The sequence below is a fragment of the Wyeomyia smithii genome, chromosome 3, assembly GCF_029784165.1.
Source record: "Wyeomyia smithii strain HCP4-BCI-WySm-NY-G18 chromosome 3, ASM2978416v1, whole genome shotgun sequence".
NCBI classification, from domain to species: Eukaryota; Metazoa; Arthropoda; class Insecta; order Diptera; family Culicidae; genus Wyeomyia; species Wyeomyia smithii.
Genome location: NC_073696.1, coordinates 106,901,097 through 108,042,774, shown reverse-complemented (window position 1 = coordinate 108,042,774; position 1,141,678 = coordinate 106,901,097). Strand labels below are relative to the sequence as shown.

General features: G+C 38.8%; 25 protein-coding genes and 2 long non-coding RNA genes across 44 annotated transcripts; 15 read left to right on the top strand and 12 right to left on the bottom strand.

Annotated features, from left to right (window-relative positions):
- Nucleotides 1-2,702: 2,702 nt before the first annotated feature.
- LOC129728480 (uncharacterized) lies at nt 2,703-5,260 on the bottom strand. The gene is made up of 9 exons (XM_055686926.1): nt 5,082-5,260; nt 4,947-5,009; nt 4,693-4,813; nt 4,480-4,631; nt 4,272-4,386; nt 3,977-4,097; nt 3,787-3,905; nt 3,363-3,518; nt 2,703-3,089 (listed from the first exon to the last, which is right to left on the bottom strand). Exons 2-9 carry the CDS (start codon nt 4,949-4,951, stop codon nt 2,862-2,864), a joined length of 1,017 nt encoding a protein of 338 aa, XP_055542901.1. The 5' UTR covers nt 4,952-5,009; nt 5,082-5,260; the 3' UTR covers nt 2,703-2,861.
- Nucleotides 5,261-12,488: 7,228 nt separating this feature from the next.
- Nucleotides 12,489-15,507, top strand: LOC129727170 (trypsin-like). Its single transcript, XM_055684705.1, has 7 exons — nt 12,489-12,711; nt 12,773-12,924; nt 12,988-13,150; nt 13,477-13,614; nt 14,148-14,282; nt 14,668-15,016; nt 15,234-15,507. The coding sequence occupies exons 1-7, from the start codon at nt 12,637-12,639 to the stop codon at nt 15,335-15,337; spliced, it is 1,116 nt and encodes a 371-aa protein (XP_055540680.1). The 5' UTR covers nt 12,489-12,636; the 3' UTR covers nt 15,338-15,507.
- A 14,933-nt stretch (nt 15,508-30,440) lies between these two features.
- On the top strand, nt 30,441-87,640 carry LOC129727165 (uncharacterized). Of its 9 annotated transcripts, none has more exons than XM_055684689.1 (6): nt 30,441-30,511; nt 51,174-51,749; nt 85,386-85,635; nt 85,701-85,849; nt 85,912-86,062; nt 86,127-87,640. In XM_055684689.1, exons 2-6 carry the CDS (start codon nt 51,547-51,549, stop codon nt 87,453-87,455), a joined length of 2,082 nt encoding a protein of 693 aa, XP_055540664.1. In that variant the 5' UTR covers nt 30,441-30,511; nt 51,174-51,546; the 3' UTR covers nt 87,456-87,640. The 9 variants fall into 9 exon arrangements, with proteins under 9 accessions (XP_055540664.1, XP_055540666.1, XP_055540669.1 ...); XM_055684691.1 differs by having other exon boundaries at nt 30,467-30,511; nt 51,177-51,749; XM_055684694.1 differs by having other exon boundaries at nt 30,481-30,564; nt 51,177-51,749.
- LOC129727173 (endocuticle structural glycoprotein SgAbd-2-like) lies at nt 52,343-52,751 on the bottom strand. The gene has a single exon (XM_055684707.1). It carries the CDS (start codon nt 52,718-52,720, stop codon nt 52,349-52,351), a length of 372 nt encoding a protein of 123 aa, XP_055540682.1. The 5' UTR covers nt 52,721-52,751; the 3' UTR covers nt 52,343-52,348.
- LOC129727174 (endocuticle structural glycoprotein SgAbd-8-like) lies at nt 54,517-54,979 on the top strand. Its single transcript, XM_055684708.1, has one exon. It carries the CDS (start codon nt 54,543-54,545, stop codon nt 54,909-54,911), a length of 369 nt encoding a protein of 122 aa, XP_055540683.1. The 5' UTR covers nt 54,517-54,542; the 3' UTR covers nt 54,912-54,979.
- LOC129727172 (larval cuticle protein LCP-17-like) lies at nt 64,849-65,456 on the top strand. Its single transcript, XM_055684706.1, has one exon. The coding sequence runs from the start codon at nt 64,920-64,922 to the stop codon at nt 65,301-65,303; it is 384 nt and encodes a 127-aa protein (XP_055540681.1). The 5' UTR covers nt 64,849-64,919; the 3' UTR covers nt 65,304-65,456.
- Nucleotides 87,641-104,191: 16,551 nt separating the features above from the next.
- LOC129727166 (HEAT repeat-containing protein 3-like) lies at nt 104,192-106,583 on the top strand. Its single transcript, XM_055684699.1, has 3 exons — nt 104,192-104,315; nt 104,379-104,978; nt 105,036-106,583. Exons 2-3 carry the CDS (start codon nt 104,381-104,383, stop codon nt 106,394-106,396), a joined length of 1,959 nt encoding a protein of 652 aa, XP_055540674.1. The 5' UTR covers nt 104,192-104,315; nt 104,379-104,380; the 3' UTR covers nt 106,397-106,583.
- Nucleotides 106,584-126,498: 19,915 nt separating this feature from the next.
- On the bottom strand, nt 126,499-166,139 carry LOC129733294 (carbonic anhydrase 2). Its single transcript, XM_055695064.1, has 4 exons — nt 165,586-166,139; nt 142,788-143,203; nt 134,713-134,784; nt 126,499-127,759 (listed from the first exon to the last, which is right to left on the bottom strand). Exons 1-4 carry the CDS (start codon nt 165,617-165,619, stop codon nt 127,451-127,453), a joined length of 831 nt encoding a protein of 276 aa, XP_055551039.1. The 5' UTR covers nt 165,620-166,139; the 3' UTR covers nt 126,499-127,450.
- Nucleotides 166,140-196,419: 30,280 nt separating this feature from the next.
- On the bottom strand, nt 196,420-200,152 carry LOC129733292 (A disintegrin and metalloproteinase with thrombospondin motifs adt-2-like). Its single transcript, XM_055695061.1, has 7 exons — nt 199,617-200,152; nt 198,685-199,511; nt 198,495-198,623; nt 198,315-198,434; nt 197,599-197,734; nt 197,020-197,538; nt 196,420-196,967 (listed from the first exon to the last, which is right to left on the bottom strand). The coding sequence occupies exons 1-7, from the start codon at nt 200,052-200,054 to the stop codon at nt 196,713-196,715; spliced, it is 2,424 nt and encodes an 807-aa protein (XP_055551036.1). The 5' UTR covers nt 200,055-200,152; the 3' UTR covers nt 196,420-196,712.
- Nucleotides 200,153-210,938: 10,786 nt separating this feature from the next.
- LOC129733293 (uncharacterized) lies at nt 210,939-242,847 on the top strand. Of its 2 annotated transcripts, none has more exons than XM_055695063.1 (2): nt 210,939-211,728; nt 241,883-242,847. In XM_055695063.1, the coding sequence occupies exons 1-2, from the start codon at nt 211,659-211,661 to the stop codon at nt 242,827-242,829; spliced, it is 1,017 nt and encodes a 338-aa protein (XP_055551038.1). In that variant the 5' UTR covers nt 210,939-211,658; the 3' UTR covers nt 242,830-242,847. The 2 variants fall into 2 exon arrangements, with proteins under 2 accessions (XP_055551038.1, XP_055551037.1); XM_055695062.1 differs by lacking the exon at nt 210,939-211,728 and adding an exon at nt 228,531-229,951.
- On the bottom strand, nt 233,537-235,378 carry LOC129733295 (uncharacterized). Its single transcript, XR_008729452.1, has 3 exons — nt 235,111-235,378; nt 233,995-234,084; nt 233,537-233,937 (listed from the first exon to the last, which is right to left on the bottom strand). It is a non-coding gene; the product is annotated as an uncharacterized LOC129733295 (long non-coding RNA).
- Nucleotides 242,848-243,369: 522 nt separating the features above from the next.
- LOC129730598 (protein disks lost) lies at nt 243,370-834,108 on the top strand. The gene is made up of 13 exons (XM_055690050.1): nt 243,370-243,822; nt 657,620-657,693; nt 731,006-731,433; nt 731,748-733,278; nt 734,206-734,362; nt 742,727-743,008; nt 779,043-779,174; nt 819,235-820,251; nt 820,448-820,574; nt 824,589-824,882; nt 824,961-825,188; nt 825,461-825,654; nt 833,641-834,108. The coding sequence occupies exons 1-13, from the start codon at nt 243,736-243,738 to the stop codon at nt 833,839-833,841; spliced, it is 4,752 nt and encodes a 1,583-aa protein (XP_055546025.1). The 5' UTR covers nt 243,370-243,735; the 3' UTR covers nt 833,842-834,108.
- LOC129730599 (brain tumor protein) lies at nt 253,534-536,875 on the top strand. 5 transcript variants are annotated; one of them, XM_055690053.1, is made up of 4 exons: nt 504,928-504,942; nt 505,005-505,068; nt 506,387-509,746; nt 528,431-536,875. In XM_055690053.1, the coding sequence occupies exon 3, from the start codon at nt 506,632-506,634 to the stop codon at nt 509,374-509,376; it is 2,745 nt and encodes a 914-aa protein (XP_055546028.1). In that variant the 5' UTR covers nt 504,928-504,942; nt 505,005-505,068; nt 506,387-506,631; the 3' UTR covers nt 509,377-509,746; nt 528,431-536,875. The 5 variants fall into 5 exon arrangements, with proteins under 5 accessions (XP_055546026.1, XP_055546030.1, XP_055546028.1 ...); XM_055690052.1 differs by having other exon boundaries at nt 504,929-505,068; nt 528,431-528,980; nt 530,697-536,875; XM_055690051.1 differs by lacking the exons at nt 504,928-504,942; nt 505,005-505,068 and adding an exon at nt 253,534-253,734.
- LOC129730601 (uncharacterized) lies at nt 270,243-307,090 on the bottom strand. Its single transcript, XR_008728885.1, has 3 exons — nt 307,031-307,090; nt 284,500-284,570; nt 270,243-270,279 (listed from the first exon to the last, which is right to left on the bottom strand). It is a non-coding gene; the product is annotated as an uncharacterized LOC129730601 (long non-coding RNA).
- A 214-nt stretch (nt 834,109-834,322) lies between the features above and the next one.
- On the top strand, nt 834,323-835,970 carry LOC129731908 (cysteine-rich venom protein 6-like). The gene is made up of 2 exons (XM_055692279.1): nt 834,323-834,583; nt 834,647-835,970. Exons 1-2 carry the CDS (start codon nt 834,517-834,519, stop codon nt 834,964-834,966), a joined length of 387 nt encoding a protein of 128 aa, XP_055548254.1. The 5' UTR covers nt 834,323-834,516; the 3' UTR covers nt 834,967-835,970.
- A 13,124-nt stretch (nt 835,971-849,094) lies between these two features.
- On the top strand, nt 849,095-858,816 carry LOC129731802 (beta-hexosaminidase subunit beta-like). Its single transcript, XM_055692118.1, has 7 exons — nt 849,095-849,647; nt 856,958-857,037; nt 857,098-857,256; nt 857,315-857,390; nt 857,451-857,566; nt 857,627-858,361; nt 858,423-858,816. The coding sequence occupies exons 1-7, from the start codon at nt 849,551-849,553 to the stop codon at nt 858,777-858,779; spliced, it is 1,620 nt and encodes a 539-aa protein (XP_055548093.1). The 5' UTR covers nt 849,095-849,550; the 3' UTR covers nt 858,780-858,816.
- A 249-nt stretch (nt 858,817-859,065) lies between these two features.
- LOC129733243 (acetylcholine receptor subunit beta-like) lies at nt 859,066-868,633 on the top strand. Its single transcript, XM_055694934.1, has 8 exons — nt 859,066-859,192; nt 859,251-859,378; nt 859,460-859,519; nt 859,855-859,964; nt 860,049-860,431; nt 860,487-860,639; nt 860,699-860,880; nt 868,405-868,633. The coding sequence occupies exons 1-8, from the start codon at nt 859,138-859,140 to the stop codon at nt 868,627-868,629; spliced, it is 1,296 nt and encodes a 431-aa protein (XP_055550909.1). The 5' UTR covers nt 859,066-859,137; the 3' UTR covers nt 868,630-868,633.
- A 241-nt stretch (nt 868,634-868,874) lies between these two features.
- LOC129733242 (neuronal acetylcholine receptor subunit beta-3-like) lies at nt 868,875-898,091 on the top strand. The gene is made up of 10 exons (XM_055694933.1): nt 868,875-869,010; nt 869,072-869,226; nt 869,288-869,442; nt 869,502-869,890; nt 869,947-870,099; nt 870,159-870,575; nt 883,100-883,195; nt 884,175-884,343; nt 894,782-894,956; nt 898,073-898,091. Exons 1-6 carry the CDS (start codon nt 868,962-868,964, stop codon nt 870,563-870,565), a joined length of 1,308 nt encoding a protein of 435 aa, XP_055550908.1. The 5' UTR covers nt 868,875-868,961; the 3' UTR covers nt 870,566-870,575; nt 883,100-883,195; nt 884,175-884,343; nt 894,782-894,956; nt 898,073-898,091.
- LOC129733239 (acetylcholine receptor subunit beta-like) lies at nt 874,615-882,981 on the bottom strand. Of its 2 annotated transcripts, none has more exons than XM_055694929.1 (6): nt 882,710-882,981; nt 882,469-882,641; nt 876,168-876,215; nt 875,990-876,105; nt 875,573-875,937; nt 874,615-875,496 (listed from the first exon to the last, which is right to left on the bottom strand). In XM_055694929.1, exons 1-6 carry the CDS (start codon nt 882,795-882,797, stop codon nt 874,931-874,933), a joined length of 1,356 nt encoding a protein of 451 aa, XP_055550904.1. In that variant the 5' UTR covers nt 882,798-882,981; the 3' UTR covers nt 874,615-874,930. The 2 variants fall into 2 exon arrangements, with proteins under 2 accessions (XP_055550904.1, XP_055550903.1); XM_055694928.1 differs by having other exon boundaries at nt 874,615-875,517; nt 882,710-882,976.
- Nucleotides 884,035-884,609, bottom strand: LOC129733248 (chymotrypsin-elastase inhibitor ixodidin-like). The gene is made up of 2 exons (XM_055694938.1): nt 884,417-884,609; nt 884,035-884,351 (listed from the first exon to the last, which is right to left on the bottom strand). The coding sequence occupies exons 1-2, from the start codon at nt 884,481-884,483 to the stop codon at nt 884,095-884,097; spliced, it is 324 nt and encodes a 107-aa protein (XP_055550913.1). The 5' UTR covers nt 884,484-884,609; the 3' UTR covers nt 884,035-884,094.
- LOC129733244 (cysteine-rich venom protein 6) lies at nt 894,580-895,161 on the bottom strand. The gene is made up of 2 exons (XM_055694935.1): nt 895,025-895,161; nt 894,580-894,964 (listed from the first exon to the last, which is right to left on the bottom strand). The coding sequence occupies exons 1-2, from the start codon at nt 895,089-895,091 to the stop codon at nt 894,705-894,707; spliced, it is 327 nt and encodes a 108-aa protein (XP_055550910.1). The 5' UTR covers nt 895,092-895,161; the 3' UTR covers nt 894,580-894,704.
- Nucleotides 898,092-898,665: 574 nt separating the features above from the next.
- LOC129733246 (chymotrypsin-elastase inhibitor ixodidin-like) lies at nt 898,666-899,213 on the bottom strand. The gene is made up of 2 exons (XM_055694936.1): nt 899,104-899,213; nt 898,666-899,043 (listed from the first exon to the last, which is right to left on the bottom strand). The coding sequence occupies exons 1-2, from the start codon at nt 899,168-899,170 to the stop codon at nt 898,784-898,786; spliced, it is 327 nt and encodes a 108-aa protein (XP_055550911.1). The 5' UTR covers nt 899,171-899,213; the 3' UTR covers nt 898,666-898,783.
- Nucleotides 899,214-901,539: 2,326 nt separating this feature from the next.
- Nucleotides 901,540-902,518, top strand: LOC129733247 (chymotrypsin-elastase inhibitor ixodidin-like). The gene is made up of 2 exons (XM_055694937.1): nt 901,540-902,002; nt 902,070-902,518. The coding sequence occupies exons 1-2, from the start codon at nt 901,936-901,938 to the stop codon at nt 902,327-902,329; spliced, it is 327 nt and encodes a 108-aa protein (XP_055550912.1). The 5' UTR covers nt 901,540-901,935; the 3' UTR covers nt 902,330-902,518.
- Nucleotides 902,519-912,893: 10,375 nt separating this feature from the next.
- Nucleotides 912,894-916,311, top strand: LOC129733241 (neuronal acetylcholine receptor subunit alpha-5-like). 2 transcript variants are annotated; one of them, XM_055694931.1, is made up of 9 exons: nt 912,894-913,109; nt 913,801-913,919; nt 913,981-914,135; nt 914,200-914,244; nt 914,322-914,431; nt 914,501-914,889; nt 914,956-915,108; nt 915,164-915,348; nt 915,401-916,311. In XM_055694931.1, exons 2-9 carry the CDS (start codon nt 913,856-913,858, stop codon nt 915,614-915,616), a joined length of 1,317 nt encoding a protein of 438 aa, XP_055550906.1. In that variant the 5' UTR covers nt 912,894-913,109; nt 913,801-913,855; the 3' UTR covers nt 915,617-916,311. The 2 variants fall into 2 exon arrangements, with proteins under 2 accessions (XP_055550906.1, XP_055550907.1); XM_055694932.1 differs by lacking the exon at nt 913,801-913,919 and having other exon boundaries at nt 912,898-913,109; nt 913,963-914,135.
- On the bottom strand, nt 916,228-949,060 carry LOC129733238 (protein bicaudal D). Its single transcript, XM_055694925.1, has 10 exons — nt 948,232-949,060; nt 921,938-922,303; nt 921,738-921,875; nt 921,510-921,667; nt 921,144-921,451; nt 920,893-921,086; nt 920,620-920,831; nt 920,086-920,552; nt 919,853-920,027; nt 916,228-919,783 (listed from the first exon to the last, which is right to left on the bottom strand). The coding sequence occupies exons 1-10, from the start codon at nt 948,433-948,435 to the stop codon at nt 919,645-919,647; spliced, it is 2,361 nt and encodes a 786-aa protein (XP_055550900.1). The 5' UTR covers nt 948,436-949,060; the 3' UTR covers nt 916,228-919,644.
- LOC129733240 (tubulin beta chain-like) lies at nt 922,807-924,489 on the bottom strand. The gene is made up of 2 exons (XM_055694930.1): nt 923,724-924,489; nt 922,807-923,670 (listed from the first exon to the last, which is right to left on the bottom strand). The coding sequence occupies exons 1-2, from the start codon at nt 924,243-924,245 to the stop codon at nt 922,870-922,872; spliced, it is 1,323 nt and encodes a 440-aa protein (XP_055550905.1). The 5' UTR covers nt 924,246-924,489; the 3' UTR covers nt 922,807-922,869.
- Nucleotides 949,061-959,975: 10,915 nt separating the features above from the next.
- LOC129727740 (S phase cyclin A-associated protein in the endoplasmic reticulum) lies at nt 959,976-1,125,561 on the top strand. 3 transcript variants are annotated; one of them, XM_055685864.1, is made up of 15 exons: nt 959,976-960,123; nt 960,384-960,638; nt 960,759-960,940; nt 960,998-961,199; nt 961,269-963,293; nt 963,403-963,564; nt 963,854-965,081; nt 965,141-965,264; nt 985,766-985,905; nt 1,070,748-1,070,893; nt 1,070,980-1,071,069; nt 1,071,914-1,072,005; nt 1,098,014-1,098,178; nt 1,123,488-1,123,640; nt 1,123,807-1,125,561. In XM_055685864.1, the coding sequence occupies exons 2-15, from the start codon at nt 960,560-960,562 to the stop codon at nt 1,123,879-1,123,881; spliced, it is 4,863 nt and encodes a 1,620-aa protein (XP_055541839.1). In that variant the 5' UTR covers nt 959,976-960,123; nt 960,384-960,559; the 3' UTR covers nt 1,123,882-1,125,561. The 3 variants fall into 3 exon arrangements, with proteins under 3 accessions (XP_055541839.1, XP_055541837.1, XP_055541838.1); XM_055685863.1 differs by having other exon boundaries at nt 960,083-960,246; XM_055685862.1 differs by having other exon boundaries at nt 960,079-960,638.
- Nucleotides 1,125,562-1,141,678: the final 16,117 nt, after the last annotated feature.

Here is a 1,141,678-nt window from a genome sequence, read left to right as displayed (position 1 = left end):
TTCTAAAATATTGATGTTGTGATTAAAGTATAAAATATGAAATTTGACGTGATGTTAGTGCTTAAGAAATAGCGAAATAAAAGAAATGACTCTTAATTTCGAACAATTTAATCACGAGCAATACCGGAAACGTTCAGACAGTACGATACCACATTTAAATCATGTTGAGGCCACATATATTGAATAGTCTTTGAATTTTTTTTCTTTCCAAAACTTTTGAACAGCATATAATATTGTTATGAAGTTTGTTATTTGTAAGTTTGAGAGATGAGTCGTTTGTATGACACTAGTTATGGTCAAATAAGTCGTGTACTTGAGATAATACTAAATACTTGATACTTGAGATAATAGATTTTCGTTGTTTTACAAATTGAAACATAACGGTTGCTTAAGTTTGATTACAATCAAATGAAAAGGTAACGTATAGGGCAGTCAAACTTTGGAACCACGTGTTCAATCATAATTCATCAGTTAACCCTTAACTAGCCCGTTCATCTGATATCAATATTGATCAAATCGGTTGTGTAGTTTCGAAGATAATGAAGTTTCGTGATTTTCACATTTCGATACAATACAGACGAAGTTACAGTCCGATTACAGTAAAATTTAATAGGGTGTTATGAGGTAGCTAGACCTTTCATTCGATACTAATTATGTGGAAATCGGGTCAACCATCTTTGAGAAAAGTAAGTGAGCCCAAGTAGTCTTCGGAATGTTTCTTTTCATAGCAGGATTTCACATTTTTAATACGTAATAATACGTTTGCAAAAAAAAATCATTGGGGTCTTATGGGGCAACAAGACTTTCCATATGACACTGATTTCATGAAAATCGGTCCAGCCATCTCTGAGAAACATGAGTGAGATTGAATAGTCTCCAGAATTCTCTCCATAACTTCTGAACCACATGCTCAATCTATATAAAATTCAAAAGTTGAGGGTTTTTTAGGTAGCCCGTTCATTTAAAATCTATTTTGTTCAAATCGGTTGTGTAGTTTTTGAGATATTGATGTTTCATGATTTTTACATTTTGATACATAACCTCTAAACTAGGAATCAGATTACAATAAAATTTAATAGGGTCTTATACGAAAACTAGACTTTGCAATTAATTACATGGAAATCGGACCAGCCATCTCTGAGAAAATCGAGTGAAATTGGGAGAGCGTTACACACACACACACACACACACACACACACGCGCACACACACGCACACGCGCACACACACACATATGCAGAAAATGCTCAGCTCGTCGAACTGAGTCGAGTGGTATACGACATTCGGCCCTTTTGAGCACTTTTATACCTTTAGTTTTTGCAGTGATTGCTATACTTTTTTAGGAGAAAGGCAAAAAGTGAAATGATAGACATGACTTTTAATTTCAACTTAAATCCCGAGCAAGGCCGCAATCATTGAAATAGTACAATATCAAATTTAAATTATGTTGAGGCCACATATTTTGATCGTAGCTTAGATAGTTTTAAACAGTCTGCGGGTTACGTTTCTTTCTATAACTTTTAAACCACATGTTTAAACATTATGAAATTCATTGTTTAAGGGTTTTAAAGCCCACTAATTTGAATTCAACTATGTTCATAGCGTCTGAGATATAGAAGCGATTTTCATACTTTGAAAGTTTGATTACAATGAAATTCAATAGTAACCTAAGCGGCAAATAGACCCTTCATTTGACACCAAGATAGAAAGAATCGGTCAGACCATCTCTGAGAAAAGTGAGTGCGAAAAAAAGGTGCACAAACACACGTACACACCCATACACAAACATACACACCTATGCATGCATATATGCTCGATTCGTCGAACTGAGTCGAGTAGTATATGACATTCGGCCATTTGTATTACTTTTCTACTTTTTAATTAGCCAGTGATCGTTAGGAGAAAGTCAATATGTTTACTTTCATTATGTGATTTCACATTTTTATGAACAACGGACAAAGTTACAATCCGATTGCAATGGAATTCAAGAGCAACCTATGGGGCAACTAGACCTTTCATTTGACACTAATTTTGTGAAAATCGGTTCAGCCATCTCTGAGAAAAATGAGTGAGTTTAAACAACCTCAGGATAACTTTTCTTTACATAACTTTTGAACCATATGTTCAATCATAACGAAATTTAAAAGTTAAGGGTTCTGGAGACAGCCCAATCATTTGAAACCAGTTTTATTGAAATCGGTTGTGTGGTTTCTGAGATATTGATGTTTCGTGATTTTTACATTTTGATACATAACCTCTAAACTAAAAATCCGATTACAATTAAATTCAATAGCAACCTATGGCGCAACTAGACTTTTCATTTGCAATTAATTTCACGAAAATCGGTCTAGCCATCTCTGAGAAAAGTGAGTGAGAAAAAAAAGTTGCACATACACACACACACACACACATACACACATACACACATACATACAAACATACAGAAAATGCTCAGTTCGTCGAAAGGGGTCGAGTGGTATATGACATTCGGCCATTGGGACCACTTTTATACCTTTGTTTTTCCAGTGATTGCTATACCTTTCTAGGAGAAAGGCAAAAATCAATAGTTTTAAGATTCTCATCAATTCTTCAAACTCATGCTATTTTAAAACCTGGCAACAAAAATATGAATCCTGTTTTACCAAAGGAAAAATTTCAAAAAGTCATTGTTTGTTTTCCTTGTTTATTATTGCTGCACTGAAGTATGTTTGGGCACTTTATGCTTTTTGTGTGATTTCAAACCATGTCTGTACAATGACGAAAATAAAATTTATATATACATATACAATTGATAACTATATTTTCTTTCAACATTGGGTGAAGTTATTAGTATATAATCAAACTGATCCTTTTTAGAATGATTCAATGAACAGTTGTTCCAGGCAGTCCGACGCTGTAGTACAGGAAACCGCATTCGTTTTCAACCCAATCACGATAGAGCCCTACCGGTGTGTAGAAAGCAGTTGTATATTTTATCTGGTTGCAGTTTTGGTGATAGGCAGGTGGATTTATTTCCGCCAATATGGCCGCTAATTTGAAGTTGCACACTATCCCCGTGCCTCGGTCTTCACTCCGCTGTAGTGCTGTCGGCTGGAAATTTTTATATGTTTGTTAAATCGGCTGCCGGTTACCGTAAGAAATAAGTTCGAAGCTACGCGAGTGTTCGGTAGAACTTTTTCATGTTTGAACTAAAAAACACGAGATGGAACTTGCTACACCAATGTGTTTAGCATTATATAATATATGCGAAAAAAGAGAACAAATGCATTAGCAACTTTTTAATACTGAAATTTTTCCACAATTGTGCTCCAGTACAAACATGGATTCATTTTTGAGCTAGGACGTTAACTTAAATATACTCACCTGGCAAACGCTGTTACTATTTAATCGGTATTCCCAGCAACTTTCATTGGATTTCAAAGCATGTTGAGGACTAACTGAAGATGCCCGGAAGTCAGAACAAAATTTGTCGTCTACGTGACTGACATTCCTGACCAGAGTGAAGGGATAATTCAGAGCCTAATAGCAGGAACAAGTAAACCGAATTGGCATGTTTCCGTTATATTCGTTGACATCATTTACTTAATTCACGAAAGAAAAATATTTTTGTAGCATTCTACTTTCTTTGGACTGTAAGATATTCAAAATTTTGCTTCACTATTTCACAAATTCCTAATAATAGTAAATCGTTTCACCCTCACACAAAGAACCACGAGAAACCAAATATTGTCCAGTTGGAGGGTTTCTGTCGAAATTAAACAAAAAAAAAGAGAATAAGTGTACTTACCCCGACCGAGTTGTTATAAGCGTTTGTAAAACAGTTTTCATTAACATTGTTACTGTGTGCAAACGAGGTTCTCTGGGGCTGCTGGAGCTCTATCCACTGGACCGCGGTTGAATTGTGCACTGGCGGTCGAGCTTATCATATGCAAGTTGGTTGTGCCATTTTACCAAACGCCGCCACAGTCACCGCGTACCGATGCCGATGTCGCCAGTTATTTGCGATTTTCGTCCGGAACCCGGGGAAAATTCATCGAAGCAAACGTGAGAATGAGAGTTGATTAAATTTAATAAAATAAATTTTTGTTTCACTTGTTGCTGTTGAGTTTTTTGGTAATAGAGGTGAGCACAGCGCCCAACGGAACGATGTTTAAAGGTTAGGATGATGAGCGGATGATTTCGAGCGGTAAATTTGTGTTTCACCAAGTATACCAAGCTAGTATTACCTATTAAAAACTTATTGAAACAAGTAGCTCTGATTTTACTATTTACCTTAAGCAGCGCGATATCGTTTTCCAGTGTCGTTGAATTGTACTTTACGTGAGGTATCACGGATATTACATTTCGCTGAACGCTTTCATGATTGCCCAAGGATACTCGTCCTAAGCTAATATACCCGGCATAGATGAAGATTTCAGTAGGGTAGATGAATTGATTCGGTTAAAATCCTTGAAGGTTTTTTTTTCTTGTCTGAGCTCACCTTGAATTCTTTAGTTTATCATGAACATTAATGCAACCTGCTGTGGTTAGAATGTATTCCGCCTTGATAATCACGCCACTGCAAATATGAGTTAACTGACCACCTGCCGTTGCATTTCCCACGATGGCAGTTGCGTTTGATCGGATTGAGACCTGAAAGTCACATTAATGTATAACCTAAGGTGCTAATTTATTTCTAAATACTGCATCCTACCTGATACGGAGCTGAAAACTCTTGGGCTCGGTTAATCGCAATCAGCACCGAGAGTAACCCGAATAAGAACCACATTTTCAACGAGTTGTTTGCTTTGAAGTGTTTTTTTCTGAGCTGAAAACTGAATGACACAATTTTCAGGGGTTAGGTAGATATTATAGTCTTTCAAAAACTCATTCACGTTAGACACTTATAACAAAAGCAAAGAGCTGTGGAATGATTCACAAATTAGTTGTTCTAATTATAAGTGCCACCTCATCTTGATTTTGCTTGAGAATTTATCACAAAATAGGATTGTATGGATGAATACTATTCATCTGAAAAGAACATGAGAGCAACCGGATAGTCTCGGATGTACCCAAATTTCTAATAATTAGGTTGAACTTTACTGTTCATCTAGGGATACCATCCGTCCTGATTTAGCAGGACATGTCCTGATTTTGAAGTCCTATTTGGGCGTCCTGATTTATTTTTCATATTTTTTAGAATTTGTCCTGATTTTCTTGAGATATTTGACTTTGTTGTGTGGCAATAAGCAGATTTTTTCAGAATTGCTCAATAAGAGTTTTCGATTTCAGGTCGCAACGCTCACTGCGACCGAAACTTTTCATTGGTTGAATCGCACTAGAGTAATAAAAAGAATCTCTCACGCGTTGGCCGTTACCATTCAGCATCTGGCATTTGTTAAGTTTAAATTGAAACAGTTTACGTGTGTTGAATTTTTAAAGTATCTACTAATGCGTAATAATTCGAAGTGGTTCGATGAAAGTGGATTGTCAGAGATACACTCAGATTTGTTACTAGGTATTTTTCTATACGGATTTTCGAATTAACGGTTTTTTCACGCGGATTTTTAAATCGAAGGATTTTCAAATTACGCGTTTCTATACGCGGATTTCTTTATTAACGCGTTTTTCCACGAGGTACGTATCCCCGCGTAAAAAATACTGAGTAAATCAAATATTACGTGTTATATTTGCTCATACTTTGAAGAATAGAATGACTTAGTCAAATTTGTGCCCAGATAAGGTGTCCTGATTTCTAACTTCGACCAGATGGTATCCCTATGCTCATCTAAATTTAAACTATTGGAATTCTTTTTGTCAATTGAATTTTAAGCTACTAGTTTCTTCCACGAACTATCAACAAAAGTAGATTCGGTAATTTCAATGGGATTCATAAAAATGCTCATAGTAATCTATCTATACAAAAGTCGATATTATTATGCTTGTATTCGTAAAAATTGGATGGTGCAGAACTACATCTAAACTGTGCGAACTAAGCGTATCCCTTTGATTGCCCGGTCATTAGATATTTCAAAGTTCTATCCGCACGAGATACGAGTAACAGATTTTGTTTCGATTTTGTGTTTTCTTATATGCTTTTCGTAACGAAAACGTGTCGTAACGGAAACGTGTCTGAATGTGATAACAAATCCTGGAATGATATTCTGTTATTTCAAAACCAAACGTAATCAAATTAAAAACACAGCCTTAAGGGTTTTTCACGTAACAAACTAACAGCCTTCGTTACGTTTTTGTTTTGTCGTTCTTATCAAGTAGGATAGAATAATTGATGTGTCTCAGAATAAGATATTGGGCTGGTACCTGCACCTGGTACCAACAACGGCCTGAACCGACGAGGTGGTGAACGGATGCAGGGGTCTCCGTCCTATGTAACCAGGTAGACCTTCCAGTACATTCCGCGTGGGAATCAGGAAAAAAGGTAGGAGATGGACTTACGCCGGTCAGGGGCCATGCATAGTTGCCCATTAGGCTCTATGACGACCTTCCCTGGCCGTCTTCGGGTTGCTTACCATGGGAGTATATAGGCGACTACTCTGTACGAACAAGGATAGTGGCTGAGAGGAGGACCCATTGGTCAAAAAATGGCTTCGAATCCTAGAAACTCAGTGTTGATCACGGAAGGACTACCAAGTTCATTCGCTTGAGGTGACGTCCGACGGCCTCCACCACAACCGACGGATGCGATCAAACGCAAGCAAGGCAGGTACGTCTAAAGCTACCCCTGATTAGGAAAGGGTTTTAGCGACTCGCTAGTACAGTGCTTTTTCGGTTTTATTACGGTCAAAAAAACATCCTTCCGTAAATGTAGCGAAACTGTGGACTTGGTGAAATGATAAAAATTAAAAAAATATATACGCCCGTGCGAACGGTCTTCCGGCAGTTAACCCAAGCATTCCATGGCAGACAAAAACATGCGTGTAGGATTTTTTTTGAGTTTTTTCTTCGTTTTATTTATCAATTTCTTCTCAGTTTTCGCAACAAAATTGCAGGAGTATGTTAAATCTCACGCTTGAGATTTGCCCAGATATTCCCGATGGAACGCAGCTGGGGGACGTCAGACGAGTTCGTCGACTTGGGTACCACATCTATATTAAGCCGCTTAATTTTTTCAAAGATCGATTCGAGTAGTGGGCCAACGCCACATCCGGCCAAAACACCGCGTCTTTGCTCTTATGGTATTTTTTAACTAACGACACAACTTCCGGGGAAAATAAAATACGAAGTGCCCTACCAGTCGTTAGCTTCCAGGATGAGATAGATCTCGTTGTCCAGAACCACCGTCACGTCATAATTCGCCGGGAAAATCGACTTGACCATCTTATTCGCTGCCTCTCCGCTCCGAGACCAGCGGACGGAACTACCGCTTTTTGACATGTATATCCAATGACGCCAGGTACTGCCAAGCACACGCAGCGATGTAACCACTTCTCACTCGGTCTTCCTCTTCAGCATCCTTTAGAGCTTTTTGTCGCTCAGAGTCATCAGCCGGAACCGGACCTTCTTTCGATGCTTTGATTGTTGTCCAATAGTACCGGAACGAGTGAATCCGGCGTCCACAGAATGCCGCGCGATATCAGTTTTCGACAATTTTTTTCTGTAGACCCATGGATAACTATGGTTGATGCTGCAAGGGTAGTTTCGTCAATGCGTGTGATGGTAAACCCTCAGAAAAATTGACAATTGTTGTTCCTTTTTTAAACGCAAACGTTAACTTGGGAATGCAAGATTCGGAAACGTATTATCAATGAAAGTCGTACCTACTACGGGCTCCACCAGCATCTGCAGTCAAACACACCATTTGTTTTTTTTTTTAAGGTGGTAGATTTGCGAACAAACATCTCAGAAGAGAACTCAGGGTGTGGGCAGACTAGAAGAGAGATGCTAGGGTAGTTACACTCCCTCAAACACCCACTTATACCTGTCCCGACCCATTAAAACCCCTCCAGTCTCCAGTCCTGGTCTACCCGGAACGACGGTTAAGTATTACGTCGGGGAGTGGCTTTTGTGCGTGATGCACCCTCTTTACTCTTTTAACCTCCTACCACTGGCGTGTTGGTGATTGATCCGCCACACACGTTGCAGCTCCAGGACAACCTGGGTGGCGGCCACACAGGTGGAGTCCATCTGCCCTTTATCGAGTTAGACCATTCCCGATGCCAGCGGAGCATCGAGAGTGACCTTCTGGTACCTCGTATGCCCCTTGTGTCATGTTGGTCGAAACCCGATCAGTCAAAAATATCACGATTATAACAAATCTTGATATTCTGTTACGAACTTTTGGTATCAACTTGTGTTCTAAACTTGGTCTCGTTAATAGTTAAAATATCAAAATTTCTATCAAACTTACTCCCTGATTGTTGCAAATTATAGCAAGTTTTGTAAGGTTTTTGGCAAAAAAAGATCAGAATTAGTTAGAATGTACAACATTTTGTAAATTGAATAACAAATTTTGTTATAGGGGAACTGCTCCATTATTCATCTCAGCCCATATATTCATCTCATACAACATGAAAACCAAATTGAAAACAGAAAAGAAACGCATATTTTCTAACTAAATCGATCTGCTAATCCATGGAATGGATTCCACTTAGTTCACTTTAGATTTCTCATAAAGTAGAATCCTCAAAAACTCACTTAAAAACTCTAAATTTAATATAATAGCCAGGCATCTGCACTCGAAAACTCATTAAATTCAATCACCTACCTCAGAAAACAAAATCCGCGCATTGTTCTGTACGGCTACAACGGGACTCGTTCAGCAGCCAACCAAAGTTTTTCTCATCACTAGCGGACCATTTTTTATTTTCATCACTAAACAAAATCACTCACTACACTAAGAATAGTTTAATCTTTGAAACGTTCACCTCAAATTTGTAAAAACTAGCTTGAATTAGCAGAAATATATGAGATGAATTTCTCCAATTCCTAAATTTCAACATTTTTTTACATTTTCATCTGTTTTCACTGCCTTGAAGAAAATCAAAAGTTGCCAAATCGGTTACTATTAATACGTACAAATCATACTAAAAGTGTTGAATTATTCCGACATAAACGACATAAATGGACAGCCCTGCCGTGGTTACCTAGGTTACCATATTTGCACGTGAACAACTACAGCGGATATCTAGGTAACCTACTACGACAGGCTGCGGCTACGTTCATTCATGATAATGTGATTCATTCATGATTAACAGTGCACTGCAGTGTGATGAATATGGGGGCGTCGTGAGATGAATAATTGAGCAGTGATTTAAGTTTTGAGATGGAAATGGAAGCGTGGTTTGTTTTACAAAATTCAGGATAAATCTAGCTAAGTTCACTAAATATACAATGCTGAACGATTCTTTAAGAGCACGTAAGCGTATTTTGTTCATTTGTTCAATGATTTCATTAAAATTTGTTGTTTAATCCGTGCATTCTTCGGCATAATGGAGCATTTCCCCTAAATATGCTTTAGAAAACACACTTTTAAAAATCCAAGTGTATGATAACAGAATTTGATAAAATTCTGTACTTTTTATCATTCTGGCATATCAAGAGTATTACAGGCTTTGTTATTTTTATCAAGTTCAGATATATTTGTGTTACCCGTTTGTTATAATCGTTTGATCGGGAACATTCTCTGTGCTCGTTGATGGCGAAAAGACACATATTGCATCTTATTACACCGTACGATACGCACTCGCAACTCTCAGGCACATGAACCTGTAGGTACTTTCCAGTTCACCACGGTAACTGTTAGTTCCTAGCGCTCTGGACCACACTGGTCCACCATACCTGTGTATGGACGAAACCACGCTGGTAAGAAGTCTTCGTTTGCTGCCATAAACCGCTGAGCTATTGGACATTATACGAGATAGTGCTGCAATAGACGATAAGGCCCTCTCTAAGGCATAGTCGACGTTTCGCACCCTCCGGGGATTTTGTCCAGGTTTTTAAGCTGTGGAGTCACCTCTGAGGTGAGTGCCCGCACTTGCACCTCCTTCCCTAGCACCTTCTCGGCTATCGTTTTGTAGGTAGCCCCCTTATTATTGGCGTCCTTTCGGAGTTCAAGTATCATCTCGCCAGTGCGAGATCGCGGATACTCCACACGTCCGCCCCCAGATCCTTGAGCTAGGTTTCACCCCTCATATTCTTCAAGACTTCTGAGTAATTGGACACATCCGTCTTGAGTATGTGGGCATCCCCTCTATTCCACGCCATTTTGACCTTTTTTGGTCTTCTGGCCGCCCCGCCGTCTTGGCGCGTCGCAACTTCCCGACGCTTACTACCCTCTACGGTAGTCCAAGGGTTGCCCGTAGCCTCCACCTCCGCCGGTTTCCCGGTGGACCTTGAACCGGTCGGTGTGCTATCCCACGGGCGTAGCACGACCAACCGTTTCTTGGTGTTCCTGGGAGAGGGGTTATTCAGACAACGCCGCCACTCTCGGTCGCGTGTCCATGCACCTTTCGACGGCCTTGACTAGCAAGGGGCCGTCGACCGACATGTCTGGTGTGGACACGGACGAATTCGTCTCCAGACCTCGCCGCATCCGTCTCCGCCTTCTTCTGCGGAGACCGCTGGATGCCGCCTTGTGCGAAGGGATTTGGTAGTACCTCCGCATCCGTCACTTTTGTCTTCGATGGATTCATCTTTAGTTTATTGAGTCCCCCTTCCAGCCGCTATCCTTGTCCATGGAGGAGTAGTTGCCTATGTGGTCCCATGGTGGTCTATGCCGGAGCAGTGAGGTCATGGCTATGGTATGCAGGCATAACGCCTCATGAGCAACTATGACTCCCCCGACCGGCGCAAGTCAGAAACAACTATCTGATCCTACTCCTGCCTGATACTCACCAGGCAATGAACTCGGAACCTACTGAGAGTTCTGCCAGGTTTTATGGGACGGAGACTCCTGCACCGGGTACCACCTCTCCGTCTCAAAACGTTGTCACACAACTTTACTAAGGGATCTCGATGCAGGTGCCAGCCCGAGGACATGGTACAATTACGAGATCCAACTCGTATACATTCACTACGCTGCCAGTTGCCATAATTGGGACCTTACTGGCATCAGTCCCAATGGGCGGGTTAGTGCATTTGGGTGATGGTAGCGGCTCTATTTGCTCTGTCAGAGGGGCTTCCGGATACTCGTGGCTTTTGCGAGGATTCGACTGTCCCTGGTTCAACCCTCAATACCCCTAGGCGACCTTCCGCTGCTGGTACGGGACTGTTAGGTACTGCTAGTACCTAACACGTGTATTGTGTGCCCTCGACGATCGCCACATGTCGACCCGCGGTGGCTTGCCAAAGTCAAACACACTTAGCCCCACACAAAATAGAGCCTGTACAAAACGCTCATAAGACTGGTTGTCCTTTACGGGCACCAGACGTGGACATTGCTCGAGGAGAACTTGCTAGCTAGTTTTCAAACGACTAAGGTGCTAAAAACCACAATTGGCCCTAGCAAGACAGCAAACCACGAGCTCGAGCAACTTGCTGGCGAAACGCAGGTGCTCACTGGCAAACTGGTTGGTACGAGATGAAGGGGAGTTCAGCGAACAAGGTGGATGGACCAAGTGGAGCAATACATGGCAAACATTGGATACCCGCGAAAACGGAGAAACGTGAACAGCAGTATTTTTATGTATGTTCAATGTGGATAATATTGATATATTCTTTGCACAATTTGATAGTAAAGATTTCAATCTGAATGTAAAACAGTAAGCAGTGAAACAATAAATTGATCAAGAAAATCGATCAAAGCAGATAGAAGCGTTTGAAAGTAATCTCAATATCTGAGAAATATATTGGTTAAGGCAAGAACCATGCCATGGAATTTGAATGAAGTAGTAGTTATGGTCTATGGAACACATGAACCGATCTATACTTAACTTGGCATATGTGTTTCTTGACACAAAACGAAGGTTCTCTGAGTTGATATATGGGGCCAGCCCTCGGAAAAAGCATGAAGCCGTTTCTAAATTTCTTAACAAATGTTTTTTTTTTATTTTTTCCATGGCAGCTCTTTCACTATTTCAAAAAGCTACAGTTCCCAATTCAACACTTAGAAGTAATGAGTTTGCGAAATAAAGAAATTTATTAGATTTAGATTTTGCAAAACAGTCCATTCGGAATAGTTATTTTGCAAACCTATCCCAAAGTAAGAAACATAATATGTGACATATAAATCATTAGCCATCATAATAACCAGAGCTAATATTGATTTCCAAACAAGACCGGGTATTCAACTCAAGTCACGAATCAAAATTGTGACATGATGCAGTTGTACAGATGTGTTGCACTTGATGCAATAGGAAGGAATTGTATTCCTTCATACAAAGTAAAATAAACTATAGAAACTGTGGACAAGATTAGTAACGGTGCATGTTTACCCTGCACTGGAATTACCATCCTCTGTTTAATGAGTGCCAAGATAAGAAGAATTATCTCTTCTTCTGTGGCACCTTTAATTAAAGCAACTAATTTGTGAATCATTCCTCAGTGCCTTACCTATGTGTGTCTACAGTGAACGAGTTTTAAAAGAGTATAATATCTGACTAACTATTAAAGATTGTGTCATTCAGTTTTTAACTTGGAAAAAATCACTGCAAAGCAGTAAAATCCTACTCTCGAAAGGTAAATAAGCAACTTGATCAAAATGTGGTACTTCTTTGGGGTAATGTGGACGCTAATTGCGATTTGCCAAGCCCAAGAGATTTCAGCTCCGTATCAGGTAGGCTGCACTATTTAGAAACAAATTATCAGTTTAGTTTGTATATTAACATGACTTTCAGATCTCAATCCGATCAAACGAAACTGCTATCGTGGGGAATGCAACAGTAGGTGGGCAATTAACAAATATATGTAGTGGCGTGATTATCAAGGCGGAGTACATTCTAACCACAGCAGGTTGTACCTATATTCAAGATAAACTAACGAATTTAAGGTAAGCTCATGTCTAAAACAAAAACTTAGAAGTTTTACAACAGTTAATGTGAATTATTCACAGCCGGGTTATCCATCCTAATGAAATCTCTATCTATGCCGGATATATTAGTTTAGGACGAATATCCTTTGGCAATCATGAAAGCGTTCAGCGAAATGTAATATCCGTGATACCTCACCCAAAGTACAATTCAACGACACTAGAAAACGATATCGCGCTACTCAAGGTAAATAAGCAAACAAAAAACCATCCTGTTTCATTGCTCGGTGTAATTTGTAAGTAAAAGCTCCACGACATCATCCACTCATTGTTCAATCTTTGAACCACCGTCCCATCGGTTTCAGTACCTACCGCCAACAAAAAGTTCAACAGCAACAAGTGAAACAAAAAATAATTTTAATAAATTTAATAAACTTTTATTCTCACTTTTGCTTCGACGAATCTCCACCGGGATCCGGACGGAAATCGCAAATAACTGGCGGCACCGGCATCGGTACGCGGTGACTGTGGCGGCGTTTGGTAAAATGGCACAACCAACTTGCATATGATAAGCTCGACCGCCCACTGCCACTGCACAATTCAACCGCGGTCCAGTGGATAGAGCTCCAGCAGCCCCAGAGAACCTCGTTTGCACACAGTAACAATGTTAATGAAAACTGTTTTACAAACGTTTATAACAACTCGGTCGGGGTAAGTACACGTACTCTCTGTTTTTTTTTTTTTTTTTTTTTTTTGTTCAAGGTCGACAGAAACCCTCCAACTGTGCAATGTCTGTTTTCGTGATTCTTTATACCTGGAAATTTATGGCAAGGTTCAGTTTCGCATTTATGGATTATTTTCAATAACAGAAAGTTTAGTAGTATTCGCCTTTACATGACGAACTCAATATTCCCAGTGCATGGTTATAGAATAGAAGGATAAGGAGAAAAAAATTAGGCACATCTCTTAATCACAAGGGCAAGCTATTTTAATTCATAATCAAAATATGTTTCTTAAGAGCACCCTAGCTCACATTTCAGAAAAGACAAAGTTTCGCGATAAATAATTAATTTGCCTCTGTTCATAATTTATGAATTGTTGGAGCAGAAATTTATATTCATAACGCAATCCGAAACCAGTAGCATGCTACTGAAATCTTCCATCGTGAATTGTGTAAACTACGTTTTGCTGCGAATGAATATGATGAAAAAGTGTTAATTCAATTTTCTTGTTACTGCTTTTAGGCACTGAATTATCCTTTCACTCTGGTCAGTAATGTCAGTCACGTAGACGCCAAATTTTGCTCTGACCACCATCGAGAGCTTAAATTTAATGAAAGTTGCTGGGAATATCGATTAAATGGTATCAACATTTGCCAGGTGAGTATACGATTGAATGTGTATTCTAAAACAAAAGCTAATTCAAGTTTGGACCGAAGCATAATTGTAAACAAGTTCTACTAAAAAACCGATCCTAATGCATGTTGCACCCTTACCTCAATTGATTAATATAATGTAAAACCCCTTCGTGTGGGAAATTTTGTTTCGGCTTCATTAGTTCAAACATGATGAAATTGGCGTCATTGTGCAAGGTTCAGTAAACTGAGTTCTGCCCAACACGCTTGTAACCATTAATCTACACGTAGTTACAAATTTATCTGCCACATTATACAAATCCCTGCGCTAATAATTTTAAATTCAATAAAATAAATGAGATCAATAAACCATCCGGTAGCCAATTTTACAAACGTATGAACATTTTCAGTCGGATCCGGCGGCGCTACGGCGGAGTGAAGACCGAGGCACCGCGATAGTGTGCAACTTCAAATTAGCGGCCATATTGGCGGAAATAAATCCACCCGCCAATCCCCAAAGCTGCAACCAGATAAAATACACCACTGCGTTCTACACTCCGGTAGAATTCTATCGCGAGTGGATCGAGAATGAAAGCGGTTCCCTGTACAGCGTCGGATTTCCTGGAGCAACTGGTACCGTGTTTAGTGGTACTTCCAGCAGTGGTGGTGCAATCCTGCCACCAAACCCAAGCAAAGCCCCAGCGAACCCATGGACCGAATCGCACAACCCAGAGGCACCGTCAAACACCAAACCGTCAGGTGTGTTCTTAAAAGTTTTTTTTTGTTGGCTTCGCACTGTTATATATTAAAATCGCAAATCATTCGAGACAACAATTTGATTAGCACTCTCAAAAAATTCTCACGATTTTCAAATGAAGCGAATAATGACTCAATGCCCCCGTAATGTTTCACTCTGTTCGATGCCAACGATTGATTATATTTTTCGTCTTTATTATTCACTGATTTTTATCCACAGGAAAACGGTCCTCGGCAGTAACAATCAGCGACCCGGGAATCGTATCAAAACTAATTCCCTTTAATTTATTCATTGCCTTCGTTTATGGATTCCACTGGTGCTGAAAAAAGCGTCAATGAAATGAAAACCTTCACACCCATCGTCGCATTGGAACCGTGCCACCTGAAACCGCATCATACGGCAAGCAATTTTTCACCCGCCAGCAGTGTATGCAATAAATTGCTCCCTATGCCTCATGCAGACGAACGTCTGTGAAAATGAATATACTTTTTAAACTTCAGATAACTTGCGCTTCATGAAAAAAAAACACGAAACATCCCTTTCCCCCAATAGCAGAGCGTACCTCGACACTGTCAGCCATAAATACCGAGTTCACCCAGCAAATTTCCGTATCCTGTTTGCCAATCTACTCGCTGCAACCGGTCATGCTCTCTGGTGTTGGTCACAAACGCCAACGGGATATCTGCAAAAAGGTGAATGCCCACCAATCACATCAGCTCGATTAATGAAATTTTAATTTACCAAACAGATCGGGAGTCGAATTTCGAATCGATCCATTGGTATGGGTGCAGGCATCAATTTGAATAATTAATTTGGTTATGTTTGGTTTTTTGCTTTCCTCGGGAATGAAAGGTCATAATTTCTGGCTCAGGATTGAACTATTTATTGATAAGCTTGCAGAATAACAGAAAAAGGCATGTATAAGAAAAGTTTTGTGATGCTTCACTGCTGTCACGAAACATCCATTTTTGAAATTGAATTATATCCATGCCTTAACAAAGTCAATAACAAGGACAAATTCTTAATACTGAAAACGAAAAAACATGGTGAAAAAACTGATTGTTTCGGAAGTAACCCTCAACATTATTTTTTTCTGATAAGTCACTGTATATTCGAATCTCGGCTGGAAAAAAAGTTTTTTTCGAATTGTTCTGAATACATTTCTTATTAAATTAAAATCAAATAAATAGGTGACTTTGATTACTTCTTAATCTCTAAAAATAGTTAAAGAGGTTGTTTATAAGACACGACCGAAGAGTTAACGCAGAATACGACAGCCTGTCTTATGTCAATGTATTTCTTGGAATAGGTTTGAGAATACACTCAATTGGGGTTAATTAATTTGATAGTCTCTTTGCTCCAGATGACGTTTACCTCTGTAGCCGGCACCGCGCTTTCACTTGCTGCCGCATCCAAAACAAGAACGAAATTGAATTGTTTTGAAGCTGTCTTTTGTATCAAGTTGCACTAAGATATCTTAATTTAGGCAGTGGCTACGAAGAGGCTATAGACAAGGGCAAATAGTGTATTTCCAATCTACAATATAACAGTTCAAATAACAATTTTCTGCATTTTACGATAGCATTGATAATTTTACAACTAATTGCTGCAAATAGTAAGACTTGCGCGAAAAATTATATGATTCAGGCTCATTAGCTCAGAAATTCTTCAGATAAACCTTGGGGCCTAGCTGAAGTCAAAAAAGGTTAATTGTGTTGGTCAATGCCATTTATTGACAACTGCATAATTTTTTTATTTTTAGTTTTGAATGATTTACAGTGATAATTGAATTCAACATGAGGTGATTTATTTGCAATTATATATGAAACTTTTCAATCGCTATACTGCTAGCCACAGACGCTATATAGCAAGCCACGTACTCTATATAACAAGCCACACACGCTATAGATATGCACAGACACGCTAGACATGCACACGCTATATAGCAAACCACGCACGCTATTTATCAATCCACACACGCTATATTGTAAGCCACGCACGCTATAAACATGCACTTACGCGCATACACACTATAAACATCACATATGCTATGTGCACACACCCTATATATACATACGCTGGATGATCGTGGCTTATCAAACCACCTGGCGGTGCGAGTCGCTTTCAGTTTCGGGTTGTATTCACCCAACGATATCTGAATTGGATTACCGCTGGTGGGGCCCAACTCAGGTCGAAGGGAAGCCGAACTCAAAGAGGTAGGAACTGCAGCTAACCACTACCACCGCCGCTGTTGCCCGCTGCTGATCCACTTCGGCAACTGCCATCGGTGTCGATGTCCGCTGCTGCTGCCTGCTGCTAGTAAACTGATTTGCTTGAGGAGAAACAGTCTCTTATATAGCCCAAAGAGTGCACTCCCGGCTAACTAGGTACTCCATTCTGTCGTCCTTTTTAGGGAAAGGCAGCAAGCGACCAATCAAAAGTCGACATTTGTGTTTGAACAATGTTTAACAATTTTCAATATTACAATAGTTTGAACAATTAGATCACAATTCTCTGCATTTGGACGGGTGCTTAAATGATTTTCCAATCGATTGCTGCAAAATGACAGAAATCGGTTGGAAACTAACTGAGTTTAAAACGTTTGAAATTGGATAATTTTCGTGACGCTCTCAATGTTTTCGGTTTTGAAATTGGATCCCTGTATTGAAATTGGGTCCCTGTAATTGTTGCCGTAAGACGTATTCTACGTCAAAAATTACCGCATTGCTCGTCAGACATTGTTTGGGATCAAAGTGAATAAACCATGATTTTTCAGGTTTCAAATTTGCAGTAACTTAACAAGGGTTAAACCTAGTTTGAAAGTTCTTACAGGTTACTTTGTTAAAAAAGCCTTATTACTTGAAACACCTAGTTTTATTAGTCTTGAAATTTCTGAATGAAAAAAAACTGATGGCGATCATTCAAATTTCATTCTTATTAAAAAAGTAGAGGCAAACCGTTTTGCTATTTAAATTTAAGTTTTAATTTTTTTTCACAAATATCGTTACTGTGATGAAAAATTGGAATTTGTTTAGAATTTTCTTTCAGCTAATTCCAGTCTGAAACACTAGCTCCAAGATGATTGAAAATCTTTTCAAAAGCATATTTTATATTCATATATTTATAATATGTATTAGAATTTTTAGTATGGACTTTTATGTGTACCCGAGGAAACCTGGATACTATCCTCAGATCGCACATTTTTTTTAAACTGTCGAAATAGTTAGTGTAGTATTTTCTTGTACTGATAAAAAAAAGTTAATGATTGTGGTACTTATGAACTAGTCTTATTGTGTTGTTGAGACATGACACATTATTCTGCATTGCTTACCTTTTGTAATAAATATCAAGCGTTGCATAATAACAAAAGCTCAAAGTAAATAACTGAACGGAAATCGCTCTATTGAACGACTAACTTGTGAAAAGTATTTAATTACAGTAATTATTTACCGCGTGTAAAATAAAAAAATTTCATTCAGTTGAAAGCAAGTTCAAGATAGATTCTGGATAAACTCAGCGAAGGACGTCAACCGAAACAGAAAGCTTTATAGCAGTGTGCAGAATCGAATATGACGATATAAAGCCAGTAAGATGGCAGCACAACCAAACAAGTGGGAAAAGCTTGCATGTGAAGCATAAGTATAATATAACTTTTCATCGTGGCAGTAGCTGTGTCAAATTGGGTAGAAACACCCGGAAAAGTGTTCGCCATTCTAGAATTGATACAAAGCGACATCCAATGATTACGTATATAGGTATGTATATTATATGGTATTATGAAAAAGGTATATTATATGGATCTCACTTAAAAGTAATTTTTTTGTACTTAACTTTTGTTAGTTGCATTTTACACGAGAGTGTTGTTCGGAAGAATTGTTAGGACACATAAAACACACATATTTTTGCCAAAGACGATATATCTCCAGGACTTTTCCTTATAAAGTTATATCATATTTTAGCTAATTTTTTCGATAACTTCAGGAACGTATAGGTTAAAAACGGGCAAAGTGGAATTATGATGTCAATAATTTTTCTTGAAGTTAAGCTAAAGTACTATAAACTCCTTTAGGTTTCATTTGTCCCAATCCACCCATGTTAGAGTACGGCGACCATATGTCACAGTAGGTTTTCTTTTATCAATAATGCCAACTTTTTTGTGTTAAGGGATAGAGAAATGGTTTATTCAGCAAAGTTTTAGAACGTACAAAAATATGAAACTTTGCTGAACAAACGAAATTTCTATCTTCATTGGCTACAGAGTTACGGAGTATTTTCTTAACTTTTGTTAGTTCCTTTTTACAAGAAAACGTTGTTCTAAAGAAGCATTTGGGTACATAAAACACACGTTGTTGTCGAAGGCCACACATCTCCAAGACGTTTCCTTAGAAAGTTATAGCACATTTTAGCTTATTTTCTCGATAATTTTTAACAGCGTATAGAATAAAGATTAGGTGGATTGGGACGAATGAAACTTATAACAGTTTTGAGCACTCGAGCTAATCTTTGAGAAAAAATATTGACATCATGATTCCACTTGCTCCATTTTACTTTATACGTTTTTAAAATTATCGGAAAAATAAGCTCAAATATGATATAACTTTGTAAGGAAAAGTCCCGGAGATGTTTGGTCTTCAACAAAAACGTTTAACATATCATCTTTAACATAACTTCTTCAGAACAACGTTTTCTTTTAGAATGTAACTAACAAAAGTTAAGTACAAAAAACTAACTTTTAAGTATGAAGGATGAAGGAGAAAAGCGCTATGGAATCAAATTCCACTTTTTGCCTCATTGGACCACTGTGCGGTGTTTTTTGCTGAAAATACTGGATTCGTTCTAGAAATTCCATTGCACTACATTGAAAACACTGAAACGTCTTAAGACAGACGGTTAATTCGACTCCACAGTAGCATATCGAACTTAGAACAGAATTTTACTATCCCTCAGTTACGGCCGCAGGATAAAACACGCAACAGCGTGATATACTGCTGCGTGGTTGAGAGTGCTACACCATATAATACTAACTGCTTTCAACCGACACGAGAAGAATTTGATTGTCCTCCTTCCAACCCGTAGTTTTAAAGAACACGATACAATCGGCTATTTTGTTGCGTGGCTTAGATCGGACAGGCTTCATTGGTTGCCAACACAAAATGTGATTCCTGATCGATTGATTCATTCATTTCACAGGGGCTTTAATCGCAAAATCCACCATTTGTCCCCATTTCTTTTATTGTACATACTTATTATAGGGGAGATGTACCAACACCAGAGAACTGTCATAACTGGTACCACTGCGCTGTTGTGATTCAGCCATAAGGGGTGCACTTGGCATTACTGGTTCATCTATTCTATACGGAATAAAAAAACTACGTCTCGCGAAACTGAGAGAATAACTTAATTCAAAGAAGCGATGACACTTTCAACATAAAACATAGCATCGCGTCCAAGTTTCTGAGCATGACGGTAACATTTCCTAGTTTTAGATGTTTCAAAACTATCTAAAATGTTAAGGAACTCCGTTGAATAGTTGCCCGACAGATAATTCTATTAGGGGAACTGCTCCATTATTCATCTCATTAAGCCAATATTCACAAAGAATGCACGGATTAAATACCTATTTTTCACGAAATCATTGAACAAATAAGCTAAATATGCTTACGTACTCTTATGGAATCGTTTAGCATTGTATGTTTAGTAAAATTAGCTAAATTTATCCTGAATTTTGTAAAACAAACCATTTTTCACAACGCTTCCATATCCATCACAAAACTTTAATCACTGCTCAATTATTCATCTCATAATGCCCCTATATTCATCTCACTTGATTTTCTTCAACGTAGTGAAAACAGAAGAAAATACATACAGTTGAAATTTAGGAATTGCAGAAATTCATCTCATATATTTTTGCAAATTCAAGCTTGTTTTAGGAAATTTGAGGTGAACATTTCAAAGATTAAAGTATTCTTAGTGTAGTGAGTGATTTTGTTTAGTGATTGAAATGTAAAGTGGTTCGCTAGTGATGAAAAAAACTTTGGTTGGCTGCAGAACGAGTCCCGTTGTAGCCGTATAGAACGATGCGCGGATTTTGTTCTCTGAGGTAGGTGATTGAATTAAATGATTTTTCGAGTGCAGATGCCCGACTATAATATCAAATTTAGTGCTTTTAAGTGAGTTTTTGAAGATTATACTTTATGAGGAATCTAAAGTGAACTAAAAAGAATCCATTATATGGATTATCCGATTAGTTTAAGAAGAAAATATGCGTTTTTTCCTGTTTTCCATTGTGTTTACATGTTGAATGAGATGAATATACGGGCTGAGATGAATAATGGAGCTGTTCCCCTAATTGATTATAAAACTACTTTTTTCCTGTTGAGGAGTTTTTGGACCACTGCGTTCATTTATTTGAACTATTGTGGTATGCCACGGTTTGCTGTACTGCGCTTTAAGCTTGTATACCACTTATTGAGGAAGTGATAGACGGCGAGCTATAGCGATATAGGTGGCAATCGGGAATAACTTGTTTTATGAAACTAGTTACCCTGACTAGCGGCTCAGACCAGAATTTTTAGGTTCTAGGGAGCCCACATTGAAGTACTAAAGTCTGCGTCTAATTACTGCTTCGCAGTTGCAGAGAATATGTTCCGAGGGTTCGCTTTCTGAGTTGCAGAAGCGACAAATATCATGTTGGATGAAACCAATTCTCTGAAGATGATGTTTGCTCGGACAGTGACCAGCTATTAGAATTCAACTGACTCATCTGTTGTAGAAGGCAAATGCAGTCCCAGAAAATTCTAGACATGCACTTGAAAGCTTTCAGGGCCTTAAGTGCCACTTGACTGTCCGTGAAAATGCAGATGCTGGCGTGTCTATACTTCCTTTTCAGGCAGATTTTTGCACATTCTATAATGGCGGCTATTTCAGCCTGGAGACTGCTGGCCAGTTTCCCATAGCTACTGATATTTTAGTTCTAGGACCGTACGCTCCCGCTCCTGTTACGATTTTTGAACCGTCAGTATAGAACTTGATCGATCCATTACGAACGCTGGGTCCTCCCGCGAGAGGGTTCATACACTGAGTATGGGATGTCGTAGTTGGATCACTGTTCATGTTCGTTGCTGGTTCTGCAGGTAGGAGATTCAAGATCTTCAAGTGACCTTTCTTATCATCTTTGGTCGTTTCAGCTAATGTGCACTTATTTTGGCTTCTAGTTGAACGAATTCAAAGGAAGTAGATGGAGGATAGCTTCTAATGCTTTAAAAGGTGTACTCCGCATTGCTTCGGTAGTGACAATACAAGCTAGCTGCTGAAGTTTAACTAGCTTCCTCGTTGCCGTTGTCTCCTTGGTTTTTAGCCACCATACTAACGAAGCGTAAGAAATTCGAGGCCTTACTATTGCGCTGTACACCCACATTACCATTTTAGGTTTTAAGTCCCAAGTTCTTACCACCATCTTGGAGCAAACCCACAGCGCTGAGTTTGCCTTGCATATTATTGAATCTAAGTGTGCGTTACAGGTTAATTTAGCATCCAGATAACCGAGATCCAGACACCGAGATACTTAACTGAGTCGCTGTATTTGATTTCCACCCCACTAAGATGTAGAGACTGCAGGTGCAGTTTTCTTCTTTTTTTGAAGCGAACAATTGATGTTTTTGCTGAGTTGATGCTCAGGCCTTCTTTTATACACCAAGAGCGTGTAAGGTTTAAGGCCTGCTGCATCATGATGTCACATTTACAGTTTACCACGAACCACTATTACTAGGTCATCAACAAAGCCCACAACTTCAAACCCTTCTGCCTCAAGGCTCCTTAGAAGGTCGTCAATGACTATAGCAAGGGAGAGAGAAACCCCCCCCCCCCTTGCGGGAAACCTTTAGTTGCAGTCACGATGGTTGATGATCCAGCCAGCTCTGAGGTTATTTGTCTGTTTGTGAGCATGCTCTGGATCCATTCGACTATGCAATTATCGAAATGTCTCTTTTTCATGCCTTGTATCATCGATAAATATGAAGCATTATCGAAGGCCCTTTCAATGTCGAGAAAGCGCATAGGGCTACTTCATTCAAAAAGAGGGATTTTTCTACTTTAGTCACAAGCGAGTGTAACGCTGTGATCGTTAATTTTCCAACTTGATAAGCTAAGCATAAGCAAGAGAGCTTCGTAGCCGCAAGGTTACAGAGTCCGCTTTGATAAGCGAGTGGTCGTGGGTTCGAATCTTAGTATAATCAGGTCATTTGGTTGTCAAAGGACTTTAACATGGGTTAATTCTCAGGCTCTCTACTACATACCCTTCCTTCAAGCTGAATTCTCTATAGTAACCTTGCTGACTTTCATCCTAACAAAAAAGTCCCTCTTATAATAAAACTGTTCTGAGTAACGTATAATAGTTCTCTTCAGGGAATTGTAATTATTACGCGGTCTTGGCTGGAGGAACGAGGTTTCGATACGACTCCTTTCTCTTGACAAAAATATAAGTCCTACTTATAATAAACTTGACCAGAGGTGAAGCATTGAGTGCCTCTTCAGGGAATTGTGATTGTGGCGCGGTGTTGGTAGGAGGAACGAGGTTCGATAAGACTCCTTCCTCTTGACAAAATAAGTCCTTCTTATAATAAAACTGATTTCAGAAATATTTACCCTCTACAGGGAATTGTAATTGGCGACATTGGCACGAGGAACGAGGTTTCGATAAGACTCGTTTCTCTTGACATAATAAGTCCCTCTTAGAATAAACCTGGTCAGAGAGGAACGTTAGGTGTAGCCTCAGTTCGGGCAATTGTAATTTGGCGATATTGGTAGGATAGAAAAGAGGCTCGGTATAGTAGAGCAGTAAGCTTGAAATGTGAGGGTAAACTCTCACACACAAGCACGGATATAAATAAAAAAAAAGCGTATCATTCACTTCAATAGTGATACTGCCAATAATATGAAGTGCGGAGTACAGAAAACACCTGGGCAATATCACAATAGATCAAAATGTCTCTGGTTGCAGTGATGAGTCCACACAGAGAAAAAAAAAAGCTAACTGCAACTCAGATAGTCATGCTTTCAGATTTTAGGTATTCGTATATAACCTTCTCCATCGTTATCAGCAGAATTGATGATAAACTGATGGGTCTGAATGTTTTTGGGAGTGACTTGTCGCGTTTACCTGTTTTTGGTATGAAGACTACCTTTACTAATCTCCATGCGGAAGGTATGAGGTGAAGTATTAGACATGCCTTGAAAATCTCCATAAGAGATGGGATTAGTGCTGATTCTCCATTTTGAATCATGGCAGGTAGAATCCCATCTGCACCTGCGGATTTATAAGGTTGGAAGGATCTCACCGCGTTTTCCACTCTGGCCCTTGTGAAAACCTATTCAGCAACTCTCTTCACAACCTCTTTTGTTCTGTCAGACCTTGGAGTGATCACTCGAGAACATCTTTTGTCGCAGGCTGGGTTGGTTTCACAGTTTCCAGAAGTGCAACCCGGAAAATGAGTTTCCATCATTAAGCCTGAAGCTTCAGAAGGTGTTTTTGCGTACGAGCCGTTATCCTTTCTAAGGTTTCCTAGCCCGTTCGAGTGGTCTTTTGCGAGCGTCCTATGAAGTCTTGCTACAATTGTGAAGTATTTAATACTCTCGAAAGTGTGAACCCAGTATTTTCGCTTGAATCTCCTTAGTTCAATGTTGTATTCGGTTAGGGCTCTTCTATACGGAGTCCAATCCGACGAGATTTTTTCTCTGTTTTACGAAGCTGCTCGATTCTGTCATTCCACCAGGGAACATTCTTGGTGGCAGTGACATTTTTTGTAGGACAGTTATTGTTGTAGGCGGAGATTATCGTTTCGCATACTGCTTTTGAGGTTGACTCAAGTTGCTGAATAGATCTAATTTTTGTAGACATGTTTTTCGATGTAAGTTCCTGCGCATATTGATTCCAGTTGGTTTTCCTCGGATCTATATACGCGACCTGGTTCAATGAACCACCCTCCCACTCGAAACAAATGTGTCTATGGTCAGACATAGAAGCTTCGTCCGACACATGCCAGTTCTGAATTTTCTCTGAAATTGCTGAACTACACAAGGTCAGGTCTAAGACTTCTTGTCTAACAGCATTTGTGAACGTCGGTTTATTTCCTTTATTGAGAATATCAATGTTATTTCATGAGAGAAATGCTAAAAGACACTCACCTCGATTTTTGATGTTTGTACTACCCATAAAGCTACTGAAGCGAACTTTGATTGAATTAGAGCTCAATGAACTGTTGAATGGTTATATCTTCATGATTATTCATACAATCTGCTGATTAATTAATGCAATAGACTAATTTCATACATTCATATCGTCGACGTTTTCCGCCGTCTAGATTGCTCGTGCACTCAAGCAATCGTGGTTCGAATGATTGTGGACAATATCCATAAACACGTTTAAAATGAGTTTTACTTTCATCGATATTAAGCGGCATTTTGCAATTTTGCGGGACGAAATCAATCGAATAAAAATCTAAACAAGTGATCCTCGATCGCCAATCGCCAATCGCCAACAATTGCCTCAAGAGAATTTCTATCATTGGGCCCAAATAATCACAAATGTTTGACAACTTAATTATTTGTTTCAATGCCACCCTCAAAAGTTATATGAAAGAGTTTTTTTTGTCGTTAGACTACGTCACTCAGGAAGTTCGGCTACATAGGGTTGTAAAAGGAAAATCTAAAAACGGAATAAGAGGAAAATATGTCCTATTACAAAAGCTAATAAGTCGGTTTGTTTTTAATGGATTTTTTTTGTTCTTGCAGCAAGCGATTGGAAAATTATATATGCAGAAAATTGTAATTTGATTATTCCAACTATAATACTATTCAAAATTGTCAAACCTGGTCGAAGCACAGATTTTGACCACTGATTGGTCGCTTGATGCTCACTTCCCTTAGCACGGTTGACAGAATTATATACATACCTAGTAACCTGGTTTATTGAGTAATGCACTCTCTAATGCTGTGTACACATGTATTAACGGTAATACACTCTTTGGGCTATATAAGAGCCTGCTTCTGCTCAAACCAATAAGTTTACTAGTGGATTGCCACTAGGTTGTTTCAACCTAATATTACGAAAGACTATCTTCGTTTTAAACTTTTATCCCACATTATTCATTAGTGTAAAACTCTGGAAAAAAGTAGTAGCCCTGCAACGATTTAAAATGGCAGCTGAAATTGATTTACAGCCTGTTAATATTATCCCGGTTCCGACAATTATATTATATTATTAGTGTTGGATAAAAGGGATTGGCCTTCTTTGAATATAACAATGCAACAATGCACACAACTCTTCTGTTATTTTCAGGACATAGTATCGAATCATGTTGTGTATAAGTTAATACTTATACTTATATGATTAAAACAATATTGAAAAGAATTAGGATGTGTAAAATTCACATCCGTCAAAATTGATGACCTTGAAATGTCTAGTAAAACGGCAAGCAACATAACTTGACGATGCGCTACATCGAGGAAACTAGATAGACTGAATTGGCCGCTGGAAACAGGTAATACTACCAGATGCACTGTTAGTTGGGATTATTCTGAAATTTTCGTTTAAATTCTGCCACAGTAGACACTGAATAGATTGACTTTAGATAAAAACAGCTTCAACCGTTCAACCGTAGGGGCAGAATCACCACCAGCCAGAATGGGGGAAGAGAGTATGTTGCTGCCGTTCAAATCATAGTAGTCCCATGTTCTACACAAATCTAATGCACGCTGGGAAAACTATGCTTTGAACGGCAGATTGCCAGTTCGCAAGAAACGCAACCACCTTTCTGTGGAATATTGTTTTCATGTTCGCCGATTAGGCTGAAACCTTCAGCGTTTTTTTTTTTTCAAATACCGTCAAAATTACTGAAATTACAATATTTTCGGCTAGGCTTGATAGATTTTGCTGAAAATTTTGATAATCACTCTACCTTATGAGAACCACCTATCTTAACAGAAGATACGCCATTTGGGGTAAAACGTTTCTTGAAGTTTTGTTTTTTTTGCACAATCCTTAAATCCAGAATATTTTCGATGTCCGTTGGTCACGTTAGTTTTTAATTAATACTAGTAAACAAGACCGCTTAGCCGAAAAATCCCGATGTCAATAATACGGTCGATTCCCAGTTTACACTAATGAACAAGGATAGTTTTCCAGTAAAAAAAAAACAGGTTTCATCAAAATGATTTTTTGTTCGTGAAGTTCTGGCCATTTGAAAAGTGACAAATTTTTGCCTGTCTCAATCATTTTGTCTACCCCCTGTAAAAACCTGTATAATGATTGTGTGTTGGATATGACTCATTTAATGTGAGATTTTTGAGGAGCAATTATTGTGCGTTTTGAGAGAACACATTCGTTGATTAAGGTTTGAACTTTTTCGTGTGCCCTATACAGAATAAAATATCTCTGCGTCTCGCGAAACTAAGAGAATAATATGAAATGAGAAAAGGCGAGGTAAGAAAACTGAGCGAATGATATAATGTAAAAAAGGGATTGTAAAGGAGCAACATTGATATGAAATAAACTTCACAAAGTGAGGTTATCATTTTTTTTAAATTAAAACTGTGATTTAATGCATTGCAAACACGCTGCAATGTGATGGATATCAAAACCCAACAATACTGTACATAATACTCTACCTATTAATCAAGACATTGGCGTTCAAAACCCATTCAGTGGTAGCAAGATTATAAGTATACTTCCTGAAATGCTTCCAAATTGACTCAGCGAATTATTTACAGTTATTGCAAATGCGAGTCAAATCAGATTTTTTTTTCCAAAGTGCCGTCAAAATCACTAAAACTGCAAGAACTCGGATTAGACTTGATAAGGTTACTGAAAATTTAGATTACTACTAAAAAAAAACTTCGAGCGCAAGGTGACAAACGTTAAAAATAAATTTACATGACGAAAAAAATAAATTTTTTTAGAAAAGACTTGGCGATTTTTGGGGTGCTGTTTTCTCTACAGAAAAAGGTCTAGAACCCGAGAGTAGTATTTTATTAAGCAACTAAAGAGCTTTTATTTGATAAATGTACCAAATGCATCATTTGGAAACTGACTAAAAAGGATTAAAGTTTTTCTTGGCTCTTTCACTAAGCTTCAAGAAAAGTATCAAACAAGGTAAAAGACATTATCGATATTACGATTGCTAAAAGACTACAATATTTTGAGTCTTGTTGAAGCCATTGATGATGGATTATTTATTTGTCGTCAACATTATCCTTGGAAAATATTTCTATATCCAATATTATTGATATGACATATAGCGGATATTGTTATTTTTGATTATCCGTTTAACACTTTCAATCCCTTAACAAATACGAAATGTTAGCAAATCTGTTCTAAAAATCTATTTTCAACTAAAATCGTGAAGAGCCTCTTATATTACATGGTAGAAGAAACTAATACTGACGCTTAACGAATCTGGTACAAACAGCCCTAACTCATCTCATTACCAGCTGGTAAAATAACGGATAGCATATGGTATGACGGATATGACACAATTGACCGTTTTAGGAGGTAAAATTCCCTCCATTAAAATGTTTACACAAAAATTATTTATAGCAAACGTGTTACTGCGTTCTCGATCTTACCACATGAAACCATTGCCATTACTACTTCATGTGTGATAATTTTTAATTAAAAGCAAACAAATGCGTTACTTGTCTTTTTTCTTGGTTGTTCTCTAAACCATACTACAGTTAGAAAACGACACAACAATTATTGGTTTCAGTTGATTACTTGTTAAAAGGCCTAGTTGTAATACAACACAATACAGGTTTAAAAATCAATTTCTCTACAATAATATGAGTATAGAGGAGCATAGTCTCATTTGTTTTCTTAATGCCATCCTCTCGGTTCGTTTCTCCCAAGCAAGATAGTGCTACGTTAATATGATAATTTTATCTATTCTCATCATAATGTGATAATTGTATCTAATCTAGTCACAGTGGAGTCCATAGAATTCTTTCGGCCGTTAGCACACAAGGAGAACGAAAATGAGCAGCTGACATTGCAAAACTCATGCTGAATCGTGCGGCAGTTTGGATGTCCGAGTTTTCGATTACTAATGCCCTTCCGACTTAAGTTTCAAATTCTATTAAAGTTTAGAGTAAACTCGTAAGTGCTCAAGTTTTGGACTATCTTCCAGAAGGTCAAACAAACTTATATTAGGTAGGATGGGCAGGGGGGTTCAATGGGTTTCAAAGTTAAAAAAAAATATGTTGGGTTTTATAACTCATTTGAATTTTTTTATATACTTTGTTGAGTAACGTGTTATAAAAACTCACTTCATCTTAACAATCGTTCTAATTAAGGTTGGTGCAATCGGACAGACACAAATTTTTGTGTCTGGCCGAAGACTGTTCATCCCATGCTGCATAATGAAAAACAATGAATGTTTGTGAAAAAAATAATTGTTATCTAAATTTTTTTTTGAAATTCGTTAAAAAACTGAAAAGTTTGGAAATTTTTTTGTAGGACATTTTTACTAGGCTCTTTTACTTAATACACAATTTGTTAAAACTAAACTAGCATGAAAATTTGAACATATTGTTTCTATCTGTGTGTTGATTGCCGACAAATTGCAAATTTTGAAAGAGGCTTTAAATCAGCCCTTAAAACTAAAATTATTACCGTTCACAATAATAAATAAATTGTTACAGATCATTGTGATGGTAATAATGAAAACCAAAATGTTCTTAAACAAGTTATAAATACAAAGAACCGCTCATAAATACGCTACGATGTCAACTGGTCTTATTCTCAGTGGTACACAAACACAAAAGAAAGAAATATCGCACAGAGCTTCCTCCCACCCACCACAACAGGTGAATCACAAACTGTCTACTACTGGATGAAAGAAGAAAACCGATCAACTCTCGCCGTTTCACAGACTAGTACCGAAGTAGAAAGTAAATACAGAATTCAAACAAGAGAGTTTACAGAGCTAACGATTATACCGAAACGGTATATCGGCGTTGATTGTTGTGAGTCATTTTCGGTCTAAACTGTGGCTCCGATCTACTACGAGAGCAAGTTTTCATGCTTCATGGCTTGTTCCTGCATCAGTTTTCATGTTAACGACACTCTTTCTCTCAATGAAACCATTCCTTTTCACCGCAAAGAACAGTGGAATCTTTAATCGTGGAATCGTTGGCTTCATTTGGTTTTAGAATCGATGAATCGATAAGTCGTGAAATTTTGAAATCGGTAAAATCGTATAATCTTTGAATGGTATGCGTCAAACTAGCCAATCGTCCAATCAGAAACTTTATAATCGACCAACTTATGACCATTTTCCGCGGTTATCGCACTGTTCAGAGCGGTGACGCGCGATGTTTGGTTCTCGCGTGTGGTAGAAATGAACTTCGCGCCTCGGTGCCGAACGAAATGCGATTATTTACTTGCACGAATCGACAGTCGACTTGAGAACGCGAAACGATCGAGATAGTAACCCACGGTCAAGTTTGTAAGTTGCGCGGCGGGTGCTTTGTTTTTTTTTTCACTGTGTATCAAGCAAAGGTTGAGTCACGAGGATTCCCTGTTCATTGACATCATCCTTCCGATGACCTGTCTCCATCCACAAGAAGTCATTGGTTTCGTGCGAACGTATTTGTGCCGAGGCAAATCGAGTTGGTTAAACGGATCGCGACAACACTTGAGCAGGGCTTATACGCAGTGCGCTTAAGCAAATGTGATCGTTTGCGATCACTGTAATACTGCAAAATAGCGCGATGACGTGAGACGACGAAAAATTTTCGCAGTGAAATGCTATCCGAGGGCAGCAAAAATTTGTTTCGTGCCGACAGTGAGAGTAAAGGAAAAAGCAGTGAAAATTACAAAGCAAAACAGATCTCAGGGCCGCTAAAAATAAACGTATGCGCTATATTTTGCTTTGATTTTTCGTTGCCTCTAGTTGGGTAACGAACGGTTTGCGCGTTTGTTTTTTTCTTCTAACGGCAAATCATGCCGATCGGTGAGATCGTGTGTGCAATCGCAGAAAAACCGTGTAGTTTTGTGTTGGTGGAGATTTGAAATTCGACGGTAACGTGGATCATTGTTCCAGTGTTTCTAGCACGGTGATCGCGAATGCTGAGACAGTCTGTCTAGAAAGAGAGCCCCATGGCCAAAAGAATTGAAATTCAAATTTCGCTTTATTGACTGCCAGAGAACAGGCAACAACGACGACAAGCACGACGGCAATTACGCCCGCTGTGAAAGAAGTGCAGGCGAGACTCGCAACTGACCTCCCACCTGATCTGTTTGTTACTCATACGGTTCGTTTAGGTCCATTTGCTCTACCGGGTATTTCAAGTTGTGTACAGTAATGTTCCGACTGCGATCGTTCAATTCAGTTAAAGTTGATGACATTGATGAATTCATCAACAACCGGTGTAAACATGTTCGGACATTAAAAGCCAATCAGCAGTGATTGCGGAATCAAATGAAGACAACTGAATCTTCAATACATCTCTCAAACTTTGTTATTTCAGCTGAGCACGGAGCAACTATAAACATAAATGTTATGTTTAAACATTGCATATTTTTAGTTTTCCCTTCCACGTCTGTTTCAACAATAACATTTCTGTGGCTGGCGCCAAATGAGATGATTTTACAAGCTACCGGCTGTTAGTTCATGTACAAATAATTACTGCAAGTACCATAATATGGAAGCATTTGTAAATTTTTAATGTTGTTTTCCAACATTAGGAAGTGTGATTTCAATGATTAATAGAAAACCGAGAAATTCCGATTCCAAACAACGACTCTTCATTGGCGATCGTTTTTGCATGTCAAGTCATAAATCATTAAAACACCTACTGTTGCTATTAACCATACCACATACAAAACATAAACCCCCGTCACAGTCATTAGACTTCGTTAAACACATGCTCTTTAGTGCAGAGGCAGCAAGTAGACGATACTTTTTACTTTACCTCTTCTCCATTGAACGGTAAATAAAACTCTAATTATCGCACGTTTCTGTCAAATCATCCATCGCTGCGGTGCCCGTAGGAACCCTACAGAAAGCAACACGGCGCATACAGTCACTAGCACCACACAGGTGTGCTTGTGCCAGCGACGAACCACGAGTTCTGTGGCAGAGCCAACGATGATGGTGGTATTTATTATTCTGCTCCGATGTCTTTAGTAGCTAGTAATAGTGTGGCATGTTGCAGAACGGCGGCCAGCAATACAGACATCACTATTATTCCCCTTTCATCGCGTGTTGAAGTTAATAGGTACATATGGAGCACACTAAAATCACCGGTTTACCGGCATTTCCTTTTTATATCATCTGATGTTAAAGTTTAAACAGATACTCTTTTCGATTTTTTCAATCAAATCAATACTGATGACGTTTTTCAAACGAATCAGTATGAAAGGTAAATATCATCGATAGCAGAAAAAACTTTGGATGAAATTTGATTTCAAATGGTGCCTTTTGGTTTAGCATCTTGAAATGGCGAATGGTTACATATTCAGGAATTCTACACAATTAAACAATTGAAAACTCGGCAAGCTAAACTAGGGGACTTCGACACCGCAAGGTGACAGAGTCCGTTTTGACAAAATGGAGGTCATGGATTCCAATCTTTGTAGAACCAGCCCATCCGTGGTTCTATTCTCAGGCTTTCCCACATGCCCTTCCTTTCGGCTGAATTCTACATTATGACTATCTCTGGACTAAATAAGGCCACTCTTATAATTTCTTGGCCGACGTCTTAGGAATCATACAATTTGATGAAATAAGATGTCAATAGAGGAAAGATGTACGTCAATAGAGCTGACTTATTTCAAGATAAAAGTGAGATCATAACCATAAATAATAATAAGCAACGCAGTCGAGGTGTAACATACTTATACTTGGTTACATGAAGTCATGGTTACATCAGATTCATAATGGTTACATCGGATTCATGGTTCATGATTTTATTAAAGTAATGATGATCACATTCTATTTTACTCGCTTTGTATACTAACTATTGCACTTGATTATAAAATCAACCCAAAGTGTGTTCAGTAAAACCCGCAGCAATATTGATTATAAAATTTGTTACTGTGCTAATTGAAATATAACTCATAGTTGTACAGCGCTGGCCACAGTTGTTAAACTCTTCTTAAGAATTGATTCTAAGCCTATATGTCATTCTATGCAATAAAATGAGAGAGGTTCATCAATTGTTTTTTTTTTTTAACTTTTCTGTAAGAACCTAACATAAAGTAAATCCAACATGGAAAATATGAAAAACTACACAAACATGAAAACGATCTTACCAACTAAGCAAGTTATCTCGACATGTTTTTAAATTTGTGGCATATGCACTTCTATCGTGCTAAAGTGGAGAGGACATCACTTTTCAAACATTTATCCTAAATCCCCTTTTGTTTGACATCATTTTCAGAAATTTATCCTAAATCCCTTGAACCATCTTCTTCCTAGTTGCACAGCAGTTTTATTAAATAGACACTGCATGAAAAGACAATTTTTTCTTGAGACAAAATCTAGGATTGTTATTGACCAAAGTAAATAAACATTGTATAAACCTATTGCACATTGATTTCATACTTGCAATGTGCTCCTTGAATGTAAGGTTCTTCTAGAGAACACAACACTGTTCGACACAGGTTTTGCCCTATAGATCAAACTGAAAAAATATGAAAGATTATAGCTTTTTGACCGTTCCTATGAATCGTCACGTTCCTTGTCAGCTCGGAAGTGTGTCCGGTTTCGTCACTGAAGACAATACGCACTCCTGACAAGGCTAGAAGCAACAACATTCATAGGAAAATTTACCATTGATTTACTATTCAACAGAAAGTTGTTTCACATATTTATCACTATCATCAGTTTCATTTTCAGTGAAAATGAAATCAAATATTCGCAAAATGCAATATATTTTTAAGTGAAATGCTTCTATAACACATACATTTAATGTAGGAATACTTCTTGTGTGAAATATTTGCTTTAAATATGAAATTATTGCTAAAATTCGAAGGTCTATTTCGTATCATGATCGAAACAGCATTGAATCATATTCGGAACTGTTTACTTCTGGGACTACACCGCTTCACTTTGGCCACAATTTATGGAAAAGTATTTGTTAAAAAAAAGTTTTTTTCTTTGAGAAGGCTTATTTTGAGCAATTCTCGCTGAGTCCGTCCCATTGAACATGAGGTTTTTAAAAAAGGATACTTGTGTATCTAAAAGATTGAAAGTAGTGAAAAAAAGAGAAAACCACTTTTGCGACATCCATTAATTTCTCAATTTTTGTATTAATTTTAAAAATATCGGTTTTTTGAGATTTTTTTAAAATAAAGATTTTAAGATAGACAATTTAGTTGCCTAAAACTCTTCAGAACCAATCACAGTGCAAACTCTTAAAGAAAAAAAGTTTTTCTAACAAAAACTTTTTCGTGTACTATGTACCCAACAGCAAAAAAAACTGCCAAAAACATACTTAATTAATTCATATCTCGATGGTTTTTCGACGGATTTTCAACCTTTGGGTACCAATGAACTTGGAATAAATTCTAGTAAACATAATCAACATTCTATTGTAAACATATAAACCTAAAAGAAACAAGATGTCAGAAAAAGTTATAAGCATTGCCACAATGCACATTTCGACACACGCTCCTAAAATTCGGAATATTTCTGGTGTCCGTTGGTCCCGTCAAATTCCCTAGTAAATTTTGGAAACTAGAATAGTTTTCCATTAAAATGAATCCTGTTTCATCAAAATTGATTCATTTTTCAGGGAAGTTGTGACTATTTAAAGTTTGATAAAATTCTGCCTGTCTCAATCATTTTGTCCACCCCCTGTATTTAAATTTACTTTATTCAGCAGCCTAGAACTGTGGTGGCTCGTGCCGTATCAAGAATTTTCCTTCACTCTTCTCGGTTCAGAGCTACTCGTCGTTAATTTCCTAGGCGTCTCGACACTCGCCCATGAAGAGAACCGATTTTACCCAACTGTTGTCAGGCATCCTTGTGACATGTCCGCCCCATCACAGCCTCTCGACCTTCGTCGGGTGCACAATGAGAATCCCTTCCAAGTAGTGTCTGCAGTTCGTGATTCATACGCCTGCGCCATTCTATGCTTTCGGTTTGTACTCCATCAATTATTGTCCGGAACCGTTCAAATACGGTCAGTTCGCGTATGTCTTTCACCTTGGTTTCAAGTCCTTCCGGCGGTTACCAGAGATCTCAAGAATACGAACTCATCTACTCGAGTTCATCACCGTCAATGATCACCATCCGCGTCCGAGGTAAATGTTGGCTTTTCTCGATCTTCTCTTTTATGTACTCGGTTCTCGACGCATAAATTTTGAGTCCAACTCTCCTAGCCTCCACTTTTATTCTGGTGTAGGTGTGTCGTCGATGTCCTATGAGATGACTACTTTTGCTGAAAATCGTGCGTCTCGTTTCATTGCCCGCTCATCGGATTACATCCTCAAGAGCACAACGTGCAGGATTGTCCATCTCCTTGCCTCAACCCTCTGTGCGCTTCGAAGGGATGCAAAAGTGTCACCGATGCGCACACGTAACACATCATTCGATCCAAGCTAGCTTTGATGAGTCGTGTCCGTAGTCGTGCATTATTTGCCATAGCTGTCCTTGATCGACTGTAGCATATACTGCCTTAAACACCAGGAAGACGTGATGCGTGGGTACGTTGTACTCCTCGCATCTCTGAAGGATCTACCGGAGAGTGAAGATTTGATCCGTAGTAGCGCTTGCGTTAAATCCGTTTGTAGCTGTCCCACGAATCCTTTTGCTAGAGGAGAATGACAGCGGAGTAGAATCTGGGAGAGGACTTTGTAGGCGGCATTGCTCAACGTTATGCCACGTCATGTGGCTGCATTGCAGCCTAACGCTCTTTTTATAGATGGTTCTACAACTCCTAACATCCATTCCTTCCAAATCCTAGAGATTAAATTGAGGAGTACCGCTGCTAGTGTCTCGTTGCCGTATTTATAGAGCTCTGTAGCGTAGCTAGCTCCATCCATCGTCGAGTGTCGACTCCCCCGTGGAAGGTAGTGCCACGTCAAGTAAGTTCGCTTAATTCTCGGCAGCCTGCGCGTTGTGCGGGCAGAGGAAAAAAGTTTTGTCATGTGGGAAATAGCGTGGATAGTTTTGAGCGCACATGTACTGTTACTAGGTGGTTGACTGAGTCAATATTCGCAACCCGAATGAAGCGTACGCTTGTGATGTTCGAGAAAAACCGGCCAGCGTTGAGAGCGTGGTCAATTTGATTTGTTCTTTGGTGGTCAGCTGATCTCCAAGTGACTTTGTGGATATCTTTGCGTGGAAAAAAAGGTGCTTCTACTCACCATACACCACTTCCCTACCTCCCTGGTCGTCCATAACCCAGATAACGATCTTGATGTACCGTGGCAAGCAGCTGTCGTATGTTGCATCCAGCAGCGCGTAGAACGATTTCCTCTCGGTCGGTCTACCTTCGTGCGGGCAACGCACGTTGATGATGCTGTAGATGAAGAAACGACCTTTAATTGTCAACAAGCACATCCTCTCGTTGATCGCCTTCAAGTTGATCACGCGATCCTACATTCTGATTAGCGCACAACAACCCGTTCCCAAAACGTTGGTTGCTCCACCACTCTGGAAGACCACCCTTGTGACAGATCTCTCTCAGAGCCACGATGCTGATCTTACGGAGTTCTAACTGCTCAACCAGCACCCTGTCTCCGCCAACAAAAATTGACGACATTCGACCGAGTGTGACCCGCCGCTTTCAATTGAAGAAAATTTATGCAGCACTTCACGAATCAAATGAAAACTACACGAATGCTCCTGTTTTGAATCTGACAGCTGAAGGGCACTAGAAGAAAAGAAATGATTTTTAATTGAAAGCAAAGATTGACAGCATCACTATCACCTGACGATTTATCAATTGAAATTGACAATGAGCGCTGACGAAGACAGGGGACTGCCATACAGTACTTCACGCATACAGAGGAAAGAAGGAATTGAAAAAATCGTGACGCTATAAAACGGAGGACACCATCACCAGTTTCGCAAACCTAAGAGACTACGGCGCGCCGGTGATCAAATGCAAAAAAAATCTGCCGAAATAATGATCGCAACTTGTGTAACGTAATCACTCAATGCCATAGCCGTACTAACTGTGGTTTGCGGTATTAAAAAAATATCATCAAACGACGTGATGTACAGCTAATATCAGTTGACAACTTGAAGGAAATGAAAGTCTCTCTCTCCGTCACTTTCTCCGTCTATTAAAACAGTTATCAGTTTCATTTGAAAGGATCCGATGAACACCAGACTCGTGATCAAATCTGTATGACAGCAATAATGTTCATCGTGGTTCCAGCCGAAAGGAATCAACTAAAAATGAAACTGTTCGAATCCAATTACAGCGCGAAATCTTCAGTACCATTGTTATGTTTCGAAAATGTAGGATCCTTAGTGAGTTTTTTTAGGTGGGTTTCCTCACTAGAGCCACGCTACTGAGTTTCGTGATGGTGCTGCCATCTACACTTCAACCGTCCGCCCCGAGCCATACACTGTTGTGAACCGCCTCTAACGTGGAATAATGTTCAGAAAAATTGGGCTTTCCTCCGAGGAGGTGAAACTGCTCTAGTTTTTTTTTTTTCATTTTCCTTATTTTTGGACCCCAATCTGGTCATTTACCATAGTTTTGGCTATTTTACCCTATTATTAGACCCGAATCAAGTATGTTAGTTTTGGTACATTAAGGTGAATTTTTCGGCTTTCTAATAAACACTCTATTGTAGTTTTAGCACATTTACCCACGATGTTAGTATACTGGAATAGTTTCACAAGCGGGTGGTCATAGGTTTGAATCTTAGTAGAATCAGGCCATTCGATATTAAAATGACTTCAGCATGGGTTTATTTGCAGGCTCCTCTACACGAAAACTTCTCTTCAGGCTGAAAAACTCGTACCTAAACCTTCGAGAATTACATCCACCCATAACAAGTGATCCGCTTTAGTAACATGCTTGGGCGATGATAAAGTCGATAAAGAAGATACGAAAATAGTAAGTCTGGGTGAATACAAGCACCATAACACGTAGCAGGTAACTTCTCAATAGGCGACCTTGCAAAAAAGTAAAAAAAAAAAAGTGCGAAGAGCTAGAAACGTTTAGACAATGCTTAAAAAGATTAAAATTACTGGTCGCAGTAAAGTACTTTGTTGGTGATTATTTGGATACTGGTTTCCATAAGTGTAGTTTACTTTCATTATCTGGTCGATTATGTCTAAATGATGACCATAATTTCGCTCGTCCATTAGACTGTACGTTGGCTGTATCTTACAACAGATCGTAGATTTCGAGCCAAAATGAACACAAAGCCAAAGATTTAAGCATTGCTAGTCACATGAACTCAATTACCAGCTCAAGTCTTTACCAGTCAGTTTGTGCATCAGGTTACAGCTACATATATATTTAATTAAAAATCTACACATTTCAGTCACTGCATCAACAAACAGGCTTGCATAGCGAATCTGATCTGTTATCTTTTTGCCAACGATAGCGTAACAAACACAAAAATAAATTTTGATTGATGGGCCAGATTGGGTAAATAAGCTTTGGCAAATGAAAGTAATCATTATTCTGAATCCTTTAGAGCGATTTCATTTTGCTAAACAACGTGACAACTTGTAACTTTGAACGGCTTTTTTCAACACCACATTAAGCTCAACTTGTCAAGTAATAATTCAGTCATATTCCGGTGGGACAAATAACTGAATGTTATTGATCTTGCACTTTCATGGATTTTTCGAAAGAAAAAGTTGGTGATTGAAAACTTTAGACGAAGAATTGTTATTTCGGGTTAGAATTGTATCTTCTCTCAGGAACAAACAAAGAAGATCGGTAACCACATGCGGCATTTGCTGCCAAAAGAAAATAGAGAATAAGACTACATATTCTTTGGCATCAGTTTTAAGCAAGCTCATTACAGTTGAGTGCTTCCTAATTTTCATTTTAAACTTACTTTTTCTGTCGGCACACCTGAGACACGAGATCCTAAATTTATTGTTTAAATTACTATGTCCAAACGTATTTTTATTAAAAACTAAAAAAACTTTAAAAACTATGTCCAAACGTATTTTTATTTTTTTTTTTTATTCTCGCTTATTTTCCGTCGGTCTAGTTCCGCCACTGTTGTGGCCAATCACCGACGCCCAGGGAGGCGACTCCACACCCAGGACCCTAACTCACGACCCGTTTATTAACGGACCGGCGCCAACGGCTTTACTTCCTCATGCGATGGAAGGCGTGATCCCAGAGATTTTTCGCCTCAGAAAATCTCCCGGTGTCGGCTAGGATTGAATCTAGACCAGTTGGGTTGGTTGTGAGTGGATCACGCCACCTCACAACCATCGACACCTATGTCGGCAGTGGGATTCGAACCCAGGCGTCGAGCGTGGTTGGCGGAGACGTTACCAACCACACTGGGCCCCCGCTATCCAAACGTATTTGTAACCCATGATTTAAGCGGATTAAATAATAAATGTTTCATCAAAGAATGTGATTAATTCCTATGACGAAATCTAATCTGTTTATTCGAGTATAGTTCGACTCGAAATAAATAATTTTACGCAACTAGGAAGTTTTAAAGAAGCTGTGATTGTATATATCTAAAACTCGTTTGAATCTACAATTAGTTGCCAGCCAGACATTATCGGAAAGAAAACAAGTGTGTTTTCCAAAAAAGGCTGGTAAACATCGTTACCACCTGCGTTTGTTTGTAAGTTTTCGTACAAAGCAAAGCACCGCAGCAATAAAATCAACTGTATGCATGAGCTGAACTTCGATTTTGTTTGGAGAGTCGAAGCTTATTACCGTACTGTGTGACATTGGTGGGCTCATTTGGATCTTATCAGCAAACTTATCAGCTACCGCATTCGTGATATCTACGTATGATTTTTTTCCAATTTGTACTCAGGAGAAAAAATTATTTGTTGTAACATAACTTCAATTGAGAAAAAACTAAAAGAAACTTCCACTGCTTAACCTACATAATCTACATTTTTTCACCCATCAAACTATTCAAACAAGCCGACTGACGACTGATAGACCGTCTGACGGCCGGAGTTCGGCTCGTGCAGTCTTGGCTATTTCCTTATTTTATCAATCGGCAATTACGGGGTCCGGTTGAGCTAGCAGTAAATAAATGTGCTCCTTTTCCACCTCAATTAATCTCCGATCGCGCAAACTGTTGAGAACGTATAGCAAATGGAGCGAGGGGAAAAGTGCGGCGGGACATGTAACACAGCTCACGTTTAGGCTTGACTGACGTTTGTTGTTTTCATGTCCAGTTGGGCTGTTCATTTTCTCTTGGCTCGGATTCACGTGCTTTTTCAACGGGCAATTTTCCATACACACCTTCTCTGCTAACAGAATGGCATTCGATTTTTACGCGCGCTCAAGCGAAGTGACCTTGCGCGAGAGTGGCGAGCAAAACAAGAAACTACCTACCTAGCGGCTAGTGGCGAGTAAGAAGCTTACTACAATGTCGGAGGATGTGGCAATCGTAGCTTGCTACTAGAACGTTAACTAGAACCTTGCAATGCGGTTCGAATTGATTTGGAAATGCATCGAAACGGGGGGCTCCTAACTCCTAGCAGTAAGCTTGCAGAGTCTGTTCTGATACCAAACAGAACTTTGAACTGAATAAATATCTTGTTTGCTGTGAAAAATTCCAGAAATTACCACACAAAATTAAATATTTTCCTGAAATCTTCGATAAAAGCTTATAAAGGGTGCACCACTTCATCACACTCTTCATTATTCGATTTATATTCTAACGTTACGAATTAGTCTGTAGAACTATCTTTTTTTTTTTACTTTTTTTGGCTAACGGACCGTTCACCGGTCCAGGGCCGAACGAATTAGAGATGTCCAGCTTCTTCTGTCTTGGGCAGCCGTTCTCCAGTCTCCCCGTACACCAGCAGATCGTGCATCTTCTTCCACCGCGCACATCCACCGCGTGCGAGGCCTACCACGGAGTCGACGGCCTCTTCCTGGTTCTCTACTGAAGATAGTTTTGGCGGCTCTCTCGTCAGGCATCCTGGCTAAATGTCCAGCCCACTGAAGCCTGCCCCGCTGTATTACCTTCACTATATCAGCATGTTTGTATACCTGGTACAACTCGTGATTCATGCGTCTGCGCCACACTCCGTCTTCCAGTTTACCGCCAAGTATCGGACGCAGAACTTTAAGCTCAAAAACTCCGAGCACTCGTCGATCAGCTTCCATCAGCGTCCATGCTTCATGTCCGTAAAGGGCCACCGGGAGTATCAGCGTCCTATACAGCGCTAGTTTTGTGCGAGTTTGCAAACTACGGGACCTTAGCTGGTTACGCAGTCCGTAGAAAGCCCTGTTCGCAGCTGCAACTCGTCGTTTCACTTCACGGCTCATATCGTTGTCACATGTCACAAGCGTACCAAAATAAACGAATTCGTCAACCACTTCAAATCGTTCCCCATCTATCTCCACCTCAGCACCAACACCACGGGGACTCCCACGCTCTCTGCCAGCTACCATGTACTTCGTTTTGGCAGAGTTAATGACAAGTCCCAATCTCGCTGCTTCTCTCTTAAAAGGTACGAAAGCCTCCTCCACGGCCTTACGGTTGATACCGATGATATCGATGTCGTCCGCAAAACCAAGAAGCATGTGAGATTTCGTGATGATCGTACCGTTTCTTTCGACGTTTACTCTTCGTACTGCACCCTCAAGAGCGATGTTAAACAGTAGGTTGGAGAGCGCATTCCCCTGCTTCAGTCCATCCAACGTTACGAAAGCGGCTGATGTCTCGCCAGCTATCCGCACGCACGATTTTGATCCCTCCAGTGTCATACGACTCAGCTTTATTAGTTTCGTAGGAAAACCGTGTTCCAGCATGATCTGCCACAGCTCGTTTTCTTTCACTGAGTCGTATGCCGCCCTGAAGTCCACAAACAGATGGTGAGTCGATAAGTTGTACTCCCGGAACTTATCGTGGATCTGTCGCAGGGTGAAAATTTGATCCGTCGTGGAACGCCCTTGTCGAAAACCAGCCTGGTATTCGCCAATAAAGGATTCCGTTAACGGTCTCAATCTGAAGAACAGGATACGGGAGAGCACTTTATAAGCGGAGTTGAGCAACGTTATCCCTCGGTAGTTGCCACAATCCAATCGATGGCCCTTCTTATAGATAGGGCATATGAGGCCTTCCAACCAGTCGTTCGGCATTTGTTCATCCTCCCAGATTCTTAGTATTATCTGGTGGACCGCATAGTACAGCCGCTCGCTTCCCGCTTTTAGAAGTTCGGCCGGGATACCGTCCTTCCCAGCGGCCTTGCCGTTTTTCAGCTCACTAATCGCCTTTTTCACCTCCTCCTGTGTTGATGGCTCCACAGCTTGTTCGTCACTCGTAATCGTCATCCTGTTCCTGCTCTGCTCATCCGGCTCCTCACCGTTTAATAGCGCCTGAAAATGCTCCTTCCACCTGGCTGCAACCGTCGGTTTATCAGTAAGCAGGTTGCCGTCCTTGTCATTACACATGACCGGCACAAGGAAATTGCTGTTTCTGACTCTGTTGACAGTTCTATAGAATCTCCGCACATCGTTTTCAGAATAGCTGTCCTCTGCGCTGGCGAGCACCTGCTCCTCGTACTCGCGCTTCTTCCGACGGTGGGTTCTATTTTCGGCAGCTCTTGCCACCCTGTACCTCTCTCTGTTCTGACGCGTAGCCGCAGTGAGCATGCGGCTCCTGGCACGGTTCTTCTCATCTGTCGCTCTCTGGCACTCGGCATCGAACCAGCTGTTAGGCTGTCTACCACGCGTCGTACCTACCACCTCTCTCGCAGTCGTTTCGATGGCGCCGTGAATACTGCTCCACAGCCCATTTATGTCTTCCACTCCTTCCTCCTGCCGTTCTGCGATCCGTTGATCCAGCTCTCTGGCGTATTCTGCTGCCACGCCATCAGCTTTCAACCGCTGAATGTTGAAACGCATCGTCCTCTCTGTGGGAGATTTCAGCACGTTCGACAACCGTGCGCGGATCTTACAAACGACGAGATAATGGTCAGAGTCAATGTTTGGTCCCCGAAAAGACCTACCATCAGTAACATCCGAAAAGTGCCGACCGTCAATCAGTACGTGATCGAGCTGGGAGCAGGCTTCTCCATTTGGATGCCTCCAGGTGTGTTTCCGAATATTCAAACGTGGAAAATAGGAGCTACATATGGCCATTCCTCTGGCCGCGGCAAAGTTTATCAGCCTCAGGCCGTTTTCATTGGTTGACGAGTGAAGGCTATGCCTTCCAATGACCGGACGGAAGAATTCCTCCCTCCCAACCTGTGCGTTTGCGTCTCCGATGACGACTTTTACGTCGTGTTTTGGGCACTCGTCATAGATTCGCTCAAGCTTGTCATAGAACTCATCTTTGACTTCATCGGATTTGTCGTTTGTCGGTGCGTAGGTGTTGATTAAACTGTAGTTGAAGAATTTTCCCTTAATCCTCAACACGCATATACGGTCATCTACGGGCCTCCACCGGATGACTCTTGTTTTCTGATTTCCCAGCACTACGAAACCGACGCCCCGTTCCGCTGCTTTGCCGCCACTGTAGTAAATATGGTACTTGAAAGAAGTGCGTGCAATAGGGTCTACTGCACGGAATTCCCTTTCTCCGGAATTTGGCCACCGAACCTCCTGAATCGCTGCGATTTCAACTCCCTGCCGCTGTAGTTCTCGAGCAAGCAAGCCAGCCCGTGCCGGTTCATTGAGAGATCGGACGTTCCAAGTACCCAATTTCCAATCGTTTACCTTAATCTTTTTCGTGTTCGTAGCCTAGGTCTTTGCCGATTGATCCGTTCCGCAGTTCTAAATTCGTTGTTCGTGGTTGATGAAAGGTTTCTGTATGCTACCTTACCAGGGTCGCGATACCTACATCCTGCTGATTGGGCTGCCATCTTAGGTGTAGCTGGCGGGATACAGCATTCCATAATTCAGCCGCCTGCTCCGGGTCAGACGCTGATGTACGCCGCCCCTATGGGAATACAGCCGCGTACGACCCCTTTCCCAGTCAGCATACGACCATAGTTTCCACCGGGGTTGGTTACCCGATCTCCGCTAAGGTTACTCGTATTCCGGTCGGCACCACGTGGAGGTAGGGATAGGAGTTGCTGGACAGAGGTGAATGGCCACATTAGGGTCTCAAGTTACACGTGTCCAGCCATTTGCCAACCGTAGAACTATCTATAAGTTCCAAATATGATCTTGATTGCTTTCGGTAGACTACACCGTTCTTAACAAATTCGGATTATATTACAAAAATTCATGATGACATCTTAAAATAACGCATTCATTTTCAGAATGTTGGTTATTGAAACCACTTGTCATAGTTAACATCTACAGCAGATATTTTATCCTGCATTTTTGGCAAATTCAAGATCTTGTTATCATGGAGCTTCCATATCATGTAGGACTAGACGGAGAAGTCCACTGGGTTCAGATCTGGGAAGCATGGTAGCCATTTATTTCTATCTAGAAAATTCAACAAATTGTCCCTATACCAGCCTTTAACCAAGGTCGCAGTATGTACTCCTTGTACTTTTTAATGGTTTTAGAAACGAAATCTCGCTCAGCCTCACACGATTTCAGACGTTTGACTGCTAAAAACTGCTTTACTACGACTTCCCGAAGTCATTTCTTCGCGCATCAACAATTCGCATTTATAGTTTCATACAAAATACAAAAGGAACGGAAATGACAAACACTCAAAAATTTGTGTTCAAATATATTGAACATGGTGTATAAAAATAACAATAATTTGAGCGCAATTTATTAGGTGGAAGCTGAGATCCTTTCACTCGAAATTGTTAAATGTACCTCAAAGGGTATGGAAAAAGCCACCGTCTAGTTTTACCTTAATGCTTGACAAGTTGGCGTTTGATTCAATTCTAATCTTTTTACCTGTGAGAATGTCCCATAAAAAGTTAACATGTAGTGATCTGGGATTTAGGGCTATCGAATCATTGTATTCAAGTTCTATTCATTATTTCCATATGGTATCGAAGCAAAACAATAGCTTTAACACTTATGTACGAATGAGTGCCTTCCCGGACGAGTACATAAGTTTTAAGAAGATTCCCTAGAATTCCTCACATAGAAATCGCGGACGTCTTCGATATGGATTCTTTAGAAAGGAATCTTCAAGGTCCTGCCATGATTAAAAGACTAGGATTTTTCAATAAGAATCGTGTTATGAGATTTTTTCGGATACGAAATTCCCTTTCATCGTTATGTGCTTAGGGATACCCGGGTCCCTTTTTAGGTTTCATAAGCCGAAATTTCATAGTTCACCTGTATCAATAGTGATATAAATCATTGACATCTCAGAACCCATTAAAAGGCAACTTCTGGCCGAGAATTTTTCATACAACCTCGATAGTTTTCATAAGATTTAATCATAACATTCAGTAATTTATCTACTTTTAAGTTAACGCTACCTCGAAAGAAATAGCTCTCTCCCGGAAACCTCTGGTTTTCTAGGGGTTATATTCCAAAACTAAGGAATTTTATGAGTATTTAAATAGAATCTAACAATTATTGGTTCAAAGTTCATAAAATAGCTTCCACATGGTTTTGAGTATTTTGGTGACATGCCCTCGAAATGCTCCATTCGTAACAGTTTCCGCTGGGGCTTTTAGTAGCTGTTAATACAATTAAATAAAACCAAGTCTAATACCATCCAATATCGCCATTTTGGACTCCAAAATAATGATCTCTCTAATCGAAATCGGGATGACGCCCAGAGCCCGGAAAACAACCTTAATCGTCATTTTGAAATTCAATATGGCAACTTCCGGTTTCCGGAAAACAACCGTGGTTGACCGAATTCCACCTCATATGAGTATCTTCCAAGACCTGAAAACGACTACAGGCAAACCGGAAATCGCTATCCTAAAATATAAAAATGTCATCTGGAGAGTAGCCATATTGGGTAGTATTCGCAATACCTAAATTCAAGTCCTCCCCAGTGAAAAGGGTCCTTTATTCCTATATAAAAAATAATGTTATTAGAAATTGTAAAAGGCTACTGAGTTCTAATATATTATTGATTTCCATCACTGAAATTTCGGCTTATGAAACCTAAAAAGGGAACCGGGATCCCGTCGAGCACATAACGATTAAAGAAAGGTTTTGTATCCGAAAAAAACTCATAACACAAATCTAATTCAAGAATCTTGGTTCCATAAACTGGGCAATGTTGAGATTCTTTTTCAGGGTTCTTTATCGAGGACGCCTACGATTCCAATGTAGGAAGCCATAGAGAATTTATGCGTAACTAATGTATTTGTCCGGGCATTTCCAATTCTGAGAACCCTTTCAAAGCAAAAGCTTTCTAATCCGAAAAAAATCTCAACAAACGATTCTCATTTAAGAATCCAGGTCTCATAGACAGGTCAGTCTTGAGGATTCTTTTTTCAGGATTTCTTATCGAGGACGCCCGCGATTTTAATGTGAGGAATCCCAGGAAATATGAATATATTCCAACCGGAACGTCAGTCATGTCTAACAGTATGTCCTCGTGAATGTTACCTAATGTTAATTGAAATTCATAATTCGGCTCGCATGTTCAAAGAAGGAGACGCGAAAAGTTTGCTCAACCAAGAAGTCTTTATCACCTAAATGAAATTAAAAATTATTATAGGATCATATTACTCTGTAACATCAAAGTTTCACGATGAAGTTCTAAAATCGCAGTGTGTGAAACCACAATAATTAACATTTTTTATGGGAATTATATCACATTTCCGGTACCAATCGAATCGTTTACAGATGCTTGTATGCGAATTCGAAAAATTTTCCAAACTGAAACCTAAAGTTTCCTACAGTTGGATTCTAGAGAAATCCTTGAGAAGGTTTTCCATATACGATTTGAACAGATTTTGTACGTATTGCAGAAATGGTTTCTTTCACGATTCTGTCACCGAGATATATGTATCCTGAGAACTTTCATTCAGAATTCTCTTTGTATTAGTTAGATATTAGAAGTCGATGTTTGCATGCAAGTTTACTAAATATTTTTTTTTAAACTACTGCTTTGAATCAATCAAAAGGTTGTTTGTATACTCTTATATACAAAAGTTTTTGACTTTAATCAAAAGTCTGAGGGGAGTTACTTACTTTATTTTTATGGCGACAGATCGTTGAGATCCTATGCCGAATCCAGAATACGTCTCCACGAAACTCGGTTCTGGGCTGCTACTCTCCAGTCTCCTCTTACACCCGCTGCTCTGGCATCCTCGTCAAGAGCACACATCCAGCGTGTGCGAAGTCTGCCTCGAAGTCATCGGCCTCTATCCGGTTCTCCGCTAAATATTATCTTTGCCTGTCGCTCATCCGCCATCCGTGCTACGTGGCCAGCCATGTTTCATCAGCTTGACAATATCAGTGTGTTTGTATACTTCGTACAGCTCGTGATTCATGCGCCTGCGCCACCCCCATTCTCTAGTTTGCCTCCGAGTATTGATCGCAAGATTCTACGCTCGAAGACCCCAAGCACTCGATCGGCCTCCTTCCACGTCCACCGTTCATGTCCGTAGAGTGCCACCGGGAGGATCAGAGTCCTATAGGGCGCAAATTTCGTACGGATTTGTAGGCTACGGGATCTAAGCTGGCTACGCAATCCTTAATAAGCCCTAATGGCCGCCGCAATCCGTCTCTTCACCTCGCGGCTCACCTCACATGACACGAGAGTACCAAGATAAACAAATTCGTCGGCTACTCCGAAAGTATCCCCATCCATCTCCACCGCAGCACCAACAGCCGCAGAACTACCACGCTCTCTGCCAGCTACCATGTACTTCGATTTGGCAGTGTTTATGGTGAGTCCAATTCTCGCAGCTTCCCTTTTGAGAGCCGTATGGGCCTCCTCAACTGCTCTACGGTTAACACCAATTATATCAATGTCTTCCGCGAAGCCCAGAAACATGTGAGACTTAGTGGTGATGGTGCCGCTCCTCTGCACACCTGCCCTCCGTATTGTACCTCCCAAAGCTATGTTGAACAGAAAGTTCGAGAGCCCGTCACCTCGCTTCAGACCATCTAACGTCACAAACGCGTCCGAAAATTCGCCCGCTGTCCTAATGCATGATGTGAACCCGTCAAGCGTCGCACGTAACAGTTTAATTAGTTTTGTTAGAAAACCATGTTGAAACCATGTACGCCGCCTTAAAGTCAATAAACAGATGATGCGTCTGCAAGTTGTGTTCTCGAAACTTGTCGAGGATCTGTCTCAAGGTAAACATCTGGTCCGTTGTAGATCGCCCCACTCGAAAACCGCATTGGTATTTTCCAACAAAGGCTTCCTGCAACGGCCTCAGTCGCTGGAACAGGATACAGGAGAGAATTTTGTAAGCGAAATTGAGGAGGGTTATGCCTCGATAATTATTACAGTCGAGCCTATGTCCCTTCTTGTAGATAGGACATATGAATCATTCCAACCAGTCCATAGGTAGTTGTTCCTCAGACCATACCCTTAGGATAATCTGGTGAATTGCACTACACAGCCGCTCGCTCCCAACTTTGAAAAGTTCGGCCGGTAAGCCGTCCTTCCTGGCAGCTTTGCTCTTTGCAAGCATTCTTCACCTCGTCCAATGTTGGTGGGTCCACAGCTTGTCCGTCCTCCCCAATTCCTATCCTGTTCCCCTCGACGACTCTCCTGCCTTCCTCACCGTCAACACCACTTCAAAATGTTGCTTCCAACGCCTGGCCACCTGCGATTTATCGGTAACCAGGTTCCCCTCCCTGTCATTGTACATGGCAGGTACTGGCACGGTCCGGTAATCGCAGCTAAACTGCCGGTAACCGCAAGTCAGTCCCATCTGTAATTTTGTCGATTTTGAGTTAGCATCGGATTTTGACCTATTTTTGAGTGTATTTTCAGATGTACCGATAAAAAATAGTGGTTTGTTCAACAAAAGTGGAAATCAATACCAAGTCGAATTGTCCCATTACAAAAAGTAACCGCAAGTCAGTCCCAGATGAAAAATAACCGAAAGTCAGTCCCAATTCAAAACAAGCATGCATAATAGGTACAATAAAATGAATGGGGAGTGGAGAAGAGAAGTTTGATATGAGCGTTTATATAAAAATAAGTTTTCTAGTAACAATTACCAATTATCGGGATTATTTTTTAGTTTGAATTTGTGATGAATTTCTATGCAGCAATTTTCTGCTAATACGAATTCAAGTCCATTTTTTCATGGTTCGCTTCTTCGTGGATCTATCCGGAAAAAGTACCGAAAAAACTTCCATCAGAATCCAAAGAATCGTTCAAGATATCTCCAAAAGAGATGCTCGAACCTCAAACGGATTTTGATCATATTGACATTTGTTGTCGGATAAACTAACTGCAGTCCCGGCTTAAGTTTCTTCATCCAAATTCTCACCGGATGAGCTTTCATCGGTTGCGTACATCTCGAGATTTTCCAACGCCGACATTTTTGAAACTGTTCTCATGGACATACACTTTCGAACTGCGAAGGATTGACGGCTTTCCACGGCAACGGATAACAACACGTCAACACGCACTATAGCATCAACATAGCAATGTGACTGACTTGCGGTTACTTTTCTCTTCGGTGTAGAATGTAACGGCAAGCCAGTCACACTCAATGTCTTTATCATGAAATCAATGATTTCAGCGGTTTATACAACGTAATTAGTGCAGGCTAGTATGCAAACTCTATATTTTAGCATGAATTTTGTTAAAATACTTCATCTTAAATAAGTGATAACTGAGCGTGAATAAAATATCTTTCTCGATTTCATATTTTTACAGATGGGACTGACTTGCGGCTACCGGCAGTAAACTCTTCTGAAATTGTTAGTAGAGACCTGAAACTTGATTGAAATTAGGGACTTAGCCTTGGAAATCCTGGGAGTTGAAAGATACCGACCGACAAAGTTGAAAATAATGATTTTTCTTATTTTCTTCTTTGTCGAACGGTTTTAATCGTTTGGTCGCAGGTAATCATCAATCAATCATCAATCAATTTTAATTTTGAATGTTTCCAATGAAAACCAAGAATTTTCAAGTCGGTTTTAAACGCTTGGTCGCAGGTGGTCGCAGCTAGACTCTTTTGAATTCGTTAGTAGACACCTAAAACTTGAAAAAAATAGGGACCCAGTTCGGGGGCTCTTGGGAGTAAAAAGATGCTGTCCAACAAAGTTGAAAATGGTGCTTTTTCATTTTCTTTTTTTATTGTGCTTTATCTTCTTTTTTTCGCCCATAAAACCACATAAACGCACTTTTTTTTAAAAGCCAAATCAATAACGTTTACAAAATATAATAAATAAAAAAATATAATACACTCATTAGTTATTCTGTTATTATGAGCGAATTTTTTAAATATTTTACTTTTTCTCGAAGAAGAAGTGCATATTTTTTACAATTTTTCATCTTCATATCTCGATATCTCAGGTATAGTACCTGCTACAGCCTTAAAATTTGGAACCTTGCTTAGTTCGAGTGTCTGCTTTCTATAAAAAAAATATAGAGAAAGGATAGAAAGGATCGGCGACAGTTACTTTTCCGATTTTTATCCGCCACTGGCTCAATTCACGCTCAACAAAACCTTTCTGACGATGCCATATTTCTAAATTAAATCATCTTAGTGTCGCTAACGGGCTTATGAAATCAATTTTATCATGCCTCAGTTTTCAGAAACACCAACCCACATTTCTGTTCAGTAAGCCAATCGCTACGAACAATTTACAAACTGGTAGCATTCGATATCTTTTGTGTCGATAAAAATAGCTTCTTAGCTCGAGCATGGAAGCCTACAGTCGGTAACGCCTGCGAGTGTGTATTTTCCACATGCCATTGTCGTCGTTACTGTCGTAGCTTTGCTCTGCTGCATTGATAAGATAAAACACTCGGCAGAAAGTGTAGCAGATAACGAACGCCAGGTTACATCCATAATACACACCTTTATTCCGCGTTTTCTGTACGACTCGAAGACACACGATCGCGTGATAGCAAAATTTCCTGAACACCAAATTAACAACCAAGGTTTATATTTCCTCATTTTGACTTGTTGTGTCTTTTCTCGGTAGCAGCGCGTTTAGAACGCGTCCACGTAGCTGTGCAGAACTACCGTGAATTTTGTCGAATTATCATTCAAGTGCAAAACGCTGCGGGTTAGACGGCCAGTGAAGGTGACACACGAGTGCAATTCAAACATCTTATCGTCGACATCATCATCATCGTCCTCGAGTCTGTTCGTGAAGCAAGAAAAAAAAAACAACACTGGCATGATAGCACTGCAATCGACTTAAGAAATGAGTGATGGCCTAAAACAGTGAGGCACAGTTTCGTAGTTTTATGACGAAGAGTGTTGCAAAAGTGCAAATTGATTTGAAAATTAGCACCGCGCAGTGAGTGTTGACCAAGCTTTAGACGCGTTGGCCGTAACAGAAGAAAACGAATATGTCCTACTCGTATAACACGACCGGTCGATCTAGCAGCCAGACGTCGATCTACGACTACCCGGAGCACTTGAATCCGTTCTACGAAGATGAGAACCACAAGCGGTTGCGCTTCTGGAATTTCAGTAGTCAGCGATCGGACAAGCCTCGGTCGGAGCGCCGTGGCAGTCTGGTCAGCATCAGAGATGGACTGCGTGATATGTGGTAAGTCTAGTTTCTGGTCGAGCGGCTGCGGCCGATTCAATTGAGTTATTTATGGTATTGCCATCGAGTGTTCACTTATTTAGGTAAGCAATTTATTCACCGCACGTTTCATACTCAGTCGGCACCCAAACAAGTCGGTGCCGGTCATGTCCAGATCAGATGAAAGCGTGCCTGACGCGAACCGATCGTTTGTTCGAGAGAGAGAGCATCGCAGTCTGATGAAAAAATGGCGTGAGGAAACGATGCCATTTTTTTGGGTTCACACCTTCTATGTACAAATTACTACTTGATGTAATTACTTATTGGATTTTAACGATGTTTACTATTTGATGGCATGCAGCACAGTGCAAATTGTCAGTAAATATCTATTACAACTTTCTTTTCTCGGAGACAGAATGACATTTTTGTCACAATCACAATAAATTACGGCTTGTAAAAAGCAGACTCTGTTGTATTCAACCATAGCGCTTACTCACAGGGACACGAATTGTGGACCACTGATAATGATCGTTAGACGTTAAATTCATTTGTTATTTATTCACACATATATTTGTCAATCATAATCACTAACAAATTCACGCCATCATTATCACTTTAACTTAATGGTTCGTTCCAGGCGCCACCGGCAGGTGATCGCCCTGAGCCTGGAATCCATTCTCGTCAGCTGTCCACTGAACGCTAATCGGGGTACCGTCCGGTGCCTTGTACGAGTAAGATCCTCTCTGCACCGACACCGCCACCTGTTCCGTTCCGGTTCCGTTCGGTTTGGACACCGGTAGTGTCTTGATTTCGCCCTCATCTTGCACCTTTGTTCCATCACCGGTTTCGAACGAGAAACTAAAACTTCCATCCGGTTGAAGATTGGACGTTTCCGAAATTATCGGTACCGGAGTGTTCCCGGAGGATTGCTGTGGGGCACTCGAAACTGCTGCTACGAACAGGAACACAAAAACGCTGGTACAGAGTTTCATTTTTTTGACTAGATTTGGATGCACGACGTTCGATATGATCGTTATTCAAAAGTGAATGACATATGGATGTGTGATAACTGTTATATATGCAAAAGCTTTTCTTCCCACCATGGTGGTGCCCAAGAGCACGATAGATCATGTCGACACCTAAATGCACATCAGGACAATTAGCTTCCCAATACTATCGCTAACAATCAGTGATGCAGTATGTCGTGAAACAGTCATGGTCAGGTATACCGAGCCTACCGTATGATTTATTTCTGGAAAATGAAACACCCGTCCCATTCGTGTACTAACATGAGCATTTAAACTATGCGTTGTTGCTAAGTCACGTATCATCTTAAATTCGATACTAAAGAGAAGTTTTAAAATCGCCACTTGCGCGGAGGATATCCGCATAAAACGTGTAAATCCCAAAACTCGCGTTAAGAACCTCATAAATTCTAATGTCTGCCTAGAAAACGTCTCTTGTAAAATGTAATTTGGAATGTTTGTGGAATGCTTTCTAAAAGATAAAAACATAAATAATTCCTCCTGCGAAACCTAATAACAACCAGAAAAATACTAAGAAGGTCATCTAAAATCAGTGATTCAGAAATTCGATTTTCTAACTCTGTTTAAGCGAGCTACAAAACTTACGCTGTACACAGTTTTATTGCCCTGTTCACATTATACGCATTCTTTATCATTCCCATTGATGTTCGTTAACTCAATCATTGAATGCTCGAGGCTCGACTAGAAAAGACTGTTCAAATCGATAGGGTCATAGTAGATTATCGTGTGTGCATGTGGAGAAATATGGTCTCTTCGACTTCGGTTGAATCATCAGCCATGCTCCACGCAAATTTCAAACTTAAGACGTCAAAGATAAGTTCCCAACAGTTTCAAACGGATCAATAAATCATTCTTGAAAAAATGCACTGTTTGAGAAGCAGGTGTTTTTCCATTTAGTTCTAAGTCCAGTCCAGTTAAGTTAATGCCTTTTATGGATTTTTTTATGATATCGTCTCTCTTTCTCAACTCGTCGTTTGGTGACTCAGCAAACAATGAGCTGCCGATTAAAACCAGTATTCCAGTTTCTGGTATCAAAATGTCTGGGGCCTACGCAGCAGTTCAAAATTCGTTGTCGTATATGCTACTGAACAATGCTATAGATGATTAACTTAAGCAACTATGGGTTACCGTTGCAACCATGAATGCAAAGTTGATGATTGACGCTAGAAAGTTTGCTTCTTGTAGAATCCCGAACAAATGAACCAGCTCTATCTCTGATCTGGTTTGACCTAGGAAACATGTTAAGTAATCAAAATAGAGGTACTTTATTGAGCTTTCTGAGAAAATATAAAAAAAGTCTAAGAAAGTTATACAGTTGCTTATAGAACATAATAACGAACATTATAATGGTTTTGAAATGGTAACATCCTTCTGACATCTTTTTTCTAGACCGTCCTAGTTCGACCAATACTAGAGACACAAATAACAGCACTTACGGGCGAGTTGAAGGTCCTGACCTTCAAGAAGAAAGCTTGTCTGAAGCTGCCACGTTGTATCCTAGAGCTTAACCCGCATGAATGCAAGCATCTAAATGTATGGCTATTCATATCGAATTGTTAGAAATGGTGTGAATTCTGTCATCTGCTGCGTGGCGTCCTCGACAGGTGCAGGTGTCAAATGATAGTCAAGTTTGATTTTGTTTCTCAACCGATTTGTTGGGGAGTGATAATTATGTAGGTCCAGTCCTTTGTCGACTATAAAAGAATTCCCTTTCGACTTGACACCAAATAGTATCAGTTTGGTTCAGTTGCAGAGCAAACAAAAAAATATGAACTCGTTTAGAGCAGCGCTTTTACTATCGCTGGTGGTTGCTATCTGTGCTGCCCCACAAGGATCTTCGAATACACCGATTCCGATCGTAAGCCAAAATTCAGATATCCAGCCCGATGGAAGCTATAAGTACTCATATGAAACCGGTAATGGAATTAGAGCTCAAGACGAGGGAACATTGAAGACGGTGCAAGTGCAGAAAGCGGACGGAAGCGGAACTGAGCAAGCTCAAGCGCTAGTGCAGACTGGAAGTTTCTCGTACCCGGCTCCTGATGGTACCAACATTGAGCTTAGTTATACCGCCGATGAAAATGGTTTTCATCCGCAGGGTGCTCATCTGCCAGTGGCACCAGCTCCACTAACATAAACTTCAGTTATCGAACGATTGTACTAACAGTTTTAGTCATCTAATACTCAAAGTGTATAAAATTTATATTAAGCATAACTACATTCTGAATAAATGAAAGGATAGTCTATTAGTTTTTTTTTTTATATATATAATATGTGTAGTGTTATTTATGCGACAACGAAACAAAAGAAAGTTAGTTAGAAAGCTCACGATCGATTGTTTTACGTAAAAGTTCGGTATGATGTCACGCTTAGATTAAAATTGATACTGCAACACATTAAATAACCTATGTAATATAGCGTGCATTCTTGTGGAAGCAAATATTTGTTCTCTTGTTGAAACGAGATGAAATTAAATGGAGTCTTCATTTAATTTTTTTAATGTCACAGAAATCGAACATGTCCAAGCAGACAGTAAGTCTGTGCATAGTGTGTTCGCTCATGACTGGTGTATTGTACGCCGAATTTCCCCCTGAAAATTGCCATTCGCTGGAAAAATTATGGCATCAGTTTTATTGGATGCGTGGAATTATGTATCTCCTTTTTTGAGCTTTGAAAATATATGTTTCTCTTTTTAAAGTTTTGTGAAAGGTTAATTATTGTTTTGAAGAGAGAAAAAACTCAGGCTCCCTCCTGTTTGAAAATGAAGCATCCGCGTTTTTTTTTCTAACAGGAGTCACAACATCGTTTGCCTTGAGCAATCTGCTCGATTTTCCTGACAAATGTATGAAATGCGTCAATGGTGGGTTTGTTGTTTTTGCAAGGAAATTGAAATTGGATTAATTTACATATAACCTGTTTTTATCAATAAGTTCCATTAAGGCAGACAATGTGTGCAGCAGGGGAAGCGAAAAATGAGCGAACTGGAAATATGATACAGATTTGGAAAAATATACCGCATTCCGACGGGACTTGAACCCGCAATCTCCCTGTCTCCGGCATGGTGTTTTGACCAATTAAACTACGGGGGCGGTGGTACTGTTCCACAATTTATATGCGTATCGCATTCCACTGCCGACTTATTCTTTTGCTCATCCCTAACTACACACTCTGCTGTGCCAGCGTTATTTATACGACTTAAAGGAATGACTCATGACACACAGAAGAGTCAGCTGACGCTTTGCAGTTCGCTTCCCCTGCTGCACACATTGTCTGCCCTAATGAACTTGAATGTTAACGGGTAAAAGCCGTTAAAAAATTGAAATTAGTTCGAATCAATATGTTTGTTTATTATATTTAGAAGTATGATAGACCTGAAAGTTTTTGGTAGTGACTAGTTTCCCGAAGTCCCGGAGTAAGATTCTTGTGAGATTTTTTCTGCCTAATTAGAGAGAATTTTCCTATAATCTGAAAGTGGAATTTTATCAGACACTGGCTGGTTTTCTATTTCTTCTGAGTGTTTACTTTGGTTTCATCATGTTTTGCTAGGAAATAAACCGAGGTAACGATAAGCTAATTATCAGTTACAGAGCCTGAAAAAGTCATTTCCAATATGCCCTGACGACTCTGCTGATATTTGTCTGATTTTTGCTTGCGTAGAAGAGAGGAGTAGATGGGAACAACCTTGAAAATCTGTGTCATCGCCAATTAACAATTTCGAGTTTCAGTGGCGCTGTGATCCGTCTTCAATTGAAAAACATTTGTTTCATTTTCTTGCTTTGATTTTGAAAGCTGAAGAGCTTGAAAAAGAAAATAGGATTTTCAATTGAAAGTGAAGATTAACAGCATCACTATCGCCTGACGATTGTCATTGACTTTCATAAAGTACTTTACGCATATAGAGAGAAGGGAGAATTAAGAACATCGTGAAAATCATGGTATGAAACGGGGGACGCCAAACCAGTTTTACAACTCTAAGTGCCATGTAGCCAGTGAAAAACAGCAACAAAAATTTTCAAAATATTAATCGGAGCTTGCGTGATGGATTTTTTGGCCATTGCCATTCCAGCTGCGTTTTGCAGTGGAAGAAAACTATCATCGAATGGCATGATGCGGTGAATGTGGTACTAATTTCAAATGACACACTGATGAAGAGGAAATTGTCATAAGACGACATCCATACATTACGTAACGCAAAAATTTTTGGACCTCCACCCCCCCATATGTAATGAAATGTAACGCCAACACCAACACCCCATAAAAATTACCTAACGCTGTAGAAGAATTTACTTAATAAAAATGCTCGCTTTTGGAAAGTCTCTCCAGACTTTTTTTGTTACGTAACGCTGATCTTACCTCCCTCCATCCCCGATGTAACAAATAGTAACGCTCAAGGATACCCCCCCTCCCTTATATGAGCGTTACGTAACTTATGTATGCCGCCTAATATGCGTCAAAATTTCCGTCAATTGAGACCAGAGCCTGACAAAGTCATTTTCAATTGACAATTATCAGGTTATAGTGACGCTTTGACCCGTCGCTTCGAATTGAAAAGCTTTTGTATCATTTTCGAGCTTTGCTCTTGCTTTGATTTTAACAACTGATATGCTGATACAAATGCTTTTCAATTGAAAGCGGAGATTATCACCACCACTCTCACATGACAATTCTCAATTGAAAATGACAATGAGCGCTGACGGAGACTACTTCACGCATATATAGGAAAGAGGAAGGAAATATTGATCGGAGCTTGCGTGACGTTTTTATTGGATGCCATTGCACAGTGTTTTATTTTGCTGATTTCTTGCGCAAAATTAATAGCGTTTTCAAATTTGATTTTGGTGATATACTTTATTCGGAACAGTCTCTCTGTATTTTATAGTGCTTCTTTTAAAATGTACGATTTAGTGATATGGGTGATATGGGAAATTTATTTTTTCAGGGTAGTGAGACAGACAGCTAGTTTCTTCGAAATAGTTGTGGCAAATGGTTTTACTAGCAACTTTGTCGAAGGTGTCGGATTTCTATCTCTTATGTTAAAAAAGATATAGTAAATTTTATATGCAAAGTTCACTCAAATCATAATTTTAAAAATAACTTTTTTCCTGGATTTTTCACATATTTTATACCTTCTACAAAATTATTAGCCAAACAGAAATACACATTTTTACTGGACATTTGATCTAGCTATGGTTCAAAATAAAAAAGTTATTTATTCATTAACGGTTTTTCAAGGGTAAGTTTAACTTCAAATTGCTCAGCCGTACGCAAAAATACGCAGATAACTTTTTGATGTTCTGAAAGCATGTCTATTCTTCTTCCAAAAGAATATAAAATCATTTGTCTAATAGAGTCTTTTCGATTGTTTCAATAAAAAAAATCTTTTGCATGGAAATTCTAACTTTATAACTTTGTTATTTCTAAATATAGCGTTTTACAATCTTCAGCAAAAATATAAATCCAATAAAATCTCATAATTTTTTAGAAGGTCATAAAAATATCATCATGAGAAAGAGTTATAATGAAAAATATGAATTTTTAGTCACAGTTAATTGTTTTCTTTGCTGTCTTCTTCATCGATTGTTTCAAATTTCCTTGTAGAGTTTATAAAGCTTCTGGAATCCTTATGAGCGGCTGTTGTAATGAAGGTATGGATAAACTGTTGATAATTTTTAAAAAATTCTCGGTTGAGTCGCGGGAGAAAAGAGACAAACAAAGTTTAAATAGCTCGAAAAAATTGGAGAAAAAAATTTCGAGCGTCTTAGCAGAATCGCTTCATAGAAAAATTCAGTTAGTTTCTATTTCTACTCTTATATTTCGTATTTATTTTTAATACGATTTTCAATTCACTTTAGATGACGTCATGTGCTGAACTTTGACCGAAAATTCATATTTTTATTTCTATATTTCCCATGATTTTCTATATTTTTATGACCTTTCAGAAAATTACGCGATTTTATTGGATTCATATTTTTGCTGAAGATTGTAAAACGCTATGTTTAGAAATAACAAAGTTATTTGATAAAGTTAGAATTTTCATACAAAAGATTTTTTTCATTGAAACAATCGAAAAGACTTTATTGAACAAATGATTTTATATTTTTTGAAAGTAGAATAGACGCGCTTTCAGAACTTCAAAAAGTTATTTGCGTATTTTTGCGTACGGCTGAGTAATTTCAAAAGAAGCTAACCATTGAAAACCCGTTAATGGTTGATTAACTTTTTTATTTTTGATCATAGCTAGATCAAATGTTCAGCAAAAATGTCTATTTCTGTTTGGCTAATAGTTTTGTAGAAGGTATAAAATATGTAGAAAAATCCAGGAAAAAAGTTATATTTAAAAATATGATTTTAGTGAACTTTGCATATAAAACTTTTTATATCTTTTTAACATAAGAGATAGAAATCTGACACCTTCGACAAAGTTACTAGTAAAACTATCTGCCACAACTTTTTCGGAGACACTAGCTGTCTATCTCACTGTCCTGAAAAAATAAATGTTTCATATCACTTCTAGGTGAATTAATCACTAAATTGTATATTCTAAAAGAAGCACGATAAAATACATAGAAACTGTTCCGAATAAAGTATGTCACTAAAATCAAATTTAAAGACGCTATTAATTTTGCGCACGAAATCAGCAAAATAAAACACTGTGCATTGCCGTTCTAACTACAGCTTGCGGTATTAGAAAACTATCATCAAACCACGCGATGCGGTGCTAACTTCAGTTGAGACGATGAAAGAAGGGATAGAGTCTCTGTCGCCGTCACTCTCTCCGTCAATTGAAATAGTTATCAGTTTCTTTTGAAATGATCCGATGAACAACAGACGGGAGAGAGAGAAAGAAGTGATTCGATAACAGTAGTCGAAAGGAATCAAGTGAAAAAGAAAATGTTCGAATCGAAATGACAACGCGAGATATTCACTTCCATTGTTTTGTTTCGAAAATGTAGAGCCCTGATTGAGACAGTCATCAATTTCATTTGAAATGAACCGATGAACACCAGACGATGAAGAAATTCGTCATCGAATCTGTTTGATAGCAAAACTGTTCATCTTGATTCGATAACAGTAGCAGAAAGCAGATATGCTAGATGTTTTAAAAATGTCTGCAACTTCTCATGATACGAAAAACTTTCGCTCGCGCATGCATGCATGCACACATTTTGAAAAAGTTTGCTTTAATATAACAATACTTTGGCAAAAATCTACAGGAACATTGAAAAACTGCAAATATCTGCGAGTCAATAAAAACCTTCACACAGACTCTAAAAATCCGCGTTTTGCAGACGAATCTACACATCTGGTATCTCTGGCCGAAAGGAATCAACTGAAAATGAAACTGTTCGAATCGAAATAACGGAGTCATTAGTTTCATTGTTCATTTGTTCATTGTTCATTGATTCTGTAATTGTTCATTGTTTGTAATTTGTTCATTGATTCTGTAATTGGAATAACTACTCAACAAAATGGCCACCCTAAGGATTGGTTGCCCATCATCAACGATCAGTTTATCAGTGTTACCAAAAAATCCAGTATTTTGTTTATGTTGACTGGGTGAAGATGGGAACTGCGATAATATTTTCTTTGTAATATAAGAGAGGATACCGATAACTCTACTTGTGTTCACAAAACAAATTTTGCAGGTGTGTAGATTCACCTGTAATATTTGTTTTTCTTGAGATTTTTTCGATTTCTATCGATCTTACTTACCTTACCAATCAGACGAGAGCCGTGGTGGCTCGTGCTGTATCAAGAATTTGTCGCCATGTTGCTCGGTTTCGGGCTGTGTTTCGCCAGTTCCCCAGGCGTCTCATCACCCGCAAGTCTCCTTCGATCTGGTCGAGCCATCGTGCACGCTGCGCCCCTCTGTTTCTGGTGCCGGTAGGGTTGCTGAAGAGAAGTGATTTCACAGGGTTGCCGTCCGGCATCCTTACGACGTGACCGCAACCTATTGACTTTCGCCAGGTGTGCAATGGGATTCTCTCCAAGCAGCGCGTGCAGTTCGTGGTTCATGCGCCGTCGCCATTCCCCGTCGTCCGTCTGTACTCCACCGTAGATAGTCCGCAGTACCTTCCGTTCGAAAACTCCAAGAGCGTTAAGGTCCTCCGCGAGAAGCGTTGTTGTCTCGATCCCGTAGAGGACTACCGGTCTTATCAGAGTTTTGTACAGCGTCATCTTCGTGCGTCGTCGCAAAGCCCAGAAGCTGAACAGACCTTGGGAAAATTGTGCCCCTCGTGTCGATGCCCGATGCCAAGGGCGATGTTAAACAGCAAACAGGAAAGTCCATCACCTTGTATCAACCCTCTGAACGATTCAAAGAGACTCGAGAGTATCCCCGAAACACGCACGTATCACATCACTTGCGCCATGGTGGCTCTGATCAATCGAGTCAGTTTATCCGGAAATCCGTTGTTGTGCATGATCTGCCATAGCTGTTCTCGATCGACTGTATCATAGGCCGCCGTGAAGTCAATGAAGATGTGATGTGTGGGCACGTTGTACTCGCGACATTTCTGTAAGATCTGTCGGATTGAGAAGATCTGGTCCGTGGTGGCACGGGCTCCCATGATGGGACAGACGACTCCCTCCATCCACTCGTCTGGCAGTTTTTCCTCCTCCCAAATCCTGGAAATGACCCAGCTCAGCGCTCTAGCCAGCGCCTCTCTTCCATGTTTCAAGAGCTCGCTCGGCAGTCCGTCTTTGCCTGCGACTTTATTGTTTTTCAGCTTCCCGATCTCACAAAGAACTTCATGAACATCGGGGACTGGTACTCGGTCATCCGCTGCTGGTGCTTCTAGGTCAGTTCCTGCTCCGCTTCTATTTACTGTTTCGCCATTCAGGTGTCCATCGAAGTACTCCTTCCACCTGTCGACCACCTCGCTGGCATCCGTGAGAAGGTTCCCATCCGCGTCGTTGCACATGTCGGCTTGCGGCATATAGCCTCTGCGGGACTGGTTTACCTTCCCATAGAATTTCCGCGTTTCGCTGTCACGGTACATCTGCTCCAGCTCCTCATGTTCACGATCCTCTTGCTGGCGCTACTTTCGTCTGAGAATCGTCTTCAAGAGGCAATGCGCCCAGCCCCTCCGTTGTGGGTAACACCGCTTCAAGCTGTTGCGCGTATCCGCAGCCTGGGAGTTCCGGAGCTGCTTAATGTTGAGCCGCGGGGTTCGGCGGTGTCGCGCGTGGTATACGGTCGACGGTTTTGAGCGCAATGATACCGCAACTAGGTGGTGGTTTCTATCGATCACTAGGAGATAATTTCTCTGAAGTTTTTGGTCTATCCTTGCGCGTCTATGCTCCAGCCTATGTTCATCTGTCTTTCGTAAGATTGCAAAGCTTTTCTCTCACCTTATCCATTTCAAATACAGTTGAAACGGACCCAAATGACGGCAAGTTAAAAGGTCCCTAAACTAGATAATAATAATAATAAATACAGTTGAAGATGCGCATTAATGCATCATCTACTGAAAATGTTAGCTGAGCGTTTTTTTTTTTTCATTAGGTTCTGCTTAAGGCCAAACGGTATTGAAGCCACAAATAGCCGATTTCGAGCTACAACTTCGAATTTTCAGAAGCAAAAGACTAGGGGAAAAATGTACTGAGCGATGACAGTTTTTTGACGACATCCCAAAGCGTAACTCTATGACAGTAGTGGTATTGGCAAAATAAAGACAGCCAACAGATAAAATATATTGGGACTATAACGTTGCCGTCTAGTTCCCTATACACGAATGTGTTTTTTCTTTACTGTTCACCTTATTCCCATGTCGACGAGAGCATGTATGGTTGTATATAACATTCGATATGCGACACACACATCCTTCAGTGCACAGCCGCTCTATTGCCCAGTTTGCTCTTCTTTGCCAAAGGCTGTCGGTAAGGTGCCGAGCAGTCCTTACGCTTCTTCTTCCCACAGCCTATTTTAACAGCCGCCTCACGACATCCATCATAGGTAAATAAATAAACATTGTTAACGCGATCTCAATGTGACTATCGGACTGCCAGCGCGGATAGGCATAACGAACAAACAGCAAGAACAGTGAAAAATGACTGTACCATTGGGATACCTGCACAAGACTCAGAAATTGATAACGCGTTCTTTGTGAAAACGCTGCACGGTGCTCCCACAGACCGTTATTATAAAAAATGCACTAAAAAACCTGAATACACCATTCGATTCGTTATGACGTCCTGAATCTATGGTCAAAATTTCAAAATCATCGTATGGTACATTTTTGAATAATCCCCTTTTAAAGGTCGTAAAGTACAAAAACCTAATATCAAACGACAAAATACGCAGAGCACGTTTTCAACCATCATTTTATGAAATAACTTCCATAAAGTTTCGACACATTCCAAGTATTATATTTCAAGACATTTACAATTGGTGGAAAGATTTATTTGAAAATCTCACAGTGCACTGTAATCGAAACTCGAAAAATCGTATTCGTTTAAGATTTGACTGAGAAAAATTTATTCAATGTACTCAATGTCTCCAGCAAAATTGTTTCATAGAACAAGGCCTTATTTTTGGCGTTTTCGATTTTTCGATTCTGTTTAAATATACCACATGAGCTGAGAAGTTTTTGGCGTGAAACAGAGATGGCATTGCAAACCAAAAACCTTCAAGATTCAAAAATTCATGACATGTCATTAACTCGTTCTCAAGTTATAACTCTCCCAGTAAAGCTAGTTTTGTTTTTTTTGTTACCTTTGGAAAAAGTTATTTTTGTATCAATTAATTGATGGGATGAATTACTATTCAGGCAAAGTATGCGCTTCGTGTTATGGAACATCTGCTATCCAGCTAATTCAACTTTTGAGTATTGGTATGCTCAATTTCGAGGTAGTCGTACCCCTATCACCGATGCACTACGCACATCTGAAAGTAACGCATTAGTCATATCATTCATAAATGTTTACACTTGAAGTTGTGCGTCCGATGAGTATCGCGATTCTAAACAATTGACCAAAAATCTGACATTAATTACGCACAATAGAAAACAATTCTTGCAACGATTTGTTACAATAGACCGAACATGGATATACCACTACACACCTGTGCCCAATCGGCAGCTGACAGATTAGTTGCCTGATGAACGATGCTCGAAGCATTCAAAAGCGTATCATAAGCATTCTTTTCCAAATTCGCAAGACATAATATTGATCGACTTCCTTGAACATGTTAGAACAATTAATAAACAATTTCATAGAACATTATTGGATCGATTGGACATTGGCATCAAGGCGAAATGGTCGCATACGAGGAAGAAAAGAATGCTTCTTCACCAAGGCAACGTTTCCACTTATTCTGTTTGCGATACAACTGGTAAATCGAAGGCATTATTAGTACAAACTGTTTGCAGTATTCACCAGATTGAGCCCTATTTCCTGTTTGTCCGATTGAAAGGCTCTCTTTCAAGCAGTTCCACTCGAATGAAGAGATAGAGTTTAAAACAAACGACAATTTTAAAGAACTTGACGGACTACTAAATAGGTTTTGAAATGTTAGAAGACGGCTAAACTTTTCTGTCCATTTAGTATATTTAGTATCAAATCAAGTAAAAACTATACGAAACTTTTATCTTGTGTTATCTTCATAAAGCAGATCGAACTACATACTAATTTAACTTGTCCTCACAAGTGTTAAAACAACTGCTTTTAAAAAATTCTTCTGGGCAAAACCTCATCGAATAACGCTTCAAATGCACGTACGGTCTGCTTGAAACTGAAGGTGAAAATTATCGTTTACTATCTGCAGCATCCATAATCAACAAGCATCTACCGCGATCAGTGACATAATTGAATTTCACACAAACTAACGAACGGTTTACATAACTTGCAAGTTAAACAGTCAATTCGGTCATACCGTAATTATCACCCACCAAATGCACAGTGCAACGGTGCAAATTTGTTATGAGGTCACGGTGTGAAGCACCGCACCTTGACGAAAGAAGGTGCAAAATGATGGCCAAGTTCACTCTCACTTGCTCAAAATCGGCGAAAATATTTACAATAGTTTGGTATTGACACACTGTCGGTTGACTATAAAAGCAAAATAATCTAAAGTATTCGACATAGTCTTCGGGCAATTCTTCCAACGATCATTTCTTGAGGCATTTTAGAAGTTGACTCAAAAATGAACTCACTCCATTTGGCACTATTCGTAACGCTGCTTGCAGTTTCCTTTGCTGCTCCACAGGGATCTCCTTCTTCTTTATCAGCCGACGCGCAAGCTCCAATAGTTAGTTCGAATTCCGATATTCAACCGGACGGAAGCTTCCAGTATAACTACGAAACCGGAAACGGAATCAAAGCCCAGAACCAGGGATCTGTTAAGAGCGTGCAAGTGACCAAACCCGACGGAAGTGGAACCGAAAATGCACAAGCCATTGTGCAAACTGGCAGCTACTCCTACCAGGCACCTGATGGAACGAACATAGAGGTGAAATACACGGCGGACGAGAATGGTTTCCACCCAGAAGGAGACCATCTTCCGGTGGCATCGACTGGTCGTAAATAAACTTTGCTGGCTTCTAATTCAAATATAAATACGGTCCGAAAATTAGCTGAAGTTTGAAGTTAAATTAATAAATTTCTATAAAGCAGCTTTTCGTCGGAGAACAAGATTATTCTTTTTTCCTTCTTCAATAAAAAAGCAATTTTTCCAATTTGATTTTCGATTTGACTAATTTGATCACGTTTTTACCTCCTCCTGAGTTGGTGCCACCACAGCTTGGTCGTCGCACATAATTCTCATCCTATTCCTGTTTTGCTCACCTTGCTCCTCACCGTTCCATAGCGTCTGAAAGTGCTCCTTCCACCCTAAGAGAAGAGTGGCCAAGTGGCTTCTTTCTCTTCTTCTTTGCTATGAAACATATCCCCGGTTGAACATTATTTTCGTCTGCCTTACGCAAAATCCAGTGCAACCCGAGAAATTTATTTATTCGATATTTTTATTTTTATCTAACAAAAAACACAACAATGAAAATTAGATTACAAAAAATATATAAAACAATACAACAAAACTTCGTCTCTATTTATATCATCATACTACCACTGCCAAACTTTTTTTTCTTGTTTTTCTCACTTCTCCGGACTTTTTCTAGAAAGCACAATGAAAAATATTCGGCGAAACACTTAACTCCTGTTGCAAAATCAAGGGGAAAATTGCTTGTTTATGAAGAAATGCTTGATTTCACGTTACCATGAACAACTAAATAAACAACATAATAATAAAAAGAAATACCTTCACTACATATGCGACTATTGCGAGAGATTTTCAAATTTGGAATATCTTTTTCAGATTTTACGCATATTTTTAGCCACTGTCGATAAGGTTCTGCATCTTTGAGAAATCGATAAAAATTAATGACCAAAGGATTGGCACTTCATTCAAATTCTTTTTTGCTTTTATTTGTCGCAACCAAAACAAAATTGTGTCCACAATATTTCACTTTTACTTACTCAATGATTGGGTCAAACACCAGCTGTTTAGCAACACGGCAAGCTGAACCCTTTTGGAATATTGTCACACACGCGTGCTGTCAAAATCAGCCAATCACGTTTGGTGCAAAAAACCTGGAGCAAACCGAGGTATCATCTTGGCCACTCTTCTCTTAGCTTCCACCTAGCTGCAACCGTCCTTGTCATTACATGTCATCGGCACAGGGAAATTCCTGCTTCTGGCTCTATTGACTGTTCTATAGAAGCTCCGCACGTCGGTTCTAGTAAAGTTATCTTCTATGCTGGCGAGCATCTGCTCTTGTACTCGGGCTTCTGCCGACGGTGGACTCTAGCCAGTGAGTATGCGGCTCCTGTCACGGTTCTTCTCGTCCGTCACTCTTTGGCACTCAGCCGTTACGCTCTCTTCTACGCGTTGTTCCTAATCAGCCTATACACCAGAGATACGCCGAGACACTCACCGTTAAGGCAACTGTCAACATCAAAACGGGCGACCTCTATAATTTTGCATTGCCGTTATCCGTTTTGATGTTGACAGATGCCTTAACGGTGAGTGTCTTGTCATTTCTCTAATACACAGGTTTCCTAGTTGTACCTACCTCCTCTCTCGCAGACGTTTCAATGGCACCGTGAATACTACTTCACAACCTATTTATGTCTTCCACTCGTTCCTCCTGTTGTTCTGCGATCCGTTGATCCAGCTCTCTGGTGTACCTTTCTGCCACGTCATCAGTTTTCAACCGCTGTATGCTGAAACGCATCGTCCTTTCTGTGCGAGATTTCAGCACGTTCGACAATCATGCGCGGATCTTACAAACGATGATATAATAATCAAAGACAATGTTTGGTTCCCGAAAAGATCTACCATCAGTAACATCGGAAAAATGCCGACCGTCAATCAGTGCGTAATCGATCTGGGACAGGCTTTTCCATTTGGATGCTTCCAGGTGTGTTTACGAATATTTAAATGTGGAAAATAGGGGCTGCATATGGCCATTGCCAGGGCTGAAAGTGGTCAAACTGGTCAGAAAAAGTGACTTTAGTGACCAAAATTCCGAAAAAAGTGACCAAAAAGTGACTTCAAAGCTCGAAAAAAGTGACCAAAAAGTGACTTAAAAACTTGAAAAAGTGACCAGGCTTTTTCTGATTGTCTTGCATGAATCGTTCAAAAGGGAACAGTTTTTTCCAAAACATAATGTGAGAGATTTTTCAAAAAATTAAAATAAATATTTGCATAACAGAACATTACGCTAAAATGTGAAAAATGTTGATAAACCGATAAAGCTAAGAGCGGTGATGATAATTCAACAATTCAGGAGGCCTCTCAGTATAAAAAAGCAGAGATAAAAGACACTATAGAGCATTTCCAATTTAAAACAAAGAGAATCGAATCCAACTTGAAGCATAGAGGAAGAAGCTGTTTTTGCTTTCCCAATTGAAAATTTAAAAAATATCCGCTAAAGCGCATACTGTTTTATACTATTTCCGATGAGTTACTTATTGTTTTATTAGGAAAAATATTTTTTCCTTACCAATGAACACCTTCCAGATTTTCTTATGTTTTCTAAAGACCCTAACCCTGTAAAACATTGAATAGGGAAATTACAAAGCTAACACTTGCATAAACTTGCACATACAACCGACTCTCCAAGCTACAGCCGATCGATTAGGGTGCCAATGGAATGTATAGGAACAAAATGAGCTTCGAATTTTGTTGGCGGTAGGGCGCAGAAATTTCGTTTTCTCAAATAAAAAATTGCAATGCAAATTTTCGTTCGATCGTACTTCGGCCAGTGGTTTCACTCAAGGAATTGTCGAAATCGATTGTTTTATGCGAAATGTTCTAAAAATGCTTAAACATCGAAATCTGGTACTATCTTAAAAAATGTTTAAAAAAAAATCAATACTGTTTTTTTTTCATCGGTCAAAAAATAAACCTTTGATCACTACCCAATCCAATTGAGCTGAAATTTTGCATCCAAAGGTGAGAACATGAAACTTTAAGCCCTACCGCTAAACGAAACTCAAAAAACTATATTTTTTTCAGACATTCCATTGGCCCCAACTGAAAAATTCCAAGAAAGTCAATTTTTTTAAAAAACCTAAATTAATCCACCTAGTGGTGCAGAAACCTTTGTTCTACTAACTATAATTGTATACTTATTAAGGCCAGTAAATCATAAATCGTATAGCAACGTAAATCCAATTTCAATTATGAAAAAAATGAATTCAAAAGATAATTTTCAGAAGGTGAACCAAAGACGATCTTTGAACTATAGCTTGACGTGGTTTTCGCAAATATTATGGATGTTATCACTGGAGTATATGAGTCTTATTTTTTCAATCGAGAACCAACTTTAAATGCTGGATAGAAGCAACATATTTTTTTTTAAATAAACAGAAACAGTAAACAGTAAATAGTAATAGATAACAAAGATGCTGATTTCATTCTAGAACAGCAAATATGTATGTTAGTTCGAGGCAGTTCGAATTTTCTAATTCCCCATAATCCAGGTTTGAATACCACATTCGCATTATTTTCAGAAATCGCAGGACCTAGAATTATGAATCAGCATCAAGTCTTTTTTACAAATTGAAGCAAACTTCTACTAACCTCAGATCAGCATTACAAAGAAAAAAATAGAACCATTGACGAAAGTTGTCAATTCAATTCTATCTCAAATGCATAATCTGAAAATGAAGGTTTTCGCGACATTTGAGAGATTTGGATTTTCGGAGTGTAGACGAGAACATTATTCTTTTCGAAGGCCTAGGCTGTACGATAACAATTACTCTAAAAATAAATGAAGTGGCAAACAATGTAAATTGTTTGAAATTTCAGAAAAATCAATTGTTTCTAATAAATACGCGTTATAATCAGTTCAAAACCGATTTATTTTAAAAAATCAATTACATCAGCATTGATAATTAGTTGACCGTTACCGGCGATGCTCGGGATAGATTCAAAATTAAGAATCACCTTTTTATATTTCTCTGCCCCATTAGCGCAACTCACGTCAGAAATATTACGTCACATTTCACCTCTTATAGTTCCATCGTCATTTTAAATGTAACATCAATATTATTAAAACGCACAGAACTGAAATACTCATATTCAGTTTAATTTTGCGATTAAGGCTATTCTAACTACAGAAACTGGAAGTCGCCATTTTGGACTTTAAAAAGACGTCTGGGGTTTCTCTTTTGAAAGTATTTGAATTATTGGCCAAATACCACTTAAGGCTATGTTCCTGACACCGGAAACGTCATCTTGGAGTTCAAAATTACTATTGGGAATAATTTCTGGCCTCTGGGCATAATCCTGTTTCTGAAAATCCTAAGATTGGATTGTATTTGACCACCTTGGGATGTTCGCCAGAAACCGGAAATTACCATCACAAAATTGAAAATGGCAGCTGTAGTTGATATGGGATGACCATTTTGGGTTGTTTTGTTATTATTATTTTTAAGTTTAGGTCTAATAATCTGCAAGATCAACCACGATTGCTATAATGTTTGTAGTTACGTATTTGATGAAAATAGCTTCATGTGTCTGACATTGGCGGCACACATTTATTTGTCATATATTATACCGTTCCAGCTGAAACTCAAAAACAATGACTTGCAACATTAGATTTTTTTACCTTATGAAAAACCACATGAATTCGAAAATCCGCGTAAAAAAATCTTGAAAAAACGGCGAAGAAATAACCTGATCGGTGCGTATATATTCAAAAACATCACATCGCGGGCACATTTGAATTGAACGTATTGATGTGATTGAAATTTATCAATTTTGGGGCTACTAACCTTCATGATTTTACATGTCTACGTAGTTTTAAGAACAATATCTCATTTTTTATTTATTTACCAGATTGAGTTTTTTGCAATATATTTCCATATTCTCTTCATTTGCCAGATATCCTCAAATTCCATTCCTAAGCATTATCTAACATTTTAATGTAAAAAAGCACGCGAAATTCAAAGCAAAAGCCATCGCTTTGAATTTTGTGTTAGAGGCGAATTACGCATTAAATTTCATCATTATAAATGTTTTATGTAGTGAATAATATCTCAATTTTTAGAAATCAGGTACCTGTTGTTTCTCTTCAAATGTCTTTTCTAAACATCAACAAACACTTATTGAAAAAAAATCACATATTATCGCTTTGAATTTTGATTTAGAGGTAAATTGAGCATTAAAAGTCATTTATCACAAAACTACGTGAAACATGCGTGTACCATATTTCTCCTCAAATATCCCTCCGAACATTTTAATGTAGAAAAAAAACCCATATCATCTTCATATCTATGAACTTTGATTTTAAGGAAAATTGAGCATAAAAAGATATGATTTTGCATGATAAGCTAAGTAAAGAAAAGAAAATACCATAACATTTCCACAAATGTCTATCCGAAACAATAACAACCATTTTATTATAGAAAAAAAAACCATATCATCGCTTCAGATTTTGATTTAGAGGTGAATCAAGCACGAAAAGTCATGGTTTTTCATGTTTTTCGAAGTCTTGTGAATTATATTTTTAGTAATGAAATACCTATTATTTCTCCTCAAATGTCTCGTTTGAATATCAATATGAAAGAAAAAAACACATGCCATCGCTTTGAATTTCGAATTATAGGGTGAACATTGAAGGTTGAACGAAAAAAAGTCAGGTTTCATTTATTTTTTACATTATGTGAAGGATCTCACAGCTTTCATTATTAAGAAACCCTAAATGTTTCACAAATATATTGCTTCGAACTCTACGAATATTTTATTGCAATAAAACGTACATGTAACCGCTTACTTTCTAGATTTAGAACGATTTAAAACGACGGTGCTTATTGTGCACCTCATAAACGGCGAAAATAACATCAATAAAATCTGCGTTACGTAAATCTATTTCTATATAGTGGATAAAAATAATTAATCATGAACCATCCTATAAATGAAGCGCTCTAATCCAATACTTCGCTATCAAAATAATCAAAATAAAGCAACCTGCACATCGCCGTTGTTGCATCGCACACAATGAGGTTTGAATCGCACAGCCCCGCCACCACGTTTTACGTTATGTGAATGGTATCATAATTTTTATTATTAAGAAACCCTAAATGTTTCATAAATATATTGCTTCGAACTCTACAAATATTTTCTTGCAATAAAACGTACATGACACCGCATACTTTCTTGATTTAAAACGATTTAAAATGATGGTGCTTATTGTGCACCTCAGTAACGGCGGGAATAATATCAATGGAATCTGCGTTACGTAAATCCATTTGTATATAGTGGATAAAAATAATAAATCATGCACTATCCTAAAATAATTGTGATTGCCATTGTGATCTCTTTGCGGCAGGAGAAGTTTGGTTGTGTTTGTTTTGACCAAGTCCGCATGCCAGCCGCACCGGACTTGCTTCAAAACAAACACAACTAAACTTCCCTCTCGCTCGCGACGCACGAAGACGAATGAACCCCTAGGAGCGAATGAACCCTGGTCCGACATCTCCGACATTTTTGTTGCATTTGAGCACGACATCGGACCGATGTTGAGCGAAATGTCGACCCGTTGTTGGACCGATCTATCGGAGAATCGGACGCGAATTGGTCCGACATCGGCCCGACAATTCTTACTGGGTAGTCAACTGTTGTATTTGTCATCTCCGAGTGACCAAGGCACCAACATTTTATTACGTATTGAGAGGATACAATTTTAGTCATGAACTGTGCACTTCATGATGTGCACAACTCAAGATGAAAAAACAATCAGCTCAAAACGTGTTAAAATCTGCTAAAACCATGAATTGGTATTAAACTGAATAAATGCTGTTATTCCCTTCCAGCTGGTCTTGAGATACGATGCTGGCCTAACAAGCCAGTCGTAGTAGATTCGAGTCCCGGTTCGGGTGAGAATGTTAGTTTCAGCAGGATCGTTGCGCTAGCCCTGAAATAGTCCTGTACACTAAAACAGCTGGCTGCGATGTCTATGTAAAATAAACAGAAGGTCGAGTTCCAATACGGAATGTAGCGCCAAGGCTTTGCTTTGCTTCAAATGCTGTTATTATTTCATTTGAAAACATAATAAATTACAATTACTGGCTACAAGATAATTGTACTGCAACCTTGCAGTTGACTTGAAAATTTTCCGCCCGGGTGTTACCCAGCGTTTTGCCACTGATTGACATGAATATCTCAGTAATTGCAATCAAATCCTCCATTTAAAATAAATTCACTCTCTAAGCTCGATAATTTTCTAAGTACAAAGTCGATTTTTTTCAAAACCAAACATTACAGACGAAAACCGACTTTCCGAAGTAAAACAAATTCATGAGAGTGTCGGAATAGATTTTTTTATGCTAAATGCCTTGCATTAAAATAATAAAATTAATAAAATGTCTGAGTTTTACCTTTGTTATACTAAACAAAGGTTATAAAATCGGTCGAAAAACGCAAAATAGATCCAAGGTCTGGAGGGCCGAATCGTATATACTATTCGACTCAGCTCGACGAACTAAGCAATGTCTGTTCGTGTGTATGTGTGTGTGTGTGTGTGTGTGTGTGTGTGTGTGTATGTATGTTGTCTGTATGTATGTGCCGCAAAAAACTAACGCACCTTTCTTACAGAACGCAATATCCGATTTTGATGATCTTATACGCAAACGAAAGCTACTGTTCTCCCCCAGAATGCTACCGGGTGGATTTTTGATTAGTGGCTTAGATTTTGAATTATTGATCCAAGAGTATTTTTTATTTTAGATATTTAACTTTCAAGGCAAAATGAATGGCATGGAGGGCCATGTGTTGTATACCAATCGACTCAGATCGACGAACTGAACAATTTCTGTATGTATGTGGATGTGTGCCTGTATGTACAGATGTGTAAATATGTTGTTCATACGTGTGGTATATCAAAATCGAACAAAATAAAATAACAAAAAAAACACCCTTTTTACAGTACGCATCTTCCGATTTTGATGTTCGCATGCTCAAATGAAAGTCCCGGAGCTCTTTGAAACTCAAACTGAGTGCGATTTTTTATTGGTTGCTTGAACTGTAGAACTTTGACCAAAGTATATTTTAGACATGGGATATTTTACTTTCTGGATAATTATCTCTCTCTCCTTGCTTTCCCTTCTTCTCTATCCCTCTTTTTTCGTATCGCTATTTATTTCTCAAAGGAAAGCAACAATCATCGACAACTTTGCATATTTTTTACACTTTTCGTAGTGCGTTTTGACTGGTGTAAATAAATTAATTTTAGAGCAAATTGCAATGCTTACTTAGCTTTTTTTCTTGCTTGCGAAGCTTCCGTCCACACTTTTTTTAAAATATATAATCAATTGTACGTTGAACCCAGATTTGCGAAAAATAGGAAGCTTTTACAGCTTTCGGGGAGCATTGAAGCAAAACCGGATCCCACAGTGTGCAAATGTAACACAATTAGCGATGCAGATATTGCAGATGCAGAAAACATAAAAAAAATCGCTGTTTTGTTTACAATGCTACGTTTTGAACAGCTGGAAAATTTTTCAGTTGAACTTTTATTTGATGTTTAATATTAGGTTCTAAATATACTTTTAACTCGTGACCAAGGATTTAAAAAATTGTGAACATCGAGATGCGATCATTTGAAGTTTGGATGAAACTGAAGCAACTTTACATGGCTATACACTTTTACTAGTGTGCGCAGGTAGAAAGTCACTTATTCCTATGATATGATACACTACGCTCATATAAGATATAAATATTGGTTTCTAATCTAAGACAAAGTGCAAATATGTTATTCCATTTCTCGTTATCGCAGGAAGTTTCATTAAGTCTTTATTTCGAATTTTATCGTACAGCCTAGGCCTTCGAAAAGAATAATGTTCTCGTCTACACTCCGAAAATCCAAATCTCTCAAATGTCGCGAAAACCTTCATTTTCAGATTATGCATTTGAGATAGAATTGAATTGACAACTTTCGTCAATGGTTCTATTTTTTTCTTTGTAATGCTGATCTGAGGTAAGTAGAAGTTTGCTTCAATTCGTAAAAAAGACTTGATGCTGATTAATAATTCTAGGTCCTGCGATTTCTGAAAATAATGCGAATATGGTATTCAAACCTGGATTATGGGGAATTAAAAAATTAGAACTGCCTCGAACTAACATACACATTACATATATTATAAAAGCGTATCATTCACTTCAATGATGATACTGCCAATAATATGAAGAGCGGAGTACAGAAAACACCTGGGCTATATCACAATAGATCAAAAGGTCTCTGGTCGCAGTGATGAGTCCACACAGAGGAAGAAAAAAAAATAAACATACATATTCGCTGTTCTAGTATGAAATCAGCATCTTTGTTATCTATTACTATTTACTGTTTACTGTTTCTGTTTATTTAAAAAAAATATGTTCGAGTGTGTTACATATACTCCAGTGATAACATCCATAATGTTTGCAAAAACCACGTCAAGCTATAGTTCAAAGATCGTCTTTGGTTCACCTTCTGAAAATTATCTTTTGAATTCGTTTTATTCATAACTGAAATTGGATTTACGTTGCTATACGATTTGTGATTTACTGGCCTACTGCCTATAATCGCATACCAGTCCCTCGTGCATTCTTGTCGTTCTTATAAAAAGTTATGGTAAATATCTATCTCATTATATCATGTCGAAAATGTGGGAATAAACCACGCTCAACAGTTAAAATAACTTAAGCACGAAAAATACCTTTACGTGCTGTTTTCTCAACTTGATGAAAATGAAGATGGGACTGATATGCGATTATGGGCAGCCTAATAAGTATACAATTATAGTTAGTATAACAAAGGTTTCTGCACCACTGGGTGAATTAATTTAGGTTTTATTCCATAAAAATGCACTGATTATGGTAATCGCACCCTTTTTTAATTTGTTTCAAAGCGAATTATTGTTTGTTTGTTTTTCATTTCAGGCTAATTATAAATCGCTTGATAAATAAATCACGAAACTATTGTATAAAAATATACGACATTGCGATTCATTTGCAAAGCAAAATTAATGAAAAGACAAAAGTCAGTAGTTTAGAAACAACGTGTCATTTTTATTTTGATAAAAAAAACACTTAAATTAGTATTATATGAAAAACTTATGTTTCTGATAACGACTTGGATATTTTAAAAATTAGTATTGTACATGACGCATGGAGAAGCCTCAACGGTTTTGATTTCAGAGATATCATAGCATATAGTACGTTTTCACGCGAAACAGGTAGCTGACAAAACATTAGCATGAAAAACAAATTTTTGTACATTTCTGAAATTCATATTTGTTTATGCGAAATACTCTTAGTGAACACATTCTTAAACAGACTTGTTATTCTTCTCAATATGTGAAAAGAGCGAAGTTAAAATACAGCGCGCGCTTCTTTTCGAACATGAGTGCTGCATGTAGCAATTTTTTGTACTACACTTCTTTCTTCTACTTTGTGTTTGCTTCTGCCACTCGTGGAAAGACACTAAAAATACTGCAGTGAGCTCTGTAGTGTAGCTATAGTGCGTAATGTCCTTTCGTGTGAGAAATCTAATCTTAGTTTATTATCTCTCAGGAGAGATAATTCAGATTACATCACGATGTTTTTGTAAGCTCCTCAGTTACACACGATTCGCTTCTCTCTTCAGCTGTTTTCACACTGAAAGATATTCTCTTACACGGCAGTGATTCTCTCAGGAGAAACGACAAGCATGTCCTTGAGTGTAGCCGTTCAAAGATTCTCATGAAAACATTTCCTCTACTATATTTTTTTGTTGTCAGAGATCGAATTCTGTTATTCAAACTTTTGAAATCCTTCAGGTACAACAAGAAAACCTTGTAGAATGTAGTATGTGAAATGAAAAGCAGTGAATCAATTGTTTTCTCAAAACGACTACACTTAGGAATAAGAATTTCTGAATTAAATTACATCAATAATCGTTATTTTCAATCAAAACGTTCAAACATTGAACTTTAAAAAATTAATAATTAAGATGTAAAAATTTGTTTTTCACAATATTCCAAAATAGTTTTTCAAACCCGAAACTTGTACCCGTCGGGTTCGGGTTTGAAAATTTTCGAAAGTATCGGGTTCGGGTCGGGCTCGTGTTTGAAAATTTTTGAAGGTGTCGGGTACGGGTCGGGTTCGGGTCTGGTTCGGGTTTGATGGAAAAAAAATTTCGGGTTCGGGTCTGGTTCGGGTTTGATGGAAAAAAATTTTTCGGGTTTGAAAAAAGCCAAACCCGACCATCTCTACTATTTAGTCCTTAATTTGTTTAATCGAAAAATACATCAAATTAAAAATAGTTATAAATAATAAAATAAATAGTGAAAATTGTTGATTCAAAAATCAAACAGTTTCTAACATGCATATATGAATTCATGATTGATTTTTCACTAAAATAACGTTTATTGAAATCATTGGCAATATTCGTTCCCAAATTACAGACCGTACCGGGCTTGGAGCCGAAACAATATCGTACGCTAGCCTGGAGGGCTAATGCGGTCTCGATCAACTAGATTATTAGTTGAGAGAATTCGTTATCGATATTGTTTTTGGCACATTTTGCCTGTTGTAGGATAAGTACAACGATACACCGTGCTCCAGTACTGAGTCGAGAAAATTTCCAGCTCGAAAAGATCCTCGACCTTATCGGGAATCGAACCCGACATCACAACCGTGTGGGAGAGCTAGCCGACCGACATCGCTAACCACAGAACCACGAGGACCATGCTCGTTCCGATTTTCAATCAGACCGGACAAGACCAAGTTCCAGACCTAACTTTTCGTTCCAATATCGAGCACTTTAATACTATTATCATGAATTTCTCAGGAATTGCATTCAAATCCTCTTTTCTCTTAGTGCCAGAAAGTCGGTTATTCTAAAAAAAAAAATTTTTTTTTGAGAGAGAACAGATCTCGACGTATCATGCATATCTAAGATATTTGGCATCAAAAACTTCATTCAGAAAGCAGGGCTGATGAGGGCTGGTCAAGTTGGTAAAAAAGTGACTTTAGTGACTATTTTTCGGAAAAAAGTAACTTTAGTGACTTTTTGATGAAAAAAGTGACTTTTGAGTGACCAGGATGGGGAAATTCCTTCCTCCCTATCTGTACGTTTGCATCTCCGATGACGACTTTTTCGTTAAGTTTTGGGCACTCGTCGTAGTTTCGTTACAGTTTTCATAGAACTCAGGTTTGACGTAATCGGATTTGTCATTTGTCGGTGCGTAGGTATAAATTGAACTGTACACACTTAGTTTCTTTTACCAAACTCAGCAATCTTTTTAACGAGTTCTCAACAGCTGAGCCATCAGCAATCTGTTCAGCAATTTATTTGCTTGACGAGTGCTCGGTAATTTTGCATTCTCGCTGAAACGTCAAACATAGAAGATAGCTCAGTAAAAATTTACGAAGCGTTCATCAAAAATTGCTGCATGAGTCGGTATTTACAAAGCTGACTATTCGTCACGAGTAACCGAGCGTTCTGTAAATTTACAAAGCTGACGATTCGTCACAAATTACCGAGCATTCTGTAAACGTAAAGTTTTTTCATGGTTACGAGAGAAATATGAACCATTGTGAGAGTTGCTATTGCAACTGTTGAATAATTTTATAAAGGAATTTCAGATTGTTTAGATAGATTATACTGGTGATCCCAGCACATTCGAGTAAAAACTTGATACGTTTAATGTTATGATGAATACAGGCTTTTTACTGCAGGCTCCTAGTAAACTGCTCTCCTGTGGTGGAAAAATTTCCATATGCTGACTGAATAGATCGTGTACCTCCACGTCGTTTTCTTGTAGATTGGAAAGTAAGATATCTTTTTTTTTGAAAATCACACGCGAAACACTTTAAAAACTCAGCTTCGGAACTCTTTGAATATTTGAAAATGGCGGACATTCGATGTTTCGTTTTGACAGATGCAGAAAAATTGCCGAACAGTATAGTAAAAAACAACAAGAGTTCAGTTAAACAATTGAAGAGTTTTTTCAGCAACACCTAGGTAGATGCTGATAGATCGTCAAATATTTACTGAACTTTGTGAAAGTGCAGAACATACTTTAGTTTACAGAAAAGGTCAGTAATGTTTTTTGCTGAGCTCGTCAAGTGTCTTTTGCATAACGGTAATTCGGTAAAAACTTCAACCGACATCAGTTATTTTTGAGTAAATTACAAAATGATCAGTATTTTTTCAAATTTACTGAATATGACCGTAATAAATATTACTGAACAATTAAAACGAGAATAAGTGTGTAGTTGAAGAGTTTACCCTTAATCCTTAACACGCATTTATGATCATCTACGGGCTTCCACTGGATGACTCTTGTTTTCTGTTTCCCAGTACTGTAGTCATATGGTTCTTCGAGCAGATGTATGAATTTACAGCACGGAATTTTCTTTTTCCGGAATTAGAAACCTCCTTCATTGTTGCGATTTCAACTCCCTGCCGCTGTAGTTCTTGAGCAAACAAGCCAGCTAGCGTTCATTGAGAGATCGGATGTTCCATGTACCCAATTTCCAATCGTTTACCATTTTCTGTTTCCGTATCCGTAGCCTAGGTCTTTGCCAATTGTTCCGGTCCGTATTTCTAATTTCGTGGTTAGGAGAGATGCTACATGCTACGGTATGCTACATTACCAGCTCCGCGATACCTACATCCTGTTGATTGGTCTGCTATATTAGGTTTTTTTTTATTTCAAATAGATGGAAAATTTTCTGCCAAACACCTGAGTAGTATGGAGTTTGACTCACTAAAAACCCTCCAGCCTCCAGCCTATAATACTCTTTGAACCGACCGCTAGGTATTGCTTCGGAGAGCTGCTTTTATGCTTTGTGCAACCTCCTGGCTCTATCAAGTCTCCTAGCTAAAAAGCTAATTAACCTGCAGACGGCAGTTAGCTAACGCGTGTCGGTGGTCAACCTGTTGCCTGCTTTGCGACGCTAAGACTATTCAAGAGGTGGCTGCACAAACTGCGCCACAGATGTTCGGGTCTTCCAATATCCTCCAAACTAGGTTGTCCGGAGTAGTGTCTGGCCCACTCACTACCATCATATTGCTTCGCACACGCGCAAAGCGAGGTCATACGAAGAAAACATGTTCAGCAGTATCTTCCGCATTCGCGCACTCGAGGCACATGGAGGACTTCGCATGCCCGAATCTGTGTAGATACTGCCTGAAGCAACTATGACCTGACAGGATCTGTGTCAGGTGGAAGTTAACTTCTCCATCCGGATACCACCAGAATGAGTCGGTGCGTCCATCTACTCTTCGCGGAATTGGACCATACCTGCTGCCATCTGATCATCGAGAATGATCTTCTGGTACCTCGTATGCCCCTTGTATCACGTTGGTCAAACCCTTCTTCGTCCTCCCTAATGGCTATGCTGATAGGCATCATGCCGGACAGGACGCAGATTGCGTCGCATGATCCTGTACGAGGCGCACTCGCAACGTTCAAGCACAGCCTGTAGGTACTTTCCAGTTTACCACGATAACTGTTAGTACAGCAAAACAACAATTTCGCACGCTAGCCTGTAGGGCTAATAGCGGTCGGAATCAACTAGATTAGTTGAGAGAATTCGTTATCGATATTAATTTTAGCATATTTCGCATGTTGTAGGATAAGTACAACGATACAGCGTGCCCAAGTACTGAGTCGAGGAAATTTCCAGCTCGAAGGCCTATCGACATCGCTAACCACAGAACCATGGGGACCACGGGGACTGTTAGAACCTAGCGCTTTGGACTGGGCTTTCATACCCAAGCAACATATTATATTACATCTAAGTGTCAGTAAGCATTGTGCGACATATTAGAAAAATCATGGGCGGCCTCTGCAACAAACATCATTACTACTATGTAACCTGAAAAGCGCCAATTTGAAGTCTATATGCAACCAGTCCAGTTGTTACTAATGATGTTTCTGTTCGACCATTAGGTAACATGATTTGTAACATATCGATCGCAGTGATGTATCTGTTTCATCATGAAACTTTTCTTGGTCAAATAAAGTGAAACTGATGATTTTGCTCACGTAAAAAGCACGCGCCCCGAAAATGTTAGGGCATTTAATAACTCAATTACTTTTATTCACCATTATACATACTCGTTTAAAATATTTTTCAATGCCGGAACAAATCATATATCTAAAAGTAGTGTAAATAATAGCAAAAATTATTAGATAATCCCTCTGTTATTGTTGGAAAACATTATTGCAGGATATTTCTATATTTTTTACTCATTTGCTCAAAATAATCGCCATTTTTATCATGTTATTCGAATTTACACTGCCGAGCAATAGAGTGGGTATATCTTTCGTGGAACCAAACACACAAATTTATTAAAGGAAAACCAAAAGAGTAGCGCTAGTAACGAGACAGTTTAATTGAAGCGTAGAGAGAAAACTTTCAGGTTTTTTCAGGGGTTTTTAACGCGGATTTTTCTTCTAGTTTTTCTTACGCGGATTTTATGCTAGTTTTACTTGCGCGGATTTTTGATTATCGCGGTTTTTTACACGAACTTTCGAATTAACGTGATTTTTTACGCGGGTTTTCGAATTAATGCTTTTTCGCGCGGATTTTCGGATTACGCGTTTTTTTCCGCGAGTTTTTGAATCAACGCGTATTTATAAATAACCTAGTTTTTTACCCGGATTTTCGTTTTTAAGAGCTTACGTTTTGAGATAAGGTGTACAGAAACTTTCAGTTGGTAGTAGTATAAGTTTGACGTTCTAGTCGGAAATCACAATTCGGTCACAATTATCTACCGAAACTATTATTAAACTTTAGCAGATTTCTTTGTCACTTGATTATCGTCCGAATTTGTTTCACTGAAACAACGGCATCTCAAATGTTGCCAGTATATTATCCTGTAACAATAGCTTGACAAATCTTGCCACAAAGTAACTTTTTCTGCTCATGCATTCTGTTATATTGTAACGAAGCTGTCGCATAGGGAAACCACGGGCAAGACACATATTTTTTATCTAACGAGATTTAATAATATTCGAAATAATACCAATTAAACCATTCTAATAGCAATAAAGATTATAACTTTTGAAAGATCCAAAACCGCAATAGCCTAAACTCGACACGGCAAAAACTCAGTTTGCTGCTCTTATCAGGGTGGAATAATTTCGATCAATTCTTGAATAAGTAAACGCTCGAAATTATCATAATATAACTGGCATTATTAATTGTTAAACTATCGATAGTTTCATATGATCAATGGTCCGTCTTGCCCTTAGTTTTCCTGTGTTGTGTTTTCATCGCGAAGAGTTTGGAAACGAAGTAGCGATGCTGTTTTATCTGCACAACACAAGTGCAGACACGGATAAGGTAAAAAAACCCTCCCAATTATGACGGTGCGGCGATGCAGGCAAGCTGGGTGGTAAAAAAATTGTTTACTGGCCATCCAACACATGATTAGTTTGGTAAAAAATGACGAATCTGTTGCGGATAAGTAGAGCTGTCCATGTTTTGGTCAGCTAAGCAAGTAAACTTCGAATCCAATCTGCAATGTAACCTTACAAAATATGTTAATTACATACAAGTCGTCGACTAGTGGCAATGTGATAAGTTTTGTGTTATTCCGCATATCAGTTTCATGTAAACATGATTGTAACAAAGGATGATTGATACAAATTACTGTTCGACTTCGGAGTTACACTAAGCACTATGCAACAAAATTGTATTTTGGGGAGTTGCAAAGTCATTTCGCATCATATATGTGACCTTTCCCTCTCTCATGAAGTATTGTTCACAGTAACTGCAGTGAGATCACAATGAGACTTTCTTTTTTGTTGCTTTTTCAAGAAGATGTTAAAAGTGCTGCGTGGGTACCTAAGTATGGACGAAACCACACTGACAGAAAGTTTACGCTTACACTATACACCACTGAGCTCTTCGACATCATTCGAGATAGTGCTGCAATAGCCATTAAAACCCTCTTGCAGGCATAGTTCACGTGACTCTTAAATGTGAGCTTATCGTCAACCAAAACCCCCAAAAGCTTCAAAGTTCGCTTTGAGGTAATGATGCAGTCTTCTACTCTGACCATCGCCTGTTGCACTGATTTGCGGTTATTCACGACCATGACCTCCGTCTTATGATGCGCTAACTCCAGTTTCCTGGAGTAAATCCAGTCTTCGACCTTGCGTATACAGTGCGCGGCCGTTAACTTGACCTCCTCGGTCGACTCACCGTAGACCTCTAGCGTTATGTCGTCTGCAAAGCCGACGATCACAATTCCTGCAGGGAACTTGAGTTTCAACACCCCTTCATAGATGACATTCCACAACACTGGGCCCAGGATAGAACGTTGCGGAACTCCTGCGGTAATTGGGCAGTAAGCCCAATCTCGTCCAGGCACCTCTGCATGACTGCCCGAAAAAGACCGGAGAGCGGTTTTGTCGCCAGCCTGATTGCCAGGTTAGGAATTCTATCCGGTCCTGGTATCTTGCTCACCTTTCGGAAGTTGGCGATCACGATGAGCTCCTCATTTGTAACCCTTACCTCTCCCTGTTTCTAGGGTACTGGAACGCTGGACGTGAGACTCAATCGCTGGAGACCAAGGACTGGGCTAGTGGCGTGGAGAGTCCCCAGATGATACGCTCCAGCATAGCTGGTGGTCGCTCTGCCATTACGATTACGCTGGCCATTACGATCCTGTAGTCGTCTCGTCACCCCACGGGTTCTTATTGGCACTCTTAAGCGCCGATCATGTAGAATCGAATGCTGCGCGGCGCCCAATCCTCTGTTTGTCCCCACATGGGGACACAGTCGCGTTCGATCCTCATTCCCAGTCTGCGAACGACCAAAGTTTCCACCGGGGGTAGTTTCCGCTAAGATCGGCACCTCGTAAAAATATATAAACCGTAAGACAAATATGGAAATAATTACACAGAAATACACTTAAGTCGCTTTTTACGCGGGGAATACATGCCGCGTAAAAAAATACCGCGTAAATTCCGCAATCCGCGTAAAAAAACCTGCGTTAATTCTGCAATCCGAGTGAAGAGAAACCGAAATCCGCGCAAAAAAAAACGCGTAAATTCCGGAATCCGTGTAAAAAAAAGCCACGTAAAAAACCCACGCAAAAAAACCGCGTAAAAAGCGACCTTAGTGTATAATTATAACACAACCCAACCAGCACAGGACCAAGAAACACCCAGCCAGCCAACACCTCACCAAAAATCTTCAAGACAGCCACCACCGCACCAAGAAACAGCCATCCAACCAACACCTCACCAAGTAAGCCCAAATGCAGCAACACTATCATCACAACGGCCAACATATCGCTCAGTACTTTACATTCCAAAACTCTCTGAAAGGCTCAAGAAAACACTAATTTCGGATTATTCACACATCACCATTAGCAGCAGACAATACAACACAATCTCGCGAATGCACACAATAGTTAAAGACCCGATACGAAAAGAAGATCACAGCCAAATAATTTACAAGATTCCTTGCAACGATTGCAATAATTGCTACATAGGAATGACACAGAACAAATTATGCATGCGAATATCAGGACACAAATCGAATGTAAACAAAATGCAACAAATTCTTAGCACAAACACTAATTCCAAACGAGAGCTTGATGAGTTGAAGGAAAAGACGGTACTCATCAATCACTGCATACTATACAAACACAACTTCGACTTCAGTGGAACAGTGATAGTAGACCATAGCAACCGTACCCATATACTCCCATTCCTAGAAATGTGCCATATACACAACACACCCAACACAGTCAACAAACGAGTTGATCTCGACGGACTCAACACAGCTTACGCAGCAGTTTTGTCAAGTATCGCACCCAACACAAACACTTCAGCCAATTAGTTCTTTCTCTTTTCTTTCAATCTCCCCACCAACAATATCGATTTCCTACCCCTCTCAAATCCAAACTAGTACCCATCAGTTCCCATCCGCCATCGCAATAGGTCCACAGCAAACAGAGTTGTAAGCTAATTTAAAATATTGGTTTGTCGAAAATAATTTAATATTAAAAACAATTTTGTTACCACCAAAACTATAGCATGTACCCAAAATCGCCCCAATCAGTATTGACGATTAGCTTTAAAAGCATCTTGACAAGGAACGAACAAATAATATGTAAGTCACAGACACAATAACCACAGACAATCAGCTAGACTATAACTTTTTGTAAAACTATGCTAAAAAGCCTCTAATTTTGTAACAAATCCCCGCAGTTTCCCCTGAAGATGTCACTGACCAGTGACGAAACGTCGGATAGTATAAAAAAAGTCGTTCTAAATTTTTGTGACTGCTCAGCCGAACGTATAACATTAATAGGTACCATTTTTACATAAGGGGCCATCCACATACCACGTGGACAGATTTTGAACGATTTTGAGCCCACTACAACCCACCCCCCCTTGGACAACTGCTCATATAAATTTAAAAAAATTTATTTGGACCGTGGACATTATACATAATCCATACCCCCCTCCCCCTCCCACTCAAAGCTGTCTACGTGGTATGTGGATGGCCCCTAAGCACTTTTTACAAATTACTCGTGATTCAAAAAAAAAACCTTTTTTTTTAGTTTTAGTCAGATCAAGTAAATATCGATGATTGTAATAGTTGCCCGTTCTGTGAAATTGCCCAGAATCCTAAATACATTCTAACCTTTGATTTTAGACCATCAATACTTCATTTGTTGTAAATACTACACTCGTGCAATATTGTTGAAATAGCTAAACGCGCAACTCAAGGAGACAGCGTATTGAATTCGATTAAACTCAATTGAACGACTGTCTGTCGAGTACGTCGCTTACGACAAGGTATTCTCAACACTCCGTACACGAATGCATTTATAATGTAAAGTGTCTTAAATTAATAAAAAAAAAATCAACACTCCGTGCAATGTGGGGACAATAAATCGAACCCAGTTCAAAGATTAAACGAACTACATCTCAACCGACCACTCAGTTTTAAACTTATCGTGCACAGGTTCATCAGAATCATTGTCATATCAACAGAACCATTCTTATCAATTTTCAGATTTGTATTGTAAGCTTATCAAATCTGTACTTATAACCTCTTATGAACCCGCTCTAATTTTCTTTTCACCTTTCTTTCTGTCGCTTTCAGGGAATTCAAAACATTTCGTATAAAAAAGAAGCGCTCGTCATCCTTGGGGGTCAGCAAAACTTCAGAAAGCCCTCCGCCGCTTCGCCGAGATGATCATGATTCACATTACCATACCATCGGTAATGCATCCGCGTATAGAAGTACCATCAATACTGTAGGATACCGACCAGGGTATTCGCAATCTAGTTCCAACACACCATTGTTCGAAAGAAATACACGCTACCGTGGTTCACTCCAGAATAATTCGAATGTAGGGCATCAAACGTTTAAAAGCCACCGACTTCGAACCATTCATGTGATTTTCTTGTCTTTCAGGATATCGGGATTGGTCTTTCTAGAAATGATCGCTACCGTAGCACAATTCAAAACGGTTTTGCGACTTACAGTGGGGGATCCATGGTGACGTCCACACCGCGCTCCCGATATGCTGCTCAAGGGACCACCCGATATGGAATGAATGCTGGGTAAAAAGAAATTAGACTTTAAGAGAATGTTAATCTTTTTCAAAGTTTCCTCACCATTCCAGAGTACCCCAATCTAGTCTCAAATCTACAAACCCTTTCGAAGAGGATGAAGATGGCAATGTTATTACCGAAGCCTATGTCAGCAGCAATGGTGTAGTTCGCATGCGCCCGCGTAAGAAGCGACGTGCGCCACCTCCTCCTGTACATAAGTTGGTCAGTACCTTGAGACAATACGTAGGTTATACCCTATTAAACCTTCTGCTCTTCTATATTACAGTTGAGTTCCTCAAACGAATCAACCGGTGACGCGGCCTTCAGCACACGATTGAAGATCAAAGAATCAACCCCTCTGGAAAGCTCTGAGGATATCGACAAACTTACCAACCTTACAGCTGAAATCGAATCGTTTGTTCAAACAACCTCGAATGATGATGTTACCTCTAGTTCAATTGAACAAACTCAATCCCAAGTTAGACCCTCACCAAGTGCTACCAGCAACACGGAACCTAAACTCAAAATAGTTGAAGAATCCGAACAGCTATCCGTTGATAAAACCACAGAAATATCAACGTTACCTGATAAGATCCAGGAAAAACCAGTAGATCAACCGAGTGAATCGTCACAGACTGAGGAATCAACCGCTAAAACAAATTCTCCAATACCCGAACCAGTTGAACAGATATCCCAACTCGAGGAACTAAAAATAATCGAAGAATCGAAATGCGTAACTGCTCCACAGCCATCACCCCGCGCTAAACCATCACCTCCACCGGTGCCGAGGGCCACTCCAGTCACAGAAGAGGTTGACCTCGAAAATGTCTCACTCCCGGAGACTCCAGTGCCAGCACGTCGCTTCAACAAGAATCGCACCCAAGCGCAGACCAACGGTAATGTTTTGCAAATCATTGAAACTTCCAGCTCGAATACAGCACCCGCTGTTGACGAGGAAGAGAACATGCAATCTAAGGCAGTTAAAAACGTTAACTACGAGTTCGAGTATAAGGTGCAACCAATAGTTACCGAAATTGACGAGAAGATCGGCACGGCTCGTATGAAAATCAGTGAGTCAACAGGAGATATAAATTCAGTGCCGACTACCGGAGGCGAGCGACGTCGTTCCGTTCGAGACATAATCGAATCCATCAATAAAAGTCAAAGTTTACTGAAGGTGAACCAAGATGCCACGGGCACTTTGCACGCGGCCCAGTCTACCGATAGTATCAACAGAAACATGAGAGAGTTGAGCGAACGGGAACGTGAGTTGCAAGTTCTCATTAACGAAATGGACTCTCACTTTAGCAAACAAAAGCCCGCGGCGCCAGCCAGAGACCGTGGCTCTTATTACGATAACGTTCCGGATGACGCAGATGATGGAAACACAGATAATCTGCTGAGTAATTCGGACTTACGTTCGAAGAAAAGTCCGACAAAGTCACTTGGTATCGAAACGAACGATGAGGGACAGTTCAAGGACTGCATTGATTGGAACCCGTTACCGAAACCGCGAAGAAGTCGACATTTTCCGGAGCCTGCGCAGCAAATACCAGTAGGAGGAAGCATTCTAGCGAATATTGATCACAATAATAACGGAACTAGCAAAAGTTAGCTCATGAGAAATAAAGTTCGCTGCTTTCGGAAGAATATTACGTAAAATATTTATTTAAAACAATGGGCTGTCAGTTTCTTTTGGTGTGTCAGCGAATCAACTGAAGCTATTTTTGTCTGTTAGGGATTGAAGTTATTGTTAATTGTTACCATCTGCAATAAAATATTTAGCTAATACTTTTGAAAGTCTAACAGAATTATTTAATTTATAAATCAAGCGTAAAATTTCTACACTTTTCTGCCATTCGTGTTGCATTTTCAGCTTTCTAAAGAATATTTTGATTCAAATGCGTGAAAGGGGAAATTCAATGTCTGATGAAACCTAAAGACTGGAACGCGCAAAAATTGGTCGACAAAAAAATCGTTTCTTCAGTCAAAATTCATAATACAACAAACTTCCTATGTTTATTTTGGTACTTCAACTCACATATTCAAAGGAAAAAATGTACGTTTATTATTTTGGTTTCCCAAATCCAAACTGCCGTGCCAACCGCTTAGATCCTTTCATTAAATTTTGTACAGTGGTCTTATCGACCTTATTCGTCGCAGATTTATTCTGCTGCTCGTTTTCGATTGATTTATTAATTTTTATATTTCGTGTGACCAAATCTCAATACTGTTCGGAAGGGCGGAAATCTGGGCTGTTAGGAGTGTTGTGGTCGTAGCGAACCACAACCACGTTGTTCGATTCGTATCACTCGATCGCTTTTTTCCCAGAGTGGCAGCTTGCCAAGTCCGACCAGAAAAGCACAGGCGTGTTATGTTGCTCTAGGAATGGTAGCAGTCGATTTTCCAGGCTTTCCTGGACGTAGATCTCTTGATTGACGGTTTCGTAGTGATGGAAATGCCGCTTTTAGACCACACGTGCATATGGCCTGCCAGACGAGGTATTTTTTCGGGAATTTCGATAATTTGATGGTTTTGAAAATTTAGGCCACCTTCCCTTTTTCTGATGCGGTATAAAATTCCTGTCCCGGAGGCTGCTCGAAATCAACCTTCACATAAGTTTCCCCAGCAAACCAGAGGTCGTATAAGGATGTTAATTTTGGGTCGCTCAAATGTGCATGTCAAGTTTGAAATTACATAAAATGCAAAATTAAATTTGTTTATATCGTATAAAACTTAAATCCTATAAAACGCAATATCAGGTTATAAATGAAACCATTTACATGTCATACAAAATTGTGAAATGCGTTAATTCTCTAAGTCGTATAGAATGCAATTTAAAGTTTCAAATGGGGCCATTTAAAGCCTGTATCAGACTAACCGTTGCAGCGGTCAACCGCTACCGTTCCGTTCTTTTTCGACCAATCAGAACACAGCGGTCGACCGTCGCTTGTTGTTGTTGTTGCAAAAAATAGAATCTTTTCTATTTTTGCCAGCTAGCTGGCATCTCTATGTTATTAGCTTTGCTTCATCGCAGCTAACATCGCAGCGGATCCGCGATCCTCGCCCCAATGACAGATGCTATGTTATGCGAATGAGAAGTGACGGTGATATGCTATCTCGTTTACACGCACGCTGAGATGTTAGCCCTCGAAACATGGCGGGATGCCAGCTAGCTGATTTTTGCCGCCGACCGTTCCCAACGGTTGCCGGCTGCTGTCATTGACATGGCGAAGGCAAACGAATCTCTTCACACCTACACAAGATCACATATAGAGACTTGACAAATGAAAATGTGTGCTTCTCTTTTTGGCACACACGACAGCCAGTCAAAACATTGATAGCACCGGCAACGCTGGTTGGCGATGTCAATTTTCGACCAACGCACTGGGCTGGATACCTTAAATATAGCATTTCTTATGTAAAATTGGTCAACAAATTGATTGGCGATGGTTTCATTTTGGACAGGGCACGGGAAATGGTCTTTTTCGCCTCTTTCCACCCTATTTTTGCGTATTTTCGGAAATATAGACTCTTTCCCGTGCCCTGCACAGAATGAGAATATCACCTATCGATTTATTGGCCAATTTTACATAAGAAATGCTATATTTAAGGATTAGCTAGATATTTAAGCAGATTACAGTTTCCCGGACCACCGCTTCGCCGAAGTGTTTTGATCGTAATCTGGGTTCGCCACCTTAAACGTCGAAAACCCGGCTTGTTTCTGTCGAAAGGTACATTGTTCACCTCTTCATAAATACACCTTGTCCACTTTTTCACAACCCTGTCATTCACAGAGATGCCAGACTTTTTTTGGCAAGTCTGTATAATCCATAAAAATGTCTGTATAAGTCTGTATACCGCTGCGAAAAAAAGTTACCGATACATTGATACCTAATTATTTGTCGACCTGTCAGATTGTTTTGTTTTATTGCTTGTTTTGATTGTTCTTTTTCGAGTCTATCATAGTTGGTCGATTAATCGATAACTAATTTATCTTTTAAATCTAAGTAACACATAGAAGTAAGAGTCTTTCCCGTGATAAAAATCGTCGTTCGTCGTAATGTAGCTAAACTGATACATGATGGCAGAAGTCTCGCGGTTATAAAAATAGTACCTTCAAGGTTTGGGACATTTTAAGCAATTCTTCAACGTTGGATATTGCTCCGAATAGAACAAACGGTCTTTTCCCCAATATAACCTGCATGGCAATCGATCGAGACAATCAGCTATTTGTTACTGGGGGCGAAACAGGCAGATTAGTGCCCACGGGGCCGATAAAAACCCCGAAAGCCTGACTCGATTCCCGTTGTCATGATTTCACTCTCAAAAACGCAAGGTTAATATGTTCAGCAAAGTGTGCAGTTCCTAGTTCACTTTTTCCAGCAACGGCTACAGTGACTTTTGGTTTTTGTGTTCGTTTTTTTGTGTATACTGGTAAAACCATTATGTAGAATATCAGATATCTGTGTAATATCTGTATTATACTAAATGTCTGTATAAAATCTGTAGGCTTATGCGTGTCTGTATCTCAACACAGAAAGTCTGTATAATACAGATTTGTCTGTATATCTGGCATCTCTGGTCATTCATACCAACTATGTATGCACACCTTGTTTTGCTGGTGTGCGCGCCGTAATAGAGAAAGCATCATAATCCCAAAACTTGCTAACGCGTCGTGACGTGTTTTCATAACTCGCTAAATACACTCCGTATTTTCTGTAAATTCTCACGTGTGATTGCTTCCTCCTCTATCCGAAATTCCTTGCGGGTGCTTCGTTGCGTATCCTGTACTCCGCCGACAGTTTCTTGTCCCGCTGCACAATAATATGGGAGACAATGAGCTTTCCAGTGACGTACATGATGGAGAGGTTAGGATTCCGCCAATAATTCGCTTCCACCTTCTTCATCGTCGCTGTCACATCCGAATTACGATTGCCGCCACTTCCAGGCTTCCTGACGGTCGACAGACGCTCCCTGAACACTTTTGAAATATATGTTATGGTCGATTTGACCACATCAGCAATTTTGCTAATTTGGCGTGCGAGAACGTTGAATTCGCGAGCAAAATTTTTACACGCTGTTCCTCTTGCTTGGACACCATTTTGAAAACTGGAGAGTAACCGGTGAAAACTCATTTTAGCAACCATTGTATACACAATCAACTTCCAAATGCTACATTTCATGGCTCTTTTAATGGATTTTTAACAGAAATACACCAATTTGAAGTCGACCAATTTTTGCGCGTTCCAGTCTTCACACACTTAGATTTTATTGCCGAGAACTCAACAGCTGATAAATTCAGCAAAATATTCTACAAGTTTTCGGCAAAATATTTAAGAACCTCGGCAAATGAAATGTCAATACTTGCTAATTTACGGTGGATCGATATATTTGCCGAATGTTCGTCGGAATATATATTGCTGACATCCGCAACAAAATCGCCTAAATCAATCAGCTGTTGGGAAGTTTGCCGAGATAAATTGAATGTGTAACAGTTTTTCCAGCCGTGATTCGAACGTACGTCGTCTGGCTTGTTAAACCAGGATCGTACCTCTAGACCAGCTGGGAGGCTTTGCATTTTTCTGTGTTTCGAATTAAATACAGCCATTGCAGAGAATTGGAGGCAAAATACAACTTCCACTTCCACGCGCCTGGGGTCGCATGATGTCTCAAAGGCAACTCTCTTTCTCAATCAACAAAAAAATGTTACACTTAAAGACTGTCCAAAAATTAAGCTGATTGCGAAATTGAAGATTGCTACGAATTTTGACGAAATTTGTTGATAATTTTGCTTGACACATCTTCGCTGATTTCTACAAGAGTAAGCCTAGAGCTTCGAAATCTCTTTCAGAGTAAGATTTAACTATTTGATCTAATCAGACCAATACAGAAAAATGAAGCCCTTGGTTTTTAGGAAATATAATTAGTTCTGTTTTCGATGCATTAGAAGAAATCTTTCCCCTTTGGAATTAAAAAAAAAATAATTCTAACAGCTGGAAAGTACCAATTATTAAGGTAAGTGAGAGAATTAATTGCTAACGCTTGGCTTATGAGGCAATAAAATCAATTCTGTTTATAATACATTAGAAGAAATTTTTGATGCTCATCAAACAACAGTGACACGAGCAATACTAAAAGTGAAAAATAATACTAACCGCAATTTTCCGACAATAGATCATTGCACATAGCGGTCCAATCTCAATATTTCCGACACTTTGGAAATATTTGGTAAAGTTTGGAGCGGAAAAAAAATCAAAATTCTTTCGAAAACTTGTAGAATATTTCGCTGAGCTGATCAGCTCCTGAGTTCTTGGCAATTAAATTTAGGTATATACCGGATACTTTAACTTTTACTTTAGATAAACTTTAAACATTTATGGCAACCAAATTCCTTATCTATTGTTTCTGGGACCACGTTGTTCAAGAATTATCAATCAAAGGAAAAAGCATACCAGCACCACCACCATTCTCCACGTAACCGTAACTGAATCTTATTTGAATCGACGAAATCCACCAAAAGAATTTTCGGAGTCCCAGCTTTTTACGCACCATAAAGGCGGCGCTATTATGTGGTTTCATAATAGGGGGTTTTAATTTAAAAAAATACCTTTTTCTTATACTAATCGATAACCGACCTTTCAGTAGGCATTACGTAATTTGTCTTAGATCTCTACCAGTTTTCTTTGATTTTAAAATTGAAAAATTATATTTGTTTTAAATTTTCACTAACTGGCAAGTAGTGCACAGAGTGACATTGCTGTTGCTGGCTTTTTGGAGAATATAACCCTGATACTAGAGTTGCCAACAAAATTTTTGATTGAACTGGAAGATTGCTGAAGAAAAAACTGGAAAAAACTGGATTCCGAATAAATTGACAAAATACCTAAAAAATAAATTGTGAGAGTGCTTCTCTGTGATGATTATTGAACCCAATATAAGGTTTACAGCAACTTCGGGCCTACATTTTGTTGAAATTATAAACTGAAAATTTTCATCGACAAGAGCAAAATTTTAAATTGCGCAACCAGTTTATCGCAAAATCAAGAAAATGAAGCTTTTTAATTGATGCAACATTTTCTTACGTTACATATGTGAATTCGAACAATTTTTAAACTGCTACGCAACTGAAATTAATTTGAAGAATGCCGCCTGTATATGATATCTTTAAGATAGATTGTTTCTATTTTTACATAACATTAACCCATCATTGCAATTATTTTTGTTTTCTTCATGATCTGATAACACCTATTTGTTAGTTTTAGAATAAAGCTGAACTTACTTGTCTTTTTATCTCAATTATGCACAACACATCCTTAATTTGACCGTATTTCCTGCGAGAAGATACAATACTGAAAATGCTGCTTATCAATCCACAAAATTTACGTTCCAAAAAATATTTCCAAACCAGTTAGTAGCTTGAGTGTCCAAAAAATCTGGATAAAACTGGCAGATATACAAAAAAACTGGAAGATTTTGGGATTTAACTGTTTGACTGGATCACTTAAAAAAAACTGGAATAATCCAGTTTAAACTGGAACATTGGCAACTCTGCCTGATAGTAAGCTAAGTGACATTTCTGCTGCTGGTTTGTGGAAAATATAACCCTGGTTTACGTGTCATGACAGGGATGCCAGATGTGAAGACATGTCTTAATATTGGAAACATTTGAGCGCGTGTGAATAAGTGAAAGCCTTATAGTCGGTTGATTAACCTCACTCGATTTAATGTGTTACTGGAAGTTTTGTAAACTTTCAACGGGGACCGTGTTTACAGATGTTCAATGTATAAAGACATTATTTGTGGAGTGTGAAAATATTTGAAAAATGACCTGGCCCCCCTGTGTCATGATTTCTTGACGGTAGGGTATGTTTTAAAACCACTTACAGTTGTTAAAATTCGAAATCGATTTTTTCAACAGTTTTGCTATTTAAATTAAGAAAAGTCAGTAGAATAGGTATTTCTTTTGACATTTCTTATCAAAAGAAATAATAATATAAATACCCCTAGAACACCCCATTTGCGACACCCTCTGCTTACGTCAGTTTCATGATAATGAGTGGTCATGAGTTAAATTATCTAAACGGAATACATGCGAATTCTGAAGAAAACAACATAATAAAATATCCATCACCATGAGCATCAAAAATATTACAAAATTTGTAGGGTTGCATCAAATGTCATTTGCCTGTGTTGCCAACTGGGAATAATTCTTCTAGCTCTTCATGGTCACGATCCTCCTGCTGGCGCTTTTTACGTCTCAGGATCGTGGTCATGTCGATCTTTACCCGTCTCCCAAGCAGCACATATTGTTGCAATGAAGCAAATATCTTAAAATAACAATATAGTTCACTCTCGAATTTCCCATATATTTCCGTGAAGACAGACAGGGAACACCCCCTCTTGTGGTGAAAAAGGTAACTAAACTCATTGCACAGTGGTACAGTAAGGCAATTTAGGCGGACATGAGCTTTTCGTTGCGATTTTGGTTTGCGGTTTAAAGCCATAGTTTTTGTAAAAAGTTGTTTTATATACATAGTCCTCTATTTATGTGCAAATGAAAATTAGGGTGGTCCTAAAATCAACGAAATAAAAACAAACTAACTTGTTTTTATTTGCATAAATAATTGTAAACATTCTTTGGCAAACTTGTAGATCAACTAATTCTAAGTAACTTTTTAAAAAAACTTCTTTGTAGACATTAAATTTGGTTTCCAAAAACAGTCTTTTCGCTCTATTTTTTCAATTCAAATTTAAAAACAAAATTTTCTTCGGTAACTTGAATCAAAAATACGCCAATTTTGACGAAAAAACATTGTCGATATATTGTACAGATGAAAAGTTTTCACTATTTCTATTTTAAAAATAGGCCCTTTTAAAATACTGATGTCTCCGTTTAGGGCAAATAAAATAATATATTTTGGTATCATTTGAAAGAACAAATATTGTATAAATATTGTGAAGAAATACCGAAAGTTGCTTAAAATCAGTTGATCTACAACTGTGCCGATGAATGCATACATTTATTTCTGCAAATAAAAAAGTTAGTTTTTTTATTTAGTCGATTTCAGGACCACCCTAATTTTTATTTGCACATAAAAAAAGACTAAATATAAGAAACAAGTTCTTAGAAAAAATTTCTACTCTAACACCATAAAATCGCATCGAAAAACTTATGTCCGCCTACATTGCCTCACTGTACCACTGTGCATTGTTGTTGAATTTCTGCGAGCGTGTGACATTCTCACACACGAAACTGAATTTACTCAATTTTAGATTTAGTTAATTCAATTTTATACTTTCACAGAAAAAAATATGTTGCATATTTCGTGCGTATATTGTTTGTATGTTAAACTAACGCCATTCCGGGAGTTGAATAATGATAATATAATAGATGTAGCTTATCGAGGCACGAAGAAGAAATATTCAAATAATCAGGCCACGTCGTGTAAATGGTAAACTAATCCCAAGTTGCTATATACGTGGTTCCCTGTGTAACTTCACTAGCTCAGATCCATCACGGGAAGCAACTACGAAATGTGCGGCAGTCAAGGTCAAGCTCAATAATCAGGCCACGAAGTGTACAATTAAATGAATGTTTCAATTACCTCGTGGAAAAGATAAAAGGAGAAACCGCACAATGGTTGTCAATTAGGTTGTTTAGCTATATCAGTTTTTTATATCATCTGAAAGATCTGCATTTTCTAAGTAAAACGTGATTTAATTTTTTTTTCTATCGTTGTCCTTCGCTTTCTAAATCACGATTTTAAACTGCTCGAAATCTGCTCGAAAATGCTACAATGACAGTTCGTCCATATACCAACTGTCATTGTAGCGATTTTAAGCGAATTTTCATTCTTCATTTAAAAATCGAAGGATAATGGTATAAAGTTTTAAAAAATCACGTTTTGCTCAGAAAATTACACTCTTTCAGATGATATATAAAAACCGGAAATCCGTTAATAGCTAAACAACCCAATTGTCGTATATGGTTGTTGTGCAACTTTTAGCTTAGATAACACTTGAATGTTCTATCAATTTAACAATTTAAGTATGGATACATGTAATGTTGTAATTGGTTTAAAAGCTTTATTTTATTTTATATAAAAGATATTTAACAAAACAAACATAATTAGTGATAACAACTGTTATGCAAAAACTATTATTTATTGTTTAAATTTCTCCGTTTTGAAAGTATTTTTTGTTTTTTTCATCCCTCCGAAATTTTTGCTCTCGAGTTCTAATCTTCGTATTCGTCACTTGCAGCTTTGCTTTAACCAGCATATTTATGTATTTACTAGCTGACCCGGCAAACTTCGTCCCGCCTGTTTTTGTGTTTAATTTAATAATTTTCAACATTCCAAATTCATTGATTTCTTGCGATTTGTTTATATCGTTTGAAATTGTTGGTTTTATCGGAATGACAATATACTCGATTTTTGCCTTTAGTACATCACCTCTATTCCGGAAACACTCATATTGGGTGATATTCAGTTATTTTCGTTGTTTTCCAGAAACTGAAAGTGGTCATCTTCGAATTTAAAATGGTGTCCAGGGTCAATGCTTGGCTTCTTTACATCATTTCGATTACGGGCATATCCATATGTAGTAGTATTCGGTTATTTCCGTTCTTTCCCAGAAGTTACCATCTTACAATTCAAACTGGTGTCTGAGTTAAATTCTGGATCCGGTGATTCTCATATTGGGTGGTATTTGGTCAATTCAGGCTATTTTTCAGAAACCGTAAGTCGCCATCTAGGATTTTAAAATGGCATTTGGAGACAACTTCTGGCCTCTGATCGTCATTCTGGTTAAAGAAACACCCATATTTGGTTGTATTTGGTCATTTTCGGCAGTTTTCCAGTCACCGGAAGTCGCCATTTTACAACTCAAAATGTTGTCGGGGGTCGACCAACGTACAAACCGTGGAACACCACCCTTGGATTGCCTCATACATAGGCGAACTTTATTATTATAAAATATTCGGCCGAATCCATTTCACAATAATATGTGCATTTTTTTCAGTGTACCCATTAGGGTAATATTATTGTCAAAAGTTACTCTTTTTCGCATGTCGTGTAGAACAAAATCAGAAGTGGCGCACCTAGCGGTCGAAAAGGTGACTAACGCTTCTGTCATTTTCAATTTGTCTTCATAATTTCACGTAAGTGAACTATATTGGTATTTAAGATATTTGAATGAAGCAAATGCAACTCTAGATGCAGCATTCACAGATTGTAATAATTCGCATCCGTTACTTTTATTCAGTTTGTAAGTAACCAAAAAAGCGCAAGAGGTGGAGCCTATATGCAACTAACAGTGCCATGTGAAATCATCATCAGCATCGATAGCCACTGCAGCATAGATCATTGAATACAAAAAATAACCTCACTTTTTCGACACTTCCCACGGGTTTGTTTACAAGGTGTTAGATTTTTTTCATTCACCGTTTAGTGATAGGAGTGAAAATGAATGATACGAGTACGAAAAAGTTTGACCAACTTTTCGCCAATGCGAATTCGTTACTACCAGGCAGTAAAAAGCGCTATGCTGAAAAAATACGGTCTATCGGGTACGTAAACCCGTATGAATCACATAACAATTTGGACGTAATCCCATCTTCGGTGACCGCACTATTGGTGACCGGACTTTTTGGTCATTCAAGCCTTCCCGGAAACTGGAGAAGCACTCTTACTTACTTACTTTACTTTTACGGCGTCAGACCGGTTATCGTCCAATGTCGAATCCAGAATACGTCGCCATGTCACTCGGTCTTGGGCTGCTATCCTCCAGTCTTCCCTAACAACTATTTCGCAGGCATCCTCGTCGACAGCACACATCCAACGAGTGCGGGGTCCACCTTGAAGTCGACGGCCTCTATCGAGATTTCTGCTAAATAAAGTCTTTGCTAGTCGTTCTTCCGGTATCCTAGCTACATGCCCTGCCCACTGCAACCTGTCTTGTTTTATCCGCTTAACTATATCCGCCGATTTGTACACCTGGTACACTTCATGGTTCATGCGTCTGCGCCAAACACCAGGGCCACGGAAAAAATAGTGTTTTGTAGAGTGCAAGTTTAGTACGGGTTTGCAGACTACGGAACCTCATCTGGTTACGCAATCCGTAGAAGGCTCTGTTTGCAGCTGCTATCCACATTTTTATCTCACGGCTAACCTCGTTGTCACATGTCACTAATTTACCCAGGTGAATAAATTCGTCGACTACTTCAAAAGTTTCCCCATCTAACACCACCTCAGCACCGCCATCCTTCGAACTACCACGCTCTCTACCAGCCACCATGTATTACGTTTTGGCAGAGTTAATGATGAGCCCTTTTCTCGCAGCTTCCCTCCTGAGAGGTCCGAAAGCCTCTTCTACAGCTCTACGGTGTATCCAGCTTTTTATGCGCCATAATGGCGGACGCTATAATACGAAGTTCGTAATAAATTAACCACCCTTTTGATAACTCTGCTTACGTCAGTTTGAAGTCTTCATACAATTTATCAAAAGAAAAATATTTCTGGCAACATTTGTGTTGCCAATTTTTCAGAAATCGCAAATCTGACGTAAGCAACGAGGTTCGCATATTACGCATATTACGAACACGCATTATAGCGACCGCCATTATGGTGCGTAAAAAGCTGGATACCAATGATGTCGATATCGTCCGCAAAACCTAGAAACATGTGAGACTTTGTATGGATGGTGCCGCTGCTTTGCACGCCGGCCTTCCGTATAGCACCCTCCAATGCGATGTTGAACAATAAATTTGACAGCCCGTCTTCCTGCTTCAAACCATCTAACGTCACGAAGAAGTCCGATATCTCACCGGCTATCCTGACGCATGATGTAGAGCCTTCAAGGGTGACACGTAATTAGTTTTGTTGGAAAACTATACTAACTGTCTCAACCTCGTCCATGGATGGTGGGTCGACAGCTTTACCATCATCCTCAATGACTGGGCTGACCAGATTTTCCCGGGATAAAAACGGGACAAATGGGTTCACAAAACGGAACACATGATAGAATTCATTTTGAAAATTTTTACCAACCAAAGCATACAAACAATTATTTTTTGCTTTGATGGACTTGCCCGATCCTGAAGAGTGTGATTTTTTGCAATGAGTTCTTAAAATTTGTCACATGATGATCGAGATTTTGACTAAAAATTATCATGGTCTCAACTTTCAATCGCGACTTTTTCAACAATTCGCGATAGGGGATGTCCAGGGGATGTCCTTCCAGTGGTGCGGTACTGTCAGGAAGGCACAAAACGTATCCAGTAATGTTAGAAAATCCTGGCTGCTTGGAAACTTATTTTCAATTTAGGAAAATTTGAATGCAAAGCTCTATTTAAGATTTTTGCAAGGAGTAAACGGTACACAATGGCAAAAAGATGGGACGGTTAAAAACAGTCGAAAAAACGGTACTGTTCTGTTCAAAACGGTACGTCTGGTAAGCCTATCAATGACCATCCTGCTCCTTTCGACTACGTTGTTTTCTTCACCATGCAACAGCACACTAAAGTGTTCCTTTCAACACCTGGCCACCTCCGTTCTATCGGTAATCAGGCTCCCCGCCCTATCTTTACATATGACAGGGGCTTACACGTTCCGGTTTGTGATTCCATTCATCTTCTTGTAGAAGCGAGAAGCAACCTTCCGCCTCTGCAAGAATCCGCTCCCAATGCTGTCGTTTCTTCCGACGATGGAGTCTTTTTTCAGCAGCTCTAGCTTCCCGGTATCTTTCTACGCTCTGACGAGTCACAGCCGTGGATAACATGTGAACTCTGGCGTGGTTTTTTTCATCCGTCGCTCACTGGCACTCAGCGTCAAACCACTCATTGGACGTGGCTGTCGCAGATGTACCCAACACTTCTCCCGCTATGGTGCTGATTGCACTGTGGATATGCCTCCACTGTTCATTCAGACTACCTCCAACTTGATCCTCGATCCGCTCATCAATTTTCCGCAGGTACTCTGCAGCCACTTCTCCAGTTGATAGCCGCTGGATGATCAACTGTATCCTCCATGTCGTCCTGGATTTTAACACTTTGGAAAACCGGGCGCGAATCTTGGATACCACGAGAAATTGATCCGAGCCAACGCTTGGTCCTCTATACGACCTCACGTCTGTAACGTCTGAAAAGTGTCGACCATCTATCAGAACATGGTCGATCTGAGAGCATACAACATATAAAATAAGTGCTACAGATAGCCATACCTCTGACTGCAGCAAGTTTCAGGCCGTTGCCGTTCGTAGTAGAGTAGAGTGGGCTTTCTCTACCAATCAGGGGGTGGAAGAAGTTCTCCTGCCCAACCTGCGCATTTGCATCCCCGATGACGATCTTGATGTCGTGTCCTGAGCACTCATTATACGTTTTTTCCTGGAGCTTATAGAACCCCTCCTTCTCTTCATATGCTTTATCGTTGGTGCGTACACATTTATCAGGCTGTAGTTGAAAAATTTGCCTTTATTTTTCAACACGCATCTACGGTCACTGATGGGCCTCCATTTAATGACCCGCTTCATCTGTTTCCATATGAGCACGAAACCGACTCCCCTTTCTGCTTCCACACCGCCACTGTAGTAGATGTGGTACTTTAATGAAGTGCCCGCAATAGGATCTACTGCCCGGAATTTGCTTTCTCCCGTTTTCGGCTACCTCACCTCCTTTACGGCAGTATTCACCTTTTGCAGTTCTCTAGCCAGAATTCCTGCACGTTCCGGTTCGAGTAGAGTCCTTACATTCCAAGTGCCGAGTTTCCAATATTCGTTGTCTTTTCTCGTTCGTCTAGGTCCATGCCGATTATTCCGTTCCGTATTTATATCTGGATTGTTTGTAGTATTTTACCTTCGGTATGCTGCCTTACTTACCGTCTTAGATATAGCTGGCGAGGCACCCATCATCCCATCATACTAGTCGTTTCTGCCACTCGCGACAGTTTTGAGCGCATGCAAACTGCCGCTGAGTAGTGTTAAGAGTGAGTAGTCAATGTCCGCACCTCGGTAGGTGTGTATGTTGATTATGTCCGAAAAACTGTCCTTTGATGAGCAAATGGTCAACTTGGTTTGTTGTTCGTTGGTCAGGTGATTTCCAAGTGGCTTCGTGGGTGTCCTTGCGGGAGAAGAATGTACTTCGGACTACCAATCCTCGGGATATCACAATAGATCTAATGTCTGGTCGCAGTGATGAGTCTACACAGGAAGAAAAAAAATCCTCGGGAAGCTGCAAATTTTACGTATCTTCGGCCGTTGTTGTGTCCGATCACTGATTATACAGGTCTTCCCTCACTGATTTGAGCATTCATATCCCCGATGACGAGGTTGACTTCCCGCTGGGAGCAGTTGTCGTAGACGTCCTTTAGCTGTGCGAAAAGGGTTCCTTTTCAACATCGGGTCTTCCTTCATGCAGGCAGTGCACATTGATTACTCCATCACCATTGTACAACCGGCCTTTAATCCTCAATACTTTACATTCTGCCCTACACAATTAAGCCGATGCCCCGCCTATTTGTTGTGGCGCCGCTCTGTTGGTATTTGGTCCTGCGGTCACACATCCTCCGTACATTTTCTCCTTTCCGGCAAAGTTCCTGCAGCGCTACGAGACTGAAGTGCAGAAGTGGATTCCAGCTGATCCAGTAGGATCTTGTCGCACCCGGCATGTTCAGCGATCTACAGTCCTATGTTCCAAGCTTCCAATCGGTGTCCTTTATCCATCGCTTAGATCGTTACCGATTGTTCCGATCCGTTTCTTGTTATTAAATATTGGTATTAACATTTTTCTAGCAATGTCACCTTACTAGGTCGGCGATGGCTAGTCTCGTGATGGGGCTGCCGTCTTGGGTGTAGCTGACGAGGCACCACATTTCTTACTTCAGCCGTTCCTCTGGAGTACCGACTCTGTTTGGGCCAGGCACACACACACTTAACTGCATTATGTTTTCTCGGTAAAGTAAAATACCGAACTACTTTAAAACATTTTCGTTTGCCGTTGTTCTGTTAAAATTTACTGAGATATCGGAAACCAAACGTGTTTACCGGAGTATCTTAAATTTGTCTACAGAAAAAAAAATCCGTAAAACATCAAACTTCCGAGCTAAGTGAACTACAATACCGAATCTCGGAAACTTGACATGATTTAACATCATTTAAGATTTCGTCGAACGTAATAAGCACTTACCGAGATTCTGAAAAATAGAACTCTCAAAATAACGAGTGCTTCACAATCAGCTTTGTTCGTACACCGGTGTAGATGTGTAAGAAGCAGGTTTTTTCGGCTGATTGTCATTATAAAGAAATCTGTAATATTCAAAATAAGTAACATATTGATATTTCTTCTCAGATCTTGTTTTTTGCAAATAATATACAAAGAAAACCATTAATTCTTTCTTCACCTAATTTTTGCTCCGCAGGATGGAAGTTGCAAAGTTATAAATGATAAATACTTTCTTTTCTGGAGGCAACACAACTCTCCCGTTTTGACCAATGCCTAAACAAATCAGTGACCTAATAATTAATGAACTTATTCGTAAATTTAATCGTTTTGATCATAATCTGGGTTTATCTAAAAAAAAATCGCGCGTACTTCAGTAAATTTAACCGTAGTTTTCGTAATATTTGACTGCGGCGATTTCCGATTATTCAGCATATTAAAACGAGATTCGGAATTGTTTCATGAATATCTCGGTGAACGTAAATGAATCTCGTTAATGTTTGACAGGTTTGCAATTTTTGTTTTTACAGAATCTCGGTATTTTGATGTATTACCGATATTTTTACCGAGATCTCAGCTGTTAAAATATCGGTAATTTATTTTACCGTACTCGGTGATAATATCTAAGTGTGCACACTTAGATTTTATTGCCGAGAACTCAACAGCTGATAAATTCAGTGAAATGTTCTACAAGTTTTCGGCAGAATTCTCGAGAACTTCGGCAAACGAGCTGTCAATACTTGCTGATTCACGGTAGATCGATATATTTGCTGAATGTTCGTCGAAGTATATTGCTGACATTTGTTAAAAACTTCGCCGAGCTCGATCAGCTGTTGGGAAGTTTGCCGAGATAAATTAAGTGTGTACGACACACATTTTACTGGTCAATGATTTTTTCGACCTGTAATTTAAGAAAATAACATTCTCGTTCTCAGCAACATTTACTGACTTCTAGGTTCATAGTTTTTTACGATTTACTGAACAGGGCTAATGTGAGGTGCGATATTCCCGTAAAAAATCACCTTACCGTACGGAGTTAACAGTCGGTGCAGGTGAGCAACGAGTTCTCAGTGATTACACAACTTCGCCGAACCTTTTGCGAAATTTCATCATTGATTTGATGCCAAACCAGCTAGCTGGCATCCCGCCATGTTTCGAGGACTAACATCTCAGCGTGTGTGTAAACGAGATAGCATATCACCGCTACTTTTCATACGCCTAACATAGCATCTGTCAATGGGCCCGCAAATTGCGGATCCGCAGTGATGTTAGCTCCTAACGGAGCAAAGCAAATAAAATAGAGATGCCAGCTAGCTGTGCCAAACACACTTAGATTTTATTGCCGAGAACTCAGCTGAATAATTCAGCGAAATATTCTACAAATTTTCGGCAGAATTTTCAAGAACTTCAGCAAACGAAATTTAATACCTGCTGGTTTACGGTAGATCGATATATTTGCTGAATGTTCGTCGAAATACATTGCTGACATTTGTTGAAAAGTTTGCCGAGCTCCATCAGCTGTTGGGAAGTTTGCCGAGATAAATTAGGTGTGAACGATGATTGTATTCAACGCCACTTTCAAACCAGCAGACAAACAAATGTTTTATGTTTATTTTGTCGGAGCAGATGTATATTGGGAATTTACCTATAACTGTTAAAATTTTTTTATGCAGTCTGAATTAAGTTATTTTGTTCTGTCTTCATGAATAAAACTTTCTCCTAAACATTTAGTAGTTATAACTAAAAAAGAAATGAAAGGAAATTTCCGTATTAGTTCTGACTATACTTTTAAATCAAGTTTGTGACACAATTTTATCACTGACAAACTCAGTAAAAATCCAAACAAACAACCAGCTCTCACTTAAAACATCAGAGAAATTTATCGAGAAAGTCGTCACTCTGCTAATATACTCGCTGCTCCGCGGTTTATTGATTTCGGTAAACGCAATCAGCTACTGGAATTTATAACCGAAAAGTCAGTCGTTGAAAAACTCAGTAAAATTCTATTGGCTTCGGTATTCGAAACTGAGTGTGTACATTTATTACAATTGTACCCTTTTTACAAATGAGTCGAGAAATATAAAAAACTTCATTTTAGGTGATTTTACCCATTTGGTTGAGTATTCTTTTGGAAAGCATCTGGCAGCTCTGAAGCTTTAACCGTCATGTCATATTGACATCTGTTTTTATTGCTCTTTTCTTTTGTTTTTCTTTCGTCTCGAAATATCTACGCGTGTGGTGTTTCGGAATCCGTATTCGGTACATGTGCTTCATTATTTGAATTAGTTTTCCACGTAATACTAATATATTAATTTGTTACAGAAATGGGGAAAGCCAGGAAACCAAAAGTGCACAAGAATAAGCTCAATCCTACCGGTCTGGTGGATGTGAACGCAATGCTGGATCAGGAGCTATCAAATGGTAAATCGGATTCACCTATCCAGGCCATTGCCGAGCAATTGCAGTCGGCCAGCGCCGAAGAAAAGATTTGCGGCTTGCAAACGCTGGCCACCATCTGCCATAACGATGTGAACATTGCTGCTGTAGTGGAAAGCGATATTGTGCGAATCGCCGCGTCTCTGCTAGTGGATTCCGATCAAAGTATTCGACACGCTACGGCTGGAGCTTTCCGGAATCTGTCGGTACTGAGTGTGGAAATTTGTGAGTACATGGTCGATCAGGATGTGCTGACACCACTTTTAGCACTGTTGAATCGTTACACTTCGGCTGAATGGAAGCCGACTTTCGATGCTACTGTGCAAGGACAAATGGATGAGAAATCGGATACATTCCTGCATGCTGTTAGCCTGCTTTGGAATTTATGCGAAAGTACTTCAGTGGCTTTGGACAGTTTCAATCAGTCTCATCTTTTGGAAAGTTTCGTTAGATGTCTGGATTGGAAGATTTACGGAAAAGATATTGGTAAGTTAGTAAGAAAAAATGTCATGATTAGTTATTCTCAATTACGTTTTTATTTAGCGATTGCTGTTGCCCAGTGTTTGCTAGTCATTTCGGAGGATAACTCCGCCTCATGGAGAGTGCTTTCAAACTTTGGTAGCGAACTTTCATCCTTACTAACCCTTGAGGGAGACAACCCGAACGTACTTTTGAGAACCGTATCAGCTGGAATTATCGCCAATATCCCTGCCTTGTCGGCTAATTATTCAGGCCAGCTGTTCATAGCCATCTCCAAAACTTTAGAGATTAATCACCGTTCAGCGCTGGGTTCTGTAACCAGCTCTCTACCCCTGCTGTCGCACAAGAATGTTGCCGATCTTGAAGTATTGGATGATGCTCCCATGGAAGAAGAATCAGCTCAACAGTCGCATCAACGGCGGCGCCGAGATGACATGCCCTCTGAGGTCGAACTAGAAGTTCGAAATATGGGCTGGCTTCTACAGGCACAGCGAATTGCAGCCGAAATATTGACAAACATTTGCTCGACCGATGAGGAGGAATGGCAAGATGACATGGATGATGAAAATCTCTCGGATGCAGAAAGTGTTCATGATTATGACACTGACAATGGACCAAATGACAGCCTGCAGAATACCGACAAACTGCCGGTAGAAGTGCTGGATGCCATTAAATCGCTTGGACTAGTCGAAAAACTTTGGCAAAAAGCTCAGCCAATTGCCGAAAATGTACGACAGATCCTTGCTGAAAGTGACCGAAACTTACTCAAACGCGTTAACAATATGCGAGCTTCCGCTATGCTTTGTCTCCATAATATGTGCAATAACATATCCACCGAAGACCTCGGAGGTGCTGAGGCCATCTACCAAGTCTGGCTGGAGCTCGGCCAGCAAGTTTTCCAAGGCGAACAAAATCCCAAGCTGCTGGAAGCATCGACCACATTAATGCGAGCCACTTTGGAACATCTACGCAAAAGTCCGGAGCTTTTCAGTCAAGTGACCGAAAACGATCTACAGCTGATGCTGACTGGAGTAACTGAGTGCCAAGATTCGGAAATTCGTGCAAACTGGCTGCGCATGCTGGGCATTCTCGGCTGCCTTTTGCCTGAACCGTTGATCCGAATAATTATTGATTTTGTCCTTACGACCTGCCTCAAGGAGCAGAATTTGTGGACTGTTTCCGAGGCGATGGACTCTATGATGGACATTTTCGCAGAGAATGACTGGACTGAAATTGTGCACGATCTGGGAATGGTGGCCAAATGCAAGGAATTAGACCGTCGGATGAAATCCAAACTGAAGCAAAGCAAAAGGGAACTGAACGAACGATATCCGGCCGTTTGCACTGTGCGGACCAATCTCTGCCGGTTCTGTAAGTATCTAGAAGCGGAAATGAAAAAAATCAAGCCCATGGCTGAAGCTTAGACGGGAAGGAGTGTGAGATTGAGAGATTATTTGTAAACGAAAGTTATCGAGTGACCAGTTTAGTATATACTATGGAGTTTAGAAGAGAATACATTAGTTTCCTTCACTTTTTTTAGTCGTTAGATGTAGCAGAAGATACGCACTAAATAAACATCATCTATAATGTTTTCCTTTTCGGTAGAAACTATTCACGTGTTTTACTGAACCAACTGCAAAACATGAGAAAATACTACAAGATAGATAGGCTAGTCTAAATAATCTACTGTTTGCTACATTTGGATTTTTTTTAAGTTGCGTACTGATAAGCTTTTATTTCGTGCGATCGCACCACTCTTCAATTTAACCGTCAAGGTTGCATATTCAATTTTAGGGTACTTTTTCGCCGCGTGCCGACAGCTTGCTTCATAAGTACAATTTAGAAACACGATGAATGCAAACTTGTAGCCCCTAAGTAGAACTACAAGTTCGTCGAATAGTGTAATGCTTGAAGCGTAAGAGCCCAAATTCAGTCAATATTCGCGGTGAATATTATAATATTCACCGCGAATATTGACTGAACATCTCGCTGAATATGGGCTCTCACACTTTAGGCACAAGAGTTAGAGCATTGCTTTCTTCAACAAACTTGTAGCATTACTTTAGGACTGCAAGTTTGTCATACATCACGTTAGAAAATTATACTTGTGGAGCGAGCTATCGGCACGCAGCAAATTGAATGGAATTGACACCCCGAAATTGAATATGCAACCTTGCTGACCGTTAAACAGAAAATCAATCTAAAAATCAAACTCCTTAGATTAAAGTGCATATGCATAAATCTGCCCTCATTTTGAATATATCCGCGTAAGTCTTCTAATCACTTGAACTAAAATTTGCCGTAATATGCATTTCAACTGAAATCTGCATACGACGAACTCCAAAAGCCTGCGTTTTATAAGCAAACCCCTGAATCAAAATTAGTTCTGGATAACGACCCAACAAGAACGCGGCGTCATGGCGCGCAACGTGCACGGTGGATCAACCAAGTGGAAGGAGATTTTCGCAGCCTGCGAGACTGCCAACGAGCTGCCATGGGTTGAGTACCATGGCGTACAACGAAGACGCAGGCCTTCGTCTGATAGGTAAGATAAGTAATACGATCGTTAGGTTGCAATTCAGAATCGATAGCTCTTTTCCGCATTCCTGATGAACAGCGGTATATTGAGTTCTATTTAGAAGTCAAAATCTTGTTAATGATTGTTAAATAAGCCGTACATCAACAAAAATGTTTGTTGGATTGTTATGAGCATCATGGTGTCCTCGCTTAGTTCCAGGTCCTTCCGAACCAAACTTCAGTAGGAAAACGCCCTCGAAAAGACGCCTTCAAAAAGGCCCTCAGCTGCATTTTTCAGTTCAATACCAATTAGTTTACGAAAATCCCTACATCTTGAAGACCGGAAAGTTCTTAGCATTATAGGAAACAAGCACCTCGACAGAATGAAGATAGCAACTGTACTAACTAGTAGGGACTAGTGATGTGAAACTTATCGATACTTATCGATAATATCGATAAGTTCCAGTCATCGATATTATCGTTAACTTTTTGACGTTAACGATAATTATCGATATTATAAGGACGAGCAAGTCAGTGCGGCTGGTTACTGGAGGAGACCTAGAAGGAGGAGAACTCACCTACCCTACCCCAGGAGTTGCTTTTGCCGCTAGGTGTTTGTTGGATGCTGCTATACGACAAAATTTAGCATTGTTGGTGGTGCGAAGGTTCGCCCCGCGTGTCACTGAGTTTCTGAGAAAAAATGGTAGCTAACTAGGTATTTATAGTTTTCAATTTCCTAAGAACAGATGAATTGGACAACTTAGTACTGGAGAACTTAAAAAAATATCCAAACTTTTTGCCCCATCTCATAAGAAGCAATGATACGGCATGCTTACTCTTGTAATAAGATGGACTTGCATAGCGGCAGTCTATTGGTAGTTCTCTGGTAATCGTTCAGTTTAACTTGGAACTGTTTACTTTTGAAGTATCGGTTACCCAACAAACAATTTTAGTTCCACTAAATTCCTCCAAATGTAGCTTCATGAAATCAATCAACAAAATTGTCGCACCGAAAAAAAGTGTCCTGATTTATACAGGGCTCACCCTCACAATGATTGAGAAAGGCAAAAATTTGTCAATTTTTAATATGGCAGGAATTTCACGAAAGATGAATCAATTTTGATGACCGGTTTCATTTTACTGGAAAACTATCCTAGTTTCCTAGTATTACTTGGGACCTTGGTGTGACCAACCTACACCCGACATGTTTCGGATTTCAGGAGTGTGTGTCAAAGTGTACAATTTTGCAACGCATAGATCGTTTAAGGCAACTAAATTGTCTACCTAAAATACTTCATTTAAAAAACCTGAGATCACCAATATTTTTTAGAAATCACTTTTTGTTCTCAACCCTCTAGTGCCCAAGCTAATTTTCAGACGAGCTTCGAAAAAATCACTATGAATCTTTAAAATCTATAAAATCATTTAAGTATTGATTGAAGCTTTTAGAGGTGTAACTGGAGACCGTCTAAAGGCGGCACTGGGCACTAGAGGGTTAAAACTATATTTTTTCAGTGTAGGATGTTAAACTTATTTTTTTATATTTTTGAAAGAAAGTTCAGAGAACTTTTGAAAAGTTATCCTTTGATAACCATTCTATATCTCTCGTCTTTACTTGGATATATTGATTTATAAGAAGATTCAAATACAGTTAGGTTTCCTTATGCGGGGGATATATACCTCGTGAAACAACCGCGTTTCTCAGTGAGCCGTTGAATAAACCACTTTAAATAAAAAATTCGCGTAAAAAACCACGGTCATTTGAAAATCAGCGTAAATATTTAACCTCCAAAATAAAATCTGCGAAAAAAAAAATCTGACCTTTTCAAATGTTAGTCCAGTTAAATTTTCAAATGCAAATTTGCAAAGCTGTTTTGGGACTATGAAGCTGCTGATATTTGTTCGATTTTTCGCATAAGAGAGTGAAGGAAAGAAATATTCCTACTTTGGTCAACACGCATACTCTGACAATCTATACGAGAGCTCTTTTTGAGCATCGTAGTCGCGAATAAGACTGACACACCCACATGTTTATTGACTTCGACTAGGGTGCTGCAAGCTCAAAAAAAAATTGTACCCAGCAGGGAAAAAAACCGTCAAAATCTTCACCCATACTTAATTAATTCTTACCTCGAAGAGTCCTTGGCGAATTTTCAATCTTTAGGTACCAATGAACTAGAAATAAATTCTAAATTTTTGGCAACATATAAACCTTAGAGAAACAAAATTTCAGAAAAAGTTCTACGCGTTGTAAAAATGTACACTTTGACACACACTCCTGAAATCCGAAACATTTCCAGTGTCCCTTGGTCACGTCCAGTTCTCAGGTAATACTAGGAAACTATGATAGTTTTTCAGTAAAATGAAACCTGTTTCGTCGAAATTGATTCATTTTTCGTGATGTTTTGGCCATTTAAATATTGATAAAATTTTGCCTGCTTCAATTATTTTGTCTACCCCCCCATGGTGTCCCTAATTATACAACCTTTAAAATGAACTTCGGCTTGAAACTACTCCGTTGAAAGCACTTCCGGTGTAAAACCCGAAGACTTTCCAAAACAAACTATTTAACTCGTCCGGTTGTTTGAATTTTCATTCGCATTATCGTATAATTTGTCATTCACTGTCTCTGATTTTCGCAGATTTACACTAAGATCGCTTTTTACGCGGTTTTTTCACGCGGGTTCCGGAATTTATGCGGTTTTTTTACGCGGTTCCCGGACTTTACGCGGGTTTTTACGCGGATTCCAGAATTTACGCGGTATTTTTTTTACGTGGATTTCGGTTTCTCTTCACTCGGATCGCAAAAATAACGCAGGTTTTTTTCACGCGGATTCCGAAATTTACACGGTTATTTTTACGCGGGTTCCGGAATTTACGCGGTTTTTTACGTGGACTCCGGAATTTACGCGGTTTGTTTTTACGCGATTTTTTTACGCGGCATGTATCCCCCGCGTAAAAAGCGACTTAAGTGGATTTACATAGCAAAATTTTATTTGTCAAATAGCCGTCAAATTATCGATACTTATCGATAATATCGATAAAATCCCCGAAATTATCGATTGTTATCGATATCCATTTTGGGCGATATTTCCCATCACTAGTAGGGACGTTGCGATACCACCGATACTAATACAGAATCGATCCTTCTACTTCCGATACTCGGCTCGGATATTTGGTATCGATGTTTTACCAGCGATACTTAATCAATATCGATACACACCTCTCAGTATCGCAAAGACTCAAAACAACCCTGTAAAGAAGAACGAAAGAAGCAGAAAACTTGCTGTTTTCTGTGCCATTTTGATACTTAGTATGCATGCATGCCATCTCATCGGCAATGCAAATTTAACAGAAATTTATGTATATTAACCTACGGGGACGATTCTTTTCTACGGTCATGCAGATCTGAAGGTAAAATCTACTGAGCCAGCGGCTCTTTTCGAAAACGGGATCAATTATTAAGGAAAAGCGTAATCGACTTTTAACTAAGTTTCTGCAGAAGCTGGTTTCTAGATTCAGTAATTTATAGACCATTTTACGAACTTTACGAAATTGTGTGCAGATTGTTACAGACTTTTGCCTGCGCGAGCAAAATTTTTTCGGATCACAGATAGATTTTTTTCAGATTTCGAGAAAATTTTTCCGGTTTTTCGAGCAGTTGCAGACATTTTTCAAAAACATCTGGCATCTCTGCTGACAGGTGTCACGTATTCTGCTGTTGATGATGCTGCTTTCACGTGCGTTATGTCAGCTGTTCCGAGCTCTCTGTCAAAATTTCATTCATAGAATGAGTTCAGAAACGTCTCGTAAAACGGTCTATATAAATGATTTAATTAAATTAAACGTTTTATCTTGAGGAATAAATAATAAAAAAAGAATTATGACTTATATTTTGAATGAAGTGGTATCGCACAACGATACATTTAGGTATCGATACGTTAGCCTCGATACTATCGGAATACCAGTACTACAGGTATCGATCCTAAGTATCGATGTTTAATGGTATCGCAACGTCCCTACTAACTAGGGATGGGAAAACTATCAGTTATCAGTAAGGAAAAACGGGAAAAACATCATTGACTATCAGTAACAAAGTTGCCAATAAAATTTTTGATTAAACTGGAAGAATGCTGAAGAAAAAACTGAAAAAAAACTGCCTTCCAAATAAATTGAAAATAAAAGCAAAATAAATTATGAAAGAGCTTTTCTGTGATTAAATCCAGAGTCTGTTTTGTTTTTGTTTCGAGTTTATATTTTAAAAAAATTATGAGCTGAAAAATTTGCGTTAACAGCAGCAAAATTTTAAATTGATTTAAATTTTAGATTGATTGCGTAAATCTATCTCAAAATAAAAAAAAATGTTTCATTTACTTTCACTTTTAACAAAAGAACTGTTGCAACAGTTTTAATTATTTCTGAGTTCGCTCTCGCTTGGTATCCAATTCTTCTAACAATTTTTAAACTGCTACGCAACAGAAAATAAATTGAAGATTTTTTTTTCATGATCTGGTAAAATCTATCAGTTTGTTTTTATCACAACCCCGCCATGCAGTCCTTAATTTGGCCGTGTTTCGTGCGAGAAGAAAAATACTGAAAATGCCGTTAAGGATATTGGCAATTTTTAGTTTCTAATTTGAGTGTTGAAATTGCATTTTCTTAGCTTAAATCTTCCGTTCATTGAAAAAATCTAAATTTTTAAAGTTTCCCGTGATAACTCACTGCAAATAGAATCTTGATAGGGTAAAATGCTGCCTACAAATCATCATAATTTTTACTGCAGCGCCAGCTGTCAGTTGAACAGTTTAAGTTTTAATCGCCCATAAAATGCCGTTAAGAATATAAAAATTTATACGTTTTTAAATTTTTTTCTAAAACCAACTGGAGCTTAAGAGATCTGGATAAAACTGGCAAATATATGAAAAAACTGGAAGATTTTGGGATTCAACTGTTTGACTAGATCACTTGAAAAAAACTGGAAGAATCCGAAGAATCCAGTTCAAACTGGAACATTGAGTTATTAACTCTGATCAGTAAGGTTTGTCTCTTAAGCAGGTATTAGACGAAGCAAGTATTTGCTATTTTTGGTACGATTTTTATTTGCACAAAATTAAGTCTGTATTGAAAAATAGCAAATATTTGCTTCGTCTAATACCTGCTTTACCGATGTTGTTTGCGTGTTGACGTAGAATTACGTCTTACGGCAAGTGCGTTTCCAAAGAATTTTCTTCAGAAATGTTGAAACATTCTGTTTTTTTAATTTCTTCAATGTAAACCCAAATCATCAAACATATGAAATATCGTCAACGAAAAACAATGTCAAACCAACGATGCTTAAACTAAAAGTATAGCTGCATAAAAGCAACACTGACAGCGAAAATTTCGATAGCTCTTTTCTAACTTTGTAATTACATCGGTGATTTGAATGTCCATAGGAAAATTTGGTACCAAACAGTTCAAACAAAATAAATGCACACGGTTGCAGCGATAAATACTGCAAAATATTAAGTATTGCAAATACATCGCAATTTTGTGATCTGTATCCTCCGAACAAATCACTCCAGGAAATACAACATCGAAAAGAAAGTTCCGGAAGTTTTACAGAAAAATTGTTTTATTTTTCGAAAAAACTAAAATTTTTATACAAATAATACATTTTACTCGTGCAATAACCATATTTTTCATTCACTAATGTAATATAGTGAAGATGATTTGCTAAAAAATGTAATGCAAATTACTGATTATTACTGATAGTAAGGCTGATACAAATTTCGAATTCTTTTTATGTCCAAGGTTATCAAAGTTAGCAAAGGGGGTGGCAAAAAATAAATAACACCGAGACGAAAAAAAAGAAATATCTTTAATCAAAGTTTGTGTGCAAGTTATGACGTTTGTAACTGGCACTCAAATAAATGTTGAAAAATAACACTTAATTATTATTATTATTTATTTCGCTTGCCTTTTGACGACACTCTCGCTGTCACTGGACTTGTTTGTTGCTAAATGAAGCATTTATACTGTCGGAAAACCAATAAAATGAACAAAACGGTTTGAGCTTTTTTTTTCTTCCCCTTCCAATATTCAAGATTTTTGAAGGGGGGGGGGGGTGACATAAAATGAAAATAAAATTTGTAACGGCCTAATCAGTAACGAGTTGGAAATTACTGATAGTTATCAGTAACAATTTTTAGTGATAATTCCCTTCACTAGTACTAACCACTTATCATCAAAATAGACACATTTGACGGTAAAGGTGGACCTATTGTCAAACTATGCCATGATTGACTTGATACCTTCTTCATTGACGTTGGTTCCTTTCGAGCTGCATTACTCAACAGTCAATCCGAACAAGAATTTACCTGTTGCTCAGTACCCAAGTAACATTCAGAATGCTTCAAGAATTTATTCTGGTTTTGTTTTTGTTTCAAGTTGGCTTGCATGGAAACCTTCGATTGTTAGTAGATTTTATTTGATAGTCATGAAATATGTTCTGCCAATAGGCTTTACAAAACCATCATATGTCTACCATAATACAACTTAGCCTCACAGTTTTAAAAACGGTCATAATTTTGTTTTATATTGACTTTCATAACAACCAAATAAAACCAAAAATACATAACCCGTGGAGTTTATGATAGTCCCTCTTAAAGCTAAGATAAATTTTCTGGTTGTGATTTCCTTTTGAACAGAATTTGTTATGGCAACCCCGCCATGTAGATTATTATTGTAGCTTGAATAAAACTTCATGATCATAACATAGCCAGACGAATGCTATGATAGGTTGACTTAGGTTATGATATGCTATGTTCTGATCAAACTATAAGAATTTGTTATGACAAAGATTTTAAATTCGTCCGGGGTTTTATTCTAACATGTCAACAACATGTCGTATTGAATGGAAAAATTGCAAACTTTTGTAATTATATCTGAAATCAGCATTTTCTTTTACGAGAATAACAAAACCACTCCATTGTTTTGAAAATCTAATGATAGATAACAGTGCGTCTTGAACTGTCCTACAGATCAGACGTTTTTTCGGTTGCTTGTGGACTGGTCTTTGACTGCCTATAGCTTCAAAGTTTGTGTTTTGTCAGTGTGTCTTTTAAAGATTACCTGAAAGTTATTTCCCATCAGTCTTTCTCAAGACTACCTACTTTTGAATTTAACATTTATTTTAACTTTTTTCGTATCACCTGAAATGGCTGGACGAAAAAAGAAACCTCGTATCGCTGCGGGGAGGAAAAGAGAGGCATCTCTTTCTGACACATCGAGTGTCTGTAGTGACAATCCTTTTGATATTTTGCCTGAGCAAGAAGCTGGTGAAATGGAAGTTATTAATAACGAAACTATACAAAATATAAAATCTTTAAAAAAGGAGAAAGTTCCACCTATTGTGGTAACTATTTCTTCTGAATTTAATATATTCAAAAAGGAACTTTCAACGTTTGTTTCTGACGTTAAAGTTACCTATCAAATTGGCCGTAGAGGTGAATGCCGCTTATTAGCCGACTCAGTAAAGGGTCGTGATCGTCTTGTTCAGTATTTAACTGACAAGATGTACAAATTTTTTACATATGACACCAAGAACGCCAAGCCGTTCAAGGTTGTCTTGAAAGGTCTCACCAACGATCAAACCGTTGATGAGATCAAACTTACTTTAACAGAATTACTTGGCATAGCCCCTACCCAAGTAATTCTAATGAAACAAAAATCACGAGGCGAAAACAGTCAGAGAACTGGAATTTCCCTTGTTAATTATTTAATTCATTTTAACCGCAGTGAGGTTAACAACTTAAAATTTTTTGAAAAAGCACATGCTTTGTATAATGTGCGTGTAAAGTGGGAAATTTATAGAAAGTATGGCGGAGGTGAAAAGCATATCACCCAATGCCGTACTTGCCAACGTTATGGCCATGGTTCCAAATTCTGTAACATGGACCAAAAATGTCTTAATTGTGGAGACTCTTCTCACAAAAAGGACACATGTCCTGTGAAAGAGAGTAAAAATTTTCGCTGTGCGAATTGTAACGGCAACCATATGTCAAATTTTTATCAATGCCCAGTCCGTTTAGCAATTGTTAAGGCAAGGCAAGGTAAACAAAATTCAATTTCTCAATTAAAACCAACTTCAAAACAAAATTCTCCAAGCGTACCAGTGACGCATAGTTTACCTACTCCTTTGCATACCCGTTTAACTTATGCACAGGTTACAGGTAGTTCGAACATTATACCGCCTAGTGTTGGTAGTTCGAAAATGACCGTTAATATGGGTAAGCAAAACAGGCTAGAAAATAATTGTACACCTATCACTCCAGCTAATATTGCTGCCGATAATATTTTTTCTAATGTCAACTGCCTGGGGCCTATTACGGCAGGTAAACTTTCTTTTTTGCAACAGGCAATGTTCGATCTTATGAACGCCATGTTGCAGGCAAAATCAATGTTTGAAGCCATTCAAATAGGCACAAATTTTACTATTAAAATTGTTTCTAATTTAAAATTTAGCAATGATTTTAAATAAAACAATTAAAATATTAAATTGGAATGCTCGCTCATTGAAGGCCAATGAGAATGAGCTTTTTAACTTTTTAACAGTAAATAATGTGCATATTGCAATTATTACTGAAACATTTTTGAAACCTAACATAAAATTAAAATATGATCCCAATTACGTGGTTCATAGATATGATAGGATTCAGGGTTCCGGCGGTGGAGTTGCAATTGTTATTCATCGCCGAATCAAACATCGTGCTCTTCCCCATCTTGAGACGAAAGTTATTGAAACTTTGGGAATTGAAGTTCAAACTGAACTTGGCATTTTATTTATTGCCGCAGCATATTTACCATTTCAATGCACACGCGAGCTCAAAAATTATTTTAAAGGTGATTTACAAAAACTCACCAGAAATCGTTCGAAATTTTTCATAATCGGCGATTTTAACGCTAAACATCGTTCATGGAATAATTCTCAAAGTAATTCCAATGGCAAAATTTTATTCAACGATTGTTCTTCAGGATACTATTCTATTTTGTCTCCGAATAGTCCTACATGCTTTTCTTCTGTAAGAAACCCTTCAACAATTGATTTGGTGCTTACAGATCAAAGTCATGTATGTAGTGATTTGATCACACATGCTGACTTTGATTCTGATCATCTTCCAATAACTTTTTCTTTATCACATGAATCAGTTTTAAACCCTATGAGCTCTGTTTTTAATTATAACAAGGCTAATTGGGAAAGATACAAAACTCATATTGAGAGAAATTTCAATAATGAGCTTGATTTGCAAAACGAAGTGAATATTGATTCCGCTTTGGAAGCATTAAAATGTGCAATTGTTGATGCCAGGAATTATTCTGTTCCAAAGGCTCAAATGAAATTTGATTCACCAATAATTGACGAAAATCTTCAACTTCTAATTCGTTTGAAAAATGTCCGCAGACGTCAATATCAACGTTCTCGTGACCCTGTTTTTAAAACTATTTATAAAGATTTACAGAAAGAGATTAAACATAGATTTACTCTTCTGAGAAATCAAAATTTTGAGACTAAAGTTGAAAAATTGAAACCATATTCAAAACCATTTTGGAAGCTGTCGAAGATTCTTAAGAAACCTTCAAAGCCTATTCCAGTTTTAAAAGATGGTGAACGTTTTCTTGTATCCAATGAACAAAAGGCTCAAAGACTTGCTCAGCAGTTTGAGAGTGTTCATAACTCAAATTTGAATTTTGTGAGTCCAATTGAAAATGAAGTCACACGTCAATTTGATTTAATTTCTTCCCAGAATTTTTTACCTGCAGAAATAATTGAAACTAACTTGAATGAGATTAAATCAATTATTAAAAATTTCAAAAATATGAAAGCACCTGGTGACGATGGAATCTTTAATATACTAATCAAACATCTCCCTGAGAGCACAATGGAATTTTTAGTAAAAATTTTCAATTGCTGCTTCAAAATTGCATATTTTCCCAAATTATGGAAAAATGCAAAAATTACTCCCATTTTAAAACCGGATAAGAACCCAGCTGAAGTTTCAAGTTATCGACCAATCAGTTTGCTTTCTTCAATAAGTAAACTGTTTGAGAGAATTATTCTTAACAGAATGATGTCACACATCAACGAAAATTCAATTTTTGCAAATGAACAGTTTGGATTTCGCCATGGGCATTCCACAACTCATCAATTGCTCAGAGTTACTAATATGATACGAGCTAACAAATCTGAAGGTTATTCCACTGGAGCTGCTCTTTTAGACATAGAAAAAGCATTCGACAGTGTTTGGCATAAAGGTTTGATTGCAAAATTGCAAACTTTTAATTTTCCAATTTTCCTAATCAAAATTTTAAAAAATTATCTTACTGATCGAACTCTGCAGGTTGTCTATCAGAATTCAAAATCTGATAGATTTCCTGTCAGAGCAGGTGTACCTCAAGGTTCAGTCTTGGGTCCAGTCCTGTACAACATATTCACTTCAGATCTTCCTGATTTGCCTCCAGGATGCACAAAGTCATTGTTCTGCGATGACACAAGCATTTCCGTAAAAGGAAAAAGTCTTCGTGTCATATGCAGTCGATTGCAGAAAAGTTTAGATATTTTTTCTTCCTACTTGCAAAAGTGGAAAATCTCTCCCAATGCTTCTAAAACTCAAATGATAATTTTTCCGCATAAGCCTAGGGCTTCTTTCCTCAAGCCAAACAATAACCACGTTGTCAAGATGAATGGGGTTATTTTAAGTTGGTCCGACAAGGTTAAGTACTTGGGACTAATTTATGATAAAAAACTTATTTTCAAAGAGCACATTGAGAGTATACAAGCCAAGTGCATCAAATATACGAGATGTTTATATCCTCTCATTAACAGGAATTCTAAACTTTGTTTAAAGAACAAACTTTTGATTTACAAACAAATTTTTAGACCAGCAATGCTTTATGCTGTACCGATCTGGTCAAGTTGCTGTTCAACAAGGAAGAAAACGCTCCAAAGGATTCAGAAATAAAATTCTGAAAATGATTTTGAAGCGTCCTCCTTGGTTTGGTACACTCGAATTACATAGACTTACTGGTGTTGAACCATTAGAAGCTATGTCAAATAAAATTATTAACAATTTTCGACAAAAATCGTTGCAATCCTCAATTGCTACGATAAGCTCTCTTTATAGCCAATAAGTTAGCAATTAAGTTAGTTGTAAGTTTACTTCCCCTTTTCTGACAAGTAGGTTTAAATCCCTACGAATGATAAGTCCTAATTGCGAAAGCAAACAAATCCTAACAATTAAAATTACAAATTTCTAACAGTGTTGAGAAGTCACCAGTTGTGATTGGACACACATACTCATTATTTACTAATATTTATCATAAATACTTAAGCTACTAACAAATCCCCCCTTAAAAAAAAAAAAAAAAAATAATGATAGATAACGGCATACATTTAACAAAATACTCCAAATCATGGCATTTATTTATTTATCACCTTAGTTTAGAGGAACTGAATTTCAATTAAATATTCATTTCCTACCGAATTCCTGCGGCGCGTATCATTTGCGATGAAATTCGTGGCCGGTTTCACCCAACCCGGTGGCATCGGCCTTGTTTCCTGAAGCTGCCGTGAAATACAGTGGCGCTAGTCTCATCTATGTTTTTGAAGGTTTGTTCACACAGCAGTGTAAGCATGACGAAAGAAGCATAATATATGTTGTACAGAATTATGCGCTCGAATCAATTTATTCAGGTAAATAAAAGCTTAGCTTAGCTTTGTTAATGTTTAAAGGTAGCGTTGATATACTATCTCATTTACATATACGTTGAGATGTTAATCCCTAAATCATCGCGCGATGTCAGCCGCCTGCAAGAAACACCGCCGTTCGAAATCGGCAAGAATAAACGTTGTGTACATTCTATAATGATGCAACGCATTCATTTTTTGTTTCATCAAGCAAAGCACTCGACGTTATGTGCAATAAATACATAACTCGAAAACAACACATAAACACACTGCAGCTGAACACCGACACTCTATGCACGTATGAACACTGCTTTTTCCCGTGTTTCGACGAATCAGCTGTCAAATTGCATGTGAAATTGATCCAGTGAACCAGCTAATGCTTATGTTCACTTGTTCACTTATGTTGTCCGTAAACGTCAGTGATGCCACCGGGTTGGTTTCACCATAAATATTTTATGGCATATGTTTTCTCATGCACGAAAACAATTAAAAGGCAACAATTTATTCATTAATCAGTCGAGATGTAAATAAAAATTTATACAATTTTGTTTTTGCGACACTGCTGGAAAAAAACCCCTGTCATAAAAAAATAAAGCCAAGATAAAATTCAATACATCACACTTAATTTGGAGAATATATCTCAATTAAAATTTCGAGGCCATTATGTGGTAAGTAAATCGGATTGTATAAAACATCTGGTCCTATGTTGGAGCGTATATGAAGTTTTGATGACTGCAATAAAGCTGGGCCAACTAGCCATATCACATGTTTGTAGCTGTTGTAAGTAGGTTGTTAAAACCGCATGGTCAGCATTGAAGGTTTTATGTTTTAGTTGTATCATATACTAAACAAAGTTGATATAACCAATTTTGTTACTTGGGGCATGCTTATCCTTTGACTTGTAACACAGGGCTTGCGTCAGCTATGAAAATTGTTTCATCGCAAGGAGAGCGAAGACTCTAACCTACGACGACTGGTTTGTTAGGCTAGCATCATACCTCCAGACAAGTTGCTAAGGGGCCATCCACAATGGGGGGAAGGGGTGTATGTGTAATGTCCACAGTTCATACAATTTTTTTTAAAATCGTTTGAAATCTGTCCACGTGGAATGTGGCTGGCTCCTAACACTGTTAAATATATCTGAATTGTGTTTTGTTTACAAAGCGCGATAAAGCCATATTGGGAAGTAGAAATAAAGCAGTTTTTGGCTGCTGATCGTCCTTGCACGGTATTCAAACGTCTGAAACCGTGTGGAGTTATGTGAGATTTCGTTCAGCAAACCATGTACAAGGAGACATCCTCTTTTTAAGCCTAAAGAAGATTCGGTCGCCCATGATCTGCAAGAACACCGCAAGTCGTTAAAGTTATGGGGGAGCGTATCCGCTAAAAAAGGCAAAGGGTGAAAACATATCTATTGGATTTGCCAACAATATTTTGGTAACTGCAAAGCAAAGCCTTGGTGCTACATTCCGATTCGGAACTTGACCTTCTGTATGTTTATACACTAGGGTGGGGAAAAATGATCGATTTTCCAGAACCAAGCTTTTTGGTTCCTTTTGGGGCCCCAAACAACCCTAAACTTACCGGAAGTCAATTGATTTTGTCTCCGCTTGGCGCATTGCATTTCAAATTTGTATGTAAATTTATATGGGAAAACCTACTTTTGAAGTAGAATACTTCTCTCAGGAAGTTCGGCTACATAGGGATGTGAAATGAAAATCTAAAACCGAAAAAAGTGAAAAATATGTCCAATTTCAAATGCTAATAAATCGGTTAGTATTTGATGGATTTCCTTCGTTCTTGCAGCAATAGATTGGAAAATCTTCTAAGATTCTTCCCAAAATAAGATAATTGTAATTTTTCTATTCGCACTATTGTACTATTGAAAATAGTCGAGCCTTGTCAAAACGAAAAATTCGACCTCTGATTGGTCGTTATACGACTGCTTCCTAAGCACGGTCGACAGAATCATACACCTTGCAATAGAAAACATGCTATTTGGCCTATATAAGAGCCTCGTCCTTCCTTAGCAGCAGCACTAGCCCTGTGGTTGGTCACCACGTCTCTGGAGCAGCGCGGTTTTTCTCAGCGTGTGTCGCCAGACTGCATTTATTTCCCCCGTGTTGGGGCAGTATGAAGATTTCCATCAGGAAATCCAATTTTGGAAACTAAAATGCCTTTTTCAAGGCAAATAAACAATTAATTGAAGGCTAATAATTTTCTGGCATCAACACAAGCAGACATTCTGTGCGGGATGCAATCAAATTCTTTTGTAGTTGTCTACTTTTTACATTATTGATCGCAAAGGCTGCGATCAGCATAACCGACTTTGTATAACAAACTGCCCTGTTAGAACGCGTTCACAACGACAGTTAGGCCTCTGCCATGATGAAAGCGAACACAAGCGATGGGGCGAGAAACTTGTCGTAGGTAAATAAACAAATCTCTTTACGGCTGCTCGGCATTCTGGACTTTGGCAATCGAAACTTCTGCTGGCTGTCTGATTTTCATTGTGAAAACAGCCTTCAACTTTGTTGTCAGAGTTCCTGACTACGATTTGATAATATTGTTTGAGTTAAATGTTTACAAAATTTCACAATATTCCTCTTTCTCCCATTCAATAAAACAAGTAATACGATACCTTCGTCATACGCAAGTTCACCATAACTCCCGCTATCGGCGTAACACAGAGATGCAATCAGCGTCATATCCGATTTTAAATTCAACGACAAACTGTCATTTTTAGGACAACCAAACAAATGAATTGAAGATTTAATATTTTCTCGTTCTGAGCTTTAACCAAAAGTTAATTATCTTAATTTGAATTCACATGTACATATACTCTGACTGTTGAAACTTGTTTGCGCCGTAAAGAGTTTGTTCTTTTCCTGTTCAGTGAGGTCGTATTAATATGTGCAAACTGAAATTGAGTAGTACTTCAACTTCATTTGCACAGAATTTTCAATACTGCCAATGGGCGGTCAACATTTATTTGCTAGGAAGAATGACTGACACGCAAGCAGCCGGGTTATCTTTTTTGTAAAAGTATTCTACTTCAACCTTGCGGTCGTGGCTTTGCACACAACCCTCTTGTGATTTTTTTGCATTTACCTTTCTAGAGAGCTCAATAATACTCTAATAATGCACTACAATATGTTTAAGTAGAGTATTTTAGATGCCTAACAACTTTGCCGTAGACACTGAAGAGCTAGAATGTCCATAAGAAGAGCTAAAGCTGTTCAAAGTTGAGTATGTCAATTTAAATGCAGAAAATCTTGTTTTCTGCCAACATTACCAATATACCGGTGTCAGTAGGATTCCCTTCAGAAGTAACCTGTCGTAACGAGTTCATTCACTCAGCTGGATCAAGCAAACAAATTTAGGTCAACATTCTAGGCGTGGGTAGAATCTACAACGTGTTTCTGAGGTCACTTCTGATGGAAATCTGACTGACGCCGGTACACTGGCAGTGTTGGCAGGAAAAATGATTTGCAACATAAATTTCGACATACTCAACTTTGAACAGCTCTAGTATTTTTTTGGAACACCCTAGCTTTTTAGTGTCTTCGGCCAAGTTGTTAGGCATCAAAAAACCTACCATTTGAAGTCATGAAACCTTTGGTTTGAGCCATTTAGAGCTCTTTAGAACGGAAAATGCAAAATAGTTGGTTTTTCCATACAAATCTCCATATATATTTGAAATGCAATGCGCCAAGCGCAGACAAAACCAATCGACTTCCGATAAATTTAGGATTGTTAGGGGCCCCAAAAAGAACAAAAAAAACTTGGTTCTGGCCTTCTGCTATCAAGTTTCGTTTTTTCCATATAACGATTCCCCACCCTATTATACACAGACTTCGCAGCCGACTGTTTAGTGTACAGGACAACTGCGGGGCTAGCGCTACGATCCTACTGACGCTAACAGTCTTTCCCGAGCCGAGACTCGAACCCACGACGACTGGCTTGTTAGGCCAGCATCGTACCTCGAGACCATCTGGGAGATTTTGGCAACTGACATCGCAGTTAAATGCGCAATGACTTGCATACAAGTCAATCAAACTTGTACGCAAGTTAAAAAATTTCAGTCGAAAATACATGACAAAAAAATTAAAAATTTGATAATATCTTAAAGCATACAACTTAGGCGTCGTACACAAATTACGTAACGCTAATATTCTAGATTTCAGACCCCCTCCCCCCCCCCCCCCCTATGTAACGATAGATAACAGTCGACATGACTCCCCCCTCCTAAAATTACGTAACGCTGATCAGCCTGACCCCCCTCCGAAATTTTCAATTTTGAGTAAACATCGCAGTTACGTAACTGTCTCTACTACCCCCCCTCCCTTACCCCTACGTAACAATAAGTAACGCAGACTCAATCCCCCTCATTTTCTCAGCATCGGCTGAACCGATTCGATTGTTCTTAATCACGTTTGAAAGAGCTTAGAATCTAGTTAGTTGATGGAAAATATCAATTTGATCCGATGGCTCGTTCAAAAGTCACGTAACAAAATTTGATCAGTTTATATGGAAACTGACATACTATCCGATTTTTTCTCAGCGGTTTGACTGATTTGAGTCCTTTTGGTGCTAGATGCGTTTGTTAGGATTTGTAAGCTAGATTTTTATTCAAAAATATACTTAAAATTGAATGATAATTTCAAAAGATATGTTGAAAAAATACTACAAAGTATACAACCCTAGGAGTTGTATGAAATGGTAACGTAGGACCATTTAGTTATATGCTGCGATAAACTGTTCATAGGCAACACTACCGTTTATATTTGATGGTCGTTATTGTAAAAATAAAGATGCAAGAATACATGAAAATTTCACACTAGTAGTAGTTGTGAAAATTCTCAGAACTCTTATTTTCAAGCATTTATAGTTCTGAAAAGAACTGGTTCTATAATCTTCAGCTCTAAATGTGTGCAACAGAACACTGATGATCGCACCACCAGTAGCGTTGAATATTTTGCTTGGCACCGCAAAATAAAATTTGCTCTCCGCTGTGCCCTCAAGTAGCTGTTCCAGCAAAATATCCTGCAGCGTACGATGGTAACTGTTGCTGCAGTATGCAAAATAAAGGTAACATGTTCCGCGGTGCCTGAAGTTGATTCGTATACAGCTCTCGTTTCCTAATGTCGCGTACCTCTAACAGCTATACTCCACTCGCTATTGTGTGACAAACTAGACTGAAGCTGAATTTTCTACACGCAGTCTTTTGTATCGAGTTCAGCGTAGATTTTTGCGTGGCCACGCAGCTTAGAGAACGACAAACGGAACAAAACACTTTGTTGAATCAGAATATGTAGGCAGTGGAATTTGTTCCGTCCATGTTATTGTTATCCGTGCTCGGGAAACAAGGGAATAGTAAGGAAATTGTATGGGAAAGCTTGACCTTGGAACTTTTAACCTTTTTTCACCATTAGGCAGTAAACCAACAATGTTCAACATTATATGAAACAATTGTTACAAATTTTATCTATCCACCGACATATAAAGTACTAAGATGCATTGAGTCGTTTGCTTGCTATAATCGTTTGAAATCTGATGCAACATTTGTCAGTTTCAATTTCACAAAATGTAATCTAGTATAGAAAACAAAGACGTAGTCCTACGTCAAAAAAAACTTGTGGAAGCGCCTAGTACATTGCAGTATCTCGGAGGTAACTAATTGAATGAAATTATGCGTAGTGTACAAAAACAATCTTGAAAAATATACTTGGGTTATCTCAGCAATGGATGCATTGATTTGATTTCCTTGGCTGCAATTGAAAAGGCTTGAAGACTATTAGGTCATCATCGGACATCTGTTTGATCCGATGGTTCATGCAAAAATTATGGAACAACACGTGTTTATGTGGTATGAGATCAATTGAACATGATATGATAACAATTAAACAAATGAAGCAATTTGGTGCTAGGAATGTTTGTAAGAATGTTCTAAAAATCCATTCTAAACAAAGTAAGCAAAGCATTGGTGCTACATTCCGGTTCGGAACTCGATCTTTTGTTTATTATACACAGACTTCGCAGACAACTGTTTAGTGTACAGGACAATCGCGGGACTAGTGCTACGATCCTACTGACATTAACAGTTTCTCCCGAGCCTTGACTCGAACCCACGACGACTGGTTTGTTGGACCATCTCGGGAGATCCATTCTAAATTCATTTCAATTTACCTAAAAGTGCAAGTATACTCGTCCTGCAGTAAACATAAAACTGTGTAAATGTTGAACAATGTTCAACCAGGCTGTGCAAGCACTAAATAGGCACTCTTTTGCATTACCGTATTCGTTTGGATTTGAACACATATGTATGAAAATTCTCACACTTGGATGGAAGCATATGAACGCAAAATTTTGCACATGTCCCAAGTAACCTTTTTATTTATATGTTTATGTTGTGAATTACAAGAATGCACTTATATACATTTCTAAAATCAGTCAAACCGTTAAAAAAATCGGTTAGTTTATCAGTTCCCATATAAACTGAGCACATTTGGTTACGTCATTTTTAAATGAACCTTCGGATCAAAACGATATTTTCCATCAACTAACTAGACTCTAAGCTCTTTCAAACGCAACTAAGAACAATCGAATCGGTTCAGCCGATGCTGAGAAAATCGAGATATATTGGTCGTAAGAATGAAAATAAACACACATACACATACTTCCGCACACATACATATCTTACTCGATTTTCAAAACAGGTACCTATGCCTTCAGGTATGTAAGCACTCAATGAAAAAAATATGTTTGGGGCAAAATTAAGTTGTTTCTTGTCCAAAATAAATTCAAATGTTGTATGTGTGGAAAACCACACACCAGGGTAAACAACGTAAGTTTTTGAATATCTCATCAACCAAAAATATTTTTTCCTTGGAAAAAACGTATTTTGTGTTAAATGGTTTAGGAATTGTCAAGAAATTTCTTAAAAATCGATAGAGAAGTTTTCGAAAAAAAGAAACAAAATTCGTTTGTGTGGTTTTCCACACAAGGGTATGATGAAGGTTAAAAAAAATTTTAAATTAATTTTTACTACGTAACTTGAAAGCGGACTTGCATGCAAGTCCTTGCGCGATTTGTCCTTGCGAATTTAACCCGGGTGCAACTGACTCCGGATGTAAGGCCTACAATAAGTGTAAAGTTCACGACTTTTTCGTGTCCTCTTAGGAAAGGAGGCTAGATGAAACGAAAATGACGGTACGTTGATAATGAGTTCAATTATTTTTGATGAAAAACTATTTGTACTAAATTTAATAATTGAAAGATCGATTTTTCAACAATTTTCAAAGTCTTTATTATTCACTCACAACATAGATTATAGCACAATCAATTAACAATTCATTTTCTGCGAATAATTTGGTGTATATCCTATTGGTGCGCGTGTAAATATCTAACAGCACTTCCTAGATATTGTAAACACAACTAACAAGCGATAACACTTTAAAAGCCAATATTACACTAAAAACCGTCTTCTCTTGGAAATACTGTTTGCGGTTTTTGATCCCTTTGCTGAATTTTAACTTTGTCGACTAATGTTATTTGGATTTACAATAGGCACTTGCTGTTGTTATTTGATTAAATATCTCCTTCCATATCAAAATATGATTGAATTTTTTGTTGGGTTGCACATAAACAATACAATTTTAAACTTAACCAAACTCTAAAACTAATACATTATCAACTACATGGCTTTTTTGATTTATGTGTTTAAAAGTCGCACTGAAAATATTAATGTAATATCATGCTTACTGGTGCAACCATACTAAAAAGTTTTGAATGAAAACATGCTCAACATTTGATCCCACTGTTCCAATTCCTTATCGAAATTTCTTAAAACGCAGTTGATTTTTTTTAAACCTGTTTATCCACAAATCATTGATAAAGTATTACGGCTTGCATTTTAAAATTGGTCGCTTCATCATCAGCCGCCTTGCTTTGCCACCTTATAAATAAACAGCCGCATATTCTTTCTATAGTTTATTGTTTTAAATTAAATATTTCCGTTTGGTGAGAGACAACCACTAAACCTCCGTTCTCGGCTAAAGTGGATATTTTCACACACACACGCGGAACTCATCTTCCGCTCACAATGTCGTAAACGATTGCATAGACAAACAGACGTACCACGTGCTGTCACAGGTGAAATGCTATTGCTTCTCGTTTGCTACGTAGTATTGAAATCAGCTGCGGGAAAGGGTTTCGCAACCGCTGGACATCCCCCTCAGTGTTCACCGTACTCCCTCAGCTCGCGGTTGCCCAACTCCAGCGGGGGACGGTAGTTGTTGATCACCTTGCCGTATTCGAATGTTTTGTGGAGCGAATCATCGCAGGGACACTCTTCACGTGCGTCATAGCAACGCATCTCGCGGAACAATTCCAACTGCTCGTGGGACACCTCGATCGGTTCCTTGAACAGGATCCAGGTGACCGATTCCGTGCACGGTGGAGTGGTTAATGAACCGAGATAGGTCCAGTAGGCTTTGCTTTCCGGCAGCAGGTGAGCCGGATCCAGCGGTTTGGTAATCGTGACCTGTGGATAACGAAAAAAAATTTGGGTTAGAATTCGTCTTTTGTTTAAACAAATCTTTGCTGCTGTTATGATTCGAAAGTACTTGTTGAATATTTCAACAAATCTTAGAAGAATAGACTGAACTCATCAAATTTTATATCCCGTTTCTACTTATCCTCAAAAGTTGAATTGTCCCAATTTACAATGCTGATATCGATATGGAAAGGAAGCAGATAACTTTCAAGTGGTTTTAGATGTGCCTACATCGCAAAAAAAAGAAAAGACACGGGGCAAGATATCCAATTCGCGCCACGATAACTAACGCTACAACTAGGGGCAAGCGAGTGCTGTAAACAAACAACCGCGTGGGAGGCCAGTAGAGTGTGTCACCTAGCTTCCGCCTTAAGCAATCAAGAAAATGGATTGTGTACGCAAAAATGCGCAGTTCATCACCAACAAGCTACTCCTTCCATTAGTGGCTCTGAACCATTTCTTGATTAGATAACAGTGGTGCGTTCTTCGATCCGTGCAATACAATGAATAAATTTCTTATTCTAACTTACGTAAATTGTAGATTCAAATTACTAAATTATTATTCTGCTACGCTGAACTGATTCCTTTTCTAGCTGTTGCATCCGCTCAAGCAAATGCATGCATTGATTTAAATCACAACCCGAAACGTGCGTCTCATTCGGATCGGCTTGAATGCGCAATCGTCCGTGAATGGATAGCGGGGAAAGAGGGCGCTGCACGGCAGATTCCTCTACCGCCTGCCATCTGTAGACAGGTTCGCCTGTGATAATCACTTGAATTGATATTCAATCTGTGACAGGGTGAGAATAGAGTCCCACTGCAGTGATGCGTTAATTCGAATTGTGATAGCTTCAAGAATGCTAATTCGCATTTCACGAGAATTTCTCGAATGTCAATATGTTACTACCCGAGCTCGATACTTGGCACTGTTGTTGGCTTTGATGATTCACAGTATGGTCAGCGGCCATATTATAAAACCGAAATATTGATGCATGCACAAAAAACTTTCTATGCTTCATTCATTTCTTGTAGTCCAGTGATATGAACATGGACTGTTAGATCTGGTCCGTAGCAAATTATCACCCACCGAATAATTTTCAGTAAAGTTTGGCCACCGTTCATGTAGCACTAGAGAAAGATATGTGGTAAAATCACGATTTTGAATGTTAAAGAACAGATTGACAAGTTTGCAAGAAATATCAGAAAAATCATTGCAGAGAAAACAACTAGTGACCTCTGTAGACAACTGTCTTTCGTGAATTCTTGAGGTTCCGCTTGACGATAGCCCAGTATTTTTCTTTGCAAACTTTAATAGCTTAGTGTGTTTGAAAATCTCTATCCCCCTCCCTCTACCAGTTGCCGTATAAAAATCCTGTACAGGAAGCTATTGTAAGTCTGCATTGACATAAGTTTCATCATCCTGTACCATCCAATCAAACTACGTCAGCATCTTCACGTACAGCTTCCGCGATCGTTGTCTTGCCGACTTGGTTTGCTTATCATCACGATTTTAAGTCACCACTTTTTTGTAAGTCGATAGTCCGGCTCGTTTTTTAGCTCTATTCTCACAGTTGTAGACGAAACTCCCGGCTTACTTACGACACCCGGACAGAAAGTTTGGGATACCGCTTGAAACTACTAGCGACTTTTTTCTTTTGTTTTTTTTTTTTTTTGGCCTCCGGGTTTTGATTTCCCTCGATCCTGTCTTCCTAGCAGTCGACAAACGTTCTTCACATACTTTTGATGACGGTTGAGTTGGCCATATTCAATAATTTTGCCAACTTGGCGAGCGAGTAGCTCGGATTTCTGCGATCCGCAAGTAAAATTTTGATGCGTTACTTCTCTTGCTTCGACGCCATTTTCACAACTGAAGAGCAAGTGTCAAAATCAAACATAAGGCGTGATACCAAAGATGACTAGAACAAGATACCTGACTCTTGCACAATTCGTCGGACATGACTGTCGCTGTGCGTGAGCAAAAGTCGAACTAATTTATACACTGTTAATATGCTGTATACTCAACGTCAAAATCAACTGACGACAAGGCCAAGACATGAATGCTGAAAGGCGAAACAATTTTTTCAGTATCCATGTGGACGACTGTACGGTGCTGCCATGCGATAAATGATAATAATGTGTACGAATGTTTAGTTCTCAAAGATGAAACTTTCCGGAAGAATCAAGAATTATCATCATCATTTAAAATGAAGCGTACCATCACAACTTCCTGATAACCGCTATGAGCTCGCTCTACATCCAAGTTTTCCACTCTTGCCGAGGTTAATAAAGCAAAAAGCGGTTGCCCCGGTGCTCCTGACCATATGCACAACAAGCCGTATGAATAAAAGCATTTGCTTTACTCATCCCGTGCAAATCTGAGGGAGAAGCAGAGTAACTTCTTTTATTCATAGGGCCTAATGGTTCTGGAACCTGGCTTGCGTCATATCAAACTTTAAATTTCGGTAGAATGGGACCTGAAAATAAATATAACCCCTTAATATAAACCCCCACTCTGACAGTCAATCATTTTTTACATTTTTCTTTCGTACTTTGAAGTGCAAAATATATGGCAATAGCATTAAGTGAAAAAAATGATAATATCATTAATCTGCATGTTCTTAAGCGTCGAGCTGACCAAACTGCTACACCATTTTCAAATACAATCTTGAGCAGCTCAACGATCCATGACGGACTATGCACGATAAATCGGTTCTGCACATAGTGACAATTTTATGAGAATTTAAGTCATCAGATGGCAGCACTAACCGTCGTAAATCGGTCGTGTTCAAAATGTATGAAAAAATGGAAGTTAGGTATCTTGTTCTAGTTATCTTTGCTCTTTGTTACACACGATGAGTATGCCAAGACTGACTATGTGACTGCGAAGCACTTTTACAAAAGGGGAAGCAATTTTTTGACAAAAACATATTACAACCATTAGATGTTTGGATGACTTCTCCAAATAAGGCAGTGAACGTTATTCGTTCAATGATACATTATTGGGACGATGCCTATAATCAGCAAGCGGAAACCACTCAATCAAATAGTGGTAGGGTAGCCGGTGGTAGGATCAGGGTGATGAGGCTTACATCAAACGGGGCCCGCCACAATAGATCAAATAACTGGTCGCAGCTGGAAAGCTATCGATTTTATCGAATCATTGACCACTAAGTGTTCTTAGCGCCACCATACTGCGTACTGCGACATGCTAGAAAACCGTTGCGTCTTTTTACACATGAAGAAAAATTTACTTGGATGTCTGTTTTCTGTGATACAAGTTAGCAAACAAAAACTTCTTCAAACGGCTTCATCATGGTCGACAACTTTTTGCTTTCTATTGTCATAAATAAAAAATATCGATTTATAAGAAAAACTTCAGCGCATTTCACATGTTAGTACAGAAAGATTTTCAAAAAAAAATTCAAAGTTGCTTGGGTCAACACACCCACAAAGTTTTATTGAATTTTGAGAGGGTGGTGCCAACATCTTGTCGAGTTGGCACTAAAGCAGTCATTTGGCTAAACATTTGAAAGTGACGGTTGCAGTGTTACGTCTGTTAGTATGTGATTTTACTATAACCACTGACAAACAGACGTGCCGCTTTTTTTTTTATTCTCGCTTATTTTCCGTCGGTCTAGTTCCGCCACTGTTGTGGCCAATCACCGACGCCCAGGGAGGCGACTCCACACCCAGGACCCTAACTCACGACCCGTTTTTATTAACGGACCGGCTTTATTTCCTCATGCGATGGAAGGCGTGATCCCAGAGATTTTTCGCCTCAGGAAATCTCCCGGTGTCGGCTAGGATTGAATCTAGACCAGTTGGGTTGGTTGTGAGTGGATCACGCCACCTCACAACCATCGACACCTATGTCGGCGGTGGGATTCGAACCCAGGCGTCGAGCTTGGTTGGCGGAGACGTTACCAACCACACTAGGCCCCCGCTCAGACGTGCCGCTTGATAACGGTTTCATCGACCAGAAAACTAGCGATTGTTTTGAAATTTTGCTTAGTGGGCAATAATGCCGCTAGTGTCGCTATAAACAAGCGTGCACATTCAGTAATGCCGCTGGTGTTAGATTAGGCAAGCGTGCACACCCATTAGCGAAGACAAAAACCGTTTTACGAAAATAAGTTAGAAGGCAATAAACTCACTTGGTGATGCACGAGTGTAACGTTTCGAATAAAGTCGAAGATTTTCCAGGATTTTTCTTCGAATAGGCACGTCTGCTTGTCTGTGCCAAACCTTTAAATTTTTGCTAACCAAAAGTGACAAAAGTTGCGTTTTTGCTAAGACATATTCTTTATCCAAGTTTCATAATCAATAGTAAAAAAACTCGCTCAATATTGGTTCGATCAGGGTCAATTTTTGTGTATGTATAAGGTTTAATAGGTTAGAATACGCTTTCAAAATGTGTTGAAAAAAATTGAAATAAACGATAAGCATTCTGGAATATACCGAATTCCATGGCAGAATTGCCCCTCGGTGTATATCGGGCAAACTCGACGCAAGGTGAAAGTGCGAATCAAAGAACATAAACATGCCGTTGATAATGCAAAGTCCTGTGAATCTAGTGTAGCCGCCCACACCGTAACTTTAGACCACCAAATAGACCGAAAAAACGCGAAAATTATAAAAAACGCAAGGGAAACGTCCCACTTTAATGCTTGGGAATCGCTTCACATCAGTAATTCGGCAGAACCGCTGATGAACGAAGACGATCCCCCCATCACATCCTGCCTATTTAACATAGTAAAGCAGAGAGTCCTGTAGCATCTCTTTGCTCTCTGACGTATACGAACATCGTATAAAGGAGTGTAACCAGTCGGACTCTTCTCCTGAAGATGGGCGGTATTACGCCCGAAACCGGTCGAGTTTTAAGGTAAAAATTTTAAAATGTTTAATGTAGTAAGAACGATAAGTGTTGTGTTTTGTCCCGCGTCGCGTCGTATGATTGCGTTACAAATATTGAATTTAGATTCTCATAATCCTAGATTGGAGGGTTTCTGAAGGTCGATCAAAAGAAATTAACGCAGAATATAAAACGCAAACGCAGTGGATTCAGAAACGAATTGAACCGCGAAATCGACCTTAGGAAGAGGTGAGGATTTTTGCGTCAACTGCGAATTTCCGCAAAGATCGGGGATTCGGCAGATAATGATGAACGACTGACGTGTTTACGACAATATTCTTTCCTGAATCAATTATTATTGAAGCAGTGTTTGTTAATAACCTTTACGACATATTAACTGGGAGCACACCCACTTAGTGCTGTATGACGAGCTTGAGACTTTTTTTAATGAAAATCGCATGTGGCACACACCTAATCCATTGGGATCTCATCCCAGATCTTGGAAATAAGCTTTTTAAATTGGTCCATAGTGCTCACTTTGTGGCCTTCTTACTTGGCCAGCACGTAGATCAGAGTCCAGGGGATTAAGGTCCGAGGAACTGGGAGGCTACAAAGTCTTATCGAGAAAATTGGTCAAATTTTCGCGATACCACACTTGGACGATATTCGCTGTGTGGACTGGTGGACCGTCTATTGGAGGACGTAATGATCGTTACCGTAGAGGTTCAGAAGTGCTGGGGTCACAACCTTCTCCAGAACATCGGCCTTATAGCACGCGGCGTTGATTCCTACGTTTCTTTTTCGATTAATACCAGTAGGAGCTCTCCACGTCTGGGTACGGCCCTTATTGAAGATGCGTTTTTCGAGCAAAACATAATTTAAAAAACATTCTCCTTCGATTTTTAAATAAAGAATAAAAAACTGCTCGCAATTCCTTAAATGACAGTTCCCCATGTACGGTATATGGACGAAAAGTCATTTAAGACATCTCGAGCAGTTTTTATTCTTCATTTAAAAATCGAAGGACAACGATAGAAATTTTTTTAAAAATCACGTTTTGCTCAGAAAATAACACTCTTTCAGCTGATACATATAAATCAGAAAACTGTGTGAAACTTTAGGACTCAATTACAAAGCATTATTCGTGTATTACAGCAGGGAGGAAAAAAAACCTTCTTATTCCTGAAGCAAAAGAATGACATTATATCGAAAAAACTTAAAACGTTTATTGCTTGAAGCCATTCGTACACACCATCTGGAAAGCACAGTGTTCGTACCATCCAGTTTTTTTCTCAACAAAAAATAAAAGTTCTGATGTCGTCTTGAAGATATCGTGCTTCAACGCCATTTGAAGCGTACTCATGCAATCTTTCCCATATTTCCGGCTCCCACATTTGACACGTGCACATATGCTAGCGCATCGAAATAAGAGAGCAGCGCAAAGACCGCTCTACATAATTCTGGCACAGATAAACCAACGTGCCTTTTCGAAAAAAAATTATGAGAAATCCTCGTGCTTGTTTAAAACGTTATACCTATGAGCCACCATGTGAACTAACTGCATGCTAACTTCCGTAAATACGGTTTTTTTTCTTTGTTTATGAGTGCACATGCTTGCTTGAAGCGACACAAGCGGCGTTACTGCCTGCTAAGCAAAATTTCAAAATCGCACGTCTGTTTGTCTGTGATTCTGGTATTACATGCGTTATCATCATCCGAACAATGACTGTATTGCAAATTTGTTCGAAGTGTTACGTCTGAATAATAACTCGCAAAGATAGACCAGAGGTTCTCGATCGGATTCAGATTCGAAGAATAGGCATATCACTCGAGAGCTTAGAGATCTTCATCTACAAACAAGTGTTTTGTCAGTTTGAAGTTGTAGATTGCAATATATTCTGTGTTTAATCACACTCACTAAACTAGGGCCGAACTAGGACCAAAATGTGGAATAATAAATTATCATAGGTGAAGAAAAAAAAATTTAATTACTGCGGGAGCCTGGTATATAATGGAAGGAATATGATGTCAGCAGCCAAAGAAACATTTTAACAAATTGTAATATTCAATAACACGTGATAAAACTTACTCGGTCACCCTTATGTGTGATGAATGGTAACATTCTCGCGATGGTATCCAGCTCAGGATGGGGTTTTCCAACCTAGAATATAGAAAACATTTTTAGATTTTTAGTCATTACATACTTTGGAGGCCGAATTTCCATGCACTTTTAAGGTGAAAAAGCAAATCGAAAAGTTAAACAACCTTCAAACGACCAGCCATCAGCGGCTGTTTGTCCCATTTTATACGCATCGTATATTATTGGTGTCGTGCTTTGCACACCTCCTGTGCAGTATTTACAATCCTAGCCATGACCGAAGACCGTTGCGTCATCATAATCCAATTAGAAAGCGGGGTAGACGATTGTAAAATTCGTTCTCGATGCCGATTTGAGTGGGAGTAGTGTCTATAAAATGCACGTTGAAAGTAACATGGTTTGTCAGCTCTCTTTGTTGGTGATTATTTGTTTCCTTTGACCTACTCGACGCAACTAGCCAAACAACCAAGTATGAGTACGTAATCGTACTTACATTCATTTGCTAATGTCACAACGATGCAACTCATTACTCAACCCAGCACGGTTTTACGCGGAAGACAACAAAATGTTTCTAGAAATTTGCATTATATATTTTACTCTTCGATGACGAAAAGATAAATGCAGATTTATCTGCCTGGTCTAAGCCTAGAAACTGATCAATCAACTGCATTTGCTGCTACGCCAGAGTAGCAGAGCAAGGTCATATCGCATTGTAATATAATAGAGAACTTGGGGTTTTCCTCATTACCGATTACCGCAGCCGCCACTCACTGCGAGACTCAAGTCCCCAGCTTGGCGCGATTCTAACGAATCTGAGACCGCATATTCAAATTGCGTCACCACGAACGCTCTGCCGAGTTGCGCTGCTGCAGTGCATTTAGAACAAGATGCGAACAAACGGTTTACTCCACGCGGCTTTGCTTCGTCGTTTAGTAATTATCTCGTTGGAAAGAATTGAATAAATCAACATTCATCAGCTAGTTATTGTTTCTCGAGCACTGACCACACCAAGCCGGACTGGATGAATGACAACGAACGCTATATGGATTGTGCTGTGACAACGTTCGACGCTCTATATGGCATGATATCTGTTTATCAGCCTGCGTTTCGCCGGTTGCACTTTTTGTCACATGGCCTGCGGCCAGCGTACCAGTTTTAGCTTAGTAACAGTCACATCCGACAAACCTTAAGATGTATAGTAATCGCTTGAAGGCAGTACAAAATCTAACGCCCTTTTGCAATGGAAACGAAACCTGTAACCTATTGCACGAGAAATAGATAATTACTTCCTAGGTGCTGAACAACGTTGGTTTACATGCTGTTAACCCATTAGATAATCCTTTCGATCATTTTTTTTTCCGGTGTCAGTACCGGGGTGTCGAGCCGCTATTCTACACGTGACTGCTGCGGCACTCGACCGGGTCCCAAGGTACCATAATGTTGTGCTGTTGTGATATATGACCGGGCAGCTGGCGATGAACAGCATTAGCACACGTTTAGTAAATTAAAGAGTAGAGGGCACTGTTTTTGTTTTGTTATCCGAGAAAACTGTCATGCTTGGTTTTCAGATTCGAAATACGATTGCTTCCATGATAGAGACCGTCGGTGGAACTAGAAACACCGGTTGATCATACAGCAATTGTGCGATGCATTTAATTCCAGCGCACTTGGATTCACAGTGGCGGTGATAAACCGACCGTTTGAGTCTCACAAAAGTTGAAATATAGCTTCACAGAAATTATGCTAGAACAACTGTATTATATGCTAGTGTGGGGACACTGCTACGGTGATTCACTGTGATGTCAATAAAAGGAATTTCGTTTTGTTATGGTAAACGAGCAAATAAAAACAGAAGTACAAACATCTCTCTTTTTATAACGGATAACAACCAGAAAAATCATACAGTCTGTATGAATCGAATATTATTCGATCAGAGCACCAAGCAATGAACAAAATTTACATCAATCTTGATCAAAAATACCCAAAATAGAACAATATTGTTATTTGCTCGGATATCACCTACTTATAAAAATCATAACTTTTAAACCATTCCTCATAAAAGTTGGTATTTGAAATTTTTGTGCGTTTTGACAAAACAAGTAAGTAAGCGTTTAAATGAAGCCGAAGATGTTTTGACTCGATCTTTTTTGCAATCTGCCTACACGATAAAAGTTTTAATATTAAGGGGCTGCATTGTGGACAGTGCAAGTGTGTCTAAGTGCCTTTCGAGTTACGAAATGCTACGGCTGTATCTAACAGATTCATTAACATGGTACCGGATCCATTCATAAAAGAAGGCAGTATTGTGGTTTTTCAACGGCGGAATTCCGACTAAAAGTTAAGATGAAGAATTGTCAGTTCTGCTTTACCGAAATCGAGCTTCCAGGCTTTGCAGTCAGCGAAAGTGAGATAATACCAAACAATTCCTATAACGAGGCAATCAAGAACTTGCCATTTCCGACCGACGTGAAGCAGTTGAACAATCGCAGATTCATGTAAGCCCCAGAGATGGTTGACCAACTTCGAACGGGCTTGTGAATCGGTTCGAGGAGATGAAGATTTCCGACTGAAAACTGAACTGCAGTCTTATAGAGCCAGGTACCGAGGCTGAATAGTGGACTATAACTACGCACCAAAAACTTCTCGGGGCTTTCCGACGTCCATGCCACCCAGTGATTCAACGGTTCCCGTACGAACGCAGCCACCCACCCATCAGGGCCCCAGCAGAACTATCACCAGCGATGCTAGAAACGATCATTCAGGGCCTCTTCCCAAGCCACGAACCAAGTCCCTGGCCTCCGACTGACGAGTCACCTCCAACCGTGAGGGACGGCAGTCGTGCAGAGGCAGAAGATGCGGTAAGGGTGACAGATGAATTGATCGAGATCGCAAACTCCCTAAAGATAGGCAAGGCACCGGGACCAGATGGAATCCCGAACTTGGCCATCAAGATGGCCATTAAGGAAGTCCCCGAGTTGTTCAAGGCGGTCATGCAGAAATGCCTTGTCGACTGCCTCTTCCCGGACCTGTGGAAGCGCCAGAGGCTGGTGCTGTTGCCGAAGGTCGAGAAACCACCAGGTAACCCATCGGCATACAGACCAATTTGCCTGCTGGACACGGCGGGCAAGGTGCTTGAGAGGGTAATCCTCAATAGACTGGTGAAATACACAGAAAGAGAGAACGGTCTATCAAGCCACCAGTTCAATTTTCGAAAAGGTAGGTCCACGGTGGATGCAATTCTCTCCGTCCGGCTGAGGTTGCAATCCAACGTAAAAGTAGGGGCATTCGTTATTGCGCGATCGTCACGCTCGACGTGAAGAACGCGTTTGACAGTGCCAGCTGGGACGCCATAGCCTTAGCGTTACAGAGCCTCAGAGTGCCGGCGCCGTTGTACAAGATTCTGAGTAACTACTTTCAGAATCGAGTGCTACTGTACAACACAAACGAGAGTCAGAAAGGCGTCCCAGTTACCGCAGGTGTACCGCAAGGTTCCATCCTGGGTTCGTTATTGTATAATGTCATGCATGACGACGTGTTAAAACTAACACTTCCTCCAGGGGTGGTGATTGTGGGCTTCGCCAACGATATAACTCTTAAGGTCTATGGCGAATCAATTAGAGAGGTGGAGTTGAAGGCCGCGCTATCCATACGCCTAGTGGAAGATTGGATGCACTCCAGAAAACTGGAGCTAGCGCACCATAAGACAGAGGTTATCGTTGTAAGTAACAGAAAGTCGGAGCAGGAGGCATTGATCAGTGCTGGTGCATGCACTATCTCCCCAAAACGCTTCTCGAAGCTTCTAGGGGTTATGATCAATGACAAGCTCACATTCGGGAGCCACGTCGATTATACCTGCAGGAAAGCTTCCATGGCAGTAGCGGCACTATCCCGCATGATAGCAAACAGCTCAGCGGTCTGTAGCAGCAGGCGCAAAGTCCTTGCTAGCGTGACTACGTCCATACTCAGGTATGGAGGACCAGTGTGGTCCAAGGTTTTGGGTACCTCGTGCCATCGCGACAAACTCGAGAGTACGTACAGGCTAATGTGCCTAAGGGTCGCGTGCGCATACCGAACAGTGTCGTAAGAGGCGGTTTGTGTCTTGGCTCAGCATCATCGTCAAAGAGGATGATGGATGAGACCAACGCGACACGAGGGGTATACGCAACACCATACGGTCATCTTCAATGGTTAGGTGGCAGCGGGAGTGGTCCAACACTACAAAAGGTAGATGGACACACCGACTCATTCCAGAGTTAGCATGCTGGATTAATAGGCGCCATGGGGAAGTAACCTTCCATTAGATCCTGTCAGGCCATGGCTGCTTTAGGCAGTACCTGCATAAGTTCGGGTATACCGAGTCCCCTATGTGCCCCGCATGTACGGGTGCGGAAGAAAACGCGGAGCATGTGTTCTTCACATGTCCGCGTTCGAGCGGATAAGGCACAAAATGCTGGCAATAAGTGGGACGGACACCACACCAGAGAATATTGTGCGTAGGATGTGCGAGAATAGGGAAATCTGGAGTGCGGTCATCAAGGCCCATCATAGATCGTTAGTATTTTGCAGGGCACCAATCGACGGGAAACCATCGATGTGCCCCAGTTAGTTAGCGATGAACTAACTGGCCTGTATAGGCTGCTCTGCTAGAGAGGTAAGTGCAAAAAGCACGACTGGCCCCCTCCCTGAAGTAATGCCTAACGGCGCGCGGTGGTCCCGGGGAGACCAAGGGCTTTAGCTGTTCAGCTTAAGGTTGCTCAGCATGGGTGAAGGCAGAGCGCAGGCATGGAATGTTGACTGATTCGGGTCGGGATAAAAAAAATCCGTTTCGAGAGGGATGCCAAAACAGACTAGGTAACTTAAGGTCCCCAATAACAATAATTTCGTCACACGGTTAGGCTTTGGAGACTATCGTTGACATCGACTGGAGATGCATATCAATCAATTGCTTGTCGCCTGTATGATAATTTCCGACCAGATAGTTGGACGGAGACCCATACCTGCTCAAGAATATTCCACGAGTTCTCATGGATCAAGTTAGCTTTTAAGCGACGATGGACAGCAATAAGCACACCTCTACCAGTCCTTTTTAGGCTTTTAATGAGACCACGGTCGCAGCGGAAGCCCTCGTACTCCGAGCCGAATAAACGTGATGATTGAGTGCGATCATCCAGCCAAGTTTCCGTGAGCGCAATCAACTCGTAGCGGCCCTCTGAGAAAGCTAGTAGATAATCCTCGATGTTCGATTTCATAACGCAACTTTGATGTCTATTGCAGTGTTTTATTGTTACGTGTTTACTGAAAGCCTTGTAACTTTACAATCTTCAACACATTCAAATCGAGGTCGAGGAGAGAAACACGTCTGGACATCCGGTGGTGATCAGTGGAAGAAGTTACTCCAGAGTATATCCAGAAAACTAAACGACTGATAGACTAATCGATGAACCAGTTCGAGTGGACAGGACGGGACAGCAGTAGAAGCACATCCACGACACAATCAGTAAACAAACGCGAGAGGTGATAGGCACGACAGTCAAAAACAACCCGTAGTGAATGATTCGATGCTGAGTGTCTAGAGGTGACGGAGGAAGATAACCGGGCCAACGACAGCACGTCCTCGCGGAAAGGGAGAACAGCTTCACAAGGCACGACACAAGAAATTTATATAGAGCGAACGAAAGTAGCTACCGAATCTACCAGCTACCATCTACCAGCTACTGTGTAATGACAAGGAGGGGAACCTGATTACCGATAATCGCAGGCGTTGCGTTGGAAACAATACTTCGAGTGCTGTTGAATGATGAGGAAGGTGGAAGAGTCGTCGAAGGAAACAGGAGAAAAATTGGGAAGGATGGATAAGCTGTGGATCCACCAACCTTGGATAATAGGCTGAAGAACCACAAAACCGAAAAAACTGTTCAGAGTCGGGATGATTAGCCTTAGGGTATGGTCTGAGGACAAACTACCTATGAACTGGATTCAAGAGCTCATATGCTCTATCTATAAGAAGTAACGTAAGCTCGACTGTAGCAATTATCGAGGCGTAACTCTCCTCAATTCCGCGTATAAAATTATCTTCAGCTCCATAAACTGAGGCCGTGTCAGCAAACCGTTGTTGGTGAATTTCGATGCGGTCTTCGGACAGGACTATTTACAAACGACACCTCGAGACAGATTCTCAACAGGTTTCGAGAACACAACTTGCAGGCACAACATCTGTTTATAGACTTCAAGGCGCTGTACGATTCAGTTAGATGCAACAAACTGTGACAGATTATCATGGGGCTTAAACATAATTTCCCAACAATACTAATCAAGTTGATAAGTGCGACACTTGACGGTTTTACATCACGCGTCAAAACAGCGGGCGAATATTAGGATGATGCGTTTGTGACGTCTAATGGTATGAAGCAAGGGACCGGTCTCGCGAACCTGCTGTTATGTTTAACATGTTATGTCTCGGAAGGTGTTATACGATGGGCAGGTGTGCAGGGAAGCGGAATCGTCATCACGAATTCTCACATACCTTTGGGCCTCGTAGATGACATTTACATCATCTGTGTGAATCATAAAGCTGAGGAGGAGGCCTTAAGAGAGGTGTTGCGAGAATCGGTCTCATCAGTTCATGGTAACTGGCAGAGAGCGTGATAGTTGTTAGTTCTATGGGTGTTTTTTTTTCATTATCATAGTGTTGGTACTGCAATGAGGATGAATGGGGATATCTTCGAAATGATTGATGAATTTGTTCATCTTAGCACACTCGTACCGTGTGAGTTGAAAAAACGGATTACGGTAGCGAACAGGACAGGAATAGGAAATGTGTAGCCATCGAAGGGCCATCGGGCTGTGAGACCTGAAAATCCTCACGAATTTTGCGCTCTACAGGACGCTGATCCTCCCGATGGCCCTCTACGGACATGAATCGTAGACGTGAACGTGGTAGGAGACTAATCAGCGAGCAAATAATATTCTGCAGGAACCTCGTGGAGGATAACGGCTTCATGGCTGACCTCGGATGCGTTGGATACACGCTATCGACGGGGATGCTCGAGCAGCTGGATTAGTAGGCGTCTAGAGAGAAGCAACCCATGCTCGAGTTTTGTGGAGGCGTATTTAATAATTAAATGAGTAAAAGTAAGCAAGGAAACAATCAGACGTTCATAAGAAGGTATCTGCATGTACTCTTACGTTTCTAATATAGATGTTTTTGTACTTTTCTTGTTTCTCTATTTTATCACATTGTTTCGCTACATATAGTCCATTATTTTTAGTCGAAGAAAACGGGCCACAAACTCCTGAATTATTTTAATATCGACAATTTTGATGGCGGGTACGAAAACTCTGCTTCACTAGCTGTCTTACGAATATATCAAATACCGTTCATCAAAGAAAAACTTTTGCATAAACATTATTCGAAAAAAAAACAAAATTTTAGCCCTTTTGTGAGTACCGAAGAAAACTCCCTGCAAAACAAATGCTAAATTTGAAAATTTGGGCGGATTGTAGTACTACCCCTCGATTGGGATTCTTCTCAATGCGCAAATGGCGTCAAAAATTGTGTTTATTAATGAGATAAGTGTAAAAGCACAGCGAGATTAATTCTTTGTTAAGCGTTAATTTATTCGAGCATTACCTTGAAAAAGAGTAATATATGAGTACGTTAAATGCGCAGCTCTATAAACCATTCGACGTTTCTGGTCCACTGGACATTTTATTAGACTTTCGTGTCAATTGTCTAAATATTAAACTGCCAACCACGGCACACCATAAATTCAGATGCGTCAAATTCTCGAACGCTAAACGGTAGGTACTGGTTGTGGAAGAAAGAAATAACACACAGACAAAAAATTCCCAGCACGTTCCGATCACGCGCCACTTCGTTTCGGACTTGTGTACAACTCGCATATCGTCAAGAAGAGTGCGTTGTTTTGATGACCTTTGCAAATGAGTCGTTTTCGAGTGTACGGTCTGTGATATTTATTGTGGTTTAAAATATTCGTTCGATTGTAGACACACACAAGGAAATCGTTCAGCTTTGATAGACTATAACATGGTTTTTATGAACTCACCTTCAAAAATACACCCAAAACGGCCAGTCCATCGGGCTGGCCAGCAGCTTCCGTAAAGCTAGCATACTTCGTGCGATTCCAGTGCACAAGATGCATTTCACCGGCGAATGATTCACCGTCCACGGTATGCTCCGAACCCCGTGAGTCCGAGCAGCCCCAGTGACAGTGGAACTGCTCGAGAATGAATTCTGCATCCTGGAGGGGCCCACCAGTGAGCAGAGATCCTTTACCGTTAACATCCACCCGCCAGCAGTACCCTGGATTGACCAAACTGCGTGTGTTCTCCGGGACGTAGGTCCACCGGAGTGGCTTCTCCTTTAGGTCACTTGACTGCTTCGTTCGCGAGGTGACAATGTTCACCGGCGATTGCCGTTGTCCAGCCGCTTCCGGATACATTTTTGGCCACACATGCGGTCCTGTAAGGAAAAACAAACAATGCGATATATTTTGAAGTAGAATACTTCTCTCGGGAAGTTCGGCTACATAGGGATGTGAAATGAAAATCTAAAACCGAAAAAAGTGAAAAATATGTTCAGTTTCAAATGCTAATAAATCGGTTAGTATTCGATGGATTTCCTTCGTGCTTGCAGCAATAGATTGGAAAATCTTCTAAGATTCTTCCCAAAAGAAGATAATTGTTATTTTATTATTCACACTATTGTACTATTGAAAATAGTCAAGGCTTTTTTTTCTATTCTCGCTTATTTTCCGTCGGTCTGGTTCCGCCACTGTTGTGGCCAATCACCGACGCCCAGGGAGGCGACTCCACACCCAGGACCCTAACTCACGACCCGTTTTTATTAACGGACCGGCTTTACTTCCTCATGCGGTGGAAGGCGTGATCCCAGAGATTTTTCGCCTCAGAAAATCTCCCGGTGTCGGCTAGGATTGAATCTAGACCAGTTGGGTTGGTTGTGAGTGGATCACGCCACCTCACAACCATCGATACCTATGTCGGCGGTGGGATTCGAAGCCAGGCGTCGAGCGTGGTTGGCGGAGACGTTACCAACCACACTAGGCCCCCGCTTTAGTCAAGCCTTGTCAAAACGAAAAATTCGACCTCTGATTGGTCGTTATATGATTGCTTCCCAAGCACGGTCGACAGAATCATATACCTTGCAATTCAAAACATGCTATTTGGCCTATATAAGAGCCTGTTTCAGCCGAAGCCGCTCATTATAGTTCTAGACAGCGACAACAGCAGTCGTCCTCCCTTAGCAACAGCACTAACAGTGCAGTGGATACCAGCGATGGCGAAAAGCGGCCACAGCTGTGGCGTAGCAATGGATAGCGCACTAGTTGCAGCGGATTCCAGAAACAATAGCAACTGGGCCAGCTAATGCAGGGACAGTGGATACCAATGGCAGCGTATAGCGGCTACAACTGTGGCGTAGCAATGCATAGCACACTAGTTGCAGCGGATCTCAGCATCGATAGCGGCTGATGCAGTGAGGCACTTTAGTGAAATGCAGTCTCTGTGCGATAGTGGGCACTAGTGAATGCATTCAATGAAAAGTTGACTTATTTTGACAACACGTGAGCCGTCTAGTTTTGAGTGTTAAATCAGCATTTCACTGTTTACTTCATCACAACGAATACTTTGTTCGTACTGTCAGTGATAACGCAAAGATGTAATCGGCATCTTATCCGATACTAAATTGAACAACAAATTGTCCTTTCCAGGATGAAATTAAAACCTGATGAATAAATTTCATCTCAAAATTTGAAAATTGTCAAGCCCCAACCATAACAAGTAACTTACTATATTATTGAAAATATTCAATCCTTGTTGAAGCGCAAAATTCGATTGATCTGATTAGTCAACGTTTATTGACTAGAAAAAATGACTGACAGCCGGGTTATCTTTCTTGAAAAAGTATTCTACTTCATCCTTGCGGTCGTGGCTTTGCACACAACCCTCCTGTTTTTTTAATTCAAATATCAAAAGCTTTATATAGGTACGCAATGTAACGTAACAGGTAATCACTTTCTCTTTCGTCTAAGTTGACACACACACCCAACAATGACAGCCGACAACGACGTCTATCCGGTCAGGTTAATATTTAAAGCTGATAATAGCTTTTCAATTGATTCCACCCGTCCTCGCAACGCGTCTGGCAGAGAGAATGGTACCAAGGCGGTACACCAGTAAACACCAGTATTGTTGATACTTTTAGCTGATTGCAATTGTTTTATTGTACACATGCTGATAGTAACTTCGCATTTGGATTTAAAGCAAAAATAATTGATGTTATAGTTGGAGCAATTTTCAGTGGTTGACTGCAGGTATCCAATATAAACCTTGGATGATTGTTGATAATGCAAACCAATTCAACAGCCTTTCATGCCGTATGAAATTCAATATTAATCCTCAATAAACTGGGGAAGCCTATTAACTAGTGACTTTTGAAAGAGAAACCGTTGATAAATAGATGTTCCCAGCAGACTTGAAGCCGTTCTGATACAGCTATAGACATAATAATAGGTTTGTCTTCACTGCTGTAATTGAGCTTGTGTTAGCGACTTTTATCGGCTGTTATATGAAGTGGTGGTTAACCTTCCAATGTTAATTTTATTTGGAACAGTTGAACATTACCTCGCACAAAAATATCTGTAATTTGTTTGAATGTGTAATGGTCGAAATTCCAATCACGTGACAGTAAAACTGGTTGGACATTTAAGGGTCAACTTGAAGTATTCTCTTTCGATTTTCTCTTACAGGAAAAAGGGTTTGTGTGCTAGGTAGGCAGGACTATGTGACAACGTGGATTCCATCTTGTTTAGTGGCTATGAATATTTGATGAAGAGCGGAAAAAATTACCGTGGTTCACGAACGCTCAGTAAAGCTGTAGAAATTGCATTGTCGACGTCCTGCATACGAACTCTTATGGATGAGGGATCAAGTGGTTAATCGAAAACCACTTGAAATGTGTTTAGTGATCATTATTTCATGGTCATGCTCCTGCAAGGCATATAAGCACATACAGATTGTGTCATCCACTCGATGTCCTGCTTCCTTCATTTCCCTCGATTAAATAATTTTTTTCTTGTAAATAAAAAATCGAATTTCGATAGATATCCCAGTACCTTGAAATTTGAAACTGAAGGTTATGGTCCTTCGGCATCAAAGCATTCTTCCTGTCCTGCTTATGACAGGTTTCTTTCTCTGTTCTAGTTCATACAATCTAGACAGTGCTTACGTCGTTATGATGAGCCACGAGATAACAAGCTCCTGTACGTACTAGCGAAAGTTAAACACTTTTTAACTGCTACTCTTTACAACAAACAACTCGCGTTTACTAACACACGACGTGTTGCGTTTGTACGGACGTTCAATAAACGAAAAATTGACAGTGCTTCAAAAATTTAGTAAAGTCAATTTATATAAAAAAGATCAAATGACGTAAGTTTGTCTCTATCCACCAACCTCATCTTGAATTGCATTTCGCGTTTCAATTGCTGCAAACCAAAACATCGCGGGTGCGACAAACGAGGGGCACAACAAACAATTTTATTAGGTGTTGAAATCTTTATGACACACGCCTGTCGATATGGCCGTTTTGATTGATCTCAATTGCACTGCAGTATCTGTGAAGTTATCATCCTGTTAACTGTCACGAAAAAGGCCAATAAAATTGACGCCCATTGCTACTGGAATTTTCCCAAATCGCCACCCCAAATCATCTCGATTGGCGTGAATTGATTTTGGTGAACGCTTTTTTCGAGACGTTCGATTTTACTCATCATTGGAACCGGAAAAAACGACAATTGAAGAATGGTTTTGTTCTGGTTAAAAATTTGGGAGTATTTTTAACTGCAATCAAAAAATCAGTGGAAACAGTTTCAATAAGGTTAACAAGCTCACAAGTTAAGTACTAAACGGAGTGCAGAAGGTAGTAACTCTCTTTGTACATATATCTGTATAGTCTGATAAAAAAAAACAGGTCAAGAGCTATAATTTTACTACATTCACAGGGTTCTCTTTTCTCTCTTCGTAAATAATCATTCATCTGACGAGTCTTATCAAGCCTTTGAAACAATCAATTGTCTTAAACTGGGTCTGATATGACGGCTCCGAGGTGAAACAGAAGACATAAAGATAGAATGTCAAGTGAGAAATCATATCAAATGCAAATTGTTTTCGCAATTTAATGCCATCACTTTAGTGCATATGAGGAAATTTTGACAGCAATTTACAGTTTTGGCAAGTCGTTGCTTCTGTACCAAGAAAAAAGGAATATTTTAGCTGATTTATTGCACTTGTTTATTAATGGTGAAGATGAGTGATAGAGTCTTTCGAATAAACGAGAAAGACAAAGATTGTATTGTTGCATGATAATAATAATAAACGTTTACTCAGTCGGCTTTGACGCGATTCTCTGTGTCGCAAATGCGAAATTCGTAACATTTCGTCGTAGAATATATAACGCACACAATTCGCTTATCTTGAATGATATTGCCTAGACAATATACGGCCTATCTGCGGTGATGACAATGATTGCTCACGTCGACAAATTACTTTTTGTTGCATATCTTACTCACACTCAAAGTAAACAATTGGAGTAGTCACCCTACAACGAAGAAAGAAAGGAAAATTTGCTCCCTGTAAAGCACAGCCGAATCAAACGCTGCCTAAAAACTGTTAAATACGTTAAATATGTTGACAAACAACAGGTAACACGTGAGCTATAGGTAATGCAACGAGTCCGTATCCGCCGCGAACCGCCAATCGGTTGACTCATGGGCCCAAAACAGCACACACACAGGCGCGTTGTTTGTTTGCTGGTCACACACCGCGCACCGGTGTTGTACACAAACGGGAACAATAAACACGAGATGATGTTTTCGATTGGCGTCTGGTACGACCTACAGGCGAAATGTCACGTGACCACCGGCGAATTGGCCGAACGACGATGCGTCAACAAACAACCAAAGGTGGCAACAGAGCGCGTCTGAAAGTATCCATCGAAGAAAGGACGCAACACGGAGCTGGAACTGGTTACTGGTCCGTAGGATAAGCTGTCCTGATTTGGGTTTTACCAACCGATTGTATACAGCAGTGAGTAAATTAGATGTGTAAGCTTGAAATAAATGTCACTTGACACATTGTTTCCTACCACCTCTACGCATTCTACCTATCTAATGGCGACGATTCGCATCATTGATACCCCCGCGAACCGGTTTTCGCGGTGAACTACCCAATATATCAGTCATTCCGGTTATTAAATCATGTGCGAATCCTGCTCTACACTTCGGCAACAGACTGCCTGGGTGCCATTTTTTCGCCATACGATATGAGAAGGAATCACACCGAACCGTGCATCTAAGCGTATTCTCAGTTTCGCATTGATTAATGACGATGCGATGACAGAGCGAGAAAACCGGTTCATTCGGTTGCTTGGACATTCCGCAACCCATCCACAATGCGTCGGGCCCACACCACCGGCCTGCAAAAGTCTAGAGAAACCGTGCTCGAAAAGCACGTGCGATAAGCAGAATTGCCACGATAACACAACACTGCAGACAGCGGTTAAGCCGGTTTGACGAAAAGTAAACAAATAAACGGATGCGAAGTTGAACGACACTATACACTATGGACTGCTAATTCGTTTTACGGCGCACTAAGCTTTCGAAAGGAGGTTGGTACCGGAGGACTGTATCAATAGAGAAGGCGTGAATTGAGAGTCATTAAATTGGCATTAAGCGATCGATAACAATTCGCTAGTCTTCACAGCACAGGATTGGGGGGAGCACAGGGTCTTGGATTCTAGTTCCAAAATCTAAAGCCAATTTTACGACAACGTCGATATACCAACAATTACTGTAGAGTTAACCTATGCGAGAGGAACTCACGTGCTTGCACGGAAATGCCGCACATTGCGGTTAATTTAAACAAGGGGTTTTTAAGCAGCATTGCATACAAATGAATAAACCGATTCTACCAAGACTCCCAGCTACTTATCGAAGTGTTTAAACCAAGCCTTCCAGTAAAAAGGAAAATTCGCGCGATATTATTACTTACTAGTTTGTCTTGAGAAACTGGTTTTAATAAGCTGTCACCGTTTTCCTTTACGCGATTATCAAGAATCAAGCTTGCACACTGCAGCTTTAATGTAAATATGAATCAAGTATTTAAGAAACCTGTGGAATTTCCTCATCTTTTGAACAAGTTGTGTTTTATTGACATTGCCATTTTAGTTGGTATGTTTATGAAGGTTTGAAATAAAATAAACACTTTTTATCAACAGCAACACTATTAATCTTATAGAAGTGGTTTAATAACTCTGATTGAAACCGGGTGTAAATAAATGTTGGTTAGCGACAAGCATTTACAAATGAACGTGAGCTAAACTGCACGTTCCATTGACGTTTCATAAATGTTTTATAAACCCAAAACATAATGCAACAAATCAAAAACCGACCACTAAGATTTCCCATAGTGTTGGAAATTTGTCGTATAAATAATCACAACAACAGTAAGCACTGAATAAATTCTACAGAACTCATTGTATAGGTAAGGGTTAAATAGTAAATTCTCGACATCTTCTCAAAGCATCTTTTCCTTGGTCTGTTTAGTGAAGAGTGTCCCACTCCCACATCAAATTGCATCACGGGAAAAACGTTATTTTATCTTGAAAATTTGAGTAGAAGTTGGTTTGGAGTGTACCTTTTACACTGTATTTTTATCGCTGTCAGTTTTTCGATGATTAGAAAAAATACCGTTACCCGAAAAGCATCGCGAGTTGATTTTAGGCAAGCACCTGGAGAATCATCAACGCTCTCATCGGGATAACGGAAAACAACTTGGAATCGTGCAATCAACGGTGAGTTGTATGATTCAACGTCACTATGAAACTCTGAGCATCGAGCGGAAAGAAATACGGTCAGAATAAATGTTCTAGTAGTGATCAGGATCGTAAGCGTGTTATGAAAGCGTTTACACGGTGGTTGGTCTGGTACCTCTACACGACAAAATTAGAATAGCGGAACGAAGCTAGATCCGTCCAGAAGATTATAAGTCCCTCGTGTTGCTTCAATAGAGGAATCAGACCCTTCTGTAAACACTCTTTGCGGTTGATCTCTCCGTTTACAGTTCCGATAGTCACATACGGCGCACTTCTTTTTCCACATAAGCAAAGCGCTTGCCAAATCAGTTATTTTTGGCAAACTTTAAAAGCTTCGGTTTACTTATTTCCTCCAGAACATCAAACTTGTGCTGGACAGTCAAGATCAGTAAGTCTCATCATCCATGATGAGACAATGAGGCTTCGTCAGTATCTGCCGTTCGTCGCGATTTGGAGCCTTCTTTATTTTGTACGTATGTAGTCAGTACCTACCGGTCCTTGGCTCTCTGAACGAAAGGCTTGGGCAGATTCAACTTTTGGCCATATCTCTGACCGAAGCCAAGTAACCATGGACATGAGCCTCCCTAACGCACCAAAACTAAGGCCTATCGAAAGATACTAGGCTATTATGAAGTAGACATTACGAAAGCATCTCGAGGTGGTCAAATCTCAAACGAACAAGAAAGTCCAGAACTTTGTCCTAACCCTCTGCGCGATTCTAAGGGACTCGAGAGTATCCCCGAAATACGCACGTTTTACACCACTTGCACCTTGATGACCTTAACTAATCACGTCAGTTTATCGAGGAAGCCATTGTCGAGCTTGATCTGCCATAGGTGGTCTCGATCGACAAATTCAGATTAGTAGTGATGATATCGAGGTGGTAAACGAGTTCGTGCACCTGAAATCCCCGGTGACTGATGATAACAATACCAGCAGAGAAATTCGACGACGCCTTGTGCCTACTTTGGACTCCGGAGGACGCTCCACTCGAATGAAACTCGAAGCCACACGAGCCTGGTGATTTACAAAACATTGATTAGACCGGTTAGCCTCTACCGCCACGAAACTTGGACCATGCTCGTGGAAGACTAACGCGCCCTTGCTTTCTACGAACGAAAGGTGATGCGTACCATCTGCGATGGAGTGGACACGCATCTGCGATGGACATCATCGAAAATCGGGAGTCCACAGTAGTCTGAACATGTCGTAATAGTTTTCTATAATGACCCGACTTAAACGAGGCGACGAGACGCACAGTGAGCAAGGTGGCTCGATCAAATGGAAGATGACCTACGGAGCCTCCGCAGATGGCATGGCTGCTGTGCTGCAGCCATGGACCGAATTGAGTGGAGACGACTTTTTCGAACAGTAAGGGACAACTTCAGCCTGAAGCTGACTGGTATGGTAAGGTGTGGTATTGGCCCATGAAACTCCTGGTTAAAGGTAATAGATGACGGAACAATATTTGCGAAAATGTTTCGTAGACGGTATTAATAAGTGAGATGCCGCGGTAGTTGCGGCACAGCTGCTTCCATCTGTCGAGCACCTCGCTGGCATCCGTGCGAAGGCTATCATTTGCGTCGCTACACATGTCCGCGCAGCACATAGCCTCTGCGAGACTGGTTCACCTTCCCCTATAACTGCATAGAATATCAAACATTTAACATTAACATTTTTCATTACGCTTATTATACATCGTGTATCTCCAACTGATATTGAGGTTCCTCTTGCTACCGTGTAACGAACAGGAATGAAGTTGAGTTTTCTACACGCAGTCTTTTGTGTCGAGTTGAGCGAAGATTTGTACAATATAGGCGGGGCGACGCAGACTCGAGAATGAGAAACGAAACAAAACACTCTACTGAGTCAAAATATGTAGGCAGCGGAGTTTATTCCGTCCATGTTATTGTTATCGGGTAGTAAGGCAATAAAGGAAAAAGTGTATGGGAAAGCTCGTCTTTGGAACTTTTCGCCTATTTTCACCAATAAGCAATGCAAAACATTATATCAAACAATTGTCACACATTTTATCTATCCACCGACATATAGATGACTAAGATGCATTAGGTCGTTCGTTTGCTATAATCGTTTGAAATCTGACGAACATTTGCCAGTTTCATTTTCAATTTTGCAAAATGTACGCTAATATAGAAAACAGAGACGTAGTCCTACGTCAATAAAAAAAGAAACTTTGTGCCTTTTCGAATGTTAGACCAGAAAAAATTCAAAACAAAAGGAGGCAAAGTTGTTCAGTTTTGTAAGGCCTACACACCTACAGAGTTTCATCAAATTCTGAGAGGGGTTCTGCGCAAATAATGAAGAAGACTCCTACTTGCAGAAACAACGGAATTATTTTTCATAACAGTGCTTTACTCAGCCACAACAATGCAAATTGAACTAACTGCCAGTACGTGTTGCCAGTTTGCGATTCTTTTTACAATCAGTGCATTCAGTTTTATATCAATCATTGCATCTCTTTGATATCAACTCGTGTAAAAAAGTTTGTTGTAACAAATTAATTAACACCAGATTTGAAATAAATAGAAAAGAATTAAATTTTTTCTTGATCATATTTGCTATTTGACCTTGAAGTCAAAAAAAACTTTTTGTAAAAAGTACAGAATGGAGAACTGTAAGGCACTTTATTCTGTTCAAGACTAAGACCAGTTTTATCAAGCATCGAGGCATGTTTTTGTTAATTTTTGCTTAATTCAAAATAGTCAAAATTTAATGATGCAGTAGTTTCTAATCGAAGGTTTCTACACACAGAATTTTTCTCCGTTACTTCAAAAGCAACAACAAAAAATTCTCCCTTTTGTAACAAATTTGTTATCTTAAAAGTAATAGCATTTATTTCCAGTCAAGAAACAACGCATATTTTGCACATATTATTTGTTTCTTCCGTCACCAAAATACGACAAGAGCTCCATTTTCCATCTTCTTAATATGATAGGAGCTGCCAGGTGTTTTTTTCTGAGAAATTCCACAAAAAACCGGGCAACCAATTCAATCGACCATTTTTGATTTGGCTGAAACTTTGCATAGACGTTTCTATAGGCAAAAGATGCCATTTTGGGCTATTGGTTTAATATTTTGGAACACTACTCATTTTTGAGAAGCTGTTGATAAAACTATTTTGGGAAGGTAGCGATGATTACAAATTTTTTAGGGCCAAAGCGGTTCGTTTGTTCGGTGTAACGTCCTGGGCAAAGTTGTATATAATAATTTTGTCTTTCCGAAAAAAAATACACTTAAAAAAATAGTTAAAATAAAAATTAAAAATTAATTATTTAAAAAAGCTCATTTTTTTAAAATCTAATTTAATTTTATAAAAACCACAAAAGATTACCTAAACAATGCAACCGGTCCGATCAAAAATTCAGGAAAAAAAATTAGAATTTTTAGGAATTTTTTTTTTATTTTTTGAATTTATTTTGTCGAAGGGTAATTTTTTTTAGGAAAGACAAAATTGTTATCTACAACTTAGCCGAAGATACTTTATCAATCATTCTAACCGTTTTGACTGTAGAAATATTTTTATTTTCCAATTGAGCACTCTATGAGGAATTAAAAATATTTTTACAGTCAAAACGGTTTGTTTGGTTGGCAAAGTTGTAGATAATAATTTTGTCCTTCCATAAAAAATGTACATACCCTGTGAAAAAAAATTTTTTTTTCAAAAAAAAATTTTTTTTCTTTATTTCTCCATGATCAGACGGCTGCATTTTATCTAAACATCTTTTGCATTTTCTATGAAAAAGTTAGATTTCAAAAAAATTAGTATTTTTTCAATAATTAATTTTAACTTTTCTTTTAATTTTTTTTTTCAAAAAAAAACGTCTTTAGAGTATATATTTTTTCGGACAGACAAATCATCATTATGTACAACTTTATCGAAGACGTCACACCGATCAGAAAAACCGGTATGGCCCTAAAAATATTTGTAATCTTAAAATAGCATTGTTTAATAGTTTCTCAAAAATAAGTCGTGTTCCAAAAAAATTAACCAATAGCACAAAATGGCATCTTTGCCTATAGAAAAGTCTATGCAAAGTTTCAGCCAAATCAAAAATGACAATTTAAAAAAATATTGAAACTGGGACATTTTTTGTGGAACTGCTCTTTTTCATCATACAAGATGCAAAGGGTGATTAATTCAAAGACTTCTATTACAGAACTGCGCTATAGAACAATACAAACATTTGCTTTCTTGTAAGAGAATGCGAATACAAAACTTGTGCCCATTTTTTCTCCAACACGCGGTCAAAATCTTGCTTCATAGTACAAAACCTTCTGCGTTTGTTTTAAGTGTGATGATCAACTTTTCAAATGCATCCGTCTTCATGATTATTCAGAATTAAGTTCAGAAGATACGATTATTTTCAATAAAAAATAGGCCGCGTTTAAGATTTATTTAAGATTCCCCAGCAACAATCATAGATTTAGAGAAATCTTTTTTGATTTAAACATGCTTTTGGAATTATACCCCGTCGTTGGGACATGATTATCCATATAAAAATAGTGGTGACCCTTGTTCATGTTTGTTAGTTAAAAAGTTATGTTTAGGAATATGTGTTATATCAATGTAAATATGGTGTCTCGCTTTTTTCAATTTATTTGAACCGTCTTGTTTGATCGGATGTTCAGTTCCAAAGTTATGGGTGAATCTGAAGAAAAGTGAATCATTTTGTTGTTGTTTTTTTTCATAGAAGACTCCACATTACAAAAGTATTACAGACTTAAGTAATTCTATCAAGAGCATAAGTGAAATTTGTTATAGTGAGTATAATGGTTAATAATGATTAAAACAAGTTTGTGAGTAAAAACACATTTACCATTCGGGGCGATAAGGGTTTGTTTTGATGTATATTTAGATCTTTTTCGAACGTTTTCAATTTTCTTCCCTAACCGTGACCACAGGTAAATGTCGTACCCTGTTTCCTGTAGTACGCAAAGCCGCAATTACACAGTTTCACGTGAAAGATGATGCTAACGATTATATATTTCTGGAAATTCAATACTCTTAGGTAAATATTTTTGTTCTATCCTATATTAAGCTCGACATAACGTATTATTTTTCCAACGGGAAATTACTTCAGCAGAAAAACGCCTGAAGGTAAATTCCATTCAAAACCTTTTAAGTCCTATACAGTCGGTATTGATAGACATAAATTATCATAGTTATACGATATATTGTTCATTAATGTCTTATCACTCGAAGCCGGTCCGGAAATTGGTATGAGAAACTACTAGGAAAACGTCTTTATAGAAACACAGTTCTGATAAATCCAAAAAAAGATAACAAACAAAGCCTGTGTCGGTGGGCAAACCTTCAAATCGTCATTGAAAACCGCTAAGAGCAAGTGCCACACAAGTACCGGTTCCACATGCAGAAAGCGATAAACAATGACCGGTGTGGTGTAATAACGCCGCCGTCGCCCGTCGGAGTTGATTGCTGATAGTTTCTCCAAATTGCACCCAACGAGGGACATGATAACAGCACGTGACAACCACTTGCGAGAGTTGATACTTGATACTAACTGCTACCTACCAAGTGCAGGTAATTTCCGAAGTGCCCTCTAATTGTGTCGCTGATAATTGCTGCCGGGACGTCCGAACTTTGTACATTGCTTCACATACTCGCATCATGATTGCTGCTGATCAATAATCCTGTCAATTGACAGTCGAGTGTGTCAATCATTTCAGAGAAGTTACACGCGTGGCTAGGTAAAAGTCTGATACCTTTTCCTAGAATCATTTCTGCTCGGGTCTGCTATAAAAATATTTCATTAGATGATTTTTGCATTATTGTGGGTCATATTGCAGTTTTTGAGAGTTGACCAGTGAGAAGGTATTTATGCTTAATAAATATAGGAAAAAAAATGAAAAGTCCCGTAAAAAGAGACTCCTGACTTATTTTTACGATGCAGAACCAAACCTTTCAGTAACGGGACTGAATTTTAACACTCCATGTGATGTCCTTTGCGTGTTCGACACTTAATTGATTTATAGTTTCCGTCAAAGTTGTTTTAATTGATTGATACATTAATGAAAACGGAATTTGTTGAACTTACAAGGTGTCATTCTATTCTTAGCCCAATTTCAATAAGACGTGTCTGTAAAAAAGAACAGTTACAGGTGACGTCAAACCGAAAAACCATAACCTCAAGAATGTTTTGCAAACGCATGGTATCTATAGAATATAAAAAACAACTTGACTGGTTGATTGTTGATCGGAAGTTCACCTTGGACCGGTTTATCGACACTTGAAAACCATCACCGCCTCGCTAAGGAAGTTGGAAAGCAGATTAATTTTATCGCAATCTCGCGCGAGCGCTCACTAAAACTTATCTCCGCACCATCCAGATGGCATATGGAGAACAAAAATAAAAGCTTGCTATTTGCGTTGCAAATCTGGTTCTGACAGTCTCCGCGGTTGCACTTTGCAAATGTTGGTAAGCTTCTCCTACTCAAGATATTTGCCTACTCTCTTGGAACATTGGCCTGTGCCTTGTTGTACTCTGAAGAGATTTGGGCGTGTTTTATAGTTCAGGAAGTGGTATGTTTTTGTTCCTTTCAGTCAGAACTGACTTAATCCGGACTGGTAGAATACTGTTTAAGGTGTATCGTCTCATACGGACTGAAATTCAGTAAGTTGTGTAGTAAAGAATCTACACTTTATATTTTTGAATTAAAATGTTCAGTTTTTCATACGGTTATGACTTCTTAAAATCATTAGGTTTAAAGTATTTTCAGTTTATTCATTTACAACATAAGGTAGGCAAAAATTTTCTAAGCAGCTTTAGGAACCGTTCCTTACCCTATTTTTAAATCCTCAATCTCAAATGTTTTGGTGTAATTATTGACCACCCATTTTATTTCGCGATTAACTCTTAAAATTATCTGAACGGTTTTTTAAAATATCTCGAAAATACTGCATTCAGTACATTGATCATCAAGACATAGGGAAAGGAATGCAGGAGAAAGAACAACAAATAATGCACAGCTGAGGGGAAAGGAGCATTGCGCGCTGAAGTTGTAGAACAAATTCAGAGCATTTAGAGGCCACGGAATAATCTTCTCAAACAAAAATATTCCCGTGCTCTGTCGTGACCAACGAGATTGACTGAAACACACGTATTATCATGTTTTTCATTAGCCTGTCAATTTTACCAGCACAATCTAATTGAGGCACATTGAATCGAGCGGCCGGCAGTGACGTTAGTAGTTCCAACGTGAACGCGGTTCGAAACAAAAAGTCACCAGTAATTATAGAGTGTGAGTACCTGTGATAAAAAAAAAACAAAACATTTTCCCAGGGCTTGTGAACTCGTCGTCAGTAGAATTTGATCACATAAACTGCGGAGACAAATATAGCTGTAAGGTTTAGACTGATAATACACCTCAAATGGTCATTTTTATTCCAGTTTCGAGTAAAAAGCTTTGCTTCAATTACTATTGATTTGTTCAAGAAATTTCGATGTAGTCAATTTGTTTTTTGACAATTTGGATTCAGCTTTGCAACTGTAGAGCGGAACGATCCAGAAAAGATTTGTTGCGAGATAAGTTAGACAATTGAGTGCGCTCTAGATCCAACAGTTAAGATAGTCTGGAATGTGTACACACATGTAGGCCGATCATGGATACAATACTTCCCAGAAACGCAACTTGGTTTAGTTGTCCAACTAGAGTCGCAGCTCATAATCTAACGAGTAGAGTCAACGGAACGCACGGTGTTAGCTGACATGATCCAATTGTTTCAATTGGCTAATAATCGGCACAATCAAGTGTGTGTCGACATTCCCACTTGCTGTATTCTGGGCGAACCCACGCCCATACTCAAAATTTTAATCCCCTTATCCATGCGCGCGGCCGAACAATGATATATGTACAAACCGCCCCAAGAGACCTTGCGCTATCAGTAGCAGTACATCATTTCTAAATCCACTTGCTTTTACAATCGTGGTAATCCTTTCGATTGGCGTTAACAATGGTACACCTAATCCCGAAATCTAACTTAATTAAACGGAGGGATTAGTGTACGACACTCTCATCAGCAATTGATTAAACAAGTCTCGAGGGCTACTGACGGTAGCCGTAAGAGCTAACGCAAGACGCAACGAGTGTCACCGGAATCATAAACGATAATGACACGCTAGTAATAAGTTAGCGACAGACACGAAACTGTCAAATGACCGCACGAATTGCACAAAGTAGGTAAGTGATTACGAATAACGTAGCAAAGTACGCAAGTCGAATCACGTGATTTGTTTGGATGTGCAAATTCAAAGATTTAAAGATTAGCGGGCTCCTGCCACTGACGCAGCTTTACCTGCTACAAAAATAAAGAAAATCTTTGCGCATTTTCGCTACTTTTCGAACGGGAACACCCACTTGCGTTTCGCGCCATCGCGGTAATCGTAAATCGGATCGGCGAAAAGCGGAAAAACTCTCCTGTATTTCAATTTAACCCATGCGTTACTATCGTTCGAAATATGCTCCGCCACGTTATAAGTCAAGAAAAGATAAGAAAAATATTCCATCAACAGCTTTGCACTGATTACGACTGACTTCTTGTAGATTTCTCTCGCATCTTTCAGATGGTTTTAAAAATAAAAAAAACACATCCTAGCTCAACACATGACGTACGAACAGCTACTTAATAGCGATCGTGTGTATGCTGATGGACATATTTCATAACCGATTACATTTTGATTGATTGATCAACTGACGCAGGAGCTAATCAATCACGGGGAAGCTGCTGCTTGCAGTCGGTCGGTCGGTTGTGTGATACGGCTCAAATTGTTCGACCATTTCGTACAAACAACCGATAGAATGCAGTATTGTCCAAAATTAGACCGATTGTTTCGATGCAATCAGTTGAGCTACCGAGTGATAGCTGTGGTCTCGTGATTGCTGCTTCATAACGTGTAATCGAACGACCATTGAGTTTTTGGCCTGCACACGTGACGGTTCGATTAAGCGGCAATCGTTGCTCAAAATTTCGGGTTCAATATACAGTATTTCCAAAACAGATTTCGAGTAGAATTCGAAATCTGTTTTGCTCCAATCATGCCCAAAATTGCCATAGTTGGTCTTTATTGGAGAAAAAATTATAGACCCGTATTTTTTGTTTAACCCTTAGGATGACACATTCTAAAATATGGTGGCCAAAAACAGCGACTTTTCTCAAAATTCTCAATTTTAAAAAATGTGTAACTTTTGAGCCTTTCAACAGAGATTCAATCTTTTAGCATCAAATTGAAGGTAATTAATGCTTTTCAAAGAAAAATACCAAACTGTATTTCGAATAACAATAGTTTTGCGAAAATCATTACACAAATTGTATTTTGGGGTTCTGGTGGTTACAGAACCTAGGAAATCCTATCGTGGATTTCTATTGAATTCCTCAGAAAATTTAACGCAAAATATCGAACTGTCACGGAGGTATGATTTTTTATTTTAGAGATAGATATTTTGAAATCTTCAATATCCACCATGACCATCGCGCGTCTCCATTAAAAAAGTTGCTTCAATGCAAATATCAAACGATAGGGTCTCCTTGGTGTTGAACCCTCCAAAATTTTTATATCCTGATACTGCATTGAGGGAAGCGTTATTATTTGCATAAAGGAAATGAATTCGATCATTTTTAAATTCGGTGAATATTCGCTAAGGTAGCTGCGAAAAGGGTCATGTTAAATTTCTAAAACCGATCATGATTTTGTTCATTGGTCCAAAAAAATCATCGGTGCAAAATATCAGTTCAATCTGAATGGTTTAGGGGTGCCTCAAAGCGCTCAAAGTTGTGAGCGCCTCGCGCCCTTTCGACCCTCGAAAATCTACAGCTAAAATCTATCAAGGGAGTACAGGAAATTGGGAAAACGCATTTTTTTTATCGATGCCAAGTGACTTAAAAATGCAAAAAAAGTCGAGATTTTGCGTTATCTCGAAAAAAAAAACTCTTGACCGAAAATCGGCCTCTGGGACTTAACCGTTTTCGGGGTAACCGAAATTCCAAACCGTGGTCCCCGTGGCTCTGTGGTTAGCGATGTCGGTCGGCTAGCTCTCCCACACGGTTGTGATATCGGGTTCGATTCCCGATCGAGTCGAGGAGCTTTTCGAGCTGGAAATTTTCTCGACTCAGCACTGGGGCACGGTGTATCGTTGTACTTATCCTACACATACAAAATGTGCCAAAAACAATATCGATAACGAATTCTCTCAACTAATCTAGTTGATCGAGACCGCTATTAGCCCCAAGGCTAAGCGTGCAATATTGTTTTAATTCATTCCAGTAATTTTTTACTAGGGTGGTTCCAAACACAATTAAAATTTTATTTGAAGTGGTTTAGTAGAAAGAATGCTTTTATTTATTTGCCTATTTGACATCTTATACTTGATATGCCACCAAGATGGACTAACTAGTTTTCCGTAAGCTGGCAATTCGGCAAACTATGAAATTTCATGATATTTAAATAAAAAGAGAATTCTAATCTTTAAACTCTCCCTTACACGCACTGTTATGTTTTGTACAAAACTCTTCGAAATTTCCCATTTAATAAATATTGCTAGTCATGGCACGAGTAACGCAACGTCAACGACATGAGTTTCCTACTATGATTGCGTTTTCCTATACAATAATAATAAATTTCATTTTAATTGTTTTTGGAACCACCCTAATAAAAATTAATGAACCACCCTAATGAGAATCAAGTTTGAGGTATCAAATAAACATTAAAATAATTTGTGTGAGCCATTTTAGAAGCGCGTTTTAAAATATTTCATATTAAGCCTTCGGTTGGTCAGAAAAAGGCTAAGTCCCAGAAGGTCGATTTTCGGTCAAAAATTTTGTTTTAGATAACACCAGATCTCGACGATTTTTCAGACATTTGGCATCGAAAAAAAAATCGATTTTCCCAATGTCTTGTACTCCCCCTTTGGTAGATTTTCGAAGGTCGAAAAATCATAACTTTGAGCGCTTTGAGGCACCCCTAAATCATGTTCGATTGAGCTGAAATTTTGCACGAATCATTTTTTGGGCCAATGAATAAAATGTACATGGTCGTTTTTTGAAACTCGATGATGAAATTTTTTTCATACAAGCATTCCCACCTTAATTTTCGCACTTGGATCCAAATCCTTCAATACCTGAGTTAAATCACTTTATATAATTCACTGGTTTGTTGTACTGTTTATGTTTTTGTTTTTTTTTCTTTGTTGGATTAATTTAGATTGATTCGATTATTACTTCTCGTTTTCCTTTTTCTTTTAAGTTTGAAGCTTACATATTATTGAGTGAATTGAGTATTTTTCCCGGGTCCAATATTTTAGACTCAAGAGTAATTTTTTAAAAGGTCGTATGCATTTTGGCATAGGCTTTATTTAATGAATTGTTTTCAAGAAACTTTTGGTAGAATAAAAAAAATGAAAATGATTGGTAACAAACTGCTTGTGTCTTATTCCAGTTTTGTTAAATGATAAGTAATTGTTTTTATAATAAAAAAAATATTATAAAATTACATTACGGAAATTAAAGAATAAACTCCAAAGGGCGGAGTACATAAAATTTGAAAAATCAAAAAAAAAATTCGATGTCAAATGACTTAAAAGAAGATAAAACGCCGAGATCTGATATTATCTTGAAAAAAAAATGCCCGAAAATCGAGATTCTGTGTTTCAATTGTGTAGAACCACCCTCCCCCTTTTAAGTCTGGAGGAGTGTCAAACTAACATAGATTCCAAATTTGATTCCATTTGCTTGATAAGTTATGAAGAAATTTGTGTCTAATTTCCATGGAAGCCCACCATTCCAGAGGAGAGAGGGGTGTCGAACCGCTATAAAAAACATTTCTGACCCCAAAACCACCACCTGTCAAATTTGGTTCCATTGTCTTGATTAGTCCTTAAGTTATGCAAAAATTTATATGGACACCCTCCCTCCCATTCCAGAGCAAGGAGGGGTGTCATATCATCATAGAAACATTTCTTATCCCTAAGAACCTCAACTTGCCAAATTTGGTTCCATTTGTTTGATTAGTTTCCAAGTTATGCGGTAATTTGTGTTTCATTTGTTTGGGAGCCCTCCCTTTTAAAGCATGGAGGAGTCTCAATCTATCAAAAATATTTCTTGCTACTTGAAATATCAACATGCCAAATTTGATTAGTTTTTGCTTGATTAGTTCTCGAATTATGCAGATATTTGTGTTTCATTAGTTTGGGAGCCCTCCCTTTTAGAGCAGAGAGGAAGTTCGAGACCCCTGGTAGAAAAATATCGATAGCATCGAAATATATAAAATAAATATAAACATACACATGCCAAACTTGGTTCCATTTGCTTGATTAGTTTTCGAGCTATACAGAAATTTGTGTTTCATTTGTATGGAAGCCCTCCTTTTCACAGCAGGGAAGGGCCTCAAACTATCATAAAAACCTTCTTCGGCTCCACAACGTTATTTCTACGTCTATATGGAACAGAGAGACAGACATGCAGATAGGCAGAACTCCATTTTTATGTGTACAGAAACAATCATACATTTTAATGAATTTATGCATGTTGCCGGAGAACATGTTTCCTCAAAAAGCTTAAATTTTCCAAACATAACTTTGAAATTTCTCAAAAACAGATACTAAAAACAGATAACTAACCGCCAGCAATTCTGTGATTTAAAATTACTATTAGAATAAGGCTTCTTCCGTTCCCTTGATTTTTGCTCAAATTTCCTTCTCTACCTGCCAAACTTGACGAAAAATTGACTTTCGGGTCACATAGAGCCAATATTATTGATCGTGAAAGTCGTCAACTGGGATTTCTGATGAAAGTTTCAAAAGATTTCACCGATGTGCATTGTTTAAAATCATTGTACTCTGCAATAGTAAGATCCATTGTGGAATCGTCTGCTGCAGTGTGGGCGCCATATCAAACCACCTGGATTGACAGGATTGAACGGCTACAGAAGCGTTCTGTTCGATTCGCACTCCGTAGATTTCCTTGGACGGACAGGCTAAATCTTCCACCGTATGAACACCGTTGCAATCTGTTGGGAATTGCTACCCTTGAAAAAAGAAGAAGAATTCAGCAAGCAATGGTTGCAGCTAAAGTGATTCTTGGAGAAATTAACTGCCCGGCTCTTTTGAGTAAGTTTTCTTTTAACGCTCCTGGAAGAATTCAACGCAGGTCACTCGACGAAATGTTTGTAACACCGTTCCATCGTTCTGTGTTCGGGTATTTCGAACCAGTCACCAGGATTATACGCACCTTCAACAAAACGTGTCAATTTTTTAATTTTGGAATTACATCTATTCTCTACAAGCGAAAATTGCTCGCAGCTAGACTATTTTAATTAATTTACTTCTGTTAGGTTTAGATAGTATTTAAATTACATTCATTAAGACGGTAATTGTCGGATGAATTAAAAACAATAAACAACCTGCCGAACCCCTTGGAGAACTAGAATTTCTCTCACACAGAGTGAGTAATTATCCACATTTAGGCGTAGAGTATTTCAGTCGCAGAGTTCCTTTTCACTCTTAATCATCGCGTGTAAGGGGTAAACATTTGTTTGCTCTCTCAGTTTAAGAAGGAGTAGTTTTCCTTAGCTTCTCCTTTACTAGAAGAGAAGTTGGCCAAATATCAAAACATTCAGGGTCACATTGAAGCCACATCCTAACCGTTTTCGAATTTAATATTATAGGAAGATTCACAACTCACCATGGGTGCGTATTCTGCAGAAAGTTCGATTTTATACTGTTTTTGCCGCACCCCAGAGCGATGAAAACGGTAACGCAATGCTCAGTTGATCGCCGAGTGATTTATTTCACTTTTCTTGCGTGCGCGAATGAGCAATTTACAAGAGTTCCATTGGGTTTTTGCTCTGTCAAATTAGGAGCGTTTTTTCGTCAGAGAAACTATTACTCTGCGCTCTCTCTACAGCAGATGGTGTGATGCACATTGAATGTAAGCTCACAGTTGTTAAGAGGGAAGAAAACTATTTTCTCTTTAAGATAAGATGAGCAAAACAAAGCCTGATTAGAATCATATTGCATCATTGGAGTTTGATTATTCTTTCAACAGATGAGGTTGAAAAAGTTGTAAATGAGACACGACCGCAAGGTTATCGTAGGATTACGACTGCCTGTCTTTAATCAATGTAGATAATTTTTAGCAGTTTTCTAGAAACCGAGTGGCACTATTTTGAATTTCCAAATGGCATCTAGAGATCATTCTAGTCCCGGAAATACTTATATTGATATGCTTAGTTTTGGCTTTTTTTCCGAAATCTGGAAGTCGTCATCGAGAGCTTTAAATTGATATTCGGGGTTAATTTCCGGCCTCTACGCGTCTTCCGGGTTGGAAATATCCATGTTGTTTAGTATTTGGTCATTTCATACTGTTTTCCAGGAACGAAAGTTGCCACCATAGATTTCAAAATGGCGTCTAGAGTCGACTTTTGACTTCTGAATAAGGGAACATCCACAAATGGCGTAGCTTTTTTAAGGTGTTTCTATTTCAATTTGCATCAGGAATTTCAATGAAAAATGAATTTGAAGAAAGATTCAACTCATTTTGTATTAATGTAAAGTTTTTCTTTGGCCTAATTTTCCCAACTCAATTTTTTTTTAATTTTCCAAATTCAAATTTTGAATAACTTGTGAACCTATGTATGTAGGAAGTTAATCATTATGAGCGTTTCAATTTTAAATGAATATTTAAATCGTCTAAAACTATTGTATAGAAAATATTCGAAAAGCTGTCTAAATTATTTTTTCAATGAAATTCAACCTTGAATATGAAAAAAACGTTCTGGCAAAAGTTTTACAATGACTTCAGATTTCTCTAAAACATTGAAAAAAATAACTTTTTTTGTAAACAAGAATTAGGCATTTATTGGTTTAAAAAAATTATGTTGTACTACAGATTTTTCGTGAAGCAATATTGGTACCCTAAAATTTATGCTCAGACAGTTAGTCTATACAGCCAAAGGTTTTTAATATTCAATGCTTCGAATAAAATCAATACCAATGAGCATACCTCTTTTTGAAAAATTATTCTTGAATCTGAAATATTCTTCCACCCACAAAAAAATTCAGTTTGTTATGTCCAATACATGTGCATAGATTCGTTCAAATCAGAAATGGTCGATTGTCGACGATAGGTGTAAGATTACTTTGTGAAAATCATGCATGAAATAAACCGAAATTCGTAAAAAATGTATGTGGTATTCTGGACTGCTGTTGTATAGTTAAACGTTTTCAAAATTGTCAAATTATACACTCGAAGTTTTCTTTAGCACAGACCGGTCTTCGGCAAGAAATCGAAACTGAGAGCTATTAAAGTACGAATTTTATTCATTTAAAGTTTGTTTTGATTTCCGACCAAACCAGAATTTGTATTCGTCCTTCAACAACAATTCCAAGCATTAAAAAATTATATATTTTTTTCACATTTAATTGAAGACCGTGCTTTTTTCCTCTTTTCAACAAAAAAATTCTAAGAGTGAGAGTTAAAATATAAATCCTCAAAATAAAAATATTTTTTTGATCACCAGAATTCAAAATTTCGCAAATTCCTTTAATGTACTTTGTACATACATATTCATACAAATACTGATGCTGATGCACTCATGCAAAGGAATGCAATCATCAACTTGATAATAATAGTCCGAAGCATGCATGATCACAGGGCTAGGAATACCATATTATCTGTATAAATTAAAACCGCGTCAGAATTAGCTAATCAATCCACGCTTAGTTTTGAGGCGCTGATTTGGAGAGAATTGCCAAGTAAAAAGAGTGCTGCCGTCATCAAATACGACTAGCACCGATTCCATTGCGAAAACTTTACCTATCCTGGTAACTTGTTTAATTTCTACTACTGCTACTAGTACAAGTCTGCTACAATCAGAGTTGTTCGAAAAAGATGATCGAATAAATCCACTCCAGGTACTTACCGTTCAGCTCAGTGTATCCCCAGATGTTGCTCATTTTGCTTGTTTATTTGTTTGCGTTAGTACCTTAGACAGCCGGCAATCGAATTAAATATTTATTAAAAACTTTCCAATCAACAACCTCACAACGGCTAGCCGTACTTGGTATCGGAAAGAACTAGCGGGAATCAATCGTGCGCAAAAACACACAAAATCCACAACGCCCAAAGTTCGGCCCTGACCACACTCCACTGCAGTTGCACTTCACTGCAACTGGCTTTTCTCTCTGCTGCACACTGGGATTTTCAGAATTCCTTCTGCGATACGCACGGCTGAAGCTGCGTGCACACCCCCTCCAATCAGTCCAATTCGCAGAATGAGATTCGAAATGGAGTTATTGCACCACACGACCCTAAGTGCATTGATTTCACTGCTTGCACTGATATGTGTCACTTGTTCGAACTGAACTGACAAAGCAAAAGTTTAGTTTTAAATATTTAGCCTGATAGCGAGAATGTGCGTCCGTACTATGACGAAGGTAGCGCTCAACTGATTGACGAGTTAGCTCAGAAGACATCGAAGCAGCACTTTATATACGCGGCAACGGGTCATTATCGGCACTCTACCATTCGTGTTAGTCGAAAAGGCCGACACTACGGTTCGCTCGCTCGCGGTGCCTCACTACACTAGAGCGCCTACGGTAGAGCGACTGATGTCGGTTCGGTAGTTGTGCGGCGCTTTAGAGAGCAGATCTCCGGTGAAATGTGTGGAAAGGAGAAAACGTTTAAAAAGTTATTCGTAGGTCGTTCTAACTCACTTGTGAAAGATACTTTGGAAGGTGACATTTTTGTTTTTTGAGTAAATGGTTTATCGGTTGTTGGGAGCGGAAACGATCAGAATAATCACACCATCGCCATCGGTATATAATATCGATGATATTTAAAGTTGTTTCCTTGTACCAGAAGTTTTATTGAGGTTGTTACTTTAGCTTTGTTTTGATTTTAATATAATTGACGATTATAGTAGTCACTATAATTGCTTAGTTTGATAGGGGCATTCGATGAGGACAGCTGCTAGAAACAAGAACACAATAGTATCTCTTTATATGAAAACCAAGAAATGAATCAATAATAAATAGGATATTTGACGGCTCGGAACTTTCACGGAACACACCTTTAACGCTAGCGATCTGTAAGTACCATTGGTGGTTCAATTTTCGTTCCTAGAAGTAAAAAATAACGCGAGCACTTTATACACTTACGATTAACAAGAGCTTGAGGATAAATACATATTAGCAAATCGCGCGTTAACTTTTTTTATTTGAGTTTACGACAATGAAAGCCATTACAGTCAGGTTTTTTTTACGCAGGTAATACATACCTCGTAAAGAAACGCGTGAAAAAACGCGTTAATTCAAAAATCCGCGTGAAAAAGGCGAAATTCAAAAATCCGCGTAAAATACCACGGTAATTCAAAAATCTGCATAAAGTAAACCACTAAGAAAAGTTTTACAAAAAATCCGATACGCTGAACGACCAGTATTCGAAATTGTCCTCTTTTTCGGTCATTTCGGATCTTTCGGAGCGCGGAGGTTTTTTTTTACTAAGCCTTTTACTCAATAAACACTTAGACGTTTTTGGTTCCCAACCCGCGTTAATTCGAAAATTCGCGAAAAAAAAATTAATTATCGCCCATCTTTATTTGAACAACCCTTTCCATTGACATAGAAAACCATATATTGACGAGAACGCAAAGAGGGCGACGGAAATGCAACTGTGAAAGTCAATTTTTTACAATTAAATTTGAAAAGCACTGTTTAGCTTTCCGTAATTAAAATAATGGAACTCATTTTAAATCTGATCAAATATCCTACGATCATAATATTATCAACGATAATAATATCTAAGTTTGGCAGGAATCCCAATTTTAATTTCCCAAACTTACATAATAGTTGTTCAATATTATTGAAAACTTACGTCCAGTGTGCTATGAAAAGATTGGTGCTCGAAATTTACAAGAAACTGAAGCAAGAGAAGAGACAACTAAGAACTAGTAAGAAAATGGGTGAAACTGTTAAACAATAGAGTGAAGATTGCACAAAAAAATTGTAAAATATTGCCAATTGGTCTGTATATTTAATGGGAACGTCGAAGTTACTTATTATGAGCCGGTACAACCATACGAAACCATTACTGAGGAAGAATATCGACCATACGCCATAATACGACCAGAGGCACGGAAAAGTGATTCTACCGCATGACAACACTCGGTTTCATACTGCCAAAGTCAATAAAACTTACATTACCTTACCTTACCAAACAGTCCCAAGCCGTGGTGTGGCCTTGCTGTACGTAAGAGTCGTCTCCATTCCACTCGGTCCATGGCTGCAGTTCGCCAGCTCTGCAGTCTGCGTAGGGTCCGCAGGTCGTCTTCCACCTGATCGATCCACCTTGCCCGCTGTGCACCTCTCCGTCTCGTCCCTGACGGATTGGTTTCAAGAACCATCTTTACCGGGCTGTCGTGGTTCATTCGCCTTCTCCACACTCCGTTTTCCATCTGCAGTCCACCGAAGATGGTACGCAACACCTTCCGCTCGAAGACCGCAAGGGCGCGTTGGTCCTCCACAAGCATAGTCCATGTCTCATGCCCGTAGAGGACTACCGGTCTGATCAGCGTCTTGTAGATGGTTAACTTGGTGCGGCGACGAATTCTACTCGATCGGAGCGTCCTCCGGAGACCAAAGTATGCACGATTTTCTGCCATAATGCGCCGTTGAATTTCTCTGCTGGTATCGTTGTAGGCAGTTACCAGTGAGCCCAGATACACGAACTCATCAACCACCTCGTTTTCATCACCACCAATTTGAACTCGAGGTGGGAGTTTAGCACTGTCCTCTCGTGAACCCCTTCCTTTCATGTACTTCGTCTTCGATGCATTGATGACCAGTCCAATCCGTTTGGCTTCAGCCTTTAGTCCGATGTACGTATCCGCCATCTTCACAAAGGTCCGAGCCACAATGTCAATATCGTCGGCGAAACCAAACAGTTGAACCGACTTTTGGAATATCGTGCCACTCGTGTTAATCCCCGCTCTTCTAATGACACCTTCCAGAGCAATGTTAAACAGTAGGTACGAGAGACCATCACCTTGCCTTAGATCTCTTCGGGTTTCGAAGGGGCTCGAGAGTGCCCCCGAAACTCGAACTACACACATCACTCGATCCATCGTCGCTTTGACCAACCGCGTCAGTTTGTCCGGAAATCCGTAGTCGTGCATAATTTGCCATAGCATGTCCCGATCGATTGTGTCGTACGCCGATTTAAAATCGATGAACAAATGATGTGTGGGCACGTTATATTCGCGGCATTTCTGCATAACCTGCCGAACCGCGAATATTTGATCCGTGGTGGCGCGGGCACCCATAAATCCCGCCTGGTAGTGCCCCACGAACTGCTTCGCAAATGGTGATAGTCGACGGCAAAGTATTTGGGAGAGTACCTTATAGGCGGCGTTCAACAGAGTGATTGCCCGGTAATTGCAGCACTCCAGTTTGTCGCCCTTTTTGTAGATGGGACACACAATACCCTCCATCCACTCCCCCGGTACTCGTTCTTTCTCCAAAACCTTGACAATGACCCAGTGCACGGCTCTAGCCAGTGTTTCTCCACCGTATTTCAATAGCTCGCTGGGAAGTTGGTCCACTCCAGCAGCTTTATTGTTTTTCAGCCGACCAATCTCCTCCTCCACCTCCAGAAGATCGGGGGCTGGAACTCTGATGTCTTCTGCTCGTGCACCAAGATCAATTGCCATACCGTCCTCGCGCTCTACTGCATCGCCGTTTAGATGCTCGTCGAAGTGCTGCCTCCACCTTTCGATCACCTCACACTCGTCTGTTAGGAGGTTGCCGTCTTAGCTCCTGCACATATCGGCTTGCGGCACAAAGCCTTTGCGGGAGCTGTTCAGCTTCTCGTAGAACTTCCGAGTGTCGTTAGCTTGGTACAGCTCTTCCATCGCTACGCGATCTCGGTCCTCGAGCTGGCGCTTCTACCTTCGGAGGATTGAGTTTTGACTGTTCCGTGCCTGTCGGTATCGTTCCACGTTCGCTCTCGTACGGTGTTGCAGCATTCTCGCCCGTGCTGCTTTCTTCTCCTCGACTTACCGTTTGCATTCGCCGTCAAACCAGTCATTTCTATGATTCGGGGCCCTTGTTCCTAGTAGCGCTACTGCAGTGTTACCTATGGCGGATCGGATGCTTTTCCAGCCATCTTCAAGGGTAGCTGCGCCAAGCTGCTCTTCCGTAGGTAGCACTGCCTCCAGCTGCTGCGCGTATTCCTGTGCAGCCTCGGCGTCCCGCAGTTGCTCAATATTTGGTCGCGGCGTTCGACTCCGGCGGGTGTTATACACCGTCGATAGTTTTGAGCGCATGCACACAGCTACTAGGTAGTGGTCCGAATCTATATTCGCACTGCGGTAGGTGCGAACGTTGATGATGTCGGAGAAAAACCTGCCGTCGATTAAAACGTGGTCGATTTGGTTCTCTGTCTGTTGGTCGGGTGATCTCCAGGTGGATTTGTGGATACCTTTGCGGGGGAAGAAGGTACTTCGGACTACCATACCACGGGAAGCCGCAAAGTATACGCACCGATGGCCGTTATTATTAGACACGGCATGCAGGCTATCTGGTCCGATTACCGGTCTGTACATTGTCACCCGTCCTACCTTAGCATTCAAGTCCCCAAAAACGATCTTCTCGTCCTGTCGCGGGCAGCTATCGTAGACCTGCTCCAGCTGCGCGTAGAACGTTTCCTTCTCGTCGTCGGGTCCTCCTTCATGTGGGCAGTGCACGTTGATGATGCTGTAGTTGAAGAACCGGCCCTTTATCCTCAACTTGCACATCCTTGCGTTGATCGGCTGCCACCCTATCACGCGTTGGCGCATCTTACCCAGTACTATGAAGCCGGTTCCCAGCTCGCTGGTGGTACCACAACTCTGGTAGAAAGTAGCCGCCCGGTGCCCGCTTTTCCATACCTTCTGTCCTGTCCAACAAAGTTCCTGCAGCGCTACGACTTCGAAGTTGCGTGGATGTAGCTCGTCATAAATTATCCTGTCGCATCCTTGAAAGCAGAGCGATTTGCAGTTCCATGTCCCAAGTTTCCAATCGTAGTCCTTATTTCGTTGCCTAGGTCCATGCCGATTGTTCCGATCCGTATTATCTCTTACTCTTACTGTGAGTCCCACGCTGCCACCAGGACGTTAATCAGCCGCTCCTAACATGGAGATCAGACGCTGTTTTGAGCCGCACCATCTTGGTGAACAGACGCTCGGGTTGGCGAAGCATTTCCTCCACCGCCGGAATATGGTTAACGCGCCAATGATCGCGTCGCGCCTTCTTAGCTATTGTCGGATGACAACATTGCCCAGGCAACACCAACCAGTTGTATCCATGTTTCAACCGGCAGTCTAGTGTTATCATATGACTCGTGGAGGTGTGAGATAGGAACTTGTGAAGGCCGAAGCTATGTTTGACGCTCCTTCCAGGTTGTCAACTCACCATTTGATGCCCAATAAAACTTACATAGAGACGCTCAAATTGAAAGTCCTATCCCGACCGCCATATTCCCCAAATATTGTGCCGTCCTGTTTTTGCTTGTTTTGTTTGATGGCACATGGTTTGACAGATCAGTAATTCTGCTCATATGAAGACATCGGTAAATGGCTTGAGTCGTGGATAGCCTCAAACTACGAACACTTTTATTACAATGATATTAAAGCTTTTTCATACAGATGAGACAACGTTGTAGCTAGTGATGAGTAATACTTTGAATGATTTTTAGGCGAAACAATACTTTTGAAATAAAGTTGCATTTTATCAAATAAAAACAGCGAGAACTTAGTTGCGCACCTAACACAAACAATGTTCTTAAATATAAAAATTTGTAGCAGCAAATAGGGTTTTCCATTATTCAAAGTGTGTTACTACACCCAACGCAAACGGGGAACATTTTATTACTTCAGGGCAATTTTTTATTACTTATTGTGTCTTATGACTGCGCATTATACACAAATAGTAATAACCGAAAAGTAACAGAAATTATGACGAGCACACGCTTGTATGTGTTTCTGCAGGAGAACATACAGCCAAGCACCGCAATGCATGTGTTAGCAAGACTGCACTCGCTGCATTTGTATTCATGCAACGATCAGGTTCATTTTTGTCCCCTTCATCCACACATAATGAGAATCTCACCCGTCAATCTCAAATGTCTAATTAGAAACACTTTCGTTTCGTCCCCCAGTGTTTACTTGAAATAAAAATTTGTTATACTGTCTGAACAGAGTTGCCGAAGTTGCGAATATTGTTCTGGATGGGCACGAGTTTTGTATTTTCAAACAGGTGCAAATGAGTTTCCATGAACCAATGAGTATGTGTTTTGGATAGCTTGCAAGAAAGCGAATGTTTTTGTTTTTCTCTAACGCAGTTTACAGATCGTGATGTCATTTAAAGACGCATTTCAAGTCTTTGAAATCATCAACGTTTGCATACTCTATGACGGGGAAAATGCTGCTTGGCAGCTCTTGTCATATTTTTTCTCTATTCCGTATGCATACAACGAGCGAACTAATACACGCACACCGGATGAATTGGAGATTGGAGAAACTTGTAACATGTGCAACATATGCGACGGTGTGTGATTTTTTTTTACTTGAGATGGAAAGGGAGCAGTTTTTGACAGAAAAAAATCTCGCATGTGGTTGAAACGACCATAATTAGATAGTCGTTCTCCCGTAACACGTGCTAAATATATGACAGTATGTGTTGTTACTTGACTGGGGAAGAATTTTATTGCCTTTTAAGTAATAGGTTTGTTACCTAAAAGGCAATTTTGCGCTATTGCTTTTAAAATAATAAGGAAAAGTTTTGCGTGTACCTTTTCAGATAGTTTCTTCCATTCTGCACATCAAAAAAACCTGAAACGTTTCACGCCAACTCGACTGAGGGTCTGGCAGCACTCTCGCAGAGTTAAATAAGCAAGTTCTCATTTTTTTTTAACATGTATTTGGGCTAACGTTAAAAAAGTGCAAGAGATTGATTGAAAATTGATCTCTGATCAATTTCATAAAAGTATATTAAAGAGGACGAATTTGAGATCCCATTTTATTATTTTTATTTTCACAAACAAATAGTGATATTTTGAAAATTTGTTAATTTCTGTTTTCTCAAATAAGTTTCTTAGATGAAAAATTTAGTTGCCTAAATCTCCTCTTAATAAATTGAAAGGAAAAGAAGTTATTCTAACAACAACTTTTTCGAACGGTTTCATACATGCAGCGTGCAAAGCGAGCGAGAAGCAAAACCTTCCTCCACCTTTCTGCTTGAGAACGACACATATGCTACGTTTCTCAAGTCTTTTGCATACACGCTTTCCAGATAATCTTTCTTCACGCACCGACACACAAATACTCTTTTGTATTGTTACTCAACGACTGTAAAAGAGTACCGTAAACTAAGGTGACTTTGATCACCCTACCTCTTTTTTGAAATTGTGTTAAAAAAGCTCTCGTAGTGCTTAGAATTTGTCTTAATTTCCACTGATTTTGTTGATATATATCTACGATGCTACTATTCATACATTTCCTGCTATTTAAAGAGTGTTTTTCATGCTTGAAAATAAAGTGTATTTTTGGCGATTTTTGTTGCACGACAACAAGTAGTAATACGTAAAGTTTTTTCATTTCCCAGATTAGTTCTTAAGATAAACAAATTATAATAATGATTTTTATTATTATTTTTGCAAGTTTTTCCTCGAAGGCAATGTTGAGTCCCAATAATTTTTACAGCATATTACATATTTTATTCTTAACAACAACCCAAGACGTAAATAAACAAGCAAATTTGGACAATTGAATATGCCATATTCCACGTGGACTAGTTTTTGATGGTTTTAGATCACCTTCCCTCTCCGTGGATAATCATTCATATATATTCTAAAAAATTTGTATGAATCTATGACATGCGCCAACATAAACTATTCACGTAGAATGTGGATGGCCCCCAAATTGCTTTTCGTTTTTGCAAACTCGTTCTAAGCTGTTCAATTTAATTGAAGCAGTAAAATTTTACTCCAAATTCATGAAAATTATGAAGTGGTCAAAGTCATCCTGGAATAATGATTGGTGTAAAAATTTTAGAGCCTGACTGGATCTTTCTCAATGCGTGAGTGAAAATGTTTCGGTATTGATTACACAGTGCAACAAAAATTTACTTTTTTTATGTTTTTTCGACGCCATTTTGTTTTAAGACCAAATATCAAAATTCTAAGAGTTTGTCCAGATATTAGCATCTTCTTACCCATCTTAAAAAAAACAGATCTTAAATCGGACAAAAACTGAGCTCAAAACGGCGATTCTACGAGCAAGGAAGACAGCGAGAAAAAACGAAAAATAGCTTGGGTGAAGAATACTCCTAACTCCAGTGTGTGATATCGGCAGCTGCGAGAACCTCACTTTAGGTGTTGCATGCTGTTCATGAGACAAACAACACTGCATACATGCTCGTTCAGGATTCGTTTGAAAAGGTTTCTGCCGAAAGTTTTAAGGATACTTAGCGAAACCTTTTGATTGATATGTGAAAAAAGCAAGTGTCCTTAATTCTAACTCTCAAACTGCTGTCTTTATGTTACTAGAACGCTCCAAGGTTTACAATAACAAGAGTAACAGCCTCGCTCGTACCGTCCTTCGTCAATAACCAACATTCTAGAAATCAGGTCTCACGGCCTCAGGTTTAGAAATCAGGCTGCCTTCTTATACTGCCCATAACCTCAGATAATAATTTGTCTAATCAACTTCTGTCTTATTTACAGTTTGTGAGGAAACTTAAATTGTTTAACCGTAATTACTCGTGAAGTCCATGGTAGGCACCACTTCCGTTGATAAGGCTGACTACTGTTTCAAATGCATTTCGCAGGTGGTGTCACTGTCCTCGGAGCCAACATCGAACGAACGTCTTATCGTCGATTACCACAGTACTGTCTGGGTATGCCTTGTGGCACTCGGGTCCATCTAAAGGCATGTGTTAGATTCATAAAGTCATTTCATACAATAAGTTTTCTAAAACTATTGCCAGAAAACACATGGACATTGTGTGGCAATTCCAGTCAATAGTAGCTAACGAATCATCATTGGATGTAGTTGCAGTAATCATCAGAGTGTACAGGGTGCGGCAGAATAAAATGCGAAAATATGTAGTATTACTTTAAATCCCATCTAAGCAATAATATCAAAATTTTCGAGTGAAATTATCTTAAATAGGTTCTTTCAAACAAATGCACTCGATGTGTCCTCCATTTTTATCATTGACATCCTCAAGACAACGCCGAAAAAAGGACATGTCTTTAAAACGCAGTCCTCCGATATCGACAACCACGTGCGTGTTTTGACAGGCTTTAAAGTCATCAAACTACGATAAAATGTTTGATGGTTTGTACTACAACACATGCCCGAATTGAACAATCCAATGAGTTACGTACTTAACTCCTACGGAGTCACAAATCTTCGGACCAGTAGTTGTTTTAGAACAACTTTGTATGACAAATTTGAAGTCGTCAAGAAGTACTACAACTTTGTCAAATAGAGTATTGCTAGCAGCGCTGCAAGCTTTCACTGTCATGAAAGGATTTTCAATTGAAATTGAAATCTTCGAATTTCAACTTTCAACGAACGAGCGAAGAATGAAAGAGACTTTCCGCTCCAATCAGTTGACAGTGATAGCAGCATTTTTGTTATTTCGCACACGCTGTGTTGCTTTAGCGATGTTTATGCGGTTGAGAATGTTGGTGCTTATATAGTTAATCGACTTCATGTAATGAATTGGCTCAAATCAAATTTATTCAAATCAAATAATTTCGATATTAAAACAGACATCTTATTTCTTTCAATGACCGGACTTTCGTTGAAAATTGACACCGCTGATGCTGGAGGTCGTTTCAACTTGAGATAGTCAGTGCGTCTTGAACTGTCCTACAGATCAGAACTGTTTTCGGTTGCTTGTGGACTGGTCTTTGTCTGCCTATAGCTTTAAAGTTTGTGTTTTGTCAGTGTGTCTTTCAAAGACTACCTGAAGGTTATTTCCCATCAGTCTTTCTCAAGACCACCTACTTTTGAATTTAACATTTGTTTTAACTTTTTTCGTATCACCTGAAATGGCAGGACGAAAAAAGAAACCACGCATCACTGCGGGGAGGAAAAGAGAGGCATCTCTTTCTGACACTTCGAGTGCCTGTAGTGACAATCCTTTTGATCTAGAAAATCTATAACGAGCGTCTTAGCAGAGTGATTGAGATCAATCAAAGAAATAGTTATCGGTTTCCGTTATACTCTACTAAATTTTTTGGAAATAAATATTGAAATTCAGTCCGCAAATATATATTTCGACTGTGACGTACAGTCCAGTCTTCCTCAGTGCTTATGTGGACTGGTGTCCAGTCCACATAAGCACTGAGGAAGACTGTACGTCACAGTCGAAATATATATTTGCGGACTGAATTTCAATATTTATTTCCAAAAAATTTAGTAGAGTATAACGGAAACCGATAACTATTTCTTTGATTGAAATCCTTTTGATATTTTGCCTGAGCAAGAAGCGGGTGAAATGGAAGTTATTAATGATGAAACTATACAAAATGTAAAATATTTAAAAAAGGAGAAAGTTCCACCTATTGTGGTAGCTATTTCTACTGAATTTTATATTTTCAAAAAGGAACTTTCAACGTTTGTTTCTGACGTTAAAGTTACGTATCGCATTGAGCGTAGAGGCGAATGCCGCTTATTAGCCGACTCTATAAAGGGTCGTAATCGTCATATTCAGTATTTAACTGAGAAGATGTATAAATTTTTTACATATGATACGAAGAGCGCCAAGCCGTTCAAGCTCGTATTGAAAGGTCTCACCATCGATCAAACTAATGAAACAAATATCACGAGGCGAAAACAGTCAGCGCACTGGAATTTTCCTTGTTAATTATTTAATTCATTTTAACCGCAGTGAGGTTGATAACTTAGATTTTTTTGAAAAAGCACATGTTTTATATAACATGCGTGTAAAGTGGGAAGTTTGGCGGAGGTGAAAAGCATATCACCCAATGCCGTATTTGCCAACGCTATGGCCATGGTTCAAAGTTCTGTAACATGGACCAAAAATGCCTCATTTGTGGAGACTCTTCTCACAAAAAGGACACATGTCCTGTGAAAGAGAGTAAAAATTTTCGCTGTGCGAATTGTAACGGCAACCAGATGTCAAATTTTTACCAATGCCCAGTCCGTTTAGCAATTGTTAAGGCAAGGCAAGGTAAACAAATATCAATTTCCCAATCAAAACAAGCTTCAAAACAAAATTCTCCAAGCGTACCAATAACGCCCACTTCTTCTACCCCTCTGCATACTCGTTTAACATATGCACAGGTTACAGGTAGTTCGAACATTCTACCGCCAAATGTTGGTAGTTCGAAAATGCCCGCTAATATGGGTAAGCAAAACACGCTAGAAAATAATTGTACACCTATTACCCCAGCTAATATTGCTACCGAAAATATTTTTTCTAATGTCAACTGCCTGGGGCCTATTACGGCAGGTAAACTTTCTTTTTTGCAACAGGCAATGTTCGATCTTATGAACGCCATGTTGCAGGCAAAATCAATGTTTGAAGCCATTCAAATAGGTACAAATTTTACAATTAAAATTGTTTCTAATTTAAAATTTAGCAATGATTTTAAATAAATACAATCAAAATTTTAAATTGAAATGCTCGCTCATTGAAGGCCAATGAGAATGAGCTTTGTAATTTTTTAACAGTAAATAATGTGCATATTGCAATTATTACTGAAACATTTTTGAAACCTAACATAAAAAAAAAACAAGATACCAATTACGTGGTTCATAGATATGATAGGATTCAGGGTTCCGGCGGTGGAGTTGCAATTGTTATTCATCGCCGAATCAAACATCGTGCTCTTCCCCATCTTGAGACGAAAGTTATTGAAACTTTGGGAATTGAAGTTCAAACTGAACTTGGGATTTTATTTATTGCCGCAGCATATTTACCATTTCAATGCACACGCGAGCACAAAAATTATTTTAAAGGTGATTTACAAAAACTCACCAGAAATCGTTCGAAATTTTTTATAATCGGCGATTTTACCGCTAAACATCGATCATGGAATAATTCTCAAAGTAATTCCAATGGCAAAATTATATTCAATGATTGTTCTTCAGGATACTATTCTATTTTGTCTCCGAATAGTCCTACATGCTTTTCTTCTGTAAGAAACCCTTCAACAATTGATTTGGTGCTAACAGATCAAAGTCACGTATGTAGTGAATTGATCACACATGCTGACTTTGATTCTGACCATCTTCCAATAACTTTTTCTTTATCACATGAATCAGTTTTAAACCCTATGAGCTCTGTTTTTAATTATAACGAGGCTAATTGGGAAAGATACAAAACTCATATTGAGAGAAATTTCAATAATGAGCTTGATTTGCAAAACGAAGTGAATATTGATTCCGCTTTGGAAGCATTAATATGTGCAATTGTTGATGCCAGGAATTATTCTGTTCCAAAAGCTCAAATGAAATTTTATTCACCAATAATTGACGAAAATCTCCAACTTCTAATTCGTTTGAAAAATGTCCTCAGACGTCAATATCAACGTTCTCGTGGCCCTGTTTTTAAAACTATTTATAAATATTTACAGAAAGACATTAAACATAGATTTACTCTTCTGAGAATTTAAAATTTTGAGACTAAAGTTGAAAAATTGAAACCATATTCAAAACCTTTTTGGAAGCTGGCGAAGATTCTTAAGAAACCTTTAAAGCCTATTCCAGTTTTAAAGATGGTGAACGTTTTTTTGTATCCAATGAACAAAAGGCTCAGAGACTTGCTCAGCAGTTTGAGAGTGTTCATAACTCAAATTTGAATTTTGTGAGTCCAATTGAAAATGTAGTCACACGACAATTTGATTTAATTTCTTCCCAGATTTTTTTACCTGCAGAAATAATTGAAACTAACTTGAATGAGATTAAATCAATTATTAAAAATTTCAAAAATATGAAAGCACCTGGTGACGATGGAATCTTTAATATATTAATCAAACATCTCCCTGAGAACACAATGGAATTTTTAGTGAAAATTTTCAATTGCGGCTTCAAAATTGCATATTTTCCCAAATTATGGAAAAATGCAAAAATTACTCCAATTTTAAAACCGGATAAGAACCCAGCTGAAGTTTCAAGTTATCGACCAATCAGTTTGCTTTCTTCAATAAGTAAACTGTTTGAGAGAATTATTCTTAACAGAATGATGTCACACATCAACGAAAATTCAATTTTTGCAGATGAACAGTTTGGATTTCGCCATGGGCATTCCACTACCCATCAATTGCTCAGAGTTACTAATATGATACGAGCCAACAAATCTGAAGGTTATCCCGATGGAGCTGCTCTTTTAGACATAGAAAAAGCATTCGACAGTGTTTGGCATAAAGGTTTGATTGCGAAATTGCAAACTTTTAATTTTCCAATTTTCCTAATGAAAATTTTAAAAAATTATCTTACTGATCAAACTCTGCAGGTTGTCTAACAGAATTCAAAATTTGATAGATAGGTTCAGTCTTGGGTCCAGTCCTGTACAACATATTCACTTCAGATCTTCCTGATTCGCCTCCAGGATGCAAAAAGTCATTGTTCTCCGATGACACAAGCATTTCCGTAGAAGGAAAAAGTCTTCGTGTCATATGCAGTCGATTGCAGAAAAGTTTAGATATTTTTTCTTCCTACTTGCAAAGTGGAAAATTTCTCCCAATGCTTCTAAAACTCAAATGATAATTTTTCCGCATAAGCCTAGGGCTTCTTTCCTCAAGCCAAACAATAATCACGTTGTCAAGACGAATGGGGTTATTTTAAGTTGGTCTGACAAGGTTAAGTACTTGGGACTAGTTTAGGATAAAACTTATTTTCAAAGAGCACATTGAGAGTATACAAGCCAAGTGCATCAAATATACGAGATGTTTATATCCTCTCATTAACAGGAATTCTAAATTTTGTTTAAAGAACAAACTTTTGATTTACAAACAAATTTTTAGACCAGCAATGCTTTATGCTGTACCGATCTGGTCAAGTTGCTGTTCAACAAGGAAGAAAACGCTCCAAAGGATTCAGAATAAAATTCTGAAAATGATTTTGAAGCGTCCTCCTTGGTTTGGTACACTCGAATTACATAGACTTACTGGTGTTGAACCATTAGAAGCTATGTCAAATAAAATTATTAACAATTTTCGACAAAAATCGTTGCAATCCTCAATTGCTACGATAAGCTCTCTTTATAGCCAAGAAGTTAGCAATTAAGTTAGTGGTAAGTTTACTTTCCTTTTTTGACAAGTAGGTTTAAATCCCTACGAATGATAAGTCCTAATTGCGAAAGCAAACGAATCCTAACAATTAAAATTACAAATTTCTAACAGTGTTGAGAAGTCACCATTTGTGATTGGACACACATACTCATTATTTACTTATATTAATCATAAATACTTAAGCTACTAACAAATCCCCCCTTTAAAAAAAAAACTTGAGACAGTAAAAATGCGGTTTTTGTCATTTTCGTTTGCAGTGTCGAAAATTTGCAGCCCTTGCTAGTACTCAAACACCGGAGCTGTGAGAGCACATTCTTGCAAATTGTCGTGATAATGATCCCGATTGCGATAATTACCGCGATAATTTTCTTGAATGTGCTCTCATGTCTCCAGTGTTTGAGTAAGAGTAATACTCTCTTGTACAAAGTTGTAGTACTTCTTGACCACTGCGAGCGTTAGTGATCGCTTACATTCTTGTCTAATCCTAAGAGTAGTTGGCTTTCACCCAGGGAAGCACTTGATTGTTTGAAATAACGAACGGTTTTAAAACCAGCATCAATGAACAAAGCCATCATTTTCAAACCGATGGACACCACCAAGCCAAACATCATGGGTTCCGCCGGATGTTTGATTTGAAACTTACATATCATTTTGCAGAACAACAATCCCGCAAAAATGGTGTTCGTCTCGAATCCGGCTGGTACAAGACGTAGAGATGCACAACGAGCTAGGTGGTTATACCAAGTGGAGCAAGATCTTGGAAATATGGGACTCTCAAGAAACTGGAGACAAGCTGCTATAGACCGAGGACGTTGGCGTAACTTTGGGACGCAGATGAAATCCTGAGGGATGTTTCACCAGGAAAGTAAATAAGTATATCACTTTACCTGGAATATTCGCAAATTTCTACAGTGGAGTGAACCGGTTGTAGGATACAGCATCAATGCCTTCTGTCGGAGAACAAAATTATTATTTTTCTCCTTCAACAAAAAAGCAATCTCTTCAAAAGAGTCACTCGAAGCTACTTTACCCACTCCGTAATCAAGTGGTGTTTCATGCGTGAAGTCTTCTATGATGGTTCCTCCCATCGATTTTATAGAAATCGGGGCTTTTTTGGCAAATTTCCTGATGAATCGGACTGCCAAGAATCTTTGCACAGATCGATTTAATCACGTTTAGCATACGTACAAACCGCCAACCTCCACTTTCCGGGTTCCGCTTCTTAGGACTTTTTGATGCGATGAACTGTGTCCAAATGACATCCTATCACCCTGTAAACCTCCTTCGCCGTCTTTTGGGTGAGCAGGGGACTCGTATAACCTTCTTTGGAGATCATTTTCTCAAATATTGAATAAAATAATTCCGATAATAATGACAATTATTCTGATGTAGCTCTTGAAAGTAACCGTAACCAAATACACTGTCAATAGAGTTAAATCATTAGTTACACAAATTAACCCAGTATCGAAATTCAAATAGTTTCGCATTTTTCTTTGCCGCACCCTGTAATGAATAAAACAATCGGTACAATACATCTTTCGTAGCGAACTTTTGTGACAGCCAAAATCACATCGGTAAAGATAGTCCCACATCAAATTGCATGACGGTGAAACGCTGTTGAAAATTACCTTGTTTATCGATCCTTTTCAAACTTTCAGACAATAATATATAACCCATTAGTAAGCTTTCGGCATATTTATTTCATTCAACTTCAACATCATAACCGTACGCTCGCACCTTACACTTAACTTCACTCATAAGGTCTGTTTAACATCTGGTTACAGCGTCTTTGTGGCGAAAACCCTCTTTTTATTCATGTCTTCCTCAGATTTGACTCCCTTGGAATGCTTCCGTAGTGCCTGCTTTAGAATAGTCCATTAATTTTCGATGGGTTTTTTGTTTCGGTGCGTTAAGGGGAGTTCATGTCCTTGGGTACAAAAGTGACCCCGTTAGCTCCCTCGTGTTGCTTCAATAAAGGGAGCAGGCGCATCTGCAGATAATTCTTGAGGCGGATCTCCCCGTTCACAATCCAGGTAGTCACGATCGGCGCACTCCGTTTGTCACAAGAGCAAATCGTTTGCCAAATCATTTGAAATTTTCTGCTTCCTTACTCTCTCCCGAACATCAAAGTTGTGCTAGGCGGAGAAGGGCTTGTGCCCCAGAAGCTGCCGGAAGTTCGGCTTGACATGAATCTAATCAACCATCCATCCAACATTGAGGCTTCGTCAGCACTTGGGTGAACAGTTTCCGGGCCCGCGTTTTTTGCCGTTCGTCACTATTAGGAAACCTTCTGCACGTTGTACGTATGAACTCCCTCCCGTTCCTTGGCTTCTGAACAAAAGGCCTGGACAGATTCAACTTTTTGACCACATCCCTGGCCAAAGCATTGGGATTTTGCTTAAACGCTTCCACGACACGCTTGTGATCCTCATCACTAAAGCACATCTATTCTAACCACATTTTTCCTTCCGTTTAATGTTCAGAGTTATGTAGTAATGTTTAATCACACGTCTCACCGTTGATTGCAAGATTTCGAGGTATTTTCCAATGTCCCCATGAAATTGTTGAAGATTTTTCAGGTGCTTGCGTAAAATCAATTCGCGATGTTGCCTTCTCGGGTGACGCTATTTCTTAATTTTCGAAAAACTGACAGCGATAAAAATACGGTGTAAACAATACACTCTAAACGACTTCTACTCAAATTTTCAAGACAAAATACCCAATGCGTAATTTTCGAAAGCGTTTTTTCCGTGATGCAATCTGATGTGGGACACTCTTTAGCTCTATCCCGTACAGTTGTATATGACCAGTGATAAATACACTAACGTCTTTTTTACGTGGAGATGCGTTCCAAATGTTTATGGGCTCGCGTAAAAAAAGGCTTACTTGAGTTGCAAATATCATAAAGTAAACCATTCTACAATGTTTGAACCTCGTTTGAATATGATAGTAATCAATCTAGAGACCTAAATGCAATACTTTAAATTTTGAGTTTTTACACCACAAATTGTGATTTTTTTGAAAACTAGTTGCCTAAAACTCGTGTCCTAAAACGGAAAACGTGATTGAAATGAGGTCGATATCTTGTGCCGTTTTTGAGTAATGGAGTAATGAAAAATAAGACTTCACTGGATTGTAAGAAGTTTTGAAGTTTAGATCACTCGTACATTTCCAGGCTATGAATCGTAGAGGAAAACCTTAGAAGCAAGAATGTTAGAGAGTAATGACAAACGTTTGTACACTTAAATACAGGTCTTCCTCCTTTTTTTGATATTTCCAATTTTGAAATACATGATGCTTACCTATTTCCAAATGCTCGCTATAAAAAAGTTATTGGTTTTGAACGATAACTAAAGCAGAATTCTTATCAAATACAATCTAACAGCTAACAATTTCAAATGTCAGATTGGTTCAAATCATTGTTTCGTCATTCTTCTTTAGTTTGGCATGCCGTTTCCTTTCATCGATGCAGAACCACACATATCGCGCTAATCAAAATGCACTGAAACGACTGGAAGTAAACAAACCATCTCACTCTCAAGTTTCGCCGGTACACGAAGTGGACCCGAGCGAGCACGAGACATTGTTTACAAACGTAGGTATATGTTAACAACCGTACAGTGATCGACGCTGGGTTGACTTTGTGTTGGTATTGTCGCACGTTTGCACAGCCATACAGAGCTCAATGCAACGTTTTATCGTTCCTACCGCAAAACCTACAACCGTGACTGTCAACAGAGAACGCTGAACGCAGAATCCGATGATCGTCTCATTAGATCTTGATGCGTAAACAGAAATTCGTTCAGCGAACGAAGGGAAACAAAGCTCACATCGCACTTTGTTAACGTTCCGCCAGTCGGGTATCATGATAGAAAGATATTCAATTACTCAAAAATGCTACAACTGATACACATAGCAAACTAAAACAACTCACATTCATTTTGAAAGCTTTCTGTCATCTTATTTTAAAGTCATTTCACTGCCATAGCAAGTCCATTTGCATTTCCAGCAAGCCGATAAAAACGCGCTTTCATATAATGTCATACCATTATTTAGATAGGACAATACATTTGGATGTTTCTGCGATGTTTTCCAGAACAAAGTTGTTAAGTCAATTTATTGTTATGAAACTATGCATAGTAAGCTACTATTTTTACTTTTTAACTCAATTCTGGTAAAAACACAAGTGGGTCGGACTTGCTACACAAGACAGTGTAGAATAAATTGGATAAAAACTCATATATCGTTTCAGATACATTAAAAATTTCCACACATTCATATGATTGCTATCGTCACTGCAAATCAAGCTGCCACACTCTGAGCCTTATGCAGTTTCTGATTTACGGTAGATTCACTGGTTTTTGCTCGCATCACAAATTTATAACATCATTATGAAAATTTCAAAGCCAAACAAAATGATGGTGACGTTTAAGGTAGTGTATTTTGCGCACTGCTCTATTGTCAGTTCGCTTGGTAACCAGTGAATGATGAAAAATTTGAAAACTCGTGCGAAATCGTGCGGTTGTTGTCGGTTCCAACAAAACGTGTCTATAATTCAATTTCGGAAGAGTGTTTTTTAAGCATCTGGTGCTTTGGATGAAAACACTCTCTTCAAAATTGTACAACCTTCAACTGATTGACGCATTTCGAAGCGGAATCGAATGATGTTCTTCCAGTAGCGATAAACAATTTGCAAAGTGACACAATTTCTTTAGCTACCTGGAAAATATTTACCCAATATATTAGTAGAGTCATTAGCAAGTCTCCTGCCTGTGTCCATCACGCGTGGTTTGCCTAACAACAGCCTGGACGAACGCGCCAGTCACCGTTCAGAGGCTGTCGATTGCTTGTGTTCCGTTTTGACCTGGAACAGTGTCATTGAATGGCTACTTTTCTAAAACCTTTTCCGTTTGACCCGACTCTTATGGGCTAATTATAGCGAGATCCTTGGATGTTAATAGCGTGTTGGAAAAAATAGTTGGTAATTTCCCATTGCTCACGTAATGGCTGATAATTATCTGTTTAATTTCGTTAATTGAATGGCTGCTAGTATATCTATAACCAGATTAAATTTATCACCACTACGCATTTAGAAGCTAGTTTACTTATTATGGTAATTAGTGATGTGGCATTTCAGACTAAATCATATCAAAAGTTGTAATTCGAAATGCGTCATGTAAATGTTCAATTATCCATCAATCAAATGAAATTGCATTTCATGAGGCTACGAAAATTGACAAAGTTTTGATACAGTTTATATATTTATTCTACTTGTTAGGAGACATTTCTGTAAATCATGGTTGCATTACAATGCGCCTCCATCAAATTAAAATGGATGCAATAGCATGATCATTAATTCAAAAACAATTTCAAAACTCAATCTTCCCCCAGAAATTTCTTCTCCCACCATGCATTCGCCTATGTTATTTTATCAATTACCAAATCGAGGAAACAATATTATCCCAATTCATCAACAACAGAAGTGAGACTTTCGTGCATACAGTCATCCATCAAATGACTGGCCGAGTAACTGTTTACTTTTTTTTCAACTTCGGCTTCTTATGAAAACAGCTCGAATAGCAACGGTAACGAAATATGAGCTTCCGAAAGTATTGATGCATGAATCGTTCCAGGTGCTAGGTTTCTAGATTTGTTTTCGATACACCATCTTCACAGCCGGTCTTGGTCAATATTGACGGCATAACTGTCGTTCGTTAAAAGTTGTTCAAATTTTCGGATTGCTAAATAAACGTGAATTGGTGTGAATCAGTTAATAGGACGGAACGTACCCTTTCATTCGAATTTATTGCAGTCCTTAGGTTAGGCTTTTTCGTTTAACATTTTACAATACTGATTATACAGACATCATATTTATTATACAGATTATTTTTACATTTTTACTCAGCCTTTAAACTCAGGTTTGCCGATATGTCAGTTTGTTCGAACACTTCAGCCATTTTTCTTTCAACGTTTGGTCATGTACCTATTAAAAGAACTGCCCAAGCAACTTATTCTTGGAAGAAAATATCAATCGATCATTTCTCTACTTTTTTCATGACAAAACCATCCTGGAAGCGGATTGTTCTACCGCATTCAAGATCAAAATTTCTGCTCGTGTTTCGGTTAAAAAAAACTTTGCAGAAGAAAATTTTTTTCCTTTCAAAATAACCAATTCAGAGATATTTTACAAAATCACAAGAAGATCCTTAACCTCTAGCTTGAAAAAATGAAAGATTATAGCTCTTTACCCATTCCTGTGAGTTTTGGTGCCCCTAACCAAAATAAAAAATGCGTCAAAAGCTCCTGTCCACTCCAACTCGAACGGTTTCCGTGCGCCTCCTTTCACTGTTGAATCGATGGAGACGCCAATTACCCAGCGTTATAAGAAATGGGTTTAGGGGGAAATTTGGATCTAGAGCCTGATAGCAATATTCTAGAGAAAGACTGAACCCAATATTCTAAAAAAAAATTGTACGCACTTTATAAGTTCAGATTAGAAAAATAATTCGCGTGGTATATTTGAAACATATTTATTTGAATGTTATTTGCATGTGTTTGGGTGAATGCATGTTCGTATGTGAATGAATGTTAAGTTTTAAATATTTGGTATAGTTGTGCTGTTGGATACTAAAAACTAGTTATTCAGAGTAAAAAAAATAATTCAGCACAAACTATCAAGTTTATAAACAAAAGTGTTCATGTAAATCTATTTTAACAAACAATAAGTTTGAATGAGGAAGGTTTTGTCTCGCCGCTAGGTGGATTAATTCATGTTTCGTTTTTTTAAGTGTGCAGAATTGCTTAGAAAACCATAGTCTTATATCTCTTCATCTCTCATAGAAAATTGAAATTCATCTATTTTGAAAATTCTATATATATAATAGTAATAGTATTATAGTAACATTGTTAATAGAATGTTACTATTAGAATACCTGTTCACGAAAACTTGAAAAGCAGAACCACGAATATTATTAATTATCACGCTTATCACGAAAAAAACTTAAACAATATAAAACTAGTATTGACAGCATACCCACTCAACACTTTAATATACACACGTGTTGACTGATATCTGCACACTACAGTGCAAAACAATAAATGCGTCCTATTTTGGTGGCGATTCACGTACTTAGAAATAATGATATGCAATTCTTTGATGAGTATTTATATGCTATAACATCCAAATAAACGCAATTTATTTCTCCGTGTTTCACAAATCGTAAAGTAATCAGGTGCAATACAATTTGAATTCGACTTTAGCGGACGATAATAGGCTTTGTATATGACTAGAAACTCGTTAAGGTGTTTTTGCGATATTTTTTGTACATTGATTTATGATTTGTAGTTTATTTGTTTGTTGTCAGTACAATTTGTTTATTTGATTACATGATTAATATGGAGGTGCGACTGCTAACTATGAAATGTTTCTGCAATTTCTGCCCGTTATTATGAAAAGAAACATTTCACCAAAACTATAAACACCAGTCGGTATGTATTGCCATCCTACAGCTCTCCAAGTCAAATTTAGGAAACAACGTTGAACAAATTTCTGAGCTACACTCTTTTAAAGAGTTGGGGGTAAATTTCTCAAACAAATTAGATTAAAAATTTTCAAAACGGCAAACGTTCCGGATCAAGTGACCCTGGGATAAATGGTTTCAGACTAAGAGCGTCCGTCTTTCGGCTAGCTGTTATAAAACTGTTAGTACCTGCTGTTCTGAAAGTTATGGAAATGATAGGAACTGCTGCCGAGATAACAACAGAGCCTGAATGTGAAACATCCCACACGTAATGAAAGTGGCAATATGCATAATGGAAAAATGAAACAAAATTGTCGAGTGTGCTTGGGAGAAAAACAGTCAAATTGTTTTTTTTTTACGGATGGAACCAGATACCAAAAGTGCAACTGTTGCGTGTCGCATTTCTCCGAAGTGCGACTCAGAAAAAATTCTGTTCGTTCTAGCGCTATCTGTGGGAAAGACATAAGTATAAAGTTCAAAATTCTTCCTTACATCCTTTCTAATGAGGTGTTGTGAATTTTCAGCATTGTTAGTGTAACGTACCGTACTTTTTTTTTGAAATCGAATTTGTTTCGTACATACCGTTGGTTATGCACAGTATCATCCAATTGTGATGAACATTACACTACTGCGCGGTTACGGCGGCTTCAAATCACATTTGCAATTTAAAAAAAAAACATTTATTATGCTCTTTCAAATACATGTACTAGCCGTAAAAAAGAACGAATAATGCACTTGCAAATTCATTCAATTATCGCAATAATGCCTCAAAATCAGAGGGCGATGATTCTAGCTATCGCACAAATGCGTACTTACGTGAAGGCCCGGATTTAAGGAGGGGGGGGGGGCAAAGGAGGCAAATGCTCCGGGCCTTTCGACACGAGGGCCCCCCTAGTCCTTCCAGCGAAGCGATCAATCATATCAAAATTAAAAATTTTCTTACCTCTATTATTTTAAGAAAAGTGGGCCCCACGAAAATACCCACCTTTATCCGGCCCTGCAAACGCGTACGATTTACGCACTGACATTTTAAAATAGGCTGTGCCTTTGTGTCGTGTTCTCTCATTCATGCGCAAAAAGGACGCGGTTTTTTCATGTGGAATCCCAAATTTACATTTTACGCGGATTTGGTAAATAACTTCACTCTAATTCCGGAATTTACGCGGTTTTTCCTTTTGCGGTTTCTTTTTACGCGGCATGTATCCCTCGCGTAAAAAGCGGCTTTGGTGTACTGAATACAATATTGTTTGATATTTTTAAAATAAGTACTGGTATGCATCGAGTAAGGTCCAGTCATTACTTTAAAACTTTAGCGACAATTCTGCTGCTATTAAATGTGCTTTAAAATTTGTACCACAATCATCATTCCGGGGTGACTTTGATCACTTCGTTGATATGATGAATTTGGAGTAAAATTTCGCTGCTTTAACAAAAATGAGTTTATGAATATGGAAAAAATTTGGGGGCCATTCACATTCTACGTGAGAAGTTTATGTTGTCGAATGTCCAAGATTCATACATAATTTTTAGAATATATATGAATGATTTTATAAGCAATCTAAAATTATCAAAAACTAGTCCACGTGAAATATGGCTTCTGCAATTGTCCAAATTAACATGTTACGTTAAGTCTTGGGTTGTTGTTATTAAGAAAATATGTAACACGTTGTGGAGATTATTGGGACTCAACATTTCCTTCGAGGAAAAACTTGCAAAAATAATAAAGAAAACCGTTGTTCTATTATCTGCACATCTTAAGAACTACTCTGGGAACGAAATAAAAAAAAACTTTACGTATTGTAGCTTGTTGTTTTGAATCTGCTTGAACCGATTGTTTATATGCAACAAAAATCACCAAAAATACACTTTATTTCCAATTAATATTTTAGCATGAAAAACACTCTTTAAACAGCAGGAAATGCAAGAATAGTAGCAATGTAGACATATATAAACACAATCAGTAGAGATTACGACAAATACCAAGCACTACAAGCGCTTTTTTATCACAATTTCAAAAAAGGGGTAGAGTTGTCAAAGACACCCCGCTGATCAAAGAGACCCCAGTTTACGACAATTGACTTTGAGTCGATCAAAAATAATGTTGTAGGTTGCTGGAACACAGTTTTTTTAAGAGGGGGATTTGTTAGTAGCTTAAGTATTCATGATAAATATTAGTAATTGATGAGTATGTGTGTCCAATCACAAATGGTGACTTCTCAACACGGTTAGTAATTTGTAATTTTAATTGTTGGGATTTGTTTGCTTTCGCAATTAGGACTCATCATTCGTAGGGATTTAAACCTACTTGTCAAGAAAGGAAAGTAAACTTACAACTAACTGAAATGCTAACTTCTTGGCTATGAAGAGAGCTTATCGTAGCAATTGAGGATTGCAACGATTTTTGTCGAAAATTGTTAATAATTTTATTTGACATAGCTTCTAATGGTTCAACACTAGTAAGTCTATGTAATTCGAGTGTACCAAACCAAGGAGGACGCTTCAAAATCATTTTCAGAATTTTATTCTGAATCCTTTGGAGCGTTTTCTTCCTTGTTGAACAGCAACTTGACCAGATCGGTACAGCATAAAGCATTGCTGGTCTAAAAATTTGTTTGTAAATCAAAAGTTTGTTCTTTAAACAAAATTTAGAATTCCTGTTAATGAGAGGATATAAACATCTCGTATATTTGATGCTCTTGGCTTGTATACTCTCAATGTACTCTTTGAAAATAAGTTTTTCTGGAACACAGTTATAGATAGAGTACCCACTTTATCATCAAAAATAAACAACATGGATGGAACTGAATCGCGCTCTATGAAAATTTTATGTCAAATTTTGAATTTTAAATGGGGGCAAAAACTCATTCTTACTGCTTCAATTGAAAATATGTGGTCGGTCAATTTTAGTTTCTATAAAAATGTGACATAAACATATTGCTTAATCGAATTATGCCTTTTTCCCGTTTTATTTTCGAAAAAAAAAACAGTTTATATATCCGGAAGAACATCTTGTTAGACAATAGTGACCATTACGCAGCAGACAATGAACACGGCCTACCGGGAATTCAAACCCAGCACGAGATGATTGGGTCTTTATCTTTCCCTTGACTTAGTTTCCTTTGCTAGGATCAGAAATTGTAACTTGCTTATTTAACAAGATTGTGATGTTACCAAAACTAAATAACGATGTGATGATAAAAAAACCGTATGATTCTCGCAAATACCAACAGAGATAACTAACGCAAATGCCAAGGTAGCGTGACGTAAGTGGACGGACTGCGATGCACACTATTTTTAGGTATACATGCGAACATTAAGCACTTAGTACATTAGTTTTTCGTCACATAACCGTTTACAACCACATCGTTAATATGGCACCGAAAACAAGCTCCAAAGCTACCAAGTTTAGACTTCCGTACGATTACGGTTGCCTGGAGAGCTTGCCAAGCAGGCTATGTTCGAAGGAACTAAAGCTGTTACGAAATATACTACCGCCAAGTACATGGTTTCTTTCCTCCAGTTTGAAATATCTATCCTCCGGTCTACTTGAATGTTTTTAGTAAGGTACTATTTTATAATAGCATGCGGGCTGTGATACAACAAAATGACACTTGTTAACAGATCGCGGTATCGAACAAGACTGACCCTTCGTTTATTCCTTTCTCTTTACGTGCCTCGAGAGATTAAGATCAAATCGCTATAAATTAAGAGAAGGGTTCAACCCTTTATGCCGAATATCAGAATACATAACAGTTCTTCCTTCTGAAGAGGAAACATACTTATAAGCTAAAAATATTCGATAGTTATTTTGTAACTTTGTTTTTGCTTAACCTAGTTCAGAATTCACTTATTAATGATTTTCCTACATAAATACTTATTTGTTCGATGGCATATCCATGCACGTTCGAGTACGACTTCGGGTTATCACCGGACTACGACTCGTTTTCGTTCGCTTAGGTGCACTAGGGCATTCTCGTTCATGCTCTGATAACTCGCTTAATGACGCCGTCTTTGTTCCCGAAATTCCAGCTGATGCATCATCCCGCTGAGTCCCGTTACGCTTCCTTTTAATCGGTGGGTCTCCTGATATCAACATGCTGCTGGTTCCAGTGACTGAGGCTCCTACTAGCTTTAACTGATTCCTGTGAGCCATGATGGTTGTATTGGGTTTGATGCGATGAATTCTTCTGAGGATACAGTTGCGATCACACAGTTTTAGCAGACCTTTGAGCAACCTGGATGAGTTACAGCATGCAAGCCTCTCACTAGATACTCTAAGTTCTTCTGTTCTGTTTCGTCGCCTTCCAATTGAGTTCTACTTTCCTTCTATCGATCACTCAGAGAAACTGAGCAACTTGCTTTATAACGATCGATGAATAACGCACCACTCACTCTAGATATTGCTATCTGTTTGAGATTTACACGATTCACTTTTTCTCGTCGCCAGTTGAAATATCTATCCTCCGGTCTACTTAAACGTTTTTAGTAAGGTACTATTTTATAATAGCATGCGGGCTGTGATACAACAAAATGACACTTGTTAACAGATCGCGGTATCGAACAAGACTGACTCTTCGTTTATTCCTTTCTCTTTACGTGCCTCGAGAGATTAAGATCAAATCGCTATAAATTAAGAGAAGGGTTCAACCCTTCATGCCGAATAACAGAATACATAACACAGTTAAGTATAAATTGCAGTCGGACCTTTTCATGGCAATAAACGCGTTCTTGCAACAATGTTGAATTTTTTTACCTTGAAAATTATGAGAAGTGATCTAAAAACGACGCAAAAAGTCTATAACAAAAAATTGTTTTCCACTAAATGCGATCATTGTGATTGTAGAGCTAGTAAGTAATATGGTAAACTTGTTTGTTGTTACACCCAACGCAAACGGGGAAAATTTTGTTACTTTAGGGCAACATTTTATTACTCTTTGTATCTTATGATCGCGCATTGGATACAAAAAGTAATGTATTTCTGCAGGAGAACATACAACCGAGATACGCAATGCATGTGTATTGAGACTTCACTCACTGCATTTGTATTGGTGCAACGATCAGGTTCATTTCTTTCCCCTTTATTCACACATAATCAGAATCTCGCCCGTCAACCTCAAATGCCTAGTTACAAACACCACTCTTTCGTTCCCCAGTATTTACTTGCAATGGAAATATGTAATACCGTGTGACCAAAGTTACCGGAGTTGCGAATGTTGTTCTAGACGGGTAACAGTTTTGTATCTTCAAACAGGTCCAAATGAGTTTCCATGAAGTGATGAGTTTGTGTTTTAGATAGCTTTCAAGAAAGCAAATATTTGTGTTTTTCTCGAACGCAGTTTACAGATCGTGATGTGATTTCAAGACGCATTTGAAGTCTTTGAAATCATTAACGTTTGGATACTGTATGACGGGGAAAAATGCTGCTCGACAGCTCTCATATTTGTTCTCTACCCCGTATGCATACAACGAACAAACTAATACACACACCGGATGAATTGGAGATAGAAGGTAGCCGTACTCCCGTAACACGTGCAAAATATATGATAGTAACACATACTGCTACATGTAACTTGACTGGAGAAAAACTTAACTGCTTGTTAAGTAACAGATTTGTTACCTAAAGGGCCGTTTTGATTTTAATGTAATAAGGAAAAATTTTGCGTGTACGATTGAGTTATTTAGGAATGAAGCCGCTAGATTGATGCAACTACACAACTCGGGAAAATCGTTAGATAATTGAGTTAAAAGAATGTGGTGTGTTTACAATATAAAGAGAAAATGATGGAAAAACTAAAGCATTTTCGATCACCCGCGGTCAAAAAAATGAACTCTTAGAAAAAAAAACAAGATTTTAAATACAGTAAGGTCATTTTTCACATGGTTTTTACGTACAAGATATCGACTTCATTCACGATTTCCATTTCAGACCAAAAGAAATTTCGATCCGTTAATTTTAAAACAAGGCTACAATATTGTAGAACTTTTTTTTCTATCTGCAAAGATAAAAATTTCAGATACTCGATTCCATCGAACATTTGGACCTCCCTAATTCTTGATAATTTTTGAATAAGTGCTCCATCATATATGACAACTAAATAACAAAAAGTTTTTCTTCAGAATGTTCCTATGGAGCTGTAAATCCAAATTTTTCCAAAAATCTGTTTTAGGAAATTTATTGGGAAATTTGGGTCTAGAGCTCTGCAGCTATGTTTTAGAGAAAAACTTTCTTCTACAAAGTTGTTACATATGATGAAGCGCTTATTAAAAAATTATCAAAAACTAGGGTGACAATAATTTTCGATGCCTACAAGTATCTAACTTTTTTATCTTTGTAGATAGAAGAAAAACTTGCTCTACAATGTTATAGCTCTGATAATTTTAAGTAACGTTGTAAAAAAAGTTTTTCTCTATCTTTGAAAATAACCGATTTATATTGAAAAACACATCAACACATCAGTAATGGCGGACAAAGCAATTTTTTTAGTACTATTTGTTTATCAACCTTGCTCTTGAAACATTACTGTAGCAATCGAATAAGCCATAGTTCAATTTTAAACCTAAACTAGACTACCATAACATGATTCCCCACTTCCCTCTGCCACGCTGCAAGAAAATTCCAAGCCAGGGGGAACAATTGATTTTGAAAATATCGCCAAGGGGTACGCGAACAAAAAAGGTTGAGAGCTGCTGATCTACAAAGATTAGAAGAAGTTAGATGCTTGATTGCCTCGGAAATTTTAGTCACCCTAATTTTTGATAATTTTCCAATAAGAGCATTATTATATGTAACAACTTTGTAGAAGAAAGTTTTTCTCTAAAACATTGCTTTAAAACTCTAGACCCAAATTTCCCCCTAAATTTGGTTTCTGGACAATTGTGCATTGTGCGATCAAAGTAAATATGTTAATGTTGCTATATTATTTACTTTATAGTGTTGCTACATATTTCGCTATATTACTGCGATTGATGATGTTCTCACATCAAAGATATCTATGATCATTTCAATCTTGTTGGTTTCTTACCCGCTCAGGAGTACCACAAGGTAGCATTTTAGGCCCGCTACTTTTCTCACTGTACATTAATGATGTCACTCGGTTGCTGCCACGTGGAACCAGATTATGTTATGCTGATGATGTTAAAATCTATTTGCTGATAGAATCTATCGACGACTGCGCAAGACTTCAAAGCTACGTAGATTTGTTTGCACAATGGTGTGAATCTAACCGTATGACAATCAGCATCTCAAAATGCTCTGTTATCAGCTTCAGACGCAAAAAACAGCCTTTGGTTTATGATTACTGCATTGGAGATACGTATTTAAGACGCAGCGATATCGTAACTGACCTTGGCGTGGTGTTGGATTCTCGTTTGACGTTTAGACAACACTATATGACGATTATTAACAAGGCGAATCGACAGCTGGGAGATATTTTCAGAATTGGACGAGAATTCATTGATCCCGGAACTCTGCTCTTTAGTACGCTCTATTCTCGAAGCTAGCTGTGTAGTTTGGAATCCACACTATGAGTTCTGGACTAACCGTTTGGAGCGAATACAGAAATGTTTTATTCGGAAAATTTGCTGTATGCTACCATGGAGAAACCCTGACGCTCGACCGCCCTATGAACAACTGTGTCTACGGATTGGCTTAGCGCCGCTCGAACAACGTCGCAAGGATATTTTAGCAAACACCGCCCATAGAATACTGTTGGGCGTTTATGACTGCCCTACCGTTCTGTCGCTTCTTCAGTTACATTGCCCACTCCGACCACAACGGTACAATCAGCTACTACGGGTTAGGTCACATCGCACCAGTGCTGATAAAAGTCATTTTCCCCAGCAAAATTCTTCGAAAATTACAATCAATAATTTTCAATTTTCACTTCCAATGATCGCAGCACTCTTTCAGATACACTAGATTTTCGTCCTAGTAACGGGCTGTTATACTCAGATGAAATAGATCGCGCGCATCGTTCACGGTTACGGAATCAAATTTGACGACAAATCCAACCAAATGATCTTCACTTCAAAGCGAAAAAGAAAAAAAAAGTCCACTCAACCAAAATGAACCTCACCGAAACACTTTTTCACTGACACTGACCGATGCCTTGACAATCTTCGTTAACTGATAAACTGATTTTGTTGTCTTGCTTTCATCGCATGAAATATAATGAGGTGTTTTGACAGTTCACTTCCATGCAAAAAGCGGGAAGGGAGAACTCTGAAAGGATTGTAAAAAAATAACGTTTATGGATGCTTTTTTTTTCACTTTCACTCAAGAGTGTCAACAAATATCAACCCTGCATCGCACCAACTACGGACTGCATGAGCCAATTCGGCAGATGGCTTTAGAATATAACCGAAGTGATATTAGTTTAGTCTTTTAACTGTATTTGTTCACTTGTTAAGTATTCTGTATTATTATAATCTAACAGTTTTATCTTGTGATTGTGTTGTACTAAAAGATACTGGGTTTTTATGCCGCTTTGAGTGAAGACACAAGTTTGCTCAAGGTGGCTTTTCCCAGTCCAAATATCAAATATCATTTAGACGTGTAGTCGGATGACGAAATTCAATAAATAATAATAATAATAATAATATGTTGCGCTCGAGAAAAGAATCGAGTTTATCAGTGCTGCAGAGCTGTTGCCAGAAATGACTATCCTGAACAACAGTTCAATTCGCACGTTGAAACAGTTCAAACGAATGATATTGATATATTTTGTTACTAGGAAGAGTGCTAATCAGAGCTGCGAAATTATGAACACGATTAGTGTAAAGACTGAGAACATTTGCAATTATAATATTACCTTTAGTTTTACAATAACAAAAGTATGCGAACCGGTTCGATGTCATCCATTTTATTCTATTTCCAAGAGTTCTTTTTGAGAAAAAATATTCGTGTGTTTTGTAAAAATATAGAAACCGGAATCCCATTTAGATGGAGAAACTCCTTCAAGCGAGACGAACTAAACTTAAGCCGCTCAGGAGCAGACGAAACCGCCATCTAAAAACACAACGAAAACGTACGACACGAAGGTGCTAAAAAGCTTCTTATTATTTGATCGATAAATTAATTTATTTAGCACGGAATCGTTTACTGATCTCCATGATGAGAAACACTCGAGATGTACTGTAAGTATTTTCGCGATATTTGATTATTTTGGTTGAACCAATTAGGATAATTCTAGCCTATCAACTACGTTTTTACTGTACTAATACTCTAGCGCAGGCGGTGGGCGGCACGTTTCACCTCTTGCGGCAGTTCCCGGTAGTCAATATCGGGCCACTCACCGTCGTCCTCGTGTGGCCTGGGATAATAATTCCACTGTTTGATAAGCGGCTTGCCATGACGGTCAATCGAGAGATAGTTGAACAACTCATTATCTAGGTAGCGCGTTCGTATCGGAAGTGCGTTGCCCGGAATAGGGATGTCCTCCGTTAGGGCCCAGATTGAGATTTTGGATGACTTGAAGTTCTACAAATATAACTTTTTGTATTATGTTCCTATGGATAAAAAGGTTAATTACCTCTGGAAGACAATGATGTTGCTGACAATAGTAGTTCAAAGTTCCTTCCGTATGACAAAGTGTTCCATCAGGGAAGTATGCGTCGATGCCCAGATCGTTCAAATCAAAACGAGGAGCGTAGTATGCATTACTATCAGCCCGTTTGCAATATATGGCACAGCTCATCCATAAACGATGCCCATCGTATGGGCCTTGAATTCCCGAACCTTCAGGGTCCAACCTAGTCAATAATTTGCTAAACTCCCGACATTTGATCGACGCATACACCTCAATGGGCTGCCTCTTGTCCGCGCAAAGTTTCTCATCGTCACACATGATCACATCGAACGAACTTCCTTGGCAGCCGTCGTCCGTGTTGACCGGTTTAGGGCTATCGCATTTTCTCGACCTTTGCAAGAAGCCTTTCGAGTGTTGCAGACAACCCGAGTTGCAATCGCCGTTGTCCCACTCACTCCAGCCTCCCTTAACGACGGTCACTGGCTTTTTCTTCTGCTTTACGCAGCTTCCGCCAATACACCACTGTAAGAGAGGGTAGCTTTTCAGTGTCGCTGGTTGCCTACCGAAGGGCGTTTCACTTACCTTGCTAGCGCCACAATCAGTTCCCTCCAGTGCGGGACCGGAAAAGTAAAACCCTGTACGGTGCGGTGTTCGACACTGCAAATTTTGACAAATACGCTCCAGATTGGGTGCAGTGACGGCTATGGCATCTTTGTCGCTGAAAGTGGTAATGTACAATAAGGTGATTGCTACCTTCTTTGCTAATGTAAAATAACTTACTTTGTGTCTTATTTAATTTTAGATGAGAGAACAGGAGGTCTTGTTCACTTTAGTTTTTATGAAAATACGCTTTTCTGTGAGTTATTTATGGTTCTTCTTCACCAAAAGAAAATGTATTGAAATGAATGATCAAAATCAATCAATCAATTTGACCCCGAAAAGTTTGGAAGGACAATTTTGAAGTTATTTCCGTTCCTTGGATTATTCAATCCACGCAAAATATCTCCATGAACGTTAACCTTGCCATATCTTCTAATATATTCATCAAATCTTCTCCCATTCAAAGAATGAATTGTGTTTAATTAATTCATTGGCATGAAAGCGCTTAGTGTTCAAATTATTTGCTAATCACGTGGTACCTTTTGACCTTCTGGTCAATTCTACCACTCTACTCTAAAAAACTTGGGTCTTGAGCAAAATCGGATTTTTTAAATACATAAAAGCTCTAACTTTACTATGAGAAGAAAGCAAAAAAGTCTCACGAGAACCTAGTGCAAAGTAAGTGCATTTTTACTTACATCAAAAGTACCTCGCACTGTTTTTTCGCTGTAAAAATCTGTCCAGGATAACCACGAAATTTCCATGCATCCAGTTCTTTCTTAGTTTTCACCGGTACATCGAGTAAACAATCAGCCCATCTAAAACAATAAACTGGTAGAAATCATGTACTCTACTAAACTTATCATCACAAAACTAACGTCAACTCCCGGATCGCTGTTGCACTGCACCGAGACCAGGTCGTTTCACCCTGTGTACCTCGCGATGGGGACATTACATATCCATCCTTGGCACAACTATTCCCTGAAGAATCGTGATGCATTCCTAAACTGCAAAAAATGGCTTCATCTAAACCTTACACACATCTGAAACAGTACTCTGCAAACTTACCTATGTCCAATCTCATGAGCTGAAACATACACTGATGTGAATCCAGCAGAAGGATACGGCTTGCCGAAAATGCTCGTCGTACCAAACTCCGCGATCACACAGGAATACTCCCCGATGCATATCCCTCCGACCGTGGCCAACCCCATCGTGACGCTATTCTTGCGTCCGTTTTCGATTGCATGAAAATCCAACCCAGAAACGTACAGTCCCAAATCCCAATGGTTCGGATCACCATCATCGCCAATGTTCAAGCTCTCCTGATAGGCACAAAAAGAATCTAGCAGAGTGTCTCGTTCACCATTGAAGTGTGGCATTGCCACCGGTTGCCGTTTCATAATCTCCAGATAGACTACAGTAATATCGACTGCGGTTCCCAACGACGGATGATGGTACAAAGCTTGAATAGCATTCACATAGGCCAGAATGAAATCCTTCAACCGAAGGTCCTCTCCATCGAAGTGGGGAGCAAAGATTCGATATGCTGCTTCATCGAAAAATAATCCCAGTTCAATCGTCAAACGACGCAATCGTGATTTACCAGTTTCGTTTTCTGGACGATCCAATTGTTCTAATCCTTCGAGGGTGTAGTTGTTTTGATCTAACGTATCACCCAGTAGGTGGATGTCCGTACTTCTCGGTGTGGTAAGAAGATTTTTACGATTCAGCAAGTCATCGGCAAATATTACGTTCTCAAAGGAGGTCCTCTTGATAAGGTGTAGATTCTGCGATTCAACCATAAATGGTCCATACAAAGGAACTAGACTTCGGAGACGACTGTTAAGGGGTTGTATTTCTAAAGTCTGATTCGGGAGGAAGACAATGCCGTGCTGAAAGAAGTGTACTCAATTACAAATACGTAGTTGCTCTTCAAGCATGTAATTTCAATTCAAATGAAAAAACGCTGTTTACAATAAACACTATCCTCCACTCACATAATTTTCCAAATCACAACTTGTAACAGCTGCAGTTGACTCGTGATCCACATGCAAATAGTGACAATTGTTTGTCGACCGATGGAAGAGTTCTTCTGTACTACCATTCTCACCACGAACCACAAACGTCGTTCTATCCGTCACTAGACTAGTTCTACTTTGCAAATTAAGGTTAACTACCGTACCCTGGAAGGGTACCCGCAACACTAGATTTCTCCCGCGATCCGTCCGAGTGTCAGGAGACTCACTGCGAGGAACGAACAGCTCAAACGGAGGCAGCTTCTGCCGGTGCTCACTTCCAAAGTAAAAACTCAACTCATGTTCGTTCATCAAATTGGGCAAATCCCCAAACTGCAGGGTGGATGCACTTTCGATCAGCTGACTCAACAGTAGCACTGACACCAGCAACAACCACTTGGCGGTGAAAGGCGGTCGCATTTTATCGCCTTAATTTAACATCCCATTTGGATTTTGCGCACGCTTTCGGTAGAACTTCGAAATGACATCGTCAGAACTCGAGCCACAACTGTTCGCGAGCCGAAGCATTTCCGGCAGTTTTATACTTTCGCCAAACGTGCAGGGCCTCGGCACATATTTACCGTCATACCGTTCGAGAAATGGGACATCGCGAGAACTTAAGCGCACCTGATGCTAACTTATGTGGCTGGATCTTCGGAGCGCGTTACGAAACGCGTAGAATTGCAGCCGAGTGCATGCATGAGGCAATGTTTATTTTACGAGTGTTTCTACAACTGCATTTCTCGTTATCTGTGATGCGGGTCTGCCTTGCAGACTCCGGACGTTTGAATGATGAGACCCACTGGTATACTACACACTGGGAAAATTTTCATTAAACTGCTGCTCCATTTAAAATAACTCGTAAATAACATAGAACTGGGTATGCAAAATTATCAATCCCTGACTATGTAAGATCAAAAACAAAAATAAACATAATTGCTGAAGGAACGGCAATATAATCTACATGCAATTAAGTTAACTCAATTCTATGACCAATTAATAATTCCTTCTAACCCTGACAAAAAAGTGATATTGATATTTCGACTACCGCTGTTTCGTACTGGTAGATACCCCAAACGATACGGGCATCAATTAGTTCATCAAATTGTTTAGTACTTGTTCTAGTTGTAAGCTGTTTGTTATTCAAATGATTATTTCGATATGACGTTACTTCTCAAGCTTTTATACTTGACCTTCTGCTACAGAAAAACTAACTTCAATAAATGCTTCATCAAGTCGCATGTGTAATCGACAGGTTCAGTTTGATTTATTCCATCATCATGTTTTATAGACCGTTCCGATAATTATAAATACACTTACGATCAACCGTCATTTCGTCAAACGTTGGCTGCGTCCTGTTGTTTACATTAAAAAGAAACAGATGCTGTCATTTTTTCTTACATTTAGTGCGAAATTCCGAAAATGCGTGGCCTTTCTCCCGAGCAAAGAAAGCGAATTGTGCACAAATGGAGCACCGTGAGTGGTCTTTCTATAAGAAAATAAGCCAGAGAAGAAGGTATAAGTGTCGGAGCAGTTCAAACCGCATTGCGGAAGTATTGTGAAGAGTGGTCATTTACTGATGCCCCAAGACGTGGTAGAAAACCCGGGCCTGTTGATCCAACAATTTACAAAAAGGTTAAGGAATACTACAAGCGGCATCCTTCAGAATCAGAACGAGATGTGGCGAGAAAGCTTGGAACCTCGGCAAGTAACGTTATGCGTGCCAAGGGAAGAATGGGTCTGCAGACCCGTCGGAAGCATAAGCAGTCAAAACGAAATCCAAAACAAGCTGAATCTGTGAAACCGAGAGCTCGGAAGCTTTATGACAAACTTCTGACCAAAAAACCTAAATTAATCCACCTAGCGGTCAGACCCAGCCTTTCTCATTCAATTTTTTATTTGTAAAAACAGATTTACATGAGCGCTTCAATCCAATAAATGTATATTCACTCTCTAGGTTCTAAAATATTGATGTTGTAATCTATACATATAAAAATGCAGTCCGGTCTGTCTGTCTGATCCATATAGGCTCGTAAACTACCGAACCGATCGACGTGAAAATTTGTATGTAGGGGTTTTTGGTGCCGATAAAGGTTCCTATGATAGTTTGAGACCCCTCCCTCTCCTGGATGGGAGGGGTCCCATACAAATGAAACATAAATTTCTGCACAACTCAAGAACAAACCAAGCAAATGAAACCGAATTTGGCATGTGGATGTTTTAAGGGGTAACTAATATGTCCATAATAGTTAGATGAAACACAAATTTGTGCACATCTCGAGAACTAATCAACCAAATGGAACAAAATTAGGCAGGTAAAGGTTTTTAGTGGTAACAAATATGTACATAATGGGTTGAAACCCGACTCCCTCTTCTATAAGGGAGGGATCCCATGAAAATGAAACACAAATTTCGCACAGCTCAAGAACCAATCAAGAAAATACAACCAAATTTGGTATGTGAATGTTTTTAGAGGTAACAAATTTGTCTATAATAGTTCGACGCCCCTCCCTCTTCTGGAAGTACATGTTTCTTCACAAATTTCTGCACAGCTCGCGAACTAATCAACTAAATGGAACCATATTGGCAGGTAAATGTTTTTAGTGGTAACAATTATGTTCCATAATCGACCTCAGACAACATTTTGGATTGTAAGATGGCTACTTCCGGATTCTGGAAAACAGCCAAAAATGGCCGATTTCCACCCAACATAATAATATCCGGATCTAGAATAATACACAGGAGCTAAAATCGACCACAGATAGCATTTTAAATTCTAAGATGGCGACTTCCGGTTTCTGAAAACAGCTGAAAATGACCAAATACCACCCAATATGAGTTTTTCTTTAACCAGTATGCCGTTCAAAATCCAGAAATTGTCTCCAAATGCCATTATGAAATCCAAAATGGCGACTTCCGGTGTCGGAAAAACAGCGCAAACGACCAAATACCACCCAATATGGGTATTTCCGGAACCGTAATGATGCACTGGAGCCACAAATCGACTTCAGCCAACATTTTGAATTGTAAGATGGCAACAGCCTGAAATGGACGATCCCCATTAAATATTAGTATTTCTGAAACCAGAAAGATGCACAGAAGCTAAAAATTGATCACAGACACAGTCTTGAATTTCAAGATGGTGACTTCCAGTGTCTGGCAAACAGCCGGAAATGACCAAATACCATTCAATATGAATGTTTTCGGAACCAGAATTACGCCCAGATGACAGAAATTGATTTCACTGGCAATTTTAAAGTCCAAAATGACGACTTTCGGCTTCTGAAAAACAGTCCAAAGTGACCAAATATCACCCAATATGAGATTTTCTTTAACCAGTATCCTAAATACCATTTTGAAATACAAGATGGCGACTACCGGTTTGTGAAAAACAGCCTAAAATTATATCCAATATGAGTATCTCTGGAACCAGAATGATGCAAGGAGCTAACAATTGTCCTCAGGCACCATTTTGAATTGCTAAATGGCAACTTCTGGGCAACAGTGGGAAATGACCGAATAATACTCAATATGGATATTTCCCTAAACGTGATGATGCATAGAAACCAAACATTGACCCTGGACACCATTTTGAATTTAAAGACGACCACTTTAATTTTTGGAAAACAACCTAAATAACTAAATACATCCCAATATGGGTATTTCCGGTGTCAGATTGATGCCGGAAAATCTGCTGAAAATGACCGAATAACACTCAATATAAATATATTTAGAGTTAAAGCGATGTACACAAGCCAACAGTCGAGGATATTGTCATTTCGATTAAAACCAATCATTTCAAACGAGTTTTTATTTGACTTTGATCATATCCTATGGCCGATTGGTTAAGCATTTGCAGACTTTAAACACATCGCAAAGAATCAATGAATTTGAAACGTTCAAATAGTACGATACCACACTTAAATTATGTTAAGGCCACATATATCGATCAAAGCAGGTATAGTTTAAAATAGTCTTTGAATATTTTTTCTTTCCATAACTTTTGAGCCACATATCAAATTGTTATGAAGTTTGTTATTTGTGAGTTTGAGTGACGACTCGTTCGTACGACACTAGTTATGTTCAAATAAGTCATGTACTCTTTGAGATAACAGACTTTCGTTGTATTGTTAACAATTTAATACATAACAGTTGCTTAAGTTCGATTATAATCAAATGAAATGGGAACGTATAGGGCAGCCAAACTTTGAAACCACGTGTTCAATCATAATTCATCAGTTAACCCTTAACTAGCCCACTCATCTGATATCAATATTGATCAAATCGGTTGTGTAGTTTCTGAGATAATGAAGTTTCGTACAGATGAAGTTACAGTTCGATTACAGTAAAACTCAATAGGGTCTTCTGAAGCAGCTAGACCATTCATTTGACACTAATTTTGTGGAAATCGGGTTAGCCATCTCTGAGAAAAGTGAGTGAGTCCAAGTAGTCATCGGAATATGTTCCTTTGCATAGCTGGATTTCACATTTTTAAACATAACTGGCAAACTAATAGTCCGATTGCAAAACAAATCAATAGGGTCTTATGAGGCAAATAGACCTTCCATTTGACACTGATTTTATGAAAATCGGTTCAGCCATCTCTGAGAAACATGAGTGAGATTAAACAGTCTTCAGAACACGCTTCTTTTCATAACTTTTGAACAACATGTTCAATCTTTATAAAATTCAAAACTTAAGGGTTTTCCAGGTAGCCCGTTCTTTTGAAATCAATTTTGTTCAAATCGGTTGTGTAGTTTTTGAGATAATGATGTTTTATGATTTTTACTATTTGATACATAACCTCGAAACTAAAAATCCAATTACAATGAAATTGAATGGGGTCTTATGGGACAACAAGACCTTTCATTTGCAATGAATCGGTCCAGCCATCTCTGTGAAAAGTGAGTGAGAATAAAAATCTGCACATACACACACACACATACACACACATACAGAAAATGCTTAGAAAATGCTTTCTAGGAGAAAGGCAAAAATGGGGTGTGTTATCATGGATGACGAAACCTACATAAAACTGGACTATAAGACTCTGCCAGGACCGCAATTTTATACATCACCGAAGGAAAAGGATGTCCCTGGACCAGTGAAAGCCATCTACACCGAAAAATTCGGCAAGAAGGTATTGGTTTGGCAGGCCATTTGTGAATGTGGGAAAATATCTCGTCCATTCATTACGAATGACACAATGAATGGTAAAATTTACGTGAAAGAGTGTTTGCAGAAAAGGTTGTTACCCATGGTTAAGCAGCATAACAATCCTCCAATCTTTTGGCCCGATCTTGCTTCCTGCCATTACTCTAAGGATGCACTAGGGTGGTATAAAACAAATAATGTCACATGTGTCGCAAAGGAGATGAATCCTCCAAACTGCCCTGAAATTCGCCCTATTGAAACTTTTTGGGCTTTGACCAAGGCGAAGCTGAGGAAATATGTCAAACCAGCGGACAATGTTGAAAAATTTAAAAAAGATTGGCTTAAAGTGGTAAAAATGGTCGAAGAACACACTGTGCAAAAGCTTATGAGTAGTGTTAAGAGAAAAGAAGTGCAAAAGCTTATGAGTAGTGTTAAGAGAACTCGCGTATCCTACGAGAAATAATCCCAACTTGAATTGAAACTGGAAAGAAAACACTTATTATCTATATTTCAGAATAAAATGACCCGAAAAATCCTGTATTTTTTGTTTTATTCAAGAAGGAAGATGTATTTATAATTTTCGGAACAGTCTATAAAGCCACTTTAAATTGAATGTAACGTTTCTTACCTTAAACTTTGAAGCTGTTAGAAAAAAGACACAAAAGGTTGCAGATAGTTCAACCTTTTTGTGCACTATTACACGTTTTTCAGAATTGACTATGTTTAAGGCTCTAACCACATAATTTTCGGAAGTCGGTTTCTGAGGCACTCTCGATTATATACCGTTAAATCCGTAGTCTTCCAAGAAGCTGTACAAAATCCATCTTCACGTATGTTCCGTCGTTCAAAAGCAAGCATCCTTTGTACTTCGTCAGAACCTTCTCGTATAACTCTCGAGCGCGAGTTTTATCCTCTAGGTTTTGCTTATAAACGTCATGTTGTGTTGCTTACAGGCACAGAAAAAACAGTGGCCTTCTCGTAGACGGATCATCCGGACAGTACTATTGATAGCACCATATATTTTGGCGACATCCTGACTTTTTTTTTGTTTTTGCGATTTTCACTTTCAGAGCGGACCACGTCGCGTCGGACTTTGGACGACAGTATACAGAATTATTTTTTCCTCTTTCGTCTTCGCACAACTTTCGTCAAATTTCACGAAACCGAATTCAGAGGAAAATTTGGATTTAAAGCTCGATGACAATATTCTAGAGAAAAACTGAAAAAAGGAGATTTTACAAAGTTATCAAAAATCTGGGGTGATCCAAATTTTTATTAAATTAGGTATCTAAGTTTGAATCTTTGTAGATAGAAAAAACTGTTCTAAAGTATTGTAGCCCTGTTAATTTCAATAAATTTTACAAAAATGTTTTTGTCTATCTCTAATTCTAATTATTAATCTTTATTTAGATTGACAAAATACATTTTTTGCTCAAATTTATTTATTTAAATTTTCACATAAAAACTGCCTTTGAACGACTTTTAGAGATTTTAAGGATAAACAATTTGCAATATTGACATCGTAAATATCTCAATTCTTCTCGAAGCTATTAATGTATTTCATTGAAAAATATAAAAAAAATTCATTCGTTCGTTGTGCTTTTTGGGATAAACATGAAAAATATCCTATTTTTTTTTTTCAAACTGAAAAAATGTCTATTTATAACTTTCTAACCGTTCTGTGAATTTTGGTGCTCCTAGCCAAGTCGGATCTGCGTAAAGTCTTCCCAGACTTAAGGTTCAAAGCGACTTCAGTAACTAACTAGAGCTGACGACGATGATTGCCTGTCAATGTGTAGGTTAACTACGTGCTTCAGCTTTGATTTATTTTCCGGACATTAAAGGTTTCTAAAATGCCGATTAAAAATATTCACAATGAGGAATTTAGGTACCTGTTCTTCCATTCATCTCAATGTTTAGCAAAAATCATAACATATAATTTCCATGAAAAGCGATCAAGAACAAAATATTCTTTGAAGAAAATAATGAATGAAAGCATTTTTTGCACACACGAACTACGTAAAGCTGTGAAACTATCACTCAATCGTCAACGATACAAAGTTGCTAGATTTAGGGGTAATATCCACCAAATGCTCAAAAAATAAGGCTTTTTTCATGATTTTTTTAAGGACATTTGGGATGTAAGCTATATGAATAATATATCATTGGTTTAAGCAAGTCTTGCAGAGTAGAAATTTTTTTTATTGCTTTTTTTGTTACAAAATGGCGGCTGTGCAGCGATTACCGTGAACCGCTTTTTTTAAGTTATTCCGCGGCGAGCAGTAGAAGTCGTGCCCAACTCCACCTATCACCAAAATATCTTTTTTTTTTTCATTATCTACATAAGTGTCGCTAGTGAAGTACACATGATTATATTTTTAGAATTTTTCTTCGCAAATTGGCCACGGTTTAAAAAAAAATCTTTTTCGACAAAAAAAAATCGACTTTAATTGTTTATAACATTCGTTGTTGTTAATCAGTCGCCAAAATCGTGTGTACTTTACTAGACAATCTAGTGAAGAAACTACAGTTAAAATTTCAAGTCAATCGGATGTAAACTTTTTCAGTTTTACTGTTCGCCGATTTTGAAAACATGGTTTTGAGAAAAACACGTTTAAAGTTTCAAAATGCTATAAATCCCAAGAATCGCAGTAATAAAACCCCTAATATTTTTTTACCATCAGTCAGCTATCCCTACGCCATAAAGTTGTCTTTCCTGGGGCTTATTTGCTTCTTCCTTTTTTGTCTGATGTAAAGCTGCGCCTAGACTCTTTCGCGATATCGACATGCGATACTCAGCGACTTTGACGCGGTTGACGTCCGATCCCACGCAAAACTCGTACATGTTCGGTCCAACGGTTAACCCAAGAGCATGATTATGTATTAGAGGACAGTTAAAAATATCCGCATCACCACAGTTCGAACAAGAAACAAGAATCTTGAAGCCTAGACCACGCTTGCTCGACTGTGAAAACCGCACATCACTATTACATTTTGCACACACTCTTAATGAAGAAAGAGCAGTAAATACAGCGAAAAATGAATGAAACAGTAGCCGAAATCCATATCAACATCGCGATCACGGTAAAAATCAGAAGTTTAAAATGTTTCCCACAAAGTACTAACGTACTCCGAATCGGTTTTGAACGCATGGCGGTTAGGCGGGTGCCGGTTACTAATTTTACTCCGAGTTGTTCAGGTACTTCTTCTTTTACTGCCTTTGTGGCCACTGTACACCTTGTCACTAATATTTAAGTATTTTTGAATATGACTCACAGTTAAAAAGCACAGAACCTTGATTTAGCGACCTCTATACTTTAAATTTGAAACACGACATCGATCATAGGTAACTTCTTCTAATTTACAAAGTCGAGCTTCGCCTAATTAAACAAAAAATGTGATTTTGTAGCATAAAAGTAGTTCGGTAAAAATTGATTTAAACGAACTTTGAGTTTAGATCTGTCCTTCGGTAGATTTCGATTCTAGGATATTTGTTTAGGCCAACAAAAAAATAGTAAAAGATTTTTTTTTGTGGATATAACCCCTTGATTGATAGTAAACTCCATATAACAAGCCAAAATTAACAAATATTACCAAAAAACAATTAAATTATCTGTGAAGGCTTTGTAATATAGAAATTCGTTCGAAAATGGAATTACTGGAGAGAAATACAGGCATTTGTAAAAAAGCAAAGCCTTGGTGGTACATTCCGATTCGGAACCCGACCTTCTGTTTATTATACACAGACTTCGCAGCCAACTGTTAAGTGTACAGGACAACTGCGGGGCTAGCGCTACGATCCTACTGACACTAACAGCCTCTCCCGAGCCGAGTGTTGTGTTGTGTTGTGTTGTGTTGTGTTGTGTTGTGTTGTGTTGTGTTGTGTTGTGTTGTGTTGTGTTGTGTTGTGTTGTGTTGTGTTTTGTTGTGTTGTGTTGTGTTGTGTGTTGTGTTGTGTTGTGTTGTGCTGTGTTGTGTTATATTCTGTTATGTTGTGTTGTGTTGTGTTGTGTTGTGTTGTGTTGTGTTGTGTTGTGTTGTGTTGTGTTGTGTTGTGTTGTGTTGTGTTGTGTTGTGTTGTGTTGTGTTGTGTTGTGTTGTGTTGTGTTGTGTTGTGTTGTGTTGTGTTGTGTTGTGTTGTGTTGTGTTGTGTTGTGTTGTGTTGTGTTGTGTTGTGTTGTGTTGTGTTGTGTTGTGTTGTGTTGTGTTGTGTTGTGTTATGTTTTGTTATGTTATGTTATATTATATTTGAAATGTCATCGGTCAATATTTCCTCTTCATGAATAAAATTATGATTGAAACTACAATTAAGAAAAAGACAATTACACAGTGCAAGATTTTTTTGGCTTGGATTCTATGTATGATTTTCTTATTTATTTGGATACAAAAACCAAATTCCCCGAATCAGGACAAATTTCACCTAAAAGGACAATTTCGTTTTTCGACGCCATTTTGTTTTAAGGCCAAATATCAAAATTCTAAGAGTTTGTCCACATAATAACATTTTCTTATCCATCTTTTTGAAAAAAAACATATTTTAAATCGGACAAAAACTAAGCTCAAGGCGGTAATTCTACGAATACAGTTTTTGCAGGTTTTATTATATTTCACAAAGTAAAATAATATCAAGTATGTACAGCATTAATGGATCCGCTAATAACTAAGTTCCCGTGGTTCTGTGGTTAGCGATGTCGGTCGGCTAGCTCTCCCACACTCGGTTGTGATGTCGGGTTTGATTCCCGATCAGGTCGAGGATCTTTTTGAACTGAAAATTTTCTCGACTCAGCACTGGGGCACCGTGTATCGTTGTACTTATCCTACAACATGCAAAATGTGCCAAAAACAATATCGATGACGAATTCTCTCAACTAATCTAGTTGATCGAGACCGATATTAGCCCTCCAGGCTAGCGTGCGATATGAAAAATATCTAAGTGTGATAGGCAAATTATGCCTCATTTTGAGGAAAACAGTATTAGACATCGATTGGTAGTTGTTTAAATCATACTTGATATTATTTTGCTTTGTGAAATATTTTAAAACCATGCAAAACCTTTTTCCGTAGGATCCCCGTTTTATACTCAATTTTTGTCCGATTTAAGATCTGTTTTTTTTTTTAAGAAGGTGGGAACACTGGTCCAAGTGAAAAAAGTGCTCTTTTAGAGCTCGTGTATTTTTCTTTATTTATAGAGTGATTGCAGAAATAAAAATACTGGTGAAGTGTTCAAAGTTTTGAGTAGTGTATGGACCAACCTGGTAGGGTGGAGAATTGAAGAAGAATTGTGAATAAGATGTGTTATTTGTCAATTTCGAATATTGCTCTTGGTCGAACGGAAGGTTTAAGAAAAGCTTCTGGTTGAGAGAATTGGTTACTACGGAGATAGTGAATTTCTAATAAGAATTTTGATGGCTATACCTCTTGCATACTGAAAGGAGGTAAAATGAATTTCAGAGATCCAAAAGATAGCTTGGAAATTGTGGACAGCGAAAAAGATAAGTATAACAACATAAATATGCATTAGGATGATGTATGAGTGAAAATACGAGATACCTGGAATGTTACTGGTCGAGTGGCAATTATTGAGCGTTTGAAGGTGGCATTCAAATAGAAAACTTTCTGGCCTGTGTAAAAGTTTTGCTGATGGAAACTTGAACTAGTACTGTCAATGGTATATGATTCAATCGTGGTGTTTGTGTTAATTAAATGAATGATAGTGAGTAACAAACCAATTTTGAAGCTTTCGAAAGGAGCGAAAGACAGGCAGGCATGGTAGAGTGAGCGAGGTGGTGGTCAACACGTTTTAATATAACGACAATACATTCATGCCATAGCTGGGTGGGTTGCTAAGTAGCGATGTATGCTTGTTGCGGTGGTGAGAACTATGTGCGAAAAGTGTTCAACGGAGAGTAGCAGAATGACGAGACAACAAATGGTTGTTAGGTAACGGTAACGGAGAGGTTAGAATAAAACAATCAAAGAACTGAGTTGCCAGTATGTATGAATGTATGAATTAAGAGTAAAGCAGGTATTAGACGACGCAGGTGTTTGCTGTTTTTGGTACGATTTTTATTTGCACAAAATAAAATCTGTTTTGAAAAATGGCAAATGTTTGCTTCGTCTAATACCTGCTTAAGAACCTGGTGTTTGCTGAAAGTGATTGAGCTTTTTCCTTCGGTACAGGAGTTACCCTGATGAAACAATAATGTTTATTTCGGCATTTTTTAAATAGACTAAAAATGTTGTATTGTTACTTATACTTATAAGGTTTTTATCGAATTTTCGGGCTTTGGATGCATGAATGCAAAATGCAGATTTTAAATTTAATATGAATATAACCTCTTGTGTCAACGAAAACGACTGATTGGTGAGAGTAACCCGAGAAGCTAGCATGTAAACAATTTACACAAAAAAATATGGATATAAAATCTAACAACCTACGTGAAAAAGATGTAACGTTTCAGAAGTTTTACGGAAATTGTTTTATCGTTAATCGTGTGAACGGCGCGCGTAATATTAACGAGACAATGCTATGAATTCTTGTTAGTTTCCAATATCTACATCGCTCGTAATGTAGTGTATAATTAACTGGGAACTAGAAATACCTATTACAAAATAGGTTTTGGTTTATCGAGAGATTTGGTAAGCGTTGTTTTGTAAAACAGTATCCTTTCAAAAATCCGAGCTTAGTTTTCCTTTTCCAATAACAAAAAACAATACCATATTCCTTTCAGAGAGCGAGTAATGGCGCTATAACGATAAGCTAGAAATGCTAGGACTAGAGTTAATACTCAAGCTCCAACCGTAACAGTGGAAGCGAGTAAAGGCGCTATATCCTTGGTTTTGAAACCCGAACATAAGGACGAAATACCTATGTTCCATCCCAGGAGATCGGTCAACAAAGGAGTGTACTTTCTTAGCTTTATCACTCCCAACGAATTAGGTATATTATTTCTTACACACGGATCGGTTGGTACGGATTGTCCCCGATCTTAGATAATATTGTATTTTATTGCGCTACACAGTAGGCCTGGCCGTTGACAAGAAAAATGTATTGAAATCATTTTTTTAAATAGTGGATATCATTTTCCAGGATCCTTTCAAGTACTGGCTGTGTTAGTGTAGACTAGACTAGACTAGACTAGATTTAAGATCTGTTTTTTTTTTAAGATAGAATTTGGATATTTATCCCTAACACAAAAATGCCGAAAAAATATCGAGAATTTCTGATTTTTCGAAATTCAAAATGGCGTCATTGTTGCTCCTTAAGGTGAAATATGTCCAATCTCATGGAAATCTGTTTTTGTATCTAAATACATTAAAAAATCATACATAAAAGCCGAGAAGGCAGGAAAAGTAAATTTTTGTGGCACTGCGTTATCTCGGCTTACGTTACTTGTTATCTAGGCGACGCAAAAACGTGTTGATGAATTCGTTGAAGTCAAACAAATCTACAGTCTCGTTGAACCTCATTGACATGAACCTGATCGCATCACACTGGCCGTACCTTGTCTCTATATTCAGAAGCTAACCTCTTCGCAGATTCCTTTCCGGACATTCACGCTCAATTCCGCGGTAATAACATCACAGATGACTTGTGCGTTAAATCTCCTGTTTTCCACCGTCTCAATCCCCAATTGCATGCAGCGTACTCATAGAGAGGTAGGTTCGCAGGGTTGTGCTAGGGAAGATGCCTGACGAAATGTCCCAATGCATCCCAATTTCCTTTTTTGCCTTTCTCCTAGAAAGGTATAGCAATCACTTGCAAAACCGAAAGAATAAAAGTGCTCCAACGGGCCGAATGGCATATACACTCGACTCAGCTCGACGAGCTGAGCATTTTCTGTATGTATGTGTGTGTGTGTGTGTGTGTGTGTATGTGCAGATTTTTATTCTCACTCACTTTTCTCAGAGATGGCTGGACCGATTTTCATGAAATTAATTGCAAATGAAAGGTCTCGTTGTCCCATAAGACCCTATTGAATTTCATTGTAATCGGATTTTTAGTTTAGAGGTTATGGTTCAAAAATCATGAAACATCATTATCTCAAAAACTACACAACCGATTTGAACAAAATTGATTTCAAATGAACGGGCTACCTGAAATACCCTTAACTTTTGAATTTCATAATAATTGAACTTGTGGTTCAAAAGTTATAAAAAGAAAGGTGTTTTGAAGACTACTTAATCTCACTCATGTTTCTCAGAGATGGCTGAACCGATTTTCATAAAATCAGTGTCAAATGGAAGGTCTAGTTGCCCCATAAGACCCTATTGATTTGTTTTGCAATCAATATATTACTTTTCCTGTTATGTTTAAAAATGTGAAATCCAGCTATGAATAGGAACATATTCTGAAGACTACTTGAACTCACTCACTTTTCTCAGTGATGGCTGACCCGATTTCTACAAAATTAGTGTCAACTAATAAGTATAGCTGCCTCGTAACACCCTATTGAATTTTACTGTAATCGGACTGTAACTTCGTCTGTAAAGTACCGAAATGTGAAAATCAAGAAACTTCATTATCTCAGAAACTACACAACCGATTTGATCAATATTAATATCAGATGAGCGGGCTAGTTAAGGGTTAACTAATGAATTATGATTGAACACGTGAAGTTTGGCTGCCCTATACGTTCCCATTTCATTTGATTATAATTGAACTTAAGCCATCGTTATGTATTAAATTGTTAATAAAACAACGAAAGTCTATTATTTCAAAGAGTACATGACTAATTAGAACATAACTAGTGTCATACGAACAAGTCATCTCTCAAACTCACAAATAACACACTTCATAACAATTTGATATGTGGCTCAAAAGTTATGTAAAGAAAAGAAATTCAAAGGCTATTTAAAACTGTACCTGCTTTGATTGATATATGTGGTCTCAACATAATTTTAATGTGGTTTTGTACTATTTGAACGTTCCAAATTCATTGATTCCTTGCGATGTGTTTGAAGTCTGCAAATGCACGACGAATCGGCCATAGGATATGATAAAAGTCAAAAGACAAATCGTTTGCAATGAATGGTTTTATCGAAATGACAATATCTTCGACTTTTGGCTTTTGGCGCCCTAATTCTGAATATATTCATATTGGGTGGTATTCGGTCATTTTCAGCAGATTTTCTGGCATCAATATGACACTGGAAATACCCATATTGGGAGGTATTTAGTTATTTTGGTTGTTTTCCAGAAACTAAAAGTGGTCGTCTTTAAATTCAAAATGGTTTCCAGGGTCAATGTTTGGTTTCTATGCATCATCTCGATTACGGAAATATCCATGTTGAGTATTATTTGGTAATTTTCGACTGTTTCCTATAAGTTGCCATTTAGCGATTCAAAATGGTGCCTGAGGTCAATTGTTAACTCATTGCATCATTCTGGTTCCAGAGATACTCATATTGGATGGTATTTGGTTATTTTAGGCTGTTTTTCACGAACCGGAAGTCGTTATCTTGAATTTCAAAATGGCATTTAAAATAATTTCTGGCCTCTGAGCGTCATTCTGGTTGAAGAAACACCCATATTGTGTGTAATTCGATCATTTTCCGCTGCTTCCCAGGAACCGGAAGTCGCCAACCTAGAATCCAAAATGGGGTCTGTGGTCGATTTTAGCAGCTGTGTATCATTTGTTACCACTAAAAACATTCACCTGCCAAATATGATTCCATTTAGTTGATTAGTTCGCGAGATGTGCAGAAATTTGTGCAGACACATGTGGTTCCATAAGAGGGAGGGGCGTCGAACCATTATGGACATATTTATTACCCTTTAAAACATCCACATGCCAAATTCGGTTTCATTTGCTTGGTTTGTTCTTGAGTTGTGCAGAAATGTATGTTTCATTTGTATTGGACCCCTCCCTTCCAGAAGATGGAGGGGTCTCAAACTATCATAGGAACCTTTATCGGGACCAAAAACCCCTACATACAAATTTTCACGTCGATCGGTTCGGTTGTTTTCGAGCCTATATGGATCAAACAGACTGACAGACCGTACTACATTTTTATATGTATAGATTACAACATCAATATTTTAGAACCTAAAGAGTGAATATACATTTATTGGATTGAAGCGTTCATGTAAATCTATTTTTACAAATAAAAGTTTGAATGAGAAAGGCTGGGTCTGACCGCTAGGTGGATTAAATTAGGTTTTTAACAGCCAATTTACCTATATGAACTACACACTGTGAACAGAAATCACGATCAATTGTGCTATTGCCCAACGATGTGTAGTTTTCTTTAAAAGCTGATGATGCAATTCAGTGAAACATTATGCAAAGTTACACTGTGCTAGTAGAAATTGTTTGTTCAATTCAATCTGCTTCTGTTTACGTCGTAAAATTGGCTGCAATTCAGTATATCCTAGGGATTATCGGAAAAATGTCCACGGATCGTTATTTCATCTCTACGAACAGTCTCTGCTCTATTGAGGTTCTCCAATCGATGAACCACTCTTTGTATATGTAGGGAAAAAGACGGGAAAATCTAAGTGTTTTATCCGAGAAATGGGTTCAAATTTATCTTAGCGTGGGTCCCTTCTCCCTGCTCGAAACAATAAGAAAGCAGACTCTTTAGCTAAGATGGGCGCAACAAACGGCGAATTTATGAAAGGACAATTGCCTTTAATGAATTTTTCGCACTTGTACGTCAGAATAAAATCATTAGTTGGTAAAATTCTTGATCTGAAAAAGACATTCCCCCATCCGTGCTCATCCAACGACAAACCACTGCATAAAAAATATGCTAGTTTTAAATGAGAATCGACCCTATTTTCGCGGTACCATTGGACCACATCCCGACTCGCAACTTGCCAAGCCTGGCCGAAACATCACCAGACCTTTGTGGGTTAGGCTAAGACGCTAAGGGTGTTGAATCCACAGATGACCGTCTTCGAGCCATGTGTTAATATATATGTCTTGAAGCCATGTGGTAATATATATATATATAACATGATTAAATGACTAACTAGATACTAGTTGGTCTTATAATACGTAACATCAGGCATGTAAACGATCAATACTTTCATTTGATTTCGCTTCCATAATTCTGTGCTCAGGAAAGCAATCATTTAACGGCCAATCAGATCAACCGAAATTTGCGTTTCAACAAGGATTGCCCTTTTTCAATAATATAGTTGCTTGTCATGTTAGGCTTGAAAATTTTTAAGGTTTGATTATGTGATAACCTAATTTTTATGTAGATAAAAAAACTGTTCGGGTGTTGTGCTTATTACTGCAGGAAAAGGTAGTTCAGTACGTCCTGAGACATGGGTATGAAGTCAAATTTATAACTGTTCCAACATTTGAAAGTGTAACTTCTTTTAAGGGAAAATATTAACTCTTTAGTTAGGTATTTATTTCATCCTGAAAAGGACAGTTTGCTGTTTAATTTGATATTGGACAAGATGCTGATCACATCCTTGCGTTATCACTGACAGTGCGAGTAAGGTATTCCTTGTAATAGATAACACAGTGAAAAACTGTTACACCCAAAACTAGACAACTCATGTATTTTGAACGCCAGCTTCTCAGAACGTTAGTATGTTGTCAAAATGAGGCAACTTTTTATTGGATGCATTCACTACTGCCCGCTATCACACAGATTCAGCATTTCACTGGAGGAAGTGCCCACTGCATCAGTTGGTCCTGCTCAATGCTGAGACCCGCTGCAACTGCTGCGCTATCCATTACCATGCCAAAGCTGCGGCCGCTATCCGCTGCAATTGGTATCCGCTGCACTGCTACTGCTAAGGGAGAACTGCTGTCAACGCTTTTTAGAAAAAATATGAGTAGTTTCGGCTGAAACAGGCTTTTATATAGGCCAAATAGCATATTTTAAATTACTAGGTCTATAATCATATAACGACCAATCGGAGGTCAAATTTTGCGTTTTTGAATAGTGGTTGGCAATTTTCAGTAGTGCAATAGTTCGAATAATAAAATTACGATTTTCTGCATTTGGGAGGAATCTTAGAAGATTTTCCAATCTATTGCTTTCAAGAACGAAGGAAATCCATCGGAAGCTAACCGATTTATTAGCATTTAAAATTGGACGTATTTTTCAATTTTCTGGTTTTAGATTTTCATTTCACACCCCTCACTGATGAGAAGGCTTTTCTTATTGGCGTTGACGGTGTTGCTGATATTTGTTTGGTTTCTGCGTGCGAAAAAAAAAGAAGGAAATATTTTTGCTTTTGTCATCACGCACATTTTGACAATTACATACGAGAGTTCACGTAGGTGCGAACAGCCTTCGAAATCTCTTTTAACGCAAATAAACCGAATGCCCGTATACCAATGCAAAAAAAAAACAGTGAATTCTACTCGGAGCAAATTTTTCTGACTTTCTTCTATTGGCTATAATAATAACTATCCGATATCTCTGTTATGTTATGCCAGTGTTTTTATATGGTCCGCCCGCAAAACAATCGCAACCGGATCAGTTTATTCACACAAAATTCATATGTACTGATCCGCGCAAGTGATAGCCACACACATCACATTTCACTACCGACAGTGAGTCAACGTCCTGCATTATACGTACGTGACTGATCTGTACACACATCCTGATGGCGCTCTGCAGATCTTGTTTTTTTCTATTTTCTGTTGCATTTACACCATGTACAGACTAAGTTCTTTGTGCTTAAGAACACTCCGAACGGTGCGGCGGTGAAGTTAAAGATGAATAACGCACAACTAATCGACGAGCAAAAAGTCGACGCTTTATAATTAGCATAATAAAACAATGTCGGCTTAAGCCATAGTCGCCTACACGAAGCTCACGCTTCTGCGCGTTTTAGCTCGATACAAGACCTCTTGTTGAAAAAATATCATTTCCAGATTGGCGAGTTTTATTCCAGAAGTCATATTTCCGTTTTCTGTAGTGAGTTGTTGTGCTGCAATTCATTAGACGACTTTGCGAAACCAGTGACTTATTATCCACACATATCCAATTTCGTTCTTTAAGCCTTTCGCGTCTTCGTCAACACATGAGTTATGTTTTACATACTTCCTCGTCTCGCTCGCCCTAGTATCATGCACTTAACATCAAATTCTCGTAACTGACGATCTTAGCGCTCTTTTTAACTCTTGTTAATTTGGACTCGCAGTGTGGAAGAACCGTTTTTTTACATCCACTTGTTGCTTTTCATATATAATGTTGGCAGTAGTTGTTACAGAATTTTGTTAATTAGATCCTTATGCAACGTGTGTTCAAAATTTTTTGAATATAAACATGTTTGACATGTCCATTCGGATTACAGGGCAATTAAATCATTCGTTGATGGGTATACTACTTTATTATTCACACTTCATAATATGTTATGACACACAACAGAACACTTATTTGGCGAGCTCAATAAATAACTCCCACGAGTAAGTTCAGTTTATTTAAAGCCAACCAAAAGGAGAGTTATTAGCCATCAGTTTTAGGTACTGATTTCTTTGGATACAAATTACTCAGGATTCTAATTTGTATGCTTTAACAGAGTTTTGAGCAGTCTCAACTATGACTTATTTTTACCAATCTCAGAGTCTGTTTGTTGTGCAGGATTGGTAAAACAGCTTCAAAGTTTCTCTGCTTTTGTGATTTTGGGAACACATCTTCTTGTTAGTAAAAGTTCTAGAGATTTGAACCAGATTATTGCCGTATTCCGTCAGAATTGTCTTGCAAAATGGGCATCACGTCAAGTTGCGTACCGAATAGATGGCAGAATTTTTTGCGAACGTAAGAGCTGTCAAGATGAACCCCGCAGAGGATGACCAGAAATGGTTAAGAAAATTCACAAACTGGAATTGAATGACCGTCGGATGAAAGTACGCGAGCTAGCATACAAAGTAACTATGACAAGTGCTGTGCATAGCATTTTAACTCAAAATTTGAACATGAGAAAACTGTGCGCTACTTGGGTACTGCTTTTGTTTGCTTTGGATCAAAAACCAACCTCGTGAAGATGTTTCCAGCAAGTGTTTGCGATGTTTCGCAAGAGAGCTGAATTTTTGCATCCATTCATAACCATGGAAGAAACGTTTGCATAATTAAGTATAGATAAAAATTCGCAAAAAAAGCAAGAAAGTTGTTTCTTTAAACCAAAAGGCCATTTGAAACATTCGTTATAGCATCGATCAAAATAATTGAAATAAAGTTCGAACTACTTCCTTAGCTTCCCCCGCAGATTATCGTCTGTTTACAAACTTGAAAAGTTTGGGTAGTAGGACAATGAGTTTGTAGTTGATGGGCAGAGCCGGATTTATGGGGGGGCCCAGGGGGCCCGGGCCCCGGGCCCCCCCATTTTTAGGGCCCCCACAAATCGACAAAAAGATTTTTTCTCTTTAAAAAAGAGATTTAATCAAAAGTTCGATTTACAGTAAGAAAATTCGAACAGACCATTACAATCTGACACTTTCCTTAAGTGTTATTTTTTCGCGAGCGCCAATATCGCAACTACATCCATAAGAGTTCACCTTGGATTCTCTTGGAATGACACACATTAACACACCATTTGAATCGAACCAGCGCGCATTAAACGCCTAGAGTTAAAGTTTGGCCGACTGTCATTAAAAGCGCCAATCGAAGTGTCAAAACTCGTTCCAATCGAACATCAGCAATGTTAAAACTATGATGAAAAAACTGTTGACTGTTTGATTGGAACTTTTCAATGACAGTCGGCCAAACTTTAACTCTAGGGCTTTAGCGCGCATGGGTGGTAAAGCAGATAAAGAAAATAACCCACAAGTTTTTTAATGCATTGCTTTTGCTCACTGGTCCGAATCAGGGATACCAGATGTGCTTTGCAAAATGCAGATTTTCTGAGCTCGTGTGCAAATTTAATTGACCTGCAGATATGTGTAGTTTTTTCCTAGTTTCCATTATTGTCAGAGTCGTCTTATATTTGTGCAGTCTTTCTCAAATTGTGTGCAAATTTTTGCCTGTGGATCGCATTTTTTTCAAATAGCGGTAGTTTTTTTTCAGGTATCAAGAAAAAAGTTTGAAGATGAAACATATTAAAAATAGGTTGCGTGCGACTGTGAAGAATGAAAGGCAGTCAAACTTAGCATTATTAAGTTTCGAGTACGAGTATACTGAAGAAGTTATGTTGATTATTTAATTAATAAGTTTTCTGCAAAAAAACTCGTAAAGCATAGTTTCCAAGCAAAGTGAAAAATTTGACAAGTAAAAAGCTTAAATTTTCGCTTGCGAAATCTGTCGTGAAAACCCGTTTGTGGAACACGCAGGTATTTCACCAGTCTGCAATTTACAGTTTAAGTGAAGCGAAATTCACGAGTTTACACTCCGAGCGAAGTGAAAATTGGCTGCAACTGACAGAATATAAACGCACGCAAGTTTTTGCTTGCTGCTGCTTTTTTTACTAGCGTTTGCATGCGTGAAAAAAGTGAACACAAGAAAAAGATGAGATCCACAACCTTTCGCGATCGCACAACGATTTCGCTTGATCGAATTTGTCTACAGTTCCTAGCGAAGTGAAATTTTTGCAGGTTGCATTTTTCACGAGCGTAAAAAAATGATCATTTTGTATGAGATTTTCACTTCGCTTGAAACTCTAAATAGGACTTAAGAAAAAATTCTAACAAATTTTTGGTAATTTTTCAATAGCAAATAAATGCTTTTAACTCGTACGATAAAAAACAGTTTTGTTTAATTTTGGGGCCCCCACTATAACTGGGCCCCGGGCCCCCACAATCGTAAATCCGGCCCTGTTGATGGGTATATTGAAGAACTCAACGCTTCTCAATATAAACATGGTATCGAAGCCACCGAACATCGCTGGAAAAGTAGGGCAAGGTAGGGTAATTTCATTCAGCTAGTGGTCCTCTGCAGTTGATTTATAAATGATGAAAGTGGTTGAGAATGCCGCCTTTTTAGCAAACTCAAAAAGACTATGTAGAGAAGTGAAGATGCATGTTTTTGAAATAATTGGTGTTTATTTTGTCAAACGAATTCGTCGATTTACTTGCGTACTTCAATGGTGATTTTCGCATACAACACAAAGAATTTCATATATTTTGTAATTCCGAAAATTTATTTCTTCATGCCAATATACACCGCCTCTTCATACCAGAGATCTTCGTGCTTGTCATTCTATCGTTAGTCTCATAAAATTTAATGATCGCTGTACGTCTCAAAAAAAAATCCACCAAAAATAAGCACAATGGAATTCAACCGATCTACTGCCGTCATTGGTGTGTTCATCCGAAGCAAAGCACATTAAAATGCATCTTTCAAACTCCACGCAGCATTCCGCTGGATCGCTTCGCACTCGTGATCGTCGCTGGCGTGTGGGGCTTTGTCCACATACCGCGTTCCGTATGCTTCCGTAGCAGGCCAGCAGCGATACGAGTGTCAACATGTAGTATCTCTTTGCACAAGCCGTGTAGATTGGAAGGAATTAAAACTAAATGAGAGCAAAAAAAGCGACACTCGGTTGAAGGGGACGTTCACTTTCCAAAGAAGACGAAAATCGCCGGTAATATCTATCTGCCTTGTGCGTCGAGAGACCTGAATTATTATAAATCGTGCTGCGTACTATTTATGGGACGGTTTTCAATCGAAGAAGTGAGTTAGCGTTTTGGTAGATAGTAGCAATTGAAAGTTTCAAATTCAACGAAGGCCTTGCCTGGCGAATAGTGAGGTAGTAGCTCGAATTTGCTATTGATTATTGATATTTTTTTACAGATCCCGTTTCGTCGATATCAAAAAGCACTTATCCCTCTAGTGCCTAGTGCCGCCTTTGGACGGGCTTCAGTGAAACTCCTAAAAAGCTTCAATAAATACTTTGAAAACGTTTATTAAGCTTTATAGTGATTTTACCGAAGTCCGTCGAAAAATTAACTTGGGCACTAGAGGGTTAAGCATGAGTTTATTCTAAGGATTCCCAACCACTTACCCTTCCTTCACGCTCAAATTGAATCGACCAGAAGGACGCCAAACTAAACGTCTCCAGGGAGTTACAAGTGGTGTTATTTGGCAAGAGGAACGAAACCCGGTACAGTAGAGCAGCAAACGTGTGAAAGGACGGGTAAAATCATATTACACATAAGCACAGATAAATATTAAGCAAGCCTGTTCTCACTAGCGGTATTGCGAAAAATAAAAGTGCGAGATGCAGCTGACACACGGGCATATCTCACAATAGATCAACGATACTGGTCGCAATGAGGAGCTCCATACCGGAGAAAAGCATTGTAGCTATGAAGCGTTCAATAGTATAGAAAAACTAGAATGAATTGCAGGGAATTAATGCTGCCTTGTGAAAACTATACGCTGCAAAAAATGAAAATTTTGTAAACAGTATTAAAACTTAATTAAAAAAATTGTTCAATTTTTCTTTAATTTTTTTTGCTAAGAAACTTGAAGTAACAACTTTCAATAGGAGAGATGAAAGGGAGCTTGTAAAAAGATACTCGATTATCTACTTTCATTCAAATATATTTAAATAAGACATATTCCATTACGCCGTGAGGTAAGATCAAAATACGAAGAATTGCGTGCAAACCAACTTTCTGAACAACTTTGCTGAAGATCGCATCCTTGTAAGAAGTCAAAACCGAAAGATAACCCTACCTTACCAAGCAGGCTACAGCCGGGGTGGCTCGTGCTGTATCAAGAAGTCGTTTCCATTCCTGTTCTGGGCCGTATGGCGTCATGTTACCAGGCGTCTTATCCCTCGTAGGTCACTTTAAATCTGATCATGACATCGTGCTATGAGGTTTCTGAGAGCAGTGTTGTCGTCTCTAGCCCATAAGGGACCACTGGAGTTTTGCACAGCTTCAGCTTCGTACGGACGGCGTGCACTCGATTGGATCTCAGCGTCTCATGAAGTGCAAAGTAGGCACAATTTCCCGCTTGAATGTGTCTCCGGATCTCCTTGCGAGTGTTGTTGTCAGCGGTCACTAGCGATCCTAAGTACACGAACTGTTGATTCTCCTTGGAGCCTCTTCCCTTCATAAACGTTGTTTTTGACGCATTGATCAGCAGTCCAATACACTTAGCTTCCACTTTTTGTCTGGTGTAGGTTTCCTCCACCGTCGCAAAGTTTCGTGCTATGATGTCGAAGTCATCAGCGAAGCCTTTAAACTGAACCCGCTTCGTGAAAATCATACCCCTCGTGTCAATACCCGCTCTTCGTATAACACCTTCGAGGACGATATTAAAAAGCAAACTTGCCCTCAGCTAGTTCGTTTCAAAGAATTGTCTGAAACTGAGCAACTTAACTTCAGTAAAACCGATTTCGAAGGTCTCCAGAGGGCTCTACTCGCAGTTAATTGGGAAAATTTGCTGAGCCGTGGAACTGATATTGATAGTGTAGTAGGAATATTCTCACACACACTGAAATAGCAATTTAGCAACTTTGTTCCGTTGTTTCGCACACGGCCGATACCTGTATGGTCCAATCGACGACTTCGAGAGTTAAAACGACAAAGAGCAGCTGCACTTCGCAACTACGTTAGGCGACGAAACGCTATGACTAAGCTATCCTTCACTACTGCTAGCAAACAGTATAAAACTTACAACCGTTTTCTTTACTCGCAACACGTGCTACGCACCCAATCACAATTCAAAAAAAATCCAAAACGATTTTGGTCATTCGTTAACAGTAAGCGGAAAGATAGTGGGCTTCCCAATAGCATGTTTCTTGGAAATGACAGTGCGGAATCACTTGACGGTATTGGCTCTTGATTCAAGAAACATTTCTCGAGCGTATTTAGTTCGACTTGAGCAAATACATCTCAAATACAGAGCGCCCTTTGCAACGTTCCTCGTAACGTAGTAAATCTGAGTAATTTAAGTTTTACTAACGAAGATGTTCTCAAAGCCACAGAAAAACTGAAACCTTCTTCTTCAGCTGGGCCTGACGGTATTCCAGCCATTGTTTTGAAAAGATGTGTCATCGCGCTTAGTGTTCCACTAAGAATGATTTTTAATACATCGTTATTACAAGGGGTATTTCCTGATTGCTGGATAAAATCGGCTATGTTTCCAGTTTACAAAAAAGGCAACAAACACAATGTGGTGAACTACAGGGGAATAACGTCTCTATCCGCTGGATCAAAATTATTTGAGATCTTAGTCGGCAACGTTTTATCCCGTGAATTCAAGCCATATATTTCTACAGTCCAACATGGCTTTTACCCAGGTAGATCGACCACGACTAACTTACTGGAATTTACGTCGCGCTGTATCAAAAACATAGAGAACGGGATGCAAGTGAATACCATCTATACAGACCTGAAAGCATCGTTTGACCGTGTTGATCACAATATTCTGTTGGCTAAAATTGAACGCCTTGGTGCATCACACCATTTTACTAAGTGATTAGAATCGTACCTCGTAGACCGCACACTGTACATTAAATTAGGCAACACCAAGTCAGATAGCTTCGTTAACCTGTCTGGTGTCCCTCAAGGAAGCAACCTTGGACCATTGCTTTTCAATCTTTTTTTCAACGATGTTTGTTACGTCATTCCACTGGGCTGTAAACTAAATCATGCTGATGATCTTAAACTGTTTCGCATCATTCAAAAGTACATTTCAAAAGTACTCGCGTATTTTGTCACATCACATATAAATTCAACCAGCAACCGGCAGTATCATTGGCAACGTAGATTGTACTACAGAAAAACAACATTAGTCTAGTTGATTAAATGACATACTTCCATATGCCTAAAATAATCCGATATACCATAATCTGGAGCATAATTATGTGTTTGCAGTTTGTACCACTATGCAGTGGGACTGTAATGCGGGTACTTTCAATATGGGACAAAAACAACTTGGTATTTTTTCCATGTTTCTCCATACAAGAGTATCAAGTTTAATTTTTTTTCAGAAAATATGATAACAATTAAGTCGATACCCGATGATAGCTCAAAAGTGACCAAAATCAGTATGGGACAGTTATGGGGGTACCGGCAGTTTAGTGATCTACAGTTCCATGTTCCGAGCTTCCAATCGGTGTCCTTTATTCGTCGCCTCAGTCGTTGCCGATTGTTCCGATTCGTTTCTTTTTCTTGAATATTCGCAGTAAAGAGTTTTTTATTACGTGTTCGTGCTGTCAGCCCGAAATTTTTTTTTCTTGTTAACAACCCCCGTTTGCTATGATGCGAACGCAAGATAATAACGCAGCGCTGCTAATGCAACGACGCAACCGCAAAGATTTTCAACGCAGCGATGAGGTATTGCCGCAACGCACAGAACAACAGACGTATCCTGTTTTTACAGTTATAAAAAGAGAAAGTTTTGAACTTCGCAAAAGAGAACGTATTAAGAGATTGCCCTGAAGAGACGAAAAATTCAGTGAGATAAGTGGTTAGAAGATACAAATAAATAAACTGTTGAAGGTTTAAGAAGTAAAGTCTAGTTATAGTTTGGAAAAGTAAATGGTGTTGAGGTTTACCGCCGTTTACCTTGTTGAGGTTATAGCTGACGGAACACCGCATTTCTTACTTCAGCCGCTCCTCTGAAGTGCAGACGCTGTTTGGACCGCTCCTCCAGGAGAACAGGCGTACCGGGTTTTTGGACTAAGACACTTATGGCAGCGTCGACTCGCCTCTTAGAGTCGTTAGGGGTGATTATGTAGAGCCCACTACGCATCTCCCAGCCCTACCTAACTCTTGCTGCTTATTCGGGGGTACTTATTAATTATATTCGCACCTAACCTCCATATCTAGAGGCCGTTTCGCTGTCCATAACCTGCGACCCGTCCGATTTCTTACAGCTAGGCTATGCATATTGGAACTCACATGGAAGATGTGAGAAGCGTGTTGAGCCCTGTGAGGATCTCTACGACATGCGGAAACCGAAAAATAAGTTATGGTCAAAGACGTAGAATTGCGTTCATTGCGTTCATAGCGCAAGTTGCGGCAAAACTTACTGTACTAAAGTGTCCATCACTCAGAAGCATTTCATCTACTGAAAAACTTTACTGAATACTGCAGTTTTCTAGGAGGTTGAAATCGGGAGAAAAATCAGGGTAAAATACGAAGAATTGCGTGCACATTAGCGCCATATAACGGTGGAACTCTGTACTAAACTGTCCGCCATCCAAGAGCTTTTGATCTTTCGAGCAACTTTACTGAAAACCGCAGTTTTCCGGGAGGTCGGAATCGTAAGATAAATCAAGAATTGCATACACACTAGCGGTAAAAAAGGATGGAATTAAGTACTAAGCCGTTGAGGCCGTCTTACAGACATAGTTGAAATGGCTCTTAAATGTAAGCTTGTCGTTAACCATAACCCACAAGGGGTTCAAGATGCAGTGCGCGGCCACCAACCTGACCTCAGCGTAGACCTTAGCGTAGACCTCAGCGTAGACCTCAGCGTAGACCTCAGCGTAGACCTCAGCGTAGACCTCTAGCGTTATGTAGTCAGCAAAGCAAAGATCACAACTCCTACAGGAAACTTCAGCTTCAACACTCCGTCATACATGAAATTTCACAACACTGGGCCCGGATGGAAGCTGGCGATACTCCTACGATGATTGGGACGCACTTCTGACGCTTCTTCGTGTCGTAGACTAGTACTCGATTCTGAAAGCAACAAGATAACAAAGTTCTGGATTATGTCAACTGTCAGTTTATCGAACCCAACAAAACTTCAAGTTGTTAGAAGCTGGATTTTGTTCTAATTTTTTTTTCGGTTTTTATTAATTGGGTGTGTACAACATTTTAATTTTTTTGTATTGAAATAGTTTTTTCACAATAGAAAGATTTTACACGAACTCGACCAGATTTCTTCTCAGCATCCTCACCCGAACTCGACAAATTTCCAGCAAGCATTCTCTCAGAATTCAATGAAACTTTGTGAGTGTGTAGGCTTTACTACTCTAAGCATATATGATAGGGTGACAATAACCTAACATGTACATTTCATTTATTGGCCCAAAAAAACTGATCTGTGCAAAATTTTAGCTTAAACAACCGTGGTTTAAGGGTGCCTCAAAGTTGTAATTTTTTGACCCTCGAAAACCTACCATGAAATTTGAGAAAATCGAAAAAAATGTCGATACCAAATGCTTTAAAAATGCCTAAAACTTCGAGATCTGGAAACAAGTAGCAGGAAATGAATGAGGAATTCCAACTTCGCTTGTTTGTTTTTTAATTATATATCTGATTATTTCTTTCGTTATCACTTTACCGGAAAATAATATATTAGAATATCACGTTTTATACGCAAAAAAAAACATCCCTAACAAAGCATTCCCTTCTAATAGCAGTAAATATGAGATCATTCATGATTTAATTATTTTCGTTCTTTTGTAAATATCATGAAGTTTCTAGTTATCGCCCACCACCCTAACTAATTGGTCCATCTTTATGGTACACCAAATATAAAATGTCAAATAGGCTAATAAAAATGAGCATTTTACTTACTAAACCATTATAAAGTTCATTTGAATTGTTTCTGGAACCACCCTATTAAACAATAAATGTACCACCCTAATGAAATATCAAGCTTATGATACCTAATAAACATTAAAATAGTTTTCATGTTGTTTGAAGTGAGATCTGAGTTAGTTTAGAAACCAATTCTAAATATTCCATATTAAGCCCTCGGTTGCCTAGAACAGCGGTTCTCAACCTTTTTTTGTCCGCGTACCCCTTGTCGATATTTTTCATAACGATTGAAGCCCCTGGCTTGGAATATTCTTGCAGAGTGGGAGAGAGTAATGGTAAATCATGTTGTGGTAGTCTAGTTAAGGTTCCAAATTAAACTGTAGCTTGTTTGATTGCTACAGTCATGTTTTAAGGGCTAGATTGGCCAACAAATGAAGTATTATAGAGAAAAATTGCTTTGTCCGCCATTACTGATTTCTCGATCGCGTACCCCCTGAAGGCCTTCTAGTACCCCCAGGGGTACGCGTACCCCAGGTTGAGAACCGCTGGCCTAGAAGGTTGATTTTCGGGCAATTTTTTTTTTCGATTTTTTATTTTTTATTATTTTTGCGTATTTTGGAAATATAAACCTTTTCCCTTGCCCTGCACAGATTGAAACCATCACCAATCGTTTTATTGACCAATTTTACATAAGAAATACTAAAGGTTGCCTGTCCAGCGGCTTCTAGTTTTGGGAATTTGGGTACATTTTTTCCCAGTGTGCGTTGGTAGATTTTCGAGGGTCAAAAAATCACATCTCTGAGGCACCCCTAAATCATTAAACTGAAATTATGCCCAGGTCCTTTTTGGGCCAATAAACAAAATGTGCATGGTCAGTTTTTAAAATTTGACATGACTCTTTTAGCTTTCACCCTAATATATATATATATTTATATATATTATTTGAAAAAAGTTTGAATTTGAAAAAAGTTTGAAGTTTTTTTTAAATATCAACATGTCTGAATGAGATGAGATGATTTTTAGAAAAGGGGTTGAATTCGAGATCTCAAAAAAATATTTCTAAACAAAATGTGATTTAAAAATAAATCGATCATCTCAGATTTTTTTTTTTCAAAATAAGTTTTAGGATATGAAATTTAGTTGCCTAAAATTCTTCTCAACAAATCAAAGTAGGCACTTAAAAAAAAAAAAGTGTTTCTAACAAAAACTTTTTGTATTCTCCTGGAAGTATGGTAATGACAAGAGTTAGAGAAAAATTGTCAAGAGATGGTTTTTAGGAAACTGTCCAAATTTTCATTTAAAAACATTTAAAAATATATTCAGAGATCTTACACTGAACGTTTTTATTTAAAAAAAAAAATGGTATGAAAAATATCGATCATCTCTAGTTTGTTTCAAAATAACATTTTTAGATAGAGAATTTTGCTGCCTAAAACGTTTCTAAACAAATAAAAGTGGTGAAATAAAAACTGAAGCCTTTTGATAAAGTTTTTGTTAGAAAAACTTTTTTCTTCAAGTGTGCCCGCTTTGGTTAATTTGGTTTAATGAACGTAAATTATCAAGTCATTGAAATTATCATTTTCGAGCTAAAAAAAAAAATCTCAACTGCAAATTTAATTTGAGTTTAGCAAACATTTTCATACCCTGCTGAACTCGGGACAGCCTGCGTACACCGTGTTTTGCTATCCATTCATGCCGACAGAGCCGGTAAAATCTGCCGGCCGCCATGAACCTGGAATCAGTCCTAGTCGAGATGTGGTCGGATGCGCTCGCTGTTCGTCTTTCTACCGCACATTCCGTGAGCGTACCACCGACATTTACCGGCCGTTTCCTTTGACTCACCGCGAGTTGTTTTATTTTCGTTATCTCGAAGTGCGGGCTGTTGTTATTGTTTAGGTTTAGTCCACGGTGCATCTGTGCCATATCCATCATCAGCGGTCGTGCGGACAGACAGCAGAAGTCGACGACGGCTGAAATGGGTGGCATCGCGACGCTCCTTCCATGCATCCTCGGTGTACGGCTCTTGCAGCAACGCTGGAAGCGGTGTACAAAGCAGTAAATTTACTGCTGCCGGCACTCCGTCACTCCGTCTAGTCGTTTAGTAGACTTTGAGCTGTACATTAGGTTTCCAGTAGTAGCGATCCGGTTATGGAAAAAAGAGTCTGAAGTGAGTTTTTGGTTTGAGTACCAAACCAGCGTTACTCCACCATCAATTAGTAAAGTAGGCAGTAAAGTGAAGTGTGAGAAGTGGTCCACCACTGGTATAAAAAATATATGCGCTTTGTTTTGTTTGGTTTGGTTTAATGGTTCGGCTGGGTGCAGTTTTGGCTGTTTTTCGAGCGTGCGCCAAGCAAAAAGCTTCCAGTAGTGTGAGAGGCGTCTCACACCTTTTGTAAGCGCAAAATTTGAATTTTTCGGCAAAATATTCACATAGTATACGTACTTTTCACGTGGGAGTTACGAGGAGAACTCGTATTTGTAAGCACGGCTCGCCGTTGGCGATGGCAAAAGTATCACTTCATCCAGTTATGGCTGGAGAGGATTACAGCATCGCGACGGCCACCGTTACCGCCACCACCGCGGAAGAACGCGATCCTGGGAATGGCGAATTGTTCGATATGTACGAGCTGCTCAGCAATGCGGTAGACCGTGTGGGCGAAGAATTTCGTCGGAACGATCCGCTGCTGGAACGTTGGCCCGAGGGACTGGCGCTGTACGTTTATATCGGATTTGTCGTTGGCGGAGGAATCTTGCTGAACCTGATTCTGGTTAAAGGAATTCTGCAAGCAAAATATAGCGGTAAGTCTATAGCTATCGAAATAACAAACAATTAGGAGAATGCAATTTTGAAAAGTTGCTAGAGAAATAACAGGGTCAGTGTAAATAAATAATTTTTTTGTTAGCCTGTAGTAAACATTTGTGTATGATACATGATATGTGTTTCTAAACCAGTAACGATGCGCATCTTGTGCTTGTTCTGCTATATGCAGAACGTATCACAATGTCGGACCATGATATTAGTTGCGCAAAGGTAAATTAATAATTCACGATTCTAATGCTTCCATATGCTGCTCGCATGCTTTTCATAACCTTGAATCGCACCAGGAATCTGCAGTAATGCATCCAGGGTCAATAACACGCTATAAATTTTCTTTCTAATAAATAAAATCATTTGGTGTCCGTAAAAAGAGTATCTCTTGGGATTGGAATGGCGGACCAGAATAATTCTTCTACTGTTCGTTTTCCTTTTCGTCAGGTCACTCAGGTCGTCCTGGAGAGTAAATAACGATCTCATATTTGACCTTTTGATATAATGGTCAAATTTATTTGACATCATGATTGTTGTTTGCCCGTGTTTGCCACATTAAAAAATTGGAGAGTGACAAATAATCATCTCTGATTGTCTGTCAAAAACGCTTGTGACATGTGACAACTTTTATCTGTCAAAAAGTGACGAATATTTGACGCTTGGTCAAAGACTGTAATACAGCCTTGGAAAGTGCTTCATAAAAGCCGCGAAGTTGTTAAACTTTGTGTTCATGTTTACTCATTACCATCATTATTTTGTTAACCATAAAAAAAACCGTAAACCTCCAGTTAAGAGTCACTCTGATAATGCGATTTTTGAACATTCTTAGGGCATCTTCAGCGGTGGTCCAAATTGTTGTTTTGTTCTATTTTTTTGGAACAAATTCAAATTCATTGCTGCACCGGTGGTGTAAATTTTGTTTTATACAGACTTTCTGTGTTGCGATACAGACACGCATAAGCCTACAGATTTTATACAGACATTTAACATAATAGAGATTCACTAAGGTCGCTTGTTACGCATTTTTTTATACACGGGTTTTTTACGCGGATTCCGGAATTTACGCGGTTTTTTTACGCGGATTCCAGAATTTACGCGGATTCTAGAATTTACCGGGATTTACGCGGTTTTTTGCGCGGATTCCGGAATTTACGCGGTATTTTTTGCGCAGATTTCGGTTTCTATTAACTCGGATTGCAGAATTGACGCGGATCTCACATGGTCCTTGGTTTTGCGGACGACATTAATATCATTGGTATCGACCGTAAGGCCGTGGAGGAGGCCTTCAGACCTTTTAAGAAGAAAGCAGCGAGGTTGCGACTCCGCATAAACTCTACCAAAACAAAGTACATGGTTGCTGGCAGGAAGTGTGGGAGTTCCCGTGGTGTTGGTGCTGAGATGAAGATAGATGGTGAACGATTTGAATCTTGATAAGCTTGTGACATGTTACAACGATATAAGCCGTGAAGTGAAACGACGAGTTGCAGCTGCAGACAGGGCCTTCTACAGACTGTGTATCCAGCTAGGGTCCCGTAGTTTGCAAACTCGCACAAAACTAGCGTTGTATAGGACGCTACTACTCTCGGTGGCCCTTTACGGACATGAAGCATGGACGCTGAAGGAAGCTGATCGACATGTGCTCGGAGTTTTTTAATCGTGAAGTCCTACGATCGATACTTGGCGGTAAATTAGAAGATGGAGTGTGGTGCAGGCACAAATCACGAGTCGTACCAAGTATACAAACATGCTGATATAGGGAAGGTAATACAGCGTGGCAAGCTTCAGTGGGCTGGACATGTAGCCAGAATGCCAGACAATAGAGCCACCAAAACTATCCTCAGCAGAGAACCAGGAAGAGGCCGTCGACGCATGTGCGCCTCGCACTCGGTGTATGTGCGGGGTGGAAGAAGATGCACGATCTGCTGGTGTACGAGGTGACTGGAGAACGGCTGTCCAAGATAGAAGAAGCTTGACGTCTCTAATTCGTTCCGCCCTCGACCGGTAATGGTCCGTCGGCCAATAGAGTAAAGTGAAGTGAAATAAGTATGGAGCAAAAAGTATAAGCAACAAACGTACCAAAAAAATCATTTTCGTGGATCAAAATAACGGTCAATTCAAATGAGTTTCAGTTATATCGCATTCCAGGAACGAATCTGAAATACTTCAGAATTATATAAGCATTAGTTCTTTTACGGTGAAATGACGGACAGGTCTGAAATTAAAAATTAAAATGTAACAAAATGATTCTCTGCTTGTAAAAAATTTTCCTGTTTTCGAAAACTAGTTGATGAAGTAAGGGATTTCAAACTGCCACGACGCTACAACTTCATAGGTTGTTTCTAAGCGCTGCGATTCTATTTAATCACTGCCGAAAATACCCTATCTCCTTCCCACAAATCGAGGCAATAACCCAGTGTAGCGCCTTAGCTAGTGCTTCGCCACCCTGTTTCAATATCATGCTGTATCGGTCAGCTCCAGCTTTAGGCTCCTGGAAGTCAGAGGCTGGAATTAAGTCATCATCCGCACGTACACCAAGATTTATTGTCACTTCATCGTCGTCCTCTGCTAGATCGTCGTTAAAGTGCACGTCCACCTTTCAACAACCTTGTTCACACTTGGTCGGCGTGCGACCAGACCGAACCAAGCGCCATTTTTTTGACAATTGAGTTTTAAACACTAGTGGATGTTAAAACTGATAATCTATCTTTCATGAAAAAACGAAATCATTTAAACAGTTTATAATGGTGTTATAACAAAATTTCTCTGCAGCAGCATACAGGAAGCATACGGGATGAGTAAACTATGATCGCCAATTACTCGAAATAATGTTTTTGGCGCTTGGTTCGGTCTGGTCGCACACCGACCACTTGTTCGTGAGAAGGTTGCCGTCCAGGTCCCTGTACATGTCAGCTTGTGGTATTTATCCTTTGCGAGAACTGTTCAGCTTCTCGTAGAACTTTTGTGTGTCATTTGCACGGTATAGTTCCTCCTTCGCCTGAGTTTTGTCTGTTCTGTGCACGTCGGCAGCGGACCACGTTCGCCCACGTTCGGTGTTATAATATTCTCGCTCGTACTGCATTCTTCTCTTCCACTAACTGTTTGACGAATGTAGTTGTCAAACTAGTCGTTTCTTCCGTTCGAAGCCATTGTACCCAGTGCCGTTACAGCAGTACTGCATATGGCTGATCGACCCTCCCTTATCTTCAAGAGTAGCTGCGCCTAGCTGCTCTTCCGTTGGAGGTACTGCTGCCAGCTACTGCGCGTAAAATGTATCTCTACTTGTTAAAAAATTGTACTTTTTTCGAAAACTGGTTGATGAAGTAAGTGGTTTTAAACTGCCACGACGCTAAACCGCCCGGAAATATCCTGACCAAAACGGAAAAGACCCTTACGTCTGAGTATTTGATTTAAACGTTTAATTTAACATCGACTCATCGAATAACTTCACGAAATGAAACAAAACAATCGGATACAGATAATATATTGGTAATTCGTATTTTGCAGCAGTATACAGACTTATACAGACATTTATATGTATTATTCAGATTTGTCAAAAAAATCTGGCATCTCTGGTGTCATCACACATTCGAGTTTGACAAATATTGGTTTCTTTATTTACCTTCGAATGATGCAATTTTGCTCTCGATTTCAAATGCGACAAAAATGCTCTTTTAATGCTGTGTGTGATTGAACTATGCACGACTGCTATACAAGAAATAGTACGAATTCTAAAACTCAAACAAAGTTACCCCTAAAAGCAAGGCAAAGTCTTAGTGCAACATTCCGATTCGGAACTCGATTTTCTGTTCATACACACACTTCGCAGCCAACTGTTTTTGTGTACAGTACAATTGCGGGACTAGCGCTGCAATCCTACTGGCCCTAACAGTCTCTCCCGAGCCGAGACTCGAACCTACGACGACTGGCTTGTTAGGTTAGCATCGTACCTTGAGACCAGCTGGGATGTTACCGCTATCTGTCAAAAAAGTAACATTAGAAAGATTCCCTGCGATAGTTCATAGAGATACGTAACTTTTCACCTAAGCGCACTAGTAAATGTGTAATGCCATGTAAAGTTGCTTTTGTTTTCTCCACACTTTAAATCATCGCATCTCGTTGTTCCCTGCAAGGAAAAAAGATCTATGTTATGTCGTTTTCGTTTTCGCGGTGTACTACACTTTTTCCGTGCTATACTTTGCAGCTTCAGATAAAACATTTTCAGTGTCATTGCATTGGTATGCGTAATAATGGGATAGCTGTCAATTCGTTTTGTTTTGGTCATAATCGCATTCGTCATTTTGTCTCGTTTCCATTTCATATGTCCATCTCGCAAATGTGCTGAGAAAAAATTTACCTGACACTTTACCACGTGGAACGAAAACCAAAACAAACCAGTTTTGACACATACGTGTGAATGTGTTGGTAACTTCCTACAGCACACTCTGCTTTTTTCGGGTGTCATCAGTGACAGAAAAAGTGTAGGGAGAGACAGAAAAAGGGTAACACGAAAAATCAAATAAAACATTTTCGGGTGGAAGAGTTCGACTGTAGATGATATCAAGAATTGGGATTTCGGCTTAGCAATCATTCATCTCAGAATTTAGAACGAAGTTATTGTCATTCGTCCCAACGTTTCAGCACTTATTGGTGCCTTCATCAGGGGAAACTGTTCAAAGGAGTAATTTATTAATAACTTTGCATTTTACAAAACTTTTTCCCTCGACTTACAATGATGATTATCGGACTACGTCAGGTGGTTGCATTTGAAGTTCACTAGTCACTAATTTTAAATTTTTTTTTTTATCATTGGACAATCTAAACAAATTGAAACATTATGAAAAAACTAGCCTAAACATCGAAATACACTTTAATGCTTACGTTTATAAGTTTGGTGGTGGGAGGAATTTATTTTCACTGTCGGAGTAGTGTGGCGGTTTCAACTTGTGTTTCTGTTCAGTTAACTGTTATACCATCTTCATTTAGGCTTTTAAGTTTGTGTAAGATCCCCGCGTATGCTGTGTTGAGGTTGTTCACATCAATACGGCGGTTCACTATGTGTGGTGTACAGTAGATGTGACACATTTCTAAAAATGGTAGTGAAGCTGTGTGTTTCGATCTATCTATTATGCATGTATTCTCTAAGTCGAACCTGTGTTCTGTGTCGATGCAATGCTCAATGAGAGCGGTTTTCTCTCTTAGCTCGGATAACTGGTAGTTTGTCTGTGTGTCCGCACTTAGTATCTGGTTGAGTTTGTTTACGTTCGATGCATGTCCGTAGAGTCTGGTTTTTAATTTGTTTGAAGTCATTCCAATGTAGCTGCTGTTACAGCCGCTGCACGGAATTTTATAAATAATGTTGCTGTTTTCGTTTTTATTTGTAGGATCCTTTACTTGACTGTGGAAGCTGTTCACAGTTTTGTTCAATTTTGTGGCGATGCAGATGTGCGGATAATCCTTTTTGAACAGTTTAATGAGACGATCACTTAGTTTGGGGATGTAAAGGAGTGATCTGTAAGCAATGTCTGTGCTGGGTGTTATGCTGGTTGTGCTTGCTAAGGTGACCATATCCTGAAGGTTGTTTGCCGTGGATGGTGCATTGCTGGCTTGATGTGGTTGCTGAGAGGACGGCGGTGGGACTGTTGGCTGTGGAGCTGTTGTGGGTGGAGGTGCTGGTGGTGGCAGTGTGATAGCTGAAGGATGGACAACTTCTTGTTGCCTAGAATGGTACAGGTTGATGAGCCGAGACACCAGGGTTCGTGGGTAGCTATTAGCCTGTAGGTGTTTGTGAATAATGGTGTTTACGTTTGTCGCCTCTGGATTAGATGTTAAAGAGGTAACGCGGTGAATAAAATTGTTGGCTACATTAATTTTGTGTTTGTATTGATGGTAAGAATGGAAATTTAGCATTCTCCCAGATGAGATAGGTTTGCTATACCATTCGGTGAAAAGTGATTGATCCTCCTGTCGATTTATCAGCAAGTCCAGAAATGGTAGTTTGCGGTCTTGTTCTATTTCAATGGTGAACTGAATTCGGTCCTCCTGGCTGTTAAAGGTGTCTAGTACGATGTCGATGGAATCTTTTGGGATGATGAGAAACAGATCGTCTACATATTTGCGTAGAATAGGGACTTCAAAGGGAAGGTGGCTTAATGCACTATGGATGATTGATTCGAGTACTATATCGGCTAATATTGGGGACAAAGGAGAGCCCATAGCTGTTCCGTATGTCTGGTAATAAAATTTGTTGTCGTATCGAAAATAACTTGCCTCCATACAAAATTCTACTATTTCCAAAAACAGCTCAAGGTGGATCTCGGTATTTATTTCGTGCCAGCGATCGGTGATGGTCTTGGTTACCAGTTTTCTCGGTACGTTCGTGAACAGAGAAACAACGTCGAGTGATACCATGATGTGATCTTCGGGGAGACTGAATGATTTTAGCTCATCGCATAATTTAAAGGAGCTAGCTGTGTTGAAAGTGCTGGTGAGGTGGGTGTTCAGTATGTTAGCCATAAATTTACATAGCTTGTAGGTCGGAGCGGAGTAGTTAGGCACAACAGGACGTAAAGGGAGATTTGTCTTATGCGCTTTCGGTTGTCCATAAATTCTGGGACAAACAGCATTATAGGTTTTTAACCATTTGGCGGTCTTGGAGTCTATGAGTTTCAAGTTGAGTAGGGTGGTTACAAAATTGTTGTTTTTCCTTTGGATTTTTTCTGTGGGGTCTCTGGGCACGTTGCGGTATGTTGCTTGGTCATCGACAAGGGCGCGTATTTTCTCATGGTATTCCTTAGCGTACATAATGACAGTGCGATTACCCTTGTCAGAGGACAGAACCAGGATTTCGGGATGAGCTTTCAGAAACTTAGCTGTTGTCTTCTGTGCTTCAGTACACCATCTGCCTATTGGTTCCAATGCATCAACCAGTGATCCAAAACCATGGATGTAGTTGAGAATAATTTTGGTAGCTCTGCACCGGTTACTATCCTGTATCCGTTTGTCTTGGTGCGACTGAATGATGGTTTCCAAATCGGACAAGACATGGAACAGAGGGACCTGTGAGAGATGGGTGACAGGTAACGCGACCTTTTGCCGAGACTCAGTAATGCAGTGGTCTCTGGAGGCACTTGTACGTTGGTCGCGTTCGTTATAGCTTTCTCGTTGGTCTGTATGGTTGACAGAGAGTTCATACATTGAATAATGTTTTGTAGTTTGTTGGTGGTAGATTTATTTCTGTTGTTTAAATTGTTGCGGAATGCGGTTGACTGGGTGTCCAGATAAGCTGTAGCAAGGCTGTCTCCTACTATTAACGTGATGACTTCTTGTAGGTTGTGAATGGATCGGGAAAGAGTGTTGATTAGATGATATGTTTGTCGTATTTCCACGTTGAGTACAGCTTTTTTGAATTTTATGATGATCGTGTTTATTTTGTTCAAGTAAGGTCCATTTTCGGCTAGCATTTGATGTACACATTTGAAGCTTCGAGTGATGTGGTGAGGAAAAACACCGTTATTCTTACACTTTTTCAGAAACAGTTTCCTACTAAGCATATTCGCCAGTTTTCTGTTCTCACCCTACTCAACTTGAAACTCATAGACTCCAAGACCGCCAAATGGTTAAAAACCTATAATGCTGTTTGTCCCAGAATTTATGGACAACCGAAAGCGCATAAGACAAATCTCCCTTTACGTCCTGTTGTGCCTAACTACTCCGCTCCGACCTACAATCTATGTAAATTTGTGGCTAACATACTGAACACCCACCTCACCAGCACTTTCAACACAGCTAGCTCCTTTAAATTATGCGATGAGCTAAAATCATTCAGTCTCCCCGAAGATCACATCATGGTATCACTCGACGTTGTTTCTTTGTTCACGAACGTACCGAGAAAACTGGTAACCAAGACCATCACCGATCGCTGGCACGAAATAAATACCGAGATCCACCTTGAGCTGTTTTTGGAAATAGTAGAATTTTGTATGGAGGCAAGTTATTTTCGATACGACAACAAATTTTATTACCAGACATACGGAACAGCTATGGGCTCTCCTTTGTCCCCAATATTAGCCGATATAGTACTCGAATCAATCATCCATAGTGCATTAAGCCACCTTCCCTTTGAAGTCCCTATTCTACGCAAATATGTAGACGATCTGTTTCTCATCATACCAAAAGATTCCATCGACACCGTACTAGACACCTTTAACAGCCAGGAGGACCGAATTCAGTTCACCATTGAAATAGAACAAGACCGCAACCTACCATTTCTGGACTTGCTGATAAATCGACAGGACGATCAATCACTTTTCACCGAATGGTATAGCAAACCTATCTCATCTGGGAGAATGCTAAATTTCCATTCTTACCATCAATACAAACACAAAATTATTGTAGCCAACAATTTTATTCACCGCGTTACCTCTTTAATATCTAATCCAGAGGCGACAAACGTTAACACCATCATTCACAAACACCTACAGGCTAATAGCTACCCACGAACCCTGGTGTCTCGGCTCATCAACCTGTACCATTCTAGGCAACAAGAAGTTGTCCATCCTTCAGCTATCACACTGCCACCACCAGCACCTCCACCCACAACAGCTCCACAGCCAACAGCCCCACCGCCGTCCTCTCAGCAACCACATCAAGCCAGCAATACACCATCCACGGCAAACAACCTTCAGGATATGGTCACCTTAGCAAGCACAACCAGCATAACACCCAGCACAGACATTGCTTACAGATCACTCCTTTACATCCCCAAACTAAGTGATCGTCTCATTAAACTATTCAAAAAGGATTATCCGCACATCTGCATCGCCACAAAATTGAACAAAACTGTGAACAGCTTCCACAGTCAAGTAAAGGATCCTACAAATAAAAACGAAAACAGCAACATTATTTATAAAATTCCGTGCAGCGGCTGTAACAGCAGCTACATTGGAATGACTTCAAACAAATTAAAAACCAGACTCTACGGGCATGCATCGAACGTAAACAAACTCAACCAGATACTAAGTGCGGACACACAGACAAACTACCAGTTATCCGAGCTAAGAGAGAAAACCGCTCTCATTGAGCATTGCATCGACACAGAACACAGGTTCGACTTAGAGAATACATGCATAATAGATAGATCGAAACACACAGCTTCACTACCATTTTTAGAAATGTGTCACATCTACTGTACACCACACATAGTGAACCGCCGTATTGATGTGAACAACCTCAACACAGCATACGCGGGGATCTTACACAAACTTAAAAGCCTAAATGAAGATGGTATAACAGTTAACTGAACAGAAACACAAGTTGAAACCGCCACACTACTCCGACAGTGAAAATAAATTCCTCCCACCACCAAACTTATAAACGTAAGCATTAAAGTGTATTTCGATGTTTAGGCTAGTTTTTTCATGTTGTTTCAGTTTGTTTAGATTGTCCAATGATAGAAAAAAAAATTTAAATTAGTGACTAGTGAACTTTAAATGCAACCACCTGACGTAGTCCGATAATCATCATTGTAAGTCGAGGGAAAAAGTTTTGTAAAATGCAAAGTTATTAATAAATTACTCCTTTGAACAGTTTCCCCTGATGAAGGCACCAATAAGTGCTGAAACGTTGGGACGAATGACAATAACTTCGTTCTAAATTCTGAGATGAATGACTGCTAAGCCGAAATCCCAATTCTTAAAACATTTTCGGTGTCAAAAGTGTCATTTGAGTGTCATTTGAGTGTAGTACACCGCGAAAACGAAAACGACATTAGTGTCAACATGAACCAGCATGAGCTGTCAATTTGAACCTGATGAACAAAGCATCTTTAAGTAATAAGTATTGTAATAACCAGGGGGCTCTTGTGGCTGTCAAACTCCATACATTTTTCATCTCCCACTCATTGATTCTGGTTCCAGCGATTCTGGTACCCACTTTTTGGTTGGTTTGCCCTAAAACAGTTGGAATAGAGTCAACGTCCCATGATTGTTCATTAACTTATTCTCGAAAAAATACGTTTATAGATGTGAAAAATCAAGACTCAACGTTTGTTTTCAATACAATGTGCACTTTCAATGAATAAGATATTTTGTTTAAGAATTCTAAATGAAATTTCGACACCATGATGAATTCATGATCGGTAGACAAAATTTTGACGTCTATACTCCCCTGGTAATAACTGAAAAGTATCGCGTTGATTGAAAAAATATTCAACGCAAACATTTTTTGTATTCATTGTGGTTTTACACAATATTTTGATTTATTTTTAACGTAAAATAATAAATTTTATAACCTTTCAGTAATAATCATGTCAACGTACTTCGATTATTAAACTTCCGCTTTCTGTATTTACGGTTTGGACCAGGTTTTATTTTAAATTTAATAAATCTTTCAACCAACTTCTGTTTCATGTGACAAAAAATTTGCAGTTGCACCGTTAATGTCATCTGAGATTTTTGTGGAAAAATGATTGCGTTTTTCTTGACCGGGGTTTATTCGGAAAACAATCAATATGATGAAATCCGTTTACGCAGTGAAATTTTAAATCTTCTCTGAAACACAATATTTCTGTTCCTTGGTGCTTGCATCAGTTTCGAAAGTATGCCGATTTTTTGAAAGGCTTTTCCGATGTTTATTTCCAAGTAATCTCTTTTCAGAATACTCCCTACGTTATTATTACTCGAGTTTCGATAAAACCAAGTCGTTTGGTAACAATTTTGAACTGTACGTTTCATGATGATCGAGTAATAAGATTCGTTTCACAAGGTAGTGAGATGTAAAATTTAATTTCTTTTGCAACTACGTGAAATTTGCCACACATACACTCTTGTATACACATTTTCAGAAAGTCTACGAAAAATTTATGTAAACTTAAAAATCTGAAGAAACCTTTACACGGCGGCAAATTGAAAAAAAAGCCCTAAATCTGAGTTTCACAGACAAATTTGCACATTTAGTATTATATTAATATTGGAGTACCCAAAATTTACAGGAAGGGTTAAAAAGCTATATCCTTCATTTTTCCCGTTCGAGCTCTAACCTCTGTTTACCAGTGTAATGTTTAGAATTCAGAGAAAGGTTGGACACTAACAAAGTTACTGAATTATTGATGATTTAGATACACAATGCAAAAAATGCAGTATTAGTGCTCTCAAGTATTTTTTCAACCTTACTGACTGAACAGTAATACAACACATCACAAACACTCAAGTTTCAGCCAGTTTCAGCAGAACAAAACCGTCCTAATAAATCTAGACTTTCAATCAACTATCAGAAAACAGAGAAAATAGGATTTCATATGGATTGGAGAAATAAGATGAATAGAGGAATAATTTCCCACAAACACTGGCGTAGCTTGGTGGGGGTGGCGGGGGCGATCCGCCCCGGGTGTCACCCTCTAGGGAATGACACCCTTGGGAAAAATTACAATACGTGTCACCTTCAAAAGGGTGACATTCGTAAGATTAATTATCAATTAGGTAGAGGGATCCTCGAAAATTATATAAATTTGCTTTTAAGAGTATAATCTCAACCAATTTTTCAAAAATAGGTAGATTAAGTGCAATTGAAAACAAACGTGCGAACCCTTAGACTTCTTGATAACAAAATGATTTCATTGTAACCTGGTGGGGGTGACACCCAGGGGAAAGGGGTAACACCCAAATTCTTCGCCCCGGGTGTCATCCGGTCACGCTACGCCACTGCCCACAAAATTAGGCAACCGCATATTCAAAATAAACTTAGTTGTTATTTCATGATTTAGATGTCAAGAAATGCATTTTATTACACTGTCATTAAATGACAGTGGTTTATGGTTGCCTGAGTTGAAAATCTCTCAGAAATTCCGAATAATTAGTACAGATAAAACTTCTGATATCAATTTATATCACTCTTAAAAATTTGTTAATGATCCTTTCATTTTTCAGGTTCCTTATACTTTGTTCTTCAAATTGCCATTCTGGACATCTGCAGTCTTCTGATCAGCATCTGGGAGCTGTTCTATATTGTGCACCAGCGGTGGATCTTCGATTTGGAGCACTGCACATTCTACATCGGTTTCGAGTCGTTCACCAATATCGCCATTGTGTACTTCATTATTGGCCTTAATTTCCACTCGATTTCAACGTACAACCTGGCCCAACAAATATCGACGACATGCGAGGATCTGACCAGTTCGTATCAGGAAAGCAGCGAAAGCAGCGAAAGCAACTCGGACTACATGATAACCGAAGAACATAACTACGAGGTGGCAACGGAGAATATCATCCACAAGCGATCGCTGACTATCGACTATCGCCACCGCAAAACCAACATTTCTGTTCTTCTGCCAGTGATGCTGATATGGTTTATCGCCATGTCGGAATCATTGCCGTTATTTCTATTTTCGGATGTTACCAGTGCGAATGAAGATAGCCGGTTCTGTACAATTCTCATCAACGATCGCACCAATCACTACATCATCCAGTGGCTGATCATCGTCATTCGAATCGCCATCCCGACCGTGACGCTGCTAGTGACCACCGTTATGATTATTTATAAGTTCTACCAGGGTCGTAGATTTGTACAGCCAAACGAAATCGATGAAAACGTGTCGTTCATTTTGAAGGTTGCCATTTTTCTATCGCTTACCTACGCGATATTTTCGATACAAAAACTATACGGGTCCCTGCTGTTTGAGGTTCTATCTAAACCGATCCTTAGGTATAAGTATCCCACGCTTGACAGGCAAACGGGATTAATTTTCACCTGCCTGCACTACTCTCTATCCTTTATCAGGCCCCTGGTGGTCATCGTATTGTGTAAACTCAAGCATAACCATGTCGATATTACGTTTTTATACGGAAGCAGAAAGAAGATAACTGATATGGCATAAGCAATAAAATCAATAGTTTTAGAAGGACTTTTCTCTAGATCCGAAAAAGATCCGCAAATTGTACCATTATTGATGAGTTCTAATGGAATCTTGATGAATAAATACTTCCAGTCTCGAGAAGGCCAAAACAATTATAATTATCACAACAATTCGTATACTCGTATCATATATTGAACAATCGAAAACAATTGCAAAAGCTATGTATATCAATGCAATTGTAAGAAAGTTAAGTTTAAGGTTTATTTTGATTTATCGGATAAAATACAACAAATAATATTATGGAACGATTTTCAAATTAATTCCAAAGTTATGATGTTAACCATAGAATAATCGTTCAATAACACACGTGTTCGATAAAACACGTGCGTTATAATAATCCGGTTTTGAGTCACTCACACGTTTCGCGCGCTTAACTAGCTCAACACGGCACTCACTGTGTCCACAAGTGTGAGTGTACGGCACTGGCATTGCAGGAAAACGGCATACACCAACACAGTTACCGTACAAAGAATGAGCGCTTAATCAGCTGTCAAACCACCATCGGCGAAGTGAAGCGATGTTTGCTGTTCCTGTATTGCCATTCCCGTACATAGTGCGAATTTTCCGAGGAGTTCGTTTCGCAAATGTTTTTCTTCGATTTAGTGCCGGTTTTTAATTAGAATAATGTTTTTTGTTTAGTGCCTATCCGAGTTGCCTGTGTTTTTTAGTTCGGTAGTGTTAAAAATCTATGCTGAAGATCGGATTTCTGTATGAAAAAATTAGTGCAGTTTGATAATCTGTTGATGTGGCGAAGTGATGTGTAGTGGCTTACAAGGCAGAAGAGTAATTTAGATGTTACTTGCTCAATTCAGTTGTTAACCAGTGCTTTAGTGAATTCTCTTTGAATAACAGTGATTTTTTTCTCAAATGGCTGAAGAAATACTGGAAATCATTTTAGCAGCCGACGTTAAAAGTGCTGATGAGTTCCCGAAGTGGTTCATCACGCTTTTCGAGGTAAGTGGGCCTCTCCATTCAATTCTAGTGCTGTGTAAAACATATCGTATCATCCAAACGGCAATACCCAGCGAAATCGAAGTAAAAAATTACATAGATTCATATGATCCCATGTGCCTGTGCAAAAGTTTGTGTACAAACATTTCGTAAAAATTTTGTAAACGAAACGTTTCGATTTCTGGTACTCACGGCTTTTGAGTTCTTTGTTTTCATTGAGGTTGGGTTACACTGTATCACACGTTGCTTTTTTTTTCTAACCCTTCAAAGTATATTATACCCCAAAATGTTCAGCATGGATTTGTCATCAGAGATGTGTAAAGTTGCTTTTGTTTCCTACGTACTGTAAATCGCATCGCGATGATTCAACTCTTTATCACTTTTTGCCGCACTACGTTCACCAGCTTCTTTTGATTCCTAGCCAGATATGAAAAGTATATTCAGAACCGAATTTAAAACATATAATGAGTGAATATTTTTACAGCTGCTCAAAACGTAGCAAACAAACAGCGACTTGTTTACGTTTTCCTCAACGCTTGGAACTAACACACTCGTACGTAAATAGGTCTATGGATTTAATGGATTACTGGGAATCATATTTCTTACTTTCAAACTACTGTCAAATAATTCAAAATCGACCACTGTGTACGGTAATTATATTTTAAAATATCTATCAAATAATTCAAAACTTGCCACTGTACATTTGATTTTACTTATGATTTGTTGTTCAAGTTGTAATAAAATTTCGATATTACCTAATGTATGTAACCCCGAAATAAAATCTAAATGCCTTTGTTATTCTAATCTTCTAATCTAATCTTTTTGTTGTTAATGATGGGATTGTGTTATATTTATTATACGTTTCTATGAATCAATTATTGTTGTTGGAGAACCACGAATAACTTATCGTATATTACGAATAACGAATCATATTACACTAAATTCCTATCCTAAACATTTCATCAAATGTTTTGAAATAACGTCATGTTTCTACAAGTAAATTTTCAAGGGAAAACTTAATACCTCTTAAACTAATTTAGAATTAAGTGTTTATTTCCCAATTTTTCAATAAAACCTTTTTCAAAGAAATCGTATTACATTGCTTAATTCTGGGCATTTGCCTAAAGTTTTGCTATGACTTAATATTTAATTCTTTCAACAACATTAAAAACACAATTGTTTCATTCTTTTGATTCCTTTTGAAAAAAAAACAGTGAAAAAACCTACAACAACGTTCTATTTGAGCTTACTACAATTATGAAGCGTTCGCTGCGAAATCAATAACAAAAAATCTGATTTTAAACGTGATTATATTTTCAACACTTTTAATTTACGTAACGTCAGAAATACTTTTTAAGAACAAAACCATTTAAAATCTATTCACGAGAAAATCGTTACTTTGCAGTTGATATTGAGGTGCGAAGTTTGTTATGCCATCCGTATGCCCCGAACAAAATAAACATTGAGATTCAAAACAAAATGTAAAAGAACAAATTTTGACAAAAATTACACGATGCTACAGCGATTTAAAACTTCTGATGTGACTTAGTGTTGGTTGCAGGCATTGTTCAGTGTTACTTTCGCTCATACTAGAATGTTTCCAAACACTCCTGAAATTTGAAACTAATGTTATAACACCACTTTACCACCTCAGCGCATACATTTTTTTGACTTTTTCTAACTCTGTCATTTCTGAACCGATTTTGTATGTTTCAGCTTTTTTTATAATTGGAAAGATAATTGAAAAGTTTTTAAAAATTTATACATAGTAGTACTAACTTTTCTACTACTTGTGGTCCCCGTGGCTCTGTGGCTCTGTGGTTAGCGATGTCGGTCGGCTAGCTCTCCCACACGGTTGTGATATCGGGTTCGATTCCCGATCGAGTCGAGGATCTTTTCGAGCTGTAAATTTTCTCGACTCAGCACTGGGGCACGGTGTATCGTTGTACTTATCCTACACATGCAAAATGTGCCAAAAAACAATATCGATAACGAAATCTCTCAACAAATCTAGTTGATCGAGACCGCTGTTAGCCCCAAGGCTAAGCGTGCGATATTGTTTTTTACTAACTTTACTCGAATATGTTGATGTATTTGAGCCAATATCTGTTTTTATACTTTTTTTTTCTTCATCTATAGTTTATTTGACACGGCACAAATACAATTCAATGTTTAACGGCGCCAATTATATCTGGTAGCTTACTTTCTAAAGTATCTTAATAACTAAAAGCAAATTTTTTATCCTCGCTGCCGACTACGAGCTGAATCTAAATCTAACTTAAAGCTAGAATATTTTGCATTAAAGCACAGGTTTGCTGTTTGATGGTTTTCATTGCAGCATATTAAATTTGTTCCGCTGCTGGGCCAAGGTATTACGGACTGGCATATTGGGTTGTTTCCATCGGGCCTTGAGAGTATCGTGCAGGTCTGATTGCTGTTTCCGGATCCGGGGTCTTAACGTGTTCTTGTCGTTTGGTTGGATGTAGGCGGAAGGGGATAGGACTAAACTGGGGCGTGGATGGATTTCAGGAAAACGTATATAAGGGACATGTAGGATAGGTCACGGCTCGCCAAGACATCACGAACAGGAACAGCCGGCTGCCTACCTTCGGCCTGCAGGGAAGCTATTAATCTAGACCTGGCGTCACGGTGTACAGGGCATGACCAAACAACGTGCTCTATTTCGTGATAACCTTCACCACAGGCACAGATACCACTCTCCCCGAGCCCAACACGACGGAGATGCGCGTCAAATCTATAGTGATTGGACATAAGCCGGGACATCACGCAAATGAAATCCCGACCTACATCCAACCCCTTGAACCACGGGTTCGTCGATACCTTGGGGATTATGGAATGTAACCACCTTCCCAGTTCCCCCTTGGTCCAAGAATTTTACAAACTGATGATCGTATTCTGACGTACAATTGCGAAAAATTCATTAAAGGCAATTGGTCTTTCATGAATATCACCGTTTGTTGCGCCCACCTTAGCCAAAGAGTCCGCTTTCTCATTACCCGGTATCGAACAGTGAGAAGGGACCCACGCTAAGGTAATCTGAGTAGATTTTTCGGATAAAGCACTCAGATGTTCCCGTATTTTCCCCAGGAAATACGGAGAGTGCTTAACATCTTTCATCGATCGGAGAGCCTCAATGGAACTGAGACTGTCCGTAAAGATGAAATAATGGTCCGTGGGCATTTTTTCGATAATCCCTAGGGTGTACTGAATTGCAGCTAATTCTGCGACGTAAACGTACTTGTTCGAGAAATTTTTCAACTATACTCGAAATTTGACACTTATTTAGTAAGAAAAGTACTACAAATACACCAACTATATTTATTTATGAATAAAATAAAAATTGTTTTATGCAAATCGGCTTACATTTGGTTGAGTTATACTTTTTTTTTAAGAAAAACAGAATTTTTCGCTCTTTTTGCTCAATTATTTATGCACTGTTCATTCCACGGACCTGCTAATCAAAAAAAAAAAAATGCAAGAACTCATGATGTGACCTAGTGTGGCTTGTAACTCTAGTCGAGTGTGTTTTAGCAAACACAAAAAAAATTCGAAGTTATGATGAAAGCCCTATTTTTCGTCTTTAGTTCACATTTTTATTTTTAACTCGGTCATTTTTGCAGTTATACTAACATGCTGAAAAACATTCAATTCTGAATACAATAAGCATTGTTAAACACGAATAAGATTTGGCTGAAAAGTGATATATTTTAAAAAGAATAGATATTGTCGCTCTTATTGCACTAACTTTTTTGGACTGTCAGATAACGTTTTTTTAGTGATATACAATGAAATCAACAGATAACAATAGTAATAACAAACGTATTTAAAATAAGTTGCAAATAAAGCTAACAGTAATAAAATATTAGCAATGATTTACTCAACTCATCATGGCTAACTATCAAATTGAGCATAACTAAAAATAATAATAAAAATTTAGAAATGCTTACTCGATCAGCTGTGATTGTAAACCGTGTCCGAAGTTTCACGTTGAAGTGACCAGCAGTAGTTTGCAAGCATTCTGGATTCACTCTTACTTCCAAAATGCGATTCAATCGTTACTGTTTTGTTGGTGGAATCGTTCACTTTTTTCGTCGTTGAGTTGTCTCAAATTCTCAGAGAATTGATCCAAATGAGAAGGCAACCCATTTTTTCGTAAGTGTTTAAAAATTCGTTTATTGCCTCAACATAATCCGTGCTTCTAAGGTTGCCTAGAAAATGTTCGCAAACGTAGCTTTTCCAGGCTCTCGCTTCTACTACATTCAACGTTTCCAGGAAGTTTTCGCTCAGTCTCGGAAATACCGACCTTAGACATAAAAATGCCTGTCCGTTTGGGTCAAATCTCCCAACAAACTGCTTCATATACCTCAATTTAAGATGCAGTGGAGACAGAATAATTTGGTCGGTCTCCACTTAAGAAATGTTGACATTTTTTTGACCTAAGCATGACTATACCATTCACACACATAACATGGATATTTGGTATTACCACCCAGCATCCCGAGCAAAATTGTGAGAACCTCTAGATCAGAAACAATCTGCCATTGGTATTTGATGTAGTTGATTGGAAGTAGAATTTTTTTCATCATAACTTATGTTTTGTTTTTATTCGTATCGTAGGCAATCGGCACTAATGGTAATTGCTTTGCGCTGTGTATTAAAACTACTTTCAAACCTAAAAAAATGATACAACACTCCTACATAAAAATCAACAGGAAATCAAGCTTATTTCAAAAGTCACGTATACACTTACCTTTGCATCGATAAACAAGCGCCAATCTTCGGATTGGTTTGCATAGTTAGACAATGGAATAATTTTTTTCTGGCCTTATTTATTTATTTATTTATTTCGTCAAGCAAATGTAGACTACAGTTATAATAATACAATTTTTACTAATATTCTATACATTATTTCCAATAGTTAGTCGTTTTTTGCTTTGATATCTGCCCATAGTGATGTCGATATTTTCTCAGTGCTGATTATAGTGACGCATCATGCGATTTATTGGGCCATTTTTTGAGTAGTTAGTTCTGTGAGAGCTTTCCGAAATTATTTTACGATTTCTTAATTGACGACTGGGTGCATAGAAATTTAGTTGCGATAATAATTTAGAAGATTGCACGCGTTGAGAAATAATGTCATTGATAAAGTAAAGCATTGAAATTCCCCGGCGTTTTTTAAGTGCTTGTATGTCTATAAGCATGCAGCGTGCTTCATTAGATGGTAAGGGAAATGCTGTCCAATTTAGCTTACGAAGCGCGTACAATTGTTGAAATTGTTTTTGGACAGATTCATTGCGTTCTTCATGTGTTACAATATAGGGATTCCATACAATGCTACAATATTCCAGAATTGGTCGGACGTATGTAATATATAATAGTTTGATTGTGTATGGGTCTTGGAAATTATTGCCGAAACGTTTTATAAAGCTCAGCATACTATTTGCTTTGTTGATTATTGTGTTATAATGTTCTATGAATGTAAGTTTGGAGTCTAAGACTACGCCTAGGTCCCTAACGATGCTGCATTTTTCTACTGGTTGGTTTCCTAGGAAAATGTCTGTTGGTGGTGTTACTGTTTTTCTGCTAGAGGCTATTGAATTACATTTTGTAATGTTGAGTTGCAAAAGACTTTTGTTGCACCAAGTGTAGAATACATTAATTTCATTCTGGAATATTTAGAAGTCTTCTGCATTGATTATTTCTATGAAGAGCTTCATGTCGTCAGCATATACAAGCACATGTATTGATTTAAGAAGAAAGGAAATGTCATTCACGTATAATATAAAAAGAAGAGGGGAGGTGAGAACCTTGAGGAACCCCGGAAGTTACTTCTATTGGGTTTAAAAAAGAATTTTGAAAGCGGACTATTTGTATTCGTTTTGTTAAGTATGACTGCAGCCATTCCAAAAATTTTGTTTCCATTCCGTATTTTTCGAGCTTGAAGAGCAATAAAGGTATGTCGATTCTGACAAATGCCTTGCTAAAGTCCGTATAAAGAGCTTCTACGTATCAACATCTGCGCAATAAACAAATCAGTCGTTTTCGAAATCAGCTTCGAAATAATGTTCAATATGTGACAGATCCTCAGCGCATGCAAAAGTATTCTTGAAGTCTGCATCCATAAGATGCCATTGCTTTAATCAAGATTGTAAAATCTCCGAATGTTCCTAGGATAAATTTAAATCACGTATGAGATCATTTTTATCTTCATCATCATCAGTATCAAATACACTGCCCTTCCAAGCAAAATTGTCCCACCGTGCATAAGATTTGTGTGGGACATGGAATTACTATACTTGGAACGGCAGTAAATCTGATCTGATCTGATTAATTATAATGTGCTTACAGTTAGCTTATGTGCACCCTGGGAATTGGCTTAAATATAGTTATCACATCACTATTTTCTACAAAGCTAAGTGTTTCGTAATGATAGCCTGCGGCTTCAATTTGAAGAGTTTAATAATTTTTTTTTCTTTTTGTGAAATATTTGATGGTGCAAAACAATGGGAAAGAAAACAACAGGAAATGGTTTTCACCGAGTTAATCAAATTTCAATTTTTACGCAAGCATATTCGGTCAAGCTAAACGGCAAATATTCTGAATTTTCTCTTTCATTCAAGAATATTTATAAACACTATATATACACTAAGGTCACGGTTTTTTCTTCTAAATTTACGCTGATTTCCCAGAAATGTCGTTTTTAACGCGGTATGTTTATATTGATTTTCCATTTTCAAATCGTTTATTTGGAGTGTCAGATGAGTTGATACTTTATCCAACTACTGTATATATACTGATTTGAACAAACTTTTTTATATTTTGTGATGATTTTCAGTTCGATTCGCATACGGAAATAACACAGCTATTTATTCTTTTTCGCAATAATTTAGCAGAAATGATTAATAACGTTGAGCAAATGAAGTTTTTTCACGCGGATTTCAGAATTTATACGGTATTTTTTACGCGGGTTTCGGAATTCTGGCGGTATTTACACGGATTTCTTATGCTTTCGATTCTACACGACTTCAGTAATATTTAGTAAAATTTTTCATCGCTATGTTTCTAGTTCACGATTTAAAAGTTTGAATGCGTTCCGCTTCTTCCCAAATAAAAATAACATCGAAAAAACCTTAAAAAATGATGTAATTGTACATGGTTGTACCATAATTTAACTATATTTTTCGCTGTAAATACATCAATTTTACATTAAATATTATAGTTTAGGTTGAAACGTTAACAGAAAATTTGCTTTGGATCACTAAGTACAACTTCTTTTTTTTAACACCGTAAAGATAACCATATTTTAATGTACGTTAAAAGATAATCATGCGTCAAACTGAATTCTTTTTTATCTCTTATTCAGTAAAAAATTAAAAATTAAATTTCATTAATTCTTCATGATTCTTTGCTAAAAGCGCTAAAACGGTTTTTGTTCCCAACACAGGCTAATGCGAGACCGCTGCTGTTTGGTTTCATATTCGATCAATCCGATCAACTTTTGTTTTTTTTTGCATATCAGGGAAAGTATTGTTATATTTCAGGGAATTTCAGAAAAAATTAGGGAGTTCAATTTAGAATTTTAAATGCAATGAACATTCAAACAATTTGGGAATACATTAATAATGATGTTTATGTGTTTATTTTGCCTTAAATAATGCAATCCGTCTATATCCTGAAATTTATGAACCATTTTCACAAATCAAAAATTTTTATTCGCCTTTATGTTCACCTTTTGATCACTTTTTGTCTATTTTTCAGGCATTTGGTCTCTAAAGTTTCTATTTTCGAGTCATTCAGTCGCTTCTAACTGATGTTTGCATACTTGTTGTGAGTTTCAATATTATGATGCGGGGATTTATTTATTTGTTTAACACTCAACATTCATCTGACAATGATTAGTCTTAATAAATAATTAAATTAAATAAAAATACAGTCATTCGGTAGCATCTAACATTCACTGACGAAAGGCGTTGATCGGCAAATTTAAGTCGAAAAAAGTTGGTAGAATTCATTGAAGTGGTGGCATACGGCACGAATCGGGTCGTTAGAGCCATAAAGTCGCCTGCGTGGTGCAAAATGAATAAAACTTCTTTGACGTAATGTTCTTTCAGGAGCGTATAAATCGATTTCAGCCAGAATACTTGAGCAATCGATGTGGCCAGTTAGTAACATCGCTTTAAAGGCGGCCTGAGTGGTTTTCCATCGATGTTACAATGGTTGGATGCCAAGAAGTCGGCAACGATTTTCATACGGTGGTAAGCACAGTGGATCCCGCCATGGGAGAAAGCGCATAGCGGATGAATTTCGTTTGCACCATTTCTATTCTGAGTGACCAATTTGCGTGGAAAGGACTCCATACTATAGAACTGGCCTCCAAAATTGAACTCACAAGGGAACAGTAAAGTGATTTGACACATAACGGATCACGAAATTCATCGACAATCTTTAATATGAATTCTAGTTGCCGATTAGCCTTAGCAATAATGCTGTCGTAATGGTTCTTGAAGGTCAATTCACTATCCAAAATGACACCTAGATCTTTTATACATCCTACACGGAGAAGACTTGGCTTGCTATGGTATATTCATACAAGATTTTCGAACGTTTTCTGCTAAAAGAAATTATGTTGCACTTTTTCTATACTTAACGTTAAGCAGTTCATTTCGCGAACGTATCCAAATGTACCTGAAGCTCCATGCAATCGCGTAAACATATTATTTCTTTGAACAAATTGGTATCATCAGCATAGAACAGTCGACAGTTAGGAGGCAACTGTAGAGCAGCGTCGTTGATGAAGATTGAGAAAAGTAGCGGGCCCAAATTGCTGCCTTGTGGAACACCTGACATATTGCAAAAGCAGTCCGAGACGGCTGATCCTATTTTTACACAAACTTCACGATCAGTCAAGTATGATTTGAACCAGCTTACGGTTTTCGGAGTCTTACCCAGCCTTTGCATTTTATCTAGAAGTATCCCAAAAAAACGTATTCTACATAAGTGTCAATGAGCACATTGATGCACACTTCTTTGTTGTTGCACTTTCAAACTGTGCAGTCTATTTTGTAGTAAAGTGCGCAATACAGTCGTCATTTATTTTTGGTACACAATGCTTACTCTTCACCAACGCTTTTTCACACCGAAATGTTCAGCTCCGTGTTCACTAGCAGGATCTTTTTTGATGGTATTTGAGACAACTTATCATTCTTACCCCGTGTGTTTCTACAACAGGGAACATACCGTTTTCTGGTTCTCATTTGATGCATACATAGCTCAGTCAGACACACAAACAGCATGGCCGTCGAAACAAGAGAAACAAAAATAAGAACTTTATTGCAAAGAATTCACTGGAAAAACGCACTTTTCTCGCATCAAATTGCTCTCAATATTGAAAATGATCTTTTATGTTGTATAGTATAAGCTCAAAAGCTAATTTAATGGCGATCAATTCCTTAAAAATTGAAAAAGCCGGTCGAATTACTACTAAACTTTTTATGAGCGCACATGCGCTCTTCGCAGTGAGTTCTGCCCCGTCATACAAATGCAATAAAGCTACAGGTCCGTCATCAGCCAAGGTTGTCTGAGGCGTCGCTTGTCGTCGTCTTTACTATTCGAAGACACTCAGCGGCACAATAGCGCGCCACTCAGTTGGGCACGATGATATGTAGAATTGATTGAACCGAGATGTGTGAGTTAGTAAATTTCGCCAAACTTGTAACACCGCAAGGCCGAATGGTTGAATCGTTGCAAAAATTGTTGACCTAACCATGTGCCACTAGTTGAGCCGGTTTATTGTTAAGTGCTTTTGTTTAGTAGGCAAACAGTTTGTTGAAATTGTGTTCTTTTTTCTGTTATTTGATTATATAAGTTTGTTGCAAGATCGAGGAATAATCTGCGGTTTGTATTCGCACTTGTTATCCTCTATTGTTAACCGGTGCATTGTTGTTTAGCGAGCGTGGTTTCTCTCTCACTCAAATGGTTTCTGGTGCGTTATTGTGGTTTTCGAAGGATGCTTGTAATGTAGATAATTTGGCGAAACATATGTTAGGCATATTTTTGAGCAGGATTATTATGCGCAGTTCAGCTGATGCGCCATAAAAACTCTTCCTTACTGTCAAAATCTGTGTTCATATGGGTAAAGAGCTGTAGTCACCACCGTTTGAGCTATCCAATGCGTTAGTAAGCTAGGCAAATGTAATTACTTTCCTTGTTTAGTGTTATAATCTAACATACAGTTCAAGTATTTCTCATAGTACAACCCAAAGCAGTAAAATTTAAACTCTCAGATATATAACTAAAATTTTTTATCTCATAGAAAAAAAAACAGAACGATAACTACAATCATTTACTTGTGAAAACGAAGAAGAGAGCGCAATCATATTCGGACGGGAGAATTCGCGATCGTCGTCGTGATAATTAATCTACTCCCAGATACGCTCTTTCTCCCGCACTATCACGGTGAGTGAATGCAACAGTGTTGGTGTGAAATTCCATGCAAATTTCCTCGTGGAAGTGCATCTCCCGGTGAAAGCAGATAGACGAACAAAGAGAATGATTCTGCATCATGGCAGCTTGCCGTGCACCAACGCCGGTACTTTCTGGATGCAGCAGCAATTGTGTGTATGTTAGTGCGACACCGCCCGTCGTCCACTAGCCACAATCTCGACAGACGACTGGATGAGGCATGGGGATTGGGGAGATCAAAGCATCGATGCGTATTTCCTTGCGCTTCCGCAGAGCTGCTCTTGTCTCGGAACGTCACTTGCATTGGCTGCGAATCAATAAATAAGTTGTATCGGTGTGCGTTCCCGATGACGGCGGCTGACGTCGGTTGACAGAGCGGAAACAGGAAACTACCACCATTAGCAGACCGTGGTAGTATGCAACATGGTCTCGAATACCCGGACCTTGCCGCACCCGGAAATTGGAAAATTTGCCGGTTCGGGAAACGCGCACATCTTTGAAGCATTTTTGCCAGGTATTGTGAATGCCTTTTTTCCTTCCATTTGCATACATATGTGAATTTCCTTTGTCCCCTCAATCTAGCGAATCTCGAGAGTCGTATTTAAAATTGTGCGTTATTCAAGCAGGAATTAGAAAACTACTTCACCGTTGCTTGACACAGGTTTTATTTATGAATCATCAATTTACAACTGGATAGTAATTTCATTCAAATTACTCACCTCCGTGATAATCGTTTAGAATTTTATTGGCTTGCCATTACAGCAACCCTTAGCGGTAACAGCCGTCAAACGGTTTCGTTTTTGCTTCCCTATAGACATCGATATTACTAAACACCAAGTGTTTTTTTTCGTACCGCGGAACAGAATCAGCAACGATTTATGAGTATTTGCGTTGTTGTTGTCACCATCAACGTCGCCGACCGGTACGCGGTCCCGCAGTTCCAAACATCCTAAGTTTGACGTAAAAAAATCGAAAGTGTATATCTCCTGTTGCTCGTTGTACGCCTCCGCAAACTACCAACAAAGAACGCGCTCGTGGCACACGGCAGGGCGCAAAGACTAAACAAAACGCGACCTAACGGCAATCAAACGGCGGGCACATTTTACGCTAATGTCGTAATATCAACCAGTCCTGTACCGTTCGTTGTTGGTTGTTGTTGTTGTTGCTGGTACCCCCGTTCGATAGACAGAGTATTTTCTGTCGCTGGTACACACCTTAATTTTTTCGCTGCACTTAATTGTGTTTTTGTGGCATTTCTGGTTCTGCGTTCTATGTTTACCAATGCGATGTTGCTGCCGTTGTCGGCGGCGTTGCTGTAATGGAAAACCGTGCAGCTGAAGGCGATCAATTGTTTGCATGTACTCGTTAACATTAAGAAACGAAATCGTTTTTTGAGCTCCCCCTTTACTGTTGATGATTTTCAAGCTTGGAGCAAAGGTTTGTCAATCTTTATGTTTTCGATAGTGATAGTTGGTAGCTATTCTTCGTGGTCTGGAATTAAAGTCTTCACTAGCATGACACTTGAAAAAGATTGTAAACAGGACAAGTTGTGGTCCCAAATATCAATAATAGTCCATAAAGCATGTATGCATTGTCTAGAGTCTATTCACAATAACTTATGAACATCGCTTATTTGATTTCAATACGATGAAACACGATTTCTATGACTGCAGGACTTATGCTGAAAAAGATTATTTATTCGATGGAGAAATAAAAAAACAAAATCAATGATAATTACAAAGGTTATGTATAACCAACTTTCAACGGTATTTAGCACAATCATTCGTTATTTATAGGGCTGGCCAATGATTTCTATCAAAATTATCATCATATGGCATCTCTGTTTCTTGATTTCTACCAGACGAATTGTTCTATGTACACAGTTCCAAAAAATGAAATTTACAACTAATACAAATGAAAGCACATAACGATTTCTAGCACATAAAGTGAAAAACATATACAATTTCACACCGTAAATAATGTACAATACAGAATCGTTTTAAGACATGTAAATTTGTACGTTAATTGATATAAACTTAAAGCTTCGAATATAAATATGCATGCAAATTCACAATATATTCATTAACTTTGCATGTGAATATAATGCCACACGGAATATTATGTGGTTTCCAATGCTCCATTTATGTGCATTTAAAGTAATGTAAATTTTCTTTACTGTGTAATATAGCACCTCAATTTGTCGCGTTTTTTAAATGTCGTGTAAACAGCTTTTCAAAACACTTCGAGTGACGTGAGCAAAGTATGTTATAAATTTTTTTTAGTACAAAGTTCCATAATCTACCAACAAAACCACATAATGGAACTAAAGACTTGGTAATTTTGTTCATGTGCTCATGCGTTTGCTTTACTCATCCCGTGCAAATCTTATGGGAGAAGCAGAGTAAACTCTTTCATTCATACGGCCTAAGGTATTATCACGGACTAGCCCGAGATGTTCAGTTATTTGTTCTGCCATCGTATGACCAATCTTTGATTGATTTGAGTAATTTTCGTTGAGAATTACAAGATCCGATTGTATAAGAACTTGAAAACCGGAGACGTTTTTACCAATGTAGATGCACGCTGCATCATCAGCGAGCAACCTTATTTTGCTTTCTAAAGGAAAGTTTCCAACGCCGTTATAAAATAGTAAAAAGATCAAGGAGCCTAAGCTACGTCCCTGTGACACACCATCAGTGCTCGGTTTCAAAAGACTGCGTGAGTTGTCTATCTCTACAAACTGTGACCTAACTTGCAATAATCCTCTTATTTCCAGTAGTGCCGGTTATGATGAGAGTATGGCGTGATCAAATGAGCCGTTGAGAGCAAAAGTGGTACATGTGCCATTAAGTAAATTTTTCAGAAGACGCGATAAACGAAAACACTCGAATAGTAAATTATCTTCAACAAATTTTTCCAACATAACTGCACTAAATCATTTCTGGAAACGAGTTCTGGTTGAGAAACTTACACAAACTTCAATGGAAAAACCACTTACCACTTTTGGTCTATGGGAAAAATAATGTCAACCAGAAAACGTTGAGAGCAAAGTGGTACATGTCCTGTCTGAGCATGAAGGATGCAGTATAGCTCGCTAATCTTAGGACAGAGAGCATTCATGCTTCAGCAGAGTTGTTTAAGTAATTTAGTACTATAGGATGATGATCTGTTTGTTAAGGAATTCTGTCACTTCGTGGCGCTAGTGTATATGTATTTCGTAACAGAATAAATTTTACATAATCGGCTTTTCTTCTATACTATGGTATATTATTGCTTTCTGCAATGACCCAAAAAGTGACAAAATGGCACATGTACCACTTTTGCTCTCAACGGCTCAAATGTATTGCATGATTTACGGAGATCAATCCAAAATAGACTACCTATCTCATTTTTAATTTGACACAAATATTTCTATATGCTAAAGATGTCATTTTGAGCTATTTTGTAAATTTTTAAATCAAGGCTTGTGTGAACATGGTCTTGACGATTAAAAATACTTTTTAAGTCAAAACGGTTTATTCGATCGGCGAAAAGTCTTCGGCAAAGCTTTAGATAGTCGTCTTTTATTTTAGTATAACTTCATCAAGACTACAAGTCGGATGAACAGAAAATAAATAATAATAATAGTAATTTTGTCCTCTCGAAAAAATATGCACTGTAAGTTTTTTGTGTATTTCTTTGAGAAAAAAAAATGTTTCAGAAAACTATTTTATTTTTGAACCTACAAATGATTAACTAAACAAATTTGGTTGCTTTATTATGGAGAAATAAAAACTAAAACAGATTAAACTTTTTTAATATTTTTGTCAGAGCCAGAACGGCTTTATTAATTAGTATGATATCTTTGGCAAAGAATTTTGTCCTTCTATAAAAATATACATCGTAAACAAAATTTATTCTTTGACGTAGTACTATGTCTTATCTCCACAGGGTGGGGTGCTGTGAAATGTGTAACAAATATGAATATTATGTTACTATCATTGAATAGATTTTGACCACCAATGCGATGATCGAATGGTTGGTTTGCCTCAAACTTGTGATATAGCGACAGGCATATCTTTATGATACTAGAATAGGAAAAAGTTGAGTTGAAAATCACTATTTTCAGAGTTTCGCATCTTTAAACCAATCACGAACTTGCTTTCTGTAGCTGAGCAACTCTCAAACAAAAGTCTCCACGCAAAAGTTGAAGTCTTGTACAATCATTGTGTCTTCCCGATTCGCACAAATGTTGCACAGAAATCGCACAATAAATGTGTGAAACGCATAACGCAACAGTTGTACTGCGAATACATTGACATAGAATAAAATCAGAATATGTATCATATACCGACACTTTATTTCTCACGTCGAGTGTATTAGTGACTGCTGCTCATGAAGCAGTGCAAGCAGCAAACAACAACTTGTGAACTCACTAGATTTAAATAGCTATAATACTCGATCGATTTATCTCGATGGATTTGGTCATTAAAAAGTACCATTGAATGATTTGCAAAAAAAAAAAACGAAACAAAATTTTGTTCACCTCTAGCTTCACCGCAAAACTAGCAAAACCCTCCATTCCACAGAGCCACAAAAGCGTTGCCGATTTTTAATGGCAACACTTGTAAATTGTGAATTTATTTATTTATTTATTGTCCAGGAAAATATAGGCTATAAGCCCGTTATCCACACTTATAATTAAAATACAATAAATTCAAAAACAACAATACAATCAATTGACAGTCACGAAGTAGTCCTCTTAAATATAAACTTAATCTATTTTTTAAAACTGTTGGAGACATGTCGATATTAATGTGCTGTAATTCATTAAAAGATCTCATAAAACGGCATGTGGGTTCGTGTTGTGAATAATTCCGAGCTCGTTGCGGAGGATTGAACACTCTTGGATTTCTTAGCGTAACTGGGCTGCTATTCAGGTGTATTCGAGCTGAGAGACTACGACTATCGGCCCGTCCCGCTAATATATTGGTGAAACACAATATCAGCAATCCTTTGTCGGCAATGTACTGTGTCAATATTGACTAATGCGCACAATTCTTGATAGGGAGGTAATTGATCTCCATTGCATCTGAGGTTCCGTAGGGCAAAACGCACAAACTTTTTTTGAATTCCTTCAATTCTCTGTATATGTGTTACATATTGGGGGCGCCAAACGACGCTCGCAAAGTCCAGCTTGCTTCGCACTAACGATTTGTAAATGGCTAATATGGAATGAGGATCTTTAAGATCACGCCCATACCGTCTCACGAGCGAAAATAATCTTAAGCTGTCTGTGACTACATTACCAATATGGTTAGTAAACGAAAGCGATCGGTCAAATATAACGCCTAGATCGCGAACTGTTTCTTTACGTGTTAGTTTAGTTCCATTGAAATGGTACCTAAACATGAGCGGAGATATTTTACGAGAAAATGTTATGACTGAACATTTGTCGGCGTTGACATTTAAGCCACTATCCGAGCAGAATTGTCCGAAACTTTGCATGTCCAGTTGTAATTTAAGACAGTCACTGCTTGTTTCGATAGGCAGGAAAATTTTCACATCATCAGCATAAATCAGGATTATGGCATTAGTCAAGTAGTCTGGAAGTTTATTCATCACGAGTACAAATAACAGCGGTCCCAAGTGGCTTCCCTGAGGTACACTGGAATTTACAGTGAACGAGGCCGAGACTTGTCCCTTGATTTTCACATACTGGACTCTTCCTACTAAATATGTTTGTAGCCAGTCGTGGACCGCCAATTCCGAAGTCACTTGAGGATTGAAGAATACTGTCTGTTTTAACCGCGTCAAATACCTTGCTCATATCTGTATAAATACAATCGACTTGAAATCCTCTAGATATGTAATCGGTTACCAGTGAAGTAAACTCGCAAAGATTTGTGGTGACGGATTTCTTTTTTAGAAACCCCTGTTGCACGGGAGAAATGCGATCAGCGACTACCTCTTAGAGAGTGTCGTACACTAGCCGTTCGAAGAGCTTAGGCATAGCGGATTGGATGGTTATACCACGATAGTTCTCGACATCTGATCGAGATCCTTTTTTATGAACAGGTGTGACGTGTGAAATTTTCCAGATCGAGGGAAAGTAACCGGATGCCAGTGACGCGTTAAACAAACAGGAGAGAGGAACTAAAAGCTCGCCTTGGAACTGTTTCAGAAGGCTATTCGCGAGAGTGTCAGGGCCATTTTTGACATCAATTTCAGATAGTTGGAATACTTCCGAGCCACTGTCGGAGGGAGGTATACGTACGTTTGAAGGCTGCTCTGCAAAGACACTTTTGAAATGTTCAGCGAAAAGGCTAGTCGAATAAATATTATTTGTCATCCTGTGCACGAGCTTTTTTTTTCAAGCGACGGAGAAATTTCTCTCTCGCTCGCATGATTTCCATGTACATGCGACGAGACTAGACACATCACATAGAATTTGCAGGTTGATCTTTCACTTCTCTTTCGGTTCGGATTGCGACGCGCAAGGCGATGTCACGTCGCTTTACGAAATGAGCGAGACACCAGTGCAGTGCATACTTGATACCAGTGTTGTTAGTCTTACTCATGCTGTCGGTGCGTGCTTGCTGCTACTCAGGTTAATGCATGAAGAAGAAAGAGTATCTTGAAAGCGTGTGTGCAGAAGACTGGAGAAATGTAGCATATGTCTCGTTCTCAAGAAGAAAGAAGGAGGAAGGTTTTGCTTTTCGCTCGCTTTGCAATGCTGCTTGATACCAGTTGAAATTGTTTAAGTGTAGAAGTTTGGGGCTTCTAAATACATTGAAAAAACGCTAGAGTATTAATTGCGTTATGCCCAACACGCAATTATTGTACTGGTTTCAAATCACATCAACAATTGCGCTGAAAACGAACAATTTTGTACTGGTTTACACCATCCAACTTTTGCGTGTCAACTTTAATATTATTTATTGTCATTTTTGGGTTAGCTAAAACTGTGCACAGATGTTCCTATGTTTTAAAGATGTCATTTTGTGCTCTCGGTAGCTTTTTTAATCACGACTCCTTTATGGGAAGGGCTTATGTAAAAAAGGTATTGATATTTACCAATCTATTTTAGAGCCGGGATGGTTTGTTTGATCGGTACAACATCTTCGGTAAAGTTGAAAAATAAATAATTTTGTTTTCCAGATAAAAATATACACCGTAAAATTTCTTTTCAAGGAAACTAGATAAATTATTTATCTTAAAATTCACACCGTTGGAAAGTGAGTTTTTTGAGATATTTAATTTTTATTTGTTCGTACAATTTTTTTTTCGAAAATTTGTTTTTCTTTACTGAGTATATTTTTACTAAGATAACAAAAATTATATCTATAGCTTTGCTGAAGACGTCTCATAAATCTAACAAACTTGGATGAAAAGGTATAAATTTTACCATTTATTTTTTTATTTCTCCAAGGCTTGTCAGTTCATCGGCTTGTTTAAAAAAAAACGTTCCCGTTTGCACTGAAAACGAAACAATTATGCAAATGATCGTTCAGATACCCGGCACACTTCTAAACTAACGAAATAATATGAGCTTTTTGATTTCATTTGATCCAGCAGGGTCTGTATCGTAAACACCGCAAAACTCTTCATGAAAACAGCGTTTCGGGTGAACGGTCATCACTCCACGAATATTTGGTTTTTCCTGAGAACAAACGTGTTTTCTTATTGCTGATTTACAGAACTTCCAAAAAATTACTTTTTTTATGCAATAAAAAGGGGCCTAACGCTTAAAAAAAATCCAAACTTTGCTCTTTTTTCTCGAGCAACCAAAAGGTATATAACGCCTTAAGCTGCTTGACTGTCGGACCCAATACAAATGTCATTACCCCATAGAAAAATCTATATATTTCAGCCAGAATAAAAGTAGTCGAACTGCTCAGCTGCAACAGGTGTTGTTATATAGTCTTCAAGTGCCTAAGTTTAGAGTAATTATTGGAATATCTATCCAATACTAAACCAGTTAAAAGCTAGAGTTGTAATTTGTGCATATTGAACCAATCAGAAATTTGCTTTCGTTTCGTTCGCTTTCGGTTGCTTGTTAGCTCATTGTACATCGAGAATGTGCGAAAATCAATCTCTTATTTCGTTTTGTTGTCTTAACACGAATATATAGCGATGAGATATTATAGATTATAGAGATGTTATAGATAGATAGTTCTGGCTGGGTAGACAAGTGCATATGCAGTAGATTTCAATCAGTTCGAATTTATCATAAAATCATTAACCAACATCCTCTAATTTAATCTTAATATCTAGCTCTTTTTCACATTACATCATTCTCTTTGTTTCGTGTTGGTAACTAACAAAAGCGCGTAAATGGAGCTTACGCACCCAACCACATTTCAAAATATATCGAGTTTGGATGAATTTATTTCGTGTGGACTAGTAGAGAGTTTGACGAATGACAATTTTCGTAGCCCCGCGTCAAATTTGTGATAGTAAACATAAGCACTATGCTTTTAAAAATGAAAATTTAAAAAAAAACTTATAAATTAAATACTTCAAAAACCCACTCTTTTACAATCCCATTTTTTTTCATGAAAACTACAAAATTTTAACTGAACTTAACCATTAATATTGAAATTTTATAAAAAAATAAAATTTTTCACAGTGTATTTTTTGATCATCAATAGGTAGACTTTGCTCATCAAATTCGATTTTTGTTGGTGAAAAGCTCTTTGTGCTGACATAAATCAAACTTTGGAATTATCTCCTGATCTGTTTAAAATATGAGCATTTTGAGAAATTCAATGTAGGGGACCTGCTCCATTGTTCATCTCATTAAGCCGATATTCACGAAGAACGCACGGATTAAACACCAAATTTTCACGAAATCATTGAACAAATAAACAAAATACGCTTACGTGCTCTTATGGAATCGCCCAGCATTGTATATTTAGTAATATTAGCTAGATTTATCCTAAGTTTTGTAAAACAAACCATTTTTTACAACGCTTCCATATTCATCTCGAATCCCAAATCACTGCTATATTATTCATCTCACGGCGCCCCCATATTCATCACACTGTTAATCATGAATGAATCATATTATTATGAATGAACGTAGCCGCAGCCCGTCGTAGTAGGTTACCTAGATATCCGCTGTAGTTGTTTACGTGCAAAATTGGTAACCTAGGTCAGAGGCGTCTCGTCCACCTGTTCAACCTGTTCATAGGACAGGTAGACAATCTCAGAAAAAAGTGATTTTTTCACATTTGTAGAGTGGATGAAAAATCATCGGAGTAATTTATTTGTAATTTCAATGTTATCCCGAACATCCTTATTTTTTTCTACATAGTGGAAATGTATGCACCGTGAAGAATGTAACCTTGTGGGCTACATTTCAGACTACGCCATACAACTCACACGCAACGCAACCCACACGCAATAATGACTACCGTTTGTTCAGACCTTTCACCTGAACTAACCGTCGTTCAACACTTCTCTGCACCTTCAAGTGCGGCAGGGTAGACGCAGTCATTTATGCTCACCACTACTAATGCGACGCCTCGCGTAAAAATGACATTTTTGATTCAAACTTTCTGCTAAACAAAACCGATGTCAGCGAGAGAAAACATTCATTACACACCACCTCTCTTTAGTGTCTGGTAATCTGTTCCGTTATGCCTTTCTGTTTCTTCTCTCGACGTCATTAAAATTTGAGAGAAACCACGTGGCCGCGAGAGTTCGCAGATCCATCTTCAGAGCTTTCGTAGTGCAAATGAAAAACGAGCAAATTCATTCATTATTTCTGTCAATGTGGTGGAATTCTTTCGTCGATGTATAGTTTCATTCAAACCTCTACACCCATTTTGTTCATTCGAAAACTTGAACCTCGCATAGTCCGCATAGTATACGTTTGTCTTCTTACGCGCTGCTTTCTTTTTAGTTTAAAATTTTAACATCGTCAAAGGAAACGCTTTAGCACTGAACAAAGATAGGTTTTTTACTCATGGCAAATAGATCATAAACATAATTTTAATTATCGTTGGACAAAACCTGAATAATACTGACATTGCATATAGAGATAAAAGTTTTCTAAACTGTTATCACGATACTGTTGTTTCAGTGTTGCAAATGTTGATTGAACAGGTAGCCCACTTGGTCACGCGTCGCCTCTGACCTAGGTAACCACTACGGTGCAGTCGATTTATGTCAATTTTGTCGGAATAATTCAACATTTCCAGTATGATTTTTTCGTATTAACAGAAACTGATTTGGCAACTTTTGGTTTTCTTCAACGCAGTGAAAGCAGATAGAAATATATACAGTTGAAATTTAGGAATTGAAGAAATTCATCTCATATATTTCTGCTAATTCAAGCTTGTTTTTAGAAATTTGAGGTGAACATTTCAAAGATTAAAGTATTCTTGATTTGAGTGATTTTGTTTAGTGATTGGAATAAATAGTGGTTCAAAAGCAAAGCCTTGGTGCTACATTCCGATTCGGAACTCGACCTTCTGTTTATTATACACAGACTTCGCAGCCAACTGTTAAGTGTACAGGACAATTGAGGGGCTAGCGCTACGATCCTACTCACACTAAAAGTCTCTCCCGAGCCGGGGCTCGGACCTACGACGACTGGCTTGTTAGGCCAGCATCGTACCTCGAGACCAGCTGGGAGGGGCAAAAAAAAGTGGTTCGCTAGTGATGAAAAAAACTCCTGTTGGCTGCTGAACAAGTCCCGTCGTAGCCGTATAGAACAATAGGAGATTGAATTAAACGAGTGCAGATGCCCGACTATAGTATCAAATTTAGAGCCTTTAACTGAGTTTTTGAGGATTCTACTTCATGAGATATCTAAAGTGAACTAAGAAGAATCTATTCCTTGGATTAGTAGATTGGTTTAGTTAGAAAATATGCGTTTTTTCCTGTTTTCAATTATGTTTTCTTGTTGTCTGAGATGAATATTTGGGCTGAGATGAATAATGGAGCAGTTCCCCTATAATTTTTTAAATTAAAAAAAGTGATAGGGTATATTTTCTTCGAAAGGACAATCTACAGCTTTGCTGAAGACGACACATTGATCAAACAAACCGTTCTAGATTCAAATATATTTCTAATCTTTCCTTTTTAAAAATTAATCGTGATTCAAAACAAATTACTCCTAGCACAAAATGACATTTTTGGCTTATAGGAACACCTATGCAAAGATCCAGTCAATCCAAAATGGTCGAATAAAATCGTTAAGAAAGTATAGTATAGTATGGTGGGTTATCCTCTAAGCAACAACAAATTAAAACAACTTGTTTCTGAATTTTGAAACTCGATTGACCGGATTGTTTTTTTCTGTTTGTTTCTAACTTATACTTTGAAATTTGACATTTTCTATCCTTTTCGTGTTATTTGTTTCTGTCTCTTCTCGTATGTTTGGGACATGTCCGAGTAAAGTGAAATCAATCAATGTTTAATTTTTTTTTCTCAAGACTTTATCCTTTTTCCAATGGAAATAATTTCTGGGTATGCCAGTGCATCATATAAGTGAAATAACAAAATAAATCAATTGTTTTAGGTTCGTTAATTGCAAATTTGAATATTTTTTTTTGTTATGACCTTATCTGGAAAACTATTAGCCGGGGTAAAAAATATTTCGATACTTGTCCTTAATGTGATATTTTGGAATTTTTGTTTTTATGCTGTACACTAAGGTCGCTTTTTACGCCGGTTTCTTTTTACGCGGCTTTTTTTACGCGGATTCCGGAATTAACGCGGTTTTTTTTTACGCGGATTCCGGAATTTACGCGGTTTTTTTACGCGGATTCTGGAATTCACGCGGTTTTTTTTTACGCGGCACGTATCCCCCGCGTAAAAAGCGACTTTAGTGTATTTCATGTTTTTAGAAAAATAAATTTTATTTTTAAAATATTTATTTTCCAGGGTTATTCTTCATTTATTTTTTTTTTAGTTTTTTTTTATAAACTAAAGTTTAAACGTTCTTGCATTGGCAAAAAGTTTTGAGGTCTTTGTGTTAAAATTTAAAAAAAAATTAAAGGACTTTATCCCTTTTTTGAAAGTTAGTTTCTTTTTTTTTTTCAAAAAACTCGAGTATACAAAATCGCTTTATAAACAAAAATCTGTCTTTCCATCAAGCCTGCCTTTTGAGTGAGATTACATGAAAATTGTCATACTAAAGGTAATAATAAACTTCAGAAACTTGATTTAAAAAGTTTCATTTTTACACCATTTTTACAGCTCGCGGCTATATTGCAAGTTATTATGTATATCGTATCAGAGCAATTCCACAAAAAAACGGGCAACTAATTTAATCGACCATGTTTGATTTGGCTGAAACTTTGCATAGTCGTTTTTTTAGGCAGAAGATGCCGTTTTGTGCTATTGGTTTATTTTTTTTTGAACACGACTTATTTTTGAAAAGCTATTGAAAAATGCTATTTTGGGAAGGTATTGATTACAAACATTTTTAGGGCCAAAACAGTTTAGTTGATCGGTGTGACGTCTTCGGCAAATTTGTAGATAATAATTTTGCCTCTCCGAAAAAAACATACACTCTGAAAAAAATTATTTATTTTTTGAAAAAAAAGAGTCAAAAGGAAATTTTTTTGAAGCACATATTTTTTTGGAAGGACAAAATTGATATTCACAACTTTGCCGAACCGTTCGGCTGTAGAAATATTTTTGAATTCTAATAGAGCACTCTTTGGGGAAATACAAATATTTTAACAGTCAAAACGACTTGTTTGTTCGGCACAGTCTCTTCGGCAAAGTTGTAGATTATATTTTTGTCCTTTCATAAAAAAATGTACCCAGTGAAAAAAAAATATTTTTTTCAAAAAATCATAACTTATTTTCCTGATTTCTCCATGATGGTTGGGTTGTTTAGCTAGTTTTCTGTGGTTTTTATAAAAAAAATGTGTTTTTAAATAATGAGCTTTTTTGGATAATTAATTTTAGTTTTTCTTTTAACTTCTTTTCAAAAATTAAATATTTTTTTAGGAATGTATATTCTTTTCGGAAAGATATTATTATCATCTACAACTTTGCCGAAGACGTTACACCAATCAAACAAACCGTTTTGACCCTGAAAATATTTGTAATCATCAATACCTTCCCAAAATAGCATTTTTCAATAGCTTCTCAAAATGAGTTGTGTTCCAAAAAAATCAACCAATAGCACGAAATGGCATCTTTGCCTATAAAAACGTTCATGAAAAATTTAAGCCAAATCAAAAATGATATTTAAAAAAAAAATAAAATTGGGACATTTTTTGTGGAACTGCTCATCACTCTCTACTACGTTAGGAATGTGTACGTGACGCAATATTGGACGGTGATTCGATATTATGAACGTACTTTCCCTGTAGTTTAAGTGTTTGAACACTTGCCGGAAATATCGGAGATTACGGCTACGGGTTAAGGTCTGGATGGGGTATAATTTTTTCTCCAATCCATGTTCATTTTTCGCATGCTCGTGAAATTACATACACTGTCTATATCTGTAAAGTATTGTAACTTAAGCTTGAGTAAATTTAACAAAAACAAACAAAACAAAAAACAACTGGAATATAGTCGAAAATAGAACAAGAGTGCTGGTTAGCCGGCGAAAAAACGCTTTGCACCCTATAAAAACTCAACCACACATTACTAGCAGTTTCAAGCCGACATTCAGGTATCCGTAACCTAGAATAAAGAGTTGAATAATAAAATTATAATATTTAAACATTTTCGAATTTTTCTTGTAAGTTCTTTCTCAAATCTTTTTTATTTGAAGTTTAGATTTGTAATTGCTTCAAAACATCATAAAACTCGACAGATTTTTTTTATGTACTTCGAGACAGTTTTCCGCAATTGTTTTCCAAGAATGTGGAGAGAATATCAAGAAATATTGGTGGCCAATTTTCGTGAAAAACGTAAATGTATGTATGAATTGCAAAATAATACTTTTGGCAATTGTTCGTCATTCTTGGGTAATTCTTTCGCTTTTTCTCCAGAATTTCTTTATTACAAAAGTTTCAGTGAAAGTGGGAAGAACGATATAGTTCAATCCAAAAACCCTTTGCGTTATACGCACGAACTACTTTAGATTTCAGAAGTTGCTGCGAATTTTGCTTTGTGAGAATTCACACTATTTTCATATAAATCTTTCGCCCTTCACAGTTCGGCTCCGATATCCAAAGCGACCCATTACCTCTCATCTGTCTACACAGTTTTTGATATATTTCTCCTATGCTCTTGAAATTCGCCTTGCGCTCCGTCTTCGTCCAACATATGGCAAGCAGAGAGCCCCAGAAAGCCTGACCCGCTAGACTGCACCCGCTTCTCAGCCACCACCAGAAGGAATACGATTTGCGAAAAAAATGCAGTTTGAACTCAAATGACTTTTTGCCTCCGAGCACCACAAACCAAATGCTGAGGCTTCTGCCGAGAAAAAAAAACAAGACGACGATCGTGACCAGACACTTTGCGCTGGCCAATTCAGCGTCCGTGTGGACAGAATGATTGTTTCCAATTATCTACCACAAACCATCTGGCGCTCAATGTTCTCGATGTGGGACCTCGCATCCCGTCCGGTCGTGTTTTGTGCCCCTGGGAGCTGGGCAATTCGATCCTCCCGGTTCCGAGCGAGATGCACGCGGAGAATGCCCTCGTCGAAGAAAGAGACTTTTTCGCTTCGGCAGCAGAACTATGGGTAGAATCAGAAGATGAAAGAATGATTTTTTCTCCTGTTTCTCCTACCAGTGCGCCAGCAAAGGCTTCGGTAGATCTTTCAATCGGATCGCACAAAAGGAGCAGATTGAAATTCCCGGAAAAAGCACGGTACGGCAGCCAGCAGCGGTTCGGGACAGGCTGCGCTGCAAATTTCGTCACGATGCACAGAGCCTAGTAGAGGTGATTATGGGCTGCTTGAAATGGATGACACGCTCAGCATGTTTCACTTACTTTTCTTGTGAGTGTGTTATTGTACTATGGATAAATACTTGTGAGTAAGTCGTGTGGGAAAAGCCGAAGTCGAAATTTGTATACTGAACTAAATATCAACGCCTGATAAGGATATTCTGGATAGCACAACCAGCGACTCCGCAATTCGATCGGGGACGATCTTGTTAGGTTAAGTCCAACATTGACATGCTTTTTTATAGTCGTTCGATGCTGATTGGTTAATAGTAAAATTAAATTGGTAAAAAAATTGGATTGGTAAATTGTAAAATAAAAAGAAAAAGTAAACGAGGTAATTATGAAAATTTAAAATATTAAAACTATTTTCGTTGAAATGTTTAATCATGTTATCTAGGAGTGATAAGTGTTTTTACGTAAAATTTTCCGAGGAACACTATGAAAGTATCAAATGCAAAATAAAACCAGCTGCATTTGCCAAAAAATGCAAGTCAAGTTTTCAAATACAATATACAACAAACAATATCGCACGCTAGCCTGGGGGGCTAATGCGGTCTCGATCAACTAGATTAGTTGAGAGAATTCGTTATCGATATTGTTTTCGGCACATTTTGCCTGTTGTAGAATAAGTACAACGATACACCGTGCCCCAATGCTGAGTCGAGAAAATTTCGAGCTCTAAAAGTTCCTCGACCTGATCGGGAATCGAACCCGATATCACAACCGTGTGGGAGAGCTAGCCGACCGACATCGCTAACCACAGAACCACGGGGACCACCATATCAAATACAAAAACAATCTATTTGGCAACACTTTCCGTCTTTAATAACTATTTTTTATTTCCTTTTATTTTCTTCAAAACTCACCTAACAGTATTTTTCGGACGTCTCACGTCCATAAAGTGTAAAAAAGAGAACAAAGAGGTTTCGACAAAAAAATGCGTTATTTTGCAACGCATTTTTTGGTCGAACCTTTCTGTAGGGGGTCCAACGGAGCGGGGCGTATTCATCACCAAAATTAGGATTTTTTCAAAGTTACACTAGATGAATATTTCCCATCGCTTCTAGCAAAATCAGTGATGGTCGTGTCCAAAGGGTATGTATTTCGTTATTTTCACCAAGTAATCTGGAAATAGTAAGGATAGTAAGGAATTATAGTATTATACAAATCTTCTGTGTTCTAGCTATCCAACGGTATATTGACTTCTGAAATCGGTATAGTTGTTTGAGAGCTATTAGTATTTAAAAACTTCCATTCCGCCAAATAAAAACGTTACAGTATAGCGAAGAATACAGCTAATACACCTCTCCCGCAGTATGTTGCAGCAAGTGTGTGTGTGTGTGTGTGTTTTTACTTATTGCAACAGATAATTTAAGGCTGTCATCAAAGGAAAACAAAAAAAAAACGAATTATAAACTGATGCCATCGTTAACCTAAGCCCTCCGGTATTATGGCATAACGCAAGCGAGCATCCTCTAACAATATTACCATTAGCACCTAAGCTCAATTTCGTTCTGCGTCTCTTGTGACATATCTGGTCTTCTAAATTTGCTACTCCTAAGGGGTCATAATTTAAGTTTGCCTTAGGATTTCCTCGTTCCACTTTGCTGCGATAGGGAAGCAGGCAAAAAGCATCTCTACTGGATTGCGTCAGTGCATCAGACGATGGCTCCTTCTTGCGGTCGGTCACCGGATTCAAAACCACACCGCAGTCTGACTGACAGTGTTAACCCTTTGGAGCTTTGCGTCTAATGATTCGGAAATTCAAACAAATTGTGGAATGGATTTACCAATCATGGAGATTAACTTAATGGAACATCAAAAAGGGATAACCAATAAGACTATATTTCTATTTTACTCTTAGCCGAACTTTTTGTTAGCATGAAAATTCGACTTGGGAAAAAGTACTGCTACTTCAGTTATCCAAGTATGACATTTTAGCTCCAATTGATGGAATTGACAAAACTTGGAAGCTTTCTGTGTGCTGCTGAAAACCTTTCGAACTCATGCATTTTCTATCGCCTTTTATACTGCAACAAATCCCGAAAGCTATGGGTCTCGAAAAGTTTTTTCGCACGGATTTTAAGGTTGTGATGTTTCACGACAGTGTATTTCTATTTTAAATTCTTATATTAGCTTAATTTTCCATTGCAATCCCATATCACCGCTGGGCCATTTTTGAAACAGTCATTAAAACCAGCCCACTTGCCGTTTATTGCATAAATAACAGTCCACCCCTCAGTAAAATATGTTTTCCAATGTTATCGAACACTTCTCGGGGTTGCGCCTGCAGAGAAGTTGCTCGAATAGCTTCATAATCCTCCTAACGATCACCATAAATTGCGTTTCACCGGAGCAAATCCATCGCTCTTTCGGCACAGCAATTGCTCGCTTTGGACAATTATCATAAATTCTTCCAATTTTCCCACTGTACGTACTGCTCTGTTGGCATTTGACGAAATCCTCTTCGGTCGTCCACGAAAATCGTTTTGCCTCCATTATAATAAACCCCACTCGGTTGCCGTCGCCTTCACGCGCCCCCGCCGCTTCCCGCTTTCCGTCGATACGTTGTTACGCATCAATTTCCCGAACTGTCCAATTTATTCTCCTAGGCAACGAACGCCCTTTTTTAGCACGTGACTAGCCAGACTCTTGTTTCCGGTCCTCTGTGGAAGCTTCTAGAGAAGAAACACCGTCAACAACAAGTGAACTCAATGGGCAGAAGAGGAGCCAGAATACGCTTCAGGTTGTTTATCCTGGCAACCGACGACGCAACGTGCGTCCCCGACATATTCAATGAGAAGAATTATTCCGAAGATTGCGGCTGCACCCACCTTTTTGGAGTTTTCGTTTTTTTGCGAGTTTGGTTTTTACTTTGGCTATAGTTACGATTCCTGGTCACGCAGTTTTGAACTTTTGTTTTGCCGAATTTGCCCTACTCTGTGGTTGGCTTTTGCGGAAAATCACGTGATGCTGACGCTGGAAATCTTCATATAGGCAGGGTGAGATGGGTGAGGAGGCTGAACTGTGATTTGCTGAAGTTTGCTTTTGTAAATTATATGTTAAGAAATGGCTTCCCCTCAAAGAATAGACAACAGGAATAACTTTTTCCATGAAGATCGAAATAATAACTATTATTCCACAGAAAAAGGTGGTTTTTCAGGATAATAAGTTAAATTACAAAGCTATATCGTATAAAAACTACATAGACCAGCTAATAAAAGTGAAATCAGCCATCGTTAAACATATCATGTTTTATTTGGTTACCATACCAATTGATAAAAGTCTTTTTTTTTTCAATTTCCTCAAAATCCAACCGTTTCCCGTTGGGAATTGAATTTCGCATTGTGAACGATGGAGTCATTCTTCTGTTGATCAGCGGATTGTGGAACGGTGGAAGGGCGAAGATTTATTTTGCTCCACCCAGGTGTGAATATATTAAAAAACATTTCCCCTACATTTGAATGTTTCCTGTACGGGTTAAACAATGAATTACCGTTTGGAATTTACTGCTGATTGGTCTTATCTTGAGGAGAAGTATTTCACAATAAGTGAAATCGTATACTACTGCTTGTAATGTACCCGAGCAGGACAAAATATCATTATAATATCACAACCAGATATTGGAAATACACCTCATTTTGATCTTAATATGGTTTACATAGTTGGTAAAATAACAAAAAATAATACCAAAATATTGTTCCTCCTAGACTATATGAATAACAAAGCTTGATATTTCAATAACAAACCAAGAATTTGCATTAAAAATCACGAAAATGACCGATTCAGATATTTTCAACTTATTGAACACTGAATGCATAACTGATACATTATAAATAATCAATGTCGAACAATTTTCACTTAAAAACTTACTTTTAATCAGATATTTTAGAATCGTCTCAAACATCTCATTGAAGGTATAGCGAGATATGATATCAAAATTTTATGATATTTTCTTATGCACGTTTGAAACGTGAATATCTTTCAAATAACACGATAAGTCCTTATAACTAAATATGTTATTGATGAGTTATGATTTTGTTATCCTCTCCTGCCCGGGTAGAGAATTTGAAGTGTATATTAAAGAATTTTGCTGTTCTTTAGCGAAAAAATCTGTGTGTCCTGAGAAATTAAAAAAATACTGAGGTAACAATTATTTTCCTCGTCCTCTGACATGAAAAGTGTATATTTTGTTTTCACTCAGAATGAATTCTTTTTAGTTTGTTTTCATAAATTTCGTATCATTTATATGTTGAAATTTTGACTCTTTCAATTTTGTTTTTATTTGCTCGTTTGGGCTCTTTCCGAGCATATTTTTTCACATGTTCTTACATTTTTCTTACTTGACTAAACTCTTACTTGGTCTCTTTTTGGCATCAGTTTTGTTCTAAATTTTTCTAACTTATAAAAAATATAGGTCTATTTTACGACTCTTAAAGCTTGCGAATAAACTGTCACTTAAAATATAATTGTGTAAATAAAGCAGTTTTATTTATCAGCTCCTCCTCAGTTTTCGCGACAAAATTGTTGGAGAAGATCTTACACTCAAATTCTCGCTGCGACTCAGCTGGGGTACTTTATGCTCGCCGACGATATTCTGCCGCTCCACCTCCTTCAACGATCGCTTCGAGTACTGGACCGACGCCAGATCCGTCCAAAACCGCGATTTCGCTCTTTTGATATTTCTTCATGAACGAAGCTACTTCCGGCAGCCACTTCGTACTATCAATTTCTCCGTTCAAGAACAGTCCAGAGCAAAAGAAGAGCGACTTTGACAACCTTTTCTCGTTGATTGTCAGTCACAGCAGCACCTTATTGGGGAACTTAGTGTGTTAAATGAACTTCACCTCGGAGCTCACTTCCTTCGTGAGGGAAGTAAAATACGAAGTGCCCTGCCAGTCGTTGCCATCCAGAGCGAGATAGGTCTCGTCGTTCATCACCACTGCTATGTTGCGATTCGCCTGAAAAATCCACTTGGCCATCTTATTCAGCCGCTGCCGCTGCTTCATTGCCTCTTCAGCATCGTTTTTTGAACGCACACAGTTCTGAACGGAGCAGGTATGAAGGAAAACCCATGAAAAATCGGCAATTTTTGTCCATTTTTCTATTGCGAACGTTACGCTGTTTTCCAAAAACTGAAAGTCGCCATTTTGGATTTCAAAATTGTTCAAATTTCTGTATGTGGTTATGGGTAATATCCGGGTTGGATGGTATTTGGTCACTCTCGCGGTTGTTTTCCAGAAACCAGAAATCGACATATTGGAATTCACGAACAAAAAGCCTGTCTAAGAATGATTTGTAGAGACAAAATGAGGCTTCTCGAAGCCTGCTCTCAGATCGACCATATTCTGGTTGACGGTCGGCATTTCTCAGACGTCATCGATGTGCGTCTCTCCGAGTCCCAAACGTCGACTCTAAATTTCGTGGTAGGAACTAATCGCGCCCGGCTGGCTGACATATACAAGTCGAGCACTTCGAGGGGGATACGATTGGACATCTAAAGGTTTGGAGCGTAACTCCGCTGAGTTGAAGTTGATGGAAGAATTGGTGAATCGGTCAGAGTCCTGAACGAACAGTGGAGACACATCGGCGATACGGCCAGGAATACGGTACGAGAAGTGTTGAGCACGACCGCAGAAACCATAAGCAACACGTGGTTCGATTGAGAATGCCATGAGGTGACGTACAAGAAAAACCAAACCCGTCCTCGAATGATGGTAACAGCAAATTGTGTGATACACCAGATGACGGAGATTCGACGACAGGCTAAAGCGGCCGTAAAGACACTTCACCGATGCAAGTAACGCGGGCACTGTGACTTGTCCCTTGCAGCGACGAAGGTTTTTTTCTCCAGGCATGATACAAGAAGTTTCTATAGAATGGTGAACGAATCAGGAACCGGACTGTACCAATCTTTGCCATTTGCGCGGGAACCTGCTAACCGACTAGATACTGATGGCCATGCTTTTGATAGAGCCGTCGACAGAAACAGGAGAGAAACAGAGGAGGATTGACTAGCTGTGGATCCGTCAACCTTGAGTTAGGGAAGCTTGTAAAGAGCTAAAATACACGAACCAGCTAGAAATGACGGCCTCCCAGTCAAACTCTTCAAAACCAAGAGTGAGCAGCTGTTGTGTGCAATCCGTCAGCTAATCTTCAAAAGCTTAGGCTGAAAACAAACTACCAGCGGACTGGTTGGACGGACTCATCTGCTCAGTCTTTAAAAAGGGCCACCTACTCGATTGCAGCCATTATCGAGACATTACACTATTGTTTTCTTTCAACGCATCTTCGCCCTTGTAGTTTCTTTATGAAAGTTGCAACTTCCGGCAGGCACTGCATACTCGAAATTTTCCCGTTCACGGCCAGTCCGGAGCGTAAGAAGTGCGGCTTTGACATCTCCTTCTAACAGATTGTCAGGAACAGCACCACTTTCTTTGGGAGCTTAGTATGTAAAATGAGTTAGTTTCACTTCGGCGCTCACTTTCTTTGTCAGAGAAGTAAAATACGAGGCGCCATGCCAGTCGTTGCCATTCAGGGTGAGATATGTCTCGTCGTCCATCACCATCGCCACGTCGCGATTCACCGGAAAATTTGACTTGACTATCTTATTAAGTCGCTACCGCTGCGTCATTGCCAGCAGCTTTGTAACCAGTGGGCGGGACTGCCGCTTTCTGAAATGTATGTTCATGTTCGCCAGGTACTTTTCACTGTTTGGCCGGTTGCACGAACCTCCGGGTCGTTTGACGTGCGGAACCGGGCTTTCTTTCGATGCCTCGATTGTTGTCCAATAAAGCCATGCTGCTGTAGATGCCTGAATGGGCGGTTTTTTTTTTTTCTAGAAACTAGAAATCGACATATTGAAATTCACAAACAAAAAAACATGTCCGATGATGATTTGTGGAAACAAAATATGGTTCCCCGAAGCCTGCTCCCAGATCCACCATATTCTGGTTCAGGGTCGGCATTTTTCAGACGGCATCGATGTGCGTTCTTGCGAGTCCCAAACGTCGACTCAGAACCAGGAGAGAAATAGAGAAGAATCAGTAGCTGTGGATCCGTTAATTACCCAAGCAGCAAATTTTGTTTCGATTATGAATTTTGTGCATCACAGCAACAAATTCTTATGCGAAACTAAGTTGCAGCTACATTTCAGTTTCTTATACAATGACAAAAAAAGCGCAGGAGGCGGAGCCAACTGCGACATTTTCGTTGTTTCAACACAAGTTACAAGAATGAAACAGTAATGTGTATGAACTTATGCGTGGAATTTGATAACAACATGGTAACTGCTGCATAGTAAAATTTTAGCAACAAGGATGTATCGTTGCAGCAACTTGAGGGGAATAGCAATTACATGGCGTTGTGGTAAATAAAAGATTGTCTGTATAGCGAATAAGGATTCAACTCCAGTTATTAACTTCTATTCAATTTTCACGTTTCTTCTAACGTCGTTTGCTGTAGAAACTCTTGCAAGTTTATGGCTCAGTCTTTATTTTGCTTCTCTAATTATGCTCATGCTCATTCTCAGTTTTTAATTTTGCTTCTTTAATTCATCAGCACTTCAGCGTGATAGTGAAATTCAAATCAATTTATTTAATTTGGTTTTAAAGACCAACATTTTTCAGCCGAATTGTAAAAATGGTTTTTGGATGACTTCTAGTCCAAGTATCAGAGGCGCGATAAAATAAAAGGTCATTGGTTAGTCACCTGAGCAATGTTATTACTTTATTTAACATTTTAAACGTTACAAAGGTGTAATATTTCCCTCTCGTGTGTTGTGAAGATGATAATATTTGTAAGAAGCGCTGTAAAGAACCTGGGTGTGATGATAAACAGCAACATTCCCGTATGTGAAATGCTCGCCTTGCCTTGAAGACATTGACATCAGTATAAACCTCAGCAAAAATTACAACGCAGTACATAATCTCATCTCAGAAACAAATATAAGGCGAACGATCGACCAAAAGTTGCTGTTACATGACTTGAGAACGTGTATCTCGCAAGCATCACGTTGGCAACTTATATGCTTATATGCACTAGGTCTATCCAGTGAAGGTTAGGTTTTCAAATGCCGTTTCCACGTTTCAACAACAAATCCAACATCGCGAATTACGTTGTTGGTGTAAAGATTCTTGAAGCAGCGATGCAACTTTAGTTGTTGCTTGTATCTTTACAATTTCATCGTAGTAACAAATAATGTTCCTTGAAACCTCAAAACTTCATTAGTGCAACAAATGATTACAATTTAGTGTTTCATCATGTTTCAATTGTTGCTTGGGTAAGGTCATGGAAGCTTGTTAAGAGCTAAAAAACACAAACCAGCTGGATATGATTGCCTCCCAGCCAAACTTTTCAAAGCCAGGAGTGAGCAGCTGTTGTGTGCAATCCATCAGCTTATCTTGAAAACTTTAGGATGAAGACAAGTGGACTGGTTGGACCGACTCATCTGCTCAGTATATGAATAGGACCACCGACTCGATTGCAGCCATTATCAAGACATGACACCGTTCAATTCTGCATATAAAATTCTCTCCAACATCCTGTTTCATAGACTGAGACCGTTACAGGAAACCTATCTTGAAGAGTACCAGTCCGGGGACAACGGACCAAATGTCAAATCTTTGAAAAGTTCAGAGGAGTAAACTTGGAGACTCATCATCTGTTAATAGATTTCAAGGCGGCATACGATTCAGTTGAGTGCAGTGAACTATGACAGATTTTACTTGAACGCGGTTTTTCAACAAAACTGATTAAAGCTAAGTCGTATTACGCCTGACGGTTTCTTATTATGTGCCAGGACAGCGGGTGTCGTTGGACGGCCCTCAGCAAGGTGACGGACTCTCGAATCTGATGTAAAAAATTGTCTTGGGATATGTATGGCGGAGGGCTACTAAAAATGCGGTACCATCATCTTTAAGATTCATATTCTTTTTGCTTTTGCGGACGATATCAAGTCGGGGTTAACCGTAGAGCACTGAGAGCGGCATTCGTGCCTTCTAGCATTAAGAATTTCATCAAGTTTACCAAAACAAAGCACATAATCGAAACCATCCACAAAATCATCATAGACCGCAACCGCACAAAATTTGCGCTCTTCAGGACGCTGATTCGTCTGATGGTCATGAAGGAGGCCGATTGGCGAGCACTTGAGGTCTTCGAGCGTAGAATGGGTACCTTGATGCTCTTCAAATAGCTATAAACATGTAGCATGTACGGCAAGTTTCGCTGGGCGAGGATATCACGAACGGGCCCATATGGTTGTATTCGGGCCCTGAGGGTATCCAAAAGTAGAGATCTGGCGCCACGTGTTCAATATCTTGATACTTCAATCCACAAACGCAACGATTACTGTTCGCGAGCCCAATACGCAGGAGGTGTGCGTCTAGGGTTTGCAATATTCCCGAGAACAGATTTCCCGGGAAGCGGGAATGAAAATTATCATTTCCCGGGAATTCCCGGGAACCGGGAAAGGAAAAAATCCTTAGCAAAAATGAGATTTCAAATTAAGTTTATTAATGAAAAGTTTCAAACAATCGTTTACAATTTAATTATCGATTGAAGAACAAAATTTTTTCAAGTCCACTCCAGAAATTAATGAACAATCGTCTATCAATCGACTCGGTTCCGCTGGCAGTTCTAATTTAAAAAATTTAAATCTTTAAAAAATTTTCAATTTAAAAAATACTTCTAAATCACCGATTCCAACTCTTGCTACATTTCATTAGAAACTGAAGAGTCCAATACTTGTAGTTTGTTGAAGATAAAGCTGAGTGTTTGGCAGTCAGATTTTAGAGCCTTTGGATGCCTTCGTAATTAATGTGAAATCGCGGCCACGACCCAAGTTACACTGACTGAGTTTCATTAATTTTTTTGTTTCTGGTCGCATTGATTTACGGGTTTCATTTTTTTTTATTATTTTACAGGTTTCAACATTTTTTGTCAATAAACAAAGAAAAAATCAAGCAACTATCCGCTTAGTAGTAAACTCACTAGCAAAAAAAGACATGAGACGAAGAAAATATTTTTAAATTTATCGTTTACTGAATAAGATAGCATATATTTTTGACAAATAAATTAAGCAAATAATTTGATATAACACGGCAAGCAAATATTGATCGTCGTTTCAAGCAAATATTTGCTTCGTATAATGCACACTATAAAGCTGCTCTACACTTCTACGACGTAAGTTTCGTGTTTTGATACGATATTTAGTTTTATTGCAATATTGTATGGAAAATTTTCCGAGAAGCTCAGGAATCCCGGGATCCCGGGAATCAATATTCCTATTCCCGGGATCCGGGAATCCCGGGAAAAGGCAATTCCCGGGAAATCGTTTCCGGGCTTGCAAACCCTATGTGCGTCTAACCCGTAGTGGTTGGACATAATCCGAGACATCGCGAACCCCCGAAACCAAGGCTTGGTGGAAACCTTGGGGATGATGCTGTGTAGCCACCTCCCCAGTTCTCCCTTGCCCCATGTCTGTTGAAAAGTGTATTCTGACGTGACAATTTTAAAAATTCATTGTAGGCAACTGGTCTGTTGTAAATATCACCGTTTGTTGCGCCCACCTTAACCAAAGTGTCCACTTTCTCATTGCCCGGTATCGAGCAGTGAGAAGGGACCCACACTAAGGTAATCTGAGAAAATTTTTCAGATAAAGCACCCAAATGTTCTCGTATTTTCTCCAGGAAATACGTAGAGTGATCCTTAGCCTTTATGCTGAAAAATCTACCAGTTTTGGAGCTAAAGAGCCGTAAAATAAAGAACGTTTTTCGGATAAAAGTTCTCTCTGACTGTTTTTCAGTTATTTTTATATTCTCTGATTTCCCTGATCGAAAAGTAAATTTCCTGATTTTCCTGGTTTTCGCACTCTGCAATACGTTAACCTTTTTTAATGAGGGGAGGTATTGTGATGAGTCAATGATTTACTACTATACAATTAGATTTTATATTGTGTGTTTTGACACAAACGGTATCACATCAACACTATTACATATGATAACCCCCCGTTAAGCATAGAGACGCGAGGTATGGTACGCTAGGCATGAAGGAGGGTAGGCATACGGACACCAAGCATATGGACGCGGGGCCGAATAAGTAGTATAGTATATAATTCATTGAATGACCTTTTTTGTTGATCATCAAATGTGTCGCATGTTTTTCAATAAACATTCTGATGCGAAATTGATGTTAATAATTGGATCTCATGCGATCATACAACATCATTTTCGGCCTTGCGTCCATTCGGCCTCGCGTTCGTTATGCCTTGCTGCAGTATGCGTCGTATCTATTAGGCCTCACATCGATTATACCTCGCGTCTGTATGTCTAGCATCCATATACCTAGCGTTCATATGCCTTGTATCCCGTCATCATTACATATAATTATATGGCAGTTGCTTTCGCAGTTAAGAGAATATAATTGTAAGCAAATTGTAAACCTACTTATTATACAAAAAATATATATAAATATGCAATAGGTAAACCAATAAAGCATCCATGAGCTTAGGCTATTTTGATATCTTGAAGGTAAAACTTTTTCGAGAAGTTCGTACTGGCGGTTTTTATATAATTTTGTAATGCTGAACCGAAATTTGACATTATTTTTGCATAAAAATATGTATTTTCGGCGCGACCGATTTTTTTGCATTCTTGGTTCTGATTCAAAACTACGATAGGCACAATATCGAAAAGTGAAAATGATTTTTACCTGAGAGTAATCAAACGTAAGTTACTGGGCAAATGGACTGTTTATGTCCAGGTCCTAACCTACGACTACGCACCTCTAAAGTGGACTTTCTAACTTTGTAACTATGAAACCACATTGTTTGGTCCTACGTCACAATTTCATACAATCCCTAGGGCTGTAAACATTGTAGTATTCTGTCATATTTTGAAACAGGGTGTCGAAAACCTGGAAAATCAGGGAATGTCAGAGATTTCCTTTTTGGATCAGAGAAATCAAGGAATATCAGGGAAAATTGGAAAATAATCAGTAAAAATGTTTTAACCGATACGCGATTCTTTTTAAACAACTCTTTGACGCAAAACCTGTTTTTTTTTTAATTTAAAAGGATAATTCAGGACCGCTGACGTTCAGTTTTATATCTGATCGAATTCCTTTTCCACTGAGATATAAGAGTTGCGTTCATCTACGTTGCACTTTTTTGTGCCAAATACTGAATAATATCAGGGAAATTAATGTTATATTTCAGGGAAAATCAGGTATTTGATTTTGAATTTTTTTTGCCACCCTATTGTGATATTGGAATTTAGAATGATAATGACTTGTGTCGTACTATATATTCTCTATGATATTGCTCAACGGATCTGAAAAAAAAAATAGTCGAGGTATCGTAAAAGGTTTCAATGAATCTGTTGAACATTGAGATTTTTATTTCGGAGACTTGAGATCGTTTCTAGAATATTTTTTCGGTATTTCTTCAATTCAAAATATAATAAATGATCACGCAAAAAGTAATTTAAACTAGCTTTACATAAACATCTAAACTGAAATGATTAGCTGAATGAATGATTAGTATCAGCATCTAAATTATCGAAATGTATTTCAAAATTTTATTTCATATATTCTCAAATCAACTTAATCTAGCAGACATTAACCTGAACAATCCAGAAAATTACACTCTTGAACACAGGTTTCTTCCTCAAGCTCAATATAGAAAAAAATTAAGGATTATAGCTTTTTAACCATTCCTGTGAATGTTGGTGCCAGTGAAGATAACTTTTTCATAGACTTAAATGAGTTTTCTCATAAAGCAACGTAGACGCGACGAACCCGGCGAGCAATTATTCTGCAGAACTTTGACACACTTCTGCATACACTAGAGACACAAAAATTTACAGGTTAGGAAACTTTAATTTTTTCCGTGCAACTATTTTTTTCCTTTTTGTCGACCAATGTTTCCCATAAACAGTGATTTTGAAAAACTGATTTATTTTGAAATTATATGTGCATATAGAGAGTGAAGTAAACAAAATTTTCCTAATGATCAAATTATAAAAATTTTCCTATTCTATCTCTTTTCAATATTGACCAATACACTCTTTTCAGTAGGATTGTCCACATGTTTTATTACTCATTTAAATCTGTTATAACTTCGTTCTTCCACAATGGCATGATAGATAGAAGTTTATCATAAACATTGTTGTTGATCAAATAATATATAGCGAAATGAGCACTCTTTCTATCGCTTTTAAGAGCTTATAAACGGTTTCAATATGTGTTATCTGCTAATATGCAGTCGCCTTCCCGAATTAGTCTGACATACGTAAAAAGGTTTTTTCGCGTTGCGCTCGGCTTTCGGGGTGCAAAATGCATCGCTTTTTTGTCACAAGACGCGAGCGCAATCGCACGATCGGAGCCTTCCCGAGAACGAACCTTCCTGGGATCATCACCCCGAGCACATGGTTTCGAATGGAATCAGAATGCATCGCAAAACCGGTTTATCTGCAACCGTTTTCGTCTTTCTTCGTGCCGCCGTCTGCATCACGGTTGCGCAAAAAACACGGTCTGTCGGGACCAATGCAATCCGGCGGGCAACCCGAGGAAGGTTGAAAATTAAATAGACAGTGGGTGTGATCACCAAAACCGCTTGTGTTACCCTGTAATAAATTTAATGATCTGGCTTGGTCAATCGTATGTTTACTCATTTAGCTTCAAATGATCTCATATACTATGCAAAAGATACTTGGTTGAATTGCGTTTTAAACAGCTTAATGCTACACTAATATAGCTCTAGTTTGCCACTACTAAAATCTAGTTTAGAACGAATATCACCTCGATCCACACACTTTTCGCTCGCAATTTGAGCCTTGACGTCGCTCGGGAACGCTCGCTGGGTCTGGCATGTGCGAAGACCTTCTGAGGTTAGTGCACGACAGCACGACCAACAGCAGTCGGCGAAATAATGCACTTCGCGTTATGCGCGCTTGGCGCGACTGACGACAGCGGAAGAATCCTGCGACGAAAGCCGGGGCGAAAAAAAAATAATGATCTTCATCTGTTTAGCTGTTGGTGCCTTGCTGCACATCAACAACAGCGGCCAGCAAGTGGGGGAGGAAGGCACGGCACGCCACAGCGATCCAGTCGCGACCACACTGTTCTAAATCCCAGGGACGATGAAAGGTTTTTATCCTGCTGCACAAAGTTGGTCGGCGGGTGATAAGGATGGCAGAGGACGCGCCCGGTTTGCTGGTTGGTTGCACAAAAGCGCTGCTGTTTGCCTCCATTAATCTTGACGGTGGTGGCGCGGTCGAAGAACTTTACGTCGTTGTCGTCTGGGTCTGAAACTGGACACGACGGATGGCGCGGAACAACAACAACAAGTGAGAACACAGCACGGAGAAAGAGACCCATAGACTATGAGAGGGCCGGTCGTGTTCGGTAGAGGGAGGGGGAAAAAGGAGTAAAGAAACAAACTTCAAACTCGGGTGGACATGCCGGCCGCGGCTGGCTGCCTAGAGACAATGAAGCGCAAAAAATGCTAATAAAAAATAATGGCCATGGGAACTCGAGTTGTTTTCTGCCGTGATCGCTATTTCCTGTGGGGAGCCGTTCGAGTTCAGTTTTTTTTCCGTTCATCGGTTGTTTCTGGTTGAATGGACTGACTCATCGAGTGCGCGGATTAATTGGGAGTGATTTCGCTGGCGGATCTCATGCGGGAATTTTTTTCGTTCTTTGATTTTTGCTACGCAGGCTCTAACATTTGAAATAATTTGCAAATCTTGCATCTCCATAGACGCTTTAATGTGAATAAGATTTATTAAATCCATTTATATTATAACGTCTCCCTTCTGTCATCCCCCGAAATGTCTCCCTATTTTAAGTTGCATAATCTTCCCGCTCCCCATTCCTGCGATAGCATATCTCTGCAAAGTAGAGGTTCGCCCGCTCGCCTGTCAGAATTCCTGAATGGTTTAATAAATATGAAAAATCGTAAAAAGGGCGAGCAGAATCTATGGCGCACGTACAATAGCGAATTTAATGTATAACATTCTAATAAGCTCTTATAAATTATATTCTTTCTGCTAGTCATCGCATTCCCTGTCGCAGCTGCGATATTCCGTACCGAAGCTCCAGTGTTTCGCTATGGTTCTTTTATCAGCTGCGCTCATAGGTATAAACATGGGAGCTGAATACACAGCGTTCGCGCTATGCTTCGAAACAGGTCAGGTTGTATCCAAATTCACTTATTCGTTTGCTTGCCGTTTGCTTGGCTAGTAATTGGAACGACGAAATGCGTAGTTAAAGCACGTCCAAGCTCAGTGGTTTGTGAGCATTTTTTATACATAAATTAAAATTAAATTGAAGCGAAAAACTTACTCATCTGCATAAATTTGTAATCCAAAATATATCATGAGACATATTCACTGTCAGTTGACCATTTCCAGTGACTGAAAGTGAAAAACAAGTTGAATAAAATAAATGGTTACAGAAATACAAATCTTGGAAACGACTGTTGAATACTATTTTTTGGTAAAAGTAACAAGAGCTTGAGTCTTTTAATTCACACGATTAACTTATTACTTTTGTTGTATTGCACTAATACTGTGTTCGAGAATTTTTCCATATATATACAATAGAATTCCTAAAACTCATTTTAAGTGTTCACCGATTTAAAATCGCATGCAGGAAAAATATACACATTAATCATTCTATCCACAGTTTTATGTATGTCTGTTTCATAAATTGTTTCAGACACTTTTATCATTACTTTCCATTGTCTATACACTTGCTGGCTCAATGTGTATCCTATGTTTTAGTCTCATTTCTTGGAAATATATCAGTGTTGGGCTACCGTTTAATCAATTTTTCATTACCTTTTGTTTGTTTTCAGTTTTTTTTAAATTTATCTTACGTTTTTGGTTTATCTACAATTGTAGTGTAATAAATTTAGTATATGTATTTTATCGGTTAGCGCAATACAAATTTATTAACCTGTCGCTCCATCAGGGAACATTTCCTGAATGCTGGAGAAAGTTTTTTTTATTTTTCCTGTGTTCGAGAAAGGAAAAAAAGCGATGTTAACAACTATCGGGGGATTACATCACTTTGTGCTGGTTCAATATTGTTTGAGATTTTGATCGGTGACTCGTTGCAAAGGAGTGCTACGCAATACATTTTTAATTACAAAAATTGATCGACATATTCCATGAATGGTGTATTTGTAATAGGGTGGTTTACCGGTAAAACAAAAACCGGTAAAACCGATATTTTTTTCAATACCGAAATACCGATATTGGAGAGACGAAAATACCGGTATTTTCGGTATTTTTCTTAAAATAAAAAAAAACATCCCACAATATTCATAAATCTTTGTTAGGCTAATGAATGCTTCTCACTTAGGTAGTCGTTACAAATCACATGACGATGTATACAGGGTGTAAGGTAGCTCACTTTTAATCAAATCTTTTAAGGGATAGAGGACCCTATTTGATGAAAAAAATTCTGCGCATATGGTCAAAATTTAACTACTGCAGAGTTATTCTCTTCTTCTAGTTTTCGGTTATGTTTACCTTTAACGAGGTCTATCACAAGAAGTATGATAGCTAGCTCAATTCTGTTGGTTTTCTTGAAAAGCTGAGAAAATTTCGTAATCAATAGTGTCTCAAAAATGTCGAATTAGGAAGAACAAGAAGCCTTTAGAAAGGAACAAATATGAAATCAAATGTTTTTGAGAACTTAACAGCAATTTTCTCTCTGAAATGTGTGATAAACATGGAGTTTGTTGTTAACCAAATTAAACATTGGAGTCTACTCTACTAGTTGTTCTCTGACACCAAGCACCTAATTCTTTAAGTTCAGATACTATTTCACTTTAAAATCAGCCGCGCCTTCGTTTAGTGTGGTAGAATTCACAATTTTCTGCTCGTTTAAGGCAAACATAACCAAAAACTGAAATTAGTGAATAACTCTGCAGTAGTTGACTTTTGACCATATGAGTAGAAGGATCTTTTTCATCAAACATGGTCCTCTATCGCCCCTTGAAGGATTTTAAGTGAGCTCCCTAATATAATAAATACATTTAGACAGAAGCAACATTATATATATTAATTTTCCCTCACCTATTTACCAACTTTTGTTATCTTTTTGTTTGTTCTGCTCGGATTCAGACAATGTGTTTGTGTGTATCGATAATATGTCAAAAACTTCAATAAAGCATTTATTTTTCAAGTATAACAGCTTATCTCTTCACACACTCATACTCACAGAGGCAACGCGTGGCTAGGTTCAAAACCTACCAGTTTAACTACAAATTATGAGGCAGTGATTACAATTATATCAGCGAAAAAACGCAAGACATTTTTCGTTTTATGCTATTTAAAAGTAAAACTAAAAAAATATAAACAAATATAAATTTGGATTAGGAATTTATTTTTTGTTGAGACAAAGTGTTATAATCAACCAATAAAGATTTTATCCTAAAAATTACTGCTCCTTGAAAAAGTGAAATTTAAATAGCTGTAGCATGGTCAAAGCCTTGTCGCCCGTACAGCAGCGGGCTTTTATTAGCAACTAGCTGAATGTGCCCGGCCTCACTCGTGTACAAGTTTCTGCTTTTTCTATTTCAAATATTTATTTCTATTTCAGTTATTTCAAATATTTATTGCTATTTCAGTTACAAACTTGTTCATATGCCACATTTTTCGTTTCTCCATTAGAAGGTAAAGTTAATAAAATAATAATAATAGTGATGAATAATTCGGACGAATTGTTTAAAGAGCAACGAACAGAATAAAGAAGTATTTACCTTCGATTCATTCGGATTCGTAAAAAGTAAATTCTGGTCTGATCGTGATTTCTTTTTTTTTTATTTCATTCATATACTCTACTCAACAGTTTCAAATATTGTTTTTCTACGAAATTTAATGTTGTTCACTAATTTGAAACTAAGTTTTGCGATGTGAAAGAAAATTTAAATAAAAATCTGCATGTTTTTTTTTTCGTTATTACATTAGTTTCGAAATTATGTTCTTCGTAATCATATCACTAGATTCATTCATTGGAGTTTTTCAAACACTGTTATCCAGTGTTGTATCTGGATCGTATACCACAAGAGATCAAAATAATGGTCGCAGAGGTCCTAATCATAGAAAAAAAATCTGGATCGTAATGAAGCAGAGGTACTCATAAATGCAAAAACATAATCATGCAGCGACACGTCCATACATAGATGCAACCTGAGACGCTAAGCAAAAAATAAATTTCAAATCCAAATTTATGTAGGTAACGTTTTCGGCAGTGGCTTACTTCGGCAGGTTTTTGCATAAGACTGCGGCAGAAAACCACTTCCGCAGACGTTCGACACCCCATATCTTCAATTATTTTTCAGTTTTATTCTTAAATAGTATAGGGAGAATGACTTGCGTTTTTTTTTCGCGGACAATCATCATTACTTCCCCGAACTATGATTTTAAGAACTTTGTAGTTGAAAAAGTAGGTTTAAAGACCACGAGTCACCCCTGGTTTGTATTAATCCGAAAGAAATAAAAATACCGGTTTTTTACCGGTTTTATCGGTTTTTATTTTTATGAATACCGAAATACCGGTTTTTCGACAAGTCGGTAATACCGACCACCCTAATTTGTAACCGTCTCAGTATCAGTGTTGCTAAGTGCTCCGTAATCCCAAAACGAATGCAGCTACTCCATTAACGGGTAGGATTTTGAACGAGTAACAGTTGTAAAAGATCTTGGTTTTCTATTGGACACCGAACTCATATTCCACAACCGTTACATCAGTATCATTTCCAAAGCAAACAAGAACCTGGTAATCATAATGAAAAATGCTAATAAGCTATGTACTGCTTATTGGGCATTTTACTATGCACTAGTACACTCTACCCTTGAAACGGCGGCCGTTGTTCGGAGTCCTTATACTGGCTCCAAAGCGGCATGAATCGAGTCGGTACAGATGATCCTGTGGAGCTTTTTCCTGCTAGACTTGATGGATTTTTCTAAAGAAATGTGTTATTATTCTATACTATTAGTACTTCAAAACGCATGGTCACAACACAATATAATGCAAAGGAAAAATACAGTTTCCTTCCAAAAACTGTCAATTTCCAGCGTTTGAAGGGCAACTCAAGAGCCGCCACATGGAGTAGAACAGCCCTAGAAGGTTTTTTTCCGAAACCGTCAAAATTACTAAAATTACAATATTTCCAGCTAGACATAATAGTTTTTACTGAAAGTTTGGATTATTACTTTTCGTCACCATCTTTTCCCAAAATACCGTCAAAAACACTAAAACTGTAAGAAATCAGGTAAGACTCGATAGATTTGCTGAAAATTTACATTATTACTCTAACTAAATAAAAACTTTTAGTGCAAGATGACAAAAGTGATAAATGTACATAACATATTCCATTTTAAAAACAAAACATCCTCCATTTTAAATTTTTTTTTGTCGTAGGACTAGGGTAATGGGGGTATTTTGGCCACCTTTGGGAAGTGTTCGCACAGTTCATTAAAAACAAACACAATTTTTCAACATAAATACTTACTCTATTATACAATTGTTAAAAGCTAAGTGTCTATTTTAATATACACCGTTCAACAATGCAATATATTGAAAAATATCCTAGAAATATCAAAATTTCTACGAAGTACTAAAAACATATTTTGGTCCACCAAATTTTTACTTTGGCCCACCTTTATATCTACAGACGTGTATGAAAATAGTTCGGACTTATTATATTTAAGATCATCATCGGTTTTTTTAGAGCAAAAATAGTGGGTTTGAGGAGAACATCCTTCTGCTGTGAATTTTTGTAAATTTTAGGCATCTGAAAATGAAATGATTTGGCTTATAGCGGTTTGACAGGCATTCTCATCTAATTTCATATCGTTAAATGTGATAAATTAAGAAGTAATTACCTGTAAATTGTCACAAGCTGCTTCTTTGTTCACGTGCAACGGCCGAACGGTAATCAAAGAGATGTCAAAACTTGGCATGGCCGAAATATGTTTGCTTCAGAAAGAGGCAAACATATTTCGGCCATGCGTTTAAACACTTTTTCAACTTTTTCCAACATGTTAGAGTATACAAACTGTTTCTAGGACATTTTATTGATGTTACTACAACAACGCATTGTTTCATAAGCATACATATTTGTTACAATAGCTTCCGGACGTTGGCTTGTATATTACCACTTCCTCTTGACTTTGGGTTGACTCAGCCATGACTTTGAATATGTATGAACTAAATCCAAAATAACACTACCTAGAGCCAGTTTTTCGCCAAACGTTATAGTGTAGTATGATTCTTAGTTGTGTTATTCAATGTAGCATGCACAGTTTTCTAATATTCATTGAATGTATCAGATAAAATGCGTAAAATGTTACCGGGTGGGCCAAAATATGCATGTGGGCCAAAATACCCCCGTTACCCTACGTCTAACCGCACTATATCGAGATACATCCTGCGGAAACTAAAACCAAGGTGTAACGTTGGAATGAAAGATTTCAAACGGTAATACTAATGTAACCACATGATGGATTACAATAATCAATATGTATATGTCAATATGATGGACAATTTTGTGATTCCTCAGTTATCATTATCAATATCATTTCATTGTTAAACAGTGAAAATTTCATAAAAGTTTCAAGGTCGAATTTTCACGAACAATGTACCAATCACATGCGAGCACTCCTAGCACAGACGTAATGAGTAGACACCAACTGCCTGCTGTGATATCGTGTATAGTAGTGACAAAAAAAAATTGACAGAATCTCCCCGTCCCAATTGGTCAACTAATGTACGCTTCCATGAGCCTAGACTATTTTGATGGTGAAGCTTTTACGGAAAGTTCGTAACCACCTCCACTATCAAACAGTTTTACGTTCTGCTGTTAGGTTAGAATGTTATTAAAACTGATGTCTTGGAGGAAAACATGCTGGCACAGGCAACAGTACTGCACCGAGCAATATATGAATAGAGCGCTGGTCATTCGTCGTCTATCAGTGCAGTAGAACTCGATATTCATTTGTGTGCAGCCAAGCCTACTTTGCCGCTGTCGACGCACAGTAGGGCGTGTTGGGTTAACGCGTAGGTATCGTTTTGCGATCTGGAACACAATCGAATTGCCGTTTGAATTGTCTTCCTCTTCTTCTTGTTTCGTATAGTAGCAAATAATTATTAGGATTCAATATGATTTTCCGGGTGCCGCAAAATACATTGCGCCACCGGGAACAACAAAATTCTGTACGTGTTGGTAGAGGCAGGTAGCATGGTAGATGAATTAGGTTCATTGTACAGATAAAATGCGTTGTTTATTTTTGAACTCTCTTTGAACTCTGTATTTCTCATGTCTATTTTTAATTTTCTGTGAATATACATTTTTGTTTTAAAACTGTAATCCTTTATCGTTATTTTTTCCACGAACTTGTAACTGCAGGAAAATTTTTCTATGTGACATCTTCGCCGCTTGGTAATCGGAGAGTGAGCCATCGTTCACAAGACAAATAAATATTGTTTAATTTTATTTAAATAATATTAATTTAATTGATGAGTACTGCTTACATCATGATTATTACCGGCACATGTTCCCGTCATATTTCAGGAACCGTTTTACCGATTCCGGTCATCCGCTTCGGCAACATAGAGAACCAAAACTTCCGTCTTTTGGAGGATGTTGAGCTTAAATTGATTTAAATAATCAAGAAAGCTAAGAAATGTGATTAGACATAATCGCTCGTTTTTGGCACATTTGTGCCAAAATCGAACCGTGCCAGAAGTAAAACGAGCTCAAATCAAACAGAGCCTCAAAGGGAAATATAAAACTATTGTAGTCCTACGTCAACTATGCGGTCGTGTCTTGGATACCACCCTCCTACTATTTTCGTATTTAAACAATTTCAATGGTCATTTTGAATCGATAAGTTTGTGATAGTTTACTTAGGAAATGCATCCGTTTACAAGTTGTTTTGAATTTAAGTTGAAAAAAATTAGGAAATAAATACTAAACTAAATTAAATTAAAAAAATGCATTCGGCGTTTGGCGTAATTTTATGGTAACATTAAAATTGTTTTCTTTACATTCTATTCAGTGGATATTACTTCTAAATTTTAAGATAGCTCTACTCAAAACTTTGGAATACTGGAATTTAAATTATCGGAGGATGCACGAAAACATGAAATGTTAAAATCTTTGGACATGGATGCAGAAAATTTATCAACTACTAGCTGACCCGGTAAACTCTGTCCTGCCTATTTTTTTCGTTATTTGAAGGATTTCAAACATTCCGAAATAATTGATTCCCTGCGATTTGTTTGTAGTCGGCAAATGCATGAGGAATCGGATATTGGATACGGTCAAACTCAAAAGACAACTCGTTTGAAATTATTGGTTTTATCGAAATGAGAACATTCTCATCTTTTGGCTTCAGTACATCACCTTGGTTCTGAAATATCTATATTGGGTGGTATTTAGTTGTTTGAGCTGTTTTCCAGAAAACGGAAGTCGTCATATTTGAATGTCTGTGGTCGATTTGTGGGTTTAGTGCATCATTACGATTCCTGGAATGCGGGAATACCCATATTGGATGGCATTTGGTCACTTTCGACTGTTTTTTAAAAAATCGGAGGTCGCCATCTTGGATTTCAAAAAGGTATTTGGAGTCGATTTCTGGTCTCTGGCGTCATTTTTATTCCGGTAATGTTTGGTTGTTTTCTAGAAACCGGAAGTTCCAGAATCGATTTTAGGCTCCTGTGCATCATCCCGATCATTTTAGACTGTTTTTCGGAAAAATTAATTGAAATATATCTTTAATTTGTGTTACCCCCCTTCCAGAGTATGGAGGAGCGTCAACCCACCATAGAAACATTTCTTACCCCGAAACCTTCACATTCCATTTGCTTGATTAACTCCCGAATTATGTAGAAATTGATTTGTATATGAGCCCTCCTTTCCAGAAGAGGAAAGGATGTCGACCACCATGAAAATATTTCTTGCTTCAAAAAATCACCACATGCTAAATTTGGTTGTAGTTATTTGATTAGTTCTTAAATTGTGAAGAAATTTGTGCTTTATTTGTACGGGAGCGACTTCGAACCACCATGAAAATTTTTCTTTCTCAATTCTCGAATTGTGCACAAATTTGTGTTTCATTTGTATACTACCTTCCCTTCCGGAAAACGGAGGGATGTTTAAGCATCATAGGGGTACAAAAATTCCCTCAAAGCATCCATCCAAATTTTGTTCTTTTGGTCAATCTATCTCGAGTTGTGCTGAAATTCGTGATTTATTAGTGAGGAACCCATCCTTGCCAAAAGAGGGAGGGTGTAAAACGACCATAGAATTTTGTTTTTACTTTTCATAACCTTCACATGCAACATTTGGTTACATTTACAGTCGAATCCCTTTATAGCGACATCGCAAGGGACTGTCGTTATAACGAAATGTCGCAATAATACGAAGAATTTTTGCATATGTAGAACAGAAGGTACTGTTGAGAATGTCGTTATGGATTTAGCAATGTCGTTATAGAGAGATTCGACTGTACCACTGTCGCAATAAAGAATGACAAGTATTAGTTTTAGTATGCCGTTATAGAGGAAAGTCCTGATATCGAAATGTCGCAATAAAACGAAGAATTTTAGTATAAAAGAGAAGGGACTGTTGAGAATGTCGCTATGGCGAGATTTGTCACTATAAAAAGTGTCGCTATAGAGGGATTCGATTGTACCTGATAAGTTCTCGAGTTGTGAAAAAATGTGTGTTTTATTTGCATAGGAGCCCTCCATTACGGAAGAGGGAGGGGTGTCGAATCACCACGGATATATTTATTACCCCTGAGAACTAGTGCTGAGACTTTTACCCGGATATATTAGTGATCCAGTTATCCGAAGCTCGAATCAAGTATGTGTAACCGAATAGTCGGATATCCGGATTTTTTTTCTGTCTTTTAAGCCCGTTTGAATGAAATGTAACGCGAAAAATGGCTTTTTCCACAATCCCCCATTCCCTCGTAAGTAATTATTTACATAATTTCTCATTAAGCTATGTTCGGATACAATATCCGGATATCCGACCATCCGAAAATCCGGATATCCTGTTGGATAATATCCGGATATCCGGTTGACCCGGATTTTGGATATTTGTGGGATATCCGAGGTCGGATATCCGGATATTTTAATCCGGATAGTCCCAGCACTACTAAGAACGTCCACATGCCAAATTTGTTTTATTTTCTTGATTGGTTGTGCTGAAATTTTTTTTGTCCTTCCATAATAGGAGGGAGGGTTCGAACTATCTTAGTCACCTTTCCCGGCCCCTAAAACCCCTATACACAAAATTTCACGCCCATCTGTCCGATAGTTTCCAAGCCTATATGGATCATACAAACAGACAGACAGGGCTGCATTTTTATATGTTTAGAAGAGCAGTAATTGATCGGAGCAGAACACTTTACTCAATGGCACCCATTTTTCACGTTTCAGCAATACGACTACAAAAAATCTGGGATTGATACTTTATAGCATCTTAAGTGGTCGTTCACACCCGCGCTCGTAAAACAAAGTTAAAGACACTTCAGGGTGAATTGAAGGTCTAATTATTATTAAAATGTCGTTTCCCAATACTTAAAAATGGTGCCTAATGATCGTCTTTTGCTAGAAGTGCTACTTTCGTTAAAAGAAAACGGCGTCTGATGTGCATCGTGAGTTAAAAAAAAGTTAACAGAAAAAATGCTCTAAGTGGGAGTGTCGTGAGTTGATCCGTCGCTCAAGAGTTCGATGTTAATAAATGTCCGCGTGAAAGAAGACCAAAAACCTTCGAAAACGCTGAATTGGAAGGAATACTTGATGGTGACCCATGCCTAACGCAGGTACAGCTTGCCTAGATATTACCCCTTAAGTCATTCCAAAGCAGAGCCTGACAAAGTCATTTTCAATTGACAATCATCAGGTTCTAGTGACGCTTTGACCCGTCGCTTTCAATTGAAAAGCTTTTGTAGCATTCTCAAGCTCTTCGTGAGTCACATGAAAACTACCCGGAAGCTTTTGCTTTGAGTTTGCGTCTCAATGTAAGGAGGAGATTATCACCGTCACTCTCTCATGACGATTCTCAATCGAAAATGATAATGAGCGCTAACGGAGACAGGGGGCTTCCATGCAGTACTTCGCGCAAATATATGGAAGAGGAAGAAAAGAAAACCGTGAGGATATTAAACGGAGAACACCAAAACCAGTTTCACAATCCGAAGTAGTTACGCAGCGCCAGTGATCAAAAGTGAAAAAAAAATCCGAAATTTTGATCGGAATTTGCGTGACGTATTTATTGGATGCCGTTGCCGTTTTAACTGCGGCTTGCTGTTTTAGAAAACCACATATCATCAAACGACGCGGTGCGATGCTAGTTTCAATTGAGACGCTGAAGGAAAGGAAAGAGTCTCTCTCTCCGTCACTCTCTCCGTCAATTGAAATAGTCATCAGTTTCATTTGATGAACAACAGACGGGAAAGAGAGAAAAAAGTGATTCGTTGACAGCAGCCGGAAGGAATCAAGTGGAAATGAAACTGTTCGAATCGAAGTGACAGCGCGGAAGAATCAGTTTAATTATTTTGTTTCGAAAATGTTGAGCCCTGTTCCCAAGCAACTGCATGTTTAGAGTAATTCAAAAACAAGGAATTTGTCTTATGATTTGAAGCCAAAGGACGTTGAGCGTCGTTTTTTCACCTATGATCGAAAAAGGTTTTCTTTCATCGCATCGTGACAGGTGATAAAAATCAACACTCATACTCAGATAATTCATATCTTAATGGTTCCTTAACGGACTTTTGGCCTTTGGATTCCAATGAACGCGGAATGAATTCTAGTTTATTGGCAACATATACATATAAATAAAGCAAGATGTCAAAAAAGGTTTCACACGTAGTAAAAATGTACATTTTGACACCTATTCCTACAATCCAGTATCCTTTAGTCGCATCTAGTTTGCAGGTAATATCAGGAAATTTGTAATATTTTCTAGTAAAATGAAACCTGTTGCGTAAAGGTTGAATCATTTTTCTAAAAGTTATTTTTGTTGGATAAACTTTTTTCCTTAAAAGTGGCCACTGTTATTTGTTTAGAAGGATTTTAGGCTACTGAATTGTCTATCCAAAAAACTTAATTTGAAAAAAAAAATTAGATAACTCATATTTTTAAATCACTTTTTGTTTTCAAAATGAACTTGATTGATATCAAGAATCTCAAATTTATTAATTTTTCAATATATTTTCAATAAAGGTCTGACAATTTTCTAAACTTTATCCTTTGCCAACTTTTCTCTTTCTTTTGTCATTATTTAAATACATTGATTTATAAAAAAACTTCAACCCTCCTAAAGTGTTAGTATAAATAATTTAAAAAAATGCAAAGTTGCTTATGGTACTAAGGCATACACACAAAGTTTCATTTAATTCTAAGAGGGCGCTTCCATCATTTGGTCGAGCTGGGGTGAAATCGATCATTTGTGTTATTTTATACATAATTTAAATTCTTCTCTTCTACTGTTTATTCATCTCTCTCATTTTGGCGTATTACCAATTTGCTACTTCTGTTCAACCAACCAGTTTACTAGTTGATGGCCACTAGGACGCTCCTAACGAAGCAGCAGCGGGTAGCAGCAATAGCGGTTCGTTGCAACACTTTCATTGTTGCATTCGGGAGTGATTGCGAATTCTGTGAATGATTTACGTTAAGATTAGGATAGACTATGTTAATGTTAATAACTCGTATTCAACACCACCTATCAAAGCAAATTTCTGGAAATAATGTTGCGGATCTGAAAAAAATTGAAATGAGAACTCGGATCGATTCACAGCCCGGTAATATCATCCCGATTCTGGCATTATTCATATTAGCTGATATTTGGCCGTCTTTGGCTATTATAATAAAATTTTATGCCATTGATAAATTTCCTCGCAAACCGTATTTAGCGGAATATGCACGATTTGTCTGCAACCTAATCAAAGATTTTGATTAGATAATCATTTCTTCAATGTTTTCACGAAAAAAATACTGATTGCTAGTAAAAGAAAGTCAACTTTGGGTTTCAAGCAGATAATCGGTGAGAGTCAAGGCAAACGGAAGTCAATTCCTCTCTTTTATACTTATTTTGTGAACGTACTTTTGTTTGTCGAAAAATAACATTGAACATCCATTTACTAAAAGCTCAAGCAGAGTAACAAAAATTCCAAATCCTGCCTCCCATTACTTAGATTCCATTATTTTTGACGTGGGACTACGTCTAACCGCACTATATCGAGATACATTCTGAGGAAACTAAAAACTAAGATGTAACGTCAGAATGAAAGATTTCAAACGGTAATACTGATGTAACCACATGATGGATCACAATAATCAATATGTCGTTGGATTGATAAAATGATGGACAATTTTGTGATTCTTCATATATCATTGTTACTTAATTGTTAAACAGTGTAAATTGATGAAAAGTTTCAAGGTCGTATTTTTACGAACAATGTACCAATCACATGCGAGCACTCCTGGCACAGACTTCATGAGTGGACAACAACTGCCTGCTATGACAACCTCTATTCAGCGGCAAAAAAATTTTTGACAGAATCTCCCCGTCCCAATAGGTCAACTAATATTTGCTTCTATGAACCTAGACTTTTTTGATGTCTTGAAAGTAAAGCTTTTTCGGAAAGTTCGTAACAACCTCCTTTATCAGACAATTAAACGATCTGTTGTGAGAATGTTATTAAAACTGATGTCTTGAAGGAAAACATGCTGACACAGGCAACAGTACTGCACCGAGCCATGTATGAGAAGACGGTCGCTCGTCGTAAGTGCAGTAGCACTCGATTGCCATTTGTGTGCAGTCAAGCCAAGTGGAAACAATTTAGCTGCTGTCGACGTGCAGTGGTGCGTGTTCGCAAACTACCCTGTGCGACCGGGGATAAAATAATTCTGTACGCAACAGTATATCACGATGTTGGATGTTGCATCCAATATGTGATTACAACTAAACGGATTTTGACAACCAATGCTTTGATCGAACGACGACGGTTGTCAAAGCATGAGATACAACAATTGGCATATCATTGTACATTGTACATTGTACTATGAACAGTAAATTAGTAAAAAGTTTAGTTGAAATCCATTTTTTCTAGTTCAGTTTCGCAGCTTTCAACCAATCACGAGCTCGCTTTATATAGCTGCAACAGATGTTTTCTCATCGTTTTAAAGTGCTCATTGTATTACTACCCCTGAACAGATTTCAAACACCGATGTCTTAATCGACAGGTAGAATATTGCGAAAGATTGTTATATAATAATTAAAATATCTCTTCAACAAAAGTTGTGTTAACATTCTACTAATCAGAAGCTTGCTACCCCGTTGCTCGTTTCCTTTTGGTTGTCGTGACGAGTAGATGGCATTTGAACTGCAACCGTAGTGATTTTCATATACATGTTTAATGATAAAAACTTCTTTCAAATTCCTCAAATTAGAAGTTGCATTGGGTTGCTGTCTTTTTGAATTCTACACTCTGTTTTTCTCAGATTTATTTAAATGACCAACTATTGGCTATTTAAAAGACAATAAAAAACCAATATGCTTCGTAAAGATTTTTAAACAGATAGTTCAGATAGCTCGTTTAAGCTGTACTGTTATATTTTTCCAGTAAAATAAATTAAATTTAATATGACAATCCTAGTTGCATTACGCGGTTGTGGTATAGAGAAAATCCAAATTATATGCATCTTGACGTTAGGTTTTAAACATTCATATTCGTATTTTTCAATTACAAAAATATTACATCAGCATCTGCAAGAAAATATTACTAAACATATAAACACAACCTGTCGCACAACACAACATATAAACACAACCGTGAAACATACTAAACATATGAACACAACCTGTCATTGCCAGACTTGTAATTGAACAACATTATGCAAACATCAGTTGGAGAGGTTAATGTCAACCTAGGTCAAACCGAGCTAGGTTTATTTTTGAAGGAAACAGACGGATGACTTTGAAATATGGCATTTTGTTGTTTGTTTTTTCATTGGTATCTTAAAACTGATTAATTTTTTTCTGGTTCTGCTTAACGAATAAATGTTTCAATTGGCCTAAAATGAAAAAAAAATGACTGTTACATGTTACATCCTCATAAACTCCAATGTCAATTTCAAAATTTTTGTTAATATAGATTTTCCACTAAAAACTGCAACTCTTTATCGTCAACGTTTTCCAACGAACTTGTAAATACAGGACTTTTTTATGTGACTTCTTTGCTAAGCAGTTGTAAGAAACTGACAATGATACTGCTTTGAAATCGGTGAGTGAGCTATCTTTCACAAGCGCAATTGAAGATGAAAGGAAATTTGCTTTCTACTAAATCGTTCTTAATTAAGACCTATATAAAAAATTGCCTTTTCGCGTGTTGAAGAAATTGACTGCATTAGGATGAAAGGTATTCATCAATGTTAAAAACAGTATTTTTTTCTTCTTGAATAGATGTCTGCAAATAAATACACAAATAAATCAGTTGTCAAAATCGAACAATGTTAAAAATAAACGCTTTTCTTTTTATGACTTTCTGGTGGAATATGACCTTAACAATATGTGGCCATTAGTGAACTAGTCTTAGGATTGTAAGTTGTTAGAGGTGTCGTTTGATGGATTTAGGCTCAATAATCTGAAAGTATCCGGAACGCAACGTCCACATGAAGCCTTCAACGACCTAGACACTTGATATGACCCTTCCGAGTAATTAGAGGTATAGCACGGTATTAAGTACTGCTTTGATCATGTCTATTTTGGTTTCGATTTCGGCAGCATAATGGACAAAATGCCTTTCTCTTGGTGGTTGTTGAGTTTGAATTGTTTAAAAGCAAAACAAGAAAACTATAAATTATGGTTAAACATAACGGCTCGTTTTTGGCTTATGTTTGCCAAAGTCAAACCGTGTCGAAAGTGAAACGTGGTCAAATCGAACAAAGTCTGAATTCTCTAAATGAAATATAAAACTCTCGTAGTCCTACGTCAAACATGCGGTCGTGTCTTGGATACCACCCTCGTACTATTTCCATAAAGAAAATCTCCCCTCGTAAGCGTCAGCCGCGTTTCGACGAGGAAGCAAAGTAAACAATTCATTAAAATTATAAGGATTAATCAAGACTTTGTACGTTAAGTTGAACTTTTTTTCCATACATTTTGTGCTCCAAGTGTGTCAGCACCCGGGCGATAGCTAGCCGCCGTCTGTTGCTGTACATAAATTACGATGATTGAGTTCAGTTTCCGCTCCCTGATGCCAATTTCGACTGATTTGTTAGCCGACAAAAGTGTTTCCCATTCCGCGTTACTTGGTACTGAACTCAGTGCTTGGGATTCTTCGCACACGGACGCCAGCATCGGTGGGTGGTCTGTTTTCATTCGAATTACTGTTACGGTTCCCTGCATAGTGCATGGCGGGTGGTTTTTAGATTTGCAAGGACTTAAGCAAAAGTCTCCCCCACGGTAGAACCGTCGATGCTCTTGTCGGAATTTAGTAAATCGGTTGGACGGCAACATCACGGTTGGTTTATCATGCAATTCATTGGTTGACAGGAACGACATCCTCTGACGACTGTTTACTTCCATTCGCCATTCAATTTCGCGCGCCGGCAGGCCGTCGTTGACGCGTTGCAGACCATCGCCCGATCGAGTTTCTTTATCAGCTTGTCAATGGGCGAACATGGTTTAGCAAATTAAAAAAGTTCATTAAACCGTTTGAAAGGCAACGTAAATAGCTTGTTCGCTTGCTAATGACGGTGCAAAGTTCCCGCGGCAAGATCTGATAGATGCCCGTGGGACATTTCTACCCACGAAAACACATGTCCGCTGATAAGGCTAGCCGCGGACAGGAAAAGAAATGCTACTAGAGCACCAAGAAAGTTTCGACTGATTCGAAAGATCGATTTGAGATATGACGTGGAAAATTCAATGAAGCAAATAAATTCAAATATCATCGTCAACAGATTAGCTTTCAAGCTTTCGAATAACTTGGTTTGAAAAGCAGCCATATTTAATTGGACTATATAACGATGAAGTTGTTCTTCAAAGTCCAACTTCGACCAACGATTTAACATTTAAGGATCGAAAACAAGGGATGGAAGCTATCAAATGTCAGCATGTTGGAAAATCACTGAATGGCATTAACATGCAATCACATCGAGGATTTATCTGCACGTGAAACGCATTCATCTCTTCGCTCCACGATGACAAACGGCGCGACCGGGCAGATCTGCTGTTTCCTTTTTCGGGATGTGTTTATTTTTCTGCCGGCTCTGTTCGCAAATATGCATAAAAGGCATCCAAAGATTGTTTATTTGGTCCATGCTCTTTGACGCAGAAATAATAGGGAACAAATGCTAAAATTGTGTTTGTTTTTTTTTCTGTCGATAAGGAATCTTTATTACACCGTCACAGCGCAACGTGGTTGTCATGGCTCCGAATCCTGGATACCAAACGAAGGAACGAGACCGCCTTGCTGTAGAGCACATTACCTACCTACTACATACGGCCAGAGGCGGGAAGGTTAATTCAAAATTCACCATGAAGCAACGATCTTTCTCGATTTGTTTTTTTTTCCTCCGCGTTTCGTTTCCAAACGGCAATATTGAGCAAGCGTTTTGCTAATTAGGCTTCGTGACCTGATGAAAGGAACTGATTCCTTGACAACCTATTTGAGTGGAATGCTTGATTTGCGATATGGTAATTTGGCGATTTGAGGATTAGTGTTTTTTTTTCAACTAAACGGCGGTTTAAGACTACATTGTTGTACTAGATTGGGATACTACGTTAATCACGAATTTTAATTCTACTGTATGTGTAAATTTCTTTAAAGTTCAAAGTTTCATGACTTATGGTTTTAAGTGCTGAAACAGTGTCAGATTTGCAAGTCTTAGATGTGACCAGCATTGCTTTTATTCTGTCGTTTTTGACGTGGGACTACTTGGGTAAAATTGGAAATGAAACTGGCAAATGTTGCGTCAGATTTCAAACGGTAATAACAGCATAATCACATGATGGATAACAATAACTAATGAACAATTTTGTAATATACTAGTTATTGTTTTTTATTGCAAAGCGGTAAAAATCGATAAAAAGCGACAAGGCCAAATTTACACGAACAATAAACCAATCACATGCGAGCATTCCTAGCACAGACGACATTCATAGACACCAACCATTCCCTTATATTCTCTGCACCGATATCAAAAAAAATTGACAGAGTTTTCCAGTCCCAATAGGTCAACTCATATTTGCTTCAATGAACTTAGAATAATTTGATGTCTCGAAGGTAAAGGTTTTTAGAAAAGTTTGAAACAACCCCTTGAACAATTTTTAAACCCGCTTTTAGAGCGTAATAGAAACTGATGTCTTGAAAGAAAAGATGCTTAGCTGGTAAAAGCAACAGTACTGTAGAGTATATGTGGTGCAGAGCGCCGATAGTTTCTCGTCGTCTATCATTGCAGCGGGAACGACTTCTATTCGTGTGCAATCAAAACTGCAATGCTGCTACTGATGGTGATTAAAAGTTTATCTCATGAATATGATTACCATAACAACCATAAATTACCCAACAAGAATTAAAATTTTTTGCAACGGTTCTAAGTTATTTTTATTAATTTTTTATCTTCGATATTCACTAAATAATCGTGACCGACATAATATCGAACGAGTAAGTTCCTAAAAATATTAATTTATAGAAGAGTAAGAGCCGGCGAGTGCTTATGCATTTTTTTGTTTATACACTTTTTTGGCATTTTATTTGCACAAGTTGATAGCGGAGGGATCATTCTAGCCTTCTGAACGGAAACCACGCTTCGGAGAGTTACTAAAGCTAAACTTTTACCAAAATAAAAACGAAAAAAGCAGATAGGACCTTTTGAAATGTTGATCTAGATTTCATGTCTATGAAACTTTTTCAACGTAAAGCAGTATTGAATATAAAAAAGTTTTTGTTAGAAAAACTTTTTTTTTCTCAGGCGTATCTATTTCAAAATGTTCTGAAAAACGCATATAAGCAGTGCACAGATCTGCCAAAGTCACACCAAATCAGCTTTAATCTGACTTTTTGTATCAAATTTGGAAAACAAATGAAAGAAACACGGTACTATCAACGGCGTCCAGACACCAATACGAGAAACGACTTTTTACGATATACAACAACAAAACCAAAACCTTTGATAGGAGTAGATAAACCACTACCGACTTTGTTTATTGCAGCAATGGTGGCAACAACTCACAAAAAGGATCATCAAAACTTCTTGAATAGGGAAGCTGCCTCTGCTGGATGCGATAAAACGTATGTGACATGTGCACCGGCTGCTCGAAATAAGCGGAGGAGTCGAATATCAACGTTCGTGACTGGAGATTTACTACTTTACCCATAATACTGCGGTTGCTGGATTTTCACGACCAGCCTCGTTATGGGAATGGGTGTGAAAATGGTTCTTTTCGCAGTTACTCACGAAAAGTTGGTGGGTGCCGTTTATGTAAATGTTTACTGTTTGATTCGACCCCATTCGAATGCATTTTTTATGTACCGAGTTGTTCTATGCGTAAAATCAGTATGTTTTATTATTTGTCATTTTGCATAAGAAATATTTATTATTTATAATGTCGTCTCTGTTTTAACGTCACTCAATGGAGACAAAGAATATATGAACAATCCAAATCTAAACAAAGTACTAAACTTCCTACTGTATCCTAATCCAATTACAGTGTTGCTCGTAATCTGGAACGAATCTTAAATAAGACGAATTGCAGATAAAAACAAGATTGCTGATAAATTTTGCACTCGGTTCGGTGCTTTTTTCAGGCATTTCCAAGCTCCTCGTCTGATTCACAACCCATAACGGGCTCGGGTTGATTCATAAGTGAAAATAAATTTATCACTTGTTCTTTGTTGTTCCATGTTTCAGTTGGCATGTTCTCTTCCTTGCGCGCTTCCGCCCTCTCTCCTCGTCCTAGTGAATTCTTAAGAAGCATCACATACGTGGTATCACTTACATCGCGTACTTTGTCTGGGTCGCTCGGTTTGACGGTAAAAGGGGTTTAACACCCTTGAATGGCTCGCTCTCGTACTCTGTCTCAGGCCCAACTCACCAGCCGAGGTCGTGTTTTGTAGTCAGCGGTTTACAACCGCTTTAAATCTTCATTGATTAAGTACCCATGTGGAACAAACGTACCAGACGGACCGGGTATTAAATTATGCTTTATTAATATCGGCTTGCCTTTGCACCGCTTGTTTCCAAAGTTCACGTGAGTTTGAACACCGTACATACAGCTGCCGTTAGGTTGTCCTGCTCTTGAAAAAGGCTCGAACCGGACGAAACTCCCTAAACCAAACCGGAATCGGACCGGACGGGGAAAACCCTATTCGCCAGGAGTGGATCTACCAATACACACAATTGGCAGTGAATATGCAAACGCAGGTTCTCCGGCGATGATGTATTGGAAACATTAAACGTGCAAAGCAGAGCAGGAGGTAGACATAAAAACTTCCCTCCGTGATAGTGAAACCATGAGGGTGCACAAAATCATGCGCTACTTCTGTGCGCTAGCGTGCGTAAATAACAAAGTAATGCCTAGGCAGATGTTTCGAACTGGCGTATTTCAGGAGTAGCAGCGTCGAAAAGAAGTTGCGGTACTATATTTTGTCCTACCATGAACGCAAAAACACCCTCCAAACGTACCCAACTGGTCGATTAGGGATAGAAAATAAATATAACGGGATCGGTACTCTCTCTGGAAATAGGAAGTATTAGGCATATTTCATTCCCGCCTCGCAGCTAACGCTTCTTATTGAGGAGTACGAACGAAACAGCTGACGATTCTGTAGGTGGAAACAACGTTCACTGCTTCCGGGACAGACTGAAAAACATCGGTCGATTCGGTGGTCGACAGTTGCCAGCGCTCTCACCGCAGTCTGACGGCGGGTCGCAAAAAGGGGAGTAGTTTATGTGCTCTTTTTTCCCTTCCCGATCGGCAGGGTCGATACACGGCAGGATGTTGAAGCAGAACGAAGAACGCACATACCGTTTCGTTCCTGACAGCCGTAAGTTATTAGTAGTTCCCGATCAAATAACAGGGACCTTTAAAACCGTCGTCGTCGATCCGACGGAACCATATGGCGAATGGGATATTTAATTTTTAAACTCCACACATTCTCAGCTGACTGCCGCTTTGTGGTGCTATATTATTTCATGGATGGTGAGTCTTTTCCCCGGGAGAGTTACTCGAGGGTGTAATTATACTCCATGCTGCAGTTAGTGGTAACATTTGGCCCTTTTCGTGTTTGCAAATAATTTTTCCTTCACTCTCACTGAACGCTCAACAGTTTGATTGCGAAATTTGATAACTATTTTTCTTTTACCCAGAAAACGGTAATCACATATTGGAATAAACCCAGCTGGTTTCCAGCAATTTGCAGCAAATTTTAAGGTGACTGATAAGTAGGCAGCGAACCATCAATGGGTTCAGCCACATCGTGAAAATGCTATAGAAACACTTTTGCAGTGCGAATATTGTGATTAGATCTTTTTAGCTGACCCGTACAAGTGGGTTCGGGCTTCTTTCAAAGTTCTTTCAATTTTTGTTTTGTTATCCTCTGAGAACTGTAGAGTTATTGAAACACGTAAGTCGAAATCGATAGTGTCTTTTCGTAGAGTTGTCTACGTCCCATGGTATAATTTTTAAAATAATATCAAAATCATCCCAAAACCACCTAGAGCAGAAAAGCCATGAATGAAAACATTCCCATGAAAAAATCTGGGCTGAGTAACGCATCAAAGAAACAGAAATCCGCTCCAAAATAACTTTTAACAAAACCATAGTTGTAAATCGCACGGAGAAACTAAAAATGAGATTAAAAACAAAAAAGATTTGAAAGTTGGCTAAATATGGCTGGAAGCTAGAAAGATAATTTTTTTTTTGCAAGTTCGCCAAAAACAATTACGCCAACTCTAACTCAAAATGCATGAAAACTCTCCGAGTAACAAACTGACTGAAAACATTTTAAACAAAAATATCTGGGATCACGCCTTCCATCGCATGAGGAAGTAAAGCCGTTGACGCCGGTCCGTTAATCAACGGGTCGTAAGTTAGAGTCCTGGGTGGAGTCACCTCCCCGGGCGTCGATTAGAGGCACAACAATAGACCGACGGAAAAAAGGGAGAATAAAAAATAGAAACAAAATAATTTCAGTTGCAGTTCAGCAAGCATAAAATGTCAGCATAAAAATTCAAGAATAATGAAACCTAGACTCTGGAGTGTGGAATCTGAAATCCGGAAACTGGAGGAATATGGAATCAGAAATATGGAATTTAGAATCTGCAGTCCGGAATTAGCAGACTGTAATCTGAAATCTCAAAACTGGAATCTGGAGTCTGAAATCTGGAATCTGGAGTTACAAGTAAAACATGAAAATCTACAAATAATGAAAACTAGAATCTGGAGTGTGAAATGTGGAATCTGAAATTTGGAATCTGGAGTCTGAAGTCCGGAAACTGGAACAGGACATCTGTAATTTGTAATCTGAAATCAGGAATACGGAATTTTGAATCTGGAGTCCGGAATCAGCAGAGTGTAATCTGAAATCTTAAAACTGGGATCTGTAGTCTAAAATCTGGAATCTGGAGTTGGAATCGTAATTAGCTGTTGCGTGGTTGTGAGTGCTGCATTCTGGCTATCTAATGCTATCCGAAACAAGAAGAATTTGATTGTCTTTCTTCCAAGGTGCAACACGATACAAAGTATCATATTGTTGCGTGGCTGAAAACTCCTTTGATCTGATTCCACTGCACAGTGGTTCAGAACATCGATTTGACGGTGTTTATTTTTTTTAGGTTTGTAGTGTATCAACAAAAAGTTTTGTATTTTGACAGGTGCTTTTTTTAGAAAACAAAAACTATGGTGGCCCTTTTTTATCGAAACTAAGTTTTTTTGCAGAAAAAGACACAGCCCTTGGTATCTCTGAGAAGTTGTAGATTTACTTATTTTAAACATTTTTGCCGAAGAAAGCCAGTCGCTGAAAAATCAAGTTTTTTCAATGTAACATTCTTAGTTTTAATTTTATCGAAACGCGGTCTCCATACAACTATTAGATTTTTAAGGTGCATAATTCCTCTGAATACTTGAAAGCGCTATCTCATTCGCAAGAAAAGTTATCAGGTTTTTTCCTTTTCAAAATACGTTTTCAAATGTTTGTATCTAGTTAAATAGCAGACACAAACTAAAACTATCAATTGCGGTTGAAATGTCGTACCGTACTGCATCAAATTTCGACCACTTATGCTATGATGTAACTTATTACAAGAAAAAATCAACGAAAAATTGGTTTTCTCGTCGATTTTAAAGATTCAGCATGTTGGTTATTTTAATTTTGTTGCAAATAAGTACTATTTATGAAGATTTAGGCATGTTCCGCAAATGAAAATAGGAAGAACTCAAAACTCGGTTGTGATTCAAATTCCGAATACTTCAATGCTAATCGTTAAGAGATAAATAGGCAGACCATCTAAATTCTGACTGTCACTTCTTTCCACGCCTGCTAATTTTTGAAAAGGGTCCTACAGTAAAAACCTATACATCACTGGGTAGAGGACATTCCAAGAAACGAAATGGCATGCAATAATCTTTTTGTTTTTATTACACTAACCTGAACGTAAGATCATAATAAATGAGTAATTTTTGAAAACATTTTCCAAAAAAGTTTGCCACACTCAACATTATATTCTCATCTTCTACTTGTGTTTAATTGCGGGGCTATGAAATTTCCGCGGCTTCGGAATCTCATTATGGATGATTTTTTTAGAATAAAATGGATCGAACTGAAACTTTTACCTATTTTCAAAACAAACTGCCATCAAAAGCTTACAGTTACGTACACTAGGAGTGTTTCGGTAGAACACGAATTGACTGAGTTACTCACTCACGAACGCTGTTTAAGGTGAAATGGGACGGAATCCAAGCATCATTGCATCATTGTTGACACCACTACATCTTTACACTCATATGTGGTTGTATTGGTGCAACACGGTAAAATAGTACACGGTTGCCAGATTATTAGCTAATTTGTTCCCTCACCTACTGACTACTGCTGCTACCATCGAAAGTCAACGGCCGGCTTCGATCAGCTGTGCCGCAACGTTCTGTGGTACTGCACAGCTTTTGAAAACTCACATTCAAAACAATTGCAAGAATAAAAAGGTAAACAAATGAAAAGGAATTTTTCTCACCTTTACATTCGGCAGACTGATCAGAATATACCACATCATTTGGGATATGTACAGGAACGTTGATAGATGATGAGGTTTGACAATCGTCGGAACTTGTAAGTTTTTGTTTTTTCGATTTATGTAACTGGTTGCTCCACGGATTTTCATATGTCCATGCCAAGGGATCAACAAGATTTCTCTCCATTTTTTTGCGTTCTCGCGAGCAGCCGCTGCTCTTCTTAGTTTAGTTAAACGCGGCATGATGATCTTAAAACCACTAAAATCACACTTCACAAATGAAAACACTACTACTTCACACAACTCTTTTCAAACTATATGCTCTAAATGCTCGCGCACGGGCGCACAAATTGAGGTGCAAACGAGTTGAAAATAGAAAAAAGCAAAAACGGTAACTTCGCGACGTGCTACACTTTAAAGGCAAGTTTTAGCCAATTTCGGTCGAGTTTTTGTGAAAATTAGATACGATCTCGATAGTCATAAGTGTAAAGAGAAAAGTATACGTAGTTTGAGTGATTACGCGACTCGTACGTGCCGGTATTCGTGGAAAACATTCTAGTGGCTACCGGCGTGAGAATATAAACAAAACCGGGAGAGAAAAAACAGCGGCGTGAAGAAAAGCAAGATTAGAACGTTTTAAGGGTTTCACGCTAAAACTAAATGTGCAAATTTATTGAACTAGGTGCTGGGTTAGCATTTCGACAATAAACAATTGCAGATTAGTCGTATAATTTATGATATTTATTGAGGCAATCTCGAAACGCATTAGTATGCAGGAGGAAGCCATCGCTTCTCCCATGCTTGGATTCGGTCCCGATTCACCTTAAACTTTCTCTAAACTGGGAAAAGCCTGCCTTGTCGAATACACCGCAATAAGGTGAACAACCTTTACGATTGCTAGTTACTTTAAGATACACACTTCCTGACATGTTGTTGGTGTTCGGTGTTACACAGGGTGCAATTTCAGTTATGACGCAATCTATCTAAGAGCGTAGTGGAGGCTCTATTTTTGTTGAACATACAGTCCCTCCACAATTATGGGTCAATCAAAGCTCCACGATTCCGGGCCAGTCAACGGCGCCGATTCTGAATGTTGTAGAATACACATAAAACCGGAGAAATCTTTGAATCGATTTAAATGTAAAGTTCTATCTACATAGCCGCGGAGTACACATTTTTGGGTCCCTTTGGCATTTCAGATGGCGGAAGATTACTCGAACTTTTTCTAAAATATGGAATATTGAGAAAGTTTGATTTCTACTAAATTTAGTAACATTGGCAAATAAAAATCACTTCAATCGCCCAAAAAAGGGTACAATTGAGTTCTGAAAAATGCAACGTCTAATGAAAATTGTTCAATCTCTTGGAAATAAACATACTTTTATAAAAGTGACTCATAATTGTTTCTGACCACAGTTGTTCTTAAGTTGATAAACGTTTCCTTTTAGTAACGTAATAGAGACAACCCTATTTGAAAAAAAAACCGTTATTGTTTGTCTATTTTCAAATTAATATTTTTATGATGATATAATGAGTGATTGTAGCTAGATAATCACTAGTCGGTGACAGGCAACAACAAAAAGGTTCATTTGACGTATTGTACACTCCGGGAGCAAGTGTTTAATAGAAGAAATATTTTAGTGAATATGTTTACTGTTTTACATTCATGCATTTTACGGACAGTTTGAAATTGCGCGGACGTACAAGAGTTGTAATAAAAAGGCATGAATTTAACGATGGGTCATTTAGGCAGAACGGTTCTAGAATCACTTGCCCGGATCGATAACCAACGCACGGCCTGCAAGCAGTTCCACATAACTGGTTCCTCCGGCCATCGTCGCTGTCAGGCTGTCGTATCGAGAACCAAATTACGCTACATTATAAAACTTGCAAGCATGTCACCGACAGGTTCTGATGGAGGAAATGAGGGATCGTTTGAACGTTGAAAATGTGCTGCAAAAAATCAACCAAGGACATCATGTTGGCAGCTTCCCTTGCGTGTGGCCATTAACATTGAGTGTTTGACACTGAACGTTGAACATCGCACCGCGCTGACTGACAGAGTCCCGGTGTCGAGAGTATGGGTATAATGGGTATGCGCGAAGCAGTTCCACTTGGAGCTACGTGCACTCGCATTACATGCTCTAAGTGCACCACCATTCGGTAAATTGGTTCCACTCAACTCGAATTATGATGAAGCAGCCAGCATGATTCGATTGTAGCAAGCTGCCATATTCTGCGGTAGGTTCAACCCTTCGAAGGTGGTTGATTTTGATTCTAATGTCCCTAATAGGTACACACTGTTAGCAGCTATTGACTAACGCTACACTGCAAAACTATCAACAGTCTAGTAATTGGTACCTACTTCGAATCATTCGAACTTGTCTACCAGTAAGTTTCAAGTTTGTCACCCTCAGGCGAAACCCATACCTTCCCTCCGCTCTGTGCAACGATCAACTTATCGAAGCGCCACCCACTAGCAGCGACGGACAACAGACTGTGCGATTCTAGCAGTAAATGAATGTACGAAATGATGACGACGACGGCTGCGACTCTAAATTGGCGAATAATAATCGCATTAATTTCCGAAGTAACTGCCCAAGCTGACGGAAAGAAAACGAAGAGCAAATGCAAAAAACCGCTCGCCGCCGCCGGTGCCATCTGAGCCGTGCGTGTGACGTTTTGTACTGCTGCTGCTGCTGTTGCGGTCGCGTTGGTGGACGACGACAACGACGACGCTGCGAAGAATCGGCAGCTGGTCTCGGTTGCCAAGGCACCGCAGCAATGACAGCAGTTTATAAGTGCGTTCGATATTTTTCTTTTCTTGAAACGAATCGTTGTCTTCTGAAGCGAACAGTACTAAGCAGGCGAGCAGCATACAACTCACCGGTTTGGCCAAACTGACGTTTCGCGACGGTTGCGACTATTACCCACGCAATTTGTTGCGGTGCGTTTGCTTCGATTAATTATACCAGAAATGGCTTGCGGTGTCCTTGAAACATCGGCTACGTACCGCGAAGTCAAGGATTTGGCTTAACGGTAACGTTTGGCAAAAATGGAAGGTTGCTGGGGGTAGACTTGAGTAGAGGGCAGTTTAATTTTTTCAAGTCATTTCCGGAAAACTGCAGTGACCGGTAACGGTTGCAATTCTCCACCTGTGCCAGCGGGAAACATTTAACTTTGCATTTTTTCGGTTTGGTTGTTACTGATTCTGACGTATAATATAAATGAGGTTTCGAAAGTCGTTATCTGCACAGTTTTTTTTTTGTGAAATGAAATCGTTTAGGTGTCAAGGATGTTAATTGACCAAAAATATGTAAATAGGATGCTCATTGTGTATAGATCTGTTTAACTTGTATGCGCCTATAATAAAAATATTACAGCTTTTCTGGTTATGGACTCCATAATGTGGAGCCAATGTCAACTATACAGTGATCCCAGTATTATGGGCCAATCAGTATTATGGGCCAGTCTACACCTTGTATTGGTTTCTAACGTATGACTTGTAATAGTCAAATTTTAGTTTGGTGAACGTTGTTCGCGTTCACTAAACTTAAATTTGACTATTAAAAGTCATTGAAATATGTTAGAAACCAATACAAAGTGTAGACTGGTCCATAATACTGGTTGGCCCATAAGGTAGAACCACTGGAAGCTAAACCTGACTGACGATAGCGTGATGGCAAATTGGTGCGAATCCTGGTCACGGTACCAAAGCTGCTACTCTACATTTATTATTTATTATTACTTAATAACTGGGTGTTGCAATACTCAGTGAAGCGATTCCAAAACTTACGGCGTATAGTGTATATTAAGGATAAAAAATCACAAGGGCTGTACGCAAAGCCACGACCGCATGGTTGACGTAGAACTACACAAGGCTGTTTGATACGTTACTAGTATGGAAAATTTCCAAAATGTTCTATCGAATTGTAATATGCATATATAAATACATTACTGAACAGGAATGGAACAAACACTATGCGGAGCAAACAAGTTTTAACAGTCAGAGTGTGCATGCAGGTAGAGATAATTATCTTTCGATTATAGCGCAAAACGAGGAAAAATTAAATCTTCATTAATTCATTTGTTGTCCTTATAAGGACAATTGTTCAATTTACCATAGGATGTAGTGTTTATCTGACATTTCTGTGCTATCTTGACAGTAAGGACGGCCGCACGGCCAACACAGTAGAAAGGTGTTTGCACATTGAAAACTAGATACGGCTTTACTGGAGAAAGTGTTGGCAAATGTAGCTACCGCTAATACCGCTGATACCGTACGAAAGCCCGTCGTTTCATGTCAACAACGAAAAATGACGCACGTCTGAGCACATCCCGAACTGTTTGAGGCTGTTACCATACAGCTACTGGTACCCAAACTGCTGTTGTCGCTGTCTAGAACTATTATGAGCGGCTTCGAATTTTAATTAAATTTCATTTATTTGAGTTCTTTATGTTGGTATACATTTGTTTTACATTTCAAGTGCTTTAGCGAACTACTGTGCATCTTTAGTTTATGTGCATCATTTCTTTGTTATTTACATTTAGTTATATATTTAGATTTTTGTGAACTTTGCCACTGATATGTTTTGAGAACAAACTCAACCTAACTAAACATATCATTCATAATATTTACATTCTGAGGGAGGTTCTGATTGTAGTGCTAGTTTTGACTTGAACCTTTTACTCGCGGTTTGCTCGAGGTTAGTTACAAGTAATTTTACTTATTGGAAGTTGGATTAGGATCACTGGGGAACTAGGTTGCGGACTATTTCATATTGGGATTGGAATGTTCTCTGGCGGAAGGCTTGAACAACCTTCTGAAACCTAACTTCAAGAATATCTACTTCGACTGTTTCGTGCCCAGTGTCAGTGGCAGTCCAGCGAGGGAGATTTAAAATAGGTTTGAGGATCTTGTTTTGTATTCTCTGCAGTTTACTTTGTGAGTTTGAGCGCAGGTTTCGCCAATTGGGAAACCGTATCCAATTATAGGTCTAAAAATTTGTTTAAAGACAGCAAGCTTATTCTTAATATTCAATTTTGATTTTCGGTTGAAAAGAGGGTACAATTGTTTAATGAGCAGGTTGCATTTTGTTGAGGTTTTGTCTACTTGGGATTTAAAGATAAGTTTACTGTCTAAGGTCAGTCCTAAATAGGCCACTTCTTTAGAACAGTAAAGCCTCCTAACCGAACCTTGACATCATCAGCCGGAACTAGCCGCGTAGATTTGGAGTGAGGGAAAATGATAGCCTGGGTCTTTGCCGCATTGTTACCAACTTTACAGCTGTTGAAGTATTCGGCCAGAGCATCCAGGCCTTGTTGAAGTTTTCTTACAAGAGCCCTAATCATGCGACCCTTGTTTATTAGTGCGGTATCATCGAAAATAGCGATAGTTCACCTCCACCAGGTAGGTCAGGGATGCCCGATGTGAAGATATTGAATTGGATTGGGCCAAGGATACTTCCCTGGGAAACCCCGGCACCAATAGCAAAAGTGTCAGAGCTGATGTTATTTAGACTGACCTGGAATGTTCTGGCCGATAGATAGTCCTATATAATCTTCACCAGAAAGATTGGAAAATTGAATCTCTGCAGCTTACAGACCAGGTAATCATGCCAGACATTGTCGGACGCCTTTTCGACGTCCAGCATCGCCGTGGCAGATGTTTTAGTGACAGCTTTATTCCGCCTGACGATGTCTGCAACACGCACAAGTTGGTGAACAGTGGAGTGGCCCTTGCGGAAGCCAAACTGTTCGTTAATGAATATGTTGTGGGAATCAGCAAAATCCAGCAGCCGGGGTTGTATGAGCTTTTCGTATAGCTTGGATAGTACAGAGAGGAGGCTTATAGGTCGATAACTTTTGGGCGAAGTCGGATCTTTACCGGGCTTTAGTAGGGGAATTACTTTTCCTATTTTACAACAACGTGGCAAGTAGCCCAATTCCAAGCATGCAAGATGTTGGTACAGTGCGTCGCTTAAATGCTATAGCCCGATGTTGAATATTACATCAAAGCCAGGCGCCTTCATGCTTTTGGTTTGTTTGATTGCGTTTTTGACCTCGTTCGCCGTCACTCTCTGCTCTTCCAGAAAGATGTTGGGGGACTGTTGAACTGTGTGTACGGTGTTAGACACGATGTCTGCGAGTGGACTTTTAACCCTATTACCTAATTGGTGAGAGCTTAGGAAGTGGTTCCCAAGGGCATTTGACTTTTTAGCCGGAGTTAATAATTGTCTACCATCAGAGGAGAGGGGAGGGATTGGTTTAGGATTGATTTAAGCACTTTGGAGAGTTTCCAGTAAGGTTTTGAGTAATTGTCTAGACCGTTGACTAATTTAGAGGAGTTACGGTTACGCAACTTTTTAACTCTAGCTCTAATTATTTTAGTGAGATTATCGGACGAAATTTTCTTATCACGATTACTAGTTCTTTGCTATTGTCTCTGGAAGATATTTCGAAGCCCGACTAATTTGCTAGTGATGGGATCAAAATCTAAGGACTTACGGTTTACCGGAATCTGTCTGATGTTATCTTCCTGAGTCAACTGAACGGCAGCTTGGATCTCCTCAACAGCCCTATCAATGTCTCGATTGGCCGATTAAAGTTCGGTAGTCTCGATTGGCCGATTAAAGTTGACATGTTGATCGACACTCCGTCCGAATGCCGAGTGCCATTGGTTTTCGCTGCCCCTGTATCCGTGCTCCTGCATCAGCTAGCCCTGCTAATGTCGATGCTGAGATCCGCTGCAACTGCTGCGCTATCCATCGCCATGCCACAGCTGTGGCCGCTATCCGCTGCCACTGGTATCCACTGCACTGTTACTGCTGCTGCTAAGGGAGGACTGCTGTTGTCGCTGTCTAGAACTATTAATAGCGGCTTCGACTAAAACAGGCTTTTATACAGAGATAAAAACCTATCGATAGTTATCGATAGTATTAGGAAATTATCGATAACTATCGATAGCTATTTTAGTCGATATTTTGCATCCTTACTCTTATACAGGCCAAATAGCACATTTCAAATTGCAGGGTCTATGTTTCTGTAGACCATGCTTGGAAAGCAATCATATTAACGAATCGAATCGAACTTAGTTTTTATGCAGATAATGAAAGTTTTTCGAATGTTGTGCTCATGACTGAAGGAAAAGATAACGCCCTGAGACACGGAGATAAAGTCAAATTTATACATTTACCAAATCTAAAAATGTAAATTAGTTCAGAAAATATTAACTCTTCAATTAGGTTTCTATTTCATCCTGAAAAGTACAATTTGTTGTTCAATTCAATATCGGATAAGATGCCGATCACATCTTTGCGTTATCACTGACAGTGCGAATAAAGTATTTCTTGTAATAAAATGAACAGCGAAAAGCTGATTTAACACTCGAAACTAGACGGCTAATGTGTTGTCACAATGATTAAATTTTTCATGGAATGCATTTACTAGTGCCCGCTATCACACAGAGACTGCATTTCACTAAAGTGCCTCACTGCATCAGCAAGCCCAGCTGCTATCGATGCTGATAACCACTGCAACTGCTGCGCTATCCATAGCCATACCACAGTTGTGGCCGCTATACGCTGTCATTGGTATCCACTGCCCCTGCATCAGCTGGCCTTTCTAATATCGATGCTGATAACCGCTGCAACTGCTGCGCTATCCGTTGCCATGCCATAGCTGTGGCCGCTATCCGTCGCCACTGGTATCTACTACACTGCTACTGCTGCTGCTAAGGAAGGACTGCTGTTGTCGCTATTATGAGCGGCTTCGGCTAAAACAGGCTCCTATATAGGCTATATATTTCAAACTGCAAGGTCTATGATTTTGTCGACCGTGCTTGGGAAGCAATCATTTTCGTTTTGACAAGGCTTGACTATTTTCAATAGTACAATAGTTTAAATAATAAAATTACAATTATCTTCATTTGGGAAGAATCTTAGAAGATTTTTCAATCTGTTGCCGCAAAAACGAAGGAAATCCATCGAGAACCAACCGATTTATTAGCATTTGAAATTGGACATATTTCTCACTGTTTTTCGCTTTTAGATTTTTATTTTACATCCCTATGCAGCTGAGTGTGTTTCTGAACATCCTGGGAGACGTAGTTCTACGTCATAAACTGGCAAAGTTCCATGCATTCGAAGCCTAAGCAACTTGAACTCCTACAGGATATAGTTAAAAGTTCAGTTACAAAAAAAAAAAACATAAGTTTTACGTAGTCTTCATGGACTCATGTTACGTCGACTTACAAGATGTCAACGCAATTTATTACAAAAAAATTGTATGTACAGCAAAAATTGCCAAAAAATCAGAACTACGAATAGCACAATTAATAATAAAAATACAAAAGACACAATTCCAGAGTTGCAAATTACATTGAGACATTTATGCCTACAATGTCGGTGCTTCGAGCGTAAAGGAAAGCCGACAGTTTTTTCTATTGGGTATGAATATTAACATATCGTAAATTCGGAACAATCTTATACTTATTTTTAATTTTATTGAACTCGCTGAATTCGTTTCGTTTTTAAGAGCGCTCTAAAAACCGGCACTATTTTGTTTGTTTTTTTTTTATTTTGTTTTTTTTTTTCGAGAATCGATTCTGCTATAATACTTTTATCTGATTTATCGACAAATGCAGAGCACTTTTTAATGCGTTACAAAATGAACTTCAGATGATGATGATGACGATTATTCGCTCCATATTTGACGTGAAAAAATCATAAAAATCTCATTTAAAAGTGTGCTCGTTAAACGTTTCAACGCTCAAGATCACCTTTTCAGAATGGTGTATTATTTCCGCAACTGACCCTAGAAGTCATTCGACAGCTTTTGCATGTACCGGGCGGAGAACGACTTGCTCGATATGATGTATCACGTTCGGCGAAGTTACAAACGAATTTACAACAAAATTATCACCAACCGCAACGGCCGCTTTGGTCAAGAAACTTCACCGGTGCAGCAGGCGCAGTACAAAGCATAAGCCCGAACCGAACCGTTTTCCTCCCTTGTGCGCACTGTGTCTGACCCGAACTGCAAACAAGAGTGCGCGTGTTGGCGGAGGGCTAGAGTCAGAGACCGTGGTATAATTGTGTCATAATTGAAAAAATGCACAAAGTATGCACTTTTAAATGCATTTCGCATTTGTTATTATTTTCTCCCCCACTGACTGGTGTAGTTTTCGTATCCGAGCGTTATTTGCGTTCACAACACCGTTGGCGGCGTCGTCATCGTCGTCGTCGTCGCCGCCGCCGTCGTTGTTGTGTCGAACTTGGCCCGGCCTAGGCACGCGGTTTGGGGTGAAGTAATGTGCGATGTTGCTGGGTTAAGTTGGAGTTTGTTTTAATGTTTCAGCGTTTCTCGATATTGGAAAAACGTTGTAATTCATCGGGAAGCCTTTTATTTGGTTGTCGATCGAGGGAAGGAGAAAGGTTTGGCTCACTCCGATGGATGAATTTTTGCCGGGAGTTTTGTGTGTGTTTTTTCCACTCTGTCTGCGTCGGTCCGTTTCGGTAACACGATTCCCTCCTGCCGTAGTTGTTGGTTGTTGCGTTCACTTTCGGGGTCTCTTCTGTGTGCGCCCGGGCTCGGTTTGAGTTATTATTTTGTTTATACTTCGACTGTTGCATATTACATTCGGGGTACGGCTGGAGTTGTGTTGCTGCAATTCTCCCTAGCACTTTTTGCATGTAACATTTTCTCCGGCCAACCCCGGTGCGGTGCTGTTTATACTTTATTTTATTTTATTTTACTTTTTTTTTCGTGAATAGTGTTCTGAGCCTTTTTTCGCTGAGGCAGCATATTGATGATGATGATACTATATTCTATACATGTTCAGTTCATTCAGTTCCGACTGCATTTGGTGCCCTAATTCCGCTTTCATTGCACTGTGAAAGTCGGATTTTTTTAGCGCACACATTCCGCATGGATGGATGGATGTGTCGAGTCATTTTCTTTTATTATGGTTAGTATGCAATTCTGACGGAAAACTTTGTCGCGATGTTCAAATTGTCAACATTGTCGTCTGCGGCAAAAGCGCTAACGTTCGGCTGTTCGTTGTTTGTGTTGTTGGTGCTTAAATGCACTTTAATGGAAATCGCGTCTTTCATTATCGCTCGATTTGGTATAATGAGATTTGCTCTGCTGGTGGGTGCCTGCGTTAAGTTTGTGCCATTGGTGTTCTTGTTTACGCAGGGTTGACTTGAAATATCTTGAATGTGATTATTATTTTGTATTTCTTGTGAACTGATTTAAAAAATTATTCGTTTCATCTATTTGAAGATTCTGAAAAACAAAATTAAAAAAAAATCTATTTTTCAGGAACTAAATAGAACAATGGAGAATTATTAATTGGGAATTACACCGAAAAACATTGAACGTTCAAATTTGTTGTAACCCAGGACATATAAAATATTTTCTAGAAATTCTAACAAATGTTGAATAAAAATTGAGAATTTTTGAGATTAACTTTTTAAATTCGAGCGTACAGCTTTAACATTAACTTCGGTTCCACATAAAAATTAGAGTCTGGCTTAATAATAATTTTCAAACTGGTGGTTAGAGTATTGCGAATTATCGTAATAGCATCTGATGAAACGAAATCCCCTACTAAATTCAGTGCCCGGAGGAATGAGTTCCGAATTTTCTCTGTTTATTTTTTTCTTTAATTTGCAGTAAAATATTCTCCACGTTTCAGAAAAATTATAATCTGAAAAAGGTATGCACAAAATAAATTATAAGCAATACCTATAGTAAAAAAATAATGGTCAGAATGCAGTTAACCCTCTAGAGTCCAAGTTAATTTTCAGACGGAATTCGAGGAATAAATCACGAATTGATTTACGAAGCAGGTAAATATTACTTTACTTTACTTTTACGGCGACAGACCGATCATCGGTTCAATGTCGAATCCAGAATACGTCGCCATGTCGCTCGGTCTTGGGCTGCTATCCTCCAATCTCCCCTAATACCTATTTCGTGGGCATCCTCGTCGACAGCCCACATCCAACGAATGCGGGGCCTACCCCGGAGTCGACAGCCTTTTTCAAGATTTCTGCTTAATATTGTCTTCGCTGGTCGTTCTTCCCGCATTCTAGGTACATGTCCAGCCCACTGCAACCTGCCGTGTTTTATCCGCTTGACTATATCCGTCGATTTGTACACTTGGTACACTTCTTGGTTCATGTGTCTGCGCCAAACGCAGATTTCTAGTTTACCGCCAAGGATTGAAAGCAAAATCCTACGCTCGAAAACACCAAGAGCTTGCCGATCGGCATTTTTCATCGTCCATGCTTCATGTCCGTAGAGGGACACGGCAAGGTTTGGTGTTTCGTAGAGAGTAAGTTTAGAACGGGTTTGCAGGCTGCGGGACCTCAGCTGGTTACGTAATCCGTAGAAGGCCCTGTTGGCAGCTGCTATCCGCCTATCTATCTAACGGCTAACCTCGTTGTCACATGTCACTAATGTACTCAGGTAAATTAATTCGTCGACTACTTCAAAAGTTTCCCCATCTAACACCACCTCAGCACCAACATCCGTCGGACTACCACGCTCTCTACCAGCCACCATGTATTTCGTTTTGGCAGCGTTAACGATGAGCACTATTTTCGCAGCTTTCCTCCTGAGAGGTACGAAGGCCTCTTCCACTGCTCTACGGTTGATACCAATGATGTCGATATCGTCCGCAAAACCTAGAAGCATGTGAGGCTTCGTAATGTTGGTGCGGCTTCTTTGCACGCCAGCCTTTCGTATAGCACCCTCCAATGCGTTGTTGAACAATAAGTTTGACAGCCCGTCTCTCTGCTTCAAACCATTTAACGTTACGAAGGAGTCCAATATCTCACAGGCTATCCTGACGCATGATGTAGAGTCTTCATGAGTGGCACGTAAAGCTTATTTATTGGAAAACCATGTTGGAGCATAATTCGCCATAACTCATTTCTCTTAACTGTATCGTACGCTGCCCTGGAGTCTATGAACAGACAGTGAGTCTGCAAGTTGAGTTCTCGAAATTTATCTGTCGCAGGGTGAACATTTGGTCCGTAGTGGAGCGTCCCCCCCGAAAACCACATTGGTAATCGCCAACAAAGGTCTCCGGCTACGGCCTCAGTTTATGGAACAGAATTCGGGAGAGAATTTTGTAAACGGTGTTGGAAAGGGTTACGCCCCGATAATTAACCTACAGTCCAGGCGGTGGCCTGTCTTGTAGATCTGACATATGAGCCCCTCCAACCAGTCCGAGGGTAATTCTTCATCGGACCACACTCTCAGCATGATCCGGTGTAAAGCACGATACAGCTGTTCGCTCCCGACTTTGAAGAGTTCGGCTGAAATGCCGTTCTTACCAGCTGCCTTGCAGTTCTTCAGCTCTTTTACTGCTTTTTTTACCTCGTTCATGGATAGTGGGTCCACAGCTTGACCATCATCCTCAATCACCATCCCGCTCCTTTCGACTACGCTGTTTTCTTCACCATTCAATAGCACACTAAAGTGTTCCTTCCAACGCCAGGCCACCTCCGTTCTATTGGTGATCAGGTCCCTTCCCTGTCGTTGCACATGACAGGGGTTGACACGTTTCGGTTCCTGATTCAATTTATCTTCTTGTAAAAGCTTCTCGCATTGTGCCTAGAGAACCAACCTTCCACCTCCGCAATAATAAGCTCCCAATGTTGTCGTTTCTTCCGGCGATGGAGTCATTTTTCAGCAGCTCTAGCTTCCCGGTATCTTACTACGCACTGACGAGTCACAGTCGTGGCGTGGTAAAATCTGGTGCGGTTCTTTTCGTCAAACCTCATTGGACGTGGCTGTCGCAGATGTACCCAACACTTCTCCCGTGGTGGTGCTGATTGTACTGCGGATAGGCTCCACTGTTCATTAAGGCTACGTCCAACTTGATCCTCGATTCGCTCATCAACCTTCTGCAGGTACTTTGTAGCCACTTCTCCAGTTGATAGCCACTGGATGTTCAACTGTATCCTTCTTTTCGTCCTGGATTTCAACACGGTTGTCCAACCGGGTGCGAATCTTGGATACCAGGGGATATACCTGGCGAGGCCCCATGTTTCGTGATTCAGCCGCCCGCTCCGAGTCAGACACTGTTGTACGCCGTTCCTAATATGAGGATACAGCTGCGTACAAGCCTCCTTCCCAGTTAACATACGACCATAGTTTCCACCGGGGGTTGGCTACCCGATCTCCGCTAAGGTTACTCGTATCCAGGTCGGCACCTCGTGGCGGTTGGGATAGAAGTTGCTGGACAGAGGTAGATGATCACAATAGGGTACCAACCGGTAAATAGAAAAGTTAAAAAAATTGGCTGAAAATGTCCAAAAAAAGTTTTTCCAAATTATATATCAAAAACATTTTCATTTTCCCTCCATTTTTGTTCCAAAACGAACAAAAACTGGCGGATTCTGTAGTAATTATTTATTGCTTCTCGTTTAACATCGATGCACGTTTCGATGTGATAATTTATAATTATGAGATACTATTGCGGTTGGCTTGGAAAATTCCAATTTTTCTTAGCAGGCGTGCAGTTGAATCAAAATTCCAACATTTTCTTTTTAAACGGGAAAATTTCAGAAACAGAGAAATGAAAACAATATTGTGAATTTGCAATTACTCCCTTTCCATCTCATCTGTGTTAAGATAGGGGCTAAAATTGTTTTTTATTATCGTTCACGACCGTATTCTAGTTGCATGAAAAGAGTGTGATGGGAAAAAATGTTTTGACGAAGACTGCATCTTTGTTTTTAAATATTCCATAGAAGTGAAAATTTTACGGGCAAATGCTGGGTTTTAAGTTATAAAGTAGATATTGTATTTCGAGCATGCTAATAATGAACACGGGCTGAGGATGTGATTCAGACTTAGAAAAAATTTTCCTCCGTAAGACGGAACTCGAACCCGCAATCTCCGATGTCTCCGGCATGGTGTTTTGGTGGACAATTTTGTAATACATCAGTTGTCATTATTATTACATTACTCAGCGGTGAAAATTAATGAAGCGTTTCAAGGTAGTATTTCTACAAACAGTGAACTTTTCACGTGCGGGCACGATTTTCACAACCTACTGTAACATCCTCTATATTAGTGTCAAAGAAAAATTCATATTTTATGTGTATTGTTAGCATGATGTGCATTGAAGTAATGCACTAAATGCATTGCGTTTTCTGGAATTTATAACTTGAACCATGTTTGAATGAAATGAAAGAGTTACATTGGAAAAATTGATTTTTCACCAACTTTCTTACCTGAGATCTTATATTCATGCACGACAAAGACGTGCTTTTATTGACAAAGTGTATCCATTTCTGCAAAAAAGCTTTGATAAAAATGGGGCCACCCTAAATTTTTTGTAACAAGTAGAGCATTTCGAAGCACATATCTCTTAAAGATACTATAAACCTAACAAAAGTCGTTTCTGGAAAAAAATACTACAAGGTGTACAGCCCTAGGGGTTGTATGAATGTATAATATATAATACATATTGATTATAACTTTCGTTCAACATATTTCACTTCACCTGTTAAACACCGTGTTTCTCACGCAGATATAAGGACTCCACTTGCTATCGTGTTAAGAAAAAGAATGAAATTGAATTTTCTACAGGCAGTCTTTTGTATCGAGTTTAGCGTAGATTTTTGCCATGAGGGCGTGGCCACGCAGCTTCGAGAAAGAGAAACGAAACAAAACACCTTCGATACTACTGAGTGATTTTCATGATCACCAAAAGATAGTTTGTGCTTTCCCGATGCGAAAATCACTCTGGTTCTTAAATTAACTAATTTGCGTTTATGATATCTGACTGTTAACGGTGTTCGAGTGAGCACAAAGAAACAATTGAACCGGTAAATCTTGCTTATGTCTTGCTGTGATAAACTGTTCATAGGCAACACTACCGTTTATCTTTGGTGACCTAGTCGTTATTGTAAAAATGATTATTGAGAAATAGATGAACATTTCACTTGCTCGGGAAGCAAGGGAATAGCAAGGAAAATGTATGGGAAAGCTTGACCTTGGAACTTTTCACTTTTTTCCACCATCAAGCAGTAAAGCGTCTATGTTTAAAATTGTCACACAATTTATCTATCCACCGACATAAAAATGACTAAGATGCATTAAGTCATTCACTTGCTACAATCGTTTGAAATCTGATGCAACATTTGCCAGTTTCATTTTCAATTTCACAAAACGTAATCTAGTATAGAAAACAAAGACGTAGTCCTACGTCAAAATAAATCCCGCTTATTCAACGTTCTGGATTATTGTGTAAAGTTAACTTCTATGAGCAGTTGTGAAAATTCTCATAACTGTTATCTTCAAGCATCTATACTGCCGTTCTACGCACATTTGTCCCATGTTCCAAATCATGCAAACGAGAAAAACGATGTTAAAGTTTTACAATACAATACTTTTACGCATTGCGTCAATGTGACAAATACAATTATCGGCTTCTAACCAGTTTTACCTTGCAATAGACTGTTTTCAATAAATCTAGGTTTTTCGATTTAACACTCTTTTCCATAAAAATACCCACTGGGACAATAATGCCGAGAAATTTGCCTTCCAATATGGGTCATTCCATACGAAGTGTACATGCTACTTGGACACGACCATCACAGATTTTGTTCAAAGTTGGGGGAATTATTCATCTACTGTCTCTTTGGAAAAATCCCAAATTTTGTGTCGATTGGAATACCCCCCGCTCTTCAGGACCCCCCTCTTTATTGCAAAGTCGTGCAATTTTTGTCAAAAATCTCCTATTTCTTTTTCTTACAATTCATAGACGTAAGATGTCCGAAAGATACTGATAGATGATTTTTGAAGAAAATAAACCAAGGAATCCAGAAAAAATATAAGTTTTGACCGGAAGTGTTGCCAGTTAAATTATTTTTGTATTTGAAAACTAAAATAACATTTTTCGGCAAATGCAGCCAATTTTATTTTAAATTTGATTATTTCATCGTGTTCCTTGGAAAATTTCACATAAGAAACAATTATCACCCCGAGGTAATATGAGCCAATCTCGAGAAATAACATTTTTACGAAAAAAGTTGTAAATTTCGTAATTATTTTATTTTATAATTTATAGACGTAAGACACCCGAAAAATAGTGATGAGTGAATTTTGAAGAAAATAAACCAGGGATTCCAGAAAAAATATTATTTTCGACCGGAAGTGTTGCCATATAGATTATTTTTGTATTTTAAAACTGAATTTGCATTTTCGTCAAATGCAGCTAATTTTATTTTAAATTTGATGGTTCCATCGTATTTCTTGGAAAATTTTACGTAAGAAACACTTATCACCCCGTGGTAATATGAGCCAATCTCGAGATATAACATTTTTACGAAAAATAATTACGAAATTCAGAACCATCCACAGAGCGGGGGGTATTCCAATCGACACCAAATTTGGGATTTTTCCAAAGTGACAGTAGATGAATAATTCTCCCAACTTTGAGCAAAATCTGTGATGGTCGTGTCCAAGTTTGTGCTTTTTCGTGGTCACTTCGTATGAAATGACCCATATGAATTTTCTACGCATATCAGTGCATTCGAAATTTCCCAATACAAAGTTCGTACTGGGGATACAAGGCTGTTTAACCTTTCACGAAAATGATCACGCTAATCTTGTTGTCTTTATACGTAAGTGATGATAGTCGAGATGAAAATTTAGTTAATTAAATAAGTATCAGATGACTTACCATTACAAAGGGAAATTGGTTTTTAAATTGCCCATTCCTATCATATTTGAACGTTGTTGGGCTTTCACCTTTTTGGCTACACACAAAAGACAGTTCTTACAACTTCCAATTTGGGGCTGTTCCTAAACCACGTGGTCATATTTTGATCACTTTTTATACCCCCCGTACCCCCCCGTACCCCCCCGTGGTCTTTCGTGGTATTTTGGCCACACCCCCTCCCCCCTTGCGACTTTAACCACGTGGTCTTTTCATTTGTCAAGTGCCAAAAATTCGCTTAAATTTTTTACATTTTCATCATTGTACTTTCAGTACATTCTATATTTCTAAAATGAAAAAGCTTCATTCTTGATTTAATGGCAACAATAAATTATAAGTCAGGAAAAAAAGACCACGTGGTCATTTTGTTAATCCCCGTGCGTGGTCTTTCGTGGTCTTTTGGCAAACCCCCCCGTCCCCCTCTTTATGACCACGCGGTTTAGGAACGGCTCCTTAGTAAGAATCTCATGCGTTTATCTTCTTTTATGCACCAAAAGGAAGAGCATATAACAAACCAGCAAACATGGCTTAGTTATCCCTAACAAAGATATGAACGTACCGCATTTAAATTATCAAGCATAGTGATATTCGGTACCGAATTTCCGAAACCTGTAATGTACCAAACGTTGTTAAGAGAAGTCTTTAGTGCTCTGTAGCCCTTCTCAAGTTATAAATGTGGGAATTAGTGGTTATTAGGATGAATTAGAATAAAAAAAAATCTAGTGAGACAAATACGTGTAGAAAATCATCGATGGGACAAACAGACTTGGTATAGTTTTTCAAGATTTTCGGAACAAACAATGTTATTTTTGAAAGTTTTTCAAAAATATACGCGAAAATAGGCTCATTGGTGATAAAAAACGCAAATCGACCGAAAATAACATGGGACAACTATGCGTAGAACGGCAGTATAGTCCTGAAAAGAACCGATTCCATAATCTTCAGCTCGAAATGCGTGCTACAGAACGCCGATTATCGCATCACCGGTTGCATTGAATATTTTGCTTGACCGCGCATAATAAAATTTGCGCTCCGCTGAGCCCTCCAGTAGCTGTGTCAGCAAAATATATTGCAGCGTACAATAGTAACTGGTGCTGCCGTATGCAAAATAAAGGTAACGTGTGCCGCAGTGCATGGAAATTGACTCGTATGCAGCTCTCGTTTTTCAATGTCGCGTACCTCTAACAGCTATACTCCACTCGCTATTGTGTGACAAACTAGACTGTAGCTGAGTTTTCTACACGCAATCTGTTGTATCGAATTGAGCGTAGATTTTTACCATGAGGGCGACCATTAAGCAGTGAAGCATCAACGTTAAAAATTATACAGTCATATCTCGATATATGGCATTTTTTTTTTCGTTACGTTATATCGAAGCACGAAAAAACAATTTTTTTATTGATGCAAAATTGTTAATGGTTACTCAAAAGTGCGCAAAAACTTATTTTCCATCACATGTCACAAAACATTGGAAGAAAAAAATGATCAATTTTACCCCATTTTACGGTACCTATTGACTTACTAAAAACATTTATTCGGAACATTAAACACCTCAGAAAACATTTTTGTACTTTAATTTTAAGGTTTCTAAAAAAGTTACGCTATATCGAGGTAAAAGTTACGTTATATCGAGGTTGCCTTATATCGAGGCTGCCTTATATTGAGGTATGACTGTATCAAACAATTTTCACACATTTTATCTATCCACCGACATAAAAATGAATAAGATGCATTAAGTCGTTCACTTGCTATAATCGTTTGAAATCTGACGCAACATTTGCCAGTTTCATTTTCAATTTCACAAAATGTAATCTAGTATTGAAAACAAAGACGTAGTCCTACGTCAAAATAAATCCCGCTTATTCAACGTTCTGATTATTGTGTAAAGTTAACTTCTGTGAGCCCTGACTCATTAGGTGTCTCAATAGTTTAGTTTTTCGAAAAGTTCGTACCAATCTTGTTTCTCAATCCATTTTTTTGTCCACCTGCTAGAATGCAATTCGAACTGATGTCTTGGAGGCAAACATGTTGGTACAAGTACCGTTCAGTAAAAGCCATGTGGAGCAGAGCGTTGGTCACTCTTCATCCATCAGTACAGCGGAATAAGATTTCTGTTCATTACAGCCAGCATTTAAACAAATCTAAGAATGAGGAATTTAGTGTGTAGCATACATATTTTAACTATGGCTTTGAAAATTACATCTCAATCACATCAAAAAGATCTGTTAATTTAACAGAGAATTGTTTAACATTATTCGTTACTTTGCTCATCACGAATGGTTGGCTTTGTATATTTTGTCTATTGAGTTCTACCAAATCACACCAGTGGTTTCAGTAAATTTCTGGTTTATTGTATAGTTCAAAAAATTTTATTACGTCGCATGCAATGTCTATTCTATCAGATCAGGTCTTTTTTTTTTTAATCAAAGATTAAAACAAGTGTTGTAACCTTGACTGCATTTTACCCTAGCGCAGACATTTGTATTTCCTTGCTCTTACCAACTTCCCGGCACTCGAAGTAAGCCATTATTCCACAGAACTTTTCCCATCTATTTCTACTCACAATGCCCTGTTCGGAGAACACATTATTATTACGTAGAAGAAATATCTAACGCTTTCAATACCAAGGTCAGCGTAATTGAAGACCATTTATGTAAGGCTGCTACCACGGGGAAGTTGGTTCATAGGCAAGTATTTTACTTTCCTCCGGCGTGCTTCCTCCGAACCCGACCGACAGCGACGACGCCGCGACGACTAACCGGTTTTGTGTTCGCATTTTTCCACACTTTCTTCACCGTCATCATCAGCTGTTGCTAGGCAGACGATGGCTTCGGCTTGGAACATGTACTTTTAGGATTCTAGCCTGCATAGTGCCCCATTGTACTTGGAAGGTCTTCGTTGTCGGCTGTCCGGGCTGAAACACGATCCACAATTACTGCAACCTCTACCAGCACCGTCAAGTTCGGTTTCGTTCCGAATTACCATGGCCTGAGCTGTGCTGCTGAGTGTGCGGGCAGGAACTGCAGTAGAGTCCCGGTTGCCGCATTTTCTCCCCTCAAGGGGTTACTCCTTGTACTGCCGTGCTGAAGGTGTTCTTTTCCTGGAACTGTGGACTGTTCAGCAGCTATGTTCATTGTGATTGGAACAGCTGAACTATTTGAATTATCGAGTTGAGAGTTTAGATTTACGAGCTATTGCAGGCTTGAAAATCTTATTTTTATGTTTTATTACAAAGAAAACACTCGAATAATTAAAAACCAATTTATCTCAAAAAGTTGATTGAAATTCTGCGATATTTGAAAAAATAGCCGTAGTTGAATCTCGCGTCCCCCATTTAAAAAGAAATTCTCATAATTCGTTTATGTACAATTAAAATTTAATCAACATTTTTCCATGAGTGTTACGTACATTTTCAATTTTATATAATTCATAATTGATGGTTTGAAATCTTAGAGATAAACATTCGTTAACATGTTTAGCTAAAATTTTATTTTCATCATTCTCAACTAAACATTTAATGTAATGTTTAACTTAATAATATTCTATCCAAAGTATCTAACGGGCATCGTAATACAAATGTAAAAAAGAAGATATGTTACTTCGCATTCCTGAAAAAAATCACATACAATGCCTACTTTACAACGTAATTAGTTCATGAAGTATGTAACTGCAACCTCCTGCAACTCATCTAACCTATATTTTAAAACTCCTGCTGCTAAACTTTCGAACGAGTTAGATAAAACGTCTCCTCTAGAAATCAGCTCACCGCAATCGGACAAGATAAACATAATGAAAGCAATATATCATTTCGTTCTACCTTTTTGGCTTCAATATCGACTGTTCCATCTTATTAAATTCGGCCCATAGAAGGTAGTTTTCAAACGGGTCCTGCCTGTTGAAACGATGATAATATATTTGGCAGTGTACCATTCTAAAGCTGAAACAACCCCATTTCGGCGAAACGAGGGAGCAAATCCTCCCTGACAAACACTGTCACTCCTCCCTGACAACACTGTCACAGAAAACTGATTCCCACCCGTAGATCTTTCTGCAAAATTACACTCTAAAAATTAACTGTAAATATTATCGATGAGCCTTAACCTCTCGAATGTTTGACATTTACATTTTTCATCGCAAACTCTCAATTCGCAGTTATGGATTTGACATATGCCTTCGGAAATAGGCCCAGCTGTGAAATTTATTTCGGTCCCAATTCTGTTCACAACTCGGTGATGAGTGTCCTCCATCTCAATCCTTTCGAAGGTCCCCGGGTGGGTTGGTCGCGGCTGGTGGACTGCGAACCGTGGCAAACAGCCGATTCATCCGTTCGTGCTTCCAAATAACAATTTTCACGAAGCAAATCTCACCGATGTTGCCTTGATTCAATAACATTCCCAGAAACCCACTCCCACGGCAGTTTCCAATTCATAGGAAGCTATAAATAAGGATTAAACTTTGCCTTTCTTCTACTTCCGCCTGCTTCTGGTGGCCTCCATTGCATATCGCACCGACAACAGAGCTCAGTCAGTCAAAATGAAAAATGAGATGCTGTCTTGCCTGTTACGACCTTTGGAGGATCCAAATGATTGTGCAGAAAAAGGAGTTTGTTTTCGAGGATACCGGAGCGTATACAGTTCTTATCGTTCCGGCCTTGTACAGGAAGTAAACAACAGAAATATTGCGGAGGATCTGAGGTTCGGCTGGTCACATGACCGATACCCGAACCCTTGGCTGGAAAACAACCACCTGAAAATGACCCGGTGGGTGGGTGGCTTTTTTGCCAAGCCGGGTGGGATACGGTTGCTATTTTCACTGTCACGTGAAACGGTCATGTGGTGGTGCTTTGTGAAACGGTTTGGTGAATGAAATCCTGCTTTCTATGGCTACCGGTTGATAGGTATGCTAGTGTCTGATAGTGTACACCACCGAAATGTTCAGCAACTATACACATGCCCATTGTGATTACTGGGTGGAAGTTTGGCCCCGGCGATATACACAATGACGTTAACGATGTTATTATTCTGTCAATCATAAAGTGTCACATAGCACAGCTAATTTTATAGTTGTGTTAGTTTTGGGGCTAAGCTGTAATCTGCTTCTGTTTTGTTTTCAGGGATTATATTCGGAAAATTTCCATAGAGATGAATTTTTAATATGCATATAAACAAATGAGATATTCTCCTTAGGCAAACGGATTTTGTTTTCTTTTTTCGTAAATTTTCAATTTGCCAGATTGCTTTCAATATTTTTCATTGAGGTTAAGTGGGGTAAAACGGCCTGTAAGATGCGCCAATTCGACTGGCGAGCCCACAGTCCACGTTTAACAGGTACAGCACTCTCTATATGTCGATTTTGCTTTCACGCCTCTTACCTATCGAAAGGATCGCCATACGCAGAGTGCCAGCGAATGGACTTACATACCAGACCGACGGTTCTTCGATCACGCCCATTGCTCATCTAGAGGATCGTCATAAGTAGAGGATATAACGGACATCAAACGAGCGCACTTCGCTATCATTTGGCAAACGATTCACATTGCGTTCAAAATTTTCCTAATAAGTTTCAACTTGGCATAGTTTTCCACTTGTTATGAGTTCAATTACAGTATTAGAAAATAATATTCAACAAGAGCAGGAATTTTATAATAAACTTCACTATTTCCTATCGGAGGAAGTATTTATAAAATCTGAATTCACTTGTGCTGTGGTAACATCTTATAAAATTCCTTTACTGCAAGGACAGGAGAATGCCAAAAATCGGGAAGAAGAATGGATCTTCTGATCTCCAGTCAGGGAGCGATACTGGTAACAATGGATCCGATGTTAAATCGCACGACGCTACCGATCTGAGCGGTGCTGCTAATGCCGATACAAGCGTACAGAATCAATGTATTCAGCGTCACTCGTCGGAGCATCAGCAACAACCGCCACAGAAATCATTTCACGCAGCCGTTTCAGTTAGTTCAGCTAGCGTAGCAAGCAGTAGCGCTCAGAGCAGCATGCGAAGAAAAATGGAATTACAGCTACGGAAATTAGAAGAAGCCAAAGCGATTGAGCAACGGTTTTTAGACATGAAATTTGCTATCCTTGATAAGTTCGAAAACGACACTAGCAGCGTGATCGATGATATTCCGTCGATTGCTGATAAGGTTTCGCAAATCGAAAACTGGATCGATGATACAAATAAGGTTGGTAACGAAGACCCCGGTTTGCAACTCGAAGTAATAAACACAAAGACCCCAAAACAAACACTACCAGTGAATTCTGTACATTTTCCCCGTGGTAATCAAACTCGGGACCATTTTATTCCCGGGTATGGTTCAACACCTAATCGACAACCAATAATTCAACCACCCATCGTTTCGCGAGTGAATCGTTCGACTAATGCGAATAATATAGAGGATGAAACAGTTTGTATTCTCAATCGTAGCCAATTGGCTGCACGCCATGCAGTGTCGAAGGATCTCCCGGAGTTCAGTGGTAAGCTGGAGGATTGGCCACTGTTCTTCGCAATGTTCAATACTTCCACGCAAATGTGCGGTTTTTCGGCCGAAGAAAATATGCTACGGCTCCGCAAATGCTTGAAAGGAGCGGCGTTAAATGCAGTCAGCTGCGAATTACTTCACCCATCCAACGTTGCAAGCGTTATATCAACACTAAAAATGTTGTACGGCAGGCCAGAAAGGATTATTCAGGCTTTAATTTTGAAAATCGAGGAGCTTCCATCTGTTATTCAGTTTGCGCTTGGGGTCAAAAACCTTTGTGCCACAATACAGGCCTGTGAAATACCTGACTTTGTTTATAATGTCGCTCTTAGGAGCAAATTAGTAGAACGTTTACCACCCTGGTTGAAATATAAATAGGCAGAAGCTACAGAGGGAAGCGTTATGCCAAGCCTGCAAGATTTCAATGCATGGATGTATGCTGTGGCTGAAAGGTTGAACTCAGTTAAACCCATACGGAGCAACGAACAAAAAGGGACCGATCGTAAACTGGGATTTCGGGCGAAAAAGGAAAATTTTCTTACTGTCCATGTTCAAACAGACAAGCATACAGAGATAGGTAAACCTCAACCTAGCAAACAGCAAGAATTTCCGAAAGCTTGTGGCGTGTGGAAGGGCACGTGTTCTTCGCTAGAAAAATGCAAACGCTTCTCGGAATTCGGTTATGACTCAAGATGGGCAACCATAGAAGAACTCAAACTTTGCCGAAAATGCCTTAACCGCCATTACACTTCCTGTAATCGAAAGAAACCGTGTGGAATTGACGGCTGTACTTTCCTACATTATCCTCTTTTACATTGCAATAAGAAAGTGGTAATTTCACCTAGCTCAGTCGCAGACAAATCTATTGAAGAAAGTGAACGTAGCTGCAACGTACACCAACAACGAACCAGCGATGTTCTGTTCAGATTTGTGCCTGTGATTCTGCACGGCCCGTCTAAAGCGATTCAGACATATGCGTTTATCGATGATGGCTCAGAACTAACTCTCCTAGAGAAAGGACTAGCTGATGAGCTGGGTGTCAGCGGAAAATCTTCACCCCTGTGCCTAAAATGGACCGGAGACACTCGGCGACTAGAAAGGACTGCTCAGAAAGTGGATTTGGAAATTACCGGTACATCGAAGTACGCGAAGAGATTCAAACTCACCAACGTAAGAACCGTAGAAAATCTTCAACTTCGTCCACAAACTATGCTGATCGACGAGTTGCAGAACCGTTTTCCGCACTTGAAGGGATTACCAATTGAATCCTATCGAAATACCTCCCCGCGTATTCTTATAGGAGTTGATCATGCCAAACTGGGACATGTAACTAACAGTCGGGAAGGTAAACCATCGGAGCCAATAGGCATCAAAACGCTGGGGCTGCTTGGGGTGGTGCGTATATGGGTCTTTAATATCCAATGGCTCAGATAGTTGCTCCTTTAATAACCAACAGCTCGATGGTTGCCAGTGTAATCACGACTGCGACAACGTGCTTCATAACGAGATGAAGAATTATTTTTCTCTTGATAGTATGGGAGTCGTAAAATCAGGAAATTTTATACTTTCGACTGAGGATGAACGAGCACAAAAATTGCTGAAAATGCTAACGTGCTGGAAAGGAGGAAAATACGAGTCGGGCCTACTCTGGAAATACGACAACCCGCGTCTTCCCGCTAGTAGAGAAATGGCCCTCAAGCGATGGCGGTGTCTGGAGCGACGAATGGAGAACGACCCTAAACTTAGTGATGTGTTAAACGCGAAAATCGCGGATTATGTCTTTCAGGGCTACATACGAAGGCTCACTAACGAGGAACTGAATACACAGCATTCCCGTATCTGGTACCTTCCAGTATTCCCGGTCGTAAACCCAAACAAACCACTTAAAACAAGATTGGTTTGGGACGCAGCTGCCAAAGCGTTTGGTGTTTCACTAAATTCAGTACTGCTCAAAGGACCAGATCTCTTAACGTCATTGCTCGGAGTCCTCATTCAATTTCGGGAATATCGTGTAGCAGTATGTGGCGATTTGCGAGAAATGTACCACCAGATACAAATGCGAGAAGAAGACCAGCAATGTCAACGTTTTTTCTGGGGTCGTGAGGGACATTCCGCAGAACCATACGTATATGTTATGCAGGTTTTGACCTTTGGCGCCTGCTGTTCGCCTAGCACAGCTCAATACGTCAAAAACGAACATGCAAAACGCTATGAGCAGAAAAGCCCTGCTGCTTTTCGTGCAATAACCGAGCAACATTATGTTGACGATATGCTAGTGAGCGTGGAGACAGAAAAAGAAGCGACAGAGCTTGTCGGCGAAGTAAAACGAACTCATGCAGAGGGTGGATTTGAAATGCGAAACTGGCTTTCTAATTCCGAAGAGGTGCTAGCAAATTTGACCGACAAACCAACCGCCGAGAAAAACTTGGACGTATGCGATGGAGCCCCCACTGAAAAAATCCTCGGAATACTAAAAAAGATTGTTTCACATTTAAACTCTCCAACAAGTGTCAAGATGAGTTTCTATCCGGATTTCGTCGACCCACCAAGCGTGAGGTTCTCCGTACACTGATGCTGATGTTCGATCCGCTTGGCCTTATCGCCCACTTTATGATGTTTTTAAAAGTCCTGTTACAGGAGATCTGGAGATCTGGAATCAATTGGGATGACTGCATCTGTGACGCGGAGTTTCAAAAATGGTTAATGTGGATTGACGAGCTTCCCAAACTGAAACTAGTGGAAATTCCGCGCTGTTATCGCAACATTACATCAATAAGCGCTGAAATTCAACTTCACGCCTTCGTCGACGCCAGTGAAAACGGATTTGCTGCCGTCGTATACTTACGATACACAGAAGGAAGTACTATCGAATGTACCCTAATAGGTGCCAAAACACGGGTAGCGCCATTGCGGTATTTATCAATTCCTCGCTCAGAACTGCAGGCGGCTGTGATAGGAACACGTCTAACTAACAACGTGCTCAAAGCACTTAATGTTAAAGTTAGTCGACGATATTTTTATACTGACTCTCGAGACGTTTGCTGTTGGTTAAATTCGGATCACCGAAGGTATAATTCTTACGTAGCTTGCAAGGTAAGCGAGATTCTTGAAAGTACCGAGCCTGCAGAATGGCATTGGATTTCGACCAAGTATAACGTCGCCGATGAAGGGACGAAATGGAAGGGAAAACCGGATCTTAGCGCAACGAGCCGATGGTTTCACGGCCCCGCATTCTTATGGAAACCGGAAACAGAGTGGCCGATAACCTCGCGCCAATATGGGCCAACGGATGAAGAACTCCGGTCCCATCTTATGGTGCACACCTTAGCATTACAACCAGCAATAAATGCGTATAAATTTTCGAGTTGGACTACGTTACTGCGTAAAGTTTCTTCACTGTACCGGTGTGCTCTCAATTGGAAACGGCGAGTAAAAAAGATACAGCTAATCAGCGGATCGCTTACCCGAGGTGAGTACACCTTAGCCGAATGTTATTTATACCGTACCGCTCAAGAAGATGTATTTGCGGATGCAATAGCCATTTTTATGAATAATTCTGGGGCTCAAACAACTAAGCCACTTCCCAAATGCAGCTCGTTATACCGACTCTGCGCATATTTAGATGAAAGCAATGTTTTGCGTATTCGCGGTCGCACTGCAGCATGCAAATATATTGATGCCGGTGCAGTTGACCCAGTTATACTTCCTCGTCGGCACCATATCACTCACTTGATAATAGAGGACTTTCATCAACGTTTTCATCATCAGAATCATGAAACGGTTCTAAACGAATTACGACAGATTTATTACATACCAAGACTGAAGAGCATCTTTAAAAAGGTACGCAGTGAATGTCAGCAGTGCAAAAACGAACGGGCTAAGCCTCGCCCGCCTTTAATGGCAGATCTTCCAGACGGTCGATTAGCTGCATACTGTCGTCCGTTCACACATACAGGAGTGGATTACTTCGGTCCCATAACTATCTCGCTCGGTCGTCGGGTGGAAAAACGGTGGGTGGTGCTTGCTACTTGCCTGACGACACGAGCTATTCATTTACAAATTGCCTTTACATTGTCAACCGATTCATGCATAATGGCTTTACGAAACATATTCGGAAGACGGGGAACCCCGGCCGTCATATATAGTGACTGCGGTACCAATTTTCAAGGCGCTACGAAAGAATTTAAAACCGCCATGGAGAACGTAGACCACGATCGACTGGTGAAGGAATTCACGTCGGCTCATACCGAATGGAAGTTCAATCCTCCAGCTTCACCCCACATGGGGGGAGCCTGGGAACGACTCATCAGAACCGTAAAGAAAAACCTAAACAATGTTTTGGCATCGAGAGTAACATCAGCGAAAGTTCTCGAGAATGCTCTGACGGAGGTGGAAAATATCGTGAATTCCAGGCCGCTGACAGACATTCCGCTTGAGAATGATTTTTCTCCAGTATTAACACCTAACCATTTTTTGATTCAATCTTCAAACGGTTTGAAACCCTTGGTTCCACTCGACAATAGCCCAGTTGCTCTCTATAATAATTACAAAACCTCTCAAGTTTTAGCTAACATGTTTTGGAAGCAATGGCTACGGGACTATCTGCCAACGATTACTAGACGTACCAAGTGGTTTGCTGCTGTGGAACCAATCAAAGTCAATGAACTTGTTGTCGTGGTTGATCCAAAATTACCCCGAAATTGCTGGCCTAAGGGAAGAGTGATCGCAGCCCAAACCGGTTTGGATGGTCAGGTACGACGAGCAACCGTGCGGACTGGATATGGCGGAATATATGAAAGACCGGCAGTGAAGCTCGCTGTACTCGACGTTGGCGTAGGAAATAATGCGCCTAGTGCAGAACCTGCGCATTCCGGGGGGAGTGTAAGATGCGCCAATTCGACTGGCGAGCCCACAGTCCACGTTTAACAGGTACAGCACTCTCTATATGTCGATTTTGCTTTCACGCCTCTTACCTATCGAAAGGATCGCCATACGCAAAGTGCCAGCGAATGGACTTACATACCAGACCGACGGTTCTTCGATCACGCCCATTGCTCATCTAGAGGATCGTCATAAGTAGAGGATATAACGGACATCAAACGAGCGCACTTCGCTATCATTTGGCAAACGATTCACATTGCGGTCAAAATTTTCCTAATAAGTTTCAACTTGGCATAGTTTTCCACTTGTTATGAGTTCAATTACAGTATTAGAAAATAAAATTCAACAAGAGCAGGAATTTTATAATAAACTTCACTATTTCCTATCGGAGGAAGTATTTATAAAATCCGAATTCACTTGTGCTGTGGTAACACGGCCCTTAAAGATGATTTGTCCAAAAACGTCCAAATCATAAAAAGTGCAATTACTCATGCATAACTTAATGGCTTTTTCTAAAAATTTGTGTAATTATTCTATACTAGGAGTACTTCAAAACGCATGGTCACAAAGATGGCAAAGTTGTAACATGACGAAAAAAAAGTTTTTTTTTCTTTGAAAAATTGTCAGTTTTCAGGGTCTTCCTACTCTTCTCAACATCGCTAGAAAAAATATCTAAATATAGCGTTTTGTAGAGCAACTCAAAAGCATTAATTTCATGTATGCGCCAAATGGGGTAAAACGGCCCTAGTAGGTTATTTTTACAAAAACCGTCGAAATCGTTAGAATCGGAATATTTACTGCTAGACCTTATAAACTTTGCTGAAAATTTGGATAACCAGAACTACTTACTTTACCAGAAGATACACAATTTAGAATAAAACGTTCCTTGAAAAATTTTTTGCTCTAAAATGCCGTCAAAGTCACTTCATGAACTCGGGTTGACTTGATAAATTTGCTAAAAGTTTAGATTATTACTCTAGCTAAATAAAAACTTTAAGTGCAAGGTGACAAAAGTGACAAATAAATTTATATGACGAAAAAAAAAATTCTTGGAGAAGACTTGGCGATTTTCGGGGTACTGTTTTCTCTACAGAAAAAGTACAGAACCAGAATATAGCATTTTATTAAACAACTAGTTGAACGTTCCCGGCGATGCCCGAGATCAAAAGTTTCCAAATTAGGACTCATTTTTTATAATTCATTGCATTATTAGCCCAACTCACTTGAAAATATTTCACATCTTATACGTCCATCATCACTTTAAGAACTTCAACATTCTGAGAACGCACAGAACGGAAATACCCATATTGGATTGCATTTTGTGATCTGGGGATGTTTTACAAAAACTGGAAGTCGCCATTTCGGATTATAAAATGACGTATGGAGTTCGGAAGTTTCGGAAGTATTGAAATGGTTGGCCAAATACCACTTTAGATTATTTTCCTGAAACCAGAAGTCGTTATTTTGTAAAATGTTATGTGCACAGTAAGAAAAATTTACATTTGTTTAAATGCACATAATTGGAGCATTGGAAACTGTTTAATATTCTGTGTGGCATTATATTCACATGCAATGTAAATGAATATATTGTTAATTTGTATGCATATTTATAGTCAAAGCTGTAAGTTTATATCACTTAACGTACAAATTTACATGGTTTATAACGATTCTGTATTGTGCATTATTAACGGTGTGAAATATGGGTCATTCCATACGAAGTGTACATGCCAAAAATCTCTTTTTCTTTTATCTTACAATTCATAGACGTATAATGTCCGAAAAATACTGATATATGATTTTTGAAAAAAAATAAACCAAGGAATTCAGAAAAAATATAAGTTTTGACCGGAAGTGTTGCCAGATAAATTATTTTTGTGTTAAATTTACATTTTTCGGCAAATGCAGCCATTTTGATTTTAAATTTGATAATTTCATCGTGTTCCTTGAAAAATGTTCCTTGAAAACAACTATCATCCCGAGGTTATATGAACCAATCTCGAGATATAACATTTTTACGAAAAAAGTTGTAAACTTCGTAATTATTTTATTTTATAATTTGTGAGTTTAGAAGAAAATAAACCAAGGAATCCAGAAATAATATTGCTTTTGCCCGAAAGTGTTGCCAAATAAATTATTTTTGTATTTTGAAATTACATTTGCATCTTTCGGCCAATGCAGCTAATTTTATTTTAAATTTGATGGTTTCATCGTATTTCTTAGAAAATTTTACGTAAGAAGCACTTACCACCCCGTGGTAATCTGAGCCAATCTTGAGATATAAAATTTTAACGAAAAATTAATAACGAAATTCAGAACTATTTTCGACGAAAAAAATAGTAGTAGATTGTATTCAAAACACAACCGCATAACTGACTTAGAAAACACTCCCCGACAGACAATTTTGTTGATTTATAGCTTGTAAAGCTGCTATTAAACCGATTTCGGCTGAACTACAACTTAATAAGCTGTTATATAACACACATGTTCGTTTTGTTGGCAATAACAAATGTTTTGTTGCGAGTGTTTCATTAATGAGTCATGAAGTTAACTATTATTTGTTAAAATCTAGTAACTGTTAATTGAATAGCTCACATGGATTTTGATTTGTGCAACGAGAACTTGTTGAACAACGCCACTGATGCAAATTACTCAGTAACCCAATTGGCGAACAAATATTATTAATGCGCTTTTGGGTTGGCAATATATAAAAAATATGTTTTATTCTATTTGCCTCAGACACGTTCGCAAGAGAAGTTGATATACTCGTTCGAAAAATAGATTGTAGGCTGCATATTTATTATTGTGTCATTTACGTAGGTATTTACGATGCCTGTAATTGACTTTTTCAAGTGTGGCTTATTCAAAATTGCGTTGATTTTTGCAATTGCTAGTAAACTCACGTGTACTGTCTAGTACTAAGATGTGAAAAACTCATTAACTGCTTCAATTAAAAGCAAGCGATCGTCCCTAAAAAAACGGTTGGGTTAATTTTCTATTAAGCTGGCAATCAAACGGATAATGCCTTTTTCCTCTTTTCTTGCAAGGCATCGTTTTATTATCTCTAGCAGCGTTCCCCGCCAATTGTAACACTTCCGCAGCAAGATACATTGCAGCCGCGAGATCGACTCCTGTACCAACCCGCATAATTTACGGGTACTGGCCGTGACGTTAGCAGCCTTAGGACTGGCTGTGCGTCTTCTTCTACGTTTAACACCCACGTGGTAGGAACGTAATCACGAGAAACACGAAGAAAAATGTGAACTGGAACCGATTTTGAATTATACACCCAAATCGCGCAAAAGTTAGCAGACGAATGGGTGTGATGATGTGATGAAAAAAAAACCCACGCAATTGTCATGAATACCTACGGAGAGGAGTGACGCAACAAGTGGGTGGGGCCACGCACACGGTATTATGAAAGAAAGTAAAAAAGGTTGGGCTGCTTTTTAGGGTATAAAGACGAACGGTATAAAGTCGTCATGAAGGCATCGCGGATAAAAGCGAGTCACGAATAAGCGGCAAAGCAGCCAAGTCTAGCCTCCCGTATTATTGCTGTTATCAGGAGAGCTAGCCAAGGACGCTGGGTCCGGAGCTAAAGCTATTACGAAAGACACTAGCTCAAAGTGAATTGTTTCGATCCTCCTGCCGAGTACAAATTACAATCGGCCTTTCTCAAGGCCACAAACACGTTCTTATTTATTTATTATTATGTATTGATTAATTCATCCGACAGTAGTTTTAATGAATAAATATTAAACTATATGGCTGGGAAAAGCCACCTTGCCGTGAATGCAAACCAGGCCGTGAATGCAACTTTCAAGAAGGCATAAAAACCCAGCATCTTTTGCAAATAATACATGGCAGCAGTAGAAGTATAAAATAACATACATTAATAAACAATTCATAATACACTGAATTCTGTTTTTACGCGACTTTTTTTACGTGATTTTATTTTACGCGATTTTCTTGAAATTACGCGATATGTGACATGGGAAATATTGTTTATGAGCCAATATGTAACACACACACACACAAACATACACACACATACACATACATAGACATACATACACACATACATACACACACACACTTACCACATAACGAAAGGTTTTGTAACGACGCGATCTTTTTTTACGCGATTTGCTCCAAATTACGCGATTTGTTCGAAATTACGCGATTTTTTTTACGCAATTCTTTTTTGGCGCGCACGTATTAATCGCGGAATCCAGTGTACACTGGGGTCGCTTTTTACGCGGTTGGTTGTACCGCATTTAAAAGATTAGATTAGATATATTCATACTAAACTTATTTGATACCGCGTACAAACCATCTTCCGAATCGAAAAAAATAATCCGCGCTATTGTAGAAATCTCCCGTTCAAAAAAACGCATAAAAACAACCCGCGTAAAAAGCGACCCCAGTGTATACAAAACATGACTGAAAATTAAAATTTGCGTAGTATCGATTGAAAAGCACGGCCATTCGGCGAACAGGTTCATTCTGGCCGTAGTTCGTGCGGTGCGAATTCGTTTGCAATAGGCTCCGGCTTCGACGAGGACGAATGGGACAAAACAACTGCAGCAACGTCAGGATGGCTGGACAATCATACCGGTTTGTCAAATTTTTGTGAGTCATTCTGGCAAATATTTCCTTACGGCGCTGTTCGAGAGGGGATATTCCAACCAACAATCAGAGGCTTTCGTAAGGTGGCAAATGATCTGGATCTCTCCATGGCAAAGTACGGCAGATCCTTCTAAAAAAATGTTTTTGTATCCGCTCAATTCGCTGACTACAAACGCATAATGCGGGTCCCAAACAACGCAAGCAGTTTCCAGAATAGAGCGCACTAATAAATAATAGAGAGTCCGCATGGTGCCATAATCAACAAACTTATTTCCAGTTCTGATGATATTCAGAAGATGACGATTAGCTTTGGAGATGATCATCGACAAATGCTGCCTGAATGTTAGTTGAGTGTCTAACAAAACACCCAAATCGGTGACGACATTAGTACGTTGTAAACATGTACCGGCAATGTGGTAATTGAACAATAGAGGCTGCACGGTGTCAAAATTTCGATTATTGTCGAATTTTCATGTACCTCTGATTTTTTTTCGCAAAAATGTTGCCAACTAGATATGAATCAAGGATCGGGAAGTTAAAAAATATTTCATCGGCGATGTTTTGCAAAACTTGGATTTTAATTTTTTTAGCGCAAATCTACAAAAAAAATTTCCTCTAACTTATCTAATGTCAGTCATATTAACATAGTCAGCAACCAGTGCATTTGAGGGTAGTGCAGTGTCATTTAATTTCAAAAATTTAGCAATAAAGTCAGTCATTTTACCACACACAAACAGACGTACCACTCCATACAAAATTGTAAAAAAATGTGATTCCGATTATTTTGTGCGACACGTACTGGACATATTCCGCAAATGGTAAACTTTCAGCCTTCTGCTGTTTCTGGCAGCACGGCACGTGACTGTCTACTGAGTTCAAAGGTAAAAGGGCTGATGTGCATCACCGCTGCGGCGGGAATATTCCGCGTAATTGTGTTTATTGCACACAAACAATCGAATTAAACAAATAGATTACAACAAGCTGTGATATGTAAAGTTTTTTTTTTTTTTTTCATTTTGTTATTAGATTAGTTCTAAGATAAAAATATATATGTACAATGATTTTCTTTATTATTTTGCATTTTTTTCTTCCAAGGCAATGGTGAGTCCCAATAATCTCAATCTCAACAGCGTATTACATGCTTTCTTCTTAACGGCAACCCAAGACGTCACATAACATGCAACTTTGGACTATTGGATAAACCATAATCCACGTAGACTAGTTTTTGGTGATTCTAGAACCCCTTCCCTCTCCGTGAACAATCGTTCATATATATTCTAAAAGTTTTGTATGAAACTTGGACATTCGCCAACATAAAATATTCACGTGGAATGTGAAAGGCCCCCAAATTGCTTCTCATTTAAATCTAATTTAAATTGTTTCAGGTTTTTCAAATTTGAATTGTTGAAGCAGCAAAGTTTTACTCCAAATTCATCAATGAAGTGATTGAAGTCACCCCCGAAATCATGATTGTTGAGAACATTTTCCTGCCGTTCAAATCATAGTAGTCCCATGTTCTACACAAATCTTATGCACGTTGGGACAACTATGCTTTGAACGGCAGTTTAGAGCATGTTTAAAAACAGCAGAATTGTTGCTAAACTTTTGAAGTAGTGATTGGATCTTGTTCTGCATTCTTGCTGGCATGCGTTCAGTACTCATTTTGAAAATATCAAACTTTTTTGTCTTCAGTATATTCTCAAAATATTTAAGATATACACTAAAGTCGCTTTTTACGCGGGGGATACGTGCCGCGTAAAAAAACCGCGTAAATTCCGGAATCCGCGTAAAAAAAACCGCGTAAATTCCGGAATCCGCGTAAAAAAAACAGCGTTAGTTCTGCATTCCGAGTGTGTGGAAACCGAAATCCGCGCAAAAAAAATACCGCATAAATTCCGGAATCCGCGTAAAAAAAACCGCATAAAAAACCCGCGTAACAAAAACCGCGTAAAAAGCGACCTTAGTGTACTCAGATAAGTGATCCAAATCACCCCAGTTTACGGTACTATAATGGAATAGTTTTGATGCACTAAAAAACAAGGCGCCGTGGTCCGCTACGGAAAACTGCTATTAAATGAGCGTGTGTTGCATCAAAACCCAAATTAATCCACCTAGCGGTGAGACCCAGCCTTTCTCATTCGAACTTGTTATTTGTTGAAATAGAGTTACACGAACACTTCAATTTAAAAAAAATACACCTTGAAAAATTTCTGCTGGATTTATTTTTACTTTAAATAACGAATTTTTGGTAGCCAACAGCACAACTATACCAAACATTTTAAATATAACATTTACACACATATGAGCATACATTGGAAAATACAGAAGCAAATACCATGAAATGAATATGTTTCAAACACATCACGCGAAAAATCCATGTGACTACTCCTGGTCCGGTAACCATCCTAAAATGGCCAAATTCTGCCTAATCTGGGCATTTCGATAGCGAAGATGTCGACTTTCAGTTTCTGGAAAACAACTTAAAGTGACCAAATATTATTCATTATGAGTGTTGTGGAAGCGTTTTACCCAGAGGCCAGAAATAAACTTGAGACGCCATTTTAAATTTCTAGATAGTAGCTTTCAAACTAAATTTCTATTTTTTAACAACGGATTTTACCCGTTAACATCCAAGTTCATTGAATAGGCAATGTGTGCAGTAGGGAAAGCGAAAAATAAGCGAACTGAAAATATGATACAGATTTGGAAAAATATACCGCTTCCCGACGGGACGCGGTATATTTTTTCAAATCTGTCGGGATGCGAAATATTTTTCCAAATTTGTATCATATTTCCAGTCGCTTATTTTTCGCTTTCCCTACTGCACACATTGAGTAGCTTTCGATTTATGGAAAACAACATAACGATTTTGCAGCTTCCGGTTTCTGGAAAACATACTTTAATTGTCAAATACAATCCAATGAAGGTATATTCACTCATTGAGTTCAAATATGTTGATGTTATATATAAAGTCATAATATAAGTATGTTTGAGACTGATTTTGTAAAAATCGGTCCAACCACACAACCACTTGAGTGAGCTTAAGCAGTCTTTGGAATATGTTTCTTTTAAAATGTGATTCCCTTCTTTTATACATAACGGACAAAGTTATAGTCCAATCACAATAAAATTCAATAGGCTCTTGGAAACATGTTTAATCATTAGTTAAGGACTTTCAAGACAGCCCGTTAATTTGACACCAGTTTTGTTTAAATTGGTTGTGTAGTTTCTGAGATAATGAAGTTTCGTGATTTTCACATTTTGAAACACGGTATCTAAACTAAAAATCCGATTACAATGAAATCCAATAGGGTGTTTTAAGGCCACTAGACCTTTCATTTGCAACTGATTTCGGGAAAATCGGTCTAACCATTTCTGAGAAAAGTGAGTGAGTTTAAGCAAGCTTTGGTATAAGCTTTGCTTTTATAACGTGATTTCACATTTTTATACATAACGAACAAAGTTACCAACCGATTGCAATAAAATTTAATAGCACCCTATGGGAACACTAGACCTTTCGTTCGAGACTAATTTTGTGAAAATCGGTCCAGCCATCTGTGAGAAAAATGAGTGAGTTTAAACAGCCTCTGGAAACCATTTCTTTACATCATAACTTTTGAACCATATGTTTAATCATTATGAAATCTATAAGTTGAGGATTCTGGAGATAGCCCGTTCATTTGACATCGATTTTATTGAAATCGGTTATGTGGTTTCTGAGATACTGATGTTTCGTGATTTTTACATTTTGATAAATAACCTCTAACTAAAAATCCGATTACAATCAAATTCAATAGCAACCTAAGTAGCAAATAGACCTCTCATTTGCAATTAATTTCATGGAAATCGATCCAGCCATCTCTGACTGAGTGAGAAAAAAAACTTGCACATGCACCCACACACATACACACATACATACATACATACATAAAATGCTCAGTTCGTTGAACTGAGTCGAGTGATATACGACATTCGGCCCTTTGGAAGCACTTTCATACTTTTAGTTTTTGCAGTGATTGCTATACCTTTCTAGGAAAAAGGCAAAACCATACAAGCATTAAATCGTCGCCTGTTACGCTGCAGCAAGTCTGCTTGCTACTGGTTGATCCGGTTTTCAGCACATCATCCTTTTGCTACAGTGATCGACTAAATTAGGGGTGGGAAACCTATCGATGTTTAACGGTAGTATCAACAGCTGTCAACTATCGATAGAATCGTTAAGTTTTCTGTCTTACCGATAGTTATCGATATTTCCCCCGCATTCACCCTCCATTTTGATGCCATAACTAAAAAATAAATTGACCTTGCCAACGTTCGCTATCAGACGAAATCACCCTCGAAACTGTTGGAAAATTGAAAGACAATCATTTTTGCTCACTATAACTCGTTCGAATCTAAAGAAGATTTCGCGTAAGCGCAAATGATCTATGCGAATAAGCTTCTAGATATTTCTAAAGACCGGTAAAGACACGCAAAACTGTTTTTTTTTTCAATATCGGAAGCATTTTTTTTCGTTTCTCTGCATCTGCTCCTAGATGTCATGCTTTCGAAACTAATCGATTAAAGCCCGAAGCTATCGATTATTATCGGTACTTACTCTAGGCAATATTTCACATCCCTAGACTAAATTGTTGCATGCTAGCTTTTATATGAGACTTATAACAATTATATTACCAGTGGATGTGTCGTTGTGCACTCGAGCGCACAAAGCATGCGCTATGAATTTTAACTTTTTTACTATGAAAAAAAGGTTTCAAAAATTGTATTCATAAACTAAAGAAATTTGTTCTTTATCCTACAGTATATCGATTACTAAAATCCGTTCAGTGGTAACAAAGTTATGAGCATTTGAAATCTTTCATTCTGCCGTTTCATTCTATGGTCGATATTTCGGATTGAAGTGAGACGTTTCCTACGGCAAAAATTTGCCTCAGAACTCAAACTGGAAGAAATTAAAGATTATAGCTTTTTAAATATTTCTATAAATTTTGGTGCTCCTAGTCATGTCGGAAGTGCGTAAAATCCTCAAAGACTCAAATGAAAATTTCCCGTAGGCAGAAGTAGAAGCGACGAATCCGAAGAGTAATTACTCTGCGTGTAAGTTCATGCAAGAGTTTTGTGGGACACTGAGCTATCACTCGATATGAAATCGTGGGCTGGTTGTAGTTTTTAACAATTAAAAGGTAAATTACCAAACTTAAATGATGATGCCGCTTAAGTGTATAGAAATCACGGAAACATACATTTTACAGATTTCCAAATTTTTTATTGTTAGTACTAATTTAAAAGATTTGTTCAATTGGATAAAGATACTACAACGTAATAGTTTACCCAGATTCACATAACGCCAAGTATGTAATTATGTATGTAATTCTGAAACTGATATTGAAGTTAGTCCGTTACTAGATGCGATTTCAAAATGGCATGTGCTCTAAGAAAAAAGATTAAAATTCGTGGCTTCAACATTTTTAGCTGCGTTTGAAAAATCAATTTTCGCCAGTAATAAATTTAGTGCTGTAGATGGTTTCACCAATTCAAACAACCTCAGATAAAACTGAAACATTCAAGCCTGGAAGAATTCTGCGTAGTTAGGTAAAGATTTTGTTCAGTTAAGCACCATTGTAGTGCACTTCCGATTATGAAAATTAGGTATTCAAAAAAATCGTTGAAGTTTGGTAGAATAAAAAAATTCATTTTTCGTTCGTGAAAATCCTCCTTTTCAATCTGTCTACGGTGAATCAAGAAAAATCCACTTTCGCATTAGCCCATCGGTGTTACTTGGAAATTGCATGGAAATTAAAATACGCCACGTCAAAGCCGCCACTAGTTCGGCGTCTGTGTTTAAAAATGCACGCGAAACACACTGCATTCCACTCCACTTGCTCACCAGGTGGTTTCTCGAGAGCTGGAGATGGGGATGGCCTATTCCCAGTCTATCTATCCCACAAGCTCACCGTGATATTTCAGTGAGCCCGAAGCAGTTCTTCGTGCTATTGCGAGACACCGAAAAGTTACTTTTCATTAGAGGAGATAATCTGGTGCATTTTTTCCTGCCCCTTGGTGCCACACATATGGTCGACAATAATGCTGTCACATCTGGAGTGCAGGTGCGACAGCTTCGCCGTGGTTTCGCTGCAATTGCAGTTAACGAGAAAACTGGCAACACGGTGGCTTTCAACGTGCGATGAGCTTTTCCTGTGTCTGAAAGGAGCATTACCGCCCACTTACCCGCCGGTATGTGTCGGGAAGAATCTTGCGATGGAGAATTCAGTAGAGTGGAAATGCCAACTGCAGAAGAATACCATCATGGTGCACTTCAACGACACTCTCGACACGACACAGCAGCAGTACCAGCTTACTGGCTGCCTGGCAGGCTGGGTTGAGTGGATGCTGAACAGAGAACTGAGGTGTTTGGACATAATCGTTGCACACTGACTGCGTTGTTAGAAGTGTCAAATGGTAGGAAACAGTAGTCTCCGAACGAGAGGCGCATTTACGAGTGCCATCATTTGCACAGAACAGAAGTCTAGCGGCGTGAACCTGTAGGCTTACAGCTTACTGGCAAAAAGCCCGCAGGATAAATGAACTGTACAAGACTGCATTGGTGGGATGAGTAACTAACCACGGGAGATCTTTTATACATCGACTGCCGGATCGAAATGCAGCAGACAACGTGTTTTGATATTTGGGAAACCAATAAAGAATCCAATGAGCCTCTATAGTTTAAGCGTCGTAAAAATTTGATCTCTGTTTTATAGCTTCACTCTCCAACAGCCATAGAACAACGCACACAGTAATAATACTTGATAACATGCGAAACATTCGACACGATAAGCCCTTGAGACGATCCGCTTCAAATTCGCCCTTTACGATCCCCCCGAGGACGGCACCATGAATTTCAAACAGTTCGTAAAATTCGTCTTAGACACACTTATACAGTTGTATTATGTATCTTGGAATCAAAATAATGCCCAAGCAGCAGCACGAAATTGAACTTGAAAGTTGTGGTTTTGCGTGGCAATCAGTAGCAATGCTGTTTGTGCCGCGCCGTTCCTGAGAACGGCTGTGTTCGGTCAAATGGCAAACCGCAACCGAAGGGCCTCCGGCTTGTTTTAATTTTTTTGTTATTTTGCGATTTCACGACCTCGGAACAACGTGCTCCGGATGGCTGTGCTGAGAGGCCCGGCTGCCTGCTGCATTCGGCCTACAGGATGCTGCTGCGGTTTATGACTCCTGTAGCTAGGGAAGGGGATGTGGTTCCGTTCGCTGGGACGGATTTCACCATAGGATCGCCGCTTCCCGAATGACGTCGTTGAAAATGATTGAAACGGTAAGGGTAGGATATACGTTACGAAATTTTCCTTAAATTTGATTACATTTGATTTATGCCGAAAGAAAGGTTAATTGCACGGGGCTTAAAATTGATTTCAAGAATCTTGTTATTTCGGAGTTAAATGTGTTCTTGGGGGGAATCCAAAAAATATTTATAGTCATTTACGGTGTTAGCACAATTTTTCAATGAGTTAAGATGTACTAGATTGATAAAAGCATACCAATTGAATTTACTTAATTTTGTTACACCTTATCGTATTGAAATATTCTGTAAAATTATTTTATAAATGCTTGTGTGAATGTTTGTACTCTTCAAATTGTAAGTTAATTGTTTCAATTTACCGATACCATTTCACTTACTAGTGTCGTTACATCCAATTTATTCCAAATCAAAATTGAAAATCAAATAATTCAAATTTATATTCGATCCCACATTTGATTCAAAATCTTATTAAAAACTGAAATCTAAATCGAATGTTACTGTTGCAAATCTTTGCTGAGACAGTGAACATTTCTCGAAAGTTTTGAATTCAGATAGAACGGAAAATAAAACACTGTTTTTAGATTATACCAGATCATGTGATGGCGCCAGCTATCATCCAACCGTTTGTTTGCGATAACATTTCCTTACACAAGCGCAGTTTCTTCAGTTAATCAACTACCCTTACAGCGAACTTCCCCCAATCACTGCTCCCCCGCTTTTGTACTCCAATTATCATAACATCCGGTCCATTTGTGCCACAGATTAAATGAGAAAAGCAGGTGTGCGACGCCTCCCGTTAACGTTGGTTGGTCGGTCGTGCGTGAATATGTACAAGTAAAAAGAAAACGAGGAAACGACAGCAGCAGGAGAAAAAAGTGAAAGAACTAACGAGAGCTCAATCCTTATTGCTGTTGCAAACGTAACGACCTAGATGAGTCACGCATTCAACGGGCTCCTTTGCTCAGTCGGTTTCGGACAGACCCAACAAAGCCGCTATTTGCTAGCCAACCCACATCAACATCGTCAATAATGTTTATTCTCGTTGCTTGGCGGAAGGAGTCCAATCTGTGCGCTAGTCGGCGGGATAGGGTAAGAAAATATAATAAAAGCCGGTAGTCTCCGGAATTAAGTAAGTGGTTGCCGTGTTCCAGCTGGAAAGAACCCGGGAAGCATAGATATAGGTGACATTAAGGCAATCCCTGCCAGGGAGTCGGAAATTGAGCCTTAATCAAACGAAGAAAAGCGGAGTGCTTATTCGGTGTATAAATTGGGTAGCAGATTGGCTTTTGGAGTTAGAGATAGTGTGTATTTTGTTTTCAAAAAAAGCGATAGACCTCATTGTTCTCGTCCTGTGGATTTTCACGTGAGTTAGACAGAGCGCCAGAACTAGAATCCGCATTCGTTATGCCGTAATTAGCATATCAGAACGACTACGAACGATACGTGTGTGTGATACTCAGCTAATGGCGACCGGAGACCGGATTGACACTTAGACATACCGTATACAACACTTGCCACTAAGCGCGGCGACCAGGAAACAAGTTTGAAATTTACAGGATAATGATCCCCCGTATATGGAGGCGAGAAAAGCCACCGAATGCCACTCGTTTTCGCTTACGCGCTTTTCCACGCTTTAGCGCTTTGACAAGCAGCTCTCGTAGTGCCAGTTCCAGTGCAGTGCTGAGCCACTCATCAGTGATATACACTTCTCATCACTAGTAAACCCAGCGGAAGATGATATCCGGCCTTGCAGAGATCTTGCTCTACTTCCGTTAGAAGGATATCAGATGCGAACGAATCGTACCGAACCTAAAGCATGCGGGACAAATGAGCGCACACATGGTGTTGTGTTGTGGCGCAGATCGACGACTAAGGCAGGCAAATGTGTGACCGCCCGGCACCTGACAGGAACGAAAAACGATGTGATAAATATTGTTGTTTATGGCGAAAAATAAATTGAATAGAAAAACCCGCATAGCAACCGGATTGGGGTGTCGTATCGAGGGTTCCGCCAGGCTGGCCGTTTGGTGGTTCGGCTCGGAAAACGCAACGCATCCTGCAGAAGATAGTTTCCGCATGGGAATTTGCCCATCGCATGTGTTATTTAATACGTTGTAAATTACTCCTGATCTTTTCTGTTCATCAGTTTTGAATCGCAGAGGCAAAATTGTACAAAAAAATGGTGATTAGTTCAGGGGAAAAAATGAATATAGAATGTAACGTTTTAGGTGCGGAAGAAGTCATTCACAAATTTTGTCACAAATTGGCAAGTATGAGCAAAACTTCCGACGAAAATACTGCCAATGCAGTGAAGAATTAGCCTACCTGTTTGTTTGTCCACGATCCATTATTGTTCGGCATTGAAAATAATATAAAAAGTAGCACAAATATTGCTATTTACATCTGGTTGTTGACGCGTACGGTTGTGTACGACCCCAGTAACAATCATATTTGCTATCCTGTGTATTGAAAAGTGATGACCACAGGGCGCAAAATCACGTCGATATTATTAGGTGGGCAAATAAAACAGGTGAGGTAAGGGTTCCCATTTGAGCGTCTCTATGTAAGTTCTAACGACTTTTGGCAGTATGAGACCAAGTGTTGTCATGCAGTAGAACCACTTTTTCGTGTCTCTGCTCGTATTGTGGTCGTTTTTCGCGCAGTGTCTGATTCGCATCAATTACAGTCAATACCGTTCACCAGTAACAGTTTTGTTAGGTTACAATAGCTCATAATAAATAACATACACGTGGTTCCATCAGGTACACAGTAAAACCTTCGCAGCGTTTATATTCAGCCGAGCCGACAACGTAGAAGCGTAAACGGACACTCTCCATGACTCGATTTCTTTGGGTTACTATAGTAAATCCATCTTTCATCACTCGTCACGAAGCGATGAAGAAAACTCGTAAAAAATATCGCTGGAGTAGTTGTTTACAGGCAAAATAAAACGACGCTGCTTGGCTTAGCGTGTAACTCCTCAACTCCTCCTTCCTTCACGCGGACAGTCGTCAACATCGAAATTATCGTCTTTTAACCGACGGAAGCATTGACGGCACGTTGTTTCGCTCAGAGCAGCATTTCCGAAAAAATTTTTTAACTCTCGATGCGCTTTAGCAGCTGTTTTACTGGCTCTATCTACTGACAAAAAACGAGAACGTAATTACGCACCTAGTTTGACGTTAGTACAGCCTAGAGTATCAAACGCTTTGGTATTGTGCAAATTTTGGATAGCTCTCATCTGGATAATGACACGTTAAATTGTCTCCGAAAATGACACATACTGTCTACGTTATTTCTGTTAATCTAAAATTTTTATCTTGTGTATAGCGTTCTGCAGAACCACAGTTATAAAGAGTAGTTATTCTATTTTCCCGATATGAATCACAAGACATTTTTTCACCGGACTACGGGGTACATCTAATCTGCATTTGAACAGTAAGGCACAGACTTCATGACGACATTCTTCTCTTCTTCATTTCAAGTCTTGAAGTGTTTTGAAAATATATACTTTTTTCAAGAATATACGTATATCGATGATGCTATGTGATTCTAGTGGTCCTTTCATGGTGATCGATTTGCTAAAAGCATCAGTATTTGAGATATTTCCAATTTTGCTTGAGCTTGACTTCGCAACATTTCGTAGTTGCTCCTTCGTAATGGATATGAGCCAGTAAAGCTGCACAAAGACCCACGTTATATGGCCACTTGAGATTAGAGTACCATCTCCAATTCATTTGCTTCCTCATTGTATAGATCGATTACGGCGCCAGTCACGTCATTAGAGTCGTTAGGGTAAGGAAAGAGATGTAACAGTTCATGTTGTTGGAATTTACTTCTGCATCTCCACGACTGCGACGGAAAGAAGGCTTGTGTAACCGTGGTAAGTGATGGAAACGAATAATGTTGCGCGCGAAGTTAACTCATAATGAAGACGAACGATAAGTATCTTTCTTGCCATACACCGCGAATCTATGGGAGCGGCCAGAGCGAAAACCACGCACCACCCGAAGCATCCAAATGTTTAAACATTCGTATGTTACAAATACCGAGTACCTCGAGCAGGCTTGTCGTTTCTCCTCAGAGAATCACTAGCGTGTTGGATAATATCTTTATAACTGCGATAACAACTACTGTCACGCTGGTAGGCAATGCGACGCACTTTCTTGAAGAAAGCAGCGTATCGAGTGTATCTGAGGAGCATGCAAAAAACACCCCGGTAGTTTCTGAAATATTTTTCCAGCGAGATAATAAACTGGTGTGTTTCTCACACGAAAGGCTTCTACGTTCAATAACTACACAACAGAGCTCACTGTGTGTCTCTTAAGCATCCAGGTAGGAGAGTAGTTTGCTTTGCAATTCGATATTGAAAAAAATGAATCCCGCCGCTCGTTAGCTCTTCAATGCTATCGAATTTATCTCAACAGTGCGCGCCGCGGTGTACCTCTGTATATTTTCACTAGAGTGATTTGCCACTTTTGTTTCGCCGTAAGCAGCAAGTTTATTAATTTTTCTGCGAGCAGAAGAAACACAGCACAAAGCAAAAAGAAAAAAATGCAGTGAATAGAATTGCTACACGCAACACTTGTGCTGGGCAAGAAGCAAGCAGTGAATATTCACTCTAGTCTTCCCACACATTGGGAAGAATAACAAGCCTACCCTCGAGAATGCGAACGCACTTCGGCAGATGCGATTTTGAAAAAAAATCATTGTGATGGCGGACTAAAGCTTGCGCTTTCATTAACCTATTCCCGGTGGAGAGAAATCAGATTTTACATCAAAAAATGACCTTCAAATTCTTATTACTCAACAACTACACATACAATTAACACAAACTGGATTGCGTATTGTAGATTCATCTGTTCTCTATCCGTATTTAATAGTTTAATCATTGTTAAGTTGTAATCCAAGTTCAAATGTTAAGTGATGCCATACGGCATCACCCGCCGGGAGTGGGTTGAAGAAACGTGCGAATAATCTCCGACCAAACGATCAAACCGAGTTTGTTTCTGCATCTCCCCGACTGCGGCTAAAAATAAAGGTTTGTTGTATTATGGTACCGTGGTAAGCGACTACACCTTACCCCCGTACTAAGAAAAATGTTTGATGGAAAAAAATATTTAAAAACCAATCACCGTGTCAAATTAAATTTATTTATCACTCATACATTCAAAGACAATATTTCAAATGATGTTGACTGCGCTCTATATAATTGTCTTTTAATGAGAAGAAAAGTGATTTATACAACTACATTTCTCCATTTCTGCAGAAAACACAGAAAATATTCAAAAATTCGCCAAAAAAAATCAATCGCTGCTCTTACCAGCTTTGAAAACAAACGAGTAACCTGTTATTTTCACTACTAAAGACACGCGCTGAGAATGCAAGCGATTATTTATATGCTAGAAGAGCTTTCAGAAGATTGTCGAATGCCACAGTTAAAAAGATTTCTACAGCTCCCGCTGCAGAGCTTTGTGCGATATTTAGTGTACATTTTTTCTACAAAAATTTTCACTTCACTCCCCCTCCCTCTTGTCACAGCTCGTCGCAAAACGATCATATCTCCCCTCCCTCCATGAATGCTACGGCATTTAAGTATGCTCCAAATGCAAAGCCTTAGTACTACATTCCGATTCGGAACTAAACCTTCTGTTTATTTAAACACAGACTTCGCAGCCGACTATTTAGTGTACAGGACAGTTGCGAGCCTAGCGCTACGATCCTACTGACACTAACAGTCTCTCCCAAGCCGAGACTCGAATCTACGACCACTGGCTTGTTAGCCCAGCATCGTACCTCGAGACCATCTAAGAGATGTATGCTAAGTATGCTCCCTAAGTTTATTTCTGGGTGGTGAAAACCTGGAAAAACCTAGACAACCAGGAAATTTCAGGTCATTAGTTTTCAATTAGGGAAATCAGGGAAAATTGATTAAAAACACTGGTCGAATAAATGGAAAAAAGTCATTTCAAGAGCTCTAAGCGAAAAAAAATTAGAGATTATAGCTATTTAACCATTCCTATGAATTTTGGTGCTCCTAGCCATTACCGAAACGCGTCAATTTACGTAAGAGTTCGCATAGTAATTGCTCGCCGGGTTCGTCGCTTTAACGTTATGTTTACGAGAAAACTCATTTTAGTCTCTCAAAAAAGGTCACAGGAGTGGTTGAATAGCTATATTTTTTTTTCGGTTGAACACTTGAAGTGAATCTGTGTTGACCTGTGTAATCGGGGAAATTCTTTTAACTAATACGCGATTCTCTTTTATTAGGCTCTTTAGCGCAGAAACTGTTTTGCTTAGTATCATAGACTATAGACCGCTACCGTTCGGTTTCATATCAGATCGAATACTTTTTACTGTGATTACAGAGTTGAGTTCATCTCCGCAGCACTTTTTTGTGCAGAATGCTGAAAAATATGGAAAATAATGGTATATCTAAGTTGACATCAGAGAAAATCAAAAAAAAATTATTTTGAAAACTTTTTCGCCACCCTGTTGAAAATTTAGTTGTCGTGGAAATCAAAAAAATTTTAACATAATCAAATAATCATTGTAAAATGTCCGTAACCGTCCGGTCAGGACTTACAATGCACAGCGGTCCAGAACGTCGATCTAGTGGTATTGCATTTTTTGTGCAAAAACGACCGTTGTTAAGTTTGTAGTGAAAAATATTTTGTGTTTTGAAGTGTGCTTCTTTTTAGAAAACAAAAATTAGGGTTGCCCAATTTTAATCACAAACAGCGATCCTAACTTTTTTGTAGAAAAAGATACTTTTCTGCTTATTTCAGAAAAGTTGTAGATCTAATTATTTTGGAACAACTTTTCCAAAGAAAACTAGTCTTTGTCTTACATACTTTCTACGGTATGATGAATATTAAATCGTAGATTATGGTGTCACTGAAAAATAGAGTTTTTCAATGTAACTTTTCTATCTTTGAACGCAATCTGCAAACAGCTCTTAGATCTTTTAAATGTGCACATTTTTTCTTAATACTAGATAGCGCTGTGATGGTCACAAGAAAAGTTATCAGGTTTTTTCTATATAAAATACACTCGATACAAATGTTTATATCAAGCATCAAACTAAAACTTTTTGTTGCGTATGAAAGATCATACCTATCTTTATAAAATATCTTAAATTTGATCTGTAGATATGTTTCTATCTCGAAAAAATCCAGTTTGAACTTTACGGAGTTTTTTTTTTTTTCATTTTATGTTTTTAATGTTAGATATTTCCTAAAAAAGTACAGTTTTCCAGAAGCGATCAACAGTTTAAGTTTGTATTTGCTATTTTGCAAATTGCAAACATTGAAAATAAGCCTATTTTTAAGAGAAAAAACCTGATAATTTTTCTTAGCGCTATCTAGTATTCAAAAATATGTGCACCTTCGGAAGATCTAATCTTTTGAAGACTGCGTTTTGGTAAAATCGAAAATTAAATAAAAAAACTGAATAAAAACTCGATTTTTCAGCGGTGCCCTAACCTACGATCTCAAATTCAACATAACGTGAAGAGTATGCAAGATAATGACCCATTTTCTTCGGCAAAGTTGTTCAAAATTAGTGGATCTAGAAATTCTGCAAATTCTCTTTTTCTGCAAAAAAGTTAGTTTCGTTATTTGTTATAAAAATAAAAGAAGGCTGAAAGTTCAGAAAAAAGGGGTAAATGGGTAAAATGGGGAAACCATCGTCAAAGTCTTTTGTCTCACGCTTATATAAATCCAGATCATCTTTCGCGTCAAAATCAAAAATGTAGGTATTTCTCGCACCATCTATATAAATAGTTCTCAAACATTATTTCGGGATATTTTTAATCAGTTTTGTAAATAATACCGGTGATTGATTTCAACTACACTAAAGTCGCTTTTCACGCGGGGGATACATGCCACGTAAAAAAAACCGCGTAAGTTCCGGAATTCGCGTAAATAAAACTCGCGGTAAGTCTGCAATCCGAGTGAAGAGAAACCGAAACCGCGCAAAAAACAAAAAAATACCGCTTAAATTCCGAAAAAAAAGCCGCGAAAAAACCCGCGTAAAAACGACCTTAGTGTATGTCTTTATAATACCTCAATGTTATGCTAATTTAAGGAGAAGGCGCTGCTTCATAAATGAATCAAATATTCTAAGTTGAGTTTTCTTCCCTTTAACGCATCTCTACTACAGCAACTGCTTAATACTAAATAGATATCATCGCTTAGAAATAGTAGATTTTAGGTTTTTCACATCAGTTTTAGTTTACATCAAATTGTTTTGATTGTTTTGATACTGATTCCATTATCACTCACTCAGAAGTCTCCACACACAATGCTTTAATTTTCATCAAACCGAACAAAGGACATCATCTCAATAGGAACATGTTACGTGAGAACCGATAAAATCCAATCCAGCAGATTTTTTTTTTCATGTCTTTAGAACCACTCCCATTTAGCGCCCCTTGAAGCAAAATGGGCAATTAAATGGCAGGAAAAGTGCTTATTGCTTAAATATCCCTAGTCATAGTTATAGCAGCAATAAAATATTTCTATCGTAAAATCGTTTATAAAATTCTCGTTCGCAAACCGCACCTCGGCAGCGCCAGGAAAAGGCGGAAGGCGTTTGATGTTTTTACAAAAGCAGGAGCTCTGAAAAGCGCAATCGCGTTAGCGTCGATGAAAGTTAATCTTAAACAGCTGAAGGTGTCAATGTGAGTCGTTTTTTTTTTTTCAATTCAACATTATACCGTGTAAAATAGAAGTGCAACTTAAAACACAGTGGCACAATAATGAGCTTCAGTTCCAGGAAGAAATGGTTTAAACAACTCGAGAAAAAATGTAATCAGAAACTTTAAAAAGGCCAGCTCAAGCAGCTGCCACGTATTAAACAAACTAGTATGATGTTCAATAACACTACCCGGCTATTTCCTCGCCAGACAACCTTGAGCTTACGTCGAACCTTCTGATCCACCCATGTGAGCCTTACGCCCTGAATCGTGCATCAAGCGTGAAATTTGGAGCAGACAGTGAAATGGCTTCCCAAGAAATTGATCAATTTACAGAACCATATTTCGAACCGCTTTCGCTCTCTCTCTCTCTCTTCGTCTATTTCTTCCGCTAAATCATCCACTGTTCGGCTTCCGAGACAGAGCAAGTACAAGCCACAGAACCTCGGAGACACAGGATGTCAAGAAACCTTGAATCAAACAGACGGAAAAAATTGGACCCCTTAAATTGTGTTTGCAGTGACGATGACGACGGTGGCAACAGCGGCAACGACGACGGCTACGTCTGCAGCTCTTCTTGTCAGGTGCATCCTTCCACCGGTGCCGCTAGAATTCCCGGGATAGCTGCGCTTTCTGTTTTGCTTTTTAATCATACTCAAACACACTACCGATTATAAGGCGCAAAGCATTTTCTGGGGAATACAAGCGTTTCGAAGCAACCTCTTCTCCGGACCGACTTCCCTCAAGAATTGTACTATTTCATTTCATGTGTCTGTGACAGTGCACCGCGTCGTCGTCGGTCGGTTCCCCAGCAAACCCAGTCAGTCGGCTTTTGCCACACAACAAGCGTTGTGTGTAGAGTAAATCATATTCCGCCATGCTATACACAAGAGGATGGCGCTTTTCACGTCTGTGTGTTAAAATTGTTCTTGGTAAAACGTTAACGACGAGAACAATAACGACTGGGGGGTCCTCTGTATTGAAAAACGTAAACTGGCATCCTAATGAATAGTTTTTATGGAAACACAGCTAATACTGCTCAGATCAAAAGATTTTTAAATCGTGAGGGCCACCCTCTCGCCCGCTGAGTAAACAGCCAGCATAGAACGTGCAGCATAACCGAGCTCCGTCCGGGGAAACCCTTGTACGCCACTAACACACTGACAGTGCACACCGGCCGGTCGAAGTTTGAACGCATATGCTGTTGGGACTGATCCAGAGTGCACTTCTCCCTCGGTAGCATAGCGCAAATGAAAGAGAGACCAGATTTGGCTGAAACCTGGAGGGTGATCGATCGGTAGACTGGATAGACGTGTGTGTGGCGCGCTGTGAGGTGCGTTCGTTCGATTTCCCTTCGGCCTGACCGGGAGAGTTTCGCTTGCAATTGAAGGTTACACTCTGCCGGCAAGGTTCTATGCGCTGCCGTGCATGAATCCGTAATAAGGGGAAAGTTTAGCTGCCGGTCGGTGCGGAACTCGACGCTGCACTCCGGGGAAGTCAGGTTCTACCAGCGGTAGTGTGCCTGCCGTGGGTCTGCGACGCGCCGGGGTTGAACCGGGGGACGACGCACGTAATTAATGCTCGTTGCGGAATAGAATAGATTGATGGTTCGGTCTTGTGCCTCTCGGCAAGATGAGATCGGGGGTAATCGAAAAAATATATCTAGATTTGAGCTTGTCGCTTTTACTTGGAAAGGGTGTGGCATTTACGCTTTTGAATCATCTTTGTGTGAATAATTTAATCGTTATTATGATGTCGAAAAACGAATTTCGATATACAAACAATATTAACACTGATGAAGGTACAAAAACTATTGCACACGATCACGTTTTTTGCTTGATAAAATGTTTTTTCAATCGATAAGAGAGCATCTAAACACCATAAAAAACTCAAATTTTCTAACCACTTTGGATAGTTTGAAAAATTCTACTTCTTTCGCTAGATTAAGGAAAAATTAGTTTTTACCTCTTTGAAATAAAGGGAAATATATAGCACTAAATGGATAGGGCGTACAGAAAAACTTTAACGAATCCATCTACCAGTGGGTTCTAGCCTTTTTCAAATTAACTCCATTTTTTATTAAAAAAATAACACAAACTTTTCAGTTCATTTTAGCCTCATAATGTCTGTAGAATTTGTTTTTCGATCTAAATACTTATTTTTTGAACCAATATTGCAATTGTACAAGATATTTATAACTAAAATCGTCAAATCGGTGACACAAACGAACACATATTCATATACAGGGGATAGTCAAAATAAGTAGGATACTGCCGTGAGCTGGCGTTTTGACGTAAGCGCCAGAAACACAAAATCGCTCTAGAAGCATCGCAGCACTCCTACCTCATCGTCATTTCTATATAAAATGGCGCTAACGTCACTTCTTGTCTTTGATATTTCTCAGTTATTTTTCAATATTTTTAAAAACGGCAACTAGCATTTTGAAGTGGGCTATTTATACTATAGTATTACGTGAAAAAACGAGATTTGAAAATTTGGCGTTTACGTCAAAATCCCAGCCCACGGCAGGATAGGCAAATTTTTTTTGTTTTTTTTGTGCCAATTGTTATTCGATTTTAATAATTCGAACACCATTAAACTGGAAAACTTTTAAAGTTTCGTTCTCTGACCTCAAATTTGGCATAAATCACCGGATGTAGGAAATATTCCTGAGTTCCACTAGGCATGTCAAACCTGCTAATTTTTTGATGGATTTGGTTACCTGATAAAGAAACTTACTTGCATGATTGGCACAGATAAGAACCATTTCTGAAGCGAATGGTTCATCAAGATCCGGAATCGGCCAAGAACTCGTAGAGAAATGGTTATTTTTCATCCGGAAGACCTCGGAGGAACCTGTAGTAGGGGACATTTACATTTTTGCATCAAATATAGCGGTAGACCTTCAGGATTTTTTATCAGAATCATTCAGAAGACATATTTTTGAATATAGGCTTCATCGGTCACTTCCGGAACAACCTGGATGCCCCAAAGGAACTGGTAGTGGGAGAATTTACATTTCTGCATGAACATATAGCATGCGACACCTCTATTCTCAGGATTTTTCATCAGAAATCATTCAAGAGACTTATTTCTGAATACAGACTGCATTGGCCACTACCGGAACAATCTAAATGCCCCGGAGAAACCCGGAATGAGGATATTTACATTTCTGCATCGAACACAGCGTGCGGCACCTCTATCTTAATAATTTTTTATCAGGCATCTTCCAAAAAACATATTACTGATTATAGGCTGCATTGGCCATTCCCGGAATTATCCGGATACCTTCAAGTAACTGAGAGTGGGGGCATTTACGTTTTTGAATAAAATTAATTTGATGAAGTGTAAATGTAAACTCTCCCACTGCGGGTTCATCCGGGGCTTACAGGTTGTTCCGAAAGTGGCCAATTCAGCCTATTTCCAGAAAAATGTCTTTTGAAAGACTCCTAATGAAAAATCCTGAAGATAGAGGTGTCATACGCTATATTTGCTGCAGAAATGTAAATGTCCCCACTGCTGGTTCCTACGGGGTATCTGTATCATTCCGTTAGTGGCCAACGCAGTCTGTATTGAAAAAATTATCTTTTGGATGATTCCTGATGAGAAATCCTGAAGATAGAGGTGTCGCATGCTATATATTTTAATGCAGGAATGTAAATTCTCCCACTACGGAGCATCCAGGTTGTTTTGGAAGTGGCCGACACTGCCTATGTTTAAAAATATGTCTCTTGAAAGATTCCTGATAAAAAATCGCGAAGATACAAGTGTCACACGCTATATTTGATTCAGAATTGTAAATATTCCCTACTACAGGTTCCTCTGAGGACTTCCGGATCAAAAATAGCCATTTCTCTATGAGTTCTTGGCCAATTCCGGATCATGATAAACCATTCGCTTCAGAACTGTTTTTTCAACTATGCCAATCAACGATGCAAATAAATATTTTTATCAGGTAACCCATTACAAAATCCATCCAAAAATTAGCAGGTTTGACATGCCCACCGGAACTCAGGAATATGTCCTATATCCGGAAACTTTAAAAGTTTTCCAGTTTAATGGTGTTCGATTTTTTTAAAATCGAATAACATTTGACAAAGCTACAGCATTTCAAATTTCATCAAAATTTTGCCTATCCCCTGTACATTAGGGTCGGACAAAAAATAAATTCTAGCTCCCATGCACTTTTCGTGTTCCTTATGGGTCGTATAACAATCGTGTAACTTTTCAGATCGATCGGTGGAACTATATTTTTGCGCCCGATTTTCAAAATTTCCATACAATTTTATATGGGAAAATCCACTTTTCCAAAGCTTATTCTCTAGAGATGTTCAGTTGGCTCCTAAAAATATATCGATACATGATATTAGTAGAAAATTTTTCTGGGAAAAACTCCTCTGAAGACCGTAAGTCACTACGAAAATTGTAGAAAAAGTTATTCACCCAAAACTGATTGAATGTCTCACGGCTCACTATTGAATTTTACTAGCAATAATGCTGCAGTGAAAAGTTCCAAGGTCAAGCTTTTCCATACATTTTCTTCGCTATTTCTTTACTTCCCAAGCACGGATAACAATAACATGGACGAAATAAAGTCCACTGTTTGTATCGTTGAGATCATCACCGCTTGATTTTATATATGTTGGATAACACAGTGCAACAAAAATTTACTTTTTTTCTGCCTTGGCTTCTATGTATAATTTTTTTATATAAAATATCAAAATTCCAAGAGTTTGTCCACATATTAACATCTTTTTACCCATCTTTAAATAAAACAGATCTTAAATCGGACAAAAACTGAGCTCAAAACGGTGATTCTACGAAACCGGTTTTGGCATAGTTTTAGTATATTTCACAAAGGGGCCATCTACATACCACGTGGACAGATTTTTAACGATTTTGACCCCCACCCCTCCCCCTCCGTGGACAACTGTCCATATAAATTCTAAAAAAATTGTATGGACCGTGGACATTTTTTAATTTAAGAGGTTGTTAACGTAGAATTACTGCAACCTTGCAGGAAATGCTGCCGAGATAACAAAAAACGAGAATCATGCATACGTCATATTCAAATGCAATCCGCGATGACGAGAAATTAAACAAACTTGTCAGGTGACTCACTTATGGCACTTCTTAGCGCCCCAAAATCATTTATTTGAAGTAGTTAATGTATTTCTACCACTCGCTAATACATTGCAGATAGTAAAAAAAAACTACGCGACAAGCTTTTCTTCTTGTTAAATTATCAGACCTATATTGCCTGCGTTCATTATATTTTTCCCTGGTGCGCTCGGTGCTAGAAACATCTGCTGTTGTTTGGTGCCCCAATGCGGGGATTTGGAAAAAAAGAATTGAGTCAGTGCAAAGCCGGTTCATCCGTTATGCACTACGTACTCTACCATAGAGTAACCCGAGTGAGCTTCCTCCATACATTGATCGCTGGATATGGACACTTTAGCAAATGGAGAAATATATCGAGAGCTGTTTTTGTGGGGAAACTTTTCGCTGGACAAATTGATGCCTCGGCCATTCCCTCTCAACTCAACATCTATGTGCATGCGAGAAGCCTGAGATCATGGAACTTTCTAAGACTTGACTACCAACGTACTAACTACGGCCAGAACGAACCTATAAGGGCGATGTGTGACGTATTCAATAGATTTTTTGACTATTTTGACTTCAATGTACCCATAGACGTTTTCAAGAATAGGTTAAGACGACTCATGTAGTGCATAAGATAGTTTAAAAATGTTACATGTGCTTGTTAGATAGTTTGTATTGCTGGAAATCTGTTTGTTAATGTTGCACTTTGTTCTTTGTTTGTTATTGTTAGTGTATCAACATTTCATTAAGACCACTGCGGGTCAGATGGAAATAAATAAATAATAATAATAATAATAATAAATTGCGGCCAGTGCAACTATCAAAAATGACAAAAAATGTGTCGTGTTCTTTGCTATTGTGTAGTCTGCAAAGCTCTGCTTCCTCTGAATGTTCTGGCTTTGTTTTCAACTTTGATTGGTCGAAAAATATGATCAATAAGACTCTACCTTTTTCAATAGTACAATAGTTAGAACCATAAAAATTCAATTTTCGGGATATTTTTCTGGATGCTTTGCTAATTTTCTATACGACTGCTGCAAGAATGATGAAAATCCAATGAAAACTGACCGAGTATTCAGCACACAACAGTTAAAAAATGTTAGCGACAACTTTGCTGAAGACACTATACCTGAGCGTCTCCGAGCTGTCATCAGAGCTAAAGGAGGACACGTTGGATGAGTTGTTGCTTTTTAAGTATTTTAACTCAATAAATAATATTTATTTCAAAAGTTTTTTTCTTACTTGCCAAAAACATGGTTAATGGTCCTCTGTTTCTTGTTGCATTAAATATGGCGCAGCTAAGCATGCAATTGAACAAGATATATTGATTTTTATATCAAAAAATTGGGGAAAATTCCACCTATCAATCAAGACACTGCCCAAGATCTGTTCAGTGGTAGGAACAATGCATGCATTCAAAACGGCATATGGCACGTACGATTTTGTGCTATAGCCTCCTGTGTTCAGTTATATAAGCGAGCCGGTGATTGGTTGAATTTTGCGACCCAAAATAATTGATTTTCAACTTAACTTTTTATTAAGGCCGTTACAAACGTTATTTTAATTTTATGTCACCTACCCCCCCTCCTCCTCTCTTCAAATATCTTGCGTATTGAAAGGGGAATAAACAGTTCAAGCCGTTTTGTCATTATTTTTGATTTTTCGACAGCGAATGGCGCTTGATTTAGCAACAAACAAGTCCAGTGACAGTGAAAGCGACATCAAAAGGCAAGCTACATGAATAATATAAGAATAAAACGTTATTTTTCAACATTTGTTTGAGTGCAGGTTACAAACGTCGTCACTTGCAGACAAACTTTCATAAAAGATATTCCTTCTTTCTTTTCTTCCTGGCTTCGCAAATATTCAATTGATTCGAAGTGAAGTTTGCGCATTGCGTCTGATTGCATACAAGCATGAGGAGTTTACACTCGTTTAACGCAGCCTTGCATGCGAAACGCACACATCGGATTGCTCTTACAAAGACGTTGCATTCGTACACGAGTGTTAACGCTATTACTTTACTTCGAGTTAAACCGAAAAAGATGAGAGAATTTAATTTTTTGCAAACTTGATCACAAATATTACCGAGCGAGAGCAGTATTTCTGTGATATTGTGTTTGCGTCATCTCAATCAAATAGTTTAGGGGCAGACAGAAATCGATCTCTGTCTATTTTCAAATCGCTCAACTAATCGCCGTAAATTTCGCTCTTTCTCGATGATGTAGCTCGGAGAAAGGCTGTACTTCGTAGGTTCAAACACTATGGTGACCATCGCGTAAGTTCAATCACAGGAGTTGTCGTGTACATCCCAATTCATTTGTAATATGTTCTCTCCAGTTTTTTTTTGTTTTACTCATCTCAATTGTATAGTTACTTAGTTAGTAATTAACAAGACGATGATTGCATCAATTTTTACGACAAAGGTCTGGCAACTCACATTTGAGTTTACCAGAAAGAGGAAACTGGATTAAATTACTAAAGATCTGATGAGAATTTTTTTATTTAAAATACATTTGGTAAAATGTTGTGACATAATAGCGAGATACATAGCCGGAGTCGTGAGATCGTGAGAAAATTATCGACCAGTTTCAATAGAATTGTAGAGTTCTACTTGAAGTTGTTTCCATTATATCCTATAGTACCCTACCGACCCTTCAGCTATTGGGCATACTAAATACCAACCACATACACCTAACACAGACAGACTCGCACACACACACACAGCTACCGACCTATGCTAAGTTTCGGGGACGGATGCCCCCCAAAATGTAGTCAATTTTATTCCCAAGTCAGGTTCTCGGTCGCTGTGCGGCCCGGATACGTTTCACGTGCTTCTTTTTCGCAAGGCTATCATCGTCTAGCTTTGTCGTGTCGTGCAACAATATTCCAACCTACCGGGTATTTTCGTTATTTTTTGCTGAAATTCATTTCCCTGTGTCTGTGCGGTCGGTTTCGAAATCCATCCCAGACAGAGTGCGCTCAAACCAACCCGCCGCTTTGGTGGCACCCGAGTTGCAGGACAAACCAGGAACTCGACTGACGGGTGGCTGTCGACTGTCTGCGCGTTCGTTCAGTTCCGGGTCCGGGTTGAGCCGCAGCAGTGCGGTACGTGGCTCCTTTCTCGGGTTGCGCTACAGTGTGCTGAATTTCCCACTTCGCGACAGTGGCGTTGATGAAGAGGAACACGCGGCATAACGAGCCCTCAGTGAACTTACCTACGCCACTGCGTCCACTGGGTCTGTCTGGGCTGCATCCACAGGATCGCATAGTTCGCTCGCTTCCTAGGATATTCCAGACTGTCGGGGGATGGGTCGGACAATTTCAGACGGTTTGCAGTCCGCCTCCTGCCGTGCCGGTAGTAATTGTTGGGGACTTGTGCTAATGTGGAAAATTTTGGGGGGAGATTTTTAAAATGCACAGGAAAATCGATTAAAATTTTGCAACCGGCGACGCGCCACATTCGATTCGCAGGGTGGTCATAGCATGTGCGCTGCAGACAAACCAAAGGGATGAGACCAGACAGCCGCCCCCGATACCGCCGTCGCCGCGCTTGTATGCCACTGGTGTTTTAGGTTGATTTAATTTTTGATTCCATTCGAAAGACAGCAGTAATAAATATGGGCAAACTCACTGGTGGTGGTCCCGCAGGAGAATTTCGAGCTGTCGGTTTCCACTTGATAGCCAGCCAGCGATGTACGAAAGGACCGAAGGAGACAGGAAGTGCGTCAGGTTTCCTCATCAGGTCGCATCCTGTCTGGACTCACAGTCGACGCTTTCACACGGTATATGGAAATCATTGTCATTGCCAACTGTCTGCTGACGGGGCCGTGTTTTGGCGGATGCTGTGTGAATTTTAAATTCTTCCCCATTTATTATATACCATCAATGAAAGAGTTCGATTTATTCATTGAATGAAGCCCGAGTAAAATGTTAACGAACCCAGCCATCGTTCGAGAAGTCATCTGTTAGCCGTCAGTGAATCATAATCTAAACAAACTCTAAACTTATAAATACATTTCGAAACGATCTCCGGTTACTGCTCCCTGGACCCGGGTGGTACAGTTCCTCGTCGCTGTGCTTACTCTTGGCCACGGACGGAAGAAATCTGAAAGGGAAACGCGCAGCAAACTTATGGGAGGAAGCGCACGCCCTAAATCAAAATCGTTCTTTAATGATTTTCTTTTCCTTCCCAAGTAAATAATTCAACTGAAGCGGGTGAGAAATAAAACAGCAACAACAATTGCTGCGGCCAAGTCCACACAGTATGAATGGCTGACTAGATAGTGTAATTATATAATTGTTTCGTTTTGTACCCGTCATCCCCACCATGATCATCATCATCACCAGCATGCATTCAATCGTACTGCACTGCGGTAATTGTTGCTGTGCAGCATAGAACAAAAATGGGAAAGCAGAAAAGGCACGCACGCAGCTTGATCTTTGCGTGCACTAGCATCATATCATTTGATCTATTTATTTATGCTAGCATGGCAGGAGCATTTAAACCGTTCAGGGCTGTGAACCTGGCACAATCACTGTGGTGGAAGTCGCGGTGTTGGGTTCTTCGCGCTACAAGGGCACGCACATGCATTAGATTGGAAACGAAAAAGGTCATTTTGAACTCGGTAAAAAAATTTAAACAAATCTTTGAAGTAAATGTATGGTACTTTGACAAGCGCACTTTTAAACACTGTATTTTGTTTGATTAACGTAAATGAATTATTTCATGCTCATATCGCATGATTTTCGCGCATGACGCGCATGACGAAGATTTATTTTTAATTTTAAATACTTTAATCGAATAAGGAAATACTTCTGAGCAAAAATTAAAAACCGTAACCTGTTTCATCGGTCCATTTCAAAACCAGCTTAAGCAAATTGGAAAGCACACTTGAAGCGAGATAGCAATTGATCGAAATTCTAAAATAAGTATGACATCTATTCAAGCGATCTAGCTATGTCGCTATATGTGGTTTCAGTTTCATTTTTTTTTATTCATAATGGTCCCCAAAAATTCATGAGATCGACTGGCAACAAGGCCAACTAAGTGTTGTGCGCGTTCTACCTCAACGTAAAATTTTAGTGATAAAGGCAGTTTCCCGCGGAATAAAAATGAAGAAGTTGGTGAAATCGCGAAGTTCCGGTTCCTCTGATATCAAGAAAAGTGAAGGAGAGCATCAACGGGCCGCTCTGGGCAGGATAGGCATAGCTATATTTTCGAAGTGTTTTGTTTTTGAGGAGCACTTGAACCAGCCACAAAACTCATCGACCAAGAAGTAAAATTTGATACGCTCGCAGCGCCACCGCCGTTCAGTGGTGGGTAAACGAATTAGCTACCATGGAAAACGTGGGCAGATTCGAATCTTTACACTAATAGCGAAGAATTTCTTTAAGAAGACGTTGGTAAGATCGTTCCGAACTGTAACTGTATTATCAAATAATATTAAATACGAGCCACTAATGTAAATTAGTCTGGAAGTGTGAATACAATGTTATGTCCAATAGATAAAATAACGTATTCATGCGGGGCTTAGTGTTTATGAAGACGATCTCGGAATGTACGGGTATTACCAGGCATTCTTGAAATGGGTCGTTGGTTGAACACTAGAGCTGTCACCTCTCATCTCCAGGGCTAAAAATATTTGCATCTTTGTATTATGTAATATATTAAAAAATCAATAAAAAATAAATCAGCTTTGAATAGAAATAGATGCAGATAGGTTTTGCCTTTCTCCTAGAAAGGTATAGTAATCACTGGAAAAACCAAAGGTATAAAAGTGCTCTAAAGGGTCGAATCTCGTATATCAATCGACTTAGTTTGACGAGCTAAGCATTTCCTGTATGTGTGTGTATATGTGTGTGTATGTGTGTGTATGTAACGCTCTCCCAATCTCACTCGATTTTCATGAAATGAAATTCATGAAATTAATTGCAAATGAGAGGTCTAGTTGCCCCATAAGACCCTATTGAATTCCATTGCAATCGGATTTTTAGTTTAGAGGTTATGTTTAAAAATGTGAAAATCAAGAACCATCATTAGCTCAGAAACTACTGAACCGATTTTAACAAAATTGGTTTTAAATGAACGAGCTACTTAAAATACCCTTAACTTTTGAGTTTCATGGAGATTGAACGTGTGGTTCAGAAGTTATTTAAAGAAACGTGTTCTGGAGAGTGTTTAATCTCACTCATGTTTCTCAGAGATGGCTGAACCGATTTTCACAAAATCAGTGTCATTTGGAAGGTCTAATTACCCCATAAGACCCTATTGATTTTTTTTTTGTAATCGGACTATTACTTTGCCTGTTATGTTTAAAAATGTGAAATCCAGCTTTGGAAAGAAACATATTCCGAAGACTACCTATACTCACTCACTTTTCTCAGAGATGGCTGAACCGATTTCCACGAAATTAGTGTCAAACGAAAGGTCTAGCTGCCTCATAACACCCTATTGAATTTCAATGTAATCGGTCTGTTGCTTTGTCTGTAATATATCAAAATATGAAAATCACGAAACTTCATTATCTTAAATAGTACACAACCGATTTGAACAATATTGGTATCAAATGAACGGGCTAGTTAAAGGTGAATCGATGAATTTTATAGTGATTTAACATGTGGTTCAAAAATTGTAAAAAGAAACATGTTCCGGTGACTTTTCAAATTCACTCGTTTTCCCAAAAATGGTTGGACTAAATTCAACAATCTTAGTGTCAAATGAAAAGTTCGGCTTTCCTATAGGTTCCCATTTTATTTGACCATAATCGTATTTTTATCGTAAAAACAACGAAAGTCTATTATCTCAAAGATCACACGACTTATTTGAACATATCAAGTGTCATTTGAACGGGTTGTCTCTCATACTCACAAGTAAGAAATTCCATAGCAATTTGATATGTGGTTCAAAAGTTATGAAAAGAAACGAAATTCGAAGACTATTTAAAACTGTAACTGCTGTGATCAAAACATATGGCCTCAACAAAATTTTAATTTGGTATTGTGCTATTCGTACGTTCCCGGTATTGCTCGTGATTGAAGTGTACGAAATTCAAACTCATTTATTTTATTTCACTGTTTCTTCAGCACGAATATTTTACTCCTAATTAAAATTTTTTTTTAACTTTTTGCCTTTCTCCTAAAAAGGTATAGCAATCACTTGCAAAACCGTAGATATGAAAGTGCTCCAAAGGGCCGAATGGCATATATCACTCGACTCAGTTCGACGAGCTGAGCATTTTCTGTATGTATATGTGAGTGTGAGTGTATGTGTGTGTGTGTATGTGCAGATTTTTATTTTCACTCACTTTTCCCAGAGATGGCTGGACCGATTTCAATGAAATTATATGCCAATGGAAGTTCTAGTTGCCCTATAAGACCCTATTAAATTTCATTGTAATTGGATTTTTATTTTAGAGGTTATGTTTAAAAATGTAAAAGTCACGAAACATCAATATCTCAGAAACCACACAACCGATTTCAATAAAATTGGTATCAAATGAACGGGCTATCTTAAAAACCCTTAACTTTTGAATTTTATATAGATTGAATATGTGGTTCAAAAGTTATGAAAAGAAACATCTTCTGAAGACTGTTTAATTTCACTCATGTTTCTCAGAGATGGCTGGACCAATTTCCACAAAATCAGTGTTATATGAAAGGTCTAGTAAGACCCTATTGATTTTTTTGCAATCGGACTATTACTTTGCCTGTTATGAAAATGTTATGTCAAATGAAGGGTCTAGCTGACTCATGACACCCTATTGAATTTTACTGTAATCGAACTGTAACTTCGTCTGTAATGTTCCGAATTGTAACAATCACGAAACTTCATTATCTCAGAAAGTACACAACCGATTTGATCAATAGTATTATCAGATGAACGGGCTAGTTAAAGGTTAAGTGATGAATTATGATTTAACACGTGGTTTCAAAGTTTGGCTGCCCTATACGTTCCCATTTCATTTAATTATAATCGAACTAAGCAATCGTTATGTAATAAATTGCTAATAAAACAACGAAAGTCTATTATCTCAAAGATTACACGACTTATTTAAACATAACTAGTGTCATACGAACGAGTCATCTCTCAAACATACAAATAACAAACTTCATAACAATTTGATATGTGGTTCGAAATTTATGGAAAGAAAAGAAATTCAAAGGCTATTTAAAACTATACCTGCTTTGATCAATATATGTTTCAAATGTGGTATCGTACCATTTGAATGTTCCCGGTATCGCTCGTGATTGAATTGTTCGAAATTAATAGTCATTGCTTTTATTTCGCTATTTCTTGAGCATTTACATTACGTCAAATTTCATATTTTATACTTCAATTACAACATCATTATTTTAGAACCCAAAAAGTGAATACACATTTATTGGATTGAAGCGTTCATGTAAATCTATTTTTACAAACAATAAGTTTGAATGAGAAAGGCTGGGTCTGACCGCTAGGTGGATTAATTTAGGTTTTTACATAAAAGCACTGCCGGCCAGTGGGAGATGAATTGTAAAAACACACACAATGGCCTCCCAAAAACTCATAAAAGCGTTAGACTGATGAATTTTATAATAATCGTTGTTCGAAGCGACTCCTGAGCGTGGCTATCCGGAAACGATACAAAAATTATGAAAAGGTTATCTTTCATCATTTGAAACATCTTGCGAAAATCTTTCAAACACAACTGAAATTATCAAAATTAACCGTTAAAATAATTTTAACAAAAAATGCCATTCTGCCAGCTGCAGACTTGTTAGTTGGGTTTTTTGATTAACACAAGTGAAAAGTTTGTTTTGTTGTACATTTGTAACAAACGAAACAATGAGGAACCAAATCACCTCTCTCCTTAATGAAGAATTTAATGAAACTAAATGTGTGGAGATATTTTTGTCGCCGGACCATAGGCTGCGGAAAGTGTTACGATAATGTAATCATCTTGAAATGCGTATTATGATATTACCACTGACCGTTTTTAAACGCCAATATCTTGATCGAAGGGTGATGGTTCCCCCGAACTGGTGAAGTTATAATTGGCATATCTATTCAGTAATAGATTATTGAACAATTGAGTTGGAAGTCAATAATCCTTTGTTTAGTTTCGGAATGTTCAACCAATCACGAATTCGCTTTTACAGCTGATAACAGGATGGTATAGTGTAAAATCGTACGTGCCAAATATGCCGCTTTGTATGAATGCATTGTAACTTTCACTAAACAGTTGAACACTAGATTTTTATGTAAAGTTTTCTCCAAATTTTAGGTAAAACTACTGAAAAAGTGAACTAAAAATCAAGAAATAAATCTTGCTTCCACAGAACAAATTTTTACCACTAATTGACATGTGAAGTATTATGCTCAGTATCATCGGGCTCTGATTAAACATCGCACTACAGCGCATCTGCAACGTTGCTTTGTTTTATACCCACGTTGTAAGTGGCCCCGCTTTTTTTCAAGTTATGTCATTCTCTTAGTTTCGCGAAACACAGACATTATATTCCGTACATAGAAAAAATGTACGGAAAATGAACCTCATTTCATGTTGGCAACTGGCTCGATAGAGCTCTCAGTCACGCATCAAAATAACACGTTGTATCGTGTTGATTCTTTTGTTTCGAGTTATAGAAGGAGGTTAATTAAATTCTTCTCGTGTCGGATGAAAGCAACAAGTACCAGGTGTACTCCTAAGTAATTTCCGGTTTTCCCGATGGATGGCGTTCTGTTTTGTACCGCTGTTGATAACACATACCATATGTAATTTTGTTCAGTCATATCGAGTGCTTGAGCTGCGTTGACATTATCTCAAAAAAATCTTCCAGTAAGTTTTTATCGCGCGTCAAAAATGTCGAATTTTGTACCGAATTTTGAGCATATGCGCCATTCATTGCTTTTCATGATCAATCAAAGGAAAAAAAGTGTTCGAAAGCCACTGTGCGCTTGTGGAAGTTTATGGTGATTGTGCATTAACACTTCGAACATGCGAAACGTGGTTTCTACAGTTCAAAAAAGGAGATTTCGACCTGAACGACGCCAAACGCTCCAACAAGCGAAAACCATTTGATGACGCCGAATTGCAAGCATTATTAGATAAAAACAACACGCAAACGCAACGACAGCTTGCAGATGCGTTGGGAGTTCAACGTTTTTTACGTGCGATATATTGGTATCCACAATTTGCCAGAAAGGTGGGAAAAATGTGTAGAAAGCGATGGGAAATATTTTGAATAAAACAAAGGTTACGGTTTTTTCGAAATTATGTGTTTTATTTGCAAAAAACCGGAAGTTACTTAGGAGTACACCTGGTAGGAGGGCAGCACTCTCAGCCACGCAATAGTACACGAGGTGCGGTTATCAAATAACTAGGCTAATGCTACTACAGGAGAAGTATGCCAGCTCCAATTGATTGTCAAACAAAATTATGAACAACTTCCGGCTAAAATCGTATAGTGTATCGATTGAAATACCATCCGCTCTGCTGTTGTTGCAAAATAAATTTTTTTTTTATCAAAATCTCTTTATTGTTTTTCTTATAATTCATAGACGTAAGATGACCGATAAATAATGATGGGTGATCTTTAAAGAAAATAAACAATGGAAATTAAAAAAATACAATTTTTGACAAATTGAGCCATTTTCAATTTGAATTTAATAATTTCATTCCGTTCCTTGAAAAATTTTACATACGAAACAATTATCACTCCTATCCTGTTTTTTCCATAAGACTGACTTTCTAGGATTTTTCCGGTCATTAGAAAATCCGAAAATATCTTGTTTTACATAAGTGTTACCAGATTTTTCCCCCGTTCAATTAATTCAATCAATAATTTTCTCTTCCATTATTTCGATTTGATATTGCAGTTGAATAAGATAAATTTATTTGTTGGGAAACAATTGAGAGAAAAAACTGGCGTGTTGCCTATGTTTTATGTCCGACGTTTCGGGGACTTGGGGTTCTTTAGGGGATATGACGGTACAACTTCGTATTACCTGAGGAAGGCCAAATCCCAAAGCCGAAACGTCGGACATAAAACATAGTAACGTTTTGATATATATTTTTTTATACTTTTTTGATCAAATTTTCACAAGGTCAGCATAATATTAATTGCTGTTTCATCGAGAAGAACTGATGTCTACAGATGATAAAAAAAAATTTTTTGTGTGAAAACGGGTGACAGCTAGAATTTTGGTTTTTTTATACTGTTAAAAACCCAAATAATCCACCTAGCATTGAAACCCTGCCTTTCTCATTCAAACTTTTTATCGGTTTAAATAGATTCACACGAACACTTAAATTTTCAGAAAAAAATACACCTTGATAATATTAGCTGGATGTATTTATCACAGTAAATAAAGAATTTTTGGCAGGCAACACCTAACCTGTACCGAACATTTGAAACATAACATTCGAAAACATATTTGATCGTGGTACAATCGAAACGTCACTGTACTCATAATGAAGTTGAACTTGATTATATATAGACTCAATAAAATTATATTTGGACTTGATTATATATTATTCGATAAAATATCATTTTAGATTCGATTATTTATAGTAGGATTTTTCATCTACTTTAAATATGACTTTCTTTTCTAAACTTTTGAACCACGTGTGCAATCATAATAATTCATCAATCAACCCTTAACTAGCCCGTTCATCTGATACCAGTATTGTTCAAATAGGTTGTGCAGTTTCTGAGATAACAAAGTTTCGTGATTTTCACATTTTGATACATCACAGACGAACTTACAGTCCGATTACAGTAAAACTCAACAGAGTGTTTTGAGGCAGCTAGACCTTTAATTTGACTTTAATTTTGTGGAAACCGGTTCAGCCATCTTTGAGAATAGTGAGTGAGTTTAAGTAGTCTTCGGAATATGTTTCTTTTCATAGCTGGATTTGACATTTTTGAACATAACAGACCAAGTAAAAATCTGATTGCAAAACAAATCAATAGGGTCTCATGAGGCATTTAGACTTTTCGTATGACACTGATTTTATGAAAATCGGTCCAGCCATCTCTGAGAAACATGAGTGAGATTAATTAGTCTCCAGAACACATTTCTTACCATAACTTTTGAAACATATGTCCAATCTGTATAAAATTCAAAAGTTAAGCGTTTTTTAAGTAGCCCGTTCATTTAAAACCAATTTTGTTGAAATCGGTTGTATAGTTTTTGAGAAATATTCGTGATTTTCACGTTTTTATAAATAACATACAAACTAAAAATCCAATTACAATAAAACTTAATAGGATTTTATGGGGCAACTAGACCTTTCATTTGAGAATAATTTTATGAAAATCGGTTAAGCCATCTCTGAGAAAATCGAATGAGATTAAAAAGTTGCACATACACACACATACTTTTTACCTTCGGTTTTGCCAGTGATTACAATATCTCTCTAGGAGAAAGGCAAACCGGTAGATGTACCTACCTGAAGATAAGGTTTGTTTTATTTAGAATTCGGCCGCATACAATTTCCGATGTCTCCATGAGGAAATAACGTACAAAACTGGTAAAAATATGTTTGCTGGGTTTTTATCAAACTTGAAGATAAAAATACAAGAAAAATTATTTGTCCGCTGTTCTGATGCATTCTCGAACTTTTCGTCGAATACCTCCCATCAATTTCTGCACAGTGGCAACTGTACCGGTCTTTTTTTCCACTGGATGACTGGATGAACGGCAAAACTATCTACTGAAGACACTTCGCCTTGTAAACTTGTCTGTTCATGCTTGCTTCAGTGATGAAAGCTTTTGTGTTTCCTGCCGTGGCTGCTTACGGCTTATCAAACCGTCAACTTGCGGGTGAATTTATCCGCAAAAACAAATTTGAACCTACCTGGAGCATTCTACTTACGGTTAGCAAGATAACCCGACCCGGGATTTGTCCGAAGTCCATTTGGACGTATGTTTCATCAAAATACAGCCGTTGTACTTTGTTAGGACTTGCTCGTAAAGCTTTCTTGCTCGGGTTTCGGCAACCAGGTTCTGTTCCAGCATCCTGTTGCGTTGTTTGCTGGCATGATACGACCGTAATCCTTCACAGATTCTACAAACTGTACTATGTGCTGCATTGAACCTTTTCGCTAAATCACGGAGGGGGACCCCAGGATTATTCCGGACTGCCATGATGACCTTCGCTCGTAGCTTACGGTCCAACGTTCCACTTCTACGTTTGGTTTGTTTAGCGCGAACCATCGTCAAAGTGTGCCGGTAACGTTTGAGCACGATATTCACTGTCGATTTCGGTAATTTGGGCCCCTTGGCGATCATTCATGTGCTCAATGTTTCTCGTCTTTTGCGTTCCATCTTGGATGAGTTTTCATCGGGAGTACCAATTCTCGAAATTTTCACCACTAAGTAAACAAACCTTCCAGATCAAAACTCTGTCATTAGTTTATCGATACGACCACTAGAGGCGCAACAGTTAATAGAAGGAAACGGCCAAATACTAAGTGGAACAAACTTTACATTCATTATTAACGAACTGAACATTTGACGAAGTTTTTTTATGACGTCGAAACAAAAGCGTTGTACGGCCTCCACGTTGACTTTTCAAATGCATCTCTTTCGATTTTACCAATCAACTGTTTGCAGCTCATTGCTTCTTGGGTACAAATGAGGTCGAATGGTTGCTCCGAAACGTTTGTGCTTTTTACCGTTATGTAATCGGTATGATGTTTGTGAAGAAATGGAATCAAATTTTTTTTCAAATATTCGTTTAGGAACACATCTTGATTGATAGCCAAACTACTGGACTTGAACCATGATTTAGACAAGAAGATGAACTTGTTTTTGTTCATTGCTTTGACCGGTCTTCCATTACCTTCCTGGCGAATTGTTGTTGAGGATTGCAGGAAATTACTTACAGTTAAGACCGAAAGATTTTCGCTTTGAAAATGGTTAACGGTGGATTTTTTGATACAATTTTTGATCAGTTCAGTTAGACCTGTTAAATGTACTTACGCAATGCTCCTTGTTTCGCCGCCAGCTTGAGAAGATCTGAATATGCATAAACAAAACAAAAAAAAATCTGGCATAAAGAAGAGTGAGAGCTTATATATACATACTTTTAATTTTCTCTGAGCATGTTTGTTGTTAAGTAAGAGAGCCTCAAAAAAATTCCAAAAATTTAGTTGTCACCCGTTAAATACGTATAGTGTATCGGGAAAAGTTGCTAATAACTCAGAATCACACTACTACATTTATTTGACACGGCACAACGATACGAGCTATTACCGTTTGATTTTATCGTATGTTCGATTCGACGTTAAATGGGCACCTTGAATGAATGTGAATTTTATTGAAAAGTCGTTCATAGGTAAAACCTTATTTTTTCTACCTTTCAAATACACGCAAAGCCTTGATTATTTTACCCTTCGACTCTACTGCTAATTTTTGCAATAGAAAACTAAAGTTCTCACTAGTTTACAATCTCTACCCTTCACTCGATCCAGCCAATGCAAAGCCTAGTGGTCTGGAAAGGGAGGATATTCCCCCTTCGGCGGCCATCATCGTCCGTGCTGATCCGACATCGATTGTCGCAGACTGTAAATATTCCTAATGTCCCACTGAAGGAGACATCCAACACATCGGGACAGCTTCATGAAGTGCTCTCAATTCAACAGACAGAGGGACTATTCAATCTTCTGCTCTCCACGCATACAGAAATGTTTTCGGCTTTGTTGCGACTTAACCATATATGCGTATATGAGTATAGCCTACAGTTGATGGTTGCCAAAAATACCGAAACCAATGTGTGTACGCCGCCGCCATTGATTATATAGGTGTATAGTAAGCAGAGCCAAAGATAACAAAGGTGCCAATGAACTTTGGAGCCTGGATGTGGTCGTTTGCTGGAGCAGGCGGAAGTCCATTTCGAGCCGTGCTTGCATTCATTCGTTGGTCATTTGGGAGTGTGTGAGTGTGTACGGTCATTCCCTTATCCTTTATGCTAAGGATTTCCTCTGTCAGCAGCATTTTAGGGGATTGTTTGGCTGTTTTGCGTCGTTCATGTAGACTTCCGGTGACATGAACGGGACTCATTCCGGATGCTTTATGCTAAAAGAAATAGCAATGGTTCGTTATCTTTACGAACTTGTTGAAGCGTCAAGTGTTTGATTAACTTTGTCTGGAGGTATGCTTTCGAACAAAATAACCTAATTTGCAAGTTTCAGTGTGCCTTTGATAAAATTTCTCTATTGCTTTGAAGTGGAATTGTTTGAAACGTGCATGATATGCTAATATAGAAAGGCATCTTGTAATTTAAATATGTAAGGTGAAGCATCTAGACTACCTTTATTATAAGCGCACAATTCGCCCTCCACATGACATCACTTTGTTTCGGGCACTTACGTTAACCTCATTAAGGGTGCGTACACTCTACAAGATTTTTAAATATTTTTTGAAAAACCTTTTCTGACAATCTTTCGTCATAAAGGCACGCTATTCAAAAGTGTCACTTAATGTTCTTGGTTTGGATTGATCATTCTTCTAAACTAAACTCACAATTGGCTATGGACCTGGGAATGACATGATGACTTCAAGCACCTACAACCGCAGCCATAAGACCTACACAGGCGTATTCACTCTGTCTGTTCTGTGCTCTGCAGAAAAGCATCTCAGCGAACAATTTCCACTTGTAATTGGATTTCCCTCCATTTCTTTTACACACAAAACGCACTGAAAAATTAATAAACAACCAAGAAAATCTATTCTTTCCCCCCCTCGCTGGCTTTTTCCTCACGACTCGCTGCGAAACATAGCCGGTTATGGTCTTGCTTTTCCTTCGCCCGAACCGGAGTTAGTGCAAGTCATGGGCCAAGGGCAGTTGCTGCGAGCTGCCGCACAGTGCACTGGTGACAACGAAAGTGAAAATTTTCATCTTCTCAATTCTTGAGTCGTCATCATCTCAGTTTCCCGAAGCAATCGTAAAGCAGCGCTACGGTATAGTGAACCCTGCAGTTACAAGCAGTAAGCACCCATACATCACACCCATGTACTTGTGAGTCTGCCTAGTGTGCACACATCCGTGAGGACCTGCCCGATTACTGGAATTTTCCGAGCCGCTTCTCTAGCAACTGGCTTACCGTCAGAAACACACTGCACGGGAACGATTATGCCGTGGTGAATGGTGCTAGAATATGTTTTGTTTTTGTTTTCTGTCGCTTTTGGACAACGTTCGGGAGCAGCAGCAGCGCAACCCGGCTAGTAGCAGCTCTGTATAATACAAAACAAGACTCTGTATAATACAAACATGATGACGGCTGCAAAATAATTCTATTTTTCTTTCGAATGTTCTTGACAGCGGACAGATGTCGGGTAATTTGAGAGTTTATCCGCCGATGAGCCCAATGAGTAGTACGGCTCGTTTGATGGGATAACGGAGGTCTCGACGCAGGGGTAATATACTTGAAATGAATAGAATGTATAGTTTTATAGTTTAAGATTTTATATGTTAATTGGTGCTTATGAGTGGTGTGTAATTGTTTAATGTCTTTAGGGTGCTACTTCTGAATTAATTCATGTTTTGGAGGTGTTCAAGTTTATTTTAGTAAAATGACAGAAAATACAAATTTATATTGCCTTTGAAAATTGCATTCTATTAGAATTACAGTAGTAAATTTTTATTCCAGAACACTATAAAAAAATATAAAAGGTTTATAATTACGGGTTATGTTTTAGAAATATCAATATATAACTGTAAACTAACGAGTTTAAAAATATTGCCTATTTAACAGAAAATAGCAATAACAATGTATTCTTCGAATACCTCAACAAATGCTTTGTTCCCGTAGAAATACTAACCTGAAGAGTAATTAAAGATACACAGTTTACGGGTGGGAATTCGTTAGCTCGACGTGAGACCTCTAAGGTTTTTTTTTCTTCTTTCGTCTACTACTTGTACTGGTTACAAGCCACAAATTCAAATATATACTGTAGCCCTATGCCAACCGTACGGTCGTATTTCAGGCACCATCTTACTTAAACTTTTTTATCTAGCAGAACCCACGAACGAAAATAAAATTAGTTATTTCATCCATCAATATGTTTTTGTCTTACAGTAGTTTTTTATTGATAATATTTCGTTGTATTTTTTTTCTCTGTATGTTCTCATCATTGCATTTGATCTATTGTGATAAAGTCCTCCTTTCTGTACTCCGTCCTTCATATTGTTAGCGGTATAGTGACTACCCTCCCAGCTGGCCTCGAGGTACGATGCTGGCCTAACAAGCCAGTCGTCGTAGGTTCGACTCTAGGCTCGGGAGAGACTGTTAGTGTCAGTAGGATCGTAGCGCTAACCCCGCAATTGTCCTGTACACTACTGAACAGTTGGCTGTGAAGTCTGTGTATAATCGGAATGTAGCACCAAGGCTTTGCTTTGTGACGTGCCGATTTTTTCACGGTTCGTTTTTTTCACGTTTCGTTTTATACTCTCGAATTGATCACGCAAAACATTTCAGTTTTATCACATGTCTGAGAGATATGAAAAATTATCTAAAGACACGAACTAATTCATCTAGCAGCGGAAAATTGTCAGCAAGTTTTCAGGCAATCGCTACTTTTAAGAAAGAGTTTTTCAATTGCCTGATGAATCATGACTTGATTGCCGATCGTGAACGCAATTCTTCATATTTTGACCATTACTTATCCCGTGATTCTTACTCTCTAGAAAGCTGCGGTCTTCAGCGAAGTTGTTCAGAATGTCAATTTAAGTACGGTATTCCACCACTATTTGGTGCTTGTGGGTACGCAGTTCTTCGTATTTTGATCCTGATTTACCTATACTACGATTCCATCCTCCAACAAAACTGTGGTCTTCAGCAAAGTTTTCGACATGACCTTCTGAACAAGTTTCCTGAAGACCGCGGCAGATAGGTGATGTTCTAAATTTTCAAATCTACACGCACACAAGCGCCGTGTTGCGATCGAATTCGATCGATCAAACTGTGTATCGAATAAAATCTCTTGACAACTTTGCTGAAGACGACAACTTTCTAAATGGTAGGATATACGAGGGAAATAAGGTTCAAAATACTCAAAACTAAAAAATTTCGAACAAACTGTGTACCAAATAAAAGCCTTCAACTTTTTTGAAGACCACAACTCTCTAAGTTTCCTTCCAGTTGGTCTCAAGGTACGATGCTGACCTAATAAGCCAGCCGTCGTAGGTTCGAGTCTCGGCTCTGGAGAGACTGTTAGTGTCGGTAGGATCGTAGCGCTAGCCCCACAATTGTCTTGTACACTAAACAGTTGGCTGCGAAGTCTGAGTACAGTAAAGTTCTTTTTTACACGATTCAACGTACCGTGCAAAAAAACGTGTAAAAAACCGCGTTATTTGGGGAAACGTCGTAAACAAATCGTGTAAAAAATCGCGTAAAAATGAAACTGTGTAAAAAACAGCCTACTATAGTCTGTTACCGTTGCTGTTACCTACTGTAACAATTTTACGCGAAGACGGAAAATCGTGCAAAAAAACGTGTGAAAAACCGCGTTATTTGAGAAAACGACGTAAAAAAATCGCGTTATCGTCGTAAAAAAGAATCCTGTAAAATAAAACCGTGTAAAAAAACTTCACTGTATAATAAACAAAGGGTCAAGTTCCGAAAAAATGTGGTCAAAAGGCTCTCCGAAATTTGACGTTCAAAAACTGCTGACAACATTTTTACAATTTGTCTTCTAAATATGGTGATTTTTTGGATTTTTTTCTTATGCCAACATACCTTGATTTAAAATTTAAACAATGGAGCAACTCAAGAGCAGGGGAAATAATGTACCCAGCGATGACAGTTTTTTGATGACATCCGAGAGTGTCCCGCTATGACAGTGTTGCTATTGACAAAATAAAGACAGCCGACAGATAAAATTTATTGCGACTATAACGTTGCCGTCCCAGACACGAATGTTTTTTTTCTTTGCTGTTCACCTTATTCCCATGTCGACGATAGCATGTATGGTCGCATATAACATTCGGTACGCGATACACACATCGTTCAGTTCACAGTCGCTCTATTGCCGAGTTTGCTTTCCTTTGCACAAAGGCTGTCGGTGAGTTGCCGAGCAGTACTTACGTTTCTTCTTCCCACAGCCACAGCGCGAATAGGTATCACGAACAAATAGCAACAGCAAACACATCCTTAAAGGACAGTAAAAAAAAAGACTGTACCATTGGCATGCCTGCTCAAGAGCCTTAATTTGATCTGATTGAGAAATGCGCCTACAAAGAAATGAACATAAAAAATGGTTTTTCTCTAACGTATTTTTGACCGCCATTTTAAACCCATTACGCGGGAGGTGCGACTCTGTTATGATAGCCTGCCTTATTTCAATGAATGCAATAGGTTTGAGAATACACTTGGTTGATGTTAGTCAGTTCAATGGTGTTAAGCGGTAAACTTCAGTGATAGTTCTCTTTCAACTGTCTTTTTTTGATAATTGATTGAAGAGAACCGTTGATTTTGGATTACCATTTACTGATGACACGGGATGATGCTAGTACTCTTGTTATTCTCCGCTCCGCACAAAAAGCAAGCAAGCAAACAATACCTAATCATGCACAAACGCTACTGGCACACTCCCAGCCAAATGGCTGAAAGCAAACGCGACGAGACAGATCCGGACAAGATACTAACATGTCCGGACATGTTCAGCAATACTGTGCAGTGCTGTGGTCCGCCGCTCAGTCCACTTACTGTGGAACCTGTTATGGAACTCTGCGGGTTTACTCGAAATCGAAATACTACTACGAAAGCTATGTCCAACAGTGGCAACTACAGAGGATATAATCGTCCACGATATGCTGAATATGTGCTACGTCAGTATCCAGTCAAATTCTGGTCGTTTGTGTAATCAAAGCACGAAGAGAACGGGTTGCCTGCGACAATTAATAAGGGAAATGTGGTGGCTTCTACCAACGCCGAAAAATGTGAACTTTTCGCCGAGCATTTTGCTACCGTTGATCCTCAATGCCTCGAAAAAGTGCCTTCAGATGTAGTCGATTTAGACACTCTCCATATTTCCGAAGACATGCTGTCAAAAGCATTCCGCAAACTGAAATCCAACTGTTTTTCATGAAGAAGTGCTCGCAGGAGATCAAAGCCCCTCTCATGCAAATTCTAAACCTTTCGATGCAGCAAGCTCGGTTTCTTTCAGAAGAAAAAAATCAATCATGTTTCCGATGTTCAAGAAGGGTAAAAAGCAATTAGTTGCAAAAAAATCGAGTCATAACATACCTTTGTGCTGGTTCTAAAGTTCTTGAGCTAGTAGTTAGCGACTACATAATGTTCAACTGTCGCAGTTACATTTCTACACAGCAACATGGTTTCTTGCTTGGCAGATCAGTTGACACGAATCTCATGGAGTTTACCTCTCTGTGCTTTGATGGAATGTCCCGAGGTAACCAAGTCGATGCGAATAATACCGGTTTAAAGGCCGCCTTTGATCGTGTCGACCACGACATAGCTCTTAAAAAGTTTGAACAACTTGGGGGTTCCACTCGCCTTTGCAGCTGGCTAGAATCTTATCTCAAACAGAGGAAATTACAACCAGGCTTCTGAATACTCCTCTTCGTTGGAATGTGTAGATGTAGAATATTGCTCTTGATACCAGTAGGCAGTAAACACGTGTTGCATATGCATGCAACTTATAGTTTTGCTTGATTCGAAAAAACTAATCAAAGGTAGCCATTTTCACAACCTACTTACTTACTTTACTTTTTTGGCTAACGGACCGTTCACAGGTCTAGGGCCGAACGAATTAGAGATGTCCAGCTTCTTCTGTCTTGGGCAGCCGTTCTCCAGTTTCCCCGTACACCAGCAGATCGTGCATCTTCTTCCACCGCGCACATCCACCGCGTGCGAGGCCTACCACGGAGTCGACGGCCTCTTCCTGGTTCTCTACTGAAGATAGTTTTGGCGGCTCTCTCGTCAGGCATCCTGGCTACATGTCCAGCCCACTGAAGCCTGCCCCGCTGTATTACCTTCACCATATCAGCATGTTTGTATACCTGGTACAACTCGTGATTCATGCGTCTGCGCCACACTCCATCTTCCAGTTTACCGCCAAGTATCGATCGCAGAACTTTACGCTCAAAAACTCCGAGCACTCGTCGATCAGCTTCCTTTAACTGATGCCCCAAGACGTGGTAGAAAACCCGGGCCTGTTGATCCCACAATCGACAAAAAGGTTAAGGAATACTACAAGCGGCATCCTTCAGTATCAGTACGAGATGTGGCGAGAAAGCTTGGAACCTCGGCGAGTAACGTTATGCGTGCCTAGGGAAGAATGGGTCTGCAGACCCGTCGGAAGCAGAAGCAGCCAAAACGAAATCCAAAACAAGCTGGATCTGTGAAACCGAGAGCTCGGAAGCTTTATGACAAACTTCTGACCAAAAAAATGGGGTGTGTTATCATGGATGACGAAACCTACATAAAACTCGACTATAAGACTCTGCCAGGACCGCAGTTTTATACATCACCGAAGGGAAAGGATGTCCCTGGACCAGTGAAAGCCATTTACACCGAAAAATTCGGCAAGAAGGTAATGGTTTAGCAGGCCATTTGTGAATGTGGGAAAATATCTCGTCAATTCATTACGAATGACACAATGAATAGTAAAATTTACGTGAAAGAGTGTTTGCAGAAAAGGTTGTTACCCATGGTTAAGCAGCATAACAATCCTCCAATCTTTTGGCCCGATCTTGCTTCCTGCCATTACTCTAAGGATGCACTAGGGTGGTATAAAACAAATAATGTCACATGTGTCCCAAAGGAGATGAATCCTCCAAACTGCCCTGAAATTCGCCCTATTGAAACTTTTTGGGCTTTGACCAAGGCAAAGCTGAGGAAATATGTCAAACCAGCGGACAATGTTGAAAAATTTAAAAAAGATTGGCTTAAAGTGGTAAAAATGGCCGGAGAACACACTGTGCAAAAGCTTATGAGTAGTGTTAAGAGAAAAGTTAGAGAACTCGTGTATCCTACGAAAAATAATCCCAACTTGAATTGAAACTGGAAAGAAAACACTTATTATCTATATTTCAGAATAAAATGACCCGGAAAATCCTGTATTTTTTGTTTTATTCTAGAATGAAGATGTATTTATAATTTTCGGAACAGTCTATAATAGCGAACCTAGTATTAATACTGCGAAACAGCACAATAGGACATTGAGCACCAAACAGTTTTCCCCAACGAACGATTGCGATATTTTCATCAGCTAACTTGATCGCTCTGGCATATTATTTCATCAGGCGAAAATGATAAAAGAGTTGGTGTATTCGAAAGCCTGATTACAACTAAAATAGGCGCATCTCTCTCCCAGGAATTCACCAACTACTCCGGCGTGCCTCAGGGCAGCAATCTAGGGCCAATTCTGTTTATTTTATTCTTTAACGATGCCACGAACCTATTCACGGGAAGTTGCAAGCTTGTGTATGCTGATGACTTCAAAATGTATACCGAAGTAAAAAGTTTAGCTGATTGCGACACTCTACACTGCCCCTGTTTACATAGTTGACGTAGCAACCAACACCATCATTGCGAGAAAAAGGCGTTTTTGTTATTTAAACCCAAATAATTATATTGAAATACAATTTCAACAATGTAGTCTGTCAATTTTATAAAGATTGATGTTTGAATAGAGGCCCCATGGATTATACGAGTTTGCCCATGGTAATTAATCCAGAAAAACCACTACACCAGTTTATGCGAATAAACATGCATTTTTCTCGCAGATTGTTCGCATAGCTTGGCGTGAAAACTCGACTACTTCCTACAGGCAGACCTCGCAGTTGAATTAGTTTTAACAATCGTTTTTCGGTCCAACGTCAGTTACTGTCCATCGGCAGTTTCAATTAGACAAATACGCACAAACACACATACAAACCCACACACATACACACACAAACACATGCACAAAAACTTACATTTACGCTAAGGTGGGTAATCGTTACAAGGAAAAATGCAAACTTGACAGCACAGAGCCAGAACAAACAGTTTTTTTTGTTCAATTTTGGCCCCCAGACAATGATAAACCTGCCGATTATGGATTACTCGTGCCTCTGATTAGTGCATTACATATGCATGTACATCTACATAAATTTGTATAGAAAAACTTTTTCGCATATTTGTTCTTAGAGAGCTATCGATCAATTCACTTTAGGTAGTGTCAGGATTGTTTGCGGCCCCAGATAGAACCATAAAAACGTTCAAGCAAATCGATAAAATTTACCCACCGTAATATACACACACGTTTTAATCATTTAATCTGATGCAAATATCCACTAGTAGGGGGAAAGGATACGGTGACTTTAGACCTTCCTGAGGCTGAGTGTTTGTAAAAATATTAATATACAATACAAGAATTAGATCCCCCTTTTCCCTTTCCCCCTTTTCATGGAATATTTGTCGAATTAAACGACTTAACTTAGACAAACAGACAGTAGTTAGACAGTCGAGTAAAACGACTTAACATAGACAATTGCATCTTGTATGGAGTGACGCCAGTTTTTGCAACCAATTTGCAGTTACGCCAAAACGTTTTTCCCATATTTCTCAAAAGTTTTAGAACAAAATAGTTTTCTTTTCATTTGTAGTGTGTGTATCTTAGGGAAAGGAAGCTGAATCAACGAAAAAGTGCATTTTGGTCATTTTGGCTCTTACGTCAACTATGTGAACAGGGGCAGTACAGTCACGTCATAAGCAATTTTCTGCTAGGTGTATTGTCAATCGAATGACCCTTAGCGTTGAAAAGAGTGTTATCATCTCGTTTCACCACAAAGTTAACCGCGAAGCCTACTTCTATAACTACGCGATCGCTGGACACTCGTTGGAGCGTGTTGAAACCGTAAAGATCTTGGTGTTTATCTAGATTCAGATCTCTCCTTACGACAGCATCAGACATTTGTGATTGACAAAGCTAACCGACAGCTCAACTTTTTATTTAAAATCGCCCAGGAGTTCGATGACCCGAAAGATGTTTTTGCTGCCAAACTGCTTTCGACTGAGACTGATTGCAGCTCATTGTTGAGTATTTTTCACAGATGGAGTAATTTTTTATACCCATGGGTTATTTTCTAAAAGGGCATATGCGTTTTGACATTGTAGCTCAGAAACCGTTTGCTGTATAGAAATACTGTCTTAGAATTAGTTGTAGGGAATCAAAAAAATAAAATATATTCACCGTAAAAAAAACTTTTTTTAAAGAATAATAGGGTTGGGAAAAAGTTATTTTTGAAAATTAACGAAAATTTGGATTATCGAATAATGATTGGAACTCGAGCTTGTCTAGGGTAATTTACTTTAGTTTAAAAGTAATTTGGTTTTTAATTTTTCTCATTAAATCATCATGTTCTGTTGAATATTCGGCCGTCTGTTTGGCCGAATATTCAACGGAACATAATAATATGATGAGAAAAATTAAAAACCAAATTATTCTTGCCTTGAATTGAATTACCCTTGACAAGCTCAAGTTAAAACCATTATTCTGTAAACTGAAAATTCGGTACTCTTCACAAAAAAACTTTTTCCCAGCCCTATTATTCGGTGCAACGCTAATTTGAACAGATCATAATATTATAACAAAAATTGTGTGTAGCAGCTTGCAGTAAACTTACGGGGTGGTTAATCTTTGAACACCGATTACTCGAAATAATATTTTTGGCGCTTAGTTCGGTTTGGCTGCACGCTGACCAAATGTTTTATGGAAGATAATTTAAAAAAAAAAATGTATCAACATTTTTCAAAATGAGTATTTTCATTTCGACATTTTTCAAATATTTGTATTTCAATGATTTTAAAGGATTCAAATAGTTATTTTAACTCAAAAAGCTTTCGGTCGTTAACATTCTAAATGCATCGGTTTTCGAGTTACTTTCAATACAAGTTGAGAAAATTGAAAAATAAACACTAAATTGTTCATTAAATTAAAAAAGAAATAAATTTTTCATACAAATTAATTTTTAGTCGACACCTGACATTATTCCGAATCTCGTGAGTTAACTGTAGTTCTCCAGCAACAACCATAACTCGCTCTAGTCCACAAAGAGACGCCTGCTGGAAGTTCAAATTCCAGTAGTCACGTATAAAAGCTAGAATGCTGTAATTTAGTCTTTATTGTACACCCGATTACTACAGCAAGTGCACGGTTGACTTACTGGAAACTCGCTCGATCGGCAACCGGTAGAGCAGCAGGGCTTAGCAGACGACTCAATCGATCGCAGCGTTTCACAGTAGACGGACCAACCGACAGACCGCAGCACTGCACAGTTTTGCTGGACATGTTTGGTCGTGTTAATAGTTTTGTCCGGATTTGTCACGTCGCGTTTGCTTCAGCCATTTGGCAACACTAATATTTGTGATTCAAAAGTGTTAATTCAATGTTTCCACATTAGTAAGCATATTGTAGTTCATTAGTGCTAAACCAGAATCACTTCAACATCGTTTTTAAAAGTTTATTCTGAATGCTTTGAAGCTTCAGCTTCTTCCTGGTTGTACGACAACTTGTCTAGATGTGGACTGCATATAACATTGCTCTGAATATTTTTGTTCTTGAGTTTGTTCTTAAGACAAAGTCTAGAAGTTCTGTTGATAAGGGGATATGAACATTCTAAATATTTATTGCACTTTGATTGAACATTCTCAATGTGCTCCTTGAAAGTAAGATTCTTTTCATAAATTAGCCCAAGGTATTTAACTTGATCAGACCACTTTAAGATCGCACCATTATGAGCGTGATTACTGGTGGATTTGAAAAATGAAACTCTTGGTTTATGAGGAAAAATATTTAATTGTGTTTTTGAAAATATGCCAGTAATCAATTAGTGGAACTGCAGATTTCCAATCATCATAGAAATAATATATTGTTGGTACGACGACCACCTCTTAACTTTTTGCAATTCCTAAATTTGTAGACCACCCGACTAACTCTAAACCGATTTTCGTCACTCTAGGCTGCTTCAGTCCAACCGGTTTGTGTCGCTGTCTGTTGGATATGCCACCCATAAGAAGGTAAAGCCATGCAAAGCCAAGCTAGACGTCATTGTTGATAAGCTGCCTTCAAATGGCAGTCTCGAAGGAAACTGTACCGTTCGTTGCTGAAACTTGATAGCACATGCTAATCCGGCCGATTATATGATGTTTCAAGATATAGGCACGTGATTCTGCCGTTGCCAGACAGAGTGACGAAATTGAGGATTGCTGTGAAAATTGTAAATATTTGATTTAGCACTCTTCCGAACTCCGAGTGCTCACATATTTGAATGGCACAAGTGTAGAGTGAACCCGTAGACTTTTAGATTCATCCTGCAACATGGCGATAGCTGTGGGGGTGTACATGGTTTGGTGTTAGTATTTGTGTCACGAGCTCGTGGTTGATGTTGGCAGAAGAAATTCCCCGAATGTTAACGATGCAAGAAATGTAGGAAGGATCGCTTTCCGGTATCGTGAAACAACTTCTGTGCGTTCTTCTTCTCTATTGCACCAAGCAAACAGAGCAGCTCCGCAATGCGCCCCGTTCGAAAGGATTTCATACACTGTAGCTCTACCTCTATTCTGATCATCTTTTTTTTTTTGCTCGATTCCAGCCGCATTTGTCGTCCTCCTCGTCGTCGCAGTAAAGTTATTCTTTGTGCATTTCGTTCGAACGAATTCCCGTCTAGCCACTTGAAAAATAGTTTTCGTCTGAAAGTTTTCATTCCATGGAAGTCATTAGGATGATAAATGTTGGAAGAATTCCGGATCATTTTGAAATAGGCAATCGGATATCTGCGGCATCCTTTGTTGCGTTAACTGCAATTCTCCAGAAAGGAAACAGAAAAATAACATCTGGAGAAATTCAACGAATAATAAATTTAGTGGCGAATCCACCAAATCATACGACATTAAGTCTACATTGGTACAGCAAGTAAACTGGAGGTACAAAAAATATTATTCATTTTCCTTCCTGTAAGAAAATACCTTTCCCTGCTGTCTGCTGCAAATGCTATATATGCTGATTTCGTTTATCAAAGTGAACTGCCGAGACGGGGACAGACCGAATATAAGCATCTACCAAATGAGTCCACGGCTAGGCACTGCACTTTGAACGAAATGAAATTGCCGACTGCAACATACACAACCGCACACATACACACACGTGCAAGCAAACACACAGAGGAAAACACAACAGTCGAGCACAAACCCAAAACAAACAACGAAGCTGATGAAAATGTACGCCGCATATTTCTGCCTTTTCACCATTGACTGTTGCCGCTGTTGTAGCCGCCGGGGTTTGTTGATGTTTCTGTTCGCTCTGGATGTTGTTGTTAGACGTTTAATTCTATGTGTTGTGTGCCGTCTTCTCGCCCTCACGGTCTATCGCGATACGCGATACATGGCTGATCAAAAGATTAGATCGGCTGGAAATCAGTCCTACACCGGGAGGCAATGTTTCCGAACACACTCAGCCGGCACTGGGTGCTCCGACCTGCTGCTATTTGCAGTTTGGTTTCCTTTCCAGAATCTGTTTGCTTCTTTCCATCAAGTTGAGCGCCTTCCGATGGGGAAGCTGGGTATGTTTTCCGTGCTCATCCGAGCTGCAGCAGCATAGTTAGTTAGTGCCTTCTCGTTCGCCCCGTCGTCGTCGTCGTCGTCTTTTCGCACCTGCGGTTGCTGCATTTTTGTTTGAATATTACCACACCCGAAACAGTTGTAGCATGAACTTTATTAATTGACAAACTTAGTGCGCAGCGCGCTTTGGCATGTTGGCGAACGAGTTTGCCACGAACCGATGAAATTATCGCCCAGGAAATGGCGCCCACGTGACGGTGTACTTTGGGAAGTTTGGAAATTTCCCGGAAAGAATATTGTTTACTGCTCAGACCGAGATGTTGTCCGGGAATAGTTACGGGCGGACTACGCTAGGTTCAGTTTGGTTGTGTGAGTTTGTACGATAAATATCATGGAATAATGAATTGAATTTCACATGCACACATAAATAAACTTTTCCAGCAGGAAGCAGACCAGAAGAGCGCTCCTTCTAATAGGGTTTATTATATTTTATTAAGCTAATTTATAAGTTGGTTTATCTGAACGGGGTCATACGTTAGCTTAGAGTGAAATTAGCTCTGAAAATCACTATTCGAAGATCTTACGACTGTTCCAGATTTATTTGAGAAACTTTTCTCGTTGATCATTCAAAATTGGCTATTATGGGAAACTAATAAATACTTATAAATTTTTGTGATGAGCTGGAGACTAAACGTCAATTGTATAACATCAAAATTAAATTCCGGCACTCGTAATGCTCATAATGTCTTCTTATATCACGCAGAATATAAGGTTGAAAATACAAAATCAATTCGTGTTCCAAACAATTTGGAAACCTCAATCATAAAGACTTTGCAGACTTGACAAAATACTAGTACATCTCGCAACACGTTTACCAGTAGAGTAATGAGGTGCAAACGTACAAGCAAAATCCACAGCGAATGTCATGCGGTTAGTTGTGTTTCGCTCCGTTTTACTTAGTTTTGAAGATTACAATTACTTATTCGGAAATTACAGGAACTCAAAAGTAACAGAACTTAAAAACCTCCTGTGTAATCGTGGTTTTAATTTGGCCTCTTCGTTTCTTGCAAAGGTTCTTTTCACATGTCGAGCACATGAACCATTGTTCCTATTTCTATTTATTTACGTCAATCATAGTAGACTACATCTTAAAACTATTGCTAACATCACAAATATAGTTATCTAATTATAGTGTTCATTTTTTTTCTAAGAGCATTTCGCGACATCGTTAAATCAATAACTTCACAATATTTATTGAATAGACTCATCATACTATTAACTGGCCCGGCCATGACATATTCTGTTCTATAAGAATTTAATACAAAAATTTTTCGTGTTCTTAATGAGCGTGTAAGAGCATAAAAGTTTAGTTTTCCTAGCAAATTTACCGGACATATGCGTTGTGAAACTAAATCGTTGACAAGAGTTACCGAAGCAATTTCTCTTCTTTTTTCAAGCGTTCCTATATTAATGAGCATGCAACGCGATGCATAACAAGGGAGAGGAAATGAGTTCCAACCTAGTTTTCTTAGTGCATATAACAAAAACTGTTTTTGTACGGATTCGATTCTATTAGAATGGACGTCTTGATAAGGCGACCAAACAACACTACAGTATTCTAAAATAGATCTAACATATGTAACAAAAAGAGTTTTTATAGTATACGGGTCTACGAAATGATAACTGAACCTTTTTATAAAACTCAGCATACTGTTGGCTCTATTGATGATCGTATTGTAGTGATCAATGAATGTTAACTTAGAATCCATAATCACTCCTAAATCTCTAATTTGATAACACCTTTCTACAATTTGATGTCCAAGAGTGCAACTGGAATGTTCAGGATTTCTCTTCCTTGTGTAGGATATAATGTTGCATTTCTTTACGTTATGATCAAGAAGACTTTTTTACACCAAACGTAGAAAATGTCAACCTCTTGTTGGAATTGTTGGATGTCTGATTTGTTTCTTATTTCCATGTACAATTTCATGTCATCGGCAATACTTTGAGACGATTCAACACAAGAGTAACGTCATTAACAAATAGAATGAAGAGCAAAGGGCCTAAATGGGAGCCTTGTGGAACTCCAGATGTCACTTTTACTGGTACAGAGAGGTGTCCCTTAAACCTAACCGTTTGTGTCCTATTCGTTAAATAAGATTCAATCCATCTAAGTAGCTCTGTCTCAAATCCCAGTTTTTTTAATTTGAACATAAGCATGGAAATATCTACTCTGTCAAAAGCTTTGCTAAAATCCGTGTATAGGGTTTCCACGAAGTTGCCTCTGTCCATAGACGCAAGAGAGAAATCAACAAATTCAAGTAAGTTGGTAGCCGTAGACCTTCCTTTGTAAAAACCACGTTGGTTACACATTATGCGGTTCTTCACCTGATTAAATGTTTTTTGGTTTACGAAAGCTTCAAAAAGTTTGCAGATTAGCTTTGAGTCAGTACTGGCAAAGTCTTCATATTGCATGCGAGAAGGGAAGTTATTAGACTTCATTTTATCGTTTGCAAATTTAAAAACTGTTTTGGGTCTGATTTAATGTTATTTTCTACCCTTGTGTTGTAATTCTCATACGCTATAGATATTTTAGTATTCAGTTCATTACATATGATCAGATATCTGTCTAAATTTCCTTGGTCTTTAAGTTTTTTGTAAGTTTTATGAGCTTTTTGTTTCCTATTCTTTAAATTTTTAATTTCTCTGGTAAACCAAATGGGATCTTTTGAGCTAGCCATTTTCTTTTTCGATTTTGGTACAGTTGAGTCTAAAACTCCGTACAGTGATGATAAAAAATTATCAACCGCTTTGTTCATATCTGTTTCATTTTTTAGAAGTGACTGCCAGTCGATGTCAGTTAATTTACGATTGATTAGTTCAAAATTTGCTTTAGTGAAGTCGTATTTATATTCAGGCTCATGATGAGAGGGTCGTGATCTCTCGGTATCAATCATTTGCGAGTACTCAATTGCAGTATGAAATTTTTCTTTTTTCCATAGGGGATATTCTGCTTTGTCAACACTAAAATCTTCCGTGCAATTGGTGAATAAAAAGTCTAAAAAACAGTTTTGCTCATTCCGGATTGAGTTTACCTGATTTAATCCAAGTTGACTAAATCCGTCAAAACTTAATTGCAGAGTTTCGTTTTCTCCTACTACAGGAAGTAATAGCGATTCATTATCATAATTTACAATAAAATCAGCATCATTTTGATTGAAATCTCCATATATATGAATTTTTGAGTTAGTGTTGGACTCATCATTCACTAGTTCTACCGTCCTTAAAAATTTTTCATATGGTTGCTTTTTGGCAAAGTGGGGTGGAAAGTAAACAGATACGAAAATATGGATTTCACCCTTCAACAGAACTTTAACCCAGACATCTTCAAATTCGGCATGTTTCTGGGTTACGATTTGCTCAGAATCATGCCGAACCCCAACAGCCACAAGCACTGTTGAGAACCTTTCAGGAATTTCAAGTAGAATAAAATTTTTTTCGTTTTTGCGTTTTCTTACAATTTGTTCTAACTCTTCTTTGAGGGACTTTCAACTATAAGCTCAATTCGGATTTGTCTTTAGTCTGTGCATCTATCCATCTATGGATCTACTTTTAGCAAAATTTGGAATCAATTTCTGCTTCGTACTTCTTTCATTTAGAAACATTCTTCAACCAATTGGCTGAAAATAAATCATTTTTTGCCATCTAAATAAAAAAAAAGATAAAAAAAAAGATAAAGGAAATCGGTTCACTAGTTTTCCCGCAATCAGGATCACGGCAAAGTAATTTTTCGGAAAACACTATTCCGAAATAATCGCGTGCAAAGTTTCAAGTTTAGCTTATGCGGCCGTGGCGAGGCGCACTGCAAATCACTCTAACTTTCTTCCTATTGCTCAGATCTTTATGAAAATTTGTGAAAATGTTTTCAAGATGTTGTATTTGAAGATAATGCAATAAATTTTTTTTCGGTTTTTTGAAAACTAAAAAGGTATATAACCCCTTAAGAAGCATTTTTAGCTAATCTACAGGGGTGGAAAAAATAATAGGTGTGAGCATTGCTCATAAAGTCATCTGCATGTTACCCTATTATGTTTAAGGCATATTTGATATCTGCGTGAGGTTGCTTACATCTTGGGCAATGAATAGAAAAATGCTATCTGTCGCAATTCGTGGTATTTTGTCCGTGAGCGAAAAAATACTTTCATTGACCAACATTTTAAGTGGAGAAAATAAAAGGTGTGAAGTAAACTATACATCGTGACGTGACTGTTAATACAATTTGCTTATTAAAGAATACTGATTTACGGTTTTCTGTGGGTGGAAACAGTAAGTCTATACTGATGAACTAATATTTCATAAATTGGGTTTATAATTTTGCTTTTTGCTTACCCATGAAGGGTCGCGGTAAACATTTCAGCCCTGATGAAAAACGGCTGATCAAAAACTACAATATAAAGGCGAAACTTTCGAAAAAAAATAGCAAAACAATCATCGGCTGCTCGCAGAACATAGTTAAAAAACCGGTGAGTTACCAGAAGATATCAGAAACACCAGGGTGGACAGAAAAATTAGTTTCAGTAATGTTCGTCGAGTACTGAAATTCGTATAAAAGATGCATTTCTCACATATCATGATGTTTAAAAACATCCGGAACCGTCTGATTGATTGTAAATACCGTGCTCGTACTATCAGAAAAACTCTTTCCCAGACGAGGAAAGCGTTTGCACAAAAATGCTGGTATTCGCTAAACTTCATCTGAAGAATCTCAACCACAATGGAGCTAGCTATAATCATAGCATGCTATTTAGTGACCAAACAAAGGTAATTCAATCCAGAACACACAGCCGACATTATGTTAGACGTTCCAGAAATAGCGGAAATAGTTTTAGATTCTCCAAAAGATATTCACAAATACACCAGTTATTTTTTGCAAAATCTTTTTGGATCAAATTAAAGGTAATTACTTCTAGTTTTAAGACAAATTACCAAAAAAAAATAAATCTGTGTGCTTTTATATGCATAATATATACAATTATTGAATTTTTTGTCATGATTTTAAATTGAATTTACTCAAATTCAAAAAATAACATATTTCAAAAAAAATTCTCCATTTATAGAGTCGAATGTGCCCTTTAAACTGAGACCGAGAGATATTTTTTGTTAGCCCCAAAAAGAATGACAAACAAATGAAAAACGCATATTTTGTGATGAAAAACATTATTAACTGTGAGTAGAATTGAGATACCTCTTAAAAAGCCCTGAAGGTTGTTCAAAGACAGTTTTAGGGTAAAATTTGAAATAAAAAAGTTAGAGCGCGAAATGTATTTTTTGAATATAAATCGGTTGTTTTGTTACCGGACATTTTGTTAACATGAAACGGTAACGAATGTGAGACGTTTTGGTGTGGGTTTTGTTGAGTTAAATGTTAGATATTAAATTTTAGTATGTGAGGTATGTTAAGTAAAGTAGTTTTTTTTGTTTTTCTGGCTCTTTTCTGATAATTGTTGTTAGTTTATTTTTGTTTGCTGACTTATTTTGTATTTTTGTTTAACATAGTGTAAGTGTACTAACCCATAAACCAATTCCAACCGATAATTAGGCTTCGAAAAATTGCGGAAAAATCCTCGATGTGAACGTTACCGTTTGATGTAGTGAGGGGCACTGTCTAAAATGCAATCCCTGGGCCCGTAAAAGAGACCTTCCGTGTCCACCCCGGAACATCCAGACCAGGTGTTGGGGCTTAGCACGAAGGCACTAAAGCCTCCGTAAAACATAGCCCATGGAAGGGACAGCCTCACTCGTTAAACGGTAATAACCCCAAATAAATATATATTTGTAACGAAAAGACCGCAACGAAAAAAGACGGCAAAAAGTTCGCACTAATATTACCCACCCCTTAAAACGATCCAGAAAAGTTTATACCACTCGTGCAACTGCACGAAAAATTGGTATCCGGTATGGAGATAGGAGAGTGAGAGAGAGGACAAGCGAGAGAGAGAGAGGACAAGATCGGGAAGGTGACAGATTGAGTAAGGATAGTCTGAAGATAGCCATCAAGAAAGACAGTCGAAGAAAATTAAAGTAGACGAAAGTTCAAAAAAGTGATAGAATTTCGAGAAGGCGGGGATTAGTTTGGCCAGCCAGAGGGCTATCGAGAGTAGTGCCGAGGATCAACGTTCTTCAGAGGGCGATTTTCGGGAGCTGTCAGTCTCTTCCCAGCGGACTTCATCACTAGGCCACGAGTAGCCGGAATCAACTTCTCTGTGGTTACACCTTTACCGCCGTGCGAACACGTGGACGATTTTGGAGGTGGTCCACCTGGCCCTGAGGCCTTCTACTCTGCGGCGGCGGATCGTCCGTGTGAGCCGTGTGCTACGTCTGGCATCCCGGGTAAGCCGTGGGATTCTTCGGAACCATCGACATCATCCGGAACGCGTGTTTTCAAGGTATGTCCCTCTCCTCTCCTGTTGCGCATCGTTCATCAATGGGCCCCAACGTTCATCGTTTAGCGCTACATCGATGATAGTTAATAAAAAGTTATAGCATGAATTCCCCTTTTTTGTATATAAAGAGCCAGTTACCCTTTCCTAAACGTCTCTTGGTCGTTCCGCTTCGCTAACGGTAAGTCGTCGGGTTGCATGAGTCGGTTGCCGACCCTGAGATAACCCCATAAAGAGCTAGCTGGGTCGAGTGAGAACTGATCACTTATAGTTTCTAAAGATAGAGAAAAAAATTTTTTTTTCAAAGTTACTTAAAATTCACGGTGTTATAACAATGTAGGACAACTTTTTCTTTTATCTACAAAGATAAAATAGTTAGGTACTTGATTTCAACGAAAATTTGGGTCACCCTAATTTTTGATAATTTTTCAATAAGCAACAACTTTGTAGAAGAAAGATTTTCTCTAAAGTATTGCTCTAGAGCTCTATACCCAAATTTCCCCCTAAATTTGGTTTCTGGACCATTGTGCATTGTACGTCATACAGTCGAATCCCTCTATAACGACACTTTTTGTAGCGACGAATCTCGCTATAGCGACATTCTCAACAGTTTTATACTAGAATTCTTCGTTTTATTGCGACATTTCGCTATAACGACCTTGCTCTATAACGGCATACCAAAACTAATACTTGTCATTCTTCATTGCGACAATAGTACAGTCGAATCTCTCTATAACGACATTGCCAAATCTATAACGACATTCTCAACGGTACCTTCTGTTCTGCATATGCAATAATTCTTCGTATTATTGCGACATTTCGCTATAACGATAGTCCCTTGCGATGTCGCTATAAAGGGATTCGACTGTATTTTATTCAAATTCTATTTGTTTAAGTAAAATGTTTTAAACCATTATTTCCGTTTTAGGTTTTTCTAACCTTTTTAATTCTTTATTCAATTAAAGTTAAATTTTTTAAAATTGATTACACATACTTCCAAAGATTCCAGAATACCCACATTGGGTGGTATTCGGTTGATTAGTTCTTGAGTTATGTAGAAATTTGTGCTTCTTTTGTATGAAAGCGCTTTCTTCCAGAAGAGAGAACAATGTAGAACCCCCATAGAAATATTTATTGCTCGCAAAAATCTTCTCATGTCAAATTTGATTACATTTGCTTGAATAATACTCGATTTGCCTGATTGATTCTCGGGTTATGCAAAAAAATGTTTCATTTGTATGCGAACCCTCCATTTCAGAGGAGGGAGCTGCTTCCATGAGCTAAGACTAACTTGATGTCTCGAAGGTGAAGGTTTTTCGAAAAGTTTGAGAGTTTTAAACTCCACATACCCAATTTGGTTCCATTTCCTTGATTAGTTCTCAAATTACGCAGAAATTTCTATAGACCTCTTCTGTTTCAGAGTAGGGAGGGGTGTCATATCATCATAGAAACTTTATCCTTTTCCCTAAATAAAAACAGCCACATGTCAAATTTGGTTCCATTCACTTCACTAGTTCTTGAGTTATGCAGAAGTTTGTGTTTAATTCGTTTGAGAATCCTCCCTTCCAGAAGAGGGAGGGGTGTTGAACCAACATTAAAATATATCTTGCTCCCATGAACCTTTCCATGCCATATTTGATTCCATTTGCCCAAATAGTTCTTGAGTTATGCAGAAATTTGTATAGACCTTCCCCTCTTCCAAGTGAGGGAGGGGTGTCATATCATCATGGAAACATATCTTGTCCCCAAAAACAGGCACTTCCAAATTTGGTTCCATTTACTTGATAAGTTATCGAGTTATGCAAAAACTTTTGTATCATTTGTATGGGAACCCTGCCTTCCACAAGAAGGAGGGGTATCAATCTACCATAGAAATATTTTTTGCTCTCGTAAACCACAACATATCAAATTTGGTTTCATTTGCTTGATTGAATCCTTGGTTATACAGATATTTGTGTTTCGTTGATGTAGAAGCCTTCCCTTATAGAGCCGGGAGGAGTGTCAAACTGCCATAGAAATCATTCTTGCTTTTTAAAACATTCACATACCAAATTTATTCCCTTCCTGAGGAAGGAGGGGTCTCAAACTATCATAAAAAGCCTCCCCTGCTCCAAAAACCTCTACATACAAATTCTAACGCTGATCGGAATTTCCAAGTATATATGGATCAGACAGACAGACAAAACTGCATTTTATATGTATAGAATATAAAGCAGAGCAAAATCATTTCAAATGACCTGGAAATACGCGAAAATTTAATCGACCATTTTTGTTTTGAATGAAACTTTGCACACGTGTTTGGCTTAGCAAATTGAGCATTTTTCACAGATGGAGATTCTTTACGCCCATGAGTTACATTCTAAAAGGGCGTATGCCTTTTGGCATAGATTTTATTCGAAGCATTGTAGCCCAGAAACCGTTGGTTGTATAGAAAAACTGTCTGAGAATGAGTTGTAGGGAATTAAAAATGCATCATAAAAAAAATATACACTGTACAAAAAAATTTTTTTTGATCAAAAAAATTAAAAAAAAAACTGAATTTCAATTTAAGAAAAGAGTTGATTTTTTTTATTTTTCTAAGAAATTTGACGTTAATACGCAACTTTTAGAAAAAGTCCAGGATGGAAAAATGAAAATTAAAAATTTAGTCAGTCTCCACGCTTGTCCACGGGGTCTAAATTGACGATTTTTGTGTCCACGTAGAATGTGGTTGGGCTCCATATGGTTTTTAAGGTAACCATATTCATGAGATGAACTGTTATTCACCAGCAGCATAGCAGTTTTTCCTTGATTGCACACGATTAGAAATCGTGTACCGCTGCAATGATAGACCAGCGGCGCTCTTTTCTACTTCTACTTCATGTTTTCTTTCGAGACATCAGTTTTTTTATTAGGTTCTACCAGCAGGTTGTTCAAGAAAACGTTTCAAATTTTCAAATTTTTTTGGGATACCCTTTACCTTCGAGATATCAAATTAGTCTAAGTTCATGGAAGCAAACATTATTTGACCTGTTGGAACGGGAAGACTCTATCATTTTTTTCAGCTAATTTAGAGAATGTCAAATGTTTGGTGTCTGTTCATGTCGTTTGTGCAGGGCATGCTCGTGTGTTAATGGTTCTTTGTTCGCGTGAATTTATCCTCGAGTTTTTTTCTATCAATTTTTACTACGAAGTAATGAAATAATAAAAATTACTAGCGTTTTGCAAAATTGTGTGGTTACTGTTATCCACACATCCATGTTATCTAAAATGTAAGACTGAAAAGTAAGAATTTGCAGCGCCGCTAGTGCACTTCGAACTAAACGTGTGGTCTTTCTTTGAGGTTTTGCATATACTAAATATCCTCTGAAGATAGTATGTCAATAAAACCAGTATTGTAGAGTATCATTGAGCAAAGTTGTGATTTTTCATAGGGACCCTACATGGACGATTCTTCGAACTTTGACCCCTAGAATGGTTGACGTGAGGTGTGCACACTTCAGATGGGATGGTTCCTCTGCTACTGTGTTAACATTTTAGAAATAATTCGGTATGGAAAAAGATAAACACGTTTCAAATATCAACAAAATTATTTTTCACATAGGTATTTGGTAACCAGATGTTACATTTAATGAAACTTTTCTGTAAAAATTTCTTCTTCTTGATTTCAAATTTGTATGGAACTTTGCTGCTATGAAGGTTACCTTGCACAATTTCATCTTGAACATCAATCATCATATCACATCATATCATAACATATATACAAAATGTATTGAAATCTTTCTGAGATGTATTTGCGCTAGTATAAAAATTTAGGTAATTTTTCTCGCTCTATCCTCAATCATCCATTTTTTAAAACCAACATTCGTGAACCGGTAAACAGTCCCTGGAACATGCATTGGCAAAATTTGCGCTTATTGATAAATCTGTTAAAAACAATCATTTCGAAATTGGTAAGCGTGAATTATATTATCACAAACAATAGCTGAATTAGATTGACTATTAATGACTTTATGGATACGCAAAAGAAAGAAAAAACAATTCATTAATAAAAAAGTAAATCGGAAATCAAATAACAATTTGAAATAAATTTCAACTTTTAAATGTAAAGAAAAAAATTAATTTAAACTCAGACTGTTTTACCACGATTTTCTGGTCTTGAGAATTCGTTAAGACATGATAATTACAATGATAGGCAATAATAAAATGAGAATGAATTCCCAATGCTATCTCTCGATGTCGTTGATAGTGACCCTTTTAAATCGTTGTTAAACTTTAAATCATCGGAAACCAGCGAACGATAACCATGAGGGGCATTTATTTTAAGGGATACATTAGCAAAGTGGCAATTGACGTTTGATTTGGACAGCACAAAGAAAAGCTATTGCCCTTCCCCAATGAAGCTGGCTTGAGCTCAACCGGCAGTTCCGGCAGTTATCACCTACACTAACAAACACGCGAGCACAACGAATTCCCTGCTCGCTGTTGTGCTAGTTGACTGAGAGGAAAGTGAGTCAGGTTATGTTCAAAATGGCTTGCAGTTGTGTGGCACCTTAGGACAAATATTCATCTGGCCAAGTTTGTCGAAGACATGCAATTTTACTCGATATCCTCTCTCCTCCTTACCAGTAGAACCGCAATGCATTGGTTGGCATATGTTTTTTTATTATTATTATTTTCTCCGTCCTCAGTCTGTGCCGGATGTGATGGTAGAAGCATGAGCAGAATACTCGTGCAGGTTCTTCCTCGGTCGGCTGGTAGACGGACAAACGAACGGATAGAATGCAACACATAACCGGATGATGAAGTGATTGATTGCTCCCGAACAGAGTGGAATGTGGACAAGACTAGCGGGGCAAAAGCGGTGCAATAGTAGTAATAAAAATGCAACAAAGTATACAAAGTATCCTCTAGCCTGTTTCTATACAATGTTGTTGGTAGAAAGCTATAAATGAAGGGTGGAAAACTGTAAATTGCCATTTTGATGGCAGAAGGTGAAAGGAAGTTATTCTAGTTGATTTCGTTTTCCGAAACAAAACAAAAATGTTCCATCATGCAGTGTGTTTTATTTTCTTCATCTATTCATGCAGTGTGTTCCCAGAATTCCATAAAAGGCTCATAAGCTCGTAGCTCATGATTCTGCGTTGCCTCATGGTAATAATTAGTTCCATAAACAGCCAACATGACCATATTAATACCGCCTACTCGTACTCCTGTCGAGGTTCATCACCGAAATCGCTAATCTCAACTTCGGCATCCACACGCGATCCTACCTGCATGCAACGTGAGGATGGCTCAATCCGTGTGGGCTTCAACTATCCGGTGGAACAATACCGTACAGACAACGTGCAAACCCTCATCTCGTCCCAGATGAAAATTAATATCTCGCCAGTATCAGAGCGGTCCACCGCACGATCGAGGCCCATCCTACACGCCGGGGGTCCCACCCGCCGTAGGCACATAGAGGTAGCGGCGGTAGTGGTCGATGCTTTTGACAGTCTCCCGCTGTAGACTGCGACAGATGAGTAACACTAGAAGGGACCGCCATTAGCGTGGCATAAACCATCGCCAGCATCGTTGTCCCGCGATGCAATTGTTTACCGTCGCCTGTTGTTTTGGAGCCCACCTGGCGGCGGCGGCTGCTGCAGAATAGGATGTGCCGTACCTCATCGCTGTTGTTGGCGTTTGTTTTCATATTGCCTTCAGTTTTGTTGGTCCCAATTGTCGTCGTCGTAGGCGTCGCGATGGGGAACCAAGTTCCGGAGACTGTCGTAATTAATGTTAATAATAACTCAGTAATTGAGATGTATTGTTTGTGTTGAAACTTTATCATTTTCTTTCGCCTTGCTCACCCGAACGAATGTTGTTCAGCTTAGTAAGGCATCCTTTCTCGAAACTCAATAAGTCAAATAAGTTAATCGGCGGAAAACTAGCATCTGAGGAAAATAATAATCCGAAAGTTGGACTTATTGTACCAATAGCGAGGGAAAAGCGCTTAGAAGGCAAGTTCTAATTTGCGATAGGAGTTTTAGTCAGTCACAGCCAAAACAAGCTCTCAGATAGACGAGCCCCAAAAACAAAACAAGCGAAATGAATTTTTATCATTATATGATTGCGTTTATTGTTATAGATTTATGGTCCCTCAATGATTGCCGTGAATAACCAAATTACACTATCGGAGCTGGACTATTAAGCCAATATTTTCAGTTTGGTGGACAATTACATAGTAAACAGTTACATGATACCCACCCTGTGTCTTATACTAGTCGAATATCCAGTTAAATTATTTACAAATTACCTAAAAGCTGAAATTGCTTTAGTGGTCACTAAAGTTTAAAACATATTGATTATCTTTTTTTTTGTTCACACAACATTTATTTGACACGGCACAAATATTGATTATTGGCAAAGTGTTGATAACATATTTTATATGTGCATACAACAAAATATACGGATTCTTTGGACAATACTAAAATACCGAATGAGAGCTGGTCTTAGAATGAATTTTTCAAACGAAGATAAGAAAAACTAGGATATTTGTTTCGTTATTCATCTTATTAAACTGAATCTCGCGGAGCATTACGGATTAAACACCAAAGTTTTACGAATTCATTGTAAAAATAAACAAAATACACTTACTTGCTCTTATGGAATCGACCATTAATGGAAAAATATTAATCTTGAAATATATTATGCGATAGTTTGTAAAATAAACCATTTTTCATAACGCTTCATATTAATCTCACCGCTTAAATCACTGCTCCAACATTTGTTTCTCAATGCTCGAATATTTATCCTACTGATAATATTTTTTCGTAGCCGCATAACGTCGCAGTATTTTGTATTGAGTTTTTTAGTTAGTTCTGGTGGTTTCTATTTTAAAGAAGTTTTTTACTGTAGATTCAAAGAAATTCGTTTCAGGACATTTTGATTTTTTTTTTAATAAAAAAAGAAGATTTTACTAGTTTTAAATTGAGTATCTGTGTTCCATGATATGAATATATGATGTGAGAAATTATTTCGAGCTACTTTCGACGTACGAAAAGTCAAAAACGAAAGACTTTTTTGACTTTCTACGTATGGAAATCACAATTAATTTAAGCTAGTCTTACAAAACACTTTTTATTTAGCTTGAAGATAGTTCCAGGTTGAATTAGTTTGTCCTGCTGGCATGTGTGTTTTTACTACCATCCGATAGTTCGACCGTTAGATTTTTCAGCCTTCAAGCTATTTCACCTCCAAGGATTTTTTTCTGATGAAATAAACTGAATGGTACAGTCACAGCTCCACCAATTGTACAATAATCAGTTATGCTATGCCTCCACCAAAATGGAAAGAAATATGATTCTGTGATATTAATTATTTTACTATTAAAAATGTGAGGCCTTGTTAAACGGTTGTTCCGACCAATCAGAGCTGAAATAAACCTTCTTCCCCATCAAAGCCGAGTTAAAGCACACAAACGATTTAACTTTGTTGTTCGTCGTTGTTGTTTTAATCGCTCCAGTCCACAAAGTCACGCCTACCGGAAGTTTGACTCTCAGTAGTCACGTATAAAAGCTAGCATGTAGAAATTTAGACTTCATTGTATAACCGATTACTGCAGCAAGAAGGGGTAGAGTTTTACTGGAAACTGGCTCGACCCGCAACCGGCAGAGCAGCAACTGACTTTAGTGCAGCAAGGCAGAGCAGGCAACTCATTCGATTGCAGCGTTCCACAGCAGACGAACCAACCGGCTGACCGCAGCACTGCACAGCATTGATGAACATGTCCGATCATGTTAGTAATTTGGTCCGGATCTCTCACATCGTGTTATTAGCTGTGCGTGTGTCGGTAGTGTGCGTGTATTTCAATTTGATAGAAATAATCACTTTGGTGTGCGATGTACACTGTTTCCGAAGCTGCAAAAGAGCAAGATCGCGCCAAATGACCTATGGTCGAATATCGACCATTTTTGATTTGAATGAAACTTTGCACACGTATTTGGCTTAGCAAACTGGGCATTTTTCACAGATGGAGAGATTTTTCACACCCATGAGTTACATTCTAAAAGGGCATAGGTTTTATTCGAAGCATTGTAGCCCAGAAACCGTTGGTTGTATAGAAAAACTGTCTGAAAATGAGATGTAGGGAATTAAAAATGAACCATAAAAAATATACACTGTACAAAATAAATTTTTTTGACCAAAAAAAATTAAAAATAAACATTAAATTTCAATTTAAAAAAAAGAGTTGAATTTTTTTTTAATTTTTTTTTAAAGAAACTTGACGTTGATACGCAACTTTTAAGAAAAAGTCCAGGATGAAGAAATGAAAAATATTTTTTTTTATGGTAGAATAATATTTTTATAAAAAATCTAATTTAAACATTTTTCAAAATATTTGTATTCTGATGATTTTAAAAGATTCAGAGAGTCATTTTGAATCAAAAAGCTCTTGGTAGTAAACATTCTAAAAGCATCGGTTTTCGAGTTATTTTAAATTTAAGCTCGAAAAATTATTAACATTTCGGAAAATACACGTTTTTCTTATTTGTCCATGGTTCTCCAGCAAAATCCATACGTTCATTGGAATGCTTGATCAAAAATATACAATTCATTCTTTGACAACAAAACTATTGGATAAATAACTCAATCGCTAAACCTTAGACTACCTACACGTTCCCACTTGCCGAATGTTTTATAAAAAAATATGTTTGTCGTGCAACACTATCTACTTGTTTACTAATAATAACTGTTTGTAAACAAAATATAACGTCTATGCAGAGTGGCATTTTTTGCGACTTCTCATGGTAAAGGCCCATGCGATGCAATTGGTGGCATATTAAAATGAATGGCAGGAAATGCAAGTTTAGCTAAAGAACATGAACATCCCATTACAAGCGCAAAAAATTGTATGATTGGTCTAATCAGAAAAGTAATAAAAATTCATCAAAAATGTCAGTTAGTTGGGTATCATATGAAGAATATGAGCATGGAGTAACAGAATGGAGCAATATTTTCAAAAAATCTATAATAATAGCTGCCACACAAAAGTATTACTCTTTTGTTCCGATTTCAGAAAATAAGATACAAACGAAGCTGTTTTCAAAAGATGACGAATCATTTACTTATGATGTATATAAAATGTAAGGTGGAACTAGTTCTGTAAAGTATCTATGTCATAAAAAATAAGTTCCTAAGATAATAAAACTCGAAAATAAATATTTGATTCTTATATATATTTACATCACTTAGAACATATAACTCTTTTCTTGAGAACCGTTCGCCCAATCGTTTTGTTGTCAAAGAATGAACTGTATATTTTCGATCAAGCATTCCAATGAACGTATGGTTTTTGCTGGAGAACCATGGACAAATTAAGAAAAACGTGTATTTTCCTAAATAATTATAATTTTTCGAGCTTAAATTAGAAATAACTCGAAAACCAATGCCTTTAGAATGTTTACTACCAAGAGCTTTTTGATTCAAAATGACTTTCTGCATCTTTTAAAATTATCAGAATACAAATATTTTGGAAAATGTTTGAATTAGAATTTTCATAAAAAAATTATTCTACCATAAAAAAATTATTTTTCATTTCTCCATCCTGGACTTTTTCTTAGAAGTTGCGTATTAACGTCAAGTTTCTTTAAAAAGAAATAAAAAAAAATTCAACGCTTTTTTTTAAATTGGAATTTAATGTTTATTTCTAATTTTTTTTGGTCAAAAAAATTATTTTTACAGTGTATATTTTTTATGGTGCATTTTCAATTCCCTACAACTCATTCTCAGACAGTTTTTCTATACAACCAATGGTTTCTGGGCTACAATGCTTCGAATAAAACCTAAGCCAAAAGGCATACGCCCTTTTAGAATGTAACTCATGGGTGTAAAAAATCTCTCCATCTGTGAAAAATGCTCAGTTTGCTAAGCCAAATACGTGTGCAAAGTTTCATTCAAATCAAAAATGGTCGATTAAATTTTCGCGTATTTCCAGGCGATTTGAAATGATTTTGCTCAAAAACGTTATCGAAATTATTTTGGCATTTTAAAAGGAATAACTTTGTGGAAGACATCATATTTCATCATATCTCTTAAAATGGACTTTTGTGGAATTTTCTAGAGATTACCCCTAAAATCAGTTCTTTTTAATTTAACTTTCATGGTGATTTGTGCACTAAATACACTAATTTTCACTAATTACTTTAAATAAAAAAACTGATAACTTTGTAGAACATTGAAAATGCGGAAAATGGTTATAAAGAAAGTTGGGATTTTTCGTACCTTTTAGAAGAAAACTGTATGTGGCTGTAATAGATAGAAACATTATGTTTTCGGCAAAGTTTTTTGCTTTGAGATCATTTAAAACTTTGCTGAAGACACTACGCGGCTGTCTAAATCTAATGATAAAGTTAATTTCCTATCTATCTTTTAGGTGGATCTTTCTATTTCAGAAGATGCGCTTTTGACTATCTTGAAACTTTTTCGAACTTACGTTATGGCTATAATTAACATTTAAATCACTATTTAATTATTCGCTCGAAGTCGGAAATATAAAACACTATGCAATTATTAAGTTTTTAATGTAAACTATATCCAGAATGATATTATATGTAAAAGTACTAAAATAATCAATTTAAATAGAAAACCAGCTCACCCTGACATATTTTAATGGAATGTTATATGATGATAAAATCAGGTGCAATCAGGTAATAAACTCGGGGCGTGATAATATCGAGTGAGTACTGTATTTTATAAAGAATTTGTTTTAACTGCAGATATTTGCAGATTTTGTAGATATCTATTAGTAAGTTTTGAAGAGAATCATTTTAAACCAAAGAAATATGAGGAATAAGAGTAAACTTTCTTTGATGAGTGTTTAGTGTTAGACATTTAACTGTTATAAACTAAGCACACACAGAAGACATTTACTGAATTCACCCTAATATTATAATGAACACTGAGCACAAATGTAGGCACGATATCAGTATCTGAGAGGATCAGTATCAAGCCGATTGCCCAACAAGGAAGGTTAAAATACAGTCGCGCGTGCGCTATTTGTAAAATTTCTATAAACGGCTAGTTTTTCGTATCTCCGATAATAAAATAGTTTGAATAAAAATAACACAACGTAGGATTCATATATATATTTTTTTTTCGTATTCGTATAAGTAAAGGTCACTCTGGCTCAATCAACGAACCAACATTCCCCAACAATGAGATAACTTGTTTTTTCATAGTAAACAACATTGTAGAGCATTGAAAAGTTGTCGAAAATCACTTTTAAATGTTACATTAAAAAAATTGATTTTTAGCGGCAATCAACAGAAAACTCTACAAGAAAAAAATCATTATTGAATTTTAGGTGGATTAATTACAAAATTGCAACTTCTATAATTAAAGAATAATTCATGGAACAACTTTGCTGTAGGCTCTACGGCCACGTTGATCACGTTTTTGCAGCTTTGGAAACAGTCTGCGATGGTTACTTCAGGTCCATGTTGTAAGTGGCCCCTCCTTTTTTTCAAGTTATATTATTCTCTCAGTTTCGCCAAACGCTGATTTTTTTAATAAGATTTGGACCACTGCGACCATTATTTTGATCTTTTGTGGTATACCGCTCCTTTAGTCTAGGTACTCATGGCAGACATATCACTATTGACGGAAGTAATCGTCGATGTCATGTTGCTACCTTAAAGATATTTTGTTCTGAATATAGTAAATGATGGAAATAGATCGAGCTCACACCTACGCAACAAATCTATTGATCTAGTATTTTCAGCAAAACACGCCGACCTTTGTTTGAAATAGGATTAGCTGTGTATATATCACTGTTTATCGAAGTATTCTTAAATTGTGAACATCACACTTATCATAACTACCAAAAAGGCTAGATTTGGGGTTATGGGGTCTCGGCGGCCAAGTAACTTGTGGGATCCCCTTTTTAGTTTTTAAAATTTCTAAGAAGAAATATGTCATACAACGATAAAAGTTATAAAAAGGTTATGGAAGGCTTTCGTTAGTTTTATTCAAATTTCAGTTTTTTTTTTTTCAAGATTCATGAATTATATTTGTGTTTTAAGAAGTATTTAGATTTGAGTCATTAGAAGTGATCTTTTGTGGGAGCCCCAACAGTATGGTGGCCTGGGGCCATGACCCTAAGACCCCTCTAAATCTGGCTTTTTCGGTAGCATCCCAAGCTTTACCAAAAATAGTGAACTGAGACAAAATAAAAGGATAGTTTGGTTGTCCTATTTTCCCTTTTTTGTATAATAACAATCTCATTATCATTATTTGATATAAAAAAGCCAGGAATTTGACCTTCTATTTCTTCGATATAGATCTCGTAGCCAACGTCGTCACGTATTCTGATGAAGAAAACTTTAAACAGTTTATCGTATTTGTCGAATCACATGATTAATTATTATGAAATTCGTTAGTAGAGGGTTCAAAAGACAGAATTTGTATTTCCCACTAGTTTTGTTGAATTCGATTAAGAAAATTTTAATATGAGAGAGAGTCGTTTTCACATTTTTATACACCCAAAATGGATAGAGAAGGTATTGAAATGCGTGATTGTTCATCACCGACGCTTCGGTTTATGGCTCATCATCGACGTTTCGGTCCCTTTATGGAAGTATCCTCAGGGCCTACACTCTTTTGAAACTCATTAGACAAACAAGTATCAAACTAAAAGTAATCAAATTAATTACAGCTACGCGCTTGTATGTTTCTCTGCAAGATAAAATACATCCAAGAAGCGCAATGCATGTGTTAGTCAAACTTTACTCGCTGCCTTTGTTCCAGGTTCATTTCAGTCCTCTTTACTCGCTACATATGCAAAAACTTTACCATAGCGTCCTAGCTTGAAATGCCTAACAGGTAACACCAGTGTTTTGTTCGCTATCTCAACTCTCTGTTTACCGGTTAGAAATGAAAAAATGTTACCTTGCGAGCAGAGTTGCAGGAGTATTATCAAAAAATGGGTTTTCTAAATTGACACGAGTCTATTGCCGAATATCGACCATTTTTGATTTAAATGAAACTTCACACACGTATTTGAATTAGCAAACTGAACATTTTTTACAGATGGATAGATTTTTTAGACCCATGAGTTACTTTCTAAAAGGGCGTTTGCATTTTGGCACAGGTTTTATTCAAAGCATTGTAGCGTTGATTGTATAGAAAAACTGTGTGAGAATGAGTTGTAGAGAATTGATAATGCCTCTGAAAATAATATACACCGTGAAAAACATATTTTGACTTAAAAACAAGTTGAAAATTACCACTAAATTTCAATTGAAAAAAAGACAATGTGTGCAGAAGGGAAAGCGAAAAATAAGCGAATTGGAAATATGTTATAGATTTGGAAAGATATACCGCATCCCGGCGGGACTTGAACCCGCAATCTCCCTGTCTCCGGTATGGTGTTTCGACTAATTAAACTACGGGGGACGTTGGTACTGTTCCACAATCTATATGCGTATCACATTTCACTACCGACTTGTTCTATTGCTCATTCCTAACTGCGTTATTTATACAGAACTTTAATTCGTTAAGTTTGTATAAAGCGATGAGTATGTGTTTTCAACATTGCTTGCATCCGCTTGCAAGAAAGCAAAGGTTTGGGTTTTCTCTAACGCAGTATACAGATCTTGTGAGTTGTGAGATCTTGATGTGATTTGAAAAGTCATATGAAAGCTTTGGAGTCATACTCTATGATGGAGAAGAATAAATACTGGAGATAAAAAACTAGTGCAGAATATACGAAAGTTTGTGTTGTTACTTGAGTGGAGACGATTCTTATTACTTTTCAAGTGCCTAACCAATTTGTTACGAAACAGAGAATTTTTCGTCATTGCTTTCAAAGTCACATTTAAAATCGTAACGTTTGACGTTCGAAGAATCAGATTTTAATAATTTGCAACTTTAATAAGGCACCAGGCAGAAACCAATTTGGTCGCATGTGATGGAACTTTGTCATAAAGAAAAAAAAATGGTATGTTGTTTCCTCGTTAGAATATGAACCCCATGGAATATCGAAATTGTAGCACGCTTTACACTCTGCCAAAAAAAAAACATTTTAAATATTTGCGTCATTTCTAACGCGAAAAAAAACATCAGTATTCTGAGAAAATTACAACTAAAACAAACCTTTATCCATACTAAACTGTCTATAAAACAACGCATTGCGTAGAGAAAATACTGCAATGTTACCATGACCCCATTTTCAGCGAGAAAGCAAGAACGTAAATCGTATAGGGTATCGGCTCTAATATCGTCAGGTTTTACCTATTATCGTCCGGGGGTAAATGATGTCCTAGAGCGGTAATTTCTTGCATGATGGTTCTTCATAATGCAGAACATCTTTCTGCAAAAGATTAGTTCTCTCTGACTTCATTAACCCCCCGGACGATAATAGGTAAAACCTGACGATAATAGAGCCGATACCCTACTATTATTATTATTATTTTTTTGGAGAAGAACAAAATATGGTTGGTGGTTGAATACATAGTTGAAACATTATCATTATTTTAATATTCACTTAGCGTATCTGATGGTATCAGTTACTTTATGCAAAAAATAGCATCCAACCTTCAACAGCTATTCAATTATAATGTCAGCTAATTTTTAAGTCAAAAATAGACAAAACCACAATCAGCAAAGCAGGTGTTTTTTAAAAGTTAGTTGTGGACTTATCGGATTTTCGTATCATTTGATCAAATGGATTCTTCCACTTTTTGTTCATAATCGAAATGCATTTTTTTATCACAAATTTTGTTCTCCAAGAGTTTCATTTAGAAAAAACTTCTTGCTATACCATTGAAGCACGTTCAAAGCGAAGAAAGAGATAATAAAGTAATAAGCGGAGATTTATTGGTATGTTAATTCTTCACAGCGCTTCCGGAGGCTCACTTCTCTGTTTCTGGACAAGATCGGAGTAGATTCGGTCTATTCAGTCATAGGTACACATAACGCATACACTCTTCTGTTTTTCCTCTGCCGCTCCTTCTTCCTTTTTTGTGTTTTCTGTGTCTGGTGGCAATTCTGCGGTTCTGAGGCACACACAATGATGAACCTGGGAATTGTTGTTAGAACGAGATTTGAATTGTTAATGATGATCGTGGGCCTTTTCGTCCATCAGTCGGGCACTCGGTTCGTCATGGCATCATCTTCTAGTCCCCATAGCTACGCAATGTTCTGCAACCTAAACCGGTAGGAACAGGGGAAGAAAGAAACTCCACTTCACGCCTATATTCATGAAAAAAAAAAAAATGAACAGTCTCAGTGTTACTGACCTATGATGATGTTGATTCATAAAGACTATCGAAGAAATCCCTGAGCAAGAGTAAGACGTGTTTCATCGTGTATAATAGTTCTGGAATGGTACGTCTTGAGTGTTACTTAAATGCGTAATCATTCCCAGGTAAATTGGTCTGTAACACAAGTAGAAACCGAATCTATTTGATATCCCAACATGAGTTCGTTTAGATCATACTATGATAAACTCACTTATACGTAATCAGTTCGGAAAAAGCCACGGCTGTATGAATTGAACACATATTCCAGTGTGCACCGTAAGGTATCAACAAACAACCTTCGTAGCTCGGGACAATAAGCACAAAATAAGTAATAAAAAAGTGGCAATGAGGGTAACTTCCGGGGCCAACGACACTTTCACCAGCAGCAGCAGCAAGCCGAGAATAACCAACAAAGGACGGTTCGTTACCCTTTGGGGCACGTAAAAAGGCTATCCTTGTTGGTGTGTTCTTCACTGCCACTAAAGGTTAGGGTGGAGTACAAGTGCAAATGTGCGTAATACAGCAAAATATGTTTCTTTTGCGCCCAGCACAAGGGAATGAACTGTCGGAGGAGATTTTTTCCATATAAATAAGTTATTGAGACAATTTCATAACAGGGACCAAAAAAGAGCAGCAGCGGGGTTGTGTTTTTCGTTCGGTTTCTTGTACGGAGACCCTCTGTGTGTTTGCCCTCTTGGGTCCAATATTGTCGCCGGAATTGTAATCTACGACACAAAATCAAACGATTCTACTTTCGACCTTTGTGAAGTTTACCAAGACAATCACGTTTGCAGAAGCGATTAGGTGAAAAGTTTAGCGCAACTTTACAGCTTTTGACAACTGATGAGCCTGCCAACTGCCGAACCAACCTAACAACTGTTGATACCCTTTGCTCACATGCATTTAACTTCGGAGTCCTTTCAAATTCCCGCAGAGGTGCAATGGAATATAGTTTGATAGCAGAAATGGTTCTCCAATTTCGACTTCTGTAGCGCGTATTGCCACAATAGAAGCGAACGACAAAAGGCTCTTCCTGGTAGAGCAAAACTTTTTGACAGGAAGAAAATTGAAAAGTGAAAAAACATTAGGCTTCCGCTCGGGTTTCCTTCCACCATTACCACCACCACTAGCACGAGCAACAAAAATTTGAACCTTCACATTTTGCGAATGAGTTGAGTGTGTCGGTGAGCAGTCGCAACTTGGAGCCAAAAATAAATGGTGTCTCATTTTTCATAAATTTCCCCTTTCCTGTATGCTGGCTGCCACTAAGGATCAGTGAAAAATGAATAAACTTTTCCCGATACGAAATTTTTCGAGGCAAACAATTATTCGCCTCCGCAGGTTTGGGTGTATGCTAATCAAAAGTAGGTACGAAATGCAAATACGGTACAGCATGACTGCTCGATTAGCAAAAAAGGGTGTGCCGAAATCATCTCGGAAAAGATTATGTCGACGTTGACGAAGGTAAAGTAATCGTTTTTTAAACACGTTGGCTTTCTATTTGTAATAGGTAATTAACGGTATGGGGTTTGCTATTGCAGTACAAGTGAGCAAGTTATTTCAGCAATATTACCTTCAGCTAGAAGATAGCTGCAAATACAGGAAGAGTTTAGTTCATATTAGCTAACTAGAAGCACAATATTGGGATTTAAAAGCTAGGTATATTAATTCATAATGGTTTACAATTTTTTTTTTCATTTTAGGTGTTTTGAAATTTGAAGTATGAGTAATTTCAACCAAAACTTTTTTATTGCTATAAATCAAAAATTTATTTTTTCAGAAAGTTTAGAATTCCTGTTCAGGAAAGGGTTAAAACATCTCATACTTAACCTTTGAGGCAAACTTGCTCAGATCAGATTTTTTCCTGGTAGACAACTTGCAGAGTACAATCAATTAAATATTTCCTTCTAATTTTGAATGAAAAAAATGGAAAAATAGAAGTAGATAACTTCTCAATCACACTGTCACAGTCGAAATGTCTATAATGAAGCTCCAGTGGAATTACCTTCAGATTTGACAGCTACTACCATATTAGTAACTCTTGGCAATTGATGTGTTGTGTAATGCCCATGGCAAAACCCGAACTGTTCATCTGCAAAAATCGAATTTTCTTTCATATGTGACCCCATGCTATAAGAATAATTCTCTCGAACAGTTCAAATATCGGAGAAAGCTTACTCTAAAACTTAAAACCTCAGCTGGATTCTTATCTTTTCATATTTTGAAAACATAAGCAAGGCTTTACAATTTTTTTTTACTAAAACTTCCATTGTGCTCTCGCAAAGATATTTAATTACAATGTTCAGGTTCAGGTGCTTTCAGATTTTTGAAATTTGTGCTAATTGATCGATTCTAATTTAAATTAGTTTCTATTACTTCTGCAGACAAGGAAGTCTACGGAATGCGAAACGAACAAAAGGCTTTTGCAGCCACTTAATCCTATCAATCCGCGTTGTATGGTATGGCGCCCACACTACAGCTGACGCCAAATATAACGGTTTCAAGCAATGAACATTAGTGGAATCTTTAGATAACTTCATAAGAAATGCTCGGTCAATAATATTGGGTCAATGCGGCCCAAAAGTCAATTAATAATCAAGTAGTATCCCAAAGTCATAAATTTCATTGACACAAACTAAAGGTGTGCGTCCGATACTATAAAAAGCTTTTATAGGATTACTACATCGATGAAAAGAAATTACGGCACATTTCTAGACACTAATAGTCATATGGTTATTTTGACACTAAGTCTCAAAAATATCCAACGATTTTTGAAGCTTTTAGCAGTCGGAAAATTGGTCAACGACCACAAAAATCTTCAGAGCATCAGCATGGAACCACTTTCATCCTTTTCAAAGACGGGCTGCGACATTCTTAAAAAGCAAAACAAAGAGGAGCGATCAAAGTTTGCTTCTTTGGGGAACGCCGGAAGTGTTTCGTAAACCGTCAGGGTGTACTGGATCCAAGATTGACACTTAGGCTTTTATCACTTAGGTACGAACGCAACGATTTAACCAGATCTTTAGAAACACCCATTCTAACGAGATTATGGAAGAATATTCGTTGATCAATTTTATCAAATGTAGCTTTAAGCCTGCATACACAGCCTCCACCCGCTTTTCATTTTCAAAATGAGTGATGTATCCCGAAGTAAAACAAAGCAAGTTAGTTGTCACAGATCAGCCTGGATAAAACCCGTGTTGATCAAAAGAAATGATGCTTTTTGTGTAGAACAGCAAAAGATTACAGAGCCTCATCAAATTTCGAGCAGGCGCTTAGTTACCAACGCCTTGTATAATTCCTTTTTTTATGTATCGGAGAAATATGCGAGTTTTTCCAAAGAGCTGCGAATTTGCCTTGTTGTAAAAACCAATTTAATATTTTTGCTAGTGGATTGGCGAGCTTACTCATGCATTTTTTTGAGACAATACAGGGATAACATCAGGTCTAGGAAGCATTAGAAGTTTTCTCGAGGAACAATCGTTAAACTAAATTTTATCATTGAAGGAATTATTCCATGATCGGTGTTTAACGTTCAAATCACCGGTTATAAACTATTTTGAGCGATTTCAAGTGAGTTTTTGTAATTTACCTTTGAAATAATTTTCTTCTGCTCGCTTGTGTTTGGGACGGAAATTGAGTACAAACTTGAAATTAGAAAGTTTCAATAACTTTCGTGTCAAAATAAGAACGAACACGAAGAATCAATTGGCGGTGGATTATAATGGAGCTGCACATCGCCAAAACCCTGTTTTTATTTTATTCATTTTATTTTATTCATTTGGCAGTTCGTCATAATGACATTGCCTGATTCACAAAGTTTCTCCAATACACTCGGTTACTGACTGCCGCTCTCCAATCCCTGGGACCCCGTGTGCTCCTCGCCAGGTCTCGCTTCACCTGGTTTACCTATCTTTCCCGGTGCGCTCCTGATCGTCATGTTCCTACCGGATTCGAGGCAAACACCGTCTTCGTAGGGTAGTTGTCCTGCATTCTTGCAACATGCCCTGTCCAGCGTATCCGTCCAGCTCTAGCCATCTTATGAATACACTATGGTCGCTTTTTACGCGTTTTTTTACGCGGTTTTTCTACGCGGATTCCGGAATTTACGCGGTATTTTATTTTTGCGCGGATTTCGGTTTCCCTTCACTCAGAATGCAGGATTAACGCTGGTTTTTTTTCACGCGGATTCCGGAATTTACGCGTTTTTTTTACGCGACACGTTTCCCCCGCGTAAAAAGCGACTTCAGTGTACTGGATTCTCCGTAGAGTTCTCTTCCGCCTCCATATTCCGTTCTCCTGCACGCGGCCAAAGATCGTCCTCGTCGTTCGAAAACTCTGAGCATTCTGCAGGTCCCACCCGAGTATTGTCCACGTTTCATACCCGTAGAAAACAACCGGTCTGATGAGCGTTTTGTACAGGTTACACTTCGTACGGGGGCTTGGTCTGTTCCACCGCAATTACTTGTGGAGCCAATACTAGGCACGACTTCCGCTGATAAAACGCCATCGGATTTCACGACTAGTATCATTGTGCTCAGTTAGTTACCAGTGAGCCAAGATTGACAAACTTGTCGACTACCTCGAGCTCGTCGCCGTCGATCCTAATGCTACTGTCTAGCTATTGTCAGTCTTGGTTTAGACAAACCTCGCTGCTCTGGAGTACTGTTCTGCCACTGCCGCAGTTGTTCTGCCGACAACGTCCATGTCATCAGCAAAGTAAACGGATTGACTGGATTTGTTAAATATCGTACCCCGCGTATTGATGTCCGCTCGATTCATTACACCCTGTAGCGCAATGTTGTATAGTAAGCAGGAGAGACCATCACCTTGTCGAAGCCTCCTGCGGGATTCAAGTGGACCGACAACCCACCCGAAATCCGCACACAGCACAGAGTCCCATCCACCGTAGCCTTTACCAGTTTAATCATCTTCCCCAGAAAGCCCATTACATTCTTCCATAACTTCCCATAACTCTTTTCGATCGATAGGATCAAACGCGGCTTCGAAGTCGATGAATAGGGTGTGCATGGAGGTGCTGTACTCACGGCATTCCCATCTACCGTGCGGTGAAGATTTGGTCTATCGTAGACCGTGCTTCCACGAAGCCCGTCTGATAATTTTCCACAAATCTGTTGGCTAGCGGTGAGAGTCGGCGGAAAATGATTCGAGAAAGCATTTCGTAGGCGGCTATCAGGACGGTGATCGCACGATTGTTCCCACAGTCCAATTTGTTCCATTTCTGTTAAATAGGGCAGATAACCCCATTAGTTAGTGGTCTCCGCGGCTCTGTGGTTAGCGATGTCGATCAGTTAGCCGACGCGGTTGTGATATCGGGTTCGATTCCTGATCAGGTCGAGGATCTTTTCAAGCTGAAAATTTTCTCGACTCAGCACTGGAGCCCAATGTATCGTTGTAATTATCCTACAACATGCAAAATGTGTCACAAAAACAATAACGATAACGAATTCTCTCAACTAATCTATTATCTAGTTGATCGAGACCGCTTTTGGCCCCACAGTCTAGCGTGCGATATTGTATTGTAGATAACCCCATCCTTCTACTCCTAAGGTAACTGTTCTGTATTCCGAATTCCTGTAATCACTCGGTGCAAACAGGTGGCCAGCTTTTCCGAGCCCGTCTTAACAAGCTCCGCTCCGAAACCATGGTCCTTTGCCTGGGCACCATTCAGGTGTTCGTCGGAGAGCTGCCTCCACCTTTCGGTCACCTCACGATCGTTCGTCAGAATACTACCATATTTATTCCGGCATATGACGGCTCCCGGCACAAAGCCTCAGTGTTGCGTTGAGTTTCTTCCACGTTTCCTGAAAATGATGCAGCTGTTCCAGCTCTGCATACTCTTTCTCCTCCAGGCGGCGCTTTGTCCTCCGGAAGTTTTGGGTTCGCTGCATCTTCTCCTGTGTGTGTGTCTCTCCACATTCTGACGAGTGGCACTGCGGATCTTAGTCGCCCGCGCAGCGTTCTCCTCATCCATTACCCTTTTACAATCATCTTCTGACCACTCGTTTCGTTGAGTTCGTCCCAAATGCCCGATAACATTCTCCGCTATTAGTGGTTTCTTTATGGTGTTCCGCTGTTAGTTGTTTCTTTATGGTGTTCCAACAGTCCTCGAGAGGAGCTTCCTCCAGCTTATCCTCGATCGGCTGGTGTGATCTGATCCTTCCAATCACCGATTTGTATTCCTCCTTCCGGCCGATCTGAGCGTTGGAATCCTCGATGACGATCTTGATATCTTGATTCTAACTGCGCGTAGAATTCATCCCTGTCGTCTTCGGTACTTCTGACGTAAGGGCTGTGCACGTTTATGATGCTGATGTTGAAGAATCAACCCTTGACTCTCAACCTGCACATTAGAGGGCTCATTGGCCACCACCCAAACCTGCTGCAGAACTACAAAGTCGAACCTACGGGATTTTAATACTTCGGAGAGCACTCGTGTGCTCCCTTGGAAACTGAGAGATCGGCAGTTCCACGTCCCGAGTTTCCAATCGTTAGTCCGCTTTCGTCACGTGGGTCTGTGCCGATTGTTCCAGTCCGAATTTCTTTGTCCCTCGTTCATTACTTGTGAGTGTTTTACGGTGGCAACTTGTGAGGCCTGCACACAAATCACCTATCTCACCAGAGGGCCATCATACACAACACTAAAGTATTTCTGTTTACCACCATTGTCGGTTTACTCATACTAGCGAACTGTTTAGTAAAACCTACATAAACCTCCTACAATGTCGGCATATGAATTCGTCACGCGTACTTGAACGGGTCTAGAAATTGTAGATATAGTAGAAAAAGATTTGGAAATTGAATATTTTATACCCTGCCTTGCGTTCAAACAAATCAAACGGACATTGGTAAACATTTGACATATGATTGCTATTATAATTGGCACAGCGGAATCTTTCACTGAAGATGTGTCCTTTCCGAAAATTTCCGAAATTTTAACATTTTGGATCCATGTGACGAAATTTTGACCCATGGTGAAATCGTTGGCGAGTACGGATGTGCTTTACACCTTCACTAAATTTCATATATAACTCCTTCTTTACTCGGACGATATACGTAACAGATACTTTTTTGTCGTAAAATTACGTCTTACAGCAACATATATAAAGGTGCAAATTCAAAAAACGAGAACATCGAGAGCCTCACGAGAATTGTCAACTTTCAAATGTTTAAAACTAAGTCAGTTTTAGTCATATGATATGATTGGTTGCTCAGTGCTTGCTTTCCCTAACACGCTCGACATAATATTGTACCTAGTTAACCGGTATTGAACTCTTGAGCTACCAAAAAGCCTGCTTCTGCTCAAACCAATCATTTCACTAATAGATGGTGGGAAGAGCGGTCCCAACTCAGTAGCAGCTTATAGCAGCAGGGGATGATAATATCGATTACGGCAACGGTATATTCGATCACTGTTGCAGCAGGATGATTTTCTGGGAACTGGCGTGATCAGCGGCAAGCAGAGCTGCAGCAGGCGGCGATTTCAAATATCTCTTTGCCTAATAGCGGCAGACCAACAGAGTAATTAGCATCTTCTACAGGGCCAGTTTTTGGATCTCCTTTCTTTGTGGGCAGCACCGTCGACATGTTCCATGTCGCATGTTCCCAGTTTTGTAAATACTAAAATCAACCGTCCTTTTTAGGACGAGCACGTATTTTCAATTGAAATAGTAGAAGTGAGTTTCCCTCATTTGAGAACTACAGTAAACATGAGTTTACTATCAAGAAACGGAGTGCTATTTACTGCTAGAAACTGTAAGCATCTCAGTAATAATACCCAGCACTCGTGATTGGGTCCCAGTGATTAGACGAATGAATACGGTAAGCTGGGGTGACTTTGATCAGTCTACCTCTTTTTTGAATTCGAAATCCAATTTGTGGTTAAGTGGTTTCCGAGAAATTTTCAAAAAACTGAGTCAAGCCATCTTGAAACTTGGTTTTGCTTCAAATGAATCGGACAACGATGATATATATAAATATATATATATATATATATATATATATATATATATATATATATATATATATATATATATATATATATTAATCGAAAGCTTGTGGTTCACGAAAATGTAATTTTAAGGTCATAATTACTAGTGTTTGTACAGTAATGTGTGTTTTATTATTCACGTAGTTCTACGTTTTGTTTATTTGTTAGTGTTTGTCACTGCTATACTGAGCGTGCGTGTGGGGTATATGGTAAATATCGGAGATTCGGGGAACTAAGCCAACCCACTTGCTATTTCAGGTAGCCAACCAGACGCAAAATGAATGTGTGTAAATTTGTTGGTAAAAAGGAAACCGGTAACGAAAATGTACTTTCAAAAGAAAGCAATCCAAATTCGACGGATTATTTTTCAGAACCAGTAGCAGAGCCGGATTTAAGATTGTGGGGGTCCGGGGCCCAGTCTTGTGTGGGGGCCACAGAATAAACTTTATTCATCTTTGAAAACTTAGCAAAAGTTTGTCAGAAATTTTCAGAACACATCTGACAGCCTTGCTTTTTTCAAACGCAACTCATTTTTAATTAGTTTTATCTTCGAAAAAAGACGGCTCCCCCAGTTGCGTTCGAAACCATTAGACTCAAATAAATACGCAATGCAACTTTAGTTTAGCATGCAATACGCAAGTTTGCTATTCAAATTCAAATTCTTCAAATGTAATTCAAAGGAAATATTCACAAGACTCTGAAACTACTTATAGAAAGCGAGTTTAATTATTGGGAGCCATTAATTATTAATTGAGACATGTTTATTTTTTCTTGATTGTAGTGGCCTCAAAATGTAGGACCCCCCTTACCCCCCTATTGGTGATAAAAGAATTAAAAAAAAATATTTTGTCAAGCCATCTTGATATATGCTAAAATATGAATTGAAAATAAAGTGGATTTTGAGCGATTTCCATTGCAAACAAACAATCGGTTCAAGCAGATACAAAACAGCATGCTGCGATACGTAAAGTTTATTCATTTTGTTCCCAGATTAGTTCTCAAGATAAAAAAATATTTATACAACGATTTTTATTATTATTATTTCATTTTTTTCCTCAAGGCAATGTTGAGTCCCAATAATCTCAACAGTGTATTATATGATTTTGTCTCAACGACCACGTCACGTTACGTGCAACATTGAACTATTGGATAAACCATATTCCACGTGGATTAGTTTTTGATGACTTTAGACCCCCTTCTCTCTCCATGGACAATCGTCATACATATTTAGAAAATTTTGCAGACAGAAACTATTGACGTGAAATGTGAATAGCCCCCAAATTGCCCTTCATATTTATAAATTCATTCAGGTCATTTTAGATTGTTCAAATTTGTTAAAGTAGCAAAGTTTAACTCCAAATTCATCAAAACAATGAAGTGATCAGAGTCACCCCGGAATGATGATTGATGAAAAAATTTTAGAGCATATTTAGAAACAGCAGAATTGTTGCTGTATTTCAAAAGTAGTGATTGGATCTTGCTCAATTCATGCCAGTACTCATTTTAAAAATAGCAAATAATTTTGCATTCAGTATATTCTTAAAATATTTAAGATATATTCAAAAAGTTATCAGAGTCATTCCAGTTTACGGTAATGAAGAAACTGTCTTAAAATTGGCATATCGTCTGTTCAAAATTTGCACAACTCCGAGACAAACGGGTTTGAAAATTTGAGCACAGCCTTGGTGCTACATTCCGGTTCGGAATTTGACCTTCTGTTTTTTATACACAGACTTCGCAGCCGACTGTTTAGTGTACAGGACAGTTGCGGGGCTAGCACTACGATCCTACTAACAGTAACAGTCTCTCCCAGACCGAGACTCGAACCTGCGACGGCTGGCTTGCATCATACCTTGAGACCATCTGACATCTATTTTGAGCCTCACCGTTCTCATTAAACCTATTCGGGTCTATTAATATTGGGATTTTCAAAGACACGTAAAAGGTAAACCATAAATCATGTAATAAGTGAGTTAATATCAACTGTCAATACATGCGAGGGAATAATACCCTTTGGAGCACAGTGGATTAAATTGAGTTTTACTATTTCCGGAATGTTTTGGCGAGTGACAGACAAATTTTACCCACTTCACAATCAAACGACTTCATAATGTGTGTAACACAATTACCATTCTTACAACAGCGTTAACGTAAGAACATGTCGATCGTATTTCCAAACCTAGAACTGAAAAAGTTTTCATCCGATTGACTTGAAATTTTAACTGTAGCTTCTTCATTAACTGTAGCTTCTTCATTATTGAATAATTCTATAAGCCTTTATAAAATTAGAATTTATAGAATTAGATATACCTAACCTGTTACTGCATTCAAACCATTTTTTTGTCCTCAATTTAATTTCATAATATTATCATCACTTTATAAAAAATTTTGCTCTTAAATCTGAGTAATGCATCTGAACGAGTGCTAGTTTCATACATTATTTAGCACAAAAGCAGCTGAGGGTAGCTCTGATTAGCCTGAAAAAGACTGCTTATGACGATTTGATCGCATTTCCAGCAAATCACAGGATTTCCCCATCTGTTGTGCAACTGCTCCTGTGTTGGTTTATTTTTTCTCGCCTTTTCTCGAGAGAAAATTCTACCCTCAAGACACGTGCTTGGCCCTCGCAGAACTGCAAAAAGAAAAATTATATCTTTATGTTTCTTGCTGCACAACTTTCCAGGGAAATAAGGATAATCCCTCCTACCAACCCGTAAGCAGAAAAATGTATTTAAATTTATGCTTTCATTGCAGTTTTTTCAACATATACACGGAAATGCGAGGGAAAAAAATCACGGGATAACGGGCGCGCGTGTTTTTTTTCCTTCAACTCGCGGACTAGCTTTATCATAATTTAATGAGGCTTTGTGCAGAATTGCGTAGCGCTGGCTGGCCGCGTGGAAATTAAAAATAATTGCAACGCTATTAATTTTGGTTGTGTTTCGTATGTACGGATGTCCGTCAGCGACCTGGTCCAAAATCGACTTGCAGGCTGCGCGTGGGGGTGACGGATAAAACGCCGAAAAAAAATATTAGAAAAACCCGAGAGAAACCTTTGAGAAATTGCTTGATTGCCCCCGGGGATTTTCCCGTACCTTTTCGGTAATTTCCTCGCCGGGGTGTTTTCTGTTTCTTGTCCCTGTGCTTTCATCAATGGCTGATGATTACCATGCTTATGAAGATTAAAAGGACCAAAGGACATTCGTTTCTGTGCCTTTCTAGATTCAAATTTTGTTATTATAATTGAAGTGATTTTTCCTTTCTCAATTTTTAATGAAGGTTTTCAGCATCTTAGTTGAGTAAAATTTTAATGGAATCAAATATAAGGCTGACTCTTCAGGCATTGCATACACGCCGAATTAACTTTTCTGTATGCTCTCCGTGTGATCAAGCTGATAATGAAGGGTGTAAAGTTATTATGTAACATCTTACTGCGCTACACGATCTGTGACAAGTTTGCAGCCGAAAGTCCAATTTAATTATAGGCTAATGTTCAGGTCACCAAACTGGGTGGAGTTTCTTCCTGTTCTGATTCAAAATTAAGCTCGCTTACCTTGGGGATGAAAGACACTTTCACTTGCCGGAGGCAAAGCATCCGTTCTGCTTTTTATGCAGACAACGATGGCCAAAATAATGAATGTAGCATTAGTGGATTGAAATTCCGTTCACGTTTTCGTCGCCATCCGAGATCATTTTAATGCCAGATTTTTCCTTCCCGTGGGCCGCTCCGGCGACCGCCCGGATTTGTGCAAGATTTAAATATTTATGCATTCTTAATGTTTCTTGATATTTCCGGACCGGACCGACCAGTGGCTGTCTTTCGGTTGCAGGTGCAAGTACAGATGCCATGTCTGTTTCGGGCGGCAAACTTCTTTAGTGAGAATAACTAACTTTTATTTTGTCTCGATGTTTGCAGTTGAACATTATGGTGCAAATTTGAACAAATCCTGCAATACTCTATAAAATATATTTAAAAAAATCAAGCCCCAGATTCAAACCCAGTCCCTGGACGATGGCTGTGTAGCATCATTTTGCGCCACATATATCGAATATCAATTACTCACAGCAAGTACTAAATCGTGATATACGAAGCCTTTAAATCCCACTTCATCCAACAACCCACAGAATTCCACCTATCCATCGGCACATGGCACATGCAGGTACATCCCTTTTGTGGATCCATAATGCGTAGTTACGCCACAGAAGAAACGACGAAATGAAATCTAAATCTCACCCGGAGGTTTTTTTACCCTTCGTCGCCCACCGGCGTCGATTCAAAGCTAGTAAGCATCGTATAGTGTTACCGTGCCTAGCGTCATCCTTGATATCTGTTCCCATCCATAAATCGCCAACCGAACATTATTCGGTTCCCTCGCGTGTTTCATCCTTTTCCGTTTTCTTGGTTCAGTCGTTCCTGTACCGGTTGTGCCGAGACAGCACACCACCGACGCGCAATATTCTTATTAAACCCTGTTGCTCCGCTTCGTAACACTGATTGTGTTTGAAGGCTCGCACCGACTTCCGCAACCCCGGCAGTCAACATTTAGGCAATTCCGTACACAAATCCACCTTCCCCATAGTCGACCGTAATCCTGGAGGCTGCATGTAATACGCGCCGTTCCTTCCGCATCCATCCAATCACCCCTCCTTCCCATCTCGCACCACCACAACCACCCTCTCGCAACATCCTGGGAAGGTTTGCTTCGATTCGTTTCGTCTTATTTCTTCTGATAGCTCAAGTGTTTATACTCAAGGCGAACCGTGCTTGGCGCACATGTAAGTTCACTGAACTCTCCCCCTGGTTTCACTTCTGCCGCGGCTACTGCCGGCAGGCATTAAACCCATCCCAGACAGAACTCGGAGGAACTTAGTACGCCCTGCCTGGTATGTCCGTTCGGCCGTCCGACAATGGCAGCCGTCGTCGTCGTCGTCATCAGGCAACCGGGCGTATTTTTGCTATCCCAAGCCTTCGTCGGTTTTGCTTCTCGCGTGGCCTTCTTTGTCTGGGGTTCAAAAAAATGGGGCTGTTGCTCCTGTTGCCTACAGCTTCCTTTCAAAGCCCGCTGGCACCGTCGTTGTGTTGCGTTGCCTGCGAAGGTAAGCATAGGATGTGTACCGTGTATTACCCTCTCCGCTAAGTATATGTTGAAGCGGGGAAGAATTTGAGAATAAAACTGAACTCAACGAACCCTCGTGGTTCTGACGCGAATGGTTCTTCTTTCGTTATAATCGACCGAAATGAATCAGAACGCTGAGCAAGAGAGGGGAGGAACTGCTCCGATTGGGGGTAGGGGGTGGTGCGTTCCGTTCCGAGAGCGAAAAAATAAAAACAAAACTCGGTTGTTAGCTGGCGAATGCGAGTGTGAGCTCGCGGAGGCATTCAAGTCGCAATTATTCGAATATCCTCCAGTTTGCAAAGTTATTGCTCTTCGATGGGCTGCTGTATTGCCCTTTCAGTTTAATGTGATGCTAGTAATTGCTCGAGTGGTACGAGTAGAGTATGTTAACCTGGCACTCGGATGGTCATATTACCGAATATGGGTGTCTATTTAGCGCTAAATCTGGTAGCATGGAAAATTACAACGTGCAAATTAGGGAGCACATGTTTGACATATAATTCGCCGCAATATTATCTGATTTCACTTAGACTCTGATAACCATCTATTCAAAAGCCATTAAATTTTGCTATATATTAATGGATAGAGTGTTAATGGTTCAAACAAAAATTAACTCCATTGTAAAAAAAACTTTTATGCTGATCGAAAAAACTAGCTGCACAATGCCGGGGGCAGAATAAGCTTAATTACTACTATAAGCTTAATTGAAAATGTTCTAGTAGGTGAAATCTTTGAAGAACTGTATCTCAAAACTTTGTTGTCCACTGGCAACTTGTCTATGAATGGTTTATAACAAAATGATTTTTCGACATGAAAACAATATAACCTGTTGTAAAACATCCTTATTTCCCGAATAAAAATTTTAGGCGAGATTTGCAATACATAGCACTTTATTCAACCATTAAAAATTGAAGCTCTTAAAATTTGTCGCCAAAGATTTCTTTTGATTTTTGTATACATATTTTGGAAACTTATATTTTTGCCTTCCTCCTAGATTTTTTATGTGAATTTTACGTTTTAACTGTAGGTAACGGTTATTGATGTAGTTTAAATCGAGAATATTTTTAGTAAACACATTCCCACATCAGTGTAGTCGTTTCGAAATTTTATTATACATACACCTTTTTACATGATTATCGTGATGTACTGGCAAGAAATTGCATTGTATGCTTTTCATTAAATTAATTTTTTTAAACGGACTTCCTTCGTTCTTGCAGCAATCGATTGGAAAATTAGTACACATCCGCACAAATGCAGAAAATTGTAATTTGATCAAGCGATTTACCATTGCATATTGTCAAGCCTTGTTGAAACGTTGACTTTGACCAACCAGAGCTGAGATAAATTAATATTCATTCATGCAGGTCAGATTTATTATTACTTTCCTTTGTACGCCCTACAGAATGCTACATCCAATTAACCGAATATGCACACTTTAGGTTACATGAGAGTTTGATTTTGGCGCACACAAATATCATATCAGATATAAATATACAACACGCAAAAGTGTAATAAACTGTTGCCTGGCTGAGAGTGCCGCGTCTCGTGCTATCTGCTTCCATCAGACACGAAAAGATACAACGATACAACGTGTCATTTTGTTGCGTAGTTTACTGTTCGTCAACATGAAATGGGATTCATCTCTCGTATATTTGTATTTTTCTACGCAAAAAAAAATCTTTTTGCGTTTTGCGAAACTGGGAAAATCACATAACTTGAAAAAAGGTGGAGTTATTTCAAATATAGAACTGAAATAAAAAATCGCAAAGTCGGATGGTATTATGGTTAAATTATAGTTAGATGTTAATCACAACTCGAAAATACTTTGCATAAACAGCGGTATATACAAAACAAATCCGATTTCAAACGAAAGTTAGGTGTGTTTTACAGAAAAAAAATGCTGAATTTGTTTAAGAACATGTATAACACTTCATTCAAAATGTTGGAACGTATTCACGAAGACGGTTAATTCGACTTCACATCAACATTTCAGCAACTCCATTCCCTTGTCTGCCGGCAGTCAATATCAGCACGAATAGAATTTTGTTGTCCTCCAGTCGCACAGCTGCAATTTGCAACACACAACAGCGTAATGAACTGTTGCGTGGCTCAGAAAGCTGCACCTTCTGCTATCTGCTGTTTTATCCTACAAAGAAACTTCCTTCCTGGCTGCAACACGATACAACGTGTTATTTTGTTACGTGTCTGAGAGATTCATCGTTCCAGTTTCACTGTTTGCCAACACGAAATCAGAATCATGTTTCGTGTACAGTAAGGTGTTTTTTCACGAGTTTTTTTCGCGGGTTGCTTTTCTTGTTTACTCAAAAACGGTACATGATTTCAATCATTTCAATCACGTTTTCCGGTTCGGGCCAGAAGGAATCATATATCTGTTAGTTAAAATTCATAATTTTTGACGTCAACATTAACAATTCCAAATAGTGCATTTTGATCTCTAAATTGGCTACTATTATACTCGAACGAGGGTCAAAAATTGGAGGGCAGTTTTCTTTATTACATTTTCAACTAAAGATGTCTTTTTTTTCGCGGGCGTTACGCATTCCTCGCGTGAGAATGACCTTAGTGTTTTTGTATTTTATACAAAAATCGGAACAACGCACGAAACAACGCAACGGCGTCTTGTGAAACTGGAGTAATGACTTAACTTCAAATAAGGTTGAGCCTCTTAGTTCATCACGAACAAAAAGCTAGCCTCAGACTGGTTAGCCAGGGCTTTTCCAATTTTTAGTTCATTTTTTCACTGATTTACTATGCTGGTTTTATGCTAATTATAAACACCAAAGTTGAAGAAAAATTCACTTGTTGATTAAGACATTTGTGTTGATGATCTGCTCAGTGAAAATAACAATGTATGCATTCCAAACGGTACACGACACGTACGATTTTACACTACAGCATCCTGTTCTCAGCTATAGAAGCAAGCTGGTGATTGGTTGAATGCTGCGAAACTAAACCAACTGTGATTGATGCTCAACTCAACTTTTTATTAGTTTACAATTGAAATGGTATGTCACCTATCATAACAACAGTTTAGGGAAACCTCCATCTCACGATCAAGGCATTGGCGTTAAATATAATTTTTGACCGGAAGTGTTGCCATATGGTTTATTTTTGCATTTTAAAACTAAGGTTACATTTTTCGGAGAATGCAGCCATTTTTTATTTCGAATTCGATCACTTCATCGTGTTCTTTGGAAAGTTTCACGTAAGAAACAGCTATCACCTCGAGGTAATTTGGGTCAATTTCGAGATACAGGTATACCTCGATTATACACACCCGCAATTATACGCACCCTCGATTTTACGTACTTCGATTCTACACACATTTTACCTCGTTTTTACGCACACTTTTTTCAAACACATTTTAAATTCGTATGTTTTCTTCTTTAAATTGTGCGTAATGAAGGGTTATATATATTAGACATCGTTAACAAATAAAGGGCCGTCCACATAGACTGGGAAATCTGCCGAAAACCGTAACCGCAACAGTAACAACAAGACCTCTTTTGCGAAACAGTGTACTTTTTAAGGTTGTATACGTGTCTAACGCGTGAAATATTTGACGTCGTACGTACACAATCTCTTTTTCACACGCACACACAAACACACACACACATACATACATATACACTAAACTCGCTTTTTACGCGGGGGATACGTGCCGCGTTAAAAAAAACGCGGAAAAAATCGCATAAAAAACCGCGTAAATTTCGGAATCCGCGTAAGAAAAAACGCGTAAATTCCGGAATCCGCGTAAAAAAACCGCGTATATTCCGGAATCCGCGTGAAAAACAGAATTCATTTTGCATTCCGAGTGAAAAGAACCCGAAATCCGCGCAAAAAAAAATACCGCATAAATTCCGGAATCCGCGTAAAAAAACCGCGTGAATTCCGGAATCCGCGTAAAAAAACCGCTCGAATTCCGGAATCCGCGTAAAACAAAACCGCGTAAATTCCGGAATCCGCGTAAAAAAAGCCGCGTGAAAAAACCGCGTAAAAAGCGACCTTAGTGTACGCATACATACACACATCCACACACATATACGCACATAAACACACATACACACGCATGCACACACATACACATATATACTCACATACACACACGCCCATTTCATTGTTTTAAGTAATTCCTTTCAAGCATTTTGCATATGTTCTGGGTAAGTTTCCCACGGCACATTAGAGAAAGTCTATTAATTACGTAACGCAAATAATTTCTTCGACCCGCTCCTATGTCGCTCTCGTTTTTGGACCCTTAATATTGTTTTATGTGTTGTAAACCTTCTGAACCCCCCTTTCGAACGTTACAAACTAATTGGATGATCCCTTACATATTTTCTTGCACATTCCGATCACGGAAGTTTATTTTGGGCTATAAAAACAATTAAAAATTTCGATTTGATTTTATGCACATTTTAAAAACGAGAATGTGCGTAAAATCGAGGTTTACCTGTATACTGTTTTTACGAAACCAGTTTTGAATTTTTAAATTTTATTTCAAATAATCAAATTTAATTGAAATCATCTGATAACTGTCTAACCCAAAGGACTATCCAACAAGTTTATAAGATTTTTCTGCCTATCAAAGTTTCCAAATATAGTTTTCTTATTTTGCAGCAGTTTACAGTGTTTTATTTTGCTGATTTTGTGCTCTAAACTAATAGCGTCCTCAAATTTGATTTAAGTGATATACTTTATTTGGAAAAAAATTCTTTGTATTTTATTGCGTTTCTTTCAGAAGTGATATGAAAAATTTATTTTTTCATGACAGTGAGATAGACAACCAGTGTCTTCAAAAAGTTGTGGACAATGTTTCTGCTAGCAACATTGTCGAAGGTGTCGAATTCCCATCTCCTATGTTAAAACCTAAATTAATCCACCTAGCGGTCAGACTCAGCCTTTCCCATTCAAACTTATTATTTGTGAAAATAGATTTACATGAATGCTTAAATCCATAGTCTTTGAATTTCTTTTCTTTCCAAAACTTTTGAACAGCATATCAAATTGTTATGAAGTTTGTTATTTGTAAGTTTGAGAGATGACTCGTTTGTATGATACTAGTTATGTTCAAATAAGTCGTGCAATACTTGAGATAATAGACTTTCGTTGTTTTAACAATTTATTACATAACGGTTGCTTAAGTTTGATTACAATCAAATGAAAAGGGAACGTATAAGGCAGCCAAACTTTGAAACCACGTGTTCAATCATAATTCATCAGTTAACTCTTAACTAGCCCGTTCATCTGATATCAATATTGTTCAAATCGGTTGTGTAGTTTCTAAGATAATAAAGTTTTGTGATTTCCCATTTCGATACATTACAGACGAAGTTACAGTCCGATTACAGCAAAATTCAATAGGGTGTTATAGGGCAGCTAGACCTTTCATTTGACACTAATTTTGTGGCAATCGGGTCAGTCATCTCTGAGAAAACTGAGTGAGTCCAAGTAGTCTTCGGAATATGATCCTTTTCATAGCTGGATTTCACATTTTTAAACATAACAGGCAAATTAATAATCCGTTTGCAAAAAAAATCAATGGCGTTTTATGGGGCAACTAGACTTTCCATATGACACTGATTTTATGAAAATCGGTCCAGCCATCTCTGAGAAACATGAGTGAGATTAAACAGTCTCCAGAACACGTTTCTTCCTGTTACTTCTGAACCATATGTTCAATCTTCATAAAATTCAAAAGTTGAGGGTTTTTAGGTAGCCCGTTCATTTGAAACCAATTTTGTTCAAATCGGTTCTGTAGTTTCTGAGATATTGATGTTTCGTGATTTTTACATTTTGATACATAATCTCTAAACTAGAAATCAGATTACAATAAAATCCAATAGGGTCTTACAGGGCAACTAGACCTTTCATCTGCAAAAAATGTCATTGAAATCGGTTCAGCCATCTCTGAGAAAGTCGAGTGAGATTGGGAGAGCGTTACACACACATACAGAAAATGCTCAGCTCGTCGTACTGAATTGAGTGATATACGACATTCTGCCCTTTGGAGCACTTTTATACCTCTAGTTTTTGCAGTGATTGCAATACTAAAAAGGCAAAAAGGCAAAAAGTGAAATGATAGAAATGGATTTATGCACCAATTATTGACAGTGAACTTCAACTTCTTATACGTTTGAAGAACATACGGAGACGTCAATACCAAAGATCTCGTGATTCTGCTTTGAAAATTATTTTTCAAGAATTACAGAAGGAAATTAAACATAGATTCACTCTCTTGCGAAACAAGAATTTCATGAGAGAAGTTGAACAACTAAAACCTTATTCAAAACCTTTCTGGAAGCTTTCGAAGGTTCTTAAGAAACCTTCGAAGCCAATCCCAGTCCTTAAAGATGGTGATTGCATTTTTCTAACGAATGAACAAAAATCTCAAAAACTTGCTCAGCAGTTTGAGAGTGTTCATAACTCCAATTTGAACGTAGTAAATTCTATTGAAAATGAAGTAAACCAAAAATATGATCAAATCACCACCCAAGAATTTCTTTCTGAAGAGGTATTGGACACAAACTTGAGTGAGGTGTGAACTATTCTCAAAAAATTCAAAAACATGAAAGCACCAGGAGATGATGGGATTTTCTATATCCTCATCAAAAGACTTCCCGAAAACTCTTCCCGAAAATTTCTTGGTAAAAAATTTTAACAGATGCTTTGCTCTAGCACATTTTCCTACGAAATGGAAAAATGCCAAAGTCACTCCAATTTTAAAACCCGAAAAGAATCCAGCTGAGCCATCAAGTTATCGACCAATTAGTTTACTTTCCTCTATTAGCAAACTTTTTGAAAGAATAATTCTCAATAGAATGATAACACATATTAATGAGAACTCAATTTTTGCAAATGAGCAGTTTGGTTTTCGCCATGGGCATTCCACTACTCATCAGTTACTTAGAGTAACAAATATGATTCGAACTAATAAATCTGAAGGCTATTCGACTGGAGCAGCTCTACTAGATATAGAAAAGGCATTCGACAGTGTTTGGCATAAAGGCTTAATAGCTAAAATGTCAAATTTCAGTTTTCCGCTTTACCTTACAAAAATGATACAAAGTTATTTAACTGACCTAAATGGTAAATCTAATAGATTGCCTGTTAGAGCTGGTGTGCCTCAGGGGAGTATCTTGTGCCCAATCTTATATAACATTTTTACTTCTGATCTTCCTGATTTACCATCAGGTTGTGAGAAATCTCTGTTTTGTGACGATACAAGCATTTCCGCAAAGGGAAAAAGCCTTCGTGTTATATGCAGTCGGCTACAAAAAAGTTTAGATATATTTTCTTCATACTTGCAGAAATGGAAGATTTCTCCTAATGTTTCTAAAACACAGTTAATTATTTTTCCTCATAAGCCAAGAGTTTCATTTCTCAAACCCACCCATAACCACGTTATTAAGATGAACTCTGTGGTCTTAAATTGGTCTGATCAAGTTAAATACTTAGGGCTAATTTATGATAAGAATCTTACTTTCAAGGAGCACATTGAAAATATCCAGTCAAAGTGCAATAAGTATATCAAATGTTTATATCCTCTTATCAACAGGAATTCTAGACTTTGTCTCAAGAATAAACTGTTAATTTACAAACAAATTTTAAGGCCAGCAATGTTATATGCAGTTCCCATCTGGACAAGTTGTTGTGCAACCAGGAAGAAGACACTTCAAAGGATTCAGAATAAACTTTTGAAAATGATTTTGAAGCGTCCTCCCTGGTTTAGCACGAACGAGCTACATAGGCTCACTAATGTAGAAACATTAGAAAATATGTCAAGCCAAATTATCAACAAATTCCGACGTAAATCGTTGCAATCCTCAATTGCAACGATTAGCTCACTTTATAGTCAGTAAGATAGTTTTAAGTTTACACACAATAATAATTCTGAATAGATATTAGTACATAAATGAATAATTACTAACTTCCCCCCCCCCCCCCCCCTATAAAAAAAATAGAAATGGATTTAATTTCAACTTCAATCCCGAGCTTTTGATCGTAGCTGTAGTTTTAAACAGTCTGCCGGTTACGTTTCTTCCTATAACTTTCAAACTTCATGTTTAAACATTATGAAATTCATTGCTTAAGGGTTTTTTTTTCCTGTATGGGCTTCCTCACTGCGACCAGAATCGTAGATCTATTGTGAGATATGCCCGGGTGTCTGCTGTATCCCGCACTTCTGTTAATAGCAATACCTCTATTGAGAAGTGGCATGCTTATTATTATTGTTTATCAGTGCTTGTGTGTAATGTGCTACTCTTCCTTACACGCTTACTGTTCTACTATACCGATACTCGTTCCTCTTGCCAAATATCACCAATTATAATTCCCTGGAGAAGTTTCGTCGTGCGTCCTTCTGGCCAGTTTTATTGATAAGAGGGACTTATTTTTTGTTAAGAGGAAGTCACGCAAAGGTATTTGTAGATTTCAGCTTAAAGGAAGGGTAACTGGTGGGGAGCCAGAGAATAAACCCATGCTTAAGTCCTTTTTGGCATCGGATGGCCTGGTTCTACTAAGATTCGAACCCACGACCATCCGCTTGACAAAGCGGACTTTGTAACCTTGCAGCTACGCAGCTCCCCTGTTTAAGGGTTTAAAAGCCCATTTATTTGAATTCAACTATGATAATAGCTTCTGAAATATAGAAGCGTTTTTCACATTCTGACGCAGCGCCAAAACTGAAAGTTTGATTACAATAAAATTCAATAGCAACCTAAGCAGCAAATAGACCTTTCATTTGACACCAAGATAGAAAGAATCGGTCAGACCATCTCTGAGAGGAGTGAGTGCGAAAAAAAGGTGCACATACACACGTACACATCCACACTCACACACACATATACACCTATACATGCATACATGCAGAAAATGCTCGATTCGTCGAACTGAGTCGAGTAATATATGACATTCGGCCATTTGGATCACTTTTCTACCTTTTAATTAGCCAGTGATCGTTAGGAGGAAGTCAATATGTTTACTTTCATTACGTGATTTCACATTTTTATGAACAACGGACAAAGTTACAATCCGATTACAGCGAAATTCAATAGCAACCTATGGGGCAACTAGACCTTTCATTTGACACTAATTTTCTGAAAATCGGCTCAGCCATCTCTGAGAAAAATGAGTGAGTTTAAACAACCTCAGGATAACTTTCTAACCATATGTTCAATCATAACGAAATTTAAAAGTTAAGGGGTTTGGAGACAGCCCGAACATTTGAAACCAGTTTCATTGAAATCGGTTATGTGGTTTCTGAGATATTGATGTTTCGTGATTTTTACATTTTGATACATAACCTCTAAACTAAAAATCCGATTACAATGAAATTCAATAGCAACCTATGGCGCAACTAGAGCTTTCATTGGCAATTAACGTTATGAAAATCGGTCCAGCCATCTCTGAAAAAAGTGAGTGAGACAAAAAAGTTGCACATACACACACACACATACACACATACATACAGAAAATGCTCAGTTCGTCGAAAGAGGTCGAGTGGTATATGACATTCGGTCATTGGGACCACTTTTATACCTTTGGTTTTTCCAGTGATTGCTATACCTTTCTAGGAGAAAGGCAAAAAGATATAAAAAGTTTTGTATAAAAAGTTCACTCAAATAATAATTTTCAATGTACCTTTTTTCCTGGATTTGCTACATGTTTTATGTCTTTACAAAATTATTAGCCAAACAGAAATACATATTTTTGCTATGCATTCGATCTAGCTATAGTTCAAAATAAAACAGTTATTCGACCATTAACAGTTTTTCAAGGGTTAGTTTAACCTTAAATAACTCATTCGTACGCAACAATACGCAGATAACCATCTGACGTTCTGAAAGCACGTTTATTCTACTTCCAAAATAATTCAGAATCATTTGCCTAATAGAGTCTTTTCGATTGTTTCAATGAAAAAAATTTTCTGCATGAAAACTCAAATAACTTTGTTATTTCCAATTATAGTGTTTTACAATCTTCATAAAAAATATAAACCAATAAAAGTTGCACAATTTCGTAGAGGGTAATAAAAAAAAAAGAGGAAATCATGGTAAAGAGTTATAGTGAAAAATATGAGTTTTTAGTCACAGTTCAACACATGACGTCATCTTAAGTGAATCAATAATCGTATTTTTTTGAGTTTATTCTTTGTTGTTTTCTTCACTGTCTAATTCAAATTGAAAGAGAAGCGTTTTGGCATCTTCAGAAAATTATTTTGTGTTAAGTTTCGGCCAGGCTCCGTTACCATTGGTTCCGAAGAAACTTTGTTCGTCTTATTTCTCCCGCGACTTGACTGAGAAAATTTTTCTAAATTACCAACAATTTATTTATGTTTACATTACAACAGCCGTTGATAAGAGTTGAAGAAGCTTCTTAAACTCTACCAAAGAAATTTGAAACAACTAATGAAGAAGACAACAAAGATGACTCTTTAGATGACGTCCTGTGTGAAACTGTGACTAAAAATTCATGTTTGGTTTTTAACTTTCTTCTTTCCCATGATTTTGTATATTTGCATGACCTTCTACAAAATTTTGCGAATTTAATGGATTTAAATTTATGCTGAAGATTGTTAAACGCTATATTCATAAATAACAAAGTTATTTGAAAAAGTACAAATTTTCATGCAAAATAATTTTTTCATTGAAGTAATCGACAAGCCTGTTTCAGACAAATGATGTTATATTCTTTTGGAAGTAGAATAGACGTGCTTCGGTTATCGAATGGTTATATGCGTATTTTTGCGTACGAATGAATTATTCAAAGTTGAACTAACCCTTAAAAAAACTGTTAATGATCGAATAACTATTTTTTTTAACTATAGCTAGATCCAATGTTCAGAAAAAAATATGTATTTCTGTTAGGATAATAATTTTGTAGAAAATATAAACATGTAGAAAATCCAGGAAAAAAGTTTTATTCAAAATAAGGATTTGAGTGAACTTTGTACGGGATAGGAATTCGACACCAAGCATGGAAATTTTCACTCACTAGCAATATTCCAGGCAAATGTGTTATTTGATTCATCATGTATCGTCCAACTATTTTCACTCGTGTACAAGTTTTCCATAGAAACGCTACTGATTGTTTTTCACTTCTAAGTGTTCTAAATACCATAGAAGGAGACTGAATGATTCAAACACGATAAAATTTATTGTATCCAAGTTCACTTGCATTCAACAGTATCACGAGAATGTTTAAGAGATTATCGCCAGTGATTACAAAATTATGAATCCAAATGAACGTTAGATTGCGTTCAAATGATTGCTCACCGGAGCAAGTAGGTTTCATAAATGCTTACGAATCGTTGCGATCGCTCGAGTGCAATCGTTCAGGATTCTTTCGTGAAACACTCGCTACCTATATGTTGCTCGCTCCGTATAAAGCAAACAATACTGAAACAAAATCATCAAAGAAAGCCATTTCTGAGAAATCAAAATTTTGAAACTAAAGTTGAAAAATTGAAACCATATTCAAAAACTTTTTGGAAACTGTCGAAAATTCTTAAGAAACCTTCAAAGCCTATTGCAGTTTTAAAAGATGGTGAACGTTTTCTTGTATCCAATGAACAAAAGGCTCAAAAACTTGCTCAGCAGTTTGAGAGTGTTCATAACTCAAATTTGAATTTTGTGAGTCCAATTGAAAATGAAGTCACACGTCAATTTGCTTTAATTTCTTCCCAGATTTTTTTTTACCTGCAGAAATAATTGAAACTAGCTTGAATGAGATTAAATCAATTATTAAAAACTTCAAAAATATAAAAGCACCTGGTGACGATGGAATCTTTAATATACTAATCAAATATCTCCCTGAGAGCACAATGGAATTTTTAGTGAAAATTTTCAATTGCTGCTTCAAAATTGCATATTTTCCCAAATTATGGAAAAATGCAAAAATTACTCCAATTTTAAAACCGGATAAGAACCCAGCTGAAGTTTCAAGTTATCGACCAATCAGTTTGCTTTCTTTAATAAGTAAACTGTTTGAGTGAATTATTCTTAACAGAATGATGTCACACATCAACGAAAATTCAATTTTTGCAAATGAACAGTTTGGATTTCGCCATGGGCTTTCTACAACTCATCAATTGCTCAGAGTTACTAATATGATACGAGCTAACAAATCTAAAGGTTATTCCACTGGAGCTGCTCTTTTAGACATAGAAAAAGCATTCGACAGTGTTTGGCATAAAGGTTTGATTGCGAAATTGCAAACTTTTAATTTTCCAATTTTCCTAATCAAAATTTTGATAAATTATCTTACTGATCGAACTCTGCAGGTTGTCTATCAGAATTCAAAATCTGATAGATTTCCTGTCAGAGCAGGTGTACCTCAAGGTTCAGTCTTGGGTCCAGTCCTGTACAACATATTCACTTCAGATCTTCCTGATTTACCTCCAGGATGCACAAAGTCATTGTTCTGCGATGACACAAGCATTTCCGCAAAAGGAAAAAGTCTTCGTGTCATATGCAGTCGATTGCAGAAAAGTTTAGATATTTTTTCTTCCTACTTGTAAAAGTGGAAAATCTCTCCCAATGCTTCTAAAACTCAAATGATAATATTTCCTCATAAACCTAGGGCTTCTTTCCTCAAGCCAAACAATAATCACGTTGTCAAGATGAATAGGGTTATTTTAAGTTGGTCTGACAAGGTTAAGTACTTGGGACTAATTTACGATAAAAAGCTTATTTTCAAAGAGCACATTGAGAGTATACAAGCCAAGTGCATCAAATATACGAGATGTTTATATCCTCTCATTAACAGGAATTCTAAACTTTGTTTAAAGAACAAACTTTTGATTTACAAACAAATTTTTAGACCAGCAATGCTTTATGCTGTACCGATCTGGTCAAGTTGCTGTTCAACAAGGAAGAAAACGCTCCAAAGGATTCAGAATAAAATTCTGAAAATGATTTTGAAGCATCCTCCTTGGTTTGGTACACTCGAATTACATAGACTTACTGGTGTTGAACCATTAGAAGCTATGTCAAATAAAATTATTAACAATTTTCGTCAAAAATCGTTGCAATCCTCAATTGCTACGATAAGCTCTCTTTATAGCCAATAAGTTAGCACATCTAACACAGTCGTTTTTTATGGTCACCCTATTTCGAAGTTGGTCACGCAAAGTGCTTCAATTGTGCTCAAAATCGCAAGGATGCATCTATGTTGAAAATAATCAAACCCGTATTGTTTCGTTGGGTTGTTAAGGGGACCAGCTCCGAAATAGGGTGACCATATAAAAACGGCTATATTCGATGTATGATCTTTAAAAAAATTCATAACTTTTGAACCAGTTGATCGATTTTCGATCTTTTTTGGTCGAATTAAAGGTAATTATGTCTAGTTATTAGAAAAAATACCAAAAAATAAATCTGGGTACTTTTATATGCATAATGTATAAAATTATTGAAATTTTCGTCTTGTTTTTAAATTGAATTTACTCAAATTTAAAAAATAACATATTTCTAAAAGTTCCTCCATTTATAGAGTCAAGTATGTCCTTCAAAATGAGACCAAGAGATATTTTTTATGTTTGCCCCAAAATGAATGACATACAAATGAAAAACGCTTTTTTTTGATGAAAAATAATAATAACTTTGAGTGAAATTGAGATATTTACGATGTCAGCGTTGCAAATTGTTTCTCTTAAAAAGCTCTAAAAGTCGTTCAAAAACAGTTTTGAGATGAAACTTGAAATAAAAAAGTTAGAGCGTAAAATATGTTTTTTCAATATAAATCGGTTGTTTTCAAAGATAGAGAAAAACTTTTTTTTACAAAGTTACTTAAAATTAATAGAGCTATAACATTGTAAAACAAACTTTTCTTCTATCTACAAAGATAAAAAAGTTAGATACTTGATTGCATCGAAAATGTTGGTCACTCTAATTTTTGCTAATTTTTCAATGAGCGCTTTATCATATGTAACAACTTTGTAGAAAAAGTTTTTCTCTAAATCGTTGCTATAGAGCTCTAGACCCAAATTTCCCCCTAAATTTGGTTTCTGGACCATTGTGCATTGTCCTGAAAAATTTTTTTTTTATATCACTTCTAAGTGAATTTATCACTAAACCGTCCATTCTGAAAGAAGCACAATAAAATACATCGAAACTTTTCCAAATGAAGAATATCACTAAAATCGTAATTGAGGACGGTATTAACTTAGAGCACAAAATCAGTAAAATCAAACTCTGTGCATTGTTGCCATTTTTTTTCTAAATTATTTTTCAATAATTATATTTTTCAACGAGGTTAATCTTTTTCTCTTTATTCTCTTAATTGCACTTTCTTCGCAATTTTGTTTTATTTTACGGTAATATCAAATTAAAAATAAATTATTTCAATTTTTCCTAATAATGGAATGAACTGCTGCAAAAAAGATGTTTTGGGGTTCCCTAATAATCAGAAAAATCTCAGATATGATATGACACATTGACACATATTACCGCGGGGTGAGATAGTTGTTTCTTACGTTAAATTTTCAGAGGAACACGATAAAATTATCAAACTTGAAATAAAAATGGCTGCATTTGCAGAAAAATGTAAACTTAGTTTTAAAATACAAAAAAAGTCTGCAACCCCGGTCAAAATAATATTTTTCTGGTTTTCTTGGTTTATTTGCTTTGGAAATCATCTATCAGTATTTTTCGGACATCTTACGTCTATGAATTTTAAGAGAAAGAATAAAGAGATTTTGAACAAAAAATGCAAAAAAATGGAGGTCCAACAAAGCGGGGTGTATTCCAATCGACAACAATTGATATTTTTTCAAAGGAAATCTAGATGAGTAATTCCTTCAACTTTGAGTCAAATCCGTTATGGTCATGTCCAAGTGGTATGGACACTTCATATGGAACAGGAGTGACTCGTGGCTGTTGAACCAACCTGTTCAACTGGAAGTTCTGAAAATCAGAGTTTGGGGAAGTAACTACAATTTTATCCGCGAATGAAAGCAAGTAATTCCTATTGTTTCTATTTAAAAATAAAACTACAAAATAAGAAAATAAGAGCATGAATTTGGATTTTAGATTCATTTTTTGTCTGACGTCCCCATGTGCATTGCACAGGTTGCACCTATGGACGAGTCGCCCCTGGTATGAAACGACCCATATTAAAAGGGCACATTTTCGTCACCTTTTCCAAAGCATGTCACTGAAGTAAGACATAGTCCTACGTCAAAAGAGAAATTTTATGCGAACTGTAAGTACTCTCGAATACAAAAAAGCAATTAGGTGACAAACAGCTTTATAGTTGGTCGACGTCAACCTTGCGGCCGTGCCTTGGTACACGATCCACCCGATTTTTTTCAATTGTGTCGTTTGATTTTAAATACTAATTCTTGTTTTGAAACAAAAGGTTCTCTGATTCTCTGAGGAGAAACAATAACGGCTTTGAGGCTCCACAAAACATCATTCGGCTTTGAGTATACCTTGCGTATTATTCGCCATATCTCTACATTTATTTTTCAGTGGAGGCAAACCCTTCCCGCTGGTCTTGAGGTACGATGCTGGCCTACCAAACAAGTTGTCGTAGGTTCGATTTTTCACCTCGGAAAAGACTGTTAGTGTCAGTAGCGCTACCCCTGCCATCTTCCTGTACACTTGAAAAATTGGCTGCGAAGTCTATGTATAATAAAACAGAAGGTCGAGTTCTAAATCGTAATATAGCACCAAAGCTTTGCTTTGCTTTAAGAGGCAAACGCTTACCAATTTATGGATCATATTTTCAATAAGATTGACTTGTTACATGAACCTGATTTCAGTTTTCTGCAAGCATTGTAAACTAAATTATTGAATCCACTCACCTATGCACACTTTTTTGAGAACATGTTCCTGGTGTTAACATGTGGCAGTAACAGTTCAGTGCGGAATTCCACGAAATTCGTCGTATTTTGACTATATCTCACGATTTCGATCATATAGAAAGTTGCAGTCTTCAACAAAGCTGACGAGAAAGTTGAACGCTTCTGGTTTAGTACAGGATTCTGCCACTATGTGGCGCTAGTGTACGCGCAATACTTTGCATTTTGACCTCAACTTATCTCATGTTTCCGACTTCCTAGAAAATTGCCGGACATCAGTAAAATTTTTCCAAAGGATTTTATGTTCGAAGTTCTCCGTTTTCAACCTAAACTCATTTCTCAATTCTTCCGATGGGAATCTATGAGTCACTTCGGATTAGCGTTAACCCTAATACAGTCTCATGCTACATGTTGTATCCTGCTCAAATAAAAGTACTTTTATAGAATAAACACGAAAAATAAATTGTTAATGTAACATTAGGAAAAAATTTAAATCAAATAATTTAAATTGCATAATTTCTTCTGAGAAATTTTAATTGCTGAGCCAACCACTCTAGTAAGAGAGCTCTCGAGATAAATTTCGTTCATAACACACAAAACAAAACGCACACTAGCGCCACATAGCTGTTGAATGTCAAACCAAACTTTACAACGAAAGCTCATTTCCTCCTAAACAACTCGCTGAAATCCACATCTTTTCAATAGGTTGGATTCACAAAAATAGTTAAATATATGCACACTAGCGTTGCGTAGGTAAATTTCGAAACCAACTGTACACCAAATAAAAGCCCTTGACCTTCTGAACAACTGTACTGAAGACCGGTTTCCTTTAAGTTAACTGAATTACGAGATGGAGTTACATAAGTTTTGCCCAAACTTATAACGGTTGGTGTATCTGCATCGTATCTGCATTATTTTTTGGCTTCGGTTGCATAAAACTTAACCTCAATCTACATTAAAGAGGTGTTTTAGAAAATCAGCAAGTTGTTAGTAGATGTTTTATATGCGTACCAAAAAATAGTTCATAACCAGAATTATCTCCCCCCACACACACACTCCATGAAATCATTCTTGAATTTGGAAGATATCTGAGCTGTAGCAAAAATAACAGAAAAATGTGCTCTGTATAACATACATACAAAATCACATTCATACCTAAGATTCAATGTTGACTCACCGCCGCTCGAGGGTGCTATTAGCAGAAAACAAGCAAGTGAATTCTGCTTCGCATGTACCGCAAACTCTTCCCGTAATCTCGGCTCTGCAAGTCTGACGATATTTGACAACGGTAATGGTAACAGCATCCATTCAACCGAACCAAATTTTCAAATTAGCTTTCTTTCAGGTTGTTATTCTTGCGTTAGGATTGTCCTCTCCAGTTGATCCCATCAAAATATCCCAAAGAGACAAAGCCGAGCCCGGGCAACCGAAATGCTGATCCGTTTCGTCCTCGGCTAGGAAGAAAATGTAGCAACATTTTACCATTTGCTCTTATTTGGATTGGCTTTGAAACACAAAAACATCTGCGGAGCTCGACGCTCGGTATCCTCTTCTTCATCTTCTCCCGCTCTACTCGGCAGTACAAACAGACACCGTACCGCTTCGCGAGATAAAGGAAACGTGTTTTATTTAGTATTTTGAAAAGCTGCGCCCCATTTTCATGCACGTTTACGTTATTTCCTCTCTTATTTTGGCTTGTGCCAAGGCATTATTATCCCTCCTGCCACCGGTTTCGTTGTTCCTTCTACCGCAGTCCTCTGCTACCGCATAGCCGTTCCACGGTCTGGTAGAAACTAAGTGCTGCTAGCTGTTCTAAACTGAGCAAACTCCCTTTCGAAGCAATTACAATAAACATAATTTTCACCCTCCCGTCGGCTGTTCGTCAGCCAACGCCGCGTTCCATGCGTTGGCCATGTTCCATCTGCTGCATTTGTCGCGCGCGTGAAACAGCATCATTAGGATTTCCTCCCCCTGGAAGAGAAAAAGACCGTCTGGCCAGGGTGGTGCTGAGTGAATGAATCGTACGAAATAGCAATCTGTCAAGCTACGAGAAATTTCTGTTAGTTGTGTAAAATGCGGCCAATCTGGGTGTCATAATGTTCCTTTGCAAATATGACATACTGATAACCATCCAGACACAATTGGAACCACCCTTTCGTGCGATTACTACATACAACTTACCCTTGCTGTCTCTCCTGTTACAAATAGCCGGTTAAAGTTGGCCCTGAGCTAACCCTATACAACCGCCGCGGCTGCTGTGTAATCACACTGTGGCTCGTGCTTAATTCTGTCGCTTTATTTCACTAAAACCAACAGGAGATGGTTATGTTTTATTTCGTTTTCACCCTCGATTGTGTGTCCTTTATCCCAAGGCTAAGGGCAGCTAGCATCCTGCCGGTTCAGCCTATCGACAACGCTACAATTTATACAACTCAACACCGCTGCTGGACCGGCTGCATCCGAAGTCGCTTCACAGTTCGACTGGTGCAGGATGTCCTTGATGGGACTGGCAGCTGTGCCGACTAAATTGATAGGTATTGAAACCTGGTGGGTTGGTTGGTTGACTGACAGCAATATGCAAATGCTTTCGTAATCGGATGGGATGTTGGAGAAAAAGTATTACGAAACTTCGAGCTAGAGAAGCGTTGAATATCTGCTGAGTCTGCATCAATCACTAAAACGTGACGCATGATGCAATCCATTTCTACGTCTCAGTATCCATTGCATCCTAGCCTAGTGGGCGTTGGGGGACCGATTAGACAACAGCGCCGTTTATGCCAACAAACGTGACTGTCGAATCGTAAAATCCAACCCACCCACTCAGTCTGTGTCCTTTTTTTTTCACTACTTCTCTTGCATTTTTGCTACTTTTTCCGACTTGTTACATCCGCCGGGTCATGCGATGTGATCGGAGAAAAATGCCGGAACCGGTGCCACAAAAGCCGAACGAACGTTCCGTTTTGGCATCAATATCCGATTGGCCGTCGCTGCGATATTGCTTTTAAGATGACAGGAAAGATGGTACCAGTTAGAGGCAAAATGTCTCTCTCGCTGCTGAAGTTTCCTAGCGCGATTGAACGAATCCAATCTTATTTTACGATTCTCGCAATCTAATTAATAAATTAGGATTCCCTCGATAATTTTTGCTAACCTTGTTTGTTTTATACTTCGGTCCTTTTTTCGATGCGCCAAGGGAAAGGCTGAATTGCGCGAATGCTGGAAACAAAAACAAAAAAATGTTGTTAGTCACTGAGCAGAATAACTTTTCCATTAATTAAACAAACATTAACAAAAAGTTGGTACATGACCAGCTTATAAGTCATTTGAACGCCTAAAGTTGCACAATAGCAGTAAGCAAATTGATATATGGGTACGTTTTTTTTCGGCATATTGGTTCAGAATAACGGTGACTCATAATTGAACACAAGATATTTATTGGAGTTTATTCTAACCATGCTGATACGAAAAATCATCCTTTGATTTAATTTCTAACAAATATACATTCTTTAAGGTTTTTTTTTTTCAGAATGATATATTTTATCAAATCATCATGTTAAAGAAGGCTGTCCCAAAAAAAAATCGATGTTGAAAAAGTCAAGGTGCTCAGCCCTAAATTGAAAGATAATGTTATTCATAGCATTTTTGTAGAACATTTCGAATTTCTAAAAAATCGTTTTCAGGTTGCCCAAACGTGATTTATGAAAAAATTACTTTTTCAAGCTACAAAACCACTCTTTTGCACTTTTTTTTAAATCTGTTCGATTCCTAAATTTTTCCATATATTTTTTTTATTTTTGTGGGAAGGTTTTTGAATATTTTACATGGTTTGGTTCAGCATCGCATTAGATTATTTGACTCACAGAGCCCATTGAACATCACAAAGTGAATTTTTCTCATAATTTTTAGACAAAACCCTTCAAAACACATATAAAAACTTTTTTTGATCGAGAACTGAAATTTTCACTGCAAAGCGGGATTGAGGACGAACATTTAGAGGAAAAAAGATCCTTGATATCTTATCGGGGGGCTGAGATATTGGTGTTTTTACATGTGATGGAAAACTATGCATTTTTACAAAAATGCCACTAAAGCTCAATATCTCCATTGCACAGTGTTTTATTTTGCCGTTTGTGCGTATAATTTCCTAAATAGTGATTCAAATGTTGATTATAGCCATAAGGTATATTTGGATAAGTGTCAGGATATTCAAAAATGCATCTTTTAATGTAGAAAGATGGGTGATCAATCCACCAATGAGTGAGATAATAAATTTACTTTTTAATCAAAATAAGATATACAGAAGGTGTCTTCGTCAAAGTTTTAGGTTATCTTAAAACAAGAAACTTTACCGAAGACATCATATTTCTATCTCGTACATATTACGAGCTACATTGAGTTTTCTGTTAGAAGCCACTCAAAATCGCAATTTTCGTTCTAACTTTTTTCGCAGATTTTCCCGAATTTTTAAACCTTTTACTAAGTTATCAGCCATCAAAAAGTGCATATGTTTTCTGAACATTGTTATTTTTTATCTTCTAAAATAAAACAGTTATTTAACATATTTGTTGAAATGCATAGTTTTCCATCACATAGAAAAATGCCAATATCTCAGCTCCCCGATAAGATATCAAGTATCTTTTTTCATGTAAATTTTCGTCGTAAATCCCGCTTTGCAATGAAAATTTCAGTTCTTGATAGAATTTTTTTTTTCATTTGTGTTTTGAAGGGTTTTATCTAAAAATTATTCGAAAAATTAATTTTTGGTGATGTTTAATGAGGTCTGGGAGTCAAAAAACTGAATGCAATGCTAAACTGAACCAACCAAAATGTTCATAAACAACCCCACAAAAAAAAACACCCTAATGATGTATTCTATCACAGTATAAATAATTATTTTTGACAGATTCTCAAGAAAGCGGACGTCGCCATCTTAGATTTCGAAAGTGCTTCTGGGCATCATCCTGGTTCTGGGAATACTCATACTGGATGGTGTTCAAGGCTGAGTCCAACTGGGTGTCGTCATCTTGGATTTTAAAATAGCGTCTGAAGTTGATTTCCGGAGTCTGGAATTGAATTGGCCTCTGGATATTATGCTGGTTTCAGAAATATCCATATTGGATGATATCTATTTTTCAGCTCTGATTTGTTGATAAAATCTGCGTTTTCACAAGGCATTAAGTTTTATTCAATAGTACAAAAGTTGTCCTCATAACATTATAATTTTCTGTATTTAGGCGGATTTATAAGGTAACATATGATGACCAAAACAATTTAGATCTTTTTCATGGTACCTACAAAAACTTTCATGTCACATTTTCACTATTAATATCGCATAACGTCGCAAATTACGTTTATCGAAACAATCTATCTGTTTAGTTCACAGAAACAATAACTTGAATTTATTCAAATTAATTATTTGACTGATCATAGAATTTGTATCGTGATCGGAACAAAAAATGTACCATAATTGGACCAGCCATTTTATTACAGATCCATTTGATTTCAAGTGTTTTAATGTAGACAATTATATTGCCTGCACTCTTAAGGAAAAAAAGTTTTTCTAACAACTTTTACGCGAACTTCAATTACGTAAAATCCATCATTTTATCAAGCATAGCCAAAGTGAAGTGGTTAAGTCTTTAAGTCTCAAAAGTTAGCTGCTCCGATGACACACAACAGGCCTTCGCATTCCACCAATAATTCCAACTTTAAAGCCAATTTTGCAACAAGAACAATAGGAATTCCTACATGAAATTTAGATGTTATAGAAGCTTTTTGCTGAAATATATATTGACCTTTTCAAATAGGTAGCTCTATTATCACTGCTTAAAAAAAAACAGGAATAATAGCAATCGTTAGATCGAATTGCGCTTGAAAACGGATCTTTTTTAACGGTTTTTTACTAATAGTAATACGTGAAAGATCTTAATGAATCTTTAGAAGAAGTTGTTCTATGTTACCGGAAATGATGGTGATCGGCGATAAAATCGGCGATAAACATTCGACCTTTTTCAGCGTGTGAGTCAACTTCGTGTCTCAGTCGGTTCTAATATTTATCGTACGATATGCCAGTCCGAGTGAACCAATTCGGAGATTCGCTGAGATAATTCATTCTCTCTCAGAGATGATAATTCCAATAGCTCTACAAACCGATGATTCACTCTTCGCTGATAGAATCCAAGTGTCAAAATAAAAGAGAAGAACCGCGAGACGATATTTATCGGAAAAGAGAAGTGATTGCGATCGCTTGAACAATTATCCCTTTTTCTTACTGAGTCGCAAGTGTTGACAGTAAAATAGGTTTTTCATCGTTTAACAAAATGTTGCATGCTGTTGTCATTGTCAACTCAATGTTCTTTATTTGCGGTTTTAATTGCATCGAAAGTTTGTTCACTGATGTATGTTGGCCGATATCGAAGTTTTTTTTACAAGCAATAACCTGCACACATTTTAGAAAAAAATCCGCAAATATAAATAGATTCGAAAAAGGTTTGCAAGCTATGCAAAAAGTAACAACAAATATTTGCTATTTGAAAAAACAAAATCGGCCACGGACTCTGAAAATCTGCATTTCACAGACAATTCTGTAAATCTGGTATCCCTGTTTTGTGCTGCCTTTTAGTTGGTCTAACGCTTGCAGTTTTTTTCCCTCTCTGAGTTTTTGGTTTGCGATACAATTTTACGATTATCGGGACACTCTCACTCACAAGGTGATTCAAACCAAAGATTTTCGTTCCACGGCTCGAACGGATCGGGAGACGATAATGAATTACCGATTGAAACCGATGAGAGAATCGAGAAATCGTATGAACAAGCGGCGATAAACTCGCATACAGTTAACAGGCTATAAAGTTCACGGAGTATTCTTTCGGCAGTTTATTTGTCACACAAGTTCTCTTCTCGAGAGACGATACGAAACATCGCGTATTATGCGTAATCAGAATCCAATAGGATTCTCTCATGATAATTCTCTGATACGATTCTAACCATCCTTGGTTACCGGTAAATATTTGAAATAACTTATTGCTAAATAGTGGAGCAATCTCGCAAATTGTTCCGAACATGGTACATTTTGGAACTATCCCGATCAACACCCTACTAAGTTATCAAACCGATTGCTGCAAGAAGTGGAAAAATCCGTCAAAAACACAGCGAGTTTCAAGTTGTTGAAATGGGACATGGAGGGGGGGGGGGGGCGTCATTTCGTTATATGTTTTAATGCACAGTGTTTTATTTGCCTGATTTCGTGCTCTAAATTAATAGCGTCCTCAAATTTGATTTTGGTGATACACTTTATTTGAAAAAGTTTCTATGTATCTTATTGCGCTTCTTTCAGAATGGATGATTTAGAAGAATAACTTATAACTCTTTCTCATGATTTTTTATATTTTTGGGACCTTCTACAATGTTGTGCGATTTTGATAAGTTTATATTCTTGCTGAAGATTGTAAATCGCTAAATTTAAGAATACTAAAGTTATTTGAAAAAGTCCGAATTTTTATGCAAAAGATTTTTTTCATTGAAACAATCGAAAAGACTTTATTAGACAAATGATTTTATATTCTTTTGGAAGTAGAAAAGACGTGCTTTCAGAATATCAAATAATTATCTCCGTGTTTTTGCGTACGAATAAATAATTCAAAGTTAAACTGACTCTTGAAAAACCGTTAATGGTCGAATTTTTTTTTATTTTGATCAAATTTTCAGCAAAAATATGTATTTCTGTTTGGTTAATAATTTTGTAGAAGATATATTATATTTAAAAAATCCCGGAAGAATGTTATATTGGAAATTATGATTTGAGTGAACTTTGTATTTAAATCTTTTAATATCTTTTTTAGGCTAAGAGATAGAAACTCGATATCTTCGACAAAGTTGCCAGCAGAAACATTTGCCACAACTTTCTCGGAGACACTGGCTGTCTATCTCACTGCTCTGAAAAAATAAATTTTTCATATCACTTCTAGCAGAATTAATCACTAAATCGTCCATTCTGAAATAAGCACAATAAAATACATAGAAACTTTTCCTAGTAATGAATATCACCAAAATCATATCAGAGGATGCTATTCATTGAGCGCACAAAATCGGCAAAATAAAACGCTGTGCGATAGTAGAATTTCATTTCGTAACTCTATAGAAAACCTTCCTCGAAGACATAATTTTACGTCAAAACGAAACAACAACAAATGTAAAACCGACTGTCATCCAGGAAGCCCTGTTTCTTTCTTCACTAACTAGATTTCACAGCAATGGCGCTGGGAAGGATAGTTCTCAACAGTTTTATTTTTGTACCCTAGGGCAATACTCACAGGCCGACACAGCTTTTATTGTGATGAGCAAAATGCAGACGCGCATGATTGGATGATAACTAATCAACAACAGACTGTGCAAGTTGAGGATTAGAGACCATTTCTTAAATCTTAGTATCATTAACGTGCACAGCTCTCACCTACGAGAAGGACACTTTGTACGGCCTTCGATTCATTGATTTCGCCAGTCAATATACCAGAAAATCCCCACAACAGACCGAATCACAAATCGATCACATTTTGATTGACGAATGGATTTTTTAGGATATTATAGATTTCAGAACAAATAGCGGTGCAAAAGTCGATTCTGACCACTATGTCCTGATGTTCAAAATGCGTCGAAGACATTCGGTTGTAACCAGCATCCGCTACCCGTGCTCGCCACGGCATAGTCTGGAGCAGTGGGTCTCCTACGAAAGGCAGAAAATCAAAAGGCAGAATCATGAAAGGCAGAATCACGAAAAGCAGAATTACGGAAGGCAGAATATTTTATAAGGCAGAATAACGAATGGCAGAATCACAAAGAGCACAAATGGCAGAATCGAAAAAAGGTCTTTTTAACAACACACACTCGCGGCCTTTGGCCGACTCTACTGTCTCGCTACCGCTCGTTCGGACTTAACTAAGGGATAGAAAACCTGTTTGAATAATCCTAGAAAACCAGTAGATCAGTTGTTTGTATGCGAGAGGCCGCCGCTTCCGACGGCGGGTCGGCGGCCGGCTCGGACCGCGGAAACCACGGCGGCTTTGTGCCGTGGTGTTACTCAAATGCGAAAGTTACTAAAATTGCCTTTTTCCCAAGCAAACTCTGAACCTGAGGTACACTAAAGTTTGTTATTTTTTTTTAGTGTAGCAACGCAAACACTCCTGTTCTGACTACAAGTTACCTTTGCTTTTAGTCCTCCACTCACCTCCCCTCGCCTGGTATGCAGAAAGTCGCAAGGAAATCAAAGCTAACTGCGTCTTAACTAATATCCGGCACACGTGTTAAATTAGCACATGGCTATAGGTTCTGGTTCACCAGTCCACATAAGCACTGAGGAAGACTGTACGTCACAGTCGAAATATATATTTGCGGACTGAATTTCAATATTTATTTCCAAAAAATTTAGTAGAGTATAACGGAAACCGATAACTATTTCTTTGATTGATCTCCTTATGACATGCCTAGCCCTGCAACCTGCCAATTTTGGCGGTGTGATCGATGGATGGCTCCCCAAACAGCTCCTAGTCCCCCACTAGCATAGTCCATGTCTCATGGCCGCAGATGACTACCAGTCTGTCCAGTGTCCCGAAGATGGTCAACTTGCTGCGGCAGTGAATTCAACTCGAACGGAGCGTTCTCCGGAGACCAAAGTATGCGCGATCTGCTACCATAATGCGTCGATACATTTCTCTGCTGGTATCGTTCTCGGTAGTTACCCAGTGAGCCCAGGTACCCAAACTCGTCGATCACCTCGATTTTATCACCACCAACTTGAACTGGCACTCGTGAACCCCTGACGAAGCATTGATGACCAGTCCAGTCCGTTTGGCTTCGGCCTTTATTCCGATGGACGTATTTTCCATTTTCACAAAGGTCCGAGACACAATGCCGATATCGTCGGCGGAGCCAAACAGGTGAACCGACTTTTGGAATATCGTGCCACTCGTGTTATTCCCCACTCTTCTCATGACACCTTCCAGGACAATATTGAACAACAGGCATGAAAGAACATCACCTTGCCTTTAACTCCTTCGAGTTTCGAAGAGGCTCGAGGGTGTCCTCGGTACTCGAACTAGACACATCCATCGATCCATCGTCGCTTTGGCCAACCGCCTTAGTTTGTCCGGGAATCCGTAGTCGTGCATAATTTTCCATGGCTGGTCCCGACTGATTGTGTTGTATTGTTTAAATAGAAAATGTGTGAACACGTTGTATTCATTTCTGCAAAACCTGCCGAATCGCGAATATCTGACCTGTAGTGACGCGGTTACCAATGAATCCCGACTGGTAGTGCACCACGAATTGTTTTGCAAATGATGATAGTTGACGGCAGAGTATTTGGGAGAGTACTGTTTAGGTCGTGTTCAGCATAGTGGTGATTGCAGCACTCCAGTTTGTCGCCTCTTTTGTAGATGGGACATACAATACCTTCCATCTACTCCTCCGGTACTTGTTTTTTCTCCCAAATCTTGGCAATAACCTAGTGCACGGCTTTGACCGGGGTTTCTCCACCATAAATAACCAGCTCGCTGGGATGTTGGTCCACTCCAGCAGCTTTATTGTTTTCCAGCCGCCCAATCTCCTCCTTCACCTCGTGGCTGTAATCCTGTTGTATTCTGCTTGCGCACCAAGATCAATTGCCGTACCTTCCTCGCGCTCTATTGTATCGCCGTTCAGATGCTCATCAAAGAGATAAATTTGACATGGGACTTAAATTCCTTTCTGCATACCTCTGTGAGAGCAGATCCTTAACCCTTCTGCAAAGTAAGACCAAGACCAGAAACAAATTAGACGTAGAGGGAGACCCCGTCGAAGCCCCTCTAGATGATTGCAGTAATAATGTCAAAGCAGCCATTAACAACGCAGCGGAAGGTGCTGTGCTATCGGGTTCTTCAAGAGGAATCAATGTAACGGTTGGCTCGACGAGAAGTGTCGGACGATTTTAAACGAGAAGAGCACAGCGCGGGCATTGACACTGCAGAAAATGACCCATCTGATCGTGATGCGATATACACAGAAACAAATACAGTACAGACTCATCTCTTCCGGGACAAAAAGCGCCGCCCTGAAGAGCTGGAGTGTAAGCAAATGGAGCAGCTGTATCGTTCTCAAAAAACGCGTAAGTTCTACGGAAAACACAACGCAGCACGCGCAGCACTATAATGACCTGAATGACGCAGAAGTAGAAAGCTAGACGGTAGGAAGAACGACCTCGTCCGTACAGCGGATGGGGAAGACATACCGCCTCCCACGATAGATAAAGCTGCTATCAAGCAGCTCAAAAACAACAAACCAGCTGGGAAAGATGGCATCACAGCAGAGTTTATCAAGCTGGGTCCGGCTTTTCTTTCCTGCACTAGCTGAAAGTAAGGATCTGGGAAGCAGAAAAGGTTGGAATCAAGGTTAATTCGTCGAAGATCAAGTATCTGCTTGCAGGATGAACCGGACGCGGTAGAACTCGTATAGGCGATAGCGTAGCAATTGGAAGAGATGAGTTCGAGGTGGTGAACGTAAAGCAACAACTGCAACCTACCAATCTTGGCGGTGTGAACGATAGATGGCTCCCCAAGCAGCTCCTGAAGTTCGTGGTCAATTCGCCTGCTCCACCTTTTGTTTTCCATCTGCAGTTCATCGGAGATGATACGAAACACCTTCCGCTCGAAGACCGCAAAGACGTGTTGTTCCTCCACAAGCATAATCCTTTTCTCTTGGCCGTAGATGACTACCTGTCTGATCAGTGTCCTATAAATGGTAACCTTGGTGTGGCGACGAAATCTACTCGGAGCGTCCTCCGGAGACCAAAGAATGCACGATTTTCTGCCATAATGCGCCGATGAATTTCTCTGCTGGTATCGCTGACGGCAGTTATTAGTGAGCTCGTCAACACGAACTCGTCAACCACCTCGATTTCATCACCATCAACTTGAACTCGAGGTGGAAGGTTAGCACTGTCTTCTCATGAACCCCTTTCTTTCATGTATTTCGTCTTCGATGCATTGATGACCAGTCCAGTCCGTTAGGCTTCGGCTTACAGTCCGATGTACGTATCCGCCATCTTCACAAAGGCCCGAGCCTCAATAGCGATATCTTCGGCGAAGCCAGACAATTGAACTGCCTTTTGGAATACCGTTCCATTGTTGTTAATTTCCGCCTTTGTCTTCTCATGACACCTTCCAGGGCAATAATAAACAGTTGGCACGAGAGACCATCACCTTGCCTTAAACCTCTACGAGTTTCGAAATGGCTCGAGAGTGCCCCCGATACTCGAACTACTAAAACCAAGACATGAAACCAATTAGACGATGAGGGAGACCTCATAGAGGCCCCTTTAGATGACTGCTGGAATGATATCAAAGCAGCCATTAACAGCGCAGCGAAAGCTGCTTTCTGGTTCGTCGAGAGTAATGGACGTAACGGCTTGTTTGACGAGGAGTGTCAAACGATTTTGAACGAGAATAATGTTGCACGGGCGTTGATGTTGCAGCAAATGACCCGTCAAAACATACTCACCGTTCATACCCATGGTGAAAACGGAGGTCGGACAATAAACAAACTAACAAAACGTGATGCAATATTAGCTGAAACGAAAGCAGTACACTTATTTTTTCCGGGACAATAAGCCTGAAGGAGCTGAAGTGTGAGGAAATGGAGCAGTTGTATCGTTCTATGGCAGCGGTTCTCAACCGTTTTTAGTCCGCGTATCCCTTGGCGATATTTTTCATACCGATTGTACCCCCTGGCTTGATATGTTCTCGCAGAGTGGGAGAGAGTAGTGGTAGATCATGTTGTGGTAGTCTAGTTTGAGTTTCAAATGGAACTTTGGTTTGTTGGATTGCTACAGTCATATTTTAAAAGCAAGATTGAACAACAAATGAGGTACTTTAAAGAAAAATTGGTTTGTCCGCCATTACTGAATTATCTTTCGCGTACCCCCGGAAGGCTTCCCCAGATTGAGAACCGCTGTTCTACGGAAACGCGGAAGTTCTACAAGAAACCTCACGCGTGCCACGCAGGCGTTGAGTCGCGACCCGAATTGTTTTTGAATTGTTTTGGGATGAAAGATCCTGTCGGATGAACGTGAGGTGAACGACATGTAAAAGCAGCAGTACAATGAACATCTGAATGGCGTAAAGGCAGAAGACTAAGACGGTAGAAGAAACGACTTTGTCAGCACAGCGGATGAAGGAGACATACCGTCCCTCACAATAGCTGATGTTAAGCATGCTATCAAGCAGCTCAAGAACAATAAATCAGCTGGAAAAGGCGGCATCGCAGCAGAGGCCGGATAGATTGACTTCCTGCTGTACCAGCTGATAGTCAGGATGCGGGATATACTCCACTCCTTAAAATTTTATTTAATGTGACACCCTGTTAAGCATATAGACGCGAGACATACGGACGCATAGCATAGTACGTTAGGCATAATGAACGGTAGGCATACAGACACGAGGCATATGGGCGCGAGGCCGAATTGGCGCGAAGCCGAATGGACCCGAGGCTGAATAAACGCGGGCACACACTTAATTCATCTCGGCAAATTTTCCAACAGCTGATCGAGCTTGGCGAAACTTTTAACAAATGTCAGTAATATATTTTGACGAACATTCAGCAAATATATCGATTTACCGTAAATCAACATGTAGTGACATTTTATTTGCCGAAGTTCTCGAAAATTCTGCCGAAAACTTGCAGAACATTTCGCTGAATTTATCAGCTGTTGAGTACTCGGCAATAAAATCTAAGTGTTCAAGGCCGAATGGACGCAAGGCCATTTCTCGCTTCCGACAGCGGGTCGGCTGCCGGTTCGAATATTGGAAACCACGGCGACTTAATGCCACCTCTGTTCCGTGCCCTCGATTATGCGCCTTCGCCGCATGATTTAACCAAAATAATATACCCAACCTAAACTCTTTAGAAATATATTTACACTTGAACTATATACGCAGAGTAAACAAATATGAGTATATTATATAATTCATTAATTGACGCTCTTTGTTAATCATCAAACTGGACCGATTTTCATAAAATCAGTGCACAGTGGTCCAGGAATGCAATCTAGCGAACAAAATTCATTTCATTTTTTAGGTGTACTAACGAACTCTATGAGTTTCTAATTATAAATTTTTCAATCTTTGAACTTTGCCGCTGAAATAGGATGCCTATGGCCTGTAGTTTTTGAGAAACTAAAATTTCGATGTTTTTTTTTTAAAGTCATACTTCATATTTAATTGTCATATTTAAATGGCTAATGTCCACAGTCCATACAATTTTTTTAGAATTTATATCGGCAGTTGTCCACGGAGGGGGAGGGGGCGGGTCAAAACGTTAAAAATCTGTTCACGTGGTATGTGGATGTCCCCTAATTGAGTTGTATTCTTTTTACCCGTTTTCACCGACATTGTATTATGCCTTTTGGTATGATGTCAGAAGAAGTTCAAGAGGCACGGAATAAATCCGTCAAAAATTATCGAGAATTTTACTCAAAAAATTTCAACCGCCTAGTGAACATGGAAGATGTTTTCAAATGCCTTTTACTCACATATGATCCGATAATTTCTCTGAATCACTGAACAGAAGACCATTCAATTGATGATCTTCCAAACGAAGTTCAAAATCTTACAGTAGATGGAACTGGATTTTGAAGATGTTTTTTTAAATGTATGGAGAAATGAAGAGGAATAGGAACAAATCAGTTTTGAACAATGATCCCTTTATGTTATTGATTAGTATCTTAAAAAGTATCCTATTTGATTAAAAAATCATTCCATAAGACCTGAATAGTTAATTTTAAAGAGAATTGAATATGAACTCTTTTGGTCTAAAAATATTAAGTTCAAAATATTTTTAGACCAAAAGAGTTCATATTCAATTCTCTTTAACATCTCCGAAGACATTGAGCATAATATTGGAAACAAAACAGCACTTTTTTTCTAATTTTGAAGAATTTTCAAAATTACTCACAGAGTAGAAGCTCCAAGGAGTTCCGGGCTTAAATTTTGTATACAGACACCTAGTTTAATATTCTTTCAGCCCTGAGAGTTTCAGGTTGCGCTTTCGTGTGCTTATGGAGATATGACATTTTGGAGAAAATCAAAAAATTTCGTTTTTTCAAATATCTCAAATATCTCAAACTCATAAAGTTTGTTAGTACACTTTGAAAAAAAAATAAACTGAAAATAACAGTTTTTTGTCCATTTTGTCCAAAAAAATCAATATCTCATACACGATGGCTTCTAAAATAGTTGTGACTTTGGAAGACTTTCATATTATTAGCTAACGAACAACTTTGTAGAAGAAACCATCCTTCTGAATTGAAAAAATGAAGACAAAAAAATTTAGTACTAATTTAGTACACGTTTAGTACAAATATTTTCATACAAAAATATTATTTGATTATTCTAATAAACATTGCCGAAATCACTATCTCAAAAAACCAACACGATCCGGAGTTATTAATTTTGTTCCGCTAGATTGCATTCCTGGACCACTGTGCAGTGTCATATTAAAGGTCTAGTTGCCCCATAAGACGATTTTTTTTTGCAAACGGACTTTTACATTGCCTGTTATGTTTAAGAATGTTTATTATACCGCGATCAAAAAAAGTTTCGCGTCATATTTTTGAAACAAATTTATTTCATGCTATTTGCATGTGTTTATGTATATTCATATGTGTTTGAATGTTATCTTTTAAATATTCGGTATAGTTTCAGCCGTATAGCATCATAGGGTTGATTCGGGTTAAACCCTTCGTCCAACACTGATTTGAATTAAAGCAAGAATCTGTTGTTCGGGAGTGATACTAAATTTTTGATAACAAATCAAATTAATTCCCGTTTGGCAGTCTGAAAACAAGGGAACTGAACTTTTCCCCACGTCCTCTGAAAGACAGGCCCGCTTTGAAATGATCAAAACAAAACTCTTTACTCTAAACTCTAATCAGAAGCATCCAAAGTCCCGAAATATTCTTAATTATTTTGCTCGCTGTTGGCTGACTAGCAGCAGCTTTGTTTCCAATTAGTTGACAGTTTATTCCGTTGCAGCAGACATTCGAGTTGGTGGAAAACGAGCGGGAAAATTTTTGCAAACTAATGTAGGGAAAGTTTTACTGCCGCCAACGATCGAAAACTTGATTCCCAGACGAAATCTGCCGTCTTCACCACTCGCGTCCGTGTACTGTCTTTGTTTCAGGACCTACTGTCGCCTCCGAAGGGCAACGTAATGAAGATGAATCGAAAACTTTTTTTTTCCCAGTCCGCTCAAATCACATATTTGTAATCAGAAATTCAACTGCCCGTGACGGCCAATTTTGTGATAGGCATTTTAAGTGGGCAAATTTTCCGAAATTGACTGATGGCTGTTATCTTTTTTCGCATTAATAACAAGGCCAAGAGACATTTGATGGGTTGTAAAGTTTTTTTTTCTCCTAAAATCTTAAAATTGATAGACTCAACCGTCTATTCATTCGACGAAGTCAACAAAGTTTATCCGCTTGCTGGTTAAAGCAGTGTCTAGAAAGTACCGGATTATTGGATTTTATCTGTTGGCCTACCCCGGTGGCCTCCCCAGTACAAAATGACGAATATCTTTTAAACTACAGTCATCTCCCAGCGAAACGATTCGCTACAATTCTGGCCGCAGAGCCGACGCCCTGCACAGCTTGGACCTGCCAGCCATTTGCGCGCTTTTGAGCGATAGCACAGACAGATTTAGCTCCGTCGTTTAACCGGAACCGACACCTAAATCTGGGCTGAAAGGCTCTGCCCGTTTTCGTTCATTAACTTTTACACACTGCTAATCGTAAACAGGCGATTAGTTCGTGTACCATCCAAAAAAAGCGACGACTTTCATCCGAATTCAGCAGCGTAGGAGCTAAGACGTCGGATGTGTCAGATAGGATAGAAACATTAAACGCTTTCATGGCGATGCTTCCGTCCTGGCACTCCGGCATTCAGCTTAGCCCTTTACCGTAACAGGAAGTCCATTCTTCCGCCCGTCACCGCTGTTATTATGCAGCTTATCGGAGCGTCCCTATCGAATGATTATAGCGTGTAGAAGGATGTAATTGTTTCCTTTTGAGCTCGATTGAATTTCTCGGCCATTGCCTTCGTGCTATAGTTAGTGCGAAAGGTTTTCTTCGGCCCGCTGATGTGACAAGCCAGCCCGATGTACCACTTTTCAATGGGCAATTTTCCCCCTAGAATAAGCTTCTTTCAGCTTCAGAGATTGGCACCGTTGATTAATGGATCGAAGCTATTCTCTTGGAAAATGAGAAAGTTTTAATTAAAACGAAGCAGTTACATCGATGGAAGAAATTATTCAAATAATTCTCGACTCAACCCAATCAAGCATTTTCTAGATCCCATCTAATCTAAGCGACCAGAAACCAAGCCACGCGCAAACAACCAGACAGCACAGTCAGCAGGATTGGAGCCCGGAGCCACCAAAGTATTCAACGTGAAACTCGGATTGACGTCGCCAAGTGCTGCATCGTCGTTAGGTCTTAGGTCAGCAGATTTTAGTACAGCAGGTAGGGCAGTCAGGCCTCTGTAAAATAGTCTTAAATCGGTCTCAAGTGAAGTGTGACCGAGTACGGTCAAATAAAAGTTTTTAAAAACTAAATTAAACTAAATGATCTTTTAAGTGGCGCAGTCGGCGCGGATTGTGATTCGATTTAGAAACCGCAGTTAGTGCATCCACGAGGAAATATCGTGAGATTCGCGTTTTTAATCACAATCAAAATCCGCGAACCTAAATAGGTTCCCCGCGAACGAATATCGTGGGCCAAACATAGAAAACCGTAAGTACTTTAGTCTATATTAACACTAATAGGACGAATAATAGCTTTCTGGAAAAAAATAAAAGCATTATTTCGATCCGACACAAAATAAACACTACTAATTTAGAGAGACAAGCCCGCACCCGTCGTAAGCGAGTCTCTGAATATCACAAAAAGCAATCAAACTAACATAAAAAATACAAGCAAATAAATAAAAATATAGTCAACCAATAATTTTAGATAACCTTGTGAAGTTTAGTGAAGTTTAGTTTATTAAGAAGTGAATATCAATTATCATCCTCAAAAAGTGTTAAAAATTTTAAATCTTCGAATAATCTAATCAAAACGTATAATTTTAAACAAAATGGCTCTATACGACTGCAACAGAGATCTCGTCGCTGCCGAGAATGAAATGCTAAAAGCTCAAATAACAGAGCAAACCATGCAGCTACAACAACTTTTGTTGCAGCTTAGCGAAAAAGAAGAACAGATCTCCGATCTGCAACTTCACACTAGAGAACACCCTAGAGATCCGAGCGAGAGTTCTACTTCTCGTATCGATCTGATTTTAAAGTCGATGCAAACACCACAGATACTCAGAGACATTCCCTGCTTCACAGGTGATGTTGTGAAACTAAATAGTTTTATTAAAGCAATCGACAATATTATACCGGCGTTCAGACAAGTGGAGAATACACCCACTTATGATGTCTGGATGCAAGCAGTTCGTGGAAAAATAACTGGAGATGCCGATGCAGTTTTGGAACTGTATGGCACCGAAATAAATTGGGAGGAGATTAATAGCACTCTCATCACACATTTTGGCGATAAGAGAGATGAATCGTCTCTCACAAAAGATCTTCTAAAAATAAAACAAGTTGGCACTGCTGAAGAATTATACGGAAATATATCTTACTATTTATCCTTATTAATTAACCTTCTCAATTTAAACGAGCAAAACCCGGATGTTAGAAAAGCTAAGAAAACGTTCTATCAAGAATTGGGGTTGAAAGTTTTTCTGGGAGAACTGATGGATCCTCCAGGCCACATAATTCGGGCACAATCGCCGAAAAATCTAAAAGACGCATTAAGAATCTGTCTAGATGAAAATAATATTACGTACGGGAGGAATACACACCGTCCACCACCTATACCAATAAAACCCCCTCAAAACAAGTACCCACTTTTACCACCAAAACCATTTGTGCAACCAATGCCATTCCCAAAATTTCCACAACAACCCTATCAACAAAAACTCCCTCACCAATTATATCAGCCGAGATACCAACAACCACCATACCAACAAAAATTCCTACAACAACCAAAATTCCCACAACAAAGATTTCCACAACAACCAAAATTCCCCCAACAGCCATACCAACAGAAATTCCAAAATCCATACCAATCAAATTTTCCGCAACAACAAAATCCTTACCAACCGAAACCCTACTTCCAAAACTACCAGTTTAGGCAGCAACCCACAAACGCTCAAAATGTTTTCGCCCCAAGGCCGGCTTTCCAGCCAAAACCCGTGCCAATGGAAGTCGATCAATCTATAAGATCGAGAGGAATCAATTACATGAATAGACCCAATTTCCATATAGAACACGAACCATTCGATTATAACAATTATCCACAGTACCCTTTTGATAACAATTACTATTACTACTCCGAACAATATTTCGAAAACGATCTCGCAGTACAGCCAACAGAATACGTTCAAATTGATCAGACAAACGAGACACATGAGTCAACAGCAGAAAACGAGGAACGCGAGACGCAAGAAAATGACCAACAAAACGTCTTTAACTTATATATATATATATATATATATATATATATATATATATATATATATATATATATATATATATATATATATATATATATATATATATATATATATATATATATATATATATATATATATATATATATATATATATATTGGAATTCAATGAAATGCTCTTTGTTTCTTACTCGCTCAAAAACGAAAGTTTTTTTTAAATATTTTATAACGACTGTTTGAAATTATACTTAATTTTGATGAGTGTTTTCCATCCAAAGATCCATTCAAATGAACCTAACAAACAAGCCATCAAATTGGTTCGCTCAGAATGCCAGTTGATTACCTTCGACGTCTGTGCATGGCGTGCTCGCGCTTTCAAAATTTTCACCAATCTTCGCTAATATGTATAAGGTTCATCACACGATTCGAAAATCGTTTGACTTTAATGGTTATCGAATCCATACTCGCACATAAAACGTTTCGTGAGATGCGCGACACATATGAAGTTTTACCCTATAATTCATACGTAGCCCTACGTCAAAAATTGCCAAAATATTACCCAAATTGGAATGTTCTGTGCATTTCTTGTCAACTTTTTCTAATTAAACGAACAATACATTTAACTTTTTTGTCGCATTCCTGCCAGATATCGCATGTGATTTAATAAAAACAAATGATCGGGCTTGCGAATTGGTATGCGAAAACCATACATTCATTTGTCGATTCCGTTCAAGTACGGTGCTTCATAAAAAGTAATCTCATTCACCCTCTGCCTTCCAATCACGGGATATTCACAATGCTGCAGCGCAGATCCGTGCAGCTGTGTGTTACTGCTTTCAAACGCCCGAAAAAAAAACTCCCTTTCGGTAGCCCGATTTGTGATACGGATTGATAAAAACCAGTTTCGGGTATTAAAGTTCGCATCCCCCGATACATTTGCTGCTGGCCGTCTGTCCTTGCCTGCTCGATCCGGAATTCCCTTCCGACTTTCACGGCTGACACCCCTTTTTCCGAGCGCGTGTGCGTGCGGAACTGTACTAGCGAAGGACTGCCGCAGCAGCGGGCATAAAATGCTGAATACAAAAGTTCCATTAATTTACAGTTTTTTACGACCGAGGACCGTGAGTGAAAAAGCATACAACATAACCGGACCAGGCAGGCAGGCAGGCGGATCCGGTATCGCACAAACGCACTCATCACGAGAGGGGTTACTGCTGAACTTTGGATTCGGCTCTCGGTTGACGTTGAAGGATGGAAATTAATTCCAAAGGGAACCGCTGCCAGCCTGAGCGGGCACAAACTGAAACTGTTCATTATCACACCGAACGCACTGCCGAAGCTTCACTTTCCATCAGGATCCATTGATTATGAGTGTTGTCCTCGAACAAACACACAGACAATCAGACAGACAGACGAACGTACAGCAAAACGGTTGCGTATGCGGCGCCGGGACTCTGGATGACAATGTCCTGCGGCTCTTTGGCATAGCTAATGGTGGGTGCTGGAACTGAGCTGAACGACAGCGCCAGGACCAGTGCTTTTCAAAGGATCGCAAGTTGACTGTTGAAACACGAATGCGAACGCCTTCCGCAGTCAACTTGACTGCTCGATATAGTCAAGCGATCGCCCAGAGAAAAAACAGTCAAAGTAAAGTTGGTCGTTTTTTTAGTCTCTAGGTGGCGGTCATTCGCTATGGCAGCGCTCGTTAATTACGTTCACTCTCCGATTATGTGTACGTGCAAGACACGAAGTGAATGAGGGCGGTTGGTATCATTCTTACTGTTTCGTTTTGCGTTTGTTTTCGTATTTGTTTTTGTATGTCGGATTGGATTGGAATAGAACTTTGAAATTTGTGTAACATATGACTAATGCATAAATCGGTACTTAGGGTAGAGCGGGAAAAGTTGGTCATTTTTGGTAAAAATGTTCCATTACTTTATACCGGTAATACAGTCATACCTCGATATAAGGCAACTTAATTTTCATTACCGCTACGTTATATCGAAGCAAATTTTTTTTAAATTCATGCAAGAATGTTAATGATTACTCAAAGACGCGCGAAAACCTATTTTCCATCACCTATCAGTAATTTTAAACCATTCTTAAGCCCATTTAGGACAATTTTTCAACAAGCAAAAAAAAGTTTTTTAATTGATGCAAGACTGTTGAAATGCAAACATGCGCGGAAACCTATTTCCCATCACCTGCCAGTAATTTGAAACCTTTCTTATGCTTTTCTTTAGAGAAAATTTCAACAAACAAAAAAAAAAGTTGATGCAAGACTGTAAATTGTTACTGAAGGATGCGTGGAAACCTAATCCCATCACCCATTAGTATTTCAAAACCTTTCTTATGCCCATTTGGACTTTCGCATTGGTTTCAAAACTTACTACATATTTTCGAAGCAATTTATACCCCAAAAACAGTTGCTATATCATTTATATTCAATATCAATACATCTTAAAAAGTTACGTTATATCTAGGTAAAAGTTACGTTATACCGAGTTACGTTGAATCGAGGTTGCCTTCTACCGAGGTATGGCTGTATTATGCGAAAATATGAACTACATTAAACAGCTCGCAATTTTGCGGATACACTAAAGTTTTTTTTTTACGAGGAGACACGTAGCGCGGAAAAAATCCGCGTGAAAAACGCGTAAGTTCCAAAATCCGGGTAAAAAATGGCGTTAATTGTAAGATCTGCGTAAAACTTCACGTGAATTCCGAAATCTGAGTAAATAAACTGGTGATTTCCAAAATTCGCGTAAAAGTACGAGAAATTTCTGAAAACCGCGTAAATTCCGAAATCCGAGTAAAAAACCGCGTGGATTAATACCGACATTCGGGTAAAAACAACCGTGAAAACTTTGAAATCGTAAATTGGGGTAAAAAAACGCGTAAATTCTGAAATTTGCATAAAAAACAGCCTAAGTTCTGAAATCTGCGTAAATTCCGTAATACGCGTTAAAAGGCTTCAGTGTATTTTATCTTTTTTGAGCGGTTGACAGATTGGCCAATTAGCTCCTCAGGTAGGGTAGCAGTTGATCAGCGAGTGGGGTAAAGTGACAACTTTTATTTCGAAAGGACAATTCAGTTTTCCTCCACCAATGCATTAACGGCAGTCTGTAGCATTTAGGCGGAAGTCAAATCGTTTTCAGTTTTTCGCTTAGACGTTCGCAAAAGCTACTCATTATTGGATGAAAAAGTGTTACTCTTCCTTGCTTGACGAAAAGTTCACTAAGGTAGCCTTTTTTTACAGTTTTTTGCGCAGGTTTTTTTATGTGGTAATTTTTACGCAGTTTCCGGAAATTACGCGGTTTTTTACGCAGATTCCGGAATTTACGCGGTGTTTTTTTCTTACGCGGATTCCGTATTTTTTCATTTCGGAATCCGGAATTCACGTGTTTTTTCACGTAGATTCAGGAATTCACGCGATTATTTTTTACGCGGTTTCCTTTTACGCGGTATACGTTGAAATTACATTGATGGTTTGAATGGACACTTGATCAAAGAAAACATGTGTTAAATTGAAAACTCGAACCGAATTCCGCAATTCCGAAGTTTTTATGGTTTTCTGATTGTTATAGATCAGCTGAAAGAGAGTAATTTTCTGAGCAAAATGTGGTTTTTGAGAAATTTTTATCGTTGTCCTTCGTATTTTTAATTGAATTCATGCTCAAACCTGCTCAAAATCTGTTAATGAGCGAATTGTCATTTGAAAACGGGTGTTTATTATTTTTTATTTATAAACCGACGGACAACGATAAACATTTTTTCAAATCACAATTTGCACAACTGTACTTTGTTTTGTCATTTAGTTTCTTTGCTTATCTGATTATATTACCCATATAACACAATTTTTTCATATAAATGATATGTGAAAATAAAACACAGTTTTTTCGATGCGTTGGTTTGATGTAATCCTCATTGACCAACTAACCCCGTAACCAACTAGCCCTGTTCTACCCTATCTTCTTTCCCGACGATGTTGTGAGAAAAACTATCTTACTCTTAAAGCCATTACCACGTGGCTTGAATGATGACTATATTGAATATCACTCACAAACTCTACTGCTAAGCGATATTCGACGCAGATGATTGAAGTAAGCGTTGGTTAATTCATTACGAATGAGGTCCCGGTTAGTAAAAATTGGCACTGTAGGTGCAACAGTATACCACCAGCACATGAGCCTCAAACGTAAGAATGCTTCAAACTGATTGACTGTTTTTTCGGTCGATCATGAACGCAAACGAAAAATGGTACGTGACTGCCGAAAGAAGATTGTACGGCTGACTTGAACGCCGAAGCGGCGGTCCTTTTGCGGAAAGCAACGTTGCACGCAGCTCGTTTCTTATTCGCTCTGCTTTCAACCGTTCGTTGAAATTGAACGTGCTGCAGGTACAAGTTGAAATTGAGCGAAGGATCGCACAAAAAGGAAAGCTTGTAACTGACCGAGAAAACCGTTCAAGCGTCTTTATAGAAAAGGATTTTTCAAAGCCCTGGCCAGGACTGCCCGGAGTATGAACGCAGAAACAAAGGGTACTGTTATGTATACCAAAAGCATTTTTTTCTGCTCATGCTTCAGTGCATATTTCCATCAATGCGACACAGTAGCTCTAGTCCGAGCGACCGATGATGATAGATTTCGAAATGTTTCGAATTTCGCATAACTTGGTGGCTGCGGGTCAGTCGTCGGTATTTTTTTCCTAGTTCGTAGTTTTGCCCGTTTCTTTGCATGGAACCATGGATGCTTTTCTGAAATTATTTCTAGCTAAATGAAGAAGATAAAATGTGTGTAGTTCTTCTAACCACATCTTTTCTCAATTTATTTCTTCTCAATTTTTGCCTTTCTCCTAGAAAGGTATAGCAATCACTGGAAAAACCAAAGGTATAAAAGTGCTCCAAAGGGTCGAATCTCGTATATCAATCGACTTAGTTTGACGAGCTGAGCATTTTCTGTATGTGTGTGTGTATGTAACGCTCTCCCAATCTTACTCGATTTTCTCAGAGATGGCTGGACCGATTTTCATGAAACTAATTGCAAATGAAAGGTCTAGTTGCCCCATAAGACCCTATTGAATTTCATTGCAATCGGATTTATAGTTCAGAGGTTATGTTTAAAAATGTGAAAAACACGAAACATCATTATCTCAGAAACTACTCAACCGATTTTAACAAAATTAGTTTTAAATGAACGGGCTACTTAAAAAACCCTTAACTTTTGAGTTTCATGAAGATTGAACGTGTGGTTCAGAAGTTATTTAAAGAAACGTGTTCTGGAGACTATTTAATCTCACTCATGTTTCTCAGAGATGGCTGGACCGATTTCCACAAAATCAGTGTCATTTGGAAGGTCTAATTACCCCATAAGACCCTATTGATTTTTTCTGCAATCGGACTATTACTTTGCCTGTTATGTTTAAAAATGTGAAATCCAGCTTTGAAAAGAAATATATTCCGAAGACTACTTAAACTCACTCACTTTTCTCAGAGATGGCTGAACCGATTTCCACGAAATTAGTGTCAAATGAAAGGTCTGGCTGCCTCATAACACCCTCTTGAATTTCAATGTAATCGGTCTCTTACTTTGTCTGTAATGTATCAAAATATGAAAATCACTGATCTTCATTATCTCAGAAAGAACACAACCGATTTGAACAATATTGGTATCAAATTAACGGGCTAGTTAAGGTTAATTGATGAATTTTATAGTGATTAAACACGTGGTTCAAAAATTGTGAAAAGACACATGTTCCGGTGACTTTTCAAGTTCACTCGTTTTCCCAAAAATGGCTGGACTAAATTCGACAATCTAGTGTCAAATGAAAAGTTTGGCTTTTCTATAGGTTCCCCCTGGTTGTCTCTCAAAACTCACAAGTAAGAAATTTCATAGCAATTTGATATGTGGTTCGAAAGTTATGAGAAGAAATGAAATTCAACGACTATTCAAAACTGTAACTGCTTTGATCAAAACATATGGCCTCAACAAAATTTAAATTTGGTATTGTGCTATTCGTACGTTCCCGGTATTGCTCGTGATTGAAGTGTACGAAATTCAAAGTCATTTCTTTTATTTCACTATTTCTTCAGCACGAATATTTTACTCCAATTTTTTTAACTTTTTGCCTTTCTCCTAGAAATATATAGCAAGTGCTCCAAAGGGCCAAATGACACATATAGACCGTTCCGATAATTATAAATACACTTACGATCAGCCGTCATTTCAAATAACGTGCAGTATTCAACCAAACGTTGGCTGCGTCCTGTTGTTTACATCCAAAAGAAGCAGATGCTGTCATTTTTTTCTAACATTTAGTGCGAAATTTTGGAAATGCGTGGCCTTTCTCCCGAGCAAAGAAAGCGCATTGTGCAGAAATGGGGCACCGTGAGTGGTCTTTCTATAAGAAAATTAGTCAGAGAAGAAGGTATAAGTGTCGGAGCAGTTCAAACCGCATTGCGGAAGTATTGTGAAGAGTGCACATTTACTGATGCCCCAAGACGTGGTAGAAAACCCGGGCCTGTTGATCCCACAATGGACAAAAAGGTTAAGGAATACTACAAGCGGCATCCTTCAGTATCAGTACGAGATGTGGCGAGAAAGCTTGGAACCTCGGCGAGTAACGTTATGCGTGCCAAGGGAAGAATGGGTCTGCAGACCCGTCGGAAGCAGAAGCAGCCAAAACGAAATCCAAAACAAGCTGAATCTGTGAAACCGAGAGCTCGGAAGCTTTATGACAAACTTCTGACCAAAAAAATGGGGTGTGTTATCATGGATGACGAAACCTACATAAAACTGGACTATAAGACTCTGCCAGGACCGCAATTTTATACATCACCGAAGGGAAAGGATGTCCAGGCCATTTGTGAATGTGGGAAAATATCTCGTCCATTCATTACGAATGACACAATGAATGGTAAAATTTACGTGAAAGAGTGTTTGCAGAAAACATTGTTACCCATGGTTAAGCAGCATTACAATCCTCCAATCTTTTGGCCCGATCTTGCTTCCTGCCATTACTCTAAGGATGCACTAGGGTGGTATAAAACAAATAATGTCACATGTGTCCCAAAGGAGATGAATCCTCCAAACTGCCCTGAAATTCGCCCTATTGAAACTTTTAGGGCTTTGACCAAGGCAAAGCTGAGGAAATATGTCAAACCAGCGGACGATGTTGAAAAATTTAAAAAAGATTGGCTTAAAGTGGTTAAAATGGTCGGAGAACACACTGTGAAAAGCTTATGAGTGCTGTTAAGAGAAAAGTTAGAGAACTCGCGTATCCTACGAAAAAGAATCCCAACTTGAATTGAAACTGGAAAGAAAACACTTATTATCTATATTTCAGGTTAAAATGACCCGAAAAATCCTGTATTAATTGTTTTATTCAAGAAAGAAGATGTATTCATAATTTTCGGAACAGTCTATATCACTCGAATCAGTTCGACGAGCTGAGCATTTTCTGTGTGAGTGTGTGTGTGTATGTGTGTGTGTGTGTGTGTTTGTGTGTTTGTGTGTGTGTGTGTGTATGTGCAGATTTTTATTTTCACTCACTTTTCTTAGAGATGGTTGGACCGATTTTAATGGAATTATATGCAAATGAAAGTTCCAGTTGCCCCATAAGACCCTATTAAATTTCATTGTAATTGGATTTTTATTTTAGAGGTTATGTTTAAAAAAATGTAAAAATCACGAAACATCAATATCTCAGAAACCACACAACCGATTTCAATAAATTTGGTATCAAATGAACGGGCTATTTTAAAAACCCTTAACTTTTGAATTTTATATAGATTGAACATGTGGTTCAAAAGTTATGAAAAGAAACGTCTTCTGAAGACTGTTTAATTTCACTCACGTTTCTCAGAGATGGCTGGACCGATTTCCACAAAATCAGTGTCATATGAAAGGTCTAGTTACCCCATAAGACCCTATTGATTTTTTTGCAATCGGACTATTACTTTGCCTGTTATGTTTCAACATGTGAAATCCAGCTATGAAAAGAAACATATTCCGAAGAACACATAAACTCACTCACTTTTCTCTTAGATGGCTGAACCGATTTTCACGAAATTAGTGTCAAATGAAAGGTCTAGCTGACTCATAACACCCTATTAAATTTTACTGTAATCGAACTGTAACCTCGTCTGTAATGTACCGAAGTGTGAAAATCACGAAACTTCATTATCTCAGAAAGTACACAACCGATTTGATCAATAGTATTATCAGATGATGAAGATGAAGATAATACTGAGAATCTGGGCGGACGAACAAATGCCGAACGACTGGTTGGAAGGCCTCATATGCCCTATCTATAAGAAGGGCCATCGATTGGATTGTGGCAACTATCGAGGGATAACGTTGCTCAACTCCGCATATAAAGTGCTCTCCCGTATCCTGTTCTTCAGATTGAGACCGCTAGCGGAATCTTTTGTTGGCGAATACCAGGCTGGTTTTCGACAAGGGCGTTCCACGACGGATCAAATTTTCACCCTGCGACAGATCCTCGATAAGTTCCGGGAGTACAACTTATCGACTCACCATCTTTTTGTGGACTTCAGGGCGGCATACGACTCAGTGAAAAGAAACGAGCTGTGGCAGATCATGTTGGAACACGGTTTCCCTGCGAAACTAATAAAGCTGAGTCGTATGACACTGGAGGGATCAAAATCGTGCGTGCGGATAGCTGGCGAGACATCAGCCGCGTTCGTAACGTTGGATGGACTGAAGCAGGGGGATGCGCTCTCCAACCTACTGTTTAACATCGCTCTTGAGGGTGCAGTACGAAGAGCAAACGTCGAAAGAAACGGTACGATCATCACAAAATCTCACATGCTTCTTGGCTTTGCGGACGACGTCGATATCATCGGTATCAACCGTAAGGCCGTGGAGGAGGCCTTCGTACCTTTTAAGAGAGAAGCAGCGAGATTGGGACTTGTCATTAACTCTGCCAAAACGAAGTACATGGTAGCTGGCAGAGAGCGTGGGAGTCCCCATGTGGTTGGTGCTGAGGTGGAGATAGATGGGGAACGATTTGAAGTGGTTGACGAATTCGTTTATCTTGGTACGCTTGTGACATGTGACAACGATATGAGCCGTGAAGTGAAACAACGAGTTGCAGCTGCGAACAGGGCTTTCTACAGACTGCGTAACCAGCTAAGATCCCGTAGTTTGCAAACTCGCACAAAACTAGCGCTGTATAGGACGCTGATACTCCCGGTGGCCCTTTACGGACATGAAGCATGGACGCTGAAGAAAGCTGATCGACGAGTGCTCGGAGTTTTTGAGCGTAAAGTTCTGCGATCGATACTTGGCGGTAAACTGGAAGACGGAGTGTGGCGCAGACGCATGAATCACGAGTTGTACCAGGTATACAAACATGCTGATATAGTGAAGGTAATACAGCGGGGCAGGCTGCAGTGGGCTGGACATGTAGCCAGGATGCCTGACGAGAGAGCCGCCAAAACTATCTTCAGTAGAGAACCAGGAAGAGGCCGTCGACTCTGTGGTAGGCCTCGCACGCGGTGGATGTGCGCGGTGGAAGAAGATGCACGATCTGCTGGTGTACGGGGAGACTGGAGAACGGCTGCTCAAGACAGAAGAAGATGGACATCTCTAATTCGTTCGGCCCTGGACCGGTGAACGGTCCGTTAGCCAAAAAAGTAAGTAAGTAAGTAAGTAAGTATTATCAGATGAACGGACTAGTTAAGGGTTAACTGATGAATTATGATTGAACACGTGGTTTCAAAGTTTGGCTGCCCTATACGTTCCCATTTCATTTGATTATAATTCAACTTAAGCCACTGTAATGTATTAAATTGTTAATAAAACAACAAAATTCTATTATCTCAAAGATTACACGACTTATTTGAACATAACTAGTGTCATACGAACGAGTCATCTCTCAAATTTACAAATAACAAACTTCATAACAATTTGATATTTGGTTCGAAAGTTATGGAAAGAAAAGAAATTCAAAGGCTATTTAAAACTATACCTGCTTTGATCAATATATGTGGCCACAATTTAATTTAAATGTAGTATCGTACCATTTGAATGTTCCCTGTATCGCTCGTGATTGAATTGTTCGAAATTAAGAGTCATTTCTTTTATATCGCTATTTGTTGAACATTTACATTACGTCAAATTTCATATTTTATACTTCTATTACAACATCATTATTTTAGAACCCAAAAAGTGAATACACATTTATTGAATTGAAGCGTTCATGTAAATCTATTGTTACAAATAATAAGTTTGGATGAGAAAGGCTGGGTCTGACCGCTAGGTGGATTAATTTAGCTTTTTATTTATATTCATTCAAAAACGAGCAAATTTTAATAAAATAACTAATAAATTCCAGCCAAACTGAACTTAAAATAAGCAAAATTTCAATCAAACATTCGACCATTTAACACCTAGGTATTTGGCTTAGCAAACTGGAAAAAAAATTAGACTCAAGAGTAAGTTTCTAAGAAAAACCAGTTTAGCAATCTTTGGTTTTGTAGAAAAACTTTCTGAAAATCAATACTATACAATTTAGTCTCCAAGAGCGAGAAGATTGAATTAATAATTCAGATCTATCTATCTTCTGCCTCAGTCGTAAATAGAACCAAAAATCTTCAGGAACTGATATAAAACAACGAATGAGGTTTAGTTCACGATATCCGTACCGAATGGTTATTTTACAAAAGTCTAACCGAAATCAAAGTTTCACCGATGTCACCCGTAAAGCTCAGACAGGGAAAATATATCAGGAAAAAAGTATTTGAACATTTTTGATGGTATATAAACTGGATTTATTGGAGCGTAGGGCAAAAAACTTCGACGGGATGATTTTGCAATCAATAGAGAAAATGTTCGAGAGACGACAAAATTGAATGCTATAAAAATTTGGAAGGTAGCTAACACTAACTGAACTCGTGTCAAAACGAGTACATTGTGAAACAGGCCCATAGTACATGTAAACGGATTACCGGCTGTCCCAAACTTGAAAATAGGACATGGCCCGGAAGTAAAAACGATGTATTGAAGTTTTTTGATTGTGACCTGATTAATAATGTATATGAAGGAATGAAAAGCATTTTACCCCAATGTTTTGAGAACTATTCACCCCAATCGTCATGCTTTTAAAGAGTGAATGGTATAGCATTGATCACGCATTTCGATTACCCTTTGGAAGTTGCTGGAAAATCACGAATTGTAATTAAGAATTTATTCTAAATATTTCTATTTTTGAAAACTCGAAATTTCAAAAACGACTGCTTTCAGAAAGCAGATCCCTAAAAATAGTTTTTTTTAATTCTTCGAAACATAACCTTAAGACGTTATATACCTTTTTAGTTTTCAAAAAACCGAAAAAAACAATTGAACTATCCTTAAATACAATTTCTTGAAAATATTTTCACAAATTTTTATAAAGATCTGATCAATAGGGAGAAAATGAGAGCGATTTGAAGCGCGCCTCGTCACGGCTGCATAAGCCAAGTAAACTTGAAACTACGCGTTTTATCTCGGAATGGTGTTTGTCAAAAAATGACGTGTTTACGATTGCGGTAATACTACTGAACCGACTTTCTTCATTCTGTTTTTTAAATGTTCGTTATTAAATTCCCCGGTCGTTGAACGATTGCTTTTTGATACTCATATTTTTTTTTTGGAAAACCGTTTCTGTTTGCACTGAAAACAAAATACTTTTGAAAATAATCTTCCAGATTCCCGGCACACTTCTAAACTAATGAAATAATATGAGTTTTTTGATTCCAGTTGATCCGCTGGGTCTCTATCGTAAACGCCGCAAACCTCTGCAAAAAAGCAGTGTATTGGGGAAAAAGCCGTTACTCCACAAATAATTGGTATTTACTTTGAACAAACGTGTTTATTTTTATAATTGATTAACAAAACTTCCCAAAAGTTACTACTTTTATGCAACATAAAGGGTGCTACACGCTTTAAAAAAATCCAAACTTTGCTCTTTTTTCTCGAGCAAAAAGGTTTTTAATCCTTTGAGAGAAACATCGATTTATCCACCTAGTGCTGTGAACTAGCCTTGCTCACTCGAAACCTATTATTTATAGAAATAGATTAGCACTTAAACTTTAGTTCGCAGACTGCTGATGTTTTTATTACTATTTTGCTCAAAATGATATTTTTTTGGATTCCAAGATTGCAGCTTCTTGTTTCGGAAAATCAACATAAAATAAGACTGACTTGAGACCGGAAATCAACCCTAGACACCATTTTGAAATTCAAGATGGCAACTTCTGGTTTCTGGAAAACACCTCCTTATATGGATATGCAGAGAAATAACACACACAACACACACTGGTGTTGTCTGGTAGAAATGGTCGGGTTTGGTTTTTTTTCAAACCCGTACCCGACCCGTACCCGATTTTTTTTTTCGGTTAAAGCCCGAACCCTACCCGAACCCGGAAATTTTTTTTCGATCAAACCCGAACCCAAAAATTTAATTTTTTGGAAACCCGAACCCGAAACTGTGAAACCCGAGCCCCACCCGAACCCGAGATTTTTTTTGAGGTCGATTTTTTAAACCAATTTGAGGCTGCCCAGAAGCTTTAAGCCTCGAATGGTATTAAAATATTAGGGATTTTTATAGTTGTATGAAATTAGACATCATTGCCTTATCAACATTGAAAATTGACACCGGCGGTGGCACTGAAGGTCGTTTCAACTTGAGACAGTGAAAATGCTTTTTTTGTCATTTTCGTTTGAACTGTCGAATATTTGCAGCCCTTGTTAACAATACGAATTTAAATTCACACACACACGAACTTACATGCAAACACACACACACACACACACATACGAACGTATGTATACACACACGAACACGCAAACACACATGCAGATATACACACACATATACGAACATACATGCATTCACGCGAACGAACACACCACGCATGCATATCAATATAGTATGGCGTCGTACACAAATTACGTAACGCATGAAGGGCGGGAAGGGGGGTTTAGTCTGCGTTACTTATTGTTACGTAGGGGAGAGGGGGGTTAGTAGAGACAGTTACGTAACTGTGATATTTGTTCGAAATTAAAAATTTCGGAGGTGTTTAGGCTGATCAGTGTTACAAAATTTTAGGAGGAGAGTCATGTCGAACGTTACTTATCGTTACATAAGGGAGAGGGGGTCTAAAATCTAGATTTTTAGCGTAACGTAATTTGTGTACGACGTCTATCTCATATATACGAATATATATTCACACATACATCTACACATCCATGCATACGGATACATTCATGCAAACATTAAATTTAATAGAGTATCAAACGTCTTCGGCTAGAAGGAATTTTGTCAAGCCTTATTAAAACACAGATTTTGATTTCTGATTGGCCGCTTAATTTTTGCTTCCACTAGCACGGTCGACAGAATTAATTTCTTAGGTCATCTTCAGCGGTGGTCTATTTTTGAAACAACTATATACTAGATTTACACCAGTGAAACCTGAATAGAACCAGCTAATATAGACCAACTTTTCGTTCTCCGCACCGGTGTTGTATATCTTGTTGTTTTAAACCGCTGACATCTGACACACTGTCAAAAATTCAATACCCCATGCTATCAATTTATGAGATTTATGAGTTATAATAAAAAGCACTCAATATTTAACAAACGGAAATTCGATAATTTTTACGCACATTAAACGATTACTTTGGCAAGACACTTTATATCCACAACACTTTATGGATTTGACGGTTTGACCCGAGCGTCAATGACATTTCTCAGGATGGATTGGTATGATCGAAAAATTTCTGCTACAAGTAGGGCTTCGGAGGATAGCGAAAAATATTTGATTGCGTAGATATTCTTCTTCCGTTTTCGTCTCATCAATCTTTCAGAATCTTGTTCTTCAAACTTGGGTTCGGTTTTCAGGATATTGAAACAAGTCTGCATTTTAAACGTTTTCAGTTCAGTGTCTTCGAGGAGCATTTTTCTGGCCTCTTAAGGTCTCCTATAGTCCCAATACAATTAAGGCGACTAACCAGTAGCCAGCATATTTGTCATCCTGGTGGCTGATGTTGCAAACCAAGTAGTTGAACCTGCGGTTATGGTCTTCCAGAATTCCCCCATCTGCTGGTCGGTTTCCTTGAAGCCAAAAACGACAAACCTGTTCATTTCCTTCTCAGAATAGCCACTTTGTTTGTGTGTTGTGTATTCCCCAACACTCGCAAAACTCTAATATGGAAATAAAAAAAAATGAGGTATCCAATTAAAATATGACATTTTACCCACCTATTGGTAACGTACAAAGGGTTTTAGAACGATCTATTTCTTGTTCCAAAATGTGACAAAAATGGACCAAAACGTATACCAGTTTTAATTTTTTTCAATTTAGATCTGGTAAAAAACAAAATTCACACCACCGGTGCAGCAGTGAATTTGGGTTTGTTCCAAAAAATAGAACAAAACACCGATTTGGACCACCGATGAAGATGCCCTTAGCAAATCGAGAATGCACTCTGGGAAGAATACATAAGCAGGCTACGTAAGGTCCTGCTTCTGCTCATACCAATCAGTTTTCTACTGGATGGCCACTAGGACGGTCCTAACTAAGCAGCAGCGGTGGTGGTAGCAGCATGAGTGGTAACTGCAGTGGCACTACTTCTTCCTCTAGTAAAAAAAAAATGCTTTTGTGCGGTAGGAGATTTCACTTTTTTCTCAAGAGGTTTTGTGCTAGCATTAAAAATGAAATGTTATTTTAATCTGCATGCACTCGGACGTCTAACCTATTCGTACTGCATAGTGTTTGTTCCATTCCTATTCAGTGAAACCGTGGAATGAGGTGAAATTGATCAGCTGAAAATTCCTGATAAAAAATACTAATCAAGAGATATTGCTCTTACAACACTAGACAATGTTAACGTGTCCTTGAACGCAACTTTTGCATGATTCGCAACTTCTGCATGATTAACCTGTCAAAGTTAACCCTTGCATGCCTGGTGCAATTGAATTTACTTAAAGTAATCTTAGTAATTACGTTAAATTTGGAGAAGTGAGTAAAGTATGATAAAAGCTCAAAAAATGTAATTTTCAACAATGATCATTCCATACCATTAAAGAGATACTGATGAATTCGCAGGAAACCACAAAGATTTCAATTCCAGAGCTAGTTTTTGAGCTTTTGCAACAAACCGAATTGGAATCGTTCTAACGACGATCAAATAAGAGCAAATTAAGCAACAGGCAGCTCGTGAACCAAAATAAACAAATTTTCACCTGAAATATCGTTATTTTCGCTTCCAAACTAGCTGTAAATGATATTTTTCAGTACAGAAATCATCATTTATCTTTAGCATATCGAAAAAAAGCACATTGCCAAAAGAATGTATGGATTTCAATGGTGATCAATTTCACCCCAATTTACCTCATAGTACCCTATAGAATTATCGAATTTATTTCATGAAGTAGACGATAGAAATTTCACCAATAGCCATAGAGGTTTACTGGAGCACATACCAGTACTTTTTAAAATTATACTATTTCAGGAAAGACGTACATGAAACTAGTTAATTGGAAATTGTTATAAAAATTGATCAATTTCACCTCGTTCCATGGTACCATCACAGTGAGCGTACCACTTCCGTACTGAACACACGCGTTTTCGCTACCGTGCTGTGAAAGTCGAACGCAAGCTATCGTTATCAGTTAAAACTGTGTCTTTCGATCTCTCTTCTTGCTCATCGTGGAGCCGTTCAGTGTCGCTGTGCGTCCAAACGACTTTGCGATGGGCCGTCGAGAAAATACCTTTGGCATAGATTTTTCAAACGTGCCGAAAAAACCGGACAATGCCAAAGTGCATAGTTTTTGTGCGACCATATTGGGTCTAAAGCGAGGTGAAGTGCTACGAATACAAAACAGCAGAACCCTGGGGGTTTCTTTCGTGAAAGTCGTGGATTTAGCATTGGCGCAGCGAATATGCGAGGAACACGACAACAAACATGAGATTGCAGTCGAAGGCAAAAAATACCCTTTGAGGATCACCCTAGAGGACGGAGCAGTAAAGGTGAGGCTCTATGACTTGTCTGAAGATGTGACGGACCAGAAAATTGTTGATTTCTTGAGTAGATACGGTGATGTTATCACGATACGAGAACAGCAATATGGAGCCGATGTCGACTTTCCTGGCATCTCGACGGGTATTCGAGTTGCAAAAATGATTGTGAAACGGGACATTGAATCGTGGGTGACCATAGACGGGGAAATAACGCAAGTCGCGTACTATGGGCAGCGCCAAACGTGTCGACACTGCCGCGAGTACATCCATATTGGAGCTACCTGCCTGCAAAATAAAAAATTGCTCGTGCAAAAATCTTACGCCGATGCTGCAAAGCAAATGAGTCCGGCCTCCATCGCTTTGCAAAAAACAAAACAACTCACTCCAGTAGTGAAACATACAAACCCGAATCCAAACCACGCCACGCCTGGTACCAAATCAACCTCTATAAACTCGTCGCCGACAGAAAGAATGCCGCCGCCGAAACAAATTCCTCACCGGCAACAACAGAAAGCGGTTCTTCCACCAATCCTAACAGAACAAAATTTCCCCTCGTTAGCCTCGACTTCGAACCAATATGTTTCTCCAGTCGGTGGGTCGTTGACTTCTCCTGCAGGTCAACAATCCCACGCTGGTGCAGGAATAATACGTAGGACTTATGGCGATAAGACAGATGGAAGCGACACTGATTCGTCTGTTTTCTCCAGCTCCAGAAGGCAGCTTCGCACTCGAACTACTGGAAAAAGACCTCGCGTAGGAGACGACGACGACTCGAGAGATGAGAATATTATTCTATCGTAATGGCTGAGTTCTCCAGTTACAACCTCGCTTCCATCAACATCAACAATATAACAAACGCAACGAAGATCGACGCACTTCGGAATTTCGTACGAACGCTAGATCTTGACATCGTGTTTCTCCAAGAGGTGGAAAACGAACAACTCTCTCTCCCTAGTTTTAACGTGATCTGTAATGTTGATCATGCAAGACGGGGAACGGCAATCGCGCTGAAAGATCACATTAACTTTTCACATGTGGAGAAGAGTCTGGATAACCGCCTCACTGCTCTGCGGGTGCAGAATACGACTCTCTGCAATCTATACGCTCCTTCGGATACAGCTGCTCGTGCGGAAAGATAGAGCTTCTTCAACGGCACGATCGCTTACTACCTTCGTCACAATACGCAACACGTCATCCTCGCCGGCGATTTCAACTGCGTGCTTCGCTCGAGCGACTCCACAAGTGCTAATACGAGCCCCGCTCTCCAAGCGGCCGTACAGCAGCTCCAACTGCACGATGTGTGGCTAAAACTTTACCCTGCAACACAGGCACCGACTTACGTCACACACAACGCTGCTTCCAGACTTGATCGCATGTATGTGAGCACTGGCCTATGCGAGCAGCTACGCAGTGCGGCCACGCATGTATGTTCCTTCACAGACCACAAAGCCCTCACAGCACGCATCTGTCTCCCACACCTCGGCCGTGAACAAGGGCGCGGCTTCTGGTCCCTTCGTCCCCACCTCTTGACAACCGAAAACATCAGCGACTTCCAAACCCGATGGCAATATTGGACCCGGCAACGGAGAAACTTCCCCAGCTGGCTGGCGTGGTGGGTTTCACACGCAAAGCCAAAAATTTAATCCTTTTTTCGTTGGAAATCCAGCGAAGCATTTAACATGTTTAATGCTGAACATCAACGGCTATATGCCCAACTAAGGCTCGCATATGACGGTTACTTCCAAAACCCAAATATGTTAGTAACCATCAATCGCATAAAAGCAGAAATGCCCACGCTACAGCGCCGCTTTGCACAAAACTTCATTCGAATTAACGAAACATTTGTTGCCGGTGAAAACATTTCCACTTTCCAGTTGGGAGATAGACGTCGCAAAAAACTATCGTCCCACAGCTGCAAACGGAGAGTGGGGAACAAATTGAGGGATCCCAACAGATCGGACAACACATGCACCAATACTTCCGGGAGCTGTATGCGGCCGGAGAAGCAAGACAGGCAGGAGAGGAAAATTTCGAGACTGACAGAGCAATACCCGAGAATGACGAAGACAACGCTGCCCTTATGACAGAGATCACAGTCGAAGAAATAAAAAACGCAATCCTAACGTCGCAAAAGAGAAAATTACCAGGCATCGATGGGCTGCCGGTAGAATTCTACCTACGGACATTCGACGTCATCTACAGAGAGCTATACTTCGTTATCAATGAAGCTATGACGAATGAGCTACCGTCAGAATTCGCCGATGTCACAATCGTGTTAGTTAAAAAGCGTGGTGGTGATGGGACAGCGAGAGCGTACCGTCCGATAAGCCTACTCAACGTGGACTACAAGATTCTCGCCCGTGTGATGAAAACCCGTTTGGAACACATTCTCCAGACACATCGAGTGCTGAGCGACGCGCAGAAGTGTGCAAACACCGACCGTTCCATCTTCCAAGCCACGCTCTCTCTAAAAGATGGCCCAGCTGATCGCGAGGAAGCAAAGAGGGAAGATGATTTCGTTTGATCTTGATCATGCTTTCGATCGGGTCTCTCATGAGTTCCTGCATCGGACCCTCCTCTCCCTGGGGCTAAACCAGGACTTCGTCGGATAGCTCTCCCGCATTAATGCTGCCTCGTTCACTCGTCTGTTAGTCAACGGACACTTATCGCAACCGTTTCGAATCGAACGCTCTGTACGGCAGGGGGACCCGTTATCGATGCTACTGTTTGTTCTCTATCTTCATCCACTACTCACGCGATTAGAGCGTGTCTGTGGTGGAGACCTTTGCGTTGCTTACGCTGATGACGTCACGGTGATCGCTACATCCACACAGACAATCGATCGGCTATATCAGCTGTTTGATAATTTTGAAATCGTATCCGGGGCAAAGTTAAATCGACAAAAAAACGGTGGCAATCGATATTGGATTCATTAATGGGAACCCACTGACGGTACCGGGACTTCAGACAAATGACACAGTGAAAGTGTTGGGTGTAATTTTCACAAACTCAGTGCGAAGCATGGTGAAACTAAACTGGGATGCTTTAGTGTCCAGAGTATCGCAACTATTATGGTTGCATAGCATGCGGACCCTAAACCTACAGCAGAAAATTATTTTGCTAAACACCTTTATCACATCGAAGGTGTGGTATCTTTCGTCTGTGATTCCACCACAATGTGCACACACAGCAAAGTTGACAGCGAGAATGGGGACGTTCCTATTTCGTGGGCTGCCAGCACGAGTTCCAATGCATCAGTTGGCGCGTAATAGAATACAGGGTGGATTAAAACTGCAACTACCGGCGATCAAATGCAAAGCGCTACTGATCAACCGACATCTAAAAGAGATCGATTCCCTTCCCTATTAGAATTCCCTACTAATCCAAAATATCCTTCCTCCGGCGGACCTGCCGTGTCTCAAAATCCTTTCCCAACAGATTCCTTTGCTTCCACAGCAGATCCAACAAAATCCCTCCAGCGATCAAATTCATCGCTACTATTTGGATCAAACCGAACTACCAAGGGTTGAACAAAATCAACCCAGCATAAACTGGAGGAGAATATGGGGGGATATTTCTTCAAGCAGACTATCCTCACACTACCGTAGCGATCTCTACATGCTGGTCAACGAAAAAACGGAACATCGCCGCCTGATGCATGTAATCGGTCGGGCCAACGATCCGAATTGTCAACACTGCACGATGGGCATCGAAGACATCAAACACAAATTCTCCGAGTGCACTCGAGTGGCTGCTGCGTGGGCGTACGTGCAACGAAGAATGACAACATTGCTAGGCGGATGGTATAGACCATCATTCGACGATCTACTGCGACCCAGTTTGGACAACATATCAGTAACTAGAAAAAATGATATTTCAAAAACCTTAGTGAAATACATCAACTTTATTAATTCAAATGTTAATAACAGAATCGATGTAGGAGAATTGGATTTTCCATTCTGTGCCGAGCACGCATCAGCATCGGTTGTGCTTCGAAATCGCTCCGATAAATTTCAATACGTGTGTGCAAGTGGTGGCATTTTTTGACCGGTGTCTTTTGTCTAGATTGCTGTATCGCAAGGTCAAGCGCCTTTGTGTTACTGTGTCGCTTTGTAGCTGCCTGCTGTCGAACGATTTGGTGGTGAGTGCAGTGCACTCCAACACGAAGGAGAAAAAGAAAGGAAGGTACGTGCTTCTTGTCTGTTCCATCGGCGCGCTAGGTTTAGCGCGATGGATGTAGACCCCCCACCTCCCGCACCTCCATCCTCGAATCCCCTCGACCCTGTCCCTCCTGCCCCCCCCCCCCCCCTCCTAATATTAATTCCTCAGCTCCCCCACGTGTCAGATTGTATCCAGATGGATCGACTCTTCCGGTGGCAGTTTACCTCAGGCCTAAAGCGGGGCCGAAATCGAAATCTTTAAACATTCTACAGATTTCAAAAGACCTGACGTCACACTTTAAAGCTGTGACTGAAATTTTAAAAATCAGGCCGAACAAGCTCCGTGTCGTGGTCAATGACCTTAAAGAGGCCAACGATATAGCTTGCTCCGAGCTTTCACACGGGAATACCCGCTAGAGATGTGGAGATCGACGGTGTCGTGACCGATTCGAGTCTGTCCGTCGAGTGTATATTGAAAAGTGCTAAGGGTGCTTTAAAAACAACACATGTCCCGATGTGAAGGTGCTCGACTGCAAGCAATTGCGGTCGGTATCGATCGTCGGTGACAAAAAAGTTTACACTCCGTCAGACTCGTTTCGAGTTACGTTCGCCGGGTCTGCACTACCAAGCCACATCTCGATCCACCGGGTTCGTCTCCCTGTGAGGCTATACGTTCCCCGCGTCATGAACTGCACTCATTGCAAGCAGTTTGGCCATACAGCCGCCTACTGCTGCAATAAGGCACGTTGTGGCAAGTGTGGGGAGACTCATGCGGAAGATTCTTGCAGTGTTAACGCTGTAAAGTGTATTCACTGCGGGGAAAATCTGCATGAGCTCTCGACATGTGTGGTGTACATGCAGCGCAGGGATAAAATAGAACAGTCTCTCAAAGAGCGTTCAAAGCGTTCCTACGCTGACATGCTGAAGAAGACCGTTACCACTTCTCTCGTTACTTCGAACCCCTTTGATCTGTTGTCCTCTGATGAAACCGATTCTGACGATTCACCAGCGGCAACATCTTATGCCAATCCTGGGGAGTCTAGAAAGAGGAAAAATATTTCCTCTCCCAAACTTCCCCGAAAAGGTCCTAAGATTTCCCAAAGTGAAATGAATGGTACAAACAAACCTAAAAGTGCAGCGGAAAAACCGAAGCAAACCCCTCCTGGGCTTGCAAATTTAAAGTCCCAGAAGGAGTTCCCAGCACTTCCTGGAACATCTAAAACCCTAGTTGTTCCTTTTGCACATCCAGTTGAAAAATCAAATGCTGGACTGGTGAAATTTTCTGACATTGTGGAATGGATTTTTGAAACTTTCAATGTACCCGATCCAATAAAGGATTTTCTTACAGCATTCCTCCTTACAGTTAGAACATTTTTGAAGCAGTTGACTGCTCAATGGCCCCTCCTTGCAGCGATCGTATCCTTCGATGCCTAATTCATCTGCTTATGTGAAGGATTCTATCTCTATCTTACAGTGGAATTGTAGAAGTATTTTACCAAAAATTGATTCGTTTAAAGTTTTGATAAATAAAAACATATGCGATGCATTTTCCCTTTGTGAAACTTGGCTAACTTCGAATACTGATCTAAACTTCCATGATTTTAATATTATTCGCCTTGATCGAGACACCCCATATGGAGGAGTACTTCTAGGGATTAAGAAGTGCTATTCTTTCTACCGTATTAACCTCCCCTCGATTCCAGGCATCAAAGCTGTCGCATGTCAAATGACAATACAAGGTAAAGAGCTTTGTATATTCAATATATATTCCTCCCAGAGCACAGGTTGGGCAACGGCTGCTCTTTGATTTAATAGAACTTCTTCCCTCGCCACGTTTGATTTTGGGAGACTTTAACTCTCATGGCGTGGCTTGGGGTTCCCCTTCTAATGATAACCGCTCCTCTTCAAATTATAACCTTTGCGATAACTTCGACATGACTATTCTAAACAACGGTGAAATGACACGTGTCTCGAAACCTCCAGCGCGCCCAAGCGCTTTGGATCTCTCTTTATGTTCGACGTCGCTACGGTTGGATTGCACATGGAAGGTAATCCTCGATCCTCACGGTAGCGACCATTTGCCTATTCTTATTTCAATTACCAACGGGTCAACTCGCATGCGGCCAATTGACATTCCGTATGACCTCACACGAAATGTTGATTGGAAGTTATACGAGGAAATGGTTTCAGAAGCTGTCGAGTCGATTCAACATCATCCACCACTTGAAGAATACAACCTCTTCGCGGGCTTGATTCTCGACGCCGCGTTGCAAGCCCAAACGAAGAAATATCCCGGCGTAACGATCAAAGAACGGCCTCCCACTCCGTGGTGGGACCAAGAGTGCTCCGATGTCTACACGCAAAGATCCGACGCGTTTTTGGCCTATCAGAAGAAAGGTATACCTGGTGACTATATACGATATTCGGAGCTTGATACTAAGCTAAAAAGCTTGGCTAAAGCAAAGAAACGCGGATATTGGCGTCGGTTCGTGAACGAGACGTCGAGGGAGACATCGATGAGCACTCTTTGGAACACAGCCCGAAGAATGCGGAATCGCGTAACGGTCAACGAAAGCGAAGAGTCTTCAAGTAGGTGGATATTTGATTTTGCCAGGAAAGTATGTCCGGACTCTGTTCCTGCGCAAAACTTTGTTCGCGATGCGTCTCCGGGCCACGACGCGATAGAATCACCTTTTACGATGGCAGAATTTTCAACTGCCCTCCTGTCCTGCAGCAATAACGCGCCTGGGTTAGATAGAATCAAATTCAACTTGTTGAAGAATCTACCCGGCAATGCCAAGAGGTGCTTGTTGAACTTGTTCAATAAGTTCCTGGAGCAAAATATTGTACCGCAGGATTGGAGGCAAGTGAAGGTGATCGCCATCCAAAAACCGGGAAAACCAGCCTCTGATCACAACTCCTATAGGCCGATTGCAATGCTATCCTGTATCCGGAAATTGATGGAGAAAATGATACTCCGTCGTTTAGACCACTGGGTCGAATCAAATGGTCTACTGTCAGATACTCAATTTGGTTTCCGCCGTGCCAAGGGGACGAATGATTGTCTTGCGTTGCTTTCAACAGATATCCAGCTGGCGTATGCTCGCAAAGAACAAATGGCGTCTGCGTTCTTGGACATTAAGGGGGCTTTTGATTCCGCTTCTATTGCCATTCTTTCGGGCAAATTTCACCGACAAGGATTTTCTCCAATTTTGAACAATTTTTTGCACAATTTGTTGTTCGAAAAGCACATGCATTTTACGCATGGCGATTGTTTAAGCCCCCTTCTTTACAATTTTTATGTAAATGACATCGACGAATGTCTGGCAAATTCATGCACGATAAGACAACTTGCAGACGACAGCGTGGTTTCTGTTACAGGAGCCAAAGCTACCGATTTGCAAGGACCATTGCAAGATACCTTGGACAATTTGTCTGCTTGGGCTCTACAGCTAGGTATCGAATTCTCTCCGGAGAAGACTGAGATAGTAGTTTTTTCTAGGAAGCATGAACCTGCTCAGCTCCAGCCACAATTAATGGGTAAAACGATTTCTCAGGATTTGGTACACAAGTATCTTGGTGTCTGGTTCGACTCTAAAGGCACCTGGGGTTGTCACATTAGGTATCTGATGGAAAAAAAACCAACAAAGAGTGAATTTTCTTCGTACAATATCCGGATCATGGTGGGGAGCACACCCGGGAGGCCTTATAAGGCTTACCAAACAACCATATTGTCGGTAATTGAGTACGGGTGTTTCTGCTTCCGCTCCGCAGCACACACATTTGATCAAACTGGAGCGAATACAATATCGTTGTTTGCGTATCGCCTTAGGTTGCATGCAATCGACCCATACGATGAGTTTAGAGGTCTTAGCTGGAGTTCTACCACTGAAAACCCGCTTCTGGAGCCTGTCTTCTCGTATTCTTATCAAATGTGAGGTCTTGAACCGTCCTGTGATTGAAAATTTTGAAAGGTTAATCGAACTTAATTCTCAAACCCGTTTTATGACATTGTATTTCAATCACATGTCACAAAATATTAACCCTTCTCCGAATATTCCAAATCGTGTCAACTTATTAAATACTTCTGATTCTACTGTGTTTTTCGATACATCCATGATAGAAGAAACTCGTGGAATCCCGGATCATTTACGCGTGCAGCAGATCCCCAAAATTTTTTCCAATAAATATCGAAACATCAACTGCGACAATATGTTCTACACTGACGGATCACTTATCGATGGGTCCACTGGCTTCGGTATCTTCAATAACAATTTAACCGTCTCCCATAAGCTTGATAATCCTGCTTCTGTTTACGTCGCAGAATTAGCTGCAATTCAGTACACCCTAGGGATCATCGAAAAAATGCCCACGGACCATTATTTCATCTTTACGGATAGTCTCAGTTCCATTGAGGCTCTCCGATCGATGAAAGATGTTAAGCACTCTCCGTATTTCCTGGGGAAAATACGGGAACATCTGAGTGCTTTATCCGAAAAATCTTTTCAGATTACCTTAGTGTGGGTCCCTTCTCACTGCTCGATACCGGGCAATGAGAAAGCGGACTCTTTGGCTAAGGTGGGCGCTACAAACGGTGAAATTTTATGAAAGACCAATTGCTTTTAATAAATTTTTTGCATTTGTACGTCAGAATACGATCATCAGTTGGCAAAATTCTTGGACCAGAGGGGAACTGGGAAGGTGATTACATTCCATTATACCCAAGGTATCGACGAGTCCGTGGTTCAAGGGGTTGGATGTAGGTCGAGATTTCATTTGCGTGATGTCTCGGCTTATGTCCAATCACTATAGATTTGATGCGCATCTCCGTCGTATTGGGCTCGGAGAGAGCGGTATCTGTGCCTGTGGTGAAGGTTATCACGACATAGAGCACGTTGTTTGGTCATGCCCTGTCCACCGTGACGCCAGGTCTAAATTAGTAGCTTCCCTTCAGGCCGGAGGTAGACGGCCAGCTGTTCCTGTTCGTGATGTCTTGGCGAGCCGTGACATACCCTACATTAGGGTGTCCCAAAATTGCACAAGTCTTGGGCTCACCCTCCAGATGATAGAAAATGGTGTTACGAACAAACTTTTGTTCGGCGGCAGCTCTAGAATATGATGTTTTCAACTGGCCCCGATGACTTTTTTGAAAAAATCGGTTTTTCTTATGTTAAATCCAAAAAACATGTCCAGTTATTCAATTTTCCATGAAACCTAATCCTTTTATATTTTTTAAAGGTTCCTTAGGGTCCAAACTGTAAGAGAAAAATTCGTTTCAGATTGATTATCGTCAATTTATTTTCCTAAAAAAAATCTATCGTTTAGAAAAGAGATTTTTCAAGTATACTTTGACATTCAATTAATAAAAGTGGGTATTAAACCTAATGCTCTCACCAACTGAATACCATTAAAAGTTGGAAAATTTTATGGGGAAGAACATTGCCAAAGACTATATGGCTCTAAAATTACTTGATTTTGAGTTTTAATGTTTTCCTACAATAATCAAGGTCGAGTGAAAAAATTGAATAAATATTATCAAGTTTATAAAATCAAAAGAAATAATTATCGGTTTCCGTTAGACTCTACTAGAAATTTGGGAAATAAATATTGAAGTTCAGTCCGCGCAAATATATATTTCGACTGTGACATACAGTCATCCTCAGTGCTTATGTGGACTGGTAAAAAGCAAAGCGTAAACTCTGTTTTTTATTTGTAGTAGGTTAAATGGAAATTTAGCCCTCTTAATTGAAGTTAGGTAGGGAATTATGCAGTCGGTTTGTTTACCGTACCATGTCTGCTCTTTACCAGTCCACATAGGCTGAGGATGACTGTATGTCACAGTCAAAATATTTATTTGCGCGGACTGAATTTCAATATTTATTTCCCAAATTTCCAGTAGAGTCTAACGGAAACCGATAATTATTTCTTTTGATTTTATAAATCACTCTGCTAAGACTCTCGGTATAGATTTTCCAAATTATCAAGTTTATTAAAAGGGAGGAAATGTAAAAAAATTAAAGAGGATGCGAAAAAAATTAGAAAAAAAAACTTATTCATGTGGGACTCGAACCCGCAATCTCCGGTGACTTCGGTACGGTGCCAGGTCTACAGACTGCACTTGTGGTATCTTCTGGAAGTCAATGATAGCCTGGTATTTTTCGATAAAAATGTTAATGATGACTCGAAGAGGAGGTGGTACAAAACTTGAAAAAAGTGAGCAGTGAAATTCAAGAGTAAAAGAATTTTCGTCTGTAAAAAACCTAGTGGACTCACACAGAAGTCACTAAAGTTTTTTCGATAGACTGCGGTTTGGTATCAAGTTTTTTATTCAGAAAGATTCCAAGGCCTGGATAGAAAGAAATTATTATCTTGCTGCCAAATCGGAATGTTGAAGCTAACAGTTATTAATGACCCTGCAGAACGGGCCTTTTGAGTAGCAGGAGATTAAGTTGAAATTATAATACTATATGATACGGAAAATGAACATTTTAATATTGGAAAACATCAAAATGTAACTTTTTATTCAACAGTAAATCACGATAACACGAATAAATCAAGTTATTTCAGAGCCATGTAGTCTTTGGCAATGTTCTTCCTCATAAAATTTTCCAACTTTTTTTTTTAAACCAACTGAATGGTGAGAGCATTGGTGAGGTTCCTACCTTTAAAAATTATAAAAGGATTAGGTTTCATGGAAAATTGATTAACTGGACATGTTTTCTGGATCTAACATAAGAAAAACCGATTTTTTCAAAAAAGTCATCGGGGCCAGTTGAAAACATCATTTTCTAGAGCTGCCGCCGAACAAAAGTTTGTTCGTAACAGCATTTTCTATCATCTGGAGGGTGAGCCCCAGTCTTGTGCAATTTTGGTACACCCTAACCCTACATGACCCTTATATACATTTTCCTAAAATCCATCCATGCCCCAGTCTAGTCCCGTTCCCCTCCGTCTACACCCAACAAAACGACAAGAACACGTTTGAACCTTAAGCAGAGGTTTTGGAATCAACAACTGCACCCAACACGAATTCACCAGGACCTGAGAACCCGAGGCCTTCAGTGATATCTTGGCTCAGCGGCACATACCATAAGCCACTTGAACACCAGCGAACAACAACAACGAACCATAACCAGCAACTAGCCCCCGCACAATACCTTCAGGACCCGAGAATTACAAGCCCCTCTTCCAGCTCATGACATCGTGGCTCAGCAGAACAAATCCATACATGCTGCATATTCATGGCCATTCGAAGAGCATCAGACGACCATCAAACTACAAAACAGTGATTGAAAAATACATCCTAGTTTGAAGATAGACTAAATTTCAGCTCGTAGTCGGCAGCGAGGATAAAAAAATTGCTTTAAGATTTTAAGTCTTCAGATATAATTGGCGCCGTTAAACATTATATTGTATTTGTGCCGTGTCAAATAAATGATATGAGAAAAAAAAATGGATTTTCCGCTGAGCTTAAATAACTGATTGTTTTTTCATTATTTGATGAATATTTATAAACAGAGATGAATAAACTATATTTTACATTAAAAAAAATCTTTTTAAAAGAAAATTAAAATAGCACTGCTTCACTTCATATTGAGCTTGTAGCTTCAACTCATTGACGTGGGTGTAGCTCAGAATCCGAGTCTCAGATTATATAGCACTCGCTTGGCATTTGAGAGGAACGAGGATCGTTGCAGTCGTGACATTTTTTGCTTGATCGTAATATGTAGACAGTAGATCAGAACGTGAAGGTTCCCGATCAAAGACTTATCTTTCGTATTCCAGCACGCCTCAAAACGTAAAAATTGTCTCGTACTCGAAGTAGTGCAGGATTACTTTGAGGTGTTGTGTTATTCTCGTTCAATAGACTCCAAGTGTTTATTGAGAAATCAATCAGAAGTTTCATCAGTAGCAATATGGCCAAATATATGAACACCAAAAACATAACAGAAGGGTTGCACGCAAAACCACGACCGCAAAATTGACGTAGAACTATATTAGGTTGTTTGTAACACTACTTGCATTGCATCAATAACCATAACTTTTATTCACAATAATTTATTATTATTACATCCAAAATCGAACAGATGGCTAGGTAATTTCGAGCAAACACTTAGTGATGTTATACCTAAATAGTTCTCGTCTTTTTTTATGTATCGGAGAAATTTGCGAGTTTTTCCAAAAAGCTGAGAATTTGACATTTTGTAAAGACCAAATAAATATTTTTACTAGTGGATTAACAAGCTCAATCAAAAAATTGAAAAATAGAAAACAAAAATTTAAAAACTGGCACCAATTTGCAATTTGCACGAATTTGATGTAGCCAACTCAATCTTGTCAATATCGCACAGAAAGAATATAAACGCAGAGTTGAAAGTGAAGTCAAGTTATACCCAACATAATTCTTCAATTACGAGAGCATATGATATCCCGTTACGAAAGGAATTTTGATGGGAAAGTAGATGAAAACTTATCCGAAGTCTTTTTACTGACTTTAGTGAAAAGTAAAGAGATACCATTATCACTCTTCAAGTTGTTAAAACTTGAATTGTGAGTGGGGGTTTAGCGTAATTAGTAACGTCTTCGCCAACCACGCTGGTGACCTGGGTTCGAATCCCACCGCCGACATAGGTGTCGATGGTTGTGAAGGGGCGTGATTCTCTCACAACCAACCCCACTGGTCTAGATTTAATTCTAGCCGACACCAGCAGATTTTCTCAGGCGAAAAATCTCTGGGATCACGCCTTTCATCGCATAAGGAAAAAAAGCCGTTGGCGCCGGTTCGTTAATCAACGGGTTCAAGTTAGGGTCCTGGGTGGAGTCGCCTTCCTTGGCGTCGGTGGTTGGCACAACAGTGGCGGAACTAGACCGACGGAAAATGAGCGAGAATAAAAAAAAAAACAAAGCTTTGGTGCCACATTCCGCCACCGAAACTTGACCTTCTGATGATTATTCACAGACTTCGCATCCACATGTTGGTGTAAGGGAGAATTGTAGGGCTAGAGCTACGATCCTATCAACACCAACAGTCTCTCCCGAGCCGGAATCCGATTCGGCCTGTTAGCATCGTACCTCGAAACCAGATACGAGTTGGCTCCAGTCATATTCACCGAATTGCAAACAAACGCTTTAAAAATCTACTCTTGAAACGTAATTCAGTCAGCTCTGGGGTGCTCCAGGGTTCGCATTTTGGTCGACTTCTCTTTATTTTATATGTAAACGACATTTTCTTCATACTCAAAAAAAAAAAACCATTTTGCGCACATGACATGAAATTTAATGGAAATCAGCAATTCTAGCAAGGCCAAAGAATTCCAGTAAGAAGTCAATTTATGCTACACTTGGTGCAATAAAAGCCTATTTCAATTCAATGCCAAAAATGTAACGCAATTGCATTTAACCGGAAATTGAAACACCATAGAGTGTAACATCTTTAGCAAAACGAACTGTACAAAATGCAAGACTTGAACTTATGAGACTCCAAGTAATTTTTGAAAACATAATAGCTTCATCATCAGTAAAGCAAATATTATGTTGGGCTTTCTTAAGTGGTTTAGCTATTCATGATTTGTACACTATCAAACTACTAAACATTACATTTTTAAGACCTATTGTAGAATAGTGTAGTCTTATATGGAGTCCTCATTCTGCCGTACACGCATAACGCATAGAATCTATCCAAAAACAGTTCCTTTTATACGCGCTTCGCAACTTGAGTTCTCTTCCATCTCATGAAGCACGTTGCACGCTCAATAGTCTGCAAACACTCAAGCAACGCCGCGAATTTGAAATGATGTTCGGACATGATGCTCCAGTATAATCTACATTACAAAATCATTAGCATAGTGATGTCGGAAGAACAAGCGGCAGAGAAAGGGAGTGAGTGGAAAGGAAAAGTATTTATAAGTTCTCTCGTGATATATATTTGCTCTTACTCATTCATTGTCATACTCTAATACTTCTAATAATTCCATTACACGAAATGCCCCACTTGTCAGTCAACCCTTAAGTAAAATTTTTGAAAAAAAAAACGTGTTTCGCAATACAACGTATGTAGAAGGTTCAACATGGTTAACGAGGCGATCGTGACATGAAAGTTGTTCACTCATTTGGAAAAACATTTTTCTCCTCAATTATATCGGGATTATTTGACCAGCTTTTTGAGCCCACTCCCTAGCCTAGCCTATTCAAGTAGGCTTTCCACGCTAAACGAACCTAGCCTTTCTCCTCCATACAAAGCAGGACTTACGCTTTCACATCCGTCTCCGCGTGGGTTCTTCACAGGAGCACCTTCGCCATCGAATCGTGTAGTTCAATTACAATCGGCCAAACATCCCTGTGGATGGGCTCGGATTCGCTTGGAAGTAGTACAGTAACGTTGTAGCGGACTTGTGGTACCCAATGCAACACGGAGTGGAAAAATATGAAAATGCGTACATTCGTATCACAAACCGAGTGGTGGAGAGGGTGAGTCAAACGCAAACACCCTTGAACGTATGCACGACGGACGGTGATGGAAAAATGGCATATGTGTGTTGTGTGGCAGTGAATGAAGTCGGTACAAAAGCCCTATATACGTTGCGGAGTGATGAGGGCAATTTCAAGGCTTAACGAAGATACGCTTTGGTCGTTTGTCTGCTGCCACAATCGAATGCCATGCGTTCGAATTGGAAGGGCTCCGCTGCTGCGGTGATTAATTGTGACTATCGTCGTCTCCGTGGTAGTTCTCTGCTCTAGCGGCGGTCGACGGTGCGATATGTGTCCGACCGGGGGTGGAAATGGAAATAGGTGGTTGCAAATGCGTTAAAGTATCAACCGGCTGCGGTGGTCTGGGAATCTATACAGCAGTGATGGCCGTGCGCCTCGCGCTAATGACTTTGTACGTGATATACATGGAAATATTAATTTCATGCACATATATTAAACGACCAAGCGTTTGAATTTGTTTCCAAAGCTGCTTTCTAGCCCGCTGTCTAATTACCATTGCCACTAAAATTTGGCCGCTAGCTAGTACTGCGCACCGGGTGTCTTCTTCGTTTTAGGACACAAAAGCAGCGGAAAAGCTAGCACGCGAAGGTTAACCCCGATTGTGTGCATCGCACACCTCGGTAAAAGGGCGTGTGCGTCAGGTATATCCTTCAGCACTGACGACACGCTATGGCCAAGAGCTTGGTTCCCTGCATCAGAAGCTCTGTATCCATTGGCACGGTACTCGGTTCAGTGTATTCGAATGGAAAATACTGGACAAAAGCTTTCGCCATCAGCCTGCAATTAACCGAGCATAATTTGCCTGGTTTGTAGCCTCTACTATAAAAGCTTTCGAGAAAAAAAGCTTTATGTGATGATTTATCATTTGAATGTATTCAGTTTTGCTTCCACGGCCAATGGCGCTGTTAAGCACGAAAAGATTATGTTTTAACAAAAAGTAGAAGAATAAAAGATAATTTTATAGGAACGATTCTCTACAATACAAAACATGAGCTGCAATGGCTTCAGATAGAAATAAATTTTAATCCAACTTTGTTTTCACTTTGAAGGCAGATTAATTATTTTTGGAACGAGATATTAGTCTTAATTCGACAAAGAAGGTGTAGAAGACTGAGAAAATGTATACAAAAAATAGCTTGTCAAAATGTGTTCTTGTTAATATTGTTCGCCCCCATCTCCGAAAACGTCTTTAATTTTTTCCCTTTGAGTCTAGCTGTAATGCGAAGCAGGACAATTTAAATTATGTAAACAATAGTTTTACCACAGCCAATTTTAATTTTCCATTTCATTTAACACCCCTTTTCTTTTCTAAAGACGTGGTTCTAGGTCAAAAAAAAAATAGATTTTGTTAATTGTATACCTTTTTCGCATTTTTCCTGGGTCAAAAAATTGAACTCCAATTGGCAGTCTAGTATGGACTCAACTGTGCCACCTTTTAAGTACAAGCAAAATTTGTCGTATAAAAAGTCATTTCCCTGTTTCTGATGATAGATGATTGTAAATATAAGTCAGAAATCTTTACGAGTTTTTTTAAATTTGAAGTAGATGTGCGTAATATCATAGAAATTATTTTTGTCTTAATGTATTGAAATTGGTTATAACATTTTTAAAACTGCAAAATTGCGGACAAATTTCATCGAATTTGACAAATCAATAATCTTTAGGATTGAACGTATCTTCTATAGTATTCTCTCGTGCAAAAAGTCTGCCATCCTATTATATCAAAAGCATACTGAGAACCTTGCACCCAAATGGCTATTTACCAGTGGAATACTTAACGGCGAGATTAAAAACGGAGCCTCGTAAAAAGTTTACCGACGCTTTGTTCTTTTTTGCTCGTACTCTCGCCGAGGACGACGCTGGAAAGGTTCGATGTTCAGAAAGCACAAAAAAGTGAATCTCTGGTCGCGCTGTGCATTGAGTGTGCCCCCGGGGAATGCAGAATATGAACCAGGATACCTGTGCAGGCTGCTAAAAGAAGAATCCATCCTCGTCCAGTCGAGCCTACCTCGGGCAACTACCCCCGTTGCGTCCCCACCTCCCCCTGTCGGTCGGGTGTGATGATCACACTCGAAATGTCGCGTTCTGAAAACGTGAGCTACTCGCGTTCGCACTCGTTCATCCGAGTAACTCGCTCTCACTCTTACTCTGCGGTGGAATTGAATTGGAACAGCGATCTGCCGGGAATTTTGCTGCAACGCAAAAAGCTCTGCTCTGGTACCGGGGAAGGTGAATGGACGAGACTCGTTTTGGTCGAGAACAAAAAAAAAGTTGTGTATGGAGGCACACGCAAAAGCGCGGAGCGCAAGTGGTCTATTAACAAAATTTCGGGTTGGCTAACTACTGAATACGCGCGAAACAAAAGATGGAAAAAAACATGGAATTACAAGTGTGAGTTGGAGCTAAATGGAAGCATTAGAAGGTAATAACTGCGGGGAACGTTTGGGGCACGACGAGGGCCACGCGCTTGTTCTGCGGAAGAGGTATTTGAACTCTCCGTGTTTGCGCGAGGTACTGGGAATTAATGGGCTCTAATTTGAATGCCGGCCGGCCGGCCGGCTTGTAGGTCAGCGAGGGTTCACTTGTTGAGATGTTTCCTTTGATGGTTTAACCAGCAATTGTTAACTAAGTAAGTCCCTGGAGTGAAGACAGGTGTTATTACCTGGTAATGAATGGTTGGCCGAAGTTGGTTAGGATTAGCAAAGATTAATTTCGGTATAGATCATGAATTCATTCATTCGTTCATTCAATTAACTAAACTTTTGTTCGACTTAAATAAATATCTTTCTTCCAAAGAATCAACTACAATAAATAGTTCCAAACACATATCTAATCAATAAAATCGTTAATCTTGATATCTTGAAGGAATAACCGTTTCAGGATTTTTATCTATCTTTTGAAAAAAAAAATTACCCAAAATTTCAAAATAACACAGCTGAAGCAAAAAAAATCAAAAATTCATTGTCGTAACGAACCGAATTTCTCTTTATAATTTTCTCACGATTATCAACTTTAGCAGGCTCAAACCTCCATGTTCACTTAAAACCGATTTCATTTTCTCAAAGGCGGTTAAATTTTATTTCTTTAATCAATTTGAAAGATTAATTGAGAGAATTCGTCATCGATATTGTTTTTGGCACATTTTGCATGTTGTAGGATAAGTACAACGAAACACCACCGTACCCCAGTGCTGAGTCGAGAAAATTTCCAGCTCGGAAAGATCCTCGACCTGATCGAGGATCGAACCCGACATCACAGAGCTAGCTGACCGACATCGCTAACCACCAAACCACGGGGACCACGAAATGCTAATACAGAATGATTAGTTTTTAAGATCTCTCGTATTGTAGCATGATTATTTCGTCTTCCCTGGACAAGAAAGGGTATAATTTATAAACGGCTCCTTCTAAGTTCGAAATTGTTATTATTGTTCTGTCAGCTTGAAAATTTATCATCAGCGTAATTACTGTAGTTGAACAAAATTTGAACGATTTCAATTAAACTTGGCTGATGTTTTACCCTACGGTATCGAAACGGAATTTTATAACAACTGAAAACTCGTAATTCATAAACCCAGTTTATCATTTTAAAAGTCGGGTCACTCCATCTCAAGTGTGCAAGAAAGGACGAACAGGTCAACGATCCTTTTAAAATTTGGCTCAAATCTTGGGGAATGGTTCCTATAAAAAAATCATTGTTTTTCTTTTATTCTGACTACAAAAGCATAATATTTAAACATGAACTGATAGATTAGTTTTGAAGAAAATTTGTAACGGAATTAAAAATAGTTGAAGAGCTTGTTTATAAGACACCACCACAAGGCTAACGTAGAATTACGCTACTGTATTTTTTGCAAGCGAAAATTACCGAGGTAACAACAGAAATAGATTAACCCCACACGTCATGCAAATGGCAATCTACAATGAAGAGAAATAAAATTCTTAGCACCACAAAATCATTTGATTGTGCGTGCAGTAGGTAAAATTTTTCGGCCACTCGCTAAAATATTGCGGTACGTAGTGGTAAAATCAATTTTATCCACAGTACTACAATAAAAGGATATCATTTCTTCACATTTATTGAAATTAAAATCAATTTAATCTACTTATTTCATTCCAATTCGGAACTTGATCTTCTGTTTATTATACACAGATTCGCAGCCAACTGTTAAGTGTAGCGCTACGGTCCTACTGACACTAACAGTCTCTCCCGAGCCAAGACTCGAACCTACGACGTCGGGTTTGTTAGGCCAGCATCATACCTCGAGACCAGCTCTATCATTAAGGTCCATATAGGTTCAATAAGAATGGGAAGTTTTAAATTTTCGAACTCATGATTACTGTAGTACTCAAATGTAGAAAACTCATTATTACTGTATCATTTAAAAAAATGTGGTCGTCCTAAAAACCACTGTTGGTTTTAATTTCACAAAACACATTTCTGTATGTCGATGGTGCTTTGCATACAGAAGGGGGATCCAAAATCTAGCCGCTACTGCTGCTACCCGCTACTACTTACTTAGAACCATCCTAGTGGCTATCCACAAGTAAATTGATTAGTTTGAGCAAAACCAGGCTATTATATAATCCAAAAGAGTGCATTCCCGGTTAACTAGTGTTAGGGGAGGCGAGCATTAAACGACTAATCAGATCAATCGAAATCAGCGTTTCAATAAAGCTTGACCATTTTCAACAGTACAGTATTTGCATGATTAAGGTTCGACGAATTCTAAGGCTTGATTATGCGTTTTAGTGTCGTTTGGGAGCAGAAAACAAAAGATGCCGCACTTAGTTACGAAAAATCGACGTCAGATGCTGTTTTGATTTTTTTTTCAGTGTTGCCACATTATTTCTAGAGTTATTTTATTAGTGTTGGATAGAATATCTTCTTTATTGATCATTGTCAAATGCAAATACTATCTTAACTACCGCTACTGGTACCCGCTGTAGCTACCGGTTCTACACGCAAAAGTTCAAGTCTTATACAGTCACTGTACGTCCCGATTCGCACAAATTTTGCACTAAAATCACTCAATAAATGTACTGTGAATACATTGACATAGATTGAAATCAGATTATGTATCATATACCGACACTTAATTTCTCACATCGAGTGTATTAGTGACTGCTACTCATGGAGCAGTGCAAGCAGCGAACAGCAACTTGTGAACTCACTAGATTTATTTAGCTATAATACTCGATCAATTTATCTCGATGGATTTGGTCATTCAAAAGTACCATTGAATGATTTGCAAAAAATAACGAAACAAAATTCTGTTCACAACATTTTGTAATCAACGCTAGCTTCACCGAAAACCGTCCATTCCACAAAGCCACAAAAGCGTTGCTGATTTTTTATGGCAACACTTGTAAATTGTGAATAACCATCATTTGTCATCCTGTGCACGCGCTTTTTCTCAAGCGACGAGAGAAATTGCTCTCTCGCTTGTAGATGTTCCATGATAGACACGTCACATACAATTTGTAGGTTGCTCTTTCGGTTCGGATATATTGCGACGCGCAAGGCGATGTCTCGTCGCTTTACGAAATGTGCGGAACACCCGTGCTGTACATTCTTGATACCGGTGTTATTAGTCTCACTCATACTATCGGTACGTGCTTGATGCTACTCAGGGGAATGCATGAAGAAGAAAAAGTATCTCGAAAGCGTCTGTGCAAAAGACTTGAGAAGCGTAGCATATGTCTCGTTCTCAAGCAGAAAGAAGGAGAAATGTTTTGCTTCTCGCTGTGACCAATACCGCTGCTGAGTAGTTCCACAAAAATGTCCCAGTTGAAATTTTTTTTTTTGATTGTCATTATTAAATTGTTTGAAACTTTGCATGAACGTTTTTTAGGACAAAACATGCCATTTTGTGCTAATGGTTTAAATTTTTGGAACACGACTCGTTTTCAAGAAGCTATTTAAAAATGCTGTTGTGGGAAGGTATTGATAATTTCAAATATTTTTAGAGTAAAAACGGTTTGTTGGATCGGTGTGATATCTTCAGCGAAATTGTAAATAGTAGTTTTTCCTTTCCGAAAAAAATATACACCCTACAAAAAAAAACTTGTTTTAAAAAAAAGTTAGAAGGAACATTAAAAATTAATGTAAGATCATTCAATCAATTTTTAATTTTCAAGAGCTAATTTTTTGAAATCTACTAAAATAGCATTCTCAAAACCGAGTCATTTTCCAAAAAATTTAACCAATAGCACAAAATATCATCTTTTGCCCATAGAAACATCTATGCAAAGATTCAGTCAAATCAAAAATGCTCGATTAAATTGGCTGCCCGTTTTTTTTTGTGGAATTGCTTTGCTGCTATCGACTGCCGCTACTGCTGCTATTCGCTGACACTGCTGCTGCCGCTAAAGTAAGACTGTCCTAGTCGCTATCCAGAACTAATATGACTGGTTTATGCAGAACCATATTCTTTCAAAGCTAAATAGTACCTTCTCGGTTTACTAGGTATAAAATTCTGTCGACCGTGCTAGGGAAAGCAATCATTAAACGACCAATCAGATCAATCAAAACTTGTGTTTCTAGAGGGATTGACCATCTTCAATAGTAAAGTTGCTTTCCTGTTCAAGGCTTGACAATTTACAAGGTTTGATTATGCGTTTTAATGTCGTTCAGAAGCAGTTAACAAATGCTTTCGGTGCATATTGCCGAAAGTAAAGAAAAATCAAAACGTGCTGAGAGATGGAGATGAAGTCAAATTCATAACCAATCCTACATTTAAAATTAAATTTAATGGATGAACGAAAGAATAATAACTCTTCAATTATTTTTGTCCTCAAAAGGACAATTTGTTGTTTAATTTAATAGCGGATATGATGCTGATCGCATCTCTGTACTATCCCCTACAGTGGGAATGAGGCGTTCTTCTGATAACACAGTGGAAAACTGTGTTCACACTGAAAATTTGAGGCCCATATATTTTGAATGCGAATTCTCCCAGCTGGTTTCGAGGTACGATGCTGGCCTAACAAGCCAGTCGTCGTATGTTCAAGTCCCGGCTCGGGAGAGACTGTTAGTGTCAGTAGGACCGTAGCGCTAGCCTCGCAATTGTCCTGTACACTTAACAGTCGGCTGCGAAGTCTGTGTCATAGTAAAACAGAATGTCAATTTCCGATACGGAATGTAGCACCATGGCTTTGCTTTTTTATATTTTGAATGCCAGCATTTCAAAACGTTTGTGTGTTATCCAAATAAGGCAACTTTTCATTTGAGGAAGTGTCGGCTGATGTATCTACTACACTGGATTCTTTTTTTACGCGATTGATGCGCCCTCGCGAAAAAAGAATCCCGTAACAAAAAGTCGCGTAATTTTCAACAATTCGTGTAAAAAAAATATCACGCCGTTATGATAAAATCATCCGCCGCGTGTAAAAAAATGTTCGTGTAAAATATAATTACGCAAAAGACAATCGTGTAAAAAAGAATTCAGTGTACTGATGCTGTCCGCTACCGCACAAAGGCAGCTTTGTACTAGAGAAAGTGCCGCTACACCAGCCACTACGGCTACCGTTACTGCAGCTGGCACCCCAAGTAACAAAATTGGTTTGATCAACGTTTTATAACGCTGTTTTGGTTGTATTCAGCGCTATTGAACTTTGATAAAACCAACATTGTTACTAGGGACTGCCACTATCGCTGTTGATATCCGCTGCAGCTACTGCTACAGTTACCACTAATGTTGCTGCTGCTAAGTAAGGACTGTCTTAGTCGCTACCCAGAACTGACTGGTTTATGCAGAATCAGGTACTTATAAATGCCAGGGAAAGCAAGCATTAAGCGACCAATCGGAGGTTTTATTCTGTATTTTAACAAGGCTTGACAATTTTCAATAGTACATACAATAGTTCGAAAAATCAAATTACAATTCCCTACGTTTGGGTGAATGCATAGATGATTTTCCAATCGATTGCTGCAAGAACGAAGGTAGTCCATTGAAAATTTACCGCATTATTTGAAATTGGACATATTTTTCACTTATTTCGTTTTTATATTTTCACTTTTCCCATGTAGCTGAACTTCCTGAGAGACGTAGTTCTACGTCAAAAAACGAGAGCAAAAAGTACAAACAGAGGGCTCAAAGATGTTTTAAAAACCATAAGAATTATTTATTCAGACTCAACTCAAAAGGTATGAAATTATGTTCGAAGTGTACTTAGAGCAATATACATAAAAAAATTGTTCCATAACTGTGCCACGCAGTTATTCACGGACATTACGCATTCTACGACACGTTTAGCTGCGGCCATCTGTTCATCGGCCCAGGTTTAATTTTTCGTTTTTCCGATACAAACACAAATCATCTAGTTTTTTATATGGAAATTTGCACAACCTTTACGACATATAAGCTAGAAGTACCCTCTTCCCCCACCCCCACCTCACAGTGGTCCAATAAGGCAAAAAGTGGAACTAATTTCCGTATCGCCCCTCTTACCTTTATCCTAGCTTAAATGTGTCTTCGGAACAATTGTTGGTATGAATGACCCGCATAATCGCAAATTGTCAAAAAGTATGAAAATATACTAAATATATACTATAAAGAAAAAAATTAACTTTTTTGTGTTTTGAGATAGAAGAATAGTTTGTTCAGCAAAGTTGTAGTAGATTCAAAAATATGAAACTTTGTTGAACAAATGAAAATCCTATCTTCTTTCGGTACAAAGTTATAAAGTATATTGCATGGACCTTACTTAAAAGTTAGTTGCATTTTACACGAAAGTATTGTTCGGAGGAATTGTTAGGGCTCACAAAATACACATTCTTGCCAAAAGTCATATATCTACAGGACTTTTCCTTACAAAGTTATATCGTATTTCAGCTTATTTTTTCGATAACTTCAAGAACATATAAGTTAAAAAGGGGCAAGTGGAATCATGATGTCAATACTTTTCCTTGAAGTTAAGCAGAAGTACTATAAACTCCTTCAGGTTCCATTTGTCCCAATCCACCTATATTAGAGTACGGCGAGCATATGTTACAGTAGGTTTTCCTATATCCAAAATACTAACTATTTGTGTTAAGAGATAGAGGAATGGTTGATTCGGCGAAGTTTTATAACGTGCAAAAGTATGAATCTTTGCTGAACAAACAAAATTCCTATCTTCATTGAGTACAGAGTTACAGAGTATTTTCTGTAAAAGTTACTTGAAACTAATATTTTGCACTTAACTTTTGTTAGCTACATTTTACAAGAAAACGTTGTTCTAAAGAAGCATTTGAGCATACAAACAAACGTTTTTGTTGAAGACCACACATCTCCAGGACTTTTCCTTGCAAAATTATAGCATGTTTTAGCTTATTTTTTCAATAACTTTAAGAACGTATAAAGTAAAAAGAGGCAAGTAGAATCATGATGTTAATACTTTTTCTCGAAGTTTAGCTCCAGTGCTTTATTCTATACGTTGTTAAAGTTATCGAAAAAATATGCTGAAATATGCTATAACTTTGTGAGGAAGTTTCCTGGAGATGTGTGGTCTTCAACAAAAACGAGTGTTTTGTATGCTCAAATGCTTCTTTAGAACAACGTTTTCTTGTAAAATGTAGCTAACAAAAGTTAAGTGCAAAAAATTAACTTTTAAGTAACTTTTACAGAAAATACTCTGTATCTCTGTACCCAATGAAGATAGTAATTTTGTTTGTTCAGCAAAGATTCATATTCTTACACGTTCTAAAACTTTGCCGAATTAACCATTCCTCTATCTCTTAACACAAAAAAGTTAGTAATTTGGATATATGAAAACCTACTGTAACATATGCTCGCCGTACTCTAATATAGGTGGATTGGGACAAATGGAACCTGAAGGAGTTTATAGTACTTCAGCTTAACTTCAAAGAAAAGTATTGACATCATGATTCCACTTGGCCCTTTTTAACTTATACGTTCTTGAAGTTATCGAAAAAATAAGCTAAAATACGATATAACTTTGTAAGGAAAAGTCCTGTAGATATATGACTTTTGGCACGAATGTGTATTTTGTGTGCCCTAACAATTCCTCCGAACAATACTTTCGTGTAAAATGCAACTAACAAAAGTTAAGTACAATAAACTAACTTTTAAGTAAGGTCCATGCAATATACTTTATAACTTTGTACCGAAAGAAGATAGGATTTTCATTTGTTCAATAAAGTTTCATATTTATGAATCTACTACAACTTTGCTGAACAAGCTATTCTTCTGTCTCTTAACACAAAAAAGTTGATTTTTTTCTTTTTAGTATAGTAAACTTTTCATACTTTTTGACAATTTGCGATTATGCGGGTCATTCATACAAACAATTGTTCCGAAGACACTTTTAAGCTAGGATGAAGGTAAAAGGCGCTATGGAACTAAGTTCCACTTTTTGCCTTATTGGAACACTGTGCACCGCTCTATGATGAGCTAGAGACGTTTCTCAAAAGAATCGCATGCGGCACGCACCTGGTCCATCGGCATCTCGTCGCAGATTTTGGGAATGGACTTCTTGAATTGATCTAATGCTTACTTTATGTTCGCTCTGCTTGACCAGCATGTACGATCATACATAAAAGTCCAAGAGATTAGGTCCGGGAGGCTGGTAGGTCATATAGTCTTATCGCAAAAATTAGTCGAATTCTCCCGACTCCACGCTTGGACGATATTAACCGTGGGGGCTCCGTCACGTTGAAAGACGTAATAATCCTTCTCGTAGAGGTCTCGAAGTGCCGGGGTCAGTTCCGTCAACATTGTGCGGTAGTTGCTAGACAAAAAGTATATCATCAGAAAACAAACTTCCAACCCGGTGGCATCACTGACGTTTACGTACAACATAACTGAAGCCAGCATTAGCTGGATCGCTGGATCAATTTCACATGCAATTTGACAGCTGATTCATCGAAACACGGGAAAAAGCAGTGTTCATACGTGCATACAGTGTCGGTGTTCAGCTGCAGTGTGTTTATGTGTTGTTTTCGGGTGATGTATTTGTTGCACATAACGTCGAGTGCTTTGCTTGATGAAACAAAAAATGAATGCGTTGCATCATTATAGAATGTACACAACGTTTATTCTTGCCGATTTAGAACGGCGGTGTTTCTTGCAGACGGCTGACATCGCGCGATGATTTAGGGATTAACATCTAAACGTATATGTAAATGAGATAGTATATCAACGCTACCTTTAAACATTAACAAAGTTAAGCTAAGCTTTTATTTACATGAATAAATTGATTCGAGCGCATAATTCTGTACAACATATATTATGCTTCGTTCGTCATGCTTACACTGCTGTGTGAACAAACCTTCGAAAACATAGATGAGACTAGCGCCACTGTCTTTCACGGTAGCTTCAGGAAACAAGGCCGATGCCACCGGGTTGCAAACTTTACTGTGACGTCGCGGTACTCTTTCATCGTGCACGGTAAACAAACAATAAATGACAGCAAGTCGACACCGTGCGCGTCGGTTAGCCTGAATATGAGGCTAATGCTGGAACCAATACCAATAAACAGAATACACATGGTGTGTACTAGGGTACCGATTATTTATATTGATTTGATTTGATTGACACCCTAGTATGCACCTACCAGGGTTGAAATATTTCACTGTCAGTGATCGATTCTCAGTTGAAACTAAAAATTGCAAATATCTGTTTCAGCAAGAAGGAGCTGAAAATGGAAATTGCGTTTAGCTCCGGATGACAATTTCAGTTTGAAGAGAGTGAAAGTAGAACTGCTGTTGTATCATTTTCATTTTGCAGTGTCGAAATTACGCAACACTGGCACCTACACAACGATGAAAAGTTGTATTCGAACTTTTTGAATACCCTATAGAGTTATGTTTGAAGATTTGTATTATAGTGCATTATTATAGTTATAGGTATATTGAATTATGTCTACCTAAATGCACGGTTCCTCTTAAGTGATCTATATACATTTTTATTTTTTCAAAAAATCGAAATAAATGTTACTGTTCAGATTCTCAGAGAGATTTGAGCTATAGGGAGAAAATCAGGGCAATTTGAAGAGCGTCTCATTACAGTCCTTTTATTTAAACTTGAAACTTTGTTATATAATTATCTCGGATTATGCCAGAGGCGTCGCGTGACTGGTTTCGTCACATGTGCACTTAACATTTATTTAAGTTCTTTTTTCATAGATGAAAGAAGAAAATCGAACCAATTTGTTCGATGCTTATAATTGAAGGGTTTCGTTAGTATGCTTAGGAGCCGATCCTAAACCACGTGGTCATAATTTGACCACTTTTATACCCCCCGAACCCTCCGTGGTCTTTCGTGGTCTTTTGGCCAACCCCCCCCCCCCTCCCCCTTGCAACTTCACCCGCGTGGTCTTTTCATTTGTCAAGTGCCAAAAATTCGCTTAAATTTTTAACATTTCTATTATTAAGCTTTCAGTACATTCTATACTTCTAAAATGCAAAAGCTTCATTCTTGACTTGGCGGCAACAATAAATTTTAAGTCAGAAAAAAAGACCACGTGGTCACTTCGTTAATCCTATCACCCCCGTGCGTGGTCTTTCGTGGTCTTTTGTCAACACCCCCCCCCCCCCGCCCCCCTCTTTATGACCACGTGGTTTAGGAACGGCCCCTTACTTGTGTTTATAGGTTATCATATGTTGATAATTGCATATGCCCGGATATTAGGGAATAGGGTACCTGTGCAGTGCACATGTTGCGCAGGTGGACCCGACGCCACTGGATTATGCAATAATTATTTCGGGATTGCGGAGAAACTACTCAGCTGGTATTATTCTTCATTTTTCTATTTTAATGTTCGTTATTACGTTGTGTGTCTTCGAACCAACACTTTTATTGGACAATTTTTTACTCTGCCGAATAAAAAAAAATTATAATAAAATTTTAGCGCTTCAAATTGTATTTAAAAAAACGTTCTCGTTTGCAATAAAAACGGAATACCTATAAAAATGATCGTTCACAGATACGGAACAACTCACTGAGTCTCCATCGTAAAAACCCTTCTCTATTAATCGATATTTTTATGAACAAATGTTTTTTTCGTTGTTAGAAAACTGAACTTTAATGAATTAAAAAAATGGTTACACATCCTCAAAATCCAGGATTTTCTCATTTCTCTCCAGCGTAAAGGTCTACAACCCCTTAAACTTTGAAGAACCATTTCATAGAATAAAGGTTCCCCTGGAAATGTTCTATTTTAACTGTTCGCATTAACGATAGCAAGTAAAATCTCTATATCTGCACGAAAACAAAAGTATTAGCGGCGCAATATCTATAAACCTCCCATTACGCCACTCATATCGCAGCTACTCAAAACATAGATTGAATCTCTGTAGACAAAAAAGGTTATCATTGAGGCAAAGTACCTTTATCGCTATCATCCTCTTCAATTATTCATCCTGAAAAGTACATCAGGTTCGCAATCAAACATCCTTCCAGGGATGCAAAACGTGGCGTACCGCCGTCCATAAAAAAAATTGTACCTTTTCGGCAAATTACATTTTGCCTATTTACTTCAATGGCTTTTTGGCTATTAGAACCGAGACGGAACCGGCTCGAAAAGAGAGCGAGCGGGCACATGCACACACTCATGGGCACCTTCTTCTGCCTCTTTACTTCAACTGTGAAACGAAGCAGCGATCACAGCCGTAAAAAGCAACAGGATCACGGCCGACAGTAATATAACCGTTATTAAAGGATAAAACTTCAGTAAATCATTTCGTACGAAAATCCTAAGAACATTTCATTCTCAAGAACTCGAAACCCCAGACCAGAAGCGCGGTGACGGCGAGTGTAGGCGTCCGGAACGGCGTTACAGAAGAAAAAGGACGGTTCTGAGAAGGAGAAAAAAAAACACTGTAGAAAGAATAAGATAAAAAGATATTTCAAATTTCGTCGGTAAAATTCCACCGAGAGCCGTTCAGGCTATGATTGTACTTTTCATACCTACTGGCTGGTAACTGGTTGCTCGAGTGGTTAGCTTATTATTATTGAACTCAAACAAAAGAAAAACAGGTCCTTCTAAGGATTTTGTTTGTAAAATATACCTACTAGTCTCTCGGTAACCGAATAATTGCGTTATGCGAAGATAACATTTTCATTGAGTTCCACTTGATGGTAGCGATGGAAATTACGGCCAGTGTTCTGAACTGAACTGCAGTACATCGTGACGCTAGTTTTGTCACGCTTTTCTGGCTGTGATTCAATCCAACTGCTGCTACTACTGCTGCTACAGCAGCAAGAATAACAATAATAACACGAACGACAAATCGTAGACTGTTGATCGCCGCCGCCGCCGCCGCCACAGCCGCTGCTTAGTGCACTTGGATATCGTCGATGGATGGTTATAAACGATTCCGGGTATGGCGTTGCTATCTACGCTAGGGTGGGTGCGCGGGGCCCAGTCCAAAAAGAAAGGAAGTTCGTATCGTCAAACTGCTGTTCGCTGCCACAGCAGCAGCCGCCGCCGCCGTCGTCGTTGTCGTCGACGCAGGAGTTGGGGTGGTGGGTGGGTGGCGAGAGTGTGCTCGATACATTCTTTGTTTAGTCATGGGGAAAAAGCAAAGCAGAACGCGCGTAGTGTTTTTGAACTTTGGGGCTCCCAAGTGTTGGTGTTGGTGTCTAGAATTCCCCGAGTCGGAACGGTCTCACAAATACACCGTGGTTGGTAGGTACTCTCTCTATAGTGACGGTTGGAGTATAGTGGTAACGATTCTCCCGCTTGCTAGGGGGTGCTTTGGCTTGGTTGGATTGGGTTGCGGTGTAAACAAAAAACATGACGACGCGCACATGTACGCTCATTGAAGCAAACTTTCTGTGCTCGGTGTGTGTGCGTGTGCTGCATATTCCGGGCTCATTGAGTATCCGGCACTCACGATGACGGATCGTAAATGACGGCGGTCGGCATTTCTTACCCGCCGCTTGGCATGATGCGCGCTCTTGTTTACCCTCGCATGGTTCGATGATAGCATAACGTACACAAACGAACAACGGTCCACAAAAATGAGAACGCTTTGCTGCCTGCCTGGGTACAAGAAGCCGAGTGAGCTCAGAACTTGAGTGGATAAACAGGTACTGTGTGTCATACTACACACCCCATGTTTTCTGCGCGCTCTGATGCCCGTTCGGTTGTGTTAGTGTGGATGGAACTGGCTTGGTAAGGCAGCTTTTGTTGGTTTCCAGCACATTTTATGCTCAACGGCTGCTAGTCATACTGCAGACTCGACGAGAGTAACAGTGAGTTTTGTGTGCTCGGCATCAACTATTAGCAAAATATAGCCAGTTCTTTCTCCTTGCAGTGCAAGGCTCACTCATAGAGGAGTAGAGAGAGTCCTACTGCAAATCAGAACCAGACAGAGAGGAGTTAGTCATCCACAATCAGTTTTTTGCTGCTTAGTGTCTAATAAAGCACTCCAATCCGTCAAACACGGTTCGGAATTAGCATTGAAAACGTGCTTTCGAAACGCGGTCTTTGTCGCGTCTTCGCGTGATCAAACCATATGTTTGGCGTGTTTTTCGCAATACTCATTCCGCAGTGGACCGAAAAAGTCATCGCCGACATCAAGGGCCGTGTTCATTAGTTTCTGCCTGGAGACAACCTTGAGAAGTTGTGGTGGTTAAAAGCTGCACGCTTTATTCCCGGGGCCGTTTTCGGTAGATGGCCAATGGAAAAATTCTGCGAAGAAAACTTCGTCGAAAATATGGACGATATTTAACGCAGGCAATCAGCTCTTTTAAAGTGTATTTGTGTGAAACAACGTCAGCGCGAGTAGCAAGATTCATAAGAAACGAAATAACGCACAATTTTAATACGATTCAGCCGCTGTTCGAAACTGAGATCTTCCTGATTCATGGTCCCTTTCTCGATCCGTCCTTTTTTATCTTCCTTACATTCCTTACCGCCAGCTCGGTCTGTTTCAAACGAGTGATTATCATCTTTTTCTTCCACTAGTGATTCCTCAACATCTTCCCTGCAGCCGTCCAGACCAATTCATCATTACCTCCGCTTGCTTGCGTTCCAAGTTGCATTTTTTACGCTTTTCTTTTGTTTTTCAAGCAAGCATCCTGCTCTGCAGGGCCAGGTCTGGCTCGGCTTGTTCTTTTCCCGTCTATACCCGCATGAGTGGGGAGTGCACACACAAAGGCAAAAACAGGACCACCGCAGTTCTAGCAAAGAGTTCCGAAACTTCCACAGAAGCAGAACAGCGCGTAGTTTCTAACCGTCGAAACCTTACATACGACGACTTGAATGACGCGACGCGGTTCGTTTGTATGAAAGAAAGAAAAAAAATAAAACGAAAACTCGATACGCAGTGCAATTGAAAGTAATAAAAAATATGCTGGAAGCATAAACATACAAATAAAAGTAAAAATAACTACGCACGGGAACAGCGACGAAAAAGAAGCAGGGAGTACCCCGGTCTCTTGTGCGTATGTTAGTGGATTTGTGTGTGCAGCCGAGAACGATCAAATGCGCCACAGAATCGAATGTGATGAATGAAGAAGAGTAGAAAGGGAGAAAACCATACGCATATTTTCGGAAGAAAAAGAAACCGCTTGAGTGAGGAGTTCCAGGCGGGGCTGCTAGGGTTGCGGAAAGCAACCCGGGAGGCCAAAATGGTCTCGTGTTGTCGAGCCGTGTTATTAAAGTGAATTTTTTCTTCTTTCCCTTATTTTCTAGATCAGTGAAACGAAACAAATGTAAAACCGTTTTTAAGTTGTTAAAATTTGTAGAGATGCTTAATGGTGAATACAAAAAATAATACCGAGTGATTGTTGGCAAAGGTAATAAAAAACGAAAAGTGAAACAGTGAGAGATAAAGAAAAGTTAATTGTAAAGTTGAATTGTAACAACAACAACAAAAAACTGCTTATCGCAAACCCCTCGCAAAACCAAACCGGATTCATTGATGCGTGTGCAGTAAAATGGCCTCATCTCCTACGCCATCGCTAGAATCGTTACCCGGTGCATCAAACTCGATTGGATCGTACGGTGAACCTGCAGATTATCTTTCCGATTCGCCCTTGACCACACTGAGCGGTTCTGGAACCGGATCTTCTCCCCCTGCCAGTGATAGCGCCATCTGTGACGACTACGTGACCGCGTCCAGCCTCGAGTCGGCCCAGTCAAACAGTTCTGAGTCATTGTTTCCCCGGTGCACCGGCTGCAAAAGTAAACAGTCGGATGCAGTAGCCAAGTGCATCGATTGCGTGAACTTCCTCTGCTCCAACTGTGTCACCGCACATCAGTTTATGCACTGCTTCGACGGACATTCCGTGTTTCGTATTGGAAATTCGAGTTCCAGCACAGGTTCAACGACCGGCACTACGACAACGATCGCGAACGGAGGAGTTTTGGGCGGCCTAGAGGGCAGTTTGCTAGCTAACAACATACTGAATAGCAGTAAAATGATGAATGGTTTCGAATCGGCCCCACATCGATTGACCTCGCTAAATCTCACCATCAAGGACGACACCAGCAGTCTGGTAAAGTCCATTATGAATAATGTGATAACACCACCGACATCTAACGGAACAGGGGGAGGAGGTGGAGGCGGAGGAAACTTGCCCATAACGACCGTCAATCAGCTCAACAGCCAATTATCGGCACTAAACTTCAACGGTGTTGAAATGAACAGCCAGAATAAGCCCAACTATTTCTGCAAACGTCACACCAGCGAACTTCTCAAATTTTTCTGCCGCACGTGCAGTGTCCCAGTTTGCAAGGACTGCATGCTGATGGAGCATCCGAACGGAGTGCATGAATGTGAGCACAATCCGGACTCGACTCCGAAACAGATCGAAAACCTGCTGCACACCGTCAGCGAAGTTCGTGCCAAGGCAACGGAACTACGTGCGCTGATCAAGAACGTAGAACACAACTCGCAGCGAATTCAGGTGCAATATCACAAAGCTCAGAACGAAATTACCGACACACATCAATTCTACCGCTCGATGCTCGACGAGCGAAAGGCCGAACTATTGAAGGAGCTGGAAAGTTTCTACAACACAAAGAACATGTCCCAATCGGTGCTACTAACTAAGAGCCAGGATCAGGTCGACAAGGTACTGCAGAGCTGTGAGTTTGTTGAACGCCTTAGTAAATGTGCCGGCCTAGCGGAGACAATCATGCTGCGAAAATTCATGGAAAACAAGCTATTGCTCTTCCCGAGCATCACGCAAGATCTGCAGTCATCCTACGAACTCGATTTTGTATCAAACTACCAGGCAATCCAAGTAGGCGTACGAAACACCTTTGGATACATACGATCGACCTCGGACATGACCTCGACCACAAAACAACCGCCTATAGCGCGGCCTACTTCAACTAATAACACCATCAACGGTTCGAACGGAGTAATCGGCTCTAACCTGATCATGACCAATGGCAACAGCCCGTCCAGCAGTACCGGTAGTCTTAATCTGATCCACCATCAGAATCCACTGATGGTAAACGGTGGCAACAGTAGTCACTTGATCGATCGACCTTTCCCCACCAACAATGGCAACACCGGAAACGGTATGAATATGTCCACATCGCCATCGCAAAGCTCAGGTGTCGGAGGTGGCGGCAGTGGAGGTTTGTCCTCATTCGACTCCAATATCATCTCCAAACGATTCAACAGCGCCAACAGTCTGGGACCATTTGTCGGTGAAGTTCAACCGCTCCAGCCACTGAATCCGTACGAGAAGTGGAGCAACGGTGGAACGGACATCTTCAACAACATTAACGACCAGTACACCATTCCTCTGAATCACATCCCGCAAGAATCGATGATCGATCTCAGCTCTAAACTTATGAACACGTCAATTTTCCCACCGAAGTCGCAAATCAAGCGGCAGAAAATGATTTACCACTGTAAATTCGGTGAATTCGGAGTTATGGAGGGACAATTCACTGAACCCAGCGGCGTGGCCGTGAATGCTCAAAACGACATCATCGTGGCGGATACGAACAACCATCGGATTCAAATCTTCGATAAGGAAGGCCGCTTCAAGTTTCAATTTGGCGAATGTGGCAAACGTGACGGACAGTTGCTGTACCCGAACCGAGTAGCGGTCGTTAGAACCTCCGGCGATATCATCGTAACCGAGCGATCTCCGACGCACCAAATTCAAATTTACAACCAATACGGACAGTTTGTGCGGAAGTTTGGAGCCAACATCTTACAGCATCCCCGCGGCGTTACGGTAGACAGCAAAGGCCGTATCGTGGTGGTGGAGTGCAAAGTAATGCGAGTGATCATCTTTGACCAGTCCGGTAATGTTCTGCAAAAATTTGGCTGCAGTAAACATTTGGAATTCCCGAACGGAGTGGTAGTGAACGACAAACAGGAAATCTTTATCAGCGATAACCGAGCGCACTGTGTCAAAGTTTTTAACTATGAAGGCCAGTTCCTGCGACAGATTGGTGGCGAAGGTATCACTAACTACCCGATCGGAGTGGGAATCAACGCCAGCGGGGAGATTCTTATTGCGGACAATCACAACAACTTCAATTTGACCATTTTCACCCAAGACGGTCAGCTGGTGTCGGCATTGGAGAGCAAGGTCAAACATGCCCAGTGCTTCGATGTGGCTTTGATGGACGATGGCAGCGTGGTACTGGCGAGCAAGGACTACAGATTGTACATCTACCGATACGTTCAAGTACCGCCGATCGGATTGTAAAGGGGCGAGGATCTGCGCGACAAGCAACCGCGCGGATCAATCGAATCCGATAGAAACTCTTTCGTGAAATTCAGGAAAAGTTTAACATATATGAGACGCAGTGAATGAACACATGTATAGAAAAGTCAGCAGAAAAAAAGTTTTCTTTGTCAAACGTTTCGAACTGATGTGTGAGATGAAGAGGTGCACCGCAGAAAATAAAGAAAACTAAACACTCAGAACCAACTCTAGTCCTCGCCATTATCGTCGTTCCAGCAAAGGCCGTGCGTATGCACGCGTTTATGTGTGTGTGCGTATGCGATTCCGATTACCACCGGATTCGAATCGCAACCCAAAACGAGCGAAAGGAAAATCTCCAACTGAAATACAGGTAAGTTTACCACCTTGTCTTCCATCCTGAATCGACATAAAAAAAACTAGGCTTTATCGGATCCAACCATCGTAGAAGTACCCCGCTGTTGATGGCTGTTTCAACATTTTACTTTTCTCCGTTGGCCCCTATGTTCCCTGGCGTCGTCGTCCTCATCATTATCGTTGCCATCATCTTCGCCCGGCATCTATTTTCGTACCTTTTGTGTAGCAGAGTAGTCACTGCATAGCAGCAGGCTCTATACATCCAGCTGAGATCCATCCGAAGGGCTCTAGCCGAGAGAGTTTTCAATTCCCGGTCCACCCGGTCCGGGTCCGTTTCTACCGTATTGCACTGGACTAACAGCTGAAAGAAAAATGTCCCGGTGGTAAGAGACGCCCGTTCCGTTCCCTCACACACACACGCGACACGAGCGAGTAACGATTGGTGGCTCTTTAGATTTTCCGCCCAGGTTTTGTGTTGTTAACCATTCCTTTCGGGGGGTCTCGAGGTACTCCAAAACAGTGCTGCTGCTGTTGCTGGACAAACGCAGCGGTAATGGTTATTTGTTGCGATTAAGATGAAGACTAATTTTAGTAGGTAGCCGAACAGTAATGGCTGCTCTTCGCTTTCGGAATTTGGAATATTGGGCTAAATATAGATTATAAGGTTTTGAACGTAGATGACTATTCATAGCATGGAGCAATCGTGCTACTTGTAGATGTTTTTTTTAAATGTTTTATAACCTCCTTTTATTTTGACTTTCTGTCGCTTCGCTAATACTGACAATTCCCTGTATACTTAAACCAAATCGCGATTACAATCAAAACCTTCACTGCACCTGCGTTATTTTCCCATCCACCTTCTAACAGCCGATTATGACAGCAGCGCCCTGCTTATTGCTCATTCGAGCTGTACCAATCTTGTTGAGGAAGCTTTTTGAAGGCCGAGCTTATCGCACAATCAAGCAATATGTTTTGCAAAATTATTATTAATTGGTTAGAAAACACACTGGTTGCAAAATTTTCTAGACCGTTTCAATGTAAAACATTCTGTTCGAATTTTTATGAGCGTTTCGGGGCTATCGCTGTTTTTTTGTTGGATAATCTCTCTTTCACTTTCCTACGATGTATTGTTTCCGAGACACCAAGACGAGTCGACTCTTTGTTTAAGTAATGAAAACATGACAAACTACTCTTTAACAAGGATTTAATATGTGAAGGAGATAAAGTGTGGTAATATTTCGTCAAGATTTTCGTTGCTCAGACTAAACTGAAAGATTTTTCGAATGTTACTGATGGAAAAATAAAAAAAAAAACTAGAAAAAATTAAAGATCATAGCTTTTGAACCGTTCCCATGACTTTTGGTGCCCTTAGCCGCCTCAGAAGTGCGTCTAAAGCCCGTAGAGTAATTGTTCACCGGGTTCGTCGTTTTTCTGTTTGCTTAGGTTTGCTGAAGCTTAGGAGTACCAAAATTCATAAGAACCGCTGAAAAGCTATAATCTTCTAATTTTTTAGTTTGAGCTGTAGGATTAAACCTGTGTTGACAAGTGTAGTTGTTTTTCTAATAATTTCCGCTAATTATTTTGAACCAATTCAACTAAGAAGATTACTCCACTGAGGAACTAGTAACACTCATCAGAATTCAATGAAGCATTGTGGGTGTGCAGACTTCGCTAAACGAAGCAACTTAGCATATATTTTTCAAAAATTTCTCTAGACTAACATTTGAAAAGGTCTGAAGTTTTTGAACGATGTTTTTATAATTCGGTAAAAATGACTAGAGTTGGAGAAAAGTTCTCATTTAGGTAATTGTCAAAATTTTCTTCTAGAAATATTAAAAAAAAATATTTCGAGATTAGTAAAAAAACAAAAACTAGATTGAAAAAAAAGGTTATCTCAGATCTTTTTGAACCTAAGTTTTTAAGTAGACAATTCAGTTATCTGTATTTTGAGTACTTTTAAAGAATGCAATGTTTTGCTAAAACCTTTTTTTTCGTGTATATGCAACATTTTAAACGTAAAACAGTGCTAAATATGAAAAAGTATTTGTTAGAAAAACTTTTGTCTTCTGCAGTGGGCACTATCATTTTGAAATATTCAGAAGAGCTTTAGGTGACAAAATTTTAATCGTTCTTTCATTACTATTCATTTTAAAAATAATCTTTTTGCAGTGTAGAGTATCAAATTTAATTTTTTTCCGATTCTTTTAACTGAAAAATCCAGTTGATTTCCTAGAATTCATTACTTGACAACTGTTTTTCTAACCCTTGTCATTACCGTACGTAAGAGGCAGGTAAAAGCGTGAAAAATGTTTGTTTGGTTAGAAAAACCTGAACAAATGTCAATTTAAAAAGGTTCAGAAGAGTTTTAAACAACAAAATTTTCTACCTAACTAAAGTTAAATTTTCAAGAAATCTAAGATGACTTTTTTAAAATTGCTTTTTAATTTGAAAACATTTTTTTTAGTGTAGGATCTCAAATATCCCTCATTTTCACATATTTCCAACCAGGGAAACAGGTAACAGTCAGTCAGGGCTTAATTTGACGAATGAAGAGGGTGAGAAAAACAAAATGGGTGGTAGTGTTGTCTTGATGAAAAAGCACTTTTTTCTCCGTCATATGCAGCCGTTTCACTCTGATTTCAATGCACAATGGCCGAATTTGGGATAAATTTAGATCTAGAGCTCGATAGTAATATAAAAACTTTCCTTTTCAAAGTAGGGTAGAGCGGGGCTAGTTGGTTACGGGGTAAGTTGGTCAATGGGAATATCTTCGAATCTACGTATCAAAAAAATCGTGTTATATGGGTGATACGTAGTAGATAACCAGAGAAATTAAATGACAAAATGGAGTACAGTTTTAATTAGGACGTATAATAAATACATGTTGGTGCCAAATTGGTCATTAATTCTACTTGATTTTCAAATTAAAACTTTTTGTCTAAACAAAGCTAGCCAGATTGAAATGAACATGGCTCAACGTATTATGAAAGTCATTTTCGTTAGTTTTAAGTTGTGTAAAGCAAACTTTCGCCAAAATTTTATTTCCATATATTTCAAGTAATTTTCATGTTGTGCCGTGTCTAATAAACTATAGATGAAGAAAAAAAAAGTAATTTCCATATTTAACTTATGAGGGGCTAGTTGGTCACATACTAGCGGGGCTGGTTGGTCATATGCACATCATAAATGAATTCAAGTAACCAAGTAAATTCAATTCCAGGAACAGTGCATTTCGTGATGCAAACCTAATCCAAGCGAAAACAGCATGTGTTCTGTTTAGCAAAACCATTTATTAGAAACGTTCAAACTATTTGGTAAAAGTTATCTCCATTGCATTGTCATTTTGATGAATATTTCATTGCACACTATAAATGCTTAGTCATTGATCTAAAACAACTATAACGTACACTAACGCATCGACAAATGCCTTCTACCTGATGAAAATTTCGGCGAAAGCAAGCTCTCAACAACAAAAAACTAATGTAGCTATATGTTTTGTGGTTGGTTGTGATTGCAGATGCGAATCTAGAATTTGGCTCCGGTTCTCAATTTAATCCGTATTGTCTTTTATTTGGTTCCCAACCATACTAACAACCAGAATAACACGATTTTTTTCATGCAATTATGAGTTACTTTTCTCATGGTTTGGGATTTCGGAAAGCAAACGTATAAACAAAAATCCGTATGCGGTTTAATTCCGCTGAGACGCTACAGGCTGTCGTAAATGCAGTGAGGAAGGAAAACTGAATTGTCCTTCCGAAATATAAATGGTCAATTTACCCCACACCCTGACCAACTTACCCCAGCTGAGGGGCTAGTTGGCCAATTTGACATCCACTTGAAAAACATAGAATATCCGCAAAATCATAAGCTATTCTGTACAGTTTAGATTTTTTCTAGATGCTATAGACTTAACACGATATTTCAATGGAATGAGTTTTTGTCATAATGTTTCCTACAAAAAGCTACAGAACATTTTGACCAAAAATGACCAACTAGCCCCGCTCTACCCTACATAGTTGTAAATGCTGAAGCGCCTATTTGAAATTTCTAAAAAAATAGGGTGACCCATACTACTGTTTGAATTTAACTCTGAAGTATCCAACTTTTTACCTTTGTATATGGTCGGCGTGCGACCAGACCGAGCCAAGCGTCAAACACATTGTTTTGAGTAATTAGCATTTGAAGTTTGACCACCCATAAATTAATCGTGTTTGAGCTTATCATTAATTCAATGCTAACACGTAATGAATAGGGCTTAATGAGTGTCCTGTTATCATAAATACACGAAAAATAGCAATAATTGATAAAATATTTGGCTTTCCTTTTTGACACCTATGCACTCAGTTCACTCTGGTCGAACAAAAATTTTTTAAAATGGTCTTCAGTTCGGTCTGGTCAAACGTATTTACTACAACATATCAACTTGACTATTAAACAAGCTAACTTTTCTCACTAGTCAAACGTAATACATAGATATCAACGCTGCTTTATCTCTCAGTCCAATCTGTATCAAAAATTATACAGCTGATAGACAAGCAAAGCTTTATTTCTGTTGCACTATTTCCTGGTGCCAAAGCGCACCAGTGTTTAGTGTTAAGATAGTATCAATATGAAATGCTCTGGTATTTTGAAGCGGGTATTGCCTAGTTTTATTGATTTAACGTATATTAACCCAGTCCTGACGTTTGTTACAAGAAAAAATTGAATTTTATTTGAAAAATATCAAATGAAAATAAAATGCACTTGGTTCGGTCTGGCTCAACAAGATCTTGAAAAAAAGTGATGTGCCCATTGAAACGAAGTTCGGCTCTACGAAAACCACCCTGCTGTTTATTTATCTAATTCTGATGACAGTCGCATTAACGAGCTGTCCGAAGCGAAGAAATCAGTTACTGGTTAAAATAAATCGCAAAGTTTGCTTTTAAATCACAAACAATCACTTTCGTTAGATGCCATGACTGTGTTTACGGTTCACTCTGGTCAAACGCAATTTCGTTCTTTTCACGAAGTGCTACAGAGATTTTTTATTATAACTCGCATATGAACTGTTCAAATGATTTCATTCTTTAATGGAACATAAATTATCAGTTTGTACATCCACTGGTGCTAATAACTCAATTTTAAAGAAAATGGCGCTTGGCTCGGTCTGGTCGCACGCCGACCATATAGAGAAAAAAAGTTCTATAATGTTGCAGCGCTGTTACTTTCGAACAACTTTATAGAAAAAAGTTTTTCTCAATCTTTGAAATTAGAAGATTTAGAGAAAATTGCCTTTTTCTTTTATTTGTCGTTCTTGAAACAGAAAAAAATTCTCTTGGTCTCAATTTGAAGGGCACATTTGATTGTAAATATAAAGAATTTACAAAAAATGTTAGATGTTGTATTTAAGTTAATTAAATTTCAAAATATCAAAAATATTATAATCATTTCATATTTTTCCATTTAAAAGCATACATATTAGGGTGTCCCAAAAAAACTCGATGTTGAAAAAGTCAAGGTTCTCATCCCTAAATTAAAAGATAATGTTATTTATAGCATTTTTTGTAGAACATTTCGACCTTCTAAAGAATTGTTTTCAGGTTGCCCAAGTGTGATTTATGAAAAAATGACTTTTTAGGCTACAAACTCATTCTTTTGCACTTTTTTCAATTCTGTTCGATTCCTAAGTATTTCCATATATTTTTTTTTTAATTTTTGTGGGGTTGTTTTTGAATACTTTGCATGGTTCAGTTCAGCATTGCGTCCAGTTATTTGACTCCCAGAGTCCATTAAACATCACAAAAAAAATTAATTTTTCTAATAATTTTTAGATGAAACCCTTAGATAAAATAAGATATCAAGGATTTTTTTTTCATGCAAATCATCGTTTTGAATCCTGCTTTGCAATAAAAATTTCAGTTCTTTATCAAAAATTTTTTTTATATGTGTTTTGAAGGGTTTTATCTAAAAATTTTGAGAAAAATTCACTTTATTTACTTTCAATGGGCTCTGTGAGTCAAATAAATGAATGCGATGATGAACTAAACCATGCAAAATATTCAAAAACAACCCTACAAAAATTAAAAAAATATGGAAAAATGTAGGAATCGAACAGATTTGGAAGAAGTGCAAAAGAGTTTTGTATCTTGAGAAAGTCATTTTTTCATATATCACGTTTGAGCAACCTGAAAACATTTTTTTAGAAAGTCGAAATGTTCTACAAAAATGCTATAAATAACATTATCTTTTAATTTAGGGCTGAGCACCTGAACTTTTTCAACATCGATTTTCTTGGGACAGCCTAATACATATATGACTTCTCGATATTTTTCCTTGAAAAAAATATGTCCAATTAACCGTTTTTTATGGTCACCCTGCTTTGGAACTGGTAATCTAAAGTTCTTTAATTGTGCTCAAATTTTTACGTGTGAATCTTCCTCGAAAATAATCCATTTCAAAATGATCTAAGAGTTTTGAACAGCGAAATTGTCTATCGAAAAAACTTAAGTTTCAAGAACCCTTAGATGACTTGTTTTTTAATCGCGTTTTGCTTTTTAACATTTTTTTTTTTCGGTGTAGGATTTCAAATATCCCACATTTTCACACATTTTCAACCAGGAAAACGAACGATAGTCACTCGGGTCTAAATTTGACGAATAAGAAGGGTAAGAAAGGTAAATTGAGTGGAAGCGTTGTCTTGGTGAAAGAGCACTTTTTCTTCGACATATCCCAAGTAACAAAACGGGTTTTATCAAAGTTTTATAGCGTTGTTTTGGCTTTATTGAGCGCTATAACACTTTAATAAAACCAATATTGTTACTAGGGATGTTGCCGTTTCATTTTGATTGCAATGCACAATGGGTCGAATTTAGGAGAAATTTGGATCTAGAGCTCAAGAGCAATATTCCATAGAAAAACTCTCTTCTCCATAGTAGGTATATACGATGAAGCGCTCATTCAAAAGTCTTCAAAAATTATGATGACCTAAATTTTCGTTGAAATGAAGTATCTAACATTTTTTTCTTTTAGATAGAGTTAAAAATGTTCTACAGTGTTGTATTCTGTTACTTCTGAACAACTTTGTAGAAAAAAAGTTTTATTTCCTCTTTAAAAATAATCGATTTAGGGTAATCACTCCTAAATTCAGTACCTATATTCATCTCATCACGACTTTTTGATCAATTTACTGTCAAATTTTACTCAATTTTCAACGTAAAACTTTCAACCACCTTACAAAATCGAGAAGCAAATAGATTTACTTTCAAAATTTGTAGAAATTTGACGGTAGATTGAGGAAATAAAATGAATATAGGTGCACCTAGCTGTTGAGATAAATAATGGAGCGATTACCCTATATTGCAAATAAAAAACGCTAGTAATTGCTCTAATTTTTTCATTTCAATTTTCACATCAAAACTGTCTTCAAACGACTTTTAGGGCTTTTTAGGCAAACGATTTGCAATGCTGATATCTTAATTTCACTGAAAGTTACTGATGTTTTTCATCATAAAATTGTTTTTCTCATTTGTTTGAGTCGTTTTTTTTTACGCTTAATAAAAAATATATCTTTTGGTCCCAATTTGAAGGGCATATTTGACTCCATATAGGGGAAAATTGAAAAAAAGGTGCATTTCATACCTGGATAAATTCAATTTCATATTTCTTGCATTTAAAAGCATACAAGTTCGACTTCTCGGAATTTTGCTTAAATCTAGAAATAATAACCTTCGATTTGATTTAAAAAGTTCAAAAATCGATCAACCGGATTAAAAAGTTGTAAAATTATGAAAATAAAATTTATCGAATGAAATTGTCCTTATGGTCACCCCGTTCCGGAATTGGTCACCCAGAGTGCTCCAATTGTGCTCAAAACTTTACCGGTTGATCTTCGTCAAAAATAATCAAGCACGTATTTTTTTTTGTAGGGTTGTTACGGCAGGTTGAGAGGGAGTTATCTAAACCAACAACTGTTCATGTATCAAAACGGGATTATAAAAACAGTGCTTTGTCGCGCTCACATTACTGACTCTAACTACGGGTTACGTTGCAGTAGAGATTCGAGTGCAGGAGAAAATTGAAGGGAGATAATAGGAGAGAACGACGCAAAAGATGTGTTTTCCTGCTATCATTTGCGATACCGCTTACCGTGCAACGCACAAAGCATTGCGTTGTTCAGTCAATGGTCAATTCGAGAACAATAACCGTTGCATAGTTTGAGATAGTATATTTTACCGACATTCCCTTGTTGTAATTAAGTGCTGATGCTAGACACCTTGTTTCTCGTGAGAGAAACAATGACGGCCACATGGTAGCGAACCAACGTAGCCAACAAAAAAAGAGTAGCGCTGAGGTTTTTCTCTCTAAGTAACAGGAATAAATTTTTTTTATAATTTCTATTTTTTTATCGGTTAAAAAGCGAAATTTTACCGCTTTGAGGCTCCTTTTTCCGAACTTCGATTGAGTTGAAATTTTGCATGAGGACTTTTTTCGAGAAGACGAAGTTTTTGAACCCTACTGCTAAACATCAAGTCAAGTCAAATCAAATTTTTCTTGTTCATTCAATTGACACTCTTATAAACAGTAATGCAGAACCCTAATATTGAAAAAAATGGAGATCAACGGCTCTAGGAGCAGGGATTAAAAAAAAACCCACTCTGTTTTTTGGCGACTCTTGTTTTATATAAGTTCTATTAACCAAAATAGTTATTGAGCTATGCTTGACTTACTATTGTCCATCTTAGAATTTAATTGAACCTGTTTTATATCGTGAAAGTTAAGTTGAGATACTCAGAAACGATTTTTGTCTTGTTACGCTACTGGGCCGTACATTAGTACTTTATTTTTTAGCCATGGAAAATTTGTGGAAGTAGAAAGCAAAGCTTGATTTTCATGACTGCAGTTGGTATTATGCGCTTGGCATTGTTAACTCCATGACAAGCCAGGCGATTAATTGTATTGAATTTCACCTGAGGTGCGATTTTATTCACGTTAGCTACGGATTTGTTTCACTTCACAGATTTGTCTGTAAACGCAGATTTTTTTTTTCCGTGTGCAGATTTGTATTGATTCGCAGATTTTCAATAGCTTCTGCAGATTTTTGTCAAAGTCTCCTTATATTTACGCAGACTTTCTCAAAATGTGTGCAGATTTTTGCAGACTATTGCATGCGCTAGCATCTTTTTCAGATTTTAGGCAGTTTTTTTTTCGTTTTTCCGAGCAGTTGCAGACATTCTTTAAAAACGTCTGGCATCTCTGGTACAGTGTTCGAATGAATCCTTAGAATCTACGGAGTTGCACTAAACAGTTCTGGCATCTCTTGTACAGTGTGCGGGAAGCCTAAATCTCTGATATTGCCTTCTAAACCTACGGTATTTGGTTTTACTGCTGAAGTTCAGTCTGACCTCATAAAAAAGCGGATATTCTCCGTTTGGTGAAAAGTACGCTTAGTGCTTTGCGGGTATTCTTTACCCACTCCTTTTATTGGACACATTTGGATCCATCTTGTGACACATTTGGATCCATCTTGTTGCAGAACTGTCAACTGTTTCATTCAGGAGAGGCGCGTAGCTAGATTCAGAGGTAGTGCTATCAGAAGCTCCCTAAATATCAAGAAAAGCGCATATTGCTGTTTCTTTATATTTTAGCGATTTTTGATCTACTACTTACTACTACACTGTACAGAGTGGAGGGAATTGCGATTCTTAGCTTTTGTTAGACAATTTAGAAGCACAGAAAAATTTAATTGTTTTTGGCGAGTAAAAAAACGACTTTTCTGTCTCTAGTTATGATTGATCTAACAAATGAAAAATCAATCAGATTACACAATGTCAGAATGCACTATTTATATCGTAAGTTAGGATATAATTTGTTTATTATTCATGCATAAACTGTCAATAACTCAAACTACGCAAGTTATTTTTGGAACGACCTATGCTTGATAATCCAGAAGAAAAACGAACGCGACTAGAAAAAACACACTAAGAGAAAAACCGCCCAGATGGAGAACCAACGTAAGCCAAACTCGTTTCCGGGTTTCATGGTACCGCGCCGACACGAGCTTCATCACACCCCGCCTCTCCGAATGCAAAACATGTATCATTCCAGCCAATCTAGACCGGAAAAAATAATTCCCTTTGCAAACTGCGGTAGTACACCGAAGTACACGTTTCAAGACGACACTTCTTTTTTGCGCTGGACGCTAGTTTGTCGGACGGGCAAAACGCGAGTGGGTCGAAGTGCGGCGAAGCAATTGGTGTTGCAAATTATGACACGTACCAAAAAGATTATGGGCAGTTCTTTTTTCGTCTGATTGCTTCCTCTCCACTCTTTTCAGTTTTTTTTTTCAATCATTTTATACAATTTGAATTGACTAGTTGGTACTTGTAGCAAACGGAACGCAGCTTGCAATCAAGAACAACGTACATGCGTGTGATTGATTCTATGTAAATCACAAGTTGTTTCATGTTGTACAACAAAAATTATTCGTTCAGAATTCATAGCACATTTTGTCCTGTAGGTGATTAAATTCAGGAAACCCACTTCTCGGACAGGTGTATGAATATGGTGTGACTCGTTCCAAAAATAGTACGCTAGAATGTTCTTCATTTGCACGTTTATCGCAAATCGCAAAACCACTCCTACGCGGAGGTGGGAGGCACCGACTGGTGGTGCTCCAGTAGCAAGCTCACAGATAGGATTTCACCTCCGACGCAATTGACGCAAATTTTAATTTGCCCAGCGGCCAATTCAATTAGGGCAGACTTCGGACCGGCCGGAGAGGACTTTTGTCGCCTTCCGGCTGAAAATCCAGCTGCTCGAATAGTGTGCGGTAAGGATTTGGCATCGTCCGGTCGAATGTCTGTTTCGCCGGCAGCGCAAGAAAGTTAGTACGCTCGTTAACACAGGCTAAAATTGATTTCGTTACTAGTCTGGCAGGTGAATCGTTAGGGAGATTAAAATGCCTGAAAGTAGGAACGCCAATTTGCTTCATTCATTGCGGAAAAAAGGACTCGAAAGAGAGCCTTCCAGTTTTTGCAACTTCTTTTGCATCACTTTGATGTATTTTTCAGCAGGGTTTGACCTTTCAAAAAGGTGGCGAAAAAATCCGTGTTGAAAGTTATAAGACAAATTGACTTTAGGTCTTTCATTACGTGCGTTCATCATCTTCCCAGTTCGTCATATTTGTTGGTGTAACGAGAGATAACTGGAAATACCCCCCAAACCCAACTGACGTCAGAACAAAATTTCGAACGCACAACCTTTCGCTCGTTGAGCAAACACTGTCACCTCGCAACACAGCAGAACCGATTCCGTCCTTCTTAATCTCAAAACATTACTCAGGCAAACATCCCCACCAGGCCAGGCGCGCGTGTTCTGTTTCCCTCTACGTAATGAGCGTCAGTCATGGACGTGTCCCAATCGACATTCGCACAGAGCAGCAGCAGTGCAGGAAACGAAGGACGTGCCGTACGTTTGGCGACAGTTGCAGAAAATGTCATCAATTACGCTTCCCCCCCTTCACGTCGTCACCACCGACTCCACCCCGGCAGTCGAATGGTCGTTGTGTACGTTCGGCAATGATGTTAAATTAAAAGACTTTGTCAGCCACCGCTCCGCCACGACCCGGAATTATTCACTTAATTTGCCAGGCGACACTAGAACCGCTAGAACCGTCAGTACGGAAGGGATGAAGCGTAATTAGAATCTGGGCCACGTCAAACCGGCCAGGGCTGAGAATAGAGCCTACTGGTAGCAGCGCGCTTCAAACACGACTAGGTGCAGAACCACAGTTGACAAAGATTGATTAGATTTGGCCCGCCCGAGTGCCCGAACCGAGCAGTTCAAATAAAATTCTTAATGTCAAACTTAATCGATTTACGTTCCGCACTGGAAACATGGTGGGGAAAGGGGGTAGACCAAAAGAGAAATCTTCAAACTCTGGCACCGATTTCATTCAGTTACGGGAGGCCAATAACCCAACAGACCCCGGAATCGATTTAGTTTCCGTACGGATCCATTAGTAGGAAACGCTCTAGGTAACACCCGAACAACAGTCCAGATAGTAGATAAGAGCCGTTTCTTCGCTTTGTTCGAAGTTATAAGCCCGGTTATAAGCGATAGCAATGAAGGTTTGACGGAACTGTGTGTGACTGCCGCGGCTCGCTCGGGGTAGGGTGTAAATATTGACAAAATATTACGTTGACGATAGCGCGCGAGGTGACGCATTCAAATCGATGATTGTGTGAACTACTAGCGGATATAGGCGCCCAGGTGCCCACCCAGAGGCGATACAGGTTCGTGGTGACAATGATCGCTTCGATTAAGCCGTCGTCAAGTCTACATCTAGCCGCAGCTGCTCTGCGCTTCTCCTACCTTGGGCTGGGTGGAACGATGCGGCAGATGGCTTCCAAGCTAATGGTTTTTCTAGGCGAGGGAGACAACGGTAACTGGCGGCTGACACTGTTGCATGCATGTGTGTAGTATTTTTTTATAATCACTTAAAAGTGTGTAGCTAGAGTTTGTCACCGCAGAGAATCGCGCTGTTCGACGTGTGGCTCAATGTCATTGCGAATCCGCCGCGCCGGTCTGCTCGGGAGGGATGAAGAGTTTATTATCTACGCTTTTGAGTGCTGCTCTATAGCCCGCCTGAAAGGCTAATGTGACCCGATTAGCGCGCTGTTGGAGACTGACAAAGAAAATGTAGTATACTGCGTGTTACTTTGTCTTGATTAGTTATTGATTGTTGGTTCACACAGAAATCAGTGCCGGAGACTACTCATTAGTAGTCCACTACAACTCAATTTGGGTAATATAAAGCGGCATTTTGTCATATAAAACTAATGCCTTGTCCAATAAACCATTCGTTACGTTGCGACAAACTCGTCGTGCGTCGGGACGAAGTGACCGCATCCTTGATATTATACAATCCGTTTTCCTAATAGATTGTTGGTTGGAATTGAATTTTATAGGTGACACAAAAGTAATTTCCTGCATATCTGTGTAGTTTTAATTTAAAATCGCCAGTTTAGACTTTGCCACTATAAAACAGACCAAAAGCAAATAAGTTGCGTTCAATACTGCAGTCAAAATAAAATCAAATAAATTAGGAACTTTTTTGTATAAAGCATTTATGCAGTAAATAGCATTTAAAATGTTTCGTTGCAATTCGTTTAGCATACCGTACTGCACACGCACATTTCGTCACTTCTTGCATGATAGATATCATGCAATAACGGTTATTCTAACACAGGATGCCATTTTGTAAAATAACTAAAAAAATCAATAATAATAATGGTACATTTTTGCATTTGTTTTCTGTTACTCTCATATTTATGCCATTGTTAGTATCTGTAACGAGTAACTACTGTTTTAGAATGATATGGGGATTTAAGTCTTTCCAATTTCTGCATGGATAAGTTGAATATGATAAATTTTAATGCAGAAAATGATCAATTTTAATTCAGCACAGCCCATTGTAATCATTGTAAACCATTTTGTAAACAGAGAAAAAATATATTCAATTGTTTTTAAGCAAGTTGTTTGGTCCAACAATGATTTTAACCATGTTAATACCTAGTATGAATTCTAAATTCCAATATGGAGAACTCGTGAGGGTATAAAAAATAATGAAAACACTGATTCACTAAGGGCCCATTAAAGACCTAGTTCAAATTGATGTGTTGCTTATTTTGTGTCAATTACCTGTTGTTCGTGTATGCGTAAAATTAGGGAAAATAACCTGCAGTGTACCACCCGTCAGATTAACTCATTTTCTCTTAACATAAATAGGAAATCATAAATGTTTGTGATGCAAATTGGCTGGATAAGATGTTTCCAGATGGAACTTTTCCTAAAACCTCTTGAATTTTCGTTTAAATTCAGTTAATCTGGCGGGTGGTCCACTAAAGGAAAAAGATCCACTAAAGGTTGATCAAAGGCAGACAGTGTGTGCAGCTGGGGGAGTGAAAAATAAATGAACTGAAAATATGATACAGACTTGGAAAAATATACCGCAACCAGACAGGACTTGAACCCGCAGTCTCCTTGTCTCCGGCATGGTGTTTTGGCCAAAGGGTAATTTAACCTAAATATTGGTGAGAAAAATGGGGAAAACTAATCACTATGCGATCCAGAACCACACAGAACATCTCAAACTAAAATCGCTCGTTTTTAAGAAGCTGTTGAATTTCTTGCATGTATGAATCTAACTATGAATGAATGTGTTGCATTGTTTTTTATAATTATGGTACATAGTTTATGGTCATTTTGGTTGATCTACCTTCTCTGCGCCGAACCCCTCTAAATAAAACTTCCAACTGTACAAAATGATCTAGGGTAAACTAACCTATAGTGGACCCTTTAACTTTTGTACTCTGTAGTGGACCACCCGTGAGATTACCTCAATCTCTCTTAACATAAATCGAAATTTATGAATGTTTGTGATGCAGAGTGGTTAGACATGATGTTTTCCGATGGAAGTTTCCTGAAAATCCCTCGAGTCTTTGCATAAAATGAGTTAATCTGGCGGGTGGTCCACTGTAGAAAAAAGGTCCACTATAGATTAATTTACCCTATTCTAAAGTGCCAAATGGGAAAATTTGACCTACGAATTTCTTCAGGAAGTCGTGCTTCAAAATGGCGACAGTTTTACGGTAAAAAATTGAAATTGTAAAAAGAATTTTCCAAAAGGGATTTTTATGCCAAATGGGGTAAATTAACCTATAGTGAACCACTTCACTTTAGTAACCTATAGTGAACCATTCGTCCGATTAACTCAATTTCTCTTAACATACATCGGAACTTATAATTGTTTGTGATGCATATTGTCTGGAAAAGATGTTTTTCGATGGAAGTTTTCTGAAAATTCCTCGAGTTTTAACATAAATTAAGTTAACCTGGCGGGTGGTCCACTAGAGGAAAGGGGTCCACTATACGCTAATTTACCCTGTTAAAAAATGCATTAAAAACCCTCCTAGAAAGCAGAGTGGAAATATTTAAAAATACATTTACAGCTATTTCAAATTAAAGATTCAATAATATTTGGATAAATTAACCTATAGTGAACCCTTTTAATTTATTTCCTACTGTGGACCACCAAGATGAACTCAACTTCTCTCCACAGAAATTGGAACTTATGAATGATTGTGATGCAGATAGATTGGATAAGATGTTTCCCGATGATAGTTTTCTGAAAATTGACCTTTAGTGGATCATTCTCCTATGGTGGACCACTCCCCAAGTTAATTAAATGTACTCGAGGGATTTTCAGAAAACTTCCATCGGGAAACATTTTCTCCAGCCAATCTGCTACACAAACATTTATAAGCCCTAATAATGTTAAGAGGAATAAAGTTCATCTGACGAGTGCACTCGAGTAGTCCACTATAGGATAATGAAATAAAGCGGTCCACTATAGGTTAATTTACCCTATTAGGTAAAAGGCTTCGTATGTTAGTCAAATATTCGAATACTGCTTCAAGAATTTAAAGAATTCTGGTTGCATACATCAAAATTATTCAATACACCTACTAAGGGGTCTATTACTAGCATATGAATCCTATATGCGCATGATTACTATGTATGTTCAAAAAATTTGTTAGGCCAATCAAAGAATAAATCCACTAATTTTTTTTTCTGCAGGGTTATTTTATGGTCTTTTTTGCATATTTTGTACACCGATTTTTGGATGTAGGGTAAAACTACTTTGAGTTGACCACGTCCTCTAATGGACCACTGGTCTGGTTAGCACAATTTTTTTTTTATTAATTTCCAATTAACTACGTCTTTGCTGACAACAACACTTCTCTAAAGTGCACGATCAGAAAGTTAGACTTTGCAGTGCCTCCAGTGACGGAGTTCCGAACTAAAACTCATTTTCATTCTTTAAGGTTTTTTATTTCTTCTTGAAATAGTATGTCAAATGACCAGTATTTAAAGAGTAAACAAAACAATGTTTGGCCAATAGCTCGGTCTGCGTGGAAGCTGTTTTTCGTGTCTTCTTCAAAGTTGTGGGTTTTAATGATATACAAATGTATGCTAGACATTGTTGCCTCCTAGATGCTACAGTTTTGTAGGAACTAAAAAATATTGAATTTTATCGTGTAGTCTGATATAAAACGGTATATCTCCAAAATAGGAGAAGTTCGAAGAAAAATGTATTCAGCAAAGTTTTTTTTTTTTTTGACAATACTATCTACAACTTTGCTGAAGGCACCATTTCTCTAAAGTGTGAGACTGAAAAGTTAGATTTCGCAGCGCCACTACCGGACCAGAAAAGTTGTGAATTTCGACAAAGTTGTTGAAGGGAACATAGGCTTCTAGTTGGTATACAGTTCGTAATGGAATTCAATTAGGGCGCTAATGACCATATAGTTTTGAGTATTTAAAATTAGGTTTATCTTGTGAAATGTGAACCATTTAAAATATTGTGGTCTTCAGAAAAGTTGTTCAGAAGATTAAGAGCTTTTGGTTCTAATTGCTAAGTCCGGAATTCTGCCACAACGTAGTCCTAGTATAAAACAATATCGCACGCTTAGCCTGGGGGCTAATAGCGGTCTCGTTCAACTAGGTTTTAGTTTTTGGCACATTTTGTATGTGTAGGAATAGTACAACGATACACCGTGCCCCAGTGCTGAGTCGAGAAAACTTCCAGCTCGAGAAGATCCTTGACTCGATCGGGAATCGAACCCGATATCACAACCGTGTGGGAGAGCTAGCCCACCGACATCGCTAACCACAGAGCCACGGGGACCACATAGTCCGTAGTCCTAGTATACATGAACTTATTTGGAAAGTCGGGTGCTTCTAGTTTATGGAGATCTTGGAATAATACTGGGACGTTATTGTTGAAAAAAAATCAACTGGTACTGGCCGACGTACGCAACTTTCTAGGAAGTGAGAACCGCAGGGTAAATTAGGGCCAAATCCGAAGAGTTGCGTGCACGCTAGCGCAACTCAGTTATCTGTGATAGGTTAAGTCTGAAATACGACCAACTTCATGCTACAGATTTTGCTTTTTGCCACCTGAAGACGAAAAATAATATAAATTTCAGAATATTATGTAGTACATCAGCCAAGCGAACAGAAATTGAGTCAAATAAGAATATCAAATTCAGTTCTTTAAAATACAGTCATTCTCGCAAACTTTCCAAACAAGCTTTACCTTCAGGACATCAGATTTCAGATTCAAATCCTCAACTTTTTCGGTATATGTCCTAATTTTTTCGACCAGAAAGACCGTTACAATTGAAATAAGTGGCCTCTAAACTCGCCAGACCTCAACTGAACGGACTTCTCGATTTGGGGGATGATAGAAGCAGAGGTCTTCTCACGAAAACAAACAAGTTTAGACGAGTTGAAGAAGTCTTTGCTTTGCTGGAAGGAAATTCCAAATGACATTCGGTTCGTCGTCAACTCTTATCCTAAGCGTCGTCTCCTAGCTGTCATCAGAGCCAAAGGAGGACACATTGAATGAGTTATTGTTTGTTATTTTTTGTAATTGTTTCACTTAATAAATTATTTTTATTTCAAAAGTTTTCTCTTACTTGCCAAAAACATGGGTCACGGTCCTCTGTTTCTTGTTGCAATAATTATGGCGCACCCTGTAGCTCAAACTGGAAAAAGTAAGATTATGATTAAAAAACAACTCCTCCAAACTTTGGGTTCCTTAGCAAGCTCGAAAGTGCGTAAAGTCTCCAGAGACCCAAATGAAGTTTTTTTGAAGCAAACATAAAAGCGACGAACGCAGTGAGCATTTACTCTGCTGGCTTTTGACGCACTTCCGAGCTGGCTGAGAGCACCAAGATTTACTGAAATGATTAAAAGGCTTTAATCTTCTGTATTTTTCCAGTTTAGGTTCTGGGGCTAAACCTGCGTTTACCAGTGTAATGTTTTATCTCTCAAAAACCGGGGTAATCAAAAGAACCAATTAGTCAATTAGCCAATTAGTCTGATTTTCGTAATCGGTAATATCTCAGTATAACTAGAGAAAAATCAATTATTGCCAATCATTTCTAATTAGGCTTCAAATACAAAACTTCACAACTCTGGTAGATGAAGACAAAATGGGATTATGATTTTGATGCTTTCAGCAGCAATTATAATTTTTTCTATGTTCGGATCATTCACTGCTATGCAACTACTCGGTTATTACCCGGATATCCGCTAGTCACATTTCAAATTAATCTTCTGAACGCCTCCCCTGCTCGAGCTCCACCCGTGGTTTTCTTCTCTCGTCAACTGCATCTTGCTTCTCAACATTGATGCTGCGCTCGATTTAACTTCCGAGTATCTTCTCCGTTGGATGAAAACAGTCTGCCGCTGCCCGAAACTCACTCGTGTGCCATCGTTTCTATCACCAGAGCAGTTAGTGGATTTAAATCGATGTCCTGCATCGTTCCAGAATCATCCACCCCTCCCTCTCCCCCCCCCTCTCTCTCTCTCTCTCTCTCTCTCTTATTGGTCATTTCACGCTTCGCATGTATCTGTGTGGTGCTGCACTATCAAACGAGTTTGTGTTGAATTTGCCCCAATGTCGATTCCCTTTCGAAAATAGAAATGACCCAATCTTCCGTGTTCGAATTGGCTGTGATGAATCATCTCTAGCAGCAGCAACAGCAGCGGCGGGTACCCTCAGGCAAGGATCCGATAGCAAACCTCACCTCATTTCGTTAAAATTCCACTAATGCCCAAAAACATCACATTTTGAATTCAATTCTAGATCTCTCTCTCTCTCCATCTCAACCCAACGTGCGGACAAAGAGACGACGACCGGCGGCCGCGCATCGCAGCAACGGCACACATCACGATCCAGAAATGACCAAGAACGAAGACGATGAACCCTGAGAACGTATATGTCTATAGACACAGTGAAACGACGTAGTAAAGGAAGAGGGAGAGAGCGCGAACGTGAAACCGGAAGAACGAGAAATGCTGTGGACGCTGCGAGGTCCAGTTATGCGGCTATCTCTTTCACTCGTTTGCTTACCGCGTAAGCAATGAAGTTGGACCTTAAGCCTCTAGCATGTATGCAGAATAACGCTGTGAGTGACACGCTTTCGCTGCTAACAACAACAGCAAAATCAACAACAGCAAGAAGTAGAAAAATGTGTGTTATCAATCTGAAAGCCAGCTGTTTACTACTGGCAGACTAAGGCGATTGTCAAGTTCGTGTGTGGCGGTTATGGCGACCGCGGCAGCGCGAGGAGCCAAGGTGCAACCTGGCGAGTACACAGAGACACTCGCACACCAATCGATGGGAACGAAGTCAAGTAAGAACTTTTTAGCACTCTCCTCCCCTGTTGATAAGAGTTTGACGATGTGAAACAACATTGCATTTCTCGCTCGCTAATCGTGAGACTAAGTGAAGTAAGAAGTTAAAACAAACATTATAAAAGATCATGACACGTCAGTAGGAAGAAAAATCCATACTGTTTTCGTAGATATGACTATGGAAGCAGATAAATCTTAGCATGATATCTGAAGAGACGGGAGACGCTAGACCCGAAAGCGTTTCTGTTAGCATGAAGAAACAGCATGATTATCCATTTTTATTAAACTAATGACTTATTATTAGCAATTGAATAATGCAAATCGATTCGACTTTCTTACGACTGAACAATTGTTATTGCAAATGGATATAAGCGAAAATCTAGTACGAAGCATTGATTATTAAGTGTAGACAAATACACACACACACTCTGGACAGCCTCTGAATATATCCTAGTCAGGACCGTCCGGTTGTATATGTTTATACATACCTACTTATTTACTACAGTAACGAGCATTAAGAAGAAAACGATCATCAGCGTGTTTTATTATCAGGGTACATGTTCGTTCATAACTAAGATACAAACACACACACATTTACTTTTAAGATTACAACAACAACAAAAACGTATGGGATTACATATACACATACATACACAACTCGAACGTGTTAGTTAAGTCATCGATTACATATTTGAATTTTTGTATTTTTGTGAGACTAGTGTTTTTTGTTCGAATCAGTTCTCAGTGCTTCTTTTTAAATGCGCTAACTCATAAGACTTGGAAAAAACGTTCCCTGTCAATCGTGCCAGCTGGAGACCGCCAAAAAATACCGCCCACACAAGACCAAAACTCACACCAACAAATCGGTAAGGTTCGTTATAAATGAAAATTACCACCGCGTGAAAAAAAAAAACACAATATCGGAGGACAATTTCCATTGGTAACGCGCCTTACAATGTAGTGCGCGGTGGAGCCGTCTCTGTGGCATGATTCACAACCGACGTTTTTTCAAATTTAAACGTATTTAACTTCAAATCTATCTAAGTCGTCGCCGCCGTCGGACAGCGTATGCCCTCGAACGCGAAAGTAATCATGTTTCTATTACTTTACGTTGATATATATAAATTTATTAAACATATTCTCGCTAGGTCGATAAGGGTACGAACAAGAAGAGAAAAATATGAAAAATAATCTATTGTTTGATTGGCGGAAGCACCCAAAATTGAAACACAGCGCCAGGGCCGAAGAGGAAAAAACAAAAATCGAAAAGAAATTCAATTAGGCGTTTAATATATATTTAAAAGAAAATATTTAGATAAATTGTTTAACTGTTTTGTAGCGTTTTACGATAAACCAAAATTTAATTGCTATGAGAAGGAACAATCCACACGAGTAACAATGATCGCGCGCGCGCGTTATTCGCAATCGCTGAGAGCAAACGGATACGAGAGTCCGAATGTAACATAAATTAGAGTACCCACACCCAGTTCCAACTCAATGCAGAACCGACCACAGCAATTTGCGGTCCCATTTTAACTAACGCATTCGCGTGTTATTTCCTAGGAATTCCCGTTTCCTACTTAGAAAAATAGTGATTTAGTTAGATAGTTTTTTTTCGAATTCAATCGTAATTATCAGTAACTTATTCTAATCATTATTTTCGTTTTCCTCCTCAATGTGTGTGTGCGTTTTTTTCCTATATATTTATTTCTTAGCCGTTAGATTTCGCCTCCTCCGAGCTTCAAACGTCGAACAATCCCAGATAAGAAGAAGCAGCAGAAGAAAAATTCAAACAAAGCGAAAGTGAAAAAGCAAAATCGAACGCGAGGAAACTGCCGGAAGCGGTCAAACTCCTCGAGAATCCATGTTGAAGTTCCCGCGCAAACTGTCATATTTGTGTTCATAAACATAGCAAATCAAACAAAGAAACGAACAAACGAACCAACAAGCAAACAATACACGATAGAAACAGGAGAGAATCTATTGCTCTCTAGCTGCATGTTGAAAGAATTAGCGAACCAGGAATAGAAGATTAGTGAGAGGCAAAAGTAGCAAGAGGGAACGAGAGAAAGCGCGAACACTTTGTTTTCAATGAATTTACAGTGCAGTATTACTGATTTTTGTTTTTGTTTTTGCTCGTTTACACACATAAAGTCTAGGAGGAATCCAGCGATCGAATTGTACATTTTTAACTATTAAAATTATTATTATCGTAATTATTATTACTACCTATTAGGTTTTTTTTGTCTTCGCTGGTTTTTTTTCGCTATTGATTTTACAACATTGTCGTAGTTGCGTGGTTTAGCTTTTTTCTTCTCATCCCGATGCAGGAGGGAAGAAATCATTATCTGTAGAAAGTATCTCGTTAATGTGTAAGACTTCAGAACAGTTCGTCATATTCGTGTGTGTTTTTTTGCTTACTACTCACCTTTACCCTAGTAAATAGTCGTCTCTTTTTAGTTATCTCATTTTTTATTGTATTTTTATATATAAATATTATTTTTGATATATTATTATTGCATTTAGAAAACGATACATTTTTAAATTAATATTATACACCTTTGTTGGTTATGTTGATTTTTGTTTTGTTAAATTATTACACGTAAGTTTTTGAGTTTAACGAGTTTTGACAAAAAAACCTATACTTGTAATTGTAATAGTGGTAGTAGTAGTTGTAAATTAGCTCGCTGCGAGAACAAATAAAAAAAAATGAAAAAACGCAGTTTATGTATATTTTTTAAAGCAACGAAATTTGAGCAATTTGTGTAACCTATAAGAGCCGAGAATATCAATCGAAATAGACACGCATTTAAGCAGGGAGAAAGAAAGAGAGAGAGTGTGTGTACGGTATGCTCATTTTTCTCTCGTTTTAAGCAAAAGCAAAGAACTTAAAGACACTGAAAGAGAAGAAAAATTTGTAAGACCACCAGAGCGAGAAGAGAAGGAATTGTTGTGAATCGCTCTAACATGTTTTCGCTGTCAGTAAGGAAAAAAACTGCCAAACAGCTGGAAAGGGATCACAAAAAATTCTTTTTGACACAAACAATTGTTTTAATTTTTATAGAAATAAACTAGAAAGTTACTTACTTTTTTGATTATTTTTAAATTATATAATATACGATGATTTATTAACAAAACGATTGAAAAAAAAAAACACAAAAATAAAAGAATGAGTTGTTTAGATAAATTTAAACAATCTTTTTTAATTGAACGAAAAATTGGTTTTATTTTAACACCAACACGCAAAACATCCTTCACAAATTACTAACTCAAATTTCTTTACTCTAAAAAAAATACGACTCGTACGACTTACTAACTCACTAACACTCAAAAACCCAAGTGCGGGCTACGACGAAAGAGAATGCGTTCGCCGAGCGTGCGAAAGCTGCGCCACTGTTGCCAGCTGCCTTGTCTTTCGTCGTAGACTGTTTTTTTTTTCTTTCTTTTCAATTCGCTCATCGGTACTAACCAAGGGTCGTTTGTCTCCGCCACTTCGCTGCCGCTCGTCGGTCAAATTTCGCTTCGGTTGCTTCGCGCGCTGCCAGCGAATAAATATGTCACCGAGAAATTGGAAATGATGTGATCGCTGTTGTGTTGTTACTGAGCCAGCGCAGCGTCTAGAGCCGAAAGTTGCTGAGCAAACAAAAAGCAGATGCTCCGATGGGGCTCCAGTGGCCATCGCGAAGACCATAGGCAAGACGACCGCAGCCGGGTTCGGTAACAGCGGCGAATTAGCCCTGTAATAAGTAATCGTCTCACGATCGCCGCTCATTTCGATGAGTGGTACGAGTAATAATTGCCGGAGTTGAATTTCGCTTCTTCAGCCTAGGTTTCTAGTGTTCGCTGTTCTGACTGATTTTGGTCGCAAAATGAAGTTAAAAAGTGTTTTAGCCTGCGACTCATTTACGACTGTTTGTCGAGAAAGTTATCGGAATTTATTTTGTACACCATAAGAAAACCGTAAACAATTTGGACATGCTCGAATCAAAACAAATAAAAATATTTGACAGTGAAATAACACTCTGCTAGGCGATGCTATCTGGTCTTTTTTATGCACTATATTGCAGAGTTTTTTGCGTGCCAGTTTACTGGTGGGGAACTTTAGAACAATCAAATTTCTCTCCAGACACAATTCTCGGACGATTGCGTCCGTCCAGTCACCCCTCGTTAAGTGGTTCAATTTCGCGGAAACCACGAGCACTTTTTCTGAGCCGCGGCTAGCACGGTAATCACCATCCGGCGCTGTCTCGTTCTGACGCAGGCACTAGCCGTTTGAGAAACAGTTAAACAGAGGAAGTCTGCGCCGGGTGAGGACGGCAGCAAAGTTAATCCACGAGTGTATCGTGCAGCAACTTAGTAGTTGTTGTAGTACACACCCAACGCGTCACGTCGCACTATATTGCCAGCCGCAGTCGGGTGCACTCTTCGTGTTGCCGGCCGAGCACCAAGTCGCTGCGTACGTGCGATCGGTTATAAGATTATAATCCAAATCCACACTTTTCTCGCAGTAAGGAAGCTCACACGCGGGGCGGAGAGGGGGTGTGAAAGTGTTTTCCAAATGGTGGAATGATTTGCTCCGAATCGTGAGGACGCGTGCAACGCGCCGTTCGATGCGACTCGCGGACGCTCAACTAGAAGTGGATTTTTATTCAGACCCGATGATGTAAACAATCTGATTTATTGCGCTGATTGCTTATACTTATGGGGAATATGCCAGAAAAATGGCAATGGAGACGCATCACGGAGCTACCATGCGTCTCCATTCAAGAAAATCGCATGGCAACCACGGTTGCAGTTGACTGGGGCTGGAAAGTCTTTTTGAAGATTGCACATGTGTTCAGCGGCTTTGCATTTATTGGATTAGAAGAGCTCCGAGGAGTGCAGATTTCCATGGAAGAGATTCTTGCGAGTCTCGATTGGTGCGGTTGACCGCGTCGTGAGCGGAAGCACAAATGCGTCCTCGTCGTCGTCTTCGTCAGATGCTTATTTTAATTAGTAGTGAGTACTGAATTAGGGCGTGTGCTCCGCTGTGAACCTTCTTTGCGGAATGCTCGGGGGGTTCTGTCTTTCGTCATCGGTTTATTTCCATCGTCGAAATGCGCGCCCGCTCGTGGTGGATGTGAAGAGTGCGATTACAGTGAGAAACTTATGACCGATTAAGCGTGTGCTGGCTTTTTAGACGGCTAGCGCAGTAATTGAACGGCAGTTACAACAACGTCGTAAATTTATTCGCCTTGCTGTGTCAGTGAAAAAAATAGTACGAGTTTGAGAGAGAGGAAACAGTCAGGCAGCACCAGACACTCTAAATAATAGTCGTCGTTGGGTCTTGATTGCTACTTGGCAGTTGAGTCCTCCAGGAAAACGAGGCTGAACCAATTTACAAACTAGGACAGTGTTGCCAAACGCGTTTGTTTTAATTACTATGGAAGTAAGGTTTAAATGCATCAGCTGCTAATCCGCTAGGTTCAATGCGAATCGCTCCTTTACGTGTCCTTGAATTTTTTAGAATGATAGACTTTTTTCAATACTTTATCGGGTGTTTAACCTCAATTTCACCTCAAAGTAAATGATAAATCTAGCACATTCTAAGTCGAACAATTCGAGAAAAAATCATCCAACAATGCAAACAAACGCTGGTTGGATCGAACAGCATTCCATCTAGAAGACAGATGAAAGCCTCAACATCCGTCGTGTGATCCGTCATGTAGCCTTAGAATACCAGCGGATCATAGCAGCCATTATTTGAAGAGACTGCCTACGCATGATTGTGACTCTGTAGCCTCCTCCTATGCCCATTAGTTCAGCTTACATGCATCCAAAACATACAGGCATATTCATCAAGAAGCGCATTGTTCCCCAGCTTTCCGATGTCGAAAGAATTTCTCCCATCCCTCGACTTCTCGTGTACTTTTTTCTTCGGGTTTGCTTTTCCGCAAAGAATTTCAATTTGTCTTCGGCTCGTCCGTTCGCTATTCGATTCGGCTTGCTTGATTGAGCGATGGAATGTAGTCTACCGGAGGCGAGTAATCTAGAAAATAGTGCAGTCCGTCAGTCCATGCTGGAACTGTTTGTTTTCACTTTTGCCGACTCTTTTTGTTGCCTCCTCTGTATCAATTTGAAGGGCATCTTAATAGTAAACAAGCTAAGAAATTGCAGATGTAAAAAGCATTTACGTGGAGAGGTCATTCACATTTTAAGCATTCACCCCATGAATTTTCCATTAACTTTTGACTGCAACGATGTCATTAGAACCTTCTCATGATTGTGAAAACAACACCTTTTCAACTTTTATACCTGGCTAAACGGGTAGGGAATAATGTTTCCGACACATACTCCTAATGGCTCCAGCCTAGCTCCCTACCTGCGACGGATGCTGGAGAGAATCTAGGTATACAAAATAATAAAAAAGGGGTGTTCTTTCCTGATACCCGTGCGTTGAAATTCCAGCCATGGTGTAACTGATATGGGACGTATTAAATCCGGTAACAAACAAAAACTACCTAAAAATAATACGCTTTCCGTTGTTTGCGTTGGCGAAAATTGTCTTTTCATCACGCACTGGTCTCCCGGTCAAAATAAGTTGCGGTCGTCACCCGGCTGCAACGAATCCCCTGTGAGCCCACGTAATTAAGTAAACAAATTGTCTGCAAACATGGCGACCGTAGCCGATTGTCCTCGCTGGTGACCCACAAAGGATTATTTGACAAAGGTGGTTGCGAAGGGTTAACACCGATGACGTTACTTCTGTTGGCAGTACTGCCATTTTTTCCACAATAGCTAGCGCATGTTTTTGTTATTATATTTTTTATTATTTTTTTGATTAGGTTCTACACAAAATCCCGTTTGTCCTGTAATTTGTGTTACATACGTCAGTACCATCAATCGTTGCTCAGTGTCAACACTGCGAAACGGACGCGAAGAAAAAAGTTTAGTGAAATTGTTACCATCCAGAAAAAAAGCAACCCAATTGGCAACGGAAAAAAAATGATTGACAAATCACTTAAGAAAGATAGATTATTTTTCATTCGATAGGTTGTGTATCAGGAAACCCAACATAAAAAAAACTAGTTTGTTCGTAGAAGATCACACGCCGCCAATGTATTTAATTGCGTGCAGGTCAAACCGTCAGAGAAGCCATATATGTATGTGTTTATCACACAGCGCCGCCGTCATTCATCGGTCGCCGACCGCAGGAGGAAGGTATCGGGAATAACTAACACAAGACTGTCGTCCTTTCATCTGTTTAGAGATTTACCATACAACTATATTGAATACCCCCTAGTAGCAGCAGTAATCTAATGTGTTAAGCGTAGATCAGTACTCGTCTTTGAAGTTTTTCCTTAAAAGTTTTCTATCTCGTAAGCTAAGCAAATTTCGACCGGAAACGGAGCCGTAGCAGCAATTCAGTTGAGTATCGAGTAACCAACAGAAATCTATGATTAATTGCTTAGTTAAACTTCGAAACCGATGAACAAAAAATCGAACGGAAAACAGTAATTCATTATGTACTAATCGTTTTTGGTTTCGGTAAAATGTTGGACGAATTAGAAGAAAAAAAAAGCAAAATGATAGCGAAGAAAAAACTCTATTTTTCTACAACCTATATACATTTCTTATTCGATCTATGTAATCCAACAAACACAATCGGAGGCGACCAGAATCGAAAACACAGAACAAACTCACACATAAACAACAACGTCTTGTTTTTCGCAGTTTTTATTATCTACGGTTGGAAAAAAAGTGAAAAATCAACAGTTTTACCATAGTCTGTAAGAGTGACAACTAAGGGAACTAAACCATTTTAGCGTGTAAAACCGAGTGTAAATACCTTGTACAGAGTGAAAACAAAAAATCAATTGAAACAAGCATGAGTTAGGAACTGCAAACAATAATAATGCTTTTTTTCGTGTCTCCTGTTAAGTCGCATCCTCGAGGACGCAGAGATTTTTGTCACGTTTCACACAGTATGTTTAGGCTAGGGAGCAGCGGAACGGGGATCAGTTAATGTTGAAAACCCGCGCACCACACATACATATATAATATATGATGAAATTGATATTTTGTAACCAAATCACGCTCATTCTTGCCAGTGCACATCAGCATCGGAATCATTAGTGTGTCATTAACATCGTCATCCCCATCGCCATTATCATTATCTTCGTCTTGTGTCAAGGTCGCGTAACAGGTTTTTTTTTTCTGAAGCACGCGCATTCAGAGTCGTTTTCATAAACCAAACCGCTTAATCTTATCGATAGACGTAGAGAAGGAGACAAAAAAGCACCATTGTGATCGCATAATACCGTGCAAGCCCTCAATCATCACAGATCATCAACCATCGGTTATCGTTACTCATCTGCTTTAACATTGACTTTACGTTTGTTTTAACGGCTAAGGTGGCATGACACTGCGTTCAACTAATCTCGACCGGTTATCCAGAAGTGCTTAAAGCGAAAAATTCAATTCAGATAAAATATTGGCAAGTAAACCATCATTATTTGCAATACCTACCAGCTAACAGCACCCACGAGGAGTGAGTTGTCAGATTTGTTTCGTTTTTTTTTTGCTGTCAATTGAAAGCACCCCCGTAACACATGTCTGTCACGGCACGACACGGTTCCGTTAAGACTTCTTCTGCATACCTAATGAATGAACGAATGAATGAATCGGTTCGTTTTGGGTCGTTCGACACATGGAGATACTCATAATCCGGTGGTCGCGACCTTCACGGCGGACATGCTCTTCTGTGCCTGTATACACGCTATCGAATGACGAGTTGCAGATTTATCACAGGGACATGACATGTCAGTTTTTTTATTTCTTTTATACTTTCGCCAGATTTCGGTGAACCGTGTTTTCACTTGGGGATTCACCATGCCAAGGCCAAGGGCGATTGTTTGTTTTGTGTGCGGAATGGTAAAAACCATTTCGCTTTGTTTGCATTGTTTTGTACCACTGGCAGCTCTTTTGTCAGTGATTAAGATGTAAATTGCCATCCATGCCAAAAAGTAAACCTTCGCAATGCACAAACGATCGTTCATCGATCGCTAGTTCACGCACACGCACACACTCTCTCGCATTTATCATCGCACGATTCCCACGAACCATCATCACTAGCATCTCCATCAACTGTCAAACGCTCTCCGCATTAGCAATCATAGTTAAACTTTCGCTCACACCATCGATCATGTTCCCAGAACGTGAGTTCTACAGTAATTAGCATCGTTATTGGAATTCTTGTTATATGTTGAACAAAACAAAAAAAATTAACAAACCAAAATGTTAGTATTACAAAACAAAATTGAAATGCGAAAGCGATTGTCGAGAGATCGAATATTATAAATCAATCCTAGTGCGGCTCTCACTCCGTTGTTATTTGATATTGAGGTGTAGGGTGATGAGGAGAAACAATCGAGCGCGCAGCAACTGTTGAACGCATACGTGTAAACGTGTGTGTGAGTAAAAGGCGTTAATCTTAGATAAAAAAAGGAAGCGCTTGCGATAATGCAATGAACCAGTTATTAATCAATCAAACAAACTTATTATTGTTATCTGCGGGTTATAAAAACAAAATCTAGAAACGAAACTGTAAACAACAATATTATACAATGATTGAGGAAAACTTCCATCCAGTGTCAACCGACAGTGCGGCCGGTTGGTAAAAGTAGTTGCTGAAATGTCTTGTTCGTTTGTTTTATCGTTTTTAAAACCGGCGGGTAGCGAATAGTATGCGTTGAGGTGACCGCACCACGCACACTTTCGGACTCGCAAATTACTTAATGACGTTTTGTAAAAAAAAACTACACACAGTTTAAAGCAGCATTCCATGATCTCAATTTTTCCACCAGGGCGAAAGGGCCCCCCGGTGCCAGATGGCACTGCAGTCAGTTAGTTTTAATCGAACGTCGCCAGTTTTTTGATGCCGTTACAGCTTTTTATGCGTGTGCTAGTGTGTGTAATCAGTTGGGTTTGTCCCACGTGCTTGGCGAATAGGCCTATATTTTGAGAAGACGTCAATCGGTTTTCAACTAGCTCTTTTAGAGGAATGGCACGATAGTATAGGTTGTAGTCTTACACTATCTACAATCACGTTCACTGCATCACAAAAATTTTGCTGTAGATTTTCAAACGAAAACTAAGTGAATTAGTGAAACCTAAGCCAAAATCCGACATTTTTCCATAGAAGTGCATCTACTAACAAAAATAAAAATTAAAAACACAACTGTGAATGATAGCGCTGATAACATATTTAGGGAATTTAAGCCGTAGTTTTAAACTGAACCCATTTAAAAACTGACACAATGGATATACTCAGAACGTATTTCGCCGAATTTTTACTAGAAACTTTTAGCTCATATTTATACAAAACAAAACACAGACTCAAAATAGCAATCATACACCAGTACTATTTGCAACACGAGGCGGAATTTACCGCACAAAACTTTACATTGTTTTCGTTTTTCAACGTGAGAAGAAGGAAACAAATAAATCAAAAACATAATCTCTATCAACGGTAGAATGTTGTCCGTCAGTGTGTAAAAATGTTTCGATTCGATGTGGTTCAAGCAATTTAGTTAAGTCGAAAGCAAACCTCTATGCAGCACTGTTTGCCCTTTCTTTCCATTCTAATTACTTCCTTGTTGCGACAGCTCGCAGCCCTGGGCAGGCGCGAAACCAGGAGCGCCGAAACGTTGTGACAGCCAAGTCGTGCTTAACATTCCCTTCCAAGCACAACGACACTCACATATACTTTCACCTACACACACACACAAAACGTGTTGCTGCCCCACACTTTTTCCGATGTGCTTTTCGTATATGTATTGTAATGAGCTTAAACAAAGAGATGTTCACCTTAATAACGATATGTATGAGACCAATTTGAAAATATTTACCACTTAGTAGCAGTAGCATACAGAACGCTAAACATTGTATTCGAGGCAATGCTTTTTTTCTATAATCCGACTAATAGCTTTCCAGAAAATTTAGGAATCTCGAGCATAAACGTATAAATCATGGTCAGATGTCTAATTAGAAAACCATATATGCGCGTGTTGTGGCAATGCCAATCGGCTTTAGCCAAGGACAGTAAACAAACCGCTCTCTAATAGCATTCGAATGAGGGAACCCATCCCTCGCGGCTCGGTACGCCACACGCTCGAAAAGCGCTGGCCGTTTTTTTTTTTTGCTAGGCATATATTCAAATTTCGAAAAAAGTAAACATTTAGAGCAAATCACTTTCCCCGCAAAGTAGAGGAAGCGCTGGAATATCAACACGATGCCACGCGCGCTATTATTACTAATCTCAGACACAGCTTTCCACACGCTAGAAGAACGATCATCGCCGTCATCAGCTATCAAACATCAAGAAGTTATCTAGCTCACACACACTCATCCGAGGTATCGCACACCAGCCGGCAAATCATATCTGTTTCACTTGCTACATATTCCTGTCAGCATCGGAGAAAATCCGCACTTTCTGCTTCGCGTTTTTCGCCATCGCATGGCGATAGTGTTGCAGCGCAAAGGGCGTGCTAAGCGGTGCGCGGGAGGAACCCCGTTCGCGGTACAAACTCGATTCACACTCGATTTGCTAGAACAAACATTTTATGCCCAACTAAGCACACACATATGCCGCCCCTAGGGTAGCGTACGGGTTTGACTTCCTGGCTCCAGTGCTGCCGGATTGTCTGTGATTTGTACAAATATCGGACAGCTCTCAATTGTGTCAAAAAGCTCAAAATTATTATTTCGATTTTGGACTCTGCAGCCAAACATTAAGTTAAGTTGAGTAAGTCAATTTTATTGTTTCAAACTGATTTGAAATTTGGATGCGATTTTTCTTCCAAGGAACAACTTTGTGAACTTTGTGAAATAACATAAGATGATTCACATCATTTCACGAATCGATTGTTTTTTGTTTGACTGAAAATTTGCATACCATCTTCAATTGATTTTATAAAATTGTCTTTTTTTATATAGAACTAGCTGTCCCGGCAAACTTCGTTCTGACTATTTGGAGGGACTACGTCTTTGTTTACTATACTGGGACGCATTCTGTAAAATTGGAAATGAAACTGGCAAATGTTGCGTCAGATTTCAAACGTTTATAACAGCATAACCACATGATGGATAACAATAACCAATATGTTGTTGGATAGATAAAATGTAGAACAATTTTGTAATATGCTAGTTATCACTCTAATTTCATTGCTAAGCGGTAAAAAGTTTCAACGACAAATTTACACGAATAATGAACCAATTACATGCGAGCATTCCTAGCACAAACGACGTGAATGGACACCATCCGTCCCCCCTGATATTCTCTGCATCAATATAGATATAAAAATTGACAGAGTCTCCCCGTCGCAATAGGTCAATTTATTTTTGCTTCCATGAGCTTAGACTAATATGATGTCTGGGAGGTAAAAGTTTTCCGAAAAGTTTGAAACAATCCCCACACTTGAACAATTTCTAAACCTGCTTTCAGAACCTAATAAAAACTGATGTCTCGAAAGAAAACATGCCGGTAAAAGCAACAGTACCAGTGGAGTAAAGAACCGCAGATCTCTCATACGTACAGTCGCTGAGCAAACACCTTGATTCTGTTTGCAGACTCTATATTTTGTAACAAAAAATCTCCTAATTACAGTGTTTAGTCCCACCATTTCATACAACCCCAGGGCTGTATACCTTGTATTATTTCATTCAAATGATTTCGTACACTCTAAATTGATTCACCTAATAATTGATTTCACCTAAAAATTGAACACGTACAAAGTCAAAAGAAAAATCCTTTGAAATGATTGGTTTTATCGAAATGAGAAGATCCTTTCCTTTAAGCTCGATTATAAGAATAGTCACTATCCGAGAATTCAAAATGGTGTCTGAGATTGACTATTAGTATCTGTGCATCACCACGATTACGGAAATACCATATTTGGTCACTTTCGGCTGTTTTCCAGACACCGGAATCGTCATTTTGACTTTCAAAATGACATGTGAAGTAAATTTCTGGCCTCTGGGCGTCAGCTGGTTCCGGAAATAACCACTTTGGGTTGTAATCGTTTTTTTGGCTGTGTTACAGTAATCGTAAGCCAACATCTTAGAACTTAAAATGGTGTCTTAGGTTGGTTTTTTGGCTTCTGTGCATCATAACGATTACGGAAATATCATTTTAGGCTGTTTCCCGAAAACACTGGTTGAAATATCTCTTTAAATTGTCTGGGAGACCTCTCCCCTCTCAGAGTACAGAGAAGTGCCAAGCCATCATCGAAATTTATGAATGATAAGATGATAAGAGCCCTTTTTTGAGAAAAGGGAGGGGTGTCCTACCATCATGAACATTTTGTTTGCTCTCAAAACCCTTAACATGCCGAGTTTGGTTGTATTGGCTTGATTGGTTCTCGAGTTGTGCAAAATTTGTGTTTCATTTGTATGGGACGCCTTCCTTCCAGAAGAGGGAAGGGTATTAAACCTCCATGGAAATATTTTTTGGCTTTAAAAACTTTTACATGTCAAATTTAGATTCATATACTTTATTGGTTCTCGAGCTATGCGAAATTTGTATTTCATTTGTATGGGAGGGGTATAGAATCACTATTTAAATAGTTTTTGGCTTTCAAAATTTTGACATGCCTAATTCGGTTCCATTTACTCGGTTAGTTCTCGAGATGTGCAGAAACTTGTGTTTCATTTTTATCGGACCCCTTCCTTCCAAAATAGGGAGGGGTCTCGAACTATCTCACGAAAAGGTTCAACCCCTAAAACCTCTATACAAAATATCACGACGATCGGTTTAGTAGTTTCTGAGCCTATATGGATCAGACAGACAGACAGGACAGCATTTTTATTGATTAATTTTGTGTAAACTTTCAACCGAATAATGGCCTCACTGTCTAGTTGTTTCAAGGCAACGAATGGCTTTGTTCTTCGAGCCGAGCAATCGATTCCGTTTTCAAGACACAAACTCTCTAGTTTAGATCCATTTTCAAACGTCATCGCATCTGGAGAAATCAGGAACTACATGGTCAACTGAGACCGGGGAATTCCATTCCCCCATCGCTCCACCAAATTACTTACATACATACTCTCACTAACCACGCAGATCGAAGGCACTACCGGCGATAAATTATTTCTATTCACGCATCATGCACGAATAAACGACGACGACGAACGAAGATGATAATGGCGACCGCGACATCGCACCACTCCCCGGGTAGATGTCCATCGGTGGCGATGTTGATTTACTGCATACGGTCTGAGCGTTTATGCCATCATCGGAAAGCGGCGACCGATTTCGTTCTGTATTCTAATCGCGTGCGGAGCGTGACTTCCGGTAGACGTGGGTGCACTGCGGTTGGAGCTGGGAATGAACTAAACCGGGCACCCTCTGTGTGCACTTCCAGACGCATTTCGCATGGCTGCCACAATCTGGGTGCGAGCTGCGTTTCATATGAACTTGACGACGATCGAGCGCACATAAGTCAAACCAGTGCTGTAGCTACAATGAGCTACAACTGTCGCGATTTCGTAACTCTCCGCTCGGGTCAAGATCTTCCCACGCCTCATCTTATCAAATGACCCTAAAAAGAGAATCCTTTCCCTTTCAGCTACGATTGCCGCAGCAGCAGTAACAGCAGACTGTAGGTGATCTCTTGCACGGACCGGTTTCACTTTGCCGTGTGCTATTCAAGTCTTGAACGCCACAAGCACAGTGTGCCGTGATCAACAACGTCAGCGCATTATGTAACAATTGCACGTCGCACGTCTGGTCGAGACCTGGCCGACATCGCGACGAAATAAGTATGTCATGATAGCGACCGCAGCAAGCCAGCCAGCAAGCCGCCAGTTGTCCTAACCAACCCTGCCTACGATAACTAGAGTCTCTCGAAGTGTTAAAACTGCACAGATATCCAGCGCTAACGGCCCAGATTGGACTACATTTCTCCGAAGACGTCGGCGCAGCAGCGGCAGCAGAAGCTTGCGGCTCTAACCTTTCTCTGTTTTGCTGCTTTCTTCGCCAGTTAACACCGGCTTTGCCGCGGAAACCTCATTTCGGATGTCTGTTTTGAGCTCTTTCTTCGCAACAACAACACACCGGCTACCCCCCTCCGCCCTCTATTCGCTGCGATCAAGCCGTGCAGGCAATTATGCCATTTTGCTTTCCCAAGCAGTGAAAGTAAAATTTCCTAATAACTTTTGTAATCGACAAATGTTACGTCGTTGCTAGCGGCTGCTTCACTGGAGTTCTACTAGCGATTCTTCATGTCTCTGTTTTGCTTTAAAAAGCCGTGTGGTTAAGAGAGCAAGACTCTCTCATTTTTCTTTTTCTTTTGAGCTTAACTCAACGAACAAGTTCGCTCGAGAGAGTTTTTAACACTGTATAAATCAGCCGCTCGGGCATTTTCTGGCCGCCCTGCTGTCAATGAGTTAATGGAACGACGACGGCTGCTTCGCCTGATACACTCATACGCTACCGCCGAAAGGTGCAAATTAAGCAAAGCAAGACATTGTATAACCTTTCCAGCGAATTGGATTCCGTCGAACGAAAATAAAAACACAAACCTCTCGGAGAAAGAGTAGAGCATGACGAGTGACAATTCTTACCCGTGTTGCAGCTACCGCTGCAGCAGCTGTCCACCTTATTTCCGCGTCGACACAGTCGGCTTCGGGCTGGACGAAGGACTTGGCCACGATGAGTGTAATGATCTGCAGCGGAAGGCGCTGGATCGTGTTTTTTTCCGTAGCACTACTGTGGGGAACACAGTGCAAATATTGATTTCGTCAGTGGCTTTGCCATTTTCGGGTTGTGCAGTGTGCAACTGCAGCTGCACAGTGTCGCCCGCTGCACGTATACTGTAATGTGGTGTAATAGAAAGGTCCATTCGAGGCTGGCAGGGTTGAAGCCGCAAAAAATGAATGACTCCAGAGCTTTTTTCCACTAAGATAAGCCTCTTCATCCCTGCGATCCCGCGTCAGTTGTATTACCGTTTTGATTCTGCAGCTTTTCGCGCCTGTAGGCCGCGGTAAGCAAAGTGTGCCATGAATTTTATTCCAGTTGCCACGCGAGTGGTTCGAAATAAAGGCGCGCACATTTTTGCTCAATAACCGTTTTTTTTTGCTTTGCGCCAACACGATGTCCCCCGGCCGGCAATGTCTGGCCTGCTGCTGTTTGTCTGTCAAGCCGTCTGGCTCACAATGATGACGTAATCAGCTCCACATCTGCTGCCGACATTGCGAATCTTGGCGAAATATTGCTAAGTCGAATTAAATGACGGAAAGTGGCACCAGTTTTTATGTTCGACATTTTTCCAACGTATTTCACCACATGAATGTTCTTCTAATCAGCTGTGCGCTGCAAACCGGTATATCTTGGTGAAACCTTCGAAAATTGAGGACAGATTCGAGCATTGCATTTAGATTGATTGCTTTTCGTAGCCACAGCATCGTACCAACGACTGGCGGTAGCCTCGAAGACCGTTGAAGATGTGCCAGATCAAAAACATTAATTTACATATTTATACCACAACTAACCGTCGCCCACCCTGAAAATCCGGACACTCTTGATTTCATCCGAAACCTTGCCAGCAGTCAACAGCTGAGCCGTCTGCCGCTTGCGCCTTCGAGCCCCGCAGTTTAACACTTCATGGATATGTGTTGACATCCAGTTGCGAAGGCATGTATGGCGACCACGCGCGCACAGCAGATGAAAAAACAACAATTTGCGCGTTTTACAAATGTGACCAACTGGATCCCTTCTCCCCTGTTTCGCTTCCCCCAAGCTATTTCGATGATCGGATGCTCAGTAAAAGGTCCATCGAACTTGAAATTCCAGTTTCAGAATATAGTTTTTACTACCTTCTGCTCTACGTCTACGTGCTGAGTTTCGTCGCTTTGAATGTTACGCAAAATTTTCAAAACCCAACAGTGACCACATGCTGCTCCGAACTGATGGGGATTGCGCACGCGGATCGGCTAGAACTTTACACGAACCTCATCAAGACCTTACGTGGTGACTCGTTCAAGAACCCCAGGCGGTTGCATTCTGCAGTGTCATCTCTGGTATCCAGAAATACCACAGATTATTGACCGCTTAGCTCACCACCAGGGCTGATCCGTGAGAACCTCGCATTCTACACCGTGCGCACACGGGAAGAAACACGCCTTCCCCCCAGACCTCGCGCACCACAAAACGGCTTATAGGTTCCTGGAAGCTTTGTTTCTTCTGTTGCCGACAGGCGAGAAGCTGACCGAGGTCAATGGTATTTACACGCCTTCCCCATGTTTCCACGATCCCATGGTTCTGATCACGTAGCTCCGCAGAATAGCGACACAAAACAGAGGAAGGAGAATTGCGCGACAGAACTTGCTCAAACAAGATCCACCACCGCGGAAGTCGCTGACCTGCATCACGTCAACGATCTCTAGTAGCATGAATAGCTCACACACGGCTCACCTCGAGCGCACGGAACCTGTTCTACAGTGCGGGGAGCAGCGGGTCGCACCGAGACGAGAGACGCACGGGCAATCCAATCCCAATGCTACGCGTTCTATACTGACGTCGGCTGCGGGGCGAAAACGAGAGACACACAGAACCAAGACAAAAATCCCGCATGTGTACGGAAGGGGAAAAAGAGCAATGAGTGAACGTGGTAAATATAAATAATTTACCTTCACATTTGTGCTTCTCCCGGTACAACTCTGCCGAGTCGCAGAGATCCTCACCGCCCATTTACTCAATACTTCAGTGTGTTGTTTTTCCAGCGCGTGATCCTCTTCATCATCCTCCCTCCACCAGTTCCCGTCTCGATTTCATAGACCAAAAATAAAACCCCATAAGTCGAGCCACTCCCCACTCCACACCGCCTGCCGGAGCCGGAGCAGCGTTCTCCACGATCCGCGCTGCTTGCTGCTGCGCTTTATATGGGTAACGACTTTTCGCTTTTCTTCCTGTCTCTACACACGTTTGGTTCTTCGCGTACTGTGTGCCGGGGGGACTCTCCGCCATCGTCATGGTCTGATAGCTTTAACGTTCTGAACTGAACGCCTTTGCTATTCATTCTAGTGGTGGTGGTGGACCCCGTGTGGTGGTGGTCCCGAGTGGTGGCGATGGTCATTGCGGTACAGTTGAGAGATTTTCGCCCAAGATATACTGCCTTTACACGCGGGCTTACGCCGACAAGGCGGCGATGGGGAAGCGACTGTCGCTGCTCATCTATGTGAGCGTGCGATTCTGTAGGTACGTGTTGCCCTACCTACCTTTCCGGTGGCAGCGGCGGCGGCGTTGGCTGTCGCGCTCTAGTCTGCGAAGCGAGAGGGATTCTGGAAAAGAACCTGACCGAACTGGGCGCACGGAGGGTGCGAAATGGGCAAAATAATAAAAACGGGATTTCTAATTAACTTCCCCATTGTGTGGTTTTCACGAGATGATAAAAACACTTGATTGCAGTTTGCGTGTGGCGTTGTTTGACAAAGGCACCGAAATGTGCGAATGTCTAGTAGATGGTGATGATGATTGCAAAACATTAATAACGCCGTAAGAATTTAACCAATCTTCTTGCTCAGCTAAATTTCGTGAGCAGAATTGGATTGAACATTATTTGTGTAAATTCTTCTTAATGATACATAAATTACATACAAAGCCCAGCTCAAGGCATCACGTTTACTGAAATTAACCAAATAAATACCTCGGAGGGCCTCATCGGATCGGTAATTGTTTCAAAAAAATAAATTTCCCTGTAACAACCTCCCTCCTTCCCCCGAGCCTAGCCTTCGCAGTTTTGATCGTTGGTCGTGCACTAGTGTCCCACCGTTCGGCCGATTATCCACGGGCGCGGTAACTATCATCACCAACCATCATCACTAGCAGCAGCATAGGTAACATATTGCAAACGAGCGCGCGCGAGAGGTGAACAAATTTTCCCCAAACTCCCACAGCTTCCTCCCTCCACTGCTGTGGTCGGTAGGGTAGGCAACAAATCATTTACTCTTTCTTTGGCCATCGACGTGTAGAACCTTAGAGCCGCGAAGGAGAAGGAAGTCTTTCCGAACGGTCTCAAATTTTGAACACAATTTACGCCTCCTAAAAGAGGTTACAGCGTTTGCTCGGACGGTAGAGTGGAGTATTCGGATATGAATGTGGAGCACTAATAATTTGTTCTAGATTCCTCTTCCTGGTTCGATTCCAGCGCACTGGGCGACCGCGAGATTTGGTCCACCGTACGAATATGACTGAGAGAGGCAGGCAGACGATTGGAGCCGAACAACGAGGGGATGTGATATTTATTAGCTGGCAGCAGATTAAATGGAAATCTGAACGCATTAGAAAGGAGGTTAATTTGTGTGAGAACGGAAGGTTGATGGGGCGCTGCCGTCCTCCTTCGTGTCAGGCCGATAGTTGCGATGTTTTATCGAACTCGGAACCAGACTTAGTTTTGGGAGAATTTCGCACTTTGGTTAACAGATCACAACAGGTCACCTCCGACCGTTTAGCGGCAACTTCTTGTCCCGACGCATTCTGGTTCTTTAGTGACGTAGGCGATTTTCGTCGCTGGGGGTCTGTTTGGAACTTGTTTTTTTAGGCTAGGCTGAAAAGAATGTGTGTCAACTGTGTGCACTCAGGATTCCTATAGTTGACGATAGAATTTCAAAAACAAGGTGAGAATTGAAAAAAGAAAGAAACCTAAATAAACACGCTCGGAACGGGGAAGCGGATAGGTAATCACCGATTTTTCGAGAGGTACGTTTTCTAAGCTCGAGAATGTTCCTGGAAAGAAGATTTGAATAATTTATTTACGAGGCAAAATAAATTCTTTCGGGAAGGGGACGAGGGCAAATCCATCAAAAACAAAACATTAAAGAAGAACGCTGAAGAGTGAGAAGTGCGATAAGCCTCTTCGGTGTGCAGTTTGCCAGGCAGAGCCAAAATAGGTAATAAAGAAAGTGATGAGAGACAAAGATAGAATCTTCCGTGTGCAACCATAACTATAACCGACACTTTCTCTTGTTCGTGGAGTGGTAATTTCAAACACCGCACGGTTGAACCCTTCTGGTAAGAGTCGGTTCCGAGGGAGGTTTCCAACCAGTGAAAACTTTACGACCTCGTATATCTTTCGTCCGCTCTGTGCAGCAAGTCAGGGCAAGGTGAGCCAGGCAGGCAACTACTCAGTGTACACTCAGACGCTCAATTATCTCAGAAGATTCCATTCCATTCTTTGTGAAGAACTGGTACGCGAGCCTTTTTGTTCGACGCTCTGGAATGGAAAAATTCTCGACTGCCGTCTGGGCTGAAGGAGAGGAGTGTGTGTGTGTGAACCCAGAGCACAGTGATTCAAGTCAATTTGAGCTGTTTTATTGCTTTATTTTTGACTCGGTCTTTTAGGTTTTTCGGGAAAGAAGGTAACTTCTTCAATCTACCTGCTGCTGCGGTACCAGGAATAGTTTATGCTTCGATCGCTCAGGATGGGAAATGCGTGAGAGCTATCCGATTTGGGAATCTATTACGACCGGCACCGTAAAACCGTTTCGCCCCCGCTGGGCGGAACAAAACGTCGAAACAATGAAAATGCTGTAAAATTTTCACTTTTTTCTCTCGTTCCAATCGCGGCATAAAGGTTGGGTCGTCGATTACCGTTTGACGTTTAAGCTCCACACCCTTTCGCTACGGTGCTTACGCCGCCTCTTGGCTTCAAAAGTTGTTTAGGATCCTCTAATGAGTCGGGCGAACTTTGTTGGTTGGTGGTTTCCGGTGAAGGAATTTGAATAAACTTCGGTAGCAGCGATTTATCAAGGAGGAATATTTTGGCGGTTTTACTTTTTTGTTTCGAAGTAACAACATTGAAGCTCGTCATTGAGAGACTGCTTTCTCAAACTGTTGAAATCCAGTCAAAAAAAGCTGTCGTCACACTGAAGTCCCGAACGAAAACTGATAATTCGTGCTGGAGTAATAAATTTTTAACTGTTTTAAACGATGCTTTTAACAACTGAATCAAAACTAAAATTGAAATTCAAAACTGCTTTCGGTAAAGTTCAAAAACCACATTGAATATAAATGGATGATGCCTCATTAATTTGAACAAAATTTTTGTAAATATTCCTATGCTTTACAAAACATTACATCACTATTGACAAATTTCTAGCCTACATGACCTGAAATCGAAGATGTTTGTTGTACTGAATTCATGTGCTCTTATTTAACAAACGTGTATCAAAACCTGTGGTCCCCGTAATTCTGTGGTTAGCGATGTCGGTCGGCTATCTCTCCCACACGGTTGTGATGTCGGATTCGATTCCCGATCAGGTGCTCGGATCTTTTCGAGCTGGAAATTTTCTCGATTCAACACTGGGGCACGGTGTGTCATTGTACTTATCCTTCAGTATGCAAAATGTGCCAAAAACAATATCGATTACGAATTCTCTCAACTAATCTAGTTGATCGAGACCGCTTTTGGCTCTCCAGGCTAGCGTGCTATATTGAAGAGGTTTAAAAACTTACATGGCCAAGCAGTTTTTTCAGTAAATTACGAACTCTCATATAATATCAGAAGAATCAAAATCTCAACAAGGTGATTAAATAGTGATGTCCCGAACGAAAAATTCAAAATTTTTGAAAAATTTGGGGCTTTACTATAAAAAAGTAGAATAAGTTGTGTACAGGACACGACCGCAAGATCAACGTAGAATCACGATAGAATGTCTTTTGTTAATGTATTTCTTGCAATAGGTTCAATAAAACACTCGATGGCGCGATATATTTTCAGTACAGTCATACCTCGATATAATGCAACTTTATTTTTATTTTCGTTACGTTACGTCGAGTTACGTTAAATCGAAGCAAAACAATTTTTTTTTAAATTTATGCAAGAATTTTAATGGTTACTCAAAGATGCGCGAAAACCTATTTTCCATAACCAATCAGTATTTTTAAACCTTTCTTATGCCCATTTATAGAAAATTTCAACGAGTAAAAAAAAATTTTTTTAATTAATGCAAGACTGTGAATTGTTACTGAAGGATGCGTGTAAACTTATTTCCCATCACCTATTACTATTTATAAACCTTCCTTATGCCAATTTGGACAATTTTCGCAATTGTTCCATTGACTACAAATATTTTTTTCGAAGCAATTTAATGCCCAACAACAGTTGCTGCATCATTTATTTTCAATTTCAATACATTTTAAACAGTTACGTTAAATCGAGGTAAAAGTTACGTTATATCGAGGTTGCCATATATCGAGGTATGACTGTAATGGGATATCACCATCTCGAACTTAAAAATGACGCCTGGAATTGATTTCTGGTCTCTGGGCATCATCTTGTTACCAGAAATGCCTATTAGATGGTATTCAGACATTTTTGGCTGTATTCCAGAAACCAAAAATCACCAATTTGATCTTCAAAATGGCGTCATGATTGATGTTCTGTGCATAATGTTAAGTCCAGAAATACGCGTACTGGGGTTTATTCGGACATTTTATGCTTTATTTCTGAAACCGGAAGTCACCATCTTGGAATTCAAGATGGCGTTTCGGTTCGATTTCCGGCTTCTGGACATCATACTGGCTCCGAATATATCCATAATTAATGGTATTTGGCTATTTTTGGCTGTTCTCCGTAAACCGGAAGTCAACATCTTGAACTTCAAAACAGCATCTGGAGTCGATATCCGGCCTCTGGACGTCATCCCGGTTCTGAAAATACCCATATTGTATGGTATTTGGCCTTATTTTCAGCTCTGATTCGTCGAAATGTGCGTTCGAACGTAACAAGGCACAGCATTTTTCAATAGTACAATTGCTGGCATCATGAATTGATCATTTTTGCATTTCGCTGCACGCTTTACTAATTTTCCAGTCGATTACTGTAAGAATGAAGGAAATCTGGTAGGAATTGACTGAGTTATAAGCATTTGAAATTGGACAGTTTTCGTGACGCTCTCGAAGTTTTTGGTACTTCAGCAGTGCGCACTGTGGGGTAATTCTATGTACTCTCACTACAGTGATTCAGCACTCTTGTTTCGCTCGGCTGTGGTATTACAAAAGCTCACACCGTTGGACAACGTAATTCTATTTCTCTAACAAACAACAAGCAAGTTGATATTTTCTGCGAGAGGCAGAAGCACAGCACAAAGCAGAAGAAATAAGTGTGGTGTAAAAAGTCGAAGCTGGTGTGTATAAGACACGACCTTAAGATAAACGTAAAATTACGACAGCTCGTTTCATGTTAATGTATTTTGATTAGGAAATACATTTGATTGTGATTATTTAATTTGATAATATAAAGTGGGAAAGTTTAGTCATCTTTCTATTTCAACTCTTTGTTTTTGAATAACTGGTAACTGAATTTCAAAAATACTTATACAAAGTGGTATTTGGCCACTATTCTGTTTCACGTGAACTAGAAGACACAATCTTGGATTCTAAAATTTCGTCCAGAGTCGATTCGTGAATCACTCTGATTCCGATATTTGATTATTTCATGCAAGTTTTCGAAAACCGGAAATTGCAACCATGGATTTTAAAATAACGAGTTGGCTGTGTATGAGATACGACCGCAAGATTTAACGTAAAATTACTATAGCCTGTCTCAAGTTGATATATTTTTGCAATAGGTCAAAGAAAACACTCCGTTTCCCCTCGATGGAGTGGTACGTTATTTTGCAGCAATCGGAAGTCACTATCTCAAACCTAAAAATGGTTTCTGAAGTCTGAATTTTCGGTTTCTGGGCACCATTTTGATTTCGGAAACACTCATATTGGACGGTATTCGACCACTTCAGACTGTTTTCCAGAAAACGAAAATCGCCATCTTGACCTTCAAAATGCCACCTGAGGCTGAATTCTGGGCATCATTTTGGTTTCAGAAATACCCGCGTTGGGTAGTATTTAGACATTTTAGACTGTATTCCAGAAACCAGAACTCACCACCTTGGAATTCAAAATGGTGTTCCGGGTGATTTCCGGCCTCTGGATATCATTACAGCTTCAAAAATATTGAATGATATTCGGTCATTTTGGGCTGCTCTCCATAAACCTGATGTCACCATCTTAAATTTTGAAATGGCGCCCGAAATCGATATCCGTACTCTGGGCATCATCCCTGTTCCGAAAACATCCATATTGGATGGTATTTGGCACAATTTTCAGCTCTTATTTGTCGAAATCAACGTTCGATTTTCAATAGTTCAACAGTTAGCAGTCCTAAACAGTATAACAAATAACAATTTTCTACATTTCGCCTGACGCTTTACTGATTTTCCAATCGTTTACTGCAAGATAAAAGAACATATGTTGAAAACTGACTGAATTCCAAGCATTTGATATTGGACAATTTTCGTGATGTTCTCAATGTTTCCGTAAAGTGTACTACAGTCAAAAATTGGTCAAACAAAAATGTGTGTTTCGTCTTTTCTGGCAGTCGACAAACGCTCTCCAAACACTTTTATTACATTTTGACGTTTGATTTGTCCACATTCAAAAATTTGGCCAGCTTGGTGTGCGAGTAGTTCGGATTTTCGCGATGCGCGAGCAAAGTTTTGATGCTTCGCTTGTCTTGCCTCGACACAATTCTCACAACTGAAGAACAAATGCCAAAATGCATGATACTATACACACATTTTTGAAATGAGGAGTGTTCTGGTTTTTTTTTTCTGAAACACGATAAAAATAATACAGCAAATTGAAGTTGACTAACTGTTGACCGTAACACTCTTTAAATCACATTAACTAAAAGTTTCTTGAATAAATTTCGAATTTCTATGGAATATTAGAAATCGAGATCCAAAAAAGGTGCGATGTTTTGAACCAAAACTGATGTTACATACTTGAAAATTTAACAATAAATTATCCAAAAAATTCTAAAAAGTTTAATGGACACTAGACAGTTCGAAAAATTTACGCGCTGCACAGAGTAATCAATTATTTAAGATTTACATTTTTGCAGTCTGTCATGGAATAAAAATGGTTGGAAAAGGTTCAAAATCCTAAAATGGCGCCTCCGGTTGACTCGAATGTTCGAATCCCTACTGAAGTATATGTCTAGTCTAGGACTGAAAACCATCATTTTGTTTCTACTGTTTTGAATGAGTGGTTTTGCTGAAGTAACAAGGAATTTTATGATTTCAAAGAAAAAAAAAGTGCGTAGTAGAAGCCTATTTTACTCGTAATTCACTCAAGTACTAAAATATTATTTCAAGTGACATCCTTCATGTGACAGTCCAGTACGGATCCAGTCCAGAAAGTGCGGATTTACCTCTACCCTCATTCTCATTCACCGAAAAACCACACAACATTCGCTCATCCAAAGCACAACTTCCAAAGCCAAAACGTTAGCCATCAGAGATAAGAGAACGTCTAGTTAAACCAAAACACGTAACATCTTATTGTCAATTATTATGTACTGTAATGTATAGTGATGTTGAGCGGCCGAAATATTAACCTAGTAGTTTTCATAGCAAACAATAACACTAGTAAAGTCAACAAAAATCAATATACAAGCGAAAATCAAACAATGCGGCAGAGAAAAAACATGCCCCACTGGACATTTTCCTAGCCAATGAAACTCACAAACTCCTATCCAGTGGTTCACAAAACAGACAACAAAAGCTGTTCCATTTTCCGAGACACACCATGCAGAGATCATACATATCCAGGTCCTCTTTCTCGCCCATACCTGTGCAGACAGAGCGTTACACTTGTTAAAGCTTTTTACATTCTTGTTGTTACTAGTGAGTAGTAAGGACAGCATTGTGTGAAATCAAAAAGCAAAATAGGGCTTGGAAACAACACTATGAGTTGCTTGTAAACTCATTAAATCTGAATCACCTGCATCTGTATAGAGAGCATTCTGAGATCGGACGTAAACTTGACAAGTTAGACAAAAAAGATCCATTATCTGGCCAAAGCATGCTTCGTACAACGATTCTATCATCCCTCTACAGCAAAACCACTTGAGAATGATATACATTAACAAACACTCCAACGAGCAACAAACAATCGCCACTTTTGAATGCCTGACTGTATGCGTGTGCAGTTCGCAACCGTTTGATCCTGTGTTATTGTTATGAAGTGAGCCGGATTAGCTAAAAATTTATTTTCCCTAACTGAGAGCCTCCTCATCGCAATCAAAAAGATTTCACCACACCGAAACAGACCACCCATTGCATGATAATTAATATTTGCACAGGTTCCACGCTTGTTGCTTCAACCGCCCGGAAAAGTCCCAGCCGCGTTAAACGGACGCTTTTCGGGCGCAATTTGCAAACAAATTTTTGCGATACCACAATGAGCCGTGCACGACGAGCCAGGTGAAATTTCAATTTTAATCAGAAATTTTAATCAAATTTTCATTCACTGATAGACACGCAAAAACAAAGCCACCTGGCCCGACTGATAGGTTGCGTTTCACCCACTTCACGCGGGTGGTGGCCTTGATGATGACAGCAGAGCCTGCACTCGGCGCCCCAATCAGTTGGAAGGCTTCAGTTTTTTTTCACCCGCTTTTTTCACCGGTGACTATTTGAAGAGGCTCTCTGGAAAAATCAACCGGTGTAAACGCTCAAACAACACCTCATCCGTGATTGTGACGGACGGCTGGACGGACGTTGTGATTTATGCAAAGCCATTCCCTAAAGTGTCGGAGCTTGCTATCTTTGGCGGAAGATTTCTTTGTTTCGGACAGACCCGGGACGATGATTAGAAAAACAATTTCCTTCTTCGGTGGCGGGTAGGAAGCTTCTCCCACCGCGCCGCCGTTCGCTCGACTGACAGCATCAAATAGACGGAGCGGTTTCATTTGTCGCCCGGAAGTCCTACGGTGACACTCGGTGTGCCACTTGGTGGAGGGTAGCTTTCGTGACCAAGTTCGGGTGGAGGGGCTTTTCGAAATAAAAAAAGAAAAATCACTGAAGAGGGTTGGGTGGAGTGTTTTTTTCGGGGGACTTTGGGGAAGTTTGAAATTGGGATGGAAGATAATTGATGTTTTTATTTGTTTTGTGTTCGAAAGCGAATCTTCGGTGGAAACAAATGCTAAGAAGTTTGGTCAAAAATTGATGAGAGAAAACAACTTGCTCAAATTATTGCAAAATTATATACTTTGAACACACTGGAGAGGAATTCTTCAATTTATTTCTGTCTTTGGCAAAATTCTTTGAATTTCAGAATTAAATATATCTACCATAATTTGATTCCAGAACTATGGTCTCAAGGTCAAATATCCCTATACAACTTTCATACGATTGACCATCTCTCTAACGCAGACATCAAAAAGATACACGAAACTATTTCAAGCATGCGGTAACTGGCGGCTAGCAATGCCAACCATCAGTGCAAATTTTCACCAGTTCACGTCTGGCTGACACGTACGGTTGTGTGCGGTTTTCGTAGTAATCTCAAATCACTCTTTTATGTACGAAACTTCATAGCGCGAAAGTAACAAAAAGTTGAAATTCTATCTTGCGTGATGTCAAATTCTAAGTTTCTTTCAAATATCATTTGAAAAAGTGTTTCAATGGGGTCTCCTCATCGGCTGGTTTTGCGATTTTCTTCATTTTTCATGTTGAAATCGCACAGAGAATATATGTGTTTGCAATTGTATAAAGTTAAGTTTGAACTGAAGAAAAAAACTTGTTTGACAGAAAAAAAAAACAAAACAAAATGGCGGACTAATTAACAATATCGCGGTACATTGGTGTGTATGATTCAAAAAACTACTTAATCCATTCATACAAGATTACATTCGTTATAAGAATATTTAGAATACGTAATCATTTAATCACAGTTATTGAAAGAAATACTTTTTTTTTACAAATTTGTTATGCTTTTATTGCCGAAAAATGAGGAAAAATAGACCCTCTTTTAATGAATACTTTTTATAATTAGTTTTGAACAGACTTTGACGAAATTGCGTGATTATATGCGAAGACTTTTCTGAACATGAGAATATTTTTATTGTGATTTACAACAGATGAAAAGGAAGGCAGAAAGCGTGCGTACAGTTGTCAACGACGAACCGCTTTGCGATTGTTATTAAATTTGCCATTGTGTATTAATTTTTATCAGTTTATCAAGGTAAAAAATAAACGTATTTCAAAGCAACCCGTAACTAAAATTGCATCACAAAACCAAATTACCAGTTGGTCCAAAACACCGCTGGATTAATTTTCATAAAAAAAAATCCCTCATGACGAAACTTGCCGTTAAATAAATGCAATACATTTTTTCTCTGTGTCGCTTTCTTACATCGGGAAAAAAATTGTTCAATAAATCATTTCTCTTTGAAGCAACTAATGAGAAATTTTTTTTAATTCAGTACAATGCATTTCCACGCAAAATAGGTGAATTACAAAATAGGAATTATGACTTTTCTAGTTATAGAAATTTGGACCATTTTGACTAAAGTGTCATATTTTCAAAAAGCGAATTTTTTTAGGCGTCTAATTTTTAGGTGATAAAAACTTCGACAAAATTGTATCTTAAAAACTTCAAGCTCTGCTAGAGTGTTTTCTATGGGTGACTTTTTGTTTCTAGACCTAGAAAAAATATTCACTGTAGAAAAACACCACTTTTTCCAATAGTCAATAGAAATTTTAAACTAAATTTGAAAAAAAAAACTGTTAGTTCGATGAAATTTTTTCAAAATAATTGAAAAGATTCTTAAAAAATCTCTAAAATGACTACAGGTAAGAATAAACTTACTAAGAGTATTTCTAGTTTACATTAAAAATCATTGTTCACAGTCATAATTGAAAAATAAGGATTTAAAAATGATCAAAAATTTCTTCTGCAAAAAAAACCAATAAAAAAAAAGTTGCTCTACCTTGCGACGAAATTTAAAAGCTTACATCAATCAAATTAAATCAATTGTATCCTGATTTAAATTAAAAAATATCAAAAATTGTTTCATTTTGCAAATCAAGTAAAAATTTCGCTTCCAAAACATATAACTCGTTCTCAAAAATAACGCTGGAGTCAGAATAGCCTAAATACCTGTAGAAAAGTCAAGTATCATCTGGTCGAAAACTTGAACAGAATTACATCAAAATCGAAAATGTGTCGTTCAGACTTTAGCATTTTTCGTACGATTTCACTCAGAATAACTGTACATTAGAAAATATGTCGAAAAGAAAACGAAAACATTGAATTGTGTTTGGTTATTTTTTGTTAAAATAATTCTATTTTTATCACGTGATTTCTACAGAAAAATTCAAGCTCGAATTGTAATTCACCGTTTTCAAATTATTGTCACTACAAATCTTGATATGGATTTCTCAGTACATGTTGTTGAAGTCTGTGCTAGGGAATCCAATCTGCGATATGGAATCCGAAATTTGTTTTGTATTTTTTGTTATATAGGAAGTGGTTTATTTCCATATAGTAAAATTTGCTCAAAATAAAACAAATTAAATGGGTATTTTCTTTTTTTAGTTATCTCTTTTTTACAAAAAAAAAAAAAAAATTTTTACCATGTGAATGCTCTAGAAAAGTTCAATCTTTTTTAGACTGGCCTCTGGGCGTCATTCTAGTTCCAAAAATACCCGTTTTGGATGATGATTGGTCATTTTCGGTCATTTGCCGGACACCGGAAGTCGCCATTTTGAAATTCAAATTAGCGTCTAAGGTCTATTTTGTGCTTCACGGATCATTGCGATTTCAGAAATACATATATTGGATGGTATTGGTCCCTTTCGACAATTTTCCAGAACCGGAAGTCATCATCTTGGATCTTGAATCAATCTCATGTGGAGTCAATCTGGGCATTATTATGGTTCTCAATCAATATCATTTTATTATTATGGAAATATCAATATCAAGTAGTATTCGGTCATTTTCGGCTGTTTTTTAAAACCGGAAGTCGTCATCTTAGAATTCAAAATGGTGTCTTAGGTCGATTTTTGGCTTCTGTATATCATCAAGATTAGTTAATTATCGGTATTTGGTCCCTTCCGGCGGTTCTCCAGAAGTTGTCACCTCTGATTTCAAATTGGTATATGAGGTCCATTTTCTCTGGGCATCATTCTGGTTCCGGAAATACCAATATTAGTTGGTATTCGGTCATTTTTGGCTTCTTCTCAAACACCGGAAGTCGTTAACTTAGAATTCAAAATAGTGTCTGTAGTCGATGTCTTACTTCTATATATCAATCGGAAATTCCTATATTGGGAGGTAATCGGCAACTTTAGGCTGTTTCCCAGAAACCGGAAGTCGTCATTTCTGATTTCAAAATGCAATTTGAAGTAAATTTCGGGCCTCTGAGGATTATTTTGGTCCCGGGAATCCGGATATTGAGTGGTATTCGGCCATTTTTGCCTGTTTTCCAGAAATCGGAAGTCGCCATGTTTCAATTCAAAATGGAGTTGGAGCTGATTTTCTGGCTTCTGTGCGTTATCTTGATTTCGGAAATATTCAAATAGGCTGGATATCGGTTATTTTAGGCTGTCCTTTAGATAACGGAAGTTCACATCTTTGAATTCAAAATGGTGTTTGAGGTCGATTTTGGGCTTCTGTGAATCATTCCTATCATTTTAGGCTGTTTTCTGGAAAAAATAGTTGGAACATCTGTTTTATTTGGAGAGGAGCCCACATCCCCCTCTTCCGGAATAGAATGGGGTATTAAACTACTACAACATTTCCCCAAAATCCTCCACATGCCAGATTTGGTGTTAATTGCTTGATGAGTTTTCGAGTTGTGCAAAAAATTTTGTTTCATTTGTATAGGACCCCTCCCTTTCAGAAGAGAGAGGGGTGTCAAATCTCAACGAAAGTGTGCTTTGTTCCCAAAAACTTCCACATGCCAAATTTGATTCTATTTGCTTGATTAATCCTTTGGATGTGCAGAAGTTTGTGTTTCGTTTGTATGGGACTGCTCTCTTCAAGAAAAAGGAGGGATGTCAAATGGAACCATGGAAATATTTCTTGCTACCAAAAACCATCATATGCCAAATTTCGTTCCATTTGCTTGATTAGTCTTTGTGTTGTGCAGGTATTTGTGTTTCATTTGTATGGGACCCCTCAGTTCTAATAGAGAGAAGAGTATCGAACTACCATAGAAATATTCCTTGCCTCCGAAAATATAACATGCCAAATTTGTTCCCGAGGTATGTAGAAATTTGTGTTTCATTCGTATGAGAGCTTTCGCTTCTAGAGGAGGGAAAGGACTTCAATTATCATAAGAACCGCTCCTGGTCCCAAAAACTGCTCCATAAACATTTTCATGCTGATCGGTTCAGGTATTTCCAAGTCTATTTTAATCAGACAGACAGACAGAACTCCATTTTCATACATATAGATTTTTCAGGTCGAGAAATAATATTTTTTCTCAACTTTTTCCTAGTCAACATTTTAGTAGAAACAAGAGGTTTTAAGTTACAATTTTTCGAAGATTTCACCTACAAAAAGGTATGCACTGGAATCGCTTGCTACGCGGTTGGTTGTACTGCATTTAAAAGATTAGATTAGATATACGGCGAGCATATTTTTTTTTTCCTCATCTATAGTTTATTTGACACGGCACAAATACAATTCAATGTTTAACGGCGCCAATTATATCTAGTAGCTTACTTTCTAAAGTATCTTAATAACTAAAAGCAAATTTTTTATCCTCGCTGCCGACTACGAGCTGAAACTAAATCTAACTTAAGCTAGAATGTTTTGCATGAAAAGCACTGATTTGTTGTTTGATGGTTTTCCATCGCCATAGGTAAGCAGCATATTGAATATGTTCCGCTGCTGGGCCAAGATATTACGGACTGGCATATTGGGTTGTCTCCCTCGGGGCCTGAGAGTATCGTGCGGGTCTAGTTGCTGTTTCCGGATCCGGGGTCTTAACGTGTTCTTGTCGTTTGGTTGGATGTAGGCGGAAGGGGATAGGACTAAACTGGGGCGTGGATGGATTTCAGGAAAACGTATATAAGGGACATGTAGGATAGGTCACGGCTCGCCAAGACATCACGAACAGGAACAGCCTACCTTCGGCCTGCAGGGAAGCTACTAATCTAGACCTGGCGTCACGGTGTACAGGGCATGACCAAACAACGTGCTCTATGTCGTGATAACCTTCACCACAGGCACAGATACCACTCTCCCCGAGCCCAACACGACGGAGATGCGCGTCAAATCTATAGTGATTGGACATAAGCCGGGACATCACGCAAATGAAATCCCGACCTACATCCAACCCCTTGAACCACGGGTTCGTCGATACCTTGGGGGTTATGGAATGTAACCACCTTCCCAGTTCCCCCTTGGTCCAAGAATTTTGCCAACTGATGATCGTATTCTGACGTACAAATGCGAAAAATTCATTAAAGGCAATTGGTCTTTCATAAATATCACCGTTTGTTGCGCCCACCTTAGCCAAAAAGTCCGCTTTCTCATTACCCGGTATCGAGCAGTGAGAAGGGACCCACGCTAAGGTAATCTGAGTAGATTTTTCGGATAAAGCACTCAGATGTTCCCGTATTTTCCCCAGGAAATACGGAGAGTGCTTAACATCTTTCATCGATCGGAGAGCCTCAATGGAACTGAGACTGTCCGTAAAGATGAAATAATGGTCCGTGGGCATTTTTTCGATAATCCCTAGGGTGTACTGAATTGCAGCTAATTCTGCGACGTAAACAGAAGCAGGATTATCGAGCTTATGGGAGACGGTTAAATTGTTATTGAAGATACCGAAGCCAGTGGACCCATCAAGAAGTGATCCGTCAGTGTAGTACATATTGTCGCAGTTGATGTTTCGATATTTATTGGAAAAAATTTTAGGGATCTGCTGCACGCGTAAATGATCCGGGATTCCACGAGTTTCTTCTATCATGGATGTATCGAAAAACACAGTAGAATCAGAAGTATTTGATAAGTCGACACGATTTGGAATATTCGAAGAAGGGTTAATATTTTGGGACATGTGATTGAAATACAATGTCATAAAACGGGTTTGAGAATTAAGTTCGATTAACCTTTCAAAATTTTCAATCACGGGACGGTTCAAGACCTCACATTTGATTAGAATACGAGAAGACAGGCTCCAGAAGCGGTTTTTCAATGGTAGTACTCCAGCTAAAACCTCCAAACTCATCGTATGGGTCGACTGCATGCAACCTAAGGCGATACGCAAACAACGATATTGTATTCGCTCCAGTTTGATCAAATGTGTGTTTGCTGCGGAGCGGAAGCAGAAACACCCGTATTCAATAACAGACAATATCGTTGTTTGGTAAAGCCTTATAAGGTCTCCTGGATGGGCTCCCCACCATTGTCCGGTTATTGTACGAAGAAAATTCACTCTTTGTTGACATTTTTTCATCAGATACCTCACGTGACAACCCCAGGTGCCTTTAGAGTCGAACCAGACACCAAGATATTTGTGTACCAAAACCTGAGAAATCGTTTTACCCATTAATTGTGTTTGAAGCTGAGCAGGTTCATGCTTCCTAGAAAAAACTACTATCTCAGTCTTCTCCGGAGAGAATTCGATACCTAGCTGTAAAGCCCAAGCAGACAAATTGTCCAAGGTATCTTGCAATGGTCCTTGCAAATCGGCAGCTTTGGCTCCTGTAACAGAGATTACACTGTCGTCTGCAAGTTGTCTTATCGTGCATGAGTTTGCCAGACATTCGTCGATGTCATTTACATAAAAGCTGTAAAGAAGGGGGCTTAAACATGAACCCTGGGGAAGACCCATGTAGCTAATGCGAAAAGTTGCCAAATCGCCGTGCGTAAAATGCATGTGCTTTTCGGACAACAAATTGTGCAAAAAATTGTTCAAAATTGGAGAAAATCCTTGTCGGTGAAGTTTACCCGAAAGAATGTCAATAGAAACGGAATCAAAAGCCCCCTTAATGTCCAAGAACGCAGACGCCATTTGTTCTTTGCGAGCATACGCCAGCTGAATATCTGTTGAAAGCAACGCAAGACAATCATTCGTCCCTTTGGCACGGCGGAAGCCAAATTGAGTATCTGATAGTAGACCATTTGATTCGACCCAATGGTCTAAACGACGGAGTATCATTTTTTCCATCAATTTCCGGATACAGGATAGCATTGCAATCGGCCTATAAGAGTTGTGATCAGAAGCTGGTTTCCCTGGTTTTTGGATGGCGATCACCTTCACTTGCCTCCAATCCTGCGGTACAATATTTTGCTCCAGGAACTTATTGAACAAGTTCAACAAGCGCCTCTTGGCATTGCCGGGTAGATTCTTCAACAAGTTGAATTTGATTCTATCTAACCCAGGCGCGTTATTGTTACAGGACAGGAGGGCAACTGAAAATTCTGCCATCGTAAAAGGTGATTCAATCGCGTCGTGGCCCGGAGACGCATCGCGAACAATGTTTTGCTCAGGAACAGAGTCCGGACATACTTTCCTGGCAAAATCAAATATCCACCTACTTGAAGACTCCTCGCTTTCGTTGACCGTTACGCGATTCCGCATTCTTCGGGCTGTGTTCCAAAGAGTGCTCATTGATGTCTCCCTCGACGTCTCGTTTACGAACCGACGCCAATATCCGCGTTTCTTTGCCTTAGTCAAGCTTTTAAACTTGGTATCAAGCTCCGAATAACGTTTAAAGTCGTCGGCATCGTCTGTATCCCGGAAGGTCAGATACGCGTCGGATCTTTGCGTGTAGACATCGGAGCACTCTTGGTCCCACCACGGAGTGGGAGGCCGTTCTTTGATCGTTACGCCGGGATATTTCTTCGTTTGGGCTTGCAACGCGGCGTCGAGAATCAAGCCCGCGAGGAGGTTGTATTCTTCAAGTGGTGGATGATGTTGAATCGACTCGACCGCTTTTGAAATCATTTCCTCGTATAACTTCCAATCGACATTCCGTGTGAGGTCATACGGAATGTCAATTGGTCGCATGCGAGTTGACCCGTTATTAATTGAAATAAGAATAGGCAAATGGTCGCTACCGTGAGGATCAAGGATTACCTTCCATGTGCAATCCAACCGTAGCGACGTCGAACATAAGGATAGATCCAAAGCGCTTGGGCGCGCTGGAGGTTTCGGGATACGTGTCATTTCACCGTTGTTTAAAATAGTCATGTCGAAGTCATCGCAAAGGTTATAGATTAAAGAGGAGCGGTTATCATTGTATGGGGAACCCCAAGCCACGCCATGAGAGTTGAAGTCTCCCAAAATCAAACGTGGCGAGGGAAGAAGTTCTATTAAATCAAAGAGCAGCCGTTGCCCAACCTGTGCTCTGGGAGGAATATATATTGAGGCAATACAAAGCTCTTTACCTTGTATTGTCATTTGACATGCGACAACTTCGATGCCTGGAATCGAGGGGAGGTTAATAAGATAGAAAGAATAGCACTTTTTAATCCCTAAAAGTACTCCTCCATATGGGGTGTCTCGATCAAGGCGAATAATATTAAAATCATGGAAGTTGAGATCAATATTTGAAGTAAGCCAAGTTTCACAAAGGGAAAATGCATCGCATTTGTTTTTATTTATCAAAACTTTAAACGAATCAATTTTTGGTAAAATACTTCTACAATTCCACTGTAACACAGAGATAGAATCCTTCATATACGCAGTTGAATTAGGCATCGAAGGATACAATCGCTGCAAGGAGGGGCCATTGGGCAGTCAACTGCTTCAAAAATGATCTAACTGTTGGGAGGAATGCTGTAAGAAAAATTTTAATTGGATCGGGTACATTGAAAGTTTCAAAAATTCAGTCCACAATGTCAGAAAATTTCACTAATCCAGAGTTTGTTTCCTCAACTGGATGTGCAAAAGGAACAACTGGGGTTTTAGATGTTCCTGGCAGTGCTGGGAACTCCTTCTGGGACTTTAAATTTGCAAGCCCAGGAGGAGTTTGCTTCGGTTTTTCCGCAGCACTGTTTGGTTTGTTCGTACTTTTCATTACACTTTGGGAAATCTTAGGACCTTTACGGGGAAGTTTAGGAGAAGAAACATTTTTCCTCTTCCTAGACTCCCCAGGATTGGCATAAGATGTTCCCGCTGATGAATCGTCAGAATCGGTTTCATCAGAGGGCAACAGATCAAAGGGGTTTGATGTTATGGTAGAAGTGGTCACGGTCTTCTTCAGCATCTCAGCGTAAGAACGCTTTGAACGCTCCTTAAGTGACCGCTTGATTTTATCTCTGCGCTGCATGTACACCGGGCATGTGGAGAGCTCATGCTGGTTTTCCCCACAGTGAATACATTTTTCAGCATTAACACTGCAAGAAACTTCCGCATGAGTCTCCCCACACTTGCTACATCGTGCCTTATTGCAGCAGTAGGCGGCTGTGTGGCCTAACTGCTTGCAATTGGTGCAATTCATAACACGGGGTACATACAATCGCACAGGCAGACGAACCCGGTCGATCGAGACGTGGCTAGGGAGTGCAGATCCGGCAAACGTAACGCGAAACGAGTCTGACGGAGTGTAAACTTTTTTACCGCCGACGAGAGACATGGACCGCAATTGCTTACAATCCAAAATCTTCGCCTGTGTTTCGGTATTTTTGAAGCAACCGGTTGCGCTTTTTAGGATACACTCGACAGACAGACTCGAATCGGTTATGACACCGTCGATCTCCACGTCTCGTGCGGGTATGTAGACGCGATACTCGCGTGTGAAGAGCTCAGAGCAAGCGATAGCATTGGCCTGTGCCAGATCACTGACCACGACACGGAGCTTGTTAGGTCGGACCTTGGAAATTTCGGTCACGGCCTTGTACCCCTTCGTCAGGTCTTTAGCAATTTGCAGTATGTTTAAACGCTTTGAATTCACTCCTGCCTTTGGACGAAAATAAACAGTATAGCTGCCCTGTTGAGATCCGTCCGGGTAAAGCCTGGGGCGAGGGGGGACTGGAGAATGAACAGGGGAGGGGGTAACAGAAGGGTCAGGGTCAGGGGGGTTCGGGGATGGTGGCACGGGAGGCGAGGGATCTATATCCATTGCGCTAAATGTAGCGCACTAGCGCACTAGCGCCGACAAGAACACGTACCTCTTTACTTCTTCCTTCCAGCAGTGGTTGTCCGATCGTTCGAAGCTGCACCCAAAGCAGCCAGCAGCACCAGTACAGCAGCGCCAATACAGCCACCAGCAGTGAGCCGGGTGTGAGATCACTCAGCACAGCGACACGGACTCGACTGTCAACTGATGGGCTTGGATTAAAAAGATCTATTCACTGTGCACAGATCAAAACTGCAGCTGGTATTTTGCACCAATACAGCCAAAGTTGCGAGCCGGGTACAGAACGTATCGACACAACTCACAATCTAGTTGGCCTTTAGCGCGAATAATACACTCTTTTGTTTGGCTATTCGTACACACGGACCGGATTGTAATAGAACGACCACTTTGCACGTCCGTTTCTGTCGAGTGTTCGACGCGGAATGAGATTAGATATAGTTATGCTAAATTTATTTGATACCGCGTACAAATAATCTTCCGAGTAAAAAAAATCTGCGTTATTGTTAAAATATCCCGCATAAAAACAACCCGCGTAAAAAGCGACCCCAGTGTACGTCGTTTTAAAAAATAACGCTGGAGTCAGAATAGTCCAAAAACATGTAAAACAATTATAAGTCCTTCATTCGAAAACTTAAACCAAGTTTCATTAGAATTGAAAATGTTTGTCACTAAAAATTTGACTCGGAATTTCTCAGTATATGTTACTGAAGTCTGTGCTTAGGAATTAAATATGCGATATTTGAACTGGAATCATATAATATTTTTTGCAATTTAAGAAAAGTTTTATTTCTTTATGATTATATTGTTAAATGAAATCTTGACCGTCAATCCTTTCACTATGAAAATTATATTCTAAATCTGTGAATACTCTAGGAAATTTGAGTGATTTACAGACATTCCGCCGAAGACTTATCAATCGTTTTTGAAATTCAAAAATTTTGCTTGTAATCTATCAGTATATTTTACTGAAGTCCGTGCATTGGAAAGAAAATAATATTTTCAACTCTTGGATTTATTATTGCAAATTGGCTACATGTCGTTTGGAAAATGGTCTGAAATTATAATCGAGTTGTTTGATGAATCTTTCGCAATCGTTTTGTGAGAAAATCTTGAGAATCTCATTCAGTCTATCAAATATTTTCCGATTCCCAGAGGATTATTGTTACTACTCGATGTTTTAGTTGTTTTTATGATCTTTTCCAAGAAAAAACAAGTAATTTAACAAAATATTTTGGGTAGCCCAGCTGGTAACTAATTGATCTGGATGTACAATGCTGGTCTAACAAGCCAGGCATCGTATAACCCAATTTTGACTGGGAGATACCTTAGCTTTTATCATTGATAGAAACACAGTTGATTACAATTTTCGTGAATCTTTTGAGGAGATGAAAAAATATAAAAAGATATTATATTTCATAATAACCCAATCCAAATTTCTTTCGAATAGAAACTTATTTTCCACTTTTATTTCGCCTCAAGTTCTTCTAATTACCGATTACCGATATTATGTTGTGACTCAAGATTTATTCGCTTTTTGTAAAAGCTTAAATCTTTGTTTAAAGCGATTTGACTGTTGCCAGTGCAGGGCATCGATGTTCTTTAACAAATTTTAAAGACAAACAGTACTCTTTATGAGACGCATACAAGAGAAATTTAGTTAAATTATGAGCTAATGTCTCTCTTCTCTGCTTCCCTCTTGTGTAACAAATAAACACAACGTCAAAAAGTATTTGGTAGAAAACAAAGGCGTTCAATGCCCAGATATTTATTCCAATCGTAACCAATTGTTGTTTAAAATTTAATTCGAATTAAACTTTTATAAAGGAATTCTCATAGCAGTAAGGTAATTTACCAATCAAGCTTTGAATTTATTCTGAAACTCCACGTAACATACGTATAGACATTACGAAATAACCGTGCGTCCGCTTCGTACCACAACGGAATGGAGACGTTCGGTTACCTGCTCCGATCTACCAGTTTCGAAATACGCCGCGGGTAATAATTTTGTCATGGTGAACCAGCAATGCTTCACGTGTTAGTAAGTGGTTTTTGCATAGTGGTACCCTTCACCCTCTGAAGCTTCCAAAGTTTCGGTCCGCTCTCGCTTCGCTTTCCGCACAATTCAGTTGTTTAATTAGCCACGGGTTGAATCGCGCCATGGCTCAAACCAGGCGGGTTACAGCCGGCAAAAAGGCGGGGGAAAATGAGCTTTAGCTAGTGTTTACCCAGCGAGTTTCTATTTGTTATTTGATGGGAATATTAATTGCCACCAGTAGCAGCAGCTGAGGTGGCAGAAAAACCGGGAATATCGGAGACCGAGTGTGTGTGCAATTTCCGGGAATCCTGAGGTACAAAATTCGCTCCGTGCGTGCGCTTGTGCGTGTGATTCGTCTATTTTTGGATGCTCAATTGAGCACCGATGTGGCGTTTCAGCTACATTCGATAGGGATGATAACGTTTTGTTGGAATGGAGTTCACTAAATTATCCAGGATTTCGATACTACTGTCATTGAAAACAAATAGCGGAAATAAATACTTATTTCGAAAGACATCACAAATCCCCTCGCCGGGATCTAATAAATCGAGACTTATCCGCTAATCTCCGCAACGAACCAAAACAAAGTAGTGAAACACAGCCGTCCGACCTTCAGTGTATCTTTTTCGTCCTACAGCAGGAGGTTCTTTTTTCCGCTTTCAACTGTCTATAAACATCAATCCATTAATCGGTTCTTTATTGAACCACCAGCCGATAATGAAACTTTTTCGCACAATCCTAACTTTCCGAACTAAAGACGAAGAGAAGAAAAAGTGATATTATGAACCCCCTCCGGGATGTTTTGCTAGACTGTTCTGCGGCTGTTTTTGGTTATGCGAGTCAGCTTGGAATCGACGCAACAGTCGTAACTCCAATAAAAAATAAATATTAATCGGAAGACGAAGAATTGGTGGCTCTGTTGTCCCCAGGTACTGAGGCGATACTCCGAGCACTAATCTGTAACGAAAATTAAGGTTTGATTGTCATTTTCGTTTACTCGTCAAAAGCAGTTAAACGGTGCGCTGGTTGTGCGAGTGGGTGTGTGTCTGCGTTTGTCTTACAGGAAACCCAATGAAGCTGAAGTTGAAAGAAAATTAATCGAAATCACTTGTTGCGAGTTTATATTTATTCCACTTAACCGGTAGCAGCATATTTTGCAGTCTTAGGGGAACAATTTTCTGTCCAAGAGGCCGAAATAAAATGAAACTAATAAATGTGAGATCACTAAAACTAGTATTAAGGCTCTTTTTTGCTAGAAGTAACAATATAAAATTGCTTGATCAATAATCGAATAATTAAGGGGTAGGCCGGTGATTGGTCTGTGTAAGTTAGGCCGAACCGTAACACGAGAATGAAGTAAATGTTTGTTCCATACCTAGTCTTTCTCCAACTTTATGGAAACCCCGTTGTTATCTACTGTATTGTACCATTAAAAATTATACCTATTAAATATAAATATAGAGTACTCGTAGATTAGAGACGTGACAACAACGGCACTCACGAACACACATTCGGGGTTCAGACTTTGTGCAAACTCCAGATACTTATTCTGTACATGTTTGTTCGGTTGTTAGTATTTGAATCAACTAATCCGCGTGTGATAATGTGTTACAATAAATCGGTATAGTCAATGTATACCCTAGTGCTTGTTTGTTGGTCCTAGCCCCCTGGCATGTCACTCATGATTAAAGCGGTGTGTTAAACATCGGTTGTAATTTAAGATTCTTCCGGTCTAACTTTCTAATGTTCGTTTTGCACTCTTGAGAGTGAGATTTGATAATGGCGATGGCACTTTCTAAATAATACTATCGAATTCAGTTCAGTTATTGATAAAGCTATCTTACATTACTCTCTTGTGGAACACTTCACATACTAGCTTTACTTTTCATAAATTCATATTTTAAAAATACAGCACTGCTATCAAAGCGTTTTTTTTCTAATTTTTTTTGTTAATTTTTGGCACTCTGATACTCTTCTATATTTCAAATTTGCGCTGTGCAAGAAAACATTTCGCAGCGATTCAATCTGTAGAATAAAACTTACTTACTAACGTATTGCCATTATCGATCTCTCTCTTCATGTTTACTCATTTAAGCTCGAAGAAACACGAAACCATCCGAGTAACGACGACGCAGCCAACAACCGAACAAGACTAGCTGAATGCAGCTAAACAAATGTCAATTATCAAACCGACATCTACAGCACACACACAAACAGACCACACCCACACAGACGGGAGGACAGACGGACGTTGTATGCCGCAGCAGGCTGTAAAATATTCAATAAAATATAATCGAACTACTCGCTAATGTCTCTCTTCTCTGCTTCCCTCTTGTGTAACAAATAAACACAACGTCAAAAAGTATTTGGTAGAAAACAAAGGCGTTCAATGCCCAGATATTTATTCCAATCGTAACCAATTGTTGTTTAAAATTTAATTCGAATTAAACTTTTATAAAGGAATTCTCATAGCAGTAAGGTAATTTACCAATCAAGCTTTGAATTTATTCTGAAACTCCACGTAACATACGTATAGACATTACGAAATAACCGTGCGTCCGCTTCGTACCACAACGGAATGGAGACGTTCGGTTACCTGCTCCGATCTACCAGTTTCGAAATACGCCGCGGGTAATAATTTTGTCATGGTGAACCAGCAATGCTTCACGTGTTAGTAAGTGGTTTTTGCATAGTGGTACCCTTCACCCTCTGAAGCTTCCAAAGTTTCGGTCCGCTCTCGCTTCGCTTTCCGCACAATTCAGTTGTTTAATTAGCCACGGGTTGAATCGCGCCATGGCTCAAACCAGGCGGGTTACAGCCGGCAAAAAGGCGGGGGAAAATGAGCTTTAGCTAGTGTTTACCCAGCGAGTTTCTATTTGTTATTTGATGGGAATATTAATTGCCACCAGTAGCAGCAGCTGAGGTGGCAGAAAAACCGGGAATATCGGAGACCGAGTGTGTGTGCAATTTCCGGGAATCCTGAGGTACAAAATTCGCTCCGTGCGTGCGCTTGTGCGTGTGATTCGTCTATTTTTGGATGCTCAATTGAGCACCGATGTGGCGTTTCAGCTACATTCGATAGGGATGATAACGTTTTGTTGGAATGGAGTTCACTAAATTATCCAGGATTTCGATACTACTGTCATTGAAAACAAATAGCGGAAATAAATACTTATTTCGAAAGACATCACAAATCCCCTCGCCGGGATCTAATAAATCGAGACTTATCCGCTAATCTCCGCAACGAACCAAAACAAAGTAGTGAAACACAGCCGTCCGACCTTCAGTGTATCTTTTTCGTCCTACAGCAGGAGGTTCTTTTTTCCGCTTTCAACTGTCTATAAACATCAATCCATTAATCGGTTCTTTATTGAACCACCAGCCGATAATGAAACTTTTTCGCACAATCCTAACTTTCCGAACTAAAGACGAAGAGAAGAAAAAGTGATATTATGAACCCCCTCCGGGATGTTTTGCTAGACTGTTCTGCGGCTGTTTTTGGTTATGCGAGTCAGCTTGGAATCGACGCAACAGTCGTAACTCCAATAAAAAATAAATATTAATCGGAAGACGAAGAATTGGTGGCTCTGTTGTCCCCAGGTACTGAGGCGATACTCCGAGCACTAATCTGTAACGAAAATTAAGGTTTGATTGTCATTTTCGTTTACTCGTCAAAAGCAGTTAAACGGTGCGCTGGTTGTGCGAGTGGGTGTGTGTCTGCGTTTGTCTTACAGGAAACCCAATGAAGCTGAAGTTGAAAGAAAATTAATCGAAATCACTTGTTGCGAGTTTATATTTATTCCACTTAACCGGTAGCAGCATATTTTGCAGTCTTAGGGGAACAATTTTCTGTCCAAGAGGCCGAAATAAAATGAAACTAATAAATGTGAGATCACTAAAACTAGTATTAAGGCTCTTTTTTGCTAGAAGTAACAATATAAAATTGCTTGATCAATAATCGAATAATTAAGGGGTAGGCCGGTGATTGGTCTGTGTAAGTTAGGCCGAACCGTAACACGAGAATGAAGTAAATGTTTGTTCCATACCTAGTCTTTCTCCAACTTTATGGAAACCCCGTTGTTATCTACTGTATTGTACCATTAAAAATTATACCTATTAAATATAAATATAGAGTACTCGTAGATTAGAGACGTGACAACAACGGCACTCACGAACACACATTCGGGGTTCAGACTTTGTGCAAACTCCAGATACTTATTCTGTACATGTTTGTTCGGTTGTTAGTATTTGAATCAACTAATCCGCGTGTGATAATGTGTTACAATAAATCGGTATAGTCAATGTATACCCTAGTGCTTGTTTGTTGGTCCTAGCCCCCTGGCATGTCACTCATGATTAAAGCGGTGTGTTAAACATCGGTTGTAATTTAAGATTCTTCCGGTCTAACTTTCTAATGTTCGTTTTGCACTCTTGAGAGTGAGATTTGATAATGGCGATGGCACTTTCTAAATAATACTATCGAATTCAGTTCAGTTATTGATAAAGCTATCTTACATTACTCTCTTGTGGAACACTTCACATACTAGCTTTACTTTTCATAAATTCATATTTTAAAAATACAGCACTGCTATCAAAGCGTTTTTTTTCTAATTTTTTTTGTTAATTTTTGGCACTCTGATACTCTTCTATATTTCAAATTTGCGCTGTGCAAGAAAACATTTCGCAGCGATTCAATCTGTAGAATAAAACTTACTTACTAACGTATTGCCATTATCGATCTCTCTCTTCATGTTTACTCATTTAAGCTCGAAGAAACACGAAACCATCCGAGTAACGACGACGCAGCCAACAACCGAACAAGACTAGCTGAATGCAGCTAAACAAATGTCAATTATCAAACCGACATCTACAGCACACACACAAACAGACCACACCCACACAGACGGGAGGACAGACGGACGTTGTATGCCGCAGCAGGCTGTAAAATATTCAATAAAATATAATCGAACTACTCGCTAATTATTGAAACATAAACTTCCGATAATTTGAGAGCATGAATAACACCGTAAGGCTTATAAAGAGCATGCGAAAAAAAAAACATTGAAACAGAACAAAACATAGAGAATCTATATATTTGTACGTTTTATAGCAGTGGATAAGTGGATGCCATTGGGAAAGATAAAAAAGTGTGCATGTTGTCGTTGAATTCTTGTCTTTCCATACTAGTATTCGAATTGTTGAAAAACACACACACACATGCAACCGGTTCGATAGAGCCGGATCAAACACAGCTAGTCATATTTCTCTCCAGAAAAGGAGAGAATTCAGAGAAAGGCGAAACACTGGGAGAGCAGCAATGATAGAACAGAGAACGGCAGATGGAGGCAAAATGTTGAACATTTTAAACTAGACTTACGAATTATTATTGTTAGATGAAATAACAAGGACTCGATAAGGAAAATCATAACAATCAACTTACATGAAATAGCTTAACAGTGCTGTAATAATACCAAAGAAAAGACCGCCGAAGAAGTTTGTTTAACCGAATCCGAACAAGATGGCGGAATCAAAATTGCCAACTTATACGATTTCTCCTCACTACTGTAGAGCAGTATTTTTTGAGGTGGAACTTTTCAATAAACATACACTTAGACACGCCATACATACATACACCCCTCCCTCCCCAGATCACACACAGAAGTTGTACTTAAGCGTGTGGTTAATTTTCGTGATAGAATATAAAGTTTACGAATTTTCGAAACGGGCCCACAATTGGAACGGTACCGTAACGCAGTAAATAGCAGCTTATTTCTACGTAACGTATTACTTAAAAAAACCTTCACTCGTGCGTAGGTCAGTAGTGGAATTGTGCTGTTGAGAAAAAAAGAACAAAATAAGCTCGAGCAGGTGAAAAAAAAATGCATGGGTTTGAAAAAGAGATTTTGCGCGAAAGAGGCTTCTATTTTATTTTTCTTTGGCACTTGCCTTAAACATTACAATCTCATGGAACAACCAAAAGAGCGCCAATAACATGAAAAAATTTCCGCGACACGACGCCTCTGTCTCCAAAAGAAAAAAACTAGAAGAATAAGTTGTATTCGTTACTTGCTTAGTCAGAGGATGAGGACCAAATTGATGCCAGTTTAAATCAAACTTGAGCCAAAAAGCCCGTAACAACACGTAGCGACCGGCATTCTATCCCAGAATAAGTTTAAGATTATCATTCGAAGCTAGATATTTAGCGTACAGTTTTGGAACACAATTTCACTTCACGAAATATGACCAAAAACAATGCACGAAATCTTACGAACTAGCAAGACAACAAAATCGAAATAAAGTTATAAAAAAAACTACTGGATCAGCTACCGAGCGTATAAGAATCAACTGAAACAATAAACTCAAACCACTGTTACTAAACTTTTTACACAATCATAGGCGTTTTACCGTTTTTTCGTAATGAGTAGAAAATTAAACAAGAAAAAAAGAATACAATTATTCTAAACTAGTAGGCTTATAAGCGTATGAAGTGAACTATGGGAATCAATTATTTTTTAAATGGTCAAAAAAAAGATAACCAAAAAATGTTAATCACTTTTTATACTGTTGACTACTTTTCCAAACTTTTTTGTAGGGAAGCATAGTAGCAAATGAAGACATAAAATAAAACTGACAGAAATACTCCAAGAAATCACAAAGAAAATAACAAAACAAAGGAAAAGAAGGCGGTTACAAAAAGTCGTGAGCAATGAAGCCGAAAGCGGAGCATCGGGAATTTAATGTCCGATTCAAAACGTGTCTATTAGCGTTACTGTCCAGCCAAAACGAAACGAAACATCAAATTTTGAGCGCTTTTTGGGTTTCGGAACGATCACTGATATGGGCCGGGGTGCGTGGTGTGGAATGCTAGCACACCCACACACTCACACGCGCACCCCCGACTGTGTGAATAGCGTATTGCGGGAAGACAGAAGTTTATTCACAGATGTCATACACGCAGACTCATACAAGGTGAAGCAAAAACGTTGCATTTTTGCCAGCCACAAACCCACAACACAATTAACACGAATTTTAGCCTATTTCCAACCATCATTGGAACACTATTATAATTATTATTATTATTATTACTATTATCAATTATTACTATTATGATTATTATCATTATTACTAACAATTATTATTGGAGTAATGACGATCATTATTGAAATTATTCTTGTAATAAAATATCGCAGAAAACGTGGAAAAATATTCTTGTATCGCTTTTCGATGATGTCGTATTAAGGTGAGGTATAATATAATTGACTATACACAACTTTAGTAAATGTTAGAGATTAAACAATTGGAATAATTAATCATTGACAGCAGGAAGCACACAGCAGAAGAAAAAACAGGAAACATGTGACAGTTATCAACTAAAGAAAAAAAAAATACAGAATAAAACTATTCGAATCTTATCAAACATATTTAAACGTAATGGATCTGAACTAGGATTTCGATCAATTGTGTGTGTTTTCAAAAAACTAATTCAAAAAACATAAAAAAATCATAAAACTATAAAAATGCACTTAAAAACAATGTTTACGATTATTGCTATTATTAAACTAAGAAAAAAAGGGAAAAGCAGAAACGAGGGCAAAACAACCCTCCATTATTACAATGAGAAACTATAACAGTTTTTCCCACCATGCACAAGAAAAAAAAAGAAAATAAACGGAGTTGGAAAAAACACAATTTCCCCCGAAAATCGCATATCGCATCCATGTTTGCAAACACTTATTGAGTTTGGTACCATGTTAAACATTGAAGTAATGATAAAGAAAAAAAACTAGCATTTATCTAGCATTGCCAATCTTAACGGAAGAAAACAATTACATTTCTCCATTATTTTTCCATTTCCTAAATTAAATTTGTGTGACTGTTGTAGTGTTATTTATTACCAGACTGACGTAAAAAATCGCTAAAGAACTTTTATCCCTAAATCGAATAAGCGTTTAGTTTGTTACTTCAATCAATGAAAATAAATAAAAATTGAAAACATTAGCTCGACTTGTTTTCTACCAGTTCTACTAACGTTTCGGTTTACCTCGAAAAGCGAAGGTTTCAAATCCCTCGGCAGCCGAATGTTCACTAAGTTAACAGCCATTCTAGTACCACGCCTAGCTATATTAATCAATTTACTAATGCATACCAAGCAAGAGAAACGTCAATAACACAAGTAATACAAGAGAAAATAAACAGGAATTGGTAGATTTGTTAACATGTGCTTAGTGCATTTCTTTCCGTCGACCGTTTTCACCCACACTAGAGCATCAGCGCGAGTCACAACACACCTACACGCTCACACAACTACAGGTATTGTTCACATTCACATTCTCCCTTTTGCTGCACGTCGATGCGTTGACTGTGTAGTTGTTTATCACATTCCAGCGTAAAGCAAACCCACGCAAATGAAGCAAAAAAAAACTATCGTTAAAATTTTCTATTTCTGTTACACGATGAATTCAAATCAGACGCAAAAAAAAAAACAAAAACAAACGAGAGGATCATTGAATTTGGGGTGAAAACAAACGATTGATAAACTAAGCAGATCAGCGAAGAGTGAAAACGCAATTGAAATAAGCACCTTGAGCAGGAGATATAGAAGACGACGAGGAAGAAGAGGTCGAGAAAAAAAAACGGGAAAAGAGAGAACAGAAATCAAGTAAACTTGTGGACACAACGCGCCCTCCTCCGTTACGATTATTTGTTATATTTTTACGATGAGAAGAGAAGCAGAGAGAAAATATTTTAAAATATACAATAAAATTAAATGAAAATAAAAAAACAGGAATGTGACTGATGTTTAAGTATAGCAAAGAGGCAGGAGAAGAAAAAAAAATACACAAAAAAGAAATTTTACACACAAGCCAGAGAGTGAGGAATGAAGCAGAAATGTGGTGAAAATTCAAATCGTTAACACATGTGACTAAGAAAAACAAAACAACCATTCGTCAGTTTTAATAGTTTTATTAACTAGTTTAAGATAACTTATTTCTACCTTTTCTGGTTTTACTACTATTCACCATTATACGTAACTTTGTTCGATTGTTTCTTTTTTCTGCCACTATGGAAATGGTTTATCTATGTTAGGATACTATTTTAAATTTAATTCTTTTTCTTGATCTTTAGATCTAGACACTATTTATCGTAACCTACCGCAATCGAGTGATTTTTCTTCCCGCCATTCAACTCGGACACGAGGAAAAATGTTCGAATTCCAACTAGTCATAGCCTATAGTCGTTTGTTGGAGAGATTTTAGGTTGATTAACATATTGAAACTTATTACTATTTAGTAAAGGAGAATAAAGCACTTATTTAATTGCATGCCACTGAAACAGAAAATGGTCACCAAAACGATAACCGCCTCTATTGTTATGTTACAAGAAAAACAAAAATTATATGCAATCGGGAGATTTGTTACTCCACTCGAGAGGGGTCATCCTCCCGAGTGAAGCTCCGAATCTGCCGAGCAATTTGAGTTGCGAAACCAACTTCGACAAACAGTGAGCAAATAAATCGCACTTGACGTTTCTTTCAATTCTTGTAACTCGGAGACTGAACTCTGAGATTTCCATGAAAGCTTATTATTTGTTTTTCAAATTTCAATAATTTAAATGTATTTTTACTGAATAGAAATAAATAAAACATTGGATTCCTAATACAAGCCGTTGGTTTTTATTACTTTTAGATTCCGAAACAAAATTCGTTCTCCGCCTTAATTACCAGATGTCTGGCATTGTCGTTTGGATGATAGGTTTTGAATATATACTAGTTTACCGTATCTTACAGAATTTCTCATTTTTTGTTCTCAGGTTAGTATATGATTATGAATGGTTGATTTTCAGTTAAATATGGCGTCTTCTCCAGTACCTCATATACAATCACAGTAAGTACTATTACGTTATGGTGAAATGCAGAATACGATGACATTCCATAGATTTATAATAGCATAGCGTAGCGTAAGCACGGTATATTTCGTAGATTGCAGACTGATGACTAACGCTTCCACTCGGATTGTATGAGGTACAATGTTTGGGAGTAGCATTTAAACCAATCTGAGATAAAGTAGGCCCGATAGTCATAATTGCTGGCCACTACCATCTTTACCGTAGCTTGGGGATATAAAACCGAATATTGATGATGTAATACTTACTTAATGAGAGGCCACCGACTCAGTGACACTCCCGTAAGTAATACGGAGTTGGATTAGGGGGTTAGGCAGGAAGTTGTTGACGTAAAAACTATCTATTAATTCGATCTCAAACCGCCGAATTTATCATAATACAGTTGTCGTGAATCATTCCATAGATTTATAAATACAATATTTACTTGATTCGTAAATCTTTACAGCAAACAATATTTAAGAATGATCGGATGCTTTTGCGAAACACAAGCACTCATTCACTTACTTGCTTCCCTTTTGTCGCATTATTTTTATCAATTGTTTGGACTTGGCACCAACATTAAAAAGATGACCGTAAAAAGATGTGCGGGAGTAAGAAAAAAGAATATTAGTAACAAACGCAAATTGGTTTCGGTATGAGAAATATCGTGGTTAATTATTTGACAAAAACAATAAACACTAAACGCATGTGGAAACTACAAAAAACTATGATAGGATGCTGGGATATTAAGGTTGTGAGAATATTTTACATTTTTATTTGTGTTGGCGACATGCCAATAATAATCAAAAATTACATTTGGAATTTACCCGCAATAAATTTATTACGATGATGAACAAGAAATTTGTTTTCACCAGCAAAGGAAGCTGTGGGTTGGCGATGTAACTTGTAAAGTTATGCGATGTAACTTTTGATTAACTCTCAGGAAAAAGATCAATTTCATTATGGGCCATCCACATTCCACGTGGACAGCCTGGAGGGGGTAGGGGGGGGGGGGTTTATATGTAATGTCCACGGTACATACAAAATTTTTAGAACTTATATGGACAGTTGTCCACGGACCACGGAGGGGAGGGGGTGTGTCTAAATCGTTAAAAATCTGTCCACGTGGAATGTGGATGGCCCCTTATTAATATTTGTTTAGTTCGTACCAATCCTCTAACTTCACTATTTGCTAATTCACTAAACTATGCTATAATACATGTCATCATCCTCCGCAAAATAATTAAATTATAGCTATGGGCACTCTTTTTTTTAAAACTAAATTTTTCGTGCACTGGGAATAAAAGCTGCAGAGCAAAATCATTTCAAATGATCTGGAAATCCGCGAAAATTTAATCGACCATTTTTGATTTGAATGAAACTTTGCACACGTATTTGGCATAGCAAACTGAGTATTTTTCACAGATGGAGAGATTTTTTACACCCATGAGTTACATTCTAAAAGGGCGTATGCCTTTTGGCACAGGTTTTATTCGAAGCATTGTAGCCCAGAAACCGTTGGTTGTATAGAAAAACTGTCTGAGAATGGGTTGTAGGGAATTAAAAATGCATCATAAAAAAATTATACATTGTACAAAAAAAAATTTTTTCTACCAAAAAAATTAAAAATAAACATTAAATTTCAATTTAAAAAAAAAGAGTTCAATTTTTTTTCAAATTTTTTTTTTTCAAATAAACTTGACGATAAAACGCAACTTTTAAAAAAAATTCCAGGATGGAGAAATGAAAATTATTTTTTTATGGTAGATTGATTTCTTTATGAAAATTCTAATTCAAACATTTTTCAAAAACATTTCATTCTGATGATTTTAAAAGATGCAGAAAGTCATTTTAAATCAAGAAGCTCTTGGTAGTTACCATTCTAAAGGCATTGGTTTTCGAGTTTTTTCCAATTTAAGCTCGAAATATTATTAAAATTTAGGAAAATACACGTTTTTCTTAATTTCTCCGTGGTTCTCCAGCAAAAACTAAACTTTCATTAGAATGCTTGATCAAAAATATACAATTCATTCTTCGACAACAAGACGATTGGGCGAACGGTTCTCAAGAAAAGAGCTCTGAGAAATCTCACGCTATAACAACTTCATCATCTTTCAAATTATTTTTTGCTTCTCTCATGTAAGTCGACTGTTGAGTTTTGGTTTCGAAGTGTCTCTATATTACATCCATCTGTTGCATCAAAATCGAAAATGTTTTTTCTTATACCGTCAGTAATGTTCAGATACTTTTCTTTAGGATATTTTTCCTGATTGAGCTTTGCCAGTGATATCGGTGAAACGTCCAGCTAGGCCTTTGTTGAATAACTCAATTTTCTGTGTTCTGGAGTATTCTTTTTGAATTCTTCCTTGAGAATATGATGATACGATTGATGGTATCTCCGCCAATTCGTATACAGATGCAGATGGTTGCAACTCCGTCGATAGAATATTTCTTCCACATCCTGTTGGTTCTGATGGTTCCATGAATGAATTGTGTGGATGCTCTTCGAGATCAAATTCATCTTTTACTTCGATACAATATAATCTACACGAATCACAAATCGTTAAAGACGTATTAAAATGAACCTGACAGTTCAATATTTTCAATTTTGCAATAACGTTTTCGTTTAATTTACGTAAGCTTGATGAGCACCGATGATCAGGAAAGGGTTCACAGCACTTGGGTTTGATGTATTCCGTTTTCACTTTATTCATCTTCACAAAATGCAAACTGTTACTAACACTTCTAAAGAAGTGCAATCGGATTTATATACGAAAACAGATATTATAGGATATTGGTAGTGTACTTTACAAGTAGGTAGTGTTGCACTACAAACAGATTTTTTTATGAAACATTCGGCAAAGGAGAACGTGTAGGTAGGCTAAGGTACAGCGCCTGAGTTATTTATCCAATCGTTTTGTTGTCAAAGAATGAATTGTATATTTTTGATCAAGCATTCCAATAAACGAATGGTTTTTGCTGGAGAACTACGGACAAATTAAGAAAAACGTGAATTTTCCTAAATTTTAATATTTTTTCGAGCTTAAATTAGAAATAATTCGAAAACCAATGGCCTTAGAATGCTGACTACCAGAAGCTTTTTGATTTAAAATGACTCTCTGCATCTTTTAAAATCATTAGAATAAATTTGAAAAATGTTTGAATTAGAATTTTTATAAAAAAATTAATCTACCATAAAAAAAAATTTTTCATTTCTCCATCCTGGCCTTTTTTTTAAAAGTTGCGTTTTAACGTCAAGTTTAAAAAAAAAAATTAAAAAGAAATTCAACTCTTTGTTTTTAAATTGAAATTTAATATTTATTTTTAATTTTTTTTGGTCAAAAAAAAATTTTTTTTACAGTGTATATTTTTTATGATGCATTTTTATTTCCCTGCTCATTCGCAGGCAGTTTTTCTATACAACCAACGGTTTCTGGGCTACAATGCTCCGAATTAAACCTATGCCAAAGTCTATGCCTTTTAGAATGTAACTCATGGGTGTAAAAAATCGCTCCATCTGTGGAAAATGCTCAGTTTGCTGAGCCAAATACGTGTGCAAAGTTTCATTCAAATCAAAATGGTCGATATTCGACCATCGGTGATTTGGCGCGATCTTGCCCCCTTGTTCAACGATAAAATAGGTGACATTCGAATATAATATAATTTTATTTAAGTAAAGTTTCAAAAATTACTATAGTGTATTTAGAATTAAATCGTAAGCCCAGTGAGTTTTATATCTATTGAGTAGCATCACCTGGTGCAGATAATGAACGGAGATTTCACTATTATAAATGAGCACTAAACGTAAGTAAAACCTGCATGATAACAGCACGGTAGATTGCATGAACATCTACGAGTTAAGATCAAGATAACACCTAAGATAAATCGTCTAATACGCCCCCACGTGCAACGACCAATTTACTTACATGCTAAGAGCATATGCTATCCATATCGTTTAAAATGGCTAAAATCAATGTGGAAACATGAAAATTACAAAATTGCTAAACCTAGTACCTGAGATTATTACACTCAAATTCGAATGATAATCAGACTTTTATTTTCAAGTTAAGCAGTTTTTTTCAACTCCGCTCTAAATAAATCGAGTTAAAAAACTGGAAATACTGTCTCTTTGTTCGCTTTGCAACAGTTACTTTAAGTTGTTTTCCTGAAACAGGAAGCCACTATCTTCGAATTTGTCTTACGTCTGAAGTAGAATTCCGGAGAAATCATTTGGCACCTCAAAAAATTAAATTCAAACTGATTTCTCGTTAACCACAGGCAATGTACTTGTTATTAATCTTCAAGCCACAAAGCGGACAATACTTTGGCTTTTGGTGAGTAAATTATTCTCTTCAAATAATTTCATCAAAAATCCAACTTCAACTCAGCAGATGATTTTTTGTTCGTCTACTGACGTTTCAGTCGGACGACGAACTATTTTATGTCTACTTTTCGCTTTAAATTCTACCGAACTGTAACCGTCCGGCGCTGGTCCAGATCGTAAACCCTTGCATCCAATTTCACGATTCGCAGAAATGCACATAATCGCTTCTACGGAAGGCTCTTTGATCGCACCGATTACTGCTCTGGATGCAATCGGCCACCATCATCGTCTGGCTGGAAGCAGCCTGACAGACAACCGAACAGACAGACGTATATCCAGACAAAAGACCTCGGTTCAGATGATTTTTTTTCTCTGTCGCATTTTTTTTTATTTAGCCTTCTACTGAGCAGAAAAGGCAAGGCTAGCTAGCCCCCAGACTATGGGATGCGAACTGGATCGATCGGTACTAATTAGTTGACGGCATCCCCAGACAGACAAGGCCACCGACTGGAGGACGGTTCCCAGCCTTTGCCGTAACTGCATTGTCTTGCGGCTGTCCAGTGGGGTCTGTCGTTGATCGTACACTCATAAAAATGAGCATTTAAGTCTGTTTATTCTCACGAAGTGTGCGCAGACATTTGTTGACCGCATTGTTACAAAAAGTGATTCATACGTAGAATGATTACAGACTAGTGCCATAAACCTAATACCTATTTTTCCTATCAAATAGGTATTAGTAGATGGAACTACATTAACCATAATTTAACCAGGTTGGTCAAAATATATATTGTATCAAACTATTTTAGCTGTAAAAACCCTGTTAAGCACCAAAATTCACACGACTTCGCAACCCTGCATCGGTACTGATGGGTCTATTTTCAAATGGGCGTGGGACCTACTAAGCGCCAGACACTTTTTGCATCCCTGGTCAACAAATTTCATCAGCAGTTAGCTAAACCACTTTATGTAGCATGTTGATCGAAACTGCAAATGTTCGGTTAAAAAACACTCTGAAAAAACCGTGAGTCCCTTCTTTTGTTGTTACAGCTGCAGCTCAGTAAAAATACTTCCACAAAACCGCCGCTTCTGCCCAGTTCGCGAGGTTTTTTTTCGGCTTAATAATCAAACTGCTTACCCTTGCCATTCTGCTGCCGGCCGACATCAGCGGCAATCTCTGATGGGGCAATTTTCAGCTCGGTTAGCGAGGCATTAGTTTTATTACCGCCTCCGATTAAGTTGTAGTTACCTGTCCATTCGCCCGTTTTGCGCCCTCTTCTCCCAGTTAGTATTTACTGGTATGGCATTCCGATGCGGCGCGATCGTTTCATCGACTGATCGGTAACGATGGAAAGGTTTAGCTTTGGCAAGGGGGAGCAGGTGCAGGCACGTAAACATTCGCTTTTCGCGTGTTTAATCGCTACTTGATGGCGGCGTGTAGTGGAACAATTCGCCATCCATACGCAGATTTGCATTTAAACCAAATAGCTGGCAGCAATACTTTGATGGCTGATTTTGATTTTATTCAACTACAGGTTATAAAGTAAAAAATAGAAGATGTTAGAAATTTTTCAAAATATTTTGTTTTTGATGCCTGGATTTTTAGTTGAAAGCTGGTCAAATCGGTTACTGAATATAGTAACAATTTATTTTCACTGCATCGTTAGAGGCTTAGGTGATCATTTGTTTAAAAATAGTTATATTTCATAGAGGTGCTTCACATGTAATTGATGTAATTTATAAAACGATGATTAAACGGCATTACAAGATTCTCCACATTCTATAAACGCTGTCATAAACTTTTTTCAAACAGCATCAAGTAGTAGTTTAATACATTATGCTAAATTGGCAATATATCCAATTAGTTTTTTATTGCTTGCAGACAAAAAATGGCGTGTGTAAGGCAAAAATGCGAATGGTTCATAAAATGGTTTTTTAATAGTAGCAAAAGATTACTGCTGTAGGCCAGTTATTCGACCCCATTGATAACGGATACGAACAATGTTCTTGTCTATCGTAGGAAATCACTGAACAATTAAGGTTATGAGGCACTGAGTTTTCTAGTGAAGTTTTTTTTATCCAATTATGCATAGTTTATGCGTAGTTGGATATGAACTACTTGTGAAAAATGGACCATACGAGTAATTAAGATGCCTCATAAACGGCATCAACGAAAGATTTAACTTCCACATCATAAAGAAGTACAACGAAAAGAGAAAAAAATCATCCGGAACCAGTCTTTACATTTCTTACAGTTTTATAACCTGGGTTGCTCTTTCATTCGATGTAAATCTGCACAGATTATTTTGTATCATAGTATATTTTATTCGAATATGACGTTTAACGAAAACGGCATACCACTTTACTATTACTGGCGAAACACTGCATTTTATAAGCGCAGACGCTGTGCAAGTTTGCTTACGACCGAAGCTCCCACCCCCATTGACCTACCTGGTCAAGCTATCATAACCAGGTGAGATATAAAGATATTTTTTAGTAGACGTCAAAGGCAGAGATTAGTTCTTGAAGTTTGTACATTTCAAACAGCAGTGACACTACTATATATGGTCGGGTTTTTTAAATCCTCTCACACCGAAATTTTTTTCACGATGTTTATTGAATTTGTTTTTTTAATGATTTAGTTTTAATGAATTCAAACACCTAGAACCGTACCAATAATTCCAGTTTAGGATCTTTCACTTCCTCATTAGATTAAAGGCTTAGTTCCAGAGATTTTGCCTCAGCAAATCTCTTGTCGTCAGCTAGGCCAGTTGGGCTGTGAGGAGATAACACCACCCCACAACTATCGACATCTATTCTGACTTTGGAATTCAAACTCAGTGTGGTTGACGAAAATGTTTTTAATGAATGATTTGAAAAGGTTTAAAATAAAAAAAAAAAAACAGTTCAGAAATCAGAAGAAAGAATTATAAGTTTCTTTATTATTCTCAAGTAACGCATGGGTGTAGTACCACTTTCTGAATACTGGGTTCACCGAAGAGGCGCGCAAGCTCGTGGTTCATCCTACGCCGCTAGACTTCGTTTCCTGCACTCTGCCAAAAATGGTTCTATGCACCCGACGATCAAAAACTTCTAGCGCTCGTAAGTTCTCCTCAAGCATTGTCCACGTCTCATGCCCGTAGAGAACGACCGACCTTAAGTGGTTATATACCTTTTTAGTTTTCGAAAAACCGAATAAAATTTTATTGCATTTTCATGAAGATCGGAGCAATAAGGAGAAAGTTAGAGCGATTTGCAGTGCGCTTCGCCACGGCCGCATAAGCGAAACTTGAAACTTTACACGCGATTACATTTTGCCGCAAAAAAAATTTTTAATGCAATTTTTAGCGCTCAAAAGCGTTTAGGGGAAACGGCCATTACTCCAGTAATAATTGGTATATCTCAAAATCAAACGTATTTTGTTGTTGTTGATAAACTGTACTTTCAGAAAAATACCACTTTGGTGCAAAAAAATGGTGCTATGCACTTGAAAATAAATTCAAACTTCCCTCATTTTCCTCGACCAAAAAGGTATATAACCCCTCAATAGCGTTTTATACAGAATACACTCAGTATGGGGGCTTAGGTTTTGAAACCGCAGTTTTTTTGGGGCCTATAGAAGACACAACTTCCTCCGGTAATACGCATTCTAATCTCCCGGCATGTGTCGTTAATCTCAATTACCAAAAAGCCGAGGTACACACACTCGTCAACTACCTCGTACTAATCCCCGTCGATTGTTGCCGTATTGAACCTAACAGTGTCCTGGTGTGCTCGGATCCGTCTACAAGTCTTTATTTTAGACATGTTAATCTGCAATCCGATCCTATCTGCTTCACGTTTCAGTCGGGTGTTCTGGTCTGCCACCGTCTCAAATTTTCCACCGGCAATATCCACGTTATCCGCAAAGCGAATAAAAAGACCTGATCTACTGAAAATCTGGCCCCGCATGTTAAACCCCGCCCGTCTCATAACACCTTCTAGCGCGCCATTAAACATTAGGCAGGAGAGACCATTACCATGTCGAAGCTCCCTGTGGGACTTGAAGGAAACAAATCTACAAATCTCTTGGCTAAAGGTGACAGCCCATTTTTATAAGTTCCGCTCCGATGTCGTCGTTTCTGACCGATTTGCTGTTCTTGAGCTACCGGATCGCATCCTTGACTTCGCTTTTTGTTGGGGGTGGCACATCTTCGTCGTTTGCTGCACCGACCGCGTTTCCATCGCTTCATTGCTGCTCGCGCTGCGTTCTTCTCCTCCAAGAACTACCACTCGTCACGTTGATTCGGTTGAACGTGTAGCAAGACTTCCTCCGCAGCACTGTTGATAGCTGTTTTAACCCGTAAGACCCGGGACGGAACTTGTTTCTTGAAAATGCTCGTTCTCAGCACTGAAACGGCCGATTTGGGAAAACTTGGAATTTTATTCAAGGGGAATAGTAGCTCTAAGTTTTGGTAAAGGTGCCACCTCTCTGGACCCCTCCCCGTTTTTGTGAGACGCAAATATGTCTGTGTTTTTTTCTAATTTTTTGAGCAAACACTGGGAATTTTCATACGTATCAATCTCTCCATGTATCAAATCATGTCAGGTGGATGAAATATGGTATGTGAGAGTGAATTTTGGAGTTTCCAAATTATTTCCGTACAAAATAACAAAACTACGTAGCTCTTCAATTTTCAAGCTCTATATTTCTAGAGTAACGTCTTCTGAATCCAAAGATGGTAAAAGATTTTTTCTGGCATGCACAGATTTGGAGAAAATCAAGTTTTCATTAGAACTCGTACTTTAGTGAATTCAAACTCGTTTTCCTTTAAACAGGGTGGCCAGCGAACCGGGAAAACCTGGAAAACCGGGAATTCGAAAATGAACCGGGAAAAACCCGGGAATTTCAATACTAAACCGGGAAATTTATCATGTTTATTTTGAACATTATTTTTCATTTTCTACATGCGTGGGATCTATTGTATTAGTTCAACGCGCTATACATTTTCTGCCGTCTCACAAACACTGGAAGACACAAGGAACTATTTAGTTGGTCTCAGGGTAAGATGCTGGAATAACAAGCCAGTCGTCATATGTTAGATTCTCGGCTAAAAAAGACGACCGTTATAGTCAATAGGATCCTAGCGTTAGCCCCGCAATTGTTATGTACACTAACAGTTGGCTGCCATTTTTTTTTTCTAAGTTGTCTTCCTTCTCATTTACACTGATTAGGACTTCAATAGTAAGTGCCGATCAAACATCAAAACAATCACCACTTTACAGGATCAGCGTCTGATGTTATTTATGTCTGAGTATGTTTCAAAGTTATGTACCAAATTATTCATAATTTTTCTTAAAATTGATATTAATGATAATAATAATGATAATAACTTATTTGATGAAACAAGATTCGAATTTAAGGTTACAAATCGCTAACAAAAACTTACAAAGCCCAGGGAATGCTGAAATTTCAAATTACTAAAAAATATTTTGAAGGCCAGAGAAGTCAAGAATGATTCCAATCAGGCTTTATATGTTAACTTGAAACAGGCAAAAACTAAACTATGATAAAAAATATCTAAAGCCTAAAACAATGAACTCCTCCACCAACCACGCTGGATCTGGGTTCGAATCCCAACTCCATAAGTGTCGATGGTTGTGTGATGACGTGATCCACTCACAATCAACCAAAACTGATCTAGATTCAATACTCTGGAGATTTTCTGAGTAGAAAAACCTCTGGGTTCTTATATCGCATGGGAAAGTGAAGCCGTTGGCGCCGGTCCGTTAACCAACGGGTCGTTAGTTAGGATCCTAGTTGAAGTTGCATTCCCGGGTGTTGGCGATTGACACAATAGTGGCGGGAATAGACCGACGGAAAATAAGCAAAAATTTGCACGACGAAGCTATTAAGCATCGTTAGAGAATAGATTGATGTTTAATATGCAATACATTTAGTGTTAATTATGCTATAGTTGATTAGTAATAAGAGTTTGAAGTTCATTGTTTAATGTAAAAACTGATTTTTCTCCACTGGGAATGGGTTAAGCTTAAATCCACTTGAAAAAATGTCTTGAGGCCAGAAATTTCAGAAATTGATATTAGAGAATTTGTGTTTTCATAGAACAGAAGCAACGAAAAAATTCAAATTTATAAAATAGTATAGAGGCTTAAAAATGCAAAGACTGTCTTTATTTTTTTCTTAAATTGCTTGCATACTCCTCCAAAATCAGAAAGACATATTTTTTAAATAAAAAGGTCAAAACTATAAAGGCCATAGTGAAAATTATTCGCCTAAAATAAACCTGGAACAATGCTACGTAAGGATAACAATATTATCAAATTAGTCCTTTCTATAATATCGAGGCAATAACTGAACCTCAAGGGATCCTTAAAAAACGGAAAAAATATTTTGAACGACAGAAATAAACACAATTTCTCAGCTCTCACTTGCCATGAAACGTTTACAGACACTAGAAAAAGATAAAAAATATGTTCAAATGTTTCTAAAGTTCTTCTATAAAAGTCAGCATTTAGATTTTAATTTGATGTCAGAAATGCACCAAAAACATAAAAAAATTGATGTTATTATAAAAGTAAAAAAATTCAATTTTTGATAAAGATTTTTGTTGAAAATTCTGAAATTTAGAAGGCGGATTCAGAAAACACTAAACAAGCTTCTTATTTAGCTCGAAAAGGCAAATAATGTTTCTAAGCAGCAATAAAATTGTATTGAAGCCCGAATGAAACAAACAACACAAATATAAATAAATTTTGAAACTGAATCTAGCAAAGTCGGTGAACACCAGAAAATGGGTTTGTTTGTTTGAGAACCAACTTTTTCCTTTTTTAACCTTATTATTAAGGTTAAAAAAGGAAAAAGTTGGTTCTCAAACAAATTTAAAATTCCAAAAAACGGCTATAATTGCAGATTCAGGCAAGGCGAAAAACTATCTCGGTTCAGGATCAAAAAATGTGCTCAAATTATTTTGAAAACTCTGAAAAATAACTAGAATGTTTCCTCTCATTCACTATAAATGACTATGAAAAAGTTATTAGGAAACAAGAAAAAAATATTTTGAAGTAAAATTTTTTAAAGTCAACTGAATTTCAGATTAAATTTTAAATGAGATAATGATGTCAAAAAGGGGTATTTAGTTGAAGAGTTGCTGAATTTCAGTCTGACCAGAAATTAGAAAAACAAACCCTAGAATAGATTCCAAATTGAATTCAATAAAATCCACAATTATATTTAAAATTTAATTTAGAATTAGTGGAAAATGAATTTTTATATTCTATTTTAATATAAGCACTTTGAATAACAACTGATTTCGGTGTAAAGAGGATCACCTTACGAGGAGATATCATATCATTTGAAGTTGTCCCAATTTGATCAAAGGTCCAGTATCCTTGCGTACGATTTATTGTTGCGGTGTTACATTGTCAAACTGAATGACTTCGAATCGCATTATGAATATCGTGACGGATATAATGAACCTGTTCGCGCGATACTTGTTCTAAAGAACCCGACACTCGAAATCAGCGCATCGTTTACCAAAACGAACCCTGCTGTGTACCTTGCCCTTTCTCCAACATCCCAGTGATTTCTCGTGGAAGTGCAGAGGTGTTCTCGGCTTCCAATAAGCGAGTATCACGTCAACATTTTCCTATACAATTTCCTTCTTTGACCTGCATTCGGATGCGGCCGGCGCTGGTATTGCCTAATATAAAGATTAAGGTCACCAGTTTTTACACATTGAGGATGCATGTTGGTCCCAAGCATCATCTGTTGGTTCTCTGTGTAATTACAGCTGATCTGGCAATAACGGAGTAGCAACCGCGGGCGGTCAATCATGCTCATGCTCATGCTTTATTTTAATATAAGCACTTTGAATAAGGCCAAAATCCGTAATAAAGCTTGAAACAATTGATGAAATTTCTCAAGGCTTGAAATAATAGAAAATTATTGGAAAGATTTGTCGTTTCCGAAGCTCAGCAGCAGCCAAACAACTTTGAATTTAAGTTCCAAATTTGTGAAAATGTATGTATTAATGTTTTGAAAAAGCAAAAACCAGTTTACAAAACGTCGAAAAACTCAACCAGAGAGTGCAGAAAGTTACAAATTTCGCTTTCGTTGAACAGTGTAATTAAACCAGTAATGTGTAATTTATGTAAGTCTCAAATGACAGAAAATTGAACGGTTTGAAAAAAAATTAAAACTCTTGTGAAAATATTCTGAAGCATGAAGCTCACATTGAATTTAAATTATATTTTGAGGGTGGGTGAAATAATGAAAATTTTGAGAGAATGATATTTTCTGCACGCTACACGTTTCAAAAAGCCCCAAGTGTGCCCTTTGTATTAGACCTCGTTCAGGATTTACTCAATGGGCCGAGTTGCATTCCTCAGCCATGAAAAATCGAAAAATCAACAGCAAATAGATTAGGGTCGAAGTAGTTAGCTCTTTTCAAGTTTTGAAATGAAATAGTGATATTAAAATCAAAATTCTTTCACAAATTTATTTTGTCAATGAATAAACGTGGTTGAACTTGTATATTTATGCTTTACAAAACCGGGTAATAAGTAGTTTTGTAATTTTGTACTGAAATAACTTAGAAACTCCAAAATTCACTCTTGCATACCATATTTCATCCATCTGACATGATTTGATACATGGATCAATTGATACGTATGAAAAATTCCTAGTGTTTGCTCAATCTGTTTGAAAAATTAGAAAAAAACACAGACATATTTCCGTCTCACGAAAACAGGCCCAGATGGGTGGCATCTTCACCAAAACTTAGAGCAACTATTCCCCTTGAATAAATTTCCAAGTTTTCCCAAATCGGCTGTTCCAGTGCTGAGAACGAGCATTTTCAAAAAACAAGTTCCGTCCCGGGTCTTTACGGGTTAACGGCGTTCCAGCGATTCTTTAGAGGGGTTTCTCAGGCTTCGAGCAAATTGCGCGTACTATGCTGCGACGTCGTATCACTTTAATCGCGCAAGATTATACCGTGGTGGGAGACCGCTTTGATATTGCCCAGGTGTTTTCTGTACCCCACACTCCATATTATTGGCAGTATCACTATTGAAGTAATACGCTTATCATTAATATCCGTGCTTGTGTGTAAGTTTTACCTTTCCGTTTCAAGCTTACTACTCTACTATACCGAGCCTCTGTCCATCCTAACAAAATCGCCTAGTTACAATTCCCTGGAGGGTAGTTTCATACGTTATTCACACCAGTTTTATTATAACAAGGACTTATTTTTGTTAGAAGGAGAGTCAACAGAGGTACTGTAGAATTTATATTGAAGGAAGTTTACATGGTGGGAAGCCTGAGAAAAAAACCCATGCTAAAGTCCTTTGGTAACCAAATGGCCTGATTCTACTAAGATTCGAACCCATGACCACCCGCTTACCAAGGCGGACTCTGTAACCTTGCGGCTACGAAGCTCCCCGGTGGGAGACCGTACTGTATGTTATTTACAACGGCGTAGATTTTGGCGTATTTCAACCATCCCTAGATAGTGCTTTTACCCATGCTGAGCAACCTAAGCTGAACAGCTAAAGCCCTTGGTCTCCCCGGGACCGCCCTAGATAGTGGTCCGAATCGATTTTAACCCCTCTCTGACGTCGATGATATCCGAGAAGGGCTGACGATCTATTAAAACGTGGTCGATTTGTGTTTCTGTTCTATTTGGTGATCTCCAGGTGAAAATATGCCAGGAGCTATGCTGGAAGAAGATGCTGCGTATGGCCTTGGAGGTGGCTAAGTCGATTAGGTATTAGAGCACTGTAACGTCACTGGTTTCCTCCTCCTGACCAACCTGAGCATTGTAATTCCCGATATGATCTTGACATCATGTTTCAGGTAGCGGTCGTATTCACTCTCCAACTGCGCATAAAATTCGTCTTTGTCGTCATCGGTTCTTCCGGAGTGTGGGCTATACATGTTATTGATACTAATGTTGAAGAAACGGCCTTTAATCCTCAACCTGCATATTTTAGAACTGAACCCCCCGCTTCTGCATCTCGACCATCACTATAAAAACTGTTCTCAGCTTAAGTGTGCTTTTTTGTAAGATTTGGACCATTATTTTGATCTTTTGTGGTATACCTCTTTTTTAGTCTAGGTACTCGTGGCAGACATATCACTATTGATGGAAGTGATCGTCTTTGTCATATCGCACCCTTTCTCCCAATTAGGCACTGAATTTCGTATGAAATGTATTACCCTATTAGGATTCGCAGACCAGACCTCAAAAGGCTCCAAGGTTTCTTTTCCAAAGTCTCTTTTCCTGATCTGTATTAGTGCACTGCAGTGGCAGAGCAAATGTTCTGCGGTTTCACATTCGAACCCGCAGAGACGACAAATTTCGTCATCTGACTGACCAATTTGTTTCAGGTGATGCTTGCTTGGACAGTGTCCTGTAAACAGTCCAGTAATTGTCCTTAGTCCCTTTTTATCTAAACTAAGCAATTGCTGGCTTTTCTTTAAGCTTGGTTTTATAAAGCGTTTAGACTGGCGTAGCCCTACTTAGCATATCCAGTTCTCTTGTATTGTCCTATGTTCCCAGGTTTTCAATTCTGCTTTTAAGGCGCTTGAAGACACCCCACAGAACGGTTCTGGACCAATGAAATCGGTACATGACTCATGTCTAGCTAACGTATCGGCTTTTTCATTGCCTTCCACGTATAACCATACTTGGTTCCTTTCTGCCAGTTGTTTCAGTCAAAGGATGCACTCCCATACTAGCTTAGAGGTACATGTGAAGGCATTTAGTGCGTTAAGTGCTGCTTGGCTATCAGAAAAAATGCATATGTTAGCATGCCTGAATTTCCTAGCCAAAGAGACTTGGGCACAATAATAAATTGCAAATATTTTGGCCTGGAACACTGTATGCCAACGGCCCATTGGTATCGAGATACTTATCCCTGGACCATTTATACCTGCTCCGGTTGAATCATTCATTTTTGAGCCATCTGTGTAAAAGACGACAGAGCCTTGTCGGATATTCGGGCCACCTTGTTCCTAAACTTCCCGTTCGGTTTCTATGATTTTGAAAGGTATTTCGAAGTTTGCTTCTGTATTCATCCAGTCTTCGATACCTGGTATATGTTTGCTCAGCTGAAAATATTTGAGTATTGCCAGCTGGAATGTCTGATCTGCATCAGGTACTTTTTTAAGGCGTGTTAGTTTCAATGCATTTTTTCCGCCTCTAGTTGTACTACCTGGTGGAGTGGTAATAGATGCAGAATTGCATCTAAGGCTTTCGACGGAGCACTTTTCATTGCTCCTGTAATTGCATTACAAATTAGCCTTTACAACTTGCCAAGCTTATTCTGCGTTGACCTTTCTTTTGTTTTAAGCCACCACACTAGCGAGGCATACGTTATTCTTGGTCTTATTATTGCCTGGTACAACCAATAAATCATACTTGGCCTTGGACCCCATGCTCTGCCAATAGCCTTGCTACATGCCCAGAGGGCACTCGTAGCTTTTCCAAGCAACACACATTGTTGCAATGAAGCAAATGCAACTCTCAATGCAGCATTCAAAGATTGTAATAATTCGCATCCGTTACTTTTATTCAACTTGTAAATAACCGAAAAAGCGCAAGAGGTGGAGCCTATATGCAACTAACAGTGCTATGTGAAATCATATGAATGAAAGAGAGGAGAAATATAACTTATTTTGTTTACCTTTAGGCTCTCATTACTCTTCGGTGATGGTGTCGCGAAGTTTCATGTGACTACAAATATATCGAATTTTTTCTCTACTTACGCTTCTGATAGGTATGTAATTCTACCTGCGATTCAAAATTTACCGTGCAAAAAATGTTTTTACTTCGTAATTATTCACGCGCCTTTCATAAAGTGTTGTAAAAGAAATTTCATGATTCAAACTCGCCAAATTATAAATAATTTGTTGGGAAACGATAGTTCAGAAAACGTTGCTCAGTGGATATGCAATGTTAATCATGCGAAATATGGAATAACAAAACCATATTTCCAACAATAATCATTTATCATTCATTTATATTAAAGATGGCTGTTTACTGTGTGGTAATTTTAGCAAATATATGGTTTAACAATATGTTGCTAAACATTTTCATCACTAGTTTGCTTTCCTTGGAAGAAAACATTTTTGAAACAACAATATGCAACATCATGTGGCATTATCGCTATTTAAAAGCATCATGAAATATGCAGTTGGAAATAGATTGCAGAAAACTGTTGAGCAATTTCTAGTGTTCAGTTACAAGAATGATACACGTAAATAACAAAATGTTGCTAAATTTCTTCAGAGTAACCGGAAAAGTTTCTTGCACCGTTAAAAAAGTTTTAAAACAACAAATATTGAGTAGCCTCATTTGAAAACATGTTGCAAGTGCTGCTTGGGTTACCGATGACATATTCAATATGTGCATTCCAGCTGACTTTCTAAGTGTGCTTCCACAACTCTGGTAGATGGTATAACAATACCTGTACGTACGCACCATCTTCTCTTTCTACCATACCATCTGCAGCGCTACGATGTTAAACTAGCGGGTCTTCAACGCGGATACTTCCTAGGAACTTGAGAAATCGGCAGTTCAATGTTCCAAGTACCCCAATCGTTGGTCCGTTTCCGTTGCTGTTGCGTTGGTTCTAGCTGATTGTTCCGGTCCGTAATGACGTTACTGCGTTCTTTGCTGTTGTTTTTTAATGGTGCGGGCTTCTGGCCAACCTCAATACGTCGCAAAAGAAATATCGTTGTGCCATTGTTCAGAGTCCCGGACACTAACTATGCTTGGGATGAACGCTGCATTACTTAGAACACTTCCGTTGGTGTTGATCCCAAGAAACTTCCTTCCGGGGAAGGAACCCTACTAACAATATTGGTTTCATCAAAGTTTTATAGCGCTTAATACAGCCTAAACAGCGCTATAAAACTTTGATAAAACCAGTTTTGTTACTTTGGAAACCCAACCCATGATTATTGTTGGAAATATGGTTTTGTTATTCTATATTTTGCATGATTAACACTGCATATCCACTGAGCAAGGGAACTATCGTTTCCCAAAACATTGTTTATAATTTGGCGAGTTTGAATCATAAGATTTCTTTTACAACACTTTATAAAAGGCGCGTGTATAATTACGAAGTAAAAGCATTTTTTGCACGGTAAATTTTGAATCGCAGGTAGAATTACATACCAATCTGAAGCGTAAGTAGAGAAAAAATTCGATATATTCGAGGTTTTTAATAATGTATGTAGTTATATGAAACTTCGCGACACCATGACCGAAGAGTTATGAGAGTAAAGGTAAACAAACTAAATTTTTTTTCCTCTCTTTTCTTACTATACTGCAACGGCTATCGATGCAGATGATGATTTCTCATAGCACTGTTGGTTGCATACAGGCTCCACCTCTTGCGCTTTTTCGGTTATATACAAGTTGAATAAAAGTAACGGATGCGAATTATTACAATCTTTGAATGCTGCATTGAGAGTTGCATTTGCTTCATTGCAACAATGTGTGCTGCTTGGGTCAAAACGATTCTGAAAAAAATCGCACGCGGCATGCACCTGGTCCATAGGCGTGTCGTCCCAGATCTTGGAAATAAGCTTCCTAAAGTGGTCCATCGTGTTCACTTCATGTTCGTTCTGTTTGGCAAGCATGTACGACTATACATAAAAATCCAAAAGATTGAGGTCCGGGTAACTGAGAGACCACAATTTCTTAGTGGTAAAATCAGTCAAATTCTCACGACATCACGCTTGGACGATATTCGCCGTCTGGGCCGCTGCGTCGTCCTGTTGAAAGACGTAGTGATCCTTCCCGTAGAGGTTCCGAAGTGCCGGGACCACACCCTTCTCCAGAATCTCGCTCTCATTGTACGTGGCGTTGATTTTCACATTTGTCTCGATTATAACTTGTGAGAGCTTCCCACGCTTGGATACGGCCTTCCAAACCATCCACATTGTGCGTCTTTTGCAAGACAAAGAGTTTCCCATAAGAAAATATGAACTCCTGACCTGCGTACCATGAAAGTATTAGTTGGCTCTGTAAAGCCTCTTCTTTGTTGTAGCCTTCGTTAGCCTTTGTGTCGCTATACCCCTTTATCGTGCGCAGTAAACAAACAACAAATGACAGCAAGTCGACACCGTGCGCGTTGATTAGCCTATATTTGATGCTAAAGCTGACACCAAAAGCAAAACACAGAATCACATGGTGTGCAACTAGACAACGATGAAGTTATTAAACACTGTATTCCGCATAGCCAGCTATACGAAAACGGACGCGAACGCAAGGCATAAGGATTATGGACGTAGGTATAATGGTTAGGTATAAGACATACTGCCGCAAGATATACCGGATGTTCGACCGCGCGTATTATATGCAACATGTATTTCATTCAATGATTTACAAAAAGCGGATATATATTATATATACCCAGGCCCAGATTAAGAGTTGTGAGGGCCCGGAAGGCAAGCAATATATCGAGGCCCCTTTTCAGTTGTCAAAATTTCAATTAGGGACATGTCATACAAAAATAAAAGTTAAGGAAAGGTTATGGAAGGATTGTGTTAGTTTCGTCTAAATTCCAGTTTTTTCTATAGACCGTTCCGATAATTATAAATACACTTACGATCAACCGTCATTTCGAATAACGTGCAGTATTCAACCAAACGTTGGCTGCGTCCTGTTGTTTACATCCAAAAGAAACAGATGCTGTCATTTTTTCTAACATTTAGTGCGAAATTTTGGAAATGCGTGGCCTTTCTCCCGAGCAAAGAAAGTGAATCGTGCACAATTGGGGCACCGTAAGTGGTCTTTCTATAAGAAAATTAGCCAGAGAAGAAGGTATAAGTGTCGGAGCAGTTCAAACCGCATTGCGGAAGTATTGTGAAGAGTGCACATTTACTGATGCCCCAAGACGTGGTAGAAAACCCGGGCCTGTTGATCCCACAATGGACAAAAAGGTTAAGGAATACTACAAGCGGCATCCTTCAGTATCAGTACGAGATGTGGCGAGAAAGCTTGGAACCTCGGCGAGTAACGTTATGCGTGCCAAGGGAAGAATGGGTCTGCAGACCCGTCGGAAGCAGAAGCAGCCAAAACGAAATCCAAAACAAGCTGAATCTGTGAAACCGAGAGGTCGGAAGCTTTATGACAAACTTCTGACCGAAAAAATGGGGTGTGTTATCATGGATGACGTAACCTACATAAAACTGGACTATAAGACTCTGCCAGGACCGCAATTTTATACATCACCGAAGGGAAAGGATGTCCCTGGACCAGTGAAAGCCATTACACCGAAAAATTCGGCAAGAAGGTAATGGTTTGGCAGGCCATTTGTGAATGTGGGAAAATATCTCGTCCATTCATTACGAATAACACAATGAATGGTAAAATTTACGTGAAAGAGTGTTTGCTGAAAAGGTTGTTACCCATGGTTAAGCAGCATAACAATCCTCCAATCTTTTGGCCCGATCTTGCTTCCTGCCATTACTCTAAGGATGCACTAGGGTGGTATAAAACAAATAATGTCACATGTGTCCCAAAGGAAATGAATCCTCCAAACTGCATTGAAATTCGCCCTATTGAAACTTTTTGGGCTTTGACCAAGGCAAAGCTGAGGAAATATGTCAAACCAGCGGACAATGTTGAAAAATTTTAAAAAGATTGGCTTAAAGTGGTAAAAATGGTCGGAGAACACACTGTGCAAAAGCTTATGAGTAGTGTTAAGAGAAAAGTTAGAGAACTCGCGTATCCTACGAAAAATAATCCCAACTTGAATTGAAACTGGAAAGAAAACACTTATTATCTATATTTCAGAATAAAATGACCCGAAACATCCTGTATTTTTTGTTTTATTCAAGAAAGAAGATGTATTTATAATTTTCGGAACAGTCTATAAAGTGTCACTAAATTTTTTGCTGGAAGTGAAATTTTATCGGGTTCCGGGGGCCATTACCATACCGATTACAGCAAATTAAATAAATCATGCGGTAAAGACACATTATTGACCGACCCAGATGACAGATGACCCAAAGCCTCTGTTCGTGTCAACCGCCGACTTGCCGTCGGAAGCGGCGGCCTTCCCAAAGTAAACGAATCATCTACTGTCCTGCGAAGATTACATAAACATTACTGAAAAATGTTGCTCTTTTTTTCAAAAGTGACTGCAAATTCTAAAAAATACCAGAAAACCATTCTTTAATTATGTTTAGCCATGTAAAATTGGAAGGAGAGATTTTTTGACATTTTCGAAATATATTTAATTTTATTTAAAATTTACATTTTAACTGCAAATAAAATTAAAAACTTGTTTAAGTTACATCTTGCGACAAGTTCTAAAAGACGGGACTTGAACCCGCAATCTCCCTGTCTCCGGCATGGTGTTTTGACCAGTTAAACTACGGGGGACGGTGGTACTGTTCCACAATCTATATCGTATCACATTCCACTGCCGACTTATTCTATTGCTCATCCCTAACTACACACACTGCAGTGCAAGCGTTATTTAATTGGTCAAAACGCCATGCCAGAGACACAGAGATTGCGGGTTCAAGGTTCAAGTTTTTGAAAATGTGTGACTTAAGATTTCTACTAGAATGTTGTCTATAGACGAGCTGTAAGGAGTTATTTTCTAGACTAGAAAAAAATATATACAAAGAAAAAAATATTTACTCCTTTTTTTCACTTTATAAATTTCTCAATTTTTAACCATGGAAAATTGGAATAATTTAGAAATTTTTTAAACTTGTCGCAAGGTGTAACTAAAATTTTTTTTAATTTTATTAAAATGTAAATTTTAAATAAAATTAAATATATTTCGAAAATGTCGATAAATCTGTGTCTGCTTAATAAAATTGTGTGTAACGGGTAAAAGCCGTTGTTGAAAATAGAAATTTAGTTTAGATGCTAGTGGAATGTTATACGTCCTCTATTCGAAAACAAATTTTGGAGGTTGACATAAAATAAAAACAAAATTTGTAACGGCCTAATTGTGCCCAACCACTTCTGTGGCGTCAAAATACTAAGATTAGAAATGCTCTAGGAATCTCCTTTTTTCCTTATACATGTAAATAACAATCCTGTAAGAGGCTGTCCACATTCCACGTGGAAAACTTAGGGAAAGGGGAGTGGTAGGGGGTACGCAAATGCCCACGCTAGTACACGGTAGGGAGGAAGGGGGTAATGACAATGTCCACGTGGACACGATATTTTTCCAAAAAATGGAAATCTGCCAAAAAAAATTGCTTTCATTAGAGAATCTACAGCTGTTCTATTTTTAGAGTCGTTGTCAGCTATATTTGTGATAAATTTGGCATCTAAGATATATTTTTTTAAAATCATTTTCTTTCGTTAGCAGAGGCCTTTGGGACACTTTCAACTAAGCTCAATTTGAAATAAGTTTTATCTTTAGTCTGATCCATCTATCGTTACACTGTTCGCTAAATTTGGCATCATTTTCTGCTTCGCCCTTTTCTTTCAGAAACTTTTTATTCTTCAATCATGAGATAGAATTTAAATAACTTTTTTTTACCTTTTTCTCACCTTGGAATACTTTATCAAGTAGTATATGTCCAGCCGAAGCTAGGACGCAATACTTTATCAAGTCGAACCAAATTTAAGATCATTCTGACTTCTAAAAGTTGAAGATATGTTCGAGATAATTTTATTTTCATGCTTTTCAGGCCGCGTTTGGAGCGATAATTTTTTTATTTGGTTGGCGTGCGACCAGACCGAACCAAGCGCCAAAAACATTATTTCGAGTAAGCGGTGATCAAAGTTTAACCACCCCGTATATTTCCTGCAGGCTGCTGCAGAGAAATTTTGTTATAATACTATTATAAACTGTTCAAATGATTTCGTTTTTTCATGAAACTTAGATTATCAAATTTAACATCCACTGGTGATAAAAACTCGATTTTTAAAAAAACGGCGCTCGGTTCGGTCTGGTCACACCCCGACCATGTGTTCCTATGCGCGCGATAATATGTATGAAAATTTTGGAAATGACAATCAACTTCCATTTGTTCAATACATGTAAATTTTATTCTTCATTATTATTTTCGTTTTAGGTCGCAACTGTTTTTTAAAGTATTTTTCGTTTATTGGACTACATTTAGATATTTTTTTTTGTTTAGGTTTGAAAAATTATAATAGCTTTCATCTTCAATTTTTTCTAACCTTCGTTTCGTTTCTTTTTTTTCTCGATTTCTTTTTTTTTCAGTGTAAAACTTTGTATGCTTTCGAACTAGTTTTTAGAAACCTTTTTAGAGTTTTTCGATATTATTTTCTATAAATTTATTATTTTTTTTAAATTTTGATAATAATTTTCGGCTTTTTCCTGACGTAAGATAAATTGGAGCTCAATTCGTTTGGGTTTTAAGATTTTCCTTTAGTTTTTATTTTCAGGTTTAATTGTTTTCAATCAGTTACGCTTTTTTTTGAAATCTTCTACCTTGTAGAATAGATTTAATCTTTCTAGCTTCTATAACTATTTCGGAAATCAAAATCTTTTTATAACAGATTGTTGAATCTTTTGTGTTTTTTTTTCTGGAGTTTAAAAGTGTTTTAATCATTTAAAGTATAAGCCACTTTTACAGAAAATGAGGCGAGCAAAATAATGTATTAGGGAACGCAAGGGAATCTTGGCTGGTGACAGCTGAGTGACAGTCAAGCTACTCGTCCAAAATCCAGCCGACTCGCCACCTGTAAAACCAAAATTGGCCAGACGAGTAACATGCCGCTCGCCTCGTCTTCTGTAATTAGGGTCTTTCTTCTTCTCCGTTTATTTGGTGCATTACTCGGCTCTCTTAGTCTGCATTTTGATGGGATTCTTTTCATTTCTAATAAATATCCAAGAATGGTTAGATCCATCGTTAAAAAAAAAACATTTTATTTGATTATTGCATTACCGGGACTTCACTCTGAAGGGTTGAGAAAATGAATGATCCAATACTAGCATTCAACAACCACTACATATCGATAATTGCCAAGGCCAATTGACAACTTATGGTTTCATTTCGAAAGTTGCCAAAGTTCAATGATCCATACTGCTTGAAGCCCTTGTATTGTGTGCTGGTGAGACCAATTTTTGAGACCGCTTGTATTGTCTAGAGTTTCCCAGATGGTCTCGAGGTACGATGCTGGCCTAACAAGCCAGTCGTCGTAGGTTCGAGTCTCGGCTCGGGAGAGACTGTTAGTGTCAGTAGGATCGTAGCGCTAGCCCCGCGATTGTCCTGTACACTAAACAGTCGGCTGCGAAGTCTGTGTATAAATAAACAGAAGGTCAAGTTCCAAATCGGAATGTAGCACCAAAGCTTTGCTTTCTGTATTGTCTAGAATCCCGTAGATATGTGCTGGCCCTACATCACCTTGGTTAGAGAAATCCTCTCATATGGACACACTTAAAAAAAGGTGTAAAATTCAACAGGCGTTGTTCGTCGCGAAGTTGCTCACGACGTTGACTCCCCTCGACTACTTTCCATGCTGGATTTTCGTGTGGCTCAAAGTCCTCTCCGGTACCGGTCACTTCTGCAGAAACGATGCCACCGTACTGCCTATGCATATGGTGCGGCGATACCCTCGATGATCTGGATGATCATGCTTGTGGAGGATCTTTCGGCTTTAGTGAAACTTCGAGTCGTTTTAGAAATAAGATTTCACGGTCGAAAAATTTGTAAATTTTTAATCATTCATTAAGACACTACTCATGTCAGATGAAAACAGATAAATACAAATACAAATCCCAATTCCGGAATTTCTGGAGCTGGGAAGAAACTCAAGACTGCATTTTAGAAATTCGAGACTGCGTCTGTGACCATCTCTTAATGTTGTTTTCTAAGAATCTTGATGTTGTACAATATTTAAAGTGACGATGGAAGTATAAGATATGTAATGTCAGGTAATATTTTTGAACTGAGTTTTGCAGTGGCAGTGAAACATGAGGAATAATTCTTTTAAAATGATATTGAGCTCGTTAAACCCCTGTAATGCCGGGAACGTTCAAATAATCAGTTAATAAGAACCATTGTTGTGTTAGTTTGAGTTAAACATAGACGTCAATGAAGCATTAAAAACGTGAATAGAGTACATGTACTCGAATCTCGAATTACATTTCACACAAGTTGCTACGCGTAGTAAATGTATCTCAGTAAACAATATAATGTTGCATGATATGGGCTTGCGGTCACCAAAGCGTACTTATATATCGAGCTTCTTGGTTAATATAAATTCAAAAACCGCTAAGTGTTTCGAGATTATTCCTGTAAACGATCCCATCAGAAACTATTCGAGAGTTTCAGTGACAGTTTGACTATCCTTCAAAAAGCGTTCCACTTACATCAAGCATACAGCAAGCATCCACGGCAGCATCGATCAGGCTTGACGAAGCCGTATTAACTTCATAATGGATAAAAAATGCTCCGCAAAAAATCCCGACCAAATTACGCCTCCGCTGTTCCAAAATTTCATCGAAACGACTTGACGCGATTTTAATAACTTCGATCAAATTTCTTTGCGCTGCCGCTATGCCTTTCCTGTTGCGCTTGACGAGAGTAGCGTAAGATGCCAGCAAAATCCACCCGCACCCGTCGGCCATTTCTGATTCCCGGTGACATTGATGGCAAATTGGTCTGGGGAAAACTCTAAACATTAAGCTCAGATAACTTTTGCCTGCATGTGCTGTCAATCTTGGTGTATTTGCTGGTGAAGACCGGAAATGGAACGCTTCCCACCGGCTGCAGACGACAACTGAGACAGACTGCTCAATCTGGGGCGCTAAGGCGCACAACTGAAGAACAGAAAACAGGCGATTTAGGGCTTTCCGAATTACTGCGCCTTCGTTTGCGAATTTACGGCAGACTTTTCCGCCGGAACTTTGAATTGCAAATTGGATTCATCGAAGTTAGCGCACGGGTTGAGCATTAATTTTGTTTTTCTTTCGGTTTTGACTGTTGCTGATTGCCGCCAGAGCGAAGGATTTTTCCTGAACCACGCTCTGGTCCCTTTCGTTCGTTCGCTTATGTGTAACCCTTTCTTGGCTCGGTTTGATGCTTCCGAATTGGAAACGGATCGCCACCGCAATACACGGCACAGCAGCACACAATGACGCTTGATTGGTGGGGAGCCTTGAAGGCATCATCGACCATTGTAACGCGTCAGTTGATTGGGAACATATGAAACGGTAATCTCGAGGACGAGGAGAAAAAGGATGAGGGTTTGTGGGGGTAGCGAGCACGAAATGTTGGTTAAGAAGCAGTCAACTGAACGACAAAAAAGGAAGCAGTAACGCACGATTGATCGGGAGACAGTTAGAAGCCGAAGGGATAATAATCATGAGAAAAAGCGATCAAGGCGACTTCCTCTCCGCCGGAATGATAAATATGCGGATTCGAAGGATGCCGAAATTGATTCTTATTCTTCTTTTGACTGGAAAGCGCAATGTATTTACTGGATATTATTCCTTCATCGCCATTTCAACCTCACAAAGCACTGCTAGATGAATACTTCATTTCTAACTCATGTTTGAAGCAACTTTTTTCGAATATGGTTATCATTCTGGGCTTAAAATAACTTTAAATAGAAAAAGGACACAACGAAAAGAAAACAGAATGAATTTCTTATTGTGAATTATTGTCCCAAAAAGTCTTTCTGCCATTGTATCAGAGGAAATTATGAGATAAATATTGAAGATATAATACCGGATTGGTTCCATTGAATGAATCAAAACCCAAATGGTGAGTAGTTTTCAAATCGGGTACTATTCTAACGTGACTTCTGACGATGAATTTTCAACAACGCTGACACCATTCGACATGTGAGTTGTGTTTCCAAACAACCGGTTAGTAAGCTCATCCGGGAATCTTGATCAGCTGGCAGTTCAATTTCAGGGTCGTCATTATTCGTTTATCGGACTGTGCATACAAATTAATCGGTTCGGTTGTCAGTTAGTAGTGCGCAATCATCTGTAATGCAAAACACGCATTTGTTTGTGTTTTCGCAAGTCCGGTTGCAGCTTCAGTACTCGCATGAATGCTTGTTTTTTTCTTCACAAATTGGTTATGAAATTTGAAATGTCTCTGGCGGTTTTGGATCGAACCGAGCAAACGAACCTTGCTGGGACTTGTTTCCTCAACTCGGACAAATGGACGCAATCACAATTTTACGATATCCTATAATTTCCATTCTCGCCACATCAATCGCACATCGGTTATTAAACATCGTGCCTCAAAATTGCTCTTCGGCCGTCAGAGCCGACATTAAAGTAAAAGGAACAAAAATTACGCAACATGCATGAAAACTAAAGGAATCGAACAATCGATCCACGTTCTGAACTGAGCCGTGCTGCTTCCAAGGGCAATTTAAATTTCACGTATTATTACGTACACCGTTGAAAATACCATTGTAATCTGCAAGGTATAAAAATTGTGCGGTAATACCTTTCACAACGATTATTGTCATGCAATTGCATTAATAATTCGTTTTTGTGTATGTATCTTTGATTTTCTTCGGTAAAATTGTAGACTAAATCAATGCAATCACACAATAAGATGTTTATGCCATTTTTGCTGTGCATGAAAGTAAAGAGAGACATCATATCTGGAAAAAAATTGTTGAAAAAAACGCAGAAAAATAATAATGGAAAAATCAACCAAGAATTTAAATTACAACCCAGAGAACCAATTCTAGCCCTTTTTGCTTTGTTTCGTTCATTACCATTCCGCGAAAATACATAATTTATGCACGATATTGGGAAGAATACAATATCATCTTATGACCGGCAACCGGTTGGTGAAGACACTTCACTGGACTTCTTCTTAGGCCCTTTCGGGTAGAGAAACATCACTCCATCAGTCGAAGTGATAATCATGGTTGCATCTGCACTCAACTTGTACCTGGTATCCAAAATCCGAGACGGAATGTACCTTTTGTGTAAGTCGAATAGTGTCCGTGTCATCAAAATTCACGGCAGCCTGATATCCTGCATTCAAACAATCTGCGGTGCGCAACGTAACTCACACTTGAAATTCTTCGACCGAGGAGGTCTCAAACCATGAAGGATTATTCTAATGATAGTTTTCAAGCATCACTCAAATTAGAGACAAACACAATGGTTCCAGTTCGCTTCGCGGGCAGGGCCAGTGACCTCACTTCTCTGTTTTTTTTTTGCTGCCGTTGACTCATAGCCAGCCTGGAAGTTCTGCTACGGCGGGAAGCTACACTCTGCTTTGGCACGGAATTCCGTTCGGGTTGGGTGACCAAGAGCCGATGACCAGTGGCGAGTGCATCGTCCAGTGGCTGCGGCTGCGGATGACGTTTCAGTGTGTAACGTGTCGGAAAGATTTATGTACTCTGGTGTTTATGCTCGGTATTTATGAGCAATTAAAAGTCATGGCTCATTTTATACGTAATTGAAATTAAGCCCGTCGGTGTTTAAGTTGATATAAAACATGAAACTTTGAATGCGAAAATCAGCAGGTGAAGAATGTTTTACCGGTGCTGATCGAAAACCGTTCTCGTCTCATGGGCGTTTAAATTCCAGCGAGGTTGTTATCAAGCGAGTAAGATAGTCCGTCTAGCACCTAGTGATAAAAGATCTTTTGTTACTTATTTTCTTTTTATAGAAGTTATTGCAGATCTAGATCGAATAGTTAAAAAGCGCCATTGATTTTCGAAATGTCCTAATTAAGATGTATTCATTAAACACATTCCCAGCGGATGGAGAGAGAAACTTTGATCATTTTTTAACAGCGATGTTAGGAATTTTCAACTATGTAACTTTTCTATAGTATTTGGGTAATGAAAGTGAAGGCTATTTTTAGAACTAATTATCCTCCACAGAAAATGGATTAAAGGAACAATTTTGAACTTAGGAGTCTAGAAAATTCAACACGTCAACCGTAATCAGTATATGAGTCATTCCTTCTAAAGTGTACCCGCCTTATGTCAACGACCTTCTCAGATTTGACTCATAGCTTGGGAAATTGTTCATATAAGGTCACTTCGCTAAAATACCAGCTTTGGTGCCAATTGGACCACCCCTCAGTGGGACCCACCCTTTTCTGATTAAAGTGCCATTTTTCGTCAAAAACACTCATTTTCTTTCAATTATAGCCGCAAATACATCTTATGTAAAAATAATCTGATACATTTTTTCTGTAGAAAATCAATCTAGGAATAAAAAAATTCTTGTTTTAAGCGATAGTGTTTCCAGATGAATAATTAAATTACTTTGAATGCTTCTAATCGACATCCGCCCTACCGCAGAATGTGATTATTAGATTATAAGAACTATTGAAAATTGCCAAGTCTTGTCAAAACGAAAATTATGTCCTCTGATTGATCGCTTGCTGACTTTACCTGAAAAAATCGACAGGATATTATACCTAGTACGCCGTAGCGTTGCGGATTATGGTAATAGCAGCAGCGGGTTGCGGCAGTATCAGCTGGCTTTCCAGCTCATGTCTCAGCAGACATGTCTCAGCAGCAGCGCGGTTCTTTTCAGTGTGTTATCAAAGTGCCTTTATTCCACCACTGTTGGGGCAGCACATGGGTTGCGATCAGCATATCAGACTTTGAACAGCAAACTACCTTTCTCAAGGCCAACAAACAACTAATTGAAGGGTTATTAGTTTTTTGACAACAGCACAAGCAAGCATTCTGTGCTGGATCCTAGCGATCAAATTCTGTCACGGCCGTCTAATTAACTCAGGCCTATGTTATACAGAAGACGATACTTACTTACTTCAGCAGCCCAGGGCCGTAGTTGCTCGCGCGCATCAATAATTTTCCTCCATTCTACTCGGTCCTGGGTTACTCGTCGCCAATTTCCTAGACGTCTCGATACTCGCAGATCCGCTTCAACCTGGTCAAGCCATCTAGCACATTGGGTTCCTCTATTCCTGGTGTCGGTGGAGTCCTTGGAGAGAACCGATTTTTCCGCACTGTCGTCCGGCATCCTCGCGACATGCCCGGCTCATCGTAGCCTTCCGACCTTCGTCGGGTGCACAATGGGAATCTCTCCAAGAAGTGCCTGTAGCTCGTGGTTCATACGTCTACGCCACTCTCCGCTTTCAGTTTGCACTCCACTTTCCGTTCAAATACGACCAGTGCGCGTATGTCATCCATGAGCAGCGTCACGGTTTCCAGTCCATAGAAAACTGCGGATCTAATAAGGGTTTTGTACATTGTCCGTTTCGTGCGGCGGCGTATGCTCTTGGATCGCAGCATCCTGCGAAGGGCAAAGTAGGCTTGATTTCCAGCATGAATACGTCATTGGACCTCCATACTTGTGTTATTGTTGGCAGTTACCAGAGATCCCAAGTATACGAACTCATCTACCACTTCGAGTTCATTGCCGTCCATAATCACCATCCGTGGGAGGCGAATGTTGGTTTCTTTCGAGCCTCTTCCTTTCATACACTTGGTTTTCGACGCATTAATTTCTCTTCTAGCGTCCGCTTCTAGTCTTGCGTAGATTACCTCCGCAGTCGCCGGAGATCTGCCGGAGAGTAAACATTTGATCCGTAGTAGCGTGTGCTTGTGTGAAGCCCGCTTGGTACTGCCTTACGATTTTTTTCGCTAAAGGAGATAGACGGCGGAGTTGAATCTGGGAGAGAACTTTGTAGGCAGCGCTGATCAGCGTTATGCCACGTTAGTTGCTGCATTGTAGCCGATCGCCCTTTTTATATATGGGGCATGCAACTCCTTCCATCCATTCCTCCGGTAGTGTCTCTTCTCCCAAATCCTAGAGATTATCCACTGGAGTGCCGTTGCTAGTGCCTCTTTTCCATGTTTCCATGCCGGCGACTCTGTTGTTCTTGAGTGACCCAATTTCCCGTTTGATTTCCAGGATATCGGGAATTGCTCCAAGGGTAACTTCCCTCCCATCTCCTTCCGTTGCTCTGCCATTAAGGTGCTCATCGAAGAACTGCTGCCACCTGTCAACCACCTCGCGCTCGCTTTTGATCAGGTTTCCTTCCACGTCCCTACACATACACTCGGTGTGTAGCCTTTACGGGATTTGTTCACCTTCTCAAAAAACTTGCGCGTATCGTTAGCCCGAAACAGTTGCTCCAACTCCTCAAGATCTCTGTCCTCCTGTTGGCGCTTCTTCCTCCTCAGAATCGTGGTCAACTCATTTCGAGCTCGTCGGTATTTGGCCGCGTTCTCTCTTGTGGCAATGCTTAGATAGTTCCTCTTCATCGCTTGCTGGCATTCCCTGTCAAACCATTTTGTCGCCTCGACGTTACCACACCTATTGCCGCGGTTGCGGCCTCTCCAATGGCCGAGCGCAACTTCCCCCACTAATCGTCGAGAGTCGAAGCAAATAATTCTTCCGTGAAAGATAGTGCCTCCTCGAGTAGCCTGCGGGTTGGTCAACTGCCGGATGTTTGACCGAGGAGGACGGTTCTGAAGAGTGTGATATATCGTGGAATGTTTTGAGCGCACATGCTACTAGGTGGTTTCGGAGTCGATATCCGCACCCCTGATGGAGCGTATGTTTGTAATGTTTGAGAAAAATCGGCCATTAATGATAACGTGGTCAATTTGATTTGTTGTTCGGTGATCAGGTTATCTCCAGGTGGCTTTGTGGATCTTTGCGTGGAAAGGAGGTGTTTCTAATCAGTAGGCCTCGGGAAGCTGCAAAGTTAATGCATCGTTGGCCGTTGTCGTTCCTGTCGGTGTGTAGGCTGTGAGACCCTGTCACATCGCTTCCCTACCAACCTGGGCGTTCATATCGCCAATGATGATCTTGATGTCCCGTAACGAGCAGTCGTCGTATGTTGCCTCCAACTGCGCGTAGAACGACTCCTTCTTGTCGTTAGGTCTACCTTCGTGCGGGCAGTGCACGTTGATGATGCTGTAGATGAAGGAACGACCTTTAATCCTCAACAAACACATCCTCTCGTTGATCGCCTTTCAATTGATCACGCGATTCTGCATTCTGCCCATAACACAAAAACCCGTTCCCATCTCGTTGGTTGTTCCACCGCTCTGGTAGAACTGGGCCTTGCCTCCTCAGACTTCCCACACTTTTTCACCTGCAAAGCCACGATGCCGAACTTGCGAGTTCTAGCTCCCTGCAGCACCCTGTCTCCGCCCACAAAATTTAGCGACTTGCAGTTCGAGTTTCCACTCGTGGTCCGTTTTTCAATGTTATATTTTCTTGAATGTTCGTAGTGCAATTTTTGTTGCCTTATTAGGGCCATGCTACCGAGTCTCATGATGGGGCTGCCATCTTGGGTATAGCGTTCGAGACATCACGTTTCTTTATTCAACCGCCCGCTCCGGGTCAGACGCTGTTGTGAGCCGCCCCTAACATGGTAAACATACGCTCAGGAAGGTTGGGCTTTCCTCCGAGGAGGTCAACCTTCTCCTGTCAGTATACGACCGAGGCCCCACCATGGGTTGGTTACCATGATCTTCGCTTGGTTACTCGTATCCCGGCTGGTACCACGGGGAGGTAGGGATAGGAGTTGCAGGGCAGGATGCTATGGACCACAATGTGGTCTATTTTATGCCAACTAGTTCGGGTTGTACTGCAGATACACTCTGCCCCACAAAAATATCTGCCCTGAGCCCCCCACCACCTAAATTCGGCCCTGCCTTGGGACACTCCTGCATCGATGTTGAGTTGCTTTGAGCACACATTGTGCAAGGAAACCCTAAAAGTTCTGTCCGAGAGATGGCTTTTGTTGATCTTAATCCAATATATTGGAAAATTGTGTCAATGCAGCTTGTACACCAGGCACCATTGCAGTGGTTCCGCTGGGTGATGTTGGTAACTCGATTGAGTTGATAAATGGTGGACCCACTCTTTCGGAGCCGAAACTGCTCCTCAGGGCGGACACCATTCTCATCGGTGATTCAAAGCAGACTATTCTGGATCGACTTTTCAAACAGCTTGAAAAGAGCTGAGAATGAACTGATTGTAAGACAGCTTTTAGGAATAGAATGACCTTCCCCGGCTTCAGTACTGGGATAACTTCAGCCAAGTTCCACTTAGAAGGGAAGTAGCCAAGCTCCCAGCACCGATTGAAAACACGTGCCACAATAGCAAATGATCCATGGCTGAAGTGCTTGAGCTCGAGGTTAAATGTGTTATCACAGCCGGGGGCCTTTATATTCCTAAATCTCACTCACTCTTGCTTCCTCTGGAACCAAACTGTTCCAATTGTCGACTATGGCAACTTTCTCAGAAACATCCCGTTCGAAGGGCTGACGATATTTCGCCCCAAATTAAGTGACGACACGAACGGCTGCCCCAGCGCGTTTGCGTTTTCTGTTGGTGTTATAAGTAGTTTACCCTCCCCGGACGAAACTTAATGGGATTTGGTCTCTTTCTTAAATCTATGGCTACAGACCAAAAATGTTTTAAATTTGGAATCTGGCGATGCTTTTAGCCAAACTCGCAGTTTCGCAGATCTTGGATTCGTCCCTAGATAACCTTGGTCAGCAAGCTTCGGATCGGTCACATGTTCGTTGGTACTAGCGCCGATTGATGTTTCACAACCTTATGATGTGTTTAGTGGTGCTGTCGATATGGAGGGCGGTATCCACTTAAGTTTGCTGTATGAGCTTATTTTCATGCTAATCCGTCACTTAGAATGAAGAAGTTGGGTGATTGGGAGAAGACTCAATGACGTAGTAGCTACTCTGCTTCCTCTCCACGTCGCTCGCGTCGGGTGATGAATGCGATACCAATAGGCTGACATTGCTAGCCAATCACTGAACGCGTGGAATCGTTTCGTCTACCTTTTCGCAGACAACAAAAAAATTCAAAAAGTGAAATAAGCCTATCGTATGGAAAATGTATGGGGATACATAATCTTGAAACTTTTCCCCTATAATAAGAAAATGGTAGGGATTATCTTCACATTATGAAAATCTTGTACATTTAAGCTATCCATTCCGCCTACCAAAAACGTTTTATGTTCATTTTAGTTTTTGAAGGATGTATCCCAGTATAGTAAAAAAAACATAGTCCTACGTCAAAAAAATGTACCAATTTAAATTTTTTTTTGATTGTCAGTTTTGATTTGCTAAAAATTTTCACAGGTGAAGGTGTCATTTTGTGCTATTAGTGTCACGACTAATTGTTAAAAAAGTAGATGAAAAAATGGTATTGAAAAATGCAAATATTTTTAGAGACAAAAAGGTTTGTTTGATTGGTGTGGCAGCTTTGGCAAAGTTGTAGAAAATAATTTTGTTTTTCCGAAAAAAATACACAGTGAAAGTGACATTAAAAGAAAGTTGGAAAAATAAAATAATTCGTGAAAAAACTTCAATTTTTAATTGAACTGTAAAAGGGTTGCTAAACGTGGATTGTTTGTATTTTTCAAAGAACACTTTTCTTTTACATACAGCGCCAAAACGGTTGTTATGTCGAATTTACGTTATATCGAATCATGTTTTTTTTAAATAAAAATTCGCTAGAAAAATAACTTTTATTTTTATTTCGAACATGATTTTTGGAGTGCTGTACTTTTCATTCTATATTTTTATTAATCAAACCAACGATTTTATGTCACATCAAAAATTTAACATATTTGAAAAATATATATCATATGTTATCTGCTACCAAATGTTTGTTCTCGATTTCCCTTAAAATATTTCTGGTCATCCAAACATTTTTAGATAGTCTAAGCACACAGGAAGTGCCCTTCTTCTAAGCATTACTGAAAGGTGGTGTTAAGAGTTATTTGCATACGACTAGATAAAGTTGCATCATATTTTCCCTGAACAATAAGGACTATGTCATTCGCAAAACCAACGACTTCGTAGTCTAGCTGCAAGAACTTGGTTAGGAGAACGTCTACCACCAGTGACCATAGCAGTGAAGGAAGAACTTCTTCCTGAGGACACCCTTTCACTACCTCTACTGTGACAGACGTATCTGCCAGTGCAGCTGTGATCTTTCTGCTCGAAAGCATTGCTTGGATCCAGCTCATTGTAGTATTGTCGACTTCTTCATTTTGTAGAGCCGTGTAAATTGATGCAAAGCACGTGTTATCAAAAGCCCCCTCAATATCAAGAAAAGCGCTGTCTATTTATATTTGAGTGACTTCTCGATTTTCGTCACTGGACAATGCAAAGCGATTTCAGTAGACTTACCTTGTTGAAAAGCATATTGATGCTTATGCAAGGGTGACTCCTTCAGAAACTCGCTGCGGATATACCATCATGCATCAAATTTTGAACACCTAAGCTATGATGTAATTTCTTACATTAAAAAATCAACTAAAAAGGAGTTTCCTGGTCGATCTTAAAGGTTTAACATGTTGGTTATTTTATTTTTGTTGCAATTAAGTGCTATTTATATAGATTCAAACATGTTTTGTTTATTGAATTAACGAGAATTCAGAACTCGGATTTGATTCAAATTCCGAACACTTCAATGTAATCACTAAGAGATAGATAGGCAAACAGTGGCTTCACTGACTGTTACTTTTTTCAACGCCTGCTGGTTCGCTGGGAGTGGTCCTACAGTGAAGAGCTATACATCACTGGGTAAAGGACATTCCGAAGAACGAAATGGTATATAATAATCATACTTTTGATTACTCTAGCTATAATAATGTGGTTTTTATTCCACAGTGTTCGAAGTTTGAGACTATTCTAAGTTTGAGTCAAAACGGTAGTTATTCGTGATTTTTTCCATCAACTTGAGAAGAGTTGAAGTCAGACTTATAGGTCTGAAGACTTTGGGCAATGTTTTATCTTTTTTGCCCGGCTTTGGTATAAACACCACCTTCACGTTCCGCCGGGATATGTCCCAGAGTAAAGCTGGCTTGAAAAAGGCAGATAGGTTCGGACATGATAATGGTAGCCATCCGGTCTTGGAGACTTCATAGGTTCAAAAGAGCTTAGTGCCCAGGAGTTCATCAGAGACATGCCAGTTTTTGACTTTCTCTGTTATGACTTTATCTGTTATCGAGGAACTACATAGAATGAGATCTAAAACCTCAGGTCTAATGTACTACTAAAAGTTGGCTCGTTCCCTACATTGCATACATTAACATTGTTAGAAGTAAGGTATTTAAGGAGGTGTGTTGACATCCGAGCTGCCCCAGACAGTCGCAGCCGACGATGAATGGCTGTAACTTTGGATGGCGGTATGCCGTCCACGTTCCACGGGAAGTAAGCGGAAGCAACGACCATCTTTTAGGTGGTATTAGACCGCAATGGCATCCAAACTCCGTTGAATGAACTCTTTAATGGGAACAAATTTAATATTTCTGTTTAACGGAATTGCAGTCCTAAGATTTGACTGTTGCTTGCAATAGATCAAATTACCATTTGCGTTGGTTAAGCCAAAGACCCTGGTGTCGTGGACCCATGGTTCCTGGATCAGCGCTACGGATAGCTGATTCTTGGTGAATCTTCTGCGAAGAACACTAGAGGCGTCTTTTGTGCGATGGAGATTAACCTGAACGTAGCGTATACTGCTCACAATGTTGACGCGCGTCCTTCATCGGATCTTGTTGAGTTCCGATTGGCGGACAGTTTTTAACTGTTCAGGGGTAAGTTGGGAGGCTAGATAGTCGATCGATGTGATCGACGGGCTTGTGGTCTCCAGCTTATCCCTATTTGTTACCCCTGACGGTTGTCGCGGTTCAGGGGGCTCCACGCATGCCAAGTCCCGGAACTTATCACTGCTCGAGTCTCAGTCGACCGTTGTCCTGAGCGGTCAGTCTGGTCGACTGGTTGAAATACTAAGCTAGCGATCTTCTCGCGTGTATGGCCTTGGCTTAGCAGTCTCTTCACGCGCCGCCGTTGCGATTGTGAATGCCGTTTGACAGGAGCACGAGATGACTCAGGTCTCCCTTTGTCATTTGACTGCGTCACCGGATCGGGAAGACAGTCCGTCGGGCTCTCCTAGGGCTCTCCTAGGTTCCCGCTAGGTAAAACAAGGATTAGTGATGAAACCGGAGGCCCTCCATCCAGCGATTAGCTATCGAGTTAGCTCTTTATCATTTAATGGAATTAGGCAAAGTCCCAACCGTCAATTGCCGCTTTTGCAACACTGAACCTGAAAGCTTAGCGCATCTGCTTTGTTTTTGCGGGGCTCTTGCTTCGTCGAGGTTCAACTTCTTCGAAAGTTACCTCTCAACTCCATACCAGGTATGGAGTACCACTCTCAAAACGGTCACTGGTTTCATCAACCATATAGTTCCAAATTAGGGCACAGGCTTACAACCAACCAGCTTAACTCCATTAATGAGTTCGAGCACCCTGTAATCTGGGTGAAGCAATCGGGGCCAGCCACAAAAGACAAACATTCCTGACGCAGTGTAACTTTTGTCCTTTGCCCTTCAGGCATACATAAATATAGATTTCTATTTTTTTATTACTTGTACCCAATTCAATTCTTTCATACTTCACATTTTTTCTGATTTTCTTCATTTTTCGATTGAGAATTTTTGACTTACGTACTTTTTCCAGTTCTTTCAATTCAATTTAATTATTTTAATACATTTATCATTATTCGAATTGTACATACTTTTCATTATCTACAAAAACTTTAAATCGTATTTTCTGTTTGATTTTCGATAAATCCATTAATTTAGCAACTGAAATTTTGTAGAAAAAGCTTCGGACCAAATCCAGACAGTTGCCTTAGCAACAACACCCAACAAACTGACCGTCCCCAAACTACCCTACCGCCGTGTCTCTACACTGGGTTCGGTCAAAACGTAAAGCGTTCATTGATATCGCCAGTAATATGAAGTGAGTATATGCTTGAATTAATTATGTTGAACAAGACAGCAACAGCAAATGCGAGTGGCGGTAGCCGCCACCAGCCTAAACGGCAACAGTAACAAAGCGTAAAACACTAATAAAAACTGGCAGCACTACGAGTAGCACAACAACAATAAAAATGATCGCAAACGAATAGAATGAGGCACAGCGAAAGGCCGAGAGGAAAGACAAAACATAACAATATTAATAACAATAAAAAAAATTCAACTCTTCTCCGAAAGGAAGTCATTTGGGGTCACTGTCAGTTCAAGGTTTTTCTTGTGTCTCAATCGGCCCCCTTCCCTGCCGGTGTTGTTGTGTTGTTGCTTTCGGTCGGTCGGCGTTCTCTGCTGGGCGTTGCTCTGGATACTTAGAGCGATTTGCTCCCCTTTGCTAATACAAAATAAGCACTACTGACGGGAGAATGACGAATGACGAACGTTTACTCGGGCAACTTGTGTACGCCAATTACCACGCCACGCGGTTTCTCGGTCGCACAGAAAAAAAACGTCAATCGTTTTCCATTGAACGGCGGCACAAACGGTGAGTGCACTGGGTTTTGGTCACTCATCGCGGCGCGGCTGCACCCGTCGTGATAGTCGTCATTGAAAAATGCAGCTCTTGAGCACGTTTTTTCAACTTTTGTTTTGGCAGACGCGCTATCGTTTACGTACGGGCGTGCAAAGTCAGGGTGATCAAAGCGCTCGATCGCTACCGGTGTAGACGGAAATAAAGAAAAAGTGTACGCGAAACAACGAGTGAACGCAACAGCAGAAGAGATAGAGACACTGATAGGTCAATGAAACTGATGTAAAGTTCAAGATTGTTACGTTCTACCGGGTAAATGACGCCTTGAGAACGATTTTGTTCCGCGCACTCTGTTCGATTGTTTGTGGAGATATTTTCTCATCGCCATTAAAGTTGACGACTGCTGACAAAACAAACACTAATCGATAATTATCAAGGCTGTCTTTTATTAGCTGCTAGTTGACCGAGTATTTATGGCCGATGAAAATATTTAACTTTTTTTTTTTTAATTTTTTTTTTATTTTTATTTTTTTTTTAAAGGGGGGATTTGTTAGTAGCTTAAGTATTTATGATAAATATTAGTAAATAATGAGTATGTGTGTCCAATCACAAATGGTGACTTCTCAACACTGTTAGAAATTTGTAATTTTAATTGTTAGGATTTGTTTGCTTTTGCATTTAGGACTTATCATTCGTAGGGATTTAAACCTACTTGTCAGAAAAGGGGAAGTAAACTTACAACTAACTTAATTGCTAACTTATTGGCTATAAAGAGAGCTTATCGTAGCAATTGAGGATTGCAACGATTTTTGTCGAAAATTGTTAATAATTTTATTTGACATAGCTTCTAATGGTTCAACACCAGTAAGTCTATGTAATTCGAGTGTACCAAACCAAGGAGGACGCTTCAAAATCATTTTCAGAATTTTATTCTGAATCCTTTGGAGCGTTTTCTTCCTTGTTGAACAGCAACTTGACCAGATCGGTACAGCATAAAGCATTGCTGATCTAAAAATTTGTTTGTAAATCAAAAGTTTGTTCTTTAAACAAAGTTTAGAATTCCTGTTAATGAGAGGATATAAACATCTCGTATATTTGATGCACTTGGCTTGTATACTCTCAATGTGCTCTTTGAAAATAAGTTTTTTATCATAAATTAGTCCCAAGTACTTAACCTTGTCGGACCAACTTAAAATAACCCCATTAATCTTGACAACGTGATTATCTATTGGCTTGAGGAAAGAAGCCCTAGGCTTATGCGGAAAAATTATCATTTGAGTTTTAGAACCATTGGGAGAGATTTTCCACTTTTGCAAGTAGGAAGAAAAAATATCTAAACTCTTCTGCAATCGACTGCATATGACACGAAGACTTTTTCCTTTTACGGAAATGCTTGTGTCATCGCAGAACAATGACTTTGTGCATCCTGGAGGTAAATCAGGAAGATCTGAAGTGAATATGTTGTACAGGACTGGACCCAAGACTGAACCTTGAGGTACACCTGCTCTGACAGGAAATCTATCAGATTTTGAATTCTGATAGACAACCTGCAGAGTTCGATCAGTAAGATAATTTTTTAAAATTTTGATTAGGAAAATTGGAAAATTAAAAGTTTGCAATTTCGCAATCAAACCTTTATGCCAAACACTGTCGAATGCTTTTTCTATGTCTAAAAGAGCAGCTCCAGTGGAATAACCTTCAGATTTGTTAGCTCGTATCATATTAGTAACTCTGAGCAATTGATGAGTTGTGGAATGCCCATGGCGAAATCCAAGCTGTTCATTTGCAAAAATTGAATTTTCGTTGATGTGTGACATCATTCTGTTGAGAATAATTCTCTCAAACAGTTTAAAAAAATTTTCACTAAAAATTCCATTGTGCTCTCAGGGAGATGTTTGATTAGTATATTAAAGATTCCATCGTCACCAGGTGCTTTCATATTTTTGAAATTTTTAATAATTGATTTAAGCTCATTCGAGTTAGTTTCAATTATTTCTGCAGGTAAAAAAAATCTGGGAAGAAATTAAAGCAAATTGACGTGTGACTTCATTTTCAATTGGACTCACAAAATTCAAATTTGAGTTATGAATACTCTCAAACTGCTGAGCAAGTCTTTGAGCCTTTTGTTCATTGGATACAAGAAAACGTTCACCATCTTTTAAAACTGGAATAGGCTTTGAAGGTTTCTCAAGAATCTTCGACAGCTTCCAAAAAGGTTTTGAATATGGTTTCAATTTTTCAACTTTAGTCTCAAAATTTTGATTTCTCAGAAGAGTAAATCTATGCTTAATCTCTTTCTGTAAATCTTTATAAATAGTTTTAAAAACAGTCTGCGGATATTTTTCAAACGAATTAGAAGTTGAAGATTTCCGTCAATTATTGATGAATCAAATTTCACTTGAGCCTTTGGAACAGAATAATTCCTGGCATCAACAATTGCACATTTTAATGCTTCCAAAACGGAATCAATATTCACTTCGTTTTGCAAATCAAGCTCATTATTGAAATTTCTCTCAATATGAGTTTTGTAACTTTCCCAATTAGCCTTGTTATAATTAAAAACAAAGCTCATAGGGTTTAGAACTGATTCATGGGATAAAGAAAAAGTTATTGGAAGATGGTCAGAATCAAAGTCAGCATGTGTGATCAAATCACTACATACATGACTTTGATCTGTTAGCACCAAATCAATTGTTGAAGGGTTTCTTACAGAAGAAAAGCATGTAGGACTATTCGGAGACAAAATAGAATAGTATCCTGAAAAACAATCATTGAATAAAATTTTGCCATTGGAATTACTTTGAGAATTATTCCATGAACGATGTTTAGCGTTAAAATTGCTGATTATGAAAAATTTCGAACGATTTCTATTGAGTTTTTGTAAATCACCTTTAAATTAATTTTTGAGCTCGCGTGTGCATTGAAATGGTAAATATGCTGCGGCAATAAATAAAATCCCAAGTTCAGTTTGAACTTCAATTCCCAAAGTTTCAATAACTTTCGTCTCAAGATGGGGAAGAGCACGATGTTTGATTCGGCGATGAATAACAATTGCAACTCCACCGCCGGAATCCTGAACCCTATCATATCTATGAACCACGTAATTGGGATCATATTTTAATTTTATGTTAGGTTTCAAAATTGTTTCAGTAATAATTGCAATATGCACATTATTTACTGTTAAAAAATTAAAAAGCTCATTCTCTTTGGCCTTCAATGAGCGAGCATTCCAATTTAATATTTTAATTGTTTTATTTAAAATCATTGCTAAATTTTAAATTAGAAACTGTTTTAATAGTAAAATTTGTGCCTATTTGAATGGCTTCAAACATTGATTTTGCCTGCAACATGGCGTTCATTCAATTGTATAAAGGAATTAACTTTTTCAATTCGATGCCCAGACAAGTGAAACATGCAGCAACAATGGCGGAGTTTAAAAGGCTTTGTATTTCACACATAAAATCTGTTTTGTAGACAGATTTCAACGAATTTTTTGTTAATTAATAAAGAAGATTGTAATATTTAAGTATATTTTTTTTTCAAATTTATCTGGTACACTAAGTTATTATGTTCATTGATGATGATGGATTTTTGTTTGAATATAGCTAATAATATTAAATAGTAGAGTTAAAAAAAATGAGTTGACTACACATGTTTGAGCCACGCGCGCGTAGACTGACATAGACAATCTGGATACTGAGTACATCAGGGTTAAACCCCTGAAATTGAAACAAAAGGCATATCGGGTTGATAAGTTGCTTTTTTGGTTAGTAATATTATATATATATTTTCATTGAGATTTTTAATATTTATCTGTTTTCACGATTTAGAACAAAGGGTTGGGAGAAAAAACTGAAAAGGCTTGGGTTTGCCTGTGGACTGTATAGCTCGTTATCGATAACTATAGTATCATAGGATCTCTCTCGTAGTTTTGGATCGTTATCCAGAACCAATTCTGATTAGTTAAAGCTCCTAAATGTTAGGTTCGATTCCTAACCAAATCCAGGTAATTTTCGGGTTGGAAACGTTTTGGATGAGCCTTGGATCAATGATGTTATTGGAAAATCGTTTTTTTTTAATTTTCAAATTATTGGTATTCTTTTGAAGGGTTACTATGTCTGTATTAATAACCAGTCCGTTATTTGTTTACCTACTGGTTACATTGTATGTCTTTAAATAATATCTTTCTTAGATAAATCGACCAGCTCAAACCGATGTAGGGGTATGAGGTGGGACCATCATCATCATCATCATCATCATCATCATCATCATCATCATCATCATCATCATCATCATCATCATCATAAGATCGAACATTGCCTGTTGCAAAAAAGAAAGTTTACCTGCCGTAATAGGCCCCAGGCAGTTGACATTAGAAAAAATATTTTCGACAGCAATATTAGCTGGAAAATCGTTTTTTTTTTAGGTGTACAATTATTTTCTAGCGTGTTTTGCTTACCCATATTAACGGTCATTTTCGAACTACCAACACTAGGCGGTCTAATGTTCGATCTACCTGTAACCTGTGCATAAGTTAAACGGGTATGCAAATGAGTAGGTAAACTATGCGTCACTGGTACGCTTGGAGAATTTTGTTTTGAAGTTTGTTTTGAATTTTGTTTACCTTGCCTTGCCTTAACAATTGCTAAACGGGCTGGGCATTGATAAAAATTCGACATATGGTTGCCGTTACAATACGCACAGCGAAAATTTTTACTCTCTTTCACAGGACATGTGTCCTTTTTGTGAGAAGAGTCTCCACAAATGAGGCATTTTTGGTCCATGTTACAAAACTTTGAACCATGGCCATAACGTTGGCAAACACGGCATTGGGTGATATGCTTTTCACCTCCGCCAAACTTTCGATATAATTCCCATTTTACACGCACGTTATATAAAGCATGTGCTTTTTCAAAAAAAATTAAGTTATTAACCTCACTGCGGTTAAAATGAATATAAATAATTTACAAGGGAAATTCCAGGTCGCTGACTGTTTTCGCCTCGTGATTTTTGTTTCATCAGAATTACTTGGGTAGGGGCTATACCAAGTAATTCTGTCAAAGTAATTTTGATCTCATCAACGGTTTGATCGTTGGTGAGACCTTTCAATACGACCTTGAACGGCTTGGCGCTCTTAGTGTCATATGTAAAAAATTTATACATCTTTTCAGTTAAATACTGAATAAGACGATTCCAATCTAAAATATTTAACTTCATTTTAAGAACTACTGGTCAATAAGATAAGAAAAGGAAAACATTTAAGAATTTCCTAATCTGCTGCAATTTTTCGATTTCAACCCTAATGCACTTTACATTAAATATGTACCTTTCTGGAAAGCTTTCTAAACAAAAGTATATAAGTATGAACATAGGCTTCAATCCTAGCGGAAGTAGGCCATTCGATGTCAAGTGATTTGAGCGTGGGTTAATTCTCTGATCTCTTCACATCCCTTAATGATATCACGATCTACTCAATTAAAGTGAGATAGTTCGAGAAAATCTAGTTTTACACGTTCGTTTTTTATGCGTAAAAATAATTGGATCCATTGTGTTACTAATATTTTTTTAAACTTTCCTATTACTATTGAATAGTGGTAATACCCATAAAAATTAACTGCTACTCTTTTGGTCCAAATCACCAGTCTCATAAACTTTTTTTCACCTTTTTGATCAAAAACAAAGTAATAAAGTCGTTTGGTAGAAAAGCTATACTTGCGATCCAATTGCTTGCCTAGGCTGGAGATTAGGTCGCGTTCACATAAATTAACGCAATTTTGCATTGAATTTACATAATCACCATTTGAATCTTAGATGTGCACAGATGTGGAAAACTGCTTGAGGCTTCGACTTTTTCTCTTGGAATCATACGATTTCGAGCTGTTAACCATTGAACAGCTTACGCAACATACTGCATCCTAACTTAATAAAATGTTTCTATGGGGGATAAGCTACCTAAGTGACTATGTATACTCTTTACGGTCCAAGAGCCTTTGTCTTTAACGCGAGCAGTGACATGCAAAAATATTTACAGTTTGCAGTGTCCAAGCAGCATTATTAAACAGTGAAAAGGCCATTTAGCAAGAAACAACATAAATTTACTTGTGATTTATTTCAACCCATAAAAAAATCATTACTCGTACACAATTGCAGCAAATGCTACTGGCTACCGTTGTAAGTAACTAGTAATTTTTATGAACCCTTGAAAGTTACTTTTTATTTTGCTTGGCGCTTCATCACTTTTTTACGAACAGCTAATTTGGGCCCTCGAGAAGTAAAAAGTCTATCTGCTTCGGGTTTTCTCTAACAAAACTGTCAAATACTAGAAATGCTTTTATTTTGCAATGCATTCTGTTCATTTAGAGCAAGCATTTGGAGCTTTATGGAGGCGCATGGTAGATAAATCGCTAACGACAATTGGTGGCAAACATTGTGTTAGGTCGTAAACTGATAGGATTGCACATCAGCCCAGCCGAATTATTCTCGTGACTCACTCAAACCATAAGAAAAATCCTGTACCAAATGATACAGTTTTACACGTACTTTGGACATTGAATATTTACTATTTCTCAGAGGAGGAGACTGTCAACTGCCTGGTTACCTTATAAGAAGATATCAAGCATTTATGTCGATAACAAAAGATAAAAAAAAAGTACTAGACCACTTGAATGAAAAATGCATTTTTTTTATTTTTTAGAATAATATTTAAAAAATTGACTGTTACAATAACAGATTTCAATCTATACATTTCGTTAGTGGTACACCAGATTAAAAGGTTAGAATCTACGTGGATTTTATTTGTTTCTATTTAATAGTTGCCCAATCTTACGAGCAATTATTTGCGTTTGACATATATCCACGAGATGCTGCTCGCACTATTTTCTACAGTTATGCTCCGTGACATAAATACACTGTATTTTATGGTTTTATTAGTTTTTCAGAGTGTCGGTTGAAAGTCCAAGAAAAAGTTCTCGAATAGAGCCATTCCATGTCCATTGTTCCAAAACTATCATTTTTAGTTTGAATAAAACTTTGAACACATATTTAACTGAACAAACTACACTCGTATCAATGTGATGATCTGAAGCGGTAAACTTCAGTAATAATTCTCTTTCAACTGTCTTTTTTTGGAATGGTCGGTAACCCCGAAGAAAGGCGTTGTTGAATTGGTTTGAATTCATTCGAAAATAATGTGGAACACAATTGTCGGTGAGCACCTTTTCATCAGCAAAAAAAAAAAAAAAAATTGAGTCCTGTTAATTAAAAGCGGGATTTTCGTGCTCTAGTTATCTCTGAGTACCGAGTGCATCACGCCACTTGGTGAGGTCTGACCTACTTGTTACCTAAAATTGCTATTACTTTGTATTTTATATACTTGCACGGGGATGTGCTGGTTTTTCTTCTCCTTGTGCTTACCCTAGATACCCTCTGTTTACATTATATCGTTATAGAGCGTTTCCATGATTATTTTTGATTTGAATGAAACTTTGCACACGTATTTGGCCTAGTAAACTGAGTGTTTTTCGCGAGTGGAAATAAAACCAAATTCAAGAGTAGTTTTTTCAACGGGCGTAAGCATTTTGGTTAAAGTTTTATTCAAAGTATATTAGCTCAGAAACCCTTGCTTTTATAGAGAAACTTTTCTGAGAATGCATTGTAGGGTATTGATACCGATTCACAAAAAAATTATTCCGTAAAAAAATGTTTTTTTGACAAAAAATTCTAAATTAACACTGAATTAACAAGAAAAAAGGTAGATTTATCCTCAATGTTTGACGTGGAAATACATCTCTCAAGAAGTTACGCTACATAGGGGTGTAAAATGTAATTCTAAAACTGAAACTGGGGAAAAACATATCCAAATGTCCAATATTTCAAATGCTTATAAATGGGTTATTTTTCAGTAAATTTCCTTTATTCTTGCAACAATCGATTGGAAAATTATATATGCATCCGCCCAAATGCAGAAAATCATAAATTGATTATGCGAACTGTTGTACTATTGAAAATGATTAAGCCTCACTAAAACGCAGATTTCGATCTCTGATTGGTATTATACCTTGTCAACCTGGAATGCACTTTAACAGAATATTACACCAAGTTAACCGGAAATGCACTCGTTAGACTAGACCTGCTTCTGCTTGAATCAATAATTTTACAAGTGGATGGTGGGAACGACGCGCAGTGGTTTAAAACGTGCATAAAACGTGATCGTCAGCCTGTTGAGTGTAAAAATGCCATTTAAATGCTAGAGTGTATTCGACAAAGTTTTGTTATACACAGACTTCGCAGCCAACTGTTTACTGTACAGGACAATTGCGGGGCTAGCGCTACGATCCTACTGACACTAACAGTATCTCCCGAGCCGAGACTCTAACCTACGACGACTGGCTTGTTAGGCCAGCATCGTACCTCGAGACCATCTGGGAGATTAATATACTATAGTATTTAAATGACATCTTTATACTCAAAAGGCTGGCGATCACGTTTTTCGCTTTCTAAACAACTGTGCAACGATCTTAACGTGGTAGAGAGATGCGATCAACGTCATATCCCATTTTAAATTTAACAACAATTTGTCCGTATCAAGGACAAAATAACAGAAGGGTTGTGTGCAAAGCCACGACGGAGATTTTGAACTACACGGCACTTGCATTGTCGCATTCGGGAGTGATCGCGAATTCTATGAATGATAGACGCTAAAAATACGACATGTTATTAAAACTAGCGTTAGAAATTACTTTTTAAATATTCAAGAAAACTTTAAAATCAAGGTCTTCCCTTTCGCATTGAACATTTTTGGGTCTATCATTCACATGTTATGAGCCTGTTGCGCATGTTAAAACCTTATTTTTACTTACTTTATAAAGAAATTTCGATTTGAGCGCAAAGACACTTGTGCACATAACTTCGCAAATTTTGAAACGGGTTTCCGTGGAATGAAAATTAATAGAAAAATTAAAAATTTTGAATTGTGCGAGTGTTGCACGAAACTAACGAAATCAATGTTAACTGGTGTTAATTTATGGCCTATGAACATCACCAGGTTGATTCAGTAATACTCAAGCTGGTTTTTGGTAATTTTTCAGGTGCCCTCTATCAACAGCCGCTGCCGCTATCACTGCTACTTAGTTAGGATCGTCCTAATGGCCATCCACTAGCAACATGATTGATTTTTGAAGAAGCAGGTTCTTAAATAGCCCCACTTAACTAAGCGTAACATTGCCGTAGGTTAATGTACAGCCATAAGTAGAGCTGTACATTTAGGCACAGTAAGGTGAATCCCTCCGCTCCGCTATTCGCGTTCACTACGCCATCGGCCTTACACAACGTTTTAATACGCTGCTGTTGGGTGATACAAACTTCTAAAGGAAAAACAATCAGTTCCTGTTGAGACATTGAGATGAAGTCGAATTTACTACCATTTGAACATTTCGAATAAAGTGTAAAAATGAACGAGCAAATATTCTTTTCAATCAAATATTAATTTTTTTTGTTTAATTTAATATCGGATCGCGACAGTGCGAATAAGGCATTTTTCTGATAACACAATGAGTAGCTGTTTTCGCACTGATCATTTGAAGGTCCACAGATTTTAATTGTCAACATCCCAAAACGTTTGTGCTGCCAAAATACAGTAGCTTTTCATTGGAGGAAGTACCGAATGCTGTACCTACTGTTGATGCTGTCGCTACCGCGCAAAGGCAGCTTTTTTATATAGGAAGTGTCGCTGCACGTGCTGCTGAAACGCTCGCTAAGACATCCGTTTCAACTGGTGCTGCCACTACCAGTAGCGGACCCGCTGTTGTTACTGCTATCCGCTGCCGCTACTGCTGCTACAAGCTGCTACTTAGTCGCCATCTACCAGTAAAATTATTGGTTTTCTCACCTGTTCAAAATACCCAGTTTCCTAAGTTGCAAAGTTTTACTCAAATCGAAAATGGTGGATTGAATATTTCCATGTTTTCTGGTCATTTGGTCTGTAACCGTTCTCAATCGTTTACATTGTTATCGCCCTGTAGAAGTCAAACAAGTGACGGAACCCTGCAGGTTAATGAGAGGAATAGTTGCCGTTACCAGTGTTGCAAATTTTCACTGTCAGTGATAGGTTCCCAGTTGACACTGACAACTGCGAATATCACGTTTCAACACGAACGAACTGAGAGTTATAATTACTTTCACCTCCAATATATATTTTTTGGTAGATATAACCCCTTAAAGAGAGTGAGTGTGAAACTGCTGTTGTATCATTTTCATTTTGCACTGTCGAAATTTCGCAACACTGGCCGTTACATCCGCCCCAACTTTAATATGGTTCGAGCCTTCTTATAATTCATTTAAATTTTTTATGATTTTTGACGTAGAACTACATCTTAAGGCAGTATTTTGGTATAGAGGTATAGATTGAAAAACCGATAACATCGAAAGCGTCACGAAAGGTATCCATTTTCAAATGTTTTAAACTCAGTCAGTTTACAATCGTTTTTCTTCATTCTTAAAGCAATCGATTGGAAAATCATATTCCCACCCACCCAAATGCGGAAAATTGTTATTCGATTATTCGAATTACAATCATACCTCGATGTAAGGCAACTTTATTTTTATTTCCGTTACGTTATATCGAAGCCTGAAAAAAATTATTTTTTTATTGATGCAAAATTCTTTATAGTTACTCAAAAGTGCACAAAAACTTATTTCCCCTCATTTAAAAGTATATATAAACCTGTCTTATGTCCCTCAAGACAATTTTCGTAGACCAACAGTCACAAAACATTGAAAAAATAAATGTCAATTTTACTCCATTTTACGACACTTATTGGTTTCAAAACTTACTTAAAACATTTATTTGGAACATTTTACACTCCAAAAATAATTGTTGTACTTTAATTTAATACTATTTAAAAGTTGAGCCTTGTTGAACCGCAGATTTTGGCCTCTGATAGGTGGCTTAATGTTTATGTACCTAGTAAACCAGGAATGCACCCTTTGGGCTATATGCAAGGACACCAGATGTGCGGATTTGTCTGTAAGACGCGGATTCTTAGAGTCCGTGTGCAGATTTTTATTGATTCGCAGTTATTAGCAGTTTATCATAGTTTCTGCAGATGTTTGTCAAAGCCTTTTTATATTTGCGCAGATTTTCTCAATTTGCGTGCAGATTTTCATAGATTTCTACCTGCGCGAGCACAATTATTTCGAATCACGGTTAGATTGTTTTCAAACTTCAAGCAGATTTTTCTAGCAGCTCTGGCTATATGTATAATCCATTCCAAACTGTATCGGTACCATACCGACGCTAGATGCTAATCGTGACGACGATAGAAAAGGCAAAATTGTTTCGTTCGTCGAGTGCCCGATTTGAATTTCTGGTTGGTCGCGCTGGGCGCATTGCTGCACTATCTGGCGGCTGCTATGGAACTTTTAGTAATTGAAGAAGTTGAGATTTTTCTATCGCTCCCCAAAACGTTGCTGAAAGCAGTAAAAATCTTGCAATAAACATATAACTGAATTTTCGTTTTTGACGTAGAATAACGTTCTACAGCGACATTGTGGTATAGGGATGCAATATGAAATACCGAAAGCATCGCAAAAATTGGGGAAAATTTCAAATCCGAATAACTCAGTCAGTTTTCAACGGATTTTGCTTTGATCTTGCAGTAATCGATTGGAAAATTAGCTTCGGAAAATTGCGATTTCATGATGCTAGGTATTATACTATTGAATATAGAGCCTGTTTAGAACACAGATTTCGGCCAACCAGAGTTGATAAGAGTGACATCGATAAGTGTGTTTTCGGAACCGGGGTGATGGCTAGAGGCTGCAAATCGAGTCAAGACGACATTTTGAAGTTCTAGAACACCGGAAACAACCCCGAAACAATCAACCTATTGCGAGAAGTACATTGACCTGAGACTGGCAGTCGTAATTCTCCATTAACCTTGCGGTCATTTTTCATACACAACCTCTTTAATTTTTGTATATTCATCAGAAAAAGTGCAACTATGTACATTGGTTTTTGGTTCAAGGAGTAAATGTAGCGATGAAGATAGAAAAATAAATAAACTGAAAAATATGATAGTAGAAACCAGGTATGTTACGGATGTAATTGTTCACACATCTGCAGATGCGGATGCGGATATGTGATTACGGATACAGATGTTGATGCAGATGCGGATATCCGTAGTGTCCCTTGTGTTTTATTTTGCTTATTACACATGATCATGTCCCTCTCCAGTGCAAAAGTTATTCAAGCGAGTAGTAAATACATCAAGGAAAATTTTTCTACAAAATTTTATGAAGCGATATTTTTTTTCAATATCCGCATGATATGATGCGGATGCGGATGCGAATGCGGATGTCAATTTTCATGCGGATGTTCCGCATTTGCGGATGCGGATATCCGTAACATCCCTAGTAGAAACTATATATATAGTGCAGCAAGTGGGACTTGATCCCACAACTTCTAATCTCCGGTCAGATGCGTTTCCGTTACACCCCCGCAGAACGTTGAAGATGTAGTTCTAGAACCGAGTTTTGCATCGCTTATCCAATTCTCGCACTACGTACATTGATTTGTAATGTATTCAAAATTCAAAATGGCGTCTGGGATATATTTAGTCGCTAGATATCAACCCTGTTCGGAAAATACTCATGAAGAATTGTGTACGGCCTTGTCTCAGCTCTGATTGCTAAAATTTGTGTTCAAAACAAGGCTCTACATTTTACATTTCAATAGTACAATAATAGTAGCAATAATACGAAATAAATTGTTTTGTTTCTAGTATTTTTGTCTACAGGAAGCAAAACTTCACCTAAATAAATTTTGTATTCAATTACTGAATATAATATTGGAACTCTACGAAGAAAGTCTTATCTAATTACTAATCTGTGAGGAATTAAAAGCATATATTTTAATTACAACAGTTTTGGTGCGTGATGAGCAAAAAAATTGCATTCCGATTGAATATTGATAATGGTACAAACCAAAAATAGAAACATTCTGTCGATTTTTTATAAAACAAGTTGAACAGCCTTATGGAGGCTTCGTGCTCAGAAGTTTGTCCGTCCGTATTATATTCACTTGGCCACTGCACTTCGAGTTCATAATTTGTCACCTCTTAAAAGTCAAATTAGAGTTCTTCTTTCGGAGGTTGCATATAGAAATGTGCTATTCATTAACTCACAGATAATTCTTTTAAGTTTCTTTAATAGTATCATAGGTCTCGAAATCTGTTGAGTCGCGCAAATTTACGCTCATTAATCGACTTAACAGAAATTGTGACGAAAATACAATAAAGAATTTTGAAGTGGTTATAGACCAATTATTTCGCGGTGGCTGAATGTCCAGAGACTGTAATGTTTCGAAATATAAAAAATCTATTTCAACAAACGAAAATGTTAATCATTTATCAACATCAAGTATAATTGGTACTGAATTTATGTGTACAGTTAAACAGGATTCAACATGGATTTTATTTTCTTTATGGCTCTTTAATAAATGCTGCACATTATAATAAAACCACTTTATTTATTGTGATGCACCATTGAATGCACGGTAGCAAGATCAAACAAAGGTTAGCCACAAGAATAATAAACCTGCGAACTGCAGACCCTGGCAGTGTATACGGCACTGCAGTAATGGCCAGCACGTGGTTCAATTCGGCCAACTTCTGCGACTACGGTGACGACGATAATGCCGGTGCCGATAACTTGTATGGATGAGTGAACGATTTGGACTGTCCTTGAGCAGTAATTAAGTTTAAACCCGTGTGTCTTATGACGACAAAGTCCGATCTCGCGACCGCGGATCACCTCATGCGTCCTGTCCGCGCTTGCCAAGTTCAATACCGAATGGGTAGCGCGATCGCGTTGACGCGGCGCCGCGGCGCTACGGTAGAACTTTTCACAGCTCCGCTCCGCTCGATCCGTTATTTAGGAAATAATGGTCTTGAGTAACAGTTACTTTATTTTGCATTGCCTCCGAGCGGCGACGGGCGGCTCGCTGCCTGGTGAACGAGAACTAATGAAGGCTTGGGAGACCGGTTGCGGAAAGAACGCGCAAACTGTTTGGAAAGGTTTTTTGCCGCCGTGTGCTCGTGTGGATTGGATTTTAATCGACGAGCCGGCAATTGTTGTGCCATTGCGGATAAATGTCAGATTACTTGCCGTGAAGGGGTGGTGCACGGTTGCTTGCTGTTGCGCGGTAGAATGTCGTTCATTACCAAAGTTGCCGATATTGGACTGTATAAATAAGTAGGAATCGGTTTCACAATCACTGGGTTTGATAGATCAGATATTTATTGCACCACAGAGCTAATGTGCTTGCTTAGTCACCTGAAATGGTATTGTATATGGCAGAAATTATGATTGTTTAGAGTAATAAACTTGATGAAATGTTTGTGATTTAACTACAATTTAAATTTAATTCACTACCGTCGCTTGAAGGACTCACCACAAATTAAGGTTAGAGACACAACCTCTAAGTATCGACGTACTCTAATTCGGTTAAACTTACCGCGAAATAAATTGAGCACCAATACCGTCGCGGTGGGTTCACTGCAGTGCAATACAACTGGGCCACTCGGTTAAACAAACTAACAAGCGGCAGAGGGTTAGTGGAAAAAAATCTAATCATAGATTTCGACAACCGGCTGAAATCGAACCCGCCGTAATGGTGGTCACCAAGACGCCGCCGGTCCGTGGGTGCGAGGAACACAGCAAAAGTTGGATAGGGGTGAGACTCGTTAGTGAAAAAAAAAAATCCGCTCACGGCAGCTGGCCATCGACCAGTCGGCCGCACACCAAATAAACGCCCCAAAACTATGTGCTAATGTAGCGCGACTGCCTATTCGCGCTAACCTATAATAAAGCGATCCAAACAATTCCGCAACCAAACTATCCGTGCAGCTGCCGTTGCCATTTGCTGTATGGTAAACCGCACACCAATCAGCAGCAGCCAGTGGCCCTGCATGGCTTTTGTTTGATCAAGTGTGAAATTCCAGCGCCAGTCGCGCGCTGGTTCAATGTGGATACTATAGCTTTCTAATCGACGCATAAATCCATGCACATTCTAAGCGTGGAAGGTGACTGACTACTTTCAATTTACTTTTAACCAATTCAGTTTCTACATGTAATCAGTTCGTAGGCGCAGGTACTGCATGTAGTAACACCGATGATGACACCCCCGTGGAGGTGTATGAAAAATGTGTAGATGTCACATTTAAAAAACCCATGCCGATGGTTTAGTGTCAGTACCGTAATTAAGCAGCACCAGGCAAGTGGCTCTAAGCACGTTCAGTGATTTTTAGCAGTCTCCATTATGCAACACTGTTTTATGGCTAAACAAGTTATATTTTGTTGCAGGCAGAATGTCACTTGTTTTGAACGACTTTCTTACCGGGAGCCCAAGTTTTGTGGGCAAGTCGGTACACATTTTTTGAAGCAGCGATGGCATGGGGATACAATGTATGCCAACTATTACATAGGTTTGGTAGATGGCGCAATGAAATCAAATTTGAGCAGCAAATTTACGATCTTCTTTAGCCCTCCTTTTATACTTTTAGCTTTTGCATGCTGCTTCGAAGTATTTAATTTCACACGTCTTTTTCATGAATGTTCAATTAAAATAAAATGTTTAAAGGGTAACAACAACAACAATATCGCATGCTAGCCTGGAAGGCTAATGCGGTCTCGATCAACTATATAAGTTGAGAGAATTCGTTATCGATATTGTTTTTTTTTTTTGGCACATTTGGCATGTGTAGGATAAGTACAACGATACACCGTGCCCCAGTGCTGAGTCGAGAAAATTTTCAGCTCGAAAAGATCCTCGACCTGATCGGGAATCGAACCCGACATCACAACCGTATGGAAGAGCGAGCCGACTGACATCGCTAACTACAGAACCACGGGGACCACATGTTTAAAGGGTAATCGCTCCTATATTCATCTCAGTACCTATATTCATCTCATCACGCCTTTTTGATCAATTTATCGTCAAATTTTACCATATTTTCAACGTAAATCTATCAACCACTTTACAAAATCGAGAAGCAAATAGATTTACTTTCAAAAATTTGTAGAAATTTGACAAATGAGAGGAATAAGATGAATATAGGTGCAGCTAGCTGTTGAGATGAATAATGGAGCGATTACCTTACTAGAAAAATTGAAAAATGTGTTAATCTCTTTTTCTACCAAAAAAAAAAACTTAATAGTCCATTATCGTTACGGTCTTATCTGACTCATTTCGAGTTTCGTTCTGAAATTTGGTGACTTTATCCATTGTCAAAACGCGTCAACTTAGGTCAAAGTGTCGCAGAGTAATTACTCGCCGGATTCGTCGCTTCAACGTTATGTTTACGAGAAAACTCTTTAAATCTCCAAAAAAAAGTGAGTGGCACCAAAACTCACAGGAATGGTTATAAAGCTAATACCGGCGAACTTCGATATAAGGTACATTTCGATTTTTAAAATGTACTTTATATTGAATTGTACATTTTATCGAATCATGAAACATCTTCAGCAATATGGGTTCAAATAGCTTATCTTGTTATCTTTTGTCTACGTATAGTTTATTTTGGAAATGAAATCCACATACAGTCAGGTTTTTTTTGCGCGGGCGATACATACCTTGTTAAAAAAAACCACATTAATTCGAAAATCCGCGTGAAAAACCGCGTTAATTCAAAAATCCGCGTAAAAAACGCGTTATTCAAAAATCCGCGTAAAGTAAACCTTCAAAAAACCTGAGACGCTATACGACCAGTATTTCAAATTGTCCTTATTGGCGGTTATTTTGGATATCTCGGTTCCCCACGTTAATAAAAAAAAAATCGTTAAAATTTGTTTGAATTAGCGCGATACTTCAAATACTTCAGGATTCCGAAATCTGCATTTTCTTCGTTAGGCTTTAAAATGATCCTGTGGACTCAAACTTTTCATTACATAAGGGTAGCCCAAAATTGCACTATGTCTCAAAACCTGTGGGTCACACTTCTAATTCAAACTGGGAATGTAAAAAAGAAACTTTACTATGGCGGAAACTGTAGGAAACATAACTTAGAGGGTGCACTAGCGCGGTTTTCGGAAAAAAAACTGGTTTCAGGAGATTTTTTTTCAACATTATTAAGTTTTAATAAAATTTTGTATATTAAAATTTTTAATAGATTCTTTTGGGATCAAACTTTAAGTCATTTTTTATTGGCTTTCCCGCTCCCATATATATAAAACCACGCCATATCATGTTTTTTCACCAACATTAAATTTTTTACGCGGTGTTATAAAATTTCGCTAAGTGTAACGTAATTTTTGGACATTCCCTAAATTATTAATAGTAACCTGAGATGACCTGAGATTTTTTAAAAACATATCTTTAAGAATATTGCATCGAATTTAATGAAATTTTCACAGCAGATGCATCCCAAGTTGTAGTTTCTGAAAATATTTTTTCTGAACGAAGAAATATTTTTTCAATAGTCACTATTTAAAACAATATGTAGAAAAACTATGTTCTGGGGCACTGAGAAATCTGAAAAAAATCACAAGTATTTTTGACGAAATTTCGAAATTGTCCTGAAAATTTCCAGTTGGTGATATTTTTTGTTCAAAAGATATGGGGTTTCAAAGTTGGTGGCGCAACCCATTTTCAAACGAGAAGCTAGCAAGCGGTATTACTATTGAGCAAAATCATTTCAAATCGCCTGGATATACGCGAAAATTTAATCGACCATTTTTTATTTGAATGGAACTTTGCACACGTAATTGGCTTAGCAAACTGAGCATTTTTCACAGGTGGAGAGATTTTTCACACCCATGAATTACATTCTAAAAGGGCGTATGCCTTTTGGCATAGGTTTTATTCGAAGCATTGTTGTTTGTATAGAAAAACTGTCTGACAATGAGTTGTAGCGAAACGAAAATGCATCATAAAAAAAAATATCCACTGTACAAAAAAAAATTTTGTGACCAAAAAAAATTAAAAATAAATATTAAATTTCAATTTAAAAAAAAAGAGTTGAATTTTTTGAAGTAGAATACTTCTCTCAGGAAGTTCGGCTACATAGGGATGTGAAATGAAAATCTAAAACCGAAAAAAGTGAAAACTATGTCCAATTTCAAATGCTAATAAATCGGTTAGTATTCGATGGATTTCCTTCGTTCTTGCAGCAATTGATTGAAATATCTTCTAAGATTCTTCCCAAAATAAGATAATTATAATTTTATTATTCACACTGTTGTACTATTGAAAATAGTCAAGCCTTGTCAAAACGAAAAATTCGACCTCTGATTGGTCGTTATATGCTTGCTTCCCAAGCACGGTCGACAGGATCATATACCTTGCAATTGACAACATGCTATTTGGCCTATATAAGAGCCTGTTTCAGCCGGAGCCGCTCATAATAGTTCTAGACAGCGAAAACAGCAGTCGTCCTTCCTTAGCAGCAGCACTAGCCCTGTGGTTGGTCACCACGTCTCAGGAGCAGCGCGGTTTTTCTCAGCGTGTGTCGCCAGACAGCCACTATTCCCCCCGTGTTGGGGCAGCATGAAGATTGCCATCAGGAAATCCAATTTCGGAAATCAAAATGCCTTTTTCAAGGCAAATACACAAGTCATTGAAAGTTAATAATTTTTGTCAACGCAAGCAAGCATTCTGTGTTGCATCCTAGCAATTCAAATTTGTCGCACCCGTCTAATTTACTGAATGTGAAATAGCTTCCACAGTGCATGTTGTCCGTGTACCTTTATTCCCCCAATGTTAGGGCAGCTCAAAGGTTGTAATTAGCAACCGATTTTGAGCCGCAACATGCTTTTTTCAAGGCAAATAAAAAAATAATTGAAGGTTAATAATTTTTTGGCATCAACACAAGCAGACATTCTGTGCGGGATGCATTTAAATTCTGTTGTAGTTGTCTAATTTTCACTTTATTTAGTAAACCCCCCACTGTAGGGTTAGCGCAATGGCTGCGATCATCATAACCAACTTTGAATAACAAACGGTTAACGTTTATTCACTAAAAACTCATCCAACTCAAAACAGGTTTTTGTCTGAGTACAATAATTTGCACAAAAAGACATTAAAAAATTTCACCGCATTATCAGACGCGTTTCTGAACGTGAAGGTTCCCTCACACAGACATAGATTTCGTGCTCCAGCACGTACCAACACGTGGAAACTGTCTTTTGAAGTAGAATACTTCTCTCAAGAAGTTCGGCTACATAGGGATGTGAAATGAAAATCTAAAACCGAAAAAAGTGAAAAATATATCCAATTTCAAATGCTAAGAAATCGGTTGGTTTTCGATGGATTTCCTCCGTGTTTGCAGCAATCGATTAGAAAATCTTCTAAGATACCTACTAAATGCAGGAAATTGCATTTTTTTATTCGAACTATTGTACTATTGAAAATTCTTAAGCCTCGTTAAAACACAAAACTCGACCTCTGATTGGTCGTTATACGATTGCTTTCCCAAGCACGGTCGACAGAGTTATGGACCTAGTAAATTGAATAATGCATTATTTGGCCTAAATAAGAGCCTTCATCTAATATTAAACAGATATTTCATCAGATATTAAACTGAACAACTGAAATTTGAAGAACACAAATGAATATTTGAAGAGTTAATATTTTCGCTATAATCCAAAGTTAATTATCTTCATCTACATGCATACTCTGCCTATTATTACGTGTTTGCGTCGCTTAGTGTTTGGCTACGGTGATGCAGAACGCAAATGACGGCGCGATGCGATTCGGCAAGACGAAATGTGTTGAAATGTATAGCTCTACTACGCCGTAAAAAGAGCTGTACATTTCACCACGTAAGGCGAATCGCATCGCGCCGTCATTCGCGTTCTGCATAACTGTAGCCTGTAGCCTGTCGTATTTAATGTGCATATTACAATTCGGCAGCACTTTAACTGCTCATTTGCGCAAAATTTTAAAAATATTCAATACACTTCATTCAAAATATCAAACAAAATGAAATTACAATACTGCCAATGAACGGTCAACGATTATTTACTAGAAAAAATGACTGACACGCAAGCAGCCGGGTTATCTTTCTTTTCTACTTCAACCTTGCGGTCGTGGCCTTGCATACAACCTTCCTGTGATTTTTTTAAAGAAACTTGACGTTAATACGCAACTTTTTAAAAAAGTCCAGGATGGAGAAATGAAAAATAAATTTTGTATGGTAGATTAATTTTTTTATGAAAATTCTAATTCAAACATTTTTCAAAACATTTGTATTCTGATGATTTTAAAAGATGCAGAGAGTCATTTTGAATCAAAAAGACCTTGGTAGTTAACATTCTAAAGGCATTGATTTTCGAGTTATTTCTAATTTAAGCTCGAAAAATTATGATTACAGTCAAATCCCTTTATAGCGACATCGCAAGGGACTGTCGTGATAGCGAAATGTCGCAATAATACGAAGAATGTTTGCATATGTAGATCAGAAGGTACCGTTGAGAATGTCGTTATAGATTCAGCAATTTCGTTATAGAGAGATTCGACTGTACTATTGTCGCAATAAAGAATGACAAGTATTAGTTTTGGTATGCCGTTATAGAGGAAGGTCGTGATAGCGAAATGTCGCAATAAAACGAAGAATTTTAGTATAAAACAGAAGGGACTGTTGAGAATGTCGCTATAGCGAGATTTGTCACTATGAAAAGTGTCGTTATAGAGGGATTTGACTGTGTTTAGGAAAATACACATTTTTCTTAATTTGTCCATGGTTCTCCAGCAAAAACCATACGTTCATTGGAATGCTTGATCAAAAGTATACCATTCATTCTTTGACAACAAAACGATTGGGCGAACGGTTCTCAAGAAAAGAGTTAAATGTTCTAAGTGATATAAATATATATATAAAAATCAAATATTTGTTTTCGAGTTTTATTATCTTGGGAACAAATTTTTTTATGACATAGATACTTTACAGAACTAGTTTCACCTTATATTTTATATACATCATAAGTAAACGAATAGTCATCTTCTGAAAACAGCTTCGTTTGTATCTTATTTTCTGAAATCGGAACAAAAGAGTAATACTTTTGTGTGGCAACTATTATTATAAATTTTTTGAAAATATTGCTCCATTCTGTTACTCCTTGTTCATATTCTTCATATGATACCCAACTAAATTACATTTTTGATGATTTTTTACTACTTTTCTGATTAGACCAATCATACAATTCTTTTGCGCTTGTAATGGGATGTTCAACTTGCATTTCCTGCCATTCGTTTTAATATGCCACCAATTGCATCGCATGGGCCTTAACCACGAGAAGTCGCAAAAAAATGCCACTCTGCATCGACGTTATATTTTGTTTTGAACTTGCAAAGTTTTTTTATTTTTATATTGTGAGGCAGCTCCATCAGACATTAATATCGCTTTCTTCAACTCCATTGTTATTTTCAAAAAACTCATTAATTTGGCAATGAACACCTGAACCGCAACAGTATCATGATGGAGTACTTCCGATATTATGATGAAGCTGATATTCTTAAGTGTGGCTTGACTATCATTCCGATAACTACACGAATCACAAATTGATAAAGACGTATTAAAATGAGCTTGACTGTTCAATATTTTTAATTTTGCAATAACGTTTTCGTTTAATTTGCGTAAGCTTGATGAGCACCGATGATCAGGAAAGGGTTTTCAGCATTTGGGCTTGGTGTATTCCATTTTCTCTTTATTCATCTTCACAAAATGCAAACTGTTACTAACACATCAGGAGTAGTGCAATCGTATTTATATACGAAAACAGATATTAAGGGAAACCCAGTAGTTATTGGTTGCGCACTTTACAAACAGTTATTATTAGTAAACAAGTAGGTAGTGTTGCACGACAAACATATTATTTTATAAAACATTTGGCAAGGGAGAACGTGTAGGTAGGCTAAGGTTTAACGCTTGAGTTATTTATCCAATCTTTTTGTTGTCGAAGAATAAATTGTATATTTTTGATCAAGCATTCCAATAAACGTATGGTTTTTGCTGGAGAACCCTGGACAAATAAAGAAAAACGTGTATTTTCCGAAATATTAATAATTTTTCGAGCTTAAATTAAAAATAACTCGAAAACCGATGCCTTTAGATTGTTTACTATCAAGAGCTTTTTGATTCAAAATGACTCTCTGCATCTTTTAAAATTATCAGAATACAAATATTTTGAAAAATGTTTAAATTAGAATTTTTATAAAAAAATTATCTACCATACAAAAAATATTTTTCATTTCTCCATCTTGGATTTTTTTTCAAAAGTTGCTTATTAACCCTCTAGTGCCCAATGCCGCCATTTGGCGGGCTTCAGTCAAACCTCTAAAAAGTATCAATAATTACTTATAAAGTGTTTTTGATGCTTCATAGTGATTTTACCGAAGCCCGTCTAGAAATTAACTTAGGCACTAGAGGGTTAACGTCAAGTTTCTTTAAAAAAAAAAATAAAAAAAAATTCAACTCTTTTTTTATAAGTTGAAATTTTATGTTATTTTTAATTTTTTTTGCTCAAAAAATTTTTTGTTGTACAGTGTATATTTTTTTATGGTGCATTTTTAATTACCTACAACTCATTTTCAGATAGTTTTTCTATACAAATAATAGTTTTTGGGCTACAATGCTTCGAATAAAACCTTTGCCAAAAGCCATACGCCCTTTTAGAATGTTACTCATGAGTGTGAAAAAATCACAAGAAGGTTGTATGCAAAGCCACGACCGCAAGGTTGAAGTAGAATACTTTTACAAGAAAGATAACCCGGCTGCTTGCGTGTCAGTCATTTTTTTCTATTAAATAAACGTTGACCGTTCATTGGCAGTATTGTAACTTTTTGTTGTCTGATATTTTGAATGAAGTTCATTGAATATTTTTAAATTTTGTGCAAATGAGAAGTTGAAGTGCTGCCGAATTGTAATATGCACATTTAATACGACATCATTAACCGGGAACGGAACAAAGGCTACGGTTATGCAGAACGCGAATGCCGGCGCGATGCGATTCGCCTTACCGTGGTGAAATGTACAGCTCTTTTTAAGGCGAAGTAGAGCTATACATTTCAACATATTTCGTCTTGCCGAATCGCATCGCGCCGTTATTTGCGTTCTGCATGACCGTAGCCAAACACTAAGCGACGCAAACACGTAATAATAGTCAGAGTATGCATGTAGATGAAGATAATTAACTTTGGATTATAGCGCAAAACGAGAAAATATTAACTCTTCAAATAATCATTTGTGTTCTTCAAATTTCAGTTGTTCAATTTAATATCCGATGAAATGTTTGTTTATTATCTGATGAAGCTCTTATATAGGCCAAATGATGCTGCCCAATTTACTAGGTCCATAACTCTGCCGACCGTGCTTGGGAAAGCGCGGTATAACGACCAATCAGAGGTCGAATTTTGTGTTTTGACAAGGCTTAAGAGTTTTCAATAGTACAATAGTTCGAAGGATAAAATTGCAATTTCATGCATTTGGTAGGAATCTTAGAAGAGTTTCTAATCGATTGCTGCAAAAACGAAGGAAATCCATCGAAAACTAACCGATTTATTAGCATTTGAAATTTTTCTCACTTTTTTCAGTTTTAGATTTTCATTTTACATCCCTATGTAGCCGAACTTCCTGAAAGAAGTATTCTAATTCAAAATTAAATCTTCATTAATTCACTTGTTGTCCTAATAAGGACAATTGTTAAATTTATCATAGGATGTAGTGTTTATCTTACATCTCTGTGTTACCTTGATAGTGAGGACTAAGGCACACGGTCAACACAATAAGAAAGGTGTTTTCACATTGAAAACTAGACACGGCTTTACTGGAGGAAGTATTGGCAAATGTATCTACCGCTAATACCGCCGCTATCATACGGAAGCGCGTCTTTTCATGTGGGGAATATCAACAACGAAAAATGACGCGTGTCTAAGCATAACCCGAACTGTTTCGCCGTGCTGCTTCCATTTACTTCCACATCGGTCTCAGGGAAGTACCGGCTGCATCTACCGCTGAGGCTGTCACTATACTGCTATTGGTACCAAAAGCTATTAACTCTTCAAATAAGTGTTTTATTTGTTCTCAAAAGAACAATTGTTCAATTCAAAATTGGATTTACGCAATCGCATCTCTGTGATATTACCGACAATAATATTCTTCTGAACAAAATGATACAACTTTCCCATTAGGCCTCTGCCATAATAGACGCGAAAAGCGACGTGAACCGATTCGCTCGGCTGTAGGTTAATGTACAGCCATCAGTAGAGCTGTACATTAACCTACGGCCGAGCGAATCGGTTCGCGCCGCTTTTCGCGTCTACTATGGCAGAGGCCTTAGAGAAAGTTGCTGGCTGATGTATTCACTTCATGCAAGCCTGCTGCTGATGCTTCCCGCTACCACACTGAAACAGCATTTTAGTGAAGCGAGTGTCGTTGCATCAGCTGACCCTGCTACTATCGATGCTGATATACCCGCTGCAACAGCTACGCTATGCATAGCCATGCCACAGTTGTGGCCGCTATACGCTGGCCCAACTGCTGAGCAACTGCAACACTATCCGTAGCCATGTCACAGTTGTGGTCGCCATTGGTATCCACTGTACCTGCTTATGCTGGCCCTGCTGCTATCGATGGAGAGATCCGCTGAAACTGCTACGCTTATCCGCAGCCATGCCACAGTTGTGGCCGCTATCCGCTATCGATGGTACCCACTGCTCGCTCCCGCTGCTGCTAAGGGAGGACTGCTGTCGTCGCTGTTCAGAACTATTATGAGCGGCTTCGACTAAAACAGGCTCTTATATAGGGATGAAAATAGGAATGAATTATTTTTCGTACGTGGTGGAATGATATAACTTGAAAAATATGTGTGACTTCATTCTGGCTCAGAGCGATCATTTGATAAGCTCCACCTCTTTTTTCAGTTTCTAAAGTTTTGACGTAGAACTACGTTTTTCTTTAGCCTACCACATAGGGAATAGGTAAACTATTAACGAAAAGGGGACGAAATATGTCCCTTTTTAAATGCTTATAAATCGGTTTGTTTTCAACTGATTTCCTTCATTTTTGTAGTAATTGTTTGGAAAATTATACACGCAACCACCCAAATGTAGAAAATTGTTGATTGATTATGCAAACTATTGTACTATTGATAATTGTCAAGCCTTGTTTAAACGAAAATTACGTCCTCTGATTGGTCGTTATATGATTGCTTCCCCAGCAAGGTCGACAGAATCATATACCTTGCAATTGAAAACATGCTATTTGGCCTATATAAGATCCTGTTTCAGCCGAAGCCGCTCATAATAGTTCTGGACAGCGACAAGTTGTCAACAGCAGTCGTCCTTCCTTAGCAGCAGCACTAGCCCTGTGGTTGGTCACCACGTCTCAGGAGCAGCGCGGTTCTTCTCAGCGTGCCTCGCCAGACTGCCATTATTCCCCCACTGCTGGGGCAGCATAAAGATCGTCATCACCAAATCCAATTTTGAACAGCAAAATGCCTTTTTTCAAGGCAAAAAAACTAGTCATTGAAAGTTATTAATTTTTGACAGCGTAAGCAAGCATTCTGTGCGGATTCTAGCAGTTACATCTGTCGCGGCCGTAATTTACAGAAGGTAAAATAGCTTCCACAGTGCATGGTGTCCGTGTATCTTAACTCCCTCACTGTTGGGGCAGCACAAAGGTTGCGATCAGCAACCGATTTTGAACAGCAAAATGCCTTTTTTCAAGGCAAATAAACAAGTAATTGAAGGGTGAAAATTTCATAGCATCAACACAAGCAGACATTCTTCGCGAGATCCTAGCAATCGAATTCTGTTGTAGTTTATTTAGTCAATACCCCCACTGTTGGGACAGCACAAATGCTGCGATCAACATAACCGATTTTGAATAACAAACTGCCCTGTTAGAACGCATTCACAAAGGCAATTAATTCGAATATGCAGAGCTAATATGAAGTCGATTCAGTCAATCAGCATAAACAGAATTTCGTCGTTTCCCAGCTGCCAAGTTGCAACATGATGCAACACGCAACAACGAGTAAACGAAATCGCTTGATGTTACAAGCCGCAATAAGATACGGGTTAAAATCGTTGCGTGTGTGAGAGCACCATCGGTGTTTATTCGCTGGAAACAAATATCGAATGCGAATTGTGGAATAATTCGTCTTAAGAATATTAGAGAATTAGACAACTGAACTGATTACTGGCCTATTACGTAGCACCCTTCGGCTATAAAAGAGTGTTTCTGGGAAAACTAGCTACATTCATTAGTCGGAAGGTGAACTGGATGGACCGTCCACAACGTTGACAGCAGTAGCAGCAGATATCGGCACTCAGCAGTTGCAGTAACAGACCATAGCAGCGGATCGCGCCTATGGCTGCCTTCAAATTAAGCACTTGCCCTGTGGTTGGTCACCATATCTCAGGAGCAGCGCGGTTCTTCTCGCTTCTCAGCGTGTGTCGTCAGACTGCCGTTATTGCCCCACTACTGAGGCAGCATTAAGGTTGCCATCAGCAAATCCAATTTTGAGCAGCAAAATGCTTTTCTCAAGGCAAATAAACAAATATTTGAAGGTTAATAATTTTTTGACAACTCAAGCGAGCAATCTGTGCTGGATAGTAGCAATTTAAATCTGTAGCAGCTGTCTAATTTACAGAATGTGAAACAGCTTTTACAGCTCGTGTTTTCAGTGTCTTTATTACCCCACTGTTGAGGCAGCACAAAGCAAGCATTAGTAGACTTTGACTCATTAATGAAACACCTACAACAATGCGTTTGTTAATAGTGTGCGTAGTTTTACGTCAGTTATGCGGTCGTGTCTTGGATACAACATCCTACTTTTTCCTCAGTTTCGTAGCACGGATGCACAAAAATGATTTCTTGTGAACATTCTGTCGAGCCGGACCGATATCTTATTGAAGCAACAAAATAACATGTTTTGTGTCGTGTTGTGCAGCTTGGTTGAAGAAAATGGTCCCGTCCCCGTGTCGCATGTAAGCAGATTATTGCGTTCTGTAGACAGTAGATAGTGTATCCAGCGAATAAACACCGATGGTGCTCTCACACACGCAACGATTTTAACCCGTATCTTATTGCGGTTTGTAACATCAAGCGATTTCGTTTGCTCGCTGTTGCGTGTTGCATCATGTTGCAACTTGGCAGCTGGGAGACGACGAAATTCTGTTTATGCTGATTGATTGAATCGACTTCATATTAGCTCTGCATAGTCGAGCTAACTGCTTTTGTGAATGCGTTCTAACAGGGCAGTTTGTTATTCAATGTAGGTTAAATAAAGTGAAAATTAGACAACTACAACAGAATTTGATTGCATCCCGCACAGAATGTCTGCTTGTGTTGATGCCAGAAAATTATTAACCTTCAATTATTTTTTTATTTGCCTTGAAAAAAGCATGTTGCGGTTCTAAATCGGTTGCTAATTACAATTTTTGAGCTGCCCTAACATTGGGGGAACTAAGATACACGGACAACATGCACTGTGGAAGCTATTTCACATTCAGTAAATTAGACGGGTGCGACAAATTTGAATTGCTAGAATGCAACACAGAATGGTTGCTTGCGTTGACAAAATTATTAACTTTCAATGACTTGTTTATTTGCCTTAAAAAAGGCATTTTGATTTCCGAAATTGGACTCCTGATTGCAATAATCATGCTGCCCCAACACGGGGGGAATAATGGCTGTCTGGCGACACACGCTGAGAAGAACCGCGCTGCTCCTGAGACGTGATCAGGGTTGCCAATGTTCCAGTTTAAGCTGGATTCCTCCAGTTTTTTTCAAGTGATCCAGTCAAACAGTTTATTCCCAAAATCTTCCAGTTTTTTCAGATATTTGCCAGATTTATCCAGTTTTCATTCACTCAAGCTCTGATTGGTTTCCGGAAATATTTTTAATATGTAAATTTTGTAGATTGATAAATTATTTTGACAATTCTTAACAGCATTTTCAGTGTTCTATCTTCTCGCACGAAACACGGTCAAATTAAAGACTGCATGACATGGTTAAGATAAAACCAAACAAATAGATTTTACCACACCATGAAAAAAAATGCTATTTATTTTCTGTTGCGTAGCAGTTGAAAAATTGTTAGAAGAATTAGATAGCAAAAGATAGCGAAGTCAGAAATAATTGAAATTTAAACTTCACTGATGTAACGGAAGAAAATGTTGCGTCAATACTTTTGTTAAAGATAAAAGTAAATTAAAAAGCTCTATTTTTTTAAATTTGAGATAGATTGATTGCGTAATTTTAAATTTTGCCGCTGTTAGAGGACATTTTTAAGCCCGAAACATAACAGTTCTGATTAGAATGAGTATTTTTTTGCGAAGAGTTATCTCTTTAGTTGCTGTATTCAAAACTGACACAGGATTTAGTCCCCATAACAGAAAAGCTCTCTCACAATCTTTTTTTTTTGCTTTTTTTTAAGATTTATTTGGAATCCAGTTTTTTCCAGTTTTTTTTTCAGCCTTTTTCCAGTTAAATCGAAAATTTTATTGGCAACTCTGGACGTGATGACCAACCACAGGGCAAGTGATTTGTTTAATTTGAAGGCAACCACAGGCGCAACCGGCAGCTATGGTCTGTTACTGCTGAGTGCCGATATCTGCTGTTACTGCTGTCAACGTTGTGGACGGTCCATCCAGTTCACCTTCAGACTAATGAATGTAGCTAGTTTTCCCAGAAACACTCTTTTATAGCCGAAGGGTGCTACGTAATAGGCCACGCCTTTCAGTTCAGGTTTACCATTTCCTTATGTTCTTTAGACGAATTATTCCACAATTCGCATTTGATGTTTGTATCGAGCGAATAAACACCGATGGTGCTCTCACACACGCAACGGTTTCAACCCGTATCTTATTGCGGTTTGTAACATCAAGCGATTTCGTTTGCTTGCTGTTGCGTGTTGCATCATGTTGCAACTTGGCAGCTGGGAGACGACGAAATTCTGTCTATGCTGATTGATTGAATCGACTTCATATTAGCTCTGCATAGTCGAACTAACTGCTTTTGTGAATGCGTTCTAACAGGGCAGTTTATTATTCAATGTCGGTTATGATGATCGCAGCCTTTGCGCTGCCCCTACAGTGGGAGGTTTACTAAATAAAGTGAAAATTAGACAACTACAACAGAATTTGATTGCATCCCGCACAGAATGTCTGCTTGTGTTGATGCCAGAAAATTATTAACCTTCAATTATTTTTTTATTTGCCTTTAAAAAAGCATGCTGCGGTTCAAAATCGGTTGCTAATTACAATTTTTGAGCTGCTCTAACATTGGGGGAATTAAGGTACACGGACAACATGCACTGTGGAAGCTATTTCACATTCAGTAAATTAGACGGGTGCGCCAAATTTGAATTGCTAGGATGCAACACAGAATGCTTGCTTGCGTTGACAAAATTATTAAATTTTTTTGACTTGTTTATTTGCCTTGAAAAAGGCATTTTGATTTTCGAAATTGGATTTCCTGATGGCAATCATCATGCTGCCCGGGGGGCGGGGGGAATTATGACTGTCTGGCGACACACGCTGAGAAAAGACGCGCTGCCCCTGAGACGTGGTGACCAACCACAGAGCTAGTGCTGCTGCTAAGGAAGGACGACTGCTGGTGTCGCTGTCTAGAACTATTATGAGCGGCTCCGGCTGAAACAGGCTCTTATATAGGCCAAATAGCATGTTTTCAAATGCAAGGTATATGATCCTGTCGACCGTGCTTGGGAAGCAAGCATATAACGACCAATCAGAGGTCGAATTTTTCGTTTTGACAAGGCTTGACTATTTTCAATAGTACAATAGTGTGAATAATAAAATTATAATTATCTTATTTTGGGAAGAATCTTAGAAGATTTTCAATCTATTGCTGCAAGAACGAAGGAAATCCATCGAATACTAACCGATTTATTAGCATTTGAAATTGGACATATTTTTCACTTTTTTCGGTTTTAGATTTTCATTTCACATCCCTATGTAGCCGAACTTCCTGAGAGAAGTATTCTACTTCAAAATCTCTCCATCTGTGAAAAATGCTCAGTTTGCTAAGCCAAATAACTGTGCAAAATTTCATTCAAATCAAAAATGGTCGATATTCGACCATAGGTCATTTAGCGCGATCTTGCTCTATTGACAATCCCAGTTCAGTTATGTGTAAAAACTCTGAGGGCTTGCAAACTAAGTTTGATAGAAATGATTTTTAGCCGCAGAACGGTCAGAATATGCTTAGTCTGTTACCCGGTTTAATGACGAAGACATTAAACTTTATGCCCCAAACAACTCGCTAGTCTACCTACACATTTTAGTAACAAACAATGTAGAATTTAGTTAGGGGACAACCGTACAGAACGCACCAGTGGGTTAAGATTGCACACGTTTTTACTTTTAGTCATTATGAAGCGCTTTTTGATATGAGAACTGAAGAAAGCTGGGTTTATTGGCGTTTCTCGCTTGAAAATGCGTTGCGGCACCAACTTTGAAACCCCATATCTTTTGAACAAAAAATATCACCAACTCGAAATTTTCAGGACAGTTTCGAAATTTTGTCAAAAATACTTATGATTTTTTTCAGTTTTTCAATGCCCCAGAACATAGTTTCCCAACATATTGTTTTAAATAGTTACTATTGAAAACATATTTTTTTGTCCAAAAAAAATATTTTCAGAAACTACAACTTAGGATGCATCTGCTGAGAAAATTTCATTAAAATCGATGCAATATTCTTATAGATATGTTTATTTAAAACAAATATTGACCCAAATTTCAAATGACAATAACAACTTGAAAACTTACTGAAATTCAGTAAAAATTGGAAAATCAACTTCCCGAGTGAAACTCTTGAAGTTTTTAATATTGATTTGAAAAAAATAGACATCGCGATTTTTAGTGATCCGTTTCACGAATTCTGACCCTATATTGTTTATAAAAGTTTCAATACCAATTTTGAAGTTATTTGTAACATAATAAAAATATGTATCTTAAATCGAGGCAAAATGTATCTTATATCGAAGGTACTTCATAACGAGGGTACCTTATACCGAAGTTCGCCTGTATCTCTAATTTTTTTCAGTTTTACTTTTAGGGCCACTCCTGTGTTGACCAGTGTTACTTTGGACGCGGATTGTATGAAATGTTAGTCGCATAAGACCTGCTAGAGTATTAATTTATTGGAATATTTGCTGTTATTTTTGCTCATCGACGCAGAATATACCTATCATATGTAGAAAATTAGCAAAGTTTCATACATCCAAAGTCTTAATTAACTAAAAATGCAAATATACATGTGAACCTAAGTAATTAAGGAGGTTGTTTATCAGATACGAACGTAAGATTAACGTCAAATGGGCTTGGGAATAAAACTCCAGCACTAACGCGCATTATATCCATTACGCGTTAGACGATGAATTCGACCTACCGCGAACTAAGCCCCATCACGAGATGAACGGGACTTTGCCTCCTTTGCCATGGCCAGACAACGTAATTAGCAAATTCTGTTGAACGGAATAGCGATGCGACGATGAAAATAACTGCTACCTGTATGATGAAAATAACTCGTTTTTTTATTGTCTTAAAAGCCAGTTCGCGAATAATGCAACCACCTTTCTGAGGAACGTTGTTTCGATGTTCTCCGTTTGGGATGAAATTTTCTGCTTTTGTTCGTCTATTCATGGTAGGAAGTTTTAATTTTTTTTTGTTTTTTCATTGATATTGAGTAGGGTAAAACGGCCCTTAATTATGATTTGTCCAAAAAAGTCCTAATCACAAAAAGTTCAATAAATCCTGTGGGACTTGATGGATTTTTCTGAAAATCCATGTTATTATTCTACACTAATAGTAATAATCTAATTTACAGCAAATCTTGAGTAATGATCATAATTAACAGCAAATCTTTTAAATCTAACCCGAGTCTTTACAGTTTCAGTGATTTTGACGGCATTTTGAGAAAACGATTTTCTAAGAAACGTTTCACCCCAAATTGCGTGTTTTCTGGAAAAGTAGGTAGTTTTAGTAACGTAAAGAATGGTATTTATTTATTTATTTATTTATTCACTTCATACCAACAGACATATATTGTCCAAATGGTGGCTAGACTACTACACTAAACATTAGTACAACAGTTGTCTTAACATGGCAATAAATTTAGAACGAAGCACTTCAACAGATAAATGAAAATCAAACTCGGACGACACTCGGTTAAACGCTCGTTGAAGACCAATGATTGCACTATTGGAGCTGTAGTTAGTACGATGAAAAGGTAGATGCATTGAGGGTACTCTCCGTAGAGTTCTTGATGGGGCGTTGAAATTGATCTGGCGAAGAATGTCCGGACAATCAACCCGTGCTGCCAGCACATTGGCCACAGTCATAGCACGAGCAGTCTCGCGTCGGACTTGAAGGTACTAAGGTGGAGAAGTTGATAACGATCCTCATAACGAGTGTCCGACATAGGCTGTCTCCATGGCAAGCGGCGGAGGGCATAGCGGAGAAATCGGCGCTGGATGCTCTCGATACGTTGAATGGCGTTGTGGTAATGCGGAGTCCAAACCGTGGAGCAGTATTCAAGCTGCGACCGAACAAGTGAGCAATATAATGCAGTCAGACAACTTATGTCCCTAAAGTCACGCGTCATTCTGAAGATTAGTCCAAGCTGCCTAGATGCTTTGGTGATTACCAAAGAAATATGCTGCTTGAAGGTGAGTTTGACGTCGAGAAGTACACCAAGATCTTTAACGACATCGACACGCTGAATGTTTTGATTGTTGAGGCTGTAGTTGAAGAGTATCGGATCCATTTTTCTAGTATATGTTATTACTGAACATTTGGAGGGATTTAGCGTCATACGATTAATCGTACACCAATTACTGAATGAGTTTGATTGTTGCTGGAGAACGGAGTAAAATCATTAAATCAAATTTCCAGCAAAATCTATCAAGTGTAGCTGGAAATATTACACAAGGCAAATTCCTAGCTCTTTGGAAAAACTCTAATATTGCTCCGCAACATAAAAAAGAAAACAGACGTAATTATCGAGGTATAACATCACTAAACGCCTGCTCAAAATTATTTGAAATGATTCTAAGTGATCACCTGCTGTTTCACATAAAAAGCATCATCTCTAGTTATTATCCTGATCGTTTTGTGACAACTAATTCGCTTTGTTTCACTTTGGACTGTATCGCTCATATTGAAAACGGTAAGCAGGTCGATGCTGCATACACAGACTTGAAAGCTGCGTTTGATATAATTGATCATCGAATATTACTCAAAAAACTCGCTAGAATGGATGTGTCCGACGTCTGGTTAAATGGTTGCAATCGTACCTGAGTGGTAGAAGCCTGAGTGGCAAACTTGGATCCTGCACATCCCGACGATTTACAAACACCTCCGGCGTTTCTCAAGGGAGTAATCTTGGACCGCTCCTTTTCGTTTTGTTTATAAATGATGTCGCAGCCCGTCTTGAAAGAGGATGTAAACTATTCTATGCTGACGATCTAAAGATATTTATGGTCATTGACGAATTTTCCGACTGCCAAAGACTGCAAGATCTGTTGGATATTTTCAAAAAAACCTAATGACTATTAGTGTCCAGAAAAGCGCTGTAATTTCATTTCATCGATGTAGTAATCCCATAAAAGCCACTTATACAATCGAACGTACACCTCTTGCTCGTGTCAATGAAATTAACGACCTTGAGGTACTACTTGATGATAAATTGACGTTTTGAAGTACTATTTGTATAGAATGATAACTCAAATTTTGAGAAAAATTTATTAAGTCTAGCAGGAATTATTTAACTTTTTGTTATTTGGACGTTTTTGTACATAACAAAAGGGCCGTTTTACCCCACTTAACCCCAATGAAAAAAAATCAAAATTTTGCAAAACTTCCTACCATGAATAGGCGAATAAACGCTGAGAATATCAACCCAATTGTAAAATATCAAAACAACATGCGGTTGCACCTCTCGCGAACTGGCTCTTTAATACAAACGGAGAGGACTAACGCAACAACGAGACGGCGCGGCGTATAGGTAAAATGAGTACTAACCGCGCTGCACACTGTTTGTAGGAATAATTTTCATCTATTCCAAGCGATAAAATGTAGCGCTAAAAGTTCTTTTCGGCACTATTCACCACCCCGAAATCCTTTATTAGAAGATGTAAAACAGCGTGGTTGAAACTGAATTTTGCTTTGAAAAATAAAATTATTTCAAAAATAATACTATTACCAACGTTTCGATGAGTATCCGAAAAATAATGAAAACTTTAATTGCATAATTTTGGCGCTAAAAAGTGCCATTGGTGAGTCCCAATAGTGAAAATAGTGAAAAATACATTTTGCGCTCTAACTTTTTTGTTTCAATTTTCACCTTAAAATTGTCTTTGAACAACTTTTAGAGCTTTCTAAGAGAAATAATTTGCAATGCTGGCATCGTAAATATCCCAATTCTACTTAAAGTTATTGATGTTTTTCATCATAAAATATGCGTTTTTCGATTGTTTGTGATTATCTTTGGAACAAACATAAAAATATCTCTTGGTCTCATTTTCAAAGGTACGTTTGACACTATAAGTAGAGAAATTTTTATTAATATATTATTTTTTAAATTTTAGTAAATTCAATTTAAAAACATGACAAAAATTTCAATAGTTTTATTAATAATGCGTATAAAAGTACACAGATTTATTTTTTTGGTGTTTTTTCTTAAAACAAGAAGTAATTACTTTTAATTTGATCCAAAAAGATCGAAAATCGATCAATTGGTTCAAAAGATATTAGTTTAAAAAAATAAAATACATCGAATACAATCGCAACAAAAACCGTACAAATATATTACATTTGATATCACCGCCTGCTGCGCTGCGACTTGCCGCAGTTCTGCCTGCTGCTGGTCGATGCATTTTCCAGGAAATCATTCTGGCAACAGTGGTCGGAGAGACAATGAAGATTAAATGTGTGTATGCTAGCTTCCATACGCGACTATCGAGAGTTATACTTCCGGTGGATGTGTCTAGGTGCACTCAAACAAGTAAAAGGAAACAAAAATAGATCGTTTTTATACTTTTGTGTCAGGATTTGAAGGTGCACAATTTTTGTGACGCTTTGGATTTTTTTTTTTTTTTGATTTGCAGCCTTACGTTGCTGTAAGACGTAGTTTCACGTCAAAACTATGCGACATCAAAACAAGCAAAAACCTTCGAAATGAAATGTCATTTACCTTACTCAGTACAGACTTCCCGTGCACGCGCTTTTTTTTTTCAAGCGACGAGAGAAATCTTTCCCTCGCTCGTAAAATTTCCATGCATGTGCGACGAGACGAGACACGTCACATGCAATTTGCAGGTTGCTCTTTCGCTTCTCTTTCGGTTCGGATTGCGATGCGCAAGGCGATGTTTCGTCGCACTACGAACTGAGCGAGACGCCCGTACTGTACATACTTGATACAGCTCGTGCGCTACAGCTCGTGAGACTTTCTCGTGTACACAGACTTCCTGTACACGCGCTGAAACGACGAGAGGTTTCTTTTCTTTTTTTTCTTCGGTAAGAGACTGCGGTGCACCACACGTTGTCTTATCGTTTTACGAACTGAGCGAGACGCCCGTACTGTACCTTAGTGAAACTGTATATTAGAGAAATGACAAAGCACTCACCGTTGAGGAAACTGTCAACATCAAAACGGGCGAGCTGTAAAATTTTGCATTGCCGTTATTCGTTTTGATGTTGACAGTTGCCTTAACGGTGAGTGTCTCTGCGTCTCTCTGGTGTATAGGCTGCCTACCGTACCTACATACGATATATGCCGTCAGACCCTTTTGAAGGTGTATTAATCGGAAGAATTCACAAAACTATATTACTACGATCAGATTATCACGAACCTTCAGAACCTGATTTGCAATATCTATACAATAAGGTCGCTTTTACGCGGTTTTTTTACGTGGATTCCGGAATTTACGCGGTATTTTTTTTTTTTTCTTGCGGATTTCGGTTCCTCTTCACTCGGATTGCAGAATTTACGCGGGTTTTTTATACGCGGATTCCGTAATTTACGCGGTTTTTTACGCGGCATGTATCCCCCGCATAAAAAGCGACTTTAGTGTACTCAATTCGAAAATTCTATCCAACATCAACATGTACTAGAAAATATAAACAATTTCAATGGTTTTACTATTTTTAACTCCCGAAAAACTTATGTTGTAATTTCAAACCACATTTTTTATCCTTAGAACTACAAAACAGAGTTCTATCATAAGATAGTCAATGACATCTAAACCGACGAAAGGAACACTTCTGTTAACCAACGTAACACTCTGCATCCGGTGCATTTTCGTACCGTTAGCATAATAAGTATAGTAACAAAACGTTCTTAATTCATGTTAACAAAAGTCGGATGAATTAATCATAGAATTTTGAATTGATAAATAAATGAACTAGGTTATATCATTGATATTTCTAACGGTGTTTTGATGCATGCTGCTATAACACCGTAAATGAAAAAAACATAAAATCCCCTGCCTGTTTCCTTCTGCGCAAAATCAATTTCCTTCTCGCACCATTAGCGCAAAGCAACATGCGAGGCAAGCTCGCGAGACGAAGCGACTGAATGAGAAACGAGACTTGTAGCGCAGAGGACACTGTCTCTTCTTTGTGCGAGCGAGATTTCAGGAAGTCTGCTCAGTACAATCCGCTAACTTCTTTCTCCATTATTCCGGGTTGCAGCAGAACCCAGACGTAGAACTTTCACTAATCTCATTATTATTCTTCGCAGAAAAAGTGCTTTTTTACAAAAAAATCACAAGAAGGTTGTATGCAAAGCCACGACCGCAAGGTTGAAGTAGAATACTTTTACAAGAAAGATAACCCGGCTGCTTGCGTGTCAGTCATTTTTTCTAGTAAATAAACGTTGACCGTTCATTGGCAGTATTGTAAATTCTTTTTGTCTGATATTTTGAATGAAGTTCATTGAATATTTTTGAATTTTGTGCAAATGAGAAGTTGAGGTGCTGCCGAATGGTAATATGCACATTTAATACGACATCATTAAACGGGAACGGAACAAAGGCTACGGTTATGCAGAACGCGAATGCCGGCGCGATGCGATTCGCCTTACCGTGGTGAAATGTACAGCTCTTTTTAAGGCGAAGTAGAGCTATACATTTCAACAGATTTCGTCTTGCCGAATCGCATCGCGCCGTTATTTGCGTTCTGCATGACCGTAGCCAAACACTAAGCGACGCAAACACGTAATAATAATCAGAGTATGCATGTAGATGAAGATAATTAACTTTGAATTATAGCGCAAAACGAGAAAATATTAACTCTTCAAATAATCATTTGTGTTCTTCAAATTTCAGTTGTTCAATTTAATATCCGATGAAATGTGTGTTTATTATCTGATGAAGCTCTTATATAGGCCAAATGATGCTTTCCCAATTTACTAGGTCCATAACTCTGCCGACCGTGCTTGGGAAAGCGCGGTATAACGACCAATCAGAGGTCGAATTTTGTGTTTTGACAAGGCTTAAGAGTTTTCAATAGTACAGTAGTTCGAATGATAAAATTGCAATTTCATGCATTTGGTAGGAATCTTAGAAGATTTTCTAATCAATTGCTGCAAAAACGAAGGAAATCCATCGAAAATTAACCGGTTTATTAGCATTTGAAATTTTTCTCAATTTTTTCAGTTTTAGATTTTCATTTCACACCCTAAGTAGCCGAACTTCCTGAGAGAAGTATTCTGATTCAAAATTAAATCTTCATTAATTCATTTGTTGTCCTTATAAGGACAATTGTTAAATTTATCATAGGATGTAGTGTTTATCTTACATCTCTGTGTTACCTCGATAGTGAGGACTAAGGCGCACGGTCAACACAATGAGAAAGGTGTTTTCACATTGAAAACTAGACACGGCTTTACTGGAGGAAGTGTTGGCAAATGCATCTACCGCTAATACCACCGCTACCATACGAAAGCGCGCCGTTTCATGTGGGGAATATCAAGAACGAAAAATGACGCACGTCTAAGCATAACCCGAACTGTTTCGCCGTGCTGCTCCCATTTACCTTTACATCGGCCTCAGGGAAGTAGCGGCTGCATCTGCATCTACCGCTGAGGCTGTCACTATACTGCTATTGGTACCAAAAGCTATTAACTCTTCAAATAAGTGTTTTATTTGTTCTCAAAAGAACAATTGTTCAATTCAAAATCAGATTTACGCAATCGCATCTCTGTAATATTACCGACAATAATATTCTTCTGAACAAAATGATACAACTTTCCCATTAGGCCTCTGCCATAATAGACGCGAAAAGCGACGCGAACCGATTCGCTCGGCTGTAGGTTAATGTACAGCCATCAGTAGAGCTGTACATTAACCTACGGCCGAGCGAATCGGTTCGCGCCGCTTTTCGCGTCTACTATGGCAGAGGCCTTAGAGAAAGTTGCTGGCTGATGTATTCACTGTATGCAAGCCTGCTGCTGATGCTTCCCGCTACCACACTGAAACAGCATTTTAGTGAACGGAGTGTCGTTGCATCAGCTGACCCTGCTACTATCGATGCTGATATACCCGCTGCAACAGCTACGCTATGCATAGCCATGCCACAGTTGTGGCCGCTATACGCTGGCCCAACTGCTGAGCAACTGCAACGCTATCCGTAGCCATGCCACAGTTGTGGCCGCCATTGGTACCCGCTGTACCTGCTTATGCTGGCCCTGCTGCTATCGATGGTGAGATCCGCTGAAACTGCTACGCTTATCCGCAGCCATGCCACAGTTGTGGCCGCTATCTGCTATCGATGGTACCCACTGCTCGCTCCCGCTGCTGCTAAGGGAGAACGTCGTCGCTGTTCAGAACTATTATGAGCGACTTCGACTAAAACAGGCTCTTATATAGGGATGAAAATAGGAATGAATTATTTTACGTACGTGGTGGAATGATATAACTTGAAAAATATGTGTGACTTCATTCCGGCTCAGAGCGATCATTTGATAAGCTCCTCCTCTTTTTTCAGTTTCTAAAGTTTTTCCTCAGTTTCGTAGCACGGATGCACAAAAGTGATTTCTTGTCGAGCCGGACCGATAGCACTCTCATTGAAGCAACAAAATAACATGTTTTGTGTCGTGTTGTGCAGCTTGGTTGAAGAGAATGTTTCCGTCCCCGTGTCGCATGTAAGCAGATTATTGCGTTCAGAAGACAGTAGATAGTGTATCCAGCGAATAAACACCGATGGTGCTCTCACACACGCAACGGTTTTAACCCGTATCTTATTGCGGTTTGTAACATCAAGCGATTTCGTTTGCTCGCTGTTGCGTGTTGCATCATGTTGCAACTTGGCAGCTGGGTGACGACGAAATTCTGTTCATGCTGATTGATTGAATCGACTTCATATTAGCTCTGCATAGTCGAACTTACTGCTTTTGTTAATGCGTACTAACAGGGCAGTTAATTATTCAATGTCGGTTATGCTGATCGCAGCCTTTGCGCTGCCCCTACAGTGGAGGGTTTACTAAATAAAGTGAAAGTAAAAATTAGACAACTACAACAGAATTTGATTGCATCCCGCACAGAATGTCTGCTTGTGTTGATGCCAGAAAATTATTAACCTTCAATTATTTTTTATTTGCCTTGAAAAAAGCATGTTGCGGTTCAAAATCGGTTGCTAATTACAACCTTTAAGCTGCCCTAACATTGGGGGAATTAAGATACACGGACAACATGCACTGTGGAAGCTATTTCACATTCAGTAAATTAGACGGGTGCGACAAATTTGAATTGCTAGGATGCAACACAGAATGCTTGCTTGCGTTGACAAAAATTATTAACTTTCAATGACTTGTTTATTTGCCTTAAAAAGGGCATTTTGATTTCCGAAATTGGATTTCCTGATGGCAATCATCATGCTGCCCCAATACGGGGGGAATAATGGCTGTCTTGCGACACACGCTGAGATAAACCGCGCTGCTCCTGAGACGTGGTGACCAACCACAGGGCTAGTGCTGCTGCTAAGGAAGGACGACTGCTGTTGTCGCTGTCTAGAACTATTATGAGCGGTTCCGGCTGAAACAGGCTCTTATATAGGTCAAATAGCATGTTTTCAATTGCAAGGTATATGATCCTGTCGACCGTGCTTGGGAAGCAAGCATATAACGACCAATCAGAGGTCGAATTTTTCGTTTTGACAAGGCTTGACTATTTTCAATAGTACAATAGTGTGAATAATAAAATTACAATTATCTTATTTTGGGAAGAATCTTAGAAGATTTTGCAATCTATTGCTGCAAGCACGAAGGAAATCCATCGAATATTAACCGATTTATTAGCATTTGAAATTGGACATATTTTTAACTTTTTTCGATTTTAGATTTTCATTTCACATCCCTATGTAGCCGAACTTCCTGAGAGAAGTATTCTACTTCAAAAAAAAAACATTACTTAAACCATAAATGCGGTACATCTTTCGTCATTGTCTCCTTTTGGAATAAATAATTGATTGTAGCAGTCCTCGGTCGTATCGCGAGCAAAATGAGCAGGATCATTGTCTTAGTGAAAGAGCATTTTTTCGCCAGGATTTCCCCGTTCAATCGATCTAATATTGAACGAGCTATTGGAATTCTTTATTGGAATTCTCAATGTATAATATTCATCGACTACCTCGAACACGGTAAAATAATCATTCAATAATACAGTAAGGTCTCTTGAGTTTGATTACAAAAATTTAGTAATCAAACCTTTATACAGAATACTTATACTATGTTGAAAATTCCTGGATAGAAATTTCATTATTTGGAGTCACTCACCTTCAATTGGATAGCTCTTGTGTTAAGGAGCAAAGCCTCGGTCCGATTCGGAACTTGACCTTCTGTTTATTATACACAGACTTCGCAGCCAACTGTTAAGTGTACAGGACAATTGCGGGGCTAGCGCTACGATCCTACTGACACTAACAGTCTCTCCCAAGCCGAGACTCGAACCTACGACGATTGGCTTGTAGGGCCAGCATCGTACCTCGAGACCAGCTGGGAGGGTGTTATCTTCTGCTAAAACTCCAAATGACCAATAACTGATATTTGTGTTATGGGTGCAATAAACAGTTAGTATACAACCGAACTAAAAATGTGGACTTATTATACAGCGTTGAATCAAATTGAATTTATTTCTTCTAGTGATCTTTAAAAATAAAAGAAAGTTTAGCCAGAAAATTTTGCTAATACAAAACCATAAATGTATTAACCAAAGTTTTCTTTTCAATTTTTATGCTTCAGGAAAAAAATGCAAATCGTTTTTATATTAGATTTGTGCTGAGTTTCTGAAAATATTTCACCTTATAAGTTTTATGTCGAACAGCGAATAAATATAGAATTGTTAGAGCAGATTATTTAAGAAAAACTCGGAGGTATTAACATAGGTGTTGTCGTAAAATTATAAACTCTGCCTTTATTCTAAATTTTATTCTCGTAAACAGGTCGAACAAATCTTAATGCGGGAAAAAATTTAAATTCTTGGACCTATCTAACCATTTTGTACGATCATAAAATACCAGTCTTATTTGTCTTTTTTTCAATTTTGTTCCACAAACCAATGTCAATTGATTTAAATTTGCAATATTTGTCTGACTTTGATCTCCGTTAATTACGACTAAATTCTAATAATAAATCATATTTGACTAGCACAAAACCACCCAAAATCCTACAGTTTTGCGCAATTCCAACGGTGACCTTTTAACTCTCTACCAAAATATCCGCGAAAAAAATCAATCGCCGCAGCTCACACGCATGCCGAATGTCAAACAAGCGAGAAACCCGTTTTAGTCGCCACCACTACTGACCGGATGCCAAAAGAGTTGTCACCGTGCCTGTCATTGACTGTTTCGCAGCCATTCGCACAACCGGTGGCCTTGGCTTGGGTCACCCATTTCTAGCCCAGAAATTAAAAGTGAACAAATGTCCAGGTTCAAGTGACATGTTTACACGAGCGTAATGGCACCGGATTCACTGCTTTTGGCAGCTGGCCTTAAAGTTACCCAGTTAGGAGGACGGTGATCACCACCTGTGTTGTGGTTTTGATAGTTGGTAAATGATCATATCGCCTTCATACCGATGACAAATTCCGTGTAGGCTGACGGTTCGTTATTATGATGGAACCAAATTAATACCAGTTTTTTTCTCTTTTATTTTTTCATTTCATATGCTCTCTTTGACTGGTGGCATGGGAAAGAGCGAACCAAGGCGCTGCCCGATCGAAACATTCGCTGATCACTTTTTGGGGCTGATAAGAACACAAACAGAAGAGTAAGTATATTTCAAGAACCGCTAGCTGAATAAAAAAATAGAATAAAACATTAACCACAGAATAGTGGCCCAAGCGGGTAAAGCAATTTAAAACTAGACATCCTAATGATGGCAGCGCCAAAACTTCCCTGTTGGAATGGCCTGCCAGATCGTTGACCGCGTGCTCGAGCAGCAGGTCTCTTCAACGAACCTCTATAAAATTACGCTCTTCTGACTCTACACACACGCGAGTCCCGCACACACGATACGATAATCGTTTGCCAACGGCTGGCTCATGAATCCGGCTATCGAACCTAAACCGAGCGCAGCGATGATAGCAAAAAAGGCAAACTATGAGCAAACAGAAAACATAGTTCAAGGCCGCGCAGAATACCTCGAACGGATGCGCGATATTCTACTACTGGGGTAGTACAACTACCGTATCATCTATAAACTAAACCCCATGATGAGTCCGTATTCCCCACATCGTCGCCAACCCGCCACCCACCACACCGCATTGTATTAATTTTTTCTTATGTATGTAGAGTATCCTATTGTGACATGACTCAGCGGGGTGTCTTGACTTACACATGTGGACAGTTTAAAAGCTGTTTTCGTGATGTGCCTCGAAGATGGATGATACGTATCTGTGACATATGCGTAGTTCATTTTATTAATATTGTTCTGTTGGAGCATATTCTCGCATCATCGTTTCACTATGCACAGAAACTGAACGAAAAAAAAACTGTCGAGGTTATGCATCCATCTCTGCCTGCTGCAAGGAAGAGCATATATTATTCACCATAAAACACAACCTATTCATGCAACTGCAGCAGAAACACATTACCGCATCCAGTGACAATAAATATTCTCCTGTCCTGGCGGTAGTTGAATATTCTCTGCCTCAAAGTTTTACGGGATGAAAAATTGTTCAGTAAAGCCTAACAACCGAAAAATGCCAGCTCATCTCGTGTTGACATAGTACGATAACAAAGGACTTGGGGTTCTTTACTATAACAGTATGGCAGAGTTTTTAATATTAAATGGTATGAAAATAGAGTATTGTTTGCATACATGAAGAATTTACTAACGTGTCTCAACATGCAAACCATTACACTCGATTATCTCGATTTAAATTTGCTTGCTAATAATGTCGTTACAGTTAATAGATAACACAAACACCATTTTTAAACTAATCTCAAATATCTGCGGTGTTGTTTCTTTCAACAAATTATTTGGTTTTTAGTATTCCGATTTCATAAAATTTATTAAGATAAGGTTTGACGGGTAAAGTTGTTCCAGTTGTGTTCAGGAGATTAGATTATTAGAATATTGTATATTGTCTACTTCTGATTGACGAAATAAATAAAGATAAAGATTTCAAAATGTTACTATAGGTATTATATTTTATTTTGTAGTCTTCTAGAAATATTTTTTTTAGAGTAGTTCTCTGAAAACTAACCAAAAACTATCAAAATTATCCATGACAATATTTAAACAAGTATATAAACCCTTCAGAATAGCAATTTAGACGAACTATTTGTGTGTAATTTGATAAAAAAAAATTATCTTTATTCCATACTTTACTTTCAGGTTAAACTTAAGAACAATATTTTTGTATACGTGACTATATATTTCTCAAATAATCTTGATACCAATTTTTTTAACAATCTTAAACAGATTGCAATTTTATTGTCTGGCATAGAAATACATAAATTATAATACAAAATGCATTGAATCATTTTCGCTCGTCAATAACTGCCACCACATTACCCAATGCGTTGGATGTATGAAAATGCGACGCCATTTTTAAATTCAAGATGGCGAGTTCCGGTTTCTGAAAAACAGAGTTGAAAAAATATTGGAATATTTTATGAACGCCCCAATTTTATAATTCCGGGGACCAGGTTGAAAGGGATTTATCTTCGAAATTTACCGCTTCCACCATTAAATTATTAACCCCAATAGAGTGTATTTCCGAATCTATTGCAGAAAATACGGTCGTAATTCTACTCTAATTTTGCGGTTGTGTCTGATAAACAACCTTTTCAACTAACTATTCAGTTTCAGGATGCAAAGCAAACAATGCAATCTACTTTCCTATCTAGATGCTCTCCTCATTTGATATATGCTTAAGAGACACACAGAAAAGTATTGCAGCGAGCTCCGCTGTGGTTAATTATTGTGCGTAATGTACCTTCGTCTGAGGAAACTCACACCAGTTTATTATCTCTCTGGAGAGATGTTTCAGATTCGACGGCGGTGATTTTTGCATGCTCGTCAGATAACACGATTCGATGTTCTCTTCAAGCAAGTGCGTCGCTTTGCTCACAAGTGTGAGAGTGTGCAGTTATTTTCGCAGTTATTCTCCTACACGCTAGTGATTCTCTGAAAAGAAACGAAAAGAGCCTACATACCCACAGACCAAGTAACAATGTTCGATGCCATATTTAAAGCCAAAATGGTAACGTCCGGTTTCAAGAGAACTTAGTAAAACTGAGGATACTGTTCAAAGACCCTTTAATATTGGTATCTCCAAACCACTCATAAAACTGGTCGACAAAAGCAAAAAAATGTAGCTCTAAAGCCCAAAATAGTTTCCCTAAAAAGATTCGCGCTTGTGATAATTGTTATGAATTTTGGTACCCCTAGTAAATGCAGTAGCGCGTCGAAGTGCAATGGAGTAATTGCTCGCCGAGTTCGTCGCTACAACGTTGGCTTCTGGGAAAAATCATTCAAGTCTCTTAAAAACTCATCTTCACTAGGGACATTTAAATTCACAGGAATGGTTAAAAGCAATAATCTTTCATTTTGTTCCAGTTTGAGATCTGGGGCAAAACCTGTGTTTATCAGTGTAATCAACGGCCGACTACATAAAATTTATTGTGGCTTCTATTGGTATGTGCAATCCAAGGCCTCGTTGCGACCTGTCACTTCTACCGATCCCGTTCCTATCTTAACTTCCTCGTGGTGGAAACCTGGTATACGAGTAACCTTAGTAAAAATCGGATCCCAACCCCAGTAAGAGCTTCGTTTGTATGTTAACTGAGAATATTGAGCGGCGTATAACAGCGTCTGATCCGGAGCGGACGATAGAGGTATGAAATACAGTATCTCGCTGGCTATATCCCGAACGATGGCCCCAACACGATACTAAGAAGCATCCAGGCCCCAGTAAGGCAATATTTCGAGAACCTACTACAAAAAATCCAGAATTTAATTCGAATCGAAACCATCGGTATAAACCCTTGCAAACTAAATGGAACAATGGTTGGAAATTCGATAAAAAGCAAACTGAAGAAAAGTGAGCGAGTGGTCCCCGTGGTTCTGTGGTTAACGATGTCGGTCGGCTCTCCCAAACGGTTGAGATGTAGGGTGCGAATTTTCTCGGCTGCCAAAAACAATATCGATAATGAATTCTCTCAACTAATCTAGTTGATCGGAACCGCTTCTAGCCCTCCAGGCTAGCGTACGATATTGTTGTTGTTGCGAAAAGCGAAGGTGGAAGTCGCAGCCATCCAGTAAGTGAGATGGCCGAAGACGAGTGAGTTCGGAACAGTAGATCATATTTCGGGAACGACTTTCAAGTACCACATCTGCAACATACGAAGGATACCCAAATTATAGTTTAAGTTCTCGGGCTTTTATTGCATTGAGATTTATTTAGTCAGATATAAAGTGAATTTGGCTTTCAGCCTAGCGAAAGCCAATTTAAATCCGAAAAAATAGGAATCATTTTCATAGGCGCTAACGCCCGGGTTGAACTGAAGCAGTTTTCCAACAGCATTCTTGCTACCAGTAATGAGAAAGACCTGTGGATGATAAACTTCGCCGCAGCCAGATAAATGGTAATCTGTAACACATACTTTGTACGAGAAGATATCCGGAAATGCACATGGTAACACATGGTGAAGCCTGCTCTCAGATCAACCATATTCTGGTTCACAGTCGACATTTCTCAGACACCATCGATGTATGGTCCTTCCGAGACCCAAACGATGACTTGGTTCACCATTTCATGGCAGGAGTGACGCCCGGCTGGCCAACGTATACGGTTGTTGCTGTAGATTACACTCGGAAGGTGGATTGGTGAACCAATTGGAAACCTGAATCAACAGTGAAGGTACATCCGCAATACGGTTACCAGTATAGCACGGGAGATGTTCGGCACGACCGCAGATTAGGGAGTTGTGTCGTTAGGCTAGAGCAGCCGAAAAGAGACTCCCCCGATGCAAATAACGCGAGCACTGCGAACAATCTCTTGCGGAAACAGATGTATACTCCTTTCAAGTAACAGCACACGACAGATTCTTGTAAAGTGGTCAACGGAATCCAGTATCGTCGAAAATAACAGGAGATAAATCAAGGAGGATGAACAGAAGTAAAAAGGGCGAAAATTGCCGATTTTTCATGGGTTTACCTTTAATCGCACTGACGAAACTACTCATGCATCATCAATCATAGTAACCCATGAGTCAACAGAAAAAAATTGAAAGCTCTACTCTAACCGTGATGGCGAAAACAGTAAAGCTACTCCGTTCAAAAGTCTGCGCGTTGTAAGAACGGTACCTCGTCGTGTCGAAAACGGATATAGTACGGCAGTTCGTAGGCACCGAATACGTCCATACCGGCATCTACAACATCTTGACACTATTGGACAACAATCACAGCATCGAATAGCCCGGTTGCGGACGGTCGACAACCCTGAGCGACAAGTAGCTCCAAAGGTTGCGTGCGCTTAGCCGGAAGGTCAAAAGTACCTGGCGATCATAGACATACATGTCAGGAAGCGGCAGTCGCGTTTACTGGCGGATCTGCAGGTAAGGACGGCGCCATGAATAAGATGGTCAAGTCGATTTTCTCGGCAAATCGCGATGAGGCGGTGTTGATGTACGACGAGACTTGTCTCACCCCGGATGGCAACAACTGGCAGGGCACTCCGTATTTTACTAACCTCACGAAGGAAGTGAGCTCCGAAGTGAAGTTCATTTCACATACCAAGTTCCACAAAAAGGTGCTGCTGTAGCTGAGAATCAGCGAGAAAAGGATGTCAAAGCCTGCATGTATGTTTTTGTTCACCATTGCGAATGTTCCGGTTAACTGCAGGAATGCCACTCGCAAGGTCGTGGAATTTTTTTGAAAGTAAGCTAACTTCTAACTTCCTTCCGCGAAAAATTTATCGAACTTAATTATCTGTCTTAGTTATATTTTTACCATCATTCAAAAAAGTCCATAATATTTACTGGACTTGTTCGTTGGACTCACTTGCCCAGTCTACAATGAGGTGCCACCGACTCAATGGCAACAAATATCAAGGTATAACGCTTCCTAGTTGTGCATCGGTATTCTCTCCCGCATCCTGTTTCATAGATTGAGGCCTTTGCAGAAAGCCTTTGTCGGTTTTCGAGACCGAAAGTTCACCTTGCGTAAAATCCTTGACGAGTTGAATAACTAAACATGTGAACTCAGCATCTGTTTGTGGATTTAAAGACGGTATAAGATTCAGTTGTTATGGCAGATTAAGCTTGAACACGATTTTACAACAAAACTGATTCATGCCATCCTTGACGATTTCTTATAGTGCGTCAAAATAGCAGGTGTAACTTCGGACCCGTTAGTTACGTTGAACGTCCTGAGGCTAGCTGACGGGCTCTCGAACCTGTTGTTGAACCTTGCTTAGAGGGTGTAATACGGGGAGCTGGTGTGCAAAAAAAGGTATCATTATCACGAAGTCTCGGCTAAGATCCCGCAGCATGCATGTCCACACGAAATTTGTGTTCTACAAGACGCTGATTCCCCCGGTGATACTTTATGGCCGATGAAGCTGAGTGTGGATCAATAAATGAGGCCGACCGCCGAGCACTTGGAATTTTTGAGCGCAGGATTCCGCGTCGAGGCACAATTAGTCCTCAGCTGGTTCTAAATTGTTCGAGATTATAGTTAGTAACGTCAAGCTCTATTCTACTATGAAACACATCTTTACCGCACAGCATTGTTTCATGCCGAAGCGCTAAGTTTGTACTAACATACCTGAATTTGCTTCGATGTGTATTTCCCATATTGAACAAAAAGCGCAAATTGTGTCCTAAAGCTATACCAGTTTTTATATATCGTTTGAAAAAGCCGTGTTTTCTGAGCAAAATGTGATTTTAAAAAAATGTTCATCGTTTTCCTTCGATTTTTAAATGAAGAATAAAAAAACTGTCGAATGGTCTTGAATGACATTTCGCCCATGTACGGTATATGGGAGAACTGTAATTTAAGGTTTTTCGAGCAGATTTTTATTCTTCATTCAAAACCGAAGGAAAACGATAAACAATTTTCTAAAATCACGTTTTGCTCAGAAAATTGCACTCTTTCAGCTGATAAATAAAAATCAGAAAACCGTGTAAAACTTTAGGATCCAATTGATGTCATCTTCACTGATGTGAGGGCAGCTTTCGGTCGTATGGACCATAGCATCTTATTGCGTAAAAGTTCACGACTAGGAGTATCGCGTCCATTTTTTGAATGGTTGGGTTCGTATTTATGTAAACGGATACTGCGCGTGAAGCTTCATTCTTGTGTTTCGACGCTATTCACAAATAAATCGGGAGTTCCGCAAGGTAGTATTATGGGGTCTTTTTTCTATGATGACATGCTACGGTTAAAAATTGGCTGTAAGTTGGTATACGCGGATGACCTAAAGCTGTATTTACCTAAAGCTGTTCGTAAAATCGACGATTGTCGTCGTCTGCAAGATATGTTGAATGTTTTCGTCGATTGGTGCCATAGGAATTTACTGGTAATTAGTATTGCAAAATTTCAGGTTATACCACAGTATTTTGACCCGCCTTGATGTGCTGCTACATTCCGATTCGGAACTTGACCTTCTGTTTTTTATACACAGACTTCGCAGCCGACTGTTTAATGTACAGGACAATTGCGCGCTACGATCCTACTGACACTAACAGCCGAGACTCGAACCTACGACGACTGGCTTGTTAGGGCAGCATCGTACCTCGAGACCATCTGGGAGATGACTTGAACCCTACTATATTCGAATACCTCATTGATGGATTTGAGCTAAGAAGAGTTGACCGTGTATACGACCTTGTTATTCTGCTTGATGCTTAGCCCACTTTTCACCTACATCATGCCAGCTTAATAATAAAAGCAACTCGACAGCTGGGATTTATAGCAAAAATGACCGTGACTTCAAAGTCCCTCAAAGACTTTATTGTTTTAATTTAACGAATTTATAGCCGCTGCAATCGAAGCCTTCTCGAGCGTAGAAAAGTTGTTTGAGTTTGGCGAGCATCCCGCAAGTTTGGCAATAAGATGAACCAATCAAATATTTTGTAAACTTGACTCTAACTTTTTCTATTTACTAAGACTACTGTCAAATTAATTATTGTATATAAATAAATAAATAAAACAAACTGGAGAACAGAGTGTGGCGCAGGTGCAGGTGCATGAACCACGGCTTATACTAAGCATACCAACACGCGGATATTATCCAACTGTCTGAATGCGGAAAGCCACAGTGGGCTGGTCACGTAACACGAATGTCGGAGAAGTGATCAGCGAAGATGGGTAGAGGTCGTTAGATGCGTGGTGGGATGAAGTCCCCTGAACGTCGGGGACTGAAGAAAACTAGTATAAGATTAAGTGATGCGGAGACGTAGTGAAGACGTATCGTATTGTTTAATGAGGGTAAAAAAGGGTTATATAATTGACTGTTTGGCATCACATTGCAATATTGCAAAAAGTTGAAAATTGTCTTTTTGTCATAAAAAAAATCCCATCTGTGCAAATTAGAGAATAGTTCGAGTAAATTTCTATGTGGAAAAAGTGAAAGATTTTGTAATATTTATGTTCTAAACAATTTACAAAAAATCGAGCCAATCGTAACGTAAAATTTTACTCAGTTTGAATATTATTCCAAGCTGTGCGCCACTAAAATTACGATTATTAAATATATTTATCAAGGAATTTTCGTGCATTTTGTATAGATTGCTTCCAAGAATTTATCGTATTATTGCAAATATGATACTATAGTCACATTGCAAAAAAATCCTACTATTATTTTAATAAATAGGTACTGTATTTTATTTACCATTATGTGGTCAATAGTAAAGCCTCGAGGGGCGAGTAGAGAAATGCTATGCCTAAGAGATAAATCTAGCGAAGTTTGAAAAATGATAGCAAAATAATATAGAAATCCGTCGATTTCACAGTTGAGCTTTTACAATTTTATAATTTGTAAGAGGAGATCGGGACATTTTAGTGAACAGATCTTTTCGAATATCTTTAAAAAGAAAACTATTCCTGAATTCACTCTAAATACCAATTCTGTATTGATGTGTTTATTTCTTACATAACTAGATTAGATTGGATCGAGGCTGTTTCAATTAGGACAATATTGAAAAGTTCAATCTACTTTTGTAAGCAATAAATTAGTTTTGTTTTCTCCAATTTTTTAATTCAAATGCAACTTTACACAAATATCACTCGTATACTATAAGAGCAGAGGCTCGAATTTTCGAGGGTTAGTAACATTTCTCTTTATTATTTAAAAATATTATTGAGAAATATTAAAACCAAAAAACGAAAACTTCATTTCAATAGCTCTAATATTACCTGTCTATCCAGTTGAAAACGTTCCAAACTAAAATGTTTTCACCTTCAGCGATAAAATGGATAATCATCCTTTCCGAAACTTTATCTACAAAGTACACGTCTAAAATGTGCTACAATTATACACACATCTTTCGTTCTGGTATATAAATAAATCTCCAAGCGCTTCTATTGCCGGGCGATAATTTAGAAATTAATTTTTTTCTTCCAGCCCATTGCCCATCTTCAAGCTAAAACTAATTAATCACTCCAGATTGATCAGCTCCATCGGACGCAAAGCCCAGAAGAAGCAGCGATCCGTATCCGAACTGACGATCTAATCCAAACCGAGAATCGAATTGAGCCTTCCTGCCCGCATAGTTCAATCACGCACATCGCAGCACCGGGCAACGTTCGATCGATCGATCGATTGATCTAGGAACCTGAAGAGAGAGAGAATGAAAAACCGGCGATCGCGTCAATCTATTCGTGCGAACTCACCAACGCTCGCTCGTCGCCCACCGCGGAAAGGTTAAAAGTTTTTTGACCCGCTCCGGGTGGTGATTTTGAACTAGAATATTCGCACAAGAATTGCAATTCATCACGTTCACAACAAACCACGTGGGGCGGCATTGCTTCTTCTTGGCGATCGGTCGGTCGGTTGCCTCGGTATCCACCTTCCTCTAGCGCCCTGGCGCGGTAGAATTATAGGATTTCGACTCTCATTTCACACTGCTCTTCGCCGAGATGGAAGAGAGGAAGTACGCAAGTAAATACTCCGAAGCAACCAAACAACTATCATCAACGATAAAAGCTCGAAAACATTTTCCACCTTGCCGTATCGTGGTCTGACACTCCCTCTGGTCTCCCAACACACCAACAGCAACACATATCACGATGGAAAGTCATTTCGTGCGAAAGTTTCGCATATCGAAACCAAAACATCGAGCAAATGTTGCTTGCCGCCGAAACAACCCCGAAGGAAGCTACGCTTCTAGGATTGTTCAATTATTTCTGATTAACTTCTAAATCGGTGTTACGTATTTTTATTGCGAAAATTGCTTCTGTACAGTGTTTTGTATGCAGGTGCTGTTCAATGCATAATCTTTAGTGAAACAAACTTAAATCTGTAAATTGCGGCACCTCTAGTTTCGATAGAACGCGGCCACATCACAGGAGGACATTGACTTTGGGGCATGAAAGAGTAAGTTCTTTGTTCTGCTCTTTTTGGTGCGATAGTTCCTCTGATCAGCGGCAATGCTGTGCCTGCAGCGATGCCCTTTACTAGCCGATGGTTCAGATGTTCGTCCGGGGTCGGTTGAAGGTAGAGGTATGTTGTACTCCCTTCGCAGGCAGGCAGACAGATAGGCAGGCAATGGTTCATTTACGAGCGACTTTGTACGGTCCAGGAGAACATGACGCCAAAGAACGAGCAGCAGTTAGGTTGCGGATGTTTTCCGAAGCATTTTGCTTTCTCGCTAGCTGGAATGGTATGCAAGTGAATATACATTACAAAGCAGTTAGTGCCTCAGTTACTTTGTTTTGTATCGGTATTCCACACAGTTTCCATTCCGTAGGGGCTTTGCTTTGACTCTGAGCCGGAGCTACGCACCGCGACGGATTCCCCAAAATCGATCATGAGATCCGGTGGACTGCAAAAGTATCATTGTAGGGTGATTCGAAAAAACTGTCCAGTATGATTATTTTTTTTTTAATGAATCATTAGATTTTTCACTATTATGTGCAAATATAATAATTGATTATAATAATTACGGTTTCAAAAACTGTGCCAGCTAATATAATATTCTTCGTGGTGAAAAATTTTCCCATGTTTCATGAACTTTCGTGAATCACCCTGCAATTTACTGAGCTCTGGTAAAGCCGAAAAGGAAAGTGCTTCGAGCCTACAAAAACAGAATCTGACTTCTTCTATAGATAGCGGTAGTGGGCAATGACTATCTAGTATGAGTAGTGATGTTGTCCTAGAAAATTGGAAATTTTGCTCATATAGTTTCAGCAGACATTTCAGAATGAAGCCCCATTATTTATTTGCTCGTGATGTATGGTTAACTAAAGATTATCTGTTAATCTACTAGCATGTTTCGGCTACACTTTGCGGAAAGTTAATTAGCTGTTGGAAATAGTCCTTTTGTTTTAAATAAATAGCAGATAATCGCAAATATTTGCTCTTATTCCACCCCGATAAACCGAATTTTTCGGCTGATCGAAACGATTTTTCATTCATATTTAATTTTCTTTTTTTTTATCGAGAAGTGTCAGTTTGTAACATAAAATAAAAAACATGAAATAAAAAAAACTATCGGAAAATGTTTGTCAAGCATAGGAAATTTATTCATAGAGAAGAGATTTGATCGTGACACCTCTCTCTGTGCATTGAGGTAAATACGCGGTATATAACGCAAAATATTACATGAAATTCGGCATTTCTAGATAGAGTCGACAAAAAGGCAAACGTCACTTATGTAAACAAAATCCGAAATTGAAGAAAAAAATTGGTAATCTTGGATGAATAGTAGTTTTTAATATGTTTACTGTGTATCAACAGTTTTAAGTACACGCTACTCGCCATATGTTGGGTATCGCAAAAGCTCAAAATCACCTAAAATGAGAAAATTAATGTAACTCTATCTCATGATTCCAATAACCTACAGACTTGAGGTCTTCTGCAAAGTTGGTTGCCAAAATGCGATGTTGTAGTTGCATGTTGTTTTTAGCATTTTGAACTTTATTTAACACAACATTCTTATCACTTAGTTGCAATCTACAACAAGGTTGCTTGAGAAGCCGAGAGCTCCTGATTAGCCAATAGCTTAGTTCGAATTCCGTAGTCGGAATAATACACAGACCACAAAAATCAAACCCAGATATCATTTAAAACCAGAGACAGAACTTCCGGTTTCTGAAAACTAGCTAACAATGAGTATTTTCGGAATTGGGATGATGCTCAAAAGCCTGAAATGAAACAAAGACGCTATTTTGAATTTCTAATTGACAACGATTGCTGGAAAACAACTAAAAAGCCGAATATCACATAATACGTGTCTTTTGAGAACCAGAATGTGTACTAAGAAACCGTAAGTCGATTCCAGACGCCATTTTGGTATCCATGATGACTACCTTCGGTTTCCGGAAAACAGCCTTAAATGACCAAATATCACCCTGTATGGACTTTTCTGCAAGTTCTGCATTTCTTGAGAAAATATATCCTAAATCGACTGAACTGAGCATAGGGATACAGAAAGTAATAATCGTGGATTGAGCTCCAAATACGAAGAACTTTTGCACTAAACTGTCCACCATTTAAAAACCCTTGACTTTCTGAACAAGTTTGCTAAGGACGGTATTTTTTTAAAAAAGTTGAAGTCGTGAGATAAGTAAAGATCAAAGTACGACGAATTTTGTGCTCATTTCAAATCGTGAATTTCTTATATTTGTGCTCCTAGTACTGGTTTAATTGACTTACTATGTCGGTTGACATTCAGTATATAAAAAGCCTCAAAGAATGCCAGCAAGTTTTATTTTGGATTTCCACCGCTGGTGGCACAGCAAAATCTAACTTTTCAGTGTCACACTTTAGAGAAATGAAGCTCTCAGCACAGGCGTAGACAATGTTATCGCAAAAAAAACTTTGCTGAAGACTTTTTTTGTTTTGGATAAACACCGTTTCGTAGCAGTTCATATACTAAATATCTTTCGAAGATAATATGTCAATAAAACGAGTTGCAACGATTTTGAGTCCATTTTTGGCAATAATTCGGTTTTGTAGAAGTTATCTCTTTTGTGTCTTCTACAAAGTAGTATGTTTCAATGATATACAAATATATGCAGAACATTGCTGCCTTCTTAATACGACAATTTTTTACGGTATTATAAAAAAATGAGTTTTAAGGACTAGTCTGATACGAAAAAGTGTATCTACAGAACAAGAACCGTTGTAAGAAAAAAGTTTTCCGCAGAGTTTTTTGTGCTGATATAATCTACAACTTTGCCGAAGACTCCATTCCTCTAAAGTGTAAGACTGTAAAGTTAGATTTTAATGCGCCACTAACGGCAGAGTTACGAACTTAAACTTGTTGTCTTTCTTTCAGGTTTTCACATACTGAATATCAATAGAACCTGTTGCTACTTTTTACAGCGTTTTCAGGTCAGGATGATCTAAAAGTTCGCAAAATGTCATATGAACATTTTTTATTGAACTTGAACGACACAAATTTCTTACGGATCTGTAAGCTACGGGATCTACGGGATTCGTAATAAGCCCTATTTGCTGCCGCAATCCGTCTCTGCACCTCGCGGCTCAGGCGGCATCCATAAATTACGTAACGCTCATAGGGGGGAGGGAGCATCCTTGAGCGTTACGATTTGTTGCACAGGGGAGGGGGGAAGTGAGTTCAGCGTTACGTAACGAAAATGTGTGAAGAGACTCTCGGAAAACGAACATTTTAATCAAGGAAATGCTTCTGCAATGTTACGTAATTTTTATGGGGGGGTAGGTGTTGGCGTTACGTTTCGTTACATATGGGGGGTGGGGGTCCAAAAATCGGGTTTTTAGCGTTACGTAATTTATGGATGTCGCCTCACCTCGTTGTCACATGTCACGAAAGTGCCAAGATAAACAAATTCGTTGACCACTTCGAAAGTATCCGTATTCATCTCCACCGCAGCACCAACACTCGCAGAAATACCACGTTCTCTGCCAGTCACCATGTATCTCGTTTTGGTAGTGTTTATGGTGAGTCCAAATTTCGCAGCATTTCTTCTGAGAGCCATAAAGGCCTTCTTAACAGCTCTACGGTAAATACCAATTATATTAATGTCGTCCGCGAAACCCAGAAGCATGTGAGACTTCGTGATGATGGTGCCGCTCTTCTGCACACCTGCTCTTCGTATTGTACCTTCTAAAACTATGTCGAACAACAAGTTCGACAGCTCGTCACCTTGCTTCAGACCCTCTAACGTCACAAACGCGTCCGAAATTCGTCCGCTGTCCTGACGCTTGATGTGAAACCGTCAAATGTCGCACGTAACAGTTTAGTTAGTTTTGCTGGAAAACCATGTTCAAGCATAACAGCTCGTTGCGTTTCACTATATCGTACGCCGCCTTAAAGTCTATAAACAGATGATGTGTCTGCGAGTTGTGTTCTCAAAACTTGTCGAGGATCTGTATCAAGGTAAACACCTGGTCCGTTGTAGATCGTCCACTCGAAAACCGCATTGGTATTCTCCAACAAGGGCTTCCTGCAACGGCCTCAGTCGTTGGAAAAGGATACGGGAGAGAATTTCAGAAACGAAAATGAGGAGGGCTATGCCTCGATAATTACTACAGTCGAGTCTATGTCCCTTCTTGTAGATAGGACATATGAGTCCGTCCAACCAGTCCGTAGGTTGTTGTATTTCAGACCATACCGTTAGGATACTCTGGTTAATTGCACTACAAAGCCGCGTGCTCCCGACTTTGAAAAGTTTGGCCGGTAAGCCGTCCTTCTCAGCGGCTTTGTGGTTCAGCTCTTTGCAAGCATTCTTCGCCTTGTCCAATGTTGGTGGGTCCACAGCTTGTCCGTCCTCCCCAATTTCTATCCTGTTCCCCTCGACGATTCTCCTGCCTTCCTCGCCGTTCAACACCACTTCAAAATGTTGCTTCCAACGCCTGGCCACCTGCGATTTATCGGTAATTAGGTTCCCCTCCCCGTCATAACACATGGCACGACCCGGTTCCTGATTCCGTTGATCCTTCTATAGAAGCTCCTCGTGACGTGCTTGGAGAAGCCATTCTCCGCCTCCGCGAGGACGCGATCGTAGTGCTCACGTTTCTTACGGCGGTGAAGCCTCTTTTCGGCAGCTCTTCCTCCCGCTATTTCTCCCGCGTGTGACGCGTCACACGATTAGCTGCTAATAACGTGTTGAGCTGAGCCCGGTTCTTCTGTTCCGTCACCTCTAGACACTCAGCACCGAACCACCCACTACGCGTGGATCCCGTTATCATGCCTATCACTTCTCGCGCTGTTTTCATTGGCCATTCCCCTGGCCGCGGCAAAATTTACTGTGAAGTGAAGGCTTTCCCTACCAACAACGGGACGAAAGAACTCCTCTCCTTTGACTTGTACGTTCATATATCCGATGACGATCTTTATGGCGTGTTGTTGTTTTCTCGAGGAGCTCATAGAACTCCTTCTTTACGTCGCCGGTTTTATGGTTTGTCAGCGCTTACACTTTGATAAGAGCTGCATGCCACCTCGGGTCGACATGTGCCGATCATCGAGGGCGCACAATACTGGTGTGACCACTGACAGTACCTAACAGTCCCGGACCAGCAGCGGGAGGTCGCCTAGGGGTGGTGAGGGTCGAACCCGGGACAGTCGACTCCTCGCAAAAGCCACAAGTACCCGGAAGCACTTCTGACGGATCGAATAGAGCCGCTCCCATTACCCAAAAGCATTAACCCACCAATTGGGACAGATGCCAGTAAGGTCCCAATTATGGCAACTGGTAGCGTAGTGAACGGATACGTGCTGGATTTCGTAATGGTACCACGTCCACGGGCTGGCACCTGCATCGAGCTCCCTTAGTAAAGTCGCGTGACAACGACTTCAAACGGCGAGATGGCACCCGGTACAGGGGTCTCCGTCCCATAAAACCTGGCAGGCCTTTCAGTACGTTCCGAGTCCACTGGTGGGAATCAGGCAACAGTAGTATCAGATGGTTGTTCTTGACTTGCGCGGTCGGTGGAGTCATACTTGCCCATAAAGCGCTATGACTGCTTACCCTAGCCATGACCTCACTGCTTCGGCATAGACCACCATGAGACCACATAGGCGACTACTTCACCATGGACAAGGATATCGGCTGGAAGAAAGACCCAATCAAATTTAAAACGAGCACAGGAAAACCCAAAGAGACGGGTGTGAAGGGATTACTAAATCCCTTCGCACGAGGCGGCATCCAGCGGTCTCCGCAGAAGAAGGCGGAGACGGATGTGGCGAAGCCTGGAGATTGATAAAATGGCGTCTGAGATCGATTTAAAATTTTAAATTTTCCACATTTTGTTGTACGCATAACTAAGTTTCCAATCGACTGCTGTAAAAACGAAAAAAATCCATCTAAAATTGACCGAATTATATGCATTTGAAATTTGTTATGATTTGGATTTCAGATTTTCATTTCATACCCCCTTCTTATAAACGTAGCACGTCAAAATTCCATGTTTGGAGCGCCAAAAATTGTATCAAAAAAAATTTTACGTGGGACTACTTCTTTGCTATCTATTCTGGTATGCATTCTATAAAATTGGAAATGAAACTGGCAAATGCTGCGTCAGATTTCAAACGATAATAACAACATAACCACATCCCAAGCAGCACCTGCAACATGTTTTGAAATGAGACAACTCAATACTTGTTGTTTTAAAGCTTTTTCAACGGTTCAAGAAATTTTTCCGGTTACTCTGAAGAAATTTAAAAGAATTGAGCAACATTATGTTCTTTACGTGTATCATTCTCGTAATTGAACACTAGAAATTGCTTAATAGTTTTCTGCAATCTAGTACCAATTGCATGTTTCATGATGCTTTTAAATAACGATAATGTCACTTGATGTTGCACATTATTGTTTCACAAATGTTTTCTTTTAAGGGAAGCAACCTAGTGATGAAAATGTATAGCAACATCTTGTTGAACCATATATTTGCTAAAATTACCACACAGTAAACAGCCATCTTTAATATAAATGAATAAAAAATGATTATTGTTGGAAATATGGTTTTGTTTTTCCATATTTCGCATGTTTAACTTTGCATATCCACTAAGCAAGGTTTCCTGAACTATCTTTTCTCAAAATATTGTTTATAATTTGGTGAGCTTAAATCATAAAATTTCTTTTACACCACTTCATAAAAGGCGCGTGAATAATAAAGAAGTAAAAACATTTTTTGCACGGTAAATTTTCAATCGCAGGTAGAATTACATACCTATCAGAAGTGCATGTAGAGAAATATTTCGATATATTTGAGGCTTTTTACAATGTTGTTATATGAAGCTTCGCGACACCATCACTGAAGAGTAATGAGAGTAAAAGTAAACAAAATAAATTTTATTTCTCCTCTCTTTTCTTCCAATGCTGCAGCGGTTATCGATGCTGATGATGATTTCACACGGCACTGGTAGTTGCATATAGACTCCACCTATTGCGCTTTTTCGGTTATTTACAAGTTGAGTAAAAGTAACGGATGCGAAATATTACAATCTTTGAATGCTGCATTGAGAGTTGAATTTGCATTATTGCAACAATGTGCGCTGCCTCGGATGATGGATAACAATAATCAATATGTTGTTGGATAGATAAAATGTTGAACAATTTTGTAACACGCTAGTTATCATTATTTTTTCATTGCAAAGCGATAAGAATCGATAAAAAGTGTCAAGGACAAATTTACGCGAACAGCGAATCAATCATATGCGAGCATTCCTAGCACAGACGACACCAACCATTCCCTTTTGATTCTTTGTATCAATATTTAAAAAAAATGGCAGAGTTTCTCCGTCCCAATATGTCAATTTATATTTTCTTCCATGAACCGAGACTAATTTGATGTCTCGAAGGTAAAGATTTTTCGAAAAGTTTGAAACAACCTCTTTTCTTGAACAATTTCTAAACCTGCTGTTAGAGCGTAATAGAAACTGATGTCTTGAAAGAAAACATGCTGGTAAAATCAACACTACCGTAGAGTATATGTGGAGCAGAGCGCCGCTAGCTATCATTGCAGCGGGCACGACTTCTATTCTATTTGTGCATTCAAAACTGCAATACTGCTACTGATGGCGAATGAAAGTTTATCTCATGAACAAGAAATGAACATTTTTGCAACGGTTATAAGTTATTTTTATTCATTTTTTATCTTCGATATTCACTAAACAATCGTGACTGACATAATACCGAACGAGTAAGTTCCTAAAAATACTAATTTATGGAAGAGTAAGAGCCGGCAAGTGCTTATAAATTCTTTGTCCGTTAACTAAAATCTTTTTTTCACATTACAACATTGTTAGATTTTTTTCATTTTAACTTTACAAAGCTGTCTTCGTAATACAGTTAATGTAGTTGTTGGCAAATGAAACAAACTTGTGAAGCAAAAAAACAAAAATGAATGTTTTTAAACTTTAACTTCGTTGTAATTGTGAAATGTTGTATACACAATAAAAACTCTACAGGCACAAGATCACTAAGCGTAAACGAAGTTCTTTCTAGTGTAATTAAATATATTTCTGAAAAAATGAAGGAGAGGCTGAGAAATAAAATTGGGTAAGGAACGTCTTAAGCAGTGGTGCCTATTTTAATCAGTCGAAATAAACGGGCCTCAATCTCCTGAATTTTGATTGATATTGACAATTTCAATAATGTGAACGAAAACTTTGATTAACTAGCTGTCTTACGAATACATAAAATTTCGTTCAACACAGAAAAATCTTTAATAAAACATCAAACGAAAAAAGTTGCAGCTATTCAGGCGCTATTTGGGTGCTGAAGAAAATCCCCTGCAAAACAGATGCAAACTGATTAACAGGTTCGGGGTGATTGAATTTAATGATTGATTATTTAATTGATTATTGTTGAAGTTTGCTGAATCGGTTTTAGAATCTGAAAACAAGTACTGACAGAGAAAAAAAGAGAACAAATTTATATACTAATGTTTGTATTTACCTTACAGATTTCAAATACAGTCATGTATTTTATGCGGATTTTTGAATTACATGGTTTTTCACGCGATGCCGCGCTAATTAAAAAAAAATTTCGCGAGTTTCCGAATTAACGTGGGTTTGGAACCAGAAACGTTTGAGTGTTAGTAAAAGACTTAGTCTAAAAAAATACCCTCCGCCCACCGAAAGATCCGGAATGACCGTCAAAGAGGACGATTTTCGTCTCGGTTTTTTTTTCTAAAGCCCTTATTGCTGGACTACTTTACGCGGATTTTTAAAATAACGTGTTTTTTTACGCGGATTTTTGAATTAGTGCGGTTTTTTTTTTGCGCGGATTTTAGAATTAACGTGGTTTTTTTACGAGGTACGTATCCCCCGCGTAAAAAAAACCTGACTGTATTTCGTCTTAATACACATGCGGTAGAGATGGTCGGGTTTCGGGTTTTCAAACCCGAAACCGACCCGTACCCGACGGGTTCGAGTCGGGTTCGGGTTTGAAAATTTTTAAAAGTGTCGGGTACGGGTCGGGTTCAGGTTTTGTGAAAAATATTTTCGGGTTCGGGTTTGAAAATGTCGGGTTCAGGTCGGGTTTGCGTATTAAAACCCGAAACCCGATTATAAAATCTATGAAATCTCGGGTTCGGGTCGGGTTCGGGTTTCACAATTTCTGGTTCGGGTCGGGTTCGGGTTGCAATGAAATAAAATTTTCGGGTTCGGGTTTGAACGAATAAAAAAGTTTCGGGTTCGGGTCGGGTACGGGTTTTGACCGAAAATTATTGAAATTTTCGTCTTGTTTTTTTTTAAATTGAATTTACTCAAATTTAAAAAATAACATATTTCTAGAAGTTCCTACATTTATAGAGTCAAGTATGCCCTTAAAAAAGAGACCAAGAGATATTTTTTATGTTTGCCCCAAAAAGAATGACATACAAATGAAAAACGCAATATTTTTTATGGAAAATATTAATTACTTTGAGTAAAATTGAGATATTAACGATGTCAGCATTGCAAATTGTTTCTCTTAAAAAGCTCTAAAAGTCGTTCAAAGACAGTTTTGAGATGAAACTTGAAATAAAAAAGTTAGAGCGAAAAAATGTGTTTTTTCAATATAAATCGGTTGTTTTCAAAGATAGAGAAAAACTTTTTTTATAAAGTTACTCAAAATTAATGGAGCTATAACATTGTAGAACAAATTTTGCTTCTATCTACAAAGATAAAAAAGTTAGATACTTGATTGCGTCGAAAATGTTGGTCACCCTAATTTTCGATAATTTTTCAATAAGCGCTTTATCATATGTAACAACTTTGTAGAAGAGAGTTTTTCTCTAAAATGTTGCTGTAGCGCTCTAGACCCAAATTTCCCCCTAAATTTGGTTTCTGGACCATTGTGCAATGGCCGAATGTCATATACCACTCAACCCCTTTCGACGAACTGAACAATTTCTGTATGTATGTATGTATGTGTGTATGTGTGTGTGAGTGTGTGTGTGTATGTGTAATTTTTTTTTCTCACTCACTTTTCTCAGAGATGGCTGGACCGATTTTCATAAAATTAATTGCAAATGAAAGGTCTAGTTGCGCCATAGATTGCTATTGAATTTCATTGTAATCGGATTTTTAGTTTAGAGGTTATGTATCGCAATGTAAAAATCACGAAACATCAATATCTCAGAAACCACATAACCGATTTCAATAAAACTGGTTTCAAATAATTGGGCTGTCTCCAGAACTCTTTACTTTTGAATTTCGTTATGATTGAACATATGGTTCAAAAGTTATGTAAAGAAAAGTTATCCTGAAATTGTTTAAACTCACTCTTTTTTCTCAGAGATGGCTGAACCGATTTCCACAAAATTAGTGTTTAATGAAATATCTAGTTGCCCCATAGGTTGCTATTGACTTTCATTGCAATCGGATTGTAACTGTGTTCGTTGTTCATAAAAACGTGGTCTCACATAATGAAAGTAAACATATTGACTTTCTCCTAACGATCACTGGTTAATTAAAAGGTAGAAAAATGATCCAAATGGCCGGTTGTCATATACTACTCGTCTCAGTTCGACGAATCGAGCATTTTCTGCATGTATGCATATATAGGTGTATATGTGTGTGTGAGTGTGGGTGTGTACGTGTGTATGTGCACCTTCCTTTCGCACTCACTTTTCTCAGAGATGGTCTGACCGATTCTTTCTATCTTGGTGTCAAATGAAGGGTCTATTTGCCGCTTAGGTTGCTATTGAATTTCATTGTTATCAAACTTTTAGTTTTGGTGCTGCGTCAGACTGTGAAAAACGCTCTTATATCTCAAAAGCTATGAAAATAGTTGAATTCAAATAAATGGGCTTTTAAACCCTTAAACAATGAATTTCATAATGTTTAAACATGTGGTTTGAAAGTTATAGAAAGAAACGTAACCCGCAGACTGTTTAAAACTATACTGCCGCTCATGGCAAGTCCGTCCCAATTGCATTTTTATCAATTTTGATTTTATTGGTGGAATTATCACCTTTTCATATGTACTTTTGCAAAACACATAATTTTTAATGCTTTGTTCTGAAAAAATATGAAAAAAATAGCAAGTCAGTTTATCCCATAGCAAAAATGATCGCAAGTCGGTCCCATAGAAATAATCATTGCAAGTGAGTCCCACAGCCAATAATAGTTATGAAATATATTATCTTTACAATAGTTTATGGTCTTCAGATTTGGAATTTGATATACCAGTTGACCTAGTGATATTTAATAAGTGGTTCGATTGAATTTAACTATACTTAAGCACTTATAACGGAAGAAATATAGAATGCGCTTTTTATTAGCAAAAATAGATTTTTAGGAACTTTTGGAACTTTTGGATCAACTTCAGTTGTGCCAATACTTTGTACTAGTAAATTACAAGAAAACAAAGCTATTCACATGTGTGTGTGTATCTGAGATTAGGACAAAAATTCAAATCTTATTGCTTGGCAGTTATTTGGTAATATTTTTATAATTATTTCAAGAGTAGGGTTTGCAATATTCCCGGGAATTGGTTTCCCGGGAAACGGGAATGAAAAATCTCATTTCCCGGGAAATCCCGGGAACCGGGAATGGAAAAAAATCTTAGCTAAAATGAGAATTCATATAATGTTCATAATAAAAGGTATCAAACAATCGTTTACAATTTCGTTATCAATTCGCATGGAAAACGAATTGAAAAACAAAACTAATTGAAGTTCACATAAGAAATTAACGATCGATTTTTGTTGCAAGTATTTGCAGAAGAGTAGGTTTCGGGGTTTTTATGTCGTCAAACAATCGCTTCAGATCCACTGACAATTTTCCGTTAAACCCAAATAATGTAATTTCCTTCTGTAAAATTTTGATTAAGTCCGCTGAATCACCGCTGGTGTTTGATTTCTATAATACTTCTAAATCACAGATTCCATCTCTTGCTTTTCATTAGAAATTGCAGTTTCCAATACTTTCAATTTGTTGAAGAGTAAGCTGAGTGTTGAGCAGGCTTTAAGGTAAATTGCTATATATTTGCTATAATTGGGACTGCATTTTTTGAGCAAAATATTTCTTCGGGCTGTTATGTATATGCTGTAGTATTACACTTTATTCAATATTTGCTCAAAACTCTGTTTGCTTAAACAATAGCAAAGCCTATTAGTTCATATTTTATCAAATATATTTGCTATACCATCACACGATGCGATTTATTTTCATAAAATAATCGGTGTAATAATATAGTTTTAATTGGCATAACAACATTTCAAACCCTTTGGATTTATTTGCCTAGTTTTTCGTTGACTGAATAAGACTGCAAATGTTTTTGACAAATAATAGAAGCAAATAATTTTATATTACACGGCCAACGAATATTGACAAGCAAATATTACTCCCTATAATGCCCACTTTGAAGGTGCACTATGACACTATACACTATGACGACTTAAGTTTCGTGTTTTTATAGTATATTCAATGTTATTGCACAATTGTGTGAAAAACTGGTGCTTATTACGGAAGTTACTTCACGGTGAAATCAGAGTGAAGTGAACAAAATCCTATTACGGGACTCACGTAAGTGAGAAAAACGTCGCGAAGTGACATCTGCCGTGGAATCTGGGTTTCTCGCGAAATTTTTCGAGAAACTCGGGAATCCCGGGATCCCGGGAATCAATATTTCTGTTCCCGGGATTCCCGGAACATCGTTCCCGGGATTGCAAACCCTATTCAAGAGTTAAAACTATAAAAATCTAACAATCAGTTTTTACTCGAAAATGATTCCAAAACTACTTCTTCTCGTCGTTTACAAGTGAAATAATTGCGTTCAGTAGCGCCTTTTTATAATCGCGACCGTTCTTGTCTCGCTGATACTACAAGGTTTTCTTCGAGGAAAAATTTCCACCATTTGCTTCTTTCAGCTATTTTTTAATTAACGGTAAACATAATTTTATTTGGCCATTATCATTAGATATGTTACTACTCACGGTACTGTAAGTTAAAGCATGCCTAAGTAAATACTACTCTTCGTATTTTATCCACGTTAGGCCGTGGGTAATAATTATTCAACACATATTGAGAAACGGTGAATTTCGTTTTGAAGACCGCGTCAATAGATCATCATCGAGATCATCGTTCTTTGGTACGCTTCTTAGCTGTTTTTACAAGGGAATAAAAGTCTTCTAATAGGAGGGTTTTCACCATATTTGTTTTCACTTATGTGTAGAAGCTGCCCCACCACGAACGTGCTTTCAAAAAAATTTAGAACAAGTTTCTCGACCTAAAGTGATTTTAAATTTATTACTGGTATCAGATAGAGAAACAAGCGGATTACGCAGTTATTCAACCACATTGTGAAATGCTTCTCGCTACAAAATTTTTCAATCATTCTGTGGAAGCACGAGAGAAGGCCATTTTTAGATCGACTAGCAACGGATTTGTTTCAAAGGCAACCCTAGCACTGGAATCGATTTGCAGTAGTTTGTTTTTCATCACTGGCAGCGTTGCCAGGTCATTTTTTCAAAAATCTGGAAAAGGCAAAATAAAAATCTGGGAAAAATCTGGCAGTCATTTCGTGGGGTGAAAGGTTAATTTTTCGAATAAAAGTCTTGGGGTACGCAAAATTTGAGGTGACAAAATTGCAAAATTTCGCGCCAAAATTGAAGTGATGACCTTTTTGCGGAACAGAGAAAATAAAATCTGGATAAAATCTGGATCATCCATGAAAAGTCTGGATAATTGGACATCAAAGCTGTCTACCTGGATACATGTTCAAAAATCTGGATAATCCAGCTAAATCTGGATACCTGGCAACGCTGATCACTGGTCGCAGGTGACTATGTGACTGATTTGCTATCATTCTGGCAAGGTATCGTAAAAGTAATCGTATATGGGTCCCAGCTTATGATTTTCTACATAATTGAATCAAGATTTGATGTTTATGCACGCTTTATGACGCAAAAGTATTTGTTTGCCATTGCAGTAACAAATTCCTTTGACAGTCTTAATTAAAAGAGCATCCGAGTGCAAAATTTCTCCTAAAACGTTACGATTTTTGATTGCTGTTTTCTCGTCAGCACAAAAACGCAAATGGGACGGACTTGCCATGAGCGGCAGTATAGCCACGATCAAAATATGTGGCCTCAACATCATTTAAATTTGATATTGTACTATTTCAATGTTTGTGGCCTTGCTCGGGATTGAAGTTGAAATTAAAAGTCATTTCTATCATTTCACTTTTTGCCTTTCTCCTAGAAAGGTATAGCAATCACTGCAAAAACTAAAGGTATAAAAGAGCTCAAAAAAGCCGAATGTCGTATACCACTCGACTCAGTTCGACGAGCTGAGCATTTTCTGCATGTGTGTGTGTGTGTGTAACGCTCTCCCAATCTCACTCGATTTTCTCAGAGATGGCTGAGCCGATTTCAATGAAATTAATTGCAAATAAAAGGTCTAGTTACCTTATGAAAATCCAATTGAATTTTATTGTAATCTGTTTTCTAGTTAAGAGGTTATGTAACAAATTGTAAAAATCACGAAACATCAATATGTGTGTTCTGGAGACTATTTAATCTCACTCATGTTTCTCAGAGATGGCTGGACCGATTTTAATAAAATCAGTGTCATATGGAAGGTCTTGTTGCCCCATAAGACCCTAATGTTCTTTTTTTTTGCAAACGGATTATCACTTTGCCTGATATGTAAAATCTGAAATCCAGCTATGAAAAGAAACATATTCCGAAGACTACTTGGACTCACTCACTTTTCTCAGAGATGGTTGACCCGATTTCCACAGAATTAGTATCAAATGAAAGGTGTAGCCTCATAACACCCTATTGAATTTTGTTTTAATCGGACTGTAACTTCGTCTGTAATGTATCGAAATGTGAAAATCATGAAACTTTATTATCTTAGAAACTACACAACCGATATAACAATATTGATATCAGATGAACGGGCTAGTTAAGGGTTAACTGATGAATCATGATTGAACACGTGGTTTCAAAGTTTGGTTGCCCTATACGTTACTTTTCCATTTGATTGTAATCAAACTTAAGCAACCGTTATGTTTTAGTTTGTAAAACAACGAAAGTCTATTATCTCAAGTATTACACGACTTATCTGAACATAACTAGTGTCATACAAACGAGTCATCTCTAAAACTTACAAATAACAAACTTCATAACAATTTGTTATGCTGTTTAAAAGCTTTGGAAAGAAAAGAAATTCAAAGACTATTCAACACTATACCTGCTTTTATCAATATATATGGCCTCAACATGATTTAAATGTGGTATCGTACTATCTGAACGTTCCCGGTATCGCTCGTGATTAAATTGTTCGAAATTAAGAGTCATTTCTTTCATTTCGCTATTTCTTAAACACTAACATTACGTCAAATTATATTTTATACTTCAATTACAACATCAATATTCTAGAACCCAAAGAGTGAATATACCTTTATTGGATTTAAGCATTCATGTAAATCTATTTTTACAAATAATAAGTTTGAATGAGAAAGGCTGAGTCTGTCCGCTAGGTGGATTAATTTAGGTTTTTTCAGGAACAATCAAAGCATTCTAAACCTAAATTTGAAATATCCTGAAAATGGCAGCATTGAGATAGTTGATCACTAGGAGTTTTTTGCGTATAACAGTTCTTTCAGTAGCTTTCTGAATAGAGTAGAACTGAAATCGTATTACATCATTCATTCTGTGCCGAACACGCATCAGTATCGGACGTGTGATCGGTGATCGCTCCGATAGAATATAAAACAAAAGACGTGTGAACAAGGTTGGCATTGTTTGCCTGGTCGAGTGGAATAAATCCGGGTTCAAGGTCGCGCCTTTGTGCAACTGTTTCGCATCGTGACTACCAGCTGGTGCGTAAGCCGATTTGGCTGCTGGCTGAATTGTGCTACAGCAGTGGACGAGACACAAAAGAGGAAAAAGAAGAAGCCATCAGTTGACAGTGAGTTGTATCGCTGTGTGGAGTGATCTCACACCTGGCTCGCTGCTGGTGGCTGTTTGGTGCTGCTGGCTGTAACGGCTGCAACTTCGAACGATCGGACAACCAACCTTACTGGAAGGGAGAAGTAAAAAGGTACGTGCTCTTGTCGGCGCTTGTGCGCTAGACTTAGCGGGATGGATGTAGATCCCTCGCCTCCCGCGCCACCATCCCCGAACCCCTCTGACCCTGACCCTTCTGTTACCCCCTCCCCTGTTCATTCTTTAGTCCCCCCTCGCCCCAGGCTTTACCCAGACGGAGCCCAGGGCAGCTATACTGTCTATTTTCGGCCAAAGGCGGGACCGAAATCGGAACAGTTGAACCTCTTGCAGATTTCTAAAGACCTGACGAAGGAGTACAAGGGCGTGACCGAAATTTCCAAGGTCCGGCCTAACAAGCTCCGTGTCGTGGTCAGTAACCTGAAAGAGGCCAACGATATAGCTTGCTCTGAGCTCTTCACACGCGAGTATCGCGTTTACATACCCGCACGAGACGTGGAGATCGACGGTGTCATAACCGATTCGAGTCTGTCCGTCGAGTGTATACTGGAAAGTGCCAAAGGGTGCTTTAAAAACAAAACCTGTCCCGATGTAAAGGTGCTCGACTGCAAGCAATTGCGGTCAGCATCGATCATCGGTGGCAAAACAGTATACACCCCGTCAGACTCGTTTCGAGTTACGTTCGCCGGGTCAGCGCTACCAAGCCACGTCTCGATCCACCGGGTTCGTCTCCCTGTGCGATTATATGTGCCTCGCGTCATGAACTGCCTGAATTGTAAGCAGTTAGGCCACACCGCCGCCTACTGCTGCAATAAGGCACGATGTAGCAAGTGTGGGGAGAATCATGCGGATGATTCCTGCAGTAAAAATGCTGAAAAATGCATTCACTGTGGGGAGAGTCAGCATGAGCTCTCGACATGTGCGGTGTACATGCAGCGCAGGGATAAAATAAAGAGGTCTCTCAAAGAGCGTTCGAAGCGTTCTTACGCTGAGATGCTGAAGAAGACCGTTACCACTTCTCCCATTACATCAAACCCTTATGATCTGTTGTCCTCTGATGAAACCGATTCTGACGATTCACCAGCGGGAACATCTTACGCCAATCCTGGGGAGTCTAGAAAGAGGAAAAATATTTCCTCTCCTAAACTTCCCAGAAAAGGTCCTAAGATTTCTCAAAGTGAAATGAAAGTTACAAGCAAACCAAACAGTGCTGCGGAAAAACCGAAGCAAACTCCTCCTGGGATTGCAAATTTAAAGTCCCAGAAGGAGTTCCCAGCACTGCCAGGAACATCTATAACCCCAGTTGTTCCTTTTGCACATCCAGTTGATGAAACAAACTCTGGATTAGTGAAATTTTCTGACATTGTGGACTGGATTTTTGAAACTTTCAATGTACCCGATCCAATTAAAATTTTTCTTACAGCATTTCTCCCAACAGTTAGATCATTTTTGAAGCAGTTGACTGCCCAATGGCCTCTCCTTGCAGCGATTGTATCCTTCGATGCCTAATTCAACTGCGTATATGAAGGATTCTATCTCTGTCTTACAGTGGAATTGTAGAAGTATTCTACCAAAAATTGATTCGTTTAAAGTTTTGATAAATAAAAACAAATGCGATGCATTTTCCCTTTGTGAAACTTGGCTTACTTCAAATATTGATATCAACTTCCATGATTTTAATATTATTTGCCTTGATCGAGACACCCCATATGGAGGAGTACTTTTAGGGATTAAAAAGTGCTATTCTTTCTATCGTATTAACCTACCCTCGATTCCAGGCATGCGAAGCATGTCGCTTGTCGAATGACAATACAAGGTAAAGAGCTTTGTATTGCCTCAATATATATTCCTCCCAGAGCACAGTTTGGGCAACGGCTGCTCTTTGATTTAATTGAACTTCTTCCCTCGCCACGTTTGATTTTGGGAGACTTCAACTCTCATGGCGTGGCTTGGGGTTCCCCTTACAATGATAACCGCTCCTCTTTAATCTATAACCTTTGCGATGACTTCGACATGACTATTTTAAACAACGGCGAAATGACACGTATCCCGAAACCTCCAGCGCGCCCAAGCGCTTTGGATCTATCCTTATGTTCGACGTCGCTACGGTTGGATTGCACATGGAAGGTAATCCTCGATCCTCACGGTAGCGACCATTTGCCTATTCTTATTTCAATTAATAACGGGTCAACTCGCATGCGACCAGTTGACATTCCGTATGACCTCACACGGAATGTCGATTGGAAGTTATACGAGGAAATGATTTCAAAAGCGGTCGATTCGATTCAACATCATCCACCACTTGAAGAATACAACCTCCTCGCGGGCTTGATTCTCGACGCCGCGTTGCAAGCCCAAACGAAGAAATATCCCGGCGTAACGATCAAAGAACGGCCTCCCACTCCGTGGTGGGACCAAGAGTGCTCCGTTGTCTACACGCAAAGATCCGACGCGTTTTTGGCCTACCAGAAGGGAGGTATACCTGGCGACTATTTACGGTATTCGGAGCTTGATACCAAGCTTAAAAGCTTGGCTAAAGCAAAGAAACGCGGATATTGGCGTCGGTTCATGAACGAGACGTCGAGGGAGACATCGATGAGCACTCTTTGGAACACAGCCCGAAGAATGCGGAATCGCGTAACGGTCAACGAAAGCGAGGAGTCTTCAAGTAGGTGGATATTCGATTTTGCCTGGAAAGTATGTCCGGACTCTGTTCCTGAGCAAAATAATGTTCGTGATGCGTCTCCGGGCCACGACGCGATAGAATCACCTTTTACGATGGCAGAATTTTCAGTTGCCCTCCTGTCCTGTAGCAATAACGCACCTGGGTTAGATAGAATCAAATTCAACTTGTTGAAGAATCTACCCGGCAATGCCAAGAGGCGCTTGCTGAACCTGTTCAATAAGTTCCTGGAGCAAAACATTGTACCGCAGAATTGGAGGCAAGTGAAGGTGATCGCCATCCAAAAACCAGGGAAACCAGCTTCTGATCACAACTCTTATAGGCCGATTGCAATGCTATCCTGTATCCGGAAATTGATGGAAAAAATGATACTCCGTCGTTTAGACCATTGGGTCGAATCAAATGGCCTACTATCGGATACTCAATTTGGCTTCCGCCGTTCCAAAGGGACGAATGATTGTCTTGCGCTGCTTTCAACAGATATTCAGCTGGCGTATGCTCGCAAAGAACAAATGGCGTCTGCGTTCTTGGACATTAAGGGGGCTTTTGATTCCGTTTCTATTGACATTCTTTCGGGCAAACTTCACCGACAAGGATTTTCTCCAATTTTAAACAATTTTTTGCACAATTTGTTGTCCGAAAAGCACATGCATTTTACGCACGGCGATTTGGCAACTTTTCGCATTAGCTACATGGGTCTTCCCCAGGGCTCATGTTTAAGCCCCCTTCTTTACAACTTTTATGTAAATGACATCGACGAATGTCTGGCAAATTCATGCACGATAAGACAACTTGCAGACGACAGTGTAATCTCTGTTACAGGAGCCAAAGCTGCCGATTTGCAAGGACCATTGCAAGATACCTTGGACAATTTGTCTGCTTGGGCTTTACAGCTAGGTATCGAATTCTCTCCGGAGAAGACTGAGATAGTAGTTTTTTCTAGGAAGCATGAACCTGCTCAGCTTCAAACACAATTAATGGGTAAAACGATTTCTCAGGTTTTGGTACACAAATATCTTGGTATCTGGTTCGACTCTTAAGGCACCTGGGGTTGTCACGTGAGGTATCTGATGAAAAAATGTCAACAAAGAGTGAATTTTCTTCGTACAATAACCGGACAATGGTGGGGAGCCCATCCAGGAGACCTTATAAGGCTTTACCAAACAACGATACTGTCTGTTATTGAGTACGGGTGTTTCTGCTTCCGCTTCGCAGCAAACACACATTTGATCAAACTGGAGCGAATACAATATCGTTGTTTGCGTATCGCCTTGGGTTGCATGCAATCGACCCGTACGATGAGTTTGGAGATCTTAGCTGGAGTACTACCATTGAAAAACCGCTTCTGGAGCCTGTCTTCTCGTATTCTAATCAAATGTGAGGTCTTGAACCGTCCCGTGATTGAAAATTTTGAAAGGTTAATCGAACTTAATTCTCAAACCCGTTTTATGACATTGTATTTCAATCACATGTCCCAAAATATTAACCCTTCTTCGAATATTCCAAATCGTGCCGACTTATCAAATACTTCTGATTCTACTGTGTTTTTCGATACATCCATGATAGAAGAAACTCGTGGAATCCCGGATCATTTACGCGTGCAGCAGATCCCCAAAATTTTTTCCAATAAATATCGAAACATCAACTGCAACAATATGTTCTACACTGACGGATCACTTCTTGATGGGTCCACTGGCTTCGGTATTTTCAATAACAATTTAACCGTCTCCCATAAGCTCGATAATCCTGCTTCTGTTTACGTCGCAGAATTGGCTGCAATTAAGTACACCCTAGGGATTATCGAAAAAATGCCCACGGACCATTATTTCATCTTTACGGACAGTCTCAGTTCCATTGAGGCTCTCCGATCGATGAAAGATGTTAAGCACTCTCCGTAATTCCTGGGGAAAATACGGGAACATCTGAGTGCTTTATCCGAAAAATCGTTTCAGATTACCTTAGCGTGGGTCCCTTCTCACTGCTCGATACCGGGCAATGAGAAAGCGGACTCTTTGGCTAAGGTGGGCGCAACAAACGGTGATATTTATGAAAGACCAATTGCTTTTAATGAATTTTTCGCACTTGTACGTCAGAATACGATCATCAGTTGGCAAAATGCTTGGACCAGAGGGGAATTGGGAAGGTGGTTACATTCCATAATCCCCAAAGTATCGACGAACCCGTGGTTCAAGGGGTTGGATGTAGGTCGGGATTTCATTTGCGTGATGTCCCGGCTTATGTCCAATCACTATAGATTTGACGCGCATCTCCGTCGTGTTGGGCTCGGGGAAAGTGGTATCTGTGCCTGTGGTGAGGGTTATCACGACATAGAGCATGTGGTTTGGTCATGCCCTGTACACCGTGACGCCAGGTCTAAATTAATAGCTTCCCTGCAGGCCGAAAGTAGGCAGCCGGCTGTTCCTGTTCGTGATGTCTTGGCGAGCCGTGACCTATCCTACATGTCCCTTATATACGTTTACCTGAAATCCATCCACGCCCCAGTTTAATCCTATTCCCTTCCGCCTACGTCCAACCAAACGACAAGAACACGTTAAGACCCCGGATCCGGAAACAGCAACTAGACCCGCACGATACTCTCATGTCCCGAGGGAGACAACCCAATATGCCAGTCCGTAATATCTAGGCCCAGCAGCGGAACATATTCAATATGCTGCTTACCTATGGCGATGGAAAACCATCAAACAACAAATCAGTGCTTTTAATGCAAAACATTCTAGCTTTAAGTTAGATTTAGTAGTCGGCAGCGAGGATAAAAAATTTGCTTTTAGTTATTAAGATACTTTAGAAAGTAAGCTACCAGATATAATCGGCGCCGTTAAACAATCAATTGTATTTGTGCCGTGTCAAATAAATTATAGATGAAGAAAAAAAATTACATCATTGGAACATGATTAGCCTGGTTAGTTATAATATTATAGCCAGTGAAAATATTGCCCGATGGGTTTGAGCTGGTCTTGAAATCGATTTTCTATGATTCTGAATTTTGTTTGGGATTTTTTCCATTTGACAGAAATGTTTTTTAACGAATTTTTGTTTACTGGGGATTTTTTTACTAAGATTATTTTCATTTGGGCTTGGGAAGAGTTTTATAACGATTGAGATAGAAAGAGGTTGAGTGATACCTTCATATCCACAGAATATTGAAAATCGCTTATAAAATTCCATTATTATTTGCAAAAAAAATCTAGCTTTGATTTATAATCACTGATGTTACAAGAATAAGCCGGAAGCAAAACAAAAATATGTTAATTTTCCTTGATAGGGATACCAAATTAAGAAATACACCCCCTGCTAAAGGCAATTTTTTCTCCCTTTTCCATATGACCATTGAACAACGGAGCATAAAAAAAATTATGGGACCCCTGAGAATTAACCTTTGCTAGAGTCAGTATGCATGAAAAAGCTGATTCTATTGAGATTCGAACCCACCACCTTTTGTTTGCCATTATTGTTAGCTTCACTTCGTTAAACAGACATGGGTTTTTGATCCCAACATTGCCGCATACTCAATGGTAGTTCGACGCATTTAAAACGTGCGAGATAATAGATTCTGGTAATCTACATTCTAAAACCATAGCCGATTATTCGATGTGACAGTCATTGTTTCGCAAACTTTAGAAATAACTGTACACTCAAATACAGGCAAAAGCACTTTAAAAGCAATACAGCTCTGCTGTCGCCGCTCGTAACGCCGTGTGAAGTGTAATTGGAAGTGGCATTCCGATTGGCGGGAGAATCCGGCGAAAACTTTGCATTCTGCTCGATTCATTCTTTTGTTCCTCCCCGGGGGAATGTGCCACAATGTAGCAACCCTCCCGTTTGCGGCTGGGTTTACTGCGAAGCGGACCTCCAAAAGCAGGCTGTCACTGTGGCTTCTTCCGCCAGCCGGAAACGGTGTAAAGTCATTAAGATTCTTAATACTGTTTCTTGTACATCGTTACCAATTTAAATGTTCACTGTCTGCCTCTAGTGCACAGGGTGGAGGAAACGCTTGGTTGGCTGCTGCCACTGTCTCGCGAGCACAACACTTGTGGAATTCTCACCAAAGTGTGAGTGGGTCGCGGCTGCTGATGGAGATGAAATGCTTCCCCCCTCCGCATCTCTCGCGGAATGGCACTTCCACTGTTCGCCAACGCACGAAGACGCTGGGTAGTGTAGAAAATGGTTTTTGCCTACATCCGAAACAGATTGACAAATTTCATTTGAAAATATTCTGATTGAAGCATACTGAGTAAATTACGAGCACGAAGGCGATAATGGCCTGAAGAAAGAGTCTGAAAAAACGGAAACGATTTACACGTAGTCTGTTCTATGGAAAGTATTGAAACTTGCTGATTCATAGTATAGAATTATATACTTTTGGAAAAATTAGTTCTATCACAAACTGTTTTCATATATTAAACTTTAACATAGTAAAGTATTTCTCTGTGGTCCCCCTTAATTCAACTTTGACTCGTACTTTTAATATAAGTATAAGCAAAACATCAAACAGTGACGCGCGACCTGAGTGTTGTACATCCAATCATATGAATTGAAATTAATTGTGAATTTTCATCACGTCCTGCGACAGTCACTAGCAAAATCAGCTCCTCCTGGCAAATGAAAACTAACGCGTGTCGACCGTCACAAGCCATAAATTGAGTTTTATCATCAACCCTGCAGTAGCCTGCCATCGCTATTTCCCCAGCATCCTTAATTCTGATCAGGCACCCAGGATACTGCTCAAATGTCTAATAGCGCTAATACAACATCACGCATTCAAACCCTGATGGCGTATGATATCGATAAACAAACAAAGAAACCGTCTATCAGTGGAACTAACTAAGGATAAACTTTAATCTGGCAAATGAAGACGAAATGCCGGGTGATTTGATTGCTCCTCAGGCGAGTCCAAGTATCGTCCTGTCCTTTTCCTTTTCGGTCATTCGCTCTGCCTCCGATAGAAAGATTGAATTTCATTCGACTTTCAACCACAGAGGAAATCGCATTCACGTGCGCGCACACACACACGGTTTGGTATCCCGATTCGGATGGACGATGTTATAACTTGATTTGTGGCTGTGAATGAAATCGAATTACGCTTTAACACTTCTGCGGTCAAAGTGGCAGTGGAAGAAATATGTATTGACAGGGAAAATTCGGCCGGAGGATATTGGTAAATTTTAGGTGAAACCGTAGAAGTGCTAGTTGAAACTTTCTATCCGACAACTGCATTTCTTTGTTTTGGTTTAAGAATCCAAATCGATATGTGACGGAATAATTGATCATGATTACAATTTTCACTGATGGAATATTTTTGGTTTTGGCTTTAAATGTTTTCATCGACGTTATGCGAATTTAAATTATGTTTTGAAAACATGTTTCGCGTAATTCTGTAAAAAATCTAACCAAAAACATTGTAAGTTTCTTAAAAGTAAAGGCTTCGCACTATTTTCGGATATTATCACTCGTACAATAACACGTATAGTATAAAGCAATGAATACCGTTTATTCCGTTTCACAAATTTCTCGCCATATTGCTTCTAATCTATTATAACATTTATCTCTCCGAAGAGGTGTAAAATAATGTTCAATACAATGGCAAATCAACTTCTGTTAGTGTACCACCCCTTGTCGTGATTTTCCTTCGATGCGGAAGATTAGCTATCTTTCAGCAGTTCATGATTTTTCGCACAAATGTAGCAAGTTATGTTTTGTGTAAACTGTTATTTTCAGATAACACGATAAGGGATAAAATCCCACATTATTTGTTTTATGAGTTAGGCTATTCATTTCGTTATCATCATCGTTGTATTTTCGCAATTTGACATAATAAAATGTATCAATACTGAATAGACCCGCAAAAAACGACAGCGACGTAACAGGACTCTCAATTGTCGTCGCTACCTTACACACGTCAAAATCGGAATTGATTGGTGGGTGTTTACGTCACAATGTATGATTTATGTGCGCACACAGAAGATTATGAATCGTCTAACAGATGCATGTAGTAGGTGATTCGACTCGATTGAGAAGAAACGAAACACAATCGATAGCATTTCGAAGTAGGTATTCCGCATTCGTGCAGTTGACATATTGCACGTCATGGAAATATTATCGGCGCGCTACAGCCTGTCAATAGCATTGGTTACCGCGTTGCAGATTTTCAGTGAAGTATTGAAGATAAAATAACAAAAATTGTAAGCAGAAATTCAATGCCATTCTAATTCCATTCAGTTTAGTTTACCTTATCATCAGAATATAATCGTTTTTGAAATCTTATTTCATCTTTATTTCACTTATTTAATTTTGACTAGATGACCGTTTTGAGTTGACTACGAATGTTATCAGTTTATTTATGTATTCGTTTGGTTTCAGCTTTACTTGCTAAGTACCCAATCTTGCTCGGGATTGTCATTAAATCTTATTTTTATGGTGACTTATAAATTACTAAATCTTGATTGATTGAACTCGAGAATTGATGTTCTATATCTCTCACGAATCTGTTACATTTCTTTGAAAATGTATTCGATACAAATGGTATGTATCATTTGCTAACTTCTTGTTGGCACCCTGCTTACGATAATACCGATATGGAAATTATTATTGCTGTCCGTATGTCTCCTGGGAATACTCCAATAACCGAACGTTTGCATCAGGTGCTTTGAGGGAGGGCATAAGACCCGGTCCTTGAGGTCCCGACAGGAGCCAATTGTGCCGACGTTGCGGTGGTGCAGGCCATAATTCGAAAGACTGCGGGGAATCTCCCAAGTGCCTGGCATGTTCCGGAAAACGGGACGCCAAGCACTTTATGGGAGGCCCGAGGTTCCCAACCGGGAAACCGGCTACTAAGCCACGAGCGTAAGGGTGACGACACTGAACTTAAACAACTGCTACGCGGCCCAGCAGGTACCACACCAAGCAGCATCTGAGTCGTTGTCGAACATAATCATCTTATCGGATCCCTACCGTATCCCTCCCGGAAACGGTAACTAGAAAAAACAATATCGCACGCTTAGCCTTGGGGCTAATAGCGGTCTCGATCAACTAGATTATAGTTGAGAGAATTCGTTATCGATATTGTTTTTGGCACCTTTTGCATGTGTAGGATAAGTACAACGATACACCGTGCCCCAGTGCTGAGTCGAGAAAATTTCCAGCTCGAAAAGTTCCTTGACTCGATCGGGAATCGAACCCGACATCACAACCGTGTGGGAGAGCTAGCCGACCGACATCGCTAACCACAGAGCCACGGGGACCGGAAACAGTAACTAGGTCGTGCATAAATCCAGTATGGTGGCCGTATGGATGACGAGCAGGTTCACGGTTCAGGATGTTGTTTCAACCCCAAACGAATGGTACGCTGTTGCCAAGAATAACAGAGTGTTCTACTGCAATTGCTACGCTCCGCCAGGTTTTCTTTTTTTTTTGTAAGATTTGGACCACTGCGACCATTGTATTGATCTTTTGTGGTATGCCTCTTCTTTAGTCTAGGTACTACTTCCTTTCTGCTAGTTATTTTAGTGAAAAGATGCACTCCCATGCTAGCTTAGAGGTACATGTGAAGGCTTTCAATGCGTTTACTCCGCCAGGTTGGTCTATCGAAAGATTCGCTCAGATGGTCGACCTCGTAACGCTTGGGCTATTGAGTGGGGAAGTCGCTGTACGAACCAGACGGGCTTGTTTTGATAGGCTCTGCGCAGGTGCCAATACCAATTCGTAGGGTAATGCCTACAGGATAGTAGAAGCCAAAACCAAAGGCGTGTTGGCGCCTGCAGAGCGATCACCAGCGATGCTGAAGCGTATCGTCGAGAGACTTTTTCCACGCCACGAGCTGAGTCCTTGGCCCGTTTCGAGATTGAGTAGGAGGCAAGGGTTACGAATGAGGAACTCATTGTTATCGCCAGCTTCCGAAGGAAGTGGAAGCGGCAACAACTGGTCCTATTGCCGACGGCTTGAAAACCGCCGAAGGACCCATCGGCATACAGACCCATCTTTCTACTGTACACTGCCGGCAAGGTGCTTAAGAGGATTATCCTTAACAGACTTGTAAAGTACACAGAAGTTGTAAACGGTCTGGCAAGTAGCCAGTTCGGCTTCCTAAAAGGTAGGTCCACGCTGAATACTATTCTCTCCGTCACCAAGGCGGCGGAGATGGCAGTCCAGCGCGAAAGAAGGGGCATTCGCTATTGCGCAATCATCATGCTTGACGTGAACAATGCGTTCAATAGCATAAGCTAGGACTCCATAGCGCTCGTGCATAGGAGCATCCATGTTCCGGTGTTGTACAAGATTTTGGAAAATTATCTCCGGAATCGAGTACTAGTTTACAAGGGTAAAAACTGCATCCCAATCACCGCATTAGTACCACAAAGTTCTATCATAGGCCCGGTGTTGTGGAAAGTCTTGCACGCTGGAGTGTTGAAGCTAACCTTCCCTGTAGGGGCTGTGATCGTCGGCATTGCGGACGACATAACGCTGGAGGCCACGGCGAGTGGATCGGAGAGGTCAAACTGACGCCCGCACAGTACACACGCTAGGTCGAAGACTAGATGCACTCCAAGAAATTGGAGCTAGCTGGTTTGGTCCAAATTTAGGTATGATGGGCCAGCGTGGTCCAAAGCGCTAGGTACTGGAAGTTATCATGGTGAACTGAAAAATACCTATGGGCTCATGTGTCTGAGGGTTTGCGATTGCGTATCGTACAGTGTCGTACGACGCAATTTGCATCTTGTTCGGCATGATGCCTATCAGCATCGCCATTAAGGAGGATGTAGAGTGCTTCGATCAACGTTACACAATGGGCATACGAGGTACCAGTAGGTCATTCTCGATGAGCAGATGGCAGTGGGAATGGTCGCACTGGTTTATCCCGGAGATATCCGGATGGGTTAGGAGGTGCCATAGAGAAGTAAACTTCTACCTGACACATATTCTGTGAGGCCATGGCTACTTCAGGCAGTATTTACACAGGTTCAGGCACGCGGGGTCCTCCATGTGTCCGTAGTGCGTGGATCTGGAGTAGACCGCTGAGTATGTCTTTTTCGTATGCCCTCGTTTTGTGCGTGCGAGGAGCGACATTATGGTAGTGAGCGGGCCGGACACTACTCCCGACAACTTAGTTCGAAGACCCGGACGCCTGGGGTGTAGTTTGTGCTGCCGCCTCTCAGATAGTTCGGGACAACGTGTGTGATGTTGCTCTGCGGAACCGTTTTTCATGCCGAATTTTTAGCGGACCACTTGCTCTTTTAGGCAATGAAAAAATTGAGTTTTCCTCATTAACTCGAATTGTAGGTTCGCCGTCAAATATTTTAGTTTGAAAATGTGTTCCGCCCCTCAAAAGATATGGAAAACTAACATAAGAAAATTGATTTTTGAGATTGGTTTTCGTTTTCAGAAAAAAAAACAGCGAAATAACGACTTTCCAGTCAAACTTTTCAAAGTCAGGAGGGAGTAAATGTTCCATCGGCGCATCCTAAAAATTCATTCTGAAGACAAACTACCAATGTACTTGTTGAATGGACTAATTTGCCCAGCTTCACATTCCTCAATTCTGTATACAAGATCCTCCTTCGCATCCTGTTTCATATACTGAGCTCGTTGCAGGAAGCCTTTGTTGGAGGAAACCAGTGCGGTTTCCAGAAATGGCGATCTACAACTAACCAAATGTTCATCTTACGTCAAATACTTGGCAAGTTTAGAGAAGTAAACTCACAGGCTCATCAACTTCATAGACTTCAATGTTGTATACGATTCAATTAAGCAAAACGAGTTATGGCAGATTACACAGTGAGCAATTCTCGCTGAAACCGTCCCACTGGTGACATGAGGTCTTTCAAAGGGATTTTTAATTGTCTAAATGATTGAAAGTAACGGAAAAATGAGAAAACCACTTTGGTTAGTTCATATTGATGGACCCCTCGGGCACAAATCGGTTAAACAGTTTTTACAAAAATTGGTTTTTAAGCAATTCTTGGCCTATTTATTGATTTATTTCTCTCAAATTTGTCATTGAACCCCCTTCAACCAACACATTGTTTTCAAGAGGAATGATAGAGCTTTCATTTGAAGTAGAAAAAAATTGGTCGCCATCTTGAATCTCGCCGCCATCTTGGATTTCATCAGAAAAACGTGTTTTTGAGCAAGTTCGCAACCACCGATTTTGAATTTGACATCGCCATTGGAAAGCTGAGAAAAAATGCTTTAAGATACATTCAAAATATTAGGTGAGCATTGAGGTTATCTTGTCATTCTGATCACTTTTCAAAATCGAGCTTCAAACAGTTCAACGCATGACTCGCGTCTAATATCAAATCAACGCAATATACTGAGCCTGTGGTGTGCGTATGATGTGGACAGTCAGTATTCCTAGTTCACAGGTAGTAAGTGCACCCACGCACCGTAATTTTTGAATAGCCTTTAATCAATTGGCTGAATTTCGTTAGATAGCAAACGTACCCTTTTCGTCGATAAGAATTTGCTAGGGATCAAAAAAGTGATGATTCTACTCTTACTTTGATTACGCTTGCATACACAAATCTTCTCCAGATTACTCGGGATATACTTGCTTCATACTATACCTTGGTATACCATACCTAAGTTTGTTGATAGTAGTTTAATGCATGAAAACAACAGTATATAACAGAAGCAAAAACAACATCTAACATTAATTTGTTTAATTACTAAACACGCGAAAACTGTCCTCCGTACAGGGAACCAAACTTTGTTCTAGCAAAAAAAATGTAGAGAAGCTTAATCACAAATTACGTTACACTCGAGGAGGAGCGAGGGAGTGAAGAAATAAACAATGTGATTGCAGTGAAAAGTAAAAGTCAAAGATACGATTTTTTGCTTTACGTAATTTGTGAACAGACCCAAAGTCACACAGGCATTGGGCCATCCACATTCCACGTGGACTACTTTGGGGAGGGGGGTCTGTATGATGTCCACGGTCCATACAAAATTTTGAGAATTTATATGAGAAGTTGTGGGGGAGGGGAAGGGGGAGGGTAACAAAATCCTTCAAAATATGTCCACGTGGAACATAGATGGCCCCCAATATACACTACACACAGACACACACCACAGGCTCAGCATGATTTGATATTGGCCGCACGTCATGCGTTGTACTGTTTGAAGGTTGATTTTGAAAAGTGACCAGAATGACAAGATAACCTCAATGCTCACCTAATATTTTGAATGTATCTTAAAGCATTTTTTCTCAGCTTTCCAATGGTGATGTCAAATTCAAAATCGGTGGTTGCGAACTTGCTCAAAAACACGTTTTTCTGATGAAATCCAGGATGGCGGCGAGATCCAAGATGGCGGCCAATTTTTTTCTACTCCAACTAGTCACTAGTGGGACGGTTTCAGCGAGAATTGCTCCAGTGCAACAATTTTTTTGCCTTGGCTTCTATGTATGATTTTTTGATGAAGTTTGATGCGAAAATAAATTTCCCGGAGTTTGAACATATTTCAACTTAAGGGGCAACATTGGCGCCATTTTGAATTTTTGAGAAACTGCACACTTTTTATGTTTTTCCGACGCCATTCTGTTTTAAGACCAAATATCAAAATTCTAAGAGTTTGTCCATCTTTTTCACCCATCTTTTGAAAAAAAAAACAGATCTTAAATCGGACAAAAACTGAGCTCAAAACGGTGATTCTACGAAACCGGTTTTGGCATAATTTAGTATATTTCACAAAGCAAAGTAATATCGATTATTTTTGAGCATTAATGGTAATTCGCTAATATCTTAAAGTGGTAGTCAAATTATATCTTATTTTGAGTAAAAAAGTCTCAGAAATCGAATGGTAGGTGTCTGATCTACGTAAAATGTCAGCAAAATGTCGACTTTGCCCCAATTCCCCTACAATACAAAAATAGGTTTATCTGCTGACATTTTCGAGCAATCGCGCTTACTAAGGGACACCAAAATTCACAGAAACGGATGAAAAGCCAAAATCTTTCAGTTTCTTTCGGTTTAAGCTCTAGGTCAAAATATGTTTTCTTTTTTGTCGCTTTTTCTGGTCTTGATTTGCAGAAGAGCTAACTTTTACCAAGGTTTATTACCGGCAGCGGACCTCCGACTGGAAACCACTGTAATTAACTCAAATTTTACCCTGAATTAAAAATTATAAAAGAAAATATCGTTATATCACATGGAATTTTCAAATGTAGGAGTTCTACCTTCGATGTAGGTATATAATTGTAGTTATATGACTGCTTGACTTTCTTTCTGATTTAGGCAACAGAAACATCGAAAATATCAAACAGAGGATAAAAAAAAAATTTTTTTTCTCTAGAGTTGTAGATTATGCTTAGTAGCGCTTTTAGTTCTCGACTCACTTTGAATACAGTGAGTGCAGTGAGTAAGATTCACTTTTCGTGAAGCACATCAAAGCAAAACAATCACAAACCGTGATACTAAGACAAAGATTTTTTAAGATTTATTAGCGATATCAAAAATTTGTCATTATAATTAAAATTATGTTCCATTCATTGAGCTACAACTTAACCGTATTGGCTCGTCAAAATAATAGTTTACCCAAGAACATAATTTTCCCCTTTCGCCTTCAAAATTATTTAATAAAACTAATTTATTCGTGACCAATATGTTATTGCAGGAAAACTTTCCTGAAGCCTTCATATTCCGGCCAGCGTGTATGATTTATTGCCAACTGCGTTACAATAACGTCTGCCGATTGGTGAACTTTCCATTTTCGAACAATGTGGAACATTACTCGTTGTTGACATGAAAATATAATTAAAACAGAAATTATCCACCACAAACTTTCTCTCCCCTGTCAATACTCTACTATCAAAAGCACGAGTTATTCCTGGAAATAAATCATTAACTCAGTCTAGTCTAGTTGGAGGTGCTTCAGAAAGGAATGTCCAAGCCGTTAGCCTAAGAGTAGAACATAAACAATAAACTTTTTCCTGCCGCTAACGTTGTTGGGGTACACTTGGCAGCACCGTCGCTGCACCCAAAGTTCGAAATGACCTCCCATGTAGGAAAAAGCCGCAACAATAGAATACACAAATAAATGAGGCAAAACGGTTCCGTTTTTATCCTTCCACCTTTGTTCCTGTTACCCAGCAGCACTTACTTAACTGATTCAACAAATGATTCACAAGTTGGGCCCAGTTTTGCGTCAGGGCCAAATGAAATGTACAACTATCTATGAGTCGAACACTCACCACTCATGGGGAAATATTCCCCCTTGCTGGAGCGACACATAAGCAATCCAATGATCCTGGCAATGGGTGGGACCGGGTAGTGATTTTGACGTAAACGTATAAATATCAACGTTTGTACTGCGAGACATGAGACGCCGTTTCCGGTGAGTCATCGCTGTTCGGTTGGAAGTTTTTCCGACTCACATAACAAATTGTCAAAGTTTTCGCGTAGGGTACCTTCCGCTGCGCCTCTATTCGCCCGGAGTACTTTGCTCACTTGACTGATGACGCCAGAGACAGGCTGAAATGACATCAATGAAAAGTTTTGCTTGCATTTAAATGTTGGATAATTGAAAGGAGTCCCTGATGACTGAACGAAGGTACTGTCGGAAGGATGGTGTCTAACTGGTTTCGCTTTAATTCATTTTACTGTTGAAATGTTAGTTTGCTTACGGTTTCGATGTTGGTTTGCTTTCCGGTAGAATTTTCGTCTCGTCGGTAGAATTTAATTAGATCTGCGTACGCAGGTTTGTTCGTAATGTTACCGATTTATCAATGTTTTTACATCGTTTTATAGCTTCTATAGGCTCATGTTTATGCTAATTCAACTGCTAAAATACACGCACCGTTGTCGATAAACAGTAGTAAAACCGTTTTACGAGGCTAATTTATCTTTTGCGCAGTGAAGCGACATGTGCTTTTGCCATTAATATCGCCAATAGCTAAACGGTTTTCATTAATATACAACACACATACAAAGTAGCGTCCTCCGTCTTTGGGGCATGATGAACAGCACCCAGTTAAGGCACTCTATTTCATCGTCGCCAGTTGCTGGAATCTAAATTTGGGCTCCAGATATGTCGCACCGTGGTGAGAGAATGGAACCAAGACGATAAATAATCGATCTTTGTCCAATGTCTTCCTGCAGTCTAGTCCGGGCTCGAGTTTCAGCGGTGGATATATAAGGAAAAATCGTATGATTTACTAATTAGTCGTGTGTTTTCGGTTGTTCTGTGATAATATGTAAACTTTTTGTGATAAACTTGAACACAGAACGGACAGAACGAAATATACCACATTTATACCCAAACTATTTGTTTTAACCACCCATTTTATACTGAGAATTGAGATTTTATATTAATAATTACCAATTAATATTCAATTTATTTTCTCAAAATTATCGCCCTCATTATCCGTATACATTGACAACCAAAGAAAATCAATGACATTTATCACAACGCACTCTTAACAGAGTCAAAGGAAAGCTCTACTCGTGGCAGGTGTAAATCGGCGAAAATTCGTATCGCTCGTTCGAAGCGAGTCTCGTGTGATTTTATCGAATCCAGGTTATCATTTATTAAAATTCATTTCGGCGCTCGCATTACGGGCCACGTGTTTCTGCGCTCGTCATGTGCTAAAAACTTCCAGCACCCGGAGTGGGTTCAATTGGGGCACAGGCATTTGTCGCTGTGATGACAATCACGACGATGGTTGTGACGGCATTACCGTAAGCAGTTAAATTGATAGTCCAATTATCGTATGATAAATTCAGCGATTCTGCTTAAAGGGTGAAACATACGAGACATACGAGGTTGGCTAGATTAGAGAAACACATAACTAGGTAAAAATGTTCAATTAATGTTTTAAAGCTCAAGTGCATCGAATGGCTTATTTTCGAGCTTCAAACAATTAATTACAACCATGTGTCGAAAGCCACAGAAAATTACTAGAGGAAATGATCGTTAGTGAAAGTCTAAAATTATTGCTGTTCATATAACAATCAATTTTATTCTCGAATTTTTGCTAGGATTGGTGAAATAAAATTTCACAGTAACCTGTACCTTGAAAAATTTCATGGGCAGCGCAGTTTGAAGATTGGTTTTACTAAAAATTTATTTTTTGAGAGGTGTCACAACAGTAACTTCTTTGAGACAGTTTTTAAAAGGCACGAAAATAGTTTAAGAAGTGGTTTTGTTTAACAAATTGAAAAGGTATCCATCCATTTTAATAACTATCTCAATCTAGTGAGGTATTTTTATTGAGATATTTATCTCGCGATAAAAATCAAAAGGGTTATGGGTAAAGCCACGATCGCAAAGTTGACGTAGAATTACAAAAGAATATTTGTTCGAGGGAAAAGGAAAAAAAGCAAACTTTTCCTCTTCAATAAGTCTTTTCAGTTACGCTAAAATTTAAATGGGTTATCATGTATCAATTTGTTTGATGTAAGTATCTTTCATCTAACACTAATAAAATCCCTCTCTGAAAATAATGTGATGGCCCTGAATATGTGAAAATAGGCACCTAAAGTCGACTTCTGGTTTTTGGATCTCATCCTGATTTCGGAACTACTCATGTTACCGAGCGGGGGCCTAGTGTGGTTGGTAACGTCTCCGTCAACCACGCTCGACGCCTGGGTTCGAATCCCACCGCCGACATAGGTGTCGATGGTTGTGAGGTGGCGTGATCCACTCACAACCAACCCAACTGGTCTAGATTCAATCCTAGCCGACACCGGGAGATTTTCTGAGGCGAAAAATCTCTGGGATCACGCCTTCCATCGCATGAGGAAGTAAAGCCGTTGGCGCCGGTCCGTTAATAAACGGGTCGTGAGTTAGGGTCCTGGGTGTGGAGTCGCCTCCCTGGGCGTCGGTGATTGGCCACAACAGTGGCGGAACTAGACTGACGGAAAATAAACGAGAATAAAAAAAAAAAAAAAAATACTCATATTACCATTTTTAGCTGTTTTTAGCAACCGGAAGTTGCCACTCTGGATTTCAATATTGCGTTTGCAGTTAATTTCAGGCCTCTAGGCACATCCCGGTTCCAGAAGTACTCATATTGAAAAGTATTTGGTAATTTTCAGCCAATTTGCAGAATCGTTTGGTGTCTTTCGGGTTTAAAAATAACTTTTAAAGGTGGTATTTGGTCATTTTTGAAGTCGCTGAATTTCAAAATGGCATATGGAGTCGATTTCTGGCTACTGATGCTCTTGATTACGGTAATACCTATGTTGGGTGGTATTTGGTGGAATATTATCCGGAAGTCACCACGTTAGATTTAGAAATGGTGTCATCTATATGAGGGTTATTTGTAGTATTTACTCATTTTCGAAAAACGTGAGATGCTCTCTTGGATTTTAAAATAGCGTCTGAATCTGATTTCCGGTCTCTAGACACTTTCCAAGTTCAAAGAAATATATGGACTGATATTCGGACATGTTAGGCTACTTTTCAGAAACCGGAAGACGCCATATTCAAATTCAAGATGGCATCCAGGGTCGATTTCTGGCATCCTGGTTCCAATCGCGTCCAACACATCTCGCGACAGCACACATCTAACAAGTGTGAGGTCTTCCACGATGCAGACGCCCTCTATCGAAATTCCTGTAACCTAACTTCAACATTCTGGCTACATGTCCAGCCCCATGGAGCTTGCAATGTTTCATCCGCTTGTATATTTGGAAAACTTACCATGCAGAAGTCAATAATGCGTGTGCTCTTCATAGTAAGTAGTCGATTACATATGATATGTTTGTTTCATATGTACATATGTAATATTATATATGGGATGTTTCACATTCATGTGGTTTGAGTGTAGTTGAAGCTGTCGAGCGATGGGAGATCGAGAGTTCAAGAGAGTTTCGTGGACGTGCATTTGTAGTGTGGAAAATTAGTTATCTAGTCGATGATCACGACGGGGACAATCAGTAGGGTTATCATAGTACTTCCCCCTTAATTTTTCTAATACATTCGAGGGGATCGTGAATGGCGGCTATATCGGGTTCGGTACTCTGTAGGTTTGGTGTTAGCCGGTTGTTTTGGTGATTGTTCGTCGGCTTGGATGAATGCTGCTTTCAGGTGATCGACGGAGATGGATCATCGATTGGAGAACTTGATGGTTCACAGCAGCACGCGGGTAGAAACGGCGGTAGAAATTATTTGTTCCCAGGAACCGCTTCAGCTGCTTTGCTACTAATGGTCGTGGGAAGTTAGTGATAGCTTAAACCTTGCTAGATGTAAGTTTGATGCCATTTTGAGTGATCAGGTGACCAAGGAAAATAATTTCAGATTTGCCGATCTGATACTCACCAGCCATTGGCGTAACTAAGAAAAATCCTTCAAAAAGCCGCATTGCCGAGAAGCTTCGTCCAGCAGGTGAAGAGCCTACCGAAATAGTCAACGAAACTTGTGACATTTTATTAAGATTTTGCATGGTAGAATCGTCAATGTTATCTTTATTGCAGTTAGAATCCCACTCTGCTTCTTTCTTCAGCAGCTTGAAGTAGTTTTTGTAGATTCGCATCGCTGATTCCAGGTCCATTAAGTTCATGTTCAGTTTTGACGCGCAGATATTCACGAATGGTTTTATTTTTTCTACTTGTAGCCGTTGAAAGTAATCGATAGCCGCCGCAACTTCCAAATCATTGAACCGACGATCCAATCCAGAAGTTACTGCAATAAAAATAAGTTAACTGCATTGATGTACTAGTAATCCTTGCTAGTTCCTTTAACATCTACAACTTCTTCTTGGTTGAGCTCCGTGACGTAGTCGTCTAACATACCTTATCAAACAGTCTCAAGCCGTGGTGTGGATTCTGCTGTACGTAAGAGTCGTCTCCATTCCCCTCGGTCGATCCATCTTGCCCGCTGTGCACATCTTCGTCACGTCCCTGATGGATTGTCTCGAGAACCATCTTTACCGGGTTGTCGTCTGACATGCTTACGACATGCCCAACCGAGAGCAACCTAACAATCTAGCGGTGTGAACGATAGATGGTTTTCCAAGCAGCTCCTGCAGTTCGTGGTTCATTCGCCTTCTCCAAGTTCCGTTCTCCATCTGCAGTCTACCGAAGATGGTACGCAATACCTTCGCTCGAAGACCGCAAGGGCGCGTTGGTCCTCCACAAGCATAGTCCATGTCTTATGCCCGCAGAGGACTACCGGTCTGATCAGCGTCTTGTAGATGGTTAACTTGGTGCGGCGACGAATTCTACTCGATCGGAGCGTTCTCCGGAGACCAAAGTATACACGATTTCCTGTGATAATTCGTCTTCAATGCATTGATAACCAGTCCAATCCGTTGGAAATGTACGTATTCGCCATCTTCACAAAGGTCCGAGCCACTAGGTCGATATCGTCGGCGAAGCGAACCGACTTTTGGAATATTGTGCCACTCGTGTTAATTCCCGCTCTTGTAATGACACCTTCCAGAGCAATGTGGCACGAGAGACCATCACCTTATCTTAAACCTCTTCGGGTTTCGAAGGGGCTCGAGAACGCCCCCGATACTCGTACTATACACATTACTCGATTCATCGTCGCTTTGACCGATTGCGTTAGTTTGTCCGGAAATCCGTATTTGTGCATAATTTGCCATAGCTGGTCTCGATCGATTGTGTCGTACACTGATTTGAAATCGATGAATAAGTGGAGTGTGGGCACTGATCCTGATATCCGGTCCGTGGTGGCGCGGACACCCATTAATCCCGCTTGGTAGTCCCCCACGAACTGCTTCACAAGTGGTGATAGTCGACGGCAGAGTATTTGGGAGAGTACCTTGTAGGCGGCGTTCAGCATAGTAATTGTCCGGTAATTGCAGCACTCCAGCTTGTCGCCTTTTTTGTAGATGGGATTCACAATACCTTCCATCCACTCCTCCGGTACTCGTTCTTCCTCCCAAATCTGACCCAGTGCAGATGTTTTTTCAGCCGGCCAATCTCCTCCTCCACCTCCATGAAATTGAGGGCTGGTAACCTGTTCATCACCAAGATCAGTTGCCATACCGTCCTCGCGCTCTACTGCATCGCCGTTCAGATGCTTATCGAAGTGCTACTTCCACCTTTCGATCACCTCACACTCGTCCGTAAGGAGGTTGCCGTCCAAGCTCCTGCACATATCGGCTTGCGGCACGTAGTCCTTACGGGAGCTGTTCAACTTCTCGTAAAACTTCCGAGTGTCGTTAGCTTGGTATAGCTCTTCCCAGTCCTCTTGCTGGCGCTTCATCCTTCGGAAGACTGAGTTTTGGCTGTGCCGTGCCTGTCGGCATCGTTCCACGTGCGCTCTCGTACGGTGTTGCAGCTTTTCCTCCCGTGCTGCATTCTTCTCCTCGACTATCTGTTTGCATTTCTATGATTCGGAGCCTGTGTACCTAGTAGCGCTACAGCAGTGCTAGCTATGGCGGATCGGATGCTTCTCCAGCCATCTTCAAGAGTAGCTGCGCCAAGCTGCTCTTCCATGGGTAGCACTGCCTCCAGCTGCTGCGCGTATTCCTGTGCAGCCTCGGCGTCCCGCAGTTGCTCAATATTTGGTCGCGGCGTTCGACTTCGGCGTGTGTTATACACCGTCGATAGTTTTGAGCGCATGCACTAAACTACCAAGTACTGGTCCGAATCTATATTTGCACTGCGGTAAGTGCGAACGTTGATATATCGAGGAAGGACCTGCCATCGATTAGAACGTGGTAGATTTCATTCTCTGTCTGTTGGTCGGGTGATCTCCAGGTGGATTTGTGGACATCTTCGCGGGAGAAGAAGGTACTTCGGACTACCATACCACGGGAGGCTGCAAAGTTAACACACCGACGGCCGTTACCATTGGACACGGCGTGCAAGCTATTGGGCCCGATTACCAGTCTGTACATTGCCTCCCGTCCTACCTTAGCATTCATGTCCCCAATGACGACTTTAACGTCCCGTCGCGGGCAGCTATCGTAGACCTACTCCACCTGCGCGTAGAATGCTTCCTTCTCGTCTTCGGGTCTTCCTTAATGTGGGTAGTGCACGTTGATGATGCCGTGGTTGAAGAACCGGCCCTTTTTCCTCAACTTGCACATCCTTGCGTTGATCGGCTGCCACCTCATCACGCGTTGGCGCAATAACTCGGGTAGAAAGTAGTCGCCCGGTGCCCGCTTTTCCATACCTTCTGTCCTGTTCAACAAAGTTCCTGCAGCCCTACGACTTCGAAGTTGCTTGTATGTAGCTCATCATAGATAATGCCGCCTGTTTAGAGTCCCACGCTGACACCAGGACGTTGATCAGTCGCTCATAACATGAAGATCAGACGCTGTTTTGAGCCGCACTATCCTGGTGAACAGTTGCTCGGCTTGGCGAAGCATTTTCTCTACTGCCGGAGTATGGTTTACTCGCCAATGATCGCGTCGCACCTTCTTACTTAGCTATTGTCAGATGACAAAATTGCCCGGCCAGATGACAACATTGCCCGACCAGTTATGTCTATGTTTGAACCGGCAGTCTAGTGTAATCATATGACTCGTGGAGGTGTGAGAAAGGAACTTGTGAGGGCCGAAACTATGTTTGGCGCTCCTTCCAGGTTATCAACTCACCATTTGAAGCCTTAGTCGTCTAAACGTCGATATTTTATAACCTTTCTCCTTCGATTGTCTCTGGCAGACCCCAAATCGACCCCGTTTTTTTCCGAAAACACGAGAATTTGCTGCCATAAATCATTAAAGCACTCTAACTGTTGTATAAGTGTATCTAACATGCCTTGAGATATTCTTCCTGATCCTCCGAAATTTGAGTCCCTTTTTTGGAAGGAGGTGGTTTTTGGGAGCACAGGTGCAGTCATAAAGCACAAACCGGATAAAATTGCAAATTCACAACCGTGAGTTTCATTCGAATGCGACCTTCGCTACCGCGTAGTCAATAATCCGTGTGTTGTTGCTGGTAAGTAGTTTTTGGCTAAACATATTTTACATATGCACATGGGATGCTTCACAATCGTGTGGTTCAAATGAAGGTGTAGCAGTCGAGCGATGGAAGATCGAGAGATGAGGCTTCCGTAGACGGGCGTTTATGGTGTAAAGAATGAGATCTTCGCAGGAAACTCATCTGACTAGATGGCATGCTTCCAGAACTACACAGGCTTGTTGATGTTGTTTTTGACAAACAGAAGGCGTTTATTTTTGTTGACCTTGTTGATCATTGCTCGCTTCTTAGCAAAATAACTTTTTGAATCCCGTTGTGCAATGCGCCGTCAAATGGTACGATCAGAGATCGGCAAATCCAGTCATTTCTCAATCGCCAAGGATCTTCCTTGGTCTGTCAGATATTCAGGTCGTCGGTTCGCGCACTGCTCCTGCGATTCGCTGATCTTCCCGGTCGATCAGCAACACTTCCGAGCTCTTGATATTTCATTATGATCTTTTGCGCTGCTCCACAGCAAACTCCAAATTTTTCTACTATTTTCCGGTGAAAGTCGTTAGGTCTCCAACAGCTAAATGACAACAATTCTTACGTTCTAATTTCCAGTAGTTTTAACATAGTTTTTTTTATAAATATAATTTCAGTTTTTCTTGGGTGGCTAGAAACTATAACTTTCTTATTTCGTGCGTAAATTGGTATAATAAATACTTAACCTCTTCTGGTGGATCCAGATCAATTTCTCTACACGAACTCCAAAACGATTCTTCCCTTCGAGATTTTAAAATGAATCAACTATTTTTAATTCAACATTGAAATTAATAATGAACAAGCTGATCTTTTGATTAGCAATTGTCTATAAAGCACACCGCTAGAAAAAAATCGTCATCGAATAAATTTGATCTATTAAGTATTCACTTTTTCACGCCCGCAAGTCTGTGCTTTGCATGTCGATATTTCAAACGCAACTCTTTCATTGTCAACAAAGGCCACGATATTCCCAAAATAACACATGTTGCCCCATTACATGCGAGCTTTTACTGGGTATTCAGGCGTTTGAGTAATAAATTTTTTCTACGCCTCCCTCTACCAAGAATCATACCAAAGTTTGTTATTAATAGCGCACCGTTGATGATGCTGCTTCCGGCAGGGGGAATGTGGCGCGTGTTATAAATTACTAACATTCTTAACGGTGTAGCTTTGGCCCGTGCCGCAGTCACACAGCGATAAATACAAAACCAACGTTTTGTTCACGGAAATCATTCACTTTGGCAGAAAAATGCGACAGCAACCGTCATAACAAAGTTTTTTTTTGAAATGAGCATAAAATGAGTGAACGGTTTGCAGCGCTATCTATATAATTTTAATCATTCTAGCGTAAAGTCCTGGAATCCTCACCGCAGCCGCTGCGAATCAAACAAAAAAGGACCCAAGACGTCTGACCGTGAATATAAACAATGTGTTTTTCAAAGAATCATCAGTTTTTTGGATCCACTCGCTCGTTTGCTTAAGTGATAATATGCCATAAATTTTATTCTTCATTATTATTTGCGTTTGATGGCTCTCGCTCCCGGCGGTGTGATTCCGGGTGGAAGGAGAATGCTATTCAATCTACAAGTGGAAGCAGTGCTTGCTCTAGCTAGTTACTGGCGGATGGAAACTGGAATGGCGAAAATTGTCAGACGGTGACGTGAACGGTGGTTGTCATGACTCTTCCTAGTAACAGATCGGGTAGTCTATCTTTTTTTTTCTGGTGTCCACAGGGTGAGAGGGCGAGGCCAGATAGTCGTCACGTGGTGCGATTCTATTTTCTTTGGCTTACGGCGTTGGCTGGAGTTTGCTTTCGTCGGTACGGGCATGTCGGATGTGCAACGAGCGTCCACATATGGCCAAGAGAAACGGAAGATTCATTGTTTTTACTACTCTTCTATTTGTATCTCAAACTGCTTTGTTGATTGATCAAATCGCCGCAGGACAGACGACTTAATTGGCCCGGACGGATCTGTTAGGCTGTTACGGTGTCTAGTGGGGGCTCGCAGTGGCCGGCGTTTTATGAATCCTGTCAATATTTGCGTACTACAGGTTACCGAAGGGATGGTACATTCGAACGTTGAACCGGTGTATGTGACTTGATTCTGCGAGTTTTAATGAGTACATGCTTGAGGGAATTTACTCTCTTATGTTATTTTTATTCATTTCTTTTTCTCATTTCACATGACTCTTTTCCCATTTTCTTTTCTCATGTCACTTTTTCTATTTTGCTACCTCATTTATATATTAGATCATTGTAATCCGATGCTTATGAAATATAGCTGCCAGATTATTTATTTGTTGTTTGCAAAATAACACTTCAGAATTAATCAACAATTTCCATAGAATGGTAATTTCTTAGCAGGTTGAGTAACCATAAGTACGATCTATATCACAGCTACGAGGCATTGACCGCACCGCAACCATTATGAATTGCAATTTGCTGAATTGTTCAATTTCCAAATAGCACACTTCGGAGGCAAGTTTAAACGGTGAGTGATCTATCACGGTCCGGGGATCCCCATCCTCTTAGCAACTATTTGATCTAACTAAGCGTGTACGCAAAGCGAATCGAGGGTTAAATCGGTTCGATGCAAACGGAACACAGCTCTTTCGCAACGTTGATGGCTAAAACTATCTCCTCTACCCTACTAGAAGTTACTCTAGCAGAACTTGTACGCTTCGATGGTATAGGTAATGAGCGTGCGGCGAACCTGGCTGATGACCGATGGCCAGCGTGGCTCGAATGCCGCCAGCAAAGGGCATTTGCGTTCTATACCGTGGGGTGGTTGAACTAGAACTCACCCGATTGTGGGAAGTGGTGGTGTTGGACGGCTACAACAGTTGGGCTATAATGAGCAAAACATTCTACCGAAAGGATGGGAGCTTTTTTCTCCATTCCCATGACCAATGGGCTGCTGCCCGTTTGGGTCTATCGATAATCTTGATTTCAGACAGAGATCCAGAGATGATTACTAACTCTGACTGATGTGGTGGAGTTATTAGAATAATGTCGGCGTATTTGTTGTTTCATTTACCCAGCTATTAAGCTTTGAACTGAAAATGACTCAATCAACCACCTGTTGAGCACATTAAGAAAGGTTTATTTAGATTTTCATAGTTTTTTATTGATGATTTACTGAATTTTGTCAGACACTGTTTTCAGTTAAACACTTTTTCGAAATAATTCATATATTTCGCTCACCGTTCCTTTCTTAGAACTGTACCTGTTACCATACCCATACCTTAGTAATCTAATAATTTATAAGTAGTTTTTTACGATTAGTGACTCTGTAATCTTGAAGCAATTTGCGTTCTATTAAATCAAAACGTTCCAAATGGTACAAAGCTATTAAGTTTATAAAAGTTTAGTGCAGTACGATACAAAATAAAAATTTATTTCTGTGTCTTTTTTAACTTTTTTTTACTTTTTTAACTATTTTTTTCTTATCGAAGGTCTATTTACCATTTGCTACCGTCATTCCGTTTTCACGCTTGCATTATGGTAACCTGAAATCTTTTTCCACATTCATTCTATTATTTACACTTGTCCGTTTCTTTTTTCCATTTCGCTTTCCCATTCACCTTTATATTTCCCACCTTTCAATCGACCGCGAAGACAATCTGGAGTTTCCTCCAAATTCTAAAATTCCTTTCTTAAATTCCTTTCTTAAATTCCAAATTCTAATTCCCACTTTCACTTTTCCATTTTGCTGTGATATCATTCATATTTTTCATTTTCTGTTTGCTTAGCCCATTTTCCAATTTTCCCCATAAAACTACTTTTTTCAACGTATCAAACTACTTTTTGAGTTTTCCATTTTGCTCTGATATCATTCATATTTCTCGTTGCCTATTTTCTTATCCCATTTCTCTTCCCAGTTTCCCTCAACAGTTTCTCTTTCTAATTAATCCCTTCCATAACTCTTTCCTGTTTCCTCCTATTTTCCTCACCGTTTTTCCTTTAAAGAAAACAATATTCTATTTTGGTATTTTCTTTTTAGGTATATTTGCATTCCCTAATTCTATTTTCCAGAGACAATTCTCCTGTTGTATCTATTTTTTTCCCCTTCCAAATTCCACCAATTTCGTTTTTCTATATCCTTCTTCAAATTTCCTTTTTCGTTGGCTTTCTCATTACCCCTTTTACAATTTTTTTTCATAAATTTTCATTCTTTTCCTTTTCCGGTAAACTTCTTCTATTCTGCTGTGATCATTTTGCCTTATTTTTCCCAAATTTTCTTGCCCCTTCTCGTTTTCCTTTTATATCACCCATTTTTGTTTGCATTCTTATTTTTAATTTCTCTTTCTTCTGTACGATTTGTCATTCTCGTTTCATTTTTTCTTCATTCATTTTTCGTATCATTTTATCATTTTCAGTTTTTCATTGTCTTTTACACTTCCTATTTACATTTTATTTTTAATTGCAGATCCTATCCTATTTCACTTTTAATTTCCTTTTTTCAATTCACTTAATTGTTCTTACTCGTTCCATTTTTAGCTTAATTTCTTTTTCTTAATTTTTGTTTTCGTTTCTTTTTGTTTTTCCCAAAACAGTTTCACATTTTTTCTATTTTCTTCTCTCATTATTTTTATCCATTTCTATTCCTGATCTCACATTGCTCTTTTCCCATTTAATTTTTCGGTATCTTTTACGTTTACTTTTCTCATTCCTTTTCTAATTTTCAGTTTCACTCATTTTTTCCATCCATCGTCTTCCCCTTCCATTTTTCTTTGCAACTTTTTTTCTCTGCTGCTGTCTCCCATATTTATATTTCATTCTCTTTTCAATTTCTCTTTTCACTACTTTTTTATTTGACTTGCTCGTTTTCTCGTTCGGTTTCCATTTATATTTTCCATTTATCTTTCTCGCTTTTCTTCCACATTTCCATTTACTTTGAAGAGAAATTTCTGGTACTATTTGCTCTTTTCCATATCTTTTTTCCGTTCCAAGTTCTTCCATTCATTTCATTATCTTTTCCCACATTTCCCTAGTCCAAACATCTTTTTCCTTCCCCCTCACTATTTTCCTTTCCATTTTTCTGTTTCATTATTAGTTTCCAGTTCCATACTATTTCTAGTTTTCTTTTTCACCTCGCATTTCCATCTCATATTTTCTTTTTTATTGCCTTACTTACTTTTTTGCAAATTTCTTTTTGATTACTCTGCTTCATTTCTCAGTCTCGTTTCTCTGTTTTTTTCCACTGCTCCATATAATTTGCTTTTCTTTTTTTATTTTTATATTCTCAAATTAACTGAACCACACTCAGTTATTCCATTTTTCACTTTTTGTTTTCCGTTTCCCTTTCCGATTTTCGTTTTTCACTTTTTTTTATTTATTTCTATTTAATATCTCATTTCCTTTTTTCATTTGTTTTTCTCAATCCCCTTTTCTGTTCTGCTGCCTCATTTTTTTACGTTTCCCATTTCTCTTTAGAAACTCCATTTAGTAACTAGATTTTCCATTTTTCTTTCGGACTTTCGTTTTACAACTATGTTCCATGTTTTCTCTCATATTTTATTTATCCATTTCTTTTTATATCTCACATTTCCCTATACCATTTTTTTCTGTACTTATTTTCCCTTTATCTTTTTGTTTTCTCTAACATTTTTTTTTTGTATTACAAGTCGGACTCGATTATCTGGAACATCAAAAAAAATTCATTCCGGATAATTGAATCACAAAAAAAACATTCAAATTTTGCGTTCAACGAAAATAAATATTTCTTTTTTAATTCAACTTGTGACGCAGTAGTGTAACCAGACATTAATTATAAGAAGAAAAAGTGTAAAATCTTGAGAAGCTTCTTTTTCCTTCTCAAATTTTCTAATTTTCATCACTCTCAAGAATTTTTCTTTCGTCTTCCGTTTTCAATTTAACTTCCACGTATCCTTATTCTGACTTGCTTTTCTTTTCATATATTTTTTGTTTTTCTTACTCGTTTCTCTCTCTCTCTCTCATTTTCGTTTCTCATATTTGCATTTTTTCATTCATTTTTCTACATGTCGCTTTTTTATTTCCTCTGTTTTATTTTTTTCATCTTTTTTCACCGCAAAGGTGAGAAGAGATTCTCATTCGTTTTCCTGTTCGCATTTCTCATCATCTTTATCAATTCTACCATTTTATTCATTTTCTTCCAGTTTCCATGATAATATATTTCTTTTTACAATTTCCTTCTTTGTTTCCGTTTACTTATCCCATTTTCTGTTTTTTTCTTTTCTCAGTATTGGTCTTTTCATTTTTTCGTGCTATTTTCTTTCATTATTTCCCTCTCCATTGTCTCTGTTTTATCACTTTTTCCAATTTTTTCTATTATTTCTAGTTTTCGTTCGCCTTTCGCATATCGATCTCATTCCATTATTGTTCTCCATGGCTTTTTAATTTCCCTTTCCATTTTGTTCCCAATTTAGGTTCTCGTATGCCTTTTTTGTTTCCTTTTATATGTCCCTTTCTATTTCTCCGATTTTTCTTATTTATTTCCCAGTCTCGTTTTCTGTTATATTTTATTTCTCCATGTAACTTGCTTTCCTTTTTAATTTTCCTTTTTCATTGCTCTCCCTCATTTTTTTCTCTCATGTTTCCATTTTTATTTCTTTTTCAATACTATTTATGGGCTACTATTTGGGCTTTTCCATACTACTTTTCCTTCAAAAATCCCACTTTTCATGTTTCTGCTTCTTTCCTCTTTGTTTTATTTTCTCAATTTAACTGAACTCCATTCAGTTATTCCATTTTCTATTTTTTTATTTTTCTTTCCGATTTTCGTTTCCCATATCTGTTTCCTGTTCTCTCTTATATTTCTTCTAATGATTTCTGTTTAATATCATATCTTTTTTCCATATCCCCTTTTAATTCTGCTGCCTCATTTTTTGATTTTTTTCCCTTTTTTATTGCTTTTCGTCTTCTTCTCCCATTTTCCTTGCAATTTTTTTTTCATTTTTGGTATTGCTATTCTCTCTATAGTTTTCCTTTATATTACTGTACCTATCTTATTTGAATTTTTTGCCTGTCCCTTTTCCGTTTCCCTGTGTATTCCCATTTATCTTTCCTACTTTTGTTCCACATTTCCTGTTAACATGGCAAAAAAATCACTGTACCTTGTACTGTACCATCTCTTATTTTTATTTTCTCTTTCTTTTTACCATGTCGCTTTGCCATGTTTCTTGTTTCCCATTTATTTTTATCGCTTTCTGCACACATCGTAAGAAACGAATTTTTAATTTCTGTTTTGCTATCTTCTTTCTATTTTCCGTTTCCCTTCGCCATTTCTCTTTTCCTTTTTTTCCGTTGCCGTTTCTATTTCCTGTTTTACATTTTTCAGTGTCGTTTCTCACTCCTATCTCACTTTCACATTTTCTTTTGCAATTCACTTTGATTCATCTTCTTCTCCCATTTTCCGTTTCCATATCTGTATTTTTTGTTTCCATTTGTTCTGCTTTCAATTTGGTTAGTTCGTTATAATTTTCCATTGTCCTTCTTACATCGGTTTATCATTTTCCAATTTTTCTCTCTTATTATTGTTATGCTTTTTCGTCTCACATTTTTCTCTTACCATTAATCTCTCTAATGTCCTTTTTCCTTTTGCTTATTTTATTTGATTTTCTTTTTTGCCTCATTTTATTAGCATTGCATTTCGCCATCTTTTCCCATTTTCCTTCAATGCTTTTTTGTCTTTTGTTTTGTGTTTCATTGCTCTCTATAATTTTCCTGCCGATTGCTGTATACAGTTTGTCTTTCTCGCGTCCCTTTTCATTTTTCTTTGTACTTCCCATTTCTCTTTTTGATTTTTCTTCCACATTTATTTTTCCGTGAAGAGGAATTCAATGTATCCTTTACTGTGCCATTTCCTATCCTTATTTTCGTGTTCACTTTCTCATGTTGCGCTGCAATGTTTTATCATTCCCATTTCGGTTTTCTCGCTTTCTTCACACATGTTTCATTAGCATTTCTCATTTCTGAATTCTCATCCTTTTTCTGTTTCTCGTTTCTCCTACTCTTGGTCTTTCTCCCTTTCTTTTTTCATTGCCGTTTTTATTCCTGATTTCCAATTGTTCATTACCCCAGCTCATTTCTATTTCACTTTCATAATTCCTTTGGCAAAGCATTTTGATTCATCCCCTTTTCTTGTTTCCGTTTTCATCTTCGTTTTTTTCCATTTTTTCTTCTTCAATTCGGATATTTCGTTATCATTTACCATTGTCCTCCCCATTTCTGTTTAACTAATTTCTTTCCCATTTTGCGTTTTTATTATTATTATACTTTTTTTTTGGTCTCACAATTCTTTCTTACCATTCATCTTTCTATTTTTTTAACGGTTGCATTTCACCTTTCCTTCTCATTTTCTCTTCAAAGGAACAAGATTTTTTCTTGTATTTCATTTCAATCTTTATTATTTTTCTGATTGCTGTACACAGTTTGACTTTCTCGCATGTACCCTCTCCATTTCTCTTTGTTATTCTCTTTTTCACTTTTATTTCACATTGCCTTTTATCTTGTTTACTGTACCATTGCTTATCTTTTATTTTCCCTTTCAGTTTGCCATGTTTTGTCTTTTTCGTCTCTGTTTTCCCACTTATTTTACACATGTATCTTACGCATTTCTCGATCCTATTCTCGTATCTTATTTTTTTTCCCGTTTCCCTCTGCCTTTACTTTTCCCCTTCCTTTTTATTTTATTTCTTGTTTTGCATAACATATTTTCAATGCTCTTTCGAAATTATTTTTCTTACTCTTTTTCCATTTTACCTTTACCATTTATCTGTCTCAATTTGCTCTTTTTTAATTTCATTTTCGTTTTGTACTTATTTTATGTCGCATTTATCATAAGAAATATTTCCGGTGTCCCTTTCTGTGTTACATTTATCTTTACTGATTCTTCGCCTTTTTTCCATATCCTATTTCTCATGGTCGTGTCTCTTTTCTATTTCTGTTTTTCGCTTACCTTCCTCATTTCTCTTACATATTTTCTTAATATCAATCTATCTTAAATTAACTGTTTTCTTTCATTTTCTAATATGCAATAATTTCCTTTTTTACTTTTTATCGCTTGAATTTGGTTCTCCCTTTTCCCGCTCATCTTTTCAACTTCACTTTCTCAGTACAGTAACACATTTTCCTTTAATTTTTTTAATATTATTTTTCTTTTCCATATCTTTTTCATGGTTTTCTGTTATATTTCTTTTATCCATTTTTTTTATACCTCAAATTTCTTTTTTTCAATTTATTTTTATCTCCTTTTTGCCTTTCTCCTTGAAAGGTATAGCAATCACTTGCAAAACCGAAAGTATAAAAGTGCTCCAAAGGGCCGAATGGCATATATCACTCGACTCAGCTCGACGAGCGGAGCATTTTCTGTATGTCTGTATGTGTGTGTGTGTGTGTGTGTGTGTGTGTGTGTATGTGTGTGTGTATGTGCAGATTTTTATTCTCACTCACTTTTCTCAGAGATGGCTGGACCGATTTTCATGATATTAATTGCAAATGAAAGGTCTTGCTGCCCCATAAGACCCTATTGAATTTTATTGTAATCGGATTTTTAGTTTAGAGGTTATGTTTAAAAATGTAAAAATCATGAAACATCAATATCTCAGAAACTACACAACCGATTAGAACAAAATTGGTCTCAAAAGAACGGGCTACCTAGAAAACCCTTAACTTTTGAATTTCATAAAGATTGAATTTGTGGTTCAAAAGTTATGAAAAGAAACGTGTTCTGAAGACTGTTAAATCTCACTTATGTTTCTCAGAGATGGCTGCATTTTCATAAAAGCAGTGTCAAATGGAAGGTCTAATTGTCCCATAAGACCCTATTGATTTGTTTTGCATTCGGACTATTATTTTGCCTGTTATGTTTAAAAATGTGAAATCCAGCTATGCAAAGGAACATATTCCGGAAACTACTTGGACTCACTCACTTTTCTCAGAGATGGCCGACCCGATTTCCACAAAATTAGTGTCAAATGAATGGTCTAGCTGCCTCAGAAGACCCTATTGAATTTTACTGTAAACGAACTGAAACTTCATTTGTAATGTGCCGACTTGTGAAAATCACGAAACTTCATTATCTCAGAAACTACACAGCCGATTTGATTATTATTATCAGATGAGCGGGCTAGTTAAGGGTTAACTGATGAATTATGATTGAACACGTGGTTTGAAAGTTTGGCTGCCCTACACGTTCCCATTTCATTTGACTATAATCGAACTTAATCAACCGTTATGTATTAAATTGTTAATAAAACAACGAAAGTCTATTATCTCAAAGATTACATGATTTATTTGAACAACTGTCATACGAACGAGTCATCTCTCAAACTTACAAATAAAAAACTTCATAACAATTTGATATATGGCTCAAAAGTTATGGAAAAAAAAGAGAAGTTCAAAGACTATTTGAAACTATACCTGCTTTGATCGATATATGTGGCCTCAACATAATTTAAATGTGGTTTTGTACTATTTGAACGTTCCAAATTCATTGATTCCTTGCGATGTGTTTAAAGTCTGCAAATGCACGACGAATCGGCCATAGGATATTATCAAAGTCAAATAACAAATCGTTTGAAATGATTGGTTTTATCGAAATGACAACATCCTCGTCTTTTGGCTTCTGTACATCGCCTTAATTCTGGTTATATTCGTATTGGGTGGTGTTCTGTCATTATCAGCAGACTTTCTGGCATCAATCTGACACCGGAAATACCCATATTGGGAGGTACTTTTGGTTGTTTTCCAGAAACTAAAAGTGGTCGTCTTCAAATTCAAAATAGTGTCCAGGGTCAATGTTTGGTTTCTATGCATCATCTCGATTACGGAAATATCCATATTGAGTATTATTCGGTCATTTCCGACTGTTGCCTATAAGTTGCCATTTAGCAATTCAAAATGGTGCCTGAGGTCAATTGTTAGCTCCTTGCATCATTCTGGTTCCAGAGATACTCATATTGGATAGTATTTGTTTATATTAGGCAGTTTTTCACAAACCTGTAGTCGCCATCTTGGATTTCAAAATGATATTTAGGATACTGGTTAAAGAAAAACTCATATTGGGTGATATTTGGTCACTTTAGACTGTTCTTCAGAAGCCGAAAGTCGTCATTTTGGACTTTAAAATTGCCTGTGAAATCAATTTCTGTCATCTGGGCGTAATTCTGGTTCCGAAAACATTCGTATTGAATGGTATTTGGTCATTTCCGGCTGTTTGCCAGACACCGGAAGTCACCATCTTAAAATTCAAGATTGTGTCTGTGATCAATTTTTAGCTTCTGTGCATCTTTCTGGTTCCAGAAATACTAATATTTAATGGGAATCGTCCATTTCAGGCTGTTTTCCAGAAACCGGTAGTTGCCATCTTACAATTCAAAGTGTTGTCTGAAGTCGATTTGTGGCTCAAGTGCATCATTACGGTTCCGGAAATACCCATATTGGGTGGTATTTGGTCATTTGCCGCTGTTTTTCCGACACCGGAAGTCGCCATTTTGGATTTCATAATGGCATTTGGAGACAATTTCTGGATTTTGAACGGCATACTGGTTAAAGAAAAACTCATATTGGGTGGTATTTGGTCATTTTCTGCTGTTTTCAGAAACCGGAAGTCGCCATCTTTGAATTTAAAATGCTATCTGTGGTCGATTTTAGCTCCTGTGTATTATTCTAGATCCGGATATTATTATATTGGGTGGAAATCGGCCATTTTCGGCTGTTTTCCAGAAACCGGAAGTTGCCATCTTACAATCCAAAATGTTGTCTGAGGTCGATTATGGAACATATTTGTTACCACTAAACACATTCACCTGCCAATATGGTTCCATTTAGTTGATTAGTTCGTGAGATGTGCAGAAATTTGTGAAGAAATATGTACTTCCAGAAGAGGGAGGGGCGTCAAACCATTATGGAGCTGTGCGAAATTTGTGTTTCATTTTCATAGGATCCCTCCCTTATAGAAGAGGGAGTCGGGTTTCAAACCATTATGTATATATTTGTTATCACTAAAAACATTTACCTGCCAAATTTTGTTCCATTTGGTTGATTAGTTCTCGAGATGTGCACAAATTTCGGTTTCATTTGCTTGGTTTGTTCTTGAGTTGTGCAGAAATTTATGTTTCATTTGTATGGGACCCCTCCCTTCCAGAAGAGGGAGGGGTCTCAAACTATCATAGGAACCTTTATCGGCACCAAAAACCCCTACATACAAATTTTCACGTCGGTCGGTTCGGTAGTTTTCGGGCCTATATGGATCAGACAGACAGACAGACTTGACTGCATTTTTATATGTAAAGATTACAACATCAATATTTTAGAACCTAAAGAGTGAATATACATTTATTGGATTGAAGCGTTCATGTAAATCTATTTTTACAAATAAAAAATTGATTGAGAAAGGCTGGGTCTGACCGCTAGGTGGTTTAATTAAGGTTTTTATAATTATAATAATTTCTAACTCCCCCTTTTGTCTAATTTTCATTTTTTTTATTTGTATTTCGCATTCTCTATTCTCATTTTCTGTTCATTCCGTTCTCATATTGCATTTTGTATTCATGATTCCCTTCTTCCTGTAGAACTTCTTATTTTTCTTTGCTTTCTCGAATTTCTTTCTCTCACATCTATTTTTCATTTCTCTCCAGATTTTATTTTTCCCATTCTTCGTCATAAATTTTTGCACTTCTTTTGCTCTATGCGTTTCATTTACTTATTTATCTTCTTCTTTCCCCTCTGTTTTATTTTCTCAAGTTAACTGAACTACATTCATTTTCCTTTTTGATATCATGTTTCTTTTATTCATTTCTTTTTCATATCTCACAATTCCATTTTTTCGCTTACCTTTATCTCCCTTTTAAATGTTTTTTTTTTTGCATGTCTTCTCTATCTGTTTCTTCTCTTTGTCAATATTTGTCTCTCATTTTTCCATTTGTATTTCGCATTTCCTATTCTCATTTACATGTTTAAGTTCTTCTTCCATTTTCCGTTTCCTATGTTTTTTTCCGTTTCTCAAAAGAATTTTTCTTTACTTTTTTATGTCCAATTTGATTTCCTCGTATACACTTCCTGCTGGCTTTCATATTTCCCTTTACATTTCTCCCTATTTTATCTCAATTCCCATCGTTTTTCAATCTTCATCTCCATTTGAATCTTTCTCTTTTCGTTTTTTTTACTCGGTTCTGTCTTTCTCATTATTGTTTCTCACATTTTCATTTTCCTTTTTATTCAATTTCTCAACTTGTTACCTGTATAGGCTTCTCTACTTAATTAGCTTCTCTTATTTTCTTCGTAATATTTTAGTTGATTTTTTCTAACTCCCTTTCTGTAATTGTGGTTTTTCCTTTCCAACTTATTTTTCGATTGTTTTCCACTATTTTATTTTCTATTTATACTTGCTATGTTCCATTTAAATCAGTCTTCTCGTTTCTCATTTCTATTCATCATTGCACTTCTTAATTTTTGTTTTTCCTCTCTCCTATCTTTTTTTTTCTATTTGTTATTTTCGCACTCAATTGCCCCTGACTGCAGCCCAATATCATGACAACATCGTTTGTCATGATATACTGGATTACCAAGCACGTAAGTCAACCCTGCCGCCGCAATTCATACCCTCCACGATAGTCTCGGAGCAGTTTAGCCGTCAGCCATCAATTAGCAATTTGCTAAATGCCCGTTTCATTTTCTAACCCAGCACGAAAAAAACGCAAGATGCAAAAAGTTTGCCTCCCATTTACACCCCTTGTTGCTACTGGCCAACTCGGTGGCGTGAATCGGCCTGCGGCGGGCTAAACGAGCAATAAAATGCAACAGTCACTGCACAACAGCTGGTAATTTGTGTAACTCTTCCTTCCAACTGTGGTGTGGCGCTGCGTTGAAAGCGATTCCCGTCTAGGATACTGTGGTGGGCTTGGAGGTGGAACTCGCAGAAGCAGTGAGGTCTAAGTTAGAGCTTTGCGAGCGCGCTGTTCTATTAGTTAGGAGAAAAAAAATAATGCTGTTTATTATTCACGCGGAACGAAAGTAAAAACTGAAGGCACTCCTCTAGAGCCGTCCGAACTTGATGCAAATGCAACAGTGCAGCACCGAGTTAGTGACCTAATCTATGGGAATCGCCTCATGAACGCGATACGTTTTATTTTTATCACCCCATTAGTTTGTCTTAACGCCTGCCAAAGCTTAGTCGGGAGCAAAATTAGAAAACGGCAATGAGCCGATCGCGATGACCTACAGGGCAGGCGGAAAAAGGACTGTCCTTGAGCGCTGTGGCAGGAGCTTTCGCAAGCTGATCAATTCGGTGCGATAACGCGATGATGAAAAAGGGCACCGATGACCGTTACTTGGACCTGCGAATGGAGCGGTCCTTTACTTAACGTGCAAGTACGCTGCAAAGAGGTTGCATAGGTGCCAACTTGTGCAATACATTGTGTGATTGATTAATGATGACGCCTGTTTAGTTGCTTTAGCCACATAGGTTTTACGTGTGAATGTTGTATCTCATATATTGTACATAACTCTTGGCGAAATACAATACTATTATTTGACGTAGGACACAGCACTGTTTTATTTTTCGCAAGAGTTGTTTCCTTGTTACTATTTTTTTGTGTCACTAGTTTAAAAGTTACTGTAGGCGAATGTGAAATCGATTTGTAAATCGAGTGTTCAACAACAGTTTGTAGGCTTTGCAGGACATTATTGATTTCCGCATTCAGTTCTACTTGTGTTATTAAATGATTATCTGTACGATTGTTAAGTAATATAATTTTGATATTTTCTCCAAAAAAATTGTATCTAGAAATGAAGGTATGTTTTAATGCTGTAACGCCATCTGTAATGAAATCATAAAAAGTAAACTATTTGCTAATCACTAAACGAGGTGTCACCGCGGTATCGGCTTGCAACTCGACAAGCTACTAACCAATTATCGCTTAACGGATGAAAGCGAAAGAAAACTTATTGAACCGAATGAGTGGAGCAGAACGATTACCTACTATCGAAGTAGTTAAATGAAGGAAAATGCCGATCATCGGTTTGAACCAACTGCGGCGCGGTGTGGCATTAAGTAAACAAGCCTCAAATGATTAAATAACAGCTAGGCGCATTAAATTATTACAAGCCTATTATTGTTATTGCACTTCGATCATGGGTCGACAAACATTTTGTGTTTTCTTCACCGCTCACTACGATACGTTAGCGTTGCAATTTCCCGCCATTTTTCCCAGTTGCCTTTGGTTATCTCATAACAAGTAGATTGCGGTGGAGATAAAATAATCAGAGTTTTTATTTGAAGGCAATGAAATTAATAAAGAACCTCTTTTGGTAAAATACTGTCCCAATAATTGCAAAACACAGATAAATTAACAAACCTTATTGCACTTTGCTACCGCAAGCCTTCGATGACGATAATCAACATATTTTCCATTCGATTATACATAACCATTCCTCAAAGGCGTAACCTGATAGTAGCGATAGTGATACCGCAGTGATATGCGAACGATTTTCATCGATCAGATTTTTTTCTTCACCACTGACCGAGAGACCGCGAACCAATCAAAAGGCAACTGCAGCAAACGCAGAAAAGGCGCGGAAAGCTTGCGAAAACCGCGAACAGAAAAAAAATGAAAAGCTGCTGCTACCCACCTGCTAATCGGGGGGATTGGGTTAGTAAGGTTATAAAATGGAATGCACTGAGTGTTATGTTGTTATGCTGTACCCGAGGGGTCGCGTTTTGCTCCATGTGGAATTCGTGGTCGTGCGCTGCGTCTAATTGAATAATAGCACAAGGTTACTTGTACGGTCGAAGGAGCGCCCGAGAAAAAGCTCATTTTTATTGACGGGGAAACAAATTTTTCGCGTGTAAATTATCACAATAAGCGCGTGTTAGCGTTTTTGGTTCTGTTACAGCGCTGTGCATGTTTGCAGTAACCGCTGCTGTCAGAAATCAGTGGCAACAATTTCTGGGGAAAATCGATTGCCCTCGCGGTGGCATGGCTTATCGCGTGTTTACTGCGGGGAATGTTTGTGGAATTGAAAGGTAATTGATGCTTGGATAACGTCAGTTTCTTGAAACATCATTCTTTTCCGACGGTTTTACTTTTGTTCAGTTGTTTCGGTTATTATAGGCATTGGCATGCCATTGCTGTGCTATGAATCTCTGAAATAGATAAATTCTATACCTTCATTAACTTTGGAGGGATTTAATCAATTTAAAAATTTTAAAAGTTACTTTCCGAGAAGAATTAAATACTGGCAACTAGTAAAGTAACTATGGAAAAGTTATCGAACATCGACGGTTGTAGAATAACTGTTAATTTAAATAAAATCACACAAATAATTTATTTCATTAGAATGGTATGTTCACAGCCGACTAGTGGAGTTAGCCTTACGATAATGAAACAAAAAACTTTTCAAATTTTAATTGCTATTTTTTTTCCTTTAACAAAATGTAAGTTGCTGGCCAGCAGCCATAAATGCAAGTAAGTTAAAATTTATTAATAACACAAGCACAACTCAAATCAAAAAGTACCGAATCTACATGTGTACGTCATGGCCGATTGAAAGCTATAAGTTAATTAAAATGCTATAAACTAAATCAATCCCTAATTTTATCAATCCAGGGATTTTTTTAGATCGTGGAACATTGGCTTAAAATTCGTGAGATTGCGGGAAAAAATTGTGGCGTAGAGCGATTTACAAAGCGAGCCTTGATCAATTGTATTTGAGCGAAACAGATGGTGGACTGAAATGAATCGATTAAAAACAATAAAATAAAACTTTATTTATTGAAAACCTGCTTTGGAACGAAGATGAGGACGATAACCGAGTAGCGAAAAATGGTTTTATTACAGTTTAGGACACAAGTTGGATACAAGAGGACAAGTGGTAAGAGGCAGTTGCATAACGAGGGAATGACAGACGTAAGTTATACCAGCATTTTCTTAGTACAAGGAATGATAAACCATTGATATATAGGAGAGATATACGTATTCAACATTTTCATTACGTATTCGAAATTTTCGACTATTCACTTCTTAAAAGTATAGCATAGCGTAGCGTAGCGTATGCACGGTATATTTTGTAGGTTGCAGACTGGTGACAAACGCTTCCACTCGGATTATATGAGGTACAATGTTTCGAAGTAACAATTGAACCAATCTGAGATGAAGTAGGCCCGATACTCACCATTGAACAGTATTAGGAAAAGGTAATTTGACGAACTTAATTCATTTATGCTTAAACGGTTGATGTTAGCCAAAGACAACGTCCAAAAGAATTGTTCACAAAAATATAACGGAAATGTTAATGAGAAAATTTTGATCATGGCCTACTAGGGGAACTGCTCCATTATTCATCTCATTAAGCCGATATTCACGAAGAATGCACGGATTAAAAACCAAATTTTCACGAAATCATTGAACAAATAAACTAAATATGCTTACGTGCTCTTATGGAATCGTTCAGCATTGTATATTTAATAAAATTAGCTAGATTTATCCTGAAGTTTGTAAAACAAACCATTTTTCACAACGCTTCCATTTCCATCTCAAAACTTGAATCACTGCTCAATTATTGATCTCACGACGCCCACATATTCATCACACTGTTGATCATGAATGAATCACATTATCATGGATGAACGTAACCGCAGCCCGTCGTAGTAGGTTACCTAGATATCCGCTGTAGTTGTTTACGTGCAAAATTGGTAACCTCGGTTACCACTACAGTGCTGTAGATTTATGTCAATTATGTCGGAATAATTCAACATTTTCAGTATGATTTTTATGTATTAACAGAAACTGATTTGGCAACTTTTGATTTTCTTCAACGCCGTGAAAATAGATGAAAATACATACACTTGAAATTTAGGAATTGTAGAAATTCATCTCATATATTTCTGCTAATTCAAGCTTGTTTTAGGAACTTTGAGGTTAACATTTTGAAGATTAAAGTATTCTTAGTGTAGTGAGTGTATTTGTTTAGTGATTAAAATAAAAAGTGGTACGCTAGTGATGAGAAAAACTTTGGTTGGCTGCTGTATGAGTCCCGTTGTAGCCGTATAGAACAATGCGAGGTTTCTGTTTTCTGAGGTAGGTGATTGAATTAAATGAGTTTTCGAGTGCAGATGCCCGATTATAATATCAAATTTAGTGATTTTGAGTGGGTTTTTGAGGATTATACTTTATGAGGAATCTAAAGTGAACTAAAAAATTACATTCCATGGATTAGCAGATTGATTCAAGAAGAAAATATGCGTTTTTTTCCTGTTTTCAATTGTGTTTTTATGTTGTATGAGATGAATATATGGGCTGAGATGAATAATGGAGCAGTTCCCCTATCATAAAATTGAAAAATCTAACTTTTGATACAGCGAAGATACCTGAATAGTTTCTTTAGCAAAGTTGTGAAACTTTTCAAAATATGAAACTTTGCAGAAGATGTTAAATTTCTTTGACGTTAACTTATTGAAATACAAAGCATTTTCGCTGTCAACCCCCTCAAATTCAGTTTTTCAAGCATAACTTTTTAAATATTGTTTTTTCAAGAACATCTAGACAAATATGGCCAACATAAAAGAACAGGTTTCTTTCGAAGACAGCATGTTGCTACAATCGTTCGATACTATGTTAGAGCGTTTTTTTCATTTTATTATTTCCCAGATTTAAATGCATATAGGAGAGAAAGAGGCAAACCGATGCACATCATCAAATACTTTTTTTAGAGCTTGAACCTTGTACTATAAGCTAGTTAAACTTAGATACGTATATATGTTTCAGGGGTTTTCTATACAAAAATGCACCAACTACCTGATTAATGAACGATGATTTGTGAATTTACGAAACAGATAACTCGCAATACTTTCATAATTAGTCGCTCTCAGGTCGCCATTTTTGCAGTAATCGATTGGAAAATCTACTAAGCACCCGTACAAATGCAGAAAGTTGTAATCTGATTGTTCGAACTATTGTACTATTGAAAATTGTCGAGCCTTGTCGAAACGCAAATGTCGAGCTCTGATTGGTCGCACAATGTTTCTTTCCGTAACAAGGTCGACAGAATATACCTAGTTGACTAGGAATGCGCGCATTGTGTTTTATGTATAATTCATTCCATGACTGCACCGATACCACACGGACGTTGGTTGCTGATCGTGACGAAGAAAGAAAAGCCGGGTTTCAATTTCTGGCAGATCGCGCTGAGCGCGTTGATACTTAAGCACCTGTCTATCTGGCGACTGTTATGGAGTTTTTTTGAAAATGTCAGGCAATTCTACTAGAGAAAACGGGAGAACTAGAATCATCGGCGAATGGTTATCCGAAATGATGATAATTGAACAAACTTGCCAGTGTTGTTACTGTTTTGAAATATAATATCACTTTTTGGTGCTCTACTTGTATGTGATTGAAGTAGTTAAGATTTTTTATCATGTGTAACAGACGGAAAACCGCAAATTTCAGTATTTGCAAGCCAAGAAAAATTCAACATTGCTACAAGAATGTGTTGGTGGCCCTGAGAAGGGCCGATTGTAATTAATACTTGTTCTCGTGCTGGATAGCAGCAGATAACAGAAATGCAGCACTTACGCTATTGCGTCTTAAAACAAAACGGTTATAGTTCGACATCACAGCAGAATTTCCACCTTCATACTCATGTCTACCATCGGTTATATCAAACACGCAACGCAAAAGTTTGCTTCCATGCGACACGGAGACGGGAACATTTTTTTTTTTTCTTCCAAGCCACGCAACACGACACAATACATGTTATTTTGTTGCCTTAATGAGAGCTCTATCGGTCTGGCTCGACAGAATGTCCACAAGAAATCATTTCTGTACATCCGTGTTACGAAACTGAGAAAATCTGTAGGAACTGAAAATCACGGCGGGGCTCATCAAAAGATTGCTCTAAGCCAGAAAGAATGAGATGTATTTTTCGTATATTAGTATTACGACATACGGAATAAAGTTTTTCGAACGTTGTAGAATGGTATAACTGAAAATAAATAAGTCACACCTCTTTTTCCAGTTATATCATTCCACAACGTTTGAAAAATTTATTATGTCAGAGCGGATATCGCACGCTATCTGACCATGAAGCATTTATGCGATAATTGAATGAAAATTGCAATTGCAGCAATCGGCCTTTTTCAAGGCTACTAAATGTATTTGGAAGAGCATAATGAATGGTTATTAATAAACTGCAACTGAGGTTTGATGCTGCTGCAAATGCACAGCAGTGTGATGTTTATTAAGATTTATTGATACTGTGCATAACAAGCGGTATATACGAAACAAATACGATTTCAAACAGAAAAGTTCGGCACGTTCTGCTCAGGCTGAGTCTGTTTTAGTAAATTTACAACACTTCATTAACAAGGATGTAACGTCTTGAAAAAGACGGTTATAGTTTGACATAACAGCAGAATTTCGACCTTCCTACTCATGTAATAATATACAAAAAGTATACGGAAAAATATACCGCTTCACACCATTAAATTGATTAACCCCAATCAAGTTTATTTCCAAAGCTATTGCAAAAAATATATTGACATAAAACAGGCTGTCGTAGTTCTACGTTAATCTTGCGGTCGTATCTTATACACAACCTCTTCAACTTTTTTTATTTCTCGGTGCGCGGTTTTATTTTTGTTTCTTCTTATTAACATTCTGATAAATTTCTGGCTGTGTGTGCTCTATTATTCCTTATAACGGGTGACAAATAAAATTTCGGATTTTTTTTGAGGCTCTCTTTTTTTTCTCTGTGTGGACACATCACTGCAACCAGAGACATTTTGATCTATTGTGATATTGTCCAGGTGTTTTCTGTACTCCGCACTTCATATTATTGGCAGTAACACTATTGAAGTGAATGATACGCTTTTTTATTTATATCCGTGCTTGTGTGTGAGAGTTTACCCTTTCATTTCAAGCTTACTGCTTTACTATACCGAGCCTCTTTTCTATCCTACCAATATCGCCAAATTACAATTCCCTGACCTGAGGCTACACCTAACGTTCCTCTCTGGCCAGATTTATTCTAAGAGGGACTTATTATGTCAAGAGGAAGGGATTTTATCGAAACCTCTTTCCTCGTGCCAATATCGCCAATTACAATTCCCTGTAGAGAGTAAATATTTATGAAATCAGTTTTATTATAAGAAGGACTTATTTTTTCAAGAGGAAAGAGTCTTATCGAACCTCGTTCCTCCTACCAACACCGCGTCACAATCACAATTCCCTGAAGAGGCACTCAATGCTTCACCTCTGGTCAGGTTTATTATAAGTAGGACTGATATTTTTGTCAAGAGGAAAGAGTCTTATCGAAACCTCGTTCCTCCAGCCAAGACCGCGTCATAATTACAATTCCCTGAAGAGAACTGTTGTACGTTACTCAGAACAGTTTTATTATAAGAGGGACTTTTTTGTTAGGATGAAAGTCAGCAAGGGTACTATAGAATTCAGCTTGAAGGAAGGGTATGTAGTACAGAGCCTGAGAATGAACCCATGTTAAAGTCCTTTGACAACCAAATGGCCTGATTCTACTAAGATTCGAACCCACGACCACTCGCTTATCAAAGCGGACTCTGTAACCTTGCGGCTACGAAGCTCTCTTTGAGGCTCTCTTACTCCACAACAAACACGCTCAGGGAGGAATGAGAGTATGCAAATGTCATCTCTCCCTCCTCTTTATGGCAGTATTTTTTTGTTCTGTTTATGCATGCTCAGTTCTGTTCAAAAAGATATCGAAACATGAAACCTTCTGCAAGCGCATTGTACAGTTCCAACAAAATTGCACACATATTTTGGCCAGAAGTTCACGGTAAACCATTTCAAAAGCAAAAACCTACTGGTTTCAACTGTGTATAATTTCCTGCAAACCTTAACTACAATTCGCCTGAGAGGGAGAGGAAACGCTGTAACAGTAAAGGACAAAAACTATTTCGTTTTTTTTTGTCAAAACCATGGTTCAAGTCCAGTTGTTTTTTTATCAACCATGTCGAGTATACCTGTACAAATGTTTGAAGAACATTTTGATTTCATTTTTTCAAAAACACCATGCCGATGGAAGGTTTATGTTTTCGATAAATAAAGCTTCATCACATTATGGTAAAAAAACGTTTCTGAAAAACCATTCGACCCCATTCAAAAAACAACATTGCACGCTTAGCCTTGGGGATAATAGCGGTCTCGATCAACTAGATTAGTTGAGAGAATTCGTTATCGATATTGACACAGTTTGCTTGTGTAGGATAAGTACAACGATACACCGTCCCCCAGTGCTGAGTCGAGAAACTCCCAGCTCGAAAAGTTCCTCGACTCGATCGGGAATCAAACCCGATATCACAACCGTGTGAGAGAGCTAGCCGACCGACATCGCTAACCACAGGGCCAACGGGACCACCCACCATTCGACCCCATTTGTACTAAATATACGCAACCCAATTAAGGGGTTATATACCTTTTTGGTCGAGAAAAATGAGGGAAGTTTGAGTTTATTTTTGAGTGCGTAGCACCATTTTCATTGCATCAAAGTGGTATTTTTCTGAAAGTACAGTTTATCAACAACAAGAAAATACGTTTGATTTTAAGATATACCAATTATTACTGGAGTAATAACCGTTTCCCCGAAACACTATTTTTTTTGCAGAGGCTTGCGGTGATCCTGATAGAGACTCAACGGGTCAACCGAAAACTCATATTATTTCATTAGTTTAGAAGTGTGCCATGTCCTTGAACGATCGCTTTTATGAGTATTTTGTTTTCAGTGCAAACGGGAACGTTTCTCCCAAAAAATGCATGTTTCGACCGTTAAAAATTGCATTAAAATTTTTTTCGCGGCAAAATATAACTGTATGTTTCGAAAAACGATCGTTCAAGGACCGGCGAATTTAATAACGAAAATTAAAAAAAAAAGATGAAGGAAATCGATTCAGTAGTTTTCCCGCAATCAGGATCACGGCAAAGTCATTTGTTGGAAAACACTATTCCGAGATAATCGCGTGTAAAGTTTAAAGTTTAGCTTCTGCGGCCGTGGCGAGGCGCGCTGCAAATCGCTCTAACTCTCTTCCTATTGCTCAGATCTTTATGAAAATTTGTGAAAATGTTCTCAAGATGTTGTATTTGAAGATAATGCAATAAATTTTTTCGGTTTTTTGAAAACTAAGAAGGTATATAACCCCTTAAGCCGCCTTAGTGTCATCTAATCGAAGATATCTTTGAAATTTCAAGTTTTTTTGTGTAAAAAAATAACTGGAAAGCAACAAACTGCAAACAGTTTCGAAAAGTTTACGTGAAGGCCGCTTTTGTTTCGGCATCATGAAAAAGCTTCGTCGGCAAACCAGTTACGAACCATTCTCAAATGTTCCTTTTTTTTCGTTGATAATGAATGTATCTTCATAAGAAATGAATACATCTACATGTTTTGAAACATTTCAAAATTTGTGTTGTCACTCGTTAATAACGAGTTATTGTAATTTTTTTTTATTCATAACAATATTTCTTCCGAAAAATGTATTTGTCCTGAAATGATATGGAATAGAAATTATTTTATTGTATGATTGTATGATTAAATAGAACACAGTTTCTTTTATTTGTCAATCTACTCAATCAATTGGTAGTAAAATGTCAATCATTTCGATACCCCCTAAAACTGTTAGTATAGTACCAGAAAAAATTTATTCAGCTCCACGATGACTCAGCAGTTACTAGCTAATTGTGTGAAATGTATTATTCCAATACAGTCAAGCACGCAGTTCTTAAAATTTATTGTGGTTTGTATAATGGTTATTATAATAATAGGTTTGTATAAAGATTATCAACTTTGTGGGTTTTTAGCTTTATGGCATACGTATGCTTTGTGGAAAAAGATTCATCATAAATTCTATAAACACTTGTTTCAATCTTTTTTTATATTGTTCAGTTTAATTATAAAACATGCGCTACAAGAAACTGTTATAAACCAATGAATAAGATGAGATCCATGCTTTTTTTTCTCGTTCTCAGCTTCACGAAATGTGCTCCATCGATATGCGACACACCGAAAAAAGCAAACCCAACGTCGGTCAGGAAAACGTCAATCACACTCCCGGCCGACACGAGCAAAACGAACAAGAACGACAACAATGCTCCCATATCGCAATCAACTGCCGAAGAGGCTCAATTACCAGCTTCGTCCGGACAGCAGCTGAAAACAGATACCGGTGGGATTGGGGACGATCAGGACACATCCGGAAGTCGATCGCTGCTATCGAGTCGATCAATCTCACGTGATTTATTCGCTGGTGCTGCAAGTGCGGTTGAAGATTTTCATACGGGCTTCCGGCGAATCGATGCCGAAACGAAATTCAGCATTTCACCAAGAAGGGATGACCTCATTTATACGGATCAGAATGATAACGACCGTCGCAGTTGCGAGAGGAATGAAAACGAAAGTAAGTACCAATTTTAATACCCGTTATTAAATCCATCACTTTTCTATCAAAGCCAAAGGTCGGAATAAAAAACTTTAAAGCAACTTCAACTGGAACTGAGAATGATTTACCGCTCAATGGAAGGCTGAGCAAAATAAATAAATCATCGCTTGAATCATCTTCCAACATCTGTGCTATTGCGTCATTTTCCGCAGGTCGACTGTTTCTTTTCATGAAAACAATGAGATGCAACATTAGTGTGCTGAAATTTAATCATATCATAATTCACGATTCTGTCAACAACATTTACCCAGACTTACCTTTTTTATTTACAGAACATACGCCCGCCATCATAGAAGATACACCGTTTAGCCCGATTCCGAGCGCTAGGATTAGCTCGCTTGGTAAAATTGAACCAAACGCGAATAGTAGCAGTACCCCGATTAGAGGTCAATCTGGCAAGTCAGTGTTGCATCAGCTCAACACCAGTACCCCGATCGTCAACTCGAGCCAACGCTCTGGCAGGGGATCTCGCAGCTCAGCTTGGAATCAGGATTGCACATCGACCCCCAACAACCAGAAGACAACGCCGGCTAACGGCTCTCGCCACGATTCACGTCGCAGTCACGATCGATCCTTTGGCAGCAACAACAGCACCGTGAGTCGACATACCAGCTCACCTTGTCTGGGTGATTTCATCACACACTCCTCTCTAAAATCTAAGCCGCGAAAATCCGCTACTAATGCTGGCGCTAGTGCGAATAACAGTAAAGACAACAACAACAGCAGCAAGGTCAACTCACTCTTCGCAGCGGATGACTTTCCGGGGCTGCAAACCTCGATGCAATCGTCGACCCCCGGAAATGAACAACCGCTACGAAACAAGAAACGTGTAACGCCGATCACGGTCAGTAAAACACTCACTAGTCGTCTGACAACTTGCGGTTCTAGCTTCGAACTTGACAACTCGATAAGTCCAACTATCTCCGAGGGAAAAGTAAAGCGTCGAGTCACACCAACAACTCTCAGCAAATCCGTTTCCAATAGACACGACTTTACCAGTTCCTCTTTCAAATCGGATAATAACCTGATTAATTTAACAGAAGATAGTCTAGAGCTGGATCTGTCACAAAAGGACGAACGTGGTCTTTTACGCAATTACAAGGACATAATCAAAAGCAGCTTCGTTGCCGTCGAGGATCAGCATCGGGACACGAACAAAATGCTTCAAACTGCAGTCCGGAATACGATTGTAACACCCAGGAAACTATCGGAAGGTAGTGGCATGTCAGCTGCACAACCGGTTCACATCGAGCTAGAACGAGTAACTGAACGTGCATTAATCGATCGTTTGGTAGATGTATACACGGTAGTAATTGACCTCAACATGACTCCCAATATACTTTCCGAATTAGCATATCTTATAAACCTAATTAATACAGAATTTGAACCTATTGGAGCTCAGTGTGAGGTAGATAGAGCGAAACCAATTGCTTTAGCAGGATTCATCTTGAAAAATCTCAACAATTGTGTTTATTTTGCGTTGCAAGCATTAAACCGGCAGCGCACTCTGCTGGCTCTACTGGACAGCATCACGCTGAAAGTGTTAATAGAGAACGAACGCATCGCCTGTCTCGAGCAATCTTTAAGTGCTTATCTGCGTGAAATTTACACACAGAAATTGCAGCTTGATAATAACATTCAAAAGCTACTAGATGTGTCTTCAATGGGAGGCATTGCCAACAGTTCCACTGGGGGTATAAACGTGTTTTACCAGCAGGAAGCGGACACAAGGGAGCATTTCCCGTCGGATAAAGAGTTTGGCGCGTTTAAAAAACAACGAGACGCTTTTTGTACAATCTATAGGTAAGTTTCAGGTTCGTTAATTACTAAACTGTTCCTTATGTTCCGTACTCGATTTTTCTAGGTCTGTCTAGTAGGTCAGAATAGCCAGTTTTTGCCACAATATGTTGTTTTTGAAAGATATTAATTCTTCTACATTCAGAAAAGATTCAACTGAATAAGTTCAATGTGGATGTCAGATGACTTCTTAAAAAAGGTTAACAAAAATCGAGTTAAAATTAAGAAAAGATGTCATCTTTTGCATATTTGTTCTTGAAATCAAAAAGCCCCTCTGTTTTTGAATGAAGTATCATTGAACTTAATAAGTATTGTTGAAAAGCTTTTTATAAAAGAAGAAATCATACTATGTTGACAATAATCCCTTCTACAAATAACTCTTTTGAATTAATTGATTCTCGCTGCAAATCGTATTCACACGGGTTTCCCAACAAGATTACTCACGTCTTAGTTTCACTTTTCTGTTAGCACTGGTGAACTAATTTCGGAAAAGTATCTAGTATACTTGCAGCAAGAATAATAAATTATGATTGATAGTCATAACAAAGTTGCTGTGGATTAAATTTCCGAATTTTCAAAGCTGCTGTCTCATTTTTATTAGTCTCTTTCAAAATGTTATGAGAGTTTTAGTTGAATATTTAACCAGTGAGGGATTTAAAATTTAACCTCGCGGTTTATCATAAACTTTGCTACATCTTAACATACGCGTATTTTTCACCTTCACATGCCTTTACAATTTCCAAAACGTATTAATTGTCTCGCTAATGCTTTTCCCAAGACGCGCAATTCCGAAACAGATCCTTCCGCTCATCCATGAAAAAGCTGTCGAACGATGAACACACGCACACCCAACACGTCACCGTACTAAATAATTTCTTATCCTTTGTGTGCTGTTTTCTTTCCTTTCTCGGTCCACCGCCAATCCTTGCTCAGGTCGTGGGATCTTAAGCACCTAAATCCGACCTGGAACTGTCTGACGGAGCTCCGCGGCAAGATTCGCTCCCTGCTGGCCATCATGGAACACCCGATCAACATGGCACACCTGGCGAAGCTCTTCACGGCACAGCTGGTGCAATCGTGTAACTTTGATGTGAGTATTATACCTGTGTGCTAACGGTTTTGTGCATGAACACCATCGCCCACCACCGGCGTACGTAGCTACCGGACTGATTCAAAGGATCCGTTCGTTATCTGCTTAGTTTGCCATCAAAGTGATTCTGTAACTAGATTGTTATTTGAGCTTACGCGCCCACTTCCACGGGGAATGGCTACGGTTTTACTCTGAAAGTAAACTTTACTATTATTACTCTCAGAAAATAATTGAAAACACCCATCGATTCAGTTCCGTTTCCTGTTTTTCAATTCACTTGATTTTAATAATAGCCTTAAAACCAACACATTTTAATAGAGTAAACAAACGTGATACGATGTTCTTCAACGTTTATAATAGGAGTCAAACATGGTCTGGTTTGATATGAGCTAATCACGAAAGCACTGTTAGAGGGATTGAAGCTGTTTCTATCGTTGCAGATTTGAAGAACTAAGAAGATTTACGAAATGAAGATGTGAAAGGTGACAATATTACAACACTGTAATTCTGGAAAACAGTATGTGCACGAGACTCAGGATTAGAGCACATTTTTCGGTTGAGCCCAGATAGCAAAAAAGTATTGTATCAACGCTTCCGGAAGTATGAGTTTTTCTCGTCTTAATTGACTGGGGTGTGGCGCACATACAGGTTAATGAGAGCTTTTTGGGCTCAAGCAAAGCTTTTGGTATTCTTTTAGTTAATTTTGCCCACCGTACTTCAAACGCTGTTCAGGTTCTTAAAACAGCTGCTACGTTTTACGAGTTAGAAATCACCTGGGATAAAATGAGCACTCGTAATAAAACTATGTGGAATCGTATGATGTAAAAAATCCAATGAAAAACATTTCTGGGCTTAAAAAATCTCTACATTGTACAATGAAATGTGAATGTCAAGTTAGAAAAAGATATAATGTAAGAGCGTTGGTAGCCTAACAGCGAGCGTTTTGAAGTGCTTGATTATGTGATAATGTGTGTGATAATAATGCGTAGATGGTAAAAAAACGTTATCCAATGACAACTCCTGTTATTTTTTTTATTTTGCTTTTTATTAAGGGTGACAGAAACTGCATATTATAATTTGAAATGTACGAAAAATAACTTTCAAATGCAACCAAAAGTATCAAAATGTGACCGATTGCAATCGCCAAAAAACTTTTAAGTAACGGATGACAACTAAAATTCTGGATTTTTTTTTTGAGTTTTTTAATCCACAACAAGCACGCTCAGAGAGGAATGAGAAAATGTATATGAAAGCTCTATCTGTCCTCTTTATGCCAGTATTTTTTGTTTTGTTTATGCATGCTCAGCTCGGGTCAAAATGGCGTTCAAACAAGTTCATTGTACAGTTCGCTATGAACCGCACAACAATTTTGGCAAAAAGCTCTTGGTAAACCATTTCGAAAGCGAAAATCTTCCGGTTTCTATTATGTATGGCTTCCTGCGAACCTCAACTATAATCCGCCAGGAAGGTACCCAAACAACAAAACTAGTTTTATCAAAGTTTTATAGCGCTGTTTTGGCTGCATTGAGCGCTATAAAACTTTGATAAAACCTATATTGTTACTAGGGTAGTGGAAGACCGGCTAAAGTAGGGGACAGAAAAGGACTTTTTTTCTTTTTGTCAAATCATGGTTCAAGTATAGTGCTTTGGCCATCAATCAAAATATTTATCAGAACGAATGTTTGAACAACATTATGATTTCATTACTTCCAAAACACCATACAGATGTAAAGTAGGTATGTGTTTTAACCAGTGAAAATATCATCACAGCACGTCAAAAAACATAAACGATTTTGAACAACAACTGGACTCCATTTGTACCCCAAATACCAAATGTTGTATTAAATTTTATATCAATGAGACCTGGGTGTCGCTCATATCATCCGCGGCGAAGTAGAAAGCATTTTTTTAGATCTGCGTCAAATGGTACACTGATGGCGAGGACATCGAACAATACGTTTTCAAGCGCCTGTCGGTGGTAGTCCAGGTATTGTACTGAAACCTGCAGGTGGCTATGGTGCTGCGATATCTCTCCGAAACGTTGAATACGCGTTGAAGACGGTGAGGTGCCCAAACGAGAAAGCAGGAAGAGAAGCGAATCTGCATGACGGCTGATGACGAGAAGCAGAAAAAGACCTCCTCACCTAAGTCACCTAATGGATAGCAAAAAAACCACCACAGAAGGAGTTGGCGCTTGCAAGCCGTTCCGGGAGTCGCCGAATAGTGAAGGCTTACTCTATTCTTCTATCGAATGTAATGTATGTCCCACACTTTGAGACTAACCTTGCTTCGGAGAAAAAACTGGCTGCCAAAGGAGTCAAGCTCGTGTTCGATGCGAATTGGTGCTGCGGTTTCAAAAAGAAAATAATGGGTAGTGTTGCGGACAGTTGATAATGCAATGCTGGTGAGTGAGCCTAAACGTAATCCTAACTGCTTGTACACATAGCACCAAATTCTCGGGCATGGTGAGTTAACGCACTCGAGCGATAATGATGATGTCAGCAAGAGCAGCAGTAGCAATGACCCAGATCATGGCGAGACGAGCGAGGGAGATGTCTGTGGTCTTGAGAACACAACTTCCTATAATGAAAAAGATGACCTGAGCTACACTGATGCTATCAAGTAGAACGAGTTAGACGCTACCGAAGGACGGAAAATATTCGACCCTACACTGAACGTTCGTTGATCCACCCACGAACTCGCCACAGAGTTACGGCATGATCGGGTTGACTATTCAAGAGCTCTGTGAGCTCCGATCGTTCGAAGGAGCAATGAGGTGCCCAGATCGGGATATGTGGAAGCGTGCTATGGAAGAGAGATCCAATCCTTGCATGGTAATACGACTTGAGAAATTGCTTGCCTCACGATTCCAAACCCGTTAGTGGCAAATGGGTGTTCAAGAGTAAACTGAATGGTAACGAAGAAATCACCCGATACAAGGCCTGATTGATCCCCAAGGATTCAGCCAGTGAAGCAGAACACAATATGGCGAAATCTTCGACCCTGTAGCTGTTGCCGTCAGAAGTTAGTGAAGCATGTGGACGAAAAATCAGCATACCTTAAAAGAGACTTATCCGAGGTGAAGGGCGATGTGTGTCTACTGCGCTAAATTCTGTACGGACTAAAGCAAGCAGGACAAGTATGGATTCAAAGGGTCAACGAGATTCTACGAAATCTGGAATACACACCATCGGAAGCAAATAATTGCTTATTAGTGAGGACAAACAATAGTCGATAATCGTTCATACTACTGCTCAGGGTGTTCATTAAGTTTGAATACACTTTAAAAATGTGTTGAAATATGAAAATACAAGATATTCTTTCCTGAATCATTTTTGTTGAAGCAGTGTTTATTAGGGTGGCTGTGAAAAGCGTCATGTTAAACTTTTGAAAACCGACCGTGTACATTTTGTTTATTGGTCCCAAATAGTCATTTGTGCAAAATTTCAGCTAAATCGGACATGGTTTAGGGGTGCCTCAAGCCGCTCAAATTTGTGATTTTCGCGTCTCCTGAAAAATTTAGTTAATGGCACATGTACCACTTTTGCTCTCAACGGCTCAACTGTACATGAGCGTCCATGGGATTAGGAACCAGGGAGCTGGGAGGCCACAAAGTCTTATAAAAACACCAGTCAAATTGTCCCGACACCACGCTTGGACGATATTTGCGGCACCCACAACCAATCATTTTGGACATTATGCGGCTGTTGCATTACAAAGAGTTTCCCATCAAAAACCACGAACTCCTGATTTGCGGTCGGTGAGGGGGGGGGGGAGGACAGGATATTGCAAGGAAGGAAGTGTAACAGTCGTTGTCAGAGACCGGGTTTCTTATGCAACTACACGACTGCGACGGAAAGGAAAGGTTATGTCACAGTGGTAAGTCGAATGGAATCGAACGATGTAGCGCGCGACGTCACTAATGAAGGTGAGAGATAACAATCCTTCTTTTCCAATACCACGAATCTAGAAGTGAAACACCTTGGGATTATTCTGGATAGTAAGCTGAAATTGACCACATAGTCAAAAAAGCTACAACGGCAATCTGAGTCTGCAGAACACTATTCAGTAAAACCAGGGGGTTGAAACCACAATTGGCTCTTTGGTTCTACATTACTATTGCATGACAAAGAATTACCTACGCCGCTCTCCTGTACTGGCCAAAGGTGAATGAAGTGACAGCCCAGGCAAAGCTTAACAAAGTTTAGCGACTGGCCTCTCTCTCCGTCACCAGCGCCATGTGCACTACACCAACAGCAGTCTTGGAGGCCATGCTCTGCAGTTGAAACGTCTGCTCATCTGCTTTATCATTGTGAAGCCCTTGCATTTGCAAGGTACTAGTTCTTCGCAAAGAAATGCACTTCGGTAAACGTGGTTCTTTGAAAGGTATAGGTTAGAGTGCCAGGCAAAATGGTCATCTCGAATTTCAAAAAAAAACCCTATACAAAATGTTCACCTGCTCGAAAAAACACTCTATGCAAAATTTCAGCTCAATCGGACTTAAAATGGGGTGGCGGAAAGCGATTGAAGTTTGGCTTTTTTGAAAACCGAAAAATCACCCAAGCCCCCCCTTCACGTACCCCCCCCCCCCGTACGTGAAATTGCGGTTTTAGAAATTTTTTTTATGCCAAATGACTCAAAAACGCATGAAACGTCGAGAATTGGTGTCATCTGAAAAAAAAATTTTTTGCAAAAATTTACTCTCTGGGACTTAATTGTTTTTTCAATTGTGGTAGGCGGAGTTCAAAATGTTTAGAATTTATCTTTTGAAATTGATTACTAGTCTCTCGAAATAGCTTGTATAATGATATACACTATAACTAGCATCGAATACATTATGTTTCATTAGGGTGGTTCATTTATTCGGCATAGGGTGGTTCATAATATTGTGAAAAATGAGTATAAAATAAAAAAAGCACTTCGGTTCGTTTGATTGGTGTGACGTCTTCGACAAAGTTGTAGATAATAATTCGGTCTTACCAAAAAAATTACACTCAAAAAATTATTCGTTCAAAAGTTAGAAGAAAGATTAATTATTATTAATTATTCAAAAGGGCTCATTTTTTAAAAACTTGATTTTTTCAATAAAACCTACGAAAGATTACCAAAAAAATGAAACCAGTCCGATCATATAGAAATCAAGAAAAATAAGTTATCATTTTTTGAAAAAAAAATTTTTTTGAAAAAAAATTATTTTCAATTAATTTTTTCAAAAGGCGTATTTTTTTTTGGAAGGACAAAATATTATCTACAACTTTGCCGAAGACACTATGCCATTCGCCTGTAGACATATTTTTAATTTCCAATAGAGCACTCTATGAGGAATCAAGAATATTTCCACAGTCAAAACGGTTTATTTGATTGACATAGTGTATCTAGCAAAGTTGTAAATAATAACTTCGTTCCTCCAAAAAAAATATGTACCATGTGAAAAAAAAATTAAAAAATATAACTTTTTTTCTGATTTCTCCATGGCCGGTTTCGTTGTTCAGGAAAACTTTCGTAGTTTTTATAAAAAAATCAGTTTTTTTAAATGGGCTGTTTTCGATAATTAATTTATAACTTTCTTTTATTTCTTTTAAAATTAGTAATTTGTTTTTAGAGTGTATATTTTTTTGAAAAACAAAACTATTATCTACAACTTTGCCGAAGATGTCACACCGCACACCGGCACGTTCGCGTTCTGATGATGTAAACTTGACAGAAAATGTATGGTCGAACTGTCAAAACGACGCAAACCCAGAAAGAACGAGTCAATTGTGTTGCCTATCTGATTGAGATCCCTATACTCTCATTATCACTGAATAACATCGATTCAGTCTTTTGTCCGATTATATAAGCCAGAGCACTGTGTGTTCAATCAAGTGTTGACAAAGGACATTATTGTGGTAAATAAAACGAATAAATTGTCTGGTACAACATTCGAAAGACGAGTGCAAGTGTCTTAGAGAGTAGATTTTTCAAACAAAGTAATATAACATATTCCTTCAGTTTCCACCGTTTCATTTAAAAGTTTAAGACACTTGGAATCGAAAACATTTTTCAAATATTAAAATTCCATGTACCTCCCGTGTGTGATTTTGCAAATGACATGAAGGCATTCAACATTTTCCACGAGACACAATCTTAATTTTGGTTGAGATATTTTTTTTTTTTTGCACAGAGTAGTTTGATACATTTTGAAAATTTGTTTTGTAATATTTTGCCATTTTACTTATAATTTTTCCAATTCAACATTGCCACCCTAACGACAATGATATAACAAATATTAAATTTTCAGGAATTTTTTTATTGGTATTCAGTGAAAAGTGATTTTTTTCATTTTATACTCATTTTTACACAATATTATGAACCACCCTATGCCGAATAAATGAACCACCCTAATGAAACATAATGTATTCGATGCTAGTTATAGTGTATATCATTATACAAGCTATTTCGAGAGACTAGTGATCAATTTCAAAAGATGAATTCTAAACATTTTGAACTCCGCCTACCACAATTAAAAAACGACTAAGTCCCAGAGAGTAAATTTTTGCAAAAAATTTTTTTTTCAGATGACACCAATTCTCGACGTTTCATGCGTTTTTAAGTCATTTGGCATCAAAAAAATTTTTTCGAAAACCGAAATATCACGTATTCACGATTTAAGCCAATAAAAAAAATGACAGAAAAAAAATGTTATGGTGGATATTACCCCTTAAATAAAACCAACGAGCGAGCGAGCGAAATAAAAAATATACCTTCGTAAACCAACGTACGAAAGTCGCTAAAACTCATCAGACCAATAATTGTTGAAAGTAGAATATTATATTTTAAGTCGAGAAAATTATTAAGGAACCAAGAATTTATAGTTTAGGGGAAAGGGGGGCAGTTTCGGCAACTTTTTCTATCTTCATTTTTAATATTTTTTTGTTAACTTTTAAAAAAATCTGAATCCATCCTTGCTGTTACTTGGACATCGCAGTATCATATAAGCGTATTAGTAGTGTGCGTTGATGCGATTTCGATTGTTTTGTTTGAATTTTTCAAAATTGCTTTTTTGTCCGAATGTGCCCCGTGTGTGGGGTAGTTTCGGACAGTCCTGGAGCACATTCAGACAGTGTTGAAAAACTTTTCTAGATCAATGAAAATTTTGTGTTTCTCAACTCTTTCTACCATATAAGCAGAGACTGAGATCAGATGCTTCACCAATCCCGAAACTTATCCTTTTATTTCAAATTTAATTCAGAAAATAATAACCGAGCAAACTGGCTATGAGAAGGAAAGGATACAAGAACTATGCCATTTTCTCTGCAATATTTGATTGGTGCAAAGTGCAATGGCATTCGTGATTGTCAAACAACAGCAAATTGGTTCACTTACGCTGCTTCGGAACCTTATTCAAGTGTTCCAGAACACTGTGAACAATTTTCCAATCGCCTTGGTATACGGTACGTCATTCCATAATTCATATGGGAACTTTCGATCAAATACTTCTCTAGAAATGATTCTTCCACGTTCGTAAATATTTGTTAATCTGAGTTTCTAGACGAGAAGTTCTGATTTTTCCGTTTTTTAGTTTCTTTGATTTTTCATACGACAGACCAAGGTACTTTTTTCAATTCTGCAGGTGTCAGAAGCGTGTCTCAAAGACATTGTTCCGTTAAAAACTCATGCCAGCTCATCTTCGTTGATGCTCGCTCTATCAGTTTTCCTTCTGTAGTTCCGAACCAATTTTAGGACTGAGAATCAGTCTAAATCAAATAAAATTGTTAATAAACAACAATCAATTACAAATAAGGTAAGTGTCCGAATGTGCCCCATGAACGATGTCCGAATGTGCCCACCACCATCCGAAGACAAATCTTAATTTTATCCAATAAATAAGATATTTGTTTCCCCGTTGTTATCACGTCTTTTCATTACATATTAGTTACGAACTAAGCTGGTGTACTTGTATTTCTAAATCTCTCACAAAGAAATTAGAGAAATCTTTACAACTTCAAGCTCAAATGGTTGAAAACATGAATGAAAAATGGCACCGTGTTGAGTTAACCAACAATTGAATATGAAAGCAAAAATTTTTTGAAATTTTGTGACTTTCATGCAAGTTACCAACGGAATAACGATATAAACGATACGCAAAATTTCACTCACGCGAAACTTCCATCGGAACAATCATATAATTGTGAATACTATTAAAAATAATAAAAATAAATGATTCAAATACAATCAAAAAATAATTTTCCTTCCATGTCAATAACTCGGAAAGCATTCTGTTTACAATAACAAAGTTATTAATGTTCTAAAAAAATTAAGGGGTGTAGAGAATAATAAAAAAAATATATATATATACTAATGTTTGTTATCCTTCTCCAACAGAACTCTGCGTCAGAACTGGCGATGGCACTGCCTAACGTGGACCCGGCCAAACTGGTGAAACTGCGACAACGCCTAGTTGCACCTAGTCAGTTTTCCACCCAGTATTTGTTTCCGGGCAGCCAAGCGTTCTTCCGCGATTTCATCATCGCCAGCGAGACCAATCAAATATTCATAGAGCAGCTGAAGGCAGTCCTGATTCATGAGCTGCTAGAGATGAATGATTCCTCGTACGAGGTGCTGAATGTTTCCGGCTCCGACAATCAGCACGACTGCGAATATGTGGTGAGTAGTGATTCCCGTTTTGTCCTGCCATCAGCGGCAATGAATTTTGTTGATTAGGATGTTTAATTCAGGAAAACATAGACATGATTAACCTTCCGGGCTGCAGTCACAGCAACAGTTCGAGTTTTTACGGGTGACCTGGCTGACATCAAAGTGCCAATTTCAAACATTATGCTGACGTGATTCTTGAAAATTTATCTACCTCTTGTAGCGAACATCGATTATTGCGGCATGATATACTTTACGACATAATCCTCTGGTTTTACGCATACGTAGCATAACAGACAGTGATAAAGTTTTCGTTTTTATGCGCCAAACAAAAGCCATCGTTGTCGCAGACCAATGATAAACTTTTTATGACGTGCTAAAATTCAGGCGGATTGCCGCCGTATTCGAACCTTGGTGATACGCACAGTAAAGCCACTCGAGCAATCCCGGCCGATGTTGTGGATGCTGCCCTGCACCAACCGCCTTCCCGAATTCGGTGGTATCATTGAAAGCTTTCTTATTTTGTATGCTATCCGGTCCGAACTAAGTTTTTCACCAGCACGGTTCCGGATGTTTACCTTCCAGGAATTTTGACCGTGTGCAGAAGTCTGTTTATCGTTTCCATTCCATATAACGTAATGTTGTTGATTCAGTCTCACGGACGCGAGCTAGTACCAGTGAAAACGTATCGCTTTTCATGCAAAAAGGTATTTTTTTGAATCAATATTGAACGCATATCTTTCAAATATTAAGTTTTTTTTTGCCTATTTGAAAAAAAAGCCATATACTTTTTTTAGGTTTCGAACACGAATTTGTAATTTTATACATCCTTATTCTTCCTCTCTTGGCAAATTGAAAATATTCTTGTTCTTTCGAGACTTCGATTTTACCCACAACAAATTATTACACTACATTGTTCCAATATTATCGTCTTGATAAATTATATCGATTAAACACGTCGATTCCCAAATTGATAGTAAGCTAATCTTCTCCAAGCGTTTCTCAATTTGCGATATTACACTTATTCAACGATTAACGAACAAATAACAGCCACAAAAACGCTCCTCGATCAAATATAACGGCTTCCTTCAACCTCCTGTTCCTTTTTTAATGACCACGTGATTTGGTAACGACCTCTCATTTATAAATAGATTGAGCAGTGTCCATTCGTAACGTCTTGCGAATAAAAGTTATTTGGGGAAAATAAATGGTGCCTATAAAGCTAAAGATCGTTGAGCAAACCTGGAACATGTCAGTGCAAAGTCACTTTTCTTTCAGGTATTTTGATACTAACTCAGTCTAATTCATCCACCTCGATTGTCAGATTCAACTCGTGAAGGTAACTTATTATATACTACATTAGAGATGAGAATGAATTTTTAGAAACTTCAAATGTTCAATGAAAAAAGTTGAAAGAAGAATCATTGTTAGTTTCGGTAGAAACATACTTTCTATCCAAACTAGTTAAAGTAAAATAAAACTCTAGAAAGCAAAGATGACTTCCAATATTGAACCATTTATTCAACTTGACGTTAGTGAATTTGTTAACCTGCTTCGTTATCTGAAAGTAAACCACGCAAACTTTTCACCAACCATGTTTATTCACCATTCATGTTGTACGAGATGTGCTTCCTGTTTCGCAGACATACGATAATTTCCAGCGAGCCTATAAACTAGCTCACGCGACACCCGAAGACAAAGTTCTTCACTCTCCCATCGATAAAACACCCTAGCGGCGTATTTAATTGCCTCGTAAGGATGTGCCACTTTCCAAGTTTCTAACTGCGCCGTCGGTGCCTGGCCTCTAATGACGGCTGTTTTTCGACACGGCAAAAGTCAAGACCATGCTACAAGGTGCCATAATTTATATCAATTGGAATAAATCTTTAAACTCTCTTCCGGTACCTTGCAAACTTCAAAGCCGTGTTCTGGGAGACGACCACACTATATAAAAACCCACAGGATATCTAGCAGCCTAGGGATGGCATTTCCGATTACTGCAGATCCAAAGGGAAACGGGTTCACTTTTAGCCTAGTTAGCATTCTCGGGCGCCTGAATCCACTCCTCCGCAGAGTCTCTCTCACCGTGTCTGCAAGTTGGTTGGTGTGACCCAAGGTGCTCCTAGATATGTGCACCACTGTTTTCCCGTCGGCGAAGGCCTTTCTTAAAGGTTCCGCTCCGTCCCGCTCTCTTTCTACACCAAGGGAAAGGTTAAAGTCGTAGCACAACACGATCGATAGGAGTTGAGCGCACTAAAGCAATTGACACTGCTGGCTGCCACACTCACCAGTTGGCTGTTTTGGCTGGCTGTTTGTTGGTTGGCTCTGGCTTGCCCTGGGTCTTCCGTTATGGCTCACATTTTGCAACTAGGGGAGAAAATGATAATCAAAAACGACCCCTCTACCACACCGCATTAACTAACTGTAGCAGCGTTCAGTTGTGCAGCCCAGCTATGCAAGGGGGGCAAATCCTTCGTATACATTTTTCGTGCTCAGTGTGTCCTACCGTGATAGATGACTGGCAGTGGGTGGCAGGGATATTGAAAAGTATTTGTGGAAAGAATAAATATGCAAGTTCAACGACCTGCAGATGAGGGCGAGTTGTTCCTTTTTTTTTTCGGAATGTTAGGTAAAATATTATACTTGTCGATTTTACTGTAGCATTACAAGAAGTGTGGATTTTTTTTGTCATAGTCTTAAGTAGAATAATTAATTTTCGTATTAAAACGCGAACACAATGTTGTGAAAAAGAAGTGAAGGATTTTTAGTATCTTCTTTTGTATATTTTGTTGCCATAATTTAGTAGGGTTCTCGTCATCCGACAGCATATCTCCATTAAATATATATTCCAACAGACGGACAGATGCACAACGAGCTCAGGTTAGAAATCTTTGTTTACTAATCTGCCTGGAAAAATCATAAATAATTTCCGGAAATTACTTGAAAATTTCAAAACCCATACACCGTAAAATCAGAATTGTAATCTGAGTTTATGAAATACTCTAAACCAGGGGCTCCCAAATGGTGCTCAGCGGTGCACTTAGCTCTCCACGAAGCTTTTGCTAGTACTTCGCGGCATTTCAGATCTTTAACCCGACTGAACACCTGTTCAAATCAAAATATTTATTTGGCATTGTTGAATCAACGAGAAAAACTTGTACATGAAATGTTCGTTATTGAAAAAAGTTTTTATGCTTAATGCCTTAAAAAGGCATAACAAATTGAAATATGATATTATCCGATTTCTTCAAATCTCAGTTTCAGCCCGGATGAGCCAGAAAGTCATAATTTCTGTTTATTACTATTTATCATTCATTTGAATTCAACTGTCGTAGTCCTTATTTTTATCAGATAACACCAGACCTCGACGTTTCATGCATTTCTAAGACATTTGGCATGAAAAACCGCTTTTGACAATTTCGTCTTTCCTTGCTGAAAAATGTGAAACTTTGGCCGCACATACTATTGCTGAAAATTCAACTAAACCTTGCTTCTTGAATGCGTGTCATAATTGATTGTTAGATTGGATTCCAATATCAAACACACGATCTTTTGGCGTATTTTTAACAAAACTAAAAATATCGGAAGCACTTTGATTTCTCGATTGAAATTTTAAAATTAACTATGTAGCTTGATGAGTCCACCGATGTGGCAGGGCTAGCAATTGTGATGGTATTTATACGCTAGTCATTTTCTGAAAGTTTCCAAAAAGATTTGTTCCTTCGCAAACCGTTGTCAATTTCTGCACAGGGGCTGAAATTTTCAAGTTGATCGATGATGATGTAACCGAAAACAATATTCCATTGGAAAATTATATGGATGTATGTACGGACGCTGCGAATGCTATGGTTGGAAATACTTCTGGAGTCCTAACAAGAATTAAGACCCGTTGTCGGCTTGATGAACTTGAATGTTAACGGGTAAAAGCCGTTGTTAAAAATAGAAATTTAGTTCGAAAAAATTTAGCTCTACGGAGCACCGTCCGTTGTTGTGTCGCACTTGCAAGCACGACTCAGACTGTCTTGGTCTGGATCACACAGGTCTATAAGAGTTGTCAGCATTAGAGATGGTCGGGTTTCGGGTTTTCAAACCCGAAACCCGAGCCCGACCTGTACCCGACAGGTTCGGGTCGGGTTCGGGTTTGAAAATTTTGAAAGTGTCGGGTACGGGTCGGGTTCGGGTTTTGTGAAAAAAATATTGTCGGGTTCGGGTCGGGTTCGGGTTTGAAAATGACGGGTTCAGGTCGGGTTTGGGTATGAAAACCCGAAACCCGACTATAAAATCTATGAAATCTCGGGGTCGGGTTTACAATTTCAAGTTCGGGTCGGGTTCGGGTTTTAAAGAAATAAAATTCTCGGGTTCGGGTCGGGTTCGGGTTTGAACGAAAAAAAAAGTTTCGGGTTCGGGTCGGGCTCCGGCTTCGACCGAAAAAAAAATCGGGTTCGGGTCGGGTACGGGTTTGAAAAACATTAAACCCGACCATCTCTAGTCAGCATCAGCTAACTCTTCTGTATGTGTTGAGACATTCCTTTCATTCGTATAAATAACGCTTGCACAGCAGTGTGTGTAGTTAGGGATGAGCAATAGAATAAGTCGGCAGTGGAATGTGATACGTATATAGATTGTGGAACAGTACCACCGTCCCCCGTAATTTAATCGGTCAAAACAGCATGCCGGAGACAGGGAGATTGCGGGTTCAAGGCCCGTCGGGATTCGGTATATTGTTCCAAATCAGTATCATATTCCAGTTCGCTTATTTTTCGCTTCCCCAGCTGCACACATTGTCTGCTTAATGAACTTGAATGTTAACGGGTACAAGCCGTTGTTAAAAATATTTTTTGTGGGCTGGGCTTTGTGAACTTTTTCTTGTTCTCGAGTCTTACCTGTATTATTTGAACGCTACGGGTAAAGTATTTAAAAACAATGATAGTAGCTAAACGAGTTTAACGGCGTCTCCAAGTTATCAAAAAAAAAAAGATATTTCATTTTTGTTCATAAGTAGATCAAAACAGCTTACCGTTTTGTTGGATCGCAAAATAATTTCTCCATTCTACAGTGATTTTCGTCTATTACTATTATTGTTGAACAATTTTTGGATACCCTTTTCACTACTAAAAATACAAAACATAATATTGTGCACTAGCTGGTTAATGAGTTAAACGAATGTTTCGTTCGAACGCTTGCTAAACATAAATGGTGTTTCTAGATTTAAAGACGGTTTTTACGCGGTTATTTTTCTTGGATTCATGCGTTATTTTACGCGGATTTAAGAATTTACGCTTCTTTTACGCGGATTTCCCAAAAACAGTTGGTTTTTACGCGTATTTTTATGCGTATGTTTTTCCTCGACCTCTGTGTTTTTTTTCTGGTTTCCTCTTGATTCGCTGATCTTCAGTATTCTTGAATGTGTTTTCTACAATTGAAGTCTTCTTCACGCGGATTTGAGAATGGCGACGTGGATTTCTGAGTCTACACGGTTTTTTCATACGGGTTCACACTACGTATGTCGGCGTACACGCAGAAATTCAAGCCTTAGCAAATTATGCTCTTATTGTTTCAGTTTGCTTGCACAATTTTCCATATAAATATATATATATATATATATATATATATATATATATATATATATATATATATATATATATATATATATATATATATATATATATATATATATATATATATATATATATATATATATATATATATATGAAATTTCATAACCGTCGTCATAGTTGATCTTATTGATTTCCTTCGTTTCTGAGGTATATTGGACTGTAGAAGCGCCAAATACCATTCAATAAAGGTATTACCAGAACCGGCATGATGCCCAGAGACCAGAATCTGACCTCAGACGCTATTTCGAAATTCAAAATTTCCCGACTACAGCTTAAAATGATAAAATTCCTTTAAATTTGAGTCATATTTGACTACAGACAAACCTGTTTTTGATGCGATGGATGAGTACCGCACAAAAAAAATGTTTGAATTTCACGAGTCGGGATGATACCCACAAACCGGCAATCAACACCAGACACCATTTATCAATTTATGATGGCGGCTTTTGGTTCCTGGAAAACAGCCCAAAGAGGATAAAAATCATCCAATATGAGTGTTTCCGAAATCAGAATGATGTCAAGACGCTTGTATCCGACGACAGATACGTTTTGAATTTCATGATGGCGATTTCCGATTCTTGGAATACAGCCTGAAAAGGCCAATTACCCTCAAATGAAATGAGTATTTTTGGAGCCGGCATAGTACCCAGAGGCCAGAAACTGAATTTAAACCCCATTTTGAATTCCTTAAAGGTAACTCTCGGTTTCTGGAAGACAGCCTAAACTGCCAATATTCAATAAAAGCATTTCTGGAGCCTACAATTAACTCCAGATACCTTCCTGAAATCCGAGACTGTGACTTTCGGTTTCTCCTCCGTGTTTTAATGTTACCCCGGCAGACGGTACAAGTTTTGTAATACAAGGATGTGTTTGTCAGACTCATAGATGAGCTTCGCGGCTCCCCGGCTGGTAATCTAATTTATCTATTTTCGGAATCGGATGCTTAGGGGCTGTTGACGCCTTCGTCAACACGTAGAGGCGGGTGGGCGAGCGGTGCCTCTAAAAACCGCTATCAGAGTCGCTGCCGACTGAAAACTAAACAATCAGCGCAGCAGGCACGATGCTTCCGTACTGTCACACAGTACAAAGCGAAGAACGAAGCAAGCAAAGGACGCGGAAATCGCACACACGAAAGGATAACTGGCTCAGGAGACAGCGCGAATGCTGTTTAAACACAAGAAAATGAGCCACCACACTAAGGTCCAATGCGCACTTCTAGCGAACACAAATAAATACTTCCGGATTAATGATAAAGCACTGAGATCATTCACTTTAACTTTTAATTATAAATACTCGATTGGAAATCGAGTCGCCTCCCTAGCTGGTCTCGAGGTACGATGCTGGCCTAACAAGCCAGTCGTCGTAGGTTCGAGTCTCGACTCGGGAGAGACTGTTAGTGTCAGTAGGATCGTAGCGCTAGCCCCGCAATTGCCCTGTACACTTAACGGTTGGCTGCGAAGTCTGTGTATAGTAAACAGAAGGTCAAGTTCCGAATCGGAATGTAGCACCAAGGCTTTGCTTACTCGATTGGAAATACACTTCGGTTTTGAAATACACACTCTCGGTTCAGTATACACAATGAGTTCGAAATACACACTTCGGAATGAAAATACACAATGAACTAGCTTGCGCAGAAGCGCGGTATTTATACTGATTTAGTAGCGGCGCAGGAAGTTCTCGTTTCCTCCATCATCTTCCTCCATGCGGTAGAACGAATTGAAGCGTTGAAGCGCAGTTGCTCGCGTGTTGTGTTCCATTTACCAGGAGAATATACCAGAAGCGTCATGAAATGTCCTTCGGTGTGTTCCTTTATTCGTGAAGGACATTATACGTTGGCGTAGTGAATGGAAAGAGCATTGTCCTGTAGCGATGATGTAAATCGGTGTGAGATGCTCAAAACCTGTTCACTGCGCGAACAGGGTCCTCTAATTATCTATCATGAAATCATCTCCAGATGTTTTGAATTCACTTCCGGTGTTTTTAAAACAGCAATTTTTTTGTTTGGACCTCCTCTCTGCGACCAGAATCTATTGTGAGATATATCCGGTTATCTGCTGTATTCCGCACTTCTATTACTAGCAATACCGCTATTGATGAGGAGCATGCTCATTATTATTTTATACGTGCTTGTGTGTAATGTTATTTAACCCTTATTTTTACACGCTATCTGCCCTCTTATAGCGAATCTCGTTCCTTTTGCCAAATATCACCAACTATAATTCCCTGAACAGGCTTCTGAAAATGACCGTTTTATGACAGCAAATTTAAAACTAATTCGGCTCTCATTACATTGCACAGCTCTCCCTGTTCCCCATTAGACTGGGACATGGTTATACGGGAAACAAGCGATGGTGTTATTTTGTCGCTCCCAAGAACTTTCCGTGTTTCTTATGGGTCCTAGGACAACTGTGTAACTTTTGAGATCGATCGATGTATGGGAAACAAGGTGTCTGGTATCGACAGTTCACTTCGGCGAAGGAATATCGAGAAAAAATACTATTTCAGACTACGCAACAAAAGGCTGCTTGTAATGTCTGTCTGTCTGTGGGATCGAAATTTTGTGATTATGCCTACCTGGTACTCGAGAGAAAGCTGATTTACGATCGCTAAAGATAGCAAGAAAACGCTTCATCTTTTACGTTGCTCTCTTCTATTTTATCAGTATTCTCCCACACTTATATCTCTCAATAACGCAATTTGTATTCAGATTGAGCGTGCCAAACCACTGTTTCTCTAAATACGTTTTGTTAATAGTCATTGATTTAGGTCACTCTCTCTTCAATATTCTCATAATTCACATTTTTATCGCTTTGAATTTTTGATTGTTTACACGTTTGGTTTAAAAGCTTAAGTATTGAGTCAAGTTCTCCTAGAAAGGTATAGCAATCACCGGCAAAATCAAAAGCATAAACGCGATCCAAAGGGCCGAACGTTATTAGGTTGTGTTTCTATAATTTTTTTCATATATATCAGAAACGTGATAAAGCATTTCATTTTCATTTCTATTGTTCAAATTATTTATTTTACCTTTGTTATACTAAACAAAGGTTATAAAATCGGTCGAAAAACGCAAAATAGATCCGAAGACCAAAGGGCCGAATGGTATATACCATTCGACTCAGTTTGACGAACTGAGCAATGTTTGTTCGTGTGTATGTGTGTGTGTATGTGTGTATATGTGGGTATGTGTGCTGTCTGTATGTATGTGACGCAAAATACTAACGCATCTTTCTTATAGAACGCAATATCCGATTTTGATGGTTTTATATGCAAATGCAAGCTAATGTGCTCCCCCAAAATGCTACCGAGTGGAGTTTTTGATTATTGGCTTAGATTTTGAAATATTTATCATAGAGTATTTTTTAACATAGGGTATTTAACTTTAAACACAAAATGAATCTGTTGAGGGCCAAGTGTCGTATACCAATCCACTCAGTTCGTCTAAATGAGCGTTGTATGTGTATATACATGTGTATTTGTGTATGTACGTTAGTGTGATGTTGTTTATATGTGTAGTACATTGTTTGTATGTGTAGTACATCAAAATCGAACAAAAAAAAAAACAAACAAAAATCAAACCTTTTACAGAATGCATTATTCGATTTAAGTGTTTACAAGTGCAAATGGAAGCTCCAAACCCTTTCGAAAAACAAACTGAGCGAGTTTTTATTGGTTGCTTGATTTTTAGAATATTTAACAAAGAATTTCACTTCCAAGTTTGGCAACATAACTTAATTTGGATAATGCCAATAATTCAGGTTGGCGGTTTCTAGGTTCAAAAAAAGTTTGGAAAGCGGATTGGACAGATTATGATGAACGTAAAAGGCGTCGTTTGGTACAGTTGAAGAATGCAGATGCAGCCAGAAGAAGGAGGAATCGACGACAACAGGCTTACAACAACAATACTAACAACAACAACCGCAATGGTAACAATTACAACAACCGCAACAATAACAACCACCTGAACAACAATGACAATTACAATCGCAACAATAACATCTACAACCACCGCAGCAATAACAACCACCAGAACCGCAACAATAATAACTTCAATCGCAATAATAACATCTACAACAACCGCAACATTAACAACTCCAACAACAACAATAACAGCATCAATAATAACAACAATCAAATCCCGAATCGTTACCTCAATCTTAACAGGAATCTTAACAACAGCTACTACAACCAACTACCACCAGACCGTGTGCTTCTTGCTGCAGCGAAGGATAAATTTTCTCGACCCCCACCTAATCTCCAGCATATCTCTTTTCAACGAGGCGAAATACTTAATCCGTACCCAGCGAATAATGAGTCACAATCATCTTTCATGCCTACCGTTTCAACGAGCCCGCTCAACTAAACGACTCCCGCGACCTCTTCAGCTGTATCGTGTCCTTACCATTTGGCTGGCAGCCACAACTATAACAATAACAATAATTTTAGATCAGCAAGTTTCCCGTGTGATGGATGTTATTGTAAGCATTCGTGTTCTCAAAATCAGTGACGCTCAGAGAAAGAAAAAACAACGCCAGTAGTCAATGAAGTTTTGATTTATGCTCAGAATTTCAACAGGATGCGCAGTGCACTCAAAATTAATCACATTAATAACAGAATAAGTGGATGTTCATACTCAATCATCTTAGCAACGAAAACGAACTGGAACGAAGATATTAAAAGTGAAGAAGTTTTCAACAGTTCCTTTTATGTGTTCAGGAGCGATCGTGATTTATCACTATCTGATAAGAAATCAGGTGGAGGAGTGCTTGTGGCGGTTGGGGTTCAGCATGATTCTGAGCAAATCATAACCCAGAAACATGCCGAATTTGAAGATGTCTGGGTTAAAGTTCTGTTGAAGGGTGAAATCCATATTTTCGTATCTGTTTACTTTCCACCCCACTTTGCCAAAAAGCAATCATATGAAAAATTTTTAAGGACGTGAATGATTAGTGAATGATGAGTCCCACACTAACTCAAAAATTCATATATATGGAGATTTCCATCAAAATGATGCTGATTTTATTGTAAACGATGATAATGAATCGCTTTTACTTCCTGTAGTAGGAGAAAACGAAACTCTGCAATTTATTTTTGACGGATTTAGTCAACTTGGATTAAATCAGGTAAACTCAATCCGGAATGAGCAAAACTGTTTTTTAGACTTTTTATTCACCAATTGCACGGAAGATTTTAGTGTTGACAAAGCAGAATATCCCCTATGGAAAAATGGAAAATTTCATACTGCAATTGAGTACTCGCTAATGATTGATACCGAGAGATCACGACCCTCTGATCATGAGCCTGAATATAAATATGACTTCACTAAAGCAAACTTTGAACTAATCAATCGTAAATTAACTGACATCGACTGGCAATCACTTCTAAAAAATGAAATAGATATGAACAAAGCGGTTGATAATTTTTTATCATCACTGTATAGTGTTTTAGACTCAACTGTACCAAAATCAAAAAAGAAAACGGTTAGCTCAAAAGATCCCATTTGGTTCACCAGAGAAATCAAAAATTTAAAGAATAGGAAACAAAAAGCTCATAAAACTCACAAAAAACTTAAAGACCAAAGAAATTTGGACAAATATTTGAACATTTGTGATGAACTGAATACTAAAATATCTATTGCGTATGAGAACTACAACACAAGGGTGGAAAATAACATTAAATCAGACCCAAAACAGTTTTTTAAATTTGCAAACGATAAAATGAAGTCTAATAACTTCCCATCTCGCATGCAATATGAAGACTTTGCCAGTACTGACTCAAAGCAAATCTTCAACAAGTTTGCGAGTTTTTTTCAAACCGTTTATAAAAATAGCGACGAAGTCAGGGACTTTGAGTATTTCTCGCACTTGCATGAACAAATAAATAACGTATCTATTAAGCAAATAACTGTTCAAGAAATCCTCGCAACACTAAAAAAAACTCGACGCTTCAAAAGGTCCAGGTCCAGATGGAATTCCACCCTCACTCATGAAAAATCTTGCTCCTGCCTTCGTAAAACCCTTGTTTTGGCTTTTCAACTTATCCCTTACGTCCGGACAGTTTCCATCAGTCTGGAAAAAATCTTTTCTTATACCGATTTTCAAGTCAGGTAAGAGATCTGACATCAAAAATTATCGTGGCATTGCAATAATATCATGTATTCCTAAACTTTTTGAAGCTATCGTAAACCAAAAAATATTTAACCAGGTAAAGAATCGCATAACGTGTAACCAACATGGTTTTTACAAAAGGAGGTCTACGGCTACCAACTTACTTGAATTTGTTGATTTCTCTCTTGCGTCTATGGACAGAGGCAACTTCGTGGAAACTCTATACACGGATTTTAGTAAAGCTTTTGACAGAGTAGATATTTCCATACTTATGTTCAAATTAAAAAAACTGGGATTTGAGTCAGGCCTACTTAAATGGATTGAATCTTATTTGACGAACAGGACACAAACGGTTAGGTTTAAGGGACACCTTTCTGTACCAGTAAAAGTGACATCTGGAGTTCCACAAGGCTCCCATTTAGGCCCTTTGCTCTTCATTTTATTTGTTAATGACGTTACCCTTGTGTTGAATCGTCTCAAAGTATTGATATATGCCGATGACATGAAACTGTACATGGAAATAAAACACAAATCAGACATCCAACAATTCCAACAAGAGGTTAACATTTTCTACATTTGGTGTAAAAAAAGTCTTCTTGATCTCAACGTGAAAAAAAGGAATATTATATCCTACACAAGGAAAAGGAATCCTGAACATGCCAGTTGCACTCTTGCACATCAAGTTGTAGAAAGGTGTTATCAAATTAGAGATTTAGGAGTAATTATGGATTCTAAGTTAACATTCATTGATCACTACAATACGATCATCAATAGAGCCAACAGTATGCTAAGTTTTATAAAAAGGTTCAGTTATCATTTCGTAGACCCGTACACTATAAAAACTCTCTTTGTTACATATGTTAGATCTATTTTTGAATACTGTAGTGTTGTTTGGTCGCCTTATCAAGACGTCCATTCCAATAGAATCGAATCCGTACAAAAACAGTTTTTGTTATATGCACTAAGAAAACTAGGTTGGAATTCATTTCCTCTCCCTTGTTATGAATCGCGTTGCATGCTTATTAATATAGAAACGCTTGAAAAAAGAAGAGAAATTGCTTCGGTAACTCTTGTCAACGATTTAGTTTCACAACGCATAAGTTCGGAAAATTTGCTTGGAAAACTCAACTTTTATGATCCTACACGCTCATTAAGAACGCGAAAAATTTTCGTATTAAATTCTTATAGAACAGAATATGCCATGGCCGGGCCAGTTAATAGTATGATGAGTCTTTACAATAAATATTGTGAAGTTATTGATTTAACGATGTCACGAAATGCTCTTAGAAAAATATTGAACACTAGAATTACATAACTATATTTGTGATGTTAGCAATAGTTTTTAAGATGTAGTCTACTATGATTGACGAAATAAATAAATAAATTTTTAAACATGAAGTATTTTACTTTTTGGATCATTTCTCTCTCTATCCTTTTTTATATCACTATCTCTATTCCTCTCGCTCTCTCTTTTTTTCAACTACTATTAATTTCTCAGGAGAAACTAAGAGTAAAAGACATTTGTGCATAATTTTCATACTCTGTGTAGTTCGTTCTAATTGGTGTAATAAATGAACCTTTTATTTTTATTAGCTTTTTACTAACAATATTTATAAGATTTCAGAGGAAACTGCAATGCTTATTTAAGTCCGGTTCTCGTTTACTTGATACACTTCGCTTTTGTATAATATAAATATTGTTTTCTAAATTTATTTTAAATTTTTTTAAAGGTCAGTGCAAACAGAGTATCCATGTTATCCCAATCCTTGTTTTGGCAGCAAGTTTTATAAAGTTCTGAAAGTGTTTCAGATTTTACCACACAGCCTAGGTCTCCAACAGGAGTTACGTTCCCGAGTACACTTTAAACAGTCAAAATAAGAGTTAATTTAACAACTCTTAACAGCATCTGATGTGTAGTGCGAATTGACATTTCAACAGCAGTTATAGGAGTTTCAATGAAATCTTTCAGCACTTGATCCTCACAGATTTTATCAAATTTTTTGTTGATCTCTTGAAATAATCACACGGATGATTCAAGCAACTTTTCTATGGTAAGAAAGCATTTAACGCGCTGTATAATTGTGAACTATACTTTCTTGAAAGCAAGTTTGTAGAACTTTGATGCAATTTGTAGGATATATTCGATGCTAATCCATAATCTATAATAATTATGTTCTTTTCTGGGTCTCGCGATTATTGAAAACGAAGCCGTTGTGGTATTGATAAAGTATGTGAGTACCTCATCGAGGTTTGATTCAGTGATGTTATTTGGTTCACCCTCTGGAAAACTATCTTTTGAATTTAATTTTAAATGATTTATGATTTACTGGCATAACAAATTTATATGCAGTAATAGTTAGTATAAATTTATATGTATTTATAGTTAGTATAACGAAGGTTTCTGCACTGCTAGGTGGATTAATTCAGGTTTTTCACGATAGAAATTATTCCTTAAAGTAAACATATTTGAAAAATATATAGCATGTTTTATCTGCTATCTAAAGTTTATTCTTGAATACCTTTTTCGATTACCAGATTACGAGTCGTCCAAGCATTTTTAGATACTCTGTAGTATACAGAAAGTTCGTTTTAATTTTTGCCTAATAACCAGTGATGGCATGAACTCGTGCAAAGTTGAACTGAGTAACACTTTTCCAGATTTGAATCCAACTTGTATCTGCTTCCTCTCGATAGTTTGAGTTTTTTTGCACCGCACACTCTGATCGATTGAGTTTAAATGCGTGCAATGCATGCAGTGCACGATGTATCCAGCGATGCAGGCGATGATGTAACGCGATGAGTTTTGTTTTTAGATCGAATTTGTGCTTTCAAAGGACAATGCAACAAACTGTTGCAGCAGACGCGGCGCGAATTTCATCGCATTTCGATTTTTATGCAATTGTTGTTATGCAGGATTAAAACTCAAATCCAACTCAAGTGTAAAACACTGTTAGTTGGGTTTACGTGCAAACCGAAAATAAACGTGCAAGCAAGCTTTAAAACTCACTTGGATACGAGGGCAAAGTCACACTGCCTTCTCTGCTTATAACTAAAACTACCTGTAATGATTTTTAATGTTGAACCTTTCGGTTCCATGGTAACCGAAACCCCAAATAATAGTCTTTAAACAACTGTAGAGTCAGCTCTACTTTTCTTATTATTTTTATTATTTGAGCTTGACTTTGAACGGCCGCACATTTCGGGATTGCTACTCCGTGATAAATCGGAGAACTAGTAAAGTTGCACAAAGAACCACCGTAAGACGGCTAATTTGAAATTAACTCTACCGTTTTCAATGTACAACGGTTCAGTAGTTTCCGCATAGAGATGATAGATAACGGCGCCAGCTACTTCCTTACGATCAGTTAGGAAAGGAAGGAAGGGAGTTTTCTAATCGTTGTTATTGGAGTTTACCTCTGCATCTCTAACAAATATTACAGAAAGGAAGGTGACACCATGGTATATAACAAAGTTTTATAGTTTTTCGCTACGCTTAACTCTACTACTCTTTTTAACCGAACCTCATTAGTTGGTCCTGCCAAGTATCGGCAAACATAATTGCCTGGAGAGGTGCATTTATTCAACTGTGTGTCAGGGTCTGACTTGTTTTTGGAATTTAACGTTAGGAAAGGGTCAAAAAGGGAAGAGCGGGAAAAAAAACCCATGCGTGAAAGTCCCCCTAACACCAAACGGTCTGATTCTACTAAAATTCGAACTCATGACCATTCGCTTGTTAAAGCAGACTCTGTAACCTTGTGGCTACGAGCTTTATTTATTCGTCATGTTTCTACAAAAAATAGCCTAAAATTTATATGATTTTGTACTTTTCTTAGTTGAACTGTTTACAATAATAAACGTCTTCTGGTAGTGTTATATTTTCCTGTTGGTTTTTATAAAACATATTTCTTATAATTGTGATACTCCTTAGAGCATCCTTTGGCGAAGGTATCAATTATGGTTACAAAAAATTAAGTAGTTTCATAAAATAAATCCTTTTGATTTATTACGCTATCTAATGAAAAGTTGTGTTGTTGTGAAAAAAAAATAAAGAAAAGTTGTTGGCGGAAGTAAATCAATAACTCCTGTTTCTTCATTCGTTTTTTTTATTTATTTTTATTTATTTATTTACTGGTCTTTGATAATATCGTACAGCCACAAAATACAAAATGTATTAAAAATATAAAATCGAAAAATAGACAGGGATGTGATATAGATTCGATCGTCAATTATATTTCCATCCAACCAAAATTAAATTTAATAATTCAATTGAAAAAAAAACATCCTCTACCATTGGGTTTTAAATCTATGGTTTTCACTGAACTTTAAATCTACGGATATTCATGCAAGGCGCAACAATCCGAATAGAACCATTCATGATATATAACCATACATGCTTGAACCTCATCACTTTTTCACCAGCTCTTTTTTTCTAATAACCCTTAAATACCCCAACAACAGGAAACACAATCGTTTGAAGTTAACGCTCGCAAAAAGAATCGCTTAGCCAATCATCCTCATTCCATAAATCAAACACGGATGGCAACAGCAAACGCAACCTTTTGCAATGGCAAAGGTCTGCACGTGCCTGCCCGGCCTGGCCCAGATCGACAGCCCTGGTTTCGTCCCATCAAATCCTGCTCAGTCATTCGTTGAATTGGGTTGAATAGTGGTGAGTCAGGCGGCGGAAGGATTTTCATTTCATCTCGGCCTCTTGGCACTTGCAGCCCTTGGCTCATGGGCCCACAGTGGTGATCCGATTAAAAACCATGCATGAACGCAAAAACGTTGCCCCAGTTTCAGAGCATCCAACTGTGATGATGTCAGAGAAAAGAAAAACTGCTGGTAAGGGGTGCTTCTAGATGGCAACCCAGAACACCAGTTGCTCGCAAGGAATTAATTATTTATCATAGAAAGGCACCGTGTTATCGAGGTTGAGAAAAAATGGAATCCCCACGTTTGGTAATAAACAAGCAAGAAATTACCTCTGAGAAACGACCCGACCGTAGCTTTCGGACCAGTGCTGCAAGAATCAGTTTGTAAAATTAACACGTCATTGCGAGTGTGTTGTTTGAAACGTTATTTCCAACGAATGCTGCAAGCTTCGCCATATAAGAAAGAAAATCTTGGAAGCCAATCGTATAAAACAATAGAAGGTATAAATGGGTTACGTTGCCTTAGAGACCTTTTATAATGGAGCATACAAATGCTACCACGAGAACAGACTGTGGAATATAGAAACTTTAAGCGAGGTTTCCTTCCACCATGTTAAGCCCCAGACCCGTCGTTAGGACATGAAAACTGAAACTGAATAGAGTGGAACTTTCGATAAGAAACGAAATAAAAAGCGAAAACTTGACCGAGCACACTAGTAAACAAGTATGATAAAAATGCTTCATGAAATTTCCAATAGTGCTGAATATTTAATATGCCACCGTTTTCCTTTTTTCAGTCACTGTGTCGTTGCCAAAGTGGAGGATTCCTCAGCTAGGGCTTCGGCACTACGAAACGCAATGAATATTTTCCACTCCCAGGGGTGTAAACAATGGGAAGTGGAAGGGGAAACCGACCGACACAACAGTGTGCGGAAACTATGCTGTATTTGCATAAAATTTAAATCAAATTCATCAGGAAGCAAAGTAAGCCAAACCTATTAGTGCAACAGGAGATGACGGCGGGGTGACTGTTGGATTTGGGCAAACTCATTCCGCTTGGCAGCGAGGGTTAATAGGAAATTTATTCCTAATAAAATAATGTTTGAAGTTGTTCCGGAAATAGAGAAGCTTTCCTAGGGAACTCCCCTTACTATTAGGAACGGAATTCTTCGATGTGTATTTTGATGGTGTCGGTTTTCCATGGCTGAAGTTTCGAAATATTTTGAATGATTGCCCAACGCGTAATTGAATGTTAGTACTGCTGAGTCACGTCAATTAATTAAATATCTGTTGCGACTTGTCAGAGGTCTCCCTTGGAAGGCGAAGTCAATAAAGCTGAATATTGAGGATTCACGAAATAGAAATTCAAGGAAGGCACAAAAGCAGAATACATTAAGCAAATAACTGGTAATATTATCTGGAAGCGTTTGTTGCTTCTCATAATCGTGGCAAATACAGAATATCATAAAAATATTCTATTCAGGGATACTACATTTTTTTGAAGAACATAAAAAAATTGATTCGATTGATGTGCTTTTAAAAAAAAGTGTATATGAAGGTACTGCTGATAAAATTTACCTTCATTTATAACACATTGATTGATTTGCTGTGTTAGATACTGGTACTGAAAATGTTTACCTTCATAAGAGGCTTATCTGCTAGCCACCATATTCATTCTTTTATTTTTAAACGTAGAATTACGTTTTTAAGTGAGCAAAAATAGTCTTTCAGTTAGTTTAGGTTTTAACGGATTCCCTTCGTTTTTGCAGCAACCGATTGGAAAATCAATTACGCGTCAAACAAAATAAGAGAAATTGTTACTTTATTACTTAAACTTTTGTACTATTTTACTACTGGAAATTAACTCCAAGCGCTATTTTGAGACTCAAGATGGTTTTGACTCCCGGTTTCCGGGAAACAGCCAAAAATGGCCATGTACCATATTATTTCCAATATAGGCATTTCCAGATCCAGAGATCGAGTCCAGAAATCGACTTCAGATGCCATTTTGAAATCCAAGATGGCAATTTCCGCTTTCCGGGAATGACCGAATATCACCCAATATAGTTTTTTTCTGAAAAAAAATAATACCTAGAGGCTGGAAATCGACTCTCGACGCCATTTTGAAAACAAAAACTGTGAATTCCGGTTACTGGAAGACAGCCAAAGCAACCGAGTCCCATCGAATATGGTTATTTCTAGAAGCAGACCGCAGATGCCATTTTCAATCTTTTCAGGGTCACCACATTATTTTCAGAGCGTCATTTTGTTAATGACGTACAAAAGTTATTGTCATAAGCATATTGATACAAGATAATCTATCGTGATCTTATCGTCTTTAACACTGGTAAACACAGGTTTTACCCAAGAGCTCAAATTAGAAAAGATGAACGATTATAGCTTTTTAACCATTTCTGTGAATTTTGGTGCCTTTTGGTAACTTTTTCAGAGACTTAAATGAGTTTTCCCGTAAGCAGATGTCGAAGCGACGAACCCGGCGAGCAATTTCTCAGTGGTCTCTGGACGTACCTCTGCATTCACTGGAAGCACCAACTTTTTTCAGCTTTAGGGAATTCAAATAATTACACTGGGGTCTTTCTTTACGCGGGTTATTTTTATGGGGTCATTTTATACGCGACTTTATTTGCGCGATTTTTTACAACAACGCGGATTATTTTTACGCGATTCCTTCAAATATTTCGGATAATTTTTACCCAATTGGAAAATTATTTTTACGCGGTATTAATTAAGTTTAGTAAATCTTATAATAAGTAAATAAAGTGAAGAAAAGGAAAAAAATTATTGATATGGTTCATGAAAATAGAGCTTACTGTTTTTTTATCCAATCAATGTATATTTCGAATATACTTGTTCCAAAATTCCGGTTATTGTCAAATACTTAAAAGGCAATTTTCACTGATTCGGGAGGAAAGAAAAAGAAACATTTAGCATTGTTTACCGATACTAATCAAGATCGTTACGATGTATGGGCACTTTCAATTTTTATACTTTTATACTTTTATACTTTTATACTTTTATACTTTTATACTTTTATACTTTTATACTTTTATACTTTTATACTTTTATACTTTTATACTTTTATACTTTTATACTTTTATACTTTTATACTTTTATACTTTTATACTTTTATACTTTTATACTTTTATACTTTTATACTTTGAAAATTCATATACTTTATACTTTAATTCCTTTATAGTTTTATCTTTTCAACCTCAGTGTTTAGACGCACATTGAAAAAATCATCAAAAATTTAAAAAAATGCAAATGTACGCAATGTACTTTTTATCATATTTATTACCTACTGTTTTTGTTTTCAATATTTCCAGTACATTCCAAATACACAATTATGCTAGACGCGTTTTTTTTTTAAGTAGAACTACGTCTCTCAGAAAGTTCAGCTACATAGGGATAAGGAAAAAGGGAAAAATATGTCCAATTTTAAATCTTAATATGTCGGTTAGTTTCAAATGGATTTCCTTCGTTTTTGCAGCAATCTATTGCAAAACCATCTAAGCATCTGCCTGAACGCAGAAAGTTGTACTTTGATTATTCGCACTTTTATACTATTGAAAAATGATAAGGCTTGTTGAAACGCTGATTTCGACTTTTGATTGGTCGCTTAATGGTGGCTTTCCTTAAGCTCGGTCGATAGAATTATATATCTAATAAATTCGGAATGCACTCTTTGGGTTATATGAGAGCCTGTATCAACTCAAACGAATCATTTTACTAATAAATGGAGACTAGAACGTAGCAGTAGCGGCAGTGGATGGCAGCAGCGGCAACTGAAGTAGTAACACCAGTGATAGTGGCAGCAGCGTCAACGGTAGGTGCAGCGGCACTAATTCTGTTGAAAAACTGTTTTTGTGCGGTAGCGGCACCATCAGCACTTCCTGTGCGGTAGCGATAGCATCAGTACTTCCTCCAATGAAATTTTGATTTCAAAAATTTTTATCAATGAACAAAGAAAAAATCATTCGCTCAATAGAGAACATACTGGCAAAGAACGTCATTATACGAAGCAAACATTTGCCTAATTTTTCATTCCTTTAATAAGACAGCAAATATTTTTGACAAAAAATGAAGCAAATAAATTTAAACGGCGAGTAAATATCGCCGACGTAAGTTTCGCGTTCTGATGGAATACTTCGCGTTTGATAGGTTTTCGCGTTTTGATAGGTTTATTGCACTATTGTATGGAAAACTATATCGAATCTTGCAAAATTTTCTCGAGAAACTCGGGAATCCCTGGATCCCGGAAATCAATATTTATGTTCCCGGGATCCGGGAATCCTGGGAAAAGGTAACTCCCGGGAAATCGTTTCCGGGATTGCAAACCCTAATCAGAAGAATTCCCTTTTCCCACTGTTGAGGATAGCATAAAGTTGCTATCAGCATCATATCAGATTTTTAAACTCCATATTGTACTTTTGTGGACATATTAAATACTTAATTGAAGAGTTAATATGTTTTTGTTCGTTCATCACACTTCAAACGTTATAACTGTTATAAATTCGACTCCATCTCCATGTCTTAGCCCGAATTAAATATTCTTTTTTCTTTTGCAATTTGCAACACTACCCAAAAGCAGCATAAGCGGTTAAAAATTGATCAACTTCAATTTGCCGTTATATTTTTATCGTGTAACACCCTGTGGTTCTATGATAAGCGATGTTGGTCGGCTAGCAACGCATCAAAATTTTGCTCGCGCATCGCGATAATCCGAACTAGGTACTCGTACGTCAAGTTGGCAAAATTGTTGAATGTGACCAAATCAACCGTCACCAACGTAACAAAAGTATATGGAAAACATTTGTCGACTGCCAGAAAGACAGGATCGGGAGGAAATCGAAATCCGAAAGGTAGTGACTCCAAACCGTGACGATAAGCAAAACCGGTCGGAAGACACTGGCGAAGTTTGATTGATGAAATTTACTCCAAGGCAGACTTTAAACAGCTTCCACGACAGGATTATTATCGGGCAACTGGAAGACGAAAGGTGGAAGAGATTTTTGAACCCATTGAGCTATCGAAGTTTGCAAAGAAATATCTCGTGTGACAGGCCATCTGTTCCCGAAAAAAAGTATGTTGCCTTTCCTCAAGCAGCACAGTTGTTCCGTTATATTTTGACCTCCTGCCATTACGGAAAAGAGCCATGGAGTGGTATGCCGTGAACAACGTCTAGGTGGTGCCAAAGAATACTCCCAACACATAACTCCACCCTGTAGAAAAATACTGGGCAATCGTCAAGCGGAACCTTAAGAAGACACGAAAGACCGTTGTCGAAGAGAAGCAGTTCAAGGCTAACCGGCGTTCTGCGGTAAATTGACCAAAAAGGCTGTCCAAAACTTGATTTCCCTAACACGATCGACCGATTTATATCAATCATTTTACTAGTGGATGACGACTAAGACGATCCTCACTAAGACGACGAGTTGTCAACGGGCTTAAGCATAAGTTTACTATCAGGTTTCTCACTAATCCTTCCTTTACGTTGAATTTTTCAAATCACAAACAATAAAACTGTCCAGAGGGACATTTATTTGAAACCTCTCCAGGAAATTGTAATTGGGAATTATATTAGCTGGGGGCAGTGAGGCTCAGAGTAGTCAGCGTGAAAATGAAGCATGAAAAAGCATAAAAACAAGCACGAATTGTAATAATAATAGTGATAATACTAATGATAGAAGTGCGGAATACAGCAAACACCACAAAAGATAAATATGTTTGTGGTCGCAGTGATAAGTCTGTAATATATTGGCCGGCACTTCCTCCAAGAAAAGCTCTGCCGTATTTTGGCAACTACAGAATAATTTTTGGATGTTGGCAATCAAAATTTCTGCCTGCCAGCGATTTGGTAATATTAACAAGCCTTGGGGCTACATTCGACTTCGGAACTCGACCTTCTGTTTATTATACATAGACTTCACAGCCAACTGTTTTAGTGCACAGGACAATTGCGGATCGTAGCGGTATCCTACTGACACTTACAGTCTCTCCCGATCCGGGAGTCGAACCTACGACGACTGGCTTGTTAGGCCAGCATCGTACATTAAGACCAGCTGAAATGGTTGATTTTAAATTTGAACAATTTTCAACAATTCGGTAAAAATTATGTTTTAACTATTTATCAATGTTATATTGCTGTTTTTACCTGCAAGGATATGGCAATAATTAGTAATTGTAACTAATTATATGAACTTTCAGGCAACTCAAATGTAATCGTCATTCACCATGAAACACCCAATCCATCGGTATTTGTATACTTGTTTATTCAAGCATTTGGGGTAGGAATTGCCTCTTATAAAACTGTACACTAGGCGAAAAATTCTATTGTTACTGTGAAAGTTGTATCATTATATTTTCAATCATCATTTCCGGCAAGAGTTTCACTCATCCAGCTATCACTCGAAATGGAAGCCCTTATATATTTGACATCAACATCGATACAGTTTCAATTATTGTACGGGTAAGGTTAAAACTTTACTGGGCCGTTTGATTTGAGAATTGTTTGATTAAATGGGAGCAAATGGCCCCGATTGGCTTTGGAATGAGTGTTTCCATCTCGGTTGGGATAATTTTCCTGAATATATAAAAACGATTTGAAACGGAAACTTAGGAACACAGGCCATGTTACCGAACACAACCGTAAAAAGGGTTCGGGTAGGCGGACAAAAATGTAGGTTCACTCAAAAAGTCGGTCATGTTCCCATCGTTATCCAAGGCAATAAACTTTCGACAGACCGGCAACCGGGATTAGTGTACGCACTCATCGAGAAAGCCTGTACATATGATTGCCACACGGAATAAAAGGAAAAGCGCAGAGCCGTTTGAAGTGGAGTTTTGTTTGAGTTTCGCTCGTTCATATATTTTAATTGAATGAAACTCGTCGGTAAAATCGACCGAGTTGGATTGTTGATGGGTAAACTGGTGAGGAGGGGTTTTATTCTAACACACATAAAATGTAATTGTTTGTAGCATAATGGACTAGCAACTCACTATCAAAGGTAAAATTTTAGTTCCGGCTTTTAAAAACGGGCATACTAACTGCAACTGTTCTTTCCTTTAAGGAGAAGCTTCGTTCTGATTGCAGAATCTAGTGCCCAGGCTTTACATAATTTATGCATGTGAAACAGTTAAAACGTATTAGGCCTATGATTATATAGTTCATATCCCTTTGTTTATTCAGTTAAAAATATACATTTGTATGAAAACCTCATTTGTATAAAAGTTCACATTGCGCAATAACGGATATAGTTATGGTTTACATATTTTATTCTATTATAAGGACCCCGCTAGTACATGAACGGAACAGCGTTGTATCCTTTTGCTTGAGATATCCACAACCGCTTAGCAACCCGAGGAGAAACACAGAATTAGCTGGATTTTAATTAAATAGACGTAAGCAGTTGTGCTTTGTTTGCTTTGTTAACCAGGTTCTCGGCTTCGTATCAGTTGATTTCTCTTGTATTCGATACCGCCGCCAGTGCTAGAAACACTCGCACAAGCAACCATGGTTAGATCCACAAACCACAATTGTTTATCCCACCGGAAATAACGGTTTTCACTCCAAGAGCGGGCGCGGATGTGTATTTTGTGCCGGAGGATTGAATCTGTCACGCAAGAGATACTGTTGAGTGAGCTTCAATCCATCCGGAAACTTAAAAATAAATGAAAGCTTAGCAAGCTATTCCATGCACAGCCAAGCCTGTGGACGGTGCTTATTGCAAACAATGAACAACCATGCTTCTCCACTTAAACAATTTTCGGCTCAACGAAAGCTCACATCTTTTAAATCAGCTAGAAAAAAAAGGAATCGTCAGATGAATTTCCAGACCCACAACCCATGGCAGCGGATAACCGCTTGACACATTTTCTAGAAATTGATTAAATGGTAAAATTGTCTTATCGACATACGTTACAGTGCCCCAGCATGATCTAGTATCGGGTTTCTCTAGTTTGTTTTTCCTTTTCTCGCTTATCCCATTTCACAAGTCACGCAGGAGATTTCCGCACATGTGCTAGAAACCCGTTCGTTTCCTTGCGGTAGCATTTCTCGTTCGTGCGTGTTGAAACCAGTTACCCCCTTTCACTGATGGGATATTCCTGGGCCCGGCAACTACGCAAACCCGGTCTCAAAAGGCTGCGAACTAGGAAGAAAAAAAAAACAAGAAAAGCCATCGGCTGTCACCAACAGAAGAATATTTGTACCTACTGAAGACTGCATCAGTGCCACTGCTGTGATTAGTATGTCTACATGCGGTTTGTACATGCCACCTCCACACCCTAGCCGTGTCATTACCACATAGATTGTGTCGAAGCATGGCATTTCGGATGCATACTTTCCACTGCTGGTGCTACCGCTGTACGCACCCCACCCAAAGCATCGCAGGGAAGATAAGAGAGACGTTGTCCAACTGTGCATAAAACCGATCGACAAAGTTCATGATAGTGTGTCATTTCCATCTCCATCCACTTCAATTCCATGATTGTGCCGTGTTGCAGCACCAGGCCCAAGTGTGTTCAACGACCGACAAATACATGTGACACATAAAATGTCCCGTATCAACTTTTTCCCGCATATCGTTATCGTTATCGAATGTTATAGGCAATTCAGAAGAACAAGCCTCCCCCTAGTCTTCGGTTGTGTCACGATAAATAATGTAGTCCCGCGAGTAGTTTGTTTTGGTTGATTGTTGATACAACCATTTCGGTCTATCATCATATTATTTCGTTTCGGGAAAAACTTCGAGCGCAATACGAATCGAAATTATGATTTACTTTCGAATCAACGCGTAAGTCATTTGTTACTCCGATAGAGGGAATAACGAACGGCACAGCTGATAAGTGAAATCGAATTTGTCAAAGTTTACCGTTGCTGCTTGTGAGGCGTGCTGCAAGCTCGAAAAGAGTTTCCCTATTTGTATGTACGATTGGCTAAAATCATATAGTGCTTATTATCACTCCCTCATTTATGGCACTCCAGGGTGTGCGACCCTCGTGCTAAGTAAATGGATTGTTTTTCTAGAAGTTTCATTAAACGCCATGTACTGTTGGTAAATGAAATGCTCTGTTGGTTTAGTGTCATCATTCAATTCCTGTATCTTTTCCTATTTTTCGATACCGTCATTGAAACGATTAACACGATTAATCAAATCAACTCTCTTTGGTTTGGCTGAAACTCCATATTAATAACTATTTTATTACACACCTTAAATTAAAAAGGGATGGCTGGGTTCGAAGGATGTTCGTTTCTTCCCCGCAAAACATTTTTCAAGCATGTCAATTGGAAAATTTTACTATAAAATGAGTTAGTTTTTAATAAATAGAACTTTTTTTCCTGAATAATTTAGAGACATTCTTCGAAAACATTTACACAACACAACTCACAGTTTGCAAACCAATTTACTCAATAACAAGGTAAAATTATAACTAGGAAAGGCTCGTCGTGAACAATATCAATTAGAATGACAGAGTGTAGTCTATATTCTCAGTAATGTTCGATAAAGAATCTGATGTGCTCTTGTGGTGCTTTTAAAGTCATCTGACAGCTGTTAAATTTTATTTTGATGTTTTACTGGCTCACTGATATTCACTACTCTGGAACTTACAGCATAAAGCTCCTTTATATCGTATAAAATATATAATTTCAATAATAAAATGATTTGTATGCCCAGAAACTACCCAAATGCTGATGATCTTGGTTACAACCAATAAACGGTGCCTTGACTTATATCTCCATGAATTTTCGTGCGGTCTAACACACCATGCACAGAGAAGACATGTACGGAGATTGCAGTGGTTTCTCAAACCATCCTGAAGCTCATATCTGAAATATAAATAAATTAAACGAGACGCTGTTTGATGCCTCAACTTAATTCTATTGTTGATTAAGCCCCATGGAACGTCGCCACATGTGATATGAATATAATGTTGAAATCTCTTGTGTGTTCTCAAAATCATCCAAAGCTAAGGACGTTATGTTTTACAGGCCAACTAGTGAGATTTTCTCTTTTATTACCTTAACCTGACTATAGCAGATCAAACACAATAAACTCGAGTGCGTTATTCGCCAGTCGATTGAAGGTATATTCCAACTGGAGCAAGAACGTCGCACTACTTACTGGTTAGAGCTGTAAATCAGTAAAAATTACCACTTTCAAAAGGTCGAAGGAACAAGTTAGCCATTTCTTATTATAAGATATATTTTTTATTCGAGATAGCTTGATTGTCTGAATTCAGGCGAAATGTTGAACAAGATATTGTTGATTCAGGTCTAACTTGAAGGAACCAAAATTTTACTTTAGCAGGGTGTCATGCTGTGAAAAGTATAACGATATAGTGTTGTATTCATCTGTATATAACCTTACGAACCCTGGAAAGATTCCGGACACCAACATCGCGATCGGTAGTGCAACCAAGTTGAGCAAAAGTCGACTATTTAGTGTAACAAGAATTGCGTTTGAAAACATATGTTTCATCATGACTTAGTTGCGTTCTTATAAGTAACTTAAAATTCGATTAACCCTTGAAAAAAATTATCGACATATTTTTTTAACTATAGCGAAGTAAAAAGTTTGGCAAAAAATATGTATTTCTGTATGGCTAATAGTGTAAAAGATATAACATTAATAATTATGTAAAAGATATAAAATATTTAAAAAATCTTGGAAAAGGTGTGTTAAAAATTATGATTTCAGCAACCTTTCCTTATAAAACTAATTATAACTTTTCAAATATGAGAGATAGAAATTTGACATCTTTCACAAAGTTGCTGGTAAAAGCATCTGCTGCAACTTTCTCGAAGACACTGGCTGTCTGTCTCACTGTCATAAAAAATAAATTCTTCATATCTCTTCTAGGTGGTTTAATCACTGAATCGTCCATTATAAAAAAGCGCAATAAAATACATAGATATTTTTCTGAATAAAGTATATAACTAAAATCAAATGTGAGGGCGCTACTAATTTAGAGCACGAAATCAGCAAAATAAACACTGTGCTTCGATAAAGTTGTAGATAATAATTTTGTCTTTACTAAAAAAAGTTGAAGAACTTGTGTAAGAGAGACGACCGCTAAATTAACGAAGAACCACGAATTGGGGCAGAATGCACTATGAAACATTTGCCGTAAATTGCTTGTCAACTTAGAGCACGTTCCATTGCTTTCGATTTCACTTCTGAGACCTCAAGCGCTTCTTCCCGCGTGCTGATTTCTGCTAGTGACATATTAACCTTCAGCTTTGGAGCATATTGGCCTTTGTTGTAATGCGTTTTGGTCACGGGCTTGTTTGGTAACAATTTTAAGCGAAAATAACATTGAAATCGAATATTTTTAAATAAACTTCGTTATAAGGATGCGTTATATAGATCCTACAATCATCCTCCCAGTTCAATGTTGCCTAAAAATGATTAGAAGCGCTGTAAATTGCGTAAATGCTTAACTGGTGTTTTGTACAATCCTCCCCTACTCATATCAGGTGGTGTTTTGTCATTTCAGGCTCTAGAAAACGGAAGATACCATCTTGAGCTTTAAAATGGTGTCTGGTGTCGATTCATGGACTCTGGATGTCATCCGGGTTCCGAAAATACCTCTATTTGATAGTGTTTGGCGTTGTTCTCAGGTCTGATTACTCTAAACCGCGAGTTCAAAACAAGGCTCTACATTTTTCATTAATACAATAGATAACATCTTCAAACCACAAGATATATCCCGCATTCTGGTGAATGCTTAGCTAATTTTCCAATCGGTTGCTACATGAATGAAGAAAATCCGTTAAAAACTGGCTGAGTTGTTGGCACTTGAATCTGAACAATTTCCGTGACGCTCCCGATGTTTTCGGTATATCAATTCTTACTTCAATTCCAGAATGTTACCGTAAGACATAATTCTACGTCAAAACTCTAAAAAAAATTGAACAAAAAACGAAATCAAAAAATACACATTTTTGCCGGTTCTCCCAGCATCTTCCGTTAGAAAATCTCAAAAGCGCGTTGATCCTCAACTAGCATGGTCCATGTTTCGTGGCCGTTGAGGACTACCGGGCTGATCAATGTTTTGTAGATGATTAACTTCGTGCGGCGGCGAATTTTATTCGACCGGTGCGTCCTCCGGAGTCCAAAATAGGCCCAATTTCTCTGATGGTATCATTCTTAGCAGTCAGCAGTGAGCTCAAGTACACGAACTCGTCTAACAACTCGGTTTTATCAAGGCTAATTTGATTACTTGGTAAGAGGTTTACCTTGTCTTTTCTGGAACCTCTTCCTCTCATGTACTTAGTCTTCGACGCGTTTAGCCCACCTCAATCCGCCCGACTTCAGGATTCAGTCTGAAAGACGTTTGCACCAATCCAGCTTTTCACCCGTTTCGCAGATTGGACACACGATAACCTTCTTCCAATCCTCCGGTACTACCCCCCTCTTCCAAATCTTGGTAATTACCCAATGTAGCGCATTCATCAATGCATCGCCATCGTATTTCAAAAGCTCACTGTGGATTTGTTCAGCTCCAGTTTTATTGTTTCTTGGATGGCCGATCTACTTTTTAACCTCGTAGAGGTCAGAAGTAAGGGTTTTATCGTTGTTCGCGCGACACCAAGATCTACTGCCACTTCGTCATTGTCCTCCACTACATCGCCGTTTCGTAGTTGCTCGATGGCCGGCCTCGGTGAGCTACTTCGACACTAGTTGTGCACCGTCGAGAGTTTTAAGCGTATGCATACTTGTTTCGAATCTATATTCGCACTGCGGTGGGCTGCGCCCCTGGTCGTCTTCTTCCTACCGGATTCAAGGCAAATACTGTCTTCGCAGGGCGTTCGGCATACTTGCAACATGCCCTGCCCAGCGTATCCGCCCAGCTTTAGTCACCTTTTGAATACTGGGCTCACCTCAGAGTTGCGCGAGCTCATTCTCCGCCTTCATATTCTGTTCTCCTGCACACCGCCATAAATCGTCGTTAGTAGCCGTCGTTCGAAAACTCCGAGCACTCGCAGGTCCTCCTCGAGCATCGTCCACGTTTCATGCTTGAGAGAACAACCGTTCTTTAAAGCGTTACACTTCGTACGGGGGCTTAGTCTGTTCGACCGCTTCGCTTGTGGAGCCCATAGTAGGCAATCCGTATCATTGTCCTCAGTTACCTGTGAGCCAAGATAGACAGACTCATCGACTACCTTGAACTCATCGCCGTCGATCGTAATGCTACTGCCTAGGCGTTTTTTGACACGGCACAATACAAATGAATGTTTTACGGAGCCAATTAAATCTAATGCCTTATGGTCTAAAATATCTTATAATCTAAAGGCAAATTCTTTACCCTCGCTGCCGACTACGAGCTGAAACTAAATCTAATACTAAAACTAACATGGTTTTTTTTTTGTTTCGCTGTTAAATTGGCACCTTGATGCTCTTCAAGTAGCTATAAACATGTAGCATGTATGGCAAGTTTCGCTGAGCGAGAATATCACGAACTGGCACATAGGGCTGTATTCCTCGGGCCCTGAGGGTATCCAAAAGTAGAGATCTGGCGCCGCAGAATTCAGCACACACCCAAACCACGTGTTCAATGTCTTGATACCATAATCCACAAACGCAATGATTACTGCTCGCCAGCCCAATACGCAAGAGATGTGCATCTAGCCCGTAGTGGTTGGACATAATCCGAGACATCATGCGAATGAAATCTCGTCCTACGTCCAACCCCCGAAACCAAGGTTTGGTGGAAACCTTGGGGATGATGCTGTGTAGCCACCTCCCCAGTTCTCCCTTATCCCACGAGGCCTGCCAGTTGACAAGTGTACTCTGACGTGAAAATTTTAAAAATTCATTGTAGGCAATTGGTCTGTTATAAATATCACCGTTTGTTGCGCCCACCTTAGCCAAAGTGTCCGCTTTCTCGTTGCCCGGAATGGAACAATGAGAAGGGACCCACACTAAGGTAATCTGAGAAGATTTTTCGGATAAAGCACTCAGATGTTCCCGTATTTTCCCCAGGAAATACGGAGAGTGCCTTACATCCTTCATCGATCGGAGAGCCTCAATAGAACTGAGACTGTCCGTAAAGATGAAGTAATGGTCCGTGGGCATTGTTTCAATAATCCCTAAGGTATACTGAATTGCAGCCAATTCTGCGACGTAAACAGAAGCAGGATTATCGAGCTTGTAGGAGGCGGTAAAATTATTGTTGAAGATACCGAAGCCAGTGGACCCGTTGAGAAGTGATCCATCAGTATAAAACGCATTGTCGCAGTTGATGTTTTTATATTTGTTATAAAATATTTTAGGGATCTGCTGCACGCGTAAATGATCCGGGATTCCACGAGTTTCTTCCATCATGGATGTATCGAAAAACACAGTAGTAACAGAAGTATTTAATAAGTTGACACGATTGGAGGTGTATGAGGAAGGATTTATACTTTGAGACATGTGATTGAAAAACACAAGCTGCCTAGGCGTTGCCGGTCCGCTTCGGTTGCGCCGACTAACATTTACTTCGCTTTAGACGTATTTCTCTGCAACTCAATCCTAGCTGCTTCCCGTTTTAGTCTGGTGTACTGTTCTTTCACCGCCGTAGTTAGTCTGCAGACAATGTTCATGTCATTAACAAAGCAAACGAATTGACTGGATTTGTTGAAAATCGTACCCCGTTTGTCGATGTCCGCTCGAATCATTACACCCTGTAGCGCAATGTTGAATAGCAGGCAGGAGAGACCATCACCCTGTTGAAACCTCCTCAGCTTCCCCGGAAAGCCATTTTCGTCCTTGACCTTTCATAACTCTTTTCGGTCGATAGTGTCATACGCAGTAGAATGTCCTTCCACGGAACCGGCCTGATAGCTTCCCACAAATCTGTTGACTAGCAGTGAGAGTCAGCGGAAAATGATTTAGTAAAGCATTTAGTAGGCGGCATTCACACGGTCCATTTTATCGCCTTTCTTGTAGATAGTGCAGATAACCCAATCCTTCCACTCCTTCGGTCGCTGTTCTGTCTCTCAAATTCTGGCAATAATCTGGTGCGAACAGCAGGCCAGCTTTTCCGGGCCCATGTTTATCTGCATCTCTTCGATGGTTCCCGCCGCCATGGTACTCTACCTGAGCGCCCCTCAGATGTTCGTCGAAGTGCTGCTTCCACCTTTTGGCCACCTCACGATCGTCCGTCAGAATACTATCATCTTTATCCCGGTACATTTCGACTCGCGGCACAAAGCTTCTGCGGAATACATTGACTTTCTGGTAGAACTTTCACGTTCCCTGAGAATGATGCAGGAGTTCCAGCTCTGCATAATCCTCCTCCTCCAACGCTTTTTATCCCGGATGATTTGGATTCGCTGCATCTTCTTCTGTCTGTGTCTTTCTACATTCTGACGAGTGGCACTGCGCATCCTAGCCGCCCGCGCAGTGTCTGACGTCGATGATGTCTGAGAAGTGTCGATAATCCTTCAGAACGTGGTCGATCTGACTTGCTGTGTGATTTGGTGACCTCCAGGTGTACTTGCGTAGGTGGTTGTGCTGGAAGCACAAACTACGCACAGCTATGTTATTTGAGGTGGCAAAGTCAATAGAGCCCATTTCGTTGATCAGCTGGTGCGCGCTGAACAATCACCGGTTTGTATTCCTCCTCCTGGCCGACCAGAGCTTTGAAATATCCGATGAAGATCTTTTACATGTTTTGGGCAGTGGTCGTACTCACGCTCCAATTGCGCGTACAATTCATCTTTGTCGTCTTCGGCACTTCCGAGGTGAGGGCTGTGCACGTTTATGATGCTGATGATGAAGAACCGGCTCTCGATTTTCAACCTTCACATTCGAGGGCTAATTGGCCACCACCCAATCTCCCGTTTCCTCATTTCGCTCACCAATATAAAAGCTGTCACTCACTTTATGTGTGTGGCCGCAGCTCTGGTAAATAGCATGACCATCCCGAAACGTACGTATCAGTGAGCCCTTCCAGCATACCTCCTGCAGTGCTACAACGTCGAATCTGTGTGATTTCAATACTTCGGAGAGCACTCGTATGCTCCCTTGGAAATCGAGAGATGGGCAGTTTTCGAGTTATGCGGAAATTTGTGTTTTGTTTATATGGGAGCTCCCCCCTTAGAAATGGGAAGAAGTGTTACACCACCGTAGAAACATTTCTTGCCTCTAGAAACCTCCATATGCCAAATTTAGGTATATTTGCTTATTTAGTTTTCGAGTTATGCAGAGATTTGTGTTTCATCATATTTTCATATGTTCTGATTCTCTAAGGAGTTTTTATAATAAGTTGTATCAAAAGAGAAAACAATTTATTGCTTTATTCTTCTATGGCATGAGGAATTAGTCTACTGCGCCAGTAATTAGAAATTTCATTTTGCAATTGTTATGTAGTAAGACCGTGCCATTGCAGACATAGAATTGCTTCCCGCCAATTATGTTTTCTTCAACGATTTTTTAATTATCCAAACTGCAATTAACTAACGTTATTCCTATTTCAGCAAAACTGCAACTTTTGATTTTCGGGCAGGAAATTGTGACAACAGCGTTGTTTTTTTTTTTTTTTATTCTCGTTTATTTTCCGTCGGTCTAGTTCCGCCACTGTTGTGGCCAATCACCGACGCCCAGGGAGGCGACTCCACACCCAGGACCCTAACTCACGACCCGTTTATTAACGGACCGGCGCCAACGGCTTTACTTCCTCATGCGATGGAAGGCGTGATCCCAGAGATTTTTCGCCTCAGAAAATCTCCCGGTGTCGGCTAGGATTGAATCTAGACCAGTTGGGTTGGTTGTGAGTGGATCACGCCACCTCACAACCATCGACACCTATGTCGGCGGTGGGATTCGAACCCAGGCGTCGAGCGTGGTTGACGGAGACGTTACCAACCACACTAGGCCCCCGCTCAACAGCGTTGTTGTAGAATGATTAATTCCCATGGGGCTACCTCTTGTGAATCTCAAAAATTTTATTTGATCCCTAATACTCGCTCCTATGAGAAGTCGTATTTTTGTATGGTTATTACAAATGAACGTCAAATTAAACAATTCTCTTTTCATCACAAGTTTGATGACTAAACAATTTTAAGTACGACTTAACCATTACAATTGGACTGATACAGTGATGACATCTCATTTCGATGTAAAGCGGCCATAATTCCTTTCTTTTGCAGCGCCATTTTCAAGAATCATTTCAAACTCATTAAATTTAGCCCGCAGTTACTAATACATTTCATGACATCTTGATACTTACTGACAAAGGTAATCATCATAATGGTTCCCCGTATGTGAACGTAGCCGGGGGTTTAAAAGAGAAGACACACCTTTCCGTTCCCATCCGTCACAGTTGAATCTAGCAACATACCTCCAGGGATTATTGTCCTTAGAATAACAATGAAACGCATATGCGTCTTTCCTAGCTTCATTGATCATTTGTCACAATCATCATGTTAATACCGGGTTCTTAGCAGCCAGCTTCCGTGAAAGCAGCTTAGTTTCACAAGATGGGATTAAATGTCACCTTCGTCGATAGCCTGGAAGGAAAAAGTAAAAACTTTCGTATGGACAATACAGTGAACAAGGTATTTATTGTACTGTCATCGGAATCAACAGGATCCCATAGGCTTGATATGACTTGTCATCAATTTTACCCCAAAACCACAAGTAAACAGCGGCGCCAACTTGAACACACTGCTCGTAAATAAATTTAATGCTCCAGCACAGCATATACTCGTTACTTTCAGAGCTTTACGATATTATAATACAATAAACGGTTCAGTGGTTCTTGGCGAACAAACTTCAGCTCGACAGTCAAATATAACTTACTTTCCTTCAACAGTTCTGAAAAGCTTACGGTAACTTCTCCACCAAAGTCAACCTTTTTATGGCTGCCTTTTACAATCGATTCACCTTTTAGTTTATGAGGGATCGCCGTTCGAGAAACCGTCCAGACCCGTCGTAATGTGGTTCTTTTGGGATTTTCGTTAATAGCCCACAGTTTAAGTCAGGCCGAAAATTATATTGCTCGGAATCCAAAATGAAATCATTCGTAATTTGCACAACAATTGAGTTGTGAAATGCACATATGTACTTAATAACTGTAATAGGATAAACGTTATGTCAAATATCGAATGAGTCCCAAAATTTTATGACTGGCTTTCAGTGATTATGGAACGTGTTTTAATTGGTGTAGTTTACCTCAAAAATATTCGAATGAAATAATCCGAGCATACGTCGTTGAATCTTATTTTTCATAGAAGAGGTGGTGTAAATTTCTCTCATTTTTTCAACTTTGAAACAAAATATCATGGACAGTAATTCTATCTCGCGACAATCGAGCACGGTAAGGGCAAGGATTAATTCGGTCTCGCTACATAATGGAGAGTGCCTTGAATGGGTTGACTCTTCTCGATGCTTCTACTGTTTACCAAACGCTTCAAATACCAGCCATCGGAATTGAACTCGCCAAACATGCTTAATTGCTGTCGTTACTGCTTTAGCTATCAAATCTCTGGTGAAAAGATAAAAACATCCCTTGTTTTCGACTGCGACCGTGAGATTTCATTTCATTTACTTTGTTTTGTAATTTCATTTGAAAAACTGATTCGAGATCGACAAACCATAGAGAGCAAAATAAACTTGGATTTGATTTTCATATTGATTACAATGGAATGTGATTATTTTCTTTTCTGAATTTGGTGCCAAAACTCAAAATTAAATACGTTTTATTTTCTGCAAACAAGATAATTTCGAGAGATTTCAAATAACGTTGAAATGAGATAAGTTAAAATTATGCATCAAGACAACAGTTTACGTCGAAAAACAAAGACAGTGATTCCTACTACAAGCGGAACAATAAAACACTAAACAGGCCAACCATCCACAACATTCAACCCAGTCGGCCGCGGCTCACTTGTTGCAAAAGAAGGGCCCGACAGGGAGTGCGAAAGCACACCCACACAAATTCATGCCTACTGCCGTTGGCAACGGACAGATTCCCGTAGTAGTCCCATGGTTTTGTTTGCTACAACCACTCATTTTTCCCACCCACCGGGCGCGATTCTGTCCATCTGCCGTAGTCTGAAACGTGGTCTTACTAACACATCGCCAGAATGGAAAGTACGCCATTTGTGAGAACATTCGATACAACCATCGAAATCCGAGACGAAACAGACACGAAACGCCAGGTAAAAGATTCTAGCTAAAAACAACTCCCGTCTGAGTGCCGCAGAAGTGAACAGGGCTTCGAGTTAATAATAATCGATTCTATTTCCCGAGTTGTTCAGCTTTTGACTCGGGGACTCATCTCAGAACAAAGGAAACGATGCCAAATTTTGTTTTCAATTTGGTTTTATGTTCCCCAGTAAAGACGATGCAGAACTACTATAAAGCCGACGGGGGGGGGGAGGTGTGCTGTTGTTATTTCTGCTAGGCTCCATTTCCGGCTGCTATTTGTGTTGTATAGAACTTTTACCTTCGTGTATTTCCTCCTTCCTGTTGAGAGGACACCGTAGCACTCTTCTGTTGCATGTTGCCCGCAGACGTACACTGACTGCCAAGAGATATTTTATGGCACCATTTCACGCAATACTTACTCTTAAGCTGAATTCATTTCGTTTCATGTTATTTATTTTTCGCTTTCTCTCTTCATTTTTTTCTTTGTGGCCTTTAAAAAACAACAGGTTCGGCCAGAATCAACGACGACAATGCGTGTCCTGGCAAAATTTATAGGCTACATCATCTCAAGGCCATTCAACTGCGATAGCTACAGGAACAGCACGGTGGAAAATCGCCAAATAGAGCTCCGTAATGCGGTAAGTTTTCTGGTTTATAGTTCACCTATAAAGGAAATGATTACGGGTGTTTGAAATTAAAATTTACAAATAGTTCGTGACGTAGCAAAATTAAAACGAATCTTAAAGATGACATGACTACCCAGCTCAAAATAAATATCCAATCAAAAATTTCATCCTCCTGATATCATTACAACAGTGTTTCTGATGATGACGAAAAAAACTCCACTGATACATATCAGGATTCCTGGATCATCTTTATTGAAATTTCCTAGTTTTATCAAAACACTACATTCGGGAATTCCGCTCTATTTGTTTTGGCCAGGAATAGCTAAAATATTGTCTTAATCTTGCTTGTTTCAAGAAAACTCGTACAAAAGGACTAAAAAAGAACCAATTGAAATTGGTTATTTTTATTAGAAACAATTTAAAAAGTGTTTTTATTTCACCAACCTATTAAATCCTATCCTGATAAGTTCTATTATGTAGAGGTCCAATTCGTCAAACAGAAAATTATGTCATGGTCTGTTAAAATTAGGTGGGAAAAAAATATTTCTGTAGTTTTTCAGGTTGAGCTTTAAAAGGTCCAGTAATAGTGTTAGAGCCCATATTTCAGAACTAGGAAAATCAACAGTATCAACAAAAGTCCAATTTAACTTAGTTTAAAGGCAATTTCGGGTGGATCTCGTAATAAAACATCAGAAAGCTGTTCATCACATTACTTGGATTATGGATGGGTTATCTGGAACCAACATATTTATATCAGAAACTTTCCGAATACGGCAATATCCATATTGAGTGGTATTTGTTAAGTTTCAAATTGCTTGATTTAATCTGTGGATATCATCTCGATTCCAGAATATATATTTTTGGCTGTTCCCCATAACCAGAAGTAATCACTTCTGATTTCAAAACGGCATGTGGGGTCAATTTTTGGCCTATGGGCTTCGCAATTCGCAATGCGATTACACAAATGTCCACATTTGCAATATTTGGTAATATTCGGCTGTTCTCTGGGACTGGGTAGTCGCCATTGTATATTCCAAAATGGCGTCTAAAAGCGTCATCCACAAGTTACGTTAGGACTTTTTTCGGAATTTTCGATCCCCCCCTCTCCCCTCCTAATAGTCAGTCTAGTCAATCTAATAAAAGATTTGGAAATTATTCAAAACCATGCTCAGTTTAAGAAAACAATTTTTTTATGTTCAACAATTGGTTTCGCTACTTGCTCTGGGTTCATCTGTTAAAATGTTCGTGATATATTTTTTTACCTGATTTACGGTTATCGAGGGAAAAATTTTCACGTTCATAAATTACAAATTAACTTCCTCTTGCCTACGCTTATGAGTTAGAGTAAAACTAATATATTTGTGACACTCAATGTACTCGTGAACCGCTATGCACAAGTTTTCACGGTAATTGGTTAAGTAGTTTTCGAGTCTATAGGTAACAAACAGACAGACATTCCTATTTATAGATATAAATTTATACATTTTACTTTTGAATTCTCAACATTTCACTTTTCATTTTTGACTTTTGACTCTTTTCTTCAATTATTACATTGTTCTTATAATACCTCACAATTAATTATTTTCCCTTCACCTCTTATTCTCTTGTTTTAAAATTTTTATTATAATTGTCACTATTTACTTATTTTATTGTATATTTTAATAGTTTTAATTGTTGGTTTTTAGAGTTTACTTACTGCTGAATTTAGTCAAAGGCAAATAACTGTTATATTCAACAACTGTATAACTGTTTATATTTTACTTTTTACCTGTTACTTTTGACCTTTCACTTTACACTTTTCACTGTTTCCTTTCTATTCTTTTTTAATTTGTACCTTCTACATTCTACTCTCTACTGTTTTACTTTTACTCTTCTGTTTTTAACTCTTTATTTTTTTCTTTTTACTTCACTTGTTTTGCTTTTCACTTTTCGCTTTTTACAGTTTACTTTTGTTACTTTAACTTTTTTTTCACTTTTAACATTTTACTATTACTAATTACTCTTTACTTTTTACGCTATACGTTTTACTTTTTACTTCTTACTTCTTACTTTTTACTTTTTGCTTTTTATATTTTACTTTTTACCACTTACTTTTTACTTTTTGCTTTTTATTTTTTACTTTTTACTTTTTTTTTGTTTTTTTTTTGCTTTGGATCTTTTACTTTTATTTTTTCTTCTTGCTTTTTACTTTTTACTTTTCACTTTTTACTTTTTACTTTTACTGTTTACTTTTTACTTTTTACTTTTTGCTTTTTACTTTTTACTTTTTACTTTTTACTTTTTTCTTTTTACTTTTTACTTTTTACTTTTCACTTTTTACTTTTGACTTTTGACTTTTGACTTTTGACTTTTGACTTTTGACTTTTTACATTTTACTTTTTACTTTTTACTTGTTACTTTTCACTTTTTACTTTTTGCTTTTTACTTTTTACTTTTTACTTTTTACTTTTTACTTTTTACTTTTTACTTTCTACTTTTTACTTTTTACTTTTTACTTTTTACTTTTTATTTTTTACTTTTTACTTTTTACTTTTTACTGTTTACTTTTTAATTTTTATTATTTTCTTTTTACTTTTTACTTTTTACTTTTTACTTTTTACTTCTTACTTTTTACTTTTTACTTTTTTTCTTTTTAATTTTTACTTATTACTTTTTACTTTTTACTTTTTCCTCTTTACTTTTTATTTTTCACTTTTCACATTTAACTTTTTTATTTCTTCGCTTTTTATTTCTTACATTTTAGTTTGTACTCTTTACTTAAAAACTTTTTACTGTCACTCTCTACTTCTTGCTTTAAAGTTTTCAACTTTTCTTTTATATTTTTTCTTATTTCTTTGTTACTTAACCACGTGGTCATATTTTGATCACTTTTTATACCCCTCGTACCCTCCCGTGGTCTTTTGGTCAACCCCCCTCCTCCCTTGCGACTTTAACCACGTGGTCTTTTCATTTGTCAAGTACCAAAAATTTGCCTAAATTTTTTACATTTTTATTATTAAACTTCCAGTACATTCTGTGTTTCTAAAATGCAGAAGCTTCATTCTTGAATTGGTAGACACAATAAATTATGAGTCAGGGAAAAGGACCACGTGGTCATTTCGTTGACCCCCCCCCACCCCGTGCGTGGTCTTTTGACAAACCCCCCCGTCCCCCTCTTTATGACCACGTGGTTTAGGAACGGGTCCTTGTTACATTTATTGATTACTTATTGTTTTGTTAAAGGATTAAAATTACCTTGTCCATAGATGTGAACTCATGTAACAAATTACGGGTTTACTTTTTTTTCTCTTTGCGTTTTATTCTTATTTTGTATTTCTTACTTTTTACTTCCTTTTTTTCTCTTCCCTTGTTTTTATTTTTATTTTGTCCTCCTAATTTTTACTTTTATTTTTACTATATATTTGTTGTGTTTGGCCCTTAACTTTTTACTTTTATTTTATTTCTTTTCTTTCAAAAGCTCATTGCTTATCAACTGTTTACTTTTTATTTATTGTTTTATTAGGGGCTTAAACTTACGTTGTTAATAGATGTGCACTTTTGTAATAAATTATGGGTTTATTTTTTGATTATTGCTGGGGCATTTCGCGTTAATTTGTCCATACAATGGAATGACAGCACCCCTCTTTAGAAATGTAATTTAATTTTGTGGGTTGTAGGCCTTCCTTAACCAAGCAAATTTTTTTCAAAAATTCATCTGGTCTAACATTTAAAAAGGGCTAAATTTTTCCTTCGAAATGATATATTTCAATCGTTATCAATAAGTAATTTCTAGAGAACTGTCTGAACTTTAATTTAAAAATCTTAAAAACATAAATAAAGTGAACATTTGTTCCATTTATTCTAAAAACAGAAAGTTATTTCGAAAAATCGGTTTCCTAGATAGCCAAATCAATTACTCAAAACTTTTTTGAACAAATCAATATGGGTGCTCTTGAGAACAAAAACTTTTACGGTTGAATTTTTTATTGTTACTCTTTGCTTTTAACTTTTTCCTTCACTTTTTACTCCCTGCTTCTTAATTTGTACCTTCTACTTTCTACTGTTCAGATTTCACTTGTAATATTTTACTCTTTTACATTCCCAGTTCATTCTGTTTCATTCTCTCTGCATTTTACTGTTTATCTTTTACTTCTTTTCGTCTATTCTATACTTTTTTCTCTTTACTTCATACTCTTTACATTTTACTATTTACTTTAGACTTTTTCCTTCTTACTTCTTTCTCTTTACTTGTCACTTAGGGGCCATCCACATACCACGTGGACAGATTTTTAACGATTTTGACCCCCCCCCTCCATGGACAACTGCCCATATAAATTCTAAAAAAATTGTATGGACCGTGGACATTAGCCAACCCCCTCCCCCCCAAAGCTGTCCACGTGGTATGTGGATGGCCCCTTACTACTATTTACCTAGCTCTCTATCTTGTGACTTGTAATCTAATGTGACAGGAAAAGATTTAGGATCTTGAGTCTTAAATACCTGCGACGTTATATTCAAGGCTTTAGCTTTAAACCTCAGATTTGAGACTAGCAACCTAGACATCATCTTGCAAGAAAAATTGTTTTTTTGAAAAAAGTCTCTCTGCTTAAAATTGTTTTTATCCATGAAGTCGTTTTTTTAAATTTTTTGTTTTCTGAGATACCACCAGTTCTGAGGTGTTTCATGCACTTCGAAGAAATTTGAAATCAAAAAATCCGATTTCGCACTACATGTGCATTTTTTACATCCGTCACCAATGTGAAGCTTTGAGGCTCCACTTCCTGAAATCTCAAATTATGCATGAGAATATGAATCTTTTGAATCCTACCGGTAAACAAAATTCGTAGGTAAAATTTGTCCCATATATTCAGTTAATTACCCAAAAATATTCGTCTAGAAAAACGCTTTTACAATATTTTTTGTATAAAACAAATTATAATTTCAAGTAGTAAGCAATCGAATCAAACAGCTAAAAGTAAGCACACGCCACTAGCAAAAAAAAACAAAAAGTACCATGCGCCTACACCATTTCTTCTGTCTTTATGACCCTGTGCTATGTGCTCGTGCAAAATTATCACTCGGAAGATCAGCAATACACTAGCACAAAACTAAACAATTCTCAGACGACAAAGAGCGAGAACCCGGCAAAACTGGAATCGGTACACAAAGAACCGTCGCTCGCTGATCCCCTTCCTGCCCTCGCTGTCGCGTTTTCCTCAAACTAATTGGCAACAAAAGGCAGATGAGAACGACGTCTATTCCGTAAAGAGTGCAGCGTTGGTTGGCTATGGGTGTGATGCCGCTGTTGGATAAAGTTTCCACATTAATATTGAATTTCGATTATGCGCAACAAGCGTATACAATGAAAGAGTTTTCCCTCTTTCAAGGTTGGCGAGAAAAACCCGGGTGAGCGAGAGTAGCTGAGTTTCTGTGCTCTTTGTTTCCGGCGCTAGGAGCGTACTCTCGCCGACCATAAAGACCAGGAATACGGCCAACCATGTGTTGGTGAATTGTGTTTCCGGTTGTGCAAATTGTTGGCGAAAGCTTTTTCCGCAAGTGTGTTTAGATTGTTGCCATGTGCGCAAAAATTCGGTTTCGGCTCGGTAAGGTGGCGTTAGGGACCATTACTTACAGGATGACTTATTTTTATGTAGTTACTACACTTGAGGACCGATGGAAAAAGCGTGAGCTTAAAACACGTTTATGCCGGAAGACCAATTATTGAGTTCCATTATCAAAAACATCAGCTTGCAGCAGTCATCATCATTGATTGAACTCTGTCTAGGCGGAACTCACCGGTTGCAGAGTCTATTGATGTGTAAGTGAGTGTGTGGTTGTTTGTATTTCATCTCAGTCTTCTGAAAAAAGGGTCCGTTGGTTGCCTGGGCTGTGAGGCACTGCGCGTGGTGAATGCGAGGATGCTGGGATGGGCAAATTGCATTATTATTATTTACTCTCGGCACGTCCTTTTCCTATGCACGTTGGTGTGTACATGTACATGTGTATGCGAGAGCAGACGTCTGACTCGGCGACAATCAGACAATGTGGAATTCTGGGGTTTGTGAAATATGCGGCAGTTTTAAAGATGATCAATCAGGAGTTTAAGAGTATTGAACCGATGAATACACAACGTGCAATAGATGAAGTAAATTATCATAAGGATTCTATCTGAACCACGTATGATATTGCGTCGTAATGATTAAGGAAAGCAAAATACATACTAAAAATCTCAGACATCCCTAGCACAGGACAGGAAAAAAACTGTAATTCATCACCTCGAGGGTAAGCAAAATGGCAGCGAGTAGTGCAGGATGAGCGTCATCTAGCAACGCGGAAATCTTCACACACCTACCTTTAGTGGTAGGTGTGCCGCTGCAGCGTACTCCGAGCATGTATATAACTATCTGGAATCAGACATGTCTGGCGGAATGGAGATGCCCTAGTGCTGAAGCTGGCGATTCTCCCCAGCTTTGTAGCGTGTGAAAGGTGGGTTCCACTGAGGCTTGGTCAATATGTGCTGTTACCAAGAACTGTGGCTACATTTTTGTCTTTCCAATCCGTTAGCTGACTGGTCACTCAAACAATTCTCCTTATTTCCGGATACAACTTGGTGTCTGCAGAGGATGCAAAACAAAGAATTTAATTTAAGCGCAAGGAATGTTCTGTCATAGCGGCAACTTGTTTACGTGCCCAGGAATGCCTGTACGTAATGAAGTTTTTTGTTCCTTTCTTTCTATAGGCAGTCGATCAGATCGACAGGGATTTGAAAAGGAATCTGGGTAAATTTAGGCGAAATTCAATTATGTTGAAGATGTTCGATGGGCGGGGTGTTTTGTTATGAATGGAAATATTTGATATTGCAATCCACTTGATATTAGAGAAGTCCGACAGTATGACGAGTAAGATTTTAACGACCTGAAATAGTACGGTGAAACAGAACATCTGAACTGAAATTAACTAGTGAGATTCAACGCATGGTAATCCAAAAATTTATTATTCACTTTCCAGAAATCGTAAGTCACCATCTTGAGTTTCAAAATGTTCTTCTAAATTTTTAGCTATATCAGGGAAGAAAATATGCTATTTTATTATGTGCCAAAAATTATTTTGTGCAATTCATTGTTCTTTGAAACAAATTTGACCAACTTTGGGTCACATAACGACAATCTTCCATTGTGCTCAAATTACATTAGGGTTATTACCCATTCAATAATTTCAATAAAATTTTGCAACGATATTTTTTAACTGAACTCGGTTTTTATTGTAAATTTTGATCAATTGTACTCGTCATTGTCTGAATTACCCTCGTTCGATCTCCAAAAATTTTTCTTCAACATAATCATATACTGAAAACTTGCTGAGAAAAATTGTACCTATATTAAACTCTTCCCATAAGTTTTTCCACCTGTATCATAATGCGCTCCATAAAACGAAAGCCCGAAACATTACAGCAGCTTCTTTCGATCGAAACATCTCCAACCAAGGTAGTCGGCAAATGACATAAAAAAACCTTCAACTACAAGGAAATGACCACAATAAAATATCATAAAAGCTTGTCGCAATCGTTTATTACTGGCATTACTTTCCGTTTTGTTTGCATCCATCACTGGTAATAGTGCAGAGGGGAAACCTAACAGTAAACTAAATCTTCGACACCGACAATCTCCTGGTACTGTTGCAAGAAAGGTTTTGATTCTGAACCGCCTATTGTGGCGCACACCTACACATTCCTGAGAATGGCAATGATAAATTACACAAGCAAACCAAACAAAAAACCATCGAAGCATTTCCGCCCACCTGAGAGGACAACGAAAGTTGCCAACGACAACGACGTGCTATTTTGGTATAGCTTGCAGTGTAATGCATAGCAATCGGGCTGGAAAATATCCAGCAAAATGAGCCTGCGTGAATCCGATCAAGTTGCGAAAATAAACCAAAGGAAATGAGGAAACAACTCTACAACTGTTGATTTCCACCATCTGCTCCCCTTGAACATAAAGGAATGAAGCTACCCTCATGTTTCGTCTGCGAGTTTTCTAGTATCTGGAGATTGGCGTGGGTGAGAAGGGGAAGTGTGGAAAATTGCTGGGTGAAATATGGGGATTCTTCGGGAAAAAACTTTTCCCCCGCTTACCTCTAAAACCTCTCATTTCCTGACCCAAGGCAGCCCTAAAATGTTTTGGTAACTCGAAGGGTGAACTGATGAAGCATTGCATATGAAAGCATAAAAAAAATATTGATACGGGAATAGAAAAAAACACAACTTCTTCCGTACCTATTTGATTTCGATATCGAGACTCTGGTTGACTTGAAAAGACAGTAGCATCGTCTTGTCGGAATGCGGAATATGTGAATATGTAAAACCTTCGCTAGAAATGAGGAAGATGAAGTCGGTGTTTGCATATTTAAAAAATATATAATTCTGTCGTTCATATATACATTAGGCGAAAGGCAAAATTAATTCATTAGGAAAGGTTTTTCATAACTTCATCAGCAGGAAATAAATCCTTGCCTGACATGTGTTTGTTATCTACATGGTGGGAACTTCTGCAAGCAGAGCTGAAGATTGATACCTACGTTTTCGTGTGTCGCACCGTGCTTGGATAATTTTGAAAGCAACTCGTCAGGTTTTGTTTGACAAAACAAAATAAGGTGGCATTTATTTTGCCTAGGTATTTGTTTTTGGTGAAGGTAAGCTGTTCGTTGTTCAGTGGTCGTATCCGCAAATTATTAATTCCGCAACAATATTTTTCACTGTTACTGTTTCTATAGACATAAAGGAAGGCTGGAAATGAAATGGGGAACAATTTAACATTATTGCAAAATATCTTTAAAACTGGTCTTAAAAGAATTGGATGACCTTATTATTTTTGTTTTCTCCTGTTTGTTTTAGTCTCTGCAGCCAGTTTTTGATCTACGGGGACAATGCCTGAGTATTTGTTGAATTTCGCACTTCATGTTATTTACATATCATTATCCGTGGTTGTATGTCTTTACCTTTCCTTTTAACTTCACTGCCGTACTACCTTTTTTCTCGCCAGTATCGCCTATTATACTTTACCGACGAATACTATCTACGTTCTACTGACCAGTAAATACCAGCAATTTATTTCACTCAGAAAAAAGTCCTTTTACCCAGAAAAAGATTCAATTTCACCCATATAAAATTTTTATGTTTATGTACTCTTACCTTACCTTACCAATCAGATGAGAGCCGTGGTGGCTCGTGCTGTATCAAGAATTTGTCGCCATGTTGCTCGATTTTGGACTGTGTTTCGCCAATTCCCCAGGCGTCTCATCACCCGGAAGTCTCCTTCGATATGATCGAGCCATCGTGCACGCTGCGCCCCTCTGTTTCTGGTGCCGATAGGGTTGCTGAAGAGAAGTGATTTCACAGGGTTGTCGTCCGGCATCCTTACGACGTGACCGGCCCACCGTAACCTATTGACTTTCGCCAGGTGTGCAATAGGATTCTCTCCAAGCAGCGCGTGCAGTTCATGGTTCATGCGTCGTCGCAATTCTCCGTCATCCATCTGTTCTCCACCTTAGATAGTCCCCAGCACCTTCCGTTCGAAAACTCCAAGACCGTTAAGGTCCTCCGCGAGAAGCGTTGTTGTCTCGATCCCGTAGAGGACTACAGGACTTATCAAGGTTTTGTACAGCGTCAACTTCGTGCGTCGTCGCACTCGATTCGATCGAAGTGTCTTCCGAAGTGAAAAGTAGCCACGATTTCCTGCCTGGATGTGTCTCTGGATACCTTTGCTGGTGTTATTGTCGGCGGTCACCAGTGACCCCAAATACACGAACTTGTCGACCATCTCAAACTCATCACCGTCTACAGAGGCTTGAGTTGGGAGATAGATATTTTTCTCCTTGGAGCCTCTCGCTCGCATGTATTTTGTTTTCGACGCATTTATCCGCAGTCCGATCCGTCCAGCTTCGGCTTTCAGTCGGACGTAAGTTTCCACCGCCATCGCAAAGTTACGTGATATGATGTCGAAGTCATCCGCGAAGCTCAGAAGCTGAACAGACCTTGTTAAAATCGTGCCCCTCGTGTCGATGCCCGCCCTCCGGATCACACCCTCAAGAGCCATGTTAAACAGCAAACTGGAAAGTCCATCACCTTGTCTCAACCCTCTGCGCGATCCGAAGGGAGTCGAGAGTATCCCTGAAACACGCACGTAGCACATCACTTGCGCCATGGTGGCTCTCATCAATCGAGTCAGTTTATCCGGAAATTCGTTGTCGTGCATGATCTGCCATAGCTGTTCTCGATCGACTGTATCATAGGCCGCCGTGAAGTCAATGAAGATGTGATGTGTGGGCACGTTGTACTCGCGACATTTCTGTAAGATCTGTCGGATTGAGAAGATCTGGTCCGTGGTGGCACGGGCTCCCATGAAACCCGCTTGGTACTGACCCATGAACCTCCAGGTTAAAGGTGATAAACGACGGAACAGGATCTGTGAGAGTATTTTGTAGGCGGCATTGATAAGCGAGATACCGCGGTAGTTGCGGCACTCCAGCTTGTCACCCTCTTGTAGATGGGACAGACGACTCCCTTCATCCACTCGTCTGGCAGTTTTTCCTCCTCCCAAATCCTGGAAATGACCCAGTGCAGCGGTCTAGCCAGCGCCTCTCTTCCACGTTTCAAGAGCTCGCTCGGCAGTCCGTCTTTGCCTGCGGCTTTGTTGTTTTTCAGCTTCCCGATCTCACAAAGAACTTCATGAATATCGGGGGCTGGTACTCAGTCATCCGCTGCTGGTGCTCCTAGCTCAGTTCTTGCTCCGCTTCTGTTCACTGTTTCGTCATTCAGGTGTCCAACGATGTACCCCTTCGAATTTTTTACTCATTCGCACTTAATTCTTCCTAAATCCGTATAAAAACTAGTAAAGTTTCATGCATCCAAAGCATTTTTTTTTGAAAATTTATCTGTACATACATTTAAAAAGGGTTGAAGGATTTTTTATAAAATTGTTGTATCTGAAGATTAGCAGAATAATAATAGAATAAAGTTGTCAAGAGTTGACTTTAAGAAGAGTGTCTGAATTTTATAGAAAAATATAGACAAATTTCACTTGATTTTCTTTTTAAGATCTTGCACTAAAAAAATCATTTTAAAAACAAAACATGATTCTAAGAAAATCAGTCATCTCAAATTTTTAGAAGTTAAGAAAAAGTTAGAAAAAGTTGTCGATGGATGACTTCTAGGGAATTGTCCGAGCTTTCATTTGAAAATATAGAAAAAAAAATTGAATTTGAAATTCTACACTAGAGAAAAATTAATTCAAAAACAAAGTGCTTTTGGAAAATTCGGTAATCTGAATTTCGTTTTTCAAAATAAGTTTTTAGATAGACAATTTAGTTGCCTTCAGCTCTTCTGAACAAACCAAAGTGAGCACTCCTAAGCAAATAAAACTTCCTCTAACAAAAACTGTTCCATGTTTGACGCGACTTCATGCTTTTGGCTTCTGAGACCATCACCGTTTGATAATGACAAGAGTTAGAGAAGGGAAATTTGACTGGATGTTTCTATAAATTTATTGAAAATTTTGAGATCCTTCACCGATTTTTTTTAACAAAAGCTGGTATCAAAAAATCAGTCACCTCAGATTTAAAAAAAAAAAATTTAAGACAGACAATTTTATTGCCTCTTCTGAACAAACAAAAGTGAGTACTTTTGATTAAAATAAGTTTTTTTTCACAATAACTGTTTTAAACAGCTCCATACATAGTCATTTAGGAGACGTTTGAATAAATTTCTGTTAGAATAACTTTTTTTGATAGTACTTTCTTTACTTTTTTCAGAAGAGTTTTGGCAGCAAAATTTTTTATATAATTATCTTATTTCTAAAGATATCTGAGATGATCGATTTTTACTTTAGAATGCCCACTTTGATTTGTTTATAAGAATTTTAAACAACTGTATTGTCCATCCAAAATCCTTATTTTAAAGTCTCGAAAATGCACAGCTATGCGCTTTCGCGCTCGGTCGTTGCTTTGATGCTGGTAGGGTCAATGATTTAACTTTATTACAGTAAACTTGTGAACTTGTGAGGGGTATACTACACCATTCCCCTTAGGGAGAATGATGTAAAGGAATGGAATTATTCTACAGGAAATGCTTTCCTCCAGTTATCTCTTTTTGATTCTTTTGTTGTTGTTTGTGAGTCGGTTTGAATTTTGTACTCATACTGTTATTATGGTTAACCTAATTTTAAATTGCTCTAACCGAATATTTCGCTCTCTAGCATAAAGCTCGGAACATTCCCTTACTCACTTTTTTTTATGTTTCTTAAATTCCTGTTGTAACATGTTTAATTACACAATTTGTTTCGTTGATTGTTATGGCGTTATTGTTCATTAACTACGGTGTAAGGTTGAAACATAAAATGAATCAAGTTTCTCCATATTTTCGTTTTTTTTTTTCAAATACACTGTATCATTATTGTTGCTGTGAACTTGATTTATAAAAGTATTATATTATATTTTTCCTTGTCGTTTTTCATCTAAAACCTTTGTTCGCTGTTTCATGGAATATTTGTAGTTCAAATTGTAGTTCGTTCCTAAATACTTCAAACATTAAATTGGTTTATTATCAAATTCTAAGCTATTCTGCATGGTTCGCTCTTCAACCATAATTTCAGAAGGTGTATAGTTGTAATATGTGTACATTATCTGAAATTTCATGGAACTTTATTCATTAATTCCAATCTCACTGATATTTATTAGTGAAAGATCCAAGGTATTCCTTTAAACACCTGTTGAACTTTTCTCTCCAATGATCCAATCGATTCAGGGTGATAAAAAGTTGAGAAGATTTGTTTGGTAAAAAAATTAACAAACTAAATATCTAAAAATATAACAAAGATAATCTCGTTATTTGAATTATGTCAGTTGTGCTAGAATTTTTTGTGGAAATACATTTTTGTCTGAGATTGCTCAAGTTTCTCTAACAACAACCATAGAAAACAGTAATTGAAATATGCGACTTTTTACTTCTTGGTTTAAAGGACCGGTAAGTTTTTCGTCATTGAAATACTCTTTAAATAGTTAAAATGAAAATTAAAAGTCCCCTTTTTTGAAAAGTAGCTTCAAATCCCTATGGATGATAAGTCCTAATTGCGATTTTCCAGCTCATTTAGAACACAATATGAAATTTTAACGGAGGTATATATTTTTATTCTGTAGATAAAAGTGTTCTAATCTTTAAAGTTAACTAAATACATCATTGCAATGGTTAACCAAACGTCTCCATTGATAAAGGCATTTGCAACTTTTCAATGGAGGCGCTTGGTTACTGTCATGCTTGATGGAGGCGCATCTGATATTTGTAGTAAACACTAAAGGCGACATCCATAAATCACGTAACGCAACCCCCCCTCCCCGCCCCCGGGTAACTAAACGTAACGCCAATACCTACCTCCCCCCATAAAAATAAGGTAATGCTGTAGAAGAATTTGCTTAATAAAAATGCTCGTTTTTGGAGAGTCTTTTCAGAATTTTTTTGTTACGTAACGCTAATCTTACTTTCCCCTCCCCTATGTAACAAATTGTAACGCTCAAGGATAACCCCCTTCCCCCCATAAGCGTTACGTAATTTATGGATGCCGCCAAAGAGGAAACATAATTTGTCCTCAAAATATTCTGCAAAATATTATACGACAGGGTCTTCTCAGTCTTGAACTCTCCAATGTGGTGAAATACGCTTTGTTGTACCATTCTTTTGGTAAAGTTATTGTTATTCAAAGTGCAGTTTGGTGTTATTCCTTGAAAAGCTCACTAGTTACCCTCAACTTGATGACAAAAAATTTAAAACTGGTCAAATGGTTTAAAGGTGACATGTTTTTGAAAATTGGAAGTTTAAAAAAAAAGTGATTTTTTTTGGTCCACGTAATCTTAGAATGGTTCACCCTACAAAAAATACGGGTTGATTTTTTTTTCGACATAAACAAACGTAGCGATTTCGAGCATGACTGGAGCAAAAAAGGTTTGGGTATGACCTTTTTGTATGGAATTGCTGTTAGATGATTGCTTATGGGTGTGAAAAAAAATCTTCTATCCGTACAAATTAGCTAAGCCAAATACAGGTTCCATATAAAATATAAATTAGAGTCGTTCAAGTCACAATTGTCAGTACTTTTCCAATACATTTTATTTTTCAACTGACAACTTATCTACAGAGCAAACAACAATTGAAAAATTGTTCTCACTTGTCCGTCTATCCACTCCAGTTAAAGCAAGAAAATCTGTTATTGCCAGGTAGCCGTCACAAACTCATTTCACGGGATAAAACACGTCACAAAATTGACATCAAATTGAGGTGAAAAGGAAACAATTTCGCATTTCAACTCAACCGTTGCCCAAGCGTAAAGCACCCGGATAAGTACATAAACAGCATGATGAAGGAACAACTTCACACTTGGCCACGATGAGATATAGACGCGGTGGTGGAGCGCTGAATCGATGCTGACGGCAGTTTTTTTTTTCTTCTCTCGGCACAATTTCTTTTAAAGGATACCCCTGTGCACTGTAAAGGTATTTAATGGCAAGCCACTCGGTGCCATTCCGTGCTCGAACCTGTTGCGGAACGTTATCGGCCAGAAGAATGAAAAATGAATGATTTAGCAGCAGCCAGCGCGCAGGTGAATATCGCAGCGGTTTACGGCAGCAGTGAAAGGCGTAATCCAAAAGATGAGCTGGATCCTTGCTCTGAGCCCTAAGCTAAGAGCAGCGTTAGACAGAGAAGCGGATTCTCATCGGCAACGGCGGAGAATTTTTTCTCAGAATATATGACAACAGACGGTACGTGATTTCATTATCATTATGAACGCCATCCCATCGGTATACGGTATGGTATGGTAAAAAGCAATCTATTGCCGAGCGTACGAGCAACGAAAGAAGGACATTGTTTTTTTTTCTTACTGAGGCGTGTGGTAAACCAGCACACTGGATCTGCCCGGAAACGACAATGCTTATGAGTGTCATTTGATCGTGTTTTTGAAATATTGGATGTTCTATGTTCTGCTGTTGGAAGCATAGAATACACTTTGTACAGTTTCCTATTTGTGCAAGCCAGAATATTTGAACTTCAAAAGTTCTCTAGCAAAGCTTTTGATTTTCTACAGATTGATGTTGTTTCATGATTATACTCATAATGCTGTTGGAAACTAAATACTGTGGCCCTTAGTGCAAATCACGGTTAATGGATCGCCTTGCTTGGTTGTGATATCTTATGGTTATTTTTTTATGAGCGATATTTTTTCTCGCACTCCACAACGTACGATACTAGAGGAACGACGGTTATTTTTCCTCTTGTCTATGTATCAATCTCGTCACAACACAACGGAATATACCGATATCGGCTACGCTTATGCCCACTTTTAGATGTGTTTTTTTTTTCAGTTCACCGGATATAGGATGTTCATAGGATATTTTGCTTCGGTTGTGATGATTTATCATCAATGAGACTACCATGAGTTCGGTAGATGAAGGCAGCTTGGTTTGCTTTATTGTTGGAAAATTTGAGCAAGGAGCATAAAATTGGATTAGTGCTTTTTACAGAGAAGGACGCATGGTACCAATGCATCTCAACATCCACTTTGTTTCCCAACGGTTTCAGCTTTGAACAATGATAGAAAATGAAATATTTGCATCCATCTGGGACGCAAAAAGCATTTAAAGTATGACTCTAAATTGAATGTTGTCTGGCTTTTCCCTATTCAGACATGTATCGTTCGTTTCCGAAGTACTCGAACAAAGTGCTTGCAAATATAATTGACAAGACCCACCACCATTACTACAACTGTGATGATGCGAAAGCCTAAGTCAGACATCTTTCTCATTTCCGCACACACAAAACAGACCCCACAGCAATTCACCCTACCCAAACGCATACTACAATTCAATGCAAATATCCTTTACACTTGAGATCTCCTTTGAATGCACACGAGAACATAACGGGAGTCTTCCAACCTAGGCGGGTGGAAGAACATCTGAACTCGGTCTGAGCTTTCTGTTTAATTCTTTGTACTTAAGTGGAGACGATATTTGTACGCACTTGTGAAGATTCATTGAAGTAAATCGAGCCGAACCAAGAGCTGTTAAAATTGACTGCAATTTGATTAGCATCAAATCGTTTTGTGATACACGATAGTGGCAATGCATCATCAATCCTTACGAAAACGCTTCTGTGAATGCTCTTTTTATATTTTATCTAACAACCTTTTAAGTTTTTATTCTAATTTATCATTCATTGCATTTTTACCTCCTTTAATATCAGAGCTTGCCCAACCAGCAAGCCATTTGTTCAAGTTCAAGCTAAACGGATCTTTTACAGTCAATAGGTTTGCAGTACGTTCGCAATTGTCCTGTCAAATCGATCTCAAATTATCTTAAATGTTATCCAATCAGAAAAATGAAACAAAGTATAATTTTTCCGACAACAAGTTAAATCACTGTATTTTATTCTCGCTGAATTTGTTCTATAGCAACAAAAACCGAAAAAACCTATAGACTACAGACCTCCACTCGCGGGGCTTCGCTCTTTTGCGATAACATTGGGGTATTTTTTATTGCCAGCTTCACCTATACAATTCGCGACTGTAGTCGCTAAAAAATTTACACAGAGGGATTCCGCACTGCACGTGGACTGCTTTTTTATTTTCTAGCAGACAACAAAGAAGAACAGCAGGGTGGAAGATTCGTTTTCTCTGTCTGCCTTTGACTAGGATTACGATCAGAATAAAATCAACATAAATACGATTGTCCACACCGGCTAAGGCAATGCACGTAGGCGGACGAGATGAAATATGCAACTCAAACGAATAATGTCTTCAAAGTTATGAAATAGGCGTTTGAAATTTTCCGGTGCGATTTTTTAAAGTTCTAATGCTTTTATAAAAAGAATATGAAGGTTACTATCACACTGGTATTTAAACAATGTCCATCTTTTGGAAAAAAATCAATTATGATATTTTATTACTGAACATAGAAACTACAACCCGACACTTTCTTTAGGGTAAAATGAATCCGAAAGCACACATTTAGAAATCAAACGTAAATGTGTACCAAATCCAAGAAGCATTCATAAATTCATTTAGCTCACGTTCTTTCTTCGTTCATATTTAATGTCCGCTTTTGTTATTAGGAGGCTCAGAAGTTACTGAGGTTTTATTGGTTGAACACGGAAACAATATTTCATAAACCAGACATAATATTTCTTCCTGTACGAGTTTACTGCTACCAGAAACATTGATCTTTTGTAATATCGCTCGAAAAATTATTGAGGTAACTATTAAGAAAAAGTGACATGCTTATATTTTTATCCGTGTTTGTGTGTATGCTTAGACTTTTCCTTTTACGCTTACTGCTTCGAGCCTCGTTGCTTCCTGCCAATATTATTACCAATTACAGTTCCCTGTACTGCCTATAATCGCATACCAGTCCCATATGGATTTTCATCGTTTTTGAGTTAAATATTAAATTCTATCTATTTCTTGCTCTACTATCGATTAAGGAAACAAAAAAGTATGTTTTATTCGAAAAAGTCAGAAAAAAATGTGAGGTCAAATTGTCCCATCTTAAAAATAATCGCATATCAGTCCCACCAAATGTTTTTCCTGAATATGGCCATATTTTTTTTTAAACTCATATAATAAATACTTAGTGCTGTTTTTCAAGCTTTTTACTGATAGAAAATCATAAAATAACTATTAAATGCAAGGTTATTTTCAATAAATTTTACGCAAAAGTTAATTTTAAGTAGACACTGACACTGCAACCATCAGCCAAAAAATTTTTTTTTCGTTAGCTGTTTCATAATATTTTTCCTTTATTGCTATAACATTCAAGTGTCTAAATCCGAAATTGGGGCGCAATATCATGGAATCTGAATTTTTTATGACTTTTCAAAGCTTGGCGAACTGACGTTTTTTGTCTTTTTTTTGAAAAAAGGTACATTACTTTGAAACGCTCTGTAGCTTTAATGACAGCTTGAATTTTTTTGACGTCAAAGAAAAAGTTGTTGTAAATATTGTGCAAAACAAACCCTTTTCATTAGAAATTTGTAAAATTTGGTCATCATAGGCCTGACACTAGAAAAAAATCTAAAAAACAGTGATTTCTTGTAGAAAAGTAGCTTGAAAGTTTAGTTGCCACAGTTTGCCACGGTTGTGACTACATTCAAAATTTAGGTGAAAACGTAAGCTTTCAAATGCATACTGTCCGCTGCTGCGCAAAACTGCGCAAATTGTCACTTTAGTGAAAAAAGCGGTAGCGGTTTTTTTCATTTTTTTTTTGAGTTTGAAATTTCATCCAGGATTAATTTTAATCATAACCATGATACCCCATTAATGGAAATTTATCCGTAAGAATAAAATAAAAATTTTGGCGAAAATTACAAAATTTATCAATTAAAAGTTATAAAATAAGTGTTAAATAAGAAAATAGTATGAATATTGAGAATAGGTTATGTTTCCATTTAATTCTACTACAAAATATCGAAGATAATAGTAAACAAATCTTTATGAAACTTTTAATTATGTCAAACTTTATCACTTTCTGCAAATTTGAAAAAATATTAAAAACATTCAGCCCTTTTCAATTTATGATCATGAAATTCGCTAAACTGATTGAAGTGATAAATACTAGCAGGAAATTCATACCATCAAACTCCGGCTAACAATAGCCCGTTTGAAGATTGCTTTTGCTTCGCACTCGTTGGCATACAAAAGTAAAGCACACATTTTGCTTTATGAGAAAAAAAACAAAGAACAGTCGTCGCCCTCCGCATCTTTTCGTATTCATTTAGAACGTTGTGTCATTCCAGTGTCTTGGTTTTCAAATTCATAAATTCGTTGAATTTTATTATGGAGCCTTCAACTTCAGCGGCACCACCTAATTGAATGTCTAGTAAGTTGTCAATTCATGGTGTTATACATGTATTTAAATGTCCTCTTTTAACCATAGAAACCGGATTAGGGAGATAACATATATATGAAACAATGAAACATCGAAAATTACTAGAAGAAATGAAAATTGCAGCGAAAGACATTTTTTCTGCTGATAAATATAATGAACTTCAAATTTTCTGGAAACAATTCAACACGAAATTTAAGCGATCACAGCGGAAGATGATGATGCTGATGATGATTTTTTCAATTTGTAATTGGTTTGTATTACTTATGTTGTTTTAGTTTATTAAAAAAAAAAAAAAAAAAAAAAATATATATATATATATATATATATATATATATATATATATATATATATATATATATATATATATATATATATATATATATATATATATATATATATATATATATATATATATATATTTAGGCAAAATTTGTTTAGTTCGAGGGGTCGTCCATAAAATTTTCAATGAAGAGGATGCCCGGTGGCACTACTTGTGGTCAAAGATTATATAATTCTATAAAAAAGGACAAAAGTGCCAAAAAAAATATTAAAAATTGGATTTCGTGCTTTATGGACGGCCCCAAACAAAAAATTGATGCCAAATTCGTGTTCAGCGCCCCAAAATTATGTAAATACCAAGTTTTTGTTGCATTTATCGACACTTGTTTTGCTTGGCCAGCCTTTGTATGGGGTCGCCCCACTGTGCAGTGTAGTGGTTTCAACTGAATGTCTTTCTAGCCAGTTTTATTGTAAGGAGGACTTCTTTTTATTAAAAGATATTTATCGAGATTATGTAAAATTCAATGTGAAGGAAGGGAGCCTGAGAATAAACCCATGCTTTAATCTGTGCTAAATTGCCTGATTCTAGGGGAAGGGGTGATAAAATGGACACCCTAAGCCATTTTCCAATTTCCTCCACAGTTTAACACTACAACTATGAGTCGATAGCGCACATTAACTGAGCCACTAATGGTCAATACAAAAGATAAGAAGAAGTACTCAAATATAGTATTTTTCGTAGTTTTCATGAGCATTTTCGAAAGCAGTTTTCTGGGGGTAAAAAGGACACATGTGGGTAAAATGAACATATGGAGGTGGTAATATGAACACCTTGGGCGTGAACATTAATTATCCGTTCACAGATAGTAAAATGTTGTTCCATAGCACGCGATACACTTATGCATTCACCAACAGTTCAATTTCCATCGTTTGCCGTAGAATTAATAACAATATATGACCTTATCCGCAAGAAACTGAGAAATGGCGGAAGCTTTTTTTACGGACATTCCGCATTTAACGGTAGGTTTAGCGGCGGTCATCTGTTCATCGGTCCAAGTTTACCTTTGCGTTTTTCTGATATAAACACGAAGCATCTAGATTTTTCAATGGAAATTAACAAATTTTTTCCCCATCATCATGGGCTGTCCATTTTACCCGCACATACATATTATTGAAAATACCTAAATATATCGAGAAAATCATATAAACAATTACCAACCTCTGATGATTCCTGCTGGTTAGTAGTCTGAGTCCAGATATTTGCAGAAACATCGTTGTAAAATACTGTTTTACACTAGAAAAAATCTTATTTTTTGTAGGCCAAAAATAACATCACCTCCACGAATGTACACGTGTTTTTTGTTTTTGTTTATTATTTTGACTGTTTGACTGTATCATGTCGCATACTTTGTCTCAAATAAGTTCTAGTGCCTCTAAGGTAAGGTACCAATGAAGTTTGTACTATTTTTCAACGTAATAGTCGAGATTTAAACGGGTGTCCATTTTACCACCCCTGTTCATTTTACCCACAATTCCCCTACTAAGATTCGAACCCACGACCACCTGCTCATCAAAGTAGACTCTGCAACCTTCTCTTGCCCCGTTTAGAAGTCCCCATTAAGGGGTTGGTGCCACTGTGAAGTTTTCTAAGAACTACAATGCCATTCTACCGCAACTATCGGTTTATAGGAGAGGTTTATCGTGTTTGTAGGAAACTACATAGAAACTAGGGCAACTTTGCGTAGAAAAGCTGTACAGGTAGGAAATATACAGTCTTAAACATGTTTTTTATTGCATATAATCAAATATGATGAAATAAAAAATCTTTTTTTTACATAAATATTTTGTTGGTTTTGAATAATAAGAAGAATTTTAATTTTGACTAACCCCCTTCGAAATCAGAAAACACCTTTTCTACCAACAAAAATTATGTATTTTTTTTTTAATTTTAAATTTTAAATTTATCTGGTTTTTTTCTCGCCAACATTGATTTCATCTCCAAAAGAAATTGAAAAACTCAAAAAAGTCAATTAGTGGACCCTTTTCCGTTTTCACCATATAGTGGACCACCCGTCAGATTAAGTCAATTACTCTTATCATAAACCAGAATTTATAAATGTTTGTGATGCCGATTGGCTGGATAAGAAGTTTACCGTTGGAAGCTTTCTGAAAATCCTTCGAGTTTCCGCAAAAATTAAGTTACCCTGGCGGATGGTCCACTATAGGAAAGGGATCCACTATAGGGTAATTTACCATACTCTCGTCTTGACAATAACATTGAACATAATGGTCCATTTAAAAATTAAATAACATTAGAGTTGGATTTATAAATAATTCCCACCCCCTGGTCTAGCGTGTTTCCTTTACTCAGAACACAGGAAATGATACCTTTACTCATTACAGTAGTGAGGAGCAAAAGTACGCACGGGGTAAAAGTACGCATTGGCCTTTTCGAAAAATACGAGCAAAATAAACTGGCAACATTATATGAATTTGCAGTGTTATAACGTTAGTTGATCACACATGTAAACACATAAGATTTCGTTTAAATGGAGCAAAGCTATGAGGAAAGTCGTGTTTTGAGCTGTTTCGATCTAATTTTCTTAGTTTTGGGAACTATGATTGACCTATTCGGAAACTACAGAAACTCGAAAACAACAGAGCCCAAAGCACTCTTATATGATTGTAGTTTGTAGGGTGAATTTGTTTTGCCGGAAATATTTTGATGTTTGTCATAAAACTCAAACCAGTTGGAAAACTCATTGTGGGGCAAAAGTACGCACTAAGTGCCATTAACCGTAATGAAAAAATATGTTTAATAACAATGTTTTTGTACAGAAATTACTCAAAAATAACTAGTAATATGCGGATGTGCACCGAAACTGAGGAATATTATGGTTTTATGATTTTGAAATGGAATCTTACAACCATTTTAATAGTTTTGTTGATATGCTTTCAAAGTGGTCCTTCCGGAATAGATAGGGGCTTCTAGAAGCCATAGAAACAATGAAAAATACAAGGCCAAATACCATCCAATATTTATTTTCGCAACTGGGATTATGTCCACAGATCGGAAAATGGCCCAGACGCCATTTTAAGTTTGAAGATGGCGACTTCCGGGTTCTAGACAGCAACTTAAGATGGTCGAATACCCTCCAATATGTGTAATTCCGTAATCGAGATGATGTCCAGAGACTGGATAACGACCCCAGACACCATTGTTGATTCCAAAAGGCGACTTCCGGTTTTTGGAAAACAACAAAATGTGATCAAATACTAGGTAATATAAGTATTTTCGGAATCGGGATGATGCTCTGAGACCATTAAATGACCCCAGACGCCATTTTGGATCCCAAGATGTCAACTTCCGGTTTTTAGGAAACAACCCAAAATGATCGAGTACCCCCCAATATGTGTATTGCTGGAAATAAAATGATGGCCTGAAACTGGAAATCGACTTCAGACGCCATTTTAAAATTGTAGATAGTGACTTGCGGTTCGTCTGGTGTCGTGTTCAGGTCTCTTGGCATCACACTCATATGCGATGGTATTTGGTCAATATTGGATGTTTTCCAGAAACCGGAAGTCACCATCTTAAATTTGAAAATCGCGTTTGGAGTTTATTTCTGGTGTCTGCGCATCATACCGATCCATGAAATACCTATATTGGTATTCGGCCATTTTAGGTTGTGTTCCGGAAACTGGAAGTCACCATCTTGGAATCAAAGATGGCGTCTGGAATCGTTTTAAGGTCTCTTGGCATTCTTTCGATTTCGAAATAACTCATATGAGGTGGTATTTGGTCAATTTTCACTGTTTACCGCAAACCGGAAGTCACCACCTTTAATTCAAAAATAACGTCTGAAGTTGATTTTTGATCTCAGAGCATGAATTTGATTCCGAAAATACTAGTATTGGGTGGTACATTTTTGGTTGTTTTTCGGAAACCGGAAGTCGCTTTTTTGGAATCTAATATGACACCTGGAGTCGTTTTCGGGTCTCTGTGTATCACCCCGGTTCCGAAAATAAATTTTATTAAATTTTTCTATGGCCTCTAGAAGCCCCAGTGAAATCTCTTCCGGAAGGTCCATTTTTGGGAAATATCACCAAAACACCCAAACATATCCCCAGAAAACCGAATTTCCAGAAGTAAGAAAATTGTTGCGAGGCACCGCTCTAACGCAGCTAAAAAGAATCAGTGCAAAACCAGCGAAAAACAATTAACTTTTTTAAGCATCGTGTAATAAATACACTGCTCATACAGTGCGAACTTTTGTCCCGTTAACTGCGTACTTTTGCCCCGCATGCTGGGTAAAAAGTTGGATCTGAGTATTTTTCCTAAAAGTGAAATTCTCATGCTACAAAAAAAAAAAATTCGAATTGTTTTGAATATTATTCCAAGATCGATGTTTCGCATTAAAATCACCGATGATTAAAAAGTTAGATTTATTTCTTGTGAGTTTTTGCAAATCTCCCTTGAAATAATTTTTTCGGTCACCAGCGCATTGAAAAGGCAAATACACTGCGGCCATATATAAAATGCCAATACTTGTTTCAATTTTAATCCCAAACTCTCGATAACTTTGGTTTCAAGATGGGGTAAAACACGATGTTTTATTCGACGGTGGATAACTATTGCAACTCCACCACCGGCAACATCAATTCTATCAAACCTATGAACTATATAATTTGGGTTCTTTTTTAGTTTAATATTTGGCTTTAAAAGCGTTTTAGTCACAACTGCAATATGCACATCGTGGACTGTTAAAAATTGAAAAATTCATCCTCTTTCGCTTTTAAAGGGCGAGCATTCCAATTTAGAAAATTTACAGCATTATTCAAAATCATTGCTGAATTTCAATTTCATGACAATATTAGTTGTAAATTTTATATCTTCTTGAACAGCCTCTTACATCGAGTAACAGTTCAACAAAACGGACATTAGCTGCAGCATGGATTGTTGTAGGTATTCAATCTTTTCTGGAGTTGGACTATCTAAATCAATACTGGCTGACTTTTCAGCACCAAACACGAATGGTTTGTTACTGTTTGAATTTGAAATATTACCTGAAAGGACACTGGCATATGAACAGCCTGGTGTTGCCTGAACAGGATTTTTTGTCTGAAATTTGTTGGCTGAACTTAAATTATTACCTACAGACACACCTGCTAATGAAAGTGCTGGTGATGCCTGAACAGTATTGAAAGTCTTTTGTATACCCACATTGACAACAGGTTGCTTAGAATTCCTACGTTGTCTGGAAGCAATAATTTTTGACCTTACAGGATAATTAAAGAAATTAGATTTGTGATTTCCCCCACAATTTACACATTTGAAACTATTAGTGGTCTCTTTCACGGGGCAGATATCTTTCGTGTGACTAGTGTCACCACAAATCATACATTTTGCTGCCATATGGCAGTTTCGAGTTCCATGACCATAGGCTTGACAGTTCCGACATTGAGTAAAATTATGGATTTCTCCATGTCTCTTGAAATTTTCCCACTTTATTCGCACGTTAAATAAAACACGTGCTTTTTCCAAACATTTCAAATTATTTACTTTGGTACGATCAAAATGTACTAAGTAATTTTCCTGGTGTATTCCAGTTTGATTAATTTTGGCATTTGCCTTTCGTTTCATCAAAATTACTTGGTTGGGGGCAAAACCAAGTGATTCTGACAAACAATCTTTAATTTCCTCAATAGCTTGGTCATTTGAAAGACCTTTCAAAACAGCCTTAAACGGTCTCTCGTTTTTGGCATCAAAAGAATAAAATTTATACATCTTTTCAGTCAAGTACTGTAAAAGATGTTTATGGCCATCAAGAGATTCGGCCAAAATACGAATTTCGCCTTGCCGGCCAATTTGAAAATTAACTCTCACATCCGACAGAAATGATGAAAGTTCTGATCGAAATGCTTTTAAATTTGCTACAAATACCACAATAGGTGGAACTTTAACCTTCTTCACAACGGCTTTATGCTCAGTATGAGAAGTTTGGATTTCTTGATCCCCAACGGAAAAAAGAATATCATACCTGTTAGTCGAAACTTCAGTGTCACTTGGAGAAGATGCCTCATGTTTCCTTGAAGCCGCATCAAAGCGAGCTTTTCTATTTTTCCAGGCATAACTGGAAAACTTCACTACACTTTCACTTCACTATAGAATTTAAGTAGAAATATCTCAAACCAAATTTACTCACTAAACACTCGTTAACGTTAAAAAAAAACAAATTGATTACTTTGCGTTTCAACAGGTAGTCTTTTAAAAAGATTGCCTGTTGAAAGCGAAAAGCAAAATTTCAATATCTCTCGGTAGTCTAAGACTTAGCCTCGAGCTGTTGGTAAAATGCGACCGTACTGTAGGACAGTTCAAGTCGATCTCACTGAGCAAAAGTCTGTGTATGTTATTAACCCAGGCGATTTTTTCAGCAGCTGCTTGGTCAATTTCAAACTTGAGACGAAAAAATCTACGGCCTGCAGAAGGTATTGTACATGCATTCAAAATTTAATGGAAAAAAAACAATCAAGTATTTTTCGTGTAAATGGAATAGAGCCGAAGAAGAGTAACAAGTCAGTGGTCTCGCCTTAGGTGTTAGGCAATCTAGACTGATGAAAACTCCGATACAGACCGACTTGGAAACAAAGTGGTGGACAACTTGTTTCCGGTTAACATGATTCATGAACATGAAAATATGGGGGTTTATGTTACGTAATTTACAAATGTCCCCTTAACAAACCGCTTTGACACGTAATTTTATTATGACGTCTTGTACTTTTAGTTGTGTGAAAATGGCTGATTTTGTACCGAATTATCGTCATGTGTAGGATCTTATTTTTTATTCATTCAAAGAAAATGACGGCTGAAGCGTCAAACGTTTACGGTAGTGCTACTAGTCAAATAACGTGTCTTGATTGGTTCCATCGCTTTAAAGACTGTAATTTCGATGTTAAAAATAGTACGAGCGTAGGAATGCCAAAAACCTTCGAAAACACTGAATTAGAGAGATTTCTCGACGAGGATTCATGACAAATGCAGGAACACCCTAACTAACACGCAAAGAATCCTGAGTAAGAATTCCCAGGATGCCTATAACTCGGTGACGGAATCGTTTTCTGCGATATGGACAGAACCTGTACGAATCGCATATGTAAATCTTCTAATTAATTCCTCAAGAATCCAAATGAATTGTGCGAGCAATCATTTCAGCTATACGGACAGAATCTGTTCGAATCGCATATGGAATCTAAATGTAGGAATCTTCAAGAATCCAAATATGGGAATCTTGATGTTTCTTTTTGAGAAATCTATTGGATTCGCGTACACGGTTAGCAAAGAGAATTTTAGTGACTCGGCGACAGAATCGTGAGATGAATAATTTCTGCGATACGGATGGAATATTTTTACGCGGTTTTCTTGTGAGGGTTTTTTACGCGGTGTTTTGAATGACCCCGTATTTTTTACGCAGATTTCGAATCATTCTTGTTGCTCACGTAAAATCCTGATTGCTGCGGTTTTTAACGCGGATTTTCGAATTACGTAGTTGTATTTTAAGCGAGTTTTTGATGATGTTGGTTATATTTTTCAACTTCATCTTGGAAAGAGATAGACACATTATTATACGTATTATTCAGTGTTATTTTATACTATCAGATTTTTTACGCGGGGAAAACGTTCCTTATGAAAATCCGTGTAAAAAAACTCGTAATTCGAAATTTCGCGTAAAAAAACGCTGTAATTAAAAAACGTGTTATGCTATACAGTCAGGTTTTTTTACGCGGGGAAAATGTACCTCATAAAACCGCGTAAAAAATTCGTTAATTTTAAATTCCGTGTAAAAAAACACCGTTGAATTGAATTACGGTGTTTTTTTACACGGAATATAAAATTAACGAACTTTTTACGCGGTTTTATCTGGTACATTTTCCCCGCGAAAAAAAACCTGACTGTATAGCATAACACGTTTTTTAATTACAGTGTTTTTTTACGCGGAATTCCGAACTACGAGTTTTTTTTACACGGATTTTTATAAGGAACGTTTTCCCCGCGTAAAAAATCTGATAGTATAAAATAACACTGAGTAATACGTATAGTGATGTGTCTATCTCTTTTCAAGATGAAGTTGAAAAATATAACCATCATCATAATGAATATTATAAACATTACGTGAGATAGCATGGTGGCCTTGATTCCTTTTTTAGATCAAATTGTGCTTCTGAGAAGACTGAGGCGGGTCTGATTGAGGAAATAAAGACTTCAACTTAATTTTTCTCTTTCTCAGAGTGTTCAACTTGCCAATTTAATCCAGTAACTTGTTAATTTTGGCACCAAAATTCATAGGGATGGTTAAATAGCTATAGTCTTTCATTTTTATCCGATTTGAGCTACTGTAGTGCACTTTTTTAATTTTGTCGAACAGTGAATATTGACCAACGCTCGTGTAACTGATGGTAGAAAAGGTCAGAATAAAATATGATCAACATTCAACCAAAACGGGTTCGAAAATGTTTCTTAGGTACAGAAAAAAAACAAAAGAACATAAAAATTCGTCTGAGTACATGTAACAAATTCCTGCTTAAAAAGGAATACAGCAAACTACAGACCCAGAATGATTTTGGCATGGTTCGATTTTTGCACATGTGCCAAAAACGGACGGTTATGTTCAATAATATTCCGTTTTCTCGACTTTCTGCTAACTAACTAAGCTCAACAACCTCCTAAAGGTTGGTATTAAAGTCCTTTATGTTACCAATGCGGTTGGCTGGAATCGGTCAACTGGTTCCGAATGTATGACCTAAACATGCTTCGGTAATATAATGGTCTTGATCACAGCAGTGCTTAGAACCGTGCCATTCTTATAATTATTCGAATAGTCATCGTCAAGTGTGTAGATCGTCATATGGACCTGTCCTGGTTGAACACCGGGAAATCCCACATTATTGAACCAACACCCGTCAAGCGATACCTTCAGCGACTAGGAATCCAAAAAGTAACCCATTGGTGGCATTATCTAATGCCTAGGTTGCATAAGTTACTTGAAGAGTGAAAATGTGAAAATCAATCATGAAAGAAGTTCGTTTTTGGCAACAACAAAAATATAGGCGTGTTGCAAACAGTGAACGAGGCCTGCTTTTCAAATTCACTAAAATGCTTGAGAACGATCCTGAAATTCAGAAAAAAAAGAACAAATATAAACAGAGGAAACAATTTTAAATTTGGTTCAAATCAATAATAGAGAAATTTCAACAAGAACAAAAAGCCAAAACGAAAATGATTTAAATTCAGCACAATAATTAAAAATGATCGAAAAAGGCAAAGCACATAATTATTTTAAAATTTAACTAAAAGTAATGCTGGATCAAACTAAAAACAAAACATATTTTAAATATAGCTCACTAAGATTGAAAGTGCTTCAAAGAGTTAAAACAAAGATTATGAAAAATAATTTTAAATTATCCCTAAAAAACTTATTAGTACTTATGTCAACGAGAGAATAAAAATATTATATTTGTTTTATACGAAATTCTTGAAAAGTTCTCAACATATCAAAAAAACCTTTTCAAAAACACAAAAAAGCCACAAAAGAAATGATTCCAAATTTATCATCAGCCCGATTACGAAAATTTCCACATTTCGTGGTATTAGGATGTTTATGCAAACCGGAAGTCACCACCTTGGAATTCAAATTGACGTCGTTTTTATTTCATTGTTTCACCAGATGCTCCAGTGGAATCTGCTCCGGGAGCATATCTGGTGGAATCGATTTGTGGGTACCCTAGGCAGTAGCAGTGAAAGATTTTGTATCCGAAGAATTATCATAACACGATACTCATTCAAGTTTCCTAGTCCCATAGACATGGCATCCCTGAGGATTCTTTTTTCAGGATTCCTTTTAACGGACGCCCATGATTCCAATCTGAATAATCCAGGGGAATCTGTACGAAACCTGTGTGTTCGTCCGGTCGACGTCTCGGGTAGAATCAATTCATATATATCCGGACGAATACATACGATTCGCATAGATTCTCTAAGATTCCTCACATCGGAATCGTGGGCGTCCTCTATGAGGTATCCTGGAAAAATAACCCTCAGGAATGGCCTGTATATAGAACTAGGATTCTTGGATGAGAATCGTTTTATGAGAAGTCTTCAGGTTCTAATGTGGAATCCTGCAGAATCCGATGGATTCTCACTACACGATTCTCATTCAAGAATTCTTGTCCCATATACAGGCCATTCTTTAGGATTCTTTTTTCTGAATTCCTTATCGATTCCAATGTGAGGAATCCTAGGGAATCTATGCGAATCGTATGTGTTCGTCCGGGGCAGCTTGCTTCGGTATTAGAAGTTACCCACCAAGCCCTTTTCAAGCGACCACATGCTTTTGAAATAATTTAAAAACAAGAAACAAGGTTTCTCTATGAATTTGGAGAAACGATGAGCTTCGTTTTTTGCCCGAGAACAATTGCTCCAGCGATATAAAAGAAAAGGCCTTCTTAATCGCTGGTGACGTGTGATGGAAATTTATTACAACAACCCAAAGAATGATAAGTCATGAGTACTGCCCGGTCATTTTTTTCCTGTGTGGACTCATCACTGCGACAAGAGATTAGATCTATTGTGATATTGCCCAGGTATTAGCTGTACTCCGCACTTCATAATATTTTTTTTTTCTTCATCTATAATTTATTTGACACGGCACAAATACAATTTAATGTTTACCGGCGCCAATTATATCTGGTAGCTTACTTTCTAAAGTATCTTAATAACTAAAAGCAAATTTTTTATCCTCGCTGCCGACTACGAGCTGAAACTAAATCTAACTTAAAGCTAGAATGTTTTGCATTAAAAGCACTGATTTGTTGTTTGATGGTTTTCCATCGCCATAGGTAAGCAGCATATTGAATATGTTCCGCTGCTGGGCCAAGATATTACGGACTGGCATATTGGGTTGTCTCCCTCGGGACCTGAGAGTATCGTGCGGGTCTAGTTGCTGTTTCCGGATCCGGGGTCTTAACGTGTTCTTGTCGTTTGGTTGGATGTAGGCGGAAGGGAATAGGATTAAACTAGGGCGTGGATGGATTTCAGGAAAACGTATATAAGGGACATGTAGGATAGGTCACGGCTCGCCAAGACATCACGAACAGGAACAGCCGGCTGCCTACTTTCGGCCTGCAGGGAAGCTATTAATTTAGACCTGGCGTCACGGTGTACAGGGCATGACCAAACCACATGCTCTATGTCGTGATAACCTTCACCACAGGCACAGATACCACTTTCCCCGAGCCCAACACGACGGAGATGCGCGTCAAATCTATAGTGGTTGGACATAAGCCGGGACATCACGCAAATGAAATCCCGACCTACATCCAACCCCTTGAACCACGGGTTCGTCGATACTTTGGGGATTATGGAATGTAACCATCTTCCCAATTCCCCTCTGGTCCAAGCATTTTGCCAACTGATGATCGTATTCTGACGTACAAGTGCGAAAAATTCATTAAAAGCAATTGGTCTTTCATAAATATCACCGTTTGTTGCGCCCACCTTAGCCAAAGAGTCCGCTTTCTCATTGCCCGGTATCGAGCAGTGAGAAGGGACCCACGCTAAGGTAATCTGAAACGATTTTTCGGATAAAGCACTCAGATGTTCCCGTATTTTCCCCAGGAAATACGGAGAGTGCTTAACATCTTTCATCGATCGGAGAGCCTCAATGGAACTGAGACTGTCCGTAAAGATGAAATAATGGTCCGTGGGCATTTTTTCGATAATCCCTAGGGTGTACTTAATTGCAGCCAATTCTGCGACGTAAACAGAAGCAGGATTATCGAGCTTATGGGAGACAGTTAAATTGTTATTGAAAATACCGAAGCCAGTGGACCCATCAAGAAGTGATCCGTCAGTGTAGAACATATTGTTGCAGCTGATGTTTCGATATTTATTGGAAAAAATTTTGGGGATCTGCTGCACGCGTAAATGATCCGGGATTCCACGAGTTTCTTCTTTCATGGATGTATCGAAAAACACAGTAGAATCAGAAGTATTTGATAAGTCGACACGATTTGGAATATTCGAAGAAGGGTTAATATTATGGGACATGTGATTGAAATACAATGTCATAAAACGGGTTTGAGAATTAAGTTCGGTTAACCTTTCAAAATTTTCAATCACAGGACGGTTCAAGACCTCACATTTGATAAGAATGCGAGAAGACAGGCTCCAGAAGCGGTTTTTCAATGGTAGTACTCCAGCTAAGACCTCCAAACTCATCGTATGGGTCGACTGCATGCAACCCAAAGCGATACGCAAACAACGATATTGTATTCGCTCCAGTTTGATCAAATGTGTGTTTGCTGCGGAGCGGAAGCAGAAACACCCGTACTCAATAACAGACAATATCGTTGTTTGGTAAAGCCTTATAAGGTCTCCTGGGTGGGCTCCCCACCATTGTCCGGTTATTGTACGAAGAAAATTCACTCTTTGTTGACATTTTTTCATCAGATACCTAACGTGACAACCCCAGGTGCCTTTAGAGTCGAACCAGACACAAAGATATTTGTGTACCAAAACCTGAGAAATCGTTTTACCCATTAATTGTGTTTGAAGCTGAGCAGGTTCATGCTTCCTAGAAAAAACGACTATCTCAGTCTTCTCCGGAGAGAATTCGATACCTAGCTGTAAAGCCCAAGCAGACAAATTGTCCAAGGTATCTTGCAATGGTCCTTGCAAATCGGCAGCTTTGGCTCCTGTAACAGAGATTACACTGTCGTCTGCAAGTTGTCTTATCGTGCATGAATTTGCCAGACATTCGTCGATGTCATTTACATACAAGTTGTAAAGAAGGGGGCTTAAACATGAGCCCTGGGGAAGACCCATGTAGCTAATGCGAAAAGTTGCCAAATCGCCGTGCGTAAAATGCATGTGCTTTTCGGACAACAAATTGTGCAAAAAATTGTTTAACATTGGAGAAAATCCTTGTCGGTGAAGTTTGCCCGAAAGAATGTCAATAGAAACGGAATCAAAAGCCCCCTTAATGTCCAAGAACGCAGACGCCATTTGTTCTTTGCGAGCATACGCCAGCTGAATATCTGTTGAAAGCAACGCAAGACAATCATTCGTCCCTTTGGCGCGGCGGAAGCCAAATTGAGTATCTGATAGTAGACCATTTGATTCGACCCAATGGTCTAAACGACGGAGTATCATTTTTTCCATCAATTTCCGGATACAGGATAGCATTGCAATCGGTCTATAAGAGTTGTGATCAGAAGATGGTTTCCCTGGTTTTTGGATGGCGATCACCTTCACTTGCCTCCAATCCTGCGGTACAATGTTTTGCTCCAGGAACTTATTGAACAAGTTCAGCAAGCGCCTCTTGGCATTGCCGGGTAGATTCTTCAACAAGTTGAATTTGATTCTATCTAACCCAGGCGCGTTATTGTTACAGGACAGGAGGACAACTGAAAATTCTGCCATCGTAAAAGGTGATTCTATCGCGTCGTGGCCCGGAGACGCATCACGAACAATATTTTGCTCAGGAACAGAGTCCGGACATACTTTCCTGGCGAAATCAAATATCCACCTACTTAAAGACTCCTCGCTTTCGTTGACCGTTACGCGATTCCGCATTCTTCGGGCTGTGTTCCAAAGAGTGCTCATCGATGTCTCCCTCGACGTCTCGTTCACGAACCGACGCCAATATCCGCGTTTCTTTGCTTTAGCCAAGCTTTTAAGCTTGGTATCAAGCTCCGAATACCGTAAATAGTCGCCAGGTATACCTCCCTTCTGGTAGGCCAAAAACGCGTCGGATCTTTGCATGTAGACATCGGAGCACTCTTGGTCCCACCACGGAGTGGGAGGCCGTTCTTTAATCGTTACGCCGGGATATTTCTTCGTTTGGGCTTGCAACGCGGCGTCGAGAATCAAGGCCGCGAGGAGGTTGTATTCTTCAAGTGGTGGATGATGTTGAATCGAATCGACCGCTTTCGAAATCATTTCCTCGTATAACTTCCAATCGACATTCCGTGTGAGGTCATACGGAATGTCAACTGGTCGCATGCGAGTTGACCCGTTATTATTTGAAATAAGAATAGGCGAATGGTCGCTACCGTGAGGATCGAGGATTACCTTCCATGTGCAATCCAACCGTAGGGACGTCGAACATAAGGATAGATCCAAAGCGCTTGGGCGCGCTGGAGGTTTCGGTATACGTGTCATTCGCCGTTGTTTAAAATAGTCATGTCGAAGTCATCGCAAAGGTTATAGATTAAAGAGGAGCGGTTATCATTGTAAGGGGAACCCCAAGCCACGCCATGAGAGTTGAAGTCTCCCAAAATCAAACGTGGCGAGGGAAGAAGTTCTATTAAATCAAAGAGCAGCCGTTGCCCAACCTGTGCTCTGGGAGGAATATATATTGAGGCAATACAAAGCTCTTTACCTTGTATTGTCATTTGACATGCGACAACTTCGATGCCTGGAATCGAGGGGAGGTTAATACGATAGAAAGAATAGCACTTTTTAATCCCTAAAAGTACTCCTCCATATGGGGTGTCTCGATCAAGGCGAATAATATTAAAATCATGGAAGTTGAGATCAATATTTGAAGTAAGCCAAGTTTCACAAAGGGAAAATGCATCGCATTTGTTTTTATTTATCAAAACTTTAAACGAATCAATTTTTGGTAAAATACTTCTACAATTCCACTGTAAGACAGAGATAGAATCCTTCATATACGCAGTTGAATTAGGCATCGAAGGATACAATCGCTGCAAGGAGGGGCCATTGGGCAGTCAACTGCTTCAAAAATGATCTAACTGTTGGGAGAAATGCTGTAAGAAAAATTTTAATTGGATCGGGTACATTGAAAGTTTCAAAAATCCAGTCCACAATGTCAGAAAATTTCACTAATCCAGAGTTTGTTTCATCAACTGGATGTGCAAAAGGAACAACTGGGGTTATAGATGTTCCTGGCAGTGCTGGGAACTCCTTCTGGGACTTTAAATTTGCAAGCCCAGGAGGAGTTTGCTTCGGTTTTTCCGCAGCACTGTTTGGTTTGCTTGTAACTTTCATTTCACTTTGAGAAATCTTAGGACCTTTTCTGGGAAGTTTAGGAGAGGAAATATTTTTCCTCTTTCTAGACTCCCCAGGATTGGCGTAAGATGTTCCCGCTGGTGAATCGTCAGAATCGGTTTCATCAGAGGACAACAGATCATAAGGGTTTGATGTAATGGGAGAAGTGGTAACGGTCTTCTTCAGCATCTCAGCGTAAGAACGCTTCGAACGCTCTTTGAGAGACCTCTTTATTTTATCCCTGCGCTGCATGTACACCGCACATGTCGAGAGCTCATGCTGACTCTCCCCACAGTGAATGCATTTTTCAGCATTTTTACTGCAGGAATCATCCGCATGATTCTCCCCACACTTGCCACAACGTGCCTTATTGCAGCAGTAGGCGGCGGTGTGGCCTAACTGCTTACAATTCAGGCAGTTCATGACGCGAGGCACATATAATAGCACAGGGAGACGAACCCGGTGGATCGAGACGTGGCTTGGTAGCGCTGACCCGGCGAACGTAACTCGAAACGAGTCTGACGGGGTGTATACTGTTTTGCCACCGATGATCGATGCTGACCGCAATTGCTTGCAGTCGAGCACCTTTACATCGGGACAGGTTTTGTTTTTAAAGCACCTTTTGGCACTTGCCAGTATACACTCGACGGACAGACTCGAATCGGTTATGACACCGTCGATCTCCACGTCTTGTGCGGGTATGTAAACGCGATACTCGCGTGTGAAGAGCTCAGAGCAAGCTATATCGTTGGCCTCTTTCAGGTTACTGACCACGACACGGAGCTTGTTAGGCAGGACCTTGGAAATTTCGGTCACGCCCTTGTACTCCTTCGTCAGGTCTTTAGAAATCTGCAAGAGGTTCAACTGTTTCGATTTCGGTCCCGCCTTTGGCCGAAAATAGACAGTATAGCTGCCCCGGGCTCCGTCTGGGTAAAGCCTGGGGCGAGGGGGGACTGAAGAATGAACAGGGGAGGGGGTAACAGAAGGGTCAGGGTCAGAGTGGTTCGGGGATGGTGGCGCGGGAGGCGAGGGATCTACATCCATCCCGCTAAGTCTAGCGCACTAGCGCCGACAAGAGCACGTACCTTTTTACTTCTTCCTTCCAGTAAGGTTGGTTGTCCGATCGTTCGAAGTTGCAGCCGTTACAGCCTGCAGCACCAATACAGCAGCACCAAACAGCAACCAGCAGCGAGCCAGGTGTGAGATCACTCCACACAGCGATACAACTCACTGTCAACTGATGGCTTCTTCTTTTTCCTCTTTTGTGTCTCGTCCACTGCTGTAGCACAATTCAGCCAGCAGCCAAATCGGCTTACGCACCAGCTGGTAGTCACGATGCGAAACAGTTGCACAAAAGCGCGACCTTGAAACCGGATTTATTTCACTCGACCAGGCAAACAATGCCAACCTTGTTCACACGTCTTTTGTTTTATATTCTATTGGAGCGATCACCGATCACACGTCCGATACTGATGCGTGTTCGGCACAGAATGACTTCATAATATAGGCAGTGTCACCATTGAAGTAAGTGATACGCTTATCATTCATATCCGTGCTTGTGTGTAAGTTTTTACCTTTTCGTTTCAAGCTTACCACTCTACTATACCGAGCCTCTGTCCATCCTAGCAACATCACCGAACTACGATTCCCTAGAGAGAACTTTCATTCGTTACTCACACCAGTTTTATTATTATAGGGCCTTATTTTTGTTAGAAGGAGAGTCAACAGGGGTACTGTAGAATTCAGATTGAAGGAAGGGTACGTGGTGGAGAGCCTAAGAATAAACCCATGCTAAAGTCCTTCGACAACCACATGGCCTGATTCTACTAGGATTCGAACCCACGACCACCCGCTTACCAAAGCAGACTCTGTAACCTTGTGGCTACGAAGCTCCCCTACTGCTTCTCGTCACACTGGTCGACAAAAGCGGAGAAAAATGCTACCCTCAAGCTCAAAATCGTTGTTCTAGAAAGATTAGAGCTTTTAAATTATTCCTTTGAAACTTGGTGCCTCTAGCCAGTGTAGAAATGCATCAACTTAGATCAAAGTTGTCGCAAAGTAATCGCTCGTCGGGTTCGTTACTTCAACGTTATGTTTACGACAAAACTCATACAAGTCTTTGAAAAAATGTAAATGTGAAAAAGGGCACCGAAATTTCCAGGAATGATTAAAATGCTACAATCTTTCGTTTTTTTCCAGAGCTTTAGGGCCACGTTTGTGTTGGCCAGTGTTATCCCAAGTATCAATTTAAGTCGTATTGCATTTTTCAGCGGTTTTCATGACCAATTTCCGAAAACTGCTGTTACAACTAGAAATACTATCAGAACCTCCTGAACTGCTATAGATTTGCTTTACAGCCAGGTGGCCCACACTTGCCAAGCTTATTGAATCAATTATAAGAATGGCAATAAAACTGCTTTAAAACCACATGGAAAGAGTACCGCATACTATAAGCAGCTGGCATTACCTCTTTAAGAGCGCAATAAGTTTGGTTGCATTATTGCGCTCTGCTACTAGCCACAATAAGCCCGATTCAACATTTCATTGCTTGACAGTAACCGTAATAAGTTGATTTGTTGTCCTGCACAAACACCAGAACATGACGCCACTTCTTTTAATAAGGAAATCTCTCGTCGCGGGAGAAATGTTTCATCTGTGTTGGTTATCATCGTGCAATCGATTTTGTTTGATGGTGATATTGTAGAAAAATAAGGAATAAAGAAGGGTTTTTGGTAGGTTTTGTAGCTCTCAAGCATATGCGCATGAAATTTTGTCGTGCATTTTGAGAACATAGGCGCTTAAAATTTATGCCCCATCAAAATAGTACGGGCTTACAAAAATGATTTCATTGTTAGCAAAAATGAATTGGATTGTTTCAGCTCAGTTTTTCAGAAAAAAATCTAGCCGTGTTCATTAATACAGAGATAGATCAAAATCAACTTTGGATGTTCAATTTATTTGTCAGTCAGACGACGATTCGATTTTCGTTTCAAGATCATAAAAAGTTTCAAAAATATCAATATGGCGCGGTTGGTAATTAGTTGGTATCAATCGTAGCCGCAATAAGCCTAGTTCAATGATATATATGTTGTAAGGTGCGGCAAAGTTTGGATGCCTGTATTATTAGAGAAAAATATGGTAAATCCCTGGGGCCTAGACAACTTTATTTTTATGAAAAATCTAACATCACACCGACGATAATGAGAAACCAACGAGCTTTAATATAAATAGAGAGGTGCACGAAAAATGCAACGATACATACTTAATTTAATTGAATATTGAATATATTTCGAAATATATCAATAGTGACTTGCCCCTACCTAATTTTCAAGGACGCATAATTTAACTACACAGGAAATTATTTTCAACCGAAACAGGAGAAACTGGCGATAAAATTTAAAGAAAAACTACCGAACAGTACTAAGTACTAATACTAAGTTTGCCGTGTTACTTTATTAGATTTTTGGAGTTCTACGTCAATGTTCACAAATGCGCTGCAAGATGCTCTAAAGCATTTTACACACATCTTACGGAGACTGCGACAGAATTCTGCATCACACTAAACCAACTAAGCCGCTTTTGTCTCACCTGTATGTATATCATTGCCTGCATATATTTGTTAACAAGTTTGACAGGTTAGACTGGGCACTTATTACAATTTTATGCGATATTTTTCATAGCCAAACAGTTGTTTTTTAGATTTTGAATGACCGCAATAAAACTGGTTTCTATGTTATATGACAGCAAGCTGTCGTGGTTTTATGAGGCAATAGATAGTAATAATAAAACCAATAATAAAGCAAAATCGCATTGAACCTTGTCGGTTTTATTGTAAGTTTTATTAGAGTTTTATTGCCAGCTGTCAGTGTTCATTACGGCTTCCTTTTTCTGGCAACGGGTTTAACCGCCATAAAACCGTTGGTAATATTTATTGCTGTGATAAAACCGTTAGAAAACCTAGTATCTATAGAATTGTTACTTGGGTATGCTTTGCATTTGGTGGAACCAGACCGGTGTTATTTATAATGTTTCGTTGAAACCTAACAAAACAGTAACAACTCTAAATGATGCGAATCAACCAAGCACTGCACGATATACGATCACAATACGAGCAGAGACACGAAAAAGTGATTCGATTCGACTGCATGACAACGCTCGACCTAAAAGAAGTTTATTTTATTAAAAATAATGCAAGAACTTAGTTGCACACCTAATATTGCGGTGTACGTTAAGAATTATGAATGTTAAAGAATCTCACTCATACGGAAAATTTCTTATTTGCTTCCTCTCTTTTCTCTTTCTCAATTTTTTCTCTTATTCCGTCATCTTTTTCCTGTCGATTCACTTTAGCTAGAAACATTTCCTTTAAAACAATATTCGGTACAAATGTTCTACCAAAGTTGTCTACAATCCTTTTGACATCATTTTCCAGCCTCTACTCGCCGTCACCCCTCTTAAATACCGGTAGCGCTTAGATTTCCACAAACTGAAAGTTGTCATCTCGGGCTTCAAAATTTTCAAAATATTTAAATAATTTTATCACCTTGCTAGAAATATTAATAATAGGGACTATTAGAAATCTTCAGTTTTACACAGTTCTGCACGAACTGGAAGTCGCGAACTAGATTACGAAATGGCGTTGAACGTCAATTTGGTTGTTTATTGACGACATATTGATTCATGAAATACCAATATTAGGGAATATTTAGGTGTTTTCCTTAATTTTATTCAGCTTTCCAGAAAAAGGAAGTCGCCACCTTGATTTAAAATTGTGTCAAAAATCGATATTCGGTCTTTGTACGTCATCATATTTCAAAAAGGGGATCACATGATCGATTTTGACGAATTTTCTGGCACCAGAAGCTATATTCGCCAATCCTATCCAGCTTTTCTGAAACCGGAAGGCACCACCTTAGATTTGAATTCCAAAATTCCAATATTGTAGAGTATGTAATCGATTTTCGCAGATTTCTTGAAACCGGAAGTCGCCATCTTGAATTGCAAAATGTCGTCGGACATCAATTTCCGGTTTCAGGTGCCAACGACGTTCCAGAAAAAACAATATTATGGGGTTCGGGAACGTTTTTCACAGTCACAACTTCCCAGAAACCAGAAGATGTAATCTGGGATTAGGGTCCTTGGTAACAGTAAATAGAACGAAACGTATCAGACAGGTATATTTTTTATAATCAGTAGAAATCAGAGAAAGCAGGAATAATGAAATCAGAATAGACTAGTTCTCAATATATCAAACCGGTTAACACATTGGTATACTCGCTGTTTTACCATTTCCGCGTTGGAGCTTAACTTTTTCCTGCCAAATGAAAGTTTTCTCCAACCACTTAAATAATTACACTTCGAATCAACTGCTGATTCCTCTTTTTATCGCATCTCTTGAAGCCATCCCAATTGTAACAATGGCCGCTCCTAGTCTTGCTCCCTATCCTATTTTTTGTTGATGTTTCATTTCCAGTTATAGCCTAAGCAAACACCTTCCATTACCATGTCCTGGCTCTGCATATTGGGATTCTTGTTACAATCTGCCAAGAGCGACAGCCACACCAACAGCAAACGGGCAGATTGAGGTTGATTGATGTGCTGAACTGAAGAGGATGGAATTTAATTTCTCAACTCGTGTCTATCTTGTCTGCTATTGCTGATCCGTTTCCCCCTTCCCTCGCCTACATTCGATCTATATTGTACCATTTTCCTTACGGTGAAAGTTTTCCACAAGAGGGAGAAGTTCGTCTGACATTTCTCCACTAGAAAAGATCATACTCTCAACCAGGTGGATTAACACATGATTCGTTCTTTCTTTTACAGCTTCTCCCCTTGTTCGACGTAAAATCGATTCTGTTAAAAGCCATAGCGGAACGGAAGCTTATCATCACGGTGCCTTGGATGGTTCAATATTTGGCCATGCTGGATGGAATCACCCTTCGTTTAAGTTACTACAAAGAATTGTTCGATGTACTGTACGAGCTGTACCTGAGGACGACCGTGTGCGAAAGTTGGTCTGAGCGAAAGCTTCTAGTGACACCCACTTCAAAATTTATCCTGAGAGCTTGCCTGGGTTGGCTGTTTGAACATCCGAACATCCCTGAGGAATACTATAGCTATCGACAGGAGAGACGCTCTCTATTAGCGATTGACGAGGGGCTGTACAATTACAAGAAAATAAATATGCTTGTGGACAAAGCTATTTGCGAGGAGTTCGAAACTAGTTATCCTTTGATCCTGACAAAAATTGACGAACGTTGCCAAGGTAGTTGGAAATGTGAAATAAAACCTTCAAAGCAGCAAGTCACAGGAGCGGTTTCCATCGTAAAAGCTGATTTCAGTTCTCCCAAAAACAACACCGTTTCTCTGAACCCTCTTCTCGAGAGTATCCTTAACGCAGCTTGCCCATTTTTGGCTGATTTCCGCGTATCAATGATGCCCTCAAAACTTGAGAAAACTGTTTCCCGCTCAGGGCGATACCGGCATATTACAACCAAATACTCGGGAGCCTCAACCTTAACTAGCGCCAGTGGCAATAGCCAGAAGTCAAACAACGACCAACAACGGCTGGTGGAAGCCTTTCTGCGCTCGCAAAGTCTGTCAGTACGTCGTACCGTGGAGTTTGTCATCGAACGAGCCTCATCCGCTGCTATAAAGGATTTTCAAATCACGTACATTTTACCGTCGAGGAAGCGCACATCCGATCGAATCGCTTCCCTGCAAGCGGATTCTTTGTCCCATGCCACGAAAGAGATTTACAAGACATGCTCGGTCGCACTTTCTGACATCAATGCCAGCTGGGATACGCAAATTGTTTTGATATTGGCCCGTCGGATACAGGTGCGTAGAAGGGAAGCCTAACTTACCGAGATTGAAATTTGCTTGTTAACTCAAGCAATATGATAATCTCAGAGCGACTCAGCGAAAAACTGTTTCCCAAGCGTATTCATTCTACTACTTTCATAAATCGCACTTGCCGTCAACTATGATTGCTTTTGATTTTATATACCTTGTTTCTTTCTTTCACCCGATGTAGGAAGCATTTGATGCATTGCTCCCGTGTGAGACGCTAGACTCGGTGAAAAAAACCTGTATCAATCTAACACTAGAGCGGTGCCTTGCTAAAACAAACGAATGGCGCCAAACGCACATGTTCGAAATAGGTGAGTACGGTACGGTAGCACTTTAAAGCCGTCTGTCGCTGGTGAACTTAGAAAGAATTCAGCGTAAATCATGGTCGAGCCTAGCATTTTGTGTTTTTTTTTCTTCATCTATAATTTGTTTGACACGGCACAAATACAATTTAATGTTTAACGGCGCCAATTATATCTGGTAGCTTACTTTCTAAAGTATCTTAATAACTAAAAGCAAATTTTTTATCCTCGCTGCCGACTACGAGCTGAAACTAAATCTAACTTAAAGCTAGAATGTTTTGCATTAAAAGCACTGATTTGTTGTTTGATGGTTTTCCATCGCCAGCATTTAGTGTTGTACCTAATGAAAAACAATTCACGCCTGATGGGCTCTCTAAAAAATTATTAAAGATTCACTCTGGTCACAAAAATATCGATAAACCTGATGATGCCGATGCTCTTAGCAGTTGATATAGCGCTAATGGCTAAAGCACAGACTAACAGACATAACAATTCAAACAAATTTTCAATAAAATCATCGTTCGGTTGATTCCAGTACTTTACATTAGTAACACTAGCACCATCTGCTGACGTGTTCGCGCAGCGTCATGTATTTCTTCATCAGAGCTAGCGTTACTGCATATGTCAAATGGGGAACCACGAAATATGTATGAGATTGCATGACAGCGCCCCAGACGGGGTTTTCGCGCAATGAATGTTTTTCGATTGGAAATTCGAAACGATCGTTTTTTTTTGGCGATGGAGCTAGGTTCCAGTGTTACGTCTGTTAGTCTGTGGCTAAAGTTTGGTTTCGAAATGCAACTATTTAATGAATAATACATGTTATATCACTAGGGTGGCACAAAAAATAAATATAAATACATGAAATTTGTAGGAAATTTTCCATGAGCATGAGCATGAGCATGATTGACCGCCCGCGGTTGCTACTCCGTTATTGCCAGATCAGCTGTAATTACACAAAGAACCAACAGATGATGTTTGGGACCAACATGCATCCTCAATGTGTAAAAACAGGTGACCTAAATCTTTATATTAGGCAATACCAGCGCCGGCCGCATCCGAATGCAGGTCAAAGAAGGAGTTTGTATAGGAATAAGTTGACGTGATACTCGCTTTATTGGAAGCCGAGAACACCTCTGCATTTCCACGAGAAATCACTGGGATGTTGGATAAAGGGGAAGGTATACAGCAGGGTTCGTTTTGGTAAACGATGCGCTAATGTCGGGTTCTTCAGAACAAGTGCCGCGTCTACAAGTTTATTACATCCGCCACGATATTCATAATGTGATTCGAACTTATTTAGTTTGACAATGTAACACCGCAACAATAAAACGTACGCGAGGATACAGGATTTTTGACTAAACCGAGACAACTTAGAATTACCGTATATCTCCTCGTAAGGTGATGCTCTTTATACCTAAAACAATTGCGCGTTGTTGATCCATCTGAAGATAATACGACCTCATGGAAGGTACCGACGCGGGGGTTGAAATGATATTTATCGACTCAACGAAATCTACTTCGATTTCCGATGTAATAATTTAGATGCAACGCGCGAGCAGTCTCCGACTTAACGTTGATGAAGATAAGAAAGATATGATGAAATATCTGGGTTCACTTCGCGAAATCACCACACGCCGGAAGTCCATTTATCAGCAAAACTCGCCCGGGCTGAATACGCGTTTACACCGAAGCGTTACGAACAACCGCTTTAATCCCCCCGGCCGACACATACGCGCAGGAACTCGGCGTTTACGTCGATTATCTCTTAACAATGTACGCCTAATACGCCTAATAAATATGAAAATTGGCAATGTTCCATGCATCCAAAGCCTCAACAATTTAATAAAAGCAAACATACATATAAGCCTGAATATATTTTTAAATTTATTGACAAAGTGCCGAACTAGTCATAAATATAACAAATTATGTAAAACAACTGGTCAAAAGCTAGAACAATCAAAAAATCAAGGCATATGATTCCTGAGAAACACATACTCCAAACTCCACAAACCACACTTTGTGGACAAAAATAAAACTTGTTACTGAAACCCTGCGGAAAAAAAAAATACCGCGCACACAATTTCAACGATTAAATCAAAATCTCTCTGTATCTGTTTTCTCACATAAAGTAAAACTAGAAACAAGCATCAAAATATCACTTTACAATACAGACAAGACAAAACGTATACTTAGCTTTCATCTCTTCATTTTCCAGTTGTTTTCATCGTTTTTGGACTTCTCTTTAAATGGAAGTACAGTGGCAACATGCATGTATGCCTTCACACACTCGTTTAATCCATACAACATTTCATTCGTTGAAAAGAGATAGCACATAAACACTGTAAACGGGGCGATGCATGGTTTTGATCTTATTGGCAAATTTCCACTTCAAGTTTAATTAGATACAAGCCAAATATAATTTGCACTATGCCAATGAGTAAATCCCTAATGAGCATTCAATCACTATAAAACTATGTGGAGCAGCTGCTCGAAAAACAATCTCCTTATTGTATGTAATAACACCACACACTCCACACTTTCAAACCGTCGCCAAGACAGCGATAGCGATAGGACGGCTCATCATTAAAATTTTCCAGCAACACTGCTACAGCATGCTGCTATTGCAAACTTGCTTAAGTATGAGAAATAATTTCGCGTGGAATTAATTTTCAAAGTGTGATTTTTGCTCACAGTATCTTCGGGGAAGCCTCCAAGATAAATTTAAGCGATATCATTTCTCATCACATGGTTGAATGTGCAACAGCAGCATGCTGCAGCAGTATTGTTCGTAAAATTCAATGGTGAGCCGTTCGTCAGATATTCAATCAGTTTGGGGTGAATATCTTTTTTCACAAGCAAGGTAGCGCCTTGCGGTCTTCAGAAGAGTTTTTCCCAGGGAAATTTCCTATAAATAACATGTATTGATATATTTTTAGAAGCCAACTGGACATCTCTATAGAAAAAGTTTTGAAAAAGTGGTTTTTCCCATATAAAATCGTATGGAAGCTTTAAAAATCAAGCGCAAATCGGGCGTTTCACTGATCGATCTGAAAAGTTACACAGTTGTTATAGGACCCATAAGGAACACAAAAAGTGCATGGGAGCGAAAAAATAACACCATCGCTTTTTTCCCATATAACCGTGTCCCAGTCTATTATATCACATATGAATAAATCTTCTAACATTTTTTTCGATTTGCACAAGCATCACTGACTTAAAAATGGATGACTTGTAATATAATAATTTGCTTTAAAATAGTCGATAGAAGAAGTAAAATATTGTTTGCTTCTGAATTTTGTAAGAGCAAGAAGTGTTAGTGCCCCAAATCCAATCCAATCCGATAGATTTTTAATTTTCTACATGCAAAACGATATGGTGCGAAACCACATCAATATTGTGCGAAGTTAGTACAATTGTTAATTAAGTTTGAAATCAATACATCGAATGTGTGTTGTTATAACGCATGCGATGCTCTATCATCATGATGATTTGTACTGGCAGTAGTAATGTTTTCAGAAGGCTGCTTTCGTTGAAATAGTGCAACCAGCAATAAACACTGATGATTTTGGTACTAACTAGATCAATGAAAATATTAGCTGATCGGTTTACTTTGATTTACATAATCAGGTAGGGTTATCGCTCCATTGTTCATCTCAGCAGCTTGGTGCACCTATATTCATCTTATTTCTCTCATTTGTTCAACTTACCGTCAAACTTCTACAAATTTTTAAAGTAAATCTATTTGCTTCTCGATTTTCTCAAGTGGCTGAAAGTTTTACGTTGAAAATATGGTAAAATTTGAAGATAAATTGATCAAAAATGCGTGATGAGATGAATATAGGTACTGAGATGAATATAGGAGCGGTTACTCTAATCAAAAATTTCTTTCTAGTAATTACACTGATAAACTTTTTGTATAACTTCGTCTATTTTATTTTTTTTCTGATTCGAAAAATGTTGTCTTGTAAATTATTCGAATCTATATACCAATTGAATTTTAACCGTTTCATTTTTCCACAGATCTTTTCTGCAAGGACATCCCATTCGAAGCCGCAAGGGCTGTGAAGGATGCTTCGGCTGCTAGGCAAACCGTACCGAACCTGTCCGTCCGGCTGGACCGTGTACATCACACATTGGTGTACGACAAGCTTCAATCTACCATCCACCTGGCCGCCTCACATCCGGACGAATTAAGCTCGAACGAATTAAGCCAGTTTCTAGCGCTGACATTGCGCTACCTAGACGAACAGGAAGCAACTCCTGCAATGTACAAAACTCTAGCATATATGATGCTGCAGTTGGCCCTACTGCTAGGTTTGTATTGACTAGTGGCACCTGCCTTGCCGTTTGCGTATTCAAACGAAAATCCGATTTGTCTTTTACCATTCGCAGTGATCAACCGATGTGATTTAATCGTACCTGACGTAATACAAAGTTTCACGACTGTGTGGAAACACCGGAAATTGAGTGAGTTCTGTACGATTCCCGATGCTTCCGTAGGAAACAATCAGGAGGATGAGTTGGAAAAGCTTATTAGTGGTAATGCCACTGATGACGGTGACCGTCCAATCGTTGATGAGGAGGACATACGACGCATCAGAATGAAGAAACAACTAGAAGGTGAGTATTAAGACTTTTTCAATCTACAGTTGAGATCAGAGATGATAATGTTTACTCAACTTAATTTTGTAAACTAAATTACAACAGTAGCCAACAAACTTCAGTCGTTTTAATTTCATCAGACTTCCACAGCTAATTGATTTACGTGTACGCTCATTGCCTCTCTTTATTTTTCGCATCGTCGTCTGGTTCTACCATCGCCACCGCTTCCATCGCAACCACCTGTCGTGCCGAACTTTTCGACCAATTTGCACTGATTTCGGGTGAACCAGAGAGTAATTACATCTTCTCAACACTGGTCAGCAATCGGTGTATACGGATGATGGAGGCTAGCCACCGAGGAACGGCGGAGCAAGTGTTCGCCTGCTTTGCTAATTTCATCAACAGTCTGGTGGACTGTAATCTGATCAGCATCCGGCGGTTGAACGAGCAGTTTGTGCAGATTTTCAGCGAAAACTGGCAGCAGGTATTCAGCAGGATTAGAGCATGCAATTAGTTCTCGTGTGTTCGCTTTTTCCGGTTTTACGTGATGAGCGAGCGGGACAGAGTGAATGCGTGTTGCACCCGGGTGTGGGGTTGTGGGGTGTTTCGTAAGGTTTACCACATATCCCGGGGAAATCTGTTTATTGGTAATGAGCGGTCTAATGATGTTAGGGTTGCAACATTCGGCTCATATTCTGCAGTGCAGTTATGTTAGATGACGGGAATTTAAGGAATATGACATTTATCATATCGAGGAAATATTTATTTTAATTTTCTCACCAATATGAAGTAATTTCCAATGCATGCTAAAGTTCGAGGTACTGAAAATGGTAATGTTTGTCTCAACATTCTTAGGTGGACCATGATATTACTCTATTGGGTAACGCTCATGGCTTCATTTTCCATAAACAATTGAAGTTCGTCAAGAATCGTGATTATTTTTAATTTATAAATCAAAAATTTTAAAAACTGCTCGAACTTTACAGGTTGTCTACAAAATTCATAATCTGGTAGATTTACTGTCAGAGCAGATGTGCCCCAAGGTTAAAACTTGGGTCCAGTTCTGTACAACGCATTCACTTCAGATTTTCCTGATTAACCCCCAGAACGACATTTCCGTGTAGTCGATTGCAGAAGAGCTTAGATATTTTCCCTACCCACTTGCACCTTTGGGAAATTTTCTTACAAAGCTTCTAAAACTCAAACAATCATTTTTCCTCATAAGCTTGAAGCTTTTTTCCTCAAATCAAACAATAATTATTTTAAGATTAATAGAATTATTCTAAATCGGTTTAACTAGTTCGAGTATATAGAACTAATTTATATTAGAAAACTTGTTTTTAAAGGGCAATTTTTTTTGTCAAGCGCATGATCGAGGGTTCCAATCTTAGTAGAGTCAGGCCGTTCGGTGTCAAAAAGTACTTAACCCTCAAGCTCCCTAGCCCGTCATTCGATGGGCTTCAGCAAAATGATTATAAATCTTTAATAAACATTGCTTTTATACTTTTTTCAATTCATACCTCTTTAGCATAGTCTCAACTATCCATCCAAATACTTTGTTTGTTGAATCAGACTGGTTTGACCGATAAATTAGTTGCTTAAGACAAAAACATCGTAAAAATCGAAAAAAAAAATTTTCTGCGTACAGGGAAATTGAAATCACTGGTATTCTCTTATTTGTTGGTAAAAACGAACGAAAAAATCATGAGTTGTAGTTTTTGGTATAAAAGTTAATTTATAATAGAAGTTAAAGAAACTAATAAATATTTACCGAACAACAAAACCCGTCGAATTACGGTATCATGCATTAACATCAAGTTTTTTTTTTGCTGGAAAACAGTGTTTTCTAAAAAGACGACACCTGGCCTAATCAGTAACGCAGTCAATCTTGTCTTTGAAGACCTGCAGTGGGATTGCCGAAGATCTTAGCACACCATACAAATGGTTCAAATTTTGAAATGACCATCTCACATTAGGTACGACAGAACACTTTCCGGAAAATGATAGAAATAAATCAGGCACATGGGGCATTTTCATTAGGTGTAATGTTTACCTCCATCTGCAAGCTCGTTAGGACTTTTTTATGAATTTCATATTTTTTCAAGAGAACTCGAGATTCAGAATCTTATAAAGCTTATTTTTCTAAAAATCACAGAAGAAGTTTGCAATCAACAAGTTTATAGTGTTTGACTAATCAAAGAATCGTCTATAAAAAAATTATTTCGCCAATTTTTTTGCCTACCTGCCCAACCCCGTCATTTGACCGATTTCACATTTTCACAAATATTCAAACTATATATGAACTATTTGAATTTAATTATTTTTTTTTCATAAATCTAACCATAAAATGAGCGTTTTAGAGTTTTTTCATCAAAATCAAAAATTTGGGCACTAGAAGGTTAAGCATGGGTTTATTCTCAGGATCCCCCACCACTAACCCTTCCTTTACGCTGAATTCCATAATACCTTTGCGTGATTTCCTCTTAACAAAAAATATGTCCCTTTTAACAATGACATAACAATGAAGGACGCACGACGAAACCTCTCCAGGGAACTATAATTGACGACATTTGGCAGGAGGGAAGAGGCTCGGTATAGTAGATCCGATAGCGTGTAAAAGGAAGGGTAAAATCACATTACTCACCAGCACGGATAAAATAATAATAATAAGCATGTCACTTCTAAATAGCGGTATTGCTAGTAAAAGATGTGCGGGCTACAGCAGACACCTGGGCATATCTCACAATAGATCAACAATTTTGACCAAGTGAGGAAAAAAGAGACTTGCAAACTTCAGATTTAACAAAACTTTTGGTAGTAAAACCAAGATGAAGAAATTATAGTCAATCAGAAAGCTAATGCTGATAAACTTTAAAAAATTTGAAATACTTTGAAAATGCGCCTTTTTTATACATTTTATAAAGTTTATAAATTTTTCTTATCAATACTACAGAACATAAACGGTTTATTAAAACTTGTTTTGGTTTGGAGAACAGCAAAGGAATAATCATAAAAAGTGGAGATAAAAATCATAAAGAAAAGTAAAAAACTAGGAAATTTCTGTAAAAACCTAAATTAATCCACCTAGCGGCCAGACCCAGCCTTTCTCATTCAAACTTATTATTTGTAAAAATAGATTTACATGAACGCTTCAATCCAATAAATGTGTATTCATTTTTTGGGTTCTAAAATAATGATGTTGTAATGGAATTATAAAATATGAAATTTGACGTAGTGTAAATGCTCAAGAAATAGCGAAATAAAAAAATGACTCTTAATTTCGAACAATTCAATCACGAGCGATACCGGGAACATTCAAATGGTACGATACCACATTGAAATTATATTGTGGCCACATATATTGATCAAAGCAGGTATAGATACAGCCTTTGAATTTCTCTTCTTTCCATAACTTTTGAACCACATATCAAATTGTTATGAAGTTTGTTATTTGTAAGTTTGAGGGATGACTCGTTCGTATGACACTAGTTATATTCAAATAAGTCGTGTAATCTTTGAGATAATAGAATTTCGTTGTTTTATTAACAATTTAATACATAACGGTTGCTTAGTTCGATTATAATCAAATGAAATGGGAACGTATAGGGCAGCCAAACTTTGAAACCACGTGTTCAATCATAATTCATCAGTTAACCCTTAACTAGCCCGTTCATCTGATATCAATATTGTTCAAATCGGTTGTGCACTTTCTGAGATAATGAAGTTTCGTGATTTTCACAATTCGGTACATTACAGACGAAGTTACAGTTCGATTACAGTAAAATTCAATAGGGTTTTATGAGTCAGCTAGACCTTTCATTTGTCACTAATTTCGTGGAAATCGGCTCAGCCATCTCTGAGAAAAGTGAGTGAGTTTATGTATTCTTCGGAATATGTTTCTTTTCATAGCTGGATTACACATTTTTAAACATAACAGGCAAAGAAATAGTTCGATTGCAAAAAAAACAATAGGGTCTTATGGGGTAACTAGATCTTTTATATGACACTGATTCTGTGGAAATCGGTCCAGCCATCTCTGAGAAACATGAGTGAAATTAAACAGTCTTCAGAAGACGTTTCTTTTCATAACTTTTGAACCACATGTTCAATCTATATAAAATTCAAAAGTTAAGGGTTTTTAAGATAGCCCGTTTATTTGATACCAATACTGTTGAAATCGGTTGTGTAGTTTCTGAGATATTGATGTTTCGTTATTTTTACATTTTAAAACATAACCTCTAAAATAAAAACTCAATTACAATGAAATTTAATAGGGTCTTATGGGGCAACTAGAACTTTCATTTGCATATAATTTCATTGAAATCGGTCCAGCCATCTCTGAGAAAAGTGAGTGAAAATAAAAATCTGCACATACACACACACATACAGAAAATGCTCAGCTCGTCTAACTGAGTCGAGCGATATATGCCATTCGGCCCTTTGGAGCACTTTCATATCTTCGGTTTTGCAAGTGATTGCTATACCTTTCTAGGAGAAAGGCAAAAAGTTAAAAAATTAATAGATAGGAGTAAAATATTCGTGCTGAAGAAATAGCGAAATAATAGAAATGAATTTGAGTTTCGTACATCTCAATCACGAGCAATACCGGGAACGTACGAATAGCACAATACCAAGTTTAAATTTTATTGAGGCCGTATGTTTTGATCAAAGCAGCTACAATTTTAAAAAGTCTTTGAATTTCGTTTCTTTTCATAACTTTCGAACCACATATCAAATTACTATGAAATTTCTTACTTGTGAGTTTGAGAGACAACCCGTTCAAATGACACTAGATATGTTCAAATAAGTCGTGTGATCTTTGAGATAATAGACTTTCGTTGTTTTTATAATTTAATACATAACGGTTGGAATAAAAATACGATTATAGTCGAATAAAATGGGAACCTATAGGAAAGCCAAACTTTTCATTTGACACTAAGATTGTTGAAGTTAGTCCAGCCATTTTTGGGAGAACGAGTGAATTTGAAAAGTCACCGGAACATGTTTCTTTTCACAATTTTTGAACCACGTGTTTAATCACTATAAAATTCATCAATTAACCTTCAACTAACCCGTTCATTTGATACCGATATTGTTCAAATCGGTTGTGTACTTTCGGAGATAATGAAGTTTCGTGATTTTCATATTTTGATACATTACAGACAAAGTAAGAGACCGATTACATTGACATTCAATAGGGTGTTATGAGGCAGCTAGACCTTTCATTTGACACTGATTTGGTGGAAATCAGTTCAGCCATTTCTGAGAAACATGAGTGAGATTAAACACTTTCCAGAACACGTTTCTTTGAATAACTTCTGAACCACACGTTCAATCTTCATGAAACTCAAAAGTTAAGGGTTTTTTAAGTAGCTCGTTCATTTAAAACTAATTTTGTTAAAATCGGTTGAGTAGTTTCTGAGATAATGATGTTTCGTTTTTTAACATAACCTCTAAACTAACTTTCACATTTTTAAACATAACCTCTAAACTAAAAATCCGATTCCAATGAAATTCAATAGGGTCTTATGGGGCAACTAGACCTTTCATTTGCAATTAATCTCATGAAGATCGGTCCAGCCATCTCTGAGAAAATCGAGTGAGATTGAGAGAGCGTTACACACACACACATACACACACATACGCACACACACACATACAGAAAATGCTCAGCTCGTCAAACTAAGTCGATTGTTATACGAGATTCGACCCTTTGGAGCACTTTTATACCTTTGGTTTTTCCAGTGATTGCTATACCTTTCTAGGAGAAAGGCAAAAAAAACAGGAACAATCGGCAGAAAACAGAGAACCGTGAACAAAAAACATAAAACTTAAAATAAAAAAACAAAAGCATGAAGAAAAACAAAAATTGAAAAGGAAACAGATAGAAAAGAGTGTGAAAAAGGAACAGCGGAGAGAAGAGCAAAAAAGAAATTGTAACCAATAATAAGGGTATAAAAAAGAAAAATAGAAGAAATAATAAATGAAAACACAGTATTAATGAAAGCACGAAGACTGCATAATGGGTAATTGATGAAACAAAAATTAGACACGGATAATGAAATCCGTATTATCAAAACACAAACAGCTTATATAGACATCTACGCCAAGAGAAATTGATTGTCACTTTCGGTTTCTGATATCTTTTTAGCTGCGTACCGTTCAGAAAAAGAAATTTCATTGCCTGATTCAGTACCTGAATTTCACATAGAATTAAGATAGGAAAAGAAATTTCTTTTCAATTGCATGCCGCGCTCTAGAGGGAAATTCTTTCTACCCCGGAGAGCTCGCAAAAAACTCAGCTTACGGGTCCACCAGTTCCCTTTTGCCTTCTCATAAACAACAATAGTGTGAAATTCATGTGATTATCAAAATTTGATCTTCCGTAAGTCTACAAAAGATTTCTGAGATACAATACATTGAATAATGTGTTTGCTAAAATACTTCTGATTTGTTCATTCAATCTTTTGGCTTCCAAAAAGTGATTATTACGAAATGATTATAAACTAGATCTCATTATTTTTTCAAAATCTGAATTTTTCACGAAAACTACACTTTGTAAGCTGTAACTATTAGTGTTTGCTCGTATTTGAAAAATTAATTAAAAATAAAATTTTCAAGAAAACAAAATTGTTACTCTTAAAATTTGTTTACAATGTATTTTTGAAGGTCAAAATTATTATCTTCAACTACGCTGGTAAAACTATTACGATAAAACGAACCGTTTGGACCCTAAACAAATTTTATCATGAATAGACACTCAGCACAAAAAACATTCTGCTAACATATAAATCAACTTAGCAGAGTCGAGTGCCTATTGATGATAATAATATTTTTGGAGTAAAACCGGTTCATTGGAGCGGTATAGTGTGCGACAAAGTTGTAGATAATAATTTCTTCCTTTCAAAAAATAAACACTGTAAAAACAGAAAAGTAAAAAAAACTTTTTTCTGTGAATTTGTTTTGTATATAGTCGAATAAACCGTTCTGGTTTTAAAAATATTTTGAAACATCAATACCACGTCTATGATTCAAAGCAATTTATGTACGTCATCTGAAATTCACAGCTTTAGCAAAAAAAAATGCAATGTGCTGCAAATTTACCAATTTTTTCAATTAACGTTTCAATAAAAGGCAGACGAATTAGCTACACAATGTTTTAACTCACTTATATTTTCTAATATCAGATCAATAAAAAAGTTATCTGGATTTATAACCAGACACTGTCCAAGTTAGTATCACTTAAGCAATATTGGTCAGGTTCAGCAGACTTATGCTGCTCGAAATCTCGGAGCATTTGCTCTGTAGTTGCAGTGCATTGTACATGAGCAGAATGAATGCGGGTGTGCTAATCCAGGAAAGTTAGTTGACTTGGAAAATCACATTTTGATTGACTGGGAACGAATCGAAGCAGCAAACTAGATTCGATTGGTCATCTTATATGACACGGACAGTAATTTGAGATACTGTACAAAAATTTAAATCAGTAAACGCAGTAATCTAATCCTTAATCCTTAAACAAAAAAACGGCAAATTTAGACCGTGATTTTACTATTGTTCATCCTGTAGAGATAATAACAACATTGACGAATGACTATGATGTTTATAGAGAATAAGATTTCCGTAAGAAATTTTCTGAAAAAATCGCATTATTTAATTATCATCATTAGTTTTTTTTCCTTTCAAATAAAATATATTTACAAAAATACATTTAATTAACAGCAACATTCCATTTAGAATCATTTAGAATTTTGGCATCACTTTGAATTTCGATCAGATAAATGGATTTAATATTTAATATATTTAAAAAAATCTTTTTAAATACAAGCAAAAAACACAATAAAAAGGAGGTTTGATGGAAAATGTAACCTTAGTTGTTATTCAACATATTAAAAACAGTTCATTCCAATCATATCTTCTCAGGGCAAAGGTATTAGCGATTCGCGATTTGAGCTGGAAACGCTTTTTGATCAAATTATTTCAATTAACCATACAAGTTCCCGACTCTGTAATAACTTCTGTAAGCTGCTAAGCTGTTATATTGCCAGTATAAACCCTTTTTGATTTAAAACAGCTTTTCACCACACCATTTTCTCACTATTTCGCAAAGTACCCTAGTTAATTCTACCACTATTGGGGGCAACCAACGAATCAATTAATCTCAATAGAAGCCTTACTATAAATATTCCAGCGGAACGTCGAAGCATTGTTTTGAACACTAATCCTACCAAAAATACAGGTCTTTGAATTCAACAAGACATAGACCAAACAGAAAGGGGAATCTGTAAGGTACCGGGGGTGAAATTTTCTTAATGAATTTTCTGAATGACAGCATTTAGACCGAGCCTCCTTCTTGTTTGTAACGATGATGCCAGAATAGTCGAATGAAGTGTGCGTGTAATTACGTTCGAGAGATTGTCGCGGCTAATTTATGCTGATTATTGTCTACTTGAATCGAATTCATTTCCAGCAAACACTTGAACACGTTTCCCGTCTAATGGATGCCGTGCTGCAAGGTGCTGGAACCAATGGACCCACAGCCACAACGGAAAGAGCACCTGGCCCCGGCGGATGCTCGACCGGACGGAAAGCCAACAATGCCGACGATTCGCATTCGCAGCTTTTCCTGGAAATGCTTTCAGATTTGGCTCGCGAAATTGAGGATTTCTGATACCTAATTTAGTCAATTGAATCATCGAGTGACAGACAGCTGCCATTTGCTAGACAAATACTGATGCCGGCAAAAGTGTTGTGACGATTTTTCTATCCATAATAAGTCGCCGTGATTATTGATATTGTTTTAGCTCTGCCTTCAATCTAATCGACTTAAAAGCTCCTTTTAATCGGTTGGTTGGTTTTGTTTTGTAACAAATTCTTAATAGTATTTTGACAAACTTGACTTTATAAAAAAAACTGAATCAATACTCTTATAATGCTATGCTGTTATTTTATTTCAATTTCAGTATATCACAATACAATGTTCTTTTTCGATGTTTAGTATCACGTAAACAAGCAATTCAAGACTGTTTCATTCAACCGATACCATTGTCGGCATCATTACGTGTGACAAGGAAACAAAGTGCACTTTATTCCGCTGTCAGTTTAGTCTAACGAAAAATAAACACGTTCGGGTCAACGTTGTTGCTCACGCTGGCACCGAAAGCATTTTACACTTGCATTCTACGTTTGCACTTTACATACGTGCTTTTCGTTCGATTATGCGATTTCAGGAAGAAAAGTTCTTCCTCAAAATTACTGCTATATATACTAAAACAAAAATCTAACCATCATCAATTACAATTAGCTAACTGTACAGTAAACAGTCTAAACCAAAACTCACTCAAAAATGAAACTAGCCCTAGTTGCAGTTCTGGCCGCCCTGTGCGCTACCATGACCAACGGAGTGCCCTACTGTAAGTCATCCTTCAGCACAAACTGAGCGACATCCACTAACATCGTTTTTTTTCCCTTTTTAGATGGTTCCTACTGTAACGGAATAAACGAGGTCTTTTCCAACTGCGGCTGTCCGTCTACCTGCGACAACTGGCGGCTTGGTCCGCAGTGGTGTGGCCGTTCGTGCCAGCGAGGATGCTTCTGCCGGTCCGGATTCGTACGTAACTCGCATGGACTGTGCATCGAGCCGGCCCAGTGCAGCAGGACATCGGTCGAAATTCAGGAATCAGTTGCCTCCCGCCCGGCGGTCGGCTATTCCTTCGGATATGCTCCAGGCCTGTACGGGTTGGGACTTGGGTATGGCTACGGATATGACAATCTCCTGCCAGCGGTAGTTTACTAAAATAGCATAGGTTTAGCGTAAAAAAAAACTGGTCAGTTCTAAGGGCATTGGTTAAATAAACGAATAGAGCATTGTTATACTTAAAAGTAGGCTGTTGATTGGTTTGAGGGGTTGCGGTTGAATAAGAGAAGTTTTTTTTTTTCATTTGGTACAAACGATTGATCACGTTTGGATAAAAGTTCAAACTGTTGCTTGAATGGTTAGAATATTTCTTAACAGTGTATCGAAACAAGCAACTGTAATCATACATGATAAAATTGCCTCAAATGTGTATTGCAAATTGATCGAACAAACAGTACAAACTTATTCGAACGTTGTTCGTACAGATCAATTGCTGAATCCTTTTTGAAATCGGTTGTCATTTTAATTTTAAATCATATGTTTTAGGTTTCGAGACACTAAAGATAATTTCAGAATTGTAGATACATCAATTCATTTGTCCAATACTATCTTGATGTACAAGTAGCCAAAGTCGCATTTTAAAGGGATACGTTTGAAGATCTACAATGTTCGAATTGTCAGAAAAAAAAACATATATTTCGAATATTTTAGTTATTAGTAAACGTTTGTACTTTCTGAGTGATTTGTGTAATACTGCATTCTAACACAATTTTTGTACTATTGTTATAATTTCTATTCAAACTTGGTTGCGACTCTGCGACATTAATTCATGCAAATCCTGGTAACTTGAATTGTACTCGAAAAAAGACAATATGAATAGTTAAAAATGAATATGAAAATATTAATAGTTAAAATGATATATATTCTAATATACTGCCAACAGGAGAAAAACAAATATTTCACCGCCACCGTAAAAGAAGTAACAAATAAATTGAACGGGACAAAAAAAACTAGTGAGATAGTAATCTACTGAATCAGCTAAAATAATATTAGGCTCTGTTTCTATTATCAACAACTTGAATAATATTTTGCAAGTCAGGTGTTTTCTATTACCATATAGTTTCAAAAATTTTGCGAAATCGTTTATCGACCCATGAACGAATAAAATTCAAAAGAAAATATCTTAAAAACTCACTTAACATTTTACTTAAAATTAATATATTACACTTAATATTATTTATTCAGAAGAGAGACTCTTCCAATATGCATTATTATTGCTAAAAGTGAAAAGTATTTTTTTCAATTGATGTTTTTTAGAAGGGCTCATCAAATGAATTATAGGGTTTGTTTAATTTTATTGATTTAATTATTTTAACTAATATAAACGAATAACAGATGCAAGAAAATCTAATACAATGTAAGATTTAGGCAGATTACAATTGTTGTGCTATATTTGCGCAAAATCTGATTTTGTTTGTTTTGTTTATAACGTCCTAGAATTTTTTTTTCTGGAATCAGTTTCGTTTGATTCACTCGATACAACAATCAAAACTGTTTAAAAAGCAGAAAAAAGGATATTACAAGATTATGGTGGTAAATATAAAACAAACATGCCAGTTTGTGAACAAACAATTATGTAATTTATTCAGAGTGTGCATATCAGTCAATTAACCCATTCCCCGCGGTTGATGCCATATGGCACGACCTGACTCATAAACTTTGATAACAGTTTGACAACTATACATGAAATTTGTAACGATGAAAATATTCTAAGCCAGTTAGAGAACAGATTGATCTTCAACATGCAATATGTTTGTGACAATTATGCATGCGGTTGCTGAGTAATAAGAGTTTAAATTACATTTTTCGATGTAAAAACTGATTTCTCTCCGCGGGAAAAGGGTTAACGATATGCGATTATTAAAAAAAATTGCCGAGCTCAAGTTTGCCGAGATAAATTAAGTGTGATTAGTTCAAGACAACCCATAGCACAATGTTGTTGAAAATTTTTCTTTTGTGTGTATCATGCCAGGCTTTTCCCAGTATTGGGATTTGTCATTTAATATTTGTTACTTGTTATTTGTTGTTTGGTATTTGTTATTTTTATATGTTATTTGTTATTTGTTATTTGTTATTTGTTATTTGTTATTTGTTATTTGTTATTTGTTATTTGTTATTTGTTATTTGTTATTTGTTATTTGTTATTTGTTATTTGTTATTTGTTATTTGTTATTTGTTATTTGTTATTTGTTATTTGTTATTTGTTATTTGTTATTTGTTATTTGTTATTTGTTATTTGTTATTTGTTATTTGTTATTTGTTATTTGTTATTTGTTATTTGTTATTTGTTATTTGTTATTTGTTATTTGTTATTTGTTATTTGTTATTTGTTATTTGTTATTTGTTATTTGTTATTTGTTATTTGTTATTTGTTATTTGTTATTTGTTATTTGTTATTTGTTATTTGTTATTTGTTATTTGTTATTTGTTATTTGTTATTTGTTATTTGTTATTTGTTATTTGTTATTTGTTATTTGTTATTTGTTATTTGTAATTTGTTATTTGTTATTTGTTATTTGTTATTTGTTATTTGTTATTTGTTATTTGTTATTTGTTATTTGTTATTTGTTATTTGTTATTTGTTATTTGTTATTTGTTATTTGTTATTTGTTATTTGTTATTTGTTATTTGTTATTTGTTATTTGTTATTTGTTATTTGTTATTTGTTATTTGTTATTTGTTATTTGTTATTTGTTATTTGTTATTTGTTATTTGTTATTTGTTATTTGTTATTTGTTATTTGTTATTTGTTATTTGTTATTTGTTATTTGTTATTTGTTATTTGTTATTTGTTATTTGTTATTTGTTATTTGTTATTTGTTATTTGTTATTTGTTATTTGTTATTTGTTATTTGTTATTTGTTATTTGTTATTTTTTATTTGTTATTTGTTATTTGTTATTTGTTATAGTCAATTAGTCAATAAACTATAATAAAGGCAATAAAGGCAATGGTTTTAATTGCACACAGTAGAGTTTAAAATCGATTCTGGTTTACCTGGCAGATGGAGGGAAAATGACATAGGGGAACTGTTCCATTAGTCATCTCAGCCCATATATACATCTTATACAACATAAAAACACAATTGAACACAGGAAAAAACGCATCTTTTCTAACTAAACCAATCTACTAATCCATGGCATGGATTTTTCTTAGTTCACTTTAGATTTCTTATAAAGTAGAATTTAAAAAAACTCACTTAAAAGCTCTAAATTTGATATTATAGTCGAGTATTTGCACTTGGAAAACTTATTTAGCTTAATCACCTACCTCAGGAAAAAATCCGCGCATTGCTCTGTATGGCTACTACGGGACTCATTCAGCAGCTAACTAAAGTTTTTTTTTTTCATCATTAGCGGACCTCTTTTTATTTAAATGACTGGACAAAATCACTCACTACCCTAAGAATTCTTCAATCTTTCTAATGTTAACCTCAAGCTTCCAAAAACAAGCTTTAATTAATCTGTTTTTACTGCGTTGAAGAAAATCAAAAGTTGGCATATCAGTTTCTGGTAATATGAAAAAACATACTGAAAATGTTGAATTATTCCGGCATAATAGACATAATTCGACAGCACTGCAGTGGTTACCTAGGTTACCAATTTTGCACGTAAACTACTACAGCGGATACCTAGGTTACCTTCTACGACGGTTTGCGGTTATGCTCATTCATGAAAGTGCGATTTATTCATGATTAACAGAGTGATGAATATGGGGGCGTCGTGAGAAGAATAATTGAGCAGTGATTAAAGTTTTGAGATAAATATGGAAGCGTTGTGAAGAATGGTTAGTTTTATAAAAACCAGGATAAATCTAGCTAAGTTTATTAAATTTCCAATGCTGGGGATTCAATAAGAGCGTGTTAGCAAATTGTATTTATTTGTTTAGTAATTTCGTGAGAATTTGGTGTTTAATCCATGAATTTTTCGTGAATATCGGCTTAATGAGATGAATAATGAAACTTTTTCGACGCTTTTACGTGGCAATCCAATTTGTGGATAAGCTTTTCGGCTTAAAACGACATAAATCGGAATGCCAATAAGCATTATTGGGATGCACAGTGTAAGACCCGTAATAAACTTCGTGACTAACTGAGAAATTAATTTAACCAGCAATGCCCTCGAAACTGTTGGTGTCAATAAAAATACGTACGTTCAGAAGAAAAAATCATAAGTTTCCGTTAGACTCTACTAGAAAACTCTAGTAGAGTCTAACGGAAACTTATGATTCTATCTTTTAATTTCTTAAATCACTCTACTAAGACGCTCAATATAGATTTTTCAAACGTACAGAATTGTTTGTTTGGATTAATCATATGTATTTTTACTGTTCAAGCTATTCTGTGTTTAGATTCAATTACAAATCACATATATGACATTCGTCGGTTTCTACCATCCATACCCATAGTAACCGGAAGGCCAACCCACCGCACCATAATTCACGGAATGACCAACGCTTCTCTGTACCTGGACCGCTCTTCGACTACACTGGCTTCGCTCGATGCATACCCCGAGCGAATTTCGTACGTATCCCGACCGGCAAAAGCATCCCCGTTGGCAGGGACGACCGCACCATTGCGGTCCTAGTCTCCAGTTGTCACAGGTTGCCGGACAGGCCGATCCACAGGTTGAGAAGACCTCGTTTATTCCGTTGCAGTAGGTGTCTGTAAGATAATAAAAGCTATGTTTAGTCCTGACATCGTTTAAACTAACCCCGAAAATTTTTCTTTATTACCGTAGGGAACACCATGACCTATAGCAACGTATGCTGCTGCAAGAACTGCGACAATAAATACTTTCATTGTTTATTTGGATTGTTTACTAAACACTGGTTGATGGTGCCATTTTTTGCTGGTCATATATAGGTGAAATTTTACGGAAGAACTGCTATAGCCTCAAAACGTGCGCAAAACCATAAACTTGTGATCACAGAAAGTTTGCGTTATGGTTGGAATTGAATTGCAGAACTTTGCACGCATCAAATTTGTGTGCTGTAACGAGCTGGTAAGTGTAGTTTGACTCACAAGTCATTGCAGTGTTGAACCGGTTGAGCTGAATTGCTGCGAAGGTAAATCATATATATTGTCAAAATAAGGAGTTCCATTTTTTGGTTTGTTTACAAAACTCACTACACAGACATATTATAACCAAATATGGTTGAAACAGCCTTACAAGTTTCATTATCTCAAGTGCTTAAATAAACAAAACTTTTTTTGAAAATAACCCAAATGTTAGTATTTATAAAGTTGGAAGCTTAGAATCACTCTGATATGATTTCTTTATATGTATGAAGTTACATTCTAATTTTGTTTCTTGACACATGTTATAGTTACATTTTATTCTTGGTGACATCTCAAAATATTTTGAGCAACCGTGCTATGTCAATTTCTTTCTAATATGCAGCACTATCTTTTTTGGAAAAACCATTCCTGAAATAACATTGAAATACAGGCAATCGACGAGATACCAGATCATCCAAATACATCAAGAAACTATAGGCGGCGTTTTGATTCAGATGATGTGTTTATTCACGTTCGCTGTCAAAGGAAAAGATCACGAAATTGCTGAAATTTCCAAAATTGAGTGTAAATACCGTACTCCAACATTTCCGATCGGATCCGGATCGAACAAAACAAATCAGGTGCAAAGGGGTGGAACAAATAACCGGAATCTACGAACAAAGGTGAATCGTGCAACCCACAACAATCCTGGGATCTCCGGCCATGATTTGCCGAAAAAGTTAACGATGAACCACAGTACAATTCAGCGAATTAAATTAGAAAAGGCTGGCAGGTGTATCATGCCAGTAAACATTACAACAGGACGCTGAGAAAAATATATATATGGTTGCTAAAACCCTTGCAAGGATGTTGTGTCCGTTCAATTCGGTCCATGGCTGCAGCTTGTCATCTGCGGAGGCCTCACTTGATCGAGCCACCTTGCTCGCTACGCCTCGTTCCAGTTGGGTCGTTGTCGAGAACCATTTTCACCGGGCTGTCGTTCGACATCCTTACGACATGCATAACTCACCGTAGGCTCCCTTTTTTCACCGTTAGAACGATGAGTGGTTCTTCCAGCAACTGATGCAACTCGTGGTTCATCCGCCTCCACCATGATCCATCTTCCATCTGCACTCCACGCAGCACCTTCCATTCGGAAACCCAAAGGGAACGTTGGTCCTCCACGAGCATGGCCCAAGTTTCGTGGCCGTAAAGGACTACCGATCTGATCAGTGTTTTGTAGATGGTCAACTTCGTGCGGCAGCAAATTTTGTTCGAGCGGAGCGTACTCCGGAGTCCAAAGTAGGCACGTTCTCCTGTCATAAGGTGTCGACGAATTTCTCTGCTGGTATCGTTGTCAGCAGTCACCAGTGAGCCCGGGTACATGAATTCGTCTACCACCCCGATTTCATCACTACTAAGCTGAATTTGTGGTGGGAGGTTGATATTGTTTCCTCTGAAACCTCTTTCTCTCATGTACCCTTACTAACACGCAGAGAATCCTGAGTAAGAATCCCCAGGATACCGATCAACACGTTGACGGAATCGTGAAAGGAATCGCAAACACGATCTGGAGGATTCCCACTCACGATTCTTATTCAAGAATCCTAGAGCCATATACAGGGCATTCCTGAGGATTCTTTTTTCAGGAATTCTTTTCAAGGACGCTCACGAATCCAATGTGAGGAATCCTAAAGAATCTATGCGAATCGTATGTGTTCGTCCGGGTACTCAGTCTTCGAAGTGTTTATGGCCAGTCTAATTCGTCCGGCCTTCAGTCTGATGTCGTCGTCATCTTCTCAAGGGTTGTTTGTACCTCGAAAACGGTGATAGTTGACGGCATAGAATTTGAAAGAGTACCTTGTAGGTGGCACCCAACACCGTGATTACATGGTAGTTGCAACAATCCAATTTGTCGCCCTTTATCACCGTTTTTCACCAGCTCGCTGGGAAGTTGGTCAGCTCCAGCTATTGTTTCTCAGCTAGCCAATCTCCCCTTTAACCTCCTGGATTCTGTTGTTATCTGCGCGCCCACCGAGATCTACTGCCACTTCGTCGTTGTCCTCTGCTACATCACAGTGAGGGGGCTCATCGTAGCACTCAGCTGTGTAGCCACTTTTCCCTAGGTCTTCCTCTTCAGCATCCTCTGGAGCTCCTTGATCCTCAGAGTAGTCGGCCGTCCGGAACCGGACTTTCTTTCGATGTTCTGATTGTTATTCAATAGTGTGAAGATTCTGAGGATGTCGGAACGGATGTATCCGGTGTCCACAAAGTGCCGCACATTGTCCGTTTTCAACGCGGCGCGGGGTACCGGTCTTTGAACGCTCACACTTCTGAACGGAGTGGCTTCACTGTATTCGCCATCACGGAACTCTAACCGACTGATAGAGCTGTCATTTTTTTTTTTGCTGACTCATGGGTACCATGATTGATCCTGCATGAGTAGTTTCTTTAGTTTTATCAATTTTTTAAATGTATATCTTACAACAGGTATTTATGTGAAAAAAATCGTTTTTTTTTTCCACGTCCTAAAGCGTGCCAAAAAACTCCGTTACCCTAATCGGCTTTCCGATGGAGCTTTATCATGATGTCAGAACAAGACCGGTGTACGGCCATCACGTCGACTTTTCGAATGCAACTCAGGATTCTAACAATCAACTGTTTGTAGTTCGTTGCTCTCCAGTTATTTTGGTTAAAATCCCAAAGAATAATCTTCGATTTCAAATTCTTTGGGTTGCGTATTTTGGGATCAAGTGCTTGTTCAAAAACGTTTATATAAAATACATTCGATCCAGTACATATCTTGGTTGATAAACAAACCATTGAGCTTGAACAATTATTTTGACAAGAAGAACGTAGTTCTTCTTTGTCCATTACTTTGGCCGGTCTTCCCCTAGCTTCCTTTCGAATGACTGTCGAGGTTTGCAAGATATTAAACACAATCTAAATTGGAAGATTTTACCTTATGAAATGGTTTATCGTGAACTTTTTGCAGGGATTTTTGTGCCGTTCATAAAACTGTACAATACGCTTGCGCGATGCTTCTTGTTTCGACTCCATTTTGAACAGGACAGGGTAAAAAACTGTATAAACAAAACAAAAAATACTGACATAAAGAGGACAGAGGGAGAGATGTTACATACACATACTCGGATTTTTCTCTGAGGTTGTTTGTTGTTGAGTAAGAGAACCTTAAAACAAGTCCAAATTTTTTTTCCTATCATTGTTTTCATTGCACATTGAGTCAGAAATAAAATCTAGCTGGGAACATTATACAAGGCCTACTTCACGGTTTCTTGTGATAGTTAAGGTCAGGCATTACAATGGTAGCAAAGCAAAGCAAAGCCTTGGTGCTACATTCCGATTCGGAACTTGACCTTCTGTTTACCATAGACAGACTTCGCAGCCAACTGTTAAGTGTGCAGGACAATTGCGGGGCTAGCGCTACGATCCTACTGACACTAACAGTCTCTCCCGAGTCAAGACTCGAACCTACGACGGCTGGCTTGTTAGGCCAGCATCGTACCTCGAGACCAGCTGGGGAGGCTACAATTACAATTACAATGGTACAGTCGTTTTTATTCTGTCTTTCGGGGATATTTGTCTTGTTACTGCTGGTTCGTGAAACCTATTTGCGCTGGCAGTCCGGTAGTCACATTGAGAACGTCTTGTGCATGCAGAGAAAAATCGGAAGCGACGAGTCGCTCGTCTGACAAGCATTTTCCAGCGAATTCAAGAACAACAACAATTGATTCGACATAAAATGTCCCGAAATGTGCCACTGTAATATTTTCTAATAGTTTTGAATGTATTCTAGTCGCAAAACTATGTCAATTTAATCAAAGAACAATAAAACTGGATTGTACTGTGCGAGAAATAATCATACAAAATGACATCGCTGGAAATCTTCGTCGAGTAACGGCTGTTGAAAAAGGCTGTGGGAAGAAGAAGCGTAAGGACTGCTCGGCAACTCAGCGACAGCCTTCGTGCAAAGAAAAGTAAACTCCGCAATAGAGCTGCTGTGTACTGAAGGATGTGTGTATCGCATACCGAATGTTATGTACAACCATACATGTTCCCTTCGACATGGGAATAAGGTGAACAGCAAAAAAAACATTCATGTATGGGAAACTAGATGGCAACGTTATAATCGCAATATATTTTATCTACCGGCTGTCTTTATTTTGCCAATACCAACACTGTCATAGAGGGACGCTCTCGGCTGTCATCAAAAAAATGTCATCGCTCGGTACATTTTCCCCTGGTTAAGGTTTTAATATAGATGCTTAATTTTGTTCACGCCGCAAAGATAGTGGTGCGATGTTTTTCTCTTACGCTAACTTCGAGGTTTTCAACAAACTCGTAGATCGTAAAGTTTTATTGGACTTTGATGAAGAAACTAAGTTTTTATCTTTTGAACTTTCAGAAATATAGAGTAACGGACCAGCAAGTTAAACCTTTTTTCAACTGGATAGTTTAATAAGATCATTTTGCCCATCAGGGAACAATCTTCATAGGGTAGCAATCGCTTCTATTTCAAAGTTGATCGTATGAAGCGTTTCGTCATTACAGAGTATGTAGTAGGCTATGAACTATTTCGTCATGGCGTTATACACTATAAAAAATCGACACACGACTGCCAAGTGGATTCCACTTATAAACATTTCATATCTGAATGGAATACACTTGCGTTTCACTTCACAGCACAAAATCAAGTGTCTCACACTTCGGTTTGCCATGTTTTGCATACCAAAACCAATCTTTTTACACTCAGATTTCAATGTTAAAACTCGTCAAATGTCAAAACACGTCAAAATACCGTGGATTCTATTAAAAATCGATATGGGTTGACCTGTTAAAATGCTTGGGTAGGTTTATTGGTATTCATGTGTAAAGAGCATTTAGTGTGCGCGCGTGATTTTTTTTTCCAGTGTAGCTATTTGACAGTATAATCTCGCTATAGTTAAGATTTTTTTTCTCCTGTGTGGACTCATCACTGCGACCAGAGCTTAGATCTATTGTGATATTGCCCAGGTGTTTTCTGTACTCCGCACTTCATATTATTGAAGTAAGTGATACGCTTATCATTCATATCTGGTTTGTGTGTAAGTTTTACCTTTTCGTTTCAAGATTACTACTCTACTATACCGAGCCTCTGTCCCTCCTAACAATATCGCCAAATTACAATTCCCTGGAGAGAACTTTCATACGTTACTCACACCAGTTTTATTATAACAGGGACTTAATTTTGTTAGAAGGAGAGTCAACAGAGGTACTGTAGAATTCAGATTGAAGAAAAGGTATTTGGTGGGAAGCCATTTCATTATTTGTTTGAACTGCGCAAGCAAAAGATGATAATCAGTTCTAAAATGAGGTACAATCTTTATGGAGCTAAAGTTAAGCAATGATAGCATATTTATTTGATAGAAGTTTGTATGCAGGTTAGGACGTTTGTAACCGGCACAAAAACCTAAATTAATCCACCTAGCGGCCAGACCCAGCCTTTCTCACTAAAACTTATTATTTGTAAAAACAGATTTACATGAATGCTTTAATCCAATAAAGGTATATTCACTCTTTAGGTTCTAAAATATTGATGTTGTAATTGAAGCATAGAATATGAAATTGGACGTAATGTTAGCGCTTAAGAAATAGCGAAATAAAAGAAATGGCTCTTAATTTCGAACAATTTAATCACAAGCGATTCCCGGTGAACGTTCAAATAATACGATAACACATTGAAATTATGTTGAGGCCGCATATATTGATCAAAGCAGGTATAGTTTTAAATAGTCATTCTGTTCTTTCCATAACTTCTGAACCACATTAAAATTGTTATGGATTTTGTTATTTGTAAGTTAACTATGAGATAACTTGTTCGTCAGACACTAATTATGTTCAAATAAGTCGTGTAATCTTTGAGATAATGAACTTTCGTTGTTTTTACAATTTAATACATAACGGTTGCTTAAGTCCGAATATAATCAAATGACATGGGAACGTTTAGAGCAGCCAAACTTTGAAACCACGTGTTCAATCATAATTCATCAGTTAACCCTTAACTAGCCCGCTCATCCGATAATAATATTGATCAAATCGGTTGCGTAGTTTCTGAGATAATGAAGTTTCGTGATTTTCACATTCCGATACATTACAGGCGAAGTTACAGTCCGATTACAGTAAAATTCAATCAGGTGTTATGAGGCAGCTAGAATTTTCATTCTACACTAATTTTGTGGAAATTGGTTCAGTCATCTCTGAGAAAAGTGAGTGAGTTCAAGTAGTCTTCGGAATTTGTTCCTTTTCATTGCTGGATTTCACATTTTTAAACATAACAGGCAAAGTAAAAGTCCGATTGCAAAACAAATCAATAAGGTCTTATGGGGCAACTGGACCTTCCATTTGACACTGATTTTATGAAAATCGGTTCAGCAATCTCTGGGATACATGAGTGAGATTAAACAGTCTTCAGAAGACGTTTCTTTTCATAACTTTTGAAGCACAAGTTCAATCCATATAAAACTCAAAAGTTAAGGGTATCTTAGGTAGCCCGTTCATTTGAAACCAATTTTGTTCAAATCGGTTTCGTAGTTTCTGAGATAATGATGTTTCATGATTTTTACATTTTGATACATAATCTTTAAACTTAAACTAAAAACAAAATCTTTCATTTGCAATTAATTTCATGAAAATCGGTCCAGCCATCTCTAAGAAAAGTGAGTGAGAATAAAAAGTTGCACATACACACACACACACACATACACACACAGACACACACATACACACACACATACAGAAAATGCTCGATCTGAGTCGAGTGATATATGCCATTCGGCTCTTTGGAGCACTTTTATACTTTCGGTTTTGCCAGTGATTGCTATACCTTTCTTGGAGAAAGGCAAAAATGTTGAAAAATAACACTTTATAATTATTATTATTCATTTCGCATGTCTTTCGACGTCACTCTCGCTGTCACTGGACTTGTTTGTCGCTAAATGAAGCGTAACAAAACGGCTTGAACTATTTTTTCTCCCCCTTCCAATTTTCAAGATTTTTGAAAAGAGGTGACATAGAATAAAAATAAAATTCGTTACGACCTTATTAGCCACCATGATCCTTTATCTAAAATTTCCATAAGAAATCTCTATTTCCTGAAATTTTAAATGGTGTGTTTTTGAGATACACTAAGGTTGTTTTTCACGCGGGGGTTGCGTTCCAAATTTGTATGGGCCCGCGGTAAAAGTGACTTTTTTGAGTTGCAAATATAACAAAGAAAACCGTCCTAAAACGTTAAAACCTCGTTTGAATATGATAGTCGCCAATATAGAGACCAAAAATTAATATTTTAAATTTTGAGTATCTACACCAAAATTTGTAATTTTTTTTGAAAACTGATATATGATCACTCGTGGCCTAAAACGGAAAACGTGATTGAAATGAGGTCGATATCTTGTACCGTTTTTGAGTAATGGAGGAAAGCAACCCGCGTAAAAAGCGACCTTACTGTATTTGAATTTGAAAGCAACCATAAGATTCATGTAAAAATATAATTTCTATGTATTTATTGTGTGTAATACATCACACAGTAGGGAGTAGGGCTTTGATGCTTTATACAATCGATGTTCAGATAAGTTTAGAAATAGTTCCTAACTGACTATTTATTTTTTCAATTACCAGTCAAATATTAATATGACCAAAATAGCTTATAAGACCAAAACCTATGTTTCTATCCTAACTGTTCCTAATCGAGCAGTGGCTTCTCGTTGCTGTCAAGTGCAGGATTGCAAAGTATTATTACCACACAGATGGCAAAGTATCTTCCGATTAAAGCTAATATATTGGCAATTGCGATCTTTCTAACGCTACACCGTAACCAATCCGACTAGAGAAAAGCCATGGAAAGTATCAACTTTCTCTGCTATTCACATATCAGATTTTACAAAGTTACCCTCATCAAATAAACTTTGGCCCGTACTTGTTAGGGAAGTTTGCCCATTACAACATGTTGCAGCCTGCCTGGGCCGGAAAATTTATAACCTTCGCAATCCATGCAAGAGTAGGTAAACTCTAACTAAACTTTTCTTCGCCACTGATCTGTATAGCAGATTCCGTTCAAGTGAGTACTTGATAAGATTCAAACTTGTTAATACTTCATGTCGTAATTGGGTGAAGCTTCGAGTTTTCGGTACTCGACAGGTGTAAATGATGAGCTCTTGCAATCTCTAGTGCGGGTTTGCTCGAGTCAAAGCAATATTACAACACTGGCTTTACACATGTTAAAACTCGAAATTGTTTTGATATTGATTTTGATTTTGGTTTCACGGTAGTACGAAGATTACTCTGAAGTAAAATTGATATTGTGACAAGCGACGAAATAAGATCTATTTTTATTGGTAGCTTTCACGTATATTGACGCGACAGTTGTCAACTCATCAATGTTTCTGATAACACACATAGCGCCTAATTGTGTACACCATTGTTTCAGCGATTCAATGACATGAAAAATACAGGCGTCAAGTGTAACAACTCGAAAACAAACCTTCAAATAATGTTTACATAATAAGAGAGGGAATCACCAGCCGATTGCGATAAGCCAGCAACGACTGGAACCGAGTGTTGGACTTAAAAGCATTAACTTCAATTCACCTAGCAGTGAATATATGTCTATTGTCAACCAAAAAATATAGGTTAGAAAGCAGTTTTAAAGCCGCAGCTGTATAGCATTTAAAGAGTCAAAGTTCAAATCCAAAATCCCTTTTTTTTTTTAAATAAAGTTATAGTATTATTTTTAATGAGAACGGTAAAACACTAGCTCTAGTTGTGCTGGGAAACGATTGCTAGTAGGCGTTCTTCAATAAGAAGCTGGGTAGTGTTTTGCTCAATGGTAAAATTTCAACAAGTTTAAATAGATTGGTTCTGAATATGTACATGTACCGTAGCCTCCACTGGTGGTAATTTGTCAAGTGTAAAAAAATCTAAATTCGAGAGTAACATAGTAAAAGGGCGTAACGAAAGCCACTAACTTTAAACTTTTTTACCACTTCGTCATTTTTTTTATAAAAAAAAACTTTTTTGGAATCGTTTATATGCGACGTTGAGTCTATATTTTTAGGCCACCTTCAACGTTGCGTTCGGGATCGTTCGACGCTTTCGGAATTAATTGAAACTTGGCTCGGCTCGTTGATCACATCGAGAACATCGCACCCGTCTTCCCGCTCGTGTTGATAGGATAAAATTTATAGTACAGTGAAGGCCGAAAGAGCATCGATCGCGATCTGTCGGTAGTTCCCGCGATCGTTGCAAGCATCAAAGAATTTCGATTCGCTTTCAGCTCAGTCCCTTTCGGAGGTTTCTTGGATGCGCACGAAGCTTCTCCTAAGAAGTGTAATCAGGGAGGAACGACCGGACAATACGAGAAGGCGAGAGCGTCTTCCCGACGGGGTGTGTGCTGGATTGTACCGAAGGAAAAGACGGGAATACGGTGGCGGTGTGCTGCTGACTTACATTATTATTTATTGATGCGCTTCCGAGGCTAGCCGCTACATACCTTCTCGACCGGTCGAGGTGATAATAGGTCAACGAATAATTAAGCGCGCTTATACTGGCAGCCAATGAGCTCGATTGGTCTTGCTTAGTGATCCCCGCGACAAGTGTTTGTGTGGTTTTCGAGGATTCTGACTAAAAGATGAAGATTAAGTTTGTTTTGATTTTGGTGTGCTTTTTGGCCAGCTGTGTGTTCTCATACATAGTAGAACCGGGACCCGTTATTAAGGCTACGAAAGGTATATACTGTATTAACATTATCTAATTTGAATAGGCATATAAATTAAAGAATTTCTACGGTTATAGAATTTTTATATTCAAATGTGTTCAATTTCGAAAAAAAATTAAATTAATTACTAAACTATTTTTTTCAACTTTAATTCTTTATCTTCAAACTTAAAATATCATACTTCGAATAATAATAACTTTTAGCATGATTCCATGTTGGAAAGAGGTAAATAATTAGAGGTAAAGAGGTAAATAATTTTTAAAAAGTGCCAATGCGGTTTACATTAAAAGAGAATTAAAAATTATGTTTCTTAATTGTTGGCAGATTCGTTATCGATCCATATTTACGACTTTATTCCGATACATTTTAAATCGATTCATAATTCGAAATAAGGAATTAAAAAACCTTCCTGTTCAAAATTTGCGAATCTGAAAAATTCATTGACCCGTTTTAGTAGCAATATTTTCTGCAAATTTGTGTACCAAAACGCACAAAAAAACAAAAAGTTTTCATACAAAGATGCGCGATTTGCATTATTTGTGAAGAGCATCCCGAAAAAAATAATTATTAGGGAGCTCCGTAGTCGCAAGGTTACAGAGTCCGCTATGAAAAGCGGGTGGTCGTGGGTTCGAATCTTAGTAGAATCAGGCCACTTTGTTGTCAAAGGACTTTTAGCATGGGTTTGTTCTCAGGCTCCCCACCACGTACCCTTCCTTCAATATGGATTCTACAGTACCCCTGTTGACTCTCCTCCTAACAAAAATAAGTTCCTATTATAATAAAACTGGTGTGAGTAACATAAAAGTTCTCTCCAGGGAATTGTAATTGATATATTGTTAGGATGAACAGAGGCTCGGTATAGTAGAGCAGTAACTACTAACTATGCACCGATATGAATGATAAGCGTATCACTTACTTCAATAGTGCTACTGCTAATAATATGAAGTGCAGAGTATAGAAAACACCTGGTCAATATCACAATAGAGCTAAACTCTGGTCGCAGTGATTAGTCCACAAATAAAAAAAACCCGAAGAAATTTTTCTCGAGGTTTTATGTGCTATAATATTCATCAAAGAAGCATAAATTTGCAAGATATTTAGCATTTCGTTTCTCAACTCCAATAATACGAAAATATACGTAACTTAACACTAAAAAGGTATTAGAACATTTTTAAATTAAGGCAGTCCTAGTCCTGTACACCACCACGCCGCCTCTGCCGACACTTTTACGCATGCCGCAGCCACCGATGATTTGGAATTTTTTACCGCGCCGATAGTGATTGTGTATGCAGGACTTTTTTTACTGGTTATAGAAATACCGCCGATAACGGAACACTTATATATTAAGTAATGCGGAATTAGGCAATTCTCAATACCACTTCACCCCTACGTAATGTAATTTCGCATGGTGTCCTCACGTAGTGTAACACTTCGTATGAGCGTAGGAGCAGTCCGAAAATGCTCAAAAAATTTATAAAAAATGACAAGTGGTTTTTTATTAATATTTTGGTAAAGACTTTAGCTTAGATTACTAAGTTTTTTCGGAAATCAATATGCGGGAATTCACAGAAACACATTTTGCGCAAATTGAATATTTGATCATATTGCGCTGAAACAGAGATTTTTGTAGATAGTTTTTTTTTTTCAACATTGATTATAAACTGTTTGCCAAAATTCACGATGAACTATATTTTTTGCTGATTTCTCGTTACTTTGTTGCTTGAACGTTAAGGCATCGAAAAGAACACTTTCAGCTATTTTACACTACCATGGTGATATTGGCGGACTTTTCGGTCAGAATGAGTCCCTTTCGAGCCGTCATATTTAAACGCGATTTTGATGGGAATGAGATTACATAGTTTATGTGATTTTTTTATGTGGAACATTATTTCAAACAAACAAATATTTTCCAGATGGTAATGATTATGAATTATGAATTATGAATGAATTATGAATTATGATTATGAAAAGTCGCAATAGAAAGTGAAGAATATGGAGATTAACGAAAAACTCTATTCAAATGAAAAGAGTTTCCCATTTTTCTCGGTTTTTCCATGGGTAATAGGCAGTCCCAAAAAAAAACCGATATTGTAAAAGTCAAGGTGCTCAGCCCTAAATTGGAAGATAATGTTATTTATAGCATTTTTATAGAACATTTCGACTTTCTAGAAAATCGTTTTCAGGTTGCCCAAACGTGATTTATGAAAAAATTACTTTTCCAAGCTACAAAATCACTCTCTTGCACTTTTTTCAAATCTGTTCGATTCCTACATTTTTCCATATATTTTTTTATTTTTGTGGGGTTGTTTTTGAATATTTTGCATGGTTTGGTTCAGCATCGCATTCAATTATTTGACTCACAGAGCCCATTGAACATCACAAAAAAGTGAATTTTTCTCATAACTTTCAGATAAAACCCCCAAAAAATTTTTCTAATAGAACTGAAACTTTTCTGCAAAGCGGGATTCAAGACGAAAATTCGCATGAAAAAAGATCCTTGATATGTTATCGGGGGGCTGAGATATTGGCGTTTTTACATGTGATAAAAAACTATGCATTTTGTCAAAAATGCCACTAAAGCTCAATATCTCCATTGCACAGTGTTTTATTTTGCTATTTGTGCGTATAATTTCCTAAATGGTGATTCAAATGTTGTCTATAGCCATAGGGTATGTTTGGAGATGTTTCAGGATTTTCAAAAATGCATCTTTTAATGTAAATAAAAAGATGGGTGATCAATCCACCAATGAGTGAGATAAAAAATTTACTTTTCGATCAGAATAAGACAGACGCAAGGTGTCTTCGACAAAGTTTTATGTTATCTTAAAACTAGAAACTTTACCGAAGACATCATGTTTCTATCTTTTACCTCAATATTGAGTTTACTTTTAGAAGGCACTAAAAATCACAATTTTCCTTCTACCATTTTTCGCAGATTTTTACGAATTTTTAAACCTTCTACTAAGTTATCAGCCATCCAAAAACGCATTTATTTTCTGAACATTGTTATTTGTTATCTCCCAAAATAAAACAGTTATTCAACATATTTGTCAAAATGCATAGTTTTCCATCACATATAAAAATGTCAATACTCTCAGGTCCTCGATAAGTTATCAAGTGTCTTTTTTCATGCAAATTTTCGTCGTAAATCCCGCTTTGCAATGAAAATTTCAGTTCTAGATCAAATTCTTTTTTATTTGTGTTTTGGAGGGTTTTATCCAAAAATTGTTAGAAAAATTATTTTTTTTTGTGATGTTTAATGGGCTCTGCGAGTCAAAAAATTTGAATGCGATGCTGAACCAAACCACAAAAATAAAAAAAATATATATAGAAAATTTAGGAATCGAACAGATTTGAAAAAAGTGCAAAAGAGTGGGTTTGTAGCTTAAAAAAGACATTTTTTCATAAATCACGTTTGGCAACCTGAAAACAATTTTTTAGAAAGTTGAAATATTTTACAAAAATGCTATAAATAACATTATCTTTCAATTTAGGGATTTATCGAATTTTCCAAAGTAGGTCTACGGTTAATGAAAATGAACATATCGAAACACTATCTTTTTTCCAAAACTGATAGTTTCTGGGAACAGTATTTCTTGTAATTTTCTATTGTGGGCTCGTTGATGATATTTTTGGAATTTACATGTATTTGTGCTCTCTCTGCTCGGTTTATTATTTTCTGGTTGTTCAATTATTTGTTTACTTGATTTCTACCATTTTTATTTCTATTTTTGACATCTTTACAACCCTTACGCATACATTTTTATTTTGGGGCCATCCACATACCACGTGGACAGATTTTTAACGATTTTGACCCCTCCCTTCCCCCCGTGGACAAATGACCATATAAATTCTTTTTTTTTTGTAGGGGCCGTGGAAATTGCACAACCCCCCCCCCCCCCCCTCCAAAGCTATCCACGTGGTATATGGAAAAATCCGAACATGAGAGTACCAAAGCACACATTATGCACAATATGAAACCACAATTAGAGGTGTTATTACAAAATTTTGCACTAAATTCGTTGGCTTCGTTGGACAGTAATGAGAGTATAGGGATCTCAATCAGATACGCAACACAATTGACTCGTTGTTTCTGGGTTTGCGTCGTTTTGACAGTTCGACCATACATTTTCTGTCAAGTAAACATCATCAGAACGTGAACGTGCCCATTGGCTGAAACTTTGCATAGACGTTTTTATAGGCAAAAGATGCCATTTTGTGCTATTGGTTTTATTTATTGAAACACAACTCATTTTTGAAAAGCTATTGGAAAAAGCTATTTTGGATAGGTGTTGATGACTACAAAATTTTTTAGAGCCAACTCGGTTCGTTTGAGCGGTGTGACATCTTCGGCAAAGTTGTAGATAATAGTTTTGTTTTTCAAAAATAATATACACTCTAAAAACAAATCACTAATTTAAAAAAAAAATAAAGGAAAGTTGTAAATTAGTTATCGAGAACAGCCCATTTAAAAAAACTGTTTTTTTTTATAAAAACTACGAAAGTTTTCCTGAACAACGAAACCGGCCATGGAGAAATCAGAAAAAAAAATTATATTTTTTAAATTTATTTTTTTTTTCACAGGGTACATTTTTTTGGAGGAACGAAGTTATTATTTACAACTTTGCCAGATACACTATGCCAATCAAATAAACCGTTTTGACTGTAGAAATATTCTTGATTCCTCATAGAGTGCTCTATTGAAAATTAAAAATATGTCTACAGTCGAAACGGCATAGTGTCTTCGGCAAAGTTGTAGATAATATTTTGTCCTTTCAAAAAAAATATGCCTTTAAAAAAAAATAATTGAAAATATTTTTTTTTTTCGATTTTTTTTTTTCAAAAAATGATAATTGATTTTTCTTGATTTCTATATGATCGGACTGGTTTCATTGTTTTGGTAATCTTTCGTAGGTTTTATGAAAAAAATCAAGTTTTTAGAAAATGAGCCCTTTTGAATAATTAATTTTTAATCTTTCTTCTAACTTTTGAATGAAAAATTTTCGAGTGTAATAATTTTGGAAAGACAGAATTATTATCTACAACTTTGTCGAAGACGTCACACCAATCAAACTAACCGAAGTTTTTTTTTTATTTTATACTCATTTTTCACAATATTATGAACCACCCTATGCCGAATAAATGAACCACCCTAATAAAATATAATGTATTCGATGCTAGTTATAGTGTATATCCAGTGGTGGGCACCATTCCGCTAATTCGCTAATCGTTAATTAGCGACGCTAATATTCAGTTAGCGGTTTAGCGGTTTCGCTAATTTTTGAGCTGGTTAGCGAAACTGTTAGCGTCGCTAGAATTTTGGCATTCGAAACGCTTATCGCTAATTCGCTAAATTTTGTAGAGAAGTGACGATATAACTATTTAGAAAAACTGTGAATTGCTGATGGCGTACGTACATTGCTTCGAAAGATGAACATACTTTACTGCGAAATTTTCTTTTGGAACCAATATTTCATTCAAACAACGTTCAATTGTCTCAATTTTCTAGAGTCCCGCTCTTTACGACACAAGTCCAAGTCAGTCTTTTCACACTAGAATGGAGTTCAAGTTATCGTACAAGCCACAGGAGCATTTTTCAGAACAAGCTCAAGGTCTAGATTGAATTTTCGGCAACCAAGAACTTTTGTATTTCGGCTTAAAATTATGACAACTTAGGCTTTACCTTTTCGATTCAGATAGTAGTTGAATTTTCATGAAAATATTCCAAGGTATTTATTTTTTATGCAAGCTGAATAACTTTTGTTTGTTGTCCTTGTTTTTCAAAATCAAATATGAACACCGTATTATGAACCTCTTATTGTAAATAGCGCTCGAAAGTATTTGTTTTCGTTTGTTTTACCACAAAAGTGGTCCAAATCTTACAAAACACGAGCAATAAATATAGCGATATGACTTTTTACATATTAATAAGTTAGCGATTAGCGATTAGCGAAAATTCCGCTAATGTGGGTTTAGCGGTTAGCGTTTAGCGATAATCGAGCTAAACTTTCCGATTGGCGACTTAGCGATTAGCGTCGCTTAATTTTCGGTTAGCGGTGCCCACCACTGTGTATATCATTATGCAAGCTATTTCGAGAGACTAGTGATCAATTTCAAAAGATAAATTCTAAACATTTTGAACTCCGCCTTCCACAATTGAGAAAACGACTAAGTTCCAGAGAGTAAATTTTTGCAAAAAAAAATTTTTTCAGATGACACCAATTCTCGACGTTTCATGCGTTTTTAAGTCATTTGGCATCAAAAAAAATTTTCGAAAACCGAAATTTTGGGTGATTTTTCGGTTTTCAAAAAAGCCAAACTTCAATCGCTTTGCGCCACCCCATTTTAGGTCCGATTGAGCTGAAATTTTGCACAGGGTGTTTTTTAAAGCAGGTGAACATTTTGTATAGGGGTTTTTTTTTCGAAATTCGAGATGACCATTTTGCCTGGCACCCTAATCAGCATGTTTGTATACCTGGTACAACTCGTGATTCATGCGTCTGCGCCACACTCCATCTTTTAGTTTACCGCCAAGTATCAATCGCAGAACTTTACGCTCAAAAACTCCGAGCACTCCTCGATCAGCCTCCCTCAGCGTTCTTGCTTCATGTCCATAAAGGGCCACCGGGAGTATCAGCGTCATTTACAGCGCTAGTTTTGTGCGAGTTTGCTACCTACGGGATCTTAGCTGATTACGTAGTCCGTAGAAGGCCCTGGTCGCAGCTGCAACTCGTCGTTTCACTTTACGGCTCATATCGTTGTCACATGTTACAAGCGTACCAAGATAAACGGATTCGACGACTACTTCAAATCGTTCCCCATCCATCTCCACCTTAGCACCAACACCACGGGGACTTCCACGCTCTCTGCCAGCTACCATGTACTTCGTTTTGGCAGAGTTAATGACCAGTCCCAATCTCGCTGCTTCTCTCTTAAAAGGTACGAAGGCCTCCTCCACGGCCTTACGCTTGATACCGATGATATCGATGTCGTCCGCAAAGCCAAGAAGCATGTGAGATTTCGTGATGATAGTACCGTTTCTTTCCACGTTTGCTCTTCGTACTGCACCCTCAAGAGCGATGTTAAACAGTAGGTTGGAGAGCGCATTCCCCTGCTTCAGTCCATCCAACGTTACGAACGCGGCTGATCTCTCGCCAGCTATCCGCACGCACGATTTTGATCCCTCCAGTGTAATACGACTCAGCTTTATTAGTTTCGTCGGGAAACCGTGTTCCAGCATGATCTGCCACAGCTCGTTTCTTTTCACTGAGTCGTATGCAATACACCACAATTTACTAATTCATTCCACTTGTATTTCAGGTGAAATATGGCCCAAACCAAAGGAACAAACCACCTCCAATCGATACAATGCTATCAAACGAACAACGTTTCATTTCAAGGTTCATCGGTCTACAGACTAAAAACTTTTCATGAGTAACTAACCTCTAGAACCATTACAGACTGCAAACTACACGTGTGACATCCTAGAGAAAGCCATCGAACGCTACCAAAAGCTTATCGTCGACGAAGCGAATGATGTCCGGAGATCAATATACAGTGCAGCGGCTCTGGGCAATGAAGTGCCCAGAAAATCCTGGCGTTCAGATGTGAATTTTAATGTACGTTGCTAGTTGTCGACAACGGAATCAAATAAAACTAAATTATCTGCAATTCCAGGGTTACCTTGACGAAGTAAAAGTCGATCTAAAATTGCCTTGCGAAACTCTGCCACATCTGGGAATGGATGAGTCTTGTAAATACTAATTGCCTCGTGAGTAAATTTAATGGCTTCAGTAAAACATGTATTTTTCAGATGACATTACTGTTGACGATGCACAAGCCAGTATTGCATCTTATTCCATATGGGGTATTTTAAGAGCACTAGAGTCCTTTTCGCAGATGGTTGTCCTGGCCGATGATGGTTCCATGGTGAGTACACATTAGGGAAAAGAGAAGTAACATTTTGATTGCTACGCAAATTTCTTGTAGCTTCGCATAAACTCCACCACCATAAGAGATCGTCCGAGATTCTCCCATCGAGGCTTGCTGGTAGACACTTCACGGCATTTTGTACCGGTGTGCACTCTCTTAAAAATTCTGGATGGAATGGCCTACAATAAACTGAACGTTTTTCATTGGCATATTGTTGACGATCACAGTTTTCCTTACCAAAGTCAAGTTTATCCGGAATTAAGCGCTAAGGGAGCCTATCATCCGTCAATGGTCTATACTCCGGAAGACGTTAAGAAGATCATAGAAGAAGCACGACAACGAGGAATCCGTGTTATGGTGGAGTATGACACACCAGGACACACTCGCTCGTGGGGTGTTTCTCATCCCGAGCTTTTAACCACATGTCATGATGAGTACGAAGGCAAATTAGGACCGATGGATCCTACGAAAGAGTTGACCTACACGTTCCTATTCAATCTTTTCCAAGAGGTAGTCAAAGTTTTTCCTGATCAGTATGTTCATCTTGGCGGCGATGAAGTTGGCTTCGAATGCTGGGCTAGTAATCCGGACATCATGGAATACATGAAACAAAACGGTCTGTACTCGTTTGAGATGCTGGAGGAAAAATTCATCCAACGAGTTGTGGATCAGATTGATGTTTTGAACAGGAGTTCACTTGTTTGGCAAGAAGTTTACGTCAACGGAGTGCGACTTCCCAACGGAACGGTTGTCCATGTGTGGACTGGAAACCGACAGGATCTTCTCCACCGAGTATGAGTTTGTAGCGCGACTCCCAGCGAATGATAGACTAATTGTTGAATGTTCGTTTCAGATAACACTCGAAGGGTTGCCAGCGCTTCTCTCCTCCTGTTGGTATTTGGATCATCTCGCTACGGGCGGGGACTGGCGCAAGTATTATAATTGTGATCCACATGACTTCGTCGGTACACAGCATCAGAAAGATCTGGTGCTTGGAGGTGAAGCATGCATGTGGGCCGAAGTGGTCAATGAACACAACATCTTGCAACGCATTTTCCCACGAGTTTCTGCCACGGCTGAAAAGCTTTGGTCACAGGAAGATGTTGACGATGCCGACGAAGCTGCCCATCGACTGGAAGAACATGCATGCCGTATGAATAAGCGTAATATTCCTGCCCAGCCACCGAGTGGACCGGGATTTTGTTTGTAAAACTAATAGCACATAATAAATTTTTGGATAAATGTTACAACAATTTAATTTCATCAAATCTTCGAACTCTCAACATTTAGAGATTTCGCAAAACACAAATTTAAAATCGGCTGAAGCTAAAAGCCACCTTCGACAGTCCTACTATAACTAAACCGTATGCTAAAAATGGGCGTAAAAATTACTCAAAGGTCATTATCAATATTTATCAGAGGCACAGCATCGAACGCTGTTATACCACAATATATCTAACTAAAGGGTAGCGGTGGTCATAAGCTCCTACAAAAAGGCGTTGAACGCATTTTTTTCAGTTCTATTTTAGTCCTTCATATTTCTAGTCGTCTAGCGTCTACCGTAGAAGATGACCGGAAATAGGGTACTGATTATTTTATTCAATTGCATCCTTCTAATTGACGGTAACTATCCAAATCTATTTTATTACATCTATTGAATCATTAGTTCCATTTCTAACAGCTCAATCAAGCAAATTAAAAATAAAAGACAAAATATTCAATAATTACAACTCATCGATTGCCCCTGAATCAGCGCAAAATCGACCTGCTGGGCTGGAACTGGAATTGCAAGTCAAAAGTTTTTATGTCGTAAGTAACAGTAGGACGGAAAATTAAAAGAAACAAAAAAAAAATGATTGCATATGTGCACTAATTTTTTTTTCATGGCAGGAAAGGGGATACTATGCATCAGATGGTGAAATCATGAAAATTAAAGGACTGTTTCTAATGGTAAGTTTCGGAAAACTTACCATTTCTAATTCGTTTTTGCATTTTCTGTACAGTTTTTGCTTCTATGTGCAATTTTACAATAAAACTGCCTTGCGTAGTTCTACATTCAATATTCATTTTCTACTTATTTCATAGTGACTATATTCTGACAAATTTGGAAACTAAGTTTCTCTAAAGTAATTAGTAATTGTTAATCGAAAAGTTCAATTAAAATCCAAGATAAAAGATTTGAAATACCATTATTCACTTACTTTTGAACTTTGTATGGGAAGTTATATTCCAACATCAATATGAATATTTTAACAACAATTATAACATAGATATAATTTTATCAGACGTGGACAGATGAACGACTCCAGTGGGAACCATCAGCTTTTTCAGCAGAAGACAAAATATTTATCAAGAAAAAAGACCTCTGGAATCCCACTTTTAACATGGAAAGAACGTAAGTCAGTTTTCATTTGATTAACGTCTATAAAACCTCCAGCAAAATGAAAAGAGCTGTGTATTCAACAAAATCCTATTTCAGCTTTGACGAATCCGAAATCAAATGTACGGATAATGGTTGCATCTTGCGCAGCAACGGTAAAGTGACATGTAATTCGTTTTGCACACTTCCAAGTGCCTGCGTTGACAACTTACAGCGGTGGCCCTACGGAACAGTATCTTGTACACTGCAACTGGGAGTCTGGAATCAAATTAATGATGATATCTCTATTTCCGGATTCAGTACATCGGTAATTTCGGACTTAAAAGCACTCAATAAAAACTGGCATTTGTTATCAATCTCTCACGAGCTAACGGAAAGTACAACTCCACTGCACGACAAAACGTTAACAGTGATCCTGGTGTCGTTCGTTATAGAGCGAATATCAACGTTCTATGCGATTTCCATAGTTGTTCCAGCTTTGGGTAAGTTTAAGGTGCAATTCCATTTTCACTCTCAGTTTATAAATATCGATTTCAGTTATGCTCTGTTGTAATTTGGCTTCGCTTTGGGTACCTATAAACAGCAACGCTCGCTACATTATACTGTTAGTTATCCTACACTCACATTTTACATTCATACAACAGCTATCCTGGAAATTGCCAACGTACGGAGAATCTACGCCGATGTTGTGTGAGCAAATTTCATTTACAATCAATCATCGATCATGTTGAACGAATTAATCATTACAGTAAACTATTATCGCGATTCCATGTTGTTGACTGCTTTTTTGATCATCTTTATTACCATCACTGGAAGATTAGCACTTAGACAAACCCAAACTTCACAGTGGATTGAAATTACGATAAGAACAACCCAATCGCTATCTTTGGTTTCGATGGCCTTACCGTCAATAGGTGATCACCAGTTTGATGTAAGTATAATTTGTTTCGATTTTTTAATCAGTTAATTGATCATTCTTCCTTTATAACTACTCGAACTAAAATTCAATCCGGAAAACGATTCTCGATGAGACGCAGCTGGGCGGATTCGCCGAGTTCGGTACCACATCTGTCTCCTACAACGATCGCTTCGAGTAGTGGGCCGACGCCAAATCTGGCCAGAACACCGTGCCTTCGCCCCTATGGTATTGCTTGATGAACGACGCAACTTCTGGCAGGCACTTCATACTATAAATTTCCCGGTTCACGGCCAACCCGAAGCGAAAGAAGAGCGGCTTTGACATCCCCTTCTCGCTGATTGTCAGCCACAGCAGCAGAAGATTCTTGGGGAACTTGGTGTGTGAAATAAATTTCACCTTGGAGCTCACTTCCTTCGTGGGAGAAGTGAAATACGTACCCTGCCAGTCGTTGCCATCCAGAGTGAGATAGGTTTCGTCGTCCACTGCCACGTCGCGATTCGCCGGGAAAATCGACTTGACCATCTTATTTAACCGCTGTCGCTGCGTCATTGCCTGCAGCTCCGAGACCAATGGACAGGACTGTCGCTTCCTGACATGTATGTCCATGTTCTCCAGATACTGTTTCACTATTTTACCGCATGCACCAACCTCCCGGCCAAGTGCACGCAGCGATTTGGCCACTTTTCCCTCGGTCTTCCTCTTCAGCATCCTTTGTAGCTTCTCGCTCAGGGTCGTTGGCCGTCCGGAACCGGGCTTTCTTTCGATGCTCTGATCGTTGTCCAATAGTGTCAAGATGTTGTTGTAGATGCCGGAACGGGCATACCCGGCGTCCACAAAGTGCCGCACGATGTCCGTTTTTGACGCGGCGCACACTTTTAAACGGAGTAGCTTCACTTTTTTCGCCATCACAGTTAAAATTTGACAGATAGAGATGTCAATGTTTTTTTGCTAACTCATGGGTTACTATAATTGATGATGCATGAGTAGTTTCGTCAGTGCGATTAAAGGTAAACCCCTAAAAAATCGGCAATTTTTGTTACCGCAAAGTTAATACCCGCCGATCAAGCGTTCTCGTCCACACTACAGTCTTTATTCTTCGCTTGGCATCGCTAAGTCGACGGCCTCTATTGTAAACTGAGTAATTCATTCCCTGTCCACAGTTCTCAAGCTGCTAATGTCCGACTTAAAAAAGTCGATCGGGAGTACGCCGTTTCCAGCCGAATAATGGACCCTACCAATTACAGTCATGTTTCCGCCGACAGATCGGCACCGTTCCTAGACATCTCAAAATGTTAATTTCAACGTCTGGACACCTCGTCAGTAACATAGTTTCTCTTCGTATCGTTGCACAGTTCAGTTCTTAATTCCATAGGTTCCGCTTCTCTAATAATGCGACTACTGTGCTCGTGTTTCTTCCATTGTGGAGAGTCACTTCTCTAACACCCCAATACCTCGGCAGTTTTCCCCACGATCGCAATACTTCCTGTATTGTATGACCATCACGTGAATGTAGCTTCCACTGCTGATATTTACTTTTTGTTTTTTTTTTTTGCATATACTGAGCGAGACTCAGTGAGCATATTACCCAAAATCGCATGTTAGTTACATGTTGATTTTCGTTTCCAAATAAATTACCAGTAGATGGTTAAAATTCATTGTAAATACTCAAATCAGCACGAATTGTCATTAACAATGCTACTTTGAAATAATATAATTACTGAACTAATTCTGCTATACGGATTAGTAATGAAATAAAATTACAATACTATTTGAACTTCATCGACTTTCAATTGGCCTGAATGAATAAATCCAGTGAATTACTATATATATCAAACCATTTCACGCAAAAAATAAATACGATGACCAAGAGCTGTTGTGTCACAAAATACCAAAAAATTGGTCGCAGTGACGAAAATACCCAACACGAAGAAAGAGCTGTGCTCTTATGTGCCCTTGCTCGTCGGCAAGCCGTCTTTGCCGAAGTCTTTGTTGTTTATAAACCTTCCGATCCTCTTCTGACTTCCTGGATATCGCGGGCTGGTTATTTGTTGCTGGTGCACCTAGGTCAACCGTTGTTTCGTTCCTGCTTGTTTTATCTCCGTTTAGACACTCACCGAAATATTGTTCTCGCATGTCAATCATCCAGCTCTCGTCCGAAATCGGGCGACATCGACTCACCTTCCCGTAAAATTCTCACTTTTATCAAGTATGGAAGATCTCCTCATCGTCATGATCTTCCACTGGCTCCTCTTCTATTCCAGAATCAAGGTCATAACGTTCCGTTTTCGTTTATGCTCGACCCAGTTCTGTTTAGTGGTAAAGCCCATGTATACCGCATATCTCCAGTTCTTCGCCGCTTCTACTGCCTCTCACTTTCTATCGTACCAGGCATTTCTACCAATCACGGCCACCACTACCATGCCTAGGTCTTGTCAGCATAGAAATGGAAGACCAACGGCATACTGGTGACCTTAGTGGACTGACGCGATAGCTGAGCTAAGCAGTGCGTGGCTTCGTGCGAGACGGAGGATACAACGCGCACGTATCTATGTGCAAAGACCAGAGCGCCGTGCAGTATTCAAATCCTCTAAGGAAACGCGTCGCACTGGCGAGATGACTCTTGAACTTTGAAACGATGCGAAGAACAAGGGCGCTTCCTACAAGGCGGTAGCCGAACAGGTCCTTGGCAAAGAGATGCAGGCTCGGGCACTCATCTCGGTGGTAACTCTCCAGCTTAAAAACCTGGATGAAATTGCCGAGGGATGCGATGTTGCGCAAGCCCTCAAAGAGAAGTGCGGGGTGGAGGAGGCTACTGAGTCAATCCGCCTCCGAAAGGGTTCGGCAGAGACCCAGGTGACTACCTTCCGACCAGCATCGGCAGATGCGAACTGGGCACTAACGGAAGGCAAGCTAAAAGTCGGCTGGTCAGTATGCTCTCTGAGTATATTCCAGCAACTAGACGTTTTCTCCAGGTGCTTTGAGGGGTGACATAAATCCTGGACCTGCAAGAGGTACGACAGGAGCCAGTTATGCAGGCGTTGCGGGGGTGCATAAAGTGGTGCATAAAGCGAAGGATTGCGGGTAGTCTCCCAAGTACATGGTATGTTTTGGAAAACAGGAAGCCAAACGTTTTTTGGGAGGCCTCAGATGCCCAACCGGTAGACCGGCTGCGAAACCATGGGCAGCTGCTATACCAAGCGGTCACTGAGTCCCTGTTCGACATCGCCTTAGTATCGGACCCCTACCGCATCCCTCCTGGAATCGGTAACTGGGTCGCGGATAAGTCAAGCTGGCGGTTGTATGGACGACGAGCAGGAGCCCGGTTCAGGAGCTTGTTGAAAAGAACCTATAGGCTCATGTATCTGAGATTTCCGTGTGCGTACCGCACCATGTCATGCGAAGCAATTTGCGTCCTGACTAGGATGACGCCTGTCAGCATCATCGTCGAAGAAGACGTAGAGTGCTTCTACCAATGTCTGGTTCTACCGAAGGTAGACAGACGCATCGACTCATCCCGGCGATATCTGGATCTGGATGGATCGAGAAGGTGAAGTTAGTTTCCAGTTGACGCAGATCCTGTTAGGTCATGGCTGCGCCAAGCAGTGCATAGGTTTGTTTTTTTTTTTTCACGGTGGTGGGAAATCTGCGATAAGACACCTGAGAAGATAACTCAGGGAGTGGGGTTGAATTTGCTGAACCCGACCCACCAGAAACCCCAGCCTCCAGCCCTAGTATTGTGTGCTCCCTGGAACCACCGAACTATCGGTATTCCGATAGTCATCTCGTCAATTAATGCCTTGTAGTGCTTAGATTTTTCGGGAAGAAGGAGCGCTAACCGCTTTTCCAGATGGCCTCGTCCGTGCACTTTCTACCAGCCAAACCGCCATCGTATCGATCCTTGATGGCGCAAAACAAGGGCATATGAAAAACACGTGCTCCGTGAATTCTTCCACATCTGAGGACTTGGGCCAAACCTATGCAGATACTGCCTGAAGTAATCATGGCCTGACAGAATTTGTGTCAGATGGAAGTTGACTTCTCCATGGCGCCTCGCGATCCATCTGGCTATAACCCTTGGTAGAGTTGGACCAATACCCCTGTCTCTTGACCATCGAAGATGATCGTTCGTTGCTCCATATACCTCTTATGACGCATCTATCGAAACATTCTGCGTCTTCTCTGACGATTATGCTGATAGGTACCATGCCAGCCAAGACGCATATTGCTTCGTATCAGGCTTGCCAGATCTACGGATTTATCCGTAGATGTACGGATTTGTTCGCTTCTACGGAATAGTATTTATATGGGAAATCCGTAGAAAAGAGGGGAAATCAGGGGAAATCCGTAGAATCTACGGATTTTAACGAAACAATTCTGGCGACGCTGCTTCGTATGGCACCGTGCGATACGTACTCGCAACTCTCAGACACATGAGCCTGTAGGTACTTTCCAATTTACCTCTGTAACAGGTGATACCTAACGTCTTAGACTACACAGGTGTTTCATACCTGAGTATGGATGTGGTCACGCTGGCAAGCTATTCGCGCTGCTGCCGTGCACCGCTTAACTGTCAGTCATACGTGATAATTCCGCGATCGCGCCGTTGAAGCCCTCTTGCAAGCGTAATCGATTTCAAGGCTGTTCGCACCTACACGAGTTCTCATATGCAGTTGTCAGTTTATGTGTGAAAACAAAAGCAAAAATATTCCCTTACTTCACTTTCGCAAGTAAAAACCAAACCAATATCAACAGAGTCGTCAGGGCCAATAGTGCATCCAGCGGCACTGATTCTTGCCTCCTGCTCCGATTTGCAGTTGTTTACCATCATGACCTCAGTCTTGTGGTGCTATAGCTCCAACTTCAGGCAGCGTTGCAAATCGAGCGAGAAGCAAAACCTTTATTCTCCTTTCTGCTTGAGAACGAGACTACGCTTCTCAAGTCTTTTGCACACACGCTTTGGAGATACTCTTTCTTCTTCATGCATTCCCCTGAGTGGCAGCAAGCACGTACCGACACGAATAAACTCTTTCGTATTGCTTCTCAGCTACCGTAACCTCTGCAACCATCGCAAAGCATCTTGAATCAATTGTCTTCGGCTGGTCGTTCTCGTGAGTTGGGGAGTAGGTATACACGAGTACACACGAGAAGAGTAGACGGGAGTGTGCGCATATAATCTCGGGAGTAAGAAAGGAAGCAGGAAAGAACGAGAAATAGCTTTAATGGAGAATTCTCTACTGTGTGAAAGCGGCGACACCGAGAACCTCACATGAGGTGTTGTATGCTGCTTACGAGCGAGACTAACAACACTGACTTCAGGGAGCGTATCCAGTCTTCTGTAATTTTCATTAAAAGCAAAGCTTCCAACTCGACTTCTTCCACGCCATAGATTAGATAGAGTTATGTCCGCAAAGCCAACAATCATTACGCTGGTAGGGAGCTTTGTTTCAACACACCGTCATACAAGGCATTCCACAGCACCGGGCTCAGGATGGAACCGTGCGCTACTCCTGTGGTGACTGAGGTACATTTCTAACCCTTTTCTGTGTGGTAAACGAGTTTACAATTCTGGAAATATTTTTCTAAAATGTTATACAGCGACATCGGCCCGCTAAGACTCCATAGCGCACAAGCTATAGAGTCTTAACTAGCGCTATTAAACGCGGTTTTACGTTGAGCGCGACGATACTCTGACGGGAACCAAACTGACAATAGACCATTTTGACATTCAGTGAATCTCACAAGTTTATTGAAGATAATCCTCCTAAGCATCTTGTCCGCTGTGTCTAGCAGACAGGTTGGTCTATATGCCGATGGCTTCCCTGGTGATTTTTGGCCTTCAGCAGCAGGACCAGTCTCTGTCGCTTTCACTTATCCGGAAAAGGTCATCTAAGCATTCTTGCTTGACAGCCCTTCCGTTTTGTCCCGGAGCCTTGCTTACCTTCAAAGAGTTTACTATAACAAAGAGTTCTCATTAGTAAACTAAGAGATAGAAGAAAAGTTTATTCGACAAAGTTGTTGAAAATTTATTTATTTATTTATTTATTTCGTCAATCATATATGTAGACTAGTTACATTAATTTCTAAACTATACACGAACATAAAACAAATTAATTTTGTGTCCTCAGCCTCAAGGACTTGAAATACTGTTTCAGTTTATACCGGGACATCGTTAAGTCAATGGCTTCGCAGTGTTGATTATAAGAATTCATCATACTATTCATAGGTCCATTTTTTGCGTATTCCGTACGATGATGGTTAAGAGCAAATAAACTACGGTGTCGAAGTTGTCGAATGGGTGCATAAAAGTTCAATTTAGAAACCTTACCTCCTTGTGTTCAAGCTGATTCAATAAGATCCAGTTGTAACGTGGAATATTCAGCGATTTACAGTTCCAAGTAGCGAGTTTCTAATCGCCGTCTTTATTTCGACGTAATTTCGATGGCTAGTCTGGTAGCAGAGGTACCGTCTTAGGTATAGCTGAAAAGACATTCCATTTCGTAAATTATCCACCCGCTCCAGGTCAGACGTTGCTGCCCGCCGCCCACGACAAGGGAAAACAGACGCGTACAACCTCCTTCTCATATTTCATGCGATCTTTACTAAAGTTACTCGCACCCAGCCGGCACAACGGAGAGGTTGAGATATGAGCAATTGGACGAAGATTATTGGCCGCAAGGTGCGTTATGGTTCCATATAACCACCGTTTGCCAATCATTTTATTGTACCATCAAATTTGACGATTGATTGTTTTATTCTAACATCTAATTATACATCATACAGAAATAACATTCTATCAGAAATTAATGTATTTTGGGATTATTCGTCATTCTTTTGTACTTTTTCATTTGTCACGATAACAGAGCAAACAGTCATCACAACGTTATCATAACGTAGCTCTTAGAAATGGAAGAAGTTTGAAGAGTTTTTTCTATTCAACATTTAAATAAGTTTTATGTCAATAAAGGGCGAGCCGGTAATTATTGATTGATAGGTAAATCCGGCTATTTACTTCAGTTCACATACATACATCGATCAAATTTGGGTCAACACTCTGACAAAATTTGGTTAATTTCAATCGAATATATGAAAAGTTATGAAATTTTGAAAGTGTGACAATAATTGTTGATTTATCCCCCGTCATTGCATCCTGAAACTTTAAGGTACTTTAAATAAGTCATGAGAAACAACATCGCGAACTGATTTTGCGATGAGAACCCACAGTGTGCCTTGCCTTGTGAACTCTATATTATTCACTATTTTTCATAATAGTTAGTGGAAAACTGAATTATAAAACACCGCAGTAGTCTACTACAGCACCGAAAGTTACACTGATGATGTCATAAATATTAATGTCAATTTTTACATCGCATCAAGCAACAACCAAAAGTTTGTACACTGACACAAAGACTTATCATACACCACAAACAATCTATTTCAATATGTTTTAATGGCAAAAGAATAATAATTTTTTTTGTACTTTTATTTTCGAGTTTCTCTAGAAATAACAAAAACGTACAATAAAACTATCCATTACAGGCATACATAGAAACAACTGCAGATGACACAAATTTGGTGCAAAATGATGCAACTGATAAGCCATCCCAGCACAACAAACAATGGAAACGGTTTGCTTTGATTGTGGAACGAATCGGTTTTTACCTGTTGGCTGTCGTCTATGCGATGATGCTAATTTGTTTCATCCCAGTTGGCAATGATAGACCGGATAACATCGTTGCTCCTGTTGTAAAACCCTGGAAATAGATCAGTCCTATGTTTTAAATATATCTATAAATAAATGGTGGGGCGAACCTTTTATTAAACTTCTATCTATATAATTGCAACTATCAACAAGTATGAAACATTTATGTTAGACACTACGAATAAACCAATAATTCCTTTAACTCATGAAGACACCGGTTGATAACTAGTATACTACATAGCAATATCATATTACCAGAGGGGCGGATATTGGCGGTTAAAAAATGTAGGTTAGACCAACGCATTCCAATACTCTGTAGCTACTGTATCAGCTTTAGTATAGGATTTAAGTTGGAAAACATAACATCTCTCTGCAAGCTAGCTGCGAAGCAAACATGATGCGACTTCTGGTTCTGACATTGTTTTTGTATACCCAAGGAGCCTGTAAGTTTTGTTTTTAAATTGATACTTTTGAGGAAAAAAATATAAAAAGTTTTCATTACAGCGGCAGTTAATTGTGATGTTGAACCAAAAACTACAGAAGCAACGCTGAAATCAAAGTTGCTCTGCTCGAAATATGATAAATCAGAACGACCGGTAAAAAGCCATAGCGATTCTGTGCACGTAGATATGCATATGGTTTTACAAAATTTCAACTTTGTAAGTGTAAATTTAACAACGAAAAGAATAGTTTCTGGAATCAGCCTTTTGACGTTTATAGGAAGACAATCTTCAGAAACTGTACATCAATGTGTGGCTGTTACTACAGTGGAAGGATGAGTATTTAAATTGGAATCCCATGGAATACGATGGCATCAAAGAACTCATCATCAAATCTGATGACATCTGGATACCCGACGTGACACCGTACTCGGCGTGCGTTCTAATCGACTTTTATCTGTGACTATTGACTAATCGTTTCACTTTCTCTTAAGTTTTTACAGCAACAACTTAGATGCTTCCTGCACTACGCCAAAGTGTGTTCTTGTTAGCAGTGGCAGAGTGAAATGTGTCCCAGCATGCGAGTACCACACACTTTGCCGATCGGATTATACAAACTGGCCGTTTGATCGTCAGAATTGCAGCATCCGTTTTGGAATGTGGGCGGAACATTCGAACGAGGTAGATTTTATCGTGAACGGAACCTCGTTCGGATCGGAAGATACCAACACACACAATGAGTGGAAAATTCTCTCTATGAGTGTGCAAAAACATCAGTCACCATTGCCGGAGAAAAATACTACCTATCCATCGTTGATCTACAATTACATCCTAGAACGACACTCCGGTTCACATTGCGCAGTCGTGTTAACACCTGCTTTTGGTAAGTAGAAATCACGCTAAAAATCATCAGACTTGTTATGACTCCTTTTTCCACAGTAATGCTAGCTATAAATCTTATATCACTTTGCCTAAAATGCTATTCGCTGGATCGACTACTCATCCTAGGATCGAATCTTTTCGTGCATTTTTTATTTATTGAAAACCTCTACTGGATGATTCCCTTCAACGGATCAACGACTCCTTTGTTTGGTATAGTTATTTTCACCACCACCGCAATTCAGTTACTTATAACAATTATTCCATTCCAGTGCTTTTCTTCCGAGACTCTCTAATGATCACCGCAATCCTGCTGATAATGACCGTTTTTCTCAAACATCTCTACTTAAGTGACAAGGAAGCACCAGCCGCCATTAGGGGTTTAATAATTTCCTTAACTAGTAACCGTCTCGGACAAAAGTTAGTCAACCCGGACATAGACGATGACAGTTGCTCCAAAGCGGCAGAAAATGTCCGCGTTAATGAGCGTACTGCCGAGGAAGTTACAGAGGACACTGTTATTCTGGTTGGTAGCAGCAGTAACCCGAATGAACCTCAAGAAATCGTCGAAAAAAGTACGCTCTGTAGAACGGTTGCGCTCATTATTGATAGGTTACTTTTTCTAGGTGTAATAATTGCATATGTTTTTATGCTTCTCACCCTTATCCCTAAAAATTAAGTATCTACTGGTAAGAACTTACTACTTATCATTATATATCCATATTTCTATTGATTATTGTAGTTAGAATTTTACTGAGTTTGCTGATAAAAATTAACTTAAATAGACCTTTCAACGTATTAGTTACAGCATTAAAATTCAAACTAGTGACTGTTAAATATTGTTTATTTATTTATTCATGTTATCATGTGATTATAACACTGGTTAACACAGGTTTCACCTTTATTAGTGCTTCTAGTGGAGATAACATTTCCAGAGACTTAAATGAGTATTCTCATAAGTCAACGTAGAAGCGACGAACCCGACGAGCAATTATTACGCGGGCACCGGGCGGCTGCTTTCTACCAGAGTTGTGGCACCACCGGTGAGCTGGGAACTAGCTTTATAGTACTGGGCACGATGCGCCAACGCGTGATGGGGTGGTAGCCGATCAACGCAAGGATATGCAAGTTGAGGATAAAGGGCAGGTTCTCCAACTACAGCTCTGTTCACATGAGGGAAGACCCGATAACGTGAAGGTAGCGTTCTACGCACAGCTGAAGCAGGTCTACGATAGCTGCCCGCGACGGGACGTGAAAGTCGTCGTCATTGGGGACTTTAATGCTAAGGTAGGACGGGAGGCAATGCAATGTACAGACCGGCAGTGTTGTTAGTCTCACTCATAAACAGCATGCAACACCTCAAGCGAGGTTCTTGTAGCTGCCGATATCACACACTGGAGTATTCTCCATTTAAGCTAGCTGTCGCTCCAGAGATGTCGGTGCGTGCTTGCTACTATTCAGGGGAATGCATGAAGAAGAAAGAGTATCTCGATTCCGTGTGTGCAAAAGACTTGAGAAGCGTAGCATTTGTCTCGTTCTCAAGCAAAAAGGAAGAGAAAGACTTTGCTTCTCGCTCGCTTTGCAACGCTGCAGACCAGTAATCGGGCCAGATAGCCTGCACGCCGTGTCTAATGACAACGACCATCAGTGCATAAACTTTGCGGCCTTCCGTGGTATGGTAGTCCTAAGTACTTTCTTCCCCCGCAAAAATTTCCACAAATCCACTTGAAGTTCACCTGACAAACAGACAGGGAATCAAAAGAATCAAATCGACCACGTTCCACGGTCCCTCTCCGACATCATCAACGTTCACGCTTCGGCAGTGCGAACATAGATTCGAACCACTATTTGGTAGCTGTGTAAAAGCGCTCAAACCTTTCGACGGTGTATTACACTGGCCGAAGTCGAACGCCGAAACCAAATATTGAGCAACTGCGGGACGCCGCGGTTGCACAGTAATACGCGCAGCAGCTAGAGGTAGCGTTACCGATGGGAGAGCAGCTTGGCGCAGTTACTTTTGAAGATGGCTGGAGGAACATTCGATTCGCCATAGGTAGCACTGCTCTAGCGCTACTAGGTGCAAAGGCTCCGAATCATAGAAATGACTGATTTGACGGTGAATTCAAACAGTTAGTCGAAGAGAAGAGCGCAGCACGGGCGAGAATGCCGCAACACCGTACGAGAGCGAACGTGGAATGATACCGACAGGCACGGAACAGCCACTCAGGCCTTCGGAGGAAGAAGCGTCAGCAAGAGGACCGAGATAGTGTAACGATAGAAGAGCTGTACTAAGCTAACAACACTCGTAAGTTTTACGCGAAGCTGAACAGCTACATGCCGCAGGCCGATATGTGCAGGAGATTGAAAGGTGGAAGCAGCACTTCGATGAGCATCTGAACGGCGATGCAGTAGAGCGCGAGAACGGTAAGGCAACGGATCTTGGTGCACGAGAAGAAGACAACAGGATACCCCCCAATTTCCTGGAGGAGGAGCAGGAGATTGGCCGGCTGAAAAACAATAAAGCTGCTGGAGTGGACCAACTTCCCAGCGTGCTTTTGTAATACGAAGAAGAAATTCTGGTTGGAGGCGTGCACTGGGCCATTGACAAGATTTGGGAGGAAGAACGAGTACTGGAGGAGTGCATGGAAGGTATTGTGAGTCCCATCTACAAAAAGGGTGACAAGCTGGAGTGCTGCAATTACCGGGCAATTACTCTGCTGAACGCCGCCTACAAGGTACTCTCCCAAATACTCTGCCGTCGAGCATCACCACTTGTGAAGCAGTTCGTGCGGCACTACCAAGCGGGATTAATGGGTGTCCGCGCCACCACGGATCATATATCAGGATCAGTGCCCACACTCCACTTATTCATCGATTTCAAATCAGTGTACGACACAATTGATCGAGACCAGCTATGGCAAATTATGCACAAATACGGATTTCCCGACAAACTAACGCAATTGGTCAAAGCGACGATGAATCACGACTATCACGAAAGCAGTTCGTGGGGCACTACCAGGCGGGATTCATGGGTGCCCGTGCCACCACGGATCAGATATTCGCGGTTCGGCAGTTTATGGGAAACGCCGCGAATACAAAGCGACGATGGATCGAGTGATGTATGTAGTCACTGCACTCTCAAGCCCCTTCGAAACATGAAGAGGTTTAGGTTCTCTCGTGCCTACTGTTTAACATTGCCCTGGAAGGTGTCATTAGAAGAGCGGGGATTAACACGAGTGGCACGATATTCCAAAAGTCGGTTCAACTGTTTGGTTTCGCCGACGATATTGACATTGTGGCTCGAACCTTTGTGAAGATGGCGGATACGTACATCGGACTAAAGGCTGAAGCCAAACGGATTGGACTGGTCATCAATGCATCGAAGACGAAGTACATGAAAGGAAGAGGTTCACGAGAGGACAGTGCTAACCTCCCACCTCGAGTTCAAATTGGTGGGGATGAAATCGAGGTGGTTGATGAGTTCGTGTATCTGGGCTCACTTGTAACTGCCGACAACGATACCAGCAGAGAAATTCAACAGCGCATTATGGCAGGAAATCGTGCATACTTTGGTCTCTGGAGGACGCTCCGATCGAGTAGAATTTGTCGCCGCACCAAGTTAATCATCTACAAGACGCTGATCAGACCGGTAGTCCTCTACGGGCATGAGACATGGATTATGCTTATGGAAGACCAACGCGCCCTTGCGGTCTTCGAGCGGAAGGTGTTGTGTACCATCTTCGGTGGACTACAGATGGAGAACGGAACGTGGAGAAGGCAAATGAATCACGAGCTGCAGGAGCTGCTTAGGGCACCATCTATCATCCACACCGCTAAGGTTGGCAGGTTGCGGTGGGCTGGGCATGTCGTAAGAATGTTGGACGACAGCCCGGTAAAGATGGTTCTTGAGACCAATCCGTTAGGTGGATCGATCAGGTTGAAGACGACTTACGGACCCTACGCAGACTGCAGAGCTGACGAATTGCAGCCATGGCCCGAGTGAAATGGAGACGACTTTAGCGTACAGCAAAAACCATACCATGGCTGGAGACTGTTGGTTGTATTTTTTTCGCTGCCCCGTTGTGTACGTATGCAGAGGATTCCATTACTGTCATCGTTCACAATCAATTTATTCTTACTCATTTTGTTGGTGATGGTGTTATTTACGTCAAGTAGTGTTATCATGTTATCATGAGGATTTTTTAAATAATTATCAACCATCTCCCTGAGAGCACAAAGAGATTAAAAAAGTTCTATAGTTGTTTCAAAATTGCATATTTTTCCAAATTATGGGAAAAGGTAAAATTACTGCAATTTTAAAGCCAGATCGAGCTGAGGTTTCAAGTTATCGACCAATCAGTTTGCTTTCTTCGACTAATAAACTGTTTGAAAGTTTTACTTGAAAGGATAATGTCACACATGTTTTAAACAAAACAAATTTTGCATAAGATCAGTTGGATTTCACCATGATCATTCCACTACTTTCAATTACGCGTCTAGGCGGTCTTCAGTCGAACCTCTAAATAGCTTCAATAAGAACTTAAAAAATGTTTATGAGGCTTAATAGTGATTTTTTCGAAGTCCATCTAAAAATTAATTTGGGTACTAGAGGGTTAAGTGCTTTCTTCCGTTACGTTTTTGCCGATACACGCCATAAATTAAATTGCACACCCATCACTCGAACGCAACGACCGAAATTCCATCACGACTGAATAAAAAGCCATCATCTAGTTGGAACGATCTTTTAATGTCGTAATAAAACTAAATTTTCGGCCGTTTGCAAACACTAAAGCTAGCACCGAACACATTAATTTCTGAACGGAAGTGACTGGTTCCATACCATCACTAGTTATGCTGCTCTCAGCAGCCACTAATCAATGAACATTCCCCGCCTGTGGATGTGGTCTAGTAATCTTCCTATTCCTAGCTAGTGACAAACATGGGAAATTTCCTTATTGTTTATTGGTTTTATTACATTGCATTCAATTGAGCTGTGAGCCCGTCTTTCCTCCATCGCATGCTACTCCGGCTAGATTGAACGAACTCACGCCAGAAACAGCACCATCAGCATGAACACGTAGGTTGTCGCAATTCCGCAAAAGACGATACGATCGAAAGGTTGCAAAAACACGCTCCACTTGACGTCGCTTGGATCGACTTCCTCGTCAGAATCTGCCTGCTCGATAGAAGTATCCTGGGTCGGTGGGGAAGGCAGTGGTGGCATCGATTGCTCTTCGGTCACGTGGTTGGTCATTCGTGCCTCGGAGCTTTCCGTGGTTGGTTTTATCAGAGGATCCTCCAGGTTGATATAGCCCAACTGCAGAAATGGTTTAATGCTGGCAATTCTGGAAAGCGTTCGATAAATATTCCGAAGAAAGTGAGGAACACCGGTACAGTCACGTTTTGACATTTTTTCTGAGTAAGCTAGTAATCCGACTAAAGCGAACGTCCAGAGTAATGATCCCAGCAATAGATGAGCTAACTTTAGCGCTGGTTCCATCCTAGTACTGGCGTACCAATACAGTATGCAAGTGTAGGCACAATGTAGTGCCAAAGAGGCGAATGTAATTACCGCTCGAATGGAACTATCAATTCTCAACCAAGTGATTACTAAATTTAAAATAAACAATACTAAAAATAAATTCAATGGATATTATTGACATTGTAATGGCGATATTTTACTTACTGATAATAAATATGAAAAAGACAACCAAATGCGGACCGATCAATCGCTCCACGATTATGTCCATCCTGAACTCCGGGTGCACCGTGTTATTGACAATTGCCATTTGAAATGAGGTTATCTTATAGGGCAGCACCCCAGACACTGCATACGACAGTCGACGCTGAAAATGAAACAACGAAAGCTGGTTGATATCGTAATCCGGCGTAAAAATCCTCAGCGGACAGTTTTTCGTTTCGAACGCCCAATGACGCGAATTATCGAAACAGTCCACGCCATAAGTGCACAGCATAGAGTACATCACCTCGCCGTTGAAGCTTAGATGACATTTGACCTGAAAACAGTGGCTGCCACCCTGAGTGCGTGATCTAAAAGAAAAATACTTCAAATGGCATCACTAAGTAGAGGTCAAATATGTACTTTAGCAAAGACTTCGCTGCCAGCTTTGGCAACCAAATCTCCTGCTCTGTGATCGAAAGAGTATTGATGTCCGCGTGTTCCTTTTTGTTCCAGTGGAGATACGCATCGAACCATTGCTGTTTCAAGATGGAAAGCAAAACTGAACACTAATCGGAGTAATTGTCTTGTTAAAGCTTACCATTGATAACTCAACAGTTATTTCCAGTCTCGCGTTGGAGTTATGCACCTGTAAATGATATTGAGTTTAAAATAGCAATATTTTTTAAACATAAGTAATTTATTGATTTCTGCTAACTGTGAAAGGATTCAGTAAGAAGCTTTTTTGTAGGAATTATAATACATAATAATCAACTGTTTTTGCCTTAATGCATAAACATCCGAGTTTCGCATATGAAATTGAAATTGGCTCTATGTTTCTGTTTTCCTATACATATTCATTATTCAGTGTATCGTACTGACAGAGTCTCCACCGATCAATTAGGTACGACAATATTTTATCGTCTGCTTTTAATGGACTCCAACAAAACTGTCTGCCACAAAAGACAATACCAGTTTTTGTCGTTCCCAGCCTGAAAAAGCTCTCTATCACAGTTGGAAAAAAATGTGATTTACAAAATTTATAATTAGATTTACAAATATTAAAATTAAATTTTCGGTCTTTTCGCTGACCGCCTCAACCTTTCAGCTTTCCTGCACATTGTTTATATCGGATTAGATTTACCCAGACTTGTTCAAAATAATTAAATATAAGTATCAACAAGTCAAAAAGTAAAAAAAAAAGTATAAACAAAGCCAGTTCTTTAAGTTTAAAAGGTTGTTTTCAAGATATCGCGGTTCAAATTAGAAAGCTAAAAAAATTGCATCCGGTGCACCGAAAAGTGAATAACATCAAACCAAACTACGGAACTAACTGAAAAGTTATCGAAAAGTTTTGTATTTAATACTTAATTCTGCCAAAAGGGGATTGAAAACCTGGTTTGAGCAATCCTGTATTGGACCGGAAAGTCATGGATTATATTCTAAAAGACACATCTGATTCTATTTCTATTTTTGACAAGGAATTATCGACAACCTGTACTGACAGTTCTCCACATACCTTCGTACTCCCAAGCGCATGAACGCCAACAGAGCCGAGGCGCGTGCCGTAATATCCCCCTGCATCCTAGCAGTTTTGGATTGACCGAGAGTGATTTGTGCAGGACAAAACAGCGGTTAACTCAGTTCCGCTGATTTGTCCTGGACAATTCACTCTCAGTCAATCCAGAACCGTTAGGATGCAAACCAGCATTTCAGCACATCGGTCACTGTTTCCACATCCGTGCGATGCGCAACTCCGTCCTTCCCAGGAAAGATTGTACATATTCGACCTCGATTCAACTGGTCCCGAAATTTCCTATCGACTATTATCACCAAGGCTCTTTCTTTGATCGGTAGTACATCGAGGAACCACTAGAACCGCAGAGTTAAGATCGGCAAATTTTTAGGAATCCAACGTCTCCAAACGAAGCTAATCCGTCTGAGCAAAAGAAAAAATCGAAGTTCAAAATATCTGCTGTGCACTGATAGGTAAATCAACAACCAGGAATTAGCTATGTGCTCAGTTTCGACCACAAATATCACGAACGATTCAACGTTCAACTTACTCCAAGTGCCGTATTTACTGAACGCACCATTCTCTCCCAGTATGAGAGGGGCTGATAGTGGGTTGAACCACCACTGAGTATCCGTGTACGTAATGGTGTTGCCCATGGCTGAGTTGATCTCCCGCAACTCATCGTCGAGCTCTCCTCAGGCGCCTATGAAGTCAGTACCGTTTGCTGTGTACTATATCTGGTGCTCCTCTTCGTTTCAATCTCTGGTCTACAGCCTTTTTCTCCCTGGGATTACTGTTAGACCAGGGAGGGGCGAGTGTGCTTAGTGCACCTTCTTATTTAATAACATCTTAGGTAACTCCCTGGAGGCGGCCAGTTAGCTTTCACTGGCATTTCGATAGTAGATGCTTCGATTAATGCCTTACAACGTGAGAACGATCCGGGAAGCAACGTTGCTGACGGCTCTCCTGGTGCCCTCGTCGTCACACATCCGCCACATTATGTTTTCGCTCCTCACCTGTGCAAAACGAGGACAGCAGTTATCACCGCACGCGCACATCATGGACACAAGGATAACTTGCCCTTGCAGGTTCTGCTTGAGCAGCCAAGACCAAGCAGGATCTGTGTCAGGTGACAGTTAAATTCCCCATGACGCCTTTCGATTCATCGCCGGGATGATTCTGGATTCTGGAAGTAATTTTCTAGAATCTTGTAGACTGGGAAGCGCATAGGCTATAGAGTCCAAGCTGGTGCTATTGAAAGCAATCTTCACATCTGGTCTGAAAATTACGCAGTAGCGAATACCCCTTTTTTATGCTGGAGTACTATCTTGGTAACAAAGAGAGTAGCATCCACAGACCGGTTTCACTCTCGGTGAATCTCACAAGTCTGTTGAGGATTACCCTCTCAAGCCCTTTGCCAGCTGTGCCTATATGCCGGGGGTTTCTCGGCCTTCGGCAGTAATATCAGTCTCTGTCACTTCCTTGTCCGGGAAGAGACAGTCATCTAAGCATTTCTGCATGACCGCCCTGAACAACGTTTATGGCTGTCATAATTACCAGTTCGGGATTCCGTCTGGTCACGGTGCCTTGCTCACCCGCAGGGAGTTTGCGATCTCAATGAGTTCATCGTCCGTTACCCTTACCGTCTTCTCGACCTCTGCGCGGCTGTCGTCACTAGCTGTTTGTGGTAACTCAACAGTCAGAGGCAAAGTATTTGGCTCGTGGCGTGGGAAAATTCCCTTAATGATCCGCTCCAACATCGCTGTTGATTGCACTGCCGGGGCCGACGCACCTCTGGCCTTGGCTGTTACAGTCCTGTAGGTGACAACCCACGGGTTTGTATTGGCACTGTCGCGTAGTCTATCGAAACAGGCTCATTTACTGGCCTTCATTGCGCTCTCAAGCGTTACCTTAGCGGATTTGAATGCTACCCTCGATGCTCCTCTGCGAATTGTCGAACTATCTTTATACACGAGTCGGTTGTTAGGTTGTGTATTACTTCCAGGTGCAGGACTCGAGCTGTTAGGTACGTAAAGATCGCTACCCAGAGTTAAAGAGGACTACAACCGATCTTTACAAGATTTGGCCCAAATTAACCGATACCTATGACGGTAAAGAGTTGAACGAAAGGAGTGATACGCAGCCACGGACGGTCATCGGGATCATCTGAGGAGTTGTTTGTCTAGTGACCGAACCTGTGCACTCAAGCTGACGATATTTTCAACGATACTAGTTCAACAACAAGTTTGTTAATCGGATGACGTTTGGGCAAGATTATCAGAAATCCGTAATCCTTATTCTTTTGGTACAGAAAGGCGGGTCCAAGCATCCATCAACTGTAAAGCTTGCAGTTCGGTTCTCTACCCAGCTTCGTGGCTTCGTCGGCTGCGATTATTTTCACTCCCATTCGTCGGTATTTGACAGAGATAACATCTGGTTGGCTCTAAACGCCACGTATTATCGATATCGGGAAGTATCTGATTTAATCCACGAAATAACAGTGCTGGAATCGCTGACTATCGAAGAAGGTCACTTGTACCAAGTGACCTTTTTCGATAGTCTTGCGTAAGCGGGTACCAACCACAGCTCTATTAAACACCAGTCGAACACGGAAGTAAACTGCTGCAGAGTTGGCTTGCTCACTGCCGTCCACAAAAATGTAAAGCTACAGGTCATTGCAACAGATGCAACGTTGTCCAACTCCTTTAGAGCTTGCAGCCACGGTTTTCACCGGATGAACATATTTTCGGGAGTGTCGGAAACGTCCTGCAGCAGGATTTTACCATTAATTACCAGTAAATCGGCCAGCTCCAAGTGATCGTAGATTTTCAATACAAAACTCAGCATCATCCTCTTCGTCGGCACATTGTCGCCTTCTACAAGCGACTTCAGATTATCTTGCAGATTGTACTTGACGGAGAACACATCTTCGATTGTCATCCAGGATAAATCGAGAACGTGTTCCAACCCGCTTTGGCTATTCATTGTAAGGTCCATAACCTCCAAACTGAGAAGCGATTTGAAACCTAGTTGCTTATAAGCAAATCTGCTTTTCGGTGAATCTCGGCTACTTCCAACGCCAATTTGACGGCATTTTTTTCAGTGTCGAAACTGTTGAGATAATCATTGACGTAGTGCTTCTCCTTGAGCGCCACTGCCGCCTTGGAAAATTCTGGCTCATTCTCCGTTGCATTCAGGATTACAACATACTGTGACTGCGCCGGAGAACAAATCGATCCGAAGATAGTGACATTGCACCCCATCGTAATCAACGATTCGCGACGAGGCTTCAGTCCTTTTTCCGAGCATCTCTACCGGAGCTCAGCCAGCAGTTTACTATGCGGGAATACTATGTTGTCTTGTGCATAGATTAGCCCGGTTTCGAAACTTCCGTTTGTTGTCCGAACTGTCGTATCTTTAAGAATAGCCTTGGGCTACTTCCCAATTAGGAGCTAAGGCAATTCCAACTTCTACCGAGAAAAACTCCTGCACGTAATCGTGAAGATTGCGTACTGTGTCTGTCGTAGCCGCACAGATGCGCAACAGACGATCTTGTAGGAGCTTATGACCGCTGCTACCATAAACTAGATATATTGTGGTACGATGCAATAAATTTCTTTCGCCCTCGTATGCGGATTCATACGACCCAATCCCAATCAACCAACAAATAAATTCTCAAATTTATTTGAACGAATGCTCGAAGACGAGATTGCTTCCACTGTATAGAAAACGTTATGTTTCTTCCCTGTACTGGTCAGATTTGAAGATGCCTCATTACTAAGTGCTCCGGCAGAAAATTATGGGAACGGTCGTGAAAACTCTAGGCCAGTCCCACAGGTGGATCGTTGGAAATCGACCATTCAACCGTGTAGTAAAATCGTTCAAAGAGACGCAGACGACATGCGCAACCCGACCCATTCAATTCAGGACGTGGCCAAGAAAGTCAGTTCGTCCGCCTGGTTCGTCCAGCAGACGAGACTTCATAACGTTAAGGGAAGGAAAACGCCTAAGCGAACCGATAGTCAGAATTCCGTGGTCAAATCCCGCGCCAGGAAACCGTACCACGCGTGGTTAGTGTTTTTGAAATGTAACTTAATAGACGACGAGACGTACATTGAAGCGGGCACCAATCAGATCCCCGGCCTAGAGTTTTTCGTCGGCAAATCCCGCCTGGATATTCCGGAGAAGTTTCGGAAGACGAAGGTCGATAAATTTGCCAAGAAATACTTCGGCGGCGTCCATTAATTACGTAACTCTCATATGGGGGAGAGGGGGTATCCTTGAGCGTTACTATTTGTTACATAGGGGAGGTAAGATCAGCGTTACGTAACAAAAAATCTTTGGAGAGATTCTCCAAAGTCGATAATTTTTATTGAGCAAATTCTTCTACTGCGTTAAGTTCGACCAATTAGAGAGGGCTTTCACTTTGACAGAACTTTGGGTGATTTTTGGTTTCTCTTGTCACGTCCTGTCCTAGAGGAACCGCCTAGAGGAAAAGAGGTTGAATAAATTTTTCTTGTCTCAGAGATCATTTCACTTGGAAAATTGAGATAAAAAGTGAAAGTATTTGTTTCATTTCCGAATTCCGGTAATCCATTAGTGTAATGGAAAGATGGCGTAACAAGACAAATAAATTATTGACAAAATTATTGATTCATCTATTCCTTAAACATAACACTATTATCACAGACTAACAGACGTAACACTGGAATCTAGCTCCATCGTCACGAAAAAACGATCTTTTCAAATTTCTTATCGAATAACAGTCATCGCGCGACAACACCGTCTGGGGCGCTGTAAGGCAATCTCATACATATTGTGTGATTCCCAATTTGACACATGCACGTACGCTAGCGCTGATGTCGAAATACAGGACGCAGCGCGAACACGGCAGCACATTGTGCTAGTGTTATAAACGTAAAGTACTGGTATCATCCGAACGATGAATTTATTGAAAATTTGTACAAAGTGTTATGTCTGTTAGTCTGTGCTATTATGATGTAATTATAAAAACTCCAAGAATTTCAATTTAAATTCAAAGTTATCACTGGGTACCAAAGGAACAAATGCATGCAATTATTTTAAACGTTGTAAATACCTATGTAGGGTATCGGCTCTATTATCGTCAGGTTTTACCTATAATCGTCCGGGGGGTTAATGAAGTCATAGAGAACTAATATTTTGCAGAGAGGTACTCTGCATTATGAAGAACCATCATGCAAGCAACTAACGATCTTGAACACCATCTACCCCCCTGACAATAATAGAGCTGATACTTTATATGATTTATTTGAAAATATGCAATAATAAACACACACTCAGGAAATTTGTTCACTTATATCAACCTTATAATTTATTTTTATTATTATGAGGGGCGAAAACTCACCAGCTCAACACTCATGACTTTCGCTCCAATATACATAGCCACACGATCCTGCTGATTTTTCACCGGTCTTTTTCGAATATCGTATCCGGTTCCGCAGAGAAGCGCATCCCTCAGTATCAACTCCGAATTGTTACCCTGGTAGCCATGAGCACAATCGATAGCTTCCGTGGAACCTTAGGAAATGCACTTTAGTTATATTATGTTTACCATCACTACACTTTTACGTTATTATTCCGCTTACCACTGGTTCCACTGATGCTGAGACAGCAAATTATCCACGCAGTGGCCGCGAGTGTCACCGGTTGCCACCAACCAGCGAAATTCGGCATCTTTGCCCAATCAGAACCAACGGTATGCTCCTGTATCAAGGCTGATCAGAACTGATTACGATGATTCAAATGCACTATCACCGTACGGCATACTTATGAATCCGAATTGTTCTACAGCCCACCTCCATCAGCAATGCAATATTCCTTGCACTACTGGCTATAGTTTCAATGGCCGCATCATTGAAACAGCAATTGCAGCTGTGCATACATGCATTGTCCAGCCAGTAATGTTGAAAATATTGTGCCGTGTCTCGAGGGAAACGTCATTAAAATTGCACTTTATTTTATGTCTATCTGCTTAGAGTATAAACACAACCTCATTCGGATAGATGTGTACCTACAGACAGCGGAACGAGATAATCAATTGGATAGAACAACCTAGCCGGTAGCGCGACACAGTAAGTCAACAGTTTACCACAAACGCATCTTAATAGCTTAATTCAACCCATTTTCATCGAATTTTTGGAACTCTACAAGTAGTGAACATTGAAACAACTTAAACCGTTTCACCGCGACCAGAGTGACCACTAATCACCTGCTATCCACTGGTGCGAGGGTGGACATTTACTACGAGCATTGTCACGATCATGATCACAGAGACACATGTGAAAAGTTTGTCATTTTTACGCGACATATTCGCCCCGCATGCTATGCATCACGTGTAAACGAATTAAGTCAGTTTAAGCCCGCTCATTCAGAATTATTCGGACAAATTCACGCTCAGATGAGAAGAATTATGACATTGAAAATGGAACGAGCTTGAGTTTAGATGCTCTAGAGCAGCGGTTTTCAACCGGGGGGGAATTCCCCCCTAGGGGGGAATTTAACCGTTGCAGGGGGGGAATTGCGAGTGGAAAAATTTCACATGTAATGAGCTTTTGTGATTGACGGTGGTGCGACATTTTTTTCATTTTTTTTTTCAAATGTGCTTGTTAACGATAAATCGTCACACACACCTTCACAAGAGATGCTGAATTGTATGCCCGTGTATTGGTGTTCTCCTGCTCCTGCTTGAAACCTGGTCAAAATTAAAGTTTAAAAAGCCTTTTATTTTTTAATTACTACAGCTTTTCTTTCATGGTGCCCATAGGGGGGGAAAAGCTTGTAAAAATTATCAAAAGGGGGTGCATGAACTGAAGAAGGTTGAAAACCACTGCTCTAGAGAAGCTCGTTGAATTGTAGGACTAAACATGGACTACATTATTTTCAGTGGAAACAAAATTGGTTCAAAACTCACAACTGCAACTGAGTCATTTTATTAATACACTCATTTTAAGTCCCTCGTAAAAATGATGAATTAATACCACAGATCGTTGTCATAACCGTAGTATCCATAGGGAGAGTAATCGACTGATTGTTGGTAGTATGATCTTCTAGTGCACTGGACCTCTTCGATGCATACGCCAACCGTATTGCGAACGTAGCCGGGCCGGCAAAAGCATCCGCGCTGACACCCCGAACCACATCCTTCGTATCCGCCGTACAGATAGGAATCGCACGTCGAAGGACATCCACAAGTCGAGAAGACTTCGTTTATTCCGTTGCAGTAAGTATCTGATATCAAATTGAACAAATTTATGAACAAACATTGATAAACCTATACGTCTTTGGTTACTTACCATAAGGCACTCCATTAACCATAGAAGCGTAGGCTGTAGCAAGAACTGTGATAACTGCTAGCTTCATTACTGTAAATATTATTGTTTTGGATGTCTGCTAACACAATCAATTAATGAATGAATTGCAGAAGCTGCACAAGGTTTATATATGTGCAAAATCATTCAAGAGTTTCTTTGTCGTAGGTTAAACTGTTAAACTGAGATGCAGACGTGAAGACCAATATAAACAAACCTTCCAGTATATTCGACAATGACTAAATTGAACGTTTCCGCATTTCTAGAGAAGTTTTACGTCACATGTCTAGCTCTAAAAATTATGCTTTATTATATATTTAGAATGAAACTTGAGAACATTTCATGTCAAAAAGCTAATGCACAAATAAAATGAATTTGCTATGTCCTTGCGGAGATAGAGTTTATAGGGTCAATTCCTAGTGAATTTTTAATTGAGGCGGCATCCATAAATTACGCAACGCAAAAAAAAAACAATTTTTGGACCCCGATCCCCCATATGTAATTACGTAGCGCTGTAGGAGAATTTGCCTGGTGAAAATGCTCGTTTTTGGAGAGTCTCTCCAGAGTTTTTGTGTTACGTAACGCTCATCTTACCTCCTCCCTTCCCTACGTAACAAATCGTAACGCTCAAAGATACCCCCTCACCCTCCTATGAGCGTTACGTAATTTATGGAGGCCGCCTAAGACAAAAAAGCAATGTCCGGGTTTGTTATATAAAATATCACAGAACACAGCAAAACTCAGCAAACAAAAAATACTTCACGCTTTACCGTTTATTTTTTTGTTAGGGGAATATAATTACGCTGTCCAACTGTATGAACTTTTATAATACTAAATAAACTGGATTTTTCATTAGGGGGGCATTTAATGCTTACCAGAAACAAAGTGGTTTACCTAGTAGGAAAAATATTTATACTTATTTACCTATTTGACATCTATACTTGATGTACCACAAAGATGGACTAACAAGTTTTCATAAGGGTGGAGCACAGACATGAAATTTTATGATATTTAAGGGAATATATTCACAAACAAATCAATTACGAATGATCCCATTTTTACTCTGATATGAATTTTGGTAAAACTTTGTAAAGATAAATAAAGATAAATTTTAAAGATTTTTTCGAATTTCAACTCTTCCAGTGGACATAGCAAATCACAATGATCAATTTTTCAAATGCATCCGTTTTGAAGATATTTCTATTTCAGGCATGAAATTTTTCAAATATTCACGCCAATACGTAATTTCATATTTCACCTTCGACATCAGTGAACAGGTTATATTCAATATACGCAAAATAGGTAAATTATTCAAACAACTTTTCTTTTTTTTTTTTATGTCTATTATTTTATTATTATTTTTTAATTTATGCGCGTCAAACTGTTTTATTATCGTTTATTAATTCCACAAATTTCCATTTTAAATTAACTTCGCTTCGCTGAAAAACTTTCTTTTACTAATAACTATTATTATATACAAGTGAATACGTCTTGGTTAAACGAATGAACAAATACGAATGGGCTAAATTTCTTTCTAAACTACTGACGTTAATAATACTTAGCCTACTATGACCATTTCCGTTTTCTACTCTATCACTCCTCCTAAACGGTAATGGTTAATCCAATTAGTTTTGCTAGTTTTTCCAGTCTAACGCGCTGCAATGGTTTCGTCATGAGGTCTGCTACCATATCTTTAGATGGGCAGTAGATACACTTCATCTCTTGCTTCTCAACTAGATCCTTTGTAAAATAAAACTTCGTCGCTATGTGCTTCATTTTCCTTGTTAATTTTTCTCTCTTAATAATTTGTAGACAACTTTGGTTGTCTTCGTGTATGACAACTTTCTGTTCATCATTTAGCACCCGCAGTAGCAATTTCAACCATAGAGCTTCTTGTGCTGCTTCAGCAAGTGCGATAAATTCCGCTTCTGCTGTTGATAGGGCCACAGGTTTATTTACGACACACAGGCACACAGGTTTATTTACGACAAGCCCAGCTCACTGTTCCCCCGTTAACTTTGAATGCAAATCCGCTGTGCGATTTCCGGTCATCTCGATTTTCAGCCCAGTCAGCGTCAGAATAACCGACGATTGTTCCGGTTTCACCTTTCCTACTCAACCGTAATCGGTAGTTGATCGTTATTGAGGTACCGCACCACGCGCTTGAGTTCACTCCAGTTTTATTGCGTGGGATGATTCGTCTTTCTGCTCAAGATTGATACAGCGGTCGAAATGTCAGGTCATGTGTTAATAGCTATATACAGGACCTTTCCAATTAACTTCTGATATTCGGTATTGCTTGCCAATGGAGTCCCTTCATTCTCATTTTTGAAATACCCGGGATCTAACGGAGTTTTGTAAATTTTGGCAACCGTCAGCCCACTTGACTCCACTACTTCACGTATGTACTTCTGCTGGCTCAAAAAGTAATTACCATGACGGTCTTTTTCAATTTCCATCCCTAGGAAAAAGCGGATATCACCCAACTCGCTGACCTCGACTTCTCACAAGAGTTTCAATCATCTTTAGATCTTCACTCGCCATCACCAGGTCATCAACGTATACGAGTACGTAACCCCAACGCCCATTCAACTGTTTCCGATACAAACACGAATTGGATGTCCAGCTTTGGAATTGCTGCCGCTTCAACTCTTCATGCAGTCGTTGGTTCCATGCTCTCGCCGCCTGTTTCAGCCCATACAAGCTACGAGGCAAACCTTCCGCTCGTTTCCTTGTTTTATAAATCCGCTTGGCTGCCGCATGTATATCTCCTCCTGATCCATGATTAGCATCCAACGCCAAGCATTGTTCGGGAAAATGATCGTTGTCTTCATCACTGGAACCATCTACTTCTCGCAACACATCGGGTTTGACCTGGAGGTTATGATTGACGGGAAGACCTTTGATCTGAACGTGTTGAAATCTTTATACTTGCCTGGAAACACGTGCTCCCTTCCACTGCGCCTCAACACCTGTGACCTAGGTGGATTTGAAGATTGTCGTGGAGGGAGCACAGTCACATCGTTGGAGTCAGTACATGTGTCTTGGGTGTCCTCATCTTCTGATATCTCCTCTGCAGTTTCGTTTGCTGCTTCATTATATTCTTGACTGGCAGGAACGTTCGAAACTGTCGCTGGAACACTACTGAATTCTACCGGAACTATAGTTCGTTGTTCGTTAGATGGAAGACCCGTTTCTCCGATGCATTCGTCGATGAAACACACCTCTCTACTCTTCAAAAAACTCTTCGTCTAGGGATCATACAAACGGTAGCTTTTTGTCTCCTCCTCAAATCCAGTCAGTATGCATGGTCTCGACTTTGTATCCCATTTCTGTCGTTTTTGTTTTGGCACTTGCACCATGGCCTTCGTCCCAGACACTCTAACATGAGAAACGTCTGGTTTCCGTCCGCTTCAAACCTCTTCAGGAGTCAAATCATGTCCGCGAGTAGGAGATCGGTTCACAAGATATACTGCTGCCGCCGTTGCCTCTGTCCAGAAGAATTTCGGAAGGTTCGCTTCGAATAGCATGCAACGTGCCCGTTCGGTAATTGTTCTGTTGGCACGCTCTGCCAGTCCATTCTGCTCTGGTGTATAATCGTTGGTTGTTTGGTGCCGTATTCCCATTTGTTTCAAGAAACTTTGAAATCCGTTATTGATATATATCTTATTATTATCTGTTCGCAGGATTTTTATCTTTTTTTCGCACTGGCGCTCCGCTTGTGCTTGGAATTCCTTGAAACGATCAAGGACCTCCTCTTCAGATTTTGTCTTAAACGAACGAACATCTTCCGAGATCGATCGTCGATTAACGTTACATAATAACGACTTCCTGATGGTGACGATACCTCTATTGGTCCCGCTATGTCGGAATGAATCACTTCTAACAATTCCTCTGCTCTCGATCCGCTCTTGCTAAATGGAATGCGGGTCTGCTTCCCCATTGAACACACGGTAAAATCGTTGCGTTGTTCGTTTGAAATTTGCATTCCGCACGCTATTGTAGTTGAGATGTCCCATCCTTTTATGCCAAGTTTCTGCAGATGCAATGGCAGAGCTCAACATTGCCTGACTAACCCCATGACGAGCCCCTTCCAACTGCTCCATCTTGAATAAATTATTCTCGACGACTCCGGTTGCTACCAGCTTACCTTGTGTATTGTAGATCTCACAGCCGCTGGATTGAAATACAACCTTAAATACTTTTTTCACAGTCTGCACCACCGACAGGTTTGTCGAAAGATGGGGATGAATTGCAGGGGAAGCTGCCTAGCCGCAAGGTTACAGAGTCCGCTTTGTCAAGCGGATGGTTATGGGTTCGAATCTTAGTAGAATCAGGCCATCCGATGTCAAAAAGGACTTAAGCATGGGTGTATTCTCAGGCTCCCCACCAGTTACCCTTCCTTTACGCTGAAATCTACAAATACCTTTGCGTGACTTCCTCTTAACAAAAAATAAGTCCCTCTTATCAATAAAACTTGCCAGAAGGACGCACGACGAAACTTCTCCAGGGAATTATAATTGGTGATATTTGGCAAGAGGAACGAGTATTGGTATAGTAGAATAGTAAGCGTGTAAGGAAGAGTAGCATAATACACACAAGCACTGATGAACAATAATAATAAGCATGCCACTTCTCAATAGAGGTATTGCTATTAACAGAAGTGCGGGATACAGCAGACACCCGGGCATATCTCACAATAGATCTACGATTCTGGTCGCAGTGAGGAAGCCCATACAGGAAAAAAAATTGCACATCGTGTACTGGAATCTCAGCTCCATTTTTCTGACACGCTGGATGAAGAGTTGCCTTACCACAAGCTTCAATTTTCATCGTTTCCTTGTTTGCAGCAACCACAACTCCATTTTCGGTTCGTACGTCTTCCAACAGTTCCAGATCCCCCGTCATATGTCTGATCGCCCCCGAATCTAAATACCACTGGTTCTTCTCCTGGCTTTTAATTGTCGATAGTTCCGTGCAAAAGGCATCTGCCTTTTTGCTTACAGTTCCAGAATTCTCCGGACAGAACTTTGCGATGTGACCAAACTTGCTGCATTTTCTACATTGCGGGCCTTTAGACTGTGCCGAGCTTTTGTTTCTGCTTCTACCGTTGCCATGGGCGAAATCCGGTTTAGCGATGAACTTACCCCTAGCAACGAATGCTGTTTTTTCACTTGGCAACAGCTCTTCCTGCAGCAGAAGAGCAGTTTTTATAGAATCCCCCGTTATAGCTGTTCCCGAGTTCTTCAGAGCCATGATCATGGGTTGATATCGCTCAGGAAGTCCAACTAGCAAAAGAACACCTACAAACCGTTCCGGAATCGTGAATCCAATTTCGTTTAACAGGTGGCACGTCGATATCATCCTGTTCGCGTAGGCTTCCATAGTTCCGCACGATTCTAGTTCAGTCCGAATCAGCTTGTAAAGCAGACCAACTTCCCGCGTTAGGCCACCTTCCTCGAACGCGTTGTTGAGCTTCGTCCAAGCTTCCCGAGCTGTTTTTGCATCACGTACATGGTAGAAATTTGCCGGTTCTAGGAACAAGATAATCTTTCCTCTGCCTTTTTTGTCCTCGACAGGATTCACTGCTTCCAAATTTCCATCTTCATTTTTCTTAGGTTCGATAGCTTCCCAAAGATCTTCAACTTCGAGATAGGTTTGTACGGCGAATTTTCAAGTACTCCAATTTTCTCTGCCAACCAGTCTCTCGATTCCGGGATTCAAATTCGCCATTTTCAACGTCGTACTAGACCGATAACCTATTGTTATATACAAGTGAATACGTCTTGGTTGAACGAATGAACAAATACGAATGAACAAATACGAATGAGCTATATTTCTTTCTAAACTACTGACAATAATAATACTTAGCATACTATGACTATTTCCGTTTTCGACTCTAACAATAACTTTACCTGCCTGTGAACACGATACTGATTTATATGGCAGCACTGGATAGCTTATACTGTCCGATATCAGATGTAATCAAAAAGTGTAAAGATGTTGCAACAAGCGAGTAATCGGTCGTCATTTTGTTGCCCGTCGGAGCAAGCCCAAAGAAGATATTTCAGTCAGAACGGTATTTTATATAAAAAAGGCTTAGGAAAGTAATGAACTATCATCCACACTTTCCCGGAAGTAATAAAAGTATTGTTCCAATACCGCTAAGCGGAGCAGGATCAAAAAAGTGGGAAAAATAAATTTAAAGAATTCAGCCTTTGTCCCGTGGATGAAGAAGGTTACTACAACATGATGAAGCGCCTGCTGATAATGCCTTTAAAAGACAGAAATGGCTTACTGAAAATGTTCCGGAGTTTCGACAGAAGGAAATTTGGCCCTCTAGCGCTCCCGGTACCAATCCTTTGGATTACTTGGTAAACACAGGTTTTGCGCTAGAGTTTAGACTAGGAAACAATTGAAAATTATAGCTTTTCCACCATTTCGGTGCCCTTAGCCAAGATTTTTCAGAGACCTAAACGAGTTTTCCCCTTTTTTTTCCCTGTAGGCCCGAAACACAACTGCGTCCATTAGTTAGGACTATTGTTGTATGACCCATGTTTGATTTGGTATTAGTCGATTATCCTGTCACAACTAAGGTGTGATGGACACTGGTTGACATAATACCCGATCCCAGTTAGGGTCGACTCGTTTTATGAAGTCTAATACCTTACCAGGATCACAATGCCAAATTTCATGGGGCTCTAGTAGCCCTTTTCCAAATATTGACATCCTTTGATTGAACAAGGCTCCACAGATGCAGAGTATATGTTCAGCAGTTTCGGTTTCAAATTGGCAAAAACGACATTCTGTCGATCGAGTTTTTCCAATTTTGTTTAGGTGATACCTAATCGGGCAGTGACCGGTCAACAGACCCGTTAGTACCCGAAGCTCTTTTTATTCAGATTTAGTAAGATCCGAGCTTTCACAGCACTCGGTGTGATAAATCTTCTAGCTTGTCTGGATGTATCCGTGGCGTTCCAGCTTGATTCTACCGTGGACATTTCCCAAGTTCTAAATTCAGTCCTCAGAGCGCATTCTGGGACTCCGCAGAATGGTTCCGGACCAATAAAATTTGATGCTGAGCCTTCTCTTGCTAGGCTGTCGGCTTTTTCATTTCCTTCAATGCCGCAATGGCCAGGCATCCAGTAAAGAGTAACTTCGTTCCTGCTGGCCAATTGTCTTAAAGAAAGAAGGCATTCCCACACTAGCCTCGATTTACATGTGAAAGCTTTAAGTACATTTAAAGCTGCTTGGCTGTCAGAAAATATGCAGATTTTCGCGAATCTGTAATTTCTTTTTAAACAGATATCCACACATTCAATAATAGCATGAATTTCTGCTTGAAATACCGTTGAACTGTGGCCCATTGGTATAGCTCTACTGATTCCAGGGCCAAACACCCCGGCTCCAGTATTTTCACCCATTTTTGATCCATCGGTGTAAAACACAACAGAACCTGGACGCAGACTCGGCCCTCCTAACTCCCATTCATAGCGGCTTGATTTAACTACTTCGAAGGGGATGTCATAGTTTGTCTTCGTTGTCATCCAATCTTCTATTGTTTTAACATCAGAATTCAGTCTGAATTCCTTAAGGATTCGTAAGTGTCCCACAAGGTCACCATCTGAGATCTCATTATAACGTTTAAATGTCAGAGTACTTTTTGCAGCCAGCTGCTTTACATATTTGTGCAAAGGTAGCATACGAAGGAGGGCTTCCAAAGCAACTGATGGTGTGCTTTTCATTGCCCCAGTTATTGATATACAGGCGAGCCTCTGCAGTTTACCAAGCTTCGCTTGAGCGGTTACCTCATTAATTTTAGGCCACTATATAAGTGAAGCGTATGTAACCTTCGGACGAACAATTGCCGAATAAATCCAATGGACTGTTTTTGGTCGTAGTCCCCATGTTTTTCCCACGGCTCTGTTACAAACCCAAAGGGCATTTGTACCCTTAGAGATAGTCTTGTCTAGATGAGAATTCCAATTCAGTTTTTTGTCTAAAGTTACTCCGAGGTATTTAACTTCTTCTGCAAACTGAATTTGAACACCATCTAGAATAGGCCGTTTTAAATTTAGCTTTTTTCTTTTGGTAAAAGGTACTATAACAGTTTTGGAGGGATTAACATTCAAACCCTCTTCTCTACACCATTTCAAAGTAGATTTGAGCGCAGTTTGTAGCCGATTAGAGATCGTGTCATCAACCTCCCACGAACTATCATGGCTACATCGTCTGCGTATCGAATTACTTCATATCCTAGTTCTGTAAGCCTTTTAAGGAGTTCGTCTACAACTAAGGACCACAATAAGGGTGAAAGTACTCCTCCCTGGGGATATCCCTTATTAGATCTGATATTTAGCTGCGCACCTCCAAGATCAGCAGAAATTTCTCGATCTCTTAGCATCGCCATTGTCCATTCAATAATACAGTTATCCAGGCCCCTTGCTTCCATTGCGGACCGCATTGAGCTATAGGATGCATTATCGAATGCCCCCTCTATATCGAGAAAAGCAACCAGAGCCAGTTCTTTTGCTCGAAAGGACTTCTCAATTTTGTTAACTAACGCTTGTAGCGCTGTTATTGTAGATTTACCTGATTGGTAAGCAAATTGGTTTCACCAAGACTGTTGACTTGATAAAGTCGTCCAAAATTTTTTCCATTGTCTTTAATAGAACAGAGGAGAGACTGATGGGCCTAAAGGCTTTGGGAGTCGTTTTGTCTCTTTTCCCCACTTTAGGAATAAAGACAACTCGAACCTTTCTCCAGGCTTTTGGTATGTAACTCATGGTAACACTGGCTCTGAAGAGCTCAGTTAACTGGGGAATAAGAGCTTCTTTTCCCTGTTGGAGTAGTGCTGGGAAGATTTCATCTTTTCCAGCAGATTTGTAAGGTTGAAAAGAACTCAATGCCCATTCAACCCTACCAGGCGTGAAGATTTCACAGGCTTTAAGATAGACTTCAGTTGACCATAAAAATCCTGCCTCTTCTAAGTCCTGTACTTCACCGGAAAATGGGTGTTGACCCTGGAAAATGAGTTCTCATCATTACTTCCAAAGTTTCAGCGGAATCAACTGTAAAGCTGCCGTCCTCTTTTCTTAGATTGCCAAGACCATTTGAATGATCTTTTGAAAGAATTTTGTGCAGCCTCGCAGCTGTTGGAGCGTTATTGATCTCTTCGCAGACCCGTCTCCAGTCCTGTCTTTTGGCACGCCTCAATTCTCTGTTGTATGCAGTCAGGGCTTTTTTGTAGTGATTTCCCCTTAAGCAAACGTAGAAGTGACGCACTTCAGCATTTACTACTATACTACCTATTTACGGGAATGGTTAAAAGGCCATGGTCATTTAAGGCCAACTTTTTTTAGCTTTAGGGCAACTTTTGTTCCGCCTTCGACGACTGGTGTTATTTTGTGTGGGGCGACATCGAGCGGAACACCAACAAGAACGCCTCATACAACACACTTATATCGCAAAACATTCATCGCATATATGACTAACTGGAATATTTTTTTTACAACATGTTGTTTACTGCAAAAATTAGTCACGCACCCTGTATCTGTATGTATTTACTGCCCAAATGTAAACTATTCAACCATCATGCGGATGTTACTGGAGTATCATGAATAAATTAAGAAATAGCGTATTTTCACAAATCATTCAATCATTTTCACATAAAAACACGCTTTTGAAAAATTGATCACTGTGAATTATAAATTACCTCCCATATTTTTTTTCTGATATTTCTCCATCCTAAATTTCAGCCAAAAATTTAAATTTGATTTCTAAAATATAAAGAAAAAGTTCAAGTAATTAAAATGAGAAACTTTTTTCTCCATATCTTTTCACTAAGCTTAACGAGTACCCTATAACACGTTTTTATGTACAATCAAAGATGTCTGAGCAACAATGCTTTTGAGAAGTGTATGTTGAAATGGAAACGCCCTATAAAAAATGGTCAAGAAACTTAAAATTCTTCTATTCGTGAAACATACTCAGATCTAATCCAAATCAAAGCCACTCGGTTTTTTTTAGAAATTAATTCTAGACCTTCTAATTTTGCAGCCAGTTTCATACTCAAAACGTGTTAGTAAGACGCTAGAACTACGTCTGTAAAAAGTGAAAATTTCAGATCAAAACATATATTTGTGTTCTTCAGTATTTATTTATCTATTGTTTACTGCAAATTATCAATCATCGCAGACGAAACATTTGTTTCCATTCTTGAATCAACAACTGTTACCGCAAAATTTCGAGCTGCTAGCTTATCGAGACTGCATTAATAGCCCCAACCATTTCCATAGTAGCCGAATGGATAGTAACCGACCGATTGTTGCAAGTATGTTCGTCTTCTAGTGCACTGGACCTCTTCGATGCATACACCAACAGTGTTGCGAACATACCCGGGCCGACAGAAGCAACCTCGCTGGCATCCAGAACCGCATCCTGGGTATCCACCGTACAGGTAGGAATCACAGGTGGCTGGACACGCCGATCCACAAGTGGAGAACACCTCGTTTAATCCATTACAGTAGGTATCTGAGAAAAAGTAATCATATTTAATTAAAATTATCAATACTCAACATGACAAGTACTTACTGTAGGGTACTGCATGAACCAAAGAAGCGCAAATTGCAGAAAGAATCGCGATGACTGCCAATTTCATTTTTGAAATTATGATTTTTTTCCTCAGGCTTTAAAGCTCTAAGTGAGAATGCATGAAAGGTAGATGCTGGATGTGGTTTATATACTTCATGTGCATAATAGTTCTAGCTTTCCTATGTTGTTTGCAGAGTATTGAGACGCATACGTGCGAACAAGCGTAAACAATCGAGCTGATGTCTACACTTTATAAAACAGTTAGAAATCGAACAATAAATTTTCAATGCTGTGAAGTTATCAGCACAATACTAAATCAGTGTCTGTGTGAAATAGAAAAAAAAATCATAATAAAGTTATCTGTGATTTATGGGTTTGTTATGGAGGACAATGATTTATGGATGGCTTTCAAAAAATTGGCAGGTATTTTAAAAAAGAAATAAAAAATGTTGAAATGAATAAAAAACACTGCGCTTTAAGCATTTCACCCTGGAAAGATATTCTTATTCTGGCGGTAAATTGATGCATGAATTTTGAATCATTTAAAATGCAAGTTTTTATTGAAATTTTAATATGGAGTGATCATTACGGTCTTAACACATTGACACATAACAAATACCAGAATTCAGTTGTTTAGAAAAACGAGAACAGATTCGGACTATTTGGAAAAGAAAAAGGGCAATGTCACTAAAAACGAGGAGTCAAATTGATCTTTCAGGGTTGAAAAAAAATCATATTTTTTGAAAAACCAAAAAATTGTTATCTTGAAATTCGACGATATCTTCTGAAGAAACAATGTACAAGAAAGCTCTTTCGTTAAGCTCTAAGAGTTTTTTTGAATGATTTACGTTTGGTGTTATAAATCTTTTAGATTGAGAACACTTTTTGACATCCAACCAGAGCCGGATTCAAGGGGGGGGGGCAGGGCCCCCACATTTTTGGGGCCCCCACAAATTGAGAAAAAGCTTTTTTTCTCTATCAAAAATGAGATTCAATCAAAAGATCGATTTACAGCAAAAAACTTTAACAGAGGAATTGATGTTCTTGAAAGTTGAAGAAACTGCTCGAAACCCAGAATTTTTTTCCTGATATCTGAAAAACCTACCGCAATTTGAAAAAATTGCGATCCACAGGCACATAAAAATTTACACACAACTTGAGAAAGACTGCGCAAATATAAGGCGACCCTGACAATAATCCACAGAAACTAAGAAAAAACTACACACATCTGCAGATCAAAAAAATCTGCACACAGACTCTAAAAATCTGCAACAAGTAAGCAACAGCAATGCATTGAAAAACTTGTGTGTTTCAATCTGAAACACACGAGCGCCAATTGATATCCATAAGAGTTCACCGTGGATTTTCTTGGAATACAGAGAGGGATGCCAGGTCATTTTTTCAAATGTCTTCACGTTCCGAGGAAAAATGTCTTCCCATGTATTCCAACCCGAGATGGCTGCAAAATTACCCGGCAAACCGAACACTGGCGACCAAAAAAAAGGTCGCCACCTCTGCAAAATGCGGGTCATAATAACATATTTACTAATGTCTTCACATAGTTTTCGATGTCTTCCTTTTGTCTTCACAAACAAGGACGTCTTCACCGCAGGATCTTCACAGGGTAAATGTTTTTGATTTGAAGACCTTTTTTTCCAATCTGGCATCGCTGAATACAGATAACAGATATCGTAGCTTATTTCGCTTCATGTGTAAAAAGATGCAACGGTTTTTTTTACATGTCGCAATATGCAGTGTGGTGGTGCTAAGAACCCAATGGAGGTCAATGATTTGATGAAATTCGTAGTTTTCCAGCTCTTATCGATATTATCGCAATAAGAAGGGTTGCCGTTTTTATTGTAGACTGTTGAGTAGACCTTTGAGCAGTCGTAATTTGTTTGTTTTAGTGTTGATTTAAAAAAAAAACAAACCTCACAAAATCAGTGTTATATCGTTGCAAATCGTTGCAAAAATCTGATTTGAAATCTGTGAGAGTTTTTATGCGTCTGGCAACTTTGACTATAATACAGCGCTGCCATCACTAAAGTGATTAAAGCCGCAAGTTGCAGAAAGATGTTGTTAGCTTTCCAAACGAGTAAGAATTTGAAATCTTACACGCGATTTCTGGAGTTTTTTGTTCTAGCTTGGATTTCTGTTATCTGTGCCTGGAACGACACACATTAACACTCCATTCAAGTCGAACCATCTCCCAAGCAGAGAAAGAAAATAACTCACAAGTTTTTTAATGCATTGCTGTTGCTTACTTGTCCGAATCAGGGATGTGCCTTGCAAAATGCAAATTTCCAGAGTCCGTGTGCAGATTTCATTGATCTGCAGATGTGTGTAGTTTTTTTTCTAGTTTCTGTAGATTGTTGTCAGGGTCGCCTTATATTTGCGCAGTCTTTCTCAAATTGTGTGAAAATTTTTGTGTTTTTATTTTTCAAATTACGGTAGGTTTTTTTTTTCAGATATCAAGAAAAAATTTCTGGTTTTCGAGCAGTTGGAGACATCTTTCAAAAACATTTGGTTTGGTTATGTTTTATTTTGGGGCCCCACTTAAAACTGGGCCCCGGGCCACCACAATAATAAACCCGGCTCTGCATCCAACCAATGGGTTATCACCTTTTGTTCCCCCCAGCGTTTATGTTCCTTTTCACTGCACAGTTTGATATACCGCAGAAAGGTTCTGGGCCGATAAACTTTGAGTTAGATCCTTGTTTTGCCAGTTCGTCTGCTCTTTCATTCTCACCAATGCCACAATGTCCTGGAACCCAATACAAGTTCACTGAATTTGTTTGACATAGCTGTCGCAGTGTGACAATACATTCCCAAACAATCTTGGATGTACATTTAGAAGCACCAAGTGCTTTTAACGCTACCTGACTGTCAGAGAAAATAAAAATATTTGCATGTCTCTATTTTCTAGTCAGACAAGCAGTCGCGCATTCATGAATTGCAAAAATCTCCGCTTTGAAACACTGTTGGCCAGTGTCCCATTGCCACTGAAATATTAAGATTCTAACACCAGCTTTTGTACCTATTTTTCAGCCATCTGTGAGGAATATCGTTGAGAGTATTTTGATTCATGAAGCGCTATTTTTTATCGTGTGTCTCGAGATTTAAAACGTTTTCGTTTTCAAAGTCGCTCGCGTAACCAACTGATTCAAAGTGCCTCCTAATCCAACGCCTGGTACTTTTCCGTGTGCTGTTGCATATAAGTGCCACTCAGTAGAAATACCAAAGTCGTTATTAGGTGAAAGAAGAAAGGGGGGGGGAATGACATTGTTTGATTCGTTCGTTTATATTTTAATATCCTTTCGACTTTTCAGCCCTAGACAAGTCATATTTGAAAAAGAAAAAAAAACCTACTATAAATAATCGAATCAAAAATGTTATTTAATCGAGTCTAAAAAAATGAAAATAACATAATGCTTCAGTTCGAATTTTTATGTATGTATATTGAACCAAGTCCGTTATGAGCAGACCTAAAGAGTAGACACCATTTCTATACTGTGACATTCTTGATTTTCGTATCAGTAGAAAATTCGCCAGAATATTCACTGATCAAGATATTTGTCAGAAGGAAACGATAGTCTTCTTAGTATCGGCTGAGAGATCAGAGCAGTAGTTTCGACAGTACTTGTATACAGAATTTTTTATTGCAAATTATCAATCATCGCAGACGGAAATTTTATTACACTTCTTCAATTGACAACTGTTATTACATAAAGTCGTGCTGCCAGCCGTATCGAGACTAAATTAAAAGCCCCAGCCACTTCCGTAGTAGCCGAACGGATAGTAACCGACAGATTGTTGCAAGTATGTTCGCCTTCTAGTGCACTGGACCTCTTCGATGCACACACCAACAGTGTTGCGAACATACCCGGGCCGACAGAAGCATCCTCGCTGGCATCCAGAACCGCATCCTTGGTATCCACCGTACAGGTAGGATTCGCAGGTGGCTGGACAAGCCGATCCGCAAGTTGAGAAGACCTCGTTCAATCCGGTACAGTAGGTATCTGAGATGAAGTAATTATATTAGATTCAAATGCTCATTATTCTATTATGGAAGTGCTTACTGTAGGGTACTGCATAAACCAAAGAAGCGCAAACTGCGGAAAGAATCACGATGAGTGCTAGTTTCATTTTTGAAATTATGATTTTTCCACAGGTATTGTAGCTCTATGTGGGACTGCATGAGAAATAGATGCTGGATGTGGTTTATATACTATATGTGGATAATAAGCTAACTTCTGTTGTTCGTAGAGTATTGAAACGCAAACGTGCGTACAGTCGTAAACAATTGGGCTGATATCTTATACTCTACATAACAGTTGTAAAAAGAACAACACAGTTCTAATGCTGTGGAGTAATCAGTTTGATATTACATCTGTGCCTCTGTTTAAAAATCACAATAAATAGAATCTAGGATAGACCTTAAAGAGCGATTTTCTCATGACATAAACAGCTCGTTTTCGTCATCAGCACAAAGTGTCTCCATATCTTCAAAGAAATTCAAGATGAAAATACAGCTTAGAAATCGTATTCATGGAAAACAGCAAGTCAAAAAATTCTTGCCTTGTCGATATTAACAAAATCCTGGAATGTCGACAATATTATAACCTTACAACATATTGCAAAAGAAAACGAGTGCTCTGCTCGTCTTTTCGGTGACATGAAAAAAATATGTTATGTGTCTGTTTACCTGAATGTAAAGGGCAATCAAATCAAGTCTATATACTCGGGACATTCTGTGCCATGATAAAGTTTTGAAAGAAAGAAAAATTTCCGAGAATTATTCATTCGTGATCCAAAACTGTGCTCAAACTGTTGGATAAGAGCATCAATAATGGCGCATTTGGTCATAACAATCGAAGAAAACAGTCAAAATCTAAATAAATCGATACTGCATAAATATTATGTTGTATTAAACAACATAATATTTATGTTGTATCAAACACCAGTTGAACTAAAATTTATTAGTTTTTAAATAGTCAACAATTTTAAATATTGTAGTGGTGGCATGGTTCTTATAATGGTGGTAACAGATTTCTATAGTGGAGGTATACAAAGATGCTTAAACAAGGTTTTAAATTAAACTATATTCTCAAGGTTTGATGAACATAAAGTGAGATTTCACTATGGTAAAGGTGGTTTTCTTTTATTGAGTAAAAGAACATTTACAGAGCAGTAATGTTTAGAAACAACTTCGGTCCTTTGCGACTCGTGCCCCCGGTATCAAAACCACATAAATTAAGAAATCAAAGAAATAGTTATCGGTTTCCGTTATACTTTTCTAGTAGAGTATAACGGGAACTCATAACTATTTCTTTGATTTCTTAAATCACTCTGCTAAGACGCTCGGTATAGATTTTCTTAATTTCACATAGATCAAGTTACATTCAAAAAACCATTTTATTATTTTATAGATTATTGTTTATAGATTTATTATTATAAAAATATTTTTGTGTCGTGCACATTTGAATACAAATTTAATTTCAATCATCACCTGTCAAAAAACATAGCATCAGCTCATTTCTAAAATTTAAAAGTCACAATATACATTTTCATGAGAAGTTGATGTCTTTTCACCATGATAATACCGAAAATTTATGAAAAAATTCACCTTTAACCCGAATTCACCGAATCTGCCACTAACATTTGAAAACATTGGGATGCGCCATTATGGAAACAAGGTGTGCGCAGAGGGAAAATGAGAAAAATAAATCTGAGTGTTTTCAAATACTCTCCATAAGTTGAAAAAGGTAATTTTCTTCATGAAAAACAGTAAAGTCATTTATCTTAAATACCAAGTGCATATACTTTATCGGTTTATTTGCAGTTGTAGTCCTTAAACCTTATATAGAGTAACTTTTTTTACAGTACAACCACCATTGGTACTACCTCCATTATAGGAGCACTTACCCTACGTTACACCGATTTGGAAGCAACGATGCTGCCAACTTTTGACATCAGGAAAAAATTATTCTGAGAAACTGTGTAATTATCTCAGGCACACTCGAGCAAAAAGCAACAACTCTTTACGCATTTGAAAAGCAATTCACAAACGTTTTGACAATTAGAATCGAGCAAAAAATAAAATTATTTATTTTCCCGATTTAACGTTGTCAATCGGCCCCCCCCCCATCAAACTGACTTTGACATTTCTGCTGAGTGCCATTAATCTGCAACAACACGCGGAAAAGGGGCTAGCTTGGAAGAACTTTAAACAAGCTGGTATCGCAAGCAAATTTAGAAGGATCTACAACCGAGTCCCGATAAATTGTTCGACCGGGAATTTTCAAAACGAAGTTCGAATGTTTGTTTTGTAACAAAGCAGTAACGTATGATGTTAGATGTAAACTTAAATAAAAACACGTTGAAATATTTCAGATTCAATAAAATGATTACTATAAAAAATCAAACAAACAAAAAATCTTGTACAAACAAGATTTTATGTTTTTATGAAATTTGAAAGAAAATTGCTTCTAGAGGTCAATCGTCGTCAGACTGTTTCGATGTTTTGACCTAAGTCAACGAAAGTAATTGCATTAATTTTCTACTATAATCAACTCTAGCCAAACCCACTACAAAAAACCCACTCCTTTAGATCACGACTAACTGTTCGGTTTGTTGTGGTTTCTTCATTTCACATCGACACTGATATAATATTAAGCTGATAACTTCACAGCATTAGAACTGTTTTGTTCTATTTCTAACTGTTTTGTAGAGTATAGATATCAACCCGATTGTTTACGCCTGTACGCACGTATGCGTCTCAATACTCTACAAACAACAGAGGTAAGCTACAACTATTATGCACATATAGTATATAAACCACATCCAGCATCTGTCTCTCATGCATTTCAATATAGAACTTCTGCACCTGTGTGAAAATCATAATTTCAAAAATGAAATTGGCAATCATCGTGATTCTTTTCGCAGTTTGCGCTTCCATGGTTTATGCAGTACCCTACAGTAAGCATTTGTAAAATAGAATAAAGATATCTAATTGATTCTAATACATATGATTACTTTTTCTCAGATACTTACTGTAACGGATTGAACGAGGTCTTCTCGACTTGCGGATCGGCGTGTCCAGCCACCTGCGATTCCTATCTGTACGGTGGATACCAAGGATGCGGTTCTGGATGCCAGCGAGGATGCTTCTGCAGGCCTGGCTACGTTCGGAACACTGTTGGTGTATGCATCGAAGAAGTCCAGTGCAGTAGACGAAGAACATACTTGCAACAATCGGTCGGTTACTATCCGTTCGGTTACTACGGAATTGGTTGGGGCTATTAATTTAGTCTCGATACAACTGACAGCTCGAAAGATCACGATGAAAATAATCAATCCATTCAAGAAGTCTAACACATTTTTCGTAATAAATTTGCAATAAAAACACCTGATTGTTTCAGATGCTGAACATGCATACACGCACTGATTTCAACTGTTTAACAGATGTCAATTCTTCAGGGGTTACTGGCATGATCTTTGACTTTCGTTAGCTCCTTCTGAGCAAAACTAGCTTTGAATCTTTTGAAATCTTTTGTAATCTTCCTTTCCTGATACAATTCAGTCACCAATATATCGGGCTGATAAAATATTTCACAATTTTATGTCAAAAATTATTCTTACAGGGCATTTTCAAGTCTTCTCGATATAACGTTCAAGTCTGTGAGGAAAGGATTTCTGACTATTAGAACCATCGTATTTGCATGATTTAGCTCGGTGTGATATCCCGCTTTCCTTCAACTTGAAAAGATCGTCTCTTCCCGTCGTCTATTCCCAGATCTTGAAAATGAGCTTCTTAAATTGTACCATTGATTTTAAGGTTTTTCTCGAAAAACACCAAACACCCTACGCCTGGATACGGCCCCCCAAACCATCACCGAGGCGACGCTCTAGATCCGCGGGATGGTTATGTGGAACGGAAAGATGCTGACCAACGCACAGTGGTCGGAAGCCGGACAAAACTCAAGTTCTAATTATTGATATTTAATATTTTTTTCAAAGTTCTACTGTATTGGAAAACGTGTTTTCCAAATATCAAGACAATTGGATTAAATTTGAATTTTTGAGAGCACTTTAAACTTTGTCAAGTCATGTTATTTCAATGATTTTTTCACTTAGAAAGCACATATTGGGGTTTACTTCAAATAGTAAATACTCACCTAATTCTTATTCGAATTCAATGCGACAGGTTGCATTTTGAAGATAAATATTCAGAATTGTAATTCGTGTTGAATGTTTTCATATAATTCATCTTAACTTTTGTGAAATGTTTGAAATACCTATTGAGTGGTCTGAAAAAAAAACTTTTTTTCTGCGCAAATGTATGCTGTACGATATGACCCATCGGTTGACACAGGTCGCATAGTATGTATTTCATAGGAAATTTTCTCTACTTTTCGAATATTAAGGTCCCATTTTGCCCCTTTCTGCCCCGCTGAGAAAAAATTTTAATTGAAATTAAAATAGTTTGAATGAAGACGCATGGTGATTTGTGAAAGTTACATTGTTTTACAGAAGTAGTTAGTAGTTTCATTCAATTGTTCTAGGAGAACATCATCGGCTTACGTTCAAATGTGAACACATATAATTATATTAAATTTACATGAATATTCATTTTTAAAGCAATGTATAAGGTTTTAACATTCTACTCGTCATCGTCAGTATCATCATGACTGAAAATTAATAAATCTTCCACCTCTTATGTGAAAGTGCTTTTCTATTTGTTGTTGTGTCTAAAACTCGGAACTACCGGATCTGACGCAATTAGCAGCTCACGAAACATGTCACCGATAGTTCTCTTACGTGATCCTTTCCAGGCATTTATTTTCTCGTGTTTTCCGGATTGCTTTATTCATGCTTTCTTGGGCTCCTTCGAAAGTTTGCCAATGGGACTCGAAGATAAAACGATTATTTTACATCCTTGAATTAGTTATTTGTGTACTGTTGTTGAACATCCATACAATTTTGCGTAATAATGAACGGTAGCGTTGGACTTAAATAGAAGTCGGCACACGGATTCTGAAAATCTTCATTTTCAGATAAATTTGCATATCTGGTATCCCTGATTACTAAAATACGATGGTGACACGTCACAAATTATGCACTAACGTATATAGACACTGTATTTTTACTAGTATGAAAACTCTTTAAACGGGCATATCCCCTTTTGACCATGTTAAACGACAAATTTTTACTTAGACTCAAGTTTTTTTTAAATCTATTAAAATTACCATTTTGCATATTTCAACATATAATATACTGTATAGTTCGTTTCGAATGCACATTTCTCTTAAAAAAAGACAAAAGAGTTAATTGATTACACACAACATTGATCTTATAAAAATGAATATTTCTTTGTATTCTACTCAAGTATTTTAGTTTAACGTATTTAATATTTTGTTTCCTAAGTTAATGCGATGTATTGATTGAGCCAAAAATGATATCTATTTCAATACTACATGATCGCAGTTTTCCAACTGCGAAATTTGGCACACAATCGGCTGGTTCACATTTCGACAGTTTATACTGGTTTCCTATATTCACTTCGCCAGAAACTGACTATACTGACACCGTACTTATTTAAATTATATTTATAATTAAAATTTTAAATTTAAAATTATTATTAATTATTTTATATTCTATATACTATTCTCAGTTTCGCTGATGACTACTGGTTCCTCAAACATAGCAAAAGATGGGAATATACATGAATAATGATATACATAAAAACACTACGACGTAATTTTAGCCTTAAGAAAATTTTAATTGCACTTTAGGGGGATATTTTTCCAACTTTTTTAATTTTTGATACCAAAATTGAATTTTACATAAAAAAATCAACCTAATATGGATTTTTCTGCTTTTTAAATGAACATTTTGGGTTTTGTCCGACTTTTGTTCGGAGACCCGCCACTGTGCAACGTGGACGCCCTCAGCCGAACGTTTGGATATTGTGCGGCTGTTACAAAACAAAGAGTTTCTCATTATAAAACACGAACTCCTGACCTGCGTGACCTGTGAAAGTACTTCACTACGACGTCACGGTACTCCTGCTTGGTGTGCACCTACACAACGATGAAAAGTTGTATTCCAAATTATTAAACACCCTGTGAGAACAACTGAGAATTCGTAATGTTGATGCCACTACTCTGCACGCCAGCCCTCCCTATAGCACATCAATTCCATATTGAACAATAAGTCTAACAGCCCGTCACCATGCTCCAAACCATCTAACGTCACGAAAGCGTCCGATATCTCACCGTGCTCAATGTGGAACAGTCAAGCATGGCAGTGATCAGTTTTGTTGGAAAACCATGTTCGAGTATAATCCACCATAACTCATTACATTACTCTCAACTAAATCGTACACTGCTCTACGGTCCCTGAACAGATCGTGAGTCTACAAGTTAAATTCCCGAACTTTATCGCAGATTTGATGAAGGTTGATATTTAAACCGCAGTGGAGCGTTCTTCTCGAAAAACACATTGGTATACATCTACTAAGGTTTCCACGGCCATAGTCTGTGGAACAGGTTGCGGGAGATAATTTTGTACACGGCACTGAGAAGTGTTGAGCCTCGATGAAAGGCGGCTTCCTGAAGTAATGCGTAGCAGTCGTCTAGGAGAGTATTATGGGCTGCAGACTGGAGGGTTTTTAGTGGGCCAAACCGCACAAAAAGGTTGGTCTCTCAGGTGTTTGGCAGCAAATTTTCCTCTACCTGAAATAAAAAAAAAGATCTTTCAACCAGTCCGAGAGCAATTCTTCATCAGATCAAAGTCTCACACAGAAAAATAAAAATACCCAAATATGCGTATTTTTTACGCAAATCAGCCCTTCTGTGCGGGAAGGTACTTTTTGGTGCAAGTGATTTACCTACATTTGAGTACCTGCACGAGAGTCATCATTTAGGTAAAATTGGATACCTTGAACCATCAATAATTATATCAAAAACTCCATACAAATTTTTACCCAAAATTAAGTATTCGCATTTTATGGAGCAGTTGCGTTGTTTTTACCAATTTTTATGCGTATTATTTACCTTAATCAGTGAACACATTCAGATTTACGTAAATTTACGTTGTTTTCACGTGTTCACTTGATAATATTTTCTCTGTGTGCAGAATGATCCGAAGGATAGCCACTGCCTCCTTCACCTAGTCCATGGATGGGTGGGTCCACAGCTTCCAATGCTGACTTTGCTTCAGGCGATGAAGTCTCTTTTCAGTGGCTCTAGCTGCTCTCTTCACTCTTACGCGTTAGTCATAACCAACATGTGACCTCTGGCCCGGTTTTTCTCGTCTGTCGCTCGCTGGCACTCAGCGTCAAACCACTGGTTGGACTTGACTGTCAAACTTGTACCCTCGCGCAGTGGTGCTGATCGTACTATGGATAATATGTCCACTAATCCTTCAGGTCCCCTGCTATTTGCTCATCGATCCGCTTAACTCCACTCAGTGGGTTTTGTACAACACGTGGCTGCAGCTTTTTCTTTACGGAAACCTACTTTTTCTTCATATCCTCCTCAGATTTGGGATGCTTTCGAAGCCCCTGCTTCATAATAGTCTAGTAGTTTAAGAATTTAGATCCGCTGCGTTGGAGGAGCTCATGCCTTTGCGTACGTAAGTGACCCCATTGGCTTCTTACCACTCCAGAACATAACCCACCCACCGGGGTTTTTGAATATTGATAGTGATCAACTGGCAAATGATTTCCGCGATTCCAAGCAATCGTGGGAAATCTTTGTGTTGGCAGCAGAGATAGGAGAAAAATCGGATGCAGTGAAAGTGGCGTTGCTCAAAAACTTTTTGGGTACCGGTGCAGTAAAAATATTGAATACGTTGTTGGCTCCAGAAAATCAAAACACAACGGCTGCTGTTTTGACGGCGTTGAAGGGGTATTGTTTACCTCAATCGAACGAGACATATGAACGATTATTGTTCAATACAGCAACCCAAAATCCGAATGAAGATATTAATCAATTCGTGAGCAGAGTTCGTTCACTTGCAGCAACATGCAACTACGGTGATTTAAAAGATTCTTTGATACGAGATAGAATTGTTGTGGGTATCAGATCGGATGATACCAGGAAAGCTTTACTAAAGACGGCGAATTTAACATTGGCAATGGCTATCGACACATGTCGGGCTCAAAAGCTAGTGGAAGATCGAGTTACAACGATGAAAATTAAGGAAGAGTCAACGGAGGCAGACAAATATTCTGAAGTTATAGTGAAAGTGCGAGCTGCTGATTGGTCGGGATCCTGTAAGTACTGTGGAAGAAGAGATCATAGAATCGGGGATCGTGAGCGCTGTCCAGCAAATGGGGCAACATGCAGAAGGTGCGGAAAAATGAATCACTTTTCAAAAGTTTGCCGAGCGAGACAACTTGGGGAAGATTCGGGTGCAGGACCTTCGACGAGCTGGAAAAAAAAGATGAACAAGGTGAAAATAGTCGACGAAGAAGAAAACAGTGATGATTCGGATTACATAACAAGTGTAGAGGAAGTGAATGTAGTGGAAAAAAAAATGACGACCGAAGTGAAATTTGCGATCAATAAACATGAAGAGCCAAAGGGAGTGCGCTGTCAGATTGACACCGGTGCGTCATGCAATGTAATCACGCGATATGAACTGAGTCAGTTAACCAAAAGCGAAGTCGAGTTGAAACCAAGCGGCACAAAGCTCAAAGAATTTGGAGGGCAAATTGTTCCTGCTGTAGGACGGGTTGTTTTGAGACATAAGAACGGTGATAAGTGTTCGAAAGTTGTGATTCAAGTAGTGGACCATTCGCCAAAAGTACTTCAAATGCCACTATTGGGCTATAATACATGCGTTGCTTTGGGTATTATTAGCGTACATAAAATAAATGAATGTAAAGTGGAAGAAAACAGTAACGAAGAAGTTCACAATCCGGAATGTGAAACGATAATCAAAAAGTTCAGAGACGTGTTCTCAGGAGATGGGCGATTTAAAGGTGAAGTCGAGATACAGCTGAATGATTTACCACCGAAACAACAAGAACCAAGAAGAGTACCGGTGTCCCTGCGGCAGAAACTGCAACATGAATTGGAAGATTTGGAGAAACGAGGTATTATAGAAAAAGTCGAGGAGTTTACGGAGTGGACAAGCAACGTAGTATTAGTGGTGCGTAATGATAAGGTCAGGATTTGTTTAGACCCAGTACAATTGAACCAAGCAATCAAGCGACCAAGATTGCAAATGTCAACGTTAGAAGAGATTTTGCCGGAATTGCATAACGTGAAGGTGTTCTCAACACTCGACGTGAGAAACGGGTTTTGGCATGTACAATTGACGGATAAAAGCAGCAGAATAACAGCCTTTTGGACACCGTTCGGCAGGTACATTTGGAAGAGACTACCATTCGGTTTATCCTGCTCACCGGAGATCTTCCAGCAAAAACTTCAACAAGCACTACAAGGGCTTAATGGAATAGAGGTGCTGGTGGACGACATCCTTATAGTTGGAAGAGGTAACACTGAATCAGAAGCTGCAAAAGATCATAAACGAAACCTTAATCATAATCGGAACCTTAATCATAATCGGAAGCCGAGACTTTGGAATTAAGCTAAGCAAAGCGAAAATGAAGCTGAATCAAACGGAGGTTTGTTTTTTCGGGCATGTACTGTCAAGGGATGGTTTAAAACCGGATCCACAGAAGGCAGTTGCAATCAGCCACATGGAGTCGCCAAAAGATCTTGCAGCGTAACAGCGATTCTTAGGACTAGTCTGTTACATGGCAAAGTTCTTACCAAAACTGTCGGAGACGAGTGCAGCTTTGCGAAGAGCATTAATGTCCAATGACTGGACTTGGGAGGAACGACAGGAGAAAGCATTTGATGAGCTAAAAAAGAAGTTTGCAGTATGGCAACGTTGAAGTTCTTTAATCCGATGACAGCTACAACGATTCAATGCGACGCTAGTAGCTACGCATTGGGAGCGGTACTTATGCAGGAAGGACAACCCATCATGTTTGCTTCCAGAATGCTTACGGCGACGGAGCAAAAATACGCTCAAATCGAAAAAGAGACACTTGCGATTTTATTTGCCTGCAAGCGGTTCGATCAATATATTTTCGGAAACAAGCAAGTCACTGTAGAAACCGACCATCTGCCGCTACAAGCCATTTTCAGAAAAACCTCTGTCCGTAGTACCAAAGAGAATCCAGAAAATGCTGCTCAGTCTACAAAGATACGACCTAAACGTCAAGTATGTTAAAGGAAGTATGGTGATAATTGCGGATACATTATCTCGAAACGTGAACAAAAATCAAACGGCGGAGTTAAGTAAAGTAGATCATTTGTGGAAATCTTTTGAGGAAGTGAGTGTACTAGACATATTTGAACTGCATACGGATATTTTAGCGAACATTCAACAGGCGACAACGCAGGATCCCGTAAGCCGTGTTTTGAAAGAGTACATCATGACAGGATGGCCTAAGGTTAAAGATGAAGTGGAGCAGTGTGCAAAGCCGTATTTTCCCTTCCATTTTGAACTGATAGTGCAGGACGGGGTGATACTTCGAGGCGATAGGATTATAATTCCAGCTCAAAGTCGTCCTTTGATTTTGGAGATGCTGCATTATTGTCATCAAGGAGAACAGGCAACGCTTCGGAAGGCCAGAGAGTTAGTATATTGGCCAAACATGACTGACCATATAAAAAAATTTGTAATGAAGTGTGCGATTTGCAATAAGTTCCGACCGTTCCAGCAATGTGAACCAATTGAAGTTCAGCGATTCCGAAGTATCCGTACGACATAGTTTCCATGGATCTAGGAGAAATTACACACAATGGAAAAAAAATGATCATTCTTGTATCAGTTGACCACTATTCAAATTATTTTGACGTGGACTTCTTGAACAGTCAAAATACAAGCGCAGTTTTAGAATGTTCTGAAAGAAACTTTAGCAGACTTGGCATTCCTCGCCAGGTTATCACGGACTCTGGAAAACAATTTACCAGCCAGAAATGGTAGCAATTTGTAAAGACTTACGGTATTCGTCACACTACAAGCGCACCATACCACCACGAGGCAAACGGGAAGGCGGAGTAGTCGATTAAAATAGCGAAGAACGTACTGAAGAAGGCATTGGAGGATGGAAAAGACATTTGGCTGGCATTACTGGAATGGCGCAACACACCACAGGCTGATGGATATTCTCCGACTCAAAAACTCATGGGGAGGAGTTCCAGAGGGCTGTTTCCACTGACACAGAAACGGTTGAAGCTCATGCCGATTGATGGGAACAGAGTCCGCGAAGAGATAGAGTTACGAAAGGTAAAATCAAAATTCAACCACGACCGCCGATCTCAAGTATTGCCATCGCTGGTGCGAGGACAGGAAGTTTACGTACAGTTGAAACCAGAGAGCTCATCCGAATGGACCAAAGGGAAAATAAACGGTATACTGAGTGATCGGGATTATCTAATTGATGTGAGGGGAGCAGAGTATCGTAGAAACAGAAGAAATATTAGAGATTCATATGCTTCATTAGGTTCTGGAACACGAGAAAACTTTTCAGTATTCAACGACATATCATCTCCAGGTTTTGAACAGGATGGTTTTGGACGCACCAAGAATCACTACGAGTGGCCAGGAAACGATACAGCGGTCGCCAAGTCGGAAACTTCAACAAGCAACCAACCAGTGTACCCGGAAGCAGATAAAACTAATCAGTTAGGTGAAACTCCAAGACGACCGGTTAGGTTAACCAGGCGCGCTTTCCGCTTTGATGACTATGTGCTCGAAGAGTAGTAAAAAAGGATTTTTAGATGAAAGGGAAGATGTTATGAGTTAATTTTATTAAAATATGTTCGCTGTATATTTAACGTGTAATGACAAATGAACGACAATAAAAATCTGGCAGCAGGGTAGCGAGCCAGCATCATGCAGCATATTACAACAGTCCATGTCGATAATTTCGTTCCAAATGATTATCCGGATTGTTCGTAGTATTTCATATTCGGTATGCTGCCTTATAAGAACTACGATACCTAGTCTCGCGATGGGGCTGCCGCCTTAGATTTAATTGGCGAGGTACCGCTCTCTATGATTCAGCCGCCCGCTCCAAGTCAGACGCTGTTGTATGCCGCTCCGAACATGGGAACACTACGTACGTACCGTAAACTGGGGTGACTTTGATCACCGGGGGGGCTTTGATCACTGTACCTCTTTTTTGAAAATGTGGTTAAAAAGCGCTCGTAATGCTTGGGATTTGTCGCAATCTTCACTTATTGTGTGGATATATGTTCGCATTGCTACTATTCATGCATTTCCTGCTATTTAAAGAGTGTTTTTCATGCTAAAATATTAATTGAAAATAACGTGTATTTTTGGCGATTTTTGTTGCATACAAACAATCGGTTCAAGCAGATTCAAAACAACAAGTTGCAATACGTAAAGTTTTTTTAGTTTTGTTCCCAGATTAGTTCTTAAGATGAACAAATATTATAACAATACATTTTACAGTTATTTTTGCAAGTTTTTCCTCGAAAGCAATGTTGAGTCCCAATATTCGCCACAGCGTATTACATATTTTTCTTAACAAAAACCCAAGACGTGAAGTAACATGCAAATATAGTCAATTTCATAAGTCATATTCCTTGTGGACTAGTTTTTGACGATTTTAGACCACCTTCTCTCTCAGTGGATAATCATTCATATATATTCTGAAAATTTTGTATGAATCTTGGACATTCGCCATTATAAACTGTTCACGTAGAATGTGAATGGCCCCCAAATTGCTTTCCATATTTATAAACTCGTTTAAGTCGTTTTAGGCTGTTCAATTTAGTGAAAGTAGCAAAGTATTACTCCAAATTCATCAAAACAATGAAGTGATCAAAGTCACCCCGGAATGATGATTGGTGTAAAATTTTTAGAGCATATTTAAAAACAGCAAAATTGTTGCTAAACTTTTGAAGTAGTGACTAAATCTTTTTCAATGCATGCCAGTACTTATTTTAAAAATATCAAAGAATATTGTTTTCAGTATATTCTGAAAATGATTGAGATACAATCGAAAAAGTGATCAAAGTCACCCCAGTTTCCAGTCATCATTACTCGTATCTAGATCGGCATTCCGCGACATCACAGGTTACTCGTATCCCGATCGGCATCCCGCGGAGGTTGGGGTAGGAGTTGCTGAACGAAGATAGATAAGTCATTTACCAACCCGTTTTAATACCCTTTGGACAAATAACTATATTCACACTTCCAGACTAATTTTCATCAGTGACACGTACTTAGTATAAATCGTGAAAATAACTTTCGGTAAAAAGTGCAGTATGCATGACAGATATTTTTTGTTGAAGGTTATGCTTAGAAAAATTCGAATTCAAAATTTTTTGAAATGATTTTCTAATTTTATTGATTTCGAAAATTCGGATAGTCATTTACAATAAAAACTCTAATCAATAACTTCCCAAATGCATTCGATTCCAAGTTATTTCGAATTGAAGTTAAGAAAGTTAAGTAATTAACACTGAATTTTATATAAATGCAAAAGAGTTGAATTTCCCACGTAATTTATTTTCTACTAGAACTTATCATTATTCCAAAACTTTTGGTGAATAATTCAGGATGGAAAAATGTAAGATTAATTTCTTCTTAAAAGTTAAGTTTCATCAGACATCAGTGAATTTTTAAACATAGGTTACCTTCACAGCCTACTTTTGAAAGATTATGAGATCCGAGCACTGCAAATATAAAACGCTGAAGGCATGTTGAGGATTTATGAAAAGACAAGACGTTTTAGATTTCCTATACTTTTATTACGCCTCAACATTTGACCTAAATGAAAAAGTACTCATTATGTAATTAAAGCTAATATTACCAGACTTTAAACACAACATAGTATCAAAATGGTTTAATAAAAACCATAGTCATAGTATCCAAATGGATAGTAACCGACCGATTGTTGGTAATATGTTCTTCTAGAGCACTGGACCTCTTCGATGCAAACACCAACGGTATTCCGAACGTAACCGGGCCTGCAGAAGCATCCTCGCTGGCACATCGAACCACATCCTTGGTATCCACCGTAAAGGTAAGAGTTGCACGTGGAAGGGCACCCACAGGCCGAGAAGTATTCATTTATTCCATTACAATAGGTATCTTAAATTAGAATTGAACGAAGTAAAAAATAAGAAAAATATAAAACTAGATAGTTTAAGCCAGTGTTAATCCTTGTGACTACTCACTGTAAGGAACTCCATTGACCATGGAAGCGCAAATAGCAGAAAGGATTACGATAACTGCCAGCTTCATCATTGTAGTATGATTATTCCGCAGGTGTTGAGATGTACTCAATAAATGCATAAGAGCTAGATGCTGCAATATAGTTTTTATAGTAATGAATTTTCTTTGTAACCTCTAGCATCTGCTGAGGAGGCGAACGTGCGCACGAGCATAAACAGTTGCTCTGATATATTAACAAAGGAGCTAGAAATGACACATCATGGCTTCGATGAGGCGAAGTTATGAACCAGTTAATTAATAAGCTGCGATCCTTTCTGTAAATGTTTGATAAAATTTATCTCAAACCGATCATGTTGAATTGTATTTTTTTTTTTGGAAGATCAGAAATAAATTGAAAATGGTATTTTTTTATCGAAGCAGGGCTTCGAAATATGAACCCGCCAACCCAAAGCATCAAACTGATAATCCTTATCATAACTGAAATTTGACTCCGACGAAACTATCAAAGCAGACACTTTATTTCTACTCTTCTCGGATAGCATTCAGAATTGAACCGTGTACCGAGCATCATTCATTTACTGGTCTGTGAAAATAATGCATCTGAACCGAGTGATCATAGTCACTATTTCCATCGTTGCGTGTTCAATTCAACGATCAGGTGATTTATTTTCATTTTTTTAAATATTTCGTTTATCGTCGAGGTATGTAATGTCGTTTAGAAACTATAAACTGCAATCAAGATCCTAAACACGAGGAAGGCAGATTGAAGAAGCACTTAATATGTGAAAATTACAACAAAGAGCTACGACCGGTGAAGGATACAAAGTCCTCAGTCAGCGTGTCAGTAACGCCTATTTTGATGAATTACGATTATGTAAGTTTGATTGGTATTTTAATAATTGACGAAAGTATAAATAACTATACTTTCACCCTCACAGGATGACAGAGAAAATACCCTTAGTGCCAATTTATTGCTGATCATGGTGAGCTTTTTCGTATTAATTTTGTCATAAGTAATTAAAAACGTATTAAAACATAAAATAACATTATTTCATGAAAGCAATGGACTGATCAATTTTTAATTTGGGATGCGGCGTCCTTTAGTAATATAAGTACAGTAGTGGTCAATGCAGACGAAATATGGACTCCTGATTTACAGCTGTTCTCATCGTAAGATACCTTCGTTAATTATTTGATTAATACACAGCTAACAATGAAAAGTTAATCACTACTTTGCAGTTACTACAAACCAGATGCTGAAGCAAGCTGCACTAATCTACGTTGCCGCGCGAAATCGAACGGAGAAATCATGTGTGTGCCATCTTGTGATTTCAATGGCCGTTGCGAATCAGACTATTCTGATTGGCCACTTGATTCGCAGCAGTGTTACTTGTACTATGGAGCTTGGATGGAATCCGCAAATGAGGTAGATTTCCACACCACCATCAGCTGGCTTGGATCGGCTCAATCCAATACCCACATCCAGTGGCGCGTTATATCTGCCAAAGCGTCCAAGCAATCGGTTAATTCTTCAGATGATAACCACACATATCCGGTGCTGATATACGATTACATCATCGAACGGCATTCCAATTTCCATATGGCGACCGTGCTGACGCCCATTTTTTGTGAGAATTGAGTTGCTCTGATGTGTGAGTTGTGTAGCGTGATAATTGTTATTTTTCTCATTTCAGTGCTTATAATTTTGAACCTCTTTTTGACCTGGCTAAGTACGGATTCCATTGAGAGAAAACTGATTTTGGTTGTGTCTATAGTGTGCCACTTCAAGTATTTGGCGCTTATTCAATGGGCAGTTCCAGCTAATGGTGATTCGGTTCCTGGATTATGTAATACTGGCTTTGATCAACAATGTGGAAATTGTTTTAAATCTTGACATTTCAGTGATCTTCCTCCGTAATTCGATCATCATCACCTGTCTGTTATTAACCCAAACATTTCTAGGATCCGCTCTGAAACGAATGAACAGAGCGCCACCTAATGCTGTCGTCCTCCTAACTGGAACGATTAAGAAGCACAAAGTCGGTGAATTGATTCTTTCTGGGAATTACATGAACATGGAATATAAGGTATGCAGCTGATCCGTCGTATGTTCCAATAATTTTCACAATCTGCTTACAGAAATCTGAAATCCCTGAAAACACTTCCACAGAAACGGTGCAGAACCGTACTGCATGGTTATCGGTTAGTAAAACCTTCGATCGGCTGTTTTTTATTTTATTACTAGGATCCTATGTAACTTTGTTCTTCATCTACGTTCCTGTGAGATACAATCGCTCCATGGATATTGAGTTGAACGTTTTAGACTACGAGGATGTTAACCATATCGCTCAGTAATCTACATAAGGAGTAACATAATATAAAACAAACCAGGATTATTAATATTGTAATAAAAACATCAAGAGAGTACTTGACAATGTCCATTAAAATAACATTCGTATTTATCATAAAACAAGTGTTAATTCTAGATAAACATTTCAACGGTCCTATCTGCTTTCATCGTTTTTCCGGAGCGTCTTTTGATTTTGGTAATTGTTCATGTTTACTAACTCTCCCAAGCGTGGTTTTCGTTCAGAAGGCTAGAGTGATCCCTCCGCTATCAACTTGTGCAAATACCGTGTCATAAAAGGTGTTTGATAAGTTATGGTGATAGAATGAACCATTACCTGAATGAAAAGACACTCCGGAAATTTTGAAATGTTTATCTAGCGTTAGAGTAATTTCCTTGAATTGTTAGGAAAAACTCTGAAAATGACGCGACAAGCAACGATGACAGACATAGAAGGTATAGGCGACAAATTATCAATAATATAACCCGAAATCATACTGCCACGTCTTGTAGCTTGATAGCCACAATCCAATGAAAATTCCACCTTAATTTTATTAAAAGTATCCGAATTTATACTTCTAGTTCTTTTAGTTCGTACTCTGTAGTAACAAAGGCCAGGTTCATGCATTTTTTTGTTATTTTTTTCATTCACTGTAATAATTTTACAATATGGTTTATCATAGATTACGTTCACTTCCAATGAGATACAATAAATTATTAGTATGAAGCAAATAATAACTACTCGCTTTACTATTGGTCTCGACTATATAAAATATCTGTGCTGTTACTACAGCTGCGTCTCAGTTGATCACGGGGAAATAGTTGAATAGCGACCAAGTAACGAATAATTCGTAAGCAGCAAACCAAAACATCAACACGCTACGAGCTTCTAACCAAATAAATCTAAACAAACAAACTCCGTTTTGCCATGAAATGGGAAATCTCACTAGAATTGCGTTCAAACTGAATCTGTTTACTGCATGCAGTTAACCAATTATGTGAATCCGTATTTAGAATATATCCTGCTTCCTGTTGCCATTCGTTTTATCATTCTGTGTTAATAGTCAAGAGTTTCGGGAGGTGCCTGTATTCAGTACGCTACTTCATCTGGATTTGGGACTACGTTAGAGAAAAAACATGTAACTGCTACTGTTTGTTATATTTTACCGAAAATGACTACGTAGTCGCACAATGCTCCTTTCTATGACTTGTTTGGAAATTTGGATATTGAAATAATTATGCTACGTTTGGCATACTAACTACAACTACTATCAGTTTAACGAATGAATTTAAAGAGTTTCCTAGAACGAACTGGAATCTCAATGTCACTGCTGTAGGTTGAATAAGATGCTATCTACAAAAAAAATCTCGAATGCCATTAGTAGTTAACTGCTCTCATGCGGTTAAGGTTCCAAATGTCACGGGAGTAGTAATAAATTGTACCAGAATATGCTTAGTCTGGTATGTGTAACACATTTGAGACGATTAACACTACAATTAATTCTGAGGCCAAACTTATCACCTACTATGCTGTGGTTGGTTATGGCTATTAAAATCGCTACTGTGTTCTATTCTTGTATTTTACTATGCTGGACAGCTACATTACATGTTCGATTTCTGTGTTGCAAATGGAGTTGGTTGTTGTGTGTTTTTGTTCTTGCCTATCTTTTAATTCAATCCAACCTCGCTGGAACACGACGAGTTCCTTGGAAAGAAAACATTGCTTTTATAAATTTCCTTCATTCTTTGATTGCTTAGGTAATTGTTTAACAAGCCGATAATAAGCTGCTATAAAAGCAAAACAAAAATTAAGGTAACCTGAAGTATAGAACAGAAGATTGCCTATTTTTCGGTTAGTGTTGTTCATTAGGATCGTTAACAGAAGCAAGCATTTGCAAAAAAGCTGCGTTTCACACATTTACTAGTAACAGTTAACAGTTACAAACAATCAGCAATAAGGGTTATCTTTTTCTACCAACACACACACACTTAGGTATCATATTTGTTTTACTTTTACTTTGTTTTCGTAAAAAGGGACGGTAAATAATTTATTTTATTATTGGTTTGTTTACTTTTCGAATTTGAGTTGCTTTGTAATTTTGTTACAGTGACTCAGCTGCTGGACCGTTTTTACTGGGCAAATTAGATGGACATTCCCAAAATTTATTAATTTTTTCAGTGAGTCACTCTTTAATACTCCTAATTTAAGTTCAGATTTTATCAATTAAATTCTCGATAAATAAATAAATGGCTCGGCAATTTTTCATTGTTTTATTCTTGTATTGTGTCCTCAAACACAAACTAATTTCATTCATACTTGGCTCTTAGTCGGAAATTCATGGCTTTTCAGTTAATAGTTAATCTGGACGCTTTCTGATTAGAGGTCTTATTTAACAACTTTTCTGCATCGAAAAATCATTCGTAACGTTAGGACAGAATTGTGATGCTCGTCACAGTGAATGTTATGCCGTGGTCACACATAATTATGTCATCATTTTCAACAATATCAAACTTAAACGACAATGGGGTGGTAAAATACTTTGATTAGACGTGTCTAGTTGGTTTTCGAATAATTGATTATACTCGTCATCAGCTGAGTTCGTTCCTTTTATATTAGTACGGTGCAAAAAATATTAAAAAGCTTGCATTTCGATTCCAAGGAAAGGTCTGTTGTTGCTCTAACTCTATCGTTCTTGTCTAGATAATCAATGTTTTTGACGTGATCATTTGTGGTAAGCCCAGCAACATAAACCAAGCAATCAATAATGTTCGCTAGAAATGGTATATAGCAGCCGTATCCTACTTGAGTTATTAACCTGCTACAAAGTGTTGATCATTTAAAAACTACTAATTTAGTTTGCCTCTAATGTTTTCAATCCTACTAATTTTCACGGTTAATTCAAGTCACTAATATACAAAGCGTCGTTTTAAAGTCGCAATATTTAAAAGCAAAATATAAAAATATATAAAAATACGATCATTCCTCATGTTACACAAGTTGGCTAACTCGAGCACAACGACATGCTACACTGTTGTGTTTTCTTCTAGAAAAAAGCTGAACTTTTTTTAAAAATATAACGAGATAAATCACTCAAAGCGGCTGTCATTTTCCCTTTAAAGTCTTAGTAAGATTTGGTCCAACGTCGGAAAGCAGTAGCTGAGAAAAGTATCATACTTTCGCTCAGTAATCGAGTTCTAATCAAAGATAATTTTACCACATTCAAAAATTGAGGTGGTATTAAAATAAAACAAAAACATTCTTATTGCACAAAAACTACGAACACATTATCTGTGAACAATAGTGTCTACATTGACGAGATTTTATAAATAAAATTATTGTTTGACAATAATGTATTAGTCATTTGTTCACGTTTTGATCATATGGAGTATTTGACTACAATTAGTTTAATTGTGACGACCCTGGTTGGCATGTCATTCTCACAATAAAAAGTTTATGTTTTATTTTTCTCTTCGTCGCATACAGCTTAATTTTGTCTGTTTATTTCAGGACAGAGCAATCTTTCCCCTTATTCATGTATTCAAGTGATAATATTTCTAATTGGTTAGCCGTTGTATTATGTATATTGTAATCTTATATCAAAATAAATTAACGATAAACTTTCACACATTCGCCTTATTTCATATGCCCCTGCGGGGATGTGGGCCAGACTCCTCTTCAGTTATATTATTAATAAAAATATATGCCCTCTTCACACGCTCGCACTCACTTTCTGTCTGTGACTTTCCAGGTTCACCTACAATAGTCCGGTGTGTATAGTACAAAAACGGAAACAGAGGTGGTGATATTTGTCCACATCCACTGCGGATTAGGTGAACGAACTTAGTCCGAAAATGGATGGAAAGATTCATCGCAACGTCGTCAATCGGAAAAGAACGGTGAGAAGAAATCCTCAATTTATTGCAAATGGAGCTGGATGACACCGCCACCAACGACGCCGACGACTAACTGTGCTGCTTATAGCTTCAGCATAGTATAAATGAAGGCTAAGATCTTACGCTGTACGCTAACCTTATGTTAGAAGAATGCTTGGTTCGGATTGTTGTTGCTGTTGTTCGGATTCTGGTTGCTGCTACGAGCGGGAACTCCGCGGCTAAAGGCCGACTTACCACCACCGCGGGCTGGCATCGCCGGTCGCCGGACATGACGCATTTCGCTAAAACAAGAAAATAATAATTATACACTGATCTACAACATGAAGCGCTGGTTTCTGTGCCATTCTTACCGATCCATTTCCAACTCTTCCAGCTTTTGTGTAAGGCTGAGCTTTTGCTGCACAGCCAATCGTAGCAGTTGATTGAGCGTTTTCTTTTCTTCCTCAGCTGCGGAGAGCGCTTTGGTCAACTCATCCACCTGACCGACGTATTCTTCGCATCGAGCAGCAAACATTGCACGGAGACCTACGAACAAAGCACAATGGTATTCACAACTTTATTGTCAAAATGCAACAATAGTTACTTGAGAATGTTGCAGCATCCTCTTTTAGAATCCTCAGCTCGTTTCGCAGTTTGGACATTGTATCGCTCACAACCAGCTTCTCGTTTTCGTACTTGGATTTCAAATTGGTCAGCGCTACTTCAGCCGTGTTCTTGTTCGATTTAAGTACTGTTCTCAAAGTAGCTATCTGCTCCCGTTTCGTCGATAGCAAGCTCTTGAGTTTAATGATCTGTTCATGCAGATCGGCGTTCTCCTCCTTGGTATCCTTATCACCAGTGGCGACATCCGACACCTTATCCTTGTTGAGTTCGATAGTGTGTTCCACAGCCGTCTTGAGATATTTGATTTGGTCGCTGATTGTGTCGACGTACTTTTTAATTTCAACGGCATCACTCAAGGCTTGCAGATCCTCGAAGACGTGCGGCCGCGATGTTAGTATATCGGACTTGAGCTGCGACTGAATGGCCGATAGAGAATCATTGTCAAAGCTATAAATTATGGTAATTCATTAGTATTAACGGATTGCGTGTTTTGAAGTGAGAGAAATTAGCAAACCTTAGATCGTCATTCTTGTGATCTAACAAAACACGGTTCGGTGTTTCGCCATTGACGGTACAGACCAGATGATACAGTTGAGCGAGATCGTCACTAAGTGATACCAAATTGCTTCTGGTAGAATTAAGACTTTGGCCAGCATTCTGCGACAAAGTGGTTAACACCTGAACATCACTGTGCAGGTCTAATGACTTTTGTTCCGTTGAAAGTAACTGATAACAAACAAATAGATAATTACAGATTATGACGCAAGTTCAAAAGATTCAAAATTACCTTATTCTTCAGATTGGTGATTTCATTACGCAATACAGCCATTGCATCTGAACAGTTAACGCCCTTTTGCAATTCAACCAGATCCGCTTTCAAAGTGTCAATCTCTTTTGCACTCAGTGCAAACCAGTTGGAGTACATAAGAATTGCCTCATTTAATTTGTCATTCATCACCTTGTCCTTATTGTTGGATACATCTAAAAATTGATTCATTTTAACAACGCGAACGCAAAATAATTAGATATAACGCATACTTGCAAACTTATCCTCTGCAGCGATCTGTTTCTTGAGATTCTGGAGAGCATCAACGTGGGCTGCTAGGAGCATTAACTTAGCCATGAAGTTTTGCAGTTCATTCTGACTCTTATCCAAGTTCTGCTGCGCATCGCGCAGATTAGCGGTCAAGCAAATCTTTTCGTTCTCCATCAACTCCAATTGTTTTTCCAGCTTCTTCAGTTCGTTCAAATGAATCTCCGAGAACAGATCAACTTTGGTACCATCCGGAGATTTTAGATCTGCCGTTTCCGCTTCCAAGGTTTCCAACCGTTTCAGCGTTGAGTCTCTGCAATAACATCAAATTAAAAAAAAGAACATTCGAAATGAATCGCATGTATACGTACTTCAGAGTTGGCATTTCGTCTTCACAATCACTGCTATTCAGAGTGCTTTCCTCCATTCCACGTATACTAATTGCCAGATTGCTAATGTTGTACATCGATTCTCGATTGATATGTGTATCAAGCTCTTTCTTCAGTGCATATTTGGTTTCGCGTTCAATCTGCAACGAATTAACGTAATTTTTGAATGATAATTTTACTGTTAGTTCGATAACGCTGAACGACACTTACCTGCAGAGCAGTTAATGCTTCCTCCATTTGCTTTTCGGCTATTTTCTTCAGGCTAGCCAATTCTTCTACCTGCGAGTTGAGCAACTCAATTTCTTCCGAGAGTCTTCGGATTTCATGTTTGGCACCTTCAAACTCAACCTGTTGATTATAAACAAGGATTAAAAATCTCCTCTAAAACATTCCATCTTCTGTAATCATACCTGTGAACTTCTCAAACTGGACACCTGTTTTTGCAGCGAAATGTTTTCCTCTTCTAATTCGCTGTAATCACTTAACATTCTCGTCTCTCGGTACTTCATGTCTTTGAGTTCGGCCTTCAGCCGAGCTCGTTCGGCCTCGGCACCGGATTTATCGCGACCTATTTCGGAATTTTCCTGCAGCATACGGTCCCGTTCGTTTGTAACCCGTTCCAGTTCATGTCGCAGCTGTTTGGTTTCATTTTCCAGCTCCAAGATTTGCAGGTTAAGCGACGTTTCCATGGCAGCGGATTCGTTGAGCAGAGCATCTTCCTGTTCGATGCCACTCTTGGTGGTAACTTGCTGTGTCTTTTGAAATTTTTGCAGTGCCTGAAAAAAAAACAAAACGGAAAAGGGCACATGAGTTGCGAATACTTGTGCCGTTTGTTGGCAACTCGCGAAGAATCAACTTGCATAATACAGCATACACATGTGACGATGATGATGAATGTGCTTTCACACAGTATCCGGCAGAATGCATTCACTGTGTGAACAGTAGTGGAGACACTATACGTATGGAATGGTTTATCACTATTAATGAACAACTAAGGGTGTGCTTCAGCACCTTTTACAAGTGCTGGGGGCGTGCTGAGGAATAGCAAAAGCAGGGCCGTAAATGGAACCGCAAAAGGCTTGCAACGTATGCAAAAAAGGAAGCACTTTAGGTTTTCCAATTGGTGTGCAACAATTTACTGTTTGAATTCGAGATTGTTCAAGTGAAAATAGTTCTAGTGCATATGACAATTCCACTGGAGGTGAGACCAAAAATGCCAGTTTCTTGAACGTTAATTCGAAATAAAAGCTGTACCTAATATTGTTCAATTGATTTATTACAACATTCTAAACTAGTATTTGAAATTGAATTACTTTTGTGACACGTGAGTAACGAAGCTTGGTTAAACATTATTGATGCTGCCAGATCTCGCTGATTCGTTGCCCATCTCGTGCGATTCATACTCCTGAACAAGATCTCTAAGTTTTTGTTCAGACTCAATAAACTCTCGTTCTTCCATACCTTCTCCGGTATACCAGTGCATAAATGCCTTCCTTCGGTACATGATGCCAAATTGATCTAGCAAACGGTTGAACAGCTGCGTAATAGCAGTTGTGTTGGCTATGAACGTTGCTGCCATTTTCAAGCCTCGCGGTGGGATATCACAAATAGCTGACTTTACATTATTCGGGATCCAAGGAATGAAACAGTTACTGTTTTTTTGTTTGATGTTAACCATCTGTTCCTCTACGTTACGGGTTGAGACGCGACCACGAAACAATGCAGCAGCAGTAAGGTACTTTCCCTTAGTGGGACTGCATGCTGCCATCAAGTTCCGTTCGTCGAATATCTGATATACCAACTCTGGCACGGATAACTGCTTGTAGCACTGATTTTCCCTTGATGTCAAAGGAGCTATTCCGGGAACGAAAAAATGTAGTTTTCGATACGGTACCATATTGGTAAGTAGTTTCCGCAGATCCGAATTCAGCTGACCCGGATAACGAAAACTGCAGGTGATACCCGACACAGCCATTGATATGAGGTGATTCAAGTCATCTAATACAGGTTTATCAATTCGCAATGTATGCATGCTAATGTCATACAAAGCTTCATTATCCAAGCAAAATGTTTCGTCAGTACAGTCGATCATTGTACTTAATGTGAACACTGCGTTATACGGCTCGACGACAACTTCTGAAACCTTGAACATGTATGGTTATAAAATGCTTGGCCTGGACATGTAAATTAGTATACCTTTGGAGATGGAATGATACTAAATGTATTAAGTATTTTTCGTGGATACTCGTCTTTCAGATTTTCCATCATAAGCGTTCCCAGTCCTGATCCCGTACCTCCGCCAGTGGAATGCACCAGCTGAAATCCCTGGAAGCAGTCACAACTCTCCACCATTTTCCTGGTAACGTTCATCAAGCGGTCCAACATTTCAGCGCCTTCGGTGTGATATCCCCGGGCCCAATTGTTTCCCGCTCCGAGAACTCCACTCACAAAACTTTCCGGCGAAAAAAGTTTTCCAAAGCGACTACATCGCAGCCCATTCAAAGTACCCGGCTCCAGATCGGCGAATATCGCACGAGGAACAAAATTACAGCAGGGAGCTTCTTCGAAGTAAACGTTGATACGTTGCAGCGGCAAAAAGTGCTTTCCAACAAACTGTCCGCGTTCGTTCAGGCAGTGTTCTTCACAAATGGTTTCCCAAAAGCTGTCGGCAATCCGGTTACCACACTGTCCCAGATGTAGAGCAATGATTTCACGCATCACAATAAATTTGGAAGATGCAGGGTCGAGAAGAATATTTTTGGCGATTTGATATTTGCCTAATCGAAATGTCTATTGCATATGATTTGACACATCGTGGCCTGCTTGGAAAAATTAGTCTATTTTATCTTTACATGTAGATGTTACATGGGCCGACTGGATTGTAGTTACTATCGAGGCATTACGTTGCTCAACTTCGCGTACAAAGTGCTCTCCCGTATCCTGTTCTCCAGGTTGAGACTATTAACGGAATCTTTTGTCGGCGTAAACCAGGCTGGTTTTCGGCAGGGGCGTTCCACGACGGATCAAATATTCACCCTGCGACAGATCCTCGATAAGCTCCGGGAGTATAACTTGCAGACTCACCAACTGTCTCAGTGAAAAGAAACGAGCTGTGGCAGATCATGCTGGAACACGGTTTCCCGACGAAACTAATTAAGCTGAGTAGTATGACGCTGGAGGGATCGAAATCATGCATGCGGATAGCTGGTGAGACATCAGTCGCGTTCGCAACTTTAGATGGACTGAAGCAGGGGGATACGCTTTCCAACCTATTGTTCAACATCGCCCTTGAAGGGGCAGTACAAAGAGCAATCGTGCAAAGAAAGTGTACGATAATTACAAAATCTTACATGCTCCTTGGTTTTGCGGACGACATTAATATCATTGGTATCGACCGTAAGGCCGTGGAGGAAGCCTTCAGGCCTTTTAAGAAGAAAGCAGCGAGGTTGCGACTCCGCATAAACTCTACCAAAACAAAGTACATGGTTGCTGGTAGGGAGCGTGGGAGTTCCCGTGGTGTTGGTGCTGAAGTGGAAATAGATGGGGAACGATTTGAACTGCTTGATGAATTTGTTTATCTTGGTACGCTAGTACATGTGACAACGATATGAGCCGTGAAATGAAACGACGAGTTGCAGCTGCAAACAGGGCCCTCTACGGACTACGTAGTTTCCAAACTCGCACAAAACTAGCGCTGTATAGGACGCTGATACTCCCGATGGCCCTTTGCGGACATGATGTATGGACACTGAAGGAAGCTGATTGACGAGTGCTCAGAGTTTTGAGCGCAAAGCCCTGCGATCGTCACTTGGCGGTAAATTAGAAGATGGAGTGTGGTGCAGGCGCATAAATCACGAGTTGTACCAAGTATACAAACGTGCTGATATAGTGAAAGTAGTACAGCGTGGCAGGCTTCAGTGAACTGGACATGTAACCAGAATGCCAGACGAAAGAGCCATCAAAAGTATCTTCAGCAGAGAACCAGGAAGAGGCCGTCAACTTCGAGGTAGGACACGCAATCGGTGGATGTGCGTGGTGGAGCAAGATGCACGACCTGCTGGTGTACGAGGTGACTGGAGAACGGCTGCCCAAGATAGAAGAAGCTGGACATCTCTAATTCGTTCGGCCCTAGACCGGTACGGTTCATCGGCCAATGAAGTAAGAGTAGATGTTACATAAAGGATGGCGAAAAAGTAATCATAATTAAATTCCTTGATTTTCCCTGATAGTTTTCAACATTCACCAGCAAAAAAGTGCAAGTGCAAATGTGAAAAATGTATTCGATGGGCTATGAAACCAAATATAGAGTGCTCTTCCCGAGACGTTCTGGAATGAAATTTCTCGCGAAATGTTTATTCAAATCCCGGGATCCAGGAAAATATTGAAAATTATACATGAATCGAGTTAAAATTATAAAATTCGAATTCAAATTCGCAATTATATACACTCCTGTGCAATGTTAAGCAAAATTGCATAACGTTTTGCAAACTCGGCCCTGAATAGTATGAATCATACTTTTCACTCTTCGTCTATGAATTGCTCCTTACTCCTTAGAGTGCTAATAATATGTATGGGAAAATTTTGAAGGTGAAGCCTCAAAACGGTCAAAGTCAAATCGTTTGTATATTTTAGCGTGGGCTATGTTGGGAAAGAAGACCTTGTTACAGCTCTGATTGGTCAAGACATGCGTCCAACAAGGCTACATTTTTCAATAGTACAATAATTAGCACAATTTCCTCGTTCTAGTGGACGCATATCTTATTTTCCAATCGATTGCTGTAAGAATTGAAGAAATCCGTTGAAAAATTGACAGAGTTTTAAGCATTCCAAAGTGGTTTTTAAATTTGTATCCCTATTTATGTTGCCGTTCGACGTATTTCTACGCCAGAATATAAATTTTTTTGCATCCCAAAACTTTTTACTCCAATGAACATACGTATAGTAGCTATTTTGAAGGACCCCCTACGTTTCTCTATTTTTCTCGAGCTCGGATCTCACTGAGAGAAGGACGAGTGTGCCTAATGCACGCCCTTATTATTTAACGACTTGGCTGACTGCGTAAAGGCAGGTTTAGCCTTCATTGGCATTTCGATGGTTGTTCCATCGATTGGTGTCTTGCAGCGTGAGAACGATCTGGGAAGCAGCCGTGATGACTGCTTTCCACGGGCTTTCGTCGTCGCACATCCTTCTCACTATGTTTTCCGGAGTAGTATCCGGCCCGCTCACTGTCAACATTTCGCTCCTTACTTAACGACGACATACGAATAGCACATGCTCAGCGGTTTCCTCTGCGTGCTCAAACTTGTACAGGTACTACCTAAAGCAGCCATGGCCTGGAAGTTCTGTGTCAAAGGGAAGTTAACTTTTTCATGGCGCCTTTCGATCCATCCGGATGCACCCGCGATGAGTCGGTGCGTCCATCTACCTTTGATAGAATTGGACCCCACCTGCCACCTGGCCATCGAAGTTGACCTTCTGGTTGCCCGAATACCTCTTGTGTCACGTTGGTCGAAGCCCTCTACATCCTTATTGACAATGATGCTGATAGGCATCATGCCAGCCAGGATGCATATTGCCTCGTACGACACGGTTCGATATGCGCACGCGACCGTCAGACCCATGAGCCTGTAGCTGCTTTCCAGTTTTCCACGGTAGCTGGAAGTAACTGACATCATGCGCGATAATGCCGGTATAGTCGTGGAAGTTTTCTTGCAGGCATAGTCGACGTAGCTCCCAAACGTGAGCTTGTTGTCGACCATTACCCCCAAGAGCTTCAAGGATCGCTTTAAAGCGATAGTGCATCCACCGGCACTAATCGCCGCCTTCTGTTCCGATTCACGGTTAATCACTACAATGACCTCTGTCTTACTGTGCGCCAACTCCAGTTTTCTGCAGTGCATTTAATCCTCAACAACGCGTATGGATAGCGTGGCTTTCAGCTCGACCTCGCTAACTGACTCGCCGTAGACTTCTAGAGTTATGTCGTCAGCAAAGCCCACAATCACCGCTCCCGATGGGAACCTAAACTCCAGCACACCGTCATACATGGCATTTCACAATATCGGACCCAGGATGTAACCTTGCGGTGCCCCTGCGGTTGCGGGACGCACTTCTGACCTTCGTGTGTGTTGTGGATCAGCACTCGATTCTGGAAGCAACTTTCCAGAATCTTGTACAGTGGCACCGGCACTCTGAGACTCCAAAGCGCGTAGACTATAGGATCCCAGCTGGCGCTATTGGATGCGTTTTTCACATCTAGCATGACGAAATTCTTCTTTCACGCTGGAGTTCCACGGTTACACGATCGATCATCTGAGCGAACCACTCTGTAGACCAACGCGGCGGAGCAAAGGAACTGCAGTAGAATATTCCGGCCTCCTTGGCAACCACGTAACCCTCTTTCGAGGTCGATACAATCTCCTGAAACGGGAACCTGCCTGTCGTCCATATGGCCGTCATCTCGGACTTATCCGCTACCAAGTTACCGTTTCCGGTAGGGATGCGGTAGGGGTCCGATATGATGGCAATGTCCGACAACGACTCAGTGGCTGCTTGGTATAGCAGTTGCTATGCCGCGTAGCAGTGGTTCAGAGTTGATTGCGTCACCCTCACGCCTGTGGTTCAGTAGCCGGCTTGCTACCCGGGCGCTCGGGGCCTTGGGAGGCGCCCTGCAGTCCCGCGCTTTATGGCCTGCACCACCGCAGCGTCGACAAAAGCTAGACCTGTCGGGCCCTTCAACGAACCCCGCTCGAAGCACCTGAAGCAAACATCGGGCTGCTGGAGGATGCCTAAGGGGCATAGCGACCAACCGACCTCCAGCTTGGGTTTCTTCAGGGCTTTTCTTCCTTCCAGCGATGGAAGATTTACGGTTACAACCTGGGTCCCAGAAGCACCCTTTCGGAGGCGAATTGCCTCTACGGCCACCACAACCCCACATTCCTTTTCAAAGGCTTGTGCAATGTCGCACCCTTCGGTGATTTCGCCCAGGTTTTAAAGCAGAAGAGCCCCCTCCGAGTTGAGGGCCCGAACTTGCACGTCCTTCTCTAATACTTTTTGGGCTACCTACTTCGGCAACTTTGTGTCCACCACGGTAGTCCATTTTCCGTTACCCGTGGTGTCCCTGCTGAACTTTTGCTTTTGTGAGCCCAACATTCTCCGTTGACAGACCGTCTCGATCACCCTCCTTTTGATGATCGCGGGAGCCTGCTCTCCCAGAGAATGCCTCGTTCGCTTCGCGGTCGGTTCTGATGATCAAACCTTGGCGAACGACAATACGACAGTTTTTGTGCATTTAGACACGGTTGCATTTTCGCACTTTTCCAGCCGTTTCCGTACGCTTCGTGAGCGCAGCGTAGTCGATCCTCGCACAGTTGATGCTGATGCGTAGCGATAAAAGACTCTGTTTCAAGTGCTTCGAAATAAAGGGTGTCCACGATGAAATTGCCACACACATAATTGATTTGCAAAATTCGAGTTTTCATCCGATTGTCATCAAATTTTCAGGGATTGAAAAATAACTATTAAACTTCATTTTACCATTCTACTCGTATTTTATTACTCTTTAGTACTTCTCGATGGGGCGGAGCTCCGGAGTGTTGGGAGGGTTGAACATTTTCGGCACGAAATTGACCTTATTGTCCGCATACCACTTCAGCACGTCCTTGGAGTAGTGGCATGAGGCTTAATCCGGCCAGAAGATTGTTGAGACGTTGTTGGCCTTCAGGAGAGGAAGCAGCCGCTTCTGGAGGCACTCTTCCATGTACACCTGTCCGTTCATCGTGCCCTGGGTTACGAAAGGCGCACTCCGCTTCCCGCACGTGCAGATGGCTTGCCAAACCAGGAATTTTTTTGCAAATTTGGACATCTTCTGAGTGCGGACATGCTCCGGAACGCTGAACTTATCCTTGGCCGTGAAAAACAGGTTGCCGGGGATCTGTTTGAAGTCGGCCTTCACATATGTTTCGTCGTCCATGATGCAGCATTCAACTTTCGTCAGCATGTTAAGGTACAACTTCCTGGCACGGGTTTTGGCGGACTTGTTCTGCTTCTCGTCGCGATTAGGGCCTTTTGTACCTTGAACGTTCGAAGCCCAGCCTTAGTTTTGGCCTTCTGGACAAAACTTCGGCTTAGGTGCAGCTTCTTAGCCACATCCCGAACGGAGGCGTTCGGGTTTCGGTTGAAGGCCCCAACTACGCGGTTGTGATTTTTGGTGTTGTACGGAATACTTTTTCCTTCACTTCTGGGCTTCCGATCGGTGGTCAATCGTTCCTCGAACCGCTTAATCACTCGCGACAACGAGGAATTCGCTATTCCCAACGGTTTAGCGATGGAACGATGCGAGAGATCTTTGTTCTCGTGATGAATGCGCAAGATTTTATCAGGCTTTGTTTTGCTCATCTTCATCTTTAAGAGAAACAGTTTTCTTCCCTCTTAACAACTGTGAGCTTACATTCAATGTGCATCACACCATCTGCTGTGGAGAGAGCGCAGAGTAATAGTTTCTCTGACGAAAAAACGCTCCTAATTTGACAGTGAAAAAATCCCGGTGAAACTCTTTTAAATTGCTCATCCGCGCACGCAAGAAAAGTGAAATAGATTGCTCGGCGATCAGCTGAGCATTGCGTTACCGTTCTCATCGCTCTGGGGTGCTTCAAAAACAGTATAAAATCGAACTTTCTGCAGAATACGCACCCATGGTGAGTTGTGTATCTTCCTATAGTATTAAATTCGAAAACGGTTGAGATGTGGTTTCAATGTGAACTTAAATGTTTTGATATTTGGCCAACTTCTCTTCTAGTCAAGGAGAAGCTAACGAAAACTACTACCTCTTAAACTGAGAGAGCAAACAAAATTTAAACCCTAAAACGCGATGATTATGAGTGAAAAGGAACTCTGCGACTAAAATACTCTACGCCTAGATGTGGATAATTTCTCATTCTGTGTGAGAGAAAGTCTAGTTCTCCAAGTGGTTTGGCAGGTAGAGAAGGAAATTTGAGCAAAAATCAAGAGAACGGTAGAAGCCTGGATTTTATCACGCACGAGCTGTTCCTTCGACTCCATTTCTGCGAGTTTTGCTCACAGGACTTTAAAACTTGCAAGATGTAAATAATGCACTATGAACTAAATCCACCTAAATTTTCATTAAATTCTACCCAACGGTTAAAAAGTTAGAGCAATTTCATGGTGTGGCAATTTCATCGTGGACACCCTTTATTACTACGGTAGTCCGCGAACTCGATTATGGATTGCTACGGTAGTCCGCAAACTCGATTATGGCTTCGAACTGTGTCGACAGTGCCGCCACTCTAGGTAGCGTTTCCATCTCCACTTGGACTGCCGTTACCAGCAGATCACCGGAGCCACGTTCGCCGTCGAGGGTAGCTTCGGCGTACTTGCCTTTCTATCCCTTTTGACCGCGTCCCTTGGCCTTGAATCGCTGAGTCCCCCGTGTGGCTTTTGGCGTCGCCGCCTTTCCGCCACCCTTAACCACAACCGTTGGTACCAGTGTACATACTCTTATCCTCAACACTGCGACCAGTTGCCATAACTTGAGCCTTACTGGTATCGGTTCCAATGGGCGAGATGGTGCATTTGGGTGATAGGAGCGGCCCTATTCACTCCATCGAAGCCGCTCGCGGGTACTGTGACTTTTACGGGTAGTCGACGGCCCAGTGTAGCAGTCGCGCTGACCGCTCTCTAGATGGCTTCGCTCGCGCACATTCTGCAAACCAAATGTCCCGGGGTGGTGTCCGGTCCGCTCACCGATATCATATCGTTCCTTACTTGCGCGAAACGAGGGCATACGAAAAACACGCGCTCTGCAGATTTCTTCGCATCTGAGCACTCGGGGCATCACGACGAGTCTGCATGACCAAATCTATGCAGACACTACCTGAAGCAACCATGGTCTGACAGGAACTGTGTCAGGTGGAAGTTGACTTCCCCATGTCGCCTTTCGACCCATCCGACTACCGCCGGTATGAGTCCATGTGTCCATATGCCCTTGGTAGAGTTGGACCAGTACCTCTGCCACCTGACCATCGAGTGTGATCGTTCGTTCCGTATACCCCATAAGTCACGTCCATCGAAGCAGTTTGCATTTTCCCTTATTATAATGCTTATGGGCACCATGCCAGGACACATACTGCCTCGTATGATACCGTGCGATACGCGCACGCAACCCTCAGGTACATGAGCCTGTATTTGCTTTTCATTTTGCCCCTGTAACAGGCAGTACCTAACGGCTTAGACCATACTGGTGCTCCATACCCTATTATTCATCATACGTGATAATGCCGCGATGACCGTTAAAATTTTTTTACAGGCGTAGCCGATGTGGCTCCCAAAGGTGAGCTTGTTGTCGACCATTATTCCTGGGAGTTTCAAAGACCGCTTTGAGGCTATAGTTCATCCGCCAATACTAATTTTCCCCTCCTGCTCCGATTTCCGATTGCTTACCACAATGACCTCCGTCTTGTAATGCGCTAGCTCCAGCGTCATGGAGCGCATCCGGTTTGCTACGATTTTAATTGAATGTACAGCTTTCAACTCGACTTCTTTTACGGCCTCGCCATAGGCTTCTAGAGTTATGTCGTCAGCAAAGCCAACAATCACCACTCCAGGAGAGAGCTTAAGTTTCAACACATTATCATACATGGCATTCCACAGCACCGGACCCAGGATAGAACCTCGCGGTACTCCTTCGGTGACTGGGACGCACTTCTGACCCACGTCTGTATTGTAAATGAGTATCCTGAGTGGAGTCGCCTTCCCGGGTGTCGTTGATTGGAACAACAGTGGTAGAATTAGACTGACGGAAAACAAATAAGAAAAAATAAAAAACTCCTGGTTGAACCCTACAATACCGGCATCTCTTAACAAAATAAGACCCTTCTATGATAAAGCTGGCCAGAAGAACACATAGATGGAAATTTCTCCAGGGAATCATGATTAGCGATGAGCAGGAAGAACGAGGCTTGGTAGAGCAGTTAGTATTATAGGAAGGGTAAAAACATACACACAAGCACGGATAAATAAAATGGGTATTCATATCGGGCTCGTATACAAACACGCAGCCGTAAAATATTCACCTCCATTGACAAGTAATTGAAGATACATAGTTTACGGCTGGGTATTTGTATGCGAACTCCACGTGAAAACCCTTAATAAGCACATCAATAACTCTCAATAGTGGTATTGCTCATAAAAGAAGTGTGGCAAAATTACATTAGGTCAACCTTTCTGATCTCAGTGACAAGCTCATACAGAAGAAAAAGGATTTAATTTTTGAACATCGTTTGCTGGTACATGTCTGAGAAGATGGTCAGTAATAGTACGATAGAACTTCCATCATGGTATCCATAGTACAAAAACAATAATACAATGCATATTTTTCATTATTATTTTTGATTATCCGTACAAAGTCACTTCATTCGACAGTATGTAAATCGAATCGTTAGCAACTGGATTTTCGTTCCGCTCAATAACAGATCACTTCTCGGGATGCATCGTTGGTACTACCAAAATGAGAAACATTTCGTAATGAAATATGCTGTTACTATCGCTCCGTTCCATCGCACAGCTTGCAATGCATCCACGGAAAAACCAGAGAATAGAACGCTTATAACGATGCACTTGTCTCAAGTGTATTTCCGTTGTGAACCATTTTTTCCATTCACAGAACTGTGCAGCGAACCATGAAACGGCTGCACAGGCACAGTTTTGCACCCGAAATAGTCTTTTTCAGATTATGAAACTTTTGGGATGCTGAAATTTCACTGAAAAAAAAGTTGATTAACCCTCTAGTGCCCAAATTAATTTCTAAACGGACTTCGATAAAATCACTATAAACCATTATAAACACTTTTTAAGTATTAATTGAAGCTTTTCGGAACTTCGACTGAAGCCCGCCAAATGGCAGCATTGGGCACTAGAGGGTTGATCGTTGCAGTTCGTAATTTATCGCGGAAATTGGCGTGCTTACGAATTTCAATGCATTGCAAAAATATGAAAGTCATTTTCGCTACCAATCATTTCATACATTAAGTACATTACTTGACTATATAGATCGAATTGCACAGTGCACTGACAGTAGCATGGCTTTTCTCATGAATGGAAGTATGTTGTAGGAGTTTGACTAATAAAGCTTACAATTTATTCGATAGGCGCATAATAAGCTGAAGAGAGGTATTTTTGTAAAAGTATATCATTAAGAATTTTCTATCAAACATAATTACCTCACTTCAACCAACTTGATAAAAAAAATCATTCCAACTGAACATAAGCCGCTGTCAGGATATGAAGGTAATATCGAACTACTCAAAGACGGATGCTTCTTCAGTATTGTCATGACAATACTGATATTGCTGATACAGCTTACCGGGGAAACCCTCCATCTAGCACCATATGCACTAACCATCCTTTATACGCTAGGGTAATAGCATAATTTCCGAATCAATTGATGCAATTCGTAGAATGCGCTCATCGGTCAGAACAACCAGCAAACATAGTTTACATACACATTATTCGCGTTGAAAACTTGCAGAACAATGGTATGCTTTTCAAATGAGACGAAAATACCCACTTTCACGCTAAATATCGATGGTTGATTTTTCGCATGATAAACTAGGAGTTCACTATAGGCTTTTTATGGGCACTATTCTGCTGCTACTGCTGCTGCTTTTGACTATCTAGACTGATGGGTGTGGCGAATAAGGCCGTGAATCGATGGCGTTCGAAAGGTGTCTGTGTGGTGCCTTTGTGCCTCGATATGTGCACAGTGCCGGTGTCGAAGGTGCGGTTGGAATACCCGGCAAGCGATTCGAGAGGCACACCAGATGATAGGTGAAAATCGAGCATTTAATTTCACTCGGCATTTGAATTCGTGTGCTTTCGTTCCGGTAATGGGAGCAAAAACTGGGTGGAACATAAGATATAGGCTTTGGTCGAGTGAAGCGACTAGCCGCTGTCATCGAAAGGAGTGGAATTATATGGCGGAAAAAAGGACTGTTCCCGTTCGGTATAATAAATTTAACAATTATTGAAAACTTTAATATAATTGGCGGCTTTTGATTAAATTCTCTAAATAAATCCAGATTTACACTTAATTCTATTAGCCAGAATAAACAGTTCAAAATTACTATTTCCATGTGACGCTCACTTAATAAACATCACGGGAACAACTTTAAAAGTGGAATTAGACACAACACTTGTCATTCGCACTAAATTGTTATGATAAAACCAAGAGTATGTAATTACCTACAAAAGTGAGAACAAGCAAACGTATTCCATGCGATAGGAATTGGAAATGGTTCTTCAAGTGAATTTTTCCATCCTTAATGATGTCAAGTGGTTGTTAAAAAATTTGAATTCTCGGGTTATTTTAGCCTGCATTTTTTTTATTTTTGAGAAAATACAATAACTAAAAATTACAGACAAATTTTAAGTTTTTCTACATCTTGACTAACGCAAAAAAATATCTCAGAAATATTCAGCTCAGTAGTTTTTGCACTACGTACTAAGAAACTACTACGACCAGAATCGTTGATCTATTGTGAGATATGCCCGGGTGTCTACTGTATCCCGCACTTTTATTATTAGCAATTAGCTATTGAGATTATTAGTATTTTTTATCAGTGCTAATGTGTGTGCTAATGTGTGTAATGTGAAAATATCTCCAATTATAATTCCCTGAAGAAGTCGTGCGTCCTTCTAGCCAGTTTTATTGATAAGAGGGATTTATTTTTGTTACGAGGGAGTCATGCAAAGGTATTGTAGATTTCAGCGTAAAGGAAGGGGAACTGGTGGGGAACCTGAGAATAAACCCATGTTTAAGTCCTTTCTGACATGAATGGCCTGGTTCTACTAAGATTCGAACCCACGACTATCCGCCTGACAAAGCGAACTCTGCAACCTTGCGGCTACGCAGCGCAGAATTACTTTTGCACCAACAGTGTTTTGTGTCGCAATAATAAAGAAACATAAGTTTTTGTGATATACAGACCGGTAATCGGGCCGAATAGCCATCACACCGCATCAAATGGTAACGGCCAACGATGCTTGAACTTTGCAGCCTCACGCGGTATGGTAATCAGAAGTGCCTTCTTCTCCCGCAAAGACATCCACATAGTCACCTGGACTTACAAGTGGAGAACCAAATCTACCACGTTCTAATCAACGGAAAATTATTCTCAGACGTCATCAACGTTCGCACCTACTGCAGTGCGACTATAGATTCGGACAATTATCTCGTTGCAGTATGCATGAAGATTGGACTCGATTGGATCAGATCTTGAGCGAGGGTTTGCCCAACTTCCTTACACAATTTCTCCCAGTTTTTTTTTTCAAAGCTTCATCGGTTTTGAATATATTTCCTCTTTTCTTCAGCTTTTCTTTTGTTATCGCTCAAAACGGGTTCGCCTCCTTCGGGACACATTACCGCCCTTCGCTTCGTTCTAATCTATTACAGGCTTGGCATAATAGCACGAAGCGAGATCTGACTAGAACAGCGTGGGACCACAGTGAGAACGGAAGAAGGACTGAAGCATTCCTCTCGATAAATCTGCCCTGTTATGGTGTCGGTTGTAGCAAACGGCTTGCTGTACCGTCGGCACTCGCAGATCACCTGCCACAACATGTGCTTCTTCGCGAATTTGTCCGTCTTTTTCTTCTGGAACTTTTCCGTAACCTCACAAAAAACTCCAGGCCGGGGATTTGTTTGGTGTACGCCTTGAAGTATGTCTCGTCGTCCCTTACGAGACAGCCTGGCTTGACCTGACACTCACGGTACAGCTTTCCTTTTTGGCCACGTTCCGATTGGGAAGGTGTGGGTTCTTTTTAAAGTACTGCCTTATCTGTGTGTGTGACACACGAAAGTTCTACGAAATGCTGAACAGTACGCGCAAAGGCTATGTACCACAAGCCGACATGTGCAGGGACCTAGACGAAAACCATGTCACGAACAAGTGTGAGCAGTGTAGCTGAAGACGACGACGAAGTGGTAATAGATCTCGATGTACGGAGGTTAAAGAGGAGATCGGCCTACCTGTTCAACACCGAATTCTGAAAATCACAGTTTGGGAAGGTAATCACAATTATGGCCGCGAAAAAACGCAAGCCATTCTCTTTGTTACTATTTGAAAATGAAACTAAAAAATAATAAAGAATAAATATAAATTTGGATTTAAATTTTATTTTTTGCATGGCGTTTCCGTGAGCAATGCTCAGGTTGAACCTATGGATAAGTCGCCCCTGTTCGTGCTTGTTATTTAATATCGCTTTGAAAGGTGTGAGACGAAGGGCGTGTATTAACACGAGTGTCACGATATTCAGGAGGTCCGTTCGGCTCTTTGGCTTCGTAACACGAACCCTTGAGAAGATGACGAAGACGAACATCAGATTGAAGACTAAAGTCGGACGAATTAGACTGGCCATGAACGCATCGAAGCCTAAGTACATGAGAGGAACAGGTCCCAAAGAAGACAGTATCAGCCTACCACCACGAACTAATATTAGCGGTGATGAACTCGAGGCGGTAAACGAGCTTGTGTATTTGGGTTCACTGGTGACTGCTGACAACGAAACCAGCGGAAAAAATCGTCGACGACCTATGGCAGAGAATCGTGCTTACTTTGGACTCCGGAGGACGCTCGGCTCGACTAAAACCCGCTGCCGCACGAAGTTGACCACCTACAAAACACTGATCAGACCGGTAGTCCTCTACGACCACGCAACCTGGACCATGCTCGTGGAGAACCAACGCCCCCTTGGAGTTTTCGAACGGAAGATGCTGCGTACCATCTGTGGAGTGCTGAAGGAAGATGGATCATGGCGGAGGCTGATTAACCACAAGTTGCAGAATCGAAATTTCACATAAAATTCACCAGAAATCCAGAAATTTGCAATGTAAAAGGCGTAGTGCTAATTGCGGTAGACGATGTTGAAACCTTGTACTAGGTAAGAAGATGCAATGACCAATCTCTTGATGCTTGGTCAACTTGCTTCGTAAAAATTTTAATATAATTCCACAATTTTATCAAGGGGCTTATTTTGTTTGGTAGTTTTATAGCAAAATTTATCGAAGAATTGTCTTGGCATGTCCATTTAAGCTCGATATTATTTTTAAAAAATATTTATTCATGGAAGTAAAAGAATATCATATGTACATGAATTGAACTTAAATAGTTTGATGATGGCTTTATGTTGTATCAAAGAATCAATTCATATAATTTATATTTACAGTTTTGTGTGTCTGTGTTCATAATTGCCTGCAAACGCAGGGGTTTTAAATCCCAAGTAATCCTTCGAATGACGTCTTAAGTTCACTTTTATGTCATTAAAATTCTCATTCAAGCTGTGTTAAGGGTTGCCGACCAAAACGTATATTTATATAGCTAGCTTTAAAATATAACACCCTCTTGCAGCGTGAGCCCTTGTAGCTATATATAATATAGTCATTTCATAGTTTCATTGTAGCCATTAAGGTTTATCTTAATTGAAGGTAGATTTAGCAATGTCAAGAGTATAAAAAAATGTTTTAATGTTACTTGGGCTCAGCATGTCGTAAGGATGTCGGACGACAGCCCGGTGAAAATGGTTCTCGGAAACAACCCGGCTGGAACGGGGCGACGAGGCGCGCAGCGACAAGACAAGACAACCTACGGGGCCTCCGCAGACAACATGGATGGCGAGCTGCAATCATGGACTGAATTGAATGGAGATGACTCCTTCGAACAGTAACGGACACTTCGGCCTGGAGTTGATTGGTAAGGTAAATAAGTTTGTATTTTGTGATGAAGATAACCACCACGAGACTCGGGAAAGATGTTCTGAAAGGGTGTATGCAGTAAAGCACTTTCATAAAAATTTAAATAAAAAGTCTACAATAAAAAAGCATTGCTAGTAATGAAAATCAAATCAAAAATTGAGTTTGATTTTTTCTACCGGACTTTTCGGATTTCGGAAGTACAATCCGGTTCGGTCCGAAATGAAATCGAAATTTGATGATTCCGGTCCTACCTGAGTTTTGGTGGACTTTTAGAACTTTTAGAACGATCCGATACACAGTGGTTCCCCCATAGGTCATAAAGCCAAAATCAAATTCCATTATTTTGGTATTTTTTCACCTCTCAGCATCCTTCGTAGTCTGAATCTAATAAAGGCATAAATTATTGTGTTGTATTACGAAGGAATTGTTCACGGTGGGACTTGGAAGTGCGCATAGTTTTCACTTTTAAACAGCTGTAAGATGCTATTAGGTTAAGTGCAATTTCACCCCCTTTCAGTGAATTTAAGAAATCAAAAGCGGTTTTTTGATATGAAGGTCCAAAAACAAGGAATGTTGAGCCTTTTCTAGTGGTTTTAAGAATGTTGTATTGTGTTGTTAACAACTGAGCCAACTGCAAAATAGGTACATTTTGATAAAAATGGATATCACCAACGTACACTGGGGGTAAAAATATCTCGTTTAAAAAAACGCATAAAAACAACCCGCGTAAAAAAGAGTTGTTTTTATGCGTTTTTTTAAACGAAATATTTTTACAAAAACGCGGATTATTTTTACTCGATTCGGAAAATTATTCATAGGTATCAAATAAGTTTAGTATAAATATATCGAATCTAACCTTTTAAATGCGGTACAACCAACCGCGTAAAAAGCGACCCCAGTGTATTTTCATTTGTCAATTCAACAATGTTCTTAAGCGAATTTACGTAAGGGCAATACATCAAAATGTTTGTTAGGTGTCATTAATATGTCCAAAACACAATTTGGCTGCCGAGACTTCTCTTCGTTTTTGTTTTGTTTTTGAGTGTTTTTTTCTGCGGTAATATTTGGCAACCCATTTTCGGCGAATACCTTTTTACGTAAATATATTTCTAGATTTATTGCTTAGATGTACATTTCCCAAAATGCTTATCTTCAAAATTTGAGCTGGAGAATCTGGTAGGATTTATTAAAAGATACAAAATGTTTTAGAATCTATACACTCATCGCTATGGGATTGTTATAACTTGAAGCTAGATGAATAGCAAGCTCGAATACATTACATTTACACACAATTATCAGTTGACTGGAAATAATCTAATAGAACAAAGAACAGCTGCATAAAAAGATGTGCCACATGGTTGAATGAGGTAGAGCTGATTGATCTTTTATCATCGAACTATGATAATACCACCAAGGAAAGAACAGTTTCTTTTCGTGGTCAGCCTAAGAAGAACGCAAAAAGATTTTTATTTCAACACTTTTTATGATATTTTGTAAATTATATATTTTTTTTATTATAATTTCCTTAACATGTATTGTGCCATATCAAATAAATTTTGTGAACCAAACATATCCCCAATTTCCAAAGACACATCGAGAAACGCGGTTATTTTATATGTAGGCACTCGTGAAATATTTTTGGCATCGAGCATTGAAAGTTGGGAAAATTGCATAGTGAGAAAAAGTAGTCAAGCCAAAGTTGGTTCAAAATACCAGTACTTTTAAATGACCCTTAACCACGAAGTTATAGAAAATACATCAAAATAGATGTGATTTTTGAATTCAGCATCGAAAAATACATTCAGATTGACGTTTTGAGCTCAAGACATAAGAAAACAGTATTTATGACCGCCTTTCTTAAAAAAAAACGGAACCATTGTGCGATGTCGAGCACTACTCACAAGAACTTTCAATACATCTTGCGCGATTTATTCTTGTTAAAATAGTATTGCATACGCAAAACGAGACCGTTCGAACATATTTTTTTATATTTTTTCATATTTTAATAATGGGGGTAAGGCCGCCCACTATACATGGAGTAGAACCGCCACGTATACTACTTTTCTAGTAATATTTTTTCAACAAGACTAATATTTGAAAGAAGTAAACTTGTGTAAAAATTGGATCAATGAGCGAAAATAATTTTATAGCCAGGACGGGTTGTTTGATCGGTATGACGTCTTTGGCAAAGTAGAAAATAGTATTTTTGCCCTTCCGAAAAAAGTATACACTGTAAAAAAAAATTTAAGGAAAGATAAAAAATTGAATTAAAAATAAAATTTTTAAAAATTTAATTCAAAATAATCATATTTTTGTCTGAAAAATCTACAAAAGGTTAGCTAAACTTTGATGGTTGATGGATCGTGGAGTAAAAAAAATTAATAGCTCAAATTTTGTAAAGATTTTATTTGGCCGGTTTGTTTGATTAGTATAGAGTCGTTGGTAAACTTTCAGATAATAATATTTTTCTACAAAAAAAAACATTAAAAAATTTAAAATATGAGTAAAAAAAATTCATAATTATTATTACTACTCATTTCAATTCTAATTTTAGCAAAGAAAAAATGAAATTGCAGTCGCAACTTTTGTTTCTATAAACAGAATTGTTAAAGGGGGCGGCCTTACCCCGCTTACCCCTACATATGATTCGCTGCTCTCTTCAAGCAAGTGCGTCGTTTTGCCCATCAATGTGAGAGCAGTTGTTTTCGCAGTGAAAGATATTCTCCTACACACTAGTGAATATCTGAAATGTTAAGCCTGCTTACATGACATGAAAATTAACCTATCCTAGCCCAAAAACTTCCCGACCACTTACAAAAACTTCCATATTTTTGTAATTATCGAAAACAAACTAGAAACGCCCCGAATTGACGAAAATAAATTGGTCTATTTTTTGTCAACCAAAACCTGCAAATTATTCAAAGTCAACATCCGAAAAGCAAGACTCATTTCGAATTACCTTTCTTTGAAGTTTACCACATCCACCACCACCAAAGTTTAAAAGAACAAAAACAAATCTCATTTTCCCGATAATAAATAACCGCGTTTGATCCAAAACGCACAAGTTCTGTGTCCTAACGAAAATCTTCCAAACTGAGGAACATGCTACACTTGCATATCTGAACTCTTATTTCAAATAACAAGCACGGGATTTTTACACTTAGTTCATGTTGATAAAGTATTTCATTTATTGTTGGTAACGTTTAAGTTACATGTTCAGATTGATCCCAAGAATACGAAACACAAGTTCAATAGTCTCAATTCAACTTAGGATAGCGTTTGTAAATTATTTTGGAGGCGCTGAAATTTGTTCTACTGTTCTACTTAAAAATACAGTTTTCAATATACAAATAGGATTTGTTTCACAATCGCTAAAGGCAAAACAAAACAAAGCCTTGGTGCTACATTCCGATTCGTAACTCGACCTTCTGTTTATTATACACAGACTTCGCAGCCAACTGTTAAGTGTACAGAATCAATTGCGGGGCTAGCGCTACGATCCTACTGACACTAACAGCACAGAACGGAAGGTCATCTGTGATTTGAAAACTGCTGAGTGCTCAGTGAATTTTGCAGTGCTCCCTTGTGGTGGAAAGAACGCATTTTACACGGAAAATAAATAGAATTTATACTTCTTTTATTGACATCTGTCATACACACTGGTATAAATCTGCCAAGCGAAAACACTACAGGTGCACTCTTTTAATGCGGTTATGTGTTTATTCGATATTATTACTTTTAAATTCTCTCAAGTTTCCCAGCAATACTGGTTATCACAAGCATTTGAAAGATGTTTTATATTACACTTTTGACGTATGAGTACGAATAATATAATCGATCTGGAAATTTGCAAATTTTTACTACTGAAAGGTACGGGGATGAAAGCAATATTTAAATTCCGTCCGTCACGAAAAGTGATTAGGATTCGAATGCTTATTGAATTTGCGATCTCGAACCGTCCCAGATGGTCTCGAGGTACGATGCTAGCATACAAAGCCAGTTGTCGTAGGTTCGAGTCTCGGCTCAGAAGAGATTGTTAGTGTCAGACTGACACTGTCAGTAGGATCGTAGTGCTAGCCCCGCAATTGTCCTGTACACTCAAACAGTTGGATGCGAAGTCGGTGTATAACAGAATGTCGAGTTCCGATTTAGAATGTAGTAGCAAGGCTTTGCTGTGCTTTTGAATCTGCGACTTACATAGTATCGCTGCACCAGAGAGATTGCATATGCTATTTGCTAAATTCTTTGTACTACCATTGAAAAGAAGATATTGGTTACATCCACATAATGTGAAAGATTATTCTAAGACTTATTTCAATTTAATATAAAAGTGTTCTAAATTAGTTTCGCCTCGACGCATATTGATTTTATGGAATAGAACTCTGTGTGAAGAAGACCTGCTTTTTCGTGTGAATTTTTCGAAATGAGACCAGTAAATCAGGAGGTGTGAAACGACCCGGGGACAAGCTATTTCATTCGCACTCCTGCTCAACATGTCGACTGGCTTTGGCAAAATGTATAACTGTGTTATTTGGGCCGAAGAGCAAGACTTCACATAGGGGTGTGCGGAACGGCTCTTTTGCAAAAGCGGCTCTGAACCGCTCACTCACCGTTCCGAACAGACTCTTATGAACCGCTAATGGTTCACAATGATTCACGAGCGTTGACAGTTCGTATTTTCTCGATAAACTTCGGGTTCGCGCGAATCCATCAGTTCTGGTGCGCTAAAAAAACCGTGGCTCTTTTTCGTGAGCCGTTCATTCTTTCGCTCTTTTCAAAGAATCGGTTCATTCACACATTCAAATAAAATCATGATTTTTAAAAATATTCTATCACATAAAATCATGATTTTTATTAATTTTCTATCGTTATCCTTCGGTTTTAAAATTCCGATTTAAAACAGTTCGAAATCTGCTCGAAATCGCTACAATAACAGTTCGCCCATGTACCAACTGTCATTTATGCGATTTTTATTCTTCATTGAAAAATTGAAGGACAATCATATAAAATCACGTTTGTTCCGAAAATTACACTCTTCTAGCTGATATATAAACACCAGAAATCCGTGAATAGTTAATATCGAAATATCGTTCGCAAAATTAATATGCTACAACCAAATTATCCGTTCGTACAACCACATTATCCGTTGCTCCAGAAGCTTATCCAAGTTTATCTAATCTCATCCTCCTTATTTTTATTCCATCGGATGCATCTAGCATCAATGAGTCCAAAACCGATATACCTTCAGAGTTTGGATCTCGGGTGATCTATAAAACATGTGATATAATGAAATAACAGGATGAAACCTATTTGGAAATTTCATGGTCGACTAAGGTATTGATTCAATATTATAAAATTTCAACTCGTAGTCGGCAGCGAGCATAAAAAAATTGCCTTTAGCTTATAAGATATTTTAGACCATAAGGCATTTGACTTAATTGGCTCCGTAAAACATTAATTTGTATTTTGCCGTGTCAAATAAATGTTGTGTGAACAAAAAAAAAATTATAAAATATCTAGATATTTGCCAAACAAAATATATCTGTACTACATCTTCTTACAACACGAAGTAGCACTTCCTTTAAACAAAAACAAAAAAAAACACTTCATATTTGCTTTATGACAACGATAAAGTTTCAAACTAATTTTTATAAATAACTGTCGCTAAAACATGATACAATCGAGAGAGGAAGACCTTCGCAATATGTGATTGCATCATTAACAGTTTCGAACACCCGGTTTTAAATAGCATTGATTGTGGTTCGTTTTCCAAACCAACATGTACGGGACATCAGATAGCTTGTGTTGATTCTTTTACTTACTTCCACTATGCCACATTATAGATTTTCGAATATAAAAAATTGCACAAATGTGAAACTTAGCTGTTTTCGCAGAACGTTTTCGCATTGCACGTAAAAGCTCGAATTAAACAGGTTAAACTGTTGAAATAACCGTCAATTCAAAACAACGAATAAATTATACCACTTTATACCACTGTCGCAGTGGCATAAATGTACACGACAAATATAAATGGCTGAGGGCAAAGAAAATTCATTCGTGATTTTTCAGTCCTCTTTGTGTGCACTTTCTGTTTGATCATATACCTGAAGTTGACCTTCCGTTCTGTGCTAACAGTCTCTCCCGAGCCGAGACTCGAACCTACGACGACTGGCTTGTTAGGCCAGCATCGTACCTCGAGACCAGCTGGGAGGTTTCACAATCGCTATAAAGTTTAAAAAATATGGAAACTGTCAAAAAATTTTATATTTGCAACTTTTCATTTGATTTGAAACTTTTTGTGTTTTTTCTTTCTGATTCCATCGGGTTATTTTAGATAAAAACAAATTTCCTGATAACTTTACTATTTCTGTTTTTGTTCATACACCGAACGAGGATTGTATGAAAAGAATCTAAAAAATTTTGGAGGCATCAAGCTTACATAAAAATCTCAATGTATGTGGAAACATGAACGTCTCATTACAGTTATATGAAAACAAACATGACTTTTATCTATTGTGATGAAGTTGTGCAAGTAATAAAGTACAATTAACCAAAGTGCCAAACGGACGATAACACATATCCAATACATTGCAAACAACACGTAATGGCTTGTAGCTGATACACCACGACAAATACGCGACACCGCGAGTTTCTATCAGTACAGATAACTAGCGAAGCATTCCAAATAATCTATTCGAATCAATATTCGATTCAAGAGAGAGAGAGAAAAAAATAGTGCCACTCATTGATTCCAGTAGATTCGGGTGATACCATTTTCCACTATCACTATTCACTTTGTGTGCAGTATTAACCAAGGCTAAAATTAGCCCCGAACCACGTCCGGAGCTGGTCCAGCTTCAATTGCATAATTCATTTACAACCACTTTCTTTCGCTCAGTTGCGCTAATTTCTTTTCTTGGTAAAATCAATTTCCAGCCAACAGGCGAGAGCAGCCGCTTTGCGGAGCGAAAGAAATTCGCAAAAGATGCACCAAGCAACAGCAGCAGCAGCAGCAGCCACAGCAGTAGCGGCAGCAAATTCAAATCATCCACGGACGGGCGCAATTAGCCGGTCTAGGTTGTAGTCCCTCGCAGGCACATTTTTCTCGTTCGTCTCAGCTTTGCTGGAGGCCCTAGGCAGGCCGTGCCCTCCAGTAGCCCGTATTAAACGTATCTGTGCAGAGTGCACAGACCCAACGTCTCGACCGCGTGGGAACAGGGAAGCTGCATCACATTACATCACATCACATGAACGAACAGAATTTCACTCCTGTTCTGCCTGACGAAGCAGAAGCTTGGAAAAAAGATGCAGCCGGGATACGGAAAATCAATACAATTAACCCCATACCAGCGCTGAAACCTACACTGCTGCACGCAGGAAAGATTGGTCGAATTGCTTTAAAACTCATTCAAGCGGCGCGAGAAAAGTTATGAAAGAAAAATGCGAAAAATCAATTTGAAGGTTGCTTGAAGCCGATGAAATACACATTAAAAATAATAGAGATGATTCATGTTGGAACTATATTGAAATTATGATATGGATGCTGCAATTTTACAAATGAAATTTTCAAACCTCTGCCGAAAATTCGAATCTGGTGTTTGACAAATTATATTTTTTCTCAGCTAAATAAACAAACCCTAAATAAATTCCTCTCCACCATCTGGGTCCTCACTGATAAGCCTAGTCTTTGTTGACAGGCTGTTGGAAAAGATAGCCGTTCTGTCTGCCTTGCATACAGGGAGGATAATAATAGCAACATCAATGTGGGTAGTGTAAACTTGATATCTCATAATAATCGGTTAGGGTACGACGGCGTCGATGTTGATTTTTCTTGTAACGCTGATTTTGGGTGTTTGTGTTCGATAATGGGCCATCAATAATCGATTAATAAAAAATCTTCACTTTTGTTACGAACATTAGATGAGATTTTTTAGTGACATTTAAACGTTGAAATTTTCAACTTGTAACGCTTAACTAGTTGACATATTTATTTTATTCACACAATTTTTTTTTTACTCGTAATTGATATTTGACTGTTTTATGTACAACAGTTACAATTTCAATAGTTGTTTTATTTTCGTATGGTTCGCCAATTATTAACATATTTTTGTGAAACTAACGTAAATAAATTTGTTGATAAAATTTTCAACGTGGCCCGTTTTTTACCAATTATTTTTGTTTAGATATTTTCTAACTTTCTAGTTTTTTTCTCGTAGAAGCTTGAACAACTACTATCACTATTCGATCTATTGTTGTTTTGTTTCTTACCAATCGTCATACCAGTTTGTCAAGTATGCAGATTTTATACACCTTATTAAAACTCTATTGTTAAGTAGTAACGTTTACGACGCGTTCTTGAGTGTTCTTAGGATTTCGTTTTTTATACTGTGCTCAGTCGACATTTTTATTCAAATATTGATTCTATGAAAATTCCAATTTACCTACTTCGCGAAACACTTAGGGGTGTGTCTAGTTTTCATTTTTATTTTGTGCAGTTTTGTCGTTTATTGCAATGTAAAGCACACTTTTCATTCACGATTAATTCAAAACTATGTTTTTAGATGTTTTACATTATTTTTTCAATTATAACTTTTGAATCATGTTATTTCCAATCTTCCATGTTTTTATGTTTTTTTAAAAAAAGTTACATTACTGATGTTACTAATCTGTTTATTTCATATAATAATTCTTTATTTTTCAATTATTACACTGGCCGTATAGAGCAAAAAAAATGTTGCCCTAGAGCTCGAACTGAAAAAAAGGAAAGAATAAAGATTTTCAACGGTAGGTGAATATCGGTACCCCTAGCAAGCTCGTAAGTGCGTCAAAAGGCCGCAGAGTAATTGCTCTCCGGATTTGTCACTTTCACGTTTACTCACGGGAAAACTTCATTCAAGTATCTGAAGACTTAACGCATTTTCGACTTGGCTAGGAGCCCCAAAATTCACAGGACAGTCTAAAAGATATAAGCTTTGAGCTCTGAGGCAATTTGTTCCTATCTTTTGTCGTTACGCAGGTTTTACGATTCATACGGAAAAATTCAGCTAAATGCTACATGCAAATTTACTTAGGGTATTAAGGCCCACACACCCACAAGGTTTTATTAAATTCTGCGAGGGTGCTACGAACCCCTCCTCAGTCGAGTTGGCAGGAGGTCCTTCATACGCCTTTTTTGCATGTTTTTTGTGTTGTAACAGAAGCATCTTGGAAAGTAAAAAGCACGGGAATGGCATCGCTGTCAGCTACCATACATTTGACGCGTTACCAACATCACTGGCACTGGCACCCGAAAAATGGGCAGTTTACCCTTATCTTATGTTGATTCGGGCAAACCGGCTAAATGTTGACTACAATTATTAATAGCATATCAGACAGTTTTGAGCAATTTCTTAAGGTTTTCACATGGTATGTGATATTCTAAGTGATATTTAGTACATTAATTGTGTCCCAAAGCAAAGTGAAGCAAACTGTGACAGCAGAAAAACTAGTTTTGGGACAAACGGTACAGAAATAGATGTTCGTAACGCTTGAAGGCTACCATACCATTCCCTTGGTAAAAAGAGTGCGAATAATTTAACTATCAATCGACTTAGTCCAAAATCACACAAGAACATCGTCGCCCAAATATTTCTAAGTATTATTATTTGCAGATAAAAGGGAAATTTTATTGTATGCAATTAAAACTCGAAAATTTTAGATTTTTCATCCTTGATCCGACGTTTTCTCTCCGTTGAGCTGAGCTCTGAAAGTTTTGCACGGTAAAGAAAGCAACCGGCAACTCTGTCTTTGCACCTATGTGGCTGACAGATGACGTGATCCGATAACCGATAAAAAATGGGTAAAAATTCATTCGCACACCTGAGTGCACATTTATCATCACCATCATCGTCATGACCGTTCACAAGAAGTACCCAAGTGAAGAGCAGAAATAAATCTTACCTCCTGTGTGATTTCGAGCTCGTGTCTCGCGTTCTCGTACAGCGCTTCCAGTTCCTCACATTTGTGCTGCAGCGCCTGTTTTTCCTCCAGCAGTCCCAGACCATACTTGGCCGACTGGATATTCTCACTGCTGGCCTGATCGAGCTCCCGGTTGAGACGCTCGATCTCCGACTGCAACTCGTCCAGCGCCATAGGAACGGCCATCGAGCTACTGAGAGATAACTTTTCGAATTTGGAACCCGCTTCAGGTTACAACTTTTGCCTTCGATGAAATCGGTTTTCGTCAAAACGGATGTTTTCTTCAATCCAGCCAAAGCATCACTCACCGAAAAGATCTCGACTTATACTAAATTCGATTAATGGACGGGAAAGCCAGACCGAACCAAATAACATACCAATCTCGTCACAAATTTTCACGCATATAACGCTTTTCTGCCAAAGAAACTCGATAGATAACAAAAAAAAGGCTAATCACTTTTCCGCTGAGGCCATTCACTGCACGCACTTCCACATTTCAAGTTTTCCACTTTCTGAAGAAGGGTTTGCCAATATTATGTCCAGCTCAGCGTTTTCACCCCTTTCTACGACAACTCAGCGAAAACACATAATGTTTCAGTCAGTTTGAATACCGAAAAATAAACTTCTGTCCTATCCCGACGACAGATTGCAAATGAAAATTCCGATTGATGATGGTGGTATGCGCGATCTGTCTGCCAAGAGCGGAACGCGAAAAACTCAACTGACTGCTGGACAGTGCACTGGCGAAAGTTTTTCTTCGGTTGGAATAGCGATACAGGAAAATTTACTCGCCCACCATCACAGCACGCAAGATGACAAGAAACGACCAAGAGCCCCGACCTGCAAGAATAGGGGAAACGTCAATTTCAAAACGTCAAAACATTTCTGATTTAGTCCGGGTTACACTAAAGTGAAATCATGATACACAGCAAAAAATTAACATGTTGGTGTTGGTGATTGTTGGTGTTACAAACTTGGCACTACCTGTCAGACATTTCAGTGTAGGGTGCAAATATTTTGTTTCAATGAGACGTGAGCGTGCCTAATGAGCTGCTGACAGGTTTGTTATTTTCCTAAATACTCATACAACACCCGAGCGATACGAATGAAGTAAATCCGGTGAATCACTCTCGTGAGGATACACAAAACCATATTGCAGGCCGGACTCCATTATTCGGACTCCGGAGTGTTGAAATTTTTTTCACTTCGGTCCAATCGAATCACCAATTACTTGAATGATGCAGTGGCGTAACCAGAAATCATTTCCGTGGAAAAAAGGAGGAATTGTGAGTTGAATAAGTACATGCAGACCAAAATTCCCAATGTCTGTAAAGTTAAGTGAACTTACAACTGTTCGGATGGTCAACGTCTTACTTACTTACTTTACTTTTTTGACTAACGGACCGTTCACCGGTCTAGGGCCGAACGAATTAGAGATGTCCAGCTTCTTCTGTCTTGGGCAGTCGTTCTCCAGTCTCCCCGTACACCAGCAGATCGTGCATCTTCTTCCACCGCGCACATCCACCGCGTGCGAGGCCTACCACGGAGTCGACGGCCTCTTCCTGGTTCTCTACTGAAGATAGTTTTGGCGGCTCTCTCGTCAGGCATCCTGGCTACATGTCCAGCCCACTGAAGCCTGCCCCGCTGTATTACCTTCACTATATCAGCATGTTTGTATACCTGGTACAACTCGTGATTCATGCGTCTGCGCCACACTCCACCTTCCAATTTACCGCCAAGTATCGATCGCAGAACTTTACGCTCAAAAACTCCAAGCACTCGTCGACCAGCTTCCTTCAGCGTCCATGCTTCATGACCGTAAAGGGCCACCGGGAGTATCAGCGTCCTATACAGCGCTAGTTTTGTGCGAGTTTGCAAACTACGGGACCTTAGCTGGTTACGCAGTCCGTAGAAAGCCCTGTTCGCAACTGCAACTCGTCGTTTCACTTCACGGCTAATATCGTTGTCACATGTCACAAGCGTACCAAGATAAACGAAGTCGTCAACCACTTCAAATCGTTCCCCATCTATCTCCACCTCAGCACCAACACCACGGGGACTCCCACGCTCTCTGCCAGCTACCATGTACTTCGTTTTGGCAGAGTTTATGACAAGTCCCAATCTCGCTGCTTCTCTCTTAAAAGGTACGAAAGCCTCCTCCACGGCCTTACGGTTGATACCGATGATATCGACGTCGTCCGCAAAACCAAGAAGCATGTGAGATTTCGTGATGATCGTACCGTTTCTTTAGACGTTTGCTCTTCGTACTGCACCCTCAAGAGCGATGTTAAACAGTAGGTTGGAGAGCGCATCCCCCTGCTTCAGTCCATCCAACGTTACGAACGCGGCTGATGTCTCGCCAGCTATACGCACGCACGATTTGGATCCCTCCAGTGTCATACGACTCAGCTTTACTAGTTTCGTAGGGAAACCGTGTTCCAGCATGATCTGCCACAGCTCATTTATTTTCACTGAGTCGTATGCCGCCCTGAAGTCCACAAACAGATGGTGAGTCGATAAGTTGTACTCCCGGAACTTATCGAGGATCTATCGCAGGGTGAAAATTTGATCCGTCGTGGAACGCCCTTGTCGAAAACCAGCCTGGTATTTGCCAACAAAGGATTCCGTTAGCGGTCTCAATCTGAAGAACAGGATACGGGAGAGCACTTTATATGCGGAGTTGAGCAACGTTATCCCTCGATAGTTGCCACAATCCAATCGATGGCCCTTCTTATAGATAGGGCATATGAGGCCTTCCAACCAGTCGTTCGGCATTTGTTCGTCCGCTCAGATTTTTAGTATTATCTGGTGGATCGCATAGTACAGCCGCTCGCTTCCCGCTTTTAGAAGTTCGGCCGGGATACCGTCCTTCCCAGCGGCCTTGCCGTTTTTTAGCTCACTAATCGCCTTTTTCACCTCCTCCTGTGTCGGTGGCTCCACAGCTTGTTCATCACTCACAATCGTCATCCTGTTCCTGCTCTGCTCATCCGGCTCCTCACCGTTCAATAGCGCCTGAAAATTTTCCTTCCACCTGGCTGCAACCGTCGGTTTATCAGTAAGCAGGGTGTCGTCCTTGTCATTACACATGACCGGCACAGGGAAATTCCTGCTTCTGACTCTGTTGACAGTTCTATAGAATCTTCGCACGTCGTTTTCAGCATAGCTGTCCTCTGCGCTGGCGAGCACCTGCTCCTCGTACTCGCGCTTCTTCCGACGGTGAGTTATATTTTTGGCAGCTCTTGCCACCCTGTACCTCTCTCTGTTCTGACGCGTAGCCGCAGTGAGCATGCGGCTCCTGGCACGGTTCTTCTCATCTGTCGCTCTTTGGCACTCAGCATCGAACCAGCCGTTAGGCTGTCTTCCACGCGTCGTACCTACCACCTCTCTCGCAGTCGTTTCGATGGCGCCGTGAATACTGCTCCACAGCCCATTTATGTCTTCTACTCTTTCCTACTGCTTTCCTGCGATCCGTTGATCCAGCTCTCTGGCGTATTTTGCTGCCACGCCATCAGCTTTCAACCGCTGAATGTTGAAACGCGTCGTCCTCTCTGTACGAGATTTCAGCACGTTCGACAACCGTGCGCGGATCTTACAAACGACGAGATAATGGTCAGAGTCAATGTTTGGTCCCCGAAAAGACCTAACATCAGTAACATCCGAAAAGTGCCGACCGTCAATCAGTACGTGATCGATCTGGGAGCAGGCTTCTCCATTTGGATGCCTCCAGATGTGTTTCCGAATATTCAAACGTGGAAAATAGGAGCTACATATGGCCATTCCTCTGGCCGCGGCAAAGTTTATCAGCCTCAGGCCGTTTTCATTGGTTGACGAGGCTATGCCTTCCAATGACCGGACGGAAGAATTCCTCCCTCCCAACCTGTGCGTTTGCGTCTCCGATGACGACTTTTACGTCGTGTTTTGAGCACTCGTCATAGATTCGCTCAAGCTTGTCATAGAACTCATCTTTGACTTCATCGGATTTGTCGTTTGTCGGTGCGTAGGTGTTGATTTCACTGTAGTAGAAGAATTTGCCCTTAATCCTCAACACGCATATACGGTCATCTACGGACCTCCACCGGATGACTCTTGTTTTCTGATTTCCCAGCATTACGAAACCGACGCCCCGTTCCGCTGCTTTGCCGCCACTGTAGTAGATGTGGTACTTGAAAGAAGTGCGTGCAATAGGGTCTACTGCACGGAATTCCCTTCCTCCGGAATTTGGCCACCGAACCTCCTGAATCGCTGCGATTTCGACTCCCTGTCGCTGTAGTTCTCGAGCAAGCAAGCCAGCCCGCGCCGGTTCATTGAGAGATTGGACGTTCCAAGTACCCAATTTCCAAACGTTGACCGCAATTATCCGGAAATACTCACATGTTTATGAGAAATGTATCTCGGAGAAGAAGTTTGGTATGGTGAAACCTCCTCAATGGCAAGGGGACTTCACGGTTATAGACTTTGATACGATTTTCAGGAAGTACTTACATCTTGTTTTGAGAGAGCTGGCGCTGCAAACGAACGTCGACACGAGTATAACAAATTTATTAAAGTGTATTGTTCTTTGTTGGATCGCCTTTTAAATCAAATCAATCTTCGTTTCAAAAACATGCACTATTTCAGTTATCTTGGATTGTTGAATTCCTCAAAATTAACAAATACGTGGGTGCATTTTCCAAAGATTTGATGGATAAATTTTGCGAAAGGTTTGAATCTACGGACAAAGTTAAACTAACTAACGAGTTAAAAGTTGTGTATACACAAGATAGGTTTAGGGGGAAAACTGTTGCTGAAACAGTTATATTTATTCATGAGATTTACAGGAAACATTTTCAGAAGTATACAGGATTGGCAGAAACATTTTGTGCCTCCCAAGAACAACAGCGACAGTTGAACGATCTCTTTCCGTAATGCGACGAGTCGAATCATACTTGAGAAATGCGATAAAAGAAGAACGACTAAAATGGCTAATGATCATGTCAGTAGAAAAGGAACTTTTACTGGATATGCAGAAAAAGGCTAGTTTTGAAGATTGATAAGTACGCTAAACGTTCCAAAAGAAGATAACTTCTGTTATATAAGTAAAGCTTATACTGTTTTTTCAATAAACTGTACGTAACGTAATTTTTACAGTCTTCCATTTGAAGAAAAAGAACCTACATAAATGTTGATAATCTGAAGAACGATAAATAGATACATGGTGTAATAATACATCAGAACGCATAGTCAACCATGTTGAAAAATCAGTTGACATGGCAACGACTTATTTATAAACAACGATACGTTTTCAGCTGCAATAGATGAAGCAGCAAATTTTCTAAAGGTGCGTTTTTGCCGGTGATCCCCGTGGTTCTGTGGTTAGCGATGTCGGTCGGCTAGCTCTCTCCCACACGGTTGTGATATCGGGTTTGATTCCCGATCAGGTCGAGGATCTTTTTGAACTGGAAATTTTCTCGATTCAGCACAGGAGGACTGTGTATCATTGTACTTATCCTACAACATGCAAAATGTGCCGAAAACATTGTTGTTTCCAGCAAACATTTTCTTACTAAATTACAATAGCGCATCCCCCCAATAGTACGTATTTTGATATATACACAGGGATTAGCCGAAATTTGGGTATGATTCTAAAACATGATTCAAAACGGTTTCAATCATATTTCTTTTGAAACTAAAACCCGATGCACCGTGATTTTGAATGAAAATGTTTTCCACTACATTCCCCATTAATTGGAATTCAGGTATCAAAAAGAAATTTGTAATAAAAAATAGTAGGAGGGTGGTATCCAAGACACGACCGCATAGTTGACGTAGGACTACAATAATTTTATATTTTTTTTTAAAGCTATGTTTGATTTGAGCTCGTTTTACTTTTGTAGTTTGCTTGATTTATTTTAACCAATTTGAACTCAACATCTTCCAAAAGGAAGGTATTTTGGTTCGGGTGGTAATATCAAATATCTAGGTCGTCAGCCCGAATTCATCAAGCGACACCTTAAACGACTTGGAACTAAAACTAGTTCATTGGTGGCCATTTCTACTGTTAAGGTCGTCTTTGACCACTTAAAAAGTCAAAAAAGTCATGAAAAAAGAACCGTTCAATTTTGGCATGGTTCGATTTTGGCAACAGAAAATATTCTGTCGTGTTGCCAAAATCGAACGGGGTCTGTATTTTGATTATTTCTTTGTACCACTCTACCTTAGAAGAAAAAATATTCTCTTCAACATTCACAATGGTCCAGGAACCAAATTTAGGGGAAAATTTGGGTCTAGAGCTTTAAAGCAATGTTTTAGAGAAAATCTTTTTTTTTACAAAGTTACTTAAAATTATTGGAGCTATAAAATTGTAGAACAAGGTTTTCTATCTACAAAAATAAAAAAGTTAGATACTTGATAGCATTGAAAATTTTGGTCACCCCAAGTTTTGATACTTTTTCAATAAGCACTTTATCATATGTAACAACTTTGTTGAAGAAAGTTTTACTCTAAAATATTGCTATAGAGCTCTAGACCCAAATTTCCCCCCTTAATTTGGTTTCCAGACTATTGATGAATATCTTTCATTCTAATACAGCGAATTTTCTTTAATTCGCGAAAAGGCAACCTTCTATAAAATATTTAATTGAGTACGATTTAGTAGAAATTAAACTTCTTCCTTCTATATCTATTTGTCTTGTTAAAGTTGGCTCACTCACCGATCACAAAGCGGCAAAGATGTCCCATCAATTTTTTTCCTGCAGTTACAAGCTCGTGGAAAAAATATTGATAATGAATGACAGTTTTAGTAGAAAATGTATATTCACAGAAAATTTGAAATTGACATAGAATTTTATGAACATGTTAACATTCAATTCAGGTCAATTTAAACATTTTATCAGTATACAGAATCAATCAGAAAAAATTTGATTAGTTTCAAGATACCAAAGAACAACGAAGATATCATATTTGAAGGTTATATGTCTGTTATTTTCGAAAATAAACTGGGCAAGAGTGATGCACAACATTAGCCACGGCAATTAATATTTGCATAGCGTTGTTCAATTACAAGTAAGGTTATGGAAAGTAAATCTTGTAAATGCAAATTCAAAAAAAAAAAAATTTAATTGAAAAACACAAATACTAATGTCGGAACTCTAATATCAAGATGAAATGAATTTGGTTTTCCTCTATACCGCCACCGCAGGATGCAACTAATATTGTCATATTGGACTAAATTCATTTAGCTAGTAAAATATAATCATCAGTACAGCTCGTTTAACTAACTATTCAAAGATATGTACGGAGCATTTTTGTTTTCTATTGTCTTTCAAATACCATATTCAGTTATTTAAATAAATCTGAAAAAAAGCAGAATGTAGAGTTCAAAAATAAACAACGCATTTTGTTGTCCCCGGCGGCGCAGCGTATTCTGCGGTACCCGAAAAATCAAATTGAATTCTGATATTTGCTGCTATACGAAACAAGAAGAAGAAGAAGACAATTCAAACGGCAATTCGATTGTGTTCCACGCCCCACCGTGCGTCAACAGCGGCAATGTAGTTTTCACTTGGCTTGGCTGCACACGAATGAATATCAAGTTTTTCTGCACTGATAGACGACGAATGACCAGCGCTCTATTCATACTATGCTCGGTGCAGTACTGTTGCCTGTGCCAGCATGTTTTCCTTCAAGACATCAGTTTTATTAACATTAACATATTCATTAACAGCAGAACGTCATACTGTCTAATAGTGGAGGTGGTTACGAACTTTCCGAGAAAGCTTCACCTTCAAGACATCAAAATAGTCTAGGCTCATGGAAACTAACATTAGTTGACCTATTGGGACGGGGAGATTCTGTCAAAATTTTTTTTGCCACTGCTATACAGGATATCACAGCATGTAGTTGGTGTCTATTAATGAAGTCTGTGCTAGGCGTGCTCGCATATGATTGGTGCATTGTTGGTGAAAATTTGACCTTGAAACTTTTATTCAATTTTCACTGTTTAACAATGAAGTGATAATGAAAATTGAAGAATCACAAAATTGTCCATCATTTCATCAATCCAACGACATATTGATTATTGTGATCCATCATGTGGTTACATCAGTATAACCGTTTGAAATCTTTCATTCCGGCGTTACATCTTGGTTTTAGTTTTCGCGGAATGTATCTCGATATAGTGCGGTTAGACGTAGTCCTACGTCAAAAGTTACTGTTGGCTGTTACTTACGTTTGCACACTTAATTTATCTCGGCAAACTTCCCAACAGCTGATCGAACTTGACGAATATTTTGCAGATGTCAGCGATATATTTCGACGAACATTCGGCAATATATCGATCTACCGTAATGCCTTGTTCAGACTACGCCGGATATCACCTGATATCGCCAGATGATATCGGATGTCATTTCGAGCGTTCACACTACAGTGAGCTGATTTGACATTTGCTTTGGTAGTTGAAAAGAGAATAAAACAAAAACAGGTCAAAGCTAAAACAAGACAACAAGAGCAATGGGATTAGGATAGAGACGCGAACTCTCATATGCAATTGTCAAAATGTGCGGGATGAAAATAGGAAAAATATTTCCTTCCTTTTTTCTCGCATGCAACGCGAATTGCGAAATTTGTAGGGCTGCGTCAAATGTCTGTTGACCGTGTTGCCAACTGCTGGAAATGTGGTTATTATTGGTTTTCGAACATGATATCCGCGATAGCATGTAGCCGAGATGATATCCGTTGACAGTTCGATTGTATGGGATACAGACCGATGTCATGGCAACAGTTTTCTGAAGCCGCCGCCGATGATGATGGCGCTACTGTTGGAAATATGGTCATAAGCTCCGTTCATTGTGCCGCATGTGTAACTGTACGGATTTTTTTCGTGCTTCTAACTATATTGAATGTAGGGCTATCCGGAACGTGTTGAAACATGTTTGAACGTGACCATTTATGTCCTGCACAAAATCCATAAAACGTTCAAAATAAAACAATTGTTTTTCGCTTTCTGCACTTCTTCACACCACTTGCAGCAACAGTTGATCTCGCATTGTCGGTGCTTAATCGGCTGTTTCGCAATCACTGGCAGCCTTTTGACGTATAATCGAGCCAGAGAGCCAGAGAAAAACGGCTTCAAGCGAAATGTATGGGGATGACGTTCGTCACAGGGATGAGACTCGAATTGGCCCTGACACAAGTAAAAGAGGTTTTTAAGGCTGTTCGCACCTACGCGAGTTCTCATGAGCAATTGTCAATTTATGTGTGAAAACAAAAGCAGAAATATTTCCCTACTTCACTTTCGTAAGTAAAAACCAAACCAATATCAACAGAGTCGTCAGGGCCAATATGATAAAAATCATGATGAGTAGAACTAGAGATACTCAGAGAGAGAGAGAGAGAGATAAGCAATTAAAAACCGCCAATTTGGCAACTAGGTTTCACATGTCAGAGGTGCCAGATCTCTTTTCAAAGCGCGATGTTGACTAAATTTTTCATTCGACTTGTATAACTCGTAATGGTGACGGTGGAAATCCTGGGGCAATACTGAAGTGCATCACAGAAACCTTGACGGTGTTAAATTTTATGTTTATATTTTATTTTATATACTTTCACCATAATTGATTATTTTTTTTTGATCATACAAAAGGTTTGTGCACCACCAGTTAAAAATCACTGGGATGAACCTATTTTGTAGCATTCTCAATTCATTGTTTAGCAAGAAAACTTGAAAAACGTGTGAAAATAATTATATCCTTTATTGTACTTGATTGCACCACCTTTCAATGTGTTACCTTTCTTGTTCGTTTGGCTCGGATTTTGACATGTTCGTTTGGCTCACAACATTCTCTTCGCATATCTCTCCCTCTGAGTATTGCTAAGTAGAACAGGGTGTAACGGTTTGACCAAAAAGTAGGCGCGGGTAGAGGTAGTGTTTTTTGCTAAGGGAGGTTGGAGACGAAGTGTCACTTTTATTTTTGTGCCCTTGCTCACTTGAAAAAGAAACTTCCGAGTTTTCAGTGTTTAAGTTGCGAGTAGCTTTCAAGAAGCACTAATATTGATAGCAAGGTATGTAGCATTGTTATATTTACAATATAAACGCATCTTCGAATTTTTCCAGAGGCTGTTTATAAACAAACTTCTTCGCAATCAAACTTGTTTCCAATATGGCCGATTCTGCATTTGTCATACCGTTACACCATGTCTCTATACATAAGATTATTTAGTCCCTAGATAAGTAATGTCGCTAGTGTGCCCATTGTGTTCGAGGTAACCTGAAAAAAAGTTATGATGTATTTTGCGATGAGAACAGTAAACGGACAATGTTTTGTGTTGTAACCATAAAAAACATGGTATTTTTACTGTGAGCTTGCAAACGATTTTTGTCTTTACCATGTTTTAACAACGTTTTTCGTTGTTGCATCTACCACCGACAATATTTTTACCATGAAAAACATTGTCAGTGACTTCTAAATGTATGGGAAAAATGCTGTTAAGATACATAACAACGCCCCTTTTTCATGGTAAAAATGCAAAAACAATGTTTTTAATTGTTCTGGACAATAATATTCAATGTAAAATTGATGTATTTACAATGAAAAACTTAGTTGAATTATGGTATAACTATGTACAATTACAGTAACTTTTGAGGTTTTTCTGATGTTATTTTTTTTTCGGGAAATCATGTTGTGCAAAAAACCCAAGCACTAGAGTCGATTTGCGCGATTCGACTTGCTTTGAGAATCATGATCTAGTAGACCCACCTCTATTTTGAGCTTTGTTATGGGCGAGCCTTTGGCATCCCTATACCGAGTAACAGTGAATGACAATGAACTCATGTCCTGGGCTCAAATTAATTTGTGCCCGCTGTCAGCAGTAAGATATAGATGTATGAAAAGAAGCGGTGATATGTTATCTCGTTTACACATATGTTGAGATGTTAGCCCTTGAAACATGGCGTGATGCCAAAGGGGTGGTTATGGGCCAAAACTGCCAAAAGACAAAGCAGACTACACTGAACCAAATTGCTCGCACATAAATGTATAATAACCATTACTTGACTTAAGCCCCATTCGCGACCAATGGAATATAGAAAGGTACGGAGATGGTTCGGGTTTAAAGGGCTTCTTTTTTGTTAACAGTGATGACGTAGAAATCAAAAAACAATGCCCAAAAATCAATGTTCGGTACATTTTTTTCGAGAAATTTTCACAAGTTATGACAGTTTACGGCTAAAAATGCCTACCTGCGTCGTTAAACAATACAGAACACAATTCCGAATGGCTTTTTCTTGTTTTTGTGGATCTACGTCACGACCCCAACACGTGCTTCTGTTTACCTCTTTTTCGTTACTAATACAGACAAATGTCTTCTTTTTCCTCACCTTTGTATACGTCATTGATTCGCGACTAGGAACCATTCAAATATTACATAACGCGGAATTTGGCAATTTTCAATACCCACCCACCCCCATGTAACGCAATTTTACATATTTTCCACATGCAATATAACGCTCCGCTGAATACCCCCCCACCCCATAGAGCGTTATGTATTATTTGAATGATCCCCTACCTGCAACTGCGAAGCTCAAAGAGATTTTAATAGCTGCTCACACTCACGTAAACTCTCATATAGATTATCAGAATATGCGTGTTAACAAAAGTAAAAATATCTCTTTCCTTTACTCTCTTATGCAAAAAACCAAACACGTAAAAAGCTGGATAGATTTTCTAAACTTGATTATCACAATTATTTTCATAAAACCCATAAAACCCAGATAAACAGAATGTTGCTCCAGACCTTTTGTAGTTCACAATAAAACGATAATTAGAAGATTGGCCAAAACAAAGTAAATGCTAACTTGACAGCCAAAACAAGAAAAACCACCGTGCACGTCGTAAAAGTGTAAGCAAAATAAATTGCTTTATTTCAATCGTTTTGTTCAATACGTCTGTTTCCATACAGTTTTTATAAAAAAAAAACTGTTTCGATGGTTCTAGCGTTTGTGCTGCTCTCTTGTCTACAGAAGTAACGATTAAGATTGTTGTCACTCACTGCTTAACTTGGTGTTTAAAAATTCGTTCAAGAATTGTGTCATTGTTTGTTTCTAAATCAATGCTTCGCTTTGAAATAAAGAATTTTGGTTTCCTGTTTTGTATTCGTAGTGATCTGTAATGGTATTGTTATTGGGAGACTTCTTAATTATAGTGCAAAAGAAGAGAAGAGAACTTGAAGTGGTCAACCCCTCGAGTCTACTAGCTGAGTAAAATCCTAAATTATTTTGTACTTTTTCAATCGAACGCTGTACTGCAAAAATCAATGAAGATCCGACGTGGTGGAAATGGAAAATCGAAGGTATTTTAAACAGGAAGGCAAGGAGGCGAAAAACTTCTACCATCTGTCTGATGACGGCGAGGAGAGTAAGTCTTAAGCATTAAACATAGCATCATTGTTAAAAAACGCGTGGGATGACTTAAACAGATCAACCACGCAGAACGACTTGTGTTTGCAAATTCAAACTATTGAATCATCTTCAACAGGAAATTATAATGTGAGAAAACCACCGGTGAATTTAAGGCCGCGTTCTATACAAAGTGTCACGCAGAGTAAAGCGTCGAAGTCGTCGGCACCTCGCGTTCGTTCTGCCTCTACCGGCAGAGACAAAAAGTCCGAGCTCCAGGCCAGATATTGGGCTTTTCTTTTTGGAAATCTGCAGAGATCGGTATGTTTGTTTTCGCTATGTTTGCTATCAAAGAGTGTAAAATTAATTACATTTCAGGTTAATGAAATTTACCAAACCGTTGAGTGCTACGAAAATTTGCCTTCATGCCAAGAGGCGATTTTGGTGCTAGAAAACTACATTCGTGACTTTCGGGCTTTAGCGGAGTGGTTTAAAGTATCCTGGGATTACGAAGCGACCCCTTTGCCTCAGCGTCCGCATTCTTTAGCTTGGGAAGTACGAAAGAGCAACCCAGCACCCCGTAAGCATTAATGAACTAAAATGACTGTTGTATTTTGGTTATGTTTTAATTTTTTCTTTCTCCTTCAAGGTGTTCGTAAACCTATTTCCAGTCCAGGGTTATCTGGGAAATCAAGTCCAAGTTTTTCTGGCAAGAATAGTCCAAACCATGCATCCGAGGAGCAAAGCGTTAGCAAGACCTCTCCTAAGAAACAGTTCAGTTCAACGGAAAGCCTTGGAACTAGTCGAAAAGGCACCGGTATAGCAAAAGTTTGCGTTCTGAAGCAAATTGGGCCATGTACAATTGAAAATGGTACTTTAGATGGAATAGGATTGAACATCGGAAAAACTTTTACGACTGGAGAGAATTCCTTCGATGAGGTGGTAGTTTGTAACAGCTTAGAGAATTACGTGTTGAAATTGGATCAGTATACGCAGACGAATTTAGATGATGAGAATTTAACACTAGCGGAATATTTGGAAAAGTATTGCAAAAATGAGGAATGTAACATATTGCCAGGAGCTGAAGTGAAGGCTCAAGCTGAGCAAGTATGTAAAAGTGGCGAGGACAATCTTCAAGAGAATAAGAAAATTTCCGAAGCAGGGAAGAACACGGAAAAAGTAGATCCGTTGGTGAAAAAGGCGGTTATACCAGCTGCAAAGTATGCCACTGTCGTGAATAATGCCGTTAAACCAACACCGCGTCCAATTTTACAGAACAAACAAAGTTTACCGTCTAAGATTGTGTCAACTAAGATACTTAAAACGCCTTCAACTATCACAAATAGCATTCGCTTATCAGCTACTATGTCCAGTTTAACTCAGAGTCAAACAAAAATTGTGCAACTACCAACAAAGAGTGCCACAATCTCCAATATACACTCTGCTGGGATGAGATCCGGTGCTCGTCCGTTAGTCAGTTCTAAGAACAAAACTATGCCAACTAATGCAGCTTCAAGACTTTCAGCTCGTTCGAAAACCATGATTGAAATTAATAATCGTAAAAATGAGGTGAAACCAGCCACTGCGTCTTCCAGGCTAACTTTCTCTCGAAAGATGTCTAGAGATGACATTGACAGTTCAACCTCAACTTTAAAAGCGAGCACTGATAGATTGGGTTCTCGGAGTTCGATTAACGAATCTATGAAAAATCGAACTCAAGGTGGAGCACCCAGCACCAGCCGTCGTTCCGAACCGAAAAGTCTCCCATCGGAAACTAGCAACAATGACGGATGGTATACGGTCAAAACCAAACGGCGTTCCAGCCTTCATTGGGCTACCCGTTTCAATCAACCCAGTGGCTACGCGAGCTTGCCCTCGCTTTCTTTATTAGATGAAAATACTCCCGCTGAAGAGAGCGAATCCAAACTATCCACTGAAAGCATCAGTACACAGCCTAAAATGCAACAAAAATCATCCAAACCGACAACTGTTTCGAAATTGGCACTAGAATCAAAATCCAAAACGTCATCTGTGGTTAACGTAAAACCTAAAAATCCTCCCTGTAAACCTACTACTGTTTCAGTGCCGAAACGACCTACAACAGCTCCAGCAGCTACGAAAAAATCCAACCTGAATGGTGCATCACAATCAACACAAAACAAACCAACGATAGCGGCTACAACGAATAGAATGGCTGTTACTAGGCAAAAGTCGGACCTGACTGGGTTAAAATTAAAAACTCTACACAAAGAGTTTCTACGTAACGAAAAACTTAAGCTAAAACCCTCATCTGAAACGGAACTAGATAAGACGGATGAAGCAATAACAACGTCTAAATCACCCCCGTCTCAAGATGCTTCACTGCAGCATGAGGATTTGGTTTCCCATCTTAACAAAGTGGACATGAACATCCAAACTAATTTGGTTTCTTCAACAATCCAGAATTTATATGCGAAGTGCTTGGAATCATCGGACATACATGACGAACAAGGTTACGGTGGCGGTATTGCAGTTACCGACAGTGGCGTCAAGCCCGACCACCAGCCGGACATTAATCTGTCAAGTTGTGATGAACTCGAAGAACGAGAAGACATAGAAAGCGACGAAGATCAACGTAAATTGCTGGAAGAGCAGGAAAGTTTGGAGGCTCAGATTCGAGAATTGCAAAATTCGGGTAAGTTTAGATTTTCCTGTTTAAATCGAAATTTATCGTTTTATAAGAAGGATAGTGCAGAGAATACACTGTTACAACCAAACTAAAAAAAAGACATTTTAATTTTTAGAAATCGACGTTGATACCGAGACAGACGAGACGGATTGCGAAGCTATCATTGATTTGGAGGATAATGATGGCACTGCGGAAAATTTAGAGCCTATTAGTGTGAATGGTTTGATCGACGAAGACGAAATGACCCTTGAAATGCGGTACGAATCGGTACTGGCTGGTAAGTAACATCATCACTATTTTTCACCAAGCACATTAACCCTCTCTTTACCATGGTTACTCTAGAGCACCATAGGTTTGGATGCAAAAAGTCTTCAGAAATATTTACCAATCCTACTCAAAATGCATAAATATGTTCTTGAACAACCTGTATATTGTTCAAGAATATATTCATGCATTTTGAGTAGCATTGGTAAACATTTCGAAGGACTTTTCGCATCTGAGCCCATGGTGCTCTAGAGTAACCATGGTAGAGAGAGGGTTAAGGTACCATTCTGTTCCCGTTATAGAAATGTCCTGGGTTGAGCGCGCACAAACTTTGGCCACTTTGCAAGCGCTGGTCGCCAGGCACCCCGGCAGAGCACAACAATTGCATGCAAAACTTTCCAGTCCATCGAGGAGAAGATCATTACATGAGACATTGAAGAAGTATCAGGCAAAACAAACTCGAGCTTTGGAGAAGCGACAGGCCTTGCAGAAAGAGAAGGCACTCAAAATTCAACACCTCCTAGCCAGAGTGGAAGACGTTAAAACAGCCAAGCAACAGTTGATTGAGAAAAAGAGGATGCGCATGGAGGAAAGATTGCAACGAGCTGCTGAAAACCGTACCCAATACCTGAAGGACAAAATAAAGAAAGCACATGACGAAGAGGAAAAATTGAAAGAAATTGCTTTCATTAAAAATCTAGAAGCACAAAACAAAAGACTAGATTTTATTGAGTCTTGTAAGGAACAGGAAGGTCGGTTGCAGGATTTGGAAACCGAAAGGCAAAAGCGAGCCGAAGAAAAGGCAGCCAAAGAAGCAGCAGTTGAACGAAGAAGGCAGGAAATTGAGCAAGAACGACAAAAAAAGCTTCAGATCATGAGTGAAAATCGTAGGGAGCGTGAAAAGCGGGTTGGAAAGATGCAGGAGCAGAAAGAAAAGCAGCGACAAGCTCTGGCAAGAGAAAAAGCTCGTGATAGGGAAGAACGGCTTCTTGCTCTTCAAGCGCAACAGCAAGCCACTACGGAAGAATTACAGCGCAAGATAATACAGAAGCAGCAAGAGTCAGCCCGTAGGCACGAGGAAAATATCGAACATATTCGGCAACGAGCAGTTGAGCTGACTATACCGACTAGGAATGCAGATGAGGTTAATTCCAACAAACAAGACCAAGAAAATGATGATAATCTCAGCGTTAGTGATAAAAGCAATAAAGATAACAATAACGCTAGAATTAACAAAAAGAAGTTAAAGAAACTGCGTCTAAGAATGGCTCAGGAAGCAGAAACTTATATAGCTGAAATGCAGCCTTTAGCACCGCAAATACGAAAGCAAAGTCAAGTGCCGAAATTACTTGGCACTATCGTTAAGGGTGGTGGTCCACTGGGAGTAGAACGTCCTCTTGGTCAACTTTTACGATTAATGGCGAAGGCGGAGGTAGTGGATTTTCAATCTATGTGGCTTTTGGATGGGCTGAAAACGATTGCGGATCTGATTCAGACTGGAATGGAACCAAACTCGGAAGTTTCCAAACGGTAAGCTATTCTAGCTTCTTATAGTAAACAGTCACTACGACGTATTCATTTCTTTATAGGGCGGTCGTCATTTCGGTGCAACTCTACCGTAACTCGTGCTCTCTGTGTCCGCAAATTTCCCGCCATGCTATTTTGGGAAATACAATAACAGTATTATTAGATGCATTGCAGATAAGTTTGAAGGTAGGTACAAAGTAATCCATCGGTTTCAGTACGGAACAATAATACCAGCTGGAGGTTCGCCGCTACACCAACAGCTGTTGAATTATTTCTTTGCATCAAAATGTTTATGCAATCGCTAGTAAACAAGGAAGTGCATTAATCATGAGAACTGTGCCAAGAAGTATTGCTTGCGGTAGAGACTCTTTTCATCGTCCTGTATGCATATTGCACGATGATTGACAGATTGCTTTAAAGGGGTCTTTCAACATTTGTAAACAGTTTATACGTCTATGGTTCTATACCATAACAATCAGCTAGGTTAGAAGATTGAAAGCGATCTCGCATCGTTTGGTAATATGGTTTTTATGCGATTGACCATTCGATTTATACCCTTTAGTATTGAAGTCAGCTAGAGTTCTTTCACTAAGATCTAAAACAAATTACGTTGATTTTTGAGATTGCTTATCAATTTTAAGGGAAAGTTCTCATGACCGAACTGTCTCTGTGATTTTAAAGTTTTTTCAATATGTAGAATGATCTTTCTATTCTTTTTCTTTTACCGATAAGTAGTATTCTCATCCGGAAACCGCATGTTTGGACAGTACCGTGTACAAATTGTTATTTTAAGATAAGTTTTGTTCTTGTTAAATTCAAAAAGATGAGCTAACACCAGTATGGCACTAAAATCCACTAACAAAATAACAGAAAATTGAGACATTTGTCATAAGTCTCTACATATCTCTCAAGTTAATGGTAGTAAAAACAACGTAGAGGAAATATTGTGTAGGTCTCATTAAGATGGATACTCAATGAATTTTGTTTTGATGACTATTTTAGTTTTAATATTTAAACTTGGAAAAGCATTAAAATATTTCTATTTCAGCAGTATGAAATGTACAAAACCCTTAAGCAATAATTCGAATCTTGCAACTTCAGCATACCTCAGCAATATTGACAAAAAATAGGATGAAATAACTGCGAGATTAATACCAGACTTTTTGTTAATCTAGTGGCTTGAAACAACAGATAAAACTTTATTAGATTCATAGAAGTTACCTTCAATTTCATATTCGAGTTGGCCCGAAATTCGTCAATAATTGAAAATTACTATTTATGATTCGTCGTACAACTCCATCTGTATAAAAATACAGTTATACCTCGATATAAGGCAACTTTATTTTTATTTTCGTTACGTTATATCGAAGCAAAAAAAAATTTTTTTTTAATTTATGCGAGAATGTTAATGGTTACTCAAAGATGCGCGTAAATCTATTTTCCATAACCAATCAGTATTTTTAAACCTTTCTTATGCCCATTTAGAAATATTTTCAGAAGCAAAAAAATATTTTTTAAATTGATACAAGAAGTTACTCAAAGATGCGTGACAACCTGTTTCCCATCACCTATCAGTATTTTTAAACCATTCTTATGCCCATTTAGGACAATTTTCAACAATCAAAAAAAATTTATTTGATGCAAGACTGTTGGTGGTTACTCACAGATGCGCGAAAACCTTTCTTATGCCCATTCAGAGAAAATTGCTACAAGCAAAAAAAAAATGTTTATTTTTAATTAATGCAAAACTGTGAATTGTTACTGAAGGATGCGTGCAAACCTAAGTCCCATCACCTATTGGTATTTTTAAACCTTCCTCATGCTCATTTTGGACTATTTTCGCATTGGTTTCAAAACTTACTATAAACATTTTTTTGAAGTAATTTATAGCCCAAAAACAGTTGCTGTATCATTTATTTTCGATTTCAATACATTTTAAAAAGTTACGTTATATCGAGGTAAAAGTTACGGTATATCGAGTTACGTTATATCGAGGTTGCCTTATATCAAAGTATGACTGTAATGAAAAGTGTGTTAAACTATAAACAAATTTTACTTTCCTTGAAGATATCAACAAACTCAAAATGGATCCAATGTTAGAAAACAGTTCCTGCTAACATTAAAACACACCTGAAAATTTTTCGCTGAAACCAGCCCACTAGGTTGTCGTCGAGAGCACCCCCTCGACGATGCCAGCCCATCGCAGTCTATTGACTTTTGGCAAGAGTGCAATGGGGTTCTCTTTTAGCGGTACGCGCAGCTCATGGTTAATGCGACTTCGCTATTCTCCGTCGTCTTTTACTCCACTATAGATAGTCCGCAGCATCTTTCGTTCGAAAACCCCCAGTTCGTTTAAGTCCTCTGAGAGAAGCGTTGTCTTGATTCCGTATAGGACCACCGGTCTTAACAGGGGTTTCTGCAGCGTCAACTTCGTACGTAGGCGCACTCGATTCCATCGAAGTGTCTTCGAAAGTGAAAAGGCGGTCGCCAGTGACCCCAAATATACGAACTTGTCGATCAACGTGGACTTGTCTATTATCGCCGTCTACAGAGAGAGAGAGAGAGAAAGACAGAAAGAAAGAAAGAAAGAAAGAAAGAAAGAGAGAGAGAGAGAGAGAGAGAGAGAGAGAGAGAGAGAGAGAGAGAAAGAGAAAGAGAGTTGAGAGAGAGAGTTGAGAAAGAGAGTTGAAAGGCTAAAGTTGTTCTCCTACCCTAAAGTATCCTAGTTTCAGTAATAAATATGCGATGTGTTTCAAAGAACCGCATCTACTGAAATGCGTTCGTTTCCTGGAAGATATTCGGGATTGGTAATAGGTAAATATTTAAATACTTAGATACCCTGGGGCGCGGATGGTTTTTCCTTGCGCGTCGTTCGCATAGGATCACGTCGTTTGACAAGAAAGGTGACAAAATAACAAAAACATTCCATTTATACGCAGTCGAGATGCAGATATGAACTCGGTCTCGGTCATACCGCTTAGCCAGGGATTGCTCGTGCGTTGCTTTTATCGTGATTAATCTAGTGACTATGGAATAGATACTTTTCAAAAAATCGCGTCTGCTTAAGTGCGTTCCCTCACTCGAGAAAAATCTTGATTGCTAATTTGCAGGTATTAGACCACTTGGACTTGGCACGTCGCTCACATAAGTTCACGGTGTTTGACGAGAGGGATACTCATCGTCTTCGTAATGAGTTAACTTCGCGCGCAACATTATCGGTTTGGTTACGTACCATGGTGACACATACCTTTCCTTTCCGTCGCAGTCATGGAAATGCAGAGGCAAACTCGGTCTCCAACAACAACGACTGTTACACCTCCTTCCTCACCCTAACGACCGTAAGGACGTGGCCGGCGCCGTTATTGATCTATACAAAGCAGAAGCTACTGAATTGTTGTACACTGAAGATGGTAAACTAATCCCAAGTTGTTGTGATTCTTTGTGCAACTTCACTAGCTCAGATTTATCACGGAGGAGCAATTACGAAATATGCGGTTGTCAAGCTCAAAAAAATTTGAAAAGTTGTTGATTTAATAGAGTCTACACACCCACAAAATTTCATTGAGGCGCTTTACTACCATACCTAAAGAGCTCGCTCCGTTTTTGCCGGTGCCTTTGTTGGCTACAGCTTTCTGTTTTCACAGCAAACTTCATGAACATCGGAGGCTGGTACTTTCTAGTTCCTGTTCCGCTTCTGCTTGCTGTATCGTTATTCAGGTATCCATCAATGTACTTCTTCCCCCTGGTGCGTTAGGAGGTTTCCGTTTGCGTCGTTGCACATGCACATGACTTGTGGCACATGAACTCTGCGAGACTGGTTCAACTTCAGCTGTTGGTTTTTAGAGCCAGCCGTGGACTCCGTTAAGAACAGCTTGTGAGATTAATTGTATTGCCACGAGAAATAAAGTGACCGATAGAACAGAGCCTTGTTGGACTCCGTTCTCCAGTGTATGCATCTGTGATAGTTGCCCTGCTACTGCTACTTGAAACGCACGGTTCGATAGGAAGCTGGCTAGTATTTTGAATAGCTGTCCATTTCTTCCACGTTCGTAGAATCTCGTGCCTCCAGGTAGTGTCATACACCTCGAAAATATCCAGCGACGCGACCAAAAGTGTTCGTCTGTGTCTGGTAAGTACCTTTATAACTCTGCGAAATGCGAGTCAGTTCCATGACTAGACCGGAAGGCATGATGTCGTCTGTCGAGTCGTTCATTTGCTTCCAGTTCCGTAGTCTTCTGTTAACCTTTCTTTCGAAGACCTTGGATGGGCAGATTTTGAGCGTAATGGGTCGAAAAGCTGCCGGTCCAGTTTCGGTTGAGTTTGGCTTTGGTATTGGAATAGTCATTCCAATCCGTCCAACTGATCGGAAAAACACCGTTGTGCCAGGTTGAACAGCTCCAAAAGTGCAGTTTAAATGATGAAGAGAGCTGTCTCAGTATTAGATACCCAATTGGGTCGGGGCCGGTGGAGAGACTTCTCCCTTTGTCGAGTGCCTAGATGAGTTCACTGAGGATAAAATCCGTTTTGTATTACTTACATAGCTTCTTCCTTTATTATTCAAAATGATGTTGGGTAGCTGAAGGTTGCCGACCTTTCGTTGTAGTGGTGAGTCAATATTTCAGCAACTTCTGCAGGGTCGTCAGATGGACCTGATAGGCTTCTGATAGCTTTGGTGCTATGGCGGAGTTTACCACCCAGTGTGTTGATGCACGGCCACAATTTCGTCGTCGAGCTTGTAGGAGAGATCTTGGCCACGAAGGTTACCAATGATTGCTTTTTGGCGTCCCGGACAGCAGGGTCTCGAGTTTTTTCGGGTCGTCGTCAGGAAGCCGCCGCAGCGGCACCGCCTTGAAGCCCGTCTTTCCGCTTGTCTGTGGGATGTTTGCTTTCGCTGCCAACAGTATTCGCTCTACCAAGAAGTCAAAGTTGACTAGAGCACCCGGTCGGATTGACACTGAGGTTAGCGGTTCGCACTGCGTCCAATCTGCGCGATCGTTAAGCCATTTTTGTCTCTCCTCAAATGACCAGCGTTTTTTGGAAATTTTTGATAACTGATGTGAGATTTTTGTAGATTTGAATAAAATAAACTTTATTGCTGGTGATTTTTATATTAATTGGTTTAATGAACCGAATTCGAATCAATTGAAGCAGTTAGCAGATTTTTTCTATTTGAGACAAACGGTTTGTCAATATACAAGAATTTCCAGACATTCTCGTACATTAATAGATCACGTGTTTTCAAATTTTGATAAACATTCTTTTACAGAGGCCGATTACAACAAACAGACCATGAGACAATTTGTGTTTTTATTGAGAATGACCCAAACCGTGGTGATAAAGTAAAGATAAACTGCTGGAATAGACATTCGAAGCAAGCAGTGTCTCAACTTGTTTTAAGAAGCTTGGATTTTGAACCAATAACTGGTGATTTGGACAATAAAGCAGCTGTTCTTACCAACACACTGGAAGAATGAACCAATAGTTTAGTTTTTGAAAAACATGATAATTTGCAAGATGCAAACAGCTGGTACTCTTTAGATCTTTTGCGTTTAAAACGAAAAAGAAATAGGAGGTACAAGTTATTTTACAGAAGTAACAGTACTGATGATTGGGGCGCGTAACATGTATTCACGGTCCTTGAAAAAGGCACGGTGTGAATATATACAGCGGAAGATTGATCAACATCAAAATAAAAATAGCAGCAAACACTTATGGAAAATTAAAAAAAAACTAATACACTTGGTGTACCGCAAAGAAGTGTTTTAGGGCCCATTTTGTTCATTATTTATATTAATGACATGAAGCGAGTTTAATTTGTTTGCCGATAACACTGTACTGTTCATTGCAGCAAAAAATCTAAACGATTTTGTTGCACTTTTGAATCTAGATTTACATTATCTGGCGAACTGGTTAAAATTTAAACAGCCTAAATATTAGTAAAACACAGTACTTGATTATATCTTCTGCCAACTCCAGACCAAACGTACACATTGTAATTGATGGTGAGACGATTGATTGGGAAAATGAAATAAAGTATCTTGGAGTTTTTATTGGTGACAAGTTAACGTTTAAGTCTCACATAGATAATGTCATCAAGAAAATGGCAAAAAAAAACAGCATCTTGTGCCGTTTGAAAAATGAATTGACTGTTAGTAGCAAAACTAGTCTTTATAAGTCAATCATTTCACCACATATAAATTTTTCCATACTATTTCTTGCAAACAATACACAAATGTTGAGACTGCAGCGCTTACAAAATAAAGTAATGCGATTAATATTAAGATGTAATAGATACACTTCCTCAAGTTTTATGCTGGACGCATTGCAATGACTTTCTGTGAAGCGAAGAGTTTATTTTTTGACAAGGATGTTTCTATACAAAATTTTAAATAATATGCTGCCTCGCTATTTGTGTGATCGAGTTGATAGAGGTAGTGATTTTCATAGGTACAACACTTGAAACACGGTTGATGCTAGAACACCACATTTTTTAATCGGAAGATCACAGAACTCTCTGTTGTACAAAGGAATTAATTTTTCCAATTCGATTCGAATACATGTTAATCGTTCAGCAACAATGGCGGAGTTCAGAAGGCTTTGTATTTCACACATAAATTCTGTTTTGTAGACATAGAATTTTTTGTAAATTGATGAAGAAAATTGTAAAATTTAAATATTTTTTTTAATCTGATGATGATGGATGTTGTTTCAATATAGTAGAGTTAAAAAAAAAAGAGTCGGCTACACATGTTTGAGCCACGCGCGCGTGGATTGACATAGACAATCTGGATATTGAGTACATCAGGTTTGAACCCCTGAAATCGAAACAAAAAGCATATCGGGTTGATAAGTTGCTTTTTAGTTAGTAATAGTATATATGCTGTTATTTTCATTTTATATATTAATCTGTTTTTACGATTTAGTACAAAGGGTTGGGAGAAAAAACTGAAAAGGCTTGGGTTTCCCTGTGGACTGTTAGAGCTCGTTATCGAGACTTGTAGTATCATAGGATCTCTCTCGTAGTTCTGGATCGTTTGCTAGAACCAATTCTGATTAGTTAACGCTCCTAAATGTTAGGTTCCATTTCTAACCAAGTCCAGATAATTTTCGGGTTGGAAACGTTCTGAATGAGCCTTGGATCAATATTATTGGAAAATCGTTTTTTTTTTTTTCAATTCTTTTCAAATTTTTGGTATTCTTTTGAAGGGTTACTTAGTTTTCCATCACATGTGAAAACGCCAATATCTCAGCCCCCCGATAAGATATCAAGGATCTTATTTCATGTAAATTTACGTCTTGAATCCCGCTTTTCAGTAAAAAATTCAGTTCTTGATCAAAAAAATTGTTATATGTATTTTGAAGGGTTTTATCTAAAAAAATATGAGAAAAATTCACTTTTTTGTGATGTGCCCTCTGTGAATCAAATATTTGAATGCGATGCTGAACTAAATTATGCAAAATATTAAAAAACAATCCCACAAAAATACAAAAATATATGGAAAAATGTAGGAATCGAACTGATTTGAAACAAGTGCGAAAGAGTGGTTTTGTAGCTTAAAAAGGTCATTTTTTCATAAATCTCGTTTGGGCAATTTTTTAGAAAGTCGAAATGTGTTACAAAAATGCTATAAATAACATTCTCTTTCAATTTAGGGCTGAGCACCTTGATTTTTTCAACATTGATTTTTTTTTGGGACAGCCTACGTAAATGCTTTTTCGAACAATTTCTCACATTTCATTTTGTGACCAAAATTCCACTGATTTGATAATTTTTGAATTAGCCTTTTTCAAAAAGATGTCTTGAAAATATCTGGTAGGCAAAACTGTTGAAATTACGAATGTTACCGAACTCACAAAACTTCACTGAAATCTAAAAAGGTCAAACTTTAGATGAATTATTGTGATATTCCTCGATTAGGAACCCATAATACTAGGACATCGTTCGAACAATTTGAAAATCTGATGATCGCTAATCAAAAAGTCTGCAATTTAACATTCCGTGCATTTAAGGAAAACATCAAATTTTTACTATAATATAAACATAATTTCGCATTCAAAATGTAGCATAAGTCATTTTATTAAGCTTTGGATTTTAATTACGAAACTTCAGCTGCATCAACATGTCAGTTCTAAAATTTCTAACACACGGGAGGCTCATTTGGTTATCCTTTCATTAAAAATTCTCTTTGTGCGAGTGCGTATGCATACAAATCCTGCATGCTGAAATGGAAGCTTAATGTAGATGAGTCGTTTTTATGGAAACATTCCTAATTAATTAAGGAAGAGCATGAAAAACTTCTCGATTGCGAATTTTGGTCGCGCCTCTCACCCACCACTTCTGCAGACCTCTTCGATAAGTACCCGTACGTATTAGAATGCAGCCTCTATTCGTAGCCAGAAGTCAACTCCATAGCATATGATGGGTCGCAAAACAAACCAATATTTAAATTACGACGACGAATGAAAGCCATCAAACTGCCAATAAAATCATCGCAAATAAACAGTGCATTTCACGCCCGCGAAACCGATAGCCTCGGGGCAGTGCAACGGGAGGATGTGTTTGCATGTGCGAAAGGATGAGTGATGTGATCATTTCTGTGTGTCCGTTATCAACGCCGGTATCGCCATAGCAGTCGACGCAGAGGCACTAAAAGTGGTGTTTGGCTGGAAGCTCTCCGATTGGACGGTGGTCATTTCTCGCTGATGGTTCTCGCTTTGAGCCGTAGTTTCAACAGACTCAACACTCAACGGGTTTATGTACAAACTTTTAACGTGCTTTAATGCGATTGTCTAATGAGTACGATAAAATTTAATTTCCATCGCGTGTCGATACAGCGAGCAAACGCGAAACGAATGGGAGGAAATGGGCTGGAAAAATGAGCAAAAAAATTAAATTACATTAAAATTCGATGGTTCAGGTTTGTATGAAATTTTTGACTTAAGTCACACATTACGGACTTATAGAGCCATCAGTTACGATCTGCTTGCAGATCTTTATCTACTAAGTTAATGTTTAGACGTTTGCAGATATTTTAATGCTGCTATGGGAAACGGCATTTAATTTGAGAATACGATTGACAATAAAACAGCATGCTGTAATGAGTCATACAATGCATTTAAAATAATATTTAAAAGCTTTGGTGGTTAGTCCAAGTCTATATGTCGTTGTACACCAATAACCGATACATTCTTTGCTTGAACGTACATTAAAGGCACGTCTGTCGCATAACTTGATTAAATTGGTTAGTCGTATAATTTGTGTGTTTTAATTTAGCTAAACGATTGCTGTATATGTTGGCGATTTAATACTAGTGCAACACATTGTATGTTTTAAAGTGCTTCTAACGAAGTTCTTTACAATTTATTCGTTAATAGCAAATACTATTTATTACTGCACATCTATTAGAATAGAATCCAATTAACTAGTTTGTATCGCCCGATACAACAAATATGTCCCCACTTACGCTGCTAATAGTTAACAGTTCCCAGTTCAACTTCAGTTGTCAACTAAACACCGCTCAAGCAAGTGTTGTGAAGATCGGATATTTATCTTGTTGTGACGTGGCATTACTTTTCTTCAAATGATATAAAGTACGTCTTCTATAATTCCTAAATGCCTATTCATGCATAAATAAGTCATAACACTCAACACATCAAGACTACCAGCGCACCGGGGAACGTGGGCTGCCCTGGAAGGATCTCCTGTAGACGTTTTACACCCATTAATGTAAAACAATCGTAAATCCGACCGCCGTCGTTTAATGTCTCAACACTTTAGCTGCAGCTCGAGCTATTCAACAAACAGGGCGGACACTCGAGCAAATCGACGACGGCGGCACGCAGGCGGCCGGCCGGGCCTACTTCACTTCTCGATTTACCTTTCCCTGCAACCCCCCCTTTACCCTGTGTTGGTGAGATCGGAGAGATTCCTGTTTGGTCGTAAAACGGACGCAAGCTAGCGGAACCTCAACTTCCTTCATAAACACGTCGTAATCCGCGATGCGTTTTACTTTATGTATTTTTGCATCTTTCCCCTTCGGACATCGCGATGGGTGGACAGGATGTCTGGATGAAGAATTTGCGCAACGTTTCGACGAAGCTGTAAAATACCCCCACTTTTTGTAGCTCTCGCGATCGAAGTAAAATCCTAATGGATTCATGTGCAGATTAAAAGAATTGTCTAGATTAGACTTCACTTTTATGTGGTTGAAATCTCGTAAAAATCATCTTTATATTCGTGTCCGGTTCTTGCCCGCTTTCACTTGTCCTCCCCACCCTGCGCGCACTGCTTCGGCTGGTTGCATTATCGGGCTTTTTAAGTGAGATGAATCAGGGGGTGTTTGATTGATTGCTTCAAGGTCGTTAAGTCTGGAACTGTGATGATGATTTGGTGATTTGCAGCACGCTCTGGTCTAACCGTCGGAGTCGCCGCGATGATGCTTATTTTTGGTGCAAAAGTTCATCGGGCTCAAGCAGTAATTTTGCGAAATGGTAATTATGTGATGTCAGATAGTGCAGTTTATAGTTTTTTTTTGTATCTCATGGGGGTAACTAACCTCGCATATTTAAGTTTCACTGCATGCAACTGCATATAACAAGATTTCGATTGTGTGTCTTATAACCGTAAATTTTTAAGAATAACACTTTTTTGAAGCAATATGTAAAAAAGCAAAGCCTTGGTGCTGCATTTCGATTCGGAACTCGACCTTCTGTTTATTATACACAGACTGTACTGGACAAACGCGGGGCCAGCGCTACGATTCTACTGACACCAACAGTCTGTTCCGAGCCGGGACTCGAACGTACGACAACTGGCTTGTTAAGCCAACATCGTACCTCGAGATATCATGAGAGAATTGAAACATAACTTTTATTTTTGCGATTGTGCGTTAGTGAACCCTATAATTTTGCAATTCAGATGACAAATAAACACATTTTGTTTGCCGGATCCTGTTATTTAATTGCGTAACTTAGAAGGAATTATAGTTTTTTTTTTATTTTCAATATTTAGGTAAACAACATAGAAACTTGAAATTTATGTTCCGAAATTTCGAATTAAAAATTAGAAACTAAGGATTAAGGTATAGTATTTTGGGATTATAAATTTTCTTCGGCAGTTATGCATAAAATTGCTGCAAAAAACCTGCTGAAGAAAATCACCTCCGAAAAAGTTCGATACCCTATCAGATTTAAAGTTAAATTTTATTTTAGATTTAGTTTGGATTATGATATTAAAATTTCCAATTTCAGGTTACTTTTATGTGATAAAATTTCAATATCAAAAATTTGCAATACGGCTTCGGATTTATAATTTCCAATTTTTGTTTTCGTATTACAAATACTATTTATTACTACGCATCTATTTGAATAGAACGTATATTCGGACACCCCACCCACCCATTCACCGGACGAACATCGCGAATGGTTGGATAGCATAGCTCACTACAACGTGAATTTACCGCAATTTAATGTTTCTGTTGATGAGGTTCAAAGAATGCTAGTGTCATTAGATGCTTCTAAAGGTCCCGGTCCGAATAATCTACCGCCAGCTTTTGCTAAGCAGTTTGCTACTAGCCTCTACAGGATGATATTGACGCACTTATACGCTGGAGCACATTGAACGGCATGCAGGTTAATGCCACTAAATGCTGCGCCATCACCTTCAGCCGCTTACGCAATCCTTTGCATTTTGGTTATACAATAGGTTCCAGCAGTCTTCCCCGAGTGAATGAAATAAAAGATCTGGGTGTAATAATCGACTCTAAGGTCAAATTCAACGGGCATATTTCCATGATTACTGCCAAAGCGTTTGCCACCTTAGGTTTCTTGAAAAGAAATACTAGTGCATTTCAAAATATCTATGCGCTCAAATCACTATACTGTGCTCTAGTCCGCAGCATTCTGGAATACGCTGTTGTTATATGGGCGCCATATCACGCTGCGCAACTAAACAGAATCGAAGCTATACAGAAAAACTTTATAAAATATGCTCTACGTGTCCTGCCCTGGAATAACACTATTCACCTTCCGCCATACGAGGAACGATGTCAACTAATTAACCTGGAGTCACTGGCAGTAAGAAGAAAACTACTTCAGCGGCTTTTTGTATTTGGTTTACTCAATGGAGAAATCGACTGCAGCTCTTTGTTAGGTTCTATTGGTATTACCGTTCCACGGAGGCAGCTGCGAAATTACACGCTGCTGTGGCAACATACTCATCGTACCAACTACGCTTATAACGCACCATGGAATATTCGCTGCCGAGTTTTCAGCGAAGTTTGTGACGTCTTTGATTTTAACATCAGTAAAAGTACTTATAGACAAAGAATTCAACACCTAGACTAAGTAAATATCTGTACAACTTTATGTTGAAGATTTACCAATAAATTAAATTATTTAATCCCTAATCTCGGATTTATGGTTTGAAATTTAGGCTCACAGAACTTCGACTTTCCGATTATGTAATTTGAAAATAGGTTCTGAGGTTTTTAAAGTCAGAAATTTGGGATTGTATCGATTGGAATCATTAAAGATTTTGGACTAAGGATTCCAGGTATAGGTTTTCGAATGTGTTGATTACAATTTTTAGAATGTCGGAATGTGGTACTACATTTAGAAAACAGAATTTTTGGCTTTTTGTCTATTGACAGAGTTTTTGACTATTTGTTTATTAATTTAATCCTTTTCCATCTGCCCTTAGTGGTCTCCATGAAAGTTAGTGGATGAGGAAAAGCCAATTTGAGGACATCCTCATAGAGGCACAAAACCCCATCATGTTTTTTTGAGTCAATTTACAATAAGTCATCAACAAGATTACGAACATTGCAAACTTAATTTCTAATTCAATAATTAGTATATAGATTCAATTTAGTCATTACATTAAACAATAATACTATTGTTAATATGGTCAATAAAAAAACATTCTACATAGACACTTTTTTATGGAATTTGTGTGACGGTTCACAAAGTTTCAAACTCAAAGATCTCCTCTACTGAAGCGAAAGCTCGAACACAAGCAGTGACTGGTTCATTAGGTATATCGCAACAATGGGCGATGTACTCTGGGTTGAAGCATTCAGCAAATCGAAATGACTATTGCGGAGCACGAAAGTTTAGCAAAGAGAGAATTCTTGGTGAGTCGACTTCTCAATTTAATACCTTGGCCACAAATACAGCTTGTTGAATTCTCCTGCGTCGTTCAAGCGTATCAAGACCAATGAGACGACACCGCTCGGAATGCGGGGGTTGATAAGCAGGATCACGCCAGGGAAGATTTTTTAATGCTAAGTGGATAATGCTGATAAGGAGACCAGATCAAACACGCGTTTTCCTATAACGGTCTCACAAGTAAACAATATAGAGCTTTTAGACAGTATGGATCCTTGAATTCACGACCAGTTTTTCCAATAAAGACGAGCTGACGAATTGTCTTAGAAATTATAGATGAGCGGTTCAGGGTAAATTTAACTTGGCGTTGAGCAAAACACCGAGGTCGTTTACATGATCAACTCTATTGAGTACATGACCATCGATCCTATAATCGAACAAAATAGGCTTCGCAGAGCGGTGGAACGTCATGATTTGGCATTTTGCAGTTCTTACTATATGCCAGTTTCCACGACACCACATTATAAAAACATCCAGCTGTCTCTGTAAATCACATTACCTACACATCTATAGACCACACAACCAAATACAGAGGAGCTGCATAGCCGCAATGTTACAGAGTCCGCTTTGTCAAGCGTGATCGTGGGTTCGAATCTTAGTAGAATCAGGCCATTCGACGTTAGAAAGAACTTAAGCATGGGTTTATTCTCAGGCACCCCATCACGACGCTTCCTTTACGCTGAATTCTATGATACGATACGATGATATGTAAAGTTCAACAGGTCAACAGGATCGTTAGCAATGTAGTTTTTCGTACAAGAAGCTTACTACAATTTCAAACAATTTAGATGCAGCAAGAAGACTAGTTATTCCCTGATAATTCCTTATGTTCCGCCGATTGCCACTTTTAAACACAGGAAACATGTAAGACTGCTTTTAAATCTTTGGAAATTTCCGTTGTTCGAATGATCGATCAAAACAACCAGGAGTTTCGAATGTAGGATTAAATTCAACTGTTGAATTCATTAGATTTTTGCTTTGTAATCGGGATCTCAGGTTATGCGAAATTTGTATTTCTGACCAACAAGGGAGCTACTTAGTTTCAAGGTTACAGTGCAGCGTTCGCTTTGACAAGCGAATGGTTATGGGATTGACACATCTCCAGGGAATTATAGTTGGCGATACTTGACAGGAGAAACGAGCTTGTCAGTATAGTGAAGCAGTAAACGTAAAAAGGAAGGGTAAAAACATATCAAACAAGCATGGATAGATAATAGGCATTTCACTCTTTAAAGTGGTACAGTGCTTTTTCGATTTTATCACGGTCAAAAAAAAATTACCGTGAATTTGGCGAAACCGCGAATTTAGCGAAATGATAAAAATTGAATTTTTTGTGTAGGATTCAATTGAAATTTATGATATTTTGAGTAAAATTCATAGTTGAATGGAGTATAAGCACAAGAACAATACAAATGAATAAACGAGAAAAGGTTAGTTTACGATATTCTTCTCCATAGAATTTTAGCGAACTTTCTCTCCGCTATTATCCATGCAATATCAATATGATTTGTACTGCTCATTTTTTAGCATAGCTAGCAGAGTCTAATGCTTGTTAATGTGAAATTGTGAAACCGCTAGATTTTATAATTTTTAAATTCACGCTCTATGAGGACAAAACTGTAGGGCTATTTGAGTTGTTAGCAGATATTCTTTCTCAACTGCTCGAATAATACGTAATTTTCGCTTCAAAGTCAATAAAATACGTATTCATTTTTCCCAAAATTATGACAAAAATCATTCGCAACAGATATGACACTTGGTTGCCTCAGAAAATTGATCAAATAAATTGAGTTCATAAAACTATACACCTGCAAGGACACAAGGCACAAGTGAAAATGATGTTTCGGATACATTTTCTGCAACTGGAAGTACATTATTCTTGATTTTAAGTTTAAAAGTTAAAAAGCGTGATAAAAACGAGAAAAAAAAACCGTGAGAAAATCGAGCGTGAATTTGGCGAGTAGTGATAAAAACGACTGTTGATAAAAGCGAAAAAGCACTGTATTGCTAATAATAATACAGTAGACACCCGGCAAAATATCACAATAGATCATGATCGCAATGCAATGGTTAGTCCATACAGGACTCTACATTTTCGAAACGGAGCAATGAAAATGAAGATTTCTCGCACTCATTTCGATTCGAACAGTTTCGTTTTTAGTTGATTCCTCTCGGCTACTGTCATCGAATCATGATGAATATTTTCGTTGTCGATCAGATTTAATTACGATTTTTCCCCGTCTGTTGTTAATCGGATCATTTCACATGAAACCGATGACTGTTCCAATTGTCGCAGAGAGTGACTGATAAAGAGACTCTTTCCTTTCCTCCTTCCTTGCCTTCTCTTGCCTTTCCTTTAGCACCGCATCGCGTCGTTTGATGATAGTTTTATAATACCGCCGCTGTCTAAGAGCAAGCCCACTAGTGGCTAAATTGAAGTTTCTAAAGCTAGTTTGGCAACTCCCACCATAACGCGGCAACCGCACCGGGCGTTGCTATGTTGGTTTGGGAAATAACAATCCTCACCTCGGGTAGTAGCGAGTTATTATATTTGGCAACGCGATAGCAACGAGCCGAATCGTTGCTATTTGATGAAATGTCAAACTGTTGTTTTTTTTTGTGCTCGATAGTGAATGTTCGTAATAATATTACGAAGATGATGAGAGTTTCGAATGCGGACTCAATTTGTCGGCCTCGGAAGACGAAGTGTTTTGCCTCGCTTGTTAAACACGTCGTAGGACGCAAGTGTCGGCTTGAACCACTACTTAATTTTATTTCCGATTTAGCTGAAATTTAGCACAGGGTGTTTTTTCGGACAGGTAAACATTTTGTATAGGCTTTTTTTATTGAGATGACTATTTTGGTTGGCATTTTGGTCTGCAACCTACACGATGCGGAAAGCTCAAATCCTCACAAGTTTGGCCAATATTATTAAATAAACCTGGTAGGTTTAAGCAAATCTGCTCGGGAGTATTACCAACTATTTTCCCGTTTCGTTCGGTCGTTGTATAAAAAAAAACATTTTTCTCCTTTACCGCTGTTTCAATCTTCAAAAACAACCTAAGATCGAAAGCGGCGTTGGAAATGGTCATCGGTATAGACCGTTGTTAAAACGCCGTATGGCGGTCAATATTTGGCTATTTACTGGCTGAGAGTCGCCCCGAATCTTTCCAAAAACCATTTTCTTAATCGCGTATAAGGGAATTTGTTTTGCGAAATCACTTTCTTCATCACTAGAATCAATCAAATAATCGAAAACAATTTACGCGTTCTATATTTAAGTTCTTTTTGGTGGCAAATTTTCAAATAATAATAGCAAACTGTGGGAACCGAGACAGCATGAAATACAGAATACAAAATGACAGTTCGCCAGCTTTCAGTAGAATAGTCATTTAAGCCAACGTTGCGGGACGTGCCCAGTTTTACGGAATTACTTTAAATAAACATATAAGGATGAAAAAATTTATGTACGCACAAGTAAAAAAATCTGCAAAAGAATTATGTTATCGATAACTTGGGAGAACGGAAACAAAGTTAAAACAAAGTTACGTGAAATGGAGGGAACATTTTATAAAGTAGAAAGAACGTAGATCATTCCGGAAACTATTATTATTACTAGATCCGCAAAAAATATGCGAAATACATCACAAACAAACATTTTGCCAACGCTAGCTAGTGACGGTCTTCAGAAATTGGCAACTGCCGGTGTGAAAAAGAAATAGTGGAATTGGTAATCCCCATTAGCAACGATCGGTGCGCAAATCGGTTGCTATCCAAAATAGCAACGGCCAGCGTTGTGAAAATAGCAACTCAAATGGCAACTCACCGGTGCGCTTGCTCTAAGCCGTTGTTAGAACAGCAAAGGCATACAATACATACGTTTTCAATCGCCAATCGTCAGGTGATAGTGACGCTGTTATTCTCCGCTTTCAAGTGAAAATCATTTCTTTCCTTTTCAAGCCTTTCAGCTGTCAAAATCAGAGCTAGAGCTTTCAAGTAGTTTTTATCTCACAAAGTGCTCGAAATTGAAACAAATGTTTTTCAATTCAGAGTGACAGGTTAAAGTATCACTATAAACTGATGATTGTCAATTAAAAATGGCTTTGTCAGGCTCCGAGTCCATACATGAAAAAATGAGATACACTTCGAGAATTTATAATAAATCAATTTACCTCAGTTTTTTTGTCTTCAACCCTTAAATGCGCAATGTTGTTTTAAAACAACATTACTAATAACGTTTTTTAATATATAGGTTTTTTTGGTTTTTTTTTAGAAATATAGTTCATTAGAACAACTCTCTAGGCTCTAACGAAGAGAACTTAACAGCTGGAAGTACTGCATTTGAATGTTTTGTTTTTATTTTCGCTGTCAAAAACTCGAGAACGAAAAAAAACATGGCGAGATTTCCGACTGGTGCTGACTATCTCTGAAAATAAATTTTAAAATAAGGCTAGTGGTAAGTGAAAATGTCTGAATTATCAGAAATTATACTAAAAAAGATCAATTTTTAAGTTACTGTTAACAAAAGTAATAGTTTCGACTTTATTCTGCGATAAAGTTTCAGTGTTGTTTTAAAACAACATGGTAATATTTTCACATTGTAAAGTAAATCTTCTAATTTTTTTATGCATATTGGTTAGTTTGAGAGCAGTAAACCTGTTAAACAAAGATTTTATGTTTTTAGATGATTTTTCAATGTAGTGAGTATTTAAGGGTTAAAATAAGTCTCTATGTTGCATAATGAAACACGATTTTGATGAAAAATAGTTTCAGAGTATTACTGAATATGTTTCTGTAAGTGTTCTTATCTGCTTATTTCTTTATGTGGGCTGCGACCCGAAACATTCGATCTATTGTGATATTGCGCAGGTGTTTTCTGTACTCTGCACTTCATATTATTGGCGGTATCACTATTTTATTTATTTATTTATTGATTTCGTCAAACAAAATTCATAACCAACTTGCAATGGGGGTGAATGCCCTTGCCCCTACGACTCGAGGGGTCCCCAAGGCTAGTCATCGTTTCCTTCCAGTTAAATAAAATTTAATTATTCAATCTTCCTGGGCGCCGGTCCTGCTATATGTTATTTATAAAAGAAACTGGAGATCAACAAACTGCAAACAGTTGATTGGTAAAATCAAGGGATGCATTCGAAAAGTCGACGTAAAAGCCGCACAACGCTCCTTTTCCGGCATCATGAGAAAGTTTTGTCGGAAGGCCGGTAACGGTGCTTTCTCAAATGTTCAATATTTTTTCTTAGTTCATAATGAGCCATTCGCTTTTCAAAGCAGAGTCTGTAATCTCTCTGTTACGGAGTTCCACTGATTCTTATCTGTTAACAGGGGCCCAAATTTTATGTATATTGGAAATTCTCAAATTCAAGTATTGATATTCGTCAGACTCGCGATATCTCGGCATTGAAGCTTGAGACGTTTTTTAAAAGACTCGCACTCAGCACGCACCTGGTCCATCAGCATCCCGTCCCTAATTTTGGAAATGAGCTGCTTAAATTGGTCCATAGTGCCACTCAATGTTTGCTCTGTGTGGCCAGCAAGTACGACCATGGATTAAAGTCCAGGCAACCAAAGTCTGGAGAGCTGGGACGCCACAAAGTCTTATCGAAAAAATCAGTCAAATTCTCCCGACACCATGCATGGACGATGTTCGTCGTGTGGGGCAGTAGGACGCCCTGTTGAAAGACGCAATGTTTCCCGTAGATATAATGGAGTGCTGCGGCTACATCCTGAAATAGTTTCGTCAGTCTTTTCGACGTCTGCGTTAAGAAAGTGAGTCAATCATATGGAAAACGTATGGGGATATTTAACCTTGATTTTTTTTCAATGTTATCATTTCATAAAAATCTCATACATTCTATTTACCTGTTTTGCGAAGTTGTCTCAAGTTGGTCTCAAGGCAAGAGGCTGGCCTTAACAAGCCAATCGTTGTATGTTCGAATCTCGTCTGAAAGAGATTGTTAAAGTCAAAAAGATCGTAGTACTAGCCTCGCAATTCTCCTGTGCTAACTAACGGCCTGCGGTATCTGCGTGGAATAAACAGAAGCTCAAATTCCGAACTATATTGCAGCAACTGGGTTTTGCTTTGATTTTATAGTTGTGTGAAAGCTATCAGCTTTCTTAATCTTTTCCTCTTAAGTGTTACATACTAGTTTAAGTTTTTACAGTTTGTATCATAGTTTAGTATCAAAAGACGTTGTTTTACAGCAGGCTTCTAAAAACATGTGACGAAATGCGAATAAATAGTCTGGCAGTCGTTTTCTGTGACAAAACATCATTTCGCAAGATTTTGTGCAAAGTTCAATGTGATGCCTTCTTGTAAGACAAAACGGACGAAATCTGGAAATAAATTGGTATATTGTCAAATAACTTAAAAACCTTAAGATTCGTCTGTCGCATAATTATAAATCTGTTATAATTTATCTAGCATAATGGCTGGCAACATTGGTTTTAGGTCAAAATTAATTTTCATGTTATCTTTGCGCGTGTCTATCAATACTGAGATACACGATTCCGACAATCGCTCACTACGTATTTATTTCCTAAAATGAATATAAAAAATGAAATCCTCAACTTTAAATATGATCGAATTATATTTTCAAGGATGGATAAACAAAAACGTAAATTTCTTGAACAACAATCGCAAATCTTGAGCAATAGCGATACGCCTGTGTAACGTAAAAATAGGACCTAGATATCAAACGAGCTGAAAACTAACTTCTACCTTATCCACAAAAAAAATTCCTTCAACCAACAACTCGGAACGCTACGGAAAAATCTCTTTAACATAACAATCGACCAGCTTAAAGCTGTCGAAACTCTATGGAAAAAGGAAAACTCCTCTTGCACCACCCAGTCGTTTCAGATTTTCCATTTCAATTTTCTCCAACCTATGTGGATGGAGTCCTTATATACACAGTAAAAGAGCGACGTGGCATCGCAGGTTTATCTACTAACGCAACAGCATAGTGATAGCTGATAAGTGCTGACAAGCTGTGCAACTGCGAACCGTAAAGAGAATGTAGAGATTTTAGCAGCATAACTGCACTGTTCATGTGTCGTGCCATTGTTGTGAAGAGACCCTTCGCATGGGACACTTTTAGAAGTAAAAATATTTCACCGTAAAAGCGCAAATTGAAAATCAATAGTTCGAGGGGGGAAATACGTTCGCACGATTCTGGCTTACTCTGGGGTGGCCCAATATATAGTCATAAGCAGAGTATCTACGTGGAATACATGTCGGGTGCGTTGGCGAATGGACGCTGACAGAGAATTTATGCTCTGACACGTTCGAGTCAGTCTAATCGCATTCACCGGTTCCACTGCTTGTATCATATTTGCCCTGTCTGGGGTGAGCCGATTTGACGGTGTCTAGGCTAAGCGATGCCCGTTACTAAAGCTTTGGATAGATCCGAGTCGGCTTTTCAGAGAGAGAATTTATACTTGATCTAACTTTTTCATGCTAAGTTATTAACGTGTGTATTTCTTTTGTTTTTTTCCGACAGACACCGGAGGAGAAAAGTCCTTTGTATCCGGTAGAATTATCCACCGAGCTTATACTCGCCTGCACGGTAGCTCTCTCGCCTTCCAACTCACTCAAGCAGACACACCCAAAGGTTGTGGAACGCCTTCCGGATCTCATAAGGTAAGTGGTGCGAGCGAGCACAATCTATATCACCACCGGACAGGACCTTTCTCTCCAACCCCCGTCTCATGCACACACATAGAGACAAATTTGTTTCTTCTAGTGCAACAGTTTCTCCACGTTGGTGTGTTTGTGTTGTTGTTCTTACGCTGATACTGAATACCTACTTGAGCGTTCGAATAGGACAGTATAAACAAACGTTTGAGCATAGAACTATGCTGCGCAGTAGTGGTATTGGTTCTGATGTTTGACAAGCAAAGAAACATTGCCTTGACGAAGGCTGCCGTTTGGATCGCCTAGAAATGCAATTTCATACGTTCCAATCGAACTAATACATGTGTGGGTCTATGTCAGACATAAAAGTTGTAATGAAGTTCTCTGCGGACTGGTTTCGGCGTCGACGAAGTGTGGGTGTGCGTGGACCGACGGATCTCGCTCTATGCTGTGGTTGCCTCGTGTGGTTTCTGAGTTTGGACCAAACGTTGTCCTATGTAAACTAGAGATCACAGTGAATTTCATCCGACGGTGATAGTCGTAAAATTTTGCAATCCGTTCCTGTCCCTGTGGTGTAGCGGATGGCAGCACATAACAGACGATGTCTACGTTCCAAATCGGTGGCGAGTTCAAGGCTAAAGCTTTTAGGCTAAGCCATCTTGGAGTATCGTGTGGACGGACGGACGGACGAACGGGGGACAGTGCTGTCCTATGGCAATCCGGAATAACGTCGGCAGCAGATCGTGTTCTATGTTTTACGGATTTTGTCGAATATTCAATTGTCACTTATGTATTTTTGCAATCAATTCATGATCTTTAATGAAGTGTCTGTGTTCACCATTGACAAAATTGTTCATTAAATAAGCTATTGTCATATATTTATTTGAATAGAAATATAGTACTTCTCAGTAAAAAATCTTATAGTACTGAGAAAACATCGTGAGCATAAATTTCGGTTACCTTCAAACGATAGTCTGGTGAAATTGCAATTGCACTAGTTTATCGGTACATCGTGCATGTTGGTTTCAAATGACCAAATTTTTTCAAATTAAAAATGTTACTAATATTTAGACAAAACTTATTTATTGATCAAGCATTCCAATGAACGTATGGTTTATGCTGGAGAACCACGGACAAATTAAGAAAAACGTGTATTTTTCTAAATATTACTAATTTTTCCAGATTAAATTCAAAAACCGATGCCTTTAGAATGTTAACTACCAAGAGCTTTTTGATTCAAAATGACTCTTTGCATCTTTTGAAATTATCAGAATATGAATATTTTGAAAAAATTTTGAATTAGTATTTTTATAAAAAAATTATTCTACCATAAAAAAAATATTTTTCATTTCTCCATCCTGGATTTTTTTTTTAAAAGTTGCGTATTAACGTCAAGTTTCTTTAAAAAAATTTAAAAAAAATTCAACTCTTTTTTAAAATTGAAATTTAATGTTTATTTTTAATTTTTTTTGTCAGAATTTTGTTTTGTACAGTGTATATTTTTTATGATGCATTTTTAATTTCCTACAATTATTCTCAAACAGTTTTTCTATACGACCAACGGTTTCTGGGCTACAATGTTTTGAATAAAGCCTTTGCCAAAAGGCATACGTCCTTTTAGAATATAACTCATGGGTGTAAAAAATCTCTCCATCTGTGAAAATGCTCAGTTTGCTAAGCCAAATACGTGTGCAAAGTTGCATGCAAATCAAAAATATTGATATTCGACCATAGGACATTTAGCGCGATTCTGCTCTAAAGTAAGTTAACTCATGTTTAATTTTTTTTTCTTATGATTTTACATAATTTATTCACATTTTACGCATTTCAATATCAATTTACGGGCTCTGATCACTGTGTGGTTTATTTTGTCAAGTTTATATTGAATTTCGGTGGGTTTTCCCTACTATTCAAAACAAATTTGTTGACGTTTCAGTCTACTTGTCCTTTGTTTTGACCATCTTCATACTTATATTTTATAATCATACACATAAAACAAACATAAAATAACTCTCTTCGGTGGGTTTTCTTATTTTAATCTCGAGTTTGAGCGTAAGGTTGGATCGCCCTCACAACAATATGCTCTACAAACTGAGGGAGATTTACAGGCATTGTAATGCACAAAAATTGAGAAACAATTTTTTTCTCTGAAAACTAATAAACTAAAAAATGAAGCGAGTATCACTCTTTGTTACTCATTTTTCAAAATTGTCTTAATTTGCGATGAAGATAGGTTTGAATTCAAGACAGAGGCAAGTATCATAATCAATATGGGTCATTCCATGTCAAGTGTCCGCGGTAATGCATCGACCATCTCCGATTTCGACCAAAATTTATGAGTCGATGTATTTTGGGCCGGAACTTATAAGTACAAAGTGTTGTCAAATCTAGAAAATCTATAACGAGCGTCTTAGCAGAGTGATTGAGATCAATCAAAGAAATAGTTATCGGTTTCCGTTATACTCTACTAAATTTTTTGGAAATAAATATTGAAATTCAGTCCGCAAATATATATTTCGACTGTGACGTACAGTCTTCCTCAGTGCTTATGTGGACTGGTTTACTGGTTGGTAGTCGAAATATATATTTGCGGACTGAATTTCAATATTTATTTCCAAAAAATTTAGTAGAGTATAACGGAAACCGATAACTATTTCTTTGATTGATCACAAAGTGTTGTACCGATTGGTGGACCCCTCGGCCAATGGTAATGCCTCCACTTTTTGCGAATTTAGCAAAACACCTTTTTTGTTTTGTGAATATCTCGGGACCCTGAAGAGCTACAGGTGATATTGACATATCATTTAGAAGGGTTTGAGACGTAGAATCGAGCTACGTGATCAATTTTTTCCTGAAGTGTTGCCAACATTTCATTTTTTTCGATTCGAAACATAATTTGCAATTTCCTCGAAGTATCCCCCCTTCGATTTTGATTTTGACCACGCCAATGTGTTTAGCAGACGATTTTACATAGGAATCACTTATCAGCAAAAAACAAAATGTAGCATTCCAGAGATACAGCATTTTCAAAATTGCAAGATTTTGGCTTTTGTCTACGCACGAAAGTGCTTCTACATAAATTGCTGCTATCTTGATAGTATTCTAGCAGGCGTTTGTGTTATCGAAGAGATGTTCCTTAGAGGAGCATCCGTTAATGATGTAACGCAAAAAATTCCGTTTTAGAATCATTTTCACGAAAAGTTACAGGATAGTTTTGGTTACACTTTTCCCATGATTCTTCATTTTATTGGTTTATCACATTGTAAAAATCATCCAATTTAAAACCGTTTCCTAACAGGCGAATTGTAATTTTTTATCCTGATTTATGGTTTGCTATGATTTCAAAATTGTAAACAATTTGTCTCATCACGTGTGCAGTCATTTCATTTTTGAAGATGGTGTGTTTAATTGGATTGTATTTAAAACAAAATTGTATCGCTGGAAAACGGTATTGGTTATCACAGCAGCTTACGCAATGAGATTTACTAGCTTCTAAGGGAGCATTCATAAATGACGTAGCTTTTTTTAGGTTTTTTGTACTCGCCTTTCCCCTCTGCCACCGTAGCACTTTACGTAGCTTTATAACAAACTCCGTCGACTCGACTCATCGACTCACAAATTTTGGTCGAAATCGGAGATGGTCGATGCATTTCCTCGGACACTTGACATGGAATGACCCATATGTCATTTACGTTTTTGTCGTACCTCATTATTTCAGAGCAATTGCACTTTGCGTTAAACCGTCTGATTTGTACCAACAACGTATAGCTTCTGCTAACCAAGTTGTATATAACGCTGGTCGACAAAAAAGAAAAAAAAGTTGCACCGAAGCTCAAAAAAGTTGCTCTAAAAAGATTATAGCTTTTCAACCATTCCTGTGAATTTAAATGGATTTGAATGAACACTCATTCTAGTCTCTGAAAAAGTTATCACCAGAATTCACAGGAATGGTTAAAAAGCTATAATCTTTGATATTTTTATAGTTTGAGCTCTAGGATGAAACCTGTGTTTACCAGTGTAATTGACCCTAAGCATTAGTTCAGACACATTCAAATCTACATTTGAAATTCTTCACACTCTTACACATAATTCGATACTCTATCAATTTTACTGGACCGGATTTATTTGAGAGTGAATTTGAACATGGAAAAAGTTGTTGCACAAAGAGCAACGGAATCAAAAATAGTGGAACATCGGTGTTTTTGACGATACGCATGATTTTAGCTGTTTTCTAATGTGTTCTAAAAAGTTTCTGAGTTATGTAAGTACACTAAGGTCGCTTTTTACGCGGGTTTTTTACGCGGCTTTTTTTACGCAGATTCCGGAATTTGCGCGGTTTTTTACGCGGATTCAGGAATTTACGCGGTTTTTTTTGCGCGGATTTCGGTTTCTCTTCACTCGGATTGCAGAATAAACGCTGGTTTTTTTACGCGGATTCCGGAATTTACGCGGTTTTTTACGTAGATTCCGGAATTTACGCGTTTTTTTTTACGCAGATTCCGCAATTTACGCGGGTTTTTTTACGCGGCTTTTTTACGCAGATTCCGGAATTTGCGCGTTTTTTTACGCGGATTCCGGAATTAACGCGTTTTTTGCGCGGATTTCGGTTTCTCTTCACTCGGATTGCAGAATAAACGCTGTTTTTTTTCGCGGATTCCGGAATTTACGCGTTTTTTTTTACGTGGATTCCGGAACTTACGCGGTTTTTTTTACGCGGACTCCGGAGTTGGCATGTATCCCCCGCGTAAAAAGCGACTTGAGTGTACTTTATTTGGATGGTTGAAATTTTTGGCTTAACGGGGATTTACAACGAAATAGAAAGGGATCTGGCAGTACGGCTATTGTCAGCACCTGTGAACTGGCTGCTCAGTAAAAGTTTACATTTCATGTGTTTGTTCATCAACTTTTTTGCTGAAACTAGTGTGTTTGATGCGAGTAGCTGCTGATGATTCAGTAAGATCAGTTCAAATTGTTGTTTCGATTTTGTTATGTGTTGATATTCGAGCTCATACCCAGTAAAAGATATTCGACGCTGTATCTTACGCCACACTGAAAATGCAGGAAAGTCTCGCGTGTTTTTTCCTGCTGTTTTTTCAACCTTCATCATACATTCTTTATGCGTTTGCTTGTGATGACAAGTGACATTTTCCGTACATTCACAGGCAAAAGTGTATATATCGTTTTGCGAACTGATAGAACGGTATTTGCTGATGTTGATGTTGGTTTTACGTGCGTTATGCTAGTAGCTCCGCGTTTTCTGTAAAAAATTTATCTATAAATTGATTTCTGAAACATCTCGTAAAATGGTCTATAGCCGTGTGAGGTCGATTCGATTTCGCTCGACCGATCGTCGTATCTCGGTGCTCCTGTTTTTCCACTTTTTGTCGATAACGCTTGTAATTGTGGTAGAGCGTGTGGATGATCTGTTTGGATGACTTTATGCGGTGAATGGTTGTAGAAAAAAGCGGCACGTCTGTGCAAGCGCTGCAATGTCGTTGTAATAATTTATTTCAATTCATGTTTTCAACCACAGAAAGGGACACAACAACACATATTGATATACCATAAAGTAGTCTCATAAAAGTTCATCTTTTTGTGGGAACGCAGTATAACGGACACTTTCCATGTGTTTTTCGAATCTGTTTCTATTATTTCTTTGCGTTTTCGACGTTAAAAATTTGAAAATTTCAGCTATGGAAGGCAGTCAACTGATATCTTCTTTACATACCCTAATACTTCTTATTGTTTTTTGTGATTCATTTTTATTAATTTCAAATTACATGTTCCCGTAAATTTTTTTCCGTATTATTTAAACAGCAATAACGTGAAATAGCCCTTTAGGTTACAAATCTGTTACTTAAAAAGCAACTAAGTTCACTTCCAGGCAAGTAACAACGCATACTGTCATATATTAAGCACGTGTTACGGTAGTTCAACTATCTAATTATGGACGTTTCAACCACATGCAAAATTTTCTCTGTCGAAAAATGCTCCCTTTCCATCTCCAGTCAAGAAACAACACCGTCGCATATGTTGTACATGTTAGCCCGTGAACAGTGCGGCCTTCGCTGCGAGGCCGACTCGCCCTGCCGAGGTTAATGTAAAGCACTACTTAGGGCTGTACATTAACCCACGGCAAGGCGAACTGCATCGCAACTCAAGCCGCCCCAGTATGCTCTCGGTCTTACTAGTTCCGTCTATCTCCAATTCATCCGGTGTGCGTGTATTAGTTTGTTGTACGCATACGGAGAAGAGAAATAAAAGACAAGAGCTGCCAAGTAACATTTTTTCCCTTCATACAGTATGCAAACGTTGATGATTTCAAAGACTTCAAATGCGGCTTGGAATCACATCACGATCTGTAAACTGCGTTAGAGAAAAACACAAACATTTGTTTTTTGCAAGCTATCTAAAAGCCACGCGTTTCTTTTTTGGAATCTTGTTTACTGACTATATAAGCAGATCTGATGATACTAAAATGCCTTAATCAGTCACGATACTGCTGAAGATAATAACAAAAAATAATAAACTTTCAATCACCATCAACAGCAGTATTGCAGTTTTTTCTCGATTGCACACGTATAGAAATGTACGAACAAAATTGTACCACTGCAATACGAATAGTACCGCTGCAGTACGAATAGAAGTATACCGCTGAAATGTACGAATAAAAGAGTACCGCTGCAATCATAGACAACGAGACCCTGCGGTTCTTTACTACACTGTTGCTTTTACCGGCATGTTTTCTTTCAAGACATCAGTTTTCATTAAGTTCTGAAAGCAGGTTTATAAACTGTTCAAGAATGGGGATTGTTTCAAACTTTTTGGAAAACTTTTACCTTCGAGACATCATATTAGTCTAAGCTCATGGAAGCAAAAACAAATTGACCTATTGGGACGGGGAGACTGTCAATTTTTATTTGCATCACAGGGAACGGATGGTGTCCATTCACGTCGTCTGTGCTAGGAATGCTCGCATGTAATTGGTTCATTATTCGCGTAAATTTGTTATTGAAACTTTTATCAATTTTACCGCTTAACAATGAAATTACAGTGATAACTAGCATATAACAAAATTGTTATACATTTTATCTATCCAACAACATATTGGTTATTGTTATCCATCATGTGGTTATGCTGTTATTAACGTTTGAAATCTGACGCAACATTTGCCAGTTTCATTTCCAATTTTACAGAATGCATCCCAGTATAGTAAACAAAGACGTAGTCCCACGTCAAAAAAGGCCGAAGTCGTGCACGCCGCTGATTTCGGACACTTGACTGTAGAATGTAGATATTGATGCAGGAAGAAGAAGCTTTACTTTGAACGTAATTAAAATTGCTTAGAATTGATTCAAGAAGTAAGAAGTAAGGCAATTCTAATAATCAATGAGATTTACTGTCTCCTAAGCTAGATAGTGAAATTTTCGTAAAAGCTTTTGACTTTCTCCTGCGTTAATGCGTGGAAAAAAGACAAATCTAAACGAGCTCTCTTATTATGGTAGGAATTGCGTCCATAACCCTACTTCTGAACTTCTAAACCTGATAAAAAGTAACATTCTCCATAACACATAACAATTCTTTTTTTTTTCACGACTAAAATTTGCCAAATTCAAACAAGAATAAACTTGTGCGCTGTTATTGTTTCCAGATGGCCGAAAATTGCGCCCGTGATTTTCGCCATATCATGTCACCTACTAAAATCGATTACACACGGGCCAGAAATCGAATCTAGTAAACCGCAATTATTAGCTAGGGCTTCAATTTGCATGCTTAGATTAGTTTGCAATTTAGCCGCAAAGATGGCGCAGCAATCCTAACTTCTTTCTTTTACACGCTACAACCTTGTGGTTTTCGACTAAATTGTAGATTATAAAATTTTATGAAACTACAAAAAAAATCTATCTTTTTCAGCTTCTGATCTACAAGTTTTTGTAAAAATTTTCTTTCGATTGAAATTGAATAATTCCGTCTTTTCCTGCTGAGTACGGAAGTTTTTCGAGTACCTAAGTAAAACTATGACGCAACACTTGAAAAACACATTTTTTGTCAATTAGTCACCTCATCGACTTCATTTTCCGATATATTGAAAGATGTGTTTTTTGTGTTTTTGTGATACCTATTTCAATTTAAATGCAACTATAGATTTCATATAAAACTACCCTTGCTATGCATTAATTGTATGGAATACTTACACCAGTGCTTTGATACTCTATTTAATAATCGATTTCCCTGTCTTTAGCAAAGTTTCTTTGTATAGTTATAGGTATAGGTATAGTGCTTCTAACCAGCTCGAAAGTGCGTAAAAGGCCTCAGAGTATTTGTTCGTCGAGTTCGTCGCTTCTACGTTTGCTTGACGGAGAACTTCATTCAAGTTTCTGGAAACTTTATCCGTTTCCGACTTGGCTAGGAGCACCAAAATGCACACGAACGGTTAAAAAGTTATAATTTTTCTTATTTTTACAGTTTGAGTTCTAGGGATTTTTTTTTCTTTTTTGTCGACCAGTCGTCAACGCTTTGCATCTCTAACAACTATAACGGAAAGGAAGGTTACTATGTCACCGTGGTCAGAGATGGATTCATCCTCCAATGTAACAATAAGCAACGTTTAATATGACTCCTCCCCCTAAAATTACGTAACGCTAAACGACTTGTCTCTCCTAAATTTTCGATTTTAAAAAAATATCACAGTTAAGGAACTGCCTTTCGTTCATTTTCTGCAAGCTCTTTGTTCATTATCCTAATGTTGACTCTATTAATTTCCTGTTTGTTTACCGCGATGCTTCCCCCCTTCCGAAGGTTGTGATTTTAAGTCACACTTCAAGGGTTACTGCTAGCCGAAGTGCATGTTTTTCTAACTTTTCATTGACAGCAGACCAATATTTTCTGCATGCGTACAATTTCACGGTTGCGTTTCGATTCACAACCACGTGTGTCGTGTTCCAAAGTTTTTCTCTCTGAATAGAAAAACAGACTCCGTCCATCACATTAGCAGTTGAGGTAACGTCACAATTTCCCGATGGATGTATTGAAAAAAAAAAACTCAGCTGACAACGTGTAAAGCCGCAGCTGAATGGGAATCCTCCACATGGGCAGGAGGTATTTTTTACGTTTTTCACTCTCACTCTTACGCGAGTGGACGAGATCTTCTGGCCTGAAAATACGCACCACCAATATCCGTTGCAGTAAGTTGAGCATCTTCGATTTGCCGTTTGATCGCTTGGGTGGCTTTCCGCTTGTTTCGATCCGGTCGACGAGTTTTTAGCGCGCGGCACAGCGTTCGTTTTTTTTCCGCTGTTTGCCACCCAAGTTGAATCGATCATCTTCGACGAGTTATTAGCGACTTGATGTAAACAACTGCTTTTTTGAAATGAATTTTCTCGGATGGACTCTCCGTCATTTACTGATTTTCTGGATCTGGATGATTGATGGTTTATTCAGTTTGCTTACTTTTGCTGTGTTGGCAGCATATTTGCTACTGAACTGAAAATCGCGATTTCTTCCTAACTATGTACCTACCTACATTGAACCAGTTTAACATATCATGAAGCGAAATGCACTGTTTTTCCCTAACTGTCCGTCAACTGTGAGTGAGCCAAAAGGTTAAATTTTCTTTGAACGACATATTCACCGATTTCGTCTGGGACTCTTGCATGAAGTGGCGATAAATATCGCATCCGAAGTAGGACGGCTGTAAACAGATGTGTCGGCTCAGACGTCATCTCTTTTCCTTTATTTCGGTGATGTAAAATTAAGTGTTTCAAGTAGCTTACATCGACATCGGTCTATCAGGCCAACATGGGTGTTCCAGGTTTTGGCAGATAGTGTTTTCTTAACTCCACTTAGTTGCTTTATGATTTCCTTTCACTCGAACGTGTGCATTCGCGGTATGCCCTTTGACTTCCTTCATGCAGATAAAAAGGAAACTCTCGAATTCCGTGCCTGCTTGTATATGTCAATGTCTAGAGGCACGATCAATCTTCGTGGGTGGGAGAACAGAAGCGCATGGTCTATGTAATTCCTTCCGGGTACGCCCAACGATCTGATAAATCTTCGTTAATTATACCTCAGGCCATTACGTCAATATCAAAATTAAATGAAATTAATTTTTTCATGGTGCGAGGAGTACCAGACTCTGTATCACCCCTTTTCCAACTGCCACAACAGGCAATCGTCATAGTTTTCAAAGCTTTGAATACGGAAATTGAGATGTCGCGAGTCAGATTCATGTTAAGGGGTCGTTGAATGTAGTAGCAACTGTACTGTAGACTATGATGTTCATAGAAAAAAATCATTTTCCAGCCCCTTGAGAAGAATATGTCGCTAGATTATCACGGCTTGGTTGAATTTAGCGAACAAGTTTTGCTTGATGTGCCAACCCGTTTGTAGTTGAAGGGGGAAGCGGATATGCGCGAGAGATACCATATTTAGGGACGGCCAGCAACTGTGTATATTTACAGTGCGTGAATATCTCTACCTCTTGCACCCCTCATTTCCTCAGAATGCGGTTTGCTTTGAACTTATGTTGTCGTTTTCCACTCAATGTCTGTAGCATAAATATGCGCAATGTGTGTATGCAAAATGAACCGTATATCTGCATTACAAAATATTTTTTGTGACATATGCAAACAATAGATAGATGAGTCAATCAAATGGCAATGATGAGGGTTACCGGATCGGTACATGGATCATTGGATGGATATAAAGCCATGTTGCAATACACTTCCTATCTCCCTGCCGAACTTTTCTCTAGACTTTGGTGTAGGCAAATGTGCACTTTGCCGGTGTAGTTTTTACTAAATTTTATTAGCCAGAAATATGGGTGCGATAATGAAACGTGCATTACTGGACTATCCCCTTTGCAATTTACAGGTTTCAGTTCATTTAATTCTCTAGAAGGGGAAAAAACTGAGCTGTTACCAAAAGAACATGCTAATAAATTGGTTTTAATAACGATGTGTTCTCTTAAGCTTGACATGGAACATACAAATGAAATTCAAAAACCTGCTAAATATCGTTAACTTTGAAAATTAGATGAAAGCGGCGTTAGTTTCTAAATGCTTGCTTTGAACATTGGTTCCAGTGTGATATGTTTTAATATGTATTCATATGATGTTAAGAGCAACAGCAGCGAAATATGATGAGTAAATTGATGTATATTTTCCAACGAAAAACACAAGATTCCGGAAATTCGTAATTCAAATAGTCCAAGTGTTCTGTGTTTGGTTTTCAATGGTGAAAAATAAAAAAATACATATATTAGCAGGGTGTCGAAAACCTTTTAAAGCCTGGAAAATCAGCGAATGTCAAGGAGTTCATTTTTCGGTCAGGGAAATCAGGGAATATCAGGGAAAACTGAAAAATATTCAGGAAAAAATTTTCAACCGAAAATTTTTTCGCCACCCTGATTAGGTATATGAGTCGTTGCGAACCCGAGTGGTCTATGTGCCATCGAGCAAATTGTTCAGGAGAAGCAATTTTCGAAAAATCTCTGAATAAAATTCTGTTCAAAGGATTCTTTCAAACAAAATGTTCTAATATAAAGGTTATGAAGTGGTTTAACATTGGGATACATAAAATTAACAGTTTCTTTGCGAAATCGGTGATTTTATCTCACCAATGTACAAAGGCCACTCTGACTTCATATATATATTCACTGGAATCCTCGAATCGTTTCGGAACAGAGTGGTCTATGTATACACAAACCCGGTAAATGACAAAGAAAATGACGGTAAATCGTATAAAATGGCTAGTGTCACATGTTATATGATACATATAGCATGTCACATGTAAGATGTCACGTGTTACATTACATGTAACACAAGATATTACATATTACATAACATTTTACATGTTACATTTTTCGTGTTACATTACGTCTAACATGTTACATATCACCTGTGACATGTACAAAACAAGTGGCATGTTCCTTATCACATGTAATATGCTACATGTTGCGTGTTGCATGATAGTATTACATCGATTTATGTACATAGACCACTCTATTCCGAAACAAAACGGCCATTCTGTTTCGGACGAATTTTCAACACGGAATAAATAAGCTTTAAAATTCGATTTTCCGAAATTTTCTTAATCTCCCAACTTTAGCTTCTTGAGTAGATGCGGTTTATGCAAAAAACTCATTTTCGAAAAAAATGGTCTTTAGACCACTCTGTTCCGCAAGCAACGGCTCATATATAAATTACATAACCCACCTAAGGGCAGAGGGGGTATCCTCCAGCGTTACGAATGGTTACATTGTGCAGGGAGTAGTGAGATCAGCGGTATGTAACAAAAATATAATTCACAGGGTGGAAAAGTTTTTAAAAACTAATTTTCTGATTTCTTTTGATATTCCCTGATAGGATAATCGCTGTTATATTCATCTCATCACTCTCATTGTTATGTCAAATTTACCCAAACTCTCAAGGTACATGTTTTTTTTCCTCTCGATTTAGTCGAGTAGTCGTGAATTTTACTTAGCAAATATAGTAAAACTAGCTGAATGTACCCGGCCTTTCCAGAAAATGTAATCCGTCATGTACGATTTAAAAATTTGCGCCGGACATAAATATTTGGATTCTGGACGTCATCTTGATATCGAAAATATACATATTGCAGTGCATATATTCGTTTTTCATAAAATTCTGAAACCGGAAGTCGCCATATTGAATTTAAAAAATGTCGTTGGACTTTTATTTCTGGTTTCTGAAGGTCATTCTGGTTCCGGAAAAACCAATGTTTGAAGGTTTGTAAACGTTTTTTACAGTTGTATACAGCTTCCCAGAAACCAAAAATCGCCATATTTGTTTTAGAAATACATCGGACATCATATTTCATATCCCTAGACATCAACTTTTGGCCATGACCGACCGAGGGCATGAAAATTATCGTACCTTTTCAAAAAGTTCCCATAGAGCACTGAATGGCCTGACTTTCTTATGAATTAAGACCTCCTCCCTCTTTGATAGCTGCCCCTTTCTCTTTTCGACATCATGTTCCGGTCTCTGGAATTCTGTTCAATTTCTTCAATTTCCGGTCTCCAGATATGACCAAAGGCCTGAAAACTATCGTGTTCATTCAGAAAGTTCCCATAATGCAGGAAAAAACTTGATTTTCTGACCAATTAGGACCCTCTCCTCCTTTGGGAGTTGTTCCTTTCTCTTCCCAATATTACTATGACCACTTCCTCTGTACAAAGAACACGTATGCCAAGTTTGGTTAAAATCGGTGCAGTCATTCGAGAGCCTTGCTGGAACATACATACTTACATACAAAACTTTTTTTAAATAAATAGCTGGATTTTAGGAGCTCTTATCTTATTTGATCGATGCGATTAACCAAATTTTTATTCGGTAGAAGTTGAGCTTCAGCAACTTTTCTAAACATATTTTTTATTCAAAACGCTAAATTGGACTCTCCGTTATCAAATTATGCAAGAAATATGTCAAGAAATCGTTCCAAAAACGGATCAAAGCAGGTTGGATGTTTTGAAACACTTCTCTAGAAACATTTGCACGAAAGCCGATTTTCTGCTGCAAACAGACGTCACTACGTTTCAAAAAAGGCCGAAATCATTGAACAAATATAATAAATATGCTTACGTGCTCATATGGAATCGTTCAGCATTGTATATTTAGTAAAATTAACTAGATTTATCCTGAATTTTGTAAAACAAACCATTCTTCACAACGCTTCCATATCCATCTCGAAACTTGAATCACTGCTCAATTATTCATCTGACGATGCCCCCATATTCATCACACTGTTAATCATGAATGAATCACATTATCATGAACGAACGTAGCCGCAGCCCGTCGCAGTAGGTTACCTAGATATTCACTGCAGTTGTTTACGTGCAAAATTGGTAACCTAGGTAACCACTACAGTGCTGTAGATTTATGTCAATTATGTCGGAATAATTCAACATTTTTAGTATGATTTTTTCGTATTAACAGAAACTGAATTGGCAACTTTTGATTTTCTTCAACGCAGTGAAAACAGATAAAAATACATACAGATGAAATTTAGGAATTGTAGAAATTCATCTCATATATTTCTGCCAATTAAAGCTTGTTTTAGGAAATTTGAAACCCAAGTTTACATAATAAATGCTATATTTAAGGTATCCAGCCCAGCGGCTTTTAATTAGTGGGAATTTGGATTCATTTTTGCCAGTGTGCGTTTGTCAAAATTGACATCGTCAACCAGCGTTGCCGGTGCTATTAATGTTTTGACTGGCTGTCGTGTGTGCCAAAAAGAGAAGCACACATTTTCATTTGTCAAGTCTCTATATGTGATCTTGTGTAGGTGTGAAGAGATTCGTTTGCCTTCGCCATGTCAATGACAGCAGCCGGCAACCGTTGGGAACGGTCGGCGGCAAAAATAGAAAAGATTCTATTTTTTGCAACAACAACAAGCGACGGTCGACCGCTGTGTTCTGATTGGTCGAAAAAGAACGGAACGGTAGCGGTTGACCGCTGCAACGGTTAGTCTGATACAGGCTTTACAGAAGGTAAAATAGCTTCCACAGTGCATGTTGACCGTGTATCTTAACTCCCCCACTGTTGGGGCAGCACAAAGGTTGCGATCAGCAACCGATTTTGAACAGCAAAATGCCCTTTTCAAGGCAAATAAACAAGTAATTGAAGGGTGAAAATTTCCTAGCATCAACACAAGCAAACATTCTTCGCGGGATCCTAGCAATCAAATTCTGTTGTAGTTTATTTAGTTAATACCCCCACTGTTGGGACAGCACAAAGGCTGCGATCAACATAACCGATTTTGAATGACAAACTGCCCCGTTAGAACGCATTCAAAAAGGCAGTTAATTCGAATATGCAGAACTAATATGAAGTCGATTCAATCAATCAGCATTAACAGAATTTCGTCGTCTCCCAGCTGCCAAGTTGCAACATGATGCAACACGCAACAACGAGCAAACGAAATCGCTTGATGTTACAAACCGCAATGAAATTCGGGTTAAAACCGTTGCGTGTGTGAGAGCACCATCGGTGTTTATTCGCTGGAAACAAATATCGAATGCGAATTGATTGATTGATTTCTTTTGAAGGGACTTTAACTCCAAACGGTCATTCGTCCCTAAACCGAATGCGAATTGTAGAATAATTTGTCTAAAGAATATTAGAGAATTAGACAACTGAACAGAAAGGCGTGGCCTATTACGTAGCACCCTTCGGCTATAAAAGAGTGTTTCTGGGAAAACTAGCTACATTCATTAGTCGGAGCAAGCATTATGTGCGGATTCTAGCAGTTACATCTGTCGCGGCCGTTTAATTTACAGAAGGTGAAATAGCTTCTACAGTGCATGTTGTCCGTGTATCTTAACTCCCCCACTGTTGGGACAGCACAAAGGATGCGATCAGCAACCGATTTTGAACAGCAAAATGCCTTTTTCAAGGCAAATAAACAAGTAATTGAAGGGTGAAAATTTCCTAGCATCAACACAAGCAAACATTCTTCGCGGGATCCTAGCAATCAAATTCTGTTGTAGTTTATTTAGTTGATACCCTCACTGTTGGGACATCACCAAGGCAACATAACCGATTTTGAATAACAAACTGCCGCATTCACAAAAGGCAGTTAATTCGAATATGCAGTACTGATATAAAGTCGATTCTATCATCACCAAATCCAATTTTGAACAGCAAAATGCCTTTTGACGTAGAACTACGATTTACTTTAGCATACCACACAGGGATGCAAACTGAAAAACTGGGACGAAATTTGTCCCTTTTGAAATGCTTATAGGTCGGTTGGTTCTCAACCGATTTTCTTCATTCTTGCAGCAATCGATTTGAAAATTATACACGCATCTGCCCAAATGCAGAAAAATGTTGTTTGAATCTACGAACTATTGCACTATTGAAAATTGTCAAGCCTTGTTGAAATAAAAATAAAGTCCTCTGATTGGTCGCTTGCTTGCTGTGTGTATGATATGGTATCATGTGTGTATGTGTGTATGATATGGTATGATGTGTGTGTGTCTATGATATGGTATGATTTGTGTGTGTGTGCTGTGTATGGTTTTTAACTCGGCACGATCTGCTAACTGCTGAATCCGGTTCACGAAATTCACAACCCTTCATTAGTAGACATTATAACTCATTATTCAAGTAAAAATAATAGTTTTATCAAAGTTTTATAGCGCTCAGTACAGCCAAAAAAGCGCTATAAACATTTGATAAAAACAGTTGTGTTACTAGGGTAATGAAACACTCAATGCATTTGTTAATAGTGTACGTAGTTCTACGTCATTTATGCGGTCGTGTCTTGGATACAACCTCCTACTTTTTTTGGTTCCTTTTAGGGCCCCAAACAACCCTAAACTTACCGGAAGTCGATTGGTTTTGTCTCCGCTTGGCGCATTGCATTTCAAATTTGTATGAAAATTTATATGGAAAAACCTACTTTTTTGCATTAACCATTCTAGAGAGCTCAATAATGATCTCATAATGCAACACATTATGTTCAAGTATAGTATTTTAGATGCCAAACAACTTTGCAGAAGACACTGAAGAGCTAGGATGTCTCTCACGCAAAAGTTGGAGTGTGCGTAACCAGATTATTTATGAGCGAAATTAGCGCATTTACTGATTAAAATTGAAACCAGTACAACGCATGTGCGTTGTGCATAACGCATTTGATGCTCTAGCGTATTTTGAATGTATTGCGCAGCTCCAAACCACTACACTTATAAAGCATCAGCCGATGTTCAGAAGGTTGGCATCGTTAAAACAGTGCAACCAGCAATCAATACTGATAAGTTGGGTACTGACTCTATTGAAGAAATTATTGTCTGATCGATTCACTTTCATGAATCAGGTCATTTGAAAACATCATTCAATCATTACAATAAACAAAAACATGAGATTAGTCTAAAACATTTTGCATTTATTTATGACTCTGGTTTCATTCACATGCATTCGGTTCTGCGTTACTGGCACCAGCGTCAATAACTCCCGGGGCAACAAGGCTCGCTATTGGCTGTTTCGGTTGCTGACGATTTTTAGGGATTTTTAGAATTTTTTTTAAATAAACGTTATTTTGGAGAGAAAGCCATTCAAACCGTTATGTGCTCGATAAAAAAGTACCTTTACGCGTCCAACGGAGTACCCAGGTACTCACAAATCAAAATTCTTATAAGTTTTGCAGTTTTCCTCCTATGTGGATAGTTTTAGCACCAAAAGATTCAGAAGCACATCTATGTATTTTCAAACCAGCATTAGTGGTGTCCCGTGAGGATTTTTTTATTTCCGAAAATCAGGTTTCCGAAAAAAAAAACCAAACTGCGATTATGCATATCCTTGAAAGGAATCAGGGATAATAACTTTATAATTTCTGCCTTACAGTGACGAACCCGCTATTCAATCAATTCAATATTCATCAAACAAATGATCAAACCAGCAAGAGAAGCAATACAAGGATGAGTGATGGAATTCAACGATTCTATGACACTTATTAGAGCCTTTTACATAACGTTCGTGAAACTAAGAACAATAGAGAGTTCTAGAAAGTTCTAATCTGAAGCAACAAATGCATTGAAGGAATTACAGCGTTAGAAACCCATCTTCGAGGGTCGCCTCATTCAAAATCGACGATACTGAGAGATTCTCTTCGCGAAGAAACACTGAGAAAATGGAACGATTCAACCGTTAGCCTAAATTCTAAATTTCACGATTCGCATTGTTTGATCAATGTTTATGTCCGGTTTTATTTTGGACCGAACTGTAACATAGTTATCCGGGCTAGGTAACGGACTGGGTTATGCTTCCGAGGTATGAAAAAGTCCGGCCAAAATAAATTGAACTGTACATAAACATGAATCACAAGAAGCACACTGCAGGAAATTTAGATACTGGCAAAATATTTAATATTTGAAAAAAAAAAAGTCTTGTGTGTCATTTTTTGTCCACGATTCGTTCAATCCAAGAAAACAAGAAGTGAGAAATGAAAACTTCTGGAGAAACTGGTAAAATTTTGCAGCAAAACTTGTTTTGCATTGTTTTCATAAAATCAAACATATTGTGATTGGTTCTTTCATTAAAATGATTGGTTCTTTCATTAGAATGACACATAAAAAAAAACTGACATTTTTATTCCCAGACGCTGGTCCGACGCGACATCCGAAACGGTAGTATGCGAACCATCAGTTTCAACTTCGCCGCGAATCAAGCGAGCTTACCAAAAGATTGAGCAATTTAACCTTTTTGCCATATGAGCTCGACCGTTTTGATTGTTCGGACTTAAACAAGGTTCTTTTGATATTTAATGAACTACTACTGGAGACTATTCAATAATGCTTATTGCTCATATTTCAGATTTTTCGTTTGGTTTTTTGTACAAATATATATGAGAAAACTGCGTGGTGGGGCAATGCAAACGCGTGTGGGGGCTAAGCCCCCCCTATCCGTCCCCCGGTAGCTACGGACCTGGGCCCTACTCTTGCATAACGACACATGTGAGAGTCTATTTTACTTAGTGCCACAATAATCTCGATGGGTGTACGGGTATTTGTTGCCTCCTGATTCTTTTGAACGTGTAGGAGTCGTTCTAACACAAATTCGAACCATGATGAACTCTATATGACAATAACCAATTTCGATGTGGAAATATTCGATTCAAATCCTCGTTTAAAGTTGCCCCAGGGGCGAAAATGAAAGAGACAAACTAATAAGATATAAATTCTTGCCGAAATAGAGTGTCTTCTTCAAAATTATTACACTTTATCAACACAAAATGTATAATTTACAATCAGTTTTGCGATAAAAATGTATGAAACAAAACTTTCTCCAACAAATTCAAATTCAATCTTCTGTGCTTGCACTGAATTGAAGAAGAGCGGGCATGAAACAAAAGTACAGCTTGCGCATAGTAACTCCAAGGTCTTGGTTTTGACAGTTGAAAGATGCGCTTATTGATATTCACTATTGAAAAATAATAATAGCAGTACATCACCAACGACCGAAATGTTGGCTCTTGTTTCATCTTGTTGCAAAATTATTCTGAAAGAAGGGGTCCTTTTAGAGAAAAAAAAGTTTTCTACAGAAGAACTTTGGCCAACTAAATTGTCTGTCTGAAAAAACTTATTTAGATAAAATCTGAGGAAATCGATTTTTTGAATATCACTTCTTGTTTTTTAGTATAGAATCTCAAATTCAAGTATCTCAATATTTTAAACTTTTTTGAAAGTCATCCCTTCGTAACTTTCCTCTATCTCGGTTTTTATTCATAACCCCTTCTCATCTTTATCTTTATTCTTGAAAAACTGTAATGATTCGTTTGCTTTTTATGAAATTTTTACCGTGTTTTTGAGCGACTTCGTGTTTTACTTGGATTATTTAGAACAGTACTTTTTGTTAATCTTTTATTTGAAGTGTCGGTTTAACTTAATTTAAGTACCTTAAAAAAATTGCTTATACATTTTATTGGCCTTAGCTCAAAAATTTTGTATGTTCAAGATATCGTTTTTCGAAAAAAATTTTTTTTCGAGATAACAAAAGATCTCGACGGTTAATGCATTTCTGAGACATTATTTTTTCATCGGTTAAACAAGTAGGTAAAAGTAGGACCACTCTTCGATGTCTTCTTCCCAAAATCTGACTGAGGTCAAATTTTGCAATGAGATTTTTTTTTCAAGAAGACAAAGCTTTTGAATCCTACCGCTAAACGAAATGCGACATCGGAGATTGCGGGTTCGTGTCCCGTTTGGACGAGGGACGAGGGAAATTTTTAAGTCTAAATCACATCCTCAGCCCGTGTTTATTATTCGCATCCTCGAAAAAATCACATACATTGCCTACTTTAAAAACTTGAAATTCGAGGGTCAGAATTTTCCCATAACAGAAGCAATGGAAGCTCAACGGCAAGTTAACAACAACAAAAAAGTGAAAGAAACAAGAAAGCGCCATAAGGCGAAGTTTGCGAACGATTTGAAGATAAAAAGAGCGAAATTTGTGCTGGACTCTATGTAGAAACTTGTCAGAGTCGACGAACAGCTGAATATAGTTTTCATCGTTTTCTACCATTGTCTTTTCCTTATTCTCAAAAATAAAACAACGGGAAAATTTAAGAAAAATCGTTGGGAAAACTAGGAAAAAGCGAGAAATCAAAACTTGATTTTGAGTGGCCATCCTGTTATACGTTTGTATTGCCTTTTTAATGTAATCATTTTTATCCTAAAGTTTACAAGCCTTCTTCACAAATCAATAGATTGTTTTTGATTCTTAGTCTGAATTTCATCCTTATAAATTTTCTTTATGGTCACTTTTTGGTCTCTTTTCGGTTACCTTTTGGTCTCTTTTTGGTGTCTTTTTTCAATCATTTGGTCTCTAAAGTTCCTATTTTTGAGTCACTCAGTCGCTACCAGCTCTGCGCGAAAGTAAAGAACGGTTTTTTGAGCGCCTCGAAACTGATCGTTCGCCCGAAGCCGAAGTTTACCGAGACATTACGATTTTTGTGTATATGATACATATTCTGATTTTGATCTCTGTCAATGTATTCCTTGTACAACTTTTGCGTTATGCGTATCACGCATTAGTTGTGCGAAGTCAGAGCAAATTCTGTGCGAATTGAAAGGACACATTGGATGATTAAAGCTTGAACTTTTGCGTGTAAGAAGAGCTACAGTTGTTCAAAGTTGAGTATGTCGATTTAAATGCAGAAAATCTTGTTTTCTGCCAACATTACCAATGTATCGGCATCAGTAGCATTCCCATCAGAAATAACCTGTCGTAACGAGTTTATACACTCAGTTAGGTAGAATCTACAACTTGTTCCAGAGGTTACTTCTGATGGAAATCTGACTGACGCCGGTACAATGGCAGTGTTGGCAGAAAAAATAATTCGCAACATAAATTTCGACATACTCAACTTTGAACAGCTCTAGTATTTTTTCAGGACACCCTAGCTCTTTAGTGTCTTCGGCCAAGCTGTTGAACATCAAAAAACCTTCCATTTGAAGTCATGAAACCTATGGTTTGAGCCATTTTGAGCTCTTTAGAATGGAGAATGCAAAAAAGTTGGTTTTTTCATACAAATCTCCATATAAATTTGAAATGCAATGCGCAAAGCGGAGACAAAACCAATCGTATTCCGATAAATTTAAGATTGTTTGGGGCCCCAAATAGAATAAAAAAAACTTGGTTCTGGCTTTCTACTATCAAGATTCATTTTTTTCTTATAACGATTCCCCACCCTACTGGACATCAACTTCCAGCCTCCAAATATGACCAAGAACCCGAAAATCATCAAATTTCAATGAAAGGTTTCCATTATGCATGAAAATTTATTACTTTTGTCCCCTCCTTCTTTAAGGGTGATTCCTCCCCCTATCCAATGTTTCTATGACCACTTCCTTTGTACAAAGAACACGTATGCCAAGTTTGGTTGAAATCGGTTCATGCCTTCGAGAGTTATGCTGGAACATACATACATACATGCATACAAATCTTCTCTTTTATATAAATAGAAGAAGAAGATATGACGATAAATATGAAGGTTTTATTTTAATAAGTAATAATATGAATGTAGGCGTTGAAATTTATATAATAGGGGCGATTACCTTATAGAAACTTATTTTTCCATGATTTTTTATGCACTCAAAACTTAAATTGCGCAACGTAGGTAAACGCAAATTTTATATTTCGTTGGAAAAACTAATGGATTAGTCATAAAACCAAACTGTAGAAGACCCGCGTTAACCTTTTACATTGAAATTTATCCGTTTTAACACCAATGAGCCGTTTAAAAAAGAATCACATCTCGGTCAAAAATGTTACCTGAATGTTTTTCATTTTCTTACGTAACGTTTTGTGATGGGGGTAGGGTTCAGAAAATTGGATTTTCGTGTTGCATAAATAATGGGTCTCGCCTATGTAAGGACCAAAAGGAGGATGAGTATATTAATAAGAATACGAAAAATTTTAAATAACTATAGCTTTCAAAAGTGAAGGCAAAATCTGTGTAAATTGTAAGCAAAACTGTAAATAAAGAGGTTAGAAAAAAACAAGAACCTTACCTTAGTAATTGAAAACTGATAACACAATACTCGAAAGAGCATAGGGATAATTTGACGAAATAGTCTTTTTTTCCATATAACTGGCAATACATTAAGGCAGCGGTTCTCAACCTTTTTTCGTTCGCGTATCCCTTGGCGATAATTTTCATATCGATTGTACCCCGCTGGCTTGGAATGTTTTCGCAGAGTGGGAGAGAGTAGTGGTAGATCATGTTGTGGTAGTTTTGTTTAGGTTTAAAATTGAACTATGATTCATTTGATTGCCACAGTCATGTTTTAAGAGCAAGATTGAAAAACAAATGAAGTATTATAGAGAAAAATTGCTTTGTCCGCCATTACTGATTTTTCTATCGCGTACCCCCTAAAGGCTTTCGAGTACCCCCAGAAGTACGCGTACCCCAGGTTGAGAATTGTTGCATTGAACATCAATATCTTTTTATAACATGGACAGCAAACCCAATTTAATCAAAATTGAAATGAAAATTCTCTATTAAAATGAAAGTCACGATGAATGGTCTAAAGCTGCTGTTGTGTGCTATATATATATATATATATATATATATATATATATATATATATATATATATATATATATATATATATATATATATATATATTTATATATATATATATATATATATATATATATATATATATATATATATATATATATATATATATATATATATATATTTATATATATATATATATATATATATATATATATATATATATATATATATATATATATATAAATATATATATATATATATATATATATATATATATATATATATATATATATATATATATATATATATATATATATATATATATATATATATATATATTTATATATATATATATATATATATATATATATATATATATATATATATATATATATTCCTCCTGACAAGAGCAATTATGTTGCTATTATAGATGCTCATATCGCTTACATCCGTGGTTTTTGTGATGACAGCTCTGCTGATAGCACGGTTTTGGTTTGCGGTGATTATAATCAGCCTCGGATAGTTTGGGTTAGTAGTAATGGCATAACTCAACATGATAACACTATTCAACTCTCTACTGCAAGTGCCACACTCGTCATGGACTATTCGAACTTAAACCAGGCTAATTTACATCGCAACTATCTCGGTCGAGTGTTATATCTAGTGTTTCACTCTTCGGGCACTGTGTTGTCTGTCGACAAAATCGTTTAAAATCTGTCAACGTGGTATGTGGATGGTTCCTTATCAGCATGGATTTGTGCCTGGTCGTTCCGTACGTTCCGTAGCACCGAATCTCATGGACTTCGCTTCAAATTGTATCGCTGACATTTAGCGTAAAGCGCAAGTTGATGTTTTTTTTTTTATTTTCGCTTATTTTCCGTCGGTCTAGTTCCGCCACTGTTGTGGCCAATCACCGACGCCCAGGGATGCGACTCCACACCCAGGACCCTAACTCACGACCCGTTTATTAACGGACCAGCGCCAACGGCTTTACTTCCTCATGCGATGGAAGGCGTGATCCCAGAGATTCTTAGCCTCAGAAAATCTCCCGATGTCGGCTAGGATTGAATCTAGACCAGTTGGGTTGGTTGTGAGTGGATCACGCCACCTCACAACCATCGACACCTATGTCGGCGGTGGGATTCGAACCCAGGCGTCGAGCGTGGTTGGCGGAGACGTTACCAACCACACTAGGCCCCCGCAAGTTGATGTTATTCATACTGATCTGAAAGCCGCCTTTGATCGTATCGACCATCGTATTCTGCTATAGAAAATATATCGATTAGGAGCTTTACCACGTTTCGTCACGTGGTTAAAATCTTTTTGTGTGATAGAACGTTGCAAGTTAAGCTGGGTTCTGTTGTCTCAGCTTCCTCTACGAACAAATCTGGTGTACCGCAGGGTAGTAATCTCGGGCCGCTACTTTTCATAATTTTTTTCCACGACGCTGCTAGCATCTGACGATTCGTTATATCGAAGATTGCTACCGTTTACAGTCGCTACTGGACTGCTTCGTGACGTGGTGTAAACTAAATGCCTTGCCACATCACATTTCACCGTCCAAACATCGATATTTTTTACGTACGCCATTAACGGGCATCAACTAAAAAGAGTCGATCACGTAAGCGATCTTGGCGTTATCTTGGACCAAAGACTGACTTTTGAGAGTCACCGTACGGCGATAGTTTCTAAAGCCACTAGACAGGCCGGTTTTATCGCAAAAATTGGACGTGATATCAAGGACCCTCATTGCACACTGGGAAAAAATGAATTTAAATTCCCACTAATTAGGTGCCGCTGGACTGACAACCTGAAATATAGTATATATTAAGTAAAATTGGTCAATAAATCGATTGGTGATATTTTCATTCTGTGAAGGGCACGGGAAAGGGTCTATAATTCAAAAAATACGTCACAGATCACAGAGGGTAACCGGGAGAATCAGTGTTTTAAAGAGTTGAAATAGGGCTAGGGTTATAGGGTTTACAAGCTCAGGGACCTTAGCAGGTAACGCAATCCGTAAAAGGCCCTGTTGCGGCCGCTGTCCGCCTCTTTATATTACGGCTAACCTCATTGTCGCTAGCCACTAGTGTACCCAGGTGAATAAATTCGACGATCACTCCAAATGAGCATGCCACTTTTTTGCACGCCAGACGTATAGCTTCTAGCACCGTCCAATGAGATGTTGAACAATAAGTGTGACCGCCCATTATTCTTTTTGCTAAGTCATATACGCTGTCCTGAAGTATATGAACAAATGACGAGTCTGCAAGTTAGACGAGATTTATCAAGGATAAACATTTGATCTGTAATGGAGCTTCCCCTCGAAAACCATATTGGTATTCCCCTACAATCGTTTCCTGCGACGGCCTCAGTCTGTGGAATAGAATGCGAGAAAGAATTTTGTACACGGTGTAGAGAAAAGTTATGCTCCGATAATTAGTGCAGTCCAAGACCTTTGTTGTAGATCAGGTGTATGGGACCTTCCAACCAGTTCGATGGCAATTCTTCATCAGACCACACTCTCCGCATGATCCGATGGATGACACGATACAGTTGTTCCCTCCCGGTTTTGAAAAATCCGTCGGGAATGCCGTGTTTCCTAGCGGCCTTGCAGTTCCCTAGCCTTTCAAAAGCTTCCTTTACCTCGTCCATGGATGGCGGGTTCACAGCTTGTACATTATTCTCAATATCCATCGTGCTTTATTCGACGCCTTCGATACCTCATTTGGGTGCATCAAGGTGTGCTTTCGGATATTACAGTAATAAGTGCTACAGATAGCCATACCTCTTGGTCGTTCGTAGTAAAGGATGTTACGGTTAAAGATAGGTCAACTTCAATTTACCGTATTATTTTTATCTAAACATATAAAAATGCAGCTCTGTCTGTATTTCCGGAATTGTTATGATGCACTGAAGCCACAAATCGACCTCAGACAACATTTCGAATTCTAAGATGGCGACTTCCGGTGTCTGGAAAACAGCCGAAAATGACCAAATAACACCCAACATGAGTGTTTCTTCAACCAGATTGACGCTCAGAGGCCAGAAATTGTCTCTTAATGCCATTTTGAAATCCAAAATGGCGACTTCCGGTTTCTGACAAATAGCGGCAAATGACCAAATACCACCCAATATGGGTATTTCCGGGATTGTCATGATGCACTGAAGCCACAATTCGACCTTAGTCAACATTTTGAATTGTAAGATGGCGCCTTCAGTGTCTGGAAAACAGCCGAAAATAACCAAATACAACCCAATATGAGTGTTTCTTCAACCAGATTGACGCTCAGAGGCCAGAAATTGTTTCCAAATGCCATTTTGAAATCCAAGATGGCAACTTCCGGTGTCTGGAGAACAGCCGAAAATGACCAAATACCACCCAATATGAATGTTTCTTCAACCAAATTGACGCTCAGAGGCCAAAAATTGTCTCCTAATGCCATTATAGAATCCAAGATGGCAACTTCCGATTTCTGAAAACAGGGGCAAATGACCTAATACCACCCAACATGGGTATTTCCGGAATTGTTATGATGCACTGAAGACACAAATCGACCTCAGACAACATTTCGAATTGTAAAATGGCGACTTTCGGTGTCTGGAAAACAGCCGAAAATGACCAAATAACACCCAATATGAGTGTTTCTTCAGCCAGATTGACGCTCAGAGGCCAGAAATTGTCTCCTAATGCCATTTTGAAATCCAAAATGGCGACTTCCGGTTTCTGAAAAATAGCGGCAAATGACTAAATACCATTCAATATGGGTATTTCCGGGATTATCAATATGAGTGTTTCTTCAGCCAGATTGACGCTCAGAGGCCAGAATTTGATTCCAAATGCCATTTTGAAATCCAAGATGCCAACTTCCGGTTTCTGAAACACAGCGGCAAATGACCAAATACCACCCAATATGGGTATTTCCTGGACTGTTATAATGCACTGAAGCCACAAATTGACCTCGGACAACATTTTGAATTGTAAGATGGCAACTTCCGGTGTCTGGAAAACAGCCGAAAATTACCAAATACCACTCAATATGAGCGTTTCTTTAGCCAGATTGTTGCACAGAGGCCGGAAATTGTTCCTAAATGCCATTTTGAAATCCAAGATGGCCACTTCCGGTTTCCGAAAAACAGCGGAAAATGACCTAATACCCCTCAATATGCGTATTTCCGGAATAGTTATGATGCACTGAAGCCACAAATCGACCTCAGACAACATTTTAAATTGTAAGATGGCGACTTCGGGTGTCTGGAAAACAATATGGGTATTTCCGGGATTGTTATGATGCACTGAAGCCACAAATAGACCTCAGACAACATTTTGAATTGTAAGATGGCGACTTCCGGTGTCTGGAAAACAGCTGAAATTGACCAAATACCACTCAATAAGAGTGTTTCTTCAACCAGATTGACGCTCAGAGGCCAGAAATTGTTTCCAAATGCCATTTTGAAATAGATATAATACCACCCAATATGGGTATTTCCGGAATTGCTATGATGCACTGAAGCCACAAATCGACCTCAGACAACATTTTAAATTGTAAGATGGCGGCTTCCGGTGTCTGGGAAACAGCCTAAAGTGACCAAATACCACCCAATATGAGTATCTCTGGAACGAGAATGAAGCTGAAAACTGACCTCAGACACCATTATGAATTGTAAGATGGCAACTTCCGGTTTTTAAAAACAGCCAAAAATGGCCGATTTCCATACAATATGAGTATCTTCGGAACCAGATTATTAGTGGGGGTTACCCTACACACTAATAAAAAAGCTAACTGCAGAGGGCAGCTAGCTACTCTTCGGGTTGCGTATTTCAATTTTCCCGGCAGACCCTTACAGGGCGGCGTGTACCTCTATCGGATTTCGGATTTTTGCTAGAACACTAATGAAAAAAAACAAACAAAATAAACAAAAACTTATCCGCGTTTATTCCGTCCTTTTCCTCTTGCTGTTTTGTGGTGGGAAGGGGAGGCTGCGGCGACGCTGCTGCTCGACGTCGGTCTGGCGGTATCCAACAGCGCTTGCTGCAGCAATCTCCGGCGGGGTGGTGTCTTTTCCTTCTGCTCCTTGGCAATTAGCCGGGGGTAGCCAATAGCGTAGCTTACCCTACTCGGCGAGCAAACACCAAACACAAACACTCGAATCACGGGCCAGCGGAACAACCTTCGCTGGTCTTCACGTAGCAGCGGAACACAAATCAAAAACACAAACTGTAAATATAAAACAGTAAACGCGCACTTATTAAACAATAACAAAACGCGACGTATGTGTCCTACCGTGATCGAGGCTAAACTGATCATCCCGCGATGGCTGCCTATGTTGCCGACCACAACAAACCCGCCGTGACGTCTTAGTTAGCACTCAGCACACCACTTTTCCGCAGCTAGAGAGAAATTCCGGCCTATCTAACCCTAAACATTAATTCAAAAATATAAAATAAAAATTATCGGCCCTACTAAACGCGACAATATCGTTCACAAACGAAAAAACGAACGAATTTAAACGAATTTACGTGAACGATATTCAGCGCAAGTGGTGAGAACTGTCATAACAAGTACACGCTGCTGCGGGAGTGCCCAAATGCGGGTAATTTTCACTTATACACTCTCGCAGCAGTACCCAAAGTTAGGGTTATTTTTACGCGTACACGCTCTTGTTGCAGCGTTACACATAATTAAGTGAATTTTCCACTCGATGCTAAAATTGTAACCGCACAGGTTACAAGATCAATACACAGGAGCTAGAATCGACCACAGACAACATTTTGAATTCGAAGATGGTGACAAAAACAGCCTAATATGACCAACCAGAATGACGCTCATGGGCCAGAAATCGTCTCCAAATGCCATTTTTAAATCCAAGATGGCGACTTACGGTTCCTGAAAAATAGCCCAAAGTGACCAAATACCACCCAATATGAGTATCACCGGATCCATAATGATGCAAGGAGCTATAATTTAACCTTAGACGACAGTTTGGATCAAAAAATGACAACTTCTGGGAAACAGCCGAAAATAACCGAATACTACTACATATGGATATGTCCGTAATCGAATTGATGTAGAGAAGCCAAGCATTGACTCTGGACACCATATTGAATTAGAAGATGACCACTTTCAGTTTTTGGAAAACAACGAAAATAACGTGAAATTTTAAAATTTTTAAATTAAACACTAAAATAGGCGGGACGAAGTTTGCCGGGTCAGCTAGTCGAAAATAAAAAAAAAATGAACACCCTTCATTTTGAAGTTGTGTGTGTATAGTATTATGTCTTTTGCTCGATTTCGACATTTGCTCCTCAGTCCGAACAACTTGCACGCCAAGTTGGTAAAATTGTTGAATGTGGCCAAATCAACCGTCAATTGCGTAATCAAAGTTTTCGGAGAACGTTACAGGAAGACGGGATCTGGGGGAAACCGAAATCTGAAAGACGCAAAAACGACGAAAAGAGTGGCCAGCAGTTTGTAGCGGAATCCCAACCTTTCCGCCCAAGATGTCGCAAGCAAGCTGTACCAGACTTCAAAATTGCATATTTTCCCAAATTATGGAAAAATGCAAAAATTACTCCAATTTTAAAACCGGATAAGAACCCAGCAGAAGTTTCAAGTTATCGACCAATCAGTTTGCTTTCTTCAATAAGTAAACTGTTTGAGAGAATTATTCTTAACAGAATGATGTCACACATCAACGAAAATTCAATTTTTGCAAATGAACAGTTTGGATTTCGCCATGGGCATTCCACAACTCATCAATTGCTCCGAGTTACTAATATGATACGAGCTAACAAATCTGAAGGTTATTCCACTGGAGCTGCTCTTTCAGACATAGAAAAAGCATTCGACAGTGTTTGGCATAAAGGTTTGATTGCGAAATTGCAAACTTTTAATTTTACAATTTTCCTAATCAAATTTAAAAAAATTATCTTACTGACTGAACTCTGCAGGTTGTCTATCAGAATTCAAAATCTGATAGATTTCCTGTCAGAGCAGGTGTACCTCAAGGTTCAGTCTTGGGTCCAGTCCTGTACAACATATTCACTTCAGATCTTCCTGATTTGCCTCCAGGATGCACAAAGTCATTGTTCTGCGATGACACAAGCATTTCCGTAAAAGGAAAAAGTCTTCGTGTCATATGCAGTCGATTGCAGAAAAGTTTAGATATTTTTTCTTCCTACTTGCAAAAGTGGAAAATCTCACCCAATGCTTCTAAAACTCAAATGATAATTTTTCCCCATAAGCCTAGAGCTTCTTTCCTCAAGCCAAACAATAATCACGTTGTCAAGATGAATGGGGTTATTTTAAGTTGGTCTGACAAGGTTAAGTACTTGGGACTAATTAACGATAAAAAACTTATTTTCAAAGAGCACATAGAGAATATACAAGCCAAGTGCATCAAATATACGAGATGTTTATATCCTCTCATTAACAGGAATTCTAAACTTTGTTTAAAGAACAAACTTTTGATTTACAAACAAATTTTTAGACCAGCAATGCTTTATGCTGTACCGATCTGGTCAAGTTGCTGTTCAACAAGGAAGAAAACGCTCCAAAGGATTCAGAATAAAATTCTGAAAATGATTTTGAAGCGTCCTCCTTGGTTTGGTACACTCGAATTACATAGACTTACTGGTGTTGAACCATTAGAAGCTATGTCAAATAAAATTATTAACAATTTTCGACAAAAATCGTTGCAATCCTCAATTGCTACGATAAGCTCTCTTTATAGCCAATAAGTTAGCAATTAAGTTAGTTGTAAGTTTACTTCCCCTTTTCTGACAAGTAGGTTTAAATCCCTACGAACGATAAGTCCTAATTGCGAAAGCAAACAAATCCTAATAATGAAAATTACAAATTTCTAACAGTGTTGAGAAGTCACCATTTGTGATTGGACACACATACTCATTATTTACTAATATTTATCATAAATACTTAAGCTACTAACAAATCCCCCCTTAAAAAAAAAAAAAAAAAAGCTGTACCAGACAACAATCGCGAAAGTTGTTTGTGAAGATCCTGACGAAGTTTGATTGCGTGATACAGGGTACATCAGAGCAGACTTCAAACAATTTCCCTGCCAGTAAAATTTTACGGCAACTGGGAAAAGAAAGGTTGCAGAGATTTTCAAACACATTAAGCGGTCGAAAATTGAAGTTTAGGGGCAACTCAAAAAAAAAATAAAGAGACAAACATGTGACAAATGTAAAAGAAAGGTTAAACTTATAAACAAAATAACACCAGTCGATAAAAGCGAAAAAAGTGCTGTCCTAAAGCTCGAAATAGCATCCCTAAAAAGATTATAGTTTTTTACCATTGAGGCATTCCATGGAAAATAAATAAAAATAAATATTTTTTTAGGATGTCCTTTCCGATTTCGCTTAAACTTTGCACAATTGTTTCCAGTTGATAAAGAGGTCATACTACATTATCAGTTCTTCATGTAGACTCACGACTGCTGTTTCAGAAGGGCCTATCCAAAAATGTAACTGATGAATAAAATATTTTGTATCAGAAAAACGACTTGTTTGATTGAAATGGTGTCTTCAGTAAAGTTGTAGGTAATAAAATTGCGATTCTAAAAAAATATATACACCATAAAAATATTTTATTACTGGGCCAAATATTCCAAATTGTCACAAAATCTAAAATATCTTAAAAAGTACCTTTTTTAAAAATCTAATCTAACGGAAAAACACCAAAAAAAAATTCTGATTGAAAATGACAAAATATTCAAACGTCCATAACTTTTTTGTTCTTCATTTTACCATCACCAAATTTTGACAGATAGTAATAAATATTGTCATCTTCAATGTGTAAAAAAAATAGATTTTAAAAAAGGTACTTTTTGAGATATTTTAGATTTCGTGACAATTTGGAATATTTGACCCAGAAAAAAGAATATTTTTACAGTGTATATGTTTTTTAGAATCGCAATTTTACTATCAACAACTTTGCTGTTTGTCGCTTCAACGTTATGTTTACGATAAAACTCATTTAAGTCTCTGAAAAAATGTTAGTGGCTGGGGCCACAAATATTTACAGGAATGGCTAAATACCTATAATCTTTAATTTTTTTTTCTAGTTTGAGCTTTAGGACCACATCTGTGTTAACCAATGTAATAAGCCAACGCGGATGAATTGTAAAAACGAAAAAATAAAAATAAAATACTTATACCTAAACCGGATTAAAAAACAAATAATAACTCAACTAGAAGAATAAAAAATTTGATAGTCTTATTTTTAATTTTTAATTTAGTTAATGGGAGAAAATTCAAATTGTTGGTTAACACCTGAATGACCAAGTAGTTAAAAGTTGCCTAATACACACAAAAAAAAAAATTGTTGGTAAATTATCCTCACTATGTTGTCTATAACCGTCCTGTTAAGTTTGTTGCATGAATATTCATGTCATCTGACAACTTAGTTTTCCGAATCAACCTGATTTGGCAGTACTTTTGATAATTGGCCATTCGGACTTTCCATCATCCATTCGTGATCGAAACTATCAACTGTCCACCATGCTCCAGCGTTTTGTGTGACACTTACACATACTGACAGTTGATACTTGACAGCATCACGATGAATTGTTTGCGCAAGGATGAAATTACATCGGACACGTCTCTATGCATGTACCTAAGGGAGATGAACCCTCCCGCCCATACCTACTCGTTGTTTTTTGCGAGCGCTGCAATCAACGCACAAGCCCTTCTCATGGTTGCCTTTTGCCTGCATGGTGACACTGTCAGCTGTAATCAAGTGGAACAAGTGGAATGCCAAACAACATAATCAGTCGTGAAAAATTAACATATGACACAAGTAAACAAGCACAGCCCGAGGGCGACTGGAGTGTTTCCGCAACAACGAGAACTGAAAGCTGATGGACGGATTTTTCGGCTTCGGGGTTTTTTTTTTGTATTATGCACTTTTGCTTGTGTGTATTGACGCGCGGTAGTTTTTAATCCTGTCAGAAAACGTGATTGTTTTGCCTGTCAGCACAAGGAACGGATAAACTACCCTTTCCGCATGCCACATGTTCGTTTCTCAATGTACGATTAGGATGTTCTCCAATTTAAACTTGTTTGTTCTGTTTTGAGACTACCGAATGTTTGGCAAAGGACAATTCATATTAGTACTTGAAAATTAGGGACTCATAGAACATACTTCAAGTTTGAACTATATTTTAAATCAAACAACAAAGCTTGCATCATCATTTGCAAAACAAGATCTTTTATAAGACATCCATTAGTGTTGCTCTTACACAAATTGTTATATGAATACACAGTACCTATGCACAACGCATTAAAGTGCACTCGATAAAACATTGATAATACCGTTCTGTGCACTGTACATTCCTATCTATTTAATCAACACAAAAAATCAGCTTAATTTTCAGCACAATGTAAAAAACACATTAACTTTTTGCTCTCGCTTAAGTGCATCAGGTGTTACCACAATTCTGTTTGATGTGTAGCGAACAATTTTCGCGATAAACCTACTGCCTGGCGAAGCATTTTGTAGCGTGTAATGGAGCCTGAATTGCCACCGAACGGGCGGCGGTGCCATCCACGTTGAAGATTAAGACATTTCGTTTTAATGGCGTCGATTATTATGATGATCATACCGCTTGCCAGGGAAACTATACCCAATATCTTGTTTGCAACAACCCGCTGGGATTACTGTTGGCTACCACTCTACCGTAATGCTCAGCCGTACCTATTTCTTGAAACAACAATCCACCTACCAGTGAACTCGTTGCCTTTTATCATGAAATGCTAAAATTGTGCACCGATTGTACATTCTATCTCGGCCTGTGGCGAAAATGATGATGATCGTTGCATTAGGCGCTGCTGCTCGGCTCATAACAGCTCCTAATGTGAGAATAAAACTTTTGTGTCTCCCCAGGGGGCCCTTTTCCAGCCGTACGTAGCTACACTTCTTCCAGCAGTGTCACGGACGATCTTCAATGGATTTGTAGCAGCCTTAAAAATGAAATCACCCCCGTACCATTTTCCGGTAGCATTTCAAGCCGAGGGTTGCTCAAAACAAAACCAGGAGGGATTCCTCTTCCGTACTCGGGACGCACTAGCGTTGCTCTTTATTTATAAATTAAGATGATTTCTCCCGATTGGATGAATAAAAAGACTTAATCTGGTAATGGAAAAGAGCCGACTCTCCGAAATCACTTCGGCGACCCAGCGGGACACAGCTCTATAGCTTTCGGCGACCAACCTTGCTGAGTATTATATGGGAAGGCATCCCGCGGCGTAAAATCACCACAATCGATGTAACACAGGAGGTTTCGTACTGATTCACGTGCGAACGGTAGCCTGTGTGGAGTGTGGGCATTGATATTTGATATTTTTGGACGAAATGTTCCCGCTGCAACCGGAAGGTAGGACAACTGAGTAACTACTCATCCCCGAGCCCAGCAGGGTAGACAGGATGCTGCTCTCGGTGATTATGTCGATATTAATGATTATTGGCAGCTGGGCTACGGTAGACCACGCGGGGGCCATACGAATGTAAACATGTGACTTGTATGCGGAACGAAAATTCCGGGAGGTGACTTTATATTCCTGAATTATAGGCTTTCAACCAATTAATCAATCTCGTTTGAATCGATGTCGTGGGGCTTCGCATTGCGAAAGGTTTGTTGTGTATTGAGATAATTGCCAGATGCTTGAGCCTTTGCTAGTGTTACCTAGTTGAAGCTCCGGTGTACGTAGTTACTTGTAATTAAAACTTAGATATTTTTTATGAATCAATTTGTTTGGCATGTGTTGTGGCATCAATAGGGTAGTTTACGTAATGATGTGATTATACGGGTGTTTGTTTAGTATTGCAATGTGTAGTATGATGTGATTAGTCGGCATCGACTGAAATCACACGAAGTGACATCAGAAAAAAAATTTTACCTTTGACTTTTTTCCGAAATCCTCTGAAATATATCAACGACACAACTAAATTACTGATTTAAAGAAATAATATGTTACAGTCAATGAGAGTTTCAGTAGTAATTATTTTCATGTTCATTATTGTGTGTTGTTGAATATCGCAAGCAATGGCGCCAATGAAATGTTTCACACCATAAGTTGTCCGGTTTTAGAACATCGCTCTAGGTTTACAATCATACTTAACCTGCAAACTTTCTCGTATACGTATTCTGGGCCAGCGATCGAACTCATGTGATTTATTAAAGTTGGTGGTTATAGTAAATTCTTTCAATATTTTTGCCTTTCTCTTAAATGGGGTTTGCGATCTCGGAAACGATTTGCCGGAAGATATCTTTTCCCGGAAATCCCGCTCCCCGGGAACAGAAATTGGATTCTCGAATTCCTCTGAATATATTATAAATATATTATTTTTTTTTTTTTCTTCACATAACATTTATTTGACACGGCACAAATACAATTTAATGTTTAACGGCGCCAATTATATCTGATGACTTAAAAACTAAAGCAAATTTTTTATCCTCGCTGCCGACTACGAGCTGAAATTAAGTCTAACTCAAAACTAGCATGGGATTTCCAATCAGTGTTTTGTTGTTCAATGGTCGTCTGATAATCGTCGAATGGCATGTATGGATTCGTTCTGCTGAGCCACGATGTCGTGAGTTGGGACAGAGGCTCGTAGTCCTTGGGTCCTGGTTCTATTGTGCGGGGTCTGGTTGCTGGTTTTGTGCTTAAGGTTCAAACGTGTTCTTGTCGTTTTGTTGGGTGTAGACGGAGGGGAACGGGACTAGACTGGGGCGTGGATGGATTTCAGGAAAACGTATATAAGGGACATGTAGGATAGGTCACGGCTCGCCAAGACATCACGAACAGGAACAGCCGGCTGTCTACCCTCGGCCTGCAGGGAAGCTATTAATTTAGACCTGGCGTCACGGTGTACAGGGCATGACCAAACCACATGCTCTATGTCGTGATAACCTTCACCACAGGCACAGATACCACTTTCCCCGAGCCCAACACGACGGAGGAGCGCGTCAAATCTATAGTGATTGGACATATGCCGGGACATCACGCAAATGAAATCCCGACCTACATCCAACCCCTTGAACCACGGGTTCGTCGATACTTTGGGGATTATGGAATGTAACCACCTTCCCAATTCCCCTCTGGTCCAAGCATTTTGCCAACTGATGATCGTATTCTGACGTACAAGTGCGAAAAATTCATTAAAGGCAATTGGTCTTTCATAAATATCACCGTTTGTTGCGCCCACCTTAGCCAAAGAGTCCGCTTTCTCATTACCCGGTATCGAGCAGTGAGAAGGGACCCACGCTAAGGTAATCTGAGTAGATTTTTCGGATAAAGCACTCAGATGTTCCCGTATTTTCCCCAGGAAATACGGAGAGTGCTTAACATCTTTCATCGATCGGAGAGCCTCAATGGAACTGAGACTGTCCGTAAAGATGAAATAATGGTCCGTGGGCATTTTTTCGATAATCCCTAGGGTGTACTGAATTGCAGCTAATTCTGCGACGTAAACAGAAGCAGGATTATCGAGCTTATGGGAGACGGTTAAATTGTTATTGAAGATACCGAAGCCAGTGGACCCATCAAGAAGTGATCCGTCAGTGTAGTACATATTGTCGCAGTTGATGTTTCGATATTTATTGGAAAAAATTTTAGGGATCTGCTGCACGCGTAAATGATCCGGGATTCCACGAGTTTCTTCTATCATGGATGTATCGAAAAACACAGTAGAATCAGAAGTATTTGATAAGTCGACACGATTTGGAATATTCGAAGAAGGGTTAATATTTTGGGACATGTGATTGAAATACAATGTCATAAAACGGGTTTGAGAATTAAGTTCGATTAACCTTTCAAAATTTTCAATCACGGGACGGTTCAAGACCTCACATTTGATTAGAATACGAGAAGACAGGCTCCAGAAGCGGTTTTTCAATGGTAGTACTCCAGCTAAAACCTCCAAACTCATCGTATGGGTCGACTGCATGCAACCTAAGGCGATACGCAAACAACGATATTGTATTCGCTCCAGTTTGATCAAATGTGTGTTTGCTGCGGAGCGGAAGCAGAAACACCCGTATTCAATAACAGACAATATCGTTGTTTGGTAAAGCCTTATAAGGTCTCCTGGATGGGCTCCCCACCATTGTCCGGTTATTGTACGAAGAAAATTCACTCTTTGTTGACATTTTTTCATCAGATACCTCACGTGACAACCCCAGGTGCCTTTAGAGTCGAACCAGACACCAAGATATTTGTGTACCAAAACCTGAGAAATCGTTTTACCCATTAATTGTGTTTGAAGCTGAGCAGGTTCATGCTTCCTAGAAAAAACTACTATCTCAGTCTTCTCCGGAGAGAATTCGATACCTAGCTGTAAAGCCCAAGCAGACAAATTGTCCAAGGTATCTTGCAATGGTCCTTGCAAATCGGCAGCTTTGGCTCCTGTAACAGAGATTACACTGTCGTCTGCAAGTTGTCTTATCGTGCATGAATTTGCCAGACATTCGTCGATGTCATTTACATAAAAGTTGTAAAGAAGGGGGCTTAAACATGAGCCCTGGGGAAGACCCATGTAGCTAATGCGAAAAGTTGCCAAATCGCCATGCGTAAAATGCATGTGCTTTTCGGACAACAAATTGTGCAAAAAATTGTTCAAAATTGGAGAAAATCCTTGTCGGTGAAGTTTACCCGAAAGAATGTCAATAGAAACGGAATCAAAAGCCCCCTTAATGTCCAAGAACGCAGACGCCATTTGTTCTTTACGAGCATACGCCAGCTGAATATCTGTTGAAGGCAACGCAAGACAATCATTCGTCCCTTTGGCACGGCGGAAGCCAAATTGAGTTTCTGATAGTAGACCATTTGATTCGACCCAGTGGTCTAAACGACGGAGTATCATTTTTTCCATCAATTTCCGGATACAGGATAGCATTGCAATCGGCCTATAAGAGTTGTGATTAGAAGCTGGTTTCCCTGGTTTTTGGATGGCGATCACCTTCACTTGCCTCTAATCCTGCGGTACAATGTTTTGCTCCAGGAACTTATTGAACAAGTTCAACAAGCGCCTCTTGGCATTGCCGGGTAGATTCTTCAACAAGTTGAATTTGATTCTATCTAATCCAGGCGCGTTATTGTTACAGGACAGGAGGGCAACTGAAAGTTCTGCCATCGTAAAAGGTGATTCTATCGCGTCGTGGCCCGGAGACGCATCGCGAACAATATTTTGCTCAGGAACAGAGTCCGGACATACTTTCCTGGCAAAATCAAATATCCACCTACTTGAAGACTCCTCGCTTTCGTTGACCGTTACGCGATTCCGCATTCTTCGGGCTGTGTTCCAAAGAGTGCTCATCGATGTCTCCCTCGACGTCTCGTTCACGAACCGACGCCAATATCCACGTTTCTTTGCTTTAGCCAAGCTTTTAAGCTTGGTATCAAGCTCCGAATACCGTAAATAGTCGCCAGGTATACCTCCCGTCTGGTAGGCCTTAAACGCGTCGGATCTTTGCGTGTAGACATCGGAGCACTCTTGGTCCCACCACGGAGTGGGAGGCCGTTCTTTGATCGTTACGCCGGGATATTTCTTCGTTTGGGCTTGCAACGCGGCGTCGAGAATCAAGCCCGCGAGGAGGTTGTATTCTTCAAGTGGTGAATGATGTTGAATCGACTCGACCGCTTTTGAAATCATTTCCTCGTATAACTTCCAATCGACATTTCGTGTGAGGTCATACGGAATGTCAATTGGTCGCATGCGAGTTGACCCGTTAGTAATTGAAATAAGAATAGGCAGATGGTCGCTACCGTGAGGATCGAGGATTACCTTCCATGTGCAATCCAACCGTAGCGACGTCGAACATAAGGATAGATCCAAAGCGCTTGGGCGCGCTGGAGGTTTCGGGATACGTGTCATTTCACCGTTGTTTAAAATAGTCATGTCGAAGTCATCGCAAAGGTTATAGATTAAAGAGGAGCGGTTATCATTGTATGGGGAACCCCAAGCCACGCCATGAGAGTTGAAGTCTCCCAAAATCAAACGTGGCGAGGGAAGAAGTTCTATTAAATCAAAGAGCAGCCGTTGCCCAACCTGTGCTCTGGGGGGAATATATATTGAGGCAATACAAAGCTCTTTACCTTGTATTGTCATTTGACATGCGACAACTTCGATGCCTGGAATCGAGGGGAGGTTAATACGATAGAAAGAATAGCACTTTTTAATCCCTAAAAGTACTCCTCCATATGGGGTGTCTCGATCAAGGCGAATAATATTAAAATCATGGAAGTTGAGATCAATATTTGAAGTAAGCCAAGTTTCACAAAGGGAAAATGCATCGCATTTGTTTTTATTTATCAAAACTTTAAACGAATCAATTTTTGGTAAAATACTTCTACAATTCCACTGTAAGACAGAGATAGAATCCTTCATATACGCAGTTGAATTAGGCATCGAAGGATACAATCGCTGCAAGGAGAGGCCATTGGGCAGTCAACTGCTTCAAAAATGATCTAACTGTTGGGAGGAATGCTGTAAGAAAAATTTTAATTGGATCGGGTACATTGAAAGTTTCAAAAATCCAGTCCACAATGTCAGAAAATTTCACTAATCCAGAGTTTGTTTCATCAACTGGGAGTGTAAAAGGAGCAACTGGGGTTTTAGATGTTCCTGGCAGTGCTGGGAACTCCTTCTGGGACTTTAAATTTGCCAGCCCAGGAGGAGTTTGCTTCGGTTTTTCCGCAGCACTGTTTGGTTTGTTTGTAACTTTCATTTCACTTTGAGAAATCTTAGGACCTTTTCTGGGAAGTTTAGGAGAGGAAATATTTTTCCTCTTTCTAGACTCCCCAGGATTGGCGTAAGATGCTCCCGCTGGTGAATCGTCAGAATCGGTTTCCTCAGAGGGCAACAGATCGAAGGGGTTCGAAGTAACGGGAGAAATGGTAACGGTCTTCTTCAGCATATCAGCGTAGGAACGCTTTGAACGCTCTTTGAGAGACCGTTTTATTTTATCCCTGCGCTGCATGTACACCGCACATGTCGAGAGCTCATGCAGATTTTCTCCGCAGTGAATACACTTTTCAGCGTTAACACTGCAAGAATCTTCCGCATGAGACTCCCCACACTTGCCACAACGTGCCTTATTGCAGCAGTAGGCGGCTGTATGGCCTAACTGCTTGCAGTTCAGGCAGTTCATGACGCGGGGCACGTAGAGCCTCACAGGGAGACGAACCCGGTGGATCGAGACGTGGCTTGGTAGTGCAGACCCGGCGAACGTAACTCGAAACGAGTCTGACGGAGTGTATACTGTTTTGCCACCGATGATCGATGCTGACCGCAATTGCTTGCAGTCGAGCACCTTTACTTCGGGACACGTTTTGTTCTTAAAGCACCCTTTGGCACTTTGCAGTATACACTCGACGGACAGACTCGAATCGGTTATGACACCGTCGATCTCCACGTCTCGTGCGGGTATGTAAACGCGATACTCGCGTGTGAAGAGCTCAGAGCAAGCTATATCGTTGGCCTCTTTCAGGTTACCGACCACGACACGGAGCTTGTTAGGCCGGACCTTGGAAATTTCGGTCACGCCCTTGTACTCCTTCGTCAGGTCTTTAGAAATCTGCAAGAGGTTCAACTTTTTCGATTTCGGTCCTGCCTTTGGCCGAAAATAAACAGTATAGCTGCCCTGGGCTCCGTCTGGGTAAAGCCTGGGGCGAGGGGGGACTGAAGAATGAACAGGGGAGGGGGTAACAGAAGGGTCAGGGTCAGAGGGGTTCGGGGATGGTGGCGCGGGGGGCGAGGGATCTACATCCATCGCGCTATGTTTAGCGCACTAGCGCTGACAAGAACACGTACCTTTTTATTTCTCCCTTCCAGTAAGGTTGGTTGTCCGATCGTTCGAAGTAGCAGCCGTTACAGCCAGCAGCACCAATACAGCAGCACCAAACAGCCACCAGCAGCGAGCCAGGTGTGAGATCACTCCACACAGCGATACGACTCGCTGACACTGATGGCTTCTTCTTTTTCCTCGTTTGTGTCTCGTCCACTGCTGTAGCACAATCCAGCCAGCAGCCAAATCGGCTTACGCACCAGCTGGCAGTCACGATGCGAAACAGTTGCACAAAGGAACGACTTTGAACCCGGATTTATTTCACTCGACCAGGCAAACAATGCCAACACTTGTTCACACGTCTTTTGTTTTATACTCTATCGGACCGATCACCAAACACGTCCAGTACTGATGCGTGTTCGGCACAGAATCTATAAATATATTATGATTATGAAAAAAAAAAAGTCGTATTTCTGATCGAAATTTGGCGCTTTATTTAACATACTTAGAATTATCCGATTTAAGTCAAATATACGCCATTTTGTTCGCCAACTTGTTGCCATTTAGAAGGCAACTTCACTTTTCCCCCTTTATAAAACCCCCCTCCTTATTTGCAAAAAACTCAGACAACCAGTTTTCGCAAGCCCCTTTTGATGCCAACTTTGTATCACCAAGAGCGTTTTGCATGGACCGGAAGAGATGGTAATCACTTGGTGCCAGGTCCGGACTATACGGTGGGTGCGATAGGACATCCCATCCGAGCTCCCGTAGCTTCTGGCGGATCATAAAAGATGTAAAGGTTGGTCTGTCTTTTGGCTTTCTCAGTCTTTAGGAAGGAAAAACACGACAATCTAGCAAAATTGCCCGACGTTTCGGCCGTTTTGGTGACCCTTTTCAAAAAAAAACTGTATTTAACGTAAAAAGTTAATAAAAAACCTCGGTTAACCTCGGGTGCAAAACAGCCCTGATGAAACACATCATTAAACACCAACACATGTTCGACCTCACCAAGGTAGAAATAATAGACAGAAGCAGGCACACATGGGCACTACCAATGCTAGAAATGCGTCATATCGCCAATACAGACAACCTGGTGTCTGGTCCTGGTGGAAAACAATTGACCAATGCTGGCCGCTTATGGTCAATCGCCTGCTTCAAACGGTTGCGTACAATAGAGAACCGAATTGAGGGTCTGGCCATACTTGAGTAGCTCATGGTGGATGATTCCCTTCCAATCCCACCAAACACACAGCAAAACCTTCCTGGCCGTCAATCCAGGCTTGGCAATGGTTTGGGCCGGTTCACCGCACTTGGACCACGATTTTTTTTTGCTTGAGGTTGTCGTACGTGATCCACTTTTCATCACCAGTCACCATCCGTTTTAAAATGGGCCGAGTTAGTTTCGTTTCAGCAGTGCATCGCAGGCGTGGATTCGGTCTAAGAGGTTTTTTTTTGCGTCAACTCGTGTGGCACCCAAACATCCAATCTTCCAATGCCAATCTTCCAATGGAATCCAATCTTCTGTAAATGGTTCCAAACAGTTTTATGGTCTATACCCAGTTGGCCAATCGAGCGATTGCTCACATGCCGGTCTACTTGGATGATTTCCACGATTTTATCGGTTTCTATGACGATACCAGTACGGGGTGTATCTTCGACAGCCACTACACCAGAACGAAATCGATCAAACCAACACTGTGCTGTGAGCATCGTTACAGTATCGGGCCCATAAACTTCACAAATCTCCTATTTACAATTAAATATAGGACACCCTTGTGAAGTGATCCAGAAAATTACGGAGTAAAGAGCTTATTTCGATCATGATGTTCTTGAGCAACAAGAGTCTTTCGTCCACCCCAGAACTACATATTCTAACAGGCTTGTCTTTTCTCCTCGAAGGAACACTACCGTGTAGAAGAATATCTTTCACACCAGTGGGTAGAGCGACGCACTGACTTGAAGAGAGCCGCGAAACGTGTGTATCTGAGAAGCCCGCAAAAAACACCGCTTGGAATCTGTAATATTTCTCCAGAGAGATAATAAACTGGTATGATATTTCTCAAACGGAAGGACAAAAACTACACAACTGAGCTCACTGCAGTGCTTTCACTGTGTTTCTGAGTAATTATCAAATGAGGGAAAGTCTAGGTAGAAGAGTGGATTGCGTTGTTTGCTTTGCCTTTCAAAGCTGAAAAAAAAATTCAGCCGCCCGTCACGCATGTTTGCTTTTCGAATTCTACCAAATTTATCTCAGCAGTGTACACCGCGGCGTACCCCTGTGTATTCTCTCTAGAGTGATTCGTCACTTTTGTTTCACTCAGTTGTGGTGTAAGCAGCAAGTGTGTTAGTTTTTCTGCGAACAACAGAGACACAACACGAAACAAAAAAGGTGTAGTGCAAAAAATTGCTACACGCTGTTCTCATGCTGGACAAAAAGTAAACGATGAATATTCACTCTGCTCTTCTCACATATCAAGAAGAATACCAAGCATGTGTTTCAACTAGAACGCAATTGCTCAAGAGCATCAAGGAGAAAGCCCACAACTTGATCAAGGTAGATCAGACAGCAGAAAAGTCTGCTGAAAAGACCGATTTCCATGTACATGAACCATCCATGCTTACTCTTGAGCAAGTGCTGGAGTCGACGATTCAAGAGTGTTCTAGAGGCCAAACACCAGCGGAGTCTGCGGTTTCAAACAAAGTTTTACAAAGGAACTTGTATTATTTGAGGTCGACAATCGAGATCGAGGTCAAACAATAACTGTCAAAACCAAAGAACTAGAAAAGTTATTATTGGATTCTGACTTAGCAGTTATTAATCTCCAAATTCAGAACGTAAAATGTTCATATTCGTCCCAACGTTTCAGCACATGTTGGTGCCTTTATCAGGGGAAACTATGAAAGGGTTTTGTTTCTTAAAAATTTACATTTCTACTAGTTCTGTCTAGAACTAGTTCTAGAAAAGGTTTGACGGGACGTGTCTTATATCACTCGACTTAGTTCGACGAACTGATCATTTTCTGTAAGTGTGTATGTACTATGTGTATATGTATAAGCAATCCTTTCATACTGAACTCACTTTTCTCTGATTGGCTCAATTTTTATTTAAAGTTTTAAAGAATTTCTAATAAACGGATTTTTATTGTATCAAAATATGAAAATAATAAAATTCCTTCGCCTCAGAGATTTCGTGATAAATTTAAACAAAAATCAATGTCAGATTGGTCCCTTGGTACGATGCTGGGGCAACAAGCCAGTCGTAGCGCTAGTCCCGTAATTGTCCTGTACACTAAACAGTTAGCTGCGAAGTCTGTGGACAATAAACAGAAGGTCGAGTTCAGAATCGGAATGTAACACCAAAGCTTTTTGCTTTTTTAATGTCAAATACACAGACTGTTTTCCAACCATTAACTACTGAAATCAATATAGATTGATCGTGTGGTTCGAAATATATGGAGAGAAACTTTTAGAAAAAAAAATCGTTGAAATCGTTTGTTTAAGAATAAAACTTGATTCCATTAGAATCTGGAATCACACAACTAGTTGTATCTTGAGAAATTACAAAAAGTGTTTTTATATTAAAATGCTGGATAATAAAAAAACTCAAACATATAACTATAAATTAAATATGTCTAAAAGCTCACTTTTTATGAATCTGATTTTTTTTTTCTTGGAAAAATATACATTTTTAGCTAACCAATAATATTTAACTGAACTTGGAGAAATCAAAAATAGAAGCAAATTAAATTTGTTTGTGATGGTTCGAACAAATTTTAATTTTCTTTAACAATTTTGTTGGAGTATATTTTTCCGGAAAAACAAAATATTATATACCATCGTGCGGGGCTTCTTTTAACCCTTTTTCAAGTTTTCCAACTTAATGTGATTTTATCCTATACCATAGTAAATGTAATTAAATGTTTTTCACTCATATTTAACTCGGACATGTCTGCAACATTCATGATTTTTTTTTCGAAATAGAAAAAAATAATCATATAGCGGTCAAAAGGTTGTTTGTTAATTCAGGCCTACTTTGGGCAATTTGTGGTCCTCGTGGTTCTGTGGTTAGCGATGTCGGTCGGCTAGCTCTCCCACACGGTTGTGATCTCGGGTTCGATTCCCGATCAGGTCGAGGAACTTTTCGAGCTGGAAATTTTCTCGACTCAGCATTGGGGCACGTTGTATCGTTGTACTTATCCTACAACATGCAAAATGTGCCGAAAACAATATCGATAACGAATTCTCTCAACTAATCTAGTTGATCGAGACCGCATTAGCCCCTAGGCTAGCGTGCGATATTGTTGTATTGTTGTTGGACAATTTGAAAAATCAATGAATTCTGTACAAAATTGCATTTTTACTGCAGTATTGAACTAAATTATTTTTTTTAAACCCCTTCAATGCATGCCCGAAACAATAGTTTTTTTCCAGAAATTATTGGCCTTTCGGTAGGTCTCGTACTCTGCAAACAAACATAACCTTGCAATGGCAATATACCTTCTCAAAAATGAGTCGTTATTCAAAGAAAACAAATGGCATGTTTTGCCCTTAAAAACATCTGTGCAGTCGAATTTAAAATGACAATCAAAAAAGTATTGGGAATTTTTTGTTGAATTGCTCAGTAGTATTATTCCGCACTTATAGGATGATATTGGAGTTTAAAAGCAAACAACACAAAAGATGAAATGTTTCACTGCTATCATTAGCCATGCCTTACCGTGCAACGCACGGACTGTTCAAATAAACCGTTGCGTAGTTTAGTTAATGAACAATCCGATAACAACATTCGAATTGTTGTTTATTGCATGGCAAAAACAGTAGGGTGCCATTAGCAATCGATTTTTCTAATTCTGTTTAGCGGTAGAGCTCAGAAGTTTCGTTTTCTCGAAAAACAGTCGCTACGCGAAATTTCACCTCAATTGTGCAGCAGCTTTTTTCCCAGATTTGGGTAGGATGATAGAAATTTTATTCCTACAAATAAGCGGGCATTCGATTAAACCTTCTGTTGCATAATCTGAAATAGTATTCCTTCACCGAAATAAAGTGCTGATACTAGACACCTTATTTCCCATGAGAAAAAGCCACGGCCGCATAGCAATCAAATAAATAGGCAACAGAAAAGTAGCGCTAAACTTCTCCTTTCTTTGTCAAGGTAAGCGAAGAAACCGGCAGCTCATTGTTTTCTCCATACGTTCGGGGACTTATGTTAACCCTAAAACCCTGAACCCTCTTGGCTACGCCACTGTGCTGGAGACATCTTCGCTGCTAGAACTCTTGTCGAGTTTCAGGCCTGGGAGCTGTCTAAAATCTATCTTCGTGTACGTTTTGTTACTGAAAAATATTTTTGCCTTTCTCCTAGAAAGGTATAGCAATCACTGCAGAAACTAAAGGTATAAAAGTGCTCAAAAGGGCCGAATGTCGTATATTACTCGACTCAGTTTGGCGAGCTGAGCATTTTATGTATGTGTGTGTGTATGTGTGTAACGCTCTCCCAACCTCACTCGATTTTCTCAGGGATGGCTGGACCGATTTTCATGAAATTAATTCCAAATGATAGACCTCTCTGCCGCATACACCCTTTTGAATTTCACTGTAATCGGACTGTAACTTTGTCTGTAATGTATCAAAATGTGAAAATCACGAAACTTTATTATCTCAGAAACTACACAACCGATTTGAACAATCGAACAAATCACGAAACTTCATTATCTCAGAAACTACACAACCGATTTAAACAATGTTGGTATCAAATGAAAGGGCTAGTTAAAGGTTAATTCATAAACTTTGTAATGATTGAACACGTGGTTCAAAGGTTGTGAAAAGAAACATGACTTTTCAAATTCATTCGTTTTCCCAAAGATTGCTGAACGAAATTCAACAATCTGAGTTTCAAATTAAAAGTGTGGCTTTCTTATAGGTCCCCATTTCATTTGATCATAATCGGGCTTTTATTCCAACCGTTATGTATTAAATTATAAAAACAACGAAAGTCTATATATCTCAAAAATAACACAACTTATTTGAACATAAGTAGTATCATACGAACGGGTTGTCTCTCAAACTTACAAGTACCATATTTCATAGTAATTTGATATGTGGTTCAAAAGTTATGAAAAGAAACTAAATTCAAAGACCAAAACTGTAGCTGCTTCGATCAAAATATGTGGCCTAAACAAAATTTAAATTTGGTATTGTGCTATTTGTAGGCTCCCGGTATTGCTTGTGGTTGAAGTGTACGAAATTCGAAGTCATTTCTGTTATTTCGCTATTTCTTTAGCACAAATATTTTACTCTTTATTATTGTTTTTAACCTTTTCCTATTTTTGTTTCTTTTATGTCTTTTTGTTTTTCTCCTAGGAAGGTTTAGCAATCACTGGCAAAATCGAAGGTATGAAAGTGGTCCAGAGAGTTGAGCATTTTCTTTTGAATCTCACTTGATTTTCTCAGAGATGGCTGGACCGATTTTTACAAAGTTGTTCTTAAATCAAGTTGCCTCATGAAATCATATCAAATTTTTAGTTTTCATGTTAATAATCAAAATGTGAAAATCACGAAACTTCATTATCTCAGAAACTACACAACCGATTTGAACAATATTGATATCAGATGAACGGACTAGTTATGGGTTAACTAATGAATTATAATGATTGACCACGTGGTTCAAAAATTGTGAAAAAAAATGTCATATTAGAAGTAGAAGCAAAATCCTACTATAAATTATCGAATCTAAAATGATATTTAATCAAATGATATATAATCGAGTTCAACCTAAATATGAGTACAGTGACGTTTCGATTATACCACGATCGAAAAAAAAATTCTCGTCATTTATTTGAAATACGTTTACTTCATGTTATTTGCATGTGTAAATGTATATTCATATGTGTTTGAATGTTATGTTTCGAATCTTGGTTCAAATCAAGGTGTATTTTTTCTGGAAATTGAAGCGTTTCTGTTAATCTATTTAAATGAATAATAAGTTCGAATGAGCAAGGCTGGGACTCACCGCTAGGTGGATTAATTTGGGTTTTTTTGCTAAAAGAATTGAAATTTATCACTGAATGTTATTTACAAAGATTCGAGTTATTGTAAATTAACCCTTTTTTGCTCTTGTTGGTACCTTGATTATAGTGGCGTGTTTGGTGATGTCATAGTCCGACAGTCTTGCATTACTACGCGATCTTTTTGTGTATATTAAAATAAAAATTGAAAGTTAAGTTTTTTCAATTCAATGAACATCAAACATAAGTTTCAAATGCCATAAACTTGTACCACGAAAGGTTAACGCACGTTTTGCAAAAAAAAAAACAAAGTTCTTTTTTTGTACTGGTAACAATATGCCGACCTGAAGAAAATTAAACGTTTGTTCTAGTAGTATTCTAATATTTATTCCGAACTCTCATGAATAGTAAGCGTTCAAAGTGCCCGCGTGGTTTGCTACCTCTAGTGCAACAAAAATAGGTTTATTCGAAAGTGAAGCATATTTTATGAGAAATTTGGATAAGCGCAATACTTGCAGATGCTTATGCGGGCCATTTGATGGAAATTACTGATAAGGCACAGTTATTTTTTGAAATAACTTCGTAAACGTGAGTATATCGCAAATCGAGAAAGTTGTTTTATGACAACGTTTGTGCAGTTCTAGAGATATCAAGAAAAAAAAAAAACACTCATTGAAAGTAAATATTCTACTATTAATCTCAGCCACGCTAACTGAAAAGTTTAGCTTACCCTTCTAGGCTCGCATGAATAATCGCCGAACATCAGTTTGCTCTGCCCCGAAATAAATCATCCTTTCTTCAGAAGAGGGATGCTCCATGTGTCATCATCGTCCATTTAGGATCATTTATACTACTTTGAGCAGGATATTACTTATCATCTTCGCTGCTCGGTTTAACAGTTCTTTTTTGCCGATCAAAGAGGACGAGTGCGGTGAAAAATAAAAGCCGGAAGAGAGTATCATGCGCAGATAAACATTAATCAAAAATGTGATCGCAAATCATAACGTATGTATGCGTAGCAAGTTTCTGAAAAAAATGAGTGTTGAACGCGATCTAAAATACAAGACCGGTGCCAAGCAATTGTTATCTTTTGTTTATTTCCAAGAGACTGTGCTTTTTTGTGGCCTGTTTCTGTCCCTGTCAAAGAAGCGTATTTGTTCTTAACCTGCAGTCAAATAAACCCTTTTCAACAAGCCAAGTTTATTGTTTTTCCAGAGCCAACCGGACTAATGAATGACCTTTGTAAATTTTGAAGGAAACATGAGTGAACGAGTGAACGTAATTTTCCACCCGCGAAAATGTGACTACAATATTACCAACATTGCAACCTTGTTGTCGTTTTCCCATCGTTCCCTGTTTTAGTTCTCCGCTCTCGTGAATGGCTCAGTACATTACTAGGTACTTCGATAATTTTCCGATCCGTTACACGTACTTTACGGTGCCATCTGACGTTGTTTTTTAGCTAGTAAACCCGTGACTAGCAGATTTTTTTCCACATTTCATCGACTGCATTAGTTATACCAAATGGGATGAAAATAAAATGAAACGACATCCTTGATGTTTCCACCACGCTCTGCGAAGAATATGATGTGCAAGAGAGGCGCGTGAAAGTGAAAATGAGCTGGTGAAAACATGTGTTAACCGAATAGACAATAAAATTCATCCTCTTTGATCGTCCATCGCTAGCGCAAATGCATCGACACCTTGCAACCACAGTTTACCCCGGGACTGCGCAATCAACATCACCGAATCTATAGTGTGCGGGTATAGAGCGATGGGAAACGATTGATGGATCATCAACTAAAGTCTTCGAGAGTACATTGATACGCCAACCAATGCTAGATGATGTGCGGTTTCTGGAATGCTATATTTTTTCTAAAGTTAAGTAGATTGATGTACGACTCGTCAGAAAAATATGATGATTCATATTTCAACACATCAGGAGTAGATACCAGCTTGGTCTAAGCTAGTGCACATCTTCGCTTCAACCAGTATAATTGCTATTTCGATGACGAGTTGAATAGTTTTCTGTAATAAATTCTTTCACATGAAGTTACTACCAATCAACGGGGTCAATAAAACTGTCAATAACTATTGATATCGTTAGTAAAATAGTTAATAACAGGTAATTTTATCTAATACTCTGATCGAGGGATAGTAAAACTATGCGAAATTGTATAGCTGGGCAAAAATGTACTTTGAATGTTTGAGTGATGAATTATTATGGCTGACGTGAAATAATTGATATTTTTCACAATTTCAGGTAATTTCACTTAATGAGTATTTATGTATTTATTAACGTAGTACTTATGCATTTTTTAACATATCACGAACCTAGAATTATTCATCGCGAAATTTATTTCAATTATAATAAAAAGTCCTCATACATTTAAATTATGAAAGTTACGTTTGTTCCGAAACAACGTTTTTATACTTGTGCTATCTGAAAACCGTCGGCAATTTTAAAAACATACAAGACACGCAAGATTCAAAACTATCGATTGCAGTGAATAATGAAATAATTGTCCAGTCGAACCGATAAAAGTATTCGCCAATCGTGGTCTATTCATCGCATATTTCACAATCAACCAGTGGTTTTACATACCGCTCGATATAGGGTATCGAACGTCTTCGTCAGTTGTTTTCTTCGGCCCTTTTTTGCATAAGAATGCTGCAGAAAAACTGCCGAAGAAAACCACTGACGAAGACGTTCGATACCCTATTTCGACTTTCTGAGATTTTATTGTTTCTAGAGCTTACAGTCATCGCTATGGAATTTTAAACTCCCCGAAGATAAGAGCCCACACCACACCAAACACAGCCCAGTTCTAGAGGTTACCTCCCAGATGCGTCGTAAAACGCGACAGCGCAAGGAGACGACGTTATCTAGAATATTTTTGGAATTCCTTCGCATCCACCATTTCGGCCATTCGGTAGTTTCAAATGGTCTGATGAAGTTTTACTGGAGCCGTCGTTATCGTCGGGATTGTTTCACTTTCGTTGCGTTTTGCCTAACCGGTACAAAACGAAGGACAGCGACATGTTTGGGTTGGGTACTTGTGAACCATGACGAACGACCAATATGCGGTGAATATTCCTCTTTAACCCTCGATAATGGCATTAATTGTACTCACCGCGTTCCGTATCCAGTAGTTATTACAAATCAATCCGAAGCTCGTGTCTGCAATTTCCAAAATCTCTCGAGTACGTATTGATGGCAAAACCGATTGTGTTAATACAAACCGACGCATGCACAATGACGCGCCGTCATTGCATTGTTTAGCCATCGAGGACACTATGTTTATTGATCCTGACTGAAACATAGAAAGCGTCCCCTCGGCTGGGCTTGCCTCCTGGAACCGAAACCCTGCCAGAGAGATGAATCTACTTTCCGTATTGATTTACAATTACAGCATGTGCTATTTTACCGCCGAGTGAATTTCAAGTGCCAATCCATTGTACTCCCGAGCTCCCTATCCGCTGCTTCGGGACTGCACGGTTGCAGAATCATACTGACTGTAGGGGTAGTTACTCTATACCCGACACGGGAGGAAAATGCGGAGGATGATGGAAACATACTGGAGTGGATAAACATTCGGCAGGAATCATCATCGCAACTCAGGAAGCGTAGGAGAGTGTGTCGTATTTGCTACTGTTTGGCATCGCAGTCACATTTGGGTAATTAAATGTTGGTAGTGTTATTTGTAGTTCATAAACACAATTTTTGCTCGAGTTTCAAAAAATATTAACTGCTTTCGAATTTTCAAAAAGAAGTAATTCGATAGATTTCGGAAAGTACACCGCTTTCACCTAAACAGTATAGAAAACTCTCGCGCGACGCACTTCTCCACTTTCGCTGCTGCTTTACGTTAGAGGAATGGTTTTGTGTGTGTCCCCTGCTTATCCTCTATGCGATAATCAGAGGAGGGAGACGACATAATAGAGGAGGAAAACATTTATTGAATTTGACCGACAATAAAACGCGACAGAAGCAGCAGCCGGCGGGCTATTCAATGCAAAACAAAAAACAGTCTCAAAAAGAAGAAAATTGGCGAAATGACAATGACAATAGTAGATACGGAAAGCAGTGCAGAAAAGGAAAAAAAAAACTGGAAATTTAAAGAGGACCTCCGAGTAATAACAATAACAATTGAAGTCGAAAATTTATAAATAATAATAGCAATAAAAACAAAAGTACCTTTGTTTGGGTGGGGAAGAGTTTTTTCAATTAAACGTGAGGTGACAATGTAGATTAATGAATGGTTCAGGGTGCATTGCATAATCTAGCGTGACATCTGCTTCACGTATCGATTATTTTGCGAGCAGGTTCGATATGAATCGACATGCATGACGTACACTTACAATTTTTTTTAAGACTGATTGAAATTATAAAGATGACGTCCAACTTCGAAAGTTTAATTTTTTAAATAATCATTTTTCATCAACCGGTTGCTGACGAAGCCAATTTGATTTAATCAAAATTGAGTTGTGATTTCAAGAGCATCACAAAACACGTTGCTTCAAGTTGCCTCCCTAGGTCTAGGTGAACGTTACGGTACTAGGAAAAATTCAATCTGCAACGGATTTGTTTCTACGTTAAAGTTCATCAAACCTCATCAAGTGGCACCAGGCCCCCGGTTTCGTATGCCACAGGAGCTAGGCTGGAAATTCTGAAATTTCAATTAGCGAACAGTTACTGATGACAAATATTTGCACTGATGTTCAATTCCTGTGTTACGCACTGTGGATCTGTGAGTTTAGGAGGGTAGCACCGGTTGCCGCTTGTGCATGTGAATTTTCCGTTTTCCAGCATAAACAAACAAAAGCAAACAGCAGTGAAGGGATGCGGCCGGTCGAATCGTGTGCTAAGACGTGCCTCTGCGGATTCTCTTCTTCCGCATTGCCATGCATGCTGCCAACTTGCCAGGAAAGGCATCGATAATTCGTTTTGGTCACTGATAATGATGATGGAAAACAAACTACGGTCTTTCTCGTGAGAGGTTGGTGTATGTATTCTTTGTACGTATCACCTCGTCGTAGTTCTAGCTCTTCAATACAATCATCGTTGACTTGGGATACATTTCGCCATAAGCGTACTACCAGTCAGCCGGTCCATCTAAAGCTAAAAAGGGGTTCGCGAAGCTTGTAGCAAACCTAACCCAACCTGACCGAACGGTGATGCCGGTGTTTGTCTATTTGCATATCGGTAAATCAGTACAAGATAAACGAACAGAGACTCTGGGGGTTCAAAGAGAAACTAACCGCACCGTGTCTAAATAAATTATTATTAATTAGTCAGTTTTGTTTACTCTTTGTCTGCGTGCGCTTGCCTCCAGCTACATTCGGAGATTGGTGACGATAAAACAAATGAAATCACCACCAGTAAACCTTATCTGTCTTGATCTTGTTAATTAATTCTCCAAGGAAAAAAAAAATCGGCTGTAAAAAATGACATCTTGGACACTAAAAATCAATATCTTTATTACTCTTCCAGCCATCGTTTGTGGAAGAAGTTTTATGGTCTTCTTGAAAATTATCTTCATTCCCAAACTATCTGCGTATCATTCCGATAACCTGAATATTAAAAGTCTTTGTTTGAATAATGCCAAGCCCACCGAATATCCTATACATCACGCGGGTCAAATAGCTTCTGGTATCCACCGACTCATAATAATAGTCATTTCGTTTTTGGCCTGATCGAGCACGTCTAAACCCTAACCATACAATCAGCTCCGTAAGCAAAGCAAAGCCTTGGTGCTACATTCCGTATCGAAACTCGACCTTCTGTTTATTATACACAGACTTCGCAGCCAACTGTTGAGTGTACAGGACAATTGCGGGGCTAGGCGCTACGATCCTACTGACACTAACAGTCTCTCCCGAGCCGAGACTCGAACATACGACGACTGGCTTGTTAAGCCAGCATCGTACCTCGAGACCAGCTGGGAGAGCATATCAGCTCCGTAAGCTTCGTATATTCCGCGACCTGTTGTAGCAGTCAGTCGTTTCGTGATTTGGAAGAGATTTATTTAACTAAATCCTTCAGTGGCACGCAAAAAGGATATTCATTCCGTGACACGCAGCCCAACCATACGACGGTAAGGTTTCCACTTAGTCTCGGTTCACTATTTGATAGGGACTCGAGAAGCGATGAGACACGGATTGTTGTCCCAGCAGTGGCAAGCTAAGATCCGTGTGTATTTGACACTTGTTAAAATATTTACCCACAGCGAGCTGAACTGAGCGGTCCTTATTGTATGCGGTTCCTCGTTTATCGGAAGGATTGCTGCAGCAGTGCCGATTGAAAGTTGAGATTCTTCGCTTGGTTGTGGGAAATTTGTGTACGGTATACTGCTGCACAGTTTTTAAATCCTTACACGTGCAAACTACATTCCATGAAGATTTCGACCATTGCTATAACTTGAATTTTAAAATATTTAAAAATCTAAAATCATACAAGCTGTACAGAAGTGGATTACACTGTGCTACAAATGAAAAAAAAAATGCAAAAACTTTTGAAGTGACCTAGTGTAGGTTGTAGGTCTTGTTGAGTGTAACATTCGCTCATACTAGAAAAACTCCCCCAAAATTTGAAGTTATGGTCAAAATACGGTACGGTAGATCATATAATATTTTTTAACTCAGTCATTTATCAACCGATTTTCGATATTCAAGCAGTTTTAAAAAGGGAACAAATAGCGCTTTCAAAATATATACAAATTTTCACTAATATCAATAAAATATGTTGAGTTATTTGAGTTTAAATCTATTTTTTTAGTTTTTTTTTCACGCAATTTTTCTGTTTAATTTGAAATTTGCCGTCTATTTTTGTAAGATACATACCATAAATATACTATAATTTTGAAAGTATATTCAATTCCGAATCAAACGAAAGTAGTTTTGTGAAAATCGGTTGATATTTGGCTAAGTTATATATTTTTTAAGAAAACCAGAATTTTTGGCTTCTATCGCACAGTTATTTCACGGTGCTACAAATGATGATAAAATGCAAGAACTTTCGATATGACTTAGTGTGGGTAGTAGCTTTAGTCAAGTGTTACTTGCGCGTTTACTTGAAGTTTTTCAAATACCCCGTAAATTATAAGTTATGGTCAAAACCCTGTTTTTACCTTAGCTCACATTGTTATGTTTAATGCGGTTATTTTTCAACCGATTTTTTATATTTTGGCTGTTTTGGAAAGACGAAAAATAGAGCTTTTGAAACATATAAATATGTCTAAAAAGTTTACCTATATGTGATGAATAGTTTTAAAATAAATAAGATGGTTTATGTTATTTTCTATTTTTTTTTTCAAATTCATTCGCAATTTTTCACACATTTTTGTAATGAAGGAGCTTCAATTTCTGTAAAATTTGTAAAGTTCTTTTTAGTAACAAACGAAAATAATAGGTGTTGTTAGTGAAAATCCGTTATAATTTGGCTGAGAAATGTTTTGATGAAATCTAACTACATGGTGGATAACATCAAGTCATATCTCAGCGAAATTATAACAGATTTTCATAAACAACACTTACTGTTTTCGTTTGGCACTAAATATACTTTCCAAATTTGAAAATAATATAGACTATCATATTTATTTTAAAACTATTCATCACATATAGGTAAACTTTTTAGACATATTTATATGTTTCAAAAGCTCTATTTTTCGTCTTTCCAAAACAGCCAAAATATGAAAAATCGGTTGAAAAATAACCGTATTAAACATAACAATGTGAGCTAAGGTAAAAAACAGGGTTTCGACCATAACTTATAATTTTCGGGGTATTTGAAAAACTTCAAGTAAACGAGCAAGTAACACTTGACTAAAGCTACTACCCACACTAAGTCATATCGAAAGTTCTTGCATTTTATCATCATTTGTAGCACCGTGAAATAACTGTGCGATAGAAGCCAAAAATTCTGGTTTTCTTAAAAAATATATAACTTAGCCAAATATCAACCGAATTTCACAAAACTACTTTCGTTTGATTCGGAATTGAATATACTTTCAAAATTATAGTATATTTATGGTATGTTTCTTACAAAAATAGACAGCAAATTTCAAATAAACTGAAAAATTGCGTGAAAAAAAAAACTAAAAAAATAGATTTAAACTCAAATAACTCAACATATTTTATTGATATTAGTAAAACCTGTATATATTTTGAAAGCTCTATTTGTTCCCTTTCTAAAACTGCTTAAATATTGAAAATTGGTTGATGAATGACTGAGTTAAAAAATATTATATGCACTAAGGTCCGAAAAACCGTATTTTGACCATAACTTCAGATTTTGGGGGTGTTTGGAAAATTTCTAGTATGAGCGAATGTTATACTCAACAAAACCCACAACCTACACTTGGTCACTTCAGAAGTTCTAAATCGCTGTAGCACAGTGTTATTAGTACATCTTTCACTGCTAACACATGTACCGACAATTTGCCAGTATTTTCAAAAACTCGGATGTAAATAAACTTTATCAATTTTAATGCTGCAATGTAAGACAACACCCAGTGATAGCTATGTGGTGCAATCTAGACCTGTGCGCCTATAATATCATCGGCGGCGGCGACGTCGACAATATTTTGCTTCGGTGTCGACCAACGCGCCAGCGTCACGCCGTTTATTTCAATCGGTGGCGTTTATCGGCATGCTACTAATAACCACTTTAAATATGTCACAAAATTTGTGTTTCGTGCTCTCAGGTTAGGATAATTTTTCTAAGTAACTGTCATGAATACAGAATGTTAGTGTTGACGGAACGTCAACGACAAAAATAAAAATACTTAGTAATTAAGGTAACAAACAAGTAGGTAGTAGTTATTAATCATCAGAGCACCAAACATCAGAAAATAATCGAGCTGCTGTGCATCCAGTATAATTCACTTAAACCAAGCGATTTTCTAAATTGAGATTTTAGTGTTTCTCAAATAAAGAAAGAAAATATTCGGCACTCTTCATATGCCTTTGCAGATTCTGACCTCATATATAGCATTAAACAAATCTGTATTAATTTGGGAAACAACCCATGAGCTGTAAAGTGATATTTTTTTGATGACTGTTTTATTTCTCGATATAGTCTCCATCGAGAGTTCTCTAAGAGTGATTTATGACTAATGTGAAAGTCACTATATTTGATTAAATATAGTCCTCTAACATTTCGAGGCTAGTTATGTAGATCTGCACGTTCAGTCCTTCGAAGTGATTGTTCGTTTCCAACTCTGCCTCTTTATTAAAGTGGATCGGTCGGGGTTAAATCTGAGGAATACGGAGGAGGGGGAACAGGGTCGTAGCGCAATCCCCTCCAGTAATCTGTCGTATCTCAAGCAGAATGAGCAGAAGTGTCCCAATCAGAAAGAAAAAAAACAAAAATGTAACAGAAGCTGTTAGTTTGTTACGGGAAAAACCTTACAGACTGTGTTTTCAATTTGATCCCGTTAGGTGTTAAAATAACAGAAATTATAACAGAAATGATTCTATTAGTATCAAACATCAAAATTTGTTACTGATGTATCAGCTTTCTAACAAAATAAGATAGTATATAGAACAATATAATAACAAACATTGTTAGAAACAACAGGTTTTGATAAAAACGAAAAATTAGTTAGATTTGTTTCAAAACTACTTCATTTCAGGTTTTGTTATTATAACACATTCAGATTCAATTTTGTTATCAAAATCATATGGAAAAATACAAAATTGTATCAAAATATGTTATTTGTATCTCGCGTTGATAGAATTTTGTAATTTTTTAGTTATGCTCTTCTGATCGGGGTTGTCTTAGTGAAACAGTATTTTTTTCTCCACGATATGCGACCGTTTTGTTCTTATTTTAACGTTTAATCGATCCAATAACTTACAATAATTTTGTTTGCTCTATTTTTAACGTCCAATCCAATAATTTACAATAATTTTGTTCCTGGATCGTTTTCCCATGTTCAAGGAAGTCGACAAATATTAGACCTTGCAAATCCCAAACAATACTGACCTCTGCAGTGCGTCTTGAGCTGCCCGACAGATCAGACGTATTTTCGGTTGCTTGTGGACTGGTCTTTGACTGCCTATAGCTTCAAAGTTTGTGTTTTGTCAGTGTGTCTTTTAAAGATTACCCGGAAGTTAACTTACATCAGTCTTTCTCAAGACTATCTATTTATTTCTTTCTCGATACTTGCAATTTAATATTATTTTTGAACTTTTTTCGTATCACCTGGAATGGCAGGACGAAAAAAGAAACCACGCATCGCTACGGGGAGGAAAAGAGAGGCATCTCTTTCTGACACTGGCTTATGCAGTGAAAATTTATATGATATTCTGCCTGAGCAAGAAGTCGGCGAAATTGAAATGTTCGAAAGTAAAACTATTCAAAATGAAATTTCTGTATAAAGGAGAAAGTTCCACCTATTGTGGTAACTGTTGCTTCTGAATTTAATATTTTTAAAAGAGAACTTTCTACGTTTCTCTCCGACGTCAAAGTTACTTATCGAATTGGTCGAAGAGGCGAATGCCGTTTACTGGCCGAAACATTGAAAGATTGGAATCGTCTTATTCAGTATTTAACTGAAAAGTTGTATAAACTTTTTACATATGATACGAAGAGCGCCAAGCCGTTCAAGGTCGTATTGAAAGGTCTCACCAACGATCAAACCGTTGATGAGATCAAAATTACTTTGACAGAATTACTTGGTATAGCCCCTACCCAAGTAATTCTGATGAAACAAAAATCACGAGGCGAAAACAGTCAGCGAACTGGAATTTCCCTTGTAAATTATTCAATTCATTTTAACCGCAGTGAGGTTAATAACTTAAATTTTTTTGAAAAAGCACATGCTTTATATAACGTGAGTGTAAAATGGGAATTATATCGAAAGTTTGGCGGAGGTGAAAAGCATATCACCCAATGCCGTGTTTGCCAACCTTATGGCCATGGTTCAAAGTTTTGTAACATAGACCAAAAATGCCTCATTTGTGGAGACTCTTCTCACAAAAAGGACACATGTCCTGTGAAAGAGAGTAAAAATTTTCGCTGTGCGAATTGTAACGGCAACCATATGTCGAATTTTTATCAATGCCCAGCCCGTTTAGCAATTGTCAAGGCAAGGTAAGGTAAACAAAATTCAAAACAAACTTCAAAACAAAATTCTCCAAGCGTACCAGTGACGCATAGTTTACCTACTCATTTGCATACCCGTTTAACTTATGCACTTATGCAGGTAGTTCGCACATTATACCGCCTAGTGTTGGTAGTTCGAAAATGACCGTTAATATGGGTAAGCAAAACATGCTAGAAAATAATTGTACACCTATTACTCCAGCTAATATTGCTGCCGAAAATATTTTTTCTAATGTCAACTGCCTGGGGCCTATTACGGCAGGTAAACTTTATTTTCTGCAACAGGCAATGTTCGATCTTATGAACGCCATGTTGCAGGCAATATCAATGTTTGAAGCCATCAGTGCGTCTTGAACTGTCCTACAGATCAGACGTTTTTTCGGTTGCTTGTGGACTGGTCTTTGACTGCCTATAGCTTCAAAGTTTGTGTTTTGTCAGTGTGTCTTTTAAAGACTACCTGAAAGTTATTTCCCATCAGTCTTTCTCAAGACTACCTACTTTTGAATTTAACATTTGTTTTAACTTTTTTCGTATCACCTGAAATGGCTGGACGGAAAAAGAAACCTCGCATCGCTGCGGGGAGGAAAAGAGAGGCATCTCTTTCTGACACATCGAGTGTCTGTAGTGACAATCCTTTTGATATTTTGCCTGAGCAAGAAGCTGGTGAAATGGAAGTTACCAATAATGAAAATATACAAAATATAAAATCTTTAAAAAAGGAGAAAGTTCCACCTATTGTGGTAACTATTTCTTCTGAATTTAATATATTCAAAAAGGAACTTTCAACGTTTGTTTCTGACGTTAAAGTTACCTATCAAATTGGCCGTAGAGGTGAATGCCGCTTATTAGCCGACTCAGTAAAGGGTCGTGATCGTCTTGTTCAGTATTTAACTGACAAGATGTACAAATTTTTTACATATGACACCAAGAACGCCAAGCCGTTCAAGGTTGTCTTGAAAGGTCTCACCAACGATCAAACCGTTGATGAGATCAAACTTACTTTAACAGAATTACTTGGCATAGCCCCTACCCAAGTAATTCTAATGAAACAAAAATCACGAGGCGAAAACAGTCAGAGAACTGGAATTTCCCTTGTTAATTATTTAATTCATTTTAACCGCAATGAGGTTAACAACTTAAAATTTTTTGAAAAAGCACATGCTTTGTATAATGTGCGTGTAAAGTGGGAAACTTATAGGAAGTATGGCGGAGGTGAAAAGCATATCACCCAATGCCGTACTTGCCAACGTTATGGCCATGGTTCCAAATTCTGTAACATGGACCAAAAATGTCTTAATTGTGGAGACTCTTCTCACAAAAAGGACACATGTCCTGTGAAAGAGAGTAAAATTTTTCGCTGTGCGAATTGTAACGGCAACCATATGTCAAATTTTTATCAATGCCCAGTCCGTTTAGCAATTGTTAAGGCAAGGCAAGGTAAACAAAATTCAATTTCTCAATTAAAACCAACTTCAAAACAAAATTCTCCAAGCGTACCAGTGACGCATAGTTTACCTAATCCTTTGCATACCCGTTTAACTTATGCACAGGTTACAGGTTGTTCGAACATTATACCGCCTAGTGTTGGTAGTTCGAAAATGACCGTTAATATGGGTAAGCAAAACACGCTAGAAAATAATTGTATACCTATTACTCCAGCTAATATTGCTGCCGAAAATATTTTTTCTAATGTCAACTGCCTGGGGCCTATTACGGCAGGTAAACTTTCTTTTTTGCAACAGGCAATGTTCGATCTTATGAACGCCATGTTGCAGGCAAAATCAATGTTTGAAGCCATTCAAATAGGCACAAATTTTACTATTAAAATTGTTTCTAATTTAAAATTTAGCAATGATTTTAAATAGAACAATTAAAATATTAAATTGGAATGCTCGCTCATTGAAGGCCAATGAGAATGAGCTTTTTAATTTTTTAACAGTAAATAATGTGCATATTGCAATTATTACTGAAACATTTTTGAAACCTAACATAAAATAAAAATATGATCCCAATTACGTGGTTCATAGATATGATAGGATTCAGGGTTCCGGCGGTGGAGTTGCAATTGTTATTCATCGCCGAATCAAACATCGTGCTCTTCCCCATCTTGAGACGAAAGTTATTGAAACTTTGGGAATTGAAGTTCAAACTGAACTTGGGATTTTATTTATTGCCGCAGCATATTTACCATTTCAATGCACACGCGAGCTCAAAAATTATTTTAAAGGTGATTTACAAAAACTCACCAGAAATCGTTCGAAATTTTTCATAATCGGCGATTTTAACGCTAAACATCGTTCATGGAATAATTCTCAAAGTAATTCCAATGGCAAAATTTTATTCAATGATTGTTCTTCAGGATACTATTCTATTTTGTCTCCGAATAGTCCTACATGCTTTTCTTCTGTAAGAAACCCTTCAACAATTGATTTGGTGCTGACAGATCAAAGTCATGTATGTAGTGATTTGATCACACATGCTGACTTTGATTCTGACCATCTTCCAATAACTTTTTCTTTATCACATGAATCAGTTTTAAACCCTATGAGCTCTGTTTTTAATTATAACAAAGCTAATTGGGAAAGATACAAAAATTATATTGAGAGAAATTTCAATAATGAGCTTGATTTGCAAAACGAAGTGAATTATTGATTCCGCTTTGGAAGCATTAAAATGTGCAATTGTTGATGCCAGGAATTATTCTGTTCCAAAGGCTCAAGTGAAATTTGATTCACCAATAATTGACGAAAATCTTCAACTTCTAATTCGTTTGAAAAATGTCCGTAGACGTCAATATCAACGTTCTCGTGACCCTGTTTTTAAAACTATTTATAAAGATTTACAGAAAGAGATTAAACATAGATTTACTCTTCTGAGAAATCAAAATTTTGAGACTAAAGTTGAAAAATTGAAACCATATTCAAAACCATTTTGGAAGCTGTCGAAGATTCTTAAGAAACCTTCAAAGCCTATTCCAGTTTTAAAAGATGGTGAACGTTTTCTTGTATCCAATGAACAAAAGGCTCAAAGACTTGCTCAGCAGTTTGAGAGTGTTCATAACTCAAATTTGAATTTTGTGAGTCCAATTGAAAATGAAGTCACACGTCAATTTGATTTAATTTCTTCCCAGAATTTTTTACCTGCAGAAATAATTGAAACTAACTTGAATGAGATTAAATCAATTATTAAAAATTTCAAAAATATGAAAGCACCTGGTGACGATGGAATCTTTAATATACTAATCAAACATCTCCCTGAGAGCACAATGGATTTTTTAGTGAAAATTTTCAATTGCTGCTTCAAAATTGCATATTTTCCCAAATTATGGAAAAATGCAAAAATTACTCCCATTTTAAAACCGGATAAGAACCCAGCTGAAGTTTCAAGTTATCGACCAATTAGTTTGCTTTCTTCAATAAGTAAACTGTTTGAGAGAGTTATTCTTAACAGAATGATGTCACACATCAACGAAAATTCAATTTTTGCAAATGAACAGTTTGGATTTCGCCATGGGCATTCCACAACTCATCAATTGCTCAGAGTTACTAATATGATACGAGCTAACAAATCTGAAGGTTATTCCACTGGAGCTGCTCTTTTAGACATAGAAAAAGCATTCGACAGTGTTTGGCATAAAGGTTTGATTGCGAAATTGCAAACTTTTAATTTTCCAATTTTCCTAATCAAAATTTTAAAAAATTATCTTACTGATCGAACTCTGCAGGTTGTCTATCAGAATTCAAAATCTGATAGATTTCCTGTCAGAGCAGGTGTGCCTCAAGGTTCAGTCTTGGGTCCAGTCCTGTACAACATATTCACTTCAGATCTTCCTGATTTGCCTCCAGGATGCACAAAGTCATTGTTCTGCGATGACACAAGCATTTCCGTAAAAGGAAAAAGTCTTCGTGTCATATGCAGTCGATTGCAGAAAAGTTTAGATATATTTTCTTCCTACTTGCAAAAGTGGAAAATCTCTCCCAATGCTTCTAAAACTCAAATGATAATTTTTCCGCATAAGTCTAGGGCTTCTTTCCTCAAGCCAAACAATAATCACGTTGTCAAGATGAATGGGGTTATTTTAAGTTGGTCCGACAAGGTTAAGTACTTGGGACTAATTTATGATAAAAAACTTATTTTCAAAGAGCACATTGAGAGTATACAAGCCAAGTGCATCAAATATACGAGATGTTTATATCCTCTCATTAACAGGAATTCTAAACTTTGTTTAAAGAACAAACTTTTGATTAACAAACAAATTTTTAGACCAGCAATGCTTTATGCTGTACCGATCTGGTCAAGTTGCTGTTCAACAAGGAAGAAAACGCTCCAAAGGATTCAGAATAAAATTCTGAAAATGATTTTGAAGCGTCCTCCTTGGTTTGGTACACTCGAATTACATAGACTTACTGGTGTTGAACCATTAGAAGCTATGTCAAATAAAATTATTAACAATTTTCGACAAAAATCGTTGCAATCCTTAATTGCTACGATAAGCTCTCTTTATAGCCAATAAGTTAGCAATTAAGTTAGTTGTAAGTTTACTTCCCCTTTTCTGACAAGTAGGTTTGAATCCCTACAAATGATAAGTCCTAATTGCGAAAGCAAACAAATCCTAACAATTAAAATTACAAATTTCTAACAGTGTTGAGAAGTCACCATTTGTGATTGGACACACATACTCATTATTTACTAATATTTATCATAAATACTTAAGCTACTAACAAATCCCCCCTTAAAAAAAAAATAAAAAATAAAAAAAAAAATGTTTGAAGCCATTCAAATAGGCACAAATTTAACTATTAAATTTGTTTCTAATTTAAAATTTAGCAATGATTTCAAAAAAATCAATTAAAATATTAAATTGGAATGCTCGCTCATTGAAGGCCAATGAGAATGAGCTTTTTAATTTTTTAACAGTAAACAATGTGCATATTGCAATTATTTCTGAAACATTTTTGAAACCTAACATAAAATTAAAATATGATCCCAATTACGTGGTTCATAGATATGATAGGATTCAGGGTTCCGGCGGTGGAGTTGCAATTGTTATTCATCGCCGAATCAAACATCGTGCTCTTCCCCATCTTGAGACGAAAGTTATTGAAACTTTGGGAATTGAAGTTCAAACTGAACTTGGGATTTTATTTATTGCCGCAGCATATTTACCATTTCAATGCACACGCGAGCACAAAAATCATTTTAAAGGTGATTTACAAAAACTCACCAGAAATCGTTCGAAATTTTTTATAATCGGCGATTTTAACGCTAAACATCGTTCATGGAATAATTCTCGAAGTAATTCCAATGGCAAAATTTTATTCAATGATTGTTCTTCAGGATACTATTCTATTTTGTCTCCGAATAGTCCTACATGCTTTTCTTCTGTAAGAAACCCATCAACAAATGATTTGGTGCTTACAGATCAAAGTCATGTATGTAGTGATTTGATCACACATGCTGACTTTGATTCTGACCATCTTCCAATAACTTTTTCTTTATCACATGAATCAGTTTTAAACCCTATGAGCTCTGTTTTTGATTATAACAAGGCTAATTGGGAAAGATACAAAACTCATATTGAGAGAAATTTCAATAATGAGCTTGATTTGCAAAACGAAGTGAATATTGATTCCGCTTTGGAAGCATTAAAATGTGCAATTGTTGATGCCAGGAATTATTCTGTTCCAAAGGCTCAAATGAAATTTGTTTCACCAATAATTTACGGAAATCTTCAACTTCTAATTCGTTTGAAAAATGTCCGCAGACGTCAATATAAACGTTCTCGTGACCCTGTTTTTAAAACTATTTATAAAGATTTACAGAAAGAGATTAAACATAGATTTACTCTTCTGAGAAATCAAAATTTTGAGACTAAAGTTGAAAAATTGAAACCATATTCAAAACCATTTTGGAAGCTGTCGAAGATTCTTAAGAAACCTTCAAAGCCTATTCCAGTTTTAATAGATGGTGAACGTTTTCTTGTATCCAATGAACAAAAGGCTCAAAGACTTGCTCAGCAGTTTGAGAGTGTTCATAACTCAAATTTGAATTTTGTGAGTCCAATTGAAAATGAAGTCACACGTCAATTTGATCTAATTTCTTCCCAGAATTTTTTTCCTGCAGAAATAATTGAAACTAACTTGAATGAGATTAAATCAATTATTAAAAATTTCAAAAATATGAAAGCACCTGCCCAAGTAACAATTTAAGTCGTATTGCATTCTTTTAGCGGTTTTCATGACCAATTTCGCAAAACTACTGTTAAAACTAGAAATACTATCAGAACCTTCTGATAACCACTATAAGTTTGCTTTACAGCCAGGTGGCCCACCCTTGCCAAGCTTATTGAAGCAATCATAAGAATGGCCATAAAACTGCTTTAAAACCACATGGAAAGAGTACCGCATACTATAAGTAGCTGGCATTACCTCTTAAGAGCGTAATAAGTTTGGTTGCATTATTGCGCTCTGCTACTTGCCACATCAAGTCCAAATCAACTTTTCATTGCTTGACAGCAACCGTAATAAGTTGATTTGTTGTGCCGTTCCTGCACACACACCAGAACATCACGCCACTTTTTCTAATAAGGAAATCTCTCGTCGCGGGAGAAATGTTTCACCTGTGTTGGTTATCATCGTGCAATCGATGTTATTTGATGGTGATATTGTAGAAAGATAAGGAATAAGGAGGGGTTTTTGGTAGGTTTTGTAGCTCTCAAGCATATGCGCAGGAAATTTTGTCGTGCATTTTGAGAACATAGGCGCTTAAAATTTATGCGCCATCGAAATAGTACGGGCTTACAAAAATGATCTCATTGTTAGCAAAAATGAATTGGATTGTTTCAGCTCAGTTTTCAGAAAAAAAATCTAGCCGTGTTCTTCAATACAGAGATAGATCAAAATCAACTTTGGATATTCAATTTATTTGTTAGTCAGACGACAATTCGATTTTCGTTTCAAGATTATAAAAAGTTTCAAAAATATCAATATGGCGCGGTTGGTAATTAGTTGGTATCAATCGTAGCCGCAATAAGCCAAGTTCAATGATATATATGTTGCAAGGTGCGGCAAACATTGGATGCCTGTATTATTAGAGAAAAATATGGTAAATCCTTGGGGCCTAGACAACTTTATTTTTATGAAAAATCTGACATCACACCGTCGATAATGAGGAACCAACGAGCTTTGATATAAATAGAGAGGTGCACGAAAAATGCAACGATACATACTTAGTTTAATTGAATATTGAATATATTTCGAAATATATCAATAGAGTCTTGCCCCTACCTTATTTTTAAGGACGCATAATTTAACGACATAGGAAATTATTTTCAACCAAAACAAGACAAACTGGCGATAAAATTAAAAAAAAAAACTACCGGAAAGTACTAAGTTTGCCGTGTTACTTTATTAGATTTTTGGAGTTCTACTCTAAAGCATTTTACACACATCTTACGGAGACTGCGACAGAATTCTGCATCACACTAAACCAAATAAGCCATTTTTGTCTCACCTGTATGTATATCATTGCCTGCATATATTTGTTTACAAGTTTGACAGGTTAAAACTGGGCATTTGAATGACCGCAATAAAACTGGTTTCTATGTTATATGACAGCAAGGAGGAGTGGTTTTATGGGGCAATAGATAGTTATAATAAAACCAATAATTAAGCAAAATCGCATTGACTCTTGCCGGTTTTATTGTAAATTTTATTAGAGTTTTACTGACAGCTATCAGTGTTCATTACGACTTGCTTTTTTGGCAACGGGTTTAACCGCCATAAAACCGTTGGTAATATTCATTGCTGTGATAAAACCGTTAGAAAACCAAGTAGCTATAGAATTGTTACTTGGGTGGTGACGATGGAATCTTTAATATACTAATCAAACATCTCCCTGAGAGCACAATGGAATTTTTAGTGTAAATTTTCAATTGCTGCTTCAAAATTGCATATTTTCCCAAATTATGGAAAAATGCAAAAATTACTCCAATTTTAAAACCGGATAAGAACCCAGCTGAAGTTTCAAGTTATCGACCAATCAGTTTGCTTTCTTCAATAAGTAAACTGTTTGAGAGAATTATTCTTAACAGAATGATGTCACACATCAACGAAAATTCAATTTTTGCAAATAAACAGTGTGGATGTTGCCATGGGCATTCCACAACTCATCAATTGCTCAGAGTTACTAATATGATACGAGCTAACAAATCTGAAGGTTATTCCACTGGAGCTGCTCTTTTAGACATAGAAAAAGCATTCGACAGTGTTTGGCATAAAGGTTTGATTGCGAAATTGCAAACTTTTAATTTTCCAATTTTCCTAATCAAAGTTTTAAAAAACTATCTTACTGATCGCACTCTACAGGTTGTCTATCAGATTTCACAATCTGATAGATTTCCTGTCAGAGCAGGTGTACCTCAAGGTTCAGTCTTGCGTCCAGTCCTGTACAACATATTCACTTCAGATCTTCCTGATTTGCCTCCAGGATGCACAAAGTCATTGTTCTGCGATGACACAAGCATTTCCGTAAAAGGAAAAAGTCTTCGTGTCATATGCAGTCGATTGCAGAAAAGTTTAGATATTTTTTCTTCCTACTTGCAAAAGTGGAAAATCTCTCCCAATGCTTCTAAAACTCAAATGATAATTTTTCCGCATAAGCCTAGGGCTTCTTTCCTCAAGCCCAGCGGTTCTCAACCTTTTTTTGTCCGCGTACCCCTTGGCGACAATTTTCATATCGATTGTACCCCTTGGCTTGGAATGTTTTCGCGGAGTTCGAGAGGGTAGTGGTAGGTCATGTTGTGGTATTCTATTTCTGGTTTCAAATTGAACTATAGTTTGTTTGTTTTCTACAGTCATGTTTTAAGAGCACGATTGAACAACAAATGAAGTATTACAAAGCAAAATTTCTTTGTCCGCTATTACTGATTTTTCTTTCGCGTACCCCCTGAAGGCTTTCGAGTACCCCCGGGGGTACGCGTACCCCAGGTTGAGAACCGCTGCTCAAGCCAAACAATAATCACGTTGTCAAGATGAATGGGGTTATTTTAAGTTGGTCCGACAAGGTTAAGTACTTGGGACTAATTTATGATAAAAAACTTATTTTCAAATAGCACATTGAGAGTATACAAGCCAAGTGCATCAAATTTACGAGATGTTTATATCCTCTCATTAACAGGAATTCTAAACTTTGTTTAAAGAACAAACTTTTGATTTACAAACAAATTTTTAGACCAGCAATGCTTTATGCTGTACCGATCTGGTCAAGTTGCTGTTCAACAAGGAAGAAAACGCTCCAAAGGATTCAGAATAAAGTTCTGAAAATGATTTTGAAGCGTCCTTCTTGGTTTGGTACACTCGAATTACATAGACTTACTGGTGTTGAATCATTAGAAGCTATGTCAAATAAAATTATTAACAATTTTCGACAAAAATCGTTGCAATCCTCAATTGCTACGATAAGCTCTCTTTATAGCCAATAAGTTAGCAATTAAGTTAGTTGTAAGTTTACTTCCCCGTTTCTGACAAGTAGGTTTAAATCCCTACGAATGATAAGTCCTAATTGCGAAAGCAAACAAATCCTAACAATTAAAATTACAAATTTCTAACAGTGTTGAGAAGTCACCATTTGTGATTGGACACACATACTCATTATTTACTAATATTTATCATAAATACTTAAGCTACTAACAAATCCCCCCTTTAAAAATAAAAAAATAAAAAAAAATGAGGAAGCATCCAACCAACCAGCCAGATTTGGGGGAGGATAAAAAAAAACTGACCTCCGCTTTACCGATTATTTGGGCGACTTTCACCAGGCACTTTGCTGACTACTAATCGGGCTCAGGAGTGTAGTGATTGATCAATGTTTCATTCATTGTCACAAATCGCCACACAAATTCCTTCTTATTATGTGTAATCAATGCCCGATTTTCTGTCGAAAGACAAACACGTTGGGCTCTTCGATCAATTTTTAAAAATCACAGCATGGCGCGCACAGCTTTTCCATGTATAAATATCATGAGTGATTTTTTAGACATCCGCAGCAAATACACCTAGGAAAATTTAGGAGTGCAAACTAAAATACCGAAACCATCGAGAGCGTCACAACAAAAACTGTCCAATTTTAAATGCCAATAACTCAGTCAATTTTCAACAGATTTTCTTCACTCTTTCAGCAATTGAACGGAACATTATCGGCGTTCGCCGATATGCGGAAAATGGTGATTTTATGATACATTAAAGTAATTTTTAACGAAAACATCCAAGTTTGTATGGGACCGCGTTAAAAAGACTTTTTTGAGTTTAAAATATGACGAAAAAACCGTCCTAAAATGTTTGAACCTCATTTGAGTATGATAGTGGTCAATCAGTTTTCAGTATTTACATCAAAAATTGTGATTTTTTTAAACGGATATATGATTATTATTTTTTTTATTATCGCATTATTGAGATTTTTCCTTGTTTTGAGCGCAGATTTTGACCAATCAGACTGATATCCATAGGCCGAAAATTGAACTGAAACGCTATTTTGAAGTTTAAAATAGTGACTTCCGGTTTCTGGACCAAAAAGATCAAATTCCACCTAATATGAGTACTTTTGCAATCACGATAAAATGGGAAATCTACCTCAGACGTAATTTTGAAATCCATTAGTGCAGCGTCCGGTTCCTGGAAAACAGCCAATAACATGACCCAAAGTTGTTTTTACGCGTAAATTACGAAATACGAGTAAATCCTGCAATCTGCGTGAAAAAACTTCATTAGTTTAAGGTTTTTAATCATTTCTGCTAAACATTTTTGAAGAAGAATCGATAGCTGTTTTATTTCTACCAGCGAATCGAGCTGAAAATCAACAAAAGTATATAAAATAAATAAAAATAGAAATTGAAGAAATAGAAAAACTATAAAAAGGTTAGGTCAAATCAGTGAATATTCAATACCTTATTGAATTAGGTAAACTCATCGGACACTCTAAATAAACGATTTGAAAAATTTAAAAAAAAAAACCATAAAAACACGTGCCGCGTAAAAACGACTTGTCTGAGAAATCCAGGTAAAAAAGACGTTAGTGTACCACCTATTCCGGGTATTTTCGAAATCAGAAAGATGCCCAGAGTCAGGAATTTTAATCCAGACACCATTTTGAAGTTCAAGTTGGCGACATTCGGTTTCTGGCCTGAAATGGCCTAACACCACTTGAGAAATTTTTGACGTGGTAAAATTATGTTCTTCGTGGTACATTTTCTCAATTACCAGTAGTAGATGTTTTATTGTTACGTGCTTGAGGTGTTGTCATTAAAGTGTTTCAGGAATAGAGAAAAATGCTATCCCAGATCGATCTGGCATAGTAACCTTCAGCGAAATAGGCGTTCGTGGTAGCATCAGAGCCCCACCTTTGGTAGTAGGTATTTATAGATCAGAGTCGAGTTGCTTTGGAACAAAAGCCGTCCCAGAAAAAGTGACAGTGACAACAGTGTAAAATTTGGAAATCAAAAAGCTTGTCCACCATCATTTCGTCGCAGTCGCTGCGGGCGTTCAAGGTCAAAGCATTTTTGGTGTCGATTTCAGTGGCAGTTTGGGTCCGTCAAGGGCGAACGTCGACAAGAACGTAATCCTGGATGGTGAGTTCATTCCATGTGATCGTACACAGTACGCTACACAGTAGGCCTGGCCGTTGACAAGGAAAATGTATGGAAACCATTTTTTTAAATGGTGGATATCATTTTCCAGGATCCTTTTAAGTACTCAGTATTGGCTGTATTAGTGTAGACTAGACTAGACTGGAAATGACCTAATACCACCTGACATGGATATTCACGTTATCTAAATGCGTAGAGGCCTTGAATCGACTCCAGACGTTATTTTCAATTGAAAAAAGGTGACTTCCGGTTTCTGTAAAACAGTCCACAATTATCAAATACCACCTAAAATGGGTATTTCTGGAATCAAAAAGATGCCCAGAGTCCGACAATCAAATCCATACGCCATTTCTGATTTTTGGGAAACGGTCTATTTCCGGATTCGAGATGAAGTCCTGGGAACACTTCAAGGCGATATTCGATTCAATTAAGCGCAATGGTTCTTGAAGGTTTTGTTTGGGCACGGCTCCCCATCAAAACTGATTAAGCTGATTCATCCCATCATGCGTCAGGATAGGTAGTAGGCGTAATTTCTGACTCGTTCGTCTCATTTTCAAACCCGAATGCATGCATGCAATTAGGTGAGCAGTAACATTATCTTGAAGTCTCACGATCTCTGGTTTTGTGGATGATATTGATATCGTTGATATTAGCCACAAAGGAGTGGAAGAGACATTGATATTTTTGAGGAAGAAGTGAACGAAAGTGAGGTGAGAGTTGAACTTATCATCAACTTTACCTGAGATGACAACGATGTTAGCCTTGGAGTGAAAAAACAAATAGCAACCGCAAACAGGATCCTTTACGGTTTACGTAGTCAGCTGAGATCGCGTTGCATGTTTTCCGCATGAAACTTGCTCTCTACAGGTCGCTGGTTCTACCGAATGTACTCTGTGGCCATTAATATTAGTAGCGGAGTTCCGTAGCCGCAAGGTTACAGACTCCACTTTGACAAGCTGATGGTGATGGGTTCGAATCTTAGTAGAATCAGGTCATTTGACTGTCAAAGGACTCTATATATATATATATATATATATATATATATATATATATATATATATATATATATATATATATATATATATATATATATATATATATATATATATATATATATATATATATCCGTGCTTGTGCGTGTTTTACGCTTCCGTTTCAAGCTTACTGCTCTACTATATCGAGCATCTTTATCCACCTTACCAATATAACCTAATTAAAATTCCCTGAAGAGAACTCTTAGACGTTACTCAGACAGTTTTATCATAAGAGGGACATATTTTTGTTAGGAGTAGAGTCAACAGGGGTAGTGTAGAAATTAACCTGAAGGAAGGGTATGTGGTGGGGAGCCGGAGAATAAACTCATTTAAGAGTCCTTTGACAGTCAAATGACCTGATTCTACTAAGATTCGAACCCATCACCATCAGCTTGTCAAAGTGGAGTATATATATAAGCATAATAAGCGTATCACCTACTTCAATAGTGATACTGCCAATAATATGAAATGCGGAGTACAGAAAACACCGGGGCAATAGATCAAATTTCTTTTGTCGCAGTGATGAGTCCACACAGGAATTAAACCTTATATTAGTCAATAGCGGGCATTTAGAGTCTTCTAGCGTATGATATTGCGTTTAATACTTGTTGGCAAACGCAGGCGTATAAACCCCAACGTGTACCAAGCATGCTAACACGCAAAAAATACGGTGCGGACGGGACACAAGGCATATGGACGCTAGCTATATTGTTGTTAGGCATAGCATGCTAGGCATACAGACGCGAGGCATAATCGATGTGAGTCATAATGGATACGAATACGAGACCTACTGCCACAGGGCATAACGGACGCCAGGCCGAATGGACGCAAGGCATAACGGACACGAGGCCGAATGGATGCAAGGTCGAATGGACGCGAGGCCGAATACGATGTTATATGATCACATGAGATCCAATGATTGTGACTATGTGTCCCGGATTTGCAACATCCATTGCGCATCAGAATGTTATTGAAAAATGTGTCGCACGTTTGATGATATTAAACTCGCGGTAGCGAGTAAGGATAGCCTTCGCTTGAACAGCGAGTCGGTCGAAGACCACGAGTATATTGCTTTCCAATTGACATTCTGATGCGAAATTCATGTTATTGAAAGAAGTCTGTGATGATGATGATGATAGCATCGTATCTCGCCTCACTTCCACTTGGCCTTGTGTTAATTCGGCCTCGCTTCTATTAAGCCTCGCGTCCATTAGGCCTCGCATCCATATACCTCGCTCATTATGCCTAGCGTACTGTGCCTCGCGTCTGTATGCATCACGGCAGGTTACAGTAGGCTGGCCAAGTAGTGTGAATGTCGGAAGAGCGACCAACGAAGATGGTAATCAGCAGACAGCCGTACAGAGATTAGCGTCTTTGTGATAGCCTAATCACTCGTTGGATGTGTGGTGTAGAAAAGGACATCGGATCGACAGGTTTAGGAGCGATTTGAGAAAACTAACCCCTAGGATCAAGTGATGTGGTTAATACACAGATTAATTATCGAATTTCCACGAAATCATTGAAGTAATAGATTGAATATTGTCACTGCCTATAATCGCATATCAGTCCCATCTGGAAAATCATCGAGTTGAGAAAACAGCGCTTGAAGATATTTTTCTTGTTTTGTGTATTTGACCTGTTTGAGGTGGGTTATTCTAGTTTTTTCGTCATAATGTAATGAAATAGACCTCAATCATAACTTTTACATTAAAGAATTGCCTTTTTCGTGAAAATTACAATGAAAAATAAGAAAGAGACTGATATGCGATTATTAAGGCCATCGAGTAGCAAAGTAATTGCATAACAGTCTCCTTTTCAACCGCTCAGTGTAAGAGTAGTCATATTTTTCTCAAGTATTTTGAATATGGGCACACGTTTATGGCCGCAGACAGCTTTTAAATATGTAGCATGGAGAATGGCGGAGACGTCCACCCATTACTTACCCCGACTTTAAGGTCGTCGTTGGAAAAGCAAAATATAAGGTTGAAGTCTTGGATATGCTACTGAATAGTTTCCCTTTCTTAAGTCTTCAGTGTTTTGCAATACGTGCTAATAAAATTATTCCGCATTAGCCCGTGCATTTAGCATAGTGGAAAAGTAGTATTGAGAAAGGTAAGTTTTCAACTTCATCACAACAGTGACTTGACGGGAGACGACGGCGATGAAAAGAGGTACAAACTTTTTAGCTAAGCAACTAAAAACGATTTCTTCTGAGTTCTGACAATTTCAACTTAAATGATCATTTGAAGTGAGCAGATCATCCACAGGAAATTAACCCCTTACAGAAAGCAGCTTTGCTCAAGGCTATTATCCCTCTGATTGACGAAACCAGTATCCTTTCGGGAACGAACGTCCAGAAAAAGTTGCAGTTCCAGTGTCTACTTAAAGTTAACTTTTGTATGGTATTTATTCGAAATAACCTTGCATTTATTAATTATTTGAAGATTTTTTAACAGTAACAAGCTTGAAAAACAGCACCAAGTATTTATTATATGGGTTGAAGAAAAAAATATGGCCATACTCAGGAAAAACATTTGGTGGGACTGATATGCGATTATATTTAAGATGGGACGATTTGACCTCACATTTTTTTCTGAATTTTTAGAATAAAACATATTTAGAATAAAACATACCCTTGATCGATAGTAGAGCAAGAAATAGATAGAATCTGATATTTAACTCAAAAACGATGATATTCCATATGGGACTGGTATGCGATTATAGGCAGTTCACCCCTCTTTAAAAAAATCGACTAGCTATGGAATTAAAGTCAATTTGTTGAAGTTTATTCTTTAACAAACTACTGCTGCTTCAACAAATACTACTGCTTCAATATTCGTGCTCTCAACGCTTTAATGTTTATACCACTGTTGATGTTTTTTCGTAAAGAAACGTCGTGGTAAGTTGTCTTGGATACCGCGCTGTCGAATTCAATATTGCTTGTTTGCTGTACAAAAACGATGAGTTGTGGTTTGGATGTTATGAACATTACACTAATCAGTTATATATTGGGATAAAGAAATTATAGCCAGCGTCTACCAAACGTTTTCAAAATAATAACAAAAAAATTCAAGATTTTTATCATGGTTTATTGACGTAGAACTCTTTCAGGAACTTCCGGCTACGTAGAGATGTAGAATAAAAATCAATTATGATTATGCGAATTATTGTACTATTGAAAAATGTCAAGCCTTATTGAAACTCAGATTTCGACTTCTGATTGATTGCCTAATGCATGCTTATTTTAACATGGTCGACCGAATATTATATCTTTTCAACCGGAAATGCACTCTCTAAGAGCCTTCTTTTGCTGCAACAAATCATTTTACTATCGGATGGTGAGACCGTCAGACATAATTCGCTAGCAGCGGGTAGCGACAGTGTAGTAACAGCAACTGCGGTAACAGCAGTAACAGCGGCACTTTCTCCAGCAGAGCTCTGCCTTGTTTTGGATATAACACAAGCATTCTGAATCCTGGCAATGAAAATCTGCCGACTGTCTAGTTTTCAGGTGAAAACAGCTTTCCACTGTTATTAGAGTGCCTTCTTCCCACTTTCGAGGTAGCACTGAGATGCGATTAGTATTATATCCGGTTTGAAATAGAACAACAAATTGTCCTTTTCGGGACAAAACAAATAAATAATAATTGAAGATTTAATGTTTTCCCAAGAAGTTTGATGCTTGATGATGCTTGAGAAATGTTATTTTAAAATGTTCTGGCTGTTGAAACTGGTTCTGGTCGCAGAGTGTTTGTTCCATTCTTGTTCTGTGACTTTAACTTCTCTCGAGAGAACTACGTCTCTCAGGGAGTTCAAAACAAAAATTTAAAACCGGAACATAAAGAAAATCATTCTGTGCCGAACACGCATCAGTATCGGATGTGTTTGGTGATCGCTCCGATAGAATATAAAACAAAAGACGCGCGAGCAAGTGTTGGCATTGTTTGCCTGGTCGAGTGAAGGTTCAAGGTCGCCCGCCTTTGTGCAACTGTTTCGCATCGTGGCTGTTTGCTGGTGCGTAAGCCGATTTGGCTGCTAAGTGATTTGTGCTACAGCAGTGGACGAGAATCTCAACACAAAGGAGGAAAAAGAAGAAGCCAACAGTTGACAGCGAGTTGTGTCGCTGTGCTGAGTGATCACACACCCGGCTCGCTGTTGGTGGCTGTTTGGAGCTGCTGTATAGGTGCTGCTGGCTGTAACGGCTGCAGCTTCGACCGCTCGGACAACCAACCCTGCTGAAAGGAGATGTAAAGAGGTACGTGTTCTGTCGGCGCTAGTGCGCTAGATTTAGCGCGATGGATGTAGATCCCTCGCCTCCCGTGCCACCATCCCCGAACCCCTCCGACCCTGTTTCTCCTGCCAACCCTTCCTCTGTTAATTCTCCAGTCCCCCCTCGCCCCAGGCTTTACCCGAACGGATCTCAGGGCAGCTTTACTGTTTTCTTTCGGCCAAAAGAGGGACCGAAATCGAAACCGTTAAACATCCTGCAGATTTCGAAAGACCTGACGGAGGGGTACAAGGCCGTGACCGAAATCTCCAAGGTCAGACCCAACAAGCTCCGTGTCGTGGTCAGCGACCTGGAACAGGCCAACGCTATTGCTCGCTCCGAGCTTTTAACACGCGAGTATCGCGTTTATATACCCGCACGAGACGTGGAGATCGACGGTGTCATAACCGATTCGAGTCTGTCGGTCGAGTGTATCTTGGCAAGCGGTTTTGGCTGCTTCAAAAATGCTTTGTGTCACGACGTAAAAGTAAAGATCATAGATTGCAGGCAATTGCGGTCTGTGTCTCTTGTCAACGGCACAAAAGTGTACACTCCGTCAGACTCGTTTCGTGTTACGTTTGCCGGATCTGCTCTCCCTAGCCACGTCTCGATCGATCGGGTTCGTCTGCCTGTGCGATTGTATGTACCCCGTGTTATGAATTGCACCAATTGCAAGCAGCTAGGCCACACAGCCGCCTACTGCTGCAATAAGGCACGATGTAGCAAGTGTGGAGAAACTCATGCGGACGATTCTTGCAGTGTAAATGCTGAAAAATGTATTCACTGCGGGGAAAATCAGCATGAGCTCTCCACATGCCCGGTGTACATGCAGCGCAGAGATAAAATCAAGCGGTCACTTAAGGAGCGTTCAAAGCGATCTTACGCTGAGATGCTGAAGAAGACCGTGACCACTTCCACCATAACATCGAACCCCTTTGATCTTTTGTCCTCTGATGAAACCGATTCTGACGATTCACCAGCGGGAACAACTTATGCCAATCCTGGGGCGTCTAGAAAGAGGAAAAATATTTCCTCTCCTAAACTCCCCCGAAAAGGTCCTAAGATTTCCCAAAGTGAAATGAAAGTTACAAACAAACCAAACAGTGTTGCGGAAAAACCGAAGCAAACTCCTCCTGGGCTTGCAAATTTAAAGTCCCAGAAGGAGTTCCCAGCACTGCCAGGAACATCTAAAACCCCAGTTGTTCCTTTTGCACTCCCAGTTGATGAAACAAACTCTGGATTAGTGAAATTTTCTGACATTGTGGACTGGATTTTTGAAACTTTCAATGTACCCGATCCAATTAAAATTTTTCTTACAGCATTCCTCCCAACAGTTAGATCATTTTTGAAGCAGTTGACTGCCCAATGGCCCCTCCTTGCAGCGATTGTATTCTTCGATGCCTAATTCATCTGCGTATACGAAGGATTCTATCTCTGTCTTACAGTGGAATTGTAGAAGTATTTTACCAAAAATGGATTCATTTAAAGTTTTAATAAATAGAAACAAATGCGATGCATTCTCCCTTTGTGAAACTTGGCTTACTTCAAATATTGATCTCAACTTCCATGATTTTAATATTATTCGCCTTGATCGAGACACCCCATATGGAGGAGTACTTTTAGGGATTAAAAAGTGCTATTCTTTCTATCGTATTAACCTCCCCTCGATTCCAGGCATCGAAGTTGTCGCATGTCAAATGACAATACAAGGTAAAGAGCTTTGTATTGCCTCAATGTATATTCCTCCCAGAGCACAGGTTGGGCAACGGTTGCTCTTTGATTTAATAGAACTTCTTCCCTCGCCACGCTTGATTTTGGGAGACTTCAACTCTCATGGTGTGGCTTGGGGTTCCCCCTACAATGATAACCGCTCCTCTTTAATCTATAACCTTTGCGATGACTTCGACATGACTATTTTGAACAACGGTGAAATGACACGTATCCCGAAACCTCCAGCGCGCCCAAGCATCCTGCAGATTTCGAAAGACCTGACGGAGGGGTACAAGGCCGTGACCGAAATCTCCAAGGTCAGACCCATCAAGCTCCGTGTCGTGGTCAGCGACCTGGAACAGGCCAACGCTATTGCTCGCTCCGAGCTTTTCACACGCGAGTATCGCGTTTATATACCCGCACGAGACGTGGAGATCGACGGTGTCATAACCGATTCGAGTCTGTCGGTCGAGTGTATCTTGGCAAGCGGTTTTGGCTGCTTCAAAAATGCTTTGTGTCACGACGTAAAAGTAAAGATCATAGATTGCAAGCAATTGCGGTCTGTGTCTCTTGTCAACGGCACAAAAGTGTACACTCCGTCAGACTCGTTTCGTGTTACGTTTGCCGGATCTGCTCTCCCTAGCCACGTCTCGATCGATCGGGTTCGTCTGCCTGTGCGATTGTATGTACCCCGTGTTATGAATTGCACCAATTGCAAGCAGCTAGGCCACACAGCCGCCTACTGCTGCAATAAGGCACGATGTAGCAAGTGTGGAGAAACTCATGCGGACGATTCTTGCAGTGTAAATGCTTAAAAATGTATTCACTGCGGGGAAAATCAGCATGAGCTCTCCACATGCCCGGTGTACATGCAGCGCAGAGATAAAATCAAGCGGTCACTTAAGGAGCGTTCAAAGCGATCTTACGCTGAGATGCTGAAGAAGACCGTGACCACTTCCACCATAACATCGAACCCCTTTGATCTTTTGTCCTCTGATGAAACCGATTCTGACGATTCACCAGCGGGAACAACTTATGCCAATCCTGGGGCGTCTAGAAAGAGGAAAAATGTTTCTTCTCCTAAACTCCCCCGAAAAGGTCCTAAGATTTCCCAAAGTGAAATGAAAGTTACAAACAAACCAAACAGTGTTGCGGAAAAACCGAAGCAAACTCCTCCTGGGCTTGCAAATTTAAAGTCCCAGAAGGAGTTCCCAGCACTGCCAGGAACATCTAAAACCCCAGTTGTTCCTTTTGCACTCCCAGTTGATGAAACAAACTCTGGATTAGTGAAATTTTCTGACATTGTGGACTGGATTTTTGAAACTTTCAATGTACCCGATCCAATTAAAATTTTTCTTACAGCATTCCTCCCAACAGTTAGATCATTTTTGAGGCAGTTGACTGCCCAATGGCCCCTCCTTGCAGCGATTGTATCCTTCGATGCCTAATTCATCTGCGTATACGAAGGATTCTATCTCTGTCTTACAGTGGAATTGTAGAAGTATTTTACCAAAAATGGATTCATTTAAAGTTTTAATAAATAGAAACAAATGCGATGCATTCTCCCTTTGTGAAACTTGGCTTACTTCAAATATTGATCTCAACTTCCATGATTTTAATATAATTCGCCTTGATCGAGACACCCCATATGGAGGAGTACTTTTAGGGATTAAAAAGTGCTATTCTTTCTATCGTATTAACCTCCCCTCGATTCCAGGCATCGAAGTTGTCGCATGTCAAATGACAATACAAGGTAAAGAGCTTTGTATTGCCTCAATATATATTCCTCCCAGAGCACAGGTTGGGCAACGGTTGCTCTTTGATTTAATAGAACTTCTTCCCTCGCCACGTTTGATTTTGGGAGACTTCAACTCTCATGGTGTGGCTTGGGGTTCCCCCTACAATGATAACCGCTCCTCTTTAATCTATAACCTTTGCGATGACTTCGACATGACTATTTTGAAATGACACGTATCCCGAAACCTCCAGCGCGCCCAAGCGCTTTGGATCTATCCTTATGTTCGACGTCGCTACGGTTGGATTGCACATGGAAGGTAATCCTCGATCCTCACGGTAGCGACCATCTGCCTATTCTTATTTCAATTACTAACGGTTCAACTCGCATGCGACCAATTGACATTCCGTATGACCTCACACGGAATGTCGATTGGAAGTTATACGAGGAAATGATTTCAAAAGCGGTCGAGTCGATTCAACATCACCCACCACTTGAAGAATACAACCTCCTCGCGGGCTTAATCCTCGACGCCGCGTTGCAAGCTCAAACGAAGAAATATCCCGGCGTAACGATCAAAGAGCGGCCTCCAACTCCGTGGTGGGACAAAGAGTGCTCCGATGTCTACACGCAAAGATCCGACGCGTTTTTGGCCTTCCAGAAGGGAGGTATACCCGACGACTATATACGGTATTCGGAGCTTAATACCAAGCTTAAAAGCCTGGCTAAAGCAAAGAAACGCGGATATTGGCGTCGGTTCGTGAACTAGACGTCGAGGGAGACATCGATGAGTACTCTTTGGAACACAGCCCGAAGAATGCGGAATCGCGTAACGGTCAACGAAAGCGAGGAGTCTTCAAGTCGGTGGATATTTGATTTTGCCAGGAAAGTATGTCCGGACTCTGTTCCTGCGCAAAACTTTGTTCGCGATACGTCTCCGGGCCACGACGCGATAGAATCACCTTTTACGATGGCAGAATTTTCAGTTGCCCTCCTGTCCTGTAACAATAACGCGCCTGGGTTAGATAGAATCAAATTCAACTTGTTGAAGAAACTACCCGGCAATGCCAAGAGGCGCTTGTTGAACTTGTTCAATAAGTTCCTGGAGCAAAACATTGTACCGCAAGTGAAGGTGATCGCCATCCAAAAACCAGGGAAACCAGCTTCTGATCACAACTCTTATAGGCCGATTGCAATGTTATCCTGTATCCGGAAATTGATGGAAAAAATGATACTCCGTCGTTTAGACCACTAGGTCGAATCAAATGGTCTACTATCAGATACTCAATTTGGCTTCCGCCGTGCCAAAGGGACGAATGATTGTCTTGCGTTGCTTTCAACAGATATTCAGCTGGCGTATGCTCGCAAAGAACAAATGGCGTCTGCGTTCTTGGACATTAAGGGGGCTTTTGATTCCGTTTCTATTGACATTCTTTCGGGTAAACTTCACCGACAAGGATTTTCTCCAATTTTGAACAATTTTTTGCACAATTTGCTGTCCGAAAAGCACATGCATTTTACGCACGGCGATTTGGCAACTTTTCGCATTAGCTACATGGGTCTTTCCCAGCGCTCATGTTTAAGCCCTCTTCTTTACAACTTTTATGTAAATGACATCGACGAATGTCTGGCAAATTCATGCACGATAAGACAACTTGCAGACGACAGTGAAATCTCTGTTACAGGAGCCAAAGCTGCCGATTTGCAAGGACCATTGCAAGATACCTTGGACAATTTGTCTGCTTGGGCTTTACAGCTAGGTATCGAATTCTCTCCGGAGAAGACTGAGATAGTAGTTTTTTCTAGGAAGCATGAACCTGCTCAGCTTCAAACACAATTAATGGGTAAAACGATTTCTCAGGTTTTGGTACACAAATATCTTGGTGTTTGGTTCGACTCTAAAGGCACCTGGGGTTGTCACGTTAGGTATCTGATGAAAAAATGTCAACAAAGAGGGAATTTTCTTCGTACAATAACCGGACAATGGTGGGGAGCCCACCCAGGAGACCTTATATTATAAGGCTTTACCAAACAACGATATTGTCTGTCATTGAGTACGGGTGTTTCTGCTTCCGCTCCGCAGCAAACACACATTTGATCAAACTGGAGCGAATACAATATCGTTGTTTGCGTATCGCCTTGGGTTGCATGCAGTCGACCCATACGATGAGTTTGGAGGTCTTAGCTGGAGTACTACCATTGAAAAACCGCTTCTGGAGCCTGTCTTCTCGCATTCTTATCAAATGTGAGGTCTTGAACCGTCCTGTGATTGAAAATTTTGAAAGGTTAATCGAACTTAATTCTCAAACCCGTTTTATGACATTGTATTTCAATCACATGTCCCATAATATTAACCCTTCTTCGAATATTCCAAATCGTGTCGACTTATCAAATACTTCTGATTCTACTGTGTTTTTCGATACATCCATGATAGAAGAAACTCGTGGAATCCCGGATCATTTACGCGTGCAGCAGATCCCCAAAATTTTTTCCAATAAATATCGAAACATCAACTGCGACAATATGTTCTACACTGACGGATCACTTCTTGATGGGTCCACTGGCTTCGGTATTTTCAATAACAATTTAACCGTCTCCCATAAGCTTGATAATCCTGCTTCTGTTTACGTCGCAGAATTGGCTGCAATTCAGTACACCCTAGGGATTATCGAAAAAATGCCCACGGACCATTATTTCATCTATCAAAATACGGGAACATCTGAGTGCTTTATCCGAAAAATCTACTCAGATTACCTTAGCGTGGGTCCCTTCTCACTGCTCGATACCGGGCAATGAGAAAGCGGACTCTTTGGCTAAGGTGGGCGCAACAAACGGTGGAATTTATGAAAGACCAATTGCCTTTAATGAATTTTTCTCATTTGTACGTCAGAATACGATCATCAGTTGGCAAAATGCTTGGACCAGAGGGGAACTGGGAAGGTGGTTACATTCCATAATCCCCAAGGTGTCGTAGAACCCGTGGTTCAAGGGGTTGGATGTAGGTCGGGATTTCATTTGCGTGATGTCCCGGCTTATGTCCAATCACTATAGATTTGACGCACATCTCCGTCGTGTTGGGCTCGGGGAAAGTGGTATCTGTGCCTGTGGTGAAGGTTATCACGACATAGAGCACGTTGTTTGGTCATGCCCTGTACACCGTGACGCCAGGTCTAAATTAATAGCTTCCCTGCAGGCCGAAAGTAGGCAGCCGGCTGTTCCTGTTCGTGATGTCTTGGCGAGCCGTGACCTATCCTACATGTCCCTTATATACGTTTTCCTGAAATCCATCCACGCCCCAGTTTAATCCTATCCCATTCCGCCTACATCCAACCAAACGACAAGAACACGTTAAGACCCCAGATCCGGAAACAGCAACTAGACCCGCACGATACTCTCAGGTCCCGAGGGAGACAACCCAATATGCCAGTCCGTAATATCTTGGCCCAGCAGCGGAACATATTCAATATGCTGCTTACCTATGGCGATGGAAAACCATCAAACAACAAATCAGTGCTTTTAATGCAAAACATTCTAGCTTTAAGTTAGATTTAGTTTCAGCTCGCAGTCGGCAGCGAGGATAAAAAATTTGCATTTAGTTATTAAGATACTTTAGAAAGTAAGCTACCAGATATAATTGGCGCCGTTAAACATTAAATTGTATTTGTGCCGTGTCAAATTATTTGGCAACTTTTTCTACGTTGATAAAAAATCAGATAAGAATACATTTAGTTGGAATTCATGATTTGTGGAAATTCACCTCATACATTTCTATTATTCAAAGGTTTTTATATTACCTTCAAAAGTTTCCAAATACTTTCACCAAAATTTAGCGTGGAAATACTTAACTGTCACGAGCATTAGTTCATCTAACATGTTTCATTTTAATTATTAAACAATGCGAATAATGTTGCAAGTAGATGTTTAAGAAAGTTTATTTTATGTTTGTTTCTAGTTCTGTCTTAAAAATAATGTTTTGTGAATACTGAACAAAATACACGGCCACTGATTACCGTCGTAATACGGTTAATCTGTTCAAAAATCACAAACAGCGATGGGATTCACACGTAAATATACATTCTCATAAATTGACTGAGTTTGCCGAATCGATTAGAAAATTCAAAACTAAATGAATGGGTTGTGGGAGGCTAAATTCCATCATCGACGACAGTCTACTATACCAACTATTACTGTGTTGTGTTTCCTAGAAACGTGATGACCACTTTTTTCAGTCAATTTAAAAAAATAAACATCGATTATCGTGGGAATGCCTAGCCGAGTGACAGAAGTTAGCTTGAACATCGATTCTGCGAAACATTTATTCCCATCACTCTCTATCGTCGCCCGTTGCTACACAACTTTGTCGCCCGCGTGAGCGCAAATTGGTCAAACCCAATGGTTCGTGTAATTCCCAGACAGCCGTTGCTTCGGTGCGACATCTATGTTGCATGTTTACGCCATGAAAGTTGAAACTCCACGCTTGGTCACTACGCGAGCGAAAGCCCGAGCGCGCGGATAATGGAATGGATGATTTATTTATATTTAGATTGGAACTGAATTATGTGCACATGAGTATTAACGATGTTTATTTACTTTTTACCAATGGTGATAAATTCGGATTATATCCGCGTTGTAGACACGTGAGGGATGAATAACAATAGATGCCAAGTTAGAACTGGCGACAGGGTACAAATTTTCTAATTGTGAAACTAATTCCTTAGCTGAAAACACTCGTTTCGATTATTTATAATAATGGGTTAGGATTGATTTGATAATATTATATGTCGAACTTAGCTTTAGGTTCGCTCATTGGGTAGTTACCTCAATTTCATAGATTCGATTATATTGTCACTATGCAATCTCGAAGTACATTTTTTTTCATTTTTCATTCATTTTAATTTCATTTTTCATCCACTGTTATGCCGTTAGGTTTTTTTAGTGTTCGATTCTTTTGTATTTTCATTTGCAGTTTAAGGTTTCATAGGATTATGGAAACGTGTGATAATTAAACAACAACAAAATGCGAATTTTGCATTGGGCTGTTTGTCACTGTTTTGCTCAGGGCAACAGGAGCAGTTGTTTTTGTTGATTCTTCTTCCCAGTCACTCTCCAATCATTGTCCAACTGGATAAGCTATTTTAATCCTGCGAGACCTAATTAAGTTACAATTTTAAAGTATTCAAGGGATTGCTCGACACAAGCTAACATCTGAGTTTTTTCTATCATACTTTTTATCCAGCTTGTAGTTCCCCTAAAAATATGCTTTCGTATGTGCCGTCACACCCCATTGAAATCTACAAGAGCCGTATCAACAACAAAAACCTGCTCTTTCTCTCCCCGTAATGCTCTTACTATGGTTGTCAAAGAAGAAAAAGCATCACACGACACACTCGAATCCGACGTCAGTAATAAATGAAAAAGGTATTAACACTTTGCGTTTGCATATCATAACCACTCTCGGTGCAGAATTGTATCCATGCAAATGTTCATCATGCTCCGTAGGGTGATGCAATTTTACCCTATTTGCTTCATTTTCCAACCCCTCGCCGTTTGACCTAACCGGTCCAAATACTCTGTCCAGTGTTCCGCCCGTATGCAATGAACTGGAAGGAATTTAAAAAAGGGTTTCAGGCCGACCACTCGGCATACAAATTACGGGTTTACTTTTAAATCCCTTCAGAAAAGTAAACAACCGAGATGACCCCTAGTGCTGGCAACCGTATTTCATAAGCCCCAGAAGACCTAAACCGTGAGTGATGATTCAGATGGAGAGTGTTTTCATTATTCTTCGAGTTGGGGTTCTCTGGGTTTGGCCCATCAATTCGCAGTTTATTTTTATTCTACTGAAAATTAAACACTAAAGCTAGTATCTGTTGGCTTAGTATACTGACTAAGTATAATCAAATTTTAACTACTTATTTAAAAGATAACATTTAATTACCTTCTACCGCGATTTTCTCAGATTTCAATTTCTTCTCTTCATTTTTCTTACAGTTACACAGTATGCTTAGGTCTGATAGATACCCTAGTAAGGAAATTTAATACTATCCGGGAATCGGTGGAAAGTCAACAAAGTTTGGTGCTATCCCTGCTGGCTTCGCTCGGTCTGTTGACGAAACTGGCGGAGTTGTGCCCGAGAGGTAAGATTTAGCCACGATGCGATCCGCGTTTGTTGTATATTGAACGTAACACGATTCTTTTTTTTTTTTTTCTACCGACTCTGTAGGTCCTGACGTTACCAAATTTCTGCTCTCGGTGAAATCGACGGAACTCTTTGGGACCATTTCGCTGCTGTACGCTGCCATCGTGCCCATTGGTGAGGCTCAACTTGAACGTAGTTTTTGTAGCCCCTGCTGAGAAAAATATTGTGCTGTTAGTTTAACAGAGCACAACAAAAGTTCGATGTTTTGTTTTTCTCCAGTTGTCTCTTCCGACAGAATGGTGGGGACACATATTTACTTCCAAAGTGTTTACTTGCCAAGTTTGCTCCGCTTTTGTTTGGATAATCCGTTGATATTTCTTATGGGCTCTGGGTGTAAACGTGTACATCTTTAAGCGCATACACACGCATGGGAAGCTGTGTTTGCTCGAACCGACTGTCGGTTTGTTTGAGCCTGGACATACGGACCGAAACGTGAGAATAGGTTGATTTCGGTAATTCAGATCTACTTTCCGATGTGTGCTTTTCTCGTCCTATTTCATGGCTTCGGAACAATCCGAACCAGAGAAGGAGGGCTCTTTGAAGTACCGGAAGATGACTTTGACTACGCATCATCGACCGCTTCCAGCACCGACAGTAGCGTCTTGTTTATGGTTGAATTGCTACTGCGAGTCGAGTCCGTGTCAGAAACTGAACTTTACTAATTTGACAGGAGGGTGATTTAAAACTGTGTGTTTACCAGTTATATAGTAACTTATAATAATAGTTACATAGTGATGATATTTTGACAACTCACTCAAACTTTCGACCAAATCAATGTTCCACGCTGAAAATTTCTAATAAATTCATTTTATATTTCTTTTTCCGGAGCGATTTTACACAAAACCACGATAAAATTGGGAAGTATTTTTAGCACACTAAATTATTACAATCACGTCGTTTGTAGAGCAATATATAATTCTTCATTTCAGTCGACTTTTTTTTCTATTTCTTTTCACAGGTGAAAGTATACCACCGAGAACAATTTCACTGGCAGCAGCTACCTTTAATCTTCTAGTAACATTGGCCAATTTGGATATTGCTACCTTTCAGGTGAGGTTTATATGTGTTTTTTGGGTGGTAACTTGAATATGTTATGATGAATTCCAGCTAATTATTTCGTGTTTGGCTATTTTTCGTCTCTAGAGTTCGATAGCAATATTATAAAGAGAAACTTTCTTCTACAAAGTTGTTGCATATGATAAGGCGCATATTTTCTTGCTATCAAAAATTAAGGTTGTAAAAATTTACAATTTTCAGAGCTGTTTTAATACAAACATTTTGCAATGCTGAAATCGTAAATATCTCAATGCTTCTCAAAGTTATTGAAGTTTTTTGTAAAAAATGGGCTTTTTCACAATTGAAACACTTTGTCGCTTTCTCTGGAGGTTAACTCAAAAAAATTCTCTTGGCTTTATTTTGAAGGGCACATTTCACTATGGAGAATCTTTTAAATATATGTTATTTTTGAAAAATTTTACATTCAAAGGTACAAACATTTGTTTACCGTGCTGGATCGAAACCCGTACAGTATCGAAATCCGTACACCTTGATGTTTTTCTTTAGTTTTAAGCATTATAAAAATGAAAATTCATACGATAATTTATATGTAAATATCCGTTGAGTTGCTGGCCTTCTGTTAAATTAAACTATGCGCCAGTAGGCCATGAAATAAAAATATTAAAAATGAAAAATCAATCGTGTATCGGTTTCAGTTGTCATTTCGTTGTATCGTTAGAGAATTTACTAAGGAAACGTTCTTCAGAAAAAACGATTTTCAAGTGGGATAAGAGTGTTTTACTCTGTAAATCTTTTTGAAATTGATGGAAAAGGTAAGTTTTTATCATTTTCGAGCTGTATATTGTCTAGTAAATAGTGTAAATAGTATTTATTCAACAAAAACTGTGCCGTACGGATTTTGATTCTTGTTATTTGCTTGAACTTTCTTCTTGTTTTCAGCATATAATGGAAGAAAACAAGTATAAATATACGGCAAATAATTTCGAAGGAGCTGTGACTGAGGTGCGCGAGGGAAAGTCGCACCGGGAAGCTTCGAGAGGTTCCGGCGTTCCGGTCACTACGAAACGCTACGAAAATTGCACTATTTTAGCTGATATAAAAAAATAGAAAACCGTGTGAAACTTTAGAAACCAATTGACCCTCAAAATATATTTATTCGTAAATTTAAAGATAAATTATAAATAAAAGATGTTAATTTTTGTACTTCTGTATCTATACGGATTTTGATTTATTGTTGTATGGACTTTGATCCAGTCTATATCGCGTGTGTGCGGATTTCGATTCAAAAGTGTACGGGTTTTGATTCAGACAAAAAACTGTGTACGGATTTCGATTCAAAACATGTTCTATTTAAACATGATTTTTTCGAGTTTCGGAGTGATTTTAATCATTTTGCTTGAAAATAGTCATAAAACATAAGTAGGCCTATAAGTAATCATGTCAGTTTAAAGCAATATGTGATTTCTTGATTTTATATTGACCGTCGAAGATTAACATGTGCTTAGGTGTACGGATTTCGATCCAGCACGGTACTTGATTTTTATTAAAATCAAGAACAATTATCTTCAATTTCTGTTGTATGCCGTCCCTAACATGGCGATACACCCGCTTTCTTCATGGCTACTCTATTTCGGAACTGGCGGAACCCTAACGACCCAACAAAAAACACGGGTTTGATTACTTCCAATAAAGATCAATTCCTTTAATTTTGAGCACAATTGAAACACTTTGTATGGCCAGTTCGGAAATAGGGTGGCCAGAAACATCGGCTTTATTTGAAATATTTTATTTTGAAAAATTTATAACTTTTGAACCAGTTGATTGATTCTTGATTTTTTTGGATCAAATAAGGGGAATTATTTTTAGCTTAAAAAAAAATGTCGAAGAATCAAATTCTTGTAAAGGGTGATTTTTTGCTATTTGGTTTTTCGTGTATTCAGATTTGACAGTTCACGCGGAAACTCTGACAGCTGTCAAAGTTTCATTTACTCAGTTTGGTTTACCATTTCACCATGAACAGACTTACGCCTGAACAACGCTTACAAATAATCGTATTTTATTACCAAAATTCGTCCTCTGTGAAAAATGTTTTTCGCGCATTACGACCATTTTATGACAAAGCTAATTTCTGGTTAAATGGGTATGTTAATAAGCAAAATTGCCGCATTTGGATCGAAAAGCATCCAGAGGCAATACAAGAATCGCCAATGCCCCCAGAAAAATGCACGGTTTGGTGCGGTTTACACGCTGGAGGCATCATTGATCCGTACTTCTTCAAAAATGATTAAAATCGCAACGTTACGGTCAATGGCGCTCGCTATCGCTCGATGATTTCTGATTTTTTTTTGCCGGAAATGAAAGAGCTGGGTCTTGTTGACATGTGGTTTCAGCAAGACGGAGCAACGTGCCACACATCGCGCGAATCAATGGACATAGTGCGGAATGAGTTCGGTGAGCAATTCATCTCACGAAATGAATTTAACACCGCTAGATTATTTTTTGTGGGGCTACGTTAAGTCTCTCGTCTATGCGGATAAGCCAACAACAATTCCAGGCTTGGAAGACAACATTACACGCGTTATTCGCGAGATACCAGCCGAAATGCTCGAAAAAGTGACCCAAAATTGGACTTTGCGTATGGACCACTTAAAACATAGCCGTGGCCAACATTTGAATGAAATTATCTTTAAAAAGTAAATGGCATAAACCAATTTATCGGCTCAAAAAAACATTTCATACAAATTTGTAATTTTTATGCGATTTTTTTCAAAACGAAAAACCAAGTCCTTAAAAAATCACTCTTTACTTTCATTGATTGCAAACATTATAAAATCATTATAATTTTTATCATGTTTTCAAACCGATGTTTTTTAAATATAAAAAAAAAAACATTTTTTTAAAATTAGCGGAGCAACAACATTGTAGAATAATCTTTATCCATACCTACAGAAATAAAGAATCCCATCTCGTCGAAAATTTTGGTCACCCTAATTTTTGATATGTAACAAAAATTATCAAAAACTAGGGTGACCCAAGAAAACATGACAAAAATTGTAATAATTTCATATATTTGCATGTAAAAGCATACAGATTTATTTTTTTAGTATTATCTCTCAAAACTAGAAATAATTACCTTTAATTTTGTTGAGAAGTCTCCATTTGTGATTGGACACATACTAAATATTCACTAATATTTATCTTGAATACTTAAGCTATTAACAAATCCCCCTCCCCCTTAAAAAAATACCTTTAATTTGAACCGAAAAGAGCAAAAATCGATCAACTGGTTTAAAAAATATGAAATTTTGAACATAAACACATCGAATAAAGCCGTTTTTTACGGAAAACATCAATAACTCTGAATAGGATTGAGATATCTACGATTTCAATATTGCAGAATGTTTGTTTTGAAAAGCTCCAAAAGGCGTCTGAAAACAGCTTTGATGTGAAAATTAAAATTAAAAAGTTAGAGCAAAAAAGTAATTCCTCTTTCAACATAAAATGGTTATTTTTAAAGATAGAAGAGAACTTTTTTTTTCAAAGTTGCCTAAAATCACCGGGACAACGACATTGCCGAATAATTTTTATCCCTTCATAGACAAAGATTAAATATCTGATTTCATCTAAAATATTAGTAACCCTAATTTAACAACACTGCAGAACATATTTTTTTCTCTGGAATATTGCTATCAAGCTCTTGATGCGAATTTTCGTCTACAATCGGTTTGTGCAGCAACAAATGGTGACTTCTCAACACAATGAAATGTGAATTTAATTGTTTACTTTACAATCATTTTAGTAGAATCGATAGCAAAAGCGATAGTAGAATCGTAGCGCCAATTATTAGAATCATAATTTTAGCTTGAGCTTCAACTTATTAAGTGTCAATAATTTCCGTCTCACGATGAAGAATGGAATGTTTATTAGTGTTATTTCAAAGTTGATTATAGAGGTTTCCTTCTGTTAGCAACTTATTTAAAACCACCTTTTCAATTGTCTTCTGAGCATTCGAATTACACTCAAAGTACATTGAAGAAAATCTTGGTATCCAGTTGATTTTTTTTATTGTTTTTTTTGAACCAATTACAAAAAAATATCCTTTTTGTAACAAATTTGTTATTCAGGAAGCACTAAGAATCATTTCCAGTCAAGTCAAACACATACTGCTGTATATTGGGCAAATGTTACAATTTTTTTTCATCTTAAATTTATTCGACGTATTTGTATTGGTTTGTTCGTTATATGCATACAATGTATACGAAAAATGTGACAAGAGCCGCCAGGTATATAATTGTTCTCTATTACACAGTACGCAATTATTATTAAATTTAAAGTCTTCATAAGCTTTTTCAAATCACAACATCATTTTGTAAATTGCGTTATAGAGAAACACAAATATTTGCTTTCTTGCAAGCGGATGCAAGCCATTTTAAAACACAGATTAAATCCTCTATGGAAATCAAAAGGATTTGAAGTTTCGCATATAATAAATACTTCCATTTTCTAAACTCCTATTTCCCTAAACTAAGATAATGTTTACCGCGTAAAATTTAGAAAACCCATATTCGTGCACAAAACACTGACCTTTCCAATTAAACGGCGAATCGCCCAAAAACACAACAATCAACTGGTAAAGTGTAGGTCACAATTTTTGGAATTCGCCAGGCATAATATTTAAAAAAAAAAAAACATTTCTTGTTTTTGCATAATTCCCGAAGAAAAGTGGTGTACGACCTTCATGTCGACTTGTCGAATGCATCCCTTGATTCGTTACTCTCCAAAAATTGAAACTTTTTTTAAACAGTAGTCCTGGTACATATTTTGATTGATAACCAAATCGCTGCGCTTAAGCCATGATTTAGACAAGAAGAACGAAGTCCTTTTCTGTCCATTACTGCCCAGTCTTTCACTACCTTCCTTACAAATGACTGTTGAGGTTTGGTAGGATATTATTCACAATCAAAACCGGCTGGTTTTCGCTTTAAAAATGGAACCGTGAACATTTTGTCGAGATCTTTGTGCAGTTCAATGCGCTTGCACAATGTTTCTTATTTCGAAGCTATTTTGAACAGCCTGTTGAGTAAAAGAACCTCCAAAAAACTCTAACATTTCAGTTGTCACCTTAAACATGGTAAAACAATTAATCAATATACAATATTATTGTACATCATTGGATCGATTGAACGTTGAAATAAAGGCGAAGAGGGCGCATATGGCAGAGAAAGTTTTTTTTAGTTTTAAAAATAGTTTATTTGACACGGCACGATACAATTTATGTTTAACTGAGCCAAGTACTTTTTTTTAATTCTAAATTAGCAGGGAAAAGAGGGAGGCACATTTTTGTATATCTCGCGGCCGACTACGAGCTAGTGGGGATTTAAGGTGAGAGGAGGGGAGTTACAATTTTGATTTTAACTAGATGAGTTATACGATTTATTTATTTGTACATGGCTAAGCAGTGATGTTCTATTTGAGCAGTTTGGACTGAGGTGTCTGCGTGAACATGAAGATGCCGAGTCTTCGTTTGAGTGTCTCCAGCTTAGTGTATCATCTTCTTTCAGCGTGTAGCGGGAATGGTAATCTAACAAATAGATAGAAGAGTTTCATATTTTAATACCAGCGTGTTTTATGAACACGTATAGCTGTGTCATGTACTGGAGATCACCGCTTCCCAGAATGTCTCTAACGGGTACGTTCGGTTGTTTTCCTCGGGCCCGAAGGGAACCTATAAGCTCGGACCTAACACCACAGTATTCGGTACACGACCAAACAACATGCTCGATATCATGGTAGCCATCGCCACAATCACCGTGATTACTGTCTACAAGCCCTATACGAAAGAGATGCGTGTTTAACGTATAGTGATTGGACATAAGTCTGGACATCACGCGAATGAAGTCCCGACCTACATCCACCCCATGAACCATGCTTTCGTCGATACCTTAGGAAAAATGGAATGTAGCCACCGTCCCAGTTCATCTGAGTTCCATGATGATTGCCAACTGCTGAGTGTTCTCTGACGCAAAATGCTATAAAATTCATCATAAGCAATTGGTCTTACATAAATATCGCCATCAATAGCACCCACCTTAGCTAAAGCGTCAGCCTTTTCATTGCCCGGAATGGAACAATGAGAAGGGACCCACGCTAAGGTAACCCGGTAATTTTTGTCTGTTAAAGCACTTAAAAACCGCCGTATTTTCCCCAGGAAATACGGGGTGTGCTTCACAGTCTTCATCGATCGCAGAGCCTCAATGGCACTGAGACTGTCTGTGAAGATGAAGTAGTGGTCTATGGGCAGGGTTTCGATGATCCCAAGAGAGTACTGAATAGCAGCAAGTTCTGCGACGTACACGGAAGCAGGAGCATCGAGTTTGTAGGAGGCGGTAAAATTTTCGTGGAAAACACCGAAGCCAGTGGACTCATCTAGATTAGATCCGTCAGTGTAAAACCTTTTATCATAACTAACATGTTTAAACTTATTGGAAAAAATCTTAGGGATCTCTTGGGGTCGCAATTGATCCGGGATACCAGAAATGTCTTGTTTCATGGTAGTGTCGAAACATATAGCATTATTAGAAGTATCTAAAAGTGCGACATTGAAGGAATCGTATGAAGAAGGTTAATATCTTGAGCCATATAGTCAAAATATAAAGTCATAAATCTGGATTGAGATTGAAGGTCGACCAACCTCTCGAAATTTTCAATTACTAATGGGTTCATAACTGTGCATTCTGAGATTCCAAAAACGATGTTTCAACGGAAGGATACCCGCTAGCACTTCAAGACTTATCGTATGGGTCGACTGCATGCAACCCAAGGCAATACGCAAACAACGATATTGTATTCTTTCTAGTTTTATAATGTGTGTTTTCGCTGCGGAGCGAAAGCAGAAACAACCGTACTCAAGAACTGACAATATCGTTGTTTGGTATAACCTTAGAAGGTCTCCTGGGTGGGCACCCCACCAGGTTCCGGTAATCGTACGAAGAAAATTAATCCTCTGTTGGCATTTTTGTGTCAGATACCTAATATGACAAGCCCAGGTGCATTTAGAGTCGAATCAGACCAGACTCCGAAATATTCAGCGACTAAAACCTGAGTGATCGTTTTACCCGTTAGTAGAAGCTGCAGCTGAGCTGGGTTATGCTTCCTAGAAAAAACCTAAATTAATCCACCTAGCGGTCAGACTCAGCCTTTCTCATTCAAACTTATTATTTGTAAAAATAGATTTACATGAATGCTTAAATCCAATAAATGTTTATCCACTCTTTGGGTTCTAAAATATTGATGTTGTAATTAAAGTATAAAATATGAAATTTGACGTAATGTTAGTACTTAAGAAATAGCGAAATAAAAGCAATGACTCTTAATTTCGAACAATTTAATCACGAGCGATGCCGGGAACGTTTAGATAGTACGATACCACATTTAAATCATGTTGAGGCCATATATAATGATCGAAGCAGGTAAAGTGTTGAATAGTCTTTGAATTTCTTTTCTTTCTAAAACTTTTAAACAGCATATCAAATTGTTATGAAGTTTGTTATTTGTAAGTTTGAGAGATGACTCATTTGTATGACACTAGTTATGTTCAAATAAGTCGTGTAATACTTGAGATAATAGACTTTCGTTGTTTTACAAATTAAAACATAACGCTTGCTTAAGTTTGATTACAATCAAATGAAAAGGTAACGTATGGGGCAGCCAAACTTTGAAACCACGTGTTCAATCATAATTCATCAGTTAACCCTTAACTAGTCCGTTCATCTGATATCAATATTGTTCAAATCGGTTGTGTAGTTTCTAAGATAATGAAGTTTCATGATTTTCACATTTCGATACATTACAGACGAAGTTACAGTCCGATTACTGCAAAATTCAATAGGGTGTTATGAGGTAGGTAGACCTTTTATTTGATACTTATTCTGTGGAAATCGGGTCAACCATCTCTAAGAAATATGAGTGTGTCCAAGTAAGTTGTCTTGGAATATGTTTCTTTTCATAGCTGGATTTCACATTTTTAAACATAACAGGCAAAGTAATGATCCGTTTGTAAAAAAAATCATCAGGGTCTTATGGGGCAACAAGACCTTTCATATGACACTAATTTTATAGAAATCGGGCCAGCCATCTCTGAGAAACATGAGTGAGCTTAAATAGTCTCCAGAACACGTTTCTTTCCATAACTTCTGAAAAACAAGTTCAATCTTCATAAAATTCAAAAGTTAAGGGTTTTTAAGGTAGCCCGTTCATTTGAAACTAATTTTAATCAAATCAGATGTGTGGTTTCTAAGATATTGATGTTTCGTGATTTTTACACTTTGATACATAACCTCTAAACTAGAAATCAGATTACAATAAAATTCAATAGGGTCTTATAGGGCAACTAGACCTTTCATTTGCAATTAATTTCATTGAAATCTGTTCGGTCAGACCATCTCTGAGAATAGTGAGTGCGAAAAAAGGTGCACATACACACGTACACACCCACACACAAACATATACACCTATACATGCTTATATGCAGAAAATGCTCGATTCGTCTAACTGAGGCTAGTAGTATATGACATTCGGCCATTTGGATCACTTTTCTACCTTTTAATTAGCCAGTGATCGTTGGGAGGAAGTCAATATGTTTACTTTGATTATGTGATTTCACATTTTCATGAACAACGGACAAAGTTACAATCCGATTGCAATGAAATTCAATAGCAACCTATGGGGCAACTAGACCTTTCATTTGACACTAATTTTGTGAAAATCGGTTCAGCCATCTCTGAGAAAAATGAGTGAGTTTAAACAACCTCAGGATAACTTTTCTTTACATAACTTTTGAACCATATGTTCAATCATTACGAAATTCACAAGTTAAGGGTTCTGGAGACAGCCTGATCATTTAAAACTAATTTTATTGAAATCGGTTGTGTGGTTTCTGAGATATTGATGATTCGTGATTTTTACATTTTGATACATAACCTCTAAACTAAAAATCCGATTACAATGAAATTCAATAGCAACCTATGGCACAACTAGACCTTTCATTTGCAATTAATTTTATGAAAACCGGTCCAGCCATCTCTGAGAAAAGTGAGTGAGAAAAAAAAGTTTTACATACATACACACACACACACACACACACATACACACATACATACATACATACAGAAAATGCTCAGTTCGTCGAAAGGGGTCGAGGGGTATATGACATCGGCCATTGGGACCACTTTTATACCTTTGGTTTTTCCAGTGATTGCTATACCTTTCTAGGAGGAAGGCAAAACGACCAGCTCAGTTTTCTTCGGAGAGAATTCGATACCCAGCTTGAGAGCCCATTCAGACAAATTGTCTAAGGTATTTTGCAATGGTCCTTGCAGATCGTTAGCCTCGCTTCCAGTAATGGATACAACGCTATCGTCTGCAAGTTGCCGTAGCGTGCATGAATTTGCAAGACATTCATCGATGTCATTGACGTAAAAATTATATAAGAGAGGGCTTAAACATGAGCCCTGGGGAAGACCCATGTAACTAATTCGGGAAGTTGTCGAATCACCATGTGAGAAATACATACGCTTTTCTGACAACAAATTGAGCAAAAAATTATTTAAATTTGGTGAAAGTCCCTGCAAATGAAGTTTCTCGGTTAAAACTTCTACAGAGACACAGTCAAAAGCCCCCTTAATGTCCAAGAATGCAGAAGCCATTTGCTCTTTTCGAGCAAAGGCGAGTTGATTTTCGGTAGAAAGCAACGCTAGGCAATCGTTCGTTCCTTTGCCCCGGCGAAAGCCAAATTGAGTATCTGAAAGTAAACCATTTGTTTCGACCCATTCGTCTAACCGTAAGAGGATCATTTTCTCCATTAATTTCCGGAGGCAAGAGAGCATAGCAATCGGCCAATAAGAATTGTGATCAGAGGCAGGTTTTCCGGGTTTTCGAATAGCAATGACTTTTACCTCCCTCCAGTCGTGCGGAACAATATTTAGCTCAAGAAACTTGTTGAACAAGTCCAACAAGCGTCTTTTTGCAGAGTCGGGTAGATTCTTCAACAAGTTGAATTTAATTCTATCCAACCCTGGAGCTTTATTGTTGCACGAGAGGAGAGCCATTGAAAATTCCAACATCGAAAATGGAGGCTCTTCCGTAGCTACTAAAAACGCGTCGCGAAAGGTCTTCTGTTCGGGGACAGAGTCCGGACAGACCTTTTTGGCGAAATCGAGTATCCAGCGATCTGAATACTCCTCGGACTCATTCGAAACGTTACGATTCCGCATGCGCCTGGCGGTATCCCAAAGAGTGCTCATCGCTGTTTCCCTCGACAACGCGTTCACAAACCGCCGCCAGTATCCGCGTTTTTTTGCTTTTATCAAGCTCTTCATTTGTCTATCCAGTACATCGTACTTTCGGAGCAAATCGATAGCGCCTTGTTCTCGGAAGGCCAAATACACCGAGGACCTCCGTGCTTACAGGTCTGAGCACTCTTCGTCCCACCACTTGGAGGGAGGGCGCTGTCTAATCGTTACCCCGGGTATCGGTTTCGTCTGAGCTTGAGTCGCGGCGTCGATGATCAAGCCAGAAAGGAACGCGTATTCTTCCTCCGGAGGAAGTTCTACGTGGGACTCGATTCTTTGCGATATTATGGTCTCATAAGACTTCCAATCAATGTTACGTGTGAGGTCATACGCAATATTGATTGGATCCGTTGGAGTTGACCCATTAGCAATTGAGATAACGATTGGTAGGTGATCACTACCGTGGGGATCATTGATTTCTTTCCACTGGCAATCTAACGCTAGTGATGTCGAGCAAAGGGATAGGTCAAGCACGCTTTCACGTGCTGGAGGATTAGGTACACGTGTCGCTTCCCCAGTATTCAAAATTGTCATATTGAAGTCATCGATTAAGTTACAGATTAAAGAAGATCGGTTGTCGTTGTACAGCGACCCCCATAGCGAACAGTGAGAATTAAAATCTCCCAATATCAAAAAAGGCGCGGGAAGCAACTCTGCTATATCAGTGAGATGCCTCTGTTCAATCCGCGCGGATGGAGGGATATATAACGAAACAAGGCATAGGTCTTTTCCATCCATATTCGTTTGAGTGGCAACGACTTCAATATTCGAGATCGATGGGAGGTCGATTCTGAAGAAGGAATAGCACTTTTTAATCCCTAAAAGTACCCCTCCACCATGTGAGTCTTGATCTCGACGAATAATGTTAAAATCGTGGAAATTGAGTTGATCGTTTGAATTGAGAAAGGTTTCACAAAGCGCAAATGCGTCACAATTGTATGTACCGTAAACTGGGGTGACTTTAATCACTGTACCTCTTTTCTGAAAATGTGGTAAAAAAGCGCTCGTAGTGCTTGGGATTTGTCGTTATCTTCACTGATTGTGTGGATATATGTTCGCATTGCTACTATTCATGCATTTCATGCTATTTAAAGAACGTTTTTCATGCGAAAATATTATTTGAAAATAAAGTGTATTTTTGGCGATTTTTGTTGCATACAAACAATCGGTTCAAGCAGATTCAAAACAACAAGTTGCAACACATAAAGTGTTTTTATTTTGTTCCCAGATTAGTTCTTAAGATGAACAAATATTATAACAATACATTTTATTGTTATTTTTGCAAGTTTTTCCTCGAAGGCAATGTTGAGTCCCAATTTTCTCCACAGCGTATTACATATTTCTTCTTAACAAAAACCCAAGACGTGAAGTAACATGCAAATTTGAACAATTTCATATATCATATTCCTCGTGGACTAGTTTTTGATGATTTTAGACCACATTCTCTCTCAGTGAATAATCATTCATATATTTTCTAAAAATTTTGTATGAATCTTGGACATTCGCCATTATAAACTGTTCATGTAGAATGTGAATGGCCCCCAAATTGCTTTCCATATTTATAAACTCGTTTAAGTCGTTTTAGGCTGTTCAATTTAGTGAAAGTAGCAAAGTGTTACTCCAAATTCATCAAAACAATGAAGTGATCAAAGTCTCCCCGGAATGATTATTGGTGTAAAATTTTTAGAGCATATTTAAAAACAGCAAAATTGTTGCTAAACTTTTGAAGAAGTGACTGAATCTTTTCCAATGCATGCCAGTACTTATTTTAAAAATATCAAAGAATATTGTTTTCAGTATATTCGGAAAATATTTGAGATACAATTAAAAAAGTGATCAAAGTCACCCCAGTTTACGGTATTTATCAAATGAGAAAATAGATCGAATTTGGGGGTGATACTTCTGCAATTCCACTGTAATACAGTGATAAAATTCCTAACCTCTTTCGCCGTATTAGTCATCGAAAGATATGATACCTGAAATGAGGGGCCAAGTTGCTGCTAGTTGCTTCAAAAAGGTTTTCACTGTGGGAAGAAGGGCAAGAAGAATATTTTGTAGGGGATCTGGTATGTTGAATGTTTTAAATATCCAGTCCACAATATCAGAAAATTTTATGAACCCTGTTTCTTTTTTATCTTCTGATCGAGAAATGGGTGCACGAGGGGTTTTTGGTGCCCCAGGAAGCGGTAGGTACTCCTGGTTTGATTTAAAATTAAAACCGGGAGGTACTTGCTTCGGTTTTTCTTCACCGCTTCCTTTTGAAGTAGAATACTTCTCTCAGGAAGTTCGGCTACATAGGGATGTGAAATGAAAATCTAAAACCGAAAAAAGTGAAAAATATGTCCAATTTCAAATGCCAATAAATCGGTTAGTATTCGATGGATTTCCTTCGTTCTTGCAGCAATAGATTGGAAAATCTTCTAAGATTCTTCCTAAAATAAGATAATTATAATTTTATTAATCACACTATTGTACTATTGTAAATAGTCAAGCTTTGTCAAATCGAAAAATTCGACCTCTGATTGGTCGTTATATGCTTGCTTCCCAAGCACGGTCGTCAGAATCATATACCTTGCAATTGAAAACATGCTATTTGGCCTATATAAGAGCCTGTTTCAGCCGGAGCCGCTCATAATAGTTCTAGACAGCGACAACAGCAGTCGTCCTTCCTTAGCAGCAGCACTAGCCCTGTGGTTGATCACCACGTCTCAGGAGCAGCGCGGTTTTTCTCAGCGTGTGTCGCCAGACAGCCATTATTCCCCCCGTGTTGGGGCAGCATGAAGATTGTCATCAGGAAATCCAATTTTGGAAATCAAAATGCCTTTTTGAAGGCAAATAAACAAGTCATTGAAAGTTAATATTTTTTGTCAACGCAAGCAAGTATTCTGTGTTGCATCCTAGCAATTTAAATTTGTCGCACCCATCTAATTTACTGAATGTGAAATAGCTTCCACAGTGCATGTTGTCCGTGTATCTTAATTCCCCCAATGTTAGGGCAGCTCAAAGGTTGTAATTAGCAACCGATTTTGAACAGCAAAATGCTTTTTTTAAGGCAAATAAAAAAATAATTGAAGGTTAATAGTTTTCTGGCATCAACACAAGCAGACATCCTGTGCGGGATGCAATCAAATTCTGTTGTAGTTGTCTAATTTTTACTTTATTTAGTAAACTCCCCACTGTAGGGGCAGCGCAAAGGCTGCGATCAGCATAACCAACATTGAATAATAAACTGCCCTGTTAGAACGCATTCACAAAAGCAGTTAGTTCGACTATGCAGAGCTAATATGAAGACGATTCAATCAATCAGCATAAACAGAATTTCGTCGTCTCCCAGCTGCCAAGTTGCAACATGATGCAACACGCAACAGCGAGCAAACGAAATCGCTTGATGTTACAAACCGCAATAAAATACGGGTTAAAACCGTTGCGTGTGTGAGAGCACCATCGGTGTTTATTCGCTGGATGCACTATCTACTGTCTACTGAACGCAATAATCTGCTTACATGCGACACGGGGACGGGAACATTTTCTTCAACGAAGCTGCGCAACACGACACAAAACATGTTATTTTGTTGCTTCAATGAGAGTGCTATCGGTCCGGTTCGACAAGAAATCATTTTTGTGCATCCGTGCTACGAAACTGAGGGAAAACTTAAGAAACTGAAAAAAGAGGTGGAGCTTATCAAATGATCGCTCTGAGCCGGAATGAAGTCACACATATTTTTCAAGTTATGTCATTCCACCACCTACGAAAAATAATTCATTCCTATTTTCATTCCTATATAAGAGCCTGTTTCAGCCGGAGCCGCTCATAATAGTTCTAGACAGCGACAAGTCGTCCTTCCTTAGCAGCAGCACTAGCCCTGTGGTTGGTCACCACGTCTCAGGAGCAGCGCGGTTTTTCTCAGCGTGTGTCGCCAGACAGCCATTATTTCCCCCGTGTTGGGGCAGCATGAAGATTGCCATCAGGAAATCCAATTTTGGAAATCAAAATGCCTTTTTGAAGGCAAATAAACAAGTCATTGAAAGTTAATATTTTTTGTCAACGCAAGCAAGCATTCTGTGTTGCATCCTAACAATTTTAATTTGTCGCACTCGTCTAATTTACTGAATGTGAAATAGCTTCCACAGTGCATGTTGTCCGTGTATCTTAATTCCCCCAATGTTAGGGCAGCTCAAAGGTTGTAATAAGCAACCGATTTTGAACATGCAACATGCTTTTTTCAAGGCAAATAAAAAAATAATTGAAGGTTAATAATTTTCTGGCATCAACACAAGCAGACATTCTGTGCGGGATGCAATCAAATTCTGTTGTAGTTGTCTAATTTTTACTTTATTTAGTAAACTCCCCACTGTAGGGGCAGCGCAAAGGCTGCGATCAGCATAACCAACATTGAATAATAAACTGCCCTGTTAGAACGCATTCACAAAAGCAGTTAGTTCGACTATGCAGAGCTAATATGAAGACGATTCAATCAATCAGCATAAACAGAATTTCGTCGTCTCCCAGCTGCCAAGTTGCAACATGATGCAACACGCAACAGCGAGCAAACGAAATCGCTTGATGTTACAAACCGCAATAAAATACGGGTTAAAACCGTTGCGTGTGTGAGAGCACCATCGGTGTTTATTCGCTGGATGCACTATCTACTGTCTACTGAACGCAATAATCTGCTTACATGCGACACGGGGACGGGAACATTTTCTTCAACGAAACTGCGCAACACGACACAAAACATGTTATTTTGTTGCATCAATGAGAGTGCTATCGGTCCGGTTCGACAAGAAATCATTTTTGTGCATCCGTGCTACGAAACTGAGGGAAAACTTTAGAAACTGAAAAAAGAGGTGGAGCTTATCAAATGATCGCTCTGAGCCGGAATGAAGTCACACATATTTTTCAAGTTATGTCATTCCACCACCTACGAAAAATAATTCATTCCTATTTTCATCCCTATATAAGAGCCTGTTTGAGCCGGAGCCGCTCATAATAGTTCTAGACAGCGACAAGTCGTCCTTCCTTAGCAGCAGCACTAGCCCTGTGGTTGGTCACCACGTCTCAGGAGCAGCGCGGTTTTTCTCAGCGTGTGTCGCTAGACAGCCATTATTTCCCCCGTGTTGGGGCAGCATGAAGATTGCCATCAGGAAATCCAATTTTGGAAATCAAAATGCCTTTTTGAAGGCAAATAAACAAGTCATTGAAAGTTAATATTTTTTGTCAACGCAAGCAAGCATTCTGTGTTGCATCCTAACAATTTTAATTTGTCGCACTCGTCTAATTTACTGAATGTGAAATAGCTTCCACAGTGCATGTTGTCCGTGTATCTTAATTCCCCCAATGTTAGGGCAGCTCAAAGGTTGTAATTAGCAACCGATTTTGAACATGCAACATGCTTTTTTCAAGGCAAATAAAAAAATAATTGAAGGTTAATAATTTTCTGGCATCAACACAAGCAGACATTCTGTGCGGGATGCAATCAAATTCTGTTGTAGTTGTCTAATTTTCACTTTATTTAGTAAACCCCCACTGTAGGGGCAGCGCAAAGGCTGCGATCAGCATAACCGACATTGAATAATAAACTGCCCTGTTAGAACGCATTCACAAAAGCTAATATGAAGTCGATTCAATCAATCAGCATTAACAGAATTTCGTCGTCTCCCAGCTGCCAAGTTGCAACATGATGCAACACGCAACATCGAGCAAACGAAATCGCTTGATGTTACAAACCGCAATAGGATACGGGTTAAAACCGTTGCGTGTGTGAGAGCACCATCGGTGTTTATTCGCTGGATACACTATCTACTGTCTACTGAACGCAATAATCTGCTTACATGCGACACGGGGACGGGAATATTTTCTTCAACCAAGCTGCAAAACACGACACAAAACATGTTATTTTGTTGCTTCAATGAGAGTGCTATCGGTCCGGCTCGACAGAATGTCCACAAGAAATCATTTTTGTGCATCCGTGCTACGAAACTGAGGAAAAACTTTAGAAACTGAAAAAAGAGGAGGAGCTTATCAAATGATCGCTCTGAACCAGAATGAAGTCACACATATTTTTCAAGTTATATCATTCCACCACGTACGTAAAATAATTCATTCCTATTTTCATCCCTATATAAGAGCCTGTTTCAGTCGAAGCCGCTCATAGTAGTTCTGAACAGCGACGACAGCAGTCCTCCCTTAGATAGCGGATAGCGGCCACAACTGTGGCATGGCTGTGGATAAGCGTAGCAGTTTCAGCGGATCTCACCATCGATAGCAGCAGGGCCAGCAGATTCAGGTACAGCGGATACCAATGGCGGCCACAACTGTGGCATGGCTACGGATAGCGTTGCAGTTGCTCAGCAGTTAGGCCAGCGTATAGCGGCCACAACTGTGGCATGGCTATGCATAGCGTAGCTGTTGCAGCGGGTATATCAGCATCGATAGTAGCAGGGTCAGCTGATGCAACGACACTCCCTTCACTAAAATGCTGTTTCAGTGTGGTACCGGGAAGCATCACCAGCAGGCTTGCATGAAGTGAATACATCAGCCAGCAACTTTCTCGAAGGCCTCTGCCATAGTAGACGCGAAAAGCGGCGCAAACCGATTCGCTCGGCCGTAGGTTGATGTACAGCTCTACTGATGGCTGTACATTAACCTACAGCTGAGCGAATCGGTTCGCGTCACTTTTCGCATCTATTATGGCAGAGGCCTAATGGGAAAGTTGTATCAGTTTGTTCAGAAGAATATTATTGTCGGTAATATTACAGAGATGCGATTGCGTAAATCCGATTTTGAATTGAACAATTGTTCTTTTGAGAACAAATAACACACTTATTTGAAGAGTTAGTAGCTTTTAGTACCAATAGCAGTATAGTGACAGCCTCAGCGGTAGATGCAGATGCAGCCGGTACTTCCCTGAGGCCGATGTAAAGGTAAATGGGAGCAGCACGGCGGAACAGTTCGGGTTATGCTTAGACGCGCGTCATTTTTCGTTGTTGATATTCCCCACATGAAACGACGCGCTTTCGTATGATAGCGGTGGTATTAGCGGTAGATGCATTTGCCAACACTTCCTCCAGTAAAGCCGTGTCTAGTTTTCAATGTGAAAACACCTTTCTCATTGTGTTGACCGTGCGCCTTAGTCCTCACTATCAATGATAAATTGAACAATTGTCCTTTTAAGGACAACAAATGAATTAATGAAGATTTAATTTTGAATTAGAATACTTCTCTCAGGAAGTTCGGCTACATAGGGATGTAAAATGAAAATCTAAAACTGAAAAAAGTGAGAAAAATTTCAAATGCCAAAAAATCGGTTAGTTTTCGATGGATTTCCTTCGTTTTTGCAGCAATCGATTAGAAAATCTTCTAAGATTCCTACCAAATGCATGAAATTGCAATTTTATCATTCGAACTATTGTACTATTGAAAAATCTTAAGCCTTGTCAAAACACAAAATTCGACCTCTGATTAGTCGTTATACCGCGCTTTCCCAAGCACGGTCGGCAGAGTTATGGACCTAGTAAATTGGGAATACATCATTTGGCCTATATAAGAGCTTCATCAGATAATTAACAAACATTTCATCGGATATTAAATTGAACAACTGGAATTTGAAGAACACACATGATTATTTGAAGAGTTAATATTTTCTCGTTTTGCGCTATAATCCAAAGTAAATTATCTTCATCTATATGCATACTCTGACTATTATTACGTGTTTGCGTCGCTTGGTGTTTGGCTACGGTCATGCAGAACGCAAATAACGGCGCGATGCGATTCGGCAAGACGAAATCTGTTGAAATGTATAGCTCTACTTCGCCTTAAAAAGAGCTGTACATTTCACCACGGTAAGGCGAATCGCATCGCGCCGGCATTCGCGTTCTGCATAACCGTAGCCTTTGTTCCGTTCCCGTTTAATGATGTCGTATTAAATGTGCATATTACAATTCGGCAGCACTTCAACTTCTCATTTGCACAAAATTTAAAAATATCCAATGAACTTCATTCAAAATATCAGACAAAAAGAAATTACAATACTGCCAATGAACGGTCAACGTTTATTTACTATAAAAAATGACTGACACGCAAGCAGCCAGGTTATCTTTCTTGTAAAAGTATTCTACTTCAACTTGCGGTCGTGGCTTTGCATACAACCTTCTTGTGATTTTTGTGTTGGCTTATTGGTCATTCCACTAGGGGTTATCTTACGACCTTTGCGAGAAAGATTAGGAGAGTTGGTCATTATGCTCTTCCTAGATCCTTCTGGCATGGCATAAGAACACCCTTCGACGGGATCGTCAGATGTACCCTCATCGGTTGGCAAAAAGGAAAAGATGTTTCCTGTCGAAGGTGGCTCAGCCCTCTTAAGCATTTCTGCAAAACAGTGCTTTGATCGTTCCTTGAGGGAACGCTTAATTTTTTCCTCGCGCTGTTTGTACGCGGGACACACCGAAAGGTCATGCCGAGTTCCCTCGCAGTAAAGACACTTTTCAGTATCCTCACTGCAAGCGGTCTCAGCATGATTGCCTCCGCACTTGCTGCAGCGTGCCTTGTTGCAGTAGTAGGTGGCTGTATGGCCTAACTGCTTGCAGTTTTGGCAATGCATGACCCGCGGTACGAACAGGCGTACAGGCAGACGAACCCTGTCCAAAGAGATGTAGTTCGGCAGTGCGGATACGGCGAATGTTACACGGAATGAGTCCGAAGGGAGGAATTTCTTCTTCCCTTCTTCTTTGGATACTGAATGCAATTGCTTGACATCCAGTATCTTTACATCTTGAATCAGGGGGTTCTTGAAGCAGCCAACCCCGTGACGCAAAATGTTATCGACCGTGAGGCTTCCTTCGGTAACCACACCGTCGATCTCCACGTCCTTGGCAGGGATGTACACGCGGTACTCTCTCGTGAAAGTTCGTAGCTAGCAATTGCGTTTGCTTGCTTCAAGCTACTCACGACAACTCGCAGTTTGTTCGGTCTAACCTTTGTAATTTTGGTTACGTCCGAAAACTGTTTTGCCAGGTCCTTGCCTATTTGTATAATATTAAGAGGCTTCTTTATGGGCCTAAAAAAAACTATGAACGGACCTTTCGAAGCATCTGGGTAAGCTTTCACCCGTGTTGCCGGTACCCTTGGTACGGGGCTAGGGAGCGGGGAAGGTAGAGGGGAATTGATGGGGGAGATCTCAATCTCTTCCCCATTTGTTTCCACATCCAGTAATAGTTGCACCTGCATGTCGTCCATTTTGCGGGAGCGTTACGCTCTACCGCACACAAACGATAAATATTCGAATGTGGGGTGGGGGATCAAGTAGTTGATATTAAATTTTAAAAACAATTTTTCAAACTACAATGGATCAAAATAAAAAAAAAGACAGTAATACTAATACTAAGAACAATAGTAATAAAAGTAATAATAATAATAATAATAATAATAATAATAATAATAATAATAATAATAATAATAATAATAATAATAATAATAATAATAATAATCATAATAATAATAATAATAATAATAATAATAATAATTATAATAATAATAACAATAATAATAATAATTATAATAATAATATTGATAGTAATAATATTAATAATAATGATAAAAATTCTAAAGTGAATACTTCACCGAACGTCTAAGTCACGACCTCACGGCTGATAGTAGGATCAATCGAGTGTCTCCGCAGAACAAACAATGACAATCCAGCTTCGTGTTGTGACACAGTGGCCGTATCTTACACTCGACCTTGTAGATGCCACTTGTAGTTGACTTCCACTCGCTCGATCGTATGGTGGTCCGTGCTGCTAGCGGGGTAACAGCGGTGCGGGAGAATTATTCTTGCTGATGTATCAGCTGCGTATCAGATCACTGGCGGGGTAGCCTGCCCCTACCAGTGTACAGAAGATGTTTCTGCCAATATACTGCAGGTTATTGTTATCGCACACAAGAACTAATCGAAATAAAACATCCGTACGGTAACTCGTGTATTGTCATTTTGCGAATCAAACGTAGATAAACAATTTGCGTCTAATCGAGACGAAGGCAAAACATGGCAAAGAAAGTGTGCTCTATCACCAAGACATCGTCGTCGCTCATTCTGCTCGCAATACGATCGATAAATTGAAAGAATTGCGCTACGAACAAGTTCCTTATTTTCTGTATTCCGCAGATTGAGCCCCGAGCCAATATTTTTTGTTTTTCCGGTTTAAACGTGGTTTGTATGAATCGGTAGAATTTAAAACAATTGTTTTGAAGGACTTGACGCGCAGCACTATAAAACTGGTAACGGAATATTAGAGGACCGCTACAATAACTCTAGAAGGAGACTATGTCGAAGAATAAATCAGATGCTAAAGGCTGGGAGGGAGAAACGGGTACGAAGCTGTGTGAGTGTCAAAATGAACCAGAATGAGCTGTCATTTACTGTCAATTTGAACCAAGGAAAAATAAGCATTTTTTTGCGATGAGTATTGTCATGACTAAAAGGTATCGCGTTGCTCGCAAAAATATTCATCGCAAACAGTTTTTGTATTCATTGTCGTTTTACGAAATATTTTGGTTTGTTTTTACATAAAATAATAAATTTCATAAACTTTAAGTAATAATCATGCTAGTGTACTTCGATTATTAAACTTGCGCTTTCTGGATTTAAGGCTTTGGCTACAACTTCGACGGTCGAACTCAAAACTCTGAGAAAACTTTTGTACAACGGCAAATTAAAAAAAAAAAAAAAATACACACAGACTGGAAATTAGGCAGTAAAATTTGCACATTCAGTATTCCTGATGTCTAGTCTAGTCTAGTCTAGTCTACACTAACACAGCCAGTACTTGAAAGGATCCTGGAAAATGATATCCACCATTTAAAAAAAAAATTGTTTCCATACATTTTTCTTGTCAACGGCCAGGCCTACTGTGTAGCGCAATATAATACAATATAATCTAAGATCGGGGACAATCCGTACCAACCGATCCGTATGTAAGAAGTAATATACCTAATTCGTTGGGAGTGATAAAGCTAAGAAAGTACACTTCTTTGTTGACCAATCTCCTGGGATGGAACATAGGTATTTCCTCCTTATGTCCGGGTTTAGAAACCAAGGATATAGCGCCTCTACTCGCTTCAACTGTTACGGTTGGAACTTGAGTACTAACTCTAGTCCTAGCATTTTTGCTTATGGTTATAGCGCTATACTCGCTCTCTGAAAGGAATATGAATTAGGAAATATATTTGAGAGCAATATATACTAAGAGTGTGTTTTTTTCCATTCTGGAGGGCAACCGTTAGTATACCGAATGTTGAACCTGGGTCCATCGTGTAGTTATTATCGGCCAAACACCATTCCTGAAGATACCAGGGTGTTTTCCCTGAATTGACCCCAGCCGATCCAGATTATGTATTATGTCGGCGTCCTAAGGTGAGAACTTTTTTCTTTGTTCTCATTTTTCTCAAAGAATTACTTCGATTCAGAGTTGTTCTCTGGGAGTTGAATTTAATCATTCGGAGAGCCTCGTACTACTTTCTTCTATCATATTCTAGTTGTTGGAAGACAAAAAATAATTCCCCTGTATTTCTACTAAAGGTTAATATTGGTTCAAATGCTAAAATTATTCTGAGGTTTAGAACTTGAGCTTCTACAACTTCACTATGCTCGAACATGATACAGAGAATTTTAGGACCAAGTTAGCCCAAGGAACAATATCAGTTTTACGATATGTACTTCATTTATAGACCAGTCACTGCTACCAGAAATCTGATCTGTTGTGATATTGCCCGAGTGACTGTTGTATTCCAAGTTGTAAGTTGGTTAATTTGAGATTATTTTCCATCTTCAATGTACAACAATTCAGTAGCTTACGTTTTGTACAGACTGATAACGGCACCAGCTTCAGTTAGAGGTCAGTTAGGGAAGGTAAGAAGGAAGTGCTTCATTCGTAGTTGTCAGATACCGAATAAACCGCTGCATCTCTAACGACTGTAACGTCACCGTGTTTTGGCACCGTGGTCAGTGGCAGATTTTTATAACTTTTTCTTTCCTTTTACACGCCTATATATAAAATCTTCTACTTTTCGGCAATTAGAACTGCCTGGAAAGGTTTTATATTCCTGGAATTCGGCGTGAGGGAAAGGTTAAGTAGGGAGAGGGGAGGAAGCCTGAGAATAATTTAGGGTGGTTGGTATTACCGACTTGTCTAGAAACCGGTATTTCGGTATTCATGAAATAGAAAACCGGTAAAAAACGGGTATTTTCATTGTTTCGGATTAATACAAATCAAGGCGACTGTTTTACTAAAAAAATTTGAAAATCACTGATTAAAGGCGTAATCACATTTATGTCCGTGGAAAACGCAAGTAATTCTCTTTGATACTATTAAAAAAAAACTTAGCTTAGCATAGGTAGACTGCACTCCGTGATAGGTCGAACCAACAAAATCGCAAAATTAACCAGACGAATGGTGCTTGGGACTAGCATTACATTCTCATTGTGCAATTTAACTAGCTCATACTTTTACCACTGACCAATAACAACGCCGGCCACGACCAAAAGGCGGTACTACTAGGGAAGGAATGGGATGATAATACTCGTTTTGTTTAGAGACCGCGGGAACCACTGCATCCCTACGAGTATCACAGGATAGGAATTATATTAAAAGGAAAGGGCTCAGCTCTGCTCACCATATTAACCGAAATAAAAATTTGAATATTAGGAAGCCTGTTGCGCGATCGAAACCGATGTTTGTTTTAGTAAGATTAGGTAAGATAATTTAAGGGTTTGTCGTTGTATACTATGTGAACGAAAATTTGTTTTAGTAACGCGCGCGGATGTACAATCTCGAACTGTATTATGAATCTGAATCCGTTGCATGCAATATGTACAAGCAAAGCCGTAGACTAAACTGATAATCATGGTCGACTAAGCTTGATTTGCGGAACTCGGAAGTCTAGGGAAAATTTTTTAATTTGTCATTTAGCCTTCTGAGTGTCGGTATTAATAAATTCTACGAACTACGCGATACAGCGCGATACAGATCTGCAGGAATCCGGCGTCCGCAATGCATTCATATTAAACATAATTATAGTGAAAAATTAAACTAAAAAAACAACGCTCTCACCAGTTCTAAAGCGATCCAGATCCTTTTCATTCATCCCTTTTTGTGCGACCCTAATCGATCATATCCGTCTGTCGAGCATCACTCAGCCTGGATATAGATAGTTGTAGAAAAAACCTGTTGTACACTTAGTATCCTTGGTTCCTGTTGCGGTACCTTCTCGTTGAGGCGACTTCAAGATCTTTTGAGAAGGGCTTCAGAAGTTCCTGCCTCAGGTTCAGATGTTTGCTTCACAAGTGTCAAAAGGCACCATTTCTTAGCTCGATCTCCATGCACCGACCTTCATTTTGCCTAACATCGGCTGTTTCCTCATAGTTAGATATGGAATGTTGGAGGCTTTTGGTGAAAATCAACTCCAACAAACTAGACAATCAACCAATGCCGTTGGTTTTTTGTAACACTAGTTTATCCGAAAACAATAAACTGAAAAATATTTAACGAAAAAATGTGACGCAGGAAAAAAAATCGCGTCCGTTCGCGTTCACATTCAGTATTCCTGATGTTACAAAAAACTTCGTTTGAGTCATGCATGCGTTACACACAAGAAGATAGTTACACGCTATCAGAAAACGACTCATGTGCGTGTTCTCTGTTTCGAGTGTAGTATTCGTTTCTCCCCCCCAGGCCAAAGGTCTTTCAGCCCATGTAGTATTAAGTTTTCCAATTTTCTATAATCCATTTTACAAAACGCGATGCGACGTAAAACAGTGAATAGTGTATTATTCTAGGAAATTCCAATCAAATCATGAACAGTTTTTTCGAAAATATTATTTCTGCCACTTGTCTTCAAGTTGCTCTTCCGTCCATTTTTTGCTCAGTTTCCAAATGTTGGGGCTTATACACCAGATCATAATAATGCTATCGTTCTACACCATAGATTAACGCTTCATCTACCCGAAAGACTGCTCAAATTTCCATAAAGATATGCAATCCGGCTTTCGAGAAAATAGCACACGTAATGATAAATGCACGATCTTCAGATTCCTATCGACGCTGTCGAACTAGAAGATTTGCATAACGAAATGCGATGCTAGACTCATATCTAGTATTCTAATATTCTACAAACATCGTCAGCAAATAGCTTTGCGCTATTTGAGTTCTCAGCTTATGTATGCTTTTCAATAGAGCTTTTCTACATACTAAATTTCATTTGCTGTCGAACTCAGTGCTATTTGAGCTTAAGTATCATCAAGAAAATTCAAATCACCGAAAACATCAACATCGATGGAAAATTATTGTTTATCTACCATAGTGTATTGTTTTAGTTATAATAAAATAAAAACAACTGAACTAATCAGAAAAATGATAATGTTTAAAATGAACTGTTTTAAATTGAAGTATAGTTCAAGAATTTTTGGAAAAGGTTTATCACCGGTCGGTAAAGAACATCGAGCATTCGCCCAAAATAGGCAACTTCTCCAGTCCGGTGAACCCAGTTTAATACTTCTTCTTGGAATAATATTTACCAACGTGTTGAAACGCCGCTTGAAATTTTAATCACAGCGCTGTGACAGGATATCTTTCCACGCCGGTCGGGTTCAGGTTTACCCTTTGTTTATAGAATAACAATCGTGCAACAAGTCAGATTTACTTCGCTGTTGAAAAAAAAAGAACGGCAACATCCTGCAAACAACTAAGATTCGTTTTGGTTGTGATTTTTGAAGATGGCCTCGTTGAATTTCAAATCAGTTTCGCTTGCTGTGCAAACCTTTTGAAAATCATTTCGGCACTAGAAGATTTCCTGCAAACTTTTTCCGTCGCTATATAGACTGGAACTGATTGAACTAATTTAAATAGCACATCGACGTTCTTTTGTATGGTGAAATCGAAATTTAGCTGCTTTCACAGCGCCTAAGAATAAATTATCTAATTTCTGAATCACGCTTTCCAAGTTTTCGAAAGATATTAGATACTGTTTCAAGATCACCAAGTGCTGGTTCGTGTTTTTTGCCGTGATGATTTGCAATTTTCGCTTCAAGTACGAAAAGCAATATGTTCAGCAAATATTTATCTTTCGGCGCTAACTTATATCATCACATAGGTACGACTGCGAGTGTCTCTGCTTTAGGTATGTTCCGTTTTGCCTTACTGATTTCACCTACGCTATCTTCTGTATCGATCAGTAATTCAATTTGGAATCAAAGTTTTTGCATCAATATCCCCTTGGTGCTTGTGTGCCATGCATCGATGCTTTCAAGTGTTTGTTCGGTAACGAATTTAGTAATGTTGGCAATATTCGAAAAAAAAAACAGGGTGTAGTAAAAACAAACATCAATGCGTCTATCAGTCAAAATCTTCAGTACGTATTTTTTATTTTTTAAGTTAATGGTTACTATTACTGTATTATGTGGAAACCGTACCATATCACCTAGAACGCTGAATAATAGTACAGGTGGATAACACATAATTTTTTTTAGAAATGTCCAATTTGTTTAATTTTAGAGACGTTTTAAAAGTGGTTATAATTTCGAATTTGGATTGTTGTATTTTTTCTTTCAAGTAGGTTGCAGAATTAAGAAAAATAAAAACTTAAACTTAAATTGAACTGAACTATTTTAACATTACTTCTTCAATTTTCTTTCACTTCGCAGGGTGTGTTAACGGAGGAAAACCTTTCGTTCAAGTTCCTAGACGTGGTCAGCATCCTACTGCAGTACTGCGTGCCGAAGGCGGAGGAGAAAGGCGAAACCCAGGCTGTGATAATCGACTTAATAGCAACGCTAGGTTTCTTTTGTGCCAATAATAAAATTAACCAGGTAATGTTGCCTTCGCTCTAGATACTCGATTGGGTTTGGGGTCTATTAGTTGAGTTACCGAGACGCCATTTTTTGTTTCTTTTATGGACGACCGCAACCATATTTTCGAGACAGGTTGGTTGGATTAGTTATGATGGTGGATATCTTTATGCTCTCGTGGCACGACCAGCCACTTGTCTGTAGGAAGAGACGAATTGGAGAAACGGTGAAACCGAGCCAACCACAAAGGGAAAAAAACCTCAGAGCTTCCTTTTGTTCTTCCGAACAAGCGCGCGCCTTCTTCGCTTGGCAGTCAATTTTTACTTCCATTAGCTTTTCACCGCTTGCCGCAATGATTTTCTGATCTAAATTACTTTTATGACTTGTGTATTCTAGTTAGTTTATGTTTTCCGCTTTTCCTTGCCATGCTCTGGAACTTGAATAATGCTGATTTGGGTTTCCGACTTCAAGCGCACATCGGTTTTGCATCGCGAGGCCATTCCTCTAAAAATAAATGCCAGTTTCGAGCCTTCTTCCCAGCCCCGATTCCTATCAGCGAAGTCGTATCTTTCTGATTTTGGTTTTTATGTTGCTTTGCCGAAGCTCGGAGCCGCAAAAAAAGCACCAGTCATATCGTCGTAACAAAACGTATCATTATCTGTAGTTTGCTTTCGATGCCATCTTCCGGCCTTTATGTGGTACACTGAAACCCGGCACAGCCTTGAGCCGGCGCGATCGTTTTGCGTAAAGGCCATAGTGTTGTTCAGGTTTTCATTCATTCTCTTGTTCTCAGCTCATGTTTTTACAAGCTCAGAAGCGCTTATCCCAATAACCATCTCTAGCGTATTTGGAATCAAGCAACCCAAACATTTTGCTTACAACCCGCAAAAAAAGCCAACCCTCAAGAACTTTTAGTGGAATCGATACATACTGCAACGGACAGCAAACCCAGGAGAACCGTTCCTTGTTCATTCAGATGCTGCTGGATGATAAATAATTCCAAATTTACAGCCTAAATATTTTGATACTTTTTCTGTTGAAAACTGCCAATTATCGTCGATGGATAAATATAGGGCACAGAACGGCAAACAGTGAAACAGAATACATACAGTGTATGTGCAGACAATTTTGCCGCTTTGGATTTTTTGGATTTTCATCAACCAAATCGCAATTTTCTGTGGACCTGGAGCGCTGCCGAAGCGAGGAGAGGTTGAGCTTGTTGTCTTGATCTTGATGCTTGAGAGATTTCTGTTTTTTCACGTTTGATTAGTTTCTCTTTCAATTGCTGCACAAAGTAAATCAGCTGGAAGTTGCTAGCTTATTGCTTGTTCTTTGGTAGTATGAAGGAAATAAAACCTAAATTAATCCACCTAGCGGTCAGACCCAGCCTTTCTCATTCAAACTTTTATTTGTAAAAATAGAATATATATTCACTCTTTAGGTTCTTGAATATTGATGTTGTAATCTATACATATAATAGGTTCTAAAATATTGATGTTGTAATCTTTACATATAAAAATGCAGTCCGGTCTGTCTGCCTGTCTGTCTGATCCAAATAGACTCGAAAATTACCGAGTCGATCGACGTGAAAATTTGTTTAGGGATTTTTGGTGCCAATAAAGATTCCTATGATAGTTTGAGACCCCTCCCTCTTCTGAAAGGGAGGGGTTCCATACAAATGAAACATAAATTTCTGCACAACTTAAGAACAAACCAAGCAAATTAAACCGAAATTGGCATGTGGATGTTTTAAGGGGTTACAAATATGTCCATAATAGTTGGACGCCACTCCCTTTTCTGGAAGGGAGGGGTTCCATACAAATGAAACACAAATTTCTGCACATCTCGAGAACTAACCGAGTAAATGGTACCAAATTTAGCATGTGGATGTTTTAAGAGGTAACAAATATGTTCCATAATCGACCTTAGGCAACATTTTAGATTGTAAGATGGCAACTTCCGGTTTCTGGAAATCAGCCAAAAATGGCCGATTTCCACCCAATATAACATCCGGATCTAGCATGATAAACAGGAGCTGAAATCGACCACAGATTTTGAATTCTAAGATGGCGACTTCCGGTATTGGGTGTTATTCGATCATTTTCGGCTGTTTCCCAGGAACATGTGATTCCAGTATATATATATATATATATATAGAATTAAGGCGATGTACAGAAGCCAAAAGTCGAGGATGTTGTCATTTCGATAAAACCAATCATTTCAAACGATTTGTTATTCGACTTTGATCATATCATATGACCGATTTGTCGTGCATTTTCAGATTGTTTGAATCTTGTTTTCATCACCGTTTGTTTTATTTTGCGGGTTTAAATTGATGCTTTTCGGTGAAACTAAACAACCTTTTTCTTATTTCTTTACGTTTCGACCTACTTGATTTCTTTCGGCCATCTTCAGAAATAGTTCGCTGCCTTGCGTTAATCCATCAAAGCGCGCAATTTAAATTGCGCGCTTTGATGGATTAACGCAAGGCAGCGAACTATTTCTGAAGATGGCCGAAAGAAATCAAGTAGGTCGAAACGTAAAGAAATAAGAAAAAGGTTGTTTAGTTTCACCGAAAAGCAGCATTTTCAGATTTTAAACACATCGCAAGGAATCAATGAATTTGGAACGTTCAAATAGTACTATACCACATTTAAAATATGTTGAGGCCACATATATCGATCAAAGCAGGTGTAGTTTTAAATATTTTAATTTATTTTCTTTCCATAACTTTTGAGCCACATCAAATTGTAATGAAGCTTGTTATCTGTAAGTTCGAGAGATGACTCGTTCGTATGACACTAGTTATGCTCAAATAAGTCATGTAATCTTTGAGATAATAGACTTTCGTTGTTTTATTAACAATTGAATACATAACGGTTGCTTAAGTTCGATTATAATCAAATGAAAATAGAGCAGCCTAACTTTGAAACCACGTGTTCAATCATAATTCATCAGTTAACCTTAATCTAGCCCGCTTATCTGATAATAATATTGATCAAACCCGTTGTGTAGTTTCTGAGATAATGAAGTTTCGTGATTTTCACATTCCGGTACATTACAGACGAAGTTACAGTTCGATTACAGCAAAATTCAATAGGGTGTCATGAGGCAGCTAGACCTTTCATTTGACACTAATTTTGTGGAAATCGGGTCAGCCATCTCTGAGAAAAGTGAGTGAGTTCAAGTAGTCTTCGGAATATGTTCCTTTTAATAGCTGGATTTCACATTTTTAAACATAATAGGCAAAGTAATAGTCTGATTGCAAAACAAATCAATAGGGTCTTATGGGGCAACTAGACCTTCCATTTGACATTGATTTTATGAAAATCGGTTCAGCCATCTCTGAGAAATATGAGTGAGATTAAGTAGTCACGTTTCTTGTCATAACTTTTGAACTACAAGTTCAATCTTCATGAAATTCAAAAGTTAAGGGTATTTTAGGTAGCCCGTTCACTTGAAACCTATTTTGTTCAAATCGGTTGTGTAGTTTCTGAGATAATGATGTTTCATGATTTTTACATTTTGATACATAACCTCTGAACCAAAAATCCGATTACAGTGAAATTTAATAAGGTCTTATGGGGCAACTAGACCTTCCATTTGACATTGATTTTATGAAAATCGGTCCAGCCATCTCTGAGAAAAGTGAGTGAGAATAAAAATCTGCACATATACACACACACATGCACACACACACATACACACACATACACACACACACACACACATACACACACACACATACAGAAAACGCTCAGCTCGTCGAGCTGAGTCGAGTGATATATGCCGTTCGGCCCTTTGGAGCACTTTTTTATTTTCGGTTTTGCAAGTGATTGCTATACCTTTCTAGGAGAAAGGCAAAAAATATATAAAATATCCTGTTTTATTTTACAACCTGAAAGTTAGAAGGCGATTGGTTGAAAGAGTGGAAAATACCAATTTTTTTGTGATGCAATTTGGTCCCGGACACTCTTCACCCAATTCAACGAATCTGCTTCAGAACAGTCCTGCGGAAGATTTCTGTATGATTTCATGTTCCTTGGTGTGCAAAAACAACTGGAGTGCAACAAAATTTCAGTTGTCACCCGTTAGCTAATAACTGCACTGGTTACCTCGCACAAACTACTACGATAGATCATTACCATGACCAATGTAAATGTTTCATCGCATAACGTTGATTTGCGAAATTCTTGCGATAAATCTTCTTTTTCTATATCTATAAAATAGATGATACCCAGCCTGCGTTGCTGCGCCTCTTAGTTTGTAACGACAATTATGTATTTCTGGAATGTGCCATAATTTCAAACATGTATTACCATGCAATAAAAACCTAAATTAATCCACCTAGCGGTCAGACTTATTATTTGTAAAAATAGATTTACATGAATGCTTAAATCCAATAAATGTTTATCCACTCTTTGGGTTCTAAAATATTGATGTTGTAATTAAAGTATAAAATATGAAATTTGACGTAATGTTAGTACTTAAGAAATAGCGAAATAAAAGCAATGACTCTTAATTTCGAACAATTTAATCACGAGCGATGCCGGGAACGTTCAGATAGTACGATACCACATTGAAATCATGTTAAGGCCATATATATTGATCGAAGCAGGTAAAGTGTTGAATAGTCTTTGAATTTCTTTTCTTTCTAAAACTTTTAAACAGCATATCAAATTGTTATGAAGTTTGTTATTTGTAAGTTTGAGAGATGACTCATTTGTATGACACTAGTTATGTTCAAATAAGTCGTGTAATACTTGAGATAATAGACTTTCGTTGTTTTACAAATTAAAACATAACGCTTGCTTAAGTTTGATTACAATCAAATGAAAAGGTAACGTATGGGGCAGCCAAACTTTGAAACCACGTGTTCAATCATAATTCATCAGTTAACCCTTAACTAGTCCGTTCATCTGATATCAATATTGTTCAAATCGGTTGTGTAGTTTCTAAGATAATGAAGTATCGTGATTTTCACATTTCGATATACTACAGACGGAGTTACAGTCCGATTACTGCAAAATTCAATAGGGTGTTATGAGGTAGGTAGACCTTTTATTTGATACTGATTCTGTGGAAATCGGGTAAACCATCTCTGAGAAATATGAGTGAGTCCAAGTAAGTTGTCTTGGAATATGTTTCTTTTCATAGCTGGATTTCACATTTTTAAACATAACAGGCAAAGTAATAATCCGTTTGTAAAAAAAAATCATTAGGGTCTTATGGGGCAACAAGACCTTTCATATGACACTAATTTTATAAAAATCGGGCCAGCCATCTCTGAGAAACATGAGTGAGATTAAATAGTCTCCAGAACACGTTTCTTTCCATAACTTCTGAACCACATGTTCAATCTCCATAAAATTCAAAAGTTAAGGGTTTTTAAGGTAGCCCGTTCATTTGAAACTAATTTTAATCAAATCAGATGTGTGGTTTCTGAGATATTGATGTTTCGTGATTTTTACACTTTGATACATAACCTCTAAACTAGAAATCAGATTACAATAGAATTCAATAGGGTCTTATAGGGCAACTAGACCTTTCATTTCAATTAATTTCATTGAAATCTGTTCGGTCAGACCATCTATGAGAATAGTGAGTGCGAAAAAGGTGCACATACACACGTACACACCCACACACAAACATATACACCTATACATGCTTATATGCAGAAAATGCTCGATTCGTCTAACTGAGTCGAGTAGTATATGACATTCGGCCATTTGGATCACTTTTCTACCTTTCAATTAGCCAGTGATCGTTAGGAGGAAGTCAATATGTTTACTTTCATTATGTGTTTTCACATTTTCATGAACAACGGACAAAGTTAAAATCCGATTGCAATGAAATTCAATAGCAACCTATGGCGCAACTAGACCTTTCATTTGCAATTAATTTTATGAAAATCGGTCCAGCCATCTCTGAGAAAAGTGAGTGAGAAAAAAAAGTTGCACATACATACACACACACACATACACACATACATACATACAGAAAATGCTCAGTTCGTCGAAAGGGGTCGAGTGGTATATGACATTCGGCCATTGGGACCACTTTTATACCTTTGGTTTTTCCAGTGATTGCTATACCTTTCTAGGAGAAAGGCAAAACATGAAAAAGTTATGAACAAATATAAATAACATGTTTTTCATATTCAGACCGATATTAGCTGTTATCACTGTTGGTTGGTTTTTTCTTTTTAATTTTCCTATACTGTAAAATTTTTGTGTAATTTTCTGACGTAGAACTACGTCTCTCACATCTTCGGCTACATAGGGATGTAAAATGAAAATTTAAAAGCAAAGAAGGTGAAAAACATGTCCAATTTCAGTTAGTTTTCGTTGGATTCCCTTCGTTCTTCCAGCAATCAATTGGAAAATCTTCTATGTATCCTCCCAAATACAGAAATTTGTAATGTGATTATACGTACTTTTGTACCATTGGAAATTGTCATGCCTGGTTAAAACGCAAAATTCGACCTCTGATTGGTCGCTTAGTGCTTACTGTCCTAACCACGGCGACAGAATTACAGACCTAGTAAATCGGTGAAGTACTGTTTGCCCAATATAAGAGCCTACTTGTGCCTAAATTAGTCATATTATTTCTAGACAATGACTAGGGCAGTCCATACTCAGCAGCAGTGGCAGCGGATATCAGGCGCAGCGGATAACAACATCGATAGTAGTAGGGGTCAGCTGGTGCAGCGGCATTTCCGCTAGTAAAAAGCTGCCTTTGTGCGGTAGTGGGCAGCATCAGTAATATGTACATCAGCCGGCGATTTTTCTAATGAAAAGTTGCCGTATTTCAACAACACACAAACGTTTTGGGTTGCTGGCATTCAAAATATGTGGGCCGTCAAATTTTCAGTGTTAAAACAGTGTTACCCGCTTGTTATAATCGTTTCAGTGTTAAACAGCTTACCCAAAAAATGCCTTAATCCCCACTGTCGGGGTAGCACACAGATGCGATTAACATTATATCTGATATTAAATTGAACAACAATTATCCTTATGAGATTAACAAACAAATTATTGGCGATTCAATATTTTCTCGTTTTGCACTAGAGTTAAAAGTTAAAATAATGTGCATACACTCTGCCTGTTGAAACTTTTTGCGTTATATAGCGTTTGCTCCATTCCTGTTCAGTATCGTCGTATGTACAAATTGAAATTCGGTAGCACTTCAACACCTCTTTTGCACAAAATTTTAAACATATTCGATACAAGTAATGCAACAAACAATCTTATGGAGTTATACGTCAACCTCGCGGTCGTGGCTTTGCACACAATCCTTGCTTTTATTTCTAAGTTTTACACTTTCCGAATTACTGTGAAAATTTTACAGTTATATGTGTTTATATACTTGTATATTGATTTCAGGGCTGCAGGTTGGTCACTTTTTAGTGACTTGGTCACTTTTTTTAAGCTGGTCACTTAAAAGTCACTTTTTTCATCAAAAAGTCACTAAAGTTACTTTTTTCCGAAAAATAGTCACTAAAGTCACTTTTTTACCAACTTGACCAGCCCTCATCAGCCCTGCTTTTTGAATGAAATTTTTGATGCCAAATATTTTAGATATGCATGATACGTCGAGATCTGTTCTTTCAAAAAAAAATTTTTGGGAATAACCGACTTTTTGGCACTAAGAGAAAATTTTCGAAACGGGAGAGTGAATTGAATTTAACATAAAAGATTTGAATGCAACTCCTAATACGGCCAAATACCAATCGCCAATAGTGTTGTTTTGCAAAAACTCAAAGTTTGATATGTCGCAAGCAAGGTTTCGCTACCATTTTTATTCTAGCCTGTGTCTCTGGAAGAGTTCTTACCCCTCGATAAATCCGGAACAACCGAAAATTTCGAAATGTCTTCTACTGTCCTAAAAACTATGATAAATTTGTGATCTTCCGAAAGAAGTTCGATCACAATCGGTTCAAATCTTGCGGAATGGCAGGTAAAAGAATTTTCATTTTTTCGGCTCAGGAGGGGTCGGGTACGCAAGTGTTAAAGTGCTCGATATCGGAGCGAAAAGTTAGGTCTGAATTTTGGTCTTGTCCGGTCTGATTGAAAATCAGAACGAGCCTGGTCCTCGTGGTTCTGTGGTTAGCGATATCGTCGGCTAGCTCTCCCACACGGTTGTGATGTCGGGTTCGATCCCGATCAGGTCGAGGATCTTTTCGAGCTGGAAATTTTCTCAACTCAGCACTGGGGCACGGTGTACTTATCGGGTACTTATCCTACAACATGCAAAATGTGCCAAAAACAATATCGATAAAGAATTCTTTCAACTAATAATCTAGTTGATCGAGACCGCATTGGCCCTCCAGGCTGGCGTGCGATATTGTTTATTGTTCTGTTGCTGTCCGTTTAGGGTGCAGTTCGTTTGGTTTCGTTCCGGTTCGGCTCCAAGTCCGGTACGGTCTGTAATTTGGGAACGAATGTTGCCAATGATTTCGATAAAACGTTATTTTGGTGAAAGAATCAATCATATATTCATATATGCATGTTACAAACTGTTTGATTCAAAAAGAACAATTCAAAACAAGTTTTACTATTTATTTTACTATTTATAACAATTTTTAATTTGATGTATTTTTTGATTAAACAAATTGAGGACTAAATAGTGACATACAAGGCTGACTTTACAGTTTTCCTAACGAATGAAATATTTGTCGAATTCTAGCTCTGCTTCAGGGGTTACGTTGTTTAGCGTTGAGAAATCACCATTTGTGATTGGACACACATACTCATCATACTAATATTTATTTTAAATACTTAAACTACTAATTTAAACTACTTATTTAAAAAAAAAAGAAAAATAAAAGCTTGACGAAATTTGGACTTGTTAAGCGACTGGAACTGATCTTGCGTTCAACTATGCAATCCAGGACTTTTTTGAACAGTTCATGTCGTGTCAACTAAATTTGCTCTTTGTTCGAGTATGGAGCGTGTTTCTGTGACATTGACTTTGCTTCATTCCAGAGGCGTGGTTAAGGAAAGCGGTCGCAAAATTTATTTATTTTCAAACTGCTGAATCAATCACCACTGAATCTTGTACATTAGAGCTCTATAGTAGCTTGTGTTGAATGATTTCAATTTTCATCCATCTCATTAGACATCCAGCTAGGATAACCGCACAGTGCTTTAAAACGCGAAAAACGTGATCGTCAGCCTTTTGAGTATAAAAACGCCATTTAAATGCTACAGTGTATTCGACAAAGTTTTTGTAAATCTAAAGGAGCATCTTCTGATGCAAATAAATTTTTGATTAATTCACCTAAAAGTGAGTTAAAAATTTTATGTTTTTATTTATTTATCAAATCAAAACGATGTCTTCAGCAAAGTTGTAGATAATCTTATGTAGAAAAACTTTGCTGAACATACTTTGGTTCTATCTCTTGAAAATCGACCACATACAGGTAGTTTTATACACAGACATCCTTGAAGTTTTTAAAAATCGAAAAATTCCAAATAACTTTTTCTGAAGTGATTTTAGAGGCCTACTATGTTCTAGACATTTTTTTATATTTAAAAAATATATCATTCTGCCGAACATACCTTGGGCAAATTTTCAGTTTTTTCATAGGGTTTATAACATTTTAGATAAAAAAAATGCACTTTTCCAAAATAAAATTTTTCGAAAAGCTGCAAAAAGCTGCAAAAACAACAGCCTTCACTCGGAAGATGGGGACTAGTACTAGCTTCCCAGGTGGTTTCACTAGTTTCTTGCAGTCTCTTAAAGATTTGGGCGTGGATGAAAAAAATAGTTTATTTTTGTTTTTCGGCGTTTTTTCATGTTTTTTTTCTCAAAAGATCTAAAGGATCGAAACGATTTTTGATTTTTCATTGAAAAGTACAAAAAGCATTTATATTTACGGAATTGTGCATTATTTGGAAAACATAAAAATAGAAAAAAAATATTTTTTTCGAAAACAATTGTTATGTTACTAGTGTATGCAAATGCCAAGGTTTTTTGACGTAGGACTACGTCTAACCGCACTATATCGAGATACATTCCGCGAAAACTAAAACCAAGATGTAACGTCGGAAAGAAAGATTTCAAACGGCTATACTGATGTAACCACATGATGGATCACAATAATCAATATATCGTTGGATTGATAAAATGATGGACAATTTTGCGATTCTTCAATTTTCATTATCACTTCATTGTTAAACCGTGAAAATTGAATAAAAGTTTCAAGGTCGAATTTTCACCAACAATGCACCAATCATATGCAAGCACGCCTGGCACAGACTTCATGAATAGACACCAACTGCCTGCTGAGATATCCTGTATAGCAGTGGCCAAAAAAAAATTTGACAGAATCTCCCCGTCCCAATAGGTCAACTAATGTTAGCTTCCATGAGCCTAGACTATTTTGATGTCTTGAAGGTGAAGCTTTTTCGGAAAGTTCGTAACCACCTCCACTATCAGACAGTTTTACGTTCTGTTGTTAATAAATATGTTAATGTTAATAAAACTGATGTCTTGAAGGAGAATATGATGGCACAGGCAACAGTACTGCACCGAGCAATGTATGAACAGAGCGTGGGTTACTCGTCGTCTATCAGTGCAGAAGAACTCGATATTCATTTTTGTGCAGACATTGCCGCTTTTGACGCACAGTAAGGCGTGGAACACAATCGAATTTCCGTTTGAATTGTCTTCTTCTTCTCATTGTTTCGTATAGCAGCAAACATCAGAAGTCAATATGATTTTTCGGGTGCCGTAAAATACGCTGCTCCGCCGGGAACAACAAAATGCGTTGTTTATTTTTGAACTCTACGCTCTGCTTTTTTCAGATTTATTCAAATAACTGAATATAGAGTATTTAAAAGACAATAGAAAACCAAAATGCTCCGTACAGATCTTTGAATAGGTAGTTAAACGAGGTGTTCTGATGATTATATTTTACTAGCTAAATGAATATAGTCCAATATGACAATACTAGTTGCATCCCGCGGTGGTGGTTTAGAGGAAAACCAAATTCATTTCATCTTGATATTAGAGTTCCGACATAAGTATTTGTATTTTTCAATTGAATTTTTTTTTAAATTAGCATTTGCAAGAAAATATTACTTTCCATAACCTTACTTGTAATTGAGCAACGCTATGCAAACATTAATTGCTGAGGCTAATGTTGTGCATCACTCTAGCTCAGTTTATTTAAGATAACAGACATAATGACTTTCAAATATGGTATCTTCGTTTTTCTTTGGTATTTTGAAACTGATAAAATCTTTTCTGATTGATTCTGTATACTGATAAAATGTTTAAATTGAGCTGAATTGAATGTTAATATGTTCATAAAATTCTATGTCAATTCCAAATTTTCTGTGAATGTACATTTTCTACTGAAACTGTAATTCGCTATCGATATTTTTTCCACGAGCTTGTAACTGCAGGAAAAAAACTTATGTGACATCTTTGCCGCTTGGTGATCGGTGAGTGAGCCAACTTCAACGAGACAAATAGATATAGAAGGAAGTTTAATTTCTACTAAATCGTACTCAATTAAATATTTCGTAGAAGGTTACCTTTTCGCGTATTAAAGAAAATTCGCTGTATTAGAATGAAAGGTATTCATCAATGTTCTAGAAACCAAATTTAGGGGGAAATTTGGGTCTAGAGCTCTATAGCAATATTTTAGAGAAAACTTTCTTCTATAAAGTTGTTACATATGATAATGCGCTTATTGAAAAAGTATTCAAAATTAGAATGATCAAAATTTTCGATGCTATCAGTATCTAACTTTTTCATGTTTGTAGATAGAAAACCTTGTTCTACAATTTTAAAGCTCCAATAATTTTAAGTAACTTTGTAAAATAAAGTTTTTTTCTTAAACATTGCTATAGAGCTCTAAACCCAAATTGCCCCCTAAATTTGGTTTCTGGACTATTGTGAATGTTAAAGAGAATATTTTTCTTCTAGGATAGAGTGCTGCAAAGAAATAGTCAAAATACAGACCCCGTTCGATTTTGGCAACACGCCAGAATTTTTCCTGTTGCCAAAATCGAACCATGCCAATAATGAACGGTTCTTTTTTCATGATTTTTTTGACTTTTCAAGTGGTCAAAGACGACCTTAAAGTAGAAATGGCCACCAATGAACTAGTTTTAGTTCCATGTCGTTTGAGGTGTCGCTTGATGAATTTCGGCTGACGACCTAGATACTTGATATTACCACCCGAACCAAAATACTTTCCTTTTGGAAGATGTTGAGCTTAAATTGGTTAAAAACGAGCTCAAATCAAACATAGCTTCAAAAAAAAAAAAAAAAAAATATATATATATATATACATATATATATATATATATATATATATATATATATATATATATATATATATATATATATATATATATATATATATATATATATATATATATATATATATATATATATATATAAATTCTTGTAGTCCTACGTCAACTATGCGGTCGTGTCTTGAATACCACCCTCCTACTATTTTAACAAAATTAGCAACATTCTTTGACGTTTCTCCAATGCTTGAATTCTGAAAAGAAACTGTCAGCTCAGAGATAGATTCCCTTATTTTTTTTTCAATTTTGTCTATACGGAAGTACCTAATCCATACCGAAATACCTCCGTATGTACAAAATGAAAAAATAAATAAATAAGGGTATCTGTTTCTGTATCCCAAAATTGGCTAAGTCGCCTAAGTTGTAGATAAAATTTATTTCTTCAAAAAACAAAAAAAAAATACTGCAAATACGGCTCAGATGAAGTCGTGTCGCATTTCAAACGTAATGTTCAAGCTGTACGGAAAATTTTGACTGTTTACGCTTACTAAAAACATATTTTTGTAATTTTCAACCCAAAGGACCACTTCGGAGAAAAATGAGGGAATCGTTTCAAATCAATAACGTCCTACGACGATATAGGCAATGATTTTATGCTATTGACTTCAATATCTCAATCGAATTTAATAATGGTTCATTATGAACAATTAGTTAGCCATCATGATAAAATTTTAAATGTCTACAATTTTTTATTTTTTCCCCTTTTTCGACTTAAATTTGCCTTGCCCAATGCGTTCTCAATTTTTGAAAAAAGAAGGTCAATTGCGTGAAATCAATGAGAATATTTTTCATGATTGTCATCTTCATGGGTGCCATCAGGGAGAATAATTAAACTGGTAAACACAGGTTTTGTTCAAAATTGGAAAAATTGAAAGATTTTAGCTTTTCAACCATTTCTTTGAATTTTGATGCTCCTAGCAAAGATAACTTTTTAAATAAGTTTTCCCGTAAGCAACAAACGTAAAAGCGACGAACTCGCCGCGCAATTATTCTGCGGCGTTTTGACGCACTTCTACATTTACTAGGGGCCTCAAAACTCTTAGGAAAGACCAGAGGAATGCCTAGAACAAAAAGCTGGCCAAAATAAGAAAAAAGTTTTTTTAGGCTTTTTGGTGCCGCTATATTTTTTCTGCAGCTTGAATAAATGCTTTACGAAATGCAATCATTCGATTAAGTTTTAACTGCATTTACAAATGCTGAGAGTGCTGTAAACATTGATAAATTTTCAAGCTTCTTTTTTGGGAATCGAATCATCTAACAACTTGTGCCAGGCGTCAAAAAATGACATTTGATCAATATTTTGCAGTAAATGAGTTCTCTATGTTCAGTTCCAGTAAACCGGTTGATAAAAATTCCGGCACTAAAAAATTATAACTACTCTTAGAAACTATTCGAAATTAGTGATTTTTCTGTATTTTGAAGGTAAAAATTCCGTGGAATCCTATCATATAATCTTCGGGGGAATGAAAGTTCATATCATCACGAGCATATTCTTGTTAATATCTCATCCGCAAACGTCCGGATTGACATTTGCGACCCGTTTGAAAAGCGCTATTTTTAACAAATTTTGACGTTAAGAGCTTACGCGTATGTACATGGTAAATAGAAAAAAACACCTGATGGGTCTCTGCCTCATGCTCCAAACAGAGTTCCAGCTCAACAATGATTAAATGAAATCAAATTTATTTTCGCTTCCCAATCAAATATTACCCAAATTTACTCGGGTTACTCCTCTGTAGAACGGTTAAAAAAGTTATAATTTTTCCAGTTAAAGTTTAGAGAAATTTTTCTTTGCTTCTGTCGACCAGTGCAGTGCTATCAATTACCAATTGTCAATTGAAAACGACCGTGCTTACTCTACTGATTTTGATGATGTTAACGGACAATTTGCTGTTGCTAAGCTAAGACGTGTTAAAATCGGCTAAACCATGGATTTGTATTAAACTGAATAAATGCTGTTATTCCCTTCCAGCTGTTCTTGAGATACGATGCTGTCCTAACAAGCCAGTCGTCACAGGTTCGAATCCCGGTTCGGGTGAGAATATTAGTGTCGTAGCGCTAGCCCCGCAATCGTCCTGTACACTAAACCAGTTGGCTGCGATGTCTATGTAAAATAAACAGAAGGTCGAGTTCCGATACGGAATGTAGCACCAAGGCTTTGCTTTGCTTTAAATGCTGTTATTATTTCATTTGAAAATATAATAAATTACAATTACTGGTTACAAGATGATTTTACTGCAACGTGGAGGGAGGGTGTTGACTTGCAAATATTCCGCCAGGGTGTTACCCAGCGTTTTGCCACTGATTGTCATGAATATCTCAGCAATTGCAATCAAATCCTCCATTCACTCTCCAAGCTCGATAATTTTCAAAGTACCAAGTCAATTTATTTCAAAAACAAACAGAGACGAAAATCGACTTTCCGAAGTAAAATTTTTTTATGAAAGCGTCGAAATATATTTTTTTATGCTAAATGTCTTGCATTAAAATAATAAAATTATTAAACCGTCCCAGTTTTTTTTTTTTGAAAAAAATCGACTTTCTGGGAACTTTTTAGCTGAGGCCAATGGAATGCCTGAAAAAAATATAGTCCTTCGAATTTCGTTTAGCGGTAGGGCTAAAAGTTTCGTGCTCTCACCTTTGGATGCAAAATTCAGCTCAATTGGATTTTTTCGCGCTCGTAGTGAGCAAAGGTTTATTTTTTTGACCGACGAAAAAATTCGAAGCTCAATTCTCTCCTATACATTCCATTGGCACTGTAATCGTTCGGCTGCATCATGAAGAGTTGGTTATATGTGCAAGTTTATGCAAGTGTTAGCTTTGCAATTTCCCTATTCAATGTTTTACAGGGTTAGGGTCTTTAGAAAACATTAGAAAATCTGGAAGGTGTTCATTAGTTAAGGAAAAAATATTTTTTTCTCATGAAACAATAAGTAACTCATCGGAAAAATACGCTTTAGCGGATATTTTTTGAATTTTTAATTGGGAGAGCAAAAACAGCTTTTTCCTCTGTGTTGGATTCGATTCTCTTTGTTTTAAATTGGAAATGCTCTATAGTGTTTTTATCTCTGCTTTTTTTTACTGAAAGGCCTCCTGAATTGTTGAATTGTCATCACCGCTCTAAGCTTTATCGGTTTATCAACGTTTTTCGTATTTTAGCGTAATGTTTAGCGTAATGTTTTGTATTTATATTAATTTCTTGAAAAATCCCACATGATTTTTGGAAAAAACTGCTCCCTTTTGAACGATTTATGCAAGACAATCAGAAAAAGTCTGGTCACTTTTTTTCAAGTTTTTAAGTCACTTTTTGGTAACTTTTTTCAAGCTTTGAAGTCACTTTTTGGTCACTTTTTTCAAAATTTTGGTCACTAAAGTCACTTTTTCTGACCAGTTTGACCACTTTCAGCCCTGATTTTTCTCCCAGTTGGTGTACACTAAACAGTCGGCTGCAAAGTCTGTGTATTTATAAACAGAAGGTCACGTTTCGAATCGGAATGTAGCACAAAGGCTTTGCTTTGCTATATTGATTTTTTTTGTTTATAACTTAGTTTGTGAGTTACGATTTTTTGAAAATAGACAATATCGGGATTAGAGCCTGATAATCATTTCCGAATAAAAATTGTCAGGAGATAGTGATGCTGTTAAACTTCGCAATCAAATAAAAATGAATGAATCGCGATCGAAAAGTTTTACCAAATGACGCGCTGCGGTGCTAATTTAAAATGACACGCTGAAGGAAAAAAAGTCATACTTTGGGTCAGTTATTCCGTCAATTGAAACAGTCATCAGTTTCATTTAAAATAAATCGTATAACACCAGACAGAAATGGATTAATGGATGTCACCCTTTCACCCGATCAGTCAAAAATATCAGAATTATAACAAATCTTGATATTTTGTTACGAACTTTTTGTGTCAACTTGTGTTCTAAACTTGGTCTCGTTGAAAGTTGAAATATCAAAATTCCTCTCAAAATTACTTACGGATATCAAATTTTGTAAGGTTTTTGGTAGAAAAAGATCGGAATTAGTTAGAATGTACAATATTTTGTCAATTGAATAACAAATACTGTTGTAAATATGCTTTAAAAAAACACACTTTTGAACATTCAAGTGTATGATAACAGAATTTGACATAATTCTGTACTTTTTATCATTCTGGCAATAATATTACAGGCTTTGTTATTTCCATCAAGTTCAGATATTTTAGTGTAACCCATTTGTTATAATCGTTTGGTCGGGTTCTGTTCATCAGAATTTCAAACAAATCGAAAACAGTCTCCTTGCGAAATTTATGCTCAACGGAACTTCCCGAAGTGGACCTTCAGAGCGTTAAAAATTCTATTTTTATGCATGGAAAAATGCAAAAGGGAGAGTAGCGTAGAGCGGGGTTATTTCCAGGGTTAGTTGGCCAATGAAAATATCTTCTGCCTACGCATCCAAAAATTGTGTTATATGGGTGATATGTAGCAGATAATTAGAGAAACTAAATGACTAAATGATATCAAATACAGGTTGGTGACATATTGGCTGTCAGTTTTAACGGTTTTTGTTTTCTTAAAAATTTATAAAACGTCGAGACCTGGTGTTATCCCAGATACTTTTTTTTGTCGATTTTCTGCAACATATAAAATTGTCGAACTGAAAGGCTGGGGAGCTGCTGATAGGAATCATGCCGGACAAGACTCAGATTGCATCGTATGACACCGTACGATACGCACTCGCAACTCTCAGGTGAATAAGCCTGTAGGTATTTTCCAGTTTACCGCGGTAACTGTTAGTACCTAGCGCTCTGGACCACACTGGCCCACCATACCTAAGTATGAACGAAACCACGTTGGCAAGTCTTCGCTAGCTGCCATAAACCGCTGAGCTATTGGACATCATACGAGATAGTGCTGCAGCAGGCATAGTCGACATAACTCATGCACGTGAGCTTATCGTCCTCCATAACCCCCAAGAGCGTCAGAGATCGCTGTGAGGTGATGGTGCAGTCTTCGACTCTGACTGTTGCTCCGATTTACGGTTGTTCACAACCGTTACCTATGACTTATGATGCGCCAGCTCCAGTTTCCTGGAGCGCATCCAGTCCCCGACCTTGCGTATACATTGCGCGGCCGTCAACTCGACCTCCTCGATCGACTCACCGTTAACCTCCAGCGTTATGTCGTCTGCAAACAACCCCTACAAGGAATTTGAGTTTCAACACCTCGTCATACATGACATTCTACAACACCCGTTCCAGGATGGAACCCTGCGGAGCTTTTGCGATGATTGGGACGCCCTTCTGACTATCTTAGGTGTTTTTTAAAGGTGGCGGGGAAATCTGCAAACAGACACCTGAGAAGAGAACTCAGGGTGTGGGAATGAGACTAGGGGAAGATGCTGGGGTAGTTACACTCCCCCAGGCACCTACTGATCCCTGTCTCGCCCCACTAAAACCCCTCCAGTCTCCAGCCCTGGTCTTCCCGGAACGACGGTTAAGTATTATGTCGGGGAGTGGCTTTTGTGCGTGATGCACACTCTTTACACTTATAACCTCCTAGCCAACTACCTGGAGACTGGTAATTAGCTACCACTGGCGTGTTGGTGGTTGACCCGCCTCACACGTTGCAGCTCCAGGACAATCTGAGAGGCGGCCGCACAGACCGCGTTCCAGATATCCGGGTCGTCGCACATCCTCCGGACTAGATTTTCCGGAGTAGTGCCAGGCCCGCTCACAACCATCATGTCGCTCCTCGCTCTTACGAAACGGGGGCATACGAAAAAGACATGCTCAGCAGCCTCCACGCACTCGGGACACATGGGGGACCCCGCGTGTCCGAACCTGTGCAGATATTGCCTGAAACAACCATGGCCTGACAGGATTTGTGTCAGGTGGAAGTTCACTTCACCATGTCGTCTCCCGACCCAGCCGGATATCTCCGGTATGAGTCGGTGCGTTCATCTGCCCTTTGTGGAGTTGAACCATTACCGCTGCCAGCGGAGCATCGAGTATGACCTTCGTGTACCTCGTATTCCCCTTGTGTCACGTTGGTCGAAACACTCTCTGTCCTCCTTGATGGCGATGCTGATAGGCATCATGCCGGACAAGACACAGATTGCATCGTATGACACCGTACGATACGCATTCGCAACTCTCAGTCACATGAGCCTGTAGGTACTTTCCAGTTTACGACGGTAACTGTTAGTACCTAGCGCTCTGGACCACACTGGCCCACCATACCTAAGTATGGACGAAACCACGTTGGCAAGAAGTCTTCGCTTGCTGCCATAAACCGCTGAGGAATAGTCGATGTGACTCCCGAACGTGAGCTTGTCGTCCACCATAACCCCCAAGGCTTCAGGGATCGCTTCGAGGTGATGGTGCAGTCTCCGACTCTGACCACCGCCTGTTGCTCCGATTTACGGTTGTTCACAACCGTGACCTCAGTCTTATGATGCGCGAGCTCCAGTTTACTGGAGCGCATCCAGTCCTCGACCTTGCGTATACAGTGCGTGGCCGTCAACTCGACCTCCTCGATAGACTCGCCGTGAACCTCCAGCGTTATGTCGTCTGCAAAGCCGACGATCACAACCCCTACGGGGAACTTGAGTTTCAACACTCGTCATACATGACTTTCCACAACACCGGACCCAGGATAGAACCTTGCGGAACTCCTGCGGTAATTGGGACGCACTTCTGACCCTCCTCCGTGTCGTAAACAAGTACTCGATTCTGGAAATAATTTTCCAGAATCTTGTACAGCGACACCGGTATATGGATGCTCCTGAGCGCGAGCGCTATGGAGTCCCAACTGGCACTATTGAACGCATTCGCTTCCACCTGTCCGGAAAAAGACAGTCATCCAGGCACCTCTGCATGACTGCCCTGAACAGCCCGGGGGCCGTTTTTATCGCCAGCCTGATCGCCAGGTTAGGGATACCATCCGGTCCCGGTGCTTTACTCACCTTTAGGGATTTGGCGATCACGATGAGTTCCTCATTCGTAACCCTTGCCTCTTTCCCTGCCTCGACATGGCTGTCGTCGCTCACGGATTGAGTGCTCGGCAGGTTGGCCGACCATCCCTAGTCTATGTCTGAGATACTGGAACGTCGGACGTGAGACTCGACCGCCGGAGGCCAAGGACTTGGCTCGTGGCGCGGAAAGAGTCCCTCGATGATACGCTCCAGCATCGCTGGTGATCGCTCTGCAGGCGCCAGCGCGCCTTTAGTCTTGGCCATTACGATCCTGTAGGCGTCACCCCACGGATTTGTATTGGCACTCGCACATAGCCTATCGAAGCAGGCCCTCTTGCTGGCCTTTATCGCACTCTTTAGCATCGATCTTGCCGAACTGAATGCTGCGCGGCGCTCTGTCCTCTCTTCTTCGTTTCGCGCACGCTGCATCCTCCGTCTTGCACGAAGGCACGCTATCGGCTATCGCGTCCGTCCACCAGTAAACCGGTGGCCTCCCATTCCTAGGTTGGCGAGTCCTAGGCATGGTGGCGTCGCACGCCCGCGATAGCATAGCAACTAGTTGTTCAGCAGTCGGGCGGAGCCAACTGTCCCCCTCGCGCTCCCTTCTCATTACCTCTTCGAATACTTCGGCATCAAAGTGCGATGTCTTCCACCCGCGAACGGTTGGATTGTTGGCTCTACCCGTCGCTTTCCGCCTCTCGTTGTTGTCTACACTATAACAGACCGGCTGGTGGTCGCTATTAGTGTAGCCATCGTCTACCCTCCAGTTCTTGATCAGTCCTGGGCTGGAAAACGTCACGTCGATGATCGACTCCGCACCATTTCTGCTAAATGTACTTCTGTTTCCAACGTTGGGCAGATCTAGATTGAGTTTTGCCAAAGCCTCCAACAGGATCTGGCCCCTCTGGTTCGTGAAGCGACTTTCCCACTCAACAGCCCAAGCGTTGAAGTCGCCCGCCACTACCAACGGCGTTGGGCCCGTTAGCTCCATGGATAGGAGGTCGACCATCTGGGTGAACCTTTCGGTAGACCAACGTGGCGGAGCATAGCAACTGCAGTAGAACACTCCGTTCATCTTAGCAACTACGTACCCTTCTTCAGAGGTTGAGACAACCTCCTGAACCGGGAACTTGCTCGTCGTACATATGGCCGCCATACTGGACTTATCTGCAACCCAGTTACCGTTTCCGGGAGTGATGCGGTAGGGGTCCGATATGATGGCGATGTCCGTCAACGACTCAGTGGCTACTTGGTGTTGCAGCTGCTGAGGCGCGAAGCAATGGTTCAGGTTCAGTTGCGTCACCCTTACGCCCGGGGTTTCGCAGCCGGCTTACCGGCTGGGCACCTGGGGCCTCCAGTAAAGTGTTTGGCGTCCCGTTTCCCGAAACATACCATGCACTTGGGAGACTCCCCACAGTCCTTTGCTTTATGGCCTGCACCTCCACATCGGCTGCACAGCTGGCTCCTATCGGGTCCCTTGCAGGTCCAGGACTTATGTCCGCCGACTATCTTAGGTGTAGCTGACGGGATACAGCATTTCATGATTCAGCCGCCCACTCCGGATCAGCCGCTGTTGTACGCCACTCCTAACATGGGAATACAGTCGTGTACGACCCCCCTTCCCAGTCAGCATATGATCAAAGTTTCCACCGGGGGTTGGTTACTCGATCTCCGCTAAGGTTACTCGTATCCCGGTCGGTACCACGTAGAGGTTGGTATAGGAGTTGCTGGACAGACGTGAGGTGACCACATTAAGGTCTCAAGTTACATGTGTCGTGCCATTTACCACCCGTTTATGTAAATGAAAATTTAAAAATGAAACAGAGGACGAAACTTGTGCAATTCCAAATGCTTATCACTCGGTCTGTTTCCAACGGATATCTTTTGTGTTTACAGCAAATCAATTACAAAATTAGCTGCGCATTCGACAAAATGCTGAAAATTGTAATGTGATAGCAGTATAACAGCGTAATAAACTGTTGCGTGGCTGAGAGCGCGGCACCTCCTGCTAGGTAATATCACTTACAAAATAGTGATGCACCAACTCTGGCTATGTTTTAAATTCTCCCTCGTCTTTTCATACTTGAAGTTGAAACATTCTCAATCATCAGTTTAGTTTCGTTCGTCCAATCAGCAACAAGCGTGTGCGATTTTTCAGTACAGTAGTAATAGTAAAACAGAACAATAGTCCCATGGAGCCGTGACAGGAAACACGGAAAGCAAACTAGCATTCGACGCACCAACAAAGGTTTACTATTTGTTGTGATAGGAGAAACGCAAACTGCGTTTGAGATTATTGCATAATATAAAAAAGCTTCAACGAGCTCTTACTGTTTACCTTTAGTGACACTATAACGTAAGAGCCGAACACTACCTACCTTACCTTGATACCTTGATGGCTACAGCGTGTCCTCACGCCAATGCCGGGCGTATCGTAGAGCACCATCTTCGTCGGTCTTGGGTGATACTCCTCCAGTTCACCCGAACGTTCAGTGCTCCCAGGTCCTCTTCCACTGCATGCAGCTAGCGTATTCGTGACCTCCCAGGAAGCCGCCAACCTCTACCTGGTTCCCTAGTGAACACTATTTTCGCTATTCTTTCTTCCGGCATTCGCACTAAGTGACCAGCCCACTGAAGTCTGCCGTGTTTAATGCGCTCTATAATGTTTACTTCTCTATACACTTGGTATAACTCGTGATTCATGCGTCTGCGCCACACATCATTTTCTAGTTTCCCACTCAGAATTGTACGCAGCACTTTACGCTCAAAAACTCCGAGAATTTTCCGGTCCACTTTCTTCAACGTCCACGCTTCGTGTCCGTAGAGGGCCACCGGAAGTATCAGCGTTTTATACCAAGCGAATTTCGTCGACTTTTGCAAGTTGCGGGACCTGAGCTGGTTGCGCAGTCCGTAAAAGGCCCTATTCGCTGCTGCAATCCGTCTTTTCACTTCACGGGAAACATCGTTGTCACATGTCACAAGTGTTGCAAAGTAGACAAATTCTTCAACAAGTTTAAACACTTCCCCATCACTACCTCAGCACCAATACCACTAAACCTGCCCTTGTCTCTACCCGCAATCATGTACAGGGGATAGTCAAAATAAGTAGGATAGGCAAAATTTTGATGAAATTTGGAATGCTGTTGCTTTGCCAAATGTTATTTGATTTTAATAATTCGAACACCATTAAACTGGAAAACTTTTTAAGTTTCATGTTCTGACCTCAGATCTGACCTAGGTCACCGGATTAAGGAAATATTCCTGAGTTCCGGTAGGCATGTCAAACTTGCTAATTTTTGGATGGATTTGGTAATGGGTTACCTGATAAAAATGCTTATTTGCATCATTTCTGAAGCGAATGATTCATCAAGATTCGGAATCGGACAAGAACTCATCGAGAAATGACTGTTTTTCATCCGGAAGTCTTCAGAGGAACCTGCAGAAATGTAAATTCTCCCACAACGGGTTCCTTCGGGGCATCCAGGTGATTCCGGAAGTGGTCAATACAGCCTATGTTCAGAATTGTACGCAGCACTTCAGAAATATGTCTTTTGAAAGATTTGTGATGAAAAATCCTGAAGATAGAGGTGTCACACGCGATATTTGATGTGAAAATATAAATGTCCCCTTTCCAGGTCCCACCGGGGCATTTAGATTGTTTCGGTAGTGGCCAACGCAGTCTGTATTCAGAAATAAGTCTTTTGGATCATTCCTGATGAAAAATCCTGAAGATAGAGGTGTCGCATACTATATGTTGATGCAGAAATGTAAATTCCCTCACTACGAGTTTCTTCGGGACATCCAGGTTGTTCCGGAAGTGGCCAATGACGCCTATATTGGTGGTTCCACAGCTTTACCGTCGTCATCTACGTTTATCCGACACGCCTCCATTATTACCGTTCAACAATTCTTCAAAGTGCTCCTTCCACCTGGCTGCCACCATTGTTTTGTCTGTCAGCAAATTCGCCTCTTGGTCATTGCAAATGGTGGGCACTGGCGCAGTCTTGTGCCGCGCGCCGTTGACAGTTGCATAAAACCTCCGCTTATCATTCTGATCCATTCTTTCTTGCGCTTCAGCTATCACACTTTTTTCGTGCTGCCTTCTCTTCTTGCGGTGGATTCGTTTCTCTTTTGCCCTTGCTACTCTGTACCGTCCTTTGGTTAGTCGGGTACCAGACACTAGCTTTCAGCTTCTGGTAACATTTTTCTCGTCCGTCACTCGCTGGCACTCCTCATCAAACCAGCCATTTCGTTAACGTCGCTGAGCAGTACCTATCATCTCTTGCGCTGTTGTTGCCACAACCAGTTCCATGGATAGACTTCCATAAACTGTTGCTATTGCCAGTTACGCCGATTTCTCCTATCCTCTCATCTAACTTCCGGTGGTACTCTACAGATACCCCTTCAGCTGATAAGCGTTGGATATTGAAACGCATCGTTCTGTTGTTTGTTGCACTCGTGACGCTGGATAATCGCACCCGAATTTTCGCAACTACTAGATAATGATCTGAGTCGATGTTTGGCCCTCTGGAGGAACTCACATCCATAACGTCCGAGAAACGTCGACCAGCACGTGGTCTATCTGGGAGCAAGTATCACCACTCGGGTGTTGATAGGTGTGTTTGCAGATATTCTTGCGTGCGAAGTAGGTACTGCTAATTGCCATCCTCCTAGCAGCGGCGGAGGTCACAACCTGCAGACTATTGTCATTGGTGACGGAATGAAGGCTTTCCGTGCCAATAACAGGACGGAAGAAGTTTTCTCTCCCGATCTGCGCGTTTGCGTCTCCGATGACAATCTTTACATCTTATTTTGGACTCTCTCTTTATCCAGGCTCTCATAGAACTCATCCTTCATGACATCGGGTTTATCATTCGTTGGCGCTTAGATGCTGATCAGGTTGTAGTTGAAGAATTTGACCCTCATTCTCAACACACAGACTCGGTCGCTTATCGGTTTCCACCGGATAACTCTCTTCATCTGCTTCCCGATCACTATAAAACCAACTCCACGTTCTGCTCTGTCGCTGCCGCTGTAGTAGATGTAGTACTTGAATGAAGTGTTGGTGATGGGATCCACCACTTGGAATTCACGTTCTCCAGTTCTGAGCCAGCGCACTTTTTGTATTGCTGCCACACTTACGCCAATCTTCTGCAGTTCACGAGCCTTTTTTCGTTGCCGGGTCTGTTGCAATTGAAATCAATCCGTTTACTCTACTTTTGCCTTTCGTGGTTGGTTTGAGTTTCGGTATGCCACCTAACCGGGGTTGCGCTACCTACATCATCCTTGATGCTGACACGATACAGCCGAACACTACCGATCTCGAAAACTGTTCTTTTCAGAACAACTAAAGTAATAACTGAAGAGTAATCATTTTTCTTTACTGGTTTCGTGTTACATTGCGTAATTCATGGACACCGCCTTATTGCATTGGAAGGAAAACGTTAAGTATTTTTTCATTCAAGTTTAAGCGGGGGCGGTTGCGAGGTGTCACGTACTTCCTCTGGGAAAATTCATCAATGTGTGACAAAACGTAACAATGAGAGGGGGGAAGGGGATAAATATAAATCATAATTTACGAAACATCTTATGCATTATCAAAGGATCGAAGGTTATTGCTAACAATTTATATGTGAAATTTCATTAAGGTGGCTCATATATTTTCGTTTGACTGCTCCTTTGAAAATTGAGAATTCGAATGAGATACTGAAGTCGATAGAAATCAAATTATATCCTATAACATCGAAAGTTTTGGTTACTGTATGATATGTGATGTTGCATTGCGAAAGTATCAGAAAGTCAACATTTTTCAAAAAAAAAATTCTGATAACACCTGACTACGACGTTTTGTGCCACAAGTAACATGAAGATTATTAAAGCATAAAGAGACCATCGAACCATCAAGATTAAACAATTTAAAATGTTGTTTGTTACCAGATTCCTAATATTTTTGATTCAATAAATTCGCATTTACTCATTATTCTCTTTAACTCGGGGAATTGCCCAAAAAATTAAGCCTTCTTTACATGCATCTTCACAGGATCGGCTTACTTCGGATCAGTCATCAGTGATAATCAAGAGTTTGACCAAGTTACCGAAAAAATTCGACATGGTCATATATCCAACGCTAGTCACCGTCACCTACGAGAATCCTGAAGCCAAAGCTGTGCTTGGTAAAGATTTCGACATCACGGTAAGTTTGTCATACGAAAAAAAAAACGTATCATTACTGACAGTCGCTTTTATGACACTTGTCGCATCCGCAGACAATGTTAAAAAGCATACAAATCTGCTGGAATACTAATGAAGATCTTAATGTTTACCATACCTATCTCTTTTCTCGTCGCCTACTGCCGCAGTCGCTGGAGGAGTACAGCCGATCCGATCTGGCGAAGAAAAACCGAATCGTGTCTCTGCTGACCAAGACGGAATAGATTTCGTTTGTCAGTATTCCGCTCGCTTCTTGATGTGGTAAACAAACCATACCGACTGATGAATGTTCTGCCCTTACTACTACTGTTCGAGCCAGTCGCGCTAAGGTTAGGTCAACACCGGAGTGCCACCGTCGTCGTCGTCGCTATCCGTCGAAAGCAATAAATAATGAGAACGAAGTGGAATCAATAAAACAGCGACATGAAAGCTCAGTGATTAACGGCGGTAACCCTTCCCTTACCCGGCGTCTTCGGGGACTGGAACGCCTAGTGTCAAAAACTTCCGAATCGAGCTAGGGAAGGGGGGTTGATTGTATCGAATTACATAACGCTGCTGCACAAACTTGATTACCGCCTAATGAGATGAGTTCCAGGCATCGCAGTGTGAAACTGTGAGCCTACTTCAGTTGGTCAATTATACGCTAGTTTGTTTTCACTGTGCATTTGATACTAATTGTTGATTTTTTGCATCTTGTCTGAATGTTTGCTGAGTGCACGAACTGTGAAATTTGCACTTAACGCGCTGCACGCTGCTTGTACACAAAACCGGTTGCAGTTTATAGTGGTCTTAACAGTCTAGGACGAAGTGACTTTTTTACGATATTTGTTGTTTATGAACTCGGCTTAAAACCATGGTTCGAGAGAAAACTGAAAATTTATCTCCAATCATTGAAAAAATAGACCATGAAGCAGGTCTGTTACACATCTTAGAAACATCCAATGAAGTGTTTGAATTAAACTTTGCTTCTTTAGAAACATGTTCTGATATTTCATACCCAAATTAGTGCAAAAATATTTTTGACTAAACATTTTTAATCCGGTTGCGATGATCCATGAAATATTTAAAACAATTTCACACTTTTTCGTATTAAAAATAGCTTTGAATGATGATGATTTTTTATATATATTCTGATAAATTCTGCCGAAAAATCTCTGCATTTGAATCGTGAATAAAAGTTTTTTTCTAACCCAGTTAACACAATAAAATAGGATTTACTGCAGATCAGCACGTTTTTTTCCTGTACTAGAATTAAGTAGTATTCCTTTTAATAATTTGAAACTATTTAAATTTTTAAAAGTCGACCATCAATATTGTGTTTTCAAGCATCTTCCTAATTTTTTATTTGAGTCTCTGCAGTAATCTCAACATTTCTATGCTTAGACTAGGTTCAAGTGAATAAAATGTTTGACCGCGTAAAAGTGGGATATCTTTGCAGACTAACAAAGATCTATCTGGCTCAATGGTAATGGTGAAGGTAAGAAACCAAATCAGCAACGTTGCCTGGGAACTCAATAGGCCGGAACTCAAACCAATACTAACAAAATCGATAAAGAATATTTATAGTCATCATTTCGGAATAGCATTAATAAGCTGTTCATAGTTTGATCCATCACATTTGAGTGTGTCTGTCGAGTGTGTTTATGGCGTTTTATTGCCATAGCAGTCAATAAGAAATATGAGTTGTATTAAACGAGGTACTTATCTTTTCTTGTTTTTTTTTCTTTCTTTTAAGATGAGTTCTAATGTAACTAAAATTGCTAGAATATTTTTCGATTGAAATTAGGCTTACATAAAATGACTATGATAACTAGGTATCAAGTCGATAAAGTGATCCATACATTACAGAGGTGTTGTTCAAAACGGCGCTAATAAATATAATAATTTGTAACAAATAATGAAAATTTTCGTCTGGGTTAAGTACTGTCCGAAAGTCCTAACACTTTGGATGATAATTATTGCTATATCCTCTAATCTCGTGCACGTGTGCACGACGCTGTCCAGTTTCAGCTGCAAGTTTCACTCCATAGTGATAATCCTGAAGTGTGAAAAATGAAATTCAAATTGGCGCTAAGCTTCGGTCATTTATAATTTTCTGTAAGATAGAATCTTCGAGGTAATTTGGCCCAAAAAAGATCCGTTGTACGTTAACAAGTCAAATTGGTGGGGCCTAGTGTTCAATTAGCTTCAATGCACACTGGGCCAGAAATGGAATCTAGCGGAACGAAATTAATAGCGCTCTCAGGGTTTGACCAGTCGGTTTCCGATCTTCTACAAAGTTTCTTGGTATAGTTAAGGCTTTATTTTGCATGTTTGAATTAGTTCGGAATTCAGCCGCAAAGGTGGCGTTGCGATGCTAACTTCTTTCCCTTACGCGCCCAGTGTGCAATGCAGCGCCATTACTTCTGTAATTTTTTTTTTGGACTTATAAAAAATAGTTTGAACCTATTTTTATGAAGCAAAAGATTATGGTTTTGAAACAGCGTGAGTTATTAGCCACAGGGATTTACGCCGCTAGCCATTGTAACGTTGAACAAACGCCCGCATACATACAGCGGAGACGAAGCGGGAAAGAAACTGCGAAAACGCATGTAATCCGCTCCCGTGGCACACCCGAAGAGAGAACAAGATTATAATCTAATCACTCTCATTATCGAATTAAGCGCCGGCAGTGAAAAGTGCATCCGTTCCGCCGTCGTAGCGATATGTTTTTATTATTTTCCGCACTTACGTCAGAAGGGGAACCCTACGGGCTAAATCCGTACAAGGAGGTACAAGTGCAAAATTCGCACCCTCCGGAGTCAGATCCGACAGAGGGTGGAAAAGATTTTTCTCCAGCTGTGCAGCATTTCGATGATCGCTGCTGTGGTGTCAAAGCTGATTAGATGAATTTTATTATCGAGATTTCACCGGAACATGCTGGCAGCGATAGAGGATATCCTTATGAAAATTTGTTTACTTAGTACGACGTGAGGCCTGCCGCTTTTTCGGGTTTTTCCTAGCAGATTTATGCAAGGGAAAGATTAAATCTATATCCAAAGAAATCCGATATAACAGGAGGATAGTGTCATGGACATTATGTGCGTATTTTCGGTTTGGTAATTGTTTATTTCGATTTTCTCCAGAATATGCGGAAGCAATACTGTCTTCCAACAGCCAGATTATTTGGTTACGGTATCATTGCAAAAAATGAATGTAATGCTGATGATGCACATTGTATTGTATAAAATTCAGTTCGAGCTCTTTATAATAACCACTAGACTGGGACACGGTTATATGAAAAAAAAAGCGATGGTTTTATTTTTTCGCTCCCATGCACTTTTCGTGTTCCTTATGGGTCCCATAACAACTGTGTAAATTTTCAGATCGATCGGTGAAACGCCCGATTTTAAAGTTTCCATACGATTTTATACGGGAAAATCCACTTTTTCAAAACTTGTTCTCTAGAAATTCCCAGTTTGCTCCTAAAAATATATCGACACATGGTATTTGTAGGAAATTTTCCTGGGAAAAACTCTTCTGAAGACCGCAAGGCGCTGCCTTGCTTGTGAAAAAAGATATTCACCCCAGACTGATTGAATATCTGACGAACGGCTCACCATTGAATTTTACTAGCAATACTGCTGCTGCATGCTGCTGTTGCAAATTCAACCATGTGATGAGGAATGATATCACCTAAATTAATCATGGAGGCTTCCCCGAAGATACTCTGAGCAAAAATCACACTTTGAAAATTAATTCCACGCGAAATTATTTCTCATACTTAAGCAAGTCTGCAATGACAGCATGCTGTAGCAGTGTTGCTGGAAAATTTCAATGGTGAGCCGTCCGTCAGACATTCAATCAGTTTGGGGTGAATAGCTGTTTCTACATGCGTCGTAGCGCCTTACGGTCTTCAGAAGAGTTTTTCCCAGGAAAATTTCCTACAAATATCATGTGTCGATATATTTTTAGGAGCAAACTGGGAATTTCTAGAGAACAAGTTTTGAAAAAGTGAATTTTCACATATAAAATCGTATGGAAACTATAAAAATCGGGCGCAAATCGGGCGTTTCACCGATCGATCTGAAAAGTTACACAGTTGTTATGGGACCCATAAGTAACACGAAAAGTGCATGGGAGCTAACATTTATTTTTTGTCCCACCCCAATAACCACTCGAAGCTATAATCACTAATGATGCTCTCCGAGTAGAAAAAGTAGTCACTTTTTGCCTAACCGTGAATCAGGACACCAACGAGAGCATAATATAACTTGAATTGAGAAACAATCAAGAATGAAGAACAATCAAGGTGCAAGATAAAAACAAAATAATACCGAACATGAACCAAAAAACTACAGTTGAAAAATGACCTAGATCAAACCAATCAAACCATCACAATGAATTGAAATCTGAAATGAAAACTGTAACTCTTAATTCTCTCCCACATTTTGAACCATAGATCGACCCAAAAAGGACCATCTCTGTCCAACAGAAATTGTTCTGGCAGAATCCCACTACCCCTGCCTCTACGGAACCACTACCCATCGATCAATACTCGCTACAAACAATTAGGTCGCTACTATTTTCGAAGCTTCCTTCGTAATATTGAGCGTAGGCTTAAACGTAACCCCAAATCGTTCTGGAAATATGTTACCGAACAGCGTTGAGATGATGGCCTTCTATCGAGTATGCGCTTAGACGGTGACACTGCGAACTCTGTCGAAAAAATCTGCCATTTGTTTTCGCGGGAATTCTCAGAGTATTTGTGGACGAACGGTTAACGACGGACGAAATTATGGCCTGTATTGTACGTGTCCCCTTTCTCGGTCATGCACTGACTAATCTCTTCATTGACGACAGCGCGACAACATTAGCCGCCTCGAAACTCAGATCTTCCATGTTCGCTGGACCAGATGGCATACCATCCGCTTTCTCGAAAAAATGCATTGGTAGTCTGGCTTCCCCAATGAGTCGTATATTCGCTCAATCTATTCGCTCTGGCATCTTTCTCTCGGTCTGGAAATCAGCGTACATGTTTGCAGCACACAAGAAAGGCAATAGAAGTATCATCAACAAAACAACTACCGTGGATGTGAAATCTTCACTCTTTGCCCCATACAGAAACTCTTCGAGCTCGTCGTGTTTGAACCTGCTTGCTCGTTCTTCAATGCCGTGACGAAACTCGCAAAGTTTGGCATCAGAGGCCCACTGCTTCACTGGTTTCAGTCGTATTTGCCTGACCGGTGTTTAGTAGTGAACATCGATGGAGTCTTTTCGAAATCTTTCTCCGCTCAGTCAGGCATTCCGCAAGGCAGCCATTTCGGGCCTTTGACATTCCTGATTTACTTGAATGACGTCAATTTTCGACTTTGACTTCAAGGGTGTCATTCGCTGACGACCTAATACTGCAAAAGTAATAACTCCTTCGGATGCCGCAGCGCTCCAGGACCAATTAGGGGTTTTTGCAAAATAGTGCGCGAACAACCGCAGGCAATTGAACGTTGACAAATTTGAGATAATAACATTCTCCAGAAAGCGTAGTCCACTGACTTTCAACTACAACTTGTCAAATACACCTCTGCGACGCACAAACTGTGTCAAGGACTTGGGAGTATTTCTTGACTAAAAGCTAACTTTCAAACAACACATGTCTATATAAGGCTAGCAGAAACATGGGATGCATATCGCCAAAAACTTCAACGACATCCATTGTCTGAAAGCACTTTGGGGCGCTCCAACTTAGAACACTGCGCTTCAGTGTGGAATTCTTACTATCTGAATGGAGTAAACAAAATCGAGTCAGTACAACGAAGATTTGTTCGTTTTGCTCACAGAAGAATTCCGTGGAACGACCATTTTCAACTACCCTAGCTACGAACAGCGATGCAGACTCATCGACTTAGATACACTGCAAATCCTTCGGGATATTTCCAGAGCAATATTCGTCTCCGACGTGTTGACCTCACGAATAGATTATCCGGCAATTCTCGAGCAACTCAATATTTATGTTCGACCACGCATGTTGCGAAATAGCCGCTTTCTTCGCGTTCAGAACAGGCAGCGCCAGCACGACAACGGGTCTCCAGCGCCATTTCAATCGTTACGCTACAAGCTTCGATTTCGACACTAGCCGCGAGATGCTGAAGACCCGCTTCAGGACTTTAGCATGTGATTTTTAGTGTAGGAAAATCATTTGGACCCCAAGGCCTGTTGATTTAATTTTTACAAAAAAACAAATAAGCGAGCTCTAAAGCTCTTGAGAATTACGATCGAAAACAAACTCACGTTTAAAAGCCTCGTCAACCATGTCTGTAAGAGAGCCTCATCGGCTATTGCAAAACTATCATGTATGGTATCTAACAGCTCATCGATATACGGTAGCAAGCAGAAATTTCTTGCCAGCGTGGTTTCATCCATACTTAGGTATGGCAGTGACAGTTTGTGTATATTTCGAATAGAAGACCGGTTCTTCAACTAAACCGTTCTCAACGTGTACTGCCCCCCAGAAGAAAGACCCAATGTAGAGAAAGAAGCGATTTATTATAAGCTGAAAATACTCTACGATAGCTGCTCGCTTCGAGACACCAATATCGTCATAGGGGGCATGAAGGGTAGAATGGCAACACTAAGAGAGGAGGCACCGATTGTGCATAAGACGATCCCCATATAGAGGAGCAGCCAAAATCGCCAAAAACGAATTTCATATTTGGGAAGTTTGTATAGTTTTTGATCCTAATTTTCATAATTTCCGAGCGACATCTTGATGCACAAAACGGTTCATGTTGAAAATCGCTTCCAAAGTTACCACTTTCTGAAATGTAGAAAAATAAATTTTCTGAATATGTTGGAATATAAAATATCTTCTTAAAGCTGCTATGGTATGTTTGCATACAATTGAAAGTTTATTTTATTAGTTACCTTTTCCATTATTCTTCCATAATGGATTTTAACCTGACAGAGTCTGCCGAGGGCCATATAGAAAATATGAGAAATTTTTATAATTCTGACCATCAAATGTCTAAGTACAGTGCCTGAAAGCCCAACTTGTACCCTACCCACTTTTTTGTATAACATAATAATTTGATCCAAAACATATTAAGAACAGTTGATTATTCTTTTATTTACACTGATGAGCTATTTTTTTTTTAATGTAATGTTTACCTCGGTAAACATCGTACGTAGTTTATGGACAACCCATTGACTTTTCTAATTTACAAACAGTAGAAAACAAACAATTTGATAGCAAAAATTAATTTTAATTTCCCGACCATTGTGGATTGGTAGAAACGACTTATTTGATAGAGAAGGCGAGGCAGCGGTAAATGAAAAGAACCTTGGCAAATCAACAAGGGAGAACAAGAGACTGCCTCAACTACCGTGGCATCTCACTTCTTAATGCAACCTATGACATAATCTCGCAGATGCTGTTCTGTCGTCTATCACCTTTAACCACGACCAAGAGGGTTTTATGAGACCCTGCGCCACCGTCGATTAGCTTTTTTCAATTCGACAAATCTTACAGAAATGTTGCGAATTTAACGTGCCCACACATCAAATCTTCATTGACTTCACGGCAGCCTATGATACAGTTGATCGAGAACAACTGTGACAGATTATGCACGACAACGGCTTCCCGTAAAAATGACTGACGCGATTGATCAAAGACTTCATGGCGCAAGTGATGTGATACGTGCGTGTTTCGGGGTTACTCTCAAGCAGAGCCTAACAAAGCCATCTCCAATTAACAATTATCAGGTTATAGTGACGCTTTGACCCGTCGCTTTCAACTGAAAAGCTTTTGTATCATTTTCGAGCACTTCGTGAGTCACATGACACCCAGTCGAAAGCTCTTGCTGTGATATAGACAACTGGAGGGCTTGAAATTGATTCAAACGCTTTTCAATTGAAAACGGAGATTATCACCATCACTCTCACATAACGATTCTCAATTGAAAATGACAATGAGCGCTGACGGAGACAGAAGGCTTCCATACAGTACTTCACGCATATATATATAGGAAAGAGGGAGGAAATATTGATCAGAACTTGCGTAACGTATTTATAAGAAACTATATTCGTCTGCACAACTGGATCATGCCGCTAAGAAAACGATCTCGGCGATCTGAGCCTGCAGAACTCTGTTCGGTAAGACCTGGGGACTTAAACCAGACTTGGCCCTCTGGTCTTACAAGACCATTGCCCGACCAAGAATCACCTATGCTACCCTTGTGTGGTGGCCTAAGGTGAACGGAAAGACTGCGCAAGCCAAACTCAAAAAAGTTCAAAAATTTGCATTTTCCCTGGGAAAATGGCCCACCGTTTTTCAAGCAAAGGTGTTGCCATATAAATCTGCGCAAAAATATGTCTGAAACGCAACTACAGACATGCAAAAAGCGGTATATTTTCGGACAGTCAAGCAGCACTACTAGCACCTAAGTCCGTCAAATGCGCTTCCAAACTTGTTTGGGAATGCATTGAAACTTTACGGGAACTCTCCCGGCAGAACTTAGTTTTTCTGTTTTGGGTGCCCGGACATTGTGGAGTCGAGGGTAATGAACAAGCTGACTACCTAGCAAGACAGGGATCAGCTCAGCGGTTTATTGGCCCCGAGCCGTTTCTGGGTACGTCCATTTCCGCTATCAAAAGTGAACAACTAATTGGTAAAGGCTAGAAATAGCATCCCAATGGCAACAGGTACAGGGTTGTAGACAAGCTAAAAAGTTAATCTATCCGAACCCCGGAACCGCCAAAAAGTTACTTAGTCTAAATCGTAATGAACTATGGATAATCACGGGACTGCTTACCGGACACTGACCCGCTTTTTATCATTTAAAGAAAATCGGTGTTGTGTTGAACGACACCTGCCGATTCTGCAAATCTGAACCAGAGAGTTCAGAGCATTTGCTTTGCTCTTGCGGAGCTCTTGCTTCCTCTAGGTACAACTTCTTAGGAAGTTACCTTTTAACTCCATACCAAGTATGGAGCTCTAATCCCAAGCGGGTTATTAGTTTCTTCAACTATGTTGTACTTAATTGGGGTACAAGTTCACAACAAAACAATTCTACTCCATCAATGAGTACGAGCAATCCGTAACCTGTGCACAGCAATCTGGGCCTGCCACAAAAGACAATCAGTAAGACTGTCGCAGTGGCATTTTAGTACTCAGTGCCCTTCAGGCATACATTGGAACGTATTTATTGGATGTCATTACCGTTCTAACTACGGCTTGCGGTATTAGAAAACTACCATCAAACGACGCGATGCGGTGCTAATTTCAATTGAGACGCTGAAGGAAAGGAAAGAGTCTCTCTCTCCGTCACTCTCTCCGTCGATTGAAATAGTCATTAGTTTCTTTTGAAATGATCCGAAAGAAGAAAGGAATCAAGGGAAAATGAAACTGTTCGAATCGAAATGACAGCGCGAGTATATCAGTTTCATTGTTTTGTTTCGCAGAAAGAAGGTTGAGACAAGATGATAAACTTTCTTGTTTGCTGTTTTATTTCGTGTATTTGGGGTCACTGGTGACTCACCAGTGGTGAACACCGATAATAACACCAGCAAAGAGACCCAGACTGGAAATCGTGCTAACGTTTCACATTGGAAGACACTTTTATCGAATCGAATCGGTGAGATAGTATAAAAGCCTTATAAGACCGGTAGTCCTCTGGAATCGAAACAACATCGCTTCTCGTGGAGGACTTGAACGCCCTTGCAGTTTTCGAACGGAAGGTGCTGTGTACTGTCTAACGTTTGAATTTAAAAAATGTACAAAAATTGACGGTTTTTTATGGGCTTAGGTACACGCGTACTGACGAAACTACTCATGCAGCATCAATCATAGTAACACACGAGTCAGCAAAAAAAAATTTCAACTCTATCAGTCGAACTCGAACCGTGATGGTGATAACAGTGAAGCTACTTTATTCAGAAATGTGCGAGTTTAAAGAACGGTACCTCGTTTCAAAAAAAAGAGACATCGTGCGGCATTTTGTGGACGCCAGATACGCCCGCTCCTGCATTAATCAGAGCATCGAAAAAAAGGCCGGTTCCGAATGGTCGACGACCTTGAGCGACAAGAAGCTGCAAAGAACGCTGAAGAGGAAGTCCGAGGGAAAAGTGGCTACATCGCTGCGTTCGCCTGGTCTGGAGTTCAATGCAACTGGCTAAACAATGAAAAAGTACCTATCAAACATGCAAGCATTGGATGGCAAAGACTGGCAGGGCACTTCGTATTTTACTCCCCCCACAAAGGAAGTGAGCTCCGAACTAAAGTTCATTTCACATAACAAATTCCCAACTAGGGTGCTGCTTTGACTGACAATCAGTGAGAAGGAGATGACAAACCCGCTCTTTCGCTCCGGACTGGCTCTAAGGGTGTGATCGCAGTTTTTTGCAGTAATCCACTAGCACCAGAAATAGAGGGGCGCAGCGTGCACGATGACTCGACTAGATCGTAGGGGACGCCTTGGAAATTGGCAAAACACAGCCCAGCTCCGAGCAATAAAAAAGTGGTCACAATTTTTAGAAACAGCACAAGACACCATGACTGTCACCTGATTGGTTTCGAACTGTCCTTACAATTAAGTTTTTTTTATCTTAAAGTAGCTCCAAGTACTTTATTGGCGCGTTGACCATATCTCGGCGGTAGAGGCAATGCCTCGCCAACCAGAGCATCTGTTCACCAAGATGGTGCGGCTCAAAACAGCGTCTGATCTCCATGTTTTTTTTTTTATGTGTGGACTCATCACTGCGACCAGTGCTTAGATCTATTGTGATATTGCCCAGGTGTTTTCTGTACTCCGCACTTCATATTATTAGCAGTAACACTATTGAAGTAAGTGATACGCTTATCATTCATATCAGTGCTTGTGTGTAATTACCTTTCCGTTTCAAGCTTACTGCTTATACTATACCGAGCCTCTGTGCATCCTAACAATATCGCCTAGTTACAATTCCCTGGAGAGGACTTTCATATGTTACCCACACCAGTTTTATTATAATAAGGACTTATTTTTGTTAGAAGGAGAGTCAACAAGGGTACTGTAGAATCCAGATTGAAGGAAGGGTACTTGGTGGGAGCCTGAGAATAAACCCATGCTTAAAAGTCCGTTGACAACCAAATGGCCTGATTCTACTAAGATTCGAACCCACGACCCCCCGCTAACCAAAGCGGACTCTGTAACCTTTCGGCTACGAAGCTCCCTTTACATCTCCATGTTAGGAGCGGCTAATCAACGCCCTGGTGTCAGCGCGAGACTCTAAGCAGAGCTGACACGATGGCCCCCCGACGAGACAGGGGGTTTGGGGAAGACCCAACAAGCCGCCCCGCAAAACACCAAACGTTGCAAATATCGAAGAAGTAAATACGTATCGGAACATTCGGTACAAAATAAAGACTGCGATTGGAAACTCGGTACATAGAACGGCAAATCGTTAGGCTTTCACGGTAGCGTGGTCGGGACAGAAGGTATGGAAAAGCGGACATCGAGAAGCTACCTTTCATCAGAGCTGTGGCACCACTAACGAGCTTGGGAGAATTAAGGGCCTGTTCTTCAACTACAGCATCATCAACGTGCACTGCCCACACGAAGGAAGACCCAACGACAAGAAAGAAGCGTACTATGCTGGAGCAGATAGTTGTCCGTAACGGGACACAATGATCGTTATCGGTGATATGAACGCTCAGATCGGACGGGAGGCAGTGTACAGACCGGTGATCGGGCCGACGAGCCTGCACGTCACAAAAATGATACGGCCTACGATGTGTGAACTTTGTAGCCTCCTGCGGTTTGGTAGTACCCTCTTTCCCCGCAAAGACATCCACAAAGCCACCTGGAGACCACCTGACTTACAAGTGGAGAACCAAATGGATCACGTTCTAATCGATGCTAAATTCTTCTCAGATGTCATCAACGTTCGCACCCACCGCAGTGTGAATATAGAATCGGACGGACCTTGTTGCAGTATGCATGCGCTCAAAACTTTCGACGGTGCGAAACACGAGTCAAAGTCGCTCACCGCGACCAAGCATAGGGCAGCTACGGGATGCCGAAGTTTCACGGGAGTACGCACAGCAGCTGGAAGCAGCATTACCAACGGAAGAGCAGCTTGGCGCAGCTACTCTTGAAGACGGCTTGAGAGACATTCGATCAGCCATAGGTAGTACTGTTGTAGCGGCACTTGGTACAAAGGCTCCAAACAGGAGAAACGACTGGTTTGACGACGAGTGCAAACAGTTAGTGGAAGAGAAGAATGCAGCACTAGCGAGAATGCTGCAATACCAAACGAGGGCGAACGTGGAGCGCTACCGACGCGCACGGAACAGGCAAAACTCTGTCTTACGGAAGAAAAAGCGTCAGTAGGAAGATCTGGACTGCAACCTTCTCACGAACAAGTGTGAGGTGATTAAAAGGTGGAAGCAGTACAACGATGAGCGTTGTAGCAAAGGACGACAACGCAGATGATGACAAAATTCCAGCCCCTGAACTCCAGGATGTTAAAGAGGAGATCGGCCGGCTGAAAAAAAAGAAAGCCGCTGATGCTGACTAACTCAACAGTCATCTGTTGACAAACGGTGGCGAATCATTGGCTAAGCCGCTACACTGGGTTATTACCAAGATTTGTGAGGAGGAGGTACTACCGAAGGAGTGGATGGAGGGTACAGAGTGCCCCATCTATAAAAAAGGCGACAAGTTGGATTGCTGCAACTACCGTGCAATCACGCTGTTGAGCGCCGCCTACTAGGTGCTCTCTCGAATTCTGTGTCGACTATCACCGTTTGCGAGGGAGTTTGTGGGGCAATACCAAGCGGGATTTATGGGTGCTCGCGCCACAGAAGTGCCGTGAGTATAAAGTGCGCACATATCATTTGTTCATCGATTTCAAATCGGCGTACGACACAACCGGTCGAGATCAGCTATGGCAGATTATGCGTGATTTCCCGGATAAAGTGGCACGGTTGGTCGAATCGATGATGGATCGGGTGATGTGCGTAGTTCGAGTTTCTGAAACACTCGAGTCTGTTCGAATCTCGAAGTGAGAAGAGGGATTATCGTGCTTGCTATGCGACATCGCTTTGGAAGGTGTGATACGTAGGGCTGGTATCGACACGAGTGGCACGATATTTAGGAGGTCTGTTCAGCTCTTTGCCCTCGCCGATGACATTGATATTGTAGCGCGTACCCTTGAGAAGATAACTGAGACTGAAAGCTGGTGATAAACGCATCGAAGACTAAGTATATGAGAGAAACAGGTTCCAATTTCCACCACGAATTCATATTAGTGGTGATAAAATCGAAGTGGTATATGAGTTCGTGTACCTGGACTCACTGGTGACTGCTGACAACGACACCAGCAGGTAAGTTCGTCGACGCCTTATGATAGGAAGTCGTGCATACTTTCGACTCCCGGAGACGCTCTGCTCGAATAAAACCGCCGCCACTCGAAGTTGACCGACCATCTACAAAACACTGATCAGACTAGTAGTTCTCTACGGCCACGAAACCTGGACCATGCTCGTGGAGGACCAACGCGTTTGACGTTTTCGAACGGAAGGTGCTGCGTACCATCTGTGTTGGAGTGCAGATGGGAGATGGATCATGGCGGAGGTGGATGAAACACGAGTAGCATCAACAACGGTTGGGAGAACCATTTATCTTTCAAACGGCGAAAATCGGGAGACTACGGTGGGCTGGGCATGTCGTAAGGATGTCGGATGACAACCCGGTGAAAATGGTTCTTGATAACGACCCGACTGGAACGGGGTAACGGGGCGCGCAGCGAACGAGGTGACATAGACCCAAGACTAAAACATGAGATGCACCAGCTCAGCCAGAAAATTTATCAGATGGTAAACAACCTGCAGAGTTCGACCCGTTATATAATTTTTTTAAATATTGAATAAAAAATGGGGAAATCAAACATTAAAGCCAAACTCTGTTGAATGCTTTGATTACCATCCGGTTTTTGCATTTTTCCATAATTGGAGTATTATTTGCATTTTTTCATAATTGGGGAAAAAATGAAATTTTGCAATAATTATTGAACATTTCAACTAAAAATTCCATTAAGCTCTTAGGGTTGAAGCAATTGAAATGATCGCATCACCAGGTGCTTTTTTATTTTTGGATTTTTTATTAAATAGTCTAATCTCATTAAGATTAGTTTGAATCACTACTGCAGGCAAAAATTCCAGGGAAAATGTTCGATTATTTTGACGAGTAACTTCATTTTCGATTGAACTCACAAAATTAAAATTATGTATATAGAACGATGAAGGTAGATCAAAGTAGAATTGCCAGAAATGCAGTGGTGGGCACCATTCCGCTAATTCGCTAATTCGCTAATTAGCGACGCTAAAATTCAATTAGCGATTTAGCGGTTTCACTAATTTTTGAGCTGGTTAGCGAAACTGTTAGCGTCGCTAAAATTTTGGCCTTCGAAACGATAATCGCTAATTCGCTCAATTTTGTAGAGAAGCGACAATAGAAATATTTAGAAAAACTGTGGATTGCTAATGGCGTACGTAAATTGATTTGAAAGATGAACATACTTTACTGCGAAAGTTACTTTTGTCAGTTTTTTTACCCTAGAATGGAGTTCCAGTTATCGTACAAGCCACAGGAGCATTTTGAAGAACAAGCACAAGGTCTAGATCAAATTTTCGGCACACCAAGAACTTTGGTAAATTGCAATGCGCTTGAAATTATGACAACTTTGGTTCTACTTTTTCGATTCAGATAATAATTGAATTTTTATGAAAACATTCCTAAGAGTATCTATTTTCAATGCAAGCTAAATAACTTTTGTTATTCTTGTTTTTACAAAATCAAATATGAATACCGTTTCGTGAACCTCTTATTGTAAATACTTAGCTTTAAAAAGTAATTGTTTTCGTTTGTTTAACCAATAAAGATCAAAGTGGTTCAATCTTACAAAACACAAGCAATAAATATAGCGATATGACTATTTACATATTAAAAAGTTAGCGATTAGCGATTAGCGAAAGTTCCGCTAATGTGGTTTTAGCGTTTAGCGATTATCGAGCTAAATTTTCTGGTTAGCGGCTTAGCGATTAGCGTCGCTAAATTTTCGTTTAGCGGTGCCCACCACTGCAGAAATGTAAGGTTAACAGTTTGCATTGATCGAGGTGAATTACGTAGTTGCAGCGTTCAGGACGTGATTGGTTATATATGTTATTTGAAGAAAGTCCTTCCGTTAATTCAGCCTTAAAAATAAATTATTTTCAACTGCTCCGGCGTTAGTTGTTCTGTGTGCATTGCCTTATAGTACCTAGCTGTTAAAATGAAGCAATAACTAATGGCTCTGCGGTGACATAAAAAACAACTGTAGAAACTTGGTCGGCGTATTTCAAAGCGTTACGGCAGTTCGACAGTTAACAGCTTATAAATCAAACCTAAAGTATTTTTTCAGAAATATATACTCATAAGTGCCTGCAACATGTCTACATGTTTAGTAGTTGACATTCTAACTGCGATTATTATACTTGGTCGCTTTGAACTGGTTTTAATCGGATTTCCTCCTTTTGTGATGACTTGATTACTGTTGTTTGCATCCCGGATGTGAGTTATTGCATTGCTTACAGTTCGTTATTTCGCCTAAACTCATGGTAAAATGTTACCTGTAAGCCCCTTGAACTATGGCGCAGAAGTTATTGAGAAGCTTTTAACTTTAATTATATATTATTTGAATCCCTAGCCCTGTAATCTTACACTTCGCTTGTCTGAGGAGGAAAACAACTGAAAACAAAGCACAAACAACTCATAACAACAGAGCCAATAACAACAGCAACGAAACGCCTTCTCCTTCCATCTCTTTTGCAGTGCGGTATAGGAAGCTGTAGCGCTAGACATCGGCAAATTATGCTCTTTGAAGCATTCCCTCGTGTCTATGCTGAAGTCACCATCTGCACGAATAGTAGTAGAACGAGTGCGACCTGACGATCTCTTGCGCGGAGAACGTTGAAAATTTAAGGAGCGAAAAAATCCTACAACCATCCCAAGATGACGTTCACAAATCGGGCCTATAAATAGTAGACGAAAATTGGTATTAATTTATGAAATGGACTTTAAAAGCTTTTCTATTTTCTCTTCTCTATCTTTCCCCTCCACATCATAGAGCCGCCCAACCTTATGATGTATGTTGCGTTTCTTTCGGCTTCTCTCTGTTGCCAGTTCAGCGCCCTTCAAACAAAAGATCCGCATGGACATGAATTGAGGAGAAAATTGACGAACTTTATGTAGGTACTACTCTTCTCGTCCCGCCTGTCCAATCGGTTGCTTATGTTTGTCGGGTGTATAAATCCGTCACACTAAGTTATTACATAAATTGTCAAACGCCTTTCTTATGAGTGGTTGACGAAAGGTGAATAGTTAAAGGCGTTTATCTCAGAAAAAGCAAACTGTTGCAATTAAATACAGTTGTGCAATTGATTTTAATACAACAACACCAAAAAGCCAGATTACTCACCAAATTAACTAAAAATAGTAATCTATTTTACGTGTTTTGTTTGACAGTCCTTAAAAATCTGAAGACATCAATGTACAAATTACTTCAGGATTTAAACTTTTTTTAGTGTTTTCACGCTAGAAATCTAATAATCAAATTAGGTTTGAGCTGAAGTTTCTATATCTGCAATCTGTCGTTTCTGAACTTAAATTTTTTACGCTACTTTTGGCATCAAAAACGACTTCGCAATAAACGTGTATATTTCGAAGGAATTAAAAAAAATCTTGTTCAAATCTAGCACCAAAAATTGATTTCTATAAATTGAATACACTCCACCAGGTATTCTACATTTTTCGATAATAAAATTCCGTTATTAACTATATTGCCTTTTCAACGAAAATTACCAGACAATGCTCACTTATAAATTATGCCGTATAAGCTGACGTACAGTTTTAATGACTCAGATCGAACTTTCGATTGGAATTAAGCATGGTAAACCTTCCAGTTCTTAATTTTTAGCCGGCCAAAAGGCTGGTAAAAATTTGTCATAATAATAAACGTCTTACACATATGAGTTACCGTTCCCCAAGCTGAAGGTTTTATTAAGATACAGCAATTAAAATATTTTTTATCCTTATGCTAATTTCCGCGAGTCTTGTTTTGTCACCTTGTTCATCTGCTCTGGCAGCGGTGACGGTGCGCAAAGTTCATTTCTCAAGACATTAAAGGCTTGCAACTGCAGCAACTGGTTTCGTTACAATACGCATCTTTGAGTGTGAATTTTGTGCCAAAAGAAAGGATGAATGTTATAAAAGTACAAGGCAGTATGTTTGTTCGCTTGCTTTCCGCTGCGACAGTAGTGTCGTATAAATCATTTTTATACGGGTTTGTATAGGCAAAGTTGGTGGCCACAGTTCAACAGTAACTGACAAATGGGCATTCTTAGGCAGGCGCACCTTGACTTCCTGTGTTCGACACTAAACTGTTGTTGCTCGAGTTTTGTGGGCCGCAAGAGTAGAGAGGTCGCTAACCGCAGCATGACATGAGTGTCATTTATTTATTTGTGCTTTCCTCGGCAGCTTTGAAATGTGCTACCATTGAACCACCCTACCGCAGCCGTCCTGAAGATTATGCATCATACAACCGGCTGGATTACTGTGACTGCTGCAACGCTGTTGATGGAGATAATGAGGGATAATATTAATTTGATTATTAGTGCAATAACGAACTAATGCACCCGGCTGAACGCAAAGCAGCTCAGGTGGAGTTTATTGTAGGTTGAAGGAACGAACTTTAGCAAACGAAACTGTGCGAGACAATTTTTTTTCTCGACATCTTTTTCTCTGCCTTGTGCTTTCCCGTGCGTACTTTCAAGTGGGTGAAGATTGATTGAATTAAAGCTGCCCGATAGATTGCCAGCATTTATTCCATTAGTTAGTTTGAGTTTTTCTCCAAGCGTGCCAATAATTTCGAATTTCCATTAGTCAAAAAAATAAAAATCACAATGCAATTGAAAGTCCTTTCTAGTCCTTGAGAAAGCCTCTAGCTATCTCTACGTAGGAATCAGCATGC

Coding starts and splice junctions, on each gene's coding strand:
- LOC129728480 (XM_055686926.1), bottom strand. Junction 3,519..3,786: donor CTTATAACAACTCGGTCGGG/GTAAGTACACTT, acceptor TCCTGCTATTAG/GCTCTGAATTATCCCTTCAC. Junction 3,090..3,362: donor ATAGTAACAGCGTTTGCCAG/GTGAGTATATTT, acceptor AAAAATTTCCAG/CCGACAGCACTACAGCGGAG.
- LOC129727170 (XM_055684705.1), top strand. CDS start 12,637: ATGTGGTACTTCTTTGGGGTAATGTGGACGCTAATTGCGATTTGCCAA. Junction 12,712..12,772: donor AGATTTCAGCTCCGTATCAG/GTAGGCTGCACT, acceptor CATGACTTTCAG/ATCTCAATCCGATCAAACGA. Junction 14,283..14,667: donor ATGGTATCAACATTTGCCAG/GTGAGTATACGA, acceptor GAACATTTTCAG/TCGGATCCGGCGGCGCTACG.
- LOC129727165 (XM_055684689.1), top strand. CDS start 51,547: ATGTCCTACTCGTATAACACGACCGGTCGATCTAGCAGCCAGACGTCG. Junction 85,636..85,700: donor CACTCCAGAATAATTCGAAT/GTAGGGCATCAA, acceptor CTTGTCTTTCAG/GATATCGGGATTGGTCTTTC. Junction 85,850..85,911: donor CGATATGGAATGAATGCTGG/GTAAAAAGAAAT, acceptor TCACCATTCCAG/AGTACCCCAATCTAGTCTCA.
- LOC129727173 (XM_055684707.1), bottom strand. CDS start 52,720: ATGAAACTCTGTACCAGCGTTTTTGTGTTCCTGTTCGTAGCAGCAGTT.
- LOC129727174 (XM_055684708.1), top strand. CDS start 54,543: ATGAACTCGTTTAGAGCAGCGCTTTTACTATCGCTGGTGGTTGCTATC.
- LOC129727172 (XM_055684706.1), top strand. CDS start 64,920: ATGAACTCACTCCATTTGGCACTATTCGTAACGCTGCTTGCAGTTTCC.
- LOC129727166 (XM_055684699.1), top strand. CDS start 104,381: ATGGGGAAAGCCAGGAAACCAAAAGTGCACAAGAATAAGCTCAATCCT. Junction 104,979..105,035: donor GATTTACGGAAAAGATATTG/GTAAGTTAGTAA, acceptor GTTTTTATTTAG/CGATTGCTGTTGCCCAGTGT.
- LOC129733294 (XM_055695064.1), bottom strand. CDS start 165,619: ATGAGCAACATCTGGGGATACACTGAGCTGAACG. Junction 143,204..165,585: donor GGGATACACTGAGCTGAACG/GTAAGTACCTGG, acceptor TTTTCCTTACAG/GACCGCATGTGTGGCCAAAA. Junction 134,785..142,787: donor TTTTGGGTGTATTTTTGAAG/GTGAGTTCATAA, acceptor TCTATATTCTAG/GTTGGAAAACCCCATCCTGA.
- LOC129733292 (XM_055695061.1), bottom strand. CDS start 200,054: ATGCGACCGCCTTTCACCGCCAAGTGGTTGTTGCTGGTGTCAGTGCTA. Junction 198,435..198,494: donor ACAGCGATCCGGGAGTTGAC/GTTAGTTTTGTG, acceptor TTATTGTTTTAG/ATGGGCTGATTGTTTACTCG. Junction 197,735..198,314: donor CAGTGCGAGGTACTTTTGAT/GTAAGTAAAAAT, acceptor TACCACTTTCAG/CGACAAAGATGCCATAGCCG.
- LOC129733293 (XM_055695062.1), top strand. CDS start 229,654: ATGGCAAAAGTATCACTTCATCCAGTTATGGCTGGAGAGGATTACAGC. Junction 229,952..241,882: donor TCTGCAAGCAAAATATAGCG/GTAAGTCTATAG, acceptor TTCATTTTTCAG/GTTCCTTATACTTTGTTCTT.
- LOC129730598 (XM_055690050.1), top strand. CDS start 243,736: ATGGCTGAAGAAATACTGGAAATCATTTTAGCAGCCGACGTTAAAAGT. Junction 824,883..824,960: donor GCAGTTGGCCCTACTGCTAG/GTTTGTATTGAC, acceptor TACCATTCGCAG/TGATCAACCGATGTGATTTA. Junction 825,655..833,640: donor TCAGCGAAAACTGGCAGCAG/GTATTCAGCAGG, acceptor ATTCATTTCCAG/CAAACACTTGAACACGTTTC.
- LOC129730599 (XM_055690051.1), top strand. CDS start 506,632: ATGGCCTCATCTCCTACGCCATCGCTAGAATCGTTACCCGGTGCATCA.
- LOC129731908 (XM_055692279.1), top strand. CDS start 834,517: ATGAAACTAGCCCTAGTTGCAGTTCTGGCCGCCCTGTGCGCTACCATG. Junction 834,584..834,646: donor GACCAACGGAGTGCCCTACT/GTAAGTCATCCT, acceptor TTCCCTTTTTAG/ATGGTTCCTACTGTAACGGA.
- LOC129731802 (XM_055692118.1), top strand. CDS start 849,551: ATGAAGATTAAGTTTGTTTTGATTTTGGTGTGCTTTTTGGCCAGCTGT. Junction 857,391..857,450: donor TCTGGGAATGGATGAGTCTT/GTAAATACTAAT, acceptor TGTATTTTTCAG/ATGACATTACTGTTGACGAT. Junction 857,567..857,626: donor TGGCCGATGATGGTTCCATG/GTGAGTACACAT, acceptor AATTTCTTGTAG/CTTCGCATAAACTCCACCAC.
- LOC129733243 (XM_055694934.1), top strand. CDS start 859,138: ATGACCGGAAATAGGGTACTGATTATTTTATTCAATTGCATCCTTCTA. Junction 859,379..859,459: donor AAGTCAAAAGTTTTTATGTC/GTAAGTAACAGT, acceptor TTTTCATGGCAG/GAAAGGGGATACTATGCATC. Junction 860,881..868,404: donor TAGGTGATCACCAGTTTGAT/GTAAGTATAATT, acceptor TATCCATTACAG/GCATACATAGAAACAACTGC.
- LOC129733242 (XM_055694933.1), top strand. CDS start 868,962: ATGATGCGACTTCTGGTTCTGACATTGTTTTTGTATACCCAAGGAGCC. Junction 869,011..869,071: donor TTTGTATACCCAAGGAGCCT/GTAAGTTTTGTT, acceptor TTTTCATTACAG/CGGCAGTTAATTGTGATGTT. Junction 869,443..869,501: donor GACGTGACACCGTACTCGGC/GTGCGTTCTAAT, acceptor CTTTCTCTTAAG/TTTTTACAGCAACAACTTAG.
- LOC129733239 (XM_055694928.1), bottom strand. CDS start 882,797: ATGCCGAATTTCGCTGGTTGGTGGCAACCGGTGACACTCGCGGCCACT. Junction 882,642..882,709: donor CAGCATCAGTGGAACCAGTG/GTAAGCGGAATA, acceptor GCATTTCCTAAG/GTTCCACGGAAGCTATCGAT. Junction 875,518..875,572: donor CTTTTTCATATTTATTATCA/GTAAGTAAAATA, acceptor ATTTATTTTTAG/TATTGTTTATTTTAAATTTA.
- LOC129733248 (XM_055694938.1), bottom strand. CDS start 884,483: ATGAAGCTAGCAGTTATCACAGTTCTTGCTACAGCCTACGCTTCTATG. Junction 884,352..884,416: donor GGTTAATGGAGTGCCTTATG/GTAAGTAACCAA, acceptor ATTTGATATCAG/ATACTTACTGCAACGGAATA.
- LOC129733244 (XM_055694935.1), bottom strand. CDS start 895,091: ATGAAATTGGCAGTCATCGCGATTCTTTCTGCAATTTGCGCTTCTTTG. Junction 894,965..895,024: donor GGTTCATGCAGTACCCTACA/GTAAGTACTTGT, acceptor ACTTTTTCTCAG/ATACCTACTGTAATGGATTA.
- LOC129733246 (XM_055694936.1), bottom strand. CDS start 899,170: ATGAAACTAGCACTCATCGTGATTCTTTCCGCAGTTTGCGCTTCTTTG. Junction 899,044..899,103: donor GGTTTATGCAGTACCCTACA/GTAAGCACTTCC, acceptor ACTTCATCTCAG/ATACCTACTGTACCGGATTG.
- LOC129733247 (XM_055694937.1), top strand. CDS start 901,936: ATGAAATTGGCAATCATCGTGATTCTTTTCGCAGTTTGCGCTTCCATG. Junction 902,003..902,069: donor GGTTTATGCAGTACCCTACA/GTAAGCATTTGT, acceptor ACTTTTTCTCAG/ATACTTACTGTAACGGATTG.
- LOC129733241 (XM_055694931.1), top strand. CDS start 913,856: ATGCATCTGAACCGAGTGATCATAGTCACTATTTCCATCGTTGCGTGT. Junction 915,109..915,163: donor TGATTCGGTTCCTGGATTAT/GTAATACTGGCT, acceptor TTGACATTTCAG/TGATCTTCCTCCGTAATTCG. Junction 915,349..915,400: donor ACATGAACATGGAATATAAG/GTATGCAGCTGA, acceptor ATCTGCTTACAG/AAATCTGAAATCCCTGAAAA.
- LOC129733240 (XM_055694930.1), bottom strand. CDS start 924,245: ATGCGTGAAATCATTGCTCTACATCTGGGACAGTGTGGTAACCGGATT. Junction 923,671..923,723: donor GTATCATTCCATCTCCAAAG/GTATACTAATTT, acceptor TACATGTTCAAG/GTTTCAGAAGTTGTCGTCGA.
- LOC129733238 (XM_055694925.1), bottom strand. CDS start 948,435: ATGGCCGTTCCTATGGCGCTGGACGAGTTGCAGTCGGAGATCGAGCGT. Junction 921,876..921,937: donor CCAGTTTGAGAAGTTCACAG/GTATGATTACAG, acceptor TATAATCAACAG/GTTGAGTTTGAAGGTGCCAA. Junction 920,553..920,619: donor CACAAGAATGACGATCTAAG/GTTTGCTAATTT, acceptor CATAATTTATAG/CTTTGACAATGATTCTCTAT.
- LOC129727740 (XM_055685864.1), top strand. CDS start 960,560: ATGGAAAATCGAAGGTATTTTAAACAGGAAGGCAAGGAGGCGAAAAAC. Junction 960,941..960,997: donor TTGGAAATCTGCAGAGATCG/GTATGTTTGTTT, acceptor ATTACATTTCAG/GTTAATGAAATTTACCAAAC. Junction 963,565..963,853: donor GTACGAATCGGTACTGGCTG/GTAAGTAACATC, acceptor TTCCCGTTATAG/AAATGTCCTGGGTTGAGCGC.